This window comes from Homo sapiens, chromosome 6 (assembly GCF_000001405.40).
Source record: "Homo sapiens chromosome 6, GRCh38.p14 Primary Assembly".
Taxonomy (NCBI): Eukaryota; Metazoa; Chordata; class Mammalia; order Primates; family Hominidae; genus Homo; species Homo sapiens.
The window spans coordinates 21,538,153-22,641,723 of record NC_000006.12 but is presented as its reverse complement, the minus strand read 5'-3'; the positions used below and the strand labels follow the sequence as shown (position 1 = coordinate 22,641,723).

The following is a 1,103,571-nucleotide window of genomic DNA, read 5'->3' as shown; positions in this document are numbered from 1 at the left end:
GTGGTGGCGTGCGCCTTCAGTCGCAGCTACTCAGGAGGCTGAGGCAGGAGAATGGTGTGAACCCGGGAGGCGGAGCTTGCAGTGAGCCGAGATGGTGCCACTGCACTCCAGCCTGGGTAACACAGCAAGACTCCATCTCAAAACAAAAAAAAAAAATGTTCTGGGGAACTTGTGAGATGGTGGGTAGTTGTATTAGTCAGGGTTCTCTAGAGGGACAGAAATAATGGAATATATATATATATATGAATCTATTAAGTATTAACTCACACGATCACAAGGTCCCACAGTAGGCCATCTTGAGGCTGAGGGGCAAGGAGAGCCAGTCCAAATTCCAAAACTAAAGAATTTGTCCAATGTTCGAGGGCAGGAAGCATCCAGCATGGGAGAAAGATGTAGCTGGGAGGCTTGGCCAGTCTCTCTTTTCACATTTTTCTGCCTGCTTATATTCTAGCCCTGCTAGTAGCTGATTAGATTGTGCCCACCCAAATTAAGTGTGGGTCTGCCTTTCCCAGCCCACTGACTCAAATGTTAATCTCCTTTGCAATACCCTCACAGACATACCCAGGATCAATACTTTGTATCCTTCAATCAAATCAAGTTGACACTTAGTATTAACAATCAGAGTAGTTATGTTCTAGGATTTGAATGGAGTCACAAAAAGACATCATTTTCGATATTCAAAGACTACAATTTTCAGCACCTATGGCGTTTTAGTAGAGAAAAGAATCTAAATGTACAATTTGCCAAGTCAAATATTATTCAATTTTACTTTATCTTTTTGCTATATCAGTCTCATTTAATAGAGTCATGAGCAGCCTGAAACAGAACTGTTTATCTTACTACAAGCTTTTCAAATATAAAATTTCACAGAGGCAAGCTCTTTATAAAATTTTAGTATTGGAGATAACTGCCCTCTATGAATATGTTTCTATTGGTCATGTCTAAGCTCACCAGAATAAAAAAAAAATACACAAAAGAAAAATAACTGGCCTTCTACTGTCCAACAGCAATGGAGAACTGTAGAAATTCTAAAAAGATAGAAAATGTACAAAAATGAGAAAGATAATAGTAATCCCTTTCCCTATGTTCTGTATACAAAATACCCTGACAGGATTTTTGTACATATATTGCTAAGTAAACTGAACCTCCCTAAAACTGTAAACCAAATAAAATTGTTATTTAGCTCTTAATGCAACTAATTGAATTATATATTTATTCATTCAACAATATATGGGATAGGATGACAGACAGGATGAGCTGACTGACAGCCTCTAAGAGCAGTGTTTTGCTATTTCCAGGCTCTCTTACATGAGAATGTAATTATAATTTCTAAATCAAATGCACAATAATCTACACTTATTTTTAATTCATTTGGAAAGGTCAAATGTAAAATCTATAAATCACTCCTCATACTGTTTTCCTAAAATGTGAAAAATGGAGAGAAACACAAAATTATAGGTAGAAAATTAGCCCTTTTGACAACTAATATAGCACAGTTATCTATTATATTCAGCAAATACTTACTGAGTACTCCCTAGGTGCTGTACATTGTGTTAGGGTCCAAAATTTTGAATAATATGTCATTTTTCTCTTTAAGGTGCTTATAATGCAGTTGGGGAAAATATATGCATTGATTCTTCAGAAAACAAATTACACAAATAACATCCGCTAATACAACTTTTCTTATAGTTTACCAGTGGCCAAATTTGGGAAAGGATTATATATTTCTATCATCTTTCTAGAGGTCTGAAAGAGAATAATTAAACTAAATCCACTGAAAAATAGACAATAATCAAAATATTAGGAATTAAGTTGAAGTTCTTTATTGTATTGAGTTACAGCATGTGATTGATTACGGTCCCATCATCCCTACAAGTTCCCGTCATTCCTAAGATATGAGATTTCAAAAGGAGCTACACAAACATGAGAGAGCAACAAATCAGAAGTTTAATTACCATGTTATTATAATTATTCAACTGTCCATAACTCCTAATTAAACCCTAAAATAAATCTGGATTGAAGTGATTAATTTAGAGGAAAGGAAATGCTCTTCTTTGGCCTTAAGTTTAAGTTCTCATTTCCCCCCTAACAGGCTGCTGAGCCCAAATTAATGAGAAATCCAATGTATGAAAGCAATGGTGTGAAGTCAAGATAGCTCATCATGCCGCAAAAAGTTAGGCCAACTCCATTTGTTCTTTTTACAATGTAAGTAAGGGATTGAAAGAGACAGAGAGTGGGGCTGTCATGTCAACTTACAACATGGAAGCAAGAAACAAAAATGATAGAGCTTCATTCATGTGTAATACTTTGTGACAGATTTAACTCCCAACTATAAATTGGGCCTAATTTGTGTCTTTAAATCTGGCCAAAGTAGCAATTCGTAGGTGTGGTGGATAAGCAGAAGCAATGTGATGAGGGTAAAGGATGGCTCTATAGAGAAGAAAGAACTTTCCTCAAATTCTGTTATCCTCCTCATTTTAGAAAGTGATGCCAAGTTTCCACCGTCCCTTGCTTGTTTAAAAAATTTTTCACCATGATATGGTGACATTATAAAACCATCCAAAGAAAAGTCCAGATATATTGAACTCAATTAAAATAGCAACTCCTCTTTGGGAGGGTGAAGGGAACAACAGTGAGGTGAGGAGAGTGAGTCAAGTGGGTGATTTTCAAACCACCACATGTAATAACATGTGATTCTCATGATATATGTTAAATCTTTGTCTAGTATAACAAATTTAGAAAACTACTTATAACTACTACAAGTAGATAATAGATACTGCTAATTTGGGAGAAATGAGTAAAGATATCCAAAATCTAATACATTGTTCATCAATACATTCTGAAAGAAGCCTGGCAATAATGCGAATATTATTATAATATATGAACCATGCTCAAATGGTAACTAGCACAATTGCTTTCAAAGCCAACCTATGAAATTATGACACTTCACATAATTTATAAACAATTTCTTATGGGTTCATTTTGCTTTGTTTCTTTCCAGATATATTTTTTTACATTTCTTTCTCTATTATCTTATACAGTACTTCCAATTTTGTACAACTGTTGCTGCCTGTGAACCATAATATAAGTAGTAATAAAAATAGTTTCAAAGAGCAAGAGCACATTTTCATTCAGAAGATCAAACAATTCATCAGTACCCCTCCTTTCTGAATACTTAACAAGAGTTCAGTAGTCCTTCCTTATCTGCAGTTTCGCTTTCTGAGGTTTCAGTTATCAGCAGTCAATCATGGTCCAAAAGTATGAAATGGGAAATTTCAGAAATAATTTTTTTTTTGAGACGGAGTCTTGCTCTGTCACCCAGGCTGGAGTGCAGTGGTGTGATCTTGGCTCACTGCAACCTCCAACTCCCTGGTTCAAGCGATTTTCCTGCCTCAGTCTCCCAAGTAGCTAGGATTACAGGTATGCGCCACCACGCCCAGCTGATTTTTTTTTTTTTTTTTGTATTTTTAGTGGAGACGGGGTTTCACCATGTTGGCCAGGATGGTCTTAAGCTCCTGACCTCATGATCCACCCGCCTTGGCCTCTCAAAGTGCTGGGATTACAGGCATGAACCACCGTGCCCGGCCCAGAAATAATAAGTTTTCAGTTGCATGTGCTGCAGGGTAGTGTGATGAAATCTCATGCCATCCCACTTTGTCCCACCCAGGACATGGATCATCCCTTTGTCCAGGGTATCTACACTGTAGATGCTCCCTGCTCATTAGTCACTTAGTAGCTGCCTTGGCTAACACATCAACTGTAAAGTTATCACAGTGCTGTGATTTATGTCATTAGTAGCCTAATGCTCCATCATAATGCCTGCGTTATTCAACTCACTTCCTATCTCAGCACGTATGCATTATATTACTGTGCATCATCACGAGAAGGGTGAGGTCAATACAGATATTTCGAGAGAGCAATCACATTCATATAACTCTTACTGTACTATATTATGATAATTGTTGTATTTTATTATCAAGTATTGTTGTTAATCTATTACTGTGCCAAATTTATAAATTAAACTTTATCATAGTACGTATGTATTGGAAAAAGCATAGTGTATATGGGATTTGGTGCTATCCGCAGTTTCAGGCCTCCACTGGGAGTCTTGAAATGTACCCCCGTTGATAAGGGGGGACTATTGTGTTCCATTTGCTTGGAAGAAAGTGATGTAGATATTTGTTATCCTACCACCTGCTGCCTGATTCTTTCCATCCACCATTTTATGAATTTAAAGAAATCGTTGCTACCACATAGTTCACTGATTAAGACAGGATTTCAGATCTGGCCAAAGTACATCTCAAAATGGTTAGACCCTGTATATTGGCTAAGGGAACCATATTGGAGAGAAGGGCACTGCTGTTCTACCTTGTCTAGTGAAGAATGAAAGAGGGGTCTCTGAGACTGACAGAGAGGGAAAAGTGAGGAGAGGAAGCAAGCTTATTGCCTGCAGGACTCACTATGTGTTAGAACAACATCCCTCTTACCTCAGGATTTTATCCTATGAAGGATATGAGAATAAGGCTATTTAAGTTTTTTTTAATGCATTGAGCTGTTTTTCTCCCACTCTAAACCTCCAAGGCCCTGTCATGACTAGGCACATACAGAACACTGGGGTGACTGACAGCCTGTCTCTGAACTCGGGGGAGTGGCAGCACAGGGTTCAGCTTCAACATGGAGGCTCTTTCCAAGCCTCAGGGCTTTGCTCACTTGTCAGTATCCTCAATAGCCTATCCCTATTAAGCAATAAGTAATGTTACTTATTGCTTAATGAAAAAACAGATTGCTCTGCCTAGCATCTAATAGTTGTTAATATCCTAATAGCATTAACATATGCAATATTGAGCTGAATTGTAAGGCTGACAAGAGCCTACATGTGTGAAAATGTAATTACAGTGGGAGTTTAATGATAAACCACAACAGTTTCTTTTTGCTTTAATAAACTGTCAGGTACTACCAAATAAAGCACATGCAATTAAGAGAAGCAACAGGATCTTGGGCTGAGCGACAGGAGTGATGGAAGAAATAGAACCTCCGTATCCCCGAAATAGCTTACACACACTGCTAATACTAACAGCTGCTGAACTCTGGTCAGCAGGAATGTCAACCTCCTGATTCATTCATCTGGTGTATGGCATTTTGATTTCTCAAAGAAAGGTGCGATATTTTCAACTATGATAAATTACCTTAGACATCCAAATGGCTCATTAAATTCCACCTATTATTTCTGGGTTTCCCTCAGTAACTGTTTAAAGAGGTTATTTATAAATCACTTTTTATTTGTTTTCTTCAAAGGCAGGAAATCCCTTTATTTCCTGGGACTTTCAACTATGATTTTTAGAACAGATGGGGAACGCAATGAATTTGGGACAGTGCACGCATAGGGTAGAACTATGCTGCCCAATGGGGAATGGCAGAGGATTTAGAGAGCAGCAGATCCGAGTTCATATCCCAGCTCTGCAATTTAACAGCTGGGTGGCTTTGGATGGGTTACTTCAACCTCTTTGATATTCCATTTCCTGATTTATAAAATGAGGATATTAGTTAATAATACCTACTTTACAAGATTGTTATGAGAAACAAATTAAATAGTGTATGAAATATTTGATTTGGTACAATTCCTGCCACCTATTCTGTACTCAATATATGTAATTATTATTATAGATAATTATCATAGCATTAGCTGCCATGCATATATGTATTTTCCTTCCTCTCTACTCTTGACACATTTAGTAGAACTTATTCCCTGCAGCCAGATGAAATGATAAAATCATACAGCACCTGCACAGACAGAACCACTGTAATTATATAGGGTCTAACTCTATTATTGGACATGCGAGGAAACTAAGTTGATCTAAATTCATATATTTAATTACAATTTAGTTAAACATAAGCTAAGCACCAGGCTCTGAAATAGGAACCCAAGATACAAACATGAGTACAACAGAGTCCCTATTCACCTGGAATTCAACATTTTTACAGAGAAGCAGGCAGGTAGAGTCAAGTAAGAAATGAACCACCAAAGGCAAGTTCCTACTGCCACTCTAACACCAAGGAGGAAGAGTTTCTCTTAGCAGTCTGAAAAGCTGCTACAGAGAAGGTGACATTTGCCCTGTTTTCAAAATCCACGTAGAAGAGAGAATCTAAAAAGAAAATCAGAGAAGAATATAGATAAATTAACTAATAAAATTATGTATAATTATGTATAAAACATTATTAGCCATTAAAACCCCTACCAGACACCACTACATAACTATTGGATGGCTAAAATAATAAATAAATAGATAAATAACAACTACAATTCCAAGTATTGGCAAGGTTATTGAGCAACTAGATTTTTCACACATTGCTGGTGAGAATGCAAAATGGCATAGCTTATTTCAAAAAATAGTTTATCAATTTCTCATGAAGTTAAACATGTACTTAACAAATGACACAATCCTAATCCTAGGAATTTTCCCCAGTGAAATGAAAAAGTATGTTCATAAAAAAAATCTTTCTTGAACTTTTATACTAAGTTTATTCATAATGTCCAAAAACTGAAAACAACTCAAATATCCTCATTACATCAATAGATAACCTGTGATACAGTCTCACAATGGATACTAGTCAGCAATAAAAATGAATGAACTATTGATACACAAAATAATGTGAATGAATCTGAAGTAGAGTATGCTAAGTGAAAGAAGCTAGACCCAATACATTGGTAATGTATGATTCTATTTATATAGCATACTGGAAAAGGCAAAAACATAGGGAGAGAAAACAAATCACTGGTATCCATGGGGTGGGAGGAGGCACTGATTCTAAATGAACACAATGGAAGACTCAGAAGGGAGAGGGTGTGAGGAGTGTGAGGGATGAAAATTACCTATTGGATATAATGTACAGTATTTAGGTGATGGGTGCACTGAAAACCCAGACTTCTACAGTACAAAATTCATCCACATAACCAAAAGCCACTTGCACACCTAAAGCTATTGAAATGTTGAAATTTTTAAAAATAATCACCCCCAATGTGCAAGAGTAGTGATGCTAGTAAGTGGGATATGCCAAAGAGAAGCCATAAAGTGTTCCCTTTAAGTGAAAAGGTGAATGTTTTTGACTTAGGAAAAAACATAGTGTATTTAGGGTTTATTCTAGGTTTCAGGCAACCATTGGGGGTCTTGAGATATATCCTCCATGGATAAGGGAGGACTATTCTATGCAGCATACATGAATAGAAGGAAATCACTGTGTAATGAAACTGGAAATAGACAGGAGCCAACTCCAACAAAATCATGAATAATTGACAAAGTCGGCATTGCTTATACTTGACTCAGTGATCTAATGGATATTGCAATCATTTGTATTATTTAATAAGTACTGTCTTAAAGAAGGGGAGAAAATATAGAAAGAGGGATGCATTCTGGCAGTCACACAGACCAACTATCGTGAGAACGGTTTCCCTTAAATTTGTGCAATGCGTAACTGCACAACCACTGATAGCAGGGGCATGTGTTGGCAAAACATTTCTTTTGTCTTTTTTTCTTTTTTCAAGACAGAGTCTCGCTCTGTTGCCCAGGCTGGAATGCAGTGGCACAATCTCAGCTCACTGCAACTTACGCCTCCCGGGTTCAAGCCATTCTCCTGCCTCAGCCTCCCTAGTAGCTGGGATTACAGGTGCACACCACCACTCCTGGCTATTTTTTTTTTTATTTTTAGTAGTGATGGGGTTTCACCATGTTGGCCAGGCTGGTCTCGAACCCCTGACCTGAAGTGATCCACCCATCTCAGCCTCCCAAAGTTCTGGGATTACAGGCATGAGCCACCACATCCGGCCAGCAAAACATTTCTTCATGTTTGCTTCCCTACATATTTGAGAGACATTCCCTAAGGAGAAATGTGAATCATGATAGAAACACAGTATCAAAATGCTGAAAATGGGGACTATATAACTTTACTGGTTTTACGGAATCAGGCCACCACAGTCAAACATTTTTTTCAGCAATTATCTCATATAGATATATCCAGCTTATCATGTATATATAATACTCCAGAGTTGTATATTAGAATACGGTAATAAAAATTTATTTGCATTGAGTAAAATTTCATGTCAAACACAAGTCATAACAAGAAGTCAACAAAATAATTCAGTATCTATAGGGAAACAGGTGGCAACAATAGAACTGCATGGAACCTGGTAGCCTGGTGCTGAGGATAAGCTGCAATCAATGGAGTAACTATAGACAAGTGAAGAGAGTTGTTCCTTGCAAGTGTACAGAAAAGTTTTCATCACATTTACCATTCTTGAAGCAATGGGTATTTTAAATGATTTTCTAGCTCCTATTATTTATTTGCCCCAGAATTCCTGTAATGTAAGTAAATATTAGTATCTCAGAAAAATGAACTCAGAAAGTTTCAATCAAGCAGAAAATCTAATGCTGAATAAGAACTCCAAATCTTCTGAGCATTTCAACACAGTGCCACTCTATTGTGACATGATGGTTGTTTGACAACTTGCACTTATATTTATTTTCAGAAGGGGGACAACTTGGATTTTTTTTTTTTCCTAAGAATACTTCCAGGTAAAGGGCCGGATGGGATTAAGATGAGGGAACAGAGCCAGAAACAGGAAATTAGGTGTCAGCGGAACAAAGGACAAGTAGAGAAAAGTTTAGGAAGTTACTCTGCTTCCACTGAGAATCTACACATTGGGGCTTTATCACAACTGAGTCTTTTGAGATTCATCTGTCACTAGACAGTACTAAGCACACTGTCTTTAAAGAAAATCTTTGTTCTAATTCCCTCCTGACAGGAAAAAGCTTCTGGGTTCACTCAACCCTATCTTTATCCTTTACAAAGGAAAACTATAGAGAGAAGGGTTTGACTCCCACGGGCTTCACCAACTCTTCTTATTTAACTAGCTCTGTCTAACCAGACAACTGCTTAAGACTCCCCCCATTCACTTGCTACAGCCCTCACACAACAAAAAAGCCTGCTTTAGATGCTTTTATTTTCTTTCCTTTGGGGTTCCTCAAAGTCTAGGTGTCCCAGAGAGGAATCCTTTGTAACTAGGTTGCCTAAGTGATTGATAAAGGGGCCAGCACATTCCAAAGATAGAGTGGCTATTACTTGCTTCCCTCAATCCCACAATAGTGGAGAATACCTGACCCAGATTCAAATAATCAGAAGAAGATAAGACTTTCAATCCAATATTAAGACAAAAAAAAAAGCAGTAATTCTCATATTAAGCATTATTGTTAAGGGCCTCTAACACACGTAATGTATGAAAGACTGCAAACAGGAGCTCTGTCTTCAAAGGAGGATTGCATCCACCTTACTTTAGAAAAAAATGACCATTTATTTAATTTTAAGAAGCTCTAGAAAAGTATATTTACTCTTACAACTAAAAAACCCCATCAACTTTTTACAGTACCCTAGAGTTGAGTCTTCTAATATTTATCTCCAATCTTGTGCTTATGCTCCAGATGATAATTCCACATACACTGTAAAACTGCAGAAATTTTCCTAAGGAATATTCCCAGGCTTGGAATTAAAATGATCACTTCTCATTCTAATGACCACACCCTTCTCATCTTACATGTATCAGACAGGATCCTTGGTCGCAGGCAGCAGAAAGTGATTCTGGCTAATTTAAATAGAAAAATATTTACTGGAAAGATAACGGGGCTCACAGAATCTACAGCCGGCTGGACAATCAGACTTAGGAAATAGATGGAAAGAATGAGAACTTGGTAGCAAAAGAAGCGAGAAAAACAACTGCTTTTTAGCAGAGATACCCTGCTGAGCTGTCACTTCTGCAGCCATGGAACACTGATGCTGCTTGATGCTGCACCCTCACTGGACACCTTGAGAGCTATAAACACATTTTAAATATCTCTCTCTTTCTCTTTGCATCACTGGCTCCAGATAAAAATTCCCAGGCTGAAACATCTAATTGACCAAACCTAGGTCATGTCCTAGTGTCCAGTCTGCTGCTGACTCCTCACACAAACCCTGTCCACAAGTTATTAAAGTTGGTGCAAAAATCATTATGGTTTTTGCCATTGAAAGGAGAGGCAAAAACCACAATGACTTTTGCACCCACCTAATACTACTGGAACATCCTCCCTTGAAAGATTTTCTTAATAAAAAGCTGAAACTCCAAAGGGGAAGAAAAAATCCTTTGTAAAAATATAGCTACGTAACATGAAGTAGTAACTCAAATATCAAAAGAGATGCAGATGGTATTAAAAACAGAAAAATGAAAGCTGGCCATTAGCATGCCTCTGTTCTGCCCTTGGCATTCATTTCAGCTGAAGTTTGCTCAGTTTGGTTGCCCCATGAATTCCTAGGGCACTTATCAGAACCAACAAAGAGGTTCTTCTCTCAAATGTGGTCATTATTTCTTGATTACAGAGAAAGTCGGGTGGCCTAGGAACAGGTGGCTTTCTTCAATCAGCTGAGTTCCTGAGAGATGAGAGGGGAGGCTGGGTTTGCGAGATCTGTGCTGGCTGGCAGTGGCTCAGTCATTCCAAGACTTCTTGTTCCTTTCTGGAAAGAAGGGAAAATTTCAGAAACTACAAAGCTTCTCTTAGCTTTGATTTGGCCCACAGATCACAACAGCTGTGAAAGTTGAATCTTGTAGCAGGGGTGGGGGGGTAGGGGGGTAGGGAGGTAGGAGGGTGGGAATAAATAAGGTCAAGACTGGTTATAATGTGGTTTTGCTAAAGTGTATTGTTTTCAGGAGAGGGAAAAGGGAAAAACCACTACGTATGAATATGAAGAGAGTGAAAAAAAAAATGTTAGTTGTATTTCAAGTTAAAGCAATTGGGGCCCACAGTCCCAATTACATATATGCTTCTAGGGGCAGAATGAATAATAGCTACTTGTCTTCGAGATGCTCTAGAATACATTTTAGCTTATAGCTCCAAAAACACTCACTGCTTTTAGTTTTCTTTTTATCTCATGGGCCTGACTAGTAGGAGGAGGGGGCTAAATGTTATACAGGTTAGTGAAACCAACTTATTATTTTTTAAAGTGACAGATTTTCATTATATGCTACTGATTCTGAAGCAAAATAAAGAATTTTCCTCCCTGAATTCAACTTATTTCCTTTTATTTATTCCCTGTTGCAAAGAGATTTTCTCCCCAATTAATGCAAATATGTCTCTCTCTTCTCTAGAAATTTAAATCGGATTTTTTTTTCAAAATAAATGGACTAGAAGAGAGGAGTTTTATTCCCAAATAGTTACCAGGTTTTTTTATGATTCTGTTATCAATTAGCTGGAAGTGTCCACATCACTTTTGATAATAGCAAAAGGAATGTCTACATAAATATTTAGGAGAGCGGTTCTCAGCCCTAGACGCATACGCAAATCACTGGATAGCTTAAAGTAAATGGGCGTCTGGGCCTTATTGCAGGCCTCCCAAATCAGAATCTCTAAACATAGAACCTTGGTATTGCTATTTTGTTTTTCAACTTTCAACTGAATTTCATAGGAAAGTCGGCTGCAAATTTCTTCTCACAGGGAGTTGCCACTTCTTCATGGTTGAGGATCAACACTTATACAAAAGGATTTCCATTAGGACCCAAAGAAAGAATTTAAACTAAACTTTTACTGACTCTCTCCTTTGGAGGAATGGACTCCACCAACATAGTGTGTAAGCGCCCGTGGAATATAACAGCAGCAATAACAATAAAAATCACTTTACCAAGCTCCACATCTCTAGCTCTCTTTCTCCCTAATTAGTCTTTTTGACCCACAAATGGCCCCTTAAACTTGTAACTTCAGTGTCTTAGACTCTCAGAGATCCTGGCTCTCACTGCATTGCTTGCTATAAATTATATTATCCATCAGAGAATACAGGAATCCCAAGGCATATGCCCTTGCCAATTTCTGGAAACATTTTCAAAGTACAGTACTTTTGAGATTCTAAGGGTAAGTTCCCCACTGGTATTCACTTGATGGGCAGAGAAAACTCAGTTAAAAGGAGAACAGAGCAGGTTGACACTGAGCCCAGCTGGGGCCCAACTCCAACAGCAGAGAGCAATGACTCTCCAATCTGACAGTCTGATTCAGTACATCTGAGGTGAAACCTACAGGTCGGCCTTTTTTTAATAGGAACCTCAGAATATTCGGCAACAGATGGCCTGCAGACCACCCAGAGAAACATGGTCATAGACTGTTATAGGAAAACCTTTCAGAAAACCCAGGAATGTTTAGGAGGAGAAAGCTAAACTGTGTTCAAATATTTAAAGGGCTTTCCTGTTTGGGGGAAAAGAAGTAAATAGATTTTTCAAAAACCCTCTTCTTTAAGACCCAAAGAGGAAGAAAAATGGAAACTGGGTTAAAATTGCAGAAAAAAATAGAATTGGCTTCAAATTTAGGGGAGAATTTTCTAGCAGTCAGACTGGACAGCATTATAAAGCAGTGGTTCTAAATTCATCCTAGAATGATTGCCACTTAGCATAGATAAGATCAAGGGGACTCAAGCATGTGGTGAATAGATGGTTCAATTTGTTATGTTCCTGGACACACAGAATCTGAACGCAGATTCATTCAGAATAATGAACCCTACCACAGGTCTAAATCTTTGTCTCTACAGCAGGATGAAAAACATACAACTGAACATTTATGCATTATATTTGACTAACTCAATTTCCTAAACCTCCCCATTAAACCTTTAATGCCTTATATTTACTAATTCTGAAGCTAGCTTTTGGATTAAGAAGCTTTAACCTAAACAGTTAAAAACACTGCAAAAACAAAATGTTGATTAACAACTCACAGATTTATACTCTAGCGTCTAAGCCAGTCAAATATATGGATGGGTAGATAGATTAGATAGATAGGTAGATAATACATATATGAGAAATTAGAGAGTGAGAGAAATGGAAAGATACAGGTAAATATAAATGCAGATATAGATACGAGAGAGAGAAAGATTTATTTCTGGCTAAGATGGATGAAGGACACTCCACTCCAACCAACTCTTTCACTGAATGTAGCTATAAAACAATGTACCTAGAAAGAATGTGGATGAAGCAGATGACTCTGAAAAGAAAATAGGGGCAGGTGAAAGATTTATACGATCTGAAGAGAAACTGCTAAAGAAAATGCGATACATATACACCTTGGAATATTATGCAGCCATAACAAAGAATTAGCTCATGTCCTTTGCAGGGACATGGATGGAGCTGGAGGTCATTATCCTTAGCAAACTAATGCAGGAGGAGAAAACCAAATACTGTATGTTCTTACTTATAAGTGGGAGCTAAATGATGAGAACAAACGGACAGTTAAAGGGGAACAACACACACTGGGACATATCAGAGGGTGGAGGATGGGAGGAGGGAGAGGATCAGGAAAAAAAAGTAGGTTTAATACCTGGGTGATAAAATAATCTGTACAAAAAAACCCCACCACACAAGTTTACCTACATAACAAACCTGAACTTGTACACCTGAACTTAAAAGTTAAAAAAAAAAAAAAAGAAAAGAATAAAGAAAATAGGGGCAGGTGGATTGAATCAGAAGTCCGGAAGTCAAGAACCATCAAAACTACAGTGAATTCACCAAATTTTTTCCTCTCTGGAATTCCATTGCCTGAACTCAAGATAGCCTGAGGACCAGAAGGAATCACTGGCACAGACAGAAATTCAGGAAAATCACTCTGGTTCCCGCTCAAGGAAAGCTAAAAGGACCTCCTAATGCTCAGAGAAAGTGTGGAAGTCCATGTTTGTTTTTTGCTTTGTTTTGTTTTCTTTGCTCTGTTTTCTGGTGCCTCAGACATCACATAATCTTAGAGCAATGGTGTTATTTCCCCTACCCAGCTCCCACTGCCCACACTTGTTTCTGACGTGGCTACAATCAAGTACAGTGTGAAGCAGAGTGGAAACAGGATGCTTTAGATTTCTGGCCAGATGACTAAAAAAAGGACCCTCAAGAAACCAGAAAGTCCCAAGATTTCAAAGAGGTAAGAGCTTGAGAAAACAACTCCTTTTAGTTGCACATGAACTCCTAACTACTAACCCTGAGCTGTGTGTGCACGGATGTAAACCTGAATAGAATGCATAGACTTTGAGAACTGAACTAGGGGATAGACCACTGCTCAAGTCCTAGACTGGCTGCATGCAGGACTTGGAGGACAGATTGGAATCACACTGCAAAGACTTTGAAAGCCAAATTGACCAAAGAAGCCTGGCCAGAACTTGTGACCTGACCCAATTAGGTTGCTTGCTATTAAAGAAAAAATATCCACATTCTTTGTAGAATTTCAACAAAATCCAGAGACTCCATCCTGGCCAACATGGTGAAACCCCGTCTCTACTAAACATATAAAAATTAGCTGGGTGTGGTGGTGCACACCTGTAGTCCCAGCTACTTGGGAGGCTGAGGCAGGAGAATTGCTTGAACCTGGGAGGTGGAGGTTGCAGTGAGCCAAGATCGCACCATCGCACTCCAGCCTGGGCTACAAAGCAAGACTTCGTCTAAAAACAAACAAACAAACAAACAAAAAACCCAGAGACTCAAAATACCCACCACATAATTTGAAGTTAGTTAGCATATATAGAAACCCGAAAAATATCAACTTGCTTAGGAAAAGACAATCAACAGTGGTCACCACTGAGATGGCACAGATGTTGGAATTATCTCATAGAAACTTGAAAGCAGTTTTAAGACTTCTCCAATAACAAAGGATAACAGAAACATCCTTCCAACAAATGAAAACATAGAAAAATCTCAGCAAACAGAAGACAAAGAAGATACAAATGGAAATTTTAGAATTGAAAACTACACTATGAGAAATAAAAATCTCATAGGGTGGTATTAATAACAGAGTGGAGATGGCAGAGGAAAGAGTCAGTAAACTTGACAATTGATAAGTAGATACCATTCAACCTGTACAACCGAGAAAAACCACATAAAGAAAACAACTAATGAACATCACAAACTTGTAGAGCAATCCCAAAAGGTCTAACAGTTATATCATTAGAATGTCAGAGTGGGCAGGGAAAAAAAGAGTGAGGCTGAAAAAATATTTGAAAGAATCATGGCTGAAAATACCCTAAATTTGGTGAAGAGTGTCTACAGAAGATTCTGCCTCCAACCTGGGCCAAGCAACAGGAGGGGGAGAGAGAGAAAACAAGTGATGGGAATTAGCCCCACCTTCTTGAAATTGCAGCTGTTGGGAAGGCGCAGAAAGGCTCTCCTTGCTTGGAGTCAGTCTGTCTCTTCTGGATTTCCATACTGTAACTGCCAGGGCTGCCATGGGATAGCCTAGGGTGGGATATCCAATCTTTTGGCTTCCCTGGGCCACATTAAAAGAAGAAGAAATATCCTGGGCCACACGTAAAATACGCTAACACTAATGATAGCCTATGAGCTGGGCGAAAAAAAAAGGAAAGCCAAAAAAAAAATCCCATAATGTTTTAAGAAAGTTTACAAATTTGTGTTGGGCCACATTCAAAGCCATCCTGGGCCGTCTGCAGTCCATAGGCAGCGGGTTGGACAAGGTTGGCCTAGGGCCTGGCACAGGAAAGGAGGGTGGGGGCTGGACATCTCTCTCAGGGGTGATAGGTTCCCCTTTTTTGGCTCCTGCTGGAATTTTCTGTATCTATAGGAGTGCTCACTTCCAAGTTTCTGGCTGTGTTAAATCCAAGACAAAGGATGTCAGAGGGGAAAAAACTTCTGGTTTGGGTTTGGTGAGTTTGGAATTCTGAACTTCTCCAATCCTCTTGCTGGTATTTACAGAGCCCACAAATAGCTGCTCTATGCATTCTCCCTAGGCTTTGTAGTTAGTTTCAACAGGAGAGAGGAGGAATGCTTACTCCATGTTACCCAGAACCAACCAAGGTTAAGAAAAAATTTTGGAATAATTACTAAATATTACAGAATGTTACTTGTCTAATCTCTGAATACTATTGTCACAGACGAATGCTAAATAAGTTACATTTGGTTTTCTGTTTATAGGTTATACAAAGGAATCTTATTTCTTTAGTTATATTCCTAGTCACTGTTTCCCATAACACTGCCTGTGTGTAGAAGAACTAGAAGGATATTTTGTGCCCAAAAGAATCATCATTTAGAAAGTTAAAGCATTTTTCTCTAAACATATAAACTTTCCAAATTTCATCATGATTTTGGGCTATCAATGCCACTGGTTACCAACAAATAATTAAAAGTTGGCTGTATGTTGGGAAAACATATACAGTCTTACTTAACATGTTATTTTATGTTTTCTTTATTATATTCATTCTGCAAATATTGAGTGTTTATTTGCCAAGTTCTAGCCTTGACAGTCTGGTAGTGAATACATTGGGTAAAGTCCTGTGTTCATCCTATTAAGACATTTGAATAAAAGATTCTAGGCATTCTGATAAGCACAACTATTCTATATTATTGCTTTTAATATGGAAATGTTTTTCCTTAAATATTCTCTAAGTTGACTTTGTCTCCAGTGATCTTTACAAAAGGATGGGAACCTAGACAAATATATACTTCACATGGGGAAGTTTGAGCCATTGCAAACTTCATTTCCAACTAAGTGACATTAAACATACCAACGTGGTTTAGGTATGAATATCCCTGCTCATTGAGCATAACACTCACTGTAAAATTCTCGCTTAGAAATATTTTGCAAATTTCCTAAATTTGGGACATGCCAGCTTTACAAAAGGAATAAAAGCCACATGTTGAATGTGCTCTCATAGCCAACATTAGTAATTATTATACGTTTTATTTTCTTAAAGCAACTTTTTAATTTTAAGAGATTAAATGGCTTGATTAAAAATTAAATGGCTTGATTCGTTTATTGGATGTCACAACATCTTATGGCTGAAAAAGCTAAATTGTTAAAGAAAAATTAGTTTTGTTTATCCATTTATATATCATTTGGGTCCAGTAGCAAGAGAAGGGCACTTGATACATATTAATTGGTTCAAAAACTTGGGCAATTTTGTTGTAATTTTGTACTTTAGTTTGTGATAGAGGTCATCATATTTATAAGTTAGACATTAGGCTTCTTTTCATTATTCCATTTTTTCTTTCTCTTTGATCCTTCATTCCCACCCTCCATTCTTTCCCTCCATCATATACCTTTTCTAATCTTCTACTTTAGCACCTCTTTCCAATAATCAACTTCTCAAAACGTTCTCACCTGGTACTGAAAATGTGAACATGTCATCACTTCTCAAATACATCCAGGTGCAGTTTACAGAAAATTTTAACAGAGACTAAGGTAATTCTACCATTACTCACATGTGGGGTGTGCATATATACATCTATATGGCCCAATAATGTGAATAACCTTCATTTGGTAGAAACACATTCAACTAATTAAAGCTGGTGGAAACTATAATAATTTCCCTAAGTTCCATAAATCATATACCCTCCGAGTTTGTTTTCAGGCATTTTTCTCTAACATTGGTTAAATAGCTATCATTTTGAACATTTGCATTCCTCCCAATCTCCAAGGGAGGATAGTACTATTGTAATTATACTACATTCTTCTGAGATTCCATAACGAGCTATTATTTTGCTAATGGAATATTCAAGTAGTCTGTAGTAATTTATCAAATAGTCCCAAGTCCCATTTTCTCAGTGTGAGTCTTTTTGTTCACAGGTAAATTGATGTGTGGGGGGTTATCAAGTCTTTTTTGTAATTCAAATTATCCATTCCACCTCCCTTCACGCACAGGAAAATGCTATCTTAGAACTGAGTTTTTAGAAATGTTTAGAATTAAAATTGTACAGACACTGTGCAAGTAGTAATTTCTGCATTTCAAATTTATTTTATGATGTTTTTGCATTTTGATGCCTAATTTTGAAAATGCTCCTAAATTGAAGGTGGGGGGAGGCAAAGATGTAATTCAATTTCTTTCACACCATAGTCAATTCTTTTGTCAGCTCAAACTACTAGCAGGAGAGCACTATACTAAATTAGAGATTCAGGAACAGGAAATTATCTCAAGCTCTCCTATCTTCCTTCACTTTAAAAAAATCAGAATTTAAAGCTGGTATAGTTCTTATTGACCACTTTTTGGAACAGAATCCTTTTAAAGTTATAACGGGGTGTACATATACCAGTGAGTATATTAGAGCCCTTGAGCAGAAAACTATGCAAATTGACTCAGGTTGGGAGAAGGGCTTCTGAACTACACAAAGAAAACGAAACAAAAGCAAAGTATTTTTTTTTTTTTTTTGAGATGGAGTTTCATTCCGTCACCCAGGCTGTAGTGCAGTGGTACGATCCCGGCTCACTGCAATCTCTGCCTCCTGGGTTCAACCAGTTCTCATGCCTCAGCCTCCCAAGTAGCTGGGATTACAGGCGCCTGCAACCATGCCCGGCTAACTTTTGTACTTTTAGTAGAGATGGGGTTTCACCATGTTGGTCAGGCTGGTCTGGAACTCCTGACCTCAAGTGATCCACCCACCTTGGCCTCCCAAAGTGCTGGGATTACAGGCATGAGCCACCGCGCCTGGCCTACCTGTAAAGTTAACAGAGGACAGACTGGAGAGTTCTAGTCCCTGGTAGAACTGTGAACTGGCTTGTGCTAGACTCGACTTCCTCATCTTAACCTTAAAGTTTAGTTTATAATATTGTCATTACTGGAAAACATCTCTGAGAAACTAACCAAAGCAACGAACAGAAGACCTTGAGAAGATTGAAAATTGTAATTGCTGGGTGTGGAAAGGATAGGAATTTGCATTTTCCTATGGAAGTGCTTCACAGATGGCCTTGACAAGATAAAGCAGAGAAGAGCCTTTCAATTTTGCACTCGCATTTCCCCTACATTGTCTTAGGAAAATTATCTCCTTCCCTACCCAAAAATCTGCTACAGCAGCTTAGATCACTTGTGTGGTGTCTCTGAAGTAATATTTGGGTAGCAGGAAGGCCCTTTTTGGGTGACAAATCTTTAAAAATAAGAGAAGACTGACCAGCTGCCCTTGGGCATTGACCCTTCCTCTTCCTTTCCCTCCAAATACCCATTCACTGATAAATAATAATCTAAGGAAACTGCCCTCCCCCACCACCACCCCCATTGCTGTATTACCATTAAAGATGAGACATGAATTACTGACCAGATGAAACTCTTGGAGGACTGACTGTTACAGCCTGGAATCCACAGAGGTTCTGCAGTGCCTGGGACTCTCTGACTTTCTGCCTAGGGGCTTATCCTTGTCTCTATTTTTAACCTCACCAAAATTCATATAAATTGCAGCCTGGCTTTTGGCCCTTACCCAAAACACATTTTCAGAAATGCAGACATCTTTTCTATTCAGAGATCCTGCTGAAACAGAGTAGCTGATATGCCAGGGGAGAACTCACTCACCAAAATAACTAGATGCAAAGGGCTATAATTACCAAAAGAAAATGCACCAACTGGACAACACACACTATCTTAAGTATAAATACTAGAACTGACAGATTAAGAATTATAAATAGAATAATAAATATAGTTATGAAGATATTAGAAAGTTTAACCATATGAAAGTAAAACAATGAATTATAAAGTTCCACATGGGAATATTATACATAAAAATGTATGTATATTTCTCATAATTAAAGAAGGATTAAAGATCTTGGATTTAGAAAGATCATCGAATGTCAAATAGTATTGATAATAAAAAACTCACACTTAGACTATAATTAAACTTAAAATTATCAAAGACAGAAAAATTTGAATACTGCTAAATAGAAAGCAAAGAAAGGAACAAATACCCCAGTTGAATATGATTTTAGAAGAAATCAATTTAGAAAAGAACAATGCCAGGAAATGATGGAAGAGGTATGATAAGTGAAATGATCAAATATGTAGCAACATATTTGATCATAATTTGGCAAAGACTGAGAATGAGGTGGGTGGAGGGAAAGAGAAGGAAAGGGGAAAAAAATTAGACCAAATGGAGAAGTATATTTACAATAGCCAGAACTAAAATTCAACATGATTCAATTTGATAAGGTAGGGAACATGAGGAATGAGAGTGAATTAAGTTATTTGTCTCATCAAGAAAAATGTCCTCTTGGGAAAATTATATTACTTATGTTGTTAGCAGAAATATATATAAAATTCTTAAATGCATACACATATGTGTGTGTGTGTATGTTTATATATATAAGTTTAAGAATTGATTACTAGAAAATAATCATGATTATGGGTCTTTGGAGAAAGACACCTGCCATAATGAGAAAAAAATGCCATCAGTAAATTTTCAGCAGCAGAACAAATCACTCACTCTTAAATAGAAAGCACAGGTGGAGAAAAAGGAAAAACAAAATGTGAAGTTTACGTGAAAAATACTTTCCAGTATCACCGTTGTTAACTATAAAAGTTGATTAAACATATGAGTTAAACGGTGGAGACTCTAATGCTGCATTTTTTTTAATTCAACAGTAAGTTGTCTAAAATAAACGTAAGATGTATCAGGCAAATATAAAGCAAAAGAGAAGTGACATAGTAATCTTATTATATGAAAAATATAATTTAATGCCAGGAAGAATCTTATCTGCTGGTAAAAGAAACATTAGGACAAGAAGGTATATTTATCATAATTCACGTCTCACATAGATATTGTCTATGGCTGCTTTCTATGCCACTACACTGGCAGAGCTGAGTACTTACTAAAGTAGTTACTATCTTGCATTTTACAGAAAAAGTTTAGCAACTCCTAATATATACAACTGAGTCTTAGGAGGAAAGAAAGAGGAAATGAAATGAGCAAAACTAATATTTGAAGAGAGCCAGAATAACACAAATGATAACAGGCAGGGATATTAAAACAGCTGGGTTGGTGCAAAAGTAATTGCAGTTTTTTTGCCATTGAAAGTAATGGCAGCCAGGCAGGGTGGCTCATGCTTGTAATCCCAGCATTTTGGGAGGCCGGGGCAGGCAGATCACAAGGTCAGGAGTTCGAGACCAGCCTGGCCAACACAGTGAAACTCTGTCTCTACTAAAAATACAAAAATTAGCTGGGTGTAGTGGCAGGCGCCTGTAATCCCAGCTACTCGGGAGGCTGAGAGGAGAATTCCTTGAACCCAGGAGGCGGAGGTTGTAGTGAGCCGAGATCGCGCCATTGCACTCCAGCCTGGGTGACAGAGCTAGACTCCATCTCAAAAAAAAAAGAAAGTAATGCCAAAAACCATAATTACTTTTGCACCAACCTTAATATCCTATCTGTATTCTATATATTCAAATATCCAGAGGAAAACTAAAACTTGTTAAGTAGAAACACAAGATATAAAAAGACCTACATTGCACTTGTACCAATAAAACCTATAATATCTGAGATTAAAAAATTCACTGATTGAGATTCATGGCTGATTAAACATTGAGGAAAAAGACATATCAATAGAAACCATCTGAAATGAAAAAAAAGATAAAGCCTTTTAAAAATTGAACAGAGCATCAGTGAGTTCTGGAACAAGTATATATATATATATATATATTATATATATATAAAATATATATATAATATATATAAAAAATATATATAAAATATATATATATTATATATAATATATATATAATATATATAATATATATCATATATATAATATGTATGAAATATATATAATATATATCATATATATTATATATATGAAATATATATAATATATATCATATATATAATATATATGAAATATATATAATATATATCATATATATTATATATATGAAATATATATAATACATATCATATATATAATATATATGAAATATATATAATATATATCATATATAAAATATATATATGAAATATATATAATATATATCATATATAAAATATATATATGAAATATATATAATATATATCATATATAAAATATATATATGATATATATTATATATATTATATAAAATATATATATGAAATATATATAAAATATATGTAAAATATATATATTATATATAATATATATATTATATATATATTATATATAATGTATATATAAAATATATATTATATATATATTATATATAATGTATATATAAAATATATATATAAAATATATATAAAATATATAATATATATATAATATATATATATAAAGTTCTATATATATTTATATGATTGGAGTTCCTGAAACACAAGAAATCAGGGTATACACAGAATATTTGAAGAAATAATGGGCACAGTTTTTTCAAATGTGCTGAAAACCACAGATCTCCTGATTCAAGAAACTCAACAAATCTCAAGAGCAAGTGCCAGGAAAAAGCAAACACCGAAATTTTAGCAAGTCACATCTCATTCAAATTACTTAAAGTCGATGATAAAGAAAAAAAAAATTATAACATCAGCTGGGGGCAGTTGGCAGGGGTGCGGAGATGTACATACATATTTTTAAAAAGTTAAGTATCTCAGCAGAATTCTCATTGGAAATAATGCAAACTACACTAAAAAAAAAACCAAGTAATGAGCTAAAATTATTTACCTACTGAAAATATCTCTAGAAAACAAGGATTAAATGAAGGATTTTCAAACATAAATATATGAAAGCAATGAAGAACTTTAGGAATGATAACTATGTAGCACATACAAAGCTTTCTTTAAAAATTATTTAAATCTTCTTCAAAGATTATCTACTCAAAAAAAAATCAGTAACAATGTATACTATGAGTTATAACAGATATCAAAGCAAAATATATGATTACATTGCATAAAGGCTGGGAAGGAAGAAATGGAAATATAATTTTTAAGTTTCTTATAGTACACATTAATTTATATAATATCACTTGAAGATAGCCTGTGATAAGTTAAAGATGTGTACTTTAAACACTAAAATAGACACTAAAATAACACAATGATCAGTTATTACTAATTGTCCAACAAAAGAAATAGTATGGAATCATAAACAAATAATCCAAAAGAAGGCAGAAAAGATAAAAAAGGAACAAAAAAGAGATTAATGAAAAATAAATGGCACAATAATAGATTTATACCAACCATGTCAATAATCACACCAAATATAAATGGACTAATTCCCAGTTAAAAGGCAAAGAGCGTATGATTATGTTTTTTTTAAAGCAAGATATGCTCCCTAGAAGAAACCCATTATATAAATATAGAGAAATAGACAAGTTAGAAGTAAAAGGATGGGAAAGGATGTGCCATGCTAACATTAATCTAAGGGTGGCTCTATTAATATCACATAAATATTTGGTAAATAAATGTTTAGGGTCATTATGTCTTTTTGATGAATTGATCCTTTATCATTTTAAGATGACTTTTTATTCCTGGACTTTGTGTACTATTTTTCTACTTTGTGCAATGTTATTGAACTTTGTGTAACATCAATGCATAATACATACACTAGAATTATTCTTTACAAAGAGAAGAGATGGAGGAGGCTGTAAAAATCGAATGAAATAAATTTTAAAATTCAAAATTATTATGAAACTAAGCAATGTAAACAAAAAATTGCAGGCATTACAATGTTTATATAATTTGTAATATTTCACTATGACAAATGAGAGACATAAAAATTATGACCTTTGCTGACATGTTCAACTTCCAGTGCAAATAATTCCTAGTTGTAGAATAATTTTAAAAAATCAATTTAATATAGGTTGTATTGGAAACAATTTGATTGTGGCATAATTATTTATTAAGGGATAGTAATGCATTAATTTCAGATCTATTAAATTGGGGGATTTATATCTCTAATGCTATGCCTCTGTAATGCTGTGCCTCTGTACACAAGGAGAGCAATAAGCCACAGAATAATGACATTATGCATATTATAAAGTTGGGGATCAGCAAATTTTCTATATAAAGGGCCGGAAAGTAAATATTTTCAGTACCATGAGCCATATGCTCTCTGTTACAAATACTCAACTCTACCATAGACAATACATCAATAAATGATGTATTGTCCAATAAAACTTTATTTACAAAACAGGAAATGGGCAGTATTTGGCTCACAACTATAGTTTTCAGACTTTTCTTAAGGAGCATTAACTTTACTCCTAGATTAGGCAGAGGAAACAACTGCCACTATATCATTTCTGCTTTTCTAATATAACTTCATCTCAAATTTTACTTTTAAAATGTTTTTGGACTTTTGATATGTATCCTTCATATGTAATTTGATATTATTGATCTATTTGAGACTGCATTTTAGCATTGCTTATGTTTTCTGGTTTTCCATTTTTTATGTCTTTTGCTTTATTACTGTCTTTCCCATTAAGGATAATGTCTCCTTTTACGAGAAATTTGGAAGTTGAATTGGATATTACACATTCTGAGCTAATTTGACTATTGGTCAATTTTAAAATAAAAATGCTTTAAGTTTCTCCAATTTAAAACGTTATATAAATTGATTTTCCATATAAATTCATATTCATTTGTTTTCCTTAATGTATACATGTTTAACATATATAATTTACAAGAATTATTTTGACTTCCTTCTATATTTTATAATTTTTATCATTATTAACCATGTTTTTCACCAGCAACTTTATCTTACTGCTTCTTCATTTTGAATTGTTTATTGTTTCATTGATTTGTCAGCTATAATATACATTTGTGGTTTTTATTTTTAATGAAGGATGGATATATAAAATGTATACTCAGTTTAAATATATGGAAACATATTTTTCTTTTACACATGAACAAAAACTTGAGTAGAAATGGAGCTCTTTTATTTAGGTTACAGCCTTGTTCTTTATAAACTATTGACAAAGTATTGCTTACAGACCATATTGTGTGTTGATCTGTTTTGCTTGGCCTGCAGAGCACTAACTGAAAATGTGAATTGGTTGATGACTTTAAACAAATCTGAAGATTTCACATAAAAATCCCTACTTGTAGGCTTTGCTCACCAGGTAGAGCAGTTGGCAACACTGGAGCATTCTCACATAGCAATTCAGAATTAGAATTGAGTCGCAACTTCTGCCCTTAAGCTGGACGTGCAGTCTCCAATTTGCCATAGTACTTACTTGCCCTACTTCATTATTTTGTATTACCTATCTGACTTGGGATGGCAATTGAGATTGTGGGGCCTGATGTTGTTCAATAGGGTTATAGAATTTTGTAAATTAAAAAAAAAATGTGGAACAATTCTGGCTTTTGTTGTTTGGTTTGGTGTTGTGACTTTTAAAAATTATTGTTAATGCTTTGCTTAGATGGAATTAAAGAACTTTCTTTAAAAGTTGAAACTAAAAATACATGAAAAAGTAAACAAAATTTTACAAACCTGTGTCTAACTGTTTTTCTCCATTTATTTGACAGGTTTTTCTTTTCATTTATTTAAAACCAAAGTATTTCGTATAGAAACTTTGGCTTCTATTATAACTTGTTTATGATTTTAAATTCCTTATTAAGCCACCAGTTAAGATATGTTGAAGATTTTTCTCTGCCCTCCATATCTATTATCTTTTCTCAAATTGTTTTCATTTTCTTATTTATTTCTTCTATGTTCTATGAGAATCACTCAAGTTTTTATTCATTATTAATAGCTCATTCTTTGTAATGTTGATATAGCTCTTTATTATTTATAATATTGATTTTAATTATGTGATTACATTTTGGGTTTTGAATAACTTAACAATAATTAATATTTATTGAGTACTTAACTATATGTCAAACGCCATTCAATCACTTTGAATGCATTATCTCAATGAATGTTTACCAGAAATCCTATGAAGAATGTGCTATTATTGTGCCTTCTAAAGTGAAGATAATAAGGCTTTCACAGATTAAGGAACTTTTCCAAAATAAAAGAGTTGGAAAATAGTGGAACTATAGTATGTAATAAGACATTTTTTAATCCAAATCCTATGCTCTTATCCACTAAGCTACATAGAGACCTTTCTTTTTCTCTGACATAGTTAGCTTGCTTCTCATTCAAGTTATTTTTGTTGTCTATATTAGTTATTATCTTTCTTTCTAAAAATTTTTAATTATAAAATTTATATAATATGAAATTTACCATCTTAACTATTTTAAGTGACAGTTCAGTAGTGTTAAATACAAATTGCTGTGTAACCAATCCCCAAAACTCTTTTCATTTTGCAAACTTGAAACTCTGTACTCATTAAACAATTCTCTCCTCCTTCCTTTTCTCAGCCTCTAGAAACCATCATGCTACTTTCTGTCCTTCCAATTCAAATGTCAGTCTGTAATTTTAACAAATTTACCATTATTGGCTTATTGTGTAGAAGCCTTGTTTCCTTACATTTTTTACAGCAAAAAACAAATACAATAAATACAATAATTTATCAGCTTTTAAAATTATAAATGATTTCAAAAAATATCCTTCTGCTCCTTCTCTAGTGCTAGTGTCTGTGTTTTGTGTTATACAATCACTTCATACAGTACTTACTTGTTTTGAAAAGAGATTGCCTCATCCTTGAAACAAATGGATTATTCTGTTTTAGTATTATTCAGTTTTATCTGAATCTAATTAGAATCATCCTTTCAAATCTTAAGATATAGGAGGTATCACTGTTCACACCGGTCAACTTTCTGGTACCGTGTTGTCTTTAATTTAGTATCTGTTGGTCTGAGAAACAATCTCATGGTGTTATGACTAGATTACCTTGTCTAGACATAAGGGAAGAATCTTATTCTGTCTAGTCTGAAGTTCTCTGTATTTCTTGCATTGCAGAAAAATCCCAAATAGTGAAGAAAATCTAAAATATTACTCACATCCATTTTGACCTCATTAGCATTTCATTACTGAGGAATATTGGGGTGGAGAGATGCATTAGAGATTGAAGCAGGGCCAAGGGGTGAAACAGTGTATTTGGATTAAATAGAGGTGGGCTTTTACAAAGCAGAAAGGTGGGTTTGTGCCTCCATGAGTATGCGTAGATGGAAATCCCCTACCTCATTAACCCATGTGCCTTTCTCACTCTGCCTCCAGGCTAAGTTTTCCTTAGTTGACTCTCCAACTTTTTCCTGACACATTTTTGACCCACATTTCTAGTTTCCACTGTTGAAACTGTATCTCTTTCCCTATTTTCATGAGCATTATAATGGAAAAATTGCAGAGGCTGAGTCAGACACTGCTGATCACCAACAATGTAGCCAGAATATCCTCTTTCATATTTAAAGAAGACGAAGCTGGTAATGCTTTCCCCCTCAACACCACATGCTCCATTCTGACCTAAAATCCAGTATAGGCTACCAGTCTTTTTAAAACTGCACACATAGACAAAGTATCTTTTGCCGATAACTGCAGATGGTCTTTGGAGACCCAATTCCTCTTTCCTACTACCATTGTCTTTACCGTTGTCTTTTCTTAGAAGTATCTTGGCAGGAGAAAATATACATAAATTGTGCAAATTGCCAACATTATATTGAGATGCTATTTGCAAGGATTTCTTTCTCAAATATATTCATTTTTTAACATCTTCAAATCAAGTTTAATTCTGATATGGTAAGTTTAAATTATGGAAGTATTTTTTATGGTCAGGGTTGAATGACTTTCAGCTTTTCAAATTCTATTTCATGTCCATAATACATGTTAGTTTAATGAATGGCCTTTGTGGAAGTGACAATAGCTAAATTATAAAATCTGTCAAAAATCCATTTTACTATGGTCTAGTTCTTTATTATTTGGTACAGGAAGGAAAGAACAAGTAGAAATAGAAAAGCATATAGTGTGAAATTCAGGCAAAAAATCATGGGCTAAAGCTTGAAATTAAAATCTCAACTACAGCTTAGCTGAAGAAAACAAAAACAATCTGCATCTAGAATGGGAGTGTGGGGTGTGTGTGTGTGTGTGTGTGTGTGTGTGTGTTCACTATGGCACATGGACATTCTATGAATTAGCTCATTGGCTATGACTGCTGTGTTTCTTATGGAAAGAATGGATGACTTGTTAGCATGATCTCATCCATCCTCCGGGAGCTGGAGGTTGTTTATGTGTAGAGGGAATTAACAATAATAATTCTGAAGAGAGGAAGTGTTTTGGAATGTCTAGAGTCAGCTGCCTAGATTCTATTTCTGGACCCATCAGTTTTTTGTTAGGAGGCTTTAGACAGGTCATATTTCCTTAGGACCGTTGTTTCAGTATCTGTTTGATTGGCATACGAATAGCTTCCATTTTATTACTTCATGGATATTTTGTGAGTTTTAATAACTTTAGGTAACACAACCTGCAAAATGGCTCTGAAATCTTTGGAGAACCTCCAGAACAAAGGAGGAAGTGTTACTTCTCTGGAGAAAATGTAATATCTTTTCATAGCAAGTGTTGTATGGTCTTTTTTTTAATGAAAATTCTCAAGATTGCCAAGCATATTCTATAAACTTTCTCTTCAGAATTGCCACTTTGCAGCTTCTCACCAGGAGCTATATGAGTTTCACATTACCTCAGGATTAGATATGTTGTTTGACACATTTTCTTATTATTTTTCAAAAGGGAAAAATCACAGTAAATTTAGGAGTCACTAGGTGACAGAAATTTCAGGACTGTTTTTGGAGTAACAGTTGTTCTTCATATTAAACATGCATCTGTGAGGACAAGTCCATTCCTCCTGGAGGGATGCCCTGGGCAGGCAAGTGTGTAGAAGCAGGTCATAACATTGTTTATCTGATTGGGACCAGAGACAAAGCACATAGGTGTTTGAGACTCAGCTCTAGGGAAAATGACTAAACAAATGGGTTTGCAAGAATCTCGAGACCAAGTAGGAACATTCATCTCTGCCAATTAATAAGAAAAACTTAAATTTTCAGCACACTTTACAGTCTAAAACAGCACATTCATGTATGTAGTTTCACAAAAACTGTGCAGAGCAATGTATTGTTTCAACATGAGAAAACTGAAAATTGGAGTTATTAATACTAATTGATTTGTCCAAGGTTGCACAGCTAGAGAGTTAGTACTCTAAGCCTGGTATTTTGATTCTTCACCTGGTGATTTATGCTGTACTCTTGATTCTATACATAGGAGGGAAAGGGGAACTCTTACATTTCATCCTTCCTACCTGCCTTCCTGCAAACTTTTATTCTCTACTTACTGCCAGTTGAGAGTCACTGACATAGTCAGCCATCATTACTGTGGAATGGGTTTCCTTCAGATGTTTGAGGGCAGAAAATAACTTGGCGATCACAGAATATAGCTTTTTTTGCGGGTGTTTTTCTTTCCTTTTTATGTAAATGTTGACACTATATCATGAACATGAAATACGTTTCTTCATTTTCTCAAGCAATGACTCTATAGTATACTCAGAAACTTGTGACCTTGTTTATCCTTACTCAGAATAGAAGTTTGGCTGCTGTTTTATGCCCTGATAACAGCACTAGCCACCTCCACTCCCTCTATCTAAAACTAACATTTCCCAGGCCTAATTCCCTTCACTGCTAGTGCTCTAAGTTTTTTTTTACTAACGTACATTCTAACTGAAAACACATGACACTGGAGAGATTAAAACCCCTCCAATACATAACCGAAGAAACATTTCATAACTTGACTTTTCTCTGGACTATATTCCAATGAGATTTTCATGTGGTGCAGATGTTGAGCTTCACATTGGCATCTATGTTTTGGCATAAACTTGAAGAGAGAAATAAAACGAGCTTGTTTTCTTGTGAAAATCTCATATCAGCCCTCGGAGAAAGGAACAGGGAACTGTTTCAAGAAAGACATACCTTAATTTTGTTGCAAATCCTTTTCTGCCTTCCAGCCTTCAATATCAATATGTCACACTAAATTATTTCATTAAGTACTTCATCTCCTTTGTAACCTGCTTGTCTTTGAGGACAAACTTCAGAGCTGCCATGTACACATCTGCAATATTTCTACTCAAAGGACACATGCTGACTCTTAACTGGAAAGCGATGTGCATTCTTTTCTTCTTCCCTTCATAAATATATATTGCAATTGCCACTGTTATTTAAAAAATTATCCTTTGGTCCTTAGTGATCTACCATGCTCTACTCTCCCTTCATTCTTAAGCTGACCTTGCTCTCTCAAAAAGACAAGAAGACAACCTTAAGTGACAACGAGACAAATTTCATTTTGTTGGGAACTGCCTTTTCAATTATTTCTCTCTTCTCGATTTCTCCTTGCTGACCTGGTCCAAGCTGTTACTTTGACAGGGGTCCCTAACCTCCAAATTAAAATATGCAAATTGTTATGCTTCCTGCACTAGGGCCGGTATAGTCTATGCATTGTAATTGCAAAAGATTGTTCTGTTCCATTTTACACCAGAAGAATATAGTTACCTACGTCTGCCATTTCCTATTATGAGAAAAATAATACCTTGCAGACTGATACATTATAAGCAATACATTTATGCATTAGTATATTTCTACTTCGAAAACGAAAGATTATTATTTTTCATGACCCACATTCTGCCACAAGGAAAATATATCCAGGTATATCCAAATAGTCTCAAAGACTTGTGTATATATTTTACATGTTTCTATATTGGGACTTAGTCTAATTTAATTTGAAACATCACTGAATTTTTAAGTACTTAATTTTTATGTAACAGACTTGAAATATGGAACATTTACTAGTCAATGAATTTTTCTTCCTATCTCTCTTCTAGTACATTTTTGGAGATTGGATGCTTTCCCTAGTCACCTGATCAATCCGTACTGTTCCAGGCTGATAGGCAAGGCATTTTCAAGATCATCATACGTATTCTTTATCTCTGTGTACAAACAGAATATTTTCCCATTATTTTTAAAAGTTATCTTTCTCAACCCCATAAAAAAATTGACTTTATAAATATCCATTGTGTTGGGCCGGGCGCGGTGGCTCACGCTTGTAATCCCAACACTTTGGGAGGCTGAAGCGGGTGGATCACTTGAGGCCAGGAGTTCGTGACCAGCCTGGCCAACATGGAGAAACCCCATCTCTACTAAAATTACAAAAATTAGCCAGGTGCAGTGGCACACACCTGTAATCCCAGCTACTCGGGAGGCTGAGGTATGAGAATCACTTGAGCCCAGGAGGCAGAGGTTGCAGTGAGCCAAGATCGCACCACTGCACTCCAGCCTGGGTGACAGAGCGAGACTCTATCTCAAAAAAACAAAAACAAACAACAAAACAAACCATTGTGATGATAATCTAAATAAACGGAAATGTACAATATTTAGAAATTGCTTAAAGCTTATCTCTTTGTTGCTATCATACTTGCCATGGTTGTCAGAAATTCCGAGTGATCATGAATTGTCTCCTGAGCATCATCATTTCCTCCAGATTCTTTCAGAGGACCTGGGAAGAAAGCCCATTTGGCAATCACTGCATGGGAGTCACTTACCTACAGAAGAAATAGCAATAATAAATAAAACTACTCGAAAATCAAAAGGTTATTTGTTGCTTTGAGATATATTTGATATTTTCTAAATACTTTTTTGTGAAAATTTGATTGTGTTAGACTGATTTATGGTAAATATTTTATTCCTAAACTTTTATTGATTGAAGCAAAACATATGACGTAATGAGAAGAAAGCCACCTGGAATTCAAAATTGTATACAACGTAAATCACAGGTAAAGAGAAATGAAAGCTGAACTCAATGCTAAGCAACCGAACATCAAATTTTATGTCTATTGGTAATGAGCAGTGTGGACACCAGGTATGTAACCTATCTGGTCTTTATTTTCCATATAAATTAAATTCCATATTCCAAGTCAGTGAACTTTAGAGCTGAATCTGCTCATCTAGTTAACCCTCTCGGTTTAAGCAGGCTAAGAGAGGATACATTATTTGACATTATCCATCTATCAATCATCTACTAAGGCAGGCCTAGACTCTATGTCATTAATTCTTTCCTTTAATGGACACTATGCTAAGGACTGATAGGGTAGGAGAAATCATTTTGAGGCTACGTAAAGATGGTAGGGAGTGGATGTAGGTGAGAAAATTGATAGTTGACTGTTACTGCAGTCCAGGCCATCTGAGAGTGTGCAGAAGTCTCCTCAGTCTTCTCCCTGCTTCAGAGTGCTGTGGAGTTATGGTCTAGCTCCAGTGTGTATTCTCCTCTCTCGTTTGATTGGTCTTCCTTTCTTAGAGATTGTAACAAGTCATTCCTCAATTACCTTGTCAAGTGGTTGTCAGATTTTAACAAAAGGAAACAAAAGCAAAAGGGCCAGGTGTTTTTTATTTTGTCTCCCCAGCAATGTTCTTGAGACGTTTGGATTGGACATGATGTGGCAGACATCCCTGTGTTTCCGTCTTGTGTTGAGAGCATGTGGCCATTTGACCATAATACAGGAAGGCAACCAGAAAAGCACTTAGAAGAGGCACAGTCAACCCTCAGTATCCCTGGGGGATTAGTTCCAGGACTCCCCACAGATACTGAAATCTGTGGATGCTCAAGTCCCTTATAAAAAATGGCATAGTGGACGGGTGTGGTGGTTCATGCCTGTAGTCCCAGCACTTTCGGAGGCCAGGGTGGGCAGATCACCTGAGATCAGGAGTTCAGGACCAGCCTGGCCAACATGTTGAAACCCTGTCTCTACTAAAAATACAAAATTAGCCTGGTGTGGTGGCGGGCGCCTGTAATCCCAGCTACTCGGAAAGCTGAGGCAGGAGAATCACTTGAACCCGCGAGACAGAGGTTGCAGTGAGCCAAGATCATGCTGTTGCACTCCAGCCTGGGTGACAGAGTGAGACTCCATTTCAAAAAAAAAAGGCATAGTATTTGCATATAGCTACACACATTCTCCAATATACTTTAAATCACCTCTAGATTACTTATACTACCTAATACAAGGTAAATGCTATTTAAATAGTTGTTATACTGTATTGTTTTTTACATTTGTATTTTTTATTGTTGTATCGTTATTTTTATTGTTTTTTCCTAATATTTTCAATCTGTGGTTGGTTGGATCCATAGATGCAGAACCCATGGATATGGAGGGCTGCCTGTAGTCTGTGTATGTACGGGTGTGAACATGGATGTGTGCCAAAATCTAAAGTCAGCTTCTAGAGACTATGTTCTGAACAACATAAAGGGCAGACATGCTGAAGTTTTAGGTTTTTATTTTTTTTCCTTGTGTGAGTGGTCTAAGGGAAAATTGTAAATTTTTACAGACTAAAATAAAAGTGTGGAAGAGAATTTTTCCTGATCTCTTTGAAGAATATCTGTTCTGTAACTGGAAGATACTGATTCTGCGCCTTCTTATCTAATTGCTTTTGCTATTCTTGGGGGAATATAAAAAAAGAAGAAATTCATCATTACAAAATATACTTTACAACTAAATGCCTAAGTTATTAAATAGACTCTCAAAAGAAAGCATTTTTTTCTTCCTAATTCTGTCTTTTCTTTTGAGTTAATATATTTGAAGATGTCCCCCTAACACCCTACATCTTTAGAAATTAATCAAGTTCTAATTTCTCTTTGTAGGAGTAATATTATAAATGTGATTATAAATACATCATATCCTTAAAAGAAATTCAGGTCACTTCCTTTATCATTTGAGGAACAGAGTACTGATTGATAAAGGGGAGGTCGAGAGGATAAGAGAATTTTGGAGGAAAACAATTTATATTTCTTGAACCTTGCTAAGGTTATCCTGAGATAACCTTGCTAAGGTCACATCCCGAGAAGAAAAAATATCACTATCATTATGCAGAAAAATGCTGTCAATATTTTGATATAAACTAAGTATTACTGTATTTTAATGGCCTTATCTAGTTGATTAGAGAGATATTTTCAGACATTATCATAATCACATATGAACTTATAAAAGCCTGAGAGCACAGACTTTTGGTGATGGCTTTTTTCATGAGTGAGGCACTGTGATTGTAAGCTCAGGTGTCACTAGAAAAAGGATTCCATCAGTAAAGGAGTAGGAGGGAGAGAGTGGAATCTGAGCATTGACAGTTCGGAGGTACATTGCTATTGCAATGTTAGGATGGTTGACTTTGAGTGTCATTCTAAAAACACTTTACCAGTAGTATATTTGTGTATGTAGTAGGAATTTATATGTGTTAATATTTTCCTCTCAGAGAATGAAGGCAATAAAATTTTTTTAAAAATGAGATTTCACTTTTAGTGTTATACCTGTCAAGAGAGGCTGTATTATTTAATGAACATGCTAAGTTGACATAACTAAGAGACTCCAACGCACAAGGGTTTTTAATAAGATTGATGTTTATTTCTCTCTGACACTGGCTGGAGGGGAGTGGTATAGTATTGGAGGATTTCCCACACAGTGGAAAGAAGAAGCGAAGGGTCTCAAGCTTTAAGGATGCACCCTGTCACTTCTGCTCATGGCTGGAATCTGGTCACACAGCAGTCCACGCTGTAAGGGAAACTAGGTAATAGAGTTCTTCTCTGAGCAGATATGCTTTCAACTGAAACTGAGAAATTCACTTTTTAAGTCAGGAAAAAGGAAATTGGTAAACAACTAGCAGTTTCTGCCATTTGGCATTCAATTAAATTTTTAAAATTGACAAGAAAAATTGTATATATTTATGATGTACAACATGATGTTTTGATATAAATACACATGGTAGAATGGCTAAGTCAAGCTACTTAATATAATAAATTGATATTTATTAAATGAATAAGTGCCGTTTGTGTGACATTTGTTTAAAATCCAGAACCATAATATTGGGTGGATTCTCAATTGGGTCAGGATAGTTTTCTAAGACAATATTATATACTTTTAATAAAAATTTGCATTAAGAATCATTGATAAGAGAATGTTATTCACAAATGTTCTTTCCCCCCATCAACAATAAATAATGAATTTTCTTCTTCCTACATGATTATTTTATGTTGTATTACAAAATACTGCTATAGTTTAAAAGAAAACAAAATAAACAAATGAAAGTTTGTTAGAAATTATTAAGGTAACTTCATATACTTATCCATTCCAACGTATATAGTGAGGAAAATAACCAAATATTGTTACCCATTACTGCCCATGGAGAGTGTTTCCAAGTCTCTTTTATCTTTCCAGTCCAATTGCCTTGTTCTCACTGAGGCCAATTGGCCCATGTTTATTTTCCTGGCAGTTTAAGTAGATTGTCAACCGCTGGCCCTGTACCACATCTCTATTATTTCAGAATGTGTAGCAAGGCTGAGATTGCTTAATTAATTCAGAGCAATGGTAGTAATAATTAAATAACATGCACAACCCATTTTAAGAAGAGTATCGGTAAGTAATTTTGTTCCCTCCACCAGATCTTGTTTAAATTAGCTATGTTCATTTCCTAGTTTGTTGGCCAGCCTGAATTGAGAATTCAGTCATTACCTACACATTATGCACCACTCTGCCATAGGCTTTCAAATACACTTATTTATATGCAGCCTTTGGGCTTCCCAAGACTATTATAAAAGCAAGCTGACCTAGAGATGCTCATGTTTTCTCAAAGGGACTGAAATGTCTGGCTTATAAAGGTAATATTAAGGGCAACGATTTATTTAAGTTTTGAAGTGGAAAGCAACAAAATTGCACATAAGATATTGATATCAAAATTCAAACAAAGAAAATCTTACAGAATAATGAAGGTAAATACAGATAATATAAAAGTAAATCAAATTTCAGTCTAAAAATATTCTTTATAATTTCAATTAACTTATTTTTCTAATGCTACATAAACATAAAGCTAAATTATTTATAGATGCACTTTGTGTGTTTTAGCAACATTATGAGTTTCTCATGTTTCAATTTCTCCACTTGGATGCTAAATCCATCCCTTTGAAGTAATTAACATAATCACTAACATTATAAGATCATTTTCCTGACTCCAAATAAATGACCATCAAACTGGTGCCTACTCTCTATATTCAGAAATGCTTAAATAGTTCATTATTAGTCAAATGACTATGGAAAAACACAGTGCATAAGATGAAAGGAATAATGACTCATACCCCCTACAAGGAAGATGAAACTCTTCCACATCAGAATTAATTCACTGTAAAATATCTGAGTATCAGGAAGATAACTGAAAGTACTAAAAATAAAATCAAATGCAGTAGGTAATCGAAAGGTCATGAGATTTGTCACTACACTATTATGAGCTTTTTAAAAATTTTGGTAAGGCTTATAAATACGACTATAGCTTATATTCTGAATATAGATCACTTTTCAGTGAAGTTTTTGTATGTAAATGTATCTCATGAAAATATTTTATATACTATAAGCTTTCACTTATCAAATCACACTATTGATGAAAAAACTAAAGGTTATCAGACATGACAAATAGAAGATTTTTAAAATTTTGGTAAGGATGACTGTAGCTTCTGTTCTGAATTCGGAGCAACATTTAAATGGTGTTTTATCTACCTAAATATTCATATAATGAAAATATTTTTATGTTACATGTCTCACATTTCTTATCTCACTGAATGTAAAATGAATCTGAAACTTTAAATGAGCACTCATTTAATTTTCCCCCCAAAATACTTTCTGTTGACAATAGGTTTTATTGATTTTCAAATGGGAACCTATATTGTCTGAAAAAAATTAGAACTAATGAGGAAGATATTATTCCTAATTTAAAGGTATCAGCACATTTGCTTATAGGTAGACATGTTGATCTGTGTATTTTTACACAGTGGATCAGTGATATTGGTTAACAACATAACTTACTAACCAATTTTTCAATACTGAACTTAAGGCCCAGTTCTAAGCAAAACTGTGAAGAAATGTGTTTACTTATAGCATATCTGTGTGTGTGTGTGTGTGTGTGTGTGTGTGTGTCTGTGTGTCTGTGTATCCCTTTTTTCTTAAATACCTGCCGTCTCCTGTTGGTCCCTATTGTCCTGGTACTCAGGATCAAAGTACTGTGGCATGCATCCATTGAGCTGTCAGTCTGTTGTGGTTGGGATTCATATGACTACTCAGTGCCTATGCTATACAGGTCATAAAATTATTTTGAAAACCACCCCTGGTGCATACTCTCTGAGTCAAGCCCCTCCTTTCATGGGAAACTTTCCTGCCAGAATTCAGTGCCAGGGTTATCTTTCAGGGTTACCTGCTCTACTTTAGTTCCTACAGTCCTGGAGAATCATATAAGGATCAAGATCTCTCTTTGCTTTGGTCAATATAAATCTCTGAGGTGAGTTTTTAACATAGGTTGAGTGACTGTTGTCTGTCTATCACAGACTGTTAGTCACCCTAGGGATCAGGCTATGTGTTGATCATGTCCAGGTGTAGTCATGTACCTTCAAGTTATTGTAGCTCTGGAAGGCTATTACGACAGTTTTCCAAGCAGATGGCTTTGAAGAATTTTGAGAAACGGAGACCTTTTTCTAATCTGTATAAATGGATAATATAATTTCAAATTTCCAAATGGTTAATAAGTGTATCCTAAGATGTTTAACATCATGTGTCATTAAAGTAAAGAAAATTAAAATCAGACATGGTACTACTGAACATCCACCAGAATGGCTAAAATTAAAAGGATATAGAGGAAATTAGACTCTCACACACTGTCAGTGGGAGTACACCTTGTTACAACTACTTTTGATTACTGCTTGGCAGTATCTGATAAATCTGAACACGCATACATACCCGGCAATTCCAGCTGTGGGCATATATCCAAAAGGAAGGCTTATATATGAACTCCAGCAGACATATACAAAATGTTCATGGCATCCTCTATAAAAACCCCAAACTGGAAATAAAAACAATGTCTATCTACAATAGAATAAGTAAAGAGAAATAAACAATGTCTATCTACAATAGAATAAGTAAAGAGAAATTTTGATAATGGACAATAAAATACCGTACATCAAGGAAAATAGAAGAAATACTGCTACATGCAAAGATGGATAAATATATTGATCAAGAAATCACTCTAAAAGGTACACAGTACATTATTCTACTCATAAGAAGTGAAAGAGCCAAAAAAACTAATCTGTGAGGCCTGGCATGGTGGCTCACACTTGTAATCCCAGCACTTTGGGAGGCCAAGGTGGCAGGATCGCTTGAGCCCAAGAGTTCAAGACCAGCCTGGTCAACACAGTGAGATCCCATCTCTACAAAAAATAAAAATAAAAAAAATTAGCTGGGCGTGGTGATGTGTGCCTATAGTCCTAGCTACTCAGGCTACTGAGTCGGGAGGATCACTTGAACCCAGGAGTTACAGCAAGCTATGATTATGCCACTGTACTCTAGCCTGGGCAATAGAGAGAGAACCTGTCTCTAAAAAAAATTAATTAAAAAATAAAAATAAAAATCTGTTGTGGCTTTTGGAGGCAAATGACTGAGGATGAGAGGGAAGCTGTTGATCTGAGTGACAGTTAGATATGGTGTTCACCTTGTAAAAGCAGACTGGTGGCCTACTCTAATCCATCATAAGGTAGCACTAGAATGCCCTGGTCAAAAACGACCAATTTTGTCCACATCAAAAACAGTGATTCCTCTCTTAAGGACTAATTCATATTATCAAGCCAAGAGAGTCAGATAGGAAAAGAGAATGCCAGTTTATCAGTCTAAATTAGCAAATACAACTGTTTCATAGGCCATATCTGTGTCAATATGATCGACACATTTACTCCATGAAAACAAACTCACATGGAGAGCAATACGATACAAACACAAGAAAAATAAATATTGACTAAGAAATGTCCTTTTACTTCACAATGCACAGACTTTATCATGCGAGGTATGAAGGGCAGGTTTGTTAAGTCAAGGGGCATCCAGTTGTATCTAACAACACTGGTTAAAGTTTGCTACTCAAACACACAAACATTTATCAAGCTCATCTCGCAGCTCTCAGATGGTGTCAGACATAATTTTGACATAAAAAGCAGTTTGCATGTAAGAATTTCAAGATACTTGTGGAAAGTGTGACTCTCAGAGAAAGTCAAGAATTGATATTATTATTATTATTATTTTTATTATTATTATTATTATTATTTTGAGACGGAGTCTCGCTCTGTCACCCAGGCTGGAGTGCAGTGGCACGATCTTAGCTCACTGCAAGCTCTGCCTCCCAGGTTCAAGCTACTCTCCTGCCTCAGCCTCCCGAGTAGCTGGGACTACAGGTGCCCACCACCGCGCCCGGCTAATTTGTTGTATTTTTAGTAGAGACGGGTTTCACTGTAATATTTTATAAGTGGCAAGCTAAAGTTTAAAAATATGAAAACTTAATCGAAGTCATGTTTGTTTTGAGGTTATAGGTAAAACCAGAAAAGGACTCAGGATGCAGGGCTTCCATGCAGAGGTACAAGCACCATTCTTTCAAGAGTTATTTATTTAGAAATCGTGTGTGTGTGTGTGTGTGTGTGTGTGTATGATTTTTTTCCAGCTGTTCCTCTATGTGTCACAAGGCCATTACCAAACAAGTATTTGTCCTCAAGCTGATTACAATGTACAGGGAAGACAAACCATAAGAATATATTAAACAAATAAAAAAATAGTTAATGATACCTTGTATGCTCTGAGGAAAATGCAAATCAAGATCAGGGATCAAGGCGAACTAGAATGGGTCACTAGTTTCTATAAGGACTTCAGGGGTACTGTCTGCAGAGAAAACACTTGCACATGCACCTGAATGATCAGATGAAGAGAGTCAAATGAAGAGATGAGACGAGAGCCATCCAGATGGAGCAGACAGAAGGCATAAAGACCTTGAGGCGAGAACAAGGTTGGCATGGAACAACAGGGAGCTCAGTTACAGCCAGAGTATAGTGAGAGGGAACGTGGCACCAAATGAGGTGAGAACCAGATCATGCTGGGACTTCTAAACCACGATGACTGGCTTGGGTTTTATTTTAACTGAAATGAGGAAACACACGTGTAGGGCATTGAACAAAACATAAAATTAATGCCTGTATTTTTAAAAGCCTACTCTGGAACATTATGTAGAAGCATATTTCTATTTGAGAAAATTTGGAAGTGAAATACCTTTTAAGTATCAACACATGTACTTCCCAATGTATATAACATTCTCTAAAATGTTTTATAGTAACACCCAGTTGGGTGCCCATTGTTACTTTTACCAGGCAATTAATTTCTTGGAATTTTGTGGTTGATAGCATCATCATTGCATTCATAAAAATCTATGGAATATCTGAAATAAAATGTGGGCTCATCTCAAGGTGATCTGAAGAGAAATTTAATTACAAGAAATAGTATGATTTACTGTATTAGTCCATTCTCATATTGCTATGAAGAAATATCCAAGACTGGGTAATTTATAAAGAAAAAGAGTTGAAGGGACTCACATTTCCACATGGCTGGGGAGGCCTCACAATCATGGTGGAAGGTGAAGGAGGAGCAAAGGCATGCCTTACATGGCAGCAGGCAAGAGAATGTGTGCAGAGGAAATGCCCTTTAAAAAAACATCAGATCTCGTGAGACTTACTCACTATCACAGGAACAGCTTGGCAAAAACTCACCCCCATGATTCAGTTGCCTCCCACCGGGTCCCTCCCATGACACATGGGGATTACTAGAGCTACAATTCAAGATGAGATTTGGGTGGGGACACAGCCAAACCATATCAACTTAACATTGCCAATATATGATATAGAAAATTCCTTTGATTCCAAGAATTTGTATGACATTTATGGTTTGCTGCCTCCACAGCTCCACATATTTCTAGCCTAAGGAGAAAAAGGATTTCTTGGGTAAGTTTTCTAGGTTTAGTTGAGATTATCATCTCTAGTGCTCCCAAACTCAGAGATTAGTTTTCTTTGTTAATCCAGATCCCTGCAAATGAAAAGTCTTGACTAAATGTTACCTCACAAATTACAGATTTCATATTTTCTCTCAATTCATTTGAAAATATGAACAGCTACTTACCATATTTTTTTTAAGAGAGATGATCTCGCTTTGTCCCCTAGGCTGGAATGCAATGATGCAATCATAGCTTACCATAACCTCAAACTCCTAGGGTCAAGCAATCCTCCCACCTCAGCCTCCCAAGTAGCTGGGACTACAGGCATACACCCCCATGCTTGGCTAATATTTTTATTTTTTATAGAGACAGCATCTCATTATGTTGCCCAGGCTGGTCTGGAACTCCTGGCCTCAAGCAATCCTCCTGCCTCAGCCTCCCAAAGTGCTGAGATTACAGAAGTTAGCCAACACTCCCAGCCTCCCATCTTTGCTGTACATGAAATCACAAGTTGCTTAGCTTCTCTTGTAGAACAAATGTCAGAAGCGTGCATAGGACATTATCTCCAAATTGGCTATCTTTGGAGTTCACCCTCAGGTGAAACACCAAGCACCAGGAAATAGGTCAGGGATGAATCCAATTTCATTAACATCTGAAAGCTTTCACCTAGTGGAACATCCAGTCCTCCTCTCAGAGCAAAACCGATCCCTCCCAAGAAAGTTATTAGTCAAAAGGCCAAACTCAAATCCCCGTGGTGATAACTTCTAGTGCCATGAGCACTGGATTAAGTAAGGTAAATAATAGATGGCCTGTTCACTGGGGAATTCATTTCAGCCCTTCTCAAGAAGCAGATGGAATTTTAACCCACTCACATCTGATCTCAGTTTGGAGTCATCCTTCCTTTTTTCTAGAGAGCAGAGACTGAATTTGGGGCTTGTTAAATCATTTCCCAGCTATCCTAGCAGTGCCTAAGAAGTTGAAAATTATATGATGAATCACTGCTCTGACCTTTTGTCCTGATATAGTTAACTACCTCAGTTATTTGTCTTCCGAGCCCAAATAATCACGTTATAGCATTTAACCTTACGCTGGCAGGGGTGAAGACTCAAGTGGGAGTTACTGGAATGAGCTGCTTTCGACTTTGTGTGTGTGTGTGTGTGTGTGTGTGTGTGAGTGTGAATACACACACACACATACACAACTATGCTGGACAACATTTGCTTCCTCCTCCAGATTCACTCTGGATGAACCAAGCTTGCTTCTCAATGAGTTCAACTAATGGGAGGATCTGGCAGGAACAGAGTGAGGCCAGGGTATGCATGTCCTGAGTTCTCTCCCTGCTCAACTGCTGGCCAACAGTGGCTGCTTTCCTCCATAGAGGACCACACCTCCTCTCGGGCTACCCTGTCTTCTGGCTTTGGTTCTCTCTAGCTCTCTTAACCTTGCCACACCTTTACAAAAAGTCCCTACATTAATTTCATTTTGTTTGAGTGTGCCATCTCCTTCCTGCCTTGCTATACCAGCCTTTACTTATAGAATTTGATTTCAAAAATATTATATGGAGACTAAATGTCCATTGCATATGTTACTATTATTTTATTTTACTGTAAAAAGTCAAGGGGATGAAGTCATCTAAGGATTTTCATTAGACTTAGTGCTTATTGTAAAAGAGCAGTTTTATTTAGCTCTCAAAACTATCAATTGGTGAAAATTCACCCTCGCGCATATCAGCCAATAAACTAAGGTTAAACTTTTAGAATAAATAGAAGAAGATGAGAGCTAACATTTATTGTAAGTCCTCTGTGTACTGGAGAATTTACATACTGCACTCTTTAATCATTATAACAACTATATGAATTAAAGTAAGAATCAGAGCAAATATTCAAAAGCTAACCTCGCCCTGAGCTATTTCTACTGCATCCATGCTGCTGTCATTCAAACAGGTTAATTTATATATTTTTAAATTTTCATTATTTGCTATCCAAAGAAATGAGAAGCAAGTCAGAATAGGGAGGAATTTATTAAAATTCATCAACCATTCTAATCATTGCTGCCTCACAGTATTCGCTTTGGGGGCAACCTTCTCAATCCCCACCACCTCTCTCAAAGCCGCTATCAGCTTTTCAGCTTAGTCCTTCTCAATTGTTTGAGACTCTACTTTTATGAGGTGGACGCTCCATAGGCTAGAAGAGTGACTTTCTGTCTACAGTCCTTTGTAACTAGAAAGCACTATCAAAATCTTTAAGGTGAAGCCACTGGCTCCTCTATATTGGTGAACATTAATATACTTTCCTTTTCAAAGCAAAATGCAGAGTACACGTAGTATCTCCACGAAGCCACAGGTTTTGAACACAATTTCACCTCTGGCATATTAGCTAACATGCAAAAATCTAGCACCAACGCTTTTCCACCTATGTTTCTTCCACCTATGTTTCTTCCTATTAACAAAGTGTTTGTTCAGCTCAAGGATTCTCAGCTCTCCCCTGGCACATTAGCGAGCAGGCCACTGACCCTCATCTCGCTTCTTTGGTCTGTGATTATGGGACACCGAAAATCTCCTGCAGCTCAGATTCCCATAGCTCTTCCTGCCACTTCCTCTGTCTGGTGTCTGACCTGCCTCTGGGTCTGCTAATTTAAACTCAGTTCACCAGGGCCCCACCCACAACAGGAGAAGTACTTGAGCTGCTGCCTTTCCATTCTCTCAGGGCTCCCATCTCCACCTCAGCTCTGTGACATCATTCACCCATCTGCAGACTTCTTCCTGTGCTACTCCCACAGCTTCGATCATGGGAGTGGATGGAGGTGGGGATCCCTGTTACCCATCAGCTTTTCCCTTAGCTTAACTGTAAATGACCATATCGATTGCAGGAGGGCAGAGTGTCCAGTCAGCATCCCCAGAGAAGACTGTCTGAGGGGGGTTAGCCTTCTCCACTTTCCTTTTAAGGATTCATTTTCCCTTTCGCTTGGGATTTGCTGTTGCAATTAATCTCTCTAAATCTGTGAGTTCTGCCCTCCCTTTTAAGATTCCTACTTCTATTTTCTCTTCCTCGGTTGCTGTCTCATTTCCTTCCACCTTTTCTTCCTTTCTCCCTTCTTCCCTTTTTCCTTTTTTCCCTTCCTCTATTCCACTTTTCATTTTTTCTCTCTTCTGAGCAAAACACTAAGCAAAGAATAGCAAGTATGTTTTAAAAGGTAATAATTAATAGGTGAATCCCACATGTTTGGTAGCGTTTAGCAGGAAATATGTATTTTTCGAGAAAGAATGCACTTAATAGAAAGCGCATGCCCATGGCAGAGGGAATACCAAATAAAATGCACATTTGTTAATGCTGTAAATTCAATAAATATACTTAACTCTCCACATTTAAGAGGACATTACAGGCTGAGCAGGAGGGTTTGAAAGCTTTCTGAATACTTTCACTATATAATCTTAAGAATTAGCCTTATTTATACTAAAAAACAAGTTTTACTTATGCATGTTCACATGGCTATTATATTAACATCAGAGAGAGCAAATACATGGCATGGTTCCCACACATTTACAGCGCCCCTTCCACCACCCATGGCCGTGTTAACCTTTCCTAACCAATCATTAGTTATCTTTCCATTTGGGCTGAGAAGCTGGCTCCTGCCTTTCTCTAAACAGTATTCCAAGCAGATTCCACTGGCTGATAGAGGATATCAGTTGAGGAGAAGTCTTATTTTGCATTCCCTTAAAAGAAGTAGAAACATCAGATATTAACCATGATTATTGCCACATATGGCATTATGGGTTGCTTTTTATACTTTAGTAAATTATCAAATTGTGCTACCTTAACTATGTATATTAATAGTCAGATACAAATATTTTAAGGAATTGACTATCCTGTGTAATTTGAAGACAGACAGATTTCATCCTGAATACGAAAGTAGAAAGTCATGTAAATTATCTGAGCAATTCTTTTTATCTTATGTGGATTTCTGAGTCATAGAAACACCCTGGAGTAATCATATTTAATTATGTCATTTTAAAAACACAAGGATTAGGATTGATTTTCAAACATAGTTTAAGATACCTTTTATTATTTGTATGGAGACAAAGAGAGAAGGGGAATGACAAAAAAATTTAAAAAGCTGCACTATGATGATTCGTGGAAACTGGTAAGTAGAACACAAGGGGCTACACAGAAAAAATAGTCGTTAAGGGGGAAAGCATTTCATTTCTATTTCAACTGACAACATTCAAGTTACTTTCAGCATAACGCTTGGAAAAATATTACTTAACATTCACAGGCAACAATATTACCCCAGCTTAAAATGTGCATGTGTGTGTGTGTGTGTGTGTGTGTAAAGTTCCATCTAATTCAACATTACTTACATTTACCTTGACATTTACCTGGACTTTTGTAATGACATTTATACTTAACAATTTATTCTTAACACATATTCTACAATGTTATTCTCAAAAGAAGCACTTAGTAAATATTGGTCAAGAATAAGGAATAATGATATGTCAAGGAAGCTAATATTGGCTTTGACTTTTAGCAATTTTTTTTCATTTCTATATAAAAAATGAGGAACAATTAGCATTCAGGATTTGAGCTCTCATATATGTCTCATGAACAATTCTAGGAATGATTTCAATGCCATGGGAGAAATTTGAATAATATGATGATAAGTTGGTATGAGACAGGTCCTACTAAAATGGCTTAGTTACATTTCATTTACCCAGAAACTCCTACCTTCCAACCCTACAGTTACAGGACAGAGCCCCTGGCTAGTCAAAGAGGAGTCACAAAGGTTTCAGAATAATTTGACAAATATTTATTGAGTGTCTTTTATTGCCAGAGTAAGTGTTTCTTAGAAAGTGAACAAGATAGATATGTTCCCTGCCTCATAGAACTCACAGGTTAGTGGAGAATGCAGACAAATAAATGGACAACTACAATCTAGTGTGTTAGTATTTTCTAAATGATGATTCATGATAGTGCTGCATGCATATCACCTGGAGGGCTCTTTAAAAATACATATTCTCAGGACTCTGCTCCAGGCATCCTGAGTCAGAACCATGTGTATTAGAATGCCAGGGAGGCCAAGAGAGACAGCTCATTTCCCAGAGCAAATGAATCTTGAGAAGGGATGGGAAGTTTTCAAGGAGGAGAGGCTTGCATGGGGTTGCTATCAGGGCAGGGCATGAGCAGGTGCTGGTGGGGGCAGGAGAGGAGAAGTGTGTTATAGTCTGAGGGATCAGAAGGCATGGCAACTTACATAGGAGCAGGCATTTATATGGAAGCATCAGAGACAATATGGAGGGATGCAGGAGTATAGACGTAGTTGACAGCTATAAAACTAGAGAAGGAAGTTCTAGCTCATGAAGACCTTGGAAGGGCCTGTTAAAGAGTTAGAACTATAGTATCCCACTAGCAATTGGTAACCATTAAAATGTTTTAGGCTGAGGAGAGATTTGCTCAGGATCGCCATTAAGTCAGTGTTACTGGCTCAGGCAATGCTGGAGATGCTAGTAACATTCACTGATGTACAGAGCACAAATAAAAATGACAGTTTGGGAGAAAGTGATAAATTCCATTTTGAACACAATTTTTTAATCCCTGTATTTCCATCGAGTAGCCGTTAATGGCTGTGAAGTCCAGGGGAAGGTTATGAATGATAGACAGATCTTGGAATCATCAATCATCCATTCAATAGATGTTCATTGAGTTCCTCCTATGTGCTACACCAGGTGCTAAATCTAGGCATACAACAGTGAATAAGAGGAGGCAAGGTTCCCACCATGGTGAATCATGCATGTGGATGTTCATTGAAACTCTAGGAGCACAGGAGATCACCGAGAAGGGGATGCAACTAAAATGCATAAGGATTTAGATGGTGCTTGGTACACAGGATAAACTAGCAAGCAAAAATCTAATAGTGATAATTGCAAAACAGAGAATTAGAATAAGTTGAAATGATGCCAAGTGATCTAATGCACATAAAATATCTCTTTGAAAACTGAATGACATTTTAAAAAAGCTAGCAATGTGAATTATGAATATCAAAGGGGAGGGTAGTAAGAGGCAGAGGGAATGGCTAACGTGAAGACCCTGAAATGGGAGAGAGCCTGGAAGATGATGAGAGAAACAGAGAGGACACATGAGTATCTCCTGCTGGGCTCTGAAAGCCAGGTTAATGCATTGGAGTTTTAGTCCAAATGAGAAGGGAAATTATTAGATGGTTTTAAGCAGGTAAGTGACATGATCTATATTATATATATTTTTACACATCACTCTTGCTGTTGTGTGGATAATTGATTTTGGAAGATTGAAAGCAAGGAGATGCTCTAGGAGCCTATTTCAGTCATCCAGGGAAGCAATGAATGTGTCTTGGTCTAGAAATGATTGGGTTCACTTTATGTCTCTGAGTGAAAAAGAGCAGATTTGCTAATGAATTAAATGTAAAGAAATTTTAAAAAAGGAACAAAGAGAACTCTTAGATTGAGAGAGCAATGTGGACAGTATAGCAATTCATGAGATGCAGAAAGATATAAAAGAACAAGATACTTGAGTTTTTCAGAAACACTTATGTTTGATAATGTTTTGTTCTCCAATTACAATGTTAATTGATGTCTTCTTTCTCCAACTACAATGGAAGCTACTTGAAGAAAAAGACCACAGCTCCTATCAACAAACATTTTGTTTTTTCTACCCTATTTTTCCCAGGTTTTTGATATGACAATCTGAAATGAAGAAGTGTTTATTGAATGACTGAATAAATGAAAGAATATGTTTTTATGTAGAAAATAAGGCACTGTGTTTCTGCTGCTTAATCTTACTGTGTTCCCTCAGACCATTAATCTCTACCATGAAGTACTTGGTCTTTATTCACTGAAATGGCAATAAAGACAAGTTGTAGCTCTTCCCCACACTTTTAGAAAAAGAAATATGAGAAACAAAAGAAAATTTCTTTCAACAGGCTTTTCCAAGAGAGCAAATTTGCCCTAGTAGAGGCTATTGAGCATCCAAGAGCTATTTGACTCCAAAAGAATGAATATGGAGTCATTCACATTCCGCATTCCATAAGTACGTTATGCTAGATATCATCTGCATGTGATTTAAACCTCACAGCATCCCAAAAGGGAGACGAAATGATAAAGATGATGATGATGATGATGATGATGATGATGATGATGATGATGACTGCCATTTCATAGATGTGGAAACTGAAGTTTTAGAAGAGGAAGTGACTTGCATAAAGTCATTTAACTAATAAGGGACATGCATAGTCAGGACTCAAACCTGACAAGTCAGTGTTCATAGCTTTTGCTTTTCCACACTAAGGTTTCCAGTGACAGATATTAATAAGACTTATGTCTGAGCAGTCAAACAAGACCTATGAAAGTCCTATCCATGACTTCACTGGCATTCAATCATTTTTCTCCAGGTTTCACAAATGAGCAGATCAAGGGTTCTCCAGGAAGACCTGCCATGCATAGACACCTCTACATTAGTGCAGTCAAGGATCAGGAAACCCCTTTCTAATTTGAGCAACACACATATGAAGGTAAGGAAGCGGAGTCAAAAGTGCTGTCAGATACTTTTTTCTCCACTAAAATTAAACCCAGAACATTGAGGTGGTTGGCCCAAGGCCTTAAAGTCTGTGGTCCAATAATATAGCTGTGTATCCTTTATCCCAAATGCCTATGTTAGTCATGAGCCTCTTTGCCCATAAGAGGATATGTAGAGGCAGGAGAGAAGTCAGGTTAAGGTACTTAATAAATGGTTCCCCATGAAATTTTCTTCCTCTATCCAACAAACTGGAAAATAAGCCTTTTTTTTCCTTTTAATTGATGATGCAGCACGATGTTATGGAAAAAAGATTTTTAAGAAAACCTACAACAAATTTACTCTTACTCCATTATCTTCCTTTCCTGAATCTGCCACACTGGCTGCCCTTATTTTTTAATTTATGACAGTTCAACCCAACCCATCCTACACACACAGATACATGCACATCATTCACTTTTATGACATCACATAAACAAGGAAATAGTTCAGGCAACTTGGATTAATTTTGGGAATGGTATTGGCATTGAAGGAACCTTCTGGGTGAGGGGTTCTTACTCTTTATTGTGCCATGAAGCCCTTTTCAGTCTGGCGATTTCTACTGATCCCCTTCCCCAAATAATGTTTTTAAATTCATAAAATACATAGAATGAAGAAGAAAGCCAATTATACTGAAATTAAATTTCAAAATATAAGAAAAAAGTTAACAATGTAGTAATTAGCATTATTTACTGATATGTTAAACAAAGAGATTTAGCAGTTGCTCTAATAACTACCATAATTTTCAAGTGGTGATGATCCTAAATAATCTTTAGAGTTATGTATAACAACCATAAGATGTCATGAAAAATTTCTGTGATTCATATTGGTAACAAAATTATAGGCACCTGTAATATGTAGTTTGTCTACATTCAAAAATGAAGTAAGTACTAAATTCTGTTATTGGATCACAAAACTAATAATTTTTACACATCCAGGGTCAATATTTAGGTTAAAAATTCATGTTTTAGCCTCAAAGTATTGGAGTCCTCCTACAACACTAGGAAGATCGTAAGTGAACTTACATATATCTGAACTTTGCAGTCTTCAAAGGGAGTAAGTACTGTTACCTATTTCCCAAACAGGAATAATCCGATGTACTGCTGCAAAGTGTCTTCAGCCAATTTAGACAAGAACAACTCTTAAATTATTTTTGGTGAAGAAAGTTAATCACTGAACAATTTGAGGTGAATGGAAGTTCGCTATTCCTCTACAACCTTTTACCAGGTTATAATGAAAGTAAGTTTTCAGCCAAGTTCTGCTACAAATATTGAATATATTAAACTTTTTATGTGCAATCAAACCTGAAATAATTACACAAAATCTCACCTTCTGCCTGTGTAGATGCTGCAACCACCACCCTACATGAAAGTTTCACTCAAAATAGATATTAAAACATTCTGGAGGTGGGAAACTGTGACTTTTATCATACCAAGCAATCGAGAACCAGCCACAGAGCCTTTAAGGAATCAAGCATCAGGGCCATCCTTGAGAAAGCTGGTTTTGAGTCTCCCTGAATTCCTACATGCTGTCCATGCAAGTCCTTGTAATATCAACAAAAAGATTTTAGCTAAGTCACATCTCTGAGACAATTTTCATGTCATCTAATCAGTCAGAGTGCAGTTCTACCAGTCTTGCTAAATAACAGGCCACAAGTACACTGAACAAATCCATGTCTGACATTCACTATGCTAATTAGCATATCCTCAGGTGCTGTTTAAGATATGGGGCTTTTAGTAGCCACCCTTAGAATTAGCCTTCCTCATATAATGCTAGCTACCACCATTGGAGTGTCGATTCTTGATCAGAGAAAGTGACTGGCCCTAGAATTGAAGTTCAAACTAAGTAGCACATGCTTTATATTGCATAGTATGTGTCAAAGTATTTAGAAGTAAATTATATAGACACCATAATAGTCTCTCATTCACTTTGAATACAGCAAGTGCAACACTTTAATAAGTTCCTGATATGGTTTGGCTGTGTCCCCACTCAAATCTCACCTTAAATTGTAATAATCCCCACATGTCAAGGGTGAGGCCAGGTAGAGATAATTGAATCATAGGGGGCAGCTTCCCCCATCTGCTCTTGTGGTAGTGAATAAGTCTCACGAGAGCTGATGGTTTTATACATGGGAATTCCCCTGCACAAGCTCCCTTGCCTGCCGCCATGTAAGTCATAACTTTGCTCCTCATTCGCCTTCCACCATGATTGTGAGGCATTCCCAGCCATGTGAAACTGTGAGTCAATTAAACCTCCTACCTTTATAAATTACCCAGTCTTGGGTATGTCTTTATTAGCAGCATGAGAACAGACTAGTACAGTTCCCTCCTCAGGTGTTTCTGGATGCATGACTGAATGTTCACATGTCCCCAGATCGGCCATGTTGTCATTTTTACCTCAATTGACCATCACTGAACCGTGATGTATTTTCTCTTATCTCCCCCCATCATTCCCTCTGTCCAATCACTAATGCTTTAAAAACACTGGATTCAATTTCAGGACTGAAATAAAATTCTGCTTTAATAAACTCTTTAGTTTCTATTAATTATCTTAAATTGTCTTGTTTAGTAAGAACTCAATATATTAAAGTGCAAGTTATTTATGTATTAGTTTAGTTGTGTCCTTTTGGTTCCTTACAAGGAAGGAAATTAAAAAGGTAACATTAATTCAAGTTATTATGAAAAAGTCTAAATGTTTTTTATACAGGAAGCAGTAAAATGCATTAATTGTACAGGAACTAGAAAATAGATGCTAGTGGCACTCACAAGTTATTACAGTCTAATTGTAGTTAATTTTATTCTCTGGGACAACTAATCTCTCGATAACATTTGCAGCAATTGATTAAAATCCACTCCTTGCTAAAATCAAGGTCTTTAGGTAATTGATGTGCTAATAGACCTGCAATTATTTGAGACTGTGCTTCCTCACAGAGAGCAAGTCAAGGAATGGATAAAGTCCAAATAATGTACCTATTTTGCAACAGAAGCTATGATAATTGCCAGGAGACAGCCTGCTTATCAGTTGTGAGAGGTTTTCATCCTTCATTAATATGTAGTTCAGTTGGACATCAGAAAAACTGGCCCCCATGGGAATATTCTCCGAATCTCCCATTATCTCATTTTCCATAAACTTGGCTTGACCCACTTTTTATCTACATTCGCAGAAAGATCTGGCTTTTCACATATGAGCTTTCTAAACAATCAGCTAGCCGTGAACCTGCGTCTCCAAAGCTCCATGCAGTGTCAGCTGCTGTAAATTTGGACAAGTGTGTACACCAATCAAATATTAGTTTAAATATTCCAGACTAAATATTTTAAAAGTAGACAAAATAAATATCCCAAATTGCTAAGCTGTGAGTTTTCCATTCTGTGGCTTGTGCCCTCATGTGCTTACTGTGCAAGGCTCTCAGTTGGGGCTACACACCTTTAATGTATTCAGGCATCTAAGAGAGCCACACAACAACTCCAGATTTGTTGCACATCAGGCTGAGCTCTCTACTGAGTCTAAACTTACCCACAGAAAGATTGGGAGCAATGCTTTTAAAATTCCATTAGTGAAACAAGAACCGTTTTCTTCTATCCTGGCCAGACATGATCCAGGTGGCTAAAAGAATTGTTGTTTGCGACCAATTTTCTTTTGTTCTGGGGCTTGCGAGGGAATGTCTAAGTGGGACACAATTCTTTGCAGCCTCTGCTCTCTTTCTTTGCTCTCATAAAGAATATTCTTGTCCCTGAGTTTATAATTGAAGTTCACTAAAAATGACTCTTTACAATTATAATAGGAGGGATAAATGGGTTTATCTTTCCACTTCATCCTCATTATGGCTCAAAACAAATATCCAGTGTGGTCAATTGTAGATAAGTAACAAGAAAAACACAGCTGTTCAAGTAAAACACAGTTTCCAGGTACTACAATAATGGTTAATATATATGATGGTGCTCACTACTCCCAGGCTCTGTGCTGAGTGCTTCACTCATACCATGTCATTTAATTCTTACAATTAAATGTAAGTACTATTTCACTTAGATGACATCCTAACAAGTACTGTTATTCTACCCATTTTACAGTTGAGTCCACTGAGGAAGGAAAAAGTTAGTTTCACTTGACTAAGTTCCCACATGGATTAAGCAGCAGACCCAAGACCAAGACCAGAACGCAATCCACTCTTTGATGAGAACATACTTGGATATGACCTATGCTATTTTGAATGAAATTTAGCAAGGAAGAACTGTCCATCAATCATTTTAACCAAGTTCACCTTTTGTTGCCATTTAAGTTTAATTTTGTCCCAGGAAATTCATAGTGAGTGATTGTGATTACATTTTCCTCATTTTCATGCCTCTGACATTCTTGTTGAAGATGCTAATCTTGTATAAAGCTGTCTTTGGAGTTGATGATGCTGACACTTCTCACTCCTATGGGAAATGGAGAGATGTGGTGCATAAAATAGAATAAAATGTATTAGAGCAAAATAAAACTGCTAATAAGAGTAATCACTGTAATAGATTTTAAAATCATTTTAAATCTAGTTTTAATTACCTAAATCCATCTCAGAATTACTACTGATGTGATGAGAAATTCATAAATTCTGTGCAAATTGAAAACAGAAATTACATTGTTTATTAAAATACTACTTTACTACCCCATCTCTATATTATCATATATGTAAATTTACGCATGTATACATAAATTATACATTTATACATATAAACTTGAATTTATCAGAACTACTCAATTTCATCTCCTGGTTAATAATTTAGTATGCATTAACCTTCAGTATTCACATCAAGATACATTCTCCTCTCAAACATGATAAAACGAAAGCGTTCTAAGATTATACAGAGTGTGTTTTCTAAACAAAATTCGCTTCTCGTTTTAGAAAGTTGATGTCATCAAGGCATCACCATCAAATTTAACTTCTCTACTTTTCTTTAGATAAAAATAGAGAAGAAAGCTTTCTAAGTGTGTCAGTCTAAGAAAAACTTTAATTAGAATCTCTGGCTGTTGTTTAGGTTGCATTCTACAACTTATTTCAGCTTGACAGTAGGCAGGAGACTTCCCCTTCAATTTTAGGTCGAAGCCAGAATAAAAAGTGCTTTAGAAAAAGAAAAAACTGGTTTCTGTTCTCCTAATTCCCTTCTGCCCATAAAACGAATCTATGCAGGATATTTGCAATAGCATCTCAAACCCACCTGGCTCTTCTGTATTTCTTACTTGAAGACATCAGATGGCTGACTCCACAGGAGCCTGTGGTGGATCAGAGTGGAAAACTGCAACCTGAGAGGATTGAGGGAAACCTTACAGAGCCCCTGGGGTAGTGGTCAGGTTGGAGGTTTCACATACTCTAAATGAGAGTTGTCTTTATTTTGCTGCTCAAATCTGGTGGGCTTTCTTGCCAATGAGTTTGCTATGGACTCAAAACATTGTTATTTTGCCTGAACAATCTCTGTGGTTAATGGTTGTTGTTAGATATTGCATGAACCTTGGGTTTGAAACTCAAGATAGACTCCTGTGGATTCTCAATTTTCCTTTTAGTTAAGAGTAGAAGACCTTCAATTTATCCAGAAATGTGGTTGAGCTGTCAAAATGCCTGGTCTGAAAATGGATAGGCCTATGGCCAGGAACTTGCTGACAAGGAAACCTATAGTTGCAGGGCTCAAAACTTCTCAGATGATAGGCTATGGGAAGAAGTCAGAGGGTTCATTCAGAAGCTCCAGCTACAGATAGAAAACGCTACTCACGAAGAGGTAGCTCAACCTCCTAACTGATGTCATTGTCTCCACTGGAGTAATCGTCCTCAAATGCAGTATCAATCACGCTACTCCCTTGCTGAAGATATTCAGTAACCAGACCCACTCTTAACACATTGCAGGGCCTGGGGCAAGAGTACAGATGGATACCCACAACATAGAGTTAAATCTATACAAACTATAAATCAATATAACAAGCTGATAAACAGAATATGTCCCCCTTCTGTGAAAAATATGCCTCCATACTGAAAAAATCTCAACATACATGTAAAGCTATGCTTGTTGCAGGAATGTGGTTAGGGACAAAGTAAAAATAACTAAACTGTATTATTGTACATTTCTGAGTATTCTTTTTAGAGTCTGATGATGTTAAAATGAAAAGTAAGTCACAAAAATGTATTTGTGATTATATATTCTGTAATATCAATTTTAGAAAAATTACTAATTATGTCATGTTGAAGATGTGTATATAATTAATGTTCTAGAGATAATAACGATATAAAAGATTGAAAGTATTCAAAGTATACAAAACTGGAATATATTTTCATTGAAGATGTAAATTAAATGTAAAAAAGTTATTGTTCATATTTTCAAAATCTTTTCTTTCAAAATATTCAAAATTGCCTATAAAATTAAAAGGCAAAAGACAAATCATTATAAATCAAAATATTAAATAAAATATTTCAAAGTAAAGTTTAAATTTTTATAATGTTTAAGAATTAAATCTTTTGATATAAATAAAGCCATTTTATCATTCAACATAAAATTATGTAGTTTTATGTATATATATATTTATGCATATATTGCATGTGTATGTGTAGGGATATATATATATAGAGAGAGAAAGAAATATTTTGAGTAATTATAAATATTTAACAGTGTAAAATATTTCTTAATCTTCATATGCAAAGTTTGGAAATACCACCCTAATTCTTGTCTCCTTTTTTCTACAAACTAGAACGTGAAGGGAAACAAGTAAATGGACCTCTTTTTGTCCTGTTTGGAAATTGTTCTTAGTTACGCAAGAATGCTCTTCAGGCATGTTATCTGAGAACTGGTGATCAGTTAATATAAATATTTTAAAATTTTAAATTCTCTCCACTTTTTCCCTCTTACGTTCTTCCTATTTTCGAAGCAGTGTCCATTTCCAGGGCTGGCAGTGGCATATCCATAGACCCTCACAGCGTGCGGACCTCATTCCCTCTATACACAGTGCCAGAGATGTAGAGAAGTGTTTGCCCGGGGACTAAATGTTAGTCACAAAAGCTGATGCTTGAAATGATGTGTTGAACTGGGCCAGCAATAAGTACTAAAACCTGAGTACAGATAGAAGTGGCCTTGTATTCTTTCATAACATTTTCTCCTCTTGAGACTATGAAATGCAGGCCTTCTTAAGCATGAGTCCCAGAGCAAGGGCCCCTGGAGCATGAGGCTAAGAGCAATTATGTCAATAGCTACCCTAGTCTTTACTATAAAACCCATATATTTTAAACACAACATAGAAAGTAAGACTCAATGGACAAACTCTCTCTCTCTCTTTTTTTTTTCCATTTGATGCTTTCCTCATTCTCACACCTTCTCTCTAGCAAAAGGGAAGTGCTTTTATTATTATCCTTGCTTTCTCTTACATTTGGTGCTTTGAAAACATTCATTCCTTTGCTTTGAAACCCTTTCGCCTCACCCCTCCCTGATGGATTGGTCATTAAAGACTCAAATCAGACATCACACATTACTGTTTCTGGGAAGCTTCCCTCTCTGACCAACCTGGATTAGGGTTCCTTCAGGATACTCCTACAGCACCCTCTGAGCCTCCTTCCACCACAGAATTACACTCAGTTGTAGTGTTCTGCCTACTAATAAGAAAACCTCTTCTAATTATGAGCCTGTTAAGGGCAGAAGCTGAATTTTATTTGATGTTTGTCATCCCTCCACCTAGTACATTGCCAGCTGATACATCATTGATGGTTCGTAATAATCTGATAAAAGAATAAACTATTAAATAAGCAAAGGCACTTAACTGCGTCAGATTGTCACCAATATACAGATGTTATCAACTCTGTCTATATTCATCTGTTTGTCTCCAGAGAGCAAAACGCACTTGCTATGGAGTAGCACCTATGCCCTGATCAAATCCAACCAAGGCCCTGGGATGTCCCTCTAGAACACACAGAAATCCTCAGACACATATCTTGTTCAAGCTCTTCATGGGCCATCAACAAATACACTCCCCTCAATATACATAGACCTCCTTTCAAATAAAAGCCTAGCTGGATGGCATCAAGTCTTGCATATATTCGACTTACTCCTTATAAGCCTCAATTTCTTCCTTTTGTCACCACGTGGTGTGTGAAAAGACAGCTGATGCTGGCATTCCATGCAGAGTTTTCAAAAAGGTCAACTAGCATTCAGATTTCTGCTGGTGAAATTCATTCCTTCTCTTTCAAAAATTTAATGAGAAAGGACAGCTTTGTGAAATGGAGGAGCAAGAACAATATTGCTTAAATAAATTGGAATTTGCACTTTGATTACCCTGCAGTTTCTGCCATACTTTGCTGGAAATGCTCCCTGTGGTGCAGGTTTTCTCTGGAGTGACATCACCTTATGAAGCCATCCTCCATATAATTATTTCCATCCATATTTGTAGAGGACATAGCAAGAACGTTCAGCCAAGAATACTTGATACATATAGAAAAATTTAAAACTGTGGAGTCACCAGAAGCCCCATTAAAAGGCAAATGATAGATATTAATGCATGCCTCTGACTCCAAAGGAGGTATTTCATATTCATATTAGAAAAAAAGTCTCTTTCAAACAATGAGACTCTGGTAACAGCAAATATCCTATGCCGTGAAATAACAAACAGCATGCATAGTTTCCGCTGCTTTTCTTGGAATAACACTTATAAAAGGTGCAGCATAAAGGCAGTAGGCATATTTTAGTCCACATCATCAAATTTAAATCCTTGTGGAACTTAGGCTCTGTCAATGCTAATACCAAGTATTGAGATTTTAAAATTTTATTTTGGCTACCCTTGTTTCCCCTTTTGATGAACTTGATTATTCATTTTAGACTATGGGTTTTTTAATCCATTTTAATAAAAGCAAAAACACTAATACATAAAAGTATTAATTTTCTCACATATCAAAATAGATCACTGAAAGACAGGATTTTTTTTTTTGATGATTTAAATAAAATTTTAAATGTGAAAGCTGTGGATGGGCTTTCCTGACAATTTGTGATTTACTCAGGCTGACTTTACCCATGGGGGAGACTGCAGCCTCCCACTGCTGTGAGTTAAAGGGCATGAGCAGGCTCTTTGTCTCTTGGAAAATAAAAGCTTCTACCATCTGCTCATTGAGGCTTTGATTTTGTTTTAAATGTAGAAAAACATGCATTTAACACTGCAGTTAGCGATAAGGTTCAAACTCATTCATTCATGCATTCATTCATTCAACACAACCACTCAGGGAAAGAAAAGGGTATTGGATATGAGATTAAATTCCTCACTTAATAAAACAGAAATGTAATTTTTTTTCTTTATAACCACTGTTTTCAAATCAGCTCCAAAAAATCAATCTTGCTTCCTTGTCCATTAATGTGATCTCAGTCAGATTCCATGATTTTTCAACTATAATCATTTGTGCAAAAGTCCCAGCTGACTTCACTCAGTTTAAAATTTAAGTCTACAAGCTCTATAAGTCTCTTTTGCTTTCCCTTGTCCAACATGATTCTCAACCTTGACAACCACAACTGCCTTCTCTCTCCTCTCTCTTCTCTCTTCTGGGCTCTGGCACCTCTGGATTGCAGCCCAGGAGGATGACTAGGACAGAAGGCAACAAGTCCTCTTATGGTGCCACTATCAGTCATCTTCAAGCTATTGCCAAAATCCCATATTGCAGGCAAATCAATACTTTTCCTTTCGGGTGAGGGGAGAACACTGTGCCCTTCCAAAGGCCCTGCAGAGGTATTGTTGCCTATGTGGCCCATGGGCATCAGTATCACCTTTTCCCACCACCCTTCCTTGGCTCAGAACCTGCCATAATACACTCTCAGTATCTTAAAACTGTGGTCTCCTCACGGGGCAGGCTGACCACCTGCCTTCACAGTTCTCCCTGATGTCCTCCAACTCCCAGGGACACACATCAGATTCTCTCAAGCATGAGCTTCAATGACGTCTATTTCAGCTGCTCAAAGATCTTATTTTTATACATATATATACATTCTTAGATGCACAGTTTTATTCTGAATGATAACATATTTAATAAAATCTCAAATGTGAAATGGGGTCAACATTTGCATATCTATATAAACAATAGGTCCTGGCCTGTATTGTATCACGTAGCCATCTAAACCAAAGGGCAAATACCCACCTACCTCCCCCCAGTTTATGTTGTGGAGAAACTGCCATTACAGCCAGATTTGTCTGGATGTGAGACACTCTTGGGGCTGAGCTTTCACGGTTTATAGTGTGCTTTCATTTTCACGTGGCATTAATCAAGTTGACCTTCTATGATAACGCTGTCAAGAGCTGTCAGATACATATATTTTCACTTTTCTCACATTTCTCGTTACCTCACTTGAAATTTGTAACAGTAAGTGGTAGCAACTTGTTCCAATTCTCAAAATTGGAAACTAAGTTCTGACCTCACTGGTAGGAGAATGAAATATCTCTTTTAAAATATTTTACATTTTCTGTTGTATCTAAAGAGTGACTCGCCCAACTCTGTAAGGAAAGCAAGGTCACTTTGCCCTCACGGTGATGTTTTCTACTCACTAGCATTAAGCCAAAGAGAAACTTGTCACCCTTTAGAGGTCACTATCAGAAACCAGAAATGCTGACTGTCATGGAAAACTCTATTGCTGGGATTTGAGTAATGGGTTATCCCAGTTGTGAAATAAAGCTCTGTTTGCCAGAAAAGAAACCATTACATTAAACGAGACTGCCTTGCTCAATACTTTCAGTATAGCAGGAACATTAGGCTATTGAGGTTAAAGATGTATGTTTCATACCATCACAAGAATAAGAGCCCTTACTGGCCTGTTTGAACAGAAGGGGTATTAAATAAGTCACTCACACCTTCAGCCTTCATGAATCTTAGGCTTCGTCTGCACATGTTTAAAGAAACTTAACACTTCTTTAATTATACATTGTAAATCATATTGACCAGGAGGCAAGTAAGACATAGATTGTGGGTTAGTGTTTTTCAAATTTGGTTTAAATCATTACACTTTCTTCATTTTTCAATGGGCATTACAGCCACACTCATAATCCATCCTTAGATCTCACTAAATAGGCCTCTTCACTAATGCAAAAATATTCAAATGTTGAGCTTTTAAAATATTTCCTGTGAAGTTATAAATGTTAATCTACAGCTTTCAGAAATTCTCATACATTTCCAATGTAAATTTATAACTTGCCACCACAAAAAAAGAAAACAAAAACTTTTAACCGTTACCATCTTAGAAATGAAGGTGGAAGAATTTATCATAAACCTAGTATTAGCTAAACACTTGTAATTATGCACGTGTACAGAAATATGTCCTTCTCGAATAACAGGGCATAATTTTACATAAAAATACCTCTGTGGCTGATTCTTTAAGATTCATTGATTACTCAATGAATGTTTCCAGCAAGTTTACCTGAAAATGCTGGTAGAGTCAGTTAACAAAGGAGACACAGGGCAGAGAAACAGCTGAGTTGCTCACTATCAGGGAGAACTGGACCTAGCCCGGGGTCAGAATCACTTCCAAACTATACAAATTCTGATCATTTTCCTTGGTTCCAAAAATACTCTCCATACTTTTTTCACTTTTTTAAATGATAATTTCACTTTTATTCTCTTTATATTTAGCTTCAACTTTCGTTTAACTGGTCATGAACTAAAGGAAAAACAAAAAGATTTCACGTGGTTGATAATACATTCTATATGCTAGAAAAAAACCAAAGGTATATTTATGGTTATGATAGTAAAGGCTAATTCAAAAATTTATTGATTATCCTTTCTGTGCATATTTACATTAAACTGCAATTTGATTCCAGTCCAGCCATACTTAAATTCCAGATACATTATGCTCACATATCAATGAATAGATCAAAAAACTGAACAAAGTTTGATTTTTAATACAAGAAGAGCTTATAAGGTACATAGGCATTGTCAAATGAAAGTATAAACAATTCATAAAGGTGTTAGTGATTCTACTTTGTCTACCTTAATCTTCAGCTCTGGAATTCATGGAGTGAAATTACTAATTGAGATGATCACATATTACCTTAACACGTTGTTCAAGGTGGGGCATCCATTAATTTGCTGTGGCACCAGTGTTCTGTGGTTACACTGCTAAAATGATTTTTGTTTTCCTGAAATAGCATCCCTGTCTATTTCTGGCAAGCCCACTTTTAAAGCAGGGTCCAGTGGCTAATCAGTGTTAATACCTTGTGTAGAGACAATAAAAAAACCTCTGAAATGGGATTGTAGGTAAGGTAAAACTGTTTTACATGTCTAGATGCTGCCTCCTTGATAAGGAAACCAACACTAAGAAGTCATAGAAATGTGCCTCCCTGAGAAGTGTTTCTTGTGTGTGCAAGATTAGGCAATTCTCTATTGATTAATTTCCTCAGTAAAATAAAGTTGCTGACTTTGAAATGCCATAAGCAATATCCTTTTCACTTAATCATTTATTTATTAATTTATTAGGCATTTATTCTGTGCCTACTAAGCGCCAGCCCATATACAGCATTAAATGTTAGGAGTTTATTTCAATCTATAGCTATACCCATGTATCTGAAAGAGACAGAAGACCAGAAGATTCATCTAATATTTGATGCATTTTATCAGGCTTCAGGAGCACAGCGGGGAACCAAGGTCTTTGGTGACTGACTGCATGTATAATGAGCAGGGCAGCAAGGTTAAAAAGACAGCCACACAGCTACAATGAATTCAGCAAACTACATCTCACTAACACATTTGGTTTAAAAAAAATTTTTTTATGAATTCTGAGCTACCTTGAATCAGTACCAGGCTCCTTCTAATTACTAACAATGACAAGTCTGCCCTCTCAGTTGAAGCTGGATGCCCCAGGCATCTTTATAGCAAAACCAACAAATGATTGGAATACTGTGATTTAAACTCAAAACCAAAGCACAGTTGGAGATTTTTTACAAGGCTGCTGTCTTATATCTAGGGTTTGTGAGATCATAGAGGATGCAGAAGGACAACCCAAGGTCAAATCTACATCTCATATACAAAAAATAAACTGGTTCCCTAATCCATTTGCCGTAGCTCACAATCTAGAGAATAATACAGGATGAATAGTAGGGTCTCTTGCACAAAGACCACGCTAGTGACCTCCAGTGCCCTGCTATGAATAATGGCCATTATTAGGGGGAGGCGGTGGCGGCAGCAGCAATATACTACTGTCTGTCCCCTGAGCCAAACTGGGGAAAGTGCAGAGAGAGCAGCCCTGCAGATATATGGTACACTAATTATTTCTGTGATATAATTCTTGGGGGCATCTATTCATTTTAACAGCTAAAATAGTCCTCCAAGAATAAAGAGGCACCTTGCCATCAACCATCTCTGACGTAGTCTTTCTTTGTTGTTGTTTTTTCAAAATTGATAAATCGGTATCCATCCTGGTCCTACAGGATCAGAAAAAAGGATTCACCAATATGCAGCTTCTTGGAGGAGGTTCCCTTCCACTCTGGGTGATAACACATATGGCAGGCTATGACTCCGTGTGATGGTCTGGGAATCACTGCAGCCCAGCATTTTTCAGCTGTTCATTATTCTTTATATTTAACCCTGAGGGACTCTCTTTAACAAGTTCATGGGGTGACCACAATCAAAGGGCCAGAGGTTTATTCTCTTGCATGGTATAGTATTTGTAGAGTTGATACAGGTGATGTTTTTTCTGAGGAGGCAAGGGTGGGACAAGAGAAAGTAGAATATGTTTTGGTTTTGTGTTTTTTATTCCACACTGAGCACTTGGAAGGTAAAATATCATTGTAATTATTCTCTCTCTTTTTTAAATCCACGGAGTCAAAAATATTATAGTATACCTGCACTGAATTCCATCTGCTTGGCATTCAAACATTTATAATAACATGACTAAAATAAAATATCAACATGACTTAACTATATTGATTATATATTTAATCAATATAAATGAATGATACTTTGTGACGTGCTCTGCTCTGTCAACTACGTAGTCATGTTGACAGTCACAAGAAATATTAGAGGGTGGATACTCAGCTACTTTAGTAATTAATGTGGCTCGAACAGCTCTGATGTGTGTCCATTCTTTTTTCTGCCTCACCACGGGACTTTAGTGTAGATTTTTTTCAAGGCTGTGACATTCAGTCCTAACGGCAATGCCTGCTCACAGGTGAGCAGTTGGTAGGAATGCTAACAAAGTAGAAATAGCAAAACTATGGGTTTTCTCTGCATTGTGAAAGAAGGCTTTTAGCTTATCCTACATGAATCTCTTTACACAGTCTGCACTATCATTCCAACCCAGGCTTCAATTATTTATCTAAAATATTGGCATTTCAAGTTATATTTTACAAAACCCAGGACTTCACAAGGCCTCTACTTGGAAGTCTGGATAGCATATCGAGAACACAGTAGATTTATATCTATTATACCAATTCTAAAGTCTGGCTCCTGTCATCAAACAACAATTCAGATTCCGGACCAGAAAAAAAAAATGGAGAAGGCTTCCAAAGCCTAAAATGATTTAAGAATGACAATAAATGTAATAGAGAAGTATCTCTATATGATTTAAGAAAAACTTGACCTTGAAAGGAACTGCAAAATAGAAATTTGTCTTTAGAATATTCCCCACCTGCACATACATACTTCCCTTGCTATGCATACTCCAATGTCAACCACTCAGTTTGCATTTAAAAGTGAGTGACATCAGCTATAAAGATGGGGATGGGGCAGGTGTTCAGGCAAATATGTCTACTCTGCAAAGCTTAAACTGTAGCATGCAATAACAACATGCCTCATGAATACTCCGTGACATCCAGCTCATTGGCATCCAGCTACTACTAGGACTCCTGTCTCACGGGAAACTTATCTCACATGTGCACATGCTCTCAGGATGCTGAGGTATGCTGTTAACATGTGCCTAAATTGTGACTTCATTACATTAAGTTAGTCAATAAAAACAGATGATGATTTGTGACGCGCTCTGCTAGGTATTGCAGAAGATTCAGAAAAACAAATTTCATGGTCCCTGTGGTTGAGTATTTTCTATTTGAGGAATTAAATGCATGCAAAATGGTAAATAAAATAAAGGTCAAATATGGTCTATATCACAATGCAAAAGATGCCACACAGGTATATATAATAAACTGGTACCAAGCAATGGCTTTCATTTCAGATGTTATAGGATTCATGTCTCTCTCTTGGCTGGGAGGTGTGCCACTAGCAATAATTTATAAATAGTAAAGTATTTGAGATTGTGGATTATTTCTATTTTACCAATTATAATGATTCAAGGTAATCTTTATAAGGATGCCACTCTGTTTACTTATTTTCTCATGTGATGACTTACGGAGGAGGGAAAGAGAAAGCCCCAGGTGTTCACATAAACTTGGCCACCATTCTTACTGCTGTGTTTGAAATTGCACCACCTCCGCCTACTACTCTCTAGCCATTGCTTTGTTTTTTCCAATGGCATTTACATCTTTCTAACATCAACATAATTTCCTTATTTATTAAGTTTATTTCTAATTGCCTTTTTCCATCTGCTAAAATGGAAGCACCAAAAAGCCAGGAACTTTATTTATATTGTTTAGTAATGTATCTCAAGCCCCTAGAAGAGCATGTGGCACATAGTAAACATTCAGTAAGTGGGTGCTGTTATTATTGTTGATGCTGCACACACAGAGAAATGTTTACTGGTATGAAAGTGTCCGGGATCTTTTTCTACACATTAAAAAGATGGAGAACCACTAGTACAGGCAATAGAGCTATAAACTCACAGTACTGCAGAAATACTTTGTTCTACCAAAATGGTTGAATTTGAAATGAGCCACGCACTTCCTAAGAGCAGTCTAATATACAAAGTTTAATTTTAACATAATTGAAAATATATATTCCTCACTTATTCTCTGTCACACCCTGATATGATCACATTCTGAAATGGTCTCATTTATTCATTGTCTGTCTGTCTTTCCCATGAAATATGGGCTTCAGGACGGTAGGTAGCTTCTCTGCCTCATTCACTGCTCTGTCCCCATCCTCACAGTAGGCCCTCCTGCAATGCAGGCACACCCCCTTCCTTGTGGCAATGCTTTCTCCTCCAGTTTTCACATCTAACAACCTCCAAAATATGTGGAAGCAACGTTATTATGTTTCTAATAGTTCAGCAGATTTTAACTTTAAAAAAAAATGAGATTCATAAAATAGGACAGTTATCTTTGTTTTTTCCTATTTCTGCTTTTCTTTTAAAAGGCTTATTGAGGCACTATCATCAAAGTATTCATTGACTAAAATCAGTGTGATGTCCCAACATCTAAGGGTAAAAACAAGGACAGAAAACAGGTGGAAAAAAAAGAATGGCAGTTGATGGGAATGCAGCCTAGACTGAAATACAGATGTGCTGAGGGTGGGTGTGTGGAGAGACTGCACCAAAAAGAGAACTAATGATTGACAAATTCTGAGCACCAGAAGAATCACAAGTGAAAGGTGGAAAGCAGGTCTTGTTGACATGTGAAGAGTAGGAAGAAAGGAGCTGAGCTGAACATATTTTTTAATGAAATGTTAAGTAGATCACCAACAGAGGTGGATAATGACTGTGATGAAGAGTTGGCCAGGGTGTGAAAGAAAAAAGAGAAAGAAAAATTAAGTGACGCTTGGTAGATCACAGGAGGATGTAAAACCAGAGAGAACCTCTGGAAAGAACGGTCAAACCCTTGTAATACTCCAGTGCCTTTTAGTAATCGAGTTGGGCAGCTCATTAAAATTATGTGTGAAAGGAAAGGTACATTAGAAAAAAAGGCCAGGAAGCCAAGAAATAACTAGAGCAATATAATTACTATTTCTATAGTTGGAAAAAATCAGAAATAATACAAAGCGTTCAAGGAGACACATTTAGGAAATGTCCCCTGGAAAACAGTGAATGGATCCTAGGGAAATAACAGGAGGAATAAAACTGGCCACAGGAGGGATGAGTCATGCCAAGAAAGAGGAATCTTTAAAACCGGATGTGTCTGTATAAAGTAGCTCAGCTACCAGTGAGGGAATTTAAGAAGATATTGAAGAGCAATATGAATAATTGGGAGGATAAGATTTTTAGCTCCTCTCTGCGTATGGACAGACTAAATTTAGAATTATCATATATATATATATATATATATATATATATATATATATATATATATATATATATCTCAAAACGAGGGAGCTGCTTGCGTCTGGCAAAGGCCTCCAGTGTTTTCTAAATAAAGGTGATAAGTTGGGCTGCAATATATGAAACGGTAACATTAGTTCTCTGGATACACATGGAAGGGATTGGAATTAACATGTACATAGTGCCTATTTTGTGCTGGATACTATGCTTGATATTTCAACATACATGAGCATATTTGCTTCTCACAACAAAGCTGTCACATGAAAGTCATTATCACAGCTTTTAGTTCAAGGAAACTGAGATCACATAGCTCTTAAATAGTGGAGCCCAGGATTTAAATCTAAGATTGGATGACTCCAAAGCCAGAAACCACCAAGATGCTTCCTATATTAAAGGAAGTTGATGATAAAATATCAGAATATTAAAGAGAAAAATCACTAAAGCAGATGAATGTTGTGTTTGACATGCATATTCACACTCAGATTCAGAGGGCAAACTTGGATCATTTGATTTATCCTCCTTAGGCTTCAGCATTGCTAAGGTCTGCTACTTTGTGAGACCAACACCTATTTATAACAAAATAATCTTGTTTAATCAATGGTACAACGTGAGTGAAAAACAATCTTTGGCTCCCCTTACCATTTTTTACTAGGCATGACAAGATTCCTCAAACTTTCCTCTTGGGGCTGGAGTAAGGGTGGGTGAGCCCCAGGATTTAGCCATGCATTCATTCATTTTCTTATTAGCAACCATTTATTGAGTGCTTAATATATATATGAACCAGGCCCTTGGTTTAAATAAGTAAAATGATACAGTCCTCTCCATACAGAATGTACAATCTATTACTTCATAAAAACCAATAAATGGATAACTATAGGTGAGTGCAGTAGATACTATAAAGGTAAAACCAAGGTCTTACGGGAACACATTAAAGTGATACCTCATTTTGACATAGTACTTCAGGGAAAGTACTATGACACAGTACTTCTACATCAAGAGGAAGAAGAGAAGAGAGCTATAAGCTTTCTGAGCAGAAGGAAGAGCCTTCTCAAACTGATTTAAAAAAAAAAAACAGAGGGAAGAAAAGGGCACTCACCAAATGACTCACAGTTCTTGGACAATGACCACACATCAGGCCAATAAAGTAGGATAAATTTGTTTTTCTTTGGTCCCCATGCAACGGCTTGGCCATTCTATGACTAGGGCTGCCCTTGGTCAACATATGCCCCAAGCTGCCTCTGGCCATCAGAGCCTTTTGCTATGATCTTCTCTGTGTATCCTCTGGCATTCTCAAGACCATTTCAGTGAAATTGAAGTTTACATATAAAAACAGACTGCATAGAGAAAATCGCCTGCTGTCAGAATTAGTCTGGAAAATCACTTAGAATGTCTCTATTTTAGATATCTCAAGGTTTAATACAGTCAGTTTTTTCACCAGTAGTGGAAAAGATAACTTATTTATATTCAAGACAGATAATTGGCTTATAAGATTCAGGCCAACCATATTGTGGGGTGAACAGATCCCCTTCCTTCAAAGATATTACATTCTGAGAAGTGTCTACAGCAAATGAGGTGTCTACATGACAAGAGGCTGAGAGAATGGCAGATACAAGTTCCTTTTGGCATACTTACTCTTTATTATTGTAAATTTTTGGCTGAATGGTGAATACATGGCTCCTGCCTGGAAGCAAGCAGGATGCTCCCTTGTCTACCTGGGGCTCAAATGCACTATACAAGGTTAAACTACAAGTGACCCAGATGGAGGGAAGATCTAGAGAAAATAAATAGCATTACCTTGACATTAAAAGGGAAATTTCTCTGGGTCTGTAAGAACTGTCAGTGTCATCAAGTCACCTAATCTAGGCAGCTATGACACAGACAGAAAATCACCCCAACTCACACTTGCCATTAGTATACTGGCCAGTTTACCCTGCCTCTCTGCTTTCAGAATCGGAATGTGTTCAACATCACATGACTTTTACTCCAGCACCACGATTATAAGGAATATTTGACAACAGACCTTCGAGCATTTAGAACGTATCTATTGTGTGCTGATTGTGACATGTTTGGGAAGTGGGAGTAAATATTAATGAAACACATTTCCTTTATCCTCCAGTCTAGTGGAAGAGCAAGCAATACACAAGAAATTAGAACACCATCAGTGCAAGTATAGGGCTCTACAGGAACACAAAGGGATGGGTCTTACCTTGAGCCAGGCTCAGAAGAGGGAGGCAATTCTTTCAAAATGCAGGGAGCTGCATGAGTCTGTAGCATGAATAGCAGTTTTTGTTTGACAAGTGTTGATGATGAAGTGAATAGAAGATGCCTGTGTGCCCTGAATACATACTATATTTTCAGGAAAAATAAAATGTAGGTATGATCCACAAAGAAGAGTCTGCACCTCTGATGAGAATCTACAGAGCAGCTGAAAGCTCAATCCTGCCTGAAAGAAAAAGAAAACAGAAAAATTGACAGCCCTCAATGGCATCTCAATCCCTTGCTGGAGTAACGTTTGTGTGAAATATCAAATACTTTGAAAACCTTATAGGAAATAGTATGCTAAATGTGTCTGCAAATCACTGGCAATATCACAAGCATACATTTACATGCAACTTTTAAACAAGATCTTCCAAACACTCATGGACACGTTTGGACTACTGACAACACAGCATCAGCAAAAGGTTGAGCAGCAAGCACCCTTGGTTCAGTTAAGTAACTAGTCATTGATCAGTAATTTTGTCACTGAGGCACACGTTATTCAGACGAAAACAAAAACAGCACTGGAATTATTGGGAATTTTCAATAATCAAAGAAAATATTAAAAGCAGCATATTTTTCAGTCCACACAAAAACATCTCTTGGCCACCAAAGCATATAAATGGGGTATAATACCCAGGAAAACAGGGCTGAGAATATAGATTTTCTCCATAGTTCCTTTTGTTAGGTTTAATTGTATTTAGTAACTCAGTGTATCATTCATTAGATGTACTACTAGTTGGACTATCTTTTTTTTTAAGCTTCTTGCTTGCTAATTGTGATCCATGCCGAATTTCTTGGAAGTGATTTTTTAATTTTAGATTCAGGGGATCCGTGTGTAGGTTTGTTACATGGATACGTTGCATAATGGTGAGGTTTGGGTTTCCAGTATCGGATTACTGTTTTCACTTCAATACCATCATCATCAAGAAGGCAAATGTGTGTGTCAAGTCCTAGTAAACAATTATTTCTATCCCCAATATTAGAAGCACAAAAAGAGGAAAGAAATAGTGCAAAGAAATAGACACAAATGGTAGTAATTTCATTTTCTATACTTCACATTATTGAATCATTTCAGAAGATGTGCCTCCATAAAACCCTTATCAGAATCATATGCCCGCCTGCGGCGAAAATACCGATCCATATTCAAACTTCCTATAGTCACATCCAACTTGAAAAATATTCAATGTGCAGTTGTCCTTATCATTTTACCAAGTCATTTAAAGACAAAACACTTGTCAGGTGCTGCCCCAAATGATACTGTTTAAACACCCACTAGCAACATCCATTAATATATTTTTTGCCTTACAGATTTCTAAATGTTTGTTTCAAAATAGTAGGGGAGAATAAGTACTCCCATTGTATTCAGTAGAAAGTTTTATTCAATGGGAAGCAATAAAATATAATGAAACAAAGCACCTATGATTCAGAATGAGAAAGACCTGCTTTTGAATCTTGGCTTTGTCATTTACTAGTTGTATGACCTTGGGAAAATTGTTTAACATCTCTGAACCCCAGCTCCCTGAGCTCTAAAACAGAGGTATTAGTAGCTACCTAATTAGGTAGTTGTATTAATAAAGACATCACATGTAAAACATACTGTACTGCTTGGCTCACTTCAGAGACTCAGTAATAGCTACTATCATGATTTCTTGTTATTAATACTAAAACGGCTTTTATTGACTTCTGATTTCATTGTTAGTGCTTTTCTAAATGTGCCCTTCAGGAGAAAGATCACGGGTTCTGGACTAGTAAAACCTGTGTTTGAATACTGAATGTTCTGTGGAATGCAGGAAAGGCCACTTAACCTCTGAACCAGAGCTTCTTCCAATGAAAAATTTGAGTATTAATGCCTACCTTGCCAGATTATTACAAAGATTGAATGAAGTCATCTTCAGGACACAGAGTAGACATTCAGTGACTAGTAACTTCTAGTATTAATATTATTGCAATAACAGTAATTGAAAAACAAGGAATCATCTGATTTATACATCTTGAAGTAAAATAATACCATCTTTTCAGGGATGGAAAACAGGGTTGTCTCCAGCTGCCAACCACGCTGGTTAGTGATGCCATAGCACGTTCTATGAGAAGGACTACAGTATTTACTGAAGCCACGTATGCATGCAATGTTGATGAATACAGAAATTAGGATGCCCAATACGTAACAATTATTATATTTAAATATCCTGAGATATCTGCACAAAGCCACTTGCAAATGCAAAATAGTCTACAAATACTATTTATTTTACAAACTGGGAGTATAAAGCAACTGTCTTATTTTCATGAGTAAGGCATTGGAAGAAACAGTATTACACGTGGGGAAGCAAGAAAAAAAAAAAAAGGCCAATCCCTTCACCCTATTTTTCCACAAAGCAGTTCTTTGGCAAAGCATTGTCCCAATTTGTCAGCATCCAAACATTCTAAGTTAACTTGTTTCCATTTATTCAAATCAGTGGTAGTGACTATTACAGACGAAGTGAAGGATAGAGACCTTAAGATAACAAAGGTTTCTCAAAGGTGATTCTAAAATGTCCCTGTATATTACAATTGCTTTAACACAAGATGTATAAAAAATAAGAGGAGCATTCCATTTAAGAACCAATTATTTAGAAGCCAAAGGAACAGGCCGGAGAAAATTTGCTTTAATCAACTGGTTTTATTTCCTAGAACTGAAACATTCTATGGTTGGTTCTCAGATCAAACTTCCGAAACTGCAGTCAACAATTTTTCATCAGAGCCCAAGGGAGAGGGGAAGGGGTGAAAGAGACAATAGATGGAGAAAGGCATAATGACCATTAGGAAGAGGGTGGGAGGAGACACATCTTCCTCTGTTATCAGTGAGCTACATACTAGACCTGTTGATGGGACCAGGTGATGGTACCTGAATGGAAAATGACACTGTGACGAACAGCAAAGCCTGACTACAAGTCATAAAACTTCAAACAGAAAGGGAGCCTTCCAGTTTGTCTCAGCAATGGAACAGCAATGGGAAAGCTAGGGCCAGCGTGGAGGCACACCTAGAGGTAGTTCTTAAAAATTCTTCTTGGAACTTCCTTTTATTAAAAAGATTTTATAAAATATGTGTCTTTTCTTCTACGCCTGAGTGATATATATGACGGTAGGGTGGCCTTGAGGCTGTGGGGAGAGAAAGCGGCAGCCAAGGATCTTCCCAGGGCATCCCATCAGTGGCCCCAGAGATCTAAATGGGACAGATATTTCTCACGGTCCCCAACCAGGATATTGGGCAAAGTTAAGTTTTCAGATCTCACAAACAACTTGGAAGCCCCCAAACGTTTTGATGAAAAACGGCAACTCCCAGAACTTCCTGGGTCAGCAAAAGGATTTGTGGAAGGCGGGGGGCATTCCCCACATGCTGCCCCTTTTCCCTAAATGTCTGAAGCTGGCAGGTATGGCAGGCATGGACAGGAGCTCAGGAAGATGTCGCTCTCCTGCCCGCTAACTACCACAGCTTGAAGACTGCTCATCCCAGGCCCTGCAAGTGCCCTCTGCTCTTTATCTGCCAGGCCTTTCACTCCTACCCATATTCCTAAGCAGAGGTTCATAATGCCTGGGGAAGCAGGAGGGGTGGAGAGGGGTGTCTAGAGGTGAAAACAGCCTGCCTGAACCCCAAGTCGGAAACGGAATCAGGCAACGAGTGGGCGGGGGTGGGGTGGGGTGGGGTGGCGGGTAGAGGGGGGAGAAGAGGGAGCCGGAAGCTGGGATGGTGGCCTCACTTTATCCCAGGGAGGGAACTGAGGCCCTGACTCAGATCACAGAGGCGTGGGGGCACAGAGGTGAGAGTCAGGTGGCCTGCCATCCTGGGGCCCGGCAGGGCAAAGGAGCGCGGGTTGGAGGAGGACGGGCTGAGGAGAGGGAAAGGCAGTCCCAGTTTGCACGCCGTGGTCAGATTCCCCAAGAACGGCCAGGCCGCAGCAGGAACGGGGCAGGGGCTCTTCTGGAAACGCTGGTAACTACAGGCTGTCGCGATCTCCGCCGCCCGGTGCCTCGGCATGCCACTCCTGGGAGGCCTCCTCGTCCGCGACTTCTTCCTCCCGGAGCTCCTCCTCCTCTGGCTGAGGCGGCTCGCAGACCAGGCCCGGCTCGCTAGGGGCGCTGCCGTTCTCCACCGCCACGAGGAACGGACTCTCCTCGTCGACGGCCGTCGCCGCCGCCGCCGCCGCCGCCCTCTCCGCTTCCGCCGCCCTCTCCGCCTCCGCCTCCTCCTCTTGGTCGGGGGCTGCCTCCTTGGGTCGTTTGGGGGCGTCCTCCGGCGGGTCCCCCGCGCTCCTCTTCAGCGGCCCCTTCTCCTCCTCAGTGGGCTTGTCGTCGTCCGGCTTCCCCAATTCGTCGCCGCCGCCACCAGCGTGGGTCGGCTTGTCCTCGTCGCCCTCTGCGGCCTCGGGCTCCGGCCAAGGCCCGTCTCCGCTGCCCTTCTCTGAGGCTAATGGGCAGTCGGAGGCCTGGACCGTGGGGTTGTTCTCGATTTCCCACAGCCCCGCGCTGAAGCCGCGCCTCTTGTTGGGCTTGCCGAACTTCTCCTTGCACTCCTTGTACGGGAACAGGCGTTTGGGACTCAGGAAGGCCGTCTCGTGGGTCCCGAAGAAAAACACCTGGTAGCGGTTGGGCTGGGTCATGTGCTCTATCCTCGCCGGCCAGTGGGCATAGCCCTTTAACTTGGCAAACACCAGGTCCCCGCTCTTGTACATGGGCATGCCGTAGGCCGACATAGCTGGTTCTGCGGACCCCGCCTGGGCCACACCGGAAGTAGACGCCGAAGTCTGCGCGCGCGCAGTAAGGGCGGCTGCTGGGCGGGAGTTGTTGAGCGACCTGTTCGAGGGGACCGGCGCCACCTAATGGGCGGGCAACGCTCGGGGCCCCGAGAAGATCCACTGCGAAGTGTGCATTATCTCCCGAACACTCGAAGCCCGTTGGACCCACCCTCGGACGCCATGATGTCTAGAATGCTGGAGGAAATAGCTGGGATGGCCGGGTGGCGGTTGTGCTTGTGGTGGCCTTGTGCTACTGATCAATCTCTACGGCACCTGGGCCAGATGGTTGCACAGTTTAAATAAACGGTGCCAGAGCGGCCTAGAAAGGGGGCAGTGTGACAAGAAAACACAGTGACACAATTAGTACATATTTCCATGAAACTAGTAACAGCCCAGTGCAAGCATGCAGTGTCCCTGTAGGCCCCGATCTGCTCACTACAGGAAACTGTACACCTGCGTTAGGAGGAGCTAAAGAGATGGCTGTGTCAGTGGTTTCAACCCTTTTCTGATTTCCTCCGGGACTAGCACTGGAGCCTGCAGTGAGGCTCAAGAACTACGTGAAAGTCTATTAAAGGGTTAGAGTCAGCAGTGTGGTTAGGATGTCTTAAGTCCACATTACTGGCTAACAAAAATGTCAAACATTATTATATCTTTAGGGTCACAAAAAGTATATAGGAACACCACCACCACGGCAAACAGACATCTAAATATTTCCTACTTTCTATGGAAATGTTCACCTTGGATGCCAGACATGAAGTTTAAACTTCGTTGGTGATTGTACCGTATTGTGAAAGATGAGGCTACATGGTTGTAACATTGAGATCACGACACATGTTTTCAGTATCTTTCTAGAAGAGATGAAAATTGGGTTCATTATGCATAAGAATTAGGTAGAGATCTACTCATATCGAACATGCTCTTGGCAACTAGAACTTCCTGTGAGCTACACACTAAAAAAGTATAATCTCAGCTGAGAAACTATTTTAAAAAGAATTTTCTTCAGATATGTCTCTTCTAAACATATGAATGAAAGTGTCAGTGCAATTGCAGTTGTTTACACAACTTTCTGCATCTTTTTTGGATCCTCCTTGCTAGCTGTGAGCAAGCACTCTGAAACCTACCCAAATTTATCATACCGGTACTCTTGACTATTATAACTAGACAGATGTTCCTTCCCAGTGTAACCAACACACTAGACGAGAATTAGAGCCCTTAACCCATTTCAGTAAAACTCAAATTTGTTTCCCATTTGCTGGGCTGGAACAGCCATTTTAACTCTGAATGGTTGAGACATGCTCTAGGCAAAAGGAGATATCCTCTCCCTAACAAGGTGAAATGAACATGAAGCCCTTTGATAATTCTAAAATTCTAAACAAGTTCTTTCAGCTCTTATGTCAAGCCATTTTCTTAGAATGCCTATCTGCCCTGCTAATATCTATTATACCTTTATTAAATAAGTAACATCAACAATGCATCAACACTTCGTTTACAAATCAACATCCTGCTACAAAGATGAATATGACAAGTTCCCTCCTCTCAGTTTTACAGGGAAAGTGCTAGAAAACTAGAAATGTTTAGTGGCTGTAGAAGAAAATAGGAAATAATAGGTAGCTATGGAGCCCATAATAGGAAGGAATTTGGAATTTCTGTAAGCAGAGATATTGCTATATGTGGCCATTATTTTTCAGGTAAGTATGCTGTACCAATGCACATATCATGTATGAAGGTTGCTGAAGTAGGAAAAAAATCTAGCTAGATAGCATGTCTAGAAGAGGTATTTAGTTGTACCATCAGCTCAATCTGAAGGCAGGACCGGTTCTAAAAGCCAGCTGCTGAAGCTGAAGGTGGCAAAGGTGCCTCACTAGAAAAAGCCAACATCAATAGTTGGGTGGTTGAACTACAGCAGGTGAACAAGTATGAGGGTGTGAAGGCAGGACTGGGGATCTAAGGGTTAGAGCAATAACCAAAACCTATGGAAAACTGAGATAAAAAGTATAGCAGGAAGCAAAGGCAAAAAGATCTAGTAGAGAAGGATCTACGTCTGCAAACAACAGTACAGATTCTATTAAGCAAAGAAGTGTTGTTCCCCAAGTAGATCTTGTGCCTCCACCCTTGCCCACTAATATAGTGTGATGCTGAAAGGCTGGCACAAAAGATGTTTACCTTTGAGGAGATTAAAATCTCGTTTAAGAGAAAAAGCCCGGATGAGTTCATTACAGAACAATACAAGCTAGCCTTCAGATGCTAAATTGTGTGTTCTTAAATACCCAAAGAATTCCAGGAGAAATCAATGAGAGTGTGGTTATTAGGGGAGGCCTACGGAAGGGGTAGTAGGAGATAGAATAAAAACAATTCTGGCATTTCTCACTTGTTTGCCAGCTTTGTAAGGCCAGGAGTTAATATAATCTTTGTGAACCTCTGCTACATGATTTCAAGATATTTAACTTAATACTCAGAATTTCTTTCAGGATCATTACAAATATTAATGGGATTATGGACATGAAAGCCCAGAAGATGGCTATGAAGGTCTATGATGTGCCAATAAGTGTGAAGTTGACTTTTATTATGGATTAGGCTATTATTAGCATTAGGCTAATTGAGGAAAAAGATATATCCAAAGGAATAGAGAGTCATGAATAAGGGCACCGAAGAAAAGTCCCCACCAGCTGAATTACATATTATATACAGAATTATATATCCAGCACATCTTTTGTATGAAACTGACATAAAAGTTTTTGTTACTTGGAAATATGATCTTGTAAAACAGTGTTCTCTAATTAAATTTATCACCTAATGGTAGTTTATTCTACCATTAGAAAAGGGAAAATGGGAGGAAGGTTGAGAAGAAGCAACCGTTTAAATAGAGTTTCATGGAGACCACTTTCACAGATACATCCTTTCTTCTATTCCTACATTTTCAAGGATGCAATTAAGTGGAGTGATCTTGGCTTCTTTTACCTTTGAAACCAACTTGCTGTTAAAGCTATCGTTTCTCTTGCTCAAAGTGAGGAGAGTAGAGAGGATACATTCATGATGACTTGGTTTGGTTTAGATTTAGCTAGTATATAAACAAAGTACTCATGAGCCACTGCAATGATTAATTTTCAGTAACTAGAACTCCATGAGTATAACTGTTCTAATAGGTAAGGATGTTTTAAAAATCATGTGTACCGCGAACACCTGTTTGTCAAGAGGACCTAATTTCAGTGGCAGCATACCTATCAAAACAAAACCTTAGAGTCCAAAACATATAACACTTCTCATTCCCCTTTTCTGGAAAACTAATGATAGGATTTAAAAGCTGTTTGGCAACAATTATGAAACATGGGCAATAAAACAACGTAATTATACAAGAGAGAGAATAGATATCTAATTGATGTTTTCTTGTTTAGTTACTTTTAAATTCAATTAGTTTGGTGTAAATTATGATTTAAGAGAAATGTGATTGTTTTCTGTGTGCTTTTGTCTTCATTAAAAATATTAACTGCCTCTGGGTTTATGCAATAGAATGTTTATACATGGTTGGTATTTGAGATCAAGGCTTTTCTTTTTAAAATGTTCTAGCAGACATAATTGTACAGGGTAAGTCCTCCCCTCCACCATGGGTAGAAATTCCCCCACTGTTCTTTTTTAAAAAGTCGCAGGATGTCTGCTACCTCTATATTTTGTCACCTCTACATTTCATCCATGTCCACTTAGCCTAGCCTTTAAAGCCTCAGGGATTTCTGCAATACAGGCAACTGCTCAGAGTGGAAATAAATTCAGTATCAATGAGGATGTTCTAGGAGCCAAAGAGTAATTTAAGGGATGTTCCCAAGGAGCTATATCATCATCAATTTTTAAATATTTTTCATTTTTATTTTTAATTTTTGTGGGTACATATTATCATCATCAATTTGAAGTGAATAAAATCTGAACTTGCCTTTGATAATGGACTTTGAGGAGGGAGACATGAGAGTGCAGATTTTCCAGGTGGTATATGTGTGCAATTGGGCCCCCCTTGGCCAACCATGAATGTGATGACTTGGTTTGGTTGGTGTGTAGGAAGGGGGCCTTTGGAGAGATTGGAATTGTTTGCAAAACTTCTGTTTTATTGGCCATGGAAGGAAAATCGGCACTCCAAGATTAAGAAAAGTGGCTGGTAATGAATAATTCTATTTCATTATTCTTATTTGAGGGCTTAAAGATTCTGAAACTTATTCTTTGGGAAAAAATTTAAATAAAGTGTGTTTAAATAATATGAATACTTTGCTAATTTTGTGTGATGATATTTATTCAAGCCTCCTACATGAAAATGTATGAGTTATTTATATAACTAGCAAAGTTTAAACAAATAATAGTTATCAATGCTGGTGAGTATTCAGTAATTGGGGATTAGATGCAGATAACATCTATTTACATAATAATTACCTGATTAGATGGCCATACTCTGTAAGGTTTTTAAAGCAAAATTTAGTGACTTGGAAAATGCTTGCAATTCGAATAAAGAGACTGGATAAAATATATAGCATATGTAATTTATGCGCTTATATGAAATCATGTTCCTTAAATTTAACATGTGGCTAATTCTAGGACCCATTTGAGAGAAAGGCTATTTGAAATAAACAGGACAGTGGGCGTTAAACGTGATGCTTGCGACTATCAAGTGCTCGATTACTATTAGCTCTTAAAATAGCCAGTACCTGCTCTATTTTCTTAGTTTATTTTTTTTCATTACGTAATATATATTTTTGTTGTTACTATTTTTGCTGTTGTTGTTTTCTACAAATTGTTTCTGGTTCAGAATTTAGCTTGTTTCTCTAATTTTATAATAGGCATATACTTTTTTCTTACTTTTTGGAGGGGCTGTGTTGTTGCATTAAAAGCACAGTTTGAAAGACCCAAGATCAACAAAGTCATGTTTACAAGGAAATATGAAACTCAGTTTTGCAATTTCAATTTTGTATTGCTTGCCATTACATTAAGTTGTCATGTAAATGCTTAAAATGATCAAAGCTTTTAGAAAGCCATGCTCAAGTTTTTGAGGATATAACCTCAAAAACCCAATTGTCTCAATTGTCTCTTACTCTTCCAATGGTTTTCTAGCTTTCGAAATAATTACCAAATTATTAAACTTCAGAAATAAGTAATTTATACTATTTCCATTTAAAGAAATCATCAACAGGTGCATGGTAATGAAAAGGTGGGAATTTTTAACTAAAATGTCTAATTTTGAATTACTGAAAATGATATTTTGAAGATAATTTTTACTAATAATTTTTTTCTATTTTATTATTGGAAATCTCTTAAATTTTTAAGTAACTTTGGCTTAAGGGTATAGGCATTGAGTTGCTAGTTATCTATCTTTACCAAAAGTTTATTGAAGGTAAATGGCTTTCTCTTGTCAAACATTGTGAGGGAAAGGCTGTTTGTAGCTTTCAAAATAGTTTAGGATTGTTCTGTAGTAGGTAGCATGTATATTATTTGTTGAAATAAATACTTTAGGAAGTTTAGTACTTTTATATAAATTCAAAAACTCATACGTAATAGACTAGAGACCAAGTAAAAGAAAATCAGAGAAGTAGAAATTTAAAATAACTGTGCTAAATCATCATTGAGCTCAGTGAAATCCTCAACAACCAATGCCTCTCTCTTTTAGAGTTTGTTCATTTTTCAAATGAACCAATGATGAACACACACTTTTAAGTCCCTTAATAAGATTTTCTAAATAACACAAACAGTGACTTTCTGAACAAATATTGTAACCACTTCTCATTTTGGTCACTCTTGATGGTGAAAAAACTTCTTTCTTAGAAAAACTGTAGTATGTTTGATGCTTGTAAAACTGAAATACTGAAATAAAACATTTTGGATATAGTTTTATAGTCTTTGCTGTTCAACAATCAGACATAACCCATACTCTGTTCCTGCTTCTCAAAGTCTAACCTTAATGAGAATATATCATAATGACTAAAATTACAATAGAGCTGATAATTTTTGACTATCATTTATTAAGCATGTATTATATGTTGCAAACTTATACAAGCATTTTATATCTACTTTCCCAATTAATTCTTGAAACCCTTTGCTATATTGCCTTTGCTCCCCCCATTTTTTTTTGCCCTGCCCACTTATTTATTATAAGCATAATTCATTGAGGAAATACAGCCAACCAGAGACGTTGGTTGAGGGAAGAATGAAGAGAGAAGAGTGAAGCAGATACAAAAAACGTAGAACTGTCAGGAGCTGTAAATTACTATAAGGATCACAAAAGAGAGGAGAAAACTGTCAGTCCCTAGAGCAGCTTTCATTTCCAAAGTTTTTTCAGTTACAATTTGAGTTCAGCATATATACATCTTTACATTAAAAACCTTTTGTCTTAAGATGTGTGAGTGAGCCTCTGTGTCTTAGAATAAAAAGTACCAAGTAGAACAATAATGAAACTGACGATATATGATTGGCATAGGATTTATAAAGGCAAAATGATGTTAACCACACATCAAACAATGTTGATGTAGACATGAAATCTCTCCAATGTAAACACTGTAGATAAAATGTCGAATTCATTTAAAAATGATCAGCCTTTCTTTTTCTCCTAGGCTATTTATAACTGTAATCTGTAACCATGTAAGATAATTTTTTTAAGTTCATAAAGTGACATATATTCTGAGATTTTTTTACCAGCCACCATCTGGTTTCATGATAGCTGACCATGCCTTTTTCCCTTTCAGAACAACAAAATCGATAAAAGTTTTTATTGAACAGATAAATAAAAACTGCTTACATATGAAGTTGAACAATTTGATGTAAATAATGAATAATGCTTTGGTCAATTACAATTTTGAAATAGTAAATTTAGTTATTTTATCTTTACTAATTTTAGTTGCCTCCCACATTTTCAACAAAACTGAAAAAAAACTGAAAGAATAAAAGCATATGGCTTTTTAATATTGTGCAAGACTAATTTGGCTTTGTTCAGTTTTCTCATTTTTTCTTCAGTTTGCCTTGTAAGACTGCTATAAATTGACAAGAAATTTTTGGCTACGTGTGTAGAAAACAGCAAAAATTGAATGAAATCTAGAATATAATACATTCTTTAGGACACCACTTCAGGTTATACATTAACATGTGAGTGCTTATGTGCTTGATAGAGACTTAAGCGCTATGGGAGAGACATCATGAGTATAGAATATTTTAACCAATCATCATACCAAGTGGTCTGTGTTATGTCAATTCTTTATTTTTTAAAAACATTATTGATGATCTGCTATGTGATCTATTTTCTAATTCATTCATATCATTTTCAAATTTATATAATCAATAAAAATCAAAAAGCTTATTATTTTGTTACATACTTCTGTATGCCTGCTGATTTTTAATCTGCTTTATCTATTTCTGATATAAATGTTAAGATTTTAGCAAAATCCATAATATATGTGGATTTTTCAATTTCCTTTGAATCAGGTTTGTTTCTGTTTTATGCATTTCAAGGCTATATTGCTAAGTAAATACATAGTTTTATTATTGTATTCTACTCCCTTTAGATTCTTCATTTTATTAGAATGAAATAATTGTCTCAGCAAATGTTTTTGCCTTAAATTCTACCTTGTCTGGTATTAATGTGCTTTAGCAGCTTTTTGTGATTAGTATTTGAGTGTTATGGATCCTTAATTTTAACTTTCTAATGTCATTTTTAAAAGTTACATTTCTGAAACCAATACATAGGAAGATTGCTTTCAGTATAATCTCTTATCAGGAGAATTTAGTCTTTTTAATAACATTTTGTGATAAATTCAATGTCTACCATCTCATTTTTTGTTTTGGTTCACCATAACTTTGTAGGATTTTTTTTCTCCCTGCTTTCCTATCTTCTTGTGTATTGATCAAATTTCTTTCATCATCATTACCATTGTTACATTATTATTATTTGTGCTTTTCCTTTATTAGTTTGAAGGGTATAACTTTCTTCCTTTAGCAATTATATTCTTTAACATACACACTTAACTATAAATTTTTCTAGCTAACTCTAAAGACTTTAGCTTTTATAAAATAATCCCAACACCACACTCTTTGTCTAAAATTTTATTTTTTCTCTTTTATATTATATAACATTTATTTTTTATAATTAGTTTATTAAATTTATTCACAATTTTATCATTAATTTATTATTATGTCTTACATATCCTTCCTTTATTTTTGATGAAGGAAATATATCAGTAACTGTCTTCCTGAAATTATGGATGGCTGGGCGTGGTGGCTGACGCCTGTAATTGCAGCACTTTGGGAGGCTGAGGTGGGCGGATCACCTGAGGTTGGGGTTCAAGACCAGCCTGGCCAACATGGTGAAACCCTGTCTCTACTAAAAATACAAAAAGTAGCCAGGCATGGTGGCGCATGCCTGTAATCCCAGCTACTCCGGAGGCTGAGGCAGGAGAATTGCCTGAATCCAGGAAGTGGAGGTTGCAGTGAGCTGAGATTGTGCCACTGCATGCTAGCCTGGGTGACAAAGCAAGATTCCACCTCAAAAAAGAAAGACAAAAGAAATTATGGAGTAGTGGAATTCACTTAGCCTTATGTGGCTAAAAATGTATTTATTCTAACTTCACTCTTAAATAATATATTAGCTGAGTATATAACACATATTCAAAATGTATTGTTTTAAGCATGTGAAGGAATTATTCCACTGTCTTCTAGCATCCTTTGTTGCTGCTGAGAAGTCTATCCTCAGTGCAACAGTTATTCCTTTTCTGGTATTATGTCTTTCAGTTTTCCAACTATCAAGCTTTTCTTTATTCTTAACATACTGCAGTATATCTAGATATTTACTCAATTGTCTCCTTTTAGAACACTTATATATGTATATTAAATTATCTCAATCTATAATTCATGTTTTAACCCTCTCTATATACTGCTATATATAGTAGAATTTCTCAAAACTGTATTCCTATTTATTTATTCTTTCTGTCTTAGAGGTTGTCCCATTTATTATTTCAATAACAATACTTTTCACTTTAAGAATTTCTATTTTTATGTTTACCTTTTATTATTTCATTTAATCTGCTTTAGTTCATAATTTCTTGTTCCTTTTATGGATTTATTCATTTTTTACCCTTTCAGATTTTCTGAACATATTTATTTTAAAACTACTATTGATATTTTTCTCTTCTTTTAATTTAATCTATCATTTCATTTCCTGCTGCCAACTGATAGCTTGGCTCAAGGTTCCCTGGCTGCAAGATTGTCTGCTTCTTTGTACCTCTATAAAAGGTAGCACTGTAAACGTGGTACCACCCAAAATTAGTAAATCAGGGCTTTTTTCAGCCTCCTCTTCAGTGTCAGAAAGTTCCACACTGGCCCAACATGAGACCAGCAGTGAGGCCAACTCTAGTTCCCCTCTGCATGTGAGGGACCTTATTTCTTTCTATCTTATAGAATCCAGAATACTTTGTCATCTCTGCTTGATTCCAAGCTCTGATACCAACAGACCTTGCAGTATTAGTTTCTCTTAACATTTTGTATTTCATTCCATTCTAGCTTATCAATACGTTACTATTTCTAAGTTATTTAATTGTATCTTTTATATTTCATCTGCTTTTGCTATGTGTTGGATCAGAAAGAGAATGTTGCAAAGCATGAATTTACAACATCTTAACTAGGCAGCAGGTAGTTATAAAATGTCATGCATACCCCTTTCCTTGTCAGTTTGCAAGTTGAGGACAAAGATTCTATGCATAAAATAATTAGAGAAAACAAAACAGATTCTCGGAAACACAAAAACAGGCAGGTATTTACACAAAAATAATCAGGGAGACTTTAGATGTGTCAGCAATTGATATTTTTCTTAAAGAATGTATAAGATTGAAGACAATGACTTTATGCATTTTATTAATAATAATTAATCTGCTATCTTCTTTACAGATTCACTTTATTGTGTGCCTTGAAGATGTAGTGTATGTACATATCATCAGTGGTTTTTGAGGGCTACAATGACAGTATGTCAATCATTTGGGTAGCTGTAACAAAATACCATAATCTGGGTGTCTTACAAACAATAAAAATGTACTCCTCACCGTTCTGAAGGCTGGGAAGTCCAAGATTGAGGCACTAGCAGATTTTGGTGTCTGGTGAGAGCTCACTCCATAGACTTCTGTCTTCCCACTGTGTCTGCACATTTTCACATGGCAAGGGAGCCCATGGGGGACCTTTTTATAAGGGTAATAATCCCATTTACCTACCAAACCCCCACCTCCAAATAACATCTCCCCAATGTCCCTACCTCCAAATGTCATCGTATTGGGGATTAGATTTCAACATATGGATTTAAGAGGGCATAAACATTCGGTCCATGGTATGCTAAATTATAGTGCTCCTAGTGCATAATTAAGTGGCAATATTGAGAGAAAATAATCAAATGAGACTGCTCCTTCCTAGCAATCTTAAGTAAATGTTTGTCTGAGGAATCACCCAAATTTGAAGCTAGTGCAAAAGGTGAAAATGTATGTATGTCTGTGTCCTCTAAGAAATATTAAGACTGCAAGTTGTGTATATGGAATTTAAAGGAATATTCTTTGAGGAAAGTATTAGTAACAACTAATTGGATCAGTATTGACTCATTACCCACAGATCTTCAGTATCTAATCTAAGTGTATTTTACCTTCCCTCTGTGCCTGAGTTTGCAGCTTTAAGCTACTTCATAAACTTTTCATAGCTTTGGAAAAGTCTAAAAATGATTGCACTGCATAATGTTCTAACATATCTCTGATTCCTGCTACTCAGGGCACTTCCTAGGGGTTCATCATACATGCCAAGAGCCAGCAAGTGAATAGTGACAAAAGGCAAGACATTCATAACTAGGCCCACAGTTTACTTAATGCCTCTGTTTAAGTTTCTCTGACTCACACTGCACCTTAGTCCATTCAGCCATTTTACAGAAATAACAGTGGAGATAATTGCGCCTGTGCTTTATTAGTTCTAATGTTTAGCTTGACTCAGACTAATAAAATCTCAAACTGAAGAAAAACATTATAGCTCTTCTACTGCATGGACAAGAGCAACTGCAGGCTTCTGACACAGGTTTTGGCAGGGTCTGCAAATGGATGACTGAATAGCTTCAAAGTAGGTGATGGAAATCAGGAGACAGGATTAACCCACAAGACATGTCTGTTTTAAGTCAGCTTGACTTCTATTTATTGCAACTCTGACATTGGAATAAACCTGTTAAATATATTTTGAAAATGCAACTAAGTGTAAAACAGGATACCTCTCTTTAAAGCTCTTTTAATTGAATGCACCTGGTGCTTCTCTCTATCAATTTATGTTAATGCCACACACATGGGCAAACAGGACCTAATTACAAATTAAGCAATAAAGCTGTTTGTAAGAGCAAGTGTTCTCTGGGTCAAGTCCATGAATTACGTGTGTGTGTGTGTTTGTGTATGCAAGAGAGAGAGAGTATACAAGTGTAAATGTAAATATATATACACTATATTTCTTGACCTTTGTTATAATTGGCAACTTATTTTATTGAACACTAGTTTTACAGAGACACCTTCTGTGCAGTGACTTGATTTTCCTAAATAATCAGAGGAATTCCCTAATTACCTAAAGTTCTGGGTCATTCTAATATTAAGATTATTTAAAGTCCATGAAAAATAACTCTGTTTCTTGAGTGATCATTGACTGAGTCCTCTCATTCCAGATCTGGCTGCTGTAGATTTGAAACATTGCTCAGAGTTCTGACTCTGCCCACCTCACCCCACCCATTCAGCCTTTCTCCAGGTAGCCATGTAGAAGCTGGAGCTCAGGAAGCAAGCCGATGGCCAACTTTATGTCCCTGCACTTGACACTATCATTGTGGAAATTAAAGCAGCTGAAAAGCTGGCTTTTCACTGCTCACTATCCACTATTGATGCAGTAGTGCTAACAAGAGAGACCTGAGACTGTTTACGATTTGCTTCAATTTATGGAACTTTGCTCCTGGTACCTAAACTGTGGTAGAATGTAGGTTAATTTTTGTTGAGTTCAGTTACATATAAATTTATTGAGCACCTATAGGCACAGGAACGACAATGATTAATTAAATAAAATCCCTGTCTTCAATGAGCTTACAGCTAAAAATATTCTTATCTAATCCTTCCTTTTGATTCTCACTGCCATGGGCACTGCCATGGTCTCAGATCAACCCTGGACTCAACCAACAGTAGACAACAGTTCCAAAGTGGATGCCAAATTTCAGTTCATCGCGTGTGTGTGTTGCAGTAGTGGGTGGCGGGGGCAGGGGGATGGGGTGTGGAAGCATGAGAGGGAAACAGACTGAAGGTGAGGAGAATTTTAGCCCTCGGTTGATTGCGTCATTATTATTGGGCTGTACAAGTGGCAGCATCCACACTTGGTCCTAACTCCCATCTGCTTCTCTCTGATTGATACACCATTACAATGTACTATGCTACAGCTTCCTTGTAAAATGTGCAGTATTGTCTTGTCTGTCTTCATGCTTTCCTTTATTTAAAGGTAGTGTACTATCAATCTCATTTCATCTCGTTTTCACTAAATACTACATCCTTATGATATATCTGAGTATATAGGTATAGTGTGTTTCCAGCTGATACATGTATCACTACACACGCAATGTTTTACTTAATTCCTCTAGTGACAAACACTTGGATCGCCTCCAATTCTCTACTAACGCACACATGCAGGCACACACAAGTGCTCTAATGGAAATTCTTCTTGTTTACCTCCTTTGTGAAAATTTCTTTGGGATACGAAAACTACTTGAGGTACTATGAGTAGAGAGTGATTTAATGCAGAAATTAGGTGTTTAAACATCATAAAAAGGGCTAGAGGAAGGACAACCATCTAGTGAATTCCTCCACTAGATTTCAGGGAATCTAGGAGCCTGAGGAGCTGCAGCTCTTTCCAGACCTGCGGTGGGAGATTTTCAGTGAGACATTCAAAGGCCACTGTGAAGTCTCAATCCAGACCCAAAAACTGATTAGCCCTTATAATCATACAGGTCTCAGCAGCCTGCCAGATCATGGGCAAATGTCTCTTGCTGTTGAATCTAATCCAGAGTTTGGCTGGCAAGGACTTCCTGAAGCAGGTCCAAGTTTCCAGCCCTTGCAAGACAGGGGAAGGATTTAGAATGCTCTAAATCCTCCTCTAAATCCAGAGCCCACCTAGGTCAACTTGGTCCATGGCAAATGTCCAGGCATCTGCTGGAGTAGAGGAAGGATGGTCACTGGACTCATAATTCTAGACAGATCATCTGGGGGTCGAAAGGCTTTTTTATTTCAGCCTTTCATCTTTCTTCCTGGTTACAGCCCTGACTCCCACCTTCAGCTACAGGAGCTGCATCTAATCCCTGAGCATGCCTGGGATTCTGCTGCAATACCAGCTTTCTTCTGGGCCTCCTTTCCCCCCTTGCATCCCTTCTGCAGGCTTAGCTGGCTTTTCTGTTCCATAAATCAGCTAGTACATGTCTATTTCCCCATGCTTCTAATCTCTATTTAGTGTTCTGATGTCTCCTTTAGTTCTATTTTTCCTTATGTATTTGTGCTTCTTTTATCTTTTTAAAGGTCATTTTAATGTACGTTAAGGAGAGAACAGAGATTAACATTAAGTTCAACTTTTGCCATGTTGGGAGGTAATCAGTAAATATGCTAAATGAGAATCCCTGGATGAGAATCCTCTTATATTTAAAATAATAAACTTGAGATAAAAATGTATAAATACCTAACTTTGTCTAGTTATATATTCATCCATCCATATTCTTTTAAAAAAAATATAGAGACATGAAGTCCTCGCCCATGCCTATGTCCTGAATGGTATTGCCTAGATTTTCTTCTAGGGTTTTTATGGTTTTAGGTCTAACATGTAAGTCTTTAATCCATCTTGAATTAATTTTTGTATAAGTTGTAAGGAAGGGATCCAGTTTCAGCTTTCTACATATGGCTAGCCAGTTTTCCCAGCACCATTTATTAAATAGGGAATCCTTTCCCTATTGCTTGTTTTTGTCAGGTTTGTCAAAGATCAGATAGTTGTAGATATGTGGCATTATTTCTGAGGGCTCTGTTCTGTTCCATTGGTCTATATCTCTGTTTTGGTACGAGTACCATGCTGTTTTGGTTACTGTAGCAATGGCAACAAAAGCCAAAATTGACAAATGGGAACTAATTAAACTAAAGAGCTTCTGCACAGCAAAAGAAACTACCATCAGAGTGAACAGGCAACCTACAGAATGGGAGAAAATTTTTGCAATCTACTCATCTGACAAAGTGCTAATATCCAGAATCTACAACGAACTCAAACAAATTTACAAGAAAAAAACAAACAACCCCATCAAAAAGTGGGCAAAGGATATGAACAGACACTTCTCAAAAGAAGACACTTATGCAGTCAAAAAACACATGGAAAAATGCTCATCATCACTGGCCATCAGAGAAATGCAAATCAAAACCACGATGAGATACCATCTCACACCAGTTAGAATGGCGATCATTAAAAAGTCAGGAAACAACAGGTGCTGGAGAGGATGTGGAGAAATAGGAACACTTTTACACTGTTGGTGGGACTGTAAACTAGTTCAACCATTGTGGAAGTCAGTGTAGTGATTCCTCAGGGATCTAGAACTAGAAATACCATTTGACCCAGCCATCCCATTACTGGGTATATACCCAAAGGATTATAAATCATGCTGCTATAAAGACACATGCACACATATGTTTATAGCGGCACTATTCACAATAGCAAAGACTTGGAACCAACCTAAATGTCCAACAACAATAGACTGGATTAAGAAAATGTGGCACATATACACCATGGAATACTATGCAGCCATAAAAAATGATGAGATCATGTCCTTTGTAGGGAGATGGATGAAACTGGAAACCATCATTCTCAGCAAACTATCGCAAGGACAAAAAACCAAACACCACATGTTCTCACTCATAGGTGGGAATTGAACGATGAGAACACATGGACACAGGAAGGGGAACATCACACACTGGGGACTGTTGTGGGGTGGAGGACGCGGGGAGGGACAGCATTAGGAGATATACCTAATGCTAAATGACGAGTTAATGGGTGCAGCACACCAACATGGCACATGTATACATATGTAACAAACCTGCACGTTGTGCACATGTACCCTAAAACTTAAAGTATAATAATAATAGAATTAAAAAAATATATAGAGACAAGGTCTTACTCTGTCACCCAGGCTGGAGTGCTGTGGCACAACCATAGCTTACTGCAGACTTGACCTACTGGCTCCAGCAATCCTCCTGTCTCAGCCTCCCATGTAGCTGAGACTACATGCACATGACACCATGTCCTGCTTTTTTTTTTTTTTTTTTTTTTTTTTTTTTTTACCTTTTGTAGCAACCTGGTCTCATTATGTTGTCCAGGTTGGTCTGGAACTCCTGATCTCAAGCGATCCTCTCTCCTCGGGTTCCCAAACTGCTAGGATTACAGGCAGGAGCTACTGTGCCTGATCTATATTTTATTTTTATGTGTTCAGCCATTATATTATGACTTTGGATGATGATTATCCTTTAATATACCAGAATGTTGATGCTATTTTCAACCTCTGTGAGTAAACTATATTGAAATTTGCTCCAACAGCTGAGAATAGTCATCTTCAAGGGTGTACATTGTTTATGAAGAAATAAGCAATGGAGTGAGTTTCTCATTTATTTGGGTCATGTTATTTAAATGTATTAAAAATGGTTATGAACTGGACAGAAGTCTATTTTTGATTGACAAGAGTCTGCCTGTGTCAACCAGGAATGTGCTAAAATCTCACAAATATTGTGGGTTAATTTCAAGTTTATATTTAAAGGATTCTTATTTCATCCAAATATTGTTCACACTTCCAAATGTGAATTTCCATACTTTCCTTACGAATTTGCCACTGAATGTGGTATTTTGATTAGTGTTGTCAGGAAGTACCTAAATATTTTTCCCTCTTGATTAGTAGTTAACATTCTTCAACAAATTCTTTATTAGTCACAGGCCAATATGGCATGTGCAGGAAAAGATACTGAAATAAAGACTCTAGATCTTGCTCTGTTTCCTATTCTTAAATATAGGCCTCCATGTTTCTTGTCTGTATGAGGAGTTGGGCTAGATCACTGATTCCTAATAGGGATGGATATAGTAAAATCATCATTAATACAACTCAGTCATGACTGTCTACAGTGGTTTTAGGGATGGAACCAGAGTCACACATACCTGGTTTCAAATCCCAGCTACTCCACTTATTCGTTTTGTGATCTATTATTTAATTTTTGTGAGAATCATATGTTATATGAACAATTGGGATAATAATAATAGTTTCTCATTCATCTGCCTTTATGTGAGTACAGTCATCTCCGGGTATACCCAGGGGATTGGTTCCAGAACCCCCGTGGATATCAAATTCTGCAAATGCTCAATTCCCTTATATAAAATGAAGTAGTACATTGGTGAAAATTAAATGTAATAAAGTTTGTAAGACACTTAATTCATGCCTCAAATGTAACAAGCACCCAGTAAACATTAGCAACAGGTATAAAACAATATTACTATGGCACCAAAATAGTGCATAAGACTACAGAGAGAAAACCAGTCATATAATTTATTCTTATAGTCAACATTTGTTGAGTACCTACTAAAGCCAGATGTTGTTCTAAGCACTAATGAAGCAAAATGCCTTCATCCCCAGAGCTTACTTACATTCTAGTAGAAAATGTAATAAAATAAAAATATGATATGTTATGGTATAATATGATAACATACAGTGAAAAGGCCTCAAAGAAAAATAAAGTAGGGCCAAAGAATTGAGCATGATATGGCGTAGTGTGTGTTCTTGTATATAGTGCAGCAGAGAAGCCCTCTCTGAGGAGGAGATGTTTGAGTAGAGACTGGAGTAGGCTAGGCAGATATCTGGGGGAAAAGCTTTCCAGCCAGTGGGACCAGAAAATGCAAAGATGATGTGTGTAAGCAAGCTTGTATGCTCAAAGAATAGAAAGCTGGCCGTGTGGCTAAAGACAGGAAGGACATAATCGTAGAAAATAGAGACAGAGATATAGACAGAGACCAGGCAATGTAAGTCCCTGTAGAATACAGTAGGGACTTTGAATTTTACTTTCCTAAGTGTTACTAGAAATGACTGGAGTATCATAAGCAGAGAATTAACATGATTTGACTTAAGTTGCAAGCACACATGAATTTAAATACTCTATGGAAAAGTTACCGAAACTCTGTGGCTCATTTTTTCACTTGTTTGAGGGAGAGTTAAAAGAGATAATGCAGGGTAAAGGACAAACGCAGTGCTTGGTGCAAAATGCATGCTCAATAGCCTTAAAATTTGAAATTCCTCCTCTTCACCTGAAAGTCTGGAACAACAATAGACACAAGAACTGTCTCAATCAGTACTTTCTTTCCCACTAGTTAATCCCAGCTCTGACATTACCCTTATTACAGCCACTCCTTTCTATGAAACCATTTTTCCCCTAAAAGATAATAATTATTTCCCCTAAAAAATAATAATCCCCTTCTACAATAATGCTTGTTTTCCCTTGAGAGGATTTAGTTACCCTGGCATTTACTAACAGGGTCCATTTAGTTGCTAGTTGATGATACTTTGAGCAACCAGGGCACAATACTTGCATTGCAATAGAAATAATCATAAAAGTAAGTGTATATCAAATGGGGTGCTCCACAGAGAGAACCCCACAGTGGGCCCAAAGAGAGCAGTATGGTTTCTGGTCCTGGGGTTGAAATTATAATAAAGTTAGATAATGGTAACCTGGAGTGGGCTGATGAACAAGACATTGTCTTCAGACAGCTCTACATTTCAGGCTGCAATTTCTTTATTTCTCCACACTTCAGAAGTATATGTCCCATGGAGCCACCCAGAGAGTAGCAGACACATTCATACTAGAAGCCAAGGTTTCAGAGCCAAGCTCTTCTCAGGTTCAAGGTTTGACACCCCAGGCTTTCCTGGACTAAGTGTTTCATTTTGAAAAGAACATTTTCCATTTGATCTTTGCTTCTTATTTAGTCCTTCTTAGCTTCATCTTTTATTACAATATTTGTATTGGGCCATTGCCTTTCAGTGACTCAGTGAGTGGATATTCAGGGGCATGTATTTCTTTTCTATCTAAAAGAATGAATTGTGAAAAATCTAAGGGTAGAAAAGGGCCTGTACAAAATATATACTTTCTTGTCAATGATTCAAAGAATGCCTTGGACATTATTTAACTTGAATATTATATTAAATTTTGTGTCAGGAAAAAATATTCAAATGTAAATTATACCTGAAATGTTAGTGAAGTCTGTTGTGAAATCTAATCATCAATCTTTTCTGGGTCTGGCGCATTTAAGAATTCTTCTTACATTTTTCATGACCTGATTTAGAATCTTTGCAGCAGATGTGGCACCGTGTATTGAAGTTTCCCTGTACACTGAAATTCAACATTGAGTCCCTGGGTCTCCACATCTGGGAAAATCAGGCAAAACTCAGTCTTGACTCTTGCCTCCATCTAATTAGAGGGACAGAGATGCTTCCACTCAGGCCTCAGAAGAGACTCACAATTTTTGCCTTCATATCTCAAATCACAACTCCTAACAAACCTAGGATAACCTGGTAGGTGTTACTATTATTACATGATGAAAGACTAATGTTATGCACTTCTCAAATGGGAGTGCTAAGTGAAAATAAATGAGAATCTAGATATTTTCTTTTGAGTCATATGGACCTATTCCCCAAGCCTTTTTCTCTTTGTTATAGTTTCATACAGAATTCAATGTTAACTATTTATTGCTATAAATTTTCTTGCAGCTGTTCCAATTAAGTTATTCAGATGCAGTTTCTTGTCATTTTACCAATGTTCCAGCTGCTTCTAATCCTTTTTATGTAGTGCTTGAGAAATACGTTATACATAAATGAGAACATAGTTCCCAACAGGTAATATTTTGCTCAACCTTTCTTGCCTCTCTTAACTGAATTATGGGTCCACACAATCTTTCTTTCTCTGTTCTGTTTTGAAGCTAACCATTCTAACTATTCTCGTGATCTCATATTTTTTCTACCTCCTCTCTGAACTTGTTCCATTAATTACTTATTCTTCCTCTAGCTTAATTTCTCACTCTTCATTGGATCTGCCACTCAGCTTGGATTAAAGATCTCTCATATTACATTTTTTTCTTATCCTTCCTTGTCAAGCTCTCATCCTCATCATCGTTACTCCTTATTCTCATAATATTTGGAAAAGTTACTTTACCATTTAACTTTTACTCCTCCACTCACCTCTTTATATACCTTTTCTCTCTACCACCTTTCAGAAAGTGTTCTTTCAAAATTACCTCCTAACTTTTGTGTCCTATGACCTGTCTTCATTCTTGGATGCCTTATTTCTCCTCTAGATTTTAAAATGTTGGCTACTCACTCCTTTTCAAAAATTGCGTCAACCATGGTTCCCCCAACTACTCTTTTCAAAGTCTGTGTTGAGACTAAAACACAGTCTCAACCTGGATAGAGTTTATAGTCTAATAGGGTAAACAAACCTGTGCACAAACAGAACCCACAAGTTCTTCCCATGATACCTTTTCTGGTAATGAGGCAGACTGGACTTCCAGAAACTTTGTCTGGAAAGTTTTCCAAAAACTGAAATTGATCCAAAATGATTTTGTTTTAAAATCTCTTTAAATGCTCTGCTTAGCTGACAGGAAGGAAAGGAAATCTTTGAGGGCAGAAAAAAAGGTGAAAGTGTGAGTCAATGGAGGTAAACAAACTCTGGAACTAGCACCTTCCTTGAGAGCTGCCAGATCTAAATTGTAATGGCAGACAGAGGCATAGGAGGTAAAAACATGGCACCCAATCCAAATGGGATGTCGGGGCAAAGTGGGCCCTCCTCCTCTCGACTTTCCACCACATTCTATCCTCCAGCTCTACAGAAAACATAAAACTCCTGAAGAAAAAGCTCCTGAGCAATACCTACATTTTAAAAGAGGAAGACCTGGAATACTCAGATTCAGAAAGCCCAAGCAGAATAGTTGCAATGAAAGAATTATATACCAGATAAATTATATTTAAAAGGGATGGTAAAGACATTTTTAAAATTGTATACCCAAAAAAGGACCTTCACAAATGTATCTACTTATTGGGTAAATATAAACAAATATAATAGTAATACCTACTCTGGAGAGATAATAAAAACAATGGAATCAAATGCATATAATAACATAGCATATAAATCAGAAGGGGGTAATTGGGGTTAAAGCATTTCATTTTATCATACTTTAGCAGAATAGTCAAAATTTTAAATTAATTTTAAACATCTGAAAGTTTCTAGATTAAAATAACAATGAAAATAGTAGAAGTTTCAAAACCAAAATACCAGTAGAAGAGACTTCTAATTCTGTTCAAGATGGTGTAGCAGCAACCAGATTTACCCTCCTACCATAAACAACAACTATATAGATAAAACGAGACAAAATAAATAAATAACAAATGCATTATGCTGAGTGAAAGAACCCAGACTTAAAATCCCTATATATTTTATTATTAATTCCATTTATATAAAATTTAGATTGAGCTTAATTCTATATATCAGCTCATGGAGAAATACCATTTTAAATATATTAAGTCCTCCAATGCATGAAATGTTAATTTCCTCTGTCTTTCTAAATATTAATTTTTCTCAATAGTGTATTGTAATTTTTATGCATCTTTTGTTAAGATTCCTTTTAAAATGTTATTGCTTTTTAAATTTTATTCTCTATAGTTTTTTACTGCTAAGTAATATTTTTTATTTTTATAACACTATCAAACCACCATTTAAGTTCACATATTCATTCTAATGGTTTATAGATTATTTTGTAAAATCTAGATACACCATCACAACACATGTTTTAGGTTTATTAAGAGTTTTCATCATGAAAGTTGTTGAATTTTATCAAATGATTTTTCCACACTTTGAGGTATTCTTTTGATTAAGATTTCAGCATCTATTTTCATGAAGGAGATGGACCTAAAAATTTCTTTGCTAATAATAATTCAGCTTCTGGAATGATCTCTCTTGCTTTTTTTATTCTCTGGAAAATTATGTCTAAGGTTTTTGCTATTTATTAAGTATGACATTGTATATATTGGGAGGCAACCAGAGAATAAGATTTTAATTGTAGATTTTATTATATTAGTATATATAATATATAGTAGTTGCATTTTCTTCTACTTTCAGAGGTGATAAACTGTATTTTTCTAGTAATTTATCCATTTCGTCTAAATGTCTATTTTTTCAAATAAGGTGTCTATAATATTCTTGTATTATATTTTAAATATCTGAGGGATCTTTGATGATGTCTTCCCTTTTATTCTTGATATTGATCATTAGTTTCTTCTCTCACAGGTTCACATACAGATTGTGGAACTTCTTCTTTCTCACTTAGTCTTTCTGTAGGTTGACCAATTTTAATTATTCATTTCAAAGAATCATATTTTGGCTATTGATTTTTTTTAATTATTGTACTTTAGTCAGTTCTGCTGTTATATATTCTTTCTTCCTTTTGTTTTCATTGAGATTAATTTATTGTCCTTTTTCTAATTTCTTGAAGTAGCTGGTTAGTTCACCAATTTTTGGCTTTCAATTTTCTAATACATGAATGCAAGACTACACATTTTCTTCTTAGCTTCAGCTGCTTCAGAATTCGATATGTCTTTTTTTATCATCAACTAGTTTTAAATGTTTTTATTTCTTTTTAATTTCTTATTTGACCAACAGCTTAACATACAAAAAGTTACTTTTTTTAAAATTATCTTTGGCTACTGATTTCTGTCTTAATTAGGGTCTTATCTCCACAGGATTATAATTTTATCCCTCTGTTTCCACAGATTACCAAAATTCTCTCCTCATTGTTCTGTCTCTTGGTAGAGGTTCTCTACACAAGGCTTTGGATTCTAAGCTACAGTCAGCAAATGCCCTGATTCTTCACACTACATTGTTCCCCTTTCTCAGAGATTGTTTTTTCCCCCAAGTCTTGGTTGCCACAACAGTTCACCAAAATCTTTAAGCAGATCTTTTTTCTGACCATATTCTTGGCTTTAAAAGTTGTTTTCAATGAGATCCTAGGTCTGGCTGAAATCTTAACCCAAAGTGGAAGCATTCCTATTTAATTTATATTCATAAATGGGTGTTCTTTTTTACAAAAGATTAACCTCAAAATTACATATGTTTTACCCCTTCAAAACATAAAACTCTCTTTTCTAATTACCTTTTTGTTAGTAATGGTGGATTTTATACTATTTTTCAACTAGAGTGCAAATTCTTGAAGTCAAGGTCCAGCATCTCATTATACTTCCCTGTAGACTGGATGTAATTGAGGAGGTTTTTTTGTTTTTTTTTTTTTTTTTGAGGTGGAGTCTCTGTCACCCAGGCTGGAGTGCAGTGGTGCAATCTCAGCTCACTGCAGCCTCCGCCTCCAGGGTTCAAGCGATCCTCCTGCCTCAGCCTCCCGAGTAGCTGGGACTACAGGTGCGTGCCACCACGCCTGCCACCACGCCTGGCTAATTTTTTTGTATTTTTAGCAGAGACAGGGTTTCACCATGTTGGCCAGGATGGTCTCGATCTCTTGATCTCATTATCCGCCCACCTCGGCCTCCCAAAATGCTAGGATTACAGGTGTGAGCCACCACTCCCGGCCTGAGGAGGAAATTTTAAAGTGGAAAGAAGCACTGGAAGATGGATAGGATAAAATAAACCCAAATGAAATTAGGAAAACATGACTTACTTGCAAAAGAATACTTTAAAAAAATTTTATGGAGGAAAACAACTCTGATCCCTACAGCCCTTCACAGTTTCCTATCATGCCATTGTGCGGGTTATCACACAATGCCTGGCCAATGAGAAAGAGGTGACATACCCTCTGATTATCTTTTCTCTGTGTTTTATTTATCAGCAACACTGTTTTCTCTCATCACTATATGTAAATGAAAAATAACTCCATTATTTTTCCTACCAGAAAACAGGTTTTACCGGAATATTCTCACTGGGAAGCAGGGATTGATAGATTTTTATCAGCACTTCCCAACTAGTTACATCACATACATTACTTTGTATACTGTTCCCATTGACAGTGATGTTATGAAAAGCCCTAGTGCATTCTGGGTAATGCAGACTTCAAGCATTCACACTCTATTAATTAATTCATCACCTAAAAGCTAAGTATTGATTTTTTAATGGTTTTACAAATCCATTTAAGCTTCTGTGATGTGATTAAGAGGATGTGTGTTTACTGTAAATTATCTAACAAGTAGAATGGTTTTACTCTCAGAAATAACAAACAATTTAGCTTGTGAGAGAAAAGGAAAAAAGCTTCATTAAAATATTTTCCCAAATAATGATTGTTTATATAATAGCTGTCATAAGCCATTAAAATATGGTTTTTAAAAACCCTCTAATTTCAAACCATGGGCTCTATGTTTCCTGATTTGTAGTAAAAATGAAATCATATAGCAACGATGTTTTTTTTCCTCATCCTACTACAGATGATAGCAGGATATATTCTTTAACTGCCAGAGTTGGTCAGTAGGGTAACATTTGTTACCCTACTTCTTTTTGTGGAAGCTGTGGAATGATTTTGCATATTTCCATTTTCAATCCTAAGAAAATTGCTCAAAAGCCTTTTAGAAATACTCCCATGTGTATTCATTTATAGTATTTCCTTTATCTTTTATAATACTGAGAACAAAATGATGCAAAGTATTCTTAATTCTTAAAATAAAAAGGGTTTACTGCCAGGCAAAGTGGATCACACCTGTAATCTCAGGAGTTTGGGAGGCCAAGGCAGGTGGATCACCTGAGGTTAGCAGTTCGAGACCAGCCTGACCAACATGGTGAAACCCAGTCTCTACTAAAAGTACAAAAAAATTATCTGGGCGTGGTGGTGGGCACCTGTCATCCCAGCTACTCGGGATGCCGAGGCCAGAGAATCGCTTGAACCTAGAAGGTGGAGGTTGCAGTGAGCCAGAATTGTGCCATTGCATTCCAGCCTGGGTGACAGAGTGAGACTCTGTCTCTAAATAAATAAAAGCATTTACCTCATACATCCACTAAAGCTAGAAGTTGTGTTATTTGTCTGATAAATTGATTTTCAGTAGCAATATAGAAAATTAAAGTACTTTGAAAATGATGGGAATTGCATTCAGAAGACATGATTTTATAGGTAGCTTTGGAAAAGATAAAAGTCATTTACATATCTGCACAAAGTTAAATATGTCATCTGATAATATTTAGCATCAACTGTCATCATCGATGACTGTGGGCATGCACGCTGTGGCTTGTCCTCTCAAAGGAATTGCACTGCAAAGTCTATAAAGCCTCTTGGAGACATTTTAGCAAAAACTTTACATTTTTTCCTGCAGTTCCTTTTCCAGCTCCCTTTTAAATCTATTATAAGCTCAAATTTGGGGTTTAGAAGAAAGGAGTACACTACAGTGCAGTACAGCCTGAAAATCAATTCTCCTTGAAACATTTCAGGCAATGCTAACATACATGGCTGAGGAATGCAGAGATTGTTTCTTTCCAAATTCAAAATGGTGTGCAATAATTGTGAATATCTGTGTGTCCATGTGTACAGAAACAAATAATATGAAAATATTTACATAAAAAGGGTTTAACGAAAACGTTTTGTGCTTTCTGTCAAAGCAGAAAAACATTCTGGTACTCCTTTCCCAGCTAATTTTGACCTTCCAACTACTTTGGAAAAAAACTGATCATTAGATAATTATGTAGCTGCTTTTCTTTCTTTACTTCATACTCTGAAGGAAGAGGCTGCAGTATTTTTACCAGGAACAGTTGCTGCTATTACTCAGTTTTGAGATGACATCCAACTGGCAATGAGAAATGGGAGGCTATTTGAAGCCACTCATCATACAGAGATAAAAAGGCTGCTGAATAATCCTGCTAGGCCTTCTGATAACATTAATTACCAGCAGAGTTAAGGTTGGTATATATCTGTGACTTTCTTTTAAGGTTAATTTTTTATGCTCAGTGTCAAAAAAAGAAAAAGCCAAGATCAGAATACCTCATATTTTATGGATAAGAAAAAGAGACCCTTTTTTTGTAGTTAAAACTAAATATGTGCATGCACACTCAGTTTTGACTTAGAGAAAGTTATGTACTTTTCAAGGTTTGGCTCCTTCCTAGCTCCTTTCAAATAATCACCATTTGGCACTTCTTAAAAAGTGTGCATAATTAGGACTTTAAAAAAGCTTCTGTAGGTTATGAAGAAGTCCTCTCATTTGTAGTTAACTTCGGATAGGTATTTGGACCCTCAAAATGAAATTAAACATTTATTTATTTGCATATTTCTGTACACAGCCCATCCTTTCTGCACCTGTGTACTTCACATAAATACAAACCCACAATTCTACTTAATTATGCCACCAACAATGTGTAGTCAGAGACCTCCACTGATTACACTCCCATTTCTGAAAATGTTCCACTCCACACCATATACATTTATCAAGGGCAAATAGACTTGGACAGCTATATAGGATGAGATTTGATCAAGAAAATGCCAGAAAACAGAGATCTCGGAGAAGAGAAGATAATAAAAGGTTATTTTTAATATCAGAACGACAGAAAGACTAATCAGCAGAAATTTCTCTGATGTATTTATTACTGCTAACAAAGTTTATTATCAGACTTCAGGCTACTTTTTATTGAACATAAATACAGAAAAAAAGTCATTAGTCCTGTGTGAGTCTTACTACAGTATAAGCAGCCAAAGATAACACTTTCTGGGATTCTTAAGGATAAGGATCTTGGTAGAATTAGTTAATATTTATTCTTTCAACAAATATTTGAAATATATGCCAGGCGCTATTCTAAGTACCAGGGATATGATGAAAACCTCTGCCTTCATGGAGCTTCCAATCTAATAAGGAGAGAAAACAATCAATAAGTAATAAAAGGGGGCTAGGAAAGATGGCAGAGGGAGAGAGACAAAGGAGGTTGGGGCAAGAGGTGGATTATCTAATTTACAATAGAGTTGCCAGAAAGACCTCATTAAAATTATATTGAAGAGATGAATAAGCATTCTTTTGCTGAAGAAAAAAACCTCCTTCATATGATGAAGTATTTCCATTATTTATACAGGTAGCCTTTGGTCTAGTCATAGTTGGAGAGGAAGGACCTCTCCAGGAGCCTATAATCATCGACCCAAAATCTGTATGGTGAAAACTGACATGCAAATCCCTGAATAGTCTTTCACAAATGGTTAGCTCTTTACTGTGTGGCCTTAGGCTAGTTACAGAAGCTGTCTGATTCTTGGTTGTCTCATCTTTACAATGGAATTGATAATACTTACTTTATGAGACTCAGGAGTATTTATGCTGAAAACTTGCTGGGTGCTAAGTAAGTAGTAGTGATTGTGTTTCATGATTATTTATAGTATAAAAAGGTTAAATGTTCCATTGAATATTGTCCACTTTTCATAAGAATTGCACGGTCTGATTGGTAAGCTTGAGGACAGACAAATACTGTAATTGAGATATAATTAGAGGACTGGAAGTCTTCTTCTCCAAGTAATTTTTCACCCTTCTTCTTAAACTCAATGTTGCCAGTGAACAATTTATTCAAAAATAAATGTATGCCACATCTCAGCATTAAGGAACTGGGGTTCTGGGTTATTAATAAGGTTGCAGCTGAATGTCAGGCTGTGTTCGGGATCCTGGAGAGTGCAGTGCGGTCAGGCAGAAAGAGCCATTCAAGCAAGGAGAAGTTTAAACCCTTTCCACAGAGAAACCAGAAACCTGAAAGATAGAAAGTATCCAGGGACAACATGGCTTGTTAGTTTGCAGCCACTGTCTTCTGTGTGCTCATCTGAGTACTAGAAGACTAATCAGTGCTCACGCATCCTTTCCCTCAGTCTACCTGTTGGGTTTGGCCAACTGGAAGAACTGATTAAGACCCTGGAGAGCAGGAAGAAAGAGAGCTGGGGGTATTTAATCTTCACACTCTTCCCATGCTTGGCTGATGTTCTGGCAACAGTTGCATTTCTGTATGGCTGAGACTGTGGTCAGGAGATCCAGCTTTCACCAGGCTCTGGGAACCCAGTTCCGTCTCCTTCAGGCCTAGGTGACAATGGCATTATTGCTGGTGTCTAGATGTCTCACCATGTAACATCCTATAGCCCTAATCACGCCTCTGTAAGTGGTTCATTTAGTAAATTTATTTTCAGTAAAATCCTTTTGGAGATGTCATCTCTTTCCTGCTTTGGCCCCCATATGATATATCTACTTTGTGCAGAAATGGTACTGGATCTGAATGCAAACCAACCGGCAGGTTTTTGTTTTGTTTTGTTTTGTTGAAAAAGGGTCTCACTCTGTCACCCAGGCTGGAGTACAGTGGCATGATCATGGCTCACTGTAGCCTCAAACTCCTGGGCTCAAGCAATCTTCTTGCCTCAGCCTCCAGGGTGCTGGGATTATAGGCATGAGCCACTACGCCTGGCCTGAATTTCTGACTATTGGAACATATTTGTATTGTCATGGGTGTTCAGTTGTATCTGTCATCAGAATCCCTATCACCTACGTTCACAAACATCTTGGCTAATGACAGCTTAACTCAAAAGGGGCTTCTAAACAGGGCTCATGCCTCTTGGAGCATATGCATTTGCCTCAGAGCATTGTTCTCTGGCTAAAGCAAATGCCCCAGCCAAAGAAAAATGAGAATGAGAAGCTTGGTCCCAAACTAAAAATGTTCCTAAAGAGAAAGGGTTGTGTGATGTGAGGCAAACTGGATTAGATATATGTAGTGTTGATTCTTCCTGCTCTTGGGTCTTGGTTAATTATCTAAGCTTCTGGGAACCAACAAAGAGAGTAGGAAGTAAAGACAGCCATAGAGTCTGAAAGGTCTGCTAGACAGCTGCCAAGGCTGGGCTTGAAGACTTCTCTGCAAGATCATTAGGGTCTGGATGGGGGCAGTCAGCAGCAGTCTATCTAAAGCCTCCTTAACAGAAGCCTGACAAAAATAAATCATTTATTTTGGATATTTTAATAGGTCCACCATAATTTTAACTAACCCAATAAAAATTTGTAGTTGTTAGTGTTTGTTTCTATCTTGGTTTTGATAGTGGATGACTTTAACCAGATCAGTTTCTGCCGCTTCTCAATTTCCCCTCAACTAGAAAACTTTGTTGAAATGAAAGACATTTGAGAAAGGCTGTAAGTATTTGACATGTCTGTCAGATCATTCTGGCTATTTGGATTGAACCCGACAGTCCTTATTCATTTTCACTGAAGACCGCTCAACATTTTGTCAGATGCTAAGTGTTGACCACATCACATTCAGAAGAATGTAGTCGGAGAGTCTTAACTTGAATAGTAATAGAAGATGCTTTTTAATCAATCTCTCAATGCACTCTGTATTGGGAAAGATTTGTTAATGTTCTGTTGAAACATGTGATGATATTCCTAAATATTTCTAGTAATACACGATTGGTTCTTTGAAAGAGTGACAGTAAAAAGTCAATCTCTTGGCAATGAAGTAATTTAGGAGAAGTTCAGTTCTTTTGAGAAATTCTGATAGTCTTGTGCTTAAACCCATAATGGTTTCGTTCTAAAATATTAGGTTATATTACTCAGAATCCTGAATATTCCAATGGCATCATCATTCACCTGAAAAAAAATGTTTTTAAAGTAAATATTATCTTTTCTCCTTTCAGATACTCATGTGAGTACCTACTCTTGATAGCATATTCTAGCATGGATGTGCAGACCATGCAGAAAAAGCATACCTTTAGAGGCAAAGTGTGATTGTATTTTAAATTTTAATTATTTTCTTCATCAGTGACTCAAGATGAAGAGATGTATTTTTGACTTCCAACTGTTTTCTCTAATCAACGTGGTAAATAGATTATCATTTTTGTGCAACCTCTTTTGTTCATGTGGCAATACCTTTCTTTGTTGATCAGACAGTTTAAATAACCAAATGTTATTGCCAGTTTATATTGTGTTTTTCAAAGTAATCGTTATTTAAACCAAAAGTCAGTTTCTCAAATGTCAATATAAAATATCCGTTAGTACATAGAAAATAATTAAACCTCCATATTGCATGCCACTGATACAATATTCAAGTCTGCTTTCAGATTAAAGAATTTTATGAAATGATCATTTTGCCCTTTCTCTGAAATAGTTTTCATGAAGTATGTGGGTTTTACAACTTCTTAGCAATACTGTGACTTTTATCTGGTTTTGTACCTTTGAATGATGTCTTTTTACATAGAAATGCATTATTTTACCTTACTCTGGGAAGATTATTGGAATATAAGAAAGGTCACTGTGCTTTGAAAATGACAAGAAATCTTTGATGAATTTATGCTGCTCATTGACAAAGCTTCATAATAAACAATCCTCTGAGGACTCAGGGAAAATGGATTGAGTCTCCTGTAAAACTTCATTTTCAAAATATTTGTTATAGATTCCTTTTATATTTTAATGGCTAGCTTTTGAGACAATGGTTTATTTTTATAACATTGTGATACAATACCAAAAAATAAAACAAAAATTTAGAAAATGTAAAGAATAGCACTAGAATTTTTGAAAATTACTTGATGCAAACTCTATTCTAATAGTACGTAAATCAAGATAAACTCACCAGGTTAGTCTTTGTAGTCCTTATAGCTTTAAAAATGCAACAGGAGATGGTATCTGTGAAATGTCATAATTAATCTTACATTGTATATTTGCGAAAGGTATACAAAATATTCTAACATGTTTTCCAGTAGAACTATCAAAATACCAGCAGACTACTTATACAAATGTTTCCAGCAGTGTGTTTCCAGCATTCAGAAAGACTCCTAGAAAAGATGGCAGCTGTTTTATTCATCAGTGTGTCCTTAGGGCTTAGCATAATGTCTGGCACACAGTAGGTGCATAATAAATAATATTTTAATGACAAATTAACAAGTAAATGTAAAATTGCATGATACAGAATGCAATATTATGGTCACTAAAATGAAAGCTTTCTACAACTTGTCTTTCATGTGAGTAGTTGGCCTGGACTGAGTGAGCTTGATGGGTTCTGTCGAGTTTGTTATTTATTGTGCTGATGGTCCTGGAGTTCATTTCCAGTGTGGTATAATTTTGGCATTGTCCATCATATAGCTATGAGCACCTGCGGACTTTGAAACACTGAAGAGAAACAGAGAAAAGACCTATTGGTAGGCCGAGTACAGTGGCTCACGCTTCTAATCCCAGCACTTTGGGAGGCCAAAGTGGGCATATCACCTGAGGTCAGGAGTTGGAGACCAGCCTGGCCAACATGGTAAAACCACCCCCCTACTAAAAATACAAAAATTAGCAAAGTGTGGTGGCACACTCCTGTAGTCCAAGCTACTCGCTCCAGCCTGGCAACGCAGCAAGACTCCATCACAAAAAAAAAAAGAAAGAAAGAAAAGGAAAGAAAGAAAAGAAAAGAAAAAAAAAAGACCTATTGGTAAAATAGTCTCAATATCACAGGATATTGTTTAATTAAATCCTACTAGAATCATCCGGTTGAGCAACATGTTTTTTGAGGGGTGTGTGAAAAATACCACACATGTACTACCATTACAATTCTGTTGAAACATATGTACATATGTCAGTAACAACACATACAATTTGTACCGCATTTTTTTGTTTTGATGGTGAGCATACCTTTTATTTCTAATACTCCTTAAGAGCAAAATATTAACCAGACTATGCTAACTGCAATAACAAACAACTCCTAATTTGTGGCTTAACACAATTAAAATTAGGGCTACCTCCCATCACAGTTCAATGTAGTCATTGTCAATGGGGTAGAGTTGAAGGGTTCTGCTTAAATAGTCCTGTAGAGAGTCAGACTCTGCCATCGCAGGCTGCATCATCTTTACCACACGGTCTCCAAGGGGAAAAGGTAGCATAGAGGGTCAGGTGGGGGATATTTATGGGCCAGGCCTGGTAACGGCATATGTTACTTCAGCACACATAAGCCACAACCAAGCCACGGGGCCCAATCAAATTGCAGGAGAGACAGAAATGTCTTCTGTGCCCCAGCTGGAAAATGAAATAGGTTTGGTAAACATATAGCATTATTTCTGCCACATCTTGCCCTCTTGTCATCAAAAACATATTTTAGTCTTCCTCCCATGCATAGAACCCGCTAACTCCTCACCTTCCTAGAAACAACACCCAGAGTTCCATCCAGTTACTACATTCAGCTCAAAGCCTTCAGAGAGTGTAAAGTTCCTCTAAGGCCAGAGACTTGTGAACTGAAGAAGTAAGTTATTGCCACTCCTCCCCATGTACATGCCCGATATTTCATGGATGGACAAAGGACAGGAGCTGCGATAAAACCCCTATTTGAAAAGGGAGAAATGGAAGACATTCAGCAGTTGCTGGTCAGAAATTTTTATACAGTGTAGGCATTATACAGTTTTCTGACCTGGCAGTGGGAAAGTCCTTTAATTAGATGCCATCTTCCATGTGTCTCTGTAGTTTCTGGTTCTGCCATCACTAGGGAGGGGATCTTTATTCATTATCCTCCATGGCTGTATCTGAAGTGGGCATTAGGGCATATGCCCTCCTCATGAAGGTAGCATTGTGGAACATCCTCCTGCTCATGGAAGAATAGGGGACCCGAGTCTTTTAATTTTGAACAAAGAAATTTGTAGTCCAAGATTTTGGATTTTTAGGCAATATGTTTCCCACAGAAACTTAATAGGTTGATGATTTTTTCTTCTAGTTACTTCTTTTTTTTTTTTTTTTGAGACAGAGTTTCGCTCTGTCACCCTGGCTGGAGTGAAGTGGTGCGATCTCGGCTCACTGCAACCTCTGCCTCCTGGGTTCAAGCGATTCTCCTGCCTCAGCCCCCTGAGTAGCTGGGATTACAGGCATGTGCCACCACACCCGGCTAATTTTGTATTTTTAGTAGGGACGGGGTTTCACCATGTTGGCCAGGCTGGTCTCGAACTCCTGACCTCAGATGATCCGCTCACCTTGGCCTCCCAAAGTGCTGGGATTACAGACGTGAGCCACCGCACCTGGCCTCTTCCAGTTACTTCTAAATACCAATATTCACACATAAAGTATTTTTTCCAGATGTAATTCTCAAATCTGCTTAATTTTATTGTATCCTCCAATCCCACCACACCTCTCTCTTTAGTCAGTGGTAGACACTCTGAAGCTACAGACTTATAAGACCACAACCTCAGTTCGACATTTGCCACAAGGCTCAGTTTCAAATATTTTTCCTGTGTTATTTCTTATATCTAGAAGTAGTAAGATTGTCTAATTTTTCAAGACCTCAGAGTGATAGACTTTCTCCATTCTTTTTAATTTCTGCTTATAAAGTGACCATTTCTCTTTTGATCTTTTCTTTTTCCTGCAGTCTTCCCAGATGAATCTAATAGTAGTCAATAACCACTAAGAGTTTGAATCTTTTCAACTACATTTTCTAGATGCCTATAAAGGGTAGCATGCCTGGCTTCAGTGAGCTTATAATCTAATTGGAGAAAGAGAATATGTACAAAAGCAATTTTAATTAAAAATATTAGTTTCTATATATTCTAACAGACTGGTGATTAATTCAGAAATTGAGTCTTATTCTAGTTTGAAGAAAGGAAAGATTCCCCCTTTTAATTCAAACAATGGAACCATTACAGATTTTGGTGTGAAACAGCAGGATAATCAGAAAAGAGTTTCAGAAAACCTCTATGTAACTAAGCCTATGTATAAAAGATTTTTAAAAATGTGATATGGACAGTTTCTAAATGTATGCTGTGTCCCTGCTGAGGCTTTAGTGCTGTTTTGAGATCATGTTGGAACTGACAATATCAACAATACTTCACAGGCAGAGAAGATCCATGCGGTGCTCAGCTTTCTCATTTAATCTCTCATTAGCTAAGAAATGTCAGATACTCTGCTCGGGAAAAAAAATGATATTTCTACGCCCTCTATGTGTTTATCAATATCTACTGATACTTTAAGTTGAACATTGAAAATAATTCACTAAATGATAACTGTAATGAAGTGTGAAATAAATTACCATTTTTTGGTGATAAAGATTATTGTGCTGGGCGAAGACACATTTATCACGTATCCTTGACAGTTCAGACCTGAAATAACGGGGGAACTAAAAAACAAAAAAGCAACAGTCCAAACACGTGAAATTAAATTGCTATTTAAATCCATGTGGTGGTAATGACTCAGACACCTGCCACTGGGGTCAGAGGATGCCTTTGGAGCTATTTGGATTCCCAGACAGTAAGTAGCTGAGGGATTCAATTTAGCAATGCCAGCTTTCAGCCACTTCCTAGAATCTGAGAAAGAAGATTTAAATGGATTTTCTTAAGACTTGTGTCCCAACTGTGTCCACCATGATGATCTGGCCACACTTAACATCCAGCTCATCAAAAGTTTTCCAGTGTTTTAGGTTCTCATAAAAATTCAATTATTTGCAGGCAAAACATTAGCACACCATATTCAGAAAATTTCTTATAGTCATTTCACATGACATCAATACATCTCCTACCAAAAGTCTCTCTCACCACACATTCTTCCTCCAAGCATGTTTTTGCCTCACAAAAGCAATATCCTCGTATTTTGCAAAGGGAGGGGATTGTCATCATTTATAACACTTTTGAAATAGGTCATTATTTTTTAGCATTTCTACTCACATTAATTTTAGTACATGCTAAATTTATGAGTAATATTTGTATAATTAGTGAGCTTACTATTCACAGCACTATATATGTGCTGTTCATATTTATTTTGAGCCAAATTGACCTAAACTGTGTTCTGTAAAGTGTTTTCAACTATTTTACTACCTATTGAGTTTTGAATTAAAATTAATTTAAATTATTGCCATAAGTCTTGGTTAATTTGCAAATTTTTTATTTTAGGAACCTTAAGATAGGAAAATTTTTGTGCAGCACAAACTTCTCCTAAGACAATCTCTCCTAAGTTCCTCTTAGGGAGATCACTGTCTTTGTTTGAGAAAATGCTTTAACGCATGCTTGGTGTAGCATGGTGATACTTTCCTTCTCCTTCAGCAGAAACTGCATGCTGCCTGGCACCAAGATGTCAGAACATAGGCGTCTTCGTTAGTTTGTGTTTCTATAGAGGAATGCCTCAGATTGGGTAATTTATAAAGACAAGAGGTTTATTTGGCTCATGGTTCTGCAGGCTGTACAAGAAGTATGATACTGGCATCTGCTCAGCTTCTGATGAAACCCTCAGGCTGCTTCCACTCATGGCAGAAAGCCAAAGGAAACAGGCATGTGCAGAGATCACATAGCAAGACAGCAAGCAAGAGCAGGACAGTTGTGGGAGGGAGGGGGGCAGTAACAGGCTCTTTATAACAACCTGCACTCATGGCAACTAACAGAATAAGAATTCACTTACTCCCCCCATCCCTGGGAAAGCATTAATCTATTTATGAAGGATCTTCTCCTGCACACCAAACATCACCCATTAGAACCCATTTTCAACATTAGGAATCAAATTTCATCAGAAGATTTGGTGGAGACAAACAAATCTTATCTAAACTAGAGCAAGGGGCCTAACCTATCTGCATAATGGAAGAATGGATAGTTGCTGGGAAAATTCAGAGGAGAAAATAAGGAACTAGGAGGTTGAATATAATCTAGAAAGAGGTTAGAGCAGGGTTTCTCAATCTCAGAACTACTGACGTTTTAGGTGATAATTCTTGGTTTGGGAGGCCTCTCTGTGCATTGTAAGATATTGAGCAGCATCCTTGGCCTCTACGCACTAGACACCAGTATTCCAACCCCCCACACACTGGTTGCACTGAATGTGATGATCAAAAATGTCTTAAGACTTTGCCAGGTTCCCCTAAGAAGGCAAAACTGCCCCACTTGAGACCCACTGGACTAAATTATGGCACCCTTAATGGCAGGATGCCCTAATGGGATTTGGGAAAAACAAGAATGTTTAAAATCAGATTAAAAAAAAAATCTCAGCTGGGCACGGTGGCTCACGCCTGTAATCCCAGCACTTTGGGAGGCCGAGGCGGGTGGATCACGAGCTTAGGAGATCGAGACCATCCTGGCTAACATGGTGAAATGCCGTCTCTACTAAAAATACAAAAAATTAGCCGGGTGCGGTGGCGGACGCCTGTAGTCCCAGCTACTTGGGAGGCTGAGGCAGGAGAATGGTGTGAACCCGGGAGGCGGAGCTTGCAGTGAGCCGAGATCGCGCCACTACACTCCAGCCTGGGCGACAGGGCGAGACTCCATTTCAAAAAAAAAAAAAAATCTCTGTGTTGGCACTTACGAAAGCCTAAAAAACATTATGCCTTTCTTCCCTAATCTGAATTTTTAAAACAATTAAGAAATAAGCTCAGAAATCTGGCAGATGGATCTCAAAATATTAGTTTGATCATTAATAAAAGCAAACTTAAATTATATACACTATAGGGTAGGCATATTTTAGACTTGTAGAATTTGCACAATGATGAGATCACCTAGCAACACATTTCTTAGAATGTATCCTTGTTAAGATTCATATGATTGTATTATACATGTATAAATATACATATATTATACATGTATAAATATACATATACATGTATAAATATACATATATTATATAGTATATAGAAATATACCTGTATATGTAGATATACATATATATTATACAGAAATATACCTGTATATGAATATACATGTATTATCTATTACATAACATATATATCACATGTCTATGTCATATTATTTTTATAATCTTGAACTCTATTCTGTTGCATTGACTTATTTAATTATCCTTATACAAATGCCATACTACCTTAATGACTAGTTTTACAGCAAGACTTAAAGGTAGTTGTGTTGTAATTCCTCCACTTGTGCTTCTTGCTCAAATTATCCTGGCTATATTAGGTCCTTTGAATTTCCATATACATTTTGGAATCAACTTGTCAATTTCTAAAAAAAAAAACCCTCCTGATAGGGATAGCCTTGAAGCTATAGATTAATATGGGGAAAATGGCATCTCAAAAATATTGAGTAGTTTAATCTATAAATATGATGAATAAACTTATTTAGGTCATTCATAACTTCTTTCTGCATAGTTAGTACTTTCAGGTGTATAAGTTGTACATCTTTTGATACGCTTATTTGTAGGTATTTGATGGTTTTATGCTATTATGAGTAGTATTGTTTTTAACTTTCATTTTTCATGGCTTGTTGTGAGTATATAAATAGAATTGATTTTTGTATATTGACTTTGTATAATGTAATCTTGGTACACTCACTAACTACTACTAATGGTTTGTTTTTAGATTACATTTTTCTTATTCCACTGCCTAGGAGAACTAGTCCAATATTGAATAAAACTGGTGACAATTGTCCTACCTTAGATAAAAAATCTTAATATCCACCAGTAAATATGATATGAGCTGAAGATGATTTAAATATTTTTTATCAAACTGATGACATTCCCTTCTATGCTTGGTTAGCAAAGGTTTTGACTATAAATTAGTGTTAAATTGTATCAAATGCTTATTTCACATAGATTGAGGTGATAATATTTTTATCTTTTATTCTGTGAATATGGTCAATTTCATTAATTGATTTTTAATCTTAATCTGACTCTGTATACCTGAATAAACTCTACTATGCTGTGATGACAGCTTTTTATGTAATTTCTGATTTGATTTGCTAATGTTTTGTTTAGGATTTTTGTATTTATATTACTGAGGGATAGATTTAACCCAAATCACATTATTAAATTATATTAAATGTAAATGGGATAAACACTAATTAAAAGACAGATTGGTTGATTGGTTAAAATCACACATTTCTATTTTCATGAGATAAACATTCTTGAACACATTCATATGGTATTCTGTTCCTCCCACCTCAAGAAATGAGGGATTTTGTGGTGAAATCTACTACTACCTAAGCAAATATAAGTCCATTTAGAACGTATTTAATAGTATACATTATTCAGCTGTATTTCTGTTCTTTAGATAGAAACAACTGTCTTGTTGGAATTCACTATTCTCCAAGTCTGTCTTTATCACAATTTACGTTCTACTTTCTTCTAATATAGACCTCTAAGTTTATTCTTCATAAGAATTTAGCATCCCTGTTGACATATAACCTATGTGGCCCCTATATAAAATATTTACTTTTACTTCGATGATTTGCCTATGCTATTCATAATTTGATTATGTTCTCATCATTAAACCATGTTCCTTCTGAAGTTAAAGTCTAGTTCTAGTTCCATCTTTAGTATAAAATATCTCCATTAAAATCAGGCATCACTGAATTTCAAAAATTTTTTGGATTAGTTATCTGAATTACCAAATAATAAGTATATTTTCTTATTTTTCACAATATTTAATTCTGTACTAGCAGCTCTTTTATTGACTTTTTGAAATGTATATGCTAACAAAAATATCACAGGCTTAGGAAAAGTTATGGTACTACAGCATTCAATATTATGAAATAATGCATTTACTCTACTGCTAAGTAAAAACACACAAAGAAGCATATTAAACTATATGTGTAGAGTTATCCAATACATTTCAAAATATAGAACAAGTTGAGTAGAAGAAAATAGTTTACATATGTTCACAAAGGTTACCTTAAATGATGAGATTAGATGATTTTTCTTTTTAATTTTTGTTCCGTTTCTATGTTTTTTTAAATAGGCTTATGTTATTTTAAAATTATTCACAAAATATTAAATACCAACAAGCTGGACAAAGTGCATGCATGTGTTGGGTTTGTGTAGTTGTGTGTAGGCTTGTTCTGTGTGTGTGTATGTGCTCATGTGCACTCACCTGCATGTTCCTTTCCCAGATTTGCCACACACTATGTATGTGACCTGGAAAAGAGTTGTTTACTTTCTCTGTGCGTCAATTTTTTCTTCTATAAAAAGTTGGATAATATTAATACTATTTCATTCAGCGAGATATTATGAAGATTAAATGTGGTTAATATTTTAAAAGCATGTATGACTGGGACAGATAGATAGTAAATGCTCAATAAATATTAGCTTTTATTACTACTATAATTATTATACTTATTTTTATATAGTGTGGTTGGTAGACAGACTAAAAGTAAATAGAATAAGGCATTAAAAGTGAATAACACTCAGGAATAAAATTGTAGGAAATCATTTTTCTTCTATATATAACTTTTTGCTATTTCCATAATAAATATATTCCATAATTAGAAAAAAATAAATTGTTTGAAAATATAAGAAGTTTCTTTTCTTTGAAGTGAATATAGTATTTTGTTTGCCTGAAATGCTCTACTACATCTAAGGGACATATTTCAGGAGCTAGATGCTAAAGAATAGGGGAAATATCATACATATGAAGTTTTTTTTGCTTTTCACAATTTTTTTTTGCTTTTTCTAAACTATTTAGGAAAGTTTTACATTTTTGGATGAACTATCTTACCTCCTTGATTTGTTAGGTTGGTAGGAACAGCCCGTTCTTTTTGCAATACTTACTTGCAAAAGCGAAAAAACGTATGCCTTCAATATAATATACTTATATTAAATTGACTGTGTTCAATTTTGTTTCCAAATTACAGGGATACTTTAAATAATTTCAAAGTATGAAGACAGCTGCCTGTAGAGTACTGGTTTGCTCCTAAAAAAATTAGTTTTGATGGGGCTATATCAGATGAAGTCAGAGAAAGAGGTGCCTTCTGGGTTCAAAGTTTCTCATTCAGTGAAAATTCTACGGTCATGAAGCTGTTGCTTGCACACACCAAGGCCTGATGGGAGGTTTGCTAAGCTATGAGGTAGCCTTTTCTGCCTCCTTGTCAGCACCAGAGAAGCTGTGAGGTATTTAATAGCTTATGAGGTCTTGAGAATGTTACTAAATGCTTCAGATGAACTTCAGGGCTAAGTTTAGCCATGGGATACAGAGAGAAGAATGCAGACATAACATTTCTCTAGTCCAGAGAAAAGTTCCATAAATCTTAAAATGTACAAAGTATTTTGATGTGTGGCTACTTATTATAAGGTTACTGGGTTTCACTAATGGATTTCCAAAGAATGACTGCCTTACGAGATATGGTGCTCACCTGATTATTATTAAATAATAATAATAATGCAGATTTTCGTTCATTGAGAAAATTGTAATAGCATGCATCTTGAACTACCAGAGTCTCATTCTACCCTTAGCAATCAGAGGGTTTCAGAAGATAACGTGGAAGACTTAGTAATAATTTGCATCAAAATAGTTCTTCTCTTCCCTACAAAGGATTCTTATCTGTAAAAATAACGGAGTTGATAGACAAATGGCTTAATCCTTAGCAGTATCCAACTGCTTTGATACAAATACATTCAGTCACATTAATGGGGAAGCCCAACCTAAGGCTATCAGCAAAAGGAACTGAAGAATTTCCTGGAAGACAACTTCATGGGAATAGAAAGTCCAGCAGATTCTATCAGTTGGGAGGGCTGATTCTGAGGCAATGTGACTAAGCTGTTTCTCCCAGTCTTCTCTTAATGGAGTAGCCTGAGCCACAAAAATGTGTGAAGGAAAGGGGCTATACATATTTTTCAACAAGCTGGTTTTACAATAACCACTTTGGAAATGCGTAATGCTATGTACTGTCCAAAGTGATTCTCTAAACTACTGCCTGAATATGAACTGCCCTTAGCACTTTGACAACTCCAGAGAACTCAACAATGTTTTGACAACAAGCAGAATCTGGATTCTAACAGCAAGGAGAGAAACTGAGCAGGAGAAGAGGAGAACAGTGGGAATATTATATAGCAATTGGCTGGACATATTTCATGGAATATCTAAGGCATCCCCTGGGTACTATTTTAGAATATTGTAGTTCTAGAAAATATGTGTGTGTGTGTTTGTGTGTGTGTGTGTGTGTGTGTGTGTATTGGTTGAGGTGGGGTGGAACACAAAATTTTCCAAATGTAGGTTATAAAAAATTAAAGTTCTATTAGGTGCCTCACAAAACTTATCTTCAGAGTTTTTGAGTTGTTACCTTCACATTCTATCTACTGCAGAAAAAAATGGCAAATTTTAATTTATTTGACTTTACAACAAGGGAAAATTATCAGTAGGCATGACGTCTCAATATTTAAAATGAGTAAGTCCTAGAGATCTGCTATACAACTGTGTCTCTATAATTAACAATGCTGTATTGTACACTGAACAATTTGTAAGAAGGTAGATCTAATGTCACATTTTTTTGCCATAATAAGGTAAAAAAAAAAAATCTTAAAATAAGAGAAAATTCCACCATTTTTATTTGTTAAAGATTATATAACAAGATATGTTGAAGATAAGTATCTGAAACATTGCCTTTAAGGAAATTAAACCAAGAATCACTATAAATCAATATTTATATCAAGGAATAGAGTAGTAAAGAACCTAGCTATTTTCTTTGACACAAAAAAATATGAAAAATAATATTATAATAGCCCAAAAGGATCCTATCTTTTATAAAATCAAGGTGGCAGACTGACCCATTAATTGAAATTAAGGTACATCTTGAATCTTCTACTAAGCTCAAAGTCCTTTAGCTTGCTCAGAAGTTATCGTGAATAGACAGAGAGATAAAAGCAAAACACTTAGTGGTTGAGTTCAAACAGGGACTTGATACCTATCTGTCAAAGTCCTGCTGTCTAATTCTCCATGGCTGTTCAGCTCAAAGAGATTATTTTTTCCAATAACAATTAGATTGCCGGGCACATTAACCCGCCCCCATCTTGCAATCTTTTAAGTGCAATTCTACTCACTTATAATAGTTTACTAAAAGCTACTCATTTTTAAGCTATTCAATCATTTACACTTAAAATTGATCAAAATCAACAGAGGTCCAGCATGACACCATAGGTGATGGTATCTCCAGCCACTAATGCTTCATGTGAGTGGTTCATCGGCAACACATTCGTTTCCAGATAGAAAAGTAGAATCAGAACATTTTTAAAGACTCAAGAAATCTTTCAAACTAAATTGCAATTATATATTCCATTTTGCACAGTACTCTTGCAAACAGTTTAATAAATAGATATTTTTCTTTCTGGTGAAAAGTTTTCTACAGCTTGTGATATTTTATTTTTTGTATTGCAAAGTCTTATGTTGCACTGTCCCACAGTTCCTGTCTTAGCTCATGGCAATGTCTCATGGGTACAGCTCATTTTACATTTTCTGCAGTGTGATAATATGTTTTCAAAAAAAATAGGTGTAATTCCTTCAAGACGATGCAAACTTTATCTGAACTTTATCTCTAATCTCCTGAGAAACCCTGTCCATCTTTAGTTCAATGGCCTGGATCCTCAGTGCTGGGGCTGTAATTCTTCAAGACATCAGAAATCCCTGAGAAATTCTTTGTGACATCAGAAATTATTTGAGACATCTATGCATTTACATAGAAGTTTAATGAAAAAAAATGGCAAACCATTGTGGTTTTGTGATGTGAAAACATCATCTTTTGTTTATTTGACTCAGAAAAATCCAGAGATTCATTATGGATGTTCTAGAAGAAAAAAAATACACATTTAACATACTCGAGACTGTAAGATGATCATTTGTTGGGTTTTATGATCTTGGGAAAGCAGACTAGGCTGCATAGGAAACATAAGAACAGTTAAGAGATAAAGTATTTTATTACATTATTGTACTGTTACCAAGTTTTTGTTCTCATCAAATTTGATTTTCCTTTTAATAAGAATAGCAGTTGAAAATATGGATTGCCCTCCAGGAGGAATATTCTATGAATAGACAAAGCCATGGAGCCTAGTTTCTGTTCTGAGGATGAAAGGAATGCACTGGGTATTTCCCAAGGTGCATAGCTCTGTTTGGGCATCAAGGATTGAATAAAAGGAAGATGTTGGGGGCTATGTTGTATACTCCAGGGCTCTGTTTATATCCGTATGTGTTTTCCTAAGGTTTAATAGTCACAGCACAGAAAAAAATTATTTGTGCATCCATCAGTTTAGCATTAATAGCAATAGGTTATCTTTTATATATCTTAGCTAAGTCACTCAGGTATTATGAAGATGGAAGAACATTATATATTATGTTAATAGTTCCAAACCTCTACTTTCAGAAACATGTAGTATAGTTAGGATGTCCAGTTGCCTGCCGTCAACTTCAGCTTTGATCTTGAGCATAACACTTAAAAATATGCCTCAGTATTTATTTTCCTAACTTTAACTGCAATGTCAACTGGCCTGAACTTGGTTGAATCCAAGTAAATTCTTAACCCTTGTTTTATATATGTTTTTATATAGCTTATAAAAAATAACGGATTTAAAAATTCACAGTAAGGATATATTTTCTAACTCCAGAATAATTTACTTCTGGAGTAAAGTAGACATATGTGTGTGTGCATGTGTGTGCATATATATATATACTTTTGTCTGTTGTGTCAAACTACACAAAGGGACTACATAAAATTTTCCTCATTGCCATAAACAAAAATGAAATCTAAAATATGTTTCACTAACCCCATCCTGATTTCATGTAATTTTATCTTGAAATATGTCTATTTGAGTTTTAGTGTATAGCTGCATAGCTGGGTTGTGTGTCACTGTGTAGGAATCTTATTTCTACTTGTTAAATTTACTGCTTAAAATTAATGTCATACTGTAATACTAAACTCTAAAGCAATAAGCTGAAAAAGTTTACCAGTGTACATTCAAACATTATTTCCAAGTTTAGTCCTTTGCTGGACAGATTTCCTCTGCCTGCCCAATTTGAACACATTTAGTCATTTGTCATCAGACTCCAAATTTAACTGAGTTAACATAGTTTATTTAATCTTCCCCAAAGGAAATATATTGAACTCTACTAAAATAGAAGGGTTTTTTGGGTGAAGTTGCACAGTAAATCACACACACGTAGCTAACACTTTAATATCCTGCATATATATATATATATGGAAAACAACTGCCAAAGTAGCTGAAAGTATAATGAAACATAATCTTCCTCCCACACATGAGTACATGCATTTCTGTTTTCTTGTTATATCTTTTCTGAGAAAGGTAAAAATGTCCCCTTTATTTTAAAATATCGTTTTTAGTATTTATTAAAATACAACGTAAATGTATTTTTGTTCTTTCAATGTATATTAGGAATAAATGTTTCTCATCTCAAGAAGGGGCACATATTCAAAGCAAGTTCTTAGTAGAAATGCAAGACCAGTCTTGAAAACTCATGATTTAACCTAAGGAGGAAAAGAATGCAGTGAACATTAACCTAAAGGGAAGAAGGGGTAGAGTAACCAAATATATTTATTCTACTGAATAACTTGAGTACTTAATGACAAAATTGAGACTAAGTTTTACAATAGATGTTTGTTTTAACACTCTCCAATGTTTTTATTTAAGAAGCTCGGTTCTGAGTAAAGGAGCAGCCTGGTTTCAGGCAAGGAGGAACTATGGACACATATTCCAGTGATAAGAATTATGCTCATAGAAAATGGGCTATGTAAATAGAAGATGAGCACTTTAGAATAAACTGTCGTAAGACAAAGACTTTTACTCCAGAACCAGATTGAGAGAGAAAAACGTCTGTAACTCAACCATGAATTTTGACTCTTCAGCATAAAGTATATTTTTGGTTAGAATTGAAGAAGTTTAGTTCTAAAGTGCAATAAATTTTTCATTTTTCAAGATACCCTATATTAAAACATTAGTTCTCTTGTGAGTTGATTCAAACAATTTTTCTATTTATTCCTCCTCACTGATTATCAACTCTTAGTCACTTTTTCTAAACTTTAGACATCAAATTTTCATAAACATTTGGGCAAAATTGTCAGCTGAGTAAAAACTAGTTGAGATCGCTATTAATATTTCAAGTAAAAGCTTCCCATATTTGAATTTTATGATATGACCTCTTTTCCACAGTCATGTATTATGTAAGTTGTATAATGCCAAGTTTTCATCATACCTATTTGGACGGATTTTCTTCATTCAGACAATATTAATAAGGCACCCAATCATTGCAGGCTACTTCTTTCTTAGGCACAGTAGAGGATAAAGACATGATTCTGTCCTCATAAAGCTTACATGAGAATAAGAAAAATAGACAACATATGACATAAAAGAAATTCACATCAGGCCCCACAAAGCTTCTTTCAGTGGAGGATGTACTACATTGCTTTTGCAATGGAAGAAGTATTGGCTTTAAGGCCAAATGACCACCACAGCTTGAATCCAGACTCAGACACTTACTAGACTGTGTAGCTTCGGAAACGTTATTTGAGATTTTCAAGCTCTAATTTCTTCAATTGCAAAACTAGAATACTAATATCTAAATTACAAAGTTATGGTTAGGATTGGAGAGAAACTATATAATGTCTCTGACACATGGTGGTTGTTGGAAGACAATTCTTCATGATTATCTCTTGTTTTTGCATGGGTCAAGCTGCCTGAGAAAAGGCATTTATAGCCTATGTTTGTATAAGAAAATATTCTAGGATAGTAAAGCTAAAGATGCCTCCCTCCCTGGAGACATCTCAGGATAGTAAAGGTAAATACTTTCCCTTTTCCTCCCTGGAGGAGATTCGTTTACATTACATCGTAATAAAGTAGGACATCTGTGTATACATCTTGGAGTAACAATAAGATCTCTCTCTTTTATGGGAGAAGAGGCTGAGCATGTCACCAGCGGTCCTATGTAAGAGCAGAGTTTCTGAATTTTGAAATTGCATGACTTTGATGCACAGGTAATGGATGGCACTTGCCACATACCCTTGTGGGAAATGGGGCATTGAGGAACCCACCCAAAATTGTTGCTTTTGCTGCTGCTTTAGTCATAATATACTGCCTTTGTCTCTGACCCAGAGATAGATGTAGTTGGTAGATGTTAGATAGATGATAGGTAGATGCATAGATAGATACATAGATAGATACATTGATACACAGATACATAGACAGACCAGAGCAAGTTAAATCGTTAGCTTGCAAGTACAGTAAAATTTCAAATCACTTAGTTTTTGACTTAACAGTAGTTATTCAAGACCTGTGTATCGGGGAACCTGCCCCGATATTCACATAGGTTCTTTTCTATTTTCCTTAAGCGTCGGCCGGCTTGAGAAATAAAGGGACAGAGTACAAAAGAGAGAAATTTTAAAGCTGGGCATCCGAGGGAGTCATCACATGTCGGTAGGTTCCGTGATGCCCCACAAGCCACAAAACCAGCAAGTTTTTATTAGGGATTTTCAAAAGGGGAGGGAGTATACAAATAGGGTGTGGGCCACAGACATCAAGTACTTCACAAGGTAATAGAATATCACAAGGCAAATGGAGGCAGGGTGAGATCACAGGACCACAGGACCAGGGCGAAATTAAAATTGCTAATGAAGTTTTGGGCACCATTGTCACTGATAACATCTTAACAGGAGACAGGGTTTTGAGAGCAACCGGTCTGACCAAAATTATTAGGCAGGAATTTCCTCTTCCTAACAAGCCTGGGAGCACTGGGGTCTATTTCACCCCTACAGCCTTGACCATAAGAGACAGACACACCTAGGGAGGCTGTTTATAGGCCTATACCTCCAGGCACGTATTCTCTTTCCCAGGGATGTTCCTTGCTGAGAAAAAGAATTCAGTGATATTTCTTCCATTTGCTTTTGAAAGGAGAGAAATATGGCTCTGTTCCGCCCAGCTCACCAGGGGTCAGAGTTTAAGGTTATCTCTCTTATTCCATGAACAATTGCTGTTATCCTGTTCTTTTTTCAAGGTGCCCTGATTTCATATTGCTCAAACACACATGTTGTACAATTTGTGCAGTTAATGCAATTATTACAGGGTCCTGAGGCGACATACAACCTCCTCAGCTGACAGGATTAAGAGATTAAAGTAAAGACAGGCATAGGAAATCACAAGGGTATTGATTGGGAAAGTGATAAGTGTCCATGAAATCTTTACAATTTATGTTTACAGACTGCAGTAAAGACAGGCATAAGAAATTATAAAAGTATTAATTTGGGGAACTAATAAATGTCCATGAAATCATCACAATTCACGTTCTTCTGCCATGGCTTCAGCCGGTCCCTCCTTTTGGGGTCCCTGACTTCCTGCAACACCTGTTCTTTATTTTTATTAGTAGAATTGGAAGTTTAAGAGCTGCCATTGTTATAAAAGAAGATATCAAAGATGAGAGCATTTGAGCTGAATCTTGAAGAAGGGGTAGAGTAAGACCATTTAAGATGGCGCAGAAAAGCATTTCAAGTATCAGTAATAGTCTAGACAAGACTGTGTGCAAGAGGTCAATCACTGCTGGGCTCATACTAGAAACTGTAAGTTGTAAATTTTGCTTAAGCACAGGTTACACAAGGAAGAGTAGACAGAAGCAGTACTAGAAGAAGAATTGATTCAAAAGCATGCATTACCTTGTCAGGTAAGCTGCTTGAAAAATATCAGATAGCAATAGGAAAAAAGTTGCATTTTTAGCAAACAGCAGATATTCAAAGTTACACTGTGAAATGATGACTCTATTTGTAGCATGTATCAGGGAGAACCGAACAGGGTAAAACTGGAAAAGAAACATTCCCAATCTTCCAGCTGAGAAGTAATGTGACCTCAAACCAGAGCATGGCAGTGGCAACAGGCATGGGTGGAGGCTAAAGCAGAGAGTCAGGCTTGGAGTCTTGTTCTCAGCTCATGATGTTTCTGAGCTTTGTTTCAGAGTCTGGTCTATTCATAGTCTTTTCAGAATACACACAGTGAACTCGGGGGCTCTGTTAAATGCCATTTTCTTGCTGTTTCTGAATGAACTAAGTTCACCACTCTTAGGCTAGCAGAGGTAAACCAAGCTCTCTAGAACATATCAGTTAGGAGTAAGTTCATGAGCATGTGACCAAACCATAAGTTAACAATGGACAAGTTGTAGTAACTACCATTTGCCAGGTTGATAGAAGTTGCTGGTTGTTTCTCTTTCTCTCCTTAAAAGAAGCCCAAAGACAACATATTCTGTACAGACTTGAACTGCTTCCACCTCCTAAAGTCACTGTAGTTTGGATCTCTCCTAATGGCTGACAGTGGCTGTTTAAAGTCCAGCCTTCACATTCTTATGCCAAACAGCAATATGGAAGATAAGGCAAAAGAGGCACACTTTAGGGATGGTTCATAAAGGAACTTCCCACTTATATCTCTTAAACAAAACACAGTCACAGGCCTACACAGGGCTGCAAAGGGAAAAAGAGGTATATAGTGTTTTCACTGGAAGCAATGTCTCCAATAGAACAAGGTTCTGTTCCTACACAGAGGGGTGCTATGGACCCCTAATTTTCCATGGTCTTCATATTAAAGGTCTGGATTTGCCCCAATAAGGAGTGGACCTGCTCAAGCCAGATTCCCATAATGTGACACTCAAGTGTCATGTGGCATCTTGACTCAGAGAATTCCTCTTCACTGATTTGTACTGTCTATCAAGTTCTAAGCCACCATTTTAGCAAGCAGAATGTTTCACAATCAAATAAAATATAAAGAGAAAGCCTCAAAGTTGTTATTGTCTTCATTTAATGTTTTAACAAGATTTGTTTTTAAGAATCTACACTTATTTATTTATTTATTTAGAGATGGAGTCTCACTCTATCGCCAGGCTGGAGTGCAGTGGCATGATCTCAGCTGACTGACACCTCCGCCTACTGGGTTCAAGCGATTCTCCTGCCTCAGCCTCCTGAGTAGCTGGGACTACAGGCGTGCGTCACCACGCCCAGTTAATTTTTGTATTTTTAGTAGAGACGGGGTTTCACCATGTTGGCCAGGATGGTCTCAATCTCTTGACCTCATGATCCACCCACCTCAGCCTCCCAAAGTGTTGGGATTACAGGCATGAGCCACTGTGCCTGGCCAAGAATCTACTTTTGAAATGAGACATCTCCAAAGATAAGATGGATGATGATAAATGTCTCAGAGAGCTATCAAGGATATTCTACAGATATGAAAAATGAAAAAGCATCAAGAGATGAGAAAAGTTTTTAGAAACATGTGGACATTGAGCTAGGTCTTGAAAAGTGGGAAAGTTTGGATTATGTAGAGATGGATTATGTAGAGATGCAGGAACAGATGCAGAGTTGATGGGTAGAACAATATTGCAACTGACATCCTGCCTCACCACTGCTCTCTGGGCAGGGGAAAGTGTGTTTTGCCCCCCAGGAGAAAGTGCGTATTGCCTCCTAGGCTGAGAGAGTCAAGGCTACCTCCAGGCTAATTTTGCTCAGCCTTAAGCAGACTGTCCCTTCCAGTTTCCAAACAATCAGTTTCACACTACTAATATGACTGAAAGAATTGAAGGTCAACAAGTGCTTTGGCTGTTAGGATAGCTATATGGCCATGGACATTGTGACACATTCTCAATAAAATGTTTATTGGGCACACAATGAAATCTAATTATGTTTAAAGCAAAACATACCTGGGTACGCAAGACCACCACGAGCCCTCTGTCTAAATTTAGACCTTGGCCAAACTCTATAAAATCTATTAACCGTTCTTTGGTAAGCATAAAGTATGAGTAAAGGTGCTGTTATCACACAAACACCTATAAAATACAGCTTCAAAAGTATAAAAATAGTAGATAGGAACTGAGTCTACCTTGACATAGATTGTACTTTTAATATTCACATAGTCTGAACAGGAAGCCTGAATGTGTTCGAAGGCTTAATTAAGCCAAACCGCATCATTGGAAATCTTTTGTTTGGTTTGATTTTATTTTATCTGCCTTTGCATTCCCAAGAATAAAAAAATCACAAAGTCAAATGTGAAAAGAATTTGAAAACATGTATGGCAGTTGTTGCAGGCTTTCTTTTCTTTCTGTCTCTCACAATTTTTTTTAGTTCCAGCTAAACCTAGAGACACGAATAAAATTGCCACAACCCTAATCCACTCATGTTTATCTGATATCCAAAAGGCCTTAGAGAGCATAGATTGGCTTTATTCTCATATTAGGGGTTCAAGAATGCTATCAATAAATATCAGTAACTTCAGGTTACTCTTTCCTTCCTTCCTTCCTTCCTTCCTTCCTTCCCTCTTTCCTTCTTTCTACCCTTCCCTTTCTTCCCCCTTCCCCCTTCTCCCTTCTCTCTTCCTCCTCCCCTCCCTTCCCCTGTCCTCCTTTCCCTTCCCTTTCATCTTTTTCTGGATTTTTAATGTGTTCATACAGTGCTTCTTTATTCCAAATCTTAATCCTTTTTATGCAAATTTTTTTAGTCTGAAAATCATCTTTTAACTTGGTTTAAAGATGGTTTATTAGAGTTTCTTATTTAACACTTTATTTTCAATATTATTTTCCTTTATAGCTTTTGCATTTTCTATCTTGATAAGCCCAGATTGGCAAGCATATTTGCCTGTATTTTCTTCTGCAATTTTTAGAGTTTTGTTCTTTTACACTGGTAATTCTATAAACGTCAGCTTAAGGATTCTAAAGAACAGCAGATTGCCACAATGCTGTAGAATATTTCATGTTTTTCTAATGAATTTAATATTCTTAATTAGCAAACTCAATAGATTCTCTATTCAGTATTAACCATCTTTTTGCCAAATGATCTTTATGCCAAGTGACAGAGTTCTCATGTCCATTCTGTTTTGTTATTACATAGGTCAAACCTCTCCCAACCCCCACCACTTCCATTGCCTTTATCACTTGCTATTTTTCAAAATCAACTTGGTTGTTCTTGCCTGTTTTCTTATCCCAATAAATTTTAGTCTCAACCTATAAGATAACCCAAATAAACTTTCAGGGATATTAGCTAGGATTACTTTTACTAAAAGATTAATTTGAGAAGAATTAACCTAACAGTTCTACTACACATAATCCAGTTTTTCTGGTGGGCATATAAATCCTGTACTCCAAACCCCAGTGCTAATACACAGTCCCTAGCCTTCTAGAGCTTAATGATGACATGTGCTTAAACTTGCACAGAGAACAAATCATTCATATTTTGATAGTCTTTCCTGGTTGTATTGTGTTATTTTATTAGAGTTCTTTCATATATATTGCTGCATCTTGATCCTGCAAGAGGAAGGGTATATGACAATTCCCATGTTACCAATGTGGAAATTGCTGTCAACAACATTTGATGGAATTACCAGACCCAAACCTAAGTTTTGTGCTTTGTAGGCATGTATTTTTCCCATTCCACCAACCTGTTAGATCGCCCCCTTAAGATACTATCAGAATAATTCACTCTCCTTTCATTGAAAAGCTGGACTAGTCACTGTTGAGAGATAATATGTACAATCCACAAAACACTATCTTTAAAAGGCACATGCTATTTGAACTGAAAGGACTTTTAGAAATTATTGAGTAGCACTTCTTTGATTTACAGTTGAAGAAACTGACGCTAAGAAAAGTGAAGCCATTTTTGAGATTGCCTAGCTAGTTGGTGATTGCACAGTATCAATTTTAAAGCACATGTTTTGGCTTTGATCAGCTTGCAACTCTCCTTTCTGAAAGCTGCCATGCTAAAAAATAAAATAAAATAAGTCTGCTGATACCCATGCTTAGAAATTCAGAATCAGAGTGACCATTTCTCTGAGACTTCAAAACACCAAGTGATATTGCTGTACTAGTGTTCTCAAGGTGTGCCCTCTCAACTTGAGAAGTTTTTTCCTGACATCAGTGAACAATAAAACACCTTTACTCTTCATTGTCACCAAGGCTGATATTGTTTTGCTAGATTCAGTCTGTAATCATCTGAAGTAGCTGTTTAGTTCTCATGTGATTAATTTTAATTTGAAGGGACATCAACTGTAGCATGTTTTCTCCTTACTAGGAAAAAGCAAAAGCTAAGAACCTAGAAACCAGACATTATTTTTACTTTTTGTCTTTGCTTTGATCATAAAATATGATTACTGAGGTGAGATGATTGGCTAAACATTTTTAGCCACAGATTATGTGAACCTTTTTTTCTGGCTCTTTAAGCATTTAGGTAAGTATTTCATTATGAGTTCATGAAGTGATGCTTAAGTCATCATTCAACCTAAACTTTTACAAATTTTCAAGAAGGTCACCACTAAAAATACCAAATTTTGTGTAGTAAGTGCTTCTTAAATTACCTAATTTTGTAGCTCTTTTAAATATTTCTGTAGACCACGAAACCAAAAACTATACCATCACAAATCCTCTGAGGCATTTATTTTGCCCATAACTTTCTTAAAATGTTTAAACTGAAGCTATTTTTACACAGCAAAATTAATATCATTCAACTAGTGGATAGTTGCTCCAGCAACTGTTGGACAGAGTTGTTCTTTAATCTTGAGGATATCAGATTGGAGATTTAGATGTATTTAACAAGAGGTTTCAATATGAAGTCAACACAATTTTTCAACAATCCAATGAACCATCTTCCCAGTATTTCCTTTTCCTTAATAGTCTTTCATTCAGACCCACTCAGCAACCTCAATACTGAATAAATCTACTCTGAGTGGTTGCAAGTGGCTAAAAATATCACAAAATTATTCATATTGATTTACTGTAAATTCATGATCTTCAACCCCTGCTGTTCTCCTAATGGTGTCTGTTACTACCTCCATGTTTCCATACTCACGTCTCTTACTGTGTTCTTTGCTCTTTTCAGCACTCTCCACCTGTAACTTTTTCACCACCTTCCCACTCACAGTAAGCAATCTGGTCAGTTTCTTACCTAGAAAAAAATCAGGTGATAATTTCCCTTGCTTTCCACCACTAATCCGTTATTCTTTGTTATATTCCACAGTGGAAAAAGATTTCCTGTCCCCATACAAGATCAAATCCTTCACCTATGCTCTGGGTCAAATCAACTTGAAATGGGAGCACATAAGTCTGCATCCTACCTTCTTCTTTGCATGTTATTCTCCATCAACAGCTCCTTGCGGGTAGTGACCTTGTCTGTCTTGCTCACTGTCGTGCTTCCATTAGCCTAAAAGAGTAAGCAATAATAGGTGCTTAATAATATTAAGGATGGGAAGTACTCCATAACTATTCATCAAGGTTGTGTAACTGAATTCAATGAGTAGCTATGCTGTGCTAATAATCAACAGATATTCTAAGTATCTTTAAACTTGGATGAAGTGCTAATAATATACAGCCTCAACTTGTATGAATTATTTCATCCACACAAATTTGCCCTTTCTACTTTTTGTATTTTGGGGGTCTGGGGGACCTGATTTTCTTAGCTTTGGTTCTCCCTGGTTGTCTTATCTTCAGATCCAGGCTAGATTTACATTTATTTTCTACTATAGACTTGTCATGTGATAAATTCTATCAGTTTCCAGGATATGGGTATATTTTAGCATCTACTTGTCAAGCTCATAAACACCCAAGCAGGCACTGATTCAGAGTCTCCATCTCACTACACTGGGTATCTCAAAAAAAAAAAAAGTCCTTGAAAAAATACAGACGAAACATGTAATACAAGAAATAACAAGAATGGAAACATACCAAGAAAGAAAACCTTGGGAAAACTGAAGGCTATTCTGCTGTTGCAGCCAAGGAGAGAAGGTAGTTGGTGGCTACTTGAGAAGATAAATTTTTAAAAGATGGCTTAAATTTTGCTCTTCCCTTTCCTTACACGATTGCCTTAGGACTTCACTTAGGACTTCATTGAAAGCCCACATCAAGGTATCCTGAAGAATGATAACATATAGTCAGTGCAGGATGCTACTAGGGTAAGGAGCTATAAAATAGCAGGAGAGGCCGGGCGCGGTGGCTCATGTCTGTAATCCCAGCACTTCAGGAGGCCGAGGCAGGAATTCAAGACCAGCCTGGCCAATATGGTGAAACCCCATCTCTACTAAAAATACAAAAATTAGCCGGGCGTGGTAGCAGGCACCTGTAATCCCAGCTACTCGGAGGCTGAGGCAGGAAAATTACTTGAACCCAGGAGGCAGAGGATGCAGTGAGCTGAGATCGTGCCATTGCACTCCAGCCTGGGGGACAAGAGTGAGACTTCGTCCAAAAAAAAAAAAAAGCAGGTAGAGATTGACCTGACACCCACTACTCTGTCCCTTCCTCCCAAGCCCCTAGCATTCAGGGAATACAATACTTTCTTAAGGCTTCCTACATATATACTACAAATTGGTCTAGCGTCCAGAAAATTATTCTACAGTAGCCCAGTGCTTCATCCTTCAGGGTGCACAAGGTGGGGTATGGGACATATGGTAAAACTGATGGTGTATCCTTGGAAATTCTGTACAATGTCCATGGAAGATGGCTGACTTTCACCCAGGGACGTAGAACAAATGTGGAAAATACCACCCAGGAGACATGACAAAGAATGTGAGCAACCCAACCAAGGACAGGAATCATGTACTTAAATCTTACAGAAGCTCACACTACCAAAAAAGGGACGTTTTTTTCTTAAAGGATGTGTTTCTTTTGCAAACACAATAGACTAAAATAATCATTTCTGAATTCTGACTCAAGACCCCAGATTTTAAATTAAGAACACTGACAGAAAGACATGGGATATAAATGTAACTCAGAAAATGGGGTTAAAAATGGGAAATGTCTCAGATTAGATTCCAGAAATCCAAATAGTTTTGCTTATGATCCTGTGAATTTATTTCTTGGGAGATTTAGTAGAAGTAGCTACAGAAAGCTAAAAGTATTGCTTTTTAAAGAGTCATTTTTATTACAATAAAAATACAATACATATAAGAAAAAGTGTTTAAGATATAAATGTAAAGGCAACCACCATCTAGGTCAAGAAACAGACTATTACCCAGAAGCTCCTTCCTTCTGAATCCAATCCCTAACTTCCTCTTTAAAGATAACCATTATCAGCAGGGTCTGATGGTATGCACCTGTAATCCCAGTTACTCAGGAGGCTGTGGCAGGAGAATCACTTGAACCCAGGAGGTGGAGGTTGCAGTGAGTCAAGATCACACCACTGCACTCCAGCCTGGGTGACAGAGTGAGACTATCTATCAAAAAAAACAAAAACAAAAACAAAAAAACACACAACAAGATACCCATTATCTTGACTTTTTTTAACGAATTATTTTATGGCTTTACAACTTAAATATTCCTACTTATCCAATGCAGATAAGGGCTTTTTGTAATCATACAGTTTTTTTTCTTTATGTCTTGCTTTTTGGGCTAAACCTTACATTGATAAAAATCCATTGTGCTGTTGTTTATAATTGCAGTTCAGTCATTTTCATTAATTAATTACTTACTCATTTTCCTACTGATGATATTAGAATTGTTTCCACTTAATAAGTGTTTTGAAAACTGCTCCTACAAACTTTGTCATTCCTATCATCTGGTGTAAATATGCCTGCATTTTTCTAGGACATACACTTAGAATTAGAATTGTCGGAATATGTAAATATGCCTAACTTCATTAGATATTAGAAAAATGTTCTCCAAAATGCTTTGTATTTTCCTGATGGTTATAGGCCATTTGTATAGCTCTGTTTGTGATGTGCCTATTCAAAACATCTGCCCATTTTTCTACAGAATTATCCTTATTTTTTAATTGACTTGAAGGTTAAATTACTTGACCAACATCACATATATAATAAGTTGCAGAAATCTGAAAGCCTGATCTGTTTGATTCAAACATTCTTAATTGCTATTGCCTCCCCAAATGGCTACAGAATAGCTTATTTTAAGAAGCCAAATAATTTCATTTATTAATGCAGATACTAAATAATTATGTTTTAAAATGTTGTAGGTTTTCAAGTAAAACATATTAGGATATTATATATATATATACAGTTTCATATGTATATATGAAACTAACTTTTATTTTCACTCATGTATTGTAAAGACAATTCCACTTATTATAGAGAGTAAGTGGGTGGTATTGAATGCCCATTATGTACCAAGTGTGCCATTTGCATATGTGTGTATTTCATACGACAGTGCTAAGTATGTATGGGTTTATACTTATAAAGAATGTTAGAGATATAATCACGTGAATACTCTTGAACTCACTGGAGAATAGTTTTAATTAAACAAAATCATAAGAGATAACTCAGGCAGATTCATTGGTATGAGTGAATTTTGTATTTATACAACTATACATATGAACATGTTGTTGACAAAAAGCTATTGCTTTTTAACAACTGGGTGAACTGAAAGGCAGTAATATGTGAGCAGACAAATGATCTGGAGCCATAATTTTAAAATTGTGAGATTTTATTTAAATGAGCTCAAATATTTGTGCTCTTAGTCTTTCTCTCCTATCATAATTTTTTTTCTCTCTTTATTTTTCTTTCTCCATTCTTATCCACTCTCTTCTCTTCTGTTTATAGCACATGGAGCTTACAAGGAGGGGACTATTTCAAAGCACTAGGGGTAAGGGTTTGCAGAAGAGTGAGTAAGGAAGATGAGGATAGAGAAAGAAGGAGAGATTTTTCTCTTTGGCTACTAGCTTGCAGTTCAATTGCCTTCTTCCAACTGCACATTCTGAGAAAATGATTGCTACCTCTCAGAACACCAGACCTGGGGAATGGGGCCTTATCCCAGGGCCAATAAAGAAGCCACTGCTGTCAAGCTGCAGGTGCAAGCCCTCAATTAGAACGTGCTGTTCATCTCTGTCAACACTAATGAAATTCAGAAGCCTAAAGTGACAGGTACAGCAACTGGTTTGGGAGTTTAAAAATTAATACCATCAAGTTTCATTTTCCCGTTCCTTCTAGCCTGGCTCCTTCCAGTAGGAAGGTGAGCAGAAGGAGCCTCGCTCCGCCAGCATGTGCACGTCCAGGAGGCGAGGCCGAAATCCAAGTGGCGCTGCAGAATTGTTTTGAAAGGCAGGGAAAGAAGGGAGGGCGGGCAGGGGATAAAACTCAGGTGCCCTTTTGAACTCTGACAAGACAAATGAACCTTCAGTCATGATATTCCAGACCAGAACTGACAACTTTCAAAGGCAGAAGTTGGATTGCAAGAGCAGCTTGTCTGTCAGAACACGCCAAGAGGAATACTAAATGAAGGTTGAAATGGAGCAACGGTTCATTTGGAGCATGCTTTTAGATAAAGCAAATACAGTACTAAGGAGGTCAATTTCTGAAAATCATCATAAAGTATCTACTGGATTTTATAAAGTGGAGCTGCATATTTTTTCACAAATGAAATAAACCATTACATATAAATTGTATTCCAAATAAAAGGGACTGAAGACTCTTCAAGAATGCAATAGTACTTGGGCTATTTCTGTAGATATAGATATAATTAATAGAAGGCATTTACAAAATGATTCCTTTTCCTTTTAAAATTTGGAAACATGCCTTTTCAGCTGCCTGTATATGTATGTTCTCTGAGTTAATCTGAAAGTTTCCTACAAATGATGTGAAAATTTGCCATGAATCAGAACCGAAACATTTGACGGCAAATCCCCCGCTGAAATCCGAGAGTCCACATTGAACAGATTTCTGTAGTACAAGTGGAACACTGCCAAGAATTTTTTTTTAAGAGCCATGATATCTCAGAGGAAATATATAAAGAGTTTCTTGATTCTTTTAACCAGTGCAGCCAAACCCTTTCCCTGAGGTTAGGGCCAGCACACTAGCTATGGTTCTTTCCTTCTTCCTACAAGTTCCTGACTTCATCCATCTTCTCTCTTGGCTCACTGATTTGTAGTCTCTCCACTCTGGTTTGAACTCAGTCGAATCTAGAAGTTGCTGCTTTTTCTCAGTTAGCAGTGGATCAGGTCAAGCGCAGGTCAGTTGGTACCTTCTTTTTTGAAAGCTGTTTCTGTAGGGTTTTTTTAGTCAGATACAACTCTCTGCCTTCAGCCCTTCCCAGCATGGCACCTATTATAAATTCATAAACCTCAGCCCGTCCTCACACTTCATTGCACATCATCTAAGATGGTATATGCAAACCTTGTGACGCCATCTCGGAGCAAACACATTTCCCATCCAAATCACAAAATTCAGCTCATTAATAAAAATGCTCCTGGGCTTTTATAGTGGGGGATTATTACATGACATATGATTAAAATATAACAGTGTTTCTTTTTAATTTCTGTTAGAAAAAATGCATTTTTATGAGAGGTAGTATAGATCAGGTAACCATATACTTTATCGTCAAAACCAGGACAGCTCTGAGAGTGAAAGGAAATACTATTTATAATTACTCCAAAATGGCAGGCATATATTGAGACTTCCTGAACTACCCAGGATGTATGTCATCTAAAGCTAGGTCAGTTGGGCCACAAAATGGCTCTTGTCAGTAAAAAAATATCAGGTATCTGGCTGTTGGAAAAATCAGTCAGCTGACTTCAATGGTAGTAATTTGCCCCTTTTGACTTAAAAATGTAAGAAAAATGGTATTTGCTTTCCAACAGCCAAGAACTGAACATGACACTTTGGGAAAATGCAGAACAGATGAGAATGAAAAATTAAGTCTTAAAAGAGAAAATATACAGAGGAGGAGATATAATTGTATGAGTAATTTCTGGTCAGCAAAGTCAGTTCATATATTCTGATTAAGCCCCTACTATGGGATAAAACACTCCTTCAGGTATTGAAGGGTATTCGAAATACCAGGTATTACTTGTGGCATGACAGCACGCAGACAGAGAGACAATACACAACAGTATGCACTAGAGCAGCTCTGCAAAGGAAGAGAATTATTTGGGCTGAGAAGATCAGAAAAGATTTTAGGAAGGAAGGGTAAAATTGATTATGCTGGTCCTGAATTGAAGTATTTAGATAGGCAGAGAGGATGTGGGAGGGACTCCAGAGAAAGAAAATAGCAGGAACAAAGGATTGGGCAGTGAGATATCAGTCATGTCCAGTTCACAGTCAGTGGAACACCCAAGCCACGGCAAAAGTATACTATGAACTGGAGAAGATAAAACAACAGTGATCAGTAGATGGGACTAAATGTCAAGATAAGGAGAGGTGCGTGGCACTTTGAAATGCTACTGCAAATGATGTGATATATGTTAGGAAACCAGTTTGACATGAAGATTCCTGTTGAATTACTGCCTGGAGGGAAAAAAATGAAGTCAGGGACACCCAGTTACATGGTTATTTCAGTACTCCATATATGAGGAGAGAAAGACCTGAATTAAATGATGATAATTTAAAAAATTGAGTCAATATTTTTTAATGATATAGAAGAGAAAAATCCAGTTTATTCTCGGTAACTGATTAAATCAATTGATCCAGAGTGGCAGATTCAGACTGAGGCACAGCTTCTAAATCTCTTGAAGTTAAAAATGCCATCATGCTTAGAGAGGAAGGTGAGGCGTTTGTTTCCAGACATGTTTACTTTTAAGTGGCAGGAAACATCTAGGTGAGGAAGTACAGAGTAGATAGGTGTTCTGCAGGTAGATTAAAGTTAGAGTTAATTTGGGTCCTTGCAAGTCATTACCTTGAAGTTGATTATAAAAATTTGAAAGGCCGGGCATGGTAGCTCACACCTGTAATCCCAGCACTTTGGGAGGCCGAGGCGGGTGGATCACCTGAGGTCAGGAGTTCGAGACCGGCCTGGCCAACATGGTGAAACCCCGTCTCTACTAAAATACAAAAATTAGCCAGGCATGGTGGTGGGTGCTTGTAATCCTAGCTACTCGGGAGGCTGAGGCAGGAGAATCACTTGAACCCAGGAGGTGGAGGCTGCAGTGAGCCGAGATCGTGCCATTCCACTCCAACCTGGGAGACAGAGCGAGAGTTTGTCTCAAAAAAAAAAAAAAAAAACTTTTTGAGAAATATGACTTTTCTTTCTTAATATCCACTTAACTATAGAGAGTTCATCTATATCACTGTATATAGATGGGAAGGCAGGGTGACACCACTGATTTCACTGTATATAGATGGGAAGGCAGGGTGGAATGAGGAAATAAATCTTTGAAGGAGGCAAAGAAAGAATGGTCTGAGTGGTTAGGTAGAGAACTAGGATTGTGTGGTTTTGTAAAACCTAGATGAGATCTTAAACAAGAAGAGAGATATTTATATTATTTAAAGAGCAAAGACAAAGGGAAGACTTTTAAAAGGCCACTGCATTGGTTGTTTGGATTCTTATCTTTGAGCAAGAATTAAGTTTCATGAGAGTGGCAGAATTTTAAAGTGACCAGATGTCAAGGAAATTGAAGCAGCAGATGGATTAGGCTCATTGAAGACATTTTGTAGTACAAAAAAAGCAAAACAGTATAGATGACAGCTTCCAGGGCACAAATGTATATCATAAGTTCGATTTCTGGGAGATACACTGGAGATGTGAGAATAAATGTTTTTGGAGTCATTCATAAACAGAAGGAAGGTGACATGATTGAAACAAGAAGTCAATTGGAATTTCCCAAAATGGAAAAAAGACATCATCCCCTCTGTATCTAGAAAGCATGGTGATTGATACGTACAGATAAGGCAATATTTAAGTGAGGAAGAAAGTATATATGGGACTTATCACATTACCTCCCAAGAAGAGTATGCCTAATTGTATCTCTGCATGTCTCTTTATAAGGGTTACAAATTTCTGTTATTTCACATTGTGTTTCATTACATCTTTCTTCCAAACCTTTCTTCCCATCGATTTTGTTTACTTTCTTATTTCATTTGTTGATTTGTTTTCCACTTTCTTTTGGTGTTCCTGCTTAAATAGCAATGCATGATTTTTAAAATGGATATATTTTTATTTGTTCCATATCTTATACATTTTGTGCTATCTGTTCATGGTTTATATTTTATATATTTTTTCCTCTCATGGTTTCCAATTAACAATAATTTTTATGATCCCTGTTCTGGCCCATGCACAAGTCAGATAAGTCATAAAGTTATTTCAATAAGAAAAGGATGTGAAATATCAAGATCTTTCATTCTTTTATTTTTGATTTAAAAAGTGACTAGTGTTTAAAGGTATTCATAATTTTATTTTATGATGTACTTAAAACATAGAAAATAACATAGAGATTGGACTTCAGACAAAGCCCTATTTTATTACTAGTGAAATGAGTTACATTTTAGCTAAATTTACATTGGATTCAGGGAAAAGTGCATGTGCCAATTATAAAAGGACCTGAGGCTGAATTTGTGCACTGAGTACAATTTGAAAATGGTGAAACCTTAAATAAATACTTAGATTTTAAATTTTCAATGTATTGTATTTATTTTTATATCTTGTAAAAAAAATCATTATTGTGGTCAAAATAGGACTCATACAACTGCTGGGTTGATTCGTAGGTTGTGTTGACATGACTCCAAATGTGTGAATCAAATATGAAAAAAATCAGTTAATTATCTAGACATTTATAAACACCTAGATGTTTGACACTACGTAGAAAACATATTGGTGTTCAATTTTGATTCAAATATTTTATTCAAATATTGGCTTCCTGAACCTCTTGGGACTGTCTTTTAATCGTTTGTGACTCAAAAACAGAGTCAATTACCAAACAATTTTTATTCTATTTTTCACACAGAAGCATCGTACATATGCCTCCTAACTTTAACTCCCTACGACCTACTACTCTAACATTTGCTGTGGAGTAATTTTGTGCCAGAAACTGCAAAGATGTTTACACAGATTATCTCTGGTCCTCATAACTAGCCGGCAAAGCAGGATCAGTTATCCTCATTCTACACATTAGACAAATGAGGCTCAGAAAGGCTTAGTAAAAGGTTGATGAAATTCCAAGAAAACACAGGTTTGTGTGGTTCAATGCCTACTGCCTTTCAGCTGCTACACAAAGCTACCTTTCTCCCATCGTACCTGTGATAAACCCTCTTTGACTGGAATTGCATTAATTCAACAGCTTCCTAAGTGGATCTCCCTGCCTCAGGTCTCACCACCGGTCAACCCTCTCTAATACTTTTAATAATTGGATATATCCTTTATAACAGCTTTCAGTGATCTCTTAGGCACAAGAAACAAGAGCCTCACAAGACAACTTATTCAGTAAAGCAGAAGGATGAAAAAAATCTTTATTGTGAAATTTACAGAATTACACTGCATGAAACCTACTGCAATTTGTAGAGACATTTTTTGTAATTTAGTATGTGGCAAATATTTGCAAATATTCCATGCAGACTTTAAAATTATATATATATATTATATATATATAATTGTGTATGTGTATATATATAGTGTGTATATATACACTACACACACACACACACAATTTGATTGAGACTTGTGAGTTCCACTTACCTAATGGGTCAAGCTTGTAAGATTAAACCTTCTATTTCAGTTTTCCCAGTCTTCTATGTCCTTCCTCTGGTTTATTTTCTCTTCTTGCTGAATTCTTGATGTTTTGTTGTTGCTGCTGTTGTTCTTTTTAATCATTTCTGCCCATCCTCACCTTTTGACTCCATTCCAAATGTAGGTTTTATAATGGCAGGTTAAGGCCCCTGCCTTGCAGTGAGACTGAGGCTATTACAGGACAGATTACCAAATCAGCTGTTGACCTCTCTTAGTTCTGGGTCATCTAGGCCAGCTATATTATCTACAGCCACAGACCCACAGCTTGGCAGCACTTTATTCCAGCCTTTTATATCAATGTGGGGTGGTCGATACGGTGCCCTTTGGGATCCAGAGCCCTTATTCAGACCTGGCTTCCAGATGTGGGATGGTCCCTTGTCTTTGAGCACTTTCAGCCTCCATAGGAGCTGAACACTCCAGGGCCATTGCCTACCTGTGGACCCAGACTCCAGCAGGCCCCTCCCTTCAAATCCTCATAGGGTTGCATTTCCATTTCACTGTGAAGTCTGTGAAGATACTATTGTTTTTAAAGCCTGACTATATTTATTTAATTTTCTCATTTCGTATTGTATCTCCTTTTGATAACAGTTTGGCACAAAAAGGCTGTGTGAAAATTCATACCACCTTGACCAAAAGTTGGAATATCATATTTATAATATTATGCTATTTGCAATATATACTAACTCCAGTATGTATTGTAATGTTTCTGCATGAGCATGTCAGTAAAGTGGCCTCCTTTCCTCCTGAAAGGAGGCAGTGGACCACTGGCATAACTCAAAATGTATGAATACACGCTAAAAATCAATTATCTAGACACTTATAAACACCAAGATGTTTGGCACTACATAGAAAACATAGCTGTGTTCAATTTTTAGTCAAATAAAATAAAAAGGAAGAGGAGGCTGCATTCCTATGGAAGGAAAAAGATATGCACCTTGAAGCTTAGGATAGAAATGTAACCAGCAAAAATCCAGGTGGCTTTCCCCCATGCACCTCTATGTGGCTTCCAAGAGAGAAAACTCCTTTCTTCCCCCATAGCTGGGCAACGTTATGCTGGAACACATGTCTACAACAGCCCTTTCTCATCCCAGAGGGAGGTAAGGTAAGGACTGATGGTGAGTCTCAGTGATCTTCCAGAATTCTGCAGACTCAATGATTTTCCTCCAGTTCTACATTTTTATGGGCCTGTCATTAAGGAACAAAATCCAGGTGGTAAGCAAGTATCTCCATTCCTCACAGGACTAGATTCAATAGCACAGGGAAAAGAATGTGCTCTTGAAAATGTTAAAAGTAAAAATGCTGTCAGAAATAAGAACAACGTGTTAAGATCACAATCGGCTTCATGAAACCTGGAACTGCTGCCAGGGGCAAGGAGAATGGGTCAAACTGTGTCCAAGCTGGTAAAAATGAATACATCAACTCACCAAACTGAGTTACAGAGGGTTTCCTTACAAAATTTAAATCTGTATTTCAATTTCATAAGACCACTTTTTTAAAAATTAACCTATGTTTTCCAAAATGAAATAAAAGTCAATAATCTTGGAAATGCTAAAATATATTTTCCGAGAGCATACTTTCAATATAAGCACTAAGTGCAGCCACAAGTGTGAAAGAGAATTATATAATTAAACAACACCTATTTTCTCAACATTCGATGAACATCTAATGCATAAAGTCTTAAGCAAGAAAAAAAGTAAGACATTCTGTACAGTTAAGCTTTTCGTGTGGATTGGAAAAATGATCCTGTAAATGGGATTTTGGAAAGAAACGTGGAGGGAAACGTCTGCAAGGAAAAAAGCCAAAGGAAATAAAGTTGCAGTGAAAATTTTATGTGTGTGTATAACTTTATATTTTCTGGCATGATAAAAATACTGATAGGAGAAAAGCTTCCCCATTCTTAACATGTACCTCTATTAGGAAAGAACGGAATAGGTTCGATCATCGCTAGATAAGCTGGCCACAGAACTTCCAAATGACTTTACACATGGTTTTTAATTTTAATAATTAACATGGAATTAATTTTTGAGCAAATTCTAGCCAATTCTATATCGAGTACACTTAGTAGATTTTCATCTTGATGTGCATATTAGACATCCAATTTCTGTTTTATTAGAACTCTCCAACTATCCTTGTCTCTGGAGATCAATTTCATTTAATTAAAAAAGTACCAACAATTGTCTGCCTTGTAATATTGCTTACATGAAGTTAGTGTTCCTGACCCACGTGCTCCCTTCATCTCAGTCTTCTAATGCATTTTCTTTTCCTCTTGTTTAAACCTTTTCTCCTCGGGCACACATGGCCGAAGGCCTGCGGAAGCCAGCCAACACAAACCCTCTTCTGAAACCTGCACAGTATCCATTACAGTTTGGGCAGATGAGGCAAGTTACAATCATGTGTGATGTCATCTATAGTAACATGGTAGCATGCTTAATTTCAAATAAACACCAATTCCACTCATCTGAATATAATCACCATTATTTTTTTATTAAGAGGGCATAAATTATTCCCAGTAAGCAAACCAAAACACAACCTGTCTTGCTGCCAAGTTCATCACTTTCTTCCTTAAGAATAATTCCTTCAACCATTCCTTCTGCTTAATTCTATTAAGTTCTTCCATCTAGACAAAATATCATATTTATGATAGTGCTGTAGATGTCTCTGTACAAGGCTTGCAAATGTCTAAATTACTCTCAGTCCACGATGATTCTGAGTGAAAGCTGGCTGTTGGGATCTTTTAACCTGCACCTCTACCTCTGAATGCAGAGGCATCAAGGTTGATGGATAAGCAGCATAGTGTCAAACCTTTAGAAGCCTGGACACTTCTGTGGTGATAACATCTGATGCATCACTTTCTTAAGGGCATGCCATAGGAAGAATAATGGCTGTCAAAGATGCCCATTTTCTTATGCTTGAAACTCGTGAAAGTTTTAGGTTATATGGCAAAGAGGAGTTAAGGCTGCAATGAAATTAAGATTGCTAATTCTCTGATCTTAAGATGGGGAAGTCATTCTGGATTATCCTGGTGGGGCCAACATAATCACAACCTCCTTAAATATGATAGAGAGAGGTAGAACATGGAAAGGGACCATAATCCAAGGAAAGTGCAATTTCTAGAAGCTGGAAAAGGCGATAAAATGATTTCTTCTCTCTCTCTCTCTTTTTTTTTTTTTTTGAGAAGGAGTCTCACTATCTCCAGGCTATAGTACAGTGGCACAATCTCGGCTCACTGCAACCTCCGTCTCCCACGTTCAAGTGACTCTCCTGCCTCAGCCTCCTAAGTAGCTGGGTCTACAGGTGTGTGCCACCATGCCCAGCTAATTTTTTGTATTTTTAGTAGAGATGAGGTTTCACCATGTTAGCCAGGATGGTCTCAATCTCTTAACCTCATGATCTGCCCGCCTTGGCCTCCCAAAGTGCTAGGATTACAAAAATGGTTTCTTCTTTATGGTCTTTAGAAAGGCCTGCTGACACCTTCATTTTAGCCCACAGGGACCCATTGTAGATTTCTGGACTACAGAACTATAAAATTATTATTTGTGTGGTTTTAAGTTTGTGGTAACGTGTTAGAGCAGCAATAGGTAACTAATACAGAACATTTTAAAATAATAGAAATGGACATTTCCATTTCCAAATGGAAATCTGTTGCTGTGCAAATGTTAAACATATCTTAATTATGTTAGTTGGAGGAATAATGTCAATTTTACTTCTCACTAAAAATGAATTTTGGCTTTTGAAAGAGATGTTTGTCAAGAACAAGAGGCAGAAGACACCTTACTTTAAAAGAACCCACACGGCAAAGACAATATCTGGCACAAAATAGTTTCTCAATAGATGAGTTTTGAATGAATGAAAAGACACACTATGGTTGGCTTGATTTTTCTAGATCACATTCTATAGTGCATTAACACGTGCTAGCCATTCAACGACAAATATTTAGTGAGCAAGTACTTGGGGTTAGGCTTTGTTCTAGTGACAAAAACAGTATATGTTCAGAAAGGAAGATATTCCTGTGTTTGGAACACTCACTGGAAAAGGAGGCTGAAATCGACTGGGCCATGAAATCATAAGTAAATCATAGATACATACCGAGGAAAGGAGGTGTTCTGGCAGAGAAACGCCCGTTTCTTCAGCAGGCAGCAGAAAGGAGGAGGGCAGGAATAGTAGTCTCAAGTACAGTGTCATATAGAGAAATAAGGCAACTATTTAATAAAAGACAATCCAGAGGGCTGGGCAATGAATATTCACCATTTGTATTCCCAGAGTCTGCACCAAATACGTGCTTAATAAATATAGGTAAATAATAAATGAGCATACCAAAAGAATAAGAAAAAAAGAGTAGGTATAAGACATTTTAGAAAAAGTTTTAAATGCCAAGTTAGGGGATAAGGAATATTATACAGGTAAAAGTAAGATATTAATGAAGACTTAACAAGAAAAAGACATGAAGAAATCCATTTTAGAAAGATTAACCTGACAATGATGTGAAAGTCTTATGTCAATAGAGAGAAATGGTATGGAGCTTCATTATTTTGTGTCTGTAATATTAGTATTGATCCTATTTTCTCTCTGAACTCTCTCTCTCTATATATATATATGAAAGAAAGATGTTATAACAGATCTATCAAACTTACCCCCACCTTCTACTGGCCACAATCCTGTATTAATGGAAACTCCAGATCTCTACATGCTCTGCCAAGATTTCACTTGTTTCTCCCCTCAAATGCCTACAATTTCATTGTTATATTCCTTGGGACCATTGTGACTTTGATGCCTATTCATGGCAGTCACAGGAAGCTCAGGACTCCCGGGTCATTCTTCATCCCCCAATACTAAGTGCTTCATGGCTTTTTACATACCTTTCTGATTCCATCTTCTCCCTGACTCTTGAAACTTTCCACCGTGCCCTTTGGAACATGGCACACATCATCAGCAAAACGCCTCATATGCTCAGCTGTTTCTCTGAATGTCACCTTTTTACTCTACCCAAACCTAACTCTCAAAACGAAGTCCTACCTAAAACACAGCCTCCCAGGCAGCATCCTCAAAAGATGGCTGTTATTTCTATCATGGCTCTTATATCACTAGGTCTTATGTACCTTTTGCCATGCATTGCCACATAGAGATCATCCTTCCTTCTTCCTAAAACCCCAGCTTTGAATTTCACAACAGTCCTACTTTTTGCAATCATCTACTCTCCTCATTCCTTGTAAATATTTGGTGTTGGGCCACTGCCATTCTCTTCAACACTACCCCTGCCAACATTCATGTTAATTTCCTTATATGCATAGAAGAAACTTCAAATTATTTGGCTGTGTCCTTGACTTCATCTCCTCCAAAAGAACTTGTCCTTCACATAGCATCAGCCATTCCTTCTTAAAATCAAACTCAATTATTCACCCATTTAAACTGAATAAATAATAATTCATTTAATCTCTAAACACCCATAAAATCCATGTCATGTATCCCACTATGTGATCACCATCTCCTAACTTTATAGCTCACATCTTTTACTATCCCAACTCCAACATACTTTGACATCAACAATACCTTCAACACATTAATCCTACAAATTCTTTATGTCTTTCCCCATTTGTTACATCTATACCTTCAGTAGCTCAGCCCAGAAACAACAAAATCATTTTTGACCGTTTACCTTCATACCTCATGTATAATTAATTAGAAAATTCTACATATCCAGAACCAAAATGAATCCAAAATAAATCCAGAGCCCTTCTAATAAGTACCTGCACCACTCTAGTCTGAGGCAGCATCCATATTCTCATTGATTATTATGATAGCCCCCAACCTACATTTATGTATCAGAAATTGGTACCTATTACCAACACAGCAGCCAAAGGGATTATTTTGAAATGTAAATCAGAGCATGTTACTACGTTGCAGAAAACTGTCCAATGGGTTTCTATTTAGGTCCAAATATAGTATAGCCTAAGTCATTGCATAGCTAAGTATAGCATAGCCATCAAGGTCTTTCAAGATTTGGTCTCTTCTTACTAGCTGACGTCTCTTAATACTCTCCCCCTTGTTCTAGTCACTCTAGTCACACTGCATACTTGTGCTTCCTGGAATATGGCAAGCATATTCCTACATCAAGAAGTTTGCATTTGCTGTTCTCTTTGCCTGAATCATTCTTTTTCCAGAAAATCTGCATAGTTTCTTCTCTCACTGTTCACGTATAAACTGTTTTCATAGATGATAGATGATAGATAGATAAATAGATAGATAGATAGAGAAAATTGTTGTTTATCCCCACTAAGACTTGAGCTTCATGAGGGCAAGCATGTTGCCTTTATGTTCACTGCTATATTCTCAGAACCTAGAACAAGGCCTGGCACAAAACAGGTGTTTAATAAATATTTGCTAAATAAGTGAATGTTGTTCAAAGGGAAATGGAGGTGAAAAAGAAGAGAATTCAACCAAAAGTCATAGAAACCAAGATCAAAACAATGACTGACAGCCACTATAATGTTCTCAAAAGACCAAGGTCCTTAAAGTCACTATAATAAAGCTCAGAAGAGAATCTGGTTGTTTATGAAACCTGTTTCATAACAATGCTTCCTCTCAAACTTCCTTCTTATGCCTTGCCATTCATATTATCTTATGTTACCATCCCTTGGCTCTTCTGAGAAAGTAACAAGATTTCAATGATTTCCAAGGCTATTTCCTGGGGTATGATTTAGAAAGTCTGTTTTTTTCTTCTAGGTGAAAACATGGAATGCTCATAACCTTGATGAAGATTTCAGGCCTTGCTCTATCCATGAAATTCTTAGGAACCCAGCAATCTGCAAGTAAGCCAATATCAAGGACAAATTCTTGCATGTTGCACCTCCCACTATAAAGAAGGAAGCACACCACCTAGTAGGCCTCTTTAGATTCTAGCAGAATCCTACTCCACAACTGGGAATATTATTCCAACATACTGAGTGACATTGGAGGCTGTCATCTGTGAGGGTCTGGAAGGAGCTCCGTAGGAAGACCAGCCTCAAATGCATCCCTGGTCATATGACTTGGGTCTTATAACCTAGGGGATACTTTGTAATCAGAGATATCTGTGATGGGAAAACTCTATGGAGTTAGACTCTAAACAGGACAAAAATTGACTTCTTCTGACAACAGAGAATTTTTTCAAATGTCCAGGTCTATGAGTCGTGGAGATTTAGTCCAAGAATATATCAACTGCTTCCACTTTAAAAGTTTTCATTCATTAGACTTTTATTTAAAAACTCTGTCTTTCTCACAAAGATACTTTGAAAACACCATGAAAGTACAAGAAATCCATACCTAGACTTTTCACATAGGCCCAGAAATTGTACAAATGTTTTTAAAATGTATAAAATTTGTCTCTAATACAGATTCAATTTTATTTTCAACTCAACTGGCACTTTGTGTCATAGCAGTGTGTTCTGCTGGGCGTAGGATTCTCAACTTACTTCTTTTTGGGTTATTGTCCAATGCCTTAACCTTTTTATTTAGTGCCAAGTGTTCTCCAGCGAATTATATTGACTTAGCTTTAGTGCTTTCTTCAGGACATTTGTGAGAACTGCATTCTTTCCTAGTCACAAATTTTAAAACTGCAAGACAAAATTGTTGTTTTTGTTATTGTTAGTGTAGACTCCACAATCTAAATGACATAATTTTCTTTCTGCATCTTAAATTTTATGAAAAGGTTGATTCTGGCTACTAATGGCTTTAATGCCTAAGAGCTAACAATGCATTTGTCTTCTAATCCCTTCTTTGGAAGAAAGAGGTATGGGGGTAAGCTCCTCTGGAAAATTAACAGAAAAATTGTAAGTTAAACAGGTCCTTCTAGATAATCTGTTCTGGAGATTTTCTTCTTTGATTGCATACGGTTGAAACCAAACAGCTAAAATGGGAACCCATTCAATCCATATTAAGATTTACCCAACATCAGAGGATGACTGCCTAAACTATAAAAGATAAAAAGGGAACTCCATGCCTTGTCACACAAAGAGATCAAATTTCTGTCTTTATCTGGCTTCTTAGAACAGAAAATAACACAACAGGCTCATAGTGTGTCTTAGACTGAGTTGAAAGGAAAGAGTTCTGAGATCAAAAAGAGAAAAAGTCAAGTCAAAATGTAACAAACAGGAAAACTCAGATTTTTGAATTCATGATAATTAGCCTAGAGTTTAAAAGATGTAGTGACAAAAATCTTGACTAGGAATCCATAAATAAGGTAAGGGTATACCGTTTCAGCTCAGTAAATTAAAACTATGGATTCCTAAAGAAATTGGCCAGACAAAACCTGAGAATGGACTACCTATTTTAATTTTCAAGAACCAGAAAACCAAGTCATTTGCTGCCAAAAACATAAAGGTCAAATATCCAATGATGATGTAGACTTAATTCTGTTTCTGATGCAGTGGTGCCATTTAGATGTAATCTTTGAGTTTAGTCTTCTGCATAGTGAGCACAATTACTGGGTTTGTCAAAGCCATGTGTTCTTAATTTAGCAAGGGCATTTAGACACTTTAAAATAAAGATGAATGGATATGAAAGGAAAAACAAGAAATTTGAGGTGATGTAAAGTTAGGTTGCAGAGCTTCCTGAAAAATACCAAGTACTATTAAAAAAGCTACTCAGGCTATCACACAAATTTCACATTATTGTAACCAATCATCATTTACAAAGCCATCTAATACCTCATTAATGCTGTAAGGAATTCTCAGGGTGATGAGAAAGACAAGTTAGTGGCTTAGTCGCACTTTTAACATGTAAAAAATAAAAATGCCTGTATTATTATTGTGGCATAAACTATTTTAAAGAAAAATTTTCTTCATAAATTTGGTAATAATTTTTTTCAATTGGGTGCTAAGAATAATGAATCAATCAACAAAACAGTTTGCTATTGCTAATCGCTGACAGAATGACATACTGGGCTGTATTTAAAGCACAGCATACCATTTATAAAACAGGATTTATGTATGTTATGTATGTATGTATGTTATGTATGTATGTTATGTTCTGACAAAACAAATGCCCACAGAACACAGAAGGAAATGATTCCTGCCATCCTTTGGGATCAGTTATCTCAAGAAAGAAACTATTCACGTTGGCATGAATGCAGCCATCTTGCTGTAATTATGTCTTCCTAATGTCACTGAATCAGAGATGTGACCAACTGCCTTGACCTACAATCTAGTTAAACTATCATTGGCAAATTCTTACTTTCAAATTTCTTCATTTTGCAAGTGTAGTGTCTCTTTATTCTGTTTTTATTGACTAAAAAGTGGTGGTGTTCATAGTTGCATGATTAAAAAAAGTAAAAGTACTTAAAAATGAAAATATCAATCCATCATTTGTGGAGTAGGGTCTGTGAGACGGTAGACTAACTTCTCAGGGAGAACATTAGGAGGAAAAAAAAGTGAGGAATTGGCAGAAAACTGGACCTATAGCCTAAAATAGAGGGCAGTTTATTTGTTATTTGTCTAAGTCAAAGGCAAAACAGCAAGGTAAACATCAGAAGTAATGTTACATTAATATGAACATTAACAGACACAGTACAACAGGTACACTCACCAACCAAGCACAAAGGATACTGGCTATCATAGGAGTGGGCTGCCAGATGTCTGTTGATGTGCTGGGGGACTACCCTTCGGTTGCTGAATAATATGTATGTCTGGGAGTCTCGAAAGAGAGCCAAGATAGAGGAGGGAAGGGAGGAACATTGGGAGTGAGGGGAAGTATGGGATCAGCAACTATTGACCAACTAGTGGGAAGTAATGTATTATTTTAGCAGTTGCTATGCCCACACGGTTCATGCTATCTGTTTGTCAACTCTGATACAAAGTATGATTCACTCATACTTAGGCCAGAAGGCAGCAGGTTGGGTTCTAACGAGCTGGAAGAATGGATTGGTAAAATACCTGTAGTGGGTGGTATGCATGGCTCATGTTATGAGAAGTCACCATCTGAACACAAGACAGCAGGGCCTCCTCCTGGTGGGCAACTTATTAACACATTTCTTGTCCCTGACAAGGATCTGCAGTGGGAAGGAGCCCTAACAAGTAGTCAGGCCTGGCAAACAGAACATTATTGGATGCTGGATGGTTGACATTAGGACTCGCAAATTCTAGATCTCAGAGCATGGTAAATATGAAGTCTCAGTCCCATTAGACCACTGGCCTGGGATGAATTAAACATGCCCTGTCTTGATTGTTCAGAAATCAAGAGTAAGGTTGAGGCCTCGGAGGTGGAAATCAGTGTGCCCAGCTGTAGAAGGATGATGAAGGTAGGAGCTGGGATTTTATTTGAACAATTTTCCTCAACCTGTAGAAATGATCAACAAACCCTTTAAAAACCACAAGTCTGTCCCATCTCAAACAATTTGTAATATGTGTTACATACCACAAATCATCCAAAAGAATAAATTCAATAGAATAATGCTAAAGAATTGTTTTAAGTCTCAAATGAGACTATTATAAAATTTCTACCCTGACACACAGCAAATATCCAGTAAATGTTACATAATATATAATATATAATAAATATATGTTTACATAAATGTCTAACAAAGAGATTGTGTTTCCCACTTTTATCATAGAGAAGTTCTATGAATATGTAGTTGATTGAGCTACATAAAAAAATCATTGAGAGTGAGATGATAACATACTTGACAAACATGCATATATTGACAAGGCAGCAGTCCCTAATTGAGCAATTCCTAAGCTCCATGCCTTTCTTTGCATTATACTGCTTACATATATTAAACATGGCAAAACTGTCGGTATCACTAATTCTGGAGATAATGTGTGCAGTGTTGTGTGTTATTCAACTGACAAACAATTGGCAGGTAGCTTTTATAATAGCAAGATGGATTCTTGTATGGGATGTGTTGATTGCTTATGTCAGTCCCTTTAAAATGTAACAGCAGTCGTAATTAGAGCTGTAAATCTCTTCTAACTATAATTAGATTACTATTTATATCCATTGTCATTTTTTAAACAGCCTGAGACAGTACTGTGGAGCTAGAAAAGTTGTTAGGGGAGGTGGCCATGTGGTTCCCTTAAAAACAATAATCGCTGTTAAGAATTACTTGCATGCTGTTCATGAGTTTAAATACTGAGTCCCAAGAAACTACTTCAGAGAGGTGGCTCCATGAATCCTTAGTGTCTATGAAGGAAGTGTGTCCCCGAAGAAGCAGACCTAGTCTTTTCAAGGGCTGCCCTAAGATAGATCATGCAGCCAATAGTTATATCTATCTGTACTTATGAGAACAAAATGGGGAGAGAGGATGTCTGCCTGATAGAAAACAGCTCTGTATTTTACATCTCATTAAATATCAATTCCCTCTTAAAGCATCATTTCATTGACACCATAACCCAGTGAGACAACAGAATCATGCTGAAAATACATTGCTCATTTAAGATGCTGCCAGGTTGCTGAAGGCACTGGACAGGGTTCTCAACCCTTTACCTTCCTCTCTTCAATCTTCTTACAATGGTTTAATAAATAAATAAGCCACAAGGAAATCAGGTTGGTTTCACATTCAGGAATATTGTAATAAATAACACTTGGGCTTTATAATAACCAGTGGCAATATTCTGAATCTAGGCAAGAAATAAAATGTGTGCAACCTGGCATTTGGGATATGCTGGGTCCCCCAACTTATTCCCCCATAAATCCTTTAAAAATATGAAGTATATTTTATCCTCTTAAATTAAACAGTATGATCAATAAACGAGACCAACTAGAATCATGTGATGCCCAGCACAAGATTTGCTCACTAAGTGATGGTGAAGGAGAGGAATGAATGGAATAAGGGCATTCATTCCTCTGAATGAGCATGAATGCATTACCAGCATGGGATGAGGAGGTGTCTCTTCTGGCATGAACACTGTGGGGCCTTCAGTAAGATATTTTACTACTCTAGCCTTCTTCACATTCATTTCCATTTCCCCATCTGGAAAATGAGAATATTATACTAGATGATCTTTAAAGCATTTTCTAGGGCTAAAATCTGATTATTATCTCTAAAGTCTGTGAACCCCTGTTTCCAGATTTAATACGTGGTAAAAGTCTCAAGCTGCCTATTTTAAGAAAAGTATGCTAGCTAGTGATATAATTTTTCCGTAGTGCAAATGGAGCAGAGGTTCCAAATACTGACACTTTGTTTTTTAAAAAAGTAAGCCATTACATTACTAGAAGTAACATAAGTTATTTCTAAAAATATAATCTTGGAAAACAGAACCACCCCCCACCCCAAGTAGGGCACATAACCTTAAAGACATAAAGAAAAAGCTGCTAAATCTTATATGATTCTTTTAAAAGCTGCATTCTTTTTTTTTTTTTTTTTTTTTTTTTTTTTTTTTTTTGAGACAGAGTCTCGCTCTGTCACCCAGGCTGGAGTGCAGTGGTGCAATCTTGGCCCACTGCAAGCTCTGCCTCCCGGGTTCATGCCATTCTCCTGCCTCAGCCTCCCGAGTAGGAGGGACTACAGGCGCCCACCCCCATGCCTGGCTAGTTTTTTGTATTTTTAGTAGAGACGGGGTTTTGCCATGTTAGCCAGGACGGTCTCGATCTCCTGACCTCATGATCCACCCTCCTCAGCCTCCCAAAGTTCTGGGATTACAGGCGTGAGCCACCGCACCCAACCTAAAAGCTGCATTCCATATGGTGAGAAACACTATGAAAATATTTTAAATGACAAACCAGGAAAAAAACTGCAATGCATATAGCAAAAGGCCAATTATATTCATACACAAAAAGTTATTTAAAATATACAGAAATCAACAACCAAAATTGGGCAAATACAATTAAAGGCAGTTTATAGCAAAAGAAATATAAGGGGCCAATGAACAGTAAAAATATCATCAAACTCTGATGATTAAAATAATGCAAATTTGAACAAATGTAAGATTTCATTTTAAATCTACTGTATTTCAATTATTTTCAAGGTTTTATTATTCTTAGTGATTGGCTAGATATTCTCATGCTCTTAATATGGTGCATATTATGATGAAACTTCTTAGGAAAGCAATTGAATCACAGTTATCAAAGTTAAAGAATCTACTTTTGATTAAAAAATTCAAACTTTAAAAATGTGTCCTGTAAAAATACTATCACAAGATTACAAAGATACATTTAGGGGCCAGGTGAGATTATATATATATATACATACATATATATATATATATATATATATATTTTTTTTTTTTTGAGACACAGTCTCACTCTGTTGCCAGGCTGGAGTGCAGTGGCAGGATCTCAGCTCACTGTAACCTCTGCCCCCAGGGTTCAAGTGGTTCTCCTGCCTCAGCCTCCCCAGTAGCTGGGACCACAGTTGCGCGCCCCCACGACCAGGTAGTTTTTGTATTTTTAGTAGAGAGGGGGTTTCACCATGTTGGCCAGGATGGTCTCAATCTCTTGACCTCATGATTCGCCCACCTTGATCTTCCAAAGTGCTGGGATTACAGGCATGAGCTACCACACCCAGCCGTGACAATACATTTAAATAAAAGGATGCTAATTGAACCACTGTGTATGAAACACTTCTACTCCAGTGTCTTTCTGCCATTATAAATTATGTAAACATTTAAGGACTAGTAAAATAAATTGTGTACCTTTATATAATGAGATACTCTGCTGCTGTTAAAAACATAGAGGTAGATTTAAATGTAATAAAGTAGTTAACATATTGTTAAAAAAGCATATTCATTATACATTTTAACCCCTAGTGTTATAAAAGAAATATACATCCATTCTTGCATAAATATAGGTATATTTTATAGGAAAAACAAAATATTTAAATGGTTATATAGAGAGAATAGCATTGTGGGGAGAGAGTTTTACATTATTATAATATATTTTCAGTGCTGTTTTAATTTTTTTACTTATAATTTTACTAAGTTGCATTAGGTGTGTAAAAGAAACATGGTGGGGAAAGGAATCATTGATTTAGAGAATATTAGTTATCTATGGAGGAAATCTGAGGGTCAGAAGTAGTCTCAAAATCCTGTCATTTACATTTGTTATGGATAATTATTTGAAATTAAAGGACTGATATTTATTCAGAAAAAGCAAATATGAAGCCATCATACCCAGGACACACAAAAACACACAAATACATATACATGCACGCACACACACACACCTGGAAATTGATGGCAGAGGTAGCTATTGAATCCCAGTAGCCTTTTTCCACCTGTCCAAGTGCTAGCACAAGATCCTTCCTGTCAAGCATTCACATAAAGAAAGAGTTGTTTTATGCAACATTGGTACAACTCCTGATTAGAAGACAAACACTGACCACGAGATTTCTGAGGGACATATGTTTCTTTGGAAATACAAGATTAAACCAAGTCATTTCAAAATTAAATTTTTGTGGCTAAAATTTCCTTGGATGAAACAGATGATTGAGAAAAAGATCCCAATTACTCAACAGGTAATAATGCCCTCCTCTTGATGATCTTTACTACAGACTTAGCCTAACAGTAATGAAATATTCATAAAGGTGTGCCCATTGACGAGCTCTGCGTCTTGATGTCAGAGAAAGAGTCCTGAATTTGGAGCCAGAAATCCTGGAATTTGATCTCTGTCTTTGTCTTTATTGCTTAGTCATGTCACTTAACCTCTTGAAGCCTCATCTCTGTTCTATGTATTGGAAATAATGATATATCCCCCAATGATTACTTCCAAATTTCAAACAGCTCACATGTAAAAAAATTGCTTTAAATATTCCAAGTGTGTCTTTTATTTCTTTGTATTGACCAATTAGCTTCAGGAATCAAGAAATAAGCATCCAGAGTAGAAAAGTCTGTATAAATTTTAACGTGGATATAAGATACTATATTCAAATAGCCAAACCATCATATCGGTTAAAGTGAAATCTTTTTATTAAATAATAAATCAATTGTTGTATCTACCACCTATTTGCTTTTAAAATTGAACCTGAGGCCATTTAAAATAAAAGACATATCAGTGATAAAATTGAAAAGCTAAGTCGAGGCACTGGTGTAGAAAAAAAGACAATATATTTAAAAACCTGAAGTAAGGGAAGTTTGTTTGATGTGATAAAGTGGCATACATCTTAAATACAAAGATTCGTAAATACTGGATTGAGAAAGTTCTGGATTTATTCCATCTAGTTTCTAAGAACTTGGGAAAATTGGCTAACAAGAAGCAAGAATTCAACATTCAGCTTTGTATCTAGATGGTAAATAAAAATTTGCCCAAGTTAATTTGAATTCCCATACCTCAAATTAAAGTATGCATTTGCACTGTGGGTCTAAGGAGAGTGAATTGTGAAATGTTCAGTATTAGAACTGAATTGTCTCTGGATGGAGATGTCACATATTGGATGGTTAAAGTGTGGATTTGCATGCTTAGATTTTCAGAACCACTCATCAATACAGCCATTAACTGTGAGATGTGTTCAATGCAATTAATCATTAATTACAAAGAATCAAAGTTTGTGAATGGCACACTTGTAATATAAGCTATTGCAATGAAAAAACCTGTATAATATTTTTATTATTATGCACTTGCATTCTCATATACATTTCATGAGTAGAAAAAAATGTGAGAGAGTTTTAGCTAGAACATTGGAAACACCACATCAAAAAGTGTTACATAAGTAAATATTAAACTTGTGTTTCAATACAATGGAATAAAAATAAATTGAGCACTGCTCCTTTGACACATTATCTTGCTTGAATAAGAGTAACATGAGGCAGTCCGGACATCTAACAAGACTGTTTTTCAGACCCATTCTATGAGAGAGCTATTTACCAGGTCTGCTTACTCTTGGTTCATTTGATGTTCACTCAGTTCAGAAGATACGCATGCAAATAAATACGCCATTTCACACAAGGGGCATGTCCCTGAAAATGATATCACTGTCTTAGCCCTTTCGGATTTGCTGTAACAAAATATCGTGAACTGGGTGGCTCTTAACCAATAGAAATTTATTTTTTACAGTTCTGGAGGCTAGAAAGTCCAAGATTAAGGCATTGGCAGATTCGGTGTCTGGTGAGGGCCCACCTTCTGGCTCATAAATAGCACCTTCTCATTGTGTCTTCACACGGTGGAGGAGGTAAGGCAGATCTGCAGGTCGTCTTTCATAAGGGCACTAATCCCATTCAAAAAGGTTCTCCTTAGATCTAATAACCTCCCAAAGGCCCTACCTCCTAATACTATCACACTGGTGATCCAGTTTTCAACATGTTTTTTTGAGGGGTGGTGCACAAACATTTAGACAATTTTGGGGGGACATCAACCAACCCAGCTCTATAGGGTGTCATAATAGAACAGTCATTAAAGTGTTGCATTTTTCCCAGTCATAGATTCTCCTAGCTGTAGTTCATGTAACAGTTGGGAAATCTTTCCAGACTGCAGCTATATGAATGAAGCACTTTCTCATATCAGGACACGTCTACCAATTTTTTATTGCCTACTGTACTTTTCATCTGCATAACAAGCCATCTCTTGAATGTATCACAAGTTTCCAGGAGATTTGCATTTTTACAGATATAATGCTAATCTTGTGGTAGGTCCAGCACCATAACTTTTATCAAGTTTTATGAGCCAAAACTGCTCATCAGAACATAAGCAAATGGCAAAAGGAGAGGCCCAGAATAATGAACAAAACTCATTGCACTTAACTCAAAAAATTACTGAAAGCACTGATTGGCTGAGAATATACAATAGTACTCACAAATCGTTGGGGGGAGTGGCATAAGAAATATATAAGATGTAATTGATATATATGTGTGTAAATACACAGATTATATATATAGGCTACATATACAATTTTATATAGAGATGTTTATATATTTTATAGAGATATAAAGATATTTTATATTGCCATGTAATTCATATACTTTTTTTTCAGAAACAAACACCATTTGAATAAGTCCACTTATATGTGGCAGTGTTAGTGAGCACTTATCCTCAATAATACCGAAAGAACTCTGACCAGACAGAAGGATTAATTGAGTACGGTATTTCGGGATGAATTACATGTAAATGATGAACAGTTAATTTAAGCACAAAAAAACTATACACCACAAACAATAAACATCAAGTAGATGATCTTAATCTTCCTCACCTAGATTCTAGAAAATCTTTAAGCATATGTATCTTAAGGAAGCGTTCAAATAAGATTATGTCTTCTACTTGAACTGTCCTGGTTTTTATTAAAATCATGCAAAGGGTGTAAGCAGAGAGTACATGTGGGGATACTTTTTTCTAAGAAACTTTTTAACAACCATATCCATTTGGAATGCCTATACATATTATCACTATCTACATTTCGATTGACATTTACACATGGGTGTCTAATGATCATCTTAACAGGCCACACAGCCACTTGGCAAAACCAAAATAAATTTGTGGACCCTCAATAAACAGACCCACACCTATTCCTCCTAGTGTGTGATACCACCACACTCCCAGTTGCTGAAGCCAGACAAGAAGTCACAACTAATTTTTCTGCAATTCATCGGCAAGTCCTATGTACTCCTCCTTCAGTATATCACATCAATATGCTCCTATTTTTCTACCACTGTAGGCCAAATCACCACCATCTCTTTCCTGGAGTACTCTGGGTACTCCTACCTGGTCCTGCTTTTTTCTATTATTGCCTTTCTGTGATCCATTCTCCATAGAGCAGCCCAGTGATCTATGAAGCACAAATCAAACTATGTCACTCCCCTGACTAAAATACAAAAATGGTCTTCCAACACAGTTGAAACCACATCTAAATTTCTTATCATGGCTCATAAAGCACTGCATAGATTGAATCCTGCTGACTTCTTTGCTCTTATCACAGAAGGGTTCCCCTCACTCCTTTTGGGTAACAACAATAAAGTTTGAATTTTTGTACCACGAATGTTCTCATCCTTTCAGAAAAGGCAAAATGCATTTACCTATCATTTTGCAACCTTACAAAAATCTAAGGGGAGAAATTACCAATGAACTAAAGAACTACATAGCTATCTTTTTTCCTCTGATTCAAGTATTTTAAAAGCATTTGTTTTTCCCTAGAGAATGCTCCCAGAACAATATTATGTTTTATATGTCCTTTGAGTTTTGACCACTCTAAGTAGAACAGTCAGATCTGTGTTGCTTTATCAAGCCTCTTTGTAAAAATGGCCTAGTTCTTTTATTTGCCCTGCTAGATTTTTTATATGTGTTTGTAAGAAGCAAAGGAAATATTACATCTAAATGTCAGAGTCTTGCCGCTACATTTTTGAATCACTGCTGTTCAATGCACTATTTTAGTCATTTTGTGATAACTTAATTGTTTTAGCAACACTAGAAAGTTCACTTTTTAGTAGGTAACAATTTCTCCTGTAATCCCAATCTTAGAAAAATAATTGTTTGATAGGATACAGCACATATACTTACTGCCTTGAACCTACTACGTCTTTTAGGTTCCCAAGATTTGGAAAATTAAGAAAAAAAAATTAGTGACTTGGCCAAACTCAGACAAAAAAAAATTTTTAAATCTGTATAGATCACGAAACTGATTGCATACCCAATGCATCTTAGCAAATGTTATTTTCATGAATTAAGTGTAAATGAATCAGAGACATATAAATTAAATCCCCCTTAAAGAGCACATAAGTTTAAAATGGAAGGAGCAATGCCTTTTGGAAAAATATGATTTCCAGCACAACCCAAACATTTATATAATAGCTTGGGCTGTTTCACAATCTGAAAGTACATTTGAATTCATCCACTCCTCTGAACATTCAATATGAAAAAAAAATCTCTCACTTTATCATCAGAAGAAAATTCTCAAAGGTCTCAGGTATACCAAAGACCTTTGATTTGATATTTCTAGTATGCAAATTACTAAATGTTATTTTAGAAGATTATGATAGAGAATGCCTGTTCATTTATTCTGAAAAGGTACTATACACACATATGTTAGCACCTTCCCAAAACAGAGATCAACCTTTAAAGGAGATGAATAAACACATAGTATTCTAAAACACTGAGCAGTGAAAACATCTTACAGAGAAAAATTAAGGGTAATTTGATAAACTACCAAATTTCAGAGATTGGGCAATTGAATTTGAATTTGAAGTAGGTTTAAATGTTGACTATGCCTACCAAGCGTAAGTGTATTTAGCTGGCTTAGATCCCAAAATAGAAAAGATTGTCAGAAAGGATAAATTTGCCATACTTGTTTTGAAAACTAAACTGAAGTCTTCTTTTAAGGCCAAGCTTTCTAGAGTTCTCTGAAAGGCTTAGTAAATTTGCAATCTTGTAGCTCATCTGATTCTATTGAAATCCCCACTGTGGTTAGACTTGTGAGCCTTTGACATTCTGAGCTTCCAGTTTCCTTTGCCATGACAAGAAGGGAAGATATTGGCATCCATGCTCACCCATTCAACTATTTTGGATGCATTCTCATGCAGTATTTGCTTCGGTTTTTCCTCTTCTTTTTTTCCAAAACAGTTTTCGACCATTTTCATGCCCCATGCAAGAGATGTTGCACCATAAAATATGGGAACAATAGAAGATATAATCATTATTTATGGGCATATTGATTTCCCAATCTACTGAAATTCCAGGAAGGCAGGAAACCATATTTGCTTGTCTCACTACCCATTTTACTGTGCTCACAGTGGGAAGATAACAAAAGGTTTTTGAAAGTAACCTCAAATCAACAAGACATAATAAGAATTAAATGTTTTTGTGAATAGTGTTATGCAGAGAAGGAATCAGATAAATTGCTTTCTCCTTCCCATACCCTCTTATTTCCTTTCTTCTTTCCTTCCCCTTTAGCATCAAAATAGAAATTGGCCACTGTGCCTTCCTGTAAATCTTTAAACTTTATAGACAAATCCATTCATGTATTCATTGAGAGCTTAGGGTTCAGGCTGCCACTCTAATTTCACTCTCATCTGTCAGACAGGGTGTTTGAAATGTCCATTTTAATGAATCCCCTGCCTCATGTCCATGAAGAAACTTGTAGTTAATCCTACTTAAGAGTGATATCTAGTAGGGTTTTATTCAAAAGATCTATACATTTGTCAAATTAAAGACTTTACCTCAAATCATTTTCACTTCTTAGATGTTAGCTCACGAACCATAGGCAAGTCGAATTTCAATATAGAAGAAAGTAGATAATGGAAAATCTATTTGTCCAGCAATTCTAATGCTGCTAAACTTCAAACCCTAAGTGGCATGGTGCTTAAAACTGAACTTTTAATTCTGTTTTTTTTTTTAAAAAAAAAGGTGAATTTTAGAAATTATAAAGTTTGGGGGGGAATGGATCAACTATTTGTCAAGCTAAATTATACATTCAGCAGTTTTATACTGAAAATTTAGCAATTGGCAATGGAAATGGATATCATTGTATAAAAACCAATGCAGAGCTTCCACATACAAATGTTTATTACATGATTGTAACCATATTTCTGCATCTGACTAACCACACTAACACACACCATGTACCTACTAGTGCATATGCATACAGAAATTGGATAACAAAGAATGAATGTCATCTTTTACACAGTTCTATTATTAGACAATGTAACAGCTAACCCTTAACTCTAACCAATCTTTTTGTTCTAATTATAATAATATGTTTTAGGTGGAGAAATTAATTTGAAATGACAATGGGTAAATTAATTAGTAATTTTTCCATGGAAGAATCTCAAGGAAAAAAATAACAAATATTGATTAAAATTTTAAAATGAGTATTTTAAGGCCAAAATTTTAATAAATTTGTTGGCATCCACTTTCATCTTTCTCTTAACTACTCAATTCAAGGAAGCATGCTGAATAACTACACTTATAGGTATTAGTTCAATATAAAACATGACATGGGGAAATGTAAACTAAAATAAAAGAGAAAACCTAAATAGACATTTGATTTATGTATGACAGGTAATAGAGTATTTAACTGACTTGACTATATCTTCAATTATTATCAGTAGGACCAGTGAAAAAATTCTCTATTCTCATTTTCCTGTCTGACTTTTATATTTTGGGATTTTATAAATAATAATTTTGAGCTGTGTTACTTGACTTGTTTGAATGATTTCTTACTAACATTCTGAGAAATCAGCCTTTGTCTTTAAAAATTCTATATATTATATTGATCTTATAAATATATATATTACATACAGATATATTATAGAAATACAATATATATTATAGATTAATTTAAAACATTACAAACCAAAAACATGTTCACTTTCTATCTTCTAGTTGTACTTTCTACCTTCTAGTCCCTTTTTTCTTCATTCATTTCTTAGTCTATTTGCTCTCCCCAACCTTTTCTTCTTTTACACTCCTTGTTCCACTCATCTCTTTTTTTCCTTTATTTTGCAAAGCAGTATCACCCCAAAGGTCCATATCTTAAGTCACACAAGAGCTGCCTGGATTTAGGACTAGGGAAATCAAAGCCACAAAATTCTGGCAAGCCATTAGAAATGTCATCTAGAAACTTCAAAGGAAATAAATGCCTAAAACCTGGCTTTGAACCCTGAGACCAGAAACTTTTAACTTCCAAATAAGGTGGAGATACTGACAAGTAATTGAATTTGAAGACTTGCTCTGACTAGCAGAAAATTTTGGAGGAGGCTTTGGCTAATGAAAGTGACTATGATGTTGCATGCAGAGACAAATTAAACTGGCTCATTGTTTAGGTTTAACAAGTTCCTCCTCAATTTAGTTCAACAGTTTACATACATACACAAACCCAAATACAGAACTGCACATTAGAAATGAAAACTACACATTAGAAATTTGGAATTAAATTACCTGCAGATTCTAATGCCTGTGTCTGACTTCCTAGCTAAACATCACCTTAAAGTTGGGTAACATCCACCCACTCCACACAAATGAGACTTGAAAGGGCTTCTTAAATTAACAGACTTTATCTTTTACAAGCAGTGTTAGCTTCACAGCAAAATTCATCAAAGGGTACAGAGATTTCCCATGTATCCCCTACCCCATGCATACCCTCCTCGCCCCATTATCCACATAACCCCACCAGAATGGTATATTTGTTACGATTGATGAACTTCTATTAAAATACCATTACCACCCAAAGACCATAGTCTACATTAGGGTTCTCTCTTGGAGTTCTACGTTTTAGGGATCTGGACAAATGTATGACATGTATCCTCCATTATAGTGTCATACCACATAGTTTCACTGCCCTCAAAATCCTCTGTGCACTGCCTATTCATCCCTTACTTTCCCCTAACTCCCACCAACCACTGATTTTTTTTTTTTTTTTTTTTTACTGTCTCCATAGTCTTGACATTTCCAGAGTGTCATGTAGTTGGAATCATACAGTATGTAGCCTTTTCAGATTGACTTCTTTTACTTAGTAATATGCACTTAAGTTTCTTCCATGACATTTCATGGCCTGACAGCTCATTTCTTTTTAGTGCTGAATAATATTCCCCTTTCTGGGTATACCACAGTTTATCCATTTACCTACTGAAGGACATTTTGATTCCTTTAATGCTTTGTCAATTATGAATAAAGATGCTATATATCTGTGTAAGTATTGTGGTAGACAAAAGTTTTTAACTCCTTTAGGTAAATACCAAGGAGCATAGTTGCTGGTAAGTATTGTAAGAGTATATTTAGTTGGGTAAGAAATCATCAAACTCTCTTCCAAAATGTCTGTACTATTTTGCATTCCCAAAATCAATGAAGGAGAGTTCTGGTTGCTCCATATTCTCACCAGCATTTGACATTACTGGTGTTTCCGTTTTGGCCATTCCACTAGGTGTGTAGTGTTATATCACTGTTGTTTTAATTTGCCTTTCTCTGATAATTTTTGGTGTGAAACATCTTTTAATATGCTTACTTACCCCATGCTTTGGCAAACACCAAAGAAGTATGTCTTTTTCAGTGAGGTGTCTGTTAAGGCCTTTGCCCCTTTTTTAAATGAGTCGGGTTCTCACTCTGTTGCCCGGGCCAGAGTGCAGAGTAGCATGATCATGGCTCACTGCAGCCTTGAACTCCTGAGCTCAGATGATCCTGCCTCAGCTTCCTGAGTAGCTGGGATTACAGGTGCACACCATCATGCTGGAATAATTTTTAAAAAATTTTTTAGAGACGGGATCTCATTATGTTTCCCAGATGGTCTCAAACTTCTGGCCTCAAGCAATCCTTCTGCCTGAGTTTTCTGGGTCACTGGGATTACCAGCATAAGTCACAGGCCCAGTTCCTGGCCCACATCTGAATGGGGTTGTTTGTTATTTTATTGTTGCATTTTAAAGTTCTTTGTATATTTTGGATAATAATTCTTTATCAGATGTGTCTATTGCAAATATTTTCTCCCAGTCTGTGGCTTGTCTTTTAATTCTCTTGACAATGATTTTCAGAGACCCGAAATTTTTAATTTTAATAAAACTCAGCTTATCAATTATTTCTTTCATGAATCGTGCCTTTGGTGTCATATCTAAAAAGTTGCTGCCAAACCCAAGGGCACTTTCATTTTCTCCTATGTTATCTTTTAGGTGTTTTATAGCTTTCCTTTTTACATTTTGGTACGTAATATATTCTGGGTTAATTTTTGCGAAGAGTATAAGGTCTGTATCAAGATTCACTTTTTTGCATGCAGATGTCCAGTTGTTCTACCACGATCTGCTGAAAATACATCTATTCTCCATTGTGTTGCCTTCACTCCCATGTCAAAGATTAGTTGACTATGTTTATGTGGGTCTGTTTCTAGGTTCTTTATTCTGTTCCATTGACCTAATTTTCTATTCTTTTAATAATATCACAGTGTCTCTTGATTACTGTAGCTTATAGTAAGTCTGGAAGTCAGACAGTTTCAGTCTTCCAACTTTCTTCTTTTCCTTCAATACTGTGTTGGCTACTCTGGGTGTTTTGCATTGACACATAAATTTTAGACACAGCTTGCTGATATCTACAAAATAAGTTGCTGTAATTTTGATTTGGGTTGTACTCAATCTATAGATCAAGTTGGGAAATACTGACATCTTGACAATATTGAGTCTTCCTATCCATGAACAGGGAACAGATTTCCATTTATTTAGTTCTTTTTTGATTTCTTTTATCAGCATTTTGTAGTTTTCCTCATATAGATCTTGCATGTATTTTGTTAGATTTATACCAATGTAGATAGTATTGTCTTTTTAATTTCAAATTGTACTCATTCATTACTTGCATATAAGAGAACAATTTACCTTTGTATATTAACCTTGCATCCTGCAACCTTAGTATATTTTATTAATATCAGAAGTTTTGGGGAATCGTTTTTGTTTTTTTTAATCAATTATTTTTGTTTTTCTCATCAATTCTTTTTGGTTTTCCACATAGATGATCATGTCATTTGTGAACAAAGAGACGTTTATTCTTCCTTCTTAATCAGTATACATTTATTCCTTTTCTCATCCTATTGCATTAGCAAGGAATTTTAGTACAACATTGAAAAGGAGTGCTGAGAGGGGGCATGATTGTTTCTTCCTGTTCTTAACAGGAAAGTTTCTAGTTTCTCACCATTAAGAAAAATTTTGGCTACGGGGTTTTTGTAGATTCTTTTTATCAAGTTGAGAAAGCTCCCCTCTCTTTCTAGTTTACTGAAAGTTTTTTCATTATAAATGGCTGTTGGAATATGTCAGATGTTTGTCCTGAATCTATTGATATAATGTAATTTTCCTTCAACCTGTTCACATGATGGATTACATCAGTCAATTTTCAAATGTTAAACTAGCCTTAAATACTTGGGATAAATTCCACTTGGTAGTGGTGTTTAATTCTTTTTATACTTTGTTGGATTTGACTTTCTAATATTTTATTGAGGATTTTTTCATCTATGTGCATGAGAAATATTGGTCTCTAGTTTTCTCGTAATGTCTTTATCTGATTTTGTTATTAGGGTAATGCTGGCCTCACAGAACAAAGTAGAAAACATTTTATCTGCTTCTATCTTCTGAAAGAGATTGTAGATAATTGGTATAATTTATTTCTTAAATATTGGTAAAATACACTAGTGAACCCATCTGGGACTGGTGATTTCTGTTTTGAAATTGTTTTAATTATTGATTCAATTTATTTAATAGATATAGGTCTACTTGATTGTCTATCTTGTGTAAGTTTTGGTAGATTTTGTCTTTTAAGGTATTGGTCCATTTCATCTAGGTTATCAAATTTGCAGGCATAGATTTGTTCATAACATAATAATACAATAAATACTATATATAATGAATGTATAAGTAGAATTATATATGTATATAAGTAAATAAATATAATAAAATTTCTTGCTTATCCCTTAATATCAATGGGATCTGTAGTGATGTTCCCTTTTTATTTATAATATTTCTCTCTCTCTCGGTCTTTTAGTTAGGTTTACAAGAGACTCACTGATTTTATTTATTTTTTCAAAGAATCAGCTTTTGGCGTTGTTGAATTTCTCTACTGATTTCCTATTTTCAATTTCATTGATTTCTGCTCTAATTCTTATTAGTTCTTTTCTTTGCTTACTTTGGATTCAATTTGCCCGTCTTTATCTAATATCCTAAGGTGGGAATTTAGATGATTTATCTTAGATTATTCTTCTTTTCTAATAAACCTATTCAATACTATAGAATGTCCCTCTAAGCACTGCTTTCATTGCATTCTGCACATTTTAATGAGTTGTGTTTTCATTTTCATTTAATTAAAATATTTTTAAATTTCTCTTAAGGGTTCTTCTTAGCAATATTTAGATTCTTGTTTAATCATCAAGTATTTTGTTATTTTCTAGGTTAATTTCATTATGCTGTGAGAGCAGACATTGCATAATTTCTATTTTTTAAATTTGTTAAGGTATGTTTTATGGTCCAGGATGTGGTCCATCTTGGTGAATGTTCCATGTGAGTTTGAGAAAAATATGTATTTTGCTTTGGTTGGATGAAATAATCTATAAATGTTAATTATATGCAATTGATAGATGGTGTTGTTGAGTTCAACTATGCCCTTTACTGATTTTCTGCCTGTTGGATCTGTCCATTTCTGATAGAATGGGTATTGAAGTTTTCAACTAAAAAGTAATGGGTTTGTCCATTTTTCCTTACAGTTCTATCAGTTTTTGTCTCAGATAGTTTGATCTTCTATTGTTAGGTTCAGGCACCTTAAATACTATTATATCTTCTTGGAGAATTACCCATTTATCATTAGGTAACACTACTTTTTATCCCTGATAATTCCCAGGCTCTGAAGTTTGCTCAATCTCAAATTAACATAGTGACTCCCACTTTATTTTAATTGTTGTTGGTATAGTATATCTTTCTCAATCCATTTACTTTTAATCTATGCTTCTCTTTATATTCAAAGTGAGTTTCTTATATAGAATACATATTTGAGTCTTGTTTTTTGGTCCATTTTGCCAATCTCTGATTTGAAATTGGTGCACCTAGATCATTTATGTTTAAAATGATTATTGCTATAATTAGGTTAATATCTACTGTATTTGTTACTATTTTATATTTGCTGCCTGTGTTCTTTATTTTCTGATTTTATCTTCCACTCTGTTATGCCTTTTGTGGCTTCAATTAAGCATTTTATATTATTCCATTTTCTCTCCTTTCTTAGGATATCAGTGAAACTTCTTTTTTTAGTGGTTTGCCCCAGAGTTTGCAATATACATTTACAAACAATCCAAGTCCATTTTTAAATAACACTATACCACTTCACAGGTTGTGTGGTTGTATGAATACCTTATAATAACAAAATAATCCCAATTCCTTTCTCCTTCTGTCTCTTGTTTTATTGTTGGCTTCTATTTCACTTATAGATAAGCATACACAAGTATGTGCTATATATATATATATATATATATATATATATACACACATATATACACACATATTTATATATACATATATTCATACATAATAAAATACATTACCACTATTAATTATTTTTAACAAATTGTTTTATGTTAGATCAATTAAGAGTAGTTGATTTAACAGATAACAAGAGTAAAAGAAAATTTCTATTTACATTTATTCTTTATTTCATGCTATTCCTTTCTTTATATAAATCTAATCTTTAAACCTCTATCATTTTCCTTCTCCCTAAACAATTTCTTTTAACATTTCTTTCAAGGCAAGTCTATAGGCAAAAAATTCCTTCCCTTTCTGTTTGTCTGAGAAACTCCTGTTTCTTCTGCACTTTTGAAGGACGGTTTCACAGGGCACAAAATTCTAGGTTGGTGGGTTTTGTTCTCTCTCTTACTTTAAATATTTCACTTCACTCTTTTCTTGCTTGCATGGTTTCTGAGTAAAACTTGGATAAAATTCTTACTTTTGTTTTTCTATAAGTATATATATCTTTCAGGATTTTTAAAAAATATTTGATTTTCTGTAGTTTTAATAATACGCTTAGGTGTATTTTTTGGCACTTGTTCTGCTTGAGCTTCCTAAACCTGTAGTTTCTTGCTTGACATTAATTTAGGAGAAATTCTCAGTCATTATTGTTTCTAATATTTCTTTTGCTCCTTTCTTTCTTTCTTATTCTTCTGGCATTTCTATTCCATGTATGTTACAACTTTGGTAGTTGTCTCACAGTTCTTGGATATTCTGATTCTTTCAGTCTTCTCTCTTCACTTTTTAAATTTAGAGTTTTCTATTAAGAAACCCCCTCACTCTGAGAAATTCTTGCCTAGGCCATGTCCAGTCTACTAATAAACTTATCAAAGTTGTTCTTAATTTCTGTTATAGTGTTTTTGATCTCTAACATTTTATATTGGTTCTTAGAATTTCCCACCTGCATACATTACCCATTTGTTTTTGCATGCTGTTCCCACTTTATCCATTAGATCTCTTAGCATGTTTATCATAGTTGTTTTAAATTCACCATCTGATAATTCCAACATCCTGCCATATACGCGTGTAGTTCTGATGGTTGCTTTTGTCACTTCATACTGTGGGGTTTTTTGCCCTCTGGTATGCCTTGTGATTTTTCTTCGTAGCTGCACATGATGTGCTGGGTAAAAGAAACTTCTGTAAGTAGGACTTTAGTCATATGATAGATAGTAAGGTGCGGAGAGGGATGGGGATAAGTGTGCTAGAGTTCTATGATTAGGTCTCAGTCTTTCAGTGAGCCTGTGGCTCTGGACTGTGAACTTCATAACTGCTTCTCAGTCTTCACTTCCATAGGTGGGACAGAATGGCTAAAGTGGGCTAGTGTTAGGTATTTCCTTTCTATGTGGGCAGCTAGAGGTGGCTGGTGTTGGTGATTTTCCTTCATCCAGGTCAGCTTAGGCTCTGATAAAACCCCAGCAAATTAGGCTCTAGTTAACTAGCTTCTACTGAGGGCAGACCTCGTTAAGAAGAATGGAGTGCCTTCAGAATGGCTCCCTTTCCCCTCCCTCTGCTAGAAGCACTAGAAGCACTAGCTAATTCTTCTCGGATATTCACTGGGAGACCCAGGTCATGCACCTAAAAGTAAAACTCACCAAAGTGCAGGGGCCCATCTGTGACAGAGTCTCCCTGGAGTTTTTGACTTTCAGAGTTGTCCACACTGAGCCTCAAGCAATTCATCAATTACAGTTAAGATTTTTCTACCACAGCAGTGGTGGTGACCATGGAAGTATCTGCTTGTGATTCTACTCAGGTAAATTATGATTCTCTGGGTCTGCCCTTCTGTCTCCCCAATTTTGGGGTCAGCAGGTTGCCCTATGACTTCCCTTCTCCTACAGATCTAAGAATCATTAAATTTTCAGTTTTTTCAACTTTTTATTTGGTTTAGGACGGTTGGGTGGCTTGCAAGCTTCTTTTCCTAGGATTTTTCAATCCAGAGTGTAATATACTCTGCTTATTTCTCCTGTGAGATACATTAATTTAATCCAGTCATCTGAGATCTAAGAAAAACCTGATATAAGGCTGCAAATCTCTTCCATAATACATATGCCTTTATTTTTTCTAAGTATAACACATTTTTGACTGTCTAAGGCAACAAATTATTTTCCTTTAGTTATATCAAACACTTCCACTTATTCAGACATATGAAATGGACATCAAGTGAGCTTTCTTTTGTGTTATTACATTTGTTTTAAATGAAGAGAAATTCCACTGTTACAGTAGGGACCTATAATTGGAAATGTCACCATATGTTAGCACCCAAACTACTTATGAACCTATCTGTTCAGTTAAATGTCAGTTGTTGATTGGCTATGAACATGCCATGCAAAGAATCACATCCATGTCTATGTTTCTGATTCTCATGCATATGGGAGGAATAAAACTTTTCAAGTAAATCCATTGTTCTGTGTTACACAGTTAATCTGCCAGTGATGAGACTAAAACAAATTATCAAGTTACTGATATGTAATATTTGGAAACTCTACAGGATCTAGATTCTCTTAATAGTTCTTCTCAAAATAATATGTGTCTTATTTCCTTGAAAGAGTTTCTGACACTATATTTTAATTTCTATATGACCTCTGATGATGCTAAGATACTTAAACCAGGTGAGATTTAGCAGTCTGTTATGTCAGAAAGCCCCTGACCTCAACTCAAAACCATTGGTTAGCCTTAAAGAGTCAGCCATAAGCTATTGGCAAAAATAAATACATAAAAACCTTCATAAATAATTAAACAACTTCTTCATTCAAAAATCCACTGGACATAGAATATATAGAGTCTCAGTGGTCTTTTTTTAATCCTGGTGGTGCTTGATTAGCTGAGGTCCACTAAAACATGGTTACTCAAACCATAAAATTTGGTAGTTGTTCTGGATTTGAAAATAGAAGTGTATGATCCTGTTGCACTCCTCAAGGGTAGAAATTACAAGTCTGCTCTAATTAGTTGTAATCCAATAAAAATACATGATGGTAGTGTTGTGTCCAATACAGAAGCCATGAGTAAGTGCCTCTCCTGTGATAAAAATCAGCCAAGAGAAGAAGGCAGAGTGCTGCTGATGCCAGCACAAACTGCTCATCTTCTCTGAAAGCACATGAAAGTAAAAATGTTAAAATATATTAACTATTGACAAATCAGGCTGGGCATGGTGGCACATGCCTGTAATTCTAGCACTTTGGGAGGCCAAGGCAGGCCGACCACTTGAGGCCAGGAGTTCGAGACCAGCCTGGCCAATATGGCAAAACCCCATCTCTACTAAAAATAAAAAAATTATCCAGGCGTGGTGGTGCACACCTGTAATCCCAGCTACTCACAAGGCTGAGGTGGGAGAACCGCTTCAACCCAGGAGATGGAGGTTACGGTGAGCCAAGATCATGCCACTGCACTCCAGCCTGGGTGAGTAAGAGTGAGACTCCATCTCAAGAAAAAAAAAAAAAATTTGTTGACAAATATTCATAGGCTATTTGGAATGACTATTATACACTTATTATTATTTTCATTATTGTGTTCAAGTAAATCTTAGTTAAGTGTTTTTTCTTCTTTTACTTATGTGTAAAATATTTGTGCATAATAAACACATTTATTACATAGCAATATTTCAGATAATTATAATTCAGAAGGCATATTAATATTAAATTAAATTCTAATTCTATAATTTTCAGTGAGTAATCTTCATGGGCCAGGTATTTCAGAAAAAAATAAGTGTTATAAGATGATCCTTACGCTTGAAGACCTGGGGATGTCTTCAGAGTAAACTATGAGACTCTGAATGTCTTGGCCCTCTTACTTTAGCAAAGGCTAGAGTAAATTAAACAGTTAGATGTTCTGTTAGACAAGTGCAGATAAGAAGAAAAACAGGTTTGCTTCTACCCTCTAATATCATTAATGATATCCTGCATTTTGCAGACAAAATCAGAGGTAAACTTAAGTTAGCCACATATATTTTATCTATACCTGTTCTAAGAATATATCCACAGTGATTGTAGTATCTACATCAAGGGTATTTGAGAGGATTACGTGACTCAGGATATGTAAAGAACTTAGGACAAAGTTTGGCCTGGCACATGGTGAGATCTCAATAACTCTTAATTATTTTTATTATAAGAAGACCGAGACTACAAAATAATTATAGTTAAAGCAATTCAGACTTCAGATAAAGGCCAGAATGGCACCATGGAACTAAGACCTTAGAGAAATATCCATGAGTATTGTTGGAACACTTGTAATACACATCTCTCCCTCAGGAGCTTAACTTAATAAATAAGAGGACAAAAGTCTGGCTCTTAATTCTGTCAAAGTCTATCATAAGACATTACTTTCATATCACACATGACAGTTCACCTGTATATAAGGACTCTTGTCCCCAGAGGACAACAGTCTGATACTGTAGTGAGAAAGAACACATACCCTGTTTGACCTTCTGCTATAAAACAATTCAGCGTGGGTCAGGAAGAAGGAATGAGAATATTCATGCAGACTTGATAAAGTGAACTTACATTGAACCCATGGAAATTTCTGAATTTCATTTCAGGAATCACAGCCTAACAGCAGCACTTTAAGAATTTTCATTAACCATCGAGCCTACAGCCTCCCTTTAAAGCATTTATTGGTGTACTATTTATAACAGTCAACTTGCATGAAAAAATGCTCTCCAGTGGAAGTGGTTGACCTTAATTTTAAACAGAAAAATACTAAAGAGCTCGGTTCTGCAATACAATTTCTGTGACTTTGAGTTCACAGATTGTGGCCAAAGCAGACACGATTAGGTTAGCACCTCTTAAATCAGGGATCCCTGTTTAACTTTGGATCTAGATTTCTACCCCTGAGAGGGTTTGAAAAACCTTTGCTTACCATTATTTTCAACCTAACAGATTACTTCTAAACTTTAAAAGTAAATCACAGTAAACTAAACACTCTAGTCCTCCCCACTAAAGAAATAAATGAGACTACATGATAAAACAGAAGGGAGCATATAGAAACTAATATTTTTTAACATCTAATATCTGCAGAAACCAAGATAGGCACTTACAAGTGCTACCGTATGAAACACTCCAAACAATTTCTTAAAGAGGGATCTCATTAGCCTTGTCTTAGAAATCAGAAAACAGAAGCTCAGAGAGGTTAAGTCACATGGATCACTTCACAGAGCTACTTAATGGAGTATGTCCTGGGTTGAAATAAAAATGTGGAGAGTCTCCTCCTAGTTTTTCTACCATGCAGCTATATCTTTGGAAAGCAAACCACTCCCCTAGGCCAATTTCTTCACCTTTAAAATAATGACGTTGTGGCGAATGGACTCTAGGGTGGTCCTCATGTTCATGCCCTTGTGTGACCCTCTGCTCTGGAGCATGGGCAAGATCTAAGACTTACTTCTAAGAGAATACAGCAAACACGGTAAGATGTACATCATTACATTGCATAAGACTGTAACACCCATCATGTGATGAGATCCTCTGTTGATGGTTTTGAAGAAGCGAGCTGAAATGTGAGCTTCATCATAGGGAAGGTTATACAGAAAGGAGGTGACAGTAGCTTCTGGCCAAAAACTAGCAAAAAAGTAAAGACCTCTGATAGGTTGTAAAGAACTGAATGCTGACAACAACCAGCTGAGCTTGGAATTAAATTCTTCTCCAGTCAGGCTTCAGATGAGAACGCAGTCTTTGCTAACTCATTGATTATAGCTTTGCAGAGGACTCGGCTAAACCTTGCCCAGATGTCAGTCTGTGAAAATCTTTATCCTATGGGCTTTAAAAATAAAGAAATGTATTATCCCCCATAACAAAATGTCCAGATATTGGGCAGATTTCAGGGTTAGTTGATTAAGCCATTAAGCATCAACGATTCTATATCCTTCACAACTCCCTCTTCTCAGCTCAATTCCCCCAGTGTTCACAAAATGGCTGCAGCGGTTCCAGACTTCACATCCAGACCCAAGAATACCTAGAAGCAAAAAAAAAAAAAAAAAAAAAAACAAACAAAAAAAAGGGCTGCCTCTTCTTTATGTCCCTTTTATGAGTAAATCTTTCCCAACATCACTCCCAGAAGAAATCCCTCATGTCTTACTGATTGGAACTAGGGTATATGCCTACCTTTAAATCCTTTATTGTCCAAGGAATAAGGCCTAACAGCCATGATTTGTTTTTTACCAATCAGGACTTACCCCTACATTTGAAGAGAGAGGGCCACATTTCACTGAGTCATAGTGGAGAGTCATGGACATGCCAATAGCATTGAGTTTGGCCAGAAGGAAGAAATAAAGTGATTGAGGGTAGATCCACTGCAATCACAAAAGTCCCTTTGGCTTTGACACTTTATGATCCTATGACTAATCCATGTGGAAAATGGTTCAACTAGTAGTTTTTGAAACCTCTCTGGTAGGCACAATAGTTTACACTCAATGTACAGCAGTGAATGAGATAAAAATAGTTCCTTTCTTTTTTTTTTTTGTATTTTACTTTAAGTTCTGGGATACATGTGCAGAACCTGCAGGTTTGTTCCATAGGTATACATGTCCCATGGTGGTTTGCTGCACCTATCAACCTGTCATCTAGGTTTTAAGCCCCACACATATTAGGTATTTGTCCTAATGCTCTCCCTCCTTTTGCCCCCCACCCCCCGACAGGTCCCGGTGTGTGATGTTCCCCTCTCTGTGTCCATGTGTTCTCATTGTTCAACTCCCACTTATGAGTGAGAACATGCGGTGTTTGGTTTTTTGTTCCTGTGTTAGTTTGCTGAAAAGTCCCTTTCTTTAGAGTATACAGTCTAGTGGGAACATATAGGTACACATCTAGAGGCTTCTTAATGATGACTTTGCTGATGCTGGAGAGAGGAGTGTGTCATGCATGCTCGTGGCCTTCCTTTCTTCCAGAAAACTAGAAGTAAAGATGGGCTACCAAGGTGTGCACACGCCAGATACCTAGAATTGCACTGTCCCCTACACAGCCCAATAGTCTATGTGGCTATTTCAATTTAAGTATAACTTCAATAACATTAAATAGAAACAAAATTCCGTTCCTCAGTTGCACTCTCATATTTCAAGTGCTCCGTAGGCATATGTGGCTAGTGGCTACCATATGGCAGTGCAGATACAGAGCGTTTTCATCACCACAGGAAGTTCTGTGAGATAGCATTGCCCTAAGAGCTTCAAGAAGGTTCAAAAACACTTCAACAAAATGTTGAGTACAACATCTCCCAGGCTCGCCCATACTCCAGCAGGTATTACAACTGCACTATAATTACCAATACCTTTCAGTCTCCCCCATACTCCAGCAGGTATTACAACTGCACTATAATTACCAATACCTTTCAGTCTCCCCCAAAGAACTCTCAAACTCAATTACTGTTTCCATTACTGATTTTTGCCCTCCTTATGTCTGAGGCTCTTAGTCACCATGGAGACTAGTTTTCTGCCAGATAAGAAAACTGACAAAGTAAACTAAGTTTCCATGGGCACCCAAAGAACAAGTGGGAAGAACTGTCATGACAATGTGACCGAACAACCCAGAGCACAGCAGGGAAGAGACGATCCTGAGTTCTTTGGCCAATTTCTCTTGGCAACTATACAAGTTAGTCCTGTGTGGCAAGCGGCTGAGCACTGTGATGGTTAATGGGTGTCACCCTCTACCTGAGAGTCCTGATGGGTGAAGAAAGGTTATCTATGGGGTGCTCTGCTCCTCACTCCCGTTTTTGGAGGTACTAAACCAAGTTACGTGAGGTCAGTATTGGGACTGTGCTCCTACACTGGGCCCCAGCCAACCAAACTAAACCAGAATGAAGTCACTCACGCTAAATACCACATAATTAAACTAAACTCTGAAACAGGCCAGTTTTCAAAAATTTTAAAAAATAAATAAAAATAAGCAAACAAACACAAAACCAGGAGATTGACAGCAATCAACCAGAAGAAACCTAGTTTACCTGAGCTGGCATATTAAGGAATTTCCCACTGCTGAAACCTATAAAGAAAGTCATTCTGGAATGATCAATCCACTTTTCATTCTTTGTCTCTGCCTTCTTCAACCTTTTTCTAACTGAAAGCCACTCTCCTCTGCTCAGCTCATTGCAACACACTCTCTATTGTATAGAATTCTGTTTTGTAGAATGAGGTGTTGCCCAATTTTTTTTTTTTTTTAATTTGAGACGGAGTCTCGCTCTGTCGCCCAGGCTGGAGTGCAGTGGCGCAATCTCGGCTCACTGCAAGCTCCGCCTCTGGGCTTCATGCCATTCTCCTGCCTCAGCCTCCCGAGTAGCTGGGACTACAGGCGCCCGCCACCACGCCTGGCTAATTTTTTGTATTTTTAGTAGAGACGGGGTTTCACCGTGTTAGCCAGGATTGTCTGGATCTCCTGACCTCATGATGCGCCCGCCTCAGCCTCCCAAAGTGCTGGGATTACAGGCGTGAGCCACCGCGCCTGGCCAATGTTGCCCAATCTTAGAATCACAACTACAAGCCAAATAGATTGTTCACCAATGAGAACACATGGACACAGGGAGGGGAACATAACACTCCGGGGCCTGTAGGGGGGTTGGGGGTAGGGGAGGGACAGCATTAGGAGAAATACCTAATGTAGATGACAGGTTGATGGGTGCAGCAAACCACCATGGCATGTGTATACCTACGAAACAAAACTGCACGTTCTGCACATGTACCCGAAAACTTAAAATATAATGAAAAAATAGATTGTTCAAGTAAATGTGCTGTAATTTTGTCTTTTGACTGAAGGAAAAACCTGACATATATCCTGACGATGTTGACAAAAGCCATAGGTCATGAGGGGCAAAATGACATAATTGTTGCTTATTTAAATTAGCTCATTTTTTAACTTTAACTTTTATTTTAAGTTCAGGGGCACATGTTCAGGTTTGTTATATAGATAAGCTTGTGCCATGGGGGTTTGTTGTACAGATTATTTTGTCACCCAGGTATTAAGCCTAGTAACCATTTGTTGTTTTTCCTGATCTTCTCCCTCCTCCCATCTTCCACCCTCTAGTAAGCCCCAGTGTGTGTTTTTCCCCTCTATGTGTCCATATGTTCTCATCATTTAGCTCCCACTTATAAGTGAGAACGTGCAGTGTTTTGTTTTTGGCTCCTGCATTAGTTTGCTAAGAATAATGGCTACCAGCTCCATCCATGTTCCTGGAAAGGATATGATCTCATTTTTTTTACGGCTGCATAGTATTCTATGGTGTATATGTACCACAAACTTAAGACATAGAGTAAAAGGAAGACAAGCCAACTTGAGGACTCAGGTCTTTGGGAACTAATTGTCGGTTTGCGTGGCACTGTCTCCGTTTACTTCAGTAGAGGATTTCTATGAAATATCATGAGCTTGGTTACCTCTTTTAGCATTTGGAAAATAATAAAGATGTATTATCACATTCTTTCATCCCCCTTTTAGTGGCCCAGAGCAAGATATCATGGAATTAAGGAATTCTATAAACTCATCTTCACAGTCTCTTTAGTGCAAAATAACATTGCCAGGACAAATGAGGATGCAAACAAGGAAGATTTAAAAGTGACAACACCTTTTGGTCAGAGAAGCCAGCATCTTAACAACCCAAGGCAGACAACAAGTGTTTAATGAAAGTTACAGAAATAGATGCAGGAAACAGACAGAGAGGGTGAGGAAGCAGCGCGGCGGAAAGTGGGATTTAGGACACAATGGGGAAGCCCTGGTGGAAGTTTCCAGCACATACACACCTGCTTAGGAGTCTGGGAGGCACTGGCGTGTGTCAGAGACAGGGGGAAGAAGCACATAAATAAGTGAAAATGAGAGCAGATTGGAAAAAGGCAGAGAGAGACTTTAACTCTACTACCCACTCAATTTGCCACAATTTCAGGAGTTCATGGTAATATCTAATACATAGAAATGTCAAAACGAAAGTAGAGATAGAAATAGAAATATGAAAAAAAGAAATAATATAAATTTTAAAAAATGAAACTGAAGATCCTATTTATTTTATTTTACTTTCTGGTGGCCAGAATTAAAACCAGGTGCAAAAATAACCAGTAGATTCTAGATCATGTTGGCATATTTTACACTCAGTGTATCATGTCGCCCCTATAATGTGAAAAACAGTTCAGGCAACAGGACACTGGAAAGGGGATCTAGAAGGTCATGAATCTCTATTTCTAAAGAACACTGCCCCAGGCAGCTTTACACCTCGCTCTGTGTTTTCTCCTCTTACAGTGAACTTAGCTGACCCTTGTCCTATCATGGAATATATATCTTTACTCGAATTATTTTAGAAAGTTTACAATAAGTTGAAATAATAACAATGATAGCCATGGAGGCTGCCAGGGCACCTAGTCAAAAACTACAATCATCTGGAGCTAGGAGGAGCCAAAGGGTGTGTTTGTTTTGGCTCAGGATCCAGCTGCAGGCTGCCTGAGTTTGCCAGCTACATTTCTGTCAACAGAGAGAAACTATTATAACAAAATCCATGTTGATCAGGAAGTGTGACCACAGTGAGGGACGCTGAGGAAGTGCTGTTTTTATAATGCATTCTGAAAATGTGTCCTGAGCCTGTTAGTGGCAATAGGAAAATTCCCCCTCTATCAATGCATTCACCTGCAAACCCCACAGGGGCAGAGACCGGGAAGATCTGCCTGTACAATAGGTTCTGCTGCGGGCTAAACTGATTATCCTCAGAGCTCTTTTAGAGTCTGGGTGTGGTTATCACTCCTTTTTTCCTACCTTCTTAGTTCTCTCTCTTATGTTTTAAGTCCTTTATTGCTGACTTACATTTCCCCTTTTCAATTCTCTCATTGGACTGTCCCTTGGTTTGAGGCTAGATGTGCAAAAATCCTTGTGTGTGAATATACTGATAAAGCTAAAGGAAGCGGGTCTCTCCCTGAGCCCTGTCAACCTTCCTCCTGCTTCTGGGACATTCCTTGACATCAGATTTTCCAGGCCCCTGGCCACCACAAATGCATGACCGCCTCACCTCCCACTTCCACTGCCACCCATGCCACTCTGGCCTGGGGAAGTCCCAGGGCAGGACCAAAAAGACGAGGTTGCCCTTGCTCTGGAGTTCATCCTGACATCAAAAGTCACGTCCACACAGGGTCAGCCTTGCTTTGACAACGTATACCCAGCACCATTTCAAATACTTTTCATGGGTTCTACTATCATCCTTCAACAACCCTGTGCTGTTGGTTATGTGATCTCTTTTACAGATGCAGAAACTGAAGCTCACAGTCTCTATACGACTTGCTCACATTTACATGGCCAATATTTGGCAGAGGTGGGATTTTGGTCTTTGAATCACATTCTGGCAGTGTAGGCATGTCTGTTCTTTAAAGCAGAGCTTCTCATACTTCATGATGCTCAGGAATCACCTAAGGACCTTGTTAAAATGCAGACTCTAATTCAATAGGCCTAAGTGAGGCCCCAGAATTTACATTTGTAACATGCTTCTAAGCAGTGGCCGTGTAGGCCTAGAGCCACACTTTGGATACCAAAGCTTTCAAGAAGCTTTACAAATTAAGCCCTAAGATGAGTAACCTGTGGGTGAGAAATGCTTATTAATTATTTGGGAAACTTTAGTATAAGTATATAGATGCAAAGACTACCGTGGGTTCTTTGGGAAAGTTTGTCACTCGCAGAAGTTTCACTGCGTGAGGCCACAGAAGGATGATATTTCTTTCTGGTTGTCTTGATACCAAAACTTGGTTCTGAGACAAAGACTGGAGCAGGGACCTAATAGTAGTTGTCTTACCAAAAAAAAACCCATCCTCATTAGCAGCCAATCCCTATTGCCTCCCTCCCCACAGCCTCTGCCAACCATTTATCTACTTTCTGTCTCTAGATTTGTCTATTCTGAACATTTCATACTAATGGAATCATACAATATGTATCCTTTTGTGCCTGGCTTCTTTTACTTTGCATAATGTATTCAAGGTTCATTCATGTTGTAGCATGTATCAGTACTTCATTCCTTTTCATCGCTGAGTAATATTTCATTGTATGAACATATTACATTTTGTTTATCTACTCAACAATCCTGCCACTCAAGAAGGATCGAAAAGAAAAGTTAAGAAATGTTGAAATAATGTGGATTGTTGTAATATTAAGTCAATAGACAGTTACCTACAAGAGGAAACAGAAACACTGGATTTGTTTGTTTGCAAAGAAGCAAGTGAACCTTAGCCATAAAGCATCCATTTAAAAGCGAGATATCTGGAGTCAGATTCCCTAGATTCAATTCACCAGTAATCAACTTGTTAAGTTGAAGAAACACTTAACTTTTCTTTGCTTCCGTTTTCTCATCTACAAATGGGGATGAAAACAGTACCATGTTTGCCTTGAGAATTATCATTAGAATTAATAAGGTAACATATTTAAAACACCTAAAACATACTAGTATTTTAACAACTTTAACAGGTCCCAAATGTGTCAAAGCACCAAAGGTCCAAATGGAAAAAAGAATCAATTGCACTCACTTTATTTTAACTGGATACTTTAACATCTGTCATTTTTATTATTATGAGATTTACTCACTTTGCTGTGAATGAATGCCTCATCCTGGTCAAAGAAAATTAGAATCAAAATGGCCGTTTCATACAAAGAGAGTCTGATTTAATGTTGAGTGGTGCTTTTGCTACTTCTAATTCACACACAAATAAACTAGAATTTCTCTCTTAGTTCAAGCAATAGGGGAACAAAGCAAAATCCTTCCTATACAAACAGAACCAGCTCATACTATAGTAAAAGCTAACAGCATCAAAAGCTACCAAGACTATACTGTACAGAAACCTTGCCTAAAATATTTTAGGTAGCATAATATTTTCATCTTATCTCTTTTCTTGTTCTCTCATCCTGACTCATCCCTCACTTCCTATATTTAGCAGAAGGTTAGGCCCTTTTAAGAGAAATACTATAAAGAACTCTCTGTGCATGTGGTAAGAATAAATGTCCAGAATCAAGAAAAGCCTAGGAAATGTGAACATTTATTTTCTTCATGGAAATACAAAATACCAAGTAGATGCAAAAACATCCATTTACTCAATTTTCTTCTTTTTTTTTTTTACTGGGGGAAAAAAAAAAACACTAAGAAAAATGTATGTGGTTTCTACAGAAAAATGTTTGCTATAAGGAAAATCTCTAAACTGAAAAAAGGCAAGATAAAAGCAATTTATTGTCATGCTGTCCAACATTACTATATGAGATTACTTCAGTGATGAAAGATGTTGTCATAATTCATGCAGCCAAGTAAGCCGAATCAAGTAAGCTGAATTCAAGTATGTTAGTTTTCCATTCCTTCTCTTTAAACAGAGTCTTGTCAGTCTTGAAGCCTCGAGGGATGTACAAAATGTAATTACCAAGGTTTATGATAAGGAGTGAACCAAACTAATAGAGACAAATGTTTAAATGCCAGCTTCAAAGTTTTTCCCTAAAACATTTCTTCTGCACCCCAATCTTAGTTGACAATGAGGAAAATGTCAAAGTTGCTATGTCCTGATTTCAACTGGGATTTTCTATCAGATTTAACGTTATAGTAGAGAAACATTAATGAAAACAAAATTATTGCAGGGAGTTGACAGGTGTATTAGTAATCAATGCTACTGAAGTTCATAAAGAGGTGCCTTTAATATGAGTTTCACTGAATTTATCAAGGATTTGCACTGGGCTGTTCCAGTCTTGAATTGAGAACAGGACTGGCTTAGCAGGCAAAATGGAGAGCAATGTTTTCTCCATCTCCATTTGATCTATGGCTTGTGGCTGAAGCTGCCAACTGGCACACGTCTGATAGCCGTCAGCAGCAAGCATGGCATCTGTGTGTTGGCCAGTTGGAAGCTGACATAATATGCCAGGGTATTTCATTGCAACTAGGTCAATAAATTTGCTCACAGTCAACAATGGTTTAATCGGAATCACTGAGTCAATTATTAAAAGTTCTAGTTTATAAGAATTTCATATCTTAGAAGGCTTAGTTGCACACATTTATAATTTTTCTATCTTCTAGTTTGGAAGGCAAAGAGAAAATAGAAATAGAAAAGTCAGAGGAATCCACTGGGGGTGAAGCATAGCAAATATTCTTCTTTGCACTCAGTGCTCACTAGAGCGTCATGGGTTTTCGGTTTCAAGCTCAATTTAACTGAGCCTTTTGGGCTCCGAGTTTCATTTATTCCAGGCCAAACAAAACTTCCTCATGGCAAAAAAAGGAAAAAGAAAAATAAATGGTAATATCAGATTGAAGAGAGAAATTCCACACAAAGATCAAAGAATGTTAAGAAGGCTCTAATATATCAATGTCTTCGTGCAACATGTCAATATAAAACATATTGGGTTGATTAGAATTGAAAATGGATTTCTAGAGCTCTTTGGCCTAAAAGCATTCTATCAAGCCTATAATAGGACCCCTCCACATTACAATTACCAACTCTTCTCTATACTCATTTCCCTCTAATTCTCTTCATACTACTAATCTCTGAACATCTGCTAGCTCCTAAACAATGCCAGTCTCAGGCATCATTTATTAATCTCTAATACTTATCCAGGAACAGGAGCACTTGCCAATTTGAACTCTCAAAATAAAAATTACTAAGGTATCCCCAAGGAAGGGGGATAAATAGAATGAGGCTATAATCAAGCCATAATGACTCCCAAGGTTTACTGCAGATTAAAATCCAAACGCAGGTGACTGAAGGCAAAGAAGCAAATACAATGAGTGCAGTTCTTTGCTGCCTGTTTACACAAAGCTCCCATTGACTTTCCTGAATAGCTCCAAAAAGGGCCCAAGGTGTAACGTGTTTGTCGGTATGGTTGGTATGCACTGGCCGCCCTTTCCTAAGCACACAGTCAAACACATTCAAGTGTTTGTGACATGGCCCTCTTTAGTAGTTGACTTGATTTTTAGGTGAACAAGGAATCAAAAAGCATTTGGAGAATAAAGAGTAAGCCCTAATCATGAGTGGGCTTGCTTCTTAATGGTAAGCAAAGTATCCTAAGATTCTGGATGTACAGCTTGTGTTTCTTCCAGAGCCTCCTCTCATTCACCCATGCTATCATCGTGGTCCCCTACCCAGTTCAACAAAAATAATGAGACAGCTGGGCAAGAAGCACAGAATTTTCTTAAGTTCAAACGGTATGCACTGCATGTCTGAATCAAAAGGTCCTAGAGCTTGGGCAACAGGCCACATCTTGCCAGCGTTAATTGGCTAATAGGGACTTGATTGTTACCAGCTATCAATGCTTTACACAGAACACACAATACTCCCTTCAGGTACAAGATTAAAAAGACCACAGGAATAAAAAGTAACCTGGAAGCTTAGAATGAATTTCAATAAAAAGAGAAGCCAGCTTCACTGTGAAGGATAAACAAAGGAACAAGGGTGAATAAGAAAAACACTGGATGGTAAATCCACACGCATAATTACATTCAGGAAAATCGTATGAAGAAAGAAAAACTGGAATGAAGGAAATAATAGGAAAAAAAAGGGACTTTCTGAAGCCTAAAGAAAATACTAAGAGTCTGCCTTTTCAGAGGCTTTTTAATTATTAATTTTTTTACCTTTGGGAAATCATGTGGAAAAGGCATAACTACAAATCCTGCAAGTAAAGATATGTTGGTAACAATTCTGTCAAATGCAAATTATACCGACAATAAATATTCTTATTTTTCATTCTTATTATCCAATCGCTCTTCCATTCTTGACCTGCTAAAAACATAGAAATATTCTTTTTCATTTTTTTCAGATACCAGAACCATTTGATGATGTGTATTTTATAATGTTTTCTGTAGAAAATATTCAGTAAAACTTTTAAAATTGCTGCAAGATGATTATGTAAATTAAGAAAAGGAATCTATCAGGGAGAAGGGGCAACAATGATATAAGATCCAAGACTATTCACTTTCTGAATTTATAATTTTACTGGAATAACATAAAAAGATTCTACAATATCTCTAATCTCCAGGGTAAAAGCGACATCAGCCATTAACCTTGAGATTGAAGATGTATTGCATGGATCTCATGCAGCAAGTCTTCCAGTCCACCTAACTTCCATTTTAGCCCATTGTAGAAGAACACTCATGATGTCTTTTGATCACTATCAACAGAACGACTTATAAGTCAGTGTTTCTCAAAGTGTGGTTACTGGGCCTGCAGCATCACCTGGGAACTTGTTACAAATACGGACTCTCATACACATCCCTTCCCTCCTCAAGCTGAATCAAACTAGATTCCAGAGCTGGAGCCCAGCAATCTACGTTTACCAAGCACAGTGATTCTACATGATTCTCACGTGTGCCCAACTTTGAGCACCATTGATTTAAGCACAGAACATGAGAACTCCACAATCTAAGGAATATGAAGACAGAAAAAGGGGAAACAAAACCACTTTAATTCAGAAAAATGGAAAGATAAAATGAGGTAATAAAGGACAATATGAAAGAGAACAGAAAGAGATTTCTATTATAGAAAAAAAAGAACAAAAGACCAAATCCGATGTTTTTCCTTTCATGACCACTGTACCTTGGGTTATTTAACGAGTTTTGTATTCTGTCATTGTTTCTTAGACACCAAATAATATATTTTTTTCTCTGTTAAGACAACTCGAATAAAATAAATATAAATATTTTATTTTATAAATATAAATATATAAATTTAATATATTTATAATTTTAATATATTTATGAATTTAATATACTATAATTATATTATAAATTTAATATATTATAATTATAATATATTATAGATATAATATATTTATATATATAAATATATTTATAAATTATAATATATTTTAAAATAAAATTTTACAATATTGAGATTTAAAATTACAATAACCAGAAATTTTATTTTAAAATCACTGATTGTTAATAAGAACCCCTGTTATTTGATTGCATCTAAGCAGTTTAAAATAATGCATACTTCCTGTGTTCTTAGAGGAAAAAAAAATCTCTGTGTGTGTGTGTATATGTATATATGTGTGTGTGTGTATATATATATATATATATATATACACTTGTGTGTGTCTGTGTGTGTGTCTGTGTGTGTGTGTGTGTGTGTATGTGTATCAAGGACCCTTCAGCCTAGTAAGGTGGATTAAAAATAACCTAACGAAGTCTCAGGAGCCGATGCGATCAACTGGAAGAAAGGGTATCAGTGATGGAGGATGCAATGAATGAAATGAAGCGAGAAGGGAAGTTTAGAGAAAAAAGAATAAAAAGAAACGAACAAAGCCTCCAAGAAATATGGGACTATGTGAAAAGACCAAATCTACATCTGATTGGTGTACCTGAAAGTGATGCGGAGAATGGAACCAAGTTGGAAAACACTCTGCAGGATATTATCCAGGAGAACTTCCCCAATCTAGCAAGGCAGGCCAACATTCAGATTCAGGAAATACAGAGAACGCCACAAAGATACTCCTCGAGAAGAGCAACTCCAAGACACATAATTGTCAGATTCACCAAAGTTGAAATGAAGGAAAAAATGTTAAGGGCAGCCAGAGAGAAAGGTCGAGTTACCCACAAGGGGAAGCCCATCAGACTAACAGCGGATCTCTCGGCAGAAACTCTACAAGCCAGAAGAAAGTGGGGGCCAATATTCAACATTCTTAAAGAAAAGAATTTTCAACCCAGAATTTCATATCCAGCTAAACTAAGCTTCATAAGTGACGGAGAAATAAAATACTTTACAGACAAGCAAATGCTGAGAGATTTTGTCACCACCAGGCCTGCCCTAATAGAGCTCCTGAAGGAAGCACTAAACATGGAAAGGAACAACCGGTACCAGCCGCTGCAAAATCATGCCAAAATGTAAAGACCATTGAGACTAGGAAGAAACTGCATCAACTAACGAGCAAAATAACCAGCTAACATCATAATGACAGGATCAAATTCACACATAACAATATTAACTTTAAATGTAAATGGACTAAATGCTCCAATTAAAAGACACAGACTGGCAAATTGGATAAAGAGTCAACACCCATCAGTGTGTTGTATTCAGGAAACCCATCTCACATGCAGAGACACACATAGGCTCAAAATAAAAGGATGAAGGAAGATCTACCAAGCAAATGGAAAACAAAAAAAGGCAGGGGTTGCGATCCTAGTCTCTGATAAAACAGACTTTAAATCAACAAAGATCAAAAGAGACAAAGAAGGCCATTACATAATGGTAAAGGGATCAATTCAACAAGAAGAGCTAACTATCCTAAATATATAAGCACCCAATACAGGAGCACCCAGATTCATAAAGCAAGTCCTGAGTGACTTACAAAGAGACTTAGACTCCCACACATTAATAATGGGAGACTTTAACACCCCACTGTCAACATTAGACAGATCAACGAGACAGAAAGTCAACAAGGATACCCAGGAATTGAACTCACCTCTGCAACAAGCGGACCTAATAGACATCTACAGAACTCTCCACCCCAAATCAACAGAATATACATTTTTTTCAGCACCACACCACACCTATTCCAAAATTGACCACATACTTGGAAGTAAAGCTCTCCTCAGCAAATGTAAAAGAACAGAAATTATAACAAACTATCTCTCAGACAACAGTGCAATCAAACTAGAACTCAGGATTAAGAAACTCACTCAAAACCGCTCAACTACATGGCAACTGAACAACCTGCTCCTGAATGAGTACTGGGTACATAACGAAATGAAGGCAGAAATAAAGATGTTCTTTGAAACCAACGAGAACAAAGACACAACATACCAGAATCTCTGGGACGCATTCAAAGCAGTGTGTAGAGGGAAATTTATAGCACTAAATGCCCACAAGAGAAAGCAGGAAAGATCCAAAATTGACACCCTAACATCACAATTAAAAGAACTAGAAAAGCAAGAGCAAACACATTCAAAAGCTAGCAGAAGGCAAGAAATAACTAAAATCAGAGCAGAACTGAAGGAAATAGAGACACAAAAAACCCTTCAAAAAATCAATGAATCCAGGAGCTGGTTTTTTGAAAGGATCAACAAAATTGATAGACAGCTAGCAAGACTAATAAAGAAAAAAAGAGAGAAGAATCAAATAGATGCAATAAAAAATGATAAAGGGGATATCACCACCGATCCCACAGAAATACAAACTACCATCAGAGAATACTACAAACACCTCTACGCAAATAAACTAGAAAATCTAGAAGAAATGGATAAATTCCTGGACACGTACACTCTCCCAAGACTAAACCAGGAAGAAGTTGAATCTCTGAATAGACCAATAACAGGGGCTGAAATTGTGGCAATAATCAATAGCTTACCAACCAAAAAGAGTCCAGGACCAGATGGATTCACAGCCGAATTCTACCAGAGGTACAAGGAGGAACTGGTACCATTCCTTCTGAAACTATTCCAATCAATAGAAAAAGAGGGAATCCTCCTTAACTCATTTTATGAGGCCAGCATCATCCTGATACCAAAGCTGGGCAGAGACGCAACCAAAAAAGAGAATTTTATACCAATATCCTTGATGAACATTGATGCAAAAATCCTCAATAAAATACTGGCAAAACGAATCCAGCAGCACATCAAAAAGCTTATCCGCCGTGATCAAGTGGGCTTCATCCCTGGGATGCAAGGCTGGTTCAATATACGCAAATCAATAAATGTAATCCAGCATATAAACAGAACCAAAGACAAAAACCACATGATTATCTCAATAGATGCAGAAAAGGCCTTTGACAAAATTCAACAACCCTTCATGCTAAAAACTCTCAATAAATTAGGTATTGATGGGACGTATCTCAAAATAATAAGAGCTGTCTATGACAAACCCACAGCCAATATCATACTGAATGGGCAAAAACTGGAAGCATTCCCTTTGAAAACTGGCACAAGACAGGGATGCCCTCTCTCACCACTCCTATTCAACATAGTGTTGGAAGTTCTGGCCAGGGCAATTAGGCAGAAGAAGGAAATAAAGGGTATTCAATTAGGAAAAGAGGAAGTCAAATTGTCCCTGTTTGCAGACGACATGATTGTATATCTAGAAAACCCCATTGTCTCAGCCCAAAATCTCCTTAAGCTGATAAGCAACTTCAGCAAAGTCTCAGGATACAAAATCAATGTACAAAAATCACAAGCATTCTTATACACCAATAACAGACAAACAGAGAGCCAAATCATGAGTGAACTCCCATTCACAATTGCTTCAAAGAGAATAAAATACCTAGGAATCCAACTTATAAGGGACATGAAGGACCTCTTCATGGAGAACTACAAACCACTGCTCAAGGAAATAAAAGAGGATACAAACAAATGGAAAAACATTCCATGCTCATGGGTAGGAAGAATCAATATCATGAAAATGGCCATACTGCCCAAGGTAATTTACAGATTCAATGCCATCCCCACCAAGCTACCAATGACTTTCTTCACAGAATTGGAAAAAACTACTTTAAAGTTCATATGGAACCAAAAAAGAGCCCACATCACCAAGTCAATCCTAAGTCAAAAGAACAAAGCTGGAGACATCACGCTACCTGACTTCAAACTATATTACAAGGCTACAGTAACCAAAACAGCATAGTACTGGTACCAAAACAGAGATATAGATCAATGGAACAGAACAGAGCCCTCAGAAATAACACCGCATATCTACAACTATCTGATCTTTGACAAACTTGACAAAAACAAGCAATGGGGAAAGGATTCCCTATTTAATAAATGGTGCTGGGAAAACTGGCTAGCCATATGTAGAAAGCTGAAACTGGATCCCTTCCTTACACCTTAAACAAAAATCAATTCAAGATGGATTAAAGACTTAAACGTTAGACCTAAAACCATAAAAACCCTAGAAGAAAACCTAGGCATTACCATTCAGGACATAGGCACGGGCAAGAGCTTCATGTCTAAAACACCAAAAGCAATGGCAACAAAAGCCAAAATTGACAAATGGGATCTAATTAAACTAAAGAGCTTCTGCACAGCAAAAGAAACTACCATCAGAGTGAACAGGCAACCCACAAAATGGGAGAAAATTTTCACAACCTACTCATCTGACAAAGGGCTAATATCCAGAATCTACAATGAACTCAAACAAATTTACAAGAAAAAAACAAACAACCCCATCAGAAAGTGGGCGAAGGACATGAACAGACACTTCTCAAAAGAAGACATTTATGCAGCCAAAAAACACATGAAAAAATGCTCACCATCACTGGCCATCAGAGAAATGCAAATCAAAACCACAATGAGATACCATCTCACACCAGTTAGAATGGCGATCATTAAAAAGTCAGGAAACAACAGGTGCTGGAGAGGATGTGGAGAAACAGGAACACTTTTACACTGTTGGTGGGACTGTAAACTAGTTCAACCATTGTGGAAGTCAGTGTGGCGATTCCTCAGGGATCTAGAACTAGAAATACCATTTGACCCAGCCATCCCATTACTGGGTATATACCCAAAGGCCTATAAATCATGCTGCTATAAAGACACATGCACACTTATGTTTATTGCGGCACTATTCACAATAGCAAAGACTTGGAACCAACCCAAATGTCCAACAATGATAGACTGGATTAAGAAAATATGGCACATATACACCATGGAATACTATATGCAGCCATAAAAAATGATGAGTTCATGTCCTTTGTAGGGACATGGATGAAATTGGAAATCATCATTCTTAGTAAACTATCGCAAGAACAAAAAACCAAACACCGCATATTCTCACTCATAGGTGGGAATTGAACAATGAGAACACATGGACACAGGAAGGGGAACATCACACTCTGGGGACTGTTGCGGGGTGGGGGGAGAGGGGAGGGCTAGCATTGGGAGACATACCTAATGCTACATGGTGAGTTAGTGGGTGCAGCGCACCAGCATGTCACATGTATACATATGTCACTAACCTGCACATTGTGCACATGTACCCTGAAACTTAAAGTATAAAAAAAAAAAAAAAAAAAAACAGAAAAAAAAAACCTAAAGAGACATGAGTTTTCTCTACTGTTACAGCTTTAAAAATGCTAGAAAGCTTTTCTCCAGGCTTACTACTTGTTTTCTCGAGAAGCAGAACAACAGGCAGAGGTAGGTCACCATGCATTTTACCTGAAAACCTAGCACTTAAAAGCCATCCTGTCAGATGCAATGCTGCCACCAGAGCAACTAACTCCCATTATCAACAGTGGCAGCTGCAGTTCACACAGAGGCCCAGGGTCCCCAGACAGTCCACTATGCCTCGTTGCCACTGGGTTCCTGGTTTAGGTATTGCCCAGCCGTCCCTTCATTCTTTATTCAACAGATAATTTACAGAGCACTTCTCTGCTTAATTCAAATATTCTATGGCTCATTAAGCATACACATAGAAAAAAGATATGGTAAGCAAGACGCAAATATGTCTTGTCTTGTGATGAGGCTCACCGTTCACACCATTGTCTATTTCACTACCTTCCTCTCACCAGAGAGGAAATCACTTTGTGGTGCAGTCCTGATTTTTTGGCTTTGAAGTATAGCCTAGCAAAAGTTGAAAAAGCTACATGGCCTGAAGTCCAGAAGGGCAGTCAACATACGGTACAATATTTAGAAGGCCTTCAGGTTTCCCACTTGGCTGTCACTACCACCGATAAGCCTGTTATCCCACAAATCTGGTAACAACAGTCCTCCTGCATGGCCCCATATTAGACACTTCTGGATGCTGTGCTACATTGGTTCCATTGTCTTTCTCCTCAATTGAACTGTAAGCTTCTTCATTGCCAAGTCGTGTTGACCATGTTCCATTTACCAGTGGCCCCAGTCATCAGAGTCTCAGTCATATAACTAGTTAAGTGAATAAGTGAGTGAATAAATAAGTGTATAGTAAGCTACACTGTGGTTGAAAAAACTCTTTTTTAAAATTAGATAAATTGAGGCATAATTTGCTTATAACAAAACTCACCCAATTTAAATATATCATTTGATTAGTTTGGGCAAGTATATACAGTCCTATAACTACCACCATACTCATGATATGGAAACATTTTATTACCCATATCTTTGTCATCAACCCACTACATCCACCCTCACACCCAGGAAACCATTCAGGTACTTTTTGTCACTATAATTTTTCCTTTTCTAGAATGTCATATAAATGAAATCATACAGAAAATAATTAGCCTTTTATGTCTCACTTCTTTCACTTAGCGTAATGCTTTTGAGATTTACCCAAGTTATTGGGTCTGTCAGCAATTTGTTCCTTTTAATTCCTGAGTAATATTCCTTTATTAAAATGTACCATAGTCTGTTATCTATTTACCTGTTAATTTTGTTTATTCAATCATCTGCCAACCCATTTGAATTTTTGGGGTTTTTGCTATTATGAATAAAGCTGCTATGAACATTCTCATATAAATTTTGTATATTTTCATTTCTCTTGGGAAAATACATAGGAATGGAATGGTTGAGTCATATAATAGTTATATATTTAACTTGATGGTAAACTTCCAAACTATTTTCCTAAATGGGGCTATAGCACTTGACGTTGCCAACAGCAATGTATGATAGTTCCAGTTGCCCCATAGCCACATCAGCTCTTGGTAATGTCAGTCTTTTTAATTGTAACTGTTCCAGAGTATGAGTAGAGGCATCTCATTGCAGTTTTAGTTGATAATTTATATTGATTACTTTTTTTAAAATGTCAAACCAACTTGACTTTACTGGGAATAGCTCCAAGTGGTCATAAGGTATTATCCTTTCAACATATTGCTGGGTTTGATTTGCTGTTTCGTGAAAGGTTTTGTAGTTATGAAAATGAAATTTATTGGTTTGCAATTTTCCTTTTTTTGAGGAATACATAAATATATAAGTAATGTATTTGTATCAGGGTGATACTGGCTTAATAAAATGAAAGTATTGTGTGTCAATTTTCTTGAGAAGTTTATATAGTATTGGGTGTTATATCTTTCTTAAATGTTTATTTGATCTCAGCAGTTAAAGCCAACTGTGCCTGGATTTTCTTTGTGAGAATTTTAATTATAAATCCAATTATAAAATCTATTCATGTCATCTATTTCTAGGTAAGCTTTGTGTCTATTTTTGTTCTTTCAAGGAATTTGTCTATTTCATCACACTTGTGAAAATTGGCAAAAACTTATTTAGAACACTTCCTTATCCATTTATGATTTTTAGGATCTGTATTTATGTTCTCTCCTTCATTTTCGGTAATAGGTATTTTTTCCTATATTAATCTGGCTCAAGGTGTAGCAATTTTATTAATCTCTGTAAAGAATCATATTGAACTTTCTTCGACCTTGTTATTTTGCCATTTCTATTTCATTGATTTCTATACTCTTTTTTATTATTTTCTTCCTATTGCTTATGTTGAGCCAAATTTGATCAAGGCAGAAACATAAATCATTGATTTTAGACCATTTTCTTTTTTTATATGAGCATTTAATACTATTAATTTCTCCCCTAAGCACCGCCTTAGCTTCATTCAATGAATTATGACATGATGTATTTTTGTTTTAATGCAAATTATTTTGTCATGTTTTCATTGACCCATGGGATATGTAGAAATACGTTTTTTCCAAATATTTGGGAATTTTTGCAGTTGTCCTCTTGCTATTTGTTTCTAATTTAATTCTATTGTGGTTAGTAATATATTTATATTATTTAAATCTTATTGATGTATTGAATTTTGTTAAATCCTCAGAAAATGGTCTATTTGATGAAAATTCCATGTGTGCTTTAAAAATGTTTGTATTATGCTGTTTTGCAGTGGAGTAATCTGTAAACATCAATAGATCAAATTGTCGATAATGTTGCCCAACTATTCTGTATTCTTATTAATTTTTTATCTAGTTGGTCTATCAATTACTGAAAAAAAAGTGTTGACATCATCTATTCTAAAATTTAATTTATCTATTCTTTTATTTCTTTCAACTATGTCATGTACTTTGAAACTCTGCCTACACTTTTAGGATTACTGTGTCTTCTTGATGACTTCTTTATTATTAGAAAATGACCCTCTTCATCACTGGTAATTGTTTATTCTAAAATCTATTTCATCTAGTGTTAATATATACACTCCAGATTACTTTTAATTAGTGTTTGGATAGTCTATTTCTGCCCATCCTTTTACTTTTAACCCTTTTATATTTATGTTTAAAGTGGGTTTGTTATAGACTGCATATAGTAGGAACTTCTTTGCTTTTATTTCCCTAGAAAATTTCTGTCTTTAATTGCCATTTTCAACCATTTATATGCAATGTAATTTTCAGTACGGTTTAGTAAATCTACCATTTTGCTATTTGTTTTCAATGTTTTTTCCTCTATTCTTTCATTTTCTATCTCCTTTTGGATTAATGGGGCCTATTTTATTATCATTATTATTATTATCATTATTTTATCCCATATTACCTCCTCTTTTGCTTATTAAATCTATTGAGAGGTTGCTTTATATATATTTATAATATGCATCTTTATCTTTTCATAATCTATCTTCAAATATTACACTACTAACATATAGTATAAGACTCTTATAATAACATGCACTATTTTTGCCCTACCCTGCTTTATGTTATAGATCTCACTATATTCTGTTATTGGTTTTGCTCTAGACCATTATTTTTTGAAGAAATTTACAAATGAGAAAATATCTTTTATACTCACCAACGTATTTATCATTCCTGACAAACTTTATTTCTTTGTGTAGAAAAAGTCACTTTACAAAGGCATTTTTACTGGATATTGAATATTAATTTGACATTTTTGTATTTTTTTGATTTCAATATCTCAAAAGATGTCATTTCGTTTTCTTGGAGCTTGCATAGGTTCTCATAGAGGTCCGCTGTAATTTTTATCTTTTTCTCTCCATACATAAAGTGATTTATTTCAGCTAGTTTTAAGATTTTACACCTATTACTTGTTCTCTGCAAGTTAATTATGATGTGCATTTGTCTACGTTTTTGAAAATATTTACTCTGCTTTGGATTTATTGAGTTTCTGGAATATGGGATTTTATTATTTTTATCAATTTGAAAAATTTTATTATTTCTTCAAATATTGTTTAACCTAATTGGAGTCTAAGACTCCAATTAAATGTATGTTATATCACTGGATATTGGCAATAGGTCATTGATGACTTATTCTTCAGTTTTTTTCATGCTTTGATTTTTTTTCTGTTTTCCTATTTATGCCTTCAATTTCACTGCTTTTTATTTTTCTTACATATACAAGCTACTATTATTTTTACCTACATTTTTTATTTCAGATATTGCATTTTTTCATCATTAGAAGTTACATTTTCATTATTTTTATCTCATCTCTCTGCTCATCATGTTTGTATTTTTCTAACTTCATGTGCATATGAATTAGATTTATAGTAGATGTTTTAATGTCCTTGTGTCTTAATTTCTTCATTTATGTCATTTATTGATCTGTTTTCATTGACAGATTCCCTCCTGGTTATGGATTATATTTTCTACTTCTTCAAATATCTAGTGACTTCTTTTTGTTGTTGTTGTTGTTTGAGACAAAGTCTTGCTCTGTCACCCAGGCTGGAATGCAGTGCTCGATCTTGGCTCACTACAACCTCCACCTCCCAGACTCAAGCAATCCTACCACCTCAGCCTCCTGAGTAGCTGGGACTACAGGAACGCGCCACCACACCTGGCTAATTTTTGTATTTTTAATAGAGACGGGGTTTCTCCATGTTGGCCAGGCTGGTCTTGAACTCCTGACCTCAGGTGATCCACCCACCTTGGCCTCCCAAATTGCTGGGATTACAGGTGTGAGCCACTGCACCCAGCCGTGATTTCTTTATTGAAGACTATTCATTTAGATTTTTCTGGTTTTTGAATGATGGATCTCATTGTATTTCTTTAAAGACTTTTGTACTTTTTCTTGAAGGTAATTAATTGTGAGCTAGTTTGATCTATTTGTTATATGGTTTTAAACTCTTTTGGGGCATGCTTAGAGCAGTTTCATACTAGCCTAATTCAGCCCCACTTCTAAGTTGTGCCATTTTTAGGATAGCTAGTGAATGCCCAGTGATTCAATGAGGTCTCTTCATTTAGAGGGAACACAAAATATTCTTAGTCCTGTGTGAGCTCTGGGAATTTTGTCCCAAGTAATAGTCACTTCCTTGGAAGTTGTTCTTATCTGGTCTTGTATAGTTTCACCTTACGCATGTTGCAAACTGTTATTCAACCAACGGCTCAAGAAGACCCCTCTGCACATTTCTGGAGCTCCTTCTCTGTGTAATTCCCTCCTCTCGGTACTATATCACAGAAACTCTAGACTCCCTGACTTCCTGAGCTCCAATCTCTATCTCCTCAGCTCTGCAAGATGTTCAGATTATGTTTAGGTTCCCCTTCCCTGCACTGCAGGGAGTTTCTTCCAGGCAAAAAGGGCTGACCTTATTTGCATTCAGAAATTTTAGAAATATAAATATTTATATCTGCTGACAAAAAGAAGTTATCCTTTTCATCATAATAGATGCATGAATTCAACGACATCACAGGTGTTTTGTCAGGAGAGCAAGGGCATTAGGAAATGCAACTGATTTCCTAAAAACTGGTTTCTCAGTTTCCTGATAAATAACTCACAAATAAGTTTTAACTTGCTTGTAGAGGCACTAACACAGTAAATGAAAATAAAATATTATGAAGGCAGTCTTCTTGAAGTTTATAGAGCAGTGAGTATCAAATTAGTTCCACTGATGGAGTAACTGTGGACAGAGGGTTAAAAGACTTGTCAAAAGTCACATAGTCAGTGGCTTATTGGAGTCAGAAACAATCCCAGTCATTGATATTTACTAAGGGTTTATAATACTCACTGGTTATAATCCACACATGAAAAGTTTCTCAGAAAATGTTATTTTGCTGTTTGGCTTCCTATAGGCACCCCTTTTCATTAAAAAAGTCAGGATGATTATATCTTCTTGATAGCAATAATTCTCTATGCCTAGGAGTTCATCCTTTAGGGTATGACGCTGACATCGACTTTGGAATTATTAGTGTACCAATTACCTTAGTTTTCATTATAAAGTTTTAAAAAATGTAATCCCAGCACTTTGGGAGGCAAAGGTGGGCAGATCACAAGGTCAGGACTTCAAGACCAGCCTGGCCAACATGGTGAAACCACGTCTCTACTAAAGATACAAAAAATTAGCCAGATGTGGTGGCACGTGCCTGTAGTCCCAGCTACTCAGGAGGTTGAGGCAGGAGAATCGCTTGAACCTGGAAGGTGGAGGTTGCAGTGAGCCGATATCACGCCACTGCACTCCAGCCTGGGCAACAGGGTAAGACTGCGTCTCACAAAAAAAAAAAAAAAAAAAAAAAAAAAAAAAAGTTACCCAAATCTTCTTTTGTCTCAGAAGCATGTGACAAAGTGAAATGTTGACATTAATATCTGCATTTCACAGGTTTACCTCTGAGAATTGAATAATGGAGGATCTCAGACTACCACTGAGGAGTTTCCAAGTATCCTGAGAATCTTTAGATGTATGCCACAGGTGAGCATCAGAGTCAAGCTGGCCTCTGAGCATAGGACAGGAAATCAACCACCTTGCTCTCCAGCTTTCTGCCATTCATATCATCCCCTGTGCAGTTGGATAATAGCATCACCCCCTTCTCAAACTTGCTTCACACACACACACACACGGACACACAATTCCTCCTTGCACATCAACTGATGAAAATAGATGCCCTGGGAGGGGAGGAGGTCTCTGCATCCACTTAAATTGACCCTCCTGCAAATGCTTTTAATCAATGGTCGCAGGTCTGCCACTTTCACCCAGTACAGTCCTATAAGTGACAGAGTCTCCCCATGGAATTGATTCTCAAAAAGGTAAACATATTTTTTTAAACTCAACCCCCAACTCAAACCTCTTTCCTGGAGATTCTGATATGTCATTTCTTCTACTTCACTCCCCATCCCCAAAGTTGGGAACTGACGCTCTAAATGAATGCCATGGCGAAGGACTAAACATAAAATACTATATATTGCAGGGAAAAGCAATTACAACCTATCACTCATTCACTCTAATCTCATATATTTTTCTATTGTTAAGAATACAAATATAAAGTATTTAATGATTCAAGTACAATTTGAACTGAAAAAAATGATTCCATTCAGCTTTTGGTTTCAACGTTCCTCTATCTATCCTCCCAGCCATATTAATAAGCCCGATCAAATAAGCTTTGGGACGTATTAGGCAGAATTGTAAAGCAAGAGAATGTTTCTTTCAAAATTTCTCAAAGTAGTGTGGTAAAATGGAATATAAGCCATTATTAAAAGAACCAAGTGTAATTATTAATTAAAGGTAATGGAAAGCATTATCTTTTTAAAAACACAGAGAACAAATAAAATGTAAGCTGTGAAATAATAAATTTGAATCCAATAAAATTGCAATAAAAAAGAAGTGATCAAGTAAATACCAAAGATTTGAGTCATTAGAGAAATGCAAATCAAAACCACAATGAAATACCATCTCACACCAGTAAGAATGGCTATTATTAAAAAGTCTAAAAATAACAGATGTTGACGAGGTTACAGAGAAAACGGAATGCTTATAAACTGTTGGTGGGAGTGTAAACTAGTTCAGCTTTGTGGAAAGCGATGTGGCGATTTCTCAAAGAATTTAAAACAGAGCTGCCATTCGAGCCAGCAATTCCGTTAAATCCTTCTACCAAAAAGACACATGCACTCGTATGTTCATCACAGCACCATTCATAATAGCAAAGATAAAGACTCAACCTAGATGCCCAGATGACTCTGAATGCCATGGCTAAGGACTAAACATAATCCAGATGACTGGATAAAGAAAATGTGGCACCATGGCATATACACCATGCCATGCATGTACATTATGCAACCATAAAAATGAACAATGTCATGTCCTTTGCAGCAACATGGATGCAGCTGGAGGCCACTGTCTTAAGCAAATTAATGCAGGAACAGAAAACCAAATGCCGCATGTTCTCACTTATAAGTAGGAGCTAAACAGTAAGTACCCCTGGACACAAAGATGAAAACAATAGACACTGGGAACTACTAGACTGGGGAGAGTGGAAGTGGGGCGAGGGTCGAAAAGCTAACTATCAGATACTAATGCTGACTACCTGATGTGATGGGATTATTCATACACTAAACCTAAGCAACAGGCAATATATCAATGTAACAAACCTGTACAGGTACCCCCTTGTATAGTTTGGATATCTGTCCCCATCCAAATATCATATTGAAATGCAATCCCCAGTGCTGGAGGTGGGGCCTGGTGAGAAGTGTTTGGGTTATGGGGGCAGATTCTTCATGGCTTGGTGCTGTCCTCTTGATAATGTGTGAGTTCTCAGGGGATCTGGTTGTTTAAAAGTGTGTGACACCTCCCCCACACTTGTTCCCTGTCTCGCCATGTGAGACACCAACTTCTCTCTTTACCTTTGGCCATGATTGGCAGCTTCCTGAGGCCTCCCTAGAAGCCCAGTGGATGCCAGGACCATGTTTCCCGTATCGCCTGCAGAACTGTGAGCCAATTCAACCTCTTTTCCTTATAAATTATCCAGCCTCAAGCATTATTTTTTTTTTGAGATGGAGTCTCACCCTGTCACCCAGGCTACAGTACAGTGGAGTGATCTCGGCTCACTGCAACCTCCAACTCCCGAGTTCAAGCAATTCTCCTGCCTCAGCCTCCCAAGTAGCTGGGATTACATGCGCCCGCCATCACGCCTGGCTAGTTTTTGTATTTTTAGTAGAGGCAGGGTTTCACCATGTTGGCCAGGCTGGTCTCAAACTCCTGACCTTGTGATCCACTCACCTCGGCCTCCCAAAGTGCTGGGATTACAGGCGTGAGGTATTTCTTTATAGCAACACAAGAATGACCTAATACACCCCTAAACCTAAAATTTAAGAAAAAAAAATGGTATTCACACCCCTTAAAGGCAAGTCTTGAAGTGTCTTCCAGAGATGGTTTTTCAGAAGAAATTTAAATAATATTTTACCAGAAGACAGATGAGAAGATATGGTATGACCAAAACCACAGATAGAGATAGGTAAAACAGGTTTGAGGAAAGATTCAGTCAATTAGTTCATGCTACTGTTAGAATCATCTTCAAAAGTGTGGTAATAAATTGGCCCGTACTCATAATTTGGCACCAGAAGTTTATATTAAGCACTTAGGTTAATCAGTGGTAACGTTTTTAAAAGATGTAAGAATAAAGACACAGCTGTATAAACAAAACACACAAATGAAAATTTAGGCCAGGTGCAGTGGCTCACGCCTGTAATCCCAGCACTTTGGAAGGCTGAAGTGGGTGGATCGCATGAGTCCAGGAGTTTGAGACCAGCCAGAGCAAGGTGGAAAAACCCTGTCTCTATAAAAAAAAATACAGAAAAGTTAGCCAGGTGTGGTGCTGCACGCCTGTGGTACCTATGGTCCCTGTGGTCTCAGCTCACTGCAACCTCTGCCTCCCAGGCTCAGATGATCCTAGCTATTCAGGAGGCTGAGGTGGGAGGATCATCTGAGCCTGGGAGGTAGAGATCACATCACTGCATTCCAGCCTGGGTGACACAGTGAGACCCTGTTAAAAAAAAAAAAAAAGAAAAGAAAGAAAGAAAGAAAGAAAAAAAGATTTTAGTAAAGACCTGTGTCCATGATCGTTGAAATGGTCATCAGAAACAAAACCCATAGTCTGCTTCACAAACATCATTTGGCTTTATATAACTCCAGTTCAGAAGGGAAACAGATTTGGAGGATAAACCTTTGGTGGACTCACCCAGAAAAATGTCAATTAGAGCCAGAATCAAGAGTAAGCTAAAAGAGGCCAGCGCAGTGGCTCACGCCTGTAATCCCAGCACTTTAGGAGGCTAAGGCAGGTGGGTCACCTGAGGTCGGGAGCTCGAGACCAGTCTGACCAACAGGGAGAAACCCCATCTTTTCTAAAAATACAAAATTGGCCGGGCATGGTGGCACATGCCTGTAATCCCAGCTACTCGGGAGGCTGAGGCAGGAGAATCACTTGATCCTGGGAGACAGAGGTTGTGGTGAGCTGAGATGGCGCCATTGCACTCCAGCCTGGGCAACAAGAGCGAAACTCTGTCTCAAAAAAAAAAGAAAAAAAAAGAGCTAAAAGATCCAGGTTTTGTAAAAAGTCACTCTTTTGTACTCAGACTGTAATGACTCTGGACAGATTAGACTGGGTTAAGGATTTTTTAAAATAGTCAAATTATGGATTATTTTATAATGAGGTAATACAGATATGTATGACCTCCTAAATGATTAAAAGAAATTTGTTTTAGAAACACAATGATTTTCTTCCTTGTAAAAGACATTTTGCCTAGAAATTTCTGTCTACTCATCATTATTAATAATTTTAAAAATCAACAATGCATGTTTTTGAGACACAGTCACGTTCTGTCGCCCAGGCTGGAGTGCAGTGGCATGATCTCAGCTCACTGCTCAACAACGCATTTTAATCACAAGTTTGCTTAACATCCATCAAATCCTGATACCTAAAATCAACTTACAATAGCACTTGATTATGTTCTAAAACATGAACCAAGTACTAATCCTAATTTTCAAATCTGCAAATAGGTAGGTACGTTTTATGAATTACTAATAGTCTTTAGTTGTAGTATATATATACACGAAAAATATGTTAAGGTGGTCTTAAATAAAGGCCCTTTCTTTTCAAACCCCTTCAATGTAATTTTACTGGCGTTCCAACAATAAATCAGATCATCTCCAGAGGTCTATTATAATATTTAATTCTACCATTTGTAATATTTATTCAAATAAAGGCAGTGCTTAGCATTTATAATGGCCATTTCCTTTCAGTAAACCAGAAATGGACTTACCCTATGTGAACTTTATTACTATAAAGAAACAACACTTCCAAATATTATGCATACTATATATCTTAGTCTATGTCAAAGAAAAACTACAGAATCATTCATTCCAAGTGATTACCACTAATTGAGGAAGCTATCTTCTCCTAGGCTTCGGGTCATTTAAAAAAGTGTCCCCCAGTTCTTTCAGCTGTTCAGATCTTACTCAGTGGGCCTCCCCAGTGCTTGAAGACTGCTGCTCAAAGCCAGATTTTATAGAAGAATGTGCAGCATGTCAAGTGATTCAGAGTGTAAACAGACTTAGGAAGCGCAGATACGCGAGACTGAGAAGCAACACAATAGACTGACCTTCTCATCAACCTCTTCCCCTCCCCTTTCCTTAACCATGGAAAGTCAGGCAAAGTCAAGGCACCAGAAGAAATAATAAATGAAAAATGACCCCCGCCAACTGTGGATTTTCAGTGCCTGATTACCCGCCCATCTCATCTTATGCATCAAAGAGCAAAGGGTATGGGAGAGCCGGTAGAGTAGCCAGGAAGAAAGGAAAAGAGGGATTATTTACTGGCCCTTTGAGATCTGGTTACCAGCCTGAAAAACAAGAACAGATGTATTTGCATGATTATAAAATAAAATGCCTTTCAAATAACTTAATCTTCAGGAATATTATAGTATATACATTTGTTTTTAATTCCCTAGGGATAGGCAACAGCCCGTGGGATCCTTTGTTTACCCGTGGGTATAAGGATGGAAGATTCTTACATGCACCCGGGAATGCATGCTAGTGAGCAACACGTGTGAGAACCAAGAGGATTACAGTATTATCCTGCTATTGTTTTCTGCACTACATCCACTTCAATCTACAGGACAATGAAAACAGAAATGGGCCCAAGAGATTATAAACAGGCTGTTGCCATTGAAGTCTGTTCTTCTTATGTTGAAGCAGCCCAGGATGCAGGCTTTGTTTCTTCAGGTTCTATCAAAAACCCTCCAAGAATGTGAAAAGAGTTAGTGGAGGTGAAATCACCCAAAAGGCAATTACTGTCTTCTCTCTCAGAGGAGTCAGTTTCAGCCAAGCAGACATAAAAATATAAAGTTTCCATCATAGCTGAAAGGTTCAAAGCCAACAGGCAAAGTACACGGGCTTTGGAAATGTTCGTGGTTAGTGGTAGGTAAGAAAGGATATAAACGCAGCAGCTCAGACTAAATATGAATTTCAGGGAAAAGGGAAGAACAGAGTGCAATGCTCTCCCACACTGTGCTTCCCTAGGATGGACGCAGACTTCATTTTCCATTTGGCACAAAAAGAACCTAGACCCACCCCAGCTGGATCATTCAAAAAGCCCTCAACGTGTTGTGTCCGCAGGGCCCACTTTTGCTCTGAACTAGGCCAGCTGGGCCAGCTGTCAAAAGGCTGAGCTCCGTCGAGTAGCAGGAGGCCATCAGGGTCACATATAAAAGCAAGCTGACTGGCTCATAGGGCGACAATCACATCAGACAAGGTCGGCTCACTTTTTCCATTCCAAGTCAGGGCTGGCCTGTAACGGTGATACGGTCATATTAATAACAACAGGGACATTAAAACCTTTCAGGGAAAGGGCTCAAAATGCTTTCCAAGGAAAAGCCTGCTATTAATTCCCCAAATGACAGATAAGACAACTCAGGCTGAGAGAGGGAGAATGATTAGGCCCAGAGAGCACATATGAGTTGGACAAAACTGAAAGAAAGAACTGAAGCCCACCCTCCCAGGTCACATTCTGGTCCTCAGAGTATTTTTCAACTCCACGGGGGCCTACTTCCTAAAAGACTGACTGCTCTGTTCTCAGGAACTGCAGAGGCTGGGCAAGACTCTCTGTACTCCATGTATTGTTTTAAAGCCTTCATATCCCACTAACTTACCTTCTGATTTAAACAGATAAGGGTCGTCTTTACTGTTTCTGTTGCTTTTTAATTTAATCCATTAAAATCTGCTAGAATTGCAAAATAAAAACCAAAACAAAATGTAGAATTAAGAAAAGCGGGCAGAAATGTTTACTCCTCCCACTAGCACAAGCAGGTGGTGTAATGTATACTCATAAACACACTCATCCCAAAGGTACAGCTTCTCATATTCCCCTGAGTAATTCAAACAATAACTAACTTGTCATTTGCTTGTTATTTCTCATTTAAACTAAAACTAATCTTTCAAAGTTTCCTATCAAACATATCAGAAATACTATGACTTTTCTCCATTTATAGTCTAAGATGATTTTGGAATCACAGAGTTACCTGGGCCTTCTTTCTAAGCAACTGGCACACATTGCTAAGCACTTTCTAATATTAAAGAGGCTATATAAACTTGTGATTAAGAGAAGGGACTTTGAGGCAAAGCTCTACTATATATATATAGATATATATCTACTATATATAGATATATATATCTATATATATCATCAGGCAAGGTTATATATGTTATGTATGTTTTATATATATGTATATATAACACATATATATTTGAGACAGGATCTTGCTCTGTCAGCCAGGCTGGAGTGCAGTGGCATGATCACAGTTCACTGCAGCCTCAACCTCTTGGGCTCAAGCAGTCCTCCCACCTCAGCCTCCCAAGTAGCTGTGCCACCTCACCCAGGTAGCTCTACTCTTTATGAGCTATGTGACCTTGGCAAGATCCTTAACCTCTCTGTCCAGCTTTCTCATCTGGAAAACAGGAAGAAGAATCACATGCTTCCTGTGGCTGTTGAGAGAATGGTATGAGCCAACACATGCAAAACGCTCACATGAATGCTCTATGCATAGCAAAGCCACTGCATGCATGTTAGTCCACAGACGAGCTTCCACTTTATGATAGAAAAATAAAGTTCTATGCCATGACTCCTGCCTGGGGGAACCACACCAAAGTGAACAGATGGAAAACAAAGTATGATTTTGGCATATTGTTTGGCTGAATGACAATAGGTAGTGAAGACAGTTAAGTAGAAAAGTCATTGCAGTAATCAAGGAACACTTCTTGTAGGAAAGGAATGAAATTTTCATCAAAATAGGAATAAATGCTTCCTTGGTTCTCTTTGGGTTATTCACAGTCCCTCTTATATTGTATACTTATTAGAGTATGACAGGAAAATGCTGGATTCAGAAATAATTATGCTTGTCATACAAATTTTTTAAAAAGAGCAAGAGACAATCCAATGGTTATCAACTGTCTGATGAAAGTGTTTCCTAGGTAGCTATTTATTTTAGAATAAGAATGACAGTAACTATTAAAAAATATTTCCTGCTTTTTAATAACTGCACCTTAAGATAACACTGGTGTTCTGTCTCATCAACTGAGGCCCTATTCAACCTGCTGAATCCGACTTCAGTCACTCATTCATCAAATGTGGTTTTTTGACATTTTTTCCCCTACCACCTCCCAAGCACCGAGTACTGAAGTGTTAGGAATTTAGAAATAAATAAGACACATTCCTTGTCCTCAAAGTGTACCTTAAACCAGAATATTTTAATTAATATTTTGATTTTTCTAATAATATATTCTTATATATTTACTTTCCCAAATTGGAAAATTCAAAACGTTACACAAAAGATTAATGAAACAGTGATAAACCTGCCACACAGAGAAAACCACTCTGGTATACATGTCTCTGATCTTTCTCATAGGACAAATAAATAAATGCAAATGCAATATAATCATGATAATACCATTAATTGGCCTTGTTCATGGATATAATAAAACTTTTCTCAAGCCAGTAAAATTTCTTTGAAGGAATCATCTTAAATGTTGTATGCTGTTCTCTCATAGGCATAGTCTATGAAACAATCGCTTCAACATTACCGAAAGATGAAGATGAATCTTTGACTAACTACTAAAGACACTGTAAATTGATGTATATCCCACAGAGATGGTGTGCGGGATAAAGGGAATCACTCCTCGGAGAAGCAGGCCACCTTTATATATTCAATTGCCATGACCTACATAGCATGGGCTGTGTTAAAATAAAGCAACCCTCAAAGTCAGCCAGGAACTCTCACATATCCCATGGCCTCCTTCCCCTATATTCTCCTTCTGCTACCTTTTCCCTGAGAGCTGGAGGGCTTTACTGCTTAGGCAGTTTTCCCATCTTCTAGGACTCATGGCAGAGAGAAGGCCATGTGAGTAGCTAGAAAAAAAAATCCCAATTAAACCTAATGTTCTCTTAATAAACTCACAACTGTCTTTAATATAAACTAGTTAAAGATGTAAGTAATACTCAAACAATGGTGATTTTGCTGGTTATGTATGCCACGCTTACTTGTATAACTCAGAGCGTGTCCATTTGTTTGTTTTTAGAGTCACTTCCTTCCAAGGATGTGGAATTAAGTGGTTATACAGAATCAGCTGTCAAACTTGGCACTGCAGTCATGTTTCCATGCTTAAGAAGGCAGATACCTTTCTAAAAGAGTAGGACTATGAGAAACCTTCTTTATAACTAACAAAAGTAACATGGGTTTATATGCAATAATGTTTCGAACCAGCATAGTTTTATGCACCTGTCATTAAAAAGCAAATGGTTGTGCTCTCCCCATATGGCATTTTCATTTCTAGAACATAGTCATGTGGTCATCTCAATTTCTTCACAGGTAAACAAAAGAAATCATTGGAACAAACTATGTATTTTCTCATATTTATGGGGAAAAGCGGAAGTTTTTTCCCCTGAAACGTCCAGTGTTCAACACTAGGTATATCACATTTCATGGAATATAAAGTCTCTTGAAAAGTTACTAATATCCAAACATCTGTTTTACAATTTTTTTTTTTTTTTGAGATGGAGTCTCACCATGTTGCTCAGGCTGGAGTGCAGTGGTGCAATCTTGGCTCACTGCAACCTCCGCCTCCCAGGTTCAAGCGACTCTCCTGTCTCAACCTCCCAAGTAGCTGGGACTACAGATGCCCACCACCACACCTGGCTAATTTTTGTATTTTTAGTAGAGACGGGGTTTCACCATATTGGCCAGACTGGCCTCAAACTTCTGACCTTGTAATCTGCCCTCTTGGGCCTCCCAAAGTGCTGGAAGCCACTGCATCCCGGTGTTTTACAATTTTCCCATTGGCTTCCATTAGACATACAAATACGTATAACTGAAGAAAATTATGAAGAAATCACAAAGCTACAAAGAAGAATTTAGGCCAGGCATGGTGGCTTACGCCTGTAATCCCAGCACTTTGGGAGGCCAAGGTGGGAAGATCACTTGAGCCCAGGAGTTTGAGACCCACCTGAGCAACATGGCAAGACCCCATCTCTACAAAAAATACAAAAATTAGCTAGGCGTGGTGGTGTGTGCTACTAGTAGCTGGGACTACAAGCACATGCCACCACGCCCACCTAACTGGGAGGTGGGAGAATCGCTTAAGCCTGGGAAGTGGAGGTTGTAGTGAGTTGAGATCACACAACCACACTCCAGCCCAGGCAACAGAGCAAGATCCTGTCCCAAAGAAAAAAACCCAAAAAACAAAAAACAAACAAAAAAAATTAGAACTTAGCCTTGTATCAGTTTTCTATTGCCACAACAATGCTGCATAACAAATCACCCCAAAACTCAATGGTTTAAAACAATAAGCACTTTGCTGACAAGCCTCCAGGTCAGCGATTTTGGTGGGCTCAGACAGGGTTGGCCAGACAGTTCTGGTCTTAGCTGGGTTCACTAGCATGTCTGTAGTTCACCCCTCTGCTGGTAATGAGGATGGCATCAGTCAGGACAACTGAGATGATCTGACTTTCCCCCACGTGGCTTGCCTTCCAGCAGGCTAGCCTGGGCATGTTCTCCTGACAATTTCAGAGGAGCAAGAGGCCAGCAGAAATACACAGGGTGTTTTCCAGCTCTGCTTGTGCTGTGTCTGCTAAGTAAGTCTCATTAGCCAAAGCAAGTTGCAAGCCCAGCTCAGATTCAAGGATAGGGAAATAGCCTCCACCCTTGTAGTGAGAACTGCCAAGTCACATAGCCCAAAGCATGGCCACAGGGAGGGGTGAAGAATTGGAGTCATTAATACAACTAATCTACCCCAATCTTATATTCTTAAATGACAATAAAAATAATGACAATCAAAAATAACCAAGGTATATCAGATTTTTGAGAGGAAATTGGGTTCAATATTCTAAAGCACTTGTGGGAGGAAAAAGATTTCTTTCCTCACCTATTTGTAGGCTCACAGCTGAGGCAGCTATAACAAAAGACAGGTTAGCAAGAGAAGAACATACAAATTTATTTAATATAAGTTTTATGTGACACAGGGGCCTTCAAAAGGAAAGTAGCCCTCACCCTGCCAGCCAAAAAAAAAAAAAAAGCAGGAAAATCTATGTATTTTTATGCTAGGTTTGATAAAGTGGACAGTCATGGAAAAGCATGACTGGACAAATATGGGGGTCTATTGGTAATAACTGGGGGTACCTAGCAAGGCCTGTTTGAAGAAGACAGACACGGATTCTGCCTTCAATCACAGAAGACAGAATCTATGAATGTCTTCCTCAAAGAAGACACAGATTCTTCTCTGTGTCCCTGAATCTTCAGAGATACGTGTGTTCCTTTCCTCCAGGTATAGGGAGGGCACCTCTGCAATGAGGGCCTTGTGACCTGCTTCAGGGGAGAAGGCCAAGGGGAAGACAATGGAGACCTTCCTGCTTCTGCTTTTTTTCAAGTTCCAAGTTGCTGTATTTTGGAGTAGTATGTCCTGAACCCCATCAGTAACACAGAAAAGAAAAAGTGGACAGTAAATTAATAGAACAAAGCAGATATTGAAAAATCAAGAAGTTTTCTTTTCCCCAAAACATTTCCTCTATAGCCTACAGTAGGATGGCATATTTCCTGATTTCTGAGTCCCTTTTTTCTTAATAGCTAAGGGAAGAGGTTTGTATTTAGTACAATTGATCTGAAGAAAGTGGAAAAGAAAATAAATAAAACACAACTAGTGATTTCAGCTCACTTTATTGTTCTTAAAACAGGCCACAGGCCAGGTGGAATGGCTCATGCCTGTAATTCTAGCAATTTGGGAGGCTGAGGCAGAAGGATCACATGAGGACAGGAGTTCACAACAGCCTGGGTAATCTAGCAAAACCTTGTCTCTAAAAAAATACAAAGATGAAGCCAGTTGCAGTGGCTCACACCCGTAATCCCAGCACTTTAGGAGGCTAAGGCAGGGGGATCACTTGAGCTCAGAAGTTTGAGACCAGCCTGACCAACATGGTGAAACCCCGTCTCTACTAAAAATCAAAAAATTAGCTGGGCTTACTGGCGGGCGCTCCCAGCTACTCGGGAGGCTGATACAGGAGAATCACTTGAACCTGGAAGGTGGAGATTGCAGTGAACCGAGATCACGCCACTGCACTCCAGCCTGGGCAACAAAGCTAGACTCCGTCTCAAAAAAAAAAAAAAAAGAAAGAAAGAAGAAGAAGAAGAAAAAGAAGCCATAAAGGTATGTTTTACCTCTGGGCAAAAACTTTCCCAAGACCACTCAGCCAGTCTGCTGAAGGTAAGATTCAAATGTGGGATTAACTTGCACACTGATGTTGCTCCACACTACATCAGAAACAAGTAAGATAGTTACTGACTTACAATGACTTTAGGGTGGGCTTATCAGGACATAACCCCATGGTAAATTGAGGAGCATCTGTATTTAAAATCAAATAAATGCTGTTCCTTCTGTCTAAAATAGTTTTCCCTCCTCATCTAGTTAATGCTTACCTTCCTTGAATATCTTCAGTTCCAGATTCACTTATTTGGAGATACCATCTTGATCTTCCTGACAGTATACTCTCCTTGTATATTTCTCTCTGTATCATGTACTTCTTCCCATAGCAGTCACAGTTTTATATTTGTTCATGGAATATTTGACTGCTGACTGCTCTCACTAGACTGTCTACCCCATGAGGGTAGAGACTCTTTCTGGTTCTGTTTCATCTTTCTTTGGATGCAGTATAGTTGCTGACATATAATAGCTCTGACATATGTCAAATGAATAAAGGACTAGATAAAAAGCAATAAATGGGAGGGAATGATGATTGGCAATATGTGAGAGTATTATGGATAATAGAGCATGTACAAGGCTCATGAGACCAAGAAAGTTCTTCATAGTGAAGTTTTAGGTAATCAATGTTTAAATGAAGGAACTAAACTGAAATACATGTTTTAATGTTTTTAAGTTCAGTGTTTAATACGTGAATGTTTTGAAACACAGAAACAACCACGTTTCATGTTTTTAATAGTAAGAAGCAGAGAAAATCAATGTCAGAGATTTATCAAACAAATGTGGTTCCTCCCACAGGATAAGCCTCTTTTCTCTAGCATTTTCAATTACAGAAGAGGATGGAAGGAAAGGTGTACATTACATGCCTGATTTGGAGTCAGCTGATGCAAAGTCAAATGCCTCACTGAGGCTCTGTGCAAGTATTTGACATTTTCTGAAGAAAATTTAGAATTGCATGCATCCACTCCTCACCACCTACTTGCTAGTGTTATGATACCTTCTGCATAGCACAGGACTCACTTTCTGCCACCTTGTCTGCCAGGACATATTTTATTCTGGTTGCAAACTGAAAAAAGGCTTCTTTTACTTATCCTGAAAGAATGCATGTAAGATTTGGGTTTTCTGGTTAAATTTATAATGGAATCGGAAATTGCTTCAGGAAGGAAACTTTAGCACCCGCCTGTCATCACTACACAGAATAATATGGTTCCATAACATCACAGCCCCAGATGAATGCCTTATACGCAGGGCTGTGTACATCTCACACACTGACTGTATTCAACCCAGTGGAGTTATTCAGTCATCACTCCCCGGCCACCGCTTAAAATTCTCAGAATATCTGAGTTTATGACACTGGATTAGATGCTATAATTCTCAAGACAAAACAGTCAAACAGGAAAGGAAAGGCCTCTTCATGATGGACGCAGAAACATCACGATAAAATTTTAAGACCAGACTTCAGAAGCAGAGTCCACAGAGAAACAAAAGTGAGCTGAGGCATAAAGATGGCTGCGTCCTTGACTTCAATTCATTTAGGCTGCAATGTTGACACACTAACTATCTTATTCACTCACTGGACTCACTGCTTTTTGTTTAGAATAAGTTTGCATATGGCTATGTATAATTCAATAAGGAAAAAAATGTCAAAATGGACTTTCTTTAATGGGTTTTTAGAATTATCCAATAAATATGTAATGATGAAGAAAGCACAGTGCTTAATATTTGGGAAAGTACTGACATAATAATTCAATGAGAGCATGGAAAATGAATGAAGAAAAGAAAAAAATGAAGGGAAAACCTAAAGGAAGGGAGAGAAGGAGGAAATCAGGGAAGGAGCAAGGGAAGGAGATGGGAAAAAAAAACAGAAAAAGAAAGGTATATATAATGTTTATGCAACTTCCACAATGAACACTCGTATCTCAGCAAAAATCTTACTGGTATTACTTTCTACTGGCAAATTCCATTGGAATCTATCCTATTTTCAAAATATTGTCTTTCATTTAATTTTCTATAAAATACTATAGTATTTTGATAAAATGTTTTCACTGCTCTCCCCTGCTTTATTAAACAACTCTGAATCACACAGATTTGTAATAGGCCCTGAAGGTAGAAATTACTGATACTTGGTTTATTAAATCAAAAAACAGCCTGTAATCCCAGCATTGGAGGCCAAGGAGGGATCACTTGAGCTCAGGAGTTTGAGACCAGCCTGACCAACATAGTGAAACCCTGTCTCTACTAAAAATACAAAATTAGCTGGGTATGGTGGCACATGCCTGTAATCCCAGTTGCTTGGGAGGCTGAGGCAGGAGAATCGCTTGAATCCAGGAGGTGGAGGTTGCAATGAGCCAAGATGGCACCACTGCACTCCAGCCTGGACATCAAGAGTGAAACTCCATCTCAAAACAAACAAACAAACAAAATAGATGTCTATTTATGTAAATAAACAGTTGTGTTAAAGGCTAACAAGGTGAAACAAATATGATAGTAGCAGACAAAATAAATTATCATGTCCCTTGGGAAGAAGAATTGGGAGAAAATAGCTGTGAGTTTTTCACAGAAGGGATGAGGCTTCATGCAGATTCCTAAAGTCAGTAGAGAGTCACCAGACAGATCACAGAAGAGGGCATTAGGAGAAAGCCTTGGAGGCAAAGGGAATAAATACAACAGCATGACAGCCTGAAGGAGCAAGTGCACCCAGGGACCTATGGTGGAAGTGTAGCTGGAAGGCAGCTGAAAATGGACAGTAAGTCGGCCGAGTAGAGAAAGGTCAATTCATAGAAGACCTAAGATGGCATGCATAGATGATATTGATTTATTGTATAATCAGTAAATTTGAAGCATGGGGGTAAAATTATATGGTTTTCTTTAAAAGATACAAACATACCACAACAATATGGAAAATAGTCTTGAATGGAGAAAAGATCAATGAGAAAACACTTAAAATAGTCCACAAAAGAGAGATGACAAAGACCTGAAATACAGCAGCAGTGCTGGTATTGGAAAAGGGGTGATAGATTGAGAGATTACAAATGAGGAACATCTATAATAGCTAGATGGATATAAGAGATTAGGCATTGGCAAAAATGTAGAAGTTTCTAGTTATATACAGGTTTTTGGTATGTACGTAAAAAAGAACAAGAGTAAGTCTAAAGAGAAAGATCATAATTATGGCTTAAATGCATGGATTTTTCTGTGGGATATTCTGCTAGCAATTAATAGGAAGGAGCCAAAAATATTTAAGAGTGCAAAGAGGTAAGGAAACAAGCCTGAAATGGAGATATTGATTTGCAGTCATCGGCATTCAGGTAGCAGTGGATGCAGGCAGCATTGACAAGATTGCCATGGGAATGCATGGAATTGAAAAGAGAATGAATGGTTAACTGTAAATCTATAGAGACACAGTCACACAGCATAAAATGATGTTTTGGTTAACCATAAACAGCATATACAATGATGCTCCCACAAGATTTTAATGAAGCTGGAAAATTCCTATTGCCTAGTGATGTCATAGTCCTTGTAATGCAGTAGTATAACGCATTACTCATGTGTTTTTAGTGAGGCTGGCTAAACAAACCTACTGTGTTACCAGTCTTATAAAAGTCTAGCACATACAATTATGTACAGTAAATAATACTTGATAATGATAATAAATGGCCATGCTGCTTGTTTATGTATGTACTACTCTACTTAGTGTTATTTTAGAATGTATTCTTTCTATATAGATAGATAGATATTAAAAAATATATTTTTATAAATATATAGACTGGGTGCGGTGGCTCACTCCTGTAATCCCAGCACTTTGGGAGGCTGAGGCAGGCAGATCACAAGGTCAGGAGTTCAAGACCAGCCTGGCCAAAATAGTGAAACCCCATCTCTACTAAAAATTAAAAAATTAGCTGGGCATGGTGGTGGGTGCCTGTAATTCCAGATACTTGGGAGGCTAAGGCAGGAAAATTGCTTGAACCCAGGAGGCAGAGGTTGCAATGAGCCAAGATCACGCCACTGTACTTCAGCCTGGGTGACGGAGCAAGACTCTGTCTCAAAAAAAAAAAAAAAAAAAAAAAAAATGTCCAGTGTGGTGGCTCACGCCTGTAATCCCAGTACTTTGGGAGGCCAAGGTGGGTGGATCATGAGGTCAGGAGATCGAGACCATCCTGGCTAACACGGTAAAACCCCATCTCTACTAAAAAAAATACAAAAAAATTAGCCGGGCATGTTGGCGGGCACCTGTAATTCCAGCTACTTGGGAGAATGAGGCAGGAGAATGGCATGAACCTGAGAGGTGGAGCTTGCAGTGAGCCAAGATTGCACCACTGCACTCCAGCCTGGGCGACAGAGCGAGACTCCATCTCAAAAAAAAAATATATATATATATAAAATATTTATTTATATATAAATATTTTATAAAATATATATGTATTTTTTAAGTTAACTGTAAAATAGCCTCAGGCAGGTCCTCCAGGAGGTAGGGATTCCAGAAGAAGGCATTGTTATCACAGGAGATGACAGCTCCACGCATGTTATTGCCCCTGAAGACCTCCCAGTGGGACAAGATGTGAAGGTCAAAGACAGTGATATTGATGATCCTGACCCTCTGTAGGCCTAGGTTCATGTGTGTGTGTCTTCATTTTTAACCAAAAAGTTAAAAAATAAAAATAAAAAAATTAATAGAAAAAAGCTTATAGAATAAGTATATAAATAAAGGAAATATATTTGTATAGATGAGAGCTAGAATAGTTTCTTATTCACCTTTCTATACCCAACAGCATCTACCACAGAACATAAAACATAGAAAAAATCATATATTTGACAATGAAAATTGTTGAAAGATTTAATTAATAGAATCTGAGGTTTTAGTGAATTTGTAGTTTCATTCTGATAGTAATGTGTTTTTGAATTACACAAAATCTTAATATGTAAATGACTCTGTGTGTGTGTGTATATGTGTGTGTGTGTACGAGAGACAGAGAGAGAGAGAATGAAAGCAGAGCATGTGCAGGTTTGAAAACACTAATTCATACATTCTGTATGAATCACATTATATCATATCTAGCAGGAAAAAGTACTTCTGACAGCCTGACAGGTCTGGGCAAGTTGAATTTGCTTAGCCTCCTCTTTCCTAATAACTTGCTTCAGCTGATCTATATTTTTCCCATTCTACGTCTAACTCCATCCTTTATCAGTTTTAGCTCCATTTCTAATCTCCAATTTACTACTTTGGTAGAATGTAAAAGATTCTAAACTTGTTATCTATGCACATTTTTATTCACCCAAAATAATTTTTTAAATTATCTTATCGTTAATGTCATGTGAAAATAAAAATTTTAAAAACCATTACTCACCAATCTTGCTAAGATGAGCAGAGATGAGTTTCAGTGTGATTAGATGGGGTCAAGATATGGTTTATTTGAGTCTATATCCCTCAACCTGTGACAAGTTTGGACGTACTGATATTACCAAGGATTTAGGTCAGTTTATTTTTTTATTTATTTTTATTTTTTTTTTTAGACGGAGTCTTGCTCTGTCGCCCAGGCTGGAGTGCAGTGGCGCATCTCGGCTCACTGCAAGCTCCGCCTCCCGGGTTCACGCCATTCTCCTGCCTGAGTAGCTGGGACTACAGGCGCCCGCCACCACACCCGGCTAATTTTTTCTATTTTTAGTAGAGACGGGGTTTCACTGTGTTAGCCAGGATGGTCTCGATCTCCTGGAATTTAGGTCAGTTTAATATCAGAAAAGTTAAATCACAGAGTGGCCAGTTCTAGGGCTCACTGCTGCTCCATAAAAAGACACAAGAGTTAATTACAAAGCATATTATTTCCGTCTTCCCATCTAAATGAAGTCCATCATAGGCAAGGTTTGAAAATACACTGTCTCCCAGAGTCATTGTGGAGAGCAAAAGAGAGGAAGCATGGTAAAGTGCTTATAAATGGTAAGGCACTATAAAATGTCAGTCAAGATATGCTCTCCAATCACGACTCAGAACAAGAGCATGGGCAAAGTCTCATGAGCTAAACCTGCAACTAGGTGAGGCAAGTTAAGACAAACAGAGTAGTAAATACTATAGGGACCAAAGAGGTACAATAACCAACATGTGGCAACTTAAGCAAGCAATTGGTAATAAGAAACTGAATAACTCAGCCAGGCGTGACGGCTCACGCCTATAATCCCAGCACTTTGGGAGGCCAACATGGATGGATCACTTGAGGTCAGGAGTTTGAGACCCAGCCTGGCCAACATGGTGAAACCCGTCTCTACTAAAAATATAAAGAAATTAGCCAGGTGTGGTGGTGCATGCCTGTAATCCCAGCTACCCGGGAGGCTGAGGCAGGAGAATTGCTTGAAGCTGGGAGGCGGAAGTTCCAGTGAGCCGAGATCGCGCCATTGCACTCCAGCCTGGCAACAGAGCGAGACTCCATCTCAAAAAAAAAAAAAAAAAAAAAAAAAACTGAATAACTATTTGGGTGATGGGTACACTAGAGGCCCAATCCCCACCATTATGCAATAAACCCATGTAACAAACCTGGATGTGTACCCTCTGAATCTAAAATAAAGTAAAATAAAATAATAAAAATAAATTTAGTTTATGGCACAGCATCAGATTAAAGTTTGTAGAAGTTCAAAGAAAAAAATGAGTAAGTAAGAAAAGTAGTTCCTAACAGGCATGGCACTATGGAAACTTACAAACATCCTAGTCAGAGTGAGAGTTTGATGCCCCTGAAAGCAACATATTTAAATCTTTGTAAATATTTAAATATTTATTTAGGGGACCGGGGAAAACTTATTGTCTGTTAACAAAAATATTTAATCTTCAAAATAAGAAAATCACGACATGCACCTAACGTAAAATAACATTTTATTAGGAATAAGCCTAAAACAACAATTTCGTACAATAGACGAATATTTGAAGGGTCAATAAAATGGCTTAAAACATACTCAAAGAAATTAGTTATTAATGACAAATTGCAGTAAGTCAAGCATTATTTGGTTTCAGAATTTCGCTTGATATCAAGTGCCAGTTAAGAGGCTGTTACTCAGGGCAGGGGAATTAACCACTTGTCACTCTTACTTGTGCATTGAAATTTTATTTGGCTAGGTCTGAATAGATGAAAAGCTTTCAAAAATTTTCATTAAAGTTTGGTAATCTATTTCGATGGGGGTTCTCATTACATTTCAATTGTTATATAAGAAATCACATGTAAAAATTAAAGTTTACCTTCTTCATATTTATAATTAATTCAGTGATGCTTAGCTCCCAGTAGAGATCATTGCCTCATCCTGTTGCCTATCTGGCCCGTGCTTATTCCAACTCAGCCGTCAAATGGGCAGATTACAAAGAGGGAAAATTGAGATCTCAAAGTAACAGTTCCGAGCAGTTCACATGAATAGTCTTAGGTATTGAAGAAAGCCGTTACTAGGTGTGTCAGTCACACCCTGAGATGACACCCAATGAGTCATGCCCTTGTATAGCCCTCTCCCCTTGAATCCAGACAGAACCTGTGCCTTGCTTCTAACTGACACAATATGGCAAAGGTGATGGGATGGCATTCCCGTGATTAGGTTACAGTACATAGGACTCTGTCTAAATAGGTCGAAGCAAAATATTCTTCCTTGCTGGCTTTGAAGATGTGAGCTGCCATGTTGAGAGGGGGCCTATGCAGAAGGTTGCATGACAAAAAGCTAGAGATCCCTCTAGGAACTGAGAGTTGCTCCAGCCAACAGCCAGTAAGAAAACTGTGACCTCATTCCTGCAGTACAAGCAGATGAATTCTGCCAATAATTTTAGAGAGCTTGGAAGCAGGTCTTTCCCTGTTGAGTCTCTGAGGAGAACACAGTGCAGGTCAATACCTAGATTAAAGCCTAGGAAGACTCTGAGGCTGAGAACCTAACGAAGCTGTGCCTAGACTTCCAACCTACAGGCACTGTCCCCTAAGAAATGTGTATTGTTTTAAGCTGATAAGATTCTAATAATTTGTCACACAGCATAGGGAATGAATGCACCAGACAGCAAGGTTCAGCTTCTTGTCAGCACTTTGTTCATTGTTAATAGGGTAGAACTTTCCAAGGTAGGAAGGTTCAAGGTCCAGACGAGAGGAATTACATAGTTTGCAGGACAGAAAGACCATTTAGGCAAATGCATGTTGTGTGGTTTTGGGGGGTGCCTGTTTCTGAGGGGCAGGTAGACACCCAGTGGTAAGAACTCGGCACCAGATCAGAGCCATAGAAGCAGCCAGACTTGAGGTATTAGAGATTGGGGTGGGCTGAGTCTGCAAATGGAGTGTCAAGTCATGGGAGTAAATTACGGTGGTACAGACTGATAATTGGGCAGGGTATTTCTACACTTTTTTGAGGTGGACCAAGAAGAGTCTCCAGTCCAAAATAACTTTGAGTGCCTGGAATTTTACCAGCAGGTATACATTCCTTTCGTAAAGCCTGACTCCTGATATTAATTATAACACCATGGAATAAATTAATTATTGGATTAGATTTCTCAGTGAGAGTCCTGATTAGCTGGAGATGAAGGACCACCTCATAAAATTTGGATCAGGACCCACAAAAAGTAAATAGAGACAACAAACACAAACTTGGATTATTTTATAAATGTAATAATGACATTCTTTTCACTAAAAATATATTTTGTATTAAAAAATATATACCTAAAGTATATATGCTTATAAAATATAAAATTTTTATATAAAAATATAAATATTTTATAAAATATATTTCTAAACATGTTTTATAAAAATATAAATATATAATATAGAAAATATATTAAAATTAATGTTTTTATATATAAAAATATACATTTTATATATATGTTTAGAGTTAGGATTAGATTGATTACAACTTAAGCTCTTGTCTTAACTAACTTTCTGATTTAGGCAAATTACTGAATGTCTCTAAGCTTCAGTCTACTCAATTTAAAATAAGAGTAGTAACAACTATTATACTTCTCCTGATTGTTATGGGATGAAAAGAAGTGGCAAAAAGAGACATTGAAAAAAGTAGTGTCTTCCGCAGTACAAAGCAAAAGCTGAAGTCATATAAAAGATAAACAGCATAGAGGGTTTAAGAATTTGTGTTGCATAGTCAGTCTGAGAACTTCAATCTTGGCTCACTGGTTTATTAGCTCTGTGACCTTTTGCCAGTGACGTAACCTTCTGAGTATCCATTTACTCTTCTAAAAAGGCATGAAAATAATACCACCTTCCTGTATTGTCCAGATCTTAAATGAGACAATGTATGTAAGGTACTCTCATTCTCATTTTTACTTAAATAGGAGATTGCTATATTGCCTGATTGGACTGCTTAGCTTTGGAGCTAGCTAGCATTTTGCAGTTGGGTAAGACAACTCCCCATGTTCCCTTTCAAACCTATATCATTGCTCTTTGTATTACTTCTAATTAGAACAATGAATAAGTTATGCTATCATTATTTATACCACTTTGTTTTTAGAACTAGAACCTCCAGGGCAAAGTTCTTTGATAGATGTTTGTTGGATTGAATTGAACTCAAATTTGCTGATAGATGTAGGATTTCTGAAGCACAGATCATAGGGGTCTTCTCTGTGATGCCGCTTGGCTGCAACAATGTCTTCACGACCTCATGTGTCTGCAGATACACATTTAAGTGATGAGAGGATACCTTTAGGCTAAAGTAAGGGAGGTTGACTTACTCTGATAATGTTAGTTTTGGTATCATCCGAGAGCACATCAGCAACAAATACGGTGGACACCACTGCATGCTAGGAAATATGCCACAGGCCTTCCCAGCCCCCAGTTAAGTTCTTCTCTAACACTGCACACAAAGCACATTAGCAGGACGAGATATTTATACCCTAAGTTAGATGTCTGTGCCATAAAAGTGATGTATGTAAGATCAATGCAACTGTAATTTAGCAATATAGGATGGGTTCAAAAACTTTTCATGGATGTAAACGTGTAATAGGCCAAGATGGTTACCTCAGGAAAGGACACATAAATTTTTTTGGAAGGTCCTGAAACACTTGTGGAAAACAAGCTAATTGACTAGCTGAAGTCACAGACTCATGGCTGAAAGGTTATTTAAAAGTGATACTTCTCTCTCCCAGCCTACACTGAATAGCTTAACTAAAACATCCCACATATACTGAGAATAATGAGTGTACCTGGAAGAATATTCTACAAAGTCCTTTAGCAACATGTTCTCATATCTCTTAAAGATCTACATATAGGCATTACCTGGTAGATAGTTTTACATGTTATATTGTTTTAGAGATCCAAAAATGCCCAGTCACTAAGCCCGTTGCCCAGAGTAATAATTAACACATTGATGATCATTTACTAGGTGCCAGATACTACTCTAATCCCTTTACAGAGAACACCTTATTAAATCCTCACATAATTATCCTATGGGCTACAAATGATTATTATCTTCACTTTACATTTGAGGAAAACAGGACACAAAGATATTAAATAACTTGTCCCAGGCCACACAGTTAATTAGCAGCAAAGCCAGTATCAAAATTGGGTTGATGGCTCCAGATTCCTCACTTAACCATTAGACCGTACTTCACCTTCAACACAGAAATATCACTGAACTGGGAGTCAAAACCACTTGGCTATATGAAAGCTGTATAACTTTACTACTTCTTCATTTGTACTTCAGTGATAACAATACCCATATCATTTGGTTGAGAAGATTACATGGACGTATACAAAAGCCTCATTGCACATAATAATATACAAGCATGATAAGAGGTGCTAGCTCATAATAGGTATTCAACAAATGTTATTTGTATCCAATCTGATTCCTTCAGATGTTTTATGGGAGTTCTTATTAACCCACAAATAAATTATTTGGATCTGCAATGCTTTTAGCTATAATCTCATCAATACCTGAGAACGATTTTGTTTAACCTATTAACTCTAGCCAAGGATAAAGTTTTGAGAGGAACCGAAGGCCTGTTTGGGTGAACCTTGTGAACAAAGTCAATTTGAGGGCACTGGGCACTGCTGAATAGGACAGGCCTAGGCTGGTGACAATGGGGCTATTTGGACAGCCAGAAGTCCCTGTGAGCTGAAGGGTGGAAGAGAGGAGATAAGAGGTGCCAGAAAGGGCATGCAAAGGCCTGAAACCATTTTGCCTAGGGCAGAAGCATCTTTAATTTCTGCAATTTATACCATGGCCCAGTGGCACATTTGAGTTGAAAGTACACAGCTAGGATCATGCCAACAGTGGGAATGCTACAAAATGCTACATGGATGACTACAAAAGATTTCTCTTGTTTTCTCCTGAAGACACTAGTCATTATTGTGTATTTAAACTGTTTTAGTGTTTTTTCCAATTTTCCGTATGGGCCTATCAAGAAAATGTCAGAAAGCGGATGCTCAAGCATTAGCACTTCCATCAGAGCTCTGCGTGGGCTCACGGGATCCGCAGCTCAGCCTGAGGATAAAACACTGTATCATCTCTTGGCACAGTGCATGCAGGGAGGCATTGATGGGGAGGTAGACAGAGAGGACTCTGTAGGCACACAGAGCTCAGATTCAGCCCACTATCTCTCATGGTTAGGCATTTCCACACTGTGATAATGAAAAGTGTACTTAAGGGACCTCAGCTCATGGATTTTTCTGTAAGACTCAACTGGAGAGTGACAAGCCACAGGGCATGACCTTAGCCATCACACATTGAACTTCATAGAGAACCAGTACGTCTTTATCACTATTTCATATCAGGGAAGCAAAGGCTTTCTTAGACATCCCCTGGTATTTTCATCCAGGACCAGACTGTCCTACATGACCTCAAAGCCCCAGCCGCAAGGAAGGCTCAATATTGAGTATTGTGCTTTAGTTCTAGCCATGGGGAAAACAAGTAAGAGAGATGGAGTCAGAAATAAATGGAATTTTGCGAGCTAACACACACAGTCTGCACAGGTGGGTACAATTATCACCTCCATGATGTAGCTAAGGAAACTGTGGCCCAGAAAGGTTAAACAACTTACTCAGGATCTCACAACTAACCAGTGGGGAGGCTACGATTTGAACTCACACACCTTCTCTCAGGGTCTTCGCACTTAGCACTATACTCTTCTGCTTTTCCAAATTAGGTCTTCTAGTTATTCTCTCTGAGAGCACCGAGCAACCCTCCCTGATGGCCATAATCGTCATTTACAATTATGTATTTATGTTATATGATCATTGCTTTAATGCCTGCCTGCCCAATTACATAGTAATCTCTGTGAGAGCTGAAACATCTTTGTTTCATTTACCACTACATATACAGCAATGTACATGTTTTCTCACACATAGTCAATTAATACCAAAGGAATGAATGAAGGAATTCAAGATAACCGGTGATTTGATGCTAACCTTGTGCTAAACTAGGACTTGAGTAGCTGACAGCAGGAAAGTATCCATGAACTGAATAGCAGGCAGGGAAGACTCTGAGAAAAGATACGCTTAGGCTAGACCTAAAGGGAGGGCTTTGGCTTTGAGCAGCTGGAAGTGAGAGGAGGAAGTCCAAAGTAAGAAGAGACAAGTGTCTTTGTAAAATAGAAAACTGACCAGCTTGATGAAAATAGAAGATACATGTTCAGAAATACATCCCAATTAGGGTATTAAACAATTTAGGAAAAGCCATGAAAGAAGGGCAGAGAAAATTAGGTTTCAATATCAATAAAGAGATGGAGAGTTTTGTGAATAAGCAAAAAGCTAAAAAGGATTACTCTGGTAGTTATACATAGATTTCACTGGCTGCCTTAAGGAGGCTATTTCAGTAGCTTAAGCATCAGGAAACAGTGGAGAAGACCAGACTAGACCACAGCAATGGGAATGGAGAGTGAAGACAAAAAAGAGACCATGCCAAGGCAGCCACCACTAGAACTTGAGGATGTGAGGAATGGCAGAGAGAGCTAGAGAGAGATGGATTTAAAGCAACTCCAAGTTTTTGAGTTGGTTGACTAGGAGAATTGACTAACAAATTAGAAATTCAGGAAAAGAGATGCTTGAGAAAGAAACATTGTGAAGCCAAATATGGAGTTCAAGGAAACCAAAGGATATACAAGTAAAAATATTCATGGATGACTACAGATCATGAAAAAGGCAAAAACTGGATATACAGACTAGGAAGTGAGCATATAAAATGTATCAGGAAAGAAATAGACTCATAGTCCTGGAACATGTGATTATTTCTGAGTTGGGGCAGTAAAAAGATTATGTGATTCTCCAATTTCTTTTCCCCTGACTCAGTGGCAGCAATGTTACTCTGGGTCTCTGAATGATCGTGAAACAGAGCTTTCCTTCATCCCTCAAGTTGACTCTATTGGGCATGTGATGTGAGCAAGAATAAAACCTTGTGATAAGCCACCGACATTTCAGATTTTTTTTTTTTTTTTTTTTTTTTTTTTGAGATGCAGTCTCACTCTGTCACCTAGGCTAGAGTGCAGTGGCATGATCTCGGCTCACTGCAACCTCCACCTCCTGAGTTCAAGCGATTCTCCTGCCTCAGGCTCCCGAGTAGCTGGGATTACAGGTGTGTGCCACCACACCCAGCTAATTTTTGTATTTTTAGTAGAGACGGGGTTTCACCATCTTGGCCAGGCTGGTCTCTAACTCCTGACCTCATGATCCGCCCGCCTCGGCCTCCCAAAGTGCTGAGATCACAGGTGTGAGCTACCGCACCCGGCCTAGATTTAATTTTTAACTGAAGCACATCCTAGCTTATCTTAACATAAGCAGAAATCCAGTTCCTAGAGTAAGGCATTAGATCTCAAGGAAAAGTTGAAATTTGAGGCATGAAGAACATAAGGGAGTGAAAAGAAATGTGCAAATTTTGTGAGTGGGGAGAATGGAGTTGCTGTTATGTTAAAGTTAGAATAATATTCCTCTTCGAGGATAAAAAAGAGCTCAAAACTTTGATTCACATTTGGCACATCAGCAAACATGATAAGGCATCTTTTAAAGGAAGGAATAACAAAGAAAACTCAATTATTGATTACTCATGCTAAATATCCGTAAACAAAAATGTGAGATAATCCACATGTAAGTAAAACGAAAATATGCACAAATTGTTTAAAAAGTAACATTGATAAGTAAAATGAATGCTTCCTTTGGTAGCTGCATCTTCATGATTTTTCCCCCTGCAATTAGTCTTTCTCTGTTCTATTCTCAGCACATCCTGTTTGCTTTGTGTCTTATCAGTGATCAGTAAATATTTGTTGAGTGAATGAATGAGTAAATGCATATATGGGAGAATGAAGAATAGATGAAAATGACTGAAATAATCAAATGAGTTAAAACCAATTCAAAGGATTATATATTTCATATATCCAGTGAGCAAAAAATCTAGAATATCTGTTTTCCGGTTTAAGTTTGGCAAGAAAAGTATGTAACGGACAAAGAAAACAACTAAGGTTATTTTTTTGAGTTAGGATATAAGGTGATTTTTGCTATTTATGCCAATCCCCTAACAGCTTAAATGACCCATCTAATTGTGACGTTAAGAAAAAAATTCTATTTAACTTGCATCAATACTACAAGGAAAAAGAGTAAGAGAAAGGAAGGTTAATCAGTATATGGATATTTATATTCTCAATATATCAAATTATTTTTAATATTTAGTACATATTTTATAAGAGTAAAATAAAAATATTTTAGGAGATTTATGTGTATTGTCACAAAGCATCAAAATAAAGTAGGAGGAGAAAAATCAATCATCTAAATATCAGGAAGAATTTGCTGGCATTGGGAGATGTCAGATTGCAAAAGGGCATAATCTGCTGAGTTGTAATATTAGACTGGACAGAGATTTAGAGCATCCATCACTGAAAAGCATCCTTCACCTGCAGGGATGTAGACTAGCCAACATAATGGATAACAGTGATATGCATGGTACTAGCTGAAGTCAGTAGCGACAAGAACAAATACTTCCAATAAAATACTTCCAATAACATCACCTATGAGATACTATGAACTAGGATTGACATAAATAGCAACATTACCATAAACCTGAAAAACAAAACACGTATTCTTGAGCTTGAGACTACTCTTTTTTTCTTACCCACATCTCTTGCTAGCATATAAAAATCATATTTCCAATGAGGAAACAAAGTACTAAATATTTCCACCTATTAGGATGAAATGTGTTGTGAGAATTACAGAATACAACATGCAGTGGGATCTTCTGGTAAATTTTGTGGAAGTTGGCACTACAAAATTAGCCATCCATTCCGATGTGCTGTCCCTCCTCTTGTTTCTCTACTTCATCCATTCTACAAATATTTATTAAGTATTTATTGTATGCCAGGCATTGAGCTAGAAACCAGATGGTCTCTGCTCTCTTGGAGCTTGTAGATGATTATAATTTAGCAGTTAATGGGGTGGGCATAAAATAATTGATTGTTAAATTATAATCATCTATTCACTTGTCCATCCTCTGCATTGAACTGAGACATTTTTAGGTGATAATGATGCCTTCCTTATCTTGACATTCCCAGAAACTAACAGAGTGCATGACACACAGTAGATATATGGACATGCAAAAACTGTGGGACACGTAAGTGAATAAAAATAAGAATGAAGGAAGAAAGCCTGGTGGGAAGGGAAGAATACGGATGATGAAAGTAAGTGGTTTTGGTTAAAAGACCTTGTTTTCAAGTTAAAAGAATGATACCATTCCATCAGTTAAAATTAGCTCTTCAGAAATCAAAGCTTTAAAAAAAGATGTTTCCATCGAAAGTTAAACCGAAAAATGACCACTTTTCATCAAAGAACAACTATGTACTCACACTTTAAGCTTCGTTTCAGGAAACCAATATTTCATTCCCAGCTTTACTCTAAAATTATCTCACATGGAGAAATCACTTAATATTTGTATGCCTCATTTCTTCCACTTAGAAACAGTTAACACTCCCTCCTACTAGTCATGGATATACAGAGTTAATTGAAACATGCAAAGTACTTTAGGCAAAAAATACTAATTTCTACATAAGCCTAATTGGTATGTTCATCTTTACTAACAGCATAATGCAGATATTATTAATAATATTGAGTGCACTCAGGAAAGAGTTCAACAGTGACTGCTGTAAAGAAACAATCTAACTTTCTTCCCAATACTGTGGGAATGTTGGTCTTCTGTGAACCTATGGCTCCATGACTTCAGGAAGGCAGAGAGAATCTTCAATCATTTCCCAGACTCAATCTCCTACCTCAGAAAAAGTGAAACCTTGGCCAAGCCACCCAAACCAGTCACAAAGAGGTTGTTTATTTCAAATCCACTGAAATATAATTATAAACTCAACCATAAAATTTCCTAAACTCTGCCCTAGAACGTTGATTGGGTATTTCTAAAATTACCCTGTGATCTGTATTTACTACATTTCTAATGACATCTTATTATGTATTGAAAGTGTAGTGCTAATTTGAGAACCACATCCTCATCCTGTACAGGAATCCAAATCTATTGCTGCCACAGAGAAATAAATAGCCTTTTACAAAATCAATGAAGGAAGCCACAAAGGGTCATTTGGTCTAGCCCAGTGACCTCAGCAGGAATCTAATTGATACCAACTGTATGTATTGATACAAATAATGGCCAACATTCCTTAAGTGTCTACTATGAAGCATGGCACATAACTAAGCCCTTTTCCCATTATCTCATTTAATCCTCAAAGCCATCTTATAAAATAGGGACAATTCTTATTCTCTACTTTATAGATGAAGAAAACGTAGTACTGAGACATCAAATGCATCAATACTACAAGGAAAAAGAGTAAGAGAAAGGAAGGTTAATGAGTATATGGATATTTATATTCTCAATATATCAAATTATTTTTAATATTTAGTACATATTTTTATGAGTAAAATAAAAATATTTTAGGAGAATTATGTATATTGTCACAAAGCATCAAAATAAAGTAGGAGGAGAGTCATTGAGTCAGAAATTGTAGGTCATTGAGTCAGAAATTGTGGTAAGAATTTTTGGCAAGGGTTAAAAAAATTAGGGTTGAGAAAGAATACAGGAGAGTCCAACCTAGCCCGGAGGCTGCTGCAGAAAAGAGGTTGAGTCTGGCTTCTAAAGGCTCTACCACCTGGTTCCCAACTTAACACAGCACCAGAAAAAGTCTCTAACACTGCACCTCGTATCATTTCTTCTAACTTCAGAGTCCTGGGCAGGAGCTGTGTCTATGTCAAGAGCCAAGAAAAGGATGTATCTATTCCTCCCATTTGCACACATTTTTGGCTTCTTTGTAGTGGGAAATATAGTCTTCCCTCCTAGAAATAAAGTTCGTAGTTTCCCAAAAATAGAAAGCCAATTTTGGGCAGCTTATGCTACTCCCAAAAGTTTACAAGAAGAAATATCATTGCACTGTGATTTGGGGGATTATAAAGACATTCTCACCTACTACTTGTACTGTAGATTTCTATTATGCTAATTTTAATCCATACAGCAATATGTCACCCCAAAAGACTCCGGAAGTGTGGTTAATAACAGAAATGAAGCTTCAGCCTGCAAAGAAAACATTTGTTTGTAATCTACATATTTCTTTTGAATAAATTAGTTGAGATTAATAACTTTTCTATTATTCTCTCTGGATCATTCCTATTCTTTAGCCAAATGGTAATTTCTCAATAATAAATTAAAATATTGCTTCTATCTGCTCATTTCCATATTGGTGAATTACTTCTAACCTTAATGAATGATGCTCTAGCAAATCAATTATTCATGTTTTAAATATTTTATGTTCCCCACACTATAGATTTATTATTAACTGTTGGAACTTATAAATGTTAACATGGGATGATGCCATCATCCAGCTTCATCAATAATGGATTGTTTTATTTTTTAATGATTTTTTGTGCTATTGATTGTAAATGTGTTTGACCCAAAGGGCCTTAAGCTTTTTCCATTAAAAATGAAAGTAAGCAAAAGCTCAATGTGGAATAACACTTTTAAAATATATTCATGCTTGAGTGAAACCTGATGATCTTAATAAAATGAGTTTGATGTTACCAGCCTCATATACAGTAGAAAGTGGTCCAAAGGATGAATCGGGAGATAGTGTATGAAAAATCCTTTCAAATAATTTGTAGTCAGTAATTAGCAATAACGATGGGGTATGAAAAAATACGAAGTCCTACAATCATCTTCATCACTAATACACGATGTGACTGCCAAAATAAATCCATATTGCAAGTCAGGTCTAAAAAAGAAACAGTATCATGTAAGAAAAAGGCCAGGAAACCACATAATAAGTCATTGTACATTTAATGCTTTGAAATAAAGAAATATCATAAAAGTAAAACATTTTGACCAGGGGAAAGAATAAAATGTTTCATAGCTATGAATAGAAAAATCAGTCTCACTTATTATTAGATATATCATTGTGCCAAAAGCTAATTTCAATCAGCCAGAGAAGCTAGTTATTCACATATGATGTAGGTCTTTGCTCTGTTTTACCTTTATTACAATACATCTTTTTTAAGGGGAAGAGCAAGCAGTAAATTAAAATTCAGCAAGTAGAAGTCCCTTTCATTTAGCCATTAAGGCAGTGGACACTTACTGAGCAAACATCTATGTGAAAGCACTGGGCTAAACCAGGAGGGATGTGTCAATATGATCATCTCTACTTTGAGAGTTCTGATAGTTAAGAAAATATAATGCATGAATAATAATATAAGTCCTAAAGATATAACAGCAATATTAAGATACAAGTAAGTTCTAAGAAAATTTAGAAGAGGACAGACCTTAATTCTGAGCAGGGTTTTCATTTCAATTTTTAAATTAAAATCGAATTCTATACTGTCTTGCAAATTGATATTTGCTGTCTTATGGAAACTGTTTGGATTTGGGTTGTGCATTAACTTGCAACTATAAAGTGTCAGAAATGATCAATCTGGGGAGATGCAATAATCACATAAATTCTGAGAGTCTTAAAAACAATTCTCAAGGGTGAAATCCTGTCCTACAAACCCTATATTATGATTTCACACCACCACTCTATGGCATGTAAATCTTAGGAGCTATAAGAGAAGGTTATAAATTGCTTGATCTCATAAGATAGGCAGGTGTCCTTGGACAGACCTTTCTGTGTCTCAGTTTCTCAGCTGTAACGTAGGGAGGTTAAGCTCAGAATCTCTATGATCATTTAAGGTCTAATATCCTGAGATTCTTAGACTTGTTGCATGGGCCATTTTTCATATGACCAATTTTCCTTCTAAGAATAAATGTTGTCAGGTTACCTGTTCCGCATAAAGGGTCCACACAGAAGTAATTGGATCCCCATGGAAAAGCAATACCCTATGTATGTCTCACACCTCATAAATAGTATACTCTAAGCATTGGTGGATGCTATGCAAAATAATGAAAGAATAAAATCTCCCTATTTACCCAAAACATATTTTTTTTCTTATTAGAGATCCAGAGATTACACTCATCTTCAGGCTGTTGACAGAATATAGAGAGCATAATCCTGAAAGCATACCACTTCTTGATGAAAATGGTACTTGTATACAAAGACTAGATGAGTATCAAGATAGTGGGATGGCCAAACAAATTTTAAGAACTGGAATTCTAACATGAAATTTAAGGTTCCGTTTGCTTACGTGATGTGATCCATTCTTCATCTCCAACAAACCTTCAAACCATATGCAAAATACCCAAACTGGGAGTATTTTCGTTATTTTGTTGTTGTTGTTCATTGCATATCTGATGTGGAATTCATAGAAAGGGCTAAACTTCATACTGAGTTGATGATATGGAAAAACAGAGCACAAGAATACATGGAGGGCCAGGTTATTATACGTAAGTTTTTCCAATAGCACTCACAGTCTTCTACTTTCTGTTTTATGTTATGTAGAGTCTTTGCTCTCTTACACTGTAAATTGCTAGAGCAAGGAATCCATGCCTGATTTATCTTATTTCTGTCACTCTGCCTCCAGCATTGCTACATCTCAGACAGTAGGTGCCCAATAAATATTTCCTGAATGATTCATTGGACATAGATATATCTAAGCAAACGAGAAACAATGAATTCCCCTGGGGCTAACCCAGTCTAACTATGCAATTCTTATGAATCTGACCCTAGAAGTCTTAATCCTTTTGATTGTCTTTGAGCTATTTTAACACTTTTGAAATTAATATTCTGTTTATGATTTTGTTGTATGTTTATCAGCATTGTCTATCAGATACTGCAGGCTCCACGCCTTGGGACATTTCTTCTATTTAACTCAAAGTAGGAGACTGGCATTAAACAGAAGGATCGTGGATGCTGATACAATGCCAGTGATCTCCATAGTAACAATGCCCTTGTCCAAACAAGTAATATAATGAACAGCATTCCCTATTTCCTGTGTACTCTTTTATTTATTTATTTATTTATTTATTTATTTGAAATGGAGTCTCACTCTGTCTCCCAGGCTGGAGTGCAGTGGCACCATCTCGGCTCACTGCAAGCTCCGCCTCCCAGGTTCACGCCATTCTCCTGCCTCAACCTCCTGAGTAGCTGGGACTACAGGTGCCCGCCACCACGGCCGGCTAATTTTTTTTATTTGTATTTTTAGTAGAGATGGGGTTTCACCACGTTGGCCAGGATGGTCTCAATCTCCTGACCTCATGATCCACCCGCCTCGGCCTCCCAAAGTGCTGGGATTACAGGCGTGAGCCACCGCACCCGGCTTTCCTATGTAGTCTTGATGGTGATACAGAAAGCATTTCTTTCCCTTGTAGGAAATGGGTATAAAAACAATTTTACCTTTAACTTAGAGCGTAATGAAAATTTTTTTTTAAACTTTTATTTTAGGTTCAATGGTACATGTGCAGGTTTGTTACACAGATAAATTTGTGTCACTAAGGTTCGTTGTACAGATTATTTCATCACCCAAGTAGTAAGCCCAGTACTCAATAGTTATTTTTTCTGCTCCTCTCTCTCCCGCAAACCTCTACCCTCAAGTAGGCCCCTTCTTTGTTGTTTCCTTCTTTGTGTCTATGAGTTCTCAATATTTAGCCTAATGAAAAATTTAAAAACTGTATTAAACATAAGGCAAAGGTATCACTTGATTTGGCATGATGGAAAATAAATTTTGGATCATGTTTTGAACGTTTGGGCCTCATATTGATAGTGATTTAGGGAGAAGGGGCACAACAGCACATGGTTCTCACAATGTGGGCTGTATATCAGCAAGAATACATCCGAAAATCTCATCATCATTTCTCAGAGGCAGCAAATAAACATCATAAATTTACTCTATGAGTCCTCTATATCATAATGAAGTTACCCTTCTTCTGAATTAGTGGGTTTATCTAGTATTTGAAGGATTTTCAACCAATAGTTTCATGGAGAAGAGCTGCTTTCTTATTTCCCTCAAGTCTTGAGATGATCAAATTACTGATCAAGAACATTATTGACAGTGAAGTTAGAGAAAGTGAGGCTTATAATCCACTGATTAAATGAATCTGACTTGATTTATCTGTGTAATGAGAAAAGAAAAGGGAAAGAAATAACCCTGGGAATACTTGAACAATGTAAGAACAATAAGATCATGTTTTTTTCTCTTTTTACCAAGTGCGGGACAATAGACATATGTGAGAGATGGAGACCTGCCTAAGAATTTAATTTGGAAAAGGTTGAGAAGAGTCATACTTGCAAAGCCTCTGACAATTCCATTTTGGTTAAGGGTAGAGATCTTGGTAGGTGGCTTTTTTTTTTTTTTTAGGAAAATATCTAGAACATGGTGTTTCCATGAGACAGGAAGAAAGGGAGTTAAGTTGTTTTGCAAAATAAATAGATATATTCCCATTTTAAGATGGCAGTTTATTCTCACTGTAACCTTGAAACCTTGAAATACATGATAAAAGACTTTGGGTATCAGTCAAATAGAGACAGAGATGAAAATGAAACAAAGTGAAGGTGCCCAGAACTTTAATCCCAGAAAGAGTGTTGGGGCACAGATTTCTTTAGCTGTGTGGCACACATGAAGGGCCAAAACAATGTTCTCTTAATCAGAACAAAAGACTAAGTTAACAGGAGTGGCTAAGGTAATATCTAAAAACTCATTTGACTACCTCAAGATGGCAGAAATGCAAGGACAAACTATCCTTCCATGTTCAAAAATAAGTCATAATCAGAAAACAAGTGCAGCATATATATTTTTAAAAGTCCCTTCAAAAAGCTAGAAAGAAACAGAGAAAACAAATGGTGAAGAACACCTCTCAAAACATGTTTCTACAGGGCAGATTAAAGTTCACGACTTAAGCCATTTCCAAGAACTCAAACAAAATTAAAGGAAATACCAAATCCATGAAATAAGAGATGAATGCAGAGATAAAAGGCTTGAACAAAGAAATAGGGCGACATTAGATTAAAGGATGAAAAATGAGTTGGCAGAACTTGAGACAAGATGCAAATAATAAAACTGTCACAAAATAAAGTCCCCATTGGAAGAGCAAAATGAAGACTAAGAAGGACACAGAAGAAGAACTTGACAGAAGTGAGCAAGCCATCAAAGCATTTCTAAAGGAAATGGCATGTATGCAGTATAGACAAAGGTGATTCAACTCAGGCATAATTGGTGCCTGAAAAAGGTAAGAGAAGGAAAAAATAAAACAGAAAAGCCTTTCATTTTTAATTCAAAAAACCTTCAGAAATTAAAAATGATTGAATCTACAGTTTCAAGAAGCATTTGATATTTCAGGGGAAAAAAATGATATTATACAATTAATGACCAGGCCTAATAGCAAAACCATTAAACTAGTGTACTTTATATATAAAGAAACAATCTTGAAAATCAAAGCAGAGAAACCAAGGCACTTTAAAAGGGAAAATAATCAGTTGTCAGAAAGTCCTCCAGCAGTTGAGCTACACTTATAAAGCATCAAGGAAGGAAACTGTGGTCCTAAAGTTATATACCCAGCCAAAATATCACTCAAGCATAAAATAGATGAGCATGTTCAGCTTGTCCAAATTCAGAGCCATAGTTTCCATAAACTCTTCTTAAAGAAACGATTGCATTTCTGCCCATGACGAGATGGTGAACTACCTTGGCATTAGGTGCCTCCTCCACCCTAATGCAATACTGGAGAAGTCACAGAAGTCAGGGGACTGATGGGCATGAGAAACTATCATAGGAATCTTGATAACCTATTTTACTGAGGAAAATAGAAGGAACCAGGTTCTGGCACATATTCCAAGGGCAGGAATGGAACACAAGTGAGAGAAGGCTAGGAGCCACAGGTGTGGATAGACCACATAACAGTTTTCTAGTTATTCTTTCATTGTTCCCTTGGCATTACTTTAGGTACACTGTTGCCCACTCCATTGCCTCTGTAGGATATAAAAATAAAATAAAATAAAATACATAATAAAAATAACATAATAAAATAAAATAAGATCCACTGTCATATCAGCCTAACACCAGCCGGAAACTACAGCATAACTTGAGAGCAATAATGTGGCCCAGGTCAGGGAACAGGTAGATAGAAACACATGTAGGCCCACTGTAGCCCCTGAGCATGTCCTCCTCTGACCTACATACCTTGAGGACTAGAGGATTACAACCCACAGACTCAGTATTTGGCAAAGGGCACTGACTGAGTTGGAAGTTTAGTAAAATTTCCTAGAGCAAGATTGTATTGCCAGGAGAGGAAAATAAGAGTGAACTGCAGTACAAAAAAGTCTCCTCCCTGAAGCATGTTCCCCTTCTGAAAATTTTCAGGAGAGATACAATCTAGTATTTTTCCAGTATTTTCCCCAAGAACACTTTACTATCCCCTGGGGAAAATAATCTCATGAAGAAAACTGCTGGACCATTTATACTCAACTGTTATTTTAAAAATAGAATATTTTTTAAAAGCATAATGAAAAAGATTTACTATGCTAGACAGAAGAAAATTTAAAATAAGCATAATAAATGTGCTCAAGTAAATAAGGGAAGACATTGCATTCCAGACACAGAAATGGGTCATCGGCTGGAAGAAGCAATTGAAGATACTGAGGATGAAAAATGAAATCATTGAAATAAAGAACTCAATAGTGGTTTCAATAACAGAATGATCAAAGGCAGAGAAAACTGTTAGAAAGCTAAAACATCAAGTAAAGTAACTCTTCAAAAGGCACTCAGAAAAAATAGAAGGACAGGATTTCTAAAATCAAAATGAATATATACAGAATATAGAAGGAGAAGTATATTTATGCAATAGGAATGCCCAAATTTTAAAAAAAATGGAAAGAAGGACATATTTACTAAACTAGCAAATAAGATTTTCTCAAATTTGTGATAAATTATTATCCAATTAAAAGTGCTCATAGACTGCCACTAAATGAATGAAAAAATTAACAGGAAACTACAACTAAGTTTATTTCACAGAATGTTAAAAAACAAGGGTGAACAGAAAATTCTGAAACCTTCCAGAGACTGAGACCAGATCACCTACAAAGGACTAAATTAGATTGAAATCAGTTTTTAAAAGCAACTTGAGAGATAACGAGACATTAAATTAATATATTTATATTCAAAGTGCTGAGGGATAAAATCGTCAAGCCTAGAATTATATAAAGTTAAATTATCTAAGTGATAAGGTAAAATAAGGTATTCAAGGCCTCAGAGGATTCAGCACATTTCTGAAAACAAAAAGAAAACTATGCCTCACGTGAAAAATAGGTTAAAGTAAATAACTTAGACATTTGTATGCTTACTTTGAAAAAAAAGTGTATTGATGTCCTTTGTCCATATTTTAATCAGGTCATTTGTTTTTGTTTTTTGGCTATTGAGTTGTATGAGTTCTTCGTATATTTTGGATATTAGCCCCTTATCAGATATATCATTTTTACTTATTTTCTCCTGTGCCTGTTTATTTTATTGATTGTTTCCTTTGTTGTGCAGAAACTTTTTAGTTTGATGTCATTTTACTTTATAATTTTTGCTTTTGTTGCCTGTGCTTTTCCAAAGAAGACCTACAAATGTGCAACAGGTATATGAGAAGGTGCTTAATATCACTAATCATCAGAGAAATGCAAATTAAAACCACAGGAAGATATCATCTCACACTTGTTAGGATAGCTACTATCAAAAAATCAAAAGATAACAAATATTGGTGAGGATGTAGAGAAAATACTGCCCTTGTACATTGTTGGTGGGAATGTAAATCAGTATAGGTATTTTGGGAAAATAATATGGAGGTTCTTTAAAAAATGAAAAAGAAGATTATTGTTAATTTTTAACTTCATCAAAAAATTAAAAAGAGAATTATTTCCTTTGGCTAATAAAATCACTCAAAGATATGTCTGCACTCCCATGTTCACTGCAGCACTATTCACAATAGCCAAGAAATGGAATCTACCTAAGTGTCCATCAAAGAATGAATGGGTAAAGAAAATGTGATGAATGTATACAATGGAATATTATTGAATCTTAAAAAAGAAGGAAATCTTATCATTTACAGCAACATAGATAAACCTAGAGAACATTATACTAAGCAAAATAACACATACACAGAAAGACAAATCCTGTATGATCTCACTTACATGTGAAATTGAAAAAAGTCAAACTTACAGAAGCAGAGCAACTGTGGTTGTCAGGGGTTGGGGAGTGGGGAAAATGGGAGAAATGGAAAAAGCACCAAAGGATGCAAACTTTCCACTTTGAGATGAATAGCTTCCAGTGATCTAGTTTATAGCATGGTGTCTATAAGTACTGTACTCCAGCCATGTTCTTGGAGAGTTACTATAGGGGAAATAAAATTAAATAGGATTTAAGACAAATCCTAATTGAGACAGAAAGAAATATAAAACCACTGTAGAGAAATACAATTATTTAATGGTTAAATAATTTAATAACATAATAATTTAGATGGGGGTTAGCAAACTGTGGACCCATGAGTCAAATCCGATATGCAGCCTGTGTTTGTAAATAAACTTTTATAGGAACATGGCAACACTTCTTCATCTACATATGGTCTATGGCTGCTACATTAGCAGAGTTGAGTAGATGTGATAGAAATGTTATGGCCTGCAAGCCATGGTCCTTTGTAGAAAGAATTTGCTGACCTCTGATTTAGATGATGGGGAGGGAAGTGAGAAGGTAGTGCTACCTAAAAATATCCTTCTGATATAAAATTACATTAATAATTATATGAATATACATTGTTATACATTACAATACATAGAAAGAAAGACTGGCAGGAAATACAAGCTACTAATAGCCATCGTATTTGGATGGTAATAACATGACTGCTCTTTCTTTCTCTTCCATATTTTTTAATTTGGAAGAAATGTGGCAATACACTTGTATTACTTTTATTTTTATCTTATGATAGTAAATTTCTGAATTGTGAAAACACGGCAACCACAACATCATGAAAAGGCAATAAGAAAATCTCAAAAATATGAAAATTTAATTTCAACACATGAAAGAATCTATCTAAATCATGGAAAGCTTGCCTGCACAAAACTGGTCACATAAATTCCATGAAAAGAACAGAAAATTACCATAATCTGCAAGAGACTGTTTATAGTCACTAACCTACAGAATAATGCTACCTTACATTTGCATAAAGCGGCATAGTCTATACACGTCTCATTTGATTGTAGACTAAAAATATAAGTTTTTATATCCTTTGCACAACTGGAGAAATAAGATTGAGAAATGAAGCAACTTTGCCAGAGTCAAAGAGATTTCAAATGTCTGAAGTAGGAACAGAAAGCAGAATTTTGTTAACATCCTTATTGTGCCAGCCAACCACACTTTTTCTCTTTAGAAAAAAACAAAGGCTTTTTGGCTTTTCTTAAATTGACTGGAACTATAAACACTTGATTTTTTAAAACTGAAATGTTTTTCCCTCGTTGGTTTGTTGAAACAATACTGAGTTAAATGAGTTTATGTTCCACTTTGAGTTGTATTTTCAATTAAGCTAAGTAATATTGAACTCAATTTTTTCTGAATGTGACATTTGTTACTGAATTCCTGTGAAGTAATCGTTTTTAAATAAAAAATTATCATCAATCACTCCCTTAAAAATTAAATAAAGTCCACGTGAGCCATGAATAAGAGAAACTCAAGGGAAAATAATCATTATTGTCACATCTCTCTCTTGGTTTCACATTAAGATGGCGTTTTATTTAACCACTGGCCACTTTATAATAGTGTTGTAATATGATAAAATATGTCATTTTTCAGTGTGACAAAACTGCCTAGATATTAGTCATCAACTTATACTGACTGGAAAATCTGTACGGAAGCATGTGGCTGCCTTCAGGACTGACTTAATTCTCAAGTCCTGAAGACTAATGTGAAACTCTACTGGACTTTCTCACGTGACAAAGGATCCTTTTATTCCACTCTCTAAGCCTGATAAGTATTATAATACACAGAAAGTACGACAACGGATGAGGCTTTCAATATCAATAAGAAAGTGTAAGTATTTTGCTGGAAATACTTCTTATTGTTGCAAGAGAAAAGCTAAACTCCAGTTCATTGTGACTAATAGCTCCATTCATTTTCATATTTGTTTTTGAAAGCCAGACTACAGTAACACATCACTGTCCATAAGAGCTTCACAAACTCCTGTGCTGACGGAGCCCTGCTGGCCAAGGAGAGCCAAAGCAAAGGCTTGGGGCTCTGGACATGAAGTTTTGACTTTCCCTTTTATTAGAGAAATGTTATTGCAGTCTCCTGTTTAATCTCTAAACTTCATGGTAAATTTATTTTCTGGCTCTTACTCTATATTTATGTCAAATAATACATTTTACAAATTGCTTAAGATTGAGCTTAATTGCTGTTTAAAGAAGATAATGTTCTGGTATCCAGCAACCTCAGGAATCCAATGATGAGTTTGCATTTAACCCCAAGGCTAGCTAAACTCAGTACTGGGAAGCAAATATGATTGAATCTCACCTTCTAAGCAAGAAATGCAAAATATTCATAGAGTGACTTTTGGGGCATGCTCCACCTCAACTTCCCCAGTTGCAACAAAGCTACAATCCCCCCTAAACATTTCTAGTGACTCACTACCAGGCGCTCCACCCTCCATGCCTTCACCCTGTGGCTCCTATACCTAAAATTGAAACAGGTTTAATTTCCCCATAGAACTGAGGTTTACAGTCTTTTTGAATAAGCATAAAAGTTAATCCTTCCTGTTGTTAAGGCTTGAAATTTACATTTGTCCTGCCTGAGTTCTTTTCTCAGGAAACTAACCATCAGGCCTCCCAGACAGTATCAAAGAACTGAAACTCACCAGATCACCACATCCAGACAATGGGACGCCAGATCCCTCCCTAATTCCTGCTTTCCTAAACGACCAACTGCTTCCTGCTGACCAACTTCTCTTCCTTACTTCTCCCTAATTCCTGTTTTCCCTGCACTTAGGCTCATTCCTTCCCTGCTATATAAATCCCCAATTTTAGTTGGCTGGGGAGACAAATTTGAGACTTAGTTCCCATCTCCTCTGCCAACATCACTCAAATAAAGCTTTTTTTTCCTTGGCAATATGTGTTGTCTCAGTGATTGGCCTTCTGTGTAGTGAGCAACAAGGATGTAGACCAAGGTGTCCAATCTTTTGGCTACCCTGGGCCACATCGGAAGAAGAATTGTCTTGGGCCACACATAAAATACACTAACGATAACTGATGAGAAAAAAAAATTGCAAATAAATCTCATAATGTTTTAAGAAAATTTATGAATTTGTGTTGGGCTGCATTCAAAGCCGTCCTGGGCCACCTGAGGCCTGTGGGCCACAGATTGGACAAGCTTGATGACTAAACCCCTGGTGTTTCAGTAACAAAATGCTCTCTCTACTCTCCTGCTCCTTGTCCGTGGAATTGAACTTCAGCATATCCTCCAATTTTCCAGGGAGGCTTAACTATTAATATCTTCTCTATAAAATATTTTCTTACAAAATGAAATTTTCTTGCAGGAAATATAGTAGATATTAGATATTTCTAATGGATATTCTATTTTCCATTCTCCTACTGAACCGTCCTTTATCATACAATTAAACTTAATTGCAATTATTTGTTTGAATGTGTGTTTCTCTCTGTATACCATACAACCCTTGTGGGCAGTCCAGCTCACTATTTTTTTAAATCTCCTAACACAGAGGCTGGTGTAAAGTTGGATCTCTATAGGCATAGAGAATGAATGAAGTAAACAGATTAATGTCAGCATTGCTTTTTTGGAACTTTACATACATTAGGTCAAACACTGAAAAAGTCCTTCATCCCTGGAATTCATTAGCCACATCAGAAGAACTGAAATGGAGAGAATGAGCATAAATGCACTGTTGGCAGGTGCTGAATACTCTCAGCCTTTCCTGGGATAAGAACTACTAATTCATTCTTCTGGGGGAACAAAAAAGATAACAGTTCACATAATATCTCACTTGTCTCCCATTTTGAATTAAGTTGCCCTTCAGACACAACTGACAAGAAACTAAATGGACTCCTAGCATGATTTTGGCAGCCTGTGGTATTAAATCACATCTGGACTCCATGTGACTTTCAGTACAGTGTATCATAATTCAACCCATAAAAAAGAACTGAGTAGAGCTCCAGTAATCCACATGATCATATGTAACTTTCCCAAGATATCTGACTCCAAAATAAAAATGATGACATTGCTACCTTGCCCAGAATTTCACAAGAAGTTAACATTCTGTAAACTAGCCTTTCCTTAATTTAGTTGTTGTATGATTAAAAACAAGATTCAGTTGTCCATTTCTCCTGAATCATATCTCCTTTGACTACTGAAACATGATTTTGGAGATACTTATTTCCAATTTAGATGCTGCTTCTGCTATTTACTTGTTTTTGTAGAGATAAACTGGATGTTACAGAAAGATTATATTTTAGACCTACTTAATAACGTGGAAAGTCCTCATTTGATACATGAAAAAACTGAGGCCTGGTGAGGTGGTGATAAAGTCCAGGTCACCCCGGGTACTTATTTCTAATCAGTAGTAGGCTTACCACTCATGTTTTCTACTGCACTTAACTTTTTCCTTTTTGTTTTTTTAAAGATAATATGCGATCTTAACCTTTTACTTAGATTTAATCTGCCTATTAAAATTTTGGTCTTAAGTAAATAAATTAAACTCATGTATAATATTCGTGATTTTCATACTAAAATACATTCATGAAAGAATAAGTCAATTTCCTTCTCATATATATTGAAGAAGTGAAATTTCTCTAGCAGATGTTCTGGAAATTTTTACATTGAAAACATCTAAAAAACTCCCAGCAACCTTCCTTAGGTTGACATGACTTTCAGTGGGGTGATAAAGGGAACCTGTGGAGAAGGAAATTGCTTTGGTCTTCATTAGGACAACAAGATATAAAAATTACTGGCACTCTGAAACAAATTATAGTTAATTCTCATTCAAAAGGACTGACAATGATGGGTTCTGATTCACCAAATATTTGCCAGTTTGTACAACACTTTTTCACAGTAGATTATCTTATGAATTAGGTCAATGTAACCCTCCGAGAGCAAAGTTTCTCATCTGTAGTGGCAAGGTGTCTCCTAAGGGTCATCAGGAAATGTGTGAAAAGGAGTGGGTTTCTGACTGTCAGAATGCCTGGAGAGAGATAATTGCAAGTAGTGGATTAAACATCCTACAATAACTAGACATTTCACCAAAAACATTTTACTTGGGTGCAAGTCCTATTTGCACCCAAATGCCAATAGGACTTCCCCTGAGAACCACTAAGTCAGAGAGTAAGCACATCTGATCCTCTCCACAGCCCAACGAAGTATTAGCATTTGAAGGTGTCATCGTTTCAAGACACCAAATTAAGCAGCCAGTTAATACTAGGAAATTTAACAATTTCCTACAAATCTGTGATTATCAATTAATATTCCTAAACTTATTACTAATTAGTTTTCCTTATTGCATAGAGCATGTCCCTAAAACTTTTACTATGGTGTTCTTGTCTTCGATGATAATGAGATAAAAACTTAAGATGGCTAATCGTTGACAGTACTGCTTTTTTAAAAACTTAATCTTTCTTTAGCAAGCTGTTAACAGATTAAAAAAATTCTTCCTTAAAATTATGCTGAACTTTGCTTTACCAAGAATCATATAGAAATGCTTGAGCTGACATGATTTAAGCATCAGATACTGATGTCATAATTCAAGTAAAGAAGTAACAATATTCTAGGAAGAAATAAGCCAGTGAAAAGCCTGCTATTGAAGGCAAATGTACATAAAAGTAATAAGAGTCTCAGAAGAGGGTTACTGACAAGAGGGTTACTGAAATGTACCTATTGCTTTTTGCATGATACTTCAGTAAAAGTGAAGTCAGGTCTCAGGCAAGCTTCTGAGGTGAGGCACCAGTGGCAGTAAGCCAAAATCATAGACAGGTTCTTATCATCACACGCATCACTAGCCAAAGTCACCCCAAAAAAGGATCCTCATGTCACAGGGGCGCTGTCCTTGGGATAAGGGGCAGGGAGGATAATCGATTTGATACCACTTTCCTCTTTGTCCACTGCACTCCACTACATTGGCCTCTCCATTGACCTCTCTCCATCAATATCATAGGTGTTAAGAAGGCTTAAGCTGACAGACTTGTGCAGCTGAGTTAGGAAGGTTTGGGATAATCTGGGTTTTTTTTTTCTTGTTGTTTTCTTCTTATTATGCCTCATCATTTAGTAATTTTCCTGAGTTTAGTACTAGAAAATAATAAATCCTCAGGAAACCAAATGCCTTATATCTTGAAATTAACTAAAAACAGATGGCCACACATCCCCAAGATGCGAACATTTATATGCAAGACACAGAATGTGAAATGACTAAATCAGGTAGAATGTAAAATCCTTTTCCAGATTACATGTACTTTGTCCACAGTCTTCCTTAAATGATCTTTCATTATAAATTCATTATCATAGTCTCCAAGTTACCATTTCTATAACTCAAGAGCTACAAAAAAAAACTTGTATTTTTAAATAAAAGCTGTGAATTCATTAAAATAAATCTAATTTCAAGTAATGTCAAGTTTGAGTGTCAATAATATTCTAAGGTGTGTTTATTTCCACGTTTGCTCCTCTCTGAAACAAAAACTGATTTTCCTACCGGTAGGTGATAGCTATATGAAAAATGAAATACACCTGAACTTTGGGCCATTTAGATACCTAAACACCTAGTATTAATAGTGTTGTGATTGTCCACCCATGTGCAAAACTTTTTATTGATTTATTTTTATGTGAAATGTGCTGGAGCATAAAGTTTCTATAAAACCATTAAAATCCCCACCTACACTGTTCTTTCATCTTCATTCACCTTATGCCTCCATTACAAGATAAAGGAATAAGATATACATGTTTTTGAAGTGTATATGTTACGCTTTTTTTAAAAAGAAGTTGACTTTATTTTTTAGAATTCTTAGAGAAAGGTACAGAGATTTCCCATATACCAGCTACCCCCACAATGTAAACAGCTCTTCTGCTATCAACATCCCCACCAGAGAGGTACATTTGTTACAATTGTTGAACCTCCGTTGACACATCATTATCGCCTGGGGTCCATAGTTTACATTAGGGTTCACTCTTGGTGTTATAGATTCCATAAATTTTGGCAAATGTATGACACATACCCACCATTATGGTATCATACAGAGCATTTTCACTGCTCTGAAAATCTTTTGTACTTGTCACTTTTGATGCTGAGTTTTGATAAGAACATACCTGTTGCTGTTAAAGATGTTATTAGACACTCACCTTTAGTGAGATATATGTTAACCCAATATAGACTGAAGGATCATATTAGATGTATTTTGTTTTGCTTATCTATGGCCATTTTACACATGCTAATACATTTATCATTCTAATTGCCTTTATATTCAAATTTATATTGAGATAGTAAACCAATAGGGACAAACATACTATGTTTGTTATGTATAATGTTATTGCTAAGAAGTATTTCCCCATTTGGGGATAGTACTGTCATCTGAGGGTGCATTCTTAATGCCAAAAATAAAGTCGTTTTCATTATTTTCACTCTAATCATATACGTCCAATATCATAAACTGTTTCTCAAAGAGTGCTTCACAGGACGCGGTCTCCATGGTATGTTTCCTTTAAAAAGGATTTTGTGGTCAAATACATTTGAGAAATGATGCATACTATAGTTCCTTTTGGAGATTTACAAACTATGTCAGCCATTTAAAAATTTTGTGAAGTCCTACACCAAATACTTGATCTAATTTCACTTAATCCAGCACTTTCCAAACTTATTTACTCATTTAACAGCTTAGGGATTTTAAATAAACATAATACAGACTGGATCAAAATTTTCCAGAGAATTTTTTGGAAATTCAGGTTCTAGTAAAACAGAACAGATCTAGACCATCCTAGCTCACACAGTGAAACCCCATCTCCACTAAAAAATACAAAAAAATAAGCCAGGCATGGTGGCGGGTACCTGTAGTCCCAGCTACTCGGGAGGCTGAGGCAGGAGAATGGCATGAACCTGGGAGGCAGAGCTTGCAGTGAGCCGAGATCGCACCACTGCACTCCAGCCTGGGCGACAGAGCAAGACTCTGCCTCCAAAAAAAAATAAAAAATAAAAAATAACTCATTAGTTATAATATTAATGGTAATTACTAATAGTAATAGTAGTACTACTAACAGTCATTAATTTAAAACAAACATAATATGCGGGTAATTTATTGTTTCATAGTTTATTTTCACTTGTATTTTATTTTAGTATTATATTTAATGTTTTTAAATAGTCTGAACCAGCATGTTCCACACTTAACGGAGATCTTCAGAGGTCCCACCAATTTTGTTACTCATAATTGGAATAAACTTGCTATAGTATACATCGTAAAATTATGATGAAACAACTCAAAACGAATAACCACAAAATCTACTTACACTAGAATATATTAACACAAATACAGAAAATGTATAGTCACCTAAAATGTGTTTTCTACATGAAAGAATCTTTTGAACTAAGTAAGTATATGAAACAATTGTAGGACTTAGAAGATTTCACATTCCAATAATATATTTTTAAAATATAACATAAAGGTGATGATACAAGTTACTTCACTTATAAGCAAAATTGAATTTAGGTACACTGTAACTGCTTGGAGGAACATTGTAAAATAATGGAAAAATATTAAATTGGGAAAAATTTTGGTCTGGATTTGAGCCTATCTTTTGCATATAGTAACTGGGAAAATTACCTCTACTCACTGCAACCTCTGCCTCCCAGGTTCAAGTGATTCTCCTGCCTCAGCCTCCTGGAGTAGCTGGGATTACAGGCGCTGCCACCACACCCAGCTAATTTTTGTACTTTTAGTAGAGACCAGGTTTTACCATGTTGGGCAGGCTGGTCTCGAACTCCTGATCTTACACCTAAGATCCACCCACCTCAGCCTCCCAAAGTGCTGGGATTACAGGTGTGAGCCACCACACCCAACCTAAACCATACATTTCTTATTTTCATCATCTGTAATGGGAATGATGCTACATACTACATTCCTTGAATGATTGATTAGAGAATTAAGTTATATGGTATGAAAAGCACCTAGCCCGAAATCTAGCATTTAATTATATATCAAAATTGATACATTTATAACAACTTCCTATTAAACCGTTTATCACAAAACCTGGTTTTTTGTGTTCTGTTAATCATATGTACATAAACATATTTAATCTAAAATACAGGCAACACACGCAGTGAAAGAGTGATCAATATATTTCCAAATTTTAAATAATGCCTTCTATTCCAAAATGTAACTATTCACTTTTAACCCCAAAAGCGATTTTCTGTGGGTTAACATGTTTAGAGTCTGTATCCTAATTATCTGGTATGATATTAATAACACTAATTCTAACAAGCAAATGACAAAATAAATAATGTATGATCATCTACAATGTTTATAACAAAGCACTCATCTGTACTTATCCAAAGGATTTTAAAGTACACAATTTATGATTTTGTTGGGTTCTTCCCTCACACACTTCCTCCTTCCCAATTCATGAATATATTTCAACTGCTAATAATGGATTTAGAGTCTAGCAAAGACTATCAAGCCTCCATCATAGGATGGCAGCTACATAAACATGACCCATTTCTCAACAACATTACACTGCTGGGAAATGAGTAATATAACTGTAAAGGTTGAACGCTCCAGAAGAGTATCAAATAAAGAGAATAACTTTTTAAATGTGTTGGTTGACTTTTTTAGATATAGTTTTACAGGTTTTTAAAATAATCAATTTATTAAAGAAATGCTGGAATTACAGGGTAAATAAAAATCATCTATATGTAGCAGCACCAATCAATTAGCTAGTACAGGGACCATTGAGCAATGCTGGTTTGAACTACACAGTCCACTTACATGTGGATTTTTCTTCTGCCTCTGCCACTCCTGAGACAGCAAGACCAAGCCCACCTTTTTCTCCTCCTCCTTAGCCTACTTGACATGAAGATGATAAGGATGAAGACTTTTATGATGATCCACTTCTACTTAATGAATAACTATCTCTTTTTGGTTGTCTCTAGCCTACTTTATTGTAAGAATACAGTATATGATATATATAACATACCAAATATGTGTTCATCAACTATTGATGTTATTGGTAGGGCATCCAGTCAACAGTAGGCTGTTAGTAGTATAGTTTTTGGGGTGTCAGAAGTGACACATAGATTTTTGACTGCACAGGGGATCAGTGCCCCTAATCCCCACGTTGTTCAAGAGTCAACTGCAAAATTTTTATCAATTGTATGTGCGTGTATACACACACAAGGTGAAAATGTGTCAATTTATATTAACACATATTTTATCCATGTTTTCAATTGTCCTCTAGAAATATTGTTCCATTTCCCCTTATTGATCTAAACCAACAGTTCTGTTTTGTACAAAATTATTCCCAAACCCAGATATTTTCAAAATCTTTTCCTTATCTGAAAAACAAAACATAAAAACAGTACCTCATTGCTGGCTTAGTTGGCTTTGACTACTAGTAATGCTGAAAACATTTTGATATGATTATTAGCATTTTTCATTTTGTGACATATCATTAAAATAACCTGAGATTCTGCAAACTTTCTGCTCAGTATCCCTTGGCCTCAGAGACTCTGGCTTGATTGGTTTGAGATGGGGTCTGGGTACCATACTTTAAAAACATCTTATCTGTGATTCTAAGATATAGCCAAGGCCCAATCCACTGCTCTAGAAGGAAGATAAACAAACTCCTGGTATTGAGGCCTCTGGAAGTGGATTGGTTTCTGCCATTTCTGAAGTTCGCTTGTTCAAAATTGACTGTGTTTGTGTAATATTTATGATTCCTCTGATTGTAACAAAAAAATAGACAATTCAAGGTAGATGTTTTTCTTTAAATGACTTACTGGAAAGATACTGGAGTATGTTAAGGAATCCAAGAAAGCATTGAACAAGCAAGCTTCAGGTGATTTTAATGTGCAATCACATTTAAACTGCTCTAACGAGCTTCATTTAATATAATTATGGGGCAAACAACTCCTGTATCAATGGGTTTCTCTCAATTCAAAACGCAGAAGAATCCCAAGGACAGGGAAATGGAATGTTTCAGAGTGACTAAGATGTATATCACTGGCTGGATGATCAGGGCCTTAAGGAGGCGCATGAACTGGAACATGGATGCAGGGACACGTTGTTCTGGTTAACTGGAACTGAAGAGTTTCCTAGGACATGGCACTTTGAGTGATAAAACTGGGACAGTCCCAGGCAAACCAGGACGATTGGTCACCTTTGCAGGGAGACACTCCTCTGAGTCAGGATAAGACACAGTTTTCAGGGATAGTCAAGCAGCCCCATAGCACATCCTCATGTTATGCAATCTTCACGTTTGCAGAACCCATACCATTCGAAGTATTTTGTGATTGGTTTTTGTAGGGGAGAGCGTGTAGAAAGGGATATGGGTGTGGGGATTTATTCCACAGTACTACATACAGTAAAAGTTTAATGCAACCTCATTGTATTTAATACGGTATATTTCAAAGAATAGAAAAAAAAACTGAGGTAAATTTGGTAACTTAGATTATAGAAATTATTTTATGAGTTAGTATACCAAGCAGCAAGTCTTAAATATATACAGTGAAAGAAATAACTTTTACTTTATAAATCCTATACTCATGCTCTAAGATACTTTAAATCAGGTTCATAACCAAAACTAAAATCACAAAGGCAGAAATGCAAAATGTGTCAAACATGTTATCTCTGACAGCCAAATGTCACCCTTTTCCACATTTTAAAATGAAAATATTACAAACAGTAGGGCATTTTAATTTAAAAATGGCATGTTATTTCCAGTGTCTGCTTGCCAGTCAGACTTGGCCAAATGACTTCTTATTGAATCTTAATTATTTTTAACTCAGTAAACTAAGGCACTGTTTAGTGATGAGACAATGGTAAGAGGAGAGGTACAAACACTTATATAGGAGTTTTTTTTGTTTGTTTTGTTTTTTTTTTTTTTTTTGAGATCAAGTCTTGCTCTTATCCCCCAGGCTGGAGTGCAGTGGCACAGTCTCGGCTCACTGCAACCTCCGCCTCCCAGGTTCAAGCAATTCTCCTGCCTCAGCCTCCCAAGTAGCTGGGACTACAGGTGCACGCCACCACACTTGGCTAATATTTTTGTATTTTAGTAGAGATGGGGTTTTACCATGTTGCCCAGGCTGGTCTTGAACTCCTGAGCTCAAGCAATTTGCCCACCTCAGCCTTCCAAAGTGCTGGGATTACAGGCATGAGCCACCGTGCCCAGCCCTAGGAGTTCTTTTTTCTGACTGTAATAGCATATCAGGAAAAAGGAGATCACAACAACCTCTTAAATTATATACTCCATGGAAAATGTAAATCATTCACTACATTGGGCATTCTAGAAATATACAGCACAGCTTCTAGGAGAAGCAGGAAGATCAAGAGGTCCCCAGGACTTCCAGACCAAAATAAACAATCCTGGTGGTACAAGGCATTTGGGAACACAAAAGGTAATTTGTTATATACAAGAATGCTGGGTAAGTTGAAATCTTCCCTTCAGCAATATAAAGGAGAGGACCTACAGTAGATTTAACATTGGAAGTTCAACACTGACTGAAGATATATTCTGCTAAAGAAAACCAGTGTCCTTGGAGGGTGGAAGGAAGAACTAATCAATATAATACTGGACCAACCTAACAAGGAATGCCACCCCACTGACAAGAACCACAGCTACAAAACTCCCAATCGAAACATGTACAAATAACTGCCTGTGATGCACATTTTGACAAATGCAAACTAAGAAATAATCTTGCCGCATGAGTGTGGAAGCAGCCAGTTCTCACAATTTCAGTGCCCCCAAAAAAGATTATAATCATGTGGGCAATCAATGTTAAAATCTCAAAGAAACACAAAGATATAAAGGGCAGTGTTCATCCCAAGGGACACGGTGACTCTTCTGGGGCATAGTTTTCTCGCTTGCCTACATTCTAAATCTGTAATTCCTTAAATAAGCCACGGAAAATGGTATATATTCCTTAAAATACTGAAATGATTAATACGGTAGGCCAAATAACAAAAACAGAAACTATGATAAAACTTTGCTTGTTCTCTAGACAGAAACTAATTCAGTCAATGTTGAAAACAAAGAAAATAATTCAGATTAAGTATAAATTTTAATTACCTAAAAATAGCTTTTCTAGTTGACTTTTACCGGAAATGCAGTGTTTGTTACCTCAGCATTTACCCTAAATGGACTTCTCTCTCAGCAGCACAAGCCCTCTGCTAGAACAGTGCTCTCACAGAAAACCAGAGAGACATTTTATTGGGGAAATTATGAGGCATTTTTCCATATACTTCTTCGTCTCCATTTGCCTGAGCTGGTTTTGTTTTGAGAGTGCTCCAGTGTTCAGCAAATCCTTTCAATGTTTTGCTATTTTCCCACTTCGAGACATGAGGCATCTTGCAGAGGAGCAGCATCTGAATTCCTAGGTTGGGGAGTTCCTCTCCTTCCTCCTCCCTTCGCTTTCATTTCTAACCATATTCTAAGCCTCATTCCTAGGAAAGCTTACCATAGGAAGTCTGCTCTGTACCACACCCAAGACAACCACAGCGGGAGGACATTCAGGTTACCCCATCTAAAAACATCTGTTCTCCAACCAAGGAGCAAGGGTTTATGACCACCTGAGGGTCATATCAAATGGAAGAAAGGATTCAACAGTCTTCATAGAGGGTTTTGCAGAGACCACACTGCTGAACGCAAGTTTTTATTTCCCTGGTTCTTTGGTACCCAGACACACAATGACAAGCATTTGGCACAAGCACCAGTCGCCAGGGTGACCATCTCTGCAAGCTCAGTCCCTCCAGTCCTCTGTTTCATAGCTCTGGTAGCTCAGATTTATGTCCCTGTATTAGTCCATTTTCACACTGCTATTAAAGACATACCCAAGAGTGGGTAATTTATGAAGAAAAGAGGTTTAATTGACTCAGTTCTGCATGGCTGGGGAGGCCTCAGAAAACTTACAATCATGATGGAAGGGGAAGGAGAAGCAAGTAACTTCTATCACAAAGCAGCAGGAAAAAGAGAGAGAGCGAAGGGGGAAGAGCCCCTTATAAAACCATCAGATCTCGTGAGAATTCACTGACTGCCATGAGAACAACATGGGGGAAACCACCCCCATGATCCAATCACCTCTCACCAGGTCCCTCTGGGGACCACATCTGGGGATTACTATTCAAGATGAGATTTGGGTAGGAACACAAAGCCAAGCCATTATCAGTCCCCTTAGGTTCTAAGCCCATTGTCTATATCCTAAAAGACAGGAGCCTGTAGATCCATAGGTGATACTTCTAGAATTGAAAAAGCAAACAAATTTCCTTTTTCTCTTTCACATTTATCATTAGGTTAAAAAGAAAATAATTGCTTAAAATCTTAGCACTCTAGCTCAGAAAAGCCTTAATATCTAGCATGGACAACCCATAGGCCCGGTGGCTCTTGTACTTTTACAACCCCATTCCAAAACCCCACAGACCAAAACCTGAAGGCTAGTAAGGAGGAACATGAGTCAACAAATGACCTCATTCTCCATTTGTTTACAAACTCCACTGATGTCTGTGGTTTCCAACTGATCATTATTTTAAAAATGGGTGAAATAGTGTGAGATCTCAGAGCACTTTTCTTTTCTCTCTTTTCTTTTTTCCTTTTTTTTTTTTTTTTGAGACAGTCTTACTCTGTCTCCCAGGCTGGAGTGCAGTGGCGAGATCACAGCTCACTGCAACTTCTCCCTCCTGGGTTCAAGCAATTCTCTTGCCTCAGCCTTCCGAGTAGCTGGGATTACAGGCACACATCACCATGCCTGGCTAATTTTTTTGTATTTTTAGTAGAGACGGTGTTTTACCATGTTGGCCAGGCTGGTCTCACACTCCTGAACTCAGGTGATCTGCCCACCTCGGCCTTCCAAAGTGCTGGGATTACAGGCGTGAGCCTCAGAGCACTTTTCTAAAGCCAAAAAGTAAACTCTGGAGTTGCAAGCCACCATAGAGCTTCAAGGTGTGTCTCTGAGCACACACACTTGCCTAAGCTATCCCCATGGTACTGCTAGGGGTCAGGATGGGCCCAGCCTCCACTAAATGATGCTGCTCACAGCAGGACTGCTGACTCCTGGGTGATCTTCAGCAGGAACTCAAATCAAAGGCTCCAATCCAAGGATCTTAAGGTGAAACCCTTAAAGCCCTCCAATGCATGCCCAAACAGAACCTTAAGACAAACACAAAGAAAAGAGAAGGCAGCTTTGAGAAATGAAAGAATGAAAAAGTACCTGAGGCTGTGAACTTGCTGTCATTCATCAGGAATAAATTAGAGGTAGACACTCGGGCCTGGGAGAGAGAGAGGACTCAGCTTCATTGCAGACACTGTCTTCAGAGGACCAGTTCCTTTAAATTAAGGAGTTAATTTACCAAGTTAAATTTTTTAAAACCTACTTACATCCTAGAGAAAGGAAATTGAAGCTGAATAATTGAATCCACCTGGTCATTAAAACCCATCACACTTTTCTTAATTGACTGCATTTTCATGGTCTATCTAAATATTTAGGAGTGCTATAAACCCACAGCTTCACAACACGGTAGTAAAGCAGCCTTTTCATAAGACTCCATGAAATATCCTATTTAGGGGCTGAAATTCTTCTGGCAAAACACCTGAAAACAGTTTCAAAGAGTGATGTACCATCCCTAAACCACAGAGACATGGCCTGTGATAGTTAGGCTTACCCTAACAAGGGGTTCGGGAAAACAGCTGTTTCGAGAATCATGAAAGGAACTGGGGCAAATTAGAGAAGAAGAAAAAAATGCATGAGGAAAGGATTAGAAAGGAAATTATTATTTTTTAAAAGTCCAGTGTCCATCTCCTAGGATCCCAGGTTAGTATGACCCAAAGTGAGCCTCTTTTGCTGACCCTGTCCTTTTTCTCAATGCATGGGGACCAGACCTTTAGAGGCAGCAGGACCTCAGGAGGTGGCTGTGTCTGTTCAGCCAAGCGGTGACTCACTGAGTAAGTAAGCGGAGGAAGGGTTTAATTGCCATGGATCTCTGACCTAAGCCAGATGACTTCGGGCGGAACTGGGTAGGTGGACTAGTCCCAACTGCCCTCATCTTACTCCATGCAGATGAACTGCCCTTTGGGTGCCCCAGTGAGAAAATGTAAACCTCCAAACCAATGGGGTTACCTGCATTTTTCATAAATGATATTGGACAAGGTCCACCATATATTATAATACACCTCACAGTCTTCCTGGAGAAACTTAAAACTACACAATCAGGGTCACTTTTAATAAGGTTCTCCAATACAGATTCTCACTAGAGTACTAATTGACTTACAATTCCACCTTTTCTTGCAGGAGAACAACAGCCCTTAGATGCCAGTCTGAAACCCAATTTCAGTTGTCTAGTAGGTGTTTTTTTCTAATCTGCAATTATTAAAGAATTTGAACGGGATTAAATCCACTCCAAATACTGATTTTACCTGTCTGTCTATAATTTGTGTAGTCATGTGAGAGTGACTATAAATTAGATTGAAAGCTTTCATTCCATTCTCAACCTGAAAAGCACCACCTTCTTGTGTGCCTTCAAAGTTATATTTGTTTGTTTTATTGTTTTTAGAGAAGTTCTCACTTCATGCATTTAATTATCAATGCCAGGGGATGCCGATGTCATCTGGAATAAGAGTCATTCTCTGGCTCTCAGAATACTTTCAGAGTGACAGATTCTACAAGTCTGTGACACCACTAGTGTATACCTGATGAAAACTTACCAGCTTCAGCACGCCAAAGCTGTGATTTCCTGTACGAAACATATTGAAACAGAGCCCTCTGTCATCGCCTGCTATTGCTAGGACAGATCTTGAACCCGTGTATCTCCATGGGGACTCTCATTGCACTGAGCTCTATAAGAAAATTCAAAAAATTCACCACCTCATTTTCAAGGTGTGAATATGTCCCGTCATTATCCATTAGGTATTGTGCACTAGCAGGGCACCTTGTGCCGACTGTGACAGAGAGCATTTTCATCACAATTCTGGACATAACTAGAGCTACCACCACCCCACCCCCTCAAGGGAAAGAAAAGACCACGGGTGTCAACATGTGCTGAAAAAGTTATTAGAATTCTGCCTTCCATCTATCACTTGCCTACAGGTAGGAAACAACCTCTGTAGTGCTACAAATGAGCTTTGGAGAAAAGAAAATTTTACTTTTATAAACAAAAAAGACCAAAGCTTAAGCATCTTTCTTCTACAAGCTTGTAGGCCCATGAGATTAGCAGAACCATACCTATTAGAATAAAATGAGTAACTCATCTATCTAAAAAAAAAAAAAAGTTAAAAATTAAAAGTGCCTCTAATCCCAGCACTTTGGGAGGCCAAGATGGAAGGATCACGAGGTTAGCAAATCGAGACCATCCTAGCTAACACAGTGAAACCCCTCTCTACTAAAAATACAAAAAAAAAAAACTAGCCGGGCGTGGTGGCAGGTGCCTGTAGTCCCAGCTACTCAGGAGGCTGAGGCAGGAGAATGGCGTGAACCAGAGAGGCGGAGCTTGCAGTGAGTTGAGACTGCGCCACTGCACTCCAGCCTGGGCGACAGACTGAGACTCCATCTCAAAAAAAAAAAAAAAAAATTAGCCAGGCATTGGCATTGTGCATGTCTATAGCCCCAGCTATGTGGGAGGCTGAGCTGGGAGGATTGCTTGAGCCAGCGTGGTTGAGGCTGCAGTGAGCCATGACGGTGCCACTGCACTCCAGCCTGAGTGACAGAGGGACAAGACCCTGTCTCAAAAAGAAAGAAAGAAGTAAAATGTGACTAATATTAACCAATATAATTAAGACACTTAATATTACAATTATTTCTCCTACTTTTCAGCTTAGCCAACATAATTTTGACTAATAACAATCAAATAAAAAACGTAGGGAGGATTCAGCAAGGACAAATGACCATCTGACACTCACATGCATTGAACGCAGCTGACTTTCTTTCTATCTCATTCTGTAATATTTTCTGATCTCAGTTCTCAATCAGCTAGTTAAAAGCATTTTATCAATCTGTAAGCATTTTACCCTTTGAAAACATTTAACCTAATAAAATTCATGGAGATATATATATATACACACACACACACAAACACACATACATATACATATAAACTGATAGGTATTCAAAATGTAATCAACATTGACACATCAATGTCAAAAATTAAACAGTCGATAGTCAACATATACTATTATTAGCTTGGTGCAAAAGTAATTTTAGTTTTTGCCATTTAAAAGTAATGGTAAAGCTGCAATTACTTTTGTACCAACCTATACGAAAAAAGAATTGTATTATTTTTACCTATACTTCCATATACATAAGGGGTAAATCCACTAGAACGCTACTGGTCACATTCGTCAAGGACACTACAAGATAAACTGGAAGAGAAAATGACAGATATTATTTGTATTTATATAATATGTATGTTAGTGTGTACCTTTCTCATCTTCTAAAGAAATTAAATTGTTATTCTCATTTTAAAAATTATCTTCTTTAAAGTATTTGTTGCCATTTTCTCCATGGCTCACTTACAAGCTAACTGAAGTGGGGGAAGTGAAAAATCAGCCATACACAAAATAAGAGAGAAGGAGAAATAGCCATCAATATGGAAGACATTTAAAGCATATAAAACTCATTTATGCAACCCTACACAAACAAAAACATTTGAAAACATGGATAAAATGTATAATTTTCCAAAAATTAAAATTTACTCTAGAAGTGATAAAATATCAGAGTTCCAATACACATAAAAGAAATAGAGGAATTGCTCAAAGAGCTAGCCCTCCCCCCTTAGAAAAAGCACCAGATCCATATGGTTTCTTGGTGGGGTGAATATTTTCTTGTTCTATTTGTTTGGCTGCTATAACAGAATACCACAGACTGAGTGGCTTATAAACAGCAAAAATTTATTTCCCACAGTTCCGGGGGCTGGGAAGCCCACGATCAAAGCAACGACAGATTTGGTGTCTGGTGAGGGCCCACTTCCCGGCTCCTAGACAACCATCTTTTCTCTGTGTCTTTACAGATAGTTATGGGAGGAAAAGCACACTCTCTGGAGTTTCCAAGGGCAAGAATTCCATTCATAAGGGCTTTGCTCTCATAACCTAATTACTTACCAAATGCCCCACCTCCTAATACCATCACATTGGGAGTTAGTAATTCAACATAATAATTTTGCAAGGGCATACACATTCAGTCCACAGCATTTACCCAATTTTTAATGCAGCTGATTCTAATGCTACTTAATCTGTTTCACAGTATGGAAGGGAAGAAAGGCTTGTATAACACAGTTATTAAAACTCAATAAAGATGACACAACAATGGAATTTTTAGACCAGTCTTACTGTGAACATTATGTCTTCAGTGAGTGAAGGTAGTTATTTTAGAGACAGCAGACTTTAGAAGAATTTGATCCAGTTGGAAGGCAGGCCCTGAAAGAATGCCACCCCAAAATTACAAAACTTCAGGTCCATTAATTACTCATGGCTTGAATTTTATGAGTGGGAGCACAATAGCAGGAATCCCAAGAACTGTTTTACAAAATACGGATTGCAGATGACTGGCTTAGAAATCACCTGAAATGCATGTTACAAATGCAGATTCAGGAAACTCACCTGGACTTGCTGAATCAGAATCACTCAGTGTTGAGGCCAAGAAATTTGACGTTTAATAGGTACCTCAACTGCTTCTTCTGACCAGTGAAATTTAAAAACAATTATAGTGCCTAATAGTGGTTCTTTCCATGATTCCTACCATGTACAATAACATTACTTGCAATGTTAACTTTCTCAAGTGAGGTATTTGAATTATCAATTAACCAAGACAATGTTATTTTTATTTGGCCAGAATGTGTTGGTCTATGTATCGTTATGATTCTATCCCAGTATATTTTATGATGTTTATTGTTTAATGAAAGGTTTATAAGAACTTAAAATACTATTTTAATAGGCTTATTTCCTTTAGAAACCACCTGCAGTAGCCTCTTTCAGGTTGTGCCATTTTCATTATAATGTAATACCAACTGACCATTCATTCATTCAATAACAACAAATGTTTACATAGTGCCTGTTATGTAATTCACCCTGTACTAGTTACCGTTTAAAATAATGTATTGTTTCTTCATTCATCAGTCTATTTTTCTTTATACAATTGTAAGAATTTTAATAACAATCCCACCCTCTTAAATTATAACAAAATAATCCTTTAGTTGGTTTTAATATCTTGCCTCACATCAGTTTTAGCTACACTAGTTATAGCTAATTTGCTAGACAGATGCAGGCAACAACCTCAAGTTCATTTTGTTTACATAAAGATTTTCTGGATTTGCTGTTGGGTAGATTACACTCAATCGAGTTGTAATTGTATAAAAAAGGCATTTTACAGGCCAGTTTTTATAGGCAAAAATCATACTTGCTATGGAAGTAATTCCTTCTTTTTGCTCATGCCATTTATTTCTCTTACCATTTTTCATAAGAAAATATAGTTCTTATTGTGGAGACTTTCATTCATTCACTCAGTCATTCAAAGTTACCAAATACTAGTTACTTTTGAGTGGTAGGAAAGAGTAGAGAATAAAATTAAGTTTCTGCCTTTACCTCAAGTAACTTACACTGTTTTTAATTGTTTCATTCATATATTAGTAATTTGGGTTATTGATATAATGAGTAAAAGTAGTAAATCTGTTAATATTGTTTAGAATATTAATATTTATTGCTAAGGCAGTTGGTGATGACTATCTAACCTTTATCATGGTAACAGTAAATTGAGAATAATAAAGAGAAGGCTTTTTCTCATTCCTTTCACTTTGGGTAAGAAATATAATTTCTGGATTTGATCTTACTGTGAATTATGGGTGATCTTTAGAGGGTGTCTTTCATTATTTTATCACTCACCAACTTCTGAAATCCCCACCCCACCATTCCATGCAGGATCAATATATCACAGCTGTCACCGAATCCAGCTGTTGGTTTATTTAGAACACTATGCAAATGTTAATGACATCTTTAAGAGAGTGTTTTAAAAAACAAACGCCTGCTCCAAATTTCCCTGTAGCTCTTAAAAACATTACCATTTTCAAATTCAAAGCTTTGTACAGTAAAACCTAATTTTAAAAAAACAATAAGATGTTTACCAAAGTTAGAGAAAAATAACACAGGTACAAACTAGACTGTCTTCCAATTATATTATGCTGATTCTGATCATGGAATAACTGATCAGAACCTTGTCAATTTTAATTCTACTCTTCAGGCTCCTGATTAAGCATCCTTCCACAGTAACTTCATCTGACATCCCCCTGCATAGTAAAACTTTGCCCTTTGGCTATATTTAACACATTACTTAATGTTTTATATTGCTTTCCCAGACTTAAGAATTAACAAAAGTATATTACCAAAAAGCACTATATATAGTACTATATAGAGAGTAATACAAAGTACTGTATGTAATCTACTAGATATATGAAATCTTTTCATATAGCTACATATATTAATAATCACGATGATATACATCAAAACATCAATAGTGTTCACATCTGAATTGTGTGGTTCAAGGTATGTGTGTGTCTTCTAATGCCTTATAAAATGAATATATTTCTCCTTTTGAAAGTAGTATGAAGTATTTTTATTGATGACTGACTAATATAACATTATATCCCACTTGTGGACAGGATGCATAATATATGCATTTATACCTTTGCAACATTTTGCAATGATAGAAACATAGAGGACATAGATGCTCTCAGTAAGAAGTCTGAGTTGTCTAGAATGGAATGGAGCAGAAACAAATCATTTTATCATTATCTATGTCCAAACTGGCCAAACAGTATCCTCATCAGCACCTCACTATGAAATCTGCCATTTTAAGACATTAAACTGGTGGTTTTCGCCTGGGAGAAGCACTGCCCGCTCCTGCAGGGGTAGTTTTGAAATGTTTTAGATCATGTTTTTGTATCGTCTAATAACAAGGTAAGGCAAAATGGTATTTAGTGAGTGCTGGCCAGGAATGCTAAATATCCTATCGCTTTTGGCACATATCTACAGAAATAATTGTCTCTCTCAAAATGCCAGTAGTCTACTTTTGAGAAAGCTGGTTGGATTCGCCACTTATTTACTCCCTACTCGTAAAAAAAAAAAAAAAAAAAAAATCACATAAATAAAAAATCAAGACTTTAGGATTTCATATCACACCATGTGCCCCAAAGAGTGTGTGGCAAATTAAAGATGGCCTCACGTTTTTCACACTCTTCTCATCAAGGGAAGTATTCCCTCTGGCAGCTTTGACCAGACATGGCCCATTCCTGGGCCTAATCTTTAAGTGAATGGATTACTTCTGTCCTGATCTCTTAAAGTCCAGCCAGCAGGGAAAAGGAAGACTACTTTAGCCCAAATCACATTGAGAGGCCTTGGAAAATGAGACACCATGTGGACAAAAATGACCAAGGAATACGGAGGTGCCAAATATGTGAGTGAAGAAGCCATCACGGAAGTGGAGCCTCCAATTGATCTGCAACTCCAAATGAAGCCACGCAGAATAGAGATCACAGTGACTCCTTCCTAAATTCCTGACCTATCCAACATTGTGGGCAAAATAAAATGGCTGTTTTAAGCCCCTAAACTGTGTCTTTTTATCTTGAGTCCAGCTCCTTTGCTTCCCAGAAATTCAAAATGGAGAACTTGTTAGATTTTAATGTGTTTCTAGAGAACATGTGAAACAGTATTTTCCTTGCAACAAACCAACCTTAAATCTCCAAGAGGATACTGGCAACTATGTCAAGTATTGTTTTCGCTGTTAAAAGTGATCCTGTTTTTGATGCAGTAAACATCTATAATTACCTACCGAACTCTAGCTAAACTAAAATGGACATTAATATGTTTTGGATGTTTCTCCCCTTCCAGTCTCATGTTGAAATGTGACTTCCAGTGATGGAGAGGGAGCCTGGTGGGAGGTGACTGAGTCATGGGAGAAGATCCCTCATGAATGGCTTGGTGCCATCCCCTTGGCGATGAGTGAGTTTTGCTTAGTTAGTTCACATGAAATCTAGTTGTTTAAAAGTGTCTGAGGGGCTGGGTGCGGTGGCTGAGGCAGGAGAATTGCTTGAACCTGGGAGGCGGAGGTTGCAGTGAGCAGAAGTCGCGCCACTGCACTCCAGCCTGGGAGACAGAGCGAGACTTCAACTCAAAAAAAAAATTAAAAATTGAATTAAATTAAAAATTAAACAAATAAAAGTGTCTGGGACCTCCCCCTTCTTTCTCTTATGCTCTCGCTCTCATTATGTGACACGCCTGCTCCCCCATCCCCTTCTACCATGATTGTAAGCTTCCTGAGCCCGTCACCAGAAGCAGATGCTGGCACCATGCTTCCTGTACTATCAGCCGAATCATGAGCCAAAATATAACTTTTTTCTTTATAAATTACTCAGTATCAGGTATTTATAGAAAAAAAACACAGAGTAATACAGATGTCAAATAACCATCACACTGATTGTCTCTCCATTATGCTATTAATTTAATTTAATTATATGACATAAAATTATAGTATACATGTCTCTGCGACTGAACTGAAAACTCCTTAAGGACAAGAATGGTGTCTGCTGCATTTTTTGTGTTCTGCTATAAAACACAGTGCTATGCATATGGTATGTGTTCCACAAACATTTGTGAATGTTTACAGTGTAGTCTATCATTCGAAATTTGTTCTTTCAGTTAAACTCAGCATCACTTCCTTCCAGCCTTATGTTTTAAAGCCCTCATGCTGGCAAGGCGTGGTGGCTCATGTCTGTAATCCCAGCACTTTGGGAGGCCAAGGCGGGTGGATCACCTGAGGTCGGGAGTTCGAGACCAGCGTGACCAACATGGAGAAATCCTGTATCTACTAAAAATACAAAATTATCCAGGCATGGTGGCGCATGCCTGTAATCCCAGCTACTCGGAAGGCTGAGGCAGGAGAATCACTTGAACCCAGGAGGCGGAGGTTGCAGTGAGCCGTTATCGCGCCATTGCACTCCAGCCTGGGCAACAAAAGTGAAATGCCATCTCACAAAAAAAGCAAAAATTAAATAAATAAAATAAAGCCCTCATGCTCTTGACATAATCTCATGTTTTCCATAGAATCCTAATCCATGAAAGACTGACAGTATGTCATCTAGCCAAATGTCATTATTTTACAGATAAAGACATAAATGACTTGCTCAAATTAATGAAGTTATTTAGTGCATAGTAAAGCCATTGGCAACTTAAAATTATTCCCTTTAACTGATAACTAGCAGGTGGGCCTAGTCAGCCAAAAAGTGTTGGAATTCCTGTGCATGGAAGGCCTAACATGTAAGAAGCAGGCAAAAAAAAAAAAAAAAAAAAAAAAAATATATATATATATATATATATATATATATATATCGCTGCAGAGATTGAAGAGAAACTTCACTTATGTCCTAATCTGTCTTGAGCAGGAGCTAATGTGGACCACTATCACTCACAAAATTTGAAGAAAAAAGATGCCAGAAGACATCAATGTGAAGGGGCTAGATGACTATGAGGCAATAAAGATTTCTTTTTCTAATTAGTTCTACAGAGTAAATCATAAAATCAGATATCTCTACTCTGAAACTCTTTATTAACAGCTGTTTATTGTACTGTTACAATAATGTATGCAAGATGCTAGTTTGATAGTTGTGCTTCCACTTCTTAAATAAACTCAACTGTCAAAAATCAGGAGCAAATCAGGACTGGAAAGGCTGTCACTAGATGTAGGAGAGCAAACCTATCTTACATTTCTGTCCTATATATGTACATTTTCAGTAAAAACAGATCAGGAATGTTTAAAATACTAACCAGTGAAAGTGCAGGGATAGACGGTGTATATGCTTTCTTGAAAATCACAGGAAAACTCAAACTAGGTTTTTAACCACAAATTATACTCAGAAATATCTGTGACATCGTTACCACAGGACAAGGTAAGAGCACACTTCTCTCCATGCAGAAGCCAAAATGGACTTGTAGAGTTGTTCCTAAAAACACTGAATGATAGGGCTTTAGCACAATAAAGGATAGTCTCATTTTATTAATCTGCACCACTACACATAACAAAAAAGCAAAAGGAATTGTTTGGCTCTATATGGAACCTTGGGTAAGGGAGCCTCTTCATGACTTATTTTATTTTATTTATTTTATTTTATTTTATTTGACACATGTGTAGGATATGCAGGTTTGTTACACAGGTAAACGTGTGCCATGGTGGTTTGCTGCACTTATCAACCCATCACCCAGGTATTAAGCCTAGCATCTTCATGACTTTAACTAAGGTATAGGACCCAGCCTTTGGAGATGCTGCTATGGAGAATAAATCCCAATGTCGCTGCTCATAGATTTCTGGTAGGAATCATCATTTATTGAGCATCTACTATGTTCCAGGCACTGCAGAACACGTGCATTCTCCTTAATCCTTATCACAATCCCACAAGCAGGTATTGCTTCTACTTTTAAACATAAAGAGGGAAGCGAGGACAAGATGACCAACTAGAAACAGTGGCGATCAGAGGCTCCCATTGAAAAGAAACATAATTAGTGTGGGAATCCTTCCCTGTCACTGGCAACGAAGGTATGCAGGTTCTCTCATCAGAACTGACTAGGTGGCTGACGTGATCCACAGAGAGGAAGGAAGAGCAGTGTGGTGCGGTGGCCCACTTCAGAGCCACACAAGGCAGGGGAGCCCCCACCCCACAGCCAAGGGAGGCAGTGAGTGAGCATGCTACCATGCTTTCTCCGTGGAACCGTGCAACCCATGGATCGGAAGATCCCACTTGCAAACCCACACCACCAGGGCCTAGGGTCCCAACCCTGGAGCTGCGCAGATTCTCAACAGCCTCTCAGCTGGAATATGCCTAAGCCTGCCAAGCTCCCGGGGGAGGGGCAACCGGCACCACAGCTATGGCTGCCTGAGCTCCTTGGGGGACGGACAGCAGCCAGCACTAGGACTCATAACTGCCTAACGCACTAAGCTCCCTGGGCAGAGGAAGGGCAGCATCCATCTCCATAGGTCCAGGCCGCAATTTTTCCCTGCTGGAGCCAGGGAGGCTGGATGGCTTGGTCCCCAAGAGGTGTCCCCCATAGCCCAACACACCGACTATGGCAGACTATGGCCACAGCATCTGCTCAGGCCTGACTCTGACACATCCTTCCTCACTGGGCGGGGATTCCCTGCAGGAACTCCAATAACTCCAGCTAGAGGCTCAGGGACAGAACCCAGATCTCCCTGGGCCTGAGCCCTTAGCGGGAGGAGTGGCCACAGTCTCTGTGGACCAGCAGACTTAGCCTTTCCTCCTGGTAGTTCTGAGGAATCCGGGCAGCCCAGAAGAGTGGGTTTCCCCCCAGTGAAGCACACCCCTTCCACCAAGGGACAAAGTGCTTCATTAAAATGGGTCCTGTTCCCCATGCCACCCAACTGGGTGAGACACTCTAACAGGGGTTGTCAGACACCCTATACACAAGCAATCCTTCTGGCATCATGTTTGTGCCCCTCGAGGTCAGAGATGCCAGAAGAAGGAGCAGGCACCCATCCTGCTCTCCAGCCTCCTTGAGTGATATCTCCAGGCATGGGAGCGAACTGGAAGAATAGGGCCCTGAAGTAAACTCCCAGCAAACCGCAGCAGCCCTACAGAAGGGGGACCTGATCATTGAAAGACAAACACACAAAGAGAAAACAACAACAGCATCAACAAAAATAAGTCCCCACAAAAACCCCATCCAAGGATCAGCAGCCTCAAAGATCGAAACTAGACAAACTCACAAAGATGAGAAAGAATCAACAACAACAAAAAAAAACACTGAAAACCCCAAAGGCCCGAGTGCCTCTTCTCCTCCAAATGATCACAACGCCTCTCCAGCAAGGGCACAGAACAGGATGAGGATGAAATGGATGACTTGACAGAAGTAGGTTTCAAAAGATGGGTAATAAAAAATTCTGCTGAGCTAAAGGAACATGTTCTAACCCAATGCAAAGAAGCTAAGAACCTTGATAAAAGGTTAGAGGAGCTGCTAACTAGAATAACCAGTTTAGGGAGGAACATAAATGACCTGATGGAGCTGAAAAACACAGCACAAGAACTTCATGAAGCGTACACAAGTATTAATAGTCGAATCGACCAAGCAGAAGAAAATATATCAGACTTTGAAGGCCACCTTGCTGAAATAAAGCACAGAGACAAGATTAGAGAAAAAAGAATGAAAGGGAACAAATAAAGCCTCCAAGAAATATGGGACTTTGTAAAAAGACCAAACCTATGATTGATTGGAGTACCTGAAGGAGATGAGGGGAATGGAACCAAGTTGGAAAACACACTTCAGGATATTATCCAGCAGAACTTCCCCAAGCTATCAAGACAGACCAACATGCAAATTCAGGAAATACAGAGAACACCATAAAGATACTCCTCTAGAAGAGCAACCCTAAGACACTTGATCATCAGGTTCTCCAAGGTCAAAATGAAGGAAAAAATGTTAAGGGCAGCCAGAGAGAAAGGCCAGGTGACCTACAAAGGGAAGCCCATTAGACTAACAGCAGGCATCTCAGCAGAAACTCTACAAGCCAGAAGAGATTGGGGGCCAATATGGAACATTCTTAAAGAAAAGAATTTTCAACCCAGAATTTCATATCCAGCCAAACTAAGCTTCATAAGTGAAGGAGAAATAAAATCCTTTCCAGACAAGCAAATGCTGAGGGATTTTGTTACCACCAGTCCTGCCTTGCTCCTGAAGGAAGCACTAAATATGGAAAGGAAAAACTGGTACTAGCCACTGCAAAAACACACCAAAATTTCAAGACCAATAACACTATGAAGAAACTGCAACAAAAAGTGTGCAAAATAACCAGCCAGCATCATGATGACAGGATCAAATTCACACATAACAATATTAACCTTAAATGTAAATGGGCTAAATGCCCCAATTAAAAGACACAGACTGGCCAATTGTATAGAGTCAAGATCCATCGGTGTGCTGTATTCAGGAGACCCATCTCACGTGCAAAGACACACATAGGCTCAAAATAAAGGGATGGAGGAAAATTTACCAAGAAAATGGAAAGCAAAAAAAAAGCAGGGGTTGCAATTCTAGTCTCTGACAAAACAGACTTTAAACCAACAAAGATCAAAAAGGACAAAGAGGGGCATTACATAATGGTAAAGGGAACAATTCAACAAGAAGAGCTAATTACTCTAAATATATATGACCCAATACAGGAGCACCCAGATTCATAAAGCAAGTTCTTAGAGACCTACAAAGAGACTTAGACTCCCACACAATAATAGCAGCAGACTTTAACACCCCACTGTCAATACTGATAGATCAACAAGACAGAAAATTAACAAGGATATTCAGGACTTGAACTCAGCTCTGAATAAAGTGGACCTAATAGACATCTACAGAATTCTCCACACCAAACCAACAGAATATACATTCTTCTCAGCGACACATGGCACTTATTCTAAAATCGACCACATAATTGGAAGTAAAACATTTCTCAGCAAATGCAAAAGAACTGAAATCATAACAGTCTCTCAGACCACAGTGCAATCAAATTAGAACTCAGGATTAAGAAACTCACTCAAAACCACACAATTACATGGACATTGAACAACCTGCTCCTGAATGACTCCTGGGCAAATAATAAAATTCAGGCAGAAATCACAAAGTTCTTTGAAACCAATGAGAACAAAGAGACAACGCAGCAGAATCTCTGGGACACAGCTAACACAGTGTTAAGAGGGAAATTTATAGCACTAAATGGTGACATCAGAATGCTAGAAAGATCTCAAATCGACACCCTAACATCGCAATTAAAAGAGCTAGAGAGGCAAGAGCAAACTAATCCAAAAGCTAAAGGAAGAAAAGAAATAACTAAGATCAGAGCATAATTGAAGGAGACAGACACACGAAAAACCCTCCAAAAAATCAATGAGTCCAGGAGATGGTTTTTTGAAAAAATTAGCAAAATAGACCACTAGCCAGACTAATAAAGAAGAAATGAGAAGAATCAGATAGACACAATAAAAAAATGATAAAGGGGATATCACCACTGACCCCACAGAAATACAAAGTACCATCACAGAATTCTATAAACACCTCTATGCAAATAAACTAGAAAATCTAGAAGAAATGGATAAATTCCTGGACACATACACCCTCCCAAGGCTAAACCAGGAAGAAGTCAAATCCCTGAATAGACTAATAACAAGTTCTGAAAATGAGACAGTAATCAATAGCCTACCAACCAAAAAAAGCCCAGGACCAGAAGGATTCACAGCCGAATTCTACCAGAGATACAAAGAGGAGTTGGTACCATTCCTTCTGAAACTATTCCAAACAATTGAAAAGGAAGGACTCCTCCCTAACTCATTTCGTGAAGCCAGCACCATCCTGATACCAAAACCAAGCAGAGACACAACAAGAAAATAAAACATCAGGTCAATATCCCTGATGAACATTGATGTGAAAATCCTCAATAAAATACTGGCAAACTGAATCTAGCAGCACACCAAAAAATTTATCCACCACAGTCAAGTCAGCTTTATTCATGGGATGCAAGGCTGATTCAACATACGCAAATCAATAAACATAATACATCACATAAACAGAACCAAAGACAAAAACCACGATTGTCTCAATAGATGCGGAAAAGGCCTTTGATAATATTCAACATTCTTTCATGTTAAAAACTCTCAATAAACTAAGTATTGATGGAACATATCTCAAGATATTAAGAGCTATTTATGGCAAAACCACAGCCCAATATCATATTGAGTGGCCAAAAGCTGGAAGCATTTCCTTTGAAAACCGGTACAAGACAAGGATGCCCTCTCTCACCACTTCTATTAACACAGTATTGGAAGTTCTGGCCAGGGCAATCAGGCAAGTGACAGAAATAAAGGGTATTCACATAGGAGAGAGAAAGTCAAATTGTCTCTGTTTGCAGATGACATGATTATATATTTAGAAAACCCCATCATCTCAGTCAAAAACTCCTTAAGCTGATAAGCAACTTCTGCAAAGTCTCAGGATACAAAATCAATGTACAAAAATCACAAGCATTCCTTTACACCAACAATAGACAAGCAGAGAGCCAAATCATGAATGAACTCCTATTCACAATCATTACAAAGAGAATAAAATACTTAGGAATACAGCTTACAAGGGATGTGACGGATCCCTTCAAGGAGAACTACAAACCACTGCTCAAGAAAATAAGAGAGGACACAAACAAATGGAAAAACATTCCATCCTCATGGATAGGAAGAATCAATATCATGAAAATGGCCATACTGCCCAAAGTAATTTATAGATTCAATGCTATTCCCATCAAACCACCATTGGCATTCTTCACAGAATTAGAAAAAACTACTTTAAATTTCATATGGAATCAAGGAAGACCCTGTATAGCCAAGACAAAAGCAAAAGAAATGAAGCTGGAGGCATCAAGCTACCTGACATCAAACTATACTACAATGCTACAGAAACCAAAACAGCATGGTACTGGTACCAAAACAGGCATATGGACCAATGGAACAGAACAGGGACCTCAGAAATAACACCACACATCTACAATCATCTGATCTTCAACAAATCTGACAAAAACAAGCAACGGTGAAAGGATCTCCTATTCAATAGATGGTGCTGTGAAAACTGGCTAGCCATATGCAGAAAACTGAAACTGGACTCCTTCCTTACACCTTATACAAAAATTAACTCAAGATGGATTAAAGACTTAAATGTAAAACACAAAACCATAAAAACCCTAGAAGAACACCTAGGCAATACCATTCAGGACATACGCATGGGCAAAGACTTCATGACAAAAATGCCAAAAGCAATTGCAACAGCCAGAATTGACAAATGGGATCTAATTAAACTAAAGAACTTCTGCACAGCATCATCAGAGTGAACAGGCCACCTAAAGAATGGGAGAAAATTTTTGCAATCTATCTACCTGACAAAGGTCTAATATCCAGAATTTACAAGGAACTTAAACAAATTTACAAGAAAAATCAAACAACCCCATCAAAAAGTGGGCAAAGGATATGAACAGACACTTCTCCAAAGAAGATATTTATGTGGCAACAAATACATGAGAAAAAGCTCAACATCACTGATCATGAGAGAAATGCAAATCAAAACCACAATGAGATGCCATCTCATGCCAGTCAGGATGGCAATTATTAAAAAGTCAAGAAACAACAGATGCTGGCAAGACTGTGGAGAAATAAGAATGCTTTTACATTGTTGGTGGGAATGTAAATTAGTTCAACCACTGTGGAAGACACTATGGTGATTCCTCAAGGAACAACAATCAGAAATACCATTTGACCCAGCAATCCCATTACTGGGTATATCCCCAAAGGAATACAAATCATTCTGCTATAAAGACACATGCACATGTATGTTTATTGCAGCACTATTTACAATAGCAAAGTCATGGAACCAACCCAAATGCCCATCAATGATAGACTGGATAAAGAAAATGTGGTACATATACACCATAGAATACTACACAGCCACAGAAAGGAATGAGATAATGTCCTTTGCAGGGACATGAATGAAGCTGGAAGCCATCATCCTTGGCAAACGAACACAGGAACAGAAAACCAAACACCGCATGTTCTCACTCATAAGTGGGGGTTGAACATTGAGAACACATGGACACAGAGGGGAACAACACACACCAGGGCCTGTTGCGGGATGGAGCGTGAGGGGAGGGAACTTAGAAGATGGGTCAATAGGTGCAGCAAACCACCACAGCACACGTATACCTATGTAACAAGCCTGCACGTTCTGCACACGGATCCTGGAACTTAAAGTAAAATTTAAAAAATTAATAAACAAACAGACATAAAGAAACTCATGCTTACAAAGATCACATGTCTCTCTCAAGGTCACTTAACTTATCAGTGGTGAAACCAAATCTAATGGTTTTATTGCAAATCAAGCATATGCAAATACATTCTCCTGTCAATTCTATAAAGTAGATGTTATTATTCTTGTTTTAATTATGAGGTAAACAAGACTCAAAATCAAATAACAAGGCTCAAGTGAAGAGAATTAGTAAGAGACAAATTGGGAATCATATCCAGAGCTGTCTACTACAACACACTTATTTTTTCCCACCATGGCATCTCGCGCTCAATTTATATCTTATTCACATTATTTTACCTTTTCACTGGATGTGACTAGCACACTCATAATAATTGAGGAGCCTCCCACCCAAAAAATCGACGGTTCTCAGCTCAGGACTGTTTTCAGTCCTTGTTATCCCCAGTGATGAAACAGAAGGAGCTCATAGGGAAAAAAAAGTACTGTGTATGTCATTATCGGACTATCTAGAATAGTATGCACTCATGCTATGTGAACAACCACCCCATCATCTTAGTATTTTAACAAAACAGATGCAAATTCTGACAGTGCAACCAGGCCATTCTCCATGCAGGTGCCCTTGCAGTGATCCAACGGCTTTGATCTGGAAGCTTTTCCATCTCGAAGTGAGGCCCTGACATCCTCCGCAGCAGGGAAAGAAACTGACCGAAGGATTCTTCAGGAGCTTTTTGTGGTGGCTTCCTGGAAATGCCACGTGTTCCTTCCTTTCACATCTCATTAGCCAGAATCCATCACATGCCCCACCTAATTCAGTGGCACTGAGAAGTTGACTCACTATGCATACAAGGGGGAGGAAAATAAATTAAAATTTGGCAAACACATGGCATGATCTCTGCCACATCATCCTTATGAAATAGATCCAGGATGTACAAGAAAATAGCAAAAGCTTAAGAATTAGCAAGTGAGGTCACGGATTACAAATGAAACAAAACTTCCTGGATGGAGAGACATAAAGAGATATATATGTATTGATTCAACTAAGAAAAGAGGAAAGAATCAGAAACTATATCAGAAAAAAAAAAGTTAGTGTGGTCATTAAGAAGGACTTATGCATAAACAAGCAAAGTGGCCTAAAAGGTTTTCTTCAAATGTCAAAAGTGACAGAAAAATGTAGGCCTATCTTGCTTTAGGACAAGGGTTTATGTGTCATTTCAGTCACTGACTTTATTATTTCAATTTCTCAAATTCTATTTAGCGTCTTCTTTCTTCATAGCACTGAGCAAGGTTCTATGGCAAGCCCGAAGAAATGCAACCAGAGGCAGTCCCCACCCTCTAAAATATTATACTCCAATGAATGAGAAAAGCAGTCATGCCTGAAATAAAAGGACAACATCTTTTGCAATTGAATCTCAAAGTAATCCATGAAAACACTAGGCTTAGAAAGAAGCACTGGGGTCTCCCCAAAGGAATATACTATTTTGCCAGTACGTTGTGCAGCACTGAGCACTTGGTATATTTCCCCCGGCTGCTTGCTCCCTTTAATTTCTGACTAGTGGTGCAGTCACTCAGTCTTTTACTGGTTTAGAAGCTTTCCATGAACTGCTACATAGCAGAATAATCCAGAATGAGAAAAGCAGATAACACAGAGGCTTGTCAGCCCCATTCATCATGTATGTCAGCTACAACAACATACAAAACCTTTAAGATGTGCTGCTTTCAGCTCACCTGCCCTTGCAACTAAGTGATGCCTGCCAAGACCACCAGAGCCCCGTGTCTGGGAAACCATCTCTTCCTCACTTTGTCCTAACGAATGCTCTTGGATGTGAAACACAAAGGCAGCGTAAGACAGGAATGTACTGATTAATTTCAACACGCCTTTTAGAAGTCACAGTCTATCCTGAGCAAAGTGATTTTCAACTGACTTTATCTTATTAGTGAGGACTCTGGGGAAATTTTATGGGGTAAATCCTTTTTCTATATTACCATGCTGAGGAAACGGTTTCCATCTTTAAAGCCCTGCAAGAATATACTGGGTTTTTTTGGTTTTGTTTCGGTTTGGTTTATTTTTTTTCCCCAGACACTAAACCTGGCCTCAGAGAAAGTTCTACTCGGAGAGATCTCATTAATTCCAGTGCTTTGATTTGTCCACAATTTTGTGGTTCATTTATTTCTGCCAGTTTCCTCCCAACTGTGAGAAAGAAAGAAAGAAAAAAAGGAGGGGGGTGACTATTTGCCACCGCCCACCCATATCAATATTTTCAGGACAAAAATGAATTCTATTCCCTTGTAATTAGTTATGACCATTAATAAACCATACCACATTATTTTCTTTATCAGAAAAAGGAAGATAGGAGGGCATAGAAAGCCTTCTCCCTAAAGGACCTATGTCACAAGTTTGATAAATTAATTGCATCATTTTGGATGGTTTTTTGGTTATTAAAATGTCCTATTATCTAACAGAAAAATAATTTGGAAGTGGATTTTTTGGAAATTTTGTATCCCTTTTTTTACAGGAGTGGAAGGCAGGCAGGGGAAAAGAAGTGAAATAGGCATTCCCTAAGCATCCAATTTTGTAGTTTTTCCTCCTTTATAGTAATAGTCCAAATTCATCTAACTTCCTGCCTTCATGGCAAAAGATTGTAACTCAAAAGTCTAACAGAAAATAGCCTCAGGTACTTTCTTATATTCCTTATTAAATTCAAAAAAGCAACTTCCTCCGACAGTCTATAATTTTCCCTCTACTGCCTCTCTTCCTTCATAATATCCTAATCATCACTGCATATTAAAGAGCTTTTAACAACGCCTTATTTTTTATTTTTTAAATTATTTCTTATTAATTTACAAAACTGTATATATTTATGATGCACAACACGATGCTTTGATATATGTATACATTGTATAATAACTAAATAAAGCCAATTAATATATTTGGCTTTATTATATTTATTTGGCTTTATTTATTATATTAATAATATATATTAATTATATTTAAATAATTACCTCAAATACTTATAATTATTTTTTGTGGTGAGGATATTTAAAATCTACTCTCTCAGCAATTTTCTAGTATACAATACATCGCTTTTTACTATAATCACCATGTTCTACAATAGATCACTTGAACTTATTGATTCTATCTAACTATTTAGTATATGCTTTGACCAACATCTCTCTAATGTCCTCCACTCCCAAGCCCACCCCACTCCCTGGTAACCACCATTCTACTCTCTACTTCTATGAGTTCAACTTTTTTAGATTCCACGTGTAAGTGAGATCATGCAGTATTTGTTTTTCTGTGTCTGGCTTATTAATTTTAACATAACATTCTTCAAGTTCATCCATGTTGTTGCAAATGACAGGATTTCCTACTTTAAAGAAGGAAATCTTTTTTTTTTTTTCTTAAGAAAAAAAAAAAGAGAGATTCAAGGAAATAGTAAATGAGAAGCTCCCAGTACAGGGCCCAACAATACAAATAATGCCAGCCAAGATTATGGTGTTCTCTCCAGCATTATTTTCTGGCCAGGCACTACACCAAGTGATTTACATACATGCTTTCACTCAGTCTTCACAGCAGCCCTGTGGCATTTACCCCAATTCACCAGTGAGGAAGCAGACACCCAGAGAGGGTGACTTTCCCCTGGTCACACAGCTAAACAAGGGATGGGAGAGGCAAGCCCAGGTCTGTGTGACTCCAGATGGGTCCCTCTCAGCCAATGGATCCCCGCCTCTCACAGAGCAGGTGCTCAATAAGTGGTGAGGTCGTTCTGCCAGGCTCTGGGCATCGCCCCCACTGTGGCCTCGGGCAAAGCCAAAGCCATCCTTGAGGGCAGGTAAGGAACACCTCTGCAGCTGTGCCCTTGACCACTTTGAGGAGGATGGGGTTCGGGGGATACAGAGAAGGAGGAGGGGAAGAGGAGAGCAAGAAAGGGACAATAACAAGGAGACAAAGAGATGGGGCAGGGAACAGAGAGAGGGGGGGAGTGTATATATACCATGGTGCATATATACTATGGTGTGTGCATATGTATACCCACATTTTCTTTAGCCATTTATCTATTAATGGACACTTAGGTTGATTCCATATCTTTGCCATTGATAACAATGCCTAATTATATGATGGGCACATTATAAAATATAATGCTGATACCCAAATAGCAGCTTTGTTAATATTACCTTCTCTCCTGGTGTCATTGCCACCAGGCCCTGTTTCAGACATTCTAAATTAATGCACTGATATGATTACTTACCCTTTGTACCTTTGCCCATTTGTAATTCTCTATCTACCTAGGCTTCAGAAAGGAAAGAAACAAATTAAGTCATGTATTGCTTGATTTTGTGGCTATCACTTGGGTGTTTTCATTTTGACATGCAAATAGAGGATATTATAATCACTGATCACAGTAATCATTCTGGACTCTTCTCATTTTAAGCACATAAAGAAAAATCTCAAGGTTCTAATAGTGTTGTCTGGAGTTGTTCCAGCATCCCTTCTGTGGCCTTAAGACAAAATTTTAACCTCAGTGCTGTCCGCAAATGGCAGGCCCCAGTCAGACTCAGCCACTTTTTGTCTAGGTAACTTGTACCTGCAATTACCTTCTCCTGTGTGATACAAAACCAGAGTCAGGGGAATTTCTACTCCAAATTTCATGCACTGGGGCTTCAAACCACTGCTGTTGCTGTTGTTGTTGTTGTTGTTGTTTTAAGGAGCAGAGAGTTTAATAGCCAAGAAGGAAGGGATAAGAGAAAATGAAGAAGCTCCCCTGTACAGAGACAGAGGGAGTGGGGCTCCAAAGCCGAAAGAGGAGGTCCCCACCTGCCATGGGTACCAGCCAGGTATACATGCAGAGGCTGGAGGAGGTGGTGTTTGATTTGCGTAGGGCTCAGGGGATTTGTTTGACTAGGTATGTCATTTACTTAGCCTTCAAAATAGCTGGCCCTCCCACCCTAGCCTTTTAATATGCAAATGCAGGACACCGTGATGTTCTACACCCGTGGTGATATGTGGGAGCAGCCATGTTGCCAGGAACATGTGGGGAAAAGGGCAAGAAGGCAGCGGGAATCTCCATGTTTGGGTGGACCCAGTTTCTAATGGCTGGCATTTGCATATCAAAGGTTGCTGGCCTTGCTCTAAGAGCCTGGGCTTTACAACAAACTTTATTGGAGATGCTTTAAAAAATGAAAACTTCCCAAGGACCCCTTTTCCTACAACATTCCCCCCTGTGGAGATGCCACACTAACTGCTGTTAGGGAGTTTTGAGTGACGACTCCTTCTGGCTACTTCCTGCTGAAAAGGGGCATTGAATGGGGAACAGCTGCTAGGGCTCCTTTTGGGGTCAATCTAATGGTCCTCAGAAGAATGGCATGTCCATGTGTGGTTCAATTTACACCACCATTTGAAGTTTGATTGCTTCTAGGCAAGAAGAAACAATTTGAGTTATAGTATTGAGTATACAGGGTCCAAATATCAATACAAGACTTATAAGCAAGAAAGTGCTTAATAATGGGGGTTAACCAATTCCATAAAGAAGACCTGAGTTCAACCTATGCAAATCAATAAACATAACCCATCACATAAACAGAACCCATGACAAAAACCACATGATTATCTCAATAGATGCAGAAAAGGCCTTTGACAAAATTCAACATCCCTTCATGCTAAAAACTCTCAATAAACTAGGTATCAATGGAACATATCTCAAAACAATAAGAGCTATTTATGACAAACCCACAGCCAATATCATACTGAATGGGCAAAAGCTGGAAGCATGCCCTTTGAAAACCGGCACAAGACAAGGATGCCCTCTCTCACCACTCCTATTCAACATAGTATTGGAAGTTCTGACCAGGGCAATCAGGCAAGAAAAAGAAATAAAGGGTATTCAAATAGGAAAAGAGGAAGTCAAATTGTCTCTGTTTGCAGATGACATGACTGTATATTTAGAAAACCCCACCGTCTCAGCCCAAAATCTCCTTAAGCTGATAAGCAACTTCTGCAAAGTCTCATTATACAAAATCAATCTGCAAAAATCACAGGCATTCCTATACACCAACAACAGACAGAGAGCCAAATCATGAGTGAACTCCCATTCACAATTGCTACAAAGAGAATAAAACACCCAGGAATACAACATACAAGGGATGTGAAGGACCTCTTCAAGGAGAACTACAAGCCACTGCTCACAGAAATAAGAGAGGACACAAACAAATGGAAAAAACATTCCATGCTCATAGATAGGAAGAATCAATATCGGGAAAATGGCCACACTGCCCAAAGTAATTTATAGATTCAGTGCTATCCCCATCAAGCTACCATTGACTTTCTTCACAGAATTGGAAAAAACCACTTTAAACTTCATATGGAACCAAATTAGAGCCCGCGTATCCAAGACAATCCTAAGCAAAAAGAACAAAGCTGGAGGCATCACGCTACCTGACTTCAAACTCTACTACAAGGCTACAGTAACCAAAACAGCATGGTACTGGTACCAAAACAGATACGTAGACCAATGGAACACAACAGAGGCATCAGAAATAACACCACACATCTACAACCATCTGATCTTTGACAAACGTGACACAAACAAGCAATGGGGAAAGATCCTCTATTTAATAAATGGTGTTGGGAAAACTGGCCAGCCATGAGCAGAAAACTGAAACTGGACCCCTTCCTTAAACCTTGTACAAAAATTAACTTAAGATGAATTAAAGACTTAAACGTAAGACCTAAAGACATGAAAGTCCTAGAAGAAAACTCAGGCAATACCATTAAGGACATAGGCATGGGCAAACAATTCATGTCCAAAACACCAAAAGCAATGGCAACAAAAGCCAAAATTGACAAATGGGATCTAATTAAACTAAAGAGCTTCTGCACAGCAAAAGAAACTATCATCAGAGGGAAGAGGCAACCTACAGAATGGGAGAAAGTTTTTGCAATCTATCCACCTGACAAAGGGCTAATATCAAGAATCTACAAAGAACTTAAACAAATTTACAAGGAAAAAACAAACAACCCCATCAAAAAGTCAGCAAAGGATATGAACAGACACTTCTCAAAAGAAGACATTTATGCAGGGAACAAACATATGAAAAAATGCTCATCATCACTAGTCATTAGAGAAATGCAAATAAAAACCACAATGAGATACCATCTCATGCCAGTTAGAATGGCGATCATTAAAAAGTCAGGAAACGGCAGATGCTGGAAAGGATGTGGAAAAATAGGAACACTTTTACACTGTTGGTGAAAGTGTAAATTAGTTCAACTATTGTGGAAGACAGTGTGGTGATTCCTCAAGGATCTAGAACTAGAAATACCATTTGACCCAGCAATCCCATTACTAGGTATATACCCAAAGGATTATAAATCATTCTACTATAAAAACACATGCATACACATGTCTACTGTGGCACTATTCACAATAGCAAAGACTTGGAACCAACACAAATGTCCAGCAATGATAGACTGCATAAAGAAAATGTGGCACATATACACCATGGAATATTATGCAGCCATAAAAAAGGATGAGTTCATATCCTTTGCAGGGACATGGATGATGCTGAAAACCATCATTCTCAGCAAACTAACACAAGAACAGAAAACCAAACACCACATGTTCTCACTCATAAATGGGAGCTGAACAATAAAAAAACATGGACACAGGGCAGGGAACATCACACACTGGGGCCTGTTGAGGGGTCAGGGACTAAGGGAGGGATAGCATTAGGAGAAATACCTAATGTAGGTGACAGGTTGATGGGTGCAGCAAATCACCATGGCACATGTATACCTATGTAGCAAAACTGCACGTTCTGCACATGTACCCCAGAACTTAAAGTATAAAAAAAAAAGAGGCTTGAATTTATTAAAGAGGAATTGTAGCCACTCGGGGCTGAAGCATGCATTTTCCCTAAGCCTGTCAATAACTTTGGTTTGATTTTTAAGTACCTGTAGATTTTCCTCTACTGTACTAGACGTGTTAATCCAAAAGCAGCATGTTTCATCTGAAACTGCATTACTAAACCCAATAAAAAGTCCTAGCTGACTCAGTGATAGTAAAATTTTCATGCTTCCTTTTTGTCAACTATTATCTCTGCTATAAGGATAATAATTAAGCAAAATACTACAGCAATGGAAACTCTCTGTCCAATATTACAGTTAGAAGGTGCTACCATGTATAACCCTATTGCAAATAGTAGAGTGAGGACAGCAATTCCCACAAGTATGGTGTGGTAGGTAACTTCCATCTAAAATTTTACTTGCCAAGATATAGAATTCCCCTTTGGGGGTCTATGAAGTTCCTTGGTTTTATTTTCCCAAAGAAACCTCCAGGTTATGGGCACCTTACTCACTTTCATTACCTGGCAGAATTTGCAAGATAATTGCCCAGAACTAGCATATTGATTCACATTTTTACATTACCCATCCCTTTTTTTTTTTTCCCAACCTGCAGAAGATCACCACTTGATTGACAGGAATAAGCAGAGTTAGTCTAAAATGTAGGCAAAAGGCTTAAAAACAATTAATGAGACTAGGATTTAATGACAAATGTATGATAAGCTTTGGAGCAAAATTTTTCTCTCCAGTCCTCATTTTTGCTAAAAACTAATTATCAGTAAACTTAAGTCTTATACTTGGCCTGATTATTTGCATAAAGTGCAGCAAGAATGTTACTTTTACATAGGCCTTTTGGATTCGCTTTGATGAAACTCTGTTCCACCAAAAATTTCCGATAAGACTTTTAAAGCTGAGCCCACCCATGGGTTTGTATCCTCTAATACCTGTGAGTTGTGTGATCCTCTCCTCTTGAGGTCCCAAGATAAACTCAGAGCTTCCAGACCTGTTAGAAAGTAACATTCTTTACTGACCACAGGTTAGGAACCCTGTGTGGGGACTGTGTAGACAAGATATGAGGCCAGTTCTCCCCAAGGGGCTTGTATTGGCTCTGCATGTCAAGCTTGATTCCTTAAAGGGAAACACACCCTTTCAGTAAAAGCATTGGTAAAGTAACCAGTTTTTCCAATTGTGTCCTGTTGACAAAGAAAAATGGATTCTTATTGCACTGATGCAAACAACTATATTGCCGTAAGAGTACTCACAGAGAGTCTCCAAATTCTAGAGGAACCAGGCAGAGAAAAATAAACATGGTCCAAATTTTGTTCACAGGAGTATACCCTACTCAATTATTAAAGGCCATAAATAGTTTAAAATAACTTTCCTTGACTCTGAAAATCAAAACAAGGATCAGCAGTATTCCAAGCAAAAGTTAAAAAGGTTCCTTTAACTTTCTAAGTGTAGTCCACTCAGTTAACTTTCGTTTTGCTTTACATTTGTCAACATGTCAGCTCTTTATGAGTCTCATACATTCTTTATTTCAATGTTACAATCTTTAAAGCTATTAAAAACCTGCATTTGTGAACACCTATTAAAGTCCTTAATATAGCTTGATTATAAACCATCTTTTGAGAAGGAACAAAGCAAGATAACAATTTTCTGCAAAATGACAAATTTCCAGGATAGTTCCAGTTAAAAATACGACTGACAAGTTTATTTATCTTTGTGGCTTATAATAACTTTACCCTTAATTATAATTGATAGTATATACTTAGATATTAGAATTTTAGAAATCCCATATAATTTTGGAACATATATTAGTATTATTCACCAAAATATAACTTAAAGAAGTTTGGACATCATTTTGGCAATCTCATATGACTAAACATGTCAAATGATCCTGTCTACCTCTTTTCTGAATGTTTCAGGAGCCCTTTGAACCATCCAAAAAGCCAGGCATCAGGAAGGACAATTTCCAGGTTGCCATAAATTATTTTGCCAAAATGATGACTCAAAAGGCAAAAACCTTTATTAGCCTTTACTATGACATGAAAATTTTGTTCAAAGCAAAATTTTACCCTTGTATTAGTTTATTAATGTTAACCCCAATTCGTTTACATGAAACCTTATAGATTATTCCATGTAATCCTAACTAATTTGACCATGAGGTGAAATCTTTACAAACCTTTTATAATAACCCTTTTACTAAAGGGCAGATGAGTGTCTTAAGACCTCCTTGCTATGCTTTTATTTTAATGCTTAATTTATGAAAAGACCATATAGATGTTATGGGAGAAGATGGTGCAGTGCTTCTACCATGCATTTCATTACAAAGCAACCCAAAGCCAATTGGTTTATTTTGTAATTAGCCCATCCCTGATGGGAGTCTCATCTCCCAGTAGGGAGTGGGGATGCTTCCTTATCTTCCAGGTGGCCAAGAGCATGCTTCTCTGATTTATAACTACTATTAGCCATCCCTTACAGTGTATTTTTTAGCTAGTTATTACAGACCAAAGTTCTCTCATAATGCAAAGTATTTCTGATCCCCCCCAAACTCAAAACTGGCAGATAACACAATGCAAAACAGGACAGAGCCTTTGATTTTGAAAGGGATCTATCTCCTTTTAATTCCCGGAGTTTCACGAGGAAAACGGAGGGTTTTTTCCCCAAAACGGGGTTTGTGGCACCTCCTCTGTTTTTCCCCAGGAGTCCCACACTACCAGAAGTTATTTTAGGGCCTTTTATGCATGCATTAAGAGTGGTAAGACAAAAAATGGAGAAAAATAATTCAGTTAACTGAGAAGAAAAGAGCCTTTTTCTAGAAAAACAAGATTCGAGAAAAGAAAAACATAAAGACCTTTAAAATATACCTAAAACTTGAATATCTACTTTTAATTAAGCTGTGCATTCTTTAAAAAAATCCTTTTATATCTCTTGTTACTTGACTTTAGCCACACCAAGCAGTTCAGATTTTCACCTTTTGAACTTTACAAAAAGTACCCTTCTGGGTGAAACCAATGAGCCTTAATTAGGTTATGACTTAACCACAAGTGTACAAGATATTTTTTAAGGCGTGATAGGCAGCTTTTGAAACTGTCAATGCAAAACTGTCACTGAGAGAGTGAAAGAGATTTGACCCAAACAACTCCATTTTGTTTCCAGCCCCCAAGCTGTTCTTGCCCATTCCTGGCCATAGACTGAACCAATTTTGGGAGCAGCCGGGTTTACAGTCTATAGTCTAAAACAAAGATGGTAACAGCAGCTTTCCAAGATATATTTCCCTCTTACCTGGAGACCAGACCAAGAAACTAGCCACAGGATTATAAACTATGGCCCAAGAGCCATGCAGCTGGAGGCTACGAGATTTTGACCCTCCCTAAACTGCTCTGAAGATAGTGCTTAAGATATTTTGTAAACCCTGCCCTTGATGGATCAGCTGGCACCACCCAGATTGACAAACTGGCATATCTGATTTAGCACAAGAAGACAGCCACGATTGTAAAATGGCGGAGACTAAAATAAAGTATTGCCACGCGGTTACAGATTATGTTTCCAAAGACATGAAACAAGATGGAGACCTGTAGCCAAGTTTTCCAGCGACCGCTTTCTTGGGCTGGCTTGAACAGCAGGCTTAATGGCTCCTGGGCCTGCATCCTAACCTAAGACACCCTTTCTCCGACAGAACCATATAGAAAGACATGCAAAGTACACAAGATTGTCTGCAGCTTAAGACCAACCTTACAAATCCTTTTTCATTAATTATACATTTACAGAGAACATCAACGGTGATCCTTATTATCCCTTTTACCAGTTTGCACAGGGAGAGAGAAGCCAAAAGCCCACCTGGTAAGAAATGTTTACCCTTTTGCCGGCCAGGCTTCTGGGTTCCCTCGTCCCTAGCTCAACTCTACACCAAGCATTTTAAGATTTGGAAAATTAACTTTTCCCAGGCAGGTTGTAAGAACATTATACAAGAGATAGAAGCCATTTTAAACCACAAAAGAAGGAAAAAACACCATAGAAAGGAGTTTCAATTAGGGTTGTTAAGAGGTAATACCTCTCTTCCTATTGGGAATGGTGATTCCCCTATTTCTTGGCCTTCCCTATTTTCTCTTTTCCCTTCTGGCCTACTATAGGAGACATACTGCTCATCTCCAGAATTTTCTTCTGCTTGCTGAGTTGCCTGTTTTTAGCTGCAGTGAGGGTTTGACTTAGCAGCAATATAACATCCCTCCATGTGAGATCAAATACCTGAGTTAAATTTTGGAAAGCTTCTATATACCTCTCAGGGTCGTCAGAAAAGTCAGCCTCAGTTTCCCTTTACTTGCCTAAGGTCCTGCAATAAGAAGGGAACTTGAAGGGGCCCCAAATAAGGAAGACCCTCAGATGATTTCCTTGAAAGTTACTTTTTTAATTTGGGGGAACTATTTTGCCTGGGCCTGTCCGATATCGTTGCTAAAAGAGCTGGGTTGATCTTGCAACACTTGCAAAGGTCTAGTAGAAAGGCCATACCCTTGTGCAAAAGAAAATAAGCCACTGTTCTTCAAAGTTTCAAGGTCAAAGGAGTCCCAATGCTTCAACATACACTCCAGTGGAGTGCATGTTGAAGATGATCTGTTACCCATCTAGAAAGAGAAGTGAGAATAAAAGCATCCTTTTAGTCTCCTTCCTTTCAGTATGTGATCCAGGATGGAGATGAAAACAGTAGAGGGTGTCCTCCCAACTATTTTCTCTCCGTCGCTCCTGGATTCCCGGCACCAGCTTAAATGTGCTGCCCATGACTGCAGGCATGACGCTCCAAGCCATGGCACCAGAGGAACTGAGTTTTGGGCCTTAGTCACCATGTCCCCAAGCAATCAGTTCTCTGCCTTTTATTTCCCTTCGATCTCCTAGACTTGTGTGGCCTATGTGCCTTCCAAAAAATGGATCTCAAAAAAACCATGTAATTGGGCAAGGCCCCTTTAAGGGAGGGGGGCGTGCTAGGTTGAACTCTATATTCTGCTATTATGGCCCATGCTAAAGCATGTACCCATAGAAGAATGGTTCCGGTTAACCTCCAGACTCAAAATCCCCTTACTAATTAAGTACTGTCTTAATAGGAGACAAAATCGATGCCTTAACAGAACATAAGAACCGAATGGCTGTTTTCCTGCCTGTGGGACAGTATCAAGACTCAAACTTGGCTTTGGAAGGCATCTTACTCCAAACCGTTAAAAGCAGAAACTTCCCATTCCCAGAAGAGGCCTAGGGCCTGATTTCTACTAGGTAGCTTAGAAATACCATGTGCTCACCAGAGAAAATGTAGAGAGGGAGACATTGATTGAGTTACTGCCTGCCATGATTCACGATCTTTTCCAACAGAACTGTTTCCCTGAACTGTAAAGATTCCTGCACATAAGACACACAGAGAGAAGGCAAGAGACCACAGATAGAAAGAGAAAGTTTGGTGACAGGGTAGCTAGAAGAGAGCCTTGAGATTAAAGGACAGATTTAAAGTTGAAATCTGCTCCATATTCACCAGTCTGATGATTGAATTTCCTTTCCCGCCCCATGCACCAAAATGATACGGCTCTGATGAGTGGAGGAACACCAGGGTTCTTGGTCCTCATGCCGGTTTAGATAATATGACATGGACACACATGGAGTGGTTTTAAGGAGCGGAGAGTTTAATAGGCAAGGAGAAAGGGAGAAGACAGAAGAAAGAAGCTCCCCAGTACAGAGACAGTCTGGGGGGGAGCTCCAAAGCTAAAAGAGGAGGTCCCCCCAACCATTTTTATCCTCTTTCCTCTCCTGCCAGATCCTTTCCCTTTGGAACCTTGTGACTTTCAGCACACAAAACAAACCCTGATACAGCTTGATCATAGTTGGTTCCCTCTGGCTCCAGACAAATAGAAGGCTTGGGAAAGGCCCAGAGGAGCCTAGAAATGCCTTCTTAGGTCTGCATGAATGTGGATGATGTTCTGCGGTTTCTCAGTTACACTGAGGTATGCATCCTGTTCATTTCAGTCAGATGATCATTTCTTGTCTGCTGTATTCCAAGCGCCAAACTAGGATGCAAAGAAACAAAGACAAAGTCTTCCCTTCAAGCTGTATATAATCTAGTAAGAGCTAAACACACTTAGCAACTAATCTTAGCACTGATGAAGTATTGTCTTGTTTTGTTTTGTTTAAGATAAAGTTTCACTCTTGTTGCCCAGGCTGGAGTGCAATGGTGTGATCTCAGCTCACTACAATCTCTGCCTCGCAGGTTCAAGTGATTCTCCTGCCTCAGCCTCCCATGTAGCTGGGATTACAGGCGTGCGCCACCACATCTGGCTAGTTTTGTATGTTTAGTAGAGACACGGTTTCACCATGTTGGTCAGGCTGGTCTTGAACTCCTGACCTCAGGTGAGCCACCTGCCTTGGCCTCCCAAAGTGCTGGGATTACAGGCATGAGACATCATGCCCAGACTGATGAAATGTTTTGAAAGAGGTAGAGTCCTGATGCTCTGAGAACAGACACCTATCGAGTAGGCTGGTACTTGGGAAGCCTTTCTGCATGTGATAACTAAGTCAAATCAGGAAGGATGAGTTGGGGGTCACCATATAAAAACAGAGGGAAGGCATGCTCCAGGCAGTGGAAACAACATGGCCTGACAGACACACAACAGATGAGAGATGTTAGTATATTTAATGCGATTCTCTATGGTTATTCTTTAGGATAAGCAAAGTCAAAACTGGAAGAGTTTTGCAGCCTGGTAACTATTTTATATTTACTCTCTATCCAAAGGAAACCAATTGAAGAATTTTGAGTGGGAGAATAAAATAATCAAGAGGAATTGACTGGGCTTGGTGATGGATAGATTAATTCCACAACCAATTTTTTTAAAAACCTACTCAGTGTCAGCCACTCTACAGAGAGTTCATCACATAAATATAAGCCAGATGTATTCTTGTCTTTTAGTTGCTTCCAGCCCAGTAGCTATATGGCAAAAAAGAAAAAAAGGGGGACTACAAAGGAAGATGAAGGAAAGAAGGTGTGGAAAACGAACACAAAGCTTCTGACTTGGGCAATGGATCAGTAGTGGTGTTATTTATAGAAATAGGGCACAGAAGGAAGAAGGTAATAATGAGTTCAGTTTGGAATGTCTTTCTTTAAAGAGCCTGCCAAGTAGCTAAGAGGAAATGTACAACAGATAGCTGGAGCTCAGGCCAAATCCAGACCAATGCCTATTTTCATATGGCTCATGTGTGCTGCTTCAGAGGACACAGAAACCAATCTGGGGTGTCCCCCTCCACCTCCATTCCCCTCTGTTACTGTGTCTGTAACCACCCATCCTTCCCCATCCCCACACAGTCCTGCCAGCCCACTGGGCCCCAATCCCTCAAATGTCTGGAGAAAGTTTCCCTCCAGCTGACAGTGACCGTGTATGAAGTGCACTCATGGTCCAGAAGGGCCCATCGGACAAAGAGGATGGTGAAGGGGCAAGAGTTACCTTTCTTGTCATACGAAGTCCCTACACAATATCCTCAATTTTGCTTTTGATCTGCAAAGCCTAAGCCTAAGTCATTTAGTATCTTGCTCTTTACAAAAAAAAAAAAAAAAAAAAGTTTGCCCACCCCAGGTTTGAACTAAACTGCGATAAGAAAAAGTCTTTGTACATTATACCACCAAAATTCAATTCAGATGAACAAACATACTCACAATCTATTCAGAGGGTTTAAGCTGGAAATATTTATTGAAAGCTGAAAACTTACATTAGGTTAGGCAGTTCTTTACTCCACTCTCCCCTCTCTTTTTATCTGAAGAAAAAAAAACCCTAATTAATCAGGGTAACCAAATTCTGCCTTGAAGATAGTATAATTTGTTCTGAATTTTTCATACCTTGGGTTGTATCTTCTCTCAGAATTTCATCAAACATGTTGTTTTCCGTTCAAGTGGGCTTTTACATCTCACCAGGTATTAATTTATTTACAGAAGAAGGAAATTGAGGCGTTTGTCTAGGGCAACCAAACAACAAGTTAAAAATTTAAAAACCAACTGATTACGTCTCTGATTATTTGGTTTCTACAATTCCAGACACCCAGCACAGCCAATTTGCTTACCTAAAAGAACTGGTTGCATTGGTCTGGTGGAGACACAGCCAAAGGCAGCAGTTCTACCAGCTCACACACTGGGGATTTTTTTTTTTTTAACTTTTCCCAACCTCATACTAGCCAAGTCATGCAGATGAAGAAGTGATGTGGGAAGTAATTAAGTGCTATTAGAAGCAAACGGCATCTAATTTGACCGAATGGCCAAGTGCGGTGTGGTCTTTTGATAGCATTTCCAAATACAGGAACCAAATTTGATCCTTTAAGTCCTCCTTGTCTTTAGGATGCATGTTTATTCAAAGAACAGATGGGGAGAAAAATCAGAAAAAGACTTTGTTCGACCCACATAAAACAGCATATTTGAGTGTGGGCATGAAGGGAGATGAGTTTTGGAAGGATTTTCATTTGTTTGATGTGTGAAGATAGAATTGGGAAGTGGGAAAGAGCGGACATTATTTAATCTCTCCCAGGGAGGAGCTTCAGAAGGTTCTAAGAGAAAGAAAGCTCCCTTAGTAAGCACATATTTCTGTGCTCTCATATCTTTGGTATTTTCCATTATAATAAAAGAGAGATTTCCAGGACTAAAGTTACTGGGTACTACAGACAGGAAGAAATTTTAGAAATGGTTATAAACTACCACCCACAAATTAAGCTTTTTTAGGGTTTGGAATTTTTAATTCCAAGACAATTTTTAAATAAATTGTCTTTGGATGAGGTCATGCCTGTGTGTTATTATATGTACTCCTAGTCATTAAAGACCAAAATGGAAATCCAGAGAGCACTGCACTAAAAACAAGCTTAATGCTGACAGCATTTATGACCTACATGCCTAATCCCATAGGTCTCCAGGCTCACAAGAAAACTGTTTCTCTTGAGATGCCCAAGTTGTCATTGCATGTCAGGGAAACTCAGGTATAAACAGGTACTTAAAAATAAGGGTAAGCTTTGCTGGCTACTTAAAGCAAATTGAGCTTTTGAAACTGATGAGGTGTACCCCGTTGAAATGTTGGCATCAGTCTGGAGCCCAATGCAAACAAGAAACAACAAGGGGAAAGACAATGGAGGAGGAATCAGGAGGAATCATAATAGAAAGGAATTGCCTGCTGGTTGCTAACATTTCCATATGGACACAAGCAGCAAAATTACAAAAGATCAAAGAGCAATCCAAAGAAGAAGGGAGTGTTCAGTCTCATAATTGTGCATGTGTGTGAACATACAGCCTTCTGTAAGAATAACAGCAGAAACATGTTTTTGCAAGTGAGGTCCAATGTATGCCAGCTAATGGGGGTGCCTGGCTGAACCTCAGTATGCAAAAATCTACTCTACATTTGTTAAAGATGCTACTGATTAATGGTATCTCAAATCTGTAATAACAGTTAACAGATGCACAAGGGGGAAATGTCCTCAATACAAATGCTGTAGGCTTCCAAACCTCATTGTAATTATTCCATTTGTGGTCAAGTGCTAGCAACCCATTTTACAGCTAAAGCCTAAGGCAAAATAATTTTGCCCACCATGACATTGAGGGAGAAGTTGAGGCGCAAAGGGACAACTCATTCTCCAACTCTTTACGTGTCAGCACTACATATGAAGTTTCTCTTGTGTCTGTTTTAAACTAGATACAAGAAACAATTTCACAAGAAATTGTGAAACTGTGTCTTTCACAAGAAGCAATTTCAATCTTTGCACCCAGAGAATAGCTTCTCTATGTAATTCTAATCTGATGAAATCACTGATTTTCCTGTGTTAAGAGGTTAGTGAGTTCTATTTCACAACAGATAGGCTCACTCCACATTTGGTAAACTCTGCCCCAACTGCGAAATTTTAAACAAATTTAATTCTTGGTAAATGTATTATTAACTACTATTAATACATAAGAAAATAATAACGTAATGAAAAAATGTTTAATAGTAACATAATGAACATAAAAATAATATTAGGAAATGCAGAAAAAAGCTTGGTATATCTCAAAATACATAACTGTTCAAGAGCGCATTGGCCCAAATCACCAGTTTTTTCATTCATTAATTTCTGTTATGGTTTGAATGTGTTTTCCACAGTTAATGTGTTGGAAAGTTAATCCCCAGTGCAACAGTGTTGAGAGGTAGGACCTTTAAGAGGTGATTATGTCATGAGGACTCTGGATGAATGGATTCTTATCAGAAGCTTGCTATAAAAGCTGAATTTGGCCTACTCTTGCTCTCTCTCACCATGTCATGCTTTCTGCCATTTTATGACACAGCAAGAAGGCCCTTACCAGATGCAACCCCTCATTCTTGGACTTACCAACCTCTAGAGCCAATCAATCGCTTTACTTTATAAATTACCTAGTCTTAGGTGTTCTGTTACAGCAACAGAAAATGGACTGAGACAATTTCCTTGGGAAAGTAAACAGAATGGGCTTTGAAGGAGTCTCTCACTGAATTTAGAAAACAAAATGACGAAGACACAACTTTCAACACTTCATTATATTACTAGGTTTAATGGTTGCAATTACATATGGCTTTATAGACTCAAAAGTGCTTTGCAACCTTTAATTAGTCCATCTTCCCAAGTCCACCTCCATTTTTGGATGACAGCACTGAGATATATTGGTTATGATTTGCCCTCCAGTAGCCAAGTAAGTCAGAAGCCCAGTTCAGAGTAAAACCAAGTCTCCAAAACAGAACCAATGCATGGGCACTGGGATTCTGGCTCACCTCTCATTCTACAGCATAGCTGGAATTTTGTTTAAAATGTGAAAGCATGCAAACAATGTTTTATCACCAGATATAGGGAGGTTTTGTTGTTATTAATCAACTTTTTATTGTATTTTCCCTTCGGATATAACTGCAAGTCAAATATAAGTAAATACTTTTTCCTCTTGCTCTATCTTCTAACTTCCAGTTCTCTTACCCACTTGCCCTCATTTGGAACACAATTTTCACTTTTAGAAAGATGTTTCCTTAGAGTTTGGAAAATTAATTTGATTAAGAGTGAGAGTCTGTAATCCCAGCACTTTGGGAGGCCAAGGCGGGTGGATCACGATGTCAGGAGTTCAAAAACAGCCTGGCCAAAATGGTGACACCCTGTCTCTACTATAAATACAAAAAATTATTACCTGGTGGCGGGTACCTGTAATCCTAGCTACTCGGGAGGCTGAGGCAGAGAATTGCTTGAACCCGGGAGGTGGAGGTTGCAGTGAGCCGAGATCATGCCACTGCACTCCAGCCTGGGTGACAGAGTGAGACTCCGTCTCAAAAAGAAAAAAAAGAGTGAGAGTCAGTGCGAACGTGTGTGTGTGTGTGTGTGTGTGTGCGCGTGTGTGTGTGTGTTAGGGCCAGTGCAGTTAAAAATACTATCACATTCAAGAATTCCAATGTAAGCAGTCTTATAAACCTTAAAAATGTCATTTAAATCACATATTTAATAGGAAGCTTTAAGAAAGAGACAGAGACTCATTGTGAGCTTTTTTCATGTGCCTGTCTCTGGCTCACCTTCCAGCTGCTTTGCAGGGGGATCAAGGTGGGTGAGCAACTCGCTCCAAGCCCTGAGGTGCTGTATCCCAGCTGCCAATATCTTCATAGGGTCACTGAGCAGGCATATAACTCATTCCATTTGTAACCATGAGAAATAGAGTCCCCCAGGGAAAATATGCACTTCCCGTATGTTCTGCCCTGTGCACTGGTCTAGGTGAATCACTATCCAGGAGGGAAAGGGGAAGGGATGTGTCTTGACACATTATTTCCTCACAGATATCAGAGCATCATTTCAAGGATAGTATACTGCCTTAAACAGACCACCTATCTGATCCAGCCATGGAGATGGGATGCTTTTAGGAGCTTTCCAGTAAATGCCTCTAAATTCTATTGCTAAGGCTTCCACAAAACTATCAAAAAAAGAAATGCTTTGATGTGTGTCCCCTCTAAGCACTGTGCCACAATTCATAACCTCCACACCCAGCCCCTTCCATCCTTTTCTCAGTCCCTTTTCTGTCCTCCCCTCCGCCCACCGTGGAGCTCGGCCATGCTGTATGCCTTCCTGCTCACATGAACTGCAGTTGCTGGAAAAATGAAGCCAAAAGAAACAGCCAATAAAAACAGAAACAGCTGTAACAATTTTGCACAGCATGGTCTTGATTTCCTTGAGTTTTTTACTTTTGCCTCTTTTTTTTTCCTCCTCTTTTTCTTCTCCCTTCAGCTCCCTTTTCCATACAACACCTTCTGTGTTGGGGCTTGGAATGGAGCAAGAAATACTTCCCTCTTCTGCAAACGCTTTGTGATTCAGAAACAATGTTGGAGTCCATTTTGAATCACTAGTTCCAAAACAAGCAGAACCCCAGAGAGGCATGGAGTGCAGGGAGGAGGAGGAACAGAAACAAGGGAAATGAGTTGAGAATCTTGCCACCAAAGACAGGTGCAAAGATTTACAAAAATAAGAATAACAGACCCAGCTCTCAAATTTGCTCCTTCTCAGGCTGCTATTGCCAGTGGCTGTGCCTGTTGTGAGTTGAGCTCACAGAAGCGGTTCTTTTTATTTCATGGAATGTTTGCACTCACCTCCCTAAATGGACCCTGTTCTGAAGCCTCTATTGAACTGTTGTTTACAGTAGCCTCACTTTACATCTATCTCCTCTTCCCCAAAAACCAAGGCATGACAAGGTAGCTTGTAAATGCAAAAGGCTACTGGAGGAGCAATGTTAGTAGTTTCAGAGAAGAAAAGGAGAAAGAATGACTCAAAGCACTGAACAAATATAAAAGGAAACACTAACAGCAGATTGCAATCAGTACTGTCTTTCCTGTCTGAACAGGCTCATGAACCTGGGGATGTTTACCTTCTTCAGAATCCATAAAGAATCCAGGATCCACTCACCAGGCCCCATCTTTAGCAGGTGCTGAATCCAGTTCTATCTAAAATGCTTGCAGTCAGGGGAAATGATCTCCAATGGTGATTAAAGCCTCCTTTGAATTTTTATTTTTTAACGTATTGGGTGTTGTGCATTGTTTTGTTTCTCTCCAGCTGTTTCCTCTCTTTACCCATTTTCTGGGACATGGTTCCCCAGTCTGAGGCTGAGCTGGATCTGGGCTACGCATCATGAAGACCTGGTAGAAATAAAAGCTCTTTCATGGTGGCAAAACCCTGTTTTTCAGATGGTGTGAAACAGATCTGTATTTTATTATTAATAACAGCACATGCGTGACACCACGTCTTCAAAGGGCTGTGAAAACATTAATTCTTTTGTGATGAAAAAAAAGCAGCAGCAGCAGCGTCTTTTTAAAGTGAATCTCCCAGTCTTCTGGAGAGAGGCTAGAAAACATAGTCTTAGCTAGAGATGAATGAATCAAACCCCGGAGGTCTGAGATCTGGGTCTGATTGAGGAGCGCTTTGAAAAAAAAAAAAAAAAAAATCAGGAGTTTTATCTGAGCTAGAGCATGTTCCAAATTCTACACCCTTTCAAACTCACATGGAAGTCTTTCGAAGACAAGCTGTGGTCTTTGTTCCAGGAATAAAACAAACAATAAAAGACAGGAAAGTAGAGCAGAATAAACGTGGCTTTTCTACATTGTTGAAATTTGATCTGAGGTCTCTAGAAGAGAGAATCATTCTCCCTAGTTGGCAAACCTGCCCTTCAACTTCTTTTAATAAGTGATTTCTTTGTCAAAGTCACAATCTTCTATTAAAAGGAGACAATTAATATCCTATTTTGCAGAACCTGGAAATGGAATCCAAAGGCCCAATTTGCCACTGGACTTCCCAAATTAGCCCTTCAGCTTTTCTTTGTTTTCCTTACATTTGAAAGGTTGTTGCTTTGTTTTGGAATTTTTTTTGTCCAATTAAAAAACATATAGGATTTTGTGCTTATACAAAAATATATGTAATGTGTATGTAAGTTATACAGTATAATTTGCAAAGTGAAACCTCTAACTTCTGCCTTGCTTAAGAATTAAAATATTAAAATATTACCAACAACCTGCCAGTAACTGTGTGTTCTTCTCTAGTTCACCCCCTGCCTCCCTGATAAGGGTTGTCATGATCATATATTCCCACAGTGGATTGATAGCATTAATAGCCCTAATTATTGGCCTCCCAAATGTCCTTTGCTCTATACCATTATGGGGACCCCTCCCCCTGATTCCAGGCTTGATAGGGTGACTTGATTTTGCCAGTGGGCTGTAAGCAAATCAGATGCAAGTAGAGCTTTGGAAAGCACACGCATGTTCTTGTGTGCCCCCTGGCAGAATCAGCCTTATTTGTTCTTTCCCTCTGGGCCCTGACCTGAGAACTTGGCCAGGTTAGACAGCTGGATGGTGACAGATACGTGGAGCAGAGTTGTGTCACCCTAAATCATGGCCATCCTTAATCAGCCAACAGCCAAGCCATAAGCATGTGTCAGCCAAGATTAGCAGAACCACCCAGCCAGCCTGTAGCTTCACGGAAGCTACAGAGAGCCCAGCCAAGATCAGCCAAGCACTGGCAAGATCAGACAGACACAGCTGACTTGGAAGCCAGATCGATAATATAATACACGTTACTTTCTGTAAGCTCCTGAGTTTTGGGGTGGTGGTTTGCAGTATTATTTTAATAATAGATTATTTATACAATTCCCTTCCTCTTTAAAAAAAAATCACAATGTTTGCAGCCCTGAAAAAATATGTTGCTTTGTTTTGCCATTCCATCTCTCTTTTTTTAGTTTTAAAAAATTGTATCACAAGATATACTTTCTTTTGTGACTTGTTTTCTTCACTTACCATTATGTTTCTTTCATCTACCATTATTTTTCTTTCATCTATGTAGTTGCATGTAGTTATAGTAACTGGCTTTTATTATTACATAATCTTTTTGTGAATATAAATTATTTTCTCCAGTCTTCTGTTAATGGACATTTGGCTTTCCTATTGATAGGCATTTGTACTGTTTTCAGTTTGGGGTTATTATAATCAATAAACTCACAGATGTCTTCTAATGCACATTGGCAAGGTTCATTGAAATAAATATACCTATGAGTAGAACAGTAGGACTCTAGAGTATGATAATATTTTAATTTTGAAGCTGGTACCAAATTATTTTCCAAATTGGTAGTAAGAATTTGAATATACATCAGTATGTATCTTCTAAGGCCCCCATATGTATCTGCATCAAATCATCAGAAGCAGAGGCAGCACACAGGAGCCCTTGTGGGAGGGTTCAGTGGTTGAGTCTGGAAGACACATATCACATATCACCTCTGGTCACATGTCACTGGCTCAAACTCAACTACATGGCCACCTCACTGCAAGTGCAACAGGGAAACATAGTCCAAGAAGAGGAAATGAGCCGGCTACCTCATCAGTCTCTGACATAGCTTGTAATCCTTCAATATGAAAATACGAGTGTCTATTTGATAAGCACACCACAGTCTATAAAGCACATCCATGTAAAGTTTCCTATTTCACACTCTCACCAACTGTCTTGGGAAATTAGGTCACTTACCATTACACTCATTTTATAAATGAGGAAACTAGGGCTCAGAGTGGTTAAATGACTTGCCCAAGGTCACAAAGTTAGTAATTTGCTAGAGCCAGAGTATACTCTCAACACTTTTTCCCCAAAGTCTTGTCCTATTTCTAATATAATTAACCTTTTTCCAAATATTCATTCATCCACCAACTGAAATTAATTTTTGTATGAGTACTACATGACTATAGCACTACATTTCCTTCCCAAAACACAAAAATCAACAGAGCAAGGATCCCGCCCTTCGAGTCCCACAATTTTGAGTTTTCTATTTGCTGCCTCCCACTACCTGCCACTTCCACTTGCTCACTTCATGTTTACAGCTCAATCTACTCATGCTAAGTTCACCAATAACTTCCAGTTCAATGGATACAGTGGATATAGTTCAGTCCTCATCTGATTTCAGCACTGTCAAATCATTCCAGATTGTGACCCTTCTCTCTTTGTAATGCTTTTTTCTCTTAATTCTCATCATCCTACACATTCCTGATTTCCCACTCACCTCTCTGGTTAATTCCGTTAAATCATCTTTACTGTCTTATTCTCTTCTAACCAGTCTTTTTATATTGAGATCACCCTAATTCTGCCCAACAAAATTAGATCTTTTAGTAAAGACAACTGAAACATCATCTTGATAAATAAAATAAAATAAAAATATTTTCTATGCTTTACAAAGCCTTATCTTATCTCTTTTATAACACTGACCACATCCACCGTCTATAAGTTATCTGGCTCTCACAAGTCTTACCAACTTAACTAAATGCCTTTAAGGCTCAAACCTGGCACGTCTTCTCTTCTCACTCTATCTTCTCATTTTTGGCTATGGAGTAAGACAATGTTTTAACTTTGAAGCTAGTGCCGATTATTTTCCAAATTGGTAGTAATAATTTGTACATCCATCAATACATATCTTCCAAGGCCCCCATATACATCTGCATCAAACCATCAGAAGCAGAAGGAATACGTATGAGACCCTGTGGGACAGTTCAATGGCCTTTAAATATGCTATTTCCTCTCCCTGAGGGACCCTCTTGCTGCTTTTTACCTGGCTAATTCATACTCATCTTTCAGATCTCAGTAAAAATCACTTCCCAAGGAAGCCTTCCCTGATTCTGACGAGAGTTCAGGTCTCCGTCCCCATCTCATGTGCATGGATGACACCCTGCACTTCTCCCTCTCAACACTTGTCACAATTGTCGTGCAACATTTAACTGTGAAATTTGTTTCACTTCTCTTCATTCTACTGAAATTTTAGTTTCAAAATTATAAAATCCACGTGTATGCATACTCTGTACTGCTATATGTTCTTTGCATACAGAAGGACCTAATTGGATATTTATTCAGTGAGATCGTTTTATTAACGAAGAGAAAAAAGTCTCCATGAAATTTTGGATGCTATGTCATGCATGGAGTTACAATTGCCTAAAACCATTGGGTTTCTTTGTAACCTAAACTCTCATGCCTAATTATGTGGACCTAAGTACAGAACTATAAATGTATTTATTGCTTTTAAACACCATCCTATTAGATTGAGCCCACTCATTGGATTTAAATTATCTCCCACTTTCATATCATCTGATAAGGTGATAATCAAGTCACTGACAAAAGGGCTGATTAGGACAAAACTAGAGACAGGGCTCTGAAACCTGCCACTTGAAACTACTTTTAATTGTAGGATTACAATCTTTACCATGGAAGTTTTACTTCTTAGTTATATTGTCCTGATCATGGCTGCTGTTTTAAGAAGTCTAAAAACCAAATACCCTTACAATGCATATTAAAACCTAATTTCTCTTGTAAGGTCCAAAAAATGTCACTTTATTAATGAATTTTCACCTAATTTCTTTAGACAAAAATACTATCTGCCTTTTTCTCTATGCTTCTCAATTTTGTTCTTTCCATTTTTTTATGAAATAAAAACTGATTGTATTCTATCTTACATTATAGCTTATTGTTTGGGATCTCTTATTAGATTCCCATTACTTGAATTCAATTATTTCAGGGCAACAAGGGCTACACTTTTTGTATTGAAGTTACTATTTTTTTTAGTATCTCCACCATGCCAGGAGCTGTGCCAGGCATTTTATATCCACCATCTCATTTAATTCTTATTTGAGGTATATACCATAATCATTACCATTTCAGTGAAATAATTGTGTTACTTTACAAGAGGTGAAGAAATTGAATCTCAAAGAAGTTGTTTTTATTTATACATCTCACCTGGCTTTGGTCCTTGCTCATAGCATATATTAAATGAGTGATTGTCAAATTGAAACACAGAATTGACACCGATGGCCATTTATATGGAATTTTACTCTCCCAAGGATCATGCTCCCAAAATGATACTAATATCTTGGATTAGATGACTAGACTAAATCTGAACTGCTATTCCAGAAATGAAAGTTCCCTAATGCACTATTAATTTTCTCTGTCAAAGAGAGTATGCATTCTATATTGCTGCAGGCAAATAGGGACTTAACAGATGAGTTATTTGGAAAAACACTGTTTCAGGAAACAAAAGTATGCAAATTATGCCTCTTCTGTACACTTCAAGACACATTTTTAAAGAGGTAAACTTTTTCAAGGTGATGTGCTGACATTCTGAAATAATTTCTTCCCCTAGAGTATGCTGACCACAACACAGGCTTTTAAATAGAAGACCAAATAAGCTAAAATAGTGCTTCATAGCAGTAGTTATTATTCCTACCCAAGATTATTTTTTTCTAAAACTGATCTAGACAAATACATTGTGAGAAAGAGTAGATAATGAGAAATATAAGTGACTCAAATGGGGAAACTGCACAACAAATACATTTCTGCTTGAGAAAGCCACCAGATGCTCTGCTGGGGACTATGTTTTAAATAGAGACCTACACAAGTAAATCATTTCTAATCCAGTTTCCTTTCATAGGTGAGAAAGTTTAGGCCTAGAGAAGTGGAAATAACTGTTCCAAGTCAAAGAGCAGTTAAATTAGAATGCAGCCTGGAACTCAGCCTCTGGCCTGAGCTGCTCCAGCTGCCCCTCTAGTTGCTCCATCTCTGAGTCTCTGTCTCTTGTCTACTTCTTACAAGTTGATATCCACAATTCATGACTTACATATATGACTCCCTAGACATGGCAACCCAGACTTCTGGTGGCAACGTATGCCCTGTTGGCCTGTGCTGTTTATCTCTTGCATGACAATCTCATTTTCCTTGCCAAGATAAAGCCTCCTTCAGGTAGTGGTCCCATTTTACCATCTGTGCTTCCTATATCAGGTTGACCTAATAACTCTTCCCTCCAGGAAGCCCTGACTAGAAAGAATCTTTTAACAGATGCAACAAAACATAAGGAACTTTGGAATCAGAGATCCTGACTGTCAATCCTGCTTCTGTTTGTACTGTCTTCATACCTGTCACAATTTCTTAAGATTCCTGAGCCTCACTTTCTCCATTTTTAAAACAGGAGACATGATGACTACTGGGCATTGTTGTGATGGGGATTCAATGAGATAATGTATCAGTAGTGTTTATCCCATGGAAGATGATCAGCAATTCATAGAGGTTTGCCATTGTTGTCCTTAGGTTTAGGCTAGAAGTTTCCACTAGATTTTCTGAGTTGTCATTGTTCTGTGGATACTATTAGCAGAATATGTCCTTTCCAGAAGACTGGGAAACAATCTATTGGGAATATACTGGTGAGAGGTGACAGCGTGCTGCCAGCCCTCGCAGCTCTCGCTCACTCTCGGCACCACCTCGGCCTCGGCACCCACTCTGGCCGCACCTGAGGAGCCCTTCAGCCAACCGCTGCACTGTGGGAGCCCCTTTCTGGGCTGGCCGAGGCCGCCGGCTCCCTCAGCTTTCAGGGAGGTGTGGAGGGAGAGGCACGGGCGGAAACCAGGGCAGTGCACGGCGCTTGAGGGCCGGCGCGAGTTCCAGGTGGGTGTGGGCTCAGCAGGCAAGCACTCGGAGCAGCCGGTCGGTGGCCCCGCCAGCCCCTGGCAGTGAGGGGCTTAGCACCCAGGCCAGCAGTTGCGGAGGGTGCACCGGGTCCCCCAGCAGTGCCAGCCTGCCAGCACTGCACTCGAATTCTCACAGGGCCTCAGATGCCTCCCGGCGGGGCAGAGCTCAGGACCTGCAGCCCGCCATGCCTAAGCACACCACCCCCCACCACCCCCCACCCCTGCTCCTAGGTGGCCCAAGCCTCCCCCACCAGCCCCACCCCCTGCTCCACGCCCTGGTCCCATCAACCGCCCAAGGGCTGAGGAGTGTGGGCACACTGCATGGGACTGGGAGGCAGCTCCACCTGCGGCCCTGGTGCAGGATCCACTGGGTGAAGCCAACTGGGCTCCTGAGGCTAGTGGGAACTTGGAGAACCTTTATGTCTAGCTAAGGTATTGTAAATACACCAATCAGCACTCTGTATCTAGCTCAAGGTTTGTAAACACACCAATCAGCACCCTGTGTCTAGCTCAGGGTTTGTGGATGCACCAATTTGCACTCTGTATCTAGCTAATCTGGTAGGGACTTGGAGGATATGTCTAGCTAAGGTATTGTGAATACACCAATCAGCACTCTGTGTCTGGCTCAAGGTTTGTAAATGCACCAATCAGTGCTCTGTGTCTAGCTGATCCGGTGGGGACTTAGAGAACCTTTATGTCTAGCTAAGGGATTGTGAATATACCAATCAGCACTCTGTATCTAGCTCAAGGTTTGTAAATGCACCAATCAGCACTCTGTGTCTAGCTCAGGGTTCATAAATACACCAATCAGCACTCTGTATCTAGCTAATCTAGTGGGGACTTGGAGAACTTTTGTGTCTAGCTCAGGGATTGTAAACACACCAATCAGCACCCTGTCAAAACAGACCAATCAGCTCTCTGTAAAACAGACCAATCAGCTCTCTGTAAAATGGACCAATAAGCAGGATGTGGATGGGGCCAAATAAGGGAATAAAAAGCAGGCTGCCGGAGCCAGCAGTGGCAATCCGCTCGGGTCCCCTTCCACAGTGTGGAAGCTTTGTTGTTTTGCTCTTTGCAATAAATCTTGCTGCTTCTCACTCTTTGGGTCCACACTGCCTTTATGAGCTGTAACACTCACTGTGAAGGTCTGCAGCTTTACTCCTGAAGCCAGTGAGACCACGAACCCACCAGGAGGAACGAACAACTCCAGATGCGCTGCCTTAAGAGCTGTAACACTCACTGTGAAGCTCTGCAGCTTCAATCCTGAGCCAGCAAGACCACGAACCCACCAGAAGGAAGAAACTGCGAACATATCCGAACATCAGAAGGAACAAACTCCAGACACGCCACCTTTAAGAACTGTTAACACTCACCGCGAGGGTTCGCGGCTTCATTCTTGAAGTCAGTGAGACCAAGAACCCACCAATTCCAGACACACTGGGACCAATATATTCCTGGCAAATTATCTTTGCACAAGCAAAATGATACAAATAGAAGACTTTGAGAAAAATGGAAAAGCATTCTATACATTGTCCCCACAAAGCCATTCTGTTTTTATTGTTTCCTTTATTCCAGTAGGCTAGGTCAAGCTCATATTCAATGATAAGCTTGAGATAATGCTCAAGTACCTCAACCCCTGTTTTGGAGTTCTCCAGAGAAACAGGACCAATAGAGTGTACAGAGAGGGACAGAGCAGGGAGAGAGATTTATTTTAAGAAATTGGCTCACGTGATTATAGGGTGTGGCAAGTATGAAATTTGTAGAACAGGCCATCTGACTGGAAATTCAGGAAAAAGTTGATGTTTTAGTCTTTAGTCAAAATCTGAAAGCTAGAAATTCAGGCAGGTTTATATGTCATACTCTTGAGGCCGAGTTGCATTTACTTTGGGAAACCTCAGTATTTGCTCTTAAGGCCTTCAATTAACTGAATGAGATCCACCCACATTACTTAAAGTCTTCTGATTTATTAATTTTTTTTCTTTTATTTTGAGACAGGGTCTCACCTTGTGGCCCAGACTAGAGTGCAGTAGTGCAATCATGGCACACTGCAGCCTTGACCTCCTGGGCTCAGGTGATTTTCCCACCTCAGCCTCCTGGGTAGTTGGGACTACACGTGCACGCCACCACAACAAGTGAATATTTTGCTTTTTTTTTTTTTTTTTTTTTTTTTGCAGAGACGGGGTTTTGCCATGTTGCCCAGGCTGGTGCCAAACTCCTGGGTTCAAGTAATTCACCTTCCTTGGCTTCACAAAGTGCTGAAATAATAGGCATGAGCCACCATGCCCGGCCTAAAGTCTACTGATTTAAAAGTTAAGCAAATCTTAAGAAAAATACTTTCACTACAACATCTAGACTGGTGTTTGACAACTACACACCACTGACTAGCCAAGTGCAAGTGGATGCGTAAGTTAACCATCACAACTCCCAACTTACAGTGCCTACTAAATGCAAGCAGGTGGAGTAAAGTGAGTGTCTAAAGACATAAAAAGCATGTCCAAGATTTTAGAAAGGAACTTTGAAGCTAAGTGGAATACACTACCATCCACGCATCACTCAATTTGGAATGGGATATCTATGCTTCCTGCACCACCTTCACTAGTATGGAAGGGATAGAGAAAGTGACAAACTTTTTCCCACTTAATCATGCCAGTGTGGACACTGACTTGTCAAGGGTAACTCAGTTCTTCATCCTTGTTGAGTGCCCTGTGGGGATGACTGGAAGCCAAGGTACTCTGCCAGCTGCATGAGGAACATTTACCACTGAGCATTTCCAGGTTCTTCCTTGATTGTCAGTCAGGAGAAGCAATTCTCCTCCATGTGTGCTATTACTAGGAAAGATAGAGTTAATTGTTGAGTTCCTGGACAAATTATCACAAAACTCAAGTTGGCCAACGGAAAAACATCAACCCCTATGGATGCAAGGAAAAAGATGTTTTGTTGATGCAAAGTTTAGAAAGAACAGTCCACAAAACTGCACTCACTTCTGACAATCAAATGCAAATTCAGGGGCCTCCACAATGACTCTTGGATTTGATAATTAGCTAGAACGATTCATGGAACTCTCTGAAGGCTGTTATGCTCATGGTTGCAGCTTATTACAGCTAAAGAATACAGATTAAAATCAGCCAAGGGAAAAGGCATATAGGACACAGTCCTGGAAATCACAAAACATGGAGCTTCTAGTTGCCCTCTCCCCATGGAATTATGAATAGTGTTACTTTCCCAGCATCAACGCGTGACAATATGCACAGAGCATTTCCAAACAAGGGAGTTCATCCAAGCCTTGGTGTCCAGAGATTTTATTGAGACTCTCTTACACAGGCATGACTGACTGCCCACATGGCTGATTTCAGTCTCCAGCCCTTCCAGAAGTCCAGCAGATATTGCATAACCAAAACCCCTATTCTAAATCACATTGTTATTATCCAGTTGGCCCAAAGCCTGCATGTGACAGAGATACATTTATCAGATAGGATATCCCAAGGATTTAGAGATTACCTCCCATGAGACAAGGGCAAAAGCCAGACTTTCTTTGGGCAAGATTAAATAGTCTTTACAACTCAGCTGGACAGTTGGTTTTGCCTGAGGATGTTCTCCTGTTGTAACTTTATGATAAGGAAATCTATAGCATGGTTATATATGAGATGAGCATTTGTTAAGCAAGCATTTGTTTTGTTCTGGTTCTTCTCTGAAATGCATTTCCAGCATTGTCTCTATTAATCCTCATTGCAGCACTATGAGGTAGGCATTATTTTTAATGGCATTTTATGGATGAGGAACTGAGGCTTGCCTATGGTTACAGAGCTAGTGAGTAATGAAGATGGATTATATACAAGGGCTATATGAGTCCAGAGTCCATGTTCATAGGCACACAGCCTCTTCCATTTGAAATAGATGTCCACAGGCATATGCATAGCCAAAGAAGGCAAGATTGTTGAGTGAAAATTGTCTAGTCCTGCTGTCCTGTTCCATGGTACACGTGACCTCAGAATGTTGCAACATACAACTCTTCTCACTTAAAAATAAATATAAGGCAGAACAACATGAAGACTTACCATGAGCTCATGGTGTCTTGATCAAAGAAGGCTTAGTGACAACAATATTTCAAATGATCTTTTTGTCTGGCATCCTCGAAGTCTGTATACCCTGGGGCACCAAACAATAATAAGGTTCTGAATTAGTGAAAGACATGCCTTTCTTTATAAACAAGATAAGGGCAATTCTGAAAGGGGAGGTAAGAAAGCAGACCTGCTTGGGTCTTCAAACACAAACGTCTTCTCAGAAAGAAAAAGTTACAACAGAAAACACATAGAATGTTCAGAGTCTGAAAATTGTTCCCTTAAAGCTCTCCATGCGAGCATGTTCCCTGGGAATCTTCATGTACCCCAGGATACTTAGTTTGGTAACAACTAGTCTGACTGATCCAATTTCTTAAACCAACTTCTTAAATTTTAGAAAAGCTGCCATGAACCAATGGACCGATAATAATTAATAAATAAACTGGGATAGGAGTCCTGAAAATAGAATGGAAGATATGGAGAATTTAATCTGAAGTCCAAGTGAAGGAGAGAGAGAGAGTGGAATTTTAATTTTTATAATGAATGATGACTGGTAAGATGTGGACCTAGTGGTGCTGTGAGAAACAGGCCCCCCACCAACCTTGGGCAGGGAAAGTGATGTGGTCTAACTTCAGGTAGCACCATGGAGGAGTGGCTCAGCACACAACCCTTCTGAGAATGGCAGGGCAAGATCCCCACTGCTGCTAGTGGTATCCAAAACATGATGTTGGTAATGGTAAGAGAAAATGACAAGGCTACAAAATAGACTCCAGTCAGTGAGCAGCATCAGCCAGTCCTAATCACCAAAAGGTGTACTTTTTTTGTTTGTTTGTTTGTTTGTTTTTGTCACCCAGGCTGGAGTGCAGTGGCACGATCTCAGCTCACTGCAACCTCCGCCTCCCGATTCAAGCGATTCTCCTGCCTCAGCCTCCCGAGTAGCTGGAATCACAGGATGCCATCTTGCCCGGCTAGTTTTTGTATTTTCAGTAGAGATAGGGTTTCGCCATTTTGGCCAGGCTGGTCTCGAACCCCTGACCTCAAGTGATCCACCCGCCTCAGCCTCCCAAAATGCAAGGATTACAGGCTTGAGCCACCGTGTCCAGTCCCAAAAGGTGATCTTAATGGGAAAATGTTTGTGAGTTCCCTTTCTTCTGCCTACGTCTGAGAAAGAAATTCTCGAAAGAAGTAACGAGATCTCAAGCTCCTTTCAGAAAGTCAATTGGTGAGCATGAGCCATGGAATTACCATTTGGATCTAGTCACTTTTATGACCATATTGTCCTCCCCCTCCTCAGATGGGTGACCATGGAAACATCAGTTACAATTGTGATTTTATGGAAATATTAAAAATGGGTGTTTTCCCATTTTACTACCTTTACATTTTGTAAATGGGTAATTTGAAGTTTAACATGTAAAACTACCTGACACAGATAATTTTACCATTTGAAAATAAAAAATATTTTTAAAAACTTAACCAAAACATTGTCAGTGCTTCATCGTCCCTACAACTCTAAAATTACCCCAATATTTTATTCTGAGTGGAGCTAAAAAAGTCATCAAAGTCACATCATTGTAACAAGTTGAAAAGTGAAAACTTTAACCAGTTACATCATCCCTATAAAAACAAACAAAAATATTGTGGGTTGGAGGTGCATTTCCTTTTTTTGGTGTTTGTTTATCCTACTGGATAGAAGTCACTTGGCTATTTGGTTTTGCATAGCTGTTGTCTGTGCCACTTAATATAGGGTAGTGCCTCAAATTTGGGGGCTTGTATGGTCCAGAGGAAGCAGGTACACTCTCTCCTGGCACTGTTGTATGAGATATTAATAACGTTTTAAACTTTTAGTTTAGAAGAGAAAACGTTCTCCCCATTTCCAGAATGGGAAGCTCTCATATCACAAGGAACAGCAGTACCAGCAGGTACAGCTCAGATAAGGTGGAAAATAAAACCAAAAAGAAAGTGGATTCCCAGCATTTTCTTCAAAGGGAGGGGTGTGTGTTCAGCTTCCTTTTTATTGGCACTTACAATTACCCCTGGACCAAAGCATGTCTATATATTCACAGATGGAGGGGTAAGTCTGGGTAGGGTGAGAGCCTAGGCTTTGAGGTAATGGATAAAGGCATTTGGGGAAGAGGAGGATGAGAGACTGTTTCAGCTTTTAGATGAAATGAAAAAAATCTGCCTTTGTTTCCAACTCCCTGGCCTCCTTTTGCCATGACCTGACATAAATAGAAGATTGAACTTGAAAAATAAATAAATAAATATAAGAAAGCAAGATGGTTTTGTTTTCTGCAAATGCCTTGAACAAAGCACGTGTTTCTGTTTAATACTGGATAAGCTCCAACTGATGTCTAGATCCTTGTCAAAATATTTACTTTACTGTGAGATATATTTTTTTTAAGTGGGGTATTATGAAGCCATGCTACAGCTCTGGACTTTAAAGTGACTGCCAGCCTCCTCTGAAAAGCCATTGTTTTACCCTCTTCCCCAGACCCCTGCAAATTAAATCTTAATTTAAAAACATTATTTTGTTCCTGAAAGTGATCAATCTCAGTACAAAACCAGTAGAAAACTTGATGAAGAATTGAAGGAAATTCACCAAGGCAACTACTAAGATGACAAACACTGAAAAATGATTTTTTTTTCCCATTGGGATATTTAGTACAACATCCTGATATCATGTAAACAGCAAAAACAAAAAATAACCTGTTGTATTTTAAAGCAATTCTGAACTACTGATTTGAGATCACAAAACCACTATAGAAGGAAGCTCAAAAATAAAAAATGTTACTTTATATTTCCTTGGTCATTTTATTAAACTCTATAGACCTGAATAAGGTAAAATACATATGCCATGAATTATAAATATGTCAACATAATAAATGAACCTGAACTGTTTTATCTTACATCTTTCCTAGAAAATTTAACCACATAAAAGTCACATACTATGATGCAAGAGACTACAGGACAAATATAGAAGCAGAAAAATGTGTCTGGAGATAACATCTATTTTAACTAAAAGATAAAAGAATTTTGTAAAAATAAACTAAAATTAAAGCCTTTGATACTCACTATAAAAAGGATTTGATTTCTCCCTTTTCCATTTTTATAATCCTGTAGATTATTTCTGTCCACCTTCTGGGTAAAATACTCACCCATTTTCCAATGGAGTTCTGGGTCCTGTTTCTTCCGCTAGCATCTTCTGACTTTAGGTTCGTCAGCTCGTTTGCTGCTCAACAAGTCACCTGAAATGTAGTGACTCAGAACAGCAATCGTGATTCTGCGGTGGTATGGCGGGTTCTAGCCACTTTGCTGGCTTCCTGGGGTGGATGGTCTCAGATGATCTCATCCATATTCTGAGGCCTCGGCTAGGCTTCCACAAGGCCAGCCCAGGCTCGTTCGCTTGTGGCGGAATGATTCCTGTCAGAAAGAAATGGCATGCGCAATGCGCAAGCACTCGTCAGGCCTGTGTTTGCACCTCATTTGCTATTATCCCATTGGCCAGAAACAATCATACGACTAAGCTCAACAGTGGTGGGGGTGCAGGGAAAGACTGACTACTTAAAAGGAATAGATATAGACAGTGGGAAGTGAAAACAATGTGGGGGATATTATCCTAATGATCCACCGCTGGAGGCTAGTCAATTAACCCAAGACTCCATCTCTTTTTTTTTTTTTTTTTTTTTTTTTGAGATAGAGTTTCGTTCTTGTTGCCCAGGCTGGAGTGCAATGGCGTGATCTCGGCTTACTGCAATCTCTGCCCCCCTGGTTCAAGAGATGCTCCTGTCTCAACCTCTGGAGTAGCTGGGATTACAGGCACCCGCCACCATACCTGGCTAATTTTTGTACTTTTAGTAGAGATGGGGTTTCACCATGTTGGCCAGGCTGGTCTCGAACTACAGACCTCAGGTGATCCACCCACCTTGGCCTCACAAAGTTCTGGGATTACAGGCGTGAGCCACCGTGCCCAGCCAAGACTCAATTTCTTAATCTCTAAATTTGAAATAATAATTCATTTCTATTGCTAAAAAAATTGTTTGGACAATTAAATAAGAAAATACAAATAGAAACATTTGAAAAATGTAGAGAACTCTATAATTGTACAAAGTTATTATTAGGACAGAAAACTAACCACGTTATTCTATACGGCATTTTTTTTCTCTAGGCATGGTTTTAAGTTTTTACATAATATCTACCAACCAATTGGAAACAAATGGACCTCAACAATTTAACATTTTTATGTATTTTAAAGGCCAAATCATACTTGTTTTACCTGAATATTTAGTGTTTCAGCCAGTCATTTGAGTCATATTCGTCGACTTAGCAGAAAAACCTGATATTGTCTAATTTAACCTTTATAGAACCAAGACTTTATCTACACAGTGTTACGATATCTGGGCGATTTAACAAAACTGTTTTTTCTGAGGCAGCCGGATGTTTCATCTAACACTGAAGATTATGAATCTCTACTGACCAACTGAACGGTGTTTTATTTTATTTTTATGAGATGGTGCAACTGCCTGCCTTATAATATCCTTGCTAATTCTAGAATATGCACTGAGATTAAGATGTCTTTTGCTGAGAAAAGTGACTTTTTCCTGCCACACCCAATGTATCTCCTCTACATTAAATTTTCTCTAGCAAAATAAATGAGTTCTACTTACAAGAAACCAAGGAGAATAAAGATTTAAAACAACATTTTGAGTTACAGTTGCCATGGGAACATTTTTTCTTTCTTTCTATTTTAATCTTTGGGGCATGTGAAATGAGAGCTTACTGGTGTAGTATAGTGGTATTCTATTATCATAGTTACCTGAAATTAACAAGAGAGGAGCCTGAAAAATCAATGTTTGATTAGTTGCAACAAGAGTTTAGAACTCACAATCATGTTCATAATTTGGTTCCAAAGTTCAAGATAGCAATAAGGATTTTGGCTTGGTTTTCATATTTTGGGTTATAAAAACACTTTTAAAAATTGTACTTATCAAAATGCAGCCAAATTTTAATTTTTTATTATCCACAATCCTCAGAAAATAGAAGTTCTATAGCAAAATGTGTACCCTGGGCTTTAATATTCTGCATGTCTGTAAAACATACATGTATATTAGAGGTATACATCTCCAGTGACTATTCATTAAGGGGCAAATAGTTATCACCTTATCACCAACAGTTTATCCAGTGCATAGAATTCATTTATCCCTCAATTTTCTAATCCTTCTTATTCTCCTTTCTTCTTTTTCTCCATTTCCTTCTTTACATACTTCTTTTTTATCTTTTCTTTCCATTTGATTTCCCAATTGTAACACTGGCAGTCACAGGATTTCTTAGCAAATTTGGTAGAATTATTGCAAATTTGTGTTATGTTCTATGATGAATACTTTCAGATAGAAATTAGAATTACTAGAAGAAACGTTGAAAATGGTGGAAAAAAATAAAAGAAAAAATCTTGCATTTATCTGAAGGTAATATAGCTCTTTATTTGCAACTTTCTACCTTGGCTGAAAGTTTTAGCTATGTATTTGCTAGGCCTCACTCATGGATATGATGCTTAATATTTAAGAAATATAAGCACCCTTATGTTAGATATTTGTAAAATAACTTTAGTACATATGAATTATAATAAAGGGTAGTTACAGCACAAGTAAAAGTATTAATATCATCACAACTCTTTAATTTGTTGATGTTAACAGCATCTAATAGACTGTGTTTAAATTGTTTGAATCACTATAAAATTTAAAGTTCTGGCAACAATCAAATTTGAAGGGGAAAAAAAGATTTACTTATGTCCAACATAACTTTTGGCTTAAGTATAGTTCTTGGCGTTCTAATTCTTTGAAAATGAACAATATTATCATTAATCAATAATTCATTCACAGCTATGTCATAAACTGAGGAGTATAATTTTTCTGGTTTAACTTTTTGATCTCACACAGTAAAATTAGATTACACCAATTATGTCATCAAAGGCAATGGTCATTATATTTTTAAAAAACCTAATCATAGTCTGCCCCTAATCCAAATGCTCAGCTCCATCCTCCATATCCAGCCACTTCTAAGCAACCCATTTATGAGCCACAAGGAACTTGGGCTCCATTGTCAGACCTGCCGTGGTGTCCCTGCTCTGGGCATGACTGTAGAAAACCCTACTCTGGCCATCTTCCCTGGGACCAAGGAGACATTCCCCCACAGAGCCCAGGCCTTCACCTTTCTAGACCCAGAACTCTGAAACCCCGAAGCCCTGGAATTCCCTTCCTCAAGTATCCTAAGCCCTCTTCAAGGGCAGAGTGCCTATCCCTGGAGCAGATGGACGGTGAGGTGTTCATCCCCAGGCTTGTTGTGCCCACTCTTCTGCCCAGAGGCCACTCTAAATAGAGACAAAGCTGTAAGGAGAAAGAGGAAGGTGCTGGACATAGTCAGGGCCTCCATGAGTGCTTTTGCTCAGCCTCCACATAGATGATGGAATGCACCTGTGTATCATTTTCCCAAACCCACAGTGCTCTTCTGAGTTTAAATGTCTTTGCACCTGCTTTTCTCCAAGCCTGAAATTCCATTCCCCCTCACTCCTGGTGATGTCCTCCAGATCCAATTCCACTTCCTTTTCAAAAATCCCCATGACTTCTCTAGACAGATTAGCTGTTCTCTCCTTTGGTTTACTAGCATGTTTTACCATCATTTACTATAGAACTTAACATACCTGACTATAATTATTTATTTACATATTTGCCTCCTCATGAGAAATTTGAGGCCAGCAAGACTTAACTTCAATGAGTGACCCTTTATTAATATTTAATAAATGTGTATTGAATTAAATGCACTAAATGCATAATTTATTTATAAATTGGTTATCAAGCTCATTTGTCATGCTAAAATTCTTTAGGCTAGGTCTTAGGTTAATATCATGTTTTTATTAATGTAAAGGAATAGAATCGTAAATTTAAAATCAGTTTAAAATATTTTCCAAACGTGACTGATTCCAAAAATTCCATCTAAAAAGACAGATATTTGACATATAACATAATCCTTGATAAAAACCAATAGTTATATGTTGTATGGCTTTAAATGAAGAGGGATGTCCACAACTAAAAACATGACCAAGAAAATATGTCATATTTATATATTAGATGTATCCATTAAGTCAGACGTTACTAAGTACGTAAAGCCAAAACTCTAGCCAGTCCCATCCCAGAGTAATTCAAATTAATGTATTTATTGTAGCTTGCTCCTTTGCAATGCAGAGAAATGGGAAAGAAAATCAGAGGAATTTCATGATCCTTGTTATTTAAAACACCTAAGTATATACCTAAATTATGCAGCATAACAGAAAAAAATGTAAAAAAAGAATGAAATGTAAATGTAAAAAAAAAGCCTCCCTTTGTTGCTCAAAATTCTAACAAATACACAATAGCCTGAATTTTGTAATATTTTATAGGTGCTAAGCACTCTTCCAGGCAGTTTACATGTGGTAAATTGTTTAATCCCCACAGAATATTGTAGGTGGAAACCGAGAATCAGAATAGTTAAGAACCTTGACCAAGGTCACACAGTTAGCCTGGGAGTAGAACTATGACAGTCTGGGAGGTAGAAAAATCAAAAGCTGGAAGTCACTGAAATATATATGATAACTGGGGTTATGGGGGGAAATTATGGGTGGAGAGCACCTGGTCAGTTAGAAGAGAAAAGAATGAATCCCAGGGAGACCAGCATTGAAGGGATTGGACAAACAGAGGTGCCCATGTAGGAAATGGCGCAGGTGACACCAAAAAAGTTGAAGAAGAAACAAGAGAAGAACCGATGTTCCAGAAACCAAAAGAGGTAAGGATTTCATTAGAGGAGCTCAATAGTGTCTATCAGGCCTTATAAACACACCATACAAGTTGGCACAGAGAGGTTCCTATTTGTATTTAGAAAGTTTTTATCAGACAGTTTAGACACAAATTGAAGCCAGATTTGGTGAGCTGGTGAATGAATGGAAGGTGATGATGTAGGACTCAGAGAAAGATGAGTCTTTCAGAGGGTGTCAAAAAGAAAGAGAGACACAAGGGGGAAGCTTGGGAGATAGGGAAGGTTCCAAAGTTGTTCCAACTTCTTAAAAAAGGAAAATGGTCAGATAAAACAATTTTAAATAAGCCAGTTTTGTCAAGCCATTGGCTTCCTACATTTTCATACAGCAGACCTAGGGTGCTGGAGATCCTTGATACTCAATGTTTGGTCAGCAGCATCAGCATCTCCTGCAAGCCAGTAAAAAATACAGAAGCTCAAACCCCACTCCACCCAGAATCTGTGTTTTAACAGAAACTCTTGGTGACTCAAATGCATTTTAAAGTTTAAAAAGTACTGATCTAAATTCCACTAGAGATAACCCAAAGGAAAAACTTATCTACTAAAATGTAGTTTAAAGTTGTTCTAATTTGCTTTGTAGACACACCAAAGACACATCTAGTTTATTTGTAAATATCAGCATTGTTCTTTCCCAAAGCCAGTAATTAACTAGTTTCAAATTATACTTTCTATTTCAAGTAATGAACATTTTACTCTTGAATTAGAATACTATCACATCAACAGATTCTATAGGTTCACCTGGGTATGGCACCCCCTACAGACTGCAGTGTTCTATAGCCTTCTATCATTTAATGCAATATTCTATTTCCAAAGGTAAGTGTTTTATGAACGTCACTCAATGCTGGTGCTTACTTTCCTCAAACCTGCCCCTGTATATGTCACAGACACATTGCAGGAGAGTAAATAAAAGGATTTGGGGGCTTCATTTTATACGGTATGTAGCAGTAGCAATGATAGCAGAAAATGGGAAATAACCTAAGGGCCCGAGAAAGATTTCAACAAGAGAAGACACACACACACACAGAGGCAGTCTTTGTTTGCATGATTCTAACATATACAAATTGAACTTACCATGATTTATTTAAACAACATCAGTCTCCAACAGTATGATTCAAATTTCAATGACTACAATGTATTAACTGGGAGTAATACTTGAAGGTCAAACGTCACAGCTAGCTCTTCAGTCAACAAATCACTACGTTAAGAATTTATGGGCATCTTTCAAAGTCTTTTGGTGATTGGTTGTTGTCCTTATGTTATTCACTGCATGCACAGACAGAAAAGCATGTAATTATGTCTCCCCATTGTCTTCCATTGATAATCCCACATGACATTTTACAAAATAGATAACCAAAAGAGAGAATTGGCCAACAAAGATGAAATTACAGCAAATAAAAGAAAGTGTTGACACTGGACATGAAATTAGAACATTTCATAAATAGCTGACCATGGGAATGTGGATCTTTTCACCATTCCAGAGACTCTAGACATGTATCCATAAACACTTAGTGAAAGAGAACTTACCAACATAAATGAGGAAAGTGACTGTGATGAAAAGAAAGATGTCCCAGAGGAAGAGATGTCAGAAAAAAATTCACATTAAAAAAACTCTTGGGGAAAATTTGTGACATTGCATGCACAAAGGATAAAACGTTGGAAGCTGATCTAAACTTAAAGAGGATTATGACAATTCACCAAGGCATAGAAAAGATGTTAGCTCCATATCATTAAGTTATATAGAAAGAAGGCAACCATGGTTCCAACTACCCTTGATAAGCTTTTACAAATAAATAAAACACTTTAATTCTCAATATTTCTGTTTTAAAAAATAATATGCTAAATAAGTACCTTTACAGATTTTTAATTACCTTACACATTTAAGACTGAAATAATTTTTTTTAATGTTTTGACAAAAATTTTAAAGGTCATGAAAGAATACTAATTTTTCCCATGGATAATTAACATTGCTTTGTGCAATTTCAGTTTGAAAGGTCATTGTTACAATCCCACACTTCTGCAAAGCAATGATTGTTTAGATAAATACATAGATAATAGGTAGGTAGGTAGATAGATGGAGAGATAGATGATAGACAGACAGATAGATAGATAGATAGATAGGGCATATACCCAAAGAAATATAAATTATTCTATTATAAAGACACATGCACATATATGTTCTTGGCAGCACTATTCACAATAGCAAAGAGATGGAATCAACCTAAATGTCCATCAGTGATAGGCTGGATAGAAGGAAATGTGATACATAAATGCTATGGAATACTATGCAGCCATAAAAAAGAACAAGATCATGTCCTTTGCAAGGACATTGATGGAGCTGGAGGCCACTACCCTTAGCAAACTAACACAGGAACAGAAAACCAAATACCACATGTTATTACTCATAAGTGGAGGCTAAATGATGAGAATACATGGACACATAGAGGAGAACGACATACAACGGGGCCTATCAGAGGGTGGCGAGTAGGAAGAAGGAGAGGATCAGGAAAAATAACAAATGAGTACTAGGCTTAATACCTGGGAGATGAAATAATCTGTATAACAAACTCTCATGACACAAGTCTACCTATGTAACAAACCTGCACATATACCCCTGAATTTAAAATAAAACTTAAAAGATAGATAGGAGAGAGGGATGGAGGGAAGAAAAAGGTTAAAACTGAATCTAGATACAGTGGTAACTTTGCACCACTGTCTTTTTTTGTGTGTGCTCCCAAGTGCCAAAGTCAATAAGGGACTTCATAATTCACTGAGGATGTATGTATTTACAGTGGATATCCAATTACCATATTTACAATCATAAAACATGCACACTTTGGGTATGGGTCATCTGGAAATTTATCTTTAACTTGATTGTTGATTTACAAGAGACAATTTCATGAGAGTTCTGCCAACAACTCCATATATATAACAATAAGGGATGCTCCTTTGCAAGTGTACTTTACTCCATATAATACATGAAATCGTAATTTTATATAAACTCTATTCTTCTCTATTATATAATATTTAAATGTTCAAAGGAAAATTCTAGAAACAAAGAGTATCACTATTGCTTCTATAAAATAAAAAACTCTACATAAATTTATATGTAGGTTTTTATATATAAGATTATACATATAAATATATATAATCAATTTCATTTAAATTTCCCATGAATCTATAACTTTTTATAAGAATGAGTAAAAATGAGGTTGTCTTACTGAGCTGTTCTTAGTTTGTAAAACAGAGTTTCCATGACTAAGAAAATGAAAATAATATTCATTGGTTCTTAGAGATTATCAAATTACAGTGTGAAAACCAATTCATTTAAAAAGGTAGAAAACACATATATACTGAAGATGAAAGAATGTAATTAGTTTAACAATTTACAAAACGATCCCTCGACCATTAGTTACTTTTCCATAAAAATTTCACATTTATTTTGCACGGTTTCTCAACTACCGAGAAACTGTCTGTGGTGGTTTCTCAACGACTTCTATCATAAGATAGAGTTGCTACCGGAAAGCCTCACATCTGGATGGGCTGTAAAACTTGTTGTCACCAATAGATTACAAGGAAATGATTTTATCACTTTCAGGCCAAGATAGTTAAGAAGCCAGTGCCCTTTCTTTTCCCTTCCAGCAGCTGGTAGCAGAACTCCAGGGAGTTAGGACATAGCAGAATCACAGGATGGAAGGAGTCTGGACCTTCACCACAAGGAGAAAAGCTACCTGAGAACAGGAAACATCTACATTAGAAGGTTAATGAATGAGCAATGCTCATCAGAACTGAAATGTTGGCTTTTGCTTGTCACTGTGCCTCATAGTACCCTATGTAAGAATGCTGTTTTCTAGGCAACATGATCACATAATTTCAAATCCAATCCTGCCCAATAGAACTTTCTGCGGTGATGGAAACATTTCTGACAATCCAACATGGCAGCCATGAACCACACAGGACTATGGAAAGAATTAAATTTTTATTTATTTAATTTTAATTAATTTATACTTAAATTTAAATATCTGCATGTGACTACCATAATGAGAAGCTCAGTTCTCACCTTTGGTAATAACTTTCCAACTTTCAACAGTATAGAGAAAATCCAAGGCATTTTTCAGCATAACTTCCTACTTTCCTGTAGCCTGTGGTGCTAAGTCTTGAACAGTTTCACAGAAGTAGGGGTGAATTTTGGTGAATTAAATTTGTTTTTCCAAAATTAAAGAAGATGGCTAACAATGATCTACATCTATTATCTCTAAAACATATATTATGTTTTCTTCAGAAGCATATTTAAAGGTAACTTTTGTGGTTGATTACCAGCGGGCATAGGGCAGGGGGTTCATCAGGAGAGTCTAGAGCAGGGGTGTCCAATCTTTTGGCTTCCCTGGGCCACACTGGAAGAAGAATTGTCTTGGGCCACACATAACATACACTAGCACTAACAATAACTAATTAGCTAAAAAGTAATACTCACAAATAAATCTTATATAATGTTTTAACAAAGTTTATGAATTTGTGTTGAGCCACATTCAAAGCCATCCTTGGCCGCATGCAGCCTGTGGGCAGGTTGAATAAGCTAGGAGACTCTAGAGAACTATATCTTTTGCTACCCGGGGCCAACTGCTGCCCATTGGGTAAATATTACAATCTATATACTCTCTTCCTCTTCCCTCATCTTGTCAGTAAAATTTCTCAAGCCATCAAATTGTCCAGAGCTACATGGGCATAGATTCTTATATCAATAAATATAGGTAGAATGTGAATATGAATCACCACAGTGACCCATATGGCCAAAGTCTCTCTCTGATTTCTATGGTATTTCTATAACCAGTACCCTAGGAATACCTATATAATCCTGAAGTATAAACCTGAGGTTCCTTCCCTTCTCACAAACTCCTCACAGTGAACACACTGCGGGGAGTGGTGGTGTTCATGCAATTCGCTCTTCATTCTTCCTCACTGTTGGCTTGACCACTATCTTGCCTCACTCTCTTCTTTGCCCCAAGGTTCAGTGCAATTGAGAGCGTCATTGTGTCCTAGCCTGAGTCCTAGGACTTGAAACAGTTTCAGTATTCTGGCAAAGCCTGGTACCATAGAGTAAAGCAAATCAGATTTCTCTAGAGACATGATCATAAAGTAACAGTAACAGAATCTGAATCAACAGAGTAACATAATAGGCAAATCCTGTTGTTGTTGTTGTTGTTGTTGTTGTTGTTGTTGTTGTTGTTGTTGTTGTTTTTGAGATGGAGTCTTGCTCAGTTGCCCAGGCTGGAGTGCAGTGACGCCATCTCTGCTCACTGCAAGCTCTGCCTCCCAGGTTCACGCCATTCTCCTGCCTCAGCCTCCCAGGTAGCTGGGACTACACGTGCCCGCCACTACGCGCGGCTAATTTTTTGTATTTTTAGTAGAGACGGGGTTTCACCGCGTTAGCCAGGATGGTCTCGATCTCCTGACCTCGTGATCCACCCACCTGGGCCTCCCAAAGTGCTGGGATTACAGGCATGAGCCACCGCGCCCGGCCCTGTTGTTTTCAATGCTTCAAATTTCTTACTGCTTTTCTTCTCGGTAATTTCATTGGATGTGGAAAAACAATTTAAGAAATTAGTATTTATCACTGTTTATAAAAATAAGAACAAACAAATCTAAAATAATACTGTCCAAAAAGGGAAAAAACAGATGAGACCCTTGTCAATTTTTAATTGGCAATGCAAAGAGTGTCACACTAATAAAACTGAATTAAATCATTAAATATTTAAAATGATTTTCTAACTGTAGTTTCTTGAATGAATACCCTTTTATATATTCGAAACTCTATTATGAAGTCTACATGTAAAGCAACATCAAATGTTAAACCAAACAATTTGATGTATTCATCTCAGTCAAAAAGCCCAGTTCATTTGTCCCGTAGAAATCTAAATCACCTCAGAACATGTCACAATGTATATTTCCCTCACATCAGGAAACATATAATAAAATACCATTACAAATACATCACCCACAAAGTAGTCCTACCTTATAAAATATAACTCATTCATTTTACATGTTTCATTTCATTTCAGTAATAATGTAAAATAGCATTGCCCAATTTACGATGAATGTCAAATTTCTGGTAGAAGACGTAACAGATATTTACTAACTTCATTTTTTGTATCACTCAAACAACCAACTATATACATAAATATATGTCTTCAGCCTTCTTCAAACAAATATTTCTTATGGCAAGGAAAAGCTATTTTCCTGTATAGCAAAGGCAGAATTAGACACACAATTACTTCCTTTACTAAAAGATACAATATATCAGTCTGTTGTTATACAGATTTGAATTTATCTTTTGGGTAATACATCTCCTCTTAAATAACACTACATATATTAACTTAATGGTATTGAGCTACCAAAGCAATAGTACCAATAAATAAAGACATACAAAAAACACAAGTATTCTCCTGGGTTGTTTTACCCTGCCCAAATCAAAGGGGAAGCTCATCTGTTTGCAGCTACGCTAAAAATCACATTAGGCAGCTTTAACAGGAAGCAGGAATCATAGCTCTTGATGAACCTGTAATTTTGATAAGTATGGAGATCTTTCTCTCTTGAAAATGCTTCAAACTCTTTAGTCTGGAAACAGACACGCGAGAACTTGCAAAGCACTCTACCTCGCCTCTCTCTGACCTGTCTAGTGTTCCTGTCTCACCATATAGTTCATTGCCCAAATCACAAACTCTACTAATTTTTTTTCTTCCTTTCCCTTACAATCATCCAAATCTGGCAATTCTACCAACACATCTTTTGTATCTATCCACATCATGAGCTGCCATGCCTGGACTTCGCAAGAGCCCCCTGTCTTCTCTCCCTTGGTTTGCCTTTCTTTAGGTTGCATTACACTTTCAGACTACGTCAGAGCTTGTTTTAAACCTGTCTTTTCTCAATCTTCTCAATACCCAATACTCTTTTGAGCTCTCATAAAGGAAAAGCAATGAAGATCTCTGAAAGAAGGAAGATTATCCAAGCAGACAAAATCCTGCTTCAGTGAAACACTCTTATAAATGTACACTTAAAGCAGCTGCTTCACCTTTAAAATGAATAACTGACATGCAAGAAAAACTATACATCACCTTTAAAATGAATAATTGACATGCAAGAGGAACTATACACAGTTTTCTTCTTTTTTATTTTAGCAGAAACAGTAGTTACACCTAAGGCAATGATAGTTGAGATGTCCGGTTTTTAACAGAAAAACTCATAGTCTGTAACTATGTTAGTCTGTGCTTTTCTAGGGGAAAAAAACGTTGCTTTCATATTCCTCCTAAAAATTTTCCTCACTTCCAACCTCCTTAAAAGTTTACCATTCTTTAAGAAAATAACTCAAAGTCATCAACATGTCACATCAGTCCCTTCTCAATCTAACCCTAAATTATTTTATACACCCCAACCACATACCCCATGCTCCAGGCAAAATGGGCTAAAAGGAACTTTGAACTTTCAGCGGCTCTCTGGACAAAGCTTACTCACCCATCTCCATGTTTTTGACATGCCATTCCTATACTTCTAAAACTGCTCAGTTATGCAGGCATTTCTTGGACTTTGCTTCCAGAAAATAAGGACATATGTTTAAAACCCTAGAATTATATTTTACAACCAAACAGACCTACCAAATAAAGAAGCATTTTCAGATAGAGAAACGGGTTAAAAGGGAAGGTTATAAAATAATGAAAAATTCAAGTGCACTATTTCAAAATTGTAAGGGGATTTTTAATCCTCCAATTTTATAACTGAAAATATTGATTTTAAATGTACATTATTGTCTCTTGCCTTTTAGACATCTACACTGAATTTTAGAAAGAAACAACATGCCAAGCACAGTGGTTCTCACCTGTTATCCCAGCACTTTAGGAGGCAGAAGTGGGAGGATCACTTGAGGCCAAGAGCTCACACTCAGCATGGAAAACGTAGTGAGAACTCCGTCTCTATAAAAAAAATTAAAAATTAGCTGAGTATCATGGTGCATGTCTGTAGTCCAACCTACTCTGGCGGCTAAGATGGAAGGATCATTTGAGGCCAAGAATCTGAGGTTACAGTGAGCTATGATCACACTACTGCACTCCAGCTTGGGCAACAGAGTGAGACACTATCTCTAAAAAAGAGAAAAAGAGAAACAACGACATTGGTATTTACTGTAAATAACATCTTAGGTGGTGTTGTGCGTGTGTTTTCTTTTTTAACTTATCCTTTTTCTTTCTCTAGGAAGAAATTTTACTGCAATAAAGAAAAAGGAATAGATGATATTCTGTCATTGTATAAGTTTATTGTCCAAGAATAACCCCTCAACAAGTAACCATTATAAGTGTATTGTTCAAGAATATTATTTTCATAAAATATATTTTCTAAATACATACAAATAGCAGATTTTTCTAAAAAACTATCTGTATTCTCTTCTCCGATCTTTTAATCCAATAAATTGGAGCAAACTACTAAAAGACTTTCCAGAAATATGTTTTTCAATGAAAACTTTTTTTGAAATTTATTTTTTTTTGAGACAGCCTCACCCTGTCACCCAGGCTGGAGTGCAGTGGTACCACCTCAGCTCACTGCAACCTCCACCTCCTGGGTTCCAGAGATTCTCCTGCCTCAGCCTCCCGAGTAGGATTACAGGCATGCGCCACCATGACCGGCTAATTTTTGTATTTTTAGTAGAGATGGGGTTTCACCATGTTGGCCAGGCTGGTCTTGAACACCTGACGTCAAGTTGTCTGCCTGCCTCAGCCTCCCAAAGTGCTGGAATTATAGGCATGAGCCACCATGCCAGGCCAAAATTTCTTGGTATTATAACATGGAAGATGAGGCTTTAGTTGTTCTAGTCATAGGTGGCATTCTGTATGTTTTAGTGACTGGCTGGCTATCAATACAGCCTATCTTTCCAGGGAAAACACTTTTATACCAATATTGGGGGCGGGGAGAATGTTTGAATGGCTTATTGAAGAATAATGCTTAAAAAATTAAGTACCTAAAAGGAAGCATACTAAAAATGATACACATTGCTTTTTATATGCATTATTCCACATTCCATAAAACAAAATTAGGAACCTGAATCAGTGATAAAATTATTTTTGTAATTCAATTCTCTTAAAAATAATTAATTTCGGTGAAAACTGTGAAACTTTGCTTCCTGCTTCTCAGACTCTATGTGTATATGTTATATCATGTTGAACTAAAGAGAATATCCAACTAGGAGTCAGATGTATCAGGCTTCTAGTTCATGTTACCCTGCTCAACTTTAACTAAGATATTTAAACCTCTCTGTGTCCTAGTATCTTCAAATATAAAGTTAAGATTTTTAATCTATCTTATCATATTTTTCTCTGTCTCAGCATATTACATTTAATTATGCATGTATATTTTCTCACATTAAATAATAAACTCCTGAGAGTTACGGCTATGTCTGAATTATCTTTGTCTTCCCCATAGGACATAGGATAGTTTTTAACACTGGTAATATATCACAAATAGTAGAGAATTGAACGTTTTACTTTAGAATTATAATTCCCCAAAATGTGAACCAGAAAAGAGTTGTAAGATCCAAAAAATTTTGTGAAACACTGAGTTAAATAAACATAATTGAATTTCTTTACTGCAGAAGTTATCAGAAGCTTAATATGTGTATATACCCTGTGACTATCTCACAGGAAACTACAGCCAATGGTAGAATCTCCCTTAACCAAGTGATCAGCACCAGTAGTGTCTTTCTTTATTGAAAAAGTTTATCAGAGGCAATAATTATAACCAACGAATGTTAAAAAAAAAAAAAAAAGCTTCACTTTCACTTTCTAGGTGGCCATGGTCTCTACTTTGAGTAGGTTCTGTGAGTGGAGTTTCCAGCACAGCCCTCCCTTTTGTGTGAGTGTATAAAAGTCACACATACTATACATCATCTATGATTTCTAGATTTGGGTTCTTTTAATTAAAATAATATAAAAACAATGGAAACTAAATCTGAGTACAGACTCTTACGATTTGATTTTTAAAAATTGTTTATAGTTGATAGGTGATTCCTAATTTGATAGTAATGTTTCTTGACTCAAGGGTCTTGCTAAAGTTCAATTTTAGTTTTTATTTATATAGTTCTTTTCACACACTCATATGTCACTGATTTACACAGTATTTCATTACAGTATATAATTACAGTAACAAGCACCATGGGCATAATCCAGGATGAAGACAAACAAAACTGCCTTCTTAGCATCAACTCACCTGAAGGGAGCTATGACAGATGAGCTACAGAATGGCCCCCATTGGTGACTGCTCACTGAGCAGAGGGCATCAGTACATACTCGAAAGAAGGGAACAAAGAGCATCTCTACAGCTGGAGAGTTAACTGGGGAATCACTTGCAAGAATGTTCACTGTGTGCTACTATTCTGCAAAATACGTTGTGAAGGAGCTTGATCTGAGAGGTCAGAAAGCCTCTTTCAAATCTAAAATCATCTCTGATCATTAAGAAGATCGACTATGAAGTTTTTTCTCATTGTATGTCCTATTTTCCCAAGAAGACTACAGAGCCTGTTAGGGTAGAAAATAATGTTTATTATTTCTATCTTATGAGGTGAATAACATAATGCTGTATCAAGAAAAAGTATTCACAATATCTATGTTAACATTTAAGTTTGAATAAATTTATTCATACATTACAGTATGAGTGATGCTAAAAGTATCTTCAATATGAGATGATCCTGGTCATAGCCTGTTATTTTTTCACTGTCTAGTTGAGTCATTCAAAGGCTGGCCTCAGTTATCCCAAATTCATGTTGTCTTTTACCAATTAAGGTAGTAATATACTATGAGAAAGTTCAAGGCACTGTTTGTTTACAAAAGCATTTAGATAGGAATGAATGACCTACTGATAAAGCATCCATTTTGGGTTCAAAATACATTTGCAACTCATGAGGCATTTACAGAGCTATGGCAGAAAGTATGCTGTCTAATTAGGGTCTATCTAATGATCAAGAATCTAGTGGTGACTTTTCTTGCCACTCCATCCAAGATTTTTAGATCTTCCATTTGTAATGGTGATAGTAAGCAATAAGGAGTTGTCCAAGACATAGCAGCTTGCAGACCCCTCATTTCTAAATCCACAGGAGAGTACAGCGAGATAAACAGTCTATGGCAGCTGTTATAAAAGATGAGAAACAAATGACTTTATTGCTCCAATTACTCTTCTACCCTGTCAATTTGCACATACACCTTGTGTACACCTTGTTCTTCTCTCTCCTGATGGTCGAATTTGCACAAGTAGAAGATCTAGTTCAAAAACAAAGCTGTCTACTGCAGACAGCATTTATCTGATTATTATTATAAGTAAATTCATTTTTCTACCAAACAAACCAAGAATGTCAAGAATCTTCCTGTAACAAATACCCACTTAGAATTTGTTCCAGACAATTTAGGTGCATAACTTAGGACTTTCACTTTGCTTCACCAAAAAAAAAAATTTCATATTTTGAGAAATTAGTTGTGAAATGAACCAAGGGCCTCTGTAAAGAGTATCACATGAAGCATTTCTCTTTATTTGAAAATAAATAGTAAATCTTGAGTTCTTAGTGAAAATGTCACTTCCAGGGGTTTTTTCCCCCTTAAAGAATGTTCATTTTAGTTCTAAAATTGCAAAAGACATAAATCAGTAAAATAAATAAATGTTTCAAAGATATTTTGCTTTATAGCACCTCAAGATAAAAGTCACGTATTCCTTTGCTAATACTCAAAGCCAAGTTCATCTTTCAGGTGAACTGCAACAGAGAATTTTCTTCTGCATTCATGAGTCATTTGAACCATTGTCGTAGTTTCCCAAATGCCACCTAAGTAATGTTAATCACAGGAGTCAGGGAGAGGCTGAAGACAGCTCTAAGCTCAAATATGTTAACCAACTTAATTCAACCATAACTAGTCGGTTGTATAAGCAAACAACGGGGAGTGGCATGGTTGAGCTCACATTCTTAACTCTCAAACAACAAACCAACAAATCTTCAGAAATTGTCACTGTTACTGTTACACCATAAACACCACAAGTGCTACATCACAGCTGCCTAAATTAATTTGGGAATCACAGGAATGTCCATGAAAAATTACAAATTATATGCAGGCAACAAGATAACTAGAGAAAAAGATAACTTCCACAAGTATTCAAGTTGTGTTGGAAAGAAAAACTCTTCCTAGCAAGTCAAACCTTCACCAGTCAGAAAGCCAGGTACCTTGCCTTGCAGACTCTCTGTTCCATAAATCCCTGCAATTCAGAGTTGAGCTGGCGCCAGTTGGAATCAGGTAACTTCCAGAAAGCACATGGCAAACATCAGTTACTCCTGAGTTCAAAACTAAAACCAACTTAAATGCTCACCCTCCTGCCACAAACTAGCCACAGATACCTGTTTTCATGTCTTCAGTTATTCTGATCTCATTAGAAATGCCAGAAAAAGAAATAAGATATGAAGAGAGAAATACATAAGGGGTGTTTCTACATTGCTCATTATCTTGGGTTTCAGACAACCTGTAATCTTTGGAAATTGTTAAATATTAAAGAGGTACTTGCAAACACCCATAAAAATGCTAAACGAAGCCAGGGCCAATCTTTGCATTTCTGTTACTCACCATAGTTTGGAATAGGAATTCATAAACTTCACAAATTAACTAACTGCTGAGAAGCATGAGCCAGATTCACCTTCCACATCCCAAAGGTTTGCCAACAAATTCATTCCTCCTCTTTTCTTTATTAATATACATAAACATAGTTATACAGCAGCAACTTATCTTTCTCTTCTTGGTAACACATATGCAAAAGTACATAGCCAAGAAATAGTGTGATTTAAAAGTAATCTTTCAGGAAAATTTTGCTTAAGAAAGATTAGACGATAAAAAAAAATTACTGAAAATCAACATAAAATTCCAAATAAAAACTAAAAACAGGCCAGACGCAGTGGCTCACACCTGTAATCCCAGCACTTTGGGAGGCTGAGGCAGGCAGATCACTTGAGATCAGGAGGTCGAGATCAGCCTGGCCAACATGGTGAAACCCTGTCTCTACTAAAAATATAAAAATTAGCTGGGTATGGCGGTGCATGCCTGTAATCCCAGCTATTCGGGAGGCTGAGGCAGGAGAATCACTTGAACCTGGAAAGTGGAGGTTGGAGTGAGTCAAGATCATGCCATTGCACTCCAGCCTGGGCAACAGAAAATTAAAAAAACAAAAAACAAAAAACTAAAAGTAGAGTCTATAATGCTTTTCAGAGGAGAGTTTTAGATTACATGACTTTTTAAGAAGTTGCAGATTTCTCACTAACCAGTCAGCCATATTTTTCAAAAAACTGTTTTAAAATATGTTTTTGTCAGCTTGGGTAACATGGTGAAACTCCATCTCTACAAAAGTGCAAAAAATTAGCCAGGCACACACATGTAGTCCCAGCTACTCGCAAGGCTGAGGTGGGAGGGTCACCTGAAGCTGGGAAGTCAAAGCTGCAGTGAGCCATGATTGCACCACTGCACTCCAGCCTGGGTGACAGAATGAGACCCTGTCTCTAAGTAAAAAAAAAAAAAAAAAAAAAAAAAAAAAAAAAAATTAAAAATGTTATATTATCATAAAGAACTTAGAGTACAACCAATGCCTATGTCTCTTTTTATTGTGATGTCAGCAAAAACCAGGTTAACTCAGGCTGAGGTTTGACTTACACTATATAAAACTGAACCCCAAATACTTTCCCTAAAAGAAAAATATGAAAACAACATAAATCAACTTTCCCAGTACACATAAGGCCCTTCCACTGGGCAGCAGTGAAATGGAGATAAAGCTGGAGCTACGTGCGTCGTCAAACGCACTTGAGTTCTAATCTGGGTACTGCCACCTGTACCATGTGTCTTCGGGCAGGTGATGTCACCTCTCAGTGTATTTGTTTTCTTAAAAAATCTTGCCGGGTACAGTGGCTCATGCCTGTAATCCCAGCAGTTTGGGACGCTGAGGCAGGCAGATCATAAGGTCAGGATTTCGAGACCAGCCTGACCAACATGGTGAAATCCCGTCTCTACTAAAAGCACAAAAATTGGGCCAGGTGCGGTGGCTCACGCCTGTAATCCCAGCACTTTGGGAAGCCGAAGTGGGTGGATCACGAGGTCAGGAGATGGAGACCATCCTGTTTAACACGGTGAAACCCCGTCTCTACTAAAAAATACAAAAAATTAGCCAGGCGTGGCGGCGGGCGCCTGTAGTTCCAGCTACTCGGGAGGCTGAGGCAGGAGAATGGGGTGAACTCGGGAGATGGAGCTTGCAGTGAGCCGAGATCGCGCCAGCGCACTCCAGCCTGGGCAACAGGGCGAGATTCCGTGTCAAAAGGAAAAAAAAGTACAGAAATTAGCCGGGTGTGCGCGGCCTGTAATCCCATCTACTCAGGAGGCTGAAGCAGGAGATTTGCTTGAACCTGGGAGGAGGAGGTTGCAGTGAGCCAAGATCACGCCGCTGCTCTCCAGCCTGGGTGACAGAGTGAGACTCCGTCTCAAAAAAAAAAAAAAAATCTTTACTTATTCAACATATGCTTACTGAATGCTTACACTGTGCCAGGTTCTGCATTACAAGATGAAAATACCTTGATAACAAAACAAGGGCACTGATTTCATGAAGATTATATTCTAGAGGAAATGAGAGCTATTTTAAAAAGCAATTGCGATCATGAAGAGTATCTTAAAGGGGAAGGATGAGCTGTGTGGGACCAAAAACAAGGGAACCCACTTTAAAGGATTAGGGCTAACTGTCTAAGGAACTGCTATGTAAGCTAAAACCTAAGGGACACATGGCAGAAAGCTGAGGGAATTGTAGGAAAAAGCATTCAGACAAAGAGGAAATAAAAGAGGGCAAGATAGTGCAGGATGATGGGGGTGCTCGAGGGAATTATGAAGTCCTGTGTGGATGCATGGACTGGAGAGAGAAGGCAGAAGACGGCAGCAAGAGTGGGGCTAAAGTCGCGGCCATGGGCCAGAGCTAGGAGAGATCATGAACTATGTTACAGGAGCTTGGACTTTATTCTAGGGACAAGGGGTAACCATCCCAGAATTTAACCAGTAAAGACATAATTTGATGCCTATCTTTGATGTTTAGTCTAGCTGCAGAGCAGAGCATACAATGGAGCAAAGTGGATACAGAGATATTAGTTAGGGAACTATGGATTATCCAGGCAGAGGGAGAGATCTGTTTGAGGTAGAGGATCAGGAAAGAAGTGGAGAAATCTGTGAGAGATTTAGGGAGAAGAATGATCAAAATTTATAACGTTATATTTGGGACACAGGGGCAGACAAGAATAGCAAGAGAAAAAGAGATTCTCCAACTACAAAATAAGGATATTGGCCAGGTGCGGTGGCTCACGCCTGTAATCCCAGCACTTTGGAAGGCCAAGGCAAGTGGATCATTTGAGGTCAGGAGTTTGAGTCCAGCCTGGCCAACATGGTGAAACCCCGTCTCTACTAAAAATACAAAAATTAGCCAGGCAGTAGTGCCTGTAATCTCATCTACTCGGGAGGCTGAGGCAGGAGAACCGCTTGAACCCAGGAGGCAAAGGTTGCAGTGAGCCAAGACTGCGCCATTGCACTCCAGCCTGGGTGACAGAATGAGGCCCTGTCTCAAATAATAATAATAATAATAATAATGATATTAACCCTAACCTATGTTGTTGTGTGAATAGAAATGTAAATGTGACAACGTGTATTCAATATCTCCTGCAGTAACAGATAATCCAAAAAAAATGAAAATAGCTATTTTTAGTTTGAAACCAAACTTCATGCTTCTCACAAGTAATGCAACTGGATTATTTTTTTCTGGGTCATATCCAATAGCTTTGAACTCTTCTATTGTGTTTAAGGACAGAGTGCAGAAATGCAAATAGCAGTGATGGGAAATTGCCCCAATGCAAATGGGAATAAGTGTGGCCAGTGTCGCATTGTCTATTACGATGTAGAAATTGCCTATAGTGAGTCCTCCAGATTAGTTATTGTTTTCCTTTACATGTTGCAGATATTCCTTGAGCAACCAATAAAAAACATTTGAGAATATATCTCCACCAGTTTGGTAAGATTTCTAATTAAGTTTGTGAAGACAATGAAGACCATATGTTTGCATTCTTTTCCAATGAAGTCTATTTTTACTGCAGTAGGCTAAGCCCCTCGTGGGGAAAGCCTTTGGGAATGAATAAAATCTTGAGACAGTGCATATTTTGCAACCCACCGTGGCCAAAACAGTCTTGGGGGTCTGCAGAACTGCATTTAGGACCACGCATTAGGTGCATGTATACTGAGTGGGCACTTCTCCCATTGGCCATATGTGGACCCCCCCTAGATCAGAGTACAGAAGAAAGACAGCAATGCAGGACAGGAGGAGCCTGATCTGCTCATTTTACTACAGACACAGGCCATCGCTCCCAACAAGGAGGAGGTGGACTTTCTATGCTACGTGTTAACACACATATATTTATACTTCACATTTATAAGGACACAGTTCTGATCAAAGAACAGGAATTGAGTGAGCATTTTCCAAATTAACAAGACCTGCATAACATTATGCGAAAGTATTATTTTCTCCCTCAGCATTCTATGTGCCATGCAGTGGAGACACATCCTACTCAACAATTAAGTCAGTGGGGAAAAAGCTGCATAGAGTCAAAGTCACTCTCGAACATTCCTTAAGTTGCCCATGAAGAACAATATCCCTGGTTTTGTACATACTTCACTGTCTGTAAATAAACCTCACACAGTTAGCTTTTCTTCCAGCACTGAAACAAATTACTGTTTCTTCAATAGAGAAACCAGATGAAATACCAGGCCTGCATTTAACAGCTATATTGGAAACAAGGAAAAAAAAAAGTGTCTGTTTTTTGTACTTTTATTAAGCCCATGTAGTTGAGCAATTTAAAGCCATATAACCCCACTGTAGGTGAAATGAAATTAGTTTTTTCTCCACTTTAAACATTGAAGCTCAGATAAAATCCCATTCTAATTATTGAAAGAAACTTTCAAGAACAACTTGAACAATGGTATTATCTAATTTCTCTAGCAAATATGTTCACCCTTTTTGTCCATGTCATTAGAAGTAATAAAATGACATTAATCAAACTATTTTTTGTGTTGTGTTGTGTTGTTTTGTTTTGTTTTATTGAATCAGACTCTCACCCTGATGCCCAGGCTGGAGTGCAGTGGCACGATCTCGGCTCACTGCAACCTCTGCCTCCCTGGTTCAAGTGATTCTTCTGCCTCAGCCTCCCAAGTAGCTGGGACTACAGGCACACACCACCATGCCCAGTTAATTTTTGTATTTTTAGTAGAGATCAGGCTTCACCATATTGGCCAGGCTGGTCTCGAACTCCTGACCTCGTGCTCCGCCCACCTGGGCCTCCAAAGTGCTGGGATTACAGGCTTGAGACACCGCATCCAGCTTATTTGTGTTCTTAATGAATTGAAATGTTAAATGTGAAAAAAGACAACAAAACAAATTTTAATATTTTCCTCCTCTTGTCTCACTTACATATGTACATGAATCCAAAGTAATTTCAAACTCACTTCATTCCAATTCCTTCATTGATTCCTCTTTAATTTTGGAAATAGCAGCCAAGTTCAAGGTTATCTGCTATTTCCCTCCAGGTCCACTCTCCCTGCTTCCAGTTTTTTGTTGTTGTTGTTTTGTTTTCCTCCACAGGGTGAGCTCCATGGACCACATCAACAGGCCCTCTTGCTTCTGCCTTCCTGCTGTGTTTAGCAAGTGGGAAACCCTCACAGGAGGTGGATGGAAGGAAGGAGACAGAAGACAGCGAATTTATTCCCCTGGTTCCATCCTGTTAAGTTTGTCCAGGACACAGCTCACTATTCCTTCAAGGTGTTGTCCTCTGTGAGACTATCTGATACGTCTCCTCCTCTCATCCCTTTGGAGCTGGGGTGTTAGCAGCTCATCCAATACTACCCAATTCCCACGCATTTATAAATAAACACTGCTTGCACTATTCTAATTTCAGTGTGCCATCTGCTTTCCGTTTGGGATCTAAATTATACAATTTAATTTTACAGATGGAGAAACAATCTGATAAAATTTAGGTGGCATGCCCAAGGGAACACAGCTACTTAGCCAGTCAATGACCGACAGAGAGGGACTAAAACAGAACACTCCGCTGCCAGTAACAGAAACTTCTCTGGAACTAATTAAACAGACAAAAAGATGGAGATGTTTATTGGATCACATAGCCGGGAAATTCAAGAGAACTGACTTTGAGCGCTGGTAGATGCAGGAGCTTGACTTTTGACAACAGAAAAGTGTCTCCTTTCTTCATCCCTCTCTTCTCCACATTGGCTTCATTCTCAGGCAGGCTGTCCCCACACAATCAAAAACATAAGTGCCAGAAACTATAAGATTACTTCTCTTGGAAGTCCTACATGATTATCACCGAGTTAGCAGCAGTCCTGTGCTCACCCATGAACTAATCACAGAGAATTCTAATTGGTCAGGTTAAGATTACTGTCCATCCCTGGAATTGGATAATAGAATGAGCCACACTCAAAAAACTGAGATGGAGAATCAATTACTCTTGAAATAAAAACAACAACTTTCCTCAGCAGTAGGGATAAAAGGAATGCTGCACAGGCAAAAACAACAGATATCTCTGGTATTTAGAAACAAGAAAGGAGTCAATTCTTATTCTAAACCCCATTCAATTTGTGTTTTACTATCGACATATATATAAATCGAATAACACTGACCTAACCTGAACCTTGTTTCATGGAAGCAAAAGAAAATTATCAAACTATAAATATGACATCTGTATGGAAGTTACAAGCCACAGCATACGTTCACATACATTATCTCATTTAATTTGGTTTTTCTGAACTAGGGATTCAACATTCCTTACTTATAGCATTTTTGAGGTCGGACAAATGTTTGTGAACTTCAAGAATCTCAAGATTATTTCTAATGCTTCAATTGTGTTCACATATTGTTGAGAAACTACAGTATAAACATTTGAGAGAAACTCATGGTTGTCAGTTTTATTGTGCTAAGAATCTCTGTGGAAATTCAGCCAGAGAACCATCAAGACATATTTCTGAGCCAAAGGCCAAAGTTCCTCAACTGGTCATGTCTTTTTTTCTGCAACTGCCCTTTACCCAGGACCCAGGGGTCACTGTAATACTAAAAATACAGCTTCCTCACTCCCTTTTGAAAACAACTTGACTGGGATTTTTACCATAGTATTGCAGAAAAGCATGGTTACATGTGAGTATAAAAATCCCAAATCAATGATCAAGAGGTCAAGGATGGAAAACTCTTGTTATGGGTTTGAAGCAATCTGTGGTTTGCACTGGTGAAACTTAGCGGTCAAAAAACAAATGAAGAAGACCCCAGGATGAAGCATTTAATCAGTCAGGGAATAGTAACAAACTTTGTCTGGAGCTTACAAATGTGAACCCTGAAGGAGCCAATCCTTCAAGATAGATCTTGAGTGGCTAATTGGACCTAAATTCAAAACAGTGCCAAGCAGCCATTTGCTGACCAGAAGTCACACATGCACTCTGCGTTTCTGGATAACCCCCACACTCACTAAACTTTAGGACTTTCATTGCCTTCTATTCTTGTCCACACCACCTGAATCAGCCATTAGAGTGCAACCTGCATCAACCAATCAGAATTCAACAAATGCCAACCAGTCACCACTAAGAAAGTGGACCAGAGTGGGAACTTGGGCAGGAACCCAACACAAACCCTCTTTGTTCTCTTGGAACACACCTTTGTTTTGTACCCAAGGCTACATCTCCCCAATTTGCAAACCTCGCTGGAATAAAATTTCTTTCTTTCTTTTTTTTTTTAAAAGAAAATCCTTTTCAGATTTATTGGCACTAATTAGAACTTGATTCATGAATTTGGGAGAAAGGACAAATGTGCTAACTTGAAAGACTGGGTAGAATTTGTTTTTGTTTTTTCTTGTTGAAAAATAAAAGGTACTTAAAAACCCAATAGCCATACATATGATTTTATATATATTTTTTTTTTGAGAGAGAGAGAGAGATCTCTCAAAGGTGTATATATCACAATTTCAGAGATAAATCACTGAGTCAGGATTCTGAGGGTTCATCTAACTCTACATCATGTAATTTTTTTTTTAACATGCCTTTCTAAAAAACTATGGCAAACATTGACCAAACTAATCAGCAGACTGAAGGGCAGTAATCCCCAGGACAGAGTTTATTTGGTGCTACTAGTTAGAAAAACAGAAGTTGATACTTCTTTCAAAACTCAGAAATATTTTTATAACACTTGACGTGAAAGTCAAATGAAAATTCCTGCTGTTTTAAGGAAAAGTCTGAGAGAACTGGTGACAGCTAGGATACAGGGATAACAAAGGGAGGGGCCGGTGAAAGTGGCCCCAAGGTCCTGAGCTTCTGTGTATTCATTTAAGAATGCTTACCTTTTCTTTCCTACCAATTCCAACATGGTCCAAAGGAAAGCAGTCCAAGTGAGTCTGCCTCTTTACAACCCCAGTTACTGAGCAGCATAAGAAGGAACCATTTCAGGGGATGAAATTTTCTTTTGTAGCGAGTCAAGAGGCATGCTTTAGTCTATAAGCTACATCTGGGGGAATTATCTAAAAGTAAACTCAAAGAAAGCTTATCAAAATCTTTGATGCATTTTTGAAGTTTAAGTTGAAATGAAAGGCAGTTCTGGTAACCAAACTTCAGTCCCAGATGAGTCAGGTCCAGGATCAATTTAGACAAGTATCTGAGTCTATCATATCTGGTCAACTTGGAGTCTCCCCATTTTCTAAACAAATGACTGTGTAGTATCATTTAAAAACCCACAATTTAAACAGTTTCATTTCAGTCTATCACACAAACTTTGACATGTTTACACTATGTTGGAAAAAGGTTGTAAGCAAGTAAATATATCAGATATTGAGAAGCAAAATAAGAGACATTGCTGTGGAAAGAACCATATTGCATTGCCTGACCTTTGACATGATGTCCAACAGGTAACAGCAAAGTTAAGAAACAGATTGGATATCAAGATTCAGTCCCTGGGCATCTCCTTTTGGGTTTTAAATCCTGAACCTGAACAACACAATATTATAGTTTACCATCACCATTGCAGGAAAGATGCACAGAGGAAAAAAAGAAGAGTAGGCCAGTTAATTAATTTTTATACAATCCTTCCAGTAAAATATGGCTAATATTTACTTCCCAGCAAATAAGAGGATATATGCATGCATGGCACACGTGTCAAGTATTGATATTATATACTAAATAATTAAATGCATAAAACTACACATACAATTATGTGTTCTAATATTATCATAAAGTATGTTCAGTGTGTTAAAAAATTCAGTCCCACCCTCAAAACATTTTATAATTTAAATATATAATCATACTGTACCTTGGAAAATGGCAGATAGCCATATAATGGGACCTCAACAAATATTGTAACTAACAATGGAAAAAAAAGCTATCAATACAAAACGATTTTCAATAAAAGAATCTGCAAGGTTAATCTACATTATCTTTGTGTTTCTCATTTTATATTCTCCCCTAAAATGCTACTTTTCCAATAAAATGTAAATAATTTGCATTCCAAAGCATGAGGTGGAAGAAAGTTTGCCACTCTTGGAACCTAAGTGTTCAAGATTATCACAGGTGCAGGCAATTAATAAGCAGATTTCCCTATGCCCAGAGTCCTTAGGGACCCGTCAAAAAGCAGTAAAGAGACATTCGAGATCTCAGCTCAGTTACAAATAGAATTAAGCAGAGAAAACTTATGCACCGTGTTCTCATTTTCTCCATTTTCTTTTGAAATTGAGAACACACATAGGATTCACTTTGAAGTTAGGGCTGCCTGAATATGATATTATTGATTTCCATAACATGTTTTTGCTCTGCAATGCGGATGTGCATTTTTCAAACATATTAAGAAAGGCTTTGATCTGATTTGTTCCACCAGAACGTTGTAGAGAGGCTGAAACCACTTCTATATAAGGGTTTGCTGTGCTGAGGGGAAGATTGCTGTAGCTTGAAAGAGGTTGGAAATATCCCATCTGAAAGCTCTTTTCAGTCTTCCTCAGCCTAAACATTTTACTCAGAGGGGTCAAAGGTCACCAACTGTCAAAACAAAACCAAAATTACACAGCGCTCCTGCAAGGAAGCTAAGCAGAGTGGAGACTCGGAATTCACAAACTGGACTCCTTAATGTGCCATGCAGCAAACAATAAAACTGTCCTTTCAAAGTCACAGGTATACTATCCTAAATCCTACTGATTTTTACAAGTTATCCAATAAGTTTAGAAGACTAGCCTTTTTGGTATCAATGTAGAGACTGAATTCTAGAAGAGGGGATGGGGGCTGGTCCAAACTTAGGTCTGTCAAAGCAACCAGCCTGCAAACTCCAAAGCACCAGATGGTGCTTTCGGGTTTCATAAACCCAAAGGTGCATAAATCTTCCTTCAAAGTTTCCAATTTCAAAACGGGGTTGTTTTCTTTGTGGGACTGGGGACTGGGGGAAATTTTTGCCATTGGGTATCTAACACAAAAACTCTAATAGCCTGTTAGACTTTCTTGTTCCTCCAGCTGGAGACAAGCAGACAGTCCCCAGCAAGCTCAAAGCACAACCCATCATCTGCCAGTCAACTCACTGTGGAAACAAGACCTGAACTTCTGTTTTGCAACCTGGTCTCATCATGACATAAAGAAGTTCTAGGGTTTTAAACATTCAGGGACTGAGTTTATCTGTTCATTCTTTAGTGAGAACATTTGCAAGTAATTCTTATTTTTAATACAACATAAAGCATTCAGCTTTTAAATCATATTCAGCATTGCTTAGAAAAGAATAATGGAGAAATGATTTATCAGAGGTTTACCTAAATGGAGGTGACTTCAACATTTTGTGAGCCAACTTTATCCCAGAGATCTTAATATAACGACGTGTCTGAACTCCGCGCTCTCCCTACCCACCTAGTGAAAGAGGTACTGGACAGAAAATGGGAGGGAAACAAATTGGAGGGGAGAATGAAGAGTACCTAAGTAGCCACAATGTGGGTAACCAACTCACTTCATTTATAAAGATCTGCGTGTGTACACGCAGCATGCTGTACATTCGTGCACCAACTCAATTACAGTGGAATTTAGTGTCCACCCAACTAGAAGAGCCTGCCAAAATGAGGGGCTTTGATTTTGATATGAAAATTAGTGGATCCGAAAAGGGAAACTACCCTAGGCACATACATCTCTCCTATATTGCTTGGCAAAAGAAATACAGAATTGTAGCACTATCTCATGCTCTCATATCTATCTCCTTCTCTGTAAGAGTCTTCATTTCACATCAGAATAACTTCACCTTCCTTCCAGATTCTTTCCTTTCTGGCCTGACCAAATGAACATATCATCTCCCTGTGTATCACAAGGTTTTTGGAAGGATCAAATGAAAGAGAACATGAATGGGAAAGTGCCTTGCAAACTATGAAGCTTTGTAATAATTTCTATTATGATTATTAATCATATACTGAAATAGACACAAGATAGAGTAAGTGGAAAGTAAAACATACAAAAATGTCGAAATGCTTAAGATTGCTTACCTTAAAAATTGTTATTAAAAAATTTAATCATAGCAATAAAATTTGAGAACAACCTTTAAGTATGTAAAGAAGTGTTAGAGTAAGTAGGTTCTCAAACTGTGGAAAACAAGGGAAAAAAGATATGGGGTAAGTTCAAGCTTCAAGGTATATATAATAAGAAATTCCAGCAGTCTGGTTTGTTGAGCACAAGAGTGGATGAATCATTAAAGGAGACTGTGGTCTGACCTTCCCAGGAATTCTAGAAGGGGCAGAATGGTCACCGTCTGATGTGGTTCACACTGTGTGACCAAGCAAAAGGAATGAGAATGATTAGCTCACCCCAATAGTATTTGCCAGCTCCAAATGGTCAAAGGGTTATAAAAAATAAAAATAAAAATAATTTTAAAAAACTATGTGAAGTCCTTATCACTTTAATATGTACACACCCATCAAAAAATAATACATCTCCTATTACTGGAAAATCATTTTAAAATTCCATCTATTATGCTGATACACAATGGAATTGTTTTAAAAATAAAATATGCACTACATGATAAGTAGGAACCTTAACAGCAGCCATTTCAGATGAAACTTCTGTTTACAAGAATCTCCAAAGAGCTCAAAACTGGATTACAGAGATGATCATAATAATGCAACAGCAAGGTTATCTGTTTCTATTTGTTGCTCCACAAAGCCTTTAGAACCTGATGTGTCCAGGAAAAAAATAGTTCAGGCAAATCAAAAGCTTTTATCCTTTCAGTGACTGGTCATCATAAACACTGTCACAGTCCTGGCAGAAAAAAGTTAAGGGCATCCCTGTTAAGGGATCTCTCAGCTACACTTTATGTATATGTGTATGTATGTACATATGTGTATTTTTATTTATGTGTGTATTTTTTTTCAGAGAATGGAAGGAAAGTTAAAATTTCTCCTGATTTCCATGGTCTGTGGTGTGTTATCTTCATTTCTGTCTTTTCAGATTTTACCCTGAAAAGAGGAAAATTAGGATGAAAACAAAAATCCACAGAAGTGAGTGTAAATTTTAGGTCTCTTTGTGGAGTGGAAAGTGGGATTCTCACTTTCAGTCCCAAGCCAATAGCTTTATGATAGGAAGTGAGTGTGAGTGTGTAAGTGGTACACGACTACATATTTACAGCCTCCACTGCTGCTCAAACAGCTTCAGAAGTCTCATACACCATCTACCTCTTCCTGACAGGAGGAGGCCCTCAGCTTGGAAAACGAAACCCCTCCCTTGGAACGATCGCCCCAAAAACACAAGTGAGAGAGTGAGTGGTTTTTATTCCATGCAAGCTGTTTCAAATAATAAGGAAATTTGGCGTTTCTGGGGATCAGCCACCCAGTAATACCAATGACCATTTTTAGGAAGGCTGGCATGTTTATTTGCCCTGAAAGAGATGCCTTCTACAAATATATTGCACAGGCAAACAAACAAACAAACAAAAAACAGGGGCCTATGAAAAGCAAATTGCCAGTCATCTACCTTCATCCACCAGGAACTACTGAAATAACACTTTTGTTTAAATCATTCAATGACTTCTGGATTCTGTCTCTCAAGAAGATGCTTCCAAGAAAAAGAGGGTTTTGTTTGTTTGTTTGTTTGAGAGGCAGGGTCATGCTCTTTCACCCAGGCTGGAGTGCAGTGGTGCAATCATAGCTCATTGCAGATTCAAATTCAGATCCCACTTCAGCCTCCCAAGTAGCTGGGACTACAGACATGGGCAACCATGCCCAACTTTTATTATTTATTTATTTATTTATTTATTTCTGTAAAGATGGGGGTCTAACTATGTTGCACAGGCTGGACTCAAGCTCCTGATCTCAGGCAATCCTCCTGACTAGGCCTCCGAAAGCACTGGCATTACAGGAGTTAGCCACCAGACCCAGCCTTTACAAGTTCTTTTTTTCCTACTTAGACACCAACACCAATATAACTACAGTCACAAATCGCACATAGGAAGAAGAGTAAGAATTTTGATAAGTCTGAAGATTAAACTCCAGATGAGAGGCATGATGCGCTCTTCCCTCCCAAGCACCAAAGGATGTTGGTGTCTGTCTGGCAGCCCACAGTGTACCTCCTTCACTCAATAGAAATCACCCTACAGTGAACTATAACAGGGGCCCCAGGGCATCCCCAAATTGGGCAATAACCAATATTCACATAATTATTAATGAGACATATAAAAAGCAAGATAATTTCAACAGTTTAACAATCCACTGTTCTCTAAATTCTATTCTAAACTGAGTCGTATTGAGAGGTGACAACTTGCTAGCAGCCCTCACTCGCTCTCGGTGCCTCCTCAGCCTCGGTGTCCACTCTGGCTGCACTTGAGCCCTTCAGCCCACTGCTGCACTATGGGAGCCCCTCTCTGGGCTGGCCGAGGCCGGAGCCGGCTCCCTCTGCTTGCGGGGAGGTGTGGAGGTAGAGGCGCTGGCGGGAATCGAGGCTGTGCGCGGTGCTCGCAGGCCAGTGCCAGTTCCAGGTGGGCGTGCCTCGGCAAGCCCCGCACTCAGAGCAGCTGCCAGCCCCAGGCAATGAGGGGCTTAGCACCTGGGCCAGCAGCTGTGGAGGGTGCCCCAGTCCCCCAGCACTGCCGGCCCGCCACGCCGTGCTGGAATTCTCACCGAGCCTCACTCGCCTCCCCCCGGGGCAGGGCTCGGGACCTGCAGCCTGCCATGCCTGGGCCCCCACCCCCGGTGGGCTCCCCTGCAGCCTCCCCAATGGGCACCACCCCCTGCTGCATGGCGCCTGGTCCTATCCACCGCCCAAGGGCTGAGATGTGTGGGCGCATGGCTCAGGACTGTCAGGCAGCTCCCCGGGGACAGGCCCAGGATCCACTAGGCAAAGCTAGCTGGGCTCCTGAGTTGGGTGGGGTTTTGGAGAACTTCAATGTCTAGCTGGAGGATTGTATATGCACCAATCAGCACTCTATATCTAGCTAATCTGGTGGGGACTTGGAGAACTTTTATGTCTAGCTAGAGGATTGCAAATGGACCAATCAGCACTCTGTGTCTAGCTAAAGATTTGTAAATGCACCAATCAGTGCTCTGTGTCCAGCTCATCTAGTGGGGACTTGGAGAACTTTCATGTCTAGCTAGAGGATTGTAAATGCACCAATGAGCACTCTGCGTCTAGCTCAGGGATTGTAAACGCACCAATCAGCACTCTGTAAAAATGGACCAATCAGCTCTCTGTAAAATGGACCAATCAGCTCTCTGTAAAATGGACCAATAAGCAGGATGTGGATGGGGCCGGATAAGGGACTAAAAGCAGGCTACCCACACCAGCAGAGGCAACCTGGGTCCCCTTCCATGCTGTGGAAGCTTTGTTCTTTTGCTCTTTGCAATAAATGTTGTTGTTGCTCACTCTTTGGGTCTGTGCACTGCCTTAATGAGCTGTAACACTCACCATGAAGATCTGCAGCTTCACTCCTGAAGTCAGGGAGACCACGAACCCACCAGAAGAAAGGAACTCTGGACACATCTGAACATCTGAAGGAAAAAACCCCAGACACACCTTCTTTGAGAACTGTAAGACTCACCACGAGGGTCTGCGGTTTCATTCCTGAAGTCAGCAAGACCAAGAACCCACCAATTCCAGACACAATATAATCAGGGATAATAAGCAAGAGACATCAATAATATAGATGGGTACTTAATCATGAAAAAATGGTAGCACATGGATTATATCATTCCAGAGGATATGTATTATGACTGCTGTTTTTTATTACTTTTAATTATCTGGCTTATTAGGTTAATACCAAATACCAAAAACTAATACCGAAATAGAGGCACATGGTATTGAAGTTATGGTGATAAAGACAAAGACAGAAAATGTAATTAGAGTCAGCAGTAGGATCATAATGAGGGATGGCATAGCTTAAAAGACAAAGCAAAGTTCTCAAAGTTACTTAAGAAGCCAAGAACAAGCCAGGTGTGAGGAACAAGCTTAGTGTGTATACCAGAAACTGCCCAGAAGGAAAACTAAGTCCATAAAAAGTACAATGAAGGTGAAAGCCAAAATTTCGATGAATAACAGCGGCTGAGCAGGGTTTACGTAGATACTGAAATTCAGGAGCAGAGGCAGATCTGAGACCAACTACACTAATGAGTATCAGGAAAATCAAAGTACAAAAGGGCCCGAAAAGTAAACCATCAACAGGCTCTTTAGTCTCATCAAAAGAATAAGAGGAGACAAAGGGGAAAGCTAAAATACAAAGGCTGGTGCAGAACCAGAGGATGCTGAGGAGTGAAAGTTGGGGACTGGATGGACCAGGAAACAGAAGAGGCTCCAGTACCCAGAGTAAAAACTGACAAGCAATACTCACGTCTGCACGCTTCTGGGATCCACCACAATTTTAACACTTGTATACTATGGCATCTGCAAATGAAAGCAGGCAGAGATTAAATCTCGCTGTGACACTGAATCAAAGACAATAGTATTTGTCAGTTTATTTTTCTCATTAAACTATAAAAATCATGCATATTTATCCATTGATTATTGAAGTCTTCAGATTACAGTCTGGAAGAGCCATTGAGACCATCTTTGGTGATATATTAGCTAATCATATATGTAATTTGTTCATAAAGTAACATTTTCGGCCAAGCACAGTGGCTCATGCCTGTAATCCCAGCACTTTGGGAGGCCGAGGCAGGCGGATCACTTGAGGTCAGGAGTTTGTGACCAGCCTGGCCAAGATGGTGAAACCCCGTCTTTATTAAAAATACAAAAATTAACCGGACGTGGTGGCGCATGCCTGTAATCCCAGCTGCTCAAGAGGCTGAGGCAGGAGAATCGTTTGAACCCCGGAGGCAGAGGTTGCAGTGAGCTGAGATTATGCCACTGCACTCCAGCCTGGGCCACAGAGTGAGACCTGTCTCAAAAATAAATAAATAAATAATAATAACATTTTCATGGGACAAAGTTATACATTTGCTCATTTACCAATAAAATGATTGATTACATCAGGACCTAGGATATTCTGATATATTTATTGCCACATACAAAATCTACTTTAGATGAGACTCAAAGTGTCATATAAGAATATAATGCATATTTATATTTATGCACAGCACATATATATCTACACAGAAATACATGGGGACCTACCTATCTATGCTACCTGAACTATCATGCCGCTTTCCTTGCCACAATAAGCTCTTAGTATGTCAAGGGCTGTAATCACAACTCATTCTTTCTTTTGAGGGCCATTAATTTTGTTTTTATCACCTCATTATAAATAACAATGTTCTTAGATACTATGGCCATTCCCAATTGACTAAGAGTAGAGAAACCCTGGTAGGTGCTAATATTTTATCATTATTTAATTACTACTCTTCTAATAAATTGGAAGAACCATGATCAGACCTCATTAAGGATGATACAATTTCTTTTATCCATCAATCATTGCCCAGGCTAAATTCTTGCTCACTTAAGTCTTAAATTCTACTTATTTACAAAGATCACTAGCTACGTTATTTTTCTACCCTAAAATCAGCTCCTTAATATTGTTTTTCTAATTTTAGGGGCAAAAAAGTATACCAAGGTTTATTAAAAGTTGATGGCAGCTTGAAAACTAGTGCTGACCTGACAGTGGTAGCCTTGGCAGACATATTTTCAAAATTTTTTTCTCAGAGATATTTTTAATGAGGCTTTAAAAATAAGGGTATTTAAAACAAATAAGAATATTAAATACTTTAGATAGCAAAAAAATTTGTTTGTCCTCTGGTATCTTTTCTATAAAAAAGTAAAATGAGTAAATGGTTGTTGATATAGTTTGGATATTTGTCCCTGCCCAAATCTTGTGTTGAAATGTATCCCCCATATTGGAGATGGGGCCTGATGGGAGGTGTTTGGGCCATAAGGCCAGATCCCTCGTGGCTTGGTGCTGTCCTCATCATGGTGAATTTTTGTGAGATCTGGTTGTTTGAATGTGTGCCACACACTTGAACAATTCCCCCACTCTCTTGTGGCACACAATAAACCACCACCACCCCTACTTTTGCTCACTTGCTCCTGCTGCCACCATATGAGACACTTGCTCCCTGCTTGCCTTCCGCCATGATGGGAAGCTTCCTGAGGCTTCCCCAGAAGCAGATGCTGGCACTATGTCTCCTGTACAGCTTGCAGAACTGTAAGTCAATTAAACCTCTTCTCTTATAAATTGCCCAGTCTCAGGTACTCCTTTATAACAATGCAAGAACGGCCTAACAGAAAATTGATATTGAGGAGTGGGGCATTGCTATAAAGAAACCTGAAAATGTGGGAGGAGCTTTGGAACTGGTTAATGGGTAGAGGTTGGAAGAGTGTGGAAGGCTCAGAAGACAGGAAAATGAGGGAACGTTTGGAAATTCTTAGAGACTGGTAAAATGGTTGTGACCAAAATGCTGATAGTGATATGGACAGTGAAATCCAGGCTGATAAGATCTCAGATAGAAATGAGGAACTTAGGCCAGTCACAGTGGCTCATGCCTGTAATCCCAGCACTTTGGGAGGCCGAGGCAGGTGGATCATGAGGTCAGGAGATTGAGACCATCCTGGCTAACACGGTGAAACCCCATCTCTAATAAAAATACAAAAAATTAGCCGGGCACAGTGGTGGGCGCCTGTAGTCCCAGCTACTTGGGAGGCTGAGGCAGGAGAATGGCGTGAACTCGGGAGGTGGAGTTTGCAGTGAGCCAAGATGACACCACTGCAGTCTGGCCTGGGCGAAAGGGCGAGACTCCATCTCAAAAAAAAAAAATAATTAAAATAATTAAAAAAAAAAAAGAAATGAGGAACTTACTGGAAACTGGAGCAAAGGTCACGCATATTATGCCTTAGCAAAGAGCTCAGCTACATTCTGTTTATGCCCTAGGATCTGTGGAAGTTTGAGCTTAAAAGTGAGATTTATGGTATTTGGCAGAAGAAATTTATAAGCAGCAAAGCATTCAAGATGTGACCTGGCTGCTTTTAACAGCCTACACTCAAATGTGGGAGCAAAGAAGTGACTTAAACTTGGAATTTATATTTAAACAGAAAGCAGAACATAAAAGCTTGAAAATTTTCAGACTGGCCAAGTGGCAGAGAAAGAAAAAGCTTTTTCAGGAGAGGAAATCAGGCAGGCTGTGGAGTAACCACTTGTTAAAGAGATTTGCATAACTGAAAAAGAGCCAGATGCTGATAGCCAAGACAATGGGAAAAAGGACTCAAAGGCATTTCAGAGACATTCACAGTAGCCCCTCCCATCACAGGCCCAGAGGCCTAGGAAGGAACAATGCTTTTGGGGGGCAGGGGCAGGCTCAGGATCCCGCTACCCTGCAAAGACTCAGGACACTGCTCCCCACATCTTGGCCACTCCAACTCCAGCCATGGCTCAAAGGGGTCCAGGTATAGTCAGGCTGCCACGTTAGAGAATGCAAGCTATAAGCCTTGGCAGATTCCCTGTGGTGTTAAGCCTTCAGGCATGCAGAGTACAAGAGTGAAGGCGGCTTGATGGCCTCCACCTAGATTTTCAGAGAATATATAAAAAAGCCTGGGTGCCCAGGCAGAAGCCTGCTGGAGGGGGACAGCCCTAATAGAGAACCTCTACTAGGGCAGTGCCAAGGGGAAATGTGGGGTTGGAGCACCCCACATGGAGTCCCCACTGGGGCACTGCCTAGTGGAGCTGTGGAAAGAAGAGCACCATCTTCCAGACCCCAGAATTGTAGATCTACTGGCAGCTTACACCCTGTGCCTGGAAAAGCCACAGACACTCAACACCAACCTGTGAGAGCAGTGGAGAAGTCTGAATTCTGTAAAGCCAAAGGAGTGGAGCTGCCCAAGGCCTTGGGAGCCCACCTCTCCCACCAGTGTGCCCTGGATGTGGTACAAGGAGTCAAAGGAGAATATTTTGGGGCTTTAAGATGTAATGACTACCCTGCTGGGTTTCAAACTAGCATGGGGTCTGTAGGCCCTTTTTTTTTTTTGCCAATTTCTCCCTTTTGGAACAAGAAAGTTTACCCGGTTCCTGTTACCTCCTTTGTACCTTGGAAGTAAATAACTTGTTTTTATTTTACAGGCTCATAGGTGGAAGGGAATTGCCTTGTCTCAGATTACATTTTGGACTTTGGACTTTTGGTTAACACCGCAATTAGTTAAGACTTTGAGAGACTATTGGGAAGGCACGATTGTTTTGCAATGTGAGAAGGATGTGAGATTGGGGTGTGGGGGGTGGAATGATATAGTCTGGATATTTGTCCCTGCCCAAATCTCATGTTGAAATGCAATTCCCAATGTTGGAGGTGGGTGCTGGTGCAGGTATTTAGGCCATGAGTGTAAATCCCTAATGTCTTGGGGCTGTCCTCATAATACTGAGTGAGTTCTTTTAAGATCTGGTTGTTTTAGTGTGTTGCCACCCCCAACCACCACCATCCTTGCTCTATTGCTCCTGCTCCCACCATGTGAAATGCCTGTTCCCCTTTCACCTTCCACCATGATTGTGAGCTTCTGAGACTGCCCAGAGGCAAATGTTGGTCCTGTGCTTTCTGTATAGCCTGTAGAACTGTGAGCCAATTAAAGCTCCTTTCTTATAAATTACCTAGTCTCAGGTATTCCCTTATAGTGATGCAAGAACAGCCTAGTATAGTTTTTAAAATGCTATTGGAAATTATTTCTTATCCAACTAAAACACTATTTTATATAAAATAGATCATGATGATATGGTTTGGCTGTGTCCCCACCCAAATCTCATCTTGAATTGTAGCTCGCATAACTCCCAAGTGTTATGGGAGGGACCCAGTGGAAGATAACTGAAACATGGGGGTGGTTTCCCCCATACTAGTCTCATGGTAGTGAATAAGTCTCACGAAATCTGATTATTTTATAAGGGGTTTCTGCTTTCACTTGGCTCTCATTCTGTCTATCCACATCCATATAAGAAGTCCCTTTGCTCTTCCTTTGTCTTCTGGCATGATTATGAGGCCTCCCCAGCCATGTGGAACTGTGAGTCCATTAAACCTTTTTCTTTATAAATTACCCAGTCTTGGGTATGTCTTTATAAGCAGTGTGAAAATGGACTAATACACGTGGTTTATCTTATAACTATGAGAACATAGCTATTATTCAGTGTAGAATATTAAAATATTTGTTTTTGTTGGATTTCAAAGAAGCATTGGTTATCATCCTGAAATTTGCATGGACTTGAATCTCCTAGCATACCCTATCCTTCTGCTGATAACAATGATGAATTCTGGTGAAATAAAAGAAAGGAAGAAAGAAACAGAGAAGAGAGGGAATGCGAGAAAGAGGGAAGGAAGGAGAAAAGAAGGAATGAAACAAATGAAACAGAGAAAGAAAGGAGAGAGAATGAAAGGAAGGAAGCAAGCAAGAAGTGAGGGAGGAAAGAGCAGAGAAGAGGAGAAAAGGGAGAGGAAAGAAAGAAAGAAGGAATGGAGAGAGGAGAAAGGGGAAAGGAAGGAAAAGATAAACAAGCAGAAATCTACTTAAATATACTGGAGAGTGACACCAAAAGGAAAAAAAAAGGCAGAGGAGAGTCAACATTCAGAAAAAGGAATGGCAAGGATGATTTTCCAATATTGCATGGCTTTTAGCCAGAGGAGAGATTATAATAACAGCATTCACAGTGGCTAAAACTCTGGTAGGAACCCCAGAATTATTCTGGACAATTGTAGCCACTGAAAAGTGAAAGAAGAATTCTAGATGGGAAGAAAACAGAAAGGAGGAGGGGCCCAAAATTCCATGTATAAACTCTATGCAAATTTCTGGCTAAAGAGAGAAAGAGAGAGAGTGTGTGTGTGTGTGTGTGTGTGTGTGTGTGTGTGTCAGACTCCAAACAGCACAGCTGAACTGAAATTTTGAATTGCCACACATGAAATGGAGTTTGAAGTTTGAATCTTGTTAAATCGATTGCCAATTAAAACAAGCAAATGACAGTGATGCTCTTCAGGAGACCATAACAAAATCTAAAGACAACCTATATTTACAATGACAAGAATGCAATCCAAAATTACTTGACATATGAGGAAATAAGAAGTTGTCACTCATTATCAGAATAAAAGACAACAGAGTTCAAGCTATAGATGACTGAGGTGTTAGAACTACAAGAAAAGAATTTTAAAACAATCATCAATTATGATAAATGACATGAAGAAAAAAATGCTCATAATGAATGAAAAAGTAGGAATCTCAGCAGAAAAATGGAATGGAAAAAAACCTAATGAAAATTTCAGAAAAGTTTAGTACCTATATTTTTTTAAAAAATAATAGAAAGGGCTTAGCAGGAAAATGGGGGTGACAAAGTAAACAGTACACTTGAAGATAGGATCATGGAAATTATCTAACCTGAAGAAGAAAGAAAAAAATTGAAAAATGACCACAGCCTTAAGGACTGTGGGAGAAAAACAAAAGTCCAATTTACTGAAGAAGCAAAGAAAATGGGGCAAAAATATTCAAATAAATAATAAACAAAAAGTTACCCAATTAGTGAAAATAGTAGATGTACAGATATGACAATCTCCGTGAAACTCAAGCAGTATAAATTCAAAAACAAGCATGTCTAAGAACATAATAGTCATACTATTTGAAACCCAAAAAGAGAAAATATATCTGAAAGTAGCAGGAAGAAAACAATACATTACACATAGGAGATCATGGTTAGTTAACAAATGACTTCTCATCCTAAATTATGGATGCCAGAAGACATTGGCATAACATACTCAAAGTGCTTGAAGAGAAAAAAAATGAACTAATAATTTTCATCTAGCAAAGCTATCTCTTAACAATAAAGACAAGGGCTGGGCGCAGTGGCTCACACCTGTAATCCCAGCACTTTGGGAGGCCGAGGCAGGCGGATCACGAGGTCAGGAGATAGAGACTATCCTGGCTAACACAGTGAAACCCTGTCTCTACTAAAAATACAAAAAATTAGCCGGGCGTGGTGGTGGGCACCTGTAGTCCCAGCTACTCGGGAGGCTGAGGCAGAATGGCATGAACCCGGGAGGCGGAGCTTGCAGTGAGCCAAGATCACACCACTGCACTCTGGCCTGGGCAACAGAGCGAGACTCCATCTCAAAAAAATACATAAATAAATAAATAACAATAAAGACAAAATCCTTTTTTAGATTTTAAAAACTGACAGCATTTGTCATAAGTACACTTGTAATATAAGAAATGCTAATGCATGTTTTTCAGCCGAGGGAAAATAATAGCAGAAGTAAATTTGGACCTTTAGGACGGAATGGAAAACACCAGAAATGGTAAATATATAAAACTATTTTCACAGTCTGTGAAGAAAAACTGTAGTTTTTATGAGCTGCACAACATATATATATATATATATATATATATATATATATATATATATATATATATATGTAATCCATATGACAACTATAGTAGAAAGGATGAGGAGAGGTAAATAGACCTATACAATTGCAAAGTTGCTATATTTTATGTGACATGGAACATTATTAATGTTAACTAGCCTGGGAAAAACTATGGGTATATATTGTAATCTCTAGAGCAACTACTAAAATGTTGACAAGAACTCAAATGCATTAATATTCATTTTTAAGACAGTGACTGTCACCTCAATCAAATCTAAACAAGTGAATCAATTTAGTTCCAATAGAATAACCATTGGAATTGCACTCTTAATGAAATCCTTTTGCATTGTTTCTTTTCAGTATATTCTGTGTGTGTTATCACTGAATTGTACGACTGAAATTGTAATAGGCCAAGGGGATCTGTAATGCACTGACTTAGTCACAATTGTCACTAGACCTCCAATTTCAATTTCTTTATAAGAGAATGTTCTATCACTCTTTCACATAAAGGCACATACAGAAATGTGTAATACAGTACTGTGTATAGCAGGACAGGCAGTAAGATGCACTCTGGAAGAGTGGATAGGTAAAACGTGGATGCAGTCATTGAAGTATTATAAAGGAGTTACAAATGACAAACTAGATGTAATACAGCACCGTGAAAACATCATCAACATATAACTGAGTGAAGGAAAACCAAAACAAAGATCAGAGGTCTCTAAGATGATACCTAAGTAAATTAAAAATATATGCACACTCAACAAAAAATGCATATTTTCCAGCAACACATACAAATTCATTCATTCAAACATATTAGAATGGTGTTGATGGGGAAAGGAAAGGGAGTTCAGAAGGAGATAACAGCAGATAGATGATGACTGATAGACAGAAAGAAAAAAATGGGAGTAGCTATGCATAGAACAATAATGACAATAAAACATAATGAATGAATACCTTGCCTCTGTTCTTCACTAAGGTCCAACAGGAAGAGAAAAGAAATCGAATTTTTTGAATACTTTTTTACCTTGCTCTGGATATTTAGAGATTTGCTTTCACACTTGTTTTATAACTTAAACTGATTGACAGATTTTGCGAAAAGCCCATCAAATTATGCTGCAGATTCTTTGCAATTAAAACTGAAAGCTTTAAGCAGAAATTTGCAATGCCCAGTATAGGTGTAGAGTCAGATTTTTTCAACATCTACACACATTCATAAAACCAAATGAAAAGTCATTCATGGGCTTTACGAATTTTTATTTGCACTACTGCCTAACATTCTAGGCCAGAGGTTGACAAACTATACCTTGCCAGCCAAAGGCAGTCCACTAGCTGTTTGAATTCTTAGCTCATGCGCAGCCCATGAGGTAAGAATTGTAATTACATTTTTTAATGGTTACATTTTTAAATACTTATATAAGTACTTACATACTACCCTTGATTTTGTCTCTTGCCTAGCAAAGCCTAAAATATTTACTATCTGTTTTTTTTTTAAGTAAAAGTTTGCTAATGTCTGATCTAGATTCTGGAAACAAAGTAATTATTTGGTATTTTTTCCTCTGCAAGACTTGTGTTCCAGGTTAGAAGAAATGGTTTTAGAAACAGCAATCCCAGAACTTTGGGAGGCCGAGGCGGGAGGATCATGAGGTCAGGAGATCGAGACCATGCTGGCTAACATGTGAAACCCCGCCTCTACTAAAAATACAAAAAATTACCCAGGCGTGGTGGTGGGCACCTGCAGTCCCAGCTACTCGGGAGGCTGAGGCAGGAGAATGGTGTGAACCCCGGAGGCAGAGTTTGCAGTGAGCCGAGATCACGCCACTGCACTCCAGCCTGAGCGACAGGGCGAGACTCCGTCTCAAAAAAAAAAAAAAAAAAAAAAGAAACAGTTATTTCAGCCAAAGGAGGAATCTGCCACTATCTGGCAACCCTGAAGTAGAATATGAGGAAATGTGCTGCTGTTGAGTAAAAAATATTAATTAGATAGTAGACTTCAGTCGAGCCTGGTGGCTCACGCCTGTAATCAGAGCACTTTGGGAGGCTGAGGCGGGCTAATCATGAGGTCAGGAGTTCAAAATCAGCCTGGCCAACATAGAGAAACCCCCATCGCTACTAAAAATACAAAAATTAGCCGGGCATGGTGGCATGTGCCTGTAGTCCCAGCTACCAGGGAGGTTGAGGCAGGAGAATCGCTTCAACCCAGGAGGCAGAGGTTGTGGTGAGCTGAGGTCGCGACACTGCACTCCAGCCTGGGCAACAGCAAGACTCTGTCCCAAAAAAAAAAAAAAAAATAGTAGACATCAAAGGTCATTGCAGAATAATTAAAGAAGTAGATAATGATATTAGCCCTGGAGTACAAGAATTATCACAGATTATGTTCTTCAAGATGGATAGGACAAAGTCTTCCATTACACATAATTTTCTTACAATGTGATATTGACACCTCTCAATGAGAGTTCGGGTCTATTTTATCCCTTGAATCCAGGCCTGCCAGCAACCACGAAGGAAATGATACTCTGTAACTTCCAAGGCTGTTTATAAAAGGAGGTAGAGTTTCTGCATAGTCTTTTTGGGTTAATTGCTCTAGAGACTTTCCCCCATGCTGTGAGGAAGCCTGGAGCATATGGAGAGGCCCTGAGTAGGAATTCTGATGGACAATCCCAGCTGACAGCCAGTATCAACTAACAAACATGGTTTGTTTAGCTCTAGCCACCATTTGGCTGCAAACCACATGAAAGATCCCAAGCAAGAGCCATGAGAGATAACAAATTGATTGTTGTTGTTTTAAGCCACAAAATTTGAGGGTACTTTTTTTGTTTTGTTTTGTTTTTGTTTTTTGCAGCCATAGATAATCAAAACAACTATTTATAGTCTCTCTTACTGAGGATATTCTAAACATTATTCAAAGTATCACCAAATGAGCCCTATGCAGAGAGGCCACTGTTGCAAATGAGTACTTGGCCTGTCTGATTTCATAATACCTTGGCAGGATTGGGTATCACTGGAAGTTGCTAGCTATAGCTAGTTTATGAAGCTTCATGACCAAAAGGAAATGTGGAGGCATCAGGAATTTTCACAAAGCATGACAAATCGTATCCATCAAATTTGGTAATAAAGTAACTATTTTGTCATGTAGGTACTGATGGAGTAAGCCAGAACTGGAGCAAATAATTTAATTCAAAACTTCTTTCCCCTTATTCAATAATGTATACATGAGTCTATATAACTCGTTAACAAACAATAATGTAAAATTTGTTCTTAAAAATAAGCATATTGCTTCATTTAACATCTTGGAGTTTGCTTTCATACAACCCTTTCTACAAAGACAAGGCTTAAGACATAAATTTGTAATTTGGGGTTGTAATGAAAGTAAAACAGTTGTAATGTCATCTTTATGAACTGCCCTAAAATATGTCTGTCCAAAGGCAAAATATATATAATAAAATCTTTCATAACAGTACAAAACAATATTTTTGATTTCATGTCTGGGATGATATAAAGTTTCTTATGCTTGAAATGACATTGAAGTAAACTGCCAGAAAAGACTTCTGAGGTTTTATTTATTTATTTTTTTTGACAAGGACAAACCCATGACATTTTTACAAAGCCTTTGGTCTTAACCTTGGAAATCTTACTGCTTAGGATAAAGGCAGAGAAAATGAGCAAGAAAGCTCTAAAGGTAAGATGCTATTATTAAATGCAAATATATTCATTAAGGAATTGGCCAAACAGGAAGGAATATTCCACTTTTAATGAATTCTTTAAACACACAAATATTCTGCAGGTGTGCATTTTAATTTAACCTTTGAAGCAGTGGTTATCAGTGGAAATGGACCTGGGTGATAAGATGCTATCTAGAACTTATTTTTTTACCCTTTATTTTATATACATATATATATGTATATTTTTTAGTCCATTAAAAGCTGTCTTATTTTCACTTTCATATTCTAGACCTTCCTGCAGAGTTACTAAAAGCTCCAATGGAATCATTTTTATGGGATTTGAAATTTTGAGATGTATTGCTAGAAACACTTCATATAATGAAAATACTATATGTAATTTTTAAAAATATATCTTCCAAAAATTTTAAAACACTGACGAGGAATTAAAGTATATTTTGCATGTAGTAAAGTTTTGTGATCCACAGTGAGATTGGGACAATTATCTGAGTAATTCAGAACAAACACATATACATGTCTAGTGGCTGCCAACACATACACAGTGAGTAAAATTTGTACACATTTTGAAGTTAAACTACTCAAGTAACATGGATAAAATCTACACAACAATGGCATGTTATAGGATTTTGATCAGAGCACTAAAAAAAGGGATTTCATTATTTTCATCGTTTGGGTCATCAAGGAGTTTGAAAGGTAAAAATCATTCATAATTTCACCAACAATTGCTTAGGGCCTACAAAACCTACAATTTGATTGACTGTTTTTAACCATCTAATTTGCCAACCTATAAATAAAAATTTAAAAGGTTTTGAACAAAAATAAGATACAGACCTACACAAGCAAATGCAATGAATACTTTTTGAAACTACCTGGAAATGGAAAAAAAGAAAACTTCTTTCTTGACATTTGGTATTAAAGTTCTCTTTAGATTAAAACACATAAATAATTATTTCACTGTTCATTCATGTAGCTGAGAGTTTGGAAGATAGTTATTTCACATAGTTATCTTCAAAAAATATTCTTAAATGATAAAATATGTACTCCTATATAATTGACATAACCTCAATGAAAAAGCTTTTTATAAACCAAACATGAAAACATTCTCATAATTTCATAGCTGTCTCTCTACATATGTACCTATGATTTCCACTTATTCCAATGGACACTTTCTCTGTTTTCAGGTGTAGCTGAAATTAAAGACTATCTGTTATTCTGCAGTTATTAACAGAAACTTATAATTTATATTCATTCTCTTTGCTTCTTTATGAAATCAATTCTCCCTTCTGGATGAAACACACTATTTCTCATCTATTAAGTTAATTTTATAAGGTATCAGTACAAAAAGGCCTGTAGAAAAGAGAACATTCAAATGCCACATCACCTCCAATGGTAATAATAGCATAGCTTCTCTCAAGTGGTCGACAGATAACCTTTTATCTCTTTTTTTAATTTACAAGAATTCTTTGAGTTTCATTCCACTAATGATGTAGAAGTGACAAGTGAAAAAGTTAAATGAAAATTTTATGACACATGCAAGACTCATATTAGTAAAAGAATTCTTAGAGACTGAAATGGCAGATAAATCAAAGACCAATTTGAAGACGAAAAAAATTAATAGCTTCTCATCCCTTATCTGCATAACTCATTAAGAAATAGTCTAACAAACGTATTGTTTTTATAACATGATTCAGAATCACACGCAAATTATCTTTGACAGTGGCCATGTTTTCTTAAAGATGCTGAATTCTTCAGAACATTCCATTTATCTCTCCTCTCTCTTTGGAAACCCAATTACCTTGGCATTTTTCCTTGAAGTAATAATGTGTTTCACAAGGTGTCTTCGAGGTCACATCTTTATTTCCTCACCAAGACTTACCATCAGCTGCATAAGAAGCTCAGTGGGCACATAAAAAGGCATACAGAAGTGGGCAGACAGAAGGCAAGAAGAAATATTACCAGTATGGCAGGAGAAAGAATTGGAGTTCCAGTGCCAGTTCTTTCAGTAATTAAATATGTTTACATCATTTTCTTTATTTCTGTAATGTGATATTTGGTTAGAATTAGTCCATGTTTCCTCTACCTCTGCAATACTATGATTTAGACAAATTAGAGATTGTCCAGAAGTTGAGCCTCAGGATGGTTAATCTTAATGGATGAACAGATTGAAATTGAATTGAACATAGGCAGGAGAAAATGGAGGAGAAGCTATTGTAATATGCAGGTCAAGATAACCTGGAGAAAGGAGGAAAGATAATTTTATGGAGTTAGAGAGACAGAATAATTGCCACCTGCCAACTGGTTGAGTGTGATGCAAGGGAAACAAAAGAAAAGGAAATAAACTCAACTCTGAGATGTTAAGTGTTGACTGAGAAGCTGTTTGAGAGAAAAGATGAATCATTAAGGATTTTCTTTAATAAATCAGCATATCTTACTTGTAGACATATAGATTGAAATGTCTAGCAGGTAATTAGTAGCTCAGAAGTCAACTTAGGGAGAGATAAACAGAGCTGGGATCATCTTCATGGATGTGACAAATAAAGTCATGACATTGAATAAGACAGCCAAAGGGGGCAGTACAAGGTTGAATGCCAACAAAAATTAACATAGATAAGAACTCAAGGAATTATTTAGATTCAGCCATTAAACAATCATGGTAACGAGTAAGAGAAAACAAAACAAACTAAACTATTTATATATTATTTTTGCCATATGTTCTATTGTAGATGTTCTAGGTGCTTGAAATACACACACCCATATCCTACTCTTGAGTCTTGGTTAATTTCCCCTCACATTTGTTTAATGCATGCTTAATATTTTTGATCCTATTATTGATTGCAAAAAGACTATAGACAGTCTCATCTCCATTATTGACTGCATATCAATACAATATCACAAAGTACTGTACTATGCTTTAACATTTTTGCCTAGTAACAAATTTATTACTCCAGCAATTTAATTTGCTTGCTGTGATTTTTTGTACTTCAACGTTTTTAGACACTCCATTTTAATCTAGGTTTTTCAAAAGCAGCACTACTGACATTTGGATGGCATAATATTATGTTCTGAGGGCTGCTCTGTGTGTTGTAAGATGTTTAGCAACATGTCTGGTCTCTGCTCACCAGATGCCAGCAGCACCCCCACTTCCAGTTATGACAGTCATAAACATCTTCACACATTGCCAAATGTCTCCTGGGAGGCAGAATCACCTCCTAACTGCTTGCCCTTTGAAAACCACTCATTTAGATTGATGGGGTTCAGAACACACTACCACAAAATATGGCATCTTGGCATTTCAGAAAACAGCAAAAACAGGAAGTTCACTCTGTAAGCTTCTCCCACCCTTCTCCCCTGAAGCAGGCCATAAAAGAATCCTCTGACGTTTCTATAAAGTAGGTCATAAGAACCTTCATTCCAGAAGTACCCTCAAAGACAGAGACACCAAGAAGAATCGGAACATACAGGCTTTGGTAAGTTCCCTACAGTTTATTAATGTTCAGTCATTTCAGATCATACTCCTTTTTGGACAATTGTATTTCTACATGACTGTCCACTTTTTATCAACCTTAAGCATAAAAATACACATTTCTCTGTTTCTTTGGTTCTTCATTTCTGAAGGCTCTTTTTCATGTAAATTTATATTGAATAAATCTGTACGTTTTTCTTTTGTTACTCTGTCTTTTGTTATAGGACTGTCAGGCATAAACCTATCTATGGGCAAGAAACGGAATCTCTTCTCCCCTACAAGATATGTCACTTGTACATAAGCATTTAATTGGGATTTGCCATTTTTAGAGAAACTGAGTCTTTTTTATTTCAATAAGTAGATTTATCTCAATATACTTGATTTTATTCTGCCTCCTAATTGCATATTTTTGTTGCCTACATATCCTTTTTTTTTTTCTATTTTCTGTTAAATGGAATGTCTTGTGTTCTGGGTGTGTGAGTGTGTGTGCGTATGTGTATTTTCTTTTTCTGACAACTTAAAAGGTTTACGATCTGTTTTCCATTTTTTGAAGGGTTATAGTCAGAACTTTGCATCATTTGTTGAAATCGTAACTGATAAAAAATCAGCTTGACTATATCTATTGATTCTCAGATATAAACCATTTTTTAAAATGAACATGTTCATACTTCCTTCCACTGTTGATAACAAGTGTATTTTTTAGTTTCTTTTTAATCTTATTTTCCATTTATTTTATTAGCATTAGTGAGATCCATGATTCTGTGATCTGCCTTTCCCATAAGGCTTCTTCAACAGCTTGAACTTTTACATTCCCATATATCATTTAAAAGCCTAGTATTATACTTGTTTGAATTACTGTTGGACATCAGAGCATTCCATCAAAGAATTAATTCTTATTTATATGTCCATTTTCTTCTAGGTCAACCCCAATGGTAAAAAGCTTTCCTAAAAAAATCATCCCTTTGGTTATACTGATAAGACATGAATGAATAAATAAGAAAAAAAAACTAAGCAGATATGTCACAGCTAAGATATTTTAGACAAATTCTAACAAAAATGTATTGGAGGATAAAGGGTACGTAGGCTGGATTTGAAGGGTAGCATTTTCTCTGAAGAGCCTGCTCTACTTTTCAGTCTGAATCTTTTCAATACAGGCAAAAAAATTGGCAGTGGGGGAAGTTAGGGGTAATAGTGTGTCAGCACATGCATGGCCCTAAGAGTTGTTACAATATCAAAATACTTAGTACAGACTCACTTCCCTGACTTTCCAAGTGCCCTGATTCCTCTAGACTCCCCCAGCCCCTCACATAGGTCAACCCCTACAGTCTCACCACTATGAAACAATAAAAACATCAATGCCTATCATTTCAGGGGGCCTCAGGCACCCTGATCTATCGCTATAGCTTTCTGTTCTATTTGATGGTGCCTGTGCTAATTAGAATTTTAAATTATAAAATTTAAAATTATCCCGGGAAGTAAGCATGGCTGAGAGTCCCATTTCCTATTAGATAACAATAAGAGATGATTAACAGATAGGTAATAGATAAGTAGATAGATAGACCAATTGATCCCTAGCTAGAAGTAGGCATGCTTCAGCTCTACTTTCCATCAGATAAGAAATGTGTGTGCCTGTGCACATGGACAGAATATTGAAGTGTGAGGAACCTTTCACAAGGAAAGTTATCATCCATCTCACTTCTGATTAGCATACAGCTAAATATTTAATTCTTTTGCCTAAAGAAAACATAACTCTCAAAGAGTGAGATTTACGTTTGTGGAGACTCTGGACATGTCATCCTTAAATCTGGCATTATTTTATATCAGGCATTAAAATGTGTACAAAGGCACACATGATTCAGAACAAGCACGTGACATACAATTCATAGAGACTTCATAGAACTAGACCAGAGGATATGAATAGTATAGCAGTAATTAAAAGAAAAAAATAAGAATTACAGGGGAAATTTCCAAATGCTTCCACTATGGTTTTCTTATTTAAGGAGTAAATGCCCTCAAGGCACTGACAACAGATTAAGAACTTGCATTCACTGAGGGAAACTGATGACCTCCAAAGCCCTAGCAAAAACAAACACTGAACATGAACACTTCCAAAAAAACAAAAGCATGTCTTATTATTGTTAAAAGAAAAAACTTTAGATAAATTAATTTTAGCAGAGTTTAAACGAGCAAAGAGACAATTAATGAATGAGGCAGCACCCTAAACGAGTAATGGTTTAGAGAGCTCCACTCTGCAAAGTGGGCAGGCAGTATTTACAGACAGAAAAATAAAATGACAAACAGAAATAGTGTCATTGATTACAGCTCCTTCTTTGCCTTATTTGGACATCTGAGCAGTTTGTAGCCTGTAACTGGCTGAAAGCTCAGCTGCTAAGATTGGCCAAGACTCAGCTACTTGTTACAAGAATATATTCTTAATTTAGGTTGCAGTTTGTTTACATACTAAGTTAGATTGCAGTTTACTGAAAATGGGGCAGCATTAGGCCAAATTCAATTCAACAATATGTATGAAGTTAATCTAAATAGTAGGATGTAATTAAGTCATTGCATTTTGCTTATTCTAAAAATAGTGCCATTCAAAAAAAACCACTATTGATCTCTTCTCCAATGTGCCCTTTACATTGTCTAATATTTTATATTGAAAACAGCACACGTCCTATTTAATTTTTTAGTCATTAGAAGACGACTATTCAGAATTTTTCAATTCATAGACAATACTCCTTTAATCATTTCATATTTCATTTTATTTAAGACAATTCACTACTAATATAAATTGAAATATCTTTGTGATACATTCATTCTGAGGATTTTTTTAACTCTTAATTTCTTTCACTCTTTAATATCCCTTAGCATATTTTGCAGTAGACACCTCCTAGGTTATGTGAAGAAATTTTTTTTTGTTTTTTTGAGATGGAGTCTCCCTCTGTCACCCAGGCTGGAGTGCAGTGGCGTGAACTTGGCTCACTGCAACCTCTGCCTCCTGGGTTCAAGCGATTCTCCTGCCTCAGCCTCCTGAGTAGCTGGGACTACAGGCGCCTGCCACCACGCCTAGCTAATTTTTGTATTTTTAGTAGATACAGGGTTTCACCATATTGATCAGACTGGTGTCGAACTCCTGATCTCTTGATCCTCCTGCCTCAGCCTCCCAAAGTGCTGGGATTACAGGCGTGAGCCACTGCGCCCGCCCTGTGAAGGATTTTAAATATACTTTGCTTCATACGTGACAGAAGAAAAAACAAAATTATTCCAAACTTAAAAACAGATAAACAAAAGAAAATACAAACTTTGTTCTAAATTAGGAATAAAAACCAACCTGATGTTACTTAATGTTAAAAACTAGCGTTCTTTAGAAAAGATGGCAACCTTGTTTATTAGTTTCAGGTACTAAACATAGCATGGGAACTTTAGCATCATTTGAGCTATTTATTCAGCTACTTGACATAAATCAATCATCACCCCTCAGTTGCATCACAAGCTCTCAGACCAAAAATGGCAAACAAATGAAGTTTTGTAAAGTTTTAAAATGTACAACCCTATTCTTACTGAACTTCTTTATTGTTTTAAATTAAGGGCACAGTTTGATAAAGAGAAAGCCTGGCAAGAAAGCACATATAAAAATTAAGGTGAAAGGGGGTAACATGCATAGCAGTTAGAAGAATTAGGACAACTATGATTTTTGCATAATATATGTCTTTGCATTATTTATATATTTCAATATTCCATTCACAGGAAATGTGGGGCTATGGAGCAGCAAGGAGACACACAATAAATTTTACAGAGAAACCTGTACCTCTTTGCAGTCAAATAAATCGACTGACAGACCCTGAATAAACACAGCTTAGGTTTTCTTAGATTGCTCTTATCCTGGCTATCCAAGAATGTTGCAACACCTTTAAATTTTAAGATTAAGTTGTCATTGTCAGTTCTTATAACAGATTTTCTTACTCTTAAGTTTATGGGAGAGGAGGAGAATATAGGATAATGTTAATTTCTCTGCCACACAGCTCTGCTTTCTTAATAATTCAGACTCTCTCCATCCAGGGAAAAAATGAATACCTAATGTGAGTATATGGAATCCTGACCCAGCTTTCAGATTGAGAGAGTCTATGAATCATCACATTTGATGTTTATGATTCAAAATGTAGGATTGCCTTAAACTAAGGCAATTAGGAAGATAGTTTTTCAGAGACGTTAGTCTTTGTTAAGATTTCTAGGTCCCCATAAGAGCACTTAGTCAGATAATTGCTAAAGCACATATGTGGCTCTAGGAACTAAGGAAAAAGTAAATGCCATAGGAAGACTATTTTTTAAATTACCTCATTCATCAGTCTATTGTAAGAGACAGCAAATTTGAAACTAAAGGTCACAGGCTGCTTTAGATGCATGGACTTAAAAATTAGAGAAAGTCATCAATAAAACTTAGTTCTTATTCATTATAGTCATTTCATTTAGGAAATTTCCAAAAGGTGAATGGAATTTTTAAGCCCATGAAAGATGAATTTTTGTCACCTTGGCCTCAGAGTGGCTCAGGGTCAGAGAAGGTAGAGAGATCATAAGTTAATAACAGTTTACACACTGCTATCCTTGAAAAGAGTGGAAATTACTGGCTAGAATTTCAGTTTATTACATGGTATACCAGAATGATGGGTGTAAGTGTGTCTGTGTGTGTGCACACACATGTGTGTTTGCCCTGGAAAACTACTGCATCACTTCCCCAAAATAAACTCTTAAATCAGGGGTTATAGCTTGTTTGTCTTAGAAGTGGGTCCACAGGATGTTTACAAGAGAATTCATTTCCCAGCCTTCCTCATATGACTCCTGATTTTCCGTGAAGTAATAATTGTTCCTTCATTTAACTCAACTATAGAATTATTAGGCTGGTGCGCAAGTGACTGCAGTTTTTACCATTTAAAAGTAAAGCCCAAAACCTCAATTACTTTTGCACTGAACTACTTCTTTCATATTCTTTACCTTTAGTCTCTCCAAGCTTCTGTTTCTTCATCTGTAAACTGGAGAGAATAATACCACTTAACACATATGTTAAAATCAAAAGAAATAAACAGATGAAGATGTACATTCAAAGTACCATACAGATACGCTATTTTTAAAAAGACAAAACACATGTATTTTTAAAAAGACAAAACAAAATGTGTATTTCAAAAAGATAAAACAAAATGTAAAAAGCAACAAAATGAAGGAAATTTAATGACAGTGTAACAGGGGACTGAAAATCCTGATTTCTCAATCCTTATTCTATATCTCTTGGTATTTAGTGTAAAAATTTTAAAATCTTTACCTAGCAATCTTGAGGAAGAAACTTGATAACTGATAATACATGAGATTGTTACCTAAGTGAAATATAATCCTATATATTCAACAAACTTTAGAGAAATAAGATAAATTTTAAAGTAAATGACTTCTGTAGTTTTATAGATCCTCCAAACCAATCTAGTCTCAGATCTCACCTTCATCATTTCTCTCATTTCCTTTTGGCCTAATTAATCAAAATCCTTCCTAGAATGTTCATTTCTGGCCAGTATGTCTTCCTGAATATGAATAAGAAATAAAATACCATTTGATGTTTGAAATTATGGGGGTAATCTCAATGACGGAAATAGATGACCAGGAAAAGGGAAACGAATGCCTGATTCATTATATTCATGAAGATATCAAAGGTTTATAAAGCCAATATCTGGGAAAGAGAAAACCGTGAGACTTCCAGATCTTCTCTGGTGAAGTGTGTTTCCTGCAACGATCACGAACATGAACATCAAAGGATCGCCATGGAAAGGTATGTGTGACAACTCACTGCGTTGTTGGTTGTATCAACACTCCTGTGGGGGGATTAATGTGAAATTTTAACTAATAACAAGAGCTTGCAGGTTTACAAGGTTTAGAAGCACAATCTTATGTTTCCTCTAGAAAGCAATTTTACAAGGGCACCATAGAACAGAACAATGGTTCTCAAACAGGGGAATCCTCTCTCAGAGGCATTTGGCAATGTCGGGAGATGTTTTGGGTTGTCTTAACTGAGGTGGGGAAGTGAGGGAAAAGTGCTATTGGTATCTAATGGATAGTGATGAGAGATGCTACTGAACATCCTTCAATGCACGGGACAGCCCCCAGAACAAGGAATTATTCAACTCAAAATGCCAATAATATCAAGATTGAGAAACTCTGGACTAGAATAAGACTCAAAGAGTCTGTGGGTCCAATTTGCCACAACTCTCAAAGGGACAAAGTAACATTTTCTGGTTATCAGGCCTCTAATGTGGATTGGCCAACTTGAATCAACCTGATGAAACTTTCAATTGTGAAGCCATAAAATAGACACTAACAACAGAATTGTCTTTCCTATTCTTTGTCAATTTGGTTCAAGCCAAATGACATTTCAAAAGGAAAAACAGACTGCCTAGTAATAACTAATCACCTTTACTTTCTTGGTTGACATTTGCAAGGAAAATAAATTAGTAACAACCATAAAATGTGTTTCTAATTAAATGAAGAACAAAAACATGTGTCTATTTTATCTCGTTTTGGGCTTTAAAAATCCTTTCCATGCTAAATGTGCAGATAAATGTACTCAGAGTTACAGAACATCTATCCAGTTGTGAATTTCCTAGACCTGCTATTCCAATTCCTCTATCTACAAAGCACATTTTATTTACACATACAGATAAAATATACATTTGGTTTCGTCATATGATTATAGTATGCATAAAATAAACTTTTTGGAAGAATCATGTTTTTGAAAAATTAAAAGTCTATAATAGGAATCATCTCAAACAAAAATTTTATTTTACAACTAACAGATTTAGTCACTTCCTACACTAAGCAATTTTTTAGGTATTTTTAAGTGTTTAGGTTTAGGTACTTTTTCACAAACTAAACTTTAGCATTTGCCTAGTTTTATCTTGGGCATTTCTGATTGCATTTCTTAAAGGTTTTGAAGGACTTAAGTTTTGTGATAAACACAGTTTTATATTGGGCATTCTTTTGGGGTAATGCCACTGAAGTTAACAAGTGATTTTAATTTGGTAGCTATCTATCGTTTCTTTCCTTTTGAAAGTATAAATTATTGATATATATAGGACTGTAACTGTCCATTTGCTGAGATAGCAAATTGATGACAAAGCTTTGAAAACCTTCAGCAAAGATCAGAGTGTTTTGTAATTAGAGCAGGAAAAGTGGAGAAAATCAAGCTTTCTGGGGCCTCTGTTGTGATGTAATCAATCAAAGGCAAAGAACTTGTTATTCTTTAAAAGTGACAGCAACAACCTATGTAAACACTGAGCCATCACGGCTACTCATGCGGCCCCCATTACACAGATGCAGATTGACAGCCCACAGGTGTACGCGATGTGACAAGACGACGTGCAAAGACCACAGTATTGGCATCATGCCTCTCTCACCCACTAATGATACGACTTGGGGAAAATCACTTAACCTCCCTAAGCCATCTGTTTCATCAGTATAATTTGATGATAATTACAAAGGCCCAGTGTATCTCACAAGGTTATTATGAAGCTCAAATATAAAAAAAATTTAATGTTTTTGGCGAAGTGTCAAACACATGCATGGGACTATTACGAGTTAGCAGATCTAAACTACAGCATTATTTTTATGTTAGAATTCTTTTCAAACTCAGTATTAGCAATCAAACAATCGTGTGTTTATTCTTATCAGGCAGGATGATAAATCGAAAGGATCGACTGTACTGTTTTTGTTATATCAGTGTCTACAATGTAAATTATCAGACACACCTAGTTAAAAAAAAAATTACAAAGTGCTGGGCAGCCTGACTGCTGAAAATCTGCAGAAACTCCCAAGACATTAAACTATCTTAAGAGAATGATCCAAACACCCTAGCTCAGAATTAATTTAAGCTCCAAATGTTTGGAAAGTACAGAAGCACTTCTGGGAAACGTACAAAAATGCAGGAGGTAACCCACTTCTCAAACTATATATCTGTGCAAACATAATTATATATCTACATTTACACAGTGGAAGGCGTTTGTTCTTCCCCCATCCCAGCCATTACAGTAGCAAATCAGGCAGCTGAGGGCAGTGGGGAGCAATAAGGCTTTCCTCGGCAGGATTACTTCTGAAAACCTCCGTGGAATAAATCATCTCAGAGTGGCTCGCGTTCTTATTTAAGCAGGGTCCCTCCTGCTGCTGCTGGTGTCAAACCTGCTCCTGTGCCAGAGCGTGGCCCCCTTGCCCATCTGTCCCGGCGGGGCTGCCCGATGCCAGGTGACCCTTCGAGACCTGTTTGACCGCGCCGTCGTCCTGTCCCACTACATCCATAACCTCTCCTCAGAAATGTTCAGCGAATTCGTAAGTACCATGCTTCTGGCTTCCTCCCTGAAGGAGCCTTCACATGAACTACTGGGCTCTGCTACATGTTAACCTAGAAAACCTCCCGAGCCAAATTTCAAACGATACATTTTAACATGTGAAAGAAGACACCAGCTCATAAGATGTGGAACAAGAAGAAAGGGACAGTGCCATGAAATCTCAAAGATTCTCAAAGAATGTAATGACTTAAATTTTTTCTTTAATTCACTTTATTTTTTAAAAATAAAAAAATTTAAACACCTGACCTAAAGCATGTTTAGGTGGGGCTGAGGAGAAGGAAGAGTGTTGATTTCTTGTTCTTGAATGTAGAGGTCAGACTCCACAGGCATTCTTTACTTAGCACGGAATAGATATCCAATAATGAAGAACTGCACTGCAGCAAATTGGGTGGATTGAATAGAATTAAACTGAGCTGAATCCATGGTGGGGAAAATATACAAATAATAACTTTTCAAAAACCCCAAAATGCTAGAAATCATTTCTCTGAGATTTCAGTATATGGGTTTATAATTACAATAAAGGGCTAGTTTAGAATTGGAAACCAGTGCTTTTTTCTTTCTTTTCCTCCCTTCCTTCCTTCCTTCCTTCCCTCCTTCCTTCCTTCTTCCCTTCCCTTCCATTCCCCTTCCTTCCTTCCTTGCTTCCCCTCCCTCCCTCCCTTGTTCCCTCCTTCCTTCCTTCTTTCCTTCCTTCCTTCCTTTTTTCCTTCCTTCCCTCCTTCCTTCCTTCCTTCCTTCCTTCCTTCCTTCCTTCCTTCCTTCCCTCCTTCCCTCCTCCCTTCCTTCCTCCCCTCCTTCCTTCCTTCCTCCCTTTCTTTTCTTTTTCAGAAATATGTACTCTATTTCTGAATAACCTATTTTGGAAATCATAGGTTAACTCTTCTAGGTCAATCAAGGAGCAGACAATAGATTAGTGCTTTAATAAATCAAGGGCCTCCACAGAGAATAAACATACATTTATAAAATTATTTTTACTCTCTGATTTCGCTTTCATCCTCCATTTTTGACTGGCCATCTTTTGTCTTCCAAATCTTCCTAGTAATTTCTTTAGACTTTTATAAGTTTTGCTGAAGACTAGTCTTTCCTGTCAATGTGTCAGCTCATTTTTTATTCTGTTCTTATCCTCAGTCCATTGTTTATATTTCCTAAAATTGTGTGCCCTGTGTTTCTGAATTATTTTGTCATAATTTAAAAAAAAGTTGTGTTCCGTTTCTATCATGAACTTGGTAAGGTATAGGTGTGTGGACTCAGAGAAACTTTTTAGAGAAAAGTTATGATTTTATAATGCCTATTAAGAGAAGTCTATCAGTTTGGGCACACAGTAAATAAGAGATTAAATGAATACATGTAAATACATTTGCACTGTGGCATTTGGCTCAAATGCTGAAGAAAGATGATTCTCAATACAACATTTAATGTTGCATATTTTTGCTATTTTTAGCATTTGCTTTCCAAATAGCAACTCGTGTGACTTGTGTGAATGGTAAAAGTAAACAACAAGGGAATTGCAAAGAAGGAAAAACATTGATATTTATGAAAACTAGATGAAAAAATGAGTTTACAGAGATAATGGGGGGGAAGTAGGCGAAAGGGTTACTTTCTTAATTCTTTAGTTTTCATTTTTATGTAGCTCTAATTTTTTAAAATTACACATCTGCCAAAGGTATTAGTATTCTGCTAATGGATTCATTTATTCAATGCCCAAACAACCCCAACTAATTGAATTTGTCTCATCATTTCCAGGATAAACGGTATACCCATGGCCGGGGGTTCATTACCAAGGCCATCAACAGCTGCCACACTTCTTCCCTTGCCACCCCCGAAGACAAGGAGCAAGCCCAACAGATGAATGTGAGTCCTTCATCCAGGCTTTGCACCAAAACAACCAAGGCAGTATATGGGTATTATCATGGTGATAGGTGCTGTAATAGCTAGTGGTAATTGTACATGCAGAGAAAAATATAGGAAGAATAAGCAGTCAAAAAATTACATTATGTAGTTGATGAAATATGAGTCAAATCAAATGCTAAGTAAAGATGGTGGCAGCAATCTAAATAGCAGATCCGTACATTGTCCTTGCAGATAACATTATTTTAACCAATGCCTTGTCGCTAGGATTGTATATACAGTTTATGAAAGTTTGAACTGAATTGGACTTCTGTGAGTAAATATACATTTATGCATCTGTAAGAAAAAGAAATGCAGTTTTATTTATTACATATTACTCGTGACTCCTACATCAACAGCATGTTACATGACTGACCCCTGCACTATTGGAGCCATCTGTTCTGGACTTTCAAGACTCTACTCTGGTTCTATTTCTGCTACTCTGACACCCACTTTTTCATTCTTCACTGACTCTTCTGCCCTCTCTTACTTCTTAGTTAAAAGTCACCACTCCCCTCACAAAAAATACAGATCCTGTAAAACATAATATTTTGCTTTTCACAGCTACAGTTGCCACTGTTCTGATGACTACAAAGTCTGTATATCAAGCCTCAATCATGTATCTCAGCTTCAATCTTCTATTGCTATGATCTCTTCCTTTTGGTTGTCTACCATAATCACAGCCTTAACATGATTTAAAACAAACATCTTTATATGCATGCCACCTACAAATTCAATGTATTCTCCATTTACAAGTTTAGGAATGGCACCAACATTTCTGTCTGCTATGTTCATTAATAATAATTATGATAATAAGAGAAGGAGGAGAAAGAGAAAGGGGAGAAGGAGGAGGAAGAGGAAATATTTATTGAGATCTACAGGTTATCACTAACCAGAAATCCCAAATACTGAAGAATCCTAAGTTTTTTGAGCACCTACATGATGCTAAAAAAAAAATGCTCATTGGAGTATTTCAGATTTCAGATTTTCTAATTAGGAATGCTCAACTTGTACTACATTGTCAGACACTTTGTGGGCATTACTATATTTAATCCTCATAAAAATCCTATAACACAAGGTACTGTCATTACACTCACTGAGATAAGGAAACTGAGGCTCAGAAAGGTTATGGAATTTGCACCAGTCACATGGCAAGTAAGCAGCGAGCCTGGGCTTCATTCTATTCAAAACCCTTACTCTTAATCGTTGTGTTGCAATGCTCCCAGAAAAACTACACTGACACTCACTTTATGACCTGTACCTCTTTATAGCTCATTTCTTTCATATCCTCTTACATGTTTCCATTGCAATGTCCATTTATTTCTTCTTTATTCTTCATTTTGTTACCACTAGACTAGTTCACGGACATCTACAAAGTAAGCATTTTAAATCAGAGATAATCAGCTACTTGGAGTCTCCTACACGATCGTGGTAGTAAGCAAAACCTAGGCAGGCAGAACTCCATTGTGAATTCCATGGTTATTCAAGATAACATTGGTTCCATTTTATTTACCTGCATAGGCCAAGAGAACAGACTGCTCTGCCAGCAGCATGGGGCAGGCGGTTGTGTAGATCAAGGAAAGCATGTTGATGAATTCCATGTCATCTTCATTGTCTCTTCGTTCTAGGATCCCAAAATAAAACTACAAATCAAAAATGAATAGTTCGATGAACAATTTGATTCATTAGTATGAACGAATGCTTGGATGAGAGTGATTTGGGCCCCTTGGCATGGACCCCAGTGGAATCTATTTCTCATGAGTCAGATACTCTGGGCACCTACTGAGTTTCGGCAAAACTTTAGTTTCTCCCCAGGGACAAGCAAATCAATCAAATACGAAAGATCTTACTAAGTGGACAGATGGTAGAATTTCAGAGGAAAAACAAAATTCTTCATTTTATCAATTAGAACTCTCATTAGAAAAAGTGGTTACTGAAATAAGCCGGATTTTTTTTTAATTTTAGCAAAGTTTAGGCCAATAGTTTCAATTTTACATTTCTACAAATTCTCTCACCTAAAGAAAAATGTACCTACACATAGGAATAAAAAAAGATATTTCAGTACAGCCTCTCTAAGCAAAAATCACAAGTAACTAACCCCATTGTATTTTACCTATTTTAATGCAATTGTTCTATATGGTTTCGTAGCAAAAAGACTTTCTGAGCCTGATAGTCAGCATATTGCGATCCTGGAATGAGCCTCTGTATCATCTGGTCACGGAAGTACGTGGTATGCAAGAAGCCCCGGAGGCTATCCTATCCAAAGCTGTAGAGATTGAGGAGCAAACCAAACGGCTTCTAGAGGGCATGGAGCTGATAGTCAGCCAGGTGAGCAGCCTCCTGGTGCTTCTTTGTTTTTCTCATTAATATAAGCGGTGACCTCTGTGATGATAAATATTTCCCTTTGAAAGAAGGAAATTTAGGCATTCCATATTATAGACCGCTATTAAATAAAGCAAGAGCCTAGTCATTCATAGTCATAAATTTACATACATGTAAATGAATCTTAGAATGCTGTTTGACAGGTGTCATTTTCCCTACACCTACACGCAAAACTACAAAAGACTTGCCCCTTCCTGAGGACAAGAAGTTAAGTGTTTTCAAGGGAGTGAAAACTAGAGAATAGAATCTGCAAGATACATGCTTTCTGCAGGGTATCCCAGGACACCCACTATTGAAAATTCTTTCTCTTTTCTCCCCTCGCCAGAGGATGAGAGTGGGAAGGGAGAAAGAAGAAAACCAAAATCAGATTGGATGGGCCCTCAGCCACTCACCCCGATCTGCTGCACAGACTTGTCAGGGAGGAGCAGATATTAACATGACAAGACAATGACATCAGTGCACACAGGTTGCATTGATTTCAGGAGGTCCCACAAGCACGAGATTGCAGGGAGTCACAAAAGAAGGAGATATACCTTTTCTGGAATGTCTTCATTTTGTAATTTATAGAAAGTTGTCTCATTCTAAATTTTGTTTTTTCTTGGGACTCCAAAGTCAAAACTCATGTCATTGTACTTAATCTCCCCCAAATAATCTGTCATATTTAGATTGTGTTAGTATTTGCAATAGATATCTCCATTCAGATGGGATAATTTCAACATTAGTGAGATAATACCTAAACAGCTTCTGAGGTTTTCAGGGATAATGTACCATCTAAAGAAAAATATATGATTATAGGAATAATAACAGGAACAATTTTGTATTTCTCTTTTTGTGTACTAAGTACATGTTATCATGTATCATTTTGGTTATTTTCATGCGAGAAAAATATGTCCAAAACAAACACAAAGCACATTTTAACCTTGGAATGTGTGAAATAAATACCTTGATTTTCCAGTTATTTTCTTCATTACTGTAAACCTCATTTCTGAGGTCACTAATTTGTTCTATAGTACTTCATTTTCTGTTCTTTTTTCTCTACCACTTATTTAAGTATTCTTGTTCATATCATTATCCCTTACACAGTAAATTTTGTCTTAGGGCTCAAGTACCAAAAATTAAAAATAAAAACATAAAGCCAGTCAATGAATACACACACGCACACACACGCGCACGCACACACACATGCACACACACGCGCACGCACACACACGCGCGCGCACACACGCACACACACGCGCACGCGCATACACACACACACACTTTAAATTCCAATAGGGAATCCCAGATTTGAAAAATATTCTCACTTTGTAGGAAAAGGTTTAGCAGATCGGCGTCTACATCCAGATATATACCTAATAACTCTCCAAACTAGCTGACATCCCTAAAGTTGCTAAAATGGTTACTTGGTCTCTAAGACCTCTGGGCTTTCCTGGTTTGCAAAGGCTTATAGAGTGTGAAGAAACATAGCATGCCCTCTGTTGTGCTGTTCAGCCTCCTTTTGTTATCACAGCCATGCCCCCAACCCTACCACACAGCCCTCACCACTGAAGGGTTGCTGCCAGCAACCCCCTGACCTTTTTTTTTTTAGACAAGTTCTCACTGTGTCACCTATGCTGGAGTGTAGTGGTGTCATCTCGGCTCACCACAATCTCTGCCTCCTGGGTTCAAGCGATCCTCATGCCTCAGCCTCCCAAGTAGCTGGGACAACAGGCGTGCACCAATAGGCACGGCTGATTTTTGTATGTTTTTGTAGAGATGGGATTTCACCATGTTGGCCAGGCTGGTCTTGAACTCCTGACCTCAAGTGATCCACCTGCCTCTGCCTCCCAAAATGCGTGAACCAGTGTAAGCCACCACACCCGGCCTGTACCCTTTCCTTGTAGGTGCTTTTCCCGGCACCTCCCAGCCCAGGGACCTCAAAAGAAAGCAATTGTTTCCCCTAGAAATTTGAGGAAATGAAAATCTCCTGACTATGTAAGCAGCTTTTCTTAGTCATGGTCATCACTAAATTATCTGTACCCCAAAGCATCAAGTGTGAGTACAATCTTCATCTTTTTTAAAGTTTTTGGAACATACACTAGATAGGCAATAGATTGAGTTCAAAGCAGGAAGAAAATAAATGATGTCAGGAAGAATAAAGCACAAGGGATACATCAGGGACAAGACTGGAGAAATGAAATAGTTCCTCAAGTGAGAGCACCGAAGCTAGCTACTCCATTGTCTCTTCGTCAAATCTATGTCAATATTTACATAGTACCTTTCCAGTTCTTCATCTGTCTACTCCTGCAAAAACATACTTCATCTGTGATCCCATAGATGTCAGAGAACCTAAACAGGTATTCTGCTTCTAGTTTTTAGATTAATAGGTTTCTGATACACTGGCCCAGATATACAAAAATCATTGCCTTTGTCTAAAACTTTGCATTCATATCTCATTCTCAATTCTTAATTCAACAGTTAGAAAGAACAAGGACATACAAATACTAATAATATGAAGAATAAGTCACTCTTTTTTTGTGTGATTAGGTTCATCCTGAAACCAAAGAAAATGAGATCTACCCTGTCTGGTCGGGACTTCCATCCCTGCAGATGGCTGATGAAGAGTCTCGCCTTTCTGCTTATTATAACCTGCTCCACTGCCTACGCAGGGATTCACATAAAATCGACAATTATCTCAAGCTCCTGAAGTGCCGAATCATCCACAACAACAACTGCTAAGCCCACATCCATTTCATCTATTTCTGAGAAGGTCCTTAATGATCCGTTCCATTGCAAGCTTCTTTTAGTTGTATCTCTTTTGAATCCATGCTTGGGTGTAACAGGTCTCCTCTTAAAAAATAAAAACTGACTCCTTAGAGACATCAAAATCTAAAATGCCGATTTGTCAAAGTTTCTTCTCTTCATTTAATAGAAAATCAAAAGAAAATCTATCACTCCCATTAAGAAGTTCTTATCAGAATGTGTCATAAACAACAGAAGCTAGCCTTGCACATAAGACAATTAACAGCTTACTTTAAAATCACAGTAGATTATTGTGGGTCAAGTTATTAGAATCGAAGAGTTAGATTATTAATCATGCTAGTCATTCTACAAAGAAGATTGAATTCTCTGGATTCTTTATGAAAGCAGGCATGTTCTGTCAGTTAACTTTCAGTGTTATGACAGACAATATAAGTACTGTGCAACTGCAAAACCTCCAAATAGTATGGAGTTTACTGAGCAGTCTAAAAATTGTTAGGATATAAACATGACATGGATTTCTCTTTTTCTAATAGCTATGTTCAATCATTCTCTACTAAATTCCCATCTCTTTTGCATTATCTTGCACACATTTCATGTTCTAGTAATTCTGAGTCTAACAAGTCTGGTCCAGTCAGGTTTCAACTCCATGTTTAAGTTATTTAATGCTTTTCTCTCCCCCTGTGTTGGCTCAAAGGACCTAACAGAGAAAGCAGATGTGGTCAGTTCCTGCAACTTTTCTTCCGCCTCTCTCTTCTGGATCTCCATTCCTCTGGCTGTGTTGGAATGGGATAGAGGACTAGCAGAGAAGAAAAAGTTCATACATCACTGACTTAGGTAGTACTATCGTACCCTTCCCCTTGTTGACAGGGACCGACCTTGGATTTTCTCTGAGTAGTGGGTGTCTTTCTAGTGGAATTGATTTATAATTTCCAAGATACCAACCAGTGAGGACACCACACAGTATAGTTTCTTTCCCAGGGGAAATGCTCTGGCTTGATTCTCCTATTCGCCCCATAGCTCTGCCATCCGTAGCATTCTCCACGGCCTCTGCTATTGCTCCCCTCATCCTGCAGGAACTCTGTTGAAGAAAACTGGCATGAGGTCAGCTATGTGTCAACTGCCCCATAGGAAACTCATGCATCGTAACCTCTCCAAGTAATGAAGTAGCAATAGGACTAGGTCATGGCTGACCCCTTCCCGGGGTCTCTACCAATTCCCTTCTCCCATTGACATAGACACAGAGTAGATCAGAAGTTGGATTCATTAGCAGACATTCACCTCAGGAATGAGATGCTAGTCTTTCCTTCTTTTAAACCTAGTGAGTAATTATCTCTATTAGCAATTATCTTGGAGAGTCAACCTCACAAACATTCTCTACTAGGTCACTGAATTATAACACCCTCCTAAAATACCTAATCTTCTATTTATTGAGTATGGAGAGAGGTGACTGGATGAGGGTCCCTAAATTTGTTCAGTGGCCTCTAAAGAACCTAAAATGAGGGCTAACCTCATTGCAAGCTCCCCTTAGAAGGCGGTGGTATTGTCAGGCTGGTTTTGCAGCAGCTTCTGGGCTTTAGCAGGGATTTCTAGAAAATAGACAATGGAAAACATCACTTTCAACTTTCTGATAGACATTAAATAAAAAGGTGAGGGGGTAGAACAAAGAGGAAGGGAGAGAGAAGGGAGGAAAGATAAGAAGAAGAAAAATGAACAAAAGGTTTGGGTCTTTAAGATGTTATTAGAATACTGCTCTTGGTGAAGACCTAAATCTCCCTTAATTTTTATACCATAAAAGCAAATATTATTTCATATACTCCTTTCGCTTCCCTTTTCTTTCTTCCTTTCCTGAAACTCTCGTTTGTATTAGGAGCATTCTTTGCCCTTACCAATTGAGTGGCTATAGCTCTAGAGATAAGCAACTTGGCATGTCTTCAGATCAGAATTCAAGGCAATTTTCCACCTCTCTTCAGAGAAAACTTTCCCACGCTCATAGGAACACTACCCCAACCTCCCCCCACCCCCCCAAAAAAATATCTTTCCTCATAGCCAGGGTTGTTTTTATCGGAATCCTTCCTGCCCCTGCTTCCAGCTGTGATGAACCAAACCTTTCAGAATACAGCAGAATACTCTGCTCCAAACCAATCCTATCAACCCCTCCCTTTCCTCCTAAATGCATGCAAAATGTCAGCTTGCTCCTATTTCAGCCTTCTTCTCGCAAAAAGCAAAAGAGCACAGGAAAACCTGTATATACTTTATTTCTAAGTCATTTGTTGAAAACATCTAATCCTATTATGTTACTCACTTAGGTTCCTTCTCTTCAATTTCTAGCTATTTCCAACAGTGAGGATGGGTTTTATCAGGGGTAAAATTTGGCAATAAATGGACATACAATTATAAGAAATATAAGGTAACCACTAACCATATGCAACTTCATGTACTCCTCCTTACTTAAGTGTTTATTCCAAGCACATATTTAGAGCTCTGGTAAACCACTGATGGGGTGATAGTAAAAGGCCTCGCCCTGGTTGGCTATGACATATAAACTAAATACTGTAGTTTTCAGATAAGATTGAGCGGAGCAATGGGTGTTCTGTACAGTCAGCAAAGGGTAGCAGGAAGAGGATATTTGGGAAGAATATAACAATCACATCTCTTCCAACCAGAGGGAGTTTGTTTTTTTTCTTCTTCTGTGGATTTCCATGCAAGATTACATTTGATGAAATGGCCCTGCTATGGCAAGAACAGCAGTGGTTAAAAAAAAAAACAAAAAAGAAACAAAAAACACCAAACACCCTTGAAAGGTACTGATCTCATAGATTAATAAATCACTTGCTATGGGTACTACAAGGTCTAAAAGAAAAGTAAGAAAAATCTATCTTCTAGGAGTTTGCTCTCAAGTTGTGGAGAAAGAGGGTTATCTAAATGTGAAAATTACTATGCTACATGGTAGAGGAAATGATATGATAGGTGATGCTAAACAAAGTGCTACAGTGACTCAAAGAACAGCTGGGAGACATGGATGTGACAACAAGGAAGTTTTTTTTGTTTTTGTTTTTGAGACGGAGTCTTGTTCTATCTCCCAGGCTGGAGTACAGCGGCGTGATCTTGGCTCACTGCAAGCCCTGCCTCCCAGGTTCAAGCGATTCTCCTGCCTCAGCCCCCCCCAGGTAGCTGGGATTACAGGCACCTGCCACCACACCCGGCTAAATTTTGTATTTTTAGTAGAGACAGGGTTTCACCATGTTAGCCAGGATGGTCTCGAACTCCTGACCTCAAATGATCTGCCCACCTTGGCCTCCCAAAGTGCTGGGATTACAGGTGTGAGCCACCGTGCCTGGCCACAAGGAAGTGTTTCTGAAGTGGCATGGCTGTGATGGCTTTGCGACGAAGTTTTGAAGCCTTGATGGGATACTAAAAGGCAAAAATAGGAAGACAGCCTATCTGCCAATTAACTTACGGCATTTTATGATGTAGGTTTCCCTATGGCCCGAACAAAGGAACTGAGATGTTACTACATATAGCATTATAAAGTATCACTAATAATAAGTAAGTCTGGCTGAAACATAAGAAATGTTCATTTTTAAACAAACATTTTTTAATAGCTCTCATTATTATGTGCTAGACACATTGCTGTAGGGTAATAATGGGGGAAAACCTGGTAGGATTGTTTATGCTTTGAGGAGAATCATTCATGCCAATTTGGAGAGTTTGTACTTTTTCTGCCAGACAACAAGAAAACAGCAAATTTTAATACAAGAGAGCAATATGTGCAGAATTGGAAAATAGAAATAATAATCTAGTTTGGGAGGTTGTGGGAGTGTGAGACAGGCAGAGGAAAAAATAAGAGGTCCAGAAACAAGTCGAAATAATATCATGATACTCTAAGAGAAAATCAAAAAGGGCTCTGCCAAGAGGAAAGAAGTAAAGCCAGGCACAGTGGCTCATGCCTGTAATCCCAACACTTTGGGAGGCTGAGGCGGGCGGATCACCTGAGGGCGGGAGTTCAAGACCAGCCTGACCAACATGGAGAAACCCCATCTCTACTAAAAATACAAAATTAGCCAGGTGTGGTGGCGCGTGCCTGTAGTCCCAGCTACTCAGGAGGTTGAGGCAGGAGAATTGCTTCAACCTGGGGGGCGGAGGTTGCAGTGAGCCGAGATCTCACCATTGCACTCCAGCCTGGGCAAAAAGAGCAAAACTCCATCTAAAAAAAAAAAAAAGTAAAGGACATGGGCCATATAGAAACATCAATAGGCCTGGACTATATGGAGGACATGATATAGATAGAAGAGTCAAACAGACACCCAAGAGCCACAAATGATGGGAAAGTCAGAGAGAAGAGAGGATGAGGTCAATGTTCTTTCCAAATGCATACAAACTTTGTTTTCCTGTATTTCATTGAATTTGGACCAGAAAAAAATCATCAAAAATTATTTAAGCAAACCAGAGAAATGATTATATTCAAGAACCTCTGCAAGATTATATAAGATAGAAGAACAAAAGGATTTATACTTCCTAGTAATCATAATCATTGTCTCCTTTAACACTTAAATAAGACATACTTTGTAAAGCAGAGTGGATGAATAAAAATAAAATAAAAGCAATTTACTTACAGAGCCAACCCTAAACAAAATATGAATAATGCTCCCCTTACATTTGTCTGCTTTCTCCGAGAGTTTCTCATTTCTTTCTTCTGAATCCATCCATCCTTGCTTATTTCTTTTTTTCTGAATCCAACCTTGCTTATTGTTCCTTCATTGCCTTGCTCTCAGCAGATGGTCAATTAGTCACTAATTAAATACATATTTTAAAAGTCCACTTCTAAAGTAAATTCATACTTAGGGGCCATTGAAACTAAAAAGCTTCCTAATCCCTTGAACAGAAATCCCTAATAGTGAAATGACTTCTCTTCAACATCTTTCCAAAATGCTCAGGAGCAGCCAGGTACAACTTTTCTACTTCTACATCTTCTGCAATGATTATCATTTTCTTGGATAGTAAAGACAGGAAACACAAATGAAGCCACGAAAGACATTTAGAAAGCAATGCATGATCCATATTTTAAAGACACACGCACAGTTGCATGACATACAACCGTGATGGGAACCAGGTGAGCCTAATCAGGAGGGGCTTCTTTGAGGAAGGCGCTATATGAATTGGCACTGAGAAGTCTTATTCAACTCAACTGTTAAAAATAACTCTCTGATTGTAAGATTTATTTAATTGCACTAAGTCAAAAAACTAATGTATTTTGTACAAAAAAAAATCAAGAATACTGTGTTCTTAAAGGCACATTCTAGTCAGCATATGGCATCTAAAAAAATCTCCAAATGTAGTTTATGTTTATGCTGACAAAGAGAACAGAATATCTTAACCTTGGGACATTAACCGCAGAGCACTTTAGCTGTAATGCTAATAAAAACCACTAAGGCCTAAAACTTGTAAGCCAGCCCAGGACCCTGCTATTGGTCATTTAACAAATACATAGTTAATCATCACTTTATTCAGGCACTGTTGCAGGTGCTTGGTTTACATCAATGAGCCGATGAAGACACATGACCTCATGGAATTTACATTCTAGCTGGGAGAAGACAGGCAACCCACAATAAACATTAATACTAGTTCGTTGTATAGTATGTTAGCAGGTGAATCACGCTATAGAAAAAAGAAAGTACGATAAGGAGCTTTAGGCGCACAGGTGGAAAAAGGGAAGAGATTTTAAAAGATAGATTAGAACCTACTGAGAGCAGTAGCAGCCGGCTTTCCTCCATTAAATCATGCAAACCTGTGCTCCCTTGCATCCCAGATCCAAGTTTTGTCCTGAGCTGCCAGATTTCTTTCTCTTCCACACGCTTTCAAAAACATTTCTTCCTCTGAGGTTCTGAGATTGAAATGCGTTATTCAAACATATCCATACATGAATATTGTGAACATTCTGCCTCTCTTCAGTTTAAGATTTTGTAAATTATTCTGGGAAGAATGCCCCCAAATTAAGTACTCTTTTATGCAGTGAATTTTGAAAATCTTCTGTTGCCTGAAGCATTAATCTCCAAACTATTTTGATTTTACAGCACCCTATCTGTGCCCAAATTTATATAATTTTTAAATTTTATATATGCATTGCTGTTATAGTATGTTATAGCATTTAAAATACACACAAAATATAAGTGAAAGGACACTGAGATAAAAAATAACTAGAAATAGAAATGCTAATATTTTCTTTTCAAAGGATTGAGAACACTCACTTTTAAGGCCTCTGGGCTAATGGATTAGGTATCCATACACATACTTGCAGCACATTTGTTTAGCAACCATAATAAAACAATTTATTTTGTGTATAATTTAAATTGAAACTCTCATAATACCACAAGGGGCTAGAAATAAAATTATATGTGAATATATCTCTTTGTATGCATATATAAAATTTTGTAGGCTCAATTAAGTTATCATCATTAACCCTTTTATCAGTCCATCATCAATTCATCTACTGCTAGACAATAATCCAAATTTCACAATAGATTCCTTTTCTTCAGGGGTTTAAACCTCAAGGCACACTGAAAGCAAAGCAATGGCCTACAAACAAAAACAAAAATTACCGTGGTTATCATTACACATATCTATTTATATAGAGAATGAATGAAGAAATACAAAAGGCTGAAATTTGGGGAAGGGGGAAGAAAGCATACTAACTCAGAGATAGATATGTATGCCTCTAGAGTAGTTTCTCAGCTTTCCTTTGCCTCCAGTGAAAGAGGGCTTCATAGCTCCCATCCCCTTCTGCCTGCTGTGCAGTCTTTCTCATTTTCCTCCACATCTTCCTTCATTGAAACGTCTTCCCTTGGTTTAAAATAGACCCTAGGCTTCCAATCCAGGCAAGATGGTGTACACCTATTTGTACCCACTCCTCACCCTGAAAATAGCAAGAAGCAAATAAAGGAGAACTCTGGTTATTGGTAAGAAGAAGGTGAGCTGGTTTGGGACCCAATGACTAGAGGAGCAACACCCTGTAGAACAAAGTGACCCAGTAGAACAAAGTGACCCAAGGCCAGCATTTTCCTTCAACCCAGCACCAGAAAGCAGCCTTGGTAAGGCCACACCTCCCACAATGGAACTGGAGCCCCTGAGAAAGCACAAGCCAAACCAGGAAGAATCATCAAGGGGGATGGATGGGGAGAAGCACTCTCCTTCCAGTGGGGAGAGACCAAGGTTGCCCCATAGCACCTGCAGGAAACTCCACACATGCAGTCTCATCCTGGAGCCTCTTTGCCTCTGAGGGCCTGTGACATCCTCCAGAGGGTGCCTTCAAGGGGGTCATACCAAGTGACCCAGCCTGGGAAATACTCTGGCCCTCAAAGAAGAGAAGATGTTGTCAGAATAAGTATTTTCTAGGGAAGCCGCCACAAGCCTGGAATTCCCATCCATACTGGGATACCAGGATGAGTGGGTGAAACCAGGAGGAGGGACCCAGACACAGCAGGCAGCAGGACCTGCAAAGTCTCTTCGTCTCCTAGGCCTAATACTCCCCTCCTCTGACCAGAGATCCTGGGGCAACTAGGGGCACAGTAGAGAGATCATTCCGTAAGATCTGGTCAGGGAGCCTCTTTCTACCTGTAGGCCTGGGACTGCCTTCTCTCACCTAGGAACACCCAGTGACCCAGTCTGGAGAAACCCCTTCTGCAGGAACTAGTGTGAGCCCAAGAAACATCAGGTAAGTCAAACAGACCAAAATAACACACCAAAGGCTTTAAAAATGAAACCATCATTGGAACCACAACCCACATAGTAGCCTAAGAACTGCATGTTAAATATAGACAGGATGAGTTCCTGCTGAAAGAAAAGATTTAGGTAAGATCCCAGAGACTTTTAACATAAGACAAAATATTCAGACAACAAGTAAAACGACTTGTTATATTGGAACCAAAATCTAAAATTTGAATGAGAAAAGACAACCAACCGATGCCAACACCAAAATTAATCAGATGTTGTAATTATCTGACAAGAATTTTAAAGCAGCTATCATAAAAAAAAAAACCTCAACGTGAATTACAAATTCTCTGGAAACAATTGAAAAAATTTTGTTAAAGAAATAGATGTTTAAATAGCAAAGACATGGGATCAACACAATGCCCATCAATGACAGACTGGATAAAGAAAATGCGGTACATAAACATCATGGAATACTATGCAGCCATAAAAAGGAATGAGATCATGTCCTTTGCAGGGATGTGGATGGAGCTGGAGGCCATTATCCTCAGCAAACTAACACAGGAATAGAAAACCAAGCATGTTCTCACTTATAAGTGGGTGCTGAAAAATGAGAACATATGGATACAGGGAGGGGAACAACATACAATGGGGTTTGCTGAGGGGCCAGGGAGGGAAAGCATCAGGATAAATAGCTAATGCATGAGGGGCTTAATACCTGGGTGACAGATTGATAAGTGTGTCACTATGGCACACATTTACCTATATAACAAACCTGCACGTCCTGCACATGTATCCCAGGACTTAAAATTAAATTAAATTAAAAAAAAAGAAATAGATGTTTAAAAGAGAACTGGATGGAAATTATAGAAATAAAAAAATACAACAAAAAGCACTTGTTGGATGGGCATAATCGTAGAGTGGAGATCATGGAGCACAGAATAAGTGAACTTTAGGACAGATCAACAGAATTCATTCAGTCTGAACAACAGCGAGAATATAGACTTAGAAAAATGAACAGAGCTGTAGGGACCTATGGGACAGCAATAAAAAAATTCAACAATTACATCATCACATTCCAAAATGAAAAGAGGAGAAAGAATGGAGCTGAAAGACTACTCCAAGAAATAATGACTGAAAACTTTCTAAATTTGGAAAAAGACACAAACCTGCAGATTCAACAAGCTCAACATTTCAAGTAGGATAAACCCAAAGACACACATTAAATTTCAGGAAATGAAAGGCATAGAAAAAAGTCTTGAAAGCAGCCACAGAGAAATGATGATTTACCTACAGGAGAATGCAAATTCAAATGTCAGTGAATTTTTCTTCTGAAACCATGGAGGCTCTAAGAAAGTGACAAATGCTCAAAGAGAAGAACTATCACAAATTCTATAAATAAACTCTCCTTCAAGAATGAAGGAAAAATAAAAGCATTCTCAGATGAAGGAAAAAGTAAAAGACTTTGTTGCTAGCAGATCTAGTCTTAAAATTGGCCAAATAAATGCTTCAAACGGAAAGGAGAGGATAAAACGAAGAACCTTGGAACATCAGGAGAAAAGAAAATAATAGAAAATGACAAAATATGAGTATATTTAATAGACTATGAAGTTTCTTCATGAGTTTTATAAATCATGTTTAATGATTGAAATAAAAATTAGAATACCATATGATACTCACAAGAACTATATTTAAATCTGGGGAAGGGAAAGAGCTCGAAATGGAAATGAAGATTTCACACTCCAGTAAAGGCGGCAAATTGTTGATACCAGTAGGCTGTGAAAAGTCATATGTGTCTATTGTAATGCCCAAAGGTAGAGACTCAAAAGCACTGTAAATAAATCAAGATGGAATCCTAACAAAAAAAATTCAAGTAACCCAGGAAGTAAAGAAAAGAGAAACATGGAAACAAGAACCAGAAGAACAAACAGAAAACAAATAATAAAAATGGAAGACTTAAGCATTAACATATATCATTAGTTATGTGAAATAGAAATGGTCTAATTAAAACACAATTAAACCAATTAAATCAACCAATTAAACACACAAAGCTTAGCAGAGTGAATTTAAAAATACAAGACAATTATATATTGTTTCACAGAAACTCACCTCAAATGTAATAACATAGGTAGATTGACAATAAAAGGATTTTAAAAAAAGGTATACCATGCAAACATTTGTTTAAAAGCAGGAGTAGCTATATTAATATCTAATAAAGTAGACATCAAAGCAAAGAAAATTGCCAGAGATAAAGAGAGACATAGGACATTACATAAGGATAAAAAGGTCAATAAATCAGGAAGACATAATAATCCTAAATAGGTACACACCAAACAACAGAGCCTCAAAATACATGAAGCAAAAACTCAGAGCTGAAAGGAGAAATAAACAAATCCACAATTACAGTTAGGGTCTTCAACATCCCTCTCTCAGAAACTGATAGAACCACTTGGCAGAAAATCAGCAAAAATATAGAGGGTCTGAATAACAATCAAACAACAGGGCCCAAATGACACATACAGAACACAATGGCAAAATACATTTTTTTTCAAGTGCTCATGTAACATTCACAAAGATACAGCATATCCCAATCCATAGAACAAAGTTCAACAAATGTAAAAGTATTGAAATTATAAACAGTGTGTTCTCTGACTATAACAGAAGGAAACCAGAAATCAATAATATAAAAATGAGAAAATCTTTAAATATATGTAAATTAAACAATACACTTCTAAATGGTGGCTCATGCCTGTAATCCCAGCACTTTGGGAGGCCGAGGTGGGTGGATCACTTGAGGTCAGGAGTTCGAGGCCAGCCTGGCCAACATGATGAAACCCCATCTCTACTAAAAATACCAAAATTAGCCAGGTGTGGTGTTGGTGCCAGCCTGGGCAATAAAGTAAGACTCAGTAAAAAAAAAAAAAAAAAAATCAATGGGTCAAAAAGGAGGTCTCAAAGGAAATAAAAAATACGTAAAGCTAAATAAAAGTTAAAACAGCATATCAAAATTTGTGGAATGCAGCTAAAGCAGTGCTGAAAAGGAAATTCATAGCACTAACTGGAAACAAGGAAAGGTCTGAAATCAATAATCAAAATTCCTTTCTCAAGAAACTAGAAAAAAAAAAGAGAGAGAAACTAGGAAGAGAAGAGAAAAAGAATAGCCAAAGCAATCCTAAGCAAAAAGAACAAAGCCAGAGACATCACATTACCTAACTTCAAACTATACTATAAGGCAGCAGGTCCCCAACTTTTTGGCACCAGTGACTGGTTGTGTGTAAGACAAGTGGGTGGGGATGGCTTCAGGATGTTACTGTTCCACCTCAGATCATCAGGCATTAGTTGGATTCTCATAAGGAGTGTGCAACCTAGATTCCTCGCATGTGCAATTCACAATAGGGTTTGCGCTCCAATGAGAACCTAATGCCCCTGCTGATTTGACAGGAGGTGGACCCCAGGTGATAGTGCTTGCCTGCTGCTCATCTCCTGCTGTGCAGCCCGATTCCTAACGGGCCATGGACAGATACCTGTCCGCAGGTCAGGGACGCCTGCACTAAGGCTATAGTAACCAAAACAGCACAGTACTACTACAAAAATAGACACTTAGAAAAATGGAACAGTATAGAGAACCCAGAAATAAAGGCACACACCTACAGCCATCTAATCTTTGACAAAGTTGATTTTAAAAAAGCAATGGGGAAAGGAGTATTCAATAAATGGTGCTGAGATAGCTGGCTGCCCATATGCAAAAGAATGAAACTGGACCCCTACTTTTTACCACACACAAAATTTACACATACATATACCATATGCAAAAATTAACTCAAGATGGTTTAAAGATTTAAATGTCAGACCTCAAACTGTAAGAATCCTACACAAATTGTGAACATGGGCCTTGGGAAAGAACTTATAAGTCATCAAAAGCAATTGTAACAAAAACAAAAAATTCACAAGTGGGACCCAATTAAACTAAATAGCTTCTGCACAGCAAAAAATAAAAACAAAAAAAAAACTATCAACAGAGTGAACAGATAACCTACAGAATGGGAGAAAATATATGCAAATTATGCATCTGACAAAGGTCTAATATCCAGAATCTATAAGAAGTTTAAATTAACAAGCAAAAAGCAACCCCATTTAAAAAATAGGCAGTAGACGTGAACAGACACTTCTTAAAAGAAGACACACAAGTAGCCAACAAACAGATGAAAACATGCTCATCATCACTAATCATCAGAGAAATGCAAATCAAAACCACAATGAGATACCATCTCACACCAGAATGGCTACTATTGAAAAGCCAATAAACAATAGATGATGGCAAGGCTGCAGAGATAAGGGAACACTTAGACGGTGTTGGTGTTGGTGGGAATGTAAACTAGTTCAGTCACTGTGGAAAGTAGTTTGGAGATTTCTCAAAAAACTCAAAACAGAACCTAGCATTTGACCCAGAAATCCCATAACAGGGTATATATCCAAAAGAAAACAAATTGTTCTACCAAAAATACACACGCACTCGTGTGTTCACTGTAGCACTATTTACAATAGCAGAGGCATGGAATCAACCTAAGTGCCCATCAACAGTGGATTGGATAAAGAAAAGGTGGTGCATATACATCGTGGAATACTATAGACCCATAAAAAAGAACAAAATCATGTTCTTTGAAGCAACATGGATGCAGCTAGAGGCCACTGTATTAAGCAAATTAACACAGGAATAGAAACCTAAATACTGTGTGTTCTCATTTGTAAGTGGGAGCTAAATATTGGGTACTCATAGATATAAAGATGGCAACAATAGACACTCGGGACTACTAAAGGGGAGAGAAACAGAGGAGGGCAAGGGCTGAAAAACGAACTGTTGGGTGGTATTCTCAGTGCTTGGATGATGGGATCATTTGTACCCCAAACCTCAGAATCATACAATATACCCAGGTAACCAACTTGCATATCTACCCTCTCAGTCTACAATAAAAGTTGAAAAGGACAAAAAATAATAATAAAAACAAGAGTAGAGATCCATAAATTTGAAAATAGGAAAATACAGAAAATCATTAAAAAACGGGTTCTTTGAAAAAATCAATAAAATTCACAAATCTTTAGCAAGACTGACAAAACAAAATGGAGGAGACACAAGTCGCCAATCTTAGGAATGAAATAGAGGGTATCACTACAGATCTCACCGCCATTTAAAAAGTTATCAAGAAAATATGACAATTTTATACTCATAAGTCAGACAAATTAGAAAAAAAAAGAAGCAGTTCCTCAAAACTTGCAAATTACCACAACTCAACCAAGAAGAAATAGATAATCTGAATAGTCCTTTAACCATTAACAAAATTGAAGTTATGATATAAAAGTTCCTGGAAAAAAATATTCAGTTCCAGATGCTTTTACTGGAGAATTCTACCAAACATTTAAAGAAGTACTACTGTCTTTTCTTTTTTTTTTTTTTTTTTCTGAGGCAGAGTCTCATTTTTTTGCCCAAGCTGGAGTGCAGTGGCATGATCTCGGCTCACTGCAACCTCCGCCTCCCAGGCTCAAGGTATTCTCCTGCCTCAGCCTCCTGAGTAGCTAGGATTACAGGCATGTGCCACCATGCCCAGCCAATGTTTTGGATTTTTTTAGTAGACACGGGTTTTGCCACGTTGGCCAGGCTATTCTTAACTCCTGACCTCAAGTAATCCACCCACCTCAGCCACCCAAAGTGCTGGAATTATAAGCAGGAGCCACTGCGCCCAGCCTAATGTCAATTTTATACCACCTCTTTGAGAAAATAGAAGTAAAGGGAACAGTTCCTAACTAATGTGGTGAGGCTAGTATTGTTCTGATAATAAAAACAAACAAAAGTAGTGAAAAAAAAAGAAAACTACACGCCAATATCTCTCATAAATTTAGATACAAATGTTTTCAGTCTCACACACAGTAAACGGAATCCAACAATGCATACACATAGATCCTGAACATAGACGTCTGGTCACACTACGTATCTATTCAAAAGGTTTAAATAAGTCAGTGATACAGTCAGTAGGGGACCTAGTAAAAATATTATCATTGCAGCAATATGATAACAGATACCAAAGTCTAGATCAAAGCAATTTTTTTAGTTTACTTTTTCCATTAAAGTTAATCATGCCAAGAGTCATTCTAAATGTCTATCGAAAATTCATCACTACTTTTTATAGGATGGAAAAACATTTCTATAGCATAAAATTATGAATGTACTTGATGCTTTCTATTTGCCCCTCCAGAACTATCCAATTCTTTTCTATTAAGATCTGGGTTTTTACAGGCTGAACTTACCAGACTAGATCCACCTGGCTCCCCTGGCGTCTGGCTTCCACTTGAGTTTAGCCAATGGTTGGCACTAGCAAAAGATCAGAGAATCAGGAAAGAGATTCATATATTTATTCTCTCTTCTGACTCCTTTCCTACTGGAAAGTAGCCAAGTTTCTCCACCAAAGCCCAGAGCTCTGGTTGGAGACCCTCTCCTATAGCTACAAGCAAGCTAGTAATAATACAGATTCCAATATCTACTTCTCTCTTTGCTCCTGCAGGCCCAAAGGTGCTAAGATCTCCCTGCTCTTACTGGTCTCAAAGGAATCTTTGCCATTCCTTATGGGTTACCCTGAACTCTGACTACAGTTTCTAACTAGCCCCTTGAGCTCTAACTAGCTCATTAGGCTCTCTTTATTTTCTTCATTGGAGTGCGCCATCTTGTTTTTGATGATGTAGATGCCTACAGAACTACTAAATGATGATGGCCCCTCAGGAAACTGTCACTAATGTGCCTTCAGTAGAAGGGTGGCATCTTTCTTCCTGACCCCAAAATCATAAACACAAAAACATCCACAGGTATCACAGGATCAGCTAAAAATAAGTACAAAAAAATGATTCCAATATTTTTCTTTACTTTTTATATTATTTTGTATAAATTTTAGCCGATTCCCTTGGCATTAAAAAAAATGAGTTCCTTAGAGATAATTGTTCAGTGGAATTTATTGGATATTTAGAAAAGAACCCTAGAAATCAACTAGATAAACTTCCCATTTTAGAGATCTACACAAAGAAATCCGAAAATGAATGTCATTTATCTAAGCTCATAAAGCCAGATGGCAAAAGAAGAAATGAAAACTAAGTTTCCAAATTCCAGTCTAGTGTGCATTCTAATAAACCATGTTATCTCCTCAAAACTCTGCTTTTTCAAGTAAATACTACTTCGAGCATGTACTGCTGCAAATTCTGCTCTCCACATTAAGTATATGTGCCTTATTATTATTATTATTTTTTTTGAGATGGAGTCTCGCTCTGTCGCCCAGGCTGGAGTGCAGTGGCGCGATCTCGGCTCACTGTAAGCTCCGCCTCCCGGGTTCACACCATTGTCCTGCCTCAGTCTCCCGAGTAGCTGGGACTATAGGCGCCCGCCACCATGTCCAGCTAATTTTTTTTGTATATTTAGTAGAGACAGGGTTTCACCGTGTTAGCCTTCTGACCTTGTGATCCGCCCGCCTCGGCCTCCCAAAGTGCTGGGATTACAGGCGTGAGCCACCACACCTTATAATATTAATTATAATATTATAATTTTATAATATTATAGGTGGATAGCCAGGTGGATCTAGTCTGATAAGTTCAGCCTGTAAAAACCCAGATCTTGATAGAAAAGAATTGGATGGTTCTGGAGGGGCAAATAGAAAGCATATTATAATATTATATTATAATATTACAGGCGTGCCTTATAATATTAAACATACTTAAGTATATGTGACATATGCTTTGACGGTAAAATCACAATGAACAAACAAATGCCACACCCTAAGCAGCCAGCCTGGAGATGAGATTTCAACTGTAGGTACTGACCAAAGAAAGATCCCGTTTTTGCCATGGCACCCTGGAGCCCAGCAAATAACACCTTTTGGAAATTGCAAAAGCTGAAACTGAATAGTTCAGCTATTTCTAAATGATCACATTAATTTTATTCATATTTCACAGTAGTTTTATTTCAGTGTCTTAATTACCAGATAAATTCTTCTACATGATCATTAAGGTTCCACAGCTTCCTAAACTTCTGTGTTTCATGCCTGATTGTCAGTCCCTTCCTGGGCTATACAATTACCAGCAAAGCTTCTTGAGGCAGGCTCATTTCTCATCCACAAACTCAGCCAAATATTACATACCATATGTCAATATTTCTGCTTATACGTCCTCAATGTATTTCCAAACTACATTTATTTGGAAACTAAAGTGACTATCAGACAACATTTCGGAAATATCTCCTTTCCTCTGGGCTTTATGCCCACGTTTATAGATGTCCCTCCATAATCGAACATAGAGGGGAAAATGTACTTTTTATGGTTGTAATTTTTTTCTCTTTCCCCCTCCATTTATTCAGCTGGGAAGAGGAAATGAAAAAATATGAGCAACGGAGTTGAACATACTATAAACCACATCTATTTTTGGCAGGCTGCAGACCTATGCACTGTCTTGACAGTGGTGTGGGACAAACTCACTGCTTTCGTTTGCTTTTCGCTTATGCTAGGATTTCATATAGCATATTTCTCTAAGGTGACAACAAAGTGTACAAGGACAATACACAGAATAAAGCAAATGCCAACAGCAGGGTGAACCCAAACTAATCAATTAACACTGCTATACTTTTTCAGCCTTTTTTTTTCTTTTAACAGGACTAAGCTTGCCTTGAGTTAAATCACATAGATTTTAATTCCCGCGTACCATCTCAAAGTTAGAAGCAAGAATATTCTATGAACATCTGGGGGCCAGTCAGTGACAGCTCTAACCGAGCAGAGGGTATTGTTAAGAAGCAAAAGAAGGTAACTCTGAGGAAGTTATCGGCCCTTAAAAACAGATATTTGAACAAAAGATGAAGGAAATCATTTTGACACTGTGATACATCTATTTGGCATTTAGAAAAATCAAATATCCATATTGTTTACTCAATTATCAACTTTGGTATTCTTCCAATAAGATGGAAAAAAAGTGAATAGAGGACACGTAGCTCTTACTAGAAAAAAAAAAAATCTGTCCTGATGTGTAAAGAGAACAGTGCCACGGGCAGTCAGGGGTGTGAAAGGGAAGACCAGAGGGGGCCGTGAGGAGATCTCATCTGCTTCCCAGGATGGACTGGATCCAGGTCTGTGCTCAGGGAAAGAGAAAAATGCACCTCCTTTGTTTACTCCTTGCAACCAAATTGGGCCAAAACTCAAGGGAGCACCATTAAGTGCAACTTTTCAGCTTCAAGAACAGTGAAATAAACTTCTGTAAACCAACATTTGAACCTAACAATTATGCTAAGCACCGCTTCTATGGTAAACGAGTTCAGAATGGTGTACAAATTAACTTTGGGAACAAAACCTTTTGTAGGTAAGAGACTTTCTATAGAGAAGCAAATGAAAAATAAATAAATGAAGATTATTCCAGGAACCAATTTTCCTACGTCTGGGAAAATCTATAAGGTTGTAGAAAGAGACAAGTTAAAATTTAAAACTAACCTGAGACACCACATCATACCTCTTAGGTAAAGTAATTTTAGCATTATTTTTGTCACATATTAATTTAACCCCACTGTTTAATAACACTATGTGCATAATTACATTTTAATTTATGTAACCTATTAACTCATTTACTGGTGGGTAGTCAGGCTAGAGAACTGAGGCTTGGAAAAATAAGTTGTTTAAATGAGCTAATCACTTAAAGCATGATTAACACTTCTGATTTTAGTTACACCATTATTATCTATTAGACTGACAAATTACTGAGTGCCTGATTCCCAATTTTAAAGTATTTGGGGACTACTCTAAAATTACCCTTTTCGTTATTTATTAATTCACTCACGTGTTTATTGTCTGCTTGCCCTGACTAGAGTATAAGTTCTATGAGAGGACACACTTCTATATTGTTTATAGGGTACAGAGTAGTTATTGAGGAAATAAATGAATGAAAAAAAGTAATAAAATAATTTTCCTATATTCATCTTATTCAAAAGGTGCAAAAGTTAAAGCTACTAATGGGATATTTGAATCTGTGGTTAATTCATAGATAAAATAGAATAATCTTAAACAATAGCCTATATTATTATTTTACTATGGGCAAAAGCTGTTATAAGCCTCATGGCAAAATCCTAATTATTTCCAAATTTCTTTCAGTTATCAGTAAATCATTAGCTTGTAAATTCAGTACCAGTGTGGTAACTATCTCAGTCTCTACCAAAAAATACAGCTTCAATAATACTATTGCCAATATAATTATATAAGGCAAATACTAAGGAAAATAATTCTAAGCCATAAGGTTGATAGCTAAAGGCCAACACTATTTAATAGTAGAAAGCTCTTGGCCTGAGAGTCAAGAAACCAAGATTCTAGTCTAAACATTTACTTACCGGTTTTGGGAACTTGTGTCAACCATTTGACCTCGCTGAGCTAAAGTGTCGTCTGTAAAATGTCAAGATTTAATATGATTTCCAAGACCTATTCTAGCTTTAAAAATCTATCAGAGCAATAAATTGTCAGCTAGGGGGAAAGTACATAAATACATAATAATAATAGATAACACATATAGTTCTTACTAAGTGGCAGACATTTTTCTGAGCACCTAACATCGATTAACATACTAAATCTTCACAAGCAAACCTAGGAGATAGTTCTATCCCCTTTATTTTAACGAAGGGGAAACTGAGGCTTAGACAGGTTAGATGACTTGCTCAAGGGGCCTAAAGAAAAGACATGTACAGCCAAAGACCTCAAGTGGCCTGCCTTCTGTCCCTCACCCTCCTGGCTCACCTCTTTTGACATTCCTGGCTCAGGTTGTACTGGACTTCCCTCTGGACCCTGAGAACACAAACTTATTCCTGTCCAAGAACCTTTGCATGATTTGTTCCCTCTGCCTTAAGGGTTTCTTCCCTAGATCTCTGCATGTCTGGGTCCCTCTCATTATCCCAGTTTCATATCAAAGATCAGACGCCTACCTTGACCCCTCTAATCAAAGTCAGTAATATACATGGCCACCTTACTTTTTATGCAGTGCATCCACAACTATCTGAAACTATCTCATTTAGTTGTTTATTAGTTCATTCATTAGTTCTCTTCCTCCCTTGACTAGAGCATAAGTTCCACAGGGGCATGGATTTTGTACTACTTACCTCAGTATTCCCAGTACCTCGAATCATACAGGGCACAGAGGAGTTATTGACTGCAGGATAAATGGATGAGGGAGTGAATGATAACCTAATAGAAATGATTTTCCTCTATTCATCTTAGTTATTCTAAAAGTGTGAGTGCTAAAGGAACTCACAGCATACATTGAATTTCAGATGTGCCATTTAAGTAAGAAATACTTTCAGACAAAAGAGAAATGAGTTTACTGACAATAGTTAGTACCAGCATTTCCAGAATTTCTGCTTTACTGTCAACTCTTATCAATTTAATTATGTAAACATTTCATTTTTTTATTAAATGAGTGTGTTCATTTCGGAGAAGAGTTCAGATCTTTCACTAAATCACCAAAGAAACTGAGTAACAATATGAGTCATCAAAAACATTAAGCTCATAGAATCTAATACCTCCAAGAAGGCTTAAATTTTATATTAAAATGTATATGCTTCAAGTGCACAGCACAAGTGATGTGCAGAAACAGAAGCAGGAGCAACCATGTTTCACGTCCTCCCTGGGGAAGGTGGTAAAATACTATTTTGTCCGCACAGAAAATGCCTGTAGCGAGAACAGTGAGCAAATTTTGAGTGAGCAAATTAACTGTATATGGCGGCAGCTTACAGAACACAGGGGCCCCTAGACTCAGAGGACATGTAACATTGAAAGGTCAAAGCCTTGACTGCTCTCGAGATTCTCATGCTCACATTCATAAATTATTGAAAATAGCTTTTAAAAATCCGTGCAATATACTAAGAAAAGATAGAAAAAAAACTAAAAATATGATCAATGGAATCAAGAAAAAATGACAATGGAAGAAAATGGTTGAAGTCAAGATTGAAGTGAATATACAGGATGCCTAGGGATCTGGAAGCCTGCTAGAAGAAGCGCATATACTGATGCTACATTTTCTGGGATCCGGGGCAAGGAGGGCCTTGGGGGACAGAGCCAGGAAGTCCAGGATTCAGAATGGCCCAATCAGTTACATTATTTGTAGCATGGATGAGAGGGTAAAATGTGGCCCAGGACAGGCATTACTATCTCTGAAATCTAAGAGAATTTTCTCCCATGGGTCCTCATAAAAATGATAATAAGTGATGTGACAAACTTAACAACACTCTTATACTCAATGCAGCAATGTGTTTCCTAGACTGTTTCTTATCAAGTCACTCACTGTAGGCTGGGGCACTGCACCAAAGAAGCAATTCAATAAAGGCAATAGTCTGAGGGCCAACAGCAATTTTCAGTCAATTAATGCATCTTCTTGTTGGACTACATGTCCATCCAGTGATTGTGTGTGTGTGTGTGTGTGTGTGTTTATAAATATAGTTTTGTTCAACTGACTTTTTCATAAAATTGGAGCAGCAGGGACCTAAGTACTCTTTAACAGCTACCTGGAGTGCAGCTATTCTATGTTCTGCCTTAAGTTGGAACTATCTCTATGCCTTGCAGCCATCTAAGCAGAGATAGACTAACATCCCCTTAAGAAAGGCGAGGTGTCTGCCTAACAGAATATATAATGAATACCAAGTCTCTCAGTCCTTTAGGGAAGAGGCAAGAAGCTCCTCAGAATGTAATTTTGGATATACTGATAAAAGGACCAACCTTAAAGTTCTCCAGCAGAGGGTACATGGCTTAAAAAAATTATCCTTAAAAATTTTATATGCAGACAAAGTAATCATGCCCTTTGGCCATTTTTTTAAGTCTCAGGAAAGCATATTTGGATTGGTTCATCTTGAAAAGCAGGCCATTCTTCTGCAGAGAATTGACTGCAAAATATATACCTAGAGAACCAAATGAGCTAACCTACTGCATAAGATTATAAATGACCAAACAGTTGTATGTTATGGATAGTTTGCCAAAAATGATAACTTTCCAGCACTTTGGGAGGCCGAGGCGGGCGAATCACGAGGGTAGGAGACCATCCTGGCTAACACGGTGAAACCTCGTCTCTACCAAAAATACAAAAATTTAGCCGGGCGTGGTGGGGGGCCCCTGTAGTCCTAGCTAGTAGTCCGAGTAGTCCCTACTCGGGAGGCTGAGGCAGGAGAATGGCGTAAACCCGGGAGGCAGAGCCTGCAGTCAGCCGAAATTGCGCCACTGCACTCCAGCCTGGGCAACAGAGTGAGACTCCGTCTCAAAAAAAAAAATAATAAATAACTTTCTTTTAGAGCAGTGCCCCTGAGCCCCTCTCCTTAGCAACAAAGGGTATGGCCAGGTGTCTACTTAAAATCTTTTTTTTTTTTTTTTTTTTTGAGATGGAGTCTTGCTGTGTCACCCAGGCTGGAGTGCAGTGGCGTGATCTTGGCTCACTGCAACCTCTACCTCCCGGGTTCAAGTGATTCTCCTGCCTCAGCCTCCCCAGTAGCTGGATTACAGGTGCCTGCCACCATGCCTGGCTAATTTTTGTATTTTTAGTAGAGACAGGGTTTCCCCATGTTGGCCAGGCTGGTCTCAAAACCCTGACCTCAGGTGATCCACGCACCTCGGCCTCCCAAAGTGCTGGGATTATAGGCGTGAGCCACTGCACCCGGCCAAGTCATTGTTGATTCATGGTACCTATACCATGTACTTCCATAGAAAATACGTCTACCTTTCTATTCTCTAATTTGTTATAATGCTCTAAGAAAATATGATATATATTTTAATATATTTACATATTTCATATACATATATTTAATTATTTTCATGTATTAATTTACATATAGTACATTGATATAAACATAATTATAATTTTAAAATCTTAAATATTTAATATAAACTTTCTAAAAACATACCCTTCAAACTATTCAGCTATGGAAATATCACTGTGGACATTGTTCTTTACAGTATTCTCTTACTGAGGAACCTTGTAAGAATTTCTTTCTGGGACTAGTACACAGAATAATTACCTCTTGAACAGCCTTTTCTAAACACATAAACTCTGTAAACTATAAAATTGTCCACATTACGATTTTTCAGTTGATTGTTAGAAAGCTTTGTGCTAGCTTTTGATTTATTTGTAGCAAGTGTATAGGTTTTTGTGGTATGCATTTAATATCCTTATTGTTGTTTTTTCTTTTATTTCTTAGGTTAAATTACTTTTAATTTAATTTCCTTTGAGTGACATTATATTTCCTTGGTGTGCTTTGGGTCTGCTTTACATCTATAATAGTGGAATAGATCTGCCCAAGATGTGTTTTCCTTTCATGTACAATATGGGGTTGAGTAACCTGCTTTATTTTAAAGAAAAAGAAAAGGAAAACTGGTATGCATCTTTAATCAAGTAACTGTTAATAACAACATAATCAGTCTAAGATTTGGAGGAGGAGAAAGTAAGTATGTTGCTGCTTCAAGCTTTTATTACTTTTGAACAGAATTGAGGATGACAGCATAAATCCCAAACATTAAAGCTTTAAAAATAAAATTAAATTGACTTCCCTCAGGATGTTGGGGTTTACTTGTTATTTTTATTTTACCTAGGATATCACAGAGACATCTTATAATGAAATAAAACTAAATTCAAAAATTTTAGTACAAATATAAACTAAATAAGCATAATATGGAACATCTTACATCATTCTTTAGAGAATTTAGATCTTTTGAGAAAGTATTTACTCTTCATATCTTAATTTTTTGCCCTACATCATGCAGAAATTATTTTCTTCAATGCTGTAACCCAAAACACTTCCCAATAGATTTGTCATAATATTTACTATATGTTGTGGCAGCTGCTGGATCATAGAAGAATGAATTTAATAAGGATATGAGTATGGTGATATTTTTGCAAGTCTTACAACATTTGGTAACTTACAGAGCAGCAATTTACTCATAGTTTGACTAGGAATAGAAATAGTTTGAACAGGACTATTCAAATAAGTTTAATAGTAATAGTTTGAATAAAATTATTCAAGTAAGTTAATTTCCACTTCTATATTTCCAATGTAGCAGTGCTTTAAAAGTGTTTATAGTAACATTAATTTTCTATTCCAACATGTTTTTATAGCAAATATTTGATCATGTGTAATGGTCCATGTGCTCTTCCCTTTATGCTAAGTCCGCTCTTACTATTATGTTAAGATTATATTTGCTTACTTCTACCAAATATTGGGTATCAAATTTTCTTTACTATCAAATATAGTTTCCACATATGTTGAATGCCATATGTGGATATGTAAATATTTTCAATTCAGAAAATTAGGTACAAAGAAGAACATGTTTTTTTAGAGCCGCCTTTCAAATTAAAAAAGCAAAATGAGCAGCCAGCAGTCCACAGCCAAAGACACTGAGCAGAGGACACGTGGAATTAGCAATATTTCTTATTGAATTCCATCTTGTTTTAATGTATTGAATTATCCATGGTAGGGACAAATGTATTGCTAGTCATTACCTAACTGTCTTAGAAAAGTTGGAAACTGGTAGAGAAGAGAAAGGGAAAGAATATGAACAAGATGAAATTGGGGCAGAAAATTAACCACTTAAGAATATGCTTTAACTACTCAGAAGCAACTATGGGGCTTTTTTATGTAATGTCTTCTAATGACTAAGAGGAGGCAGGGAAATGTTTTTTCATTAGTAAAACCGATCTTTAGACAGTAAACTAAAGTATCCTTTGCTCTTTTTTGGTGACAATAATAGTTGTGGTATGATGGTATTATTTTAAGATAACGAGACTAATTCCACAATCATATAAGGAAATTTGTGTCATTCTTTTATAGTTATATTTTATTCAGTACACAAGACCCTAGTTTAGGTCTTTCACAGAGAAGTCTTAGGCTTTTGTTTGTTTGTCCCAAATCCTGTCCTTAAACAAAAATAATATGGTAGGAAAAAATTTCAAGACCTTATTGAGTAATCCTATGATATTTTGAACACATGCAGTGTGAATTTGGACTTTTTGACCCCAGTAATCAACAAGCATGAACATTACGCAAATGTGTTCATCAGGCCTCAGAAACTGAAGTTATCGACTGACACACCCTGAGTATCACTTGAAATCCAGACACTCTGAATGTATAGGTGAAAAGCACTTTATAAATAAAACATATTATTATATTTCATTATAATCACTGCCAGCAAAATCAGCAAGTGGCTTTAAAATAACAGTTTTGATCCAGTGCCACTAACAGGACTTTGAGTATACACAGTAATTTAATTTTTCCATAACCTAAAAAAACTACGTACCTTTGCTTAAAGGAATTTATTTTAAGAAAATTATTCTAATTGCGTGAAAATAGATAAAAATAGTCTATATTTTATTGGCCTTTAATTAAAAAATATGCAACAACACAAGAACCACCTCTAAAATTAAAGAAACAAAGAATTAAACATAAAAACTGAAAAGAAAAAATGCATCGTCTTTCAAACAACAGCAAAATTTTTGAAAACTCAAACAAACAGGAACCTTCCTGATAGAATCTCCATAATTCCAGTTATTTCCATATTTTTAACTCTGTGACTCTATAGTTTTATGATCTCAAAAAAAATCCTTAATGTTGTTATTTTTCTTTGATTCCTCGACTCTAGGAGATTCAACAAGACAAGTCTGGAGATTAAAAAAAAGGTTATTTATCATAGTTCATAATTTTATCCACACAGAAATGATCATTAAAGCTTAGAAAATAGATATTTCCCACAGAAGAAGGAAAAGAGTGCATGTTCTAAAACTGGGCATGAAGGAACATGCACATTTAGAAAAATGGAAAAATCCATAGTAATGCGAGAAGGAGTAATCCAGATAGAAGACAACTCAAAATGGATACCACAAAAGCCACTTCTTTCGAGTAGGAGGGTGTGGTCAACAATTTTAAATTTGTAGAGATGTCACGGAGAATGAACATTGGGCAAACGGTCATTGTGTATTGTAGAAATACTTTATTAATGACATCCTAGCACAACGTCTCAGTGAGGACATACAGAACAAATTCAGGTCATAAGGATGTAAGGCAGACGGGCAGACATCAGATGTTGACCATTCATTTTAAAATTGCACTTTTACACTGTTGGTGGGACTGTAAACTAGTTCCACCATTGTGGAAGTCAGTGTGGCGATTCCTCAGGGATCTAGAACTAGAAATACCATTTGACCCAGACATCCCATTATTGGGTATATACCCAAAGGACTATAAATCATGCTGCTATAAAGACACATGCACACGTATGTTTATTGCAGCACTATTCACAATAGCAAAGACTTGGAACCAACCCAAATGTCCAACAATGATAGACTGGATTAAGAAAATGTGGCACATATACACCATGGAATACTATGCAGCCATAAAAAATGATGAGTTCATGTCCTTTGTAGGGACATGGATGAAATTGGAAATCATCATTCTCAGTAAACTATCGCAAGAACAAAAAACCAAGCACCGCATATTCTCACTCACAGGTGGGAACTGAACAATGAGAACACATGGACAGAGGAAGGGGAACATCACACTCTGGGGACTGTTGTGGGATGGGGGAAGGGGGGAGGGATAGCTTTAGGAGATATACCTAATGCTAAATGACGAGTTAATGGGTGCAGCACACCAGGATGGCACATGTATACATATGTCACTAACCTGCACATTGTGCACATGTACCCTAAAACTTAAAGTATAATAATAATAAAATAAAAAAATTATAGTAGTAAAAGAAATAAAAATGTTCAGACAGTAGCTATATTCAAACAAAAGCATATCGTTGTAAGATGTTAGTCCCATCTCTCCTCAGTTTTAGGAACAGTTATCTTTGGCCTGGATTTACTAGCTATTTATGTCACTGATTTGTTTTCATTTAATTACTATTCTAAATATAACTTTCTAGTGTTACTTAAAAATATGCAGTGAAACTTACTAATCTGAATATAGTATGAAGCCAGGCATGATGGCTCATGCCTGTAATCCCAACGCTCTGGGAGGCCGAGGCAGGCAGATCACCTGAGGTCAGGAGTTCACGGCCAGCCTGGCCAACATGGCACAACCCCATCTCTACTAAAAATATAAAAATTAGCCAGACGTGGTGGTGTACACCTGTAGTCCCAGCTACTCGGGAAGCTGAGGCAGGAGAATCACTTGAACCCAGGAGGCAGAGGTTGCAGTGAGCTGAGATCACACCACTGCACTCCAGCTTAAGTGACAGAGTGAGACTCTGCTCTAAATAAATAAATAAATATAGTATGAAATCCAAAGCAGTGAGACATTTTTTAAAAAGAGCACTTGAGCGACTTTCATTCAAAAGCAATTCAGTGCATATGGTTATTATTTGGTTAGTATCTACCAAAGGTGCATGCTAGTTAAAAATTCTTCGCAATTAATTATATAATGCTTTATAAAATATTGTGATTTTTATTCTATTTTAAAAATTCAACTCAAGAGTTAGTTCTTACTAAAGCAGCTTACTAAAAATAGAATACAAACTATTGTATTTCTATTAAAAATAAACTATTTGTATTAAAAATAGAATAGAAACTATAACTATTCTATAATAGAATACAAATATATACTTCCACTGAATTACCATAATAAATTTAAAATGGAATTAAGAAATTACACTACAAATAAAATCCGAAGGATATTAATATTGCATTTCAAAGGCATTATGCAACACAATTAATAACATCCCTTTATACTATATTTAGAAATAAGATTAATGAGAAATGGTCCTAAAATATCTCTAAGGACTCCACCAGCATTCCTATTTTATAACCTCATGATTTCTAATTTTTTATAGGAACTTTAATTTTAAAGGAGCCTGAAATTTGGGTGAGTAGCCATTTAATGACTTTTTAAAAATGAATAGTCACATTATTACTATAAGTATACACTGACAGACACATACTATAAGACAAATATATTTTATCCTATATTTGATTGTTATGGAGGGATGGGGAAAGCCCCATGGTGGATAGATAAAAGAAGGCATTGAAAAGGTAAACTATCAGTTGTTACAGGAAAACGTAAATTATAGTTGCCCATGACATTTGTGGCTAATTATAACAATCATCTTCCTAGACAACAGGAGGATAATGATACTCAATCAGGAGCAAGTACTCACAATTTCCTCCCCAGGCACCACAGCCCCATCTGATTCAGCTCCTGTGTCCTCCTCCAAGTGTGAATCAGATTGTTCTTTCTTGAATTGGCTCTAAACCATTCTTTCACCCTTTCCTCTAGTCCATTATCAAAGAGCATCTTGTCTTGGGATCGAGTGAATCTGACTGTGAAAAAAAAAAAAGAATGACAAATGAAGAGAGGAAAGAAGAAAAGAAATCTATTTAAACTAAAAAGATGCTCATGAAACATAAAAGCAAAATACCAATGTCAGAAAATAATACATTTGCCTTATAAGTAAATAAAATATAATACAAGCATATTTATGATCTGACTTAGGCTGTATTGAATAATTCTTAAGGCACAATACATAAGAGAATTTTTAACCTTTGTCTTTAACATAAAATATGTCTAAAGCCACCAATTTTAATGCTAAATTTTAAATGAAAAAAAAACACACCTTAAAACAATTATGGAAGATCAGACAAATAACACTCTAATAACATTGTCCTCAATTTTCCAGTATAATTTTCACAAATATATTTGTAGGTACATGAAATACATACTCAAAATATGTACTCAATTTTTACATACTTTTTATAATAAAGGTAATTCTTGAAGTATGTAAGTAAATACAAATTAATTGGACACTTTCATAAGAGTTTAAATATCATATTCTATAAAACCATAAATGTATAAACTAGGAAAAGGCTATGTTTTAACTTGTAAAATATAGTCATCACAGACATTGACCATATAAAATATATAGTAAATGCTGACCAGAGGTTCTCATTGTGCAGTGAGAGGAAGTAGGTTTAAATAGCAATAGGTACAATTTTGAGAAGATATAAAGAAGAAATCTTTGGTAACATAGCAGATATCCACAAAGGGAGTTAATAAGTTTAGCTTATAGGAACATCACCATCCATCATTACCACAAACATTGTAAATTCAAGGAAAGTAAAAACTTCTATTAATACCCTGTCAGACCCACCTCTACAATACCTTTTTCTCACATTTTTGGCTTTGGCCCCTTTGAACATTTCTTTACAAACAATAATTCTGCAATATTTTATATAAAGAGAGGGCTGGGCATGGTGACTCATACCTGAAATCCCAGCACTTTGTGAAGCTGAGGTGAGAGAATCACTTGAGCCCAGGCGTTCGAGAACAGCCTGAGCAACATGGTGAAACCCCATCTCTACACAAAATAATTTAAAAAAATAGCCAGGCGAGGTGGCACATGCCTGTAGTCCAGCTACTCGGGAGGCTGAGGTGGGAGGATCACTGGAGCCCGGGAGGTCAAAGCTGCAGTGAGCCATGATCATGCCACTGCACCCCAGGCTGGGTGATAGAGCAAGACCCTGTCTCCAAAAAAAAAAGAGAGACTAAATAAGAAATTTAGACTCTTCTTGAGCATGGTTAATAAATATTCATTTCTTTACATTATTGATCATTTAACAATAATTTTTAGCTTCTTATTAAATAATGTATTATTAGTAACTTTATTAAAAGTTTTGTTGATAACTTAGGAAAACCTCATTCAAATCTTTGTTCATGTGAGTGCAGGATTTAGAACAATTTTCCACACACAAGGTCCAACTCTATTTTCTTATATATTCTGAACTTCCTTTTTCCTTCATTACCCACATAGGTCCATGCTCAGTACTATAGGATATATTCACATGGCCCAGGCAGTTCCTGTCAAGATGCTTGCAAGAGCAGTAGGCAGCAAAATTAAGTACAGAAACCATTCCTAAACCAGAATGACTGGCAGTCTTAACCATCCATGAAAGTGACTGTGAACCATATAAACCCATCCTAAGGAACCCACACTAAACATATCCTTAGCTCAATTTCTCTTTACATGATGTCCTAAATACCATTTAACACGAGGAAACATTTGAGGGATGATGAATATGTTGATTATCTTGATTGCATTTTATGGGTATATACATATGTCAAAACATCAAATTGTATACTTTAAATATGTGCAGTTTTTTGTTTGTTAATTACACTTCAATAATTTTTTTCGGAAGTAATGTGTCAGTTGGAGTCTAATTAAGAGGCAGAAAATACACAGTAATTTGAAAAGAGAAGGTTTTATATAAAGAATAATTAACCGTAATTTGGGGTCATGATAAAGACATACAAAAAACTCTAATGAAAAACGTAAGTTTTAGGAAAAACACTCAAAAAGGAGCAAACTTGGAAAGGGGTGCCCTCCTCAAGGCTGAATTACGGCTTCATTGGAAAGCTGTGCTCGCAGCCCACTGCATGGCAGAGAAGTTCACTGGATTGCCTGAACCAGAGTTGCCCCACAGATGTTGGCCAAACAGGAAAAACAGACAAACAGAAGAACAAAATATCCTTCCCAAGTTAAAGGTGACAAAGCTGGTGAGAGAGCACAGAATGAGTCAAGGTGCCTGGAGCTCACTCATTGGGAGGGTCATGTGCAACCAGGGGTATACAGTGTCTGTGCCAAGAAGACTGTGAGAAACAACCCTGTGTGGGGTGCAGATGGGCAAAGGTTGGTATGAGATTGCGCATAGGAGGTTGGGATGTTGGGAGCAGGCTGACAAACAGGGCAGAGCAATATCTGAAGCATGCGGTATCCATGTCACAAGCACAAAAGACGTCTGCTTTTGCTACATCTATTCATCATTAGTGGGGGTTCAAGCTAGTGTAATAAGACAAGAAAAAAATATGTAAAAGGCATCCACATTTAAAAAGAAGTTAAACTATCATTATTCACAAATGACAGGATCATCTGTGTAAAAACTCTTATGAAATGTACCCAAAAATCTGCTGGAATTAAATGTTGAGTTTAACAAGACCATGAGATCCAAGATCAATACTAAAAAAAAAATCAATTGTATTTTTATAGACTAGCAATCAATAATCAGAAATTGAAATTAAAAGAAGCAATACCATTTATATAAGCATCAAAAATACAAACTATTTCAGTATAAATCTGACAAAAGATATGCAAGACCAGTGCACTGAAAAATATAAAATGAGATAAACCTACAATAACCTAAATAAATGAGGAGAATCATTTACAGAATGATTTATTACAGAATCATTTGCTGTTCATGATTCAGCAAACTCAATATCATTAATATGTCAATTATCCCCAGATTAATAGAGATTCAATGTGATCTCAATAAAAATCTCAGCAGTCTTTCTCATAAAATTGACAATTTGATCCTAAAATTCATAAGAAAATTCAGAAGAGCTGAAATAGCCACGCTAGGTGGAGGGGAAAAAGGAACAATTTTGTAGGACTATCTAATTCTAAGACTTGTTGTAAATCTACAGCAATTAAGGCAATGTGGTATTGATGCGAAGAGAGTTAACTGTATCAACAAAACAAAATAGTGATTTCAGAAATAATCCAGACATATGTGTGTAATTGATTTTGACAGTATTTCAATGGGAAGAAAGAATAGTTTTTCAACAAATGGTGCTGGAATAATTGGATATCCAGAACGCAAAAAAAAAAAAAAACCAAGAATTCGATCCATGCTTTGTACCACATACAAGTTTGCAAAGGAAAACAAGGACACTTTTAGGGTGATATTATGGTTATTAACTTGGTTCTGTGAGAGTTTATGTGTACATACATATATTAAAACTTAGCAAATTGCATACTTAAAATACGTGTAACTTGTTCCATGTCAATTATACTTTAATAAAGCTGTTTAAAAACTAGTACATTTATCCATGCTTAGCGTGTCTTTCAATAAATGCACTCATATATACAAGTGCATATTAGATATATTTAACAGACACTTGTATTCACAAAACAGAGCAGCTATTATCATCACTTGCTGGTCCTTAGCACAAATTTATACTAGCACTTTATAAAAGATGAAATACTTCCTCATATGAAAATAGTGTTCCAAATGAAAAAGACTGTCTGGTGGAAGTCAAGAGGAGATTTTGTGTGCTTGGGCCTACTTTTCATATTGCTTGGCTTCATTTAGCTGGAGAGAATAACAGAGCTGACTGGCCACTAAAGAATTCTTACCATTGCCACAGATGTCCACACGGTTGCTCTTGTTGAGGACTGGCCAGGACCTTGACCCAAGTTTCAGAAATGTAAACTCCCAGAATTTGATCTGTGCTACGAAAACACGTAAAATGGTAGAATAGATCAGACTTTATAAACTGGAAGGGATTTTAAATAGCATTTAATCCAAACCCTTTAGGTTATATGAGAAGAACCCAAGGCCAAGAGAGAATAAACGTAAATGCCTTGTCCAAGTCTTGGTACTGGCAGCGTCAGATCTAGAATCCAAGGTTTCTTGTGATCAAAATCCTGTGGCTTTTTTCTTTTCCTACTACCAAACTTTGAGTATTTCTTCCCCTAAATACTGCACTCATTAATCATTTTCTCATATAAAAGCATCTTCTTACATTTTGCATTTTTAAGTACATTTTTGTTTAACTATAATGAAAAAAAATCCCTGCAATCTTTTCTGTTGCCAGACCCATCTACAGACTCCAGAGTTGACGCTTTTAAAAATTAGCTATTTAATTTAAACACACTCGGGACAATGTCCTCTAATTTTGTGCCTCTCTCCATGTCACTCATTTTTCATTATCCAGGGTGAAGACAATAGTCTCTGTCCTTCATCTAGAGTAATTGTTTTGAACTCTCTTTGAACACAAAAGTACCAGGGTGAGAGTAGTTTAAAAACAATACAGTTTATAAATACAAGAAAAATATGGAAAATCTCATGGACCTCTTAATCGTATTACTACAATCCTGGAAGAATTCAATTAGTTCAGTTTTATATTTAAATATTTATTTTTTCTTTCTGATTTCAAAAGCATTTTATGCTCACTAAAAAAGTGTAGAAAACAGAGGAAAGCTTTTAAAAGAATGAAATCACCCATAAACTCTCCAACCAGATATAGCCACTATTAACATCTGGCATTTTTGGAATTTTATAAACAGATATACATATAACTAAAGATATTTAATTAACTAACAAGCTATATACATAGCTATGAAGATAGAAGTCACATTATATATAAATTTTGTATCTTTTTAAAATTAACATATTATAATTCTTTCCCTGTCACTAAAATTCTTTGCAATATCATTCTTAGGAGAGGCATGCTATTCAACCATAATGCCATACCATTATTTAATCCTCCCCCTATTGTTGAGCATTTTTATGATTTTTAAGTATTTATTATAAATAATGTGAGGACAATTATATGCATGTCAATCTTTGTTAGTATTTCTGATTTTTTTCATAGGATATGTTGCTAGAAATGCAACACTATTAAAATTTACCAGTAATAGATGATCGTATAAGCTAATAAAAGCTTAAGTAAAGTTCTTCTTTCAAATGACTGTGTGCCAAGTGCACTTGAAAAGCAAGAACGGAATGCATATAAAATGTCTTTTTCCATGCATAAGCAGCTAACAGGAATAGCAGCCATTTAAACATTTTGCTTTATTTCCCTTTATAGTAATAGTGGAATGATATTTGCACACAAATTCCCAGCATCTGGACATTATGGTGGATTCGAAACTGAAAAAATTGTCATTGCCTAAAAGACTACTTCCTAGATCTATTTAAGATAAATTTTTAATAAAGGCATAAGCACACAGTGTCACCATGGTGACAAAAGGAAGCTAGGAATACTGTCTGGTAGAATATACATTGAATAAAAAAATAGGTTGATGATACAGTAGAAGAGGTCCAGGCAAAGAAAGGATCAGAAGCAAAAGCAGAGGGTTTCTCTGATGAAAGAAATAAAGAATCATAGATGTATTCGTTTCTGATTAAATCATGTGAATGTCACATTTGGCTTTCTTGCACAGTTTGTGTCTACTCATCAGACCCTTGGGCTAGCTAATCAAAGTTCATAGTACATACTTTTAGCAATCAGTGGGCAAATCTCAGAAACAAGAAAGACAAAACCATCCTTGCCAAGAATGCTTCTTAACAATGTACAGCCTGGCTTTGTTGTTGCTGAACACTAATTCCGTGGGGGCAAAGGGATAGAAATGGGTGAACAGGATTCTTCACCTCAAGCTGTTGGCTACACTCAGACATTCTCAAGGTATAATGAGACCACTGCCTAAGAAGATAGAACAAAAGAGGGCTTTAAAGAAAAATAATGATTCCTTTCCCCTGCTCATTCCTGGGGTTGAGGATCTGTGTGGATGTTGTTTAGACATAATTAGTTTGGAGAAAATGTTCTTTATGTTTTTTTTCTCTCCTTAGAGTTAAGGCAGAATAGTTGGATAGAATGAACATGGGCTAGGTGCTGGCATCTCACTTTGTAGAAATGTGTGATTAGGGCAAAGGTATTTAATTTCTCTGAGTCAGCTTTTTGTCTGTCAAATTAGGTTAATACCTCACACAGTTGTTGTGAAGATTAAACAATCTAATAGACCACTCAGTACATAGTAAACACCCTGATAGATTGCAGTATTATTGTTAGTGTTATTTATGGATTTGCTTGGGAGATACAGAGATATTTCCAAAGTACTATTAATTTATATTTATATAATGTAAAATGGCCAAAATCTAAAACACTATGGTAATTATTTGGGGCGGGGGTTAGTTAGATTAGTCAATGCCTTTTAATTTTCCTTAAATTCTTCAATTAATTTTGCTTCAAATATATTTTATCAATGTATACATGGGCTTGCAGACTGAGAAGTCTGCTATAATTACATTTTTTTTTTTTTTGAGACAGAGTTTTTCTCTCGTTGCCCAGGCTGGAGTGCATTGGCACAACCTCGGCTCACTGCAACCTCCGCCTCCTGGATTCAAGCGATTCTCCTGCCTCAGCCTCCCAAGTAGCTGGGATTACAGGTGCTCGCCACCACGACCAGCTAATTTTTTGTATTTTTAGTAGAGATGGGGGTTCCATCACGTTGGCCGGGGTGGTCTCGAACTCCTGACCTCAGGTAATCCACCCACCTCAGCCTCCCAAAGTGCTGCGATTACAGGCTTGAACCACCGAGCCTGGCCTATAGTTACATTTTGAGCCTTGGAATTGTGCTGTTTTAGCCTAAGAAATACGTATGTCCAGACTTCGGATCAAGATAATGGACTAAATCACCACTTCCCGTACATTCATATTTATACAAAGTCATCCAGGGATTTTGTTAAAACACAGATTCCTATTCAGTGAGCCTGGGGCGGGTCCTGAGACTTTTGCATCTCGAACAAGCTCTCAGTGACGCTGATATGGCTGACCTGCACCACACAAGAGAATAAACCAGCAGTTCTCAACTAGGAATGACTTTGTCCCCCCCATGGGACATTTGGCACTTTCTGGAGACATTTTTGGTTGTCACAACTTCGGGGAGGTACAGCTAGTGGGTAGAGGCCAGGGATCCTGCTAAACATCTTATAATGCATAGGACAGCCCCCTACAACAAAAAAACTACTCAGCCCAAAATGTCAATACCATCCAAAATAGCAGTAGTGCCGAAGTTAAAAAATCCTGAAGTCAACAAATCTAAGGATCTTCCTCCAGTTACTATAATTACTAACAATGAAGAATAAAGCATATGGTCTTTTATGCACTCCTGGATTCAGATGTCCAAAAAGAAATGAAAAGAAATTCGGGGAGCCAGAAACAACACTAAAAATATGTGTCCATACCTAACATAATGAACCACAACAGAAACCTTACAGCCCACAATGGGTCACCCTAACCAGATGCATCTCTCAGGGATGGGGCTGTAGTTCTGGCATGTGGATTGATGGTTTGGAGGTACAGTGGGAGGGCAGGGGTATTTTAACAGGAAGACTTGAACAGGAGGTCCACAGAGCCATCTGCCCCAGGTAGACACAGGTAGCTGCCTGGAGATAACAGGAACATGGTGCCTTCTGACCAAGGCGTGGGGTCTATGTTCCCACTTCCTGGAAAGATAAAGTCCAAACCCACACTCCATGAAGATGGTTCTACACACCTCTCCAGGGCACAAGCACGTTGTTTCAAATCGCCCTTTTCTAAACGATATTCTCCTTTACTGACATTTAACAAATTATTATCTGGCAAACTAAATTTTGATTGATAGGATGAAATCGATCAACATGTTTACTGATAGATTTTTTTTCGAATTTCCAGGTTCATCAAGGAGCTAATTTTTACAGGTCACCTTGAAGATTTCACAAAGATATTTTTATTAGCAAAACTGTAATCAACACCAGCTGTATTCAGAATTTAATTGACCCACTTGGGCAATCATTTATGTAACAAAATAATGGATCTTGGGGCAAGGGAAAGATAAAAGACAGAGGTTGGAGTTTAAATAGAAAACAAATCAAAATTAGAGAGTTTATCATTTTGAAGTGGTGCGGCCAAGATTTCTTGGAAAGAAAAATTAGCTAGTCCTCTAAATACAACACTAATATTAGTAGACACCTGAGTATCATTTCACTGTGGGGGAGATTTATATGACATCGTGGGACTTTCAGGGCATCCCAATATGGCAATCTAAAACTGAATAACAAGTTTCCTGTCTCAGTTTTCCCATCAGAAATATAAGGTATATTTCCCTGTACTTGATATTTGGTGGGATCAGAAGAATAAACGTGAACTATTCCATGTGTATGATGGCAGACACTCTCAACAATCAACCTATTGGAGGACACTATCCTTTTTGTTTTTTACTTAAGATCAAACAATTTTTATACAACCTGTAACGAAAAGGAGAATGTAGTGAAATTTAAAAATCAGGAGACTCATGAGTCTTATTTGTGTGTGTGATTTTAAACCGAATTTTGAAGATTATATCTATATAGATGAACTTCAATAAGGTTCAGAGCCTATAAAAATGTTATCTCCTTCAGATGGCTTTGACCTTTCTCCAATTTCCAAGTCAGTTAATCAGCACATATTCAGTACATATTATGTTGCATAATAGGACCAGGTCTGTAACAAAATGTTATGATAGAAAAAGGCCTAAATTCCTTTTAAATGACAGAATGAAGTTTCGAGGAGTGAATCATTCATAATTTTTTTTTTTAATCTGCTGAGAGAAAGGGATTGAGTGAAAAAAAACCTCAGGGTAGCTGTGTCTTCTTCATTTTGCCTTGTATTGTGTGATGGGAAGGTAGAAGTAGACTTACTTTAAAATATTTTATGAGCTTACCCTCATTGGTTAATAACAGCTGTGGGCAGCCTCTGAAATTTATCCAAACCTCGCAACCCAGGAAACAAAGCAGAAATCTCCATGCTATTAATAATAAATGTGCCATTTTTTGCCACTGTTTTATTCTGTAATAATTGGCCAACTTCAAGTCCAACCTCAGAGTTTTTGGATTGCCAATGTAGGCAGAAACACTTCTCCATGGAAAGAAATTTTCTCAATCCCCTATTACATCTCTCTTTAGCCCTCTCTACCAATCCACACCTAGCTTTCTCATAATTAAATGAGAGAATGAAATCAGGCTATCTACTAATTCTTAATGAATTCCTTAAGTAGTCTTTGCAGGAGAATGTAAGTCTTTTAAAAGAAACAATTATGGGGAGAGAGTCCGCCTCACCCAATTTACAAGCTGGGAGCAAAAGCAGGTTTAGAGCTGTGTGTCAACACCAACCATTGTTCCTACTGGGGGACAATTTTCATGATATTTTTCAAGAATGTAAAATAAGGTTAGTTGGAACATGCAATTCTAATCCCTTCCAGCACTTATCACTCTTCAAACATTCAATAGCCACCCTTAATACCATTACCTCTGGGACAACATTTGAGTAGGCCCCTGCAATCTAACAACAAGAGACCCCAGAGAAAGACTGTGGTTTAAAAGCCTGGTTAAAGATTAGCACAAACAGTAATAAGAAGGTTCTTAGGAAAGAATCAGGACAGCTGCAGCTGAATCCTTGCTACCTGCTGAGGGTTGCTAAGCAACTTGGGCCTACCACTGCCCCAAGGGTGTTTTACTTTACAATTAGGATTTTTGAAGGGGATGAGGGGGAAGAGGGAGGGGTGATTCCTAGTGAAACCGATGTAGATCCATATATACAGATACGTGGTGTTGTGGGTTTTTTTAATAGGGAAACTGTGTCACTCCGTCCTTTCAAAGGTAGAACACTCCCTATAAAGCAGATATTTTTTTTTTGATGTAACTGACAAAAATCTAACAATAACATGGAGTTCTAAAAGTGACATTTTGACTCTAAGGGAGGAATTATTTGCAATTTGTTTTGAACAGAAGCTTAGTTCGTGTCAGTGGTGAACCTCCAGACAATCATTAGTTTAAACTGCCTGCTATGTGTTTAAAAATTTCAGTCAATTTAGAGCTGATCTGAATTGCAAATGTGATGGTAATAAGCCATTAGGGAACTGCATATCTCTTTTTTGCACTTACAACCCTCTGCTTTAAGGAGCTCCAACTACACTGAAATATGAAAATATCATTTTAATCATGCGCATTGTCGACAAACATAGAAATGCTGGAGACTCAGAAGCGGGAAAGTGGCATTCGGAGGCTAAACACGGGAAGCTGTGACAAGAATGAAGAAACACATATAACATTTACTTTAAATTATATACAGTAGTAAGATTTTCCAAAAACAAATATTCAGTTTTGTTTGTAATGCAACTCGAATCTCCAAGCCCAACATCTGGATAAAATTTATTTTCTTTGGATTTTGGAATTAGACTTAGCCCAAACCCTTTACGAGGCCACTTGGGAAATCAAGAGAATTGCTTCTATGGTCAGATTTCAGCTTGCAGTACAAATAATGAGTTTTTAAGGGTGCTTATCAATAAAAACTCTTATTTAAATAGCCTATTTCGGTTCTCTAGAATACTGTGTATTGTTGTAGTCTCAGAACCATCAATGTCAAGAAGTATTTTATTTTCTCAAAGGAGTTTCAGTTCAGAAGCTTAGACATTAGCACAGAAATTCATCATGATGATGCAAAAATCTCACCCCATCATTAGATTTCTCCATCGTCAGCTACATACTTAATTGAATAAAAGAGAAGGAAACTGAGAACAAAAAGAGGTGAGCTTTCTGTATTTTCAGTGGATAAGGTACATTTTCTTGATTCTCAGATACTATTTTTATAAGCCATTTGATTTCAAAGCTAAGCAGAACCATTGCAAGAAAGGGCTGATAACCGACCAGCTGGTCAACTAGCCATAGGAAATCATTTAGTATTTGTCTTTTCGTTTCCGTACCTCACACATCTCTTCCCTTTTGAATTCACTAAAGTTTGATACTTGGCTTTGTTTCAGCTGTATGAATAGAACCCCAGAAAATTCCCTTTCTCCCACTTGCCAGAATCCTTGGGAAATATGGAAACTTATGAGTAATGCATTCATGACATGTTTTCTCTCAACAAATTAAATATTTGCTAAGATAAAGATAAAGTGTAACATCATTGGTAAATATAGCACAAAATGATAGAATTTGAGTCCCAGAGGAAAATCTTAGTTAGAATTTAACTCCAGGGGGCCTTAGTCATCCATAAGGTCAGGGCTCTGGCCAATCCCAATGTTTGTTTATTTCCTTGAGAATGAAAGATAAGGGCACGAACTCTGTGATGTCAGTTATATTGGTGAAAAGAGAATCTCCCAAGCGTCAGCTTTTCGGCTGTGTCTGGACTCCAAGAAATAGAAAAATAAAATTTTAAAAAGAAAGAAATTCTCAAAAATAGCAGCCCATCTTTTCCACGCTGCATTGCTTCACTTGATTTTAAATTATTTCTTTCCAAACTATGATTATAATAGGGAGAGTCTCTAGCTATGTCTAAAGCCAGAAATATGAAGTAGAAATGGAGCCAATCATACATATGAATGAGGAAGGTAAGCCTGTATAAGGAAAAGGCGCTTTTCCTCCACCTCATGCATCTTCCCTTTCTTTATTCGTCCACTCATTCACTCAACAAATAATTACTGAGCCTTCTCTGTGTGCACAGAATTGTGGTAGGCACTACAGAGACACAAGGATGAATTAGAATATTGATCCTGCACACCAGGATCAATTGACTAAGAGAAAGAAAACCTTTCCATAACTAAATATATATAAGATAGAGAAGTGGGAAGTGTCAAAAGAGGCACAGAAAGGTGCCAGGAAGTAAGTGTCGGTGGGCCAATGTATTGGCGATTTTAAGAGCTGTAGTTATGGAATCAGAAAGAACAAGACCCAATTTTTCTCTGATCTTGAGTAATATTGAGCAACTTGCACAACCATCCTCTGTCTCAGACTGCCCATCTAAAAAATAAGAATTACTCAACAGATTTTATATATTTCCCCAGTCAGCACCCTGTCTTCTCCATAAAGCTGTTTTAAATCTTCCCAACTCTCTTGAAATCTCTAACTTACTATGCTTCCCCTCCCTCACAGTAGATGACCTCAATTCCCATCCTCCAGAGGAAATGGAATCCATCCGCTAAAAACCCACTCAACTTCCTGCCACCAGCCTACACACCTAACAGAATCCCAAACCATCCCTCACTCTCAGACACTGGCTTTATTAATTACTTCTCTGCTTCTGTCCTGCGAAGTCAAATGCTCCTCTTTGCTGCCTAGGGCTCATCAGCATTTAGAATTGTACCAGTCTTTACTATCTTAAAAACAACAAAAACAAAAACTACCCTCAATACTCCTGAATAATCTCTCTCACCTTCTATACATCCTGTGCTCTCTGCTCTGTCCTCTGTGGTTACCACTAGTCACATGTAGCCATTTACATGTAAATTAATTAAAATTTTAAAAAATTTAAAACTCAATTCCTCAGCAGCAATAGCCACATCTCAAATGACTAATGGCAATCATAGAGGATGGCACAGGGCCACATTGCAAACCCAGGAAATACGGAATCAGAGCCTGCAATTTCTATCCCCTCTACTATGTTGCATATCTGCTGTGCACTGGGCACTGACGTGTGTGTGTGTGTGTGTATTGAGACCTGAAAGATAGCAAGTATTTAACACATATACATTGAATACGCACTATCCATTTGATCTTCATAGTCCTTTGCAGTGAGCATCATTATGCCACAGTGTAGATCAGGATCAGAGGCTATGTCTTGCCCAGAGCCCCACAGTGTCTGTGCTGGAGTCCAAATCTTCCGCAGTATGTACAAACAAATCATATTATTCTCTGAATATCTCAATCCACTTCTCAACATTTGTAATATATCTATGTTTATACTCACTTTTAATAAAATCAAATGGATATTAAATTTGAGGAGCAAAAGTTTAAGAAAATAAAGTACACACCTCTCCATTGCACAAAATAAAACTAAATTAAACAGCAACTAAAGTCCCAGACAATTACTAACTTAGATGCAAATCAATCAAATGTGACTGAAGGATTTCTGTTTCCAGCTAGCACCAGCTCATAAAGCCCGGCCAATAGTTTTTGAGCCTGGTACCTGGAGGCTCCCCGCTGTTTGTGTAGCCAAGCGGAGTGCTCACGGCAAATCCAAGTCCGATCTGCAATGTTCAGTGCTGCAGCATTACCAAGACCTCAGCTTCTGCATGGATCTACATACACAAAGGGTAATAATAGATATTTTGCACATGAAGCATACAGCTTCAGGTCCACTCTAAGAACATTAAAAAGAATGTTCAGTCTGTGAGGTCTCTGAGCCCATATTTGTCCAGGGTAGCAAGAAGTCCGAACTTCCTTTGTCTAGTGTTTCCCTCCATAATTTGAGGATTTCTAGGGTCACTAACAATGACCCTTTTGGAGATATATTTGTTGCCCCTGCCCAGAGTGTAGGTAGAGGCTTAGGGTGTCTCTCAAGCCCAATCTCAGAAACTGTGGAGTTCAAGCAAGCAAGCTCACTGCCTTGGTTGTCTCCGGCTGGGTTTCACAGCAATCTACAAAGCAGTCTTTTTGCCATTACCAGCATCTCAACTCCCCACGGTGGGGCCAAACTTAGATGTGTATCTCTAAAACCAAAAGCTCTACTACCTACAACAACCAAAAAAAGTTTTAATTAAATTAATATATAAAAATATATCCAGCTTGGGTTAGTGTAGCCAGAAGTTTGCTTTTTTTCTCCTGTGACCAAATTTCTGCCCCATCTGTCCCATGGTTTACGTTTTTTACCCTTCTCCACTCTACAGACACACGCACCTATTGAAGAAGCCGCTCCTCCCAGTCCTAGAATCTGGCTTATATATTATCCCAGGATAAATCACCTCCATGACTGTGGGCAATGGGACTCTTAAATTATAGTCCACAGAGACAAACATGTACATAATAAAATAATATAAATTTGGCATTTAAAAATATATTTATCTACCTCGTAACCATTAGGATGGCTACTATCAAAAAAAGAAAAATAGAAATTAACAAGTGTTGATGTAGATGTGGAAATATTGGAATGCTTGTTCATTGTTAGTATGAATGTAAAATGGTACAACCACTATGGAAAACATATGGTAGTTCTTCAAAAATTTAGAAGTAGAACTACCGCATGATCCAGGTATTCCACTTCTGGGTATACACACAAAAGAATTAAAAGCAGGGGGAAGCCGAGGCAGGCGGATCACAAGGTCAGGAGATCGAGACCATCCTGGCTAACACGGTGAAACCCCATCTCTACTAAAAATACAAAAAATTAGCCGGGCGTGGTGGCGGGTGCCTGTAGTCCCAGCTACTCGGGAGGCTGAGGCAGGAGAATGGTGTGAACCCAGGAGGCAGAGCTTGCAGTGAGCCGAGATCGCTCCAGGTGAAGCGAGACTCCGCCCCAACCCCCCCCCCAAAAAAGAATTAAAAGCAGAGTCTCAGAAAGGTGTTTGTACACTCATGTTCATAGCAGCGTTATTCCCAATAGGCAAGAGGTGGAAGCAACCTAAGTGTCCATCCATGGATAAATGAAACATGGTACGTTTCATTGTACAATGAATGTACAATGGAAAATTATTTAGCCTTAAAAAGGAGGGCAATACTGACACACACTGCAACATGGATAGACCTTGCAGTTATGATGCTAAGTGAAATAAAACCAGTCCCCAAAGGACAAATATTGTATAACTCCACTGATACAAGGCAGCTAGAGCCATCAAATTTGAGACAGAAAGTGGAATGATGGTTTCCAGGGGCTGTGGAGGAGGGGCATGGAGAGGTATTTTAAATCAGTACAGAGTTGCAGTTACAAGATGAAAAGAGTTCTGAAGATACACGGTGGTGATACAATATGAATGTACTTAATGTGTACTTAATGCCACCGAACTGTACACCTAAAAATAGTGAAGATCATAAATTATGTGTACTTCATCACAATTTATATACATGAATATATCCATAAATTATTATATATACTTACTTATAAATGTACATACCTAGAGAGTACATATACATACATACATATACATGTATACAGAAAGAGAGAGTTCTTAGTGTATGCCCAGCAGTGGACTAAGCATTTCACTTCACATAATCCCCACAACAACCCCAAGTAACACTACTCCTATCACCACTACTATCACTAGTTACAGAGGTGGAAACTGAAGCGTTGAGTGACTAAACAATTTGTTCAAGGCTACACAAATAGTAAGTGGCATCCCCTGGATGCAAGCCAAGGTCCCCTTGCACTAGAGCTCACAATATTTACCATTCTGTTCTATCACTCCATGCCCTGAACTGTTTATTGTTACCCAGTGTCATCTTGTTACACTGACTGAGCAAACCAAGACTTTTAGTCATTCACATTCTCTATGGTTGGTCTATAATTCTGGACTTGTAGTAGGGAATTTAGAATGATTATGTTCTGTCTCTTAAAGAGCCTATATTTTGTGGTTCATGGCATTCACTTTCTTTTTTTTTTTTTCGTTTTTTAAAATTTTTGTTTTTCATTTCAATAGGTTTTTGGGGAATAGGTGGTGTCTAGTTACATGAATAAGTTTTTTAGAGGTGATTTCTGAGATTTTTGGTGCACCTATCACCAGAGCAGTGTACACTGCACCCAATGTATAGTCTTTTATCCCTCACTGCCCCCCACCCTTTCTCCTGAGTCCCTGAAGTCCAATATATCATTTTTATGCCTTTGCATCCTCATGGCTTAGTACCAATGTACAAGTGAGAACACACGATGTTTGGTTTTTCCATTCCTGAATTACTTCACTTAGAATAATAGTCTCCAATTGCATCCAGTTTGCTGCAAATGCCACCATTTTGTTCCTTTTCATGGCTGAGTAGTAGTCCATGGTATGTGTGTGTATATATACACACACACACATATATATATAACATATAGACACATATATATATAACATTTCTTTATCTACTCATTGATGAATGGGCATTTAGGCTGGTTCCATATTTTTGCAATTGCAAATTGTGCTGCTGTAAACATGTGTGTGCAAATATCTTTTTCGTATAATGACTTCTTTTCCTCTGGGTGGATACCTAGTAATGGGATTGCTGGATCAAACGGTAGATCTACTTTTAGTTCTTTATGGAATCTCCATGCTGTTTTCCATAGTGGTTGTACTAGTTTACATTCCCACCAACAGTGTAAAAGTGTTCCCTTTTCACCACATCCATACCAACATCTACTATTTTTGATTTTTTGATTATGGCCATTCTTGAAGGAGTGAAGTGGTATTGCACTGTGGTTTTGATTTGCATTTCCCTGATTATTAGTTTGATCATTTTTCCATCTGCTTGTTGGTCATTTGTATATCTTCTTTGAATAATTATCTATTCATGTCCTTAGCCCACTTTTTGATGGGATTGTGGGGTTTTTTTTTTTCTTGCTGATGTAGGTTTTCTGTAGATTCTGGATATTAGCCTTTTGTTGGAAGTTGAGATTGTGAAGATTTTCTCTCATTCTGTGGGTTGTCTGTTTACTCTGTGCAAAAAAAAAAAAAACAATTCAGCAGAATAAACAGACAACCCATAGAGTGGGAGAAAATCCCATAGAGTACTTTAATTAAGTCCCATCTGTTTATCTTTGTTTTTGTTGCATTGCTTTTGGGTTCTTGGTCATGAAGTCTTTGCCTAAGCCAATATCTAGAAAGGTTTTTCTGATGTTATCTTCTAGAAAGAACCTTTATGGTTTCAGGTCTTAGATTTAAGTTTTGATTCATCTTGAGTTGATTTTTTGTATAAAGTGAGAGATGAGGATCCAGTTTCATTCTTCTACATGTGGCTTGCCAATTATCTCAGCACCATTTTTTGAATAGGGTGTCCTTTCCCCACTTGATGTTTTTGTTTGCTTTGCCAAAGATCAGTTGGCTGTAAGAATCTGACTTTATTTCTGGTTCTCTATTCTGTTCCATTGATCCATGTGCCTATTTTTATACCAGTACCATGCTGTTTTGGTGACTATGGCCTTATAATATAGTTTGAAGTCAGGTAATGTGATACCTCCAGATTTGTTCTTTTTGCTTAGTCTCACCTTCACTATGTGGGCTCTTTTGTGGTTTCATACGAATTTTAGGGGATTTTTTCTAGTTCTGTGAAGAATGATGGTGGTATTTTGATGGGAATTGCATTGAATGCGTAGATTGCTTTTGGCAGTATGGTCATTTTCACAATATTGATTCTACCCATCCATGAGCATGAGATGTGTTTCTATTTGTTTGTGTCATTTATGATTTCTTTCAGCAGTGTTTTATGGTTTTCCTTGTAGATGTCTTTCATGTTCTTTGTTAGGTATATTTCTAAGTTTTTTGTTGTTTTTGTTTTGTTTTGGTTTGTTTGCAGCTATTATGAAAGGGGTTGGATTCTTGATTTGATTATCTGCTTGGTTGCTGTTGCTGTATAGCAGAGCTAATGTGTACATTAATTTTGTACACTGAAACTTTGCTGAATTCATTTACCAGTTCTAGGAGACTTTTGGAGGAGTCTTCAGGGTTTTCTAGGTATACAATCATATTATCAGCAAACAGAAACAGTTTGACTTCCTCTTTACCCATTTGGATGCACTTGTCTGATCGCTCTGGCTTGGACTTCCAATACTATGCTGAATAGAAGTGGTGAAAGCGGGCATTCTTGTCTTGTTCCTGTTCTCAGGGGCAATGCTTTCAACTTTTCCCCATTCAGTATACCATTGGCTGTGGGTTTGTAATAAGCGGCTTTTACTACCTTAAGGTATGTCCCTTTTATGCCAATTTTGCTTAGGGTTTTAATCATAAAGGGATGCTGGATTTTGTCAAATGCTTTTTCTGCATCAATTAAGATGATCATGTGATTTGTTTTTAATTCTGTTTATGTGGTGTATCACATTTATTGATTTACATACGTTAAACTATCCCTGCATGCCTTGTATGAAACCCACTTGATCATGGTGGATTATGTATTTGATATGTTGTTGGATTCAGTTCACTAGTATTTTGTTGAGGATTTTTGCAACTATGTTCATCAGGGATATTGGTCTGTAGTTTTCTTTTTTTGTTATGTCCTTCCCTGGTTTTGGTATTAAGGTGATACTGGCTTCATAGAATGATTTAGGGAATTTTTCCTCTCTCTATCTTTTGAAGTAATGTCAATAGGATTGGTATCAATTTTTCTTTGAATGTCTGTTCAAATTTAGCTGTGAATCCATCTGGTTCTGGACATTTTTTTGTTGGCAATTTTTTTTATAACCATTTCAGTCTTGCTGCTTGTTATGGGTCTGTTCTGAGATTCTATGTCTTCCTGGTTTAATCTAGGAGGCTTGTACATTTCTAGGAATTTATCCATCTCCTCTAGATTTACTAGCTTATGCGTGTAAAGGTTTTCATAGCAGCCTTGAATAATCTTTTGTATTTTGTGGTATCGGTTGTAATATCTCCCATTTCATTTCTAATTGAGCTTATTTGGATCTTCTCTCTTCTTTTCTTGGTTAATCTTGCAAATGGCCAATCAATTTTATTTAACTTTTCAAAGAACCAAATTTGTTTCATTTATCTTTTGTATTTTGTTTCTTTGTTTGTTTCAATTTCATTTGGTTCTACTCTGATCTTCATTATGTATTGGGTTTGGGTTGGGATTGTTCTTGTTTCTCCACTTCCGTGAGGTGTGACTTTAGATTGTCTATTTGTGCTCTTTCAGACTTTTTGATGTAAGCATTTAGTGCTATGAAACTTTCCTCTTAGCACTGCTTTTGCTGTATCCCAGACGTTTTAATAGTTTGTATCACTATTATCATTCATTTCGAAGAATTTTTTAATTTCCATCTTGATTTCATTGTTGACCCAATAATTATTCAGGAGCAGGTTATTTAATTTCCATGTATTTGCACGGTTTTTAGGGTTCCTTTTGGAGTTGATTTCAAATTTTATTCCACTGTGGTCTAAGAGAGTACTTGATATAATTTTGATGTTCTTAAATTTACTGAGGTTTGTTTTGTGGCCTATCACACAGTCTGTCTTGGAGAATGTTCCATGTGCTGATGAATATAATGTATATTCTGCAGTTGTTGAGTAGAATGTTTGGTAAATATCTGTAAAGTCCATTTGTTGTAGGGTATAGTTTAAGTCCATTGTTTCTTTGTTGATTTTCTGTCTTAATGACCTGTCCAGTGCTCTCAGTGGAGTATTAAAATCCCCCACTAGTATTGTGTTGCTGTCTATCTCATTTCTTAGGTCTAGTAGTAATTGTTTTATAAATTTTAGAGCTCCGGTATTAGGTGCATATAAATTTAAAATTGTGGCATTTTCCTGTTGGACTAGTTATTTTATCATTGTATACTGTCCCTCTCTGTCTTTTTTAACTGCTGTTGCTTTAAAGTTTGTTTTGTCTGATTAAGGATAGCCACTCCTGCTCACTTTTGGTGTCCATTTGAATGGAATATCTTTTCCACCCCTTTACATTAAGTTTATGTGAGTCCTTATGTGTTAGGTGAATCTCCTGAAGACAGAAGGAACTTGGTTGGTTGATTCTTATCTATTCTGTATTTTTTAAGTGAAGCATTTAGGCCATTTACTTTCAATGTGAGTATTGAAATGTGAGGTACTATTCTACTCATTGTACTATTTGTTGCCTGAATACCTTGGCTTTTTTTCATTGTGTTATTGTTATATAGGTCCTGTGAGATTTACGCTTTAAGGAGGTTCTATTTTGGTGTACTTTGAGGGTTTTCTTTTGGGTTATTATGTGTTCATAATTATCACTTATTGAGGATATACTGCATGTTAGGTTTGCTTTAGTTTCTTTGCATATTTTCTGCAATACCTACAGCATTACTACATGGTAGCATCCTTATTATCATTTATAAAATCAAGGTCCTGAGGCTTTTAAAGTTAAGTAACTGGATTACACAACTAATAAAACTGAGAGTTGAACCTCAATTTGTTGAAATCCAAAATGTGCTTCACTAAGTCATGCTCTCCTCTATTGCTCAACAATCAATGGACACATGAGCAACTTGGTTTCTCAATCTTTAATTTGGCCTTGGCTTAAGTATCCTTTCATAGGATTGTTACCAATATTAACAGTCTGATTATCTTTAAGACAATATATACGCTTTTAAAATATTCTTTCAAAGTAAATATTTTCATCAGTTCTCTTACCAGTAGGGTTAGGAGGTTGGACTAATGAACCCTCAGTTCTGACATTTTCTAAATTGTAATTCTATTATACAACTGCGTTAAGACTGTAAGACAAGAAGACACATGAGAAAGATTGAGAAGCATAATTCAGAGAGGTAATAAGTTTCCCTACAACTTTAGGGAAGCCTAATAGGTCTTGCCTTAGAAGTTCAGCCTCTTAATATTACTTTTCACATAACATACTCTTGACAGCATTTATTATTAATGATCATCTATGAGTTATGAAGGACAAAATCATGTGAATGGAATCCAAAAGTCAAACAACGGTCTCTCAGAAGCAATTGAACCTTATCCAACTGCAGCATAATTTTGGGAATGAGCTAAAGAGTAGCACTAAAGAAAATGCTTTGCTTGAGGTAGTGATTTAATCTCTAAGGAGTGCCACCAGAAATATAGATGGAGCAGGAGAGAGGAAAAAGTGGTCATGGTATTAAGAAACATCCATGGTCAATCCCACAATAGGTCAGTTGTATGTGCAACCCTGAACTTTAAATCACATGGATTCTGAAGGCTTGGACGCAGACATATTTCTTCATTCAACACTCCCTGGCTCCTCGGTATTGGCAAATTCAGGTCTGTAAAGGGTCAAATGTGTTGAACTCCTGTCAAACTTTCCAGGGTGGTTTAAAGTCAGTAATTTTCATCTTAATCCTGAGGCCACAGTGTGTTCAAGTTAGAAATCTACTCCATATGTTCATGATATTATTTCACAGACGCTCCTGAAAGATTTCTTCATAAGAACTCTGTGAGGTTTCCAAACCTCCTTGGCCTCTTAAGATTGGTTTAACTTCAACATTAGAAATAAAAATATCATTAGTTAAAATCAGTATCTCTTATTGAGATTCTAGTATATGCAAAGCACTTTTTCATGCATTATCTCATTGAATTCTCACAACCAGCCAGCGAGTTGGATGGAAGCATCCCCTTTTTCAGATACGAAGGCACAGATGGATAAACAGCCCCTCAAATGTGTCCAGCTGGCTTATGGCCTCTGCCGAGGGCTGAACCTAAGTCTATCTAGCTCCAAAGCTCATATCCTTTTACTACATCACACTGTTTCTAAAGCTGGTTTCTTTTTAGATTAGAAAATGATAGGTATTCTCTTGAAATATGGGATATGCCCTTGCTTAGAAGAAAACGAAGCCCAGTAACATGTTCTCTGTTACCTAGCCCCTTCCCCAGCTGACCTGCCGACCACAGTGATATTGTAAGTTATTATTCTCTATAGAAAGGGTTCTTTGTTTGGGTCTTTTAAAACTGCAAACCAGTCATTCTGGAAAAAAAGGCAAGCAGCTTGAATTTGTACCCATAAGTTTGTTTGCATGCCCATTACTCGTGTCCCTTTTCTTTAAACTGAACTTGTCAAACTGTTTTTGCAAGTATTCAAAATGTTGCCACCCATTTAGTCCTCTCTAGAATATAAATTCTAAACGGTTTTGTAAAGAACTGGAAAGTGCTAGTTTTGCTAACATTTGGAGAATTTGAAATTAAAATGGAAAGATGTTAAATGATCAAAAAGGCAAGAGAAATATCACCAGAGCCAAAACTTGCCCTGACTCACCAGCTCCATGGTTGCATTCTCAATGTCTGGTATCTTGTATCTTAAGAAAACGCAAATTTGACTTATTCTTGCAAAATGCGAACAAAGTCAACTTTAAATCTAATAAAATAAAACATCTCCGGCGAATTCTGAAGTAGAAGATTTAAAATAGGAAAACGAAAAGTCTAAAAGAAGCAAAAAATTATTTTTATGTCGTCTACTCTGTGCCAGAACCCTGCCAGGTATTTTAACCTAGTGCCTTTTTCTCATTGTGACCCAACAAAGTAGGTTTTATTCTCATTTCATAAATGAGGCATCTGAGTTCTTCATATCTGAGGTCATATATCTTGCCCAAGGTCACACAAGAAGTAAATAGAAAACCTAGAATCAGAACTAAGCTCTAACTCCAAAACCCATTCCTTTTTCATTTTATTAAACTGTTGCCTTGAATTTTAAAATACATGAAATAGTCACTAAACTACATTTTCATTGACTAATAACTATTATGGGAGAATTATTGTAGAGTAATTCATAAAGCAGTAGAACTTGCCAAGTAAACACATTTTTAATGATGATGACCAAAGCATACTCATACAGTCATTTAAACAGGTGAGGTGATCATTATATTGCTCCCCTGTTTAAACAAGGTTTTCATTCATTTAAGAAATATAACATGGCATGATGCATGTTTGGAAGAGATAAGACATGCCTCTGAGCCACCATCTGAGAGGGTGAAGGCAGAGACCCATGATGTGAGAGGAAAGACAGTGATGCAAAATGTATTTTATCTCAAAGAAGCATATGCCTTGAGGTCTTTTCATTGAAAGTGTTAAAGTCCAAGGGAAGAAAATAAAACTACAGAGCCTTTTTCTTATTTTCCTCATCAATATGAAATGATTTATCTTACTTGCCTTATGTTTTACGCCATAAATAGAAAATCTTGATAAAATAACTGTGCGAACAATTCCAAATAACTATTTCAGATAAGTTAGGAAAATATTATCTATTGAATCACTCTGATGCCATTAATATTGAAATGAGTAACATCACACAGCCCATCTGAATCACTTATCATTTAAGTAAAATACACTGACACAGGATTTTGCATTTTTCCTCTGTAAGAAAGAAGCATCAGTGGAAAGCAGTAGAGGAACATAAACAAAACAGACGGTGTTAAGAAAATAGGTGGCCCCAGAATCTGTGTGAGAAATCTCAGACTCACACTCTTGGCACCGTTCCCCCTTGTGCCTCTTTGGAAGCTCTAGCTCCTCCAGATCTTGGCTGTTCTTTTTCCAAAAGACACCACTCATCTGACTTGATGTGAAAACCCACCCTCGGGTCATTATCACCAGGTAATGGCAAATGCAGAGAAAACCCTATGTTTCCAAATCCTGGATTCTCTCAGTCCCTTGGAATGTGCCACTTTTCAGGAAGTGTTCAGGTCCCTTATGTCAGTACGCTCCTCACCAGGACTCTCAGCCCTACCCCATGCAAGTTTGCTGCACCTCTCTGAATCTGAAAGCAGGTTAGCACAGCCTGATCTTTCCCAAGTATGGAGAATCAAACCACAGCCTCTATTTCAGTGAGTCATCACTCCTCTTCTTGTCTATTCCATGTCTAGGAAGATTTGTTTGCTCTTGTTACTCACCAGTCTTGTACCACCAGACAGCTTGGCTGCCTCTCAGTTATTTCATCTGTTCAACTAGCGTTTGGTCATTCCCCTCATCGTGATGTGCAGCAGATGGCTTGGGTTGTCCTCCTTCCTGCCCAGCAGAATTGTGTTACAATAAGCATGACTTCTGTGCCTGTCAGCTAGCAGTGCTCCAAGCCACCACTTGCAAACTCCCTTCATGCAATTTAATGAGGATGTTTCTTAAGTAGTTATCTCAGTCCGTTTTCTGTTGCTTATAACAGAATACTTGAAACTAGGTAATTTATAAAGAAAGGGAATTTATTTCTTAAATTATGGAGGCTGAGAAGTCCAAGGTTAAGGGACTACATTTGATGAGGGCCTTCTTGCTGGTGGGGACTCTCTGCAGATTCCCAAGTTGATTCAGGGCATCACATGATGAGGAGGCTGAGTGTGCTAGGTCAGATTTCTCTTCCTCTCTTACAAAGCCACCAGTCCCATTCCCATGATAACCCACTAATCCATTAGCTTATTAATCTATGAATGGATTAATCCTGCCCTCATGACCCAATCATCTCTTAAGGACTCCACTTCTCAATACTGCCACATTGGGGATTAAATTCCAACATGAGTTTTGGAGGGGACATTTAAACCATAGCAGTTGTGCTGCAACAACTGACTATGAAACTCAGGAGTGTAGTCTCTGGCATATAACAGTCTGAGACAGTTACACTGCCATCTTCCTCTTGACTTAACTCCGGTCTGAAATTCAACTTGGCATGCCCCATATGCTGATATCCCATAAAACATGCTATATTCTTTTATGTGGTTTTCTACTCTATGCCAAGCAAATGCCATGCTATTCATACAAATTTAATTTAAAACAATGCATATTAGTCCATTTTCATGCTGCTGATAAAGACATATCTGATACTGGGCAATTTACAAAAGAAAGAGGTTTATTGGACTTACAGTTACGTGCCTTGGGAGACCTCACAATCATGGTGGAAGTTGAAAGGCACATCTCACATGGTGGCAGACAAGAGAAGAGAATGAGAGCCAAGCAAAACGGGTTTCACCATATCAAACCATCAGATCTCATGAGACTTATTCACTATGAGGAGAACAGTATGGGGGAACTGCCTCCATGATTCAATTTTCTCCCACCAGGTCCCTCTCACAACACATGGGAATTATGGTAGTAAAATTCAAGATGATATTTGGGTGGGGACACAGAGCCAAACCATATCACTATGCAAAATCATTTATTCTTTCAAATATGCTTTTAATATCATACATCAACTTAGAGCAAGAAAACCTACCATATAGCTAGAATAATTATTGGGAAAAAATATTGAAAGACATTGTTTTATTCTACCAATCTAAACTTGTGTTTCTCACCACTGGGAGTATATTAGAATCCCCTATGGGACTTAAAAAAATTATAGATGCCTTAACTCCAGATTGCTTATGTCCCCTCCCAAAAGATCAAGCTGCCTTTCAAGCTTTTTCCATGTAGCAATATTGTAGCAATATTGTGAGGTTAATTCTGAGGCTTTTATAGAAATGTGGCTAACTAATGAATACCTTGAGTATCTCCATTGTACAGTAAAAAATATTACTGTAGCCATGAAATGTGTTCATATTCCAATCAGAGTTTGCCCTTTCCACTGGGGCCGAGTCTAAGAATTCCAGCTGGTAAATGGATAAGTAGAATAAACATCCATGTAAATAATAAGGAGATTGCAATTAGGATCTGCTTTTAACTTAAACCTTTCTGTGATCATCTATCTGATTAAACCATTCATCTTTTTTAAAAAAATAAGAGTGTTGTTCTCTTACAAGTTATTGCCTGAGTTATCCTGGATGCTCAGGTTGCAAGAATAGATACATTCAGGTTATCTCAAATGTTAAATAAATATTGTAAGGCCTATGAGAAAGGAAAGAAACTCCAAAACTAACTCTGCAATACATACCAAAGATTGAAAGCAGAATGTTCTTTATCATTTTTTAGGGTGAATAGATGGTTTCTAGAGAGCAACTCTAGAATTCATCTCCTTAGCAAAGTATGGCATTGTGGTCAACACAAGAAAACTCTAGATGCTTCAAGTAGAAGGAATTTAATACAGGAATTGGTTTCACAAGAGATGAAAATGTGAGAAGATCAATAGGCAATGGTGGGTCTCATTAAAATCAGCAATAATCTGCTGTCACCCTGAGAGCTGGAAAGACAAAGAGAGAAGGTGGTGTTACAAGAAATGACAAAGCATGGCCACCTGGGGGAAAGAGGACGACGGTGGGCCTGCCTGGTGGGAGGTTGCACAATCAAATGAGATGCTTTCAGGCAGGAGCTGGAATCATAAAGGTTATATAGCCTCTGCCAAAGACACCAACTGAGACAGGAAGAGAGGGGAAAATATACTGGCTTTTCCCTTCTTCCTGCAGCCATATCTCCTACCGGTGCCTTCCATCAACTTAACATAACCAGGAGTTAGTGATAGATATCAGTGCTGGAGAAATATAGAGAATGGATCTGAGGGCAAAAAGGCAAATTTCAGAACAGAGGGCATCTGTGGCTCCCAGCTCTATCACTTCACCATCCTGATGATTCAGCATCTCAGTCTCTGCTTCACCTTGGATTGCTTACTTCTATCTCTTTGTACGTTATGAATTCAAACTCACAAAAAGAAAGGGTATGCTTGGGTTGATTAGCCCTGCTTAATCTAAAGCAGTGTTATTAGGTAGAGTTGTGCAGCAATACAGTTTCTATAAAACTCCTTTTGATTGAGCCACGTGTGCAACAAGCTATAGAGTTCTTGACAAGTCACTTGGTGTAAAGCAAGAAAACTACCACACGAAGGAAACATCCACAGTTAATGTTCTCAGGAAAGGGACATGTTACATCTAGGAAGTACTTGGAGGATTTTTGAGAAATCCTCAGTGTTATGAGCTGAATTTGTGCCTTTCTCCCAAATTCATATGTTGAAGCCCTACCCCCCAGCTGCTTAGAATGTAGCTGTATTTGGAGATAGGGTCTTTAAGAAGGTCATTAATTTAACATGAGGTCATATGGGTGGGCCTTAATCCCATATAACCAGTGTCATATGGGAGAGACTAGGATACGGACACGGAAGGAAGACCATGTGAAGACAAAGGAAGCAGACAGACACATGCAAGCCAAGGAGAGAGGCCTCAGGAGAAACCAACTCCGTTGACACCTTGATCTGGGATTCCTAGCTTCCAGAATTGTAAGAAAATTAATTTTTGTTGGCTGGGCACAGTGGCTCACACCTGTAATCCCAGCACTTTGGGTGGCCAAGGCGGGTGGATCATGAGGTCAGGAGATCGAGCCCCTCCTGGCCAACATGGTGAAACCCCATCTCTACTAAAAATACAAAAATTAGCTGGGCGTGGTAGTGTGCCACTGTAGTCCCAGCTACTCAGGAGGCTGAGGCAGGAGAATCACTTGAACCTGGGAGGCAGAGTTTGCAGTGAGCCAAGATCATGCCAGTGCACTCCAGCCTGGCGACAGAGCAAGACTCCGTCTCAAAAAAAAAAAAAAAAAAAAAAGAAAATTAGTTTTTATTGTTTGAGCCACTCAGTTGGTGGTACTTTGTTACGGCGGCCCTAGTAACCTAATATAGTTGGTAAATTAGACTGAAATGTTTGTATAGATCACCAGTACTTTGAAGGACAATGGTGTGTACAATATATTTAGTGATGATTACCTCTGTCACCAGGGCTCTTTAACATTGGTCTTTGTGTTAGTCAGCAAGGGCTGCCATAACAAAATACCACAGACCAAGTGACTTAAACAATAGAAATTTATTTCTTCACAGTTCTGGAGGCTGGAAGTCCAGATTAAGTTGTCAGTTCAGTTTCTCCTGAGCTCTCTCAGTTTGCAGACAACTGCTTTCTTAGTGTGTCTTCATGGAGACTTTGCTCTGGGCAAGCTCATCCCTAATGTCTCTTCCTCTTTTTATAACGATACCAGTCATATTGGATTAGGGCCCACTCATCTGACCTCATCTAAACTTCATTATCTTTTTAAAGGCCCTATCTCCAAATACGGTCACATTGAGGGTTAGGACTTCAACACATGAATTTTGAGGGAATATTATTCAATCCTTAACAGTCTTCAAACATTTAATCTTTTCTACTTTTAGTTGTAGCTACTGAAAGTGTTCCCATCTGGGCAGCAAAGATCTGGTCTGGAGACCCAGCTAGGACACCTCTTCTGAGTGTCATCAAGTTGATCACAAGTTCTAATAATTAGTCTTTAGTTCTCTAAAATGGGAATCCAAACCCTTTTCTCACCAGGTCATTGTGGAAATTTAATTAGACTGTTGATGAGAGTATTTTGTGAACTACGAATAATAAAGTTTCATCACTGATATCCTCATGAGAATCAGTGTACCTCCCAATGTTTACTTCTATCTGGAAGGTCATCCTCCACATAATCACTAGGTCGAGCCTATTCTTTCTTCCATTGACACATTGCCTAGGTTATATTTCCAACTGGGCCTGGGTTTGGCTGGATCTTGCTTCCTACATCATTTCTAAGATCATGACTATTTACAGTTTCCTCCCCTATAAATAGGATAATATTATCTGTTTCATAGGTGTTTTGAGGATTAAATGATTCAATAGCTATGAAACACTTAAAACAGTGTTAACATATATTAGGCACTGTATAATTGCTGTTAACATCACCATCATTATTACTAGAATTGCAGATAACTTTTTTATATAAGTGATGTTATTACCCTATTTGATTCCCCTTTACCAGGCTTATACACCCACTGCCCAGCTGCTGCAGGTGTGGGTTGTCACAGGTTCATACCTGCAAACTTTTCTAGAAGATTGCCCTTGACTGACGGGAATCGACTCCACTAAGATATCTGGGGATGCTGTGCCTCAACCCCTGGAGGCAATCCATAGCCAATGACTGACTCATACAGTCCCCTCTGTGCAGGGCAAACTCCGTTGTGGGATTCACTCTCTAGTATTCTGCGATGGGAAAAATCTGAGGCTAGATGTTTTCTGAAACCACATCTTTGCCCAGCTTCTTTCCCTGCCCCACCTTATTTCCCTTACCCCTTGCAGGATTCTCCTGAAACCACCCCCTCAGTGAATCACTTGCACAAGAATTTGTGTGTCAGGCTCAGAATCTAGGGAACCCAACCTGAGAAACTCACCTTACAATTAGACCATGTTTTATATATTTTCTTGTCTCTACCATGATATCTAACTTAATACCAGTCTTTTATTAGGCATTTAAACAAATGTTTTCTGGTTAATCAGTTGAAATAGCTTCAAAATATCTCCAGGAATAAAGACTGGTAATTTCAGTTTCAAAGACCTAGAGACCAAGAATGTAGCTGCAAAATACAGAAATTGTGCGATGGAAAAATGTGTTCACCTACCTTAACAGCTGATGTAAATCACAGTTAATTGCGAGCATTGATTGGTATTAAACGTGAGTACTGCCAAAATGATAGGATCAAGTGTGTCATTTGGAAACTGCATATACACCCAGAGAAAATGCGGAGAACATTGTCATTGAACACTTTCGTATGCTTTGTGGATGGATTGTGTCATCTTAGTGACAGCACATGCTGCAGAAAGGGTCTCTGAGGAAGTCAGAGGACAGGTCTTTATCTCTTCATTTCTCCTGAGGTTACAGGAGCAAGTTTCAATTAAAGGCAATGAAAGAATGCGAGCATCTTCCACTACTACGAACAACCAGATGTTCTTACCTTAGTTCATCTTATATTTCACATTGACATAAAAGAAAAGTAAAATATTATTCAAAGATATAGAAAGCCATAGCCATCTGCAGTCGAATCAGCCTTGCCCTTCCTCTCATGGCTTTCTCATTACAATCACATAAAGTAACATAGGAAAGAACTTTTTAAACAGCAATGCACTATGTAATTACATGGTACTAAATGATTATTATTAATATTGTTTAAAAAATACATTCCCCACAGGTATACATTAGGTGTTTCAGGTATATTAGTCAGAATTTGTTTAGTGGCAAGTGGTAGAATCCTAACTTAAACTAGCCCTAGCTTACAAAGTACTCAATCATTGGGTACAGGGAGTTCTGACATCTAGCACAATTCCAATTGTTAAAACTCACAGCAGAGCTGATTGGGGACAGCACACCAGTAGAAGGGAAGGCACCAGCTGGCATGATATATCAGGCATTTGAGAGGTACTAGGACTTTGTAACTAGGACAATGCTATTCCAATGACTATTGCTAAATGATATTGATATTCTAAATCCGTGGATCTCAAACTCCAGCATGCATCAAAATCACCTGGACATTTGGCAAAACGCACAGATTTCTGGGCTCCAGTGTAATGTTTCTGATCAAGAAGGTCTGAGGTAGAGCCAAAGAATTTACATGGTTAACAACTTCAAGGTGATGGTGATGCTGCTGGCTCAGGGACCTTCCTTTGAAAACCACTCTTCCAGAAAAAATTAATGAAAAGGTGCAGGTGATTGACAGCCAATGAAAACCAAGTGTGAAAGCCAGAGGGCTTCTGCGGTCTCTCACAGGGACTCTACTTTCTACAACAGGAGGGAAGAAAAAGCTGGGCCAGGGCCTGGTTTAAGGGTGGCCAAACTCCTGATAAGGGAAAATACTCAAATGAAGGCAGGCTGTTAGATAAACATCAGCACCTGGTTGGGAAAAATGAGATCTTTCCATCTGAAACTGTAGAACCTGGACAAAGGCACCTCAAAATTTGGAACCCCAGAATGTTCTGCAACTTTGGAGCCTGCAGTAGTAGCCCATACCTCTCTATTAAGAGCTGGAATTCCTCCCTTGATTGAAAATAAAGGAGCGGCTTCTCTCCTGCAAGTTTCCCTGGACCCCAACCTCCCGCATAGGATTCATGGGCATTGATCCCTAAAAATACCCATTATGCCCAAATCCATCTCAGCGTCTGCTTCTGAAAAACACAACCCATGACAGCAGCCTCTAGCTGGTGATGACTGGACCCACAAACTCCATAGCTTTAAAACCCTTGCGGTCAAAGTTTTTACCCGTCTGCCTTTCAGCTTAATTTTTTCCCGTTGATGATGCACTTTAACCCTGTGCGTGGACAGCACAGCCATGGATGTATCAGACTTACTATACAATAGCAATTCTGTGGCACAAGAGTCTAAGAGGCATCTCTTCTGATTCAGTTTGAAAAAATCCAGGGAAAAATCCTTACTGGTCTTGTTACAGGTAGTTAGGCATGAGCGGGGCAGGAGAGGGCTCTTCCCCTGGCACCCACTAGAAATGTCGGGTGATGGTTTGGCAATTATTGCATTTCCTCTCTAAAAATGATAATTCAGCAGCCAGGGACAGGCTCCTGATGGTCCACACCTGTTAACATTAAGAGTGTTAATCGAATGCAGGCCCCAGAGAGAAGCTGTTTCTTGGGCATGCGTGTTAAGAGACAAAATGGCACAGTATGATGTTTTGGGGGACACATGAGACTGGAAAAAAAGGAAAAAAGCCTCAGATGGGCACTCTGAGTTATACTCATGTATAACTCCAGATACGCACTGCACACACTCAGTTCCAACAGGTAAGGAAAGCACCGTGCATGCAGGAAGCCCACCCTAAGGGAAGAGTCATGGGAAAGAGGCGAGCCTGTGAAGTCCTAGAGTCAAAGTTAAAGGCCTTTTTTTTTTTTCCCTTCTGTCTTCTCTTTTCTCTTTTTGACCTTCAGGCACCCACTTGGATCTCATCCAAGGGTTCTTTCCTTTCTTTCCTGTTCTAAAGCTTTTTAAATAAACTTCCATCCCTGTTCTGGAACTTGCCTTGGCCTCTTTTTCTGCTTTATACCCCTCTGTCGAATTCTTTCTTCTGAAGAGGTGAGGACTGAAGTTGCTATGGACCCATAGGGATATGCTGTCAGTAACTCAGATCTCTTCCACCGCTAACAGTCTGGCTTGGGTTGTGTGCTCACAAACCTTGGGCAAATCACTCACTGTACCCAGAACCGTGAAGAATATGATACATGATAAGAGCATCCTGGGCCAACCCTCACTCCTGTGGCCAGGAGCCGAGGACTATCATGAAAAGGAGGAGAAGGTATGAAATGGACAGGAATGACAGCAAGCAGTTCTGAGTGTGACTGATGCTAATTCACACCAAAATCCTTCTATATGTCCTCCATTATTTTCATAGTTTAAAAAAGGAGAGTAAAAAGGGGGGGAAAATGCCTACCTCTTTTATCACAAATTTTCATATCTGAGGGGGTATGAAAATAGGTCATTAATGAATCTTGGTTGCAACAGACAGAAACCTAAACTCAAACTACCTTAAGCAAAAATTGGAATTTATCAGAAGGTTCATGTAACTACAGGAAGTAGAGTGGTTCAGCAGGCCACAGACTCTCAGATACCACCAAGCCCATCTCTCCCCTCACCTCTTGCTTCAGCCTCTCACTCTGTGGCATCATGTCTTCCAACCAGCTTTCTCAACATAGCAGGGAACAAAAGAAGATGAAGCCACCTGTTTCCTGTTTCCTAGCTTCATAATAAATAAGGAAATGCCATTTTTTCCCTTTCTCCAGGTTGAACAATGATAGGAAAAATTTTGATGGCCCGGCTTGGTTCTATGCCTAACTCTGGAAACAATCATACATAATCAGAAGAAAAGTCTCCTAGGGTTGGATCAGATTAATGTCATACTCATGATGAAAGGGGAGATGAATTATTCAAGAACATGGAAGAACTGGGAGAATTACATGGCTGGGAAGCCACGAGGAGAATTTCCCAAATAAAGGGGATTGCATAACCTAGTAAAGCTGGAAGAATACCAGACAGAGAAAACATTGACTCCATTTCAGAGAATACAACAACAGGGTTTGCTTTCTACAAGAAACAGGAGAAATCACATGCACAAGTCTGCAAAGTGTATTACATAATGCACTCAAAAAAAGAAAGGCATAAATTTTCATTCAATCTCATCTGCTTTTGTAAAGATGCACACACACACACACACAAACAGGTTATAGGACGTAAGTACCTTAAACGACACTTAAAAGCCACTAGCTTCAATCTCATTACTTTTTAGATGAGGCAGCTAATGTCTACAGAAAAGTGACTCATTTAAAGCCACTACTTGGTGGCAGGTACCAGGACCCCAAGTCCGGTGCTCTTCCTATTTTGCCTAATATAGAAGCCTGATCCAAACTTGGTTAGTAAAATACTTCCAACATTCTGGAAAATTTACCATGTTCCCTGATGTTCAGGGCTATTGCAGTTATGAATCATTTTCTCTGTGCACACAAGTTTTTCTTCTTTTTTTTTCTTTTTTTTTTTTTTTTTGAGACGGAGTCTTGCTCCGTCGCCCAGGCTGGAGTGCAGTGGCGGGATCTCGGCTCACTGCAAGCTCCGCCTCCCGGGTTCACGCCATTCTCCTGCCTCAGCCTCCCAAGTAGCTGGGACTACAGGCGCCCGCCACTACGCCCGGCTAATTTTTTGTATTTTTAGTAGAGACGGGGTTTCACCGTTTTAGCCGGGATGGTCTCGATCTCCTGACCTCGTGATCCGCATGCCTCGGCCTCCCACAAGTTTTTCAATGGGAAGCTAATAAAGGTTGAAATACCATTGGAAAATAGGGGCCAAAATAATTTTTTAAAATTTATATTCAGGAGTTCAGGTTATAATCCTAATGTACCACAGTGCCTTAATTGCCTAAGTGGCAATTTAATTATTTAAATCGTAATCTGTCTCAAAACTACTGACTTTTGTATCTTATACTCTGTATTTCTCCATAGCAGTGGAAAAGCCTGGCAGAAAGGGCAAGAAGAGGGTGGACCATATCTATGTTCAGACAGAGAAAGGAAAAGATGTGTATTAGTCAGTTTTCAGACTACTATTAAAAAAATACTCAAGACTGGGTAATTTATAAAGGAAAGAGATTTAATTGACTCCATTCCACATAGCTGGAGAGGCCTCAGGTACTTACAATCATGGTGGAAGGGGGAAGCAAACACATCCTTCTTCACAAGGTGGCAGGAGAGAGAAGTGCAGAGCAAAGGGGGAAGAGCCCCTTATAAAACCATCAGATCTCATGAGAACTCACTATCATGAGAACAGCATGAGGGAACCGCCCCCATGATCCAATCACCTCCCACGAGGTCCCTTCTCCAACACGTGGGGATTACAATTTGGATTACAATTCAAGGTGAGATTTGGTGGTGAGGGGTGGTACACAGAGCCAGACCATATCAAGACATTTAGCACAGAAAACAACACCAGAAAAACTTAACTTGATGCTGATTAGTCTCTGAAGAAAAAAGTAAATCTCACCTAAGTTCAGTCTTAATGCTTTTAGAATTATTAATTATAATTGAGCTCTTCTCATCTCTCAGAGTATTCAAATACCTTAAAATCTCAAATATAATTACTAAAACATTGTAGGGATGCACTTTACAGCTTGTATGGCAAAAGTTGTCTTTTTGCAATGTCAATTTACAGAATGAAAAGCAAAAACAAACAAACAAAATGTCCAGAAATACTTTGTGCTCTTTACAACCGAGTTTACTCTAGAGTTTGAATATCAAGTCTGGGGTGGCAGCATATTTGGAAGTAGTCAGCACATAGATATTTAAAGCCAGTGAATCAAAAGAGATAGGTCAGGGAATCAGGGCAGATAAAAGTCATGAAAATCCAGGCCTGTGTCATGCCAACATGATAAGAGGTCTAGGAGATGAGAAACATAAGAAACTGAGAAGAAAATGACAGTGAGGTAGAAGGAACCAGGGAGGATAATAGCTTAAAATCCAAGTGAAGAAAGAATTTTGATTTGTTTGAAGTGGTCAACTATGTCAAAAGATAGAGTCAGATGAAAAGAGAGAATTGATTTTTGGATTTGGCTTTGTGGGAGTTGGAGATCTTGACAAGCACTAATTCATAGGAGTGATATAAATACAACTTTAATTGGAGGGGTTCAGGAGAAGATGGGAGGAGAGGACATGCAGCCTGTCAATTATATCAGCTTAACTATAAAGGGGAGAAGAGAAAATAGGGAGGTAGCTATAAGGAGATGTATGGTGTATGAAGTTTTTCTGTCTTTCTAAGACAGAAGATATGAGAGCATGTTTTGATGCTAATGAGATGATCCAGTAAAGAAGGGGAAATTTATAATGCAAGAGAAAGGGAAGCCAATTGCAGGATGAATAACTTTGAGTAGGCATAGAGAACAAGATCCAGTGCACACATCACCGAATAGTTCTTAGATAGGAGTAAGAACAGTTCATCTGAAGTAGCAGGTGGGACAGTAGAAGAGATGGGCCAAGATGCTGGTAGGTTGGTAGATTTAGTAGGGAAAGTGTGTGGGAGTGCTTTTCAGATTGCTGATATTTTCTCAATAAAATAAAAAGTAAAGTCGTCAGCTGAGAATGCAATTGGGGAGAAAGTGACAGGAAATTGAGAAGAGAAAATGAAATATTCATCCAAGACAGTGAAAGAGTGAAAGGCTTGGGAGGGATATAATGGGAATAACTAGATAAGTAGGATCCATTCAGGGGGTTTTATGTTTTTCTCCAGCAATATCCACTTGCCTGTTCACAAATATGAGTGTGTTTCAAGAACATCAGATTTTACTTAGGTTAGAGCTCTGCCAAGAAGAGAGAGAGGGCAAAGTACTTGAGGTTGTGTGCACAAAAATGGTTACAGTGCTAAACTATGGAAGCTAAGCTGTGTACAGAGAAAAATAAGGATGTGTGTTCTGAGGAAAAGCAAAAACTAGAGTCTGCAGAATTGTTGAAGTTGAGATACTAGCAGAAATAAATTGGAAATATAGGGGATGGTATTTGGAAAGAGGGCTACTCAAGATTTAGTTTACACAAGGGGTACAGTTATCAGTAGCAACCAATATATAACCAAGGGAATGGATGGCTAAAGTAAGTTGAGAGACAAAATCACTGAAGGAGAAGTCAAGGAACTAACAGTTCATGGTATTGACAGGATCAACTACATGTATGTACACGTTAAGAGAGGTGACGCTATATTGCAGTAACAACCTCAGTGTTTCAGTGGTCACAAGCCCCCACGTTTCTAATGCATGCAAAGTTGAAGCTCAGCAACTCTCCAAGGCTGGTCTCTCCACTGAGTGACTTAAGGAGTCAGTTTTGGGCTCTGCATCTCAACATGTGGCATCTATAGTCACTGTTGAAAGGGAAGCAAGAGAATAGAGATGGCACATGGACTCTTAAATACTTTGCCTCAGCAATGATACTCATTATTTCCACTCACCATATCATTGCCTGGAACCAGTCATACAGCCCTCACTACCTGTACCATGTCCAGTAACATGGGGAGTGTGTCTGGCTGCCACAATTTCTCCTTAAGAGTTATCAAGGAGTAACACATGAGGGAAAGATGGTGAACTGGGTGCTAAATTCTCAAAGAATGAAGGGAATTCACCCAGAAGGTTAGATGAGACTGCAACAAAACAATTAGCAGGTAGTGGAGACTGTTGGCATAAGAAGCCAAGGCACTGCGGGCTCATCTGCTAGAAATGACCTTCTCTTTATACTAAACTGTCTGAAATGTGTGTACATGACATCAAATATCTGGATATTAATGAAACATTCAATCATCTAGATCTTTCCAAAGGCATTAAATCTTAAGCTACTCAGAAATGGGCTGTTGATGAATCTGATTAATACAGAGTTAGCCATATTTCCTTAGTGGATTACCAGGCTTTAAAGAATGAAAATATGGGAATAATAAAACCTTACTAAACATAATTTATTCTTTCCTTGATGATTTAGAAGGCACCTTTAGCTCCTATGGTGACTTAGGGACATTCCTATGAACATCGATTACAATTGAACTGCGGATATGCAAGGCAATAACTCATGTGACCTCTCTGCACACTTGGAGCTCAAGCAGGGCCGCAGGAAGAGTAATGACAGTGGGGAATGGAAGGGTCAAGAGCTGGGGAAACTAACCAGGTGGCAGGGCTTACTCTCAAGAGTAAAACCAGCAGTTGAAATAATAAAGTTCAAGGAGATGAGGGACCTTGGGTTTCAATCAGGGCTGATATGTACATCCAGAAGGTACCCTCCAGGTGCTGGTAACACAAGACCAGAAATCTCCCCTTACCATGCAGGCAGATCGTATGTCTCCAATCTAAGAGGCTAATTAGTTGGAAGCAGATGTGGAGTATCCAGCTATTGGGATTTCTTTCTAAGTCGTGGTTTATTAACCTGGCGCTGGGCCTTTCAAAGGCCAAACAAGCTGCTAATCATTGTGAGGTCCAGGACAAGGGTCTGATTCCAGCAGGAAATTGAAAGGCAAACCAGGAAACCAGGGAGTTAAGCACAGGAGGAGAGGTGGGAAGAAGGGCCTCCACTTGATGAGCATCCCAGATCTCAGGCTTCAGCAAGCATGTTGATTACAGAGTATGGTCACCTGGAGATTAGATGGGGGCCTCTACTATGGTTTCAAGGAGAAGGAAACAGAGGAAAATAAGGAGAAAATGGCTTGGTTGGCTTTGGGTAGGGCTTAGCGTAGAGCTCATTTTCTTGAGAGGGAGGGAGGGACAGGTTGGAGAATGAAGAAACTGACATGCAGAAATAAAAGGCAAGGAAAATTCTGATTTACTCTATTGGAATGCCAGATGGAAGTGCTCTCTTTAGAGGCTGCAGGATTACATACCCCACCCAATCTGTTTTCCAAGGGCTGTACTTCTGCTCCTCTATTTGGAGGCTAGGCCAATATTCAAGTTAGGATAACGGAAGGAGATTGTTTTTGTAACGCAACTTAATTCACAAAAACGAGTCAAAGAATGTTTTTAGTTCAATAAAGGATTTACTTAAATTCTTATTTGTCTTATAGATGTTTCGTCTTTCTTAATCCCATTCTTAAAACCTCATGAATCTAAATCTCCTGCTGTCTCCACCATGGAATACCAGATGGAACTGAAACTGGACCAAAGAACTAAGGACAAAAGGAAGTAGGTGCCTGCAAGGGGCATGGTGGGAGGCAGGAGACAGGTGTAAGAGATTTAAAAGACTGAAGAGTTTGCGGGGAAAGCTGTGAGGATAGGGGAATGGGGGTGGGGAAAGGAGGAGGGAGGAAGGGAAGAGGAGGAGCAAGACACTAGCTGGGGGAGGAGTTCAGATTTACCAGTAGAAAAAGACTGTGCAGAAGCCCCAGGAATCCATTAGGAAGCCCGCCCACTAAGGAGTCAGCTAGATGCCCTGAATGAGGTAGAAAAGTATTCCCAGATGTGTGTTCCCCCGCTCCAACCGCTCCCCACCACCCCCAGCAGAACCATCAAGAGAGGAGGCTGGGCAACGCAGAGGAAATAAGACATTTTCAAAGACACACGCCAGAGTTGCGGAATTGCTAGTGCTGTCAAGGTAAATTTTATTCAAGGACTTCTTTTTACATAAAAAGGGCCAGTTAGAGTTATTTGTGTTTCAAATTTATTTTATTTTTCTTTATTAAAGTATAAAAAGATACATAATTTGCCTTAAGTCTTTAGGTTCAATTTGCAAATCTCATCTATTTCTAAAACGAGTAAATGTTATATAAAACAGAACAGGTTTTGCAGGGAACTTGGATTAGCGTTTGATGAACTCAAGTTACACAAAGTAAATTCCCCTTAAAACAACCAATCTCATTTTGAAAACTTAATTAAATTCCCTTAATTTTAAACTTCATTTATAAATCAAAGTACCCTATCTCATATGCCTGAGTGGGTAAATTTATGAGCTTAAGCAAAATCTTTCCAAGTTCTGAACAAATCTTTAAAGTTTAAATAAATTAAAATGACAAATATAACAAGTCTTAAATTCTTTTAAGCATGCCAATACTGATTACAAACTTACTGGTATGCATTTTGACAAGAATGAAAAATTACAAGAATCAATTGCATGTTTAAAATTGGAATCAAGAGGCTGATTTCTCAGATTTCATTTCAAGCCTTCTTATTCTAAGTGTGGTCAGAGGGGCAGCAGCATGGGAACACCTGGAGCTCATCAGGAATGTGGACTCTCAGGTCCCACCAGGAACTACTGACTCAGAGTCTATAGCATTAGTCAAAGAGAGGGCAGGAAAGGGGTATTTCCTTCAGTTTTTGAGCTGATATAGGTGCCAGGGTGATATGGTCCGTCGATTCATCCATTTTTCCTTCTCTTTCTTCGGTTTTAGTAGCATACAACAATCCAGAAAGCAAATCATATCTTCAATCTCATATTAAAGTTTTCCAACTAGAAGAAGCAGAAATACTGTGGTTTAAAAGAACCAAGTCGTGCTGGTGAAAGATAGGTCTGGTTGATTTTAAGAACCATACTGGGCATAAAAGGAAGAGAAGTAATTTTTTGTAAATGGACCCCCTCGCTGAGTGGAAGTTACTGCCTGAATCAGCTGCACACAATATAAACTCCTGGCAGGAGTTTCTCTGTGAGTCAGATATCAAAGTCTTCTACAAAGTGGGATGGGCACTGTGGCAAGTTGGTATAGCCACGTTTCTTGAACTGAAAAGGATAAAAAGATAAGTAGAAAGGCACACTGTGAATGTCACGTAATTAAATACCTGGCCAAAATGAGCAAGAGCTACCTTACCCTGAGCCTAGCTAGGTCAGTGTGTGGTGCTCACCTGGAAAGAGGAATAAGATCAAGTAGGTGTAAAACCCTCACATAAGGGGTCTTACTGTGTGGGGTTCAGGGCTAGCCTGCTGACATAATAGTGACATTGGAAAGCAAAGTCCTGCCACGGTCCCTCCATCAATAATGGAAACATGGAGGCAAGATCTCCAAAAGCAGGGTACGCTGGAGAGGCAAGGCCCCTACTGGGGCTTGAGAAGGAAGAGAAAGGTGACAGAATCAGAACAGACCATGTCGGAGGCTTCACAATAGCTGGGAGAAGTACAGAATTTGGGCCTGGGCACAGTGTCTCGTGCCTGTAATCCTAGCAGTCTGGGAGCCAAGATGGGAGGATCACTTGAGCCCAGGAGCTTGCGATCAGCCTAGGCAACACAGAAAGACCCCATCTCTACCAAAAAAAAAAAAAAAAAAAAAAAAAGCCGGATGTGGTGGCGCATGCCTGTAGTTCCAGCTACTTGGGTGATTGAGGCGGGAGGATTGCTTGAGCCCAGGAGGTTGAGGCTGTAGCGAGCCTTGATTGCGCTGAGACCCTGTCTGGGGAAAAAAAAAAATTTAGGAGATGGAGTATGAATAAACAAAGCAACATTCCCTGGTGCCACGCAAGGCTGCCTCCGCAGAGGCATTCCTGTGCTTAGCTTGGTTCTAAGGCAGCTACACAGTGAAGGAAGCTGATACTAGGAAGCAGGGATGCTCCGTCTAGGCACTGGAAAGCCTGAAGTTTCCTAGGCCCCCTAGGGTAGAGTAAGATGAATCCAATGGTCAGAGGGGACTGCATTCTTGTAGAAAGGTGTCCAAGAACTTCCACTGGCAAGTCAACTGTAGGTGCCAATCTACTTTTTGCAAAAGCTGTTGCAGTTTAGGACAAGAGTTACAAATGCAAAAAAAAAAAAAATCATTTAGTTTTATTGGACAAAGTCCAAAAAACTAAATACACCAAAGCAAACCAAAATTCTGTTCATTTTCTGTTCGCATCGTGCTGCTAAAATGCATGCCACACCCGACTGTTTTAGGTTTGGGCCCAAGGAGAATTCCTTATAAATAAAATCCATATTCCCCTGGCATCCTTTAAGTCCTGGAGGCAGAACTGCACGTTCACCCTAGTATCATTCCAGTCCTCTCTTTTTGTAAACGACTACAACTACCAGAAGTCTAGTGGCTCAAATTTCCCCTGGAGTTTTTTGTTACGTAATTGCCAGATTAAAATAATTTTGTGTAGCAATAAATTTAAATGAAACATGTTTTCATTCAAGGTCCAGAGTGAAATTATAGACTCAGTGTCCCTACAATGTTCAGTAGCTAAGCCATGTTCTTTCCAATGTCTTTTTTTTTTCCCGTTTGTGCTGCACTGGCTAGATTTATCAGAACCTGTTTGAAACCAAGGTCATGTCTGTAATAGACAAATTAGTTTTAATTTCAACCATCGATATGCTTTTGAAAATCACTGCAAGGACAAACTAATAATTTTGAGAATACAGAAGTGTTCCTTTTGATAACAAGATATCTAGAATAACAGTGAAGATTTTTAGCCAATTAATTTTCTACACAATGCTAAATAAGTAAATAGCTTAAAACAAACATATCAGTTGACTTAAATTTTAAATATTATTGTTCCTGAATACAAAATAGTTTTCAGGTACAAAAAATAGGAAACTGCTGGCTAAAAAGGGATCACCCCTATTAATTTGTTTCAATTGGAATATCATTATAGTCTGTTGCCAATAAACGATGTCATCAGGTTTTTCTCATGAGGGTTAATTAATGGTAACAACTAGTGACTGAGATTAGAAGGGAGAAGGCGAGAACAGAGTTCTTTCTTGAGCTGGAAGATGTTTCCTCTATATATGTATGCAGGCTACAAAACTGAAAAATAACTTACCATTAGAATTACACTACAGTGGGCTATGACATATAATATATTTTTCTTTGACTTAAGAATTTTCCACCACCAAAGATGGATTTATCCTCAGGCCGCTTGTGTGCTATACCAGTGGACCTGCAACTTAAGCATTTGCTCTGCTCAGGGGAGAATTATTGCTTCCTATTAATTTATGGTTTAGAGAATGTTTCAGCGATAAAGCTGAAAAATTAATTTCAGATTGGTCCCAGAGGGGTTGCTTTTAATAGTTCTGTTAATTCATTTTGGGGAGGATCCCTATGAAAGTTTATGAAAATGGCAAAGACTCACTAGCCCATCTCTAATCTGGATTTTATTTGAAACAGACCTCATCCTTCTAATTAGAGTTGTTAGAACCTACTTTAATTTTATCAATAATAATTAACATTTCTATCGTACTTCAGTTTACAAAGTGCTTTCTCATAATCTATTAAATTTTGGAATCATTACAGTAATCTAATGAAGTAGTGTATTCGTTTCTTATTACTGCAACAACAAATTACCACAAACTTAGTGGCTTAAAACAACACAAATTGATTGTATTACATTGTCAGAAGTCGAAGTCCAAAACAGGTCTCACTGGACTAAAATCAAGGTGTTGGCAGGTGTGCCTTCCTTCCAGAGGCTCTAGGGGAGAATCTGTGTGCTTGCCTCTTCCAGCTTCTAGACGCCACCTCCATTCCTTAGCTCATGGTCCCTTCCACCTTCGAAGCCAGGCAGCAATATACAGTCAGGTGTTTCTTAAGCTGCATCACTCTGACTCTGCTTCTATTCTCATATCCCCTCCCTCCCTCCCTCCCTCCCTCCCTCCCTCCCTCTTTCACTTTTAAGAACCCAAGTGATTACAATGCCCATTCTCCCAGGCAATCCTGGATAATCTCCCCATGTCAAGATTTTTAATTTAATCACCTCTGAAAAGTCCGTTGTACCATGTGAGCTAACATAGTTACAGGTTCCAGAGACTAAGTCATAGACATCTTTGAGGCCATGATTCTGCCTAGCACAAGTAGCAATATTTTAAATGTTTTTATCATTAGTGATGGTGATGGTAAGAGTAGATTATTTAACAGATAAGGCAAACAAGATCAAAGGAGGCCTAGTTACTTAATTACAATCACTCTATTAATATCACACAACACTGTAATTTAAAATTGGTGTTCAGATGTTAATCTACTGCTTGTTCAACTCCATCATGACGTGTTAGTCCAAGAGAAAAGTTCCTATAAGGCATTTTTATTGAACTTTGAATGACAGTCCAGCAATTCTTTTAGGTCATTTCCAAAAATGTTGCTTCAGGGCTTATTGTTAATAATGTCCACCATATTTTTGATTAATTAATTAACAGTAAAGATAATTCTAGTTGTGGTAGCTCTGAAATGTACATATTTACAGATTCTCTTAAAAAATAAAAAAGTTTTACGTTCCCATAGCATAATGGAGACTTTAAATTTTGTATTTTCACATATTATAACCAGGTAAACAGCAAGAAGGTCAAATGAAATAATCCATAGCCTACACCTAAAACAGGAAAAGACCTACTGAATGGTAAGAGAGGAATTTGGCATTCATTCCCAAGTTTAGCGTTTTTAAATAAAATCTTTTATTAGCACCATGAGAAAAGGAAAAGCAGAGTTGACATTTTAAAGTACAACTGATGTCAATATATTTGCTATGTGTGTTATTTGGAGGAGCTGCCAAGAATATGGTTTGTTTAGGGTTCAGATCAGCTTTGGGATTTGATAAATACTAGTGTCAAACATAAACGTGCAGGTATTTGTCTTGAATTAAACCTAAACAATTAATGAGTTATGTGAGCACATAAATTTACCAAAGCAGGCCAGAGAAACCCATGCCTCACCTTTAATCTTTTTTAAATCTTTGGGATGATAGAGGAGACTTCAGGTCAGGATTTCACAGAAAGAAGTATTAGAGGCAGACACTGATTCCTCAGTGAAGATGCCAGAATTTGTTCTTCAGCAGAATATGGCAAATTTATCAACATAACAATTCAGATCAGAGAAGGAGACAGGAACCAAATTTCCCGAAACAGCAAGTACTCTTTTGTGTTCTGAGATACATCAGTTGAATAGAAGCTGTCGATGCTTAAAAATTTAGCATAAACATTCATTATGTTTTATTGCAGACAGTTCTTGTTCCGCACTTAAATGTTTGGCAGTCCAAGAGAAAAGTAACCAGGATGATAAAAATCCACAATCCATGTTATTCATGGAATTGTTGAAACAACAATGTATTTTTAGATTGGGAAAGATAAAATCTAGAAGATGATTTCTACTACTTGAAGGAAGGTTCTTTGAATCATTTTCCATACATTTAGCTCCATAAGATAAAACTAGAACCAACTGGAAAAAATTTTAGGGGTAGAAGATTAAAGGCCCATTAAATATTTGTTCTAGTAATTTGAGCTACCCTAAATTAGAATAAACTACTTCATAAGGTCGTAAGTTGCCATTCCTGCGATATCCACACAGAGGAGGCATCAGGATGATCATGGGCTTTCTGTATTACACGAAAAAGAAAAATAGAGAAAGAAAATATAGCAGATAAGAGCAGGGACCTGTGACTTTGGGCAAGTTGCTTAGTTATTCTGTCCTTTAATATTTTTATCTGTAAATGGAAAGAGACCTAGTTCCAACTTGAGACTGTTGATAGGTTTAAATAAGGTCAGAAAAAGGTTTACTACTATGCTTGGCTCATAATAAGTGCTTAATAAATAGAAGGCATACATACAACTAACAACAGGCTAATAAAAAAAATCTAGTAACGAACATCACAACTCAACTGCTCTACAATAAAGGAAGCTTTGTGACACGCCTTTTCTCATTTTAATTAGGATTCTAGTTTTCCATTTAGACTGTTTGGCAGGGAATATGGGCATATGGGCATCTCAGTGCATTAGTAAGTCATTCCACCAAACTGATCTTGCTTTTTGGATATAATTGGCCTCAGTATCTTTGGTGGACTGTATTATTGTCCTCTATTATTTACTCCCCTCTTCACTATAAAAGAACAAGATGACCCCACTGATGCCATGTGACTTAGAGTGCCTTCACAGAAATGAAGTATGCTTCCCCATCCCATTGTAAGCCTTGGCTATGTGACTCACTTTGTCCAGTAGCATACGCTCAGATATAACATGAGCCACATACAAGCAGAAGTCTGAAGACACATTAGTTTTTTTTCTGGAAGTCCTGTTGCTCTTTCCCTCTACCATGAGAAATGTAGAAAAATATATATATTATGGAGGTGAAAGGTAGACAGAAAATACACTCATTGGTTGCTTAACCATGGGGATATATTCTGAGAAATGCTTCATTCAGCAATTCTGTTGTTGTGGGAACATCATAGAGTATACTTACTTAAACCTAGATGGTACAACCTACCACACCTAGTCTGTATGGTATAGGCTATCACTCCTAGGCTACAAACCTGTACAGCGTGTTACTGTACTGAATACCATAGGCAATTGTAGCACAATGGTAAACACCTATGTATCTAAACATGTAAATGTAGATATGTTTAAAGTACAATAAAAATATGATGTAAAAGGTTAAAATGGTACACCTGTGTAGGGCACTTACCATGAATGGAGCTTGCAGGACAGGAATTTGCTCTGGGTGAGTCAGTGAGTGAGTGGTGAGTGAACGTGAAGGCCTAGGACATGACTGCACGCTACTGTAGACTTTAGAAACACTGGACACTTAGGCTACACTAAATTTATTTTTAAAATGTTTTTCTTCAACCATAAATTAACCTTACTGTACTTTACTGAAATCTTTTTACTTTATAAACTTGTTTATTTTTAAAGTTTGACCTTTTTGTAATAACACAGCTGAAAACACAAACACATGTACAGCTGTACAAAAATGGTTTCTTTATATCCTTATTCCATAAGCTATTTCCTATTTTTATTTTACTTTTTAAACTTTTTGGTAAAAACTAAGACACAGCACACATATGCATTAGCCTAGGCTTACACAGGGTCAGGATCATCAATATTACTGTCTTCTACCTCCACATCTTGTCCCAGTAGAAGGTCTTCAGGGGTGATAACCTGCATAGAGCTGTCATCTGTGATTACATTGCCTTCCTCTGGAATACCTCCTGAAGGACCTGCCTGAGGTTGTTTTGCAGTTGACACATAGATGCAGAAGGAGTACACTCTAAAATAATGATTAAAAGTATAGTATAGTAAATACATAAACCAGAAATATAGTTGTGTATTTTGATCAAGTACTATATATTACATAATTGTTTGTGCTCTATTCATATGACTGGCAGTGTGGCAAGTTTGTTTACACCGGCATCACCACAGACACACAATACCTTGGGCCTTGACATTACTATGGCTATGATATGACTGGGTGATAGAAATTTTTCAGCTTTATTATAATCTCACGGGACAGACCATTGTCATATATGCAGTCCCATGTTGAGGAAACGTAGTTAGGTAGTGCATGACCATATATTATACCAGCTGTTTCTTCTAGCTGCATCTCAGAAGGTGAAGCCTTGTGGCCCTCACTTGCTATGGGTTCAGACCCAGATTTTCACCAGGAGCCAGAGGAACAGGAGCTGCAGGAGGTAGAGAGGTACCAGCCCCTCCCCAGGCCCCCAGCCTGAAGCAGGGCCTTGCACCCCCATGACACTAGGCCTCTGGGGCTGCATCCACAGTGGTGCTTGTTTCTTATACATTGTCAGGGTGCAGCGGCAGGTGTTCAGCTCCCTTGGGACAAGTCCCTTCGCTAGTGACAGATTTCATCACTGGTTGAGAGAGTTTGACGTGCTTAAGTGCATTTATTGTTCTAGGTATTAGATTTTAGGGCTGTGGACAGAGCAGTTCTATGCTGGCAGATATGACCCGGTTGCCCTTACAAAGAGGAGAGGGCTGAGCACTCGTGATTTAGCCTGAGGCTCTCCAGACTCCCATCTTGCTTGCACATGTGGCCTCTGCCATTGGTTCTCTTCCTCGGTGCCCTGAAATGACAGAAAAATGCAATCTGATATCAACAAATTTGGAGGTAAATGGAGGCGCCAGGTGCCCTGTCCATAAAGCAGATCTGGTATTTACATAAGGAATTTGTAGCATCCTGGTCAGTTCCCAGGTTGGCTGAAGGCTTTGATGCAGCACCAATGTGATCCAAAGGGTTTTCAAAAGCAGGGTTGTACCAACATTGGAGCAGAAACTGAAGCTGGATCAAAAAGTCCTTATGAGGTTGGACACAGTGGCTCCTGCCTATAATCCCAGCACTTTGGGAAGTGGAGGGGGAGGATTGCATCAGACCAGGAGTTCCAGACCAGCAATGTAGTGGGACCATGAGCACTATAGCAGGACCTTGATGGTTTTAGAAATTAGCTGGACTTGGTTGTGCACTCCTTTAGTGCTAGCTACTCAGGAGGCTGAGGCAGGAGGATTGCATGAGCCCAGGAGGTTGAGGCTGCAGTGAACTATGATCATGCCCCTACACTCCCATCTGGGCCAGGTAGTAAGATCCTGATTTGGAAAAAAAAAAAAAAAAAAGTCCTTAAGACAGCTGGGTTGCCCTCTCACTCAGGCAGCTCCAGGGCTCTGGAGACATCTTGAAACTATTCTCTGCAGGGCACTCTGTATCAGGCTCTTTGCTGAAGCGAGAGGATGATGCCTCATCGAAAGGCCAGAGTCAGAGCATGGCTTTAAACTGAGAGTGTCGAAAACTCACAGTACATACACTGCGAGGTTACAGAAGGGAAGGAAAAATGGAATCCAGGGCCTGGAGGAGAGCTTTATGCCTGTCGCTGCAGCCTTAGGCATAAAGGGCTGAAGTACTCCAGCAGTGATTGGGAAGCCCAGAACGACTGTCAGCAATGGATTGCCAAATGATGAGGAGCTGGAGGAGTTGAAGTTAAGGGAACCAGGTGACCAAACTTCAGCAACAAAGTAGAGCACATTGGCCTGTGAGTTCTGGGACAGCATCGGGAGCTTCCTATACAGAATTTGAGCTGGGGCTTAGCTTATGGGAAATGTCTCATTCAATACAGCTGGACAAGAATATGTGGAGCTGTCTAAATATCTGTGTATGGATTAGCCACATTGAAATAGGAGGAAGTGATGAGCCTGGAATGTGGGAGGAAAGATGTGCTTAGATAGATTCAAACCTCTTGGAGCACTGTTCCCAGGCTGACCCCTGTAGATCTTTACCCCTTTTTGCTTGGTCTTTCTGTATGCTGCAAACCAGCCCATATCAGTTTCTATGATACCTGCAATATATGTTGGGGAGGGAATTGGGAAACTAAATTGAGACGACCTGGGGAGCAGAGCTGCAGCTACCAATCTGCTAGCTTCCCAAATGTAATGAGAACAAAAAATAAATTTTGTTATTGTAAATTAATGGGATTTTATGATTGCTGCTACTGAAGCAAATCTAAGAAAACACAGAAATCTGAACCAGCACACAGAAGTTGGTACCAGAAGTAGGGTGATGACTTCAAAAAGACATAAAATATGAGCTACTGGCCTCAGAGCCAGGTGGTAGGTAATGGGGAAAATATTATTGGAAGATGAGAAGAATGATGATCTATATTACGCAGTGATGTCATATTTGGGTTAAATGTCATCTGTGATATCATGGAAGTGAGCAAATATACCTGTTGAACTTGTGGTTTTAGACAAAGAGATTGCAATGTAAGAATTTTGCTGGGGTGCCTGGGTTGTTATTTTTAGCTGTCTTTGATTAGGTATTACAAGAGTAAGAGAAGCTCAATAGAATTTTGATGAAAGTATGGAGATGATCCTGGGATGAAAGTATATAGAGGGAATCTAGAAACTTCAGTTCTAGCAGAACTGGAAGATGCAGTTAATTTTTTTATCTATAACCAGTGAGAGAAAAAATTAACTGCTTGGGCAACAAAACTTATACTATATCTCAAGAAAACAACGAAATCTTTTGTATGATCATCACCTCCTTAGTTAAACACTGTGAATGGTTCAAAATTGCCCATAGAAAATCTTTTATTGGGGGAAAAATGCTTAGGATAAAGAGAATGTACACATGGCTCATCCAGGAGGCCAGTAAACTCAAGATAAATCTAGAGAGAGAGGAGTATCTCAAAAAGAATTGTGGGTATAGCTTTTGGCACATAGAACTGTTTGGACACAAAAGTTTGACAGATCGTACAGTCATCTCTCAGTATCCATAAGGGATTGTTCTAGCACTCCTTCCAGATACCAAAATCTGAGCTGCTCAATTATTTACATAAAATGTCATAGTATTTGCATACAACCTATGCACATCCTCCTCCCATATGCTTCAAATCATGTCTAGATTGCTTATAATGTCTATTAACAATATAGTATAAATGCTGTTTTGATGGTTGTTCTACTGTATTGTTTTGGCAATAATTACAAAAAAAGTCTACATGTTCAGTATAGACACTTAAAAAATATTTTTGATCAGTGGTTGGTTGAATCTACAGATGTACAGTGCACAGATCCAGAGGACTGACTGTACTGGCAAAAGTTTCACCAACCAAGAGTAAGAGACATTATGACAAATTAAGAGTTAAAAGAATTTGGGGGGCCCAGAATTTCTACTATGAGTTACTATATTAATAAATCTGCTTAGTACCTAAAAAGGACATATTCTCCAATGTTCCCTTCAGATATTCAAGAACAACAGTGGAACAGGAAGAACACCCCAGAAAATAAAACCAAGAGCTGTAGAAACCAGTGAACTGAGCTCTCAGACAGCAGAACTGGGGTTTATCAGGGAATTTCTTTTTTGTTACTGCAACAAAGCTAACTCAGTCTATTTACTGAGAAACCAGAATACAGCTATAAGATGAAATAGTTATATACATCTGTTAATTAGTTTTAACAACATATTAAGAATCCCTGATTTAAACAGATTTTACTTTAGCCATATGTAAGATTGACTAGAGTAAAAATATGTAAGAACTGGATATTTGCAACATTGTCAGATATTTAAATATATTGAATGATTAATTTTTTTCAGACAGCATCAAAACTTTTAAAAATAAAATCAGTCTAAAATTAGTTTTCATTGGCCTTAATAAACAGAGGGAAATTTTTTCCTTGTAAACAGCATGTCCAGTTTTTATTGTTTTATTCTAATCTCTCAATCTTTGTCTTATCATTGGAGAATTTAATCCATTCATATTTCATTACTAATACATTTGGTTAAATCTACCTTTTTGCCATTTGTTTTTATTTATTATCTGTTCCATTATTTACCTTTCTGGCCTTATTTTGGATTAATCAATTTTGTTTTTATCATTCATATGTTTACGCTCTCCTTTCCTTTCTGCATCTCTGTGCTTCCTCCAGATCAATATTCTACTATATGAAGAATATAGAATTTGTGATGGTGAAAAGTTCTCACCTTTTGTCTGAATGTGTTTTCATTTTGCTTTCACATTTGAAGTATATTTTCCCTGGATATTGAGTTATGGGTTGGCACATAATCTCTTTCCATAATTCAAAGATTTTATACTACAACGATCAGACTCACTTCATTTCTGTGGAAAAGGGATTCATCAGTATCACTGTTGCTTCCTTTAATGTAACTTTTTACTCCAGTATTTTTAAAATTTCCTCTTTGACTTTTAAAAAGAATCAATTTGACTATGAAGTGCCTAGATGTAGTTTCTCCTAGGTGCCGATACTCTTGCTTGGAATTCATGGAGTATCTTGAACACTTTTGATAAGTTTGAAAATTCTTGGTCAGTATCTATTTACATATTATTTTTGTTTCATATGACTCTTTAGATATTTTCCATATCTCCTCTCAGTGCTTCAATATGGTCATTTTATATTGACTTGTCTTCCTGTTTATTAATCCTGTTTTCCTTTGCATAATTAATAGAAACAATCTACTAAATTGTTAATTTCAGATAATGTATGTTTCAGTTCCAAAATTCAATTTGATTCCTTCTTACAGATTTCATGTCTCTGCTGAAAAGATCCATTTTTCATGTTATTTTCTCGAATATACTATTCAAAATTATTTTGAAGACTCTGATGACTTCAGTATCTGAATCACATTACAGGCAGTTTCTCTTTTTTTTTTTTTTTTTGAGATGGAGTCTTGCTCTGTCACCCAGGCTAGAGTGCAGTGGCGTGATCTTGGCTCACTGCAACCTCCACCTCTGGGTTCAAGCCATTCTCCTGCCTCAGCCTCCCGAGTAGCTGGGATTACAGGCACACACTACTACGCTGGCTAATTTTTATATTCTTAGTAGAGATGGGACTTCACCATGTTGGCCAGGCTGGTCTCAAACTCCTTAGCTCAAATGATCTGCCTGCCTCGGCCTCCCAAAGTGCTGGGATTACAGTTGTGAACCACCACGCCTGGCCTGGGTTGTACTATATAGTATGCCTCAATTTAAAAAGTTTTGGTAATAGACCTATGAATAAAAAATTTTGAGGCTCTGGATAATGACCCCTTCATCTGAAAAGAGAAAATTTTTCTGTGGCAGACAGAATATAGGCACATCACCCTGATCCTGTGATAGGTTTGTTCTACGTTTATAGATAGGTTTTTCCCTTACCCTTTGGTATAGACCTTTCTCCTAAGATGTGGCATTTCCCAATTCTCAGACAGAAGTCTGAGGTAGTTACCAGGGTCCGTCCGCTTTAGCTGACTCGAAACTCCAATATTTATCCCCCTAACAGTCACAACTGCTCAAATCTTTGCTGCTTTCAGCATGATTTTTTTTATTTTGTACATGTGCAACATAGATATAGCAACATTTGACCTCATTTTATTACAGTTTTTTCCTCTCTAGATATTGGCCTTCATGTCCTAGCAACTTTGACAGCCCCAAGTTACAACCTCTGTCTTCTTAAGTCAATGATACTATTGTCTTCTGCTCAGATACTATTCCCCCAACGCCATGATCTGAAAAATGCCCTTGAGGAAAATGTCAGTGTGACTGTGAAGCTCATCTTAATGTGCTACCCTTCCATTGGTAATTGTGGCACCTTACATCCTTCCTGCATTAGTTATACTCCAATGGCTTTGACCTTCTTTTTTTAAAATTTATCTAGCTTTTCACTGTGCTTGGCAAAAGTGTTAATGTGATACAAGGTACTCATTTTTGGCTGAAACAAGAAATCCTCTCTGAATACTTTTAAGATTTTCTTTTTGTCCTTTGTTTTGCGTATTGTATTACGGTGTGCCTTATTTTGGTTTTCTGTTTTTTCTACATTGGGTTGGTAAGGCTTTTTAAATTTGTGTTTAGATGTGTTTCATCAGTTTTTGCTAATTCTTAAACATCTTTTCTAACATTGTTTTGGTGCCATTTCCTTTCTCCGCTTCTAAGATTTTACTTACATATATATTAGACCAATTCACTGTTTTTCATATATTTCTTCTTTTACAAATTTGTATCATTTTCCAGTCTTAGTATTTTTTTTTTTTTACTTTCAGAGAAAAGGAACAGAAACAGACCTATAATCCCAGTTGTCTGTTAAGCTATGTCTAATTGGCTATTAAACCCCTATATTCTGATCTTGATTTCAGTTTTTTAATATTTTTCAGTTGTTTGCTATTATCCTTCATTTTAGCACATAATTTCTTAAACATGTTAATCAGTCCACATCTGATAACTGCAATATCTGGATGACTTGTGGGATTACTTTTATTATTTTTTATTATTTCTCCTTATTTGTGTTCAATCTATTTAGTCCTCTGGTGTGCCTAATTATTTTTTATTACATGCAAGGCATTGTAATAAAAACAAACTGGAGAGATAATTTGAGGCTCCAGATGATATTTTCTGAGATTTGGGTTTAATTTTGCTTCAGATATTCAATTAAGTTAAAGCAAATCACTTTCGTTTGATGGGGTATTTTGCTGTTTGAATCTGGGTTGGAGTTGTTATAGATGCTCTTCTATTTTCTTTTCACTTCTCTTTCTATTGTGCAACTTTTTTGAGGCTCCAGACAAAAACCTGGGGTCTTTCCAGGTCCCTTTATATTGGAAGTCCCAGAAATTTAATTTTAATCTCCTCAGCCCTGTAAGTCTGCTAGAGTTCTGCACAGCTTGTCAGCCTCTCAGCTGCTATTTGCAAATGACCATGACCATGTCGAAACAAAAGGGGAGTTATGATGTGTTACTGATTGTGTTATAGATTTCTAAAGTAGGCAGAGTATAAAATTTTAGCTGAGATTAGGATAACATTTGTTACTATTTACCTAAAATAATTTCAGTTTACATCTGTGGTTCTGGAGTAATAATTAACAAGTGCTTACTTTTACTCTCAAAAGTATCCCAGTTTAAAATATAAATTCACCCTGGCCATAAATACCACTTAAGCTGTACAGAAAAATGGATGAGGACATACAGGAGTGAAGACATTTCAGGAAGAAAAAAGACCTGTCAAAGACACATAGGAATGAAGCCATATGCTATGCTCATATCCTGCAAGAAGTACAGCAGTAATGGAGATTAATATAAGAGCAATGAGTAGAATTAGGTCTGAAGACATAGCAAGGGATTGGAATGTGATATGATTTGGCTGTGTCCCCACCCCAATCTCATCTTGAATTGTAATCTGAATTGTAATCCCCACATGTCAGGGGAGGGACCGGGTGAGAGGTGATTGGATCATGGAGGCTGTTTCCCCCATGCTTTTCTTGTGATAGTGAGTGAGTTCTCATGAGATCTGATGGTTTTATAAGTGGTGGTTCCCCCACACATCCCCTCTCTCTCACCTGCTGCCATGTAAGACGTGCCTGCTGCCCCTTCCACCATGATTGTAAGTTTCCTGAGGTCTCCCCAGCCAAGCAAAACTGTGAGTCAATTAAACCTCTTTTCTTTATACATTACTCAGTCTCAGGCAGTTCTTCATAGCAGTGTGAAAACGGACTAATACAGAGCATGAGAGACATTGAAGTAGGTTGTATTTCTGGAGGTAACCGGAAGTTATTGACAGGCAAAGGTATCACCAAAGTAGATTTTGGAGGTAATTATAATAACTCATATGAGAGATGATGTTGAAATGAACAAAAGCATGGGGGATAAAAAATGAGATGAGAGAACAGATAAAAGGATCATATAGGAAGTAAAATCAAATCACATCTAGTGACTGACTGAGGTATAGAGAAAAGATAACTTGGATGACATATACAGAGACAAGGATGACTCTACCCAGTCTGGCTTGAGAGATTATATGAATGAGAAGAGCCTAAGGGAAATTAGTTGGGGAGGCATTACAAAACAAAAAGAAAACAATCCTGTCCTTATTTCTGCAACAGGAGCAAACTGGCATGAATGTTTCAGAGCATCTATTATTATGGAGAAGTGAATACCCTCAACTTAGGGACATAGTTCTTTTTCTGGAAGGACACTGTACTCACTTGGGCTGCCATCATAAAATACCACAGACTGGGTGTCTTACACAACAATTTATATTTCAAAGTTCTGGAAGTAGGCAAGTCCAAGATCAATGTATAGCTGTCCGCTAGGTTCCGTAGGGCTCTCTGCCTTCTTGCTGTGTCCTCCCACAGTGGTGGTGGGAGGGGGATGATCTCTTTTCTTCTCCTTATAAGGTCACAGTCCTATTGGATTAGGGCCTCACCCTTAAGAACTCATTTGAGTTTAATTATCTCCTGAAGACCCTATCTCCAGATACAATCACATTGGGGGTTAGGGCTTCAATGTATGAATTTGGGGGTTGAGGGAGGATACGGTTCAGTCCACAGCAGACACACTGCAATCTTTTATTTTGTGATCCTTTCCAAGTTGTTTCATGTTTGTGTTTGGTTAAGCCAGTAAGGAGCGCTGATAATCCAGAAGATCCAGAAGAGAGAAATCGAACAAACCCTTTTTATTGCCTTCTGAAAAGGCAGCTGAAAAACACAGATGTTCATGCTTTAGAGGCTAAGAAGGTGAAAAAAAAAAAACACAGCAAGAAAGAAAATTAAAAACCTAAGTCAATATAATCATACTAACAGCAGGGAATGGCATCATCTTCCGATGCCTGCTGTTACTGATGGAACACTTGCCTGTCAGAGGCGATATCTGAGCAATTGTCCTAGGCATTGGCCTATGAGTGGGCATTAGAACTGGCTGTGGCAACGTACCTGCCTAATGACAGACCCACTGTGCAGAAAGTCCCCTGGATGCCTCACTGTTTCTCTTATTCATTTCATTCTACCCTATGAGATATTCATTTTTAAAACACTTTTATCAAAGTATATTTTAAATATAAAATCTGCATGTTTTAATTATACAATTCAATACATTTTAGTTTATTTACAGAACTGTACAATCATCAATCAAATTATAGAACATTTCAATCACACTAAATAGAAACCTTGTGCCATGTACAACCACTCCTCACTCCCTCTCCCAGCCCAAGTTAACCACTCATCTACTTTATGTGTCTAAAGATACTCACTTTCAAGATGACATTGAAAATGCACAGCTTTCTCACATTTCATTTTCTTCCCTATGTATTTAGCCTTAAAAAACCGAAATAAATGAATGATGGATTTGATTCCAGCCCCAGGGCCTTGAACACGGGAGTCTGTTTTTTTACCAATAGAGATCCTTCATGTGGATGGTGACAAACCAATGGGTTGAGCCATTGCTTTCCATTTTTATTCTAAGACTCAGATGTAATGCTGCTGCCCAAACTGAGGAGGTGGGCACCCTACAGGGCCCTGAATTGCAAAGCCAATCTGGCAGTTCTGTTTATAAAGACAAATGAGATACCAGTTTGTTAGACCCCTGTTTCAGTTCACCAAAATAAAAATCAGTGCACAGGAAGGAAAAGAGGGAAACCTGCCTAGGGGCTCTGCCTCCGCACATGCATAACCTTTGCTCTTCCCTCCATTGTGTAAAATATGCCACATCTTCTAGTTTCACAACCATGAAACCATGTGTGTCTATAAGTTCTTGACATTTCAGCTCATCTGGTTGACCATATTTCAGTACCTGGTTAACAGAGATTTTGGAAGGTGTTGGATCTTCTAAGCATTATCTAGTTTTTGATATTGTTATCACCAAATAAATACTTACTGAACACTATGCATTAGGTATCAGGAGATGAGAGAAGTAGCAGGCACAGGTCTCCACCATCCAAAGTCTAACAAACTAAGAAAAGATGATTTCATCAGCAAAGTTCGATAAGGGCACTTGAAAAGGGAGTAGAGTGAGAAAGTATACCAGTCTTGAGAGAGGAGCATTCATATTTCAAAAAAGAATACTCAATGTTAAAATTGCCATGATTGGTTTTTAATAATATTTAGTACATTTTGAAATTCTAAGAAATATTGAAAATGATGAGATTTTCATATTTATCAAACATGGACACAAGTTTTTCAAATTTATCACTAAATTTGTACTCATTAAGTAAACAACAGCACAAAATTCATCTTTTGAAAGAGTTACAAGCAGTAATGCTATGAGAGCCCAGAAGAGAGATTACTTCAAATAACCCAAGAGGGCTTCATGGAGGATGTGATGTCTGAGATGGACAATTGAAGTTTGAGTCACATAGGCAGATAGAGAGCAGATGTGGAAGCATAGAGCCTGTTTAAGTAGCAGAAGGTGTACAGAATAGCTTAAATAAGATCATTCATATAGATAAATCTGCTCAACCCTTTACCAGGCAGAATGACAAATGGCTGGGTAAGGTGATAGAGGACCCAGGTAAAGTTCACAGCAACTCTGAAACAGCACCAAAAATGAAAAATGGTGAAGGCTTGGGATTCTGCTGAAAGGAAATGGAATGTGGAAGATCGAGGGGGAAAGAAGAGACAGGTTTTAATACCACCAAGATTCCCAGAGTCCATGAATAAGAGAAATGAATACCATTAGCAGAAATAAGGACATAGGATGAAGAGCCGGTTTGGAAGATAATGTGATTGAAGACATTGTAGTGCCAAAGTTGGCACAAGAGGCACACTGACCGCAAACCACAGGGCCCTCGATTCCTTCTGCAGTGTTATTAAGAGAGGCTGTCCTGATATTGTGACAGGCCAGCCTCTCCCACACTCCACGAGCCTGGGTGTGAATCCAGTTTCTCCACAAGCCTGCACATCAAGGTTTGTCAGGATCACTCCCAGCCTCCATTCTCTTTCCCCAGAATAGGAGCTGCTGATGTGAAAGTCGATAGAAACTAGTTCAGATTCACAAACCTCAAGTCCACTTAAATGCTTCTTCTGTTGTATATATTCCTTAATGGACTATACATCCTTGTCACAAAATTATAATTAAGACAAAAAGCAGTTTTCTAGTGGAAAGAACACAAGATTTAGTTTAACCAGAATGGGCTTGGAATACCAGTCCCTCCACTAACTAGCTTTCGTCTGTTTGACCTTAACTCTTCTCACCTGAAAAATAGAACTAATAACTTTCATGTTGTGAGGATTATACTTTTTAAAAACATACTTAAAATATCCGGACTGGTTCCAAAGTATAGCATTTATCCCCCCACCCCCTCTTTCTAGATTAAAGCTTGAGTCTGATACTGAAAGATGAAAACATCAGTCTAATAGTGGGTGAAGAAATTTAGTGGCAAAAGCCACTGGGATAGAATGTGGAAACATGGGATAGAAGGTTCCTAAATGTTTATGGAGTCAACTGTATTTATTACTGATTTGGGCACTTGGTTATATGCTATTTTATTTTCCATGTGTATGTTTCATCATGCCCAAAAAGATTAAAAACTCTTCAAGGGCAGATACCACGAATCATTTGGGTTCTTTGGCTCTCAACACACTGCATGTGTAACATCATAGTCTAAAACGTGTTGTATTCATTTGCCAGGGCTACCGTAACAAAGTACCACAGGCTGGGTGGCTTGAGCCGCTGGTCCCTAACCTTTTCGGCACCAGGGACCAGTTTTGTGGAAGACAATTTTTCCACAGACCACGGGGGTGGTGGAGGGGATGGTTTGGGGATAAAACTGTTCAATCTCAGATTATCAGGCATTAGATTCTCGTAAGGAGCGCACAACCTAGATCCCTTGCGTGCTCAGTTTACAATAGGGTTTGTGCTCCTATGAGAATCTAATGCCACTGCTGATCTGACGGGAGGTGGAGCTCAGGCAGTAATGCTCACTCGCCCACCACTCACCTCCTGCTGTGGAGCCCAGTCCTTAACATGCCACCGACTGGTACAGGTCCACAGCCCGGGGGTTGAGGACTCCTGGCTTAAACAACAGAAATTTATTTTCCCACAGTTCTGATGGCTAGAAGTCCAAATTCAAGGTGTGGCAGGTGTGTTTCTTCTGAGGCCTCTCTCCTTAGCTTGTAGATGGCCATCTTCTCCCTGTCTTCTGTGTATTTCTGTATCCAAATTTCGTCGTCTTATAAGGATATCAGTCAGTTGGATTAGGATCAACCCAAATGACCTCATTCTAACTTAGTTATCTCTTGAAGACCCTAGATCCAAATACAGTCACATTCTGAGGCCCTGGGGGTGAGGACTTCAACATATGAATTTTGGGAGACACAATTCAGCCCACTGCATGTGTTTACCATAGAATAGCTTTTTCTGGTTTGCAAACAGCTGATATATACACCATATCATTTATCATTCAAAACAACCTGGAAATGCAATTTCCAGGAAATAATCATCATTTCCATTTAACAGGTGAGAAAACTGAAGCTCATGGACTAGATCGTTAAACGAGGACTCAAACTCAGGACTTTTGAGTCTAAATATAGTAATCATTTCACCTTATCACATCACCTGTCTGAAATGAGAGGCTGACAGTAATTAGAAACCTAAAAGAACATACCTATGACTTGTTAACAATGTATTCTGTACTACAGAGTGAACAGAAGTCAGGCTACCTTTACCTCTCTTAAAGCAAATGGCAACATAGCAGACATGTCATCAAATGGCTTTGCTTTTGACTAGAATTTGTGCATTCAGTATGAAACCTAATTATTTTATGCTGATCAGAAGCCTTGATTGGCAGAATTATACTCTTTGATATGAAAATAACATCCCATTAGTGAATTTGGTTTACTAAACCAAAAATTTTAATAAAATGCATGGGAGAAGGAAAATAACGAAAGGGTCCTTGATGGTGAAACTCCAGCAGGCAGGAAACCAGTGGCTCCAAGATCCTTTTCATCTCTAAGCCTCAGTGGCTCTTACATCTTTCCACCACTTTGGCACACAGCTCAATGCCAGACACATAGGAGCTATTCAGTATGTTTTGGATTTAATTGAAGCTGATTAAGCTTCAGCACTCAGACACTACACATTATGGAGCACTCCTTAAAATACCATCAAAACTACCTATCTCCAGCCTCTTAACTCTAGAGGTCTCACAGCACTTTGCTCACAAATCCTTAAAACAGGAATGTGAAGTAAGAAGATGAAATGTAATATACTGTCCTCTTAATGGGTACTCATTACCAAATAAGGATATATTTTCACCCTCACTTGCTCTCACTTTCTCTTTGTCTGTCAAAACTTTAAACCTAAAGAACAATTCAATTTTATGGAGAGAGGTCAAGTGTTCTTATTTTCCCCAGTCCCACATTTTAAAGCTATCACTTCAAATGCCTGAGTAATTTCTATTAAACCGATCTCTTTAAATAAAAAGCACCATATAATAAAATATGACTCCTCTGGGACTAGAGATTCAGTTAAGGATTTTCTGTAAATTGATGTGGGTGCTTTCTAACACGTACCTAAAGCAACAAAACCATAGTGGTTGCTGGGTAGAGTTTTGTATCAGAAGTATAGACTGAATTAGACAGTTCTGGCTGACTGTTTCAGGAGTAAGATGAAATCGAAGTGGTGGAAAGATTCCTAAAATCAAGAGTGAGTTCCTTGAAGGCTGGATCAGGTCACAGTTGTATATGAGCTTAGAATATGTGATGAATAAACACGCAAGCCTGGCTGAGGTCACAAAACAAAAAAACAAAAAAACAAAAAAACAGCTGGCACGTTCGGGTTTAAGAAAAATGCTAAGTCAGGAATGTTTATTTGCCAAAGAGCACCCAACTCTTCCCTGCATTTGGGTTCTAGTGACCTTAAGTTATCCCCCCAGTAACCCGAATTCCCTAGTGACCTTAAGTTATCCCCCCAGTAACCCGAATTCCCTAGTGACTTTAAGTTATCCCCCAGTAACCTGAATTCTCTAGATTTTCAGCATTCAGATCTTTATCTTTTCTTAGACCCCAGACTTGCCAAATGTATGCATCTCATTCAAACTAACACAACTAGGTCTTGAAAATCAACCCACTTCTTTGTTATAAATTTTTAAAATGAGATATAAAGAAGGCAGTTGGCCGGGCATGGTGGCTCACGTCTGTAATCCTAGCTTTGGGAGGCTGAGGTGGGCAGATCACGAGGTCAGGAGATCGAGACCATCCTGGCCAACATAGTGAAACCCCGTCTCTACTAAAAATACAAAAATTAGCCAGGCATGGCGGCAGACACCTGTAGTCCCAGCTATTCAGGAAGCTGAGGCAGGGGAACTGCTTGAACCTGGGAGGCGGAGGTTGCAGTGAGCAGATACTGTGCCACTGTACCCCATCCTGGCGACAGAGCAAGACTCTGTCTCAAAAAAAAAAAAAAAAGGCAATTACTAAATACGGAAATAAAGACTTCATTAGTGACAGGGTCAGAACTTCAAGGGGACTTCTACCTCTTAGTTAACATCCATTTCCCTCTGCCTTTCACTGTGGCCCACCAATCAGCTCATACTAAACTCATGCAACAAAGGCTACATAGTTACAATTTATTATGGACCTTAAAAATGAGTACTTTCGCCAAAGAATTGAGTCTAATTTCAACAGATAACTGTAATAGTCTAGGAAGACAACAAATAAGATTTTCAATCCCTCTCCAGTCACGATGTTGGCTCATAATTCTACCTATGTGTTGCTTCCCTGCTGCCATCAGGAAAGCCAAGGGGCTGGTAGCATGAATAAGGTGGTGTTTCAGTGACCTGTAACTCCTAACCCCACCATTGTCATTTAAACCATACTTTTATTTATGGCAGGATAATATTGTGAAATATTAGCTTGTACTCCTTGATCCTTGCCCCATTTATTCAGCTAAAGCATTTTTTATTCATTGCTTTAGAGAAGGCATACCCCAGCAGAAGGCTAAAAGAAAAAGATAAATGGAGTCAATTCTTGTTTTAAAAAGCGTAGTTCTCAAGAAGGAATGGAAAAAAGTAATAGGCAATAGTCTTGAGAGTATACTCAGTAAGGAAAGCCAGGCCATTTTACTCCCAAACGAGACAGTTTCACTACACAGAGGAGCAGAGGGTGGAGGGGAAACAGACTTCTGAGAAATAGCTGGGTTGATTTGGGCATTTGGGATATCTAAAATGAAAGAGGAATGTATTTTTCTACATTTAAACCTAATCTTGCTTTTGAGCCTCTGATCCCTGGATCATAACTTCCGTTTAGGGATTGTTCCCTTTTCCCTTTTGCATCTGTAGAGGAAAATAAATTATCTTCCCCTCACTCATCACTAGGTTCATGTCTGAGGGTTATAAAACAAAGGACAGAATCAACAAGAGAAAAGCAGAGAAACTTATTTAAGTTTTACATGGTACAGGAGACTTTATAAGGAAATGAAGACCCAAAGAAACCGTGAAACCTGTATTTTTTATGCTAGGCTTGATGAAGAAATGGATAGTTGTGGAGAAACAGCATTGAATAAAGGGGCATGATCTAATGAAAACAAACTGGGGGGAACTTAGCAAGACCTGTTTGTTCAGATTCTTCTCTGTGTCCCTGTGTCTTCAGACATAAGGATGTGCCTTTTCTCTTGGTCTAGAAATGGCACCTCCCCAATGAGGGTCTTACGACCTGCTTCAGGGAAAGGTCGGAAAATCCTTCCTAGGCTTTATGACCTGTGTCACATGAGAAGGGTGAGGGGAAAGGTAGGATGACCTTCCTGGAACCTCCCTTGCAAAGATTATGACAGTGAGAGAAATCTAACATGACTAACTCCATCTTGCTTCTAACATCACAGGCTGGCTGTCTTTGCTCATTTCTGGGTGTAGGCCAAGCTAATTATGGGAGGAATTTAGTTTACAGCTTAACTTTGAAGCAAGGATGATAATAGCACCTCCCTAAAACTGATCCCCTCCTTGCTTGAGGGCAGTTACCAAACCACCTTTATAAGACTAACGAAAGGCCACAAGATTAGGATTATGGAAGAGGCCTGAGTGCTGATAAAATGTAGGTTTAGTTTCTATCATCTCTTACTGCTCAGAAGTCATGGGGCCAAGAGGTCATATAATTTATAACTTTCCCAATTGCTCCTACAGGTAATATCACCTATTTTGAACCTAAGATTGGTCTTTTGAGATGTTTTTCACACTGACCCAACCCAGCCTCGTGACTCATGACTCAATGGGTCCCATGGCCTCCCACCCAGAGGTGACTCAGCACACAAGGACCATTTTCCACACCCCTATGATTGTATCCCCAACCAATCAGCAGCACTTACCCCTAATCCACTGCTCACCGAACTATCCATGAAAAACCCTGACCTCTGAGCCTTCAGGGAGACTAATTTGTAATAACTGTAATTCTTCCATGTGGCCAGCCTCCTGTTAAACTCTTTCTTAACTGCAATACCATGGTCTCAGTGAACTGGTTTTGTCTGTGCACAGGGCAGGAAGAACCCACTGGGCAATTACATTCCTGCTTCTGTTTTCTCAAATTCCTTCAGCCTAAAAAATGATGGGGTAGCATATCCTGAATGTCATAACACCTAAGTTTTAGGGGATGATATAGATCTAAGGTATCAAGGATGTGGGGCCATGCAGGAGTTTGGTCTTCAGTGCACCAATGTAGCCACACTAGCATCTTTCTACACTGGCATGCATCCACACTAGCTGAGACTGGGGTGCCTTCTTTTACATTCGGTCCTCTGTGCATTCTTTTCTACTATACAGCCTTTTAAGTTATGACTCATTCTCAAGTATTTTCAGGCCACTTTTGATCATGGGGAGAACCATCCATTTATTCTTCATTTTGTGGCTCCATGGAATACTCTGGGGACTCTCTGAGACTCCATTTACCTACTCTGTCACACCTGTGACATTGTAATAGAAGAAGACATATATATTTGGTCTTTGTTCCCAGTTCCTGGTGCAAGAGCTTCTGAAACCCTTGTAACTGTCTGAGTAATAGGAGAAAGAGAAATGTCTTTTGATATTCATAATAAGCCCCTTTCAATCACATCTGAGTTTGCTAATGGGGTGACTCTCGGTGGGCCCTGTATTGTTTCACGATGAAGCCTGGTTGCAGAGGAACCAACCCTGTGATCCGAGGGTTGGAACTTAGCCTCACCTTCCCACCCCTTCACCTTCAGAGAGGGAAGAGAGGCTGGAGATTGAGTCAACCACCAATGGCCAGTGATTTAATCAGTCATACCTACTTAATGGGGACTCCATAAAAACCCCAAATGATGGGGTTCCAAGAGCTTCTGGGTTGGTGAACACATCCAGGTGTGGAGAGGGTGGCATGTCCTAAGAAGGCATGGAAACTCCGAGCCTTCAGAGGCACAAAAGCAATATTAGGTTTAAACATGGAAAAAGAAGTTACATGTCTGTCTCACCTGAGTTGATGTATTGAAGTCATACCTTTTAGATATTTCACACTTTTTAAAAGAAATTACTTCTGTTTTTCACATTTGCCTTGTGTAAAACTATTATAGTCATCATGCTGTACTTGAAGTTAAAACCCTCAGGCTATACGATTATAAAGTTAATAAGTATTAAATGGAAACAGGTAAAACCAATTCATACTGTTTTATTCACTAAAACAGTCTTGTGATAACAAAATATAGGGTTGTGGAGTTTTTTTTTGGCGGGGGGGGGGGAGTCAAACTGTTTTTTACATTCATAACATTCCTTTGGTATAAATATATCTGAGGACCTATTTTTTCTCGGTCTATAGAGACCATTCCTTGTCTTTCTTTACTAAGTTACAGCTTGTCATGGCATGCTTTTTTCTTGTTAAAATATTTATTTTTGTTCTAAAGTTGTTGAGGATAGTAGGATATTTATGCTTTAAAATACTAGGGTGTACTTGAAATGAAATAAAATGCCTAGATTCAAGCTCCAAGCTTCAACAATTAGGTAATTTTATTAGTATTAGGCAAAAATGAACAACACTTACGTCTACCTTGGGTCAGCTCTATGTTAAAACAAAAATGCTACCATATTAGCTTGGATATATAGCCCTCCCCAAAAGGATGGCAATTAGGACAATGTGCTAAGTATATTAAAGCAACCCACCCGCCATGAACAAACACAAAAGGTCCAGCATATGAACTGTAGTCCCCCGTCAAGGTGTTATAGGGTTACACAATTAGAAAATGCCACTATCCTTTTTCTACATTCAACAAGGCCACAAATATATAGATGATTCTATTACTATTGCTACAAATGGCAAATGTCATCAATAAACAAGCAATAAAAAGCAAAGGACTGCCTAACTAGATGGAGAAATTAGAGCCAACACCCATGCAAGAGTAATGAAGGAAGAGGAAGCTGATTCTTGGGTTTTGTCTTTAATATGTTTTAACTTTATTTTTATACTTTTATCAGCTGAGGTTTTAAAAACCTATTACTTGAGACTTTAAAAGCCCAATATGAAAGTATTGTCAAGACAGTTGGAAAAAGAAGGTAAAAGCTGACCAGGAGTCATTTTTCTCATTTTTAAAAGAAATAATTAGATGATTGAATCTTGGAGATCTTTTTCTAGATTTTTTTTTTTTTTTTTTTTGAGACAGAGTCTCGCTCTGTCACCCAGACTGGAATGCAGTGGTGGCACAATCTCAGCTCACTGCAACCTCCACCTCCTTGGTTCAAGCTATTCTCCTGCCTCAGCCTCCTGAGTAGCTAGGATTACAGGTGTGCACCACCACACCCAGCTAATTTTTATATTTTTTTAGTAGAGATGAGGTTTCACTACATTGGCCAAGCTGGTCTTGAACTCCTGACCTCAGGTGATCCGCCCGCTTTGGCCTCCCAAAATGCTGGGATCACAGGCGTGAGTCACCAGTCACAAAATATCTCAAATTTTGTGATTATTACATCCCTGGCCTACTGTTACCATCCCATATCTTTCTTCCATCACGCTCCGTGGTAAAGAAGAGTTTCTGACCCAAATATGGATAAAATACACTGTGGAAGACTCTTCCTTTTCTACCTAAGAAGCTGAGTGGATGCTGAAATATACACAGTACATAAGAGATGCTCTTTTCAACCATTGTGTGTGGCATAATGAGTAACTTCAAAGCCAGTTCTTCTTAATTTAGGAAAATAACTCTGGAGACTTCTAAGGTAGAACAGGATTTTAACTATCTGAAGAGGCATGAGTTTAGCAGAAGACAGAAGGAAATTCCAGGGCATTAAATTGTGCATTCAGCACCATAAGAAACAGAATCAGAGGGCCCTGACAGAATACACAGTGGCATTCAAAAACAGGTCACAAGGATCAACTAGTCTGCAACTATCATGTAAAGATGAGAAAACAAAACAAATCCAAGAAGTTTATTGCTGACACTAGAAACACACATTCCTCTAAGAGCAGCAAACTTTCTGTACAGGGTCAGTCAGTACATATCTCAGATGTGGTGAGCCTAGTGATCTCTGTCACAACTACTCAACTCTGCCATTGTAACCCCAAAGCAACCATAAACAACATGTAATGAATGGGTGTTGCTGTGTTTCTATAAGATTATTTGCAAAATCAGTCTGAGGACCAGATTCCGCCCACTGGCCATATTACACCAACCCTGAACTACAGAATATTATTCTATGTCTCTGTTCAGTGTTTCACTCATCACAAATTAGGGAAAGCAAACTATTCTCCCAGTATAAGCAAAGTGGCTTTTGGTGCTTCTCCAGAATGGCTTGAGATAGCCCTTTAAAAAAGTAGGTATATATTTTCAGACAGTCATCTTTGCCACTTACATGCAGAGACTGCCTGGGAACAAAGATAATGTAAATAAAACACGAACCAGTCCCAAGATTTTCCCATTTCTGCTGAGCCATACCACAACCTTCTCAGTTATGTGCTTCATGTACTTTTAGTCAGGTCTCTGTCACTTATAACCAAGAATCCTAAACAATCAGCTAATCGAATTTCCACTTACCTGAGAACTACCACTTAGATTATTTTACCAGTTAAATTATTTACCATAATTTCTATGTTTTATTTTGACTATGTTTAATGCCAATCCTTCACAAATTTGTTACATACTTCTCCGTAGGCTCAAGCAGAGATTAACATTTTAAAGTCATTTAAAGAATAATCAGCATTATAAATAAGTAATAGAATGATATTTTACATTTGTATAGAACCTTGAAGTGTAAAATATTCCTTTTTTTTTTTTTTTGAGACAGAGTCTCACTCTGTTTCCCAGGCTGGAGTGCAGTAGTGTGATCATGGCTCACTGTAGCCTCGACCTCCCAGGCTCAGGTGATCCTCCTGTCTCAGCTTCCTGAGTAGCTGGGACCACAGGCATACATCACCACGCCTAGCTAATGTTTTTTTCTTTTGTAGTGACAAGGTCTGTGTTGCCCAGCCTGGTCTTGAATTCCTGGGCTCAAGCAATCCGCCCACCTTGGCCTCCCAAAATGTTGAAATTACATGTATGAGCCACTGCCCAAAAATGTAATCAGCCCTAAAATAGTCTTTAATTATAAAATTATTTCTTACTACTACAGCATTGTGAGACAGCCAGGGAGTTAGCCAGGAAGTTATTACTGTTCCTATTTTATAAAGAGAGATCACTTAATTCTAGAACTCCCTCAAGGCCTCCCATAGCTAATAAATAAGACTAGAACTTGAGTCTTAAGAATCTTAGTCTACTGCTGTCTTACCTACACTTCCCTTTTCTGTGTGGACAACAAAGTATTCTTCTGTGTCTTTTTTTTTTTTTTTGGTCATTTCCTTTTTATCTGTCAGGCAGCCAGCTCTGACTTACTCTCTGTTTCTGTCATCTCTCCCCCACATACCAACTTCTTCACCATGATGATTATACCAATAATACAGTTCCTTATATGAGGGGCTCTGGAAAATTAGACAGTGAAGCATGTTGCAGATTACATGTTAAACAGGTCTAATTCACAATGAATGACAACTTGAGACAATATGAGACAGTTTTCAGACAACAGTTTTGTGGCAGGTAGGGGACTCCTTTCTCTGCATACTCTTCTTGGCTGAGGTTGTGTTGCACTGGCTGAGGTTGCTGAAACAGTGGCCCATGGATGGAGATGTAGAATCTGCAGGAATATTATTGCACCATGAGTAAGTGAGGATACCCATAAGACTTCCTTAAATACAAAGGATGATATACTTTGAGCTCTGAATTTTAGAAAACCTAAGCAAAGATCTACACAGGAATGCAGCTATGACACTGGGATTTATTTTTCCCTTGGAAAATGAGGGATCAGTCTTCCAAACTAGCATTATAGAAAGATCCTGGCACACTTACACTATCTCTTCCAGTTCTACAATTCAATGAATTGCTCCCAACTCTTCAGTGTTGGGACAATTCAGCCTCTCTTTTCATATTCATTCCTCTTTGGTTGTTGGAAGAAGACTGAATTTTTTACTTTCATGAAAGCAATTTAATTTTAGAATTCCTAGGTCTGAAGAGTTTAGTTATCTGGGTCGCAAGTGTTTAACTGTTTGGCAAAGTGCTTTTTATTTCTCTGTTGGATAAAAAATACATATAATTTAAATTTACCTCTCAATTTAATTTGATTAGACCTGGGGAACCAGTTTTTTTGCAAATGAATCCAGAACACTCCTGTTCCAGAATTCCAGGATATTGAGTAGATAGATGATAGGTGTATTTTTTCTTTTTTTTTAATATATATATATATATATTTATTATACTTTAAGTTCTAGGGTACATGTGCACAACGTGCAGGTTTGTTACATATGTATACATGTGCCATGTTGGTGTGCTGCACCCATTAACTTGTCATTTACATTAGGTATATCTCCTAATGCTATCCCTCCCCGCTCCCCCCACCCCTGCTAGGTGTATTTTTTCATGCGGTCCTTCAGTAATCATTGTCAGTGTCATCATTGTCATCATCATAGTTAAACTGAGTGCTTACTCTGCTCTGGGTATTTATTAAGCAATTGATATGTTGAGATATTACTACTCTCTAATTTTCAGATTTGATTGTCAAAATAAGTGTCCAGTTCAGAAACACACATTGCAATTAGTTATCATGTCTCTCTAGATGCCTTCATTAGTTCATTAGTCTTTCCCTGGCTTTCAAAACTCTAAGACTTTTGAAAATTACCATCCATTTATTCGGTAGAACATGCCTCAATTTGGCTTTATTGTGCTTTCTCATGATAAGATTCAGATGATGCATCTGACAGGAATATCACAGATGTTTCTCATTGCATTCTATCAGGTGGGTGACAAGTAATTTTGATTTATGCTATCACTGACGATGTTCACTTTGATCACTCAGTTCAGGTGGCATCGGCATGTTTCTCCATTCAAAATGTATTCATTTTCCCCCTTGTGATTAGTAAATATTTTGTGGGGGATAGATTTGAAAGTATGTAAATATCTCATTCATTCCAAATTTTCAATTTACTCACTTACTTTGATAATGATGGACTTAACGGTTTTGTACTTTAATGAGCGGTAATACATTACTATCGTTTACTTTGATGGTCAAATTATTCCCAATTTGGCTTATGGGAGCTTCTTCAGGATGATTTTTGCGCCCTTTTGACACGACTCCATTATTTTTTTAAAGGACTTCCTTACTTTCTGGTATAAAATGCTTGATATTGTACTCCCTCTATACAATGTACTCCCTCTATGAAATCTGGTCATTTTCCCAAGAAAAACTCTCTCTTTCTGGTGAAGACCAGTATTTAGAAGCCAAGATATGGATGCTAAATGTGCTAGTTGCTATCGCAGTGGATATGTTGCCAGCCTATTTCAGTGAACAGAGCTAGGTATTATAAAACACACATACACCCACATACATTTACATCTCCATGTATTAATATAGCTCATTTATTACAAATTACAAGTTCACACCAGTACCTTCAACTCCATAATTTTCTCCTTTTTTATATTTGTAATTTGCTTCTATGACAGAAACTTGGCTCCTCTCACCCTCAATATACTTACTTGCCTATTGGATCAGTCTACCATATGTAACCAATCTCTCATCTCGCCTCATCACCCCACTTGGGGTCTGACATTTATGCTGGGTGACTTCTAGCATAGATACTCTCCTATCCTGCATAAGCTTTCATGCCCCACAAGAAACCACCCCTTCACAGGGATGCCATTCTCACTCCTCTTGATCTCTGAAACCACGTGATGAGTGACCTCTTTGGTAGTGTGTTGAATAGTGGCACATCAAAACACATGTCCACCCAAAATCTCAAAATGTGACTTTATTTGGAATAAGGGTCTTTGTAGACATAACCAAGATAAAGATCTCAAGATGAGACCATCCTGGATTAGGGAGGGCTCTATATCCAATAACAAGTGTTCTTATGAGAGTCAGAAAAGGAGGCAACACAGACACATACAGGGAGGAGCCCCACGTGAAAGCAGAAGCAGAGATTGAAGCGATGTGCCTACAAGCCAAGGAACTCCAAGGATTGCCAATACCCACCAGAAGCAAGGAGACACAGTTCTCCGCTGGAGTCTTCTAAAGAAATCAAGCCTGCCCATACTTTTGATTTTGGCCTTCTGGTCTCCAGAACTGTGAAAGAATAAATTTCTGTTGAATGAAGTCATCAAGTTAAACATAATTAGTTACAGCAGCTCTGAGAAATTAATACAGAGTTTGGTACTAGGAGTTAGCACTTGGACAAATATTTTGGGGGTCCATATTCCAATCCACTCTACCTCTAGATACCTGCCTCACTCAGCTTGTCCTCCAAAACCCCACACCAGCCTGTCCCCACATGTGAACATCCTTGTCACCCTGCCAAGGCTCTGACAGCCCTTGACAGGCTGTGCCCTATCAGTACTGACCCTCTCGGGTCTGACATGTTGCTCTGAGCCACCACAACTCCCCTCCTCCTCCCTGCTGGAGACTCCTACCTTGCTCTGCCCATTTCAAGGCTTAGAATGGGATTTCAGAGTTAGAAAAAGAAGAGAGGAGAATCCCATTAACATTTAACCTCAATGCAAATTAAGCTTCGTAATAAACAGTATCACTCACACTTTTTTTTTTTTTTCCCACAGACAAGGTCTCGCTCTATCACCCAGGCTGGGATGTAGTGGTGTATTCATAGCTCATTGCAGCCTCGAACTCCTGGGCTTAAGTGATCCTCCAGCCTTGACCTCCCAAAGTGCTGGGATTACAGGCACAAGCCACTGTGCCCTACCATGCTTACCTTTTTTATTTTCCTTACAAAACAAAAGTACAAGCTCTTTCTAAAATAAAGTGAAAAGTGTCAAAATTATCCCCATTTCCTAATGCAAGGAAAAAACATACAGTGTTCTTGGCAGAGAAAGATAGGAATTCTTTTATAAAATAGTTATCTATCTTATTTTCAGTGTAGTTGATCTTCATTTGATCTAAGCAAATATGACATTTTAGTACAATAAATGTACTCATAAGACCCATGTACTGAATTGAATTCTTCAGAGATAAAACACTTTGTCAAGAAAAAAAACAAAAGTCAAAGTGGCTTCAAAGGTTGTCTCTCCCTCTTTAAGCTTCTGGGATTTTTTTGGCATCATCAAAAGAAATGCCAAGATACAATAAATATACCAACAGGATAAAACACAAGTTTGTTGTAAAACCATAAACAAAGCATGATTATCACAGGGGGATCTTAGGTTTATGTTATTATACTCTAACAGTGAAGTTCTTAATTAAAACATTCTACAAGTTCAGGGTTATTAAGGACATCTGAAAGCCCTGAAACAAGGGGACAAAATGGAAAATAGAGCTTATTCCAGTCCCACTATTTCCAACAGAACATTTTAGGAAAGCTTTGAGCATTAGCTGAAACACAGGGAAAAATAAAGACTTGAAAACTATTTCCTGAAGTTTATTTTTTTAAAGTTCTGTTTTTCTTTACATCTGTTGTGGCCGCCGTTCCCAAAGAGAAGTCACCATCCAATGCCAGAATGGAACAAAGTTTATGGGTCTCTTTTGTTATGTAGCACTGAACTACAGAGAAAATTTTATTGCGCATTTGCTGCTTTCAATTTCCCCAGATTGTTTAACAATTCTGTGCTTCTGTGACATAAAAGACAGGCCAGAAACCTGAGGCCGCACTTCTCAGCTCCAGATCGAACATGACATTACAAACCAACAGCGTTTGACAATTTGGCTTGTTCTTTGAAAGCTATCAGACTGTACCACAACCAAGATATAGAAAAAAATAACAGTCTTTGTTAGGCAACATTTGTTAAAAACGCAGTTCCCATTATGCATTGGCAAGTGTTAGCTAGAATTAGTAATTATTAATATTAATGAAATTGGTATGTAAAGGATGCAAGAGGGACTTTAATTCATTGGGGGATAACTCAATACCCTGTGTTCTGTTGTGCTGCAGACAGAATATCTGTGATATGAAATCACATATCAGCTGTGTATTTGGACTTACTGACTTGCCACTTCTTGCCAGTTTTGTAGTGCTAAAGAAAATTTAAAGTACAACAGTCGATATAATCATTTCTCAAGTGGACCTATTCATCTCTCATCAAAAAGAAAAGACATAATGAGAGAAGAGCATTTTTCTGTGTTTGAATTATATTTAATATCATGGGAGATATAAAGATACTGCAGCCTTAAAATCTATAATGTTGCCTGCCGTGCTTTGACAATACTAACTGTAACCTGTAGAACAAATTACAGTAAAAGCCTACGTATTTGGTAGTCCATCAATCAGAAGTTCCTCTCTACTAGCAATTTTGAGCTGTGCCAATATGGTAAAAATTGATATTTATGATTATGGCGGTTGCAAGATCCTAGCATGCATTCTCAAACAAAGTTTAAATTTTGTCAGGCAATTTTAATATATATTACCTGTACTCTAGTGCTTTGAAAAACTGATAATCCACATATATAGTAATCCTGGCCTTTCAACTTTATTGCCATCTCCTAATTTCATGGCCTGATGAGTAACTCTTCTTTGATGTCCCAATATTTCTTCAGGTGTAATTATACTATAGTTTGCATGTATATATATAAATATGTAGATATAATAAACATATTATGAATAATTACACATAATACAGATATATCACCTATTTATATTGCAGCTACATCCTGGGTGTTAGTGTATTCTACGAATGTCACATATATAGTATATTGACTCATTTAACTGTAGCAATTAACTGATATTTAAATGGCATGATTGTAAAAATGAGGCAGAAGGCTTTGTGACTTGCCAAAGATCACATGTCTAGTAAAGTCATAGAGGCAAGACTGAAACTGGATTCCACCAGCATTCAAAGCTCTATTCTTTCCAAGATATAACATATCTCACTATACCTACCACCCTTCTAATTTCTACACCAGATACTTTCAGAATAAGCATCAATTTTTCCTTCTTTATTTACATATTCAGTTTGTAACCAAGTTATCATCTTTTTTTTTCTTGGCTTAATTCTCCCTAGTCCCCAGGCCCACTTTTGCACTCATTGCTTCAAGGGGTTAGATTACTATAGAAGTCTTCTAATCTAGGCTGCTTGCCTCGAAACCCCATTCTGCTTACTGTTTACATCTTAAAGCAATGTCCACTGTGTCATTCCTCAGCAATCTGATTATTTAGGGATGTATGTCTAAAAAACAAACCAAAAATCCTTTCTTTTGAGAAATACATTTTACATTACAAGCTCGTAGACCTAGTAAACATATTTGTGTATTTGTGTGTCTGTACACAAACAGTTGATCCTCATTATTTACAAATTCTATATTTGCAAATTCACCTATTTGCTAAATTTATTTGTAGCTCCCAAATCCATACTCAAAGCATGTTTGTGGTCAGTCACAGACATATGTAGAGTCATGAAAATGTTAGTACCTGACATATGTGTTCCCAGCTGAGGTTGAAAAAAGTGATGCTCTGTCTTCTTATTTCAGCTCAAAAAGTGTTCTTTTCAAGGCCTATTTGATGTCACATTTTTTGCATTTTTGTGCTTTTTTTAATTGGTGATTTCATGTTTAAAATGGCCCCCAAGCATAGTGCTAAAGTGGTAACTGGGTTCGACAGCGTAAGAAGGCTGTGATGGACCTCAGGGAGAAAAATACATGTGTTCGAGAAGTTTCATTCAGGTATGAGTGATAGTGCTTTTAGCCTAGAGTTTAATGTTAATGAATCAACAATATATATTAAATGAGGTGTCCTTATACAGAAACACTCATAAAATAAGGTTATGTATTAATCTGTTGATGAAAATTTTGTGACCAGAGGAACAAAGGAACCTAATCTTGTATTTACACAGGGAGCAATGGTTTTGTAATTACTAATTCGGTGTTGGTGGTGACTTTATAGAATAGAACTACTACACATAACAAGAATTGACTGTATATAACTAAAACAAATGTTTCACAAAAGCCCTTATTAACTGCAAGACACGTTTCTATTTTCCATTTTACCCTATCCCAGTTCATTAAAACAGGTATGTTGGTTGTGACCCAATAAACAAATTTTACAACCTACTAAGGAGTCAAGATCCAAAGCGTAAAGGCTGCTAAACTAGGATGCTAAGCTAGGACCTACTATTAGAAGATAAAACTATTTTAAATTGGTTTTCAAGGCTCTCCACGATGCTGTTTTATTCTATATTTCTAATCTTTCCCATGCCCCATCCCTTGCTGGTCCTGTCAGTCTGGCCAGACTTAGGAGATGGGTGAGGGGCTCAGAAGGCCCTTCGGAAACTGCTGTTAAGTCCTGGTTGAGCCTTCCTGAGCCCTAGGGTCCGGGGTCCCATGTCAGGGAGGATCTGCAGTATAGGGGGCGTCCAGGATGGGGACAGAGAGTGGTCTCCCAGGTTCACCACGTAACTAGAATTCTGTGATGGAGGCCAGGATTGGTCACATGGCAAGATGCATGCTGAATCTTATTTCTAATGCTCTATGCTAATGCTGATTTCAACTGTGTTGGGGGTTGGGCTATGAAAAGTCTTCCTACTTGCTCCTTCTTGTTAAACTAAGAACAAAGCTATAAAATGGCAACTCAAGACCTACTTATTCATTAATTTTAAAAATAAAACCTTAGTGGTAGAAGACCAAGGCCATGTTGGTTTTCTACCACTTCTCTGAAATCTCTTGAGAGTAATTATTTCAAGCTGTAAACTTCCCCTCTGGATTAGATGGGGAGATTTGGGATGGCTGATGTTTATTTTCTTAACAATCTGGTTAAAAAAATCAGTCAGATAGGTTGGGTTCAAATCACTCCTCCACCACAAATAGTAATGTGACTGTGGATGAGTTAAACATGCAAACTCAGTATATCCTCATCTGTAAATGAGAGATAATAATACTAACTACCTCACTGGGTTCTGGGAGAAGTAAATGAGATAATGCTTCAAAGAATGACAGGTAAAAATAATTGCTTAATATATTTTATTATTATCATAATCAGTATTACCATGGGGTCAAATACAAAATAGGCACTTAATAATTTTGTTTGTAACTACATTGCAAATCACTTGATTTTAAATCAACTGGAAACTTTTCTGCTGTTAGCACAGGACAATTCTTCAGGTATCTTTGGACTGACACAGTTACCCCTCTTTTTTACTCATAGTTCTCAAGAATAAATATAGAATATGCTGAGAATGCAACATCTTAAGATAGGGAGAAACTAGCCTGAACAGCCTAGGTTCTGTTCTAATCCCTCATAGAAACAGCATGTCCTTCAACACATTAGCACAGTGAATCATGTTATGCTGGGGTATAAAACCTAGGGTGGAGTGCTTTCTTGGGACCCTCGACTGCAGTGCAAATGTGGCACATGCAGATGAAACCCCATCTGCCAAACTAGCTTTCTTGAGGCTTTTACGAATCATAGGCTTCTGTTGTCCTATCTGTAAGTAATACACTGGCTTCAGGTAACCTGCGTGGAGGAGTGTTCTATCTCACTGGATTAAGACAGGTTGGTAATCAGTAGACAGTGAAACTGCTCTGTAGCCAAGTCATTCTATTTTGGTTTGCATGGTCTTTTCTAAGATAGATAGTCCACTTTCAGCACAAGAGAAAGAATTGGGGAACGCTGTTGAAGGATTCACTTTACCAAACCTTACTGTGTGACAAGCATATCATGAGATTTTATAAACATATTTCTCATGTATATTCACAATTTCTGAGATGTAAATGGCATTAACTTTATTTTGTAAGTAAAGAAGCTGTGGCTCCAGACAAATAAATGGCTCAAGGTCACACAGCTTGCTATTATAATAAGCATATATTCAAAGGGGAGCAAAGAAGAATGGAGAGGAAAGTAATGTGTTTTCTTTCCTTCCAGGTTTCAGCATTACTTTGGTGTTACTAGCCTATCTAACTTTCTTTTGCCCCCCAGATGTTTCAGCACTGCTATACTGTAGTTAGAAATAGTAGAAAAGTGCAATCATTTATAACCAAGTCAGAGATAAGATTTAAAACAAACAACAAAGAGTTTGTATATGGCTTTATGTAACTAAGAGGTAATGAAATTCACATCTTTCAAGATTTAATGTGAGGAGCAGAGCCTGAGCTGACTCAAGCCACTGATTTACCAGCCCCTCACTTCTCCAAAGCGTGGACCAGCCCAGCACCCAACCCCCCGAGGAGCAGAGCCCAAGTAGGTGGAATAGCCATACAAATCTCTACAGCCTAAGCCATTGAGGCACACACAGGCATTGCTGATGTTGACTATAGCTGAAGAAACTGTACAAAGACTACACTATTGCACCCACCCAAAGAAAAGCCAACGCACCCTACCCAACTGACACCCTAGGACATATCTGTAGAAGAAAGTTTTTTCCCATGAAAGCCACACTACAAAACTGGAAGACGTGAATGTTCCATTAAATGCACAGATATCAAGCAAGGGAGACAAGAACATGAAAAAGCAGTGAAGTATAACACCACAAAGCACAGTAATTCTCCAGTAATTCTCCAGTAATTGACCTCAAAAATGAAAATTTTAAATTGCCTGAAAAGAAATTCAAAATAATAACTTTAAGAAAACTCAGAGGCAAAGGAATATTAAAAAGACAATTCAATTAAAATGAAAAAACCATCATTTGAGAAATTCAACAAAAAGATAGGTATCAAAAATGAAAAAAACAGAAATATTGGAGCTGAATTTAATAAAAATTATCATTGAAAGCTTCAACAACACATTACATCAAGCAGAAGAATCTCTGAACATGAAGAGATGCCTTTTGAAATAATCCAGTCAAACAAGAAAAAAGAATAGAAAAGAATGAAGAAAGTCTGTCAAACTTACTAGACACTATTAAGCAAACAAATGATTGCATTATGGCAGTTCCAGAAGTGGAAAAGATGGGAAAAGTCATAGAAAATTTAATGAAATAATAGCTAAAAAGCTTCCAAGTCTTGGGAGAGATATGCAAAGCCAGATACACAATGCTCTAAAGCTCCCCAAAGTTTCAACCCAAAAAGTTCTTCTCCAAGGCATATTATAGTCAAACTGTCAAAAGTAAATGATAGAGAATTCTAAAAACAACAAGAAAAGAGTGTCAAGTCATGTATAGGGGAGTCCCTATTAGACTAACAGCAGATTTCTCAGCAGACCAGGAGAGAAAACCATAAAAACCAGGACAGAATGGGATGATATATTCAAAGTGCTGAAAGAAAACAAGCTGTCAGAGAAGAATACTATGTCCAGCAAAGTTATCTCTGAGAAACAAAGGAGAAATAAAGTCCTTCCCAGACAACCAAAACTTCAGGAAATTGATCACCAGTAGACTAGCCTTACAAGAAATGCATGAGGAAGTACTTCAACTGGAAGTGAAATAACAACTACCATCACGTAAACAACATGAAAATATATAACTCACTGGTAGAACAGATATGCAAATGAGAAAGAGAAAGGAATCAAATCCTATTACTACAAAAAAAAAAAAATCAGAAAACTGCAAAGATCAACAATAAAAGAAGAAACAAAGGATATACCAAAAAAAAAAAAAAAAAAAAAACCCAAAACAACTAACAAAATGACAACAGTAAGTCCTTACCTATCAATAATAACCTTGAATGAAAATGGATTAAATTCCCCATTTAAAAAATGTAGACTGGCTGAATTAATGAAGAAATAAGATGCAACTATATGCTGCCAACAAGAAACTCAATCTCACCTGTAAAGACACTACAGACTGAGGGTGAAGAGATGGAAAAAGATTATTCAAACAAATGGAAACCAAAACAAGCAAGAGTAGCTATACTTATATCATCAGATAAATTAGACTTTAAGTAAAAAACTGTCAAGAGAGAAAAGGAAGGTCCCTATATAATGATAAAGGGATCAAATCAGCAACGGGATATAATTCTAAGTATACATGCACCCAAAACCAGAGCACTCAGTTATATAAGTCAAATGTTATTAGCTCTAAAGAGAGAGAGGGAAACCTCAATACAATAATAGCTGGGGTCTTCAACACCTCACTCTCAGCAAACATATCATCTAGATAGATAACCAGCAAAGAAATATCAGATTTACACTGCAATATAGCCCAACTGGACCTAACAGACATTTACAGAACATTTCATCCAACAAAGGCAGAATACACCTTCTTCTCATCAGAACATAGAACATTCTCCAGGATAGACCATATGCTAGGTCACAAAACAAGCCTTAACAACATTTTAAAAACTGAATTCATATCAAGTATTTTTTCTGACTACAATGGAATAAAACTAGAATTCGACAAGAGGAACTTTGGAAACTATAAAAACACATGGAAATTAAACAACATCTTCCTGAATGATCAATGGGTTGAGGAAGAAATTAAGAAGGAAATGTAAAAATTTCTTGAAACAAATGAAAATAGAAATAATATACCATAACCTATGGTATACAGCAAAAGCAGTACTAAGAGAGAACTTTATAGCAATAAGTGTCCACATCAAAAAGTAGAAAAATTTCAAATAAACAACCTAACAGTACACCTGAGGTAAACAGAAGAGCAAGAACAAACCAAGCCCAAAATTACTAGAAGGGGAAAAAAAAAGATCAAAGTGGAAATAAATGAAAGAGACAAAAAATGCAAAAGATCAACAAAATAAACAGCAGGTTTTTTGAAATGCCTGGAAGACAATCTAGGCAATACTATCTTGGACATAGAAACAGGCAAAGAGTTTATGACAAAGACACCAAAAGCAATCACAACAAAAGCAAAAATTTACAAATGGGATCTAACTAAACTTAAGAGCTTTTTCACAGCAAAAGAAACTATCAACAGAGTAAACGGACAACTTACAGAATGGGAGAAAATATTTGCAAACTATGCATCTGACAAAAGTCTAATATCCAGCATCTATAAACAACTTAAATTTCCAAAAGAAAAAAAACTCCGTTAAAAAGTGGGCAAAGGACACAGACAGTTTTCAAAAGAAGACATACATGTGGCCAAAAAGAATATGAAAAAAAGCTCAGTATCACTGATCATTAGAGAAATGCAAATCAAAACCACAATGAGATATGATCTCATACCAGTCAGAATGGCTAGTATTAAAAACTCAATAAATAGATGGTGGAGAGGTTGCAGAGAAAAGGGAACACAATACACTGTTGGTGGGAGCGTACATTAGTTCAACCATTGTGGAAAGCAGTATGATGATTCCTCAAAAAGCTAAAAGCAGAACGACCGTTCAACCCAGCAATCCCATTACTGGGTATATGCCCAGAGGAATATAAATCATTCTACCATAAGAACACATGCATGCGAATGTTCACTACAGCAATGTTCACGATAGCAAAGACACAGAATCAACCTAAATGCTCATCAATGACAGACTGGATAAAGAAAATGTGGTACATACACACTATGGAAAATTATGCAGCCATAAAAAATAATGAGACTACTTATTTTGCAAGAACACGGATGAGCTGGAGGCTATCATCCTTGGCAAACTAATGAAGGAACAGAAAACCAAATACCATATGTTCTTACTTATAAGTGGGAGCTAAATGATGAGAACTTCTGAACACAAAGAAGGAAACAACAGACATTGGGGTCTACTTGAGGGTAGAGGGTGGAAGGAGGGAGAAGGGGAGCAAAGATAACTATTCGGTACTGGGCTTAATACATGGGTGATGAAATAATCTGTACAACAAACCCCTGTGACACAAGTTTACCGATGTAAACAAACCTTTACATGTAGCCTTGAACCCAAAATAAAAGTTAAAAAAATTAAAAATAAAGTAAATAGGCCAGGTGAGGTGGCTTACACCTATAATCCCAGAACTTTGGGAGGCTGAGGCAGGTGGATCACCTGAGATTGGGAGTTCGAGACCAGCCTTGCCAACATGGTGAAACCCTGTCTCTACTAAAAATATTGATACAAAAATTGGCTGAGTGTGGTGGCACACACCTGTAATCCCAGCTACTTGGGAGGCTGAAGCATGAGAATTGCTTGAACCCAGGAGGTGGAGATTTCAGTGAGCCAAGATTGCACCATTGCACTCCAGCCTGGGGGACAGAGGCAGACACTGTCTCTAAATTAATTAAAATAAAATCAAACACATCATGATATAGTTTGGATATTTATCTTCACCCACATCTCATGTTGAAATGTAATGCCTAATGTTGGAGGTGGGGCCTGGTGGGAAGTTTTTGGTTCATGGGGGAATATCCCTCATAGCATGGTACTGTTCTCACCATAGTGAATGAGTTCTCCTGAAATCTTGTTTAAAAGTGTGTTGCATCTCCTCTTCTCTCTCTCGCTTCCACTTCAAATGCCACCATGATTGTAAGCTTCCTGAGGCCACCCCAGAAGCTGATCAGATGCCAGCACCACGCTTTCTGTAAATCCTGCAGAACCATATGCCAATTAAACCTCTTTTCTTTATAAATTACCCAGCCTCAGGTGTTTCATTATAGCAGTGCGAGAATCGACTAGCATATACCATTAGCTAGATTAACTAAGAAAAAAAAAGACAAAAATAAAACAGAAACAAAACAAGAAGACATTATAACTAATACCACAGAAATTCAAAGGGCTGTTAGGGACTATTATGAACAATTGTACACCAAACAAATGGAAAAACCCAGAGGAAATGGATAAAGTCCTGGACACATACAACCTACCAAGACTGAATCGGAAAGTAACAGAAATCCTGAATAGACCAATAATGAGAAATGAGATTGAGTCAGTAATTTAAAAAAAAAAACAAAAAAAACTCACTCCCAACAAAGAAAAGCCTAGGGAGAGAGGGCTTCACTGCTGAATTCTACCAAACTTTCAAAGAACTAATACAGAGGGGGAGGAGCCAAGATGGCCGAATAGGAACAGCTCCAGTCTACAGCTCCCAGCGTGAGCGACGCAGAAGACGGGTGATTTCTGCATTTCCATCTGAGGTACCGGGTTCATCTCACTAGAGAGTGCCAGACAGTGGGCGCAGGTCAGTGGGTGCGCGCACCGTGAGCGAGCCGAAGCAGGGCGAGGCATTGCCTCACTTGGGAAGCGCAAGGGGTCAGGGAGTTCCCTTTCCGAGTCAAAGAAAGGGGTGACGGACGCACCTGGAAAATCGGGTCACTCCCACCCGAATATTGCGCTTTTCGGACTGCAGCGCACCACGAGATTATATCCCGCACCTGGCTCGGAGGGTCCTACGCCCACGGAATCTCGCTGATTGCTAGCACAGCAGCCTGAGATCAAACTGCAAGGCGGCAGCGAGGCGGGGGGAGGGGCGCCCGCCATTGCCCAGGCTTGCTTAGGTAAACAAAGCAGCCAGGAAGCTCGAACTGGGTGGAGCCCACTACAGCTCAAGGAGGCCTGCCTGCCTCTGTAGGCTCCACCTCTGGGGGCAGGACACAGACAAACAAAAAGACAGCAGTAACCTCTGCAGACTTAAATGTCCCTGTCTGACAGCTTTGAAGAGAGCAGTGGTTCTCCCAGCACGCAGCTGGAGATCTGAGAACGGGCAGACTGCCTCCTCAAGTGGGTCCCTGACCCCTGACCCCCGAGCAGCCTAACTGGGAGGCACCCCCCAGCAGGGGCACACTGACATCTCACACGGCAGGGTATTCCAACAGACCTGCAGCTGAGGGTCCTGTCTGTTAGAAGGAAAACTAACAAACAGAAAGGACATCCACACCAAAAACCCATCTGTACATCACCATCATCAAAGACCAAAAGTAGATAAAACCACAAAGATGGGGAAAAAACAGAACAGAAAAACTGGAAACTCTAAAACGCAGAGCGCCTATCCTCCTCCAAAGGAACGCAGTTCCTCACCAGCAATGGAACAAAGCTGGATGGAGAATGACTTTGACGAGCTGAGAGAAGAAGGCTTCAGACGATCAAATTACTCTGAGCTACGGGAGGACATTCAAACCAAAGGCAAAGAAGTTGAAAACTTTGAAAAAAATTTAGAAGAATGTATAACTAGAAAAACCAATACAGAGAAGTGCTTAAAGGAGCTGATGGAGCTGAAAACCAAGGCTCGAGAACTACGTGAAGAATGCAGAAGCCTCAGGAGCCGATGCGATCAACTGGAAGAAAGGGTATCAGTGATGGAAGATGAAATGAATGAACTGAAGCAAGAAGGGAAGTTTAGAGAAAAAAGAATACAAAGAAATGAGCAAAGCTTCCAAGAAATATGGGACTATGTGAAAAGACCAAATCTACGTCTGATTGGTGTACCTGAAAGTGATGGGGAGAATGGAACCAAGTTGGAAAACACTCTGCAGGATATTATCCAGGAGAACTTCCCCAATCTAGCAAGGCAGGCCAACGTTCAGATTCAGGAAATACAGAGAACGCCACAAAGATACTCCTCGAGAAGAGCAACTCCAAGACACATAATTGTCAGATTCACCAAAGTTGAAATGAAGGAAAAAATGTTAAGGGCAGCCAGAGAGAAAGGTCGGGTTACCCTCAAAGGGAAGCCCATCAGACTAACAGCGGATCTCTCAGCAGAAACCCTACAAACCAGAAGAGAGTGGGGGCCAATATTCAACATTCTTAAAGAAAAGAATTTTCAACCCAGAATTTCATATCCAGCCAAACTAAGCTTCATAAGTGAAGGAGAAATAAAATACTTTACAGACAAGCAAATGCTGAGAGATTTTGTCACCACCAGGCCTGCCCTAAAAGAGCTCCTGAAGGAAGTACTAAACATGGAAAGGAACAACTGGTACCAGCCGCTGCAAAATCATGCCAAACTGTAAACACCATCGAGGCTAGGAAGAAACTGCATCAACTAACGAGCAAAATAACCAGCTAATATCATAATGACAGGATCAAATTCACACATAACAATATTAACTTTAAATGTAAATGGACTAAATGCTCCAATTAAAAGACACAGACTGGCAAATTGGATGAAGAGTCAAGACCCATCAGTGTGTTGTATTCAGGAAACCCATCTCACATGCAGAGACACACATAGGCTCAAAATAAAAGGATGGAGGAAGATCTACCAAGCAAATGGAAAACAAAAAAAGGCAGGGGTTGCAATCCTAGTCTCTGATAAAACAGACTTTAAACCAGCAAAGATCAAAAGAGACAAAGAAGGCCATTACATAATGGTAAAGGGATCAATTCAACAAGAAGAGCTAACTATCCTAAATATATATGCACCCAATACAGGAGCACCCAGATTCATAAAGCAAGTCCTGAGTGACCTACAAAGAGACATAGACTCCCACACTTTAATAATGGGAGACTTTAACACCCCACTGTCAACATTAGGCAGATCAACGAGACAGAAAGTCAACAAGGATATCCAGGAATTGAACTCAGCTCTGCACCAAGCAGACCTAATAGACATCTACAGAACTCTCCACCCCAAATCAACAGAATATACATTTTTTTCAGCACCACACCACACCTATTCCAAAATTGACCACATACTTGGAAGTAAAGCTCTCCTCAGCAAATGTAAAAGAACAGAGATTATAGCAAACTATCTCTCAGACCACAGTGCAATCAAACTAGAACTCAGGATTAAGAATCTCACTCAAAACCGCTCAACTACATGGAAACTGAACAACCTGCTCCTGAATGACTACTGGATACATAATGAAATGAAGGCAGAAATAAAGATGTTCTTTGAAACCAACGAGAACAAAGACACAACATATCAGAATCTCTGGGACGCATTCAAAGCAGTGTGTAGAGGGAAATTTATAGCACTAAATGCCCACAAGAGAAAGCAGGAAAGATCCAAAATTGACACCCTAACATCACAATTAAAAGAACTAGAAAAGCAAGAGCAAACACATTCAAAAGCTAGCAGAAGGCAAGAAATAACTAACATCAGAGCAGAACTGAAGGAAATAGAGACACAAAAAACCCTTCAAAAATATCAATGAATCCAGGAGTTGGTTTTTTGAAAGGATCAACAAAATTGATAGACAGCTAGCAAGACTAATAAAGAAAAAAAGAGAGAAGAATCAAACAGACACAATAAAAATGATAAAGGGGATATCACCACCGATCCAACAGAAATACAAACTACCATCAGAGAATACTACAAACACCTTTACGCAAATAAACTAGAAAATCTAGAAGAAATGGATAAATTCCTGGACACATACACTCTCCCAAGACTAAACCAGGAAGAAGTTGAATCTCGGAATAGACCAATAACAGGAGTTGAAATTGTGGCAATAATCAATAGTTTACCAACCAAAAAGAGTCCAGAACCACATGGATTCACAGCCGAATTCTACCAGAGGTACAAGGAGGAACTGGTACCATTCCTTCTGAAACTATTCCAATCAACAGAAAAAGAGGGAATCCTCCCTATCTCATTTTATGAGGCCAGCATCATCCTGATACCAAAGCTGAGCAGAGACACAACAAAAAAAGAGAATTTTAGACCAATATCCTTGATGAACATTGATGCAAAAATCCTCAATAAAATACTGGCAAAACGAATCCAGCAGCACATCAAAAAGCTTATCCACCATGATCAAGTGGGCTTCATCCCTGGGATGCAAGGCTGGTTCAATATACGCAAATCAATAAATGTAATCCAGCATATAAACAGAGCCAAAGACAAAAACCACATGATTATCTCAATAGATGCAGAAAAAGCCTTTGACAAAATTCAACAACCCTTCATGCTAAAAACTCTCAATAAATTAGGTATTGATGGGACGTATCTCAAAATAATAAGAGCTATCTATGACAAACCCACAGCCAATATCATACTGAATGGGCAAAAACTGGAAGCATTCCCTTTGAAAACTGGCACAAGACAGGGATGCCCTGTCTCACCACTCCTATTCAACATAGTGTTGGAAGTTCTGGCCAGGGCAATCAGGCAGGAGAAGGAAATAAAGGGTATTCAATTAGGAAAAGAGGAAGTCAAATTGTCCCTGTTTGCAGACGACATGATTGTATATCTAGAAAACCCCATTGTCTCAGCCCAAAATCTCCTTAAGCTGATAAGCAACTTCAGCAAAGTCTCAGGATACAAAATCAATGTACAAAAATCACAAGCATTCTCATACACCAATAACAGACAAACAGAGAGCCAAATCATGAGTGAACTCCCATTCACAATTGCTTCAAAGAGAATAAAATACCTAGGAATCCAACTTACAAGGGATGTGAAGGACCTCTTCAAGGAGAACTACAAACCACTGCTCAAGGAAATAAAAGAGGATACAAACAAATGGAAGAACATTCCATGCTCATGGGTAGGAAGAATCAATATCATGAAAATGGCCATACTGCCCAAGGTAATTTACAGATTCAATGCCATCCCCATCAAGCTACCAATGACTTTCTTCACAGAATTGGAAAAAACTACTTTAAAGTTCATATGGAACCAAAAAAGAGCCCGCATCGCCAAGGCAATCCTAAGCCAAAAGAACAAAGCTGGAGGCATCACACTACCTGACTTCAAACTATACTACAAGGCTACAGTAACCAAAACAGCATGGTACTGGTACCAAAACAGAGATATAGATCAACGGAACAGAACAGAGCCCTCAGAAATAACGCCGCATGTCTACAACTATCTGATCTTTGACAAACCTGAGAAAAACAAGCAATGGGGAAAGGATTCCCTATTTAATAAATGGTGCTGGGAAAACTGGCTAGCCATATGTAGAAAGCTGAACTGGATCCCTTCCTTACACCTTATACAAAAATCAATTCAAGATGGATTGAAGACTTAAACGTTAGACCTAAAACCATAAAAACCCTAGAAGAAAACCTAGGCATTACCATTCAGGACATAGGCATGGGCAAAGACTTCATGTCCAAAACACCAAAAGCAATGGCAACAAAAGCCAAAATTGACAAATAGGATCTAATTAAACTAAAGAGCTTCTGCACAGCAAAAGAAACTACCATCAGAGTGAACAGGCAACCTACAAAATGGGAGAAAATTTTTGCAACTTACTCATCTGACAAAGGGCTAATATCCAGAATCTACAATGAACTCAAACAAATTTACAAGAAAAAAACAAACAACCCCATCAGAAAGTGGGCGAAGGACATGAACAGACACTTCTCAAAAGAAGACATTTATGCAGCCAAAAAACACATGAAAAAATGCTCATCATCACTGGCCATCAGAGAAATGCAAATCAAAACCACAATGAGATACCATCTCACACCAGTTAGAATGGCGATCATTAAAAAGTCAGGAAACAACAGGTGCTGGAGAGGATGTGGAGAAACAGGAACACTTTTACACTGTTGGTGGGACTGTAAACTAGTTCAACCGTAAACTAGTTCAACCATTGTGGAAGTCAGTGTGGCGATTCCTCAGGCATCTAGAACTAGAAATGCCATTTGACCCAGCCATCCCATTACTGGGTATATACCCAAAGGATTATAAATCATGCCGCTATAAAGACACATGCACACGTATGTTTATTGCGGCATTATTCACAATAGCAAAGACTTGGAACCAACCCAAATGTCCAACAACGATAGACTGGATTAAGAAAATGTGGCACATATACACCATGGAATACTATGCAGCCATAAAAAATGATGAGTTCATGTCCTTTGTAGGGACATGGATGAAATTGGAAATCATCATTCTCAGTAAACTATTGCAAGAACAAAAAACCAAACACCGCATATTCTCACTCATAGGTGGGAATTGAACAATGAGATCACATGGACACAGGAAGGGGAATATCACACTCTGGGGACTGTGGTGGGGTTGGGGGAGTGGGGAGGGATAGCATTGGGAGATATACCTAATGCTAGATGACGAGTTAGTGGGTGCAGCACACCAGCATGGCACATGTATACATATGTAACTAACCTGCACAATGTGCACATGTACCCTAAAACTTAAAGTATAATAAAAAAAAAAGTGGGGGGGGGGGACAAAGAACTAATACCAACTTTTATCAAACTACTCCAGAAAAATCTAAGGGGAGGGAATTGTTCCAAATTCATTCTATAAGACCAGCATTACTCTAATATCAAAACCAGATAAGGATACAACAACAACAGTGAACTACAGGCCAATATCCCTGATAAACATAGATGCAAAATTCTCAACAAAATATTAGCAAACCGAATTCAACAGCACATCAAAAACATCATACACCATGATCAAGTGAGCTTTATCCCACAAATGCAAGGACAGTTCAACATACACACACTGTATTGGTCCATTCTCACACTGCGCTATACAGATACTAGTTGAGACTTGGTAATCTATGAAATAACAGATTTAATTGACTCACGGGTCTGCATGGCAGGGGAAGCCTCAGGAAACTTACAATCATGGTGGAAGGCAAAGGGGAAACAAGGCATGTCTTACATGGCAGCAGGAGAAAGGGAGAGGGAGAGAGAGAGAGATAGAAGTGGGGAACTGCCAAACACGTTTACAGCATCAGATCTTCTGAGAACTCCCTCACTATTGTGAGAACAGAATGGCAGAAACCACCCACATGATCCAATCACCTCTCACCAGGCCCCTCCCTCAATGTCTAGAGATTACAACTCCAGATGAGATTTGAGTGGGGAACTGAGCCAAACCATATCATTCTGCAACTCGCCCCTCCAAAATCTCACGTTCTTCTCACATTGCAAAATCAATCATGCCTTCGCAACAGTCCCCCAAAATCTTAGCTTATACTAACCTTAACCCAAAAGTCCAAGTCAAAAGTCTCATCCAAGACAAGGAAAATTCCTTCTGCCTGTGAGCCTGTAAAATCAAAAGCAAGTTAGTTACTTCTAAGATACAATGAGGGTATAGGCATTGGGTAAATGACTCCATTCCAAACAAGAGAAATTGGCCAAAACAAAGGGTCTGCAGGCCGCATGCAAGTCTGGAAGCCAACATGACAGTTATTAAATCTTAAAACTCCAATATGATCTCCTTTGACTCCATCTCTAACATCCAGGGTACTTTGACAAAAGGGATGGGCTCCAAAGGCCTTGGGCAGCTCTGTCCCTGTGGCTCTGCAGGGTACCGCCCCCAAGGCTGCTTTCACAGGTTAGCACTGAGTGCCTGTGGCTTTTCCAGGAGCATGGTGCAAGCTGCTGGTGGATCTACCATTCTAGTGGAGGATGGTGGCCCTCTTCTCACATCTCCCCTAGGCAATGCCCCAGTGGGGACTCTGTGTGGGAGCTCTGACTCCAAATTTCCCTTCCACACTGCCTTAGCAGAGGGTCTCCATGAGGGCTCCACCCCAACAGCAAATTTCTGCCTGGACATCCAGATATTTCCATATATGATCTGCAATCTAGGCTGAGGTTCCCAACCCCAATTCTTGACTTCTGTGCACTCAAAGGCCCAATATTACTTGGAAGCCACCAAGGCTTGGGCCTTGCACCCTCTGAAGCAAAGACCTGAGTTGTATGTTGGTCCCTTTTAGCCATAGCTGGGATGCAGGGCACAACGTTCCAAGACTGCACAAAGCAGCAAGGCCCTGAGTCCAGCCTGTGGAACCAAGTTTTCTTCTTATGCCTCTAGGCCTGCGATGATAGGGGCTGCTGTGAAGACCTCTGACATGCCCTGGAGACATATTCCACATTGTCTTGATGATTAACATTCGGCTCCTTGTTGTGTATGCAAATTTCTGCAGCCAGATTGAATTTCTTCCCAGGAAATTGGTTTTTCTTTTCTGCCACATGTTTAGGCTGCAAATTTTCCAAACTTTTATGCTCTCCTTCTCTTTCAAACATAAGTTCCAATTTCAGACCATCTCTCTCAAGTTAAAAATTCCACAAATCTCTAGGGCAGGGGCAAAATGCTGCCAGTCTCTTTGCTAATGCATAGCAACAGTTACCTTTACTCCAGTTCCCAACAAGTTTTTCATCTTCATCTGAGACTACCTCATCCTGGACTTCATTGTCCATATCACTATCAGCATTTTGGTCAAAACCATTCAACAAGACTGTAGGAAGTTCCAGACTTTCCCACATCTTCCTGTCTTCTGAGCCTTCCAAACTGTTCCAACTTCTACCTGTTACACAGTTCCAAAGTTGTCTCCACATTTTCAGGTTATCTTTATAGCAGTACCCCACTATCCCAGTACCAATTCTCTGTATTAGTCTGTTCTCACACTGCTATAAAGGTATTACCTGAGACTGGATAATTTATGAAGAAAAAAGTTTAATTGGCTCTGTTCTGCATGGCTGGGGAGGCCTCAGGAAACTTACAATCACAGCCGAAGGTGAAAGGAAAGCAAGGCGGTGTGGAGCCAAGATGGCCAAACAGGAACGGCTCCAGTCTACAGCTCCCAGCGTGAGCGACGCAGAAGACATGTGATTCCTGCATTTCCAACTGAGGTACCGGGTTCATCTCACTGAGAAGTGCCGGACAGTGGGTGCAGGATAGTGGGTGCAGTGCACCGTGCGTGAGCCAAAGCAGGGCGAGGCATCGCCTCACTCGGGAAGCGCAAGGGGTCAGGGAATTCCCTTTCCTAGTCAAAGAAAGGGGTGGCAGACGGCACCTGGAAAATCGGGTCACTCCCACCCGAATAATGTGCTTTTCCAACGGGCTTCACAAACGGCACACCAGGAGATTATATCCCGCACCTGGCTTAGAGGGTCCTATGCCCACGGAGCCTCGCTCATTGCTAGCACAGCAGTCTGAGATCAAACTGCAAGGTGAAAGCGAGGCTGGGGGAGGGGCGCCCGCCATTGCTTAGGCCCGAGTAGGTAAACAAAGCAGCTGGGAAGCTCGAACTAGGAGGAGCCCGCCACAGCTCAAGGAGGCCTGCCTGCCTCTGTAGGCTCCACCTCTGTGGGCAGGGCAAAGACAAACAAAAGACAGCAATAACCTCCGTAGACTTAAATGTCCCTGTCTGACAGCTTTGAAGAGAGTAGTGGTTTTCCCAGCATGCAGCTTCAGATCTGAGAACAGGCAGACTACCTTCTCAAGTGGGTCCCTGACCCCTGAGGAGCCTAACTGGGAGGCACCCCCCACTAGGGGTGGACTGACACCTCACATGGCCGGGTACTCCTCTGAGACAAAACTTCCAGAGGAACAATCAGGCAGCAGCATTTGCGGTTCACCAATATCTGCTGTTCTGCAGCCACTGCTGCTGATACCCAGGCAAACAGGGTCTGGAGTGGACCTCCAGTAAAATCCAACGGATCTGCAGCTGAGGGTCCTGACTGTAAGAAGGAAAACTAACAAACAGAAAGGACATCCACACCAAAAACCCATCTGTATGTGGTCATCATCGAAGACCAAAGGTACATAAAACCACAAAGATGGGGAAAAAACACAGCAGAATAACCAGAAACTCTAAAAATCAGAGCACCTCTCCTCCTCCAAAGGAACGCAGCTCCTCACCAGCAATGGAACAAAGCTGGATGGAAAATGACTTTGACGAGAGGAAGGCTTCAGAAGATCAAACTACTCTGAGCTAAAGGAGGAAGTCTGAACCAATGGCAAAGAAGTTAAAAACTTTGATAAAAAATTAGATGAATGGATAACTAGAATAACCAAAGCAGAGAAGTCCTTAAAGGACTTGATGGAGCTGAAAACCACAGCATGAGAACTATGTCACAAATGCACAAGCCTCAGTAACCAATGCGATCACCTGGAAGAAAGGGTATCAGTGATGGAAGACGAAATGAATGAAATGAAGCGTGAAGAGAAGTTCAGAGAAAAAAGAATAAAAAGAAAAGAACAAAGCCTCCAAGAAATATGGGACTATGTGAAAAGACCAAATCTACGTCTAATTGGTGTATCTGAAAGTGATGGGGAGAATGGAACCAAGTTGGAAAACACTCTGCAGGATATTATCCAGGAGAACTTCCCCAATCTAACAAGGCAGGCCAGCATTCAAATTCAGGAAATACAGAGAAAGCCACAAAGATACTCCTCGAGAAGAGCAACTCCAAGACACATAATTGTTAGATTCACCAAAGTTGAAATGAAGAGAAAAATGTTAAGGCAGACAGAGAGAAAGGTCGGGTTACCCACAAGGGGAAGCCCATCAGACTAACAGCGGATCTCTCAGCAGAAACTCTCCAAGCTAGAAGAGAGTGGGGGCCAATATTCAACATTCTTAAAGAAAAGAATTTTCAACCCAGAATTTCATATCCAGCCAAACTAAGCTTCATAAGTGAAGGAGAAATAAAACCCTTCACAGACAAGCAAATGCTGAGAGATTGTGTCACCACCAGGCCTGCCCTAAAAGAGCTCCTGAAGGAAGCACTAAACATGGAAAGGAACAACTGGTACCAGCCACTGCAAAAACATGCCAAATTGTAAAGACCATCAAGGCCAGGAAGAAACTGCATCAACTAACGAGCAAAATAACCAGCTAACATCATAATGACAGGATCAAATTCACACATAACAATACTAACCTTAAATGTAAATGGGCTACATGCTCCAATTAAAAGGCACAGACTGGCAAATTGGATAAAGAGCCAAGTCCCATCAGTGTGTTGTATTCAGGAAACCCATCTCACATGCAGAGACACCTAGGCTCAAAACAAAAGGATGGAGGAAGATCTACCAAGCAAATGGAAAACAAAAAAAGGCAGGGGTTGCAATCCTAGTCTCTGAAAAAACAGACTGTAAACCAACGAAGATCAAAAAAGACAAGGCCATTACATAATGGTAAAGGGATCAATTCATCAATAAGAACTAACTATCCTAAATATATATGCACCCAATACAGGAGCACCCAGATTCATAAAGCAAGTCCTGAGTGACCTACAATGAGACTTAGACTCCCACAAAATAATAATGGGAGACTTTAACACCCCACTGTCAACATTAGACAGATCAACAAGACAGAAAGTTAACAAGGATATCCAGGAATTGAACTCAGCTCTGCACCAAGCGGACCTAATAGACATCTACAGAACTCTCCACCCCAAATCAACAGAATATACATTCTTTTCAGCACCACACCACACCTATTCCAAAACTGACCACATAGTTGGAAGTAAAATACTCCTCAGCAAATGTAAAAGAACAGAAATTATAACAAACTGTCTCTCAGACCACAGTGCAATCAAACGAGAACTCAGGATTAAGAAACTCACTCAAAACCGCTCAACTACGTGGAAACTGAACAACCTGCTCCTGAATGACTACTGGGTACATAACGAAATAAAGGCGGAAATAAAGATGTTCTTTGAAACCAACAAGAACAAAGACACAACATACCAGAATCTCTGGGACACATTAAAAGCAGTGTGTAGAGGGAAATTTATAGCACTAAATGCCCACAAAAGAAAGCAGAAAGATCTAAAATTGACACCTTAACATCACAATTAAAAGAACTAGAGAAGCAAGAGCAAACACATTCAGAAGCTAACAAAAGGCAAGAAATAACTAAGATCAGAGCAGAACTCAAGGAAATAGAGACACAAAAAACCCTTCAAAAAAAATCAATGAATCCAGGAGCTGGTTTTTTGAAAAGATCAACAAAATTGATAGACTGCTAGCAAGACTAATAAAGAAGAAAAGAGAGAAGAATCAAATAGACGCAATAAAAAATGACAAAGGTGATATCACCACCGATCCCACAGAAATACAAACTACCATCAGAGAATACTATAAACACCTCTATGCAAATAAACTAGCAAATCTAGAAGAAATGGATAAATTCCTTGACACATACAGTCTCCCAAGACTAAACCAGGAAGAAGTTGAATCTCTGAATAGACCAATAACAGGCTCTGAAGTTGAGGCAATAATTAATAGCTTACCAACCAAAAAAAGTCCAGGACCAGATGGATTCACAGCCGAATTCTACCAGAGGTACAAGGAGGAACTGGTACCATTCCTTCTGAAACTATTCCAATCAACAGAAAAAGAGGGAATCCTCCCTATCTCATTTTATGAGGCCAGCATCATCCTGATACCAAAGCCTGGCAGAGACACAACAAAAACAGAGAATTTTAGACCAATATCCTTGATGAACATTGATGCAAAAATCCTCAATAAAATACTGGCAAACCGAATCCAGCAACACATCAAAAAGCTTATCCACCATGATCAAGTGGGCTTCATCCCTGGGATGCAAGGCTGGTTCAACATATGAAAATCAATAAATGTAATCCAGCATATAAACAGAACCAAAGACAAAAACCACATGATTATCTCAATAGATGCAGAAAAGGCCTTTGACAAAATTCAACGACGCTTCATGCTAAAAACGCTCAATAAATTAGGTATTGATGGGACGTATCTCAAAATAATAAGAGCTATCTATGACAAAACCCACAGCCAATGTCACACTGAATGGACAAAAACTGGAAGCATTCCCTTTGAAAACTGGCACAAGACAGGGATGCCCTCTCTCACCACTCCTATTCAACATAGTGTTGGCAGTTCTGGCCAGGGCAATCAGGCAGGAGAAGAGAATAAAGGGTATTCAATTAGGAAAGGAGGAAGTCAAATTGTCCCTGTTTGCAGACGACATGATTGTATATCTAGAAAACCCCATTGTTTCAGCCCAAAACCTCCTTAAGATGATAAGTAACTTCAGCAAAGTCTCAGGATACAAAATCAATGTGCAAAAATCACAAGCATTCTCATACACCAATAACAGACAAACAGAGAGCCAAATCATGAGTGAACTCCCATTCACAATTGCTTCACAGAGAATAAAATACCTAGGAATCCAACTTACAAGGGATGTGAAGGACCTCTTCAAGGAGAACTACAAACCACTGCTCAAGGAAATAAAAGAGGATACAAACAAATGGAAGAACATTCCATGCTCATGGGTAGGAAGAATCAATACCGTGAAAATGGCCATACTGCCCAAGGTAATTTATACATTCAATGCCATCCCCATCAAGCTACCAATGACTTTCTTCACAGAATTGGAAAAAACTACTTTAAAGTTCATATGGAACCAAAATAGAGCCCACATTGCCAAGTCAATCCTAAGCCAAAAGAACAAAGCTGGAGGCATCATGCTACCTGACTTCAAACTATACTACAAGGCTACAGTAACCAAAACAGCATGGTGCTGGTACCAAAACAGAGACATAGACCAATGGAACAGAACAGAACCCTCAGAAATAATGCCGCATATCTACAACTATCTGATCTTTGACAAACCTGACAAAAACAAAAAATGGGGAAAGGATTCACTATTTAATAAATGGTGCTGGGAAAACTGGCTAGCCATATGTAGAAAGCTGAAACTGGATCCCTTCCTTACACCTTATACAAAAATTAATTCAAGATCGATTAAAGACTTACATGTTAGACCTAAAACCATAAAAACCCTAGAAGAAAACCTAGGCAATACCATTCAGGATATAGGCATGGGCAAGGACTTCATGTCTAAAAGACCAAAAGCAATGGCAACAAAAGCCAAAATTGACAAATGGGATCTAATTAAACTAAAGAGCTTCTGCACAGCAAAAGAAACTACCATCAGAGTGAACAGGCAACCCACAAAATGGGAGAAAGTTTTCACAACCTACTCATCTGACAAAGGGCTAATATCCAGAATCTACAATGAACTCAAACAAATTTACAAGAAAACAAACAACCCCATCAAAAAGTGGGCGAAGGATATGAACAGACACTTCTCAAAAGAAGACATTTATGCAGCCAAAAGACACATGAAAAAATGCTCATCATCACTGGCCATCAGAGAAATGCAAATCAAAACCACAATGAGATACCATCTCACACCAGTTAGAATGGCGATCATTAAAATGTCAGGAAACAACAGGTGCTGGAGAGGATGTGGAGAAATAGGAACACTTTTACACTGTTGATGGGACTGTAAACTAGTTCAACCGCAAACTAGTTCAACCATTGTGGAAGTCAGTGTGGCGATTCCTCAGGCATCTAGAACTAGAAATGCCATTTGACCCAGCCATCCCATTACTGGGTATATACCCAAAGGATTATAAAACATGCTGCTATAAAGACACATGCACATGTATGTTTATTGCGACACTATTCACAATAGCAAAGACTTGGAACCAACCCAAATGTCCAACAACGATAGACTGGATTAAGAAAATGTGGCACATATACACCATGGAATACTGTGCAGCCATAAAAAATGATGAGTTCATGTCCTTTGTAGGGACATGGATGAAGCTGGAAACCATCATTCTCAGCAAACTATCACAAGGACAAAAAACCAAACACCACATGTTCTCACTCATAGGTGGGAATTGAACAATGAGAACACATGGACACAGGAAGGGGAACATCACACACCGGGGACTGTTGTGGGGTTGGGGGAGGGGGGAGGGATAGCATTAGGAGATATACCTAATGCTAAATGACGAGTTAATGGGTGCAGCACACCAACATGGCATATGTATACATATGTAACAAACCTGCACGTTGTGCACACATACCCTAAAACTTAAAGTATAATAATAATAAAAATAAAAAAATAAAAAAAAGGAAAGCAAGGCACATCTTATGTGACAGCAGGAGAGAGAGAAGAGAGAGAGAGAGAGAGAGAGAAAGAGAAAGAGAAAGGGGGAGAACTGCCAAACACTTTTATAGCATGCGATCTCCTGAGAACTCCCTCACTATTATGAGAACAGCATGGGCAAAACTGCCTTCATTATCCAATAACCTCCTACCAGGCCCCCCCCTTGACACCTAGGTATTACAATTCCAGATGAAATTTAGGTGGGGACACAGAGCCAAATTATATCACAAACCAAATAAATACAAAACATCACATCAACAGAGTGAAGAACAAAAACCATATGATCATTTCAATAGATGCAGAAAAAGCATGGATACATTTCAACATTCCTTCATGATAAAAGCCATCAACAAATTAGGTAAAGAAGGAACAAACCTAAACACAAAAGCAATATATAATAAAGTCACAGCCAACCTCATACTATTCAAGAAAATGCTGAAAGCTTTCTAAGAACTGAAACAAAACAGGAATGCCCACTTTTGCCACTTTTATTCAATGTAGTACTGGAATTTCTAGCCAAAGCAGTTAGGCAAGAGAAAAAAATAAAAGGCATCCAAATTGGAAAAGAGGAGGTCAAATTGTCCCTGTTTACAGATGACCTAATTTTATATAGAGAAAACCTAAAGACTCCATTGAAATTTTTAGAAGTGATAAGTGAATTCAGTGAAGTTGCAGGATACGAAATCAACATATAAAAATCAGTAGTGTTCCTACACATCAACAGCTAACTAGCTGAAATAAATCAATAAAGCAATTCCAGTTACAATAGCTATTAAAAAATTTAAAATAAAATAGGAATAAATATAACCAACAATATGAGAGACCTCTACAATGAAAACCATAAAATGCTGATGAAAGAAACTTATCACAAATAAATGGAAAGATATCCCAGATTCATGGATTGGAAGAATATTATTAAATCGAATATACTACCTAAAGTGATCTATAGATTCAATGAAATCCCTATTAAAATACCAATGACATTCTTCACAGAAATAGAAAAAAAAAAATCCTAAAATTCATATGGAACCACAGAAGACCCTAAATAGCCAAAGCAATCTTGAGCAAAAAGAACAAAACTGGAGGCCTCATACTACCTGACTTCAAAATATACTACAAAGCTTTAGTAACCAAAACAGCATGTACTTACATAAAAACAGACACATGGAACAGTGGAACAGAATAAGGGGGCCAGAAATCCATGTATTTACAGACAACTGATTTTCAATAAAGGGGCCAAGAATATAAATTGAGGAAAGAACACCCTCTCCAATAAATGGTTCTAGGAAAACTGGATATCCATAAACAATAAAACTAGACCCCTATCTCTCCCTATGTACAGAAATCAACACAAAATAAAAGACTTCAATATAAGACCTAAAACTATGAAACTGTTAGAAGAAAACGGGGGAAATGCTTCAAGACATTGGTCTGAGCAAATATTTTATAGTTAAGGCCTCAAAAGTAATGACAATAAAAGCAAAAATAGGCAAGTGGGATTACACCAAAGTAAAAAGTTCCTTCACAGCAAAGGAAACAAATAACAGAGTAAAGAGACAACCTACAGAATGGGAGAAAATATTTGCAAACTATACATCTGACAATAGGTTAATATCCAGAATATACACGGTACTGAAACAACACAAGAGCTAAAAAAACAAATAATCCAATTTTAAAATGGGCAGAGGATCTGTACAGACATTTCTCCAGAGAAGATTTCCAAATGGCCACAAGTATATTAAAAAAATAACATCAGGAAAATGCAAATCAAAACCACAATGAGATATCTCACCTCAGTTAAAAGGGTTATTATTAAAAAGACAAAAAATAACAAAGGCTGGCAAGGATGTGGGAAAAAGGAAACTCTCATGCTGTGTTGGAGAGAATATAAATTACTACAGCCATTAAGGAAAACATTATGGGGATTTTCCTCAAAAAGCTAAAAATAGAATTACTATATGATTCAAGAATCTTGCTACTGTGTATATATCCAAAGGAAAAGAAATCAGTATGTTGAAGAGATATCAGCACTCTCATGTTTATTGCAGCACTATTCACAATAGCCAAGATATGAGATCAAACTAAGTGTCCATCAACAGAAGAATGGATAAAGAATATGTGGAATTTATACAAAATGGAATACTATTTAGCTATAAAAGAAAAGTGAAATCCTGTCATTCATGGCAACGTGGATGAGCCTGGGACATTGTGTTAAGTGAAATAAGTCAGAGAAAGATAAATACTGCATGTTCTTGTTCATATGTTGAAGTTAAAAAAGTTGATCTCATAGATGTAGACAGCAGAACAGTGTTTACTAGAGGCTGGGAAGAGATAGAGAGACAGGAGCAGGAAGAGATTGGTTAATGTCTATAAAATTGCAGCTAGATAGAAAGAATAAGTCCTAGTGTTCTACAGAACTTTAGGTAACTATAGTAAACAATAATTTATTGTATTTTTTCAAACAGCTAAAAGATTTGGAAAGTTACTAACATAAACAATAAAGGTTTGAGGTGACAGATATGCTAATCACTGTGATTTGATCATTACACATTATATACATGTATTGAAATGTCACACAGTACCCCACAAATATATAAAATTGTGTCAATTAAAAATGTTTTTTAATCTATACATCTGACAAAGTCCTAATATCCAGAATCTACAATGAACTCAAACAATTAGCAAGAAAAAAACAAACAATTCCAACAAAATATGGGCTAAGGACATGAATAGACAGTTATCAAAAGAAGATATACAAATGACCAACAAGCATATGAAAAAATTCTCAACATCACTAATAATCAGGGAAATGCAAATCAAAACCACAATGCGATACCACCCTACTCCTTCAAGAATGGCCATAATCAAAAAACCAAAAAACAATAGAAGTGGCTGTGGGTGCGGTGAACAGGGAACACTTCTACACTGCTGGTGAGAATGTAAACTAATACAACCACTATGGAAAACAGTGTGGAGATTCCTTAAAGAACTAAAAGTAGAACTACCATTTGATCCAGCAATCCCACTACTGGGTGTCTACCCAGAGGAAAATAAGTCATTATACAAAAAAGATACTTGCACGTTTATAGCAGCAGAATTCACAATTGCAAAAATGTGGAACCAACCCAAATGCTCATTAATCAATGAGTGGATAAAGAAACTGCGGCATCTATATATACACATATGTGTGTGTATATATATGACTATATATATGATGTGTGTATATATGTATGACTATATATAACTATATATAACTATAACTATATATAAAACTATCTATATAACTATATATAACTATCTATATAACTATATATATATAACTATCTATATAACTATATAACTATATATATATATATATATATATATATATATATATATATGTATGATGGAATACTAAGCCATAAAAAGAAATGAATTAATGGTATTTGTAGCAACCTGGATGAGACTGGAGGCTATTATTTTAAGTGAAGTAACTCAGGAATAAAATACCAAAGTCGTTATGTTCTCACTCATAAGTGGGAGCTAAGCTATGAGGATGCAAAGGCATAAGAATGACACAGTGGACTTTTGGGACTCAGGGGGAAAGGGTGGGAAGGGGGTGAGGGATAAAAGACTACAAATTGGGTGCAGCGTGTACTGCTAGGGTGATGGGTGCACCAAAATCTCACAAGTCACCACTGAAAAACTTACTCATGTAACCAAATACCACCTGTTCCCTAATAACCTATGGAAATAAAAAAAAAAAAGTAAAGCTTCCAAATAAGTAGAAGCACACAGATGTGCATGTATACAGATGTGCATGGAAACAAGTCTGGAAAGATACACACCAAACTGTTCACGGGGATCACCTCTGGAGTAGGGAGCAGAGATAGGGCAAAGGAGGCCTTCCCCTTTCTACTTGAGAGACATCACATTGCTTAAATGTATTTCTTTGTAAGTGTTACAGTAAACATATATATTTAAATATAAAAATATATAAAGATTTAATGATATTCTTTTGAACTATTTATATTAGCTGTTCAATCAATATATTTCTTAAATATTCTTATTCAAAAGCTATCTTAATTTTATAACACTATCTTTAGTCAATACTAATTTACCTAGTTTACCATTCCAGTAATGAGAATAGCTGAATAACGATTATGGATAAATCATATGAAACTTACCATGTTAAATATTAGTTGTTAATTGTGACAGTCCTAATGGCAATAACTTTATGTTCTTTGGCTACTGAGAATCATTTAATTATTATCTTAGTGTTTCAAGTTTATGTATTCTAGAGTTCTAATATGGTAGCCACTAGCCACATGTGGCTATTTAAGTTGAATTATGTTAAATAAAAATTTAGTTTCTCAAAACCACTAGCCACATTTCAAGTGTTCAATAGCTAGATGTGGCTGGCGGCTACTCTACTAGATAGCCACAGACACAGATATTTCCGTTATTGTCCAATTGTATTGCACAGTGATAGTCTAGAAAATACTTACTTTTAAGGATATTGTTGCTGGGATATAGACACTTTGGTTGACAGGGTTTTTTTTAGCACTATAAAAATGTTCCATACTTTTCTGTCTCCAGTGTCTCTGAGGAAAAGCCAGGTGCTAATCACATTATTATTCTTTCAATGCTTATAAGATTTTTGCTTTATCTTTGACTTTTACTGCTTTGACTATGCTGTGTTTTTGTGTGGCCTTTCTGTTTATTCGGCTTGGTATCCGGTGTCAACTTGAACCTGTATATTTATGTTTTTTATCAAATTTGGGAAAATATTGGCTATTATTTCTTTAAATACTTTTTTCTGTTTCATCGTTTCACTCTTCTATTTCTCAGACTACAAGTACATGTAATAAATTAAACCAGTTAATATTCTCTAACACAGCAGTCCCCAACTTTTTGGCACAAGGAACTGGTTTCATGGAAAACAATTTTTCCACAGAACAGAAGGGTTGTCGGGGATGGTTTCAGGATGAAACTTTTCCACCTCAGATCATCAGGCATTAGATTCTCATAAGGAATGTGCAAACTAGATCCTTCGCATGTACAGTTCACAATACAGTTCGTGCTCCTGTGAGAATCTAATGCCACTGCTGATCTGACAGGAGGTGGAGCTCAGGTGGTAATGCTTGCTCATCTGCTGCTCACCTCCTGCTGTGTGACCCAGTTCCTAATAGCCACAGACTGGTACTAAACCATTGCCCAGGGGTTGGGGACCCCTGCTGTAACAGATCTCTGAAGCGCAGTTCATTTTTATTTCAATCTGTTTTTTCTCTCTATTCTCTATATCGAATAATTACTATTGATTAAAGTTCATTTACTCTTGCTTTTGTAAACTCTATTGGCTGTTAGTCCATCAAGTTAAATCTTTTTCATATATTGCATTTTTTAGGTCTAGAATTGTCATTATTATTATTATTATTATTATTATTATTTTGATAGAGTCTCACTCTATTGCCAGGCTGGAATGCAGTGGTGCAATCTCAGCTCACTGCAATCTCCACCTCCCAGGTTTGAGTGATTCCCCTGCCTCAGCCTCCCAAAGTAGCTGGGACTACAGGCAAGCACCACCATGCCCAACTAAGTTTTGCTATTTTAGTAGAGGCAGGGTTTCACCATATTGGCCAGGATGGTCTCAATCTCCTGACCTCATGATCCACCCGCCTTGGCCTCCCAAAGTGCTGGGATTACAGGGGTGAGCCACAGTGCCCAGCCCATTGGTTCTTTATCTTTTTTATTTTTTGGCAGAGATTTCTATCTCTTCATTCACTATAAGCACGGTGTATTTACTGCATAGAGTATGGTCGTGATAGCTGTCTTAAATCTTGTCTGTTACTTCCAATACCTGAGCCATCTTGGTGTTGACATCAGTTAATGTTCTTTCCTCATGAGGATATACACCATTGTCCTAATGATTTGTGTGTCATGTAATTGTGGATTGCATCCTAGACGTTATTAATATTGAGATGTAGAGACTCTGGATTGTTAGTTTTCTCCTATGAGTGTTCTTCCCTTTAAATTTACCACAAAATTATCTTGTTTCACCTCAGAACTGCAAATTCTGATTTCTGGATGACAACTCTGGTCCCAATTCAGATATTTTATCTTTAACTGGAGGCTTTGAATCTGTTTCATGTATATGTGAATCATGGGTAAGCCACCTATGTTGGAGACAGAATATGGGAATCCCACGTGTAACTCTTTTCCTCTCTGGTGGCTGAGGTTTCCCCGGATTCAGTTTTCTGGTCCCCTTTCTTGAAGGACTGTAGATTCCTTCAGCAGCACTCTGTTATCCTGCATGCCATGTCTAAAGAGGAAAAGTCCTGACAAAAAGCAATAACTCTATCTGATTCCCCTCCTCCAAGAAGATACTCCTCTAATAGACTCTGCCTACTTGTGTTTCTGCTATAGTGTTGTCAAGTGGCTGCTTTTTGCATTATACCCAGATTTCATAGTTGTTTTCTTGCAGAGGTGTCAGTCCCTAGGAGCCTACTTAGTCATTAGGTAAAGCAAATCCTTCTTTCCTTTTCCTTTGATACTTGTTTTAGTTTCAGGAGGTCCTGACCTCAAGAGTCACTATTAGTTGTTCAACACAAGTGTTCCTTTCTTCTAGCCAGCAAACAAGATGTTCCATTAGTGTTTAAAGAGTATTTGTTTCTCAATACTCTGTTTTTAAAATTTATTTATTTTCCTACTTAATTTGTTTATAAATAAGTAGCTTTCATAGAGGGTTGGGGGTTCTGAATAGGTCCTGCTGCATTTTATTCTGTAATTTAAGAAACAAGTCATCAAGAAAATTTATAAAGCTGGAAGACTTGTGCTTTAGTGATGTGATCTTGTAATCTTGGGATTTAGTGCTTTTTAAAGTTAACGTTTAAAAAATAACAGTAGATTTATGGAAGTGTATTTCCACAGTAACATGGAAACAGTATTTGACTTGAAATCAACAGATGTGGGCCCCAGGTATGGCACCACTGAATCACTTACTATGTTTGAATCTCTATTTTTCCATTCGCTAAAAATGTCCGTTTCAACTCTAAGGCTGGAGCTAGCTTTCAGCCATATAGAGAAAACCTCTAAGATATGTAAGTCTAAATATTACTATGTTCAATAAACAGTTACACTTTCTTAGTTTAAGGCAATATTGACACACACTAAACAACATAATCAGTTCAGTGCTCTATTCATTCTTTCAAGACTTAAATTCAATGCTATTTTCAAAGAGCCCTATAGCTTGTTATGATGATGGTGGTTATCCCACAAGTTTACAATCATTATTGCTCAAATGTTTTGTGTTACTGGCAAAGTTATAATAACTCCTTTATGAACCTTTAGGGTGTCTATTCCATCTATTCTACCCCAAATTCTGTAATTTTCCAAACATCATGAATCCTGTGGGTAATTGTGTCTTTTGGCATTGTAAGAACTTCAGACTAAATCTACTTTAAGCCAGTGAACTGCATTAGAAAAGGAAAAATCCTTTAAAAGGCAAGACATTTGGCACTGTAGAGATTAGAGGGACCCTGGAAATTGATTTCAATCTGTTGATTGATTGTGAATTGGTAGCTGACTGTACCCATCTCCGGGTTACTTGTAAGCATTCCAAGTAAGCTCATTAACATTAAAATATAAATGTGGGAGCATAGCTAGCAGCTTCCAGAAGGAAACCCCTACCTCAACCATGAGAATCTTACTCCTCTCAATGACTTCATAGTCACCTGTCATTCCCATATTCTCCAGCACATTCTCAGTGTTCTCAACACACCATGGTATTCACAAGGCTTCTAAGACACAAAGAGTTATTCTCCAAATTAAAAAGGAGTCAAGCTGTAGTATGGATGTAAGCTGTCCGATAGAAATATCATGTGAGCTACATATTTAATTTTAAATTGTCTAGGAGCTACTTTGTTAAAAAGTAAAATGAAAAATTAATAACATATTTTAACCCAACACATCCAAAATATTTTCATTTTAACCCAACACAACCAAAATATTATCATTTTAACCCAACACATCCAAAATATTATCATTTACCTTGTCACAAGCATTAAATGAAATACATATTTTACCATTCTCTTTTCATTTTACATTTTCAAAATCCAGACCGTATTTTCTTACAGCACATCTTAATTTGTACTAGCCACATTTCAAGTACTCCATAGCCATATGAGGCTAGTGGCTACTATACTGGACAGCGTACCATCTAGTACTTTTTTTTTCCTTTTTCCTTGAATATGGGAAACAATAGCAGGGCAACAGTTTCTTACAATATAATTTCAACTGTCATGTCTTTAGTCCACCTGGAAACAGACTTCTGTTCATTCACGCTAGTTCACAGACCATGATTGAATAAAGAGATATTTTGGGCACAGCTTCAAAAATACAGGATCACTTTTTCTGGGCAATGATAGACTGTTGGAGGAACAGAACTAGAGGCAACCTCAAGCAACTATCAAAGTGCTATTCTCTCACTGTCTAGAGAGACAAATGACCCAGCTAAGCTCAAACAGCTAGTTAGCAGCAGAGCCAGGTTGGTAATCCACAATTCTAGTTTGCAGTCCATGAACTTTCTGATGCAGTATGTTGAATTTTACCATACTAAACTATGGTACTGGAGGCTACTGTATATATATTTCTATGGCATGGCATTAGTATTTCCTCGTATTTTCCCTATGCGAGCTCTCAGTGATACATTTCTTAGGTGATGAACAAGCTCAAATAACTTCTAAAATATAAGAAATGTAGACCACTTCTGAACTACAGAAATGAGGCCTAAGATATAGCGGGGCAGAACACTGGAATCAAGAAAAAAAAGTGAGCTATAGTTCTAGCTCTGATGAAAACTAGCTGTGTGACCTTGGGCAAATCTCTTAACCGCTCCATGACCCAATCTCCTTATCTGCAAAATGACTGGCAGTGGGAGGATTAGATTATTTCTAAGGTCCCTTCCATTCTAAGATACTTATTCTAATTCCTGCTAAACAAATGATTATATCATAATAACCTTTCTAAGTTAGTCTTCTACTCAGAGGGAAAAAAACGGTGCCACCTGTTCTCTTTATGGATACTTCTAAAAATTAATCAAATAATACTGAATGATTTTATAAAGAAGAAAAATGTTAAATCTCAAGTAATAACTACCATAATAGTGTTTATCTATAAGCAACCATCCTACAACACTAAGCATTATAAAAAGCAATAGCATGGTTAAAATTACACTTCTCTTCAGAAAATTTTATTTCACACAAATAAAAGTGAGAAATTCATAAAATTATATTGTATGGATAGACATTTTTATTTTTACATTTTGAACAGAAAGCTACTGGTTTATATGGAAAATTTCAGTTTCAAATATCTTAACACTACTCCCACTTACTTCCATTTCATTCAATAGATGTGTATATGGCATTTTTGCTGGGCCAGGCATCGCATGATGATGAGCTAAATTGACAAACTTGTCCCCATGGATCTTATAGTTTGGTGGATAGGTCTAAAGAAAATTAAACTAAATGCTCCTTTAAGGACTGAGTACATCATACGTCATGTCATCCTTCTAGTTATCAAAAACTGATCCCCCACAAAGCAGCCGTACAAACATATAGACCATAATCCATGTTTACCTTGCTACCTGTACATGTGACTAAGATGGCAAAAACTGGCACATTGGTTCTAAAGAGAATGCTGGAAATACAAATTCCTGACAATACAGTACCATCCTTTATGCTAAAGTGATTCCTCAAAACTCTAAACAGGACTCCAGAATGAAGACAAGCCCTCTACTCCTGATTTCTAACAATTAGCAACATGGAGAATTGATCAAAAGGAGGGATGCAATGTTCAAATTCTGTTTGCTGGCCATCATTTGAATTGGCTGTAAGTGATTAATATTTTGCTAGAAGACTCTCTCTTTTTATATTTATATGTGTTGCCAAAAAATTCCCAGGCCTTCCATAATTCTTTAATTAAGAGTTCTCAAATCCTAGTGAAGATTAATGATCACCAAACACTGCTCCTGCTACTATTGTGTTTTCTGTTAAAAGTATGAAATGCAACATTCTATAGAAGATGTTTTCCAATAAAGGAGTATAAAGAAATTTCCTTAAAATTATAAAAATTACAAATTCTGTTATGCCTTTTATTCTGAAAATACCATAAAATTAAAAGTATCAGTGGTCATGCTTGGGAAACAATATTGGCATTCCTCATTCTTACAACTAAAAGCCTAAATCCAAAGGCCTTTTTGGTATAGACTTTGATTACTACAGTCTTGGAACAAAACAAGATGAAGCAAAGGCTTCCCTATAACAGAACAAGGGAAAACACAGACCTATGGGAGCTAGAGAAGGAAAAAACATTCTAAACCCAGTGTCATCCTCCCCATATCTATCGAGTGTCCTTTGTAAGACTGATGTCTACCTCTGATAACAAGAGGGGTAGGCAGAGTCTAAAGTCAGAATATCAAACACATTTGAAAAGAAAACAGGCGGAAAAAGAATCACTTCTATCAGGCACTAGCCAAATGTCCATTTTTATGTACTGGCTTCTTTCAAAATATTCAATCACACCTAATAATTGGCAGAGAACACAAAAACGCTCTCACTCCCATGCTGTTGCATTCACTTCCCCTGGGGTACATGGCCATTTGTAGCCACCAGCAGCCACAAGGAAAAAACCACAGGAAGACCAGACACGTTCAATTACACCCCCACCCCTCCTGCCTTACACCTCTCTGTTATTAATATACTTTAGCCTTGTGGGTTAGGAAAGGGTCCTTAAAAGCATCAAAGTAACATTTTTCTAACATTTCTGTTAGAGAACTAAAGGATTTTTTTATTAAGAAAAATATAAAGGCAAGCTAAAATATCAAATATCACGTTCAATTGATGATTCCTGAACACTTTTCATTTAATAAGCCTCTCAATGGTTTGTTAGAACTGAGAACATGTCTCACTCACAGAATAAGATACATGTTTTATGAAATCCCTACAAAAGAAGAATGATTATTCTTGCTTTGGAATAATTCTTATTCTTCCTGCTTTTAAAAAAAAATTGGTTTCTCTTCTTCATCTCTATGCTGCATGCTGTCTAAACAAAAATGTATAATTAGTTGGGTCCAATCTCAGAAGGAGTCACAATAGTATATGCATTTTCTCATCTACTAATTCCAAAACTGTGTGGATAGAACCCTTTATTTTTAAGTAATATTCTACAATTACTGGGATAGATTAACTCATGAATTTCACCATCAATTTAGTAGTAGTAGTTACTACTAATAGTTCAGCAATATTCCAAGTGACTTATTTAATATAAATTATTAGAATATGCAGAATGAACAAGGCTCTGACAGTTATTTTCTATACAAATATCTACTGAGCACTTAGAATGTGCCTATGGCTCTTCTAGTTGCTGGGAATATCATATTAAGGTAAGCCCTTTGGTATCTGCAGTCTAATGGAGGTGATCAGGGAGGTAAAAAACAAAAATAAGTACTTTGCTTTGTGAGCTCATGGGCGCTTACATAAGAGGACAACCTCGGCCACATTTTGGGGCCATAAAAACTTCAAGGGGAACGTAAGAGGCCTGGAAGTGATAGAAAAGTTAGTCAGGTGATGATGAATAAATGTGCTTTAAAAAATCATTGCACACAAAGTCAGCTGAAGACTGACGAATGTTTGTGAGCATGTGTTGCTCCCAAGCCACCTAATCAGGACAAATTTTCTGGAGAAGATCAGCCTTGAGCACAGTTTCAAAATAAGGAAATCACAGCCTTAGGGTAGAGGGGCAGTCCTTTTTGCTCTATCTGTCTTTGGTCTTACTCTAAAAACAGACAAGAAACAAACGGTGTCTCTAGGACAATCCTAAAAGAGAATATGCTAAAACACACCAAGCCAACAACAACAACAACAAAATTAGAGGTGAAACAGCAAGAACACAAATTCCTTGAAATATACTGGATACCTCCAGACTTATTCTAAGTTCCTGTGTCTGCTCTGCTCTTGGCTTCAAGACTTCTGATATCCGACTCCCCAAAATAAATGCTCTTGATGAAGGCTCTCATTAAGGAGAATTACCCTTAAGGATGCCATCAGGATGTCAAAGCCTAATGCACACTTCCTTGATAGCAGGACAACTCCCAGTTATAAAAACAAGAGCGGTAGTAGGAGTCACAGCACCAGCAGTGAAATTCTGCTGCACATTTAGAAAGTTCTAGGAGGGCTTTATGTTCATAATCTCATCTCACCCTCCCAAAGCCTCTGCATGGTAAGTATTATCATCACCCTTAGTTTATGAATGAGGAAGTTCAAGCTTAGGGAAGTTCACTGAAGCATCTCCAGCCCCACAGCTGGTGGATACAGGAGTGAGATGTACACACAAGGTTGCCTAATTCCCAGGCCTGTGGTTTTTAGAGCATGATCCGTCCTGGTTTACTGCCTCCAAAACCATCCACCAACATATAAGGCCAACACCAGCTGCCCTACAACAAAGGAGAAAGGCAAGGAAAGGCCTCAAGTAGAGCAAGAGAAAGGAGGAAAAGGGTTCATCCAGAACCTCTACAGTTGCAGATTAATTACTAACAGAGAAGGGACTGGAGAGATAGGACAAAGGAAAGATCTGACCTAGTTTGTTGAAATAGCACAGTATTTACGTTGATTAAAAGAATATGCAAAAGATAACATGATGCACAGTGGCCGTGCTTCCAGAGTTACCATTTCACACGTTTTAAATTTTTTCCAGCTCTTCAAACAAAGAGGCTGGACTTCCTCTTTGCCCCTGGGCAACCAACACTAAAAAAATAATTTTGAAGGTAAAAATTTTCCATTCTTCCTTTTTACATATTGAGCAATAAAATACCATTATATTTTAAGAAAGAGTAACAATCCTTGCTTTCCTCTTTGAGTTTTAAAATAAATTGTTCCGTGTCATCAGTGAGAAAAGAAAATTTGGTTGATTAGCACTGAGTTCTCATCGCAAATAATTAATATTTATCCAACACTTCTTCTTAATTTTTATTGAATTGTTTGAAATCTTCCTCCTTTTTTAATACACTGATCTTCAGTAAACCTATAGGTGTAAATCACATCCTTAAAATATCAAAGGTAATGATTATAACTTGGGGTCTATAACCCACAGGCAAATCCAACCCCTTGCCTCTTTTTGTAAACAAAGTTTGATTGGAACACAGCCATACTCACTCATTTACTATTGTCTATGGCTGCTTTTTAGCTACACCAGCCAAGTTCAGTAGTTGCTATAGAAACCATACAGTCCACAAAGCCTAAAGTATTTACTATCTGGCCCTTTATAGAAAAACTTTGTTGATCCCTGCCCTATGCCATTGATACATCCACAGATAGAAGACTTCATTATTCCTCTTAACATCTGTCTTCTGGATACTCATCAATTCACTCATTCATTCATTTGTTAATCAACTAATGTCTGTGAAACATCTTCTGTGCCCCTGGCACACAGATGAAGAATGGGTTAGAGACTAGTGGGGAAACAGACTAAAGAATACCACCAGGTGATGGCTGGTCTAATAAGACAGGAGCCTGGTAAAAAGGAAGCCCAGGAGGCATCAGGCTGAGGGAATCAGATAAGGTCTCCGGCAGTGTACAGTTTGGGCGCTTCAGGTATTATGGTTGAGATACTATTACCCATTTTAACAGTGATGTCAAAAATCACTGGTTTACATTATGCTTTTATGACTTCACAAAAGGCACATTCTGACTTACTGATAGATCTTTCATATTATAAAAGTGTTGAGACAGTTTGGAAGAGATGTAGCTTCTCTGTGACATCAGGAGAGCTGATCATCTCCAAGCATCTGATAGTAAGGGCACCAGTTCTTCCCCAAAGTTGTAAGGACTAAGTAACATTAGGTGTCAGACAGAATACAGTCAGGGAAACTATTCAACACAAGATTCACCTGCGCTTCGTGGCCCACCACAATCAACTGCTTATATTCCCTTTTTTGTTTACCCACCAATCCCACCAAAACCTCATTGGTCTATGTTGAACCTTATAACTGGAGAAGTTAGCCTCCTGTGTGAGCAGAAAATAAATACCTAATAAATAAATGATTGATGCAATGAGTGAGGATGATCGCTCCTTTGGTGTTTTAATGAATGGCAAAGGATGAAATGAATACTATGACATACATTGTCTAAGTGAATATCTAGGATTCAAGCTTAAGTATAAGCTTAAGCTTAGCCAAGTCAGCATAAATGACATTTTAAAATATGCTTGCTTTGTTTTTGTTTTTGACTTATTGAATACTTACCTCCCTGGTAATGGATAAAAACAATGGGAAATTCTTAGCAACCTAAACAGCCAAATAAGACTTATATTGAACTATTATAATGTGATCAATTTATTTTTAATCAAACTATAAACATTTGATTGGACTGGGTACCTGGAAACAGGCTGTGCTTTACATACAAATTAGCCATATGTTTATTAAAGAATGTTAATAAAAGTATGTTGACGTTTTTCCTTTCTTAAGTGATTTTAAAGTGACATTTTATTTCTATATATTTGCATTTAAATATTTAAATAATTGTCCATTGACCTAAGCAAAATAAATACTGCAAAAGAAAACCAAAAAATGTTCACTTATTAAAACAACAAAGAAATTGCTTCATTTCGGAAGGAGCAGTACCCCAGATAATCTTTTATTCAACAAATATAAATTGGCATTTTATTCAATTACAAAAGATTGCTAGTGTAGTTGGAAACCTTTACAATAAATGTTTGGGGACTCTCAAAGCCAGTGAGGGTATGATCGATCAATTACAACATCAGAATATATACTCTATTTTAGCTTGATAAGATTTATATGCTGAAATGTAAACACTCCTGGATTTAAAAAATGTATATATGATTGATAGATTTCTTGGCTCTGATAGCATTAGAGGATTTGTTTTATTTTGTTTTGACTGTAGTCTCCGCTATAAGTAGGAATCACTGTTTTAAAGCATTATGTATCTAAATAGTTCCAAATATTTTTTAAAATGTAAATGAAAAGAAAAATCTACACCTAAATTTTCTCTTGCCTTTTTCACGTGGGCAAAAAAAACTAATGTGACAAGTTTACAAGAATCTCTATTATTCTTTTCCTTTATGTAGCCCAGTTTCTTTTTTACTTGTGATATCCCAGGGTGTTCTCACGAAAATTAATTTCAAATCTAAAAGGCAAGGATAATCACTACTTTCAGCAGTAAAAGGTAACAGAAAGAAATTGCAGTTTAAGCACAGTTAGCATATAATTAAGAACAAGAAAAATTAAAGTATTCTTAAATATGTGTTGCTTTAATTTTTCTCCTGATGGCTTTTCAGATTACCTTAAAAAGATCTATCAAGACTCCTCCTCTAGAAAAGATCTATTAAAAGCCACAGACACTTGGAGATCCATGAGAAGGAAAAAAATGGGTCATCTTATACAGTTGATTATGTGAGTTGTCTACATGCAGTGCATATGTCAGCAACAAGGAAAACAACCTCCAGATACATTCTGCAGGCAGATTTTCTTCTGGAGAAAAACCTATGTTTTCCTATACATTGTGAAGCCAACAGGGTAGGGTAGGAGCAGTTCAGTTTCATCCATAAGCATCCACATCAGGCTGGTTTTTGAAAAGGGAGCCAAACCCACAATACCCCAGAAAATAATATTTTGTAATAACAAAAATGGTATATATATTTTTTTCCTATCTAAATCTGGAATCCTGACCACCTTGTTTTAAACAAGACAGAGATTGCAAGCTTCAATCTGTTTGGATAGAAAAGAATTTATATAAATGTTTTGTTCAAGCCCAAAAGGGAAAGAGAGTTTAAATATACAGTGCATGAAAGATGCATGCCCAACTTCAAAACAGCTTAGTGCACAGAAGAGGAAAAATAATCTAACCTTCTGTTAGTCATTCCCAACAGTTTTTAAGCTTAAATATCTTGCAATTTGCGACATCGTTTCAGTGACCCCAACAGTGAGAGATTAACCAAAATTTCATAACTGCCCTGCCCTCCTCCCCTCATGCATCTTGAGGGGAGGGGGAGAGAACAAGAAGGTCAAAGAACAAATGGAAACAAAATCTGTGTTTTGCACTCTTTCTCTGCACTTGAGAAAGAAAAGGAGGCACATAAATCTGTATAATACTAAACCAAATCTCTTTAATTCCAGTCAGCTTTTATCATTCAGCCACTGAGTCTGTGTGTGGAAAAATTCATGCTAATTCCCCCTAGCAACAGACTCAGCCTATCAGGAGACTTTATGTACCATGCAGCTGCCAGCCAGAGAGAATAACTCTAAGTAGGTCAGGCCTGTATTTCTAAAAATGCTACGGTCTAGTAACCCCACTGTCCCGTCTGTCTGCCCTGCCCCATAATAACCTCAATTGCTTGGTGACACAATGACATACTATCCTGTTAGAGTGCAATCACATCATGCTACATTATTCTGCTGCGAGCATGACTGCTGGGTGAAGGACCCTCGGAGGGGCAGCATTAATCAGGCGGGCATTCATGTCCAGCAGCACTTCGCTCTAGAAATGGGGACTGCATTAATGACCAGCTGTTTGAACTAACACAAACAAAATAATGTCTTCCACCCTGTTGGGTGCACAGAATACACTATTCTGATCTGGCAGGTTCCGCTTCTTGACTAAATCGAAGATGTAAATTAAACGGGCTCAGACAATGTCAGTTTTGGCAACCTCAAAGTGAGTATATTTAAATTATATTACATGTGATTCAAAAAGCTATTGATTTAATATATGCAGCTTTCCATGCTACAATTTTCCCTAATCCACATTTTAAAAAAAGAAAAATGCATACATGGGTAATGCAATACATATGCACATATTACCCAGCAAGCTAAACACACAGAGCTGAACTAAAATTGACTTCTCTTTGGGCAGAGAAACAAAGCAGGTCAGGAGTAATTGTGCAGCATGAACACAAATACAAACAGAAAATGAATGCCATGGAGGAGCACTGAAAACAAATAAGAGTAAACATTCTAAGCCTACGGACCAATCAGCTCCTCCCACTGTCTCTTTGTGGAGGCTGTAGTAGCACCCAAATCTCCAAGCACAAGAGACAAGGGAGGGAAGTGAACGTGGCCTTGAAATCTCAACAACTGTGGTACCCTGACTTCCCATAACGATTACTGACTAGCTGCTGTTTGGCTTCAAGACAGCAAAAGCTCCTTCAAGGTTTAAACTCGGGAGATCACCAAAAATCAAAACTCCTTAGTTGTTTTTTAAATTCTAAAGTGGGAATTTTAGAATTTAATTTACCCTATTTACTCGAATGTAACTTTTGACTTCTCTCTATTGAAATGCACAAAAACAAACAAAAAAATTTATGTGTGGATACAGAGATAGGAGACTGGCAGTGCCATTTTTGGCTATTTAGTAAAACATCTTGTATTGATAGAGCTTGCACTGATATTTTCTCGCATGATTAATTTGCATGTTTAAGCGTTCACAGTTTCATTTAATGAACATATCCCCCCTGACAAATTGATAATTCAGCCTTCAATTACGCAGAATTCAGTTAAGTCTTATCTGTGTAATCCATCAGTATTTGATTTACAAACAGAAAATTTCTTAATCCATTTGCCCTTGTTTGAACTGGGTTTGATAACTTAGTTATGACTATCTTCTTCACTTTGTGGCACATATCACATAGTTATTCTTGGATAGATACAGTCACTGACGCAACCATGAACCGCTAATTACAAGCTGGTGACATTCTGCTTGTCTATGCAGCTTTGAAGTTCTAAGGCTGTTTTTCTCTTGTGCGCTTGCTCTGTTTCATTCTCTTCTCCTCATGCCACCCACCCCCAATCACTTACTCTCTCTTTCCTCTTTTCACTTTAAAGCCTTTCTGGATTCACTCTAGGACTATCTGGAGAAAGAGGTAAGAATGATCAGATTCTGTAACTTATTGCTTTTCCTTTCCTTCTGTACTATCCCTGCACACAGATCTACAGTTTGAAAGTACAGTAATAAGATCCTCACCCAGCCCCATCCGCAGGAATGCATCAACAGCTGGCCAAACATAATCCAACACACAGAGCTGCCTTTGTAGAATTAGTAACAAACAGTGGAAGGGCCAGACAGGCGTCCCAGAAGAGCTCCCCATGACAACTGGGAAACCTCCTCACCCCCAGGGTTGAGCTGACTCCACTGAGCTGGGGTTGGAGAACCCCAGCTCTCACATCTGAATCTACAACAAGCCTCAAGTGCCTGCCCTCAACCTCACTAGAAGCTATTCAGAGGGCATTCGGCTCTCCATAACAGCAAGTTAGAAGCAAGCATTCTCCATACTAACAACAGCCATACTCTGCCTCATGGCACATGCCTTTTGAAATGCAACACTGCAAATCTCCAAATCACATGAACAGCATTTACACCTGTACCTAACCATCAGCTGTGAGCTGGTAGGACCACCTCTCGTCTTTAGAAAATAATTTCTTTTTGCAAATTATAGGCTGATCCCGGCACTCTGAAACATGTAAATATAACACTGTATTCATCTCCACTGAGCATTTAGCATCTGAAGCCTGTGGTAGCCAGCTGGTCTCAAAGTCATCTGGGATACATTTATTTTGATTAAATTGATCAGATTTCTATTTACAGGATAGAATTTTTTTGCCATTACTGAATACAGCTGTGTTTACAGGGATTTGTAGAAGAAGAAAACAAAACCCCACAATCGGTCCTAGCAAAGCACAGAGCATTCAGAACTGGAAGGAGTTAAAACAGAGGGGGCTTGCTTTCACAGTAAAAAGAAAATTCTGCATGCAGCTGCTTTGGCCATGCTGTCTCACTAGTCAGGAAATGGGTGTTGAACTGGAGCTGAAAACACAAGCTGCAATCAAGCCCGATCCAGCAAAGTGACAGACTTCCTGTGTAAAATGGTCAGAAACCTTTTTTCATGTCTCTACATGCATGCACATGCATTTAAATCCATGCTGCGAGGCTGCGATTTTCTCTGGGGACACTGGTACAGTCACCTAGCCCATCAGTTCCTTCGTCGACAGCGCCGGGGACATCCAGACTACAATTTACAGTTCCTCTATCCATGTGCTGGGTTATAAATTATGCCATCCTCCCTAGAATGAGAATGCACAGCAAGCGGCAGACAATCACCCGGCATTCGGCATCTCTTTCTTTTCACGCGCTCCCTCGCTCCGCCTTTCTCCAGCTCTGCCTTCTCAGGCAGATACATCAGATACCTTGTTTATCCATCTTCAGCTCCACTCTGAGGTAAAATGCCACCACATCTCGCCATGGGTTGTCCCCCCAGACTAAATCCCTGGGAACAGCCTGAGCTGGGTGCACGCGGCCGAGGCGACGGCTGCCCTTGCCCTGCGGAGCACGGGTGGGCATTGGATGTAAGGTATTCCTAACTTCCCCTTCCCCAGTCCTTGGCGTCCTCTCTAGCCATCCCACCCCAGGTCTTCTGCAGCTTCACCCTGTCCTCCAAGTCCCCTCGCCCAGCTGCGAGGCAGGAGACCCCGGCCGGAGCTCCGCCAGCAGGTCCTTCTTTCGCAGGGCGCAGACGCACGATTCCGGGATCGGGTGCACCACGGCGAAGCCCAGGCGGGAGACGGCAGGAGCAGCTCAGGTAACCAGGGGAAGCTTGCGTGCCCACGGAGATGCAGCCGTGGAGCTGTGAGGAAAGACGGTCTGGCTTCAGAATTTAAAAAAAAAAAATAGAAAAAAAAAAAAAAAAAGAAACACAAAACAGCGCAGCTCGGCGCCAGCGGGGGTGGAAAAAACAGACACAAACCATAAAAAAAAGCAAGAGTTAAAATCAAATTTCAAAAAAAAAAAAAAAAAAAAGGAAATACAGAGATCAGAGTACTTCATGCGACTTTTATTTCTGACGTTTCTTGGTTTATTGGCCTCCCCACCCCCTCCAAAATCTGTTCTGTCCCTGAACACCACTGTCTGTCCATGAGTGCCAGTCACAAAGACTCTTGCTCCCAAGTGCTGCAGACCCAGCATCACATGAGAAACCACATGACAAACTGCAGTCGGCTGCTGATGTGGTCAACTATTTCACCCAGGCAGGGGGAGCAGGAGGGAGACAAACCTCAAGTGAGACATGCCCCTCTCAGGCGGCCAGGAAGACATTTCCTTAAAAGAACAATGAGAAGCATGCCTCTGAAGCTTGCTTGGGAATACATATACACTTTTACATATGCGCACTTACAGAGACTAAAGAGGCCGTGGATACTTGAAGACATTCTGAGGATGCTGTACCACAGACACTAGCTGGATGGCAGCAATATTATTTCTAGTATGTATTAGTCAAAGCTGATTCCACTTAAGTGGATTCCTGAAAAGCACACACCACGTCTTCATAGCATGATCAGGCTTGGAAAACCTATTCTATTATCTCTCCCTGCAATCTGTATCTGAACCTGCATTCTGAATAATTTATTTTTAGACTAATAAGATGCTTGCCAAGACTGCTCCCTTTCTTCGGTAAGCAGCACAGGCAATATTCACCCGAGTAGGAAAGCCTCGTCCCTTTGTAGGGAGAAGAGAAGAGATGGTTTTTTAAAAATGCAATTTCTTATTTAAAGGCAGACAAACACATAGCAATAAAGTTCTCGCAAGTAATCTTAAAAACAAGTGAAATGTTTCTGCTTCATTGAATCGACATGTCTCTTATTTGCAGTTTGGCATCTCATGCTGGCAAATGGTGGTGATATTTTTCTAACACTGCTCATGGCTGCAGCTACAGCCCTTAAGCCACATGGATATTGCTACTTCTCAGCAGGGTGAGAGCAAACAATTGCTTTCTGGAGCACCTTCCTGTGGAGGTGCTGCACTGCCAGGTATGCTTTACTAGTTACATTAAGGCAAGTACAAGTGAGATGGCCTCAGGGTCTGTAGATTCTGTCACTCATCCTGGAATTAAGTAAGTTGCCTATTTGGGACGTCCTTCCCAAGACGTGAGAGGTATACCTTTTTAGCAAAATTGATTATGCCGGCTAACTAGAACCGGAGAATCATTAAACAGGTGGGAGGTAATTGTCTACAACATGTCTTATTGGACTGTGTAGATATCAAGGTAAGTGGCCTTTAATTCATTTGAGATGCCCTTTCAGCCTCTCACTGTATAAGTGTGTCAAGGATGGTCCCAGACCCTGGGGTTCCAATGATGAGCAAGAGATGCATGGTCTCTGCCATCTTGGAGCTCAAGGTCCAGTAACTGCACACATCTTTTGTCCTTCAAGACAACCTTTTCCCAATTTGAATTCTCCAAAGTTAACCAAGGAAGAGATCCAGCAGTCACTTTTTACCCTTGCCTTTTCAACATCCTCTATGATCTCCCAAATCCTATATATTGTTTCTTTACCATCTGCCCTTGGATTTAAGATTTCTTCTCCATTCATTCCTAGAGTCCAAGCTCAGGTTCTCATACCCTCCCACCCAATGATCTCCAATCTGGTCACCCTCTTTTTGTTTCATTCCATTTGGCAGCCTGCCACCAAACTAATCGTACCAAACCACCACATTCATGATGTCCAGAACTACTGTCCAGATGGGTTAGACAACCCTTTGTCCAAAACCAAGGTGGCTCCTTATTTCTTCACGTTCATACACTACCAGTCAAGACAATCTATTATCTGATTATTCATTGTCTATTTAAACAGATTGGTCTATTAATGATCTTCTGATCACATCCTCCATTGAATCAGAAAAAAAAATGGGGGCTCAATTTTGTTAATAACAACGCATAAAGCATTGTGTAAGAAACAAAGACACACGAAGCATTGTCCCTGCCCTCAGAGAACATACTCTATAGAGCCTGTGCTACTTTTTTCTATCAATCATTACTAACCATTTATTATCTTTTATTGCTAGTCATTTCTTCAGGTTTTATTTCCCATGAAAATAATTAGTAAGTCTCAATCCACTTGCTAAGTGTGGGTCAGATAAGTGGTACCACAGATGGGCTGAAAAGGGAACAAACACTTCTACCTAAATGTCTGCGGAGGTTCCCCGAGTTCTCTGGGATTTGCAGTGAGCTATAAAATATCGGGCCAGGGAGTAGGGCAGGATTTAGGTATTAACAACAATAGCAATGGCAGTCGCTAAAAATTAGCACTTACTATGTGCCAGCATCTATTCTAAGCATTTTAGGTACATTAACCTACTTAATTTTATGAGAAAATATTTTTAATAAGTTATTTTCAGTGATACACAGACAGAAGCACAAGAGGGAGGTTAAATAAGTTGCCCAAACTACACAGCAAGTAAGTAGTAAAGCATATCTGGCCCCCGAGTGCGTGGTCTTAACCACCGTGCTGTCCTGCTTTGGAAATGAAAAAAATTGTGGGAGGGAGACCAGGTAGGTGAAAATACATGCATATGTCTGAAGGTGGATGAAGGAATCAAGTAGGGTGTTAGTTCTGTAGAAGCGGGACTAGGTTGAGGAGAGCCACAATATAAAGCTATTACCCTCTTCATAAACATTGGGACCAACAACCAAATTGTAGGATAATAAGTCCGGTAGCCAAATCTAAGATTGATGGGGGAGGAAGGGATTGGGTATAAGGAGACTAATCAAGAGGCTTCTGCAATTGCCTGGCTAAAAGGGAATGGTGCCCAAATCTTGGTAGCGGTGAAAGGAAAATTGAGATGGATTCTGGAGGTGTTATGAAGAAATGACATTATTGCGGTATTCTTGGAAAACAGAGAAGAGGTGATGGTAAAGCTGACTCTACATTTTTTAAAGCTCAGCTGAAGAAAGAACGCAGGTTCCTGAGCTTAGGAGTTGTGTCGTTCATCTTTTTTTCCCCAGTAGCTAGCAAAATGCTTGATATGCCTTTTTAAAGTAATGAATAAATGAAGGTGATGAAGGTAGAAATGGGAACATCAGAAGTGATGACGCCACATATAACAAAAATCTCTACAGTGAATTTAGTAATTCACAGGGTATCTGAGTGGCTTAGGTGGGTTGGCTTCCATCATGCCATTACTTATATATAAACAGAATTTGTTTTCTCTTTCCACCTTTGGCTTGCTTTTCAGATGCTACCTGATTTCCCCCACCACACGCCTCAGATGCTCTTCCTCAGGCTGATCTCAGTCAGGCTGCGTTTCCTCTACCCTGCCCCAGCGACCCCCATCCTTGCCCACCAGCTGTAGACTCATCCTGTCCAGATCTGCCCCCTAATCAGAATGTTGAACTTACCAAGATGATAAGATAAGCGGGCTAACATACTTTAACATTCTTTTATTTTTTTTTTTAATAGCACAGGGAGAAACCACAGACGTTTATCAGCCTTCTCACACAATTTTAGCTAACCAGAATACTAAATTAACGAACGTACCTCATTTCTTGGGCAGTTAATGAAGGTTAATGTGACATACTGCCTCTGGCTCTGGAAGTAAAAAGGGGTGTTACTGCCTCATATTATAGCTGGGGAAAAAAAAGTGTTAATAATCTTTCTCATCAGCAGTAAAGAATTGAGCTTTTAATACCCAGATATATTTTAGTAAAAGGCTAGTATATCATCTGTAAGTGGAGTTCAAGAGCAGTGTTAGATAACTAGGGCATTTCAAGAGCCTGCTTACACCACAGACCAAAAAAAAAAAAAAAAAAAAGAACAAGAGAAAAAAAAAATACAGCCAAAGCTGAATTTATTCCAAGAGAAAAGAAAAATGTGAATTTATGTTGGCAATATTTTCATTTATATCACTTTAGATCAACTCTAATAATCTTTAAATAGTAAGAAGAAAACTTGGATCTCACAAATAAGTGATTTTGAGTAAAGGGGGTAAATGTGTGAGCAAGGTCATTGTTTGATTCAATGATGTTCACACAAATGCATTATGTGGACCTGCTAATCTAAGACAGTGTGGTAGGCATTGTCTAGGGCCCTTAAAGAGCTTACAATACACTTACCCAGGAAGACACTTCCCTTCCTTTTACAGAGGGAAGCTATTGCATTTGATGAGAGCAAAAAATAGCAGGGGAGGCAGGGTAGGTGCAGTGGCTCACTCCTGTAATCCCAGCACTGTGGAAGGCCAAGGTGGGTGGATTGCTTGAGCCCAGGAGTTCGAGACCAGCCTGGGCAACATGGCAAAACCCCATCTCTACCAAAGAAAGTACAAAAATTAGCTGGGTGTTTTGGTGTGCACCTGTAGTACTAGCTACTCAGGAGGCTGAGGTGGGAGAACCACTTACGCCTAGGAGGTAGAGGTTGCAGTGAGCCATGATCATGCCACTGCCATCCAGCCTGGGCAACAGAGCAAGACACTGTCTCAAAAAAAAAAAAAAAAAAAAAGAAGGGTATGCTCTCTTGACAGGGAGCCAACCCACCTTAGAGATCTTACCATAGCAGAAATGGCTTGCATGATGTGAATATTCAGTGAATGTGACTCTTCAATCCTTTAAGTGAATAAGAATGCTATGCTTTATCTGTGCAATCCTGGGAAATATTAATGATGTGCTGATAGTGTCAAGAAAGGCAGGGTCTATAGGTTTATTTAGCAGAGTTGCTAGAGGACTTAAAACTGCATGTCATGGTTTCTAACCTCTTCAAAATGGATGCTGAATTAAGATGAGCCCTTCCCAAAGCAGACTGACAAAGTGACTAATTGCTGGCTGCTGGCAGAGGACTGATTTCCCCTCTCTCTGCTGTCCAGCGTTATTACCCTCGTCCATTTTACAGGGACCAAATGGCAAGTTTAAGGTGGAAGAACTGTGTTTGTTCACCTGTGAGTGGTTTGACCTTAGACTTTGCAGAGCACTGTCAGGAAGTCGGTTTTTCCATGCTCTTTACAGTAAACAAAGACAGTGTGGCTGGGCTCCAAATGTTACAGAAGGTCAGGGACCAAACTGCCTCAAAGACAAAGACTGCTTCCAGAAATTGAAACACAAAATAGATGTGAGCGCCATCAACATTCCACACTGTGCTCCTGTTCATTCTCAGTGTTTGCTTCAAACAATGTGACACATACCCAGCGTAGATGCATAATAGAAATAGAATCATAAAACCCCAGGTGCTGGAAAGCACCTTAAAGGTCATCTGGTCCAACTGCAAATCTAAATTGTGAATGCTGCCCTTTAAAACCTCCTCCATGTAATCATCCAGGCTCAAGGGGAACACCTCTGGTGACTATAAACGCAGTGCCCTGGGAGACAGACAAGCCATTCCATCTTTTGAATGCAACAGCCTCAGTATTTAAAACCCTGAGCTAAGGCCGGGCGCGGTGGCTCATGCCTGAAATCCCAGCACTTTGGGAGGCCAAGACGAGCAGATCACCTGAGGTCAGGAGTTTGAGACCAGCCTGGCCAACATGGTAAAACCCTGTCGCTACTAAAAATACAAAAATTAGCCAGGCGTGCTGGCATGCGCCTGTAATTCCAGCTATTCAAGAGGCCGAGGCATGAGAATCACTTGAACCCAGGAGGCGGAGGTTGCAGTGAGCCAAGATCACGCTACTGCACTCCAGCCTGGGTGACAGAGTGGGACTCTGTCTCAAAAAAAAAAAAAGAAAAGAAAAGAAAAGAAAAACCTCTGAGCCAAAATGTCCTATTCTATGACAGTAGGAGCCTCACTGGAGCTTCTGTTTATTAGCCCTTGATTTGGGAGCTCAATCTAGTGTGACTTCCCCATGATGGTTCCTCAGTTACTGGAGGGCATCTATCATCCCCCATCCAGATTTTCCTTCTCTACACAAAATATCTGCAACTTCTTTAGACATTACTCTGTGACTTCAAGTCTATTCAACATTCAATTTCTGAGCCTAGGAATACATTCCAGTTGATCGGTAGTGCTTTGAATGATGTGTCACACAAAACATAACACAAGGTCCCATCATGTGGCTACACAAAGCAAAATAGTCCTATTACTTCCATCATTCAAACTGATCACATTTCATTTAGTGCAGACTAACCTGCACTTGCTTTCCTAGTGGGTACCTCATGTTGGTGACTCTTACTGGGCTCACCTGTGCCTTTATTCATACAGTTTCACCTAAATCACATTTCTACCATCTTCAGACAATGTCTTTGTGCATTAATTTGACTGGTTTTGTTTTGTTATTGGTTTTGGTTACCACATCTGATCAGATTTTAGGTATATTTTAAAACATTTTTAAGCCAGGCATAGTGGCTCATGTCTGTAAGCCCAGCACTTTGGGAGGCCGGGGGCAGATAACTTGAGCTCAGGAGTTTGACACTAGCCTTAGCAACATGCTGAAACCCCGTCTCTACAAAAACACAAAAATTAGCCAGGCATGGTGGTGTGTGCCTGTGGTCCCAGCTATTCAGGAGGCTGAGGTGGGAGGATCACCTGAGTGTGGGAGGATCACTTGAGCCTGGGAGGCGGAGGTTGCAGAGAGCCATGATTGCACCACTGCACTCCAGGCTAGGTGACAGAGTGAGACCCTGTCTCAAAGAAAAAAAAAAATTGTTTTAAAGGAAAGAAGTAGTAGTAAGTTATTCTTGAAGGAGTCATAGATAAACCTGTAAATACACATATCTATCCATGGTAAGATATGAGACTTATGAGAGCAGAAGTTCTTAGAAGGCATTGAGTACACCTTCTGTTTTTCATCTATCACAACAGCACTGCATAGAATAAAATAACTCTGATTACATAAAATACCCTGGCCTAGTAGGAAAAATACTGGACTAGAAGTCAAAAGCTGTGGGATCTGGTATCTATATTGCTATGGACTATATGTTTATCTGTTATATAATTATAGAAAGGTCATTTTATCTTTTTCCAAGCTATAGTTTCCTTCATTGTAAAGTGAGAATCTCAATACACACCCTGCGCTGTACCGCATTCTAATAGTTTATATTTCTGTGGAATTCTAATGAAATTTGTAAATCTATTCTTTAATACAATGAAATAAATTGTATATTAGCCAGTGGTTAAGCCCCGGCTAAAATTTTCTATAGACTTTCATTAACATTAGATAAGTTTTACATTAAATTTTGTCTTAAGTGAGTGAATGGCATATTCACAAATCAGAAAGTTCTTGTGTCCAGAGTTTTTTTTTTAATATGCCAATTAGGGAAATTAGATAAGTCTGACTGGGGGTCCTGGAATCTTTACCCTCTGATAAAATAACAGTTTTGAATAGGTGAACCAATTACTGAGATTCTTGGGGTAAGGAATAAATGTCATAACGTGATATCATCACTTTCCTATAATCCAAATGTCTTCTTAAAATGTCTTTAATTAACTATACAGAGAGAACCTTTAGGTTGAAAAGATCTAGTTTCTTTCACATTTTTAAACTAGAGCCATGACAACAGAGTGCCTTGATGTCAATCAGCAGTTCCCACAATGGGAATACTATTCACATTCTGGGTGAGGGGGGAGGGAATGATGGCATATGGGCATAACAAGAGAACACCAGCTCATCTTAAAATCTTGCAATACAGTAAAATTAACTCCATGATCAGATTCTAAGACACATCCAACCCTCATAACATTAACTTCACAGAGTACAATAGTTGGTCTTTTTACTAAGTATATTACTAGACTATGCAGTTTTTCTCTTAGATCAAAAGAAATAAAATAAAAATTGGAACAGTGGGCTTCATTTTCTCAAAATCTGGGCCCAGTTTTGGCCCAGCCTTTCTCTGTGCATGTTCCTTCACCATCCTGACCTCAGCGCCATCTTCTGTAAAATAGAAGAGGTCTCTGAGTGTCTAGGCTCTCTGCCCATATGTCAGAAAGGAGGCATGTTTTTTGGCTTTTGAAGATCCCCTGCTTTCAACAAGTAAGCTATCCAAGCAGCGTATGATCCTGGAGATCCACAAGTCATATTGTATCTTAGTTTCTCTCATTCTTAAAAGCTTCATGGCAAAGACCCTAGTGCAACAATATTGTCTCAGTCTCAAATCCCTTTCTGGGCATCAGGCAGAGGGCTCTCAAGCCAAGACCCTGGGCTTCAGTAGCAGTGGGAATGCAGCACTTCAATGAGCCTGAAAAAAAAAGCCACAGCTATATGATGCACACATAGTACAGACATAGTGATGTGGAGATGGACTGGTGCCTTTTGATGTTTGCAAAATATACCTAGGTAGCAAATTGTTACATAATTAAGTGCCCAATGGCATTTGATATGAACAAAAGTTGTAAACATTAGCTTATTGTAACCAATAAAATAGAGATTCTAAAATGCAATTAGCACAAATGACCACATCTCCATTCAAGTAGCAAGGCAGACTTTTAGAGGAAACCTTAAAATAATTAAAGTGGCCACGTTCAGGATGCCAAATGCATACAGATATATCACTGGCTGCTAAAGCAGTAAAGCTTTCTCAGGCAAAGAGGAGGCACGCTTATGCCCAAGGTTAGATTGAGTGTCTTATTGAAGTACAGCACCCCCTCCGCCCCCACTGCATTTGATGGCCTTTTCTGCAGGTTCCTCCAAGATCAGTGCTATAGTATTATGGTGTCTATAGGATGTAGGTATATGGAAGGGAGGAAAAGGACGGCAGAACTGGAAAGAAAAGATGTTCATTTTTTACTCCATTAGACTCAATGCATGCTTTATGTAGAATTCATCCCATAAGGTCAAAAATCTAATTAGGCTTTATTTTAAAAGCTCTGAAACATGCAATAAATCACATGTGATTTTTTTCATATGAGCTGTGACTCAATGATTGAATTTATGTTCATGAAAATAGTTCAGCTTACATTAAACACTGGTTCCTGATACTCCCTTTCCCAAAACACACAAACACACACACACTCACTCACTCACAGTTTATATATAAATAGATATGTGTATGTTTTATTGAGATTATAAAGTTATAAAGTATATCTAACTGTACAAGTATGCAAAATTATACATATAGAAGATAGTATCTGCATAGATAACTTATCTTAATAGAGTTGGCTTAATTTTTGATACTCTGTATTCAAGGACAAAGATTTGTTATTACTGAGGATACTGAAAAGAATCTCTTTTTTCAGAATCTAAGGAAAATTTAAAAATAATTATTCAAATATGTTGATGTAGTGACATAAATGTAGCACCTCTTCATATGACTTCTTTGAAAGGAGAAACTTTTGTTTATACGAGTATACTAAAAAGGCCAAAATGATCTTAATACTTTTAGGTTACTGAGGCTGCAAAAAGACGTATTGATCAGTAAGCGGATTATCAGGTGTAGTTAAATGTAAAGTGTAAAACCCTGGGAAAAGAGTAAATCTACTAATACTGGACAATTAGTACTACATGTTAGGTACTGCTCTGAGCACTTCGCATTTACTGAGTTAGGCACTATTTCAATCTCCATTTTATAGATGAGAAAAGTGCAGCAACAGAGAAGTTCAATAACCACGAAGGCCACACAGCTAACACATGGGAGAGCCAGGCTGCATATTCAGGTAGTGAGGCTCCACAATTCTTGCCCCAGAGTCCATTACTCTGCCTTGTATCTCTTCCTTCTTTTTCTCTTCTCCCACCTGACCCCTAACACCCAAAACCATATCAAAGGCAGATCCCTCTCTTGAATCTGCTCAGGCCTCATAGTTAGTGTCCATGATACAGAACCAGGCTTTCTAAAGGAGTTTTAGAAACATTTTATCTAATTGTTATAACAACTCTGCCAGTGTGCTGTTATTCTCCTTTGACAGATGAAGAAACTGAAACCCACAGAGATGAAGTAACATCCTCAAGATCAAAAGGTAACAAACGATTGAGGCAGGATTTGGATATTGCTCTACATGACGGGAAAGCCTGTGCTCTTGGAATTACAGTCATAGTACAACAGATCAAGTTCAAAGCATCATCTAAGTCAAGGAAAACCAGTAAAGAGGTTTGGAGAGACAAACAGGGTCAACTCCAGGCATTTGGGTCAGCAGAAACGGCACGATTGAGCAGCACTGTGACTATAGGATCATGGATCAGAGGCTGCTTCCTCTTTGGTTCTGGGCATCAGCCTCATGTCCACTCAAAGTAAGTGGCCCCTCTGATTGGAATCGGAGGTGCCTGGGTCATCTCACAGAGCCAAACAAATACAATTAGCTATTGCAAAGCCTTTTGGGAATTATTCCCAGTGTAAATAAACACATAACCATATAGCAAGAGCCTTGATAAAGTCCAAAAACATGCAAACTTGGAGTATCTAAGAGAAAAGACCACAATGTAAATGAAAAACCAAATAAACTCGGGCAAACCATAGGATAGGGCCCTGTCTGTGATGGCCTGCATATGATGAGCCATAGAAAAAGGATGGTGAATTCTGGATAATAAGAAATGTCAATGAGATGCAAGAACCACCTGTTTTATGTAAAGCTCCAAATAACCAGATCACAGTGGACAGCCACTCAAATAATGCCTTCATAATACAGAGTATTATTGAGAATAACTCAGTTCACAGAGAGCTTAAGGCAGCCAATATTTGATAGCCTGTCAGAAAAAAACAGAACAGTAATTATAGAAAAGAATCATATCCTCGGAAAAACAAAAATTAATCAAACTAAGTTTGTAAAGTCTATCTTACAGACACATTGTCTGGACTGGTCCTCTCAAAAATACTGTTTTTTTTTAATGCCAATTTGTTTAGTTAATGATTTTTGTCTTATTACTTCAAAACTGGAAATATCCTATGACTCATAATATCTTACAACCTTTCTACTTTCTTAAAGAATCTCAAGTTTATAATCACAGGGGATCGGATTATTTTTCAAAAATTAAATGGTGATGTAATGATTTCTGTGTCTATTGTAGAAAAGTCAACCTTATTACAGCTGCAACAATGGCATTAAGAAATATGAGTAATTCCAATCAACTTGAGATAATGTCTAATCAAACACAAATACAACTGGTAAATTTCATTAAATAGCATGGAGATTAAATTAAAACACTATTATGTAATAAAAACCTTTAGTGGTACTAAAATTTTAGAATAGTTCAGATATACAGAAAAATTTCAAAGATACACAGAGTTCCCATTTTTTTCCTATTACTAACCTCTCATATTTGTCACAACTAATGAATATTCAATAGAGTATTATTAACTAAAGCCTATACATTTATTTAGATTTCCTTAGTTTTTAGCTAACATTCTTTTTCTTTGTTCCAGGATCCCATCCGGGCCACCACATTGAATTTATTTGTCATTTTAGGTACCTCTTGGCTGTGAGTTTCTTAGACTTTCCTTGTTTTTGGTGACCCTGACAGTTTGAGGGAGTACTAGTCAGTCAGTTATTTTTGCAGAATGCCCTAAATTTGAGTTTGGCTGATGTTTTTCTTAGGGTTTGACTGGGGTTATGGGTTTTGGGGAGGAAGACCACAGAGGTGAAGTACCATTCTCACCAAATTATATTAAAGGTACATACCATCAGCATGCCTTATACTATTGATGTGAACTTTGATTGCCTGGCTGTGGTAGTGTTTGTCATGTTTCTTCACTGTAAAGTTACTCTTCTCATCACCCACTTTTCTGTACTGTACTCTTTGGAAGAAAGTCACTATATGCATCCCAAATTTAAGGAGTGGGAAGTTATGCTCCACCCATTTGTAAGCAGAAAATCTACATAATTTGTTTGGCATTCTTCTGCATAGGAAAATCATCTCACTCTCCCAGTTATTTATTTATTTGATCTTTTTTTATATCAGTATGGACTCATGGGTATTTCTTTTATACTTTGGGTTATAATCCAATACTAACACAATAAAGAAATTTTTAATGGAGATGCATTCAAATTCGTTGCTAAAATGGGCCTGACACCTCTTGACCTTGGCTAAACAGAGATTCTGGATGGAGCAAAGCACTGTGACGTCATGTGGACTTTGAAGGTTAAGAAACTACGGATCATCAGGACATATTTGCTCTTCCATCTCACAGAGAAAATGGGGATATACCTCCTCATTCCAGGAAACTTTCTTCCTATATTTCTAATATATCCAGGATAAAATTCAATATATATAGTCAGTAGCTTCAAAGTTAAGCATAATTTGTTTACTAGAATTCTTAAGGCAGATGTTGGATCATTAACTCATTCTCTTAGAAATAACTTTGGTGCTTATAAGTAGGCATCACATAATCTGATACACTGATATTATATATATAATCGTGAAAAACATATCAGATTATATGATATCACATAATCTGATATATGTGATATATAATCAGATTATGTGGTATCATATAATCTGATATATAAATGTTTTTCATAATTATACATATATTTCAAGTATAATTGTGAAAAACATTTGCCAGTTTAAAGTTTAATATGTAGACAGAATAATGCCTGGAGGTATAGGGATATAATTGGGAATTAGAGTAATAAAATAAATATTTTAAGTACTTACTACATATTACTCATTAACACAAAAGTAACTTTACGTATAAAATGCATGACAAGACTCCATTATAAAGAAGTGTCTGAAAGCTATAGGGCAGAAAGGTATAGAACACAGTATAGACTAGAAGGAGATAAAGACAATCAGAAGATTTTATTCATTCATTTATTCAACAAAAATTTACAGAGTACCTCCAATTATCAGCAGCTGTGCTGAAGATTAGGTATATTACCTACACAGTTACAAATTTTGCTTTCATGTAGTCTGCAGGAAGAGAGACATTAATCAAAGAATGGCACTATTGACACTTGTGCAGGAAAGGGTTACGTCAACAGGCCTGGGCTGCTCAAACCTTGCGTATTCCCAGAGTCTCAAGACTGGTCTTGGCCTGGCTCCTGGGAAGATTACTTCTGAGCCCTTGGCTGAGATAGGAGTTTATGCCAACAGTGTGATTTATGGCAAACACCTGTTTTTGTATGCCTGAGGCTTTGGATCATGCTGTACCAATTTGATCTGAGGCCTGAAGACTGGTAGCTAAGGTGCTGCATGCCTACATGACTGACCTCCAGTAAAAACCCTGGACACATGCCTCAAGTGAGTTTCGTTGGTTGGCAACACTTTACATATGTTGTCACACGTTGTTGCTGAGAAAATTAAGTGTACTCCATGTAATGGCACTGGGAGAGGACAACTGGAAGCTGGTGCTTAATTTCTCCTCTACTCCACGCTATCCACCTTTTCACTTCGCTGAGTTTTTTCTGTATCCTTTCAATGTAATAAACTTTAACCATGAGTATAACAGCTTTTTTGGGTCCTGTGAGTCTTTCCAGCAAATCACTGAGCCTGAGAATTATCTTGGGGATCCCCAACACAATACTACAATTAAAAAATGAGGTACATATTCTAAAGAAGAAGAATATAGTTTGTGGGAGTTTATAACATAGTAACCTGAAGTAGACTAGGAGGTCAAGAAAGTCTTCCCCGAAAAAGAGAGGTTTGAGCTGTGATAATGGATGCATAAGACATTGCTTATAAAGGTGGAGAGAGCTTTCCAGCATGATGAATTGCATGTACAAATCCTCTGGTCAGGGAGAGTAAAGTGTGTGTGAGCAGCTGAAAGTGACATGCACAGCTGGAGTGGAGAGAACAGCAGGAGGTGGGATGGGAGATGTGTGGGACAGTCCTCAGAGGCTGGGCTTGGCAAACCATGTGAAGGATTTTGGTCATTATCCTGAGAGTCACGGGAAGCCATGGAAAGGCTGGAAGCAAAGGGGGGCTCAGGGTGGTCTTCTGAAATAAGCATTCTGGCAATGGGGGTTGGGGGGAGAACTTATAGGGGGTGATGAGTCGACAGAATGAAAACAAGGCAATCTCTTTTTATAGAACTCAGAAGAGAGATGATGGTATCTCTGGCTATTGTGCTGGCAGAGGGAATGTTGAGAAATGGAAGCTTTTCATAGAAATTTAGTGGGCCAAATTACTTTGCTGGCTTGTGCAAATGACAGAATGGTTGGACCACTCATTGAAGCAGGACACACTAGGAGAGACCAGGTTTATTTTTGTCAGGATGAAGCACAAGAATGACATACATTTGGTCTTGGATACACTGAGTTTGATGTGCCTTTAGAGTTGAATATGGAGATAGTTATAGGCCACTGAATACATAGGTATGGACTGATGTCATTCAGGTTTCATCCACAAATTGTAACTACAGCTATCGACTCAAGGGGCAACTATCATTTGCCTGGCATTACTTTAAGTACTTTCCATATATGAACTCATTATATCCTCACAATTATTAAATGAGCAGATCCTATAACTAGCCTATGTCATTCTCATAGCAAGCCAAGGAAGGGCGTTGAAACCAACTTTGGAGACGGTAGGGGGTAAAAAAGAAGAGGGATTTTGACGTTGCCAGTATTAGTAACTGATTCCTGGCAGACAAGACTGAGAGTATATCACCAGACCTGAAGGAGGAGGAGGCTGGGCTATCCTGGAAGCCAAGGGAAGTTGGTGCTCCAGAAGAAGACAGTTTTTATTTAATGCTGTTAAGTTTACTAAGAAGAGGACTATGGGATGGACAACAGTCAGTCATTGCAAGTAAAAGTTGTTTTGATGAAGCTGGAAGCTAAATTAGAGAAGGGTGCATGGAAGGCAAGAAAGTGAAGACAGGGAAGTGCTTTCAGCACATCTCGCTATAAAGAGTAGGAAAGAAAGCAATACCTGCAGGGAGCTAAAGGAGTCAGGGAGGAGCTGTTTGTTTACAGGTGAGATGGGAGAGCTGTATTCAAGTCTGAAAGTCAATGGAAAGGATTCATTTGAGAGGGAATAGTTGAGTACACATGAGAGAAGTACATCGATTGCAGTGAGCTGAGATCGCACCATTGCATTCCAGCCTGGGCGACAAGAACAAAACTCCGTCTCAAAAAAAAAAAAAAAAAAAAAAAGGAGTACGTTGATAGTGTAAGCTTCTTCAGCAGTCCAGAGTGAGAGAGATGGGATGTAAATATGGTCAAACATATTTGGGCAGAGCCAGTCAGTGAAATGATACTCTTCATAACACATGTCACAGAAACCAGTAATAGATCCAAGCCCTGCCTATGCTCCACTCTGCTCTCATACCCATTGGTTTCCTTATTTCTCTTTGGCTATCCCTGCCTTCCTTCATGACTCCATATGCCACGTTCCTCTCACTTCGGACACATCGCACTTGCTGTTTTTCTCAGCTAAGAATGTTTTTCACTCCATCCAATGCCCCACCTCTTCAACCAGTTTCTAGCCTGATGAAGATGTTCAATAAACAGTCATTGGTTGAACAACTTGTGTTCAAAACATTTACTGAAACAAACCTGTATTAGTCCGTTTTTACACTGCTATAAAGAGCTACCCAAGCCTAAGTAATTTATAAAGGAAAGAGGTTTAATTGACTCACAGTTCAGCATGGCTGGGGAGGTCTCAGGAAATTTACAATCATGATGGAAGGCAAAGGGGAAGCAGGTATCTTCTTCACAAGGTGGCAGGAAGGAGAAGTGCCAAGTGAAGGTGGAAGAGCCCCTTATAAAACCATCAGATCTCGTGAGAACTCACTCACTATCAGTATGCTTCAATTACTTCCACTTGGTCTGTCCCTTGATACGCGGGGATTATGGGGATTACAATTCAAGATGAGATTTGGATAGGGACACGAAGCCTAACCATATCAAAACCCAATCTGAAACTCAATCCGATTTTGGATATTTGCTTCTGATTTTGGTCACCAATAAGTATTTTTATCAATATAAATTTGAATCATAATTAAAGAAGGCATTGTAGTCTAATATTTAGTTATACTTTTATATCCATGATCATATTCATCCCTCCTACAAATATAAAAACATATGCATATGCCATTTTATTATTTTATACAAAAGAGTATTTTTAAGCAGACACACACCTGTCAATTAATTCTCTCCTACTAAGCAAACAACACGGAAAGAAATTCTAATCAGAATGTCAATCTATTAATTTACAATGAGATGTACAACTGTCAATTCAACCAGATATTTTTGTTAATCTGACCAATGCATATTTTTACCCTGGCCAAGCCAGCCACAGATTGGTAAACCTTACATTAAAAAATGTAGGTAGGCCCATATCTCTCACCATATACAACAATAAACTCAGGATGAATTAAAAACTTAAATGTAATACTTGAAACTGTAAAAATACCAGAAGAAAACCTAGAGAAAACTCTTCTGGACACTGGTCTAAGAAAATAATTCATGACTAAGACCTCAAAAACACAAGCCACAAAAAACAAAAATAAAAAACTGAGACGTAATGAAATAAAAAGGTTTCTGCACAGCAAAGGAAATAATCAACAGAGCAAACAGACAACCTGCAGAATGAGAGAAAATATTCACAAACTATGCATCTGACAGAAAACTAATATCCGGAATTTACAAGGAATGCAAACAACTCAACAACAACAAAAACAACCCCATTAACAAGTGGGCAAAGGACATGAATAGATATTTTTTAAAAGAAGACATACAAATGGTAAACCCGCATATGAAAAAAAATGCCCCAAATCACTAATCATCAGAGAAATGCAAATTAAAACCACAATGATATTATCTTACATTAGTCAGAATGGCTATTAGTAAAAAGTCAAAAAACAACAGATGTTGGCGAAGATGGGAAGAAAAGGGAACTCTTATACACTAGTAAAACCTCTGTGGAAAACAGTATGGAGATTTCTCAAAGAACTAAAGATAGAACTACCACTCAGGTCAGCAATCCCACTACCATGTGTCTGCCCAGAGGAAAAGAAATTGTGTCAAAAAGATACCTGCACTCTTATATTTATCACAGCACTATTCCCAATAGCAACGATATGGGATCAACCTATGTGTTCATCAACACTGGACAAAGAAAATATGGTATATATACATAATTGAATACTATTCAGCCATAAAACAAGAATAAAATCATGTATTGGAGCAACATGGATGGACGGAGAGGCCATTATCTTAAGTGAAACAACTCCAAAACAGAAAGTCAGATACCGCATGTTCCCGCTTGTAAGGGGAAGATGAAAAAAAAAAAAAAAGATAGACATTAGAGACTAGAAAGCGGGGTGCAGAAGGAGAGTGGGTGATGAAAAATAACTTAGTGGGTAGAATGTAAATTATTCAGATGATGGCTACCCTAAAAGCCAAGACTTCACCATGCAATAAATGCACATAACAAAATTCCACTTGTACCCCTTAAGTTTACACAAGTAAATATAATTTTAAAATAAAAATACATTTTTAAAATGTAGGTGGGAACGGAAGACAGAGCAATGGCTTCCAGGTACTTAGAGTAGGAATATAGGGATTGTTTTCAAAGTGGCAGGAGAGATTTGATTATCTTGATGGCTGTATGACTCTATGTGTTAAGTGGGTACTTCAAGGAGTATAAGAAGTTTATTTTACTTATAGCAAATAGTCTTGGTACAAGAAAATTATATAGCACAGTTAGTGAGACTGTAGTCTTTGGAACCCTAAAACCTTGGTTCAAATCCCAGCTTTATAACTGAATTACTTGGTAATAAGAAATTTATTAGAACGAATCCCTGACAGTTCAAAACACAACAGTAGATTCTAAAAAATTGAGGAGGAGGGAATCCTCCTCCCTAACACATTCAATGAGGCCAGTGTCATTCTGATACTAAAACCTGGTAGAAACACAACAAAAAAAAGAAACTTCAGGTCAATATCCCTGATTAACATGGATGCAGAAATTCTCAACAAAATGCTCGCATACTAAATCCAGCACCACATCAAAATGCTAATCCACCACAATCAAGTAGGTATTCCTGGGAGGCATGGTTGCTTCAACATATGCAAACCAATCAATGTGATTTATCACATAAATAGAATTTAAAACCACATGATCATCTCAATAGATGCAGGGAAGTCTTTTGGTAAAATACAATATCTCTTCATGTTAAAAACCCTCAGCAAACTAGGCATTGAAGGAACATACCTCAAAATAATAAGAGCCATATATGACAAACCACAGCCAACATCATACTGAATGGGCAAAGGCTGGAAGCATTCCTCTTAAGAATCAGAACAAGACAAGGATGCCCACTCTCACCACTCCTCTTCAACATGGTACTGGAAGTCGTAGCCAGAGCAATCAGGCAAGAGAAAGAAACAGAAGGCATCCAAATAGGAAGAGAGGCAATCAAACTATCTCTCTTCACAGATGATATGATTTTATACCTAGGAAACGCCACAGTCCCTGCCAAAAAGCTCATTGATTCCTTGATCTAATAAATCAGCAAAGTTTCAGGGTACAAAATCAATGTACAAAATCAGAAGCATTTCAATACATCAACATCAACAATGTCCAAGTCAAATCGAGAATGCAATGTCATTCACAATATCCATTAAGAAAAAAAGAAAAAAAAAAACCTAGGAATACAGCTAACCAAGGAGGTGAAAAATCTCTACAGCAAGAATTATAAAATGCTGCTGAAAGAAATCAGAGATGATAGAAGCAAATGGAAAACATTCCATGATCAAGAATAGAATCAATATTATTAAAATGGCCATATTGCCCAAAGCAATTTACAGATTCTACACTATTCCTATCAAACTATCAACAACATTTTTCAAAGAAATAGAAAAAAAAACTATTCTAAAAGTTATGCAGAACCAAAAAAGAGGCTGAATAGCCAAAGCAATCCTAAGCAAAAAGAACAAAGCCAGAGGCATTATACTATCCAACTTCAAACTATACTATACACTACAATAACCAAAACAGCATGGTATTTGTAAAACAAACAAACAAAAAAAACCAGACACATAGACCAATGGAACAGGTCAGAGAACCCAAAAATAAAGCTGCACACTTACAACCATCTAATCTTTAACAAAGCTGACAAAAACAAGCAATGGGGAAAGGACTCTATTCAAAAAATGGTGCTGGGATAATTGGCTAGCCATATGCAGAAGATTGAAACTAGACCCCTTCCTTACACTATGTACAAAAATCAACTCAAGATGGATTAAAGACTTAAATGTAAAACCTAAAACTATAAAAACCCTAGAAAAAGATAAAGGAAATACATTCAGGACATAGGCCATGACAAAGATTTCATTTTAAAGACTCCAAAAGCAATTGTGACAAAAACAAAAATTGACAAACAGGACCTAATTCTACACAACAAAATAAATTATCAAGAGAGTAAACAGACTACCTACAGAATGAGAGAAAATATTTGCAAGCCATGCACCCAACAAAGATCTAACATCCTGGATCTATAAGGAATGTAAACAAATTAACAAGCAAAAAACAATACCATTAAAAAATGGGCAAAGGACATGAACAGGCACTTATCAAAAGAAGACATACACGCAACCAACAAACATATGGAAAAATGCTCAACATCACTAAACATTATAGAAAAGTAAATCAAAACCACAAGATACTGTCTCACACCAATCAGAATGGCTATTTTTAAAAAGGCAAAAAATAACAGATGCTGGTGAGGTTGCAGAGGAAAAAGAGCACTTATACACTGCTGGTGGGAATGTAAATTAGTTCAGCCATTGTGGAAAGCAGTTTGAAGATTTCTCAAAGAACTTAAAACAGAACTACCATTTGACCCAGCAATCCCATTACTGGGTATATACCCAAAGGAACATAACATGTTCTACCATGAAGACACATGCACACATACGTTCACTGCAGGAATGTTCACAAAAGCAAAGACACGGAATCAACCTAAATGCCCATCAACAGTGGACTGGATAAAGAAAATGCAGTACATATACACCATGGCATACTATGCAACCATAAAAATAATGAAATCATGTCCTTTGCAGCAACATGGATACAGCTGGAGGCCATTACCCTAGGCAAATTAATGCAGGAAAAGAAAACTAAATACCACATGTTCTCACTTAGATGTGGGAGCTAAATAGTGAGTACACATGGACACAAAGAGGGGAACAATAGACACCAGGGCCTATTTGAGGGTGGAGCGTGAGGATCGAAAAACCACCTTTGGGTACTATGGTTATTAACTGGGTGACAAAATAATCTGTACACCAAACTCCAGTGACCGTAATTCACCCATGTAACAAACCTGCACATGGATCCCTGAACCTAAAACAAAAGTTGGAAAGAAAAAAATGCAACAGTAGGTCAAAAGTCCTTTTAAGAAGTTATGAGAATAGTGCAGATAAAGTTTTTAGCATATGCCTGGCACAATAGATGCTAAATTTATCAGTAGTTTTGCTGGTAAGGTTCAAGTCTTTTATTCAAGACTTCCTCTCCACCAGACTTTGCTTACATGAACATCAACAGTATTTGCCTTTGTGACTTTCCTTTTCTACATTTTCTTAGTTGCTAACCTGGTTATATTTGTATAGCCCTTTTCAAAACAGGATACAATACTCCGATAATGTTTCTGATTAGCAAATGATAACCACTTTCCAGTCCTGCCTCTCAGATTTTTCCCAGAGTCCACCTTGATTAGCATCTATGGGTTCTGTAATCTCTTGAGTCTCTATTTATAGAAAATTTTGAGTTAACAATTACTCATGATAAATCACTTTGTGCAGATTTATGCAAGTTGACTCTTAACAGGCCAATCTAATGTCTATGGTAGTAAGGTATACGTTCTCATCATGCCCACAGACTAACAACATTGTTTAAATGCCTTCAGAGAGCTAATGCCGGTGGTAGAACCTTTAGACTCATCTATAGAAATCAAGACCCAAAAGAAAATATCCTGCAAAGATATTGCTTAAAGCAGCAAGCTTCAATCTGATAAGATTGCTATTGCTAAATCAGGATTGAACAGGGGCAGAAAAGTGGATAATTAATGTATATAGGGCCCATTCTGGGATGCACCAAGCAGATGTGATGTTCTATCTATAATCTAATTGGTAGCATCACAAAGGCAGAAAGGATAAGATACAGAAAGTTCACATGAGATCTTGAATAAAAACCTAGGAGGTACTAAAAGTCATCAAAAAAATCAGAGTGAAACAGGAGTAACAGTAATTTGGACCCAGAGGACATGTACAATTTTCAGGACAGTAGCAGGGGCCCTAATCAATCTGCCTTATAATGAAGCAATGTTAAAAGGAGTGTGCCCATCAGTTCATGTTCCCCAACCTCTTAAATGTGCCACTCAGCCTTTGCAATGGAGAGGATTAATGAATGATCATAAAACATACTTTCAGTTGTGGTGTGTGATATTTGATAATCAAGGATATGCAGAAGTTCATGGACAAAGTCAGGTATCTCGAGACATTCCTATACTCTAACATACTCCAGGAGACAACAGTTCAAGCTTTCAAAATTCCTTCCAGAAAAAAGAAAAAAAAAATCCAGTGCATTTTATCACATTTATAAAACTAGGCTCCATTCTTGTACACAAGAAAATACATATGAGGTGGCCACAACTAACATGAATCAAATCAGTCTGAGACTAATGCATAGACTCATGCCAAGACATGACAAGGTAAGGAGGCAGAATTTGGATTCAGAGGTTTTGTAACACGACTCTTTGTAGGCTGAAGGGAAGTTTGAAGAAAAAGTTCCAGGTAAGGCCAGTGCAGTGGCTCATGCCTGTAATCTCAGCACTTTGGGAGCCTGAGGCTGAGGCAGGTGAATCACTTGAGTCCAGGAGTTCAAGACCAGCCTGGGCAACATAGTGAAACCCTGTCTCAACGACAACAACAAAAAATTAACCAGGCATGGTGGCACATGCCTATAGTTCCAGCTACCCAGGAGGCTGAGGTGGGAGGATCACCTGAGCCAAGGAGGTCAAGGCTGCAGTAAGATGTGATTGCACCATTGCACTCCAGCCTGGGTGACAGAGCAGGACCCTGTCTCAAAAACAAAAACAAAAACAAAACAAAAGTGCCAGGTAAAAGAGAATGGCTTTGATTCAAATTCTGTCTATTCAAACCCAAATATTAAAGCATTTAAAAGGGAAAAGAAGTCTTTTTGTTTGTTTGTTTGTTTTGATATGGAATCTCGCTCTGTCGCCCAGGCTGGAGTGCAGTGGTGTGATCTCGGCTCACTACAACCTCTGTCTCCTGGTTGCAAGCAATTCTCCTACCTCAGCATCCCCGGTAGCCGGTATTACAGGCGGCCGCCACAACACCCAGCTAATTTTTGCATTTTTAGTAGAGATGGGGTTTCACCACGTTGGCCAGGCTGGTCTTGAACTCCTGACCTCAGGTGATCCGCCCACCTCGGCCTCCCAAAGTGCTGGGATTACAGGCGTGAGCCACCGCGCCTGGCCAAAGAAGTGTTTAGGTATTCAGAAAAGATACCAACAGCAACAACAAAAACCAGAATGTCCATCACCTAATTAATCTACCTAACAGCCAAATAATTAATTCCTTTCATATGTTAAGAAGTGTCAGAAAGAAAATTAACTCTTTCTATACCTACTCCTTTTACAAAAATCTTTGTTTCCTTTTTAAATTTTTCATAAAAATATGAATAAGAATCTCTGTGTTATTTTTCTCTACATAAGATGAAGAGAGCCGCTGGGTGCGGTGGCTCATGCCTGTAATCCCAGCACTTTGGGAGGCCAAGGCAGGTGGATCACTTGAGGCCAGGAGTTCAAGACCAGCCTGGCCAACATGGTGAAACCCCATCTCTACTAAAATTACAAAGAAAAAAAAAAAATTAGCCGGGCGCAGTGGTGGATGCCTGTAGTCCCAGCTACTTGGGAGGCTGAGGCAGGAGAAGCGCTTGAACCCAGGAGGCAGAGGTTGCAGTGAGCTGAGATCACACCACTGCACTCCAGCCTGGGCGACAGAGCAAGACTCCACCTCAGGAAAAAAAAAAAAAAATGATACAGAGAGCAGAAGGAAAGATGGAAGAGGGCTCAATGGATCAGAAGGTATTGTACTCTAACTTTGTACTGTATCTAGAAACTATTTACCAGGTTGACTTAAGGATAAAGTACTAATACAGATGATTAAGCACTACATTTTTTTCTAGAATAAATTTGCTGTAACTTTTAATGATATCACACTTAATGGTTCTCTGACAAAAACTCCATGGAAAGTAATTTAACTTCTCTGTGACCTAGTTTCCTCATTAGCAAAAAATGTTACTAAGATAGTGATAGGTGAAAAAATGTATTTCCCTAGGATACATCTTGTTAATAAATTACCTTAACAAATCTAACAAACTCTCAGAAAAGAGAAAAATATCCATCACTTTTATTAATATGTGACACTGTGAAATTTAAGGCACAGAGATATCAGTTGCTTTGGTCTGATGTTGCCTTAACCATGGGCAAGAAGGAGAATAAGAACCATGGAAGGGGGGAGTGGGAGAGATCTCTCCTTGCACAAAGTTGCTCAAAAGTCGCAAAATACCAAATTACCACTGAAGTCACACATCAACTATCCCAGAGCTGTTGTCAACATACTCAAGATTTACCTTCTCTTTAAAAAGTGTATCACAGAAAATATATTATATGCTTATATATGCTGTTTGTTTTGTTTCATAAAATAGATCCAGGACTTTCTGCTAGATCATGCCACTGCACTCCAGCCTGGGAGTGATATATATATATACACACACACACACACACACACACACACACATATATATATACACATATATATACACATATATACATACATACACACACATATATACACACATATATACATATATACACATATATATACATATATACACACGCATATACATATATACACACACATATATACACATATATACATATATACACATATATGCATATACATACACATATATATACACACATATATACATATATACACATATACACACATATATATACATACATATACACATATATTACATGTATAACAATATACATTACATATGATGCACATTTATGTAGACTACACTATGCGGAGAATTTCAGGGATGGCAACTGCTGTTTTAACCACAGCTGTTGGAGTCTCACTCAGAAAGCAAATCTGAAAAAGTTGATGTGTTTGTTTGATCCAAAAAATGATCTAAAATGCCATTTATATCTAAATAAATGTCCAATTGAAGTTCAGAGTGTGTGATCTGTCAACATGCACTTCTTGAAGTGCTAAGGAGACTCAGATAACAAAAATTTGCTGCAAATTCCCTGGCCTCTCATATTGTTGGAGAGAGAGATAGGAACAAAGTGAGGATATTGAATAGTTGTCAATGCAACAACAGAGTTATGGACAAGAGGGAAGCCATGCTGAACGCTGGCTGGGACCAGGGTAATGGCTCTGCTGGACTGTGGGAGATAAATAGGAAACATCTATGTAGATTCAAGACAAGAGGGGTTCCTTTCAGGGAGAGAAAACCGCAGCATAACACATCTGGCGAAATGTGAAGGAAACCAAAATATTTCACCCCAAAACATACTTCTTTGACATATTTCAAGATGGCTATTCAGAAGGGCTAGAAATATAAGAACAGCCGAAAAGCTGTCTTCTGTAGGGGAGATTTACATCTGCAGAGAAAATTGGCAGGGATGCATCCATGCTTTTTCTCTGAGCCTCTCCCTTGTGCAGAGTTAGGAAACATGACCTGAGAGTCTGACACCTTATAAGTCTAAAGAAACATTTACCATCTATTCTCTCTGAGGGCTGCTACCTGTGAGGTTTCATCTACATAAGAAGACCACCCTTGCTAGCCAGGCCTGCTCTTCTTGCCCTCTCATAACCTGTTTTGCTGTAATCAAAGTTTTCATTCTTTCTGTAACCTCAAGATGGTATGAAAGTGTCAACCAGGCTAGGCGCAGTGGCTCACTCCTGTAATGCCAGCACTTTGGGAGGCCGAGGCGGGTGGAGCATGAGGTCAGGAGTTCCAGACCAGCCTGGCCAACATAGCAAAACCCTGTCTCTACTAAAAATACAAAAAATTAGCTGGACGTGGTGATGGGTGCCTGTAATCCCAGCTACTCAGGAGGCTGAGGCAGGAGAATTGCTTGAACCTGGGAGGTGGAGGCTGCAGTGAGCCGAGATCGTGCCATTGCACTCCAGCCCGGGCAACAGTGTGAGACTCCATCTCAAAAAAAAATAAAAGAAAAAAAAGAAAAGACAGTGTAGGCCGGGCGCGGTGGCTCACGCCTGTAATCCCAGCACTTTGGGAGGCCGAGGCGGGAGGATCACGAGGACAGGAGATCGAGACCATCCTGGCTAACACGGTGAAACCCCACCTCTACTAAAAATACAAAAAATTAGCTGGGCGTGGTGGCGGGCGCCTGTAGTCCCAGCTACTGGGGAGGCTGAGGCAGGAGAATGGCGTGAACCCGGGAGGTGGAGCTTGCAGTGAGCCCAGATCGCGCCACTGCACTCCAGCCTGGGTGACAGCGAGACTCCGTCTCAAAAAAAAAAAAAAAAAAAAAAAAAAAAAAAGACAGTGTCAACCAGTACAGGCACAGTGGTTCATGCCTGTAATCCCAGCACATTGGGAGACCAAGGCAGGAAGACTGCTTGAGCCCAGGAGTTTGAGACCAGCATGGGCAACCTAGTGAGGCCCTGTCTCTACAAATTATTTATTTATATATATATATATATATATACACACACACACACACACACACACACACACACACACACACATATATTTAGTCAGAGTCTCACTCTGTTGCCCAGACTGGAGTTCAGTGGCGCAATCTCAGCTCACTGGAACCTTCGCCTTCTGGGTTCAAGTGATCCTCCCACCTCAGCCTCCCAAATACCTGGGGACCACAGGCACATGCCGCCATGCCCAGCTACCTTTTTTGTATTTTTAGTAGTAACGGGGTTTCACTATGTTGGCCAGGCTGGTCTCGAACTCCCAACCTCAAGTGATCTGCCCACCTCGGCCTCCCAAAGTGCTGGGATTATAGCTGTAAGCCACCGTTCCTGGCCCAAATAATAATTTTTTAAAAACTATTTGGGTGTAGTCATGTGAGCCTGTGGTGCCAGCTACTCAGGAGGCTGAGGTAGGAGGTTCACCTGAGTCCAGAAGGTCAAGACCGCAGGGAGCCAAGATAGCACCACTGCACTCCAGCCGAGGTAACAGAGGGAGACCCTATCTAAAAAAAAAAAAAAGAAAAAGAAAAAGAAAAAGAAAAAGAAAAAGAAAAAAAAAAGGTCAACCATCTGGCCATTTCTTTGAGTTCTTATATTTTGTTAAGACTCCAGTGCATGTTAATAAACGTGTATGCCTCTTCTCCTATTAATCTGTCTTTTGTCAGTTGATTTTTAAGCAAACCTTTAAAGGGTGAAGGGGGAGTTTTCTCTTGGCTAATTGCAAAGGGTTCAAAGTGTTCATAAGTTGAGGAAGAGTGATATAAGTAAGGAGAATTATATTGAAGACTTTTATAATTCAAGTGATTTCTCACCTGGAACCTGACCTGTAGAGGAGGAGGGAAAGAATGTACTGAAGAATAGTAAGTGAGGGAAAATCCTAGGAGCAGGCTTTTTAATTTTAGGATACATCAAAAGATATTTCTGGAGATATTGTGCAGATTGGACCAGGATGGTAAGAAATAGGTGACAGGGAATCTAACTAAGACAAAACCATGACAGACTAATTATATTTCTGAATCATAATGGAAAGAATTTGGCATAAAACTGAGTGTGGAAACAGAACACACTGGAAGATTCTTTAAGAACTTAGGTCAACAGCAATGTGTCAGCCTGAGATAGAATACAGCACAAACGCAGGTGAGAGTTTGGAGCAGGACACCATGGAAGAGGATGCCACCATTCAAAGAATGAGGTTTCAGCTGTAGCTTGGTCTTTGGCACCTGTTGAGAATCACATGAAAGCTACAAACCCTTTTCTCAGAAAAATGTAGGTACCCACACCATATATGTTAGCATATGATTTTAGGGCATTCACAGTTCACCTTTGAAGCCTCTTGTTTTAAGAACCTCCTCACACAGAGTAAGTAAAGAAGAATACTAAAGTTGAAACCCTGAGGGACATTGTCACCAAAAGGGTTAGCAAAAAAAGGACAACTCAGCCTAAGAAATTGAGGACGAAGAAATGACACCATAGATTGAAGACAGCTGCCGATTTTCAGAAGTAGGAAAGACGCAGCAATAACAAATGTTAGTACGAGGCTAAGTGAAGTGAGAAGTAAACTTTGGCCACTGGTGTGTTTTGGTCTAGAGATTTGCTGGTCCAGAAGCCAGACTGTTGTAATAAGAGACATGAAGAAGAAAAATCAGAATTTGTGTAGGCACACTTTGAAGAAACTAGCAACTAGGAAGTTTGAATGAGTAACAGGTAAGATAACAGATTTTTTACTTTTTGTTTCTGGATAGGGTTGAGCTAAAATGTGAGCCTGCTTGTTGGCCAAAGGGAAATAGCAGAAGAGTAAGAAAGATTGAGATAAAGTAGAAAAAAATTATGCAGGAAAGAAAAGAAAAGAAAAGAAAAATTATCGCAAAAAGAGAAATTATTGGAAAAATTAATGCATAGAAACATTAAAGAAAATTTATCTTAATCATGGCAATTTAATGGAGGAGATGTGACACTTTCTATGAGACGGAACAGAAAGAAAACACCTTTCAGCTGCAGATAATGGCAGATATGGAAGAAAGGAGAAGATAGAGGAGATTGTACTAGAGGATATTTATCTTCTCTGTAAATTACAAGGCAAGGTCACAAGTGCTGGGAAGGGATGTTACGTGCTTAATGGTGGAGGTGGGAAAGGCAGGCATATGTTACAGATATTAGCACAAGTATCCTTTTTCACCACGATGTGTCCAATACCTAGCACAATGCATGGCACACAACGGAAAATCTCTAGATATACATTGAATGAACAACTGCAATTTGAGGAATTTAGGTGCATGGAAAAATGTAGAACAAGCTGATAGGTCAAATGGAATAAAAGTCAACCAGGGAGAAGTAAAAGGTGTTCCAGATATTTTTAAGAGGTTTAAGAAAAGGAAGCCCAGAAGTACTGTAATTTATGACCTAATGGAGAGCTCCAGAAGACCTGCAGTGATCCTAGGAAGAAAAGATCTACAGCCTCCTCGGGAGCTATTCAACCTTGCAGTCCTCGTACATCCTTAGAAAACAGGTATCCATTCAATGAATAAGTAATTACCGACAGTTGGCAGATAAGGCATGTAAGTTTCTTATCCAACACCAAATACTCTTAGCAGAGATGGACAGTGTAGAAAAATTAGTTAATTACACTGTCAGCTAGTCACCTGGACTCTGTGGGTCCCACAAAAGTAAAAGGAATGACAGGTAGGACTGACCCACAGCTCCGCAGTGGGTCAGTCTAGATAAACGAGGGGCCTCACTCATCTGCGCTTTGTATCCTTTCTCATGTCTAAAACCATTCAAACTGAAAAACAAAAATCCCTCTCAAAATCCAAAATAACAGTCACTGAACAATGGAGAATGGAAGGCATATTATTAAATCTCTCCCACTGAAGGGCTGTTGAACTAGAGTCCCAGTGACTTGGGCTACACGATGTGTTACAGATGCTGTGTCCAGGTGTCTTTTGAATTCACATTATATCTAATAAATCACTGTATGTTCACTTGTCCTATTAAAACTGTATTCTACCTTACCAGGTCTGCATAATTTGTAGAAAATTGATTGCTACAGTTCTCACTAGAAGCTCTAATTGCATTCCTGGTATAACTTAAAATGATAACCTTATCTTAATTAGTAGCATGATGCAGAAATGCTTTGAAAGCCTCTGAGAACTAACCTGCATTTTTAAACACAAGCCCGGGGGCTTAGAAAAAAAAGATTCCTGTTGAATATTGCTGAATACATAAGCCAATGTTAATTTATCAAAACTACAAAAGAAAATTATCACACAGCAAGACAGACTAAACAATGCAGCTCACACCTCCTCTGATCAAGCAGTTTGCAACTCTCATTGTAGAATCACACAAGATGTCATTCGAATGCTTAGTCAGACCTCTGCTGACTGTTGACACCCACAGAAGAGTCTTTCTCTGGTTTTTCTAATGACACTATTGATAATCAGTAGAGCACGACAATGGTGGAATGAGTAGACAAACAGATTGGAGGGTAGGTATTGTCTTCATATGGGATTAATTACCATACAGATCCCCAGTAATAATCCCATAGGCTCCCATACCAGTCTTCTTCCGCAGTCAATCCTAGTTCATTTAATCCCAGCCCTCCTCATCCATCGCAAGCTTTCTAACACCGCCTTCTGGTCTGCCCATGTTTAGAATGTCTGAGTGACGCTCTAGAAGATAAACGTTCCCTGTGGGAGAGGTTACATTCTGTGTACATGTTTTCCGTATTATCACTCTGGTGAAAAGATGTCCAATGGCTCACCGATGATAACCATTACCTAAAAGAGCACCTCAGAACATCTGAACATTAACATTTCAAACAATCACCTTAAACTATACTATGGCAAAATAAAAGACTTTGCAAGTAAGTCATTATTGTAAATACCCAAAGTAGATGTCACAAGTTTCTCAATATAAGGCTTGTAAATTGAGGCATTTTCTAATAACCACTATGCAGCTGGGCATATCTCCTCAAATTTCCACCAAAAAAATAAATATTGGGTAGACTTTTGCTTATCATCCAGAATTATTAACTACAGCTACCCCCAGAAATGTGGAATAGATGCTATTTCAAGAGGAATACTCTTTCAAGCTTGGCTTCTGAGGTCTGTGGTTTCTCCCTATAAGCCGGAACCACTTGGGAAATAACTACCTTCCTATAAAGCAATTTAGCATTCCCTTCTTTGAAAATGTAAATGGTTCAAAAATTTTAAAAGTATCTTCTCCTTACTAGAAGTTAACAATTTTGTCTAGATGTCAGTGGTTAGCACTAACAGAGGATATTATAGTATGATATTATCATTAGAACTGAATAACTAGTGGAAAGCAATATGATATAAACACCTAACATTTTATTATAGTTCCATCTAGCTTAGTTTGTAAGCATAGAATATAGTAAAATTAAATAGGAGAAAATAGGTACATAATAATATTAATGTATGCCAGTATTAATGTGCTTTTAAAAAACAATTTTTTTAATTATCAAGGTTTTTTCAATAAGAGCATTAAAGCACTATTTTAAAATACCCGCTACATGCAAGAAGCTATGCATTGTAATTGATGTGAAAGTAAACTGCTCTTACAAGATAGCAAAGCATCGATTTAATTTATGTCAAGCTTGTCTGCAATAAGATATGTCATTTCAGAGAAGTATTAGTATGTGTAGTGTATATGGGCATATATTTACATAAGCAAATTATCCATACCTTGAAAGTCCCATAAATGTGTGTATTACTAGGCACATTTCTTCTTATTTAAAACTGTATCTGTGGACTTGAGTAAGGAGATTAAAGACTAAACATATATTAACACTGTGAAAATTCAGCCTGAAAAACTTCAGGATAAGAGATATTTTCATCAACAGATATTTCAAACTGAGTGACCCCAAATCTGTTTAAGACTGTTCTAAAGAAGGAAAGCCCTCATATAATTTAACTTGCTTTTCATTTCACTGGTCTGACAGCCACATACTGATAGCATCTTCAGGTTACAAATCCTGCCTTTTTACCATTGCAGTTATAGTCTCATTTACAACATTAGTGTGCTAAATAGGGACTGCATCAAAATCTTCAATTATTTTCAGACAGTCTATGCAACATTGCTGCTAATTCTAATGCCCAGGAAGCACAATCATCGTAACCTCTGCTATGATCCCAACGAGGATTCCTCAAGCTCCTTATAAATGCATTAATCGCCCCTATGAAAGTCACTGCTTGCTTTTAACGAAGATAATGTATGTTACTGGGATTATACCACTGCATGCAAAATCATTAAAGAAAGGGAGACCAGAATTTATGATTAAGCCTTTGGACAGCAGGGCACTATTTTAACCATAAAAATCACAATCTGCAGAGACAGTGGCCGAAGCAGAGGAACCATTAAAGACTTATAATTAGCATCAATCAAGGTGACACTACTGTTGGCATCTTTATTACTTTAAATACACTAATCAAATACTTCTGCATTGAGATGGAAAGATTGATAGGCAGCTAGACATAGAAAACATCTCTATGGAGAACAACTTTAAATTATCTGTTTGAAAGGTTAAAAAAAAAAAAAAAGTATTGGTATTAGTCAAGTAGGATCCCAACACACAACTCCAAAAGAAAAGTACTCAGAATGGACCTATGACGTTGTCAGGATCCTCAAGTGGATGCTTTAACACTAAGCATTTGCATGTCCCCTCTGGGAACCCACTGGACTTGCTTAATTTCGAAGAAAAAAAAAATAACTCAGGGGAACACAAGCTTCAGGCTACTCTGTCCTATAAATAAATAGCCAAGCACTCCTGCCCAACATTTATATATTTTCTAGCCTTCTCCTTACATGTGCACATGGAAATGAAAGATAAAAGGAGAGCTGAACTTACTACTATTTACATAATTACAATAGGGGCTGTCAATATTATCTAATTGCATCGCTGCTCAATTTCATACCACACAGACTCTGAAATATGCTGTTATTATTACTGCTCATATAAATATTTCAGTCTTAACGAACAAGAAGCCACTCAGCATCTCTGCCACCCCTTGAGCCCATATGGCATTATACCTTAATGACTAATTTTTAAAGGGCGCTCTTCTCCAAACACTTTCTGTGAACAGTTTCAGTGTTCACAAACTGAATTCTTGAGGTTAAGGGCACACACCATAAGGAAAGGATATGAAGTAGTTTTCCGATAACAAAGTCTGGCTGGAATCAATTCAGAATTATGGATAAAGATTTGGCAAGGCATCTCCCAAGGGTACAACTTCATCTTTGCCAAATGAAATTATAATTGCAAAGACTTTCATTATGAAGATGATGAGTCCCAACAATCGTTTTGGCTCCAAAGTTCAACTTTTACTTACAAGTTCCTTAACTGGCACCCCCGCCACTAGGTTTAAAAAATATATTACATTTCCTTTGAATTAATACCTGCCTCTTTAAAAAAAAAAATGGTTTGTTTGTGTCCATAAAAAACTGGGCAGAGTCAAAGGAAATTCTTCATTGCTTCCCCTCAGCAGCGAATAAAGGACTGAGGAAAGAGAATGAATGATAAAGATGAAACAATTGGAAGAAGCAAATTACTTAAGAGGAAATACATACAATTTACTGAAGGAGTACTAGCTAACTCAAATCCAGTTTCATTTTAAATTTTGTGGTCAAAGAAAGATTTTCCAATGTAACATGATAATCTTACAGAGCCAAAGACTAAGGAAAATGCTACAATTTGACTACTGAAAATCCTATTAGTTGGCTGGGCACGGTGGCTCACGCTTGTAATCCTAACACCTTGAGAAGCCAAGGCAGGAGGATCACTTGAACCGAGGAGTTTGAGACCAGCCTGAGCAACGTGGTGAGACTACAGCTCTACAAAAACTACAAAAATTAGCCAGGTACAGTGGCACACACCTGTGGTCCCAGCTACTCAAAAGGCTGAGGCAGGAGGATCACTTGAGCCCAGGAGGTTGAGACTGCACTGACCCTTATCACACCAACACCACTGCATTCCAGCCTATGTGTAGATCGAGAACTTGTCTCAAAAAAAGAAAAAGAAAAAAGGAAAATCCTACTAGTTTAAGCCAATATTTAACAAATCACTCCAAGACATTATGCTGCAATTTTTAAAAGGTTCCAGTATTCTCAACTTCTCTCAAATGATGATAGCAAACACTTCTGCTTCTTAAAAGGATAGCAGTCCCTTATATATGAATAGGGTTTTACATTTTACCAAGTAATTTTATACATATTCACTTTTGCATCAACCTTGTGAAGCAGATAAGATTATTTCCATTTTACAGATGAAGTTATAGACTAAGAGAAGGTAACAGGCCTCTCTCTCAATGAGCACCCAGATGGTAGACGTATCTATTGACTCAACGCCTTCTCCACTATACCATGCTGACCCTGAGTTGCTTTGAAATATTCCATAGCCTTGTTAACTGAGGAGAGAAATCATGAATTACAGATCCTGATTACCTGTAGTAAAGACAAATATTAAAGAGTACTCTTACCAAGAGAAAGCTCTTCATAAAGAACCAGTAAGATGCATGTTAAGCATGAGAGAATCCTAGTCAGTTTGCTTTGTTTAGAGATGGGTCATCTTGCTATTCCAGTCCAAGAGTTTGCTTTTCACTGTTGAATCATTTGATTCTCACTGACGCAAAAGGAATGGGAAAGGCTGTGCAATACTGTATGAGGCTGACCTTACCACTTACGGAAAAGCTGCCAGCCAGACACAAAGTGTTGGCTAATAATGAGTCAGAGATGGACTCAATAATATCAAAGACTTTTATGTTGAATCCTTAACAAAGGAGCTTGATGTAAAAACAAGGGTTTAAGACTGGGAAATGGCAAAAGAAAGGAACAGTCACTTCCCCATCAGAGGACACCCTTTTGCCAAAATTTGCTGAAATGTGTACACAATACTTTTAATACTTTTAAATAGACATGTGTTAGAGAATTCTTATCAGTAAGTGCTGCACGCTAGATCCAAATGAGGAAATAATTTGAAACCTGGCAAATTCTCTTTTAACATAGTAAATAGCTCAAATCTTATTGGTTTATATTTTCCAGTTACTATCATTTTCGTGTCAAAAAGAGGAGGAAAAAGATAATAGGAAAACCAAACGACAAAAATAATTGCATATAATTATATAACACTTGGAAAAAGAAAACCTTCATCTAACAGCAATGGCAGGAGTAGGCTTATTACAAGGACAACATTACCACCCTGGTCCACTGCATTCTCTTTTGCAATGTTTCAATGACTCTCTTATCTTGTTGCTCCAGCAATAATAACTGAAGTTATGTAACTACAGTCCTGAGCTGACTACAAAATACAATGGGTGTGAAGTAATTGAGGTTTCTCAATTTTTAATACAGGTAGGGATATTTTTCATTATATTTATATGTTTCACAATGGAGTCATTATCATAGGAAAAATGAGCTGTGGATATTAAGGACATGGAGTTAATTAACAAATAATATGGAAAACTTTGATAAATCAAAGGAGCTTCTTATCAGTAGAAATGTTCTCCCAATCTAGCAATAAATATTCCAACAAGTCATTTTAAATTACATACATGCTGTGTTGTCATTTTTCTAAGGTGATGGATAAGGAGATTTAATTTCTTTAACTTGGGCATGTTTTCATTTGTTGGAATTCTATCAGATAACGACCAATATAAAGTGTGTAACAAAGAGGCTAGCCATTACAGGCACACAAAAGCATGGGTTTGCCCATCTCATGCCCTGTCCTCAATGGTGATCAGTGGAGAGGGGATGGAAAATTTCTGCTTGCATATGAAGACTCTAAAAATATTAATATAAAAAGAATTCCAAACAAATGTAAGGTGTAAATTTACAGCACTCTGATGGTTTGTTTGGTCTGACTTTGAAAATAAAAGTAAAAGGGCCAACATGCTAACATCCTAAAAAAAAAAGTCATTTAAATAGTAAGAATAACTTATGAGATAATGGAGGTACTAAATGGCCCACTGAACCCTGAAGGAAAATTAAAATTCCTAAGTGAAGAGGAAAAAACTGCTTTGATGCATACCTCTCAGAGAAACACAAAAACTGGGTTTATCCATAAACCTGGCTGGTCACAGAACACATTAGCAATGAGAAATGCCATTCAAGAAAACCCTATAGATCTATTTCTCTACTCATGACCAATAGCTCCACAGATTCAACTAGAATGAAGATCATGAATAAAAAGCTTACAATAAATGGTAGCATGCAGTAGGCAAACATATACAAAGGAGGTAATCCCTGAGCACCAAATTACAGCCTCTGTCCACAAATTATAACAGCACCCTTCTACTATCTAAGATCTGGGTTACGGACATGTAATGCACACTCACTCTCCTAAAATGTAGCCACAGAAGCATGGCAAAGACATACACCTCTTAGGGCTCAAGGTCAAGAGCACAGGACATAAATTCACTAATGCTAAAAATGAATGGAAAGCCAAAGAGAAGAGATGGTCTCTATTACTTTGTATTGAAGCCCATAAGTGGTTTGCAATTGTCGTACAAAATACGTTTCCTCACTATCCTTTGTATTCTGGTGTGGGGGTTTTATTTATTTATTTATTTATTGGCCATTATATGGCCCGATCTACTATACGTCGAATAAAAATGGATCATTTCTAATTTAATAGTGACACAAAACCTTTGGAACTCATACACTATTGACATTGCATACAATATTGACCCTGAATTTATAAAATATTGACTCATTTTTGTTTCTCTGCACTTTTCTCTAGGATGTGAAATGATCAGAATGAGTTTGCCATAGGCTATTGTTTTTGTTTTATTTTGGTTGGTCTTGATGCTCTCAACTAACCTATCACCTGGACAGACTTCTGGTAAGATTCTGACTAACCAAACCAAATTGAAAGAATCAGTTGCATGCTAGATAACAAGAGACTATTTTCATTTTAAATACATCCTGATAAAGCTTTATGGCACTACTTCTTTAAATTTTAAAATAAATGTGTAAGAACTACCAAAACATCCATACCCATACTGTTGCAAACAAGGTACACATGTGGTTTCCAGAGGGAAACAAAATGAGACTCAAGGCAGTAGCATTTGTAGTGGTTCCTAAGCATGGAGAGAGGACCTGAGCTGTAAGCCGTTCTCTCTTCTCTCTCTCTCTCTTCAGCTATCTGCTCCTGGACAAATCTTCAACTTCCTGAAACATAAGCATAATAATATTGACATTACCTCATTGTGTTACGGTAAGGAACAGATGAGAGGGCGTATGGGAAAGCGTTCTGTATACCATAAAATGCTCCAAATACATACATTACAAATGGGAACACTATACATCCACAAGTTAAAAAGAGAGAAAGACACACTGGTGTGGCTGATTGGAAATGTATTCATTATAATACAGATGTGCAAAAAATAATTTTTTAAAAAATGGTGTTTCCCGTCACATAACTAACTTCATGTTGCTCACAAGTCTCCATTCTCCCTTGGTGATAAAAATGCAAAACAAAACAAACATTTTAAGCTGGTTCATTTAATATCACTCGGGTTCTCTGGAAAATGGTCAATTTGGGGCAGATTTTCAGTCTTTCGGGTTGTTTTCTCTCTTCCCCCTCCTTCTGGCATGCTAGCACCTCCTCAGAGGAAGCGTATGTAACGCTGTGGTGGCAAAAGAACATCTGCTCTCATCACTGCCCTTCTTGGGTGGGCTGCTGAAGTCTGAGTAAGGCACAGCTAATCTTGCCTGGTCGCTGGTGGATGTTGGCTTCTAACTTCACTGTAACTGTTTCTGAAGTGTCTGGGATGGTCCTCTGGTCATAGGCACCAAACAATGCCTGCTTGTGGCCATCTCCCCCGACTGACTAGACTCCTCATCTCAGCTCTATCTGATGCTCAGACTCAGCTGTGACTCCAGCTTGGAGAGGGGCACCCTGTAATCTCTGCCACCGATTTCCTTGCTTAGAGCTACCAGGACCCTGCAAGGTGTGCTGATGCCTACTTATTAGGTCACTTCATCATCTGTCTCTCCAGAACATCTGGCTCAATTTTAAGATATGAGGTACCTGGAAAAGACGTGAGTAGAATGGCTTTTTCTTCAACAGGCCACTTTTCAACTCTACTACCTGTGCCAAGATGGTTTGGAGATCCTCAAAAGGCACTCCCCCAGGGTTCCAGAGGATCAGGAAGACACGGCCTCCTCTGCCTATCCCTCCTCAACCTTCCGAAGTGTTTTGTGTTGTTTTTAATCACCTTGTTCTTGATCCCCATCCTCAATCTCTCCTCAAGCATCACTTTGATCCACCAGAAGGATCTTGCTTTCCTATGTGGTTGCATCTCACTTTACATAAGATCCTGTCTCAGATCCTCAGGGTTTCTTCTTAATATTTAAATGTAAGCTTTAGAATTTTCAACAAATCCTGGTTTTTATAAGAACTTCTCTGATGGCTACCAGGGCACATTTGTTCTAGAATCTAGGCTGTCCCTGCCCTACTCCTAAAGCAACAGTGGCTCTCAATTCCCCATCCATGAGCATGGCACCTGCAGAGCAAGATTTACAGGGATTTATTTTTTTAAAGCATCATGAAATGTTTCAAAATTGTATCCTTACTATATTAGCTAGGCAGTTTAGGATTATGGGAGATTTTCAAGAGTTTCCTGAATAAAGAAAGATAACTGTGAAATAACACTTATATGGTATAGATATTATTAGCCCATTTTACAGATGAAGAAATGAAGGCTCGAGGAGGTGACGCCAAAATTTAAACTCAGGTATTGGTATTATTATTCCAGCATTCTTTTCATTACTAACATCATAGTTCCTTGACAGTATCAGTAAATACAAAAAAAGAGAAATATAAATATAAATTCCTGCCACTTACCTAAGCAAAAAAAATAATGATTTTGGTAAAGATAACAAAATAGAGAGACCTTGATGTTTCATTAAACTTCATTCATCATTTTCTTCATTCAACTATCCTTTATTGTGTGCTTCTGCCATAACAAACTGTGAAATTTAAAATCTGGAAATTTAAAATTTGTCCCTGCTCTTAATGAAAGCACAGTATGGGGGTGGGGGGAGGCAGACAAATGTAATTATAATACACCTAGGCAAGTTCAGTGCTGTATGATTTTTATTATCATAGGGCTTTCAGGGTTTCCAAATCAATTTTTTCCATGCTTCCAATGGTTACTAAGTTTACACAGTAACTCTACAAGTAGGAATTTCACTATACATGTTAGGATGTGAAGAATTACTTAGTTGAAAATATTTGTCTCAATAAATCTGCAAATTACCAAGGGAAAGATAGAAATACAGGGTATATAGTGACATGGAAGTGATGAGGGCCACCCACTCCAGCTACCTACACATGTATCACTGGTCATTTTCTTTTTCAACAATCTCAGTGCCCTAAAAACTGTACCTCTCTGGAGCAGCCACAGTTAGCCCCACTTGTTCCCACAGCAGTGTTAGAGAAATCATCTACACTTCACATCTGTACCCAGCAGTAATGACTCACTGACCTGAGCTAACCAGAAACAAAATGCAGGCTGGGCACAGTGGCTCACGCCTGTAATCTCAGCACTTTGGGAGGCCACGGCGGGCAGATCACTTGAGGTCAGGAGTTAGAGACCAGCCTGGCGAACGTGGTGAAACCTCTTCTCTACTAAAAATACAAAAATTATCCAGGCATGGTGGCAGGCGCCTGTAGTCCGCTGAGGCAAGAGAATCACTTGAACCCAGGAGGTGGAGGTTGCAGTGAGCTGAGATTGCACCACTGCACTCCAGACTGGGCGACCGAGTGAGAATCCATCTCAAAAAAAAAAAGAAAAAGAAATGCAAAGGCGTGTGTGTGTGTGTGTGTGTGTGTGTGTGTGTGTGTGTGTGTATACATGCACGCACCTGTGTCAGAGGTCTTTGGATATAAATATATATGCATATACTTACATATATAAATATACATATATATACATACATACATATATATACACACATATATATAAAGATGTATAACTTTACTCATAATCCTCATACATCTGTATTAGGTGAAAGATAAGATGTCCAAATAAATGATACTTCAACTGGTTTATTCTCTGCGTGTTTTAATCATTGAAATACATTCTCTATAGTGTGTGTCTCTTTTTCACTCAACACGTATATACACACACAGAGCATTAAAAATAAATTTGGTAAACTTCATTAAAATATTTTCCTCAAACATTTCCCAGATATTTCCCAGTGATCTGAGAAGAGTTACAGAGAGACTACCTCCAGAAGTAAGTTATGACTTTGAGATAGTATTTAGGTGCCTGGTTGTATGAAGGTTTTATGAAAATAATGGAAAAAAATTTGATAGTTAAAGAGTGACTGTAGTCTTCAAATACTAAGTGTGGTGAAAGGGAAAAGTAATATAAATGTGTTCAATTCTATTCCTCCAAATTCTGAAACTCAAACACCTGTCCTGAAACATTAATGTCTTTGACTTAAAAATGGGACTTAATAAGCTGCCACATGACTCAAACTAATAATTAAAAAGAAAGAAAATACAATTACTGTCTAAATAACAAATAGTCTAGAAGTATAGTATTAAACAAAATAAAAATTCACAGCCATTTGACCTATTTGGGGAGTGGGGAGCATTTACATATCCCACTATGGAATTATATGTATGCTAATTACATGCTAATGTAAACATGAAAAAATATTATATGGAAATTGCAAGTTGAAGAACCACCAAAAACATACAAAGGCAAAAAAATAGGTCTGCTTGAAAACAGTTTCTGCCATCTTGCTTATTCATGTGTAAACGTTCAATATGCTCAAGGCTTTGACATCTCTATTCATTTTGGGATTTGAATCAGCTATAAATATATAACCTCTAATTATACGATTTGTCAAAAATTCTGAAATTCTTTTACATATCAGGCTAACTTTATAAAAATATATATATATTCATGCTTCCCATTTTAAGTGATAACTTTCCGGGAAATTGAGAGCCCCCTAATAAAGAGTACATGTTTGTTAATTGGCCCATTTGCCTGACCATTCACACCTAGAACTGTATTCTTCCCAATACAGATAACATTTTTAATCTTCTTTTTTTTTTTGCGACTGTGTTCCCAAAAATGCTTGACAGGTGCATTCTATAAATCTCTCGTTTACGGAAGGCAAAGAGAAGCCTCACTTTCCCATTCATACGCTATTGTATAATCAGATCTCTGTAGGCAAAATCTCAGCAAAAATAAGACCCCTCAATGGGTTAAACAGCACAAGTGCCAAGCCTTTCCTCCAGATTTTTGTGCCCTCCAGCAATAAGCTGGCTGTTGCACCTGGCAAACATATGCAGAAAACTAGGCCAAATATGGTTGACAAATTTGGCCAGATTCTTTCCTGTGACCCACTGTGATAGTTAACCTAAAGTTCCCAATGTCAATTCAATTTCCAAAGGTAAACTTTTAATTTTTTCCTTAATACGTGTTAATAGTTGAGATACTGGTGTAAACAAAACCATCTCATGTTTGAAGTAAAAACTAATGCATTTTAAAAAATTAACAGATGTGCTACACTTGTATCAGTGGAGAGAGTGAATATTGAGAATAAGATGGATACTATGGAACTGGACCTGATGATATCATCTCAAGGTTTAGAAGCATAAGGAAAGGATGTGTCCAGTGCTTCTGCCAGGTGCAACGCCTTTTAGGTTGCCCACAGTAATTGGCCATCAAACTAAATCTCTAAAGTCAGCTGAAACTTCATGGAGGTAGTTGAAATTCCAGGGCTTCTGGAGGTTCTACTATTTGTCAAACACGGGATTAAATCATTTAAAATAGCCATATGCTTTAAAATATTGATAATAAACCTAAATAAATGTATCCTCTTTTCCCATACCTCTGACATTTTCAGGCATCCACCATTCTAGGCAATGGTGATAAAGACATGAACGTTTTCACAGTCCTTGCCTCCAAAGGTATCAGCTCCGAAAGTATTGACTACAACAGTAGAAAGCCTAACACCTGTGCTAACTAGAGTTTCAACCTTGTTCTTTAGGCTGTGTTTTTCAAGCCATTTTTTTTATTATGTCAAGTAATATGGAATGATTGAGTTATTGTATCTATTACATGTATCTATTACATTAGAGTGACAGTTTATTGCAGCATTACCAAAAAGCTGTATTCTGACAGAATGCATATCAACACACAGCAGCAAAGATGAAACAACTTTTTCCTACTCAAAAAAAATTTACACAAGAGGTATGTGAAATTCACATATGTATTTAAGTTTGGATAAAAACTTAGCTCACATAAGGAATATACTGAAATTGAGCAAATTATATATCACTTAAAATAATACTACAAGAAGCTAAAAAAAAGTAAGGGTGTTTGTACACTCAGAAAACTGCCACAAAACATACCCCAGATAAATCAACAAACCTCTTTATGCCTATTTTATAAACTATTACCAACTACGTTGTACTCTGTTTACTCTTCTTTCTTGTGAGGACAAACCTTCTCATCCTACTGGCTTTGTCACCCTGTCTCGTAAGCAAGCCCAAATCGCTTCTATCTTTTTTTTTTTTTTTTTTTTTTTGAGATGGGGTCTTGCTCTGTTGCCGAGGCTGGAGTGCAGTGGTATGATCTTGACTCACTGCAACCTCTGCCTCCCAGGTTCAAGCAATTCTCCTACCTCAGTCTCCCAAGTAGCTGGGACTACAGGCACATCACCACACCCAGCTAATTTTTGCATTTTTAGTAGAGATGGGGTTTCACCATGTTGGCCAGGCTAGTCTTGAACTCCTGACCTCAGGTGATCCACTCACCTCGGCCTCCCAAAGTGCTGGGATTACAGGAGTGAGCTACCACACCCGGCCCACTTTTATCTTTAAAAACCACTCCTCTTTGCATGTCACTCCATACCTGTGCTCCAACTCCTCGTCCTCTCCAAACTTTTGGTGAAAGTGGGCTATTTTTACTAACTCATCTTCATCACTCTATATTCATTTCTGAATCCAGTGAATTCTGGTTTGAATCTTCACAATTATAGTAAAACGGCTTACTGTTAAAAGTTAAACAAAATCTTCTACATTGCTAAATCCAATGGACACTTTTCATTTCTCACCTGTTTCAACAGCTCTGTTAAATTTGGTCTTGTCAATTGCATCCTCTTTCCTAAAACCACATGCTCTGTTGGCCACTTCTGTCCGTTCCAGGAGAGTCACTCTTCTGATTTGCCTCATTCCCTCCAAGTCCCCATTCTCTTGCCTCTGCAATACTGCATGGTGGTTATGGGGACTTTGGCACCAGACTATCTGGGTTCAAATCTGTTTTTCCATTTACCGGCTGTGAGACTTTGGGCAACCCATTTAATTCCCTGTTCTTAGTTTTCCATTTGCAACCTGGGGATCATCCTGGTATAGCCACTTGTCACTTGTCGGCCAGGTGATGGGGATGGGAGACGTTCTCTGTTGCAATGATTAACTGGGCAGACAGTGAGTCCTGGGTCTTGAAGGTAGGGCTATCCTTTGGTTCCTGCTCCTCCCCCATCTATAGGTCTGGGCCTAAGATGTATTCCTGCCTCATCCCAGGGGAAGAGAGATTTTTCTGTACCTCCCTTCAGCTGCAGTAAGTTTTCCCCAGTTCCCTAAGGACAACAGGGTTTGTTGCTCTTCCCCATGAAGTTTAAGGCTTTTGTTCCGTAGGAGAGAGAGGGGAAAGCGATACAGGTGGGTCTTCATGCCCTCCCCTGAACACCCTCTCAGGTCTGCATGAGGGAAATTTTTTTTTTGGACTCTTGCCCTATCCTTTTTATGCATATCCTGCACATCAGTGAAGAAGAACCTGCCAAGGAGTGCAAATCTCCCTGTGTCTGCAGTCCCCAGGGGTTTTAGTTGCTCTAACTAGCTTAATATTGGCCTTTATCAACTTGTTAAACATTTTAGTGGAATTCTTCTTACCAGTATCCTAGGCATCTGCTCCAGGTATGCAAGGGCTAGCCCCTCATCTCTCCTGAGAGACACTTGTCCCTCCTTGAATTTTAAGTTGTAGCTGGTTTCCCTGAGACCTCGGCTCTCTCATAGGTTCAAGAACAGCATGTATTTGCAAATTTTCTGCTATTTTGTTGTTTTGTAAGGGTGGAAATATTCTTTTTTCAGCTTTCTACATCCTAATTGGATGCCCCAAATCTTGATTTTTCAACCAAGGCCCCAAAGTACTTCAATAGATAAAGGAAAATCTCTTTTCAACCAGTTATACTGAAACAACTGGCTATTTATTTGGGGAAATACCCCATATCTCAGATCATATACAAAACTGTATCCTAGATTATAGATCTTAACATAAACATAAGACTATAAGCCTTCTGAAGGAAAACATAGAAGAGTATCTTTACGATCTTGGGAAAGACGAACATCTTAGCATAAGAAAACATTTAAAATAACAGAAAAAATATACAAATGGATTTCATCAAAATTAAAATGTTTGATCTTTGAAAGACACCATAAGGAGGCCAGGCGCAGTGGCTCATGCCTGTAATCCCAGCACTTTGGGAGGCCGAGAAGGGCGAATCACTTGAGGTCAGGAGTTCAACAGCAGTCTGGCCAACGTGGTGAAACCCTGTCTCTACTAAAAACACAAAAATTAGCCAGGCATGGTGGCGCATGCCTGTAATCCCAGCTACTCAGGAGGCTGAGGTGGGAGAATTGCTTCAGCCTGGGAGGCAGAGGTTGCAGTGAGCCAAGATCACGCCATTGCACTCCAGCCTGGGTGACAGGGTGAGACTCTGTCTCAAAAAGAAAAAAGAAAAGAAAAGACACCATAAGGAAAATAAGTGGTTAATGCTACCAACTAGGAGAAAATATTCACAATATATATATCTGACAAAGGACTTCTAACTCCTACAACTCAATAATAAAAAGACAATGCAATTTATAATATGGGCAAAAGACCTGAATAGGCACTTCACAAAGAAATATATATGAATAACCAAAAAGCACATGAAATAATGTTCACCATCATTAGTCATTATGGAAATGCAAATCAAAACCACATGAGAAATCACCCTACGCCCACTCACATGGCTAAAATTTAACAGACTGATGATGCCAAATGTCAAAGAGGATATGAAAAAACAGAACTCTCCTACATTGCTGGTGGGAGCGTAAAATGGTACAACCTCTTTAGTAACCAGTATGGAACTTTCTTTTAAAGTTAACCATCTACCCTTTGGTATTTACCCCAAAGAAATGTAAGTACATACGCATAAAAAATGTGGTATAAAAAGGTTCCTAACAACTTTATTTACAATGGACAAACACCGAAAACATCCAAATGTTCTTCAGCAGGTGAATGGATAAACAAATTGTGGTATATCCAGACAACAGAACACAATAAAAAGAAACGATCCCAATGGAGCAATAACATAGGTACACACCAAAAATCTTAAGAGGAGCAAAAGAATCCATCCACAACAGAGTGCATATTGTGTGATTCCAGAACAGGCAAAAGTCATCTATGAAGAAAGAATCAGAACAGTGTGCCCCTTGGGGGCAATGGGGGAGAAAAGTGCAGGAGCAAGCTTTATATTTTATAACCTTTATATTTTATAATCTTTATATTTTATAGAAATGTTCTACATAGGCTGGGCACAGTGGTGCACGCCTGTAATCCCAACACTGTGGGAGGCTAAGGCAGGAGGATCGATTGAGCCCAGTTTAAGACCAGCCTAGACAACATGGGGAGACCCTGTCTCCACAAAAAAAATACAAAAATTAGCCAGCTGTGGTGGCACTCAGGAGGCTGAGGTGAGAGGTCGAGGCTACAGTGAGCCACGATTATGTAACTGCATACCAGCCTGGGTGACAGAGTGAGACCCTGTCTCAAAAAAAAAAAAAAAGAAAGAAAGAAAAGAAAAAATGTTCTATATATTGACGGAGGTACAGGTTATATCAATGTGTGTGTGTGTGCGTGCTTAAGATTTGTGCGATTCACAACCTGTCAATCTGTAAATACACACACACACACACACAATTAGAGATGGGCTCTCTATGACCACCCTACATAAAATTTCACCTCCCTCTCCCTCATTTTCTGACACGTTAGCCTTAGTCTTTGTCATAGCACTTCTTTAGATCTGATGTTCTAGTATTTGCTTTTCTATTTACTGCCGGCCTTATCAGAATGTAAGCTTCTTGAAGGTGAAGACTTTTTTTCTTGTTTGCCGTTCTATATCCAATAGCAATGACTATGAATAAAAGGCAATAATTAATATAGCTGGATGCTGAACTTTGATTTGTTTTCTTGGTTATGTAGGTTTCTTCTTTGCTTGCCTAATGGGGGGTTTAAAAAATCAGACAAAGCAGGAGTGAAACACTTTGTAATCCATAAGTACTATATAACCTAAAGGATGATTAAACACAAGAAATTAGCTATTTATAGAAGACGTTCGGTGTTAGATAGCTTAAACATTTCTGTAGAACAGCTCATGGTGGTTGTAATTTAAGAACTGCCATCCCAAAGCAAGAACAAGACTAGGGGGAAGCAGATAGCGTACTGGCAAAGCAAAGCTTCTATCTAACTGGCTAAGTCACAGACATTGCTTAATTTCCTCAAGTTCATGACTTTCCCTTAACTCCATGGCTAATGGAAATTCATTTTAGACAGCTTTCTGGGATTAGAGTATTACAGCAGCATCAGTCAGATGGAGAATATCAAGCTAGCCTCTGTTCAAGCATTTACAGATTTATAACTAATTAGATCCTGTCCACACCTCACCTGAAATCATGTTAGCAAGATCCAAGTTAAAGTACATTAATAGCTAGCCGGGGTATAACACAGTCCTTTAGGCCATCCTGAGTAGCACTGTAATAAGATTTTTTTTTTTCTATTTCAAGATTCCTTTAAAAGGAAAGAATAAATGAGTTGGTCTCAAGGAAGCCACAGATACAATGCCAAGATTCCAAAATACAAGCACCTTGGTCACCTGTCAGATATATAAATTGAACAATAATTACAAAGATAAGCAGACAAATGCATACACACACTATCTTACCTGAGGATATAAGCACAGTTTTACAATTTTTAAATATATTCAATTATGAAAGAAGAAAATTGAAGAGATAAAAGAATATCTGATGGAATATGGAATAAAATGTATATTTATTTTATAATACGGGGGTTACTCAAGGTTTAAGTAAACGATTGTCTAGCCATCTGTTATAATGTAGATTTTAAAGTGCCTTGTGGTGGTCAACACTGCAGATATCTAAATCAAACTGAGAGAATATCTGGAGTGAATGAAAACATAATTTATTTGAGCATAACAATCCAATGTTGTTCATATAATTTGGAGCAGCATAATTCATTACAAATATGTAGGAGCAACCTCTGACTCCCAGAATACAAGAAAATATTCAAATGTGGACAATTCATATTAATAAACTGTCTAATAATGTCATCATGTACCTATTGTATGAACAGAGATACTATTAACCATCAGGACATAATATTTTGATTTAGTTCAGAGGACAGGAAAGAAATGGAGTATTCTAAAGATCTCCACAACTGGGTGAGAAGTTACTGATGGCCCTGGTAGAGACAGTGGGACAGTTTTCCATACTTATTGTGGACATTTATTTAGAGATCTGTGGGCACATGTTCATTATATAAACTCTCGTGTCATTCATCAAAATTGGGATTCAGCTCAGCTAAAGAATGGCACGATATGATCTCCGTGGAGCTCTAAGTCTAAAGAAATTAAATAAATAAGGAAAAGCACAGAACTCAGCATCCACTCTGACTCATTATTGCCTTTTATTCACGGTCACTGCCAAGGTTTACCCTCCATTAGGAGACTTCACCCAGCCTCGTCTGTCTACTTCAATATGGTTTCTATTGAAATGAAAAGAGTCACTTGTAAAGCAGTAAATTCATGCACACATTAAAAAAAAAAAAGAGTGTGCTGATAGTTCAGAATAAATTTTTTTAAAGGCTTTCTTCTTTCCTTTTGAAAAGACTAGCAATCTTAGGAACTGTCTTTTAATGTGATGGCAGAAGCAGTCACAGTTATTGCATTCAAAATGTTATCAATAGTCAAAGTTTCAATCATGCAGCACCCCTAGGAATTCCAGAAGATGACAACTGTCCAACAATTAGACAAAAACACAAGCCACTGTCTATCTACCTCTACTTTTCACTCATGTCCTCATGTGGTTTTGTATAGAAAGGAAATCTTTGGGGAAATTGTGTTCTTTTTAAAGTGGGTAAATACCTATAAGACACCTACATGTTTCTAATTCTGTAACTTCTATCCCGAGAATGAGCTGACTCTCGGGTCCTGGGGATCCAGCTCACAGTAGAAAGCACAATTCTACTAGGTTATCTTACACACTCACTAGGTGCTCCCACCCTTAATGTTGGTCATTAACTAGTCACAATGACAAATAGCTGGTCCAGCTTGGCATCAATTCAGACCCATGGCTGAGGTGCCAAACACAGCACTGGAGCCCACAAGCCGAGACGACAAACTGACAGTCTCTGACAGTTCGTGCCTGGGCCAAGATCTGAACCACGAGGCAGGGCAAAACTCCCATCTGCTGTCCATCTGCCACCCTGCCCCTATCAAAAAAGGTTATACCGTGAGCCACAGACAGATGGGCACTGCAATGATCAATTAGAAGAAAAAAAGGGAGCCTGAGACGATTGGAATGATGACCTTTGATCCAACATGGAAATCCCAGTAGTAATAAAAATCATGCATAATTTCAAGGTCTTTTAATTGTGTAAAACAGATATTGTATCTTTTGCCAACAATAAAAATAAGCAAAGTGATGTTTATATTCCATGCACTAAGTATATAGTGTGCTAAGTACAATATACTCTCGAAGAAAAAAATCAGTTAAAGATGTGTGTGTGTGTGTGTGTGTTGTCCTCACTTGAAGTTGTTTTTTCTCAATGACACATCAGTAAATTTTAACAATGTTATTAAACTAATAAAACAGCAACCCTTTATAAGTTTCTAGTAGTGTATATTTTCATCAGAAGCATACTTTACATAAACAGGAAACTAGGATAAGTCAGCTCATGTATTAAACAAAAGCCTTAAGACATAAAGGGAATAGTAAATTCTTGAGCTAAAGCTAAGTGTATGTTGTGTTTCCATAGCAAAAGCAACTTTTGCAAAGCAAATATATACCCTAGACAAAAGGCAGTTGTTCAGTTCATTCAACATAGAATGTGTACCTACCATGTACCAGGCAAAGCACTAGAAGCTAGGGATAAAAAGAAAAGACACAGATGGTCTTTGTCTCCAGGGAGCTTACAGTCTCATGGGGAGATGGGTGAATACACTGCTTACCATAATATAGTAAAATAGCATGGTGGAGAAAGGATATGGAGCCATGTGGCTGGCCCTTGAAGGGAGAAATGGTCACATCAGTTGTTTGGAAAAAGTAAGAATGCCATGTGTGTAGTGTTTTAATTTTCATATGCTTTTTACAGATTTATAAAGTTTAATTTTCCTTGCAGTTTACACAGGAGAATCAAATATGGATAATCCATGTTTTAAAAAAGGAAGAATAATCTTTCAAATAATGTTAGAATTTTTTAGTGTAACTTTCACCTTTTGGAACCACTTTTCATAGCAAATTATATTCTAAAAGTTGACATGAAACAGAAATCCAACTAGGCAAATTTACATATGAATTCATAATAAATTTATTATCTAATGTAAAAAATGAGAACTGTCTCACAAAAAGACATACAGAATGTCCTAAGTGGCTTTACTCATGATAGCTCAAAAATGGAGGTGAGTCAAAAGTCCAGCAAGAGAAAAATGAACAATGAAACTGGGGAATATTGATACAACTGAATATTCCCCAAATATATAAATGAAATAACACACAACACATGGATGAAAACACAACACATGCATGAATCTTGAAAACATTATGCAAAAGAGTGCACACTGTATGCTGCTATATATATATATGCACCTGAAGAGCAGGTAACTAATCTATGCTGACAAAGGTGTGACTGACTCTAGTTGCAGGGTGGGAGCTATTGAAAGGAAAAGGGTACAATAAAAATTTCAGGAATGACAGAAATGTTTTATATCTTGATCTGGGTAATATATGTAAAAACTGTATAGACTTTATGTGAAAATTCATTGAATTTTACATTTAAGATCTGTGCATTTTACCGAGTGCCAATTATATCTCAACTTTGAAAACTGTAAAATACTGAGGTCATGTGATACAATAAATTAGAGATTAATCAGATAAGTATTTTTTAAATTCTCATAATCATATAACAAAATGTCTAAATAGTTCATCATTTCACAAATAATAACATAAATTCAGAGACTTGCTATTTCTATGCCCACAATTTCAAAAGGCAAACAAGAATAATAAATGTTTGGAAAGTGTCCATTAGGATACTCTTTCATCTGAACTGCAATGTGCTTCTTATCTGAGCCATATTTAAATAATTTGATCCAATTCAGGGTCAGAAGGGTATCATAAGCATATGGAAAATCTTATGGTTTATCATATGCCCATACATCCTTTATTTTTTTAAAGAACAATTTAACTTCAATGCTACATAAAATGGCCTTGCTGCCCTCATTCTTTCATTTCCTTAAAAGTCACTAATCACCATCAAAAAAGTAGAAATACATAATACAGGATTCACATTAGCCCTTGATTATTCTGAGGGAAAAAAGAAAAGAAAACGATACTACATCCAAAATGTGCATCAAACACAGTAATTTATCCTTTGATTTTTATATTGTATCACTATGTAAACTCGACTTCATAAGGAAGTTGTCACTGACCTACTATTTGAACTTGACAACAAGAAACACTGTCACCAATGTTAATTTTAAACTTGATTTTTAACTAAGCCTTATATGTAAATCATCTCAAAGAATCAGTCGTAAAGAGATTTAACAATATCTAAGAATTAGTTATGCATTAGAAAAATAATACCACTTTAATTTACATACATCTTGATTCTGATAGCACCAAGCACTTCAAATATACAATTGGTTTTATCTTTAATAACCCAGTGGAGAAGGAAAACACAGTGTTGTCTTTTACTCACTGACAATAATACTAAGTACACAGAATAGGTGGAATGTGAAATCTAAAGTATCACAAGCAGCTATTTTATTAAATTGTGTGTGTGTGCATGTGTGTGTAATAGTCACAATTTAACAATCACTTTTGCTCTTTTCTACACAACTGACTCATGAAGACAGAACTTCATCTATCACAATGGTTTGGTTAATTTTTTTTTTTTTTTTTTTGAGACAGGGTCTTGTTCTGTCACCCAGGTTAGAGTACAATGGCACGATCATGGTTCACTGAAGCCTTGACCTCCAGTGATCCTCCCATCTCAGTACTACCATATTACCATGCTCAACTACTACCCTCTGGAGTAGCTGGAACTTACAGGTGCAAGCCACCACATCCAGCTAATTTTTAAATTAAAAATTTTTTTTTGTGGAGACAGGGTCTCACTATATTGCTCAGGCTGGTCTCAAACTCCGGGGATCAAGCAATCCTCCCACCTGGGCCTCTCAAAAGGCATGAGCCACTGTGCCCGGCTTGGTTTGGTTAATTTTAAAAGACAGGTTCTATACCTTGACATATAATCAGTATTTTTTCTGGCAAAAAAAATTAATAAACATTCTAGTTCAATCATGGCAGCCCATTCCTCATTCTAATCACAACTAAAAACTGAATAAAATACATTTAAGAAAACAACCACCTCTCAAAAGCAAGCATAGAAGAGAGGCAAAAGTTGAAAAAGTGAACTGCACAGTGGTGAGTTTTCCATGTTGCTTCTTTCTTGTGCAATATGATCTCAAGGGTAGACCTCAGTTGCAAAATGGTGAGGAAATGGCAGCTGCAGAAGCAGATAAACTCTGAGATAAATCCTGTTTCTCTGGCAAAAGAAACCAAAAAGAAAGACTCCTGCAAGCCTGAGAGTTTAAGGAGAATCCCACAGATAAAACAGAAAGCGAAGGGAATCCTTTAATTTGTGAATGAACCTCACAAAACTATCAGCATAATTCCTGAAATAAGCACACATGAGACAGTCCCAAATAAAGATCACAAATGCTTTGGAAGCCAAACAGAGATTTGAGCTGTCTGCACAAGTCTTATTCTAACCCCTGAATTGCAAATGCATAGGAGGGACACAAACCCGATAAAGCCAAGAATTTAAAAACTCAACTGAGATTTGAACTACCTCTCATAGAAGATGACACACAACTTACAGTCTGAATTTAAGTGGCCTGATTGCTTGCTAAAATAAGTATATTAGGAATGTTCTAACAGACTGTATTCAACAGAGATTCACAATATCCATACCATCCAAAATTACTCAGTAGACCAAAAAAAGACCAATTCTCATGACAAAAAAACCAAAAACCTCTCAAGTTACCTGATGATCTAGCTAGTTTAAGAAAGTTTAAGCAGCTCTTACGACTATGCTTTATAAGTAAGAACACTCTTCAAATGAATGAAAACAAAAATTCTCAATAGAGAATAAACAATAAAAAAATTAAATTGCTGGGAAGTGAAATATACAGTACAGTCACGTGTCACTTGATGGGGATACATTCTGAAAAATGTGTCATTCGACAATTTCATCATTGTGGGAACATCATACTTACACAAACCCAGATGGCATAGTCTACAATACACCTAGGGTATATGGTAGATCCTATTGCTCCTATGTTACAAACCTGTACAGTATGTTACTATGCTGAATACTGTAGGCAATTATAACACAATGCTATGTATTTGTGTGTCTAAACATAGAAAAGGTAATGTATTGTGCTATGACATTACAATGGCTATGCCATCACTAGGTAATAGAAACTTTTCAGCTCCATTATAATCTTGAGACCAGTGTCATATATACATTCTGTTGTTGACCAAAACATTGTAATGCAGCACGTTACTGCATTTAAAATGAAAAACTCACTAGGTGATACGGTTTGGCTGTGTCGCCACCCAAATCTCATCTTGAATTGTAGCTCCCATGATTCCCACATGTTGTGGCAGGGACGCAGTGGGAGAAAATTGAATCGTGGGGGTGGTCTCCCCCATACTGTTCTCATGGTAGTGAATAAGTCTCACAAGATCTGATGGTGTTATAAGGAGAAACCCCTTTTGCTTGGCTCTCATTCTGTCTCTTCCTTGCTGTCATGTAAGACGTGCTTTTCGCCTTCTACCATGATCGTGTGGCCTCCTCAGTCGCATGAAACTCTGAGTCCATTAAACCTCTTTTTCTTTACAAATTACCCAGTCGCGAGTATGTCTTTATCAGCAGTATGAAAACGGACTAAAACGCTAGGTGAACTTGAAAGCAGTGTAAAAACAATGCAGAAAAGAATCAGCAAATGTGTGTTAAAAGAAACACTTTAGCCGAATTAAGTTTAACAGAGCTTAATTGAGCAAAGAACGATTTGCAAATTGGGCAGCCTCCTGAGCCAAAGAAGGCTCAGAGACTCCAGCATAGCCATGCACTGGAAGAAGATTTATGTATAGGAAGAAGGAAAGTGACCTACAGAAAACAGAAGTGAGGTTCAGAAGCAGCTGGATTGTTTATAGCTTGGCATTTGCCTTATGTGAACATGGTTTGGACAGTTGGCCACCTTGGACTGGCCAACATTCAGTGATTGGCACAAGAGTAGACTGCAGTCTGTATACAACTCCATTTAGTTCACGATTTACAGAGAAACCTTTAGGCTGAACTTAAAATTTGTAAGGAGGCTGCTTTAGGCTAAACTCAATTTAACACTTGGAAATAGCTCGATAGAAATAATCTAATATGAAGAACAGAGAATGAAAGTGGAGAATAAAGAATAAGTGAATAGAACCTCAGGGACCTGTAGGAAAATTTCCGAAGATCAAAAATAATGTGGTTGGAGTACCAGAAGGACAGGAGAGATTGAGAAGGAAAATTGTTTGAAGATACAATGCTGGAAAGCTTTCCACATTTAATCAAATCCATAAATGTACAGATTCAAGAAGCTCAGCAATACACAAGCCCAAAGAAAATCACACCTAAACACATCACAGTTAAACTGGTGAAAACCAAATATAAAGAAAAAATAATTGAAAACAGCTAGAAATATATGCCTCATTACACAGACAGGAATGGGTGGAAATACTGAAGATTTCTCATCAGAAATCATGGAGGCCTGATGGCAGACAACTTCTTTACAGGCTGAAAGAAAAGAATTGTCAACCCCAAACTCTATACCTAGTGAAAACGTTCTTCAGAAATGCAAGCAAAATAAACGCATTTTTAGATAAAGGAAAAGTAAGATAATTCATCACTAGGAGAGCTGAATATAAGATTGCTAATGCAAGTTCTCCACACTGAATGAAAATAATACTAGAGAGGACCGTGGATCTTTAGGAATGAAGAAATAGCAACAGAAATGGTAAATTTCTGGGTAAATACAAAAGATTATTTTTCCTTTTGAAGTTCTTTAAAATACATATAACTAGTTGAAACAAACAGTATTTTATTATCTGTTGGGATTTTTTTATGTATATATGTACAATACATACAAAAATTACAACATAAGGGTCAGTGGAGGATCATTTATATTATTGCAATTTGTCTACTGTTTTTAAATTATTCTTTTTTATTTTTGTAGGCAAGGTTTTGTGTGTTGCCCAAGCTGGTCTCAAACTTCTGGGCTCAAGTGATCCTCCTGTCTTGGCCTCCCAAAGTGCTGTGATTACAGGTGTGAGCCACTGCACCCAGCCCCAAAATTTTTCTACTTTTTATGTGAAATGGCATAATATTAACTCTAAATAAACTCTGAAAGGGCTGGTATGTATAATAAAATTTCTACAGAAAACACACACACAAAAAGAGATTTAGCCAAAATACATTAGATAAATAAAAATGGAATTTGAAAAGATATTCAAATAAACTAAAACATGGCAGGAATAAAAGACTAATGAAGATAAAAAAATAGAAATAGAAAGAAATAGAAAAAATAGAAATAGAAGAAAAAAATTTTATTTCTGTAAATAAAAAAAATTACAGAAAATATGTAATTTAATCTTGGACTTAAATTCAACCATGGTCTAAAGACTCAATGTAGAAGGAAGAAAATAGCAAAAAACAAAAATCAATGAAAGATAAAACAGATAGACAAAAATCTAATAGCTAGTTTCTTGATGGCATAGTCTACTATACACCTAGGGCATATGTTATAATTGCCTACAGTATTCAGCATAGTAACGTACTGTACAGGTTTGTAACATAGGAGCAATAGGATCTACCATATACCCTAGGTGTATACTAGACTATGCCATCTAGTTTCTTGAAAAAAGAATCAATAAAATTTAAAAAGTCCTAGCTGGAATGTATAAGAAAAAGAGAGAAAGGACACAAATCACTAATGTCAGGAATGACACAGAACCAATAGACTTTAAAGGGGGTAACAATACAATATTACAGCAAAATATGCAACAATTACATAAAATTGACAATTTTCTTAAAAAATACACTAACCAAAATTGACACAAGAAAAACAAAGTTACAATATATGTATTTAATAACAAATATATATTTAATTCAGCAACCCATAAGCCCAAATATATATAATACATACTATATACAACTATATATAATTAATTATATGCAGACAATTAATAATGTATAATTATATATAATTAAATTATCCAATATCTTTCCTAAAAGAAAACTCCAGGGTAAAATGCTTTCAGTAGTAAATTCTGGCAAAGTTTCAAGGAATAAATAACACTTATCTAACATAAATATTTTCAGAAGATAAAGAAGTTGGTATCACTGCCCAACTTGGTTTTGTAAGGCCAGCATAAGACTAACATAAAAATGAAACAAAAATATTATTTTTAAAAAATTCCAATGTACTTCATATAGATGTAAAGATACAAAATGTTATCAAATATAATTCCCTATATACAGTCATGTGCTGCATAATGATGTTTCAGTCAACAATAAACCACATATATGACAATAGTCCCATAAAACTATAACAGAGCTGAAAAATTCCTGTTGCCTAGTGACATGGTAGCCTGTCAGTGACGTGACATTGTAGCTGTCAGAATGTCCTAGCTCAACACATTACCTTTTTTATATGTTTAGACATGTTTAAATACACAAATACAATTGTGTTACAATTCCCTCACAGTATTCAGTACAGTACCATGCTGTACAGGTTTGTAGCCTGGGAGCAATAGGCCCTGCCATGTAGCCTGGTAAGCTCTACTATCCAGGTTTGTGAAAGTACACTCTATGATGTTTGCACGATGACAAAATTGACTCATGACACACTTCTCAGAACGTAACCCTGTCATTAAATGACACGGCTGTATATAAAAAAATACATCATAACAAAAGTAGGCTTTTCCTAGAAATGCAAAGTTGGTTAAACATGCAGAAATCAATGTCATTTAAAACAGTAACCTAGTAAAGGAGGAAACCATATAATCACGTGCAGGTTTGTTACACTGGTATATTGCGTGATGCTGAGGTTTGGGGTATGATTGATCCCAACAAAAGAAGAAACAAACAGATAATAACCAAAAAGGAAGAAACAGATCTGTCAATATTGTCATATCATATATTGTTTGTACAGAAAATAGCAAGGAACTCCCCAAAACTTACATAAAGCATGAAAGAATTAAGCCATGTGCAGGATAAATGTTAATATAAAAAGTATCCTGTAATTATGTATTCATAGCAAAAAAAATGAAAATGATTTTCTTTCAAATTCCTATTACAGTAGTTGGGCAGAGAGAAGAGAAGAATACCTAGTAATAAATCTAAGTAAATATACCCAATACCTCTCGCCTAAAAACTACAAAAAATTGCTATAATAAATTAGAGAATATATAAATAAATGGCATGTTCATGAAGGGCAATTCTCCAAAAACTGACCTATAGATTCAATGTAATTCCAAACAAAATATACCAAGATTTTCTTCTTTTTTTCTTTTAGAAATTGACAACTTGTTTCTAAAACTGATATGGAAATGCAAAGGATCTAGACAGTGAAAAGGTAGAGAATTCACTTAACCTTCAAGATATACAATAAAGCTATAGTAATCAAGAATGTGGATTATTGGCAAAAAAAAAAATAGAGACATAGATCTATGGAACAAAATAGAATGTTTAGAAAGAGACCCATGCATATATGATAACTTGAATTTTGACAGCGGTGTCAAGAAAATTCAACAGAGAAAAGAAAGTCATTTCAACAAATGATGCTGGGTCAACTGGAAATCAAAACTGAAAAAAACAAGTACAACGATCCTTACCTCGCACTCGAAACAAAATTTGAGTAAAAATAATCATAGACCTAAATGTACAGCCTAAAACTATAAAACTTCTAAAAGAAAACATTAGAGAAAACAGCTGTAACCTTATGATAGGCAAAGTTTTATTAAATAAAACACACAAAAAATACAAAACTTACAAGCTAAAACTGATAAATCAGACTTCATCAAAATCTAAAACTTTTGTTCTTAAAAAATCACGAAAAAATGAAAAGGCAAGCTATATTGTGGAAGAAAATTTTCTCCAAACAAATATCAGATGAAGGACTTGTATTCAAAATTATTATAAAGAACTTTTGCAGTTAAATAATAAGACACAACTGAAGTGTTTAGAAAAATGGACAAAATATTTGAACGGACACTTCGCAAAAGATAAGCAAATGGACAAAAGTGCATAAAACATACAGGCATCATTCGTGCCTATAGGAAAGCAAATAAAATATTAAGTGATACTGCATATCCATTAGATTGGTTATGCAGATTGGTTAAAAAGACTGACCATACCAAACACCGACAATGACTTTGGGCAACCAGAACTCTTATTCACTGCTGGTGGGAATGTAACATGGTATAATCATTTTGGAAAACACGTTGGCAGCATCATAAATAATTAAGCATACCATATAATCCAATTATTCCAGGCCTAGATATTTACCCAAAAGAAAGGAAAAGATATTTCCACACAAGGATTTGTATACAAATGATCATGGCAGCTTTATTTGTAATAGCCATTAAGTGGAAACAATGCAAGTGTCCAACAAATGGGTGAATGGATAAGCAAAGGATGGCATCGTTATCCACATAATGCCTACTGAGCGAAGGGAAAGAAAAAAGAACAAAATTTTCATACACACAATGACACAGATGAATTGCAAAAATATACTCAGTGAAGAAGCCAGGCCAAAAAACTGTGTATGCTTATGATTCTATTTATATAAAACTCTAGAGATGCAAACTAATTTATAGTGAGAAAAGACAAGTCAGTGGTTTCCTGGGGACGGGGTTGGAAGGAGAGAAGATGGCAAAGGGGCTCTGAGGAATGTTTTGAGGATAACAGAAATGTTCTTTATCTTGATTGTGGTGATGGTTTCACCAGTGTGTAAACATGTCAAAACTGATAAAATTGTATTTAAATATGTACAGAATATTGTACTTCAATTATACCTCAATAAAGTTGTTTAAAAATATATATGTAATATAAAGTTGACAAAACACAAACACAACCCAAAATTTAAAAAGCTGCCAATGCACATTTGGTTTAAAGAAATCTCATTTAGCCTGTTTTGCCTCAAAATGGCTTTTGGCTTTTTAAAGATAAAAAGAAAATACTATATTTGACAAGATGTCATTATATTTAGTTACAGTGTTGCAAAAGTTTTATTATTTCAAAATGCAATGCTGTGTAATGTGTTTTATATACTTTTCCTCAACCGGGTCCCAGTGAAATATCTACAATTGAAATACTGACTCTTGTAATTTATTATATATATTGAATATTACACTAAAGAATAATCTGTAAAAAGGTCAAGCATATTGTCAAGTGGTCAGAGTATTTAAAAAAGTGATGAATTTTACAAAAAGGACCATGTCCCTACACATAGATTGTTATATATACGTGATTATACAGTTACAGATTCAATATAAAATCTTAATATGCATAATTCAAAAGACATACTTTCTAAGTAAAAATGTGCATACAATATTTACACAATCTAATAAAGAAATATCAACACTTTGCATTCCTATAGTACCTATATCCTTGAAGTATTTCCATAGCTATTGACTAGAGATCATTTTGATGAAGCAGTTAAACTAACCTCTAAATCAGGTAAACACTTTTTGCTTCTATCGGGCTCAGTTGCCTTGAGCGAGGTTCATTTTCTCACTGATAAAATGAGGAGGTTGGGCTTGATTATCTTTTAGCTCTCTTTCAACTTCGAAATTTGCTTTATTTTTATCCTCACACTAATAAGGAAAGCAGGATTGAAGAATGATGCTGACAGAGGTTAAAGGAGTCGTACAAAGTCACAGGACCTGCAATGAGAGGCCCGGTCTCACACAGCCAGCCCCAAACTCTTTCCACTGCCACACACTGCTCTAAGCCTGCCCTGTAGTGATCTTAGGAACAGAATACGCACTTATCATCTGCACGACTTTGATGAATTTCTGCTTTGAAAGGCGAAGAAAAAAATAGACATAGGCATGAGCATATCATTCTAAGACACTTGGCCTTTTATTTTTGCATCTAGAATTCTCAGCACCTGAGCTTAGGAAGAAAAATAATTCTTTCAGAAATTGACTTATAATTTATTTCATCTCAGTATTTATCTCCTTTTATGGGTATTTAGTAAATGTGTGCTCAACAACCTGACTACTAGCATTTCTTCCCTCGAGAATAATTTTTGTTTAAGGAAAGGTCAGTTGATTAAGAAACTGGAGAGTCGTCACTGGGGTTCAAAGCAAAGCTGAGGTTTCATGTTCACTTCCTATTTTAACCAAAGGTCGCTGGGTGTTTAGATTTAGAAATTTGTGCATCAACACAGCAAGGATATGGATTGTAGGATTAGAGCCTACAATGAAGTTTAATACTAGCTCTGTTATTTGACAACTTTGGATTTTGAGGGATTGAATTTCAATGCCTTCTTCACCTGTAAGCAAGATCATTTCTACCCTTAAAGGTTAGAACATAAAAATAATTGCTTATCACAATATTTTATTATAAAAATTTTCACACACACAGAAAAGTTGAAATAATTATGCAATGTAAGCCCATTTTTCCCTCCACCTAAATTCTGTCATTGATGTTTGGTTATATATACCTATGCATCTTCCCATCCCTCTCTTAATCAATCTATTTTACTTTCTGATCCATTTCGAAGTCAGTTGCAACCATCAGTACACTTTACCCCTAAATGCTGCAATGCTTTACAGTATTTTATATGCAAAATTTACATACTGTGAAATACAGAAAATGTATACCACTCAATAAGCTCTAGCAAATACATACACCTGTATAACAAGTACCTCCATCAAGATACTGAACATTACTATCAACTCCAAAATTTCATGCCCCTTCCTGGTAAATCCCTGCTGCAATCCCTTCTGTTCTGATATATTTTCATCATAAATTGGTTTTACCTGTTCAAGAACTTCATAGAAATGGAAACATACAGTAGGTATTTGTTTGTATAAGGGTTTTTATGCAGCATAAAAGTTTGGGGGATTCATCTATGTTGTTGCATGAATGTGTAGTTTGTTCTTTGGCATAGCTGGCAAGTATTCCACTTAGGAATCCCATAGTTCATCCACTCTCACTTTTGGCTAGTTTAAATAAAGCTGTTGTAAATACTCCTATAAGACTTTTGTAGATGTATTTTTTTATTTCTCTTTGGAAAATATCTAGAAGTAAAATTGTAGGTTCCAGAGTAGGTTTATATTTAGCTTTATAAGAAATTTCCAGGCTTTTATCCATAGTGGCTGCACAATTGTACACACTCACTAAAAATTTAAAAGTTCCAGTTGCTCCACATCCTGACCAATATTTGCTGCTGGTCTTTTTAAATTTAGCCATTCTAGTGGATGTCTCTCATCTTGGTTTAATTTGCATTCCCTTGATAATTAATAATATTGAGCATTTTTTGTTTATCTTCCTTTGCAAAGTACTTGACAGTCTTTGGCCTCTTTTTTATTGAATTGTCTTTTTGTTATTGAGATTTAGAGTGCTATATATTCTGGATACTAACCCTTTGTCATATATGTATATTCTGTAAATTTCTTAACAATGCCTTCTGATTAGCTCAAGTTCAACTTTAAGTCTAGTTTATTAGGTTTTGGTTTTTTTTTTTTTTTTTTTTGACAGCTATCATTCTATCACCCAGGCTAGAGTGCAGTGATATGATCACGGCTCGCTGCAGCCTCAATCTCATGGGCTCAAGTGATCCTCCCACCTCAGCCTCCTGAGTAGCTGGGACTACAGGTATACACCACCACGCCCAGCTAATTTTTTGTATTTTTGGTAGAGATGTGGGTTTCAGTCATGTTGCTCAGGCTGGTCTTGAACTCCAGGGCTAAAGAGATCCACCTGCCTAGGCCTCCCAAAGTGCTGCGATTACAGGCATGAGCCATTGTGCCTGACCTAGTTTATCAATTTTTATCACTTTCTGTGACCTAAGACACTTTCACCTACCCACTACATTGCAAAGATATTCTCCTATGTTTTCTTTCAGATGCATTATAATTTTGGCTTTTATTTTTAGGTTTGTGAACCATCTCAAAATAGTTTTTGTGAATGGTGTGAGGTAGGGGTTGATGCTTCAGTTATTCCAGCACCATTTTCTACAAATATTTTCCTCTCTCTATTGGGCTGCTTTGGCACATATATTGGAAATCAGTCCATTGTGTAAGTGTGGGTCTATTGCCAGGCTCTCAATCCTGTTCCATTGATCTGCTTGTCTCCTTATGAAGGGGTCACAAAGTTTTGATTGCTGTAGTTTTGTAGTAAGTTATGAAGCCAGATAGTATAATTCCTTCAACACTGTTCTTCTTTTTCAAGGTTGCTGAAGATATCCTAGCTCTAGCTCATTTAAAATAAATTTTTAGAATTAGGATGTCTTCTTGCAGAATAAATAAAACAGCCTGGTGGGCTTTATAAGGGATTACACTGACTTTATAGATCAATCTGGAAACAACAGACATCTCAACATTATTGAGAAATTTCTAATCAATAAGCATGGCATCTCTTTCTAGATATTTAGCTTGTCTTTCATTAGTTTCAGCAATGTGTTATAGTGCTTGGCGTAGAGGTTTTGCATGCATTTTGAGAGCTTGTTTGGAGGTTCTAGCAGGGGAGCACAGCTACTCATATACTCTTCACTGAAGATAGTTCCTCCTCTATATCAGGGGTGGTTGTCCTCTTCGACCAAGCATGCAGCTTCAGGAAGGATACACACGAAGCAGTAAGGGAGGTAGGGGACACCCGCCTGGCCATCCAGATCAGCCAAATCAACCTTGGTGATCAATGGGGTGACAGATGTCACAGCCAGGTCACCCTCACATCTTTGCATGCATTTTGTTAAAGGTATTCCTAAGTATTTTGTGTTTCATCGTGACATTGTAAGTGGAAGTTTAAAAATTATTTTTCCACTTCTTTGTACTAGCATCTAAAAATACATTTGAATTTGCATATCAACAATATATCCTGCATTCTTGCCAAATTCATTTAGTATTCCTCATAGGTGTTTTGTAGAGTCATTAGGACATACTGTGCAATCAACCATATCATCGGCAAGCAGACAGTTTTATTGCTTCTTTTTCGATCTATATTTCTTTTATTTCATTTTCTTCTCCTATTGCGCTAGCTATGACCTCCAACACAATGATAATTAAAAGAGCTGAGAGTGGGCATCCTTGTCTAGTTATAAATCTTAGGGAGAAAACATCCAGTATTTCCCTATTAAGTGTAATGTTAGTTGTAGATTTTCCATATATTCACTTAACAGATTGAAATTCCTTACCATTGCACCTTTGCTTCAAGTTTTTATTATAAATAGATGTTCCCTTTTGTCAAATAATTTTTCTATATTATTTAAACTATCCTATATTTTGTCTCCTCTATTGTGTGGTTCTGGTGAATTACACAGGTTAATCTTTAAGCATTTAAAGATTTGCATTCCATTTGCATTCCAGGGATAAATCCCAATTTTATGCATTGCTACATTCCATTTCATATTTTCTTAAGATATCTATTTTTAAAACTTATTTTTTTAATCAAGTTTATGATGGCTACATAAAATGACATGTTCTTACCTCCTCTATTTTCTGAAAGACTTTGCATATTAGTGTTGTTTCTTCCTTAAATGTTTGCTAGAATTTACTAGTGAAACCAATTAGGCCACAAGTACCTTTTAACAATCTTGCAAACCAAGAACTGTGTAAGATATTTTATTATCGTTATTATTTACAACAACACTTCAAATTACATAAAACCTATAAAACCTACTTTAAACAGTCAAAATTTAGGGTTGAGAGAAATTAAATAACTTACCCAAGGACATGCAGCTATATGTCATGTATAAACATCAGGTATGTTTAGCTCTAAAGTTTTTACTCTACCACAGAATGCCATGGTAGATTTGAAGTTGTACAGATAAATATCACTTCAAAACTCCCTTAATACATGGCACTCATAAAGTGAGCAAGCATCTCTACTGTTCACTAGTTGCTTTTTCAAGATAAGAAAGTTATTTTTTTAATGTATTAGAACCAAAATCCAACTTTAGACATGCCACCAATCTCATTCTTAAAAAGAAGAAGGCACATTAGATAGTGAAGTTAGTTACATTTAATATCAACCATAGATCAGGACTCCTTCACTCCAGCCCATTTTTGTTTCAACATTTATGTAACTGTGTTTACTAAGAACCTACAAGTATGTTAAATAAGTTACAGGCTATGCTTATTTCTTCACTAGTAGTTCTTCATCATATACAAGGCATGAGAAGTTTCTTCAAATAAATTAGATAGTGGAGTGCCAATTAACAAATAAAAGAACCCTATAAAGCAAGTCACATTGGTGCAGCATAATTACCCAAAAAAGATGTAACATTTTTATTTTATCTGATGCTGAAAACAAGTAAACAACATAGATCTTTATGGTTCCCTGGTAAGCCAAAAGAGGCAAATCATATGTATTTCTCGAGATGAAATATTTCATTGTGTAATGGGTTTAGATCATGAGTCAAAAATAAAATAAACACCAATCATATCAGGCATATGGACAATCTGTGCATTGACTGTTATGTATGAATACAGTGTGAGAAAGAGGATAAAGGCACATAATCCCAACATATGTTTTCTAATGCTATTTCCTTCATTTGAACTTACCAATAGAGCAAAAAGGAGTGAGGTAGCTAGGTAGTCACTCAGTTTTTCTCTTAGCAAATAAACTCTATCCATCCATTTTTCTCAATCGTCTTAACAGTGTGAATAAAGATTGTTTCCAGGTTCTTAGAATACAGAGCTAGGGAAAAAATTAAGTTGACAGGGTTCAGTTTTGACAGTGTATCCAGCTGTTTATAGCTTTTCATTTTTTCCATAAACCTAATTGGTATCAGTATATGTAAAGTTTCTAACACTTCCAGCTAGGGAACACTTCACAGAAGAAAAATGCTTTCCTTGGAGTTTACAAATGCCATTTGGTCTAATTTTTCAGCAAGGGTTTGTCTAGTTAGATTATGAGATTTTTCCTGGAGAGCAACAGCAAGAGAATGTCCCTCATGCTGTCAGAGAAAGAGAGTTATATTTTTGTTCCTTGGAAGAAACATATAATGTAATGGGCAAAAAGTCAAGTGGGTGGGGAGCCATTAGCCCATATAAACCTCCAGAGAAATCTCTAAGAAAAAGGCATTGTAAATAACACACTCCACTAGCATATTTGCTTTTAAAAAAACATGTCCGAGAAAGCAGATGCAGGTTGGGTCTTATGGGACAGGACTCATGCTGTCCTACCCAGACAGCAAGAGTTACTTAGGGAAAACTAAGTGTGAAACACTGGTAAGACTAACTGTAAAAATTGAGCCCGGAAGGTCAAAGGTAGGATTAATGGTGGGACTACAAAGATGTAAGTTAGGAGCTGGTTCAGAGAAAGAGAACAGGAACAAAGAAAGAGCATCTCATAAGATTTCTGCAAGTCTTTCTACACCTGAATTTCTCATCTACCAGATGGGCATGTCTATGGTAGCGTCAGAATGGCTTAAAAAGCTAAAAAGCAAGACATAGGCCAAAATTTAATTCTGAACTATCAACTCTGAGTTGGAAACCCAATATCCTGCCATATTATTGTATCAGTACACACTTACTGAACAGTTCAACAGAAGACCTTTGTGTTTTTTTCTTTCTATAAATGATCTCCGTTTTAGGTGAATCTGATTTTTTAAAATCTACATTTTTAAAACTGCTGAATTTTAAGCTAATAATGTCCCACTGATGCCACAAGGACTCACTAGGGGATCGCATTATGTTTTAAACCCATTAGGTGCTTAATACGACTTGATCTGTAAAATGCTTTTCAGGTTATCCATTCATCATGCACATGGATATTTACTTAGTGTGGTGATTAAAGGGAGGAACTCCAGAGTCAGGCTGTTTGGGCTCAAATCCCAGCTTTACCAGTTACTGGCTGTATAACCTTGGGCAAGTTATGAAACCTTTTTGGAATCAGTTTCTTTCACTGCACAATGAGGAAAAGAGCAATACCTATCTCATATGATTGTAAGAATTAAATAAGTTCTACATAAAGCATTTTTAAAAGTGCCCTAGCCAGAGGAGGTCACGTCTAGCCAGAGGAATTACTTCTTGTTGCTGTTATACTATGTGACTATAAATAATACTGACTTTTTTTCCCTTTTCACTGGATTCAAAATGTTCTCTTTCAAGAAATTCCATAAAATCAGGTTTTCCCTTCTATTTTAACATCTGCCAAACTCTCTTCTTAAAGAAATTGAAATTACTTGGCTTATGGTCAAATTTAATGAAGACTGAATCTATAAATCTACAAAGACTTAGAAAGGGATTTATAAAATAGTAACTTATAACTCAATTACTATTTTAATGGCCTGGTTGTGCCTGAAAGTAATTAACTGAGCAAGATTTGAGTATGTGTGTACCTCAAAGATACCCATGACTGATCCTGTGGTGGAATCAGATGTAGTTAGAGAAACTGTGGTAACTCAAATTTTCCCAGCTCTGATCATCGCCTCCTTCATTAGATCCTATGGCCAGTTTTCTGTGTCAGGGTCCCCGTGAACACCACTGGACACTCCCACAATGGCATGGGACCCCCTCCGGGTGATAAAGCCAAAACGGCAGTGTCTGGCAAAGTGAGGAAAGGTGCTGCTGCTTTTACTGCTGTTACAGGCCGTTGGAGTAGCCCTGCTGTAGTGCTACAAGTTTCTCAAAAATTTTAGTCAAATGGCTCTGTAGCATTTTATTTATTTTATTTATGCCCTGCTGTTTGCCAACTCTCAAACTCTATGTTGTCTTATATTTTAATTTCTTTTTCCTTTTTTTTTTTTTTTTTTTTTTTTTTTGGAGACAGGTTCTCACTCTGTCACCCAGGCTGGAGTACAGCGGTATGATCATGGCTCACTGCAGCCTCGACCTCCAAGGCTCAAGCTATCCTCCCACCTCAGCCTCCCATGTAGCTAGGATTACAGGCACATGCCACCACGCCTGGCTAATTTTTTTAAAAAGTTTTTTTGTAGAGACTGGGCATGGTGGCTCATGCCAGTAGTCCCAGCATTTTGGGAGGCTGAGGTGGGAGGATCACTTGAGCCCAGGAGTTCCAGACCAGCCTGGGTAACATTATGAGACCCTGTCTCCACAGAAAAAATTAATTTTTAAAAAAATTATTTGGGCATGGTGGCATGTGCCTGTAGTCTGGGCTACTTGTGAGCCTTGACGGGAGGATTGCCTGAGCCCAGGAAGTCTAGGTGGCAGTGAGACATGATCGTGCCACTGCACTCCAACCTGGGTGACAGAGCAAGAACCTTTCTCAAAGAATAGAAAAAAGAATTTAATTTCTTAGAATTTCAATTCTATTAAAAATCATTTAACATATAGGTGTTTTGCAGTTTATATAAACAGTTTCTTATGCAAATTCCAGATAATTCTGTATTGGGGGGATCAGTTATAGATTAGTAAATGTACACATATGTATTTAAATTGTGCAAAATGAATATTACTAAGCTTTATTTGCAGGTTGGGCCTTCAGTGGCCACCACCTCTGAGTCCTGTTTCACATTGAAAACAACCGATAGAGCACACAGAAGATTCTCCCTGAAGGGGGAGAAGGTGCAATCCGTGCAGTTCTAAAGTCTTGCCAAATGACTCTAGAGCCAGTTATTGAGCTGGGGGTGAGGGTGAGAGAATCACTAGTGAGCTGATTTTGCAATTTTTATATTTGTAACCAGTTACCTAGTAAGCACATGAGAAATTTAGGCCAGGCACGGTAGCTCACGCCTATAATCCCAGCACTTTGGGAGGCCGAGGCAGGTGGATCACCTGAGGTCACAAGTTTGAGATCAGCTTGGCCAACATGGTGAAACCCCGTCTCTACTAAAAATACAAAAAAATTAGCCGGGCATGGTGGGCACCTGTAATCCCAGCTCCTTGGGAAGCTGAGGCAGGAAAATTGCTTGAACCCAGGAGGTGGAGGTTGCAGTGAGCCAAGATCATACCATTGCACTCCAGCCTGGGTGGCAGAGTGAAACTCCATCTCAAAAAAAAAAAAAAAAAAAAAAAGAAACTTAAACAAAGACAAGAAAAGAAAACTCTATTGAATATTAGAAGTCCTCCTTATATCATACTTTGCTGTTCATCATTGTTGAGTAACTGGAAGACAGCAATAATAATAATCTCAGTGCTTGTAAAGTGGTCCATACCTGTAATCTCTTTCAAAGAAAAAGTAAATTAGTTTCACAAATTAGCTTAAAGATTATTGCTGGGTTATTAGTGTTGCTACTGTTTTTACAAAAGGCCATTCATCAGGGAAGGCCAAATTCTGAGCCTTCTCCAATCCTGTAGATCTCTGCCAAGAGCCACATGTGGCCACGGAGTGAGGGTTTGACATGTGACTAGTCTACATTGCAAAATACACACCAGAATTCAGACTTCGTACAAGATATGGAATGTAAAATATCTCGGTAATTTTATATTGATGACGTACTGAAATATTTTGGTTTAAACGAAACATTATTAAAATTAATTTCCCTTGTTTCTTTTTGCATTTTTTATGTGGCTCCTAGAAGTTTTAAACTTCTTGATATGGTTTGCACTTGAGACCCATGTTACATTTCTCTTGGACTGCACTGGGCTAGCCCAGTCAGAGAAAAAAGTAGAGAAGAGTAAGCAGAACTCACAACAATCATTACAGGGAACACAGTCCTTGTCCTGGATATTCCATTCCTCAAAGTGATATGGGAACTTTGATATGAAGAAACTATGAATGGCTAACTTTCTTTCTAATAGACAAGTCTTTTAAAAGCATCAACTTATTAAATTACATCTACGGCTTTGAGGTGGTAACAGATGAATTGTGTAAATAGGGCATTACACATAAAAATTATCAATAGATGGTAGACTGTTTGGGGTGTGTTTTGGCTGACAAGTGATACAGACAAAATAATTACGCACTCATAGCCACAATTCAAAACCACTTGGCAAATGGTCTAGTTTAGTGGTTGGCAAACTGTGGCATGGGAACCAAATCCAGCCTGACACCTGTTTTATAAAAAATAAAGTTTTATTGGAACACAGCCGTAGCCTTTCACTTCCATATTGTCTATGGCTGCTTCTGTACTAAAATAGCAGAGTTGAGTAGTTGTGAAAGAGATCATATAGCCTGTAAAGCCTAAAATATTTACTATCTGGACCTTTACATAAAAAGGTTTCTGATGCCTGGTCCATGGTTAACACTAAAGTAAGAGTGGTTCTTTTAAGTCGGATCACGTCTTTGCTCTGCTCAAACTTCGTGACTGTCTTCCCAGCTTAGAGTGAACAAGGAAAAACAGTCAGACCTCATAGCAATCAGCTTCTGGCGCTTCCTGCCCTGCCCCAGGGGGTCTCCTTGCTGGTCCTAGAATATGCCAAACAAGCACGTACTTCAAAGTCTTTCTCCTTATGGCTCCCAGGTCCCCTCCTTCACCTCCTTCAGGTCCTTGTGCAAGTATCAGTGATTGCTGTATACAAAATAGCTGCCTCCTCCCCTTTGCTGCTTTGTATTTCTCTGTAGCACTGATCAGTAACTGGCCTACCATAAAATTCACTTCTCTGTTTACTCTTTTTCCTCCAACTAAACTCCACCAGAACAGGCATTTTTGTCTGTTTTGCTTGCTGCTGTATCCTTAGCACCTAGAAGGATATCTGGCCCCCAAAATACATGAAAGAGTGAGTAGGCAGTTCACTGTTTCTCTAACCGCATATGAGCTAGAAAAAATGCAGGCAAGATATGGTTCCTACCCTAAGTGATAAGAAATATAATCAAATAATTTTAAAAAAATGTCTGGACATAGAAGATCAGACACATGGAGATAAATGCATGCCCTCTCTCCCTTCCTTCCTGCCCATCCCTATGCATCCATTCATCAATCCAATCATCCACCTGCCCAGCAAGAGAAACATTTATTGTATTAGGAGAAGCATGATGGTCTGAGGAAAGCAGTCAGCTCCAGCCATAATTAATGTTGAAAGGCTTTTTGGAAAAGTGTTGTGCACAATGGGGGCAAAACCACTGTCCAAGCAGGGATACTGAAGAAAGACATTTCCGCAGTTATGATGGCTTAGACCATTGGTCTTCAAACTTTATTCAAAAGCTATTTTTTCTATAAGAAATCTTATCGAACTCCAATATATAAATAGAAGTCTTTGATAAAGTCTTCTTTTCCTGAGGAACCCAGAGAGATGTTAACTTCCCCTTCTCTGACCCCTGTTCTCCATGGCATCAGAGGCAACTGTGTCCTTAACACTCCTTAGAACACAGTTTGAAAATGAACAATTTCTAGAAATGAGACTTCAGAGTTTTCATCGTTTTCATAATTCCAAAAACTTATTAAAAGCTAGAAAAACTTAGAAAACCAAAAAATAGGAATCTGGCTTGGTAAAATTAAGACTATGCCCCATCATAGATGTCACAGGAGATGTAATAGACATATAACGAGACATGCGTTCTCGGGTCCACTCCTAGCTCTGCCTTAATCATTTGTCGTATTATTATTATTATTATTATTATTATTATTATTAAATGGCAGCCAAGGTAAATGAAAATGTAGACATCAGCAGCAGTAACCTGATAAAGATCAAGACTCTAACGCTGCTGACAGAGCAGACACACAGCTGGGCATGAAAACGAGCTCTTATTGCAGCTCTGACTGTACGGACTGCTCTCAGAACAACCCTTTTACAATTTTCTTTCCCCTTCTTCATATCCTATTGCTAATATCTGGACATATGCTTCTGGGAAAACAGAAAGGTCTGCTTTTCTGTTAAATATTTTAGTTGCTTATCAGCCTAGGCAACTGTTTGAACTCACCTGAAAAGTTAAGTGATAAATCACTGTCATTTATTACCACCAATCAGAAAAAAAAAATCATGCAATTTATCAACATCATACTATAAATACTGAGATAGGAACTTTCATGTAGTACAGGAACATGTTTACACAAAGTGTTGGAGTCTTACGTTGTATTGATTGCTTTAAACAAAGAAATATTTCATGTGTGTATGTTTGTGTGAATATATACACATATATATATTCTACATTTATACTGTACCTGAACAAATACTTCTATTTTTCTTTTTCTAAAAAGTAAAACTAAAATTAAATTTGTCTCCGTGCCTCTTACTGTCTGCAACAAACGACTCTTAACCACCAGAGGCAATACCATAATATTCAAGAAAATACCTTCACCTTGGGCTTTGACATCAGCAAAGTGTTTAAAGATTAATTACCTGAAAGCTTAGGGTAATTTTACTGGATCAAATAGATAAAGTTATTTTTCTCTCTTAAGTATACATTTTAAGGTTAGGCGCAGTGGCTCACACCTGTAATCCTAGCACTTTTGGGAGACTGAGGCAGGTGGATCACATCAGCCCAGGAGCCTGGGCAACATGGCAAAACCCCACCTCTACAAAAAAAAACCCCAAAATTATCTGGGAGTAGTGGTGCATGCCTGTAGTCCCATCTACTTGCTTCCCTGAGGTAGGAGGATAGCTTGGGCCCGGGAGACGGAGGTTGCAGTGAGCTGAGATCATGCCGCTGCACTTGGGCCTAGGCAATACAGCGAGACTCTGCCTCAAAAAAAAACCCAAAAGTGTACATTTTAAATATGATAAAAATATAAATATTATAGCATAACAGGCCAACTATAAATACTCAGCCACAATGGAGTCTTTGTCCTGCTACTACTCTATCTACAGCCTCATTTCTTTTTTTTTTTTTTTTTTTTTTTTGAGATGGAGTCTCGCTTTTTTGCCCAGGCTGGAGTGCAGTGGCGCGATCTCGGCTCACTCTGCAGCCTCATTTCTAACCCTGGAAACACTATTCAGATAGCTTTATTCTAAATATCAAGTAATACACATTTACATTTTCAGGACTAGTTCACACAAGAAATAAAACTTTTCATTGATGAGAAACTGACCGATATAATTCTCAGTGGTACAATATTTCTTCATGAATTTTCTTGAGCCAAAATATACTGACAGCCACATTTCAAAATTGAAGAAGAATTTTAGGATGAAAACAGATATAGTAAGTAGGGCCAATTATTGTTCCCTTTGAATGAAGTTGTTAAACTTTGTATATTTTTGTAGAGAGCTTTCAAAACAGAAGTAGTGCTGTGACCAGTCAACTCAATTAAGGCCTGCTCTGACGCCAGGTTAAGAATCCAAAGAATACATGGTTCTCCCGTTCCACATCCAGATAGCCTTTAAACAAGTCATAGAAATTAGCACTCAGGAAAAAAAGTTTAATAGTATAAACAACTGCACTCTGCTTTCCAATTCAAGTCCTAACCCAACAAAAGCCACATTTAGATTTCTTACCATCTAAGAACAGGTGGCCTTAATTAATTTATTAATTAAATAATAAAACCAATACCACCTTGCCTCTAGACAATATATAATGATGTATATATAATATACATCGAACTACACTCCAGGAAACAATCCCATGTGGTCATAGAACTGAGCAGAAAATGTATAGAAAATATTCAGACACAAGTTGGACTTGTTATATTTATATACCTGTAGTATTGGACAATCAGACTGAAGAAGTTGGAGAAGGAGAAGAGGGAAAGGAAGAAGAGCAGAAGGAGAAAACAAACAATATCTTTTGCACATAAGTATATTATGATTTTTATATCAATAGCAATGAATGATAAAAAGCAACATAATCATAATTAAATAATCCAAACTAAAATGATGAAATTCTACTTTTTACAAATAAGCTACTCAGTGGTTTTATTTTTTCTTATTGTGAGTTAAATTTTGGTAAATTTGGTCTTGTGCTTGATGGTGAATGGCACTCTAAAAGGAATATAGACATATATCTCCACAGCAAATAGTCTTCATCCAACAATTTGACTCTCTATATCTCTTCATAAATAAAAAATCCAAAATATGGAAAAAAGATATTGTAAAAAAAGTCTGTCTCAACTAACAACAACAACAACATATATTCTTTGGCGTAAGACTCCATATTGCATAATTTGACATGTTTTATTCTTATTTTCTGATGTTGTCTTTTTTTTACAACTAGACCGTAAACTCCTTGAGGGCCACAACTGCATGTTTTTCATCTCTCTGTGTCTTGCTGCTGGTCGGTACTCATTATTTGTAATGTATAAGTCAAATCAGATAGCCAATCAGCAACTGAGATAGTTTTCCTAAGTGGTCAAATTATGACACTGCAGGGTAATTCTAGCTGTCTCTTCAAATACCCATAGGAATTTTGAATTTACAATGTAGATCTTTATAACAGATCAATTCCTGGCAATGTGCTAGTGTTTTATACCAGTGTTTTAATGTACTTCAGCACACATGTCAAAAAAATAAGGGAATCAAGAATGAGCTCTTAGAAATAAAAATTATTTTCAGTTCTGGGATACATGAGCAGGATGTGCAGGTTTCTTACACTGGTAAATGTGTGCCATGGTGGTTTACTGCACCTATCAACCCATCACCTAGGTATTAAGCCCAGCATGCACTAGCTATTTTTCCTGATGTTCTAACTCCCCCCATCCCCACCCTGACAGACCCCAGCGTGTGTTGTTCGCCTCCCTGTGTCCATGTGTTTTCATTGTTCAGCTCTCACTTACAATTGAGAACATACGGTGTTTCATTTTCTGTTCTTGCATTAGTTTGCTGAGGATAATGGCTTCCAGCTCTATCCATGTCCCTGCAAAGGACATGATCTCATTCCTTTTTACGGCTGCATAGTATTCCACGGTGTATGTGTCCACATTTTCTTTATCCAGTCTATCATTGATGGGCATTTGGGTTGATTCCATGTCTTTGCTATTGTGAACAGTGGTGCAATGAACATACACATGTATGTATTTTCATAATAGAATGATTTCTATTCCTTTGTATATATACCCACTAGTGAGTTTCCCAGCTCAAATGGTAAGAAATCAAAATTTCGATTGCTGAAAAATATTAGTGAAAGGATTAGAAGATAGAGTCAAAATCTTCCAGATCATAAGGACAAAGACAGGAAGATGAAAAATATGAAGGACAGAGAAGAGACGCAGAGGCTCAAATCAGAGGACGCAACATCTGACTGATAGGAGTCCCATTAAGAAAGACCAGAGAAAACCTTGGGAAAACATATCAAAACAATGCGAGAAAATGTCTCAGGGCCAAAGGGAGGCGTAGTTTCCAGATTTCTCTAAGTACCAATCAGGATTAATAAGACCCAAACATCATTATGAAATCTGAGAACACCGAGATTAAAAGCAATCCTAAAAGTTTAATGACAGAAAACAACATTGACTCTAGACAGAGAATTCCTTTTTTTAAGGCTTGTATTTCTTCTCCCAGCAAGAAAAAACAAAGATCAAAAACTTGAGAGTTAACAAATTGTGCAAGAAGGTCAAGTTTGAAGCAAACTAACTGTTGTATGGTTTCAATCAGCGATAAAATTAAATAAAGAATCTTCATTTGGCCTCTTGCATTTGACCCCTTTCATAGAGAGATACAGGGGTCAAGAAATTGGAAAAGTATGTAATCAGAGCATCCCAACTGGCCCTTTGTTGAAAAGTATTTGCATATATAGCATAAACACTGCTTACTGGCTTTCAATTTTTAGTATCAAGCTGAACAGGAACCATGAGAGATTTCATAATGGTTACAGAACAGCATTGCTAACAACCTTAGAAATAGGAAGTAAATATACAGTTTATATATGTTGGAAAGTAGAATGGTGCAGAGAGCTAAAGAAAAGAATACAGTGCCTGTATCTTCAGCTCATGAAGTAGATTTTTAAATATACCACGTAAAATTACCCAAGAAAACCAGAAGGAGAGCTTTTTAAAAAGTAGTATCATTAAAAATTTCTGTTGAGGAAAATTATAAGACACAGAGACATTCCTCTTGATTGAGACTGTTGTTGAGATTGCTTTACATTTGATGCAAAGTCCGTATATTAGTAATGAACAATTAAAGATCAAGAAAAAGCACATGTGCATATTAGTCTAGTTTACAGAAGGCATTTCTAGAAACTCACATGAAGCACCACTTAGGGACACATTGTGCAAGAAACAGAAAATGTGTCATTTAATTTATAGGCCAGATAAGATCATGTTCATTCTGACATTGTACCCCACAAGTGACTTTGGAGGCTTATGAAGGCATATTTTGGCATGAGTTCATCTTTAGAGTGCCTCTGTGCTTAACATGTACTTTCTCATTTCAAATGGAGAGGAAACTGGCTGATGTAATGACCCTGCCAGAGAGGCCTCCTCAAAATGCTGGCTTTGTTGGGATGGGAACAAGTCCCAAACACTTGGTACTTGTCTGGTCAACTGAAAGAGCTGGTAACACCATTTCTTTTGAAATTCCTTTGTTCTTCAATATAAAATGTTCTTCCTCTGCTTCCATCAGCCTACACTTTTGCAGGACTTTTCTTCCAAATATTCAGGCCACGTTATTCATATATTTTGATTGTCCTTGCATGAAGAAATGATTTTGCAACTACATGAAAAGTGGAAAGGCCAGCACCATTGATCTCATTTTTTAAATGGACAAAAAGGTACAAAGTTAGTGACATTATCACCATAAAGTAGCACCAGAATTCCTGTTTTCCGACTTCCTAAAGAGCTTCTTTTTGAGCAACAGCAAAGTTATCTCATGGCACTTTAAAGATGTTGCTGTAGAAGTTCAAAAATTCAAGCCAGAATAGTGATCATACAACCCACAGCAAATAGTCATGGTGGGTTTCCAGTCCTTAGCTAGTTTAATTCAACATGTTTGAAAAATAAAATGAAAAACTTGAGCTCCAAATGTAAATGTAAATGTAAATATTTATATATGGAGATATATATCTCCAAACACATATGCTTTCCCTAAGTTTACCTCAAAAGAAAACTAGTTATTTTTAAAATTAACATTAAAAATGAAGGCCCTTTGCATTGACTCTGAACACAGAAAGTTAGGAGAGAGAAGGGGAGAAAAAGAAGGGGTAGGGAGAGGGAATGTCTTTTCACTTACTTCAGCAGGATTTGGGTAAGCATCATATAACACAACTGTGTTTCTGAAACATTTTTCATATACTTCCTAAGTATTTCATGAACTCATATGAACACAGGGGGGAAAGTAAACTTACACAGGGCAGGAAAAAGAGAAAAGTTTTTTGGTGGAATTTGAATTAATGAAAGTACAAATAATGAAAAATAACTCTGCAGTCAGATTTCAGGATTTACTGGATGTTTTCCCTTCTAAAGAGTCTGAGGGTTACAAAAACTTCTTTCCAGGGAAAACAACGAAACTCATATGAATCCTGGGTTTTTCCTTTGAGGGAAAGTTTATTGTAAACAGAATTGTAAGGGAGGGAGAAAAGTGCCTATAGCGAGCTCTGGCATTAATGAAAACTTGCAGCCACCTTCAGAGCTGGTCCTGTCTGTCAGAGAGTCAAGAGTGCCCTGGAGGAGAAGTGCCTCCCATCACATGAGCCACGTTTGCCAAATAGAAAGCAAAGCCTGGGAACTCGTCCCCCAGAGCAGTCGGCTTTGGTTCCATTTCCTACCAGAGCAAGCAGACGGGAAGCATTTCAGCCTGACAAAGAGGCATGCAGAAGCCAAGGCTAAAAGTAGACTGCATTTCAGAGGTTCTAACACTGAAAGAACGGAAACCATATGGGAATTACTTTATTATTCAGCTGAAGCCTTCAGGTGGCTTTAAATTAAAAGGAATATTGTCAACCACATCCCTGGGCTTTTTTTTTTTTTGGTCCCCTTCTCCAACCCTCCCCCTCTTTTCTTTTTAAACTTTACAAGCACTGATTTAGCAGTGGAAATTCCCCAAATATAAATTAAGCATTATATCCACCCAAGAAATTCTTCCTGGCACTCAACCAGTAGAACAACATTAAAATCTCTCATATAATTCTTGGGAGAATAAACTAGAGGGTGTGTGTGTGCGTGTGTGTGTGTGTGTGTGTGTGCATGTGCGTGTGTGTACATACTTTGAGTTTTTTCCTTCTTTAGAATTATGTTTCATTATATAAAGATATTCACTGACAATTAGACATACAGTGTCAGAAGGGATGTAATCTCCCTACAGATATTTAACAACGATACTGAAATGTAGGTCACACCTCTAAAAACTGATGCCCAATTTTTGTGCATCAATAACTACCACATGTACAGATTTTCCACCACTGCTGCCACCATCACAACTGTGAACATCCCCTCCACAGCCCAACATTGAGGCCTTAATTCCTATAACTCTAAAGAGATAAGAATGCTGACTGCATTACTTAGGACAGGCTGGATAATGCTGCAGGAACACACCACCTCTACCTAAATCCCCATGACTTGTAGTAACTGAAGCTTAATTCTTGCTTACATGACATGTTCAACCTCGGTCGGGAGGTCTTTCCATCATAGCCCCTCATCACATGACCAGACTGTGTAGGCTCTCTCGTGGCCTGTGCTTCAACCAATGTAAGGGGAAGGGGATGAAGCAAATCACATGGCAACTCTTAAAGCTTCATCTGGGAAGTGACACATGTGACTTCTGCCACATTTCATGGCAAGCCACTTTCATAGTCATGCCTAGACTTAAAGGAGGCAAGAAAGTACAACTGTGCTGAGTGTGCCCAAGGAAGGCCATCAGAATATCTGTGAGCCTTCCTAATTGCCATAGGAGTCTCACAAAGGCTTGAAAGAAACACACACACACACACACACACACACACAGACCTGTACCAGAGCACATAAAGACTATCATTTGATTCCTAAGGTACACAGATCCCATCTTCTTCTTACTTACATTCCTAGCACCCAGTGCAGGGAACTCAATGTCTCCTTGACGAAAGAAATAACAGAGCAATGGGGCCAATTGTCTCTGATAGGTCTCACTTCTTAGCACCCCAGGGTTAATATGGCAGGTTAAGCTGGAAATTTCTTTCTGCTTTTAAAAACAACGATAACAACAGGCTGGGTGTGGTGGCTCAGGCCTATAATCCCAGCACTCTGGGAGGCCAAGGCCGGCGGATCACTTGAGGCCAGGAGTTTGAGACCAGCCTGGCAAAACCTTGTCTCTACTAAAAATACAAAAATTAGCTGGGCATGGTGTCACACACCTGTAGTCCCAGCTACTTGGGAGGCAGAGGCAGGAGAATCGCTTGAACCCAGGAGGCAGAGGTTGCGGTGAGCTGAGATCGTGCCACTGCACTCCAGCCTGGGTGACAGAGCAAGACTCTGTCTCAAAACAAAAACAAAAAGAAAGAAAAAAAAAAAACAGAAAAAATGAATGCGTGACATCATCTATGTTCTTTAAGTACATCTCTGGTTCTCTATAGGACAGTGAAGGAGTGTTTAGTCTCTAGTAAGCTTTCTGAGACAAAAATTCATAAAGATACATGGAAGAGTTTCCTTGCTAGACATTTAAAAGAAACCAAAAGAATATTTTACCACTCACCTACCCCTTAACACAAATGCAAATTTTTTTTCCCATTAAGCGCTCAGGGACAGAGTATTCCATTTTAACACGAATAAGTCTCTCTTATACATAAGAAACAGCAAAAGAATATCGTATAAATCTTGCTTTCCCAAGAAATAGTCCAAAAAAAAAAATGTGTTATCTGAGAGAGAAACTAGAAGGTCAAATGGGAAAAGAGACACAGAAGAAGAACCTTATTTTCTCCAGCTCAGAAATACTTCCCTACCATTCCTTCTCTGGTACATTAACCTTGCCCTACTCCCTGAACTTTTAATGGGGAAGAGTGAAGGAAATTTATTGGTGGGAGACTTAGGAGGCTTTTAGTAATGTTAGAATACTGCTTACTGTTTACTAGATACATGGAGAGACTTAAATAAAAAATTCATGCCAACAGTATCTGTACAAGCGACCAGCTGTTCTTATTTATTCCAACAGACATGGTTACATAGGACTCCAGGCTCTATTATCCAGGCTCAGACAGCCACTCTGGCAACAACTGCACAGGGTTTGAAGCATTTCAGGTCCCAGAACAAGCCCTTCATTTCACAGAGAAGTGCTGAAGATCGTTTATTCCAGTAAGAACTCAAAATTCTACCCAAAAGCTATCACCAGAGGAAGAAAAAAAAAAACCTCACCAATTTTTCAGGCTCAGCTCCTAAATTAAACTTTCTTTCTCCCTCTCATGCCCAAGACCAACCAGAACCCACCAGCTCTGTCATCAATGACTGACTCCATCACATGAAACAGGACCAGAGGCTGATAATCCCAGTTTAGTAGAGTCTCTCCATGGTAAACTTTGAGAGAATTCGTATCCTTCCATCCTAGAGTGACTTTGTATACAGGCATCTCGTTTGAAAGGTGTGTGAGCACTCTTTTTTGTTATTTTTACTTTCTGATCAATATCAGCAAATGGCTGAGAACTGTATAATTATGAGAAAGCAGCTCTAAAGAATACTAGCTTTCATGTATTGAAAGGGACTAGTGTAAAGGCAGCAACTACAGTAGCAACTGACATTCATGAGTGTTTTCTAAAGCACTGGGTTTTATACCACAAGCTTCATCATCTCACTTAAACCTTAAAATAACCCTATGACATGTGCTTAGTAATTTCATTCCAAAGAGTGCAGTATGGGAAAAAGTCGGGGGAAGGCAAATTTGCAGTGAAGAGACTTGGCACCATGACCTCAGCCAGGTTATCAAGATCAACATCTATAGTGATACGTCATGGTGATCATAGGTACTCTTGATATGATGGTGGAGAATGGTGCTTCACCTCTGTGGTCTTCCTCTGAAAAAACCCATAACCAAGTCCAATCATGAGATGAATTTCAGTTGAAGGACATTCTACAAAATATCTGACCAGCACGCCTCAAAACTGTTAAGCTCATTAAAACAAGGAAAGGCTGAAAAACCCTCATAGTTCAGAGGAATCTAAAGAGACATGACTACTAAATGCAATGTCGTATCCAGTATGACCCTGGAACAGAAAAGGATATTAGGGAAGAACCAGTGAAATATAAAGATAAAAAAAAAAAAACCCAAACTGTGGAGTCATTTAATAGGCAAGTCCCAATGTTGAATTTTTTTTGACAAGCATACATAATAAGGTAACAAGAAAAGGAACCAGGCAAGGGATGTAAGACTACACTCTTCCTTTTTTTGCTACATTTCTGTAAATCTAAAACTACTTAAAAATTAAAAGTTTTTTTTTTAAACTCTGAGGATGATTCTCTTATCTCCATTCTAGAGATGAAAAGCTATAGGTTCAATAACTAACTTCTCAACATTATAATACAGAGCAAAAGAACCCTTCAGATATGCCTACTTCACATTTAAGCCACCAATGGAATAGAGCTGTGGGATAGGCCCTTGCATAAGATTTATAAAAACTACTTAATGCCAGATACATGCTGAGAAAATTAAACTGAAAGAATTTATTTCACTTACATTCCTCGTAATGAGATACTTTTATTTTAGCATATACTCTTAAGCAAAGGGGCCATAACATACTTTCTAAATATTTCATCCTTATTTCCCATCACAAATTTCAATTACTCAGTCAATGCTATGTGATGATCACATTTAAACAAAATTAGCTTAGGATTTTGCCAAAATGTTGACACTTTAACATTCCCTGAGAGAAGGCGGCATCAGCCAATGGACCTTTCACCCTATAATGTCCTATCTTTTAGCTACTCTTATTTGTGACACCCACATTTTCTCTTCTGATACACTAACTGGATATTTTGGTGCTGGTGAACTCAGCCTGCTGCCATAACACAGGATCAGTGAGTTACAAGTTAGGGTGCCCCTCAAAAGAGAATGACTACATCAGTATAAAGAAAGCCTAGCTTATACTTTGAGTTTCTTCAGATCCTGAGACATAGAAGATCAGCTGTGGCTGCTCTAAAACTCTGAAGACAACTAAATGCCCTCTGAAATATAAATTCTAACAGTGTTATCTACCAAACCAGTGTTTCCCACAGTGTGAAGCCAGCCTCTCTGGGAAAACTCCAATATCCTCCCAGGAAGGCTCAAGCAGTCCAAGACATATTCTTTTTTTCCTTGGGACTTGCCAAAATCAGACAGTAGGATTCAACAAATATTTCTAAATACTGTACTTAATATATTGTTCCCTGTGAGAATATAAAGTGGAAGCGATCCAGCAAGTAAGAAAACAGGCTGCCTTCTGTGTGTGATTAGATTAGCCTGCCTAAAGACATGTTTTTCTCAATCTTGTTCTATTTACAAGTCTTTTTTTGTTTGTTTTTTAAAGGGCAAGTGATTTCTTGAATTATTGATTTTACTACTCAGGGCTTGTCTCAGGAAGAGCTAAATCTCTTTTTCCTCCCTTTATACTTCAAACTATCCCAAGGCAATTCGTTAAAGGCATCATGTCTGTTTTAACGAGAGGAAAGGATGGAGAGAAGAAGGGGGAAGTGAAAATGACAATTTTCCCACAAAATCATAGCAAAAGAGCAATAGAATAACCAATGGGCTAACTCTCCCGATTCAATGGACAATGGAAATAGAGCCAAATCCAAAGTTTAACTTCTTCCCTTCACCAATCAATAGGAAAGAAAGAACCAAGTTCAAGAATCCATAATCATCCCCGCAGACAGGCAGACAGAAGACAAAGACAAACACACAAACACACACAAGGAAAGCAACTGTGGCACATTGGCACTGACCCAAAACAAACCCTTCCTCTCAAGAACCTTTCTGTTTTTATAACTTATGAAAAACTTTTTCAGAGTTTTAAAACTCAAAAAAAATCTTCATTTTGGAGCCCTTGATGGTTCAGGCTGGAATTTTTTTTTTCTAATCTCACACCAGTATGAGAAGTCATGTTAAGAGGTCATTTGAAGGATTAAACTTCTAAGATCATTTTCATGAGAAAGAGACTGAACATCAGAAGACTGTCCTTTGGGTAGATTCTTAAGGGCTCAGAGAAGAATTTGAACTCCTCAATGAGCATCTCCACATCAGCCTGAATCCTAACCCTCTTTCAGTCAGACATCCCAAATCTAAACCTCCTATTTAAGGCCTCAGAGTCTCAACATTCCAAGTGAGTGGACACTAGAGTCATCACACTCAATCTCCCCATCCCTGCAAACCCTGTTCTAACTCCCCAAAGGACACCTGCAGAACATTAAACCAAGATTGAGTATCAAAGCCAAAACCTCACAAAATATGGAAAAGTCAGATTTTTCAAAGCACTTGCAAATAAGCTTTTTAATGTCCTTTAAAGTTTTCATTAATTATAACAAGTCTTCTCAATTTTTGCTTTTGACTTTCCAGACAATTCATGGTGTCAACTATCTACAGTACAGAAAAAGTTTCACACATTTAATATGTGAAACAGCATAAAGCAGATAAAACGCATATGTAAAAATACGAAGCAAAACGTCAGTCTGACATCATAATTTTTTTTTTTTTTGAGATGGAGTTTCACTCTTGTTACCCAGGCTAGAGTGCAACGGCACAATATTGGCTCACTGAAACCTCTGCCTCCCGGGTTCAAGCAGTTCTCCTGCCTCCGCCTCCCAAGTAGCTAGGATTACAGGCGCCCACCACCATACCCACCTAATTTTTATATTTTTAGTAGAGACAGCGTTTCACCATGTTGGTCAGGCTGGTCTCGAACTCCTAACCTCAGGTGATCCACCTGCCTCGGCCTCCCACAGTGCTGAGATTACAGGCATGAGCCACCATGCTGGGCCGTGACATCATAATTTTACATGCCCATATTACTTTCATATTCATATTATTGACTCTCTACTGGTAAAGCTACATTGATGCAGAATATCAAACAGAACAGATTCAGCAATTTTTCCTGTGAAAAGTACATAGCAATGTGACCAGAGTCTTGTCCAGTACCTGGCACATAGAGGCACACAAATATTTGTTGAACTAATTAATCAATCACTAGTCTTTAACACTTTCTGCTAAGACATCATCTAGGAAAAAAAAGAAGAAAAGAAAAGAAAGAAACCTCTTTCCCTTCCTCGTCTTCACAAATATCTCTAGGTAACTTACAAGTATACTCCCAATATGCTATTTCCATGTTTGCCATTTTCTGTATTTAATGTGCAGGTAATACACTTGAATATTAGAAAATTATAACAACAGGCAAAATAAAGCCATTTAATTATTCTCTAATCACACAGCTGTAACAACTTTTAGATTTATATAAATCTCACAAACTGCTTATAATATATCTGCACATACTGAATGCATGAAACACTGATTTGTTAGTTTTTTAAAAAAACAGGGTCTTAGAGAAATCTACACCACTGCTTAATGCCTCACTTGGTATTTTATTGCATATTTCTACTATAATTTATTTGACCACTGTAATATTATTTAGACATTTCTAGCAAAATGTATCAAAAATAAATAAGTTTGCGATCAAGCATTCTTATAGCTAAATTTTTTACACATTTGATCACAGTCTGAGAAAAAATTTGCCTAGAAGCTGAACTGCTGAAACTGTAAGAATATTTTGTGGCTTTTGATTTTACATATCGTGAAATCACCTTTAGAGAGTATACAAAAAATTTCCCCCAAAATGGCAGGTTTTTTTCCTTACCCATAGTAATACTGGTTTTTATCATTATTCTCCAACTGAGTCAGTTTAGTAGTTTAAAAATATGTCTTGTTTTACTTTACATTGCTTAAAGAAAGGGTGATTGTTTCACATATGTAAATGCAAATAATATGTATAACATTTTGAAGTGTCAGCTCAAAGTAGATACTCATAACCAATAGCAGGTATTAGCAGCCTTGAGAGACTGGCCACTTTTTACAAAGCACAATATATATTGAAGTCTTAGTATTAACTGCCTCTGTATTTTTAAAATTAAGATTGCTCAAAACTTTTGTGAAAATTTTCTAAAGCTCAATACATATCAAGATGGTTCGACTTAGGATGAGATATGCATTTTTTTACTAGCCCCTTCACCTTGTCAGCAGATATTTTTAAATGTCTAGATATTGACATTCTCTCTTTATCTCATGGCCCACTTGAGTTTTGCTTTAAATTGGTGCCTGTGTTGATGCATGCACACACATATTTACATATACATATATGTGTGTACACAAACGTCTACTCTACATATGCAAACTCCACCTCCTGGGTTCAAGCGATTCTCCTGCCTTAGCCTCCCGAGTAGCTGGGATTACAGGCGTGTGCCACCACACCCAGCTAATTTTTGTATTTTTAGTAGGGACAGAGTTTCCCCACATTGGCCAGGCTGGTCTCAAACTCCTGACCTCAGGTGATCCGCCTGCCTCAGCCTCCTAAAGTGCTGGGATTACAGGCGTGAGCCACCACGCCCAGCCTTGTGTGGTTTTTTAAAACCACTCCATACATACACATTTGATAGATATTGATAGATATGTATACACACATATGCATACATACAGAGATTCAAGACCTTACATTTTCCCCCTTAGGCTTAGCAAATCAATTAATACTAATGTTTTCTTGTTTACTATTTTATTTCATTTATTTATTTATTTCTGAGACAGGGTCTCGCTCTGTTGCCCAGGCTGGAGTGCAGTGGCGCAACCATGGCTCACTGCAGTTTCGACCTCCCAGGCTTAAGGGATCCTTCCACCTCTGCCTCCAAGTAGCTGGGAGAACAAGGGGACACCACCACACAAGGCAAATTAAAAAATAAAAAATTCTTTTAGAGATGGTGTCTTTTAGAGATGTTGCCCAGGCTGATCTTGAACTCCTGGGCTCAAACAATCTTCCTGCTTCGGCCTCTCAAAGAGCTGGTATTATAGACCTGAGCCACCACACCCGGCCTCTTGTTTACTGTTTTAAAGGAGTAATCCCAGGGGTGTTCTCACTGCAAAACACCACTGAAAGAAAATAAAACACTATTTCTCCTGGATTCTTCTCCTCACCATTAAACAAGTGAGTAAACAGCAAAGAAGCCTACTTCAGAACTACCTGACCTGCTCACCCCACTGAGCTGCCAAGAGCTGCACCCACTGTGTCCCACAAGCATGACAGGCTCGGCTCTGCAGGGAATGGGCACAGCCCCACACAGTCATCGCAACCGACATCTGTGGGCAAGACGCCGAGGTACACCTCAATCACGTGTGCCTGTCACAGAACGCTCGCTCACGCACCTGCTTCAACCGTGTGAGCTCAGCCTGTGGGTTTTCCTTGATTGATGTTGGTGTAACTGCTTCACGCTCTCCGTGGGTGAAGGGAAGTGGGCTCTGCTCAGAGCAGTTTGTGGTGCTTCACACTTCCACTTGACATTACACAAGGAATAGCAAGTTACAGAGGGAGGCACACGCCTGCAGGCTCTCCACACCCTCACTGACGGATGGAGAAGGCATCGAACCTTAAAATAAAACAACAATGAAATAGGGGCTTTGAAAACCAGGAAACAAGCAGGCGAAGGAAGCATCTGTCTCTTTCACTCTGAGCCAACCCCAGATGAGTCACACGCGTGTGCGCGCACACACACACACACCATGCCCACCAGAGGACCACTGATTTCACCACCTCTAGGCCTTCGTAGAGGCTTTTAATGTTTCTTGACTAAGCAAATTTGTTCTTTGCCCAAACTACCACAATATTCATGAAATCATTCAGACCTAGAAAAAAAGAGAAAAAATGACTATTTGAGCAAATTTCACAACTTTCAACAAGGTTCAATCTACCCTAAGAAAAGGTTTCAATAAATTGTGCCCATGTGTATAACTTTTCAACTTTTTAACATTCATTTCTTATTTTCAAAGTAAATATTCAAGTCAGCTAAGTTACAACACCTGATTTTGGATCTTTGGAACCCCACAACTGCCATGCAAGTTCCCAGGCGAATGATCTGAAAAAACTCCACGGTCTTCAATTGCTCCCACACTTGGCTCTCCTTTTTGTTGCCTCTACTCCTCTGCTATGAGATTCGAGGCAATAACTACAATTTTAGAAAAAGTAAGAAAGCCTGATTATAAGAAAAATCAAAGAAAATATCTGCATATGTTAGAAAAGCATATGCAAAAGGAAAAAAATCCAGTTGGATGCCAAAACTTGTGTGGTTTTTAAAATTTTTATTTATTTATTCATTTTTGAGACAGAGCCTCACTCTGTTGCCCAGGCTGGAGGGCAGTGGCACCATCTCAGCTCACTGCAAAGTCCACCTCCTGGGTTCAAGCGATTCTCCCGCCTTAACCTCCCGAGTAGCTGGGATCACAGGTGTGTGCCACCACACCCAGCTAATTTTTGTATTTTTAGTAGGGACAGGGTTTCCCCACATTGGCCAGGCTGGTCTCAAACTCCTGACCTCAGGTGATCTGCCTGCCTCAGCCTCCTAAAGTGCTGGGATTACAGGCGTGAGCCACCGCGCCCAGCCTTGTGTGGTTTTTTAAAACCACTCCATACATCCCATTGGTGGACCCAGAGAAGTTCTAGCAAAAACCTAATTGTTGCTTTCATTTGAACTATGTGAAACTGTCTTTTTTTAACCCTTGAAATACTGACAATTTCAAGGGATTCACCTAAATATTTTCTCAGACTTACACATGCCACAATACTTTTGGTGATTAGGACAAAAGGTTTACAAAGGACAGAGAATCTTCATTCTCTGCATCTTCTCCTTTTCATCCACATTCTTTCCTCTTTTATTATTCACCTCCTTCACTCAAGTGGGCAGGAGCAGATGGAGGAAGGAATGGGAAGGGACCCTGAGCAATCACCTAGAACTGGACCTGGATTTCAGCCCAATTTTAGGTTCCAGAGGTAGTCCTATTCCTCCACTCATAAAAATGTCAAACAAACAAACAAACAAACAAACAAAAACCTAGGGCTCTGAAAACAGTATTTTATCTTCTCACATCTTCCCTTCCAGAGTCTTCTACTCTCATGTTGAGGTTCACTCACTCGGGGTGGGCTTAAGATCACATTTGAAACGTAACTGGTTACCTACAAACCTGGTTGGATTTTTGGACTCCGTAACTGAACTAATCACAAGTCACTTTTTACCTTTAACATCTATTTTCTCCCACTGGTCCCTGAGCTGCCTTAACATTTTCTAGCCACCTTGCCTTCTTCTAGAAAGCATTTTATTGAAAGACACAAGTTTCCCAGTAACTGTCAGAAGTAGAAGAAGAAACTACTACACTGGTATCCTTCACCATTTTGAGACAAGAGTATGCATTTAAGAGAAATATCCACATCTAAAGGAAACCCATCTATGCAGGAAGTATAAAAATAGGGGGAAGAACCTGTATTTCTGAACCATGACTATAATAACGGGGTAGTCCCTGCCCCCAGCTGGTGTGGCATCCAAAGATGTACTGAAACTTTCTGATAGATGTCAAAGGTCACACATTAGAGAAAGAAATGATGCCAACTGAATGCAATAATGTAGGGAAAAAATCCTTAAAAGTTTTAAAGAATCTGTGTGCACAAAATGCTGACAAACCTTCAACGCAGCATTGTAAGCCTAACAAAAGCTACATTCCATGCCCACCTCTAAGGAAATATATTAATTTCTACAGGGCTTTCATTTCTTTACCTTTCCTTCCATGAGGATTCAGCACATGTTCCACGTACAGGATTACTGTCAGCCTGATTTTGAATGTGATTGGGATGGGGTGCGGGGCAGAAACTTCAGAAGTATAGATGCAAAAATACAAAGCCTTGACCCGGTCAAAAGGAAACGAAGAGTCCACCTAATATGAACTAAACTATAAGATTTTTCTCTCTTCAAATTGTGCTACCTTTAAGAAATCAGTTTCTATTGGATTTTTTTCCGTAGAAAAACTATATATTTTATATTGTAGAACAAAGCCCAAAATATGGGAAGACAAGGCACAAGTTTCCTCCTTTGTTCTGAGTAACACAAGTGTTTATTAAATTTTGTAACATGGTCAATGGGACACTAAAGGGTTGGTATCAACTCACCTATGATACACAGCAACTGAAAACTACAATAACAGCAAATGTGTACAGCAATCCTCCTGTGTATGTACATAGTTGTTTTAGAAACTTTAAATACGCTGTTTTACTTAATATTCCTTCCAGCAACCATTAGAGGTGCAGAGTATATTCCCACTCTACTCAGGAGGAAACTAAGGCTCAGAAAGTTTAATAATTTCCCCAATTGAGAAAGCTGCCTATGAAGCTGAGATTCAAACCCATTATTTCCCAATCCCAAGGCTTGTCTCTTTTCTTTCCTGAACTTTTCTTGCAAAGGCCAATCTCTGCAGTAACAGTGGGAGTAGAGGGTGAAAACTCTAGTTAATTGGAAAGTCCCTGCCCTGCCCACCCAGGAGAGGTATGGAGTACTTGTTATTCAGCCACAGCTGATATTGACCGTGGGAGACCAGTGAAGTCAGATTCTGGCTTCTTTGGAAAAATTGACCAAATGTTTATATAAACATTTTTAAAATATTGGCAGCAAGTCATTTAAACACACATGCACCCATGCATGTGCATACACACACACAACTCCTCATAAGGGCAAACACAACATTTTTGAAGGAGTGATTAAGCTCTCTGGTCCCCCAGTTTATGATATCTGTCCTACCTCGCCTATTTTTCATTTATTATATCCACCAGGAAGCCACATTATAGTCCAAAAGTTCCAATGGAGCCATTATTAAATTTATATTAGGGTTCGATGCACATTGCAGATCAAAATTCTCCTCAAACCTACACATAGTTTCAGTTAGTTGCCTGAAGAGAGCCACAAGCTTTCACAACAAAAGCATCCATCTTATCCCATGTTCAGTACCTGCAAATGAACAATAAAACACCACCACGGCCACTAAGCAGGTCTAGTCTGTGGCAATGACAGCAGCTCTTGGGTTCAATTAGCCCATGCTTTGCCAGATCCACAAACTAGTAAACATTTCAAAAAAGGTAGATCACAAGAGCAAAAAGCACCTGCAGGAACCACTATCCCCATAACCTTTCTCGTCCCTCTTTCCCCTTCAAGTTTGATGATTTGGCAGTTCTGGAACTCTTCCGAGAGAAGTCAAGACTCACTCTGCCAGCCCCAGCTGTTCAAAGCTCAGCCCAATCTGTTCCATATAGTTGGCTGTATTCTAACAATAATGTGGCTACAGTTCACCTTCATTTGCTGCAAAGATCATTAACTATCCCTCAGAGAGATACAGTATTAAAGAAAGAGAGTGCTCGAGGCATAATAAATGGAAGTTCCTGGGTAACACAGTTCAAAAGAGGTAGGATGATGCCAGCAAGGCCACCTGACAGTTTCTATAGCCAGAGAAAAGGGAAGAAAACAGGGGCAGGAAGGAGGCAAAATCAGAAAGAGAAATAAGAAAAGCCAGAATGTGCCTGGCAAGTGTGTATGTTCATGTGAGCAGAAAATAGAGGAAAAACAGAACATCTGAAATAAAGACACCAGGACATTTAATGTTAAGTCACAGCAGTGACATGATCCTACTTGTCTGGCAGCTCAAACATTCTATGACAGAGGTAGAAGTAAATTTGGAAGGAGAGTGAGAGCAGAGAGAATGAATTACAATCCTATACAGGAAGAATGCAGGATTCCAGACCTTTTTTAGTACCGTAAAAGATACTGCATTCAATGAAACCTGTATTTAAATCATGTATCTGACCTCCCATTCATAAAACTGCTGAATTACAGTGTAGAGTAGGCGTGTTTCTTCATTCAACTCATACATTCAGTTATTAAAGTCTTGCATTAGCCTTATTTGAGTCTTTTTCTCCAACCACTCCCTCTTTTTCCCCCAATAAGCCAGCCCTGTGAAAACACCCAGTGATCAAAATGGCCACTTCATAGAAAGTTCTGCGTGTTTAATATAAAACCTGGAGTTCCTCAGTTGATAATGACAGCATCAAAGTCAATACTTGTTGTGAGTTGCAATTGTTGTATTAATCCAAACTAAATTCCAGTCAACAATGGAGAGAGAACTGGTGGCTAAATGGGAGTTCTAGTGGCAGACCTCATTGTCTTACGATTTACTTTCTTTGGAAATTCACAGGGTAATATGACAAAATTAACAAACAACAAAAACAAAGCTCCATACGTGACATCTTTACCATTTTCTTTACCTTCTTTTCCTTTGTTGAATCAATCCCCAAAACAATGGTTTTCAACTGGGGGCAAATTGGTCCCCCACAGAACATTTCTGGTTGCCACAGCTGGGGAGAGGAATCATGCTACTGGAATCTACTGGGTAGAGGCCAGGGGTGCTACTATATATTCTGCAATGCACTGGACAGCTCCCCACAACACTGAATGATACAGCCCCAAATACCAGGGAACAGAGGTTGAGAAGCCCTGCCAAGAGTCATTTCAGGTATCAAACTTCCTTTTTTGATATATGATATGGATTTTAGGAGTGGTAGAACGGGAGCTGTTTTGTTTTGTTTTGTTTTGTTTTGAGCACAGCTCACTGCAGCCTCAACCTCCCTGGGCTCAAGCAATTCTCTCACCTCAGCCTCCTGAGTAGCTGAGACTACAGGTACATGCCACCATGCCTGGCTAATTTCTGTATTTTTTGTAGAGACAGGGTTTTACCATGGTGGTCAGCCTGGTCTCAAACTCCTGGGCTCAAGCCATCCTCCTGCCTCAGTGCTGGGATTACAGGCATGAGCCACCATGCCTGGCTGGAAGCATTTTTAAGTAAAATTCTGTTATTAAAATACCTTCTCTCCACATGGTAATAACACTTAACATAAATGGAAAGGAAGGCAGGGGGCAGAAATTTAAAATGAACTTAGAATCACAGTGGAACCCTGGTAAATCCTAATATAGCACCAAACTTTGCACAAGCCTTCAACCAGTGATTTAATTATTAAAATCCTTCCCCCTGCCAAAAAAAAAAAAAAAAAAATTCACCATAGTCCAATTCAATTTACCTAGGAGGATGCTTCAGAATATATCCACACAAGACCGTAATGTGAAATTTGTATTTATAAAGAAGAAACACAGCCTTGGCCTCCTCTTATGAAGACAGGCACAGAGGCACACCCACTCATACCAAAACCAGAGGACTCTATGTTCAATTAAATTGGCTCTATTTGGCCCGGCACGGTGGCTCACGCCTGTAATCCCAGCACTTTGGGGGGCCGAGGCGGGCAGATCACGAGGTCAGGAGATCGAGACCACGGTGAAACCCCATCTCTACTAAAAATACAAAAAAATTAGCCAGGCGTGGTGGCGGGCGCCTGTAGTCCCAGCTACTCGGGAGGCTGAGGCAGGAGAATGGCATGAACCCAGGAGGCGGAGCTTGCAGTGAGCCGAGATTGCGCCACCGCATTCCAGCCTGGGCGACAGAGGGAGGCTCCGTCTCAAAAAATAAAAATAAAAATAAATAAATTAATTAATTGGCTCTACGTAAAAGGTCTCTAGGTAACACTTAAATTGGCATGAAACAAAATAATTCACCTGAGGAAGGGAAAGGGGAAGAGTTAGAAATTAACCCTTTCCTGAAAGAAGACAGACAATTCCCCCAGCCACACCTGGAAACTCAAGAGCAGCCTTTGATGTAGTCATCTGTCTTCAGCCCAAAAGCTCTAGGGAGACGACCTAACATTTACGTGGCTTGGTAAAAAATAATTTGCTCTGAGGTAATTTAGTGTAAGCTCAGGTCATGGCCCGAACTTGCCAAATAAACAGAACCGCCCGGGACTCTTTCCAGTGGCGCTAGCCTCCAGACTGATGAGCTTGCTCACCTGGCTGGCTCTCTTCTTCCCATTGATCCTCACTCATTTCCTCTGGGTTTTCCATGCGTGTGGCGTGCTTCGGGCAGGGCTACATGCTTGGGCTTTTTGGCTTTGCTGGATTCCTCTTGGCAGTCACACTTGGACTCCACAGCTCCTGGGAAGGAAGAGAGAAAAAAGGAGGTGCAGTCTTGAACGGGGATAGAGCTGTGACCTCCCAGCCTATAAAGAACATGTTTTGCCTTGCCGGGATGGGGAAACAGCTTTTGAAGTCTAGCCCAGGCCTCCCTGGTGCAGATCATCTACCAGCTATTGTTCCAGCACAGATTTCCACTCTACATAATGGAGACACAATGAAAAAGGGATTCATTCACTGACTCTTTATGGAATGCTCACTATACTCAAGGTACTGGGAGCAGGAGAGAACATACTGGGGAAAGGCAGGCATGTGTCCTCAGAGTAGAAGAAAATATCCAAAAAGAAATTTTTATGTGAACAGACTTTGTTTGGGCTAAATGCTTCCTGATATGTGAACAGAATATAAAATATGAATTTGGTAACTTAATTGATGAAACTGTCCATATGTAATTTAAAAGAAAAACAGGGATCTAGTTTTGGTAAAATCATAGCCACTCTCCAGATCCAACCCCAAAGCTGTTTTTGTAAACCACTTTTGGCAGAATTTCTCACCTCGGTGATAGAGATAACACCAGGTTATTAATCTGTGGTTTCAAAGAAGAGAAAAATTAGTGGCAGGAGGACTGGATGATTTTTTATTAAAACCAGGTCAATTAAGGGAATCTTTGCTAGCCAATATACTTATACCCACTGGAATGTGTTAAAAAGCCAAAATCCTGTCCAGTTCAATCCCAGAAGAAAAACATGCAGAGAACAGCAATATTCAGCAATGAGTACTGAAAGTATTTTCAAGTCTGGGCAGCATTCTAGAAATTACTAAATTAACCAATGATGTTGTGTTGAACAGAACTCTCATCCTGAATATAATTATATTAAAACTTCTGACGATTTCTTCCCTCAACGTGCTATCCTCTGGTTGTAGGAGGTTAGGGTTAAGAAGAAAGGACATAGGGATGGGACAAGGAGGAAGGGAAGAAAATACTCACAAAAACCATATTCATAATTCAGCAGTTTTGTACAATGACAGATCATTCATGTACTATTTTTTACTCATGAAACTAAATTCATTCATTACCTAACATTTATTAGGCTTATTGAATAAATTATAGAAATGTAAATCACAAAATGAATTATATAACAAAATGTAGGTTCTTATTACATGCCAAGATTAATGTATTTTCTCCTTATGTAAATTTTCCTGGAATAAATACAAAGTTGAACATAATACTTTCAAATCATCTTCCAGTTTCCCTGAATTAGAAAACACTATGAACAATGTATTCAGTTGTGTGTGTGTGTGTGTGTGTGTGTGTGTGTGTGTGTGTATTTTTGGCATCATGCTCATATAATGTTTTGGCACCATGTTCTTTTATCTTACAAAATCATGTTTCATCTATCATTTACTAAAGAAAGTTAACAATTGGAATTAAGTTGCCTAACTATAGTAACAAGTGTCAAGGAAGTTTTATTTACTTAAAAACATATTTTTCTGAATAAATATGGTGAGCACTACATTTCTGTGGGTTGCCTTGGAGAATGTAAATAAACGCTACCAGTTGATACCTGTCAATTACAGTCCTTATGTAGTTTGTGGCACTTGTAATTTATAATAGGAAAATCATTCATTTTCCTAATGATCATGGACAAGTCCGCTGAATTTTTTATAATGTAATTGAAGAGACAGTAAGTCAAAACATCTTCATTCTTCTCTTAGCCATCTGCAAGATTTCTTATAGGCACAAAACATCATGTCAGGCCATTTTTACGAGTTTCCCAGGACTTATAAATTATTTAGACATGAGTGTTTTACTGTCCTAATATAAAACTCTAAATGAGCAAATTTAAACAAACAGAGGAAGTCACCACATGGATGTACCATGCTCATGGATGATGGCCCACAAAAAAAGTTGGGAGAAGCAGTGATTTGGACACATAGGTAGTGATCAAAGAGATACAGTCTAGTAGAATGGCAGAAAAATTGAATTTCCTTAAAAAAGTAATATGAAAATGACATAGAACCAAAATGGTAGAAAACTTTCCATTCCACTGGGTCATAGTAGGCAGCTCAGTTTTTTTCCCACTCTCTCAGTATGGTTAAAGCCTGGATACGGATGGGACAAGTTAGACTACCTATTGGCTACTATGCTCACTACCTGGGTGATGGGATCTGTACTTCAAACCTCAGCATCACACAATATTCCCATGCAACAAATCTGCACATGTACCCCCATATTTCAAATAAAAGTTTTTGAAGCTAGGCACAGTGGCTCACGCCTGTAATCCCAGCACTTTGGGAGGAGGCCAAGGCAGGTGGATCATCTGAGGTCTGGAGTTGGAGACCAGCCTAGCCAACATGATGAAACCCCATCTCTACTAAAAATATAAAAATCAGCCGCGCATGGTAGTGCATGCCTGTAATCCCAGCTACTTGGGAGGCTGAAGCAGGAGAATCACTTGAACCCGGGAGGCAGAGGTTGCAGTGAGCCGAGATCACACCAATGCACTCCAGCCTGGGCAACAGAGCAAGACTCTGTCTCAAAAAAAAAAAAAAAAAAGAAAAAAGAAAAAAAAATCAAATAAAAGTTGAAAAAATAAAGAACTACAGCCTGATGTGGAAAATGCCTATATCTAACCCAAATCTATCAAGCTAATCAGGAAAAGGAAGAAGACAAAGCAGCAGCAGCAGCAGCCGCCACCACCACCACCACCACTGCTGTCATCCTCTAATTTTACACAATAATAAATGAAGACTGGCGGGGGGAAACCCTCAGAGTTGGTGGCATTTCCTTCTCAGGTAAGCCAAGCTAGTTACAGGGATCAGTGTTCCTAGCTGTGAGATAATGATAGTTACTCTGTCCTTTTCATATTCTAGGCATTTGAGCACCTTGTCTCTTGGGCCCTCCCTGCCCACTTGGCCTACCCAACCTTATTATTCATCCTTTAAAAGACTTAGCTCAAATTTCTGTTCATAACCACAGGAGGAATTACTCCCTCCCTCCTCTGTGGCCTTACAGAACTTCTCATTCTGCTAGTGTAGCACTTCTCAAACTGCCGTGGCTAACTGGGTACACAACAGTTTCTACCACCAGAATCCAAATGCTTGGAGGACAGATTCAGCATCCTATCTACCTTTTATCCTCAGGGTCTAGCAGAGGGTCTGGTATATAGTAGGCATTCAATAAATATCTGTTGAATAAGCATGTGAGTGAACGAAGAAGCATTTAAATTACCCCAAATACTAGAAGAAAAAGACCAGAATGAAAATAATCTAGTTTGTATATCTCAGCCCTCCAATCATTACACTTAAAAGAACTCTAAAGACAAGATATTTTTAAATATAAAAAATATATCTTCCCAAATAGAAAAAGATAAACTATCCCATGTAATTTTCACAAGGATAGTGGACATTATAAATTACAGCCATAAAACTCTAGTCCTTTGTAACTTATGTGGTATTTCCTTTAGTTCTACTCTTTCATCTTTCCCAAGATTTGTTTTTCCATCCTGAGTGCTTCAAGCTAAAGAAAAAGATGACACAGGGACACCTATGTATATAGACACAAAATCTCTCACTTTCTCCAAACATTTAGGGTCACTATGCTCAGCTGAAACATTAAATTCCTGGAAAGGTACACAGAGAGCTGGTCCTAACCATTCCAAATGACTAAAATCTACTTTCTCGCTATGCCTTGAGTTATATTTTACAACTACAGTCTTGAAAATTGTGGACTACTTATAATTAATGAGAAAATATGAGAGGCTTGGAAGTAAATACACACACATAAAAATATTTTCTAAGTCAACTAAAGCCAAAGTCAAGGCTCTTAGGGAGCCACCAGTTACTAATGTGTCAGGCTCCAAAGCAGCACTGGAGAGTGGCTGTGGAGTCAGAGGACCTGGACTGGAACCCACACCAGCTTTGGGACCTTGGCAAGTTATGAATCTTCTTGTGCCTTAACCTCTTCATCTTTAAATGAAAAAAAAAAAAACAAAAAGGTGCCTTCCTCACAACGGTATTATGAAGAGTGAAAAATCAATGCAGGTAAGCAAATAGAAGCATATGTGGCATGCATTAAGAATTTAATAATGGTTAGAGTTAATATTACAGAATCACCTTCATATGTCCTTGTCTTTTAAGTTATTTCATTAGTAGGACATTCCAGAAGATGAGAAAATACTTCTCCTGAGCCAATCTCTGCCATAAACTCACTGCCATTTGGGGCACATGTCGTAGAAGGAAGTATAACAAACCTGATCCTGGAGTATTATGTTCCAATCAGACAAGAAATCATAGAAGGCATGAGAAATAATAATTCCGTTAACTACACTTAAATTGGTTTTGCTGACATCCATATGAATGCACACACAAAAAAAAACCTTTTAGAGCCACATATAACAGAGTAATCAAGGAATGTGCTATGCTGCTTATTAGCAAGATGTTTGGGCCCAGGTGACTTGCCACTCTGAGCCAGCTTCCTTATCTGTCCAATGGCAATAGTCATTATCACAATCATTGTAATTAGTCCATTCTCACACTGCTAATAAAGACATACCCAAGACTGGGTAATTTATAACAGAAAGAAGTTTAATGGATTCACAGTTCCACATGGCTGGGGAGGCCTCACAATCATGGCAGAAGATGAAGGAAGAGCAAAGGATGTCTTACATGGCAGTAGGCAAAGAGAGAATGAGAGCCAAGGGAAAGGGGAAACCCCTTATAAAACCATCAGATCTCGTGAGACTTATTCACTACCATGAGAACAATATGTGGGAAATCACCTCCATGATTCAATTATTTCCCAGTGGGTCCTTCCCACCACACAAGGGAATTATGGGAGCTACAATTCAAGATAAGATTTGGGTGAGGACACAGCCAAACCATGTCAATCATCTTCACTATACCTAATGCTATTGGTAAACCTAAAATGAGACAGTATGTACGAAAGCACCTAATAGATGGTTCATCCATGTTACCTTTACATTTTTATTCCTCCTGATTCCTGTGTAACTCTGTGGGCTTGCTGTGACTCTCTTCAGTTTTCCAAGAGACTCTCTTTACTTTCTCTCCCACCTAGATTAGATTGGGTCTAAGGGGAAAAAAAAAATACTAAAAAAGCGAAACAACTTCTTGTTTCTGAAAAAGCCAATCAAACATTTCTAATGGATAAGTTCTCTATTTGGTAAATCAAGAAAATCTATCATAATAAGTATGTGAAGAGGCCGAGTAAGAGTAGATCATTACCACAAAACTATACAAAGATGACAGATTATGGAATATGCAATGTTAGGATCAAGTTTGCTGTAAAGAGAACAAATAGTGACCTCTTTGCCTGAGTTTGGACTTAGCACACAAAGGGAAATAAAGGTACGATATGAATGCTGATTTTTCACTTTGGAAACAGATGGTGAGCAATGTCTATGAACACTGGATTATACATCCTCCTAGATATTTCTACAGGATTAGATAAGACCAAAAAACATTATATTGAGCATAAAAGTAATCCAATAAAAATCCAATTTTATGTTCTCTCTCCTCTTCATACCTGAACAACTTATTAAAATTAAAGAATGGACACCAATCTCAAAAATTTGTGTGTAGCCCTTTTTATTTGTTAAATTTAAAATAGCTTATTTGTATCCCAAATATTTAAAAGTATCCTTATGGGCCAGACACAGTGGCTCACGCCTGTAATTCCAGCACTTTGGGAGGCCAAGGCAGGCAGATCACAAGGTCAGGAGATAGAGAACATCCTGACAACACGGTGAAACCCTGACTCTACTAAAAATACAAAAATTAGCCAGGCGTGGTGGCAAGCGCCTGTAGACCCAGCTACTCGGGAGGCTGAGGCAGGAAAATCACTTGAACCCAGGAGGTAGAGCTTGCAGTGAGCCAAGATCGCACCACTGCACTCCAGCCTGGGCAACAGAACGAGCCGTCTCAAAAAAAAAAAAAAAGTATCCTTGTGGTCAAAGTGTTTCGATAATAAATAATAGGAAAAGAAGAATTCACCATCTAAATAGATGACAAGGAAAGGGAGAAATGCTTGAATTCCAAATAGCCTGTTTACACGCTGCAAATTCAAATTAGCCACCATAATTAGTTCAAGAAATAGAACTACATTCCTGACCCTAAAAGATATCACATGGTATCACAGATGAAAACAAAAGTCAATATATTTATACACATTTTACCCTTTAAGAGCCTAGGTTTCAGAGGCATGATGTGATTTGACAAAATTCACATTGCTAATAAATGAAGCACCGGAATTTGAACCCAGAGTTTTCTAAATCTAGTGTCTCCCCTCCCCTTCATAGAATGCCTCCTCTCAGAGTACACATCTGACAAAGGACTGGGTGTGGAGGCCATTATTGAAAAGACAGATTGGAGTCAACTAGTAGAGATGAGATCACCGGGCCTCTGCTTTTTAGCCTGTAGACGCACGGAACCATTAAAACTGTTTATGAGGAAAATAACATGTCAAACAGGAACAGAAATATTATCTGTATAGACGGATAAAATTTAGGAAAAGAACTGAAGACTTTTTCCCTCTTACAGGGGTTTCTGGTCAGATAGTGATCTGTTTGATTAATAGATTCAGATACATTGTTCAATGTAAGAGTTGTCAAGTCACTCTTTCCAACTTTCCAAAATTTCCAGGATACATCATATTTATAATACAATCTCCTGTATGCAGACATCATCTCCCACAAAAAAAAACCCACTCTCCCATACTGTGAAAATCCAAGATCAGTTTTAATGAAACCCACTAAATGCACCAAAAAAGTAAACTATAATCATACTGATAGTTACAATTTTACTCTCAGAAAAAAATGCATGGTACTCCTCATCTTCTTCAATACAATCCATAAAAACAGATTCATGGATAACTAAACTCCACAATATCCTCTAAGGAAATGAACTATTTCAGGTGGGAGGCAATACTGATGAGTAAAAAACACTTCCTGGTTCCTCAATCCAAGCATTCACTTAAAAAGTATACTTGTTTCTACATAGGTGGAAAGTTGAAGCAGTTTTTAAAAAAAAAAAAAAAAACAGTGAGCCCTAGTTATGACATAGTAATAATATGTGCCGTCCTTTGACAAGTATAAAATATAATATTCTGGCTTATGCCAATTTGGCATGTAAAAGGATAACCTAGAACATCACCATCAAAAAATACAAATGCCTAGCTAGCAATCCAGGTCAGAAAAAATGTAAAAGAAAAAGCTGTCACATGATGTTAGGTATAAAGCAGTATAAAAATGATTAACTCCAGAAATGGTGTTTATGTTGGAAAGGTATACAAGGTTATAAACAAGTTTTATTCAGTTGGTTCCATACCAATGCAAAGCTTCATGCCTTAAATGGCTTCATGTATTGCTCATCAGGAGCCAGTTACAGGTCTACAAATATGTTTATTTTAAAACAAGAACAAGGACAGTCTGGCTCATTGTTTGTTCATCTTTCTAGAAAACAAGTTTCCATATAAATCTTTCTAAGGGAACACATCTACCTTCTAACTATAGTTTTGTTGGCTTTCATAAGCCCCTAGATATTTTTTCCTACATTTCTTCTGAAAAGAATACACAAACTACCAACAGAGGCTTATGTTAAAGAGAAGCAACTAAACACTTGCTAAGTTTGAGAGATGGGTATTAGAAGGACAAATACAATTCTGTCTTCAGAGAATACCTACATACATTCTGATCTCATGATCCCATTTTTAAAGCTTCCAAAAGAAGTGAGTCCAAAAGCAACATCTATTCTTGAACTCAGCTTAGAAGATTTTTTTGTTTGTTTGTTACAGAGTCTCCTTTCCAAAGATCGGATGAAAGACATGATAAAAAGACATGTCTTGACCAGGTGTGGTGGTTCACACCTGTAATACCAGCACTTTGGGAGGCCGAGGTGGGCGGATCACCTGAGGTCAGGAGTTCGAGACCAGCCTGGCCAACATGATGAAACCCAGTTACTACTAAAAGTACAAAAATTAGTCAGGCATGGTGGCGGGCACCTGTAATCCCAGCTACTCGGGAGGCTGAGGCAGGAGAATTGCTTGAAAGTGGGAGGCAGAGGCTTCAGTGAGCTGAGATCATACCACTGTATTCCAGCCTGGGCAACAGAGCAAGACTCCCTCTCAAAAAAAAAAAAAAAAGACACGTTTACTTCAGTTTCTTCAGTTGCTTTCATGAGGAAACTGGCCCTTACCATTCTCCTTCACAGGAGAGGGGAGAATAGTCAGTCTTGAAAAACTATGTGCTTTGGGTATTGAGCACGTCAATGAAAATGAGCAGTCTTGAATAACATAAGATATTCTTTAGGTTACAAAAGACGCAAATATTATAATCCCTAATCAGACAACTAAACTATGGACAGTTGTATGGGACTGAAAGACGCAGAATCACGATGCTGTTGTGTTAATTCAGTCATGTTAATTCAGTCCAATTTTATAAATAAGAATCTGAAGTACATAGACATCAAGTAACTTTACCACATTTACTCAGTTGCAAAGCCAAAAAGAGATCTCCAATCTTGACTCCTGATGAAATTTTTCATTATGTCACTGGAATGAATTTTTAAACTATGCCTACAATTTTTACCCTGACCACTAATTCACTTCTTTCTCACGGCTGGAAGTTAATAAATTGCTTTCAGAATTGATCAAGGGTTCGAATATTGCAGAGTATGTGCTCAGGGCTGGGCCAGGAGCAAGGCCTAGGAGAGATGAGGACACTGGTTGTTGTGATAGAGTGGGGCCCCTACAGGGAGAAGTGCCATGTGTAATGCACCATGGGCGCACACACTAAGGAAAGGAATAGTCATTCCATACTAGTTTCAACAAAAAACAGCTGAGAGAGCAATGAGAAAAAATGTAAAAGAAAACTCTCATTCTTTAATAAAGTGAAGGCAAAAAAAAAAAAAAAAAAAGAGCGGCCGGGTGCAGTGGCTTACGCCTGTAATCCCAGCACTTTGGGAGGCCAAGGGGGGTGGATCACGAGGTCAGGAATTACTGGTGATCAGCCATGGTTTGCCAACATGGTGAAACCCCATATCTACTAAAAATACAAAAATTAGCTGGGTGTGGTGGCATGTACCTGTAATCCCAGCTATTCAGGAGGCTGAGGCAGAAGACATGCTTGAACGTGGGAGGTGGAGGTTGCAGTGAGCCGAGATCGCGCCACTGCATTCCAGCCTGGGCAACAGAGCAACACTCCATCTCAAAAAAAAAAAAAAAAAGAAGCAACACTATTAGGAAAGACTTACTCCTGCTACATTAGAACAAGGCAAGGATGATGGAAGATACAGAAAGCTTTCCTTTATCTAAGTTCCAGGCAGAACTAGATAGAACAGAAACCTGGAGCAGAGCTATTGCCAAAGCCCTGAGCTCAGGTTAAAGGAAACTGTCACCGTTCCATTTCTCCTTTGAGTTTCAAATTTGGTTTCCCAGTGTGCCACTGTAAAAGAGTCCAGTACTGGGGAGAAAACAAATTCCCAGCTCCCACAACTTACAACAATTGAAACTAGTTATTTAGGATTCCCAGAAAGGATTAAAAAAAAAAACTCATTTGTTTATCCTTGCAGGTCAGTTAGGTTAATAACCTCAATTGACCACCATGAATGAAAAAAGTTAAGGAAGAAGAAAACAAATATGGATTTTGCATTTATTGTTTTTGTCTTACCAATTGCAATTTGGGGGCCTTGAGGCAATTGTAGCTGATGGAGGTTAAACAAGGCAGATTGTTGGTTTACGGCCCATTCTTGGCAATTTGGAAGTAAACGATAACCAATATTTACTCAGGCTGCTAGTTATATATGCTTCCTCCTCCTCTCTATCAGATGACACAAAGTAGTGAGCACCACATGGAGAGTGCCCCAAAATTTACAAATCGTCACATATATCGTATCTCATCTAATACAACAACCAACAAGACTAAAGTGTTCTTTCATCATGTGACAAATGATAAAGGGAGAACTCAGGGAGTTACAAAAATTTCCCAGTGCTCACCAGGTAACTGGAAGAGGCTGGATTGTAACGCAGAGTTTCTGACACCAAGTGCCCTGAGCCACGTGTACTCATTTAATATCTTATCTCTCATTCTCCTTTCCTTTGCTCACATGTAAAGAGCTGAGCAGAAGAGGTTTTTGAATGTTGGGTTTTAGGAGGATTTGTGGATTTCAACTCTCCGTGTTCTTCCTATGCCCAGATTATTATCAATAACATAGAGTTGGCATTATATGATCTTTTGGGTCTCTGGAGAGAAAAACCAATAAGGAAATAAATAACCAATTTATTTCCAACAAATTGGTTGGAAATAAAACAAATATAGGCTTAGCATACATTTGGCAGGGTTGGGGAGGGGGTGGTGGGCAAGGAAAGTCTAATAGTCTTCTCTTTCTTGGTTCTGGAGCTAAGAGTATCAAATCTCCAGTGGGAAAGTCAAACCTACTTTCCAGTCAAATAATGAAGCCTTCCATGTTAACCCCTACACAAGAGGTGCAAAGAGAATGTATACAGGGATCCTTTTATGGATGTTCTGGAAAGACAACACCTGTTCTTTGGGCCCTAGTGCCTTTGGTTACACCCAGGTTTTAAGGGGATGAATATAAATCATTTTGGAAGATTAAAAGAAACCCAAAAATTATAATATTCTTTTGCCTCCCAAGAGAAACAATCTTCAGATAATTGGGATTTGATGAGAGTGGTGGAGCTATGCAAATCTTATGCCATTATGAGCATGCAATAATTCAGACTGTTAAAATTACGAAGCAATCCCTTTGCTGTGTGATTCAGAAGGCTCGGCTCCCTACCTTCAGATTAAAATGAAGACTGAAAGACTAAACTTCAACTATGTCTGAATGTCTGTGGGCTGTTTTCCCCACAACTAACAACATTATTTAAACTCCCAACTTTTAAACTGCTAAAACCATGGAAACATTAATAATGGCCCTCCTTCATTAAACCTCAACTTCCCCTCCCACTTGTACTTTTGACCAATTTATTCACTTCAAAGCAAGCAACAGCATCCTGTTCAGTTACTCAGTAGGACCTCTGTACCTTCACCCAACACCTTACACCAAAAGAACACCAAAACCCACAAAAAAAGTCATGATCTCTACACTCCTCCTAGTCTATTGAAGGCAATTATGTAACCTCAAAGTTTTTGCTTTTATTTTTTATTTTTTCAGTTGCCATGGGAAAGACTGTTTGGGCAGCTCCATCTGCACAGGGTAATTACTGGCCTCCCAAAACGCACTCACTCTCACACACACACACACACACATACACACACACACACACACACACACAAAACCTGCAATGATATAAAGAAAAGGTAAACATAATTTTAAACATTTTCAAAGAGGCCAAGAAGGCATTAAACAATCAATATATTACTTTGCTACTGGCAGAAATAAACAAAACAGCCATTTACTGTCAAGAAAACAGCATTTTCAGAGCTGAAGTAGTAATAATAGCAATTAATATTTCCTCAGAATTTAATATTTGTCAGGTACTGTGGACTAAGTATTTTACACAGATTATCTTAATAATCTCCATAAATATAAATCTACAATTCCCATTTTTACAGAAAATAAATGAGGTTAAGAGAGGCTGAGTCACTTGCACAGGGCTGATTAGTAGTGGAGCCAGGATTCAAACCCAAAGCCCACAGTCTTGGTGCTCTCACTGTGCCTCATGGTGCCTGCCTGCCCACAGCCTGTGTTATCATCACAGCTCGCTTCTGGTCTGGTCTAATGACCTGTTGAAGGAACTCAAATGATCACTCATCTCATCTACTGAAACTAAGAATAATTCAAAATATTTTGGGGTGTCAAAATGCATATGGCCAGCCTGAGCTGAGAACCTGTCTCTACAAAAAAAATAGATTTAAAAAATTAGCCAGGCACAGTATTGCATGCCTGTAGTCCCAGCTACTCAAGAAACTGAAGTGGGAGGATCACTTGAGCAGCTGGGAGATCAAGGCTGCAGTGAGCCATGATTGCACTGCTGTACTTCAGCATTCCAACGTGGGCGACAGAAAGAGACCCTGTCTTAAAAAAAAAAAAAAAGAAAAAAAATGCATTTGACCACAGGCTGCACCAGTAACAATGATCTTATTTCAGTATCTACGGTACAATATAAGTATGCATATGTGACATTCAAATACTGTGGCCTTTTCCATTTTCTTAATCAGTTTCAATTTCTCAGTGTTAACTCCTTAATTTAACACTTATCGATAAAAATGCTATCTGCTAATGTGTATTGTAACATTAATTTTGAGTTTTAGGAGATTTGTGAGTGTGGGGTAAGGAGAAGAGCTATTCAGCTCTCATCTATTTTATTTTATTTTATTTTATTTTATTTTATTTTATTATTCCCAAGAGAAGAAATATTTTTACTTTGGCTTCTTCATGAATTTAGGTAATTACTGAGATTCTTGCCATCTTTATATGCTGGATTTGATTCCCTGTGGTGGAAAATGCATACAGTTCCCAAAGAAATCTATGTTAATAGTATAGAGTTCAAATATTAAAAGAGATTAAGTGGTATCAGAAGCAAAGCCTTGGACCAGGCCACCAATCTCAATGGGTAGATCATTTAACAAGCCAACACATGCTAATAGAATCTTCTAAAGGGCTGGACACCTCTCACAAGGTCCCCCTACCCACCTTGACTCTGTTTATCAAGGGAGGAATCCCGACAGCATGGAGCCCCCAGGCCTCCCCTCCTCCATCAGCACAGCATGCCCGCAGTCACAAGCTGCCTGCGAGTTTGGTAAGACTCTGGCTCCAATCCCTTGGCCTCATCTGACCCGTCTTTCTGCCGTATCACTTATCTCCTGGAAAGGAACATGTTTCCAAGCTTCTTCCACATCAGCAGTAGGAAAGGAATTTGCAGTCTTTGAGTATTAAGTGACCTGGGTAGAAAAAAGTCTTAGAAGGGAGGTGAGACGGAGGGGTGGGGAAGTACAATGAGATACTTTTACTTTGCCAAATTCCCATCCCTTTTTGGCCGTAGGCAATGCCAGAAGAGAAAGCCAAAAGGAGGTAGGAGGGTAAGTGGAAACAGCTCCTCCTCTTCCCTTGCACTTCCTGGCTGGATATCTGTAAACATCTCTCTACCACCCTTCCCCAAGCAGGGAGCCTGGATATACACACACTTGCCTAACTGCTGGAGCCACACCATCCACATTAGCTACCTCTCTAAATCCCTGAGAAGCAGGTCAGGCACAGTGGCCAGGGTGGGGACAAGGTGGATCCACAGAAGGCCACCTGATGACCTTTCCATTAACAACCAGAGCTCTTGGTGCTGCCTCCCAGAGATGAGTAGGGGAGGTGTCTAGACAAAGAAGAAAATAAAAATGTTTTCTTCCTTCCCTTCCCTCAGTCATACTTTACATCTTCCTCTGGGCACTGCAGTAAAAAGAAGCAAGGAGGTGCACCTGGCCGGAGAGCAATCTCCAGGAAGCTAGATGAGCCATCCTGTGTGTGGGAATGAAAGGCAGACCAGAACAGAAAGCAGTGAGGTTGTGATTCCAAAATCCCAGCTCCCAAACCTGTGGCCAGAGCAGAGCCTGTAATTAAATGTGAACTTGCCAGTGGCTCTCTTAATACATGAGGCAAAAAGTTAATGTCTGATGGACTGGGGCCCATGCCAAACTCCAGCTCAGTTGCCTCCCCACAGGGGACTAGTTCAAAGAAATGAGATCTAGTGGTAGTGAACAAGCCAAGTAAGTTGCAGGGAGGCCCCAGCTCACAGGTCTGCCTTTGGACCCCCTCCTCTGGGCTTCCCTAATACTCTATGCACAGCTCCTCCCCAGGTACTCACAGCCATCATTCATCCTTTATTGATCTGTCCTGTCCATGAAGCAAAGTGGAGGGCTGCCCTTTTCTGGACTTTACGTGCTTGGTACCAAATACACTAGGTCTGCACTGTCTAATACAGTGGTCACTAGACACATGTGGCTCTTGAGTCCTTGAAATGTGATCAGTCCAAACTGAGATGTATCTCAAGTTTAAAACAGTGGATTTCACAGACTTACTATGAAAAATACAGTTAAATAGCTCATTAATTTTTATATTAATTAAATATTGAAATAATATTTTGGATATATTAGGTTAAATAAAGTGTGTTATTAAAATCAATTTCACCTAATTCTCTTCATTTTTTTTTTTTTAGCATGGCTACACATGTGGCTTATATTATATGTCTATTAGACAGTATTGTTCTGGGTATTCCATGAGGGAGGGAGGGAGGAAGGAAGGAAGCAAGGAAGGAAGAAGGAGGGGGAAGGAGAGGGAGGGAGGAAGGGAGGGGGGCGGGCAGGTGGGCAGGCAAGAGAGAGAAAGAGAGTGGGGAGAGGGATGAAGAAGGAACACCAAGAGAAAGAGAAAGTTGACTGGAGATCAGTATAAATGCTTTTAAATCAACATATAACAGAAATGGTTTTAAAGAAGTGAGGTTATTTTCAGAAATAATTTTTGTATCTGGAACTACATTTCATTCTGAATCATTTGCTGTGAGAAAATGCTTACTAATCATCCAGGACTCCTAAAGGATGAGAGAGCAACAGACTGTCGGCCAGGCCACATCACAGAGGCCAAACTGAATCTTCAGTCCTGTGGTAAAGACTCGGGAGAGCAGAAGGGAATTGTCACTTGGAGATAAAACAATGAATCTGGAAACCCCACAGTTTTCCAAACTTCTCTTTATCCTAAATGTAACAATTCCCTCAGTTCAGCTGATTAAATATATTCTTTAAAACTGTTTTTAAAAATGCACAACCTTCCACCAAACATTTAAAGAAGTAAGCCAGGCGCAGTGGCTCACACCTATAATCCCAGCACTTTGGGAAACTGAGGCAGGTGGATCACCTGAGGTCAGGTGTTTAAGACCAGCCTGGCCAACATGATGAAACCCTGTCTCTACTAAAAAAAATACAAAAAATAGCTGGGCATGGTGGCACATGCCTGTAATCCCAGCTACTTGGGAGGCTGAGGCAGGAGAATCACTTGAACCTGAGAGGCAGAGGTTGCAATGAGCTGAGATTGCACCATTGCACTCCAGCCTGGACAACAAGAGTGAAACTCCGTCTCAAAAAATAAAAATAAAAATAAAGAATTAACACCAATCTTTCTCAAACTCTTTCAAAATACTGAAGAAGATAAAACACGTTTTGTTTGTTTGTTTGTTTTTTGAGACTGAGTCTTACTCTGTTGCCCAGGCTGGAGTACAGTGGCGCAATCTTGGCTCACTGCAGCTTCTGCCTCCTGGGTTCGAGTGATTCTCCTGCCTCAGTAGCTGGGACTACCAATACACACCACCATGCCCAGCTGATTTTTGTATTTTTAGTAGAGATGGGGTTTCACCATGTTGGCCAGGCTGGTCTTGAACTCCTGACCTCAGGTGATCCATCCACCTCAGCCTTCCAAAGTCCTGGGATTACAGGCATGAGCCACTGCACCCGGCTGATAAAACACTTTTTAATTCATTCTATGAGGCCAGTATTACCGTGATAGCAAAGCCAGAAAAAGAAAGAAAACTATAGACCAATATCCCTTATAAACACTGATGTAAAAACTGTCAACAAAATACTAGCCATCTGAGTTCAGCAGAATATTAAAAGAATTATACACCACAACCAAATGAGATTTAGTCCCGAAATGCAAGGATGGTTTAACATAGAAAAATTGATATAATATATAATGTTAACAGAATGAAAGACTAAAACCACATGATCATCTCAATGTGGTTGATTCAGAAAAAGGACTTGACAAAATTCAATACCCTTTCATGTTGAAAATACTCAACATACTAGAAAGAAATCTACCTCAATATAATAAAATCCATATATGAAAAAACCCATAGCCAACATCATAATGGTGAAAGACTAAAAGCATTTACTCTAAGATCAGAAATAAGGCAAGGATGCCTGCTTTCACCACTTCTATTCAACATGGTACAAGAAGCTCTAGCCAGAGCAATTAGGCAAGAAAACGAAATAAAGGCCATCCAAATTGGAAAGGAAAAATAAAACTATTTCTGTTTGCAAATGATCTGATCTTATCTCCGAAAGATCCCCCGATCCCGCACTCAAAAAATTGTTAGAGATAATAAATTCAATAAAGTAGCAGGATACAAAGCCAACATATAAAAGTAAGTTGCATTTATATATACTAACAATGAACAATCTGAAAAGGAAATTACAAAAATGGTTCCATTTATAATAGCATCAAAAACAATGAAATACTTAGGAATTAATCAAGGAGTTAAGAGACTTGTACAATAAAAACTTTCTGAAAGAAATTTAAAAAGACATAAATACATAAAAACACATACCATGTTCATGAATTAGAAAACTTCATACCGTTAAGATATAAATACCACCCAAAGCAATCTGTAGATTCAATGCAATCTCTATCAAAATCCCAATGACAATTTTTGCAGAAATAGAAAAATCCATTCGAAAATCCATAGGGACTCTCAAAGGACCCTGAATAGCCAAAAACAATCTTGAAAAAGAACAAAGCTGAAGGATTCACACTTCCTGACTTCAAAACTTACTACAAAGCTACAGTGATCAAAACATGGTGATACTAGCATAAAGACAGAGAGATGCACCAGCAGAACAGAAAACCCAGAAATAAAACCTCACATATATGGTCAAATGATTTTTGACAAGGATGCCGAGACCACTCAATGGGAAGGGGCAACATTTTCAACAAATGGTGCCAGGAAAATGAAATGTCCACATGCGAAAGAATGAAGTCAGACTTTACATAACACCATATACAAAAATTAACTCAAAATGGAACAAAGACCTAAGCATAAGACCTAAATCTATAAATCTCCTAGGAGAAAATGGGACAAAAGCTTCATGTCATTGAATGTGGCAGTTATTTCTTGGATATGATGCCAAAGGCATAAGCAACAAAAGGAAAAGAATAGATAAATTAGACTTCATTTAAAAATTTTAAAATTTTGCACATCAAAAGACAACAGAGTAAAAAGGCCACCCACAGAATGGGAGAAAATATTTGCAAATCATATTTCTGATAAGGGATTCATATTCAGAATACACAAATAACACCTAAAAATTCAACAACAACAAAACAAACAACCTAAGAAACAGGCAAGGGAACTGAATAGATATTTCTCCAAAGAAGATATACAAATGGCCAATAAGCACATGAAAAGATGCTCAACATCACTAATCACTAAGGAAATGCAATCAAAACTTCGAGATACCATCTCACGCCCATTTGAATGACTACTATCGAAAAATCAGAAAATAAATGTTGGTGAAAAGGTGGAAGAACTGGAGCCCTTGTGCACTGTTGGTTGGAATGTAAAATGGTACAGCCATTGTGGAAAACGGTATGGTAGTTCCTCAAAAAATTAGAAATACGATTACCATATAATCCAGTAGTTCCACTCCTGAGTATGTACCCAAAAGAATTGAAGCAGGCTCTTGAAGGGATATGAGTACACCCATGTTCATAGCAGCACTATTCACAAATACTAAATGTGAAAGCCACACAAGTGTCTGTCGATGGATAAACGGATAAGCAAAAATGTGGTATATATTAATACATACAATTGAATATGATTCAGCCTTAAAAAGGAATGAAATTCTGATACATGCTACAACAGGGATGATCCTTGAAGGCTAATTATGCTAAGTGAAATGAGCCAGTCACAAAAGAACAAATACTATATGACCCTACTTATACGAGACACCAAAAGTAGTCAAATTCATAGAGACAGAAAGTAGAATGGTGGTTTCCAGTGGCTGTGATGGGAGGCAGGCATGGGGAGTCAGAGTTCAATGGGTACAGCGTTTCAGTCTGGAAAGATCAAAAGTTCAAGAGATGGAGTATGGTGATGGTTGCAAAAAATGTGGAAGTTTGTAATGTCACAGAACCATAAACGTATAAACAGTTAAGATGGTAAGTTCTGTAGCAGGTATATTTTACCACAATTTTAAAGAAAGAAGAAAAAGACAAGGAGGAGGGGGAGAGGGAGGAGGAAACAGAAAACGGGGAGAAAAGGAGGAGAAGGAGAGGAGAGGAGGAAAAACGAGGAGAAAATGTGAGAACAGTGAGAGGAAGGGGAAGGAGGTGAGGAGCCAGGGGATTAGAATGGGGGGATTAGAATGGCCTTGGGGTCATGAGAATGGGAATTCACACATGTACCTCTATGACTGCCTGGAAATGCTGACAGAGCAGAGCCACTGCTCGCTAAATGTCTCTATGACAATATTTTATCTTCCAATACTTGTACAACCTTTTCATTTTGCCACTTGAATTTGTAGGGAGATTCAAAAAATAGACTGAGGGTGAGTACACAAATGAAAAAAAGACAAGGAGAATGTGTGTGTACATGCTCTATTTTTTGTAAAAATTATAATTTATTTCCATCCACCATCCATATACTTAGCCCCAACCTGTCCTTACCTTGGCCAAAGTCAAGAACAACACCAAACTTAGTAACACTGAGAGCAAGCATATGCTTTCACATGCTATAAATGTTATTTCTAAACTGATTTAACAGGATAATAGTAACAATAGATATTGTGTGGCAGGTATCTTGCAATCTACTGTAAAAATTACAATTTTTTTACAGCAGTTTTGTATTATTAACGCCATTTCACAGATGAGACAATGGAGGCTAATAATTTTATCCAAGGACATAAGGTAGATGAGATTTGAAACCCAGGTCTGGTTGACTGCTGGTAGTAAGGGCATATTTTGTAAATCAAGGCCATCTAAACAGGAGGAATATTGACAAATGAGAAGAAACAGAAGCGTCAATGGAGGTAAGAGCAAACAGAAACTCACGAGCTAACCCGACTGCCAAGACATGATAACTGCACTGCACATAATGTCTGAAACCTAATGTGGGTTTTTTTGTTTGTTTGTTTGCGTTTTTTTTTTTTTAACACAGAGTCTACTCTGTAGCCCAGGCTGGAGTGCAGTGGCATGATCTCAGCTCACTGCAACCTCCACCTCCTGGGTTCAAGCGATTCTCCTGCCTTAGCCTGCCAAGTAACTGGGATTACAGGCACACACCACCATGCCCAGCTAATTTTTGTATTTTTAGTAGAGACGGGGTTTCACCATGTTGGCCAGGCTGGTCTTAAACTCCTGACCTCGTGATCCACCCGCTTCGGCCTCCCAAAGTGCTGGGATTACAGGCGTGAGCCACCGCGCCTGGCCAACTTAATGTTTTAGGAGGGCTGAATGCCGTGTCCCATGTCCCTTGGAAAGTCTTTTTTTTTTTTTTTAATCTCTAAATCTCAGCCTTATAAACAAGAATCAAAAGAAAACGACTCAACCTAAGAAAGAGAAATTCTGGTTGGGCAAGAACTTTAATAATCTGCCTTCCTACATGGTCCTTTTCTCTAAGTTATATATTAAAGAAGTTACACAGGAAGAAGAAAAAATCAGAGGGTAAACAGAAAATTACTCCAGCAAATGTATTGACCTCTAACGAAGGATAATTTCCTCAAAAGTATTTATGCTTTCTAAAGTATTACACTTTATGTAAAAGTAAAGCTGCAGTATAGAAAGCAACATCAGAGAATTTGATTCTTAACATACAGCTGTCAGGGATGGTTTACCTGAACCCACATTGCAATCCTAGAGTGTAAGAGCAACTTGGTGAAAGGGGACAGAAAACTCCCTGTGGAGCCGCAGACTCTGGAATCTATTATACCCATTTCCAATCTCACCTAGAAATCCAGAAAAAAAGTCACTTTCAGACACATTACAGGATTCAAACTTTGCTTTCTTACGAGAAGGTTAGAACTATATGCACACTTTGCCATTTGCTCTGCTCTTCCATTTACAAGGTTTTTTTTTGGTTTTTTTTTTTTTTTTTGGTTTTTTTTTTCCTCACACACTTCTACAGTTGACAACAAAGCGTTCTTACACACAACACTGCCCACCCTCTCATCTTTCTATATCCATTTTTAAGTGCCTGGAAAACACAAGAAGGGGAAACAAAGGGCAAATGCCAGTCTGTGACCTCTGTCTGGACTTAGCCAAGCGTGATGTGTGAATCAGGTGTGCGGAATGGAAGTTTCCATGGCAACGAGACTGCCAGGCAGGCAGGGACTTCACACAGGCTTTCTACCAAGGTAATAGAAACAATGAGGCCACCTGAGGGACCTCAGCAAAGAGGGAGGCGGCAAAGTTCAGAGATCTCCAGCGACGGCAAGGACCTGGGTCTGCACTGACTTATTCCACACCCACACCCCCCTGCTTTTGATTCTGTCCTGCCAGCTCCTTGAGATAATCTCTCATCTCTCTTTTTGGAGGGGAAGGGAGGGATAAATTAGAGAAGTAATCTCTAAAGAGAATTGCTTATGAGAAAAATGTAGAGGGGTCTACAAGAGAAGAGTTTTCTTTACGTAGAAAAAAAGCAGCTCTGTGAGTCCAAACATTCAGCCACTTGAGAAAACTCTGTCTGACAGAAGCACTTAACATTTTCTCTAAGGTTCTTTGCTTTACCTTGCAACGTGCTCTTTGAGAACCCAGACCCTAATGAAAAGATCCTGAGCTATATTTTTGTTTTATGGATGTTTAAAATTATATTTGCTATAGATAGATACTTTAAAATTATTCTAAACGTGTAGAAACATGTATGTTTTTAAAAGAGTTGGCTTTTTTAGTCACATGACTTGGAGATAAAGTACACAACTTTCATGAAATCGAAGTTTATCTTGGTTAGCTAATTGAAAGAAGGTAATCTGAACGCTAGGGCTATGATGATATTATGGCTTTTCAAGCCATTTTCCTGACTTGAGACACACAGATGTTAAAAAGAACCAGAACAAGGCTTGTGTATTTGGAACCAAATCATGGAAGACAGCAAATTCCGCTTCTCCCTTCTCCACCATTTTTAGCTTTGCTCTGGAAGAGGCCTTTGGATTCCTCCAGAATGCTACTGCAGAGACTGAAGAAGAGAAAAGCACCTTACGCTATCGCACCTTATGCTATTGCACCTTATGCTATCAGCTAATGTCTCTACTTTAACAGACTGCAATAACTGTTGCAACAGTGAGCCCATCCTTCCCACTGCACCAGAGGAATTCTTCTAGGCTGCAAATTTGATCAAGTCACTCTCAGGCTCCCAACCTTTCCAACAGTTCCTCACTGTGCTCTGGGCAGTGAAGATCTCTTAACCATGGTTTCCACAACTACACACGATCTGGCCTCGGTAGATTTAAGCTAAGGTGTCCTTAGCTTCATCTTCCACCATTCCCCAACTTGCCCTTCGCATTCCAGGCAAATTCAACTACTTTTAATTCCCCAAATGTACCATTCCTCTCTCTTGCCTCGCCTTTTATGTTACAGATTTCTGTAAAGAACATTTAAATCTTTCCTGGTACCTCAGCTCTGCTATCACTTCCTCTAGGAAGCCTTAGCCCCTGGCACAATTTCACCCTTAAAGTCCTTCCTAGGGGTAGCCATAGCACCCTGGGCATCTCCCTACAGCCCTTACCACATGAGACTGCAACTGCCGGCTTTGCCTTTCTGATCCCTATCCAACTGGAACAGAAAGCAAGAAAAGGGCCTTGTTTACCTTTGTCTTAACTTGGGACCCAGCGCTTAGTAGATGGTCAGACAAGATTTACCAAAAATGAATGAATGAACAGAAAAGCAGGCAAATGGCCTCTGGTGTGGCCTGGCTGACCACAAAGAGCGCCGACCACATCTGGGCCAGAGCCTCACAGTCCAGTTCTGCTGCTTACCAGTTTTGTGGCTTCAGGAAAGTTCCTTAGCCTCAAAGAACCTCAGATTCCTACTTGCAAATTGGTGTAACAGCACAGCCCAAGATTATCACATGCATCCAATGAGATAGTGTTTGAAAAATTCTTTGAGAAAAAAAAAATTTTTTTTTTTTTTGAGACACAGTCTCACTCTGTCGCCCAGGCTACAGTGCAGTAAAGATCTTGGCTCAGTGCAACCTCAGCCTCCCGGGTTCAAGCGATTCTCCTGCCTCAGCCTCCCAAGTAGCTGGGACTACAGGTGTGCACCACCATGTCTGGCTAATTTTTGTATTTTTAGTAGAGATGGGGGTTTCATCATGTTGACCACAATGGTCTCGAACTCCTGACCTCAGGTGATCCGCCCACCTCAGGATTACAGGCATGAGCCACTGCATCCTGCCACTCTTTGAGAAAATTTTAATAAGTCTCTACATAGCAGCTCTTCCCAGTGGGAGGCTAAACAGGAGGGAGAAGAGAGAAGCTGGCATGGCTGCCACAGGGGCAGCAGCAGTCCTGAGGAAAACCACTCAGCAGGATCCAGCAAGCAGCTGTAGAAATTCATGGTCGGTGGCCATGCATAGCACCCATTGACTTCCTTCTAAGAAATAACTATGTCCTCCTCTTGCCCACCTAGACATCCTTGTTATATACCATTTCCCATGTATATACCCCATTCATTTCTACCAAGCATTATTACTAATAATAAAGGTTTTAGGGCTTTTGTTTACTCTCATTCCAATTGTTAAGTGCCCTCTCTTTCCTCATGCCCCATCTAGATCCTACCCATCCTCCTATATCTATAATAAATCTCCTCTGTACCTATAAAGCTGTCCTTGAGTCAATCAGCTCATACCCACTGTCTCCTTCTGATCTCCTAGTGCATTAGGGCCCATATTTCACTATTCCACACTTTATTCTTTAAGTATTTCACACATATATTTAATACCAGCTCCCCCTTCCTAAATGTGGGAGGATCTCACACAATCAGAGGAGCCAAGTCTAGAGAACTCGACCGTGGGTAAGTCTGGGTTATAAAGCATGGAGATTTGGCAGAGAAGGTGAGAGGCAAGAAGTGTGTAAGTCAGCAAATAACATTGATGAAGCCACCAAGAAAACAAAAATATACAATGAGGAAATTAGCTGCCTAACAGTTTCTGATGACATCAAGATTCTCCGTAGAAATGCAAATCTATCAGATACCAACTTATACCAGTCAGAATGGCTATTATTAAAAAGACAAAAAAGAAATGCTAGTGAGGCTGCAGAGAAAAAGGAACACTAATACACTGATGGTGAGAATGTAAATTAATTCAGCCACTATGGACAGCAATTTGGTGATTTCACGAAGAATTTAAAACAGAATTACCATTTGACCCAGCAGTCCCATTACTGGGTATAGACCCAAAGGAATAAGGAACATAAATCATTTCACCAAAAAGACACATGCACTTATATGGTCATCTCAGTGCTGTTCACAATAGTAAAGCCATGGAATCAACCTAGGAGCCTGTCAATAGTGGATTGGATAAAGAAAATATGGTACATATATACCATGGAATACTATGCAGCCATAAAAAAAGGAATGAAACCATATCCTTTGCAGCAGTATGGATGCAGCTGGAGGCCATTATCATCATCAAATTAACATAGTAACAGAAAACCAAATACTGCATGTTCTCATTTATAAGTGAGAGCTAAACATTGAGTATACATGGACATAAAGATGAGAACAATAGACACCACAGACTTTCTAGAGTTGGTGGTGGGGGTGGGAGTGGGAGGAGTGAGGAGACACGGACTAAAAAACTACCTATTAGGTACTGTGTTCACTATCTGGTGGCAGGATCGTCCATACCCCAAATCTCAGCAGCACACAATATACCCATATAGCAAACCTCCACATGTACCTCCTGAATCTAAAATAAAAGTTGAAATTATTTAAAAAAAAAAAAAAAAAGATTCTCTGGTAGTTGAACATGGCATATTATAAAGAAGGCATAGGATAATGTTTCAAAGGGAAGAGAGCAAGTAGGGAACATGGCTTCCAGTGTGAGTGTACCAAGTGATTCTTTATACTGAGTAAGAAAACCAACAATAGGCCGGACACAGTGGTTCATGTTGTAATCCCAGCACTTTGGGAGGCCAAGGCAGGAGGATCACATGAGCTCAGGAGTTCGAGATGAGCCTGGGCAAGATAACAAAACCTCATCTCTACTAAAAATGAAAACAAATTAGCTGGGCGTGGTCATGCATGCCTTGTAGTCTCAGCTACTAAGGAGGCTGAGGTGGGAGGATCACTTGAGCCGAGGAGATGGAGGCTGTAGTAAGCTATGACCATGCCATTGTACTCTAGCCTGAGTGACAGAACAAGAACTTGTCTCCAAAAAAAAAAAAAAAAAAAAAAGGCCAGGTGCAGTGGCTCATGCCTGTAATCCCAGCACTTTGGGAGGCCAAGGTGGGTGGATCACCTGAGGTCAGGAGTTCCAGACCAGCCTAGATAACATGGTGAAACCCTGTCTCTACTAAAAATACAAAATTAGCCAGGCGTGGTAGTGCATGCATAATCCCAGCTACTCATGAGGCTGAGGCAGGAGAATCATTTGAATCCAGGAAGCAGAGGTCGCAGTGAGCCAAGATCATGCCATTGCACTCCAGCCTGGGCAAAAAGAGTTAAATTCTGTCAAAAAAAAAAAAAAAGAAGAAGAAGGAAGCGGGGAGGGGAGGGGCAGAAGGCAAAAAGAAATAAGATGGAAAAAGTAAAGTATCACGAGAGTGATCGGTCAACAACATATTGCTAAGTGTCTAGTTGTCCCATACATGGAGCACTGTCCTAAGTATTTTTGGGCGGTGCCCAAGGTGAGGATAAGGCTTACAGAGAAATGAGAGCGATAGCATCTGTGCTTACAAGGACCTGGCAGCCTATACAGGGTGACAAAACATACACACATGAAGGTATAACTAAAGATATAAATTAGTGTGCAAAAAGTGCAAAATGAGCACTGAAAACAGAGCAAGGACAGATCACCACATGCTGAAGTGAAGGAAGGTTGTATGAAAGAGGTGGCATACCAGCTCTGTCTTAAAAGAGAAAGAAGAATCCACGATAACATGTCAAGGGAAACACACACACAGAGCTGCAAGTGGAATTTGCCAGGTATAGTTGTCTTCCCTTATCCACGGGGGATATGGTCCAAGACTCCCAGTAAATGCCTGAAACAGAAACATAGTACCAACCCCTATGCCATATGCACTATGTTTTTTCCATTTGATGGCTAGATGGCTACCAAATGACTAATGGACAGGCAGTGTATACAGTGGCTACTCTGGCAAAGGGATAATTCACATCCAGAGCAGGAACGGCATGGGAAGGCATGAGATTGCATCACATTATTCAGGATGGCACACAATTTAATCCTTACAAATTGTCTATTTCTGAAATTTTCCATTTAGTATTTTCAGACCACAGTTGACCGCAGGTAATAGAAATCACCGAAAGCAAAACTGTGCATAAGGGGAAAAGTGGAGAAATCCAGATGAAGCAAGACTTGGTTGGGATCATGGCAGGAAGTGAGCTTGGAAAAGTATTCTGGGGAAAAGACCGTGGAGAAGTGGAGAGATAAGACTGAGAAGCAAAGAAATTTCAAGGGCATTTCAGAGGGAGAAAAATTAAGAGAAGATTAAAAAAAAATAAGGGAAAGGAAAGAAAAATGATGTTACAAAGCATTTATCACTAGATAAAAATTAGATTTTATGTCTGTATGTATAAAAAAGGAAGTAAGTCAAACAAGAGTTAACAACCTGAATAAATAAGAAGTCACACTAATCTATACAGTCATCATTAAAATCCCAGTAGAAATACAGAAAAGGCGCTTGTAGAGAATTTACAGCAGCCAATAAGTAAACAACCAATAAAACATAACAATAAAAGTTCCAATAAAACAAATAATTCACAAAGAATGAAAGTTAAAGTAACAAATAAAGTATTATTTTTCATGTTAGATGAAGGAGGTCTTAAAAGTGGGTCAGTATTGTCTCAGGTAAGAAAGATGAGCAATCTGAAATGTTAGAGTTCAAGGCATACAACTTTTCTGCGAAGTGATTTAGCAATGTGCAAAGGAGGCCTTAAAAAGACACAATAATTCTTATATAGAAACATAACTTGATAAAATAATCAGGAATCCAGAAAAACTATTCACACTCAAAGATCCTCTTTACAGCATTTCTTAACCTAACCCATAGATCACTACCAACGTAATTAGTGAAGAAGAAAACCCATAGGGAAATGGTAAAATGAATTGTGATAGAGTCCTACCAAGAATTACAATGTAACCATTAAATAACATGTTTATTGTTATAGAGAGAAGTGAAGAATCTAAAATGTATGTGCAGTGTGATTCCACTTATATAAAAAATACATATAGACATAAGCACATAGAAACACATTCTAAAAGGAAATACATTCAAATTACCTCTAGATTATATGATTGCAGGTTATTTTTATTTTTTTCTGGAGGTCTTTCTGTATTTTTCCAAATTTTCTATACTAAGTATGACTTACTATATAGTTAAAAATTATATTTGGATATTGAAAAATGAAATAACTATTTTATTTGCAAATATTGTTTGGAGATAACTGTGCAGGGAAAGTGAAAATACCTGTACTCAGCTGCTTAGCAATAGAGCCCTAATTCCCCAGATAAAAGCATATTTCCCCTCTAAATCCTGTGACAATGTATGACAGTAAAGATGATGTACAGGATTTTTCCCTCCACATTTTATTGTCCGCAAAAAATTACTTCTGGAAGTTCTTTCATCATTGTTTCCTCAGTAGGAAGGTATATTTATAAGAAGAGTAAATTTCAACTCTGTTTTGGGTCTTGATTTTTCCAAAAGGCCTACACTTCACAGAATATACAACTCCACCCTCCTCTCTCCTTCTCAGTCTCCATTTCTGTCTGCCTCTCTCTGCCTTGATCTGCGTGTGTGTTTCTCTGTTTCCATGTGTGTCTGTCTCTCTCTTGTAATGTACAGGCTTTTCCTAAAGATTGCTCTCAGATCAGAATAGCAGTGTTTTCTTTGACTTCTTCTGTACTTTATGTAATGTTGAGAATAGCACCCTCTGTTCAAAAACAATTTAAAAGTTTCAAAAAGACAATTCAATTTTAGTTGTACATTTAGGATATTTACAAGCACCACAGGAAACAACTGCATATGTGATATCATACAAAAAAGGCTAAACCAGTATGTCAGAAGTCCACATTGATACTCATTTCAGATGACATGTGAGGAACTGCTTTCTCAGAGCAAATACTCAGTCCATGCTGGGACTGGGGCAGTAAGTAGAAGCTGGCAACAGCCCATCACTGCAAAGAGGGAAAAAAACGTGGTGGTAACTCCAAATGAAAGAGAGAAGCTTGACATTTTTCTATTACCAAACCAGGCAATTAAAACATTAAATGTGAAATCTGAAGCACTGTAAATTTCCTAATATGGTAGAAGTGCTGAGTTTCCCAAATGATGTTTTCTCATCTTTCAACATATCAAAGAGCATGCCAAAACCCCGAAGAAACATTTCCATTTTGAAAACAAAAATAAACCACACACATCCACATTCTATTAATAGTGTTGTCTTGCCTTAGAGACCCTGTGTCCTTAGTCAAAAACCCCACTTCAGTTTACATACATTTTAACATTAATGAAAACTCCTGTCCAAAGTAAACTGGACATGTGTAGGTGAATTAGGTGGGACTGGGGCAAAAGTAATCAAATCCCTTTTTTATTTTCCTTACTGGAGACCAAATGTTATGTTCTTCATCGTCACAGCTAAGGACTTTGTAAATATGTTCTACCTCTTTAGCAGCATTTCTTAAGAGAGGAAAGTTGGCATAAGATATGCAGGTTCAAGCCAACTCCAGACATTTAGAGGGATCGCAGGATAGAGGGACATGGGCTTACAACTGGAAATCCCAGCAGAAATTGCCAGGTGAAGCAAAGCACACGTCAAAGATCTCCAAATCCAGACTCTATACTCTTGATCCTGCCGCCACGAAAAAGAAAAAAGCTGTCCCATGGCATTTTATGTCCAAAAACAGGGAAAAGCCATTTAATATGATGCCTTCTTCCTCCATTCAAACGCCCATGAGCTGCTACCAATGTGCTCAGCAGAGAGTCAACTGCTTGGGTGAGTACAACAGGAAGTGTGTGACATCGAGGCTGCTCATTAGATGCTTCTATTTTTGAGTAAAGAAAAGAACCAACACATCAAATAACTATAAGAAAGAACAAAAGATCATTTATTCCAGCCCAAAAAATTGACCATGCAACTAAAATGGTTAGTTCAACCCCACAGTGGTTTGGGGGAAAGAAGCTATTATCACCTGCCTGCACAGAAGATGTTAAATGTTTAAGCTCTGAGTCCTGGCCCTACGATGTCTCTACAAGAGCAAGGAAAAGGGAAAACTAGACTGATACAGCAACCACCCCTGATCAGGTAAGGTGGGGAGGAATGGAGAGAATTGACTCCAAGGTACCACCTCAAATGTAGCTAGGAAGAAAAGAAAGTATGGTGCTATGGTAAGGTAAAAATATCGTATCTCTATTTTTATTTTTTGAGACAGGTTCTCACTCTGTTACCCCAGGCTAGAGTGCAGTGGCACAATCACAGCTCACTGCAAGCTCCACCTCCCAGCCTCAAGCCATCCTCCCACCTCAGCCTCCCAAGTTGCTGGAACTACAGGGGGGCATCACTATGCCTGGATAATGTTTGTATTTTTTGTAGAGATGAGGTTTCACCATGTTCCCCAGGCAAAAATCATCTCTTTTAAGCCAACAGACCCAGATTCAAATCCTGCCCCAGCTACTTGCTAGTTGAACTGGGCAAGTGGATTAACTTCTGTTTTCCATTCCTTTCATGTAACACTTATCTATCACTGCATGCCAGGCACGCTTCTAAGTACTTTACAATTTAATCCCAACAACAAACAATTGAGGTTAGTTCTGATATTATCCCCACTTTACAAATGGAGAAACTGAGGCACCAAGTAGTCCTATACCTCGAAAGTGGCCAAGTTATCATTTGAATCCTGGCAAAATCATTGATTTCGGCGGTCTGGCTCCAAAATCCCATCTCTGAAGCTCTACATTGCCATATTTATAAAAGACTTACTTTTCAGTGAAATATATGTACAGTACCCAGCACAGTGCCTGACATTTTGCAGAAGTTGAATAATTTACCTCCCTTCCCTCACTTCTCCCTATTCTCTCTCCCCACACTGTGGGAGGCTGGAGGCAAGATTCTGCACACACAGAAAGGCAACTACGCCAATCCGCAAAGGCCCAGGGGCTCTAGGGCAAGCTAGAAAACAACCCTCTGTCTTAATCCCCTGACGCCTGGAACAAGAGCTCTAACTCAAACAGAGATGTCCGGCATTTCCAGCCAGAGACTGCCTCTATTTATTACAATCTGCATTCAAGGCACAAGGGCTGCAGACAAGCCTTAGGGAAACTGAAAGGTTTGTGATTTTTGCACTAGCAGCTGTATACATATATGTCTAACACAAACACAACACCCCCCCACCCACGTCTAAAACTTATATTGTTCCTACCAGAGGGAAAAATGATCTACTTTCCAGAACCTTCCATTTCCTAGAAGTTGGCAGAGTTTCTGTATCAGGCTGCGGCTTCTTTAGGACAGCCTGTATATTTCTGGGGAGCTAAAGGATGGAGTCTCTTTTGAAAATTAGTAAGAACAAATTAGGCCCAGTGGCCCAGGGGAGCTGTGTTGTAAAACATGAGAAAACTTTGTTTTCCAACTCTTTGGCAGTATTTTCATAAACTGATGACAATGAAAGGACAGAGATTATTTTTGTACATTGATATTATTCTAAAATATCATGGAGAAAGGTGTGAATGTTATCAGTTAAATGATTTAGTTGGGTAAATAGTGACTGCACAAAATAGAGGATTTATATCACTGGATTTTTCTAAGTACGCAATGAGGACATGTTGCTAATTATAAGAAGTTCACACATGCTACCACATAAGAATGCTTTCTACACAATCTTTCTCTTTCTCCTTAATTAATAAAAAGACCTATGTTACGCTACGGGAACATAAGAAAATTATTATGCGAAAAAAAATCACTATAATCAAGCATTGAAACTATCACTATCACACTGACCCTGAGAATTTGCTAACGTAGTTTAAAAGTAATTAAGAAGGAAAGCTAGCCTTCTACATTTTCAGTCTCGGTCACTGTGGCTACTGGGTTCATCGATGATTGCCAAATCTTGCAAAACTACAGTCCTCTTATCCATGTGGTTTTTAAAACTATAAGCTTCTATTGTGAATAAGCTTGATTTTCTGCTTTAGAAATCCATCAACTGCCAGTCTGTTCTCACGGCATATTGCTAAGAGAGACTCCACAAAGAGCCCAGGTGCATACACCATGAATCAAGTTCTTCATACATTTTAATTACAGTTTATCACAAGTGGGAGAGGTAAGTGAAGAAGGCTTCTTCATAAAATGTTCATTAGAAATGGCAATTTTCCATAGGGGAAACAAAGATGGCATCCTTCAACTTGTTAATCTGAAAAAGTCCCCAGATGTGAATTGTGCCTCTGTAAAAATCATATGCAAACCACATTTAGGCCTGTGGCTCAGCCCAAAACTTTTGAAGAGGGGAGTAAGGGACAAGGAAGGAAACGGAGTGAGCAGTGAAAGAGGAAGATGAAGTTTCTCAGACTTTGTGGACATGTACAAAACAGTTCTTTCTACTTACTATTTAAGCTATTACCCCCTTGCAGGGGGGAGGTTTGTTATCTCCTTAGCCATTTCAAAAGCCTTGGGAGGGAGCAAGCCAGTAAGGGAGTTTTTCTGTGTGTGTCTGTGAGTCAGCAGAAGCCGGAAGCCTTACAAAAAGACTTCAAACAACAAGCTGGAGAGCAGGACAATAGCTTCCACCTCCAGACAGTGAGAAATTGCATTATCCTGAGGGATCACGGCCACCCATGCTCAATGGAGATAAGTAAGAACATTCTCTGCTCTGGCCAATAGGAGATCTGCAGCTACAGCTGCTCACAGAAGCTCTGGGTGGCCTCCATTCCAGCGGCTCCAAAAGGTTTCAAGGCACAAAAACACTGCTGCCGGGTGGTGCTCCCAAGTGCAGGGGGTGGAGGGGAGAGGCTGACGAAGACGAGGGTGGCAAGCTGCATCCCCCCACCAGGTGCTCCAAATCCCCTCTCCCAGCTCAGGGAAATCACAAAGAGGTCTCCAGGCGGATTCCAGCCAGGCGGCTGGTGCAGAGCCTGTGCCTCACCACCACCCACAGCAATGAATGGAAACTGCCCCAGAGACTCCAGAAAGTGGGGAGAAATTCCCTGCTGAGCAGTTCAGTGCTCTAGGAGCAATAGTGTAATTAATGGCACTTACTGAAAGAGCGGGGCATTCCAAATTCAGCCACAAGGAAGAAAGACGCCTTACCACACACCCTACACAGCAGGCACAAAGCCCCTTGTCATGTTCCCTTTAGAGACTCAGGCAAATCTGATCAGGAACTGACATTCGCAGTACAGTTTTACATTTACCAAAAGGCATTAACTGTCCCCTGAGAGAAGAAAAAAATCTTCACATTTGACGGAAAGTTATGTGAAAGTTACAGTATGAGCTCACTTTGAGGATACCATAAGTCACATAGAGGAATTACCTGAGTAAAAACATTTATTTCACTTATTAATAGTATCTGATATCCAGTTTTATAGTACTTCTTATGTTTCCCATTGTCATAGGTTATATATATATGTTTTTAATTTATTTTGAGACAGGGTCTTGTTCTGTTGCCCAGGCTGGAGTGCAGTGGTGAGATCACAGCTCACTGCAGCCTCCAACTCCCAGGCTTAAGCAATCCTCCCACATCAGCCTCCCAAGTAGCTGAGACCACAGGCATGTGCCACCACACCCTGCTAATTTTTTTAATTTTTTTTGTAGAGACAGAGTCTCACTATATTGCCCATGTCGGTTATATTTTTAAATCTTTCCTTGCCTACAGCTAATATCTACATAGTATGTTTGATTGACAAGAAAAAAAAAAAACTAGTTGGAAAGTATCAGATATGCTGCTAATACAGAAATCTCATATTTGCATATAGTCCCCAGACCAAACAACCCCTCTGCAGAACCTAATGTTGTACAGAAACTCTTTTTAAAGAAAGAGTATATATTTTTATTTTCTTTATTTACATATATACATACACACATAAAAAGAGAGACACACTTATGAGTGTGTGTGACCGTGACAAGCAAGAAGGGATTCTAGAAGGATGCAGAAGATGGGAAAGGTAGTACTAGAACTGGAGCACTGCTACCACCTGAATGCTGACAATAACATTTCATGCAAAACCAAAATGGATGGAGGTTTTAAAAATTAAAATTAACTTGTCTGGCAACTAGTGCATTGAAGTGGAGGTTGAAAGACTAGGGAGACCTTTTCCACTCAGCCCTTGATTTGCTGTGGGGCCTACATCAAGTTGTGCTATGCCTCTGTTATAACGTCTGCAAAATGGAGATAACACTTCCTGCTACCTACCTCAGAGAGCTGTTAGAAGATTAGATACCGAAAAAGAAAATCCTCAAAGCCCTTTAAGTTTCTCATACATATAAGACATGCAATGTAATAAAACACCCGTACTCTCTACAAAAGCCCTGAGAGACTCACGGCTATAGAAATAGGAAACAGACGCCAGCTGTACAGCATGGATGCATTCACAATCAGGGAGGCTGGCTGCAGATTCCAGTGACAAGGCAGGGAAAATAACTCTGACATTCACATGTACTCAGACAAAACACCCAGGAAAAGGGAGGAAAATAGTATTGTTTCAGTAGAGCACCAGTAAGTGAAAAGAAGCAATCTTCACAGATAACATTCCTAATTCCTGCTTAAAAGTCTGGATCTACAAGAAGACAATCAAGTGACAACATTACACTGGTAGCCTTTAAGGTTTAGAAAAATCTCATATTAAAGTAAATTGGGCCAAGTAGAGTGGCTCACGCCTGTAATCCTAGCACTTTGGGAAGCTGAGATGGGAGGACCACTTGAGCCCAGTTTGAGACCAGCCTGGGCAACACAAGGATACCCCTATCTCTACAAACAATAACAATTTTAAAAATTAGCCAAGCATGGTGGCACACACCTGTGGTGCCAGCTACTCGGGAGGCTGAGGTGGGAGGATTGCTTGAGTGCAGGAGGTCAAGTCTGCAGTGAGCTGTGATCAAGCCACTGCACTCCAGCCTGGATGACAGAGCAAGCCTCTGTCTCAAAAATAAAATAAAATAAGTAAATTGGCTCTCTAGAGGGGTAAGGGTAATAACCCCCACACTGAACAAAATGTAAAGAAGAGAATGCATAAATTACAGTATTTTAAATTAATTTATACTGGAAACAAAAGCCATGCTTGACTGTACATAGCCATCTAAGGAAAATAATTACTCTTGGGTCCATAAGGAAATTGGGAGAAAAGTATTAAATGTTCATCTATTCTAAGATATTCTGAATTATGAAAAGTTTAAAATTCAAATTAATCAATTAATTAAACACATATTATTATTATATCAAGGATGTATTGTGAGTTCCATGTCAGGTTAAAATTAAAAAAGATGAATAATATCCTTTTCCTGGTTCTCATGAACCTCAAAGTCCAGCAAGGAGAGACAGAGACAAAATAAAGTATAACACAATGTGGGAAGGGTTTGAGTCAAGTATAAACAGAGTGCTAAGGAAGAACAGAGGGAAGATGTAATTGATTCTGTATGGAAAAGAGGAGGGGGAGGGGCTTAGGAAAGTCTCAGAGAATTTGACACTTAAACAAGACCTTGCAAAATGTACAATATTTCACCCAATATAGAGCAAGGGGAAGGGGCATTTTAGATAAATAAATGGCAGCCCACATCTCAAGGCATGTCTACATATGTCCGAGTTAAGTGTCACACAACGCAGACAGCCCGGAAGGGCCTGGATTGCAAGGTCTTTGTGAGGAAGGAGGCATCACAGGACGAGATTTTTGAAAAGAGACTTGGTATTTTCTACAACTCAATAAAAGAGAAGGAGGCAAGTGTACAGGAAGAGAAGCAGCAGGAACAGGAGGTAGCCCTGGCCCCTGGGCCTGAGACAGACCTTGGGGAAACCGACAGCATTGCTAAGGCCAGTTCTGTAGGTAGAGGTGAGGAAGACAAAGAGGCAGAGAAGCAGGAAGGCATAGTGCACTGAACCATGACTCAGAAATGGTCAAGAGTGGGACTTCCAGGAGAAGTAGCAGGCCCAACCTAGATGGACAGTGTAGTACACAGAATAATGGCCACCAATATATCAGGTCCTAATCTCTGGGACCTGTAAATGTTACCTTCTATGCAAAGACTTTGCAGATGTGATGAAATTAAAGATCTTGAGATGGGGGGATTATTTTGAATTATCTAGTTGGGCCTTAAATGTCATTACATGTATGCTTCTAAGAGGGAAGCAGAGGCAGATTTGACTACAGATGGAAGACAGGAAGGCAATGTGGCCGTGGAGGGGGCAGATATTGGAGTGATGAGGCCACAAGCCAAGGGATGTCAGCAGTTTCCAGAAGCTGGAAGAGAGAAGGAACAGATTCTCCCCCAGAGCCTCTGGCAGGAGCTCAGCCCTGTCAAAACCTAAATGTCTGTTGTTTTAAGGTGCCAAGTTTGTGGTAATTTGCTACAGCAGCCAGAGGAAATTAATACACACAGTGAACAAAGAGTCACCCCCAGCTGTTCTTAGATGCCACCATCACCAGTCTTGATAAGAATCATTCAGACCAAGGGCAGTGACTCACGCCTATAATCCCAGCACTTTGGGAGGCCAAGGTGGGAGGGTAGCTTGAGGCCAGGAGTTTGAGACCACCTTGGGCAGCAAAGCGAGACCTCATCTCAACAAAAAATAAAAATTAGCCAGGTATGGTGGTACACGCCTATAGTCCCAGCTACTTAGGAGGCTGAAGGAGGAGGACTGTTGGAGCCCAGGAGTTCCAGCCTGCAGTGAGCTATGATTTTACCACTGTGCTCCAGCCTGGGCAACAGAACAAGACCCCATCTTAAAAAAAAAAAAAAAAGAAGAAGAATTCAGATGGAAGGCACTCCAACTCTCAAGAATAAATTGAAGTCTAAGCTGCCACGTTAGAGGAAGACAAGATTATTAACCTTAGTAACTAGTCAAAATTTAGGAACAGAAACCCAGGTATAATCCTAGACTAGGTTAATACAAGGTGGCTGGAAGAACTATAAATAGAAGCCACCAAATGACAACATGTTGGGGAAGGAAAGTGGGTCTGAATAGTAGTGGGAACAACAGGAAAGACACAGCAACCCAGAGGTCATTACTGGGCCACCAAATTTCTGGTAGGATAGTCATTTTAATTTTAAGTGCCCATTGGATAGGGGAAGAGATGAGGGGAGAATGGAAAACGTTTACATGTACTATGTCTCAATCAGCACTGATTCAGAAACTGGACCAGAACTAGACCACCAAATCAAAGACATCAGGGAATACAGGTGTGGGAAGATTATGGCAAAGAGAAAGATGGGGCATGAAATGCTGAAAATCTTGAAATACACTCTTCAGTCAATAACAAAAGTAACATAAGGAGATCCACCTGAGAAGGGTGGGAGCAGTAGGGACTGTCCATGATAGACTAGATAGCCCAGTAAGAAGGTGACTGAACCAGCCAGGGCCGGAGATGGTCAGGGCCAAATAGGAGAATGGGGAAATGGGGGTGAATTAGAGAAATATTTGGAAGGCATGGCAAACTGCTTGAATAGGGAATGAGTGACTGGGGAGCAGGGGACAGCAGAGAAATGAGAACAACGATCTTTGAAGCACAAAACTCAAAGGAAAAAGTGTTAAAACAGACAGAATGAGTTTGTCTCTGGCTCTATTGAGTTTTGTGTGTGGGTGGGTCATGCCAGGAGTGACACGTAGAGAGCATTGGGATCTGAAACCAGAAGAATGTCATAAATGTTTGAACGTTTGAAAAAGTTATCTGTACTGTACTCTTTCATCTTTTTTCTGATTCATCACTATGAAAGGACCCAATGAAGGTTCCTACAATTTTGATATCCTAAAAACAAAATGTTTGAACTATACTCATATTACCTACTTACAAGAAAAACCTCACATCTCCAGCACTTTAAAGTAAATGCATTAAAATTTTTCTAAGAGGGACAAAAAATTCTTACCATTAGCCACTTCCTTCTTCTGTCTGTTTGTTTTGAGGACATCTGGTGAAACAGACAATGGAGAACAGCCATCCATGGGTCGGGGGGAATTGAGAAGGATGTTCAGTAGTAACCCAGGGATGACTTGGTGACGGAAAAGAAGGCACACATTTTAAATCTGCAGAGGACATCAAATTAGATGTGGTTGAGCAGTAAATGCAGATCCTATAAAGAGGAAAAAAAGACCAATATGTTCACTGATATGAACTACCTGGGTAAAAAGGATAAGGAAAAAAAAATTAATGAAGATACAGGTTTATCTGGGGAAGAAAATGTATGTTAATCAGATGTGAAAATGACTCATTTTTGCTTACAGCTATAGATTCTATATCCCCTTTTACCAAAGAGCTTAGGTGTAGAGTGGTGCCCTACTGGAGAATGCAGGCAGCTCCCCGCTCTTGCCTGCGATTTTTCACGGCTGGTACTAGCTGAAACATGGAAATGGCTTAGAGGGAGCAGCGTGTGACATTCTGGATTAGATAGTTGGTACGCATGACAATGTGGGAAGGCAGCACAGTGTAATTCAATGATGCAAAGGATGATGATATAATCCCCATCCTTAAGCAATTGTGTGTGTTAAGATAAATAAGGTTCTTGGCCCAATAACAAAGACCATGGCAATGCAGAGGTGACCAGAAAACAGCACCTTTATCCTAGTCAGCTGTTGCATTTAAAAACAAATATATTCACAGTGAGGAAATAAAAGACCTAGGAAAATATGTAAATAAACAAGTAAACATATGCGCAAATAGAAGCCTTATTTTTTATGACCTATTATTGGAAACACATTTTGGTTGTCTCCAATTAAACTTTGAAACTCATGAGAAGTCCTGACCACATACTGCTATTCTGGAATAGAGGACAGCATCATCAAAAACCCCAAATGTGCCCAGCAATGAAAGACACTGCCTTACATTTGCACAGTCCTTCTATGAATGCTGCCTCATATGCCATCTCATTGGATCCCAAGTAGAGCAGTGTATGTGTTGACTTCCCCAAGTTTTGGGAGAGGATTACTCCACATTCTCTTATTTAGTACCTACTATGGTATATAAATCATACTGAGGGACACAGAAACCTAATATTAATAATACCTGCCCTTAGGGAGTTATCAAAATGGACAGGTAACATGTGTTCACCCAAGGCAAGAAATGAGAGATAAAGAAAGTGCAGGTTCTGAGTCTCCTAGTGAAGAGGTATAGATGAAGGAGAACAGGAAGACTTGAGCTGAAGCTTGAAGGATGGCAGAGAGATACCTGAGTGGAAACAGAGTGAAGGAGATTCTAAAGCATTCAAATAAAGGAAGAATGGGCCTGGTGTGATGGTAGTTTTGACACTAAACACAAAAAGGAAATTCCTGCTGCAGAGTAGAAGATGCTGAGAACAAATTAGGAGCAGGGCCAAATGAAGACAAACTGATGGAGGAATCTGGGCTTTCCTCAGAACCACTGTAAGTTTTGAATCAGGAGTGAAAGATAAAATATAGGCTTTAGAAGGTTAGTCAGAAAGCTACCAAGGGAATATGGGACTAAATAACCATATCATACAGACTGGTTAGGAGGCTGTTATGCTAACATAGGCATGAAGCCATGAGTTCTTGACCAGGGAGATGGTTGGGAGAAAGAGTACTACTGAAGAATTTAAAAGGTTTCAATGACTGTGGGGATAAGGAGGATAAAGGAGAGGAAAAAGTGAAGAATAGCTAGGGATTACACCTCACTAAGCAGAAGAATAAGAATATATCACCAGTGAGCCATTGAGGAGGAAGGAGGAAGAACCAGTTTGGGGATTCTCTTTTGAAGACACCTCAATTTGAGGTGAGGATGGTATTATAACCCAGATGAGATACCTTCTGGAGGGGTCAGAGCAAATGTGAGCAGTCCAGAGTGAAGATGGATTAGAAGTCATTATGGATGGGAGTTGAAGTCATATAGGTTTAGAGAAACTATTTAGAGAAAGAATTCAGGGGCTAAGGGCTGAGAAGATTGTGGAATTTCTCAAACACACATCACAGCTTTTGATTTTAGTGGCAAACCATCAGGAAAAATTCTAAACCAAAGAACTTGGAAATACTTCAGAGACAAGATCGGACTTATACGGGGGCCATAGTTCTCAAAACATTCCAAAGACAAACATCTAACAAGCAAAAGTCATCCTAAAATATCAAACTGCCAATTTCATGGTCAGTAATGACATTAAATAGAGTTCTGTTGAATTTGACTCTATAAATAAATTATGGTTCACTAATAACCTGATTTTAATCACTTAACACCATGACAAAAAAAAATCCAATGTCACCAACATGTATGTAGGGTCTGATATTTTTAGCCCTCCACTGACAACCATAAAAAACAACACTGACATACACGTGTATGGTTTCCTAGAACGCTAAATACTATAAGCTTCTGTGTCAAAGAGCCACTCAAGGTTTTGAGTAAACCCGATATTCTCTTTGGTTGTTTTCAAGCTTCTGGTAGAGAACATGAAGCTAGAAGGTTTCCAAGGCTGCATAAACAGAGTGTTCAGGAGCTTGGCATTGACTCAGGGGAGGGGAGGAATAACATGGCTTCTGCATACATATGAAAACACATAACAGTCAAATCCTATCTTCCAGTTGAAGATGTTCCAGTGAACATATTAGAAACAAAGATTTACACCTCCCTTCTGGCTCATTTTCTCTCCCTCTTCCAAAACCCGCCAAAAGTGAGAAGCCACTTTTTCAAACAATACAATCTAAAAACAATAGCTAACATTTATTTGTTACTAATTTATTTAGCAACGATGGCTAACACTTATTTAATACTTATTATGTACCTGGTACTGTTCTAAGCTCTTCACAAAGAACTTATGCAGCAGGTACTATTATTATTCACTGCATTTTACTTAAGGAGAAACCAAGGCACAGAGAGACAAAGTCACCCAAGGTTGCAGCCTTAGTGTACAGTGGAGCCAGGACCAGAATCCAAGCAGCCTGATTCCAGTGTCTCACACTCAATTCCCCTCCTAGCTATACTGTTTCTCAGGCCCGTGCTCCAACATGCCACCTGTTAAAAAAAAAAAAGTAAACAATTGTTCAAAGATAGTAAACACTGTCAATGACATAAGTGTTTCTGATTATTTCAAAAATCTCCAAGAGGACCAGACACAAACAAGTCCAAAGAGAGTAGCAACATGTATATACACAGAAAACTTTCTGAGAATAGTTTAAATAAAAAAGATTCCACTTGGCTATGAAGAAACCTTTCACCATTTTAGGGTGACCAAAAGAAAAATGAAATGAGCTGTATTAAAAAAAAGTTGGAAGCATCTGCTCCTGAACAACTTTTCTTTTTAAGCGATTCTCCTGAAAGACTCATGTTTATCTATCTTAGAATTTGAACCAAATACAGATTTGCTTTTATTATGATCACTTCAGGATTTTGTACTTACTATCCTAATTTTTCTCTCATTTTCTGTAATTTTAGTCTAAATCTGGGTTGAAAAGAATTACACAGGGATTTGGCACTTAATCCTTGGTAAGCATGACAACTTTCATTAAAAACTTATGTTTCAGCTGGGTGTGGTGGCTCACACCTGCTATCTGAGAACTTTGGGAGGCTGAGACAGAAGGATAGCTTAAGCCCAGGAGTTTGAGACCACGCTGGGTAGCAAGGGGAGACTCCATCTCCACAATAAATAAATTAACCAGGCATGGTAGTGTGTGCCTGTAGCTCCAACTACTCAAGAGGCTGGGGTAGGAGGATTGCTTGAGCCCAAGAGACCAAGGCTACAGTGAGCCAGGATTGCACCAATGTACTCCAGGCTGAATGACAGAACGAGAGCCTGCCTGTCTGTCTCTCTCTCTCTCTCTCACACACACACACACAAACACACGACCCTGACGTTCGACCTGTGTTTGCGAAGAACAGATTTTAATTGAAGACCTTCACAACTAAGAATCCAGTTAATTGTATTATTGATTCTCCTAATATTTCTCTAGATCCAGTGTTCTTATTTGTCTAATTTTATCTATAAGGTGGCATATTTATTTGCCACCTTATTTCAAAACGTAGAGTTAAAGAAAATGCTCCTAAACATAGCAATTGAAAGGCAGAGAAAAAAGCAATCAAGGATTTTTTGAAGATACGATACTTTCCACATGATTCTCATTCAAATATGGGTAGAGGAAGATACAATTTTTGGAGTCAATCTCCCATGATCCTGTGATGATCCAGAGGCTGACAACACAGAACACAAATACCAGGTCTGTCCAAAGGGTTCTACCAGGCCAAATTGTCAGAGAGGGGTTTTAGGAGCAGGGTGCTAGAAACAGCAATAAAACCTTTATCAACAGCTGCCAGAGGGGCTGAACCTCACCTCAACCCAAACACGTGTGTATCGCTACAATAGCTCCTAGTGAATCCTTCGTTCAATGCCACGATGGTGTGGAGAGCGTTGCATGAAATGGGTGGCCACATTGCTCTCTCCCCAGCCACACACCTCTAACAGTGCTAATGCCCAAAAGCAATTACCATCCAGGTGGGGCAGCATCCTAATATAGACAGATACCTAAGATGAACAAGCAAAAAAAAAAAATTTTTTTTTTTTTAAAGGCAGAGTCTTGCTCTGTCATCAGGCTGGAGTGCAATGGCGCAATCTCGGCTCACTGCAACCTCCGACTCCCGGGTTCAAGTGATTCTCCTGCCTCAGCCTTGCGAATAGCTGGGATTACAGGCACGCACCACCACGCCTAGCTAATTTTTGTATTTTTAGTAGAGACAGGGTTTCACCATGTTGGCCAGGGTGGTCTCGATCTCCTGACCTCGTGATCTGGCCGCCTCAGCCTCCCGAAGTGCCGGGATTATAGGCGTGAGCCACCGCGCCTGGCCACTGCAAAGAGGCTTTCAAACTCAGCGTCAGTGAGCACAATAAGAGCCAGAAGCTCAGCATTCAAAACAACAACAAAACAAACTTTGAAATTAGTTCCCATCAGTAGCTTTAGGAAGGCATGAAATTTTAGGACTTCTCTGTACTTTTAAAATCTTAGCTACTTAGATCAGCAGACCCAAACTTTTTGGCACCAGGGACCAGTTTCATGAAAGACAATTTTTCCACGGATGGCGGTGGGGGTCAGGGGGTGCTTTTGGAATGAAACTGTTCCACCTCAGATCATCAGGCATTAGTTAGATTATCATAAGAAGCGCGCAACCTAGATCCCTGGCATGTGCAGTTCACAATAGGGTTGGTGCTCTATGAGAAATTAATGCCGCCTTTGATCAGACAGGAGGCGGAGCTCTGGCAGTAATGCTCGCCCACCCCTCATCTCCTGCTGTGCGTCCCGGTTCCTAACAGGCCACAGACTGGTACAGGTCCATGGCCCAGGGGTTGGGGACCCCTGGCCTAGATCTATGCCTGCAGGAATAAAAAAAGCTGCAGGCAGATTTAAGCAACATAAAACTTTCCTTAAATCATACTTCCGGCCAGGCGCAGCGGCTCATGCCTGTAATCCCAGCACTTTGGGAGGCCGAGATGGGCGGATCATTTGGGGTCAGAAGTTCAAAACCAGCCTGGCCACCATGGTGAGACCCCGTCTCTACTTAAAATACAAAAATTAGCCGGGCGTGGTGGTGGGCGCCTGTAATCCCAGATACTTGGGAGGCTGAGGCAGGGGAATCGCTTGAGCTCAGGAGGCGGAGGCTGCAGTGAGCTGAGATCGCATCACTGCACTCCAGCCTGGGAGACTTCGTCTCAAAAAATAATAACAATAATAATCATACTTTCTTCTTATCGTTCTCTTCTTCCAAAATGTTTCTTAATGCTTCATCCTACATGGAGCAATGGAAGCCAGTGCTTTTCAAACAGCATTACACAGAAAACTAGCATGCAGGGTAGCTGTTCGTGAGTATTCTGGGAAGCAGTCTGTGTTCAAAGTGTGAGAGACGTGGCATGCTATGATTCTACCTCCTTGGGAATGCATAGTATGTATTAGCAAATTCAAGACTGTGAGAAGTCCATGTACACTTTGTGGACTATGATGTTGCCTACACTCATGTGATCACAGAATGCATTTTCACAAATCACTTCGTGGGTTAACTGGGCTACAGAGAATACAGTTTAGGAAATGCTGCTCTACACCCCTGTGCTTACCATTCAAGACTTAACAATCTGACCCTGGCCGGGCGCGGTGGCTCACGCCTGTAATCCCAGCACTTTGGGAGGCCGAGGCAGGTGGATCAGGAGGTCAGGAGATCAAGACCATCCTGGCTAACATGGTGAAACCCCCGCCTCTACTAAAAATACAAAAAAAATTAGCTGACCGTGGTGGCGGGCACCTGTAGTCCCAGCTACTCAGGAGGCTGGGGCAGAAGAATGGCATGAACCCAGGAGGTGGAGCTTGCAGTGAGCTGAGATCGCACCACTGCACTCCAGCCTGGGCAACAGAGCAAGACTCCGTCTCAAAAAAAAAAAAAAAAAAAAATCTGACCCCAGTTATCCTTAACCATATTCAACAACAAACATTCATGATTCTGATGTGTACTGCAGATCTTACATACCATTTCATACCATTTTTCCCTAGAGAAAACCCCTGCTCTGGTCAAGTTCATCTCCTTCCCATGTCCTAAACAGATATTGATTCCAATGTTCTGTTCACACATTCCCCATGCTAGAATTTCTACCTTCAATCATTTTGTTCAACTTAATCCTTCAACACTTGAGATAAAATCCCACCTCCTATGAGACTCTGCGACATAATGCCTTCTTTCTTTCCCTGGAATAAGCCACCCCAAACACAATGGTACTTGCTTGGGATTCACCTGCCCCTCTAGTATTATAAGTCCATATTTGCCGTACGTATGTCTGGTCCCTCAGCTACCCAAGGACTGGCTGAGAGCAGGCTCTAAGCTCTTAGCTTCTTCCTACAATATCTAATACATGGTATTTTCCTCCAATACAGCAGATACTCCATACCTAAGTGCTGGTGGATTAGGAAACGCGTGGTATTTCATATATTGCTTTCATCATTAAATAACCGACGGACACTGGAATAACTCAAAACACTTAAGAAGTAGGCACTTTTTTTTTTTTGAGATGGAGTTTCGCTCTTGTTGCCCAGGCTGGAGTGCAATGGCGTGATCTCGGCTCACCGCAACCTCCACATCCCGGGTTAAGCGATTCTCCTGCCTCAGTCTCCCGAGTAGCTGGGATTACAGGTGTCCGCCACCACGCCCAGCTAATTTTTTTGTATTTTTAGTTGAGACGAGGTTTCACCATGTTGGCCAGGCTGGTCTCGAATTCCAACCTCAGGTGATCTGCCCGCCTCGGCCTCCCAAAGTGTGAGCCACCACACCCGGCCAGAACATTTTTATTCTCTGGAAAATAGTGTGGTCTGGTGTAAAAAGCATCTGAAGAATACAATTAACTTAGATCTCTAAATTGAAATCTCAAAAATCCCTTAAGAATGACTTAATGTACATGGATATAGTAGGCCACATGCTCAGACCTTTAAAAAAGCATTGAAATTTCCACACCGTCTGCAAGCACAGGGTTCATTCCTTACTGACTACTCTGTATGTCAGATATCACAACTTCAGATATATTTATGTATTAAATATTTTGTAATAGTTTACACACTAGGCTTATTTTATTCCCTCTCCAGGATATCCACATGGACCTCTGCCTTTTAGAAAGCCTCAGATGACACTTGCCTACAAGATAGCAACTACAAGGCATATCCATCTTTATGGAGAAAATAAGTTCATACCTAGAAGTATCTGATATTGGCAAAATCAAACCAAAAACGACTACAGATGTCTAAAGATGCAGAGTATTCAACACACAATTCCAGACTTCAAAGTAAGTGTATGATATACCTGGATAGAATACAAAACATATTTGCTAATATGACACATGAAAAACTGTTCAGCTAGGATAGCTAGCACAATAGTCAAGTTTTAGGTTTTTCAGATGAAAAGAACAGCCAATATACCATTAATATATAATGGCTGAAATGCTATAAAAGCGGAGCATTATGTCCATAATCAGAATGACTGCTCTGTGGCATAGATTCAGGAGCATTTTCACACATGTCCTTGTGAAGCAGGAAAGAGGACTGATGAAAAGTCCTGGAGCAAGTTGTCCAGGTTCAAATCCTGGTTCCATTTCTTACGAGGCATATGACTTGGGGCAAATTTCTTCTCTGAGCTACACTCAGTTTCCTCGTCTAACAAATGGGGACAAAGTGGTATTGACTCCATTGTGTTGCTGTGAAATTTCAATGAGAGGATGCTCATGAAGCAATTTGAACATCGCTTAGCACATAGAAAGCACTGGATACACGTTAACTTTATTACATTCCTGTGACTTAAGTACAACACAGATCCTAACACTGGCTGCAAATAGTAACTAGCACACAAACCTCCATCAGGCTCTCTTTAACGTTATTCTGTGCTGTTGTGTGGATTTCTCATTGCGAGAACAGAAAAGGTTGCTGTGGGAGGTCATTACCAACAAAAACCAACAGGCCCTACATCCTGCTTATTTCCTGTAGAGGAGGTAAAATGACAGCTTTAGGCAAGGGATCATCCTCTCTGGGAAATCCAGTAGGCAATCTAAATGACAATTCTGCTATCAGCATATCTGTGGAAGTTGTGAGTGGGTGTTATGTGGTCATTCGTGGGCATGTATTTACATTTTACCTGCATGTGATTTTAGCACTGTACACAGTACGAAAAAATCATTCAATGCAGAATGACTTGTTCATGTTCGTGACTTTGAAAATGAATAACATCAACGTTTTCCGCTCTTTTCTGGATCAAAGGAAAAAGCCGCACAAGGAAAATCTAGGTTTTAATCATTCTTTCGTTTCCTTTAACACGTTAATGAATGCTTTATGGAAAAAGGGGGGAGCATGCATTTCTATCCTATTATAATTAAAAAAGCTCTTCAAATAACTAGACATTCGGAAGTTCTTTTCATTATCAAATAACTGTAAATTAGTTTATCAAAGTCTTAAAGGGTGTCGCTTAGGGAAAGATCTGAAACTCAAACCTACTTGCTAACATTTCTGATTATTATTTGTTCTTTCTTTCCAGTCTCTGTTTCTTAGTTTTTTCCTATACCTCACATGCACGACTCTGTTTTTACTTTTGGATCTCATACTTCTTTCATGTCTTCTAAGATACCTTTTCTTTTTACCTTTTTATTAAGCTGACTAAACTTCATGGTGGCTAATTTAGCACGTGAATTTTCAGCATCATTACTTACTAAAAGTCAAGTCTCTCCAGCCTGGCCAACATGGTGAAACCCCGTCTCTACTAAAAATACAAAAATTAGCCAGGCATGGTGGCGTGCACCTGTAATCCCAGCTACTCGGGAGGCTGAGGCAGGAGAATCACTTGAACCCGGAAGGCAGAGGTTGCAGTGAGCTGAGATTGCTCCACTGCACTAGAGCCTGGGTGACAGAGCGAGACTCCATCTCAAAAAAAGAAAAAAAAAGTCAAGTCTCATTTTCCCCCTTACTTCCCCCAACTCTGCTCCTCTTGTACTTCGAGAAGGATTGGTTTTTGGCATCTGATAATGATATAAAGTGGAAGTGACAGAGTGTAAACTGCAAACTACATCCAGCTTCAAAGCAGCCTGCGGAAGTCAATGCCATCCATGAGAACCTGGTCTCCTTCTCTGAAGATGGAAAGACCAGATTCCCACACATTGTAGTATTCCCTGCCACAGGGTATAGAAACTAAATGGATTAAATGGTAAATACATAAAGTGAAAATAGTTTTGTATTATAGCATATATTGAAAAGTCATGGTACATATATATAAAATATATATCAAATATTTGTCATCTATGTAAAGATACATGTAATAAAATATATTTCTACACATATATAGAAACAAGTAATTTTACATCTTCTCTAATGATATCTAGTGATGATTCTATTATTTCCTTAAGGAAATGAGATTCTGAGATTTTATTGTGGTCTGATGAACACATTCTCATTATAAAAATGCCTGAATTTTGCATTTGCCCGGTGGAGCAGGTCCTGGAATAACATCATCATGTTCAACATTGTTTTGTTATAATGATGATAAGAAAAAAAAAATCAGTTCCTAGATGTGGGCCACTGTCTGGGTGGAGTCTGCATGTTCTCCTCACGTCTATGGTAGGTTTTCTCCTAATAGTCAGGCTTCCTCCCACATCCCAGAGCTGTGCACAGCAGATGAATTGGCGTGTCTGCATTGTTCCTATGTTGTGGGTGGGTGTGGGTGTGTGTGAGCACACCCTGTGATTGGATGGCAGCCTGTCCAGAGATGGTGCCCACCCTGAGCTGCCTGCCAGATGAGGTTCCTGGCCACCTGTGACCCTGAACTGAATTATCTTGTTTTTAATAATCTTTAAGTCTATGTATAGCTCACATTTATTTCAAAGTTTAACATTAGAAGTGCTTTGGGTCTTAGTTTATATGTTTGGTGATGTTTCTGTGACCAAAATATGCCATATCCATTAGCCTATGGTAAAACTGGTTTTGTTATATATAGTTTCACTTAAGGTCAGAGTTTACAAGCAACTATTACCAATGTTCAGTGAAGACTGACAACTGTCTACTAACGTGCCCAAGGGCCCAGAAATCATAACATCCCATGCTTTAGTTCATGCTGTCATTATTTCTATGTAGTAATATTTCATTGAGATAATCACCAATATGTTAACTTTCCAACCTATGTTCACTTTGAAAAGATTCTGGCATTTTTATTCAGATTTAGGGAGGGTTATACTTCCATTAAACTAAAATCTCTTAACAGATTTTAAGGTCATTTAGCTCAAGTTCCTTTCCCGCTCTGTCAACCGCAGAAGAAACTAGGGGATACAACTCCCTTTCCCTGAATTTCATGTAAAACTGGTTCATCTTTGAATCCATCTAAAAGTAGGATTTGTGAATGAAGAACTATAAAGGATACAAAAAATAGTTTTATCTCAGTACCATTTAAGCACACAAACTCAGCATTAGCATGAGGCGCCACCAAAATATATGAGGCAGGAGGGTCGGCTCTCTGACTACCTGCCTGTCCCCCCTCCACCTCCCCGTCTAACTGTTGTTCACTCCATTTGCTTTTTGTGCAAGCGACAGACTGACCAATGGCTAAATAAAAAGGGTCTGGCACCATTTTACCTTGATTTGTAGAGGTCACTGACCCCAATTTTCAAAATGAATTGCTTTAGAAATGCATTTTTTTAAGTAATCCAGAAGAGAGATGTCAGGTTTACCTTCAATTATTTAATAACCTAACAAGATAGCCAGCTACAGGCCAAATTGTGAAGTTGGTTAAATTTTGGGAGGGCTTTCTGAAATCCTTTTCTAGCTCCCCTTTATTCATTCCAGCCACCTATAAAATGACCATCCTTTTCATTCTCAAGCATCCATCGCTTTCATCCTGACCTCCTCCACCTTTCCCATCCCTTCCCGGGATCCCTCCTTGCAGCACTCACCCAGGCTTGGCAGGCTCTGCTACACACCCGACCATCATTTCTTAAACCTAAGTGGTCTATAAAAGTTTACTCCCACTATTGACTTAAATTATTGTATTATGTTTTCAAAATTTGTACAAACACAACTAGGAGTAACTCCTTAGGCTTGTAACTCCTAGGCAACTACAAAACCGAAATAAATGTATAAGAAAAATTCAAGAAAAGTTATAAAACCAACACAATTTAACAATATTCATGGAATGTGGCAGAAGAGGTTTTGCTACAACTAATTGTTCTCTTGCAGTGTGATAATGGCACTGAGACTACAGCCAAGGTTCTTATGAGCTGGGACTGTTTTCCTTACTCCAGGCAGCAGGACAGCTCAATTCTCTTGCCACTCTTTCTATTAGACACAGCAAAAAATGATGTCATCCAGCCTAATCTTGGTGGAAATACATCATTTACGAGTCAGTCATTAGCCAGACACAAAGATTTAGGGGCAGACACAAATATAAACACAGGTGCTGAAGTTTCATGGGATGACCTTGTTATGAAATTATTATTCAGATGATTCAGAATGTATTGATATCAGTTTATTGTTATCAAAATAAAAACACAAAGTTAAGATGCTCTAGCAGATAAGTGAAGTCCCTAGGAGTAGATGCCCTAGAATGAGGACTACAGAGCCCCAATAATGGATACCTCTCCAAAAACACTCCTCCCTCCTCTACTCAGTCCAAGCTACCATATGCCAAAGCAATCGAATGCGTCAACCCTTCACAGGGAGATGCCATGTCTTACCTTCCAAGAATATTCGTGATTTAAAAGGAAATTCTTGGAAAAGGCCACAGTGTCTTTAATCCAAAGAGCAAATTTCTAAATGCAGAATTCCAGGCACTGTGGTGGACTGGAGAGAGAGGGAGGAGAAGAGATAAAGAGGGAGAGTGGGAGAGCTAAATTGGGGAAGGAAGGAGAGGAGAAGCAGAAGCAGAATGAGATGTATTTAGGGACAGAGAATTTAAAGAGAAATTGCTTAATTCTCATTGCTCAATAATAACAGGGTGCTCAGGTACACTTTTCATCCTTCATTCAACAGCAATGTGCTATTAATGACATTCTCGCAGCAAATAATTTCTGTATGCCTGATGTTAGTATACCCGTACATATATGTACACACACACACACACAAACCTGCACAGCCTGTGTGCCATTTTGGTCCATAAAGTTAGGTCTCCATAGCTCAAAACCACCAAACCCTCCCTTCTCTTTCTTTTCTACCTTCTCCTGGAAAAAGCACAGACGTGATCCTAAAGGCAAAAGTAGCTCTGGAATGACAAATTCGTCTCTCATTATCTGTTGCTGCTGCTGCCCAATCCCAAAAGGCAGAGAACTGTGTTGGAGCTGGAGGCAGAACAGAGATGTGTCTGTCCCTAAGAGGGTGCTCACAATCTCACTCTAAACTGTTTGAACCTCAGGCCAGTGGAAACAGCTATATTCTCTACAAATTTAACTCGCCACCTTTTTCCCAAGGTCTACTATATGAGATTCATTTTAGAGCCTATACCTCTTAAGAAAATGAAACTGCAATGAAATAAGCATAAGAAACACAGTACTAGTAATAATCACAGCTAACAAGTATTATGCCAGGCACACATTATAAGGACTTTACCGAGGTTTTTCTCATTTAACCTCCCAACTAGGAGGTATAAAATCACTGCAAGTGATAGTACTATCTGTCACATTTTAAATATTTACACATAGCTACTCCCATAGTTTAAACATTAAAACTGGAGTCCTGAAAAATGTCATTAGCACGCTCTGACACAAAAGGGCAACTTTCAGGCTCAGTATGACATTATCCATTTATTATTCATTTGCAATTGACTTATAGTGAATAGATACAAAAATGTTTATGACAGGTGTAAAGATAAAGAACTTTTTAAAATATGAATAATGTATTAGTCTACTAAGGCTGCCGTAACAAAAGACCACGGACTGCAGGACTTAAACAACAGAAATTGTCCCACAGCTCTGGAGGCTGGAAGTCCAAGATCACAGTGCCAGCAGGGTGAGTTTCTCCTGAAGTCTTTCTCCTTGCCCTGTAGACGGCCACCCTCTTACTGCCTCTTGACATGGTGGTCCTCCTGGGCACAAGCATCCCTGATGTCTTTTCTTCATCCTCATATGATTAGATGAGGGCTTACCCCAATGGCCTCATTTTAATGTAATCACCTCTTTATAGGCCATATGTCTAATAATAGTCACATTCTGAGGTTCTGAGGGTTGAGACTTCAACATATAAATTATAGAGGGATATAACTCAGCCTGTAATGGACACCAATATAATGCATCAGCTAAAGAAATTGAACATTTGCAGCCCCTCTGTGGGTTTCTCCCAAATCACATCCCTTCCTTCCTCAAGGGCAACCACTCTTCTGATTTTTGTCTGGCATTTCTTGATAGTTTTACCAACTATGTTTGTATACATTCAAAATCGTACTTTTTAATTTCCTAACAGAACCATTTAAAGCAAATAAAATTCCTTCTAAGCAGTGTTTGGGCTGCATCTCTTCCAGATTTTGATATATTTGGGTATATATCATCATCACTGCAAAACCTATTCTAATCGTACTTCTGATTTCTTCTTTGACCTATGAGTTATTTAGAAGTGTGCTGTTTAATTTTCAAAGGTGGGGAATTTTCTTGATGGCTTTGTTATTAACTTCTAATTTAATTTCACTATGGCCAGAGCAAATACTTCGTGTGATCTCAGTCCCTTTTAAATTATAGAAACCTGTTTAACAGCTCGGCATATTATCTTGCATTTGGAATTAAAATAATAAAGTAATAACAGCCTAATTTAGCATAACTACATTCCCCACTGAGTTTATTCAAAATCTCAAAGCTGGGCACTGTGGTGCACACCTGTACTCCCAGATAGGAAGCTGAGACAGGATTGCTTGAGCCTAGGAGTCCAGGAGTTCAAGGCTATAGTGCATTATGATCACACCTGTGAATAGCCACTAAACTCCAGCCTGGAGAACATAGTGACAATCTGTCTCTTATTTAAAAATTTAAAAAAGGCCAGGCTCGGTGGCTCACGCCTGTAATCCCAGCACTTTGGGGGACTGAGGCGGGCAGATCACGAGGTCAGGAGATCCAGACCATCTTGGCTAACATGGTGAAACCCCATCTCTACTAAAAAATAGAAAAAATTAGCCGGGCGTGGTGGCAGGCGCCTGTAGTCCCAGCTACTCGGGAGGCTGAGGCAGGAGAACAGCGTGAACCCAGGAGGCAGAGCTTGCAGTGAGCCAAGATCACACCACTGCACTCCAGCCTGGGTGACAGAGCGAGACTCTGTCTCAAAAAAAAAATAAATAAATAATAAAAAAATAAAAATCAGGGCTGGGTGCAGTGGCTCATGCTTGTAATTCCAACACTTTGGGAGGCCAAGGTGGGCAGATTGCTTGAGCCCGGGAGTTCGAGACCAACCTGAGCAACATGGCAAAACCCCATCCCTCCAAAAATTATAAAAATTAGCCAGGCACTGTGGTGCATGCCTGTGGTTCCAGCTACTTGGCAGGCTGAAGTGAGAAGATTGTTTGAGCCCAGGAGGTCAAGGCTGCAGTGAGCCATAACCATACCACTGCACTCCAGCCTGGGGGAAGGGAGTGAGAACCTGTCTCAAAAAGAGTAAAAATTAAAAATAAAAAAAAATCAGTCACTTATAGAATTGCTAAAAGAATTTCTTTGGCTGGGCACAGTGGCTCACGCCTGTAATCCCAGCACTTTGGGAGGCCAAGGCAAGTGAATCACCTGAGGTCAGAAGTTCAAGACCAGCCTGGCCAACATGGTAAAACCCTGTCTCTACTAAAAATACAAAATTAGCCAGGCCTGGTGGCGCATGGCTGTAATCCCAGCTACTTCGGAGGCTGAGGCAGGAGAATCGCTTGAACCCAGGAGGCAGAGGTTGCCATGAGCCGAGATCATGCCACTGCACTCCAACCTGGGCAACAGGGTGAGACTCCACCTCAAAAAAAAAAAAAAAAAAAAAGAATTTCTTTAATCAGGTAAAAGTTTGATTACTATTCATGGGGAAATGGACAAAGTATTTATTTTTAGGAACACAAGTATTGTTCTTCACCCAAAGTGTTGACTCAAAGAGACTGAGAATAGTGTAATCATATAATCGTACCTTAGAGTTTTACCATTTTTTAAACATCCCATATCATTTCAAAACCAAATAGTAATCACTTGCTTTACCTGTAGGAATCGAGTATTGGGAGATATCAAGAGACCAAGAAAGGAGTTTAAAACTTATGGCAAATTAAACTGGACTAGTATTTGATACTTCTTTAAGAAATAACGGCTGGGCGCAGTGGCTCACGCCTGTAATCCTAGCACTTTGGAAGGCCGAGGCGGGCAGATCACGAGGTCAGGAGATCGAGACCATCCTGGCTAACAAAGTGAAACCCTGTCTCTACTGAAAATACAAAAAAATTAGCCGGGCGTGGTGGTGGGCACCTGTAGTCCCAGCTACTCGGGAGAATGGCGTGAACCTGAGAGGCGGAGCTTGCAGTGAGCCGAGATCGCGCCACTCACTGCACTCCAGCCTGGGCAACAGAGCGAGACTCCGTCTCAAAAAAAAAAAAAAAAAGAAAAGAAAAAAAGAAATATCCAGGGTTGGGGGGCGAGGGGAAGAAACTTGGAGGACAGGTCGATAGGTGCGGCAAACCACCATAGTACACATATACCTATGTAACAAACCTCCACATTCTGCACATGTGTCCCAGAACTTAAAGTAAAATTTAAAAAAAAAGAAAAGAAATATCCAGAAAGATTATCCAGCCTCAAGGTTTATATTATAATGGCTATAAACAACAAAACATAAACCTATTTTCCAAAGGTTTCCAAATATACTACCGAAGAAACAAACATAAAAAACGACTTTGATATTTCTAAAAAGCATAACTTAAAATTTAAAAAAAAAGTTAATGAAAAAACAAACACTCAATGGTTACTGCCTTACTTTAAGAAAAAAAACATTTAGTTAAGCACATTTTCCCCCAAAGCTATTTAAACACCAAGATTCAGAAGTAAACCTTATTTAGATGAGTTTCTAGTCAACGAATTGACCTACATAATCTAAGTTACATAAATCAAAAAGCTAGGCAATATCCTCGAAGGAAGGGGCTAAAAATGGTTTAAAGTTTTTCAGCCTAGGGATAAACATGAACTACAAGAGACATAAATTTTCCTGAACACTCTGTATCACACAGCTAAGTAGAGAGGATATTAATGTTTAATTTTTAAAGTTCTTTAAAAATGAATTTCTGTAAGTATTATAAAAACAACAAGCTCTAATTTTGGCCATAATCATGGTAAGTGTTCACGTGTTAGCAATCAGCTTTCAAAATAAGACTTTATAGATGCAGCTCTTGGGTTTATTACCCTCTGACAATGCACTGTTAGAACACTGTGTGTGTAGAGCTGTTGGGCTCCTACTGGTTCAAACACAGCTTTGAACACCCTGTGTTAATGAAAATTCTCCTTTCCAAAGATTCTTATGGGTCACTCTTACAAAAATCCTGTGTCAGAGCCAGCAAACAGCCTCATGCACCAGATCTGAAACTGTACATTTTTCAGGCATTACACGAGATTTTCTTATACAGTTCCCTATTAAAATGGTTTAAATTCCAAACCAAGCCTTGGGAAACAGAGCTTACACTATCTTGAGCCTTTCTATAGCATCGGGCAATGGGATGTGAATGCCACAATGAAAAGACAAAAGTAGTGTTAAACTCTCACATTCATATGGCAAATTTATCTTTACTATGGAAAAGAGACAAAGCCCTTTGTTATCATGAACTGTAAAATATTCTTTTTTCTTCTTTCTTTTTTTTTTTTTTTTTTTTTTTTTGAGACAGAGTGTCGCTCTGTCTCCCAGGCTGGAGTGCAATGGCGTGATCTCAGATCTGCAACCTCCACCTCCCAGGCTCAAGCGATTCTTCTGCCTCAGCTTTCCGAGTGGCTGGGATTACAGGTGCACACCACCACGCCTGGCTAATTTTTGTATTTTTCATGGAGACAGGGTTTCGCCATGTTGGCCAGGCTCATCTCGAGCTCCTGACCTCAACGGATCCACCTGCCTCAGCCTCTCAAAGTGCTGGGATTACAGGCATGAGCCACCGTGCCTGGCCAACTGTGAAATATTATGACAATTTTGATTTTACAAAATTAGGTTTTAGTCGTAGCCTGCAGGTATTTTCCTGTTGCTTCTGGATTAACCCACCTTTTTAGTTAATTCCTGTCAAAATGACAAAGGAGAATTGATTTCTTTCAGTGAGGTATGCTTATCAATGGGAGAGTCTGAGTTGATTGATGGGGTGTTAAAGAAAAGGACCATTAATGGATTTGTAAAAAAACAGATAAATAAAGCAAAATCTCCACTTAAGACCACCAATTGATAAAAGCAGCTCTTTTTTCATTGGTAATTTTTTTTAATTTAGAAATTTTTAAAGCAGTCCAATTCAATCATCACTCTACTTATTAATAAAACACAGCTTTATTTAAGCAATTCCCACTGACATGGCCCAAGTTAAAGGTCACTCAGCATGGTTATCATAATGCTAAATAAGTTAAAAATTTTAAAGTCAAATGGAAAACATCATTTAAAGCTACACTGTGCTATAATGGAAAATCTGAGGCTCTGCAGTCAGGTGATCTAAATTCAAATTCCAGTTTGGCACTTATTAAGCACTGTACTAAAGCTGTCTGAGCCTCAGTTTTCTCATATCCAAAATGTGCAAACCCTTACCCTTGCAGAGTAATTGTACTACATAAGGTAATAAATGTAAAATGTCTGATATACAGCATAGAATACAATAGCTCTTCACTAAATAGCAATTTTTATTAGTATTATTGTTTAGAATAAAACCTTAAGGATATATTATTTTAAATTATATTATTTTTTTCATGCCCATATTAACCAGGCAAACTAAAAATTGTATTTAATGGGCTTTCTTGGGCTCTTCAGTACAAAAAAATCTAGCTTTTTAAATTGTTGGTTTTGTTTTCATAAGGGAACTAAAAACAATACTGGATTTTAAAATGCATTCATATTAGGTAGGAATATATTTCTAAGGTCTTCCCATTACATGGATTTTAACTATTATGAATTTAGAGCAGTAAACACATCCCACTGCTGCTAAGCATTTACCACAACCTCAGCAAAAATGAGATGAGCCACCAAATGTCAGTGTGACTGCAACCTGGACTCAGGCAAAAGTTAACTGCTCTTCAATTCCCCTTCCTGGAAATACTGATGGAGAAACAGAACTGGTGCCAGAAGACTGGAGATGGGGGAAATGAGTTCCCACTTTGAAGAAGACAAGAAAGAAAAACAAAAAGGAAGAGAGAATCCCAATACTGCACACCACCAGTGCGTTTACTGTTGATCCTGGACAAGATTCTTGGCAGAGTGTTAAAAGAATGGTTTGTAACTACTCAGAAAAGAAAGCACCAGTCCTGGCGGACAGTGTGGGTTCAATAGGGACAAGACAAACCTCACTTCCTTCTCTGACAAGGCTGGTAGCCTGGCAGATCAGGGAAACACTGTGGACATAATGTATTTGAACTTGAGTAAGGAATCTGACAAGGGCTCCCAGGACAACTTAAAGGACAAGATGTGAAAATATGGGCAGAATGCTAGGGCAGTTTATTAGACTAATAAACACATGAACCAAAGGCTGTCAACATCCCATCACTGCCACTCTCTGGAAGGTCCCTAGAGGCAGGGTTTTATCCTTGGTCCCTTTGCTTCATCATTTTTTTTTTAAACAAATGACCTGGATGAAGCCAAAGAAAGAGTATTTATCATATTTTCAGGTCGCTTAATAAAAACTAGTATTTGTGTGGTGCTTTATTTTTTCAAACATCTCTATATGCACTATTATTCTTCACCTTCACAACTATTCAACAGGGGAGGCAGAACATTCTATTTTCCATTTTACAGATAAGAAAACTGAAACTTACTGCAGTTAAATTATTCATTTGATGTAACAAAGGCAGAACACAGTAGAGCCAGGATTTAACCTCATGTATCGAGTCTTTTTGACTTCACATTGGGACCAAAACCTGGGACAGGCAATAGCTATAGATGCAGGATTCAAAAAGATCTTGACAAGCAGAAATGAGGAGCAATATCTAATAATTTCAAATAGATTCCCAGTGTGACCATATAGGTAACATTTTGTCCCCAAGGATGTCCTGAAACATTCAGCTCAATATGATGTGTGAGATGGTACATTCACTAACACAACCAACCTGCGCTACATATCTAGAATAAAAAGGATCATAGTCTCCCCCACTCTTGTCACAACACACCTGGGTAAAGAGGTTCACCCATTAGATGTGATCTTTCAGAGCCCTTCCCGCTCTGGGGTAGCATTATTCTAGTACAAGGCATAGGATGGTTTAAATGAAGCTGTTTTGAGAGTAAATGCTCACAGCTTGGTCACGTAACCATCACAGAGCTATACAAGAAAACAGATCACAGAACCTGAAATCCAGAACTCCAAGTTTTAGAGTTTATTCAGTAGTCAGCTGTAAATTTTAAAAAACAACAACGTTCACAGTAGCGATAAAGAAACACAATTTTCTCCCTCCTAGTGTTATATTAGTCCAGATTCCCCTAACACAGGAGAAGCATCTGTGAAAGGTGTCCCGCTGCTTGGAATACATTATGGAAAACCCAAGAATATTTCTGATATAAGGAGGTAGGAATGGTGACATCACCCCAGGCTTTCAACTGGCTAGAGCTTAGACCTCTCCTTCCTCTTTAACTTCTCTCCAGTGAAGCTCTATCAAGCTGTATCTTGCCTGCTTCTCCCACCAGCTCCCTCACCACCTCTCTCCACCCCCAGGAAGACACATGCAAGAAAGAGTTTGGTACAACAACAGGAGGGAGGATCATGGAGGTAACTTCTAGAACTTGTAAAACATCCTAAGAGGCCCATTCCTTGTTCTCATCCTGACCAAGTGCCAATCAAGCTTGGATTTCCAAGATCCAAGGCAAGAGATATTCCATCCAAGACAACCAAATGGAGGGTTATGGCAGCCTACCAAAACAATAAAAAAAATATAAAAAATTCTCCAAATAGCAAAGGAAATCCATATTTAAGCATATGCTCAATTTCCTATGCCAATATCTTCTAAACTTGTAAAATTGTACGTGCCCTTTGGTATCTAAATATCCTACTCTTGGTTCTACTTTTATATCAAGGTTTCTTCTTTCCAACTATATTCACAGCTACTGAAGTTTCTGCCTCACAATATCTTATCTTTAAAACTTTTAAAACCCACTCTACATGTCAGATGCCATCTTTTGCTTTTCTCATTTTAAAGTGTATCCTCATCTTCTATTTCTGACTCTTCCCACTAGTTTTCTTTTTTGCAGCTTCCTGTGATCAACACCAAAGGCAAAACGTTATTAGGTAAACAGGCTGCCCCAGAGGGGAATGGAAGGGAAGAACTACTTAAATCAACACTACCAAACTCTGGTAGTCAAGGGTGTGTGTTATTTTTCCACGAGATGTAGTCTAACAGCTTACACTGGAGCAGTTCAAATACCTCCTGCTAGTGGCATTGCAGCAGCTCATGCCATATGTACCGGAGTCACCAGCCAATGCATCTGATGCCAGGGAGAATCTGCAGTTTAATGAAATTCCCTACCAGTGCTGCAGACATACCCACAGCGTTATTTCGTTTAACATTATATTAATGCATTTCAGGTCCTGAGTTTATGGCCTGTGCTGATTTTTTTGATGGCTGAGTTACACCCACCAAGACAACATAACATCCAGACAGCAACCCCAAGGGCAATGTGAGGAGGATTTTCTGATTATGTCATCAAACAGGAAACCTCACGGAGACTCTGGGATTAATGCATTTTCCACTGGAGCTGAAAGCAGGCAGGATGTAGTCACTGGAAAGGAGAGAGGGAGGGAAAAACGTTGGTAGAGGTGGAGGTGGTGTTTTTCATATAACATTTAAAGAAATCACTCATATTTATTCACATCCTTAAGCCTCCAAGCAAATAAAGATTTTAAAACTTCAGTTGAATGTGGTAATAAGCAAGCTATATAAGCACTGGATATGAAATGTACCCCACAAAGAGCTTCTCTAAACCATGGCACCATTCTTGCTCCAGATGGCATGGAAAATAATTTATAAATGACAAAAGTTCAATGGGTGTACAGCAGCTGTTCAGTTTCAGCTCTTTGGCCACCCACTTCAGGAGAACTGAGAGCTTTCAATCAACTCTTGTCTCTCACAGGGCCTTCAAACAGCATCAGAACATGTGTACAATATGTTCTCAGAAAGTAGCTGGCCAAATATGAAAGATGAGAAAATCAAGTGAAATAGAAAATAGAAATACATTCCATTTTCCTCAAAATCCCAAGCAAGGACTAAGAACAAAGAAAACCCAAACTTTGCATAACCTTCTTTTTTTCTTTTTTTTGCATGTATACTGACAGCTTCCTTTGCCACAGAATGAGAAGTATCTAGAACTTCATCAGTGTTACTTTAATAGCATATAGAGAAGTATCTAGAACTTCATCAGTGTTATTGTAATAGGATAGAGTCAATATTTTCCTTGCCCGCCTTCATTCACTCCTATAAACCCTTATGTTAAGAAAGCACTTCAGCTTAACCATGGGACAACTGCTACTTAGAAACCTAGCATCTCCCATTTTATATTTGTCTTCTGTTCGGAGCTGCCAAGCAAAAAAAAACGAATTTTAAAAGACCACCATACTGCAAAATAAACATTATCCTCCCGTTTTTTCAAGAAGAGTTGCTCAGTTGCTGTTCAAGTCTTGATAAATCATTTGCAAAAAGAGATGAATAGAGATGATTATACTAATCAAATTCTTCGGCTTGTTCAAAACCAAACCTACAAAACTAATGCAACCTAAATAATTTGCCACTCTCAGAAGAGCCAGTTTCAAGGATGGCAACTGCAGTAAGTAAGGTTATCATTTAAGGAGAGAAAACTTTCAGGATAGTCAATGTTGTGAAGCCCATCTGCTATGGAGGCTCTTGGGCATGCACTCTTGATTGAGTACAGAGGCTTTCTACATTTTAGCCCAACCAGGTTTAGATTGGATAGAAATGTGGAAGGATGATAAACAGCTGTCATCCTTTGTAAGCTCCCAAACACAGGAAGGCAAGATTATATCACAGGAGACATGAACCCACCCACTCGCTCCTGCTTCAGCGTTTATAAATAGATCTGTTAAAGGAAGGGGCTCACTGGTGCCTGTGCAGTGACTGTTTGTTCATGCTTATAATATGCGTGGAGTCTGGTTACAAAAAGGGGGACAGAATCAGAACATCTTAATGAAGAAAACACTTCCTATTAAAACTTACAGCAAACAATTTTAAATGAAGAAATGTATAATCATAAAAGATTTTAAAGAACAACCAGAGCTGGCTGAACATAAAATTGTTCTCCAAGTTCACATTCAACTTCATGTAAGCCCTTGGTGGTGAGACTTATCCAGTCATTTTTTATTACCATTGAGCTAACTGTGCAATCTGTAAATGATCTTTCAAACACTGTTCTATTTGTCTATCAATGAAAGAGAAACGTAAGAATTGGGAGAGAAAACTGGTAAATTATTATATGCTTGAAGGGAGCAAGATCAAGAGAAACATTAAAACCAATCATCTTCCTTACTTTTTTTTAAACACGTATATTTTCTGTACTTCTGGCTGTTACCAGGAATAACAAATCAGCAATGCAGAGTAGAGTTCTTTTCAACAAGTAAAGGCATTTGGACATTTACCCAGAACTGGGTAGTAGACAAAGAGATCTGGCAAGTGTTAAAATTATTCTGAAGATACTATGAGGATTAAATTTCATACCAAGAAAATTTTACTCACTGTGCAATATATCTCTAGTTAAGCAAATTATTCAGAACTTAGGACTGAATACATTCAATAAAGCTGTCAAAAAAACAAGGATCCATTGTCTCTTTTTTTTGCCTCAAGGAACTTAGACAGACAGCCACCAGACAGGCTTGCTGAACTCCCTGCGGCCTTCAAGGGTGAATTTCTGTAGGACAGTCTCCAGACTACAAAACGAACTTAAACAAGTAGTTCTGTAACTTAAGACTCTCTGCCTTAGGATTTCTTTCTAAATTAGTTTGAATTTGTGGCTGCTCTTTACCTGGTCCACTCACCAGAGAAACAACAATCAAAACCAGTGAGTGGCACAGTCAGTGTATGTAATAAAATGTTAGCTATTTAGAATACAGATTCTGAAACCAGGTAAAGTTGCAGTGGCCAACACTGTTACATACGCTAAAGCAAACCCATAATACGTAGCTCTCCCAGAGTTTCCAAAGCACACTACACATGCCAGAACCTCTTCCAGCTATCAGATCTGCCTCCCTTTTATGGCAATAACCCAATTCATACTGTTTTAACCCAAATTAACAGATGATCAAAAGCAGATCATTACAATGACCCTAGATCATCACTGTCCAATAGAACTTTCTGCAGTGATGGAAATACTCTATACCTAGGCTTTCCAGCCTGGCTGTCCCGAGCAACATGGAGCTACTAAACATTTGAACAGGGCTATTGTGACAGAGGAATTAAATTTTTAGTTTTATCTATTGTCAATCTATTTTACTTTAAATTTAAATAGCCATAGATCTTCAGCGACCACCATATTGGACAGAATGGCTCTAGGAGGCTAAATTAGTAGAGAACAAAAAAAAAACACAAAAAAAATCACCACTTGGATCCTGCTTCACAACCATTTTAAAATCTGGAATGGAAGAATAATTTTGAAACTGGAATTACAATTAAATTATAACAGACCAAACATGCAATGGGCTCTCAACATCACCAAGACAGTAGCAGGGGGCAGTAATCTAAAGATGTCTGTGTTTTAAAGCAATGTGTCATTTGATTTTCCACATACTGGAATATTTTGCATATAATTAGGCTCTTTTTAAAAAGGCAACACATTATTGAAAGAAAAAAAAAACATGGGAATCAGGCTGTTCCATGAGTATTTTAGGAAGGAAAAGTACACTTGAAAAAATATTCATTTCACTCTATTGGTATTGTTTTCCCCTAATTTTAAGAATGAGAAGATGATAGAAAAGGACTTTGTCTAACACTTTACAATTTGCATTCTTGTACCTTGATAGACATAACAGTGAGTTGATTTTGTCAGGTGTAAACAGTGTTTTCACACTTCTTATAGAAGTGTGCCTTCATTATTATTCAACATTTAATTAAGTCATAACACCAGAAAAGATCTGGTAGTGAGTTTCAGCACCCATACTATCCATAGCTAATGACAAAAACAGAGTGCTAGATCTTGAACCTGTAAATAATATTTCAGGCAGAAAATATGGTATTGATATAAACGGACACAACATAAAGAACCTAGGATTCATGATCAAATGGACAATTGAATTGTGGTCCTACAACTCTCTCTCTGTGTACAACTGTGAGGAAGTCAATCTCGCTAAACCTCAGTTTTCTCATCTGAAAAATGGGAATATACTGTAATACTGACTTAATGTTAAGTAAATCCTGGATAGAATGCCCTGCATAAAGCAAGCATATAATAAATGCATGCTTTACTAGTCATGTGCTTTACTAGTCACATTATAATAATAACATCATTTTTGGTTATTGTGAGTTATAAAAACTCTGGGGCAATCACCATCCCCCCCCCACCCCCCCCGCTTTTTTTCTGTTGATGCCGTTGTTGCCCAGGCTGGAGTGCAATGGCACCATCTCGGCTCACTGCAACCTCCGACTCCTGGGTTCAAGAGATTCTCCTGCCTCAGCCTCCCACACCACCCCATTTTAAAACCACTCTTGATCATAGATGGACAGATAAAATCCTATTACTCAGGGTTTTTTTTAACTTCTTTACCACAGGACTAGTGAGAGCCTTTGATGCATTCATTCCCTGATATTCAAGACACTGCTGTCATTAACACAGTAAGAAGGAAATAACCACTTCTTTCAACAGTCTTTCCAATTCTTACAAACATGCTATCTTTATTTCCTCAGATGTTGTCAGACATAAGGTTTCTTTTGCAGGAGAGATTAATGAGGCAAGAAGCAGACATAAAGGCATAGACTAAAGAATTTTAATCTGAAGGAAACTTACTTAAAGACCATCTAGTCTAATCCTCTAATTTTGTTTTTTTGGAACCTAGGTCCCGGGATGGTAAAATTGCTTGCCTTAATTTTCTGAAAATTCTATTCCAGTGCTTTTCCTGTCTTAAAATCTTGCATCAAAAGTTGACATCAAGATATACTTTGGGTTCAGTGGTTCTGTGATCCCAATGTCTGTTTCCTGGGGCTTTTAAACTGATGATAGCAATAATTAAATTATAAAAAACTGTAATGTGTATGCACAAAAACATGCATGACAAGCATCACCTGTTCTTATTAAGTTTATAAGTGAATGACCCAGATCAATAATTTGGATGAACACATAGAAGAATATAAACTTTTGTAAAAAGCACACACACACACAAAGAATATAGAAGGATACACACACACACACACACACACACACACACACACATATATATACACGAGAAACCTGTTAGATGTTAAAGACAAATTCAAAATTTGTGATTTTATTGCTTCAGTTACCAAGCAATTTTTTTAGAAATTACACTTATATCCCTTTCTTCTTGTATTCAATATAAATCTAAAACCACATTTGATGTGCTTTAAAACCAATAGGTTCTTTCCACTAAACAAGCTGATTCCTAAGAAAGTGTAAAATAAAGAAGTCAAAAATAGTTTTCTTACTTGTAAAGCTTTCTAAGGAAAAAGGTTTAAAGAGAATCTTGAAAACCCCTGGCTAAAGTATATTTCAGATATTATCAACGATATTTTCTTATCTATTTGTCAATGTTTTCCATTTGCTGATTTGATTGAATTCCTGCCCATTCATCTTCTCATGGGAAAACAAAAATTAAAACCAGCTTTACATAAAGAATTGTGTGTGTTTGTGAGTGTGTGTGTGTTGGTCCCCATCTTTATTACCCTTTCTCTGGTAACGGGTTCCAGAGTAGTATTCAGATCACATTAGAAACCTCATTCTCCTTTCCTGCTATCTATTCCCAAATTTTAAATGCATACTACTTTGGGCCATCATCAGTGAATGGTGGAAAGAGTACAAGCTTTAAAATCCAACAGACCTTTGAAACCAGCCTTCCCCAACTATTAGCAGAATAAAATAAATTTTCATTTTCTCTTGTAAAATACATGTATAATGTCATAGGATAATTGGACAATTAATGAGATAATACATATAAAACATCTAGTGCAATGCATAAAAGATAATACCCCGAAAAATGGCAATATCATGATCATCTTCAGCAATAACTGACAACAGCTGCAATATTTAAAACAATGAAAATTTAAAGAGGAAGAAAACAAAATTCCATCTTTAAGGGACTTTCAAGCCAAATGAAGAGGCCCAATCTACTCATCTGGAGATGAGTGGCAGTGGAAGAAGAAAGAGCCACCCACCAAGTAAAGGGGATAGGAGAAAAGAGAAGAGTTCGAGAGGAAGGGGTGGTCACAGTTGGAGAAACTCCCTGGAGCAACCAGAACTTGAATTGTGAACTAAATTGCAAGTCAGGCTTGAATATACACGGGGGAGCAGGAGGGTCATTCCAGGCAGAGATGTAGCTGTGGCATAAGCTAGAAGATGCGTCTTGTGGGTCTGGGTGAAGCAGGGCAAGTCTTCATGTAGGAACCATGATGGGCAACTAAGTACAATTCAGACTGGGCAAGGCTTGAATGTCAAGCTAAGAAGTTCAAGCTTATCCTTCAGTGGCTGAGGAAGCATTGAACATTTCTCAGCAGGCAGCAATATATACACAGTGGTCGCTGAGGAAGAGTCAGTGGCAGGAAAATTTGAAGGTAGGGTGAAAGGAGAGGTGCTGAAGGTATGGAGACCACAGTTTTAACCTACATGGTGGGCTGGATCCATGTGCTATTTCACTCTGGTTAAATACGCTACACTGGAAATGAAAGGGCGTACATAGTATACAAAGCAAATGCTTACTCTTTGTCCACCGAATCAGAGAAAAAAGTGGCAAAGTGACGGTGCAGACCTTCTTAGGGTTACACAGACAGGGAGGAAGGCACAGCCCAGAGAAGTAGGCTAGGGAGAAGTAGGGGCCAGGAGGCCAAGCCTTTAGCAAGGTTTGAATCTGTGGTCAATCTCAAAGGATTAAAAGGCCGGTAAGCAGGATTATAAACAGGGATTAAGGTCCTGGTAATGGACAAGGCAGGTTGAGGCTTCAGCAGGGATCAGAGCCTAGCTAAAGAAAAGCCTAGGCCAAGAATGGGAAGGCCATAAGAACATATCATAAGAAAGTCTATCTCTATCTGATCCAGCAAAAAGAAAACTTAGATTGTATATTAAGTTATTCAGGTCTTTCCTTATAATGATGATGATTCTTCTAAGTATAAAAGGCAAGGGTCAATCAAGGTAGGTAGGTAGGTTCTCATCTCCTACACAGCTGTATCTTCAGTTTTAGAAGATTCATCTCTTCCACTTCCTGCTGCAGCCACTGTGTACCCCGAATGGCTTAAGGGCTTGGCGCCTCTGTGTATGAAGCCTGAGTTCTGACTCATAAGTCTTAAAAAGATATCTAAGGCTGACTCCTCCATCCTGGGCTACAGCTGCAAAGAAGACAGACACATCCCTTGCTTTTGCAGAGCTTACATTCTAGTGCACAAGTGGGGAAAAGGACAGATTACTTTAAAAATCAGGCAAACAAATGAAAGATAATGTCAGAGATAAAGAGATTTAAAAAGGCAAGACTATAAACGTGATGCTGGAGAGTACGGGGACAGAGCTGGGAAAGGCTATTTTGGATTGTGTCATCAAGAAGGTGAAAGCTGAGCAGAGGGGAAAAGGAGTTCTAGGGACAAACAGCAAGAAGGAGCTTGTATTTCTGGAAAAGAAAGAAATCAGCGTTCAAAGAAATTACTATGGAGGGTGATACAATATGAGCACCAATTACATGCCAGGCACTGTGTGTGGCACTTGGCATTCATTATATCCGTCATCCTCCAAACAAGCCGTCAAGTTATTACTGTTTATACTTGATAGAAGAACACAAATAGGTTCATAAAAGCTAAATAAGCTGCCCAAGGTGAACAGTTAACAAATGGTCACACCAGAGTCCAGGTAAGCTTTGGGCCAGAAGCTTGGAAAATGGCTGGATAAAAAGACAGAGAGCAGGAGCCCAGGCCTGCTGGGTAGATGATGAGCCCTGCATTAAGGGACAGGAGCAAGAGCAGAAGAAATGTATAAGCCTGTGTGATGCTATAGGGCATTCGCAAACAGGACCTGGTGGACTAGACATGGTGAGGGATTAGCCTATAAACCTGAGTGTGTTGCTAACACTTAGAGGAATGGAGAGCTCTAAAGGGGGTCTGGGCTTTAGCGAAAGACACTGAACTTGGGTTTTAATGTGTTGACCTGATGGGATCTAGGTAGACAGGGAACAGCTGGGTAAAGAAGTCCCGACAGGTGGGTAAAAATATGAAACTGAAATTCAGAAGAAAGGCTGGCCCTTAAGATGTGGATCAGGAGTACCTCGGCCATATGGTCGATCAGCAGCATTTCTGTGTTTTCCTGTAAGGGATAGTAGTATCCATGTTGGCTTCAAAAGCATACTAATCTTTCTCCAACCTTCAGGAAACATGCAAGAATTCTCTCTGCCACCATCAACATGACTAGCTCCAGAAATAGACAGACAGGCAGGCACACAAACACACACACACACACACACACACACACACACACATACACACGGTGAATTTAGTTTTAAGTTAATGGCCCTACTACACAGACATACAACAAAATGACATGTTATTTAGATTCAAATGCTCAGAGTTAAAATGCTATGAAATCATATGGGCTTTGATTTTTTAATGTTATTCAATTGATGTCATTAAAACAGAGGAATTAGTCTTGTAATTATTCCCTGATGAGTTCTGCTGTCTGTCTGAAAAAAAGAAAAAGCACTCATTTCTGTCCCCAAACCAACTTATTTGGAGGAAAATTAGATGGGTTAAAGACAGCAAAAACCAAGTTTCAACATGCATGTGGGGAGAGGAAGAAAATGCATGTCAATAATACAGAATGCCCTGCCAGTCAATCTGAGCCGTGCCTTCCATTCAGATTGTGTAGTCTGGCTGATGCAGCAGTGAGGATGGATCTTTTCTCTCCTGTTTTAGTGTGCTAGCCATTCTTAGCACCCTAACACTTCATTAACATGCTAATGTGTGACAATTATTTTGTGCAAGTACCACCATATCTATTTTTTTAAAGTCACTATCAACCACAGCCAGAATGCAGGACATAATTGCTGAAAAATGAACCAAAATACTAACTCACGCCATTATTAATGAGAAAACAAAAAGCTGCTCAAGAGATTTTTTTCCCCCTTTCTGTCTTATGGCTCTGGCAGGTCAATCATTCTTTGTGTGATCATCACTGAAAAAAGAATCTGATTTGTCTGGAAGCATAAGCAAACCTTAACATTAACTCTACCAAGAGAAAGAAAGGCAGAGTTAGACAGTTCTCTCACTGTCTAACTCTGTAATCTTGAGCGAATCATTCCTTATAAGATAATAATAAAAAAAAAAACTAGTCCCTCACTGATGACTAGTTTTCTTATTTATACAGGTTGAGTACCCCTTATCTGAAATGCTTGGGAACAGAAGTGTTCCAGATTTGGGATATTTTTAGATTTCAGAATATTTGCATTACCGGTTAAGCATCCCTAATGTAAAAATCCAAAATCCGAAATGCTCCAACGATCATTTCCTTTGAACTTTAGGTCAGCATTTAAAGAGTTTCAGGTTTTGGAGCATTTCAGATTTCAGGTTTTAGAATCAGGGATTCTAACATTATCTGACATTATCTTTAAGATCTCTTCTAACATAAATATCTGCAATCAAAGGATATTACTACTTTAACAACGGCTAAACCCTCAATTTTTATTTTAAAATCATTTTATGGATTGTGTATATTATTTGTCTTCATCTTTGATTGGCTTCAAGTATCAGAAAGAACACCTGTACCTCTATGGAGAATCATTGAACTCTAATAAGGTACATGAAAGATGCTGAGATAAATGGAGAGACAGTAAAAGCTCCTAGATGGAATAACTTACCAAAAATATGTTAGTTCTTCAATTTTCATTTATAAATTCAATAACATTCAAATCAAAATTCAGTTGTAGTTGAGGAACTGATTCGATTGTATTTATTTCAAAATTTATATATGGCCAGACACGGTAGCTCACGCCTGTAACCCCAGCACTTTGGGAGGCCAAGACAGGCAGATTACTTGAGGTCAGGACTTCAAGAACAGCCCAGCCAATACAGCGAAACCCCGTCTCTACTAAAAATACAAAAATTAGCCAGGCATAGTGGTGCGCGCCTGTAGTCCCAGCTACTCGGGAAGCTGAGGCAGGAGAATTACTTGAACCAGGGAGGCGAAGGTTGCAGTGAGCCAAGATCGCACCACTGCACTCCAGCCTGGGCAAAAGAGTGAGACTCAGTCTCAAAAAAAAAAAAAAAAAAAAAAAAATCACATAGAAAAGAAAAGTTCACAGATACCTAAATCCACTATGAAAAAGAAGAACAATAAGTAGGACTTACTCTACCAGATAGTAAAATATATTACCAAGCCATAGTAACAAAACAGCATAAACTTTAGTTAAAGAACAGAAAAACCAATGGAGCATATCAGAGAGCGGAAGGGCAACACCAGCTTAAATAAACAGAATCACCATATGAAAAATTAATGGATTGCTACCTGCTACCACATACATATATGGACTTCAGATAGATTAAAGACCTAAATGTGGAAGATAAAACTATAAAACTGATATGAATAGATAATTTTTGTATTAGAAGAAGAGGGAATATTTTGCAAAGCCCCCAGAGTAAAATGCTGATAAACTAAATTACATCAAAATTAAAGACTTCTGTTCAATAAAAAGTATAAGAGACAAAAGTTAACAGAAACGTGACAGGCTAGGAGAATACATGTAATGTCTAAAGCCAGCCAGGGACTATCTGGACTATACAACGAATGCCTATAAATCAATAGGAAAAGTAAAAAATTTCCAGTAGATAAATGTGCAATGAATTTGAAGGGGAATTTACAGATGAGAAAAATCCAAGAAAATCAAGCACATGAAGACATAATCAAATCCAACAATAATCAGATAAAAACAAAACAAAACAAAAAATATATCATTTTACACTCACTAGACAGAAATAGGGAAAATTAGAAAGCTTAATAATGCTAAGTACTGGTGGGAATGTGGGAATAAGCATTCATACTGCTGGTGGGTGCTTTGACTGGTGAATCATTCCGGAGGTAATCAGTATACTTTTTGAAATTATACTGTATACAGTATCTGAGCTGGGTACCTATGCCCTCTGGCTCAGCAAGTCTACTATTAGGCTAGAACCCAAATAAATTCCCCTTGGTACTTTCCAGTAAGGGATGTATCTGAGGCTTTTCACAGTAGTTGTGTTCATGGTGAGGTGAGATGGAGACAATATAGGGGTCCATCCCTGGGAGAGAACAGAAGTAAAATGTATTCTAGACGCACTTCAACAACTATGGGCATTTGGATGCAATGGATTAGATGTACACATAGCAATATCCATGGACCTTAAAATAGAATACTGAGTGGAGAAAATACAAAGAAACAAAATAAGATATATAACTCATATTCACATAAATTAAAATGCAGTTACAATAAATTCCAAATATGAAACTATGTGAAATTTATAAGAACACATCCACTGGCAAGGGCATGCATTTTGAATGACTGAGTTTTCAAATGACTAGGAATGAGGATGAAGGAGAATGTACGCCTGCCAGCGTGTACCCATACGCAAATCAATAGAGACCTATGAGATTGTGTGTGTCTATGTGTACGGATCTATGTATCAAACAAGAGTTTTACAAAATACACATATTCTTATTCCATATAATGCACTCTGTTTACATTTCCTGTTTCCTTTTTTATTTTTTAAGGCTGATCTCTGTCCACACAATTGATTGCATAACCTAGCAATGCGTTACAACTTTACTTTTTAAAACACTGATGTAGACAATAATAAAGGCATTACAGTGAGTTCCTTGAAGAAGAAGAAGAATAGTGCCATAAAACTAAGAATTGTAAGCAAGAGCCCGAGCACAGGCAGCCGACTTGAGAAAAAGCTCTCTCTTGTGCTCCTTCTCCCAAAGATTCACATTCTCAGGGAATTACCGGGAGTCTGGGTCGGCTCCTCATCACGTGATTCTGACCTCAACAGCACTTCCGGACGGTGAACTTTTCACCCTTACTTAGCCCTGGCCTGTCAGACTGAGGCCGCAACTAAAGCAGGAAATGATATGCTACTTGCTTTAGCAGAAGGGATATTTTAAAACATAAAGGAACATTTCTAAGCGTTCCTTAAACACATTCAAACGGGATGTAAATATATAAAAATATGATCCTTCTCTTTTGAAATGGAAAGTTGGAAGATACAAAAAAGGCAGAAATGCTAAGGACCAAAATAATAAAATAGAAAAAACTTGAAAACAGGAGTAGGTCGCCCAGATTTCAAGGGAGCAGGAAACTAAATATGTGTAGGAGGAGATGCTGTATAAGATAGAAAAGTCAATGGGCTGTTTCCAATTTTCAGTTCAGTAAATAAAAATTAAAAGCAAACAAAACTTTCTATTTCAAATGAACCAAATATCGTCTTGTGAGGGCAGCTTTAGGTCCTCTTCCTACCAGAAGCTCTTACCAGAAAACATTTCTTGGCCAATACAGAACATAGCAAATTTTAAGTATTTAAACAGGACTACACACTTCTGAGCTAAATAGGGGTAGATGTTCCTGGGCTAACTGAGGTGCAGCAAAAAGTGGGGTGCAGAACTCTGTTTCTACCTTTGCGGCTGTGCTCAAGTGGAGAGATGAGAAGGAGTGACCAGTTTTAGACGCAGAGCACCAGGTCTGCAAACGGAGGGAGGCAGCAGCCCTGGACACGATGTTCCCTGAAGGGCAGCGTTTGTACAGGGATACTCAAGAGCCAGCCGTATCAGCCTGAGTTTGAAGCAGGCATCTACCTAGGGCTATCATCAACTGCTTGTAAAACAGAACTAAGTTGGAAGAGGTTATATAAAAGAAAACAAACAAAAAACTAAAAAGAACTACATTTCCTAGAATTCATATAACAAAAGGCAGAAGAAATATAATCTATACACAGAGAGGAGTGGCTTTTGGTCTATAGGCCAGAAAAAAAGGTGCAGATAAAGTGGGTGACCAGGGAGCAAAACAAGCAGGGGGCTACAGGAACCATGAAGTTGTTTTAGCATATTTACCAGTTAGTGGTCCTGAAATGATAGGTGTCCACAAAGTACACATGCTATGTTAAAGATAATGGCCAGCTCTTTTCAATTTTTGATGAAAACATAGCAAGAGAACAGTTATTCCAAAAGCCATCATTTATTGAAAAGGCTCTTGACAATACACAATTGCTAATCCTTATGCCAACTCTGCAAGGTAAGTGATAGCACCTTTTACAAATGAAGAAACAGACCATCATCGACGCTAAGAAAGCTCCCCTGTGTTGCATAGCAATAAGAGGCAGAGCCAAGATTTGAGCCTAAGGGTTTCTGATTTCAAAATATCTTTCTGTTCAGCATACTGACACTCAAAAAGTATATGTAGGTGAAAATTGATTAAGCAAGACATCAAAAAGAATTTCCTCCACTTAAAAACGCTAAAATGGGTTAAGCATTGAAGGGGTAAATTACCAATGTCAATTTCCTGGTTTTAATAATGGTACTGTGGATATTAAAGATAGTAGTATCATGGGGAAGCTGGGTGAAGGGTACATGAAAACTCTGTAAGTTTTGCACCTCCTTGCAGCCTAAGATTCCTTTAAACTTAAAAGTATCTTTTGTAAGTAAGGGAACAGACATTTTGGAAAGTTATACAGCATCTTTCTCCTTTGGATACATATATTTAAAAAAAAAAAAAAAAAGCTAATTCTTGGCCAGGCGCGGTGGCTCACGCCTGTAATCCCAGCACTTTGGGAGGTCGAGGCAGGCGGATCACGAGGTCAGGAGATTGAGACCATCCTGGCTAACACGGTGAGACCCCGTCTCTACTAAAAATACAAAAAATTAGCTGGGCGTGTTGGCGGGCGCCTGTAGTCCCAGCTACTGGGGAGGCTGAGGCAGGAGAATGGTGTGAACCCGGGAGGCGGAGCTTGCAGTGAGCTGAGATCGCGCTGCTGCACTCCAGCCTGGGCAACAGAGCGAGACTCAGTCTCACAAAAAAAAAAAAAGCTAATTCTCAGTTGTCTGCAGTAACCTAAATACTGCAAGAAATAAAATGATATTGAATACCTTCAACTCTCATTCAATTTTAATAAACTTTCATTAAGTGCATATTAATGAAGTACATGGTACTGTACAATTTCATCTATATAAATTCGTGTGCTCCCACATTCAAGGTTTTCTCATTTTTGTCTTTGTCTACCACGCTGACATACAGGAACCAAGGAAATACAGCTACCAGTAATATCTACAATGAACATCATGAAACTGAAATGCCTACCTGACATTAAAAGAACATTTGATAAGAAAATTTACTTTTTTATCCTAAGAATTACTTTTTTTTAGTAAATATGACAATTTTGAAACAGCAATCATTCATTGAATGTTTTCTATCTGTCACTAAATTCACTTACTATCAGCACTATAGAGTAAAAATGGATCTTCTCATTTTATAAATAAGGAAAGATAGACTCTTAAAGTTTACTTTGCCAAAGTCATGCCACTATTAAGTGGCAAAATGAGGATTCAAACTCAGATCTCTAAACACGACACACCTTCCACTATCTCTGGCCCTCCACACTTTCATTCCTACGCTTAAAAGGCATCTATTATATCCTTTACCAACCAAACCTTCATGGCAAAATATCCTTTCTAAGTACATTTACACATTTTTTAAAAATTCTCAATATTCCTTCCTGGCTCCTATTTAAAGTTAAAGTTTGTTACTGAAGCTGAAGAAAAATCTTACAAGAATGAAAGAAATGCAAGTGGTATTCCAAGTAACAATATGTGCATGCTCCAGTGGGAAACATGAGAAGAGCATCTGCCAAATTCATTTTGGCCCCATTTGATACTATCTCACTGATCTGGGTCCAACTTACATTTGTTTCTCTCTTTCTTTCCCTCCCCTATTTCCTCGTTGTTCCAGAAGCATATAAAAACCATAGAAAAGAAGCTGGATAGAATTTCCAAGAATACACTGAAAACACTGTCAAATAAGAGAATGGCTATCTAGTCCAAGCATAACTTCATTTCAATTAAGAAAAATCTAAAATGCTAAAACAAATCTTTCTGGCATCAGGAAAAAAAAAAGAAACAACATTATCTAAATGTTGATTATAAAAACCAATAGGTTTGTGGGGAGAAATTCTTAAAAGAACTAATTAAATATGCCTTTTAATCTGTACTTACGCATAGGGCACTATAATTTAGTATGAGTCAGCCTTCAAGCCGGATGTACTTTTTAATTCAAACTTATATTTAAAGTCTTTAATTATGTTTAATTCCACTTCCAGCTTTTGTTACCCGGCACTGATCCCTATCTGTTCAACCCTGATGTAAATGAATCTCAGATTTTTGATACTTACAGTGAAACACATCATTTTTGAAGATCCATAAACTTTACCGTTCTTGACTTCTATCTGCATGTGAAATCTTTAAAGTCTAATCTATGGAACTGGTATTTTCTTTTTTAAAAGAAACAGTTCTCAATCAGTCAAGCTTTTAAAAAATCAAAGTAAAAATGGCTAATTGATTTATACTTTTAAAATCACCCAGGCATTTTCCCCCTATGGTGATATTTTATAGCATCCCTATTTCTTTCCTTCCAACTTCTTGGTGAATTAAAGGACAGTACTGTATTAGTACAACAGTAAAGAAAAAATAACTTCATAAAAAGTCAAACACGGGTGGGTGCGGTGGCTCATGCCTGTAATCCCAGCACTTTGGGAGGCCAAGGCAGGCAGATCACCTGAGGTCGGGAGTTTGAGACCAGCCTGACCAACATGGAGAAACCCCATCTCTACCAAAAATACAAAATTGGCCGGGCATGGTGGCACATGCTTGTAATCCCAGCTACTTGGGAGGCTGAGGCAGGAGAATCGCTTGAACCTGGGAGGCAGAGGTTGCGGTGAGCCGAGATTGCACCATTGCACTCCAGCCTGAGCAACAAACACGAAACTCCATCACAAAATAAAATAAAATAAAAATAAAAAGTCAAACACATAGGCTAAAAAATCCTGTCTTCTCCTTCTAACTAGATATCAACTAACAAACAATACTAATGAATATTTTCATTCTTGTATTTAGGGGCTTAGGTAATAATGCTATGAAGTCTAGTCTATAAGTCTCCCACCATACCACTCCTGACAAAAAGATGAGACTAAATAACTGTGTCAGGCATTGTGTTAACCTAGGAAATACCACAGGAATATTTTGGTACTCTATCTAACAGGTTCATACTCTAATGGAGGAGATAAAGTTAATAGACAATGATAATTCAGTGTGATGATGGATGCTACAAGGACAGGGTGCCTGAGAAATATACAGGGGGGATTAATATGGTTTGGCTGTGTTCCTACCCAAACCTCATCTTGAATTGTAGTTCCCACAATTCCCATGTGTTATGAGAGAGAGCCGGTGGGAGATAATTGAACCATTGGGACAGTTTCCCCCATACTGTTCTCATGGTAGTAAGTCTCAGAAGACCTGATGGTTTTTTATACAGGGAAACCCCTTTTGTTTGGTTCTCTCATTCTCTCTTGACACCGCCATGTAAGAAGTGCCTTTCGCCTTCCACCATGATTGTGAGGCCTCCCCAGCCATATGGAACTGTGAGTCCATCAAACCTCTTTTTCTTTATAAATTACCCAGTCTCAGGTATGTCTTTATCAACAGTGTGAAAATGGACTAATACAGGGACATTTAACACAGCCTGAAGAGAAAGGATTTCAGGGTGTTCAGAACAATTCCCCAAAGGAAGTGATGTCCAAGAGAGACTAGGAAATAAGTAACCACTTTGCATCCACTAGGATGGCTATATTTTAAAAGACTGACAATAATCAGTAATGGGAAGGATATAGAGGAATTGGAAACCTCGTACATTGCTGGTGAGAAGGTAAAAGGGCACAGCCACTTTGGAAGACAGTTTGGCAGTTCCTCAGAATGTTAGGCATAGAATTACCCTATGACCCAGAAATGTCACTCCTAAATATATAACCAAGAGGACCGAAAACATACATCCACACAAAAACTTGGACATGAATGTTCATAGCAGCATTATTCTAAACAGTCAAAAAGTAGAAACAATTCAAATGTCTCTCAACTGATGAATCAATGAACAAAATATGCTGCATTCCAAAATGGAGTATTATTCAGTCATAAAAGAGAATGAAATGGCAATTCATGCTACCACATGTATGAACATGGACAAACCTTGAAAATTTATACTAAGTGAAAAAAGTCAGATACAAAAGGTTACAAATTGTATGATTCCATTTACATAAAATGCCCAAAACAGGCAAATCCTTAGATACAGAAAGTAGATTAGTGGTTTCCAGGGACTAAGAAGAAGAGGAAAATGGGGAGCACCTACTAATGGGTATGGGGTTTCTCACTGAGGTGATGACAAAATTCTGAAATTAGATCATGGAATTTTAGATCATGAAGAGTCATGCAATTTTGTGAATATACTAAAAACCACTGAATTCTACATGTGAAAATGATACATTGTGTGGCATATGAATAATCTTAATTAAAAAAGAGAAAAAATAATAGTGAATATGTGAAAATATTGAACAAAGGCATCAAAAGGAAGAAAAAGAAGGGGGAAGTGACAAAAATGATAGCTGATAAGGAGAAAGGAGAAACTGAGGTGGGCTCCAGCACAAGAAGGAAGACACAGGTTCCAGAGCAGGAAGAGGAGGTAGGTCTCAGAGCAGGAAGCGGGAGGAAGATCCCAGATCAGGAAGGAGGAGGCAGGTTCCAGTGCAGGAAGGAGGAGGCAGGTTCCAGAACAGAAAGGAGAAGGCAGATCCCAGAGTAGCAAAGAGGAGGCAGGTTCCAGAGCAGGAAGGAGAAGGCAGATCCCAGAGTAGGAAGGAGGCGGCAGGTCCCAAAGCAGAAAGGAGGAGGTGGGATCCAGAGCAGGAAGGAGGAGGTAGGTTCCAGCACAGGAAGGAGGAGGCAGGTTCCAAAGCAGGAAGGAGGAGGCAGATCCCAAAGTAGTAAAGAGGAGGTGGGTTCCAGAACAAGAAAGAGGAGGCAGGTTCCAGAGCAGGAAGGAGGAAGCAGTTTCCAAAGCAGGAAGGAGCAAGCAGATCCCAGTGCAGGAAGGAGGAGGAGGTAGATCCTAGAGCAGGAAGGAGAAGACAGGTTCCAGAGCAGAAAAGAGGAGGCAGGTTCCAGAGCAAGAAGAGGGAGTTGGTTCCAGAGCAGAAATGTGAAGGTGGATTTTGGCAGTTTCAGAGCAGGAGGAAGAAGGCAGTTCCCAGCTCAGGAAGGAGGAGGCAGGTTCCAGGGCAGGAAGAAGGAGGAGGCAGTTTTCAGAGCAGGAAGGAGGAGTCAGATCCCAGTGCCAGAAGGAAGAGGCAGGTTCCAGCTCGGGAAGAAGTAGGTGGCTCTAGAACAGGAATACAGAGGCGAGTTTCAGCAGTTTCAGAGCAGGAAGAAGGAGTAGCAGGTTCCAGAGCAGGAAGAAGGAGACAGATTTCAGGGCAAGATGAAGGAGAAGGCAGTTTCCAGAGCAGGAAGGAGGAGCCAGACCCCAGTGCAACATGAAAGAGAAGGCAGGTTCCAGAGCAGGAAGGGAAGGCAGATCCCAGTGCAAGATGAAGGAGAAGGCAGGTTCCAGAGCAGGAAGGAGGAGGCAGACCCCAGTGCAGGAAGGAGGAGGAGGAGGCAGTTTCCAGAGCAGGAAGGAGGAGGCAGATCCCAGTGCAAGATGAAGGAGAAGGCAGTTTCCAGAGCAGGAAAGAGCAGGCAGACCCCAGTGCAGGAAGGAGGAGAAGGCAGATTCCAGAGCAGGGAGGAGGAGGTGGGTTCCAGAGCAGGAAGGAGGAGGCTGGTTCCAGAGCAGGAAGGAGGCGGCAAATCCCAGTGCAAGATGAAGGAGAAGGCAGGTTCCAGAACAAGAAAAGGGAGGTGGTTCCAGAGCAGGAACACGGAGGTAGGTTTTGGCAGTTTCAGAGCAGGAAGGAGGAGAAGGCAGGTTCCAGAGCAGGAAGAAGGAGGCAGGCTGCAGAACAGGAAGAAGGAGGTGGTTCCAAAGCCAGATGAAGGAGGTGCGTTTCAGCAGTTTCAGAGCAGGAAGAAGGAGGTGGTTCAGGAGCAGGGAGGAGGAGGTGGTTCCAGAGCAGGAGAATAAGGAACAAAGTGGGACTGGGATGTGGTTTGCCCTTCACTAGTGACAAAGCACTGAATGTGAGTACAGGTTAATTGTGCAGGCCTGGAGGCAAAATTTGAGGGAGTTGACATCTAAAGCTTCTTTTCTGACTGGCAGTAACTGGCAACCTGGAGGGGTAGGAAATTTGAGGTGAATGGAGGACGTTAAGAACAACCTCTGAAGAATAGGAGACACAGACCGATGAGAAAATAAGCCAGTTATTGGAAGGTTCCCACCATTTAAAAACAACAACAACGTCCATGTTTAACACTACAAAATAATTTACTTAGCCATCAAATGAATAGGAGCATCTGAGAAGAGATTTTCTCCACTGTCCAGTCTCCTGGCTCCAGGCAGCAGGCTTACTGCCTCCTGGTTTTTATAGGAACATTTGCATCTTTTTTGGTACTCTCCTATTCCGTTCCCCAACTGCTCCAGTCCTGCAGTAGACTGTTTCTTAGTTTATTTGTTTTCCTTAGATGTTAAGATTATTTCAACAACTGGGTACTGTAGATATAAAAAATGGATATGAGGCCAGGTGCGGTGGTTCACACCTGTAATCCCAGCAATTTGGGAGGCTGAGGCAGGAGTTTGAGACCAGCCTAGGCAACATGCTGAGAACCCTGTCTCTATTTTAAAAAATGAAAAAACTTAGCTCGATGTGGTGGCATGTTCCTGCCATCCCAGCTCTTTGAGAGGCTGAGGTGAGAGGGTCACTTGAGCCTAGGAGTTTAAGGCCGTGGTGAGCTAGGATCATGCCACTTGCACTGCAGCCTGAGTATCAGAGTGAGACCCTGTCTCCAAAAATAAAATAAAATAAAAATGGATTTGAAGATGCTTATTATAAAGCTTTCCATAACCACAAGAGGAAACGAGCTTTTCTCCTTATTCATTGTATCTTATTTTTCTGGGTTTTTTTGTTGTTTTTTGTTTTTTGTTTTTTTTTTGAAAGAAGTCTCGCCCTTGTCACCCCAGGCTTGAGTGCAATGGCTCGATCTTGGCTCACTGCAACCTCCGCCTCCCGGGTTCAAACGATTCTTCTGCCTCTGCCTCCCAAGTAGCTGGGATTAAGGCGCCTACCACCACGCCCAGCTAATTTTTGTATTTTTTAGTAGAGACAGGGTTTCACCATGTTGGCCAGGCTGGTCTCGAACTCCTGACCTCAGGTGATCTGCCCGCCTGGGCCTCCCAAAGTGCTGGAATTACAGGTGTGAGCCACCGCGCCTGGCCATTTTTCTCTGTTTCTATTAGTATTTCATAATTTTTTCAACATCAAGAAACCAGGATTCTATTTGATATGTTCTAGTTAAGACATGTTAATGATCTTTATTTTCTATGCTTCAGTAATGAGCAATTCACACTTAAATGAATAAAATTAGCTTTTACCTTCAGCTGGTAAAGTTGACCCTCAAGTCTGAGCTGAAGATTTTCTCAGAAACTTTCAAATCAAGATCTAGATCTCCACAGATAAGAATAATGGAGTGACTCCACCAGTAGATTTTACCTACAGAAAAAGCAATAATTTATTAGAACTTTGTATGAAGGAAAGGTGCTGTGTAGTTATTACTGAATCATGTAAACATACCAAGTCTCCAAATAGTACTGAAGTTTTTTATTTCTACTCATTAGGCAAATACATACTAGTTAACATTTTTTGAAAGCTTCCTATGTTGCTGTATGTAACTACATTTGTCTCTTTTTTTTGTTTTGTTTTTGAGATGAAGTCTCGCTCTGTGGCCCAGGCTGGAGTACAGTGGTGTGATCTCAGCTCACTGCAACCTCCTTCTCCCAGGTTCAAGCGATTCTCCTGTCTCAGCCTCCTGAGTAGCTGGGACTACAGGTGCGCACCACCATGCCTAATTAATTTTTATATTTTTAGTAGAGATAGGGTTTTGTCATGTTGGTCAGGCTGGTCTTGAACTCCTGACCTCAAGTGATCTGCCCGCCTTAGCCTGCCAAAGTTCTGGGATTACAAAAATGAGACACCGTGCCTGGCCCATATTTGTTTCTTATCATTGATGTCATTTTGCGGATGAAGAAAATGGAACACAGCTAGTAAATGACAGTCACAATTTATACCCAAGGATTCTGGCTCTAGGTTCTGAGTTCTTAATCACAGAACAACCTTAACACACTGTCTTGACATAGGTCCATATACTCTAGGAAAAAGTTTTAAAACTTAGATGGTATGAGGAATCCTATATGGTTTATTCCCATTTGATTGCTAGTGCTTCTCAAAAATATGTAAATGTCATCTAAAATTCAAAATACTATAGTCAGGGTGAGATAGTGACAAGAGACTGAATCAAGGGTAGACAACCTGGGTATTTGAGACAGAGGACCAAGCAATGGGCTATGTGTTCACGACATATCTGAAACTCTCCTGTGCCTAAAAACTTAGGCTTTTGGGCTAGATGACCAGAAATGTGCTTTTAGTTGTAAAAAAGAAGCATACACTGTGAAACCCCTGACCTCCTCCATCACCAATCTGTTACCTTCTTTCTGAGTAGTCATTCATTACCTATTCTTCTAGGCTTTAGTCGAAATCTCTCTCTTTTCTCTCTCTGCCAACTGGTCTCTTGTTTCACTTTACACTTTGTTAATGCAGGTCTATTCTGGACAATTTAGCATTTCTTAGGATAACAGACAATTCGATTTGTTCATTTGAACCCTTTTAGAAACAAAGCAAAGCATAAAGAAATAAAAATGCATAATGCTCAATATTCCCTAGGTCTTATATATAATAATATAGCATGAGCTTGACTGGAAGCCCTTTCAGGAAAAGGAACAGGCTGGAGAGCCCGGAGCAAGTGGTAGGATGCTGGGTGCACTGTGGACAACACTGATGAGCTGTACATCTCCCTCCTTCAGGGATATCCCATGTTTGCTAACTCAGTGTGCTGCATACATTTACTTACACTTGCAAATAAGTAAACATGTTGAGATTCAATATGTGAACTTGAAACAAGGCCTGCAGTCACTATATTTTCTAGGTATTTCTGCCAAAGTAAACATTTTTCCTTGGATCTTGATTCTCTGATTCTCCAATCTTGTTTTCTTTGTATTTTGCTTTGATCCTGTCTTGTTTCTGCTGTTCTTCTTGAACGTTTAAAATGTGTGCCTTTGCCTGTATAAAGGGTAAAGAAACTCTAAGGTGTGCTTGGGCGTGGAAGCTGGCTTTGCAAATAAGAAAGCATCTTAAAGGATCAGTACACAGTGTTAGTATCCAAAATCAATGGCATTACGGCCTTTCTATCATCAGAGCGTGAGAAAGAATCAAACTTCCAACAAATTGCCATAGGAAATTTCTCTTAGCCAGTTTCTCTAGCCTTTGCTACACAATTTTTTTTTCTTTGCTTTGGAAATGTCCTTTTTATTTATTTTTTCTTTTTTTTAAATTTTACTTTAAGTTCTGGGATACATGTGCTGAACATGCAGGTTTGTCACATAGGTATACATGTGCTATGGTGGTTTGCTGCACCTATCAACCCGTCATCTAGGGTTTTTTTGTTTTTTGTTTTTTGTTTTGAGACAGAGTCTCGCACTGTCACCTGGGCTGAAGTGCAGTGGTGCGGTCTCGGCTCACTGCAACCTCTGCCTCCCAGGTTCAAGCAATTCTCTTGCCTCAGCCTCCCGAATAGCTGGGATTACAGGCGCCCACCACCACGCCCGGTTAATTTTTTGTAACTTTAGTAGAGATGGCATTTCACTATGTTGGCCAAGCTGGTCTCGAACGCCTGACCCCGTGATCCACCCGCCTCCCAAAGTGCTGGAATTACAGGCATGAGCCACTGCACCTGGGCTGTCATCTAGGTTTTAAGCCCTGCATGCATTAGATATTTGTTCTAATGCTCTCCCTCCCCTTTCCCCCAACTCCCTGACAGGCCCCAGTGTGTGATGTTCCCCTCCCTGTGCTACACAAATTATATCCATATTGTAACAGTAACAGCAGCAGCAGCAATAATATATAATGATGATAATAATAACGACATAGCATTTACTCTAAGCCAGTACTCTTCTCAGCACTCTACCGGTATTAATCAGATGGTCTGCACAATAGCCACATGAGATAGGTGCTATGGTTACCTACATTTTATAGATGATGTAAGAAACAGAGAGGTTAGTTCACTTGCTCAAAGCCACACACTGGTAAGTGGTGGAGGCAGGATTTGAGCTCAGGAAGCATGACTCCAGAACACCAACTCATAATCCCATTAATCTAAAATGCCTCATAAATATCTAACAATGGCCTTAAGACACTCCAAGTTTCCAACTGCTTTCCCAGTCAAATCTGAATGAATTTCCGTAATTACACAAATGATATCACACATCCAGAAAAGTCCCTATCTCATAAAACAATATTCTTCTCTGCACAACCACCACAGAAATCCAGAACTAAAAGTCTAATTTAATAATTATACCCCATAGGATTCTTACAAAAATCCAAAATAAAAAAGAATTCAGAAACTATTCCTTTTAACTTTGTAAAATTAAAACTAAAAGCTAAGCCTTCCTGTACAAATTATGTCTTACTTTTTGTGTCAAAAGAATTTCAAGCTTACAGAAATGTTGCACAAGCTGTTCAAAGAACTCTCATGTATCCTTCACTGGGAGACCCCAATTCGAGTTAGGCCAACTTTCCCAGTAATGCTCTTTCTAGTCAAAGGATCCATTTCAGGATCACACTTTCTATTTAGTTGTCATCGCTCTTCCATCTCCTTTGATCTGGAATAGTATCCTTGACCTTCACAACCTTTATATTATGGAAGGCAGCAGGTGAATTATTTTGTAAAACGCCCCTGAACTAGGATTAGAGATATTTTCTCATGAAAAGATCTGAAGATTGCATTGTTTGGAAGAGATGCTGTGTTCTTCTCATTGCATCCCATCAAGTGACATAGAACACTGTGTGTCCCATCACTGCTGATGAGAACTTTGATCACTTGAGTAAGGTTGTGTCTTCCAAGTTTCTCCAGTAAAGCTCCTGTGTTGCCCCTTAAAATGCACAAGGATTTGTGGACAGATACTTTATGATTATATAAAGATTCTGATCCTCATCCAACTTGTATTCATTATTGTTAGCATCCGTTGATGTTTCTTACCTGGATTAATTATTACTATGATGACTGCCAAATGGTAATCTCTCCAATTCCAGAATTCCTTCTGTATATCACACAGCGTTCTATTTTAAGGAAGAACTTTCTCCTCTCCCCACATTTTTATGCATTTATTTATTTATGCAAGTGTAGATTCATGTATTTCTTGTTTAGTGGGATGTAATCTGTAACTATCATTGTCATTCTGGTGCTCAAATTGTTCCAGGTTTCACATGGGTTTAGTGAGAATCCCTTGAAGCTGACTGCTGTGTCCTTGTGGCGTCTCCCATTATTCTTTCAGAGTTTCTATATCTTCTGTCACAAGACATTCAGGGCTCATCTTGTACCTTTTCTTTCCCAGCTCTAGAACCAGACATTTTTTTCAAAGACCCATAGTTGCTTTAAGCAAAAACTGGAATTTAGAAACTACAATCTGGGTAGCAGGTGTGCTCATATTTACTGGGCTGTCACTACATCCTGGCCCTTTCAGTGAACAGAGTTAGGAAATGGGTGTGTGTGGGGGGTGTGTGTGTGTGTGTGTGTGTGTGTGTGTATGTGTGTATGTGCATTTATTCATAGACATGCATACACTTTAACGTTTATATTATTTCTACACTGAAATTTCTATATCTATGAAATTTCTACATATCAAAATCCACACGTTCACAATGAAACCTTAAATTCCTATCCACAATACAGGGTTCATTCTGGCTCTCCCCTTTTTTATATCTGTAACTATTCTCCAACAGTAAGAAGTCTGGCTCCCATTATCTTCAGTATATTTACTTATTTGCCCTGATAGGTCTCCTTGCTGAGACCTGCCTAATGGCTTTTTGACAAACGGAAGGTAGAAAGGAAGAAGGAAGGAAGGAGGGCCGGCAATACCAACTTTTTAAGAATTGGTAATCTATTTATGAACAAAATATAATCAGGCTAAATTATCAACACAACAGCTCACTCCCTGGCCATAGCAGATACCAGAGTTTAAAGCAGTCTTCCAATGGCTTGTCATCTTTCAATGTGTATAGGACACACAATTGTTCACATCTTTACTACAAAAATTTTTTGATGTATATATTATTGGGTAACAAAAGCTTTAAGAACCATGTGTGGCTCTTTCAAAACAGATCAAAGACATTCTAGTGAATCCTTACTGAACACCCATCCCCATTATAGTGAAGATGGGGAAAGTGGGGCCCAGAAAGGTCACAGGTCTTGCTCAAGGTCCCGGAATTAATCAGTAGCAAAGCACAATCCAACCCTGGAGTTTCTGACTTTCCAGATCATTATGCAATGTTACTTTTGAAAATGTTTTGCAAAAGTAAAACACAATTTTTTTTCCAGACAGGGTCTCACTCTGTCACCCAGGCTAGAATGCAGTGGCACAATCATAGCTCACTGCATCTTGGAACTGCTGGGATCAAACAGTCCTCCCTCCTCAGCCTCCCAAGTAGCTGGGACCACAGGCACATGCCACCATGCCCAGCTAATTTAAAAAGAAAAAAAAAAAGAATTTTTTTTCTGGAGAGATAGGGGGTCTCACTATGTTGCCCGCGCTGGTCTCAAACTCCTGGCCTCAGACAATCTTCCCACCTCAGCCACCCAAAGTGCTGGGATGATAAACATGAGCCACCGTGCCTGATTATAACATACAATTTTAAAATATGACCACTGAGAAGTACGTAATGTCACAAGCACCCATAAGAAAAATGTCTAAACATGAATGTAGCAAGCTTACTTCAAATCACTAGAAGAAACAGTATCTTCCATGAGAACATTAATAAAAACACTCAAATGCTTAACTATAAAAATAGTTCATATAACCAGAAACTGTTCCTTACTTTAGTATTCTGTAATTTCTCCAAGTCATCATAATTAGCATCCAGCAACAGAGTATAGGTAAGAAGAAATGCAAAATGGACACAATAAGACCTACCTACCTCATAAGCACTGGGAAGATCAAGACAGTACTTGTGAAAACACTACTCCTGAGGTGTGCTATACAATTACAAGTGGCTCCTTTCCCTTTGACGTACATAGACAGCTTCTGTTCAGAAGCTGGTTGAACCAGCATGGTAAGATGCTTTCCACTCTGGCTCCAAGTTCATTCACATTAAGCGTATCACTAAGCATCATTCAAGCTTTTGGGGTCTTAGTTTTCCCTGAAAGAGGAATTAAATCCCTACCCTGCCTATACCTGAGGAAGACAAGCACCTCTGGAGTGGGGGTTATGAGGCTGGGCTTTGTCATCAGTATAAATTCTAATCCTGCTCCACCATTACTGGGCTGGATGGCTTTGGGAGGGAGTAGGTCACTGAACTTCTCTAAGCCTCTATCTCTCATCTGTAAAATGGAGACAATGACACCTAAGTTCTCAGAGCTGGTGTGCAAATTAAATGAGAAAAAAGTATGGGAAGTGATTCACACAAAGTCCAGTGCCCCATTTGATAAAGGAAGACGCCCCTATTACCACCACCTTCATCATGCTACCACCATCACTACCTCCATTATCGGAGTCATCCCTATCACCTTCAGTCCTTTGAGTAGTTCGCAATGCGCAATACCAGTGGAAAGTGAGAGCTATTTCAAATGTGCTATGGTCATTAGTATGGATGGAATGCTCTGGCCCCCAAAATTCCTATGTTGAAATCCTATCCCCTGGTGTGATGGTATTAGGAGGTGGGGCCTTTGGGAAGTGATCAGGGCATGAGGGTGGAGTCCTCATGAATGGAATTAGTGCCCTTATAAAAGAGACCCAGAAAGCTCTCACTCACTTTCTGCCATGTGAGGATACAAGAAGTTGACAATCTGCAGCCACGAAGAGGGCACTCATCAGAATGCAACCATGCTGGCACCCTGATCTCAGACTTTCAGCTTCCAAAACAATCAGAAATAAATTTCTCTTGTTTATAAGCAACACACTCTAGGGTACTTTGTTATAGCTGTCCGAACTCACTCAGGCAGTCATAAATAAAATAAAGCTCATTTTATATTTGCAAGAGAACATTTAGGCAACTCCTAAAGTACTTCCTTGTCTTTCTGCATTGGGCCTCATACAATGCTTAAGGATGGTCCCAGTTTCTAGCTATTCTCCCCCAAGATATTGGATATAGTCAGTTCCCCCAAACTTCTTGGGTATAAGAGATGAAATTCATCACATGAAATGTGAGAGTTTGATACTTTACCACACAGGAGATAATTAAAGATGCAATTTCAGACTAGAATAAAAAAATAAAGCAATGAGCTACTTTTACAAGAAGGGGGAAAGTGATAAAACTCTTAAAAGATTTAAAACAGATTTAAGGGCATAAACAGTCTTCAGGCAGGCCAAAAACGGTGGATATCTTTTCTTAAAGCATAACTCCTGGCAAACTGAACATTTTATTACTTAGGTTTTTAAACTGTTTTTTTCCTTCCCAGAAATATTATACACACACACACACACACACAACCTGGTGTTCAATGAAATACCAGGTGCACTGTGGCTTTCACTCTGTTTTAAGAGAAAAAAAAATCTATTGTCACTCATGGGCTTCAGCCTAGCCTGTCAAGCAGGAATTAAAATCTCTTTAAAAAGAAGCTTTGCATGGTTCATGTGTCATGCTGACATGAGCTGGATCAGCTTACAGAAGGGGCCAGAGATAAGGCATCCAAAGGAGGTTACAAGTAAGCAGGCCCCAGAAAAATTTCTGATTTCTTTACTCATCTATCCTCCTCACCCCTCCCTCTCCCCGCTTTATAAAAATTGGTTCAATGTGCAATACAGAAGAAAGAGCTATTTCTTTCCCTTTATTAACAACAGCACTAGATTCTGAAATTAACAAATATCTACCTCCTTCCAATTTCTAAGGATCTCTTAATTTTTCTTCGAAAATCATAAAAAGCATATCAGTTTACCCCACTATCAGGCCTTTGATTTTATTAAGTCCAAAGCTACAAGGCCTGTAGAGCAGAGGACTGTTTGGCTTATTTTAAAAGAATGAATCAAATATTAGCTGTAAATTGGTCATAAATGGGGCCACTTAAGCCTCTACAGAAAGGAATTGCAAGGACTTGGGATTAAAATTGCAGGAAGCCAAAAAGAAAATTGAGGACAAGGAAATGACTGATGGGTTTGGTGCTATTATCTCTGAGAATACTAAGGACACTGAAGCTTTGAAAAAAAATTACATAGGTGACCTTGAGAACAAGTCCAGACTGAGAAGTCAGCTTGGTGTAGCTTCCTACAGGGGTGGAAGCAGAGCAGGCTGAATTCTTCGTTTCCAAATGGATGATAAAAGATGTTTCAGATAAGCAGTTTTGATTTCCTTTTAGCATGCGGAGCTGCAAGCTGCACTTCCAAGAAGAATAAATGTCATGCAGCCCTTGTAAAATGCTCCATCTTCAGTAGCTGTGGTTTGAAACTCAGAAATTATCCTAGAGGATTTCATGACTTTGGGGCATATAAGATTGGAAATTAAAAATGGACTTTATGGACTACAGCCTTTTTGTCTTTATCCTCTGTCACTGCACACAGAACAGGAAGCCCCGAGCCATTAAGGAGACCTGACTTATACTTCCCGAAACCCTGCTTCAAAATGAGAACTGGGAGCAGATCCTAGACCCCAGGGAATGTAACTAGCGCAAATTTCTCTACGCTTCAGCTTCCTGGAAGATGGATTTACTAACACATTGCTTTAGACCGGCGGTTCTTAAATTGGTTAATCTCAGGATAACCTTATGAATCTTAAAAAATTCTGAGGCAGGGCACAGTGGCGCATGCCTGTAGTCCCAGCTACAGGAGGCTGAGACGAGAGGATCGCTTGAGCCTAGTAGTCTGAGATCAGCCAGGGCAACATAGCAGGACCCCATCTCAAAAAAAAATAAATAAATAAGTTGTTGAGGACTTCAAAGTGCTTTAGTTCATGTACATCATATCTCATGATATAATTTATAACATTTATCATGATACAAATTAAAACTGATAAATGTTTAATATTTGTTACTCCTTAAAAAAGAATATATGGGCCAGGCACAGTGGCTCATGCCTGTAATCCCAGCAATTTGGGAGGCCGAAGCGGGTGGATCACTTGAGATCAGCAGGTCAAGACCAGCCTGGCCAACACAGAGAAATCCCTTCTCTACTAAAAATACAAAAATTAGCCAGGAGTAGTGGTGCATGCCTGTAATCCCAGCTACTCAGGAGGCTGAGGTGGGAGAATCGCTAGAACCTGGAAGGCAGAGGTTGCAGTGAGCCAACATTGCACCACTGCACTCCAGCCTGGGAGTCAGAGAGAGACTCCGTCTCCAAAAAAGAATTTATAACCCATTACTGTTAACATAAATAATATATATTTTTTTATAAGGGATAATTAGATTTTCCTAAAACATTTAGTGAGAAGAGTGGTACTGTTTTACTTTGCGTTTTTTTAATGCCCAGCATAACTGAAGATAGTTGCATCCAATCTGTTGTGGCATCATGTTTGGTTGATGTGTGTAGAAAACCCATTCCCACACAAATGCCTAGTTGGCAAATGCAGGATTGATGAAATAGCCTTTCAGATAATTGTGGATATTCTTTCTTTGATACTACACCCAAACTCAACAACTGGAAGTTTGTATAGGAATCGGAACACCTATCAGTGAACTTTACATACTCTGATATATTAAAACCCATTAATTTATCTAGCATTTTGAATGGATCTTTTACCAATATATCATTTTGTAACATCGATCATCGGTTGTTTAGGAAATAGCGACTTGCTGAGTTATACAGGGGTTCTGAATATACAGTGGAAAACTTCACTGTATACTTGTGAAAGAAAAAGAATGGAAAAAACAAATAACAACTTAGTATTGTTACGAAAATACATCAACACTGCAGATCCACTGAAAAGGAACCCCGGGGGTTTATGAACCAAACTTTAAGAACTGCTATTTAGGCCACCATGATACCCGAAAACAGTGACTCAAACTGAGAAGGGGGTAGTGGTTGGCCCAGTCATTGGGCCAACCTTTAAGGGTCCTTTTAGGGGACAGATGACATGAAAATCAAACATATCCCCAAATTGACTTTACTCTAAAACACGTGAGCTCTATATGGCTTCCAAGCTTTCTTTCAGACACCAGAAAGGTTATGACTCATTGGATTTGACATTGATCTCTAGTGCAAAAGTGCCCAAGTTTAAGCAACAATAATCACGATTTAGGCCAAAATCTAGATCTGAAAATAATATTTTATAACTAACAAGCCAGAATCATTTACTACCAATGTTTTTGTCTTTACTAAATTCTGAGGTTTAGTGGTTCCTCCATAATCATTATTTGTTAGAGACCCAGCTGCTACTAAGAGAATTTTAGATCTTTAATCATTAGACCCTAACTGTTAACCTACATCTTCAAATGTCAGCTCCTAAAGTAGGGACTTAATTGTCTGGCTTAATACTGTAGCCCCAGTTCCAGCACCTAAAAATCAGTGCCTGTTACCTGTTCAAAGCTCAAACTATATTTGTAAAATGAATGAATGACCTAGTTTGCATATAAATACCATTGAATAATCTAATGGCAACTATGATGATACTGTGTTCACCCTATTGAAAAAATGAATATAAAATCCAGCACCAGACTATACAGTATAATGGTATTTTAATGAATGAGGAAAAATAGATGAAGTGTTTATCTGTAAGTCTACTTTAATCAAAAGCCTTTAATTCACAATCATATTTTCAGTGAAGACCTCACACCCTTTACAAATTCAGATTTCAAAATCACATCCTCACTCTTTTTAACTCAATGAGATGCAGGAAGTAGCTGAAGAAGAATGAATTTCTGCTGTGGTAATGCTGCTGCCGCAATGCCACTTGATATTTTATGTAAGGAAAATAAATAAATAAATATTCTCCTAATCCTCCAGAGATCAAAATTCTGACAAAGGCTGGGCAAGAAACGATACTTGGACTGAAATACGCTCTTCTAAAAGGGTGTGTGTGTGTAGTTGCATGTGTGCATGGGCACATGGCAGTACAGGTCTCTCTGATCTTTGTTACAGCTGCATAAGTGAGTCCACTGTTCTTTCACTAAAAAAGAAAGAGACGGGCAAGGTATGGAGAGGTGGAAGAGAAGCCTAGCTTTACAAGTGCCCCAGTATTTCAGAAGTTTTGATCATTTGGATTATATAGGTTATTTTTTTCATAGCCCTGCTTGAAGAGAGAAAAAGTGGGCCTCCTTGGTGAACAGAAGTGACTGTTTGTGCAATAGAATTGATTATCTGTTCAAGATGGCTTATGCTGCATGACTATAAAAAATTGCAGGTGGCTTTGGTTACAAGGGAGCTATCAGTCATCCTGAACTATTGACACATTTTTATGTACTCTAGTCTCAAATCACTCACTAAGGTTACTTATTCATCCATGAAATCTAAAATTCGGAGTCCTACCAAAGGGAAAAGGGGAGATTTAAACTGAAAAGTCTACCCTCCCTAGTCTCCTAACGACATCACATTTTAAAGCTTGCAGGAAGGGAAAAGCTAAATTCCCTTAAGCTCACCATCCCAGGGTATCACTGGTGTCCAGCTATCACCTTTGTTCAAGTGATAACTGAGAGAGCTATGAATCCCAGGGATTGGGAAAAGCTACTTAAACTCTTTTCACAGCTTTGATTTATGATGGGTCATGAACTAATAAAAATTATAGTGAATATTTATTTTTCTTCAGCATTGTGCTTGTCACTAGACAAATTGCAGATGAAATCAATTCCAGTCTGGTCCCAGGAGCTTAAAAATTACTAAGCACATGCTAACACTCCAGCATTAGAAGAGATAGTCAGATAACTACACACAAAGCCGAGAGTGCGAATCTCCTTCCAGAAAAGGATAAAACTGCTGCCAGCATGGCTGTTTGATTTCCCTACCACAAGACAGACCTCTGGGGAAGGCCCGCCTGCCGGCTAATGATCAGAGGCAGTAATTTCTAAGCACATAATGCTGGATTTCAGATGAGGCGGCAAATTGTTTTTATTGGCATTTTTTTCCTAATATAAAAATTCTCAATCTAGATCTAAATTAATGAATGTCGTTACATCTTTGTTCCACAGTTTCTCTCTTAAATTCCAAGCTCTATGCAATCCCTCTTTTTGTCCACTTTCCAAAAACAGCAGGCTTTCCCTAGGACTCGATGATATTCAACTCCATGAAGCAAATGAACCATTCTGCAAAGTGTTTTCCCTCTTTCCCTCCCTTCTACTGTCCAACATTTGGGCATTTTGTAGCTTATCAGAATCTTTATCCAGCAGGACCTTTATCAAGCAAAAATTTGGACTAGAAGGGGTAAAATCAGCTGTAAGAAGAACCCATCAAAAATATTATGGTATAGCGTGTTCTGTTGATTTTGTTCTTCTTGGTTATTATTGTCTCAAAATATATTATTTGTGGAGTTAACTGTTATTCTATGGAGTAGTCAGAGATGAAATATACTGAAATCCATATGGATTTTTGTAAGAGAAAAAGGAAGAACACCTCTTGACAATAAAATCAATGATAGTCGGTTTCTACTTCTATATTGCTATGAACTTTATGTCTTTATACCTATTTCTGGTACACTCCCCAGGATTTCCCATTTATTCATTCATATGTTCAGCATGTAATACATGTTAGACATAGTACTGGATCACAGAAATAGAAGTCTACAGAAATCACGGTCCCTGCACCCAAAAAGCTCAATGTAGTACTGAGTTTATATGTTCAAAACATTTTAAATTAAAAAAAAATTAATGAAAAAGAGGAAGGTTGGGAGTGGAAGAAAAAGGAAAAAAGGGAAAGGGAAAAAGGAGGAAATCACAATACTAAATTGGAAATACACACTTAACAGAAAGTAAAAACAGGAGGGAATCGCTGAGAACATTCTAGGGCAGGAGGATGTTTGAGGGGAGCTGCAGGCCAGACTTGGCTGAGAGTAGCAACTGAAAGGAGTCGTGGACAGAGACGCTCACCTACTCACCTGTTGAGTTAGGAGGGTAGGAATGCAGGAAGGACAGAGGCAGGAAACAACAGTTTGGAGAACTTCTGTCCCAGGCTTGAAACCCTCTTTATAACATTCCTCTCCGTCACCTTTCACATCTTCACAGTCACTAAGTCCTGACTTTTCTGGCTTTGAAATCTCACATCAGCCCCATCTTTTCTCTTCCTGCTGGTTCCGCTCCAGCAGGGGGACTTCCTTATGTACTGTGTACTGCAGAGGTGGCCCCCAACCGTGCCCTGTGCTCTACGTTCTCCACCTCCCAACCAGCATCCCACCTATCGGGCACTCTACTGTCTACACCATCTTCTGAAAATTGCACTTTGCATGGCCAGTTGTCTTCAGGTGAAAATCTGAATGCACTCACTTGGACTCAGTTCAGGGACCCCTATAATTGACAACAATCTCATTATCAAAGTTATGCTTCAGCGGTTGGCTCCATTTTAAGGCAGTGGTTTCATTGCCTGACAAATGGACAAGGCTATAAAATAGGGACCACTGGCTGGCTGGGCGTGGTGGCTCACACCTGTAATCCCAGCACTCTGGGAGGCTAAGGCAGGTGGATCACCTGAGGTCAGGAATTCAAGACCAGCCTGGCCAACACGGTGAAACGCCGTCTCTACTAAAAATACAAAAATTAGCCAGGCGTGATGGCACACGTCTGTAATCCCAGATACTCCAGAGGCTGAGGGAGTAAAATCACTTGAGCCTGGGCGGTGGAGGCTGCAGTGAGCCGAGATCATGCCACTGCACTCCAGCATGGGCAACAGAGTGAGACTCTGTCTCACAAAAATAAATAAATAATAAATAAAATAGGGACCATTAGATTAACTATCTTATAGGGTTGAAAATTAAATAAGGATGTATGCACAAACATAGCACAGTGCCTGGTACTTTGTAAGCCCTTAATGAAAGGGGTGGTGGGGGGAGAGGAGGAGAGGAAGGAGGAGGAGAAGAAGGAGGAGGGGAAGAAGGAGGAGGGGAAGAAGGAGGAGGGGAAGAAGGAGGAGGGGAAGAAGGAGGAGGGGAAGAAGGAGGAGGGGAAGAAGGAGGAGGGGAGGAAGGAGGAGGGGAGGAAGGAGGAGGGGGAGTGGTTTCTAATTTTAGATTCTCCCCTAAGATTGCCCTGCCTCCTTCTCATTTCCTCTCCTCCTCAAAACGTCCAATAATAATCTCAACTCCACCACAAAGCTCTTTTTAGCCCACAGTAATTCTCCCTTCTGGGAGCACAATTCAGTACTAATTTTATCCATTCATTATTAACCTGCCAAAATTTAATTCTCCTCTTAATAGAATCTCCTTTTACTTAAAGGAAGAATAACCATCCTCGTCGTTTACCCAAGCAAAATGATCACCACTCTGCATTCCACAAACGGGTTAATCTCAATATTAACCTGTTAAATTGCTCTCAAATACCCCCTTCTTTTCATTCCCATTTTCCAGAATATTCACTTAACTAGAGGTAAATTAATACAGATTTTCTTTATTCACTAAAATTACAGATAAGTCTCCATGGAGAACTTAATCATGATATTTGACATCACATGACTGTTGTAAAGATTAAATGCAATAATATGAGTAAAATTTGTAAACTATCTTTAAATGCAAACATATGACATAACATTGAGGTGTTTTCGTTATGGCTATACAAAATTTTCAGTAGCTTGATCAAAAACTTCTGATAAACAAGAGTTCAAGATGGCACAGGTTAACAGCAACTTGGCATTTGAAATTATTGAACATAGCATCAAGGTATCAAAACATGTAGGATTAGAGTGCCTTAAAGAAGTACTTCAACTTCTACTTCAATATAATGGGCTAGATTAGATCAGACCAACCTTCCCAACAGCGAGCTAAAATAACCAGGAAAATAAATCGTTAAAACAGCCTCTGCTTGAAGGTATTAGAGGACTATCAAGGTACAATGATTTGAAAGGTCATGACTGTGGAGAGAAGGGAGCCTGACATTTGACTTCTCTTTAACCCACTTGCTGACTCTATTGCAGACAGTGGAAAACTAAGTTGAACAGGTTTATTTCAGCTTCCGAGAGCAGGACAGGCAAAAATCAGAGTTCATAGCCTGCTAAGGGAAAAAGGTCCTGCAACCCCCACTTTCAGCTGTGATTCCAAAGTGCTAACCCAAAGAAGTAAGCATAAACCAGAAGCAGCCCTCACAAAGACTAAAGCCCATCTTCAGAACAGTTTAATCCCTGCACAGATCAAGGTGATCCATCCTTACCCTGTCCGCCCAGCCCCAGAAGAAAAGGAAATCCACATCACACACAGGTAAAATTGTCTCTATATTTTAATACACAATGCCCAGCATTCACGCTTATAAAAATAAGATGCTTATTTTATAAAATAAGAATTTTGCTTACAAAAATAAGAATTAACCAAAAAGCAAGAGAAAAGAAACAACAGAAACAGACCCATAGGGAAGTAAGATATTGTAGTTAACAGAAGGAGATTTAAGTATAAACTGTGATTTATATGTTTAATAAATCAGACAGCAAAACTAAAGGATTCCATGTAAAATGAATCAAAAGGAGCACTCTATAATTTGAAATATAACTACTGGTAGGAAAATATTCAAAAGATGGGTCCAGCAGCATATCGTATACAGCTAAAGAGATAAAAGAAAAATGAATAATATGTAAGAAAATATCCAGATTAAAGCATGGAGAGAAAAACAGAAAGTAACGTGGAACATAGTTTCATACACATTTAATTAGAATCCCAGAAAAGAGAAGAGAATTAGGTAAAAGCAATACTAAAGGGATAATAGGAGAGAATTTTCCAAAATAAATTTCTTCAAGCCGCAAGTAAAAGAAGTGCTACAAATATTGAGTAAGGTAAATAGAAGGAAATCTATACCTAGAACATTATAGTTCAAAGACAAATGAAATTTCAAAACTACTGGAAAAGAGAACATTTTTTAAAGCTGTCAGGGATGGCGGTGCTTATGGGAAGAGAGTTTTCAAATGGCAAATATAAGACTCTCAATGGAAACATGGTAGCCAGAAGGTTTGATATCAGAAATGATATCTTTAATGCACTGAAAGAAAATAATTTCCAAGAATTCTATGCCCAGTGAAAATACTTCTTAAAAATAAAGGCAAGATAGAGTCCTTTAAATAAAGTCAGAGGGATTGTATCACCAGAATACCTGAACTGAAGAAATTCAAAAACGACCTTTTAGGCAGAAGAAAAATAATCCCAGATGAAAGCTTGTTGTACCATTCTTCCCGCAATGAGTGTTTTTAATTAAGTAGATGTGACAAAGTCAAATTATAGATCTGAAGACTAAAGAATACCTTTAAGTTTCTACTTACTCTGTCCTGTTCAATATTTGCTTAAATAACTTGAATGGGCCGGGCGTGGTGGCTCATGCCTGTAATCCCAGCACTTTGGGAGGCTGAGGCAGGCAGATCACAAGGTCAGGAGATCTAGACTATCCTGGCTAACATGGTGAAACCTCGTCTCTACTAAAAATACAAAATGATATCTTTAATGCACTGTACAAAATAAGTGAAAAATAGCCAGGTGTGGTGGCTCACACCTGTAATCCCAGCACTTTGGGAGACTGAGCCGGGCAGATGATGAGGTCAAGAGATCGAGACCATCCTGGCCAACATGTTGAAACCCCGTCTCCACTAAAAATACAAAAATTAGGTGGGCGTGGTGGCATGCACCTGTAGTCCCAGCTACTTGGGAGGCTGAGGCAGGAGACTCGCTTGAACCCGGGAGGTGGAGGTTGCAGTGAGCTGAGATCACGCCACTGCATTCCAGCCTGGCGACAGAGCGAGACTCCATCTCAAAAAAAAAAAAACGTGAAAAATAAATGTTAAGGGAACTTAAAATGGGTCCTTTTATTTTTTTTTTTTATTCTTTTTGAGACAGCTAAATTGCTGGGCGTGGTGGCGGGTGCCTGTAGTCCCAGCTACTCGGGAGGCTGAGGCAGGAGAATGGCGTGAACCCAGGAGGCGGAGCTTGCAGTGAGCTGAGATCAGGCCACTGCACTCCAGTCTGGGTGACAGAGCGAGACTCCGTCTCAAAAAAAAACAAGTAAAATAAAAATAACTTGAATGGCATTTAATAGAAAATAAACACAGAAAATGTGGAAATGTTAATATGTTAACTAATATTTAAGATTCAAAAATATGCTCCAATATACCATAAAAACTAAATAACTCACTTTTATTGAAAAATTCTTTAGGATTTGAAGCTCCATATTTACCTACATGTTTCCTCAGAATACTCTGCATTCCAAACCATAAAATCTCTGTCCTTCCCTCAAGACACATTTTAGGCCAGGCGCAGTGGCTCACGCCTGTAATCCCAGCACTTTGGGAGGCCGAGGCAGGCGGATCACAAGGTCAGGAGATTGAGACCATCCTGATCAACATGGTGAAACGCTGTCTCTACTAAAAATACAAAAATTAGCTGGGCATGGTGGTGGGCGCATGTAATCCCAGCTACTCAGGAGGCTGAGGCAGAAGAATCGCTTGAACCCGGGAGGCAGAGGTTGTAGTGAGCCAAGATTACGCCACTGTACTCCAGCCTGGGCGACGGAGCAAGACTCCGTCTCAAAAAAAAAAAAAAAAAAAAAAAAAAAAGGACCCATTTTAAGTTCCCTTAACATATATTTTTCACTTATTTTGTACCTGTTTTTGTCTATGATAAACCAGGCACTGTGTTAATTTTTCGGGCAGGAAGATAGCTCACACCCATCATCTTCCCAGTACAAAAGCTGCCTGGCTATCTTTCTTGATTACACACAACTGAATGTATTCTAGTCCTCTCTGACTCCTAGAACGCCCATTATGGTCATTTATTTTGCTTGTTGGTTTTTTAATCTCATCTCTACACCACAACCTCCCTGAGACTCAGGCATTGATGATCTATCTACACCACTTAGCACCGTACTGTGCACGTCAGAACCACTGAATCAAATCTTGACAGAAGGGAACAATAAGCCCCAACTCACACAATGGGGTTTAATAGAGACAAATGGAAAATTCCTCATTCAAGTGTTTGAGAATGAGCCACATGGCTGGGGCACAGTGGCTCACACCTATAAACCTAGCACTTTGGGAGGCCAACATGGAAGGATTGCTGGAGCCCAGGAGTTCGAGGCCAGCCTAAGTAACATAGCAAGACTCCATCTCTACAAAAAATTAAAAAGTTAGCTGGGCATGTTGCCACATGCTGTAGTCCCAGCTACTCAAGAGGCTGAGCAGGGAGAACTGCTTGAGCCCAGGAGTTTTAGGTGGCAGTGAGATATGATCACACTACTACACTTCAGCCTGGGCAACAGAGTGAGACCCAGTATCAAAAAAAAATGAATGACATAAGCATCGGATGGGAAAGCTCTGGCTTGTGATAAAGAAAAAAAAAATACCTCAACATTTCAGCTAAAAAGCTCAATATATTTCATATATATATATATATATATATATATATATTTTTTTTTTTTTTTTTTTTTTTTTGAGACGGAGTCTCGCTCTGTCGCCCAGGCTGGAGTGCAGTGGCACGATCTCGGCGCCCTGCAACCTCCGCCTCCCAGGTTCAAGCAATTCTCCTGCCTCAGCCTCCCAAGTAGCTGGGATTACAGGCGCCTGCCACCACATCCGGCTAATTTTTTGTATTTTTAGTAGAGCGGGGTTTTATCATGTTGGCCAGGCTGGTCTCGAACTCCTGACCTCAGGTGATCCACCCATCTCGGCCTCTCAAAGTGCAGGGATTACAGGCGTGACCCACCGCACCTGGCCCTCAAATGTATTCTTTAGGTTCTTTAGGTTGAATCTCACTTCTAATGGCTTAGAACAGAATTAGCTCACATAAAGCCATTTTTTTATTCAAACACCCATAGAAACTAACTTTACCTATGCAGTTTGGACGTGGTCTCAAAAGACTTCTCAAAAGAGCACTGAAGGCAAAGCTACACCCGATGAGAAATGGTACTCAATAGAAAATCTCTTAGTCATTCGGCATCTGAGGTCTACATCATCCTATGCCTACTCTTCTTTCCTTTCATTCTGATTTTTGAAATAATGCTACTTTTGCCCAGGTTCCTGCCACTTCCCAACCAGTTCTAAATTTTCTTTGTTAAAATTAAACTTTGTGCTCTACTTTCTGGGTTATCTACTTAAACTTCGGGAGATAAAACTGTTTGAATAGCAAGTCCAGGTTTTACTACATGCTGTTTTTAGCAAGAAAAGAGATTCATTGCAATGGTCTGGACATTGGAGGTCTCACCTCCTTAGTCTCATTTTACTATGTTAAGTTTGTAATTCAAGCTTTAAAAAAAACATCAGACAACAACCACTCCATCTGACTTGGTTTTCTGGGACATGACTACTATAATATCACTTCTTTCTCTTGCCCTTTTATTCCTCCCCAAATGCTGTTCTCAGTGCTTCTCCCTTCAGATTTATGTTGTTGTTGTTGTTGTTTTTTTGAGATGGAGTCTTGCTCCGTCGCCCTGGCTGGAGTGCAGTGGCGCGATCTCTGCTCACTGCAAGCTCCGCCTCCCGGGTTCACGCCATTCTCCTGCCTCAGCCTCCCGAGTAGCTGAGACTACAGGCGCCCGCCACCACCCCGGCTAATTTTTTTATATTTTTAGTAGAGCGGGGTTTCACCGTTTTAACCAGGATGGTCTCGATCTCCTGACCTCATGACCCGCCCGCCTCATCCTCCCAAAGTGCTGGGATTATAGGTGTGAGCCACCGCGCCCAGCCTGTTGTTGTATTTTTAATGTAGGTGCATTCCTCCTCATAAATGAGAGTCACTGTAAGAGAACAGACAGAATCTGGGGTTTAAAGTTACACAGCCTTAGGTCTAATCCACATTACCACTGTTAGATGTCTATATGGTGTTAAGCACGTTGCCAAGATACTTAGCTTTCCTGGTCTCAGTTTCCTTATCTCTGAAGTGGGGCTAATAATATTAAATACTCAGGATTGTTTTCAGAATAGACCTAAATAATAAATTGAAATCTCTGTACATGGTATCTGATATGGTAGAAAAATAGGTACTTACATACATTTGTACATATATATATACATACATGTGTGTACCCTTCTATAGGCTCTTTCATTACCAAGAAGGAGTACCTCGGTATCAGTGCTTTCTAAGCAATTAAATTTACCTCTCTATATTAATTTCAAATTCCCTTTCTAAAAGCCAAGCCCTGCATTTGGCTTAAATATCTGAGTCACAGACCGGGTGAGGTGGCTCACGCCTGTAATCCCAGCACTTTGGGAGGCCGAGGTGGGTGGATCACCTGAGGTCAGGAGTTCGAGACCAGCCTGACCAACATGGTGAAACCCCGTCTCTACTAAAAATACAAAATTAGCTGGGTGTGGTGGTGCATGCCTGTAATCCCAGCTACTTGGGAGGCTGAGGCAGGAGAATTGCTTGAACCCAGGAGGCAGAGGTTGCAGTGACCTCATCTCTTTCCCCTTGACATTTCTTCTAGCAGTTTTGTACATGTCCTATGGCGGCTGTCCAGAGATCATTCTTGTTACCTTCCCACTCTTGCAGTTTTCTCACAGCCTCCCTTCCCCACGAAATATACACAAATGTGCGCTTATAACCTTGAGGATTAAAGTGACATTCCCTTCCAACATGCATGCTTCCTGTTTTTTCCTGAGATGCATCCCATCCATATCCATGACTCTGTCACTTTTATATACAAAGTCCTGGTCTATAAAATCATATCCTGTTCTTGGCATCATTTACAAAGGCAGTTGTTCCTTTTATACATCCTTTGTCCTCTATCAAAGTTACAATATTGACTCTCCTATCTTGTTTAAAAAGTGAGCTTGGGCAAGTGCAGTGGCTCACACCTAGAACCCCAGTGCTTTGGAAAGCTGAGGCAGGAAGATCACTTGAGCCTAGGAGCTCAAGACCAGCCTGGGCAAAATGAGACAGGCTCTATTTCTTAAAAAAAAAAAAAAAATTAATTAGCTGGGTATAGTGGCACGCACTTGTAATCCCAGCTACTTGGGAGGCTGAGGCAGGAAGACTGCTTGAGCCCAGGAGTTCAAGGCTGCAGTGAGCTGATCACACCACTGCATTCCAGCCTGGGGGACAGGGGAAAAAAAAAAAGCGACATTGCCAAGGATCAAGTACAGACAGCACAGGTACTGAGATGTTCTGTGCACCACCTATCACAGAGTGGGGACTTAGAACTGTGAACCATCAATCCTTATACATACACACATACCCCCAGTCTTGGTCATCACCATGGGAAGAGGCTTAATGGTGCCTAGAGTCAGAAAATCATAGAAGCCTTGAAATTATAGGACAAATGTGATCAAGTTGTAATCATGTATAAACTATTTATGGAGTTTAACAGCTAGCAAAACAATGCCACAACAACCAATTCAAAGAGTAGCAAGTCAAGATCTATTTTTAAATAATTCCCTCAAATTTCAGTGCTACAATTAAAACTACACAATAAGGGTTTTTGTTGTTTTTTTTTTTTTGGTCTGTTTGTTTGTTTACAGAGACAGGGTCTTTGTAGCCCAGGCTGAATGCCGTAGTACAATCAGCTTACTGTGGCCTCAAACTCTTGGGCTCAAGCGATCCTCCTGCGTTAGCCTCCTAAGTAGCCAGGGCTACAGACATGTGCCACCATGACTGGCTAATTTTTTAATTTTTTGTAGAGATGGGGCTCTCACTATATTGTCCATGCGGTCTGGAACTCCTGGCCTCAAGCGATCCTCCTGTGTTCGCCTCCTGAAGCACTGAGATTACAGCAAAAGCCACTGTAATCTGGACCTGATAAGTATTTTAAAATAGTATATTGAGGGAAATCTGGTGGTTTTCTTCTACCTATCCTGCTCACATGCTACGAGAAAATGGAGAAACTGGATTTTAAATAAGGAAAAATGTTATGGTTTGTTCTATTAATAGCATGAAATCCCAAACTTGTAAATACTATACGGCAGATACATTAGGGCGGAGTCATTTACAAGCAAAGTCCCACAGTCCATTTCAGTAGGAAATTATTTTATTATACCAAAAAGTCTCTCTCTCAAAAGTCCTCATTACTGTGGTAGCCCATTAGGGACGACCACATTCCTATAAGGCAAAAACAAGGTTTTTTCAACTAGAGAGCTTTTCTTTTTTACCGAGTGCTTACTCTCTGCTAGGTCATATTGTAAGTACTTTACATCCACGAATGCATTAAATCCTAACCACCACATGAGGTACATTATTATCCGCATGTAATGAATAAGGAAAGTGAGACACAGAGAAATTAACTAAAAGTGACTAAAGGACACCCAGCTAATAGGTGACAGAGCAGGCGTTCAGTCCCAAGTCTTACATTCTTATACTCAGCACCATTGTCTTATATGCAACCCCAAAGTTGCTTAGAAGCTGGTTAAGTCGTCAATGTCCCCTGCACAATACTGGGATGACAAGATCTCAGCCCCCAGGCTCCACACCAATGAGGCAGTGTTCCTGGTGAGGACAGAGAAAGGATTCAATGTTCCTCTGAAAAAATTCCCCCTTGTGTCTCTCTGCAACACAGCACACCCTCCACCCTTCAGGCTCCAGCCCTGCCTGGGGATGGATGAGGGGCTAGTGAGGTTTGCATTTCTCTCACACCACTTTCTTAAGCTCATGAGTGAGTCTGGAAGCAACTGGGGGCTACCTTATATGAGAATCCCTCTCCTCTATTCCTCAGAAAGTTTAAACTGTCCTTGTTTTTTTTTTTTTTTTTGGTTGTTGCTGTTTGTTTTTTGGTGGGTTTTTTGTTGTTGTTGCTGTTGTTGTTGTTTTGAGATGGAGTTTCACTCTTGTTTCCCAGGCTGGAGTGCAATGGCACGATCTCAGCTCACCGCAACCTCCACCTCCTGGGTTCAAGCGATTCTCCTGCCTCAGCCTCCCAAGTAGCTGGGATTACAGGCATGCACCACCACGCCTGGCTAACTTTGTATTTTTAGTAGTGATGGAGTTTCTCCATGTTGGTCAGGCTGGTCTCAAACTCCGGACCTCAGTTGATCCACCCACCTCGGCCTCCCAAGGTGCTGGAATTACAGGCGTGAGCCACCGCACCCAGCCAAAGCTTAAACTTTCTTAGAGGCTGGCAGAGAATCTTCTAGCTCATCCGCTTCCATTTCTGATGCAGTACACGTGCTGAATTTCACAATTCAGGCTCTAGGAAGTATCCCAATTCCTTGACTTGCATGAGAGTTACACATATGTTTGCTTTGTGATAATCCATCCAGTCGTACAATTATGTGCTGTGCGTTTTTCTATATGTATGTTATACTTGAATCACATTTTTAAAGTACATATATTTGAGCCCCAAAACCATATGCCAAAAAAAACTTTAAAAAACATTTTTAACACTTCATCTTTGACTTAAACTATCTGATACTGATAATATAATAACGAAGAGGCAGATCTTTGAAATGCCTCTTAATACTTAAAAATATTAGCTGAGCTAGTATATAAACAGAAGTTTAGATCTTCAAAGTTCCTTAAATGGCTTAATCTTCGGCCTCCCCTAATTCACATACACCAAGATCCAACATAATACTTGCTGTTCTCTGAACATACCATGTGTTTTCACACCTGGAACGCCCTTCGTCTAATTCATTCAACGAACGTTTATTTAGTCAAGAAACAAAGTCAAATAAAAAGAGACAGGCTCTGCCTAGTGGGAAAAACAGATATCATTCAAATAGTCATGCCAATAATGTAAAAGTGCAGCTGGGATAACTGCTCTAAAGATGAGATACTTGATGAGTGAACGTTTATAATAGAGTTGACTTAGAGAAGTCCGACCTCCCTGAAAGAGTTAACATGGGATGTAACTTCTAAGGGATTGAACCAGGTAAGAGAGATGAAAGAAGTTTTCCAGGCAGAGGGCCCTAGGTAAGAAGGAGCTGGTAAAAAAGAGGAACCAAAGGTGAATACGAATGTGCAAAGGCCCTGGGGTATGAAGATGCTGGTGAATGAGGAGCCACAAAGAGGCAACATCCTTCTCTCCTTTCAAAATCCTTCCTCTTCCTTCACATACTGCTCAAATGTAACTCCTCTGTGAGGCTGTTCTCTCTTCTCCATTCACACTGTAAATTGATATCCCTCCCACCATTATGGCATTTCTTCTATCCTTCTGTTAGCACTTAGCTCACTGTATTGCAATTATCTGTTTATACATCTGTCTCCCTCACTAGACTGAGAATCCATGGAGGACAAGAGCAATAAAGTATCATCTTTGTGTCTCTCTGCATCCAGGGATAAGCATATTTTAAATGCTCACTAAGTGTTATGAGTGAAACAGGACAACTTAACCATGCCACGCACACCCAGACATTAACATTTTACCTTGAAAATGTATTGCCTACTTGGTGAGTTGTCTAAGTTTCTTGCAAAGACTCAGCTGTAAAGTAGCAACTTTTTAAAAATCCTTTTTTTCCCAACCTTAATGAATCATAAGGTGTTATTTACTTCAGCATCAGAACCATCTGCCCAGACTTTGTTAGCACAACGTAATTCACTTTATAAATATCACACAATTATCTAATTTCTAAAAGTCTCTGCATGCTTTGAAAGGTGTTATTTTGGAAACAAGTCCTGTCTCATCCGAGGGAAATTCCCAAACCAGCATTGTAATTGCTAAGTATATCTACAGAAGCATTGAAAGGCCGGAGAGGAAGCATAAATCCCGTGCGCTGTCCTGGCTGTTTGGGGCTCTGACAGCTGGCATGGGCGGGGTCTCCACACCCCCCATCACAGCTGCAGTCACCTGGCTGCTTGCACTTACAGGTAATAATTCCAGAGCACAGCAAAGCCAGCACTCAGCTCCCCTTCATCAGGACAGCAGTCCCTCCACCCCAGCTGCTGCTGCCTGCCTGCCTGCCTTGGAAGGATTCGCCAGCAGAAGCAAGAAGGATTACGAATAGTGGCAGGCTTGTCTGCTGGCCTTTTTGCTGATCCCTCCAAATGGGAATAGCAGCCTCCAAGGTTTTCCTTACATGGTGTCGGTAACTCCATTGCAGATTCTCCTCCCACCTCCAAATCCAATCCCACCCTTTTAGGGAGAGGAAAAACAATGAAATCAAGATTAGGGTATTCCTGTTGCAACCCAATCCTCAGGCTCTCCAGCTATTTGATACAGGGTTGTCAGATAGGGCTCTGCCCTTCCAAGGTCTATCTGTACCTGACATCTTTATAGGATTACAGAGGAGGTTTAGCAGTGGTAGGGTGGTAATTTAAAACCGCACCTCCTGGAGCTGTTTATGAATACAAGCAGATGTGAGCTTATCATTCCCATGCTCACAGCACACTCCTGGAGCCCTTGAACTAAGACCATATCCCTGAGAACTGCACTCACTCACTGTACTGCACACTTCCTCCTTTGACTTGTCTCATCTACTAAGGGGCAGGATGTGGACTGCCTGGGAAAGGAGCCCTTTGCCAGCCCAGTCATATGGCTGCCCTTTGATCTCTTCCCACCAGACTGAGTTACTTTGTGGGCTGCTGTGTGTGTATGTGCGTGTGTGTGTGTTTAATCTGGCCTGTGTGGAAGTTTGTACTCTATCACAGATTTCCTGCCTTTCTTCATCTCTATTAATTATAAAATCTCTTGGGAAAAAGGGAAGGATTCTATGAAAGAAAGGAACAGAACCCATCATGGAAAGCTGGGCCAGGTTCTGAGGAAGGAGGGGTTGTGGGCTGCACCCCAGCTTCAGTGGTCTGTCTGGTTGACTGCCGACGGGGCTGCATTCGCTTTTCACAATTCCACAGAACTTACACTGTCTTGCTCTTAGAATGGAAGCTGCTTGTCTTACACAGTTGGGCTCTCTTCTCTTTCAGAAAGGACTGAGCTTAGGGATAGACTGTCAGCAGGTAAAGTCAGACTATGGTGGGCAAAGGCTTCCCCAACATCCCTTGTCTGAGCTTCTGTCCCAAGGTCCATCCTCAGAGGCCTGTACGCAGGCTTCCCATATACCTCCCTTTCTAAGGAAAAGGACATCCCTAGTGTCTTAGCCCATTCCTGCTGCTATCACAAAATAACTAGACTGAATACTTTATACATAATAGAAATTGGCCAGGCATGGTGGCTCATACCTGTAATCCCAGCACTTTGGAGGCCGAGGCAGAGCATTGTTTGGGCCCAGGAATTCAAGACAAACCCATGCAACACAGTGAGACCTGATGTCTATGAAAAAATTAAAAAGTTAGCCAGGTGTGGTGGCATGTGCCTGTGGCCCCAGCTACTCAGGAGACTGAGGTGGGAGGATCACTTTACCCCAGGAGGTCAAGGCCACAGTGAGCCACGATCACTGCACTCCAGCCTGAGTGACAGAATAAGACCCTGTCTCTAAATACAATAAAGTGAATAAAATTAATTAAATTAATAAGAAATTGATTTATCGCACTTCCTGAGGCTGGGAAGTCCAAGATCAAGGAGCCAACAGATTCAGCGTCAGGTCAGGGCTGGCTCTCCACTTCACAGATGGGCCTCCTTGTTGCGTTCTCACATGGCAGCATCTCACAAGATGCAAGGCAGCTCCCTTCAGCCTCTTTTGTAAGAGCATGAGGCCAAAACTCCTGTGACCTTATCATTTCCCCCAAAGGCCCCACCTCTTAATACCGTACTACCACATTGGGTATTAGGTTCCAACACATGACTTTTGGAGGGACACATTCAGGCAATAGCACCAAAAGGCAGAGCAGGATAAGGCGGTCTCCTCCTCCAGGAGTCCTTTCTGAAGGCCTTGTCCCTACTCTCCTCCTCCAAATAAGCGTCCCTCCACACCATGTGCTTGTGTTCCATGTACATGCTTTATTCGGGGCATTTATCACCTTTTTAGGAAAGTATCAGTCATTCCCAACAGCATGTAAGTCCCCAAAGGGCAGGAAATGAGCCCTGTTCACCTCCATTCCCCCGACCTTAGCGCAGTATCTAGCATATGGTCGATACATGTGGAGAAACAGAATTTCCAGTCATTTGGCTGCAAACATGAAGCCTCATGTCAAAAATGCCAATTTTTCAGTAGTTCATTTCAAATACCAAAGAGCTTATGTATTAAATCAACCAATGTTTATTTAGAAATTATTATGTGCTAGGACTGGTCATCATAGGTCCTTTGAACCCATAAAAGTAGCCCTGCTTGGTCCTAAAACCTATTTATCTCCCCCTTAATGTATTTGGTTGTTGTAAACATTTACTGAGTAGCTCTATTCCTCACCTTTAAACCCTTTAAAGTGAAACTGACCCATCCGTGCAAACCAATTCTGAGCCCCTGAGAAAATGCCAAAGGCCAAATGCCCCATGTTCCCTCCATGTTGTCCACTTGCCACCCTGACACTCGCTTGTTCTCAGCTTTTGTAGTTCTATGACATTGCACATAAGCTCATGTAAGCCTTGGCTGTGGCTCCCCGTGTGAATGGCCCCATCTCCACTCTCCTCCTCCACACCATGTTCTCATATTCCACGTGCATGTCTTATTGAGGGCATTTATCACTCTTTTAGGAAAAGAATCAGTCACTCCCAATAGCATGTAAGCCCCTAGAGGGCAGGAACCCGGCCTCATTAACCTTCATTTCCTCTGACCTTAGACTTTCTTTGACTGACCCCAGCTTTCTCTAAGTTCAAGTTCAGCACTCCTGCAGGCACAACCTACCAGCCCTAAACCTCTGTCCACTATAAACACAGAACAAAGGTGGAGGAAGGTTATAAATATGTCTCCAAGAGCTTACATGTCTCTGAAATGTTGTCACATCTCTCCTCACAGCTCAAGTGTAAAGAAAGCTAGGACCTCAGGCTCCACAGGATCATATTTAACAGAATAAAAAATGCCTTAGCAATAACTTAGAGTTCTCATCAGATCAGTTCACTTACGAATCCAGCCCACGGAAACTGAAACTCCTTCAAAAGAGTAAAATCTGTGAGGTATGTAGTTAGTATCCAATGCTGCTATCTCAATAGCATGGCATCAAAAAAGTTACACATTAACAAGGCTAATTTCTCAGAAGCATTTTGCAAAAAAAAGGCAAATAAGCTGTTTCCTGAAAAAAAAAAATACGTGTGTGTGTGTGTGTGTGTGTGTGTGTGTGTGTGTGTTATGGTTCCACACACCTTAAATTCTAGGGTTGGGGGCTTTGCTTATCCTATAATTGAGGTGTCAGCAAATGTTTCTGTTAAGGGCAGGATGGCAAATACTTTCAGTTTTGTGGGCCGTACAGTCTCTGTTTCAGCTGCTCAGTCACACACTTACAGCTCAAAAGCAGCCATAGACAGTACAGAAAAGGCTGGACCTGGCTGTGTTCCAACAAAACTTTATTTACAAAAACAGATGATATAAGCAGGAGTTGAATTCATCAACATTACCAATATTATTAAATTGTGGAAGGTCCAGGTTTCAATAATCCTGTCTTAAGCATAGTTTTGTCTGCTAGCACTGAAGTTGAGCTAAAAACAACTCAATTGCCATGGGCTAGTGTCTCAGCAAAGGAGCACATGTAACAATGATCTTTTGTGTCTTGAAGACCATGCCTCAGAACTGCTTGAAAAGTTTCCAGCATCAATAGAAGGAAATGCATGCTTTCTCTTTAAAGTGAGCTTGAGTCTTAGGAAACGGCATATGTATGTAAGCCAGTCAAACAGGCTGGAGATACCCAGGTGGTATAGACTCAAGTAAGGTAACTAGTTCAGTTAGAAATCAAAGCAATGATTCTAACCTGCATATAAACATCTAAGCTGATCTACCCAGTTCCACCATATTCAGTCACTCACTAGAACACCAAGCGAGATATGGAGATAAAAATATTTAACAACTGGCCGGGCACGGTGGCTCATGCCTTTAATCCCAGCACTTTGGGAGGCCGAGGCGGGGGCATCACAAGGTCAGGAGATCGAGACCATCCTGGCCAACATGGTGAAACCGTCTCTACTAAAAATACAAAACTTAGCCGGGCGTGGTAGCGGGCACCTGTAGTCCCAGCTACTCGGGAGGCTGAGGCAGAAGAATCGCTTAAACCTGGGAGGTGGAGGTTACAGTGAGCCAAGATCACGCCACTGCACTCCAGCCTGGGCAACAGAGCAAGACTCCGTCTCAAAAAAAAAAAAAAAAAATTTAACAACTAAAGTATATATCCGAAAAAGACTAGCACTGAACAAGATCTTAAGGGCCACCTGGGGGAAAAAACACTCTAATGTATCCAAAGAAATTGAGGTACAGAGGAATTGTCACTTGCCCAAGATCACAAAGCTAGGGCATAGAGGAGGCATGACCATATGACAGTAAACTATTAGTTCTAAGAAGTAGCAACCTTGCCTGCTAATGCATTGCTTTTCACATTGCATTCTCTGCCTCCACCACAGCTCCTGGAATATATCAAGGAATTAAGAAATATTGACTGAATAAACAAAGAATTAATGAAAAAAGCAAAAATGAGCCAGATCTCTTTCCCATCAAATATTGTGTGGACGAATACATTCACGGTTCAAAAAGAATATGCTATTTGTAATTTTCTTCTTGAGGTTGAATTGTGCATTTGATTCTTCAGACGCCACAATAAACTGCTGAACTAATGTGAGTGGCCTAAAGGAGGGGAAGTGCCACTCAAGGCAACTATGGTAATTCCGTCCTAAGGAATTATTTATGCATGATGAGAATCTGTCTGGAACATCAATGATGTCTTTATCTTCAACTACTACACACAGAGGACTCAGTCTGAGTGTGCTAATACTGTCTGCCCAGGTTTTCCCAGGACTTGCAAAATGTAAGCCTGATTGCTTAGAGAGGTTATGGCTTATTGCACATTATCTACACCCACTCATCCATCACTGTGAGACTTCGTGGTATACAAAGCAAGCTCCTCAAAGCAAGGGTTAGGATCTACTCTCTGATTATTCCTAGCTGTCGCCATATGTTGGCTTCCTGACAACAGACAGGACAGGTGCTGTCCCAGGAGACACTGCTGCAGAGAGAGGTTCCTACTTGACCACCATAACATCTGAAGTACCTAGCCCAGCTCCACAGTTGAAGGTCAAGTGGGAACAACCTGCATTCCTTCCACAGGTGTTGGCCTTTTAAAAGGAATGCAGACTTTGAGCTCCATTTATGTTTTCAAAATATTGCTTTTTCTTTGAACTAACATGGAATGTGTAACTTTATCCACAGACTGTGCAATTTTACAGCCACCCAATTTCTATGATATGACTCTTCAATATCTCAACTATTTTAAAAAATCCTTAGAGAATCCTACTATCAAGATCTAGAAAATAAAGTTTCTTCCTTTTTTCTTTGGAAAAGCTACATATAAATATGGGTGTGTGTGTGTGTGTGCCCCTTTATGCATATATGTATGTATTTTGTTGGTGTTTTTTGTTATTTGGGTCTTTTTTCTTAGGATGACAACCTTAATTAAAAGGGTCAGATTACTGAACAGCCACTTCTGACCCTCCTTTCTATGTCTGCAACACTGACTATTTAGCATAGGCCATTAAAGAACCAGAAATCATTCAGGGTAGGAAAAGGTCCTACTCCTTAATCACTTAGTCTTTAAAACAACACCAAATATGTTTGGATAATTTACAAAGATTCTACGAATTTTGCCAATGGCTGAAAAGCAATAAAAAAAAATTATGTTAATCAAATACATCAATTAAAACATTTAAAATATATGACCTCCAGAAATAAAGATTTTAGAGAACACCTCAGTTCTCTGGCTGTACTGATGTAACAGTCTTCTGGAACTATTAATAATACCTAACTCCCCCAAAATTTTGTAATACTGAAAAAAAACACAAACATAATAAACTTTTCATTTTATTTCACATATATATAATTTTCCAAGGTGAAATACACACACACATATACCTTTATAGAACTGAAATGCCAAATTCAAAACATCTACAAGATAAATTCAGACATCAGAAGGGGGTTTCCCACAATTACATTTGCAGTGCTATCAACAAAATCGGTTTATTTTAAGATTGCCTGCCCAATATATAAATTTCCCTTTGTGTTTGAAATACTTTTATCAGATAAGATAGCTTTTGTTTAAACTGCTATTTTCAGAATTTGCTTTGGGGGTTTTGAATGCACAGAGTGGAGTAACTTGAGATTTCCTATCCTGCTTTAAAATGTGTTTCTTCTGTCTGTTTGTATTTAGTAATTTCCTGTCAAATAACCTCACATAATTAACTTTCCTTGCTCCAACCTACTTCTTTTTTCCTATTCCTACTTCCTGAGGACAGTAATAAAATGCTGATTACATTCGGCTGTTATCTGCCTTTCCCTCCTTCTCCATCCCCCTTTCTCTCCCTTTGTGGAAGCCCCCACTCAGGTTTCAGCAGTTCATGGACAAAGAAAGACCTGGAACAGGAAGGGAAGCAAACCAGACTGCGGAAACTCTTGATCATCCATTCATCCATATTTACTGGGTAATGCTATTGCTGAGCCGGGCCCAGTAAGTAGTGGGAGATGTGCTCTGGTTTTTTTTTTTGTTGCTTTTTGTTTTTTTTTCTAAAATTCCACGAAATCCACAGACCAACTCCCCACTGCACTGTTCTGGTGCGTGTAGGAATGCCTCCCTTCTCCTTCCTGATCAAAGCTTGAGATGGCTGGGAAGAGAAGTCGTGCTAGGACAGGAAGAATGTCCACTAGCGTTTACAGAATTCCACTGACAGACAGAAATAGAAATTAAACCCTGCTATTTTTCATATAGCCTGCGTTACTTCTTGATAATTCATCTTTCTTTTCACACTAATTGTATACTTTGATCTAAATTAGGCAAGTAATTCACTAGCTGTATTACCTGGGCATTCCAAACACACACTTCCAAAGACATGGCATGGGGGAAAAAGCAAAAAATGTTGTGACTCTATTAAATATGAATTTATTTTGAGACAGGGTCTCACTCTGTTGCCCAGGCTGGAGTGCAATGGCATGGTCACAGCTCACTGCAGGCTTGACTTCCAGGGCTCAAGTGATCCTCCCACCTCAGCCTCCCGAGTAGCTGAGACTACAGGCACATGTCACCACGCCCAGCTGATTTCTTTTATCTTTTGTAGAAACAGTTTTATCATGTTGCTCAGGCCGGTCTCAAACTCCTGGGCTCAAGTAATCCTCCTGCCTCAGCCTCCTAAAGTGCTGGAATGACATGCATGCGCCACCACGCCTGGCCCAAATTTTAGTGTTAGAATCATACGTTCAGAACACAATGACTGATCATCTTCACATACATCAGGGTGCCCTAGCGCTATTGAAATGTTGGACCCAATAATTCTTTTTTGTGCAATGCTGTCCTATACATTGTAGGGTTTTGGTTGTGGTTTTACCCTAATACTATGAATATAGGACTCAATAATTCTTTGTTGTGGGGGGCTGCCCTGTTCAATGTCCTGTAGAATGTTTAGCTGTATCTATAGCCTCTACCCACTAGATGCTAGTTTTACCTTCACCTACCCCATTCATGACAACCAAAAATGTCTCTAGGCATTGACAAATGTCCCCTGGGTAAAAAAAAAAAATCACCCTCACTGAAAAGTGCTGATATACATTACACTCAGGGAAAAGAACCTGCTTCCTTACACACAAACCAAGTTGTAAAAAATCTAGCTACATCATCGTATGAAGAATTCAACCTTATAATTCCAGAAACGGCCTCTGTTCTGACCACTAAATATTTGAAGAAGTAAATGATGGTGACTTCATTTCATGAATATGCCTTGAGTTCACAAGTGGCAGACCCTGTTGTTCCAAACCTATTGCAAAGGGTAAAAGGGAAATCCCAAGGGACAAAAATTATAAACCTCATCATGGACCAGAAACAGACCACAAAGGCCAACTGGCAGGAGGAGCTAAGCCACAGGCTGCTGGAATCCAGAGCTATGAGCCAATGGTGCCTGGAGTTTGATACCTGATGGGCCCGTGGGTATAATTTACACCAAGCAGCTTCACTCCAGGGTGCATGCCTTAGAGAAACTCGTGAAGCACATCAGTTGGCATACACAAACAACAGTGTTCATAATGACACTGCTACTGATAGGAAAAATCTAAATGACCAAAAGTCTACTTATGGGAGAATGAGTAAATATATTGTAGTATATGCAAATGATGTAATATTATCCACAGCTGTAGTAGAAAAACTGCTGCTACCGGTAACACTAAGTCTTAGAAACATGATTCTGAATAAAGGGCAAGTCACAAGGTGACAGTATTTTTTATGAAGTTAAACATAAGCAAATCTTAAACCTATTACAGTTATTTTAAAAACCTACTGAAGCCGGGCGTGGTGGCTCACACCTGTAATCCCAGCACTTTGGGAGGCTGAGGCGGGTGGATCACAAGGTTAGGAGGTTGAGACCAGCCTGACCAACATGGTGAAACCCCGTCTCTACTAAAAAAAAAAATACGAAAATTAGCCAGGCACGGTGGCACGTGCCTGTAATCCCAGCTACTCAGGAGGCTGAGGCAGGAGAATTGCTTGAATCTGGGAGGCGGAGGTTGCAGTGAGCCGAGATTGTGCCACGGCACTCCAGCCTGGGTGACAGAGCAAGACTCTGTCTCAAAAAAAAAAAAAACCTATTGAAACCTATTTTTGAAAACCTAGTATGTATGTTTTTGAAGGCAAAAGAATGAGAAACACTATATTCAGACTAGTGGTTACCTCTGGGAAGGAAGTAGGAGGTTTTTATACATGTAGAGTGAACTCTATTGGAAATGTCTATGGTGAATTCACTTACTATTATGGTTCATAACATACCTACAGTTTGTAGGTGTATGTTCATGTGTGTGTATTTGTGCACCTTCATATGTATCAAATATTATATAACAATTTTATAATTTTTCTTCCAGGAAAAAGAAAAAAAGACCTAAGAAAAATGATGGTAAACTGAAAACAAAAGTAAATATTAAAGGATGTATTTCAATAAACTAAAAGGTGAAGCCAAAGAACAGTTATGGGATATAAGAAACCAGAAGCAAATAAATCAGTAAAATACCAGATGTCATTTGATTGATTTAAAAATTAATAACCAACTTTTTATGTTAAAAAGGGGAAAGTTGGCTGGGTACAGTGGCTTATGCCTGTAATCCCAGCACTTAGAGGCTGAGGTGGGCAGACTGCTTGAGCCCAGCATTTCGAGACCAGCCTGGCCAACATGGCGAAACTCTGTCTTTACATAAAATACAAAAATTAGCTGGGTGTGGAGGCATGCACCTGTAGTCCCAGCTACTTGAGGGGCTGAGGTGGGAGGATCACCTGAGCCCAGGAGGTCAAGGCTGAGTGAGCCATGATTGTGCCAGTGCATTCTAGCCTAGGTGACAGAGCAAGACCCTGTCTCAAAAAAAAAGGAGGTGGGTGGGCCATTAAAATTCCAGGCAACAAAAACAAGATGAGGAGGCTGTTTAATGGAGAGTTAAGGCATGCTAAAGTCCTTTTTATAATCAGGAAGACGCCGGGCACAGTGGCTCACACCTATAATCCCAGCACTTTGGGAGGCTGAGGCAGGTGGATCACAAGGTCAGGAGTTCAAGACCAGCCTGGCCAAGATGGTAAAACCCCATCTCTACTAAAAATACAAAAATTAGATGGGCATGGTGGCAGGCACCTGTAATCCCAGCTACTCAGGAGGCTGAGGCATGAGAATTGCTTGAACCCGGGAAGTGGAGGCTGCAGTGAGTGGAGATCGCACCATTGCATTCCAGCCTGGGTGACTAAGTGAGACTCTGTCTCCAAAAAAAAAAAAATTGGCCAGGTGCGTTGGCTCACACCTGTAATCCCAGCACTTTGGGAGGCCGAGGCGGGTGAATCACAAGGTCAGGAGGTCAAGACCAGCCTGGCCAACATGGTGAAAACCCATCTCTACTAAAAATACAAAAATTAGCTGGGCCTGGTGGCGGGCGCTACAGGCAGGAGAACTGCTTGAAGCTGGGAGGCAGAGGTTGCAGTGAGCCAAGATTGAGCCACTGCACTCCAGCCTGGGCGACAGAGTGAGACTGCGTCTCAACAACAACAACAAAAAATACTGCACTGGTAGAGCGGAAACAAAGCGGGGTGGGGAATAGAACTGGATTTGAATTCAAATTAACTCAAGGAATCTTTCAATCCCCACCACTGTTATTCACTGAGCAGAAACACAGCACTTGAGGACCCATGACTGAAGCATAGGCTACCTCAATCCGCAGACATCCTCATTAGCTATATTATTGTGTGGCACTGTTGAAAAGCAGCAAGAGTCCCACACCTGAAGCCAAAAACACAGGTGGAAGGGCCAGGCGCGGTGGCTCATGCCTGTAATCCCAGCACTTTGGGAGGCCGAGGCAGGCAGATCACCTGAGGTCAGGAGTTTGAGACCAGCCTGACCAACATGGAGAAATCTCATCTCTACTAAAAATACAAAATTAGCCAGGCGTGGTGGCGCATGCCTGTAATCCCAGCTACTCGGGAGGCTGAGGCAGGAGAATTGCTTGAACCCGAGAGGCGGAGGTTGTGGTGAGCCGAGATCATGCCATTGCACTCCAGCCTGGGCAACAAGAGCGAAACTCTGTCTCAAAAAAAAAAAAAAAAAAAAAAAATCCATGGGTGGAAGCCCTAGTCAGCACTGCATGGGTGGCAGAGCCCAGGCACTGCATGCACCTGGGCTCTGCACTTACTAGAATCTTAAATACATTACTTGACTTCTTTGTGCGTCAGTATCCCCATGGGTAATACAGACATAACAATAGTACCTTCCTCACAGGACTAATGTGAAGATTTAAAAATTTAATATGTGTAAAGTACTTAGAAAAGTTCTCAGAAACACTAAGACTCAATAAACTGTCGCTGTTATTATTACCAGCTTTCTAGTTGAATGCCTTTGGGCCCAAGTCCTTGAAATCCCTGAGTCTCTGCTTTCTTCTTTTTAAAACATAATATGCCTGTCTTCATAACATTTGCTGCATGGTTTGGAAGAAAATAAAAGGAAAAATGGCTGTGTAAATTGCTAGTGTTATACCAATAGTAGTTATAGAACTAAGTTCCACTGCATTTCAAAGAATCAAGAGCTCTTTTTTCTTGTATAGATTGATATTTGTTAACTCCCTGGGTTGTCAAGAACTTCGTACAGCAATTTTCTTTCACAATATTAGCCACTCTCGGTTCATCATAAGTAATTAAAGCCATTCTCTCCAGAAATCTAGCACATTAATCAGCTGGGTACAGCAGACGGATGTCCACCCATTAGAAATGACTAAACAATTTAGTTAACCTTTAGCAAAAATATGCATGCACACATGCTGACTAGCGCAGAGTTAAAAGATGTTAATGCTTCCTGTTGAAGCATTATGTGCAATGTTTATCCTTCTTTCTTTTTATTGTTCCTAATTATTTTTTAAATGCAGTAGACTCAAGACGGTTTTTTGATGAAGCGTTGTTTTCTGCAAGTTCATCTCAGGATATGAGAAGAAAGGAAACACTAATGCTTGCTGGTGAGAGAGGCCATCTGAAGGATTCCAAAAGCAAAATTAGATGATACAAATATAGCAAGGGAAAATGGATATTTTAAAGTCAATTTCCTAAAATAAACCCCCCTTAGCACTCAAAATCCACTCTCAAATCTGGCTCCAAATGATTTAAGAAGAGGTCAGTTACTTTGTGGATTAGTCAAATCTTCTGCTCCTTTTACTCACCAGCTCTTTTACTTTTGATGATTTTATTGATTGTGAACTCCCTGTGCCAAACAAACAGTAAAAAGAGGTAATGGGAAGACAAAAATCTACTAAATTAATCCATCTCTCTATTTTTGCACAGCTCTGATGAAAGTTTAGGAGGAGGAAGAAAGAACTAACAGCTAAAAAGAAGGCTTGAAATTATTTGTGAGTCAATATAAGCACAGTGAATAATGAAAAGAAAATCCCAGCATGCAAGCTTTTTGGAAATGCTGAGGAAGCCCATCATGTTAGTCTTTTTCGACATATGGAGACATAACTCACATGCCTAATTCATAAAACATCAGGTAGAAATGGTAACACTGCACAGTTTTGGTCTGAGAGGTACCTACCGGTGTTCCAACTAAAATCATGCAATAAATAAAAGGCTGTGAAGCCAAGCAGGGTGTGGAGCCCAGTCAGAGGGGAGCAGAGGTGATGGAGATACCCAGCCCATGGAGAAGCCACTCAGAAATAGGGATCTGTGCTCTACCCTAAGATGTTAAAAAGGAGCCCGCATACATGGGAACTTGACTTAAGATGAAGGCAGCCCTGCAGGGCATTTGGGAAAAGATGGTATTTTAAACAAATGGCTGACTTAATTTCCATAGTAATTTGGAAATAAAAGAAAAGTGGCCCTTTACCTCACAGCATAAATAAAAGTTAATTCTGGGTGGAATCTAGATCTACATGTGAAAGACAAAACAATAAAACTTCCAGAAAATAATGTAGGAGAATGTCTCCATAATTTGGTGATTAAAAAAAAAAAACAACTTCTTGATCAGAACACAAATGACATAAATCATAAATGAAAAGATGAATTTGACTAAATGAATATTAATATCTTCTATTCATAATAGCCACCATTATGAGAGCCAAAAGACAAAGCAGAGAGTGGGCAAAGATATTTGTAACTCACATAACCCTCAAAGGGCTCATTTCCAAAGTATACAAAGAACTCTTAGATGCCGACCGGGCGCTGTGGCTCACGCCTGTAATCCCAGCACTTTGGGATGCCAAGGCGGGCGGATCACGAGGTCAGGAGATCGAGACCATCCTGACTAACACGGTGAAAACCCGTCTCTACTAAAAATACAAAAAAATTAGCCGGGCGGGTGGCGGGCACCGTAGTCCCAGCTGCTAGGGAGGCTGAGGCAGAAGAATGGCATGAACCTGGGAGGCAGAGCTTGCAGTGAGCCGAGATCACGCCACTGCACTCCAGCCTGGGTGATAGAGCAAGACTCCGACTCAAAAAAAAAAAAAAAAGAACTCTTAGATGCCAAGAAGAAAAACATAATCCATTTAAAAATGGGTAAGAAACTTGAATAAGTCCTTCAAAAGGATATCCACCCTGATTTTATTATATGAATGTATCAAATTATCACATTTACCTTGAAAATATGTACATCTATTATCTGCCCATAAAAAATAAATAAATGTAAAAAAAGAGGATATCCAAATGTCTACTAAGCATAAGAAAAGGCTGTCAACTTCATTAGTCATTAGAAGGAAATGCAAATTAAAATTACGATAAGGCCAGACACAGTGGCTCATGACTATAACCCCAGCACTCTGAGAGGCCGAGGGAGTAGTAATGGTTGAGGCCAAGAGTTCAAGATCAGCCTAGGCAACATAGCAAGACCCCATCTTTCTACAAAAAATTTAAAAATTAGCCAGGCATGGTGGTGTGTGCCAGTAGTCCTAGCTACTCTGAAGGCTAAGGAGAGAGGATCACTTGAGGTTGAGGCTGCAGTGAGATATGATCACGCCCCTGCACTTCAGCCTGGGTCACAGAGAGAGACCCAATTTCATGCAATTTTAGTAGTAGTATAAAAACGTACAACTAGTTTCACGATCTGTTTGGTGATTCCTATTAAAACCGAATGCATGGGCAGGGTGTGGTGGCTCATGCCTGTAATCCCAGCACTTTGGGAGGCCAAAGCAGGTGGATCGCCTGAGGTCAGGAGTTCGAGACCAGACTGGCCAACATGGTGAAACCCCGTTTCTACTAAAAATACAATCATTAGCCAGGGGTGGTGGCGGGTGCCTGTAATCTCAGCTACTCAGGAGGCTGAGGCAGAAGAATCGCTTGAAACCAGGAGGCGGAGGTTGCAGTGAGCCGAGATTGTGCTATTGCACTCCAGCCTGGGCTATACGAGCAAAACTCAGTCTCAAAACAAACAAACAAACAAAAATGGTAGGGTGGATAAAGTATATTCATATAACAAAATAGTGATAGTAACATCTTTGAACCTTTCAAACATGATGTTGAGGGGAAAATAAACCGCCCAACTCAAAAACATATATGCAGTAATATTTCATTTATATAAAGTTATAAATTTGGCAAAACTAATCCAAGAGAAGGCATGACAATAGTTTCCGAGGTGCTGGCAATTAATCAAATGCTGCCTATGTGAAAGAATTTATAAATATTCATTGAGCTGAGCTTTATACGTATGATTTGTGTACTTTCCACATGTGTGTTATACTTTAATTTTAAAAAATTATTTGAAATATAAAGAAAAATAAATCCTTAATTTACTTAACCCAAAAAGGTCTGGTCCTAAAGCTTCAGCTTAAGGAAATGATCAAAAGCCTGAAAAATTTTAGGCACAATATGTCAGGCAGCATTATTTGTAATGGCAAATGAGGAGTGTTCAACGATAAGGAAATGTAAACTATGGCGGACCTAATTAGTAAAATATTACAAAATATTACCTAGCAATAAAAAGTATACTCATGGCCAGGTACAGTGGCTAACATCTGTAATCCTAGAACTTTGGGAGGCCCAGGCGGGTGGATCACCTGAGGTCATCAGGAGTTCGAGACCAGCCAGGCCAACATGGTGAAACTCCATCTCTACTAAAAATAGAAAAATTAGTCCAGCATGGTGGCAGGTGCCTGTAATCACAGCTACTCAGGAGGCTGAGGCAGGAAATTGCTACAACCTGGGAGGCGGAGGTTGCAGTGAGCCAAAATCACGCCATTGCACTGCAGACTGGGGAACAGAGCAAAAACTCCATCTCAAAAAAAAAAAGAAAAAGAGAAAGAAGTATACTCATGACCCAATGATCTATGCAAAAACACTCACAAAAGACAAAGAACAGGTGGGGGCACGGTGGCTCACGCCTGTAATCCCAGCACTTTGGTAGGCTGAGGCAGTGGATAACTTGAGTTCCAGACCAGCCTGGCCAATAAGTAAAACCTCGTCTCTAGTAAAAATACAAAAACTAGCCAGGCGTAGTGGTGGGCGCCGGTAATCCTGGCTACTTGGGAGGCTGAGGCAGGAGAATAACTTGAACCTGGAAGGTGGAGGTTGCAGTGAGCTGAGATCGCGCCATTGCACTCCAGCCTGGGCAACACAGCAAAACTCCATCCCCCCACACACAAAAAAAAGACAAGGAATGACTGAAAGTGAGCCAGTTGGAAATATGCCAAAATCATTCAGTACAGTATTCAAGTAACTGGGTTTTATGTAACTTTTTTTTTTTTTTTTTTTTTGCTTCTCTTAAAAAATTGTCTTCATGGCTGGACATGGTGGCTCACACCTATAATCCCAGCACTTTGGGAAGCCAAGGCGGGCGATCACCTGAGGTCGGGAGTTCAAGACCAGCCTGACCAACATGGAGAAACCCCATCTCTACTAAAAATACAAAATTAGCCGGGGGTGGTGGTGCATGCCTCTAATCCCAGCTACTCGGGAGGCTGAGACAGGAGAATTCCTTGAACCCAGGAGGCGGAGGTTGCAGTGAGCTGAGCTCGCACCATTGAACTCCAGCCTGGGCAACAAGAGTGAAACTCCATCTCAAAAAAAAATTTCATCATTTGTTAGACTAGAAAAAATAAGAAGTTATTATTATTACTTAATATTACAGAATGTTTTGATCTTTTTTTTTTCCACTACATCTGGGAGGGTGAGTCAGAAATTTCTCCTCTGTTTCACCAAGCACAGAATGCACCACACCACCACAAAACAGTTCTCTAAACAGTAAGTGTGAAATCACTTGGGCAACTTTTTTTTTACTTTTTCTGTTTTGAGACGGAGTCTCACTCTATCACCCAGGCTGGAGTGCAGTGGCATGATCTCAGCTCACTGCAACCTCTGCCTCCTGGGTTCAAGAGATTCTTCTGCCTCAGCCTCCAGAGTAGCTGGCACTACAGGCGTGTGCCATCACGCCCGGCTAATTTTTGTATTTTTAGTAGAGATGGGGTGTCATCATATTGGCCAGGCTGGTCTCGAACTCCTGACCTCGTGATCCGCCCGCCTCGGCCTCCCAAAGTGCTGGGATTACAGGCGTGAGCCACCGTTCCCGGCCTCACTTGGGCAACTATTAATTGACGTACCTGCATATACTTATGCCTCCAAAGCCCTCATCTTGTAAGAAATCTAATACTATTCTTTAAGTAGAAAAATGTAATATACTGATGACCTAGCTCAGGAATCCTACGGAATACAGTCTTAAGTTTCCTTGACTTTTGCCTCAGGGACTAATGAGAAGAAGGCCTCAGATTCTTTAATTGATGGCTCTGGAACTGACCAGTGATAAAGAAGATTGATCTTTCATTTGAAGGCATGCTTAGTGTTTGGGTTACAGTTATATGAAATAATTATGTAGAAGAAAACTGCACAAGCATAAGGCACTGTGCTACGCTTTGTGGGATTATAAAAGTATATGAGACCTATTCCTACCTTCAAGCAGCTTAGAGTCTTCACTATCAGACAGCACACAATATTATGTAAACCAAATACAAAGATGTCAATGAATACTTATGTTAATTAGAGCCATCCTTATTTTTCTCTAAGATCTAACACGATCACAGGGGTTCTAAGTCTGGAAACTATATTTCTCAGATTCCTTGGCCAGCAAGGTTCTAGGTTTAGGTTCTTTCAAAGGCACTTATACAAAACTGGAAGATGGCAGAATCCATTTGTCTTTGACTCTGGCAGCAATAGCAGCAGCAGATTTGTACAGAGTCTTGTAACACAAGCTCTAGGCGCTGGTCTCCTGTAGTGACTGAGTAGGCCGTGGTGGGGCGACGAAGACATACTCTGGCATTAGAAGTAATAGTTTCCTGCAGTTACTGGTCTAGGAAACACCGACACCTCCACCATTCATTTGCTGCTCTAGTCCTTTTAACAGTTACAACCTAATTCCCTGTATTGACTCCTACCCTGCTTGAAATATTAATAGATAAATAGGTTCAGTTTCTTCGAGTGACCCATGACTCAGTCAGGAAATGGCAGAATCTCTTCTTCTGGTCTCTTTTGGAAAAAGGCTAAATCCTAGTGTACAAAACATAGTCTTCTAACTCTACCACCAACTTTTTAAAGCTATTTTTTGACCATCATTATGAGCTTTCTCTCTTAATTGCCAAAAATATGGAGAATGATGATACAGGAAAATTAATGTTTTTATATCAAACATTTGACAAAGATTAATATTCTCTTGAATTAGATATGTTTATCCTTTAGAATAGTAATGACATATTAAGTAGAGGGATGCTCCTTGAGGACAATAATATAATCACTGGAGGCTTAGCCTGTTATTAATTAAGCTTATCAAAAGTATCATTATGTGTGTGCACGCAAATCTATACATACATATTGTATGCCTTCTTTTTCTTTTCTTTTTTTTTAAGACAAGGTCTCCCTCTTTCACCAAGGCTGCAATACAGTGGTGTAATCATGACCCACTGCATCTTCCCATCTTGGCCTCCAGAGTAGCTGGGACTGGGACTACAGGTGTGCACCACCACGCCAGGCTAAGTTTTGTATTTTTTTGTAGACACAGTATCTCACTATGTTGCCCAGGCTGGTCTCAAACTCCTGGACTCAAACAACCCTCCTGCTTTGGTCTCCCAAAGTGCTGGGATTACAGGCATCAGCCACCTTACCTGGCCTCATATGCCGTCTTAATTTTTTGTCTCCTTACCTAGATTCCCATCATAATTCCATATACATATAACCTAATTATATTACATGATAATTCAGACTACCTAAAGCCTCACAGGACTCATGTACAATGTAGAAGTGACTATAGTCCCCAGAATTTACATGCACGACTGCTTTAACGTGGAAAGGAACAGCGGCCACCTCCTATGTACAAAATCAATATGGATTAGGTCAGACTTCTGGTTCTGGGTGAAATGGCATAAAAACACTTCACTCATTTCTCCCACTGAACAGAAGCATACAACCTGAACAGATATAAAGCAACTACTGGAAAAAATTCTAGAAAGTGAATAGCATCAGGGAAATCATGGAAGACCACTGGAATCAAAGTTGCAATCAAACTACTAGTGGGTTTACCATTTATTTTCTCCTAGTAGCCTCAGGCCTGAACTTAATCAAGCTGGAAACCTAGAAATGAGCACTGCTGCAGTGAAGGAGAATGCTCCAGAAGCCCTCTAGTTATGGCTCATGGACAAACAAGAGGGCTCCTAACACTCATGGACGGTGTGAAATCCTTGACTTTGTTCTCTGTTGTTTCTGCTCTTTTGTGTCTGTCATTCATGAGGTTGCTTCCAGGCAATTCCAGGACAGTGAGGGCAATGACCAGTAAAGCGGTCAGCAAGAAGGAAAACTGAGGGAGGGGAACCTTTCTCTCCATTTAGTGGAGGTGTGATGAGGCCGACCTCTATTGCTTTTTTAACTCTCACCATCCTTCTCTTGCTTGGGCCCAGAGAAAGTCCCAAATAAGGAAGTTCACAGTAGCTCCTAAAAGACTGAAAGGGGGAGCCCTAAGGAGCTAAAAAGTTCCAAGGAGAATACAGAGGAGTAGTTCAGGAAAGTGACACCATAGAGTTGCTCATGAATTCCAGGGATCATCACCAACCCTTAAATGTTTGCATCAATTGTAATTAGCATACCAAAGGCTCAGAGAATGGAACTAACAGATAGACGCACTGCACAGGTCACAGACTGACCACAAGGTGGCACACTCACAGACTAGAACCGAAGAGTACTTCAAGGACTTTGAAAAGTAAACTGATACTCCCTTGAGTATCCAACCCCCTGAAGTTAGGTTGGAACTTGGAGCCTGAACCTAACCAGATCAATTGCCTGCTTAGAGAAAAAAAAAAAAAAAAATTTCCATGGGATTAAACACAACCCAGAGACTCATAACATAATCATCAAAATATCTAGGAGAGACTCCAAAATTACTCAACATACCAAGAACCATGAGAATTTCAACTCATACCAACAACCATGAAAATTTCAACTCACACAGAAAAAGATACACATATCAATGCAACATAATACAGATGCTGAAGTTATGTGAAAAAGACTTTAAGGCAGCTACTATATGATAGAGCACTTCTTTTATGTTTGAATGAGCAATCATAAACACTCTTGAAACAAATGTTAAAATAAAGTCTTAGCAATGAAATAGAAAATACAAAAAAGAAATGAATGGAAATCTTAGAACTGGAAATGAAAATCAAAATTTTAAATTCACTGGATGAACTCAAAAGCAGAGTGGAGATGACAGGGGAAAAGGTTATTGGACTTGAAGATAAATCAATAGACATTACCTACTCTGAATAACAGGAAGAAACAGGTTAAGAATTATATGAGCAGAACTTCAGAAATATATGACTGAATAACTGAAGGTCTAACATTCAGGTCCTTGAAGTCCCTAAAGGAGATGGGCAATAATGCGTGCTAGAATTATGTTTAAAGAAGTAAGAGGCCGGGTGCAGTAGCTCACACCTGCAATCCCAGCAGTCTGGGAAGCTGAGGCAGGTGAAGCACCTGAGGTCAGGAGTTCGAGACCAGTCTGGCCAATATGGTGAAACCCCATCTCTACTAAAAACACAAACATTAGCTGGGCATAGTGGCGCATGCCTGTAATCCCAGCTACTTCAGAGGCTGAGGCAGTAGAATCGCTTGAACCTGGGAGGCGGAGGTTGCAGTGAGCAGAGATCGCACCACTGCACTCCAGCCTGGGTGACAGAGCGAGACTCCATCTCAAAAAAAAAAAAAGAAAAACCCACAAAATTAGCTGGGTGTGGTGGCGCATGCCTGTAATCCCAGCTACTCGGGAGGCTGAGGCAGGAAAATTGCTTGAACCCGGGAGGCGGAGGTTGAAGTGGGTCGAGATTGCGCCACTGCACTCCAGCCTGGGTGACAGGGCAAAACTCTGTCTTAAAAAAAAAAAAAAAAAAAAAAAAGAAGTAGGAGTGGAAAATTTGCCAGGTATTGCGAAGATAAACCTACAGTTTCAAGAATCTATGCAAATCCTAAATAGCGTAAATTCAAACAAATTCATGCTAAGATAAACTGCTAAAAACTAAGGACATTCTGTTTTGGGTGATGAAAATATTCTAAAACCAGAGAATGCTGATAGTTACACAACATTGTGAATGTAATTAACACCACTGAATTACACATTGTAAAATGGTTAAAATGGTAAAATTACCACAATATTTTAAAAAACTCAAGACAGAAAATGATCTTCAAAGCAGAGTAGAATGACAGATACATTACATCAAAGTAACATTGATTAGAAAACAATGATTAGAATGATTATGGATCTTTAACATAAACTATCAAGACCAGAAGGAAGTAGCAAAAAACTTTTAAAGAACTGTCATCTTTTAAAGTAAATACTTGTCAATCTAAAATAATGAACTGTTGGCCAGGTGCGGTGGCTCACACCTGTAATCCCAGCACTCTGGGAGGCCGAAGTGGGCAGGAGATGGAGACCATCCTGGCTAACAAGGTGAAACTCCATCTCTACTAAAAATATTAAAAAATTAGCCGGGCGTGGTGGCAGGTGCCTGTAGTCCTAGCTACTCTGGAGGCTGAGGCAAGAGAATGGCCTGAACCCGGGAGACGGAGCTTGCAGTGAGCCAAGATCGCGCCACTGCACTCCAGCCTGGGAGAGAGAGCAAGATTCCGTCTCAAAATAATAATAATAATAATAATAATAATAATAAAATAAAGTAATGAACTGTCATCCTAGATTTTGTATCCAGTGAAAGCATCTATCAGGAATAATGATAAAATAAAGGCATTTGTGGATTAAGGGAAACTTTCACACTGTATAGTCAGCAAACTTGCTCTAAAAGAATTACTAAAGGAAGTTCTTCAGACAGAAGGAAAATGACAATAGAAGGAAACATGAGTAACAGGAACAAAGGAAGAGTGACAGAAATGATGAGTATCTGAATAAAATATATTACTCTTCAACTCTTTACATTGTGTTTGATAGTCAAAAGCAAAAAGTACCTAATGAGATTTTCAATGTATGCAGATGTTACACATAGACAATAAAGATGTAAAAGAGGGAGTGGAAAGGAACTTATAAGATGGTAAGTGTATTACATCCCCAAGAAAGTAATAAAATACTAACTATAAGTAGATGTTAAACAGTTAAATATGTATTTTGTAATCCATGGAGCAACCACTAAAAAAGCTATACAAAGAGATATCGTCAAAATCATAATAAATTAACAGGCCATACTAAAAATGCTCAAATATAAAAAAAAGTCAGAAGTAAAAAAAGAAAACAACAATAAAAAAGAGAAACAAGCCAGATGTGGTGGCTCACGTCTATAATCCCAATACTTTGGGAGGCCGCTTGAGCCCAGGAGCTTGAGACCAGCCAGGGCAAATAGGGAGACTCCATCTCTACAAAAGATTAAAAGTTAGCCAAGTATGGTGGTACACGCCTGTAGTTCCAGCTACTCGGGAGGTTGAGGTAGAAGGATTGCTTGAGCCCAGGAGGTCAAGGCTGCAGTAAGCCCTGATCATGCTACCGCACTGTCAGCCTGGGTGACAAGGCGACATGCTATCTCAAAAAAAAAAAAAAAAAAAAAAAGAGAAACAAACAAGAAATAATGAAATGGTAGATCTAAATCCAAATGTATCAATAATTACAATAAATGCACATGGTCTAAAACACAATTAAAAGTCAGAGATTGTCATATTGGACTAAAAACTATGACTCAATATAGTCTATTTATAAGAAATTGACTTCAAATATATTTATATAGGTAGGTTAAAAGTAAACTACAAAAAGTATAAGGCAAACAAAAATTAGAAATCTAGAAAAGCAAACGATATCAGAAAAAAGGCAAAAGACATGAACAGACATTTCACCAAAGAGGATACGCAGATGGCAAATAAGTACATGCAAAATTTTTTTTTTTTTTTTTTTTTTTTTGAGATGGAGTCAAGCACTGTTGCCCGGGCTGGAGTGCAATGGCATGATCTTGGCTCACTGCAACCTCTGCCTCCCAGGTTCAAGCAATTCTCCTGCCTCAGCCTCCCAAGTAGCTGGGATTACAGGTGCCTACCACCACGCCCAGCTAATTTTTTGTATTTTTAGTAGACACGGGGTTTCACTATGTTGGCCAGGCTGGTCTCGAACTCCTGACTTTGTGATCTGCCTGCCTCAGCCTCCCAAAGTGCTGGGATTACAGATGCGAGCCACCCGGCCAGCAAAAATGTTCAACATCATTAGCCATCAAAGAAATGCAAATTACACCACAATGAGATGTTACAACATACCTATCAGGATGGTTAACACATAAGAGTGACAAAACCTAATTCCGGTAAAAGTGCAGAAAAACTGTATTGCTTGTACACTGCTGGTGGAATATAAAATGATATAGCCACTCTGGAAAACATTTAGGAAGTTCCCTTTAAAGCTAAACATTGGGATACTACTCAGCAATAAAACTGATATACACAACAAGTTGGATCAATCACTATGGAATTATACTGAGTGAAAAAAGGCCAATCCCAACAAGTTACATGCTGTGTGACTCCATTTATATAACATTCTTGAAATGGCAAAATTACACAATTGAAGAACAGATTAGTGGTTGCTAGAGGGCAGGGACTGGAGGCAGGGGAATGACTGTGGTTATAAAAGGGCAACATGAGAAATGCCTGTGGTAATAGAATTGTGCTGTATTTTGACCTTGGTTTTAGATACACAAAACTACATGTGTGATAAAATCACATTTAAATACATACACACACACAGTGTATGTAAAACTGAGGAAATCTGAATAATATCCATGAGTTATATCAATGTTAATTTCCTGGTTGTGATATTATACTCTATTGTGTAAGATGTTACCATCAGGGGAAATTAGGTAAAAAGTTCACAGAATCTCGGCCGGCCATGATGGTTCACGCCTGTAATCCCTGCACTTTGGGAGGCCAAGGTGGGTGGGTCACCTGAGGTCAGGAGTTCAAGACCAGCCTGGCCAACATGGCGAAACTCCATCTCTACTAAAAATACAAAAAGATTAGCCAGGCATGGTGGTGGGCGCCTGTAATTCCAGCTACTCAGGAGGCTGTGGCAAGAGAATAGCTTGAACCAAGGAGGTGGAGGTTGCAGTGAGCTGAGATTCAAGCCACTGCACTCCAGCCTGGGCAACACAGCAGGACTCTGTCTCAAAATAAACAAAAAACAAAGAGATACAACATGATAATAAAATAACTGATTCACCAAGAAGATACAACAATTATATATGTATATGCACCTAACAACAGAGCTTAAAATACGTCAAATAAAACTGATTAAAAAAATTTTTTTAAGAATAGATAAATCTGACTGGGAGTGATGCTTCACATCTATACTCCCCGCACTTTGGGAGGCCAAAACAGGTGGATCACCTGAGGTCAGGAGTTTGAGACAAACCTGGCCAACATGGTGAATCCCCATCTCTACTAAAATACAAAAAAATTAGCCGAGCGTGGTGGCACGTGTCTGTAATCCCAGCTACTTGAGAGTCTGAGGCACAAGAATCACCTGAACCTGGGAGGCAGCGGTTGCAGTGAGCCGAGATCATACCACTGCACTCCAGCCAGGGTGACACAGTGAGACTCCGTCTCAAAAAAAAAAAGAAAAGAAAAGAATAGATAAATCTGCAGTTATAATTGTAGGCTTCAAGACTCTATTCTCAGTAAGAGATAGAACTAGTTGACAGAAGACCAACAAGGATAGCCAAGCACTGAATGTCATGTTAACCAATTGAATCTAGTTGAACATTCCACCCAACACCACCAGCAAAATACATATTCTTTTCCAGAGTAAATGGAACATACACCAAGAGAAATCATAGGTTGAGTCATTTGAGAAAAAAAAATAAACACCTCAACTAATTTTAAAAGATTGTGATCATACAATGCATGTTCTCAGGTTATAATTCAATTAAATTAGAAGTCAATAATAGGAAAGTCTCCAAATATTTAGAAATTGAAAATCAATAGGTAAACTTCTAAAGTAGTTTCATTTATATGTATTATATTTGAAACTGTGAAAATTATATGTAATTAAGTCCATTGTGTATTAAAAATCAGGAGAGAATTAAGTCTATGGAACTACTGAAGTCATTTGGAAATCAGAAGCTAGGCTGAGTTTGTGCCCGCTGTGGTGCTGCCAATATTGGTGTGGAGCATTAAGGAACCCTTTGAGCCATATTCTACAACTGTAATCTCATACTAAATAAATGACTATTCCTTAACTAGTTGCTTATAAGTCACTTAAAACTACAATTTTTAATAGGGTCCCTTTCCCCTGTTTTTCTGTTAATCATCTTGCAATTTGTTAATAACAATGATATGGTTTGGCTCTGTGTCCCCACCCAAATCTCATCTCAAACTGTAATCCCACCCACCCAATGTCGAGGGAGGGGCGTGGGGGGAGGTGATTGGATCACGGGGGTAGGGGGACAGTTTCCCCCACGCTGTTCTCGTGATAGTGAGTTCTCACAAAAGCTGATGGCTTTAAAGTGTGGCACTTCCTCATACACTCACACACTCTCTCTCACTCTCTCTATGTATATATATGTATACGTGTGTATACGTGTACATGTATATGTATACATATATAGGTGTGTTATAGATATATCTCTCTCCTGCTACCATGTAACTTGTATCTTGCTTCCCCTTCTCCTTCCGCCATGACTGCATTTCCTGAGGCCTCCCCAGCCATGCAGAACTGTGAGTCAATTAAATGTCTTCTCTTTATAAATTACCCAGTCTCAGGTAGTATCTTTACAGCAGTGTAAAAATGAACTAATACAAACAGCAATATTCATTTAAGAATTCAACGCTATAAAACCTAATTAACTCAATGCTGAGATTTGAAAAGCCTTGATCTAATCTAGTTTGTCTAGCTTCCTCCTACCCTTAGATAAGTTTAGACATTCTATGATTAAAAGGCTCTCCATTTCTGAGATATGAACAACTTTTAGACACTTGAGACATACAGGTGACTTTCTAATCTCAAGAAATATAAGAGTTGACTTAATAAGGGCATAGGTCAGGGTAGAGATATCCTTTTAAATGTGTCCAATGAAAGAGGGGTTGGTTATGGTTTATTTTAATGTTTTAAGTGTGTATTGTATCAGTGTTTCCAAATTTTCTAATTTAAAATTCCACTCTCATCTCCAACAGGTAGCAATGTAGTTATTTTAAAGGTAAAAGGAAAATATGCTAAAAACTAAATTGTGGGAGCATTATTGATATACATAAGGTATGCATTGTCACCATGATCTGCATTAAAAAAAAAAAAGAAGGGTGTAACACCCATAGCCTCTATCCTCAACTGACATTCATTCAACAAATATTGACTGTCTATCAGGTGCCAGACATTACACGGTCATTGCTCTTGAGAAATACCCAGTTCAGTGGGGAAGACAGCCATATAAACAACAATTACAATCTAATATGATATTTTATAACAAAGGGTCCACAGACAGAAGTATATTGACAAATGCTTCACAAAGAAGACTTTGAGCTAGGCTTCTGAGTGAGCAGGACAGTGTCCGGGAGGGAGTGTGACAAGAGGAGGAGCCAAGAGAAGGATGAATCCATTCATACGGAATCAAACAGCATGATTTCTTAACACTTGAACTAGGGCACCTTAAACAGAATGAGGAGAGGTAAAATGGGAGAAGGACTTAGAAAAGACAGTTTAGGAAGGGTCTTAAGATACCCTGGAGGATTTGAGGCAGGGGAAAGATGTAATCAGAAATTTCCTCAAAAATCCTGCCTAGGCTGGTCACAGTGGCTCATGCCTGTAATCTCAGCACCTTGGGAGGTCGAGGCAGGTGGATCACTTCAGGTCAGGGGTTCAAGACCAGCCTGGCCAACATGGTGAAACCCCATCTTTACTAAAAATACAAAAATTAGCCAGGCATGATGGCATGTGCCTGTAATCCCAGCTACTCGGGAAGCTGAGGCACAAGAACAGCTTGAATCTGGGAGGCAGATGTTGCAGTTAGCCGAAATCGCACCACTGCACTCCAGCCTGGGTGACAGAGCAAGATTCTGTCTCAAAAAAAAAAAAAAAAAAAAAAAAAATCTTGCCTATTGGCAGCATCCGTTGCAGTTCTCTAGCAAGTAATAAAAAGGGACTGAACTTTAAAACAATAGCCACAGAAATAGGAAGGGCAAATTCTAGGGATATTTAGATACAATAAAAAAGACTCTGTGATCCAATTAGCTGTGAGGAAGAGTCAAGGGTGGATCCCATCCTCCCACTTAGACAGCAGTTTAAAGGTAGAGAAGACAAGATTAAAAAGTTGAGTAAAAATAACAGATTCTCTCTGAACACATTCATGTTTAATGTGATATACCTCCTAGGCAGCTAGATGGAGACTTAAAGCAGTATTAAATTTTGGAAACAGCAACATGGATTTTAGGAGACCAAAGAGACTGAAGGTAAAGGTATAGGAATCAGTGATTTATAAGAGTTGTTGAAGTTCCTGGGGATAAAAGAAATCAAACATAGAAAACATATTCTTACCATTCTTGTCATCTTATAAGAAATGCTTCACTGGCAAGGAGCACTGATTGGAAATTGACTTAAAGTTTAACTATGCATAGCTTCCCTTATTTCAGAAAGTTTGTCCACAACTGTTCTAAAGCGATCATCATGAAAGCCATGCAATGGCTCTCATGCAATGCTCTGCCATCAACGTTTAACTTCACTTCTGGAAGGGAGGATGAGAAACAGGCCTGCCTCCTGCCCGCTCCGGCCTGAAAAGGATTCCAACAACTGATGAAACAGAGCCCAAAGATAGCAGGCTCTTCTCAGGTGAAGTTCTCATCAAAACCACATGCAATTCTCTCCTGTTTCCTACTCACATCCTCTTCCTTCCCCTATGTTTTTCTGTGAATATATCTGCATGCCACAAATAGGCTACCAAGTCTTCTTAGAGTGGGTGGTGCAAAGGTAAAATACAGTACATTAGTTAAAAAGTAAATATGGCAAGGACAAATTCTATTGCTTTTTGATATCTGTGAGAAGGCAACAGAAGAGTTAGAACTAACAAAGACGGCAGGAATTACAAGATCCAAGCAAATAGTTTCCTTGCTTTGGATTAGAGTTGGACACCCAAGTGTGTAAAACTCCTGGCAGGAGGATTGAGGTGAAGAGCGGGAAAGTACAGGAGGATTCCGCCAAATTTTAGCTGCTCAGCAGACAAAATAAGGTATGACAGGCACCTAGCCAGGGCTCTAGAAAAATATTTGACCACTGCCAGAATCCAGAAAAACCAATGCTACCAAGCATCTAAAATGAAAAGTACGAGGCCGGGCGCGGTGGCTCATGCCTGTAATTCCAGCACTTTGGGAGGCCGAGGCGGGTGCATCACCTGAGGTCAGGAGTTCGAGACCAGCCTGGCCAACATGGCGAAACCCTGTCTCTGCTAAAAATACAAAAATTAGCCAGGCATGGTGGCAAGTGCTTCTAATTCCAGCTACTCAAGAGGCTGAGGCAGGGAGAATTGCTTGAACTCAGGAGATGGAGGTTGCAGTGACCTGAGATCACACCACTGCACTCCAGCCTGGGCAACAGAGTAAGGCTCTTTCTCAAAAAAAAAAAAAAGTAAAGTACCGAGTCAGACAGACCACTTGAGGTCAGGAGTTCAAGACCAGCCTGGCCAACATGGGGAAATCCCATCTCTACTAAAAGTACAACAATTACCCAGGCGTGGTGGTGGGCACCTGTAATCCCAGCTACTTGGGAGTCTGAGGCAGGAGAATCACTTGAACCCAGGAGGCAGAGGTTGCAGTGAGCTAAGATCGCACCACTGCACTCCAGCCTGGGCAACAGAGCAAGACTCCATCTCAATCAATCAATCAATAAAATGAAAAGTAGTAGCCCTCTTAGCAGAAACCTCTCATAGCAGAGGGTTGTAAAAGATACTGAGGAGCCAGGAAATGGGGGAAAAAAGCAGAGTCTGAGAGCCCCAAATAGCTGAGGCTGACCTGAGCAATTTGACTTCATTTCTGCATTAAGCAAAGAGCTCCCGCACTATACCACTGGCGTGTCAGGACTGATGTGCACGGATGGAAAATGACACCTGGAGAGTTGCTCACTTCACCTAACATACAATTCTAAATAAAATGTTTCACTCTTCTGTGAGGTCTTTGATTATCACTAGCGAAATCTCTACAAATACAGAAACATGAACTGCTGCTGTCTGGTTAGGCCTGTCTTTCAGGGGTTGAAAAGTTGCTCTGGAAGCCGGGGGTTTCCTGACTTGCCCTAAAGGTTTCTCAGACTGCTCTATAATAATGATGATTGAAAAGCATATTATGTCAACAGATACTTCTTTGGAAGGAGGAAAACAGGAGGACAATACCTCACTCATCAGAAAGAGCCAGACATACCTATAGGGTATGCAAAGCAAGCCAAAACTCCTTTGTGTGGTTTTGGGGGGGGCGGATTTTTTGAGACAGGGTCTTGCTCTGTGGCCCACGCTGGACTGCAGTGGCATAATCACGGCTCACAGCAGGCTCAAGAGATCCTTCCACCTCAGCCTCCTAGTAGCTGAGACTATAGGTATGTGCCACCACATCTGGCTATTTTTATTATTTTTTATTTTTGTAGAGGCAGGGTTTGACCATATTGCCCAGGCTGGTCTCAAACTCCTGGGCTCAAGCAATTTTCCAGAGGTGGCCTCCCAAAGTGCTAGGATTACAGGCATGAGCCACTGTGCACCCATCCTATATTATGTTTTGAAAAGGAAAAATAATTAAGTGTACATCTACTGAGAAAAGAAAAAAAAAATGTGCCAGCAACACCCAAGATGATGTCATATCAGCAGCTAGTTTCAGGTCAAATACAGTACAACAGGAAGCTTGGGACTGAAGACAAGCAGGACCCAGCCCACTGGACCCGCCCCTAAACCAATCGCCAGACTTGCTCCCAACCTACAGAAAGAACACTTTCCACTATGGATAGTGAGATAGTAATTTGTATATCCAATTCTGCTATTTCAAAAGCTAGGCTGTGTATATACACGGAAATATCTGGTCTGTCAAGTATTCTATAGCTGAGAGGGTCCCACAGCACTTTCAAAATAAAAAAAGTTAAATTCTTTTTAGCCACTCCATTTCTATCACTGCAGTCTCCAACCGTGCCAGGCTGTGAAAATTAAGGCCAGTAATGACTTCACTCTGCTAGAACATTGACTTGTAATCAAGGCAAGGATAATCAACTGCAAACAGAAGAAATCCATTAGAATCTAACATTGAAAAATTGGGGAATTGGGAGTGTTTGCTTTTAATGCTTACTCTTAGCCAAACCAATTAACACTTAGGTCTATCCACAAAGCTCTTGTGTAAGTTGTTGGGTGGAGGGAGGAAAATCACCATCACCATCATCACTATCACCATTCATCATCACCACCACCACCACACCATCATCACCACTGCCAACACCTCCATCACCGTCACCCTCACCATCACCATCACCATCATCACTATCACCATTCATCATCACCACCACCACCACGCCATCATCACCACTGCCATCACCTCCATCACCGCCACCCTCACCATCACCATCACCATCATCACTATCACCATTCATCATCACCACCACCACCACGCCATCATCACCACTGCCATCACCTCCATCACCGCCACCCTCACCCTCACCATCACCATCATCACTATCACCATTCATCATCACCACCACCACCATGCCATCATCACCACTGCCATCACCTCCATCACCGCCACCCTCACCATCACCATCATCATCACCACCACCACAACACCATCACAATAAAAAGTATGCATTTCTGCCCTCCAAAAGGCCACAGAAGCTTCCTTTCTTAGGAAATTGTACTGATATATTTGCTGTTTTTCCTTTGCCCTCCTAAAGCTATCACCACATAATAAGCATCCTTTCAATCAAAGAAGAATAGGAAGAGGTCAAGATTGTTCAAGGATTCCTAGGGCCCTGGTGATAGAAGACAGAGTGAATTTATGGCCCAAATCAAGTGTTTTTATCTTTCCATAAGAGAAAGATACTTGTGACAAGTAGAGTGAGATACTAGAAAGAATGCAGCCTCTCTAACTCGTTATCATTTGTAAATTCCCTGCCTGATTTGATAACAAATATCACTTTTCCTTCAGTGCCATTGGAAAAAAAAAATCACAGTGATAACAAAGGTGCCATTATTTCTGATCGCATTTTCCTGTTAATAATCACAGTTACAGTCAACTAACACCCTGGGTTCTCACATCATTAAATAAATATTACCTGGTGGCAAATATTAGTATCCCCAATTTTGCATTCCAAAGATGTCAAGAAACCTATCGGAAAGGTCAAATCTCAGTAAACAAGGCCAAAGCCAAAAAAAAAACACAAAAATCCCCTATTTCCATTATTTCCTAGTTTCAACATAAATGTCTGTGTCTCTGGCTCTCAATGGAATTTTCTACCAGACACATCAGTGGCCATAGTGGTCATTATAATCCTATCCTACTTGACATAATAAATTTGATTAGTAGAAGTTCATAAAAACAGAATCCTGGAAGGGATTCCTGGATCAGAGACTCTTAACCCAAGATTTATTAATTATAGGAGGGCATGCACATCTTTAAGTTACAGTTTCAAAATTTGTGCAAATACACAGTTTACTCTGGAAAAATCCCAGAGGTTTCCTAAATTCTCTGGGACTCATGTTCTCTCCATTTAAGAATCACTGATAGCAAATTAGTCACTCTCAATTCTTACTGTACATCAGAAGAGTCTCTGAGGAACTTTGATTAAAAAACACACTTCCCAGCCAGGCACAGTGGCTCACACCTGTAATCCCAGCACTTCAGGAGGCCAAGGCAGGCAGATCACTAGGTCATGAGTTCAAGGCCAGCCTGGCCAATATGGTGAAACCCTGTCTCTACCAAAAATACAACAATTAGCCAGGCGTGGTGGCGGGCACCTGTAGTCCCAGCTACTCGGGAGGCTGAGGCAGGAGAATCGCTTGAACCTGCAAGGCGGAGGTTGCAGTGAGCCCAGATCGTGCCACTGCACTCCAGCCTGGGTCACAGAGAGAGACTCCATCTCAAAAAAAAAAAAAAAAAAAAAACACTTCCCAAGGCCAAGCCCTAGACAAACTAAATCACAATGTTAGTAGACAGAACTCAAGCACATGAATTTTTTTAAATAACTTTTTTTAAAAGGCTTTCAATTATGGCTTTCAATGTAAAAGGCTTTCAATGTATGATGATTATACATACACAAGGTTAAAAACACTGTGTAGCTTCAATTGATTAGTCTTTTTATTTTATATAATCACTGAACTTTATCATTGGAAGAAATCCTAGATATTGGAAAACTAGCACACTTCTTTTACAAAAAAGAACCAAATGTGTTAATTAACTTGCCCAGGATCATACAGCTAGTTAGAAACAGAACCAAAATATTCTGCTTTAAACATATTTTTTAAAACTACATTCAAATTTTTATTTTTTAAAAATCATAAAATAGGGTTTACCAGCCTCTCTACTAAGTCCCCTAAAACTACCTCCTGAATTTCTTCTTGAAAAGAGAAAGTTCACCATCTTTTGTAGTTTATATGCAAAAAGTAACCTACATCTGCATAAAATTATTGTAAATATCACAGATGAACCATATTTAGAGGGATAAACCATCATGGGTAATAAATTATGATAAACACACAGTGAAGATTGGTTGACCCCTTTATCAACTGAGTGAGAAATTCCTGATAATCAAAATTATGGCTCACCACAATTTCTTATACTTTTCTTTCTAGCTGTTTTATTTTATTTTTAATTGTCAAAGAAAAGAACGAAAGCATGCTTGCCCCCAGAAAAGGGTGTAAATAGCCAAGGCATCTCATGTGCTTCAGGAAGGTATTTACATGTCCCAAACCAAGAAGGATAGGCCCTTTAATGGTAGATAAATGACATCTATTTATCCTAAACGAAGACCTTTTAAAATGCAATTTGAGTTGAAGAGAAGAAAGGGAAAGAAGGAGGTGACTTTTTCTTTGTTAAATTTCACAATAAATTTACATCCAGACTCAGCAAGTGCTTTTCTGTGGCTTCACAGTAGCTGAGATAATTATACTCCTGACCTCTTGATGTATGAGTCCCGATTGAGGGAAGTCAGCTGAATCCCAAGGACAGCATTCCAAGATGATGAAAAGAATTCTTTCAGGACACACCCACTGTGTGACTTGGTGCAGGCAGGATTTCTCCCTACCCCACTGAAGAAGACAGAGCAGAGGGGAAAGGAGAGGACCAGGGTTCACTTCATTGACAGGGACACAGGCAGATAAGTAGTAAGAACAGTTAACATTCAAATGCTTACAATATGCCAAGAACCACTCTAAAGGTTCTGTATTTACAATCAACGTTTCAGCCCGCGGACTGCATATGTCTGTGTTCCCTTAAGATTATAATGGAGCTGAAAATTCCTATTGCCCAATGACGTCTTGATGATCCTGACCTGTGTAAACCTAAGGTAACATATGTGTTTGTGTCTCAGTTTTTAACAACAACAAAAAAGTTTAGAAAGTTACAAAAAAAAATTAGAAATGGAAAAAATCTTGCAGATATAAGGAAAGAAAATGTTGTATAGCTGTACAATGTGTTTGTGTTTTTTTTTGTTGTTGTTGTTGTTTTTTGAGACGGAGTCTTGCTCTGTCGCCCAGGCTGGAGTGCAGTGGCGTCTTGTCGGCTCACTGCAAGCTCCGCTTCCCGGGTTCACGCCATTCTCCTGCCTCAGCCTCCCAAGTAGCTGGGACTACAGGCACCCGCCACCATGCCCAGCTAATTTTTTGTATTTTCAGTAGAGACGGGGGTTTCATCATATTAGCCAGGCTGGTCTCGAACTCCTGACCTCGTGATCTGCCCGCTTCAGCCTCTCAAAGTGCCAGGATTCCAGGTGTGAGCCACTGTGCCTGGCCCTACTTTTTATCCTTTATATTTTTACTGTAACTTTTCTATGTCTAGATATGTTCAGATACATACATATCTAGCATTATGTCATAATTGCCTACAATATTTTGTACAGTAACATGCTATAAGGTTTGTAGCCCAAGAGCAATAGGTTGTACCATCTAGCTTAGGTGTGTAGTAAGCTACCCCATCTAGGTTTGTGTAAGCACACTCGATGATGTTTGCACAATGAAGAAATTATCCAGTGGTACATTTCTCAGAACATATCCCTGTCGTTAAGTGACTCATGACTGTACCACCTCCTGTGAATTATGAATTCTTGTTCGACCCCTCATAAAGCTTAGGACAATGCCTTAAATAGAGCAGAGACTGAATAAGCATTTTTTTTTTTTTTTTGAGACAGAGTCTCGCTCTGTTGCCCAGGCTGGAGTGCTGTGGCGTGATCTCGGTTCACTGCAACCTCCGACTCCCTGGTTCAAGCAATTCTCCTGTCTTAGCCTACTGAGTAGCTGGGATTACAGGCATGTACCACCACGCCTGTAATACAAAAATATAATTTTTGTATTTTTAGTAGAGACGGGGTTTCACCGTGTTGGCCAGGATGGTCTTGATCTCCTGACCTCATGATCCGCCCGCCTCGGCCTCCCAAAGTGCTGGGATTACAGGCGTGAGCCACCGTGCCTGGCCTGAATAATCATTTGATTGAAGTGGAAAAGACAAAATTCTAGAACATTAATTCCAAAGAGCATAAGGATTTCCTGCAGTTAACAGTACTTCACACAAACCCTGAGTAATGCCACACTCTAGTTTTGTGATCATTTCTCTTTCCATATCTTTACCTCTGAGTAAGGCAGAGTGCCTAGTCCTTGGCAGGGATATATAATATATATTTGTGGAGCAAATGAGTGAACAGAGAGGACGCCATCTTCAAGGAAACTACACATTTTTATATTTATCCTTTTTATTTCTGTTTCCTCCTACTAAAGTGTTAGTTCCACGAAGACAGGAAGTTGTATCTATTTGTTTACTGCTATTACCTACAATAATGCTTAGGAAAAAAAGGAATAGTCAATAAATACTTATTGCATTTATCTTATTGAATGAATGAATAAAATGCTAAGTGAGAACACTGTAATCCCAGCACTTTGGAGGCCGAGGCAGCCGAATCACTTGAGGCCAGGAGTTCGAGACCAGCCTGGCCAACATAGCAAAACCCCGTCTCTACTAAAAATACAAAAAATTAACCAGGCCTGGTCGCACATGCCTGTAATCTCAGCTACTTGGGAGGCTGAGGCATGAGAATTGTTTGAACCTGGAAGGCAGAGGTTGCAGTTAGCTGAGATTGTGCCACTGCACTCCAGCCTGGGTGACAGAGTGAGATTCCATCTCAAACAAACAAACAAAAAAGCTAAGTGAAAACAGAGTTCTGTGCTCGGTCCTAGAGATGGATCATCCTATACAGCAGAAAATAACTCAATCCAAGCACTGCTAAATGTTGATGTGATTAAGGCTGATGTTAAGGATAAAGCCTTTCTGATAGAAAGAACTTATTTTCATATATGTGACAGTAACACTACAAAAGCACAATCAGGCCCAGCGTGGTGGCTCACGCCTGTAATACCAGCACTTTGGGAGGCCGAGGCAGGCGGATCACGAGGTCAGGAGTTTGAGAACAGCCTGACCAACATGGTAAAACCCCATCTCTACCAAAAAATACAAAAATTAGCCGGGTGTGGTGGCACACATCTGTAATCCCAGCTACTTGGGAGGCTGAGACAGGAGAATCACTTCAACCCAAGAGGCAGAGGTTGCAGTGAGCCGAGACCGTGCCACTGCACTCCAGCCTGGGTGACAGAGCAAGATTCAGTCTCAGGAAAAAAAAAAAAAAAAAAAAGCACAATCATATGTATTTTTTTATTTTTTTTTTTTTGAGATGGAGTTTCGCTCTTATTGTCCAGGCTGGAGTGCAGTGGCACAATCTCGGCTCGCTGCAACCTCCGCCTCCCAGGTTCAAGCAATTCTCCTGCCTCAGCCTCCCTAGTAGCTGGGATTACAGGCATGTGCCACCACGCCCGGCTAATTTTGTATTTTTAGTAGAGAAAGGGTTTCTCCATGTTGGTCAGACTGGTCTCGAACTCCCGACCTCAGGTGATCCACCCACCTCAGCCTCCCAAAGTGCTGGGATTACAGGCATAAGCCTCCACGCCCAGCCAATCATATGTATTTTTCAATTAATGCTCTCTGAATCCTGCGTGTGATGCCATCATAAATCCCTGACAAAAGGGACCCCTATGCTGTAATGCCCCTGCCCACAGAGTGAGGACTAAAGTCACCTGCCCATCGGAACCCAAAAATCCTGTTCTGGATCATGTGCCAGGTGCTCGGGCCCCAGAGTTCCTTATCCCAACAGCCCATGCTCATTTATAAGGCCTGTGCAGATGTTCCCTCCACACACTCCCCCAAGATAGACAATCCTCAATATAGAATCCCGAGGCCCACAGGGTGAAGGGTGGGTCCAGCAGACATACAGACCACGCTGTCCACAAGCATGACGACTAGATTCCTGCTCCCACCCACACTACCTGGTCAGGCATGGAAGTTGGCTAAGAATCTGAAAACTCAAAATTCAAACCTGCCCTTCAAGATGGTTATAAAGGTGTATTTGTCAGAACAGAAAAATTTCCAAACATGTTTTGACACTTTTTTGTTTGATTTGTAACTTTTAAATATTTACATACAGAGTATGTGGTCCTGCATTCACATTCTAGCCCCGGGCACCACAAATGTTAGGGGCAAGACTGCCCATCAGAGAAACTGAGGCTCAGGGCAGCTGACCTGCCTGAGGGCACAGGGCTAGGAGCTGGAAGAGCTAGAACCCAAACCCAGTTCTTCATAATCCAAGCATCGGTACCTAGGGCGAACCCCTCCCTCACTTCAACCACTTCAGAGCACTTTTGTGCGTGCTTCCCCACCGTGATTACAGAAATCCTGGAGGATCCCAAGAGTTGAGGCCATGGGGCCAGGAACAGCCCGTCCTCTCTCCTTGCAACCTGTGTTTTCTCCTCAATACCACGGCAGCCAAATGTGATCCTAGGTGATCCTAAGCCCAGATGGTCGCTGTGCAAGTGCACACCTGTACATCCCTGTAGTGTGGAGACAATCTATGCTAGAAGTAAACAAGCAGCGGCACATGCCTCAGGAACCGCACAAGACGAAGCCTGAGGCTTCTGAACACACATCTTTTTACAACTCTAAACCCAGAAGTGCATTAGTGTTCTTGCAAAACAGGCTGTGCGGCAGTTTTAAAAGCCCAGCTATAATACCTTCATAAGACCTGTACTTACAGGGACCCTTTCATCCAGGAAATTCAAAGTACTTTACAAGCTCAGAGCCATTCATCTAAACACTCCAGGGAAGTATGCAGGTGGCCTAGGTTAGACTCATTGACGAAGAAACTGAGGCAGCCTGACAGCCTTAAGTAGCAGTCTTTAAAATGGTCTTTGCTTTTTGAAAATGAGTAGCTTTAAACATGTACAAAAAACATGCCACTGATAGAGGAGAAAAAAGGGATTTCCACTATTTTTGTAGGCATTAAATTGAATTTAACAAAATTAAATACTATAGTCATAGAAATCTATGCCTTGGTGTAGTTTTTATCCAAACGAGCCATGAAAATTTATGCTCAATCCACTACAAATGGCTCGTTAAATTTGAGCTACTATCGCCTTTCAAAATGCAAATTCCATAATCACAAATTTTAAGACAGAAATTTCAATTTTTTCCCCTCAAATGGAATCAGGCTTTTACACCTTTAGCCAGAAAGCACTTAGCAAAGGTGATTAGCATATTCTCTCTGGACTAGATGGAATCAATATCAAGCCAGGGAGATTAGCTTCATTTGATTTTTAGTGGGAGGTAAATGGCCCCAGGGAAGCATGTCTGAGAGGAGTGGAGGAAGAGTCCTTTCATAAATCAGGGAAGTTAAGAGTTCAGGAAGAACAGAACATAAAAAGTAGCCATTTTTGTTACCTTAATGTAATCCAAACAATGTTTGGACTGAATACAAATATTTGAAAGTTATGTTCATAGAAATAACCAACATTCAGTGAGTTATCATTTTGTTCTAACCACTGTACTTCCTGCTTATAAATAACCCATTTTATAGGCCAAAAAAAAAAAAAAACAGCCTCAGAAAAATTAACAGATCCAGTCTCAAAACAGTTTACCATGGAGTTAGAAAAATATTCACTCATTTATTCCATAAGGCAACTACATCGAATCTGAAATATGAAAATATATATAAATTTCTCCCAGGGAGTTCATAATCTAGTAGAGAAATACGCAGGTAAAACAATTTTCCAAAAGGCATGTTCAGGGCACCATGGCAATGCAGTGACAGCTGAATTAACTGAGGGTCTAGGGCGGGTAATATGAAGGATTTTGCAGAAAGGATGTCCATTTCAACAGGCAGATCAAAGGAGAAAGGAACTCTAGACTGATTACAATGGCTTATGTGAATGCATGAACACATAAGAGAACCTAATCTAGGTCTCTGGGGTCATCTGGCATGGCTAGAGAGAATGAGGATGCATAAGAAGAGGTACTAAAAGGTAATCCTGGGCTGGATAAGTGTGCACAGGTAGGAAATTAGATGTTAAGAATTAATTATTCGGCCAGCGCAGTGGCTCACACCTGTAATCCCAGCACTTTGGGAGGCTGAGGCAGGTGGATCACCTGAGGTTGGGAGTTCAAGACAACCCTGACCAAAATGGAGAAAACCCGTCTCTACTAAAAATACAAAATTAGCCAGGTGTAGTGGCACATGCTTGTAATCTCAGCTACTCGGGAGGCTGAGGCAGGAGAATCACTTGAACTCAGGAGGCAGAGGTTGTGGTGAGCCGAGATCATGCTATTGCACTCCAGCCTGGGCAACAAGAGCGAAACTCCATCGCAAAAAAAAAAAAAAAAAAAAAAAAAAGAATTAATTAATTACTTCTGCAATTGGGTATGTCTTATCTTCCCAACAAGCTATGTCTCCTTGATGGGAAAAAATCTCCCCTTGGATTCTAGCAGAACAGTTTATGCCTAAAATGGTTTAATCTAAACCACTGATTGCTATTACTTCTTTGTCACCATCATCAGAGCTAGCACTTAGACAACGGCTACAGGCATCACTATTAGCTCTTTATGTATAATAACCTATTTAAAGCTTACAAGAGCCCAATGAGGCAAACTGTATTGCCAGCACCATTCTACAGAGGAGCTGAGGCACAGGAATATGCCTAGAACACTCATCTGCTAACTCACACTGTCTGGAATTTATGTCCCAAAACACATACAAAACTGAAGTGCAAGATTATGTTACTAGGAATTTTCTGCCTCCTTAATTGTCAGTTCTCTTCCTCCCATCCCACACACCCCCCATCAACATAAGCAAATGTCATGGACTTGCCAGGAGATGACTAATAAGCTCATCAACACTGCTTCTCAGCCATCACATAGTATCTGCCACTTTCCTCCTCTCCTGCTCGGTCCCATCCAGTGGTATCTGCCAGTGAGAACCAGTGTCAAAAGTGCTAATGGCCAAGATACTGATTTAGCTGCTGAGCTCCCAGTGATGTCACTTCCCAAGGCTGCACAAGCCACTTTCTCTTCTACTGCCAACCCTGTCCCTGATGTAGTTACTGATGCCACTTAACATACTCAATGTGGCACACAGATTTTGGTAAATCAGTCATCTTGAGATTTTGCTTTCACTTTTAACACAGCCCATTCTCCCTAGGTTTCCAACATGATTCTGTTCGACTGGAAAGTAATCCAAGTGATTGGCAGCATGCTTCCCTTGGAATCCTCTTTCTGTCTATTAACACATTTTTCAACTTTGGTTTACATAAACATCCCTCTATTCGATTGTGAGCTCCTTTGGGCAAGCCTTAAAGAGGTACATAAACTTTCATAAACTCAAATTGCTAGTAGGCATTCAGCTTGTTGAATGAATGAGTTGAGTATTAACTTTCTAACTCCACTGTAAGCTCTTTGAGACTGTACAAGCTCCTATTCACTTTTCTGTTTCTCAGTTTCTTGTTTGTAAAATGAAATCATAAGAGCACGAGCTTCAAAGCGTTGCTGCGAAGATCTGTAAAGCAGTTAAAATGGTACATAGCATACAATAAGCATCTAATAAATGTCTGGTACACAGCATACAATAAGCATCTAATAAATGTCACTATCCATATCTATATACTTAACAGCTACTTACTGTTTTGTATAAGATGTGAACAAAAGTTCTCTGAAAAGGAATTTGGAGAAAAGAGACTTTATTTCAGTGAACAGTCTGCAAACTGGAGAAATACGCTTTGGTGTAAAAGGAAGGTGCATTCCAGAGAACAACAAGAGGGTTTGGATTTTACAGCAAATGTTCCCACCCAAGTTTCCAATCGAGTCTGTTAATTCAAAGATCTGAAACTTGTTTAGTTCCTATTGATTGACACAAGTGAGTTCTGTTGATTGGTTGATACAGCTGAGCCCTGATTGGTCAATACAGCTGAGCTTTGATTGGTTGGTTCAGGTGAGTTCTCAACGTCCCAAAGTTAAAAAGATGTGGGGGTTTCCAGGGTTTGGGGGAACTCAGAGTATGTGTGGGGCCTCAAGTCAGCAAATGGCTGCTTGACTCTATGTTAAATCTAAGCCCACTTAGCCACTTGGGATCCATCTTGAAAAATTGGCTTTTTCAGGTTCTCATCTGTTGACAGACATAAGCAATGTCTATTTGTGCTTTAGATATTTCTTATCCAATTCAACTGTCTTCCTATAGAATGAGGACTTTCCCAGAGGTACTTCAGACAATCATGAAAACAAACTGTTGGAGACCAAAACACCAGACCTCCAGACGTGTCCAGACAGATCTGAATTCAAGAGTATGAGTGAGCAAAGATAAGGCCAAAGGCATAAAACCAGGTAAAACCAAAGGCACGTTTTCCACATGAACTTAAAACTATCAACTGAAAAAGAAAAGAAATGCCTATGGCCATGGATCGGCTATGCTTCTGGGTGGCAATACACAGCATACAACTGACCCAAGTGCCATTCCTACCTACCTAATAAATGGCTGTCAAGAATTATGGCAGTGTGCTGCTCTGTATTTTGGTGGACACACCAACATAAATCCAACTAATATCAGACTGTGTGACCTCACCCTTGGACGCGAGCCAGAGGTTTCACTTGAGATCTCGGAAGTTATCAGATCTGGAAAGTGTTTCAGTTGCTTTCTCTTTTAGCCCATTTTAAGCAAAACAAAAGGCAGCACGGACCCAAAGAGGCAAGAAGGTAAAACCAGAAATTGTCTATACTCCATTACCCCAAATTACCTGATGATGAATAAATATTCATTGTTCCGTGGTTTCAATAGAAAGTAAACACCTATTTAAAAAGACCTGATCTTCGTCATGCCTTTAATCTCTTCCTTTTCGCTTATATCAGAGAGAGAATATTCATGCTTCCTGACCGAAAGATATGCTTCTAATACAACCTCAAACAAACCCTGACCCAAACCCTGATTCAGTGTTCTTTTTTTTTTTTTTTTTTTTTTTTTAATTGAGACAGAGTCACTCTGTTGCCCAGGCTGGAGTGCAGTGGCTCGATCTCGGCTCACCAGTCTCTGCCTCCCAGGTTCAAGCGATTCTCCTGCCTCAGCCTCCCACGTAGCTGGGGTTACAGGCATGTGCCACCACACTCGACTAATTTTTGTATTCTTAGTAGAGACAGGGTTTTGCCATGTCAGCCAGGCTGGTCTCAAACTCTTGACCTCAGGTGATCCGTCCACCTCAGCCTCCCAAAATGCAAGGATTACAGGCATGAACCATTGCACCCGGCCACTATATTCTTTTTCTTTCACTCCTTGGTCAGTCCACTATAACCCCTTAACCAGGACTCAGCCCGGTACATACCACTGCACTCCTCCCAGTATACCTTAGTGGAAAAGCTGAAATTGCACTGACGTTAGAGGTGCTGTCCTGATATTTGTTGGCTGAATGATCTCAGATGAATTTCTTCACCTCTCCAGGCCTCAGTTTCTACATCTATAAAAGGAAGCTGATCTCTGCAGCCTCCTTACCACCCAAATTCTCACAGGGTCATTAGCCCATAGGTTTCCAGGTGTGCAGTGAAACACAAAATGCTGAGAAGCCACACCCCACTCTTAGCATATGGATGAAGAAGCTCTGAGGAAGCACATGTGTTGGAGGGTAGGGGAGGCCGTCAGGGTAAAAAATACCAAGACAACTGAATATGGGAGAAAAACACTTCTCTTGTCCCAACTGAAATTGAAAACTGTGAGTGTGCACAAGCACGAAGAATAGCTGTCAGGGAGCCCGGTGCTGTGAAGAAAACCTGAAATCATCCCTCTCTACCAGTACAGAGTATCTTTGTATCCTTGTATCTGCTGCAACTGGAAATGGAGAATTAGGCAGATGGAGTGTTTTTAAGGGATTGGACAATTTATTAGGTGCTATAAAACATAGGCAATCAATAAATAATATTTCAATTGATTTCAACATCATTCCACTGGTTCTCTTTAGGAAATTTCAAGCTGATGCCACAATGTTCCACTCTGCTCTCTGCTGCACATTTAGTGAATTCCCATGTGTCGATACACAAATTTAGAAGCTCAGAACAGCGGAGGCCACCAATATGACCGCATAGCATTGAAGAATTTAATCAGTTAATGTTTCAGGATCTACCCATCAAACATTGACAGCTCACAATCAATGTAAGAAGTTACTTTGTAAAATGGACTTTTTTTTCTCCCTTGAATTTGAGCCCTAGAAGTCTGTAATGCTTGACTTTCCTGGAAAACTTCCAGATTCACACTTCACTTTCAACTTTGTGGATTGAGCTTCGTCTCTTAAAGACAATAGTGAATGGTTTTGTACTGGCTGTTAAGTCTGCTTTTAAGAATAGTTTAGGTATTCTTTGCAAAGAGGCTTCTGTTATTTCCATCGTGTTATTTTATTTTCAATTTTTCCTTTTTCCCTTCCATTTGAAATCCCCCCTCGGTGGTGTGCCTAAGTGCTCAGGTAATATACATACAAATGCTTCAACAGACAGATGGGTAAGTACCATCTCATGGTGCCCATACTTCTTAGTGAAAAAAGTATCCAAAACAGAGTGCAGTAATTCCATCCCCTCAAGTGCTATAATAATCCCTGCAGATGGCAGTTCTGCAACTGAAACTGCAGCACAATGGATATATAAATTAGGGCTACCAATAATGCTTGACAATACAATGAAGTAAGTATTCCAATATTCCCATTTCTAATACACACATTACATAAAACCAGAAAAATTACTTTTAAGACAAGCAGCGAAATAAAACTTTCTAAAACGTTTTGCAAAATCAGTGCTACATTCTCATCTTTTTCCATACGCAATTTTCATGTAACTGAGTGTATACTCCAAATAGAAAATTTTCTTAAGCTGTAGACCTCATCAGCTTTGTAGGTTAGTCTCTGTGAGCACAGGATACCTGAAAGCTGGTTAATGAATAATATTTCAGAAATCTTTACTAACATGCTAATCACAATTGGATAGCTCTCATTTAATTATTTAAAAAAGAAAAGAAAACCTAAGTATTATTATTATCCTCATCTTCTAGCTGAGGAAATTAAAGCTGAAAGAGGTTAAATAATTTACCTAAGGTCACATTGCTAGTGGTGACAGAACTGGGATTTAAACCTGGGAATTCGGCTCCCAAGCACTTAGCTACTATACAATATTACCCTGGTAGTTAGTACTAGAGTCCTTAGTTTCACAGGGGTAAGGGAGGAGACTCATATATTTGCCTTAGAAAACATCTTATTAAAATGCCAGACTAAAACACACCCAGTCCAGTGAGATTTGCCTACAGAAATACCTACAGGACCTAAACTTATAGATTCCTTTGCCTATGCTTTTGCTCCAGAAGCAAGGCCAGGGCCCCTGTGAATTACGGGGATCAGTGGGAGCCCATGGCTGTCTACCTACTTGTTCACCTGCTTTTAGTTATCTGGAGACATTGTGCCTCCTGAACTGTACACATATGAAAAAATGTCAAGGTCATCAATATTTACCTCTTATGAACCCAAAGGTCCCATTAAAAAGGTATCAGTTATTTGTGGGAATGTTTTAGTCACCTGACATGATGGGAGAGGAGGAAGAGCTTGGAACTATTAACATTTTATTGTAATCTCTAATATGAGAAGTCTACTGCCACCACCAAAGTCAAAGCTGAAATTAATATTTGTAACATAAAAATATCATGGGTGCTACTCAGTTTTCATGAATCTAATGTTATCAACAATGACAAGTCAGAAGACCCCATCACATTAGGCGCAACAGGAAAGCTCTGAACAGCATGCAATTCCAAAGTGATGATGATACACTAAATGTCAGATACAGCCTTCAGATTCTTGTTCTTTTTTTACTTTTATGAAGTATGAAATTCTTGTTCTTTGTTACTTTTTTTAAGTATGAACACAGGCTAGTCGTTTTGTGTACACTCCACCCCACCCTAAAAATATTGCTGTATTTATCATTACACTTCTTTTTTTTTTTGAGAGTGTCCCACTTTGTCACCCAGACTGGAGTGCAATCTCGGCTCACTGCAGCCTCAACCTCCCAAGCTCAAGTGATCCTCCCACCTCCCACCTCACCCTACAGAGAAGCTGGAATCACAGGCATGCGTCACCACATCCAACTAATTTTTGTATTATTTGCAGAGACAAGGTCTCGCTATGCTGCGCAGGCTGGTCTCAAACTCCTGGGCTCAAGTGATCCACCTGCCTCAGCATCCCAGAGTGCTGGGATTACAGGTGTGAGTCACCACCGCACCCAGCCAACACTCCTAATTCTTTTTTTTTTTTTTTTTTTTGAGACAGAGTCTTGCTCTGTCACCCAGGCTGGAGTGCGGTGGTGCGATCTCAGCTCACTGCAACCTCTGCCTCCTGGGTTCAAGTGATTCTCCTGCTTCAGCCTTCCGAGTAGCTGGTACTACAAGTGTGCGCCACCACGCCCAGCTAATTTTTGCCTTTTTGGCAAAGACAGGGTTTCACCATGTTGGCCAGGATGGTCTCGATCTCTTGACCTCCTGATCCACCCGCCTTGGCCATCCAAAACGCTGGGATTACAGGCATGAGCCACTGCCCCCAGCCAACTCCCAATTCTTGATAATTCTTTAACCTTGTAAAAAGAAACTGAGTTCTACAAATAAGCCACGAAGTTTCTCTGATGTCTTGATATAAGAATATCAAGAGCAGAAAGCATGGAAGAAAGATGTATAAAATTTAGCAGGGTGTCTGCATGATGAAACCAGGATTGACATACTAACGTTTTTAATGAAAATCTCCACCGGGTGTGGTGGCTCATGTTTGCCAGGCGTGGCGTCTCATGCCTGTAATCCCAGCACTTCGGGAGGCTGAGGCGGGTGGATCATCTGAAGTCAGGAGTCCGAGACCAGCCAGGCCAACATGGTAAAACCCCATCTCTAGTAAAAATACAAAAATTAGCCGGGTATGGTGGCGGGCGCCTATAATCCCAGCTACTCAGGAGGCTGAGGCAGGAGAATTGGTTGAACCCGGGGGGTGGGGCGGCGGAGGTTGCAGTGAGCCAAGATCATGCCACTGCACTCCAGCCCAGGTAATAAGAGCAAAATTCCATCTCAAACAACAACAACAACAACAACAACAACCACCACCACAGGAAAACTCTGAAGACTCTCCTGCTTGCAATTAAGAGGTATATCCAGAAATTATCAAAAGTTGTATTCTTCCAGTTGAAATCTTCTCAGTTTCATCTTCCTGTTTTGATTACTGGTCCCTTGAAAAGGGGCCTGTGGTATTACAAATTATCCCATTACTCACTCGTCTCAGGTAATTCTGCTGGAAAGGGAAGGAAGTAAATCTTGGAGTCCTGCACTTCCATCCGTTAATCATATACATGCACGCCCTCAAAAGCAGTAAATCACTGTCTTTCACTGTATTGCCATGATTCACACCTGAAACAGAGCAGAGAAGACAGGTACTCAGAAATGCCATGCCCAGAAAAAAAGGCATCTTAATACACTAAAAACAATGACACTTAGGCACACCGGTATTGCTTCTTCTCAAATAGACATCACACCAGCAAGTACAGTTTATCATTCTAATTAAGGGTCGTCAGCCGTATTAAAGGCAAATTTTATAGACCAAAGCTTTCCAAACAGAACATTTTAGGACTCCGTACCCTTTCCAAGCTCTATTAAAACCAAACATCTATATCATGTTAACCCACTTGGGCAGCACGACTTTAATTAGTAAAATTAGCCCTGTTGTTTGGCCAACTTTCGTCTCATAAACTCTGCAAGGCAGAAACATAACCAATCATATGTTTTAAGATGCTACCTAATTATATAAAAGCACTCATCAAACTTTACCCAGAAGTGTTTAAAAATCAAAACATACCATTAATCCTGAAGACAAAAATATTTGAGGTTACCTTATTTTTTAAGATTATGTGCTCATTTACTACATGAGGAAAAAGGGCTTTTGATAGTCAACCGCCTTCTTTTAATTTAATTACCAGAAAATGCAAACTGTTTTCAGGTTTACCTGAATGTTATCAGTTTGAGTGGATTTTCCTACTCAATACACAACTGCCCTGCTTCCACTGGTCTTGTTAGGAAGAGGCAGTAACAGAAGTGCACACTCGGTATTTTTAAGCACATTTAAAATTTCTCTAGCTGGGGAGATAAGAACACCTCCCTCTTGCCAAGCAAATGCCAACAGCCAACAGAACAAGGCCAAATGAGAGAAAACACCTCCTGCAGATTTTACCCAACTTTTTCGTTGAGCTTGCACCATCATTATCAGCTGCCCTTCACAACTGCCAGCCTGTTCCATTAAACTTGCTATCAACTCAATATCAGCAGGATAACAGTACAATGGTCTCCCAGCTCCTAGATTTGGGAGATTGATGACTGGATGCTAATGAGGGCTCTGCCTGCAAGATGTATTTTTTATATTTGATTCCCTGACCTTAATTTTTACATCATTCAAAAATCTGGAACTAAAGCTCACATTGGGTACAGAAATGACGCTTTTTCAGCAAGAATCAGACCAGGCTGACAGACTGTTTCTTTAACTGCCTTTCAGCAAAATGGCCGCCTCAAGGATTAGGCTCTGAAATGGCTGAGAACAGGGATTTGTAAGACAAAGAATGACACGTATTTCTGACAGCTGTGAATATATACATAGGCTAGAAGTATCTTTGAAATAAAAGCCATTGTGATACATTTAAATGGAATAATGTAATTGAAAATAGATTTTTTTTAAAAAAAGAATGAACTCAATGCTACCACACTTTTAGGGATGTTTTTATTGATTTTAAAGGGCTTTGTAATAAGATTATATGCCCTACATTGCAGGACCAAAAGCTCTTTGACTGCATATAAATGATTGTGGTCTGCTCAACTTTCAACACAGGATTTTCTTACCCAGACTCCATCACCACTATATTCTTTAAAAGGCATCTCCTTTGAATTTTGGGTTGTGCTGTGGAAATCTACAACTTATAATGCCTTAGCCTAAATGTACATGCACACACAAAAATTATTCTTTTTCCCCAGTAAGCCTCTGCTAATATCTGCCATCCATATTAAAGTATATGGATATAATACGTTCCTAATAAAAGGAATACACCTTGATGTACACTCCACCACAGAACATGAGTCCCTGAGGTTACTTCAACCTTACCAGTGCCATGAATTACTTTATGGATGACAGATTTTATTTTTTTTAATCCCATGTGTTATATTTTAGCTCCAGCTTTAAAACTGTGCAAATGGAAGGAAAACTATCTTAGTAAACATTCCCCTGACTATCATCAGGTTTAAAAGAATTTTATTTCTAGACCTAAGGAACACCACAAAATAAACCACAGATGCTGGTGCCTGTCAGATATGAAGTGTCCAAAGATTAACCCACAGTGACCTATCTCCGCATTATGTTCCAGGGCCACTTAAATACGAATATGGGGATGACGCCTTTTAGCTAAAAACGTAGATGTCAAACAGCTGCATATCAGACTGTTAAAATGATCTTTGGGAAATCTCAAAGGCTTATGCTATCCTAAAACAGCAAATACTGACATCTACTTTTTGTCTTTTTTTTTTTAAGTGTAATACCAGTAAACCACATTCGAGGTCAGAAAAAGTCTACTTGGCCACCTGAATAACTCTGCCATATTTGGTATTCAAAATTAAAAAGTGGAGACTTAAAAGTGGTAGTTACATGCTGGATTTCTTTGAAAACTTAAAATTGGAGCAGGAAAAAAACCAAAATAAGGACAACTCATTTAATGGCATTTGGTCAGCTCACTTGTTAAATATACACTGATTTATACATACAGTCAAAAAATAGCACTTAAGTTAACAGAATGACTAATGTCATAATGAGACACCTTTATTGAGTCATTATGTATATAAGAAACAGTCCCAAAATTGTGGGGCCTGCTTCAAGTAGGCTAAGAGGTAACTGAATATTGGTAAAATTGTGAAATATATGAAGAGACATGTATATAGAGAGAAATGCAGTCAGCAAAATGTCACTAAATTATACCCTTAAATCTGTCTTGCCTTTAAAAATGCATCCCCATCAGACAGGCATTCACCCACTCCAGAGAACGCAACCAGAAAGGGAGCTTCAAGTCTGTAACCCAAATGACAGCCCAAGAGTTTGTGGGTTTTATAAATGGTGGTTTGAGATTTAGGTTTTGTTTCTCCGTATAAGTAAAGTACCCATGGCAATGTTGTCCTGACACTACAGAATCACAGAAAGAAAAATTTATAGACTGAGTGGTTTACCAATTTCTTTTGACCAAAAGCAGTCCAAGGAGCAACTAGGTCAGATGTCCGTTCTACCTGCCACTTGATTATTTGCGGGAAGACATAAAGCTGGTTTTACTGATTTACCAGGAAATGTTTCTCATATCAAGTTCAGCACTGAATAGTGAACCATAGATATTCAATTTCAATTAGAAATTAACAGTCCTCCAAATCATAAAACCATTATATCCAATGCCACAATTTTAAGGGGGAAATTTGGGGGAGAAGAGTACGAGAAAAATCGTACAGATTCAAAAAGGACTGATGTTATTAGGGAGCAGAAGAGGAACTGATTTTCATTACCTTAAGGATATTGCTTATTAAGCTCAGACTACAAAACAAGCGTAGCTGTAGGAGTTTTGTGTTCCAGGTACCAATATGAGTTTACCAGTCAAAGCAAGCCTCTTCTGAAAATTATCATGGTTTACTGATGAGTACTTGTATCAATGTCTTAGGGAGATACAGATAGAGAGAGACGTGTGTGTGTGTGTGTGTGTGTGTGTGTAATTTATGTTATAATGTGTGTGTGTGTAATTTATATGTTATAGTGTGTGTGTATATATATATATATATATATATTTTTAAAGCCCACCACTGATGTTGTAAATGATTCAAGAATTATATATGGAAAGCATAAATATGTTTCTATATCTCTGTCTAGCTGGCTAACAAGAAGCTTTTAGAGCTGAAAAGTTCTAAGAGGCAACTTGTTATTCCAGAGCCCTAAATCTATAAATCTTACAGCTGACATTTCCCAACTTGGGGCAATAACAGATTAGAGGATGAGTAGGGCCACTTCTATTCTTAAGGACATAACTGGCAGCTGCTGGGCTCATTTGGAATCGTTGGCTCATGAAAACTTGTTTATGCATTTGGTGTATTCATATAATTTGCCTATTTGCTAGGCTTAACACCAATAAGATGGCTGAACATTTGCTGTTGTCCATTTGTTGACTCACAACAACTCAAGGCTTAAATGCCACATAAAAAGAACCTGACCAGCTGGGAGGAGGCGTCAAGGACTTGATGAAATAGAACAAAGTCTTGTCTTGATTTTTCTCTGGAAAAAGTCAAAAAGAAAATATTGTTTTCTAATAATTCTAAGAGCCTTTTCATTTATCTTCTCGTTACAAAAACTAGCATGTATTCCTAGCATGTGTCAATAGATGGTCACAACTGGTATTCAAAAATCAGGTGCTTTAGGTAAAAGGGCCAATATTGAATCTCAAGTTAAATTAAGCTGTTGTTTTGTACACACTTTTGTGATGGGCTTGATATGCTTCTAGATGGTAAATACAGTCTCTGAAAACAAAAAACACATAATCAAAATAAAAACCTTCAGTTACTGAAGGCCAGAAACACCATGAGAAACAGTTTTATTTAATTAAATAAGACTTCCTGTAATTACTAGGAAAATGCCTCAATCTGGTACGCTTCATATAGGGACAGAAAAGTCTAAGTGATTCTAATCAAAATGTTCTCAAATCTCTCTTACGTAATGATCAATTGGAAAATAACAATTTCATATCTTCCACAGTTGTGATACAAATATTAAATGTCTTAATTACCTCTTTACCTCATTTATATTCTCAGAGATACACAAGTATTAAACAGGATAACAGACTTTAAAAATTAATCAATTTGAAATTTTCCTTCTAAAAGACATTTTGCTTTTACCTTGCCATACAAAAGACTATCATTTCTTAAACCATTACTTTGTACCTACTTAATTCCTACTAATGTGGCTACTTGGGATGCTGGATTTCTCCAAATATATTTGTTTTTATTAAACAAATGTCCAACAACTTTCAGAATTAACAAATGGACTAGCAGCCCCAAATGAATGCCAGCTAAATAAGCAATTAACCTGGGAACACAAACACATCCCCAATCTACTAAGTTCGGAACATTCTCAGATTATAGCCAATTGCCAAACTCATTCATCTCAGCAACTCATTGTGCTTGTATTGATCAAGACAAGCACAATCTCAGGAGCTTTCTTTGCCTTCTCTCACTTTAAGAGGTATCAACAAATTAGATATGTATCAATTCATGAAAAAACTTCTTTAGAGTGTGACCAGTATTGGTCCTTTCCAGCTCTAATATTTAATGAAAACCTCTAAAGTTGAGTCATAGAAAACTGCATTTTTTAAAAAATTCTTACTACGGAACGTATTTTAGTAAGTCCAGAGTCACAATTTTGCCTCATGAAGCATATATACCTACAAGACGTTCAGGAGCACCAAGAAGCCGAACTGCTCTCAAAACAATCTCTTCCTGGGCTGCTTGTCTAAAGACTCAAATCCCCACCATAGCTTGGTCTCTTAGGCACCAAAGCCCCTTGATAAAATACCTAGCTATTAAACCTTTAGAATAAATTTACTTCATACAGGAATCTATTGGTCAATGCTCAAAGTACATAATCAATTGAACAGGTAAACCATGGTAGGAGAGGGAAGCAGAGGAAAAGTTCTATTTAGGGAGAAAAGTTTGTAATGAGTGTGAACTGGGCCACCAAAGGCAGTGGGAAGATGGAGGAAACAAGAGATAAAAGTCCAGGGAAAACCTACCAGACCAGACAGAACTTTAGACCATTTTGAAGTAGAAAATGTTGGGATTGCCAGGTGCGGTGGCTCACGCCTGTCATCCCAGCACTTTGGGAGGCCAAGAGTTCGAGACCAGCCTGACCAACATGGAGAAACCCCATCTCTACTAAAAATACACAATTAGCCAGGCATGGTGGTGCATCCCTGTAATCTCAGCTACTAGGAAGGCTGAGGCAGGAGAATCACTTGAACCCAGGAGGCAGGGGTTGAGGTGAGCCGAGACTGCGCTACTGTACTCCAGCCTGGGCAACAAGAGGGAAACTCTGTCTCAAAATAAAAATAAAAATAAAAAAAGAAAGAAAAAAACAAGAAAAGGCTGGGATCTAGTTTCCAGTATATCTAGGTTTGTTTTTTCATAATCTGCACTGCCAGTCAAGTAAAACCAACATACACTGGCTGGAGAAGCAAAGTCTTGCTTCCTGGTCTTGTCTGGAATTCTGTCTTCTCTCCCTCCATGCCCTGGGTACCTGCCAGCCCTCAACGTCCCCTTCCCCTGCCTATAATCACTGGGATCTTCTTCTTTCTAATTGCTCCGGATTTTTTTTTTTTCTTATTCTTTTCTCCCATTCTTTCATAAAATTTCAGAAAGAATAATTAAAAATCCTTTGTCCAGGCGAGCCACAAGCTTTTAAAAATCCCCATCTGCCGAAAATATTTACATTTAGGGAAAGTGTTGCTCTGTTTACTTCAGAGACCACACAGATATTTGAACAAGGAGAAAAACAATCCTGGTCTATTGATTCTGAGTCTAGGCTTTATCCACCAGGACCAGTTGTTCCTCACAAGTTATTATTCTGAAAAAGTCACTTCTATTTAGGTTTTTAAACCAACATTTAAAAACCTACCAAGACAAAAAAATACTTCCCTAAGTAATGTCCTCAAGTAATGGCCTAAGTAATGTCCTGAAGTTTATGCTTCTGTATTCAGAGGCCAAGCAGACTCTCCCAAACAAGAGGCCCGCATTCTCACACGAAGCGATTTACCTTCAGCATTGAGAGCCCCTTCTGGGACAAAGAATGTGAAGAGGGGGAGCTTTAGAACTGCTGGTGGCAGTAATACCCAACATCATTCACATAACTCAGCAGACTGTCACTGTTCGTGCATCTAAAGGAACCAGCAACTGGGTAAAACAAAAGTTCAAAGGAGTTGGGATGAGGCATAGGGCCGAAGACAACCAGGGAAGGGGATCTGAAAGAGTGGGAGGTGACCCTGAGACTCCAGGGTGGAAGCAGCAGAACATCGGAGGTGTTCCCAAAACATTTGAATGAGAGAGGGGGCCATAAGACTAGCATCTAGTTCCGGGGGGTGGAAGCCATTATGATCATTAAGTAGGCCATAGAAAAAGGTGGCTGTAAAAATGTATTCTCCTTTCCCCCTCCTTTCTTTTCATCTAGAAATGGCAGTCCCAGTCTACTTTGCACACAGTTCTGCATTAGCTTATTCAACATCAAGCCACCTAGGAGAAATCAAAGCTAATTTGTTCATAAAACCTTAAGAGAAGCTGGGCACAATGGCTCATGCCTATAATCCCAGCACTTTGGGGGGCTGAAGCAGGAGGATCACTTGAGGCCAGGAGTTCAAGACCAGCCTGGGCTACATAGTGAGACCTCATCTCTACTAAAAATAAAAATAAATTAGCTGGGCTCAGTGGCATGCAACTGTGGTCCCAGCTACTGAGGAAGCTGAGGCGGGATGACCCCTTGGACCCAGGAATTTGGGGCTGCAGTGAGCTACGATTGTGCCACAGCACTCCAGCCTGGGCAACAGAGAGACTCTGTCTTTAGAAACATAAAAATAAACCTTGAGGCTGGGCGCGGTGCTCACGCCTGTAATCCCAGCACTTTGGGAGGCCAAGGCAGGCGGATCACGAGGTCAAGAGATCGAGACCATCCTGGCCAACATGGTGAAATCCCGTCTCTACTAAAAATACAAAAATTAGCTGGGTGTGGTGGCACGAGCCTGTAATCCCAGCTACTCAGGAGGCTGAGGCAGGAGAATCGCTGGAACCTGGGAGGCGGAGGTTGCAGTGAGCCGAGATCGTGCCACTGCACTCCAGCCTGGCAACAGGGCGAGACTTTGTCTCAAGAAAAAGAATAAAAATAAACCTTAAGAGAGTTGAAGAGTAAACTGTGACATTACCATGCTCCCTTACAGGTAAGTTATGAACTCTGCTCTGGTCTGAAGAAACTTCTGGAACATCAACTCTACTGGGTAATACTGTTCTACTTTTTTTTCTTTTTTTTTTTTTTTTTTTTTTGGGAGACAGAGTCTCACTCTATCACCAGGCTAGAGTGCAGTGGCGCAATCTCGGCTCACTGCAACCTCTGCCTCCCTGGTTCAAGCGATTCTCCTGCCTCAGCTTCCCAAGTAGCTGGGATTACAGGCACCTGCCACCACGCCCAGCTAATTTTTCTATTTTTAGTAGAGATGGGCTTTCACCATGCTGGCCAGGCTGGTCTCGAACTCCCGACCTCAGGTGATCCGTCCACCTCGGCCTCCCAAAGTGCTGGGATTACAGGTGTGAGCCATGACACCCAGCCTGATGTCATTTCTTACTCGGAAAAGGAACAATAATTAAATAGGACAAATGCCGAAAACCACCAGGAATTAACCACCCACAGCAGGGGATGGGGCCCACTCTCAGCTCCTAGATTCATCTAACCTTTGCAGTTAACTCACAGTAGGACTTCTGTAATGGGCTCTTCAGCTATCTAGAGGCTTCCTGCCCCTCATTATCACTGCTCTATACAATACAAGGAAAAATAAATTGCACAGTAAAGCAAAATGTTTTGACATCCCAACACAATGAGAGACACACCTGAGGTCCTCTAGCAGCTTAAGTTTAAAAACGAACTGAAGACAGGACTTTCCCTTCTCTGTTGGAAAATACCGCCAGGAGCACAGTACTCTTGTGAATGGTACTTCTATGTTCTAAAGGAAAAATGCTTTTCTGTCTCTGAGCTCTGTCTCCAACCTGTGGTCTTGTAGATTTCTCCTGAGAGCTTCCACCTCCCCTGCATGATCCATTCTTGTGCTGGCCTTAAACCAGCCATGACTCACACACATGCAGAAGAGTAAACATCACTAGTTTAAAAAAGAGAAATAGTTATTTATACACCCTTCCTCACAGAGCGTTAGTCACAATAGCCAAAAGGTGGAAGCTGCCTAAATGTCCATCATTGGATAAATGGAAAAACACAATGTGACATATACATACAATGGAATATTATTCAGCCTTTAAAAAGAAAAGAAGTCTGATGCAGGCTACAACATGGATGAACTTGGAAGACATCATGTTAAGTGAAATAAGCCAGTTACACAAAAACAAATAGGGTGTGATTCCATCACATGGAGTATCCAGAGTACTGAAACTCAGAGACAGAAAGGAGCATGGTGGTTGCCAGGAGCATGGTGGTTGCCAGGAGCTGCGGGGAGCGGGAAATGGTGAGCTGTTGGTTAGTGGATATAGAATTTCAGTTTTGCAAGATGAAAGGTTATGGAGATTGGCTGCACGATGATGTGATATACTTAACACTGCTGAATAGTGTACTTAGAAATAGTAAAGACAGTAAGTTTCACATTGTTTTTTAATCATAATTAAAAATACATAAAAAAGAGAAATACTTTCAAACCCATAAACTGGAATTGCTCTTTACATTACAATTGCATTTTTACTGGACTTCTTTTAAGATATCAATCTAATAAGAATCTACTGCGTATAATGGTGTTGACTCATTTGCTTCTCTCAAATAAGAGCTACTAGTATCATCTATTGTTTTACAGACAAGGAAACTGAGGCACAGAGTAAGTAAATAAGTTTTGCAAAATCACACAATTACAAACTGAGGGAATTTGTCCCATATTTCACCCTCCTTTATCTCATACACGCCCCTTCTCTTTCTAAAGAGTCTTATAAGAGTCGGCTTCACTCCTTAACTTCCTGCAAACAGGCTTTCCCCCATACCACTCCCACTAATCAGTTCTCCTAAAGGTCACCAATTACCTCCGTATCACCACTACTCACTTTTGTAAGCTTATCTTCACTTGGCTTCTCTGTGGCATGTGATACAGTTGACCCACCCTTTCCTTCTGGAAATTATCTCTTCCCTCTGTTTTCTGGACACGATTCTTCCCAGCAATCCTTCTACTTGTCTGACCACTCCTTCCTTATCGTGTTCTTAAGCAACACATTTTCTTCCCCAATTTCCACCCAAACAATGGCTATTCGATGACTGAATGAGCAATTAAGTAATATTTACTTTAAACTTATTTCACACATTGCCGGGGTTCTTTTGAAGTTTGCAGGTTCTAGAGCCTTCGGGATATAGGCTCTCTAGAGCTGTCACTTGAAAGTGAGGGTTCTATTTTATTTACTTTACACCTCTCAATGCCTACCACAATGTAAACCTCACTCTTGTTGCCTAGGCTGGAGCGCAATGGCCTCATCTTGGCCCACTGCAACCTCCGCCTCCCGGGTTCGAGTGATTCTCCTGCCTCAGCCTCCCAAGTAGCTGGGCTTACAGGCATACACCAACATGCCTGGCTAATTTTTGTATTTTTAGTAGAGACGGGGTTTCGCCACGTTGTTTAGGTTGGTCTCGAACTCCTGACCTCAAGGGATCCACCCACCTCCACCTCCCAAAGTGCTGAGATTACAGGTGTGAGCCACTGCAATCGGCCCCAATTTAATCTTAATATAACTTAATCCTCGCATTCAAACCTGCTTTTCCAGGTATATTCTTCCAGTTTTTACTGCCTAAAGCTCCCAAATGATTCAAATGTCAAGTTCACGCCAAGGCCAGTTAAGGGTCTAACATGGGTTCTAGATAATAGCTAAAACAGTAGAAAAATTGTTCCATTTCACTTATTGTGTATTTCTCAGATCCCTGCCAGGTCTCCCTGGCTTGGAACGGCCCCCTGAACTGTCTTATAGGAATGGCCACAGCCTCCTGCCCCTCCCCAGCAGTTGTGTCCCAACTGGCCTTTCTGCCTTCGGAGTGCCTCGTCTGTCCCAATATGAAGCATTAAATGAGATTCAAACATTCCGACAATGTTCCTGCATCTTCTAATTCAATTAGTTGAGCTAAATATGTAAAACCCTAATAACAGAAAATTAGAGGAAGCTCAAAAGGTGTATGCATGTTGGAGTCAGCTAAATTTTGATGAAGAGTAAATTAAGTTAGCTATAGATTAAATTCACAGTATCTCACTCACTAGGAAGTCACACAACACCATTGTTTCATCCTTTGTTATCTTCCCTTGAAGACTTTGCTTTACCCACAGTCCTCTGTAAATGTTCTCCATTGCATCCTTTTTTGAATAGTACATTCTGAAGTCTACTTCTGATCTCTGACCTCACAGATGTTCTCCTATTAGTTCTATGCTCAGCATAACGGAATGTTAATAGGCTGTTATGACTTACTCTACAAAAATCAGTGGTCTCAATCCTGCCGGGTAAATAAGCTACTTTGGCGGGCACGGCTATCCACACAGCATTAGGTACCATTTGATAAGTCATAGCCTTCAAAGAACAAAAATTTATCCTAAGGAATTCAGAACTTTCATAAACGGATTTTTTGTTTGATTTAGATATTGAGACTAATTTTCCACCTCCTTCTACATACCTGAAAAATAGCAAGGTGGCAGATCCTGACTAGCCTATAATATGGACAACATCCAAAATATTGCACAACACTGAAAAGATAAAATTTCAACAGAGAATGATGAGTACTGAGTTATGAATTTTGGGACACAGTTGGCTGGTACAAGAAAGGTTTTTGTTTTGTTTAAGTCTAGGAATAAAAGTACTATATAACAATAATCCCCTGGTAGATCAAGCTAGGACTTTGAAAAGGCACATGGTGGAATTCAACATCAATTTTTCATAAAAATTATCTTTCAACAAATGAAAGGTCATTCTTTGATAATAGAAGTGTGATAGTACATGAGGCTGACCCAAGAAGGTATCAATTTTAAGATGCAGCAGATTTTTAAAAAGATCATCTTGCTTTGAAAGAATGAGAAAAGAAAAGCTTTTCTAAACTTCTAAGAGTTAGAGAAAACATATTTTCTTTTTTCCTGGGGTTATCTTGGATCGTATGTGTATTCACAGTTAAGGTTTTTTTCAGTGTTTTGTTTTGTTTAATACAACACATCTGTAAAATTATTACCAAGCCAGAAGGCTCTACTTTCTTTTTTTTTTTTTTTTGAGACGGAGTTTTGCTCTTGTTGCCCAGGCTAGAGTGCAGTGGCATGATCTCAGCTCACCGCAACCTCCACCTCCGGGGTTCAAGCAATTCTCCTGCCTCAGTCTCCCGAGTACTTAGGATTACAGGCATGCGCCACCACGCCCGGCTAATTTTGTATTTTAGTAGAGATGGGGTTTCTCCATGTTGGTCAGGCTAGTCTTGAACTCCTGACCTCAGATGATCCACCCACCTCGGCCTCCCAAAGTGCTGGGATTACAGGTATGAGCCACTGCACTCGGCCTTTTTTTTTTTTTTTTTTGAGACAGAGTCTCACTCTGTTGCCCAGGCTGGAGTGCAGTGGCGCCATCTCAGCTCACTCCTGCCTCCGCCTCCTGGGTTCAAGCAATTCTCCTGCCTCAGCCTCCTGAGTAGCTGGGATTACAGCCACCTGCCACTACACCTGGCTAATTTTTTATTTTTTATTTATTTTTAAAGACAGAGTTTCACCATGTTGGCCAGGCTGGTCGTGAACTCCTGACCTCAAGTGATCTGCCTGCCTCAGCCTCCCAAAGTGCTGGGATTACAGGCACCCGCCACCACGCCCAGCCTAATTTTCTGTACTTTTAGTAGAGATAAAGTTTCACTATATTGGCCAGGCTGGTCTCAAACTCCTGACCTTCTGATTCACCCACCTCAGCCTCCCAAAGTGCTGAGATTACAGGCATGAGCCACTGTGCCTAGGAAGGCTCTACCTTCAAAGAGACGATTGTCTCTGGAGTTCAAGTATCTGAAAGGGACTGGAGAAAGGAGTGTGGTTTTTTTTTGTTTTGTTTGTTTTGTTTTGTTTTTTGAGACAAGTCTCGCTCTTGTCGCCAGAGTGCAATCGCGCGATCTCAGCTCACTGCAACCTCTGCATCCCGGGTTCAAGTGATTCTCCTGCCTCAGCCTCCCGAGTAGCTGGGATGACAGGCACCTGCCCCCACACCCGGCTAATTTTTGTATTTTTAGTAGAGATGGGGTTTCACCATGTTGGCCAGGCTGGTCTTGCCTTACCTCAGGTGATCCGCCCACCTCGGCCTCCCAAAGTGCTGGAATTACAGGCGTGAGCCACCACACCCAGCCACGAGTGTTTTATCACAGTCTTACTTCAGAATTATCCCCTGCATAGGGATAATAAAAGCACAGACTGACTTTAATAGTCAATTTTATTATTGTTTTTTTTTTTTGAGACTGAGTTTCGCTCTGTCACCCAGGCTGGAGCCCAATCTCAGGCTCACTGCAAACTCTGCCTCCAGGGTTCAAGTGATTCTCCTGCCTCAGCCTCCTCAGTAGCTGGGACTACAGGCATGGACCATCATTCCCGGCTAATTTTTGTATTTTTAGTAGAGACAGGGTTTCACTATGTTGGTCAGGCTGACTTCGTCATCCACCCACCTCGGCTTCCGAAAGTGCTGGGATTACAGGCATGAGCCACCATGCGGGGTCTATTGTTCCTAAATTTCCTACAGACAGTGAACTCTCTCATTGCCTGTAAAGAGAGCTAAGCACTCCCACCGCCCCCAATGCCCTTCGAAGAAGAACAGATTACATGGAACATAATTGTCACCATCGCCTCCATGAAATCTTCCTGACTGCAAACCTTCCCCACATCCAGGTCCCCATAACTCCTCACTTGTTAAACAGTTGTCATTTGCTGTTTATTTTTCTTTCTCCCTGCTCGATTTTGAGGTTCTTCAGGTCACACATCTTTACTCTACTTTCCCAATATTTCCAAATGCCTTGCAGAGTGCCTAAAACACAACAGTCCCTCAACACGGTCATTAATTTAAGAAAAATCCATTGAGCATCTGTTCGTGACCAGGCCCTGCTCTAGGCACTGGGGTTACACCCGTGAACAAAACATACGGCAGCATAAACATAAGCTTACATTGAAGCAGTGTTTACATAAATGAATGAACATTAGAGCGCCAACATCTTCTTGATAGATCGGAAACTTTACTCAGTGAAACAAAAACAAAACACGCACATGGCCAGCTTTTACATAATTCTTTCACATTGCGAAAGTTAAGTCTAAGCCTGGTTTGCAAGTGAAATTTAGAATCCTAGAATTATCACTTGACACATGGATTTCCCTTTATCAATGATAAATGTTCAAGGACATGAGCCAGAGTCCTTAAATTTCCATCATACTACTATTAGGCCCACAAACTATAACTTGCCCTTGGATGCAACCAAAATTATCTTCAAAAACTGAAAACCATGTTTCATGAAAACACCTCTTTCATAGAAGAGGTATTTAATGAGAACCAGTCTTTCACCACCACCCATTACTATTTCCATAGAGTATTTCTAATTTTCTAAATCCTTTCATTTCACTTATTTATTTATTTATTTATTTATTTACTTATTTATTTTGAGACAAAATCTCGCTCTGTTGCCCAGGCTGAAGTGCAGTGGTGCGTTCTCGGCTCACTGCAACCTCCACTTCCCGGGTTCAAGCAATTCTCATGCCTCAGCCTCCTGAGTACCTGGGATTACAGGCACCCACAACCACACCCACCTAATTTTTGTATTTTTAGTAGAGACGGGGTTTCACTATGTTGCCCAGGCTGGTCTCGAACTCCTGGCCTGAAGTGATCTGCCCTGCCTTGGCCTCCAAAAGTGCTGGGATTATAGGCATGAGCCATTGCACCCGGCCCTCATTTTATTTTATTTTATTTTTATTTTTTGAGACACAGTCTCACTCCGTCACCCAGGGTGCAGTGCAGCAGCACAATCTCGGCTCACTGCAAGCTCTGACTCCTGGGTCCACGCCATTCTCCTGCCTCAGCCTCCTGAGTAGCTGGGACTACAGGCGCCCGCCACCACGCCCGGCTAATTTTGTTTTTGTATTTTCAGTAGAGATGGTGTTTTACCATGTTAGCCAGGATGGTCTTGATCTCCTGACCTCAGGATCCGCCCGCCTCAGCCTCCCAAAGTGCTGGGATTACAGGCGTGTCAGCCACCGCACCCGGCCCCTCATTTTATTTTTATTGTCTCATTTGAGCCCTCACATAACAGATGACATAGATAGGTTAGGGTTTCTTATTGTGTTTTCTTTATAGATGCATAAGTGGAGGCTCATGGAGCTTATGTTATTTGCCTAATTGCATGCAGTTGGTAAGTTGCAAAGTCAAACTTAAAACTAGAACTATGAACTCCAAAGTCAGCAGTCATGCTCTTTCTAACTGCATTATACCATCTACAAGAAAAGATACAGGCTGAAAATAGAATTGGAAATATATAGAACTCCCAAATCCAACATGATTTACTACAGACATTCTCTCTTCTCTCTCTCTCTCTCACTCTCTCTCTCTCATACACACACCCCACAATTTAGAGATCCACAAGCAAATTCACCAGTAACTAGCAATGAAGACTACTCTTTCTATAACAGATATTAGACCTTCCAGACAATTTACCTAGGAGTAATCAACATAATTACTGTATTCACACTTATGGATTACTGAAGGTGATCATTTCATCTTACTAACTGTACGGTCAAAGATGGTAAACTCCATTCGGTAAACTCCCAGAGGACCAGGACTGTGTCACATCCCTGTGCAACCCCAGCCCTCAGCACGCCTTCCAACTTGTAGCAGGGCACTCAGCAGATACTCAATGAATGACCACACTGCTGTGTTAGCAGCTGTTGAAAATTGGTTTAAGAGTTTTCATTAAGATTTTCTGCGTTTTCTCCATAGTCTACCACTAATTTGACTTTGAGCCATTTAAAGGCAGAGACACTCTGTGTCTTCCTGTATAAATCATGTACAGAACCGCAGATGGTGTCATACTCATGTGGAATGTGTGTTGAATCAATATTTGCTCATTGATTTGTTGCTCAAATGACACTACTTGGTTGTGTTTATCTGGCAAATCATGCGATTTTAATAATTAGTGTCTGAGGTGGAAACATGCCTTTAACAAAAAAAATTAGGGGTGAATGTGAAGTGCTGAGAGTGATACTGGCCTACAAGATGTATATTAGATGGAAACACATTACTTCCACTGCAAAATTAATAGAGTAAAAAATACATGTAGATAAAAATCTCCAAAAGTAACACCACTGTTATTGCTTTTTACACACACACACGCACACACACACACAAACACACACACATACGCAATAAAGGAAGCATGACAAGTAACAAAAGTAACTTCAACACCACTGGGAGCCTAAAGAATCACACTATGCTGACTTGCAATGTAGAGAAGCATCCACTATTGGTCTAGGAAATCAAAAAGACGCATTCTCTTGTCTACGATCACTATGTTTTATGAAGATTCTTCTGACAAAAGCACATGCGCTAAACATATTATTAGACTCCTAGACTGAATGAGGTGTTTTGATAAATCAAATTACTGATTCACTAAAGGTTAACCAGAAACCCATTTATACTTTGAGCCTTCTGAGTGCGGTAAGAGGTGAGGGAATCAGAGAATCTCAGCATTAGCAGGGACAGCATAGATCAGCCAATTAAATCTCCCACCCAATGAAAGGAAGCCTTTCTATAGTTATCGCTGACGTCTTTAGGATATACATTAATTAGTCCATGTTTTCACGTAATGAACATAATTTAATCTTTCTTTGATGACAAGGGATTTTCAAATTGTGCAGGGTCATGTTTGGAACCAGAATCTTTAATGTTCTATAGATGAGGTTGTCATAGGACACTGGGCCAAATGGATACAGATCCCAGGATATCTCCAGGAAAAGACACTTCAAAAATGTTAAATCCTTAATATGTTTTACAATTATATATCTCTTTCTTATAAGATACATGCTCAAAGGAGCATATGCTGATTAAAGAGTTGAGATTTCTGAGTTCTGGTTATCTGGAGTTTAATTTTGTCTTCATTGAGAAAAATAATTTGATACTACTATGAGTTCAAGCAGTCAGATCACAGCCAAAGGCAATGATGTTGTTAATGCTTAACTGAAAACTCTTCTGAATTATTAATGATAATAGCATAATTTCTGCCTTCAGATAAATACATATTTATTTCAATTGAAGTTTGTCCAATGATAAGAGTATATTGTAATGACAAACCAGCACACCCTTAGAAGGTGCAATTCATTTACATTATTTTCCACAATAGATGCAGTGCTGAAAACAGGGGTACATAGAAGGTCTTTGTTGTAAATCTCGTTACATGTAAAATGCTCTGGGTGAAGTCACCAGTCTAAGAGTCCCACAATAAGCAATACATAATATCAACTACTACCTTTGTTTATATTTTACTGGCAATCTTTTTTTTTTTTTTTTAAGAGTTGCAGCTTCACTCTGTCACCCAGGCTGGAGTGCAGTGGCACGATCTAGGCTCTCTAGGCTCACTGCAACCTCCACCTCCCGGGTTCACGCCATTTTCCTGCCTCAGCCTCCCGTGTAGCTGAGACTATAAGCGCCCGCCACCACGCCCAGTTAATTTTTTGTATTTTTAGTAAAGATGGGGTTTCACCGTGTTAGCCAGGATGGTCTTGATCTCCTGACCTCGTGATCCACCCGCCTCGGCCTCCCAAAGTGCTGGGATTACAGGTGTGAGCCACTATGCCCGGCCATTCACTAGCAATCTTAAATCTTTGGGCCGGGTGCAGTGGCTCATGCCTGTAATCCCAGCACTTTGGGAGGCCATTGCAGGCGGCACACTTGAAGCCAGGAGTTCAAGACCAGCTTGGCCAACATGGCAAAACTGCATCTCTACTAAAAATACAAAAATTAGCCAGGCATGGTGGCACATGCCTGTAATCCCAGCTACTGGAGAGGCTGAAGCATGAGAATCACTTGAACCCAGGAGGTGGAGGTTGCAGTGAGCTGAGATCACACCACTGCATTCCGGCCTGGGCAACAAAGCGAGACTCTGTCTCAAAATAAAAATAAAATAAAATCTTTCTATGTTAACTTTTTCTAAAGCAAAGCACAACTTTACAGGATATCTTCTCCAAGAACAACTTTCAAAACCCCTGAAGATACACAATCAAATAATACACTAATGGCGTGCAGTCCCTACCCTCCCAGAGTTCACATTCCCACCAGCAACATAGGCAAAAACCCAACTAAATGTTTATGCAACGTCAGAGGGATGCGTTTCATGAAGAAAAGCAGGATAAAGGGATAGAGAGAGTTTGAAGGCAGGGTGTGCTATATTAAATCACTCAGTGAGGCCTTTATTAAAGGTGGCATTTGAACAGAAAGGAAGGAAATGGCCAGTCAATCAGATAGCAAGTACAGAAGCCTGAAACTAAAGCATGTTTGCTTGGACATGTTCAAACAACATTTGCAAAAAAAGACAATGTGGGTACAGCAAAGTAAGCAAAGGGAAGGGAAAAACAGTAGGAATGAGATCCCAGAGGTGGTAGCATAAGAAGGCAGGCTATATAAGGTCTTGCAGGCCATGTGTAGAGGCAGCGGTTGTCCACCATCCGGATAACCATTCAGGACCAAGACCCTTATTCCTCCAGCTGCTGGCAATGTTGCCTGCTGATGGCTCACCATTGTGTACCTACCCCCGCAAGATGTTCTACTGCATGACAATGGAAACTGCAACTCTAATCATCCTATACATACTCCCAGGAATTCCTTTAGTCCTGAGTTTTCAAAATAGCTACTGCCTAGCCTGAACATATACTTAACTGGTTTTTTTGTTTGTTTGTTTGTTTGTTTGTTTGTTTGAGACAGAGTCTTGCTCTGTCACCCAGGCTGGAGTGCAATGGTGTGATCTTGGCTCACTGCAACCGCTGCCTCCCAGGTTCATGCGATTCTCCTGCCTCAGCCTCCTGAGTAGCTGGAACTACAGGCTCACCCCACCATGTCCAGCTGATTTTTTGCATTTTTAGTAGAGATGGGGTTTCTCCATGTTGGCCGTGCTGGTCTCGAACTCCTGACATCAAGTGATCCACCCACCTTGGCCTCCCAAAGTGCTGGGATTACAGGTGTGAGCACCACCACGCCCGGCCACCTTAACTTTTATGAGGAAGAAGTAAAACATGACCGTAGGTGCAGTTTAAAAGTTGAAGAAATGTTTAAGAAATGTGTTAATAGAACAAACTTGCAATTGGTATCCCTACCTCCTAACCCCTCTTCCTCCCTTGTTTCCAATCCTAGCTGGTAACGTCTATCCAATCATTTCAGCTAGAAAATTAAGAGCCCCATCCCTCACCTGCTACCACCCCCTACGCACATCACACCATAACTACCACATCACAACCGTTACGAAGTCCTGTGAATTAATCTCCAAATATTCCTCATATCTGTCTCCTCCTGACTATCCCCAGTGCCTACACCTGCCTCCATTCAGACCCTCATCTTTTTTTTTTTTTTTTTTTTAAAGATGGAGTTTTCGCTCTTGTTGCCCAGGCTGGAGTGCAATGGCACAATCTTGGCTCACCGCAACCTCCGCCTCTTGGGTTCAAGCGATTCTCCTGCCTCAGCTTCCCAAGTAGCTGGGATTACAGGCGACCGCCACCATGCCCAGCTAATGTGTTTTCAGTAGAGACAGGGTTTCTCCATGTTGGTCAGGCTGGTCTCGAACTCCCGACCTCAGGTGATCCACCCGCCTTGGCCTCCCAAAGTGCTGGGATTACAGGCGCCCAGATTCTTTTTTTTTTAAACGGGATCTCACTCTGTTGCCCAGGCTGGAGTGCAATGGCGTGACCTTGGCTCACTGCAACCTCTGCCTCCTGAGTTCAAGCAATTCTCCTGCCTCAGCCTCCCAAGTAGCTGGGATTACAGGCATGTGCCACCACGCCCGGCTAATTTAGCAGAGATGGGGTTTTGCCATGTTGGTCAGGCTGGTCTCGAACTCCTGACCTCAGGTGATCCACTTGCCTCGGCTTCCCAAAGTGCTGGGATGACAGGTGTGAGCCACCACGCCCAGCAGACCCTCATCTTTCATCCATTTGGCAATAACCACTCAACTGGATTCCCTACTGCACATCTCTTCCCATTACCCAATTCCATCCAGCCTCCACATAGCTGGAAAAGTAGTCTACTATAGAATACACATCGCCAGCTACATACATGACCCTTAGTCTAAGACCTGATCTTGGCTTTGCTCTGCAGCCTTGTCTTCCAGCACTTGACCCCTACCCCCTTTAACCCACCAATACCAAACTATTGTAGCTATCGCCCTACCCCATGATGGTCAAGTCCCAGATCACCCCTCTGGCTAGGAAACAAGCCCTACTTCCTAGATAAGATTAACTCCATCCTGGCTAACACGGTGAAACCCTGTTTCTACTAAAAATACAAAAAATTAGCTGGGCAGGTGGGCGGCAGGCACCTGTAGTTCCAGCTACTTGGGAGGCTGAGGCAGAAGAATGGCGTGAACCCAGGAGGTGGAGCTTGCAGTGAGCCGAGATCGCACCACTGCACTCCAGCCTGGGCAACAGAATGAGACTCCATCTCAAAAAAAAAAAAAAAAAAAAAAAAGATTAACTCCAGGTCATTCCTTAAGATCCGGCCAGAGCATTTTCTCAAAAGTGGCCCCTGATTTCAGTCCCTGACAAAAATGGCTTAGTTATACCCCCATAGCCCATATCATACTGTACTAAAAGCACCTATTTATGTCCACCCACCCCCACCAACCCCCTGCAACCACCACCGCTGGACACTTAAGTTCCTTGAAGACAGAGACCATTTCCAGAAGGCAGTACAGTACTTAGTACGTGATAGGCAGGGGGAAGAAAAGAAAGACTAAACCTAACTATTTATTACTGTCTGATATTTATATAAAGGAGACTGTGGATGAATATTTTTAAAAAGAAAAGAAAACACTGATGGGAGCAAAAAGAGAAAACAAACTTAAGAATAGCAGAATGGAGTCTTAAAACAACAACAAAAACTTCAACAAATGCCAGAAGTGTTTCCAACTGCACATATTCAGGATACCCTGGTCTCAATGTACTCTATGACACCTTCTGAAGAATAATACAAATAACAAGAGGCCCAAAATGCATTATTAACTGGTACCTATGGATTTCTTCTCCCATAAAGTGATACGAGCAATACCCCCAATGTGGATAGAAACAAAAATGCCTCTTGGAGATGTACTCTGGGACTATAGATAGTGGAAGTACACAAAGGAAAAAGCATGGAATTCTTTTTGGGATTGATTTCCCTACAGTTTTAAAGTATGTTTTCTTCCTATGTCATTATCAGAGTTAGCATACTTAAAATAGAATTGGTGGCAAATGTGGGTGTCAAGGCCGGGCGCAATGACTCACGCCTATAATCCCAATACTTTGGGAGGCCAAGTCGGGTGGATTACCTGAGGTCAGGAGTTCGAGACCAGCATGACCAACATGGGAAATCCTGTCTCTAGTAAATACAAAAAATTAGCTGGGCGTGGTGGTGCATGCCTGCAATCCTAGCTACTTGGGAGGCTGAGGCAGAAGAATCGCTTGAACCCAGGAGGCGGAAGTTGCAGTGAGCCAAGATTGCGCCATTGCACTCCAGCCTGAACAACAAGAGCAAAACTCCATCTCAAAAAATAAAAATTAAAAAAAAAGGTGAGTATCAAAAGGGAGTTCTATCCATAATGAAATTATTAACCCAAAGGAAGTCTCAGTGCTAATGGGCCCTCATCACTAGGTATGTGCCTTGCCATGATATTTCTGTAGATCTGAGTCAGTTACATATTATTTATGTCAAAAGTACTAATAGATTAAAAAGGGAGGGAGGTGGAGAGAAGGAAAAAGACAAGGCTTTGGTCAAGTCCACGTGTGCTGGTCTAGCCATGCAGTCATGTGGTTTCTCCTGGGCTCTTCCCGAAGGGCATGTCCTCACAAACCTTCTATGAGCTAAGTCAGGAGGGGGAGACGGGCAGGAGCCACATGAAACAGCAGGGCCAAGGGTATTACCCTGGAGTCAGCAAACACAGCCACGGAGCACAGACACGGCAAATATTCCACAGGGAAAAACCACCGAGGGCAAAAGTGGCCCAACTGCTGGGAGACCTGGTAGTTAGAGGAAAGCCTTTTTTAAACTCAGTGGAAAAGGCCCACATACAGCAGGCACCAGTATAATTACCAAAGCCACCAGGCCCGTCTGCCAAGCTGGGCTGATGTGGCCTCTTGACCAGGTTTTATTCTTGGCGGCTGCTGCACTCTTCTCCCTCTGCTCTTCCTGCTCCTGCTACTAAATAAACTAGCAGATGCTGGCTTCATGTACTACAAACCCTGAGCTATCTATCTTCTCGTTTGTTTTGGCATCTACTTCAAATGGTAAAGCATCTGTGAAACGGACCAAAGCACTCCAAAAATCTACTTCAGGGTCATTTTCAAGAATTTATTTCTACACTTCCACAGACCGTTTTGAATTTCCCTATCAAAGATATAACAAGCGTGATCCACACACAATCACCCAGTCATTTTTGTTATTTGTCTTCTCTAGGCAAATACATGTCATTGTTCAAATACCAGCGCGGGAGAGAAATCACAGTGTGCTTTTAGTTCTATACCAAATTTCATCCACTCCCATTTCTCTTCGTTCTCTGTGCTACCTTATTCACTCTTGTGGCTTCATCACCAGCTGTGTGTCAGCAACTCTGAAATTACTATCTCCATCCCAGACCTCTCTGATCAAACCCAGACCCAGATATCCAAAGACCTAATGGACATTTCAAAAACAAACTACTTAAAACTGAACTCCTCATCTTCCTCTTGCCAAAGTATTTCAGTACCCACTGCTTTCTCCTAACTCATACTTTGAGTCATCCTTGACTTCTCTCCTTTCTTCGGCCTCCCATCTTGTCAATAAAGCTATCATGCCTGAGCTATGCTCTATTAAACAAGAAAAGTTACACTTCTGTCTGATTTAAGTGTGCTTTCTATCTCTCTCTTCCAGATTCCAGCAAGTATTGCTGTATGTGTCAGTCTGCACTCACTGTGTGAGGTTGGCAAATGCCCTGTTCATTCTCTCAGCTCTCCCTCCAGAGCATGCTCCCATACACCAATTTCAAAAGCACTAGAGTGCACTGAACACGATAGGTTTCTTTGTATCTTTGGGTGGGGGTGGTCATTCAAAAACCCAAAAGAGAAGTTCTCATTTCACAGCAGCAGCATCTCCAAGGAAAATTCTTCCAGAGTGAAACAACACCACAGTTCATAAAACAACACAAAAGGAATCAAACAAGTCTGTTAAACAGTAACGAACTACAAAGCCAGAACTAACCTGGATGGAGACTTAAAAGACAAAGTTGTGGCAGGAAGAATACCAAAAAAGTTGGGAATGGGAAAAGTCCACTCACTGATTCAGTTACCCTCTGTAATTACAGACACCCAGACACCCTCACATCTTTCATTCAACATTAATATTTTTTCAGCCTGTCCTCAACCTGTTGAAATACAGCTCAGAGGGAAGTATTTTAGAAAGATGCATTTCCTCAACTTTGACTTTTCAACGCAACTCCAAGTAGAATTTTCAAAGAATAAAATGTCTAATTAGGAAGAACAGGCTTACAGTTTCAGCTCAGTTCAACTTTGTTGAGAAAATATTTCGGTCAATGGCTCAATGGAATGAGGTCCTTTTCTTTCCTATCTTCGGAGAGCAGCGTCGCCATTTCTAGGACTGACCCCACACAAGGAGTGTTGACTGTAAACTTTCAGGGTATCACTCGACAACCCAGAAACTGGTGGCAGCTGGAAGGACAGAGGTCATGTGTGCTGCTTTCTATAATAAAATTCTTTTTACCCCTGGGTTAAGTTGATTACTCAAACTCTCAGACTCCTCCTCCTCCCCGCTTCCAGCCTACTCGCATTTTCCCTAGGCTGATTGACTCTAGGAAAACAAGTATTGCATTATGCTTGACTCCTTGGAATGAGATCAGTTCTCATTTCAAATTCCCTTTCAGAACAACCCCAAGGCCACAGACCCTGTAAAAATCCCAGATGCCCAACAACTCAGGAAGGCCTAAGCTATGACAAGAAAACATTACTTAAGTAATAATCAGCAAATGCATCCTAAACCCGGACTGGTATCCTCTGAGGTCTCTTCCAAGGCATTTGGCAGGAACACGTCTGTAAACCACCCAGTCTCACTCTCGGCTCCTCCTCCAAGGCAGAATGGCCAAGGCAGAGGCTTTAGTGCACTGTTCGGCAGTGATTTTCTCCAACTGGCACCATCTGTGCACACCCTGCCAGACTTGCTGACAGAGCAGGCTGCACAGACCATTACTAATCTCCCAGGGTCAGCTGGGTCAGGCCTGCAACAGGATGCCTATAGATTTCAAAGGCCGGTGTTCTCTCCGTGCCAGCTAATCGATCTATGTTGGAAAGCAAGCACATTTTTATTCCACCTTCTTTTAAATTTCAAAGAAAAATCTCAATTTTAAAGCTCTTCATGTGGGAACTGCTTGCATGTAATCAGTGTCCTGATACCAGTTATGTTATATGAGATCTTTGGAGGATGGGGCTTACCCATTGATCCTTTGCCAAGATTCAGTAGTAAGGCCAGGAAGACAACTTTGCTCAGACAACAAAAGGCCTTCTAAATAGCACCATCGGGAATGGACTACATGGATCAAGATTCAGCCTCAACTGCAAAGTCCTCTTAGCTGAGTCTGCAAAAGAAGAATAAATGCTACTCTACCAGGATCTTATCATGTGAGCTCAGGCAGTGTCACCAGGACTGGTAAAGAAAATCTCAGCATCATTCACCATCTACTTCAGAATTCATCTGTGAATGCTGCCACCCACTACCAACTGCCTATCAAGTGTTTACTAAATGTCAATTGTGTGCCAAGAGTCTGATATTCCCTCAAACTTCTGTAGTTTCTTTTGCTGAGGAATGGGATAACTGAGTCTAGTACTCAGCCATATAGTAGGCTAGACAAATCCAAAAGCCCCTTGAAGGCGGGATCATATTGATCCTGTTTCAAGGTGTTACCACTTAGCACAGACTTTTTCAGGCTTGTTGCAGTAATTCTATTAAAAACCCTTTTAGATAATTATATAAATACAACTAGGAGGAGGCAGTATCAAGATCAATTACTGTAATCATTTCTTTGTAGATGATGTTATTCTAGATCTTCAAATAAAACAATGACTCAGTCTGATAGAGTCAAAAAACTAACAGCCACAAAACTAAGACATTACTACCAGCTCCAAAGAGACCAGATCTTTTGTTTACAATAATTAAAGGTTTAAAGAAATTTCCAGATAAGTGACTTCATCTTCTTACTCTTGCTTACATATCAGTTTCTACACTTAACCAAACCCTAACAGAGTTTACATGGGGCTAAAGGGGTGATAGTAAAGAGGAATTTGTGAGCTGAAATATAATTAATAATTCCTCTAACCCAGATCATCTTCCTTGTAAAAATATGGGTTTGTTAAGAAGCCAGCAGAGAGGTTCACAGATCTGACATGGCCACTTAGGCATAACTGGAGACTCAGGTCTGCATGAGTTCTCATTGAATAATTTCTTCTTCCAATATTTTTCCAGCTTCAGGTAACCAGAGAAATCTCCAGGCTAACCTGGTTCCTAACACGTCTATTCTTCCCAACTCCTCCCTTTGCAAGGGAGTCCCTATATTGTCTAAAAATAAGTCACGCAATCACTCGGCTCCCCTCCAACTATTTAGTATCAAAGAATCACTGCCATGTCTACAGCAGACATTTTCTCAGCCTTTAGATTTCCTATCTAGATAGCACAAAACAAACTGAACACATAAAACAAATGGGAACATTTATAATGAGATCATGTTTCACATCCACCACGCCTCAACTCACCCTTCCCAAGACATCAGGTGCACTGAAGAAGATCTCATTCCATTTAACTTACAGAAGGCACACCTTCACAGTCCAGGATGATGTGTTTTGATCTTTCAGAATTAACACTTGACTAGGCCTAACTTCACATCTTTGGCTTTCAATGTAAAGTTTTATGATGTCTTTCCTCCACATCCAGTCCCAATTCCTTCTGAGTGTCTCTGTGATTCTAGACAACAGCAACCACTTTTTTAAACAAAGACTTCCCAGCATTCAACTTCATTTCTGTCTGTTTGATTCTGCTAGAGAAAGAGAGATAAGAATCTAGACAGAGGCTTTCATAGTGTTTTACCTGTAACTTGTCTAAACCACCAACTGACAAATACAGTCTCTGCCATTAAGCACCCCAGGTACCTACGGTGTAGAAGTAATTGCACAGACCTGTGCCTCTAGCATCACTTCCAGCATGGAAGCAACAAGGAGAATGATCAGAAGGCAGGATGCCTAGACGATAGAATGATAAATCCTCACGAAGCCTAAAAATATCAAGTCCAAGCAAGAATCATGGCCAAAATATTGCTATGGAACTCATAGAAAAAGACCTGAACAACAAAATTCTAAGTGGAGACAGTAAAAAAAAAAATCCATGTTTCTTAAACAGCCCAACCATCCACAAAGAAACAATCAGGGCTGGGTATGTGGCTCACACCTGTAATCCCAAAACTTTGGGAGGCCAAGGCGGGTGGATCACTTGAGGCCAAGAGTTCGAGACCAGCCTGGCCAACACAGTGAAACCCTGTCTCTACTAAAAATACAAAAAAATTAGCCAGTCTTCGTGGCGCGTGCCTGTGATCCCAGCTACTAGGGAGGCTGAGGCAGGAGAATCACTTGAACCTTGGAGGCAGAGGCTGCAGTGAGCCAAGACGGTGCTACCGCACTATAGACTGGGAGACAGAGCGAGACTCTGTCTCAAAAAAAAAAAAAGAAAAAAGAAAAAAGAAAGAAAATCGGGATAGATATAGGCAGACAGAAGTCTCTACCACGATTATCCTAACAAGGTACTCACAATATCTTGAATTTTGCCCATTTCTTTTTGATTTCTAAGGATTTAATGATACTTCACCAGCCTATTACTGAAAGGTAGGGTTTCTTATTTTTTTAATTCTCTTAGCAATTTACCATTGCTAAATGTGAACAGTAAAACATACAATTTAATGTTTACTCTACCTTTAGAGTTTAAAACAACTTAAACCTAAAAAATAGGTATAGATGGATATAGTACAGTAAGAGAGAAGGGACAAGGTTTATTGGATTCTCTGGCTTCTCTCACCAATTAGATTCTATCTGGTTTATAAAGATTCCAAAGGAAGATTCCTACAGGGGCCTCAGAAACGCAATCCAACTGAAAAACCACACTAAAAAGACGGGCACTGTGTAGGGTTCTGAGATACTGAAAGATATGATTCCTGAATTCCCTCAGCATTCTGGGATAAACACGAAGAAATCCTAAGTCCTCACTGCTATAGTTTTTCTCAAAGGAAGAGTTTCTTACATGAGATATTGACAAAACAGCCAATCTTCCACTGTAGGTTTTGGGGCTGGGATATAGAGATGATTCCCAGAGTTAGAGTACTGAGAACTATGTTGGTTTCTGATTAAATGTTGGTATAATATTAAAAACCAGTTAAGAATGATCAAAGGAACCTACATAAAACACTGTGGTCACTCTTTCTTCATGTGCCATTAGCATCTGCCCAAAGGCTACCTCTGTGACAAGTCCAAATGGCTTGCCCCAGGCTCTGCTTGCAGGAACCAGACTTAAATAACAGTCAAGGTCTGATTTTGAGAACACTTAAGTTCAAGTGCCAAGTTTCTTTAACATTTAATATATTTGTTCTCTGTATAACCACCCCCTCTACAGTGGTTTCATGAGATCACCACCTAATCTCTAATTCTTACTCAAGGAAACCAGTTAAGAACCCTCAATGGAAGTAACCTAGGACAACTAATCACCCCCAAAAAACTCTTTGCTGTGGGGAAATGGATCACAAAATACAATGGATTGGTCGGGCATAGTGGCTTACACCTGTAATCCCAGCACTTTGGGATTTCGAGCAGATAACTTCAGGCCAGGAGTTCGAGACCAGCCTGGCCAACATGGTGAAACCCTGTCTCTACTAAAAATATGAAAATGGTCAGGCGTGGTGGCTCCACCTATTGTAATCCCAGCATTTTGGGAGGCCGAGGTGGGTGGATCACCTGAGGTCAAGAGTTCAAAAGCAGCCTGACCCACATGGAGAAACTCCATCTTTTCTAAAAATAGAAAATTAGCCAGGTGTGGTGGCGCATACCTATTATCCCAGCTACTGGGGAGGCTGAGGCAGGAGAATCGCTTGAACCCAGGAAGTGGAGGTTGCAGTGAGCCAAGATCATGCCATTGCACTCCAGCCTGGGCAACAAGAGCAAAACTCCATCTCTTGAAGAAATTTTAAAAAATAATAATAATACAAAAAATTAGCTGGACATGGTGGTGGACACCTATAATCCCAGCTACTTGGGAGGCTGAGGCAGAAGAATTGCTTGAACCTAGGAGGCAGAGGTTGCAGTGAGCCGAGATTGCACCATTGCACTTCAGCCTGGACAACAGAGCAAGACTCCATCTTGAAAAACAACAAAAAAAAGATAGAATGGATCATAGAGAAAGAGAACAAAGACGATCATGAAAAGACATAAAAGAAACAAAAATGAAAAGGAAAAGTACTCTCTCTCCCTCCTGGGGAGTTACATGCAAAATGTCAACTTACAGGAGTGAAATAATTACTCTATTTTTTTTTCCATAAGTTAATGGGGTACAGGTAGTATTTGGTTACATGAGTAAGTTCTTTAGTGGTGATTTGTGAGATTTTGGTGCACATATCACCCAAGCAGTATACATTGCACCATATTTTTAGTCTTTTATCTCTCACCCTCCTCCCACTCTTCCCCCCAATTCCCCAAAGTCCTTTGTATCATTTTTATGCCTTTACGTCCTCATAGTTTAACGCCCACGTATCAGTGAGAACAGACGATGTTTGGTTTTCCATTCCTGAGTTACTTCCCTTGGAATAATAGTCTCCAATCTCATCCAGGTCACTGCAAATGCTACATAGCATTCCATTGTATATATATACCACAGTTTCTTTATCCACTCATTGATTGATGGGCATTTGGGTTGGTTCCATGATTTTGCTATTATGAATTCTGCCATTAGAAACATTCGTGTGCAAGTATCTTTTTCGAATAGTGACTTCTTTTCCTCTTGGTAGATACCCAGTAGTGGGATTGCTGGATCTAATGGTAGCTCTACTTTTAGTTATTTAAGGAATCTTCACACTGTTTTCCATAGTGGCTGTATTTGTTTACATTCTCACCAGCAATGTAGAAATGTTCCCTGTTCACCGCATCCACACCAACATCTATACTGTTTTTTTTATTTTTTTGATTATGTCCATTCTTGCAGGAGTAAGATGGTATCACATTGTGATTTTGATTTGCATTTCCCTGATCATTAGGGACTTTTAGCATTTTTTCATATGTTTGTTGGCCATTTGTACATCTTCTTTTGAGACTTGTCTATTCATGTCCTTAGCCCACTTTTTTATGGTATTGTTTGTTTTCTTCTTACCGATTTGAGTTCATTGTAGATTCTAGATATTAGGTTTTTTGTCAGATGTACAGATTGTGAAGATTTTCTCCCACTTTGTGGGTTGTCTGTTTACTCTGCTGACTGTTCCTTTTGCCATGCAAAAGCTCTTTAGTTTAATTAGGTCCCAGCTATTTATCTTTGTCTTTATTGCATTTGCTTTTGGGTTCTTGGTCATGAAATCCTTGCCTAAGCCAACATCTAGAAGGGTTTTTCCAGTGTTATCTTCTAGAATTTCTGTAGTTTCAGATCTTAGGTTTAAGTTCTTGATCCATCTTGAGCTGATTTTTGTGTAGGGTGAGAGATGAGAATCCAGTTCCTTCTCCTGCATGTGGCTAGTCAATTATGCCAGCACCATTTGTTGAAAAGGGTGTCCTTTCCCCACTTTATGTTTTTGTTTGCTTTGTCAAAGATCAGTTGGCTGTAAGTATTTGTGTTTATTTCTGGGTTCTCTATTTTCTTCCATTGGTCTATGTGCCTATTTTTATACCAGTACCATGTTGTTGTTTTAGTGACTATGGCCTTATAGTATAGTTTGAAATCAGGTAGCGTGATGCCTCCAAATTTGTTCTTGTTTTTTGTTTTGTTATTTGTTTTTTGTTTTTGAGATGGAGTTTCACTCTGCCACCCAGGCTGGAGTACAGTGGTGCGATCTCTGATCACTGCAACCTCCACCTCCTGGGTTCAAGCGATTCTCCTGCCTCAGCTTCCTAAGTAGCTGGGATTACAGGCGCCCACCATCATGCCCGGTTAATTTTTGTATTTTTAGTAGTGACGGGGGTTTCGCCATGGTGGCCAGGCTGGTCTTGAACTCCTCACCTCTAGTGTTCCACCTGCCTCAGCCTCCCAAAGTGCTAGGATTATAGGCGTGAGTGCCCAGCCCAGATTTGTTCTTTTTGCTTAGTGTTGCTTTGGCTATGCGTGCTCTTACTTGGTTCCATATGAATTTTACAATTGTTTTTTCTAATTCTGTGAAGAATTCTGTGATGGTGGTATTTTGATGGAGATTGCGGTGAATTTGTAGACTGCTTTTGGCAATACGGTCATTTCACAATATTGATTCTACCCATCCATGAGCATGGGATGTGTTTCCATTTGTTTGTATTGTGTATGATTTCTTTCAGCAGTGTTTTGTAGTTTTCCTTGTAGAGGTCTTTCAACTCCTTGGTCAGGTACATTCCTAAGGTTTTGTTTTTTTGTTTTTTTTGCAGCTATTGTAAAAGGGGTTGAGTTCTTGATTTGATTCTCTGCTTGGTTGCTACTGATCTGTGTACATTAATCTTATATCCAGAAACTTTGCTGAATTTTTTTTTTTTTTTTTTTTTAGACAGAGCCTTACTCTGTCGCCAGGCTGAAGTGCAGTGGCTCAATTTAGGCTCATGCAACCTTTGCCTCCAGGGTTCAAGTGATTCTCCTGCCTCAGCCTCCTGAGTAGCTGAGACTACAGGTGCACGCCACCACACCCAGCTAATTTTTGCATTTTGGGTTCCACCATGTTGGCAAGGATGTTCTCAACCTCTTGACCTCGTGATCCACCCACCTCGGCCTCCCAAAGTGCTGGGATTATAGGCGTGAACCACCACGCCAGGCCTTGCTGAATTCTTTTATCAGTTTCAGGAGCTTTCCAGAGGAGTCCTTAGGGTTTTCAAGGTAAATGATCATATCGTCAGCAAACAGTGACAGTTTGACTTCCTCTTCACCAATTTGGATACCCTTTATTTCTTTCTCTTGTCTGATTGCTCTGGCTAGGACTTCCTATGTTGAAGAGGAGTGGTGAGAGTGGGCATTTTTGTCTTGTTCCAGTTCTCAGAGTGAATGCTTTCAACTCTTCCCCATTCAGTATTATACTGGCTATTGGTTTGTCATGATGGCTTCTATTACATTACGGTATGTCCTTTGTATGAGCGATTTTGCTGAGAGTTGTTTGTTTGTTTGTTTGAGACAGAATCTCGCACTGTTGCCCAGGCTGGAGTGCAGTGGTGCAATCTTGGTTCACTGCAACCTCTGCCTCCCGAGTTCACGCGATTCCCCTGCCTCAGCCTCCTGAGTAGCTGGGATTACAGGCACACGCCATCACACCTGGCTAATTTTTTGTCTTTTTAGTAGAGGTGGGGTTTCACTATGTTGGCCAGACTGGTCTCGAACTCCTGACCTGGTGATCTGCTCACCTCAGCCTCCCAAAGTGCTGGGATTACAGGCGTGAGCCACCGTGCTTGGCCTGAGTTTTAATCATAAAGGATGCTGGATTTTGTCAAATGCTTTTTCTGCATCTATTGAGATGATCATGTGATTGTTGTTTTTAATTCTGTTTATGTGGTATATCTCATTTATTGACTTGGATATATAAACCTTCCCTGTACCCTTGGTATGAAACCCACTTGGATCATGGTGAATTATCTTTTTGATATGTTGTTGGATTCAGTTAGCTAGTATTTTGTTAAGAATTTTAACATCAATGTTCATCAAGGATATCGGTCTGCAGTTTTCTTTTATGATTATGACCTTTCCTGGTTTTGGTATTAGGGTGATGTTAGCTTCATAAAATGAATTAGGGAAGGTTCCTTCTTTCTCTATCTTGTGGAATAGTGTCAAAAGGATTGGTACCAATTCTTCTTTGAATGTCTGATAGAATTCTGCTCTGAATCCGTCTGGTCCTGGACTTTTTTTTTGTTGGTAATCTTTTAATTACCATTTCAATCTCGCTGCTTGTTATTGGTCTGTTCAGGGTATCTAATTCTTCCTGATTTAAGCTAGGAGGGTTGTATTTTTCCAGGAATTTGCCCATCTCTCCTAGGTTTACTAGTTTATGTGTGTCGAGGTGTTCATAGTAGCCTTGAATGATCTTTTGTATTTCAGTGGTGTCAGTTGTAATATCTCCTGTTTCGTTTCTTAGTGTAGTTATTTGGATTTTCTCTATTCTTGGTTAATTTTGCTGTTCTATCAATTTTATTTATCTTTTCAAAGAACCAGCTTTTTGTTTTATTTATCTTTTGCATTTTTTGTTTGTTTGTTTCAGTTTCATTTAGTTCTGCTCTGATCTTGGTAATTTCCTTTCTTCTGCTGGGTTTGGGTTTGGTTTGTTCTTGTTTCTCTAGTTGCTTGAGGTGTGACGTTAGCATGTCAGTTTGTACTCTTTCAATCTTTTTGATGTGGCACTTAGGGCTATGAACTTTCCTCTTAGCACCGCCTTTGCTGTATCACAGAGGTTTCGATAGGTTGTGTCATTATTGTCATTCAGTTTGAAGAATTTTTAAATTTCCATCTTGATTTCGTTTTTGACCCAATGCTCATTCAGGAGCAGGTTATTTAATTTCCATGTATTTGCATGGTTTTGAAGGTTCCTTTTGGAGTTGATTTCTAGTTTTATTCCACTGTGGTCTGAGAGAGTGCTTGATATAGTTTCAATTTTCTTAAATTTATTTAGGCTTGTTTTGTGGCCTATCATATGATCTGTCTTGGAGAAAATCCCATGCGATGTTGAATAAAATGTGTATTCTGCGGTTGCCAGATGAAATGTTCTGTAAATATCTGTTAAGTTCATTTGTTCCAAGGTATAGCTTAAATCCATTCTTTCTTTGTTGACTTTCTGTCTTGATGACTTGTCTAGTGCTATCAGTGGAATACTGAAGCCCCCCACTATTACTGTGTTGCTGTCTATCTCATTCTTAGGTCTATTAGTAATTGTTTCATAAATTTGGAAACTCCAGTATTAGGTGCATATATGTTTAGGATTGTGATATTTTCCTGTTGGACAAGGCCTTTTATCATTATATAATGTCCCTCTTTGCCTCTTTTAACTGCTGTTGCTTTAAAATTTGTTTTGTCTGATGTAAAAATAGCTACCCCTGCTCACTTTCGGTGTCCATTTGCATGACATGCCTTTTTTCACCCCTTTACTTTAAGTTTGTATGAGTCCTTATGTGTTGTGTGAATCTCCTAAAGGCAGCAGAAAGTTGGTTGGTGAGTTCTTATCTATTCTGGGGTTCTGTATTTTTAAGTGGAGCATTTAGGACATTTACATTCAATGTCAGTATTGAAATGTGGGGTACCCTTGCATTCATCGTGCTTTTTGTTGCCTGTGTACTTGGCTTTTTTGTTCTTTGTTTTTACTTTTTAACATGTATTTTTGTTTTATAGGTCCTGTGTGATTTATGCTTTAAAGCGGTTCTGTTTTGATGTGTTTCCAGGATTTGTTTCAAGATTTAGAGCTCCTTTTAGCAGTTTAGTTGTGACTTGGTAATGGCGAATTCTCTCAGTATTTGTTTGTCTGAAAACAACTATATCTTTCCTTCATATATGATGCTAAGTTTCACCGGATACAAAATTCTTGGCTGGTCATTGTTTTGTTTGAGGAGGCTGAAGATGGGGCCCCAATCCCTTCTAGCTTGTAGGGTTTCTGCTGAGAAATCTGCTGTTAATCTGATAGGTTTTCCTTTACAGGTTACCTGGTGCTTCTGTCTCACAGCTCTTAAGATTCTTTCCTTTGTCTTAATTTTAGATAACCTGATGACAATGTGCCTAGGCAATGATCTTTTTGCAACGAATTTTCCAGGTGTTCTTTGTGCTTCTTGTATTTGGATGTCTAGGTCTCTAGCAAGGCCGGGGAAGTTTTCCTCAATTATTCCCCTAAATATGTTTTCCAAGCTTTTAGAATTCTCTTCTTCCTTAGGAACATCGATTATTCTTAAGTTTAGTGATTTAACATAATCCCAGACTTCTTGGAGACTTTATTCGTATTTTCTTATTCTTTTTTCTTTGTCTTTGTTAGATTGGGTTAATTCGAAGACCTTGTCTTGGAGCTCTGAATTTCTTTCTTCTACTTATTCAATTCTATTGCTGAGACTTTCCACAGCATTTCACATTTCTAAAAGTGTGTCAAAGTTTCCTGAATTTTTGATTTTTTTTTTCTTTAAGCTATCTATTTCCTTGAATATTTCTCCCTTCACTTGTATCATTTTTTGGATTTCCTTGCACTGGGCTTCCCCTTTCTCTAGCCCCTCCCTGATTAGCTTAATAACTAACCTCCTGAATTCTTTTTCAGGTAAATTAAGGATTTCTTCTTGGTTTGGATCCATTGCTGGTGAACTAGTGTGATTTTTTTGAGGGTGTTGAAGAGCCTTGTTTTATTATATTACCAAGGTTGGCTTTCTGGTTCCTTCTCATTTGAGTAGGCTCTGTCAGAGGGAAGGTCTAGGGCTGAAGGCTATTGTTCAGATTCTTTTGTCCCACGGGGTGTTCCCTTGATGTAGTATTCTCCCCCTTTTCCTATGGATGTGGTTCCATGTGAGCCAAACTGCAGTGGATTGTTGTCTCTCTTATGGGTCTAGCCACCCAGCGAGTCTACCTGGCTCTGGGCTGGTACTGGGGGTTGTCTGCACAGAGTCTTGTGATGTGAACCATCTATGGGTCTCTCAGCGGTGGATACCAGCGCCTGTTCCAGTGGAGGTGGTAGAGGGTGCAATGGACTCCGTGGGGATCCTTAGCTGTGGTGGTTTAATGCTCTGTTTTTTTGCTGGTTGGCCTCCTGCTGGCAGGTGGCACTTTCCAGACAGTATCAGCTATAGTTGCATAGAGAGGGACCAGCCCTAGAACTCCCAAGCTTATATGTCCTTTATCTTCTGCTACCAACCTGCGTAGGGAAGGATCATCAGGCGGGGGCAGGGCTAGGTGTGTCTAAGCTCAGACTCTCCTTGGGCAGGTCTTGCTGTGGCTGCTGTGAGGGATGGGGATGAGATTCCCAGGTCACTGGAGTTGTGTACCTAGGAGGATCATGGCTCCCTCTGCTGAGTCATGCAGGTTGTCAGGAATGTGGGGGAAAGCCGGCAGTCACAGGTCTTACCCAGCTCCCACACAAAGTGAAGGGCCAGCCTCACTCCCATCATGCCCCCTGCCCTGATATCTGGAAACAGCCCCGAGTCTGTTTCCAGGCGCAGGGCAGGATGGGCTTGAAAACTTGCCCTGGGCTACCTACCTCCCAGCTGCAAAAGAAAAAGCTTGGTTCTTCCCCCGCCTGTGGTGTCTACACACTAGTTTTGCACCCTCCCCCAAGTTCTGACCAGGCTTCTGGTCCTGTTCAAATTGTTACAAAGTTCAGCTCGGAGAGTTCCTTCTCCCTGTGGAGTTTTACCTGCTGCTCCTCTGGTCACCCTCCCAATGGATCTCTGTGATGCCAGGCAGGAATGGCCTGCTAAGGGATACAGTGAGCTCCCAGGGCCTTTCTGCTGCTTCCTCTACCCCTGTATTTCACTCAGTTCTCTAAAGTGACTCAGCTGCAGGTAAAGTCAGAAACTTCTCCCACAAACAGACCTTCAGCTCCAGCGGGGGTGTGTTTAGGAGAGGAGGGTCTCCCTTTCCCACTTCCACAGTTAGAGCACTCACAGTATTTAGGGTGTCTCCTGACTCCTGCAGGAGCAGTCCACTTCCTTCAGAGGGTCTGTGGGTCCTCTCGGGATTGCTGGTTTTTTCTTGCAGTCGATCTGCAGCTAAAATTCGTAGTGCAAGTTTCCGCAAGCTGCTCTGTCTGGAGCTGCAATCTAGTCCTGCTTCCTGTCCGCCATGATGATCCAATGCCAAGAATTACTCTAGACGCTCTGACTCCTAACACATAATCCAAAAACCGCCAAAACACCATTGGGCCAAATCCAAAATGCTTCTAATAGGGCTGAGTCACAGAGCACTGCATTTAACAGCAACATCACTGAACACTGTATGACAGCACATTTAAGGTCCTGAGGCATCGTCTCTGCCCATACATTTTTTTTTTTAATATTTTTTCCAGATGCCCCATCTATTGTCCCAACCGTACGTACAGTTCAATAAACAGGGCAACAAAAAAGGATTGACTTTGGAGACAAGGCTCAGGATCATACACTATTCCTAAACCTTTTTTGATCATTCCAGAACTTGCCATCTCCCCACTTCCATGGCTAAGTAGACAGTATACCTTCTGCTTCACATGATTATTTTAAATATCAACTTTTAAATTCACAGAATTGCAGAGTTCTAGCATTTCCAAAGTGGGACAGAGCCTGGGAATCAACTGGGAAATATTCTCTGTTACAACTGAAGAGACCAAAGCTCAGAGAGTTGAGTGACTTCACCAAAGCCACACAGCTAGAGACCAATCAATCAACCAGCCAAACTGAAACACAGAGACTAAGCATCCATATAAGCAAAATTTACTTTCCCTTTTCAGCTAATTTGTATGACAATAAATTATAAATAATTCCAACTTTCTTTTTAAAAATATCTGAACTCATACATTTAAAAATCTTTAAAAATATATCCCAATCATTTAATGGGGTAGTTAAATGGAGTGTTTTTATAACCACCTTTCAAAGCTAAGCATATGTTGAAACTCACTGGACCACCCAAGTCCAAAATCTAGTTATGCCATTTAATGTTTATTTAGTTTGTTTCTAAACGTGTATTTAAGTGGCAAAGTCATAAAGAGAAGAATTAATGATAATCAATACCAGATCTGCAACCATGGGACTCTTCTTGGGTTTGCAGTATTTAGTGAAGTCAACCAAGGGGGAAAAATAATGCACTCTAAAAGGAGAAAACTCTGCATAGCACTTTAAAGCAAGTCCCCAGCCACATGCTGTATTCCGAAAGCAGAATTATCCAAAGACCAAAATATGATCCTCTGAAAGACACCCATGGAAAGGAAAACGTAGAGATCTTAGAAGTGCGGGGAGGTGGCAAATGAGATTTAATGCCAGGAAAGAATACACTTTGTGCCCTCTGATATCTTTAAAACTACATGTCACAACTCTAGACTCCAAAATGAAGTGCAGACAAACTTAAAAAGACCCAAAAACGAAGGATATGTTTACTTACCAAAACTTGCAGATGGTTCATATTCCTAAGGAGTGTTTGCAATTTATCTGGATCTCATAAGACAGCTTCACATAGAAACAATATCATAAACAGCAATTAGTTTTCCAGACCAGCCTATAGAAACATTTTGAGAGAGTCCCTATATACCTAAAGTAAAAAATCCCATAAGATATAGAACCTAAGCAAGAAAGAGGAATTAAGGGCCTGCAGCAGAAAAGAGGAGGAAAGAGGCTTTGTAGGGGCAGAAAGGAAGCCTGTTTCCAGTTACCCTTCTCTGTGTTTAAATTAATGGGCGATCAGCACCCGTGCTCCCCTCTGCCTTCTCTCCCTCCTGTTCTCCCAGCCCTCATGGGAAGAAGGAAGAAACAAAGGCAGAGGTGTTGCAATGCCACCTGCCCAAGCCTCTCATAGGCAATAAAGCCAAATGAGCGACCAGTACCTGGGACCCAGGGAGCAGAGCAGGAAATGAGAAACTGCAGAAGTTGTGGCAGAAGGGCAAGCACAGAAAACCCTACACCACCAACACCTGAGGCTGCAACACCCCAGGCAGCCTCACTGAGTGAGCTGTTCCCAAGCAAAGGGCTTTAGGAAACCAGGCACACGTACAGAAGAACAACGAAAGTAAACTTCGGTTGGCCCCTTGAGAAGTTAGAAAATGCTTCTAGAAAACAGAACATTTCTTCTCTAAAAATGAGTCAGGGGGCCGGGTGCGGTAACTCACACCTGTAATCCCAGCACTTTGGGAAGCCAAGGTGGGCGGATCACTCGAGGACAGTAGTTCAAGACCAGCCTGGCCAACATGGTGAAACCCTGTCTCTACTAAAAATACAAAAATTAGCCGGGCATGGTGGCTGTGATCCCAGCTACTCGGGAGGCAGAGGCAGGAGAATTGCTGGAGCCCAGGAGGCAGAGGTTGCAGTGAGCCAAGATTGTGCCACTGCACTCCAGCCTGAGTGACAAAGCGAGACTCCGTCTCAAAAAAAATAAGAGTCAGCGTACAGCCCTAGGAAGAGGTGCTAATCAGGCTAGCATGACACAAGTGATAGAGCCTAATGCGTGTCACACTAAAAGAAGTAATGTTCCATAATAGCACTGTGAACACCTAAATCAGTTAATTATCTTGATACATTTTGCATTGTGTACTACAGTAAGAATATACAGAGGGTGACCCATCACAACTGAAAACTCGAAAATTTTGAGCACATAGATTGGGCAGGGCCTGGGATTTATTTGATTGGAGTCCCGGCCTAAAATAGTGAAAGTCCCCTTAAGTAATCACATTATCTAATTGCAAGATTTAAATTCAGTTCCTTACTGATAAAATCCATTGCACAAAACCTGCCAACCAATAAGGTAAGAGAGGTCATGAGTTTGAAGCATGAAGCCAATTCAAAAGAGAAGTTCTAGCTCAGAGAAGACATAAGGGAGTCCTCATCACCAGGTCCACAGTAACAAATACCCCTCCCTGCTCAGTCTCAGTGCACCTCAAACCGGCGTTCTTAAAACCACAACTACGTTTGCCTTAAAACTATGCCCTGGGCTGGGCACGGTGGCTCACGCTTGTAATCCGAGCACTTTGGGAGGCTGAGGCAGGTACATCACCTGAGGTCAGGAGTTCAAGACCAGCCTGGTCAACATGGTGAAACCCCAACTCTACTAAAATATAAAAATTAGCTAGGTGTGGTGGCACGTGCCTGTAATCCCAGCTACTCGGGGGGCTGAGGGAAGAGAATCACTCAAATCTCGGAGGCGGAAGTTGCAGTGAGCAGAGATCACGCCACTGCACTTCAGCCTGAGCAGCAGAGTGAGACTCTGTCTCAAAAAACAAACAAAAAACCTATGCCCTGAATTTTCAAAAATATAATGAGTCAAAATTAGTACTACTCAATGGGCTCAAATTAGGCTCAGCTTAGGGCTGCATGCCTTTGCACTTGCACAGCTGGGCTCCACCCCTTCAGTCCCTGCCTCAAAGAGGGAAAGACTTCAGACAAGTCAAGGCAGAGGAGATGTGTGCACCAGGCAGCAACAGAAAAAACTATCCCTGGTGATTATGATATCCTCCAGGCACCCAATTCTGAGACCACAAGGAGTGACGATTTACCACGTGTTGTGGGAACAGGCTTGGGACTGAGATTGACATGAGTTAATTCAGCTGTGGCACTCAAATCCACATATGCACAACCATTGTGCAGTCCTGTGGCTCCAGCAAATCTCAAGATAATGAGGGAAACAGTGCGACATACAGAGAAAGGCACTGGACTGAATCAGAAGACCTAGATTTTTCTTATTGACTCTGCTGGCTAATCTCAAGGGAAGAGGCAAATCACGCTCTCTCTGGGACTAAATTTCCTCATCTGTAAAATAAAGAGCAGATGCTCTTTTCTGGCACAGAATTCTCACTGACATAGAAACTGAAATTCAAAACCATTTATATGTCCCCCTACGTCTAGCACAGGGAGCCCCCAGGACTTTTTAGCCAGAGAATTCATGGGCTTCTAAGAAGACTTAATACAGTGGTATTAGCAATGGGCCTAGGTAGGAAACACTATTCTTATGACCCTATCAAAATATCACCTAAAATTAAAAAGTAAAAGAAAATTTTGTTTTAACCACTTCACACTCAAGCACGTGCAGGGTGAGGGCCATTAGCTCTCCTCCTCGGTGCCAAGAATCAAGTCTCTCTCAACATATAGCAAAGCGAAGCCTTCCCAAAACCCTTACTATTGATGCAATGTGGTTGCATCAAATTTCAAATTTCTCATCAGACTGAACTCGCTGGCAGAGGACTCCCAGCAAGATAACTTCATTCCACCTGGTAAGCCACTTAATAGAATGACAGGAGCACCATTCTTGTGTGGTGTTGGGACCTGTGTGTGTTACGTGTCTTCCTAACTAGGCTCCCAATAGCTTTGGGGCAAGGAATAAGCCCATCTCTATATTAGGGATGGCATTTAACAAGGTGACTCAATACCTGTTAAGCAATAAAAACATTAGTCTGCACAGAGCCTGAGGTGCAGCCTACCGAGGTAGTTCAGTTCTTCCATGGCGTCCTGTAATCTACTGAGTGGGTGAAAACTGTCCTGGAATGACTTCCCTTAATAACTTTCCATCCCACTTCCACTCTTTCTCAATCTCTCCTTCCTTTATCTCATTCTGCCAATACCTAGATTTGAACCTCCCACTCAGGATGAAACACAGATGGGACAGTTGTTCTTTTCTCTCCCTCTCTACCCTCAAGCCTGATGTGTTTGCTTCTAGGTGTAATTTGAATTCTGAGTCATCCATCAAAGATGGGAACTCTCATAGTAGGAGGCAGAGAAAGAAAAAAGTTGGCCGGGCACAGTGGCTCACACCTATAATCCCAGCACTTTGGGAGGCCGAAGCAGGTGGATCACGAGGTCAAGAGATCGAGACCATCCTGGCCAACATGGTGAAACCCCATCTCTACTAAAAATACAAAAAAAAATTAGCCGAGCGTGGTGGCACGCACCTGTAGTCCCAGCTATTCAGAGGCTGAGGCAGGAGAATCACTTGAACCCAGGAGGCAGAGGTTGCAGTGAGCTGAGATTGCACCATTGCAATCCAGCCTGGGCAAAGAGCAAGACTCCGTCTCAAAAAAAAAAAAAAAAAAAAAGTCACTCCAGATACCTTTTTTTCCCCCAAGTCCTAAATCTATACAATCAGATTTAAATTGAAATGTTCTCTCAGACCCAAAGGAAATGGGCAGTTGGCCAAGATGATAGCACAGCCCTAGCAATTGGGCACAAAGAGATAAGTCGCTCCGTAAGAGGGTACCTGGGCTTTATCACAACTCAGAAAATGCACTCAGGGGAAAATTGAGCTCGATCTGGAGAACCACTTGGTCCTGCAAAGAACTATTACAGTGAGAGTCTTCACAAGACTATCACCTCCTCACTCCTTTATTTTTCAAACCTGAAGCAACTTTTGCCTTCTTGTTCACCAACCTATTATCCTCTCTCAGCTTCAAAAGCTAACTGCCCAAAAGCTACATTTTCTCCATGAAGCCAATTCCGAATAGCATTCCCTAGGAGTGCTCTGCTTCCAAAACTTAAAAGGAGCCAAGAAATCTCAAGCCTCTGAGATTTAACAGCTTTGTGTGGTATGCCTGAATTGCCTACTCTCTTTAAGTCAAACCATAATCCCCCCTTTAAAATCTTGACAGTGACAGAAAAAAGGATTATATAAATGATAAAACCTATGGTGCTGATACATGAAATCCTGGATCCACTTCTCAATTCATTCACTGACTCTATGGAAAACATTAGGAACGATATTTCTCCCTTTGTAAAGTAGCTTTTTATTAAGCTGTGTTGACATGGTATCATAATGCTTACAGTCTTCTATTTAGAGTATGGCTCCTTCAACTCAGTAGTTTTGAGCATCTCTCAGTGTTACTTTGTCTATTATATATCTTTTAGGTGTCTCAGGAGCTGTCCCACACACCGTTGACAATGCAAACCCAATTCTTAAAATGAAGATATTTCCATTTGTGTACAGAGGCCATGCAATTATCACAAGTAATTCACTTAAGCAAACACCTACTGCCTTGAGTCATCTTTTCATCTTTACATATACTTCACACCATACATAATGTCAAGGGCTCCAGGCCTAATAACAATGCTCCTAGAAGCTAAGTACTTAATACCAACTCTTCTGGGATGAATTTGGATAGAGGATGAATATTTGATATCATAATGATGTGAAAAGGAGAATCTGAAACTGGGTTCATTTGAGTGTTATCCTCTCAGTGGGCAATTAACATGAAATGGTCTTACTTTAATCACGTCAAGGCTACCAAACTTTTTCTTTTCTTGAGACAAAGTCTCACTGTGCCATCCAGGCTGGAATGCTGTGGTGTGATCTTGGCTCACTGCAACCCCCACCCCTCAGGCTCAAGCAATTCTCCTGCCTCAGCCTCCCAAGTAGCTGGGACTACAGGCATGCACCACCAAGTCCAGCTAAATTTTGTATTTTTTGTAGAGACAGGGTTTCTCTATATTGTGCAGGCTGATCTCTAACTCCTAGACTCCAGAGATCTGCCCATCTCAGCCTCCCAAAGTGCTGGGATAACAGGTGTGAGCCAGCAAGCCCCGCCCCCAAATTACTTTTTTTTTTTTTTTTTTTTTTTTTTTTTTAGTTTTGCTCTTGTTGCACAGGCTGGAGTGCAATGGCACGATCTGCAACCTCCGTCTCTACAGTTCAGGCGATTCTCCTGCCTCAGCCTCCCGAGTAATTGAGATTACAGGCACCTGACTCCACACCCGGCTAATTTTTGTATTTTTAGTAGACAGGGTTTCACCATGTTGGCCAGGCTGGTCTCGAACTCCCAACTTCAGGTGATCCACCCACCTCGGCCTCCCAAAGTGCTGGGATTGCTGGCATGAGCCACTATGCCTGGCCCCAAATTGCTATTTATAAACCTCTTTCTCATCTTTAATGACACCGATCTCCTAATTTGGGGGTCATACTTTAGGTGATTATATTCTTGATCAGTTTACTTTTTTTTTTTTTTTTCAGATGGAGTTTCACTTTTGTCACCCAGGCTGGAGTGCAATGGCGCGATCTCAGCTCACTGCAACCTCCGCCTCCCAGGTTCAAGCGATTCTCCTGCCTCAGCCTCCTGAGTAGCTGGGATTACAGGCATCCACCACCACGCCCAGCTAATTTTGTATTTTTAGTAGAGACAGGGTTTCTCCATGTTGGTCAGGCTGGTCTCAAATTCCCGAACTCAGGTGGTCCAACCACCTTAGCCTCCCAAAGTGCTGGGATTACAGGCGTGAGCCACCATGCCCAGCCTGATCAATTTACATTTCTATTCTCAAATTCAATTTTGGTTTTATGTAAGTTCCTGCCTTGGTCAGGCAAAGCTGTTACTTGGATTCTAAACAGGAAGGGCTGGGTTATAGCCTTTTACACATTTCTTTCTCGTTCCCCGGCCTCCAGCGCATCCTCCTCCCATGAGGAACTGGTAGAGAGAGAAAGGCAAATATCTCCCTGCATAAGTGGCCACGATCGTGTCTCTGGATAATGCCGGCTGGGATGTGAGTTCCTCTGAGGGTCTTATGGGAGCTCCTCACTGCACAGCTTCCCTGATATAGGTCTGGCTCAACCTTCTCCACCCACGCCTTGGCTCCCATTATCAAAAGCCAGCCACTTAGGGAAAGTTCTAGCAAGATGGCTCAGGACCAACCACCATTCCCAGTGTCCATTTCACCCTTGGAGACCATGCATATCCTTGACAAACTGAAAGGGAGATATGTGGGCTGCTCCATTGGCAACCTTCTTCCTGCTGTTCTTCTCCATTCTCTCCTCCCAACCCAGATAGGCACAGGGGCAGGTTGGCAACTCAGCCCGAGCAGTCACTCAACCAGAAAATCCAATGCTAATGCTGTCTTCCTGCAGGCACCCCAATCCTCATGGCAAGTGTCTCTGGGAATTGTCTCTCTCATGTCCTCTATAAAGCTGAAGAGACCTTCTCCTCCTCAACCCTTCCCCAAAGTTCTATGCAGACTAGAAAAGGCTGGGGGTGGGGGTAGGGGTGGTAACTGGTGGCAAAAGTTCAGTCTCATTAGACTTGAAGAAGTATTCAAAGCTTCTTGTTTTTATTTATTTATTTATTTTTTATTTTATTTTTTGAGACAGTCTTGCTCTGTTGCCCAGGCTGAAGTGCAGTGGCATGATCTTGGCTCACTGCAACCTCCGCCTCCCGGGTTCATGCGATTCTCTTGCCTCAGCCTCCCTAGTAGCGGGGATTACAGGTGCCTGCCACCACACCTGGCTAAATTTTGTATTTTTAGTAGAGACGGGGTTTCACCATGTTGGCCAGGCTGGTCTCTAACTCCTGACCTCAAGTGATCTGCTCATCTCGGGCTCCCGAAGTGCTGGGATTACAGGCATGAGCCACCACAGCCGGCTGTTCAAAGCCTCTTGTTTTAGCTGGAGCCCTACACATCTATTCTAAGAATAGAAGAGTAGGAGAGTAGAACTCAACTATTTTAAACTTAATGGTAAAGAGTCACCAATTTATCCAGACATTTAAAAATAATGGAAACAAAGATATGATGAACTCTTGGAAATATGTCTTGTGCATTTGAAAGGTTCCATTCTCAGTGGCATGCAAAATACAATGTATCTCTTAATTCTACTTATTAATTACATTGATCAAATCCTTAGCATTCTTATTTGGTATCTGTTTGATTTGTGATACACTGGCATGTCTGAGTACTCCTTAAAATTGCGTGGTTTTGGCCAGGCACGGTTGCTCACGCCTGTAATCCCAGCACCTTGGGAGGCCAAGGCAGGTGGATCACAAGGTCAGGAATTCGAGACCAGCCTGGCCAATATGGTGAAACCCTGTCTCTACTAAAAATACAAAAATTCACCGGGCATAGTGGCGTGCACCTGTAGTCCCAGCTGCTAGGGAGGCTGAGGCAATAGAATCGCTTGAACCCAGGAGGCGGAGGTTGCAGTGAGCTGAGATCGCGCCACTGCCCTCCAGCCTGGGTGACAGAAGGAAACCTTGTCTCAAAAAAAAAAAAAAAAAAAAAAAAAAAAAAAAAAAAAAAATTGCGTGTCTTTGTTAATGTCTCTGTTTCTGTTATTTAGAAAGATTATTTCAACTATATTTTATATTAACATTATTTTGAACTGTGAAAGTCAAGGCTACTTTAATGAAACAAACCTTTAAATTGAAATAATTTTAAATAATGAAAGAACCTAATTCATTTTAGTTTTTTAGTAATTTTAAGCCTGTCCTAAACAAAGCACTTTTGGACAAAAGCTTTATATTTGTTTCAAAATATATTGAAAAGATGGCAGTAAAACATGTTAGCTTTCAGGTTTCCAAAATCTATCCTTAATTTATCTCAATTTACCTTACGGCCATCCCACCTAGTAAGACAAATTTTTTTACCTCCCTTTTAAAAATATAAACATTAAAATACCAAAGGTTTTAAAAGTTACACCACAGTTAGTGAATTAGGTTTGCCAAATACGAGATAGAAAACTTTTCTTGTATCTCAAGATCCTGAAAAAAAAAAAAAAGATAAAACAATGCACTTAATTAATCAAGTGAACTTTATTTTATGTGGAAGATAAAGAAACTTGGCCAGGCTCCTTACATTCATGTCTAGATTCCAAAAGAGGTTGCAACGTGGATCACAAGAAATACTCCTTCATTTCCCAGGATTCTAACAGTATGGTACTTTTAAATATATCCAAAAATTAGTCTCTGTATCACTACACTAAATAATTTTGGAGAGTAACAATGAAACAGCTAACATTTGTATGACACATGGTAATTTTTGATATCTAGCAATAGCATTACATTTTACCTCACGTTATTGTCCCTATTTTAGAAATGATGAAAATAAACTTCAAAGTGATTAAGTAATTTACCAAAGTCACACAGCTAGGAAATGCCATGTTTGGGATTCAAACCAGTCTTCCCACTTTTAATCCTGCACTGTTTTCTTTTTTTTTTTTAACTTTTTTTTTTTTTGAGAGGTTGTTTCTCTCTTATTGCCCATGCTGGAGTGAAATGGTGCTACCTCTACTCACTGCAACCTCCAACTCCTGAGTTCAAGCAATTCCCCCACCTCAATCTCCCAAATAACTAAAATTATAGGCAGGATTACAGGCATGCACCACCACGCCCGGCTAATTTTTGTATTTTTAGTAGAGATGGGGTTTCACCATGTTGGCCAGGCTGGTCTCGAACTCCTGACCTCAAGTGATCCCCCGGCTTGGCCACCCAAAGTGCTGGGATTACAGGCGTGAGCCACCGCGCCCAGCTTCCTGCACTGTTCTCACTATTGTCCTACGGTGCTTAGCATATTGCCTGAAACAGGTTACTCGCTCTTTCTAGAACTTGCAAAGCTTTTTCTTGTTTTCATTTATCTATAAATTTTTTGTTTGTTTGTTTGTTTGTTTGAGACAGGGTCTTGCTAACACCCAGGCTGGAGTGCAGTGGTGCAATCACAGCTCCCTGCAGCCTCAACCTCCTGCGCTCAAGCGATCCCCCCGCCTTCACCCCCTCAAGTAGCTAGGACTACAAGCGTGCACCACCAGGCCCAGCTAATTTTTGTATTTTGTGTAGAGACGGAGTTTTGCCATGTTGTCCAGGCTGGTCTCAAACTCCTGAGGTCAGGCAATCCACCCGCCTTGGCTTCCCAAATTGTTGGGATTACAGGCTTGAGCTACCATGCCCAGCCAATTTGCAAAGTTTGTAGGTATACCTTATCCCAGTTGATTTTTTTAGTGGCCCTATAGATAAGATCAATACGATGTCTATTTTTAAAATGAGGAAATTGAAGCTCAAAAAAGGTTAACTCACTTGTCAAAGGTTTTCCAACTAGAAAATAGCAGAGAGGGCACTTGAGGCCAGGCTTCTGACTTCTACTCTAGTGGAAATTTACCCCTACTGTCCCACAGACCTTCCACATTTTACGATTTGTGTTCTTAAATTTTGATGCAAGAAAACAAGGAATTTTTTTTTTTTTTTTTTGAGACAGAGTCTTGCTCTGTTGCCCAGGATGGAGTGCAGTAGCACAATCTCGGCTCACTACAACCTTCGCCTCCCAGGTTCAAGTGATTCTCCTGCGTCAGCCTCCCAAGCAGCTGGGATTACTGGCACATGCCACCATGCCCAGCTAATTTTTGTATTTTTTTTTTTTAGTAGAGATGGGGTTTCACCATGTTGGCCAGGCTGGTCTTGAACTCCTGACCTTGTGATCCACCTGCCTCGGCCTCCCAAAGTCCTGGGATTACAGGGGTGAGCCACTGCACCCAGTCGAAAACAAGGAAATTAAGATGAGGGAAGATGAGTTAGACAAGGCCTTGACTTGACTCCCAAGAGTCCATCAACCTGACAGTCCACATGAAAGCACCCACCTTTCCTGCTACCTGATCATAGGCAGTAAGAGAAGGAAAGTAGGGAGGAGGAGAGGAAGGGGCAAAATAAGACCTGAGCTATTTAAACACAAAAAGAAGGCACCGGCCGAGCACGGTGGCTCACATCTGTAATCCCAGCACTTTGGGAGGCTGAGGCGGGCAGATCACCTGAAGTCAGGAGTTCAAGACCAGCCTGGCTAACATGGTGTAACCCTGTTTCTACTAAAAATACAAAAAATTAGCCAGGTGTGGTGGCGGGCATCTGTAATCCCAGCTACCTGGGAGGCTGAAGCAGGAGAATTGCTCGAACTCTGGAGGTGGAGGTTGCAGTGAGCCAAGATCATGCCATTGCACTCCAGCCTGGGCAACAAGAGTGAAACTCCGTCTCAAAAACAAAAACAAAACAAAACAAAACAAAAAAAACAAGGCACCACAGGAAAAGGGAGACCACTGCAGCGCTGGGCCCAGGAAGACTATTCATCTCTGAAGCAAGAAAGAAGAAACTGAAACGCCTTGGCCAGAAGCAAAGAGAGACTCAAAGCATAATGAGATACTGCTATGGTTTGGACGTATGTCTTCCTCCAAAATTCACGCGCTGGAAATTAACCTCCAAGGTGATGTAATGTATTAAGAAGCAAGACCCTTGTTAGGTAATAGGCCATGGGGGCGCCACCATCATTAATGGGATTAATGGCTTTATAAAAGAGGCTTCAGGCCAGGCACAGTGGCTCACGACTGTAATCCCAGCACTTTGGGAGGCTGAGGTGGGCAGATTACCTGAGGTCAGGAGTTCGAGACCAACCTCACCAATATGGAGAAACCCCATCTCTACTAAAAAAATACAAAATTAGCTGGCTATGGTGGCGGGTGCCTGTAATCCCAGCTACTCGGGAGGCTGAGGCAGGAGAATCACTTCAACCCAGGAGGTGGAGGTTGTGGTGAGCCAAGATTACGCCATTGCACTCCAGCCTGGGCAACAAGAGCGAAACTGTGTCTCAAAAAAAAAAAAAAAAAAAAAAAAAGGAGAGCTGCCTCCCTCTTCCATCTCTTCCACCATGTGAGGACACAGCCAACACAATCATCCCCTTTTGCCCTCCTGCCTTCGACATGCAAGGACACAGCAACAAGGCACCATTTTAGAAGCGGAGGCTGAGTCCTCAACAGACAAGTGAATTTGCTGATGCCTTGATCTTGGACTTCCCTGCCTCTAAAATGATGAGAAATAAATGTCTGTTGTTTAAAAATTACCCAGTCTGAGGTTTCCTGTTGCAGCAGCAGGAACAGACTAAGACAGATTGGGAGACGGAGGCGTCAGGAAAAGTTCTCAGGGTCCTCTGAAGATGTCAAAGGGAGCCCCCAAGCATGGCCATGGGATAGGAGCTGGCAGCATGGAGATCATGGGACCTCCATCCAGGCAGAAGAGGCCATGGACACGCCATCCATGACACCAGGCTGAAGGACGAGGCCTTTCTAGAGGCAGAGGATTGAAACTTAATCAACACATGTGCACTTCGTCACCCTGGACCTCACAGACCTAAGCCACTGCTGGCAACCAGCCTCTACATTTTAAATGTATTACTCCATTTATAAGGGGAAGAAAAGGAATATGTTGACCTACTCATTAGCTGCATCATTTGAGGCTTCAGACCTCAAGCAGCAGCTTAGGAACTTAAAAATCTTCTCTTTTTTTGAGACGGAGTCTCACTCTGTTGCCCAAGCTGGAGTGTGATGGCGCAATCTCAGCTCACTGCAACCTCCGCCTCCCAGGTTCAAGTGATTCTCCTGCCTCAGCCTCCTGAGTAGCTGGGACTATAGCTGCCCGCCACTGTGCCCGGCTAATTTTTGTATTTTTAGTAGAGACGGAATTTCACCATGTTGTCCAGGCTGGTCTCCAACTCCTGACTTCATGTGATCCACCCGCCTCGGCCTCCCAAAGTGATGGGATTATAGGCATGAGCCACTGCGCCTGGCCAGAACTTAAAAGTCTTGCATGGGTGCAGGACACCACTCATCCTCCTGCTGAGATGGAGACATGACCAACAAGAAACGTCTAGAGCATGGTTCTCTACCCCAAGACCCTTTTGGGTCATTTATTTCTCCCTTTCAGATTAATATTCGAAAATTGCAGGGAGAAGTAGGATATGGTCTCCAGGTATCCATTTTTATAGCACTTTGTTTTACAAAGCAAGATTTTCACCCTTCAATTAACTGAATAGGCATTCCACATGGAGTACATGCCTCATCCAATCCCATTTCTCAGCCTCTACTTACTCTTTTGTCTTAATGTCATTTTTAAGTCATATTTGTCTTCCACACAATTTGAGAATCAGGATAAGACCTTATACTGTCTCTGCTGGATCATTTGTCTTTGACTTCAACAGAGTCAAAATCAAGCCAGGCACGTAATCCCAGCGCTTTGGGAGGCTGAGGTGGGCAGATCACTTGAGGTCAGGAGTTCAAGACCAGCCTGGCCAACATGGTAAAACCCTGTCTTTACTAAAACTACATAAAGTAGCCAGGTGTGGTGGCATATGCCTGTAGTCCCAGCTATTAGGGAAGCTGAGGCAGGAGAATCGCTTGAACCTGGGAGGTGGAGGTTGCAGTGAGCCGAGATAACGCCACCACACTCCAACGAGGGCAACAGAGACTTCGTCACACACACACACACACACACACACAAAACAAAAAGTAGAGTCAAAATCACAATTATATGGTAGAGGGAAAGCAAGTTCTCTGCCCAAATCATTAACCTTTCTATATCCTACTGTAAATTAACTTCACTTGAAAACATCAAACAGAAATGAGAGGAGGTGGTGCCTAAACCCATGGTGCCCAACCACCATCTATGGAGTTGTGGCATTACATGGCTAAGCTGGTGAGAGTGAATTACCAGAAACTCTGCACAGAATTAAATACCAAAGCATTCTAAGATCAAACCACTTTTGCTAACCTGTGCTGCCCTCAATTTCATAAAACATAGATATGAAGAGTAAGGAAATTAAGGGAAGATATAAGTGTTCAATAACATTGCTGAATGACTGAAGTTTAATTTGTATAGTGCTTAACCACTTGCAAAGTTATCGCCCAATTAAAAGTCCAAAGGATTTTGTACAAGCGCAGAGCATTGGGCGGTTTCACTAGAACAGAATGAAAGTAATGGTTAATGCTTTTCACGGCATACATTCATTAAGACAGAATTCTCAAAAATGTGGGCAGACTCTGAAAGCCTGAGGTTTCAAACCCTGAACCAATGTCAGAAAATACGTCATTTGTATGGATGGAGAAGAATGGGCAAGGAAGTGAAAAGAGACTACTATTTCCAGAATGTCACACTGCTTTTGCACACTCTCAAATAGGCATCTGCTTGTGTGGGAGCTGTGATTCCCTCTCCCCTCCCCACTGTCCTCTAGTATTGTTTAAAAATGACGGAAGAAACAATAGCTAGCTCCACAGAAGTCATCCTCACAAGCCAGATGTCAAGTGAGGGCTGGCAACGTTGGGGCAAAATTAAAAGTGATGGAGGGGGAAACAGTGGTGTGCCCCTTGGGTGGATAGAAGGTTTCATTAATGTCTGTGATGGAATCATGAACCACAACAGTGAGGCATTTCCGCCTCTGGCCTTTTTTTGGTTTTTGTTTTTTTTAGAATCAGGATCTCACTCTGTCGCCCAGGCTGGAGTGCTGAGGCACAATCATAGTTCACCGCACCTCGAACTCCTAGCTTCAAGCGATCCTCCCACCTCAGCCTCCCAAAGTGTTGAAATTACAGGTGTGAGCCACTAAGTCCACCTGCCTTTTTAAGATGTGTTTGAAAATATCCAGGAGAGCAACTCAGAAGTTATAGTCTTAAAACATACCCATTCAGGCAGCTTTGTTTTCCATGCGGAAAGCCCAGGTTGGCTGATATTCCTGGAGGCTTCACGCATCCTGGGAGGCGGCTGAGGTATTCCTTTTCTCCCTTTTAAACAACTGACAGACACTTTCCAGCATCTTCCTGGTGGCTGAGTTGATGAGGGATTTTTTCCCCTCGTACAGTCCTATTTATGAAAATCAGCAGCTAGTTGGTAGCAGGTTAAGAAGCTCCAGGTGTTGGGGGAAAGCAAGCTCCCCATAATTAGCATTTTCCCATTGAAATATCATTATATCCCTGAAATATTATAACTTGAGTGTCCTTAATTTTCTACAGATTTTTATTTTGCAGTGTGAACAAGATCCTTAAGCTCAGAGAAGAATCATTTCCTAGGAAAAAGACTAGCAACACAGATGCTCCATGCAACCACTTCTTGTAAAACACCAGTACTTAGACACACAGACAGATTTTTAAACATAATTCTAAGTTCAACAGACCAGACTCAACGCACAGTGATGCACAAGAATGGGCTATGTGCCCACCCCCAAAACACTGTGGAAGCACACTAAGAATGAGTTCTGATGAGCAGGTGTTCCAGGCAGAGAAATGCTTCTAGTCAGAATCACCCTGAGTTTCAAAAACAGATTTTTAAAGATCAATTTCTAGGTGCATGTTTTTTGTTTTTTGTTTTTGAGATGCAGTTTCGCTCTTGTCGTCCAGGCTGGAATGCAGTGACACGATCTCGGCTCGCTGCAACCTCTGCCTCCTGGGTTCAAGCAATTCTCCTGCCTCAGCCTCCCGAGTAGCTGTGATTACAGGCGCACGCCACTGCACCAGGCTAATTTTTTGTATTTTTTTTTTTTTTAGTAGAGATGGGGTTTCACCATGTTGGCCAGGCTGGTCTTGAATTCCTGACCTCAGGTAATCTGCCTGCCTCAGCCTCCCAAAGTGCTAGGATTATAGGCGTGAGCCACCACGCCGGCATTTTAGTAATTTTAACGGAGACGGGGTTTCACCATGTTGGCCAGGCTGGGGTCACAAACTCCTGACCTCAAGTGATCCACCTGCCTCAGCCCCAAGTAATATATTTTGCGGTAGCTTTTTGATGCAAATATCAGATTATTGTACTGAGACAGGAATATTTTGGACTGATCCTTAAAAACCCATAAAATTTTAAGCTGCTTTTAAAAAAACTACCCAAAAATGACATCCATCAGACAACAACCCTTATCCTATACCCAGTGGGTCAGGGCTAGGCTAAACCACAGAAAGTTATGGAAATGAGTACATCGCTTGCTAAATAAAACCAGGGGTTACATTGTGATGAGATGCATCTGGTCAACCCCTTCATTTTATAGGTGAGATTCAGAGGAATGGCCTCCCCTGGCTAGGAAGTAAGAGAGCCAAGACTTGCTCATATTTCTTCTCTCTAAATCTATGCCCTTTCCATGGTTTGATACTTCCTATGTATCGATGACATTTTACATTCCTATTATGTGTAAGGTAGCTAGACTTTCTTTGCCCAGCTGGCTAAGCAGCATTAGCTTGGTTTTTCACAGGCAAGCCTTCTACAGTCTTCTTCGAATGTACTTGTAGACTCTTTTTCAAATGCATTTGCACACTAATATGTATATTAGTTTTTTATTGGTGCATAACAAATTACCACAAACTTAGTGGCTTAGGCAACAGGCATCTACTAGCTCACAGTTTCGTAAGTCAGAAGCCCAGCCCATCATGACTGGGTTCTCTGCTCAGTGTGTCACAAGGCTGAAATCTAGGTGTTGGACTGAGTTCTCATCTAAAGCCTCTAGAGGAAAAAGCCCCTTAAAAGCTCATTCTTGTCATTAATAGAATCCAGTTCCTTGCAGTTGTAGGACTGACATCCCCACTTCCTTGCTGGCTGTCAGCTCCTTGGGGCTGCCGGCATTCCTTGCCACACAGCCCCCTCCATCTTCAGCTCACAAAGGTGCATTTGAATCTTCCTCATGCTAAGAATCTCCAGCTTCTCTTTCCTCAAGCAGCAAGACAAAACTCTCTGCTTTTAAAGGGCTGGTGTGATTAAGTCAGACTCACCTGGATATTCTCCAGATCTTAAGGTCAATTATACCATAGAACATAACTAGTCAAGGGAGTAAATTCATCACAGACATAGTTCCAGGGATTACTCAGGGTGTGTATGCAACACGGGTCTGGGAGTGAATCATGGGGGCCATGTCAGAATTCTTCTTCCACACAATGCTAATAAGGGCATGTTTATATTTCCCCTAACTCTGCCAAATTAGAAAGCAATTATTCTGTCTGAAGTAAGAATGATGTAGTGGCATGGACACAATTTAGAAAGACCCTTCACAGAAACAAGCATATTCTATGGCTTAAAACTTTCCACTTCAACCGGGATAGCAAAGGGGTAGAAATCATAAAAACAGATAAAGGAGAACAATCTGGGGATGAGACTGAAATTGCCGAGTGAGACAGTGGGGGTGGGGTCTAAGGAAGCAGCTTTCACAACTGTCACATACAACAGACTGTAAGAACATGCTCCGTCAAGATTGTGTCATCTGTGTGCCCCACCCTCCTTTTTTGGGTTAAAGCATATAGCACTAGTTTCATTATAGCAGGGACCATATCTACCAACCATCAAGGATAAGCACAATGCCCAGCACATACTTAGCGCTCAATCAACATTGATTCAAATAAACTTGAGGTCAGAGGGGAATGCTGATACATGCTGCTGATTCTGCTAAATTAGTCAGTGTTCTCCCCTCCCCCAACAATGAGCACTTAGCCAGAAAAAAAGTGAAAACAGAATTGGGAACTTCCTTTTAAAAATGAGTGCCACCTCAGTTCCCTTCATTTCGCCCTATCAAAATACTCCACTAAAATAAAACTAAAGGAGTTTCTCAGAATGCAGAAATCTACAAGGACAAGAAGACTGAGATGACAGCAGCAACAATATCACGAAAGCCAGAAAACTGATTCATGGTAAGTAACCAGCGTGATTTAGCGTGGATCCTAAACTAGCAGTGATGAAAGCAGAACCATCCAAAGCCTTCCCAGGACCTCCGAAGTAGGGATTCAGGTGAAGCTTGTGAGCACAGCAGACTCTCAGGCCCCACGCCAGACCCACTAAATCAGAACATTCAGGTAAACAAATTTCAGACATGCATACTCACTTTATTTACTTATATTTTTCTTTTTTTAGAGACAGGGTCTCACTCTGTCACCTAGACTAGAGTGCAGTGAAGAAATCATAGCTCACTGCAGCCTCAAACTCCTGGGCTCAAGCAATCCTCCCGCCTCAACCTACTTAAGTAGCTAGAACTACAGGCTCATGCCACCACCCTGGCTAATTTTTATTTTTTTGGTAGAGATGGGATCTTGCTATGTTGCCCAGGCCGGTCTGGAACTCCTGGCCTCAAGCAATCCTCCAGCCTCAGCCTCCCAAAGCACTGGAATTATTGGTGTGAGCCACTGTGCTGCCCCCATATTAAGTAGCACTCAGTTTGTTCTCCTCTTTTTCTTTTAGGACGTGTATCAAATTTTCCTGTGTTCCAGGAATTCCAAATTCAAAGAAACAAGAGAACAATAATAGTAATTTTATTTACCAAGTGTCAGGAATCCAAATGAGAAAATGTCTGTACAGGAGACACACAAATACCACAAATTAGCAAATCTAATTGGGTTTTTTTTGGGGGATATTTTTCTGACATTACATGCAATAGTTTTATTTGTCATAAACATTGTGTACATCTTTGACTTCTTTTAGATGTTGTGGTAGTGACATACATATTTGCAATTTATATTGCATGTGTCAGCATATTGAAAATCAGCTCAAATGACCAATTTGTATTATATAACTTGTAAGTTCTAAAAACTTAGTATTAGTAGTACTCCCTTTCCCTGAAGATTTCTTTAAAATTTTAATTGTGTGCCGGGCGCAGTGGCTCACGCCTGTAATCCCAGCACTTTGGGAGGCCTAAGCGGGCAGATCATGAGGTCAGGAGTTCGAGACCAGCCTGACCAACATGGTGAAACCCCGTCTCTACTAAAAATACAAAAATTAGCCAGGCGTGGTGGTGGGCGCCTGTAGTCCCAGCTACTCAGGAGGCTGAGGCAGGAGAATCGCTTGAACCCGGGAGGCGGAGGTAGCAGTGAGCTGAGATCATGCCACTGCACTCCAGCCTGGTGACAGAGTGAGACTCCATCTCAAAAAAAAAAAAAAAATTTAATTGTGGGTGGGTGTGTGTGTGTGTGTGTATATATATATATATATATATATATATATATATAACATAAAATTTACCATTTCAGCCTTTTTTTTTTTTTTTGAGACACAGTCTCCCACTATAGTGTGGTGGCACAATCTCGGCTCATGCAACCTCCACCTCCCAGGTTCAAGCAATTCTCCTGCCTCAGCCTCCCTAGTAGATAGGATTACAGGCACACGCCATATTTTAGCCATTTTTAAGTATACAATTCAGTGGCATTAAGCACATTTGTTCACATTGTTTTTCTATCACCAGCAGCCTGCCACAGAACTCTTGAATTTGCAAAACAAACTCTGTACCCATTAAACAGTAACTCCATTCCTCCACCCCTGCTCCAGGTAAGCTCTAAGCTACTTTCCGTTTCTATGAATTTGCATATTCGAAATATTTCATATTTTTGAGATCATACCATATCTGTCCCTCTGTGTCTGGCTTATCTGAGTTAGCACAGTGTCCTCAGATCCATCCATGTTGTAGCATGTGTCATAATTTCCATCTTTTAAAGCTGAATAATCTCCCATTGTGTGTATATACAACATTTTGTTTATCCATTCATCTATGGATGGACTTCTGGGTTGGTTCTACCTTTTGGCTATTAGGCGGATTTGTTTTTAAACTTTTTTTCCACGTTTTAAAAAGCTGCCTTATTGAGATGATAGAAACTTTTATTTTGGTTTCAGGAAAAAAATATACATCCTTTCTGGAAATACGGGCCTAGGAGTTAACTGCAGGAACTAAGAGGTAGGGAATTATCATGCTTTTGAAATTACAGGTCCTTTAAGACCAAAGCAATAAAAATAGCCACATTCACCTTCCAAGATAACCCATATCTTCTGTTTCCTAACATAGCTGGACTACCCTCATATTCTCAGAGGAATGAGAAAAAAAAAATCCTCTCATTATCTACCAGGAAAAAGAATGGAGAGAAAGCCCATCTGAATTAGTGAAAGCAATGAATTACAGATTTTTAGAGCAAGGCAATTTTATTACTTGCAACCTATGGGAAGCTAACAAATTGTCAGAGAAGCCCTAGGCTCCTATTTTAATGAACACAGGAGAATCATATATAATTACCATATCAAGTGCTACTATAAAAATGGAGACTTCTGAAGTACTTGAAGACACTTGAAAACAGTTCATACTCCAGGATTTTTAACACACCACCACCACCACCACCACCACCACGACCACCACCACCACCACCACCACTAGGACAGTATTACTTAGCTCCTAATTTGCAGCACTGAGAAAGGTTTACGAAGCAAAGATAAGCCTTAGCCCAATATTCAGGATGAATGGGTTTTATATAATTTAGAATTTAAAATTCTTTACTATGAACACATTTAAATAGAAAACTGAAAATACTTGAAGGAAAAATAAAAGCAGACTTCCAACTGACTGGTATATTTAAACTAAGTCTAGATAAATACTTAGTTTATTTATTTGCAATCAACAAAATTACTGAGAAAAGAAAAAAGAGAAAGAATTCCCATGACATAAGACAAGCTTTGGGGAAAGAGAAAAGCAATAACATGACCAAATTCTTGTCATCGGAATAAGTTGATCAAAGACAAAGGGAAACTAGAAAACAATGCAATATCAAAAACCCCAATAAAATCCCTCAAGCTTGGTCATGTTTCATGTTGGAAGGCTGTCTATTATTCAGTTCCAATCCTTAACTTCAAAAGTATAGTAAGAAAGAAATGTCTGCAGCTTTGAATTAGTGAACGATAGCATACAAACAAATTCATCCTTTCTCTTTCATTTGTTTTCCCTGAACACTCTCAAATTGACAAGTGCTAGAATTCACCAAGATCATTACTTCCCACCTGGATTTGGTATCCTTAAAGGAGAAAGAAAAAAAATTCTTTTCTGATTTATGAATATTCTGCAACGATGCAAATAAACCAGCCATAAAAATAAGCACAAAGAAAGTCCTCAGCCGGAGCGTCTCTGCCTGGCCGCCCATCGTCTGGGAGGTGAGGAGCCCCTCTGCCTGGCTGCCCAGTCTGGAAAGTGAGGAGCGTCTCTGCCCGGCCGCCAGCCCATCTAGGAAGCGAGGAGCGCCTCTTCCCCGCCGCCATCCCATCTAGGAAGTGAGGAGCATCTCTGCCTGACCCGCCCATCGTCTGAGTGGGGAGCGCCTCTGCCCCGCCGCCCTGTCTGGGATGTGAGGAGCGCCTCTGCTGGGCCGCAACCCTGTCTGGGAGGTGAGGAGCGTCTCTGCCCGGCCGCCCCGTCTGAGAAGTGAGGAGACCCTCTGCCTGGCAACCGCCCCGTCTGAGAAGTGAGGAGCCCCTCCGTCCGGCAGCCACCCCATCTGGGAAGTGAGGAGCCTCTCCGCCCAGCAGCCACCCCGTCCGGGAGGGAGGTGGGGGGGGGGTCAGCCCCCCGCCCAGCCAGCCGCCCCGTCCGGGAGGTGAGGGGCTCCTCTGCCCGGCCGCCCCTACTGGTAAGTGAGGAGCCCCTCTGCCCGGCCAGTCGCCCCGTCCAGGAGGGAGGTGGGGGGGTCAGCCCCCCGCCCGGCCAGCCGCCCAGTCCGGGAGGGAGGTGGGGGGTCAGCCCCCCGCCCGGCCAGCCGCCCCGTCCGGGAGGGGGGAGGGGGGGTCAGCCCCCTGCCCGGCCAGCCGCCCCGTCCGGGAGGGAGGTGGAGGGATCAGCCCCCCGCCTGGCCAGCCGCCCCGTCCGGGAGGTGAGGGGCGCCTCTGCCCGGCCGCCCCTACTGGGAAGTGAGGAGAGGGAGGTGGGGGGGTCAGCCCCCCGCCCGGCCGGCCGCCCCGTCCGGGAGGTGAGGGGCACCTCTGCCCGGCCGCCCCTACTGGGAAGTGAGGAGCCCCTCTGCCCGGCCAGCCGCCCCGTCCGGGAGGGAGGTGGGGGGGTCAGCCCCCCACCTGGCCAGCCGCCCCATCCGGGAGGGAGGTGGGGGGGTCAGCCCCCTGCCCGGCCAGCCGCCCCGTCCGGGAGGGAGGTGGGGGGATCAGCCCCCCGCCTGGCCAGCCGCCCCGTCCGGGAGGTGAGGGGCGCCTCTGCCCGGCCGCCCCTACTGGGAAGTGAGGAGCCCCTCTGCCCGGCCAGCCGCCCCGTCCGGGAGGGAGGTGGGGGGGTCAGCCCCCCGCCCGGCCGGCCGCCCCTACTGGGAAGTGAGGACCCCTCTGCCCGGCCAGACGCCCCATCCGGGAGGTGAGGGGCGCTTCTGCCCGGCCGCCCCTACTGGGAAGTGAGGAGCCCCTCTGCCCGGCCACGACCCCGTCTGGGAGGTGTGCCCAGCGGCTCATTGGGGATGGGCTATGATGACAATGGCGGTTTTGTGGAATAGAGAGGCGGGAAGGGTGGGGAAAAAATTGAGAAATCGGATGGTTGCCGGGTCTGTGTGGATAGAGGTAGACATGGGAGACTTTTCATTTTGTTCTGTACTAAGAAAAATTCTTCTGCCTTGGGAAAAAAAAAAAAAAAAAAAAAAAAGTCCTCAGCCACAGCACTTCGAGTCTACAGATATGGACAATTCTACATCTTAGAGAGATTGTGAGGGGTCTCATGTGTTAGTTAAAGAGGAAGTGGGCAGAGATCACAGATGCTTAAAATCCAATTTCCATATCTGCATGGCTCCATCTTGAGAGCTGTGTTCTAAACCCACTTAGGTCTGCAAGCTGTGCTAACTTTGATGTTATCAGCAGAGGACTAGGTCAAGGGAGAAAGTGAGCTATGTGAGCTATGGAAAAAAAATGAAAGAGAATCATCAAGGGAGAAAAAAAAATGAAGTGAGAGCTAACAGCCTGCCCCTAATTATTTCTTATCCCTCTAATTTTTGTTTTTATTAAAAGGAGAAAAATAAAGCACATAAGCATCTCAGAGATACTGATTATTCTGCTTAATGAGGCATATATTAAACATCTTTTAATTAACCAAAGAATGGTATTAGTGCCTACCACATGCTGCAGAGATGAGAATAATCTTTGGAAGTTAAGTTGCCCATCCTCAGAGGGCTTGTATTCTGTTTAGAGACAAAACCCAACGTGCCTCTCCCTGTCCACAGCTCCTTTAAGCCTGAGGGCAACCCCCCCAGTTTCTTTTACACTCCAGAGTGGTAAGGCTAACATCCTAAAAGCATCTCATCTTATCTTTCTGGGGGGAACAGGGTTGATTATACAATTGACCCTTAAACAATGTGGGGGTAGGCCAGGCACGGTGACTCACACCTATAATCCCAGCACTTCGAGAGGCGGAGGCAGGTGGATCGCCTGAGGTCAGAAGTTCCAGACCAGCCTGGCCAACATGGCAAAACCTTGTCTCTACTAAAAATACAAAAATTAGCCAGGCGTGGTGGTGGGCGCCTGTAATCCCAGCTACTCAGGAGGCTGAGGCAAGAGAATCGTTTGAACCCGGGAGGCAGAGGTTGCAGTGAACCGAGACTGCACCATTGCACTCCAGCCTGGGTGACAAGAGCAAAACTCTGTCTCAAAAACAAACAAAAAACAATGTGGGGGTGAGAGGCACTGACCACCTTGCACAGTCAAAAACCCACATATAACTGTGACTCCCCAAAAACTTAACTACTGTTGACCAGAAGCCTTGCCAATAAAATAGTCGATGCACTCATATTTTGTATCTCATATGTATTATAGACTGTATTCTTACAATAAAGCTAGAGAAAAGAAAATCATAAGGAAGAAAAAGTATATTTACTACTCTTTAAGTGAAAGGGCATCATTATAAAGGTCTTCATCCTTGGAGACTGAAACTTAGAAATCTTCACATTGAGTAGGCAGAGAAGGTGGAAGAGGAGGAAGTGGTCTTGCTTTCTCAGGGATGGCAGAGGAGGAAGAAAATCTGCCTATAAGTGGGCCTTTGCCATTCAACCGCATGTTGTTCAAGGTCAACCATACTATGAACTCCAGATACCTTAGTCTTGCAAACGAAGGCACTGGCCACAGGCTCAGCTCTCACCTCCAATCATCCTTTGCCTTCTTCACCATTCTGCAAACACACCTTGTTCTTTCTTCCTTCCTTGTCTTTGCCCTTTTTTTTTTTTTTCTATCTTCCTAATCTCCCCTCTGGCCTTCGTACTCCTAGAAAAACCCTACCCACCCTTCAGAACACCAGTTTAAAGATCACCTCAAAGGCTTCTACGAACCTGTTATTCCTCCCTCCTCTACGTTCCTCTACTAATGATACTCAGAGGGCCACAATACACTGAGCAAGTGGAGCTGTCATTCTGCTCAAGATAAATCTGTCTGTGGGCCTGTCAGCAGAAGTGAGTTTTGTTTTGTATACTTCCATCACAAAATGTGATACAATGTGTTGTGCTCAAAAAAATGTTTGCGGAATCCATTTAAAAACAAACCCCCAAAATGGTATCTTTCCTTTGCTCTGTGCTGGCAAAGCCTGGCCACCTCCTTGGTTCATGCCCTCGACCTCCACATCCCCTTCTCATCCCCGGCATTTCTGATCTGTGGACAAAGGCTGGGCATTAAGAGATTTCGGAGTCTAGGCCAGGAAATTGATGTTGTGTTTGTTTTTATTTTTGTCTTTTGGGGTTTTTCGGTTGTTTATTTGCTTTTTAGAGTCAAAGTCTCGTTCACTGCAGCCTCAAACTTCTGGGCTCAAGTGATCCTCCCACCTCAGCCTCCCGAATAGCTAGGATTACAGGTGCACATCACCACATTTAGCTAACTTGTTTTTTAATTTTTTTGCAGAGAGGGGGTCATGCTATGTTGCCCAGGCTGGTCTTGAACGCCTGGCCTCAAGCATCCTCCTATCTTGACCTCCAGAAGTGCTGGGATTACAAGCATAAGCCACTGCACCAGCTTTTTTTTTTTTTTTTTTTTTTTTTTTTTGAGACAGGGTCTCGCTGTGTCACCCAGGCTGGAGTGCAGTGGCTCAATCAAAGCTCACCGCAGCCTCTACGTCCCTGAGCTCAAGCAATCCTCCCACCTCAGCCTCCCAAGTAGCTGGGACTACAGGTGCACACCACCATGACTAACTAATTTTTGTATTTCCTGTTGGGACAGGGTTTTGCCATGTTGCCCAGCCTGGTCTTGAACTTCTCAGCTCAAGCAATCCGCCCACCTCAGCCTCCCAGAATGCTGGGATTACAAGCATGAGCCACTGCACCCAGCCTATTTTTGTTTTTAAGAGCTCATAAGCTGACTCTGATGATCAGCCAAATTTAGAAACCACTGGACTTTGCATACTTTCCATTTTCATTAGTTCTAGGAGTCCACCCCATCGGTTCCTGCTTCCAGATCTCTGCCCATTTCATGATGGGTATTTACTTCTAGGATAAGCCTACAGCTTCCTGACTCACCATGTTACTTTCTGATTAAGTAATGAGAGATGTGAATTCTTCCTTCATTTATTTTATTTGTTCAACAACAAGTATTTATGTAGCTTCTTTCAACAGCTAGTGATACTTGGCTTCATATAAGATTACCCACTAACAATTTGATCTTGAACTCTTTCCTCAAAGGAAGATTTTTTAAAGCATAGAGCAATTATGTATGATTCCAATTCAGGACAAAGTAGGCGGTAACTTACATTTTTAGCTCTTAAGTGGGTGCTCACGGCCATATGTAGCTCCTGAGTGTGGAGATTACATCCCAAATATAGAACAAGGCTCATCTATACAGTATAATTGTGGAATTCTAAGTCTCAGTCTCCAAGCCACAGAAACGAGGGAGCTATTCAGAGAAGTGGATTCCTTCAAGCAAATATTCTATACTTTCCCCCAATCACCATTTTTTTCAATAAATCAGGTTGCAGCTGAGAAGATGCCAGGCTCATATATTCTCCCTTCAAATTTATGTATTTGATACTTTCTATTCGGTTTTTTTGGAGGTTTCCTCAACCCAGAAAGGGTGGCTGCTGATCATCTCTTCCTGAACTATTGTTACACTTGCCCAAGTACCCAAGCCCTTGCGTGTGACACACTTGTGCACCTGGAATCTCAATTAGTTCCAAGCAATATAAATAGAAAAAGTGGCCACTGGTAATGGATATAAAATGAAGTGGCAGAAGGGCACTTTTCAAGGCAGTGAAAATACAGCTTTGACAATGGACACAGGGAGTCGTAACACCCGGCAGGCTCTCATTTGGTCTGCACAGAGGAAAGCGTGGTGTGTAAACTCCAGACGTATCTAATGCAGAGCACTTGTTCAGAAGCCCTAGTGCAACATCCGGCTTTTGTTCATGTCCATAGGCGTCTCTTAGAAAAAAAGAACCCAAAGCACATAGAGAGGAAGCTGCTAAAACACTGACTTCTAATTAGATCACTAACATCACTGGAGGAAAAGGAAAATGGATCTGTCTACTGTTTCCTTAAAATCCGCTACTGCTTTATCTAAAAGCTATAAATGACAAACATCCTAAATAGCGTACTGTACTTGGGTTCAAAAGTTCAGCAGTATCTGGAGAAGTGGTAGCACCCTCCCCGAGGAAGGACCAACCTGGGGGCTACAGAAGGGTTATTGAACCTGGCTCCTCCCACTCAGACCATCTGCAAAAGCTTAGGTCTTTGCAGCCATTCTGACCTTCAGGCCTAGAGTCGTTACTCAAACTGCACCTGCCCGGGATTGGGTTTCCTGCTAGTGAATGATTGTTTCTTTCCTTTAGTCTGCAAACAGCTGTCACGTGATCAAGTGGCAGGCAGAATGGAGGGAGCTGGCCCCTTGCAAAAGGGCTGAGTGGGACACCAACTTGGGTGATTCATCTCCTTCAAAAACCTGTTCCTGAAATGCTTTTGTATGTTTATATTGCTTCTTGTTTCAGCTCATAGATAATTAAAGCCTGTCAGAGATGGGGCTCTAACCTGGAAAATATACTATCTCTATACTCATTAGGGCTCATAAGGATGAATGGGGCTCATTGTCTTTCCCTTTTCCCTTTGACCCCAGTGATTCCTAAATCTATGGTTTATAACCTTGCAAAAAAATGAGGGTAACCTTGAAAAGGAATGCACTGTCTCCCTGTAACAAGAGATTACAGTTGCATGCCAGAATCAGTTATACCTGCTTGCTAGACATTTTGCTAATCCAAATAATATGTCCACAGCATGCGTAAAATAACCTTGGACATTTTGACAGTAATGGAATAAAATCTTAGAGGCATTTTCACTCAATAAACATCTTGTGGGGGAGGGGGGATTTACATAACATTTGTACATGTTATTAGGAGATTCTACCCAAGAGGACACTGGCATGCAAGGAAGTGAATTGTTATAGTTACTCACAAGCAAAGTTAAATATTACAAGAAAAGGGAAGGTTATTCTAGCCAAACTTTCTGACAATAAAGAATCACGGCTTTCCCTCAAAAGGACAGTTCTATATTTAATTTAAAGAAAACACACAGAGCTATATCTATCCAAAATGCTTCCCAATGATTAATCGAAACAGTATTCCTTCTTGGATGAGAGTGAAGCAGTAGGAATGGAGAACTGTCAAATCTTCCAGACCTCTAGGCATCCAAAATCAATGCAGAGGTTAGAGTGTTGCTTGGCAGTGGCTTTCCTCCCGAGAATTTCACTCCTGCATATCAAGAATGCTATTGGATTTTTCACACACACACACACACACACCTTGGACATGCCACAAGTGTATTCCTCCTGCTGAAACACAATTATAAGGCTAACAGATCAGATGAGCATGCATTAAGTGGAAAAGCAGGCAGGTTTAAATTGGACTGCAGAGTTATCACAGGTAGAGAAACAAAATTAGTTTATAAGAAAATAAAAAAGAAAGCACTCCTTATTACTCACCCACATCCCTCACCTTCCCCTGTGCCAGCGTTGGCCCTGGGCTTACTAGGATGTTTAAAGGCCGACAAGAAGAAATCCTCATCTACAGCCTTAGCACTTAATGTGGGTAAATGTCAACTGTTGGTACCCAGGTGTTGAATAGCGTCTGCCTTTACTTTTAAGCAATAAGACAAGATAGGCTGAATACTTGTGGGTGACTATTGCTTTGCTCAAGTGAATACCAAAATGACTCTGAACACATGAGAAACATAATAATTCTTTCGAAATGTCCTGACTGAAGCACCTCATTTTAGATTACAAAATGGATTTCATACATTTCAGCTAGAAAGAAAGAAAGAAAGAAAGAGAGAAAGAAGGAAAACAGGCGGATCAGTTTATTTTCTGAGCACAGTATTAATGACATGATGACATCACCAACAGCCAATCAGAAAGCTCTCTGGTGTCTGGTGTTCTAACACCATTTCATATTTATGGATAAGCACCAGAAGGGTGTCAACCCTAAGCTGCATTTCCCTCCCTACTCACTTCTAAATAAAGTGCTTGCTTTCATTCAGCAGCCAAACTAACAACAAAAAAAAAGCCCTCACAGTAGCTCTTCCTCCTCATCCCAGCCTGTTTTCTGACAATTCTGAAACAATAAGTGGAAGGAGGGGGAGACTGGCTGGAACTTTGTGTCACCGCTTCCTGCAAAGCCGCTAAAGGCATTCTGGAGCTTCTGAAAAGTCCTCATTGACAAGCCAAAGCCAAGGCTTCATCTGCAAAACCCCTAAGAGCAGACAAAAGGGAGATTATTTGCAAAAGGCAGGTTAGGGGTGTCTGTACTCAGGAAATTGATGCAATTGTTTTTCCCCTCCCAACCATTTTTTAAAATTATTATTTACTCCTAGTACTTCCTCACCCTCTAAAGCACTTTTGAAGAAGAGAGTGAGAAAGTTAACCTTGCCCAGGTTAATCTGAGGCCAGCGCAGCCCGAACAGTTCATAAGTTCAGTTTCCCACTCCGAGACCAATGGAGGTCAAGGGTCACCCATGCACCCAGGAACAGGACAATAGGGACGAAACTGTCACATCAATGATGGCACTCTGTTCTCAAGGTTGGTGCTAATTGCTGGGCTGCTGAGAGATGTAATGGCCAGAGCAGGAGTAGGGCCCACATTTATTTTTGGTTTGACATCAACGATCTGTATTGAACAGAAATTAATAATGCATTTCAAATTCGAGGCAGCACAAAGGAGGTGTCTGTAGCATCCATGAAAAGTCCCTGCCCTAGACAACCACTCCACCTTTCTGGCTCTTACAATTCTCCCCAAACCTCATCTACAGATGAATATAGCCCTCTTCTTTTTCCACATCCCAAACCATCTGATGCTGTAGCAGGATCACTGGATCAAGCTCAAAAACCAGAATTATAACATGTAATAAAGATGCTTGGCCATGCTGCAAAGATGACAGAATTTGGCATGCTGGCCCGGAGCCAGAGCGACAGATCTTGAGCTGATGTTCCTTTTCTACAGATTTAACAACGTACAAGGAGAAGAAAATTAATAATCTGATCAGAGCAAGTTCAATGTCTACGAGCTTCCCTTGGTTTCCCTCTGATGAGCTCCCCACCCCACACTTTCCTGGATGCCAAAAACAGCCAAATGAAATGACTGTAGCCTGTCCCTTTTCCTAATTAACTTGGTTCAAAGGTAAACTATTAAATAGATTCAAAGAGGGAAGGAGAAGAATTGGGATCCTCACTATTTGGGGGCTATATAATTAGAATCACCTAATTTCTTTCATATGCGCCATCTGAGCCAAAGCATAAAGATGCCCCCGCCGCATGTGAAAGCGTACATATTTTACACACAACCCACACACACACATTCTTCTACCTGCCGAGTCCCTATACAAATCAGAAAGATCACAATATAAAGAAGAGACAGTTGTCTGTGAAGCAAAGAAGAAAGAAATCTGACCTCAGACCTCTAAATCCTTAGGTCATCTGGGGCTTAGGAGAGGGAGGGAAAAAATTGTGTCTTTGTTAGATAGCTTATTTTAAAAAGGCACAAGAGGGGAGGAAAAAAAAAAAGAGTTTCTTTTGTCCCTTATGCTAAGCAATGGGTGTTGTCATTTTGAAAGTTATACAAATTCACAAGACAAAATAAAAAGCCAGACATAAAAATCTGAGCACTCAACAAAAAGGAACAAATTAAAATGCAGTATGCTGGTATCATAAATCCAAAAATAAATATGTGGGCAAGTGTTTCTAAAGGGCACTCTTCCCAATGCTCTTTCCTAATGCAAATGAAATCCGTTCCAAAACCTACCTATTAGAAGGCCTTCTTATTACTCTCTAATCTTGGTGCTCCATGTGAGCTGGCAGAAGGGAGAACTAATTTGGATCATCCAAAAATCATTTACATTTGGTTTTGGTTGCATTATATGAGGGTGGTAAGTTGGCTACAAATTTCCCTCCCTAATTAAGTTTACTTTAGAATAATTTTAAGTTTTATATTCCCTCCACACAAGCCAAGTAACAACTGCAGACAGTGGCTGGCTGGCAACAGCAAAAAGCCAATCATGGATTTTTTTTTAATTGTCATAGATAAGTTATCTGTACACAGCTAATCATGGTGACAGAATTAGCTTCAGCTCAGGGTGCCAGTGTTGGGAAGCATCCAGAGACCTAGATTTGCCAATGATGTCAGGTATGTGCAAACAAAGGTGTGATGAGGTATGGCCAGGTGTGAGACCCACTGGGTGGAATACCATCCATCAAAGAGATGTCTTTCACTCATTATAATCACACCCCTTACTCCATGTTCCATCCTCATAACCCTGAGCCTTCCTCCAGTTCTTCAAAGACAGGGCTGTTGTTTACATTTCTTAGGATCTTCAACTCCCATCCAACCTACATATTTACAACACACCCACACTCAGAAAAGTCAGAAATGGCATGGAGAATCCAGGCTCCAATTTTGATTCCACTTAGACTATATCATAAATCACAAGGCTATTTGGAGACTAACTGCCTAGTGATTGGACCCAGTAGACGTGAATCAGGGCTAAGATTCTATTATTTAGAAAAAGTACAGAAATCTCTCATTGTCTCTGTTTAGGTATCATAGGATCTGCTTCCTTTGCCATCTTTATTATGGATTCTCTTTTTCTTCAACACAGGTTGAGTATCCCTTATCTGAAATGCTTGGGACTAGAAGTGTTTCAGATTTTGGATTTTTTCAGATTTGGGGATATTTGCATTATATATTTACTAGATGAGGATCCCAAGTCAGAAAATTTGAAATCCAAAATGCTCCCACGAGGCAGGGTGCAGTGGCCTCCCACCACTTTGGGAGGCCGAGGCGGGTGGATCACCTGAGGTCCGGAGGTCGAGACCAGCCTGGCCAACATGGCAAAACCCCATATCTACTAAAAAAACAAAAAAATTTAGCCAGGCGTGGTGGCGGGAACCTGTAATCTCAGCTACTCAGGAGGCTGAGGCAGGAGAATCACTTGAACCCAGGAGACAGAGGTTGCAGTGAGCCAAGATCATGCCATTGCAACCCAGCCTGGGCGATAAGAGTAAAATTCCATCTCAAAAAAACAAACAAACAAACAAACAAAAACCAACGCTCCCATGAGCATTTCCTTTGAGCATCACGTCAGGGCTCAAAAAGTTTTGGATTTTGGAAGCATTTTACATTTTAGATTTTCCACTTTGGGATGCTAAACCTGTAATACCAAGGAGTTGGTATGTAAGCTATCTTGCATAGTGTCTTTTTTACTCTTTTTCATCTCAGGCTTTTGTTTTTTCATTCAGATCAATCCAATGTTATGTTTTCTTTTCATGTAATCTCTTGTGAAGAATGCAGAAGAATCCTGTATACCTCTGAAATTCATGAAGGAAAATTTAGGAAAGGAAAGTATGGCCAGGCGTGGTGGCTCACGCTTGTAATCTCAGCACTTTGAAAGGTTGAGGCGGGCTGATCACTTGAGGTTAAGAGTTCGCGACCAACCTGGCCAACATGGTGAAACCCCGTCTCTACTAAAAATACAAAAATTAGCTGGGCATGGTGGTGCACACCTGTAATCCCAGCTACTCAGGAGGCTGAGGCAGGAGAAAAACTTGAACCTAAGAGTCGGAGATTGCAGTGAGCCGAGATTACACCACTGCATTCCAGTCTGGGCAACAGAGCAAGGTTCCATCTCAAAAAAAGAAAAGAAAAGAAAAGAAAAAAATAAAAGTATGCATATGGAAATATGCATATTAGAACAATATCATAAAAAACAACTGTCTTTCTTTACCTGCCCCCAGCCCAAGTAAAATTTCCTATAATCCTCACCATCAAGAAAAGAGTAGGATTTGTGACAAATCAATAGTCAAATCAAATACAAGTATTAGTTTCATTGTTCATTTGAAATGTACAATGGAAACGAATAAAGCTTTGAGACTTTAGGAAAGAAAATTTGTTTTGTTTTGTTTGAGATGGAGTCTCTCTCTTTCACCAGGCTAGAGTGCAGTGGCTCACTGAAACCTCTGCCTCCCAGGTTCAAGTGATTCTCCTGCCTCAGCCTCCTGAGTAGCTGGAACTACAGGCATGTGCCACCACGCTTGGCTACTTTTTGTATTTTTAGTGGAGACGGGGTTTCACCACGTTGGCCAGGCTGGTCTCAAACTCCTGACCTCAAGTGATCCACCCGCCTCGGCTTCCCAAAGTAATGGGATCACAGGCATAAGCCACCACACCCGGCCTGAAAAGTTTTAAATCTCATTTAAAAGACTCATTTTTGCATGCCTCCAAAATTTTGTTAGGAAGGGAATAGGGGAGATGCATAGTTACTGTGAATCATTCATCTTCTTATAGACAACATATGATCAACTGCTACTCGTCATTACAGAAAGAAGACATAGAGAAGACAAACCAAAAGGGAAAATTATAGAAACAGAGTAAAGCCAAGGCCACAGAATAAAAAGAATATATGGATTAAAACATCCCTAAAGCATGGCCTTCTGTTCTAAGAAGTTTCCTCTAGTTTGACAAGAGGCAACTTTATCCCTGGTTCCTTGAATAAACAAGGGAAATTTGACCCATTTGCAAAGCTAGAAGAGTAGACATGTCTGGGCCTTACCATTTATCCAACATCCTGTCCCCCAAAACAGGAAGTGAATCACAGAGCTGAGGAACTACTTTATCATTTTCAAAGGAAAAAGACACAGAACTCGAGAGTTAACTTCTTATTCTGAAACAATATGCTTCGAGATAATCAAGTTATTCATTCTGTTTATAATGACCTAAATTGGTTCTTATAAACATTTCATCTAAGCAGTTTGCATCTCACTCAATATGATTTGGTTTCCATGTAAAAATAAGGTCTCATAATGGCAGCAGCAGATTCATATTCTCTCTCTTGTAGTCCGTTACCCGTATGTGTCAGCGGAGAACGTCTACAACATCAATTATGGCTGAGATTAAAGGAGGACATGGCTATGTCAGCATCATGGATTATGTTTTTGGCACACAGGAGGAAGACAGAAATAAATGAGTTTGAATGGAATATTATTCAACCCTGGAAAAGAAGGATAGCCTGCCATTTGCAACAACATGGATGGACCTAGAAGACATTAAGCTGAGTGAAACAAGCCAGACACAGAAGCACAAATATTGCATGATCCCACTTTTATAAGGAATCTGAAATATTCAAAGTGGTAGAACCAAAGAGTGGAAAGGTGGTTTCCAGAATAGTTGCTGGAGAAGGGAGAAATGGGGAGGAGTGATTCAAAAGGTACAAAGTGTTTATATGCAAGATGAATAAATTCTGGACAAAAGAGGGCCTCTAGTTAACAATAATGTTTTATTATACCTAACATTTTGCTAAGAAAATAGAACTTACGTTAAATGTTCTTACCACAAAAGTAAAAAAAATTTTAGAAATTTAAAAATAATTGTAGTGAGCCAAGATCGTGCCATTGCACTCCAGCCTGCGTGACATAGCAAGACTCCATCTCAAAAAAAAAAAGAAAACAAAAAGAAATTTAAAACTAAATCAATAAAAGCAGCAGAGGAAACTTCTGAAAGTGTTAAGTTTATGCCTTGATTGTCAAGGCTATACACTTCTCCCCGAATTCATCAAGTTCTACATGAAATACATAAAACATTTTTTTCTCAATAAAATGGTTAAAAAAAAAAAAGTGAGTCCTTTGACCAGCATGGTGAAGGCAGGTTAAAAAGCCCACTGATTTCCTAACATGCATACAGTGGTCCATAAATTTAATGTCCTAAAGCCAGCCTGGTTTCCCTGTTATCTGGGCTCTTTGGTTCTAACATTTTCTCTAATTATAGTTAAGCCACTAAATTTGGAGAAAAGACTAGGATATTAATTTCTTTCTTTTTTTTTTTCTTTTTTTTTTGGAGACAGAGTTTCACTCTTGTCACCCAGGCTGGAGTGCAATGGTGTGATCTTGCTCACTGCAACCTCCGCCTCCCGGGTTCAAGCGATTCTCCTCTCTCAGCCTCCCAAGTAGCTGGGATTACAAGTGCATGCCACCACACCTGGCTAATTTTTGTGTTTTTAATAGAGAAGGCGTTTCACCATGTTGGCCAGGCTGGTCTCAAACTCCTAAACTCAGGTGATCCACTCACCTCGGCCTCCCAAAGTGCTGGGATTACAAGCCTGAGCCACAGCGCCCAGCCTAGGATGTGAATTTCATAAAAACATAAAATAATTACTAAAATACTTATTTATCCACGCATATAATCTCAACTAACAACCATCAAACTGTAGGAATCTAAAAGACCTAGTCATGGCATTCATACAACTTAATTGTTCAGTACCAAAAAGATATCTGTGTTTGAAAGTTATCTTCCGAATTACTGAGGGGGAGAAAAATAATCCTAGGTTACACTCAGAGGCCTGGCTAATGTTTGCCCACAAATCATCACACTGTAATACGAACAGCCAGTTGTCTGCACAAACAATTCCTCTAACCATTTGCCTCTTCTAATAGTCTAAAAATTCAGATATTAATACATTCTCAAGTATAAAGTGAAAGAAGCTAGGTGCTTTGGTTTATGCCTGTAATTCCAGCACTTTGGGAGGCCAAGGTAGGAGGATCGCTTAAGGCCAAGAGCTCTAGATCCACCTGGGCAACATAGCAAGACCCTGTCTCTATAAAAAATTAAAAATAAATAAATAATTAGCTAGGCATGGTGATGCACACCTGTAGTCCCATCTACTCAGGAGGCTGAGGCAGGAGGAACACTTGAGCCCAGGAGTTGGAGGCTGCAGTGAGCTATGATGGCACCACTACATTCCAGCCTGGACAACAGAGACCTTGTCTCAAAAATAAAGTAAATTAAGATAAAATAAAAGAAGCTTACATTATATTAACAATACTTCATTATCCATTAAGTATTTGTGACGGTTTTGAATAACAAAAGAAAAACTGACACATTGAAAGAAATATTAATGCCAATCAATGACATTCTCAGGGCTGCTCATAAGGCTGTGCAAGATGTCCCCTACACAATCATGCCCAACCCAGGGCGGGAGTAGGGACACACAGCCAGCCCTCACCTGCTTGCCAAACCACACACCCTGAGGCCAAAAGGAACACCTTTTTCTAACTCATTACAGTTTTTTGCAACTCTGTAACCTAAACAGCATAACTGTTTGTTACTGAGTTGCTGAGGGTGTCTGCAGTCAGATTATAAATGTATATACATACAGGTATATATATTATATATGTGTATGTATGCACACACATATGTATATACAAATTATATATTACTTCATTATCTATCAATCTGCACCCATCCGCTCAAATGTTGTAGTGCATGTATGTGAAAGCCGAGCTTTTCACTTAGTACCTAGCAGACTCTCTACAAACAGTTCCTCAGTCTGGACTATTTGGAGTAAGGAAGAAGGGAAAGAAGAAAATACACCCAGAAGGCTAGGCGCGGCGGCACACGCCTGTAATCCCAGCACTTTGGGAGGCCGAGGTGGGCAGATCACTTGAGCTCAGGAGTTCAAGACCAGGGTGGGCAACATGGTAAAACCCTCTCTACCAAAATACAAAAAATTAGCCGGCAGTGGTGGCGCTCACCTGTGGTGGTCTCAGCTAGTCGGGACGCTGAAGTGGGAGGATTACTTGAGTCCTGGAGGCGTAGGCTGCCGTGAACTGATATCACACCACTGCACTCCAGCCTGGGTGACAGAGTGAGACCCCATCTCAAAAAAAAGAAAAAAAAAAAGAAAGAAAAAGAAAATACACCCAGAAGAGGTGATGAAAATGGAGAGAATATGGCTAAAAGAGCCAATATGAGGTAAAAAGAGGAAGAACAATAGAATGAATATCTCTGAACACTGTAAAGGGAAGACAAGGCTGGCCGACTTGACCCTCACAAGGTTATCTTTAGCTTTCATTCCATTAACCTGCGGGCTAAGTCATTTGGGTGATTTAAGTATGGAGCACTAAAGAGGCCAGAGCCATGGGTTCATCCATATGTGAATCATGCTGTTTCTGTTGCAAGGCCATAGATTTTGTGCTTAACTCAAATTAGCATCTTGCATATGCTTCCTGCCAGTCACAAGGGAGGTCGGAGCCAGAGAATGGGGAGGTATCTGCAGAAATCAATCATCATTACCGCAAGGAAAAAAAAATTCTCTAGGTATCTGCTCTCCCTACAGTGGTCCTTAAGGATCAACATTTCATGGGAATGAAAGAACATTTTTAAATGAAGATTGTAGCAGCTCAATGGCCAGTCCCATGCTGTACTGCACCCTCATCGACATGCCTGTCATTTCTCTTGCTCTGAGGTTGGAGGAAAGGGACCTGCTTGAGGTTTTAAGCATTTGCATATTTATACTGAGTTCATTATCATGGGCCCCAAACATTTTTGCTTCCCCACAGGACATTTAGATAAACAAGGCTAGAAAATTATCCTAAAATTGAGAAGAAAATGTTTTCTAATGTTCAGACACCCTCCGAAATTAAATATCACCCACATTCATACTCTGTTTTTTCTGCAGACTCCTGGAGTGATTGCCTTACATTACAGTCTAATGTCCCTGAAGTATTAAGTAAACCAAGCAGTTTGGGTAGTGTAACAACAATAATCACTAGCTTTGCTTCTTTATTAGTGGCTTTATAGACAAACTACATTTTTTTTAAAATGAAAAAGTTTGCTTCAGGCTCAATTCTTGCATACCAAGCTTCATTTTGTGGTGAAATTTAACAGTCTCGTTATAAACCCTCGAATGTTGGGAATTATGATGATGGAAATGCTGACACAACATTAGCCACAGCTGGCACTGCAAAAATGCTTTTAAATACGTAGACTCTCCCCTATGAAGTCAGTCCCCAGAGCCCAGAACTTTGTGATTTTAAACCATTAAAGTGAAATCGCCAAGAGTGAAAACCATAGGGAAGACTGGAATCATAGACTTCTAACTAAAGGCATTCAGTATTGACGACGGAAAGTTCGAAAAAGCACTTGCCAAACTTGTTTCTAAATTATCAGAGGAAGGAGAGAAATAGGAAGCGTTCATGTAAGGAAAAACTTGATAGTGCCACTTGTCATAATGAAAGAAAGAGAAAGACAAAAACAGAAAGAACCTGTGATATTTGACACTCAGAGGTCAATGGCTAAACAAAGACATCAGTCTATTTGTGTTAAATTTTACCTGTCTTTGTCAATTTAAATGTGAATGCCTGGAAAGGAAGGAACTGCACGGAAAATGACTATCAGACAACGAAGCTAGAATCTCCTTAGAGAAGATACCCCAACCCAAATAAATTATACACTTCAAAGACTAGGGTATGTGTATTCTTTAAGGAAAAAAATGCAGAGGCAAGTAAAAACCAATTGGTTTGGGGTCTTAATAATCAATAGATCTGTAAGATGCAAGTTCTATAAACCACACTAATTTTGTAGACTGGCAGCTGTTTTCACTATAACCTTTTTTTTTAACCGTATCATAAACTATATCATTAGTCTTTTCCAGGCACATCCTTTGTCCCGAGGCTGGACTAAACAACAAGAGGGATGTTGGCCAGGTGCCATGGCTCACAACTGTAATTCCAACACCTTGAGAGGTCAAGGTGGGCAGATCACCTGAGGTCAGGAGTTCAAGACCAGCCTGGCCAACATGGTGAAACCCCGTCTCTACTAAAAAAATACAAAAATTAGCCGGGTGGTGGTGGACGCCTGTAATCCCAGCTACTCAGGAGGCTGAGACAGGGAGAATAGCTTGAACCCTGGAGGTGGAGGCTGCAGTGAGCCAAGATCATGCCACTGCACTCCAGCCTGAGCGACTGAGCAAGACTCTGTCTCCAAACAAAAAAAAACAAGTGGCATGCTATATGTCTGAAAGTGTATGGGTTTCCCACACCACATCCCAATTAAGCTTATTCAGCAAAGATATGGAGCTACAACGGAACTACATTATCTTCAATAATTAAAACTATCATATCTAAAAGGAGTCCTGAATATTATGGGAGTAAAATTCACTTAGAAACAAGGAGAAGAAGCCCACATATATATCATCCTGTATGTGGACATTCTGTGTACTCCCTGGGCAAAATCTCTACCATTTGAATGGCTTCAACTACCATCCATATGTGAATGATTCCCTAATGCTTATCTCTAGGAGATGGTTCTCCTAAACTAAATCATATCTGTATATACCCAATCTCCACTGACAGGTATGACAGGAAACTAAATGTCAGCATGCCCAAACCAGAAACCACAGACTAGCCACCCACCCCAATGAAATCCCCAACTTGATAAATGATAACACCATTTACCTAGCAAAAACCATCCTTTGTTATCTTTAATCTAGCTTTATTCTCTTTTATTCTGCCAATGCTATCACTACATTGTATCATTTTACTTCATAATAACTTCTCTCACCCATGTCTACCACATACCATGCTGTATTTCATCAAAATTTTTCAACTAGAACATTACAATAGAAACTTCACCGGTTCTCAACTGTGAGTCTGAAGCTCCTTCCATCTACCATTGAAGTCCTATTAGAGTTTTGTTTTTTGGGGTTTGTTTGTTTTTTTGATACAGGGTCTCACTATGTCACCCAGGCTGGAGTGCAGTGGATCGATCTGGGCTCACTGCAATTTCTGCCTCCCAGGTTCCAGCAATTCTCCTGCCTCAGCCTCCCAAGTAGCTGGGATTATGGATGCGCACCACCACACCTGGCTAATCTTTGTATTTTTAGTAGAGACGGGGTTTCACTATGTTGGCCAGGCTGGTCTTGAACTCCTGACCTCAGGTGATCTACCTGTCCTGGCCTCCCAAAGTGCTGGGATTACAAGTGTAAGTCACCATGCCCAACCCAGAGTATTATTTTTAACCTTAAAACCTGTTTATATCCCTCCATTTCTCTAAATTCTTAAATTTAGAGAAATTCTATAGCAGTGCATTCTCAAATGTTAGAGGGATAAGAGTCCTGTGTAGGTTGGGGGCCAGGCATGGTGGCTCACACCTGTAATCCCAGCACTTTGGGAGGCCGAGGTGGGCAGATCACCTGAGGTCATGAGTTTGAGACCTGCCTAGCCAACATGGTGAAACCCCCTCTCTACTAAAAATACAAAAAATTAGCTGGGCGTAGTGGCGGGCACCTGTAATCCCAGCTACTTGGGAGGCTGAGGCAGGAGAATTGCTTGACCCGGGAGGCAGAGGCTGTAGTGAGCCGAGATCATGCAACTGCACTCCAGCCTGGGCAACAGAGCAAGACTCCGTCTCAAAAAAAAAAAAAAGAAAGAAAGAAAAAAAAAAAAGTCACGTGTAGGTTGGGGAGAGGGTGACATAAGATAGATTCAAGTCTCCCACAAGGAATTCAGTAGTTCTAAAATGGGCCCAGGACCCTGAAGTTTGAAAATGCTCACCAGGTGACTCTTATGTAGATAGTTTGAAGGGTATACTTCAAGGACTATAAAATACATAGCTCCTTTTAATAGTATACAAGGTACTTCGAGATCTAGGCAGGGGTTTTCAAGCCTATCAATCCCAAGTCCCTTTTTATAACACACTTTTCTGTCTTGAAATAAAAATCGTAAGTAGTATATAACCTACCTGCGTAATAATTTTTAAAAGTAAATCAGTATAATATCTTAAGTATAGAAGAAAAAGGGGGGAATGGAATTGATAATAACATAACTTTTGTTTTTACATATTGGCACAAAACTGCCAACAGAAGACACCATGAAGTAGCTGTGTGCATGGAATCACCGTGAATACAGCTCCAAACACAGATCCACACAGTATGTTTTATCGATCATTCAAATTTCCAAAGTGGTGTGGCCATGGCTGACACAATTTCTCTAAATTGTGAACAGTATTTAGTAAAGGTCCACATAAAACGATGCGCAATCTTTCCCCAACTGACAAAGTAGTTTTATTCCTGGAAAATTCAGTGTGCATTAAGCCTGGCAACAAATACTTTGTACCTATATGTAAAACAAAGTTAGGTTCTAGCTCAAACTCTTATAGACAGGTTCTGTAATTAACTTTACATAAATATCTGTTGAGACGCTTGAGAATAATCGTGTTAAACACAGGACAATTCTTCATGTGCAGAACTATCTTGTACATTGCATCGTACCTGCTGCCTGGGCTTTGCTCATTCAATGCCAGAAGCGCCTTCCAATCACTGTGACCAAAGAAAGTATTGCATGAGTTTCCAAAACACCCCCAGAGCGTACAACTTCATCTCCCAAACAATCTAGCATCCAGCCCAATCATATGAACAATTTTAGTTTTTTGTGTGTGTGTGTTTTTTTAAGACAGAGTCTCGCTCTGTCGCCCAGGCAGTGGTGCAATCTCGGCTCACTGCAACCTCCACCTCCTGGGTCCAAGTGATTCTCCTGCCTCAGCCTACTGAGTAGCTGGGATTACAGATGCGTGCCACCACGTCCGGCTAATTTTTGTATTTTTAGTAGAGACAGGGTTTCACTATGTTGGCCAGGCTGGTCTCGAACTCCTGACCTCAGGTGATCCGCCCGCCTCGGCCTCAAAAATTGCTGGGACTACAAGCGTGAGCCACCATGCCTGGCCTCCATTTTCACTTTAAAACCTTGCAAATGTGTATTGACTCTATAGTTCTTAGCCAAAATGGCATTTCCTGAATCCAGTTTCCCTTGACCCTCCCAGGCCACACACTGGGCTCCTTCCTCTTGCTCTCATGGTCTTGTATACACAGCACCATAGCAATACCATCACTGCCATCCCATGACTTGGCATGATGACACTCTTCCCTCCTTTGGGTCTTAGCATATGGCAAACAGTAGATAGGTTTAACAAGTATTTTTGAATAATTTATTTAATAAATTCCATCCCCATCCATCTTATCCTACCTCTTCTATCCTAGCAGGGGAGGGCAAGGCAAAAGACAATTAAGAGAAAGAGGAATGATCAATCCTGGTGTGTTCTTGTGGCTCCATGGACCCAGACAACACTGTCTTTTCCCGTTCTTCTATGAGTAACGATAGCTGTATTCCTTCCACTCCCAAAATATGGTGAAATCTGTTGGGGGAGGCCAGGGGGCAAGAGGGAGAGTCATGTAGACAAGTTAGCCACTTCCTGTGAGATGGCAGCCAAAGACTTCCAGGTAATGATTGACACTGAAGACGAAGGTTTTCCTGACTGTGGGAAAACTTGTTAGCAAAAGGCTGCATACACAAAGCTATTCAACCACAAGGCTGGAAGAGAATCAAAACAAGCCAAGCTTAATTAGAGCTGAAGATTTCCCAGCTGGGATCCATGTTAGGGGTTGAGCTCCAAAAGCCATCACTGAGGAGGCAATTCCTTCTCAAGCAGGACAGGCTCTGAGGCCACCAGAGACAGAGCAGGGGATTTTTTTAAATCTTTCATATAATCCAGCATTCTCAGCTTTTGTACTTTTTTTGTTTCTTTTTTAACTTAAACTCTAGGCACCGGTGAAACCGCATGCTTCCCGCTCCCTGCTCCTCAACTCCCCTCCCCTTCCATAAATTAAATTAATGAGGAGTTTTCTAAAAGAGTACATTCTCTTAAAGCCTCTGTTATTCTGAAGTTAATGGCTCTGACATGTAGCCAGGCCAAATAGTCACAGGCAGCAATAACTCTTGCAACAGCTCCCAAACTTACCCTCAAATGTCACCGAGTCCTACCCTGATCTTTCTTCCCCTTTGATTATCACTGGTTGCCTTTCTTCCTCCCCTCACATTTTATAGCAAACTCGAATACATCAAAGAAACTAGTTAAGGATGCGAAGATTGAGAAACACATTCAATCTTAATGTTATGATCTTGTCTTTTCCTTCCCACAACTTGTCTTTAAAAGAAAAGGACAAGTATAAATTTGATGCCACACAGAACAACAAAATACATTTAAAGGAACAAGGGGGAGGAACCTTTCTAAATGCCAGCATGCTAATCTCTTACTTAGCATGCACTTATGGCAAGGATTGTGTCGTTATGTATGATAGGTAAATAATTTTTACATGATAAGTAAGTGGACGTGTCTGCAAGGAAGATCATCAAGTAAACTCAACAGAAGCAATTGCTTCAAATCACCGTCCTAAACTAACTCGCAGTGTGGTGATGATCAAAAAGGTGTAAAAATGAAAATAAAACTGCAGGAGGACCTGATTCCAACAAACATAATGGGTGCAAGGTCAGAATAAGCATAGTGATATTTATTCAACTTCTTAAGCTTCAAAGGCCAAAAAAAAAAAATAGATTAGATACATGTTTATAAACCAGCTCATCTATCTTGAAAATAAAATGTAAAATATCATTTTTTGGATAAAATGGATCCAAATTCTTGTACCCACAATTTGATCTCAAAATCTGGGCTGATATGCAAAATTTTAGTATATATGCTCAAAAAAGTGGGGGAAGAGGAAAACAGAAAAAACATAAAAGAAAAAAGGGAGTGGGCACCGTGGCTCACACCTATAATCCCACCACTTTGAGAGGCCAAGGCAGGAGGACTGCTTAAGCCCAGGAGTTTGAGACCAGTCTGAGCAACACGGCAAGATCCTGTCTCTACAAATAATTTTAAAAAATTAGTTGGGCATGGTGGTATGCACCTGTGGGCCCAGCTACTCAGGAGGCTGAGGTGGGATGATCACTTGAGCCTGGGAGGTCAAGGCTGCAGTGAGCAGAGATCACATCCCTGCACTACAGCCTGGGTAACAGAGCAAGACCCTGTCTCAATAAAAAAGAAGGAAGAGGAGAGGGAAAGGAGAGAGAAAGGACAGGGGAAGGAGAGGGAAGGAAAGAGAAAGGAGAGGGGAGGGGAAGGGAGGAGAGGGGAGTTCTATTTGCTTCTACTAACTGACCCAGTCTTATTTGAGCCCACAATAATTTTCCTTTTCTTTTCTTTTTCTTTTTGAGACAGAGTCTTGCTCTTTTGCCCAGGTTGGAGTGCAGTGGCACGATCTTGGATCACCACAACCTCCACTTCCTGGGCTCAAGCAATTCTCCTGGCTCAGCCCCACAAGTAGCTGGGATTACAGGCGCCCGCCACCACACCCAGCTAATTTTTGTATTTTTAGTAGAGATGGGGTTTCACCACATTGTCCAGGCTGGTCTCAAACTCCTGACCTCAAGTGATCCACCCGCCTCAGCCTCCCAAAGTGCTGGGATGACAGGCGTGAGCCACCATGCCTAGCCGATACTTTTCAAACAGTTCTTCAGTATGCTCCATAAAACAGTGTCTGTCACCTAATGTCCTAAGGTTCCAAAATAATAGAAGCAGTGATAAGATGAGTAAAGGAAGACTGATATGAGGCGTGCATGCCTGGAAGAGGAAACATTCCTTTGCAAGTACCTATTTGGGGGGTAAGTGGTTAGACTTTGAAAAGGCAGCAGGTATGTTCTTCACTTACTCTAGACTGCCCTTTCATTCTCTGTGCATAACAGAATTCTATTTATAAAGAACTTCCGAGTGTCAAAGGCATTTCCACATACATTTATCTCATTTGATCCCATAGCAATTTACTAAGTAGGCATATCCCCTTTACAGATGAGAAAAACTGAGGTTCAGGAAATTTAAATGACTTACCCAGAAGACACAAAGAGCAAGTGACTAGAAAGGCACAATACATAACTTTTGATTTCTTAGTAATAGGCCATATTTTTATATCATCTCCAAATTTATAGAAATAAAGAGATTAGAAGGAAGTAACAATATGAAAATCTGGTAAATTTCCAACTATTCCCCAAGTCAGGAATATCACATGCAAAAAACTACACACAGATAAGGAGGTAGTGAGTTTGCTTCAAGACTGATATAAGTTCATTTTCACTTACTAATTATCTTATGAGTCCATCTGCATACTCTACTCCATTTCCTAACATCACAAATACTTGTCTAGTCTGTGATAGTTTATTCTGACCCTGAATTTGTGATGTTACTAGCTGTTACTGAAAACATACTTAGCAGAGTACAGCCTGTTCCTTACCAATCCATCTTTCCATGAGGTGAAAATGCCCTGGCCCTCGACAAAAAGAATAATCTGGTAACATTGAATATAAACACAGACATTTCTCTTCTAGTGTAATTCACTGAGCACACATCATTAAGGATCAAAACGCAAGCGAACCAATCAAAGAATGGAAAAGGAATTCTAAAACATCAGAGTTAATTATATCTGGTTGTCCCAATAGCTGTCACTCGTTCAATTAAGATGCTGCTTTGGCTAATCTTAGTCAAGCTGTGCCTCTCTAAAAGTCTGAAACCCCAGCAATAAGATCTAAAGTCAAAACATCTAAAGCTAAAGCATTTTCCCCCTAAGGAGAGCTCTGTATTTACTAGAGTGTCCACAGCTCCTATCAACATGCAACCAACCGTCTGTTCACTCTTCCCACCAACAGGCTGTGCAGCGTTAGCTCTCCAACACCCAGCATCCAGGGAGATCCTCACACAGGTGTTCCAGGAAACCTCTATAACCTGTTTCTTTACCCATCCTGGAAACAAAAACCAAAAAACAACAGAGCAAAGGGGTGAAAACACCATGGGCCTGTTCTCTTAAAATGTCTCAGCTTATAAGATGACTTTTCGTTTCTTGGTTTACAAGGAATAAAAAGATTCTTGTCACATGTTGATCCTGTGTATTGTTACACTGTCATGGGAACAACAGGTAAAGGTTCTATTCCTTAGTGACAACAGGCTGCTTCATTATCTCTCCTTTTTATGTTCTAAGGGCAAAAATATTCAGGGTCTGCAGGGTAAAAACTATGGAAGCATAAACAAGGAAAACCTGACTCTCCCTCACAACTGCATGTCCTACTAAAAGGTAAAAGGACACTTTGGGGTTGTCTCGGGTGAAAACTGCTGGAAGGAAAAAGCCTGAGAAAGCCGCTGACAGCACCAGTGCTTTGCATCTCTGGACAAATTCCTTTCCCTCTATCAATACGTTTTATTTTTTCACGGAGGGGAGGGGACTCATTTTGCCAAGAATTTATTGTGCATCGGTAAGTGGATGGGAACTTTATAAATATTGTCTGGTTTAATCCTTCCCACAAGCCTACAAAATAGGTAGAGAATCCAAATTTTGAACAGGAATGAGAAGAGGTGTATATTCCAAAAGCAGCTATAGGAATTTAAGTCAGGATTGGGCCCAAGAAAAACTGTGAATCTCTTCTAAAATTGTGAGACGTCCCTGCATCCACATGTCGTGGGTGGGTTCTGAGATGAGGACTGAGCACAGCCCCCAGCTCCTACAAGCATAATGTATAAGCACAGCTGTGTCTGCCCTGCTGGTCTGCAAACAGCTGAGCCATGCTCTGGGTTTGCTACTGTTTTAAGTTCAATGTGTTCATATGTCTTCTCACATCAGTGATAAAAGCATACCCTGTAAGTCACTGGGTCTCTTCAAACCCCTTTTTTTTTTTTTTTGGAATATTTGATCTAATGTAGCAGTTTAGTAAAGTATGTCAACAAATTTTCATGACCCGTCCATCTGTCTATATCAAAATAAATTAATTCTCCATAAAACGCATCGACTTCTTAATCTCCCACAAACCGGCAATGGTTAACGGCAAGAACACAGAGAAAGCTCAGTATCTTAATCACTCTCTCCATCACTTCATACAGGGAAACTGACTTGCAAAGTTCCCACACAAACTCTCTTTTTGAATGATGCAATGGAAGCTGTGCACAGCAGCCTTCTCTGCTGACTTAAGTAAACCAATGAAACTGCCTTTTCCCCTCTCATCACAGGTGCTCAATGTACAACAAAACTCAATTTTTCCATGACTAGTTGAAAGCTCCAGAATTCCTAACTGTTCGAAAGGGTTTGAAAGCATCCTCCCTGAGCCCACTCCTGAAAAACTCAGGCAGACTATACCCTTACATTAGTAGGGCTGCATTTCACACATCAGGAAACTCCAACCCTTACAGTCTTCATAAACAAGTATCACAGAGGTTTGACCACATATGTTCCATTTTTGAACCTTTAGCACACTATTTTTACCCAACTCTCTCGTAAGACCCACCATATACCGTGTGGGAGAAGATTCCACATCAGTCAATCACATTAACCAGTCCTCAATGTCACTCAGTACTGAAATGTTAGCCCCAACCCACCCTGCATATTAAACGCATCTGGCTTGGTCAGCCAGATAACATCCTCACCCAACGGTGACGCGCATCAGTGGCGTGCTCTTGCTAAGCTCACAGATTTTCTCAATGGTCTGTCGAAGTGTTCCTTGCTTATGTAAATCAGTATGTTAAAATCTAGTAGATATAGGATATCCCGCTAAAGAGCAGGCACATTGAAGAAATGAGTGTATAGGCTCTCTGTTCCTCCTATGAACTTTATTAAGGAACTGGAGCTGGAGGAGAACAAAGATCTTTCTCCATATTTCAGTTTTCTCCCCTCCACTCATAGCATAGCACAGTCCAGAAAAAGATATAAAATCAAGTGCCAGCTGGGTGCAGCGGCTCACACCTGTAATCCCAGCATTTTGGGAGGCCAAGGCAGGCAGATCACCTGAGGTCAGTAGTTTGAGACAAGCTTGGCCAATATGGCGAAACCCTGTCTCTCTAAATATACAAAAATTAGCCAGGCATGGTGGCGCCTGCCTGTAGTTCGAGCTACTCAAGGAGCTGAGGCAGGAGAATCGCCTCAGGATACAGTGAGCCAAGATCGCGCCACTGCACTCCAGCCTTGGAGACAGAGTATGATCGGTCTCAAAAAAATAAATAAATAAATAAAAATAAAAGTTAAAAAATAAAAGTAAAATAAAGTGCCACCTTAAGAGATGTGACAGTACTAATCTGGGAATATATCACAGGCTCTCAAATTTTAATGTGCCTAAGAATCACCTGATAGGTGCTTGTTAAAAATGAAGATTTCAAGACTCTTCCCCAACAGTTTCTGATTCAGCAGGTCTACCGTCGAAACCAGGAATTAGCAGCTTTAACAAGTGCCACAAGTGATCGGATGCCGGTGGTCCCAGGACCACACCTCGAGAAAGCCCCGCAGAGAGATGAGTGCATGGAAAGAGCCAACTGAGAGGTGGGGCTGAGTAAGGCCTCTGGAATTCTGAAGTGGTTTTAGCCCCATTGCTCCAATTGTAAAGCCTGTTCAGTTAAAAATTCACCCAGCACAGTACAGACAGAAGTTTGACATAAAAGCCCTGATAACACTAATGGTGGTAAAGGGACCTCTTTCGATAGGCACCTGGTTTGTGCCTAGTTGCTTGCTTTCAAGATTTATCCAGGTCCAGCCTCTGTGCTTGGGATAACAAAGCTCTCATCTTTGGTTACCTTCATTGGAAACAACATTCCCTTTTCCCCATCAAAATTCATCTAGTTCGGTTCTTTATAAATTACGTTTACTACATGAGGTACAGTTATACTCTATTTTAAGTACGACATTACTTTGTTTTTTCAGGTGAAGCTTAAACAAATGTGAGGCAGAAAAATGTATTAATGCGGCACTAATGAGAAGACGGAATCAAACTCCCTGCAAATACACACACACACACACACACACACACACACACACACACACACACACACGTGGGAAACTTCTGGCTTTTTTTTTTGTTTAAAGAAAACCCTGAGGAGCAAGCTAACAAAATATCAATAAAGTTGGAGAAACTGGGGCCGGGTGAGGTGGCTCATGCCTGTAATCCCAGCACTTTGGGAGGCCAAGGCGGGTGGATCATTTGAGGTCAGGGGTTTGAGACCAGCCTGGCCAACATGGTGAAATCCCGTCTCTACTAAAAATACAAAAGTTAGCCGGGCGTGGTGACATGCACCTGCAATCCCAGCTACTCAGGAAGCTGAGGCAAGAGAATTGCTTGAACCCGGGAGGTAGAGCTTGCAGTAAGCCAAGATCCTGCCACTGCACTCCAGCCTGGGTGACAGAGTGAGACTCCATCTCAAAAAAAAAAAAAAAAGCTGGAGAAATTGGAGCACAAAAAAAGTCTAAGCGATACAAAGATATTATTTTTAAAAGGATTAATATTGTCCTATTAAACATTTATTAAACATAGACATTTTGTGAAGTGCTGCCAAAAGCAGGAATGGAACTAGAACCCAGGACTCCAAATTCCCAGCTCTATCAATAAATCAGGCAATTTCCCTCCACAATCCAAAATAGCTGCAAATGCTCTGGTTATTTTTTAACATATGGCTTAAATATTTATATTTTAAGTGCTTTCAGCTTATAGTCCACATCATAAACATTCATTAACATTTAGGCAACTTCCTGAGTAACTCTAACTGCAAGGTCAGACCAAATACACATTTAAGCAAAATAAACATTCCCAATCATAGGCTATAAATTGTTCCAATATTTACTTGATAACCTGACACCCATATTCATTTGCCTCTCTTCCTCCCAAAATAATGTTCTTTGGGAGTTTTTTTTTTCTCATGCAACAAAAGATAGTGTTACTGAGGCCGGAGAGAAAGGAGCAAGGTTTCAAAGATACCAAACTTAGAATTTGGAATAAGCTTAACCTTAGGGGGATCTATCTCCTTGATTGGTGTGTTTCATGGCATTAAATTTAATTAATTAATTAATCCAACAAATACTTGTGTATTTGCCAGGCCGAGCGCTCTTCTGAATGAACAGAGTCAAAGTTGTTGCCTACAATGTTTACATTCTAGGAGACCGGCCAACAGTAAACCAGTCAGCAAACAAATATTTAGTATAACATCAGATACGTTTAAGCGCTCCGAAGAAAAATAAGGCAGGGTAAAAGGGACAGAGAATGACAAAGTATTGGAGGGACAATATTGCTATTTTAAATAGGGTGGACAGAGAAATCTACTCCGAAGACTTAGTCAAATTATAGACTAAATCAAAAAATGAGAATAATATTAACTTCCCTCTCAAAGTGGCCACCACGCATGGGTCAGTAGAAAAAGCTGCAGGCTGCTTAAACACATGGGAATTAATGAACATCCACAAATTTTAGAGCAAGAACAAAAGAAACTTGTGAGGCTAACCTGCTCCAGAAGCCGCCAAGCACGCAGAGGGAAAGAAAGAAGAATGTACCTTTCACCTGGCCCCACTCACAAGAGCTGGCCAAGATCACTCCCAAGCCTGACTTCCAGGTAAAGGGCTACATGAAATCAGCCACAAAGGGCGCAATGTGGAAATCAAGGAAAAAGCACCATTTAATAAATTCCTTGGAGTTATTTTTCAGGGCAATGACTGAATATAGTAATTGACATATCATTGGATGCAAGTAAGATAAACATAAGTAATAAGGTTTTACAAAGGTTATGCGTTGTAATTGTAATCAGATACAATGTTTAAATTCTTAATAAAAGAGTGACAAGCTTCAGACATCAAATTTCTAATGTAAGTCTCTTTAAAACATGCACACTCTTTAGAAAGTCAATATCCTATATTAAACGGCAGGAAGCAACCCCTTTAGAAGTTTGCAAAGAGGGTGAAGTAAGCTGTTGGTATTTTAAAGGAAATAAACATTTGAACAGTCCAAAGCTACAGAAAAGCCATAATCTATTTCAGATTAAAAGACATTAAAAAGTCATCGGTTTCTAGTATCTAGGATTAGAGTTTGGTTAGAGCTTCAATCATTCATGCTTTTAATCTAAAATTGGTCCTTGAAAGCTGTAATGAATTAAACAACATACTACCCACAGAATCAATTGTAAAAATATACTGTAAGTAAAAGCATAATGACTCAACTCACTTCCTTCCTCATTTTCCCCTAATCCATTTGACCCCCTTCCTGTCACCTAATCTAATCATTGGCTGGGTTTCCATTAAGATTCTCCCCATTGTGCTATCTGAAGTCATTGCATTGGCTCTCCCAGATTTAAGGGACAATTTTGTAAATGTCACCATATAAAACTGAATTGCTAAAATGTAAAGTAGACAGTGATTCAATTCATGGCTGTGTGTTCCAAGAGTGGAGTAGTGTGAGATCCATGCAGTCTAGAAGGAATTTTTTTTTTTTTTAATTTTTTTTGAGAAGGAGTCTCGCTCTGTCACCCAGGCTGGAGTGCGATGGAGTGATCTCGGCCCACCGCAACCTCTGCCTCCTGCGTTCAAGAGATTCTCCTGCCTCAGCCTCCCGAATAGCTGGGATTACAGGCATGCACTATCACGCCTGGCTAATTTTTTATATTTTTTTGGAGAGACGGGATTTCATGGTGTTAGCCAGGATGGTCTCGATCTCCTAACCTGGTGATCCGCCCACCTCAGCCTCCCAAAGTGCTGGGATTATAGGTGTGAGCCACTGCACCCCGCTAGAAGGAAATTTTTAAGAATTTTTTTTACAAGCACTGCCCAGTAACTAGCTGAAAATATTCCTAAACACAAGTTTTCAAGCTTGACAAACACATCCTTTCCTTTCTACTACCACCACCTCCTCCACTGTGGTCTATACAACTGACAACAAAGTTTGCACAGAACATTACAATTTCCAAAGCGTTTTCTCATACAGTTAGTATCATCTGATCCTCACAGTAGCCTTGAGACCTTATAATTATCCTAAGTCACAAAAGTACATTGCCCAAACTAAGACCTGGGGTATAGAACTACACACATGCGAACTGGCTTTTGGTTTCATCCAAACCTAAACTGCTTGCTACCAATGATATATTTTAGAACAAAACAATTTCGCCCCTGATCAGACCTTCATCAACCTTTTCTGTGAACTTCTCAATTTACAGACAAGGATACCAATTCTCTTGTGTGTACTATATATTGTAACATTACTACTTAAAGGCAGATATCCAAATAATTTGACAGTGTAGGTGGTAAATTAACAATTTCACTTGAATTCATATTACTGATAAAGAGAGGGATCTAATCTTTGGTCCAAGGTCACACACAGTTAATAGCACTCCTTGTATAAACCTAGGTCTCTCTGGCTTCTATACTCAACCAGAAGACTAATCTAGCTGATGATTAAAGATGAAAGTACAGAGAAATACGACCCCAAGCAAGGCTTTGACTGGCAAGCCAACTCATAACCCACCTTTAAAACTACAATTTAAATGGGTAAGAATGGTATACACCTAAAGTAACTCAATTTTAAGTCTCTTAGATGCTCTGCTCAGTGGTCATATTAGAGCCTAACTGAAGAGCAATTATTGCTGGTTAATTATTTCAGCAGTTTATTGCCTAGCAAACAAAATTAAAATCACATCTAAGAAAACAATAATGTGCCGGGCGCGGTGGCTCAGGCTTGTAATCCCAGCACTTCGGGAGGCCAAGGCAGGTGGATCACGAGGTCAGGAGTTCGAGACCAGCGCGGCCAACATAGTGAAACCCCATCTCTACTAAAAAAAAAAAAAAAATACAAAAATTAGCCAAGTGTGGTGGCAGACGCCTGTAGTCCCAGCTACTAGGGAGGCTGAGGTGGGAGAACCACTTGAACCCAGGAGGCAGAGGTTGCAGTGAGGTGAGACCATGCCATTGCACTCCAGCTTGGGTGACAGAGTGAGACTCTACCTCAAAAAAAAAAAAAAGAAAAGAAAAGAAAAGAAAAAAAGAAAACAATAATGCTTCAGGGTTTTCCTCTCCTTCAAGAAACTTATAGTGATCATTTGACCTCATTCTATGAAAATGCCTGTTTCTCTTCCAGGTTGTGTTTGCTTTTGTGGAGAGGAGGAATATAATTATTACAAACATACTCTCTACATTTGTATAGAGCTTTATCACTGACAAGTGCATTACATTATCCCATTTGATCTTTGCAGTAACCCACTGTGGTGGGTAGTATGGGAAGTATCACTACATTTTAATTAAGTGGAGGCTCAGAGAGGTTAGGTAATCTGCCCAGTGTCACTAAGTAAGGGCAGAACAAGGACACAAATACAGGTTATTTTGTCTTTAAGCCTTGGGCTCCTGTGCACCCTATTACTTGGACAGAAATGCATCATCTAAGCAAATGCCCTGATGTCCCCTATATGTCAGTCTGCAGTAAACTCATTACCAAGTACACTAGAAAGGTTTTCTGCTCTGTCTCCAAACTATCTCTCTCTTATCCCTCCATCAAGATAACTCTGACATATTGTCTTACTCTTGAGTGATGGAAGCAAACACTACAAAACTGTGCAGATAGATTATCTCAAATCGCCAGGCTCTACAGAAAAATAGAATAATTTGGTCCACAAGATCTGTTTGAGGAATCCATCAATAAGCTTCAGAATTAAACTAGTCAAGGGAGTGGACCTATCACCACGCAGGTTTGTCGCAGAGAAAAGGAATGGAGCCGGGTGCAGCGGCTCATGCCTGTAATCCCAGCACTTTGGGAGGCTGGGGCAGGTGGATCACCTGAGATCAGGAGTTCAAGACCAGCCTGACCAACATGGTGAAAACCCGTCTCTATTAAAGATGTAAAAATTAGCTGGGTATGGCGGTGCACGCCTGTAATCCCAGCTACTCGTGAGGCTGAAGAAGGAGAATCACCTGAACCCAGGAGGCGGAGGTTGCAGTGAGCCAAGATCGCACCACTGTACTTCATGCCGGGCAACAAAAGTGAAACTCCGTCTTGGAAAATAAAAAAAGAAAAAGAAAAGGAATGGAAAGAATCGAAGGTCTAGGGCAGAAGAGAGGAAGAGCACAGAACCTGGGTAAGCGGGAACAACTGGAAGCCCAAGCTATTGACAAGACAACTGTGGGATCGACAAAAAGTTGACAGTTCCTCTTTTTACCCATTTGTTGCAGAGCATCTACCTACACCCATCAATTGGCTCAATTTATTTATCTAATAGTATCTCTCAAGTCTAGTGAGATCTTTTTTGAGGTACTCTTCTCAAATGTTATTGATACCTACTGGGGTTGTGCTTTGCATAATCTTTCTTTTAAACATAGATTTTTTTTTTTTTTTTTTTTTTTTTTTTGAGATGGAGTTTTGCTCTTGTCACCCAGGCTGGAGTGCAATGGCACGATCTCGGCTCACCGCAACCTCCGCCTCCCAGGTTCAAGCAATTCTCCTACCTCAGCCTCCCAAGTAGCTGGGATTACAGACATGTGCCACCATACCCGGCTAAATTTTTTTTGTATTTTTAGTAGAGACAGGGTTTCTCCATGTTGGTCAGGCTGGTCTCAAACTCCCAACCTCAGGTGATCCACCCACCTCAGCCTCCCAAAGTGCTGGGATTACAGGCGTGAGCCACCGCGCCCGGCTTTAAACATAGATTTTTAAAACTTCAATTAGAAAATGGGGAAAAGACATGAACAGCCACTTCACCAAAGATGATATATGGATGGCCAAGAAAAGATGTTCGACATCATTAGCTCTCAGGGAAACACAAATTAAAGCTACAATAAGATACTCCTTCACATCTATCAGAATGGTTAAAATAAAAAATAGGCTGGGTGGGGTGGCTCACGCCTGTAATCCTAACATTTTGGAAGGCCGAGGTGGGTGGATCATCTGAGGTCAGGAGTTTGAGACCAGCCTGGCCATCATGGCAAAACCCCATCTTTACTAGAAATACAAAAAAAAATTAGCCAGGTGTGGTGATGGGTGCCCATAGTCCCAGCTACTCAGGAAGCTGAGGCAGGAGAATGGCTTGAGCCTGGGGCAGGGCCGAAGTTGCAGTGAGCTGAGAAAGCGCCACTGAACACCAGCCTGGGTGATAGAGCGAGACCCCATCGAAAAAAAAAAAAAGAAAGAAAAAAGCCAATTCCAAAAGATTATGAACTATATGATTCTATTTACATATATGAAGTTTATTAGAAATGGAGACCCAATAAGTAGTTTCCAAGGGATAAGGATAGGAGACTGGTGAGAAGAAACTGGGTACAGCTACAAAAAAACAATAGGAGGGATCCATGCTGTAACAGTTCAGCATCTTTACTGTAGTGGTAGATATACAAACCTATATATGTGATAAAACTGCACACAACTGAGTATACACACACACACACACACACACGCAAATGAGTACAGGTAAAACTATGGAAATCTGAGTAAGATTGGTAGATTACATCAATATCAATCCTAGTTATGATATTGTACTACAGTTTTGCTAAATGTTATCACTAGGGGAGACCAGGTAAAGCTACATTGTTTCTTCAGCTGATGTAAATCTACAATTATCACAATTAAAATTCTAACTAGCAAATAGATCAATAAAAAACATTTTCAACTTTAGCCATTTCAAAATAACAATGAATGTTACCTTCTTTCTTCTTTGAAACAGGACCACTCTTTTTTCTACACCACTTCTTATGATATAGCTTCCATTAAATACATTGTGAAAAACTATTAAATTTAAGCTTACGCATGAAAGAAGCCTTACAAAAGAGCAGAGATTATGAGACTTCATTTACACGAAGCCCTAGAACAGGCAAATCGAATGGACAATGGGGAAGAAAAACAAAACAAAACAACACAAAACAGGTTGCCCTTGGAGGTGGTAAGGCAGTGGTTGACGGGATGGAGCAAGAAAAAACTAGCTAGGTGATGGCAATGTTCCATATTATGATAGGAGTCCCAGGGACACAAGGATATGCATGTGTCAAAACTCAAGGAATGCACTGGCTGGGGCGGTGGCTCACGCCCGTAATCCCAGCACTTTGGGAGGCCAAGGCAGGTGGATCACCTGAGGTCAGGGGTTCGAGACCAGCCTGGCCAACATCGTGAAACCCCACTGTACTAAAAATACAAAAAATTAGCCAGGTGTAGTGATGGGTGCCTGTAATCCCAGCTACTCAGGAGACTGAGGCAGGAGAATCGCTTGAGCCCGGGAGGCAGAAGTTGCAGTGAGCCAAGATCGCGCCATTGTACTCCAGCCTGGGCAACAAGAGCAAAACTCCATCTCAAAAAACAAACAAACAAAAACAAAACACACATACACACACAAATACACCAATAAGATATTTGTACTTCATTGTATGTAAATCTCATATTTTAAAAACTAAACAAAATTTTAATTCATCTTAAATTACTGACTTTATATCTGGTACATTCTTCCACTTGAAGATGCTATGCCGTAAGATACAATGCTTTGGCTGTATCCAAAGTCACCAAACTAAATCATTTGGGGGAAAAAAATCTCTTATGGGTTCTTCTCAGGGAAAGGAAATTCAACAGAGTAACCATGAAGCAAATTCATATAAAAAGTATCATTAAATCAAACTAAATTAAATTAAAACAGACGTAATTAGGGCTCTCTGAAAGTAGTTTTGGCTAACACTTTGTTTACATGCAATATAGATGTAGCAACTACTGACCTCAGGCACTTTTAGCTGCTGTTACATTAATTATTACATGTGCTTTTTATATTCCAGCTCAAAATATCCTTTAGAGTCTGACTAACTAAGGTCTTTCTGCCAAGGTTACTTCAAATGAATCTCAGGTCCCACAGAAGAAGGAAAAAAATCCTATGAAATCCACATACTGATACAGATGTAACATTTTTCTTTTCTTAACCATGATTTTATTCTACTTAGAATATGCATTTATTTTCGTAAAATTAAAAGAGAGATGATGGGCTGTTCTCAATTACAATTATACCCAGTAGGCCCAACCTTTTCCACTTAACAGGCTTACACTGCAGACACACGTTTGCTTAATTGGCCACACAAGTCAAGACGCTGATGAAAATTATTTCTTGACCCCACCAACGATTCATAGAGAAGATAACATCAATGTTACAAATTTCTAGGGCCTACTGTTCATTTTGATCCTAAACTGCTCATGCCAGGCTCTATCTCTGTTTTTGTTTTAAAGTATTCTCAGATTGGTGGCTACAGCCTTCCCATCAATAGTCACATCCTTCCCTTCGTGAAATAATTTTCTCCTAGTTTGCTTCTAGATGTTACTACCAGTTTGAATCTTCACCCTTATTCATTCCTTCTCCTGATACTTCAGTACCACAAGCCATCTTCCATAAAATCCAGCACTCCTTGTTGCTACACAACAGGCCAAAGAATGACTTTATTCATGAATAAGTTCCAAACTCTTCTTGTATAAACATTGGTTTAAAAAACAAAAACTGGCCGGGCACAGTGGCTCACACCTGTAATCTCAGCACTTTGGGAGGCCGAGGCAGGCAGACCACGAAGTTAGGAGTTTGAGACCAGCCTGGCCAATATGGTGAAACCCCGTCTCTGCTAAAAACACAAAAATCAGCCAGGCATGGTGGCACGTGCGTATAATCCCAGCCACTCGGGAGGCTGAGGCAGGAGAATCGCTTGAACCCAGGAGATGAGGTTGCAGTGAGCTGAGATTGCACCACTGCACTCCAGCCTGGGCAACAGGGCAAGACTCTGTCTCAAAACAACAACAACAAAAAACTGGCCGGGTGCAGTGGTTCACACCTGTAATCCTAGCATTTTGAGAGGCTGAGGCAGGGGGATCACCTGAGGTCAGGAGTTCGAAACCAGCCTGCCCAACATGGTAAAACCACATCTCTACTAAAAATACAAAAAATTAGCCAGGCATGGTGGCGGTCGCCTGTAATCCCAGCTACTCGGAGGCTGGGGCAGGAGAATCGCTTGAACCCGGGAGGCAGAGGTTGCAGTGAGCCGAGATCGCGCCATTGCACTCCAGCCTGGGCGACGAGAGTGAAACGCCATCTCAAAAAAAAAACAAAAACAAAAAACCCTGTGTAAATCTTGAAGCAATTTGAGCCATTCCTTCCCAACACAAAGTTTATATATGATAAGAATTGGAGTATTCAAATCACACTGTGCCATGGCCACAAACTAGGAGGAGAAACAAAAGAATCTTTTTTTCCCTCTTTCTTTCTCTCTCTCCCCCTCCTCTTTACAAACACCTCTAAATGCCCTTGACTGTAACTACATTTTTGAAAAGCATATGCCCGTTCGCAGGAGGTAAAAGAGTACATTACACCATGAATGTTTATTTTTAAAACTCAGCATTTTTTCAGGGCTGAAAATCTATTCAGAAATCCCTTCCTCCTTAGGCTACCAAGCTTTATTCAGCAAGGGGGCCAACAACTGCTGATATTTCAAGAAATCTAATCTCTTAATGACTAGTGTCAGAGAAAGGAGAAGGCCTGTGAAAGAGTCATCCTTGAAAGACGCTTCATCTCAGGTACATGTGAACCCATCAATGCAGGCACAGTGTCGGGACTGCCACCAGCACCGCCCCAGCTTTCCGGGATCTGTCTGCCCCGGGTGTTCTGTCCCAGAAGATGAACTGTCCCTTCCACCACACACTCAAATTTTACACTCCCAAATCCTCCATCACAGTAAAGATCCTCCGTTTCCAAGGATAAAACCTCAGCTTCTGGGTGCTCCAAACACAGCAAGTCAGTCTAGTGTCTGCTGATGACTAAGGTGAAAATGGAGAGCTGCCGAGTGAGGAGGAGCTCGAGGTGGACAGGGCCACAAGCTGAGGACTACAAGAAGGTTTGAGTATGGGGTTAGATTTTGTCAATGATTACAAATGTGAAACACTAAATGGGGGAAGGAGGGCAACCTGGAGAGAGAGAATACTTTGTGCAAAGTAAAAACTGAAAACTAATACATTGTGTGCAAGAGATCGCAAACCAAGTCACTTGGCTTTAGCAGAGATTCTCAAGAACAATGGCACTGGCCAAGAGTATAATAAAATAGAGGGGAGGACAAGGTTTAGGGAGATGTTCATTTATCCATTAACCCATTAATTATGTCTTGAGCATCAACTCTGCACATGCTGCAGTTCTAAGATGCTACAGAAAAAAAATGAGAAAAAAACAGAATCTTCTTTTTCAAAGGGAATCTAGCACTCAGATAAAGAACTGATTCAAGGCCGGGTGTGGTGGCTCACGCCTGTAATCCCAGCACTTTGGGAGGTTGAGGCGGGTGGGTCACTTGAGGTCAGGAGTTCCAGACCTGCCTGGCCAACATGGAGAAACCTTGTCTCTACTAAAAATACAAAAATTGGCCAGGCATGATGGCGGGTGCTTGTAATCCCAGTTACTCAGAAGGCTTAGGCGGGAGACTCACTTGAACCCAGGAGGTGGAGGCTGCAGTGAGCCGAGATAGCGCTGTTGTACTCCAGCCTGGGTGACAGAGCAAGACTCTGTCTCAAAAAAAAAAAAAAGAATTGATTCAAAAAATATTCTGAACATAAATTATATCATCGTAATTTCTTCTGAAAAACCACAATAGAGTTTTTCAATTCTTTAAGTTAGAAAATCTGATCAAATGTAGGTGGATTGAGGAAATCTCCTCCCTCCCCACTGAAGCTCTTTATCTCGTTACTGGCAAGTTAGGTATTGCATGAGAAAGATGTGAATGGAAACATCAAGACCCACTTGGTAGAAAAGAAATAGATTTTTTTGCTCTTTTCTGTGTGTTTATGAACAATTACTTTCCTTAAAAATTAAGTATAGCAGCCAGGCATGGTGGCTCATGCCTGTAATCCCAGGATTTGGGGAGGCCAAGACAGGTGAACCACCTGAAGTCAGGAATTGGAGACCAGCCTGCCCAACATGGTGAAACCCCGTCTCTACGAAAAATACAAAAATTAGCCGGGCGCCTGTAATCCCAGCTACTCAGGAGGCTGAGGCAGGAGAATCACTTGAACCAGGCAGGCCAAGGTTGCAGTGAGCCGAGAACGCACCATTGCACTCCAGCCTGGGTGACAAGAGCTAAACTCTGTCACACACACACACACACACACACACACACACACACACACAAATTAAGTATAGCTCAACAAACAGCTCAGACACAAGGTGCACTACTAGAGGGTTGCCCTTCAGCCTCAGGAAGCCAGGACAGATTGAGCATTGTTCTCTGCCTTACCGGAGTATGCAGACCCAACCAAAACCATGCCAACGCTGGAGTCCATCATTAAGTCCGACCTGGGGAAAAGTCTTAAGGAAAGAAAAGGTTCAAGGACTGGAGAGAGAATGAGCAGGGAAGGCAGCGAGGTTTTCCTGCTGGAAAACAAGCACATATAGCCCTCTTGGGTGTTGTTTTTATTTTTATGTTACAATGGATTTTTTTTTTTTTTTGAGACGGAGTCTCGCTCTGTTGCCCGGGCTGGAGTGCAGTGGCGCGATCTCGGCTCGCGCCCAGCCACAATGGATTATTTTTCTTCCAGAAATGTCCTCTGCTTTTGGCAAGTAAATCACTTAGATAGGATATAAGAAGGATGAAGGTGACTGGAATCAAAGAAGTCAGTGTATTGCCCATCCCTGTCTAGTTGGTAGCAGTGCGAAAGCCAATGAGGTAACACCCCACACAGTGCAGATGCCCAATGTGTCCCTGTCCCTCGCTCTCACTCGTTCAACAGGGCTATTCATGTAGAAAGCAGGACTTACGGCCAGGCACAGTGTCTCACACCTGTAATCCCAGCACTTTGGGAGGCCAAGGCGATGGATCACGAGGTCAGGAGTTCGAGACCAGCCTGGCCAACATGGTGAAACTTGTCTCTACTAAAGATACAAAAAAAATTAGCCAGGCGTGGTGGCGGGCGCCTGTAATCCCAGCTACTTAGGAGGTTGCAGTGAGCCGAGATCAGGCCACTGCACTCCAGCCTGGGCAACAGGACAAGACTCCGTCTCAAAAAAAAAAAAAAAAAGCAGGACTTATGCCTGGACCTATTGTTTGGCTTGAGGTTTAAGGGAAAAGATCACATAGCACCATCATCTCATTTCACAAGAAGTCACTGAAGTCAGAGAGGTTAAAACGACTTGCCCAAGACAGACGATGGCAAGGCCAAATTTTGTATGGGGAATGGTCTCTGAGGTCTTCCTCCAGTGGGACAGGTCAGCTCTAAGATCGACAAGTTCAGTCAGGTGGGACTTACCCGGATGGCATTCAGAGTGGAGAATTTACAATTGCCCTATGCAGCATTCCCATTGTACAGACGAGGCAACGAAGGTACAGAAAGGTTAAGTGATTCACAAGGACAAGGGCTGAACTTTGGAAGTTTGACCTTAGAGTGTGAACTTGGGTCACAGTGTTTTCATCATAGATTCTCTAAGCTCTATTTCGACACGAGAATCAGTAGTGATAAAGGAAGCTCCTTGTTGGTCTTAAAAGGTCTCCTGCTCATTTTACATTGTCATTTCAAATAGATAGTATTACACCTACACACACACACACACACACACACACACACAATGTATACTATATCATGTTTATTTGCCACAATCTACAGAACAGAGGCAGAGTGACTCTCCAAAACTCACTCCCCAAATGAGCTACTTTTGTTAGGTTTCAGCGGATGGTTTGCTATGCTATTCATCTAGTTAGTAATTCAGTGTTCCTACAATTCACTTTTAGGTATAAAGTACTGCATATTCTACCCAGAATATCTTCATTCAGCCCCAGACATTCACTGACTATCCAATAACAAAGAATACTTTGGAAATAACTGATATGTTCAAGAGTAACAAGTGATGGTCACTGTTACAGAATTTTGAACTTATAAAGCATGACACAAAATGAAAGACATCAGAAATAGGCAATAATTTCAGATATTTATTGACTTGCACCCTGGAAAGGATTTAGGGATAGAGTAGGAGATGGAGGGAAATACCAAGACAGAACAGGAAGAAAATAAGAAATGCAAATATAGGCAAGAAACAGAAATATATAAATGACATATTATATGCTATCCCACCACATGTTACAAATTGAGAAAGCATAAAAACTCTGGAGACTGTTTTCCCCCTAACCTTTGAAAACTGGGCAAACAGGAAAAAGGGGAGAGATGTCTATCCAGCATAAGATTCTAATTTCTAATATGTGTGCCTTTAGAATCAAAAAAAAAAAAAAAAAAAAAAAAGGCCAGGCGCGGTGGCTCACACCTGTAATCTCAGCACTGTGGGAGGCCAAGGCAGGTGGATCACAAGGTCAGGAGTTCAAGACCAGCCTGGCCAAAATGGTGAAACCTCGCCTCTACTAAATATACAAAAATTAGCCGGGCGTGGTGGCGGGCACCTGTAATCCCAGCTACTCGGGAGGCTGAGGCAGGAGAATCGCTTGAACCTGGGAGGTGGAGGTTACGGTGAGCTGATATCGTGCCACTGCACTCCAGCCTGGGTTACAGAGTGAGATTCCATCAAAAAAAAAAAAAAAAAAGCCGGGGAGGAGGATTGTCTGAGCCAGGCAGTTGAGGCTGCAATGAGCTGTGATTGTGCCACCGCACTCCAGCCTGGGTGACAGAGTGAGACTCTGTCTCAGAAACAAACAAACAAAAAAAAGTGGAGGCAGCAAGGGAAAGTTAAATAGTTTTCATTTCATTTCTATTATGTAGCACATAAAAGGTGGATCCAGGGCTAAAATGCACCAGTACCTAAAGGATCTACTCAATTCACCAACCTGGGTAGTGCCACTTCTAGTTCAAAGGTTCTCCCAATCAAGATATGGAAGAAACATGTCCCTCTGTACTATGTGTCAAGCACAGTTTCATCATTTCAGACTGCAAATGTTTGAGCCAACAACTGAGCATCACTGCTGAAAAGTTCTTTCTAGGCAGCACCTTTTTTGGTAAGAAAAATCTCAGCAGTTCGTAAGTGACTTTAACTTGCCATACTGTATTTTAAAGACGTATCTGAACAATTAAAAACACTGTATTGCAAATTGAAATTTCTCTTGCCTAGTTGCAAATTTTATTGCCACAAATGGGGTCCCTAAGAAGCACTGTCAACTTTATTGGCGACTTGTTGCTCCCTGATTGTGAGTCATCCTCAATAAAGTAATTCAGGGATCATCTCCTCAGTGGAGGAAAAAGGAACACGGGCAGAAACAACACAATGGGGTGAGAGGAAAATCCCAGAAGGAAAAAAACCAGAAACATAATATGAGCAGGGTAAAAGAGTATGTCCTTTAAGTCAAAGAAAAAGAATCACTGAGCAATGCAGTGAGAGATTTACTTATTTATTTATTAATTTTTATTTATGTATTTACTTATTTATTTTTTAAGACAGGGTCTCTCTGGCGCCCAGGCTGGAGTGCAATAGTGTGAGCACGGCTCGCTGCAGCCTCAACCTCCTGGACTCAAGCAATGTTCCCACCTCAGCCTCCTGAGTAGGTGGAACTAGAGGCACGTGCCACCAGGCTCAACTAATTTTAATGTTTTTTTCTTTTATTTTCTTTTTTGAGATGGAGTTTCACTCTTGTTGCCCAGGCTAGAGTGCAATGGCATGATCTCAGCTCACTGCAACCTCTGCCTCCTGGGTTCAAGCAATTCTCCTGCCTCAGCCTCCCGAGTAGCTGGGATGACAGGCATATACCACCATGCCATGAGAATTTTGTATTTTTAGTAGAGACGGGGTTTCTCCATGTTGGTCAGGCTGGTCTTGAACTCCTGACCTCAGGTCATCTTCCCGCCTTGGCCTCCCAAAATGCTGGCTGGGATTACAGGCGTGAGCCACTGTGCCTGGCCATTTTAAAAGTTTTAATAGAGACAAGGTCTCACTATGTTGCCCAGGCTGGTCCAGAACTCCTGGGCTCAAGCCATCCTCCTACCTCAGCCTCTAAAGTGCTGAAACTACAGGTGTGAGCCCCTGCACCCAGCAAAATAATTATTTAAAAAGGAGAAGATGAAGGAGACTACCACAGTAGGCAAGAAATGCCCTGTTCTCTAAGTAGAGCTCTCTGGGAGGAAACCCACAGCTCCCAGGCTGGCCCCAAGTGGGGTGAGGTATACATAAAATTGAAAGCCTTCCAAATATGAACAGACCTAAAACAAGAATAACTTTTTGAAGTTTTGTAATTCCTATATTAATATGAACCACGTCACAAAAATAGGTAGAACAGAGAGGAAGATATCCTTATTAAAGTATTTTAATAAAGGTTAGATGTTCTAATTATAAAAGATTTGCTTGCTCATTGTGGAAAACTGAGGAAAGAGAATGTAAAAAGAAAACAATTTTAAATGCTCATAATCTGGCGTGGCAGCTCACGCCTGTAGTCCCAGCACTTCGGGAGGCCAAGGCGGGTGGATCACTTGAGGTCAGGAGTTTGAGACCAGCCTGGCCAATATGGTGAAATCCTGTCTGTACTAAAAATACAAAAATTAGCCGGGTGTGGTGGTGGGCACCTGTAATCCCAGCTACTCAGGAGGCTGAGGCAGGAGAATCACTTGAACCCAGGAGGCAGAGGCTGCAGTGAGCTGAGATCGCACCACTGCACTCCAGCCTGGGTGACAGAGCAAGATTCTGTCCCCCAAAAAATTAAAAATAAAAGTAACTGTTCATAATCCATATTCAACTACTATAAACTCTCTGGCATGGTTCCTTCTAAACACTCGACAGTGTACTTTTGCATAGATAATATTGCACATGCAGTCTTGTATTTTCCTTTTACATTTTCAAATGTAAATTAAATTTAAATTTAAATGTAAAACACTGCCTAAACAGTTGTAATGTTGAATATTATTTTCTCATGCACTTTCATGTATATAATTATTTCTCCATTAGATGATAGGAATGTTGCCTCCCCCCATTTAAAAATCTTTTTGTATATAGATTTCATGTGTCAATGATAAAAGAACAGAAATAGGTAAATCTTTTGTGATATACAAGATGTACATTACTAAAAAAGAAATGTGAAATATAAAAATGGGACCCAATCATTTCAGTAAGTTTTATTACTAATATTAATCATGTTAATAGATAATTAACGTTAACTTTGACCCTTTAAATTCTGTGTTTTATATTCTCATGGATCCCAGACTGCATCATGCCTTTAATAGTGCTCTTTAGAGAGAATGATTTTTCTTTCTAAAACACATCTAAGTATGCTTTGTTGAGTAGTTTCACTGTAAAAGCAAATACAAGTGGGAGGATAAAAAGAAAAACAATTTCAAAGGAAGGAAGGAGAGAAGGAAGAGAAAAGAAAGGAGGAAGAAATTTCGTTAACCATATTCTAAGGCCTATACCACCATTAGTAAACTGTAGATATATTTTAATTCATTTCTCATACTTCTCCTTGAAAAGCATATCTTCCCATGTTAAGCGGAACAAGAACTCAAGTTCAGATTTAATAGAGTGCAGAGGGGAAGGCTGAGAGTGGGTGCAAGAGTTCACGAAAAAAGCTGGAGAGAGGATGGAGGGCCAAGCATCCAGTTTATGAGAGAGGAAAGGGGCTGCAGGATCACGCTCCTTTTGTAACATCCCCCTGCGTTTCTGGTCCTCAACTCCAAGTCTGCAGGGTGCGACCAGCCCCAGAGCCAGCAGAGCTGAGATAGACACCCCTCCTGGTTTAGCTCTGCTGCGCACACCATCCCAAGACCTGTGGGGTCAGGCCATGCGGGCAGCTCAGCAGCCACAAGGTCATGGCTGGGTTTGGCATGAAATGCTCACACTCGGAGTGAAAATAGGCCTCTGAAGAAGGATGAAGCAACAGCCAAGAAAGAACCACTTTGCAAACAGACTTCCGAGGAGAATGAGCCTCTTGAAATCCTCTGTGCAAAAGTTCACACCATAAAACAGCTGCTGCTTAATGTCTCCGGCTTCTAATGAGCCCCGAGCTCCCGGTTTGCACAGAACTTCCTGGCGAATGGTGTCCAAGGTCCTTTGCTCTTCCCCGCGCCGTTCAATCCCGTAAGTGCTCTTGGTCAAAAACTAGGTCATAAACTTATCCACTGAGAAGCGTTTACTGTTGTTTCAAATGGCGTATTCTGTTCAAGAGGTTATGATAACAAAAGAAGAGCAGCAAACAGGCTTTCAAGTTGGGGCATGTGGTTGCCAGGTTAAAAAACTGGCTCCTTACCTTATCTTAGTTCAGCTCTTTTAGATTCAAACTACTGGACTCTGGCCATTTTCTGGACTGATACAAATCATTTCTAGAATGACTAGATCAAATTTTATTTACTCTGTTTCCAGCTTTGAACTAACAGTTCCAAGCCAAAAAAAAAAAAAAAAGTTGCTGTTTCAGAAAGTATTGGCAAGATTCTCCCACTACCAAAGTTTACAGCATGGTTATACCCTGCCCCAGGAAGAAGGATGTGGCGGGATGGGGGTAAGGGAGGGAGAGAAATGGAGGAGGGCAGCTGTTTGTTCAATAAACTGCAGCAGAAAACCGCCCACATCCCATACTGTTTCTTCCACACCCCCAGCAGAGAAGCAGGAGGTGGCAGCATGAGAAGTCATTCCTCCAAGGCGAATCGTGCTGGCTGGCTGGCTTTCTGCACTCCCACATAACTGACCACGGTCCTTTCTGATTCACCCATGGAGCACAAGGACAGAAGCCAAAGGGTTTGTCTCTGCTTCCTGGGATGTTGATTCCTGCCCTGATGGAGCCCAGGAGATTTACGCCTCCTCCCCACCCATCCTCACCCTCACGTCCAACTACCCCACCCTCCTTCCCCAGTGTTTCTGAGCTCTAAGGCACACAGGGCTGCATTACAAAAGTACTCAACTAAAAGGTGTATATTTTGCATCCCACACCTTCCAAGAATATGCTGAAACTCCTCTCCACAAAAAGACACAGCTGTGGTCAACAGTCCCTAGGCTCCCCAAAACAGCATGTCCTCCACACTCAGCAACCAGGCCTCTGCTTTCTCTTCTGGAGTGGGAAGGAAGGAAAGGAATATGAGAAGGCAGGGTAGAAGAGCTGTAGCCCACCCCTACTCAGCCGGCTGGAAAGCTCCAATTTGTTAACCTAGAAAACCCTGGGGCATTGCAATCAAAGAGTGGCTCCACCCAAGCAAATAACTCGGATTATTTTTTTCCCTACTAGTGGGCAAGAAGAGAAAAGGGAAAATAAGGACAAATGTGTTCAAAACAGAAATACTGCATAACACTAACTTGGCTTTGGGCAAGGACCAGATTATAGGCCCAACACCTCCATTTCTGTCCAAGTGGAAAGAGAAACTACAGGGTGCAACCTTAATCCAGCTGCATGAACTCTGTTGCCCAGAGACTCTGCCAGCCCAAGAAGATCAACATAACCCCAAATTGCTCCTCAGTCCCCAGCTGGCCTTTTTTTTTTTAGACAGTTTCACTCTTGTTGCCCAGGCTGGTGTGCAATGGCATGATCTTGGCTTATTGCAACCTCCACCTCCCAGAATCCCAGATTCAAGCTATTCTCCAGCCTCAGCCTCCCAAATAGCTGGGATTACAGGCATGCACCACCATGCCCAGATAATTTTGTATTTTTAGTAGAGATGGGGTTTCACCATGTTGGTCAGTCTGGTCTCGAACTCCTGACCTCAGGTGATCCGCCTGCCTTGGCCTCCCAAAGTGCTGGGATTACAGGTGTGAACTAGGCATGTGGCCTAGTTCTTCAGGGTTTTTAAAGTTCTTTTTGGTAAACTGATTCTTTGTAATATACTGGTCTTAATTATAATTACCGTGGAAAGATCATTTAGCTTCAAAACTCAATGTGAGGTGGTTCTGTGTTAGAGTAGACTCTGCATGTGCATGAATTTTTCTCCTAAAAAGCCTCTCAACCCTTTCTCAAATGACTAAACTGTGACCAAAGAATGGGAACTGATATTGATGTCACAGTTCGGTTAATTGTTAAAAATAAATAAATCCAGGTTTTAGGTAATAAAACCTAAGACCAATAATTCATCTAAGACCAATGCTACAACATGTTGTCCTTTGCCAACTCTAAACGGGAAATACAAGCTGGCACAAGATGGGCACTAATCAAAGTCCTTACGTATCTCTAAACACAGGTTCAATATGACCTAACTCACATTAATTGCCTTGAAGGCTCATCTGAATTCCATGATTTAAATTTAAAAAAAAAAAAAAAAGTTGAATTGTTTTGAAAGGCGTAGAATGCCAAAAGTTGTTTACAGTTTTCGTCAGGTAAAAAGATATAACTGGCCAGGCGTGGTGGCTCACGCCTGTAATCCCACCACTTTGGGAGGCTGAGGCAGGTGGATCATCTGAGGTCAGGAGTTCAAGATCAGCCTGTCCAATATGATGAAACCCCATCTCTACTAAAAATACAAGAATTAGCTGGACGTGGTGGCATGCTCCTATCATCCCAGCTACTCAGGAGGCTGAAACAGGAGAATCACTTGAACCCAGGAGACAGAGGTTGCAGTGAGCCGAGATTGCACCACTGCACTCCAGGTGCAACTCCTGAGCAACAAGAGTGAAACTCCATCTAAAAAAAAGTTTTTTTAAAAAGGCCGGGCACAGTGGCTCACGCCTGTAATCCCAGCACTCTGGGAGGCCAAGGCGGGCGGATCACCCAAGGTTGAGAGTTCGCGACCAGCCTGACCAACATGTAGAAACCCCGTCTCTACTAAAAAATACAAAATTAGCCGGGCGTGGTGGCGTATGCCTGTAATCCCAGCTACTCGGGAGGCTGAGGCAGGAGAATCGCTTGAACCCGGGAGGCAGAGGTTTCAGTGAGCTGAGAACGTGCCATTACACTCCAGCCTGGGCAACAAGAGCGAAACTCCGTCTAAAAAAATTATATAAATATATATATATATATATAACATAGCCATCGTTAGTATAAAAATTGTACTTTTTATTTTAATTTTTTTCAGACTGAGTTTCACTCTTATTGCCCAGGCTGGAGTGCAATGGCACGATCTCGGCTCACTGCAACCTCCGCCTCCCGGGTTATAGCAATTCTCCTGCCTCAGCCTCCCGAGTAGCTGGGATTACAGGTATGTGCCACTACGCCAGGCTAATTTTGTATTTTTAGTAGAGACAGGGTTTCTCCATGTTGGTCAGGCTGGTCTCGAACTCCCGACCTCGGGTGATCTGCCCGTCTCGGCCTCCCAAAGTGCTGGGATTGTAGGCGTGAGCCACCGCGCCTGGCCAAAAATTGTACTTTTTTTGTTGGGGGACAGAGTCTCACTCTGTCTCCCGGGCTAGAGGACAGTAGCGCGATCTCAGGTCACTGCAAGCTCCACCTCTAACCAAGTTGTGGGAAACAGGAAATGTATTGACATTAATTGCCTTGTAGGCCCATCTGAATTCTTTGAGATTCCTCTCTTCCCCTCCCTGCTCTTGGCTTGCTCAGTGTTCTTTTACCTCCATCGTCACTGTGTAAGGAATTATTGGCAACTAGGCAAGAATGTCTATGAGCCTAATTTGAACTCTGCTGTCTTTCCGCAAAGAAACCAGAATCTGAAACTCTTACATCTCAGTGAGCCCCCAGAACAACCAGGAAAAATGAACTCCCAAAGGGGGAAAAATACCCATAGATTCAAAAAGAGATGAGTATACGGTGTGTTTCCAGGTCTAGCTCCACATGGCCTTTATACGCCAAGTACCACGGGATTAATGCTTGGAATGCTCAACATTGGTTATGCATAGGATTAGATTTATAAATATAAATGAGTAATACTTTCAGCTTATCTTTTCTAAAAAGTACTGACATAGCTGTAACAGCCTTAGCCACCAATAAGAAACTGCCTGTTAAAGTGAATATTCTTGCTAGTTTAAAATAGTAGCTCACTCTGCCTGACAAAACCATTTACAACATCTATAATATCTACGTATTCAAACTGCCACAATCATATAATTCATCAACTGAGAATTACCACATATTCTACCAGCATGCGGAGAACCTTTTAAGTATCTGGAAGGACCTAATGAAATGTACATCCTAACCCCAGAAAAGATGTAACTTCTTCTATGAACAATGTTCCACTCAAAATACTTTGAGAGGGGCTGGGCACAGTGGCTCACGCCTGTAATCCCAGCACTTTGGGAGGCTGAGGCAGGGGGGATCAACTGAGGTTAGGAGTTCGAGACCAGGCTGGCCAACACAGTGAAACTCCATCTTTACTAAAAATACAAACATATTAGCCAGGCGTGGTGGCACGTATCTGTAATCCCAGCTACTTGGGACGCTGAGGCAGGAGAATCACTTGAACCTGGCAAGTGGAGGCTGCAGTGAGCTGAGGTTGTACCACTGCACTCCAGCCTGGATGACAAGAGCAAAACTCTGTCTCAAAAAAAACAAAACAAACAAACAAACAAAAAACAACTTTGGAAGGGAAAAATAAAATGAAACACAAGTTCTACAGACACAAAGTTAAATGTGATCATTCAAGGTCCACCCGGCACATGTTCCTTGTATGTGCCATGCTTTTGGTTGGCCATGGCTCACAGTTATCTAAGAATTTACTATATTCAAATGTAGTTTTATGTTTGCCCAAAAAGTACAGCTACGTGTTTTCACTTTCCAGATATACGGCTGTCCTCCACTCCCTTGGGCTTCTCACATGACGAACTTGAAAATAAGTTTCTATGAGACCAACTTGTCCACATCTCTGGGCCTGTTCAGTCAGAGACAGATGTGTAGTGCTCTACAAGAATGGCTACCAAGGCCGGGCGCGGTGGCTCACGCCTGTAATCCCAGCACTTTAGGAGGCCGAGGTGAGCAGATCACCTGAGGTCAGGAGTTCAAGACCAGCCTGGCCAATATAGTGAAACCTCATCTCTACTAAAAATACAAAAAAAAAATTAGCTGGGCATGGTAGCAGGCACCTATAGTCCCAGCTACTTGGGAGACTGAGGCAGGAGAATCACTTGAACCCAGGAGGTTGCAGTGGGCCAAGATCACGCCACTGCACTCCAGCCTGGGCAACACAGTGAGACTCTGTCTCAAAAAAAAAAAAAAATAGCTACCAAAAAAATTTAAAGATTGCTGAGCATGGTAGCACACACTGGTAATCCCAGCTACTCAGGAGGCTGAGGAGGGAAGATCACTTGAGGCCAGAAGGTCAAGGTTGTAGAGTGCCATAATCACACCCGTGAATAGGCACTGCACTCCAGCCTGGGCAACCTAGTGAGACTCCATCTCTCACACACACACACACACACACACACACACACACACAAAGCTAACGGTCTCTAAATTTAAGAAGACACAGAAACAGGTCTGGGCACAGTGGCTCACACCTGTAATCCCAGCACTCTGGGAAGCCGAGGCGGGTGGATCACAAGGTTAGGAGATCGAGACCATCCTGGCTAACACGGTGAAACCCCGTCTCTACTAAAATACAAAAAAAAATTAGCCACACATGGTGGCAGGAGCCTGTAGTCCCAGCTACTCGGGAGGCTGAGGCAGGAGAATGGCGTGAACCCAGGAGGTGGAGCTTGCAGTGAGCCGAGATCGCGCCACTGCACTCCAGCCTGGACAACAGAGCGAGACTCCATCTCAAAAAAAAAAAAAAAAGAAGACACAGAAACAAACATGATTGGAGGAATCTAGGGGGAGAGGCAGAAATGAATGAATATTGGCTTACTAGATCTCCTTTTAACCAAACTCATTAGATTCTCAGGCATAAATGTTGCTTTTTAAAAACCGTGTCAAGGTACATCATGGAACAGCATGTCTCCTATTCCTACCATTTCAGATAAAGTCTGGTCACTCTTTAACTTCTCTACTTGACCAGAATATGTGCTTAGCTCTTAACATTAAAATTAGGAAATCTTAATATTGGCCTATGATATCTCCTCATGTTAAAAAATAAAATAAAAGGAGAATAATCGTACATGAACCAAAAATGCTTACGCTGTAAGAAATACTACCAGGAAATGACAAATTTTAAATCCTTTATAATGTGATTATGGCTACTAGCATGAAAAGGGATTATTCATAACTGAAATAGAAAATTAAGGAGCAAAACTCTTGGTAAGACAAAATACAAACCAGGCTGGCAGCATTTCCCTACCTGAAGAGCACTCATCAGTCATTCTGACTGTCTTGTGATAATGCTTCAGCAAACCCACCAGTGAAATGAGCTTGTTGCCAATTCCTATGAATTTAAAACAGGACAGATATGTCACACTATGCAAAACATGGCATCATGTGATCAGAAAGACATTTAATAATCTGAAGCAGAACAATAAATGTCAGCAAATCCTTTGGAACTCAGTGCTTCTGAGATAGACCCTTTAGGATGTTCCTGAAATAGATTTTATGCACTCAATCAATTTTTGTTTCTTCTGTAGTTTCCATTTGCAAAGGGACCTGGGATGTGCAGATGACATGTGAGTGACATCATGCTTGGACATGACACTAAGGGGAGAAAAGACACATGCAACAGAGAAAAATGCAGCAATGCCTTTTCCAGGGCTTTCCTAGAGAGACCGCCACTGACTGCACCACGTCAAAATGAAAGCTTTTCCCAATGGGAACTTTTATTACTGTTCCTATTAAGAGAACAGAAGGAAAAAAAAAGCAACTTTCTGGTTTTCACAGGAAAAGAATGATTTCCAAATTATGATTTTTGAGAGGGAAAGACTTATTCATGGTAAACATGAAACACATGGTGTTCTCAGAGGGTTTCTGTCCACCCTACACAGTAATATCTCTCATATGAAAGGAACAATTATTAATAGTTAAACACAATACCCCTTAGAATGCACTATATATTTCTGTTTAAAGCCTGAGGTCCCAGAGAGCCTTTAAATAATGATTCCAAAGTGAACTTCCTGCTTCTCACTCTGGAGCAAACAGAGTAGCCACATCCCACATGCTACAAAATGCAGTTGGGTGGACTCAGCTATCAACAGGATATTTGCCCACTGGACCCATTTTCAGAATGTGAAAAGAGAAATTTCAGCCAACTGGGAAGGCCAGTGGCCTCATTAGGAAATACGGGACCTATTCAACCATTGTGGGTTGTTTCCAGTTTTTTATTTGCCCTTGTTGGTGTTTTGCTTTGCTGTTTCATCAGGGTGTGGATCTCAGTGGCTCTTAATCCCAGATGTACAGGAGAATCATCTGGGAGGTTAAAGACAACACCCTTCAATGGGCCACCAGGAGGTTATAATTTGCATCTAGAGTTGAGAACCACTATCCTACCCCCATCTGACTCCAGCCTCACCAATCCAGCCTCCAACTTTCAGCATTGCACTGTATCATTTAGGCTTCTGATGAGAACTGTCAAGCAAAGCTGTCTTTCTTCCTCTTTCTTCACTTTAGAGATTTCCAAGAGGCCCTCAAGAGAGTATCAGTCCATTTTCCATGCAGTGCCAAGGATGCTCTATATTGCTATGTGCAGGCTGTTCCTAAGAATACAGGACGTTCCAGGCCGTATGGGATACGCAGCTCACTCCCACAGGGTCCCTGACTCTCCACCCCACCCCCACCGCTATTCTCATGTATGTCACAGGCTTGTCTTGAGGGAAGGCATGGGATAGAATATCTCAGGAGGTCCTATCCAATTTCCTAGCAATCTGTAACACAGGAAAGAGCGCCCTGCAGTCTGTCACTATGATACAAATGCTTCTCACAAATACCTCAACCATTAGTCTCGCCCTAAACAAACAAACATCATGCTAGGCAGAGCCGAGTGCCATTCCCTGGACGACAGGAGAATGTGACTGCAATTGCAATGCCTGTTGAGTGTACGCAATTATCTTTTAATATTAGCAAAAGCTGTATGCAGCGAGCACCCCCACTCCCACCACACACACAAAAATCCGTATCAGCTGCCTCTCCACCTGACCATTTCTCAGGAAATGAATATGTCAGGTAAATGAAAGAGAGATGGGGTCACCAGCACCTTAGTAAGATCTAATTCAAATCCTTCATTTTTGGAAAATCCACTCATTTAAAACCAAAATCAGGAATTTTGAAAAAAAAAAAAAATTGGCAGCCTTTCAATTTGAAAATAGAGTAACTTAACTGATGAATTAAAAAAATTTATAGACAAGATGGCATTCTAAATTTCAACAAGTATTTTTAAGTCCAAAAAAAAAATCACTGTGTCCCTCCATTAATTCCAACAATAGTATGTGGCTTTGCACATAACACAATCTAAGTATTTATTTGCTTGTATTTTGATCTCAGCAGTGGAAAGTCCATAAAATGAAAGATTCATATACACTAATGGCTGCTGTTTATTGAATGACTGGTACATACCAGGCACTCTGCTAAGTGCTTTCCAGGTTTCATTCCATTGAATTCCCTCAACCTGATGGAGAACAACCAGGTTCTCTATTTTATAGATGAGTCCACGAGGCTTCAATAAATAAAACAACACATCCATAGTCCACAAAGCTAGAGGGTGGCCGAGCTGGTACTTGGAGAGAAGTCTGGCTAACTTCAAAGCCCTCAACCACTTTTATGAACTATTATAGTATATTATCCTTTATAAGTAGGTAATGTACTAAAACACCACTACCACTGACACTTTTTTAAAAACAGGGGGCAGAGACAAGCAACCTGAATTCTTACGTAACTTACTTATTTAAAGACCCTGTCTTTATTTTTTAAGACAGGGTCTCTCTCTGTTACCTGAGCTGAAGTGCAGTGGCGTGTGATCACAGCTCACTGCGGCCTCTACCTCCCAGGCTCAATCAATCCTCCTGTGTCCGGAGTAGCTGGGACTACAGGCGTGTGCCACCACACCCAACTAATTTGTCTTATTTTTTGTGGAGACAAGATCTCACTCTATTGCTCAGGCTGGTCTCAAACTCCTGGGCTCAAGCAATCCTGCCTCAGCCTTCCAAAGTACTGGGATTACAGACATAAGCCACTATGCCTGGCCTGAATTATTTGACTTTTATTCTTGAGGAAAACATTCATTGTGGAGTGAGGGTGAGAATGTGGGATCTGGAATCTTGTCTCTGATATAAACTGACCACAGGCAAGTTATTGAACCTCAGAGAGTCCACATTCTCTTCTTTGAAATGGAAATAACAACGTCCACCTCACATGGCTGTTAGAAGAACCTACTGAAATAGCCATCTTTGGTACTCACTGTTAGCTTTCTTTCTTCTCTTTTTTTATTATTTTTTCTTCTTATTTTTTTTTTTAGACAGAGTCTCACTCTGTCACCCAGGCTGGAACGCAGTGGTGCGACCTCGGCTCACTGCAACCTCCACCTCCTGGGTTCAAGCGATTCTCCAGTGTCACCCTCCCAAGTAGCTGGGATTATAGGCACCTGCCACCATGCCCAGTTAATTTTTGTACTTTTTTTTTTTTTTTTTTTTAGTAGAGATGGGGATTTCACCATGTTGGCCAGGTTGGTCTCGAACTCCTGACCTCAGGTGATCCACCCGCCTCGGCTTCCCAAAGTACTGGGATTACAGGTGTGAGCCACCACGCCTGGCCTTTCTTTCCTCTCTTAGTCTCAGTGTCCTACTCTATCAGCTAGGGATAACAAACTTCATCATACCAACATCACAGAGGTCATTAAAGGAAAAGATATTAGTAGAATTGCTTTGAAAAAAAGTTATGTTTTAGAGAAGCTTTATTTCAGATCATTAGCACTTTTAGGTGTACTGACTCCCTGAAAAGAAATTATAAATCGTCACTTAGTCAACCTGAAGAGCTCATATTTAAGAAAGTAGTCTTAACTTTTTTATTGTTTTGTAAATTATCTTGATTCATATGTTTTTCAGCTCTGAGTTCTATTTTTTTTTTTTTACTTAGTGTTTCAAGGAGTCATTATTAAGCACCCATTAAGTACTCAGGCCCATAGGGAATTTTAAAAGTTGGAAATAGGATTCTTGCACCTAGGAAGGTATGATGTTTGGCTGGGTTTTCTAAAAGTAGGCACACATAAAATGTGTGGATTAATCAGTAGTTGTCAGTGATTAGCATTAGGAAAAGCGTGTAACTATTAACCAGCAGCAGAAGAGGATCAGGTGTGGTGGCTCACACCTGTAATCTCAGCACATTGGGAGGCTGAGACAGGAGGATCACTTGAGGCCAGGAGTTCAAGAACAGCCTGGGCAACATAGCAAGACTCTGTCTCTATAAAAAATAGAAAATTAGATGAATGTGGTGGCAGTAGCCCTAGCTATTTGGGAGGCTGACATGGGAGGATTGCTTGAGTCCAGCAGTTCCAGGCTGCAGGCTGCAGCGAGCCATGATCGCACCATTGCACTCTAGGCTGGGCGACAGAGCAAGATCCTGTCTCAAAAATGCAAACAAAAAGTAGCAGAAGGGAATTTCTTGGTCATGCTGGAACAGTTCTGTATCCCAATTGCAGTGATGGCTACTTGAATCTACAAGGATAACAAAATTTTGTAGAAAAATCTACACCCCCCTCCCTCTCCCTCTCCCTCTCCCCACGGTCTCCCTCTCCCTCTCTTTCCACGGTCTCCCTCTGATGCCGAGCCGAAGCTGGACAGTACTGCTGCCATCTCGGCTCACTGCAACCTCCCTGCCTGATTCTCCTGCCTCAGCTTGCCGAGTGCCTGCGATTGCAGGCGCGCACCGCCACGCCTGACGGGTTTTCGTATTTTTTTGGTGGAGACGGGGATTCGCTGTGTTGGCTGGGCTGGTCTCCAGCTCCTAACCGCGAGTGACCCGCCAGCCTCGGCCTCCCGAGGTGCCGGGATTGCAGACGGAGTCTCGTTCACTCAGTGCTCAATGGTGCCCAGGCTGGAGTGCAGTGGCGTGATCTCGGCTCGCTACAACCTCCACCTCCCAGCAGCCTGCCTTGGCCTCCCAAAGTGCCGAGATTGCAGCCTCTGCCCGGCCGCCACCCCGTCTGGGAAGTGAGGAGCGTCTCCGCCTGGCCGCCCATCGTCTGGGATGTGAGGAGCCCCTCTGCCTGGCTGCCCAGTCTGGAAAGTGAGGAGCGTCTCTGCCCGGCCGCCATCCCATCTAGGAAGTGAGGAGCGCCTCTTCCCGGCCGCCATCACATCTGGGAAGTGAGGAGCATCTCTGCCCGGCCGCCCATCATCTGAGATGTGGGGAGCACCTCTGCCCTGCCGCCCCGTCTGGGATGTGAGGAGCATCTCTGTCCGGCCGCCCCGTCTGAGAAGTGAGGAGACCCTCTGCCTGGCAACCGCCCTGTCTGAGAAGTGAGGAGCCCCTCCGCCCAGCAGCCACCCCGTCTGGGAAGTGAGGAGCGTCTCCTACCGGCAGCCACCTCGTCCGGGAGGGAGGTGGGGGGGTCAGCCCCCCGCCCGGCCAGCCGCCCCGTCCGGCAGGTGAGGGGCGCCTCTGCCCGGCCGCCCCTACTGGGAAGTGAGGAGCCCCTCTGCCCGGCCAGCCGCTCAGTCCAGGAGGGAGGTGGGGGGGTCAGCCCCCCGCCCGGCCAGCCGCCCCATCCGGCAGGTGAGGGGCGCCTCTGCCCGGCCGCCCCTACTGGGAAGTGAGGAGCCTCTCTGCCCGGCCAGCCGCTCCCTCCGGGCGGGAGGTGGGGGGGTCAGCCCCCCGCCCGGCTAGCCGCCCCGTCCGGGAGAGAGGGAGGTGGGGGGGTCAGCCCCCCGCCCGGCCAGCCGCCCCGTCCAGGAGGTGAGGGGTGCCTCTGCCCGGCCGCCCCTACTGGGAAGTGAGGAGCCACTCTGCCCAGCCAGCCACCCCGTCCGGGAGGGAGGTGGGGGGGTCAGCCCCCCGCCCGGCTAGCCGCCCCGTCGGGGAGAGAGGGAGATGGGGGGGTCAGCCCCCCGCCCGGCCAGCCGCCCGTCCAGGAGGTGAGGGGCGCCTCTGCCCGGCCGCCCCTATGGGAAGTGAGGAGCCACTCTGCCCGGCCAGCCGCCCCGTCCGGGAGGGAGGTGGGGGAGTCAGCCCCCCGCCCGGCCAGCCGCCGCGTCCGGGAGGGAGGTGGGGGGGTCAGCCCCCCACCCGGCCAGCCGCCCCGTCTGGGAGGTGAGGGGCGCCTCTGCCCGGCCGCGCCTACTGGGAAGTGAGGAGCCCCTCTGCCCGGCCAGCCGCCCCGTCCGGGAGGGAGGTGGGGGGGGTCAGCCCCCCGTCCGGCCTGCCGCCCCGTCCGGGAGGTGAGGGGCGCCTCTGCCCGGCCGCGCCTACTGGGAAGTGAGGAGCCCCTCTGCCCAGCCACCACCCTGTCTGGGAGGTGTACCCAACAGCTCATTGAGAACGGGCCATGATGACAGTGGCAGTTTTGTGGAATAGAAAGGGGGGAAAGGTGGGGAAAAGATTGAGAAATCGGATGGTTGCCGTGTCTGTGTAGAAAGAGGTAGACATGGGAGACTTTTCATTTTGTTCTGTACTAAGAAAAATTCTTCTGCCTTGGGATCCTGTTGATCAGTGACCTTACCCCCAACCCTGTGCTCTCTGAAACATGTGCTGTATCCACTCAGGGTTGAATGGATTAAGGGCGGTGCAAGATGTGCTTTGTTAAACAGATGCTTTAAGGCAGCATGCTCCTTAAGAGTCATCACCACTCCCTAATCTCAAGTACCCAGGGACACAAACACTGCGGAAGGCCGCAGGGTCCTCTGCCTAGGAAAACCAGAGACCTTTGTTCACTTGTTTATCTGCTGACCTTCCCTCCACTATTGTCCTGTGACCCGGCCAAATCCCCCAAAAACACCCAAGAATGATCAATAAAAAAAATAAAAATAAAAAAAATTTAAAAAAAACCTCTAGTTAACACATAATAATGCCCGCACTGAGCAGGTGTTCACTAAGGTGTTGAATTAATAGTTGAAACTGTAAAAAAAAAAAAAAAAAAAAGAAAGAAAACCAGTGTTAGTTAGAATGTGGATAAGTTGGAACCCTTGGGCATTGCTGGTGGGAATATAAAATGGTGGGCTGCTGTGGAAAATAGTTTGGTGGTTCCTCAAAAACTTAAATATAGACTTACTAGATGACCCAGCAATTTCACTCCTCAGTGGTATATACTCAAAATACTTGAAAACAGAGACTCAAACAGAAACTTGTCCACCAATGTTCATAGCAGCATTATTCACACTAGTTAAAGGTGGAACCAACCCAAGTGTCTATCAACTGATGAATGGATAAGCAAAATATAGTATATATGTATAATGAATATTAATTCAGACATAAAAAGGAATGAAGCTCTGAAACATGCTGTAATTTGCATGAACCTTAAAAACATGCTACATTACATAAGCCAAACAGAAAAGGGGAAAAAAAAAAAAGAAAAAAAGAAAAATCTACACCCCCTTCCAAAAAAAGAATGCATGTAAAAATCGGTTAAATCTAAATAAGGTCTCTTACCTGAGTTAATGGCATTATGCCAATGTCAATTTCCTAGTGGTTTTTTTTTTGTTTTGTTTTTGTTTATTTTTTTGTTTTGAGATGGAGTCTCGCTCTGTCACCCAAGGTGGAGTGCAGTGGCATGATCTCGGCTCACTGCAACCTCTGCCTCCTGGGTTCAAGCAATTCTCCTACCTCAGCCTCCTGAGTAGCTGAGACTACAGGCACATGCCACCACGCCCAGCTAATTTTTTGTATTTTATTAGAGACGGGGTTTCACCGTGTTGCCCAGGCTGTTCTCGAACTCCTGAACTCAGGCAATCCGCCCGCCTCGGCCTCCCAAAGTGCTAGGATTACAGGCGTGAGCCACCACACCCAGCCAATTTCCTAGTTTTGACTATGTACTAAGGTTATGTAAGGTGTTACATTGGTGGATGCTGAGTGAAGGCACATGGGAACTGTCTGGACTATACTGCAACTACCTGTGAATCTTTTTTTTTTTTTGAGACAAGAGTTTTGTTCTTGTCTCCCAGGCTGAAGTGCAATGGCATGATCTTGGTTCACTGCAACCTCGGCCTCCCAGGTTCAAGAAATTCTCCTGCCTCAGCCTCCCAAGTAGCTGGGATTACAGGTGTCAGCCACCATGCCTGGCTAATTATTTTATTTTATTTTGGTAGAGACGAGGTTTCACCACCTCGGCCAGGATGGTCTTGAACTCCTGACCTCAGGTTATCTCCCCATCTCGGCCTCCCAAAGTGCTGGGATTACAGGCATGAGCCACTGTGCCTGGCCACCTGAATCTTAAAATATAAAAATAAATTAGCTGGGCACAGTGGCGGACACCTGTAATCCCAGTTACTTGGAAGGCTGAGGCGGGAGAATCGCTTGAACCTGGGAGGCGGATGTTGCAGTGAGCCAAGATCGCGCCACTGCACTCCAGCCTGAGCAACAGAGTGAGACTCTGTCCAAAAAAAAAAAAAAAAAAAAAAATATATATATATATATATACACACACACACATATATATGTATATATATATATTTATATATGTGTGTATATATATATGTGTATATATATTATATATGTGTATGTATATATATATTTATATATGTGTGTATATATATATGTGTGTATATATATATGGCGCTTATAAGAGGAAGCCCCTTATAAACTGATATGGGAAGATTTCTAAGATGTATAGTTAAGTGAAAACCAAAAGGAAGACACTGAAGCATGCGTACAATATGCTACCTTTTGTGTAAAAGCAGGAAATACAGAAGAGATACTCATATTCCCACAGAGCATCAGTGGACAATGCAGGCTACATCAGAAACAGGACAGTGGTTACCTGCAGGGACAGGGAAGAAGGGACTTGACAGATGAGGCACAAAGACGAAAGAGAGAACATTACACTTTTTGGGTTTTGAACCATGTAATGTAATATTATTCAGGAAAACAAATCAAAAGTCAAAAAGAAAAAACTGATAGCAACATAATGATAATATCAATGTGGAAACCTGCGTGTCAGGTCCTTTGCTGAACAACTTAAATACATTATCTGGCCAGGCACAGTGGCTCAAACCTGTACTGATATAATCCCAATAATATGGGAGGCCGAAGTGGGAGGATTGCATAAGGCCAGGAGTTCTAGACCAACCCGGGCAACATAGCCAAGACACCATCTCTACAAAAAAATTTTAAAAATTAGCTGAGCATGGTGGCATATGCCTGTAGTCCTCATTACTTGGGAAGCTGAGGCAGGAGGATTGTGTCAGCCTGGGAGTTTGAGGCTGCAGTGAGCTGTGATCGCACCACTGCACTCCAGCCTGGGTGACAAGAGTGAGACCTTGCCTCAAAAAAAAAAAACAAAAGCAAAAAACAAACATAAAATTATTTCTAATCCTCAAAAGAGCAACAATTACCTCTTTTCACAGAGGGTAAAACCAAAACTCAAGAATAATTAATTTTTTAAACCTTTCCCGAAGCCCCTGCTCCTTCCATGATAATGGACTTCCCTCCTATTTAAAGTTCGCTGGCCAGACCATGCTACAACTTGGTGTCCTTTTACGTGTTTTTTTTCTCCGCCTGAAACCCCTCTCACCCCTCACCTTACTTTGCTTGGCTGGAATGCCCTTATTCAACCTGAATAAAGCTGAAATAATTAAAAAGAAAAATTTTTTTAACCTTAAAAGAAAAAGAAGAATCCCTGTTAATTATGAATGGGCATAAGTAGATATTCTTTACAAACCTTTAACACCAAATTTCTGAGTAAGGCTGATTCCTAATATTTCCAGAAAATTCTTTGCCAAATATGAATTCATAAAGAGTGATAATACCGTTCTAAAAAATATATTACATTCCTTAAAAAAGCATGGCTTTTTAAAATTTCCTTTTCTTTGAAGTGTGTTTACCTTAAAAAGTGGAATAAAGGGCACTGTGTTCAGAAGAAACCTTAGTCCTTTGATGCTAAACTTCCAAACTACTTTGTGGCCATTTAATACAGCATGGGTTCCTAGAGAGACACAGAGAACTCCTGACTTTAAAAGCTCTGTTATTTACCTTAAAAAGATTTGTCCTCTAGAGGCCAGGCACGGTGGCTCACGCCTGTAATCCCAGCACTTTGGGAGGCCTAAGCGGGCAGATCATTTGAGGTCAGGAGTTCGAGACCAGCCTGGCCAAAATGGTGAAGCCCCGTCTCTACAAAAAATACATAAAAAATTAGCCGGGTGTGATGACACACAGCTGTAATCTCAGCTACTCAGAAGGCTGAGGCAGAAGAATCACTTGAACCCAGGAGGCAAAGTTTGCAGTGGGCCAAGATCATGCCACTGCTCTCCAGCCTGGGTGACAGAGTGAGTCTCTGTCTCAAAAAAAAAAAGAAAGAAAGAAAGAAAAAGAAGGAAGGAAGGAAGGAAGGAAGGAAGGAAGGAAGGAAGGAAGGAAGGAAAGAAAGAAAGAAAGAAAGAGAATTCATCCTCTAGAGAGTGTTTTCATAAGTTTGATCAACAGTAAAATGCAGGTCAGCATGCCATGGCAGTCAAAGGTAAATGGGGGCCAGGTGCAGTGGCTCGTGCCTATAATTCCAACACTTTGGGAGGCCAAGGCAGGAGGACTGCTCGAGGTCAGGAGTTCAAGGCCAGCCTGGACAACATAGCAAGACCCCATGTCTACAAAAAAATTATTTAAAAAAAAAATTAGCTAGGTGTGGTGGCACACACCTACTCGGGAGGCTGAGGCAAGAGGATATCTTGAGCCCAGAAGTTTGAGGCTACAGTGAGCCAAGATTGCTCTGCACTCCAGCCTGGGCAACACAGCGAGACCCTGTCTCTAAGAAAAAGAAAACAAGAAAAGAAAAAGATACATGGTCTGAAGTCAGACCCCTGGGGTCAAGTTCTGGCTTTGCCAATTCCTATGTCCTTGAACAAGATAACTTCTCTGTGTCTCGTTTTCATCATTTGTAAAATGAAGTTTTGCTGATATCAAACAAACAGAGATAAGGAATAATTAAATAACTTACAACACATGTAAAGGGCTTCTGAACAGTGCCTAACATGGGCCAAGTATGAATAAACATCAGCTAGCAGTAATATATAGCTTGGTCATACGGTATATACTTGATAAATAGTGTTAACTCCAAGAAGGAGCTTGTCTGTGGTTAAGCTTAAGGAATTTGAAAGAATACAACAGATAAGACGAAACACTGAAAACACCAAGAATGTGAGGATGGGAAGCGTATCTTTAGGTGGTGTGTGCTAGCAGTGCTAATCTGCTTTCCAAGCGATAAGCCTGACCCTCTAGAGGAGAGGACTCACATCCCAAACACCAGATTGCCCTCTGCTTTGAGGATTTTGGTTAACCAGAGGATGTTAATTTTGCAAGTCATTTTATAGTTTAACTTTTCCAGATGTCTGTCATGCAGCAACTTTTCTTTTCTTTTTTTTTTTTTGAGACAGAGTCTCACTTTCTTACCCAGGCTGAGGTGCAGTGGCGTGATCTCGGCTCACTGCAAACTCCGCTTCCCGGGTTTAAGTGATTCTCCTGCCTCAGCCTCCTGAGTAGCTGGGATCACAGGTGCCCACCACCACGTCCAGCTAATTTTTGTATTTTTAGTAGAGAGGGGGTTTTACCATCTTGGCCAGGCTGGTCTTGAATTCCTGGCCTTAAGTGATCTGCCCACCTCGGCCTCCCAAAGTGCTGGGATTACAGGGATGAGCCATTGTGCCTGGCTGCAACATTTCTTTTCAATGACGATTCTAAAACACAGATCTTAAGCAGGTCATGGTATCCAGCCAGGTGCATTCTTAAAAGAGTTCTCATTGCCATGTGTTTAACTTCCCCATATGCTTCTGGAGGCCTTTATAACTCATACCTGACAAACTCATTCCAATCACTTTACATAAAAAGCTTTATTATTAATTAATGGTTATTATTAATACCATAATATTTAAAGTTGCTAAATCGGTATCTAAATCAGCATCAGGGTGTTTTACTTAATCACAAAGACAGCTGGGCGCAGTGATTCACACCTATGATCCCAGCACTTTGGGAGGCTGAGATGGGTGGATCACTTGAGGTTAGGAGTTCCAGACCAGTCTGACCAACATGGTGAAACCTCATATCTATTAAAAAAATACAAAATTAGCCAGGTGTGGTGGCACAAGCCTGTAATCCCAGCTACTTGGGAGGCTGAGGCAGGAGAATCACTTGAACCCAGGAGGCAGAGGTTGCAGTGAGCCGAGATTGTGCCATTGCACTCCAGCCTGGGCAACAAGAGCAAAACTCTGTCTCAAAAAATAATAATAATTAATCACAAAGACACTTTTCATGGGGACTTGACCAGATATTTACATACCCATGTTCATAGAGGTATTCACAATAGCCAACAGGTGGAAGTAACCCGTGTCCATCAACAGATGAATGAATAAACAAAATGTGATATATACATACAATGGAATATTATTCAGCCTTACAAAGGAAGGAAATTCTGACATATGCCAAAACATGGATGAATTTTGAAGACATTACGCTAAGTGGAAAAAATCAGTCACAAGAAGAAAAATACCGCATGATTCCACTTACATGAGGTACCTAGAGCAGTCAAATTCATAGACACAGAAAGTGGAATGGTGGTAGCCAGGGGCTGAGGGGAGGGAAGAATGAAGAGTTAGTGTTTAATGGGTACAGAGTTTCAGGTTGGGAAGATAAAAACTTTATTTTTTTTTTTATTATACTTTAAGTTCTGGGGTACGTGTGCAGAACGTGCAGGTTTGTTACACAGGTATACACGTGCCATGGTGGTTTGCTGCACCCATCAACCTGTCATCTACATTAGGTGTTTCTCCTAATGCTATCCCTCCCCTACCCCCACCCCACCGGACAGGCCCCGGAGTGTGATGTTCCCCTCTCATGTGTTCTCATTGTTCAACTCCCACTTATGAGTGAGAGGGAAGATGAAAACTTTCAAAAGATAATAGTGGCAACAATTGCACACAACAATATGAGTGTATTTAATGCCAATGAAGTGTACATTTAAAAATGGCTTAAATGATAATTTTATATTATGTATACTTCACCACAATAAAAAATATGTATTACTGAAATCCTGTAACACATACAAAGGAAAGGGAGGAGTAGGTAGTTATCAATGAAGTTGGACTCAGAAGCATTTCATCAATTCCAAGCAAGAGAAACCCTAAGAAACTGGCGCAACACACACACACATACACACACACACGAAACCAAGAAACACAGAAAATAAAAGAAAGATTCCTCTTTATTTTAGCTAAAGAGATTCCTTTCAGTATAAAAACAGAGTAAGAGTTAATCATCTCAAAAAGTTAAAGGGAAAAATACTCAAACTCTAGTCTGAAGCTGGACTCAAGAAACAGTTCATCTAGATAATTCCAAGCAAGAGAAACCCTAAGAAACTGACCAAAAAAAAGAAAAAAGAAACCAAAAAACACAGAAAATAAAAGAAAGGTTCCTCTTTAACTTAACAGACTTCACTTCAGTATAAAAACAGTAAGAGTTAACATCTCCAAAACTTAAAAAAGAAAAATACTCAAACTCTAGTCTATTCTAAGTCTCCGCCATACAACACACAAGTTTTGTCTGATAACTGATTTTTTTTTTTTTTGAGACAAAGTCTCACTCATGTCCCCCAGGCTGGAGTGCAGTGGCACAATCTCCGCTCCCTGAAACCTCCGCCTCCCGGGTTCAAGCAATTCTCCTGCCTCGGCCTCCCGAGTAGCTGGGATTACAGGTACCTGCCACCACGCCCAGCTAATTTTTATATTTTTAGTAGAGATGGGGTTTCACCATCTTGGCCAGGCTGGTCTTGAACTCCTGACCTCAGGTGATCCACCCCCGCCCCTGCCTCCCAAAGTGCTGGGATTACAGGTGTGAGCCACCACACCCGGCCGATAACTGATATTTTAAGTAGAACAGCAACAGGAATGGAATGTAGCAAAAATTACAGACCTGAAACTACCATCACAAAATGAAACTTGGATCCTTCATAATCTTTATGGTCAAGGCAAAGTCAAATAAATTTCAGTTAGGTTAATCCCATTAAGATCTAATATTGTTATCCTTTTTTAAGTGAAAATACATTTAATTAGATCATAGGAATGAAGAGAAAGTCTGGTTCTTCCACTTCAATATCCGTTTCTTGAATCTTACGGACGTGACATGAATATGGAAAGGACTATTTGCTTCTGGTACTTTATTTTGTCTCTCTTTCTTTCTCTTTACCCTTCCTTGCAGCCATATTTACTGGAATTTTATAGTATCTTGACACCAAAGATCCTGCAAGGGGAGAAAAGCTCTTTAGAAATAAAGATCAGTGCCGGGCGCAGTGGCTCATGCCTGTAATCCCAGCATTCTGGGAGGTCGAGGTGGGCAGATCACAAGGTCAGGAGTTCGAGACCAGCCTGGCCAATATGGTGAAACCCTGTCTCTACTAAAAATACAAAATTAGCCAGACATGGGTGGCAGACGCCTGTAGTCCCAGCTACTCGGGAGGCTGAGGCAGGAGAAGTGCTTAAACCCAGGAGGCAGGGGTTGCAGTGAGCTGAGATCACGCTACCACACTCCAACGTGGATGACAGAGCGAGACTCTGTCTCAAAAAATTTAAAAGGAAATAAAAGATCAGTAAAATACTTTCCATTACTACCACATCCTTCATACCTTCAGCAACAAAGGTCTTCATAGAATAAAGCCTTCAGCAATGAATCGTGAAAAGTCAGTCGCTGCCAGATCTGATCATCTATTTCTTTTGAATCACTAAATAAAAGCTAACCAGGCAAATTATCTTTATGCCTAGAAAATGGTAGGACGATGCATTATAAATCTCATCTCAATGCTGAAGAAGAGAAAAATGAATGGTGTCATGGGCAGAAAGACAAGACAATGGAAAGTCTTGTCCTGGTCTTGAATAAGCAGACCTTTTACTATGGCAGGTTACAAATAGCCATTTTGGTGGAAAATAATACATACACACAGAGAGAGAGAGAGAGAGAAGGTAGTATGATATATAATTAAGTATTAAGCTAAGCTTTGGGGGTACTAGAGCAAAGAATGATCAAAATCAGCTCATGGGAAGTTTCTAGCACACCTTTAACTCATGTGTCTGCATGAAACATCATCTCTACTTGTAAGAGTCAATTCCTTGGCATTTGTGTACTCATCTGATTTAGTGTGATCTAAAAGGATAAACACAAAAAGTTTCAATAAAATTTGAATTCCTTTTTTGGTTCTTCAAAGGTAAGGGTTTTTTTTGTTTGTTTGTTTGTTTAATTCATTCTGAGTACAGGTTTTGTTGGGATTAGAAACAGGTGACATATGGCCGGGCATGGTGGCTCACGCCTGTAATCCCAGCACTTTGGGAGGCCAAGGCTGGGTGGATCACAAGGTCTAGGAGTTCGAGACCAGCCTGGCCAATATGGTGACACCAGGTCTCTACTAAAAATACAAAAATTAGCCAAGCATGGTGGCTCGCACCTGTAGTCCCAGCTACTCGGGAGGCTGAGGCAGAAGAATCGCTTGAACCCAGGAGGCGGAGGTTGCAGTGAGCCGAGATGGTGCCAGCCTGGGTGACAGAGCGAGACTCCATCTCAAAAAAAAAAAAAAGGAAGCAGGTGGCATATGAATATTTGGTATTGCTGGCAGTGAGTTTGCATATCAACAGAAAACAGAAATTTTCCAATCACACAAATCGTATATTGTAATCACATGAAAAAAAACTTTTTCAATATCTCTTAAACACTTTTCAAAAGGCCTAAGAATTAGACAGCCTCAAGGCCAACACACCTCTTCAATAACCCATTGTGTGGTGATTATTCCACAAAATGGTTTGGGAAATACATAAATGTATGTTTATTTTCCTAAGAGGCATATTAAATACTTTAACCAGTCAGGTTTCAAACCTCTGCTATAAATTAAGAATAAATAAATTCTTGAATTGATTAAATTTTTCCCATTTTGGAAAATGAAATTGGGTATTTATTTCTGCCACATCTGCCATCAGCAAGAAGGGCATGAAATAAAATAAATATTGGCACCAAAAAAAGCTTACTTCTTCCCCATATTTTCTATTGGAAAAATAAGGTTTGTTTTCCAGTAAGATATTTCATTTTTTAAAAAAATCTGCTTCTACTCAAGGCTGGGGTTCTATTTGTTTTTAAATGAAGCCCACCAAACCTCCCAAGTGCAACTCAGATTTACATCTGGCTAATCCTGCAAATATGACCAACCAAATTCATGCTGTTTATTTTATTTATTTTTTTGAGACAGAGTCTCGCCCTGTTGCAGAGGCTGAAGTGCAGTGGCGTGATCTCGGCTCACTGCGACCTCTACCTCTTGGGTTCAAGCAATTCTCTGCCTCAGCCTCCCAAGTAGCTGGGATTACAGGTGCCCACCACCACGCCCAGCTAATTTTTGTATTTTTAGTAGAGACAGGGATTTACCATCTTGGCCAGGCTGGTCTCGAACTCCTGACCTCGGGATCCACCCGCCTCGGCCTCCCAAAGTGCTGGGATCACAGGCATGAGCCACCGCGCCCAGCCCATGCTGTTTATTTCTAATGAGTTCTGTGATTTTTGGATAACACATGTGAAAGATAGCAAATTAACTACTGCTAGTCAGCAGCATGCAAGCAAAAACTGTCTTGGGAAGCCAGTGTGAGCAAATCCTGCAAGTCAATTTCTAATCACACTTGCCAGAAACTTGGGGGGGACAGGTGATAAACTCTGCCAAGAAAATCAGTAGTAGAACTTGTTTCCCTTTCCTTTTTCCATGGACTATTTCAACACTCAACCAACAAATACAGCCCAACCTTTCCTTTCCATAATTTCGGAGACTGCAAGGAAGGCTCTGGTCTCGTTGATAGTCTTAGAAAAATTAAAAAGCCTCACATTGCAAAATGTAGTATCAGTCTCTCGAGTTCATTTCCTGGAGCTATAGCCATTTACAGGAAAGAGAATGAAGGAGGTGAAAGAGGGTGTCATTTGTATACTTTAAAAAATGCATATTCTGCCCAAGACACCTACAAGTGAGTAGACAAACCATATTCAAATCTCCTTACCTAGACAAAAACTAGCCGGAAATACTGCAGAAAGAGTCAGCAGTAGCTCAAAACAACAAAAAAAGCTAGAGATGGCAGAAAAAAACTCCCCCAAACCAGGTCGCTAATGGCTTAAGAACCAGAGTTTGCAAAGTACTTACTCGTTTGAAGGGTAAGACCCCCGAGTGCATTCTTGCAGGATATTTTCATCTTAGTTTCCCAACTGAATCCCAAACCAAACACAAGTCTTTCCCAGTGGTTTTGGACCATGACTGCAATTAGAATCACCTGAAGCACCTTTAAATCTTGCTGTTGCTGGGACCACCCCTAACCCCACCCACAACCCAATTGAAACCAGAATTTCCTGGGGTCAGGCCAGGGCACCAGTGTCTTTCAAAGCCCTCTGGAGTGATTCGACTGTGCTGCCAGCAGTTGAGGACCACAACTTTGTAAGTATGCTTTTTAAAAAAGAAGGTGATTTCCCCATCAAATACACCCAGATCTCTATTTTCACTCTCTCTGTCCTGCTCCAGAAAATCATGATCACCACTTCCATTCCCTGCTCTCCTACACACTTCCTAATGCAGCAGCAGTCTGTGTGTGCTGCCCTCCACAGCTAGAAATGGAAGGTGGCTTGGCACAGGCCCTAGAAGGCAATAGAAGGCTGGACTCCATCTTGGTGACCCAAGTGTGTAAGCACATCATCTCAGCACATGCTGTGATGTTAAACACAAAGACAAATGCAAAATAGGGTGTGTAAAGAGCATAAAATTTTGCTTTCCTTTAGACCAGTAGTTCTCTTAACTCTACCACGCATTGGAATCACCTGGAAGGCTTGTTAAAACACTACACTCCCAGAATCACTGATTCAGTCAGCTGTAGGGTCTAATGATTTCCGTCTCTGGCAAGTTCGCAAGTGATGCTGATGCTGCTGGTCTTAGGACCAAATTTTGAGAACCACTACTCTAGATTAAACTTCTGGCATCTTCAAACATTTGAAATGCCAAACAAATTTGGTTTTGTTACTATCTCTCTATATAAATATATTCCAATTATAATTGGAATACTGAACACTAGTTGGATATTTGATATGAAGGACTTAACTACTGTTTGAGGATGTTTTTTTGTTTTGGCTGGCGGGGAGCTCTTGGTAATTTTGTTGTTGTTTTTGTTGTTGTTCTTTGTTTTGTTTTTTGAGACAGGGTCTTGCTCTGTCGTCTAGGCCAGAGTGCAGTGGCATAATCACAACTCACTATGGCCTCAAATTCCTGAGCTCAAGTGATCCTGCCTCAGCCCACCAAGTGGCTGGAACTACAGGCATGTGCCACCATGCCTGGCTAAAAAAAAAAATGTAAATTTTATATATATATATATATATATATATATATTTTTTTTTTTTTTTTTTTTGGTAGAGATGGGGTTCTCGCTGTGTTGCCCAGGCTGGTTCTCAAACTCCTGGGCTCAAGCGATCTTTCCACCTTGGCCTCCCAAAGTGCTGGGATTTCAGTGAGCTACCACATCTAGCCTTAACTACTGTTTTAAGAGCAAAAGTGACACTACAGTTATGTTTTAAATAAAAATAAGGAGTTCTGGCCCGGTGTGGTGGCTCACACCTGTAATCCCAAGCATTTTGGGAGGCTAAGGCTGGCGGGTCAACTGACGTCAGGAGTTCAAGACCAGCCTGGCCAACATGGCGAAATCCTGACTCTACTAAAAAATACAAAAATTAGCAGGGCATGGTGGTGCGCACCTGTAATCCCAGCTACTTGGGAGATTGAGGCAGGAGAATCACTTAAACCTGGGAGGTGGAGGTTGCAGTGAGCTGAGATCGCAGTGCAGTGAGCTGGACTGCACTCCAACCTGGGCAACAGAGCGAGACTCTGTCTTAAAAAAAAAGAAAGAAAGAAAGAAATGAAAAGGAAAGAAATTCTTCTTTTTAAGAGATACATATTGGGGAAAAAAGTTTAAAACATTGGAGACAGAATTGACATTGGCCAAGTGCCCCAGCCTCCCTCCTCAGAGGGTAAGCCTTATCCTGAAGTTAGGGCTTACCACTCCATGCATGTTTTATATCATTAACAGTGTACACGTATGAATACTTAAAAATAATACCAAAAAATCATAGAAAAATAGCATAGATAAGGAACCAATCAATCAATGCAAAAAAGGAGAAGGAGGAAGGCAGCAGTGGCCATCAGGAAGTCTGCGGCAGCCCATGGAAGGGCAGGCAGCAGGCTATAGCCACGAAGGGAATCAGGGTGGTCCTTTACCTGGAAATCTTCCCCATCCAGAAAGTCTCCTACCGGAACATGCTGGGTGTTAACACATCTGTAGTCACCTGAGGGTACTAGGGGACAGAAAGGGAAACTGAGTCAAAAGTTGTAAAAGTAAACTGACGGCGACACAGTAGGGTAAGGTTTCACTACACATTTCTGTGTATTTTGAAGGTTCCTAGAAGATCTGGAAAGTCGAGTGTTTTCTACACTTAAGACCGTCACTGCACTTGACTGTTTTAGAGCCACGCCAGGGACTCAGTGCAGAATTCTACGTCGTCCTCACACCTGTAGTAAAGCTGGAAGCATTCAGTGAGGCACGATTTGGGCACCAACTCTGCTACTCCTAAGGCATTGCAAGAGAGTCATTAAGCCTTTGTAGGCTTAGATTTCAGTATCTGGAAAATTTACAGGATTCTCCAGAGTGACTCCCAAAATTAATGGAACATTACTACCCTTGGAAAATTACTAGTCCTTGGATGTAATGAGAAGAAAAGAAAATGAACTAACATTAATATATAAGCTAGATGTTATTTATTTTATTATATTATATATTATTTTATTTTTGAGATGGGAGTTTCACTCTTGTTGCCCAGGCTGGAGTGCAATGGCGCTATCTCAGCTCACTGCAACCTCCACCTCCCGGGTTCAGGCGACTCTCATGCCTCACCCTCCTGAGTAGCTGGGATTACAGGCATGTGCCACCACGCCCGGCTAATTTTGTATTTTTAGTAGAGACGGGGTTTCTCCATGTTGGTCAGGCTGGTCTTGAACTCCCGACCTCAGGTGATCCACCCACCTCTGCCTCCCAAAGTGTTGGGATTACAGGCATGAGCCACCGTGCCCAGCCCTAGATATTTATTTTATATAGTTTACTTCATTTAACCTTTGAAACGATTTTGTGAAGCTAGCAGCAATAGCAGCAGAAGGCTACAAAGAGACTGGGGCCAAGTGTGTGCAGTAACTTGCCTAAGGTCACAGAGCTAGTAGCAGCAGAGGCACAGATCAAAATCTGGACCTGGTTGACCCCCAAGAGGTTTTCCCACTATACCATGTGCCCTCTACTGAGTGCCATCCTGTTGCTGGTAGAGTCACACCAAAGCCACAGTAAATTTTAACTCCAGGACTTAAAAAGTGCAAGATTCTATCATACATCAAGTTTGTTTTCTGTGCCCAGGCTTATCTTTTAAAGAAATCTGGCATTTGGGCCGGGCGCCGTGGCTCACGCCTGTAATCCCAGCACTTTGGGAGGCCAAGGCGGATGGATCACGAGGTCAAGAGTTTAAGAGCCAGCCTGGCCAACACGGTGAAACCCCGTCTCTACTAAAAATACAAAAATTAGCTGGGCGTGGAGGCACGCACCTGTAATCCCAGCTACTTGGGAGGCTGATGCAGGAGAATCACTTGAACCTGGGAGGCGGAGTTTGCAGTGAGCTGAGATCGCGCCATTGCACTCCAGCCTGGGCGACAGGGTGAGACTCCATCTCAAAAAAAAGAATTCTGGCATTTTGTGGAAATGTATTCGATGATAAAATAATTGCCCAGAAGAATACCCAACAAAATTAGCTTATAATATTTCCTTTTACTTAAAAATTTATCTTTCTCTGATATTCCTCTTAAACACACACACATACACACATATATATATTTTATAGCAGGGGGTTATGTCTTTTTTTTTTTTTTTTTTTTTTTTTTGCGACAGGGTCTCAGCCTGTCACCCAGGCTGGAGGGCAGTGGCATGATCATGGATCACTGCAGCCTGGACCTCAGCAGGTTATGCCTTGATACAAGAAGGAAGCTTGGAAGATTTGCTCTCCTTTAAAATTTTTAGAGGCTACACCCGAAAGCACCTGATTCCAAAAGCAAGTATCTTGGCAAGTCATGAAAGATTTGACTATTTCACATAAGAGTGGCTATTTTTTTAAAGGAGAAATTTAATTGTCTAGAGGTTAGATATATACTACACTCCTATCAGGCCAAGGCGGTGAAGCAGCTTCAGTAGGTGAAGACATGGCACGAAGCAACTGTCTGGCTTTCTGGGGCTCAAGGTCATTTTTCTCTCCATATAGGGATTCGTCTAATTGGCGAAACACATTCGTCCAGTGGATCCGGTAGCAAGACAACCTATTAGATAGATCGGTGGTCTGATCTAGGACACAGCTGCTGAGCTCCCTCCAGGCTTAAAATAATTCAGCATTATCAACCCCTCCCCCATTAAGTACAATTAATTTTATGAAACGGAGAAAATAAGCATGGATAAATAAAATGGCTGACACACACCATGCATAGCAGAAAATGCCAACTGTGCTCTGTATACCAGTTCCCACTGACCTCGAGGTGCTAATGAGGGAGTTCTGCAAAGATTGCATTAAAAAGCCTCCTACACTCAGCCAGCCCTAACCCCACTCCAAACTTTTCTCCCACACCACAGCAGGAGGGCCTTGCTAATTGGAATCTGCAGAACACGTGGCCTGAAATTTGTTGTGGCAGCACACACCTCCAGTGCATCCTGAACCACACACACACACACACAACACTCAGATTTCTTAGTGTTTTTTTAAAAAAAATCTAAATGTGACAATAAATATAATCTTTAAAATTAAAACACATGTTTGTGTGATCGCGCCAAAAATAAAGCCAGGTGGAGGTGGTTTTTGTAAGCATACATCTCCCCTCAAGACTGGTGGTAATGACCAGAGATGGTAACAACAAAGATGCCTGGTGAAAAGAGACGCTCTAATCACATTAGCTGGTAGTTGTAAGGGAAGACGGTTGCTTTGAATTTCCCTTTATACACAGCAACTTCAAAAAAAAATCCGTATTTTCTTAGAACATCTTTATGTAGAAAAGCCTGCGTGCCTTTGAAACCTCAACACAAAACAAACAGGAGTCTTTACAAGTCCTGTCTGACCACCCAGGGAGGATCAAATAGTATTTTTTTCTCCAGTAGGCCACCCCAGGATACCACAAATAAAAATGAAAAGGAGGAATTCATCATGTAACCGGGGTGTATTTTGCTAGTGTAGTCATTACACTGTTTTAATCTAAATATTATGGTATATTTTTCACTGGCAAAGCCCAAGAAGATCTAATTATTCATTTATTGAACAGAAAACGTTCTGAAATAGCTGAAGTTAGGTTAAAATCTAGGAAAGAGCAGAAAGGGGAAGATGAAGGAGTTTTCTTCTCAGAATCCCAAGAATTGAGAGGGGTTTTTTTTAAAGGTGCTGATGTTCAGAATGGTAGGATGGGAAGCCAGGGCCCTGAGTTCCTTAGCACAGAAACCCAGAGATGAAAATGCTCAAGGGCTGAGGCTGCAGGAGACATCTGGGGAGGGGAGGGGAGTTTCCTCAGCATCACATGGAAGAGCTTAGGAGCATGAAAGGATGTTGGAATCATAAGAAGGTCTTAGAGTCATAAACATCCTGAAATGTACTCCTCTGATCATGTCTCCACCCTGCACAAAGTCTCCATCTGGGCCAAATAAAGACCAGACCCTGTAGTCAGACAATAAAAAGCCTCCTCGAATCCCAAGCTGTCATCCCAGGCTCGGTTTCCACTGCTGCCATTAAGGGACACTGTGCTCCAGCGCCACCGAAGTCTGTGCTGTTTCTCAGGTACACAGGGCACTTCCACCTCGTTGTGCCAGGGCACTGATGGTCTTCTTCACCTGAAATATCCTGGGCCAAGTGCAGTGGCTTACGCCTGTAATCCCAACAGTTTGGGAGGCTGAGGCAGGAGGATCACTTGAGATCAGGAGTTTGAGACCAGCCTGGACAACATGGCAAAACTCCATCTCTACAAAAAAATACAAAAATTAGCTGGGCATGGTGGTGCATGCCTGTGATCCCAGGTACTCACGAGGCTGAGGTGAGAGGATAGCTTGAGTCCAGGAGGCGGAGGTTACAGTGACCTGAGATCGAGGCACTGCACTCCAGCCTGGGGGACAGAGCAAGACCCTGTCTCAAAAAAAGAGCGGAGGGGAGTGGAGGGGAGGGAAAGGGAGGAATCCTGCAATCCTCATCTCTCTACTGACTCGATTTTTTTTTTTTTTTTTTTTGAGACGGAGTTTCACTCTTGTTGCCCAGGCTGGAGTGCAATGGCACGATCTCGGCTCACAGCACGTCCGCCTCCCAGGTTCAAGCCATTCTCCTGCCTCAGCCTCTGGAGTAGCTGGGATTACAGGCATGCGCCAGCACACCCGGCTAATTTTGTATTTTTAGTAGAGACGGGGTTTCACCATGTTGGTCAGGCTGGTCTCGAACTCCGGACCTCAGGTGATTCGCCTGCCTCGGCCTCCCAAAGTGCTGGGATTACAGGCGTGAGCCACCGCACCCGGCCTACTGACTCGATTTTTTAAGACAAAAGGATGAAAGGGGGTTGACAGACATCCTCTTAATCACAACTCTGCCACAATACAGCTGGGTGGCTTTGGGCCAGTTACTTAATCTCCTTTTCTGCCTCAGTTTCTTCATCTGCTAAATGGGGATAGTAAAGTGAAGACCATACACTACTGTGAACATTAAATGAAATGAGGATGCTAATCAACTGATGATGTTAATACATGTCAGTTTGCTCTACTCAAACATAAATGCCACCTTCCTTCTGAAGCCTTCCTTAACATCTGCAGCCAAATTTCTTGAATTTCTTGAAATTCCCATCGCACACATTAACCGCAGCTGTGTTTGGTACTTGGTCATTCTCTACTCACATTTGTGCCATGTTTCTATGTCAGCACGCCTACCAGACAATGTGCTTTTGGAGGGCAGAACCCATGTTTAATTCATGTTTGTATTCTTTCCAATTGTCTTGCACAAACTGTAATCAAATGGTAAGAATCTTAGGATTCTAGAATTAACAGGACCCTTTCAATAACCTAGACAAAACTCACCATTCTGTAGATGAAGAAAACTGAGTCCAAGTGAGATGAAGAAAATAATCACACTACTAGTAAGTAATAGAAATGAGTGGACAGATTGATGGGTGGAGAGGTGGATGGATGGATGGATGGATGGATGGATGGATGGATGGATGGGTGGGTGGGTGGGTGGGTGGATGGATGGATGGGTGGGTGGGTGGATGGATGGATAAATGGATGAATGGATGAATGAATGGACAGATGGATGCACAGATGCATGGTTGGATGGATGAACAACAGCAGCAAAAATAGGAACAGACCAACCAGCAGTCAGTTACAACATCCAAAACTTAACAGCAATTCAAATCCTAGGGCATAGTGAACTGACTCACCATATAATGGCCACCTTACTACGCATGTTGTCTTCATCTACTAAAAATCTTTCAATGCTATTTAAAAAAAAATTCCTTATAAAATTCAGATCCAGAAAATCCACCATGCAAAAGGATTTCAACCTCCTCAGTGCCAGGATCTCTTCATTAATTTAAAATATAATTGTATTCAAAACTTCGAAACAGCAGCTCACCTTCACCCTAGGTAGCTTATTCATGCCACAGGTGTTACTGAATGGCAATACCATGTGCCAATCACATATTTGTCCCCCCTCCTCACCCCCCAGGAAGCCCACAGACGGACCATTCCTGTGAAGAGCTCCCAGCTCAATGTCATCTCTTGCTCTTCTCCTCCAGTCTGCCACCTCCATCTGTCCCTACATTTACTCAGTAAAGTGCAGTACAGCATGATAAATCCCATCACAGAGATAATGAGAGAAATTATGGAAAGGCAGATTGCAAAGCACTTGGCAAACACTTACATTTGGAAGTTCTGGATATAGGAGCACATTTCCCTTTACTCTCTAAGGTTCAGGAAATGTTGCAAACCTCACAGAGGGAGGGAGGCTCCAAGCTAGGACCTGGAGCATAGAATTTCCCAGAATGTCTTCTTCCTACAGAGCCACATGACGGACAGGGAACAGCGCCAGGACACATTCTATAGCTGTGCGGCTCCATGTTCTAAAATGCCCCTCTCTCTCCATACCTCTTAGAACTTTTAAAGTGACTGAAACGGCTGGGCATGGTGGCTCACACCTGTAATCCCAGCATTTTGAGAGGCAGGGGCAGGGAGATCACCTGAGGTCATGAGTTCGAGACCAGCCTGCCCAATATGGTGAAACCCCATCTCTACTAAAAATACAAAAATTAACCGGGCATGGTGGCGGGCACCTGTAATCCCAGCTACTTGGGAGGCTGAGGCAGGAGAGTCGCTTGAACCTCAAAGGCAGAGGTTGCAGTGAACCAAGACCGCGCCATTGCACTCCAACCTGGGCAACAAGAGAAAAACCCCATCTCAAAAAATAAATAAATACATAAAAAAATAAAGTGACTGAAAACGTGATCTGGGTAATATACCAAACAGCAAATGTAGGCTGTAGGATTGTTGGGACTGGAGATGGCTAGAGATGGACTATGGAAAGCAAGTTCCCAGCAGCTGAAGATAATACATACAAAACAAATCGCCATAGCACTGTGTAAATTACTGTCCTATCCCCAGTAAGATTCCACAGACTTTTCACGATCCTCTATGAGCTTAGAGGGAATACGAAGAGGCCTTCCCGTTGCACAAGATCTATCTAGATGACTGTGATCTATCTAGATGACTGTGACGATGGTTCAAGTGTCCCTTCTTCAGAAGTTGTCCCTGGCCGCCCCCTCTAAAACAGCTCTTGCAGCAACTTCTCTATCTCCATGCTATGCTTTCTTTACAGCATTTATTGTTACCCGACATTAAATTATATCTTTTTTTATTATTATTATTGCCACTGTCTCTTGCCAAAATGCATGCTTCTTTAGGGCCCTGACTCTGTTTTCTTGACTTCTATAATTCCCAGGACCTGGAACTGTATCTGACACAAAATAGGTGGTAAATGATTATCTATTAAGTAAATAATTGATATCCTCTTCCCAGATCAGAACCCTACTAATATAGACCCATTGTTACTAAGTTACTACAGGCAATGGTTTCTCTACCTCTACCCCAATACAACAATATTAGATTTAAAGTAACACTCAAGGCCAGGCACGGTGGCTCACGCCTGTAATCCTAGCACTTTGGGAGGCTGAGGTGGGTGTATCACCTGAGGTCAGGAGTTCGAGACCAGCCTGGCCAACATGGCAAAACCCCGTCTCTACTAAAAATACAAAAAAAATTAGCTGGGCAGCCAGGCGCGGGCTCACTCCTGTAATCCCAGCACTTTGGGAGGTCGAGGCGGGTGGATCATGAGGTCAGGAGTTTGAGACCAGCCTGGCCAACATGGTGAAACCTCGTCTCTACTAAAAATTACCCGGGTGTGGTGGCAGGCGCCTGTAATTTCAGCTACTCAGGAGGCTGAGGCAGGAGAATTGCTTGAACCCGGGAGGTGGAGGTTGCAGTGAGCCAAGATCGCGTCATCGCACTCCAGCCTGGTGACAGAGCGAGACTCTGTCTAAAAAATAATGATAAATTTTTAAAAAATTAAAAATTAAAAAATAAAGTAACACCCAAGCTGAACCTGGCCCCTCTCTGCACTAATACCTGAAATAACTCAGGAACGAAACTAGAGAAGGAAAGTGGTGTTCTGAATAACTATGGTGGAGCAGCAGGGGTACAGTGGCAGTATCCTGGGCAAGCCGGATTGTGAGCCATGTGAACCACAAAGCAAAGCCAGACCTGAGGAGGGACACCATGGACTATGGACACTGAACAAGCTCAGATGCAAAGGGCACAACCCGCTGCTGAGAACAAATGGACCCGGGACCGAGGCCTATGGACATGAGGAAGCTTCAAAGAGTGACAGTTACCACCTGTGGCCCCACTGCCATCCAGAGGGTAGGACGAAGTCAAAATCACCCTGATAAAGATTAGATTGGAGACAGGGATGAAATTCAGGTTGGAGGCCTTCACTTTAGGAGAAGATGTGCATGGGAAGTGTGTGCTGATTAATACACAGAATAAAACCTTCTCACTGAATAGAGCTCTAGGAAGCAAATAAAAAGGAAAAAATGTTTTTACAACAAAGGTAACCAAAAATCACATAATTTTCGCATGAAAAATCTTTTTTAGTCCAGGTACAGTGGCTCATGCCTATAATTCCAGCACTTTGAGAGGCCAAGGTGGGAGGATTGCTAAAGGCCTGGAGTTCAAGACCAGCCTAGGCAACATGGTGAGACCCCATCTTTTTTTTTTTTTTTTTTTTTTTTTTTTTTGAGACAGTCTTACTCTATTGCCTGGGCTGGAGTGCAGTGTCATGATCTCAGATCATTGCAACCACCGCCTCCCAGGTTTAAGGGATTCTCATGCCTCAGCCTCCCAAGTAGCTGGGATTACAGGCATGTGCGACCACACATGGCTAATTTTTATATTTTTTGTAGAGATGGGGATCTGCCCACCTCAGCCTTCCAAAGTGCTGGGATTACAGGCATGAGCCACCGCACCTGGCTGACCCTGTCTCTTTAAAAAAAAAAAAAAAAGAAAGAAAAGAAAAAAAGAAAACTCCTAAAAAAGTATTATCATTTCTTCATACTATAAATCGTCTTTTCTGCAAAAACTAAAATTAGGTTAACTATGAATTTAGCAACATACAGGTTTTTCAATCCTAAATTACTGTAACTTTTCGCAGGCACATTTGTGCAGAGTGGAATTTCAGTTCGGTTGCAAAATACTATTTGAAAGAAATACTTCATTTTCTTTGCCACTTCAAGACTCCCTCAACAATATAACTACTGCATACTGGTTCCATTCTCTATCTTTTCACCCAAACTGAGAAATTTTCTCAACAAAGAGGTCTTAAATAAATACATTTTAAGCAATAATAACACACTGCAATACTTCTTAAGGTTACATTCATCCTACAGACAAGATGTTCTATTTATTTGCTATCCCACTTTCTGTGTAAGAAAATGCAACAGGTATATTTGAAAATGTGTAACCTTTCCCCCTCTGGACATAAGCAAGCCTCAGCTTTACTCATATATGAAAACGCTTTCTTTTTTTGAGATGGAGGCTTGCTATGGTGCCCAGGCTGGACTAAAATTCCCGGGCTCAAGTGATCCTTCTGCCTCTGTCTCCTAAGTAGTTGGGATTATAGGCATGTACTTCCACCTTCCCTAAATGGTCTTCAGCTATGGGAAGGAAACGGGATCTTTATAGCCTAGAAGAGAAACAGGTTTTAAACAAGTAGTTGAGGAAGGAAGAAAGGAAAAGTGGGAGGAAAGGAAGTGGGGAATGAGGGAGAAAGGGAAGGGGAAGGGACTGAAATAAAAGATTAGTCAGAGTAAGCTGGGTGTGGTGGTGCATGCCTGTAATCCCAGCACTTTGGAAGGCAGAGGCGGGTGGATCATGAAGTCAGAAGATCAAGACTATCCTGGCCAACATGTTGAAACCCCATCTCTACTAAAAATACAAAAAAATGGCCGGGTGCGGCGGCTTACGCCGGTAATCCCAGCACTTTGGGAGGCCGAGACAGGTGGATCACGACGTCAGGAGATCGAGACCATCCTGGCTAACACACTGAAACCCCGTCTCTACTAAAAACACACACACAAAAAAAATCAGCCAGGCATGGTGGCGGGAGCCTGTAGTCCCAGCTACTCGGGAGGCTGAGGCAGGAGAATGGCGTGAACCTGGGAGGCGGAGCTTGCAGTGAGCCGAGATCGCACCACTGCACTCCAGCCTGGGCGACAGAGCGAGACTCCATCTCAAAAAAAAAAAAAAAAAAATTAGCTGAGCGTGGTGGCACTTGCCTGTAATCCCAGCTACTCGGCAGGCTGAGGCAGGAGAATCGCTTGAACCAGGGAGTCAGAGGTTGCACTGAGCGAGATGGTGCCATCGCACTGCAGCTTGGTGACAGCGAGACTCCCTCTCAAAAAACAAACAAACAAACAAACAAACAAACAAAAAACACTAGTCAGAGTGGCCGACAGCAAAGTTGAGACAGAATTCCGCCATCATTGCATCATAGAGTGCAAATGACCCTTTGCACTGTAATCAGAGTGAACGTCTCAGACACCTTCAAATCATAAACCAGTTTCCTAGCAGAGGGCCATGACACTACTGAAAGATAATTTGAGCCATTTTTCCTTTTTCTTAAAGAATACAGTAGCATCCCCCAAAATATGTCCTTGACCCCCCCATCTATCCCCTCCCCATGTACAAGCTCTCTTCCTATCTGTCATGGAAAACAAACGCCTGTGCCCTACATGCTATTCCCAGTTTCAATCCTTCATTCATCAACAGCAACAAGGACATTTATGAGGGCTCGTCAACATGTGGCCCTATGCTAGACATTGTACAGACTGAAGTTAACAGACTCAGGCTCGCCTTTGAGGAGCTTCCCAAAGAGATTATTGTTTGGTTTTATAAATTTGACCACCAGAAAAACTCAGGGCCCGTGCCCTATTCACAGCAGGTCTGTGGCTTTGGGTACAAAGAGCAGAGCATTTTATAAGCCCCTATAAATCAAAGTGAGCCTTCGCACACTCAAGCACAGTCTGTCGGTGCAAGCAATAAATGGATTTCTAAACCATGAAACCAACTCTTTTTGAGGAATGTCCTCCTTTCTGCTTTTTCCAATGCATTGGAGTTGTTTTTGCAACCCTGAAATAGCACGGTCTTATTTAGGACACAGACAACCAGAGCTCAATAAATATCTGAACCATGTCTTGCTGACACACATGAAGCAATTATGTCCCAGGATAATTATGCCGTACACATCACTTCATCCAGGAAAATGTCCAGGTGCAAGAAATAGGAAACAAAAAAATAAAAACGAAGCACTATGATTTCTGTCTTTCCAGGGTGGGGGGAAGGGTGTCTTCCTTTCAGTAAATGAATATGTAAAAAGTTAATTTTTCTTCAAAACATGTCTATATCCTCATCTTAAAATACAATAAGCTCTGAATTATTGTAGACCAGAAAATAAAAATATCTGGGGTTTTCTTGTAGGGAAGTTCAAATGGTAGGAGAATATTTGATATTTTCAGTTTTCCTGAAGATCAGAAGGACTTTCAGAATAATGCATTTTTTCCTTCAACAAAGGGCATCTGCAAGGCTTAATCTGCTGAAAAGAATCATTCTGACAGTCTTAATGTATTCTTTTGAGGAAAGCCCTGTTCAGAGAATTCCACAGGAAAAAAAAAATCAGTACCCCAGGAAAGCACCAATCTAAACCATTCTAGCTCCCTGTAAGGAGATGAAACAAAAGTATTTTCAACATATCCTAGATATTAGATTGAGAAGAAAATAGGAGTGATAATCCTTAATATTACATAGTTTTCACATTTCCTCAATGAGCTATTATTAAAACAAATATTTGAAAGATTTCCCAGTCTTTCAAAGAATATCTCCCAGGAAAGCCACTTTCACAATTCTGCTGTAAGACAAAAATATCCCTAAGGTAGGAAGTATTAAATTGCATCAATGTTGAGAACAATAACCCCAATAACAAGAATAATTATAGTATAATATTATTATAATAAGGTACCTTTCATCCAAGACTCAGAATGTTTTGCAAACATTCTCTCATGCTGGGATAATACTGCTAGGGAATTAGAATATAAGGAATTTTAATGACTTGTCTCAGGTCACTGGTCAGCTTGAGTGGTGCACCAAGATGCAGATATCTGATTGTGGTCTGCTGATCTAACAAACTGACCACATCACTTTCAATTAATAATTTGGAGAGTTCTATTTCAGGACAATTTTCAAGGAAACCCATATTAGCTCTTCCATTAAATTCTGATTATGTTCCGTCTCTGTTTCCATTACTCCCCTCTCCACCCACCCATAGCACAGTTAAGAAAGAGTATAATTGGGGAAAGCTCCCAAAGTGATCTCCCTGCATGGAATATATCTCTTTCCCTCTCTCCTAACATTCCTCTGGCACAAGACAGAAAGCAAAGCTTCCTCAGACATTGGTTTTGTGATATCCTTCCCCAGGACTGGAAGCAAGACGGTTCCCCACTGCCTATCAGAATATTTAAAGTTCTTGATCACCAATCTCATGCTCGTGTCATTTCCTCCACACATTCCTGGCACACGAACATTTCCTGTTCTCATTGTTCCCCTGGTGTGTCTGTTCATGCTATAGTTGTCTTTTTCTAAAAAGCCTCCATAATTTCTACTTGCCTGGGATCCCTAAACACGTACTTAGTGCATCCCAGCCACCCTAGCCACATAGCCGGCTGCAAGGACATCCAATTTCTCTTTAACACTTTTAGAAATGAAGAAGGCACTGCTCTGAAAAACAGTGCTCTGTCGAGCATTTTAATCGTGAGAAACCTCTTATTTGAGCTGGATTCTTGTGTGCTCACTTGTACATCTACCCAACAGGCCCCATGCTGCATCTTAAATTGATGTAGAACAAATAAACTTGTTCTGTAACAAAATGTCTTTGCAATGTTTGAAAATAACTATTTTGTTTGTCCTTAATCTTTTCGGCTCTAAGCTCATATGCCAAGGCCCTTCAACTATTCCTCAAGAGACCTGGTTTCTAGACCCTTTGCCTTCCAAAGAAATACCTCTAATTCAGTGCTACTTAACTATTATTCATGTCATGCACCCAGAGTAAATAATACCATTTGTACAGCATATTGGGGAAATAAACAAGGGTTTTAGGCAGGCCGGACCAGATTGAGGACTCTAGGTCTGAGCCCTAGCCTACGGTTGTAGGGATTGATGTTTAGATGTTAAGTCATGCCTGATACCCAAATAGGAAGCTCCATGATAACTTTATTAAAATCTGGCACCCAAAAGTGAACACATTCTGCACAGATCATCTTAAATCCAATTTATTTCAGCAAACTTCCCCCCAAAACTAAAGCCAACACTCATTTTTCCTCTTCCTGACTACAAAGCGCATATCTGCTTGAACTGATGACATTTGATTGTGTGTGTGTGTGTGTGTGTGTGTGTGTATATATATATATATATATATATATATATATATAATTTTTTTTTTTTTTTGAGACAGAGTCTCGCTCTGTCGCCCAGGCTGTAGTGCAGTGGTGTGATCCTGGCTCACTGCAAGCTCCGCCTCCCGGGTTCACGCCATTCTCCTGCTTCAGCCTCCTGAGTAGCTGGGACTACAGGCACCCACCACCACGCCTGGCTAATTTTTTTTTGTATTTTTAGTAGAGACTGGGTTTCACCGTGTTAGCCAGGATGGTCTCGATCTCCTGACCTCCTGATCTGCCCGTCTCGGCCTCCCAAAGTGCTGGGATTATAGGCGTGAGCCACCGCGCCCAGCCCTCGATGATACATATTTTAAGATTTTCTGAAGTAGGTATCTTAATTAATGTGTGTCAGACTCACTTTTCCCAAAAATGACTACAACTTCATTAGGAGCCATGTTTCTTTGCAATTATCATTATGCCTAAAAGAACACAGTGCAGGTTGGGCACATGGTAAAGCCTCACCAAAACATCTGCAGAACTGAATTATGCAGCCTCTCTACAGGAAAGCCATGGCTTAGAGGCCACAGTCTAGTTTAAAAGATATAAACCTCACCTGAAGAGGAAGTTTATTGCTCTGTCTGTTTATTCACACAGAGTCTAAACAATGACACAGACTTTCAGACTGGAAAACTTAGTACAAATAAATGCTTCCAGACAGGTCTGGATTGGGAAGGAGGGCCATGGAATTCCTTCTCCTATCTGGGTTATTGAGCCCAGACAGTCATCACTCAAGTTATAAACACTACTAAATGATGTTGCATAGTTTTATTTAAAGCTATATTTGATTTCAGATTAGACTTTAACATTTAATAAATTTCCCATCAGTATATGGGAAGAGTGGAGACTATTTTGATTTAAGCGTTATTTCAAATATGAAACTCAAGCTGTGTTAGTTAAAAAGGGCTCTAGTTATAATTCAGTCTCACAGTAAGGTCAGGACTCTTGGATTCCCCTAATCCTTCTCCTCTAGGGCTGAAATGCCTGGGAATTCAGTGAATTTACATATTCTTTCCTGACCACAAAGCTGTCACAGGGCCCTAGCCAAACTCTCTCACTCCTCCAGATTCAAGCTGACTTATCTCTGTAACACTCAGCTCAGAATTCAGCTGGGAGAGAGTCTGCTTTAAGGGAGCAACTCTACCACTGAAAAAGCAGTGGCACCCTCCTTTCCAGGAGGTGAGATCTTACTCATTTTCCTCCTCTCCCACATCTCTTGGCGCAAGCCAGTAAATGTGAAGCTCTAATAGATTAATGAAAAGTCGGCACTGATCCCTCTGGACTCCATCCATTTTTAAGTGAGCTATGAGAACTTGGACACATTACAGATCCTGGAAGAATGAAATATGAGGAGAGAAAAGGAAGTTTGACACATGCAGAGAAACTGATCTCTGGGGCTAGGGAGAAGCTAAGAGAGAGGAAATTTTGGGACAGAAGGCATAATACAAACTTAATTCACGGATCATACACTACTGAAGAATAAAGACTGACTTCCCCATTAAAGTTTGAAAGTTGAGCAGCTAATACGAACTTGGGATTTCATGCAAAAACAATCATGCAGCTATTGACAGGCTAAATAAGGAGTTCAGTGCTACCTTAATTCATCTGACATTCACTCTACCTGCCCTGTCTATGCGAGGTAGTTAAAGAGGGAAAAGCAATTTTACATGGAAAATAAAAGATAAGGTTAAAAAAAAATAACAATTCCACTACAAAACAGACTAAGTTTGTCCTTCTTACCTTTATGAATCGCAAGCAGAAAAAAGTGGTAATTCTGGAGTGACCCTAGGACAAGGACAGAGATCACCTGGGGCAAATTTTCGAAGCAGATCTTCAGGGAAAAAATAAATCCCAACTCTAATTCTATCCCTGAAACTGGCATTTCCATGCAAATCTATTCTGTTCATTAAAAGCCAATATTATTCTGAAGTGCCACAAATCCATGAGTTTGGCCAGTACTGAGGAATCTATTAATTTTAATTCTACAGTAATTCCTTTAAAAGTCTGAAAGGTTGGTGGTATAAGGAAGAAAAACTAATTTAACCCACATTTATATAGCAACAAATAACTGGTAAACAAAAATCTCCATTCTAGTGTACATTAATATCCATTTTTTAAAAAATCAAATAAGACCATTTGAAAAAAGGAAAATTATGTTAGATTAACATCTGATTCTGTGCTGGGCACTTAGTAGGTGTTCAATAAATTATGATTGAATAAAAAACCCATTTCTTTAAAACACCAGAACTTACTAAGTAAAAACAGTGTATTAAAGATTACCTTCTCATGGGTAAGGAATGCAGGAAAGAAAAATGAAAATGCTATTACTGCTTAAATCTCCCACAAGAGCATGACCAAAGGAAATGAAAGTCTAAAACAAGTACTAAAAACATTTCATGAGTCACAATATTTATGCTACAACTCTTTCAAATTAACCAATTCTGTAATCATCCCTGAGAAATGAATATGGCTTAGAAAGATAAAAGAACGTTGTTGAGCTCAACCAAAATTATTGTGACACTAAAGTTATTTTGAGACAGTGTGCAGGTAGATGTAACTATTATAAGATAATATTACAAGAAATGTTTTCAACAGGGCTGCACAGTTTTTGAGTGCACACAATTCTGAGATTTTCTCCACTCAGTACCATGACTAGGATAAGCTCTGTCTTCCTGTCTTTCCACAATCTGTTTTTGCTGACTATTGTCTATGGGCACGGTTTATAATTTTTCATTATTTTCTGGAGACTTCCTATTTCACAACCATATCTTGGTGCCAGTATCATTTTACATTTACAAATAAAGTCTATTCTAAATGACTTAGCTACAAATCCGTGGTAATGTCTCAGTTTAGGTAAGCAGTTTTTAGCTTTCTCAAGATCCTCTACTTAAGATACATTAAATTTTTATTTTCTCATGGACCCATTTTAATTTTTTTTTAAAGAACTGAGAGTCATCTGTATAAGGCTGCACTGTCCTGTCCAATGCTGCCCAACAAAATGAAGCCAAGTGGACTTAAGATAAAATTATCAAACTTCACCTGAAATTTTTAAACAAAAACAACTCTTTCCCATTAAAATAATTCAGGTCAGAGTAATTCTGTATCTCTCTGGAAGGTTTTATTTCTTTGATTATAAAAGTGCCTCACTTTCATAAACTACTAATTAGATAATACACTTTTCATATTTGTCAGTGCTTAGATTTGATTTCCCAATCAATTCATTTTGTTTTGACATTTCTCATTCATTTCAACTTTGAGACTGAAAATATACATTATTCTTGTTGCATGAAAAACTATTTTCAGATTACTTTTACATAATGATGTTTACATAGACTTGAACAGACAAATTTGAAATTTTTGATCCACATAGGTTGAATTTTTAAAATTTAGTATAAACATATATGTGTGTGTGTGTATATATATTTGTTTGTTTGTTTTTATGAGACAGAGTCTTGCTCTGTTGCCCAGGCTGGAGTGCAGTGGCACGATCTTGGCTCACTGCAACCTCCACCTCCTAGTTTCAGGTGATTCTCCTGCCTCAGACTCCCAAGCAGCTGGGATTACAGACGTGCACCACCACGCCTGGCTAATTTTTTGTATTTTTAGTACAGACGGGGTTTCATCATGTTGGCCAGGCTGGTCTCAAACTCCTGACCTCAGGTGATTCACCCGCCTCCGCCTCCGAAAGTGCTGGGATTACAGGCATGAGCCACCATGCCTGGCCTACAAATTAGTATAAATATATTACGGCAGACCAAAACACCAAAGTCTTCTATCAAATGGCAGAAGAAGGCAAGGACTGAATATTCCCTGAAAACAGGACCACATCGTACACCCAACCTTACAGAAGAATGGCTCCCTTCTGCTCACAATAAAACAGCAAGAGCAGAAGATGCCCTAGTGAGCAGGCTTCCTCAGCTCTCCAGGACACCCAAGCACACGCAAGGTGCTCCGAGATGCCGGGTAGGGAGGCAGGTGGCCCCTCTGTGAATACAGAGAGTGGCTACTGAGCAAAAGCTCTGCAATGATTGAATAGGCTCAGAGTTGAAGGGCAATGGAACAATCAAAGACAGGTTCCTCCTTAAGGAGAATATCCAGCCCAAGCTGCAGTAGACTTAAGTGTTGCCCATAGAATTCCTTGTCTTATCGCTGTTTGTAGTCCTGTTATTTGTCCTTTAGGGGTGATTTTAGCTTCAGATTTTCTATTTGAAAAATGTTGGCTGGATGCGGTGGCTCAAGCCTGTAATCCCAGCACTTTGGGAGGCCGAGGCAGGCAGATCACGCGGTCAAGAGATTGAGACCATCCTGGCTAACATGGTGAAACCCCGTCTCTACTAAAAATACAAAAAATTAGCTGGGCGTGGTCGCGCATGCCAGTAGTCCCAGCTACTTGGGAGACCGAGGCAGGAAGATCGCTCGAACCTGGGAGGCAGAGGTTGCAGTGAGCTGAGATGGTGCCACTGCACTCCAGCCTGGAGACAGAGCGAGACTCCATCTCAAAAAACAAACACAAAACAAAAGAGAAAAAAAGAAAGAAAAATGTTACATGTCATATCAAATTTGTACACACAAGACCCCTTAAAGGATGGTGGAATTCTTTAAATAAATAAATCGAATACTAAATGCCTTATCTAGCTTCAATTCAATTATGAGAACTGATCAGTTTTGCTGCATTTTTAAAACAGAAACTCTCAGCTTGGGCAACATAGCGAGAATTGATCTCTACAAATTTTTTTTTTTAGAAATTGGCCAGGCTTGGTGGCTCTCACCTGTAATCCCAACACTTTGGGAGGCTGAGACGGGAGAATCACTTGAGCCCAGGAGTTCAAAGTTACAGTGAGTTATGATCGTGCCACTGCACTCCAGCCTGAGCAACAGAGCAAGAGCTTGTCTCTAATAAAGTTATTAATAATTAATTTAAATAAAAGGAAACTCCTTGAAGATATGATGACATATCAATTCTGGTTTCATCAAATATGAATGCTGCCATTCATAACAACAACAAAGATTGAGATGTTTTGGCTTGGAAGGATGATTATAGCGTATGGACATGTGGAGGGGGAAAAGGCAAGTGACAGAATACTCTAAAGCACAGTATACTATGATCCCATTTTGTTAAAGTAAACAAATACATGTGTTTATGAATGTAAGAAGGGAGGAATGAAAAGACACACAACTGTCTGTTGCCAGTGATGTCACAGAGAAGTGACATGGCACAAATCATACAAACCCCATTATCTGCCAAATAAAATCCAAGCTAGCTAACAGAAGGTAACTAATTAATAATGGTTGCATTTGTTTATGTAATGCTTTACTTTCACAATTGAACCCTACACCCAGGGATATTTATTCACTACCATATTCGCTATACCTTTTCCTCCCTGAAGGTATAGCCACCCATACATAGACAACTATGATGCCTTACTGGTAAATAGGCATATAACTCTTATGGGATGAATGAATGAATGATGAATGAGTAGTAAATGTTTTAATCAACTGCTTCATAAATTGAATAACTGGTTCTGGTGTGAACAACGTAAAGTTTTGGATCTGGTCAGTAGCAGGAGAAAAAAATTACTGCAAATTGCATTGCAAGCTTTCAAAAACAAGCTTAACCTGCTTAGCAGGTGTGACAGTCCCCTTCTTGACAACTGACAAAAGAATCTTCCCCATTTTTGACTTACTCTACTGATTAAAATGACAAAAATAGATGTTTCTTTTTTCTTTTTTTCCCCTTTTCTGGCCCTGTGACACTATAATTCTTGGGCAACTTTCCCATACGAACTAATTTTCAAAACTCATGAGAAGAACTTATTCACTAGCATACTCACAAAAGAACCAACAAGAATTTAGTCATACTTCTTTCTAGGAATTTTAAATGGTCCTGGCCCCCTAGAAATCCAAAATTCACAGTTTTACGTCATTTCTTTCTTTTTTTAGGGGAAGGGACAGGATCTGGCTCTGTTGCCCAGGCTGGAGTGCAGTGGCATCATCTCAGCTCACTGTAACCTCTGCCTCCTGGGATCAAGCAATCCTCTCAGCTGTTTGAGAACTCCCAAACAGCTGGGACCACAGGTGTGTACCACCACACCCAACAAAATTTTTTTTTTTTTTGGACAGACGGGGTTTCACCACGTTACCCAGGCTGGGATTACAGGCATGAGCCACCACACCTGGCCTCTTACGTCATTTCTATTGCGGGTCCCTAAAGTAATTTTGAAGAGAAAAAGAAAATCTCTGGGGCGGGGTTACAAGGGAAATGGACAACCTTTATTTCTCCTGTCATCTATCAGATTTGCATGTCTAACATGACAAATTGTCACTAAAGTAGAAAAAGTGTTTCTTTTCAATAAAGGTGTTGGCTAGAACAAATAAAATATTTACAGGATCTTAAAAATGCATATTATTGTTGTGCGAGGTGGCTAATGCCTGTAATCCCAACACTTTGGGAGGCTGAGGTAGGCAGATCACCTGAGGTCAGGAGTACAAGACCAGCCTGGCCAACATGGTAAAACCCCATCTCCACTAAATGTACAAAAATTAGCCGGCGTGATGGTGGGCACCTGTAATCCCAGCTACTCTGGAGGCTGAGGCAGGAGAATCATTTAAACCAGGAAGGTGGAGGCTGCTGCGAGCCAAGATGGTGCCACTGCACTCCAGCCTGGGCGACAGAGTGAGCCTCCGTCTCAAAAAAAAAAAAAAAAAAATTCCTGTTATTCCTATTTTTGCTCTTACTAGGCAACAATTTTTAGACACTTATTCATCATTATCAGAACAATAACCACCCATCTGAAAAGCTAATATATAATCTTTTGCCAATATTTAGTGAATAAATTATGCTGGATCATTTTACACTATACCAACATCATTGATCATTCCTTCTTTACTTCTTTCTCTAATTAAACACACACACACACACATATATATATAAAATAATTTTACTTCAAAAAAAAAAACCTTGGGCCAGGTGCAGTGGCTCACAACTGTAATCCCAGCACTTTGGGAAGCTAAGGTGGGCGGATCACTTGAGCTCAGGAGTTCAAGACCAGCCTGGCCAACATGGGGAAACACTGTCTCTACTAAAACTACAAAAATTAGGCCGGGCAAGATGGCTCATGCCCGAATCCCAGCAGTTTGGGAGGCCGAAGTGGGCAGATCATCTGAGGTCAGGAGTTCGAGACCAGCCTGGCCAACGTGGCAAAACCCCGTCTCCACTAAAAATACAAAAATCAGCCAGGCATGGTGGCATGCACCTATAGTCCCAGCTACTTGGGAGACTGAGGCATGAGAATCTCTTGAACCACCCCGGGAGGCAGAGTTTAGTGAGCCGAGATCCTGCCATTGCACTCCAGCCTGGTCAACAGAGTGAGACTCCAACTTAAAAAAAAAAAAAAAGCCAGTCGTGGTGGCACCTGCAGTCCAAGCAGGTGGGAGACTGAAGCACGAGAATTGCTTGAATCTGGGAGGCGGAGGTTGCAGTGAGCCCAGATCATGCCACTGCACTCCAGCCTGGGTGACAGAGTGGGACTCTATCTTGAAAAAAAAAAGAAGAAAAAGAATCTTACTTCTAATGTCTGCCTACCTTCTGTGAAGTATTTTATTTAAAACAAGTCTTTTCTTATACGAAACTGCAGCATTCTGCCAGAATTCAGTTTTAATGCTACCTCGCTTCTAGCTATTGATTCCTACCCATCATTCCAGGATGAACCTAAGTTATACCTTACTCCCTGAAAGTGCCTCCTCACCCTGAGTACCCCTTTTGAGAAATTCCTGTCGAATTAACTGTTACTGTTATTATTCTGGCCCTGAATCCTAAACTTTTATTCTTAACTCTACAAGTATCCAAGAGTTGTCTCCCCATTCGAATCCGGGTTCCATAGTTTCTGAATGAAGCAATTATGACTTGCTTTTTTCCTTTCTCTCCTTACCACACATACCAGGCATTCAGCCAAAACATCATGAATGAATGAATGAATGAATGAATGAATGAATGAAAAAAAATAAATGAGGGCACACCATACCATTTGAAAATGAGATCTGGCCCAGGCTGGAGTGCAATGGCGCTATTTCGGCTCACTGCAAGCTCCGCCTCCCGGGTTCACGCCATTCTCCTGCCTCAGCCTCCACAGTAGCTGGGACTACCGTCGCCCCCCACCAAGCCCGGCTAATTTTTTGTATTTTTAGTAGAGACGAGGTTTCACCATGTCAGCCAGGATGGTCTCCATCTCCTAACCTCGTGATCCACCCACCTCTGCCTCCAAAAGTGCTGGGATTACAGGCGTGAGCCACCGAGCTCGGCCAAATCTTTTTAAATAAATGTTTTCACTCCCCAAAAAGTTAACTATGTGAGGTAATATGTCCGGAATTGGTGGGTTCTTGGTCTCACTGACTTCAAGAACGAAGCCGCGGACCCTCGCGGTAAGCTTCACAGTTCTTAAAGGCAGCATGTCCGGAGTTTGCTCCTTCTGACGTTCGGGTGTGTTCGGAATTTCTTCCTCCTGGTGGGGTTCGTGGTCTCACTGGCTCAGGAGTGAAACTGTGGACCTTCACGGTAAGTGTTACAGTTCTTAAGGCGGCGCATCTGGAGTTGTTCGTTCCTCCCGGTGGGTTCGTGTTCTCACTGGCTCAGGAGTGAAGCTGCCGACCTTTGCAGTAAGTGTTACAGCCCATAAAAGCAGTGTAGACCAAAAGAGTGAGCAGTAGCAAGATTTATTGCAAAGAGCTAAAGAACAAAGCTTCCACATTGTGGAGCTAAAGAACAAAGCCTCCACATTGTGGAACGGGACCCGAGAAGATTGCCACTACTGGCTCGGGCAGCCTGCTTTTATTCTCTTATCTGGCCCCACCCACATCCTGCTGATTGGTCCATTTTACAGAGAGCCGAGTGGTCTGTTTTCACAGGGTGCTGATTGGTGCGTTTACAATCCCTGAGCTAGACACAAAGGTTCTCCACGACCCCACTAGATTAGCTAGATACAGAGAATGGACACAAAGGTTCTCCAAGTCCCCACCAGAGTAGCTAGATATAGAGTGTGGATTGGTGCATTCACAAACCCTGAGCTAGACACAGGGTGCTGATTGGTGTGTTTACAAACTTTGAGCTAGATGCGGAGTGCCGATTGGTATATTTACAATCCCCTAGCTAGACATAAAGGTTCTCCAAGTCCTCACCAGTCAGGAGCCCAGCTGGCTTCACCCAGTGGATCCCGCACCGGGCCACAGGTGGAGCTGCCTGCCAGTCCCAGTGCCGTGGGCCCGCACTCCTCAGCCCTTGGGTGGTCGATGGGACTGGGCGCCGTGGAGCCGGGAGCAGCGTTCGTCGGGGAGGCTCGGGCGGCACAGGAGCCCACGGGGAGTGGGGGGATAGGCTCAGTCATAGCGGGCTGCATGTCCCGAGCCCTGCCCCACGGGGAGGCAGCTAAGGCCCGGTGAGAAATCAAGCACAGCGCTGGTGGGCTGGCACTGCTGGGGGACCCAGCACACCCTCCACAGCCGCTGGCCCGGGTGCTAAGTCCCTCATTGCCCGGGGCCCCAGGGCCGGTCAGGCGCTCCAAGTGCAGGGCCCGCCGAGCCCACACCCACCTGGAACTCGCGCTGGCCCGCAAGCACCGCACGCAGCTCCAGTTCCTGCCCGCGCCTCTCCCTCCACACCTCCCCGCGAGCTGAGAGGGCCGGCTCTGGCCTCAGCCAGGCCAGGAAAGGGCTCCCACAGTGCAGCGGCGGGCTGAAGGGCTCCTCAAGTGCCGCCAAAGTGGGAGCCCAGGCAGAGGAGGCGCCGAGAGCTAGCGAGGGCTGTGAGGGCCGCCAGCACGCTGTCACCTCTCAGTAATGTACATGTTAATTAGCTTGATTTTCCTTGGCTAGAGTCACAGAGGAAAAAAAAAGTAAAAATTAAATTTTAAAAAATTTAATAAAAAAAGTGAGGTCAACAATTGCATTCTGGGACATACAGCAGGAAGGATAAAGATATGATATAAATATGAGTGTGGCAAGAGATGTTGTCACTGAGATAGACATGTTCCTATCATGAATATGTGTGTATAATATAAAAATAAGGATTAATTTAGCTCCACGCAACCTCCTTTTAAGTAGGCTCCTTTAGATCCCCAAACTGAAACTCCTAAAAGCTACATGTGATTTTTCTTTGTGCATTTGCTATAAGGTCGCAAATCACCCCCACCTGAACATCAGAGTTTTCTAAAAAAGCAAAACCAAAACAACTCCGTACTAGTGCAGTTTGCATGCCTTACTATCATAGTGACAAATGTATACGCATTTTTGTCAAAGATGTAATATTTGATAAACTGATAACAGAAGCTTTCATGCACATAAAGATAATAAACTTCGCATGTGCTTATAAAGTTACTTGTATATTGAGATGTATTTCCAGTCACTGGAGGTGTATTCACATTTTCTCAATCTAAATTGTTGTGTTGTGTTCAGCAGGTAGTGTGTGGCAGTGTGGCAAGGCTAAAGCCACAGTTTCCTATCTAGTCCACGATCCCAAGCTATGCCCAGCATATGAGACTTGTTTTCTTAATCCTGAAAGTGTGGAGTTGTTTACAAAGACACCCAGCTCATCAACTTGCTGATTCTTGTTTTAGCAGGGACTAGACTTTTTCTTCTGGAGTTGAAAACCAAGGTACAAAACAATCAAGGTTTTCCAAAACCTTGATTTTGGAAATTATAGTGTTTGTGCCAAAAGAGAAAATTTTGACTAGAGTAAAATATTTTAAAGTACCTACATTTTTAGAGTTCTCTAAAAGTAATTTTTAAAAAGATTATTTGCTAAATTAGTCTATTATCTGATTCTGCATAACTCAACCATAGTTGATGATGTCAAAAACTAGAAGTACCGGGCGTGGTGGCTCATACCTGTAATCCCAGCTCTTTGCGAGGCCGAGACAGAAGGATCCTTTGACCCCAGGAGCTCAAGACCAGCCTAGGCAACATAGCAAGATCCTGTCTTTACTAGATATCAAAAAAATTAGCTGGGTATGGGGGTGTGTGCCTGTAGTCCCAGCTACTCAGGAGACGGAGGCAGGAAGATTGCTTGAACCAGGGAATTTGAGGCTGCAGTGAGCTATGAGCGCACCATTGCATCCAGCCTGGGCAACAGAGTAATAAGACCCTGTCTAAAAAAAAAAAAGTTAGCAGGGAAGTGGTTTAAAACCACCTCTGTTCTTAATTATGTTTAAAATAAATTTTAGCATGAGGACTTAGTGTGCTCTCAGAGCTATGGTCTAAGAACCTCTAATTCCTAATTGACAGAATAGCTTATAATTGTATTTTCATAGCGTTTGGTAAAAACAGTCAGCTTGTTTATTTTTAAAAAGGCTCATAGGCCGGGTGCAGTGGCTCACACCAGTAATCCCGGCACTTTCAGAGGCCGAGGCAAGCGGATCACCTGAGGTTGGGAGTTCGAGACCAGCATGACCAACATGGAGAAACCCTGTCTCTACTAAAAATACAAAATTAGCCGGGCGTGGTGGCGCATGCCTGTAACCCCAGCTACTCAGGAGGCTGAGACAGGAGAATCTCTTTAACACGGGAGGCGGAGGTTGCAGTGAGCCAAGATCGCGGCATTGCACTCTGGCCTGGCCGTCTCAAAAAAAAAAAAAAAAAAAAAAAAAAAAGACGCATTAATATAAAACTTACGATTAAAGAAATCAACTGATATCTATTTGGAACACATTTTTTCTCTCTGAAAAAATCACTCACCCTCACATATGGATACCAAAATGGTGATTTTTTTAAAGCACTGATGCATTTGAAAATTTCTCCAAAAGAAAGAAACTGTCTTTGTGGTAACATATTCCTTCTTAGATAAATGTGTCATAGCTATATCACTGGGTATACTAGATTCCATAGCTCTTCAGTTTAAAAAAAAAAAAAAGGTGTCTTATACACTCTATATTGTACAAAATCTAAAACTTGCATAACACAAATGGAAGCCATCTTGAAAAGTAAAATAAATAAATTACTATTGCAGAGAAAAAAGAATTACAGAACACAGTTATGCTGAAAACAATAGCTATGGGCAGAAAAAGTGACAAGACATATAGCAGCTCATTAAAAATTCAGAGGATATTGAAAAAGGCAAATTTAATTTGCCCACCTTCACCAAATAACGCTGAAGGACACCTGACAAATCCAACACATAAACCGTGTACTATGAAATTCAAACATTTACAAGTTCTATCATCCTCAGTCCTTGCTTCTTACCAGAAGGAAAGGGTGGAATGAAATCCATTTACTAAAAGCTTACCTCGACAGGAATGAAAAGGAATATAGGACCAGGCATGGTGGCTCACGCCTGTAATCCCAGCACTTTGGGAGGCCGAGGTGGGCGGATCACGAGGTCAGGAGATTGAGACCATCCTGGCTAACACGGTGAAACCCCGTCTCTCCTAAAAAAAAAATACAAAAAAATTAGCCGGGCGTGGTGGTGGGCGCCTGTAGTCCCAGCTACCTGGGAGACTGAGGCAGTGGAATGGCGTGAACCCGGGAGGAGCTTGCCGTGAGCCGAGATTGCGCCACTACACTCCAGCCTGGGCGACAGAATGAGACTCCGTCTTAAAAAAAAAAAAAAAAAAAAAAAATAGAATTGCCGGGCGCGGTGGCTCACGCCTGTAATCCCAGCACTTTGGGAGGCCGAGGTGGGCGGATCACGAGGTCAGGAGATCGAGACCATCTTGGCTAACAAGGTGAAACCCTATCTCTACTAAAAAAAAAAAAACAAAAAAACAAAAAAATTAGCCGGGCATGGTGGCGGGCGCCTGTAGTCCCAGCTACGCAGGAGGCTGAGGCAGGATAATAGCGTGAACCCGGGAGGCGGAGCTTGCAGTGAGCCAAGACTGTGCCACTGCACTCCAGCCTGGGCAACAGAGTGAGACTCCGTCTCAAAAAAAAAAAAAAAGAAAAGAATTATCAAGGACCAGGACGGGCACAGTGGCTCATGCCTGTAATTCCGGCACTTTGGGAGGCCGAGGTGAGTGGATCACCTGAGGTCAGGAGTTCGAGACCAGCCTGGTCAACAGGGTGAAACCCTGTCTCTACTAAAAATACAAAAAAATTAGCCGGGTGCGGTGGCATGCGCCTGTAATCCCAGCTACTCGGGAGGCTGACGCAGGAGAATCACCTGGGAGGCGGAGGTTGCAGTGAGCCGAGATTGCGCCATTGCACTCCAGCCTGGGTGACGACCCTTTGTTTCCTGATAGACATAGCTAATCATCAACTAAGAAAACTCAGACCTGGAGCATTTAAGTAACTTTTATTCCTGTACACATTGCCTCTTCCTGCTTCCCTACCCCTCAGCACCCCCACCACACCAATACAATACAATGCAGACTCTCTCTCATGATATCACCCATTCATACTCCATCCTCATTCACAATGGTCACAGAAGGAAGGAAAGGTTACAGCACCAGAAGCCGAAAGCTTGGTGTCACTCAGCACATATAGGGGCTACTGTGTCTAGGACACCAAAAAAGAGCAAAGAAGTAAAAAGCAACACCTCCACTTAGGAAGTGTGGCAGGGAAAATGAAAAAAATGCCGCAACATTTACGGAGAAATATAGCAAGAATCACTCACTGAGCACAAATCCTTACCCCCACTCCAGCCGACAAGGCCCTAGTGACCAGGCCTGTACTTGCCTCCAAAGCTCTCCATTTCTGGCAGCCACAGTGGTCTCTTTGGGTTTCCTCACACCAAACTCATTCTGTCTTGGAGCCTTTGCCCTGCCTGTACTCACTCCCACCTCAAATGCCCTTCCCCCTGATCTTCACAGGACAGGCTCCTCCTTGTAATCCAGATCTCAGTTTAGATGAAACCTCTTCAGAGACACCTCAGCTGACCTCCCAATCTGTAGCACCCGCCCCAGGCACCTTCCCATTGCCCTATTTGAATTCTGTGTATTGCAATATCTCATATTTTTCTCATTATGTTTTATTATTGACATTAATAGAGTCAAACCTTACTGTTTACAGATTCTGTATTTGCAAATTCACCTAACTTGCAGAAATTTACGTGTAACCCCAAAATCAATATGCATGGTGCTTTCCTGCTTTCTCAAACATGCACAGAGCAGTGAAAGTTCTAAGTTGCCCAACACACATTCCCAGCTGACGCTGAACAAGGTGACACGCTGCCTTCTTGTTTCAGCTTCAATCATGTAAACAAGTGTCATTTTTAATGCCATGTTCTTTGCATTTTTATGCTTTTTGTTGGTGATTTCACTGTTTGCAATGCCCCCCAGATGGAGGGCTGAAATGCTATTAATATCTAGTGTTACTAAGCGCAAGAAGTCTGTGATGTACCTTGCAGAGAAAAGGCACGTGTTTGCTAAGCTTCACTTAGGCATGAGTTGTAGCACTATTAGCCATGAGTTTAATGTTAATGAACCAATAATATACATTAAATTACACATATATTAAATATATGTATCAAATCTAAATGTAAATATATTTTAAAATACAAATAAAACATATTAAATAAAATACATGCTAAATAAAACACATAAAATAAGCATATGTGTTCATTGATGAAAATCTTGCAGCCAGAGGCTCTCAGGAACCTAACCCTGTATTTTCCCTAGGAGCAATGGTTCAGTATTTGCTAATTCAGTGTTCACAGCAACTTTACAGAACATTAACTCTCTCAGATCATGAGACTCAGTGTATTTATTTTTATTTTTATTTATTTATTTTTTGAGACGGAGTCTCACCCTGTCGCCCAGGCTGGAGTTCAGTGGCACGATCTCAGTTCACTGCAACCTCTGCCTCCCGGGTTCAAGAGATTCTCCTGCCCCAGCCTTCCGAGTAGCTGGGATTACAGGTGCGTGCCACCACACCTGGCTAATTTTTGTATTTTTAGTAGAGATGGGGTTTCACCATGTTGGCCAGGCTGGTCTCGAACTGCTGACCTCGTGATCAGCCGGCTTCGGCCTCCCAAAGTGCTGGGAATACAGGCATGAGCCACCGTGCCCGGCTCAGCGTATTCATTTTGGGAGTTCTCCACAGAAAGACATTTTACTGAATTTGTCTATTTTGCTTCCGCTAAACCGGACCACAGCTGATGGTGATGAAAGTAACAGAGAAATAGTTAAAAGCTTGATTGTTGTCCTTAATTCAGTTTCAAATAAATTTCTGCATGCAGACGAAGTGGGTTTACACAGCTATGGCATAATTTATTATTCCCTGAGAGCAAGGACTACGCCTGTCTTGCACAGAGATATGGCTCACCAATGCCTACAAACAACGTCTAGCACCAAGTGGGTTCCCACTAAAAATCTCATATATGAATGAAATACTCCATGCCAAACGAAATCCTATTTCTTATACTTATTTCCCCTGAAAAACAATATACCAAGTCTAAGGTACTAAATTCTTCCTTCCATTTAGCTTGGGTGGATACAAAATTTGAGGCAATGACATTATAAAGACAAGGTCAAGGAGTTCAAAAACAGAGATCTGGGTTTGAATTCTCTGAACTGCTACACGTGTGAGCTTGGAGACTACACTTTCCCTCTCAGAATCTCACTTTTTTTGTCTAAAAATTAGGGATAATACCACCTCCAGCAGATGATTGTGATACATCAATGTGATAATGTATATACAATTTCTAATACCTTGCTTCACACCTAACAGGCACTGAATAAAGACCATTCCTTCAAGCCTACGTGGAATCATGAGTCACACAGAGTAGCATCGCCAGAGGGAACAGAAAGTCCTCACTTGATACGGCAGAAACAGGAACAGGGTTAGGTAGTCTCCGGCAGGCTGGTCAGTTTTGATCTTTACAACTTGGTTGATGATCACCTCAGCCCTACCTTCAAAAGCGATTCCTGTCCACAGGGGTTGGTAACTGCCTTCCCCTTTACACAAAAAACAAGAAAAAAAATGGTGAAAATCCACAGCCTCCTTTGTCTTTATTTGCATTTGCTTTTGTTTAATTGTAGCAAAATATACATAACATAAAAATTTACCATTTTGGCCGGGTGTGGTGGCTCATGTCTGTAATCCCAGCACTTTGGGAGGCCTGGCGGATCACAAGGTCAGGAGTTCACGACTAGCCTGACAAACATAGTGAAACCCTGTCAATACTAAAAATACAAGAATTAGCTAGACGTAGTGGAACACACCTGTAATCCCAGCTACTTAGGAGGCTGAGGTAGAAGAATCACTTGAACCCGGGAGGCAGAGGTTGCAGTGATCCAAGATTACGCCACTGTACTCCAGCCTGGGCAACAGAGTGAGACTCCAAGACTTCGAGATTCTGTCTCCAAAAAAAAAAAAAAAAAACCATTTTAACCATTTTTTTAAAGTATCTTCTTTCTTAAACGCAGTCTCTGACAGGGGCTGCATAAAGATATGCATGAGATTTGGCCTTGAGAATATTGTAAGATTGCATATAATGCTCCTAAGCTTAGATGTATGACCCCCAACCAATTTTCCACTACTTTCTACTGAATGCCTCACTTGAGCAACAGACATTCTCCTAAAACTTCGTCTGCCATTCTCATTCTTGAAACTTTACTATTACATTTTGTGGGTGAATCTCTATTTTACATAATCTACCAAAATTTCCTAGCTGGCATGATGAAACGAGTTTTTAAAATTTCTTCCTGCCTATATATTTTTCTGTGGTGAGGAAGTTGGATGATGTCTAACACCCATTTGAGGTCTCACATATTATAATTCTGTTATTAAAATCACAGGAATGATTATACACCACACTATCTACACACAGGGTAAAATGTTGCTTCAGTTAGCACAGACCAAAAATGGCATGCTTACAGTATCACACATTCCCAAACAAAGCATATCAAGCTTTGTATAACTGCCACTGAAATAGCTGCAAGAAAAACAAACACCATTTCAGTGACCTCACACAACCTCATTCTATAAACATTACAAAAACTCCTTTTACACTGATCTGTTTAAGGCAGCAAGACTTAAGGGTTGACTGATAAAGCTTTCGTGTGAGTTCAATTAGTTTTTTAAAAAACCAAGTGAGTTTTGCAGAACTTATTGGCAGATTAACGTAGGAGAGCTGAGCAGCAAGCTTGCCTTCGTCAGAGGAATGAAGCGAGCTGTGGCTTTGGGTCTCTCGCATGGGACTTCTGACCTGAGAAGAATGCGATCATAGGCCCAGTGAGCTACCACAGATGTTCCCCTATCGCCTTGATATCGCCTCGACTCATCACTTGTCTCACTTAGTCCTCAAAGGTAGGTATCATGTTCAAGTATTTCAGACTTTCTAACATATTTGTCCACTTCTGTGGCATTTCAAGAACCACCTTATTAGCAAACAAAGCCACCCACTGAATGTGTTCAGAATTACAAACGCACGCTCCTATGCTTTTCCTACATGAGTGATATCCAAACACATTCCATCAGAAACACTTTATTCCAGTTATCTACTACACAGCTGGCAATTCCAATATAGGAAGGAATCCTCTCCTTGTCCACAGGACAAAACACTGCTAACATGTAAATGTACTGGAGTTCTGCTTCTGTGTATGAAGTATTAAATGCAACAGGAGGAGGAGGAGTGTGTGGGAGAAAGAAAAGAGAAAAGAAATAATAAAATAGGCTAAGCATGGTGGCTCACACCTGTAATCCCAGCACTTCTCAAAAAGAAAGGAAATAATAAAATAATGGATTTCAAACCCAACCATCTGGATAATTGCATTAAATGCAAATGATCCAAACATTACAGTTAAAAGGACTGCTAAAAAACTTACAAGTAGCATCACATTTAATTGTGAAAGACTAAGTGCTGTGCCGGGCGTGGTGGCTCACGCCTGTAATCCCAACACTTTGGGAGGCAGAGGCGGGTGGATCACCTGAGGTCAGGAGTTCAAGACCACCCTGACTAACATGGTGAAACCCCATCTCTACTAAAAATACAAAAATTAGCTGGGCATAGTGGCAGGCACCTATAATCCCAGCTACTCAGGAGGCTGAGGCAGGAGAATCACTTGAACCCAGGAGGCGGAGGTTGCAGTGAGCCGAGATCGCACCATTGCACTCCAGCCTAGGTGACAGAGAGGGACTCCGTCTCAAAAAAAAAAAAACTAAGTGCTTTGACTTCATGTTTGTTCATTAAAAATGACTCATAAAGAAAGGGAGCTGACAAGCCACAAACTTGGAGAGAATGTCTAAAAGACACATAAAATGCTACTACCTAGAATTTATAAAGAGCTCCTACAAAAAAGCAAATTACAGCCAGACACAATGGCACATGCCTGTGGTCCCAGCTACTAAGAAGGCTAAGGCAGGAGGATCACTTGAGCCCAAGAACAGACCATCCTGGGCAACATAGTGAGACCTCATCTCAAAAAAAAAAAAAAAAAATACAGACCATAGAAGAAGTGACAAATGCAAATATTCATTTGCATAGAAATGGCCAATAATATATGTAAAGATGTACAATCTCATTAAGTATCCAGAAATACAAATTAAAAGAAACTATGCTAAACACAATACCAAAGGTAAGTTTGCAATGGTGTTGAATGATAGGAATATTTTACTCATTACTCATGAATGTTTGTCCCAACCACCTTGAAAAACAAGCCTGCACCAACTCAGGAAGTGGAATATATGCATGCCCTGTAATCCAGTTATTCTCCTTGGGAATATATCCCAGAAAAACTGTGTACCAGTTGCTCTGTGTACCAGGATACAAGAATGTCCACAGCAGTATTATTTGCAATGACCCAAACTGCAAACTACTTGACTTAGTTTAGCTCCTCTCAGAAGCAGACCCTAAGACAAAAATTAAGTTTATTTAGAAGAAAAAAATAAACAAAAAAAACTGGTAGGGGTATGGGGGAGTAAGACAGGGAAGAAAAGGCAGCCAATAAACGGTGTACCATTAAACCAACTACTGTGTGAGTCACTGGGGCATCGTCTCATAGAGAAACTAGGGGAACTGCAATTATCCAAGGGAGCTGCGGTATTTACACCCCAACTCCCCAGAGTCATTGGTTGAGACCTGCCCCCAGGGGCACTCCTGGCTTTCTGTGATGTGCAAGGCTTTCTGTAGTTGGGATGGAGAGGAGAGCGCTTAGACACAGATGCAGATAATGCATCTGGAGGTTGATGAGTGCATCACGAAACAGCTAAAAGACGTGGGTGAGGAACTGACAGAATCTGCTACAAAACAAAACCCACAAGTACACTGACAGGAAATGGATAAACTGAGGTACATTCATACACAGTAGTACTATACAGCAATGAAAATAAATGTATAAAGTTGCGCACATCACAAAACATATAACGTTAATTTTTAAAAAGGCGATAGAAGAAACACAGTACAGTTTCATGTATTTGAAGCTTTAAAACATGCAAAATAAAGCAATTATTAGTTAGGGACACATATATGGCGAAATCATGAAGGAACACAAGAAAATGGAAAACAAAAATGTCAGGATGCTGACTTATGTAAAATATGCTAAGAGACTAAACGTGTTTGAAATTATCAAAATTACATTTTATTTTGGAGAAATTAACTTTAATTGAAAAGGGAAAAGTTGTATCTGAGGTACGGGTGAGGAGGAATAATTGAAAGATAAAACAGAATTGAGACTGTTCTATGCTGGATGGCAGACGCATGGGTCAGCCTTTTATTGCTGTCTATTTCAGAAATGTATGTACACTTTTTATGCATAAAATATTTCAAAAAAGTAAAAGATTGAAATAAAAGATATCAAAACATTCACATAACTTCTCTGAGTGGAAGAATAATGGATTTTCTTTTCTTCTTTTTACTTTTCTGTATTTTCCGCAATAAATGTACATTCTTTTTGTATTAATAAAACAATTTGAAATTAATCATTTCCTCATAACCCCCCCTTATCTCCTAATTCTAGTTCTACCACCTTACACACATGGCCAATCTAGAAAAAGAGGGAAATCAGTTACTTGATTCCCTGTTGTGGTTATTAAGTTACACAGAGATCCCTGGTTTGCTAATTCAGCTGCAAATTTACATTTGCCCACAGGCACTGAAGCCAAAAAAAAAAAAAAAAAAAAAAGTAGGCCAATTCTAAAATAAATCATCCAGTGGGCAATTAAATACTTGATAAAAATTGAAGGGAAGAAAGAATCAGAACTCTATAGGTTAAATCCTATTATAACCAATTTCATATGACAGTTTCTATTCTCTCCTGAGGGATTTTGAGTGGAATTCAGGTTATGCCAAACGTTGCTTGAAAAGATTGAAGTATTTAAAGAATATTAAGAGACACAATGTGTTAGTAACAATCACAATCACAATTTTTATTTTGAAAGACAAATTATACCTGTAAAGGGGGAACAGACTGCATGGTCTACATCACTATTGAATATGGGAAGACTGAAGCTCCAAGATGCTTGAAATAACCAACTTGTGTATTCATCAAATGCCTTGTATATTTTGTCAAACCATTAAAAACTAAAATCATTACTGCTGGTCTCAGAGGTTATGTCTATCAAACAACTGGTTCCACTATTTGAATATAAATTTATAATCAATATCAGTCATCCTATCAATGCTAGAACAGAATAAATGTTCTTTACGGGTTGCAAAAACTTATTATTATAGTCACTACTAGAAAACGGGTGAATTTGTGATGCCCTACGATGTATTTGTCCATTCTATTAGCAGCATCATGTTTTGATGATGTACCAGTTAATATGTCTTCCTTTGGGACTCCAAAATCATTAAGGTTTATGTATTCATAATCTGAGAGGCCTAAGTGAATAGGCTTGAGGGCCCCAGGAGCACTTAAAAGCTAGTTGGGAAGAAAAGTGCCTGCCCAAATAGCTTTTGCAGAGCAACAGACCGTAAATCTCCTTTGTGAGCTCAGATAAGCTTGGACTGAAGAGGACTCTCATAAACTCCTGCTTATCCAAACTGCAATATCTGCCTCTGTGAGTTTCTAGCCCTGACCCCTGACAGCCCCTTCCATTTAACCTGTTCTTTCAGTGTGACTGTGTATAACAAGGGTTGTGCAGGAATGCCGCATGCCCTACAATATTTATTTCAATCCAAAATTCTCTTAACCAAGCTTGGGGGCTGCAGGTTTTGTACCACAGTGTCTGAAACAGAAGAGAAAAAAGAAGAGGGCCTCAAATTTCGAGGTATAACAGTATGTACCTCGTAACTATAGTTTACAAGAGCAGCCAAACGTATTATACTAAGAACCTTAATTTAGAAAAATCCAGTAGCCCACAAAGGCTGAAAGATTTAAAAAAAAAATTGGAGTCAATCACAAAAATAACCAATGTAATTTTTTCTAAAAAAAAAAAATACTAACCTCTGAACCATGTATTGTTTTCTGTTTAATAAAAGAAAAATATTTTCTGGTTTTCTAATATAAAAGGCCAACTTCAAAGGAGCTTTATAAGTACCATAAGGTAGTATTGTCACCCAGGCAATTTCAAAAGGTCTTTCAAACCACCCTCAGATAACTAATCTGTTACTTGGCAACTCTTATGAGAAAACATCTTTAAAGAGTCCATAAACAATCATTATCTTTAAACAGCATCCCAAAAACTAAAATCCCTGGATAACATAGATTTTTCATTTTTACCTCTCTCAGACTCTATCTCACAACTCCTTCTCTAATTTAAAAATAATAATAATTTAAAAGCTAATGAGAAGAAGTCCTACAACAGATTCTGTAAAAATGCACCTTGCAAAAATGGGTGTCAAATAAAATCTATCTTTGAATTTAGAGAAAAGACAGAGAGGCAATAAAAGGATACAAGTTTAAATGAGGAAAAATCTTTACATCATCATTTACTTTTCCATTTTAATTAAACTTGAATTCCAAATGATGCTGAGTTTATTAACAAGATAATTCTTTATAAGTCACTACTGAGCAGGTTCCATAAGAATTTTATGGTCTGTCAATATCAAATGGTAAAGAGTAATCTAAGAATTTAGTGAGTCAATAAAATAAAAGGCATTCACAGTACACCCACACGTAACCTGAGAACTCCCTTGAGGACTAGGGGGGTGGTTTCAAGTGACTTTCAACATCACCAATTAAAGCAACAGCTTCGGCATTAAATATGCCATTTGCACCTCAATCTACTTCATCTCCCTCTCCAACCAACAGACAGCTCCCTGAATACAGTTGCACAAGTGCCCACTATGTATCTTGAGAGATGAAATTAGAATTTTTATGGCTGGGAAGTATTTACAGATCACATAAATACTTACACAGATCAGAGAAGTGAAATAAATTTTGAATCACCAAAATATACTACTTTCCGGGGTGCTCTGTTTACCCCAACTAAGCTCTATTTACTACAGTGCTATTTTTTAAGGCCTTCAGGAGTTCCAGGCTCATACCTTTACTAAAACACAGTGTAAGGATTCCAGATTTCCAGTGTCCTAAAATCAGTGTCCTCTTTAGGTTAAGTGTAAATGAGTGAGTATGTGTGGGTGGGGAGAAAAGGGTTGAGAAGATGTTGAAGAGGAGACAGAGTATCTTGAAAGGAAATTCCTCTTAACCCAACATGAGATTTTTGGAAATTCAGGACAGTTCAGGGTAACATGAAGTATCACTTAAGTAAGAAGGTGCATGAAGACACTTACGTTAGAATTCTCTATATTCTTGAATAAATTATAAGATGGCAGAAATCTAACAATCTGAGAATTATAATCCAATTTTCAGCATTGCAATGCTGGGTCATGTTTTACTTTTTCTAGCAATATCTTATTTTAATTCAATATTTACAAGAAAGGAAAGTTAAGTAGCATAACTCAAAATTCTGATGTTATACTGGAAAACATTTCTGTCAAATAGGAAAATAGCTCTACACATGGCTGTTTCTCCTCTGAAATTACATTGATGTCGACCTCTCCTCTTCTATAGAGGAACTTTACCACCACGGAAGGCCAGGATTACATTCAGTGAATACGTGAATAATTCCCACTGCATTAGCGTTAATGCAACTGCCACAATCATTTACACTAACACCCTTTTACACAACTACTATGACTTCTGCTAACAACTCAGCTGTTACGTCTACATTTTTTACAAGATAATAATATATGTGGTAAAGCCACCAAGGGCCGTGGCAGAAACACCAAATGTAGAGGGCCTTGAGGGTTGAATAAGCCCATTGTCTGTTTTCAAACAAGAGGGCTGTATTCATGTTGAAACCAGAGTATAAAAAGTAGATTAGAACAAAGCCTTAAAATCAGAAACAAATCAAAAGTAGCTGAAAACCCACTCACATGTTTTAAACTACAATTTCTATGCTTGGCATTGTTTGTATATTTCCATTACAAAATAAACGTGAAGATGATAGAAATTTATGAGGGCAGCACGTTCATAGAAGAGGTACTTTTTTTCTTTTTTCAATTTATCTTGAATATTTAAAATGGCTTTTGGGGGAGAAGAATATCCTTACCATTTTAAAAACATATAAAGTGAGCTGGAGATTTGTCAACTTATTAAGGACTTGATTTTATGCTTCAGTCAAAGATATGTTACACTAGAGAAATAATATTATTTTATACTTATGCTCTCTGTACAGTTTATTAATAAGCAGTTTCATGTAAATTACCTTAATCCTTATAACAACCCTGTGAGGTAAGTATGGTTGGTCCATAGGTGGATTAAAACCCTGCGTCTCAGTGTAGAAGATATTTGTCATGTTTTCCCCCTGGTTAGCACCTTTTGAACACCCTTGATGTAGCTGGATAATTTTCAGCTAATAAGTCCCACTTTCCAATTAAAGAACTCAGAAAACTTCGTTCTCCAGTCTCCTTTGCAGCTAGGGTGACTTCAGTACCACCAATCAGATTCACCCTTGAACAACTTGGATTCACATGCGGGCAACTTGCAGGAGGAAGCGACATACCGGTATGGATTTGACATGGTTTTATTACAGGTAAGGATGGCAATCATGGTATCCAGCTTAGGGGGCCAGTGATGGTTGCAAGGCTGCCTTCTCAGAGCAGGCAGATTTCCTGGCAGCATTAGAAACCACAGCAACCGGTCGGGTGCGATGCCTCATGCCCGTAATGCTAGCACTTTGGGAGGCTGAGGAGGGCAGATCACTTGAGGTCAGGAGTTCAAGACTAGCCTGGCCAACATGGTGAAACCCTGCCTCCACTAAAAACACAAAAAATTGGCCAGGCGCGGTGGTCACACCTGTAATCCCAGCACTTTGGGAGGCCGAGGCGGGCGGATCACGAGGTCAGGAGATTGAGACCATCCTAGCTAACACGGTGAAACCCCATCTCTACTAAAAATACAAAAAATTAGCCGGGCGTGGTGGCAGGCACCTGTAGTCCCAGCTACTCGGGAGGCTGAGGCAGGAGAATGGTGTGAACCTGGGAGGAGGAGCTTGCAGTGAGCCGAGATCCATGCCACTGCACTCCAGCCTGGGCGACAGAGCGAGACTCCGTCTCAAAAAAAAAAAAAAAAAAAATACAAAAAATTAGCTGGGCGTAGTGGTGGGCACCTGTAATCCCAACTACTCCGGAGGCTGAGGCAGGAGAATCACTTGAACCTGGGAGGCAGAGGTTGCAGTGAGCCGAGATAGCGCCACTGTACTCCAGCCTAGGTGACAGAGCAAGACTCCAACTTAAAAAAAAAAAAAAAAAAAAGAAAGAAAGAAAGAAACCACAGCATTCAGGGCTCAAGGGGGCAGCACAGGTGGTGACGGTTTCCTCTTTAGGCCAGTTCTTTGCCATGGTTTTGGAAACTGTTTCCGAAACGTTTAGCTATGTGCCTAGTTCTTCAGCCTTCCCAAGGCGACCACAAGCTTCTCAATATCCTCTCAATAAATTCCATTTCTGCTTAACCAGAGTCCGTTTCTGTCGCTTACAATTAGGGACCCTGATTCAAACATTTACTGAGGTTGTCGCACAATATTCATTCTCTTTGGGAAGTCTTCTCTGGCCAAGCAACCTTTAGCCTAAGTCCAAAGGGATGCATAAGACTCAACCAAGCCAAGGTTGAGGTGTTGAGGTGGGGAAAGGGGAATGGTATTGTAGGCAGAGGGCCAGGCAGTGCAAAGGCCCTGTGGTGGAAAAGATGAACCACTGGTCTTGAGCATAGTGAATGGCATGGGGGAGAACTTAATGAAATGAGGCAAACAGGTGAGCAGAGGCCGGTGTACAAGGGCATGGTCACACATGTTTCACCTCTAGGCCTGCATGTCAGAAAAGAAAATTTCTCTATTAAGCCAAAATAAAAGTAGACATAAGCAACACACATTTGAAATTTTACCCTGAGAAGTTTCAGAGTAAGAAAGACCAATACCCCAACTACCAGGTACGGTTCCAAACACGTAAAAATAGTGATAATGTTGATAATGTTTCCCCTACATGCTTTTTTTTTTTTTTTTTTTGAGATAGGGTCTCACTGTATTGCTCAGGCTGGAGTGCAGTGGTGGGATCTCAGCTCATTGCAACCTCTACCTCCTGGGCTCAAGCAACGCTCCCACCTCAGCCTCCCTAGTAGCTGGGACTACAGGCACACACCACCACACCTGGCTAATTTTATATCCTTTCTTATACACACAGAAACATTCCCATGTTCTTCAAGTATTCAAGTAATAGCCCAGCCGTAAAAGCTTATCAAACAGCACAATGGATCTGGACTGAGGAAACCTGTGTCTGAGCACTTAAGCAAAACTTACTAAATCCATAATCTTAGAAAAATTACATGCATTATCTGGGCAGGTTGCCCAAATCAATAAGATACAGAAGTATCTGCTGCCCTCCATACCTCATGGAATTTTAAGGCTCACATAAGCCAAGAGATGTGCAAGATCTATATATTAGGTATTATTAGTAAGGAGTAATTGTGATGACAATAATAGCTATTAGGAAATGTCACTGGGCATGGTGGCTCATACCTGTAATCCCAGCATTTTGGGAGGCCAAGGCAGGAGGATCCATTGATCCTGGGAGTTCAAGACCAGCCTGGGCAACATAGAGAGACCCTGTCTCTACAAAAAATAAAAACTAAAAAATTAGCCAGGCATGGTGATACACGTCTGTGGTGTTAGCTACTCAGAGGCTGAGGCTGGAGGATCGCTTGAGCCCAGGAGGCAGAGGTTGCAATGAGCCATGACCGTGCCACTGCAGTCCAGCCTGGGTGACAGGGTGAGGCCTTGTCTCAAAAAAAAATTAAAAAAATTAAAAAATTTGACCAAATGCAAAGTACTTTGGGATGGTTTATCTTTTCAGTTCTAAACTATTTAGTGGAAATTTCTATGTGGAATTTTTGGCTGCCATGGTTTTGACCTCAAACAAACTCACAATCTAGAAGACATAAACAAGTATACTGCAGCATTATAAATGGTAACAGATAAACCACCATTTTCAGAACAACACATACTTTGTCTTACTCATCTTTGTATCTCTAGTATCTAGGTGGCAGTACCTTAAAGATAGTAAGCAAGATATTGTCTTTGCCTGCATCTAGTTAAGTCATTCCCCAATTTGAATGTTAAAGATAATGAAACAAATCACAAAGTGAATGCTTAGAAACCAATCTAGTTGCTGGGCGCGGTGGCTCACGCCTATAATGCCAGGAGGGAGGCCGGGGCGGGTGGATCACGAGGAGTTCAAGATCAGCCTGGCCAACATGGTGAAACCCCATCTCTACTAAAAACTACAAAAAGTAGCTGGGTGTGGTGGCCCGCGCCTGTGGTTCCAGCTACTCGGGAGGCTGAGGCAGAAGAATCGCTTGAACCCGGGAGGTGGAGGTTGCAGTGAGCCGTGATCGTGTCACTGCACTCCATCCTGGGCGACAGGGCGAGGCTCTGTCTCAAAAAAAAAAAGGAACCAATCTAGTTTGGCCAACTATGCAGCCAAATCCATGATAACCAAGTTTGAAAGGTTTCATTTAATCTTCAGCATATTTCACCACAGAACAGTATAGAGATGGTGGATTTATTATAAAAATATTTGGCCCCTGGCCAGGCACAGTGGCTCATGCCTGTAATCCCAGCACTTTGGGAGACAGAGGCGGGCGGATCACGAGGTCAGGTGATCGTGACCATCCCAGCTAACAGGGTAAAACCCCATCTCTACTAAAAATACAAAAAATTAGCCTGGCGTGGTGGCACACGCCTGTAATCCCAGCTACTCCAGAGGCTGAGGCAGGTGAATTGCTTGAACTTGGGAGGCGGAGGTTGCAGTGAAAGGAGATCGCGCCACTGCACTTCAGCCTGGGCTACAGAGTGAGACTCCGTCTCAAAAAATAAAAATAATAAATATATATATTTGGCCGGGCTCAGTGGCTCACGCCTGTAATTCCACCACTTTGGGAAGCTGAGGCAGGCAGCGGATCACCTGCGGTCAGGAGTTTGAGACCAGCCTGGCCAACATGGTGAAACCTCGTCTCTACTAAAAATACAAAAATCAGCCGGGTGTGGTGCTGTGCGCCTGTAATTCCAGCTACTCGGGAGGCTGAGGCAGGAGGCAGGAGAATCGCTTGAACGTGGGAGGCTGAGGAGATCTCGGTGAGCCGAGATTGCACCATTGCACTCTAGCCTGGGTGGGCAACAAGAGTGAAACTCCATCTCAAAAAAAAAAAAAAAAGAAAGAAAGAAAGAAGAAAGAAACTGCTTATTTTGCCCTCTGTGTCTTCACTAATAGACATGGACTACATTACAAACCCCAACAGCAACAACCCAGATTCACCAGCCTTAGAAGGAAACATCAGAGATATGCCAACATCCCTACTGCGCATGAATACCCACTGCATTCAGAAAAAAAAAAGTAGCAACTTACATGGCATTCCACAGCCCACCTCAGAAGCACATCCCAATTTTTCACAACTCTCGCAGTCAGACTGTGAGGAAAGCAATTTTGAGTGGAAGTCAGAGGTGGACATGGGTTTCCAGATAGCAAAAGAGTCTGTAAGTTAAAAGAGAATGTTCAGTCACAGCTTGAAAGTAGAAGTAAAAGGGACTATTAAGAAATGACAGCAAAACTAAGACTTACTGTCAAGAAAGAGAAGCAATTCCAAGAACTGTTTAATCCATTAAACTGATGCCCAACTATCCAAGTATATTCAGAACTTAATTTGATCGTGCCCTGATCTGCCTTTACATTTTAATTAAGATTAGCTGAGCATGTAAATTAGTTTTGAGCATAATATCCTAGGGTGAACAAAACTAAAAAGAACGGAAATAAGTCCATCCGAGAAGGAAATGCGGGGAAAGGCAATCCTTGGGGATCCTTTGATCCTCAAGGTGAGGGCACCAGACAGATGACGAAGGTGGTAGCATTAAGAACTCAGCTGGAAGCACTTTTCCATTTAGGTTCTTCCTTGGAAGGGTGCCCATTCATGACAAAGACAAGGAAATGCAGTAAGTGTGAGTAGAACTTAATATAAACAGTGAGCTCTTTCTCAATTCTAAACTGCAGGCCTCCTAAATCCACATCCTGGTATAACGCCTTTAAAAAATGAAAAACCTAGCGATACAGTCTTAGCTCATACTTAACTTGTTATCTAGGATATTCCTGTGTTACATTTTTGCCTTACTTACATAAAGCCTGTCATTCAACACTTTATAATCTTTTAATTCATTTTCTTCTCCGTTTACTCTGTCCTTCACTTTTCCTTGTATATTGTATTTACGTAAATGTATGTATGTATAAAATTGCCGTATGTATATACATACAGTCTAAAACTAAATCTTATTCTACTGATCTAAAGTTAACTAAAAAGATTAAGTAACAGATCTGCAAACTACTGAACTGAAATTTTTTTATGACTTCCGTGTCTAAACTTTCACAATTACAATTGTTTTCAAACTTTAAATATCCTTAATTTTCCAGGATTTCCTCCAAAATCATTGTTTCCTGCCATCAATATAGTTTTAAGTTTCATAAAACATCCATGTAACAGGCTTTTTTATCTGCTAATCAACATCATCCATAGGCCATTTGTTTCTAAAGATAACTTCAGTTAAAACTGATCTTATTCATCAGTTTAGGTGGCAGAACTCAGACATGATGCTCAGAGCCCAAGCTCTGCAATCTGCACAGAAATGATTTTATACCCATACAATTGCTTCCTGCCAGAGGACTACGGGAGTGCAGCCTTGGGAATTTAAATGACCGATTTACCCAGGGAAAGAAAGCTTATTTTTAGTAAGTGGGAAAAAAAAAATGTTGATTTAATTTATTTTACTGCCTGTGAATCTCCTTTGGAAAAGGAGAAGCAGAGTTTGATTAATTAGATTAGCAAATGCAGTAAGTTGTTTATTCACTTGGGTGAATCAATGTTTCCCTGAATTTAGTTTAGCTTTATTTTATGCTTTCAAACCCATCCAGTAGGTAAGATGGTGAAAGCCAAAAGCCTTTCTCTCCCACAGCTCCTTGGAATATCTTTTCACATGTTAATTTGATCTTTTTGTGATCGGAGGCAGATGTATTTCACAGCGCCTCCCTCTCCCCTCCCCACTCCACCCCAGCATATGGGTAACACACATATAGATGATAGAAAATTATAGATGATAGAAAATTGACTACAGGGATCTATTTCCATTTTTTATGCCTCCTCGTTTTTAGTATTTTTCCTTTCCTGCTGACTTTCATTGTAAATTATATTTCTACCCAGTATTAAAATTCAAAAGGAAATAAAGAGCTTTCTCTGCCGTTAATGACAGCGTATTTTAAGATGATTAGGAAATAATTATTAGAACAAATTGCTTTATTTAAAAAAAAACAGTTGCTAAATTTCTCAAATGTTTGCTAGTTTTTCTTTCTTCATTCTCTTAATGACCTGTCTTTCTAAGGAAGTTCCCTTCATGTGACTTGCTACACAAAATCATTCCTGATTCATTTGTTACTGAGATTTACCGGAGTACAGCTGTTCAAACAAAGTACTTGCCTGCGAAAGCCTGGGAAGATTGGGGATGATAATCAAATTAAAATTCCAGCTCTACATTCTTTTATCAGAGTGCAGACAATTGTGATATATTTAAAATGTATTAAAATAAAAAGGGCAGAGCTCTGCTGCATCATAGACTACATTTTTCCGTTAATGACCTGGAGGACACATTAAGAAGGAGAAAAACTTATTAATTCAGCAAGAAATCAAATGTACATTTCTAGGAGAGATTTTTTTTCTCAACTTAAAAGAAAAAAATTGAAGATCCAAGAGAATGGGGATTTTTAGCAGTTGGGGACCACTAGAGATTATTTGACTCAAAGTGATAGGCATAACATATAAGTGCTGGTGGCCTGGACACAAGAGACTGGGGTGACTTCTCATACACATTAGACACCATTGATTTTCAACTAAAGGTAGAACTGGAAGTGCTTTTATTCAAAGGCTGCAAAAATCACCTTCTCCAAGGAAGTTTAACATCTCTAGTTTTCTGAATATGAAAAAAGATTATAGGATCACAGTCTCCCGTGAGCTAATGAGGCATATGCAACCAGCCTTGAAATTTGAAAGGAGAGAGAGAAAAATCAAAATTGGAGTGCATTCACCCTTCTGAACGTATTTCTTTCCTCCCTCCAAAGCATCTGTATCCTGGCTGAGCTAGCAGACAATTTAAAGGTTTCTTAGATCAGTTTTAATATTTTTTTTAATTACACTGAAAATAATACCCACCCCCAGAGACAAGCATTGTGTTTGCACAAGGAACAGCGTCCCCTTCTTACCAGTTCCCCAAGACCCCCACCTCCATTCAGTCACCAAGTCCAATCTGAAATCCACCTCCTAAAGAGCTCTGGACTCCAGCCACTTTCCGCATTCCTACAGCCACTCCCCTAATTAGGGCTACTATTATCTCCCCACCGGATTACTGTGGAAACTTCCTAACTGGTCTACCTGTCTTCCAGTTTGCCTCACCCCATCCATCCTTCACACACCAGCTACAGAGATCGTTCTAGGAAAGTCAGTCTCCTATTGGCATTAGGATAAATTCCAAACACCTTTACGGAGCTCAAAGTATGTTCAGGATCTGTGCAATGCTCCAGCCCCATTTCTCTACTTCCACCTCACACTCCACACTATAGCCAAGCTAAATTGCTTTTATTCCCTCCCAACACCTCCCACCCTGGACCACCACACGCACACAGTGGGCTCTGGCACATGACCTTGTGAATGCCTGTGATGCCTCCCACCCCAATCCTAACCCATCCTCCCCCTTTTCCATCCTTTGACCCACTCTTGCTCTTCATCAAGTCTCTGCTTACATATGACATTCTCCCAGAAGCCTTTCCTCTAAGTCTGGGTTAGGCAACCCCTGCTCACTCTCCCAAAGCACCTTATATTTACTCGTTCAAATGATTTATCATGCTACACTGCAATGCTATTATTATTTGTCAATATCCCCCTAGCATGGAAACTCCACGAAGACAAGGATAGGGCCTGCAGTGTTCAGCACCAAACTCCCAGTGCCAGTGCCTAACATCATGCCTGGTACTTTGTAAGTGTCCAGAATAAATCTCTATTGAATGAATAAAATTAATCAATTAATGACAAAGTTTTCACTCAAAGACTCTGAAGTCTCTGTGGCAAGTGTTTTTTTGGAAATGAGCTGGGAAAATCACCTTGGAGAAGGTGATTTTAAGCTTTCCTAAAATTTAACCTAGCACATAGAAGGTATTTGATAAATATTTGTTATTTATCCTGTTTGTTACTGAATTGAGAAACAAACAGGATTAACAATGCTACTAGGTATATAAAAATGTAAAGTTTTTTTTTTTTTTATTAAAACTGCTTGTCAGACATTGAATAGGGGGCCAGAACATGTAAATCCAGTTATACGGGTTATACAAGTGCTGGGTCTGAGTAGTCCTTACCCCACCGAGTGCTAGGTGACCTGGATTCAGTATTTTAATTGTTTGCTGTTGCTCCTATTTTATTTACACTACAAGCCACTACTCTTCTGAGGTCAGCCCCACATAGAAAGGAGATTGCACCATCAGTTTTACTCAGATTTGCAAGTCAAAATACGATAACAAGAAAAACTTCAAGTTCACCCTTATTTCTCTTCATTCTAAGCAAATAGATAAACCAATATCCAAGAGAATCTTGCCACTTTGTACAATGATCCTGTGCACATCTGGCAGTCAGCCCGGCCCACACTGGAGTTTGTGTGTTTAGGCTTCCTTTATAATTTGAAGAGCAAGGGTGATGACACAGCTCCTGTGACCAATTCCAGTCCCTGTTTACTATTTGCCCAAGGCTCCTGCCTCAGCTAGACCTGAGATCTGGATTGAGATATTTACTATAAAACAAACCAGTAGTCAGGACCTGCTTTCACTCTCAAAAACACCGGTACCTACAAAAAAAAAAAACTAATCTACAGAAGGTTAAGAGCCCCCACAGAGTCTCCACCCAGCCCTTGTCCATCCTCATCTCCAGTTGTCCCCTGGCCCTTGTATCTCATACTCCAGGCACACTACTCAGGGATCTCCACATCTTCCTCTGTGCTCTGCACAGTCTCTTTTCTATGCTTGGAATGTCACCACTCCAGTCTCATTGGCACTCATTGCCTACCACTCTCTACTGATACTTTTTTTTCTTTTATTTTCTTTTTTTTTTTTTTGAGGCAATGTCTTACTCTGTTGCCTAGGCTGGAGTGCAGTGCTCACTGTAACCTGGACCTCCCAGGATCAGGCAATCCTTCTGCCTCAACCTCCCAAGTAGTTGGAACTACAGGCACACGCCACCATGTCCAGCTAATTCTTAAAATTTTTTATATTTATTTATTTAGTTAGTTTGTAGAGAATGGGGTCTCACTGTATTTCCGAGGCTGGTCTTGAACTCCTGGACTCTCAACTCATACTTAAGGCCCCTCTCCCTGCACCCAAGCCAAATCAATCAGTTCCTCCTTTGTCCCTCCCTTCCTTACCTCTCTCTTACTTAACACATTAGAGATTGTAACTACTTCTCATGCATCTATCTCCCCTAACAAGTTGAGAACTACTTACAAGCAAAAAAACACATTTTTTTTTGTTTATTTCCTCATAAAAATCATAAAATCACACCTCACACATGTTAATCAATGAATGGTTATTTAATGAATGACCCTACCTTATCCCTACCCACAACTGAGACGATACATTAAAATTACCAGAACTTGACTATAATTCCATTCATCATGGTTCTATATATACATCATTGAAACCAAAAATGCAAGTACTACAATTTACTTGCTGTGTAGACTAAGGGTAAATTACAAAATTGATTGTCCTAATGACAAGGAAATCGTTCAGCCTCTGACAGCATAACTTTGAATTGTTGTTCCAACCTGATCAGTATTACAGACAATCCAAAGAGAATTTTTAGAGATTTTCAGTGGCACGCCCTACCTGGCCTTTTAAACATTTGCTCAGCAAGCATTTGTTAAGCACCAGCAATATATGTGTGGCTTTCCATGGTAGGCAAGGACTACCAAATTGTGTTAGAAAAGATCTCTGACCTTAAATGAAGGTCCCTTTCAGTCTAGTAAAGGAACGAAAGCAATTACTTAATGGATGTCATGTGAGTGGTAGAAACAGAGTATTACTGGGATTTACAAGAGGATGAAGGCAGGTGGTCTTTCACTACATATTGCTAGCAGGATGGTAAATGCAGTCTAAGGTGACAATTTTGGCTCCTTTTAGGCCAAGATTTGCACCATTTGTTTAGCTGCAGGTCTCTTAGTAACAATGCAGGAGCTAGGGAGTTAAGATGCCTCTACCTCGAAGGAGAAAGGAGGGTAGAGAGGCTTCTCAACTCTTCCGGGCTTTCCCCACCACGTTAGGTGGTTTACCACTGACGTGCCTTGCAGGGGAAAGTTTAAATCTAACAAGCTTCGGCCGGGCGCGGTGGATCACGCCTGTAATCCCAGCACTCTGGGAGGCCGAGGCAGGTGGATCATGAGGTCAGGAGTTTAAGACCAGCCTGGCCAAGATGGTGAAACCCCATCTCTACTAAAAATACAAAAATTAGCCGGGCGTGGTGGTGGGCGCCTGTAATCCCAGCTACTCAGGTGGCTGAGGCAGAGAATTGCTTGAATCTGGGAGGCAGAGGTTGCAGTGAGCCGAGATCACACCACTGCACTCCAGCCTGGTGACAGCGAGATGCCATCTCAAAAAAAAAAAAATCTAACAAGCTTCAAGATGAAGCTCTGGCCCAGAACTCATCTCCTCCCAGAAGGTCTCTAATGAGGACTGGCCTCTTCCACTCTCACAGCCAATTACTGACTCCCAGGTATGAGCTCCCAAATCACACACCACTAGGACATGATCCCTGCCTTTAAGGTCTAGTGTAACTGTAAATATTTACCACCGTTTGTCTTCATTGCATTTGTTATTGTATGTTCCAAGTTTTTAAAAAACCACTAAAGCCATTAATTATGCTTTCTAATATTTCGCTAGCCCCATTTCCCTCCAATCCAAAATCTCCATAATACCCTCAAACTCAAGTTGTCTCTCTCCCTTATACAAGGTATGGCCCGTGGTTTGCAAAAGATTTATTTTCTCTTACACTTGAAATCTAGAAATTTCCTGCTAAGTCATACAACTTCAAACATCCACCTTTCTCTGGAGACTACACAAATAATCACTACCCAAAGCCAAGTATATCCAAAATGGCCTGTGATATTTCAGAACAAAGGATTCATAAGCAGGAGTTCAAGGATGAATCCACCATTTGAAATTGTATGAAAAAAATCTAATGTGCAAGTGAATATATGGGTTTTTTTTTTCCTTTTGGGGTAACATTCTATTGCTTTCAAGAAATTTTCAGAAGAGGCTATGAGACAGACACACACACACACATCCCCACAGAAACACATAGACCTAAATGAAATCCTAATTTTAGTGAAACATTTTTGTACACAAATGTGACACAATTTCTATTTGTCCAATAAAACCTGTTAAATGTTTCAAAATCTTTTACCACATCTTTTAACTTAAAATATGATTAAAAGGTCTACCTTGCCAGACCAGTGCAAGAAACACAATGACCATAGGAGAAGTAGCAAAGAAAGAGAAAAAAACACCTCCAAATATTTTATGCCTGGAAAACTTGGATCATGAAGAAGATGAGAAAAAAAAAGTAGGTCATTGTAACTTGACATTCAGAAATAAGCAGCAACATTTTATTCTCACTGACCTGTAAGTCACCCTCCAGCTCCGAATTTCATCACTACCTTACAAACGGTTCCTGAACTACCTCAGCATGGCATCTGCTATATAATCTTCTAAAACTAACATTGGGAAACAATTTTTTTTTTTGAGACAGAGTCTTACTCTGTCGCCCAGGCTGGAGTGCAGTGGCGTGATCTCAGCTCATTGAAACCTCCGCCTCCCTGGTTCAAGTGATTCTCCTGCCTCAGCCTCCCAAGTAGCTGGGATTAAAGGCACCCACCACTACGCCCAGCTAATTTTTGTATTTTTAGTAGAGACAAGGTTTCACCGTGTTGAACAGGCTGATCTCAAACTCCTGACCTCAAGTGATCCACCCGCCTCGGCCTCCCAAAGTGCTGAGATTACAGGCGTGAGCCACCGCGGCCAGCCAGGAAACAATTTTAAGAACATAATAACTATACTTAATTCCAAAAATTAATAAGGAGAATGTATGCTGAATAATAATGTGGTGTGAGAGTCTGTGGAAAGACGTACTTGGGTTTGTTTTAAATGAATTAAATATATAAGGCTACCACAGACCTTTACCTACAATGTAATTTATATGGTAGCTGGGCGCGGTGGCTCACGCCTGTAATGCCAACACTTTGGGAGGCCAAGGGGGGCGGATCACCTGAGGTCAGGAGTTTGAGACCAGCCTGACCAACATGGAGAAACCTCGTCTCTACTAAAAATACAAAATTAGCCGGCCATGGTGGCGCATGCCTGTAATCCCAGCTACTCGGGAGGCTGAGGCAGGAGAATCACTTGAACCCGGGAGGCAGAGGTTGTGGTGAGCCGAGATAGCGCCACTGCACTCCAGCCTGGGCCACAAGAGTGAAACTCTGTCTCAAAAAATAAATAAAATAAAATAAAATAAAATTTTATATGGTACAGGTTGTCTCAAAAGAGGAATTTGTATGTGGAGAGCCCATTTTAAATGTGTCCTGCATTTTTATCTGATACTATAGCCACTGGGGATTTATTTGCTTTCATCAGTAGTTACCTGACATCCTTTCTGCATAAATCCAGATAGAAAAGTATCTCTTCTGGTTCTGTTATTTGCTGCTGTAGTTTCCATCTGTAGTGCTAAGATCCATCCCTTATTTTATCTTGGACACCAAGCAAGCTTCTTTTCTTCACACTCTAGTCTCTTCTCAACAGCTTCACAAGGGAATCTCTGGGTTGCTTCAAACGCATCTAACACTTCTTTCCAATTATTTATGTTGGTGACAAACTCTTTCTCACCAACTGTCTAGGGTCACTCAGAGGTACTTGATTTGAAAAAGCATTCGGTTTCCTATCCAATATTTTGGTACCTCTCCAGCTCCCCACTTCAGCTCTGCCGATGTTAGCACATTGTTGAGCAGAACTTGCCTCTTACATTTTATCTGAGATTGGCTATAACATCCATATGCTGAGTTGCTTCCACATTGGTTCTCATATCTGAAAATTGTTAATATCAGCAACAACCCTTAAAAAAAACCCTGTTGCTTTTTAAAAACCCTGAGCACTTATATCACAGAAAGGACCCAATCCCAGATCTGCCACTTATTATCAGTGAGACATCTGAGCAGGTCTCTTAACCCCCTCCCTGAACTTCTTTTTCCTGTCTGTAAAATGGGGAGAATACCACCTTCCTCACTACGTTGTGAGTATTAAATAGGTTCGTGCATGTGAAAGGTTTAGCATAGACACTGGCTGCCCCAAAGCCAGTGCTCGTAAGTGTTAGGTACTTATTTATTCTGAGAGCAAAGTCTTAATTATCTGTGGATAGAGAGGTGAACATTAGCATGAAATTGTGCATTTTTTTTAGGGGAATGGAAACAATTTGCATTTTAAGAGCAAGCAAGCATTTTTGTTTAAAAATATCAAGGGCATATTGTTACAAGCTCCTGCTCTGCAGGGACACTGAGCCCTTCTAAGTTCTTTCCTTTTCCCAATTTTGTTTTCTCCTCCTCTCTGTGAATGAAAACAGCACATAGAGAAATGCTTTGTAAATGCTATAGCAAGATGACCATTTATAAGGACTCTAGAGAAAGTCCTAGGGCAAACTGGTTGCTACATCTAACCCCTTGAACAGGCTGACAAAAGATTTAAACTGTAGCAGCCATGTGAGAAACACACATGTGGTTTTAAAATATTTGAATTCCATTGTACAGTTCTTGGTAAAACCCATGCAGACCAAGGAAGCTGACACATTCAATAGAAGACATGGGCCTCCGTTGTGTCTGTGACCCCTCCAGGTATTTTAAGCACCAGAATCAAAGTACAGAAATAAAAACAAACAAAAGCCCAATATCTGTCCATGCCTGGTCTTACCAAAAAAAAAAAAAATTGTTTTTTTAAAAAATAAGTCTCTTATGGGATGACTGTGGACTTATTTAGCCCATTCAGCAGGATTTTTTACTAAGCTACAATGCAAAAGATTTATTTTGTCATTGTCCAACACCAACAATTGAGGAAACTCGGCCTAGTGCAAAATCCCCAGGAGAAACAATCTACAATTTAATTAGTGAAAAATTGAAGCAATTTAAATACAATTCCAGGCATTTTTTAAAGTAGTATTTGAATAGACAGCTGCTGCATCTACTAAGTGTTTAGGCAAAGCACCATAATCCCTGATCCGATGAGATGCCCAAGGTTATGAACACAACTGTCTGTTGTCAGGGCAAGACCCAGAATTTAAAACAAAACTCCAGAAAGCCTCCCTCAATGCCTGCTCCATCCCCACAAAATAAAGAGATCGCTAGCTAAATAGCCAGCCAGCCAGCTAGCTAGGTAGATAGATAGATAAAGAAAACATTAGTCACAGCCTTTTGAAGCACAGTAGAATGGAGACAGAAAAGGATTTAGAGCCCACAGCACTAAGCTGGAGTCCTGATTTGTTCATTACCTTTTTTCTGTTACTACTTCAAATTCCTCATTTATAAAATGGGAATATTAATGCCTATCCCACATGAGTTTTGAATCTTCAATGAGAATATAAGAAAACACTATATAAATGTTACTTGAAGATGTTGAAATGTTAAAGAAACAGAAAATATAAATTGAATTAGAGATATGTCACTACTGCACCTTCTACCATAAGAACTTTATTGTTTCAGCCTTTTTTTTTTTTTGATGGAGTCTCACTCTGTAGCCCAGGCTGGAGTGCAGTGATGTGATCTCGGCTCACTGCAACCTCCGCCTCCCAAGTTCAAGCGATTCTCCTGCCTCAGGCTGCGGAGCAGCTGGGACTACAGGCGCATGCCACCACGCCCAGCTAATTTCTGTATTTTTAGTAGAGACGGGGTTTCACCATATTGGCCAGGCTGCTCTCGAACTCCTGACCTCGTGATCCACCTGCCTCAGTCTCCCAAAGAGCTGGGATTACAGGCGTGAGCCACCGTGCCTGGCCTGTTTCAGCTTTAAAGATTTATTTGTACATACAAAATATTTTGCCACGCCCAGTTGCAGTCTTGCAAGATGAAAAGGGTTCTGGAGATGGATGGTGGTGATGGTTGCACAATGATGTGAATATACTTAACACCACTGAACCGTATGCTTAAAAATGGTTCGAATGGCAAATTTTATGTTATGTGTATTTTATCACAACTTTAAAAAATTATTTAAAAGCCTTTTACCATGATAAAATCCCCTGGTAGCAAGAAAGAAATCCTCTTCCTTTAATATTTAACTTGGTCAACTGAAAAAGCGAAGAACAAGGGGCTGAGGATCCTAGATGTGCCACAGAGTATGAGCACATTGCAAAGGTATGTACAAATTCTAGGACCTCGGCCAAACTTCCCAAAAGGACTTTTTTGTTAACCTTTGTTAATTGCAAACAAAACCGATTTCAAAATAGAGGTGCCCACACGTTGGTTGCCAAGCCCTCAAACACCCATGCTTTGCACACTTTAAGGGACAGGAATGGCATTTGTGCTATGAGTACTAATGAATACAAATACTTGAAATGATTCAATAGTTTACATCTGAAAACATTTCACAGACTCTCAGTATATGCTGCAACAAGTGCATTAAACATAAGAAGAGCCCCCAAAGAAGACCAAGAATCCACATTAGAACTCATATCCTTCAAGGAGGGTGGACATTCCTGTTCTTGGTGCAGTTAGAGAGGTGTCATATGAATCCACCTATGATTACAAGTCCAGACACAGAAACAGCTACAGGCAGCAGAAGGGAGACATGGTTAAGCATCACTGAAAAGGAGCTCCCAGCAGTCTCAGCTCTGTTACCACCCACCCGCTGGGTTACCTTGAGCAAATCACCAAAACTTTCAAGGCCCCTGTCTACACATCTAGCTCTCAGTGACTCTTTGCTCTATTCTAAGCTTGGCCAGGGAGATCTAATAACAATTTATTAACCCTATGCATTACAAAGTGCAGCTATGAGGAAAAGAAAGAATATTTGAAAAAGAAAAAAAAGAGGGGTGGGCGTGGTGGCTCACACCTGTAATCCCAGCACTTTGGGAGGCTGAAGTGGGTGAATCACTTGAGGTCAGAAGTTCAAGACCAGCCTGGCCAACATGGCGAAACCCCATCTCTACTAAAAATACTAAAGTTAGCCGGGTATAGTGGTGCACACCTGTAGACCCAGCTACTTAGGAGGCTGAGGCAGAAGAATCACTTGAAGCCAAAAGGCAGAGGTTGCAGTGAGCTGAGGTTGCACTCCAGCCTGGATGACAGAGTGAGACTCCATCTCAAAAAAAACAAAAACAAAAAACAAAAACAAAACAAAAAAACACACACTAAACTAAACACCATGATAACAGGGAGATAAGAAGAATCTAAATGACCAAGGCTGAACACCAACAGCTCAAACAAATATCAGGAAAAAGCACCTGCAATAAAGACACACAGCACAGCTGCCATTAGCGAAATGCTAAGGCAACGGAAGCTCAGCTTTTGAACGCAGCATAGGACACAACGCCCCCACCTCCGTGCTATCTTGGAAGTCAGCGGAAACCTCAGCATCCACAGGAACCTGGGCCAGAACTGCGGCTCAGCCCTGAAAATTCTGCAAACTGTCTCTACGGTTGGAACAGAGATTACAATGGTACTAGTTCAGGGCAATCGGGTGAGGGAAGACAGTATAACTTAGTGAAGGTCTAAATTACAAAACGGGGCCCAGCACGGTGGCTCATGCCTGTAATCCCAGAACTTTGGGAGGCCGAGGTGGATGGATCACCTGAGGTCAGGAGTTCGAGACCAGCCTGACCAACATGGAGAAACCCCGTTTCTATTAAAAATACAAAAATTAGCCAGGCGTGGTGGCGCATGCCCGTAATCCCAGGTACTCAGGAGGCTGAGGCAGGAGAATCGCTTGAACCCTGGAGGCAGAGGTTGCGGTGAGCCTAGATCGTGCCATTGCACTCCAGCCTAGGCAACAAGAGCGAAACTCTGCCTCAAAAATTAAATAAATAAATAAATTACAAAATGGTTTATCATCACACATTTCTTTACATACTCTATGTTTTAAACTAAGGTATTAATAATGTTGTAAAATAATTATTTTCATCTAGTCCAAAGTGGGATATTTAATATTAATAGTACACAAAAGGATGAGCAAATCCTCTACAATAAAATAATTGATACACTTAAAAGTTGATGTCAAACTAAAAGACCTTCAACTATTTATTAGATACTTCCTAATTTTATATTTCCTTCACGTGAAATTTCAAACTCTAAGACACTAGGAAAGTTGCTGTTTTTAATTGGCTAGCATTCTCTATCAATGAATAAATGATCACAAGTTGCAAATCTGTAAAATCATCACTTATTAAAATATTCTAAATTGGAGGTGAAATGGTACCATAGTACATATCCTGAGACTGTTCTCTCCCGGGTTCCTGTAAAATACCCATCAAAACAAAGCAATAGAGGGGGAAATCTGATCATGGAGAGCAAAGAGAGGAAGGAGCCATGATCATAACCTGGAGACATGTTCTACCCTTGCACTAATTGCGGTGAGATTCAGCAACACTGTTTTGTAATCACCTCCTGAGTTCCTTCATGAGGGATGGAAGTGAGAGGACTTTCTTAACCTTCGCTGATGGCACCTAAGCAAGAAACTACGTCACCCTGAGAAAACTGACAACCTGCCAGGTCAGTGATCCAAATTCACATCCCTCAGATTTCCTTTTCCCATGCCTAACAGTAATATTAGAAACCACTCAGCAGACTGGTTTCAAAGCCCCAGCATCCACCTCTAACAAGGAAAACCACACGAGATAGAAAAACAGTTGATGAAGGCAAAAAAAAAAAAGAGCAATCCCATTTCAAACTAAAACATTATGCTGAGACATGGACAGCAGAGGCAGAAAAAGAGACCCAGTCAAAAGCCCTTCTTGAACATTTTTTTTAAAGACAAGGTCTCATTAGTATTGCCCAGGCCGGAGGGCAGTGGCGATTATATTCACGCTGTAGCCTCAAACTCCTGGGCTCAAGCAATTCTCCCACCTCAGCCTCCCTAGTAGCTGGGAGTAAAGGCAGGCATCACTACACAAGACTCTGATTATTCTTTTATGTTAGTAGGCCTCAAGACTATTTGCCTTGGTCCCCAGTTTTTTTTTTTCTTTCTTTCTTTCTTTTTTTTTTTTGAGATGGAGTCTCTCTCTGTCACCCAGGCTGGAGTGCAGTGGCGCGATTTCGGCTCACTGCAAGCTCCGCCCCCCGGGTTCACGCCATTCTCCTGCCTCAGCCTCCCAAGTAGCTGGGACTACAGGCGCCAGCCACTACGCCCGGCTAATTTTTTTCTATTTTTTTTTAGTAGAGACGGGGTTTCACCCTGTTAGCCAGGATGGTCTCGATCTCCTGACCTCGTGATCCTCCCGCCTCGGCCTCCCAAAGTGCTGGGATTACAGGCGTGAGCCATGGCACCTGGCCTTTTGGTTTTTTTTGTTGTTCTTTTTTTTTTTTTTTTTTTTTTGAGAAAGCGTCTCGCCGAGCACAGTGGCTTACGCCTGTAATCCCAACACTTGGGAGGCCGAGGCACGCAGATCACAAGGTCAAGAGATCGAGACAGGAGTCTCACTCTGTCACCCAGACTGGAGTGCAGTGGCCCGATCTCAGCTCACTGCAACCTCCGCCTCCCGGGTTCAAGCGATTCTCCTGCCTCGGCTTCTCGAGTATCTGGGATTACAGGCGCCCACCACCACACCCAGCTAATTTTTTTGTATTTTTAGTAGAGACAGGGTTTCACCACACTGACCAGGCTGGTCTCGAACTCCTGACCTCAGGTGATCCTCCCACCTCAGCCTCCCAAAGTGTTGGGATTACAGGCGTGAGCCACCGCGCCCAGTCACGTCCCCAATTTCGAAAGCTGCAACCCTGTTGCAAATGACTTTACCTCACCCTCATGCCTAACCTGAAGTCCAGACATGAATGAACATCCAGGCATTGCTTAGAAGACTGAATGCGTTCCACACACAAAAAGATAAATGGCACTTAGTAAATGCATTGCCAGGCATCATAAATTGGGTTCATTACAATGTACATCAAGCTGCCCTGCAATTTCAGAAAAGAAAGGTGACCCTGCCAGTGTCCAGGGGACTATGAGGCACCTGGGGGACTCCAACATCAAGCCAGGATAGATGCCTGAGATCCAAGTGTAACAGGAGACAAGATGACGTCTGGAGCAAGATGTGACAGGAGAAAAGAAACCTTTCATTGCCATCATCCCTCCCCTAGACTCCAAGTCCTGGGGCAGGTACCTCAGAGAAGTTTCCATCTGGCAAAGGCTGCTGAGAGAAAGGAGTATAGGTGATTATTAGAATTTAGACTTAGGGTTGGGTGAGGTGGCTCACGCCTGTAATCCCAGCACTCTGGGAGGCAGAGGCGGGTGGATCACCTGAGGTCAGGAGCTCGAGATCAGCCTGGCCAACATGGTGAAACTCTGTCTCTACTAGAAAACAATTAGCCGGGTGTGGTGGTGTGCGCCTGTAATCCCAGCTACTCGGGAGGCTGAGGCAGAAGAATCGCTTGAACCCAAGAGGTGGAGGTTGCAGTGAGTCTGGGCGATAGAGCGATACTCCATCTCAAAATAAATACTTAAATAAGTAAAATAAAAAATAAAAAAAATTTAGACCTAGCTAAATCTTGGCTTTAAGATCTCTAAAATCCTAATAGTACATTTCAAACCACAGTGAGGTGGATATCCTTTGGCAAAAGACTATCTCTTTGTAGAAACTGAATACTACTTACTTTGTAGAGACAATTTCTTCATCCTAGGAAGACTGGCCGAATAGGCAGTTTAATTATGCAAAGAGCTTATGAAATAAAGATTGTTACAAGACCACAGCTGTAAAGCCTAGGCAAAATTACATCTCTGCAGACTCTGTTAACTCTGGAGAAATGCTTCTTGTCCAAGAATGGATTTGGACCATATGGTTCCTACAAACCACTCTGGAGATACCTGCATTTCAGCCCTTATTTGTGGATCAGAAGCAGAGATAAATGTATGGAGAGAAGATGTGAAAACCCATCTATATTTGCTGATGGAGGAGGGACTCTAAGTGAAGCCCTACCTGGAAGAAACCCCTGATGCTCTACGTGACTAATCCACACTTGAACCAATGTCCGGTTGCTGGACCTACTTAAGTGGTTCTTAATCTTCTGGGGAGATGCTAGACCACTTTAATAATCTGATGAGGGCGATGGATCTGCTCCCGAGAAAAAGGCATGTGGCCAGAAATCTGCACACAGCTTCACGGGTTTCATGAATCACTCAAAGCCTGTGTACTTTGAGAATGTGTACTCAAAGCTAAAAACTTACGGACCATGGTATTACATAGGGGTCTCGCTAGGGCTATGAATTAAGCTAATAACACTCCTAAACTGTGAAATTATCTTTGAAGGAAATGAGTATTCTTTCCATTAGTCATCCTGAAAAGCGGTAGATCCTGAAAGGAAAAAAAAGGCCTTAGACTGAAGGAGAAACTCTACTTTTTTTCTCCGAGACAAGTGAGACTTTAGTCTGGATTCTCAGGAGTCTAGACATGGTGGGGAATACTGACTTTCACCTCCATGGAAAGCAGGCAGAGCCTGGGAGCAGATCAATCCAAAATTAAAGCCATGCAGATGGCCTGGGCCTATAAATTCCGAAAATAATCATCTCACATCTGGTCACAAGTTACTCTGTATGCTATAATTCTCTCCTGTTACCCTATACCTTTAATAAAGCTATGTTAAATGCTATAACTTACCCTGGGCAACATAGGGAAACCCAGTCTTTGCAAAAAAATGAAAGAAAAAAAAATAGCCTGGCATGATGGAGTGCACCTGTAGTTGCAGCTACTAGGGAGGCTGAGGCAGGAGGGTGGCTTGAGCCCAGGAGGAAGAGGCTACAGTGAGCTATGATCACTCCACTGCCCCTCAGCCTGGGTGACAGAGCTAGACTGCGTCTCAAAAAACACCAAAATTATAGCTTTATCTTAGAAATCGTTGAGGAACTATGAGAAGGGTCTGTGTCCAAACTTGGACTACAGTGATAAACGGGACAGTAGCCCCTTTGTTTGTGTGTGTGTGTGTGTGTGTGTGTGCGCGCGCGCGCGTGTGTGTGTATTTTGTTTTTGTTTTTTGTTTTTTGAGATGGAGTCTCGCTCTGTCACCAGGCCGGAGTGCAGTGGCACAATCTTGGCTCACCGCAACCTCCACCTCCCAGGTTCAAGCGATTCTCCTGCCTCAGTTTCCCGAGTAGCTGGGACTACAGGCGTGCGCCACCAGGCCCAGCTAATTTTTTTGTATTTTTAGTAGAGACGAGGTTTCACCATGTTGGTCAGGTTGGTCTCGATCTCTTGACCTTGTGATCCACCCACCTCAGCCTCCCAAAGTGCTGAGATTACAGGTGTGAGCCACCGTGCCTGGCCAGAGTAGCCCCTTTTGAAGCCAACAGAGTGATGGTGGCTGTAAACCCTGAGACCATGAGCAGCAAACAGCCTGACAGACATCAAAGCCAGTCCGTTCTAACATCCTTCCCCAAAAGGAAGAAGAAAAAGAACTACAAAGGAGGCCAAGGGTCTGCTGGCCCCAGGGCAGGGCTATCAGCCGGTGGATCTCAGGCTGACCTGTGAATGTGATTCCACCTTATACCCAAAAGAGGCCATTGGAATATCATAAAATGATAGATCATATTAAATGAAAAAAGATCATATTGAAAAGTAAATAGAAAACCAAAAAATATTCGAATACATTAATGAATCCCAGAGCTGGATTTTGTCGGGGAAAGAATACGCAGTCTTAATTTTTAAAACATAGAAAACCCAAATAAAATTAGAAATAACTTTGTGTTTAACACTTTATTAAATAAATGAAGATGATCTAATATATAATTTCATGGTAAAATCTTAGTGAAACTGATAGTTTTCTGTAAAGGTTTCAATTCCCAAAAGTAAACCAATATCATAGAAGACATTATGAAATGTGTAAAGGAATTTACACCAACAAAAGACTCAGTGTCTGTTTGGCTTTATTGGCCATTTGTTTTAATTAATTTAACCAGTAATTTTAATTAATTTAGCCAGTAATTTAAAATTACTGGTTTCAAGGACCAAATCCAGGAAGGTTAAGAGATTTGGGGCCAGGCACGGTGGCTCAAGCCTGTAATCCCAGCACTTTGGAAGGCCAAAGCAGGCAGATCACTTGAGGTCAGAAGTTCAAGACCAGCCTGGCCAACATGGTGAAACCCCGTCTCTACTAAAAATACAAAAATTAGCCAGGCGTGGTGGCAGGTGCCTGTAATCCCAGCTACTTGGGAGGCTGAGGCAGGAGAATTGCTTGAACCCAGGAGGCGGAGGTTGCAGTGAGCTGAGCTCAAGCCACTGCATTCCAGCCTGGGGGACAGGAGCAAAACTCCACCTCAAAAAAAAAAAAAAAAAAAAGAGATTAAGGTTACACGTCACACACTCAGTGCATAACTGAGACAGAATTCTGTTTTATTTGTCTACTTTCCTCAGCTAGAAATATGAAGGCTAAGACTGTGCTTTTGTTCCTCTAAGTTGCCTGGTAACCATCATTATAACTTAAACTGAGATTATGGGATGGAACTCTAAAAAAAAAAAAAAAAAAAAAAGAACAACAAATTTCTAAACATACCAGCCCTAATGTCTACCTTTCTTAACCTCTAATGAGTCTACCTCTTTCTGTTAGTGTAGTTGAGATATATGGAGTAACTGAACCACGACTAGGTATTATATACACAGGAGGTACACTCGTATTTCTACTGTATTCTATCCTACTTTATGTAAGTCTGCGACGGGTATTTAGTCCCAAAGTCTTTGATAAAATGTTTTGCCATTCAATATTTGAAATGTACATACACCACTGCATCATGTATTGATTTTATTTCAGATGCAGTTTCTCCAATGCCTCAAGAATAGTAAAGTCTATATTACATGTCATTCTCTTAAAGATCATTTTCTTGGAGAGGAAAAAGTAGTCAAAAGTGTGATGGATTTTCTTCTTCTGATGGATATGGGGAAACTCACCAGTGTAACAACTGCTTTGATAGATCTATATAGCTGAAGCATTCTCGAGTGAAAGAAATAATAATGGGACATCATCTCTTGCCACATTGTAGTTTTAACAAGGTTAGGATTGGCAGAGACTAGGCTGAAAAAACAGCCCTGTGAGTGATAACCTGATTTCTGCCTCTTTTTAGTGACTTAAACTTTACTTCCCATAAACATTATACATGCTACACAATTCTCAAAGAAAGAATTACAGAATTTAAAGCTAGAAAGAAACTTTGATGCATCTCTTGATTTTACAGACCAGAAAACCGAGGTCCAAGAAACTAACCACTTACTTTGTCTACTAAATTTATCCGGTCCATAAGAGTTATATAGTAGTGGTTGCAAAAATGCCTAGAACTTTCCATTTCCTCCATGCCATCTGCATTTGACCAAAAAAGAGAAAGGACTGGTAAAATGATCCACAAATCATTCTGCTTCAAAGTATCGCAGCACACATACCACAGGCAAGACATATAACCTAGGTTCACATTCATAATAATTTAGGGCCTAATTCAGAAAGATATCGGATCCAAATCCTTAAAGAAATCTTTATGGGTTTCTGAGGAGGCTGACACTATGATACAAATTATTTATCCACTCTCACCAGCTGGATATCAAAAACGGGCATTGTAGGCAGAAAGGAAGGTGACAGAAAAGGGGGAAGACACATGTCTGTCTACTCTGAACCCTCTCACAACACCGTGAGAGGCCAACAAGCTTATCTCTAAGCATTTGTTCTTGGACCCAACAATAGCCTCCTGGCCTCACATAGAAATAATACTCTACCCTTCTTAGTGAAACCCCCACTTGATTCGAAAAGAAAAGATTATTACCTAGCTGACATTTTAAAAGGGAATGATGCCAGGTGTGGTGTCTCACGCCTGCAATCCCAGCACTTTGGGAGGCCGAGGCGCGTGGATCACCTGAGGTCAGCAGTTCAAGACCCACCTGGCCAACATGTTGAAACCCCATCTCTACTAAAAATACAAAAAATTAGCCGGGCATTGTGGCAGGCTCCTGTAATCCCAGCTACTTGGGAGGCTGAGGCAGGAGAATCACTTAAACCCAGGAGGCAGAGGTTGCAGTGAGCCGAGATCGTGCCATTGCACTCCAGCCTGGGCAACAAGAGTGAAACTCCATCTCAAAGTTAAAAAAAAAAAAAAAAAAGGGAATGCTACTGTAGCTTTTTTTGTTTGTTTTTTTTATTTTCAACTCTGGATATTATACAATTATACAACTGCAGTATACAATTGCAAACCTGGATATTATACAATTGCAAACCTCAGCGTCTTCACTGATAGATGCAGGAGGAAGATAAGGAGGAGCCCTTCCCCCCACCCCCCCCAATCTCCCACCCGCCAATATGAGGAGGAGCCCTCCCCGCCCCGCCCCGGAATCTCCCACCTGCGAAGATAAGGAGGAGCCCTCCCCACCACCCCCGTAATCGCCCACCTGCCTGTGCACTGGGAGGATAGGGTGGAGCCGCAGGAAGTTCAGGCCGTTTGCAGGGGGAAGGAGACAGGCCTCTCCTGTTCCTGGGTGGGGACCTGAGATTCAATCTGTGAGATGAGGGCCTGTTAACTGGAACCCCTCTCGCTCTGCTGAGCAGTTTTGTTTTTTTTTGCCTTTTCACCATTCCATTCCCCCTCACCCTTCAAAGTGTCTGCGTGCCAAACTTCTCCTGGTTGTGTGACAAGAACCTGGTTTTTTTCTACAACATCACCAATTATGAAATGATTTTAAAACTTTTATAAGCATACAGAACTTTGTCACACAAAACCAGTTGACTACAAAAGCTGCGAACCAGATCTTGAACAAACACATCAGAATGCTAGAGTCCAGTTTAACTCACCTCTATTATTAGCAAATTTGGGAAATTTGGAGAAAAGTGAATCAGAAAAAAGAAAAGGGCTTATTCGGAAATGATACATTGTGTCTCACAAGAACATTTAAGTACCTGGAATTAAAACATCCCCTAAATTAACAATATACACTGTTGAAAGTTAGCAGGTTCAACTTTGAGATACCGAGGCTGTCAATCACTTGAGGTCAGGAGTTCGAGACCAGCCTGGTCAACATGGTGAAACCCCCGTCTCCACTAAAAATACAAAAATTAGTCCCAGCTACTAGGGAGGCTGAGGCACAAGAATGATTTGAACCCTGGAGGCGGAGGTGGCAGTGAGCCGAGATCATGCCACTGCACTCCAGCCTGGGCAGCAGAATAAGACTCTGTCTTAAAAAATAAAAACAATAAGCTGCACGCGGTGGCTCACCCCTGTAGTCCCAGCACTTTGGGAAGCCGAGGCGGGCGGATCACCTGAGGTCAGGAGTTCGAGACCAGCCTGGCCAACATGGTGAAACCCTGTCTCTACTAAAAATATTTTAAAAATTAGCTGGGCATGGTGGCGGATGCCTGTAGTCCCAGCTACTCAGGAGGCTGAGGCAGGAGAATCACTTGAACCTGGGAGGCGGAGGTTGCACTTAGCCAAGATTGAGCCATTGCACTCCAGCCTGGGCAACAAGAGCAAAACTCCATCTCAAAAATAAAATAAAATAAAATATAAAATAAAGCTAGGAAGTTCACAGTAAATTTATTTTAAAATATGAAGGTGTGTCTGTACACACCCACATACACATGTACACACCAAAAGAATTAGGTAGAATTTTCTAGGATTTAAAAAACAGTTTTTCCATAAAATTAAGAACATTTCTTTGACATCATTAAGCAAAATCTAAGTGTTTTAGACTTTTATCTTAAATACCTCTATTTACCCTCCTGCCATAAAGACTGCCTTCACTACTGAACTGTGCTAGGCAACTTAGTTTCTGTGAGTTTTTATCACTCTACTTTACACAAGCTTTAGGGTTAGGTACCTTTCCGGTCCTCTCAGCCTGCTTGCTATTCCTTCTGTTGGAAATTTTCAGTCTTTCTAGTCACACAATCTAGCTAGGTGTCATCCCTCTAGAAATACAATAGAATGTGACCTTTGTCCCATTGTTTAAGCTGCTTTAATAATAAAAGGGGGAGGGGGAGTGGCGGGAGGAATAAGGTAAAACAAAAAGGTGGAAGAAAGAGAGAGGAGGCTGGGCGTAGTGGCTCACACCTTTAATCCAAGCACTTTGGGAGGCCGAGGCGGAAGGATCACCTGAGGTCAGGAGTTCGAGACCAGCCTGGCCACCATGGTGAAACCCCGTCTCTACTAAAAATACAAAAATCAGCAGGGTGTGGTGATGTACGTCTGTAGTCCCAGCTACTTGGGAGGCTGAGGCAGGAGAATCGCTTGAACCCAGGAGGCGGAGGTTGCAGTGAGCCAAGATAGCGCCAGACTCTGTCTCCAGAAAAAAAAAGGAATGGAAGGAAGCAACAGAGGGAGAAGAAAAGTGGGTAGGGATGAAGCTAAAACACAGAAGAGGGCGAAATGGTTGGTGGATTAATCCCAGGGAAGAGAGACTCAACAGTGGGAGGAAAGGGAGCAGAAAGGAGCCCAGGGGAGTAGGACCAAGCCGCTCACTGAGGGAGGAGGCCCTCACAGACAGGCAGGCTACTGAGGTGGATGACCATACTCATGCCAGCTATTTGAGAGTTTTTCCTTGGGCGTGGGTGGGGAAAGGAGCTGTTAACAATAACAACAAAAACTAACACTAGTAAAGTACCCACTGTGTGCCTGGCGGGTTTTGAATGCTTTAGATATATTAACTCCTCCAAAACCCCTGAGAACCCAGGAGGTAGATGCTATGATGATACCTGTTTTACAGACTAAGCGCCCAGCACCCGAGGCACTGAGAGAGAGGTTAATGCCTAAGGCCAGACAGCTGGTGAGTATTTCACCTACGTTTCAACACCAGCCATCAGGATGACCAGGAAGGACCAGGAGAGGGGTTTAGTTATTACAACAAGAAAACTCTGGAAGTAGCCAGGATTTTTTTTTTTTTTTTTTTTTTTTTTGAGATGGAGTCTCACTCTGTCACCAGGCTGGAGTGCAATGGCGCAATCTCGGCTCACTGCAAACTCCGCCTCCCGGGTTCAAGCGATTCTCATGCCTCAGCCGCCTGAGGCTGGGATTACAGGCATCTGCCACCTCGCCTGGCTAATTTTTGTATTTTCAGTAGAGATGGGGTTTTGCCATGTTGGCCAGACTGGTCTCAAACTCCTGACCTCAGGTGATCCACCTGCCTCAGCCTCCCAAAGTGCTGGGATTACAGGCGTGAGCCACCGCGCCCGGCCAGGAAATTATTCTGAAGGACTCATCCCGTACCCATGAGATGTAACAAATACTATCAATCAGTGTGTATCACTTTAGCCCCTTCCCCAATCATTGCCACATGTCTGTAATGGAAAAAATAAAAACAAAACATTGCTCATCAATTTAATAAACTAAAAACAAAATATGAAATACCCATCCTGGGTACACTCTACAGCAATGACATCGAGTGAAGAAGGTCTATGTTAGCCAATATGGAAAAAAAAAATCTCTAAGAGAGATTGTGGACTTCAAGAAAAGCAAGTTGCATAATAGGTATTATAAGAGACTGAATAGAGGCTCCAAAGGCATCAGGTCCTAATCCCTGGGGTCTATAAATACTACCTTATTTGGATAAAAGATCTTTGCAGATGTGATTAAATTAAGGATCTTTGGATGGGGAAATTATCATGGGTCACCTGGATGGTACCTTAACATAGTCGCAAGTGTCATTATGAGAGAGGGGAGGGAGATTTGACATGAACGCACACAGGAGAAGGCAATGTGAAGGTGGAGCAGAGAGAGATGAACAGACACTGGCCTTGAAGATTGGAGTGCAGCAGCCACAAGCCAAGGAATGTTGGCAGCCACCAGAAGCTGGAAGACACAAGGAACCAATCCTTCAATAGAGCCCTTGTTGGGAATACAGTTCTGCTGACACCTTTTCATCCCAGTGACACTGATTTTGGACTTCTTCCCTCCAGAACTGGAAGGAATACATTTCTGTTAAGCCACCAAATTTGTGCTACTTTGTTACATCAGCCATATGAAAACTTATACAGGTGCATCTGATATCATTTATATTAAAATGTACACAAACACACAGAAATATTATGAAGGCAAAAATCAATTTTTGCCTTCATAGGTTAATAGAACAGACGTGAAGAAGCCAGGTGTGGTAGTGCACAACTGTAGTCTCAGCTACATAGGAGGCTGAATGGGGAGGATCGCTTGCACCCAGGAATTCGAGGCTGCAGTGTGTCTTGGTTGCACCACTACACTCTAGCCTGGGAAACGGAGCCAAATCATGACTCAAGAAAAGAGAATAGACTTAAAGGAGCTGGAGGCAGGGAAAGAAGAGAGAGAAAAAAAGTAATGGATGCCTACAAAATTGGCCCCATTACTACAATCAGTTCAATCTATTCCTTTGGGGCATAACCTTCACCTGAGGATTTTTCTTTTGCAAACTAAACTCTGACCTTTTTCCTCTCTTGCCCAAATTCTTATCTAAAGGACCTGGGGAGTCACACCCTACAAACCATAAAATCTCATCCCATGGGTTTTACTTAACCCTATATAACTTGGCTTACTTTCCAACCTGACTCTGGCATAAAATCACATGACAGATATGGAAGGAAATCAAAATATTTTATAACCAAAAAATGTTTCCTTGCCATATTTTGAAATGCTCCTACAAAGCCGGTGTGTGTGTGTGTGTGTGCGCGTGGGTGTGTGTGTGTGTGTGTGAGTGTGTGTGTGTGTGTGTGTGTGTGTGTGAGAGAGAGAGAGAGAGAGAAACTGCATCTGTAAAGAACCTCTACTAACATTACTGGGTCCTTCCCCTTTCCAGACCCTCTCAACGGTGAAGAGATTAACTAAGTCTAGCATCTTTCAAGGTCTGAATAGGAAACACTTGCCATCTATTGTCTCTGATGGCAGCCACCTATGAGACTTCATAATAAGAACCTTGGTCTCCACCACCCCTTATCTTAACCCAAACACTCCTTCAGGTCTTTAGATAATTACTTAACTCTTTCAACCAACTGCTAATCAGAAAATATTTGAATTCACCTATGACCTGTAAGTCCCCACGTTGAGTTATGCTGCCTTTCCAGACAGAACCAATGTATACTCCACATGTGGTGATTGATATCTTATGTCTCCCTAAAACAAAACCAAACTGTAACTCAACCACCTTGGGTACATGTTTTCAAGGCCTCCTGAGATTGTGCCTGGGGCCACGGTCACTCATACGTGGCTCAGAATAAACCTCTTTAAATATTTTATAGAGTTTGACTCTTTTCCTCGTCATTTTGTTGTGAAAAGAGTATAGTATTGTGCCTTGCAAAGGGAAATAACCCTCATTTCCAATCTTTTTTTTTTTTTATGAGATGAAGTGTCAGTCTGTTGCCCAGGCTGGAGTGCAGTGGCACAATCTCAGCTCACTGCAACCTCCACCACCTGGGTTCAAGTGATTCTCCTGCCTCAGCCTCCCCTAGTAGCTGGGATTACAGGTGCCACCCCCCCACCACACCCAGCTTTTTTTTTTTTTTTTTTTTTTTTTTGAGACAGATTCTCGCTCTGTCGCCCAGGCTGGAGTGCAGTGGTGCAATCTCAGCTCACTGCAAGCTCCGCCTCCTGGGTTCAAGCAATTCTCTGCCTCAGCCTCCCGAGTAGCTGGGATTACAGGCGCCTGCCACCACGCCCAGCTAATATTTGTATTTTTAGTAGAGACAGGGTTTCACCATCTTGGCCAGAGGCTGGTCTTGAACTCCTGATCTCCTGATCCACCCGCCTCCACTTCCCATAGTGCTGGGATTACAGGCGTGAGCCACCGTGCCTGGCCCAATTTTTTAGTAGAGATGGGGTTTCACCATGTTGGTCAGGCTGGTCTCAAACTCCTGACCTCAAATGATCCGCCCACCTCAGCCTCCCCAAGTGTGGGATTACAGGTGTGAGCTATCGCACCCGGCCCCTCATTTTGCCTTTTTTTTTTTTAGACGGAGTTTTGCTCTTATTGCCCAGGCTGGAGTGCAATGGCGTGATCTCCGCTCACCGCAAACTCCACCTCCCGAGTTCAAGCAATTCTCCTGCCTCAGCCTACCGAGTAGCTGCAATTACAGGCATGTACCACCACATCCAGCTAATTTTGTATTTTTAGTAGAGACGGGGTTTCTCCATGTTGGTCAGGCTGGTCTCGAACTCCCGACCTCAGGTGATCTGCCTGCCTCAGCCTCCCAAAGTGTTGGCTTTACAGGCATGAGCCACCACACCTGGCCTCTCATTTTGCATTTATAACTCAAATTGCAAAGACACGCTTCCCTAAAAAAAATGTGTCCCGAGTACTGAATTTCTGCTCTTCCTCCAATGTGTTCACCAGCCAGAACCACCACTGCCTGCCACTGGCCGCAGGGCACAAGCCAGTGGGGATGGGAGGAAGGGGAAGTTCAGCACACCCATCCCCATCCTCCCACCAACACCCCTGAGCCCATGCCGTTATGGAGAGGGTAGCCCCATGGCAGGCTCACCCATGGGTAATCCCAGACTAGATTGAGCTGTACCCTGGTCCCAACATTGCACAATCCCACCAGGCCATGCAGTCTTAAACCACACTCTTCTTGCAATTTAGAACACATTTCCTAAACATTTAAATTTCTTTCCAAGAAAGGTTCCCACACAACTTTTCACACATGAACTATTCTATTTTTTCTAAATTTGAAATGCATTGGTAAAAAGCTAGAACCATCCCTCACCCTACCCCACACACACAAAAAAAGTGTTTTCCATTAAAGAACAACCAAAGCATTAAAAACACTAACACAAAGAGACTTGCAGGAAATTACCTTTCGGGAGATTTCTTCCATTTGTTAAAACTAATTTGTCACCCAACTCCAGACATTGTGTGAGGCCTGCCACTCCAACATTTGGGTAAAGAAAAGCAGTGCAGAATTCTGGGTGATTTCAGGCCAGGCGCAGTGTCTCACGTCTATAATTCCAGCATTTTGAGGGGCCGAGGCAGGCGGAACACCTGAGATCGGGAGTTAGAGACCAGCCTGACCAACATGGAGAAACCCCGTCTCTACTAAATATACAAAATTAGCCGGGCATGTTGGTGCATGCCTGTAATCCCAGCTACCCAGGAGGCTGAGGCAGGAGAATCGCTTGAACCCGGGAGGCAGAGGTTGCAGTGAGCCAAGATCGTACCATTGCACCCCAGCCTGGGCAACAAAAGCAAAAGTCTGTCTCAAAAAAAAAAAAAAGAAAAGAAAAGAAAATTCTGGGTGATTTTAATTGTCAAACACATCTTTCCTTATATTCAAAGAGAAATAAGACACTGCTTCTAAAATCCTGATATTCTTTCAAATGTAAAGCTTAAAAGAAGTAGGTGGAGTGGAATGAGGACTCCGGGCTCTGGGAGCTACATTCACCCCACATGGGCAGGTGACTTCATCCCCAAGCTCCAGGGTCTTCATCTATAAAAGGGTATGGCTGGGTGAGCTAACACTGCGAAATGTATGCAGGTAGAGTTGCTCTTCCATTTAAGAACTAAGTCATCCAAAAGACAGTCAGTATTTGGAGGACTTGACTCCTACTCCTTTTTCTTTATCATCAGATGGGTGATTTTTTCCAACCATCACATTTCCAAAATGAAAATGTAACAGCTTGCAACAATTGCAATATACTTAAGATGTAATAATGGAAAATGAGATGTTATTGATTGGAGAGGGAGGAGAAGTAACCACAATGGTATCATCAAGTCAGAGGAAGAAAGAAAATTAACAGATGAATTCTTCAAGACTGAGATTTGGTTGCCACCCACTACAGATGGCAGAGTCCTGAGTAGCAGTCCCCAGACAAAACAAGATATATATTTAATATGTGAGGCAGTCCTCGAAAGGACGCTCCATATCCTTTCAATTGCAAGGGGAATTCCGCATTCTAGAGTGCGTCGCAGCTAAAACTTACATCCTACATCCATTCTATTTGACAATAATACACAGACACTCAACTGTTTGTCTTGCACTTTTGTGTGAGCAAGACAATTTCCTTTTTAATTCCAGTGAAACAAAGTATACAGTGGAGCTATTTTAACAATACCTAAATCAAGCCATATGTTTTTGGAGAGGTATATTAAGTGTGGCATGTCACGCCCTCAAGAGGAAGGCACTCAGGTGTAACTTGAGTTTGAATGAAGCACCACTGTATCTGTGACTTTGCACCTAAAGAATAGGAATAAAGATTTTTTTCTTTTTTTTTTTTTCTGAGACAGAGTCTCGCTCTGTCACCCAGGCTGGAAGTGCAGTGGTGTGATCTCGGCTCACTGCAACCTCCGCCTCCCAGGTTCAAGTGATTCTCCTGCCTCAGCCTCCCAGTAGCTGGGACAACAGGTGTGCACCACCACACCTGGCTAATTTTTGTATTTTTAGTAGAAATGGGGTTTCACCATATTGGCCAGGCTTTTCTTTGAACTCCTGACCTCGTGATCCGCCTGCCTCAGCCTCCCAATGTGCTGGGATTACAGGTGTGAGCTACCACACCCAGCCTGTATGTCTTCTCTAGAGACATACCTATACAAGTCCTTAGCCCATTTTTTAATCAGGTTATTAGTCTTTTTGCTATTTCATTGTAAGGGTTCTTTATATGTTTTTGGGATTCACATCTTATCAGACATATGGTTTGCAAATATTTTCTCCAAATTCCATGGGTTGCCTTTTAACACTGTTGATTGTTTCCTTTACAGGACAGAAGCTTTTTAGTTTGACATCACTAATCATCAAGGAAACACAAATCAAAATCACAATGAGATATCACCTTATACATGTGAGGATGGCTATTATCAAAAATACAAAACACAAGTGTTGGCGAGGATGTAGAGAAATTGGAACCCGCTGTTGGTGGGAACGCAAAATGGTACAGCCACTATAGAAAACAGTAAGTTCCTGAAAAAATTAAAAATACAACTACCATATGATTCAGTAATGCCACTTTTGGGTATTTTTTGCTGCTTGTTTTTTGTGCTTTTTAAGATAGGTTCTTGCTCTGTCACTCTAGCTGGAGGGCAGCGGCACCATCCCTTGATTTCCTGGGCTCCAGTGATCCTCCTGCCTTAGCCTCCGGAGTAGCTAGGACTACAGGTACACATCACCACTCTCAGCTAATTTTTATTTCTGGGGGGGCGGGTAGAGGGAGGGTCTTACTACATTACCTAGATTGGTCTAAAATCCCTGGTCTCAAGCCATACTCCTGTCTTGGCCTCCCAAAGTGCTGTAATCACAGGCATAAGCCACCATACCCAGCTTTACTTTTGGGTATTTATCCAGAAGAATTGAAATCAAGGTCTCAAAGAGATACCAGAACTCCCATTTTCACTGCAAAATTATTCACAATAGCTAAGATATGGAAACAACTTAAATGTGTATCAAAAGATCAATAGATTTTTAAAATGTGGTGTACACACACACATACAGGATTATTCAGCCTTTAAAAAGAAGGAAATTCTGCAATATGAGCCAACATCAATGAAATACCCAGTTACGCAAAGACAAATATTGCATAAATGCACTTATATGAGGTATCCAAAAATATTCAAATTCATAGAATCAAAGACTAGAATGGTAGGACTGGGAGGAAGGGAGAATGAGGAGTTACTAATCAGTAGGTATAAAGTTTCAGTTCAACAAGATAAGTAAGTTCTAGGGATCTGCTAGACGACACTGTACATATAGTCAACAATACCATATTGTCCACTTAAAAATTTGTTAAAGATAGATTTCATGTAAAGTGTTCTTACCACTGTAAAATAAATTTTTTTAGAAAGAGGTATCTGTAGAGTAGTGAAGACAGAAAATACTCTCTTGGTATATGTTTTCTGCTAGTGATTTTTGCCATTTTATTAGTTGGTCAAAACATTCAATTTATTGCACTTATAGCTATTCGTGCCAGAACCTACTTTAGAGAAATGCAATAAGGTGAGATAAGATCAACTTTAAATTCTTAAAAAGAAAAACAATATATTTTAGGAGGTATGAAAACGATCTCATTCATTTTTAATGATTTAAAGAAAATTTGAATTTAAGTTCCAAGGTTTTCTTCCGAGAATAAAATAAGAATCCTTCCTTTACATCAGGCTAATTCATTTGTATTTCTATGAAAAATGACTGATGGTAACCAGGGACTCAAGAAAACAAAGATCTTTCCAAACAAGCCCCACATAAAGAGAAAGCAATGTGGCCCAGACAAGTATGTACCCAACCATTCAAGGAAGCAGTGGGAAACAGTAGCAGAGATGGACTTTGGTGTAGAGATTTTTAAACTCTGCTATTTCAGCTCTTCCCCTCACCTAGAGCATGGCAGGATCAATTCCATTAGCATCTTATAGGAGTGTAGGGTGTGTAATAGTGAGAAGCAACTTCGATTGGACCAAGGAGCATTTATTAGATTCAAAGTGGCCTTGGGCAGGTTATCCAAATCCTCAAAGGCTGAGAGTTTCCACAGCTCTAAAATTTTTCTCACAGGGTTTTCCTGAGTATTAAGTGAATTAAGGTATGCAAAGTGTCTTTGCACGGAGCCTAGCAAAAAAATAAGTAATTCATAAATTTGGTTTCTTATCATGAGCTTACTTCTCCTGGAGAAGAATAAGTTAATTCTGTTTGTGCCCTAAGGAGGGAGGGTGGCTGCCTTATTCATACCCACAGCCCACAAATCCAGGAGACTATCTAACACACAGTCGGGGTTCAATCCATATTTGTGAACTGTGAATAAATGCTTGCCAAATGCCATGCCCATAATGTTCCCGTAGTGTGCCCTGATGTCTATGGTTGAGCAAATTTATTTAGGGTTGAGCAACTGAAAAGGTAAGCCAGGAGAGTGCTAAGAAGCTGCAGCAGATGTTTCCATTTGTCCTCCTGAAGGAGCACTTCCTCTCTCTACGATGTCTCCAGGTTGGAAATATTTCCCGTGCCACCCTCCTGGGTTACACATGTGTAGGTGTGCAATGCCTTAGAAAAAGAGATTGATCTCAGCTCACTGCAGCCTCTGCCTCCCAGCTTCAAGCCGGGTGCAGTGGCTCACACCTATAATCCCAGCAATTTGAGAGTGCCAAGGCAGGCGGATCACAAGGTCAGGAGATTGAGACCACGCTGACCAACATGGTGAAACCCCGTCTCTACTAAAAATACAAAATTAGCCAGGCATGGTGGCACATGCCTGTAACCCCAGCTACTCAGGAGGTTGAGGCAGGAGAATTGTTTGAACCTGGTAGGAGGAGGTTGCAGTGAGCCGAGATCGCACCATTGCACTCCAGCCTGGGCGACAGAGTGAGACTCTGTCTCAAAAAAAAATAAAATAAAATAAAATAAAATAAAGGAAAAGAGATTGAGTTACCTGATGCCAATGTCAACAAAGCCAAATTTAGTGTGCAAAATTATGGGCTATAATATTTTTTAAAATATAGGGAAGGGTTCCTGGTGCCAATGAGTACTTTTAGCCTGGGAAGGGGTGACCATGACCAGAAGCATTTTTTTCTGTGTCTAACCTGGTCACCTTGCTAGAGAGTTCCTCTTTACCAGCAGCTTCCAAGGGCACTCTGAAATCTCCTTAAAATACTCCTGTACTGAAACTCCTATAGCAAATAATACCTCAAAGATCGTCATCAAGCATTCATTCAACAACTAGGTATTAAGCACTTACTATCTGCCTGCACTGTTTTAGATAATGGAATACTGCAATACACAAAACTGACATCTGCCTCGCCCCACCTTTTCACCCTTGCCCTATTCCATTTTCAACAAAGATGCCTTTTCCTTAAATGGACCCTGTTATCACTCACAGATCTGGCCTTTCCAAATTAGAGTCTGGAATGCACAGTTAGCCAAAGAACAAAAGACGTCTTTCTTCTCACTGCAGTATAGTCTGGAATTCCATGGGTAAAGACCCAGAAGGTCACTTCTGGGGCTTTACGTGGAACTAGACATGACCTCCCAGGGCAGCCCCCACACTGATGGTCCCTCCCCACAAGCTCCCCATCCACCTTACTAGCCTGAGGACGCCTCTTTAGCCCCAAAGCTTGACTCCCTGTTCCCTCTTTAACCTCTGCCCTTCTTTCTCACATGCCAATGGACAAGAATGTCTTCTTTGTATCATCTGTCCCTTCCAGGCTTTTTTTCAGTGGGAGAAAATAACAGAACACAGACGAATGAAAAGTTTGGGAACTTGGAATGGAGAGGGAATGTTTCCTTAATTTTTCCCTCACATCCAACAAGCATTTGAATGTCTGCTCAATTCATTCAGCCACAGCTATCTGTGCTTCAACGGAAGGCACTGTTTCACAGATAATGCAGAGGTAGATAGGATACAGTCCATTTTCCTAAATAGTTTATAACATGGTTGGACTGATAGCATACAACAGTGCTCTAAGAGCATGTACCTCTTGCAAAGTAGCATTTTACCCACCCTATGACTTTCTCAAAGAAGATCATACTCTCCTCAGCCTAGAAGACTAGGAAATGTGCATTTAGCTTTACCGCCCTTCAGATCCTTGGAGCTCCTGTTCTGCGTTAAACTTGTAAACCACACGGATGCTTCATGCCAAAGGGCACCTAGGATTGCATGTCAGGGTAAGGCACCTTCCTCAGGAGGCCACTATGCATACAAATCCACCTACCCACCACAGCCATGTTCAATTAGTAGTACTTATTCTCATTCTTACAGTTATTTATCTCTTCACAGACTTCCACCCCAAGAAGTTGTGAATCACACAGTATTTCTGAAAAGGCATCCTTGCCCTATGCAAGGCTGCCAATAGCCAAAAGGAGGCATCTGAGGGAAGGAAAAAAGAACTGCACCATGCATGCATGAAGTTGGCAATTTGCAAAAGAAATCTGAAACAACATTGCAGGCAGAAAAAGCAGGAAAGAGGAGATGGTAAGAGACATAAATGGTGAATTGGGGTCAACAGGAAATCCTGCCCAGAAAATAAAATGTCTTATGCGACAATGGAATACTCACATTCTTCTTACAGTTTTCTCTATTCCATCTGGCCAAACGGGTTTGGCCTAAGAGGCCTCTGATAGAATAGAGTTGTTGCTCTTTTTAGTCAGCAGATGTAATACAAAAAACATATGGATCATCACAGACAGTAATTTTTTTAAAAACCCAGGTTGACATCACTTTTTTTTTTTTTTTTTTTGAGATGGAGTCTCGCTCTGTCGCCCAGGCTGGAGTGCAATGGCGTGATCTCGGCTCACTGCAACCTCCACCTCCCAGGTTCAAGAGGTTCTCCTGCCTCAGCTTCCCAAGTAGCTGGGATTACAGGCACATGCCACCATGCCCGGCTAATTTTTTGTATTTTTAGTAGAGATGGGGTTTCACCGTGTTAGCCAGGATGGTCTCGAACTCCTGACCTTGTGATCCACCCTCCTCGGCCTCCCAAAGAGCTGGGATTACAGGCGTGAGCCACCACACCCGGCCTCATGCCTAATTTTTTTAGTATGTAAGTGCACATGTGCAGAGTTTCCAATATAATAAACAGAATAATATAAATGCAGAAAATGTACTATGGTATATTTCCACAAATTGCAAGTTCTCTTTCAAAAAATACAAATAGGCCAGGCATGGTAGCTCAGACCTGTAATCCCAGACAAGGCGGGTGGATCACCCGAAGTCAGGAGTTGGAGACCAGCCTGGCCAACATGGTGAAACTCCGTCTACCAAAAATGCAAAAATTAGCTGGGTGTGGTGGTGAGTGCCTATAATCCCAGCTACTTAGTAGGCTGAGGCAGGAGACTCGCTTGAACCTGGGAGGCAGAGACTTCAATGAGCCAAGATCACACCACTGCACTCCAGCCTAGGCGACAGAGAGAGACTCCGTCTCACAAAAAAAAAAAAAAAAAAACAACAACAACAAAAAAACAAATAATGCACAGTCTTTAAAAATCAATTACAGAAGTATGGTGATGTCAATACCAAACAAAATATTATTACATAACTTCCACCTCAATATTGCAAAGTTGGGACCCTAATTCCAAAGATACACACTTAAGCACTATTCTTTTTTTTTTTTTTTTTTTTTTTTTGAGACACAGTCCCGCTCTGTTGCCCAGGCTGGAGTGCGGTGGTGTGATCTCGGCTCACTGCAAGCTCTGCCTCCCGGGTTCACACCATTCTCCTGCCCCAGCCTCCCGAGTAGCTGGGACTACAGGCGCCTGCCATTGCGCCCAGCTAATTTTTTTTTTGTATTTTTAGTAGAGACGGGATTTCACCGTATTAGCCAGGACGGTCTCGATCTCCTGAACTCGTGATCCTCCCGCCTTGGCCTCCCAAAGTGCTGGGATTACAGGTGTGAGTCACCGCGCCCGGCCCTTAAGCGCTATTCTAAACATGTTAGAAATTTATCTCAGTCTCTAAACTTACTCCTTTCCCCTCAATATTACACCACACTTAATAAGTAGAATTTAAACATGAAAAGAAACAGGTTATTCCAGCATTAACTTCATGGCATTTTGGTAAAGTGAGTAAATGTGATATTGCAATGCCAGCCTGTGAAGAGTGCCATAGGAAGCCATCTGCCCACTTAGGTCAGCATCTCAGTAAAGGACATTCCTGGGTGTTGGTAACCACTTTAATTTTCGCTCCTGTACCACTTCAGCTAACTCTCCCCCAGCATTTGTGGTTTGCTGATGGGAGTGATCTTATCCACCCTAAGTCAATTTTCATTCCCAGTCACACTCTTCCTTTAGTTTGAACTACCCATATATTAGTCTTTCATTATAAAATAATGCCCTGCTTTCAGACTCTTGCTCTATTTTGGTACATCCTTTTAAAGTAAAATGCATGCCATTAAAATGCATTTGTTCCATTGAGTCAGATTTTTAGACTCATTATGATGCTCATTGTTGACACAATAGCTTCCTCAGATACACAACAATCTGTCATAAAAGACCCATACTTGGATGGGGGACAAGAGTGTTTTGCAAAGGCTGTCTTCTCAATGCAGTTGCTGTCGAAGACATACGTTAATATCATCCTAGTTAAAGAGTATTTATTCTAAAAAGTGCAGACTATTTAAATAGAAAATGACTTCATGAGCTATTTCTGCAAGTTCAGTTACTTCTGAGAACAGTGTTGTTAGATATTTAGTGGTAGAAATGAGCAGCAGCTAATAGAAGTTAGCATCCAAAGCACCCTACCAGGAGAACATTCTCTGCTCAATTTGACTGTGGCATAGATTCCCAAAGTCATTAATTTTCCATTCTTTACCATAATCAATAAGCATTTCAGGTTTCAAATTACACTGCAGATTTCACTTCAGATTTAAGTGAATGCTTTTCTTGCATCAATAGGAAGGAAACAGCTAATATTAAAATGCCACCAGGTTCAAAAATACTACAGTTGGGTCATTTGTTATAAAAATAAACCTTAAAATAAAAACGTGTTCTTCCCCTCAGAAGTGTTAAAATGACATCTAAAATAGAGGGGTGACACATCCTTACAGAGTGAAGTCATGCTTTATTCTGAATCATGCTTGATAGACTCAGGAAACAAAGTCAATATTCTGAACAATTAAAATGCCAAACTGAGTCTATACCAGCTAACAGAGGATAAAACACAAAATATATTTCAAAATTTCACTGCTATGATATTTCATTTGCTATGCTACCATTTATTCATTTATTTATTTATATTTGAGACAGAATCTCACTCTATCACCCAGGCTGGGGCACAGTGGCACGATCATAGCTCACTGCAGCCTCGACCTCCCAGGCTCTGGCTATCCTCCTGCCTCAATCTCCCAAGTAACTGGGACCACAGGTGCATGCCACCACATCTGGCTAATTTTTAAATTTTTTGTAGAGGCAGGATCTCACTATGTTGCCTAGGCTGGTCTTAAACTCCTGAGCTCAAGCAGTCCTCCCAAAGTACTAGGATTACAAATGTGAGCCACTGTGCCTGGCTATGATACCATGTAAATTCTGATTTCCCTCTTTCTAGAATACAAACTCTAAGGCTCAAATATTTTGAGGGCCATTATATACTTAGAAATATAGAGCTAGGCCAGGAACAGTGGCTTACGCCTGTAATCCCAGCACTTTGGGAGGCTGAGGTGGGCGGATCACAAGGTCAGGAGTTCGAGCAAGCTTGGCCAACACAGTGAAACCCCATCTCTACTAAAAATACAAAAAGTAGCTGGGTGTGGTGGTGCGCACCTGTAATCCCAGCTACTTGGGAGGCCGAGGAAGAAGAATCACTTGAAACCGGAAGGTGGAGGTTACAGTGAGGAGAGATCGAGCCACTGCACTCCAGCCTGGGCAACAAGAGCAAAACTCCATCTCAAAAAAAACAAAAAAGAAAAAGAAATACGGAGCTAGAAAGAACTTTAGAGAAAAACAAAGTCCAAAAGTCCAGAGAGGTTAAGTGATTTGCCTAAGATCAAACACCCAGCTATGACAAAGCAGGACGAAGTTAGAACTTATGTTTCTGTGTGCCTAATTCAGAGATCTCCACATTAGATAATCCTGCTTCCTGTCTTGAAAAAAAAAACGCATCAATAGGTGGTCAGAATCACCCTTGAAAAGAAGAAATAGAAAACCATAAATGGTATTAAGGTAGTATGTATGCTCTGTGCCTAGTAGTTACATTAGCTTTGAAATTAAGCACAAAACATGGTACATAAATTATATCTCAATAAAAATGCTGCATTTTTGTGATCCCATTCACAAAAACATCACCATATATAAAATATCTAGTAATTAACAAGACTGACACAGGGTCTATACAAAACTTTATCTGAAGAACATGAAAGAACACCACTAAAGGGTGGCACATTATTTGTTACTGGATGAGAATAATTATGTAAAAATATCAAATCTCCCAAATGGGTCTAATGTCATCTCCTTCAAAATTATAAGAAAATTCTTGTTGAACCTTAACAAGAATGAGATTAACAAGACTAAAAAAGCTATTTGGAAGATGGAAAGGGGAAAAATATCCAAGATTTTTTTTAATGGAATCAAAGTTTTTTTTTTTTTTAAGTACTGATACTATATATTAAAACAATCCATGAATTTGCAGGGCTTAAAATACCACTACTTGCGCACGATTAGGAAGCAGGGCATTCATTGAAAGAGTACAGAAAGCCTACATATAAAATATCTGAATATATGAGGGGAACTAGCAATTTGACTCAGAGAACAAAGAAGTGTTCAACTTCTTGAATAATTGGTCACTGCTAGAAAAATAATGTTAGCTCTCTACTCTAAGCAATATGGCAATATAAGACCTATGTGAATTAAAGAGTCCAATGTAAAATAAATGAAACAATTTTTTTAAAATAGGCAAACACAATAATTTCCAAATGGAAAAGGACTTTGTAATACCAAAGAGAGAATGCATGAACAAAATTAATCACTCACTATATAAAAATTTGAAAAATCTATATATTAAAATTGGTGTGTGTGTGTGTGTGTGTGTGACAGAGTCTCATGCTGTCACCCAGGCTGGAGTACAGTGGCACGAGCTTGGCTCACTGCAATCTCTGCCTCCCAGGTTCAAGCGATTCTCCTGCCTCAGCCTCCCAAGTAGCTGGGATTACAGGCATCCGCCATCATGCCCAGCTAATTTTTGTATTTTTAGTAGAGATGGGGTTTCACCATGTTGGCCAGGCTGGTCTTGAACTCCTGACCTCAAGTGATCCGCCCACCTTGGCCTCTCAAAGTGGTGGGATTACAGGCGCAAGCCACAACGCCCAGCGTATATTAGAAATTTTTTAATTCCACACACTGAATTTTAAAACATGCAGGGTAAATTCTTGCAACATGACTAACAAAGTGATACAATCCCTATTATATAAAGACTATGTACAATTAAGCATAAAAAGAATGTACAAATATAAAAATGTACAAAGGATATGTCTGGTAACTGAAAAACTAGTGAGTAATAAACAGGAAAAAATGTTCAAAGGCAGTCATAATCAGAAAAATGCCAACTAAAACTATTTAACACTATTTTTCATCAACAAACTGGCCAAAAAATTTTATTCATAATATTCAGAGTTGATAGAGCACAGAATAAATAAGCATGCTCATATATAGCTTACAGGAGTGCAAATCAGTGTCAACATTTCAAAGGCTTATAAAATTGCTACAAAAGGCTGGGCGCGGTGGCTCACACCTGTAATCCCAGCACTTTGGGAGGCCGAGGCGGGCAGATCACAAGGTCAGGAGATTGAGACCATCCTGGCTAACACGGTGAAACCCCGTCTCTACTAAAAATACAAAAAAATTAGCCGGGCGTGGTGGCGGGTGCCTGTACTCCCAGCTACTCGGGAGGCTGAGGCAGGAGAATGGCGTGAACGTGGGAGGCAGAGCTTGCAATGAGCCGAGATCGCACCACTGCACTCCAGCCTGGGCGACAGAGCAAGACTCCGTCTCAAAAAAAATTTAAAAAAAATAAAAATTGCTACAAAAACACATGCTCACTGACCCAGCAATTTAACTATAGGAATGTACGCAAAGGAAATAATCAGAATGTATAAAAGATATATTTATAAGTCTATTTATTAGAGCATCATTTCCACAACAGACTTTTTTTTTTAATTTAGTGTTTAACGAGAGAGAATTAAGTAAATTTTGCCATAGATGTCTATGGATGTTAACACTAAACAGCCACTAAAATTTGTTTATAACAGAACCCCTAATGCCTTGGGAAAATGGTCACAATGAGCTGCTAAAAAATAGAAGCAGAAAATTTGTTGCTTAATAATTAAAATTATGTTTTAATATGTATATATTCCTGATGAGATCGAACACTCAAAAATATTAACTATAGCTCTCTCCAAAGTAGTGGGATTATCGGTGCTATTAATTGTCTTCATTGGGCTTTTCTTACATATCCAAATTTTCCACAATTAACACGTATTAAAATGTTTTAAAAAGCAATCAGTCTAATAAGCATTAAAACATGTTAATATATAAAGATATTAAAATTAAAATTCTTTAATATAGTAATACATTAAAGTGTGACCAGCTGATAAATTTCAACTGAAACATACTGAGGATTTGAGGGGTGAGGGGAAAAGTCAAACCAAAGGTGATCTCTTTTTTCCTTTTTCCCATAACTTTTCAAAACTCTTTATAATGGAAGATGTCAATCATAAACAAAAGCAGAAAAGAAGAGAAAGTGAACTCCCATTGACCCATCCCTCAGCTTCAACATTCACCAACTTGGAAGAAAATCCCAGACATCACATCATTCTATTCATAAATATTTCAGTGAGTATCTCTAAAAGATAGGAAAGCTATTTGTTGTTGTTTAAACATAATCAAAATAACATTATCACACTTAAGAATAATACGTAATCCCTTAATATCATCAAATATCCAGCCAGTGTTCAAATTACCCCAAGTGTCTCATAAATGTTTTGTTTTGTTTTACAGTTAGTATGTCCAAATCAGAATCCAAATAAGGTCCACACATTTATGTAAATCTCTTTTAATCTATAGGTTCCCCTCCATCTCTCTTCTGTCCCTCTTATAATTTCTTTGTTGAAATAATCCAAGTGGTTCATCCTGTAGAATTTCCCAGGATTTGGACTGTATTGAATTCGTCTCCATGCTATGGGTAGCACATTCCCTTGGTCCCACATTTCCTAAAAATATGCTAGTCAGGTCTAGAAGCTTGGGCAGATTCAGGTTTGATTTTTTTTTTTGACAAGTCTATCAAACGGTGGTATTATTTATTTCCAGGAATCTTGTCTGCTTGTCTCTTTTGTAAAGTTAACATCTATCGATAATTATTGCCTAAACATATAATTCACTATGGATTGCGGAATGATGGTATCCTATCACTCCTTTTCATGTATTACCTGGAACACATCTATAGAGAAATTTATCTTCATATACTATTTGGTTATTTTGAGGTACAAGTTATGTGGCAACCAAGAATAAATATTTGATTCTTTCTCTTTATTTACGTTTGCAAAATATCAGGCTAGTTCCTAGCATAGGGTAATCCTTATAAAGTGCAAATCTGATCCTAGCACTCCTGTACCTTCCCATACAACTTTTAAAAGGGAAACCATTGCTCCTAAGACAAAGCAGGGCATCTTCAATGAGATCTCCTAAGCCATGAATAGTCTGACCCTGACCTGTCTCCCAGGTTTGTCTTCTGAAAACCTCTTTGATCCCCACCATGTTCCTGCCCACCACAGACCATTTGCACAACTGTTCCCTCAGCCTGAGATGCTTTCCTGTCTTCCCTACCTACTGCCTATCATTAATTCCTCTTCATCCTGCAGGTTTTATCTTAAATGCCACTTTCTCTGGGAAGCCTTTTCAACTCCCAAAGTCTAGGTCAGTCTTATTTGCCATATGTCCCTTTGCTTCAAAGCACTTATCTCAACTTGTAACTGAACACTACTTTGTGTGAAGCCTTCATTATTGTCTGTTCCTCACTCCCCAAATGAAAGCCTATTGGAGCAGTTGGCATGTCTGTTCTGGGCCACAATGACCTGGAGCCAGAACCTAGCTCTATGCCAGGTGCATTATCATTTCTTCGTAATTATGAGTGGTGTGTGTTTGTATTCTAACATTTGCTTATTTTTTTTTTTTTTTTGAGATGGAGTCTCACTCTGTCACCCAGGCTGGAGTGCAACGATGCGATCTCCACTCACTGCAACCTCTGCCTCCCGGGTTCACGCCATTCTCTTGCCTCAGCCTCCCAAGCAGCTGGGATTACAGGCATGAGGCACCACACCTGGCTAATTTTTTTTTTTTTTTTGAGACAAAGTTTCACTCTGTCACCCAGGCTGGAGTGCCGTGGCGCGATCTTGACTCACTGCAAGCTCCGCCTCCCGGGTTCACGCCATTCTCCTGCCTCAGCCTCCAGAGTAGCTGGGACTACAGGCGCCCGCTACCACGCCCGGCTAATTTTTTGTGTTTTTAGTAGAGACAGGGCTTCACCGTGTTAGCCAGGATGGTCTCGATCTCCTGACCTCGTGATCTGCCCTCCCAAAGTGCTGGGATTACAGGGGTGAGCCACTGCGCCCTGCACACCTGGCTAATTTTTGTATTTTTTAGTAGAGACGGGGTTTCACCAGGTTGGCCAGGCTGGTCTTGAACTCCTGACCTCAGGTGATCCACCTGCCTCGGCCTCCCAAAGTGCTGAGATTACAGGCGTGAGCCACCGTGCCCGGGCCAACATTTGCTTATTCTCGTTCATTCAAAAGGCATTTACTGACCAGAACATCTAGCTTCTGTTGGGCATCATGTCAGGTGCTAGGGATTTTGAGTTGGTAACAATCTAATCTAGAAGATAGACAAGTAAACAGACAATTCCAAAACAGTGCTTATTGTTCCATCATACAGGGTACCAAAGAGTAATACCTGAACACCTGGGCAGATGTGACAACAGGGCACATTTAAATTAAAGCAGTATTCTCTTCCGGGTAAAAGACAGTATCAGATGGCCATTTTAACACAGCTGGATCCAAATGAATGAGGACATAGAAACCAGAAGGATTTTTATAAGACATTCAGTTCAACTCAACACAAGTTTCCCTTACCGTGATTCAAGGGATTAAGGCTCCTGCCCAAAACATGAGTTTTATGAACCTACTGAAGATTGAATTCTCACACATTAAGGACTTGAGACAAATAGAGTGCCAAAAAATATATGTTTTAAACGATTGTGTTCACAACATATCATAAATCATCAACATAAGCTATTGGGTGTAACAAATCATTTTATTAGCATAGATGTTCTTAATGCAGAAATTCAGCTCTGCTAGAACTCAGAGTTATGATTATATGGCTATGATTAGATCAGGTAAAAATAGTTCCAGAGGTTGGGTGCAGTGGCTCACGCCTGTAATCCCAGCACTTTGGAAGGCCGAGGCGGGCAGATCATGAGGTCAGGAGATTGAGACCATCCTGGCTAACACGGTGAAACCCCGTCTCTACTAAAAATACAAAAAATTAGCCGGGCGTGGTGGTGGGCACCCGTAGTCCCAGCTACTCGGGAGGCTGAGGCAGGAGAATGGCATGAACCCGGGAAGCCGAGATCGGGCCACTGCACTCCAGCCTGGGGGACAGAGCAAGACTCCATCAAAAAAAAAAAAAAAAAAAAAAAAAGACCGTGCTTGGTGACTCATGCCTATGATCCCAGCACTTTGGGAGGCTGAGACGGGTGGATCACCCGAGGTCGGGAGTTCAAGACCAGCCTGACCAACATGGAGAAACCCCATCTCTACTAAAAATACAAAATTAGCCAGGCGTGGTGGTGCATGCCTGTAATCCCAGCTACCCAGGAGGCTGAGGCAGGAGAACTGCTTGAACCCAGGAGACGGAGCTTGTGGTGAGCCAAGATCGCACCACTGCACTCCAGCCTGGGCAACAAGAGCGGAACTCCGTCTCAAAAAAAAAAAAAATAGTTCTAGACTCTGTTTCTTCCACAACACTTAAGATTTTTAGGGGGAGGGATATCGTATACATCTTTACATCCCCAGTACTTATCCCACTACCTGGCATAGAGTAAGACCTCAGCAATGATAGAACAAATGAATGAGTGATTTCAGATAGAAAAGCTTTAAATAATGCAGAAGAGATGATGGATATAAATAGGGTGACTATAAATTAATCATCTAAACTGGAACACTTCTGAGAGTGAGGATTCTCTTAATAAGCATAAACTTAAAATATCCAAAACAAACCAACTCTTCACCTTAGCCTTAAGCTGCAGAAAGATCAATTCATTATTTATTTGCTTAAGACTTGGAAGAGTTTTTGAGGACACCAGTGATGGATTGGTGGCCGTGATTACTTTATTTTATTATTATTATATATATACATATTATATATATTTATATATATATTTATATATATTTATATATATAATTTATATATATATATTTATATATATATAAATTATATATATATATAATTTATATATATATATATATATATATTTTTTTTTTTTAAACAGGATCTTGCTCTGTCACCCAGGCTGGAGTGCAGTGGCGCCATCACAGCTCACTGCAGCCTTGACCTCCCAGGGCTTAAGTGATCCGACGGCCTTGGACTCCCAAAGTGCTAGGATTTCAGGTGTGAGCCACCGCCCACAGCCCGTGATTACTTTAAACTGCTTCATGAATGAGGGCACTTGAGTGATCAAAAGAAATAAGATACTCAAATTCATTTGTCCTCAGAGAAATTTAAAATGCAATCACAATGAGATTCCACTACTTGCCTAAGAGAATGGCTAAATTTAAACATTGATGCTATCAAGTATTAGCAAAACTGTTCACAATCAGAACTCTCATACACTACTGATAAAAGTGTAAATTGCGGCCGGGAACAGTGGCTCACACCTGTAATCCCAGCAGTTTGGGAGGGCGAGGCGGGCAGATCACGAGGTCAGGAGATCGAGACCATCCTGGCTAACAGGGTGAAACCCCGTCTCTACTAAAAATACAAAAAAAAAAAATTAGCCTGGCATGGTGGCGGGCGCCTGTAGTCTCAGCTACTCGGGAGGCTGAGGCAGGAGAATGGCGTGAACCAGGGAGGCGGAGCTTGCAGTAAGCCGAGATTGCGCCACTGCACTCCAGCCTGGGTGACACAACAAGACTCCATCTCCAAAAAAAAGAAAAAAAAATGTGTAAATTGCTACAGGTGCTTTTGAAATACTGTAAGTATCTACTAAAGTTGAACATATGACCTGCGACCCAACAGCCCCACTCCATAATAGAAATGCATACATATGTTCAACAAAAGATATGTATAAGAATGTTCATAATCATTACATAATGTGTCCATATATCAACAGATCACACTGAACCCCTTAAATATATGCAATTGTATTTGTCAATTAAATATTTTTAAATTAAAAAAAAGAATGTTCACAGCAGCACTATTCCTAACAGTCAAAAACTAGGCATAATCCAAATGTCCACCAACAGTAGAACGAATACAATGTGGCCTCTTCAAACAATTGAGTACTGTACAGCAACGAGAATAAAGAAACTATTGCTATACTCGGCAACATGGCTGAATCTGTTGAGCATGGCTGAAAATGTTGAGCAAAGAGGCCAAATACAATGAGGAACACTGCGAACAACTTCATTTACATAAATGGAAAATAGTATCAAACTTCTATCTATAATGATAAAAGTCTTGATAGGAGTTACCCTTGGGAGAGGGCAGAAGGGGAGCTACCAACTTCTTAACCTAAAAGGTTGACTTTATGGTAATTCATTGAATGGTACACTTAAGACTAGTGTACTTATCTTTATGTATATTATACATAATTAAAAGTTTATAAAGGCCAGACTCGGTGGCTCACACCTGTAATCCCAGCACTTTGGGAGGCCAAGGCGGGCAGATCACCTGAGGTCAGGAATTCGAGATCAGCCTGGCCAACACGGTGAAACCCCATCTCTACTAAAAATACAAAAATTAGCTGGGCATGGTGGCGCAGGTCTATAATCCCAGCTACTTGGGGAGCTGAGGCAGGAGAATCGCTTGAACCCAGGAGGCAGCAGTTGCAGTGAGCCAAGATCGTGCCGCTGTACTCCAGCCTAGCTGACAGAGTGAGACACCACCGAAAAAAAAAAGTTTATGAAAAAAATATATACCCAAGAGATGATATTCTTATGCTTTCTTTTTCACCCAAGAGTTATTTACTCAGCAGACACTCCGTTGACCTCAGAACCATCTGAAAGGGTTGACAGGGCAGATATTCAGTAAATGTTTGATGGTGATGATGCTCTTTATAAGAATTGACCCCGCACTTCCTACTTCAGAAGGTTTCTTTTTCCTATTTCTACTCACTGTTCTGTTCAATATCAGACCAATAAAGACTACCAGAAAACAAGAAGTGATGTCGCCAAATTTGCAAATTAACAGAAAACTATAAGAGAAATATCAAAACATTGAAAATTCTGGCTTCTTAGATACTTACAAAAATAGTTGAGGGAAATGAGAAAAAGGTATGAGTGTTAGTATCAAAGGGTAAGTGTAACCATTTTTTATGGGCTGAATCACATCGCCCCAAGTCCATATGTTGAAGTCTTAACTCCCAGTACCTTAGAATGAAACTGTATTTGGAGAGACTGTAAAGAGGTAATTAAGTTAAAATGAGGCCTTCAGGGTGGGCACTAACCCAATATGACAGGGATCTTTAAAAGAAGAGGAAATTTGGACACAGACACATAGAGAGGAAAATAGACATTTACAAGCCAGAGAGAGAGAGGCCTGAGAGAGATCCTTGCCTCATGGCCCTACTGACATCTTCATCTCGGACTTCCTGTCTCCAGAACTGTTTTGAGATGGAGTTTCGCTCTGTTGCCCAGGCTAGAGTGCAGTGGCATGATCTCGGCTCACTGCAACCTCCGCCTCCCGAGTTCAAGAGATTCTCCTGCATCAGCTTCCCAAGTAGCTGGGATTACAGGCACCCACCACCATGCCAGGCTTATTTTGTGTATTTTTAGTAGAGACGGGGTTTCACCATGTTGGCCAGGCTGGCTTCGAACTCCTGACCTCAAGTGATCTGCTGGGCCTTGGCCTCCCAATGTGCTAGGATTACAGGTGTGAGCCACCACACCCAGCCTGAGAAAATAAATTTCTGTTGTTTAAGCCACCCAGTCTGTGATTCTTTCTTATGGCAGCCCTAGCACACTAATAAACCATTCTCTGTGGAAAGTTCAGAAACTTCTATGCACATGTTCAAGATTTGCTGTTGTGTCTGTCATGTGTGTGTCTCAGAGTATAAACTCCTTTATTTAACACAGGGCTGCACCTACATAATTTATTCATTTGTCAAGCCATCTTGAGCAGCTATGTGCTCAATACTCTTGTTTGTTTGTTTGTAACACTGATTTATATTCCTCTCTCAAGGCTCACTTCTCATTTCGTCCTCTTTTGCATCTGGGCGATCCCCGAACTAGAGAAATAAAGTTTCTCCTGCTTCTAGAAACAATGGGTAGAAGCGCCTGTCTTGAAAACACAAAGAAGACTTCTTTCCAGCAGATAAATGAATAGAGGTTTCACCTTCCCACCAAAAACAGAAAATGAAAAAGCGGGTAAAAGTCACAACTCTAGTGTTACCTGTTTTTTCCCTGCCTTTGTGACTTTTCCCCTTTTCATTTTGTCTTTTAGGCAGAGGTAGCAGTAGAGTGCTGCAATGAGGAACATTAGAGCTCTAACTTAACCTTTCATGAACATCATTTATCTGCACAGTAGGGTCAAGCTCCTGGTCCCACTGTGGTTTTACTGGGCATCCCCAGTTTTCTAGTTCTACTTTTGCCACAAAAAATGCAGTAAATCTTTCCTAAAGTATACATCCGGCTATGCACAGTATACAATTAATTCAACTGCACCTGTAGCAGACCTTCCAGAAATCATTGACTATAATTTGTCAGGATTAACCTTTGATAAAACATAAATTTGTCCAAATCCAAAGCACTTTAAAGAGGTGTAGAGGTTCATTTTTATTACACCAATGCTGTTTCAGCAAGATGATGGAGGCAAAAAAAAATACTGATGCTGAGCACAGTGACTACTCTGTTGGACTGCATCTTTAGTGTCATAAACTTGCCATTTCAGCATGGGAAGAAGTGATTCACAACCAACTGCATCTTCCTTGGTTAGTCCTAGAAACGTCAAGCCCTGTAACTAAAAAGAGAAAAAGAGACCCTTACAGGTCCACACACTCAGTACTCAGTATTATAGTGACAAATGAGGAGTCTGTGTTGCAGCATTTTAAAATGTTTATAGACAGGACGGGCACAGTGGTTCACACCTATAATCCCAGGACTTTCTAAGGCTGAGGTGGGCAGATCACTTGAGGCCAGGAGTTCGAAAACAGCCTGGCCAACATGGTGAAACCTTATCTCTACTAAAAGTACAAAAAAATTTAGTCAGGCATGGCAGCGGGTGCCTGTAATTCCAGCTACTCGGGAGGCTGAGGCAGGAGAATCACTTGAACCCAGGAGGCGGAGGTTGCAGTGAGCCGAGATTGTGCCACCGCACTCTAGTGTGGGCGAAAAGAGCGAGACTCCATCTCAAAAAAAAAAAAAAAAAAAGGCTTGGCGCGGTGGCTCACGCCCATAATCCCAACACTTTGGGAGGTCGAGGTGGGTGGATCACGAGGTCAGGAGTTCGAGACCAGCCTGGCCAGCATGGTGAATCCCTATCTCTACTAAAAATACAAAAAATGTAAAAATAATTTTTAATTTTTAAAAATACAAAATACAAAAAATTAGCCAGGCATGGTGGCGCACGCCTGTAATCTCAGCTACTCAGAAGCCTGAGGCAGGAGAATTGCTTGAACCCGGGAGTCAGAGGTTGCAGTGAGCTGAGATGGTGCCACTGCACTCCAGCCTGGGCAGCAGGGCGAGACTCCATCTCAAAAAAAACAAAAAAAAAGAGGGACCCTCAGTTCCAGAAATTGCCTACCCCTTCCCTGGAAAACTCATGGATAATCTACCCCTCATTTAGCATATAATCAAGAAGTAACAATAAAAATGGGCAACCAGCAGCCCTCGGGGCTGCTCTGCCTATAGAGTAGCCATTCGTTATTCCTTTGCTTGGTTTTTTTTTTGTTTTTTTGAGACAGAGTCTGCTCTGTCATCCAGGTTGGAGTGCAGTGACATGGTCTCAGCTCATTGCAACCTCTGCCTCTTGGCTTCAAGCAATTCTCGTGCCTCAGCCTCCCAAGTAGGTGGGATTACAGGCATGTGCCACCACGCCCGGCTGATTTTTGTATTTTTAGTAGGGACGGGGTTTCACCATGTTGGCCAGGCTGGTCTCGAACTCCTGACCTCAAGTGATCTGCCCACTTCGGCCTCCCAAAGTGCTGGGATTACAGAAATGAACCACCACACCCAGCTGTATTCCTTTACCTTTTTTTTTCTTTTTTTTTTTTGAGACAGAGTTTCACTCTTGTTGCCCAGGCTGGAGGGCAGTGACAAGATCTTGGCTCACTGCAACCTCTGCCCCCTGGGTTCAAGTGATTCTCCTGCCTCAGCCTCCTGAATAGCTGGGATTACAGGCGTGCGCCACCACACTTGGCTAATTTTTCTTATTTTTAGTAGACACGGGATTTCATCATGTTTGCCAGGCTGGTCTCGAACTCCTGACCTCAGGTGATCCGCCTGCCTCGGCCTCCCAAAGTGCTAGGATTACAGGCGTGAGCCACCATGCCCAGCTAATTTTGTATTTTTAGTAGAGACGGAGTTTCACCATGTTGGCCAGGCTGGTCTTGAACTCCTGACCTCAGGTGATTTGCCAGCCTCAGCCTCCCAAAGTGTTGGGATTACAGGTGTGAGCCACCGGCCCGGTTCCTTTACTTTCTTAATAAACTTGCTTTCACTTTACTCTATGGATTCACCTCAAATTCTTTCTTGTGAGAGATCCAACAACCCCCTCTTGGGGTCTAGAATGGGACCCTTTTCTGGTAACATAGGAAAACCTAATAATTCATGGAGTGTTTACACTGCATGCAGTGGTGGCTACAAAAACCTTAGCCTATCAAAATACACATAACATTTGTAAGACATCCTATTGCAAGTCTCTGGCACTCAAAAATGTTGGTGTCTGACCAATTCTTCATGATAAAACGTAGAACCCAGCCTTCCGGGGATATTCCAATTTTGCTAATTTGAAATATTCCTTAAAACTGATTCTACTTTCCCTTGGATGATCATTCAAATCACAAAGGCAAGTAAGGGCACTGTCTACAAGGCTCTATCACAAGCCCTTGGGCAAGTCACTCAGCTTTGCTGGGAAGAACCACCCTCCCCACTCTCAAGATCCAAGAACCATTTCTGGAATGAACCAACTCTGAGGGAGTCAAGCCCACATTAACATCAATGGAAATGCTTTTACAGCTCACAGCCAGTAAGTAAATTGGCCCTTTTTCATTACAAAGAAAGGTATTAGAAATTCTGTGTTAAATAACTGTGTCCAGCCTACCCCCAGGTCTTTCCAACGGAGCTTTTAAGAGCAAGCAAATAAAGTTTTATTGGTTCAATAAAGTCTGCTGCCCAGCGGTCTATAGTCACACTATTATTGAGAATGAAACCCTGTTAACTTATTAAATAAACCAGGTATCTCTAAGCTAAAAAAAAGTTGATATTAACCATCGTCATCATTTAGTATAAAAATTGAATCTCAAATCCATGATCAGAAAACCAAAAAAAAACCCTCTAGAAAAGTAATTAAGATACAGTTCTTCATTAGTCATGAAAGAAATGATCTTATCCCAGAATTTTCCACTAACCCATCAGTGGAACAATATTTCATGTAATAAATATTTCCTCGGTTTGCAAATATTAACTAGGCCTGCCTCTTGGCTTTTTTGACAATGAAAGATCTTTACCAAATGATTAACAGAGCTCAAGCCCAAGGAGGAAAATTATTCTATTCCCAAGCACTGTCACATCAAAGCTGAAACCAAGGTTTAAAAAGCGCAATCGGCTGGGCACGGTGGCTCACGCCTGTAATCCCAGCACTTTGGGAGGCCGAGGCAGGTGGATTACGAGGTCAGGAGATCAAGATCATCCTGGCCAACATGATAAAACCCTGTCTCTACTAAAAATACAAAAATTAGCTGGGCTTTGTGGCGCGCACCTGTAGTCCCAGCTACTCCGGAGACTGAGGCAGGACAATCACTTGAACCCGGGAGGTGGAGGTTGCAGTGAGTCATGATCATGCCACTGTACTCCAGCCTGGTGACAGAGCAAGACTCCGTCTCAAAAAAAAAAGCACAATCACAAGATGAAGAAGCGAGTCACACCTATTAGGTTTCTTTACACACAAAATAAATGAAAAACCAGATGTGTATGTAAATACAGAAAAGCAAATATTTCTATTTTCAGGCTCATATTTCTATTTTGAAAGCAAATATTACTATTTCCAGCTCTTTTCTTTTCCTTCTTTTTCCCCTAAATAAACTATACGTACTTCATTTTTTAAAAACTGGCCGTCATACTTGTAGCTTTGTAACGGCTTCCTGATTCACAGGAACCCTACAGAGTTCTTGTTTCCATAGAAGGGAAAATATGCACCCATCCAATCCATCCTTTTCAATACCACAGGAAGAAAAACTTGTTCTAGAAGTTCTGCAGAGATGGTTCCCTTCTCATGAGCATTCTACACAGGAGAAAGTGCACTGCAAAATCAGACTCGGAATATATTCTCTCTCAAAGAAGAGTTTAAAAACATTGCCATTAAGAGGAGCTATGACCAAGAAAAGATTAGAGAAGTCAAATGCCCTCACCCCCACAGCAAAGGGGACCCCTCAGACAGATTGCTCTCAAAGAAACCACATTAGGCTTGCCAACCTTCCCCTACCCAAAAACAAGCAAAACCTATGATTTGTACAACCAGGCATTCAGAGAAAAGGGAAACCACTTGTATTCAGAGTGGTCTTGATTCAGCATCATTAAGTACCCAAATATTTTATCAGCAACATTTAAAAAATAAGGCTTTATTTTCCTCCATTTAATGAATTGTCCATTCTCCATTTTCCCCATTTAAGTGAATGTCTACTTCCACTAAACAGTTACCCACATTGAGCAACGTAAAAAATGCAAGGGCCAGTTTTTCGTATTTTGGGGGAATTTTTTCAATTTATGTAAATATGAAAAGCAAAAAAAAAGCATTCTCTTTATTCATTTTATTGGAAAATATAATATTTAGTAAAAGATATGTTGCTTTTGCTAAAACATTCTAGAACTCTGTTTTCAGCAAAGGAGTTAACAATTCTTTTCCAAAGTTCCGCTGTGTGGGGGTCAAGGTTTAATACTACTAGACAAAAGATTTTTTTATATTAACAATAGGAGAGCCTTAGTCAACAGCAGCCTCAATATCATAATATTCTCCCTAAGTCTGTCAGGAGTTTGCCAAGTATTGTTGTTGTTGTTGTTTCACAACTTTTTTGTTTCTTTTTTTTTTTTAATTTTAGGCCCTCCTTTGATAGTATTGTTGAAGTTATTAATTCTTCCCTGGATAAGGGTTTTTCCACAAGCAATGAAAGAGGTGAAAGTAATAGCCAAGCGACAGTAGGTCTCCGAGGACAAGCCTTTGCTCACCACTCTTTATCATGAAGATTATCTTACTTAGAATTAAAATCAACAACTATTTGCCAAAAAAAAAAAAAGTCTTTAAGTTATGCAAAAATTCTTAGGAACTGCTGGCGGAAATCCTATACTCCAAACATATTAACATCATCTAAAAACAAAAAAACAAGTATTTGACCCTGCCTAGGTGAGCTTTGGTAAATAACATACTATAAGAAATTTTAGCTCCAGTGATTTCTCATTATTTGTCTCACTTAACCAAAGCAAGATAAACAATGGCTAAAAACATTTTCCTGTCACTAATTTCATATTCTCAAAGTTTATTACATCGGAAAAGAGTTGGATAGGCCTTAAGCAGAATGAAGTCTAGCTATATCTAAAAGCATTTCTCTACCATGATCACCTTTCCCTGCTAGATTACTGATCTTGGCGTAATGTTGATATAAGTTTAATAGAAATGCATTAACAGAGTCTCCAAATTCAGTTCAATACCTCACAAGTTAACCCAAGTTAACCCTTCTTCAGTTTTCTTGGCATCCTTCATGGGCCCCCTGTGCAGGAACTACCTGGAGTCGCCCATGTTGAACTAATTTAAACAAAATTCAATTATCTCATTTTCATCAAAGAATCACAGGAAATTCTTGCCATAATGAGGAGTTGCCTGTGGAACAACTATTAGGAAAAGAAGACGAGCATCTATAGGAAAGAACCCATTTTTTTCTCTGAAGTTTTGCATGCAGAAGAAAATACTAAATAAGAACTAATTACGGCTAACAATGAGTAGCTAATGTTTCTGAGTTAAGACCTTTGTGGGCTGGGCACGGTGGCTCATGCCGGTAATCCTAGCACTTTGGGAGGCCGAGGCAGGCGGATCACTTGAGGTCAGGAGTTCGAGCCCAGTCTGGCCAACATGGTGAAACCCCGTCTCTACTAAAAATACAAAAGTTAGCTGGGTGTGGTGGTGCATGCCTGTAATGCCAGCTACTCGGGAGGCTGAGGCAGGAGAATCACTTGAACCCAGGAGATGAAGGTTGCAGTGAGCTGAGGTCACGCTACTGCACTCCAGCCTGGGCGACAGAGCAAGACTCTGTCACAAAAAACAAAACAAAACAAAAAAGAACCTTTGCAAATGTTATCTCTACATCCTGAGACAAACAGTAACCCCATTTTACAGAAGAGGGAGCTGAGGCTCAAGAAAGGATAAGTAACTTGCCCCACAATAACACAAGAGAAAATCTGAATCTTAGAACAATGGAAGTTTTGCCATGGCCCCTAAAATTTAGGGGGCATTACACTTTTTACACAATCTCTAAAGAACAATTTTTTTAATTGTGTAATTTTTGTTTTAGTTGCACACTGATAGGATAACACATATCACACTCAATAGCTTATAAAATCTGAGTTTTCCATCTAGTTAGCAAAAATAATTACTTAGAATTGGAGCCTCCAGATGGTGTAAATGTAGGCTGCCCAATATGGTAGCCACTGGCAGCCATATGTGGATTTTGAGCATTTGAAATGAGGCTGGGCCAAATTGAGATATATTGTTAAATATGAAATATGCATAGTACATATATAAAATACATTTATTTTCATTTTATGTTGAAATTATATTTTCAATATATTGAGTTAAAATATTTTACTAAAAATAATTTCACCTGTTTCTTTTTGTTTTAAACGTAGCTACTAGAAAACTTAAAATGACATCTGTGGCTCACATTTGTGGCCCACATTCTATTTCTCTTGGACAGCACCGAATAAACTGTTGATGAACACTTTTCTGCGCACCAGAAGATGAGTTACTAGATTGATATGACAGCCCAGGACATCCAAATTGCTGGTTAAGGCTTCACTGACATCAAAACTTGTTGATTTCAGTGATTAAATCATGAATTCATTCAGGCAACAAATAATTATTTATTGAGCAACTGCTATGTTCCAGGCAAAATAATACAATGTCTGGCACATGGGCCTGTCTTTAGAGAATTTTGTAAGGAATCTTTTAGATGATGACCCAATCATACCACTTAATACTTCGGTAATAAGGCTGTATAACTATTAATAGTAAAAACTAAATGGCATTGGAGCACATTTTAAATATGGCAGAGAGTGAAGGGGATGGAGTTAACATCAAGGCAAAGACCTCATTATTTCAACATGTGAGGTGGGTTGACTTAAAGCAAAACTGCCTAATGTCAATTTCAACCTTCATCAGAATATAAGGTCAAATACAAGTTCAATTCAATGAGGGAAAAGTCTCTTTCAAATCTAACCCTCACTCTCCTGCAAAGCCAAGGTGGAGATTAACTGATTTTACTTTAGCCATACTATCGTAAATGTCTGCTACAGTTTCTTACTAAAAACAATGAAAGTGACTAAATCTTGCGAAGTCTACTAGCATATTAACATTTCTATGTGGCATCAGGTAATAATATAAGTGCTTTAAAAAATAAATTTCACGGGGTTCCCTCTCTCGGCTTTGGAGCCCCCTGCCCCGTCTCTGTACAGGGGAGCTTCTTCTTTCTTTCTTCCCCCTTTTTTCTTGCCTATTAAACTCTCTGCTCCGTAAAAAAAAAAAAAAAAATTCACAGTAAATCTGTAAAGAAACCCTTACCTATGCTCCAGATCACAACAAACACAAAATTATCAACACACTAACCACAATCTTGCATGTAGCTTCCCTTTCCTTTGCCATTAGTTTAACAATATTGGTAAAATGTTCTAGCAGTTTATTGTTACTCCTACTTGGCTTTACAATGAACTGAGCTTCCTAGATGAAAGATGGTCTAGAAGAGAACTTATTTCCCTACCAAAGAAAAACAAAATGCCTGTTAAAAAAATAAATAAAATGGCCATAATATTGAAAAGAATAATGTTCATCACCAAATCACCAACCAGTCTACTGAGCTAAAATTCTAGATACTTTTATGTGGCTTCCTTATACGTAAAAACAAACTGTTTATATTTCCAAAGGAATGTGATCTCACAATTCCATTCCAATTCAGCTGAAGTCCCAGTAAATACGCTAAGAGTTCTGCTTGAGTAAGAACCAAGCTCATGGTTTCAAAATTACATTTCATGGAAGATTTGAGCAGAAGACATTTTGTGTCTGATCCAGAAATCCCAGAACACTGTCATTTAGATACCGTCAGTGCAAACGAAGAGAAAGCAAGCACCAAGGTAGTATCTAATTAAGACACCAAGCCACCGCCTTGAATGACTTGCTTTTCTGGTCCCTGCTAGATGAAGTTTTCTTTCTTTTTTTTTTTTTTTTTGAGACGGAGTCTCGCTCTGTCGCCCAGGTTGGAGTGCAGTGGTGCTATCTCGGCTCACTGCAAGCTCCGCTTCCCGGGTTCACGCCATTCTCCTGCCTCAGCCTCCCAAGTAGCTGGGACTACAGGCGCCCGCCACCACGCCTGGCTAATTTTTTGTATTTTTAGTAGAGACGGGGTTTCACCGTGTTAGCCAGGATGGTCTCGATCTCCTGACCTCGTGATCTGCCCGCCTCGGCCTCCCAAAGTGCTGGGATTACAGGTGTGAGCCACCACGCCCGGCCTAGATGAAGTTTTCTTCATGGTATTATTAATATTCCAGCAAGGCAAAAAAAAAATTGCTACATTAAAACGTGGTATAAATCTCAGCTTCAAGAGGCAATAAACTCTAAGGGACTAACCTCAGGGGCATTAATTTCTTCTTTTGCAAATGAATGCTCAGATCTTACTGGTCTCACTGTTCTTCCAATAAAATTTTATATCCAAATCTTTAGGCTCTGAATTTCTGAACCAGTGAAGAAGTCAAGTCAGTTCAAGCACTCGGGTATTTGAGTGCCTGTTCTGTGCAGAAACATGCATACTGTGCAGAAGACAGGAACAGGGAACACATCACCCCACCTCTCAGAAAATTTACAGCCTGTATTAATTTCTTAGGGCTGCTAGGACAAATTATCACAAACTCTGTGGCTTAAAACAACATAAACTTACTCCCTCATGCTCTCTGCAGGGCCACGTTCCCCTTGAAGGCTCAGGGGTAGAATCTGTTTGTGGAATCTGTTCCTTGCCTCTTCTAGCTTGTGGTGGCTGCTGGCATTCTCTGGCATTCCTTGGCTTGTGGCCACATCACTCCAATCTGTGCCTCTGTCTTACATGTGCTCTGTGAAGATGATCTCCTGCCTGTCTCTTATAAGGATACTTGTGATTGGATATCCCAGGTCACCCAGGATAACCTCTCTACATCAAGATTCTTAATTTAATCACATCTGCAAAGACCATGTTCCTTTATGGCAACGTTCAAAAGTTCCAGATATTAGAACCTGGTCTTTTGGGAGGAGGCCTTTATCCAGCTCACAGTTCCCGAGCTTCTATGGGGAGTGGGGGATCCCAGCCATGAAACTGAAAACCAAGCAAAGCAGCACAGGATAAATAGGTACTAAACTATATGGTATCAAAACTCCTTCCGCCTGCGTTCAGGGAATACGATCCATGCTGCCTAAATGGGAATGGTCCTCCTGGGACCTGATGAGGCTTACTGTCTCCCAGATGTTCTCAAACGATTGTGTGAGCCTCTGAAGGGCTTCTGTAAGCCCTATAGTATTTATCATTGCAGCTGCTTTGAATGGCCTCCTGCTTATATCATCTTTATTTCACTGAAGCTCCGTTCCATTTCTGTTCCACCTCATTATGATCTTGGCAGGGTTTTGTTTTTTGTTTTGAGGCGGAGTCTCACTCTGTCACCGGGCTGGAGTGCAGTGGTGCAATCTCACCTCACTGCAACCTCCGCCTCCCAGGTACAAGCAATTCTCCTGCCTCAGCCACCTGAGCAGCTAGGACTACAGGCGCGGGCCACCACGCCCGGCTAATTTTTTTGTATTTTTAGTGGAGACGGGATTTCACCATGTTGGCCAGGATGGTCTCAATCTCGTGACCTCATGATCTGCTTGCCTCAGCCTCCTAAAGTGCTGGGATTACAGGCGTGAGCCACCACACCCGGCCGGCAGGGGTTTTTGTTGCTATTTTTTTGTTGTTGTTGTTTGGCTTGGGGCCAGTCTTTTCACGGCTGTAGTGAGCAATGACTTTATAAGACCAAAGAGACATAGAAAGGTTTCTGCTGCCCCAAATTATCACTCTACAGGACACGTCACAGTGCCTAAAATTCCTCACATTTCCTCCTTGGACAAAAGCCCACTGTTAAAACTCAAATATTATTTTGTAGTGGATTGCACATTAAATCACAGTTACTGTGTCTTCGGATACATGAAATATACACTTGTCAAAAGATTAGTTCTGTTGAGTTTTGTCAATGAGTGTCCTGTGAATCTTTAAAAACCAAAACAAATATAATAAATGAGTCCATATTCAATGAGTTTTTTTTTTTTTAAGTTAAACTTTAACCACCAGACATCTCACAGCCTGGCCTAGAGGGCCTGGTGAACCTCCAAAAGGGGTATGCATACAGTCTGCAGAGTTCCCCAAACTCATGCACACACAGAAGGCTCTTTTCTTCTTCTTCTTTTTTTTTTTTTTTTTTTGAGACAGAGTTTCACTCTGTCACCCGGGCTGGAGTGCAGTGGTGCCATCTCGGCTCACTGCAACCTCATCCTCCCGGGTTCAAGTGATGCTCCTGCCTCCGCCTCCTGAATAGCTGGGACTACAGGTGCATGCCACTATGCCGGGCTAATTTTTTTTTCTTTTTTTTTTTCTTTTTCTTTTTTTTTTTTTGTCTCCAGCCTGGCCAACAGAGCGAGAGTCCATCTCAAAAAAAAAAAAAAAAAAAAAGGGTACTCAGAATAGCTTAATACTTTTTAGATAATTGAGAGGGTCTACTCCCATACTTTCAGGATGTCATTTATAGCAGCAGTCCCCAACCTTTTTGGCAGCATGGACCGGTTTTGTGGAAGACCATTTTTCCACGAACAGTGGGAGGTGGGGGGATCGTTTGAGGATGATCCAAGTGCATTACATTTATTGTGTTCTTTATTTCTACTATTACGTTGTAATACATAGTGAAATAATTATGCAACTCACCATAATGTAGAATCAGTGGGAGCCCTGAGCTTGTTTTCCTACAACTAGATGGTCCCATTTGGGGTGATGAGAGACAGTGACAGATCATCAAGCATTAGATTCTCATAAAGAGCATGCAACCTAGGTCCCTCTCATGTGCAGCTCACCAGGTTCATGCTCCTATGAGAATCTAATGCCACTGCCGATCTGACAGAAGATGGAGCTCAGACAGTAATGTGAGTGATGGGGAGCGGCTGTAAACACAGATGAAGCTTGGCTGGCTTGCCTGCTTGCTGCTCACCCTCTGCTGTGTGGCCCGATTCCTAACAGGCCACAGAACAGGAAGTGAGTGGTGGGTAAGCAAGTGAAGGTACCGGTCCATGGCCTGGGGTTAGGGACCCCTGATTTATAGCATTTGAATCAATGCAATACCCTGGAGAAGGGCAGAGGTGATAGCAAACGGAGAGTTCCGGTTTTGGAAATCTACTGGCTGCCTTTGGATGTTTAGCAACGTGTTAGGATCCAAGATTATTCTGTAAGAACAGGAGGCAGAACCTGAGACCACTGAGGCTGGCCAAGATCCACTGAAATTGGCCAGCCATGAGAATCAAGGTCTAAAGAAGGCAAGAACCAAAGACGAGAAGCAGTATCAGGGTAAGAGCAGGCAGAGTTGAGGCCGAGGAACACTGAAGGCTGGGATGTGAAAAGACAGACTATTTGAATCTGTGGACCACGTCATAAAATTTGCATAAAGTCAGAATCAATAGGTAAATAGTAACCTAAGTTGATGCAGAGAAAGGAGGCAGAAAATAAGATGAAGCTGTCATCTGCTGGGGACCTCGGATGTTCGAGCCCATTTTCCAGGCACCTGGATTGACTCCCATGTTCCAAAGGAGATCTAAAAATGCGGGTTAGCCAAACTCCCATTCCTGGCTTCTGAAGCCTCAGATCACACAAACTCTAGGAACTCCAGAGGTCATACCGCAGAGCGAGAACTTGGCATTAGGATATCATGATACTTCTTCCTCTTCTTTGCTTATTTATCTTACAGCCATTTGTCTAGAAACCTATGCAATATATTTAGGTATAGCAGCTCCATCATTACAGTAAAGTGAGAATTTTGAATTTGGCTGAGGAGTCAGACCTCCTGATGGAAATTTTTGAAGAAAAACATTCCATGAACTTTCACCAAAATTCCCACACTGGGATAAATGCTGAACACTTATTAAGAAAGTACCAAAATTTATTTATCTTAAAGACAAAATGAAAACAAGTGAATTTGTCTATCCTTTGAACTATACTAATCTGCAAAACTCAAAGAAGCTGAAAATATATGCTGATAATTTTTGTTGCCTTACCATCTCTTTTCGTTTAATCGCTGAGACCAAATATAGTAGGTGGCATTTCAGCAGGGTTGTCACATAACTAATCATGCCAACCTCCAATGGGCACTACAATGATCAGCCATCAGGGACTAGCATCCTGACTGTGCTAACGCAGTGTGATGTATTTCTAGGAGGCGGGGCAGGCAGGAAGAGATAGCTTTCTAGAATATCAATTTGTGGTGAGGGCTAAAGATAATGAGGTCAGGACTCATGGGGGTCACCAAACAAAGCCTGAGTTCAAATAACTGCCCACCTTTGGGTGTTCTGAGTTTTTAGACTTCTTTCCTTTAAATTGTATTTACCTTCCAATGAAAGCAATGTGAAAGGGTCCCCATTACACATTCTTTTTTTTTTTTTTTTTTTTTTTATGAGACAGCGTCTCACTCTGTCGCCCAGGCTGGAGTGCAGTAGCGCGATCTCGGCTCACTGCAACCTCCGCCTCCGTGGTTCAAGCGATTCTCCTGCCTCAGCCTCCTGAGTAGCTTGGGATTACAGGTGCGCATCACCACACCCGGCTAATTTGTGTATTTTTAGTAGAGACAGGGTTTCATCATGTTGGTCAGGCTGATCTCGAACTCCTGACCTCGTGATCTGCCTGCCTCGGCCTCCCAAAGTGCTGGGATTACAGGAGTGAGCCACCGTGCCTGTCCTCCCATTACACATTCTAATAGCTCAGCTCACCCACTGTAATATCCGGGATTCACTCTTTACACCAAAAAGTTGTTGTGCAGGTGTAGGTCCAGGCCTTGCATAGGCTATGAAACTTCTGGTGTGGAATATTAAAGAAAGCTTGAGTTCTCTTCGTCCTTCCAGGCCAGTACTGAAAATCAGGGGCTCAAGAAATCTCCCAATGAAAGAAACCCACATCACAGGAAGGCAGGCTGAGTTCAAACCCAAGGCAAAGAAGAAAAGCACATGCAGTTTGGCCCAGCTCTGCTCTAGACTTGTTTTAAAATTATTTTTTATTTTATGTTTTAATTTATTTATCTATTTAATTTGGGGGGGATGGATTTTCGCTTTTGTTGCCCAGGCTGGAGCGCAACGGCATGATCTCAGCTCACTGCAACCTCCGTCTCCTGGATTCAAGTAATTTTCCTGCCTTAGCCTCCCAAGTAGCTGGGATTACAGGTGTGCACCACCACGCCCGGCTAATTTTTGTATTTTTGGTAGAAACGGGGTTTCACCATGTTGGCCAGGCTGGTCTTGAACTCCTGACCTCAGGTGATCCCCCCGCCTTGGCCTCCCAAAGTGCTAGAATTACAGGCATGAGCCACTGCACCCCGCTCTAGGCTTTTAGAAAAGAGGGTCTTGTTCCCTCTATTAGAGTGGTGAGATCCAGAAAGCTAGTAGGACCCAATCCTGGGATGTGGGAAGGAAGGCATGAACCAGGTCACTTAGGCCTACCTCTGGCCTGGCATAGGCCCGTCAAAAATAACAAGAAGACGCTGGGCGCAGTGGCTCACGCCTGTAATCCCAGCACTTTGGGAGGCCGAGGTGGGCAGATCACGAGGTCAGGAGATCAAGTCCATCCTGGCTAACACGGTGAAACCCTGTCTCTACTAAAAATACAAAAAAATTAGCCGGGCACGGTGGGAGGCGCCTGTAGTCCCAGTTACTCGGATGGCTGAGGCAGGAGAATGGCGCGAACATGGGAGGCGGAGCTTGCAGTGAGCTGAGATTGCGCCACCGCACTCCAGCCTGGGCGACAGAGTGAGACTCCGTCTTAAAAAAATAATAATAATAACAAGAAGAGGCTGGGTGTGGTGGCTCACGCCTATAATCCCAACACTTTGGGAGGCCAAGACGGGAGGATTGCTTGAGCTCAGGAGTTCCAGACCAGCCTGAGTGAAACAGCAAGACCTTGTCTCTACAAAAAATAAAAAATAATTAGCCAGGCATGGTGGCATGCACCTGCAGTCCCAGCTACTCAGGAGACTGAGGTGGGAAGATCGCTTGAATCCAGGAGTCCAAGGCTGCAGTGAGTTGTGATTGCACCACTGAAGTCATGACAGAGTGCAGTCTGGGTGACAGAGCAAGACTGTGTCTCTAGAAAAACAACAAGAACAAAGAAAAGAGCAAGTAGAGTCCCTAGAGGGTCATCACAGTCCAAAGTAGACAGAGCAGAATAAGAGCTAGAGCTATGAATAAAGAGCATGTCATTGCATAGAGTTTCTTTTCTCTCATACCTATAGAAAGGGAGAGGCCTAAATGCAGAGACAAAGCAAGGTGAAAGCCACAGGGAAATCTTCAATTCAGGGATTCAGGGTTTTCAATTTAGGAATTGTGAGTCTGCCCAAACTTTCTTGGATATCTGACTTGAAGAAGAGAGGAGATGAAAGGATGATCTGAAAATCATTTTTCTTTTGCTGCAGAATAGGGACTCTATGAGTATTGCTATGTATCATCTTTTGGGAGTTCCTTAGAGATAATGACGCCATCCATTAAAATCTGACAAGTAAAACTCTTGAACACAGACGGATTTCACCGTCATGCCGGCTTCTCAACTGCTGCTTGCAACACAATCTCTCCCTCTGAAATCTAAAAACACCAGCAGAGGGCCGGGTGCGGTGGCTCACCCCTGTAATCCCAGCACTTTGGGAGGCCGAGGCGGGCAGATCACGAGGTCAGGAGATCAAGACCATCCTGGCTAACACGGTGAAACCCCATCTCTACTAAAAATACAAAAAATTAGCTGGGCGTGGTGGCAGGCACCTGTAGTCCCAGCTACTTGGGAGGCTGAGGCAAGAGAATCGCTTGAACCTGGGTGGTGGAGGTTGCAGTGGGCTGAGATTGTGCCACTGCACTCCAGCCTGGGCGACAGAGCCAGACTCTGTCTCAAAAAAAAAAAAAAAAAAAAAAAAAAAAAAAACCACCAGCAAAGTAGACCATCCTCTTTTTAAGCCTCATTAAATGTTTGGGTCTCAAGATACAGTCACAGTATTTGCAGAATAAGAGTAAGTCTCAAGGTGAAACTAGAAAAATTATCAGGGTGAGTGGGAGCTCTCAAGGAAACATTCTCTCTTCCTGGTTTACATTACTGATCCCTAATATCTAGTGCAAAGTCAAAAGAGCTGCATTGTGCAATTTACTAGTTTGATAACTTGAACTGGACATTTTGCTGAACCCCAGTTTCTTCGCCTATAAAATGAGAATGTTACTAACAGCTATTATATGGAATTCCAGTGAGAATCAAATAAGATGATGCATAAGATACTGCTGCACAAGTACTTCTGTAATGCTTCTCTACCACTTCTCTGAGAAAAATAGAATACTGAACTATAAATTTTAAGATGTATACTTCATATTCACTAACACCAATAATTAAGAACCTTGGCCAGATATGGTGGCACACACTGTAATCCCAGCACTTTGGGAGGCCAAGGTGGGTGGATCATCTGAGGTCAGGAGTTCAAGACTAGCCTGGCCAACATGGCGAAACCCTATCTCTACTAAAATTACAAAAATTAGCCAGCCATGGTAGTGGGCACCTGTAATCCCAGCTACTCAGGAGGCTGAGGCAGGAGAATCGCTGGAACCCAGGAGGAGGAGGTTGCGGTGAGCCGAGATTGTGCCACTGCACTCCAGCCTGGGTGACAAGAGTGAAACTCTGTCTCAAAAAAAAAAAAAAAAAAACCTTTAAATTTCTCTTGGTTTTCCTTATTTCTAAAATGAAATAGTCTACAATGAGAGAACTACTGGAGTTGTTTGGGTTAAAAAAAAAAAGTCATGGCCTGGCTTGGTAGCTCATACCTGTAATCCCAGCACTTGGAGAGCTGCAGCAGGCAGACTGCTATTGCTTGAGCCAAGGAGTGCCAGACCAGCCTGGGTAACATGGTGAAATTGCGTCTGTACAAAAAATACAAAAATTAGCTGAGCATGGTGGTGTATGCCTGTAGCCCCAGCTATTCTGGGAGGCTGAGATTGGATAATACCTGAGCCGGGGAGGTAGAGGCTGCAGTGAACCGTAATCACACCACTGCATTCCAGCCTGGGCCACAGTGACTTTGTCTCAAGACAAAAAAAAAAAAAAAAAAAAAAGACACTACGTAATCCAAAATACTAGGATTAAAACCACAGTTTCAAAATTCTATCACAGTCTGTAATGGTACCAACTCAAATTTGAAGAAAAAATGGAAAGTCATCCCATTAATTTAAGACAAGTGTCACAGAAATCCATTTCAAACATTATTTCCCCCACAATGATCTGAAGCTATGCATAAATTATCAAAATTATCTATGCATGCATTCCAATTATAAAAATTTTGGCTTCAGATATTCAGGGACTTCTAAGCATGAATTGCTTGAGACCATATCACTCTACTGATCATAAACATGTTGACCCGCATGTTCTGGATTTTCCAACAGAGGGTACAACAGAGTATCAATATCCCCCTACATGGTAGATTTACCTATCCTTACGCATGCATACCTCACAATAAAAGACATTTACATAAGAATAAGGTAAGACTATGAAAATACAGTCTTTTTTTATTCCATCCAAGCTCAAATAATTTTTCTCAAGTTGCTGCCAAGTTGCCCAATACTTAACCTTGTCTAAATACCTTTCTACATCCTAAGCCAAGGATTTGGTGGCTGTTAACTTACACTTAACCAAGATTATGAAAAACTGTTGCTGGGATGCTGGAAAAGTTACATGTTGCCTCATAGAAAAGGAATGCTGGGGCTTAGCAACTGCCCATGGAGTCACTTACCAAAGCTGTGCTTGTTTTGCTCTTCGTTTGGACAGGTTACTTTTCAGAAACTCTTTTAATTTTTATTTATTTATTTTGTAGAGATGGGGTACCACTATGTTGCCCAGGCTGCTCTGGAACTCCTGGCCTCAAGTGATCCTCCCACCTCAGCTTCGCAAAATGCTGGGATTACACACATGAGCCACCATGCCTGGCCTCAGAAACTCCTACTATGTTAGTCATAGAATACCTTAATAACCTAAATTCCAACAGAGTGGATTGTTTCCATTAGAGTTTGTAACTTCTAAAATCATGATTGTGGCTGGGCGCGGTGGCTCACGCCTGTAATCCCAGTACTTTGGGAGGTTGAGGAGAGAGGATCACCTGAGGTCAGGAGTTCAAGACCAGCCTGGTCAACATGGTGAAACCCCGTCTCTACTAAAAATACAAAAATTAGCCGGTCATGATGGCGGGTGCCTGTAATCCCAGCTACTCGGGAGGCTGAGGCAGGAGAATCGCTTGAACCAGGGAGGCAGAGGTTGCTGTGAGTCAAGATCAAGCCATTGCACTCCAGCCTGGGTGACAGAGTGAGACTCTGTCTAAATAAATAAATAAATAAAATAAAATCATGATTGTGACATACACACAGCATCTGGCTCCAATCTGTATGTTTAAATCAATAATCCAAGCTTACCCTGACGCATGGACATATGAATGCCTTTGCTGGGTTCGTATCCAATAGCCATCCCCCTTCAACTGTGTTCTGACACTGGGCACTGATAAGCATTATGAGCCCCTTCCCGGGCCTGGGGTGTTAGTTGACCAGTCTAAGCCTCTCAGATGTGTCTGCTTATCAGTGACTAGTGTTTGTCATGGGCTACTGTAGTTACCCTGGGAAGTCCTCTTGTAGACTTCTGCGAAAGTTTTTCCTCTGACTCATAAAAGGCCAGGATTTGGAGACACTGAAACCCTCATATATTGCTGACGGAAACCTCCAACCTGTAACATGGTATTGTCACTTTGGAAAACAGTTTGGCAGTGTCTTAAAAAGTTGAATATAGCCGGGTGCAGTGGCTCATGCCTATAATCCCAGCACTTTGGGGGGCCGAGGTGGGTGGATTACCTGAGGTCAGGAGTTCAAGACCAGCCTGGCCAAAATAGTGCAATCTTGTCTCTACTAAAAATACAAAAAATTAGCTGGGCGTGGTGGCGGATGCCTGTAATCCCCAGCTACTCAGAAGGCTGAGGCAGGGGAATGGCTTGAACCCGGGAGACAGAGGTTGCAGTGAGCTGAGATGACACCATTGCACTCCAGCCTGGGCAACAAGAGCGAAACTCCGTCCCAAAAAAAAAAAAAAAAAAAAGAAAGGAAAAAAATAGTTGAATATAAATTACCATACAATCCACAATTCAACTCCTGGGTATCTACACCCAAGAGAAATAAAAACGGGTGTCTATACAAAGACTTTTTTTTTTTTTGAGACAGAGTCTCGTTCTGTTGCCCAGGCTGGAGGGCAGTGGCATCATCACAGCTCACTGCAGCCTCGACCTCCCGGGCTCTGGTGACCCTCCCACTGCAGCTTCCTGGATAGCTGGGACTACGGGCATGTGCAACCACACCCACCTAATTTATTGTATTTTTGGTAGAGATGAGGTTTCACCACGTTGCCCAGGCTGGTCTTGAACTCCTGGGCTCAAGCAATCCACCAGTCTCAGCCTCCCAAAGTGCTAGGATTACAGGCATGAGCCACCATGCCCAGCCAATACAAAGAGTTATGCACATATGCTCATAGCAGTATTATTCGTGGTAGCTGCAAAAACGGAAACAACTAACATATCCATCACCTGGTGACTAGACAGACAAAACATGGTATGTCCACACGATGCACCACTACACACCAATGAAAAGGATCAAACTACTGATACATGCTATGACACAGACTGATCTCATAAACTTTATGGTGAGCAAAAGAAGCCAGGCAAAAAGGCCACACTAATTGTAAGATTCCACCTCCATAAACTGTTCTGAAAATGTAGACATATATAGAGATAGAAACTAGTAGTTACCTGTGACTGGTGGATGGGAATAGAAATTGACCACAGTGGACACAAGGGATCTTTAGGGAATGATAGAAAGTTCTGGAAATGGGGCCGGGCGCAGTGGCTCACGCCTGTAATCCCAGCACTTTGGGAGGCCAAGGCGGGTGGATCACGAGGTCAGGAGATCAAGACCATTCTGGCTAACACGGTGAAACCCCGTCTCTACTAAAAATACAAAAAATTAGCCAGGCATGGTGGCAGGCACCTGTAGTCCCAGCTACTCGGGAGGCTGAGGCAGAAGAATGGCGTGGACCTGGGAGGTGGAGCTTGCAGTAAGCCAAGATCACGCCACTGCACTCCAGCCTGGGTGACAGAGCGAGACTCAGTCTCAAAAATAAATAAATAAATAAAATAAAAATAAAGTTCTGGAAATGGTGAAAGTAGTACAATTCTATAAGTCTCCCCACTCCAAAAATCATCAAATAGTATACTTAAACGTGTGCATGTGTGCGCGTGTGTTTGTATTCAGACAAATATTCGGCCGGGCAAGGTGGCTCACGCCTGTAATCCCAGCACTTTGAGAGGCCGAGGCGGGTGGACCATGAGGTCAGGAGTTCAAGATCAGCCTGGCCAAGATGGTGAAACCCTGTCTCTACTAAAAATACAAAAATTAGCTGGGTGTGGTGGCGGGCACTTGTAATCCCAGCTATTCAGGAGGCTGAGGCAGAGAATTACTTGAACCCAGGAGGCAGAGGCTTCAGTGAGCCAAGATCACGCCACCGCACTCCAGCCTGGGCGAGAGAGAGAGTGAGACTCCATCTCAAAAAAAAAGACAAATATTCACCGTTTCTTTCCTAGGTCCAGGTTACCAGCTGACCAGGAACCATGATGTTACTGATCTGCTGAATTAGCCAGTCCTGGAACAGCTATACTCTGAATTCCTTCAAGGTGAAATGAACGAAACAAAGAAAGAGGGAAGGAAGGAAGGAAGGGAAGGGAAAGGAAGGGAAGGGAAGGAAGGGAAGGAAGGGAAGGGAGGGAAGGGAGGAAGGAAGGAAGGAAGGAAGGGAAGGGAGGAAGGAAGGAGGGAAGGAAGGAAGGAAGGAAGGAAGGAAGGAAAGAAGGAAAAAAAAGAAAAAGAAAGAGAGAAAAGAAAAAGAAAAATCCTTACTTTTTAAGCCACTGTTAGTTGACTATTTTCTTACGTGAGGACAAATACATCCTGATTGATATAAACTAGACATGGTGTCACCCTATTCAGTGGTATATGATCCAGACACACATTTAATTTTGGAGGAAAAATCGAGTTTTGAAAATATGTATTTGTGGCTGGGAGCGGTGGCTCACTCCCGTAATCCCAGCACTTTGGGAGGCCAAGGCGGGCTGATTACCTGAGGTCAGGAGTTCGAGATTAGCCTGGCCAACATGGTGAAACCCCATCTCTACTAAAAACACAAAAGAAAAAAAAAACTAGCTGGGCGTGGTGACACACACCTGTAATCCCAGCTTACTCAGGAGGCTGAGGCAGGAGAATCTCTTGAGCCCAGGAAATGGAGGTTGCAGTGAGCCGAGATTCGTGCCACTGCATTACAGCCTGGGTGAGACTCTGTCTCAAAAAAAAAAAATGCATTTGTGGTAATGTACGTATGTTCAAACATTTCTAATTAGGTTTACAACTTTTGGGCTGTGAGGTACATTAAAATGACACGTAGAAGTTGTGCTGTTAAAACTCCATTTTAGGCTGGGCGTGGTGGCTCAGGCCTGTAATCCTAGCACTTGGAGAGGCCCAAGCGGGCAGAACACCTGAGGTCAGGGGTTCGAGACCAGCCTGGCCAACATGGCAAAACCTTGTCTTTACTAAAAATACAAAAATTAGCCAGGTGTGGCCAGGTGTGGTGGCTCATGCCTATAATCCCAGGACTTTGGGAGGCCAAGGCGGGCGGATCACAAGGTCAAGAGATCGAGACCAGCTGAGTGTGGTGGCTCACGCCTGTAATCCCAGCACTTTGGGAGGCCGAGACAGGCGGATCATGAGGTCAGGAGATGGAGACCATCCTGGCTAACACAGTGAAACCCCATCTCTAATAAAAATACAAAAAAAAAAAAATTAGCCGGGCGTGGTGGCGGGCATCTGTAGTCCCAGCTATTCGGGAGGCTGAGGCAGAATTGTTTGAACCCAGGAGGCTGAGGTTGCAGTGAGCCGAGATCACACCATTGCACTCCAGCCTGGGCGACAGAGTGAGACTCCGTCTCAAAAAAAAAAAAAAAAAAAAAAAAAAAAAACAACTGGCCGGGCACGGTGGCTCAAGCCTATAATCCCAGCACTTTGGGAGGCCGAGGTGGGTGGATCACAAGGTCAGGAGTTCAAGACCAGCCTGGCCAACATAGTGAAACTTTGTCTCTACTAAAAATACAAAAATTAGCTGGGCATGGTGGTGAGCACTTGTAATCCCAGCTACTTAGGAGGCTGAGGCAAGAGAATCGCTTGAACCAGGGAGGTGGAGGTTGCAGTGAGCTGAGATCACGCCACTGCACTCCAGCTTGGGCAACAGAGTGAGACTTCGTCTCAAAAAAAAAAAAAGAAAAGAAAAAGAAAGAAAACCCTCTTTCAATTTTAATATGAACTAGCACTTGTCACTCAGCCTAGCTCCCACCTACTCCCCTGCAGGGTCAGTAGGAATGAAATGCCTGGAACATCCCAAACACATTCCAGACTCCATCTTGTTTCATCCCTCCATGTTTCTGCATATCAGTTTCCAAGCCTAAGATGTTCCTTTCTTTGTCTCTCAAAATGCTACGTATCTTTTAAATCCCAACTCAAGAAAGTCTTCCCTGACCAAATAAACAATCACTCCCTCCTCTGCTTTAACTCTATACTTTGTATGTACCACCATTATCACCTCTAGCAAACAATATTGGAATTGATTTCATTATTGCCATCTCCCCTACTGTGAAAAGCAAAGGGTTTCAAGTTAAAACGCAGTTCTATCTTATATGTGTGCGACTCTGGATAAGTCACGTTACTTCTGACTCTCGATTTCTTCTTCTTTAAGGTAAACACAGATATTATCCCATCTCTCTTAGACTACTAATGAGGCTTAACTAAGATAATATATGTGAAAGCATTTTTATCAATTATGAAGTACTGACAAATTTTAGTTTGAATAGATGAGTTTTGTTTTTTTTTTTGAGACGGAGTCTCGCTCTGTCGCCCAGGCTGGAGTACAGTGGTGCGATCTCGGCTCACTGCAAGCTCCGCCTCCCAGGTTCACGCCATTCTCCTGCCTCAGCCTTCCAAACAGCTGGGACTACAGGCGCAAGCCGCCACGCCCGGCTAATTTTTTTTTTTTTGTATTTTTAGTAGAGACAGGGTTTCACCGTGTTAGCCAGGATGGTCACAATCTCCTGAACTTGTGATCCACCCGCCTTGGCCTCCCAAAGTGCTGGGATTACAGGCGTGAGCCACCGCGCCCAGCCAAATAGATGGAATTTTTTAAAGGTATTTAATGGACCACACGATTTAGGAAAAAGATGTGATCTCTCCATTCTGTTAAAACTGCTCTAGTGAAGACTCCCAGTGAGCGCTGACCTCCAAAATGCCTAAACCCACAGATTTATTCTCAGTTCTCATCTTCATCCTTCAGCAACACTTGACACAGATTGTCTTGCCTTCCTCCTGGAAACACTTCCTTCCCTGGGCTTTCACCCCAGCGGCACTCCCTTTTCATTATTACTACTTCCTGCCCACTTCTAAATCTGGAAGGCCTTAAAGCTCAGTATCTAGACCTCTTGTCTTTCTATACTCACTCCCGGGTAATCCCAACCAGTCTCCTGGCTTTAAATAGCATTTAATTTCTTACAACTAACAAATCTGTGTCTCTACACTTCTCTGAAAACCAGACTTGTTTATCAAATGCCTAAATGCTTAAAAAGTATCTTAATTTTGGCCAGGCGTGGTGGCTCACGCCTGTAATCCCAACACTTTGGGAGGCCAAGGCAGGCGGATTGCCTGAGGTCAGAAGTTCAAGACCAGCCTGTTCAACATGGTGAAACCCCGTCTCTAATAATAAAGAAAAATGAGCCGGGCTTGGTAGCGGGTGCCTGTAATCCAAGCTACACGGGAGGCTGAGAAAGGAGAATCACTGGAACCCGGGAGGCGGAGCTTGCAGTGAGCCGAGATGGCGCCTCTGCACTCCAGCCTGGGCTACAGACCGAGAGACTCCATCTCAAAAAAAAAAAAAAAGCATCTTAATTTTAATGCATCTGAACTGAGCTACTGGTATCCTATGCCCCAAGCCTGATTCTCATCTCAGTTATTAGCTATTTGGTCCTTCTGGGAGCTCAGGACAAAAATCTCGGACTCATACTCCACTCCTCTCTGTCTCGTACTTCCCATCCAACCCACCAGAAAAACTTTAATACCAAAATATATTCAGACTTCAACTCCTTTTCACTACCTCCATGTTACTTTTACCCTGTTACCAAGTCAATATCACCTCTCATTGGGATAACTGAAACAGCTTCCTAAATGGTGTCCCTGTTTCTGCCCCTGCCCACCCCTTTCACCTGGTCTCAACCCAACAGCCAGAGTTATCCTGTTACAGCAGAGCTTTCATCCTTTAAAACCTTTCAGTAACATCCCACCTCCCTCGGTATAAAATCCTAAGCCTTTACCATGGCCTTTGAAGCTCCTTGGCACCTACCCGCCATATTCCTCTTTCCTCTCCTACCACTGTCCCCATGGCTCACTCCACTCCAGCCTCTGCACCCTCCTTGCTTTCTCTGAAACATCAGACACTTGTCATTTCCTCTGCCTGCATGCTTTTCTCCCCAGCATCATGTAGCCCATTCCTTCACTTCCTTCAAATCCATCCTCACATGTCACCTTCTCCATGAGGTCATCCCCCACCATCCAAATGAAGTTTGCAACTCTCTCCCCTTCTACTCTCTATTCCTCCTTTCTGCTTTATTCTTCACGATAGTATTAATAGTTGCTCCCTTTTAACATATATTTTACTGTCACTAGTGAAAGCTCTAAGCATGCAGGGACTTTAGTTCATTTCTGTGTCCTTGATGGTTAAAACAATGCCTGGCACATGCACACAGAAAGTACTAAATAAGTATTATGTAAAAGAATGAATGAGAAAAAATGAACCAAGTAGGCTTTCTAGATTCACAAAAAACGTACTTCTAAATACCTGTATCTTTAACAATAATGGGAAGAACTATAATCAAAGTTCTTAGACATGCACGAAATCTAAAAATCAGCAAATTTGGCTGGGCACAGTGGCTCATGCCTGTAATCCCAGCACATTGGGAGGCCAAGGTGGGTTGATCACAAGGTCAGGAGTTCGAGACCAGCTGGCCAATATGGTGAAACCCTATCTCTACTAAAAATACAAAAAAAAATTAGCCGGGCCTGGTGGCGGGCGCCTGTAGTCCTAGCTACTCCTACTCGGGAGGCTGAGGCAGGAGAATCGCTTGAGCCTGGGAGGCAGAGGTTGCAGTGAGCTGAGATTGCACCGCTGCACTCCAGCCTGGGTGACAGAGCGAGGATCCATCTCAAAAAAAAAAAAAAAAAAAAAAAAAATCAGCAAATTTGAGCCACAAAGAAGAAATCAAAGTAAATTTGGGAACACAAATAAGTACCAAAAGAAACTTATAGCAAATAAATGAGTAGAAATGGTACTCAGAATACAACTAAATATGCAGGTAATCACTTCCTTTACTTAATATAAAGGCCAAAGTTAAAGCCGGGCACAGTGGCTCACGCCTGTAATCCCAGCAGTTTGGGAGGCCGAGGCGGGTGGATCACCTGAGGTAGGGGGTTTGAGACCAGCCTGACCAACATGGAGAAACCTGGTCTCTACTAAAAATAAAAAAATTAGCTGGGCCTGGTGGCGCATGCTTGTAAGCCCAGCTACTTGGGAGGCTGAGGCAGGAGAATCGCTTGAACCCGGGAGGCGGAGGTTGCAGTGAGCCGAGATCGCGCCACTGCACTCCAGCCTGGGCAACAAAGCAAAACTCCGTCTCAAAAAAAAAAAAAAAAGAAACAAAGTTAAATAAATGCTTTTGATTTACTTATGAGATGTTTAGCATGCATTATATTCATTATTTTTAGAAGGCATAGCTAAATATTTAGGTTTTCTTTCTGTGTAAGTTTATTGTGAACACCATGGTGGGTTGTTCTACGTTCAGTAATTCAAACTGATCCAAGTCAACGGGCAGTTTTAAATAACCAAGACTATAAAATTTGATATCTATAGTAAAGTTTTTAAGTATATTTGGTTATCACTTCAAACATTAACAACATATAGACATTTTTAAATGAATGTATTATTTTAAACTCTGTAATTACAAAGTATTATATTAGTAGTTGCTATATTGATATATAATCTGCTAATTAAAATGAATGCTTTCAACAAAGTTTTGGAAACATATTAAAAAAAGATATTTTCCTATTTTAATATTGATTAATTCCATATTTTTATTCCTAACATTATCATATCTAGGCAAATATCTGCTAGTAAATTACAAATGAGAAATAATACCTTAACATTCCTATCTGAAACTTCCTAAAGATAAAATGAATATACTCTTCCTTGAACTAAATAATCACTCAGAAGGCAATGCATATTGCTATATTACAGACCTAGAAAATGAAAATCCATGACTTGAGACTTCGTTTCAAAATGAAATGCTATTCTTCTAAGTGCTATTTATATTAACTGTAAGTTTTTTATTTAACTAAAGATCATTCTATAAAATTAGTAATAGAAAATGTGCTACAGTTCTTGATTTCCTCATCAAGAAACCACTGAGCCATCACTTTATATTTTAGCTGAAAAGTGAATAAACACGAGTTTTTAAACCATATCTAAATCATTGATAGCATTGAAAATAGAGAATTTCAGTAAGTCAATTATAGAAAGTCACTATTATCTCAACCTACAGATATTTCAGTAAGAAAATGGAAAGGCCACATACTCCAAGGTAAGGCCATGACCTTCAGAAATATACTCATGCATAGTACGATTTAATAAATGCTCGTTGAAGTAAATTAATCTGCAATCAACTGGATATAAGATTTGAATTAAATATAGTTTTACAGAAAAACATTTAAACGGATACAAACTTCTGTCCAAATTGACTTTGAATATTTCAGTGAATATTTGGTTAATGGGGCCTGAAACTTGTAAGGGAGACAACAAAGAAAGTTTGAAGTAACAAAACATCATTAAGTCATTGTGAAAGCAAGTAACAGTACTTTTTATTATGTTTACAGATGCCTAGCCCTCTGTTTTTTCCTACATAAAAAAATATTACAACAACCATATGAGATAAGTGTTAGGATATACACATTGCAAATGAGGAAATTCGGAGCCATGAAAATCCAGTAACGTGGAGGAGGTATCATAGTAATTGCCTAGGCTGTGATTCGAACTCAGGTCTGTTTTACTCCAAAGTCTCTTTCTAAATCTCTGATATCAACTCTGAGTGGCCATTATAACAAATTCAAACATATTGACTTCAGATATTTGTAGGTAAAACGTTTGTCGAGAAATAATACTGTACTTTCCACCTCCAAAAAAAAAATTCCAGCAGACAAACTTTTATTGAGAACATTTAAGGAAATCTGAAATTTCCATACAGAACACTTAGTTGAGAGTATACTTTACAGAAAATTTAAAGCATATTTCCTGAACTAATGCTACCTGAGCTAAGCATTCAAACAAAATAATTGTAATTAAATCACATTAAGTTTATCATGCCAAGGCGGGGCACGGTGGCTCACACCTGTAATCCTAGCACTTTGGGAGGACGAGGCAGGCAGATCACCTGAGGTCAGGAGTTGAGACCAGCCTGGCCAACATGGGGAAACCCGGTCTCTACTAAAAGTACAAAAATTAGCCAGGCATGGTGGCAGGCACCTATAATCCCAGCTACTCAGGAGGCTGAGGTGGGAGAATTGCTTGAATCTGGGAGGCAGAGGTTGCAGTGAGCCAAGATCGCGCCACAGCACTCCAGCCTGGGCAACAAGGGCAAGACTCCGTCACACAAAAAAAAAAAAAAAAAAAAAAAACTTGATGATGCTGTTAACTCTATTGTTCAATGATGTAAAAACAAACTTTACAAGAGAGGATGTATCTTATTTATAGAAGCAAGTAACAAATCATAGAATCTTAATGTTAAAAGATTTCAAAAATGTTTTAAGTTATTTAACTTAACCTTCATTTTATTGGTAACAAACAGAAGCCCAGGAAGGTTAAGTAGCTTGTTTATGTTTATACAGCTAGAAAGAAGCAAGTTGTAATGTTCCTTTTTTCCTCATAACAAGATAAAAATGTTTCCAATTCCCAGTTAATTTATTTGACCAGACCACAGAAAGAAAGTTCTTACTTTCCATGGCAAACAATCACTTAAACAAGGATTGTAAATATATCAAAATTAACTTTTTATATTACCAACAGTAGTTATGTGAATTTTTAACTACTTTCTCACAGAGGTGAACAAAAACTAATTGTAAGACTTAAAAGAAGGAATAGAAGACTCTTATGACCACTATAAAAACTTGATGTATGCCATAAAGGTTAAACAAATGTACGGGCTCTGTTATTACAAACTCAAGGTTTTCACTCTGAGAGAACTTACTGTATTTTATATAGACTCCCAGTCATTAGACATTTATTTTGGGCCATTTTTGGATTTTGTTTACCAAAATGAAGTGTCAAAATGAAGAAAAATAATAGTAATGCAAACAACATAAGTTCTGCTAACACAGAACTTAGAAATATCTACTGCAATATTTAAGAAGCAAATCAATCACAAATAAAGTAGGATATTTCCCTGCTGGATGCATCATCATTACAAAATTTCCTTAGTGACCATATAATCTGCATTCATTATGTGTGCTAATGTTGAAGAACAGATGGTAAAATTAATAAAATTCCATCACAAATACCCAAATCATCATCCTAAATAAGAAAGGATCTACAGAAAACAGTTTAAAACAAGGAAGTCCAAAGTCATAAATCACTCTGATAACACAGCCGCTCAAAATAACTAGTCAAATCTCTGGGTATAAGCCCCAGACCAAAAATGAAGTCCTCGTAGAGTATCTAAAAAGCAACATACCTTCTTTAAGGTGGAGAATTCCCAGCGATCAAATTGTAATCCATATAGAAAAGGTATCATCAAAAATTCCAATGATTTAACTTTTAAGCAACTCCAGATGAATCCAGGAATGATTTGACCTTGTATTGGTACTTCCATATTGTTGGCTGATGGAAAGATCCAGTAAGAACAACGCAGAATGAAGGAGGTCAGTGCTAGGAAGTACTCCAGCAAATTCATGATGCTTTCTAGATGCTGATAATAGTAATTACACCTATACAATTGAAATTAATTAAAGTTAGCTTCCAGGTCATTCTGCCTCCTCACTTTGTAAAAGAAAGTAATTGTTGCAATAATATATTTCAGTCTTTGATATGAAAACTCAAAACTACATAGTTCTAGCAGTTGAATCATTTCTAGGTACAATAGTAACTACTTCAATAGTAACTACTACTATACAGAATCAAAAGTTGAAGAAGTTAAAAGACAATGTTTGGGCGTTTCCTCAAGTTATTGACAGTGCATGCGCTTTGATGTTTCATTTGTCTTGTCAAAAGTAAGTCCAAGGAAGTGAGGAAAGCCTCTAGCACTTGGGAATATATGAGAGAAGAAAGTGGAGAAGGTAATAAACTATCCTGGCATCAGAAATGATCTCACAAAACATACCTGAAGATAATAACCTTTAGGTTATTCTGCATGTAGAATTCAAAAAGCCTATTCTGCATATTCCTAATATTTAGATATCACCTCAGATAAGGCATACATTTGCCCACTTTCAATAAACCCCCAACTTCAGTCTCCAAAATGCTTTTCCTTTTTTTTTTTTTTTTTTTGAGACAAAGTCTGGCTCTGTCACCCAGGCTGTAGTGTAATGGCACGATCTCAGCTCACTGCAACCTCAGCCTCCTGTGTTCAAGCGATTCTCCTGCCTCAGCCTCCCAAGTAGCTGGGACTACAGGCACGCACCGCTACGCCCAGCTAATTTTTGTATTGTTAGTAGAGACGGGGTTTCGCCATGTTGGCCAGGCTGGTCTCGAACTCCTGACCTCAAGCGATCCACATGTCTCGGCCTCCCAAAGTGCTGGGATTACAGTGAGCCACCGCGCCCGGCCCCCAAAATGCTTTTTCTACAAACCAAATGACAGTATGGGATAAACAACTCCTGTATAAAGTGGAAAAGCGCTGGGAGAAATTGTACCTAAAGTGGCAACGTTTACTGGGTGTTGAGTGTTCCCCTCATTCGCGCATGACCCAACCTAGAAACATTCCTAAGTTAAGCTACTTAGGAAACAAAGTTAGGGCGTCTTCCTTAGCCTATAAAAACGGAGTGGACTGCGCTGCCTCTTCACCCCGCAGCAGCAGAAACAGCCATCCCTCTTTTGGACGGGCGTGGCAGATAGAAACAAAAGGTTAAAACACAAAAGGCGGGGCGGAAGGCTGGGTCAGAGGAGCTTCTGGGGCTCACGTTCTGCTTTCTATTCAAACACACTGAAGTGGGGTTGGGGGCGGGGGGTGATGGAAAGTGAGAGAGGTGAGGACGGATACCAAGGATTGCCTGGGTTATTCCGGGTGGATCGTGAAACTGAAAGGGGCGGACGGGATGGCTCTAACTAGTGGTCCAGGCCCCATCCCCTCCATCCCTGCATCTCTGACAGTCTGTAACCTGTGGCTTCCTCCACCCCATCTCAGCCCCGAAGAAAACTTTCTGAACTCTTAGCTGTTTGTTGTAAACCTCTCCTTGACCGCTAACACAAGGGACCAATCCCCTCCAACCCAAACCTTTCTTCCTTCCATTGTTGCAGCGTTTTTATATTGTGCGTGGTATCTACAGAGCGCTCTGCAGACAGCTAAGTTATACAAACGACCCCCATATCCATATCGCTTTCTTTTGCATGACCAGGGTCAGGGCTAGGGTGGGGGCGAGGCTGGACTTGACCCTCTCAATTTCTGCATATTCATCCCTACATGAGTGCAGCTGGAAGAACGCGAAGCAATACCCCCTCACCCCACCCTTTTGAAACCCTCCTCCCCATCCCCCCAGCCCCTCATATAAAGAAGCACATAAGATAAATGCCTACTTGGCTTTTGCCTATTAAAAATAAACAAATGAAACAATTGCGCGAGTTCTTTAAAGAACAAAAGAGAAGGGAACGGGGAAAGGAGGTACAATTTACCAGCCAAACTTTGCCACTGGGCTACTCCTCTGCCCTCCGAAGGGCGGGGAGCGGGGCGAGTTGAGGGGAGAGAGGTAAACAAGACAACAGTCCCCACTCACCTTCTTCCCCACTTCGTCGCACTTTTAAGGGACATTTCCCCCGCTGCAGTCCACGAGGCGTTCGGACACTTTTTCCCGGCCTGACAGCAGAGAAAGTCGGGGCGGCAAAGTTGCGAGAGGGAGATACCCCGGCGTCCGGGGGAGAGGGGAGGAAAGAGAGTTCATCAGAGTTCCCCCTTTTGTTCCAAGTCCCGGAGCAGACAAAGAGGCGGCGAGCGGCGGCAGGTTTCTCCCTCTCACCCCTTCTTCCTCTCTCCCTCCCCTCCCTCCCCGCCCCCTCCCTCTCCCCGCATCTCCCGCCCGGCTCGGGAACCTCCGAGGCGAGCTGGGGCTGCTCGGTCCCCAGTTCATCACAACTCTGCCCAGACGGTCTCCTCCCACTGCCAGGCTCGAAACTTTCCCCGGGAGATGCCAGCCCTGGCCCCCTCCGCACCGCGCACAAGTCTGGGGTGGTGGGCAGGGGATCTCCAAAATCATTGTTTCCCGGAGATGCACCTCTTTGTTTGCACTTTCCCTGCCAATCAATGTGAAACATTCACTTGGGCGTCGAGTTTCTGTCCATTTTTCGTCATCCCAAGAGACAAAATGCAAAGGGTAGGGGGTCAACCCTAGATAAAGGCGCTTACACAATCAGAGGTGGGGCGCAGGCTAGGCTCTTCATCCTCCTTCCTCCTCTCGGATTCACCCTCCTCCCTCCTCTCGGATTCACCCTCCTCCACCCAATACACAGAACAACTCAAAGGGGCTCCAAGTGTTAGGAAACTCCTCTCCCGCCCTTCCCCACCTACCCCCACCCACGCTGTCCCTCTGGAGAGCCCTCTAATTGGCAGGACAAAGGCCAGCTCCGGGTTCGGCCGGGGCCTCCGCCCATCCCTCGGGGCTACCTGTTGCTGCAGGCGCAGCGCAACTCGGTCCAGGGGCTCCGAGGAAGAATTCCCAGCTCCAGCATCGCGCCCACCTTCTCAGGCCCCGAACTTCCCCTAATCTCAAACTGCGAAGGCAAGGCTCTCAGGATGACCAGGCGCCCTCTGACCCTACAGCCAGGCGCTGCTCACTCGTCCTCTTCCCTACACCACGTCCTCGTGCTCACCCCAAAGATCTGACTCGGGGTCCCAGGCCGCCTCCTCATCCTCCACCCCCTGCCGCGACACGTCCCAGCCGAGCATCCCCTCTTTCCTTCCCCTCCCCCACTGCCTTGTCCGGGACAAATCAGGTGTCTCGGACCAGGAACAGCTCCCGACCCTTCCCCAGGTCCCTTCCAGTCATTCTCAACCTCCAGAATTGGGACCCCATCCACATGGTCCCCCACCCCTCGACCCTGATCCCAACTTCGGGCCATAGCATTAGCTCGCTGAGTGACTCAGAGCAGCACTCGTTTTCCTTCTAGATCCACTAGAATTGAAGAAAAAGAAAGCAGGGAGGTGGGGGAAATGGGAGAGAGTAGGGGCCCGCATGGGGAAGCAATTTCTAGGGCAAAAGAAAAAAACATTTCAATGCGAACACCCACCCTCCAGTTGGTATCCAGCCCGTCGCGCACCTTTGCCTCCACCCTCTTTCCTTTCTCCCCATCCCAGACTTGGAATCCTTTCGGGTTGGTGAAGTTTGGGGGTAGAAGGATGAGGTAGACGGAACCTTGGGGACCTGGGGGCTATGTCCTGGGTTGGCTTGCGGGGGGAGGGGCATTAAGAGGAGGGCTCCCGCTGGGTCCGGAATGTGGTGGCGGTAGGTCCCTGCACCCGCCCGGCGACTCCTTGCCAAGGTCTCTCCTCCAGAGCAGAACAAAGACGCCGCGAGGAGAGCTTCTGTCCTCGCCTCCCCCGCCCCGCGCTTCACTCGCACCAGCCCACGCCGCTCTCGGAAACTTTACAACCAACTTCCCCTAGAGTTCGTGCGCGCGGCGAGTGGGCCAGAAGGAGAAACCGGGACAATCGCATCCCGGGACCAGAGATGCCCTCTTCCGCGTCCCCTCCTGGACAGGGAGCACCACCTCTTGCACCGCCCGTCCCAGTCTGCGAGCTGGGCGACCCGCGGTGCCAGGGCGAGCGGAGCACGCGCTTTTCCCAGCCCCTTAAGCGAATGATGTTTCTTTAGTCTGGACGCGTACAGTACTGGGCAGTGGGGTCGGAGATAAAGAAGCGGCCGCCGGCCACGCGCAGGGCCGCGGCTCTGGCCGCAAAGTGAGGCCGAGAGCGCAGGAAGAGCACGGGTGTGAGCCGCGCCCGTCGGGCCGGGTTCCTGCGCGTCCCGTTCCGCCCTCGGATCCCAGCGAGCAGCCGCGAGGCAGGACTCAGGGACCGCCCGGGCGGACCTCCTGGAACGTCGGCCTCCTCACCTGCGGGGAGCCCCGACACCTGCGCCGTCTCCTTGCGGAGCCCTGGGTCTCTTGGGCAGTCAGTCGCCTACTGGAAGCTCAGGAACCTCATCTTAGGCGAGGAATCTTGAACGCACCACAACCAACCACAAAGAGAAAACAGCCCCCACCCACTCCTGTCTGGCACATTTTCCTCTTTGTTTAATTATGTTGACTTCCAGAATTCTCTTTTTGGGAGAAGCCTACCCTCCCCCAGACAAAACCTTTCCTTCTGTTATCCTCAGGGATCTGCGTGGAAAATAATGAAAAGTCAGTACTTTGAGACAATTCCATTCTGTTGCCTCTCGAAAATGCTCCAGGTTATAGGGTAAATCAACCAAGATAGAATTTTTGACTTCGAAATAACACCCAATACTCCGCTTACTAATCAGAGCTATTAAAACATTACCGATCCTTTGAAAATGTTTACTGTTTGTTTCTCTCTTTTTTATGGGAATGAAGAGTAAGGGTCATTTGCTAGGTGCAAAAGTCAATATGGCCTTAAGAAGGCTTTCTTCCTGCTGCCTGTCTTTATGAAATATTGCTCTCAGAGCTGTTTGAAGTATCTCCCTTTCCCAACCTGCTTGTGAACAAACATTTCTTCCTGGAATCTTGGTCTTCAACAGGTCAGAGCTCCCCCATCTCTGTAATAAAGCCCACTCCTGGGACAATGTATGAGCTGTTCACTCCTACCTTTTAAAAGCATACCATCTTTTCTCAGATGCCACCACAGCTTTAATATATTTTTAAAGAGTTAATTAACATCATCTAGGCTCAAAGATGGATATAGCAGAGCATATCAGCCAGGTATCTTTTCTGTACTAACAGGGCTGGGGCTCCACCAGTATGTCATGGGCTTCCTACTGGCAGGCCAATGGCATCTTACTCTTCCCTCTCTGCTTCCCCATTCAAGGGCTTCCTGTGGCTGCCAGACCCCACTTTGCCAGTGCAGAGGGGCAGGGCAGAGGAGCCAGGCAGTTAATTCCTCTCAGAGCAGCCCTCAACCAATCAAAGATAGGTGTTGAGGCCAGGCATGGTGGCTCACACCTGTAATCCCAACACTTTGGGAGGCTGAGGTGGGTGGATCATTTGAGGGCAGGAGTTCGAGACCAGCCTGGCCAACATGGTGAAACCTTGTCTCTACTAGAAAATACAAAAATTAGTGGGGCGTGGTAGTATGTGCCTGTAAACCCAGCTACTCGAGAGGCTGAGACAGGAGAATTGCTTGAACCCATGAGGCGGAGGTTGCAGTGAGCCTAAATAGTGCCAGTGCACTCCAGACTGGGCAACGGAGTGACACTCCATCTCAAAAAAAAAAAAAAAAAGGTGTTGATATAAAAATACTCCAGCTTCCCCACTGAGCTTAGGACTACGGTAAATTGTACTCTAGTCTCCCAAAGGTGCCCAACTTTGAGTTTCAGATACACACAGCAGTAACCTCCCCTTTAGGGAACAGTGTTACCTGCCTGCCATCCTTCCTTCCTTTCTTCCTTCCCTCCTGGTTTCTCTACTTATTTCCTTCACTCTCTTCCCTGCCAATGCTTTCTAGGATCTCATCCCAAATAGATTACAATACTTGCCCTCAAATCCTACCCTTTGGGTCAGTTTCTGGGGAAACACAACTAAGAAACCTCTTATATATGTTCTTTCTAAAGGGAGGACTCTGTTCTATTTGGAGAATGAAGTTACAAGATCCGATTTTCTCTAAAAAAGAAGTTATTTAATTAATGAGAAATGTCTTGAGTTATCTAGTTCATTTTCTATGTAATAGTTTAAAATTAGATAGCTTACTGAAGGAAACGTTAAGTAGCAATAAGTAGGATCATATGTCATACGTGAAAGTTTTGCACAGAGAGTCATTAAACAGAAAGAAGCTCCGTAAGTCTAATGCTAGCAATCAGCAATGCAACAGGAAATACTGTTAGAATCACACTTTTGAAAAATTAGTTAGAAGTAACATAGCTTTTGATTGAATCCCCAGTGAGAGTGAAGGAGTATAATAAACATTTCCCATACTATATGACCAGTGAGAGATCCCACAGTGTCTTTCTGCAAACTTCTTATAGCATTGATTGGCCAACTACTTAATGCAACATTTTTCTTTCTTTCTTTCTTTCCTTTTTTTTTTTTTTTGAGACGGAGTCTTGCTCTGTCGCCCAGGCTGGAGTGCAGTGGTGCCATCTCGGCTCACTGCAACCTCCGCCTCCTGGGTTCAAGTGATTCTCCTGCCTCAGCCTCCTGAGTAGCTGGGATTACAGGTGTGCACCACCACACCCAGCTAATTTTTGTATTTTTATTAGAGATGCGGTTTCACCATGTTGGTCAGGCTGGTCTCAAACTCCTGACCTCAGGTGATCCACCCGCCTCGGCCTCCCAAAGCGGTGTGATTACAGGCGTGAGCCACCACACCCAGCCACAACATTTTTTCATATGTGTGAAATGATATATTAAATATCCTCTTAGCCACCATTATGAATAGGTCATCAACTGTTCACATAATTATAGGCGCCTAATGCTGTTCCTAGCTCCAGAATTTTCTTTCTTAGGTTCCTTTCACCTCTGCTTTTCTGAAGTTATCACCGTAGTAGTCATTAGTACTATTCAGCAAATTTTTCTTACTCTCTGGCTACATGGTAGAATGCAATTCCCTGCCTACCCTGGGTCAGATGTGGCCACATGATTTGTTCTGGCCAATGAAATGCGAGCATAAACTATGTTTGTCTCTTCCAGGTGGAAGCTTTAAGATTTTGGTGTATGATTTTGACATGCCCCTTTTCCATCTGCTACCGTGCTGGATAGGGATGCTGATTTACCCTGGATACCAAACTGAGTACCCACCAGGCAACCCTCAGTGGTCATTTAGTGTGAACAGAAATTTTCTTATAACAAACCACTGAAATTTTAGGGTTGTTTGTAATCATAGTCTAACCTGGTTGATTCTTACTTGTTTGGACACTGTCAGTCTTTTATCTTTGCTAAGTTACACGTATGGTTTCCTTACGGGTTTTAGATCTTGGAAAGTTTACTCAGAAGCCCACATGAACTTCCCACAGTATTGTCTAGGAGGATTTCAAGTTTAATGGTAATGTGCAGGGTAAATTGTTTTCTTTATGAAATATTAGTTTATCTTTTTAAAAAAGACCACCAACCAATTAATAAGAAAGGAGTGAGGTCGGGCGTGGTGGCTCATGCATGTAATCCCAGCATTTTGGGAGGCTGAGGAGGCGGATCACTTGAGCTAAAGTGTTGAAGACCATCCTGGCCAACATGACAAAACCCACCTCTATTAAAAATACAAAAGTTGGCCTGGCGCAGTGGCTTACGCCTGTAATCCCAGCACTTTGGGAGGCTGAGGCGGGCGTTTGAAAACAGCCTGGCCAACATGGTGAAACCCCATCTCTACTAAAAATATAAAAATTAGCCAGGCGTCGGCCGGGCGCGGTGGCTCACGCCTGTAATCCCAGCACTTTGGGAGGCTGAGACAGGCGGATCACGAGGTCAGGAGATGGAGACCACCCTGGCTAACACGGTGAAACCCCGTCTCTGCTAAAAATACAAAAAATTAGCCAGGCGGTGGCAGGTGCCCGTAGTCCCAGCTACTCGAGAGGCTGAGGTAGGAGAATGGGGTGAACCCAGGAGGTGGAGCTTGCAGTGAGCCGAGATCACGCCACTGCACTGCAGCCTGGGCGACAGAGCGAGACTCCGTCTCAAAAGAAAATAAACAAACAAACAAACAAACAAATTAGCCAGGCGTCGTATCGTGTGCCTGTAATCCCAGCTACTCAGGAGGCTGAGGCAGGAGAATAGCTTGAACCTGGGAGGCGGAGGTTGCAGTAAGCGGAGATTGCGCCATTGCACTCCCGCCTGGGCAACAGAGCAAGACTCTGTCTCAAAATAAATAATAAATAAACAAACAAACAAACAAAAATTATCCGGGTGTGGTGGCACGCACCTGTAATCCCAGCTACTAAGGAGGCTGAGGCATGAGAATTGCTTGAACCCAGGAGGTGGAGCTTGCAGTGAGCCAAGATCACACCACTGCACTAACTACAGCCTGGAGAACAGAAGGAAACTGTGTCTCAAAAAAAAAAAAAAAAAAAAAAAAGGAAGGAAGGAAGAAAAAGAAAAAGGCCGGGCACGGTTGCTCATGCCTGTAATCCCAGCACTTTGGGAGACCGAGGCAGGCGGATCATGAGGTCAGGAGTTTGAGACGAGCCTGGCCAACATAGTGAAGCCCTGTCTCTACTAAAAACACCAAAATTAGCCGGGTGTGGTGGCATGCACCTGTAGTCCCAGCTATTCAGGAGGCTGAGGCAGGAGAATCGCTTGAACCCAGGAGGCGGAGGTTGCAGTGAGCCGAGACCACGCCAGTGCACTCCAGCCTGGGTGACAAGAGTGAGACTCCATCTCAAAAAAAAAAAAAAAATTTAAAAGAAAGAAAGAAAGGTAGGATTTTTCAGACTTTGGTATATTTCGTTTTTGTATCTGTCCACAGAGATAATCAACTCTCCTCAATCTTTATGGTTGGCTTACCAGTTTTCAGGACTTATTTTACTAACACTGGGAACTCAGCAATTCTTTATCCTACTTTGTTTTAAACTATATTTCTTTAGACAAGTCATTGGTTTTATTTACCTACTGAAACTGAGAAGTAATTACCTACTGCATAGGGTTGTTATGACGATTAAATGAGATACTTAACTAAAGTGCTTAATCTAGGAGCTACATATAATAACAGCTACCATTCAGTTTCAAATACTCCATGGCTTGCCTAACAATTTTCCTGCAGTCAGAAACATTACTGAGGACAGCTGCCTGTTCTAAAATGTTTTTCATTTTCTTGGTTCCAGGCAATGATCATTTTATTGCAAAAATATTTTTAAGAAAAATGAGGGGCCGGGCGCGGTGGCTCAACACCTGTAATCCCAGCACTTTGGGAGGCCGACGTGGGCGGATCACGAGGTCAGGAGATCAAGACCATCCTGGCTAACATGGTGAAACCCCGTCTCCACTAAAAATACACAAAATTAGCCGGGCGTGGTGGCGGGCACCTGTAGTCCCAGCTACTCGGGAGGCTGAGGCAGGAGAATGGTGTGAACCCGGGAGGCGGAGTTTGCAGTGAGCCAAGATCGCGCCACGGCACTCTAGCCTGGGCGACAGAGCGAGACTCCGTCTCAAAAAAAAAAAAATTAAAAAAAAAAGATTAATGAACAGTCCATCTTTTTCCTTTCCCAAAAGGTATCTAGAAGACTAAAATCCTGTTTTTTTTTCTAAGCCCTACAGATTGTTGGTTTTTCCTTGTACACTTGTTGTTTTTACTATATTATTCTAATTACTTTCATTTCTTAGGGTAAAATCTAAGCTTCATAGCATACCGAGGCCCTCCTGCTATGGCTCTCTCTTTACCCCTCCCTCAATCTTTAATTTCCATCAATCTCTGACTCACGCTACACTCTGATAATGCTAAACTGCTTGTAGCAACGCTGTGGCAGGCCTACGTGCTTTTACTCATATTATTCTCTCTGATGACATTTATCCTACCTTTCTCCTATTTCTAATTCTTATTCACCTTTCAGATCCTTTTAAGCCCTCATCTCCTAAGGGAAGCCCTTCTAGAACCCCCCAGGTTAGACTAAGTGTCCCTCCTCAGTGGTCACATTGCAGATCTCTATCCTCTCAGGAGACAGAATTTTTTATTAAGAATGAATTTTTCAATCACCTGCTTGGTGTGCACAACCTGGCTTGCTTTGTGGCCATGATCAGATTACTTCACTTTTTTTTTTTTTCCTTTTTTGAGACAAAGTCTTGCTCTGTCGCCCAGGCTGGAGTGCAGTGGTGCGATCTCGGCTCACTGCAACCTCCACCTCCCGGGTTCAAGCGATTCTCATTCATGCCTCAGCCTCCCAAGCAGCTGAGATGAAAGGCATGTGCCACCACACCCAGCGATTTTTTTTTTTTTTTTGTATTTTTTTTGTTTTGTTTTAGTTTTTTTGTTTTTTTGGGGAGGAGGGACGGAGTCTCGCTCTGTCGCCCAGGCTGGAGTGCAGTGGCGCGATCTCGGCTCACTGCAAGCTCCGCCTCCCGGGTTCACGCCATTCTCCTGCCTCAGCCTCCCAACTAGCTGGGACTACAGGCGCCCGGCACCACACCCGGCTAATGTTTTGTATTTTTAGTAGAGACGGGATTTCACCGTGTTAGCCAGGATGGTCTCCATCTCCTGACCTCGTGATCCGCCCGTCTTGGCCTCCCGAAGTGCTGGGATTACAGGCGTGAGCCACCGCTCCCGGCCTGTTTTTGTATTTATAATAGAGATAGGATTTCACCATGTTGGCCAGGCTGGTCTCCAACTCCTGGCCTCAAGTGATCCGCCTGCCTAAGTCTCCCAAAGTGTTGAGATTACAGGCATGAGCTACCTCACCTGGCCTACTTCAGCTTTTTGAACCGCTGTTACCATGTGTAAAACAAATATCACTACCTGCATTGTAAGACTGTAAAGATAAAATGTCATCCAAAATGTAAAGTGCTTACCACATAAACCTGACAAGTAAAAACAGCTGACATTTATTGAGTTCTATCGTTTAGAAAGAAAGTTAAAGCAGTGAGATAGTAGATGGTAAATTTCCTTTTGAGTCTCAGCTTTTCTTCTCAACTATAAAGGTCTGGAATTTCAGTAAATGATCTTCCTTAAGGATGATGGGCGTTGAAAACAAAAGCTACACAAATTCTCAAGAGATCTCTGATCTACATAAGTTACATCAGAAACTAGATTCCCTAATCAGCAGCACTACTTTTTTTCTTTTTCTTTTTCTTTTTTTTTTTTTTTTTTTTTTTTGAGACAGGGTCTTGTTCTGTTGCCCAGGCTGGAGTACAGTAGTGTGATCTTAGCTCACTGCAGATTTGACCTCCTGGACTAAAGCAATCCTCCCCATCCTGAGTAGCTGGGACTACAGGTGAGCTCCACCATGCCCAGCCGGTTTTTTTGTAGTTTTTGTAGAGACAGGGTTTCACCATATTGCCCAGGGTGGTTTTGAACCCCTGGGCTCTAGCGATGTGCCCAACTCGGCCTCCCAAAGTGCTGGGATTACAGGCATGAGCCACCACGCCCAGCCAATATCTTTTAAATACAGATTGAAATATTTCTCCCTACAGATGTTTATTTCCTTTCCTCCCCAGCACCTTTGCAGTCCTGCTGTTTCACTCCCAGATCCTATCAGATAACTGTCCTAACATTTGTGCTGTTATAATATACACTTCATGTGGAATCAGTTTTCTGTCCATTATAGTGCTTTCTCTGAAACCTCGCCATTAGTTAGATGAATGGGTGGTACCTTTTTCAGTAAAAAGTACATCACAGCTTCTGATTTCAAACTCATGTTCTTGGATGATCACCCTATGTAGATATAAAGCAGTCTTCAGGCTAACATGATTATGCAGCAGAAATACCTTTAACTTCCTGGGAGAAAAAAAGATCCTGATCCTATTCTAATGATGCTAAATGGCATTATTTGGGGGTTCCACTCCTGGCTCTCTGTTGCATAACACTTATCCCTTATATCTGACTTAGATAAAATCTTTACCCCAAAGGCAGTACAATTGAATGGAAACAGTCTTACCTGTTTTCTTTTGATTCTGCATTATATTTGTGCTCCAAAATTCATGTAACTTTGCCATGACTTTTTATTTTTCCTATGGAAATACTTATTTGAGATGATAACAGCCTTAAACAAGAATAGAACTGGTGAATATTTTGTTTTGTGGAGAGAGGTATTATTAGACTTTCTCCTCTGGGCTAAAACAAAACACAAAAAGCTCAAGGTTATCCTAGGCATAAAAGCTTCTCAGAGAGGCATTTTTATTATAGCTTTGACTTACTCAATCTGGGAAGCCTATCACCAATAGACACAACTGAGAAGCATAAGGAATAAACAAGGTGGCTTTTCCTCCGGCCACCTGCTTTCTATCCCATGCTTTCTAATATATTGCCCTGTGTATGAACAATTACACTGATCACACTTTCTCTACCTATTTGGAATAGGCAATCTTGTACATTTGCATGGGTTATTGCCTGCTCTATATACTCAGTTTCGATATTTACTTTTCCTTCTGGTTTATGTTAATGTCATACGAGGTTTCCTTCAGTTTTGTAGTAGTTTTTTCTCTCTTTATTAGTTATATTTGCTTTTTATTTGCTGGCAAGCTGAGCCCTCAGAAAAAAAGCTGGAAACAGATACCTGGATCCAGAACACAGGCAGGGACTCTGATAACAGACCTTCCCAGCCTGGCTCACAGGTGGTCAGACCTTCATCTTAGGGGAATACACAAGGGCCATCATCCTATTTAAACTAGGGCAAAGAGGCAACCATTTGTCTTCTTCATAGCCAGCAATTTTTCCCTGTAATAAATGACTACATTCTGCAGCTGGAATTACAGAGGTTAAATTTGCAGCTAAGTATAATCCTTTACCTATTACAGCACCTTCCAGAGGCTTCTCTCATTTATTAGCAAAAAATATCACTATGAGTCAACAATAAAAGTGGGTATGTGCTCAGACAAAATTGTTAAGAATGTGGGTGAGAGCCTGATATGGAAAAATATAAATTATTAATCCAAAAGTATTTCTATAGTCTTTCTCCTAACTTGCTTTATTGATTTATTCCTTTATTTATTTATGTTGAGATGTAGTCTTGCTCTGTCACCCAGGCTGGAGTACAGTGGCATGATCTCAGCCCACTGCAACCTCTGCCTCCCAGGTTCAAGTGATTCTCGTGCCTCAGCCTCCCGTGTAGATGGGATTACAAGCGTGCACCACCACGCCCTGCTAATTTTCATATTTTTAGTAGAGACGGGGTTTCGCCATGTTGGCCAGGCTGGTCTTGAACTCCGGAGTTCAAGTGATCTGCCTGCCTTGGCCTCCCAAAGTGCTGGGATTATAGGCATGAGCCACCACACCCGGCCTCTCCTAGCTTTAGAATGAAGTAATAAGACAATTAGCAAGAGTTTTTGGTGTCTCAATGTACAGTTTCCCTCCAAGAACAATCCTTGGTCCTTTTCTCTTCTTATTCTTCACTGTCTATCCAAGCCGATTGCATCCAATGGGGCACTGAGTGCTGATGACTCCGGTCTCTGTACCTCCAGCCCAGGTTATTCTTTCTTGAAACAAACACCTATAACTGCAACTACCTCCTCCATGTTCAGCACATGTCTCACAGATATCTCACACTTAACATATCTTAAACTGATCTTGTCAGCAATTTTTCTTTCTTTCTTTTTTTTTTTTTTTTTTGAGACAGAGTCTCACTCTGTCACCCAGGCCCAGGCTGGAGTGCAATGGCGCGATCTCCGCTCACTGCAACCTCTGCCTCCTGGGTTCAAGCGATTCTCGTTGCCTCAGCCTCCCAGGTAGCTGGGATTACAGCTATGCGCCACCACGCCCCGCTAATTTTTGTATTTTTAGTAGAGATGGGGGTTTCACCATGTTGTCCAGAATGGTCTCAAACCCCTGACCTCAAGTGATCCACCCGCCTCAGCCTCCCAAAGTGCTGGGATTACAGGCGTGAGCCACTTCTTCTGACCAGCATTTCTTCAAGATCAGAAACCCTCCCCCACAATCTTTATTCTTCTTAGCAGTACTACCATCTAACCTACAAGAGAACAAAAAATGTGGGAGCTGCCCTGTGCTCTCCACTCTCCCCTCCCTGCCCCGGCCATTGCCTACATCAGCAAAGAATCCTCTCTTTCATTTCATTTCCTTAGCATCTCTGACATCCTTCCCCACCTACCCTCTGACTACTACTTAGTTCAGGCCCTCATCCTCTTTTACCTAAACAATTGTAATGGTCTCTGGACTGAATGTTTGTGTACCCCCCAAGTTCACATATTGAAGCCTGTATTAGTCAGGGTTCTTCAGAGGGACAGAACTAATAGGATAGATGTATATATGAAAGCGTGGTAGGAGTTATTAAGAAATTATTTTAGGCTGATAGAGAGGAAAAGGGGTCCTTGGAAAGTTTTCGTTTTTAAAGCAGCTCCAGAAACGTTTCTTGTCTAGCTGGAAAGTCCGGGCTCTTAAAGCCAGGCCGGCAGCCTTTGATATGCAAATATAGGCCATTAGAAACTGGGTCCACCCAAACATGGAGATTCTGGCAGCCTTCTTGCCCTTGCCCAGACATGTGCCTGGCAACATGGCCACCCCTAGGTTTCCCCACGTGTGCAGAATATCATGGCTCCCTGCATTTGCATATTAAAAGAATAGGGTGGGAGGGCCTTTTTTCACTGGCTACGTGAATGACATACCTGGTCAAACTAATCCCCTGAGCCCCATGCAAATCAAACACCGCCTCCTCCAGCCTCTTCATATACCCAGCTGGTATCTGTGGCACATAGGGTCTCCTCTCTCAGCTTTGGAGCCCCCCTCCCTCTGTCTCTGTATGGTGGAGCTTCTTCCATCTTCTCCTTTCCTTCTTGCCTATTAAAATCTCTGCTCCTTAAAACCACTCCACGTGTGTCCGTGTCGTTTTATCTAATCCGACTCAAGACGAAGAACCCTGGTGTTCCTCCACTCATTGGAGCCGAATGAAAAGCGTGTTTATTAAGGAGAATTGACTCACATGATCACAAAGTGAAGGAGTCCCACGATAGGCCATCTGCAAGCTGAGGGGCAAGGAAGCCAGGAGTGGCTCCATCCAAGTCCCAAAGCCTCAAAAGTAGGGAAGCCGACAGTGCAGCTTTCAGTCTGTGGCTGAAGACCAGAGAGCTCCTGGCAAACCACTGATGTAGGTCCAAGAGTCCAAGGCCAAAGAACCTGGAGTCTGACATTCTAGGACAGGAGGCATCCAGCGTGGAAGAAAGATGAAAGCTGGAAGACTCAGCAAGCCAGCTTATTCCACCTTTTCCTGTCTGCTTTTTTAGTTGTGCTGGCTGCCAATTGGATGGTGCCCACCCACACTGAGGGTGGGTCTTCCACTCCCAGTCCACTGACTCAAATGTTAATCTCCCCTGGTAACACCCCCACAAACACACCCAGGAACAATACTTGGCATCTTTAGATCCAGTCAAGTTGACACTTAATATTAACCATAAAAAACCCTAACCCCCAGTGTGACTATATTTGGAGACAGGAACTCTAAGAAAGTAATTAAGGTTGAATGGGGTCATAAGGGTGGGGCCCTGATCCCCTAGGATTAGTGTCCTTATAAGAAGGGACAGGCCAGGTGTGGTGGCTCACGCCTGTAATCCCAGCACTTTGGGAGGCAGAGGCGGGTGGATCACGAGGTCAGGAGTTCGAGACCATCCTGGCTAACACGGTGAAACCCCCGTCTCTACTAAAAATACAAAAACTTAGCCGGGCGTAGTGGTGGGCGCCTGTAGTCCCAGCTACTCGGGAGGCTGAGGCAGGAAAATGGCATGAACCCAGGAGGCGGAGGTTGCAGTGAGCCGAGATCGTGCCATTGCACTCCAGCCTGGGCGACAGAGCGAGATTCCGTCTGAAAAAAAAAAAAAAAAAAGAAGGGACACCAGAAATATCTCTCTCTCTCTCATGTCCTCTGTCTTTCTCCATGTGCATGCACAGACGAGAGGCCATGGGAGGACACCGTGAGGAGGTGACCATCTGCAAGCCAGAAAGAGAGCCCTCACCACAAACTGACCTTGCCAGACCTTGATCTGGGACTTCGAACATCCACAGCTGTGAGAAAATTAATGTTCTGTTGTTTAAGCCCCCTAGTCTGTATCTGCAATATTTTGCTATCACAGCCTAAGCAGACTAATGCAGGCTCCAAATTGGTTTCCTTCTCCATAATTACCCTAGCGCCATGTCCAAACCATCTGAAGCACTATTCCAGAGTGACCTTTATAAAAATGCCATTTTGATCACATTATTCCTATATGTAAGAAAAAAAAAATCAATCAATGGCTGTCTCCACTGCCAGAGTCCAAACAGTTTCCTCTCTAATGGCCTTATCTACCCTCACTACATCATTGCCTACCATCTCCCCTCCCCACACATCAACGTCTCCATCCAAACAAAATCACTTGTAGCTCCCTGAATACACCTCTCCTGTGTTGTTCTGTCTGTTACCCCTCCACTCCCCAAGGCCCAGGCCTAGTGAAGGTCTATTTTTTAACTTGGGCTTGCCTTCTCATTGGAGCCTTTCCTGATCTTCAACTTCCAAGGAACTGAACTCTCCCCACACTCCATGCCACTATTGTACCAAATTTGTCTTCATTACAACACTTACACACCGATATGGTTTGGATCTGTGTCCCCACCAAATCTCATGTGGGGTTGTAATTCCCAGGGTTGGAGGTGGGGCCTGGTGGGGGGTGATTGGATCACTGGGGTGGAGTTCTCATGAATTGGTTACACCATCCCCTTCCTGCCGTTCTTATAATAGTGAGTGTAAGTTATCATGAGATCTGGTAGTTTAAAAGTATGCAGCACCAGGCTGGGCCTATAATCCCAGCACTTTGGGAGGCCAAGGCGGGCGGATCACCTGAGGTCAGGAATTTGAGACCAGCCTGATCAACATGAAGAAACCCCGTCTCTACTAAAAGTACAAAATTAACCGGGCATGGTGGTGCATGCCTGTAATCCCAGCTACTCGGGAGGCTGAGGCAAGAGAATCCCTTGAATTAGGGAGGCAGAGGTTGCAGTGAGCTGAGATCGCACCATTGCCCTCCAGCCTGGGCAACAAGAGCAAACTCCATCTCAAAAAAAAAAAAAAAAAGTACGTAGCCCTCACTCCACCACCCCTCACCACCCCTGCCCCCGTCTCCCTCCTGCTCTGGCCATGTAAGATGTGCTTGCTTCCTCTTCACCCTCTGCCATGATTGTAACTGTCCTGAGACCTCCCCAAAGGCCAAGCAGATGCCAGCATCATGCTTCCTGTACAGCCTGAGGAACCGTGAGCCAATTAAACCTTTTTTCTTCATAATTACGCAGTCTCAGGTACTTATTTATAGCAACGCAAGAGCGAACTAATACACACAGTCTGGCGTTTTCTATATATGTCTTCCATACTAGGGTGTGTGCCTTATTTATCGTTGTATTTCTGCTACCTAGCATAGTGCCTGGCACACAACAGGCCTTCAATGCAATGTTTGTTTAATTTGAAGAATGACATGAAAAGACTGGGGAACAATACCAAGACAGTGTTTCCCCTTCTACCAGGTCAAAAATATGTGGCCTTCTTTTCATCCTTGTTGATGTTGATCTTGATAGCATTATCTCATCACTCTAATCTGCTGAGAATCTGTTTGTTTGTTCTGGCACTTAGATCTAATATGATAAATCTGCCAATCACAAATTCCATATCTTTAGCCAAGTCATTGATTTCATAAAGGGATTAATAAGTTCTGGTGAGAGCCCTGAGGAAGGACGTTAAAAATTTCCCTCTACTTTGATATCAATCCATTATCTAATTACCTTCATAGTTCACCTGCTTACTTATCCAACAAATTCTATTGCCATCCAACCCATTATACTCTTTTTCCCTAAACTGTATCTGCCTCAGGGAAACGTGCTCGGAAGAACATCGGACCCATCGGGTTATGCTTTCAAGGTAAGACCATGGTAAGGTAACTGCTCTTCTCCCACCCCCTGCTGTGTCTCCATACACCGTTATTTATATAGTCTGCATACACGGAATTTGATAAACTTTACTATAAAAACTTAGCATTTTAGCTATGTTTTGAAATTGAGTTTGAGCTCAAATTATATTATATTCCCATTATTTTCGCTACACATGAAATTAGAACTTCAGAACACAGATCCTCACTGACCCCTTGTAGAATGTGCCTTGGTATTACACCATTGGCCTTTACTAAACGATATCAAAGAACCAGAGACATGAAAGCTCTTTTTGTGTCTATTGTAGCGATGTTGCCAAGGACATTTTTCACTCTCTCGTACCATGTCCTCTTTATGAGAATCCATAGGATAAATATTTCACAGGTTTTAGGATCAAAAAGTGTTTCACCTATAGTTTGGCTTTAATCTTATGGATAAATCTTGCAATTAATCAGGTTCCCTCTTTGCTTTACTCCTCAGAAGCATAAAGTCAGATTTGCTGCTCTTCTCTGGCATCTATTCAAGGTGAGAAGGTAAACATTGTGTATGCTAATCTCATCTCTTCTTTCATTAATTTAGTTTTCCTACCCTTAGTTCCTATAGAACAGTTATCTCAAAAATTCAGTTTTATCTTTTACATTTATGTAAAATGTAGCACATGAATCAGGGCACAAATAATTTTCAGTCTCTTTTTACAAATAGGGAAATTGAATGCCCTGATAAGCTGATAAGCTTAGGGAAAGGTGTTTTATGACTGATTAACCCAGTGATGCCTAGCTTTTCAAATTGACCTTTTGTATTTGCTAGCTGGAATGACAAGCATGGCCTGGTTTAGAATTATTTCAATTTAACATTTGTGTTCAATTCTTTTTATGTTCACGCTATGGCTACCTAATGCCAAAACATTTGGACAGCAAGTCAAAATTTCAGTTATCTTGGTGGTGGTCATACCTTATTATTCCTTCTTACATTCATGTGATTGATCGTTTTTTTCCTCTTTACACAAAAGTTTTAGTGTCAAGACCAGTCATGAAAGTTCAAACATTATATGGTGTAAAGAGTGTAGGCCGGCGCGGTGGCTCACGCCTGTAATCCCAGCACTTTGGGAGGCTGAGGCGGGTAGATCACTTGAGGTCAGGAGTTTGAGGCCAGCCTGGTCAACATGGTGAAACCCTGTCTCTACTAAAAATACAAAAGTTAGGCCGGGCGCAGTGGCTCACGCCTGTAGTCCCAGCACTTGGGGAGACCGAGGCGGGCGGATTACGAGGTCAGGAGATCGAGACCATCCCGGCTAACACGGTGAAACCCCGTCTCTACTAAAACATTTTTAAAAAAATTAGCCGGGCGTGGTGGCGGGCGCCTGTACTCCCAGCTACTCAGGAGGCTGAGGCAGGAGAATGGCGTGAACCCGGGAGGCGGAGCTTGCAGTGAGCCGAGATGGCGCCACCACACTCCAGCCTGGGCGACAGAGCGAGACTCCGTCTCAAAAAAAACAAAAAACAAAAGTTAGCCAAGCACTCACAGGTGGTGAGTGCCTATAATCCCAGCTACTTGGGAGGCTGAGGCAGAAGAATTGCTTGAACCCGGGAGGCGGAGATTGCAGCGAGAGAAGATCGTGCCATTGTGCTCCAGCCTGGGTGACAAGAGTGAGACTCGGTCTCAAAAAACAAACAAACAAAAAAAGAATGTTAACTCAGGACCCAGAAGTCACAAGTTCCAGTCCTGCTTGTACTAAGACTTGTGTTGAGGCACCAACCTCTCTGCGTTTACATTTCCTCAAATCCATGAAACAATGGTAATGCCTCCCGGGCTCTGTAGCTCAACAGGGAAAATAGATGTAAAAGCACCTTGAGAAATAAGTGCTAGATGATTATCAGAGAAAGGCTTTGAGTCAGAAAACACATTATTATCATCTCTACATAATAATACTTTATATACAAAGCTTCTGACTTCTCTAAGTGGAGCGGGTCACAGGAAGCATAAATACACATTCACATGTAGGTTGACAAGTCAAAAAAAAAAAAAAAAAAAAAGCACAGTGCCTTACCATTTTAGCCACAGAAATAAGGAAGTGAGGTAGTTTCCTAGAGAACCCCTACATTCAATCAGCCAGGTTCCACTATTTCTTTGCTGTATCTACATTGTGCTTTTTATTTTTTAATTATAAACCAGATATAATGTAAACATTGCCATTTTAACCATTTTTAAGTGTATAATGCAGTGGCATTAAGTACATTCACATTGTTGTGCAACCATCACTGCTATCCATTTCCAGAACTTTTTCATCATCTCAAACTGAAACTCTATACCCATTAAACAATAACTTCCCAATCAGGCCGGGCACAGTGGCTCATGCCTGTAATCCCAGCACTTTGGGGGGCCAAGGCAGGTGGATCATCTGAGGTCAAGAGTTCGAGACCAGCCTGGCCAACGTGGTGAAACCCCATCTCCACTAAAAATACAAAAAATTAGCTACTCAGGAGGCTGAGACAGGAGAACCACTTGAACCCGGGAGGCGGAGGGTGCAGTGAGCCGAGATCACGCCACTGCACTCCAGCCTGGGCAACAAAAGCGAAACTCCATCTCAAACAAACAAACAAAAAACCTCCCTAATCAGCTTCTATCATTGAAGGCTCTATTTCCAACAAGGCTCTATTTTAAAGGTCTTTGGTCACATGCATGGCATTTTTACCCATCACAAGGTTAAACTCCCTTCTATATATGCTTCTCATTTTCCCTTCCATGAAAAGTGGCTTTTTATCCAAGTACTGGGTTATTTTTGTCCTCTGATACTCCTCAATTTTTAAAAATATTTAGTGCTTGCTTTGATGTTTTGGGCATAAGTGAGAATACAGCATGTAAATTCAAACCTTAGCTTGGCCAATTAGTATGCCCTGCTAATATACTAATCTCATGGATTTGGCCTTGCTCTTTCCATAGTGAGACTGCTTTTGTCTTAAGCCCTGTCCACTCTGAAGCCCTTGTGACCTGGGTCACATGGAGGACAAAGGGAAGCAGTATGGGCAAATCAATACAAACTCACTTGAAACACAAGTTCATTTATGAAGGTTAATACATTAAATAGAGACATAAATCAATTTCAGGCACAGTCTATGAGCTCCTTGAGAATCTGTATTATTTACTTGTGTGTAGCCTCTGCTGACAGATGAAAGGTCCCTATTAAACATTTGGTTGAAACAAATTCAGAAAAAAACCCTCATTTTGGACAAATTTTATAATACAATTTAAATGCATAGGGAAACTAGAAAATATGTTGTAAAATGAGGGAAGAAAAGTATTTATTATAGGCTTATAATGTGCCAGATAATTATGCTGTCTCAATATTAGCAATTTCATTTAATGCATACATTACCCCCAAAAAGGTAGGCATTATCTATCATGCCCACTTCTTGTAGAAGTGAAGCAACTTGCTCAAGTTCATGGAAGAGTGAGGGACAAAACTAGAATTCAAATCTAGATACACCTCACTTGAATTCTCATCTATTTTTCATTTCTGTACTGAGATCACTAAAATCATTTGAGAGAAGAATGTACTATTCAATCTTTTTCTTTTCTATGAAATGGCTAGTTGAACTTTGAGCTCTTGATTATAACTAAAAGGAATAGATGGTGGGTTAGTTAGAACTCAGAAAATTCAGAAGTGAGCAGAGATACTGCAATAACATACCACTCCTGGTTAGCCTCTATAACTCATGCTTGACATATACCCCAGCATGAGGAAAAATTAACTCAAGCTTGACATATACCCCAGTATAAGGAAAAATTAACTCATGCTTGACATATACCCCAGTATAAGGAAAAATACTACTTACTAGCATTTAGTATTGGAGACCAGGTGCAGTGGTTCATGCCTGCAATCCCAGCACTTCAGGAGACTGAGGTGGGTGGATCACTAGTTGGAGACAGGGAAACACCATCAAGATGTGGTACAAAACGCAGGCCTGAGAATTATCCCCACAGGGGTAAGGGAGTAGGGTATTTATACAGCAACTCTTGAGAATCGTTGTTAGAGAGCTGATAGAAAGGGTATTTATTTCCCAACACTTCCAGCTTGCTGTTCCAGGAAGAAAAAAAAAGTGGAATACTGGCAGCTGCACGTCAGCCAGAAAACACTGAAAGGTCCCAGGGAAATGTGTGGGCCACTGACACTATATTCAGTTAAGGAGCAGAGTAGACCACAGCTAATGACAGGAATTATAAAGTAGAAGAAATACCAAAGGAAATATCCCAGAATGAAACAGATAAGGATTAAAACATACAGAAGAGAGGCCAGGTGCGGTGGCTCACGCCTGTAATCCCAGCACTTTTGGAGGCCGAGGCAGGTGGATCACGAGGTCAGGCGATCGAGACCATCCTGGCCAACAAAGTGAAACCCCATATCTCCTAAAAATACAAAAATTAGCTGGGCGTGGTGGCAGGCACCTGTAATCCCAACTACTTGGGAGGCTGAGGCAGGAATATGGCTTGACACTGGAAGGTGGAGGTTGCAGTGAGCCAAGATGGCGCCACCGCACTCCAACCTGGGCGAAAGAGCGAAATTCCATCTAAAAAAAAATAGGAAGAGAAATGAAAAGATTTAAAGGCTAGAGTGAGAAGGACAATCATACATTGCATAATTTTTCAGAAGGAAAGCATAGGAAAATAGGGGGAGAAGCAGTTTATATGAATAAAGGGTACATTTATTATTATTATTATTTTTTTTTTTTTTTGACAGAGTCTTGGTCTGTCTCCCAGGCTGGAGGGCAGTGGTGTGATCTCAGCTCACTGCAACCTCTGCCTCCTGGATTCAGGCAATTCTCTGCCTCAGCTTCTTGAGTAGCTGGGATTACAAGCGCCCGTCATCCCGCCAGGCTAATTTTTGTATTTTTAGTAGAGACGTGGTTTCACCATCTTGGCCAGACTGGTCTCGAACTCCTGACCTCATGATCCACCTGCCTTGGCCTCCCAAAGTGCTGGGATTACAGGCATGAGCTACCACACCCAGCCCATTTATTTATTTATAGATATATTTTATATATAATTTTATGATTCCACATTTGTATAAATAAATATGAGTATATAGTTATAAATTCCTGAGAATTTAGTCTTGATGAAAGACATGAATCAACAGACATAATAATTAAGTCTTCAAGATAAATAAAAATAAGTCCAGACACAACACAGTGAAACTTAAAAAACAAAATTATTGACGCAACCAGAGGGAATAATAGAAATAACACGCATACACAAAAACGTGATAATAAGAACAGCAAACTTCTCATTAACAACAGTATAGACAAAAAAAATGATATGATAATATAATCAGTGCTCAGGGAAAATAACAGAACCCTAAACCTAGTTTAACTTTCATCTAGGAATGAGGGCAACAAAAAGACATTTCAAACTAACAAAGATGTAAACACTGCCATTCACCAATTTTTTTTTTTTTTTTTTTTTTTTGAGATGGAGTTTCAGTCTTGTTGCCCAGGCTGGATTGTAGTGGCACAATCTTGGCTCCCTGCAACTTCCACCTCCAGGGTTCAAGCGATTCTCCTGCCTCAGCCTCCCGAGTAGCTGGAATTACAGGCTTGCACCACCATACCCGGCTGATTTTTGCATTTTTAGTAGAGACGGGGTTTCACCATGTTGGTCACGCTGGTCTGACCTCAGGTGATCCTCCCTCCTTGGCCTCCCAAAGTGCTGGGATTACAGGTGTGAGCCACCAAGCCCGGCCTCCATTCACCAATTTTTAACAACAAAAAAAGATGCTTGCCTAACAAGAGTAAACAAAGCAATTGCTCTGCCTTGAGAAATGTAAATAAGCATTGACAATAAAACCAAAAGCAATAATAAAAATTACTCAGGGGGTAAAAAACAAGGGGAAACTACATAACACCAAATATTGACAGACAAGATTGAAATTAAAACTTTCTAACAGGCTTTGTATAGTTCAGGAGGAGGAGGACAGAGGTGATTTAAAGTTCAATTTCAGACTGTTAGTAAAATATGAATGTTAAATATAAGGGTAGGGCTTACACTTCCTGATACCAAAACTTACTCTAAAGCTATGGTAATCAAAACAGTGCAGTATTAATGTAAATACACATAACGAGATCAATGAAATAGAATCACAAACCCAGAAAAAGACTCACACTTATACAGTCATTTGATTTTCAACTGAGGCATCAAAACAATTGAACAGGGAAAGAAAAGTTTTTACAACAAATGATGTGGGAACAACTGGTTACTTATATGGGGAAAAAAAGGAAATTAATGAAGCAGAAAACAAAGACATTACAGAGACAACCAACCTAGAAAGACTGGGACAACACTGATACCGGAAAAAAAAGAAAAGGCACGGGTTTATATGTATCTATATGTATCGTGTTTAATCATGAGAAAATACTGCATACCTCAGAGAAATTACAGGTTTAGTTCCAGACCACCACAATAAAGCAAATACTGCAATAAAGTGAGTCCCAGTTTTTTGGTTTCCCAATGCATATAAATGTTATGTTTACTCTATAACTATTAAGTGTGCAATTGCATTATGCCTAAAACAAATGTACATACCTTAATTTTAAAATATTTTATTGCTACAAACTGCTAATGATCATCTGAGCCTTCAGCAAGTCATATTCTTTTTGCTGGTGGAAGGTCTGGCCTCCATGTGGATGGCTGCTGACTGATCAGGGTAGTGATTGCTGAAGGTCGAGGTGGCTATGGCAATTTCTTAAAATAAGACAATAGGCCAGGCGAGGTGGCTCATGCCTGTAATCCCAGCACTTTGGGAGGCCAAGACGGGTGGATCACGAGGTCAGGAGTTCAAGACCAGCCTGACCAACAGGGCGAAACCCCGTCTCTACTCAGGAGGCTGAGGCAGAGAATTGCTTGAACCCGGGAGGTGGAGGTTGTAGTGAGCCAAGATCACACCACTGCACTCCAGCCTGGACAACAGGGAGAGACTGTCTCAAAGAAAAAGAAAAGACAATAAAGTTTGCCATATTGATTGACCCGTCCTTTCACAAAGATTTCTCTCTAGCATGTGAACATTTTACTCACAGTAGAACTTCTTTCAAAATTAGAGTCAATCCTCTCAAATCCCACAGCTGTTTATCAACGCAGTTTATGTACTACTCTAAATAGCTTGTTTTGTCATTTCAACAATGTTCACGGCACCTTCACCAGGAGTAGATTCTCTTTCAAGCAACCACTTTCTTTGCTCATCTACAAGCAAGTCCTCATTCATTCACGGTTAATCATGGGATTGCAGCAATTGAGACACATCTTCAGGCTCCAGTTCTAATTCTAGTTCTCTTGCTAGTTCTATCCAATCTGTAGTAGGTTCCTCCATTGAAATCTTTTTTTTTTTTCTTTTTGAGACGGAGTCTCGCCCTGGCACCCAGGCTGGAGTACAATGGCGCAATCTCGACTCACTGCAACCTCTGCCTCCTAGGTTCAAACGATTCTCCTGCCTCAGCCTCCTGAGTAGCTGGGATTACAGGTGCCCGCTGCCACATCCAGCTAATATTTGTATTTTTTGTAGAGACAGGATTTCATCATGTTGGCCAGGCTGGTCTCCTGACCTTGTGATCCACCGGCCTTGGCCTCCCAAAGTGCTGGGATTATAGGCATGAGCCACCGCCTGGCCCCTCCATTGAAATCTTAACCCCTCAAAGCCATCCTAGAAGGCTGGAATCAACTTCTTCCAAACTCCTATTCATGTTGCCATTTTAAGCTTCTCCTATGAATTGCAAATGTTCTTAATGGCATCTAGAATGGTAAATCTTTTCCAGAAGGTTTTCAATTTACTTTGCCCAGATCCATAAGAGGAATCTCTATCTATGGCAGCTATAGCGTTATAAAATGTATTTCTTAAATAATAAGACTTGAAAGTCAAAATTACTCCTTGATCGACCTGGTGTGGCGGCTCACGCCTGTAATCCCAGCATTGTGGGAGGCCGAGGGGGGTGGATCACGAGGTCAGGAGATTGAGACCATCCTGGCTAACACGGTGAAACCCTGTCTCTACTAAAAATACAAAAAATTAGCTGGGCGCGGTGATGGGTGCCTGTAGTCCCAGCTACTGGGGAGGCTGAGGCAGGAGAATGGAGTGAACCCGGGAGGCGGAGCTTGCACTGAGCCGAGATAGCACCACTGCAGTCCAGCCTGGGCAAAAGAGGGAGACTCTGTCTAAAAAAAAAAAAAAAAAAATTACTCCTTGATCCATAGGCTGCAGAATTGATATTGTATTAGCAGGTATGAAAACAATATTAATCTCCTTGTACATCACCATCAGAGCTCTTGGGTGACAAGGTGTGTTGCCAGTGAGCAGTGATATTTTGAAAGGAATCTTTTTTTCTGAGTAGTAGTTCTCAACAGTGGACTTAAAATGTTCAGTAAATCATGCTGTAAACAAATGTGCTATCATCCAGGTTTTGTTATACCATTTATGCAGCAAAGGCAGAATAGGTTTAGCATAATTCTTAAGGGCCCTAGGATTCTTAGATTGGTAAATGAGAATGAGGTTCAACTTAAATGCTCCATTAGCCTCTAACAAAAAAGCCTGTCCTTTGAAGCCAGGAATTGACTTCTCTTCTCTAGTTAGGAAAGTTCTACATGGCATCGTTTTCCAATAGAAGGCTGTTTGATCTATGTTGAAAATCTGTTTGTTTAGTGCAGCCACTTTCATCACTGATCTTAGCTAGATTTTTTGATAACTTGCTGCAGCTTCTCCATCAGCACTTGCTGCTTCACTTTGCACTTCTATGTTACGGAGACAGCTTCCTTCCTTAAACCTCATGAACCAGTCTCTGCTAGCTTCAAACTTTCTTCTGCAGCTTCCTCACCTCTCTGGGCCATCACAGACTTGAAGAGAGTTAGAGCTGTGCTCTAGTTTAGGTTTTGGCTTAAGGAGTTATTGTGGCTGGTTTGATCTACTATCCAGACCACTGCAACTTTCTCCATATCAGCAATAAAGCTGTTTGGCTTTCTTATCATTCATGTGTTCACTAGAGTAGCATTTTTAATTTCCTTCCAGACCTTTCCTTTGCATTCCCAACTTGGCTATTTGATACAAGAGACCTAGCTTTTATACTATCTCTGTTTTTAATGTGCCTTCATCACTAAACTCAATCATTTCTAGCTTTTGACTTAAAGTGAGAGATATGGTGAAACCCTGTCTCTACTAAAAACACAAAAATTAGCCAGGCATGGTGGTGCGTGCCTGTAATCCCAGCTATTCCGGAGGCTGAGGCAGGAGAATTGCTTGAACTTGGGAGGCAGAGGTGCCGGTGAACTGAGATGGTGATACTGCACTCCAGCCTGGGCAACAGAGCGAGACTCCATCTCAAAAAAGAAAAAGAAAGAAAGAGTGAGAGAGAGAGAGAGAGAGAAAGAGAGAGAGAAAGAGAGAGAGAGAGAAAGAAAGAAAGAAAGAGAAAGAAAGAAAGAGAAAGAAAGAAAAAGAAAGAAAGAGAAAGAAAGAAAAGGGAGAGAGGGACAGAGGGAGGGAGGGAATGTAATCAGTAAACATAAATCTATCCACCCAAAAAGGGCATCAAAGCCAACTTTATAGTGAGTTTTTACTAAATTAAAAAAAAAAAAAAGGCCAGGCTCAGTGGCTCATGCTGGTAATCCCAGCTACTTGGGAAGCTGAGGCAGGAGGATTGCTTGAGGCCAGAAGTTCAAGGCTGGAGTTAGCTATGATCCCACCATTACACACCAGCCTGAATGATAGGGCGAAACCCTGTCAAAAAAAGGAAAAGATGGCCGGGCGTGGTGGCTCATGTCTGTAATCCCAGCACTTTGGGAGGCCAAGGCAGGTGGATCACAAGGTCAGGAATTCGAGATGAGCCTGGCCAATATGGTGAAACCTCATCTCTACTAAAAATACAAAAACTAGCCGGGTGTAGTGGCGGGCGCCTGTAGTCCCAGCTACTCAGGAGGCTGAGGCAGGAGAATCGCTTGAACCCGGGAGGCTGATGTTGCAGTGAGCCGAGATCGCATCACTGCACTCCAGCCTGGGTGACAGAGCAGGACTCTGTCTCAAAAAAAAGAAAAAAGAAAAGAAAAGAAAAGAAAAAAGGAGGCCAGGCATGGTGGCTCATGCCTGTAATCCCAGCACTTTTGGGAGGCCGAGGCAGGCAGATCACGGGGTTAGGAGATTGAGACCATCCTGGCTAACATGGTGAAACCCCGTCTCTACTAAAAATACAAAAACAAAATTAGCCGGGCGTGGTGGCGGGCACCTGTAGTCCCAACTACTCGGGAGGCTGAGGCAGGAGAATGGCGTGAACCCGAGAGGCAGAGCTTGCAGTGAGCCGAGATCACGCCACTGCACTCCAGCCTGGGCGACAGTGGGAGACTCCTTCTCAAAAAAAAAAAAAAAGAAGAAAGAAAAAGAAAAAAGGAAAAGACAAACAGCTCTAATACCAAAGTTGATAAAGGACAACGTAAACAAGAAAAATTATAGTTTAATCTCACTTATTAACATATATTCAAAAACCCTGTGAAATATGGAAAACTTAATTTATCACCATATTTTAAAAAGTAATAAATCATGCAGAGGTATGATATACCCTAAGGATACCTGTACCATTAAAAAAAAGATTACAGTTATTTAACAAAACAACAAGTAAAGAGGAATGACAATCAGATCTTCGTAGTGATTTCAGAAAAACATTTACTAAAATTCTACACCTGAGGTGGGCGGATCACGAGGTCAAGAGATCGAAACCATCCTGGCCAACATGGTGAAACCCCGTCTCTACTAAAAATACAAAAATTAGCTGGGCATGGTGGTGCATGCCTGCAGACCCAGCTACTCAGGAGGCTGAGGCAGGAGAATCGCTGGAACCTGGGAGGTGGAGGTTGCAGTGAGCTGAGATCGCGCCACTGACTCCAGCCTAGCAACCAAGCAAGACTCCGTCTCAAAAAATAAAAATAAAATAAAATAAAATAAAATTCTAGACCCATTCGTGATAAAAACAATTTAGCAAATTAGGAATGAATTGGTTCTTCCTTAATATAAGTTTTAAACAAACAAAAAACCCACAAAAACTATAGCTAACATCATGGTGAAATACTGGACACTTCTTGATTGTCAGAAAAAAAGATAAGATATTGATTTCACAATTTCTTTTCAACATTGTACTGGAAGTTCTGCACTGAACGTTGAAGAAAGAAAAATAAATCGGGGGGCATGGAATGTCATCTTGGCATCCACTACTGTTAATATAGGAGGATGAGTGGTTTTACGGAAGGAACTGTCTTTGTTTAGGAAATTCTCTTGCTAAGTTACTAGTGGGGAAGCGAGGGCTCAGGCCAATGCAACGAGAAAAGGTAGTTCAACAGCTCTCTGCTGGAAAGAAAGAGCATTTGGGCCTGAGAAGATGAGACTGAAGGGAGTGGAGAGGACGGGCTCTATTGCTTGAGGCCAAAGCCCAGATTTAGAAAGTGTCAAAGGATCTTGGGGTCAGGTGTTCTTAACATTCCATTTAAAGTTATTTGTATTTCCATGAATAAGTCTCTTTGCTGTCACCAAAATCTTTAGTAAAGGCTTCTACACATGGTAACTTCTGGGAGTGATCTTTTTGGTGGAGCTTACAAAAAAAAATGAATGCATTTCCTATCTTGCTGGACATGATGCAGAAGAGGGAAAAATATAAAAATGGACAGTCTCAATCCTAAAATAACTCAACAAAAAAAAAAGGAGAGGAGCTCAGAGCTAGAGATGACCATGATAACCTAAGTGCCCTGATAAGTCACAAAAATGTGGCACATTATAGTAGCAAAAGATACAGAATAGCAGTTCAAGTAAATTTATGGAGATATTGCCAGGCGTGGTGGTTCACGCCAGTAATCCCAGCGCTTTGGGAGGCCGAGGCTGGCAGATCATGAGGTCAGGAGTTTGAGACTAGCCTGGCCAATATGGTCAAACCTTATCTCTAGTAAAAATACAAAAAAAATTAGCCAGGCATGGTGGCGCATGACTGTAGTCCCAGCTACTTGGGAGGCTGAGGCAGAAGAATCGCTTGAACCTGAGAGGCGGAGGTTGCAGTGAGCCAAGGTTGTGCCACTGCCCTCCAGACTGGGTGACAGAGCAAGACTCCGTCTCAAAAAAAAAAAAAAAAATTTATGGAGATATTAAGAGTCTAGAAAACCACGATGATGTAGCAACCAAAGTGTCTAGAAAAATACTAGATATTTGCAAAGTGAATATGAAAAGCTTACGCAGTCTGATTCCTACTGATTGTGAAGTCAATTGCTTATCTTCTCTCCTCTGTTGCTAGGCTTCATCCACACCATGAAAAGACAAAGTTTCAAACTGTGTTTAAAAACATTCCCTGGGCCAGGTGCAGTGGCTCATGCCAGCAATTTGGAGGCCGAGGCAGGTGGATCACTTGAGCCCAGGAGTTCGAGACCAGTCTGGGCAAATGGTGAAACCCCATCCATACAAAAAAATACAAAAATGAGCTGGGCATGGTGACACACACCTGTAGTCCCAGCTACTCAGGAGGCTGAGGTGGGAGGATCACTTGAGCCTGGGAGGTTGAGGCTGCAGTGAGTCAGGATCATGTCACTGCACTCTAGCCTGGACGACAGATAAGACTCTGTATCAAAAATAAATAAATAGCCCAGGCGTGGTGGCTCACACCTGTAATCCCAGCACTTTGGGAGGCCAAGGCGGGTACATCGCAAGGTCAGGAGTTCGAGACCAGCCTGGCCCGATATGGTGAAACCTGTCTACTATAAATACACAATTAGCCAGGTGTGGTGGTGTGCGCCTGTAGTCCCAGCTACATGGGAGGCTGAGGCAGAAGAATCGCTTGATCCCGGGAGACAGAGATTGTGGTGAGCAGAGATTGCACCACCATTGCACTCCAGCCTGGGTGACAAAGAGACACTCTGTCTCAAAAAAAAAAAAAAAAAAAAAAAAAAAAAAAAATATATATATATATATATATATATATATATATATATATGTATGTATGTATATATATAAAACATAAAATAAAAAATAAAAATAATTTATAGAGAAAGTTCTTATTTTCTCTCATGCTTTTGAAATATTTCATCTGAGTGGGAAACTGTCCAGAGAATATGGGATATGAAAGAAGAAAACAATTTCTTCTGACTTCTAATTTCCCAGTGACTAAATATTTTATACTAGAATACCTGCACAGTCAAAGTAATCTCAAGATATAAATTAGCTATCTTAAAAAGTGACTCCTGAAGTAACCATTTAGCTTGAAAGGAATATATCTTTATCTTGGAACAAAGAATAACTTAAGGATATTAATATAAATTATGAACAATTCTCATTATGGTCAGAAGGAACTATTACTATTTTGTTGCTATTTTTAGCATCCAAATCACATAATTCTTTAAAATGAAATTATAACAGTAGAAGCATTAGCTTAAGTCGACTTAGGCAATATAAATAGTGTGAGTTAAAGAAAATGTTTAAAGGTACCACTTTTTAGATTATTGCCAAAATCTGAGAAATAGTCTAGTTCCCATGAGATGTGTTCCTATTATTTGTGAAATCTGCTCACTTACTAATATAACTAGCATGCACTCTTCTGTTCATATTTTGCTTAACTGCCTTGCCAAATTTACACTGTTTTTTTTTTTGCAATGAATAGTATTACTACACCAAAATCCCATTGCTCTTTATCATATTTTTTAAAATTATAAAACAGAATGTTTAGTCTATTGGCCAAGACTTTCTGGTATGTTGTTGCAGCTCTATTCCAGAACATTTCTAATGCAGTGGGAGAAGATTTTCTTCCATTAAAGGAAGCTAATAGATGTTATCTCTTTCATCCTATCACAGGTGAAGCACTAATTTAGTCACTGTTTCTGTACTAAAGCTCTTTCCAGTAAAAATGGACAATCCATGAGGCAAGGATTCACATATAATACCTTAAAGTAACTTTTATATAAATGTCTTAAATGCATTAGTTTTCTTATTTTTATTTCTTTTATTTTTGTTTTGAGATGAAGTCTCACTCTGTTGCCCAGGCTGGAGTGCAGTGGTGTGATCTCGGCTCACTATAACCTCCGCCCTCCGAGTTCAAGCGATTCTCCTGCCTCAGCCTCCCAAGTACCTGGAATTACAGGCGCCTGCCACCGTGCCCGGCTAATTTTTTGTATTTTTAGTAGAGACAGAGTTTCACCATGTTGGTCAGGCTGGTCTCGAACTCCTTACCTTGTGATCCGCCTGCCTCGGCCTCCCAAAGTGCTGTGATTACAGGTGTGAGCCACCACACCCGGTCTTTAGTTTTTTTTGTTTTTGTTTTTTGTTTTTTGAGAGGGAGTCTTGCTCTGTAGCCAGGCTGGAGTACAGTGGCGCTATCTCGGCTCACTGCAACCTTCGCCTCCCGGGTTCAAGTGACTCTCCTGCCTCAGCCTCCCAAGTAGCTGGGATTACAGGCGCATGCCACCACGCCCAGCTAATTTTTGTATTTTTAGTAGAGACGGGGTTTCACCATGTTGGCCAGGATTGTCTCGATCTCTTGACCTCGTGATCTGCCCGCCTCAGCCTCCCAAAGTGCTGAGATTACAGGCGTGAGCCACCGCACCCGGCTATTTTTTTTTTATATGATCAAGCAGCCAATACTTTGTTTTAGTGTAAGTATTAGTATTTCAGGAATTTGTTTTTTCTCTCATCTCTTCTGCATTAAGTCAACTGATTAGCACCTTAAAGAACTCCCAGACCCCAATCACTACTACAGAATGTTTGTTTGTTTGGGTTTTTTGTTTGTTTGTTTGTTTTTTAGATAAGGTCCTGCTCTGTTGCCCGAGCTAGAGTGCAATGGTGCTATGACAGCTCACTGCAGCCTCAACCTCCTGGGCTCAGGTGATCCGATCCCCCCAGCTCAGTCTCCCAGGTAGCGGACTACAAGGGTGCATCATCACACCTGGCTAACTTTCTGTATTTTCAGTAGAGAGAAGGTTTTGCTACGTTGCCCAGGCTGGTCTCGAACTGCTGTGCTGAAGTGATCCTCACACCCGGCCTCCCAAAGTGCTGAGATTACAGGCATGAGCCACCGCACCCGGTCATGAATGATAATCTCGATATTGATTTCTAAATCAATGTTCATGATGGATGACAAATCCAAACATCAATTCAAATTGCAATAAATTAATCATTGTCACCAAAACCATGATCTGTCCCTACTTTTTGACACTTTATCATTGAATATATCACCTTACAGCACCAATCTTCCTGACACCCTACTTCACCTTCAGTTCACTGGTTCCTCCTGGCCACCTTAAAGATAGGCCTGGAATGGTAACTCTTCTTCAGCAGCCAGGAAACATTTATAAAGTAATGGCCGGGCACGGTGGCTCATGCCTGTAATCCCAGCGCTTTGGGAGTCCGAGGTGGGCAGATCACCTGCGGTCAGAAGTTCGAGACCTGCCTGGCCAACATGGCGAACCACTGTCTCTACTAAACATACAAAAATTAGCCAGGCATGGTGGTGGGTACCTGTAATCCCAGCTACTCAGGAGGCTGAGGTAAGAGACTTGCTTGAACCCAGGGGGCGGAGCAGTGAGCCGAGATCACACCATTGCACTCCAGGCTGGGTGACAAGAGCAAGATTCAATCTCAAAAAAAAAAACAAAAAAAAAAAACAAAAAAACTTAAAGACAATATTGGACTTCCCACAAGAATGTGTGGCAAATCAAACTCATTCAGAAAACACAACAAAATCCCCCAAAAAGGCATGTACCTAGAAAAAGACAGGTTTAAACTAACTTTAGGCAAGGACTTTGCTTCCTGGTATTTCCAAATCCCATTTCCCACCACTGTTGCTTGGATGACCTTGAGTTGACACTGTAGTTTCAACTCCATATCTAACACCAGTAATCATGGTGTCACACAATCCACTTCATGTCTGCTTTCCTCTTTAATGGAGCAGGCAAACAACAGCAACTCTCCCGGAATTAGGGCAGACAACCCTTACAAAATCGCTAGATGAATCATGCCTGCTTCATATCCTGAGCAAATCTAGGTCCACTTCCAACAGTCTACTAACAATAACCAGAAAATACACGCAGAACTAGATGCATCATGAGCCCATCACGAGTTAACTGTTTCAATCTCAGAGAATAAGTTAGATTCCATGCCAATGAAATAGATACAATTTTTTAAAAAACAGCACTCACATCTCTAGCTCTGTAACTTTTATCTACTCAAGTTTTATTATAGAAGACATCAGAAATATGCAAATATAAGTAGAATAATGGGTTATTTTAGGTTCATTGTCTATTAATTCTCTTTCATAAAATCTGAGCAACAGGCTGGGGGCAGTGGCTCATGCCTGTAATCCCAGGACTTTGGGAGGCCAGGGCGGGCAGATCACCTAATGTCAGGAGTTCAAGACCAGCCTGGCCAATGTGCTGAAACCCCGTCTCTACTAAAAATACAAAAAGTAGCCGGTATGGTGGCAGGCTCCTGTAATACCAGCTACTTGGGAGGCTGAGGCAGGAGAATCACTTGAACCAGGGAAGCAGAGCTTGCAGTGAGCCAAGATCTGGCCATTGCATGCCAGCCTGGGCAACAGGAACAAAACTCCGTCTTAAAAAAGAAAAAAAATTGAAGAAAGAGATCACCTCGGTTACCTAGATTGAAGTAAAATATTTTAAAAGTAATTATATCCTTGATTTTCCAGTGGCTACTCCTTTTCTCAATTTGTGCACGCATACAATGGGAAACTAAAACCTATGGAAAAGAAGAGCAATATAAACACATCAAACACCAATATAATTTCTGTGGTTGTACATTAAACCTATCCCTGACTTTCCTTGCAAATGAACCATGAGATATATGACAGGATATGTTGTATAACAGTCATTGTTTGATCAAAGAAATAAAAAAACATACACTTTTTTTTTTTTTTTTTTTTTTGAGACAGGATCTCCCTCTGTTGCCCAGGCTGGAGTGCAGTGGCGCAGTCTGGGCTCACTGCAACCTCCGCCTCCTGGGTTCAAGCGATCCCCCAACCTCCACCTCCCTAGTAGCTGGGACTACAGGCGTATGCCACCACGCCCGGCTAAACACATATTGATTTTGAGAAGAGAATATTTTCCTGGTACTAAATGCAAAAGTAAAACTTTTACAGATCCATCTTCAAAGAGATTTTGAACTATATACAGGACAAACAGTCATTTGATAATTTCTTCGTAAACCTTTATGGGCTTCATTTCTTTAACAACTTGGTGAGAAAGAACACTTTTATTTTATTTTATTTTATTTATTTATTTATTTATTTATTTATTTTTTTGAGACAGACTCTCACTCTGTTGCCAGGCTGGAATGCAGTGGCGCGATCTTGGCTCACTGCAACCTCTGCCTCCCAGGTTCAAGCAATTTTCCTGCCTCAGCCTCCCAAGTAGCTGGGACTACAGGCACACGCCACCACGCCTGGGTAAATTTTGTATTTTTAGTAGAGACGGGATTTCGCCATATTGGCCAGGCTGGTCTGGAACTCCTGACCACCGTGCCCAGCGAGAGAACACTTATACAAAATAATAATAATAATACATTTATACTCAATAATGGTGGACCTGGCCAGTCACGGTGGCTCACGCGTGTAATCCCAGCAATTTGAGAGGTCGAGGTGGGTGGATCACTTGAGGTCAGGAGTTTAAGACCAGCCTGCCCAACATGATTAAACCCTGTCTCTACTAAAAATACAAAAATTAGCTGGGTGGGGTGGTGGCGCACCTGTAATCCCAGCTACCTAGGAGGCTGTGGCAGGAGAATCGCTTGAACCTGGCAGGCAGAGGTTGCAGTGAGCAGACATCATGCCACTGCACTCCAACCTAGGTGATAGAGCAAGACTCCGCCTTAAAAAAAAAAAAAAAGGGGGTGGAGCCGACTTCAGGTGGTAGGAATGGGGAGGAGAGTATGAATAGGAGTTAGGAGTGACTACTCAAGTAATAATTTGTTAAAGAAGCCTTTGCAATCACCCTTTCTCTTTAGCACCCTGTAACTACTGCCCTTCCTCTAGGCTTTCTCTAAGTCGATGTTACTCAAAGTCTGGTTTGTGGACCAACTGCCGATCTGCAGACTGACTGTTACTGGAATGCAGGGAGGTCAATTGCAAAATTGAGAGTAAGCATTTAAAATAATTTGACAGAATTACTTTTGAATATTGAATCTAATAAAATAAAATGTAAGGTGACCCTTTTAATATGTTTAATATTTTTATTTTTCTTCTAATTTCATTGTGTTTTATAAAAGTGGCATCCTGCAACAGATTGAAAATTTAAAAAACAAAACTTGTTCTTTACCACAGATAAAAACGTACTTTAGATCTCTGTTTCTCAAACTTCAGTGGTCACGTACTACTCTCATGATTTTGTCATATCTGTATACCTATTTTATCATTTATTCAATATCTTTCTTTAAACAAAAATTACTTTTTAATTTAAATACTTTTTTCTTTTTTTTTTGGAGACAAAGTTTCACTCTTGTTGCCCAGGCTGGAATGCAATGGCACGATCTTGGCTCACTGCAACCTCCTCCTCCTGGGTTCAAGTGATTCTCCTGCCTCAGCCTCTCGAGTAGCTGGGATTATAGGCGTGCACCACCATGCGTGGCTAATTTTTATTTTTAGTAGAGACGGGGCTTCTCCATGTTGGTCAGGCTGGTCTCAAATTCCTGACCTCAGGTGATCCACCAGCAGCAGCCTCCCAAAGTGCTGAGATTACAGGAGTGAGCCACTGTGCCCAGCCTTAAGTGTATATGTATATATACATATATAATATATATATATATATATATATATATATATATATATTTTTTTTTTTTTTTTTTTTTTTTTTTGAGACGGAGTCTCGCTCTGTCGCCCAGGCTGGAGTGCAATGGCGCGATCTCGGCTCACTGCAAGCTCCGCCTCCTGGGTTCACGCCATTCTCCTGCCTCAGCCTCCCGAGTATCTGGGACTACAGGCGCCCGCCAAAACGCCCGGCTAATTTTTTTGTATATTTAGTAGAGACGGGGTTTCACCGTGTTAGCCAGGATGGTCTCGATCTCCTGACCTCGTGATCCACCCACCTTGGCCTCCCAAAGTGCTGGGATTACAGGCTTGAGCCACCGTGCCCGGCCCTTAAGTACATTTTTAATGATACTATATCACCACCATAAGTACTACATCACTATTGTAAATAGAAAATTACTATGAAATAGAATACTATGAAAACAAGGTAATGTTACTTAATTTAAAATAATAAAATAATAATATTTGAGTAATGACAAATCTGGTGGGTTTGGAAAAGTGCACACCTGAAAATCAGCAAAAAGTATTAAGAAACTAACTGCTTTTTTCTTTCTTATCAATCAATTAAAAATGAATATTTAGCTCAATGTTTCTCAGTCCAAGTCAAAGATGAGCTGAATATCTAAAAGGTATTTAATGTCCTTCTCAAGAAAGGTTGGATATTGACAATTAATTCCTAATTTAATTTATATAGGCATTTGTTCAACAAATTTTATTTTTCCCAATAGGGTTCTAAAGTGAAATCTTGAATCTTTCAAATGGGTCTGGTTATTTGGTAAAACCCAGAAAAGTGATTTACCAAGATTTTCTTGCCCTGAATCATTGCCGTCTGGTTTGAGAAAATAGCTATAAGACCTTTTATCAAGTGGTTTCTTGGTAATTTTGAAACGTCTTCAGCAAATTCTTCAGATGAATTTTTTTTAAGAAACTACAAGTTTTTTCTTTTTTTTTTTTTCTTTTTCTTTTTTGAGACGAAGTCTTGCTTGTTGCCCAGGCTGGAGTGCAGTGGCGCGATCTTGGCTCACTGCAAGCTCCGCCTCCCGGGTTCACGCCATTCTCCTGCCTCAGTCTCCTGAGTAGCTGGGACTACAGGCGCCCGCCACCATGGCCGGCTAATTTTTTTGTATTTTTAGTAGACACGGGGTTTCACCGTGTTAGCCAGGATGGTCTCGATCTCCTGACCTCGTGATCCGCCCGCCTCAGCCTCCCAAAGTGCTGGGATTACAGGCGTGAGCCACTGCGCTTAGCCTAAGTTTTTTTCAATAAGTACTGCTGGTGGAATGAATGTCCGTTTCAGAATCTGTTCCTAGGATCCTGAGTTTACCATATAAAACATGTAAGTGAGATATACATATATTCATATGTACAGAAATACACATATAAACATATCTATCATAGCTTTATCATATATGTATGAAGTCTTATTTAAATCTCTCTCAGTGGAAACTAGTGTTCAAAGAGATGTAGTGATCTCATTCAATCAACAGTAAGCAAATATTCGTTGACTGTGTACTGGGTAGCAGGCACCATTCTAGGCTTTGAGACAACAAAGAGAAACAGAATAGACGCAGTCACGTCGTTTGTGTCCTAGTGACGGTTGAGGCAGAAGAGAGAAGAAAGAAGGTAATTTCCAATATTGATAAGCTATGAAGAGGAGCAGAGGTCACTCAAAGAAGTCCTGTCTGGGATATCTGGAGGAGCAATCAGTCCTGTGAAGACTGGGAAGGGGCATTCCAGACATAAGAAACAGCTACTGCAAAGCCCGTAGGACAAAAACAAGACCGGCATGTCCAGGAAGCAAAGAATATATGGCTGGGATCTACTGAGCCATGATGAGCTTTATAGTCACATAAGGCCTTGTAACTATGATGAGGAGCTTGGAATTTATTCTTTGCAATGAAAAACATGTGGAGGGTTTTAATTAGGGGGATGACATAATCTGATTTCATTTCAAAAATATCCTTCTGGATGCTGTGTGAAAAGGGAAAGAAGACACAAAGTCAAAGGCTTGTCTGTTGGCTCAGCAAGAAGCGATGGTGGCCGGGCGCAGTGGCTCATGCCTGTAATCCCAGCACTTTGGGAGGCTGAGGCGGGCAGATCACAAGGTCAAGAAATCAAGACCATCCTGGCCAACATGGTGAAACTCCGTCTCTACTAAAAATAGAAAAATTAGCCGGGCGTGGTGGCGCCTGCCTGTAATCCCCGCTACTCAGGAGGATGAGGCAGAAGAATCGTTTGAACCCTGGGAGCCGGAGGTTGCAGTGAGCTGAGATGGCGCCACTGCACTCCAGCCTCGGGCGACAGAGTGACAGTCCGTCTCAAGGAAAAAAAAAAAAAAAAAAAGAAGAAGCAATGGTGGCCTGGAGGAGAATGGCAGTGGTAGAGATAGAGAAGTGAATGGATTTGGGGGTAGAGTCGACTGGACTGGCTGATGTGTGCGGGAAGATTTAGGAGAAGAGAGAAAAAGCAGAAAAGACTCCCTGCTTCCGGCATGAGAAAATTTCTTCTGGTTTCACAGCCTAGGAAGCAGCAGAGCCCAATTTAAAACCAAGGCTCGCCGGGCGCGGTGGCTCATGCCTGTAATCCCAGCACTTTGGGAGGCCGAGGCGGGTGGATCACGAGGTCAGGAGATCGAGACCATCCTGGCTAACACGGTGAAACCCCGTTTCTACTAAAAATACAAAAAAAAAATTAGCCGGGAATGGTGGCATGCGCCTGTAGCTGCTGGGGAATGGTGGCAGGGGAATGGAGTGAACCCGGGAGGCGGAGGTTGCAGTGAGCCGAGGTTGCGCCTCTGCAGTCCAGCCTGGGAGACAGAGGGAGACTCCGTTTCAAAAAAAAAAAAAAAAAAAAAAAAACCAAGGCTCTCTGGCTTCAAAGCCACTCTTGACTCCAATTTTTTTTTTTTTTTGGTGGCTGCTGAATTGAACCCCAAAGTGATTGCTCTCTGGTCTTCCCCAACCACTTAATCCCAAACTCCCAGCATTAAGCCTTTGTATAGCATGGGCTCCCCCCAAACCCTGAACCTTGGGATGCTCAGCAAATAGATTCTCAGAGCAACCAGAGAGGAGGAAATCTGGGATCAGTGTTTGAACAAATGCAAAGACCCGCCACTGAAGGCCTGGTGTCAGAGAAACCGCCACCTTTTCCCTGCACCATCCTTATTCTCCTAAAATTCTCACCTCATCACCCCCACTCTCCTTCCCCTTGTCCTTCAAGGCTTCCCTAGGCAGCTACCCCCACTTCTGTGTGGGTCTGTGTACCAGGAAAGGTCATCTCACTCCCTCTGTGCTACGAGAGGTATAACTGTGGCTCTAGGAACACCACACTAGGTAATTCCTTCCATCGCTCATGAAGGAGATGGAGGAGAAGCAGCAGAAAGTGGTTTTAGGGAAGTCAGAACAGGAGAGAATAGTTTCTGGTATCAGCCATGACAGAGAATCCAGTGGTAAGAGAAATGAAAGGGGTGATTAAGTTTGGCTGACGGGAGAAAAGCTTCAGAAGGGTACAGGAACGCAACTGCCTTACAGCAGACCGAGAGGCTGGGGAACAGTGAAGCGGCCAGACAGAAGCATAAAGTAGACTTTCATGCAATCTCAGCCACAGTGACAGGAAAGGGGGAAGCTGATGTGTAGCTGAAGGAGAAAGCAGAACCAAGATGAGTGATTTTAATAGAAGGCACATAGGAAAGCATTTTAAAAGTGTTATGTAAATATAAAAGATTATTAATATTTGGCCTTACCATATGCTGCCTTTTACTTATTCATTTTTAAGACAGAGTTTCACTCTTGTTGCCCAGGCTGGAGTGCAGTGGGGCAATCTCGGCTCACCGCAACCTCCGCCTCCTGGGTAGCTTGGATTACAGGCGTCCACCACCACGCCTGGCTAATTTTTTGTATTTTGAGTAGAGACGGGATTTCACCATGTTGGCCAGGCTGATCTCGAACTCCAGACCTCATGTGATCCACCTGCCTTGGCCTCCTAAACTGCTGGGATTACAGGTGTGAGCCACCGCGCCTGGCCTTACTTATTTATTTTTACCTTAATGCTCTATTTCCCTAAATAAACTCACGGTGAAATAAATCATGTTTAATACTTCTTGGGATCACCAACACAATGTCCTACACATAAAGAATAGCAACAACTTGATTACTAAAACATAAAGTCAAAGTAGGCTAGAAATCTCCAGGATGATATCATGCATATGTATAGCCTTCCCAAGTAATTGGTTTACTATACTTTATGTTACTTGACAATAGATATTAAGTCCTATGTTTCTTTGTACTTGTAATACCCTAGAAGCTTGAATATAGTAGGTACTCAATATTTGCTGATAGATTTTTCTTTTTTTTTTTTTTTTTTGTGATGCAGTCTTGCTCTGTCGCTCAGACTGGAGTGCAGGGGTGCGGTCTCTGCTCACTGCAAGCTCCGCCTCCCAGGTTCATGCCATTCTCCTGCCTCAGCCTCCTGAGTAGCTGGGACCACAGGCACCCACCACCATGCCCAGCTAATTTTTTTTTGTATTTTTAGTAGAGACGGGGTTTCACCGTGTTAGCCAGGATGGTCTCGATCTCCTGACCTCGTGATCCGCCTGCCTCGGCCTCCCAAAGTGCTGGGATTACAGGCGTGAGCCACCGCGCCCGGCCCTGATAGATTTCAATTGCATATATTAGTTAACCTCTAGTTCTCAGTTCAAATGACAAACCATCTTTTGGCAATAACCAAAATTACAATGTAATTACATTAAATTGGATTCAAATATATGGATTATTTCACCCTTTCTCTAGTGAAATCCAAATATGCTATTTCACCAATTAAACTACTTCTTTATCAAAGTTCCATTAATCTCCTGGAGGTAGCACTGTGCTCATTAACTAAATGTCAGGTGAGCACAGAAGTGACTTTGGATTTCACTTAATAAACCAGAGCAATTTAAAGTAATTAGTCACATCTTGTGAAAAGAAGCCAATGTGTAAAGAAGCCAGTTTAACCTGCTCGAGATCTGTGGGTGAAAAAACTCATAAACTGAGGGAGACTAGGGGTAGGAGCCTTATTTCCTTTGCCAAGGCTTTCAAGTCAAGCAGTTATTTACCCTAGAAAAGAACAGAGATGACTTCAGGAAATCTTTAAAAAGCCATCTCAGGTGTTTGCAGAACACTGAAAAAATGTTCAATTGTCCAATTTATTGCCCAGATTTGGCTTATTTATCTGAAAACTTATTTTAGTAACATCTGAATTATAGTTTCTCTTTTAATCTCATTTCCCACATTAATGTGATTTACTTTCCAGATTTATGAGCTGTCTTTATGCCATTTGCAATAGCAAAGAAATAAATTATAAAATGTAAGACTTTATACCTAGTAATTTTCAATATATGCATTATGATTTGGACATATTTTTAACTCTGCACACTTATACATTATTTAGTATACTTAAAAATGCTTTCAAGAAGAGAATGGAATTAGGCCACTAGTCAATATAATAGACTAGTTATTATAAGAGATAATCAGGAAAATTATAGATAATTTTTCTATGATACCAAAAATTTATAGATTAGTTACTATAAAGTGAGTTTATTCCACAACTTACAAAGTTACCATAATTAAAGAATAACAACTGTTAGATATTTAGATTCTTTTTTTTTTTTTTTTTTTTTTTTTGAGACAGAATCTCGCTCTGTCACCCAGGCTGGAGTGCACTGGTGTGATCTTGGGTCACTGCAACCTCCGCCTCCTGGCTTCAAGGGATTCTCCTACCTCAGCCTCCCGAGTAGCTGGGATTACAGGCGTGCACCACTATGCTCAGCTAATTTTTGTAGTTTTAGTAGAGAGGGGGTTTTGCCATATTGGCCACGCTGGTTTCAAACTCCTGAGCTCAAGTGATCCATCCACCTCGGCCTCCCAAAGTGTGCCACCACGCCCGGCCTGATATTTAGATTCTATAATCAATATTAGCCAAAGACCAAATGATGTGTTTCCCTCATCTAAAAATGACGTAATTGGCCAGGTGTGATGGCTCACTCCTGTAACCCCAGCACTTGGAGAGGCTGAAGCACGAGGATAACTTCAGCCCAGGAGTTTGAGATCAGCCTGGGCGACATAGCAAGACCCCATCCCTACCAAAAAAATTCAGAAATTAACCAGGCATGATGGCATGCACGTGTAGTCCCAAGGCAGGAGGATTGCTTAAGCCCAGGAGTTCAAGGCTGCAATGAGCTATGATCATACCACTGCACTCCAGCCTAAGTGACAGAGTGAGACCCTGTCTCAAAAAAATAAATAAATAAAAATAAAATAGGCCAGGTGCGGTGACTCACGCCTGTAATCCCAGCACTTTGGGAGGCCGAGGTGGGCAGATACTTAAGGTCAGGAGTTCAAGACCAGCCTGGCCAACATGGAGAAACCCCCGTCTCTACTGAAAATACAAAAATTAGCCAGGCGTGGTGTCAGGCACCTATAATCCTAGCTACTTGGGAGGCTGAGGCAGGAGATTCACTTGAACCTTAGAGGCCGAGGTTGCAGTGAGCCAAGATCACACCACTGCACTCCAGCCTGGGCAACAGAGCGAGATTTTGTCTCAAAAAAAAAAAAAAATTAAATATGTAGATCATGTTGGGAACTGTGTGATGAATCCATTCATCGAGCAAGAGTAGATAGGAAGGACAGTCAGAAGACTACCTCAATTTCTAAGGCTAGAAAATGGTAATAAAATCTTTTTTTTTTTTTTTTTTTGAGACGGAGTCTCGCTCTGTCGCCCAGGCTGGAGTGCAGTGGCGCGATCTCAGCTCACTGCAAGCTCCATCTCCCGGGTCCACACCATTCTCCTGCCTCAGCCTCCCGAGTTGCTGGGACTACAGGCACCTGCCACCACGCCCAGCTAATTTTTTTGTGTTTTTAGTGCAGATGGGGTTTCACTGTGTTTAGCCAGGATGGTCTCGATCTCCTGACCTTGTGATCCGCCCACCTCGGCCTCCCAAAGTGCTGGGATTACAGGTGTGAGCCACCACGCCCGGCCATAAAATGGTAATAAAATCTTAACGACAGTAGTGGTAGAAAGGATGGAGAAAAAATTCCAGAGACACTGACAAGGTAAAATGGGGATGACTATGAATCACTGGACCTGGAGGTGAAGGAGAGGTGAAGAAGGAATCTAGAATGGTTCCCTTTAATGAGCAAAACAAGAGAGTGACAGCAGTGTCATTCATCAAAGAGTGACTGTTAGAGACACAGCAGTCTGAGGGGAAGCCCAGGAATTCATCTGTAGACATGTGAGTTTGAGATTGATGTGAGACATCCACGTGGAGCTGTTCAGTGGGTCTGGAGCTCAGGAGAGGGGCAAAGCCACTTAGACACAGATTCCAGGAGTCAGCAGTTTGTATGCCATGTTTGAAGCCATGGAAGTGAATAACAACAGCACGTTAGTTGGATGCTCCTACTCACTGGAGAAGGTGGTGGAGGGTAAGAATAGAGAACCACAGACCATCAATATTTAAGGAGTAGTCAACAGCAGAAAAGCCCAAGAAAAGCAAATTAGAGACACAGAAAACCAGGAGAATATGGAGTCATAGAAGCCACAGGAGGAGAGCTTCAAGAAAGAGGACACAATCAGCAGTATCCATTGCTTCAGACAGGGCCAGTAAGATAGAGACTAAACTATGAGCCAGGTGTGGTGGCTCACATCTGCAATCCCAGCACTTCAGGAGGCTGAGGCAGGAGGATTGCTTGAGCTCACGAGTTTGAGAGACTAGCCTGGGCAACATAATGAGACCTCATCTCTACAAAAAAAGTCAAAAAATTAGCTGGGCATAGTGGTGCATGTCTGTGGTCCCAGCTACTTGGGAGGCTATGGTGGGAGTCTCACTTGAGCCTGGAAGGTTGAGGCTGCAGTGAGCTATGATGGTGCCATTGCACTCCAGCCTGGGTGACGGAGTGAGACTCTGTTTCAAGAAAACAAAACAAAACAAACTAGCATATGATGGATTTAGCAACAAAAATGACATTGACTAACCTGGTGAGAACTGGGTCAGTGGAGTTGTGGGAATGGAAGCCAGACCAAAGTTCTCATCTGATAAAATTTCCTGAATGAAACAAAGAAATCATCCATAACTCTTATTTGCTAAAGGCTTTGAGCCAATTGTAAAGTTTACACTTTTCTCAAGCACTTTCATTTAGTTTGTAATTAAATAAGCAAAGTACTTGTACATACCCTTTTCTTAATTACAGCTTTCCTAATGAATTAACTTGCATGTACAAACAGCCTCATCTGTAAGATGGGTTTGCTCCAGCACTGGGTTAAAACTGGGCTTACATGCAAAAGCTGTTGTTAATTCAAACCTGTTAATGCAGTTTGTTTATATTGAATATGATTAGAAGAAATCAAGAACATGATTCTAAAATTTTATAATTTGCAGACACACTACAATGATTAGCTCAAAACTAAGTCCTGAACTGTTTTGTTGTCTTTCACATGCACATATACCTTAGATTATTATTATTTTTATTGATTTTTTTTTTTTTTTTAGCTGGCGTCTCGCTCTGTTGCCCAGGCTGAAGTACAGTGGCACGATCTCGGCTTACTGCAACCTCCGCCTCCCGGGTTCAAGCGATTCTCCTACCTCAGCCTCCCGAGTAGCTGGGATTACAGACATGTGCCACCATATCCGGCTAATATTTTACATTTTTGGTAAAGATAGGGTTTCACCATGTTGGCCAGGGTGGTCTTGAACTCCTGACCTAAAGTGATCTGCCTGCCTCAGCCTCCCAAAGTGCTGGGATTACAGGTATGAGCCACCATGCCCAGCCTACCTTAGATTATTTTAATAGAATTGTTTTTTAAATGTTGATGCTGGAGGTTAGAATTAACTCCAAATGTATAGTTAAATATATTATATTACGTTTTGACTAATACGATTTTCTTTCAGGTTATGTGGTTTATCTATCAATATGCTCACCTAAATTAGGGTAATAAAGTCCTTCACTGCTTTGTATCATTTCAAAGATTGCTTCTTCTTTCTCAGTTCACTTACCTTTTTTTTTTTTTTTTTTTTGGAGACAGAGTGTTGCTCTGTTGCCCAGGCTGGAGTGCAGTGGTGCAATCCCGGCTCACTGCAAGCTCTGCCTTCTGGGTTCACGCCATTCTCCTGACTTAGCCTCCCTAGTAGCTGGGACTACAGGCGCCTGCCACCACACCTGGCTAATTTTTTTGTATTTTTAGTAGAGACGGGGTTTCACTGTGTTAGCCAGGATGGTCTCGATCTCCTGACCTCATGATCCGCCCACCTCGGCCTCCCAAAGTGCTGGGATTACAGGCTTGAGCCACTGCACCTGGGTTACTTATCTAATTTTTTAAGGAACGGGGGCAATAGAATTAATTTTTCCTGTTGTAATAGTGTTTCATGGCACTGCTTAATTTTACCCTATGTTTGTAAATTTCAGTATTTAACTACATATATATAACACGTGCAGTGACTCACGCCTGTAATTCCAGCACTTTGGGAGGCCGAGGTGGGTGGACCTCCTGAGGTCGGGAGTTTGAGACCAGCCTGACCAACATGGAGAAACCCTGCCTTTACTAAAAATACGAAATTGGCCAGGCGTGGTGGTGCATGCCTGTAATCCCAGCTACTTGGGAGACTGAGGCAGGAGAATTGCTTGAACCCAGGAAGCAGAGGTTGCAGTGAGCTGAGATTGCACCATTGCACTCCAGCCTGAGCAACAAGAGCAAAACTCCATCTCAAAAAAAAAAAAAGACATAAAAAGGGCTGGGAGTGGTGGCTCATGCCTGTAATCACAGAACTTTGGGAGGCCAAGGTGGACAGATTACTTGAGGTCAGGAGTTCAAGATCAGCCTGGCCAACATGGTGAAACTCCATCTCTACTAAAAATACCAAAAAATTAGCCAGACGTGGTGGCACACACCTGTATTCCCAGCTACTTGGGAGGCTGAGGCTGGAGAATCACTTGAATCTAGGAGGCAGAGGTTGCAATGAGCTGAGATCACGCCACTGCACTCCAGCCCAGGCAACAGAGCAAGACTCTGTCTCAAAAAAAAAGACATAAAAATAGACACGCATGCATATGCATGTACAGGGGATGCTTTTGGGAAAATTTTTCCTCCCTGATTAGAGAGACGGAGAGTAACACAGAAAAAAAGAAGGACAGATGAGGAGCAGTTCCTTGTCCTCCCTTCTTTTGTCTGTCTTCAGTGAGAATAAAATGCTTGGAGTTGGTTAACCCATCATATTTTTCTGGTAATGACAGAGCAGAAGGAAGGGAAGAGACTGGGTCCCTCATGATACTGGAGAGCTACTCAATCAACCAGGAACTGTTCACCTGACTTCTTGCTGGGTGAAATAGTGACCTGTATAATTTAACCCATTTTTAGTAGGATTTTGATTTCTTTCAATGGAGAGAACTGATTTGATACACCACCTCTCAAACACACACACATACATTATGCACCTCAAGAATTTCATTTGAAAAAAATAAACAAAGGAGATTTTAGCCATGCCTTGTATTTATTTATTTATTTATTTTTCAGACTGAATCTTGCTCTGTCGCCCAGGTTGGAGTGCAGTGGTGTGATCATAGCACACTACAGCCTCAAACTCCTAGGCTGAAGCAATCCTCCCACTTCAGCCTCCCATGTAACTGGGATTAGAGATGCTCACCATCACGGCCCAGTCAAGTTTTAAAGTTTTTTTTGTAGAGAAAGAGGGGGTCTCACTGTACTGCCCAGGCTGATCTTGAACTTCTGGCCTCAAGCTATCCTCCCACCTGGGCTTCTCAAAGTGCTGGGATTATAGCAGTGAGCCACTGCACATGGCAAGTTGCACCATTTAGTCTAAGTTGATCACTCTTAAAAGTGTAGAAAAGGCTATCCAGTTCCAACACAAAGGTAGCAAGAGCTACTTTGATGAAAAATTAGAGTAGAAAAGCAGCTTCCATTTAAAAGAATAGCAGGAAACAATCAAGTTAGGATTCTTAAAAATTAACATGATTTTTGGCCATAATGCAACCAAGATTACAGTGATGGCAATGGCTGCTGCCATCATGCTGGCTGCAGCAGGGTGGCGTGGCTAGGGCTGCACACTCCATGGAGCCAGTGGGAGCCCGGCCCTTTCTGAGTTGGGGCAGGGGCTCCCAGGGTGCTGCTGCAGCTGCCCAAATCCAGTGGCAGGACCTGGGCATCTCTGCAGCCTGCACCTTTGGGGGCCCCAGGAAGGACATCCCCCCCATCTCCCTGCAGGCTTGGGGGTGTCTGCTCCTGCTGCCTGGCCTCTCTCCACTCCCAGCACCTGCTATGATTTCAGAGCAGGGGTTGGGGTCAAGAATGGCAGCAGAGGCAGACTGATTCCAGGGCAGAAGGGGGTGGGTTCACAGTAAGGCCCCTCCTTCAGGCCAGGGAGGGCCTGAAGGCTGAGGGCTGGGCTGCCATTCCCATGGACCAGAGTGGGGACTCATGATGCCTCTTCCAGGCCACCTATGGCTGCCCATGGATAAATTGGCATGTACTTCCTCCCCTCTGAGGTCCATAAAAGCCCAGGGTTCAGCCAGAGCAGGGCAGAGGATGGCCAGAGGAAGAAGAAGGCAGAGAGATTATAGGATGACCAGCTACAGAGAGGAGCTACCTTCTATGCTGATAGCTGCAGGTGAGGGAACAACCAGTTGCAGAGATGGAGCTACCCTCTCTGCTGAGAGAGCTGCAGAGATGACCTGCCAGCAGAGAGGGAGCCGTCTTTTCTAGGGCCTCCTTTCAATAAAGCTCATCTTTTTCTTGTTCACCCTTCAGTTGTCTGCATATCTCATTCTTCCTGTCTGCATACCTCATTCTTCCTGAACGAAGGATGAGAACTTGGGCAAAGGTGCCATGGCCACAGAGGTTTTCAGCCAGAAAATCAATGCCCCCAAAATCCCATAACAATAGTATTTTTAAAAGAATCAGTTATAACTAATAATAATACACATTAGGTTTTAAAGTTTTGTGTCCATTAAATTGTCAAAGAAGAAAAAAATAGAAAAAATTTGCTTCCAAGTCTTTAGATTAACACAACTATGCATAATTTTTGATTTACAATTGTAACATCCTAAGAGAAACACATATTATTCCAGTAAGAAAGAGATACAGAATTAAAAATAAGTAATTTTTTTCCTTTGTTTTGAGATTTTAATTAATTTTGAAATATGTGAATTTCCTTTCTAATCTAGAGTGTTGAGAAATTAGAATTTCCCTTCTAACGTGAAATTTGGATGTTCTTTCTAGATTTAATTCTTGTCAGGAAAATAATACCCTAGTAGAGTAGAAACGACAAGGGGAGCTGGTGGGAAGGAGACCATGGAATCAGAATTATCCCGCAGAAAGAGGAAAAGTTGAATCCAACACACTTTTCTGGGGATTAGAAAAGCAGATTTCAATATATTCAAGTACAGGTACAATTAGAGGACCAGAGACTCCAGAATGAGAAATGGTGCAAGAACACAGTGGACTCTCAACATTTGAATCATTTGTGATTTTTTTTGTTTGTTTTTTGAGACGGAGTCTCACTCTGTCACCCAGGCTGGAGTGCAGTGGCACAATCTTGGTTCACTGCAACCTCCACCTCCTGGGTTCAAGTGATTCTCGTGTCTCAGCCTCCCAAGTAGCAGGGATTACAGGCGCAAGCCACCACACCCAGCTAATTTTTCGTATTTTTAGTAGAGATGGGTTTTCACCATGTTGGCCAGGCTGGTCTCGAACTCCTGACCTCAAGTGCTCTGCCTGCCTTGACCTCCAAAGTGCTGGGATTACAGGCGTGAACCACCGCGCCCAGCCCATTCGTGATTGTATTATTAGAACTTGCATGAGGAAGAAAAGGTAGAGACAGGCGAGAGAAAACTGAATGAGAAGCTTTCTGGTGTTCTTAGACTTTCAAAGGGCGGCGGCCAAAGATGAAAGCAAGGACACATTGCCGTAGATGAGGGGAGAAGGCCAGTGACCTGAAGCAGATTCAGAAAGTTTTAGCCCCAGAGGCCTCTGAAGCAAAATTCCTGACAGCAAAACGGTCTGCAGTTGAGAAATGAAGCGCAAAAACAAAGGCACAGGCCCGTGGCTTGCCATGGAGACAAATCAGATCAATTTCACTTCCATTTTGTTTCTATCTTCATCAGGAGTCTGTACTCCAGAAAGCAACAAAGTTCCCAAATGGTGAGGGGTAGTGAGTGAGAGCTCAATTCCAGTGTCTCCCCAAGTTTGAGTCTCTCGGTTCCCAAGGAATACATCCCAGCCAGCAGAAAGACCCAGAGATGACGGAAGTATTACCCCTGGGCATCTCAGAGAAGGGCAAACATTCTGGTTTTCCAAGAGGGAAGGGAAGGAGTAAGATTAGCCACAGACCAAAGTGCTTCACATTAAGTGCCAAAAAAATTCGGGATTTTAATTTTTTTTTTTTTTTTTAAGAGATGGAGTCTGGCTCTGTTGTCTAGGCTGGAGTGCAGTGGTGCGATCTTGGCTCACTGCAACCTCTGCCTCTTGGGTTCAAGTGATTCTCCTGCCTTAGCCTCCCAAGTAGCTGCGACTGCAGGCATGTGCCATCACCCCTGGCTAATTTTTGTATTTTTAGTAAATATAAGGTTTCACCACGTTGGCCAGGCTAGTCTCAAACCCCTGACTTCAGGTCATCTGCCTGCCTCGGCCTCCCAAAGTGCTGGGATTACAGACGTGAGCCACCGCACGCAGCCTGATATTTTCATTTCTATTTAACGGGGTTGTGGTCACTGAGAAAATAATTTAGCAATTACATGGAACCCAAATACATTCAGTAAAATCACGAGCTGTTTCTCTCTTTCTTTTTTTTTCAAATAGGGGTTGCTAATCAGGTAGCTATGAATATTATATTTAAGGTAAATTCTGATGTTAGCGAAACATTTCAGTCACATGACATTCTCCAAATCTGAGATTTGATGGTTCTTCAAGACTGTCTTTTGATGGTTCTTCATTCTTGATTCTTTGTTCTTCATTCTTGACAAACTTTTATTCCTTCAAAATATTTTAAATGAATTCTAATAAACTGCTATTCAAAATAATTGTAAAAATGGGCCAGGCACGGTGGCTCATGCTTGTAATCTCAGCACTTTGGGAGGCTGAAGCAGGAGGATCACTGAGCCCAGGAGTTTGGGTAATATACTGAGGCCTTGCCTCTTCAAAACATAAAAATAAAAAAATTAGCTGGGTATGATGTTGCACCCCTGTAGTCTCAGTTACTCAGGAGGCTGAGGCAAGAGGATTGCCTGAGCCCAGGAGGTCAGGGCTGCAGTGACCTGTGATCATGCCACTGCACTCTGGCCTGGACAACAGAGTGAGAGCCTGTCTCAAAAACAAAACAAAATAATTATAAAAATGGATACACTGATCAATGTAAACATGGTTAAGTGGATGCTATTATGTATGAACAACATTTATAACTAACTGCTTTCTAAAATTAACTTTAAAACATATGCTGTACTTTAAATTTTTGTCTAATGCCTATGGAAAAGATGGTAAACTGTGGAACTACGTTCACTTTTTTTTTTTTTTTTTTTTTTTTTTTTTTAACACAGGGTCCTGCTCTGTTGCCCTGGCCGGAGTTCAGTGGTGTGATTTCAGCTCACTGCAACCTCCACCTCCTGGGCTTAAGTGATCCTCCTGCCTTAGCTGAGACCACAGGCATCAGCCACCAAGCCCAGCTAATTTTTTTTTTTTTTTTTGTAGAGATGGGGTTTCACCATGTTGCCCAGGATGGTTTCAAATTCCTGGGCTCAAGCGATCCACCTGCTTTGGCCTCCCAAAGCAAGCGTGGCGTGAGCCACAGCACCTGGCCTCACTTCTATTTCTTATCAGCTATTACTTTGGCCAAATTACTTAACAAACTCTCTGTTATTTATTTTCTTACCTATAAAATGGGGATAAATAATAACTATCTCATAGGGTTGAAATTAAATGAAATAATATACATATATATATATATATATAAAGGACAAGTATATAATAAATGCTTAATAAATGTTGCTATTGATGCCATTAGTGGTGGTAAATGGTGGTGATAAAGTTTAGTAGTAATTTCACTGGGCTCAGAGTAAGCCACTCAATAAAATCCTGCATGAAAATTGTTTTCTCTGTCTCTACCAGGTAACAAATTACTTTCAAGAAACAGACCAGGCTGGTCATGGTGGCTCATGTCTGTAATCCCAGCACTTTGGGAGGCCAAGGTGGGCAGATCACTTGAGGTCAGGAGTTTGGGACCAGCCTTGCCAACATGGTGAAACCCCGTCTCTACTAAAAGTACAAAAATTAGCTGGGCGTGGTGGCAGGCGCCTGTAATCCCAGCTACCAGGGAGGCTAAGAAAGAAGAATTGCTTGAACCCAGGAGGCAGAGGTTGCAGTGAGCCATGATCTCCAGCCTGCACTCCAGCCTGGGCAACAGGGCAAGACTCCATCTCAAAAAAAAACAAAACAACAAAACAAAACACAAACAAACAAACAAAAAACCAGACCACTGGACTAAAAATGACTTCGTCAACATGAATTTGTTTTCCCCACATAAGAAGTTTGGTGGTGCTGTTCTTGAATTGGTTCCATAGTTCATCATGTCAGGGCCCTGGGTCAGCCTTCCCAGGGTTCTCTGGGCATTTGCTCCTGGCCACAGGACAGCCACGTAGCTGCTCCAAACATCACACCCTGTGCACGCTAAGCAGGAAGGAAACAGGAATAGGCACTCATCAGTGGCCTCTCACCCATTATCAGGCAGGAAAATCGCTCTGAGACATCTCCCTCCCCTCCCCGGCAGACTTGCCCTTAGGTCAACTTCTCGGACACAGGGTGCTCCTGGCAGAAAAGGAGTCTGGGAATTGAGCATCTGCAATTTTCAGCCACAACAGAGGGGAGGCAGATCTGCCAGCCAGGAAAAAAGGTGAACCAAGGCTTGCCACCTTATTTTAACTTTATTTTTCCTTTTCATTACGAACCAGATATATTGTTTTCAAAGGTTCATTTCAGAGACCTAGCCCAAAATATAATGTGCCACCTCAATCTCTATACAAATGTTCATTGTCAGAGGTAAATAAGTAAATAACCCTTCCTCCCTCCTGAATGCAGCAGAGCAGGTAATTGTCAAGCCATTTAGACATTTTTAAAAACCCTAAAAACAAAATTGGGAAGCCGTGAGCCAGATGGTCTCCCATGATTGTTGCTGACTCGATGACTCACTCTTTTGTCCCTTGTGTTTCAGAATTTCTTTTTCAGAAATTCCCCTGATCTCATCTCTCTGTTTTCTTCCTCTTCCATTAGATGGATCAAATGTCTTCCAAAATATCACCTTCCTCTTCTAGCAATACAACAGCAGGGAAACGGTGGCAGAAACAGTACAACATGAGGGCTTGAGTGTGCTCTGTGTGTGTGTGTGTGTGTGTGTGTGTGTGTGTGTGTAGGGAATGTGGACAGAGAAAAACTAGATTTACCTTTTAACCTCACCCTGTTACCTTCCAAACATACAAAATACTTCAATACCTTCCTGGTAATCACGAGGCTCAGCTCACTCTCCACTCTTCCCCACACCTCCCATCCCTGGCCCAGTGAATTCCCTGCTCCCCACCTGCCAAAAAAGAAAAGGGTAGGGGGCTAAGAAGATCTCCAGCCTCTGAAAAAGGAAAGCAGAAATCGCCAGGGCTGGAAGCTCCCTCTCTACGGCACAGCAGACAGCGGAGTGACAGCAAAACCCTCTTCTGCTTCCTGCCTTTCAAAGGAAGCACACTGAGGCACTCACCTAACCAGCTGTCCTGCATCTTGTTCCAGGAAGATAATAAGGATTCCCAAACACAGCACATGCCTCACCCAAAGCCAGTGTGGGCCAGCAAAATGGAGATGCGTTGGAGAGACTCAGTGTGGATGCCCCGTTGGAGAAACAGGATCAAAATCATTGTATACCAACTAAAACCACTATCAAATACAATTCAGATGGGATCAATGATGGGTCCCATGAGCATCAGATAGGGATGCTGAAGCTTAGCAGCCACATAAGAGAAAAAGTCCACTTTGTGGAGGGCGAAGCTCTGAGACAGCAGCAGTGTGACCACCTCTGGGAAGACAGGGTGACTTTAGGAAGGTTTGGGGCTGATGGGACACATGTAAGCTTTATGCTGAGGGATGCGGTCTTCAGTCTTCAAAGACCCTTCAAAAATGTGAAATGTCCACAGCAGAGAACTAAGACGGGGGTCATCTGGAATAATGTCTTGTAAAGAAGCAGTGATAAAACTGGTTGAGAATGTTACCCTGGTGAGGGGGAGGCTTAGGGTCACAGGAGCACACCCTCTGTCACTGCTAGGAGCAGTGTAGTAGTTAAGCGCTCCGTTCTTGGTTCCTACTTACAGAGTTTGAATTTTGCCTGTTGACTAAGAACTAAGATTCTTGTCCACTCTGAGAGAAATACATGTGGTAGAGAATCCATGCAAATGCATGGGACCTGCCCATAGGAACTGTTGAGTGTTAGCTTCTGTTATTAAATTCCTCTCATCTTGATTTAAATAATTTGGCGAGTTTCCACAAGTGCCTGAGGCTGCAAAGAAGTGTTTTAGGGAGCTCCAGATAACATTTTCAGAAAAAGTCACCTATCGTTTGTGGATTACATACTAAATAGGTGGTTCTCAAACCTCAATTTGAGAAATATTGTTAAAGCCTTCCATTAGGGGATAATCCTATTAAATTTAGAAAATTTGGCAGAATGAGGATTTGTAAAGGAATGCAATGTTCTGTGGAACATTAAGTGTCTCTAAAAACACTGAATAAATATATAACGATATCTCCTTGCATTTGTGAGCTGCCTATAGACACCAAGTGCTTACACATGTGCTGGTTTATTTACTGTCTGCTGAATTATCAGGAAATTCTACCTGCCAGAGATTGCTACCAGCCTACTGGAGCTGGTTTCTGGCCCTTGCTTTCTGTTCCTTATAGGGTTGGCTTGGAGAGTAACTTTCTTATTGTCCATTTTTGGTAGCTACTCCATAGTCAGTTGCCATTTCCTAGTAACCCTTTTTGCCTCTGATGAGACAGGGCATAACTCACCAAACGTAACTATTCCTGAAATAGACACTTTTAAACATACTTGTCATGAATTTCTCAAGTGCGGTTTGCAAACCACCTGCATCAGAACCATTTTTGTTTGTTTGCTTAAAAATGTAGACATACAGAGGTTCAGACATCCTGATTCCACCTCAGGGTAGTTAATCCAAATTGCAGGGCAGGAGGACTGGAAATCTACATTTTTAACAAGCACCCCAGATGATCCTTATGCATGCTAACAATTAAGGACAATTGTTCTCATGTTTCAGGAGCACAATTAAAAATAGTTAAATCCTGCGAAGCCGGCTGCTGGACAAAGGCAAATACAAAAATAGAGAAATACAAAAAGGACTCAGAGGTATAGACCATCCCGGAGCTAGCAAATCACACACCAAACCCACCACCAGAGACTCTGAGTTGGGGCAGGTACAAAATTTAAATGGGGCTAAAAAACTCATTAATAGGGACAAATAATGCTTAGTGACATAAATATATATATAATATTAAATTATATTATATATTATATTATAATTATAGTATATATAATATATTTTATATATATATATACATTTTTGAGACAGAGTCTCTATCACCTAGGCTGGCGTGCAGTGGCGCAATCTCGGCTCACTGCAACCTCTGCCTCCTGGTTCAAGCAATTGTCCTGCCTCAGCCTCCCGAGTAGCTGAGATTACAGGCATGCCACCATGCCTGGCTAATTTTTGTATTTTTAGTAGAGAGGGGGTTTCACCATGTTGGCCAGGCTGGTCTTGAACTCCTGACCTCAGGTGATCCACCCACCTCAGCTTCCCAAAGTGCTGGGATTACAGGCATGAGCCACTGCACCTAGCCAGTGCAATATTTTTAAAAGTCAAAATCAATGCAAAAATATTCATAATGAACAAAGGCATGAAAACTTTAAATGAAGACTAGATCAGTACTACCCATGTTTTCCTTTTGCTTCGGGCTCCACTATGGCACTCTCCGGCACTGCCAGGACGGCTCTTCGCTGTCCAGTCTGTGTGCTAACGGGACAGTACTTGTCCTATCTCACTGTATCTAAAGGAGGAGGCTGGAACAGGGGAATGTCAACCATCTTATCCTCGTGTTGCAGTTCAGAGAGTTTAAAGTCAAATGCCTAATTTTACTAACTTCGACACATCATTCTTTCCTTTGAAAATAAAAGTTAGATTGAGTTCTGTAGTTCTTAACCAAACAGAATTGTACTCCAGTGACAGGATTAACTTGCCAAAGACATATAGGCTCATAAGAAGCTGCCTACCCTGCTGATGGCTCAGTTTAAGGGACTCTCAGAAGCGATTGTGAAGGCCAAATAGGCCCCTCTGTAGGGTGTCACTCTGCCTCAGATGCTGCTTTCTGATAGACATTTCTGGGTGTGTAAAATTTTAAATCCTTTATAAACATCAATGATTCGCATAATTGGTGTAATTATAGGTATCTAAAAAGCAGAAAATGCCTGTGTAACAGCTGCCAATAGTTGGTTTCAGGAAACATGCAGTCACTTGTGGAGAGCCAGGCTTGGGGTATAATGCTCAGATAATATTACTTCCAGATGGACCAACTTGAATGAGAGATGGCAAGGAGATAGAGGAAAAGTGCTCCCTCCCCAGGAACCAAGCCACGCAGGAGTCCAGGGGTGGAAAATGCTCTCTGAGGGTCTCCCCTGACTGCACAGTGCGTGTGCACAGGTCCCACATCTACAATGGGCTCCAGCTACTTATGTGAGGAAGGACTAGAAAGGAATAGTTTCAACCATCCTTTGTCAGCGCTATTTTTAAACGCTCCACAGTTGTTAAGGCCTCTATTAAAGGTAAGAGAAACTGGCATACAATTGGCAGTCCCTAGTTTACATATGTCTGTCTTCTTCCAAATGGGCATGGAGGAAATGAAAATATTTTTAATTTCTCTACTCCTTAAATATGTGGGGCTGTTTTGTTCATAAAATGCTTGTGGTTTATTGAGAAGTTCTTAAAGCCAATTCTGTTAGTGGTAGGTACTTGAACCTGCAAACATTGCCCTGAGTACTCTCCTACTCTTTCAAAGAACAGGTGGGTTTGGGTGGAGAAGGATAATTAATTGGGAGAAATGGAAACAATTTAGAGGAATTGACCCTCGGGCAGATTCCCAAGGCCTGCTACCACTTAGCCTGCCAAAATGGCCGCCAATTACCAACCTACAGCTAAAGAGATCTCCGCCCACACTTTCTGAATGAATGTTCTCACTTCATTTTGTCAAACTACCCATCCTTCTACAAATGAACAATCTGAACTTAACTACAATCTTCTTTTTTTTAAATGTGCATTTATGTAGTAGTAAATCTCCCAATGTATTTAGCACTGCCTCTTTCAAAGACAGGCTTCTGGACCTACTTCTGCCTGGGGGTGGGGGAACAAACTGCAGTGTGTTTTGAGACTACAGATAGCCCCACAACTACCCAGGAACTTCAAATAAATTATTAAATGGTCCTCACCTGAGAACCATTTAATCAAAAAGTTTCAGTCAGGACGGGCGCAATGGCTCACGCCTGTAATCCCAGCACTTTGGGAGGACGAGGTGGGCGGATCACCTGAGGTCGGGAGTTTGAGACCAGCCTGACCAACATGGAGAAACCTCGCCTCTACTAAAAAACACAAAATAAGCCAGGTGTGGTGGCACATGCCTGTAATCCCAGCTACTTGGGGGGCTGAGGGAGAAGAATTGCTTGAACCTGGGAGGTGGAAGTTGTGGTGAGCCGAGATTGCGCCATTGCACTCCAGCCTGGGCAACAAGAGCAAAACTCTGTCTCAAAAAAAAAAAAAGTTTCAGTCATATTGATGTTAAAACACCTACCTAACAGCAGTCTTAAAGGAAAACACAGTGGGTTTTATTGTGTTTTATTATGATTATTATTATTTATTATTGAGGGGACAGGGATTTTTATAACGATTTTGATAATAGTTAATTTTGGAGCATGAACCAGCATCCAAGACAGAACAGGCCTGAACATTATGTTATGATGTTTGGTATGTTGTTATGTTATGTTATGTTATGTTATGTTATGTTATGTTATGTTATGTTAATATGTTTGGGGAATTTGGTAGGATCAAGCCAGGGAGCTAGGTCAAATGGCCCCTAAATATTCTTTGTCATCTAAAAAGTTCAAAATTCTGTGATCAGTGACTCTATGATCACATCCCAAAATAGTAGGTTTTTTTTCTCCATTTTTAAAGCAGAATCATTTATGTAAAACAGATGAAAGAGGAACTGCTCTGGGTGGTTATGTGTGGATTTTCTCTGAGTATATCTGTGTAAAGGAGAAAGAAAGGGGGTAGTGTATCTTGGTCTCTATGATGACTAGATAAGATTGAACTCCCACAAAGCAGACCCAAACCTAGCCCAAAATATCTTTTGCCAGTTTGTCACATGGATGTTCTGTTGTAGTGAGAGGTGACAGCATGCTGGCAGCCCTCACAGCCCTTGCTTGCTCTCGGGGCCTCCTCGGCCTTGTCGCCCACTCTGGCCGCGCTTGAGGAGCCCTTCAGCCCGCCACTGCACTGTGGGAGCCCCTTTCTGGGCTGGCCAAGGCCGGAGCCCACTCCCTCAGCTTGTGGGGAGGTGTGGAGGGAGAGGCCCCGGCGGGAACCTGGGCTGCACGCGATGCTTGCTGGAGAGCGCGAGTTCCGGGTGGGCGTGGGCTTGGCCGGTGCCGCACTCAGAGTGGCCGGGAGGCCGCGCCAGCCCCAGGCAGTGAGGGGCTTAGCACCTGGGCCAGCAGCTGCTGTGCTCAATTTCTCAGAGGGCCTTAGCTGCCTTCCCGCGGGGCAGGGCTGGGGACCTGCAGCTCGCCATGCCTGAGCCTCCCTACCCCCCTCCCCTTGGGCTCTGGTGCTGCCCGAGCCTCTCTGACGAGCACCGCCCCCTGCTCCACGGCGCCCAGTCCCATCAACCGCCCAAGGACTGAGGGGTGCGGGCGCACGGCACGGGACTGGCAGGCAGCTCCACCTGCAGCCCTGGTGTGGGATCCTCTGGGTGAAGCCAGCTGGGCTTCTGAGTCTGGTGGGGACTTGGAGAACCTTTTTGTCTAGCTAAGGGATTGTAAATACACCAGTCGGCACTCTGTATCCAGCTCAAGGTTTGTAAACACCAATCAGCACCCTGTGTCTAGCTCAGGGTTTGTGAATGCACCAATCGACACTCTGTATCTAGCTTCTCTGGTGGGGACTTGGAGAACTTTTGTGTGGACATTCTGTATCTAGCTAATCTAGTGGGGAAGTGGAGAACCTTTGTGTCTAGCTCGGGGATTGTAAACGCACCAATCAGCGCCCTGTCAAAACAGACCACCGGGCTCTCTGTAAAATGGACCAATCAGCAGGATGTGGGTGGGGCCAGATAAGAGAAAAAAAGCAGGCTGCCCCAACGAGCAGTGGCAACCCACTCGAGTCCCCTTTTGCAGTGCGGAAGCTTTGTTCTTTTGCTCTTTGCAATAAATCTTGCTGCTGTTTACTCTTTGGGTCCACACTGCCTTTATGAGCTATAACACACTCACTGCAAAGATCTGTAGCTTCACTCCTGAGCCAGTGAGACCACGAACCCCACCAGAGGGAAGAAATTCCGAACACATCCGAACATCAAAAAGAACAAACTCCAGACATGCCGCCTTTAAGAACGGTAACAGTCACCATGAGGGTCCGCAGCTTCATTCTTGAAGTCAGTGAGACCAAGAACCTACCAATTCCGGACACAGTAGGACTTTCTCCTTGGTTCAGCTGAATACAGGGTCTTTGTCACACACGATCAAGAAAGATTAGGCTCGCTGACACTTTGAAGGGTGATAAAAATGGAATTTATTAGGTGAAAAGAAGAAAAAACTCAGCAAAGCGAGAGAGCTTCCTATTAACAGGCCCCCATCTCATAGATTGAATTCCAGGGAACAGGAGAGGTCAGCTTCCTTCCCCACTGAAAAGGGTGAAAACTTCCCGCGACTCCACCCCGTTCTCCCACTGGGCAGGCCAGTCAGGGGTTCTCCAGGGACTTCCTTATATTTTGCTGTCTCAGTTCCAACAGTAGGATATAGTGTTACATGATCGGCATCATGATACGACACAAAACAAAACGAAGGAATACCAGATAACGTTGTGGTATGTGTATAACTTGCTAGTCACTTTAAATTATGTAGTTTTTTTTTTTGTTTTGTTTTGTTTTTTTGAGACAGTCTTGCTCTGTCACCAGTCTGGAGTGCAGTGGCGTAATCTCGGCTCACTGCAACCTCTGTCTCCTGGGTTTAAGCAATTCTCCTGCCTCAGCCTCCGGAGTAGCTGGGTCTACAGGCGCGTGCCACCACGCCCAGCTAATCTTTGTGTTTTTAGTAGAGACGGGGTTTCACCATGTTGGCCAGGATGGTCTCAATCTCTTGACCTTGTGATCTGCCCGCCTCCGCCTCCCAAAGTGCTGGGATTACAGGCGTGAGCCACTGCGCCCGGCTTTCAATTATTATTTTATTTTAGAGACGGAGTTTGGCTTTTGTTGCCCGGACTGGAGTGCAATGGCTCGATCTCGGCTCACCGTAACCTCTGCCTCCTGGGTTCAAGCAATTCTCTTGCCTCAGCCTCCTGAGTAGCTGGGATTACAGGCATGCGCCACCATGCCCAGCTAATTTTGTATTTTTAGTAGAGACGGGGTTTCTCTGTTGGTCAGGCTGGTCTCGAACTCCCCACCTCCGGTGATTTGCCCACCTCGGCCTCCCAAAGTGCTGGGATTACAAGCATGAGCCACCGTGCCCAGCCTCCTTTAATTATTTTTTTAATGTTAATCCGGTTTTAAAATTTACCCTCAAACCTGACTTAAATCTCATCTTGCCTGGCACAGTGGCTCATACCTGTAATCCCAACATTTTGAGAGGCCCAGGTGGGAGGACTGCTGGAGCTCAGGAGTTCGAGACCAGCCTGGGCAACATGGCTGCCTTCTCTACAAAAAAGACAAAAATTAGATGTGTTGGCACATGCCTGTAGTCCCAGCTACTTGGGAGGCTGAGGTGGGAGGATCGACTGAGCTCAAGAAGTTGAGGCTGTACTGAGCTGTGATTGTGCCACTGCACTCCAGCCTGGGGATCAGAGAGGGGCCCTGTCTCGAAATGAATAATTAAGTCACTCTCTTCTACTTCTGAGTCAACTTGAGTTGCTTGGAGTAGGAAGATACTTTCTCCCCTCTTACTTCAAAGCCTAGCTCCTCTAGTGTGTTGGGGAAAGGATGCAGGACAGGGAAAAATACAAGTATCCCTCTACTTAACCAGTCACCGTTAGAGGCCTGTGGCTGTCGCTGTGAGCTGATTCTCCAGCTAACACCTACTGGCCATTGATGGGCCTTTTTAAAAGTGGGCATCCAAATGCTGGTTTTCCCAAGAGCGCATAGGTGGGTCCTTCTTTCCTCCAAGTCCATTCTGCCTTGGAAAACTCCAGACAGAATTCTTCTATACCACTCTAATTCCCGCTCACCACAGTACTCCCCACAACCTTCTTGATTCATCAATTCCTGCTTCCATGTACTTGACCCATGGAGATGCATATCCTTGCTGTGTCGAATGGTAGAAAGCAGATAGTCAACAATCCTCTCCAGCCCATCTGCACATTCCCGACCCCCTCTCTCTCTGGTAGAACAACTCAGCTGGTTAAGCAGATGACGGACTACAAATAAAATGCCAGTCTTCCCTTCCTGCAGACACCCCACTCTCTTATGAATTATTCTCCTGGAGAATCCTTTGGAACTTTCCCGTCACTTGGTTTTGGAATGGGGTGAGGAAGCACTGGGTTCCCCTCGAGGATGTTTCAGGACTCCTTGGCTCTCTTCCTTCCCTTTTTCCAATCCTGTGCTTATTTGGACTGGAGGAGCCGTGTTGAGGAGGGGAATACTGACTATGGTAGGATCCTTTCTGCTCTGGATTACTGGGGTAAGGGCATCACCTGGCTTCCCTTTAGAATGTGGCATATTTAATCTCTACTCTTTATATCTCTAGGCCTGAGTGCCAAAATTCGAGCTATAGGGAAAAGGTTAGAATTTTAAATAGATAAAAGCCAAGCCAGTCTGTTTGAAATGAGGATATTGTGGATGGTAGAGGAGGAAGGGTGGATGTTCCATGAAGCCTGGGGTTCACCCTCCCTTAGTATATGAAGATCAAAGAAAAAATATAAGAGGACGTATGAGGGCCATGAGACCCTAGGAACAAAAGCAAAACAAAGAGGGATGGGAGAGTGAAGAATATAATACATTAATAAGTGATTTGTCCAAAAGTAGGCACACAACCCCAAAGCAGCCGTTTCATTGCTTGGTAAGTAATTGATGAAATAACTGCCATGCAGAGCTGTCTTTTTTTTTTTTAAGATGTAGTCTTGCTCTGTCACCCAGGCTGGAGTGCAGTGGTTACCGTCTCGACTCACTGCAACTTCACCTCCCGGGTTCAAGCGATTCTCCTACCTCAGCCTCCAGAGTAGCTGGGATTACAAGTGCATGCCACCATGCCCAGCAAATTTTTTTTTTTTTTTTTTGAGACGAAGTCTCACTCTGTTGCCAGGCTAGAGTGCAGTGGCACCATCTTGGCTCACTGCAACCTCCGTCTCCCGGGTTCAAGTGATTCTTCTGCCTCAGTCTCCCGAGTAGCTGGGACTACAGGCTTGTGCCAGCACGTCCAGCTAATTTTTGTATTTTTAGTAGAGATGGGGTTTCACCATGTTGGCCAGGATGGTCTCGATCTCTTGATCTCGTGATATGCCCACCTTGACCTCCCAAAGTGCTGAGATTATAGGCATGAGCCACAGTGCCCGGCCAATTTTTTTTTTTTTTTTTGAGACGGAGTCTTGCTCTGTCGCCCAGCCTGGAGTGCAGTGGCGCGATCTCAGCTCACTGCAAGCTCTGCCTCCTGGGTTCACCACCATTGTCCTGCCTCAGCCTCCTGAGTAGCTGGGACTAAAGGCGGCCGCCACCACGCCCGGCTAATTTTTTTGTATTTTTAGTAGAGACGGGGTTTCACCGTGTTAGCCAGGATGGTGTCAATCTCCTTACCTCGTGATCCACCCGCCTCGGCCTCCCAACAATTTTTGTATTTTTAATAGAGACGGGGTTTCACCATGTTGACCAGGCTGATCTTGAACTCCTGACCTCAAGTGATCCGCCCACCAAGGCCTCCCAAAGTGCTGGGATTACAGGCCTGAGCCACCGTGCCCGGCCCAGAGCTGTCTTAAAAGGGAATATGAAGGACAAAATATGGAGAACAGAAGCAAGATTTGGTATTGGGAGAAAATCAACACACACAGGAATACTAAGAGAATACCTGAGCAATATTAATTATCTGCATAATCTTAATGCTAAATTGGTAACCACTTAATCTCTCCAGAGCTGCCGTGGATCTTGAACACTATTTCTCCCAGAACTACCATGACATTTTCAGTTCCCTTGTAGTCTTGTGTTTCTTTGTAATAAAGCCCCGTGTCTCTTTGTAATAAAGCCCCATGATTTCAGGTTACTTGAGTGATTCTGTTCCTTGCATCACAGAGCCTAGCAAAAAAAAAAGTAAGGCTAGTAATGCAGAAATGGGAATCAGCCTGATGAGTTCTAATGGAAGAAGAAAAAGACCGAAGAGAGTTGATCTCTGTTCTGATGTTTATTTCGGAAGTACTAAAATCCCCATACTTTGTCACCATGTCAGTGTCAAGGCTGTTTCTGTAATTGTTCGCTTTTCTATTCATATATGTTATCAGACACTTGGGATAGAAAAATCATCTCAGTATGATTTGCAGATGTATCTGCTTACATATTAAAATAATCTATTCACCTTCTCCGGGGGTTAAAATGATTGTTTCAAAGTTTGGTTTACTTTTTAACCTGTGTTCATTTAGACATATCACTAGTTTTTCTCTCCTCAAACCACTTTACGCCTAACCAGCTCCAGGGTACGGAAACTGTCAAAAGCCTATGTCTATAAGACTAAGATCCAGCACTTTCCACTTCTAGTAACTACTCAAGGAAAACTCTCATGTATTTGAAAAGACATGTATAAAATACATTGTTATAACAATAGGAACTGGAAATCTTAATCAGTGTTCCCTTAATTTACTTGACATTCTTTGGGAGATATCAGAATTACAAAGTAGTATTCACCTTCATCTTTTGCCCCTTATTTTTTCTTTCCTCCAGCTTTTGGATTCATTGGGTGCTCATCCAAAAAATTAAAACTGTTAGTAAATCCCTCAATGTACTTAGTACCACCTCTTTCAAAGACAGGCTTTTGGACCTACCTCGGCCTAGAGAAGGAACAAAGTGCAGTGTATTTTGAGACTACAGACAGCCCCACAACTTCCCAGGAACTTCAGATAAATTATTCAAAGTCTGAGGGGGATTGGCAAACAGGAGAGATAAAAGGTCCACATAGAAAGTGTGGGAATGGGAAGAGAGAAAGCAGGGGCAGAGACTGAAGGTCAGGGGTTCCAGAAGAGACTATTTTCACAGGCTTTAGGTGTTGATCTGAGGAAGTTAGGGCAGGGGCCGGTAGGAAAGAAAGTAACAATTAACCACATATACAACGGGAGCTAACTGATCATTCAACAGGCTCCTTCTGCTTAGCTCTTATAAAAGCAGTTACATGCATCACATGTATTAGCCAACCATCGCCCTACACTGCTGGGCATTCACTGCCTGGAGAGAGCCTACCTACTAAGGATAATAGTGTTTTCACTTGCCTTTCAACTGCATGTTATGTCAGGAAATAGCACATTCATTATGTGTTTAAAAACTAATCCAAAGAATTATGTATTTGGAAAAATATCTAAAGAAGTAAGTGGGCTAAGTAAATGATATTTCATTTGTTTCTTAATGTCCTGCCCTTTAAAAAAAACACTCAAATGGAATACCCTTAGAATGTCTTACGTATGATGCAAAGCAGCTGTGTATATTGGTCCACAAATGACTTAGAACTTTGTCCTTCAACAAAAAATCTGCAGGGTAAAGGAAGGCCCTACAAGAAACTTCCTGCCATGACTTGACTTAGGCCTGGCTTGTTTGGCGGTACCCCATAAACCAACTGCCCTGAATTGAAACTGTCAAAAGAAAATAAAATGGGCTAAATTTATTATCACCTGTATCCACAAACATACACACATAGAGGTCCATTGTTAACTAAGGCCCAAACCAAAATGCAGCAGCCTAGTCAGACATCCCCCTGGGAAATACCGTTTAGTGATGTGAGAGTTTTTTTTTTTCTTCTTTTTAACATAGAGAAGGAAAACAACACATGCAGGAAACCATAAAACCCTTCAAGTTAACTGTAGCCAACGGTCAATCTCATTAGGATATAATGGGTAGACGATAGCCCTCTCTATAAAGGCTGAGTGTGCTCTGAATAATTTCCAATTTTCTCACTTGCTGGAAGCTCTGCCTTTTAAACAACAAAGCAGAAGTTCCAGGCACTATATTTATATTATTTCTGTTCTCTGCCTTGGATACTTCTACCAAAAATCAGTCCCTGGGTTCATCTTTTAGCACACATTTGTTTAACTGGAATACACACACACACACACACACACACACACACATTAACTTGGCTAATTACTTAAACTTACACTTTTTTTTTTTTTTTTGAGATGGATTTTCACTCTTGTTGCCCAGGCTGGAGTGCAATAGCACAGTCTTGGCTCACTGCAACTTCTGTCTCCCAGGTTCAAGCGATTCTCCTGCCTTAGCCTCCTGGGTAGCTGGGATTAAAGGCATGTGCCACTACACTCAGCTAATTTTTTTGTATTTTTAATGGAGACGGGATTTCACCATGTTGGTCAGGCTGGTCTCAAACTCCTGACCTCAGGTGATCCCCCTGCCTCGCCTCCCTAGGGGCTGGGATTACAGGCACCAGCGACGGGCGCCCGGCCCAAACTTAAACTTTTAACAAGGATGGTGGAAGGGCATCCTTGAGAAAATGGATAGGAGTCAGAGGGCTGAGGGAAGTGCAGGGACTGCCAATTTTTGCCAAGGGACCAAGCCTTGGGTAGAAATGGAGAAGACATCTATTTAGAGAAATAAGTTCTAGGCTGATTCTAGGGCTCAGGAGATAGAGTTCCAATACCCTTTCTGGCACTTCTGATCTTGTGACCTCAGATCAGCCATTGGGCCATTCTCAACTCAATTTCTCCATGTTAAAACAATGAGGGCGTCATAATCCCTCGCCTGCATACTTATTGTGAGAATATGCTAAAATACAGTGAGGGTACTGATTTCCAAACTTCAGTGAGCACTGGAAATCTATGGGGGGCTCATTAAGGCCCCATCCCCACAGTCTGACGGTGGCTGGCGATCTGTATAATCGCTACCCTTAACAAGAATCTCCAGGTAATTCTGATGCTGGGGATTCGTGTAGCAGACTGAGAAACATTGATTCAGGAGATTTATTTTTAGAAATTTTTTTTTCCAGATTTGTAATTTAATGGCTGTGCAGGTCCCAGTCCCTCATTTCTGCCGCTCACGGGCCCACTGCTCTGGGATTAGGGTTTTCTGTTCAAAGGCATGGATACGCAGGAGCGCTTCTGCTAGGCACGCGTTCACCAGGCGGTGTCTCTGAAGCAGCGGCTTCCCCTCGAACTTGGCCGACACCGCCAGAAGCTACAGGCGCAATGGTTGAGGGTCGTGTTGTCCTCCACCGCCACATGCTCCGCCGCCAGGTCCCGCTGCAGCTTCTCCCTGAGGTATTCGGCCCTGAGTTCCATGGTGGTAGTCCAGCTGGGGCGACAGCCCAGTGGGGACAGAACCCCAGCTCGGACCCCGGCCACGCTGCTTTGCTCCCCATTTTTAGAATTTAAAGCATCTTCTGTGTTGCTGGCACTGTGTTAGGCTTTACACACATTAGCTTTTTAGAACCACCCATGAGGTCAGGTTCTAGCATTCACCGAGCCCATGGGGTAGGCCAGGCATTACGACATGTCACACACGTGCCGCTGCACTCTATTCCCAACACAGCTGTCTACATTAGATAGCTCTCTTTCTATATGACGATTTAAAACACGGAAACTTAAAAAGGCTGAGAAATCTGTCCAAGGTCCTCCAGCTTGTTGGTCTCAGAGGCAGCATTCTAATCCAGGTTTTCATGCAATCCGGCGCTGGCGCTTACCACAAGCAGCATAAAATGCAAATGCCTGTTGGAAGCTCTTAGGAACCCATGGAAACCATGTAAAGTCAAGAAATAAGAATTTAGCATTTATTATGTGAAAAGAAGCAGGGAAAGCAAACTGGGGAATGCAAGAAGTATTCAATGCCTAGTTTCTGTCCTTCAAGAATTCCAGTCTATCAGGAAAGAGCAGTTTGGTTATACTGCAATTTGGAAGAACTGGAAAGTTGGGCTTAAAACCCTTTTGTGCAGGGCCTTGAAGAGCAGCATGTGAATTCTGCACTTTATCCTGGGCACAGGGGAATGGTGGTAGACACTTGGCAGAGCCTGAAACACCATGCGGATGTCTGGAGATGCTTTCTTCCCACCCCTCCACTTTAGCTTTCAAATGATAGTGAAAATTGAGAAATGCGTATGGAGATATCATTTTTCAGGAAGAATCAGAGGGGTAGGAGTAAACCCTAGTGAATATGGGTTAGAGAGGTATTTTGTAGGCCTTAATAGGAGGGGTGCCAGGAGGAGGCACAAAACAAAAACCACCAGAAAGAGAAATAAAGCATACCAACCTTACACTCTGAGAAATCCAAATGGGTAGATGGGTTTGTATTTTTTTGTTTGTTTTTGAGACAGAATCTCACTCTGTCACCCAGGCTAGAGTGCACTGATGCGATTTTGGCTCACTGCAACCTCAGCCTCCCGGCTTCAAGAGATTCTCCTACCTAAGCCTCCCGAGTAGCTGGGATTACAGGCGTGCACCACTACGCTCAACTAATTTTTGTAGTTTTAGTAGAGAGGAGGTTTCGCTATATTGGCCAGGCTGGTTTCAAACTCCTGACCTCAAGTGATCCGCCCGCCTTGGCCTCCCAAAGTGCTGGGATTACAGGCGTGAGCCACCGCGCCCGGCCAGATGGGTTTGTATTCTTAAAAAAAAAAAATTTTTTTTTAAACATTTCTCTCTTTTCAAATACTTCCTTGGGATCCCTGAATTTGTTTTAAATTCATGATTAAGCATTCTGACCCATAGTATTCCCCAGACCATGTCTTCTAATTTGTGTGTACCCTACAAACACAGGAAACCCTTGGTAAATGTTGATGTCCATTTAACCCTTTGCTTTCTTGCTTTCCTCAGAATCCCTTAGCTCCCCTAGTACCCTCAAAAGCAGGGTAAACACAAACCCTAAAAGCCTTCCCAGGAGCTGGGCCCACCCTCTCAGCTTACATGCTTTTTATTTTTTTTCTTGGCACTTAAAGGAATTCAACTAGGAATTGACAAAACTTGCTTAAGCAAGTATCACTGATTCACATTTGTGATGGAACACAGGGCCAGAAGCAATTGCTGGATATTCTTAAAAGAAAATCTGAAACTTACTCTTTTCTATTGATCCAAATTATCTGTAAGAAAAAAATCACACTAAACTGTTTGGTTTCGCAGGTTTAGGATGCCTTGTACCACCTAACAAGTAAGTATCCCTTACGAATGAAAACAGACTCAGAGAAAAAGACATTGTACAAAAATGCTTCTTACTTTACCACCTGACAGGAAGGACACACACATTTCAGCTTTTATTTTTAAACCAATGTTATCAAAATTCTTAAAGGAAATATTTAAAACATCTGCTTTTACATAGAGAGTCAAGGGAAAAGAAACAGTTCTAACAGGAGAACCCTCCGAAATAAAAATATGCTTTAAAAGAGATGCATCATTTAAAAAAGGCATCATTTAAGGCTTCATTTATGTCATGGTATTGATACCTTGGATCTGAAAAAAGCTAAACCATTATATTATCACTGCAATGAACAAAAATTAAAAGCACTTTTCTAAAGAAGAGTTCTTCCTTTTACAAAGATCTTTGAAGAAACTTAGATGCCATGTTGTTCTAAGGTCATTTTAAAAAATGGAATTCCAATTGCAGAACGCAAATGCAATTAAAACTAAATATATGAGCACCACACATGAAAAAAATGTTGAAAACTAGTAGCTATCTTTAAGAGATAAATTATATTGAAACACAAGTTATACTGGTTTTTGGGGGTGCATTATTGCTTTTCGTTGGACAACCACAAAACCCCCTCCTGTTAGACTAGTCTTCAAAAGGTCTCTTTTTCCAGATGTACCTTCCAGGATACTACTCCCTTATCTACAAGCAATCCAAATGACTAAGGGATAATTTCCAAACACTTCTGCTTGTTAACCCCTCCTCTCCAGTGCTGAAAAACTCAAGACAAGTAAAAGACACATTTTTAATTAACATTTGGAAGATGGCTTTTGTTAGTTAATAGCAATTGTTAACTCTCAAAATAAACAGGAAATAGTGCCACTTAGCAAGTTGTATGTTCCAAACCCAAGAGTAATGGGCCTTAAGAAATCCAAGTACTTTTTCACCTTGCAGTCTCAACAATCCTTCCTGATTCTTAGAAAAAGCACAAATCTCCAGCAGCCAAAGTAAGTGCTATTTGGAGAGGGGGCTTTCCTCTGAGCCCACATGCAGCCAGCTTCTCCAGGTCATCCTTATTGCTGCAGTTCTCTTACATTAACACCATGTTGGGCATGGCAAAAAATGAAGATTGTAGCACATCAACCTTTCTGCTTGAGAAAAAAAATGCATAAATGCATACGTTTTGCATTTCATAATCGGTAAAAGCCTCCTCCTGTATAATCTACTGATAATAACAGTTTATTTGTCCTTAACCCACGAAAACCAATTACAGCCACTGCTGGAGGTAAGCATGGGCAAATCAAGGAGAAAGCAGCTCCAGGAGCACCAACTTGAAAAAAAGATCATCTAGCCAGTTTCATCTGTGAAGAATTCTGTCCACGTTGCCCCTCCCCCTCTTTCAGATTCCAAGACAAAGGGCGTTTTTAAATATGGTAAACTCAGAAAATTCCTAGAAAGCATGTGTTGAGTTGACACATATTCAGCTGATGCCATCATTTTCAGGGTCAGAGGAAATCTGGCCAAGAGACATTTAATGTTCCTCGATAAGGTAGCATTTGACAAGACTCCTCTGAGAACTTATTTTTTTAAAGCTAAGGCAGATTGTGTAGTGTCCAGATACTGTAGGGCCTTTCCAATCTTAGGCATTGGGCATAATAACGACAAAAGTCAAGATTTAGGGTTCAGTTCCAGCTGATTTTATTTCCTTCTCAAAAAAAGTTATTTACAGAAGGTATATATCAACAATCTGACAGGCAGTGAACTTGACATGATTAGCTGGCATGATTTTTTCTTTTTTTTCCCCCAAACATTGTTTTTGTGGCCTTGAATTTTAAGACAAATATTCTACACGGCATATTGCACAGGATGGATGGCAAAAAAAAGTTTAAAAACAAAAACCCTTAACGGAACTGCCTTAAAAAGGCAGACGTCCTAGTGCCTGTCATGTTATATTAAACATACATACACACAATCTTTTTGCTTATTATAATACAGACTTAAATGTACAAAGATGTTTTCCACTTTTTTCAATTTTTAAACACAACAGCTATAAACCTGAACACATATGCTATCATCATGCCATAAGACTAAAACAATTATATTTAGCGACAAGTAGAAAGGATTAAATAGTCAAATACAAGAATGAAAAACGCAGTACATAGTGTCGCGAACTCAAATCGGCATTTAGATAGATCCAGTGGTTTAAACGGCACGTTTTTGCTTATAAAAAAAGTGCAAAAAAGATGTGGTTTACAAGTTAAAGCTACAGAATCCCTTTTTGCTGTAATTGCACCAGTTTTAAAGCCTCTGGACAGAGCAGTATTTCGTTTAAAACTTTGTTTTTCTTAAAAGCTTACAGTGTTTGGCTAATTCTCCTCCCCTTTTTACAAGACGGGGGCCGGAGGGTGGACACTGGTGGCAGGTTAAGGGATACTGTCACTTTAAGAAGCCTGCAGATTGAAGTGTAAACATGGAGAAATTAGGGGCTGATTTTTTAAACTGTGTGAGATATTAACCAGCCGCCCTGTTATAAAATCAGGAAATCCAAACAGCGATTTACACCGATTAACACCCCCTTTATATATTTTTTACAAAAATACACTGAGAAAATAATCAAACGTTTTCATCTCTCTTGTCTTTTTTTGTTTTTTAAAAGTGTCAAAAGTCTACATTTAAATATAAAAAATTAAAAGTTAAAACTCTAGCCCTTCAGTGAAGGAGACGTAAAATGGCGTGGGTAACAACAACTACCAAAAAAAAAAAAAAAAAAAGAAAAAAAAAAGAAAAAAAGGAAAAGGAAGGAATAAAGAAATAAAGGAAGTAAAAAGAAAGGAAAGAAAAAAAGGGACAAAAGAAAAAATATGTTTGGCCAGTATAAATACGTCCACATATAAAATGGCATCTGATTACATTTACAAGGAAAAAGAAATACGAGGATGGAGCATCGGTGAAGGAAAAAAACACGTCTTCTCATTTACACCTATAAGGAATAAACACACACACTGAGAAAAAATTTGGTCCTGAATTGTTTTTTTAAAGTCCAGCACAGATTTGAGTTGCGTTTGAATCCTTTAAAGAGTTAAGAATGAAAAAAAGCTGGTGATAATTTCGTTGTAGGAATCAAACATAGCGCCATCTATCTGCTTTTTATATTATCCTACACTATTTTAAAAACTGCTCAACAGTCTTATACAGAAATCTTTAAAAGATAGACAGGATAACATGCTATATTAACCCCACCATTGAAATAATCCAACACCATCACGATTCCGATTAAGAGAAGAAAAAAATCTTTTTTTTTTCTTTTTTTTTCTTTTTTTCTTTTTTTTTTTCCGAAACCACTCGCCCTCCACTGACTGCCCCTGTACCACATCAAACAGTCTCCTCTCCTCCACGCCTCCGGGGTCTGGGAAGTCTCACCTCACTGATTTCACGTAGAAAAGAAGGCGGAGGCCCAGCAGCCGCCGCCGCCAGCTCCCCAACGTGCAAATCCATTTCAGTTTGACCGTGAACCCCCTTCCAGTTCGTGTCCTCCTCCGCCCCCGCCCCTAGCTCCCGCTGCTGCGCTTCCAACGGGGTTCTCGGGTCATTTCCTAGCGCCGGTCACACTGGCTGGCCTCCTCCCCTCAACATCTCCTCCTCCGGCTGCAGAGGGGGCAAGGGGAAAAGAGGGAGGAAAAAAAAGCCCCAAACGGGAATTCGCCTGCGTGGAGTCTCTCAGTCCCGGCGTTCCCCCAAAACATCTGCCATCGGCCAAATTCGTCACCCCGGAGCCTTCTGTCTTCATCACGCGTTTAAAAAAAGGGGGGGAGGGGTGCGCTGGGTTCTCCCCTCCTTTCTTGACCAAGAAGCAAAATAAAACAAAACCAAGGTGGTGATGCAGGAAGGGGGAGACTCCTTCAAGTCTCTAGAAAACTAACTCGCCTTCTTGCTGGGGGTGCAGACAAGTCCGGAAGCTCGTTGGAAGGGGGAGGGGGTCTCTTCAAGCAAAGGGGAGCAAACTCGAAGTCGCTTTTTTTTTTTTGCCATCAACAACAACATCAATAACAACAATCACAGGTCGCCCCTGTCTACCCTCTTCCTCCTCCGCGTCCCTCCGGCTGGGCAGAGTGGGTCCCCGGCCCGGGAAGGTGGGGGATGGGAGCGCGGGTCCAAAACGCCGCCGCGCTCCTTGATCCGACGACGAGAACGCGGGCGAAGCCAGCCCTGCTTACTTTTTCTTTCTTTTTTCCCTTTTCTCTTTAAACTCTTCGTCTGTCCTTTTCGTTTCTTTTTTTCACTTTTTTTTTCTCCTCTCCTACCCCCCCCGGCCCTTCTCCCTGCCTGCGCGCCCTTCAGTAGGTGAAAACCAGGTTGGAGATGCTGGACTCGAGCCAGTCTCCCGAGATCATCTCGCTCACCTCGGGCGTGCAGTAGTCCGGGAACTCGAAGTGCGAGCCGGAGCCGGGCTCGAAGTTAAAATCCAGGTCCCGGTCGAGCGCCGACGACGAACTGAAGCTGCCCAGGGACATGCTCTCAAAGTTTGAGCTGGGGTTCAGGTCGAGCAGGTCGTCTTCGAACTCGTCGTCGGAGGACGAGGAGCCCGAGGAGGAGGAAGAGGAGGAGTGGGACGAGGCCGAGGAGGACGCGTGCGAGGGCGCGCTGGACGGGGCGGGCGAGGCGGCGCGCAGGCTGGCGTAGCCGCGGTGGTCGGCGGGCGAGCGGCCGGCGGCGGGGGACGAGGCGGCGCTGCTGCGGCCGCTCAGGCTGGGCGCGTCGGGCGAGCAGCCCGCGCCCTCCTCCTCGTACAGGCCCAGGGGGTCGCTGGGGTCGGCTCCCGCGCCCACGCCGCCCACGGGCGACGACGACGTGCCCAGGCCGCCGAACAGGTAGACGCGCTTCACCTTCTTCTCCGCCAGGTGCTTGCCCGGGGCCGCGAGCGCTGCGGAGGCCGAGGCTGCCGAGGAGGCGGAGGCCGAGGCGCTGGGAGTCCGCGCCTTGTACAGCGAGTGGTGGTCGGCGGCGGCGCCCAGGGGCAGCAGGGCGGCGGCCCCCGCCTGTTCGGCGGCGAAGGAGGCGGCGGCGGCAGCCGCTGCTTTCCCGCCGCCGCCGCCGCCTGCCAGGATGAGCTTGGCGTGCGGTTTGCTAACCCCACCGCCCGCGCCGCCCGCCACTTTGGAGCCGCAGCTCTTTTTCTGCGCCGGTTTGGAGTTGGCGCCGCCGCCACTCGCACCGCCGCCTCCTCCCCCCGCGTTGCTGCTCCCGCCGCCGCCGCCGCCCCCATGGCCGCCCCCGCCACTGCCACCGACCTTGTCTCCCTTCTCCCCCGGCTTGGAGGAGGCGGCGGCCGAGGAGCTGGAGTTGGCGTTGCCGGACTTCACCTTCTTCCTGGGCCGGTACTTGTAGTCGGGGTAGTCAGCCATGTGCTTGAGGCGCAGCCGCTCCGCCTCTCGAATGAAAGGGATCTTGTCGCTGTCTTTGAGCAGCTTCCAGCGTTTGCCCAGCCGCTTGGAGATCTCGGCGTTGTGCATGTCGGGCGACTGCTCCATGATCTTGCGCCGCTCGATCTGCGACCACACCATGAAGGCGTTCATGGGTCGCTTGATGTGCCCACTCGGGGTCTTGCACCAGCTCGGGTCGTCGGCCTTGCCGCCCGTGGAGGCGGTGGAGCCGGGCGTGGGGGAGGAGGCGATTCCCAGCTCGAGGCCGGCGCCCGAGTCCGAGCTCTCGCCGGCCAGCAGCGCTTCCGTGTTCTCGGCATTGTTGGTTTGCTGCACCATGGCCTCGGCTCGGCGGGCGCCCACGCGCGCTCACACCCTCGCGGCGGCCGCCGCGCGATCGCCGGGCCCTCCCGGTTCCCCGGGCCAAGCACACGCCGAACGGGAAGACGCGCGCGGCGGCCGAACTGGCCCCTCAACTCCTCGCAGGGGCGGAGGTGGGTAAAGAGAGAAAAGTCCCCAAAAGATTTGGGGAAGGAGTTCTCCGCCTCTCGCAGAGGAGTTATAGTTCCCAGGCTGGAGAGTCTCTCTCTCCCTCTCTCTCGCTCTCTCACCGCGCTGCAGTTTGCTGTCTCTCGGCTGAGTCTGGAGACCGTGCTAAAGTAGAGAGGAGTTTCTCGAATGCTGGTTGCTGAAGCTTCCAATGCAAGTTTCTCGCGGCCTCCCAGGCAAGTCTTTTTTTTTTTTTTTTCTTTTTCCCTGAAGCAGTTGATTCCAGTTCACGAGCGCTCTCGGTAGCTCAGGAAAGCGACATAGTCTCTAGCACTTAGTCCCTCTCCTACAATGCAAAGCAAAAAAGACTGTGGCTCCAGGACTCTCTGTGGGCGGAATCGGCACTAAGGAGTTGGTGCAATTATTTTGTTGCAAGGTAGGAAGCCAAAAAGCCTGCATGCAACAGACTGGCATGAATAAATGTATGTTTCCCCCTCCCTTCTGCAAGAAGGGAGCTGGTAATGGCAGGAGTTCCTCCAGTGCAGACTCTTAAAGAGCGTGCAAGAACTAGAGACCCGACAGCGAAACAGGCCTCTTCCCCTCACACACAGTTTCTCTTGCTGCAGCTTAGAGCAGACCCCAATTCCGCCTCGCGCCTCTTTATCCTTTCACAGTCTTGGCTGCAGCCAATCAGCTGCTGTAACCAACGCTTCCTCATGCCAAACCCCTCCCCCGGGCTTCCCATTGGCTTGGAACCCGATGCAATAATAATCTCCGCGTGCAATGAGAAGCTCCAAATCTGACCTCATTCCAATTTACAGAGCAAACTTTTTAAAAGGGCTAGAAGTACAGCTGAGATTTCTGCTGCCTCTTTTTTCCTTTTGCTGTGTGTGTGCGCGCGCGTGTGTGTGCGCGCGTGCGTGTGTGTATAGTGTGTGAAGAGGATGTTAATGCATGAAATTATTAAGGGGAGAGACGGAAATGTATTCTAACCATTATGTTAGATAACAAGGGGCTTGGAACGGGGCGGGGTAAGGGTGAAATACTGTAAATGGAAGCTTTCTGCTTAAAAGCCAAGTGATTATTTTTATTAGTTCTTTTCAGCATTGGAATAAAGAATCAGCCTCTGGTGCAAAATCTGTTCCCCAGCTCTTTCTTAAAGCCAAAGCTGTAAAGGGGAAGAGAAAGCCACAAAACAATAAATCAATGGATATTGAAAACCATTAAGAAAGTGGTACCTAGACACCTGTCATCACAATTATTTTAACAACTCTAGGTACAGCACAGATGTTGATGTATTGTGTAAATCCCTTCAGAACCGTTTTTGTGCTGTTTGTGGAAGGCAGGGAAGAGGACTTTGCAATAATTGCTTACTCTCTTAACCAAGCAAGGGTCAACTATGGTTATTTAATGATTTAAACTCCCTGTAAATCCTGCATAGCCCAAACAGGGGAGCTTTCCCTTGAAACACATTAGGTAGTGCTCCGTAATTACCTCAATAGGCAGATTTCCAGAGTTTTGTATAGGATGTATAATGGCATGTAAAGGATGGAAATCGGTTTTACTTTCTAAATATTTGTTTTCCCTGTTTTCAAAATTAAAGATTGCTTCACTCTCTTCCCTCTCCTCCTCCCAAAGCCATCTTCCTCCTTTCCTTCTTATATATTTCCTCTTGTTACTTGAATCGAAGGGAACTGAAAAACCAAGGCAAAGAGAAACTGTAGAAGGAGGTGATAACTGGTAGCAGAAGAGAATGGGGCCTCCGGATTCATAGTAGACCTGGCTGCTAATCCTTCTTAATGGTTTGTAACTATGGGGATGTGGCCAAGTCTCAGTTTTCCTCATCTATTATATGGGAACACTAGGAGCTACTTTATAGAGGGTTGTTGTGAGGGTTCAATGAATTTGTGACTATGAAGCACCTGATGTATTGTAAGCCCTCAATGAATACTAATATCTTCCTTTCTAATTCAAATGCCAGACACACTCCTAGTAAAAGCTGCATGTTGTTCAAGAGGCTAAAACAGAATAGCCACTTATGTAAAAAAGTAATAACAGGCAGGACGCGGTGGCTCACGCCTGTAATCCCAGCACTTTGGGAGGCTAAGGTGGGTGGATCACTTCAGGTCAGGAGTTCGAGACCAGCCTGGTCAACATGGTGAAACCCTGTCTCTACTAAAAATTAAAAAATTAAAAAATTAGCTGGGCAGGGATGCATGCGCCTGTAATTCCAGCTACTCGAGAAGCTAAGGCGGGAGAATTGCTTGAACCCAGGAGGTTGCAGTGAGCTAAGATTGAGCCACTGCACTCCAGTGTGGGTGATAGCGTGTGACTATCTCAAAAAAAAAAAAAAAGTAATCACAGATCATTGATGTGAACCATAGAAGGACAATAGTGGCAACCCTGCCATTCCATTGATTTTAAAAGAAAGGAACTCCATGAAGAATACTAAGAAGAATGTGGCAAAGAAAGGATGCCAAGGTATTCAAAATAAACGTTGGCTACAGAAATTACTTGTTTTCCAGTGTCTGAAAATTAGAATTGTAGTAAAAATCAGCTTTCCTTAACACTATAATAGGAAACTAATATTCTTCAGGCTAACCATAAGTGGTTAGGTAAAGTCAATCCAAAATAATTAAGTCGGCTTTTGATTCAGATTAAACTAGTGCTGGGTAGTAAATTTCTATGTATCTTGTCAAACTTTTAAAGTATGTAGGCTGGCAATAGGCCCAGGTTGTCAGACTTAGAATTTTACTGGAAAGAACACCCTATGTAGCCATCTGACTGGATCTGTAAGGATCAACCACAAGCAAAACTGTTTTTGTGGGTAAAAGCAAATAATTTTTGACGATTAGCTACTTGTATTACATAATTTTTTTAAAAAAGGAGAAACAAATCCTTAAAAAAAGAAAAACCCAAACCAAAAACACACAGGCACCTTTTTTGCATAACAGTGTTGCTGTGTTATATACTACATTTTCTCTGGTGTGCATAGAAACACATCCTTAAATGTTACCAATCTGACAAAAAAAAATTATTTTAAGAGGGCTATTATCTATAAGATCAATATTTTCACTAGAATAAAAAAGAATATTTATTTTTGAATTTGTACTAACTAATGATTTGAGGGTGTAGCTAGTTTGATAATTCAGTCAAGTTGAGTATCAACATTATTGATTATATTTCTCAGTCATTTATGCTTCCATCATCGAATATGATAGGGAAGAGTGGAAGTTAAAGCAGTCATATATGTTTCTGCTTAAAACACATGGATTTTTTAAAGGGTGTACTAAAACACAGCCACTGGCCTCATTCTTTTGTTACATGTATTTTCTGTATTTCAACAAATCCAACAAATTTTAAGACACACCATTATATTACATTCCACCAAGGAAGAAAGCTGCCAATGAAACTGTGATATCCCCCTAGATGTAGGATGCCTCCTTATTTCAGGAAGAGTTGAAATGAAAAGAAAAATTTCCTCTTAGACTTGATGAAATATGGTATCAGTAACTTCCATTGACTTTATAATTACTGCATATATATTTATATATTACACAAGTGCCTAGACTTCTGAAATAGATCTGTTCTAATGGGTTAGTTCTCTTAGAATGTAAGAAAACATATGACGAATGCCCTTTTATTAAAGTCATCTTTGTGACCAACTAAGTGTGTGCACACTGGAATGTGTTGGACCTCTCAATACCAAATAATGAGAAAAGATTTCTCCCTTCTCATTCCCTAACTTCATATGCTCTGTAATCAGTTCTCCATTACTGACATTTTTTTCCCCAAATACCAGATATTTGGTGGCCCCTACTAAATCAGTACGCAGTGTTCCCTCTGCTGGCTTTGCAGTACATGAAGTAATTCTTAATGCTAGTCTTTTAGCTGTATTAAGAGAAAGCCAAGATAATTTTGCAGAAAAAAAAAATCCTGGTTTAGAATAATAAACTGTCTTTGTTAGCAATGATGTTAGACATTTCCAATTTTGAATTAGGTATTTTATTTTATTCCCTTAAATGATGGAATTCCATTTGAGATGTAAGTGTAATATCTGCTAATGCATTTCTTCTGCTCTCACACATCTACACAACATAAAATCTCACATCCATACAATGGTATGGGGCATAGATGAAATAAGATTCTATTCCACTGCTTAATATATTCCTTTGGCATGGAGGGAGGGACCTGAATGGAAATTAGTTTAACAAATCTGGATTTGCACTGATTTGCAAGATTTTGCCTTGCCTTGGTTATAGAAACTATGATTGTAGGCGCTAGTCAGACCTGACAAGTATTCAGTTCAAATAAAATAAAGAGGAGGAAAAACTGTGTAGTTGTTACTTTACCTGACAAGGAAGAAGCCCTGGGAAATCTGATGTCATTGGCCTTTGTCAACTGAAAGGCGCCAGTTTTTTTGGTTCCACACTTTATGGAAAAGAAGCCTCCATGTGAGGCTGATTTACTTCTCAGTCAAGTAGACAAACATAACTTGCACTTCATCCTTTTGGGCTGATGACATTGCATTGTAACTGGGCTCAGCGCGTAATGGGGGTGGGGGTGCGTGCATTGAAAAATAATATATGGAAATAACTCATATTTGCAAAATATCAAAATAGGATTCTGGGGTAAATGAAACCTAGCATTTATTTTTATCACTAGAATAAGCTAAGAGTTAAGAAACCTGCATTTCTAACAATTGTACCATTTTCCTCTCATAACCAGTGACTAGCACACAGTAGGCTTAAGCTGTTCATGCCAATGCCAACTCATTATTCCTTTCCTTCGATTTTCTCAAGAAAACAAGCAGAAGACGAATGTTTGCAGGGCCACTTGGATTGCAAGCATGAATACAGGCTTCTGCTTCTATTCTAGAGGCAGAGGCACGGCACCCGGGGAGAGCCTGGGTTTGTCTGCAGCCAGCCGGCTCCCAATCTGGGGAGAAGCAGCCGCCAGGTGGCATCGCTGAGCCTCCCTGCGCCCGCGAGGCGAGGTAGGAAATCGTGGGGATAGTCAGTCTTCTTTCTTCTCCCCCTTCCTCCTCTCCCGACCCCCCTACCACTCCCTACCACTGTACCTTCTTTAGTTAGAGGCTTAAACGCTCAACGAGTAACAGGGTATGTCGATGAATTCTGATTTTTTTTCATAAATCAAAGTTTAGGGCAACCACCCGCCGCCTCCTGCTCACTTGTCAGGAGCTCCGGGTGACGGGGGAAGCCTAGACCAGCTTCCTGTCTGGATCAGGTAACCCAACTCGGGGGATTATCAATTTCAGTTTCCCTGTCTTCTTGCTAAAGTGAATGCAGTTTCTCCGGCTTCCGAGAGCGGCTGCAGAGAAACGACGCGCCTTACTTAAGGACTCCAGTGCAAAGGCCACTCCCTACTCAAAAAAAAAAAAAAAAAAAAAAAAAAAAAAAGAGGTTTCCTTCAGGCAGAACGCCTTCCGGAGCGCAGCGACTCGGTCTCGCAGGCACGGCGCTCTCCCTGGCTTAAGCTCGCCAAGGATTAATGGTGCTCAGCCTCGCTCCGCCGCGGCAGCCGAACCTCTCCTTTCGCTTACAGTTACAGGGAGGAAATAAATTGGAATCGACTCAGACTGTGCTTTCTGGAGGAAAGTCCTTCCTACTGTAAACATGTTTCAGGCGATCCTGTCAGCAGCATTTTAACACCCGTCTTCCGTTTAGGTTTTACGACCGGGGAAGGAGCTGAAGACACGCGCGCGCACACACACACAAACGCGGGCGCAGACGCAGCCCAAGCGAGGACACCTCCCGCACCCTCGCGGGCTCCCAGCCCTCCTTTGAATTTGCAACCGGTCGCGGATAGGTTGGGGGGGTCGTTTCCCAGGAGCTTGGCTCCTCCGTCCTCCTACCCCATCCCCTGGCCCTTGGAGATGCTGTCCAGTTCCGTCACTGACCAGAACTGACAGCCACTTGGCCCCCTGCTCTCTTGAGTGCCCAGCATCCTTTGCTCTGGACGACTAAATGCTCTCTGTGAGCCTTGCTTGGTTGGTACGGCGCGCGCTGTGCGTGTGGGACCCACTCTTCGGCAGGCACACGACCTTCGTACACCGGCTGGGCAACCACCCACTTCATCCCCTCCCCGGACCCCGCAGGCTGAGGCCCCATTGAGAGCGCAGCTGCAGCGTCTCTTTCAGAAGGGCAGAGCAGGCTGCGCGTGCACGGCGCGCGGGGGGAGGAAAAGGGCTGAGAGCTGAGGGAAGTCGACAATTCATTGCACCCCAGTCTTCAAGCGTCCCTTCTGCGCGGATCACGGAGGGACAGACGTGCATTGGCGCCTTCCCTCGATCCCTCGCTCGTGCAGGAAAGACTGGACGGTGGGGGCTCTCTGAGTTTGCGAGGGCCACGGAGGCGCCCCAGGGTGCCAGGCGCCCTTGTCAAGGGCCGCGCCCGAAGCTCCAGATTCAGTCCCCAGCACCTGTAGGAGGCGGTTTCGGGTCTGAGAGAAGGGAACATATGGCAGGTAGTTAACAGGGAGAGGCTGCGCCCTGGGCGCAGTTACGAGGAAGCCAAGCTCTGCGGAAGGTCTCGGCTCGCTTTGTCCTCCTTGGATCAGCTGGTCTCTGCCTTTCCGCTGGCAGCCGCGGCAGTCAGGCCCTGGCGCAAGCGTCCGGGTGGAGCTGCCTACTCGACCCGGGGTGGCAGGGGTTGAGGGGGCGGCAAAACCACCCCAGTGGCCCCAGCAGGCGGTCTAGGTGGGGCACGCCCGACGGGCTTCCCACCCCCAACGCAACAGCCCGTTGTTGCAATTACAGTTTTAGCCCCGTGGGGGAAAGCGGGTGATTTCGCTTTTGGAAAAACACTTCAAGAGCAACCCTAAGCCAGCGTTACAAGCCAGTTGACCTGCTATTGGAGGTTGTGCGAGGGCGGGCTGGGGCGCGCGCGTCTGCCAGGGAGGGAATCCCGCTGGGGAGTGGGCAGAGGGAAGCAGAGCAAAATGTCAGATAACAGAAAGAGGGGAGGCGGAGGAAGAAAGGCGCTTGATTGCGGGGAAGTGGGAAGGCACGGAGACCGCATTGGCTGCTAAGTGACGCGGGTCAGGAGGAGAGGGACGCGTGCGTGGCGGGTAGCGACTGTAGGACGCACGGGCCCCCTCGCCAGGCAACCGATCTCCTTTCTTCCAGCCCTTCCCCTCCCATGTTCCCGCCGTAGTCAGACGTCACACTTGGCGCAGACAGCTTTGGGGGAACTCATAGGGATGGGAGGGGTGGGGCAGGGACCGTAGAACCCAGTGCCCCAGACCGCGCCTGGAGTGCAGTACACCTGGCACCCGGGACTCGCCATCTGCTCCCAGCTACCGCCTCTCGGGCCAGGGGTGTGGGCCTGGAGAAAGATAAGAGTACCGCGTGGGAGTGGATGGCCTGGCGTCAACCGCCTCAATGAACTCAGTCAATCAACGTTTATGGTGCTCCTACTGTGTGCCGAGCGCATCCTCGGTCCCCTCCAGCTGCTGGGCTGGGAAACTGCACCATCTGTTCAGTTAAGCAGCAAGCTAGAAAAGAATTCTGTGTATATGGTTGTAAAATAAGTTCAAAATTCTGACAATAATGCATATGCAAATTTGCCATGAAAGGAGGGTGATAGAGATAGTTTGGGGATCTGGAAAAGTGTTGGGTCTAGCAGTACAGAGGTTTTGTGATTTTTCACTGCTTCCTGAAGCATGAAACTCCATCCTTCCTGTCCCACATTCCAAGTTAAAAAAATAATTTAGTGACACTTTATCTGGCTATCACGATTCAAAAATAACTGAAGGCTAGTACTTAAAACACTCAAACTTAACTCATTAATTTCAAAAATATCAGACCCAAACCGCTGCCTTATTGTAACAAATATTTTGTAATATAACTTTACTCTCCTGAAATAAAATCTGTGGATTACGTAACTTACTATGCACAAAATTAAAAAAGAAACCATAATGTTCAAACTACAATGTTAAAGGAGAAATACACAGTAGGTAATTTATAATAAGATAATATACATTTCAAATATGCATGGTAGGGCTGTATTTCACTAGAACACCCAAAATGTTGTCCAAAAATTTAAAAATTCTCCCTAGGAGTACTACTGCCTAGGTGTGAATTATGCACTATGGGTGGCAGGCAAACGCTAAATAATGAGGATGCTACTTGTATTCTGAGTTCTTAAATTTACAGTGGATGTGGTAGATTCTTGTAATAAATCGTCCTCCTAGTACGTGTGCTTTTATGTGGACCTTTTTCTCTCTGATTCTGGATTTGGTCACTGAGTTGCTTTGGGAAATGGGGCATTAGCAAGCATGAGACAAACAGACTTCACAAGTGCCCATGTACTGGGGTTTGTCCATTGAAACCGTCGTGTTGTGAACCTACTCCAGTGAGACCATGAAAACATCATGTTGTGAACTACCTTCAGCAGCTGATCTTACTCGAGGATTGAAGGCCCCATAGGGAAAACCAAGGTGCCCCTCCAAGGCCAGCATCCCAGGCATGTGACTGAGGCCATCTTGGACTCTCCAGTTTTGGTTGGTTTGTCAGATGACTGCAGCCACAGGAGCGATTCCAGATGGGTACAACAGAAGAATCACTCAGATTGACACCCCACAGAATTATGAGAACTAATAAGTTGCGTTAAATCACTATGCTTTGGGTAGTTTGTTATGCAGTAATAGAGGTCAGAGTTGTATTAATTACAATGCCATTTGATAGATGCCAAAATATAAGTTCATGCAGGAAGGTAACTTTTTCTTAATGACTCTAGATCTTTATTAAAAATTCAGTCAGTATTTTCACCAATGCCCATAGTGTATATGGGAGTTAGCTAAAATTGAATAACCCCATGGAAAAAGACATTCTATGCAAATAGACACCAAAAGCGAGCAGGAGTACCTATTCTTTTTTTTTTTATTTTATTTTTTTTGAGATGGAGTCTCACTCTGTCGTCCAGGCTGGAGTGCAGTGGCATGATCTTGGCTCACTGCAACCTCCACCTCGCGGGTTCAAGCGATTCTCCTGCCTTAGCCTCCCGAGTAGCGGGGGTTACAGGCACCCACCACCACGCCCGACTAATTTTTGTATTTTTAGTAGAGACGGGGCTTCACCATGTTGGCCAGGCTGGCTCTTGAACTTCTGACCTCAGGTGATTCACCTGCCTTGACCTCCCAAAGTGCTGGGATTACAGGCGTAAGCCACTGCGCCCAGCGGCGGAGTATCTATTCTTATATCAGGTAAAACAAAGTTTATTTTTTTGTTTATTATTATTTTTCGAGACAGACTTTCACTCCTATCGCCCAGGCTGGAGTACAATGGTGTGAACTCAGCTCACTGCAACCTCCGCCTCCCAAGTTCAAGTGATTCTCCTGCTTTAGCCTCCCCAGTAGCTGGCATTACAGACATCTGCCACCACACCTAGCTAATTTTTGTATTTTTAGTAGAGACGGGGTTTCCCCATGTTGGCCAGGCTGGTCTTGAACTCCTGACCTCAGGTGATTTACCTGTGTTGGCCTCCCAAAGTGCTGGGATTACAGGCATGAGCCACTGTGCCCGGCCAAAACAAATTTTAAAACAACAGCAGTTTAAAAAGACAATGAGGGACATTATATAATGATAAAAGACCTTGTCCAACAAGAAAATATCACAATTCTATATATATATGCACCTAACTTGAACTCCCAAATTATAAAATAATTACTAGTAGGCCTAAGAAATGAGATAGAAAGTAACACGAGAATACTGGGGAACTTCAGTACTCCACTGACAGCACTAGACAGGTCATCAAGACAGAAAGTCAACAAGGAAACACTGGATTTAAACTATACCCTGAAACAAACGGACTTAACAGATATTTACAGAACATTCTACCCAACAACAGCAGAATATTCATTCTATTCATCAGTGCATGGAACTTTCTCTAAGATAGATCATATGATAGGCCACAAAACAAGCCTCAATAAATTTAAGAAAATTGAAATTATATCAAGCACTCTCTCAGACCACAGTGGAATAAAACTAGAAATCAACTCCGAAAGGAACCTTCAAAGCCATGCAAATACATGGAAATTAAGTAACCTGCTGCTGAATGATCACTGGGTCAAAAATAAAATCAAGATGGAAATTAAAAAATTCTTCTAACTGAATGACAATAGTAATACAATCTATTAAAACCTCTGAGATAACAGCAAAAGCAGTGCTAAGAGGAAACTTCATAGTCCTAAATGCCTACATCAAAAAGTCTGAAAGAGCACAGATGGATAATCTAAGGTCACACCTCAAGGAACTAGAGAAACAAGAACAAACCAAACCCAAACTTAGCAGAAGAAAGGAAATAACCAAAATCAGAGCAGAACCAAAAGAAATTGAAACAAACAAACAAAGAATGCAAAAGATAAATGAAACAAAAAGCGGGTTCTTTGAAAAGATGAATAAAATGGATAGACTGTTAGCAAGATTAACCAAGAAAAGAAGAGAGAAAATCCAAATAAGCTCAATTAGAAATTAAATGGGGCCAGGTGCGGTGGCTCATGCCTGTAATCCCAGTGCTTTGGGAGGCCAAGGCAGGCAGATCACCTGAGTTCAGGAGTTCGAGACCAGCCTGGCCAACATGGTAAAACCTCATCTCTACTAAAAATACAAAAATTAGCCAGTCATGGTGGCATGCGCCTGTAATCCCAGCTACTCAGAAGGCTGAGGCAGGAGAATCGCTTGAACCTGGGAGGCAGAGGTTGGAGTGAGCTGAGATTGTACCACTGCACTTCAGCCTGGGCAACAGAGTGAGATTCTGTCTCAAAAAAAAAAAAAAAAAAAAAAGAAATGAAATGGGAGATATTGAGATATTTATTACAACTGACACTACAGAGATACAAAAGATCATTCAAGGCTACTATGAACACCTTTACGCACATAAACTAGAAAACCTAGAGGAGATGGATAAATTCCTGGAAAGATACAACCCTCCTAGCCTAAATCAGGAAGAATCAGATACCCTGACCAGTCCAATAAGCAGTGAGATTGAAATGGAAATTTAAAAAGTTACCAACAAAAAAAAGTCCAGAACCAGATGGATTCACAGCTGAATTCTACCAGACATTCAAAAAAGAATTGGTACCAATCCTACTGACACTATTCCACAAGACAGAGAAAGAAGGAATCCTCCCTAAATCATTTTATGAATCCAGTATCGCCCTAATAACAAAACCAGGAAAAGACATAACCAAAAACGGAAACTATAGATACTGTTCTTTTTTAAAGATTCCAAAAAGTCGTTAGATGTGAATACTTCCGCTTTTAAGTACAATGTAGTAAAAACAGAAAGCAATTACAACTAGAAAAAAGACATTTTACATTAAAGATAACAAAGATATATAGATGCATATGAGACTGGAAGAAATAAATTCTAGAGAGAGAAATGTCTTTGTTATATGAACCTAGATTGCTGGCCATTGTCTTGCCTGGGGCATTTTCTGAGTCTGGACACAGGCTTTCATAGACAGAGCAAGCAACTGTACTAAAGGGAAAAAACAGAATTGTCTTATTGCCAGTTGAGTCAGCATGGACAAATTGGAATCTACAAGATCATCAAATGAATAGCTGTTTTCCTCACAGATTACTCACTGAATGCTAGGGCAGTATAGCAGACTGGTAGGCTGAGCCACAAAGACAGACAGAAATCAACTGGAGGCCAAGTCATGCTCAAGGCAAGAAAATACAAAACAAGAAAAACAAAATATCTCCCTTTCAAAAGATTTGCCAGATTTTGAACCTGGATGAAGAGAAAATAAAGAGCTAAGCCCCAAACCTCTGAAGGACAGAACTTTCAAGGTGGAGGAAATAGAGAGAGACCTACCAGTCTCCGAATCAATGGACTACAGGTAGGCTATGCCCCAAAAGAGGCTGGGCAAGAATGGCAGAATACAATCTCCAGAGGTCTGTTGGTACTTAGGAGACAAATTCCATGGAGGGGGGAGTCTGCAACAAACATAAGAAGTTCTGGCCCTAAGATAGTTGAAAACACATATAAGCTGCATCTAACTAAAGGTGCAAGCCAGCCCCAAACTGATGCCATTCCTGGTTGGCTTGAAATGATCAGTCCTTCACCTTATCCACTTAACAGACAAAACTACAAATTCTCTCTGGGTGGAGAAAGAGTAACAATTGCAATGTGTGTAGTAATTTTATATACAAGGTTCATCCTACAACATTATTTGATATGCAAAGAAGCAGGTAAATATACATCAAGAGAAAAAGTAGACAATAGAAGCAGGCCTATAGATCATCCAGATATTAAAGTGCAGACATGGACTTTATTATAATTTTTTTCATAGAAGAAAATATGGAAAAAGTAAATGAAAAGATGAAACATTTAAACAGAGAATCAGAGTCTTTTTTTTTTTTTTTTTTTTGAGATAGAGTTTTGCTCTTGTTGCCCAGGCTGGAGTGCAATGGCGTGATCTCGGCTCCCTGCAACCTCGCAACCTCCACCTCCCGGGCTCAAGTGATTCTCCTGCCTCAGTCTCCCGAAGAGCTGGGATTACAGGCATACACCACCACGCCTGGCTAATTTTGAATTTTTTTTTTTTTTTTTAGTAGAGACAGGGTTTCTCCATGTTGGTCAGGCTGGTCTCGAACTCCCGACCTCAGGTGATCCACCCACCTCAGCCTCCCAAGGTGCTGGGATTGCAGGCATGAGCCACCGGGCCTGGCCAAGAATCAGAGTCTTTATTTAACAAAGAAACAAATAGACATTCTAGAAATGAAAAGTACACTATCTTTTTTTTTTTTTTTTTTTGACAGTCTCCCTTTGTCACTGAGGCTGGAGTGCAGTGGCACGATCTCAGCTCCTGGCAACCTCTGCTCCCAAGTTCAAGTGATTCTCCTGCCTCAGCCTCCTGAGTAGCTGAGATTACAGGCACCCACCACGACGCCCAGCTAATTTTTGTTTTTTAGTAGAGACAGGGTTTCACCATGTTGGCTAGGCTGGCCTTGAACTCCTTAGCTCAAATGATCTGCCCGCCTTGGCCTTACACAGTATTGGGATTACAGGCATGAACCACTGCCCAGCCATACACTATCTTAAAGTAAGAGCTCATTGAATGGATTTTACATAAAACTAAAAAAAGCAAAAGTCAGTGTCTTAGTCCATGAGAATACCTGAGACTTGGTAATATTTATTTATTTATTTTGAGACAGAGTCTTGCCCTGTCACCCAGGCTGGAGGGCAGTGGCGTGATCTCGGCTCATGGCAATTTCTGCCTCCTGGGTTTAAGAGATTCTCCCACTTCAGCCTCTGGAGTTGCTGGGATTACCTGCCGCCATGCCTGGCTAATTTTTGTATTTTTGTAGAGAGAGGGTTTCACCATGTTGACCCGGCTGGTCTTCAACTCCTGACCTCAAGTGATCCGCCCACCTTGGCCTCTGAAAGTGCGGGGATTACAGGCATGAGCCACTGTGCCTGGCCGAGACTTGGTAATTTATAATGAAAAGAAATTTATTTCTCACAGCTCTGGAGGCTGGGAAGTCCAATATCAAGGTCTTGGCACCTGATGAGGCCTTTCTTGCTTTATCATCCTGTCATGGAAGACAGAAAGGCAAGAAATCTCAAGAGAGAGTGAGAGAAGGCCAAATCAAACTCAATCCCATGATAATGACATTAATCCATTTATGAGGGCAGAGCCTTTATGACCTAATCACCTCTTAAAGGTCTATCTCTCAGCACTGTTGGATTGGGGATTACATTTTTAACACATGAACTTTGTAGAACACATTCAAACCACAGCAGACAGGATTAGGAAATCTAAAGACAAGTCAATCGAAAATATTCAAATTAAATACAGGGAGAAAATGGAGAAAATAAAAGAGTGGAAAAGGTATGTGGAATGTAGATATATCGTTTAACATTGTGTTACTGAAGTTCTATAAAGAGAAAACAGATAATGGATCAGAAGCAACATGATGAGATGCTTACTGAGAATTTTACACAATTGATGATACATATCAACCTATAGGTCCAAGAATCTTAGTAAGCCCCAAGTAGCTTAAAAACGAGCAAACAAACAAACAAAAAAACCTGTGTTTGAAAACCAACATCAAAGAGAAAATCTTTAAAGCTGTCAAAGGAGGGGATGACAGATTACACTAAAAGAAAACATAAGACTTAAGACTAACTTTTTAACAGAAACTATGGAGATCAAAAGACAATATACTGATGCTTTTAAAGATTGGAAAGCTAAACAAAATGAAATGCTGATTCTAGAATTCTAATAATTAAAAATATCCTTCAAAATGAAGGTTAAGGCTGGGTGCGGTGTCTCACGCCTATAATCCCAGCACTTTGGGAGGCTGAGGTGGGCAGATCACCTGAGGTCAGGAGTTTGAGACTAGTCTGGCCAACATGATGAAACCCCGTCTCTACTAAAAATACAAAAAATTAACTGGGTATGGTGACATGTGCCTGTAATCCCAGCTACTCAGGAGGCCAAGGAAAGAGAATGTCTTGAACCTGGGAGGCAGAGGTTACAGTGAGCGGAGATGGTGCCATTGCACTCCTGCCTAGGGGACAGAGCAGGACTCTGTTTCAAAAAAAAAAAAAAAAAAAAAAAAAAAGGTTAAAAAAAATTAAGCAAATTACAGTTAAGAGATTTTGTTTCTAGCAGACACATACTCTAAGAAACATTGAAGGAAATTCTTCAGGCTAGAGGAAAATAATATTAAATAGAAGCACAGAAGTACAGGAAGGAATGAAAAGCATAAGAAGGGATAAACACCTGGGTAAATATAAAAAGATACTGACTGTTTCAATCAACCATGGTAACTGTGTCTTATGGGGTTTATGCATAGAAGGAAAATACATGGCAACAATAGCACAAAGAATGGCAGGGATGTGAATGGAGTTAAACTGCTGTAAGTTTCTTGTAGTGTTTGGGAAATAGACAATACTAAGTCAAGTATGCATTTGCACATTTTTAGGGTAGCGATTAAATCACTAAAAGAACAATACAAAAAGATATAACTGGCTGGGCATGGTGGCTCACACCTGCAATCCCAGCACTTTGGGAGGGCAAGGCAGGAGGGTTGCTTGAGCCCAGGAATTTGAGACCAGCCTAAGCAACATAGTGAGACACTGTCTTTTTGAAAAAAAAATTAATTAAAAAAAAGTTTATTAAAAAAAAATTTAGGCCAGGCATGGTGGCTCATGTCTGTAATCCCAGTACTTCGAGAGGCCAAGGTGGGTGGATCACCTGAGGTCAGGAGTTTGAGACCAGCCTGACCAACATGGTGAAACCCAGTCTCTATAAAAAATACAAAAATTAGATAGGCATGGTGGTGGGCGCCTGTAATCCCAGCTATTTGGGAGGCTGAGGCAGCAGACTCGCTTCAACCTGGGAGGTGGAGGTTGCAGTGAGCTGAGATTGCACCATTGCACTCCAGCCTGGATGACAGAGCGAGACTTCATCTCAAAAAAAAAAATTTTTTTTTTAAATATAACTAAAAATAGAGGAGATAAAGTAGAATATTAAAAATATTTGATTAATTTAGAAGTAGGCAAGGAAGACAGAATAAATGAACAAAGCATAGGCAGGACAAATAAAAAGCAAATAGCAAGATTATAGACTTATAAGCAAACCAAATCAGTAACTACATTAAATATGAATGGACTAAACACTCCTATTAAAAGGCTAAGATTGCCAAATTGGCTTTTAGAAAGCCTCAACTATATGCTGTTTACAGGTCACATTTTAAATATAAGAATACAGACTAGTTAAAAATAAATAGGTTGCACTTTGTAAGGCTGAGGTGGGCAGTCACTTGAGCTCAGGAGTTTGAGACCAGCTTGGGCAACATGATGAAACCCTGTCTCTACAAAAAGTACAAAAATTAGCCAGGTTTGGTGGCGTGAGCCTATAGTCCCAGCTGCTCGGGAGGCTGAGGTGGGAGGATGGCTTGAGCCTGGGAGGCAGAGGTTGCCGTGAGCTGAGATTTGTGCCACTGCACTCCAGTCTGGGTGACAGAGCAAGACCCTGTCTCAAAAAAAAAAAAAATAAATAAAAATAAATAGGTAAACGTATCCTATATAAACACCAAAAGGAAGCTGATTTGTCTATATTATAATTATAGTGACTTTAAGATAAGAAATATTTCTAGAGGTAAAGAAACAGTTAAATAAAGGGTCAAGAGGAAGATAATAAAAAATTTGTGTGCACCTAATAACATAGCTTTAAACTATAGTGGACAAATGACAGAACTAGAAAGAGAAATAAACAACTATAAATTAAAGTGGAAGACTGTAACACTACTGAATATCTGTCGTGGTCTGAATTTTTCTCCCTAAAATTCATATGTTGAAACTTAATTTGCAATGTGATGGTGTTGGGAAGTGGAGCCTTTGGGGGTTGACTGGACGATGGAAGTTCTGCCTACATGAATGCGATTAGTGTCCTTGTGAAAGGGTTTGAGAGGGTCTGTTTGCCCTTTCTTCCCCTTCTGCCATGTGAGGATGCAACAAGAAGCACTATCTATGAAGCAGGGTGAGCCTTCGTCACACATTGAATCTGTTGGTGCCTTGATATTGAACTTCCTAGCTTCCAGAACTGTGGAAATAAACTTCTGTTGTCTATAAATCACCCAGTCTAAGGTATTTTATTTCAGCATCACAAATGGATTGACATAGTAACAAACAGATCAAAACAATAAAGCATCGGTAAGGATATAGAAGATTTGAACAACACTGTCAATGAACTTGACGTAATTAACTTGGATACAGCAATGTACCAAACACTGCAGATACAGTCCTTAAATCCTTATCAAAAGAGATTAAATTTTATGTCGTAAATCAAATTTCAGTAAATTTCAAAAGACTGGTATTTCACAGAGTGTATCTCTAGTGACAGTGGGATTAAACTGAAAATTAACAATGAAAAGGTAATCAGAATATCCCAAAATGTTTGAAAAGTAAGCCACATACTTTACATTTTTTTGTTGTTTATTTATTTAATTTTAGAGATGGAGCATTACTGTGTTAGGCTGGAGTGCAATGGCTATTCACAGGTGAAATCAGCTCACTGCAGCCTTGAACTCCTGGGCTCAAGCCGTCCTCCTGCCTCAGCCTCCCAAGTAGGTGATACTACAGGAGCACGCCACCACTCCCAGCCAGCAACATACTTTTTTTTTTTTTGAGACAGAGTTTCACTCTGTCACCCAGGCTGGAGTGCAGTAGCATGAACAGAGCTCACTAAAGCTGCAACCTCCCAGGCTCCTACCTCTCAGCCTCCCAAGTGGCTGGGACTATAGGCGCACACCACCATGCCCAACTAATTTTTTGTATTTTTTTTGTAAAGATAGGGTTGCCCATGTTGCCCAGGCTGGCCTTGAACCCCTGGGCTCAAGTGATTCACCTGCTTTGACCTCCCAAAGTGCTGGGATTATAGGTGTGAGCCACCACACCCCACCAGCAATGTTTTTTTGTTTTGTTTTTGTTTTTTGTTTTCTGAGACAGAATCTCACTCTGTTGCCCAGGCTGGAGTACAGTGGCGCAATCTCTGCTCACTGCAACCTCCACCTCCTGGGTTCAAGCGATTCTCCTGCCTCAGCCTCCCAAGTAGCTGGGACTACAGGTGCGTGCCACCACGCCCAGCTAATTTTTTGTATTTTTAGTAGATGGGGTTTCACCGTGTTAGCCAGGATGGTATTGATCTCCTGACCTCGTGATCCGCCCGCCTCGGCCTCCTAAAGTGCTGGGATTACAGGCGTGAGCTACCGCGCCTGGTTCAGCAATGTACTTTTAAATAACCAACACTTGAAAGAAGAAATCACATTAGAAGCTAGTAATTATTTTGAACATATTGAAAATGACAATACAACATATCAAAATGGATGCACTTACAGGACTTTTTTTTTTTTTTTTTTTTTGAGACAAAGTTTCCCTCTTGTTGCCCAGACTGGAGTGCAATGGCATGATCTTGGCTCACCACCCTCTGCCTCCTGGGTTCAAACGATTCTCCCGCCTCAGCCTCCCGAGTAGCTGGGAGTGCAGGCATGCACCACCACGTCCGGCTAATTTTGTATTTTTAGTAGAGACGGGGTTTCTTCATATTGGTCAGGCTGGTCTCGAACTCCCAACCTCAGGTGATCCGCCCACCCTGGCCTCCCAAAGTGGTAGGGTGACAGGCGTGATCCACTGCACCTGGCCTCTCACAGGAAAATTTACAACTTCAAATGCATGTGTTAGAAAATAAAATCAAAGATGTCTTGGATTCCAACTGAAGAAACTAGAAAGAGTAAATTAAACCCAAGGAAAGTATAAGGAAGAATGACTATAAAGAAAAATGCAGAAATCAATGAAATAGAAAGCAGATGTACTGAAAATAAAAGTTTGCTCTTGGAAGTGATCACTACCCCTAGCAAGACTGATCAAGAGAAAAAAAAAAAGCACAAATTACCAATATCATGAATGGAAAACGTGCATACATACAGATTACACTGATATTAAAAAGATGAAAAAATATAATAAATAGCTGTATGCCAATCAATTAACAACTTGAAGAAAGTGGGAAAACTCCTTGCAAAACACAACTTACAAAAATTAGTACAAAAAGGAAGAAAATCGGAATGATTCTATATCTATTAAAGTAATTAAATCTATAATGTAAAAACTCTCTCTCCAAGGAAACACAAGTCTCAGATGACTTCACTTGTGAATTTTCCACAAATTTAAGGGAAAAAATGACACCAATTTTACAATAAAATTTTCAAAAACCAGAGAAAGAAAAGATGCTTTACAATTTATTTTATGATGCCGCAGAACTTTGATACCAAATCTGACAAGGAAATTATAAGAAGAGAAAATTACACTCCAAAATTCCTCATGAACGCAGAGGCAAAAATTTTCAACAAAATATTAATACATCAAATCCAGTAATATAGAAAGTTATGGCCAGACGCGGTGGCTCACACCTGTAATCCCAGCACTTTGGAAGACCGAGGGGGGCGGATCATTTTAGGTCAGGAGTTCGAGACCAGCCTGGCCAACATGGTGAAACCTCATCTGTACTAAAAATACAAAATTAGCTGGGCATGGTCGTGGGCGCTTGTAATCCCAGCTACTCAGGAGACTGAGGCAGGAGAATTGCTTGAACCTGGGAGGTGGAGGTTGCAGTGACCTGAGATTGTACCACTACACTCCAGCCTGGGTGACAGAGTGAGAATCTGTCTAAAAAAAAAAAAAACAAGCCGGGTGCAGTGGCTCACGCCTGTAATCCCAACACTTTGGGAGGCCGAGGTGGGTGGATCACGAGGTCAGGAGATCGAGACCAGCCTGGCTAACACGGTGAAACCCCATCTCTACTAAAAATACAAAAAAATTAGCTGGGCATGGTGGCGGGCACCTGTAATCCCAGCTACTCAGAAGGCTGAGGCAGGAGAATGGCATGAACCCGGGAGGCAGAGCTTGCAGTGAGCTGACATCGCGCCACTGCACTCCAGCCTGGGCAACAGAGCAAGACTCTGTCTCAAAAATAAATAAATAAATAAATAAAATAAACAACAACAGTATTTTTATAAAGATATATATAATACATGACTAAGTAGGGTTTACTCCATGAATGCAAGATTAGTTTACACTTAAAAATAATTAGTATAACACCACATTAACAGAATACGGGAGAAAAATCTTATTATCATTTTGATAGCTTCATAGAAAGCATTTGATAAAATTCACATCCACTTAGGATAAAAACTTTTAGCAAACTAGGGGCAGAAGGGAACTTTCTCAATCTCATAATCCTAAAATTATATATATAGTGGGATTTTGAATACTTTTTGGTTGAAGTGGGAAATAATGCAACACTGTCCACTCTTACCAGTTTTATTCAGTTATGGTACCAGAGGCCCTACCCAATATAATAGGGGTGAAGAAAGGAATAAAATATATAAAGATTAGAAAAAAGAAATAACATTGCTTTTATTAAATGACATGCTTTTGTATATAGAAAATCCAAAAAATCTATAAACTATTAACATTAATAAGTGAGTTCAACATATTAAGGATGCAAAATCAATTGAATGTCCAAGTACTAACAACAAACCAAACTGTACAAAAAAAATTTACAATAGCACCCAAAATCATAAAATACATATAAATATATCTAATAAAAGAAATAAAAGGCCTGTGTCCTGAAAACTACAGAACTTTTCTGAGACATTAAAAATACCTAAATTAGCCAGGCACCGTGTTCACACTTATAATCCCAGCACTTTGGAAGGCTGAGGGTGGGGAGGTGGATCACCTGAGGTCAGGAGTTCAAGACCAGCCTGGCCAACCAGGTGAAACCCTGTCTCTACTAAAAATACAAAAATTAGCTGAGCGTGGTTGGTGGCGGGTGCCTGTAATGCCAGCTACTCGGGAGGCTGAGGCAGGAGAATCACTTGAACCTGGGTGGTGGAGGTTGCAGTGAGTGGAGATCGCGCCATTGCACTCCAGCCTGGGCGACAGAGACAGACTCCATCTCAAACAAACAAACAAACAAACAAACAAAAACAAAAGAAACCTTAATTAGGCGGGGAATGGTGGCTCACACCTGTATTCCCAGCACTTTGGGAGGCCGAGGTGGGTGGATCACCTGAGATCAGGAGTTTTAGACCAGTCTGGCAAACATGGCAAAACCCCTTCTCTACTAAAAATCCAAAAATTAGCCGGGTGTGGTGGTGGGCACCTGTAATCTCAGCTACTCAGGAAACTGAGGCAGGAGGATTGCTTGAATCTGGGAGGCGGAGGTTGCAGTGAGCCGAGATCACACCACTGCACTCCAGCCTGAGTGACAGAGAGAGAGACTCCGTCTAAAAACAAAACAAAACAAAACAAAAAACCTGAATTAAGAGGTATACTGTGTTTTTAGGTTGGGAAACTCCATTTTGTAAACACGTTTATGCCTCTGAGACTCATGTATAGATTCAATGCAATCCCAAACAAAATTCTAGGTTTTTTGTTTTGCTTTGTAGAAATAACCAAGCTGATGATAAAATTAAGTAGAAATGCAGAGGACCTAAAATAGTCAAAAGAATCCTGAAGAAGAAAAACAATGATGGAGAATTTATTACACTGCCGGAGTTCAAGAGCTATAGTAATTAACACAGAGTGGTATTGATATAAGATTAGACAAATTATACCAAGTGAACAGAAAAGAGAGTCAGAAATAGACTCACACTTAGAGAGTTACTTGATTTATAACTAAGACACCACTGCAATTTTGTGGCAAAGGATAGTGGGTTTATTTTTTCCACTAGTAAATGGTGCAGGGGCAATTGTATGTTCATGTTCACATGGAGAAACAAAATGAACCTTGACCTCTATTTCAAGCCATATGTAGAAAACAATGTGTCATACGTTACAAACCTAAATGTGCAGAGAAAACATAGGAGGATATCTTTATGACCTTGAAGTAGGCAAAGATTTCTTACATAGGGCACACAAAAATACTAAGCATTGGCCAGGTGCAGTGGCTCAAACCTGTAATCCGAGGCCAAAGTGGGTGGATCACTAGAGGCCAGAAGTTTAAGACCAGCCTGGCCAACATGGCAAAACCACATCTCTACTAAAAAAATAGAAAAATTAGTCAGGTGTGGTGGTGCATGCCTGTAATCCCAGCTACTTGGGAGGCTGAGACACAAGAATTGCTTGAACCCGGGAGGCAGATGTTGCAGTGAGCAAAGATTGTGCCACTGCACTCCAGCCTGGGCAACAGAGTAAGTACTCTGTCTCAAAAAAAAAAAAAAAAAAAAAAAAAAAGAATACTAAGCATTAAATAAACCAAATACTGGAAGAAGATATTCATAATACATATATCTGATGAAGTATTTATTTTTTCCTATTAAAAAAATGAGGCAAAGACTTGAACAGGCACCTCAAAAAATAGGCTATGCAAATTGCCATTAACCATATGAAAATGTATGTATTAGGGAAATACAAAATAAAACCACATCGAGATACCACTTGTAGACCCACAAGAATGGCTAAAATTAAAAGAGTAACAAAAGCAAGTGTTGGCACAGATGTGGAATATTTGAAATTCTCACACATTTGGTGGTCATGTACATTTATACAACTGCTATGGAAAGCTGTGGCTACTTACTAAGCTAATATGTCCAGCAACCTTACCCCTAGTTATATACTGAAAAGAAATAAGTGTATATATCCACCAAAAGGCACATACAAGAATGTTGGCCAGGCACAGTGGCTTATGCCTGTAATCCCAGCACTTTGGGAGGTTAAGGTGGAAGAATCACTTGAACCCAGGTGTTTGAGACCAGCCTCAGCAATATAGTGAGACCTCATCTCTACACATAATTACAAAATTAGCCTGGCCAGGTGCGGTGGCTCATGCCTGTAATCCCAGCACTTTGGGATGCTGATGTGGGTGGATCACCTGAGGTCAGGAGTTCGAGACCAGCCTGGCCAACATGGTGAAACCTCGTCTCTACTAAAAATACAAAAATTAGCCGGGCGTGGTAGCGAGCACCTGTAATCCCAGATTCTTGGGAGCCTGAGGCAGGAGAATCGCTGGAACTTGGAGGGGCGGAGGTTGCAGTGAGCCAAGATCGTGCTACTGCACTCCAGCCTGGGCGACAGAGTGAGACTACGTCTCAAAGGAAAAAAGAAAAAAAATTTGCCCGGCATGGTGTTGGGCACCTGTGGTCCAGGTATGCTGGAGGCTGAGGTGGGACAATCACTTCAGCCCACGCAGCTGAGGCTGCAGTGAACCATGATTGCGCCACTGCCCTCCAGCCTTGGTGACAGAGTGAGACCCTGTTTCAACAAAAAACAAACAAAAAATGTTCATGTCCCAAACACAGAAATAATCCAAATATCCATTAAAGGAAGAATGGATAAATATCTTGTGGTATTTTCATACAGTGGAATGCTACACAGAAATAAAATAACAGACATTATATTGGGTAAAAGAAGCTAGCACAAAAAAAGAGCATGTGTTGTATTATTCCATTTATATGAAGTTCAAGAACAGACAAATTTAATTGTTAGTCATAGCAGTTAGAGTGGTGGTTACCTATCGATGAAGGGTTGACTAGGATGGGCACAAGACAACCTTCTAGAATACTTGAAATAGACTATATTTACCTGAGTAATGCATGCAAGGGGGTTTTTATACATAATAATTTATCAAACAGTACACTAAAGATCAGTGGTGTTTATGCCTTTATGCATGCCTCAGTAAAAAGATAAAAACAAATCAGAAAACACAAGGATATTTAAAGGAAATTTACTATCCAATACTTTAAAGTAGGAGTCAGCAAATGATTTCTGTAAAGGGCTAAATAGTAAATATTTTAAGCTTGCAGGCCATATTCTCTATCACAACTCAGCTTTGCTGTCAAAATGTACAAGCAGCTATAGACAATACATAAATGAATGAGCATGGCTGTGTTCCAGTAAATTTTATTTTCAAAAATAGACGGCAGACCACATTTAGCTTGCAAGGAATAGCTTGCTGACCTCCTGCTTTTAATCATCAGCAAGGCTATCACCCTTTCTTTAAAATAAGTCATAAAATAGGATTCTTTTATTTTGCAATATGAGGTAATTGAAGTAAGGTCTCTTCTAGCCCAAATACAGTGTGATTGTTTTAGGAAGACTTAAAGTAGGCTGTGGCTTTGGTGTTTTTTTTTTTGAGACGGAGTCTTACTCTGTTGCCCAGACTGGAGTGCAGTGGCAGGATCTTGGCTCACTGCAACCTCCACCTCCCAGGTTCAAGTGATTCTCTCACCTCAACCTCCCGAGTAGCTGGGACTACAGGCATGCACCACCACGCTCGGATAATTTTTGTATTGTTAGTAGAGACGGGGTCTCACCGTGTTGGCCAGGCTGATCTCGAACTTCTGACCTCAAGTGATCTGCCCGCCTCGGCCTCCCAAAAAAAAAAAAGACAGTCCTGAATTGCCAAGACCACCACTCCCCCATCCCCCAGCAGTGGCCACATGGCACAGATAATCAGTGCACTTGAGGGCGGGAGAGGGCAATGATTTTATGGCACTCTGCATTGGAACTCAGTGCTGTCCTGTCACAGTGGAAAGGAACATGGGCAAAACTCAGCCAGTGTCCACAGAGGCAGCATCTAGAGGAGCCCTGGCCAGAAGTGAATCGTCAGTCCCAGCGGTTATAACCTGAATTCTGGCAAGCCCTGCCACTGTGGGCTAAAGGATTCGGATCCTAAATAAACTTGAAAGGGAGTCTAGACCACAAGGATGCCATTCCCAGGCAAGTGCTGGTGCTGTGCTGGGCTCTGAGCCAGTGGACTTGGGGGGCATGCAACTTAGTGAGACACCAGCTGGGGTGGTCAAGGGAGTGCTTGTGTCACTACTCTCCCAACCCTAGGCAGCATAGCTTGCAGCGCCTGGAGAGACCCCTTTCTTCTGCTTGAGGAGAGGAGAGGGGACAATAAAGTGCACTTTGTTCTGCAACTTGGATACCAGCTCAGCCACAGTAGAACAGGGCTTCAGGCAAAATCCCAAGGTCCTCATTCCAGGACCTAGCTCCCAGATGACATTTCAAGAGACACCCTGGGCCAGAAAGGAACCCGCTGTCTTGTAGGAAAGCATTCAGTCCTGGCAGAATTCATCTCCTGCTGCCTAAAGAGCCTTGGGCCCTGAATAATCAGCAGTGGTTACCAAGCAGTACTTGTCACAGGCCTTGGGTGAGACTCAGAGCTATGCTGGCTTCAGTTATGACCCAGCACATTCTCAGCTATGGTGGCTATGGAAAGAGACTCCTGCTTGAGGAAAGGAGAGGGAATAGTAAAGGGGACTTGGTCTTGCAGCTTGGGTACCAGCTCAACCATAGTAGAGTAAAACACCAAGCAGGCTTCTGGGGTCCTTGATTTGAGGCCTTGCCTCCTGAATGGCATTTCTGGACCTGCCCTGGGCCAGAGGGGTGCCCACTGCTCTGAAGGGGGAGACCTATGCTTGGCAGCATTCACCACAAGCTGACTGAAGAGCACTTGGGCCTTGAGTGAATATTAGCAGTGGATAATACCTCACAGTGGGCCTGGGTGTGGTGGTGGCCATACAGAGACTCCTTTGCTTGAGGAAAGGGGAGGGAAGACTGGGAAGGACTCTCTGTGGCTTGGATGCCAGCTGCAGTAAAATAGAGCCCCAGGTAGATTCCCAAGTTTCCCAACTTCGGGACCTGGATCCTGGATGGCGTCTCTGGACCTGTCCAGGGCCAAGGGAACTTGCTGCCCGGAAGGGAAGGACACAGGCCTGGCTAGATTCACCACCTGCTGACTGTACAGCCCTTGGGCCTTGAGTGAACATAAATGGTAGCTAGGCAGTGGTCACTGCAGGCCTTGGGTGAGAACTAGTGCTGTGCTGGCTTCAGGTTCGACCCAGCACAGTTCCAGTGGTGGTGGCCATAGGGATGTTTGTGCCCACCCCTCCCACAGCTCCAGGCAGCTCAGCACACACACACACACACACACACACACACACACACACACACACACACAAACACACACAGAGAGAGAGAGAGAGACAGAGACAGAGAGAGAGAGAGACTCCATTTGGCTGAAGGAAAGTAAAGGCAGAGAACAATAGTCTCTGCCTGGTAATTCAGGGAATTCTCCCGGATCTCACCCAACATTACCAAAGTGATATCTTTATGAGTCTGCAAGAGCTGCAATGTCACTGAGCTTGGGGTACCCTGTAATTCAGATGGCTGCAGTGACCAAAGACTTAGATCACAACACCCAAGTCTCTTTGAATACTTGGAAAGCCTACTCAAGAAGGACAGCTACAAACAAGCCCAGGGTGCAAAGACTACAATAAATACCTAACTCTTCAATGCCCAAACACCTATGAACATTCACAAGCAACAAGACCATCCAGGAAAACATGACCTCAGAAAAAGAACTAAATAAGGCACCAGTGACCAATTTCAGAGAGACAAGAGATATGTGACCTTTAAGACAGATAATTCAAAATAGCTGTTTTGAGAAAGCTCAATGAAATTCAACATAATACAGAGAAGGAATTCAGAATCCTATCAGATAAGTTTCACAAAGAGATTGGAATAATTAAGAAGCTGTACATTAAGAATTTACAGCTGAAAAATGCAATTAACATACTGAAGAATGCATCAGAGTCTCTTAGCAGCAGAATTGATGAAGCAGAAGAAAGAATTAGTGAGCTTGAAGACAGGCTATTTGAAAATACACACTCAGAGGACACAAAAGAAAAAATAAAAAAGGATGAAGCATACCTACAAGATCCAAAAAGTAACCTCAGAAGGGCAAATCTAAGAGTTATTGGCCTTAAAGAGGAGGTAGAGAGAGAAATCAGAGTAGGGAAAGTTTACTCAAAGGGATAACAGAGAACTTCCCAAGCTTAGAGAAAAATATCAATATTCAAGTACAAGAAGGTTACAGAACACCAAGGAGATTTAACCTAAATAAGGCTACCTTGAGACATTTAATAATCAAACTCTCAAAGGTCAGGGATAGAGAAGCAGCAAGAGAAAAGAAAGATAACATACGAAGGAGCTCCAATACATCTGGCAGCAGACTTTTCAGTGGAAATCTAATAGGCCAAGAGACAGTGGCATGACATATTTAAAGTGCTGAAGGAAAAAAGAAAACTTTTAACCTTAACAATGAAAACATCCTTTAAACATGAAGGAGAAATAAGGACTTTCCCAGAAAAGCAAAATCTGAGGGATTTCATCAATACCAAATCTTTCCTACAAGAAATGCTAAAGGGAGTTCTTCAGTTTGAAAGAAAAGGATGTTAATGAACTACAAGAAATCACTTGAGGCCAGGCGTGGTGGCTCACGACTGTAATCCCAGCACTTTGGGAGGCCGAGGCAGGCAGATCATGAGGTCGGGAGTTTGAGACCAGCCTGGCCAACATAGTGAAACCCTGTCTCTACTAAAACTACACAAATTAGCTGGGCATGGTGGCGGGTGCCTGTAGTCCTAGCTACTGGAGAGGCTGAGGCAGGAGAATCGCTTGAACCTGGGAGGTGGAGGTTGCAGTGAGCCAAGATTGTGCCACTGTGCTCCAGCCTAGGCGACAGAGCGAGATTCTGTCACAAAAAAAAAAAAAAGAAAAAAAAGAAAAAAAAGAAATCACCTGAAATAAGTACACAGAAAAACACAGAATATTATAACACTATCATTGTGGTGTGTAAACTACTCATAGGTTGAGTAGAAAGACTAAAAGATGAACCTATCAAAAATAATAACTACAGCTTTTCATGACACAGATATTATAATAAGTTATAAATAGAAACAAGAAGTTAAAGCAGGGGGATGAAGGTAAGGTATAGAGTTTTAAATTAATTTTTTCTTTGCTTGTTTATGCAATCAGTATTAAGTTGTCATTAGTTTAAAATAATGCATTATAAGATATTATTTGCAAGCATTATGGTAACCTCAAATCAAAAAATGTATAACAGACACACAAAAAATAAAAAGCAAGAAATTAAAACATGTCATAGGAGAAAATCACCTTCAGTAAAAGGAAGACAGGAAGGAAGGAAGGAAGGATGGAAGGAAGGAAGGGAGGGACGGAGGGAGGGAGGAGAAGACAACAAAACAATCAGAAAACAAATAACAAAGTGGCAGGAGTAAGTCTATACTTATCAATAATAACAATGAATGTAAATAGACTTAACTCTCCAATCAAAAGACATAGAGTGGCTAAATGGACAAAAGCCATGACCCAACAATCTGTTGCCAACAAGGAACAATCTTCACCTATAAAGACACATAGACTGAAAATAAAGAGATGGAAAAATATATTCTATGCCAATGGAAACCAAAAAAAGAGCAGAGAAAGCTACAATTATATCAGACACAATAGATTTCAAGACAAAAATTATATAAAAGACACAAAGAATTATATAATGATAAAGGGGTCAATTCAACAAGAGACTCTTAACAATTATAAATCTATATACACTCAACACTGGAGCGCCCAAATATACAAACCAAATATTATAAGAGCTAAAGGAGAGAGAAACTCCAATGCAATAATAGCTGAAGACTTCAATACCATACTTTCAGCATTGGAAAGATCATCCAGACAAAAAATTAACACAGAATGTAACAATGGACTTAATCCGCACTACAGATCAAATGGACTTAACAGAGATTTACAAAACATTCCATTCAAAGGCTATAGAATACACATTCTTCTCAGCACATAGATCAGTCTCAAGGATAGACCATATGTTAAACCACAAAACAAATCTTTAAAAATTCAAAACAATGAAATTATATCAAGGTTCTTCTCTGATCACAATGGAACAAAACTAGAAATCAATAACAAGAGGAATTTTGGAAACTATACATACACATGGAAATTAAACAATATGCTCCTGAATGACCAATGGGTCAATGAAGAAATTAAAAAGGAAATTTAAAAAACTTTTGAAACAAATGATAATGAAAATATAGCATATCAAAATCTTTGGGATAAAGCAAAAGCAGTACTAAGAGGAAAGTTTATAGCAATAAGGGCCTACATCAAAAACTTCAGATAAACAACCTAACAATACATCTTAAAGAACTAGAAAAGCAAGAGAAAACCAAACCCAAAATTAGTAGAAAAAAAGAAATAATAACAATTAGAGCAGAAATATATGAAACTGAAACAGAACAAACAATACAAAAGATCAATAAAACTATAAATTATTTGAAAAGATAAATAAAATTGACATTTAGCCAGACTAAGGAAAAAATAATTAAATAATTAAATCGGATAATTAAATAATTAAAATAACTAAAATCAGAGCTGAGAAGACATTACAACTAATACTGCAGAAATTCAAAGGCTCATTAGAGGCTACTATAACAACTATATGCCAATAAATTGGAAAACCTAGGAGAAATGGATAAATTTCTAACCACCTACAACCTACCAAGATTGAACCATGAAGAAATCCAAAACCTAAACAGACAAGTAACAACTAATGAGTTTGAAGCTGTAATAAAAAGTCTCCCAGGCATGGTGGCTCACACCTGTAATCCCAGCACTTTGGGAGGACGAAGCAGGCAGATTACTTGAGGTCAGGAGTTGGAGACCACACTGGCCAACATGGTGAAACTCTGTCTCTAACAAAAATACAAAAAATTAGCTGTAATTCCAGCTACTCAGGAAACTGAGGCAGGAGAATTGCTTGAACCCTGGAGGCAGAGGTTGCAGTGAGCCGAGATCATGCCACTGCATGCCAGCCTGGGTGACAGAGTGAGACTCTGTCTCAAAAAAAAAAAAAAAAAAACCTCCCAGCAAAGAAAAGCCTGGGACCTGATGGCTTCACTGGTGAATTTTACCAAACATTTAAAGAAGAACTAATGCAATTCTACCCAAACTATTCCAAAGAATAGAGGAAGTACTTCCAAACTCATTCTATGAAGCCAGTATTACCCTTATACCAAAACCAGACAGACACATCAAATAAAAGAAAACTAGAGGCCAGGATCCCTGGTGAATACTGATGCAAAAATCCTCAATAAAATACTAGCAAACCGAATTCAACAACATGTTAAAACGATCATTCATCATGACCAAATGGGATTTATTCCAGGAATGCAAGAATGTTTCAACATATGCAAATAAATCAATGTGATACATTATATCAACAGAATGAAGGACAAAAAACATATGATCATTTCAATTGATGCTGAAAAAGCATTTGATAAAATTTAACATCTTTTCATGATAAAAGAAAACTCTCAAAAATCTGGGTAAAGAAAGAACATATCTCAACATAATGAAAGCCATATATGACAGACCCACAGCTAGTATCATACTGAATGGGAAAAACTGAAAGCCTTTTCTTTTTTTTTTTTTCGAGATGGAATCTTATTCTGTCACCCAGGCTGGAGTGCAGTGGCATGATCTCGGCTCACTGCAACCTCCACCTCCCAGGTTCAAGCGATTCTCCTGCCTCAGCCTCCCAAGTAGCTGGGACTACAGGTGTCTGCCACCACGCTTGGCTAATTTTTGTATTTTTTAGTAGAGATGGGGTTTCACCATATTGGCCAGGCTGGTCTCGAACTCCTGACCTCGTGATCCACCCAGCTCGGCCTTCCAAAGTGCTGGGATTACAGGTGTGAGCCACTGCGCCTGGCCTGAAAGCCTTTTCTCTAATATCTGGAACACAAGGATGCCCACTTTCACCACTGTCATTCAACACAGTCCTTAGCCAAAGCAATCAAAGAAGAGAAAGAAATAAAGGGCATCTTAATTGGGAAGGAAGAAGTCAAATTATCCTTGTTTGCAGATGATATAATCTTATATTTCAAAAAGCCTAAAGACTCCACCAAAAAACTATTAGAACTGATACATTCAGTAAAGCTGCAGGATACAAAATCAAAGTAAAAATTTTAATACATTTATATATGCCAACAGCAAACAATTTGAAAATGAAATCAAGAAAGTAATCCCATTTGCAATAGTTACAAATAAAATTAAATAACTAGGAATTAACTTAATGAAAGAAGTGAAAGATCTCCACAATAAAAACTATAAAACTTGATGAAATAAATTGAAGAAGACACAAAAAAATGGAAAAGATATTCCATGTTCATGAATTGGAAGAATCAATATTGTTAAAATGTCCATACTACGCAAAACAATCTACAGCTTCAATGCAATCCTCATAAAAGTACCAATAACATTCTTAACAGAAAGAGAAAAAATAACCCTTAAATTTATATGGAACCACAAAAAACTTAGAATAGCTAAGGCCATTCCAAGTAAAAAGGACAAAACTGGAGGAGTCATATTACCTAACTTCAAATTATACTACAGAGCTATAGTAACCAAAACAGCATAGTACTGGCATAAAAACAGACACATAGATCAATAGAATAAAGAACCCAGAAATAAATCCATGCATCTACAGTGAACTCATTTTCGACAAAGATACCAAGAATATACATTAGGGAAAGGACAGTCTCTTCAATAAGTGGTGCTGGGAAAACTGGGTATCCATATGCAGAAGAATGAAACTAGACTCTCTCTTTCACTATGAAGAAAAATCAAATAAAAATAGATTAAAGACTTAAATCTAAGACCTCAAACTATGAACTACTAAAATAAAACATTTGGGAAGTTTTCCAGGACATTGCTCTAGGCAAAGATTTCTTGAGTACTACCCCACAAATATAGGCAACCAAAACAAAAATGAACAAATAGGGTCACATCAAGTTAAAAAGCTTCTGTATAGCAAAGGAAACAATTGACAAAATGAAGAGACAACCTACAGAATGAGAGTAAGTATTTACAAACTACCCATCTGACAAGGGATTAATAACGAGACTATATAAGCAGCTCAAACAACTCAATAGGAAAAAAATCTAATAATCCAATCAAAAAATAGGCAAAAGATTTGAATAGACATTTCTCAAAAGAAGAAATACAAATGGCACACGGGTATATGAAAAGGTGCTCAACATCACTGATCATTAGAGAAATGTAAATCAAAACTGCAATGAGATATCATCTCACTTCAGTTAAAATGGCTTTTATGGCCGGGCACAGTGGCTCACGCCTGTAATCCCAGCACTTTGGGAGGCCAAGGCAGGCAGATCACGAGGTCAGGAGATCGAGACCATCCTGGCTAACACACTGAAACCCCGTCTCTACTAAAAATACAAAAAATTAGCTGGGCGTGGTGGCAGGCGCCTGTAGTCCCAGCTACTCGGGAGGCTGAGGCAGGAGCATGGCGTGAACCCGGGAGGTGGAGCTTGTAGTGAGCCGAGATTGCGCCACTGCTCTCCAGCCTGAGCGACAGAGCAAGACTCTGTCTCAAATAAAAAAAACAAAAACAAAAACATAGCTTTTATCCAAAAGACAGGCAATAACAAATGCCAGTGAGGACGTGGAGAAAAGGGAACCCTTTTACACTGTTGGTGGGAATGTAAATTAGTATACTCACTATGGAGAACAGTTTGGAGGCTCTTCAAAAACTAAAAATAAATTTATCATACAATCCAGCAATCCCACTGCTAGATATATACTCACAAGAAAGGAAGTCAGTATATCAAAGACATATCTGCATTCCCATGTTTATTGCAGCACTATTCACAATAGCCATGATTGGAAAGCAGCCTAAGTGTCCATCAATAGATGAATGAATAAAGAAGATGTGGTACCAGCCGGGTGTGGTGGCTCATGCCTGTAATCTCAGCACTTTGGGAGGCCGAAGTGGGCAGATCACCTGAGGTCGAGAGTTCGAGATGAGCCTGACCAACATGGTGAAACCCCGTCTCTACTAAAAATACAAAAATTAGCTGGGCATGGTGGCATGTGCCTGTAATCCCAGCTACTCAGGAGGCTGAGGCAGGAGAATCGCTTGAACCTGGGGGTGGAGGTTGCAGTGAGACAACATCACACCATTGCACCCCAGCCTGGGCAACAAGTGTGAAACTCCATCTTAAAAAACAAACAAAAAAACCAGGCTGGGCGTGGTGGCTCACACCTGTAATCCCAGCACTTTGGGAGGCCGAGGCGGGCGGATCATGAGGTCAAGAGATCAAGACCATCCTGGCCAACATGGTGAAATCCCTTCTCTACTAAAAATGCAAAAATTAGCTGGGCGTGGTGGTGCATGCCCACAATCCCAGCTACTGGGGAAGCTGAGGCAGGAGAATCACTTGAACCTGGGAGGTGGAGGTGGCAGTGAGCTGAGATGGCGCCACTGCACTCCAACCTGGTGACAGAGTGAGACTCCATCTCAAAAAAAAAAAAAAAAAAGATGTGGTACATATATATACAATGGCGTACTATTCAGCCATAAAAAGAATGAGGGCCTGTCATTTGCAACCAATATGGATGGAACTGGAGGACATTATGTTAAGTGAAATAAGCCAGGCACAGAAAGACAAATTTCATAAGTTGTCACTTACTTGTGAAAGCTAAAAATTAAAATAAGTGGACTCATGGAGATAGAGAGTAGAATGATGATTACCAGAGGCTACGAAGGGCAGTGGGCAGGGCTGGAAGTGGGGATGGTTAATGGGTACATAAATAGATTTAGATAGAATGAATAAGATCTAGTATTTGATGGCACAACAGAGTTACTATAGTCAACAATAATTTTTTGTACAGCTAAAAATAACTAAAAGAGTATAACTGGATTATTTGTAACACAAAGGATAAATGCTTGAGGAGATGGATACCCCATTCACCCTGATGTGATTATTATGCATGTATGCCTGTATCAAAATATCTTATTGCCCCATAAATATATACACTTACTATGTACCCACAAAAGTTAAAAATTAAAAAAAAGAAATTGAATGAATATGCATGAAAATGAGTAGCTATGTGTTATAAAGAAAAATAAATTAGGCTGGGCGTGGTGGCTCACGCCTGTAATCTCAGCACTTTGGGAGGCCGAGGCAGGTGGATCACGAGGTCAGGAGATCGAGAACACCCTGGCTAACACGGAGAAACCCCATCTCTACAAAAAATACAAAAAATTAGCCAGGCATGGTGGCATGCGCCTGTAGTCCCAGCTACTCGGGAGGCTGAGGCAGGCGAATCACTTGAACCTTGGGAGGTGGAGGTTGCAGTGAGCCAAGATCATGCCACTGCACTCCAGCCTGGGCTACAGAGTGTGACTCCATCTCAATAAAAAAAAAAGAAAAAGAAAAAAAGAAAAGAAAAGAAAAATAAATTGACACCTGAGAAGGAATAGAAGAGGCAAAATTTATAGATGGGGTTGGTCAGAACAGACTTCTCTAAGATTGGGTCACTAAATATGAGATCTACAGAATGAATAGAAGTTGTCTAGGTGAAGATTGGTGGGAAATATGGGGAGAAAGGGAGGGTACACTTGGCAGAAGGACGAGAATGTGCTAAGGCAGAAGAGAAAGGAAAGCTTGGCACCTGAAACCACTGTGGCTAGAATACAGCAGCAAGAGAAAAAGTAGCACAGATGAAACCACTGTGGCTAGAATATAGCAAGCAAGCAAAAAAGTAGCACAGATGAAAATGGAGTCAGACCATCCAGGGGACTGGGTTATATTAAGGATTATAGATTTTTTTTCTAAATACAATGGGAATCCATGGATTAATTTTAAATAGGTGAATGGCATACTGTGATGAACATTTTAAAAACATCGCTCTAGCCACTATGTGGAGAACTCTTGGAGAGGGCAATAAGATGGTAGGGAGAATCCTTTGAAGACTATATCCCAGCCTAGAGATGATGGTGGTTTTGGAAGCAATGGAGGGAAGTGAATGGTTAGGGGATATATTTTGGAGGTAGAATTCATAGAGCTTAGTGATGGACTCTTAAAGAGATATGGAGAGAAAGATTTGAGTAGAATGAGAAGTAGGAAATAATCATTTAGGAATGTGATCGACTGAGTTAACTAGAGATACACAACTAGGTTGCCAGGCAATGTTTAGGTTGGAGATGTTGATTTTTCAATGATATCAATCAGTTCAGGCATGTGTTTTCTCCAGCTTGGTGTGAGAACAGAGAAGACAGATGGTTGGGTTCATCTAGGGTTGGAGTTTAGTGTGTTTGACAGAGGGGAAAGAAGCAAGGTAATTAGTGTAGTGTTTGCAAAGGAGTTATACCAAGGGACTCTAAGTACCTAAATCAACAGACGCGTAAAGGCAAGTGGGGCTGATGGACAGAGAGAGAGCAATGGGTTGTGCACTGGAAGTCTTAGTGAGATGGAAGATGGTGGAAGAGTGGTGTGCTTGGGTGAATTCACTGAAAACAACATAGCTTTGTTTCAGAAGTGGACGTCTGACTTTGTGATTGTATAGGCTGCTGAGGTGGAGAGTTCCATGAACTAACAGTGTAGTGTTTTGGATGCGTCATTCAAGATACATTAACATTGCCTAAAATGATGACAGGAGGTAAGATGGACTGGAAGATTGCCAACCAGGTGCTGAAATCTCAAATGAATGAAGAGAGGTGACAGCTGATGACAGTAATAAGGAGGAGGAGAGTGATTCAGCTGAATGGTTTGAGTCTCAAAGGAGACAAAAGGAACCAGGTTTAATGTCTGAAAGCAGGTAAACAGTGACCCAACTATCAAAGCTGAGATGAGAAAAAGCAGTCTTCACTTCAGACGCAGGCAGGGGAAATGAAGTTCTCAGACAGTGCTTGGGTCTCACTGAGGCAAAATTGTGGAAGGAGCGTGGGAGCAGAGATGGAGAATATCAGGAAGTTTGCTGAGTACAGAGCAAGCATTTTCAAACTCATCATGAGGTACAGGGTTGCGTCACATGGAATGATGGATGTAGTAGTAAGCTGGTTGGAGCTGAGAGTTAAGATAAAGGATTTCTGGAGAGACTTCTATGTCTGGTGGAGGGTTTGCTTCTGAAGGTCTTTTAGAAGAAGGTGGGCACTTGGTCTAATACTGGTGTAAATATGTTTTTTATTATTTTTACAAAAAATATGATAACTTGGCCAGGCCCGGTGGCTTATGCCTGTAGTCCTAGCGCTTTGGGAGGCCGAGGCGGCTGGATCATGAGGTCAAGAGATCAAGTCCATCCTGGCCAACATGGTGAAACCCCATCTCTACTAAAAATACAAAAATTAACTGGGTGTGGTGGTGTGCATCTGTAGTCCCAGCTACTCGGGAGGCTGGGGCAGGAGAATCGCTTGAACCCAGAAGGCAGAGGTTGCAGTGAGATGAGATCACGCCTCTGCACTACAGCCTGGGTGACAGAACGAGACTCTGTTTAAAAAAAAAAAAAAAAAAAAAAAAGACAACTTTCGGGACCATTTTCCTTTCAAAGCTGCCTTTTCTTTGTAAAGTTGATTGCAAAAGTATACAACCAATTAATGAGTACAGAGTTTCTGCTTGGGATGATGGAAAAATTCTGGAAATGGATAGTGGTGATGGTTGCACAGCATTGCAAATGTGCTTAATGTCATTGACATGTACACTGAAAAGTGGTTAAAATGGTGTCTGAGTCTGTGCAGGCTGCTGGAACAAAATACCATAAACTGGGTGGCTTGGAAATAACAGAAATTCATTTCTCACAGTTCTGGAGGCTGGGAAGGACAAGATTAAGATGCCAGCAGATTCAGTGTATGATGAGGGACTATTTCCAGGTTGATCGATGGTGACTTTTCACTGTGTCCTCACTTGGTGGGAAGGGGAAAGGCAATGGTCTGAGGTTTCTCGTATAAAGAAACGAATCCCATTCCTGATGGTGGAGCCCTCATGACCTAATCACCTCCCCAAATCCCCACTTCCTAACATCATCACATTGGTGAGTAGGTTTCCATATATGAATTTTGGGGGGATGCCAACATTCAGATCATAGCAAATGGTCAATTTTATGTTATGTATTTTTACCACAATTTGAAAAAATGCAGTGTGTAGTGAAGGTTGTAAACTAGCAGCCTATTGATTAAATGTGCTCTCAGACATGTTTGTTCATCCTCATGCTGTTTTGGCCATTAGTGTGTAATAATAATTAAATCATTTCCAACATTTAAAAATCTGGAGATTTTGTATTAAAATCCCTTTAAAAATCTGGGCTATCTAGAAACTCCGAACCCACATTGTTACTTAGGGAGGATCAGCTGGTGCCAAGAGAGGCATGTCCTCCCAATCCCTGGATGGAGCCGACACCTCTTACCACTCCTTATTGTGTTCTTGTCACCCTGGTGCTTGCTCTGTTGTTTCTCTTTTCAGAATTAAAAGAATGGTGAAACAACTGTATAGCCACATCTCTACAAAGATCAGAAAATGAAAGACTTAACAGGGCCTTGTGTTTCAAGAAAAGTGGGAGAAAACACATTTCTTGGTGGAAGTGAAGCTACATGTTTAATGTGTAAACAAAGTATGTCCCAAGAATATAATCTGGCCAAGTTATTTTTATTACCTACCCAGCTCCTGAGGGCAATTGTGTTTACCTTACCTCCCTGATTTATATAGACTCTTTATTACTTTTAAGTTTTAAATAATTTATGTAAAGTAAAAACCTAACAAAATTTCAAGGACATGCAACATCTCTAATTTTCATCAAGTCTTTGGCTAGGAAACGTGCCCAGACTTTGAGCTTGTTGGGAACAATGTGGGGTATCAATTAAGTGATCGATTAAAAGATTGTTCTCAGTGTTTGTACATAGAAAAAACAATGATACATTTTCTGTGTTCTGTGTGTGTGTGAAAGGGGTCACGTAGATCTGTGTGATTCATTGGCACATGGACTCATTGTTTGTGCCAAATCAATCAGTAGACATGGGAACATTAAATCATTGTATGTCAACATCGCTGTGGAAAAAAAAGGTTCTGGTACACAGAATGGGCACATCCTGTCACCAGAAAAAGTGCACCGACTTCTTTTTGAAAGTAAAAATATAGTAAACACCAGATATTCTGGCACTATGATTTATTCTAATCTAAAATATCCTAACACTTCTAAATATTAAGAACTAAATTTTAGTTCTTTTCCTGCTGGATGACCTTACCTAGGAACATCTTTGCTTGGTAATAAGAATGCAGTGAATTACTGCATTGCTGGATGATAGTTGAAAACAACGCTTAATGTGAATGCAAATGTCCGATTTCTACTTAGAAATGGAGGAGTGCACAAGTATCTCTCGACCCCTATCTGACATCTGTTGGTGTCCCATGACATTAGAAAATACCCGTGACCCAGACCAAGTCATGCACCAGCATAGAGGGTATATTCATTTTCTAGAGCTGCCTAAAAAGGACCACAAACTGGGTGGCATTAAACAATAGAAATCTATTCGGGTTTGGCTCTAGACATTAGAAATGTGAAATATAGATGTCAGCAGGGCCAAGCTCCCTCTGAAGGCTTTAGGGAAGACTCTGTCCCATGGCTTTCTCTTAGCTTCCGGTGTTGCCAGCAATCCTTGGCATCCCTAAGCTGGTAGATGCATCACTCTAATCTCTGCCTTCATTGGCACATGTCATTCTCCCTGTGTGTTTTTACGTGTCCCTTCTCTTCTTTTTTTTGAGATGGAGTCTCACACTGTCGCCCAGGCTGGAGTGCAATGGCACGATTTCGGCTCACTGCAACCTCTGCCTCCTAGGTTCAAGCAACTCTCCTGCCTCAGCCTCCTGAGTATATGGGATTACAGGCACCCGCCACCACGCCCGGCTAATTTTTTTTTTTTTTTGTATTTTTAGTAGAGATGGGGTTTCACCATGTTGGCCAGGCTGGTCTCGCACTCCTGACCTCAGGTGATCCGCCTGCCTCGGCCTCCCAAAATGCTGGGATTACAGGAGTGAGTCACCACGCCTGGCTTCTTCTCTTCTTTTAAAGACCACAGTCATATTGGGTTAGGGCCCACCGAAATGTCCTCATCATAACTTGATTACATCTGCAAAGATTCTATTTCCAAGTAAGGTTACAGGTTAGGACTTCAGCATATCTTTTTCGGGGGTACAATTCAACCCATAACAGAGGGACAGCACAGTGGACAGACCAAGATCCTTGAATTAACTCTTTAATTAGACTCTGACCCAGCCACATCTCATCTCAGCCATGGCTACCTTGCTTTCTTCCCTCATTTTGGTTTTGGAATCATCTCCTGCTTTACCCTTCTTCCATGATGGTCAATGTCAACTTTCATCAATGTATAGGTTTCTGACTGTGAACAGTCCCCTGTTGGCATGCTCTTTCCTTACTCCAAACCCTAGAAATAGAACTTCTTGATTGGAACCTAGAAAGCCATTCCTATAAATCACTCCTATCGATCACCTTCCTCCTGCCTTAAATCTTCCCTGGGTTGCACAGGTTTTCCATTGTCATCATTTCAGTCACCTCCTTGTAACTCTTCTGTCCTGCCATCCTTCCCTTTCACCCACTTGTTGGAACCCAGCCTTGAATAAGTCCATTTCTTTAGTCTGGGCTCACACCTGGGCAGCTGAGCGCTGTGAGAGGAAATCAAATCTGTTTACCTAGTTAGCTTTCTCTTCAGTTTTCTGCATGGGCATTTCATCGCATCCATAAAATCCTTAAACCTGTGACATCATCAGTTTCCTCTCGTCAACATGTTTCTCCCCTGAACTCTTAATTCATGAGGAAAATACACCTGTACCTTCTTAAATACATGGGGAAAACACAAGGTACCTTCTTCTTTTTTTTTTTAAAAACGGAGTCTCACTCTATTGCCCAGGCTGGAGTGCAATGGCATGATCTCTGCTCACTGCAACCTCTGCCGCCCAGGTTCAAGCAAATCTCCTGCCTCAGCCTCCTGAGTAGCTGGGATTACAGGCTCCTGCCACTGTGCCTGGCTAATTTTTGTATTTTTAGTAGAGACAGGGTTTCATCATATTGGCCAGGCTGGTCTCGAGCTCCCGACCTCAGGTGATCCACCTGCCTTGACCTCCTAATGTGCTGGGATTACAGGCATGAGCCACTGAGCCCAGCCGGTGTTTTTTTTTTTTTTTTTTTTTTGACAGGTTTGGCTTTCACCCTGATTCTCCTGCCTCAGCCTCCCAAGTAGCTGGGATTACAGGCATCTGCCACCATGCCCAGCTAATTTTTGTATTTTTAGTGGAGATGGGGTTTCACCATGTTGGTCAGGCTGGTCTTAAACTCCTGACCTCAGGTGATCTGCCTGCCTCAGCCTCCCAAAATGCTGGGATTACAGGTGTAAGCCAGTGCGCCTGGCCTGTTTCTTAAATATTAGTGTTCTTTGATTTCTGCCCTTGGCTTTTTTTTTTTTTTTCTTTTTTTTTTTGAGACGGTCTCCTTCTGTCACCCTGGCTAACTGCACTCTTGACTTCCCTGGCTCAGGTGATCCTCCTACCTCAGCCTCCTGAGTAGCTGGGATTACAAGCATGCACCATCAGGCCTGGCTAGTTTTTTATTTTTTGTAAGAGATGGGGTCTCACTATGTTGCCCAGGCTTGTCTCGAACTCCTGGGCTCAAGGGATCCTCCTGTCTCTGCCTCCCAAAATGCTGGGTTTAGAGGTGTGAGCCGCTACGCCTGGCCCCTTTGGCTCTCTTTGTTCCTCATTCTAAACAGTTTCCCATGGGATTTCTGTCACTCCCATGAATTTATCACTGACAATTTCCAAGTCTATAGCTCTAGCTCGGATCACTCCAAAGGCTCACATTCACATATCCAACTGTCTACTAGACAACTCCACTTAGATGTTTCCCATGAACACTGCAAATGCAACGTGTCAAAAATCAAACGTGGGCCGGGCGCCATGGCTCACGCCTGTAATCCCAGCACTTTGGGAGGCCGAGGCAGGCAGATCTCCAGGTCAAGAGATTGAGACCATCCTGGCCAACATGGTGAAACCTTGTCTCTACTAAAAAAAAAAAAAAAAAAAAGAAAAATACAAAAATTAGCTGGGCATGTTGGCACATGCCTGTAGTCCCAACTACTCGGGAGGCTGAGGCAGGAGAATCATTTGAACCCGGGAGGCGGAGGTTGCAGTGAGCCAAGATTGCACCACTGCACTCCAGCCTGGCCAGCCTGGGCAACAAGAGCAAAACTCCGTCAAAAAAAAAAAAAAAAAAAATCAAACGCATAACCTCTACTCCTCAGCCCCTTTCTGTCTTGCTTTAACTCCTGGGTTTCCCCACTCAGTTAATCAATCCTTACCTCATTTACCCAAACCAGAGACCGAGTGTCAGCTGAGGCAGATGTCCTTTGGGTCTTAACCATGCCATTGCATTCCTGCCTGTTGCCAATGGCCTGTATTGGTATCTTTTTTGCCTAAGGACCTTTTAGAAAGCAACAAAAGCCTGCTCTGGTTTGTGCAGAACAAGCTAGAAATGCTGAGGAAATAAAGCCATTGGCCAGTGATTCATGGGAATTGGTTTATAAATGCCCCAGCTCCTCACCCCCTTGAGTGGGACAACTAAAGCATTTGTTTTATCCCATTTCACAGGATGTCTCCATGGAATATGCTCCAGGCTTTCACAGCACAGTTGGCTAATGGGGCCAACCCTTGATTGGCTGCTTTTCCTTCTTCATTTCACTTTCCTACCAATATTCCCCATTCTTTACAGATAAACTACTTGCATTTGAATCCCTGCCTTGAGGTCTGTTTCTGGAGAAAACCAAAGTAAGACATCATTCTTCTTTGCACTCTCTTCCTTTCCCCTTCTTCCAGTCAATCACCAAGTTCTATTAATTCTACCTCATAATTATTTCGAAAAGCTGGCCACTTCCCACTGCCATCACCTGTAGCCTGCAACACTGCTCCCCTCTCCTTCCTGCCTCCCTCCAATTTGTTCCCCTTTGATCTTTTTTCTTTTTTCAGGTAGTAACCATTTAAATATGCAAATTTGACTATATTACCATTACCCTAGGCTTCTTAGGTCTCAATTTACATGTAACTTCCTGGGAGAAGCTTTCCTCAATTTTCTTTCAATTCTAGGTACCTATTAAAAGAATTAGCTTGTCATTTCCCTTTTAGAGCACCTCACACACTATACAGTGATTCTTTTTTTTTTTTTTTTTTTTTTTTTTGAGACAGTCTCGCTCTGTTGCCCAGGATAGAGTGCAGTGGCCCGATCTCGGCTCACTGCAAAATCCTCCTCCCGGGATCACGCTGAGAGGTGACAGCATGCTGGTAGTCCTCAGAGCCCTCGCTTGCTCTCGGCACCTCCCCTGCCTGGGCTCCCACTTTGGTGGCATTTGAGGAGCCCTTCAGCCCCCCACTGCACTGTGGGAGCCCCTTTCTGGGCTGGCCGAGGCTGGAGCCCACTCCCTCAGCTTGCAGGGAGGTGTGGAGGGAGAGGCACGAGCTGGAACCGGGGCTGCGTGCGGCGTTTGCGGGCCAGCTGGAGTTCCGGGTGGGCGTGCGCTTCGTGGGCCCCGCACTCGGAGCAGCCAGCCAGCCCTGCTGGCCCCGGGCAATGGGGAACTTAGCACCCGGGCCAGTGGCTGCGGAGGGTGTACTGGGTCCCCCAGCAGTGCCGGCCCACCTGTGCTGTGCTCGATTTCTCGCCGGGTCTTAGCTGCCTTCCCGCGGGGCAGGGCTCAGGGACCTGCAGCCCGCCATACCTGAGCCTCCCACCCACTCCATGGGCTCCTGTGCGGCCGGAGCCTCCCCGACGAGCACCACCCCCTACTCCACAGTGCCCAGTCCCATCGACCACCCAAGGGCTGAGAAATGCGAGCGCACGGCGCAGGACTGGCAGGCAGCTCCACCTGCAGCCCCGGTGCGGGATCCACTAGGTGAAGCCAGCTGGGCTCCTGAGTCTGGTGGGGACGTGGAGAGTCTTTATATCTAGCTCAGGGATTGTAAATACACAAATCAGCACCCTGTGTTTAGCTCAAGGTTTGTGAGTGCACCAATCGACACTCTGTATCTAGCTGCTCTGTTGGGGCCTTGGAGAACCTTTATGTCTAGCTCAGGGATTGTAAATACACCAATCAGCACTCTGTATCTAGCTTAAGGTTTGTAAATACACCAATCAGCACCCTGTGTTTAGCTCAAGGTTTGTGAGTGCACCAATCGACACTCTGTATCTAGCTGCTCTGGTGGGGCCTTGGAGAACCTTTTTGTCTAGCTCAGGGATTGTAAATACACCAATCAGCACCCTGTGTTTAGCTCAGGGTTTGTGAGTTCACCAATCGACACTCTGTATCTAGCTGCTCTGGTGGGGCCTTGGAGAACCTTTATGTCTAGCTCAGGGATTGTAAATACACCAATCAGCACCCTGTGTTTAGCTCAGGGTTTGTGAGTTCACCAATCGACACTCTGTATCTAGCTGCTCTGGTGGGGCCTTGGAGAACCTTTATGTCTAGCTCAGGGATTGTAAATACACCAATCAGCACCTTGTGTTTAGCTCAGGGTTTGTGAGTTCACCAATCGACACTCTGTATCTAGCTGCTCTGGTGGGGCCTTGGAGAACCTTTATGTCTAGCTCAGGGATTGTAAATACACCAATCAGCACCCTGTGTTTAGCTCAGGGTTTGTGAGTTCACCAATCGACACTCTGTATCTAGCTGCTCTGGTGGGGCCTTGGAGAACCTTTATGTCTAGCTCAGGGATTGTAAATACACCAATCAGCACTCTGTATCTAGCTCAAGGTTTGTAAACACACCAATCAGCACCCTGTGTTTAGCCCAAGGTTTGTGAATGCACCAATCGACACTCTGTATCTAGCTGCTCTGGTGGGGCCTTGGAGAACCTGTGTGTCCAAACTCTGTATCTAACTAATCTGATGGGGACATGGAGAACCTTTGTATCTAGCTCAGGGATTGTAAACGCACCAATCAGCACCCTGACAAAACAGGCCACTGGGCTCTACCAATCAGCAGGATGTGGGTGGGGCCAGATAAGAGAATAAACGCAGGCTGCCCAAGCCAGCATTGGCAACCTGCTGGGGTCCCCTTCCACACTGTGGAAGCTTTGTTCTTTAGCTCTTTGCAATAAGTCTTGCTACTGCTCACTTTTTGGGTCCACGCTGCTTTTATGAGCTGTAACACTCACTGCAAAGATCTGCAGCTTCACTCCTGAGCCCAGCGAGACCACGAGCCCACCAGGAGGAACGAACAACTCCAGACGTGCTACCTTAAGAGCTGTAACATTCACCGCGAAGGTGTGCAGCTTCACTCCTGAGCCAGCGAGACCATGAACCCACCAGAAGGAAGAAACTCCAAACACATCTGAACATCAGAAGGGACAGGCTCCAGACATGCCACCTTAAGAGCTGTAACACTCACCGTGAGGGTCCACGGCTTCATTCTTGAAGTCAGTAAGACCAAGAACCCACCAATTCCGGACACACAATGATGGGATCACAGCTCATTGCCACCTTAAACTCCTGGGCTCAAGGGATCCCCCCACTGCAGCCTCCTGAGTGGCTGGGACTACAGGCACATGCCACTGAACCTGGCTAATTAAAACAAAATTTTTGTATGCATGGGGTCTCAGTTTGTTGTCCAGGCTGATCTCAAACTTCGGGGCTCAAGCAATCCTCCCACCTCAGCCTCCCAAAGTGCTAGAATTACAGGTGTGAACCACCATACCTGGCCTAAAAGCACAAGTTTTAGAATGAGACACACAAGCCAGAGTCCTGATTCTGCTGATTAAGCTGTGTAAGAAGAGGCAGGTTACTTTCTCTCCATGCCTCAGTTCTGTCATCTGTTAAAAGAATAAAGTGGTATCTACCTCATAGACTTTCTATGAAGATGAGATAGAATATGTAAAGAACTTAGCACACAACAAGCACTCAATAATTGATATCATCATCATTGCTATTGTATCATCTGTTAGTTGGAGAATATACCCTTATATTGCCTTATTTAGTCTTTATAATAATTCTATAATATAGGCAATGCTATAATCCCTATCTTACAAATAGAGAAATGGAGGCCTAGAGAGCTTTAAGTAACTTGCTTAATGATAATAACAACTACAAATGATATAATGGACTTTGGGGACTCAGGGGGAAGGTTTGGAGGGGAGTGAAGGATAAAAGACTACACATTGGATACAGTGTACACTGCTTGGGTGACAGGTGCACCAAAATCTCAGAAATCACCACTAAAGAACATATCCATGTAACCAAAAGCCACCTGTTCCCCAAAAACTATTGAAATAAAAATAAAATGAAAAAAATACAATAATAATAATAGCAAATAATTATAAATTGCTCACCATGTATCAGGTACTATTCTAAACTGTTTTCATGTGAATTCATTTATTTGTTAATCCTAAGAGGCAGATCTTTTTGTTATCTCCATTCGCAGAGAAGACTGAAACGCCGAAGTATGAAGTAACTTGTTTAAGGTAACGCAGCTCATATTGGTGGAAGTAGGATTCAATTTCACCTGGCTTCAGAGAATGTGCACTTAATCACTGTGCTATGCTACTGAAACCAGCCCAATTGTCCCACAGAACTGATATTTATGGTTTCTTTAAATAAACGTAAAAAGTAATCCTCCCAGTTTAAAAACTTGAGAAAGTTACTTTTGTCTTATCTGAGTTCCTTTCTCAGGAAACCAACCATCAGGACTCCCAGATAGTATCAAGGAGCTGAACCTCACCAGATCATTGCATCTGGACAATGGGACACCAGACTCCTCATGAGTCATGATGGATGAACTGACCACCTTCTTCCTGTTGACCAACTTCTCTTCCTAACCCCTCCCTAATTCCTGTCTTCCCTCACATGATTACATTTCTTCCCTGCTACATAAACTCCTAATTTTAGTCAGTCAGGAAGATGAACTTGAGACTGATCTCCCATCTCCTCTTCTGCAGCACCTGATTAAAGCCCTCCTCCCTGGCAAAATTCATTGTCTTGGTGATTGGCTTTCTGTGCAGCAGCAGTAGGACCTAGACTGAGCCTCTGATGTTTCAGTAACACTACCTCTCTAGTTCTATTATACAGTGGCATGGTTTGTAAAACAATTAACATAATGAATATAAAATAGAAAGTTGAGAAAAACACAAAAGCACATTTTGATTTTAAATTTAAGAATATCTAATAGGTAAATTCTCATCTACCTTCTGATACTATTCAGGGCAAAAAAATTTTAAAAAAAGTCAACATTTCACTGATCTAAATTCCTTTGAGCTCTCTACAATGGTACTTGTGGTTTTGTAACACAAATTGTCACAACTACTTAAGCTCTTTGGAAGAAAACAATTTTAATTTCAATGTCATGGATAAATACAGATTTTATGTGGTTTTGTTCAACCTAGACTCAGGCTCAGAACCTTTGCTCCTTGGAAATACACTTGGAACTCTCCTGGAAAATGTTACCTTTCTCTTTTCTCTATAATATTGATATATCTGTCACATTCTAGCAGGGCCCATGATTAATCTTAATGTGCAGGTGTTCCTAACTGAGGCTGGATGTTTGAATTTGCTTCATTCTATGCAGTCTGTTTTAATTTTGATTAATTGCCATCAGGAATAATAACTCCTCAGGGTAGATCATTAGGAAGCTACAAAATCGATTATGTTTAGCTACAGAATATGTAAAACTATTCACCACCACTGAAACAATCATAGATGCCCTTTATGTTGCATGTACAAGGAATGCTTAGGTTCATTACAACTGGGTTTCAGAATAAATCAAAATAGAGTTGGAAATGCTTTTTTATAAATAAGTTAGCTTTCAGACTTGCCCTTTCTTTTCCTTAATAAATTTTTCTAATTCTGCCATGAAAATCAGTGACCATAGTTAGTAATCATGGAAAGTAAGAATAATATGCTTTCCATATAGACTGGGGAATATATTTCAGTACACATTTGCAATAATGAATTGGCAGACTCATGAGCCCCTGAAGCATAATAAAAGACCCAAGCTTACCTACTATCCCCAACCCAAGACTATTGCCTTAGTTGAGGCCCCGCTGGCTTCACTTTGCAGCTAATGTACCAGCCTCCTGACTGCATCCAGCTTCCTCACCTCTTGTGTAGTTCACATTGCTACTACCAGAGCAATCTTCAACACAAATATCATAATCATGACCCTAATTAGAATCCTTCCATCGCTCAAGAGCACCTTCTCTATAGGATGCAAACCCCTGTTTGTAATATTCAGGGAAAACATTTTTAATGGCCTTCCATGGCTATACTAGTTATGTTAAGTCAAGAGATGGTGAGGTAAAAGACAACCTCCAATTCTCACTGGCAAAAGGCAATCACAATTTGTTTTCCACTCATTCAAAGTCTGCCATGTAAGGGGTATAGCTCATTGGTGGAGACTTTAGTTGAAACATCAGCCATCTTAACACAAATCATCCTCCATGACTGCTGCGGCAATAGAGAATCATGCCCTGGCATGTGAAGGCTTTGATCTAAAAATGGCACATTGCCTCAAGTCACAGTGCATCAGTCAGAATCTTTCCCATGGTCTTCCCCACCTGCAATAGGGCAAGGAAATATATCTTCAATCTAGGGTGGGGAGGAGAATTGGAAATATTGGTCAGCACAATGTCTACCATGATGGCCTTCTATATAACATGTAAACTCTTCAGCATAGCATTCAATGAAAGTCCTTCATGACTAGTTCCTTGCCCACCTTACTAGCCTCCCTGTCTCCAGTTTCTTCTTGATCCACTCACAACAATTTGCTCTTCCCACACCAGCTCGTACCTTTGCACCTGACCCTCATTATGCCTGGAACACTCTTGCTCCCCTTTTCCATCTGGCTATCTTGTATTCATACTTTAAGATTTATCTTAAATGCCACCTCTTCTAGGAAGCCTTGCTTGTGGCATCACTCCTTCAGGAGACCCTTTTCTGTGTACCCCAGTGCATTGTGGGCTCATTTCCGTATAGCTGCTGTCACATCTTATTGTTACTAAATGTCCATTTCCTCCATTAAACTGTGAAGTCATTGAGGGCAAAATTTCTGTCTGGTCTCTCTACTGCCCTACTTCAGTGGATTCTGATGTTTTTTGGCCTCTCCTTACCTTTGAAAATCTGACGAAAACTCTATATTCTAAACTATAAAGTCTAGACAAATTATTCTAAATTTTGCTAATAATTTCAAGAAGTTCTGAGATGCTCGATCGAAATCCATCTGTGGACCTTGGGAATCCAGGGACCTTTGGTTAAGAACCCCTGTACTAGCTCCTGGATACATCAAAATAATTTTCATCTACCAAGTGCTTAATGTGTGGCAGATGCTGTTTTGATCACTTCACATGATTTACCCCATTTATTCCTTATAATCATCATATAAAGTAGATACTGTAATTATCCCCAGTTTACAGATGAGGAAACTGAGGAACAGCATTTAAGTAACTTGCACAAGGCTATTCCTGAGCTTGCTCTCTTAACCACAACACTACATTGCTTCCCAGTCTCACTATGATAATATACACAGTACTCTACCTAAAAGACACCACATAAATGTCTGTGGAATGAACTATAGAATGATTGCAAGCAGTAATGCTATGCACCAGGAACTATGAATAGGGTTAAAATCATTCAGAAAATACAGAGGCTCAGCAATCAAGTTGAAACTGATTTTGCAAAAATTATAACCGAGGACATTAAGACAGAGAAATCTGACATGGCTGACTCCATTTTGTCTCTAGCCTCACAGGCTGGCTGTCTTTGCTCATTCCTGGGCATGGGCCAAGCTAACTTTGAGAGAAATTTATAGTTTAAATAATAGCCCTTCCCCAAAACCAAACTGTTCTTGTAAAACTAGTGAAAGGCCACCAATTTAGGATGAGAGGGGCTTGAATTCTAAATAATTACCAGCCATTATTCTAGAGCTCATAAGATTTGCAACTTCCCCAATTACTCTTGAAGATAACATCACTATTGTAGAACCTAAGACGGGCCTCTTGAGATGTCTTTTCAGGTTTTTACATTTCTTTCTTTCCTTTTTTTTTTTGAGGCAGAGTCTTGCCCTTGTCACCCAGGCGGGAGTGCAGTGGTGCGATCTCGGCTCACTGCAAACTCCGCCTCCCAGGTTCAAGCGATTCTCCTGCCTCAGCCTCCCGAGTAGCTGGGATTACAGGCGCCTGCCACCATGACCCGCTAATTTTTGTATTTTGAGTAGAGACGGGGTTTCGCCATGTTGGCCAGGCTGATCTCGAACTCCTGACCTCAAGTGATCTGTCCGTCTCAGCCTCCCAAAGTGCTGGGATTACAGGCGTGAGCCACTGTGCCCGGGAGGTTTTTGCATTTCTTTTTTTTTTTTTTTTTTTTTGAGACGAAGTCTGGCTCTGTCGCCCAGGCTGGAGTGCAGCGGCGCGATCTCGGCTCACTGCAAGCTCCGCCTTCCGGGTTCACACCATTCTCCTGCCTCAGCCTCCTGAGTAGCTGGGACTACAGTAGGCGCCCACCACCACGCCCGGCTAATTTTTTTGTATTTATAGTAGAGACAGGGTTTCACCGTGTTAACCAGGATGGTCTCGATCTCCTGACCTTGTGATCTGCCCGCCTCGGCCTCCCAAAGTGCTGGGATTACAGGTGTGAGCCACTGTGCCCGCCTGGTTTTTGTATTTCTGACAACCAGATGGCCCCAACTGGACCTGCCAACCAGTCCTGTGGTCCCCCCCGCCCACTCAGGAACTGACTCAGCATAAGAGAACAGCTTTGACTCCCTATGATTTCATCCCTGAGCCAACCAATCAGCACTCCTGACTCACTGGCCCCTTACCCATCAAATTTTCCTTAAAAACTCCAATCCTGGAATTCTCAGGGAGACTGATCTGAATAATAATAAAACTCTGGTCTCCCATACAGCCGGCTCTGTGTGAATTAAGCCCTTTCTCTATTGCAATTCCTCTGTCTTGATGAATTGACTCTGTCTAGGCAGTGGGCAAGGAGAACCAGCTGGGTGGTTACCAAATGGTTTGTAAATGCTGTGAGCTTTCTCAGTGGAGTAGATAACACAAGGTATGCACTACTCCAACCTTCAGGTAGCTTTAAGGTTAAGGGGTGAAAAGGTAAAGAACTTTCATTGAATACTTACTACATGCCTGATAATTGAGTTTGGTACCTTCTCAACAGACTGCAACATAAAATAGTGCCAGCAGACCTTGGTATATAATTGAATTTTGAGCTCGATATTGACCCTGAATATCGAATGGGAAAAAATGGGAAGGACTGATTGGGAAAAAGAAAAATGTAATATTCTCCAAGAGAGGCATTATTTAAACCACAGTTGGTAAAAATGTAACTGCTGTCTCTATGGACATCAACCATAGAATGGAAGTTTTACTGTTAGAATGGAGAAGGGTTAAGCAGTTAGGGGTGGGCGTTTCTTTTTATAAAGATAGGCCTTTCAAGTCTTTGGTGATAAGAAAGAGTTCTACAATTACAGTCCAATGGGAATAGGAGGAGCTTCACTCAAGTGTGCACATGCACACTTCTGCTTTGGTTTCAGAAAAGTGGGAAAGGAAGGCAGGAAAGAGAGAGAAAGAGATCACTATGTGCCAGTAATCACACCAAATTATTCTGAATAGAGTCTCTCAGGCTATCTAGCCTAGAGTTCCTGCTATGGTCGACGGTTCAAAGGTCAAATGCCTGGCACTTGGTTGGTGGAGGGGCCTGGCGGGAAGACTTTTCCTCCCTTAAGAAACTTACCGTCGGCTGGGCGTGGTGGCTCATGCCTGTAATTCCAGCACTTTGGGAGGCTGAGGCAGGTGGATCACGAGGTCAGGAGTTCGAGACCAGCCTGGCCAACGTGGTGAAACCCTGTCTCTGCTAAAAATATAAAAATTAGCTGGGCATGGTGGTGCATGCCTGTAGTCCCAGCTACTGGGGAGGCTGAGGCAGAAGAATCGCTTGAACCCAGGGGGCAGAGGTTGCATGAGCCAAGATTTCACCACTGTACTCCAGCCTGGGCAACAAAGTGAGACTCTATCTCAAAAAAAAAAAAAAAAAAAAAAAGAAAAGAAATGTGTGGTCATACGTTTGTTGGCTGCATAAATGTCTTCTTTTTAGAAGTGTCTGTTCATATCCTTTGCCCATTTTTTGATGGGGTTGTTTTTTTCTTGTGAATTTGTTTGAGATACCATCTCACACCAGTTAGAATGGCAATTATTAAAAAGTCAGGAAACAGGCTGGGCGCAGTGGTTCACGCCTGTAATCCCAGCACTTTGGGAGGCCGAGGTGGGCAGATCACGAGGTCAGGAGATCAAGACCATCCTCGCCAACATGGTGAAACCCCGTCTCTACTAAAATACAAAAAATTAGCTGGGTGTGGTGGCATGCACCAGTAATCCCAGCTACTCGGGAGGCTGAGGCAGGGGATTTGATTGAACCTAGGAGGTGGAGGTTGCAGTGAGCTGAGATCACGCCACTGCACTCCAGCCTGGCAACAGAGCAAGACTCTACCTCAAAAAAAAAAAAAAAAAGAAAAGAAAAGTCAGGAAACAACAGATGCTGGTGAGGCTGTGGAGAAATAGGAATGCTTTTACACTGTTGGTGGGAGTGTAAATTAGTTCAACCATTATGGAAAACAGTATGGCAATTCCTCAAGGATCTAGAACCAGAAATACCGTTTGACTCAGCAATCCCATTACTGGGTATATATTCAAAGGATTATAAATCATTCTACTATAAATACACATGCGGACGTATGTTTACTGCAACACTATTTACAACAGCAAAGACTTGGAAACAACCCAAATGCTCATCAACAATAGGCTGGATAAAGAAAATGTGGCACATATATACCATGGAATACTATGCAGCTATAAAAATGAATGAGTTCATGTCCTTTTCAGGGACATGGATGAAGCTGGAAACCATCATTCTCAGCAAACTAACACAGGAACAGAAAACTAAACACCGCATCTTCTCACTTATCAGTGGGAACCGAACAATGAGAACACGTTGACACAGGGAGGGGAATATCACACACCAGGGCCTGTCGGGGGGTGGGGAACAAGGGGAGGGAGAGCATTAGGATAAATACCTAATACATGTGGGGCTTAAAACCTAGATGATGGGTTGATAGGTGCAGCAAACCACCATGGCACACGTATACCTATGTAACAAACCTGCACGTTCTGCACATGTATCCCGGAACTTAAAGTGAAATAAAATAAAACAGAAACATACGGTCTACTTAGAGAGACAAGACGGAATGTTATTGAAACCCCCATCGCAAAATTATAACTGAGACAGTGAAAGAGATCTGACGTATCCAACTCCATCTTGCCTTTAACCTCCAAGCTGTCCTTGTTCATTCCTGGGTGTAGGCGGAACCAACTTTGGGAGGAACTTAGTTTGTAGTTTATAGTTTAAAACAAAGACAATAATAGTCCTTTCCCAAAACAAACCCCCTTCCTGCCTGGGGGCTAGACTGCCTTTGTAGGACTAACAAATTAGCCAAAAGATTAGAAATTATGGTTTAGGAGTCAAGCAGCTGGAGGCTACAAGAGTCTGACCCTCCCCAAATTGCTCCTGGATATAACATCACTGTGGTAAAACCTAAGAACAGTGCTTGGGATATTTTGCAGACCTTGAGCTTGATGGATCAGCTGGCACCACTGAGATGGATAAATTGGCTCATCTGATCTTGTGGCCCCCACCCAGGAACTGACTCAGGGCAAGGTGACAGCTTCTCTGACCTAACCAATCAGCACTGCCAACTCACTGCCTCCCTCCCACCCCTGCCCCACCAAATTATACCTAAAAACCCTGATCCCCGAATGCACAAATGCTCAGGGAGACTAATTTGAGTAATAATAAAACTCCAGTCTCCCACGAAGTTGGTTCTGTGTGAATAACTCTTTCTTTATTGCAATTCCTCTGTCTTGATAAATTGGCTCTGTCTAGGTAGTGGGCAAGGAGAACCTGTCAGGCAGTTACATTACGGCATACTACATTAGCAATTCTAAGATTGTCCGCGAGCAATTTCAGTCATACTCAGGAAGACCTAAAAACAAGGAAAATAGATTTGGTGTCATTCATCCTACATGGTTTCTTTCTTTCCTTTTTTTTTTTTTTTTTGTGATGGAGTCTCACTCTGTCACCGAGACTGCAGTGCAGTGGCACGATCTCCGCTCACTGCAACCTCCGCTTCCCGGGTTCAAGGGATTCTCCTGCCTTAGCCTCCTGAGTAGCTGGAATTACAGGCGTGCACCACCACATTCAGCTAATTTTTGTATTTTTAGCAGAGACAAGATTTCACCATGTTGGCCAGGCTGGTCTTAAACTCCTGACCTCAGGTGATCCACCCACTTCAGCTTCTCGAAGTGTTGGGATTACAGGCATGAGCCACCGTGCCCAGCCCTCCATGGTTTCTAAGGATAATCATATTGTATTCTGCAAATCCTGACTCAGGAAATACATCTCCAGATAAACTTTGAACCATTTCTAGCCTGTGCAAAGAGGTGGCCCAGGTCTGCACAGGGCCAATGTATAATCCTAAAGCTCTTGAAGATATGAATCTGCATGCCCGTTTGGAGGTGGGTGGAGGAAAGGGTATCCAAATCAACTTCAAGGATCAAGGGTAGGTGACATTGGTCATTGTCCGAGTTTCTGTTCTCACTGCTCAAGTTTGTGTCCTCAACAGTCAAAGTACTTGCAAATGTATCTCACGAATTGCTTTGACATTTTTCCTGTCAGTCTTTTTCATTGCCCTCACATTTATCTACGTCACTGGCTCTAGATATGTTGGTTTTTCAGTGTCAATATATTTGGATTAAGGAGGATGATTTAAAGAACAAAGTAATATGGGATTTTTAAAGAAAAATATTTGGAACTAAATTTGGGGGAACATTTCTGGTTTCATTGTTTATAACATAGAAAAAATGTCTTATATTAGCAAGTCATTTAAAAATATTTGGTTGAAAATGTTTTTAAAATGTTCTAATATTAGCTTGAATATTCTGTATAACTATGCTTGCTGTCTTTTTTTTTTTTTTTAGATGGAGTTTCACTCTGTCGCCCAGGCTGGAGTGCGGTGGCGTGATCTCAGCTCACTGCAATCTCTGCCTCCCGGGTTCAAGTGATCCTCTTGCCTCAGCCTCCTGAGTAGCTGGGATTACAGGTGCGTGCCTCCAAGCCCAGCTAATTTTTGTATTTTTAGTAGAGACGGGGTTTCACCATGTTGGTCAGGCTGGTCTCGAACTCCTCACCTCGTGATCTGCCCGCCTCGGCCTCCCAAAGTGCTGGGATTACAGGCATGAGCCATTGCACCCAGCCTACACTGTCTTAAATTATAATCTATTTGGAACTCTTACTTTGAAATACAGTCATTTTCTCTTGCAAATCATCTGAAGGGGACTAAATCAAGCCAGCTTTCCACTGACTTACAGTCTCAGACTCTAATTATACAGTCTGCATCTCAAGTTGTGTTGTAATTCATTAAAATTCTTTTTGCCCCTTTTCAGTTGGATGCATTTCAGCATTCTAAATTTTAGTCTCTTCCGGGTTCAGAAAAAATGTAGACAGTTAATAGAGTATATTTGTTTCTCATTTGTTTGTTAATTTGATTTTGTAATGATCTCTTTGTCCCTTCATTTCTGTAACCCATGGTGGCGCCTATCATAACCAGTCAATATGCAAATTTTCCTAGAGGCTGGCCCATCCAGTCCCATAGCAAAAGAATTCTGATTCTGCAAAATGATTTGCATTTGGATGAAGGATTCCCACCACATGTATGAATTTGCACCTGGATGCAAATCCAGGAAGAGTGGGCTTAGGGGTGGGCGCTGGGGAGAAGGAGTTGGAGTCTTTGGGGTGAAGGAAGGAGGTGTTACACTATGTGAAGACTGCAACTTTGTGCCCAAAACAGGAGTGAGAGTGAAGCATTCATTTTTGCCCTTCTGGAAGGTCTGCATAGGTGCGTAGCCATTAGATGTCAGCAGGTCAACTGCATATTGTCAGGGCAGTCGAATTTATGTCAGTAGTCTGGCCTTTGGCTTTCACAGATCTCTCTGGGCGGCCTGACTAGGAGAGGTTATCAGGTCCCCTGCCTGCTTGGTGGGGGTCAGTGTTTAACTTCTTTAAACTCTGCTTGGGAATGTGTATCTTTCCTGCTTGTGGACCACATCGTTTTTGTTACTAGGCACCTGGGGAAGCCTTGAAGTATTCCTACTAGGGATGTGTATCCTTGGAGTTGCCCATGTGACGTTTATCTTTGCTTTCCTGGTGTTTGCTATCTGGAGAGGATTATCCAGGGAGTAGTTTGGCTTAGGTGTGAGGCTGATCCTCTCATTTCTTCTCACCCAGTGAAAACATTACAAACCGAATATAATCCCATGGGGAAGAGTAGACTCCAATGAGAAAATACAAGCAGTCAAGGACCAACAGTTGAGGATTAGTGGAAATGAGATACAGAATACTTTTCCCCCCAATTTTTTTAGAGAAGAAAGGACTGTAATTTAGACTGTAATTTACCCTAGAATTTTACATTGTGTTTTAAGATGTGAACTGGAGACTCTTTTAGGAACTATTGCTTGCCCAAATTCAAAAGGGAAAATAAAGCTAGAAATAACTTTGAATACACATCCAATTATAAGAATATGATTTTACAGGTCTAGATAGAGAAAACATGATTTTAAAATTATAGATGATAGCGCAATATGTGTTAATAATCTCATATAGAAATTAAATTAGATTGCTTATCATATTTTTTGCATTTTACTTAATGTAGTTTTACTAAATAGGGATTTTCAAATGTAGTTCACTATTGCTAATGCAGTGATTATACTAAGGGTTACTCATTTAAAATAAAAATTTTGAGCTGATTAGGAATTTTATCCAATTACATTGGTCCATTAAAAAATACAATATCCATAGGTTGGCTAAACAGCAGATGCCTAAGTGCTGAAATTATTGCTAGAAATTTAAAAGCTATCTCCCTAGATTTCTCATTTGTCCTTTGGAACATGGTGTATCAAAGGATCTTATTCTGCAAGTTTTTGTAAGATTTTAACAGCTCTCCCTTTAAATCCTTTCTAAAAGAGTCATTTTTTCTTTCAAAGGTGACTGATTTGGGCTTTGAATCCCTGTGAACCCTCTGGGTTACATTAAGGGGTCCTGGAATCTACATATCAAGTATTATCAAGGACAGAATAACGTATTGCAATATGTGTACTGCTCTTTTTCATGCGTAAGTAGCTTTGTAATGATGAATAAATACAAAATGTGCGGCTTTCGTGGTAACTTTTGGTGTTCTCAATCAACAGAGATGAAAACAAAACTGCTATTTTTGGGTAAAAAACAGGCTCTCCTACTTGAAAAGCTTGGAAACTCCTAGAAACTATGAGTAGAAAGTGCCACCAATATGACAAGCTTCCGTTTCCACTACAGTGCCTTGTGTGCCTCTGAACTCCAAGTGGTCAAAGGAGTCATTCAGTTCTAAGAGTGAATCATGCTTATGTAACATACTGGTAGCAAAAGTGTACAGCATTAGGGTTTGTGAAAAAAGGGAGCACATTCAAGTCATCTATTAACATGGAGTCTTTGAGTTTTTGCATTTTTTTCTGTTTTGCTCTCAAATTACCACATTGGAGCTAAGCAGATGACAGCTGACTATAGAGGTCTATAAACTCATTTTCGTCTTGTGTTGAGCCAGCCAGGACCCACTGAATCATGATTAAGGAGAGAACTCAATGAAATGCCCCCAACTCCGCCCCATTTCCCAAGCTGAGCTGCATTTCTCCCACTTGAGATCATTGCTGGGTCAGAAAAACAGGAGCAAGGGGAAGAGAGGCCAGCTAGTGGCAGACGTACCACAAAGTACCAAGGCAACGTTACTAAGAGAAGGAGTCTTAGTTTGCAAAGGTTAGAATCACTAAGTAGCAGACAGCATACAATAGATATGAAGAGTCTGCCCCCATCACTCTGATACAAA

General features: G+C 39.9%; 4 protein-coding genes, 7 long non-coding RNA genes and 3 pseudogenes across 19 annotated transcripts in view, besides 44 other annotated features; 6 read left to right on the top strand and 8 right to left on the bottom strand.

Moving 5' to 3' along the window:
• Nucleotides 1–51,409: 51,409 nt before the first annotated feature.
• LOC105374971 (uncharacterized) lies at nt 51,410–292,506 on the bottom strand. 3 transcript variants are annotated; one of them, XR_001744025.1, is made up of 8 exons: nt 250,668–250,745; nt 244,144–244,220; nt 242,571–242,702; nt 241,081–241,195; nt 123,954–124,039; nt 67,369–67,605; nt 52,591–52,639; nt 51,410–52,466 (listed from the first exon to the last, which is right to left on the bottom strand). It is a non-coding gene; the product is annotated as an uncharacterized LOC105374971 (long non-coding RNA). The 3 variants fall into 3 exon arrangements; XR_001744024.2 differs by lacking the exons at nt 51,410–52,466; nt 52,591–52,639; nt 67,369–67,605; ... (1 more) ...; nt 244,144–244,220; nt 250,668–250,745 and adding exons at nt 123,606–123,784; nt 289,073–289,163; nt 292,231–292,506; XR_001744023.2 differs by lacking the exons at nt 51,410–52,466; nt 52,591–52,639; nt 67,369–67,605; ... (3 more) ...; nt 244,144–244,220; nt 250,668–250,745 and adding exons at nt 273,236–273,312; nt 273,395–273,510; nt 289,073–289,163; nt 292,231–292,506.
• Nucleotides 57,517–57,717: a silencer, noted in NCBI's record as "peak5731 fragment used in MPRA reporter construct". NCBI's record gives its function as "represses an SCP1 promoter by STARR-seq MPRAs in K562 erythroleukemia cells {active_cell/tissue: K562}" and the evidence as "EXISTENCE:reporter gene assay evidence [ECO:0000049][PMID:32103011]".
• Nucleotides 70,058–72,158, bottom strand: HDGFL1 (HDGF like 1). The gene has a single exon (NM_138574.4). It carries the CDS (start codon nt 72,146–72,148, stop codon nt 71,393–71,395), a length of 756 nt encoding a protein of 251 aa, NP_612641.2. The 5' UTR covers nt 72,149–72,158; the 3' UTR covers nt 70,058–71,392.
• Nucleotides 198,126–198,626: an enhancer, noted in NCBI's record as "H3K27ac hESC enhancer chr6:22443327-22443827 (GRCh37/hg19 assembly coordinates)". NCBI's record gives its function as "activates a minimal SCP1, AML or CMV promoter by ChIP-STARR-seq in naive H9 embryonic stem cells {active_cell/tissue: H9 hESC(naive)}" and the evidence as "EXISTENCE:reporter gene assay evidence [ECO:0000049][PMID:30033119]".
• Nucleotides 198,627–199,127: an enhancer, noted in NCBI's record as "H3K27ac hESC enhancer chr6:22442826-22443326 (GRCh37/hg19 assembly coordinates)". NCBI's record gives its function as "activates a minimal SCP1, AML or CMV promoter by ChIP-STARR-seq in naive H9 embryonic stem cells {active_cell/tissue: H9 hESC(naive)}" and the evidence as "EXISTENCE:reporter gene assay evidence [ECO:0000049][PMID:30033119]".
• Nucleotides 198,627–200,110: a biological region, named in NCBI's record as "MED14-independent group 3 enhancer GRCh37_chr6:22441843-22443042".
• Nucleotides 198,911–200,110: an enhancer, noted in NCBI's record as "MED14-independent group 3 enhancer chr6:22441843-22443042 (GRCh37/hg19 assembly coordinates)". NCBI's record gives its function as "activates an origin of replication core promoter dependent on BRD2, BRD4, P300/CBP and CDK7 cofactors, and independent of MED14, by STARR-seq in HCT116 cells {active_cell/tissue: HCT116}" and the evidence as "EXISTENCE:reporter gene assay evidence [ECO:0000049][PMID:35650434]".
• Nucleotides 327,415–327,969: an enhancer, noted in NCBI's record as "OCT4-NANOG hESC enhancer chr6:22313984-22314538 (GRCh37/hg19 assembly coordinates)". NCBI's record gives its function as "activates a minimal SCP1, AML or CMV promoter by ChIP-STARR-seq in naive H9 embryonic stem cells {active_cell/tissue: H9 hESC(naive)}" and the evidence as "EXISTENCE:reporter gene assay evidence [ECO:0000049][PMID:30033119]".
• On the top strand, nt 338,889–354,478 carry PRL (prolactin). 6 transcript variants are annotated; one of them, XM_011514754.3, is made up of 7 exons: nt 338,889–338,964; nt 339,880–339,892; nt 344,645–344,769; nt 347,137–347,315; nt 349,079–349,186; nt 351,371–351,550; nt 354,131–354,478. In XM_011514754.3, exons 3-7 carry the CDS (start codon nt 344,742–344,744, stop codon nt 354,320–354,322), a joined length of 687 nt encoding a protein of 228 aa, XP_011513056.1. In that variant the 5' UTR covers nt 338,889–338,964; nt 339,880–339,892; nt 344,645–344,741; the 3' UTR covers nt 354,323–354,478. The 6 variants fall into 6 exon arrangements, with proteins under 6 accessions (XP_011513056.1, NP_001157030.1, XP_011513055.1 ...); NM_001163558.3 differs by lacking the exon at nt 339,880–339,892 and having other exon boundaries at nt 347,140–347,315; XM_011514753.3 differs by lacking the exon at nt 339,880–339,892.
• Nucleotides 418,309–418,810: an enhancer, noted in NCBI's record as "H3K4me1 hESC enhancer chr6:22223143-22223644 (GRCh37/hg19 assembly coordinates)". NCBI's record gives its function as "activates a minimal SCP1, AML or CMV promoter by ChIP-STARR-seq in naive H9 embryonic stem cells {active_cell/tissue: H9 hESC(naive)}" and the evidence as "EXISTENCE:reporter gene assay evidence [ECO:0000049][PMID:30033119]".
• Nucleotides 419,672–420,520: an enhancer, noted in NCBI's record as "NANOG-H3K27ac-H3K4me1 hESC enhancer chr6:22221433-22222281 (GRCh37/hg19 assembly coordinates)". NCBI's record gives its function as "activates a minimal SCP1, AML or CMV promoter by ChIP-STARR-seq in naive H9 embryonic stem cells {active_cell/tissue: H9 hESC(naive)}" and the evidence as "EXISTENCE:reporter gene assay evidence [ECO:0000049][PMID:30033119]".
• Nucleotides 427,487–428,418, top strand: NGRNP4 (NGRN pseudogene 4; annotated as a pseudogene).
• Nucleotides 436,659–440,735, bottom strand: LOC124901275 (uncharacterized). Its single transcript, XR_007059494.1, has 2 exons — nt 440,483–440,735; nt 436,659–440,443 (listed from the first exon to the last, which is right to left on the bottom strand). It is a non-coding gene; the product is annotated as an uncharacterized LOC124901275 (long non-coding RNA).
• Nucleotides 442,025–443,224: an enhancer, noted in NCBI's record as "CDK7 strongly-dependent group 2 enhancer chr6:22198729-22199928 (GRCh37/hg19 assembly coordinates)". NCBI's record gives its function as "activates an origin of replication core promoter dependent on BRD2, BRD4, P300/CBP, MED14 and CDK7 cofactors, with strong dependence on CDK7, by STARR-seq in HCT116 cells {active_cell/tissue: HCT116}" and the evidence as "EXISTENCE:reporter gene assay evidence [ECO:0000049][PMID:35650434]".
• CASC15 (cancer susceptibility 15) lies at nt 445,904–975,311 on the bottom strand. The gene is made up of 12 exons (NR_015410.2): nt 975,079–975,311; nt 972,825–973,077; nt 858,016–858,092; nt 838,984–839,067; nt 732,121–732,254; nt 662,662–662,779; nt 621,182–621,385; nt 585,034–585,178; nt 530,804–530,977; nt 467,662–467,726; nt 450,068–450,157; nt 445,904–447,679 (listed from the first exon to the last, which is right to left on the bottom strand). It is a non-coding gene; the product is annotated as a cancer susceptibility 15 (long non-coding RNA).
• Nucleotides 490,566–493,379: an enhancer, noted in NCBI's record as "VISTA enhancer hs1335". NCBI's record gives its function as "enhancer in: neural tube[4/4] | hindbrain (rhombencephalon)[3/4] | midbrain (mesencephalon)[4/4] | forebrain[3/4]" and the evidence as "EXISTENCE:transgenic organism evidence [ECO:0001131][PMID:17130149]".
• Nucleotides 494,531–507,122, top strand: NBAT1 (neuroblastoma associated transcript 1). The gene is made up of 3 exons (NR_034143.1): nt 494,531–494,684; nt 494,973–495,045; nt 505,055–507,122. It is a non-coding gene; the product is annotated as a neuroblastoma associated transcript 1 (long non-coding RNA).
• Nucleotides 496,005–496,506: an enhancer, noted in NCBI's record as "NANOG hESC enhancer chr6:22145447-22145948 (GRCh37/hg19 assembly coordinates)". NCBI's record gives its function as "activates a minimal SCP1, AML or CMV promoter by ChIP-STARR-seq in naive H9 embryonic stem cells {active_cell/tissue: H9 hESC(naive)}" and the evidence as "EXISTENCE:reporter gene assay evidence [ECO:0000049][PMID:30033119]".
• On the bottom strand, nt 555,933–556,179 carry RN7SKP240 (RN7SK pseudogene 240; annotated as a pseudogene).
• Nucleotides 603,995–604,104: an enhancer, noted in NCBI's record as "active region_24148". NCBI's record gives its function as "activates an Ori minimal core promoter by ATAC-STARR-seq in GM12878 lymphoblastoid cells {active_cell/tissue: GM12878}" and the evidence as "EXISTENCE:reporter gene assay evidence [ECO:0000049][PMID:35858748]".
• Nucleotides 613,887–614,598: an enhancer, noted in NCBI's record as "H3K27ac hESC enhancer chr6:22027355-22028066 (GRCh37/hg19 assembly coordinates)". NCBI's record gives its function as "activates a minimal SCP1, AML or CMV promoter by ChIP-STARR-seq in primed H9 embryonic stem cells {active_cell/tissue: H9 hESC(primed)}" and the evidence as "EXISTENCE:reporter gene assay evidence [ECO:0000049][PMID:30033119]".
• Nucleotides 615,614–615,783: an enhancer, noted in NCBI's record as "active region_24147". NCBI's record gives its function as "activates an Ori minimal core promoter by ATAC-STARR-seq in GM12878 lymphoblastoid cells {active_cell/tissue: GM12878}" and the evidence as "EXISTENCE:reporter gene assay evidence [ECO:0000049][PMID:35858748]".
• Nucleotides 715,770–715,879: an enhancer, noted in NCBI's record as "active region_24146". NCBI's record gives its function as "activates an Ori minimal core promoter by ATAC-STARR-seq in GM12878 lymphoblastoid cells {active_cell/tissue: GM12878}" and the evidence as "EXISTENCE:reporter gene assay evidence [ECO:0000049][PMID:35858748]".
• Nucleotides 727,468–727,517: an enhancer, noted in NCBI's record as "active region_24145". NCBI's record gives its function as "activates an Ori minimal core promoter by ATAC-STARR-seq in GM12878 lymphoblastoid cells {active_cell/tissue: GM12878}" and the evidence as "EXISTENCE:reporter gene assay evidence [ECO:0000049][PMID:35858748]".
• Nucleotides 750,312–750,606: a silencer, noted in NCBI's record as "tiled region #8833; K562 Repressive non-DNase unmatched - State 21:Repr". NCBI's record gives its function as "represses a minimal TATA promoter and a strong SV40 promoter by Sharpr-MPRA in K562 cells {active_cell/tissue: K562}" and the evidence as "EXISTENCE:reporter gene assay evidence [ECO:0000049][PMID:27701403]".
• Nucleotides 766,875–768,074: an enhancer, noted in NCBI's record as "MED14-independent group 3 enhancer chr6:21873881-21875080 (GRCh37/hg19 assembly coordinates)". NCBI's record gives its function as "activates an origin of replication core promoter dependent on BRD2, BRD4, P300/CBP and CDK7 cofactors, and independent of MED14, by STARR-seq in HCT116 cells {active_cell/tissue: HCT116}" and the evidence as "EXISTENCE:reporter gene assay evidence [ECO:0000049][PMID:35650434]".
• Nucleotides 769,717–769,766: a silencer, noted in NCBI's record as "silent region_16987". NCBI's record gives its function as "represses an Ori minimal core promoter by ATAC-STARR-seq in GM12878 lymphoblastoid cells {active_cell/tissue: GM12878}" and the evidence as "EXISTENCE:reporter gene assay evidence [ECO:0000049][PMID:35858748]".
• Nucleotides 785,012–785,306: a silencer, noted in NCBI's record as "tiled region #6328; K562 Repressive non-DNase unmatched - State 22:ReprW". NCBI's record gives its function as "represses a minimal TATA promoter and a strong SV40 promoter by Sharpr-MPRA in K562 cells {active_cell/tissue: K562}" and the evidence as "EXISTENCE:reporter gene assay evidence [ECO:0000049][PMID:27701403]".
• Nucleotides 794,458–794,587: an enhancer, noted in NCBI's record as "active region_24144". NCBI's record gives its function as "activates an Ori minimal core promoter by ATAC-STARR-seq in GM12878 lymphoblastoid cells {active_cell/tissue: GM12878}" and the evidence as "EXISTENCE:reporter gene assay evidence [ECO:0000049][PMID:35858748]".
• Nucleotides 794,618–794,667: an enhancer, noted in NCBI's record as "active region_24143". NCBI's record gives its function as "activates an Ori minimal core promoter by ATAC-STARR-seq in GM12878 lymphoblastoid cells {active_cell/tissue: GM12878}" and the evidence as "EXISTENCE:reporter gene assay evidence [ECO:0000049][PMID:35858748]".
• Nucleotides 813,341–815,944, top strand: LOC105374970 (uncharacterized). Of its 2 annotated transcripts, none has more exons than XR_926573.4 (3): nt 813,341–813,429; nt 815,334–815,477; nt 815,856–815,944. It is a non-coding gene; the product is annotated as an uncharacterized LOC105374970 (long non-coding RNA). The 2 variants fall into 2 exon arrangements; XR_007059493.1 differs by having other exon boundaries at nt 813,354–813,429; nt 815,349–815,477.
• Nucleotides 843,265–843,862: an enhancer, noted in NCBI's record as "H3K27ac-H3K4me1 hESC enhancer chr6:21798093-21798690 (GRCh37/hg19 assembly coordinates)". NCBI's record gives its function as "activates a minimal SCP1, AML or CMV promoter by ChIP-STARR-seq in naive H9 embryonic stem cells {active_cell/tissue: H9 hESC(naive)}" and the evidence as "EXISTENCE:reporter gene assay evidence [ECO:0000049][PMID:30033119]".
• Nucleotides 867,785–868,507: an enhancer, noted in NCBI's record as "H3K27ac-H3K4me1 hESC enhancer chr6:21773448-21774170 (GRCh37/hg19 assembly coordinates)". NCBI's record gives its function as "activates a minimal SCP1, AML or CMV promoter by ChIP-STARR-seq in naive H9 embryonic stem cells {active_cell/tissue: H9 hESC(naive)}" and the evidence as "EXISTENCE:reporter gene assay evidence [ECO:0000049][PMID:30033119]".
• Nucleotides 870,639–871,138: an enhancer, noted in NCBI's record as "H3K27ac hESC enhancer chr6:21770817-21771316 (GRCh37/hg19 assembly coordinates)". NCBI's record gives its function as "activates a minimal SCP1, AML or CMV promoter by ChIP-STARR-seq in naive H9 embryonic stem cells {active_cell/tissue: H9 hESC(naive)}" and the evidence as "EXISTENCE:reporter gene assay evidence [ECO:0000049][PMID:30033119]".
• Nucleotides 871,662–872,275: an enhancer, noted in NCBI's record as "H3K27ac hESC enhancer chr6:21769680-21770293 (GRCh37/hg19 assembly coordinates)". NCBI's record gives its function as "activates a minimal SCP1, AML or CMV promoter by ChIP-STARR-seq in naive H9 embryonic stem cells {active_cell/tissue: H9 hESC(naive)}" and the evidence as "EXISTENCE:reporter gene assay evidence [ECO:0000049][PMID:30033119]".
• On the bottom strand, nt 886,085–887,024 carry LOC124901274 (uncharacterized). Its single transcript, XR_007059492.1, has 2 exons — nt 886,908–887,024; nt 886,085–886,796 (listed from the first exon to the last, which is right to left on the bottom strand). It is a non-coding gene; the product is annotated as an uncharacterized LOC124901274 (long non-coding RNA).
• Nucleotides 899,227–900,150: an enhancer, noted in NCBI's record as "OCT4-NANOG-H3K27ac hESC enhancer chr6:21741805-21742728 (GRCh37/hg19 assembly coordinates)". NCBI's record gives its function as "activates a minimal SCP1, AML or CMV promoter by ChIP-STARR-seq in naive H9 embryonic stem cells {active_cell/tissue: H9 hESC(naive)}" and the evidence as "EXISTENCE:reporter gene assay evidence [ECO:0000049][PMID:30033119]".
• Nucleotides 900,151–901,073: an enhancer, noted in NCBI's record as "OCT4-NANOG-H3K27ac hESC enhancer chr6:21740882-21741804 (GRCh37/hg19 assembly coordinates)". NCBI's record gives its function as "activates a minimal SCP1, AML or CMV promoter by ChIP-STARR-seq in naive and primed H9 embryonic stem cells {active_cell/tissue: H9 hESC(naive and primed)}" and the evidence as "EXISTENCE:reporter gene assay evidence [ECO:0000049][PMID:30033119]".
• Nucleotides 901,998–902,920: an enhancer, noted in NCBI's record as "H3K27ac-H3K4me1 hESC enhancer chr6:21739035-21739957 (GRCh37/hg19 assembly coordinates)". NCBI's record gives its function as "activates a minimal SCP1, AML or CMV promoter by ChIP-STARR-seq in naive H9 embryonic stem cells {active_cell/tissue: H9 hESC(naive)}" and the evidence as "EXISTENCE:reporter gene assay evidence [ECO:0000049][PMID:30033119]".
• Nucleotides 920,371–920,870: an enhancer, noted in NCBI's record as "H3K27ac hESC enhancer chr6:21721085-21721584 (GRCh37/hg19 assembly coordinates)". NCBI's record gives its function as "activates a minimal SCP1, AML or CMV promoter by ChIP-STARR-seq in naive H9 embryonic stem cells {active_cell/tissue: H9 hESC(naive)}" and the evidence as "EXISTENCE:reporter gene assay evidence [ECO:0000049][PMID:30033119]".
• On the top strand, nt 975,664–977,183 carry LOC124901483 (uncharacterized). The gene is made up of 3 exons (XM_047419653.1): nt 975,664–975,672; nt 975,909–976,077; nt 976,766–977,183. The coding sequence occupies exons 1-3, from the start codon at nt 975,664–975,666 to the stop codon at nt 977,167–977,169; spliced, it is 582 nt and encodes a 193-aa protein (XP_047275609.1). The 3' UTR covers nt 977,170–977,183.
• Nucleotides 975,752–976,046: a silencer, noted in NCBI's record as "tiled region #7931; HepG2 Repressive non-DNase unmatched - State 20:ReprD, and K562 Repressive non-DNase unmatched - State 21:Repr". NCBI's record gives its function as "represses a minimal TATA promoter and a strong SV40 promoter by Sharpr-MPRA in HepG2 and K562 cells {active_cell/tissue: HepG2 | K562}" and the evidence as "EXISTENCE:reporter gene assay evidence [ECO:0000049][PMID:27701403]".
• Nucleotides 992,299–992,799: an enhancer, noted in NCBI's record as "H3K27ac hESC enhancer chr6:21649156-21649656 (GRCh37/hg19 assembly coordinates)". NCBI's record gives its function as "activates a minimal SCP1, AML or CMV promoter by ChIP-STARR-seq in naive H9 embryonic stem cells {active_cell/tissue: H9 hESC(naive)}" and the evidence as "EXISTENCE:reporter gene assay evidence [ECO:0000049][PMID:30033119]".
• Nucleotides 992,939–993,139: a silencer, noted in NCBI's record as "peak5729 fragment used in MPRA reporter construct". NCBI's record gives its function as "represses an SCP1 promoter by STARR-seq MPRAs in K562 erythroleukemia cells {active_cell/tissue: K562}" and the evidence as "EXISTENCE:reporter gene assay evidence [ECO:0000049][PMID:32103011]".
• Nucleotides 1,013,343–1,013,412: an enhancer, noted in NCBI's record as "active region_24142". NCBI's record gives its function as "activates an Ori minimal core promoter by ATAC-STARR-seq in GM12878 lymphoblastoid cells {active_cell/tissue: GM12878}" and the evidence as "EXISTENCE:reporter gene assay evidence [ECO:0000049][PMID:35858748]".
• BOLA2P3 (bolA family member 2 pseudogene 3) lies at nt 1,039,341–1,039,596 on the bottom strand (annotated as a pseudogene).
• Nucleotides 1,043,105–1,047,973, bottom strand: SOX4 (SRY-box transcription factor 4). Its single transcript, NM_003107.3, has one exon. The coding sequence runs from the start codon at nt 1,047,187–1,047,189 to the stop codon at nt 1,045,765–1,045,767; it is 1,425 nt and encodes a 474-aa protein (NP_003098.1). The 5' UTR covers nt 1,047,190–1,047,973; the 3' UTR covers nt 1,043,105–1,045,764.
• Nucleotides 1,045,213–1,045,412: an enhancer, noted in NCBI's record as "active region_24141". NCBI's record gives its function as "activates an Ori minimal core promoter by ATAC-STARR-seq in GM12878 lymphoblastoid cells {active_cell/tissue: GM12878}" and the evidence as "EXISTENCE:reporter gene assay evidence [ECO:0000049][PMID:35858748]".
• Nucleotides 1,046,223–1,046,272: a silencer, noted in NCBI's record as "silent region_16986". NCBI's record gives its function as "represses an Ori minimal core promoter by ATAC-STARR-seq in GM12878 lymphoblastoid cells {active_cell/tissue: GM12878}" and the evidence as "EXISTENCE:reporter gene assay evidence [ECO:0000049][PMID:35858748]".
• Nucleotides 1,046,323–1,046,412: a silencer, noted in NCBI's record as "silent region_16985". NCBI's record gives its function as "represses an Ori minimal core promoter by ATAC-STARR-seq in GM12878 lymphoblastoid cells {active_cell/tissue: GM12878}" and the evidence as "EXISTENCE:reporter gene assay evidence [ECO:0000049][PMID:35858748]".
• Nucleotides 1,047,183–1,047,362: a silencer, noted in NCBI's record as "silent region_16984". NCBI's record gives its function as "represses an Ori minimal core promoter by ATAC-STARR-seq in GM12878 lymphoblastoid cells {active_cell/tissue: GM12878}" and the evidence as "EXISTENCE:reporter gene assay evidence [ECO:0000049][PMID:35858748]".
• Nucleotides 1,052,360–1,052,409: an enhancer, noted in NCBI's record as "active region_24140". NCBI's record gives its function as "activates an Ori minimal core promoter by ATAC-STARR-seq in GM12878 lymphoblastoid cells {active_cell/tissue: GM12878}" and the evidence as "EXISTENCE:reporter gene assay evidence [ECO:0000049][PMID:35858748]".
• Nucleotides 1,052,420–1,052,519: an enhancer, noted in NCBI's record as "active region_24139". NCBI's record gives its function as "activates an Ori minimal core promoter by ATAC-STARR-seq in GM12878 lymphoblastoid cells {active_cell/tissue: GM12878}" and the evidence as "EXISTENCE:reporter gene assay evidence [ECO:0000049][PMID:35858748]".
• Nucleotides 1,053,287–1,053,944: an enhancer, noted in NCBI's record as "H3K27ac-H3K4me1 hESC enhancer chr6:21588011-21588668 (GRCh37/hg19 assembly coordinates)". NCBI's record gives its function as "activates a minimal SCP1, AML or CMV promoter by ChIP-STARR-seq in primed H9 embryonic stem cells {active_cell/tissue: H9 hESC(primed)}" and the evidence as "EXISTENCE:reporter gene assay evidence [ECO:0000049][PMID:30033119]".
• Nucleotides 1,054,310–1,054,389: a silencer, noted in NCBI's record as "silent region_16983". NCBI's record gives its function as "represses an Ori minimal core promoter by ATAC-STARR-seq in GM12878 lymphoblastoid cells {active_cell/tissue: GM12878}" and the evidence as "EXISTENCE:reporter gene assay evidence [ECO:0000049][PMID:35858748]".
• Nucleotides 1,054,530–1,054,589: a silencer, noted in NCBI's record as "silent region_16982". NCBI's record gives its function as "represses an Ori minimal core promoter by ATAC-STARR-seq in GM12878 lymphoblastoid cells {active_cell/tissue: GM12878}" and the evidence as "EXISTENCE:reporter gene assay evidence [ECO:0000049][PMID:35858748]".
• Nucleotides 1,054,585–1,055,117: an enhancer, noted in NCBI's record as "H3K4me1 hESC enhancer chr6:21586838-21587370 (GRCh37/hg19 assembly coordinates)". NCBI's record gives its function as "activates a minimal SCP1, AML or CMV promoter by ChIP-STARR-seq in naive H9 embryonic stem cells {active_cell/tissue: H9 hESC(naive)}" and the evidence as "EXISTENCE:reporter gene assay evidence [ECO:0000049][PMID:30033119]".
• LOC107986579 (uncharacterized) overlaps nt 1,100,639–1,103,571 on the top strand; it is a 3,722-nt gene continuing 789 nt past the window's right edge. The window contains exons 1-2 of the long non-coding RNA XR_001744022.2: nt 1,100,639–1,100,760; nt 1,102,700–1,102,827. This is a non-coding gene — a long non-coding RNA (uncharacterized LOC107986579). The remainder of the gene's footprint in view (nt 1,100,761–1,102,699; nt 1,102,828–1,103,571) is intronic.

Excerpts from the sequence above, each read along its gene's own strand:
- HDGFL1 (NM_138574.4), bottom strand. The coding sequence starts at position 72,148 with ATGTCGGCCTACGGCATGCCCATGTACAAGAGCGGGGACCTGGTGTTT.
- LOC124901483 (XM_047419653.1), top strand. Across the intron at positions 976,078-976,765 it reads CCTAATCTCAAACTGCGAAG|AGGAGGGCTCCCGCTGGGTC; the intron begins GCAAGGCTCTCA and ends AGGGGCATTAAG.
- SOX4 (NM_003107.3), bottom strand. The coding sequence starts at position 1,047,189 with ATGGTGCAGCAAACCAACAATGCCGAGAACACGGAAGCGCTGCTGGCC.
- PRL (XM_011514753.3), top strand. The coding sequence starts at position 344,742 with ATGAACATCAAAGGATCGCCATGGAAAG. Across the intron at positions 344,770-347,136 it reads CAAAGGATCGCCATGGAAAG|CAGGGTCCCTCCTGCTGCTG; the intron begins GTATGTGTGACA and ends TTCTTATTTAAG. Across the intron at positions 347,316-349,078 it reads CAGAAATGTTCAGCGAATTC|GATAAACGGTATACCCATGG; the intron begins GTAAGTACCATG and ends CATCATTTCCAG.